Source organism: Corvus cornix, chromosome 1 (genome assembly GCF_000738735.6).
Source record: "Corvus cornix cornix isolate S_Up_H32 chromosome 1, ASM73873v5, whole genome shotgun sequence".
NCBI classification, from domain to species: Eukaryota; Metazoa; Chordata; class Aves; order Passeriformes; family Corvidae; genus Corvus; species Corvus cornix.
This window is the reverse complement of record NC_046332.1, coordinates 3,565,224-4,718,656: the sequence shown is the minus strand read 5'-3', so window position 1 is coordinate 4,718,656 and position 1,153,433 is coordinate 3,565,224. Positions and strand designations below refer to the sequence as shown.

The following is a 1,153,433-nucleotide window of genomic DNA, read 5'->3' as shown; positions in this document are numbered from 1 at the left end:
ATGCCCCACGGCCGGGGAATGGCCTCCCATGCAGAGCTGTGTAATGGCTCTCCCTCCTGCCCTGCTCCCCTTGTAGCGGATCCCCTGGCAGCCGCCATGGCCAGCGGCAGAGATTCGGACAGCGAGCCGGCAGTGCCCGAGGAGGAGGAGGAGGAGGAGGCGGGCCCGGACGTGAAGGCCGTGCAGGCCCATTACCTGCGCAGCCCTTCGCCCAGCCGGTGAGTCCACAGGCACTGCCACAGCCTCCTGGCAGCACGTGCTGCCCTTCCCTGCTTTCCCTTCCTTCCTCTGCATGCTGGCACTTGGGCCAAGCTGAGCCCGGGGATTCCCTGCCCTCCTAAGGTGGGGTCAGTGTGCCAGCACCGAGAGAGCCTGCAGAGACAGGACTCCTGCACTAATTAATCCACCCCACTGGGAAAGTGCATAGTGGGGATAAACTGCAGGAAGGATTACTGTGGGCTGGTGTTGTCCCTCTTCCCTGTCTCACCCTCTCATACACCTATGCTGGAACTTCTGATCTAATTTCAACTCTCCCCAAATTCATCTTCATCTTTATGTCCATTATAAGGACTTGTGGATTTTTTAATGTTGATATTAGGCTTTTCCAGCCCCAGAAAGGCCAAGGGTCTTGGGATTTGGGTTTGATTCAGAACCAACTTTAGCTACAGGCTTCAGGCACTGAACAGGAGACTGCGACAGCACAAGCAGAAATTGAGTTACCTCAAGCAAAACAGCATGATTAGATGTGTTTTCTCCTAATACAAGGAAAAATACACCCCTTTGTTCCCTTTTCCTAAAGCAAATGCTCTGCAGGGCTTTCTGTATCCTTTGAGATGCTTTAGCTGAAAGCAAGGAGTAGGGATTGAGTTTGAAAAGAACCTGCCCCAGTGGCCCTCAACAAGTAGGAGGTTATGAAATGTTTCCTGCTAACTGTGGGACACTGCAGAAAAATTAAGATGGAGCACTTACTTCATTTAACCACATGTATTTCAAAATTGTTTAGGAAGATCACTGAGCACACATAAAGTAAAATCATGTGTTGTAAAATGATGTATTCAGCTCTCTCTTACTGCTCATCAGTCACTCAAAATGAACAGAAGCATCTCTCCAGTTTATTTGCCTTGCCTTGTCTCGCCTTGCCTTGCTTTGCCTTGCCTTCCTTTTCCTTCCCTTCCCTGTTCCTTTTTTTCCTCCCTTTCCCCTTGTCAATGACTAAATACAGTGATGAAAATGGCAAGATCCTTCCCAGCCAGAAGGGGGTTGTTGAAGGACCCAGGCCTGGGCAGTTCTGTGTTTCACGGATGCTCAGGGCAGCTACAGGTAAAATGTGTTGAGGCTGTGGTGGCAGATTATTACCTACTGTTACCTTTTTATTGAGCTTGGAGGCAACCTTTACAGCAAAAGGAATTGAAGGCAGGGTGTAACTGCAAATTTGTGTCAGCTCCTGTAAATGAGACGGAAACTCCCCTTGCTCATCTCGTAAACTCCTTTGAAGAACTAGAAAAGGATTACTTTCCGTCACGGTTGACAAGTGCTGGAACTCAACTAAATGACCTGGATGAGCCCGTTAAGTGGTTTCCGATGACTGTGCCCCCTGCTTTGATTCTGGAGCCTGAAAGCGGTTCAGCTCTCCAGACATTGCTGTACCCTGACTGCATATTAATCACCCTCCCCCTCCTGCTTTAATTGAACAAAAACAGTGTATTGCAAGTCTGCAAGCCTGCACTGCCAGAGAGCCTCTGTGATGGCAGCAAACTTGTCCTAGTGATTTGTACCATCTCTTTGGAAGGAGGTTTAGAGGATGTAGGTCAGGGAAAAAGCTCTGTAAAATACTTTGTTAAGATGGTCTAACTGAGAGACTGAATTTTCTTGGACTGTATAGGCGAATCCAGATGCAAATACATTTGTTTTTGAGATTGTGGCCACTTTTTTCTTAACAAAAATTTACTACACTATGTCAAATAACTCCCTTCAAAGCTGTTTGTGGGTGTCACAGTGGTTTCTGACCCACAGTTACACAACACTGAGCAAGTGGAGAGACTGACTACAGGTTCATGTTCTGAAGTGCCCAATGTACAAAGTACTGAGGGAGAGATTCACGGGCTTCAATCTCAGTGCTTGCACTGCAGCTTGTGGTAACTTAAAGGATGCTTGTGGGCAATTAACTGGCAGAAAGACAACCCAACAGTTTTCTAGTGTAATCTGTTTTGAATTACTCAATAAATTCTAGTTAGGACCGTATTTTATGTCTAAGTGAGAGTTACTTGTGAGACTGTTTCTTGTGATCCATCCCTCTCCCAGTTTCAAACCAGACACTGATCTTCTCTACCCATAAACTCCTCCACCAGGCAATTGATTTGCACTCAGAGCCCCCTGCAGCTTCTCCCCGTGAGACCTGTCTGCATCCTGCAAACACTGGATGCAAAGGCATCTTTGAAGCCTGTAGTGCCATGCTGGCGAGCAGGGTGGGAATGAGGGGTGGGAGAAGAGCTGGGACTTCCCTTCTACAATCAAAGGATGCTCACTGCTCCAGTTCCCTGCTGTTCCCCTCTGGAATGGGTGAAGAGGGCTAAAGTCCTGGGGATGGGATCCCAGTGGAGGGCATTTGCCTAACACGCAGTGTGGTTGGTTGGCAGGTATTCGGTGGTATCAGACACTGATACAGAGAGCATCTTCATGGAGCCAATCCATCTGTCATCTGCTGTGGCTGCCAAACAAATCATCAAGGAAGGTAAGAGAACTATGTAAGTTATAGAGACCTGACTTACACTTGTTTTGCCTTTCTCATCTACAGATCCTAAATGATAAAAAAGCCCTTAAGAGAAAATTCCACCTGAAGTAGAGAAATAACAACTTACAGAAAGGTTTGGTGACTTCCTTTGAAGTTGTGCAATGAATCTGTGGCAGAATTGTGTACTGCAGGGGTAAATACAATTTGAGTGCTGATTGCTCGCTGCAACAAACTAAATTAGAGTAGAATGGAATAGAACAGAATGGAGTGTTTCAGTTTAAAGGATATACATGATCATCTAAGTCCAACTATCAGGGCTGACCAAAAGTTAAAGCATATTATTAAGGCGCTGTCCACCACCTCTTAAACACTGTCAGGGATGGGGAATCAACCACCTCTCTAGGAAGCCTGTTCCCATGTTTGACCACCCTCTCAGAGAAGAAATGCTTCCCAGTGTCCAGTCTGAATCTCCCCAGGTCAGCTTTGAACCATTCCCACATGTCTGATCACTGGATACCAGGAAGAAGAGCTCAGCAGCTCCCTCTCCACTTTTCCTCTTCAGGAAGGTGTAGGCAGCAGCTGCATTCTTCTGGGCCTGGAAAAAGGGTGCCCTTAACTCCCAGGCCTTTGGCCAGAGTGGGACTGAGAGGACAGCGTGCCCTTCTCATTGCTAATTGCTACCCTGAGGCAGTTGCTAGGTGAGCATGTACATGCCCACATTGCAGACAGAACGGGGTGATGTTTCTGAGGAAAAAAGCCACAAGGCTTGTCCCAGGCACAAGTAATGACAGCTCATATATTTGCATTGTTTTTATGTGCTTTTACTTACAATGTCAGTTTATTCCAGAGCTGAAGACAAAGGACATCAGGGTAGACTCAGTGTGTCCCAGGATGTTGGAGTCTGCGCAGCAGCTGATGGTGGAAGACCTGTACAACCGAGTTAAGGAAAAGATTGATGACACCAGCTTGTTTAACACGCCGTGTGTGATGGACTTGCAGAGGGCACTTGTGAAGGACAGGCTGGAGACCCCCAGGGATGCTGTGGATGAAGTCTGGCCTAATGTCTTCATAGCAGAAAAGTGAGTGTCGGCTTTTGTCATCAAGTTGAGTGAGATTCCCACTAAAGGGTCAAATGGAACCACTGAAGGCATAACATGTATTACATGCATCTAATACCTTTCATCCCTAGAGAGCCCTAAAGTGTTTTTCAGACTGTGCTCACAGAAATCTCTATGCACTGGAAAGTAAATACTTCTGGAATAGAATCAGCAGCTCTCCTATGCTATTTAGATGCTTCAATAGTTTAGGAGAGGAAAAGACAAATAAGCCCAAATTCCACTGTTCTGGTTGGAATCTGGGCCTAAAATTGGAACTAAAGTTATTGTTACGTAAAAGGGAGTTAAAAAGGTAATGCCATAGCAAATGTCAAGTAAACATGATTAGGTCTTTTGTACCATGGTACAACTGTCTGAGACACCTGGGTAAGTGACCAGACAGAATTACAAGAGGATACAGAGTAAAGCATCAATTATGGAGTGATAAAAATTGATAAATAAGTACACAGCCTGAACCTAGGATGGCAGTACGAGTTTCAAATCAAGCTGGAACGGAAACAGAACATACAGCTCTACAGGTGAATACAGGCTTCTTGTTTTCCTTTTTCGGTGAGTATTGGAAAGAAATACCTGCGGAACTCTCTCAAAGGACATTAAGGTCTGAGTGGTACCTCATGCTGAATGAGTAACACGGGCTGGGAGTTGTGTAGACCTTGTAGCATGCAGCTTCTTTCCCACCCAGAATAGGAGCACTGATATCTAACGTGTTTTTTTCCCTTTCTGCAGAAGCGTTGCAGTGAACAAAAGCCGTTTGAAGAGACTGGGGATCACCCATGTCCTGAATGCAGCTCATGGTACAGGTGTCTACACAGGACCAAGTTTCTACAATGGTCTCAATATCCAGTACCTGGGCATTGAAGTGGATGATTTTCCAGATATGGATATCTCCAAACACTTCCGCCCAGCTGCAGAGTTCCTTGACGAAGCCCTGCTGACTTACAGAGGTAAGAGGAGAAGATTGCAGTGGTTCCAGCTTGGGAATTAACAGGGGGAAGCCTTACTCTGATAAACAGCTGCTGCCACATTTGTAATGGGGTAGAAGGCAGAGCCGTTGCTCTCTGCATGTGGTTACAGTGAACACTTCTTGCCTATTTCTGCCAGGCCTCATTCAAAACAGGAGGGAGCAAACTGGTAAGAGGAGGCAGCCCCAGCAGCCCCACGGCTTCAGGTTCAAAGTGGCTGCGAGTCAGCTCCTGCAGCTGCTTTGAAAGACCACGACTATGGCAAAGAGTAGAAGCCCTGCTGCTGTCAGATTTGCTGGACTTAATTCCATGGCAACTGTTATTCTGTGGACCTCCAGTGCACACTGGTCATTTTGTTGCAAATTCAGTGGACAGTTAAAAATATCTTTTTGCAGTTCAGTATTGAAAGAAGCACCAGGATCTGTGATATCACTGATATTCTTCATATAAATTGTCAATTAACCTAATTTCTGTAGAGAGACAACAGATTACCTTCTAGTAGAAGTGACAGTAAGAAGAGTGTAAAGTTTTGTTCGTATACAAGGAGCGTTGAGCCAGTTTTAATAGCTCAACAATGCAAGGAGGATGCACCAAGGCAGAGGAGCCTTAGAAGAAGTGAGATGAAGGAGAGCTTCCCCTCTTGGTGAGCTGTTAGATTGGTTTTGCTGGCTGGTAAAACACTTGGAAGGCAACCAAGACTTTTGATGCTAAGAAAGGTATAAAAGAGATTTCAGGATTGTAGGAAGAGGTTCATTAGGTAAACTCTTGTGGTAACGTATCAGCAGTCAGAACGGTGGTGCTTAAATTGGCTTCATTAAGTTTCAGTGCAAACAGATTGATTAAACTGGAGTTTATCACACATTTAGAAACAGTAATTTCAGTTGTTTGCAAGCTAGCAAAGCCTCATTTACATTCTCTTTGTATTTTCAAGCTTTTCTTTAGCTGTAATTTGCTATACAAGTAGCTTAAACCCCAAATAATTTTTCTGTGCCAAAGCTTGGTTTTCTGCAAGAGGTAGTCAATGCCATAAAATAAAGCAGATCCTGAGTTTTGATTCTTGCTCATACAGTCACTGGTGCAGGACAGTGGGTCCCAGTAGTTTGAAGCAGCTGGATCAGTTTGTCAGAGTCAAAATCAGCTCTTTTGTGATAGTTGCTTGGTTCTACTCTTCTAAGATGTAATAGGACTTTGACCTCCAGCCAGGCTACAATGTAATTGTTTGAAGGTACCTTGCAAAATTGATCTTGATTCTGGCAAAAATACAATTAAACTAATATAAAATTGTTATTTAAGTCCTATAATGTGCCTTACAGAAAAAATAAGTTACTTGCTTATCCTCCCAGTACCTTCCTGGAGGCTAATGCTAATACCTCTCTTTTTACATATTGAGAAACAAGCATGGGAAGCTTAAATGTCTGCCCCATGTCAGCCAGCAAGTCAAGAATGTCTCACTTGCCTTTCTAATACCTATTGTAAGCTTTTTGACTATTTGGGTAAGTGAAGTGTATAGGTGAAAATACAAATACTATTTAGATTGTTTGGAAATGTGCCCACCCCTGGTTTTTGAAACGAATGTGCTTTTTATTCATATGTATCTCGATTTTTATTAAGGTAAAGCTATCAAATATTTAGTATTGGTTTCAGTCACTGAAACATATAATCTGTGTAGTTTTTAACACTACTCAAAGAATGCTTTTGTGCTACATACCAGAGCATCCTGTCTGTTATTGGAAATAGCTGATTCCTTTCATACTCGCTATCTGTAGGGAGAATCCTTGTCAGCAGTGAGATGGGGATCAGCCGCTCAGCTGTGCTGGTGGCTGCCTACCTGATGATCTACCACCACATGACCATCCTGGAGGCTCTGATGACCCTGAGGAAGAAACGTGCCATCTACCCCAACGACGGCTTCCTGAAGCAGCTGCGGGAGCTCAATGAGCAGCTGTTGGAGGAGCGAGAGCTGGAGCGTTCTGGAGATGAGGAAGTGACTCCAAGCCAAAGTCCTCTTGCCTATGAAGGGACTTCTTCGCAGCTGGCTGGAGCTGGGGACTCAGGGAGCATCAAGGGAGCCAAAGCCCACTCCATCACAGTAGAAGAAGAGGACACCAGCAGCATGCTGGGTAGTTTTATGAGCTCTTCATCAGTGGAAAAAACTAGCTGGGTTTCCAAACACTCCACCCTGATCACTGAGGAGGAAGAGGAACAGTTGTATGAGGAATGGAGGAGGAAACAAGGCCTGTCTACAAAGGAAACAGGAGTTCGCCATGAAAGAAGATCTCCAAAGCATCTGGATCAGGAAGAGGAACAATCTGATGAGGATGTGGAACGGAGGATCCATGACTGGCAGTGTAGAAATGAAAAATACCAAATGGAGGGTACAGCCGGGGAGGAGGATGGTGAATACGGCATGGGAGGAAGACCTTACTCATCAGGTGAATTCAGTGATGCTGAGAGCGTGAGCAGTTTTGAGATCCGAACCCTAAAAAAACAGCTGGAAACCAGTGGCTTTAGCAGGATGAGGAGGAGCCGCACAGGCTCTATGTCTTCTGAGAGCACTTGGGACATGTGGAATCAGAGGCTTCTGGAGATTGAGAAAGAAGCTGCTCAGAGGTATCATTCTAGGAATAAAACTTGTGGGGAGAGACAATCCCCAGAAACGGGAAGAAAGGAGAGGGATGTGGATGAGGAGAGTGTGTTTTCAGACTCCTCCTGTAGCTCCTTCTACAATTTCTGCCAAAAGAACAAGGACAAGTTGACTCCTCTAGAAAGGTGGAAGGTCAAGAGGATCCAGTTTGGCTTTCACAAGAAGGATTTAGAACCATCGTCTGCACCATCTCCAGCAGAAGATGGCAGCCAGGCAGGTCAGGAAGAAACAGAAGGGAAGAGTTTGTCAGATATTGATCTGACTGCTTACCAGGCTTGGAAAATGAAGCGGCAGAAGAAGGTGGGCAGTGAAAGCAGCAAGGAGGAATTTGTGGAATTTGCCAAAACTGAGGATTCTGCTTCAGCTAAAAAGAAGCAGAGGCGTATAGAGCTCCTTGAACGTTCAAAGAAAATTTTAGAAGAAAGCCAGTCCATGTGCAGCTGGGAGACAGAGAGTACAATGAGTGGGAGTATTCCCCTGTCAGCTTTTTGGCCTTCAGCACCTTCTGCAAGTGGTGCCGACGATGCAGCTTCTGCCCTGAGCATGCAAACAAATCATTCATCTTTATCACAGGCCAGGAGTTGTACAGGAGCAATGCAGCCACAGATGCCAAATATACCCCTTCCCAATCTCCCAGTTGGCCCAGGTGACACAATATCCATGGCAAGCATTCAGAACTGGATCGCTAACGTGGTCAGTGAAACCATTGCTCAAAAGCAAAATGAGATCCTGATGCTGTCCCGTCCATCGTCTGCCATGGCCTCCCTGTCAGGAGACCTTGGCAGGCGTGCAGATGATGACAAGGTTTCTCTTCTCAGTGCTCAGAGTGGCTCATCCCTTGCTGCCTCTCAGCTCCACCAGCAGGATCTGCGCAGGGCTGAGTCTCAGTCTGTGCTGTCTTGCAACACGTCCGTGAGTGCAAGGACAGAAGGGGCTACTTCAAACATGAAGACAACCCAGACAAGCAAGCCACTCTACAGCCTCTTTGCTGATGATGTTGACCTAAAGAAACTCAGGAGGAAGGAGAAGGAGATGCAAATGGAAATGAGAGAAAAAATGGCAGACTATCAAATTGAAAAGGTAATCAGAGACAATAAACGCAGCACTTTATTTAAAAAAAAGGTGACCAAAGCAGAGGAAAATGAAATAGAAGATGACATAGAGAATACAACAAACAGTCACAGGCGCCCCTTGCAAGCAGATTTTGACAGAACTGATGCAGTTTTTGATCTGTCCAGTCAACCTGCACCCTCAGGTGCACCAAAGTCAGAGACAGATACTGATATTACCAAGTGGCTCAATGGCCTGAAAGCAGAAAGAGAACCACCACCATATTATGATCAGACTGAAAAAGCTAGAGAGAAGTATAGCAGATCATCCAAAGTTAGACAGATGGATTCTGAGACATCCAGTTACAGATTCTGCAGATCCCAAAGAAAAGAGCTAGATAGCTGTTCTTCCTACGAGTCAACAGGAGATTCACTGAGAACCATGTCAAGATTTTCCTCTGCTTCTGCAAAAGAGGACAAAAAGATGTACAAGTTCACAAGGTCCAGGGTCAGTGAGACAAGTTCCAGAGGAAACAGCCCAGAGCTGCATGTTTTCAGCCGGTCACCTGAACCACCCTTTGACTCTGAATCCCCTGAACCATCTACACAGAGCCGAGTTAGAGCTCATCATGTGGAGGCATGTGAAGAGGAGGCCAGGTCAGACGTGTCAGAATATGGAGCAAAGAGAAAGTTCACCCAGAGCTTTTCAAAGTCTGAAGAGGATGGAAAGAAGGAGGCAAAAGTGGAGCAAAGTGAAGAAAGGTTTGCATCCAGGCAGGTCTCTCAGTACAGGCGAAGCATGCGTAAAGAAGAGGAGGAAGAGATGGATGATGATGCCATTATTGCTGCTTGGAGAAGCCGACTAGAAGAAACTACAGCAAAGCTCCAGCGGAGAAGGGAAGAGTGACCAAGATCAGACTACAGGAACACAAGCAGAGCCACAGAGTCCCTGAATCACTCACTCATCATTATATTTTTGATAATCCTTTGTGGTTTGTAGGGCATTTCCTGCAGGTAGTTCTCTTCTTAATCAAAAGCGATGAAGGGAAGAGGTCAAGTTCTGCAAGTGTTTGTGGTTTGTCAGAAAGAAGATGCTGGTATTAAATGATCAATGTAGGTAGGAGCACAATGTTAGAAGCCATTAGGAGCCAGACGATGTTTCAGCAGCAAAAGCAGGTAACGGTGGCACCTCAAGTCAAAAGACCAATCACATCCCATTTTGGTTATTTCAATTTCCTAGTGTCGTTAAAGACTGGACATATTTTTTCTAGGATCTTTTTGATCATAAATGGAAGAAGCCAACAGCCTTTTCTAGGAACTTAAAGAATGTTTTTCTCTTAATCAGTTTTACTTTATACAACTGAGAAGATATTACCAGGTAGGCTCCATTTTCTGAACCTTACAAATGTCTACAGAAATAAGACAGTTCAGGGGAATACATGTTCTGTTTTACTTCACTAAGTAACAGAAGAAAAGTGGAATACTAGGAAAAAGAAGACGTCTCCTTTTTAGAAGTTCAGTGCAGTAATGAATGTACTCCTGTGGTACCATTGTTTTCTATTAGATGGAGTTATCTCTGCTCCAGTATGGTTGGTTCCTGCTAATAACTTCTGGTCAACAAAGGAAAAATGCAGTAATATTAACAGCCATCTAAAAACCATTTTTTGATGTAGTTAAAGAGATAGAGTTAGGATTAGTGTTAGTTTAGGCTGGGTTTCTGAGTATTGACTTCACTTTGGTTCATGTATGCAGCTCAGCTAAATCTGGGCTTTTGTGTTTATAGTCAGATTAATTTTCAACATGATTGCCTTGAAAGAAAAGAGCATTATACACAAACTTGACCTCATAATAAAATTGTTTAATTAGACCATGGGTGTAAGGCACCATGCACCTAAGAAGAAATTGTGTGTCTGTGAAGGTGGCACCCGGAAGGTTACTTTTGGAGGTGGTGGTGGGTTCAAATGGCACCTTACAGTTAAAGTGTTGTTTGTATCCTGAGCTACAGAGGAAGAAGCCCAGCGTCCATGTTAACTGAGTACTCCAGGTTAAGAGCCTCTGGTCTTTCCATGCCCTGCAGAGCCTTGTGAGCTCGTGTGACATAACCCACCAGCTTGCCACAGCGTCACTTGTGTGTCTTCACACACCACAGCACCCAGCTCTCACCAGTCAACATCCTCCACCTGTCTCTTATAAGCACATAGGGCAGTTTCTACTGACTTTGACTCTGGAATTATCAGTTCCCTCTTCTGTACAGACTGTATTTTGAACCAACAAAGCCCTCTGGCAGAGCTGAATATAAAATGACAATGGAGGGATGATGTAGTAGCGCTCTCTCGCAGGAAGTTTGTCTTTTTCTTGTAATCTCTTCTCCCTCCCACTGTGATGCTTAGAGCTCACCATTACCATTATGCTAGTACCTCTCCCTATTTTAATTGTGTAATATAGACAGCAAGCTCCACAGGGCAAGGGCCTGCTCTTTGTCCCTGTCTGTATGGCGCTACACACATCAGCAGTGCTATCTAAATAATGGTTACTGATAACAAAATGCAGCTGGCAATTTTCCTAAACTTAGAATCATTTCTCTCAACTATAACTCACTGATTAGACATTATCCCTGCTTCTCTGAAGATAAAGATGATTCTTTCTGACAGCCAGGACTGGGGTAAATGATAGCTACTTATTGTCAGGTGAATGGAGGCTCAAAATCAGGTGATTGAACAGTAACAGAGGTAGAAAAAATAAGAGAAATAACTTACTTGTGTGAGTTGTTTTGAGGTTTGGGGTGTTTTTAAGTAAACGCAGATTACATTTCTGAAATACATAAGGAACATGGTCATGTTAATGTTTCAGGCATGCAGAGGATGCTCTAAGGTTTATAATGCTCTTCTACTATAAAATAATATATAATACAATGCATCCCTTGTTTCTGCATATTTCTGTGAGTTGTTATTTTTTAAAGTAGTGAAATTCCAGGCCTTGAGCCACATTCTGAGAATTTATATTGCATTTCTGCAGTGTGTGTTAGGATAGGCATTTTCCTCTTTCTTCCTCCCTGGTGAAGTTGCTCTGTGGAAAACAGCTCTGCATAGACATATTAGGAGCTTGCTTTAATTTCACCCTAGAAAAGGTCTTAAGTTTTGATGGATCAAAGTGGAAGTGTGCAATACCTTCTGGCACTGAATTTACTTTTTTATCAAAGGCTGATTCCCTCAGAAAAATCCCTCTGCTGCTTCCTGTGCCTGGATGTTCCCAGCAGACAAGCCTGTCCTCTGCAGTACTGTAGGGGGCATCTCGCGCTGTAAAAGACGAGCAGTAGATGATGTAGTAATTGGTTTCATTTTGCACTGTACAGCACAGCCTTTGTTTGGGCAGCATTTTGATTTAAACACTAATCTAGGTCTGCTGCACAAATAAATTATTCAAGACCGAGGGGCAGAATATGGTTCTGTACAAGTCTGAGCCAGACCATCCTGATAGCGAGTTTTGACCCTTGTGAGAAAGGGTTAAGTGGGTTCTGCTGACTCATTGAGGTAGGTGGCTTATTAGTTCACTTGTGTAAAAGGGAGATAAAAATGGTTTGCTGGGGAGAGGCCATCTAAGATGCTGGCTGAGCAGCCATGAGGGAGAAGCCTTAGAAATAGCTGAGCTTTATTTTCTTATTGCTTATATCCTTGTTAATAAAGCCAAACCCCCAAAGCAATAAGGGGGTGGGGATCATTTTGGACTCCATGCAGTATATGGCCAGTGCTTGAAAGCAAGATGGGAAGGGCTCCAGCTCACAGGTATAAATTACATGAAACAGTGACATAAAGACCTTGCATGGTGAAAATATTAAAGCATTCAGTCATAAGACCAATAACCAGGAGAGACAGAAATGGAGGGGTTGAAGGCAGGCTAGAAAGTCAGGTTTTAAGATGAGAATTTAGAAGGAGATAAGGAATTGCTGAAAGGGGAGAGGTCTGCACAGATTGTTTCAGGTGACCAGAGCTGCAGAGTGAATGGTTTTTCAGCAATGACACCAGTCTGACACTAGATTAAAAGAGTAAGTAAGTACCCAAATTTATCTAGGAAGGATTTTTCAGCAAAGATGCGCTGGGACTGATATTTTTTCTCCCTCTCAGTTTGCTGCTGTAGGCAAGAGGGGTTTTTTGGCATTGTATAGTGGAAGGTGAAAGTGCAAGGAGCATCCATACGGTCAGTTAAGAATATAAACACAAGAACATCAGAAAGGCTGTATGGGGTCAGAGCAAAGGTCCATCTGGCTCAATATCCTGTCTCTGATAGAGAACAACAGCGAATACCTAGGGAAGAATATATACAGTGATAAAAGTGTTATTTCCCCAGCACGATCTTGCAGCTTCTAATCATTTGCAACTCAAGGACTTCCTAAGCCAGGTGTGATATTTTTGTATTTAATAGCCCTTAATAGATTTTCCTTCTATGGAACTGCCTAGTAATTTTTGAGTTATAACCACTATAGCCTTGTACCCACTAGCCTCTGTGATCTCTTGTAGCAAGAAGTCCCACAAGTTACTGTACACAAAATGCTAAGCCATCTTCTTTCTGCCTGTTCTGAGCCCTTTGCCCACTAGCCTTTAATTGCCAACATAGTATCTGTTTAGTATCTACATGTCCCATGAGATTTTACCCCCTCTTCTGTCATTCTGTCTCATCCTTAGCTCTCTGGTTTTCAGCCTGAGTTACTAACTCCTCATATAGGGGCTGCTCCATGTCTCTTCATTATCCTGGCCATTCTTCTCTGAACCCTTTCTAGTTCTGCTTTGTCATGTTTGAGATGAGGGACCAAATCCTCACACAGTATCCAGGGTGCAGGTGTGGCAGGGATTTATCCTACGGAATATTGACCTTTTTTTTCTCTTTTCTGTTCCTTCCCTATTGACCCCTAACAGTCTGCATGTTTCTTTGGCTGTTGCTGAGCACTAGAGTGATGTTGTCATAGAACTACTTATAATATACACCAAATCTTGTTGTTGGGTGGCAATGGTCAGCTCTGAGTTCATTGTTTTGTTAAGTTTTCTTATTTGTAATGTTTTACATTTATTAGCCTTGAATTTCACCTGCCATCTTAGTTCTAAGTCTCTCAGTCAGAGTAGGTCCTTCTGTGTTTTTCCACAGCTGTCCTCTCATTTCTGCTACTCTGTTTCCTTAATGTCCTTTGAAGAAGGTAGAAACTCAAAGGATGTGGGAAGCAAAGAAGTTAAGGAGGGATAGATGAGAGAGAAACCCATTTGATGTTGGTCTCCTTGAAGTAAGAAATAAGAAAGTCATGAAAGCCAGAGAGCTAGGAGATAAATGTTCAAAAGGAGATCTGAAGACAATAGGCAAATTAAGAAGGGGACCTGCAGTGGTCAGAGACAGGAAGATATGTATGTAAGCCAAAGAGGCTGGTGCAAAACATTAATTTGTTTAGATGTATAAAAATCTGGGGAAAGGTTATGAGGCAACCTCTGTGGGAAGAAAGGAGAGTTACAGAAGTTACACATCTGTGAGAAATGTGAAGGGGACTGCGAGAAATGGAAAGAGTGAGAGACATTAGTGGGACACCAAAGATAAAATGACATTGGTGCTGGACTGGGAATTCAGTGTGGTACAAGCAAGTTTGAAGGAAGCAGAAATGTGCCAGAAATACGTTATTCCTACTGTAAGAGCTGCATTTTGCATCGTAATACTGATAGGTGCGGGGCCATGGCCCATTTCCCCCAGCTAGGAATTTCAGGACAATGTGATTTATTGCGTGCGGCACTAGCTTAGACTGGATAATTTTAAAAGGAGTTTAGCACCATTTCCTTCCTTTACAGCTCCTTGAAAAATGCTTACACGTTAGCTGTGGTGGAGAGCTAGGTGAATTATGAGACAAAAAGTTTTATTTGGGGAGGTTATGTTGCATTGCCTGCCTTTCCTTAAAAGGTGTAGCTGGAATACATTCAATATAGACATTATAATGTGAAAACATGATATCCATGACCTTCCTAAATTTATAGACAATCCAACAAAGATACTGAAAGCATGTGATTAATATAGTCTAGGGCTTGGAAACAGACACTGCATACTCATGTAATCCAGCAAAATCTCTTTGAGAGCTACCTGCCTATTCTCTGGAATTTCACTTGTCATTTAGAAAAATGAAAGTGGGTCAAATCTCTGGCTGTTCTAATTGTGAAGAAAACTTCCAGAATGGGAAGTATGTGTAACAAATAAACTGTTCTCTAGAGAGGTGAGAGCACAGGTCTAAATGGTGTGTGAATTGCCCCAGTCATTTCATCAAGGTTCTAACTTATTTGCCCAGAAGTAATAATTTAAATGTCAATAATATTTGTCACCCTGTGCTTCATGTAATAAATTGAGAAAGGTTCACAGTGCATGTATTTAGGTTGTGTATTGCCAATACCAGCATAATCTGCCCGAATGAATACCCTGTCAGTTTGGTTGGTTTTGTTGTTTTCTGGTTTTGTTTTTTTTTTGCTAGGGCTGCCTTTTGTTCTTTGGTACATTTCAACATATTCAGGAGCTGATTTCACGTTGTTTCTATCTATCCTTCTGTCACGACCACTCAGTAGCTTCTGAGCTTGGTGTTTTCCTGTGACTGTTGTTCCTCTGCCACAGGGTACACATGCACACAAACACACACAGAGAAAACATTATTTGTGACTTATAAAAGCAGGCAACAATATGAATTCAGTTCTTCCCAGGACTATCCAAGTGTGGCAATGTGAAAACTGTCTTAGAGAGAAGGAGAAGGGACATCCTGTCTGTGCTTTGAACCTTCCCCTCTGGATTGCATTTCATTTTTATTTGCATGTATCTTTAAAATAGACAATTTTAATCCTTACACAAGAGCGCAACTGCTTCCACATCTGATTCATACCTGCAGGTAAACTGGTTTACTTTTAGTTAAGAGATGTGTGCCCTGGAAGACACAAATGTGTGTAATAGAAAACTAGCTTCATTGTTAACAATGAAGAGAACAGTGTCTCTACATAATCAATCAATCAATCAATCAATCAATCACTTTTTTTCTTCCAGTGCACCCTTCATGCCAACATGCCTGAATGCTTTATGGTCATTAAATTAAATCAAAGAATACACCACAGAATGGACAAGGCCAGATCAATAAATCTTAAAACCTGATTCAAACTTACCAAGGACTCTGCACAAGTAGCCATGACAGGAAGGATGACTCCAGTCAGAAGGGCATGTGTGTGGGCATAAAACTGAAACAAGACTTAGGTGATACTAATTAGAAGACAGAAACGTTTAAAGGAACTGGTAATTTTTATAGCATCACCCAGCTGCCAACAGCATCGACCTGCAGCTTAATATCTTAATCTTTGGATTTCTGAGCAATATAAGAAAACAACCATGGTGGCAAGGACTTTTTACAACTGGTCAGAAAGCTGTACAGTTCAGGGCACCTCTTGCCACGAACATGGCTAATTTTAAAGATTTGCCTATTTGTGATCTTCCATTTGATTATTGCAGGGCACCATATTAAAGAAAGATGCAATAAACACCAGCTGGCAATAACCATAGGATGACTGCTCTGTCTTCCTGGACCATCCCAGCAATTTGATCTTTGCAATGACTCCTTGCAGAACTCAGATTCAGTCAGAAGTCGTCCACTAGTTGGGCAGAACATTTCTCCCTCCTTGCTTGAGAGGAGAGCTTTATGAAACTTTTTATGAACCTGCCAATTAATGGGGCGCTTTGTACCTTTTGCTCATAGAAATATCCCAGTAGCTGTCATAACCTATGAAGATTCATTCCCAAAGCGCATAAAATGACCACAGGCCTAACTACATTCAAAACTAAAAGCAAACCCCAGTTCTTCAACTTAAACTTCCCTCCCTCAATAATTTCAAGGCATGTGCTCCTCAGTCTGCGAATTGGATCAAAAGTATTGCCTAGAGGCAAAGGGTCAGAGGAGATTCCACTTATGAAAAACAGGAGGCCCTCAAAGGGTGCAACCTCAGTTGCTGAACAGACACCACAAATAGGATGGATAAAAGCCCACATGAGACTGGTATGTGAGCAAGCAGAAGCTGACAGTTGCCCCTCAGGAATATAGTATAAAGCTTTCAGTTCTGCAGGAGATGTGATCTGAAAGTCTGCTTCCTGGAAGCAATCGCACCTGAACTGTTGCATGGTGCTGCAGTTGCATAATTTAATAGTTGTCATGTTTCATCCCAAGGCGAGTGTTCTTGGTGGTAGTGTACCTAAAAAATTTGGATGTCATTAGGGATAAAAGGGTCTATGCAAGAAGAGGTCAGATATTATCCTCATGACTGGCAGAAGAGGTCCATATTAAAACAAAGAAGGTGTTTGATTTTCTTTTGAACGTGGGCAGATGATTCAGACCCACGTGCCCTTCATATGCTCTGTCTCTCCCCTTCCTATCTCCTTTCTTTTGAAACAGATTTAAGTCCATCTACTTTTATATTTTCAAACAAAACCCATAAAAGGGCCATAAATATCATGACTCGCTAAAATGAAAGCTGTTTTCTTCTTCTCCCAGGAGACTCCTGCCTGAGAGACAGAAAGAGTTCACCTCTTTGAAAATTTCCTCCTCTGTTGAAGTAAAGCTGGTATCTAAAAGCAGCCTTCAAGGCTTTGTTCTTATCATCTTGACCTGGCTTTGTACTGGCTTCTCTGTATTGCATGTGGAAGTGTGAAGGACGGGGCTAGAGGAAGGAGTTTTGGCTATCACTGGCAGAGCAAGGGTCATGCTTGGAAAGGGATTTCATTGTGGTTTCAGAAAATGTTATAAACTCAGCGCACTGGCAGAAAGAATGAAGAAACTCATTCTCCTCCTGGATCAGACCAGTGATCCACCCCTTGTGTCTCTGATGTTGGCCAGAACCAGATTCACCTCAGAAGGTATAAAGAAAGTTTAAGTGGGCAATTATGGAATAACCTGCCCTGAGTAAAATTTTCTCCCCTTCTGGCCCAAAGCCCTCCTTCATCTCTCCTCCTTGGTTAGAGTTCAACTCTATGCCCTGAAGCATGACGGCTTCTCTCCCTTCCAAACCGCTTTTCATCCTGGCCTGTCTCATGTAACTGCATATGACAGTGATGGGATGTATAGGTCTTGTCCATTGAGAGTCTGTGACAGATCATAGCCTTATTGGAAAGAGAGGCAGAGAGGCTGAAGAGAAGGCGAGGGAGGAGAGCATAAACTCAGAAGAAATATCCATCAGGAAGATGGAAAGAAGAGTGAGTGCCTGGGAAACTAATTGCTGCCTGCTGATCTGGGCTGTGGAGATAGCTTGCAAGTGAGCATTTTTGCTTTTCAGAGATTTCAGCCTGGAGCACACTAGGAAAGTCAACTCTTGGTTGAAACTACTGTTCATCAATATTTCCCCTTATATATATATATTTTTTTTTTTAAGCAGTGGAAGTACGGCAGCAGTCCTGAGAAAACGATTCCATTATAGTCTAAGGGAGCTTTTTCTTGCACTGAAGTTCACTACTCATTTCTGAGAAGATATTGGCATAATTTGGGGCTCCTAGACATTGAACACCAATGAAAATCAGGCTATTTTTCTGCTACCTAAAAATGATGTAGGAATCCAAAGTCAGATATTCCTGCCTAGGTCCTTATCCCTATCTTACAGAGATGCCTGCTCATACTCCCAAGTCGAGCACAGCCCAGCTTCTGTGGATTTGTTTGGCCATCGCATAGGGCATCAACATTTATGTGACACAGTGCCAGATGCCCCAAGGTGAGGATTAGAATTGTCCAGCACATGAAGGCTCTTGGCTTTTTAGACATTGTCAACATTATCGTGGGTGATAGCACTCTACCACAGAAAGCATTAACAATGTTCCAGGGAATGCTTAAACGTACTTTCTAGAGGGACACTTTCCAACTGTATGCGGGTTGAATGACAGCTTTTGTTTATTTGTCCAGGAGTTCAACAATTCCTAGGCAGAGGGAAAGAAGAGCTAGGTGTTGGATCATATCCAAGTCTCAGTAATGATTAATTTCACTCCCACAATATCCACAGTTTCCCATATTCCTTTCCCTCAAAAGCGTGGCAAAGGGATCTGAAGTTTTCCAAGTGATAGGCTTTAAAACCCACCTGATCTCCTGGATACCACGCTGAGGTATCATTCATACTGGGAACAGCTGCAGTGAGCAGCTCAGTGGCAGTGTTCAAGGCTCTGTAATCTCCTGTTAGTTGCCACTTGCCATTAGATTTTTTTACTGGCCGTAAAGGAGAATTGTAGGGGAAATGAGACGTGACAATAATTCCCTGTTCTTCCAGCTCCTTTATCAATTCAGTAACAGGACAAATAGCACCAGAAGGTAATGTGTATTGTGGAATATTAACTGCCTTACTATGGGGTAAAGGAGCAGCTGTTTGCAGCAGATTAGCAGTCAGAGATTCATCTGTGGGAGATAAACTCTGGGGCAGAAAGGGTGATGTCCCTATTTCTCATTTCCCCCAAGACTGACCCTTCATTACATTCATGCCCAGTATATTAAGGGCACCCAAAAGTAAGGTCAGGTGTATTGTCTGTCCTTTAGACAGAATCAGCTTTGCCCTGACCAGAGGGTGGTTGGTGGGTTTCCCATTATGGCCTGCAATAGAAACTTGACTGCTTGTGAAGCAGAGACTGCCCTTTGTAAGTGTCCTTACCTACTGTGGATATCCGGGTTGCTGTGTCAGTGAGGAATGCTGTAAGGCAGGGATGGATCATTAACTGCAACCATCATCTTGGGACTGGGATCCTCAGCAATGGCAGTAGCACCCACTGTAGCTTCCAGAATTTTCACAGTCTAGGTTTAGTGCTGGTAGGTTTGGGCATATCCCTGAGCTCACAGCACTTGCATGCTCTGGCTCTCTGGTTACTAGCCTTTTGAACCATATGGTGTCACCCAGTCTCCAAACACCGATCCCAGAGGGTCATGAGAAGTAAATTAGGAAAACTTGTCCATTGCCACAAAAGGAGAGTTGGCATTTCAGAGACAGCTCCTTCTCTAAACGCATTTTCCATCATCTTTTATGCTCAGTAGTAACTGACCAAGTTTCTCAATGTCCCCTTTTGTCCGTCACACGGAGCCAGGTTGGCTCTTTTACATTTACTCTAGCTGAGGATCTGCCTTGGTTTTTATCCTCTGGGATGTATAGCGGTAAATCTGCCAGTAAATCTACACTGAAGGACCTCTTGGAGAGTAATACCATTTAAGCTTGTCTTAATGGCCAACACTAAAGATTTCCACACCCCCTCCGCTTCCGTTAGACACGTATCAGAAGTGGGCAGGCTCCCAAGTCACCTCCCAAGGATGCAGTTCTGCTGGAAGGAGATGTCCAGCCCCTGGGGCAAGGGTTGCTGGTCCTTCTAATTCAGCTAAAATCACTATTTGCACCATAGCTAGATGAAGGCCTTTTAGTTCTTCCTGGCCAGCTGTCCTGCCTACCTGGCTCTGCTTCAATCCAGTGCTGCTGCTCCCAGCACACATCAGGCCTTAGCATGAGCTGGGTTGGCCAAACCAGGAGCTGGAATCATAGAAAGGCCAGGGTCTTAAGCAAACAAACAAACAAAAACAAAAGGGGTTATTGTTGTTCTTTTTTATCAGGAAATGTAGTGACAGGAAGTGGAGTAGCCATTTTAAACTGAAAAAGGGTATATTTATATTAACTATTGGAAAAAAATTCCTTACTGTGAGGGTGGTGAGGCTCTGGCACAGGTTGCCCTGAGAAGTTGTGAATGCCCCATTCCTGGAAGTGTTCAAGGTCAGGGGGATGGGACTGGATGCAGCTCTGAGCAACCTGGTCTAGTGGAATGTGCCCCTGCCCATGGCAGGGGGGCTGGAACAAGAGGATCTTTATGGTCCCTTCCAACCCCAAACATTCTATGCTTCTATGACAACTCTTTTCTCCTAATCCAGTTACACAGTGCCAGTGCCTGGTATGTATAGGGTGATAAGAACATTATTTCACTGAACTAACCTTATACATGTGTCCACAGCTTGGTCTGATGATGCCTACACTCGGTAAAATAATCCCTTATTTCTGTGGCAAATCTCTCTTCTGTCCACAATTAAGTACCCTTTATAATTCCATTTTTTGGCCATGTTTACAACAACATAGCTATTGCAAGTGTACAGAAAATGTAAATAACTTGCCTAATATTTTTCCTAGCCACCTTTCTCCTTGTCTCTCCTTCAGTTATGAATGCCTTGGAGAAGAGATCATTCTTGCTTAATGCCTGAAAATGCCTTAGCTTCTAGGGGGAGCTACAGTAAATAAAAAAAAATTATGCTGGATTCTATTTTCACTAAAAGAAAAAAGCCATGTTATAACCCTGATTTGGTGTGATTATACTGTAAATAGGCCATAAACAGTCAAAGGGAAAATAACCCACAATATTCACACCTTTGAAAGACTGTGAGGTGGTAATCGCTATTCTTCCCTGCTGCTCAAAATATTTTCCAAGTGTCCTCGAAACTGCATTGGCAGCAGAATGTGGCCCAGTTCAAGGGCTTTAATGCTACTGCTAAGTAGAAATGATTTTTGTCCTCGAAATTTTCAGTGAAATAGTCTGTATTTTGCAAAAAAAAAAAAGAAAAAAATCATAGCTATTCACTGCAAAAGCACTAAGAAAAAAGGCAGAGACCATCAGAAATCTTTCTGACAAGACAGTTCCATGTTTTAAAAAAAATTGTCCAATTAAGGAGAAAGTACAAATGTTGAATTTCAAAAATAGGCATGTTCTATCTGAAGAAGCCAGAGAATTTCAGTGTTGCTTGCTGAAGTTAATAGGGAACATAACGTCCACTTTATACATGGGAAGCAGGAACAGAGATTTGCCTTCAGCTCATTTTTTCACTTTTCCCCAAGAACTGTTGCCAGTTCCATGCCACAACTGGCAGAGAACTGGCTTGATGGTGGTATAGCTTACCTTTAAGACCACAACCCTTCTTTACAAGCAGCATGGCTACCTCTGCCTGTCACAACGCTACAGAAGAGCTCTGCCAGAGAATCGTTCCAAAACCTTGCAGGGAGATGCTGTGCTTTTCCTGCCCTTTCTGGTGAGAATCTTTTAAATCTTATATCCATGCCCATACTCAACACCTTCAAATATTTCCCCTTTATGACTTATTATTTCTCAGCATCCTTTTGGTCTGATAGCTAGCTAAGGATGTAGTTATTTACTGCCACTACATTAATATCCTGAGGTCTTAACTAGCACCAGGACCTCACAGCAGTGTGTACAGCATGCAGCACAATTCTAGATGTCCTCACCCTAAAAGACTTGCAAGTTAAATGGACGAAACAGATCCAGGCTGGGAGAAAGAGATTGCATCTGTCAGTGTATTTGAGACCCAGAAACTGAGCCCAGTGTTGTACATGGATACTGCAGCAGCAGTCTGCAGGAAATTTCAAAAGATAGGGCTAAATTCATCTTGCTAGCAAAGTCGTTCTCCATGAGCAATCACTCACGTCTCTGTGGCACAATTAAATCACTAATTAAATCACAGTTAATCACTCACCTCTCTGTGGCACTCACCTCTCTGTGGCACACTCACTGGCCTCCAGAGAGCACCAGCACAACTTTTCTAAAGTGGTGATTAAGGCCTTTCTTGTGAGGGGCAGACATATGTTTCAGGCCTTTTTCCAGAGTGTGTGATATGAAAGAGTTAAGCATTCATCAGTGCAGGCTTTTCCCCTCCCAAGTCATGGCTCCTGGCTGCTACTTTGCAAAGCAGCACTGCTGTGCCTTTTTGGCCCAAAGAATACTTAAATAACCATTTCAAAAGGAAATAGTTGATTTGGGACTCTTTAACAGAATAATCAACAGCCCAGGGAAAGAGCCTGACATTTCCTTGGACCCAGATTCAGGTTCTCTCAGTGAGTTAAAATGCTGTCTTCTGAGATGGCCTGAACACTGAGCTACTGAGTTGAAAAAGGCCACTCTCTGCCTTTTGTCACCTTTTGCTTATGGGCTATGTCTTGTCTGTGGATAAGGTTGGTGTAAGAACCGAAGGTAACTTCAGGCCTGTGAATTTCAGGGAGAAATTCCTCACTGCATTTTCATGTTTATCCATCATAACCCAGTGTAATTGCAGACTGTCCCTAAAATATGCTGCACTGAATTTTACAGTGCTTCAATCATCTTTTGGATCTGGGTCACACCAATGGTACAGGTGGTTTCAAATATAAATAAAAGCCATCACATGGATGGGACATACATTCCTGGCAAAACTGGCAGCTTTACCTCTGTTTTTCTGTTTTGAGAAATAATTCAGAAACAATCAGATTGGTTCTGGCTCTGTGTGGCAGATTGCACTTGAGCATGCAGCAGCCTCCTAGCCAGCAGAAAGCTCGGCTAAATCACCTACTGGAAGTACAAGCCTATGTTAGCATTTAACACTTCCTTAGCATTTAACAGTGAAACTCAGCAAAACGACAGCTTTTATTTTTGCTTTGTCCTAGGCTCAAAGGCTCCCAAGGCTCAAAAGATTGCAAATGCCTCTGGAGTATCAAAGCTTCAAATCCAATGTAGCCTGGCTATTATTCCCTTCAGCCGTGAGCATGGGCAGGTACAGAGATGGGATGAATGCTCCCCATCTAGATAATTTAAAACCTGTGTTTAGCATTAATTCTGTCACTTTTTAACCTGACTGTCAGTTTGGAAAGCAGGCAGCTGACAACACAGGGCAACGCAATGCCCTGTGCTTCTGCTGGACTTGCACATGGTAAGAGACCATCGTGTGTGCTTGCTGGAATGGGAGGGGTTTAGGTGAGGTTAGCTAATGGGCAGAAGAACCTGCTCTGAGGGAGAGGTCTTGCCAAGATTTATGTAGACAGTGACACGATCAGAAAGATACTGCATGTGGCACATTACAGTGGACACACTAAGTCTTCCTAGTCCCTTATTCTACCATATGGAGTGAGTTACACACTGTGAAAATCATGTTCCTTGCATGAAAGAGCAGAATAAAATACTGTTTGGCTTAAATCTATTCCTGCTTGTGAATGTAAATTAAATCTGCTCTCCTTCAAATTTCTTTTGTTCTGCTGCTTTTATCTTTGTGAAAATTTTCTTTAGTGACTCCTCTGTTGTTGTCAGCCTGGCCCTTACAGGTGAAAATCATGAACTTTCTGAAGTTACAAGCTCTAGAAATATGTCCTTGGCTAGAGGCAACATGGAGTTACAGAACCCCAACCAGAGTGCACTGGTACACTGGATTTTCCTGCCCTCCTCTGAGCAATTATTTTAGGGGAAGTTCTCTAGGCCAGAAAAACTATATTCATAGCATCCACTATTTAAGCCTTTCACTTGGATTCTTTCCTTGCAGCAAGAACTGACATACTGTCAAAAGTTGACAGCACTATGCCAGTTTATTGCACCAGAAGACCTGGCCTTTCCTTTCCTCCCATCTCCTGAGCTTGGCTGCTCCCACTATACGAACCTTTTCTCACTCCTGCCCCTAATAAAATCTCCATGCTTCACATGCTCCCTCAGCCTTCCTTTGATTCGTGCTCCCAGAATCTTCCTCGCTGCTGACGTCGGGAGCATGCACAGCTCTGTAATTTCCCGACAGCCCTTTTCAAACACTGCCTTTTAATCAGGTGCTGTGTTTTACCCGCACTTCCTTCTCTCACTGAATGCCTTTGAAGCGAGGCTGCCAACACCGGTGGGGTTCCTTCTCCGCTGCCCTTTTTTGTTGTTTCCATACAGAATTCTAGGACAGAATTTCATAGCTTTTTAGATGCTCTGACTATTTTTTAAAATTTCTTTTTTTTCTGTGTTGTGATCCTAATTTCCTTCAGGATTTCTTCTTCCTCTCCTGGGAAATTTGTCTCTATTTCTGGCATCTGTCCTTCCTAACCCTTCCCACGTTTCTTCCCTTCTAAAGACAGGGGAAAAGAATCCATTTAATATTTTTCTGTAGTAACGTCTATCTCATCTGTCAATAAATTACCCTTTGCCATCTCTGGGAGACCCCTTTGTCTCCCTTCACTGACCTTATTCTGTACCTTGCCTGGTTTTTTTTTAAGGGAGGATGCAATATCCCTGGGCTGTCATTCCATGAAGAACAGCTGTCATTCCTCCCATAGTGTATGCGTATGTGTTTGAGGAGGGAGGGGAAAAGGAGGGGGGAATTAGGGGAGGACGGGGTTCTGCTGTTGGGAAATATGATGGTCCTATTCAGAGTGGTAAATGTTTTTTCATTCACGATATTCAGCTGCAATTGTCTTTCTTTTTAGTGGTTTTAGACATTCATTTTCTTATTAATCTAACACTCATCTATCTGACATCTAACTGCAAGAATATTTATTAAACATATTTTTTAACTCATTATGTATGCATTTTATAAATGTCTAATTTCTGCACAGTCTCTGCAACTGTGAATGCTATCTCACTGTCAGAGCTGCAGTCTAATACTACAGAGGTGGATTCAGAAAAAACATGACTTTTCCATATATTTTCAGTGTTACAAACTGAAATGCTCACTGAGAGGGTTAAAGAGCATGCTATCGTCCTGCATGTAACTAGCTAGCTGTGCAGACCTGCACAAGGAAGAGAGAGATCCGTGAATCCAGCAATTCCTGCCCTGTTCTTACTCCTCCTTGTGCTTTTCGAAGCACTGCAGACTCCCAGATAAGTCATCACGGAGCATTCCCTGTGCTTCTCATGGTCCAAGGGCTTTGTGTGTAGCACAGGTACAAGTTCCTTTCTTCCTGCCCCTGCTCCCACACACAATCTAACCATAAATTAGTACAGTTTAAAAAAGCAAATATTAGTTTTGATCAAATTCTACCAATGTATTTTAAGAGACAAAGGAACTAAAAGAAATCCACTGAAGATGCTCTCACCTTCTGGCAACTACACTTCTGAATGCATTTATTCTCACAATATGGGCGTGAAATAAGGAAATGCAGTTATGATTGTGATAAACAGAATTTCCCAATCAAAATTTATAAAGAAATAACATTTATTATGCGACTGAAATATTGGTCTCAAAGGCCACGATCGAGAAAAGCAGCTCCAACCAGACCTCCCCAAGTTCACGACTGCTGCTTCGGCTGGTCCCTTCTTATACAGTTTTTGGGCAGAGTCCGAATTAACTCTATTCTTCTCATAATTTTAGCATATTCATGAAGTTTTCTTGTCCTGGAGTTGGGCTGCACAAAGCCTTTCCTGGGTCTGATGAATTGTCCATCCTGGGTGGTGAGTGGGCCATTCCCAGAACAGTTACTTTTAGTTCCTGGAATGTCCGATTCCTTACCAGATACGATGTAGATATCAGAAGGTGGTGATCAAGTCGTCATGGTGCAAATGTCCCGGTGATAAGATCCAACCCCACCTAGGTGTAATCCTCACTTATTGATTAGATCTGTGAGAGAACTTCTTTTAGTGTTGTGAAATTTTTCTCTCAGCCAGGCTGGTGAAGGGATTTTGAAACTCTGTCTCTACATGGTCTGATTATATTCCAGTTTTATACATAATAGCACGAATTACATACTTTATTTATAACATGATCTATGGTATGCATAGAAACACACCAAAGTGACCTCAAGGTACAAGACACAGCACATGCTGGGGCCCTTATTCTCCAAGTACCCGAGTCAAAAACCTGGTGGAACACACAGTGAGTCTTGTTCGATCCAGCCTTGGGGTTTCCTTTGTTTGGAAACCGGCAATAGGCGCCGTGTTTGTGTCACAGGCCAGGTCCAGACATGGCCTCTGGACCTGTGAGCTCAGAGGCGTCCCAGAGGCCTGGATATTAGCAACACTAGAGAGAGACTGAAGAACTTAAGACAAAGTAAAAAAACGATGTCTAGATACAACATACATACCAAGCTCCTCACTTCCTTGTCCAGTGCTAGCAGGACATCAGCAGAACATCTTTTCTCTTGAAAGCACTATAGTACTTGTTTTACAACTGCTTTGTGATTGATGTCCACTCTGGCCCTTTTTCTCTCATCTGATGGCTGTGGCAGTCCCTGCTTGATTTAGCCATTCCAGCTGAAAAGGTAACCCATCTCCACAGCTAGAAGTAATAAATTCTTTAGCCACCACAGCAAAATACATTGATATGATCTTGAATTAAATCACTCATGTCTGCAGTTCTCAGTCCAGGATATCACAATAAACTGGTATCAGCTGAAATCAGATTTACATTAGTTAATGTATCAGGCTACGAGCTGAAACAGTTTGCACTGGCCTCACCACTCATTCAGCCACCTCTTCTTTGGGATAACTACCTCCAGCACCTTAGTAATGCAGCCAGCTGAACAGTGGTATCTTAAACTTCTCCAGGGGGAACCACTGGGACTTGGGAACCAGAGCCTTTATTTCCCTAGAAACAATCTGTGCCTTCAGGGACTTAGGCTCTATCTGCATATGGAAATCGGGTTTTTAAATGTATCCTACTGGTAATACCAACCCTGCTCCAGCACCAGGAAGAAGGCGTGGAGTCTACTGAAGAATGGCTCTTGGCAACAGCCATCTTCAGGACTATCCCATGTTAATTATTCAGGTCTTTTGTAAAAAGACACCTGTGGCAATTGGCAGAGTATCTGCACAAACATTAGCAGCCTTGAGGCTGAGAAACTGTTAAATAGCCTTAGTAATAGAATATTAAAACCCTGATGATGAGGGAGTGTGGGTGGAATAATTGTCTGCTCAGAAAGAGGCGCCTTTTTCTCATTCTATGCCTGTCGTTGAATCCTTATCTCCTGGATAAATAAAAACAAACCTCCCCAGTTATTGTTCTCGTTCACCTTTTGACTCTTGATTAGATTTACTGCAGATATATCCCTTTGGCAATGAAAATGGAATCAACACATTTCTGATGCACTGCAGTGGAATTCTCAGCCCCTGCTCCACCTTCAGACCGCCAAGGTTCTCGTTTTCTGAATGGCTGTTAATTACCTGTCCTTCTAGCGCATGGATGAGATACAACTTTCGGAGAGATCACTTGCCCTGATCAACAGACTGTTCTGTTTCACTTGGAATCTTTATCTTATTTTTAATCCTCAGCACTTGGAGCCAAACCTGATACCTTTCTGAAGAGAGAAACTCACGGTGATAGAAGCTGCCTTGCTCGAGCTGCTTCTCCTTTCTATATTTTTCAGTGTTTTCCCAGATGAGGCCCCAGGATTATTGCAAACGAGTCCCAGGAAGAAATGCTGCTCAATTAGGCGAAAAGAAACTCGAAGGAAAAAAGGAGTAGAGCCAGCAAATTGCTTGAGATAACAATCTCCCCCCACCCGTGTGTCTCTGTAACTAAGAGGATTAGCTGAACTTTCTGTGTCACACCAAAACTGACAATAAGCAACAGTGACTTCCCCCCGCTGGCACTTGTACCTTCACATGTTTCATTTTCTTGCCCACACTACTGCCTTGCCCCTTGCTGATTGTATGACAAACTTGGGGATGAACATGATGGCTCTTTCCTTTCCTTTAAGATTTATGACTCAAAGCCAAATAAAACCCAACTCAAGTTATTACATGCTCTGTTTCCTCCTAACAACAACTCACTTTTAACAGTGTAAGCTAAGCAAGGAAACATGGAAATATGGTCTCCCTGATCTCACCTGATCTATCTGCTGTTAGAGATGCAAACAGCAGCCTCGGGTCTGCCAACACGGGAGCAGGCATAAAGATATCCCTTGGGAGCAGGACCAAACGTCTGGAATATATAAAGCAGAAGTCCCATCAAAATTCAAAGTAACTGAGGTTCCGTGTAGATACAGCACTGCCAGCAAGAGCTGGATGTTTATTTCAAGTTAAGATTTATTATTCTGTGGTAGGAGGGCTACCCAGGGTACTCTTGCAGTGAAAGGAAATGAACTTTGTTAAAGGACTCTGTTGCCAGTTTACGAAATCAGCCCCATGTTCCTCTGACAATAGTGTACACATGATGAAAAGAATATGGCTTGTGGCTGAAGATGATCAAACATCAAATAATTCCAGCTCCTAGAGTAAACTAAATCCTTTTGCTGACCTGTGTAGAACATCACTCTAAACCTGGTGAACAACTCCCTTCCATGAGCTTGCCAGAGAATTTGTACAGAGAGAGGAAGTTTGTTCTTGTTTGAGACAAGGCAAAGGAGGAGCATTCTCCAACCCACACATGCTCCCTCCCTTCTCTTCCCTGAGTTTCCACAGACGACCACAGCAGAAACTGGTGGAAGCATAAAAGGTAAATGTCTCTGATACCTGAAGGGCTGCACACAGGCACACTGACCAAGTAAGTACCTGTGTCACAGTGAAGAAGGAACCTGAAAGCAAGAAGGAAGCAGGAGAAGTAGAAATGTTTTCACATTGATGTGAAGCAGATGCCAACACACAAAAAGGGAATGTTGTGATAAAACAAACTGGGATGTGGGACTCAGCTGATCACCATCAGAGTAAGGATTGAGGGGGAATGCTGACACAGCAAAATCTGCAGGAAGTATTAGGGTTGGGTGATAAAATGCATGGGACTTGCCAGTTCTTGTAAAGCATTTTACTGAACTAGGCATCTGTGCTGTGTGCCCTCTCATTGCTACACAACTGCCTGGACCTAAATTAAATCACTATGGCACTTCTGCCATGTTAAACGGTGCGAGCAGGTACTCTCAGGCCACATAAATTCAGTGAAGTAGTGTTTTGGGTGTCCCTGCACAGCTTTATTTGTGATCAAAGGGTATGGTGTTGTGGGGGAGAAATACTTCCAGACAGATTTAGACTTTTACTCCAAAAATCTGTTCAGACTGAGGTATTGTAAAAACTGCCCAGTGTATTGCCATGGGGCAAGACTGCCTTGTCACTCTGTAGCAACCCCTGTCTCGCCTATATGGAGCAGCAGTTTTAGTTCAAAGGGATCCAGGTCCATTCTCTTTCCCCATTTACATGAAATGGGACTAGAGTGGAGCGTGGCAGCCTATTAACAGTGCCCCACAGCACTGCAAGAGTTCTGCCTAGAGAGTGAAGGACACCGTGTCCAATTGAAATTACAGAGGAATTTGGGGTAGGCAGAATGTAATTACACAATTGGAATTTAAACTGTGAAATTAAAAGGAAATATTCAAGGATGAAGGGACAGAGAGAATCCCTAATCTCCAGCCAGGCTAGGCTGTGTGACAGAAAAGTCCCTTTCTGAAGAGGGAATAAGCAAAGAGCTGTCCTGGAAGAAAGGGAGGTAGAGAATAAAGACAATGTTTTCAAAAGCACCCTAACTCCAGCTGTGTGTTTGTTTCAGAGGCTATGTCTATTCTACAGAAAACCTTGCGGTTGCTAAAAGGCATCAGATGTGTCCCTCTTGGCCCCCTCTTCAGTGAGGTCAAAAAGAATTTGGTTCCTCATGTAAGCAGCACCAAAGCATTCCCAAGGTCTACAGCAGGAAGCGTGCTGTACAACTGGTCAAAAAAAGGAGTTCAGCCCCGGTTTTCATATAGGTACAAACCAGAATGTGCCCTTCTACCCGAGTTTGCCACACAGCTAGCACTCTTGCTTTAGTATCTGAGCTTTTCCCAAGTTTTAGTTAATAAACATCCTAACAAAAAATAGCTATTTTTAAGGGTTTTCCTGTAGTAAGAGGAGGAAGAGAAAACCACTGAAAGCAGATCTGTGACAGTTTTGAGTGGCAACTTGAATCAGGCAATTTCAAATCCCACTCCTTAGAGATCTGAATCAAGTTGTAGGACCTCATTGTTGTCCCTCTCAGAGCAGAGAGGCAGGTAAAGATGGAGCCAGCCTTGTGGATCTCTGGGAGAGGAACAATAACTGCTGAACAGGGTCCTTCAATCAAGGCACAACAGAGAGAACTGGGGGCTCATCTTTCTGGGCTGCCCAGCTACACATGCAACCAAAGACAAGTTCCTTAATTTCTCTGCTTTAGTTTAATATTGCTAAAAAAGCACAGCAATAATTCCCTAAATCTTCAAAGCTGGTGACTTGTAAGATGTGACTGGTTAAAATTGGAGGGTTCAGAAGCTGCATTGATGACAACTATTGAAATGCATACAAAAAACTGAGCTAGAGCTAAAGTATGTGCAGCCAAAGCAGCAGAGAGTGAGAAACAGATTGAACAACCCACCTGAAAAGATAAGTGTCCTTTTAGTAATTACGTCTCCCTTTTCTGAGGATGTGTGAAGGTTCTGAATTACAGGAGGTTTTTTTAAATATGAAAATGAAAAATATGCTTCTTTTTGTCCGTGCTCCATTTCATATCTCCAAAAAAGCAGTTAGCTGTACGTGGGAGGGGCAGAGTATTATGAGATGGTACAACTTTCCTGCTATAATTTTATTATCTTTAGGATTCAGAGGAGTGGCGACAACTCTCAGAAATAAGAGATTCAGGGTCATCCTTTCTCCAATCCAGAGACAACAGAATAAGGTCAGAACCAAAGGCAGAAAGCAATCTGGTCAAAGGCAGCCAGAGGAGTGTGCAGGGGAAAAAAACAGCCAATATATGCAGTGGACAGTCTCCATTTCTCTTCTGCCGTTCGTGCTCAGCACTCACAAGGTGCGTAGGAAGGAGATCTGAAGAGAGGGAAAAGCATAACCCTGGAAAGAGACAGTACTAGTGGGTCCCAAGCCTTGGGGACAAGGGTGGGCTCTTTTCCATGCTTGGAAACAGGAGGAGGGTGGGGAGCAATGCAGGAGAGAAAGGAAAAACAGCTTTGTGGTTAAAGTACTGAACTGCACAGCCTCAGAGCACCTAGGTGCAAGTCTGTGTCCCACTAATGTCGGCTGTGACACTGGAGGGACTATGCACAGTCTTTCCATTGCTTTTCTTCACTTCTCAATCAAGAAGGTACTAATCCTATTTTTCCCTCGTTCTTTCCCTCCCAGCTCTCTAAACTGCAAGCTTTTTGAGACACAGTGTCTTTTGATATCGATAGCATGTTCAAAAAATAATGCTGTACCAGGGAGGCTGCCTGTTGCTCTATCAGGCTGAGTATGATGATGAGAAATAGGAAACAAACAGAAACACACACGATCCCTTTTCCTGGTCTTAAAATCAAGAGTCAAACACGGTTAGAAGGGGAAAAGGGATTTTACCTTGGTATTTATTTTACGGATCCTTAGGTGCACACGTCCAGGTCGAATGCACTGAAATGCACACCGCAATGCACACCCCCAAAAGATCTGGTATAACATTATAGGTGTTACTAATTAGCATAGCTATCAAAAATTCCCCAATGAGAGGCTCGAATGAGTCCCCCTCCCCAAGGAAGCTTCCCCTGGATGGTTCTATCTCAGTTTACAGAATGTGTTCTGGAGAGGACCTTGGGGTCTGGGGCACACTGATCCCTAACTACGAAGCTTCTAAAATGTTTAGTCTCCTAGCTGAACAAACAAGTCCAAGAATGTAGGCAAAAAGCACTAAGAATACAGAAGTTATAAAAAGGTATAACAGGGGTATAAAAGAAAAGGCAAAAAATCTTCATGGCATCACACAGATAAGTTTAATTAAATGTGAGACAATCTGCGCAGTCTCCAAGTGAAAGGAATACAGAGGTTTGGGGGAGGTATGTGTGAAACATCAGGGGCAAAGAATGACTGTTTTGAGGAAGAAGCCTCTAAGTATCTGGAAGACCAAAGGGAAAGCAGAAACAAACGCGACTCTAGTAACAGGCCCTCCTGGAGGAGAGAAATCTGATGTGAAGAAAACAGGATAGAGAGAAGGGGGACATCGCGTGAGAAAAGCAGCATCTGGGATTCACATCTGAGTGGCACAGTGGAATTGGAGCAGAGCAGATAAGTTTGCTCTTAATTTCCCTATACACTAGAGCTGTTTTGTGAAAAGGATAATTTTCTTCCCAGTGTGCTTTTTGCTTAAATACTGTGATTTATGTTTCTTTTGCTCCCTGCCTTCTCACCTCATGTTTCTTTTGTCCTCTGTCTGCCTACCTTAAAAAAAAATTGTCTGTGAAACACCACTGAATTAATTCTAGCAGGAGATAGAAAATTCAGAAGGTCACATAGCAATCATAGAAAATTTGGGGTTATGGGCACCAGTCAAGCAGGCCAAGGAGGGCTAGGAATTAAAGAGCAATTAAGAGGTACCTGATTCAACATCAAAACAATGGACACAGATACGGTGCAGAACTTTTAAAGATCCTCAAATACTAATTTTTCCCTTTACATGTGGTGTTGATTTTGAACACTCTATTGTTTTTCACTGCCAGAAAATCTTTTTAAAGCAAAATCCCTGTGAGAAGCGATTCTCTGTGGCTGACGAGTCCAGCCAGAGAATGCAATCACAAGGTCCTGCTTGCTGCTCGCTGTTCGCTGTTTTGGGCTCTGTTTCAGCACACTCTTCGCCATCAGTTTGAGCCTGGTCTCACTGACTGCAGCTGAACAACCAACTTTCTTACTTATGTCTTTTTGTAAAATGAATCCAGAGTGCTCAGCTCCTCGTAGGACTAAGCTTTGTATCATCTTTGTGTCCAATTATCTCAAATTTCAAGTATTTTCAGCAAGTTGTTCATGAGTAAGATACCAATCAGGCACTATGCAGCACTCACAATTGAAAGAGAGGTAAAATTTATCTGATAAATTATTCATCACTAATGATTTGGCCAGCTTTCCTGGATATATAGCCACAGGGATGTATGACACCTTGGGGAAGGCATCAGATAGAGATGCATTCAAAGAAAACTAGAGGAGAGGATGCAGACATAGATCTAGACTAATCTTTACAGGGAGAGGGAGAGCACCTATGCGGCCTGACTGAATTAAGTCCTCTTTATAGGTGGTCAATTAGAAAACACAGAGCAGATTAATAACTACCAGAAAACAACGACAAAAAGAAAAAAAAAAAAACAAAGCAAAAAACCAAACCACTAGCAACTACTTGTTTTCAGACATGTTTTCTGTGGCAGCTGTGGTTTCCAGCTAAGTGTGCAGAAGCTGAGCAAGAGCAAAGGCTAAATCAGGTGTGGTAATGGGAGCAAATTCTCCCCGGCAAGAAGCTGCTGGTATCAGGGAAGAGGTTACTGGGAAGTGGCATGCTGGACTGAGAAGAGTCTTTGGGTGAGATAGGGAGATACTGGAGAGAATATTCAGCGTAGGCAGGATTAGAGCTGTGCAGAGTCTTAATCTAGGCAGCCCTTTCTCTACACCTTTATCTGTCCTGGTGCAGCCCCTGTGTGCTGCAGTGCTGGTATAACCTGGCCATAAAACTGGATTAACTGGCCCGCGAGGATCATGGCTGAACTGAAGAGGAGCACGACAATATGCCTTTGTTTACATGTTCGCCCCTGCGAGAGCAACACAGATCTTCAGGAGACAAAGTGCTTAATTGCTGGTTTAGAGTGTCAGCAGATGAATGTGCATGAGTAGAACTGGTGTTAGGGGAAGGTTTTTGCTCTTTCACACTGCAGTCCATTTCTGCTAGTGTTTTCTGCAGTAACAAGAGGTTATTTTATAGGATGGCAAGAAAAAAAATCCCATTACCAGAGGAACTTATTTTTAAATAAAAATGACAAAATTACCTTTCTGATTCACCCCTTGGAGATACACCCTGCTGTCTCCCTTCTTCAGCCTTTCCTTTTTGGCTCTTTCCTACCAATGAAAAAAATCAAGTGGCTGTCTCTGATACGACTCCTAATTTCTTCAGCAACAGCATGCAAGAACAGATCCATGACAGTTCCTCTTACTCCACAATGTTTTGCACCCCAGAAGAAAATCCGGCTTGGACTCTGACCCATCTGAGTTAATGACTCTCGGAAAACGTTACGACTGTGTCCTTAATGAATGCCATTCTATACCAGCCTCCTTTCTTTTTCTGGAAGTACATTACAAAGCTCAGGGATAACGTGTATGTATGCATTATTAAGAATGTGAGTAAGTTTTATTTCTACTCTGCCAAATCTGTCAAGAATTAACAAAGTTTTGCCACTCTGGCTGATTGCTCGTCCTGATTTGGAAGCTTTGAATCTAAAGCTGATTTTATTTGTTGGTCCCTCTGGTTTCATATTTACTCCCCTTTAACGAGGGAGGCATGAAACCCGACTCCCCTTCCAGAACAATTTGATGTGAGAAGTGTAAGAGGATAAAACATTTGAGAAAAGCACCCCAGGAGCATTGGGTTGCCCAGGAAGAGGGAATGTTGGGGTGGGGTTTTTAGAACAGAGGAGGATTGCTTCCGTGCAATCGCTCTTTTCTGGAGGAAAACCAGACCCTCGCTCAGGCACCCTCCTCCACGAGAACCACAGTTTCTGCGATTCCATTTCCCTGGACGCAATTCCTCTTTATTCATAGGGGCTTAGTTCTGCCTGGGGCTCGGGCAGTACCTGGGTGCAGGTGCAGTCCAGATGGGTATTTCCACACCACCACTCAGACACAGCACTTTTGGAGCGCTTGTCCACCGAGAGGCTCCTGTCGGGCACCTGTCCCCCACAGATGTTTCAAGCTTTACCCCCCAATAATGTCCCTACCTGTCCACTATCGATTACCTCACTTTACCTCAAAATCTTCCTTCTCTCCCCTACAGATGACCTCAGATTTTACCCCCAAATACGAATTTTATCCGTGATAATTACCTAGATGTTACCAGCATAAAAATCCAATGGCTACATTTACCTTAACCCCAAATTGTTCACTCTGGCCCTAAAGATTCCATCAGATTTTTCCTGCAAAATACTTCTTCTTCCTTACAAATTTTTACCCCCAAAATTTTCCCTGTCACTACTGATTACCTCATTTTTACCTCAATATGTCCATGCTCTTCCCTAGAGATTATTGCCAAGTTTTAGCCCCAAGATTTTCCCTTCCCATCCACCACTGACAGACAACTTTGGTTTTACCTCAGTATGTTAATTCTCTTCCTTACAGATTAACTCAGATTTTACCCCGAATTTTTTCTCTTCCTGTCCACTCCCGGTTACCTTGATTTTACCTCAAAATTTTCATTCTCTCCCCTCAAGTTTTACCCCCAAAATGTTTCCTTTCTGCCCACTACTGATAACCTTGTTTTTACCCCAACACGTCCATTCTCTCCCTTACAGATTACCTCAGCTTTTACCCCCAAAACATTCAGTTTGTCCCCTGTAGATTACCTAGATTTTACAACCACAAAAACCCCACGCCTAAGGCGAGGACCTTTGGGGGACGGGGAGAGGGGGGGGGTCGGACCGCCCCGTGCCCTGAGGGGGCGCGCGGGGGGCGCCTCAGTGCGCACGCGCTTCCCCTCATCGCCCGCCGGCGGGGGGGAGCGAGCCGGTCCGGCCACACCGCGCATGCGCAGCGCCGCTCCGCGCCCTCGCCGGGAAAGCGGCTGAGGGGAAGAGAAGGAGGGGGGAGCGCAGAGCCCGGAGCGCCATGCGCCGGAGCCGGCGGCGGCGGCGCGGGGAGGGAGGGAGGAGAGAGGGAGGGGAAGGGGAGGGGGGAGGTTTATCGCGCGGCCGATTTTGGTTAAAATATTCAAAATGGCGGACGGAGGAGCAGCGAGTCAAGATGAGAGTTCGGCGGCGGCGGTGGCGGCGGCGGCAGGTAATCATTACTGCGTTTTACATATTCATATTCATACTCGCGCGCGCGGGGCGCACCCCCCCCCCCCGCCCGCCCGCCCGGCCCCGCTTAGCATAATTTATTAGTACTCAGGATTATTATATTAACGGCACAGGAGGGAGCGGGGGGGGAAAGAGAAGGCGAAGCAGAGCAGCCTCCCCCGCGCTGGGGAGACACACACACACACCGTCCCTCCCGCACACGAGCCGCACGCCGGGGCACCGGCCATGGGGGCGATGGGCGGCGGCGGCGCGGCGAGCGGAGGGGTCGGGGCGGGAAGGAGGAGGGGGGACACACACGCCGGGAGGGAGAGGGGAGGCAGCCCCGCACCCAAAAGCATTCGGGGTGGTTTGGCCCGCCCACCCGGCCCGCACGCCCACAATAAACCCGCTTTACATATTCATGGAGTGGGGGGGGGGGAAGGGAGAGATGCTGGAGGAGCGGTCCCGGCGGGTCGCCCGAGTCGGGCAGGGTCCCCCCGGCGGCGGGGCGGAGGGGGGCCGCGGGTGCCGGCCCCTGACTGGGGCTCGGGGAGGCAGAAAGACTCGGTTTTCTCATCGCTCCTCTCGTTGCCCCCCTTCCCCGCAGCACCCCCCCCTTACCCGGGTTTATTTCCCCAGAGCCTGGGCCTTGCAGCGTGGGGTGGGTGGGTGCGGGGAGGGGGGCAGGAGGAGAGCGTGGTTTGGCTTTTTCATTTAAATCTCCCCCCTCCCCTCGCCAGGGGCGGGTTCGGTGGGGGGTGACTGCGGGGTGCACGGGCAGAGCCCCCCGTGCTCTTCTCCGGCGGGAGAGGGGCCCCCGAGGGCCGGGTTTGCCCCCCACCCCGAGGGCTGGGTCCGCACCCCCCGAGGGCCGGATCTGCCCCGGCGGTGTTTGCCCCGCTCCCCCTTTGCCCCAGGGCTCCGGCGGAGCCCCCAGGGCACGGCGGTGCCGGTCCCGTCCCTCTCCCCCGCGCTCTCCCTCTCTTCCCTCTCTCTCCTTCTCATTTGAATAATGTCTAATTCGGGGAGGTTTATATTATTGAAATGGCCGCCCGGCTTTCCCCGCCTCTCATGTTTAGTAATTCAGACCTTTAATAACAGCCACTCAGAGCCCAACGCCGTGTTTATATTTTACATTCGCCCCATGTGCTTTTGTGGTTCAATATGATTCTTCTTTCTCGCTCTCTCGCTTTTTTTTTAAAATCTTCTTGGCAAACCCACAGGGCCCCGAGATCAAACCCAGGCTGTGTGAGGAGAGGAGGGGGAGAGCCAGGCCCCGGCTCCTCTGGCAAGCGCCTAGGCCTCACTCTGCTGCTTGATTTATTTACTAATAACCAAAATGACCCCCCCATCTCCACTCCACCCCTGCCAGCAAAAACAAAACCCTCCTGGGGCTTGAGCAGCATCAGATCTGCTCATAGATTCTCAAACACTCATGTCTTTTAAATAAGGAGCTTATTTTTAATTTATAGCAACTCAAGACTGTAAAGCTGTTCCTTTCATATCTGCTTTTCAGAGGCTTGGGCATTTTTGGTCCCTTTGTCCTTGATTCTTTTCCTTAAAGGAGAGTTGCTTCTAATTTACGTTTCCTGGCACTGAGAGAGCTATAGAAGACACACTCAAAATCTGAACAGCTTTCCTCCTCCCTCTGAACACAAACAGAATTGAATACATTGAAGATAATCTTATTCACCTTCTTTTTGCTTAATGTGGATGAGGTTTAAGAGTGCAGTGTGTCAGATGCTTTTGTCACTGCTTGTATCTTTGACTGTTCTGGGTTGAGGTTTTTTTTTTTTTTTCCCTTTCATTTAGATTTGGCTTTCAAGACAGAAGATACCACTAGGCAGTACAGGGTCTAGAAAAGAAGATAAGTTTTCTATGATTGTGTCATAAGAACGCCAAGTGAAAATTGAAATTAATCCTCTTAAATTGTCTGGAGCAATTCAGTTTTAAGCCAGATATTAGTCTACTTAGAAATAAAACAAATGGGCTACTTGATTAGGGGGAGGCAGTAATTTAAAATAGAAAATATTTATGCAGGGATTGGTTTCAAATAAAACTGTGTAGGTTTTCATTAGTGACCATTGTTTTCACCCTGTGGAGAAAAAGGACCAAGCAGCAGGGTACTTCAGAGTATCAGTGCCAGATTAGCATGTAAACATCTTTGAAACACTACTAGGAAGAGAGTTCACGTGCAAGTGCAGATGGCATATTTCGTCGTTTGGTTCTAAATTTAATTTGTCACAAAATACTGCACTGCAGCTAATGAAAAGCATTTTGATTTAAAAAATAACGACTCAGATTATTTATCCTTTTTTCTTCACCCTCGGCAAAGACAGGCCTTGAATACTAGAAGGAAAAAAAAGAAAAAAAGCTGTAGAAGCTGTAATGAGACTGTTCAGGTGACTGACTGTTTCGCAGACCAACAGCACAAGGCTGGCTGGACAAAAAGCAGTAATATGATTTCATGCCTTAAATAGCATATGTTTTTGCACTCGCTTCACAAGATGTGGTCAAGCTGATGATGTCATTGGCCAGAGGACAAGGTGCAGTTAATTTGATTTATTGACCTGGGGTGAGGTGTAGCACTGAAACCTTCTCATAGGGAAACCATTTATCTGAGGACAATTTCCTTTATAGCAGCAATTTAACCACTGCTGAGACTGTAGATATTTTATCCAGCATGATAAAAATGTACATTGCATCTTGCAAGCAAAATTTCTTTGTCGCTGGCGTTTTAGTAATTTTTATAGAATGGAATACTGGACAGTGGCCTTGTGCAGTTTTACAGCTGAGCTGGGTTTTATAATGCTGAATTCAGGTATTTACATGCCAAAATACAGATGTATTTCTCTCAAACATGTATCTGTGTGCCTGGGTTGCAGCTTAAAATTTTACTGGAGTCTGCTGGTGGTAGAAATGTGTCTTCACCAGTGAAGGCCATAGGCAACATCTTAGCGTAATGCACCTTTTCCCAAACCTTCGCATCACCTTCACTTGTCAGAAGGTGCCCAGACTATTGTGTGGGTATTACTGCTCAGTCTTTAGTGTTTTTCTGAGTCTTAGACTTTTGTGTTAGTTTGTCATAGGTAGGTTTCAGATTTTAAGCTGCTCCTTGGACCATCTTTGTGTGTGTTGGGTCAGAGAGTAAAAGAAACTTTCTTCTTCTCTATGGTCTACCTGGCTATAATGAGAGTGGAGGGTTGTGCTACTATTACAGTGCTTCCTAATTTTTATCAGGAGATTATACTCTGTTTTGGCTGTCTTTTCAGCTTTTAATTTATTAGAGACAGAAGGAAGTGTCCTCCTGTGAAGTAGTTCCACTACCTGATTACATCTCTTCAATTATTAAGGTGATGCTGCATTTTTATCTTTTCTTTTTTTCAAAACTGGCCAAAACTAAGAAGTCTGACAGCTGGTTGGAAAACAGGCCAAGTTATGCCAGTAGCCATGCTGCTGCATGTGGAGCAGAATTGGGAAGGTGTGTGTCAGGATGGTTTTTAAAACTAGAGGAGCTAGAGCTTCCCGGAAGGAAGGGGGGAAAACCTAAGCTTCCCACTCTGTCATTTAAAGAGGAAAAAAAAATCTCAGGTTTGCTGTCACTATCAATTTCTCCAAGATTAGCCTGCAGCCGTAACTCAAGCAGTAAATGTTAATACTGGCTCCCTGATGCTGGATGTGGATACCTTGTGACTGCTTGTCTTGGCGTGCGAGGGTGGTGATGTCTGGAGGTGCCTCGCTTGACGGGATCGGTGAGGTTGCCTTCACCTTGGCCTGTCTGTTAAGGCCAAGGAAGCACCAGCATACCTCTGTGTTGGGAGTCCCTTGTGTGTGAAGAAGTGCTGTTCCTACTTTGGCTTGATCATAATAATTTGTTGCCCAGAAAAATGAGGTTCGGAATACCATTGTCACTGAAATAATAGTTGTCAGATTTCAAGTGCTAAATTCCACATTTAGATTAGAGTAGCACACTTTTGCTGTTTTCTTTATATCCAGATGTGTGAGGATGCAAAGAGTTCTGGGGTAAATGCTTTGCTCATGCTGTCCAGGGTGTTTTGGTTGGGTTATTTTGTCATCCCGTTTCTTTCTTTCTAATAGGGTGCAAGTTCCTCCTAGACAGCTCTCCTGGTTCTCTGGCAAATTTGCAGTAGTTTTTTGTAGCATGCACTGAGTTTTCATTTGTTTTCCTTAAATTTTTACTCCCATGGAGTTCAAGATTTCAAAACAGGTTGCAGCGTCATTTTCTATTCCTCTTAAACTCTTGCTGCCCTCAGGACAATAACCTTGATACTTCTGTTTTATACAGCTGACAATTAGGCAGCCTCTGCTCCTTGCACTTACAGCTTTAGTATTTTTATCTTGAGAGAATCAGTGACAGTCCTGGCAAGTGACTGTCTTTCTTGACATACATATTTTGAGTCTTGATGAGAAAGCTGTTGTCAAAAGGTGGTGTTGAACAAAATTAAGTATGACTTGAGCGTCCCAAATGTGATGTGCTTAAGCTGGAATGTGAATGAAAGAGTATCTCGAGTTGCTGGATAGACTTACAGTGCTGGCTGTTCACTACTGCAGAGATTTGCTTCTGTGTTAACAAAGCCCCCCCTTTTCCAAATGTGCTTCATTGTTACACAGAGCAAGTTAAGTGTGGGAATTGTTGGGCTAAGTGTAGGAGATGAATTTAAGGGAAGATACTGGTCTTGGTTAGGGTGTATTAAATAATTGCTGGCATTTCACGTGAAACGATTTGACAATGCTAATCTGAGCAAAAAAGAATCCATAGATGTATTTTCTTTTCTGTAGCTCTTTGCATTAAATTTCTTGAATTGTGTGAATAGGCCCTCATGCTGCTTCGTGTGCTCTTATTTTTCTCTATAGAAAAGGAAATAATTACTTAAGATCTCAGTATTATTCCTTTCCCTAGTTTCGTATTTCACAACTATCTAGGAAATACCCATATTTGTTAACTGTATTATATATGTGAGCTTTATAGTGCATTAGAAAGTCTTTGCAAAAGGAGTTTTTTATAGACTGCTGCTGACTAATTGAATTAGTTTAGGGTTAATAACACAGTTGAGTGATGAAGTGTTGGTTTCGTGTAGAGGATTTGCTGGGTTCCAGTGCTGAGTTTGTCACCAATTTTGCTTGCTTTGTTGTTATGGGCTAAATCTGTGTAATGGGAATTGTAGAGCACATTTTCACAAGGGTGTTGCTGGGGGAAAAGTTAGCTAATGTTTTCTAGTGTCTCTGAAGGTAAGAGAGCTGTGATTCTTCTGGTTTTACATGTAATCATCCAGGCTTGTGCCCAGGTTGAACTTTGCCGAGGATGTTTCAGTGCTGGCACTGTTGGCACACTCCCGTCAGCGATGAAGGCCTCCCGTTGTACAGGCACAGATTACTGTCAGTTCTAACTATGGTGTGATGCAGATCTGCTCCAGGGTATGCGGTTCGGTGACAGCTTAAATCAGCCCCAGCCTGTCCTCATCTCCCTGTGTGTTCCTGCCGCCTTCCCTGCACTGGTGCAGATGCTTGCTGGATTCCTTTGCTGAGCTAGTTCAGGGAACTAAATTGGCAGAAAACAAGCCGTGCCAAAAATAATGAATAGTTTTTTTGTTGGTTTAGCTCTTTGAACTGGTTTACAATGAGATTAGACAAATAGCACTACCAATTGACTAAGGGAACAAGAAGCACACGTGTTGACCCAAGTCGTCTCATAATTTCATTCTCTCTGATGGCTTTTCTGTTGGCATAAATGGGGAGTCATGCTCTCAGCCATGTGATCCTACCTCTTACTTGGCACCCGTCGTAGCACTTAACTGGGTTCCAGGCTGCTCCAGGTTAACTTGCTAACCTGGTGGAAAACTAGTCCCAGATCATTTTAGGTCTTTGCTTTATGAAGCTGGCTCCACAAAGACCATCAAGTGCAAGAAAGGATGTAGAAAGAACCATGTGAGTGGAAGTGGAGGAAGGGAAAGGAAGCTTCCTCTTTTCAAAAGCAGCATCAAGTATTCTGGTTAGCTTAGTTATATAGCTTTGCTTTTAGATTGATGTAAACCCCTGTGTAACTACAGTTGATTGAGTTGATGAGCCCAACTTGACTTAAAATGGTAGTGGCCAAAAGCAAGCGATGGGAATGTACAGCTGTGGGCACTATGCTGGACCTTCTGTTTTAGCAGTAGGCTGTACACAGATCATGGGAGCCAGAGATGAAACTGCATCTAAGTAGAGTAGTAGCTTGGAAACCGATAGATGCTGAAAATTTGGTGTGGTTTGTGCTGTCATAGGTATGATTGCATTAATGGTAGCAAGGGCAGAAACTCCAATAAAAATAGTGGATGAGACCGTTAAGTGGTTCCCATTATTTTAGTGCTGCTTACAGTGAGACACGTCTCTAAAAAGGACTGTGGCTTTAAAGGACATATTGACAAAAGTACTTGGGAAATTACAGACACCATTACTTCTGCTAAATTTTGGGCTGACATCCTTGTAAAGCAACTTTAAAAAAAACCCCACCAAACCCAAGCATAAGTGCTTCAGCCATTTAATATGATCACTCTGAGGCAGATTTATCTTTTCTATAAATTGTAATATTGTGACAAGAAACCTTTTGCTCATCATTCCTTTTATTTTTTTCTTCCCAGAAATCTGATTTGGCTGTATAGAGATGAAGTAACATATGTAGCATGTTTGACACTGTATGACAGGGCATGAAGCTTTGGAAAAGGAAGATATGAACATCTGAGTACTGTAATAGTAAAGACAGTTGAAGATTTAAAAATAAGTGTAGAAAAACCTGTTGAATCAAGCTGGAGGTGTAGCTTGCTTCTTTTTCCCCCTCCTTTTCTTTGAGGGCTGGTAGGAAGTCACCATCTTTTTTGCAGTGAGCTCCTTCGCTGTTTGTTCTCTTTGTCCTTTCGATGATTCAGTTTTATTTGAAAAATACCATGTGACTTAGTAATTTGTGCCTGACCATACCAGTGTGAAGTTGTGGCTTTATACTACTTGGATGCAGCAGAGGGAAAGGAGTGTACAGTGAATACAGGTAGAAATGATTCAGATGTTTGAATCACTCATTTCTACATTATTAGTTAATACCATCTGCTGAATGGGAAATGAGTTTCAAGTTTCTTTCAGGAATTCTGTTGGCAAAGATTCATTTCTAAGCATTCATAGTTTTGTTTCTTACCTGCTGATCTTTAGTAGGTTATTGCTTTTATTTGAATTTTCAAATGTAAGTTTAAATAGATACCTGAATTTTTCTAAGGCTGCAGAGAGAGGGTATGCCAGTAAATGCTGCCACCCCTCCCTACCAGCTCCTCTGGGAGCATTTCCCACCCCATCCTCTGATGCAGGTACACACACCTGCATGCACATATGCTTTGGAAAAAGTAACAGAGAGCTTGGACTGGGGACAGCTTCTTCTAGCTCTGATTGTAGTAGTAGAAGACCTTACTGTTTCTGATTGTTGGTGTTTCCTGTTCCTCTGCATTTGTTAGTAGCTCTTTCCATTTGGGTACTCTCTATTCCTTAAAATCAGCGAGTTACTAGAGGCTGTGGTCTGAATTGCCTAAAGTAGCCCAGATTATTCAGATTGGAACCTGTGAGGGATCTTTGGAGTTGCTTTGTCATCACACCTGAGGGTACAGTTCATGTTACACTTAATCCAGTTTAAGGGTGAGCTGCTGCCCAAAAGAAGAGGGAACATAAGCATGGTGAGTATTTGGCCATGACTCTGGACTGTTGTCCCTTTTGGCAGAGACTGTGTAAAACTCTGTCCTGGCTTCTTGCAGAAATGTGTTGGGACTGTATGAGGAGACTGGAGGCAGGGGAGCGAAGGGAACGGTAGCTTTCTGTTTGGAACATTTGTTTCTGAATGAGGATATCTGTTAGCTGTGTTGGAAAGGTGTGGCCCTTTTTGGGTATTATTGACTTTGCAGTGATATTTTCCTGTTTTTAATGAATTTATGTTGATCTGAACTACACAATTTAAATTGTTGTGTTTCCAGTATCTGAAGTGAAGCATGCAGCTTAAAAGTAATTTCCCTTAAATGGACTGTGTAATAAGAACACCTTTACCTGCTGTTCCTTTTGAGATATTTTGGACCGCTTATGGCAGCAAAGTTAGCTAAACTTGGGAGTTTAGGAGTATCTTTTGGAACACTGGAGAACTTCTGCATATTTAGTCTGAGGTTTAGTAGCTTCTGACTTCAAGTCAGTCACAGTGTGTCACACATCACAGCTTGAATCTCTTCATCACTAACCTTAATTCACCTCCTGGTTTCCTGCCAGGATGTCTTCTCTTTGGTTGGGATGGGTGTGCCAAGGTAAGGAAGAGGAGACATCAGCTGCCAGGCTGCACTGCTGCCCATGAACCCTGGCCAACCGCTGCCCTATACAAACGTGGCCAAGTAGCAGTGGTTGTAAAACAGGCTTCTGGTAAAAGTTCTCATGTGAGAACACATCAGGTGGAAGAGCGTGAGCTAGACACCTGATTGTTTTCCAGTTTGGTTTTTCTGATTGGTTTTACTCAGTTTTACAAAAAAGCGAGCCTTCTAAAGTTGTAGAGATTTTTCATGTATGTGTTTACCCTTTTTTCAGTTTGTGCAAGGGCTAAGCATGTTGTTCTTTACCTCTGTCTCAGTCATCTGCTGGGCTGTAATTTCTCAGTGTTTGGGAATGTAATCAAAGGACCGAGCCCCATGCTTGTCCTGTTTTTATACTCTTTCATAGTTGCCTGTTGTTGGGGGAGAGTCAGGTAGATCTCTGGTCAGAGCCAGGATGGTGATTTTAGTTCTCTTTCAAAAAAAAAGAAAATACTTTCCCATTTATTTCCCAGTGCATCCTAGGTTTTGTACCTGGCTCCTTTCCTAAAGTGTTCAGGAGCACCATAAAAGAGTTTAAGCAAGATGATGTTCCTTGTCTGCTCTGCACATTTTCAGCTCTGGGGAACAAGTGTGAGGTTGCTCCAAGGGCTTTCCTAATAATTTTTGATTCCCTACCAGGGAGCTGGAGAACTGGCAGCTCCTTTTGCTCTCCAAGTTTGTGCATGTAAGGGTGGGTGTTAAAAATTCAGTGCCTCTGTTACCACTTGATGTAAAAGATCCACAGCTGAGCAGATTCTCAACTCCTTAAGACCAGTTGAGGGTCTTGAGGGTGAGAATTACCCTACAGACAGGACCTGCAGAAATCTGTAGATTTTAAGTTATTTTTATTTCCGGACTATTCCTTTACTCATTACAGTGGGAGACAGTGACACTGTAAAGAATATCTCCTCTCAGTTCTGAGAAACTAAAATGCTGTGTTTTATAATTTTCTGATTCAATTTGGTTTGGAACCCAGTTGCAACGTGGGTGCATCTTATATGGTTCAGCTCAGTGGTGTATAAGGGACTGTTTCCAAATACACAAAGGTGTGAATAAAGGCCAGTGCCTCAAAACTTGCTGAGATCATGCTTTAGCTATGCCTGGTTAAAAAAACCCTATTTCATTAATATCATTCTCAGCACAGTTAAAATTGAAAATGGATCCAGGCACATGTTGTAACACATTTTAATGGTATCTAGAGTAAACATAACTATTTCTAAACTAACAGCTAAATTTAGTGGATATAGTATTGTATTTAAGTGCTTTTACACTCAAGTTTTCTGTAATTGTGGATGATGGACTCCCAACAGTGGAAAGAATTTGCTATATGGAAGTTTGAATAAAGGCATAAGGAGTTAGAATAGTTGTTTGGCATCTTAAATTCCCTAGCCTTTCTCAACTTGATTTGCTGGGGGAGAGAGGAGGGACAGGTGGTGTTCCTTGTCAGGTTTGCAAGTGGTTTGGGCATCTCTACGGATCCCAGCAGAACATTTTCAGTTGTTGCTTCTGTTATAATAGTGATAAACGAGTAATGCAAGAAAAAATACTGTATACAGAGGTGGGCCAGCACCTACATCTTTGCATTCCCCTGTCTAGTATTAACATAAGCAAAAGTTAGACTTAACAGAAGGACTGTTGGGGAAGACCTAATTTAACAAGTTCATTTTAAAGTCATATAAAAAGCTTTGTAAAGTCTTGAGATACTCCATAATTTTCTGTGTGCACTCAGACAAGACACGTTAGTTGCTTAAGGGATCAATTAATCTGTCAATCTTTCAAACAGCAAAATCAGCTGCAGACACGGTGGGTTTTTTTATTACTTATTAAGCAATGATTTCATATTGTGTAAGAGCTAGAAATGCTGTGTGTACTAATGAGGAAGGAAATGTCATTGCCATTTGTCCTGTGTTTATATCACATATAGGTTTGTGAATTGTATGATACGGACACTTAAATTTGTATTCAGTTGCAGAGAAGATGAGAATTCTGCATTTGTGATCTAACTTGCTTGAGGTTTTATCAACTTCCTTAATTTTCTGCGTTTATGGCAGTTGTTTTAACTGTATTTGGTGTATTAGGATATATGGTTGGAATCACAGTTATATTCAGCAAAGGCAGCATCTGTTCCTAAGACTTTTAAAAACCTGTGAAAGACTGTTCATTTCCTTACATTTCTGTGGCAGGGAGTACAATGACACACTCCATGATTTCCTTAGAATGTGTTGTCAACTCTGATAATTTCCCAAGTACACTTCATATTGTGGAACATGAGTTAAACTTGGGATTTTTGTGTTGTCATCATTCAAGCAGTAGTCATCATTCTTGGCTGTGTGAAGTAGTATTAAGAGAACACTGAGGACAGAGGTATATGGGATACAGCTGTCTATTAATCATCAGTATCTGAAACTCCAGGTCTAATTGTTTGTATTCTCTGCTTTGTCCAGTGCTCATTTGTTGAGACAGTCTTTATAAAGAGGCTGGAGAAGGAGGGTTACTGCAGTACTTCTGGCCTTTCGTTTTAGTGTCATCAGTGTGCTTGATCCCAGTAGAGAAAGTGTTCTACAAAGGCATGAAGCCAATGTGGAAATGTGCTGTTAATTGGTAACTAGGGCAGTTTTGTTTTCTTAGAAGCTGAAAAAACCCCATCAGTGTGTACTGAAACTGTTTAGACACTGTAATTACATACAGTTATGTGTAAGTGTTCTTTGGTCCAGCAATAATTTATAGATTGCTCTTTAAGAACCATTGAGGTAGCAAATAAGTATACTTTATTGTACAGCGTGGTCTGTTTGTTAAAATTTGTTTTGAAACAGTTTCTCTGGGACTAATCAACCATAAGGTTGAACTGTGAAACACTATCTGCTATTACAGACCTGCAGCTCTTGACTTTGCATTCAGCAAGTTAATTTGAAGAAGTTAATTTTCAGATGTGCTTTCCTTCATGTGCCTTTTTAATACTGATTTATTCCAACAGATATTTCAGCTTGCAGCATCAAATGGGGCACTTGTGCATTTTATATGTAAGTGCTACTCACAAACGTCATTGTGACCTGATAAATTGGGAACTGCTTCTTTTTCATTTTTGAAGCTTTTATATCTGTGAATGGGGAGGAGCTGGGAATAGCAGATCTGCCTCGTGTGAAATAGGACTGTTCCTATTTCCTAAGGAAGAGGGTTGAGGTTTTTATTTACAAGGAAGCTGCTCTGGGAGCCCTGCAGATTTGAAGCTCTGTGTTTAGTCAGCGCGTGAAAAACCACGACTGGGGTTCGAAAGCGCTTTTGGTGCACTCCTTAAACAAAAGGAACTGTGGGCTCCAAATGTGGAATATGTTCTTTATCCGTTAGTTCTGCTGCTGTGTGACGGTTCCAGTTTGGCTGTCTCTGGCTTGTTGAAATAAGAAATGGAAAATGTTTTTTACTGGAGCATTTTTGATTCCCCCCCCCCGTTCCGTGTCTAAACTGAGTTTTGTTGTATATGACTGCAGTCATATGCATAGGAGAGGAAAACACGAGGAGAAGAACTACTGTGCTGAAAAAATTGAGGAACACTGGAAGAAAACCATAGTTTTTTCAATTAGACTCTTTTTATCATGTTTATCAGACCTCTTTATATGTGCTACCATGTTTAAAAAGTCTCACAACAGGTGAACAAAACAAGAGGTATTGAAAAAGCAGTCCACTTGCAGTAATATCTTATTTCCTGTCTTGTTGACTGATTTTTTGTTCAAATAGGAACATTTATTTTGTGGCAGCACGGGTGCTCCTTGATTCTGCAGTGAAGGCAGTATTCTGTGCTTGATACTAGCTAGTTGCCATGGCAACAATTATGATGTCATGAATTCAGTACAGTGACTTCACTGCAGTGTATTTTATCTCTATTCTCAGTTTTCTTCAGATCTTTCTAGCAAACCGAAAAGCACCCACATGTCATAGTGTGACTTGTCTATAATGTGATTCAGCCCAAAAAGTTTGCTGATAGGCAGGAAGAGTAGAATACATTTTTTATTCACTCAAATGTGGTGGTTTTCGTCTGAGAGAGATGTATTTTTAAAACTGAAAACGTGAGAGTAGCAGTGTCCTGTTATGTCTCTTCTACCAGAATTACTTTTTCAATTCTGGCTTGCCTTTCTTATTCTTGTATTCTATAGAAACAGGTGAAATGTTTTCTTAGTCTCTTCTCATGGGTTTGTTGACCTGCAACTTGTAGCTGGAAAATTCCTGCCCATCAACCTTCAGAAATGGTCAGCTGCTTTCAGTCTTCTGAGCACTTCCATTTATCACCAGTTGTGTACCTCCATTTCACAGGTAGCAGAGCTGACTGCATGCTCTGTCCTCTGTTGCTTTCTGATAGTCAAAGAGAAGTGTTAAGCATTTTTTCCTATTTCTGAAAATGATACGATTTCCAAATTTAGCCCCAGTAAAAATGCCAGTAAAAACACTGAGTCTGACTAGCCTGCATTTCTTTTGTTGACATAACTGCGTGTCCATTTAGAGCTGGCTTATTGGCTTAACTCAAAGGTTGCCTGAGACTTCTGGGCCATCTGACTTCAAGTTATCAGTGAATAGTGCAGAGTGTGTTAAAGTGGTATGCCAGGTATTTTTTGTAAGGTTCTTTTTTTCCCCTTGGTACGTAAAAAGTTCTTCACTTTTGGCTTAGTTTGACAAGGATAGTTTCTTCATATAGATGAGGCCTAACTATGTTGTAAGTGTCCTGGAAAGCCTTTCTAGTAACAGGAGAAAATGTAGGATGTGCTGATTTCTTCCCATGGCTTCTTGCTGTAGCGCTAATTTGCATTAAATTATATTGAGCATAAAGCTGTTTGGGCGAGGTTAGAATTAAATGGCCTCTTCACATTTTTCTTCCTCTGAAGAAAGATGGAGATTTGAAAAGCACCCAATAGGAAGGGTGCTTCCACTGGGAGGGTGTCATGGACAGCACATAAGAAAGATGAAAAACAAAGTTGCAGTTGTTTTTCTGCAGAAGAGAAATAGTACCCTGTGTAGCCTGTCATTTGTGATAAACATATGACGGGAGTTGAGTTGTGACATGCTGCAACTGCAGTTAAGAATATGTGATTGAGATGTTTTTGTTAGCGAGCCGCTGACAGAACTAACTACAAAGCACTGTCGCAGGTACTGTTGTTCCCTTTACCTAAGTGCAGGGATCTGTACTTGAAGATTTCCTGGTTTTTGTTGGTAACAGCTGTGCTTAAGTAGCTTTTCTTTAATCAGCATAAATGTGCTAGTGGAGGGGTAGCTCGTGTTAAACTCTCTAAAAGCTTTGTCAAAATTGTTGTCTTGTTAAAATGTCTGTGCACATGGAGAGGTTTATTTACTTCAAGAATACTGGCATGATTTTATTTGTTAAAGGTTTTGGTCTCTGTACTCCTTAGTCTAACCCTTTGTCATTTAGGTATTGGGGTTTTTTTTTGTTTGTTTCTTTCTGTTAATTTCTGTTCTAAACATGGACATTTTCAAGATGTGATTGAACATGAAACTAGAGAATTTTATCTAGGCTTGCTTTCCCACAAAAGGTTGGACCAGGTGATTTCTTGAGGCTCCTTCTAAGCTGGGCTAGTCTAGGATTCTAGGATTGAACTGTTGGAAGGAAGAGCAGCTTTCATAACGGCAAACTGGCATAACCATGTGTGAAAAATTGCTAACTCAAAACTAACTTTTTGGTCGTGGAGATGAGATCATTCAGTTCTCAGCAGCATTTGCATGAATGAATGTTGCATTTAGACATGGCATTATGGCAGTTAATAGCAGACTGAGTATATATGGAATTTAAAGCTCTGGACTGTTGGCAATGGCAGTTTATCTGAAGGGAAGTGTAAGGGCAAGGGAAATGTGAAAGTTTTTTAGAATGCCTGGGAAAAGTGATCCACCATACTTCAGTATGTGAAAATGAAAGGAAACTTGAAATGGAGAAAGCAAAACCAAGGTTTGCTGTGTGAATCCCTTGTTGTGTTTTTTGAATGGATGGGCACATGGCCTGTCTGCAGCCGATAGAGCTGCATTTTCTCAAACTCAACGTTTAAGAGACTGGGATGATGATGTGGTGGGCAATGACAACAAGAAAACACCAGCCCCACCATTTTCTTTCAGAATTATTATACTTAACAACCTAAACTTTCAGTGCTCTCTTTTATTCCGCTCCAAATGCCTCTATGCGAACCAGTTACATTCTTGCCCACTGGGACTTGGAAAATAAATAAGCAAATTGGAATTGCCTCAGTCAGTGCTCTGCTTCTACTTCAAAATACAGCATAAACCAAATGTAGAGCATTAGCTCCAATTTCACATTACAGGCTTTTACATGTTCTGTTTATACAGGGATGCTAAAACTGACCTTTTAAGTTATCACCAGTACTGGTAGTGCATGGAAAAATGGCAATACTGGTGAAAGTAGGGGAAAGTATTTGTCTTGCATTTCAGAATACAGTGAAAGATAGTGGCTTGAGTTTGTGTTTAATCAGTCTCTAATGTTTTCGGTTTGGCACTTTTTTGGTTGCACCTTTGAAGACTTTTCCTCCAGGTCTGCAATTTCAACAGGATTTCAGTGAAAAGAGTTCAAATGCTTGGGTAGATCTTCTTGCAGTGCCTGCTTCACACTTCAGAACCAAATTTGGTTCAGAATTGGAGTGTGAAAGAGGAGTCAACAGAAGAAGGTGGAGGCTTGAAGAGCTGCTTGCTACTGTAGATAAGTTAGGGGCCTGGAAGTGCCAGAGAGGTGTTTCAGGGGCAGTACTTGGTGAAAAGCTGAGCTTCTAAACTTTGTCCTGCTCAGGGGTCCCTTGTGACCTATTAACCTGTCTGTGGGTTCATCTGTCAACTTTCTGGATATCAGGTAACCTAACCCACCAGTCCTTCGCTGCTTCCAGTCTGCTGGGGAAGGCTATGAACAGCATCAGAGGTAGATGTGTCCTGTCTTCTAACAAAAACTCTGTTTTTAGAGGACAGGGTTTTATTGAGTTCTTAAATTGCTACATCTCTTGCAAGGACTTGTATAGAAAATTTTGCACATCACCTTTCAAAGCAGGTTTGAAATTTATTGTTTTGAAGGTAATTGGGAGAATCTTCATCAGTACAGAGAGGCTGGTCTTAGCAAGCATTCATTAAAATTGTTACTGGTGAGCTTTGAATTAAAAATTTGCATTAATTGGGAGCCATGTAAAAACCTTAATGACAAATTCATAAATGGAGATGGGTGCTTTCCCACACAGCCAGGTCGGTGACTGGGAGTGCTGTGGGATGGGGGTAACATGGTTATCTTGGCCTCAGCAGGCTGCCTGGTTCCCTTTTGCTGCAGCTCTGATTCAGATTACCCAGCAGTCCCCGTGCTTTGCTATGATCAAACGATACAGCCCTCACGGAAAAATGTGCTACTCAAAGCTCTGTGTGGCTCCTGTAGCCAACTTGATCTGTACAATGGGTAATAGGAAAGCCTTCTTTATCTGATTAAACAGCCGACTTTGGCATGAAATCTCCTTTTTAAAATCAACTTGCTGGAAGTGCTATGACAATAAAAATGCCTTTTTTTTTTTCCTTCTTGTTGTGAAAGCAAAAAATTGACTGACGCTTCCTCGTTTCATGTATTACTGCCAGAGTGTTCTCTGACATTCTTTGAGTTTAATCATCAGATGTGATACCCTGGTTGTACTTAAGCACAAAACTTTTCAGTGCTCTATTAACTGCCAGTATCTGTGGTACATGAGGGTTTCTTCATGGTGACCTCAACTGTTGTTTCTTCTTGCTTGCTATATTGGTGTTAGATGAATCGATAATAAAATGAATTATGTCTCGGTGCTAATCATTAAATTACAGACATCAAATCAAATATAAATGGTGTCAGGATAAACACATTTGAGTCCTGAATTTCTCTTTAAAACAAATGTAAATTTTAGGAAATAACTTTTAATACACGAATTATATTTTAAATGTAAAATATATGCATGGTTAACAAGAAAAAGTTTGATAAAGTTGACTGTATACAAAAAAAAGGCAAGTTAATTTTGTATCTTTTTTTTTTTAGAGAGCTCTACTGCTAGGTCTTGCCTACTGAAGCTCCCTCTGCAGTCAGTGTAGCTGATGATTCAGATGGTGAAGTTGGTCTTTACTTCCAAATAGCCATGAAACAGGGCTCCTTGTGTATCCAGATCACCATACATAATAAGTATTAATGAACTTCCAAAGATTAGCCTAGTTTCTGGTTCTGGTCTGGTTTCTAGTTTTGGTTCCTTTAGATAATTTTGTACTGAGGACTCAGGAAAGGTGATATTGTTTAGACACTTTTCTTCTTCTTGTCTCGCTTAAGGTTCTCTCCTTGCTTACCAAATACATGTGTTTGCTTCTGCTGCAGTGCAGTGGTGGAGGAAAGATTTGGGGAAAAGGGAGAGGAAACACAAAGGTAGAGGAATAAGCCTTTGGAAATGGTTTGGGGAGAGATGTAAGAGGAAGAGAACAGCTCTGTAGGAAAAGAATACTCTGCATATTCTTTATAAATAATGCATCATGTGGGTGCGCTTCATGTCTACATCTGTGGTGTAGCAAATAGAGATTCTTGCCTGGTTGCAAATGCCAAGTGTTGTTGGAGTAAAATGAGAGAAAAGTCACAAACTGTAAAGAGAAATCTTAGGATCAATGGACTTTTTCTTTTGTCGTTAAGTTATCTATTAATACTGATAATTAATTATCAGTAATTAAAAATTAATTAAAATTAATTTTAAAAGAGCTATTGGAGTAAGAGCAGTGTCCAAGTCACGCAACCTCAAGATTTTAGGCAGAGATTGGCATTTCCTCTGCCCCCCCCAGATCTGTGGTGTTTGCATTGGCTTCTGCTTCTCAGATAACATTGATTCAGTAGAAAAAAAATGATGTTTACAATAAACACTATCTTTCATATAGTGTTTGTGAGCGCTGTCATTAATTGTAGGCACAGTTCATTATAGGATAAGGATAATAAACAAAGTTGATGATAAATAAGGCTGGTATCTAGTCAGACTGAAGAAGAGTTTCATTGAGATGTTATCATAATGAAAGCAGTTGTCCACAGCCCTTACAGCAGAGAGGGCAGCATTCTTTGGGCTCTAAGGGGATCACAAGGTTCCACATAGGATTTCTAGGGATGATTTCAGTTTTGAGAGCATGTAGAGCATTATATGTGGGATATATCTCTTCCAAGTTAAAGGAATTTACCAGCATGTTTTACTAAACACACATACATTAGAATAGTTTTGTTCTTTGACCCAGAATTAAATTAAAATCTAGAGACTATACAATTCAACTGGTTGTGCTCTGTTGGTGGGTCTGTATTTTAATTTTGGGCAGTGTCCACAATGGGGAGAAGACATACAGACTTCTTAGGAAGAACGTGGATGTTTGATATTTCCTGTTCCAGAACCTTTGCTTGAGAAGCTGCATTGGATTTATTTCCCTTTTAGATTTATAAAAGCTATCCTGAACACTCAGCTGTTTAAGTACTGGTGTGATGTGCCACTGCAGAGGCGTTTTACTTTCATATTGCTTTCATTCAATAAGATGCGCATTTTTTCTGTATAAATGAACTCATATTCAGTAGTGCAATTGATGAATTCTCCTCCTCTTTTTTTCCTGCTGTAACACTGGCAAACAGTTCAGTTCATCCAGGTGTCAGTGCTTTTAGTTGTGTGATCAGAATTTTCTAATGAGGGGAGGAAACAGTAAGAACTGGTTTGAAATCATTTTTCAAGGTCCAAAAAGAAAAAAGAAAGCAAAGCCATCTTAAAATTAGCAGCTGGAGTATTATTCTTTATGGCCTTTCAGAAGGGAAAGAATAGAGGTGGATTTTTTTTTTGGCTTGTGTAAGTGCAACCTTACACAGTTTTCCTCTCATTTTTCTCTCATGTTCACCCCTCATCTTTATCCTAGAAATGTAGTTCCTCTTCTGATGTCTTTCCTCTGAGGTTTGTCCTCTGTGACGCAGACTTAGTTCAGTTGACACAATCTCTGATTCTGTTCAGTTCTGCTCTTTTTTTTTTTTTCATCGTGTCTCATCTTATTTTTGGTCAATTAATTTTAATGATCTTTTTAGAGAAATTCTTTCTTTCTTTCTTTCGGGTTTGGTTTTGGTTTTTTGTTTTTTTTTTTTTTTTCCTGGAGACCAAGTAAATTGAAAGCAAAAATAAAGCCATGCCAGGTGGTTTCAGGGTGCTTAGGACAGAGTGGTGTCTGCACAGGGGCACTCCACCCCATCTTGTGAATAAAAAACTTGGGTGAGACATGTATTTCTAGGCTCTAATTCCTGTTTTCTCTTGGCAATGGGAGTGGGATTAATTACATTTAAATAATATTTTGAATGTTTTGGGGTGGACTCCTTTTTTTCTTCTGTGAAAATGTTTTTACAAGGAGACTCAATATTTTTTTTTTTCCTTTCCCCATCCCCAAACCCACAAGACAGAAATGAGGAAATCCTTCACTATCCAGGCTTGCCCGATCATAGATGAAATACTGTGCTACCTGAAGTGACTGGCTTCTGACCTTGCTCAGTAGTCACGAGAGCTTTTTTTTCCTTGATACAGGATACTTGTATCCTGTTTGGAATGACTTCTTAGGCTTTATTGGGGTCCAGTTGGACAACACTGGGATATAGCACTTTGCTAGGCAGCTCTTGATTTTTATGCAGTTGAGTCTTTGAGTGGTTGAGGCAGATGATGGCTTTCAGTTGAATAGTTTCTTTTTCCTAAAGCCAGTGGGGCTTTCAGCAGCACTGATGAATATTTTACCTATTACTGAGTAAAAAGTATTTTGGAGTGGGAATTGGGACAGGAAGCTGCATAATAATCTGGTGTGATTTCTAGACACACACACAAGTTCTGCTGACACAGGTTGGTCAGATGAGGATACTTAGTACTATTAGAGACTCAAGTGTGGGAGGAAAAAGTGTTATTCAGGCTTGTTTGCAACATTGATGCTTCCAGTGAGCAGAAACAAATGTTTGGCATACAAGCTCCTATGACTGTTTGATTTCGAAAGATAGTCCAAGTTTACGGTAATAAAAGCCTATTTTATATTTATAGTGTTCTGGCAAGGAAGTTTTTTTGCCCGTAGAAAGTCCCTGCAGGAATAGAGAGTCTGTAAAGGCATTACGAGTTGTGTCTGTAAACTGGCAGCACAGTGCAAAGCTGCAGTTGAGTGCCAGAACTTGCGTTTGTAGTAGAAACAGATTTTCATAGGCCTTTGCTGCAAAATGATGTGTTCTGATATTTAAAACTGTTGCTTCAAAATGCCTTCCCTGGATTTTCAGATGATGGCAGTTGGATCACTTTTCAATTGAGTAGCAATTTGAGGGCACCCTCTTCCTTCCTGAAGTCTTGAATGTGAAGTTAATGCTGTAAGAATGTGCTCTGCTTGTTAGAGGAGTCTTATCAGTGGGCTGTGCTTTAATTCAAGGCAAAAGTGAATAGACAAATACTCAGGAATTATATGGCACTTCCAGGATTTCTTCCTGTGAAGCCAGCCCTTGGTGCCTGCTATTCTGTCTCAAGGCTACCATAATCCGTGATCCTCACATGCAGAGAAGAAATGAGGACTCTCTCGGAACTCCTCTCTCATTTGATGGAGTTTTAGCTGTTTCACAGAAAGACTTCTTGCTCTTACACAACAAATACCTCACTAATTGTGCTGTTTAACAACAACTGAGGGGAAACTGTATGACAGGGTAAAGACTGGTCTGCACGAAGTAGCAGTAGTTTCAATCACTTTGTTTCTTTTCAGAACAAGGATCTTGTCATTTTAAAATTTAAGATTAACTTTGCCTTCCTTCAGCACCATGCTATGAATATGTCTAATCCTGCAAAAATCTGGAGTATACACTTGCTCTTCATGTAAGAGGAGAAAGTATTTCTATCTGTAGTAGCTCTGATTAATTTAGTGACAGTAACAGAGGGTCTAGGAATGCTATTATAATTCAATCATATAATTCATGCTATTATAGTTCAGTCATAGTTAAGAACTCACTTTTGCATGTAGATCTTGGTATGTCCATTCATCAGGATTCTCGTAAAACTTGAAGTCTGTAAGGATGAAAGAATAAGAGCTGGTGGAGGGATGAATAGGGATATTTAGAAATTCCTTTGTTGCACTGTACAGCAGTTCTAACCAGGAAAATAGGCTGGATGTTATCTTCTTCAAACAAGAAATTTGGTGTGCTTGTGGAAATTCGTTGAAAAGTTCAGCCTTTCAAAGGGATATTATAAACCAAAGGTCTTAGCATTGTCTTTCTGCTTTTCAAGTCAGAAACTTCCAGGTCTCTGAGCTTTGATCTTGGAGCCAGCAGTGAGAGGTGCTGCCTTTTGTAGGATCACTGCAACTCTTGGCACCATCACCAAATTTTAATTTTATTGTTGGTTAGGGATTCTTTTGTCTCAACTGCAGTTTCTTGAGGGGTATTGTTTCATAAGTATTAGCAGATACTCTGTGTTTCCCTTGAACATAATTCTGCCCTGAGGTGTTGCTGTTTCTTCCCTCCATTAAGGTAGTGTGCATTTACTTTGAGCATATTCAGCTCAAGATATTTCATATCCATAATGTACTTGCTACTTAAGGTTTTGGATGTTGTGAGATAGGAAATAGGAAAACCAGTTCAACTACCATGTTGTTAACTGAGGAGCAAAGAAAGATACAGGTTATGTAGTAAAAGAAATGGTTTGCAATATTGTTTTGGCAATGAACTTGTATCTTGACAGGGAAACTTTGAGGTACTAGGTTCCATAGCAAAGCAAAACATAAAATGAAATAAAATCCTTAAAATAAGGGTTGATTGCCAAGTCAAATATTAGGATGCTGTTTTTCAATATGCTTCTTTGAGTAAATTCAGACAACTGAGGTTGGGACTTCAGAGATTTTCACTGGTTTATACTGCCTCCAAATGGTATTTTAAGCAAGTTTACTTGCTTACATGTTCCTCAGTTTCTCAAGTTACAGTGTTTTTGATTTGCTTTGGTTCTTTCAAGTTAAAAAAACCCAAACAAACAAGATGTCAAACAAGTAGAAACCAAGCAAAAGAACACCCCTAAACCAAAACCCTAAATAACCTGCCTTGTTGGGTGCTTGAGGTTTTAACATTTGAGATGTGTTTTGTGACCATTGGGTAAAATATACATTCCCTTCTTCCCCCTTTCATTCAAGTATTGCTGGAGTAAATAATCCCTAATGTTGTCCCACTGACAAAAGATACCTCAGACCAGATATGGCTCCACACACAAAGGTATGTTCTTTTACTTTTCCTGCCCAAGAAATAGCAAGTGTCTTGATTGCAGTTTTCAGATTCAGGTTTTTTTTCCTTGAAATCCTGTCTGCTTCATGTTATTCAATATTCAATTTGTAGTTTTCACTGAGTGTTATTCAAGCTACAACCCTTTGCAGCAGTTGGCTTGTTTTGCACTGTCTGTTGAGGCTTTAGTCTTCTGATTGCTGTCAAATATCTGCATTGTGTTATTTGGTTAGCTTTGGGATAGCTCTGTTGGATATTTTAGAGCTCACTAACACTTAAAAAATCATAAATGTAGTAATCTAGCACTGATGCAAAAAAATTTGTTTGAATCCTCAAAAATAAGAATTTGTAAGAGTAGAAAAGTACGGCTTCCAAGGAAGCTTTGGCTCTGTTACGTCAGATTCCTGAAAAGGAAAAGCCATACAGATAGAAAAGCTATTGTAGCAGCATGCTTTTCTGATCGAATTAGTAGTGAATGCTCTTCTAAAAGCAGCCTTCATTATTAACCCAAATCAGTTACTAGTACATGGGGACAGCTGAGTGAGGAGTCACCAACAGTGCACTGAAGAAGGTGAGTAATTTTAAGAAGGACTTAAAGAATGCTCTTCTGAAGTGGCATGGTATGAGCTGCTGCTGGGGTGAAGCAGCAACCATGTATCTGTGATGTTTTAATCAGTTGCTGTTGAAATCAACGTGATGTCTCATGTTTGCTGTTGGCATTTCAGTATAGTAAAAGAAGGCTGAATAAATTGAGAGGAAATGAGCCAGTCCTTGTTTAAAACCTGTGAGTGTATGGTGCACCAAGCATTGTCATGAGGGAAGTTTTTTCCTCTGCTCTGGTTTCCTTTTGAGTCTCCCAGCTTCTCTGAAAGAAGTATGATGGGTGTTTTCAGTTGTCATGGAAGTTGTGTTGTGCCGAGGCAAGAGGTAGACTCTTCTGGTGGAGTAATTTTAGTCAAGGTATGAGGGAGATAGCTTTCTCCTGGTGCAAAACATAAACTGTGGTGTTATCAAGACGTAGTGAACCCATACATGGTTGTTAGAGCACCATTGAACTGAAGCCTTTGGATTACGCTGAAACCGCAGGTCTCAGAGCTACTGTTTTCATAAGCTTCATTTGAGTGTTTGTTATAAGGATGTGGTTACTTGTTTTTCCACCTTACCAGATTTGGGAAGCTTGTGATACCGAAATCGGCCAGGAAATAAATTTCCTAACACAATTTGAAGTATTAGCAAGCAGGCATTCTTTATTATGGACACACCCAGAGGGTATCTCCTCTAATCAGATGTGTGTGGTGAGACTTTACAACAGGGTGTTTATTCCATCCTGATCAAACACACTCGTCACAACGTACTTCCTAGCTAATACATAAACATCGCTTTTCCTAGAACTAATTTCTATGCATCTACCTCCTATGGGAAGTCCTGATATGGTCCTGGAAGGTTGTCTAAAGGGGTCTCTGGTGGTTGTACTCACTGAGTGCTTCAATATTGAAGTTGACCTTTCCTTAAACTTCTTCTTTGGGCATGTGCTGTTGCTTCTTGTTACAAAACTTGCCAAAAACCCCACTATATTCCTCATTATCTGTTTATCCACTGTTCCAGCTATGTTTGTCATCCCGTGTGCATATTTTTACATTCTTTTATTTGGATTTTTTTTTTGCTAGTTAGTCTTTAAGATCTATCTAGCAACCTCAGGGGAACAGAAAATGTCTATTCTCTGTGTTATTTGTCCCTTGCACAAACTCCTCATCAGAGCATGAGACTACTTCACAAGTTGTACTCTGTATGGACCAAACCTTACTTATCTGGGGGACAAGCCCCATCCATTTCTTTGTATGTGTAAGCAGTAGTGTGTCCATCTCCATCATTCAAACAATAGCTTCTCTTTTCCCAGCAGCCACAGCTGCTGTTGAGAGAAGGATGGAGAGGCCAAATAAAAGGGCGGGCTTACAGCTCACAAATCTGGGGATGTGTGGCAGTGTTGGCTTAGGGAAAAATCACACAGCAATTGCACAGTGTTTTTCTACTTCCTTGGTGTCAGGAGCAGGTCTGTCTCAGGGTAAGAGTACTCATACGAGAAAAGCTGAGCTGCCTGGACAGCGTTTCCTTCTTTAAGAGACATTCTTGCAAGAGTGGGAATAGCTTTTGAGCACTTGCTCTACTATACTGGTTTTATGTTGACTTTTGAACTGACAAATCTTGGAAGACAAAATACCTTAACTGGTTTAATATTGCTACAGAACCTCATGATCATTCAGGACTTGCTAATTCACAGTGTCAGGGACAGAATTTGTTATGTTAAAGGATCTTGGGCCAACCAAGTTGCGGGATTTGTATTTTGAAATTTGATGATGATGTTGCCTTTTTTTCCTCTTGATACTCTTTTTTGCCTATACTATGGCTCCTATAATCACATCGGCTTTTAAATCCTGGGTAGAAGTTACCTTTAGTGCAGTTTCATGTTATTTTATCTGATGTCTGGCCCCTGATGAAGTAGATCCCCTTGCCTCTTTGACTTTTAGTTTTCATACCTTTCCTCCACGAATGTTTTATTTTGTAATTGAACAATTAAGATATAGCTGTTTAATTTGTTAATTGAATGAAAATTTGTCTCTCCTTTCAGGGTTGATTTTTCACTGTATCGGGTGGGGGAACCAGTTCTTGTGATGTCACATAGTAACTGTCTGCCAGAGGGAAGCGGTGGGAGCATTTGCTCTTTGGGATAATCTTGTCCCTTCCTTTTGGTGCAGCCGACTCACATCCTGGCTCACCTATTTTGAGGCACCAGTGTGATGGCCAGCTCTGTGTGGTGTGTTTTGCTTTTTGTTTTTAATAATGACACGAGAGTGGGTTGCTGCTGAACAGAAGGGATCTCATGTTTCCATGCCCTTCCAGTATTCCTGTTATTTGTATTGCCACACACCCACCTCCAGGCTTCTGCTAGGCAAATTCCTGCTGCCCCTTGGAGGCAAGTGCAGTGCTGAGGTCAAGTGTGCAGAGACCAAGGGAGGATGGAAAGTCAGGAACTCTGTGTAATAACCCATTTGTGCTTCAGTTTAGAGTGGTGCTGTTTCTGGCCTGCGTGAGGTTCTCTTTAAAGAAGCAATCTGATATAAGTAAAGTCTCTTTGCAACAAAGAAATGCTTTTGCCTGATTGCTTTCATGTCTGGTTTGATTTTGTAGTTTTGCTTTTTCTACAGACACCTGTAGGAAGTGGGGCTGTGGTTTGATTAGGGAAGAATGCCAGAAAAGTAAAAAGAGGATGAGAATGTGGAGGGCTGATGATGATTATTGTTATGATTATTAATAACTTTATTTTTGCTTCTTGCTGTAGGTCTAGTATAGCCCTGAAATCTGACGTGTCTTAGAGTAAAATAAAAAAGTGAGAGCAATTACCTGTTTTTGGTAGCGTGGCAACATTTCTGGAGAGATTCTGTGAAGTATTCCCAGTGGACATGCACAATCAAGGGAAGTAAGTAGTCTGGGATAGAATATATAATCTACATAGTGACTTCTATAATAGAAAGCCTCTAAGTAGGCAGGTGATTACTGTGTGCATCACAGGAGGAGGAGGACTATATGAAAGCTATTTATGCAATATACATATTCCCTGTCTGAAAGCTAAGTGAGCCTATGCCTGGGAGCTGCACTATCAAAATACACAGATGAGATTTCTTTTTAACTTTAAAATAATAGAACTGCTGCCTCCAGTCAGCGTGAGGGTGAATGACTTCTCTTTTGTGATCCGTATGCTGGATTAATGCACTATGTTTTATTTGGGTTGCTTTCTGAACTATTTCTTGATGACTGGTTCAAGTGTAGTATATGACTATACTCTGCTTGTTACATCAGATACTAAGGGATAGCTGCACTCTAGAAGTCTTTTCTTAAGAAGCTGTGCTTAACACCTTGTTCTCGGCGTGCATGTGATAAAATGATTCAGGACCTGCCCACAGAAGGAGTGGTGACTTTTATGTTAGTCAGGACCATCATGATAAGTGTTGCTTGCCAAGTATTTGGCATTTTCTTTCCAATCTTGAAATCTTCTGCTGCCTGAAACTGGTTTTTCCATCTTTCTTTTGGCTGAGAATTGTCAGGAGTCCATTGGTGGAACTATTAGGCTTAAGCCAGAGGAAAGGTTTTGTACAAACTGAATCTCATTTTACAGGACACAATTAATTTTCTAGTTCAGAAAATTAGTAGTGGTGTGTGTTTCCAGTTCCCTGATTAACTTTCTAATTTTGGTTGATTTTGAGCAATTTGTCAAAAAGGCAGATGTACTTTTTCTGTAAGTTCCATGAAACTGAGCTAGGGCAGGAAAGGGATCTTAGGAATGCTCAGAGAAGACAGTGAAATGGACTCGTGCTGCAGGCATGGAAGAGTTAACATCAATAAATCTGTCCTTAAAAATGTCCCAAAGATAAGCTGTGGTCAAACATAATATATGAAAATCTAGCATTCAAGCCAGCGTTTGCAGAATGAGATGTTAAGGTGGTCAAAGCTCTGGGTTTTAGCAAAATAAAAGTAATTTTAACAGGTTTCTGTGGTTTTTAAAAAATGTATGAGAATTCTCCTTAGCAGCCATAAGCCTCTGTAGTCATTCATGTATTTGCTTTGCCAGTTGTAGGAGCTTAGGTGCTGTCCAGTATCATCAGGGACTTGTGTCTGCATTTCTGTTCAGGTAGGTGTTCCAAGAGAAGGCAGCACAATCTTTGAATTCAACTATTTTATGCAAAGTTATGTTAGTATTGGCCTGAAGTATTTTACATTTCTACAATCAGTACCTCAGAAATATTCCAGTGCTGTCTGTTTCATATGGCTGTAACACTGTCAGTATTCAAAGTGTTTTATAAATTTAATTAATACTCAGAGGCACTTCCAGTGCACAAAACAGATGAATTTTTTTTTCAATTACTTAAATTGCTCTATAAGTTCTCTACTTCCATCTTTTTTTGCTTCTGCTCAGTATCTATAATGTGAAATACGTTCAGTCTAGTTTGTAAAACTGACATTATAGTTGTAGGTTCTGTAATTCTTTCTAGTGGAATTCCCCCAATTTATTATTATTAAAAAACCCAAACAAAACCCACGTAATTACTTCAGAAACACACTTCTTAATCATGGTAAACAAGCCCATGAAAAAGAAAGATTTTTACCAATTTTATTTCACTGTGTTTCCCATGTTACCTTACAGGTGGTGTAATAGCATATAAATATAATGCCAATGTGAGACAGAAACCTCCCTAAAAAACACAACGACAACTGAACTCTGCTGTGTCAGTGGCAGTCTGCTGGAGATGTATTTGTCTGTCAGTTTATGACCTTGCATTTTTTGGTAGAATTTTCATAGTCTAACTGTGCATTAGACTTTTAAAGAAAATCAACCTCGTGCAGGTTAATTAAGATCCAAAGCCTTAAAACTGGGTGTACTTTATATGCCTGTTTGGAAAGGGAAGAGAAGTGGTTTTAGTTACAGAATTAATTTAAAACTTTTTGATTTTGGGTACTGTTTTTGTTCAGATGAAGAAAAGATCTGTGTCCTCAGAATAGTCAAGAGAGCATTATCAAGTAGCAAAGTTAGATTATTGATTTAATGTTCCTTTCTGCACTCTGGAAATATTGTGCTCTAGGTAGATGCTTATGGTTGTCAGAAGATGTAAATCAGGATGGAGATGGGTTAATTGTTGATAAGGGACAACTTAAGATCATTATACATTAATAATCTATTATTGAATTAAGTTAAAACTATTAACTATTAATAATTTATCGTCATATTGACACAAATCTGTACATTTTCCAATCTCATGCTTTATTACAAATACTACTGGCAAACATTTTCAGCATATACATCATAGCTAAAAACCCACAAAGGAATATATAAATTATGTGTAAGTAGTTGATGTGCTGTATTAAGGGGAGGAAGTGGTCTAGAGGACAAAAAAAAATGCTTGAGAGAAGCACAGTCTGCAGTTATGAATTATTTCATATAAATATTGCCTATGGCATGGGTATTTAAAGGGGGCGAAAAGCCGAATATATTACAGGAGCTCATATTAGCTGCTGTGGGCGATTCCGAGAGGAGGAACCCACCTTGGGAGCCTCAGATACACGCGAATGTTTTGTCTTCAGCTAACCAAACCCGAGCGGCTCCGTCTTTTGAGGAATTCGCAGGTGTGGGTCCCTCCGCGGTGCGGATTGCTCAGGGCCGGGGCTGCGCGCACGGCTCGGTCGCAGCCCCGCAGATGGCGCTGGCCCCGCCGCCGCTCTCCCGGCGCTGTCCGGGCAGGAATCGCTGTGCCGGGAATTCTGATGGGCTCCGTGCAGAATGTGTGCCTTTCAGGTGACTGCTGGAAACCAGATGTTTTTGATAAGATTTTGATAAATGTATTGGGATCCACTGAGAATAAGATTTAACATAAAAATAAATAAAAAGCACCCAGGGGAGTAATTCTGTTTTATTTATATTCCTTGGTTCAGATAGATTTATTTTTTTTTAAATTTTTGTTCCATTCCTTTCTTCTGGCCTTCTTAATAAGAGCATTGGACAATTTATCCCCATGATGAAATTATATGAAATGTTTTTTGCCCTTTTTTTTGAATCTAAAACCTTCAGCAATGCATACAGCACAACTGAATTTTCAAAGGAAAACTCTTTGAAGTCCTTTTTTCTTTTTTCTTTCTTTGTGTCTCTGTCTCCCCCTTTCTCCATCTCTCCCCCCTCCTTCTCTCTGTCTGTCAAGTTCAAGAGCAGCTCAGATGCCATGAATTAAGTGAAGCACAAAAGGGGAAAAGGAGACCCTTTTGAAGAACAAAGGCCTCCCATTAGGCTGCCGTGTTCTTTCTCTGACCAAAATTGCTCCCTACATGGTTTTTATTGCTGTCCACATGCTTGGCACATAAGGTAAATACAGTAGGACCCTCGTTACCTCACACTCTCTCTTCCTCTTCCCCCTTCAATAAATGTTTTGTCTCTTTGATGTCCCTAGTAATTCTTATACTGATTGTTCCCACCCTCATAAAAGCCCCAGGGGTAGTCATGGTGGTGGATAGCATTAGATACTGTGTAAATGCTTCCAGAAAAGAAGACCAACTGCAGCCAAATAATTTATTTCAGGTGGAAGAGAATGGGAAGGAAATACAGATGTTTTCTTTTCAACATGTTGCCTCTGTGCCCCAGCTACGCTTCTATTTCCCAGGGAAGTTCGTAATTTCTTCCTGTTTGTTTCAAAAACAAACAAGGAAATAGGGCTAAATCAGAAATACGAGAAAATGCATGCCACAAGCCTTTAAAGTGATAGAAATCTTCTCTTAAGCCTTCTTGATTATTTATTTTTCTTTGGTTTGGACAGCTCTCTGTTTCAGAGCTCTGTACTAGCTATGGTTCAGGCTCAGGTAGATTTCAAAATGTGAACTTTGCAGTGCACGCCTTTTAAAAATAAATCAGTCAGGCCCTTTCTACTGAAGAGAGGTTTAAAAATAGCACTGAAATGTATGTATGCATACAAAAAACTGGAACCAGTGTAAAATGCTATCTTAAACCTAGAATTGCAATGAAACTTTTTAGTACTTGAATGACAAAATTTGCTAATAGTTTCAAAGACATCTTTTGGTGAGTTAATTTTTATGGCAGAGTTCCGAAAGGTGAAAATAATTGATGTGGGATGGCATAATTCATGCTTAAGTTGTCTGGAAATTGTGAAGCATGCAAGTATTTCTTGGAATTTGAAATTGTGTTCTTCCCAAATAAATTATTTTCAGAGATATCAATTTTGTTTTGATATTTGCACTTGCTTTCATCTTCTAGTTCTGCATATTTGGTGACATGAAGTAGATTCATTAGGTTGTGTAACACAATTTAATATGTAGTGATTAACAGAACTTGTAACTGTTTTTATTTTTGGCACTGCTTAGTGCTGCCACCTCACCTCCTGGAGTATATGCTTTTATGAGCATCTACTGTTATGAACATAGTAATTCCAGAGAAAATGTCAGCAAGGCTACTTAAAGAAATAACAATGACTTATCAGTCTATTTTGTAGATTACAAGGCAAGGAAAATCCACCTTGAAATCTGACTTTTCACGGCAAGTTTTATTTTTTTTTAAGCTTCTTTTTTCCCCCATGTTGATCATATTGCATAATAAATTTTAAAATAAATTACTGATTGTAATCAGTTGAATTTTTCCTCACTCTGTGTGAGCAAGGTTTTACATACATGTGTCTGCAAAGGAATTAAATTTGCTTCCCCATCCTCTTATAATTGGCCTACTTAGCTTCCTGCTGTGTCTGGGGGGGGGGAGGAGATGATGCTGGCACTTACTGAACTTTCAGTATGTAATTGGCATATTTTGATCCATATTTGATGCAAGAATGGGTCATCTAAAGTGGCATCTGCAACTTCAGGTGTTCTGGTAGAACGCCCCATAGGTAGCAGTGCTGCATCTGCTTGTGGTGGATGTAGATGCTGTGATTAATGGCAAAGGCTACAGCTGCCTGAGTATGGAAGATGAACCTTTGTTCTACCTTCCCCCTCCCTCTTGCCATGCCCCATTTGTCATGTAGCCTCTACTGTTGTCGTTTAACCTATGTCCCCTTGCTCCATGGAGCTGTACCTGCACTCATCTTCCCTAGCCTCACAAATCTGTGCCAGACCCTCCTTTCCCCTCTGCCTGTGAGCATGGTTCTGTTCACAGGTCAGAGCACATCCTCCCCCTGGTCCTGAGCAGCAAATGCAGGACAAGGCTGTGCCAGGATGGTGGCGGCTGCTGCTGGAAGTTGAACTGAGGGAGAGGAGGTGTAGCTGCCACATCCACAGTTTAGCCACAGCATCGGTTGGTTCGCGTTATCTACCGACCAAGAGCACAGGAATGCTTTTGTGGGGAACTGGGACAAGTCAGGCAACTACTAGACTCAAAGGCTCCATGATGGGCAGAGTAAGAGGAAGACTTTCTGTGGGAGGTGGGGCTGTGTCACACAGAACCACAGAATTAATGAGGTTGGAAAAGACTTTTGAGGTCCTTGAGTCCTATCTATGGCCTAACACCACCGTGGCACTGAGTGCCACATCCAGTCTTTTCTTAAATACCTCCAGGGATGGTGACTCCAACACCTCCCTGGGCAGCCCATTCCAATGCCCAGTCCCTCTTTCTGTGAAGAACTTCTTCCTTATGTCCAGCCTAAACTGGTGCAGCTCAAGGCTGTGTCCCCTAGTCCTGTCACTGGTTTTCTGGATGAAGAGACCGATGTCATGCAATCAAGTAACATGATTTTGATACTACTTGGAATTTCTATGAGGATGAATAGGAACTAAAATATAAATCAACTTTACCAACACAATAAACAGTGAGTGTCAGCTTCTGAGTATTCCTTTCAGCAATAGTAGAATGATTTTCCCAGGAATGTCTTGTAGGTAACTTTTTTTGAATTCCATCAGATTATTCTTTCTTATACTTTTTCTTTAAGAATATGTAATATACACCCGAAAGAGAACACTGGGAATTTTCAATTGTATGCCTGCACAAAGCAGACTCACAGCCTGAATTTTATTTGACAATTTCTGTGTAAAGACCAGTGATGTATTAAGACATAAAGATTCGTTGGCTTCCATTGAAGACTTGTTGAAATAAGTAATGAAAGAATGTGTTAGCAAGAGGCTTAGTTATAATTGTTCAAAACTCTGTTCCTTCCTTACATAGGAACTGCAAGTTTGTAAGAATAGTACCTAGTGCCCTGGAAACACTGCACAATGAAAAACACTTAGATTGCTACTCTTGAAATAAGCTGAAATGATGATGTCTTCAGAATGATTTTATTTCTTTGGCACTGATGCTACTGGAATTTTCTCAGGTTTGTCTTAATTTTGAACTCTTAGACATCGAGGAAAGGCTTCCTTAGCAGAGCTCTGAAATGTGAGGTTTGTTATTGTAGTCACTGAATAGTCATATTCACAGTGTCGATCCAGGGTAAGGGGTTCAGTACATCATCTGTTTCTTCCCAAAGGGCTAATATTTCTTATTAGATTCTTACTAGAGCCTTGAAGCTGTGTAACTACTCTCATCTTCGTTACACAAAATGTAAAATCTCTTGAGGTAAATAAAATTTTCTGCTCTTTTATTCTTTCATTTGCAGACAACAATAAGCAAGACTCCTTGTACTTCAGGCTGTAGCTTGTATTCTGAGTTCTCTGCTGCTGGAACGTGCTCTTTTTCACCAGCTTGCTTTAGGTTATAATATGGAGATTATTCTTTTTATGTTTACCTTGCTTGTTTCTTGTATTTAGCATTTTTTTTAGGCAGCAACATAAAATGGAAACTTGTGCAAAAAAGATGGTGTTGCATGTTGAATTTTGAATACTGAGTAAAACTTTCAAAGTTTATTACTATTCTTCTGCAAGAGGAGGTTTTGCGTACTGACACTTGATGTTTTCTTTTCTAGGGGATAAACAAAGTGTAAAATAAATTAGAAATTGGTGTAGCAAAACCCATTCAACCACATTCTGCAAAGAATCTTCTCTGGTGGGTGAATTTTTCAGGCTATAGTGGTTTAGGAAATGATGGCCTGTCTGTTTTGCCATGATGGTGTGGCCTACCTTGACTGGCCATTAGAAAAGAGGAGACAGGAATTTACATACAGCAAGTGACTTTATGGTAACCCCTTGCTGTGAAGGACATACAGGATCTGTCCATGTATAGAACAGGCAATACCTTTTTGACTGTAATCTGCTTTTGTTAAGGGCAAAGCTAATCTAAATTGTTGTACATTATTTTGTACAGCTGCAAGCACACAACAGAGATTATTGATACTGTAACTTGTGGTGCTGGAGACTTGGCTTTTTTTTTTTTTTTTTTTTTTTTTTTTTTTTTTAATATCATTTTTGGATAAGGAGTCCATTGCACTGATTTTTGGGTATGTGTGTAGCATTTGAGTTCAGGAAGATCCATTCTCAGGTGAAGATTTCAGATATGGAGGACTTTGTAAAATGTAGCCCTAAGATTTACCAAGAGAGAGAGAGAGAGAGAGAGATGTGAAGTGTCTACACGTACCCTTTCTCCATGGTTTATATTTAGTCATCATGCCCCTGATTTTTTTCTGAGCTACCTACAGATTTATATGAGCATATATTGTAATATTGTGTCTAAGCAATTGTCAGTATTCTTGGTGAGGTCTAGAGAGTTGTAAATGGCTTTTTCACTTCGGAGCTGCTGTATGAAATTCACTATCTAGGATTAAGCACTCTGATCCCAGATTCTGTTTCTGGGCAGAATACCCACATTGGAGGAGAGCAGCCCTGCAGTATGCATTTTTACATTAAAGTCTCGCTGATGTCTTCCATATCCATACTTGGAGAGGTTAATTAACAGAACTAATTACTGTTCCAGATAGATCTACATGTCCCGATGTGAATTAACATGGAGTTTAAGAAAGTAGAAAGGAAATGAAGCTGTCATATGTGTTCTGCTTATCAGCTGATGAGTCGGAACGCTCAGCCCTCCGTGGGAGTTATGGGCATGGCTTGAACAGTTCATTTTCTCAGAAGGCATGATTTTCTCAGCTGAAAGAACACAGGTTTCCTAAATAGGGAATCGTTGCTGATAATCCACTTAAAAAATTAGTGAGCAAAATCCTCTGTTTTAGGAGTGCACGTGGAACACTCGTGTGATACTCGGCAGCTGAAAGGTGGTGTCCATGGTTGTGCTTGGCATTTGGAGAAGCACAGAAGCCCTTTCTGAGAGGCCAGTCTGCTTTTCCTTTTGCTTGCCTCTTAGCCAGAGCGCAGCTTTGCTTTGTCTTCCTCAGGAAAATTGCTGCTGCTGTTGGCTGTGCGCGTTTGTTCTGCGGACACAGGCTGGGAGTCTCAGGAGGAGAGAGACTCGCAGTTCTAATCTCTCCTTGCCTTGCCTCTGGTCAGGCAGACGATTGTTTTTCTGGTTTGGTTCCTCCGGGTGGCATCTGTCTTCAGGAAAAATTTCCTTACAGCCAAGTGTGGGCTGCTGAACTGTGGCTGTCTCAGCGCCACTGTTTCTGACTGCTGCGCTGAATTAATTATGTGAGCAGTTATGGTGTAGGTGCTGGAAATGTTTGTGGCTGTTCAGAATGGAAGAGCTGCTCTTAAATGAATTTCTTTGTCGTCCTCTGAAGCCTTTTTTGTTTCGTTTTTACTTCACTGTTTTAAAAAAAAAAATTTCCTAAAATATAGTATTCGTATTTCATATGCATAAAAGTTGGGATTGTGCCACTTAGAATGCCTTTCCTATCTTGTGATCTTATTCTCAATATTAGAAGTGGTTCATATGCCTACACTCCCATCTCCTAAGTGGTTCATATACATTTCACTCCCATCTCCTAAGCTTTATCTTACTGTAACTTTCTAGTTGTATATGCTTGTTTAATACTAATCAATTGTTTCTTCATTGTTCAACATACTATATTTTAACTGTGTGTTTTTGACACAGTATTACTTGAAGGTTTCTCTCAAGTGCCTGTTTTAAAGGTCTGGAAAACAGTGTTCTTTGAAAGATTGGGTTAAAATTACTTGATGTACAGAATTAAAAATATGTGAACAGTGTGGCTGTACACAGCCAGATGTTGCAAGATCAGCATGAACCTGACGAAGCCTAGAAGGGATTCTGCTCTCGCTAGGTAAAGACTTGAACAAATACATGGGACCTGCAGTGTTCCCCCAAAGGCCAAAAGAAATGAATTCTCTCGAATCAGAATGTGATTTCTCTGGAAAAGTTTGCTCCACTGAGAACACCTTCTCAGCATCTCCTGGGACTTGAGCCATAAAGGTCTTGGGTTCAATGCAAGCTGGAGTTTGCACAGGGCAAGTATAGAGAAATAATTAATTTAGTGGAGGCTGGGATATTCAGCTCTCTTTTGTTTCACGGAGGAAATGTAACTGTGTTGTTGCTGTATGACATATCATATTGGTTTTTGTTGCAATATTTTCATTAAAAAGGGGAGAGCTTTAAAGGTTCAAATTTCTTTTTCATGTTTAGTTTTTAAGAAATCAAGGGCTTTGGGGCTGGCATAGTGATTTATGCCATTCATAGCTCTAAAACTGAAGTTCTTCGTGATGTAAAAATCAAACTCATGTAATGGCAAACAATTTTCCAAATACAAAACAAAACAAAGCAATACAGTGTATTGCTTTGGCTACAGTCATCTGAGAGGTGCTTCTACTGCTCAACAGCTTTACTGGTCAGTGGCTGAGTAAAGTTAAGAGGACTTGTGGGTAGCACAACCTCTTTAGGTGTTAAACAAGAAAATAGCATCACCTTCATGTTCCTGTTTTTCTTCCTAGAGAAGCCACAACTAAAGATGCAAGTTAGAAGTATGAAAATGGCAAAATGTTATTAAAATAGCAGAAACGTTTTTTAACACTTATTGGTGCGTAAAATATGCGGTGTAATGTGTTGTAGTCTGCTCTCAGAGGTAACAATTGTATTTTTTCTGGTGAAAAAGGAACACAACTGAACTGATGTTCAGCAGATACTTAAAGCATTACTGGGACAGATTTGCCTACTCTACGCCTGCTATAAATTTATGTAAACTGTACCAAAATCTGGATTTTAAGAAAATATGTGTGCTGAAGTTTCCAGTGTTGTTTTTTCAGGTGTTTTGAACTTGTCTTATGTGCATAGAAGTTCCAAGTGCCATTGCTGCTTTAAAGTTAAAATTAATCTTTTGCATTTCAGCATGTGCTATTTAAAAAGCATGTTGTTCCAAATAAAGGAAAGGAGCTCTCTTATTCTATTTCAGAGAGTTCCTTGAAGAGGAACCTGTAAAAATGCTGCTTGTGTGAATTTTCTCCTCTTCATGGGCAAGGTGGGGAAGTAGAGACGAGCAGCAGTTGGAACTTGAAAATGGATATTTCCGTATAACTAATAAAATTACTCTTCAGGTCACCAGGGCTGCAGAGTCAGCTGTTGTGTCCAGTGGATTTTGATTAAATTGGAGCGCAACATTTTCCTTTCCACTCTGTGTGAATCTGGCTCTTGGAGGCATGCCCTCCTAGAGCATGTACTGTTTCAGTCCTTATTTTAAGCATTTCCACTCTTTGTACCTGCTTTGAGCCCTAGGATTTTTTGCCTTATACCTTGACCTTGGTGTGTCGTGCATTTGTGAAGCTAATAAGGTGGATTTAAGAGAATAGCCTGTCCCTCAAGTTAAGGGTGAGAGGCTGTGAAATAAACACACAGTGTGCTACAGAATGGAAGAGAACAGAAAGAGATACTTAGGAGGAGAATAAATACACCTTTACATACTGTCTAGGTGGCAGGGAAAAAGATTATATACTGACAAAAGGTCATATTTTCTTTCTTTGGTAATATATTTTTGTTGTTTGTTAACCTGTTTACAAGCTCTAAATTAGATTTTTATACAAAAGTCTCTGAGCTTTATTAAACCTCAAAGGCTGGCAGGATTTTTTTGGACAGAGCGATGTTTAATCCTGTTTTTCAAAGAACGTTGCGATTTTTAGGTTATGCTGACTGTTAATTCCATCTCTTGTCATTTTTTTGCCATCCGCTGTCCAGTTGGTTACAGTCTTCAGAGGCATGGAAGTCTCAAGGAGACCAGTTTCTTAGGGATTCCCCCGGAATGGTCAAACTGCTGCCGTTCACATGAAAGGAAAAAATTCAGCAAGAACAGGAGATGCATCAATTGTTGGAAAATTAATGCAGAGAAGAGACCTTTATAAACATCCTTATTGCAGAAGTTCAGTAAATCAGAGAAACCCATCTTTAATCTATGCTGTATATATATATATATATAATGCCCTCAAGGTAAACAAGTCTTTTTTATGGTGAACTGTACAGTTACTTTGAATCTCTGTCAATTCTTTCACTCTGTCTGTGGGACTCTGTACAAATGATTGTACTGGTGAAACTGAGAGTGTAGAGTAGGGCTGGAACAGTGCAGAGGCAGAGAATTGGGTTCAGAAGACATGGTGGCCAAAAGAAGCGCTTGTGAAAAAGGTGGATTCTCTGCCACGTGAATTCTTGTTCTGAGGTGATGCAGATTTTTAGCTTTTCTGGAAATGATTGTGCAGAATAGCTTTTTGTAGGTGGAGTCTCTGATGTACCTACCAAAAGGGGCAAACTCTTGCTTTAATCATAATCTGGTTAAAAAAATCTCCAAAATATAACAACTGCAAGATACAAACAATTCAGGAAAGACCCTTTAGTAGTTTGGATGCCCAGTGAATTACATTGCCACTATCTGTGTTCTAATAACTTTATATCTTGTGTTGCTTCAAGGGGCAAAATGTTTTGGCTAACACTTAACTGAAATATGAAAACTGTATCAATTCACCATGTTTTCTTGGAAGTTTCTGTTCTGAGAAAGGAAGTAGTGTGTAAATAGCTTGAGATCTTAAGGAAAACTGAAATTGAGCAGTGCTATTCCAAATTTTTTTTTTATGTGAACTTCCTCTATCAGAATATTATACTTATCAGGTACTAGTTCAACCCAAAATAAATGTGTTTATGGTGTGGTGAGTTCTGTCTTGTTCTGCATTACCACGGCAAGTCTTAGAAGCACCTGGAAAAAATGAAGGGTTTATGGGTATCTTTTCATTTTCTGTTGCTGGTGAGAGAGTGGATAGAACTCAGCCTTGTTGTTTTTCAGTCAGAGCAGTGTATCAACTAATTTTTAACATGCTTAACTATGAACTGTTGATCAAAACCTAAGTAGTAATTCTAAGAGATGAGAATTGCATCGGATGCCTGATGCATTTCATTTTGCACGTTGCCTTTTAGTTGAAGGAAGCTGCAAACATAAGGGTGCATAAGTGTATTCAGCACTGTAAGACTTTTGGGTGGTCACAGTTGAATGCTTTATTTAAGGGGAAGCTAATATGTTACGAGCACTAAAGTACTGGAGAAGAGCAACAATGATGGTGACTTGAGTGACTCCTCTATATGTGTATCTGATTACAACTCTCTTCTTAAGTACTTTACAGTATAACAATGCATCTTTTTTTGAAACAAAGTAAAAAGCTTCCTGAAAAGAAGTAAATATATTTAAGTTGTGGTTCCAAGCACGGCTAAGCGGATTTAACGGCTCTCTGAAGCTGGAATGGGACTCCCCTTGCTCCTTACCTTCAGCTTCATTATCTTCCCTTTTGCTCTTCTTCCCTTGGAAAGTCTTTTACTGTTCTGACAAGTTATACCCTTCTGGAAGGGTGTAGTGACAAAGCCAGCACAGTGTAGCCAAAAATGGTGGGAAATCCAAGTGTGGAGTGTGGCCTCCTTTTAACAGTGCTAAGCCGGCACATTGCTGTACCCTGGCTCTTCACCCTCATGCTGAAGCTGTGACAAACCTCTTTAAGTTTCCTGCCACTGGAAGGACAGGGCAGTTCTCCTTTCTTTCCCACTCCTTCATGATTCAGCCTCTGCCCTTATATCTGTTTTCAATCTTTGGTTTCCACACATAGCTTATTTAACTTGAAAGGAAAATAATTTTCTGCTGGTTTTGTATGAAGTTAGTTTTCTTCTGGACTGCCAGCTAAAATTGTCTCCCACTGTGGTTAAGTGAGCACCAGGGAGGGCAGTGTGAGGGAAGGAGTAGAGCCATCTTGTTGTGACTGGGGGAAGGAAAGAAACTGAAGCTTTTCTTTTTCAGTGCTGGACAGTCTTATAAATGTATTGTGAGGCTGTGGTTTAATTAAACAGCTCAAACCAAACTAGATTGATTCTGCTCAGTCCCACCCTCGATGGCATTCACTCTGCTCAGCTTGTCTGATTTCACAGGCATCCAGGTTGGGAGCTGAGCTGCCAGAATTGTTTTTCAGAAGGGTTAATTTTCTGATGCCCAGTTCTGTGGGCTAATCATGCCAGCCATGGTGTGAGTTGAATGCTGGTGTGACCCCATGGGAGGGATTGCCAGGGGAAAAGGGGGTTGCCCTACAACTTTGTCAACTTTGGTTGTTTTCACTATCACATTAATAAAATGTTTCAAGTACTTCTACATCTGTATGTGTTTTGTAGATGAGATAATTGACATACATAATGCAAACAAGGGGGAGATGTTATGTGAGTAGGACAATGTTTCTGCAGCCCCGAGGAAGACAGAGTTACAGTGAGAATAATCTGGGGTTTATGAAAAATATGAATCAACAAAGGAGATAAAGGAGGCTCTGATGGATGGAAGGTACTTGACTGGGGCTTCTGGGAGTCAATATGAGACGTTCTTGGTATGTTCCTGGCAATCATGTTCCCATGGTGATAGGAAAGCACTCAGTTATCTGTGTCTTGTTCTGGACTTATATTGGACAGATGGAAATCAAAATACAGATCTTATACTTCTTGCATAATTAACATTTGCATCTCACTGCTGTGAGATGTAACTGAGGCCAAAAGATTAACAGGATCAGGAAAGAAAAGGGATTATTCATTTACAGTACATTATGCTAGGTTAAATGAAAGCTTTGTAAAGCCTTTGTAAAGAATTGAAAAACCATTATACAACAGGGAACAAATAAAGTGCTAACCAAAGGGGATTAGGAAGAAACTTCTCTGGTAAGTGGGCTATTCCATGGGTGTCCACTGTGAGGTTTCTTGTACCTCCTATTAATCATAGTCAGGCAAGTTTTAGGTTAAGCAATTCATCTCTTTGCAACAATTCTTATGACCATTTAAACAGATGGTATCTGTTGATTTGAATAAAAATGTGTAGCTGGAAAGACTGCTTAAGGAAGCAACATTTAAATTTAGTTATGCACGAGATCTCTTTCCAGGAAAGAGAGCCTCTGGAGAAAGGCCAGGGTCTGCCACCAGAAACCTGACAAAGAAATAGCAAGGATGATTATTTGCAGTAGGGGTGTGTGGTGAAATTTGTAAGTGAGGAGCATGTGCAACATCAAATCTGTGCCAGGGAGGTCAGGAGTATTAACGTAACCAGTTAGAGAATTCTAAAATTCAGCTAAAATAGGGGGCATGTGATTGAGAACTGAATGTATATCTGACTTCAAGTGTGATAATAAAAAAAAAACCTTATTAGTAAAAATTGGTGTTAAAACCAAATAAGGTGATCTCAGCAGCAATAAAAAGGGCCCTTATAATATGAGACACATGTTTCTTAATTAACAGGACAAAACCCCTAATATATTAATCATTAATTTGATTTTTCATTTAATAGTCAAACTGATGGTTAATTGCCCACATAGGGTAGATTAGCTGTCAACTGAAATAATAACTTTAGGACTTCAAACTTGCATAGTTAAGTAAAATGTGAAAGGAGAATTGTGAGGAATGCCATTTGAAGGGACTTCCTGATGTTAGTCTACCTGTTGACTCTTGCAGCCAAATAATCTCTGAGAGAACAGCTCACGGTGAATACACAAGTATTGAAGGCTAGTATTTTAGTACAGAAATGAGGGAAATGAAAGAATAAACTCAGATGACTTACTTACATTATACCTCTGCTACTGGGTAACTACTATCCATCAGCAAAAGCTGCTTGACCGACAAGTAAGTAGCTGTCCATACTCTGCTAGTTAGAGGGATGCTATAGGTTTTTAGATTTAAAAATAAAAGTTTATTGAAGAATAAACATAGTAAATACCTTATATGGCTTCCCCCTTCCTGATGAGGCAAAGAGGAGTCCAGATGGAGGTCTAGTCTTCAGTGTCTTTCTGCTGGCTTAGGAGGATTCCAGCTCCAGCTTTGCCAGTTTGCTTTCTGTACTCTCCTTCTGAAACAGCAGCCTGTGTTTTCTTTCCACAGTGGTCATGTCCTGGTTAGCAAATAATGAGGAGAGGCGGTGACATGGCTTGGGAAGCACTGTCTGATGTACTCACATGGAATTACCTTTCTCAAGCTAATGAAATACAAGTACGCAAGGAATTGTTGTAATGCTGTGATCTATTCTTCCTGATCGTGTTTAGCAAGCTGATAAAGCTCAAGTAATACCAATAAAATGCCTTTATTTCAAAATTTGCATACAAAACTTGTTATGATTGCATGAGGGATGAATGTCTCTGCAGATAGGACTTCATGGACCACAGCAGCACCTCTCCCTCTGCTCCCCATTTATCAACTTCTGCACTAGTTAAACACCTCCCTGGCCTGATAAAATAGTGCCAAAAAGCCACACCAAGCCCCCCAAAAAGAGGAAATGATGGAATTGTTAGGTTGACTGACCAGCCTGTGGAGTTGTAGTTCCTGGGCACTTTCTGAAATGTGCAGAAAGGTGAGGACCTCTGTTCTTACACAGATCACCACCTGCTTGCCTGCTTTTGAGTGGCCCTAGGTGTTTCCTAAAAATGGGGAGAAAATGCCATTCTCAAATTAAATGGGAATGGGAGGAAGAGGAATGCTTGAGAGACTGTATGAGTTGGATTTCTAAAATCTGTGAGACAAGGCAGCCTGCATTTAGTGATTTAGACTGACTGGAAAGAAACCTCTCTAATTTGTTGATGTTATGTATTTGTTGATGTCAGTAAATCTTAAGTGACCAAGGAAGCTGGAGAAAGGGGGTGGAAAAATGAGTGAGTCAGTAATGTCAAAAAATGGGGCAGTTTTATTTTAAAAGCTGGAGGTCAGTTGCATGCGCTTGAGTAACTAGATAATTTTATTTGCTGATAGACAATTTTTGGTCAGTAAAAATAATCTAATGTCAATTCATACAATTTTCTGGGGTAGGAGAGAAAGTCGTTCCAGATGAATTTGCTGTAAGCCTTTTCAGTTCTTGTTAAGATTAAAGCTCTGTTTTGTAATTGTATTGATAAAATGCACTCTTTTATAATGTATCTGATTTAGAATGGCTTACTTCATTGATTACCAAATTAAAGTGATACAAAATCAATAGTAACACATACTAAAAGGATTAAGGACAGGATAACTGAAAAATCTCAATGCAGTTGTTAATGGAAAGTCAAAATCTACTAGCTGTGTCTTTTTCTTCAGCAAGTGCTTTCTGTATGTGCCAGTGATCAGGAAGAAGTATGGAAACTTCAGTGGCAAAGTTTTCATTGGATGCAAATCTTGATGGAGTTGCTACTATCGGGTCTGTTACTGCAAAAGGGTCTAAGTCACCAATTTTTTCTGGGAACTTACCGGTGTATTTTAATTCAGCTAAATAGAGTGTCTGCTAAACATCTAGCAAAAAAAAAAAAAGTAGATTTCACTTTTTGTAGAGGAGCTTGTGCACTGAAACACGTACGCTCTAGAAATGAATTGAATTGTGATGAATTACGGTGAGGAAATGGCTTTTGGAGTGAGGCAGTACCAATGATAACGCAATACTTGAATTACAAATATGGTTGAGTCTAACTTTATGGTGCTGCTAGGAAATTTGTAGCATCAGGAGAGTTGCTAACAAAGCCAGAGATGTTTCTGAGAAGAGATGTGATGGATTCAGAATGTGAAAAGCCTGTCAAACTGAATTTCAGCTTCAGAATCTTTGGTTACACGAAGTTTGACCTCGTGAACAGTGACTTACTCAGAGAGCATAAGGGGACTTAGAGTTAAGGATGCCTCTTTAACCAGCCCAAGGTGCACAGTAAGATCCAGTTGCTGGAAACTGATCCTGGTGATTTCAGTCTTAGAGCATGCCTTGTAAAAAATGGACTGCCTGTTAACAGCAGAAGCTAAGGAGATGGTTTATAGCTCTGTCTCTTGGAGTGTGCTAATGAGACTGTTCTTAATCTAATCCATCACCTGGAAGTTGAGGCTGAAGTTACACAGGAGAGCTCAATGGCCTCCTTTTACTACAGAAATGTTGTGTTCAACTCCAGGTCTCATCGTAAGGCAAAACCTTCACCCTGTTACCTTCTCCCTTCACCTCCATCCCCTATTTAAGTTGTTCATAAGCAAATACCATGTATAGGGTTCGAGCTGGTCAAATGACATTCGAATTACATATGGGCAATTTCAGTGCAAGTTTGTCCTCAGCATGCATCAAATGTCGTGAAAGGAACCACAGCAGAGGTAAGAGCTGTGGAGGACAGAGTCAATATGCACTTATATCTTCTCTGTTTTTGAGATGTACAAAACTTGCCTCTTTGTTGGTATAAGGGATATGTATGAGTGAGAGCAAAGGGCATGTGTGTGTGTGCCTGAGTAAATTTGCATTTAGAGTGTCTCCTCCTTAACATCTGACATTAAATATTTATTTGTTATACCAGTATTAGCTGGTATTACTACTAATTCTTTCAAAATTGCATGTTCACTTCCAGTGTAAAATCTCTTCATTTTTCAACCTTTCAGGTTCCAGACTCTGCCACTTGTATGTCCCTCTTGTTTCTTCCTGTAAAATATGTAAACTTACTGGGTTGCAATACAGACTGAGCGCCTTCAGTTTTTAATTCTTTGGCTTTTATTAATATGCAGTGGACTGTCAATGTTAATATGGTGTGGTTCTTAAAGTGCAAATTATGCCAGGTGTATAGGGGAATACTAGTTTTTTCTTCCTTCTAATGAATTGTGATTTTTCCTTTTTTCCCCCCAGTTGAGTGGGCTTACAGTCATCATTTTTAACACTAAATGGCATGTTTCTCTTGCTCAGTGGTTGTGCCCTGCTAAAGCTTTGTGTGTTTCCCTGGTCATTTTAATGCCACCAGCTCAGCTGTTTCTTTGAAGTGCTGCTGATTAGTCTGAAAAGAAATCTGGAAGGCAGAAAGGGTAGAAAAAAACCCTAAAACTACTTAAGCAAACAAGCAGCTTTCAAGGTAGTGATGGATTAAGGCTAGTTCCCACAGGTGGGATAATGGGTAAAGCTCGCAGCTGTACAGTGTCTTATGTATGTTATGGAGGAATAAAGTGGATAGCTGATGTCCAATACCCACATTGAAGTGCTCCTGTTTGTTTGTATTTCCCCTTTCCTATGTAAATGTACATTCTCATATGAGACAACTGGCATAATGGTGGCCTCTTGTGCACTTACAGGTTGAATGTTCCTGGGTAAGCTTGCTATGCCCTCCTTGAAAATAGGGATCACTGGGAGATGGTTAGGCCAGGTACAGGGACAGACATTTTGTGAAGTCAGCACAAACAGGAGTGACTGATACTGAGTCTGTTTCTTATCAACTGCCTGCTCTTTTGGAGACTGATAAGCATCATGTTGTTATTTTTACTTAACCAGGTTTCCAAAGGAAAGAGAGGTTTGTGTTATTTCTTTCTGACTTTTCCTTTCTGCTCTCCCTTATAAACAGTTGTCCAGTTTTAACCAAATTGAACAGATTATGATGTTCAATGATGTTAAGTTCCTGGTGAAAAAGAGATAAGACCCTGAGTTTATGTGCAGTTAATACAGGGATTCCTAATGCTTCAGGTATGAGATTTTCCATGTTACAATTTTTCATGGAAATAGCTGCTGTATTTTCATGTTCGACAGAGAGTCAAAAAGCCAATCAAAAATATAAGGAAAAATAGCATTGTGCCACAATCCATTAGTGTTTCTTTCTCTTGGGTACTAGACTGTGCAGCTCTTCTCCTCAGACATTAAAAAATACATTAAAAAGCAGCATTAGGAATTATTTAGCGGAATCCATTCACACTTTTTATGAACAATTGTGTAGACCTGAGATGATCATCCTAGAAGAGACAGCTAAGGGGGGGGATATGGCAGAAGTCAGTGAAGTGTCGTGGAGGGGCAAGAAAATCTTATAGTTCATGGATTCTTTTTTTCCAAGAAGTAGGGAAAATTGAAGTAGTGCTATGGAAGAAGGTAGATTCAAAGCAAAATAGAAAAGAATGTTCTTTAATGTATGCTTAAACTGTAGGACTCCTTGCTACAGGCTGGTTCCTCAAAGTTTGCAGGGCTTAAATGAGATGTTAGTGCAGATTCGTAGCAGAGAAAAATCTGCTGAGGGTTACTTCATGTTTAGCAGCATCCTCTACCCCAAAAAGTCTTTGATTTGTAATTGGGAGTGGGAGAACACAGGCGGCGTCTTGGGTAGCTTCTGTGTTCCTGCTTCCCGAGAGGAGTAGGATATTAGCAGGGATACTTGGGCCCATCCTTTCCCCTAAGCCTGTAGGGGCTCTTCTCACCTGAAACTGCAATCTGAGGAGAGGAGAGATTTCTTGCTTGTGGCTGTGCTAAAGGAAAAGCAGAGAAAGCCTAGTCCTTATCTGTATGGCTTATCTGGTGGGTTGACCATCCAGTACATATCTGTGGCCAGTCCATCCACCCCAGGTTCCAAATCAGCCCCAGTGCCTTCTCCCTGCTGTTTAGCCAGCAGATACGGAATGAGACACAGGGAGAAGAGAAGGCTGGGGTGAAGAGTTGCAGGCAAAAGTACTGAGCTGTGCATGCAGGATGCAGAAAGGACTGGAATGAATAGAAGGGGGCATCTGTGTTTGTAGGTGGGGAACAAAGGATAGGTTTTGTATGGAATGAACAGCTGTTTGTCAGTCACAGTCCGGCTTTAGACTTTTACAATGAGATTTAGAAAGCTGAAACAGAAACTGTACAATGAAAATTTGAAATATTACAAAGCACTTGTCAGAGAGGTACTGTCTTGTGAAAGTCTTATAACTTGTCCAGAAGGATTTGAGCTTCTGACTTTCTCTTCCAGCTGTGTTTCTTCTTGATGGCAAGGTACAGAATGACAGGCATTTTCCAAATGCTGTAATGTTTCTTAAACTTCAGGTCCTTGCAGCAGAAAAGAGAAGCCATTTCCTTCGCAGGCATTGCCATTCTAAGTAACAGATACTCACTTTACATGCTGAGCAATTGCTGGACTAGGAGCATATCCAGAGGTTTATTTTCCTGTGTTAATCAAGGAAAAATGGATGTGCTTTTTAGTAGATGTTTCCTTTACAAGATGGGGTAATTGGTGTTTCACTTGCTGAGTGTTTAAACTCTGTAGCCAATATGAAGCAGATACAACCTCCTTCTCGTGGCCAGCTGTGCAAGTTGCTATGGGAACTCGGTGGGGACTATCTGCAGATTACTGCTCTGGGGACCACACCTGGCTTATTTGCATCCAATTTAAGTTGGGGAAAATTCAAGAGAAGAAAAGAGGAGTGTAGACTTGCTGGTAGGCAGGCAAAAAAGGGCTTGTCATTTTGAGACTGTCACATTGGATGGAAAAGATGCTCGATTCACGCTTCTCGCAGGCTCATGCAGGGTTCTGAATTTTGTAGCCTTTTTTCATGCATTTCGCCAGTTTTGTGAGGCTTGTTGGGAATGTCACAGAGGATTTCTTTAAATTTTATTATTGCCTCTAAGTTAAATCCCAGAGAATTTGCTAACTTTCTCTGCATTTTTAATGAGTAATAATCTCTCTGTGATGGTGAGGGATTGTGAAAGCAATGTGGAATACAGGTCCTTCTCTTAAAATGGCATGTTAGATCAACTCAGTGCAGTATTAAAACGTCAATGCAATATTGGGTGTTGCTGGAGAGCTTAGCTTGAGGGTTTTTTCTGAATACTGAATTGCTCTTCTTTCAGTGGTGACTGACTTCCTAAGAAGGCTGGGGAATGATTTTCATTCAAGTCAGCACCAGTGGTCAGTTGGCAGCTCTTGGGCTGTTTGTGGCTGGATTTTTGGGGATGATTGTATCCTGGCACTTAAGGGCTTTACTTTTTTCTTGCTTGTTCAGTCTCACTACAGCAACTTGCTTTTTGATCAAGACTGGACAAAAGTGATGAAAACAGCACTGTATGCTGACTTGTTCTTTATGCTGTTTCTTCCACTGGGTTGGCTCTGTCTTGGTACCTTTCTGCAGGAAAACAGAACGTATAAACCATTTTCAGAACAGTAGGCTTAGAAGCTTTGAGAAATCTGAGAGCACTACCTTATTTTTAAAAAATATAAACGTATTACATGTACCATATATAATATAGTGTGTATGTTTTATATAAAACACAAAATATGTATAAATATACAAAAGTATATATGTTGCTATATCAACCATATATTTTATATGAAAAATTCTGAGGGTTAATGGGTGGTTGCTTGTAAACAGTTTCAGTTCTGATCTGTTGTTAATGTCACCAGAGCTGTGGTGTCCCTTGAGAATTCCAGTTTTCAGCCTGGAGTGATGCTCTAGACCAACTTACAGGGTTTTTATATAGAGATCTCAGACATTTATGAGGTGTACTTGTTTAATTTCTTTAGATTGGTCAACTATGACATCTTAGGGTTGTCAGTCATGATTTTTAAATTCTTCTGTGAATTTGGGGTTTAGTGCTCTAAGCTGGGTCTGTGCTAAGCTACTTAGTGGTGTAATTGTTACTCTGCCGCTGGTTCTGTCAGTCAACAACTCCCCATTTTCTTTACTTTCAAAACCTTGCAATTCTAATGCCTTCTTCAACATATCTGATGAAAGTAAGTGATTATACAGTTAAGTTTTACGGTGTAAGAATCACATTTGCATTTTTGAGCATGGAAATGGCATGTGTGAGACCAGAAATCAGAGTATTCTCCAGACTGGCATTGGAGGGGTGTGTGCATATTTAAGTGTACTGATTGATACAACTTGTCAGCATTACGGCTGAGACTCAGTGTCCCAAAAAGGAAATAAATAGTTGTGAGATTTTAATTTCTTCTGTTTGTCACACAGTTTGCATGACAGAATTCATAACATGGATGTGTAACATAGGAGCAGACTGAAGCTGTAGACAGTAAGAGTTTTAAGGCAATATTCCTGCTGAAACCATCTTTCCCATTTGTTTGTTTCTGCGTCCTTGCTGCCTTTGTGCTTCAACAGGGTAAACATTTCTCCTCTTGGGTTAAAAAACAGATTTGGGTTAGTATTTGTCCTTCCAGTTGGAGTAGTTTTATGACAGACCAACTCTTGTGCAGTTGTGTAAGAGGCAGCAGGGCAGCAATGCAGCTTTTGCTGCTTGGCATTCATGGTCTATGGCCATGGTACTGTCAGGGCCCTAAATTAAGTGTCCTGGTTTTAACTTTTGATTTCTCTGTGAAAACAGTGAAATATGCATATATGAGACTTGTGTTTTATTGAGGAATGGGCAACTAAGAATTTGAGTGTTCTGGGCATCACTTTTAAAAATTCTTAGTTAGGCCTTTTGACCTAATTTTTTACTCTGTAATTTTTGAATAGAACATGATTTTTTTTTTTTTTTTTAGAGGATTCTGTACCTTTCAGCCTAACAGTTTCAATCAAGTTACAAAAAGTGAGGCAGTGTGGAAAAGTTTACCTCTTCTCTGATTTGCTGGAGAAATAAACAAGACATTCCTGTCTTCAGTGGTGTGTCCATGGGCCTACAAATAAAATGTGCATGTCTTCCCAGCAGATCCTCTGCAAACACAGCCACAGGTGTCAGTCATGCTGCCTGCCCTTCAGCATTGCTTCTAGTAAACCCCTTCTTGTGGTTATTTCCTGGAAAAGCTGATCAATGCCTTTTCTGCTTTAGCACAGCATAGGTACTAAAATGGGTAAAATCGGGCTTGTGAACATTTCCTGGAAAAGCTCACATAGCTCATACTTCATATGTGTAGTTACACTGTGGTTTTCACTTTCTGCTGTTCCTAAATTATTGTAAATTAAAGACCCAGGTGCCCAAGCACTGAGTATTTTTTTTTCCCCTGGCTGATAGCAAATACAGTCTTACGTTAGCTCTGAGCAGCCAAAATGATAGATACTTGGATGTGTGTGCTGATGGATGGAATCAGTGTCTGCAGTGTGAATAACTCTGTTTCTTTCTTCAGATCTTGCATCTGGCAATTTTTTGTTCAATTTGTAACATACAAAGCAGCTTGTCTGGAATTTGGCCTTTTCCTCTTTGGAGATCAAATAATTTAAGCTTCAGAAAGAAGCATTCTCATGACATGTCTTGTGGTTCCTACAGGTGTTAATAGTGTCTGGATCAGTGTGCTGAGGGCATTAAAGCAATATCCTTCCTCGGATTTGAGATAGTTATTAAGGGAGAGAGAGCAAAAGCAGTTCCTGCTAAGCGTGAGCATGACAGCCATGCAACTTCAATTCATATGATGAACTGCAGAGATTTTGCATGTGCTTTTTGCCACTAATTTGTTTGTCAAACACTCTAATTAGCTAACTAGAGCTAAATACTGTATGGGCTGTTGATCTTGATGAATCAAGTTGGCTCCAGCAGGACTCATTGTAAGCTTAAACCCGTGACTTTGATTTATGTATTTTGAGAGTGACCTGTAGTGTAGTTAATGACAAGTGGTGTGGAGGCTCTGGGATTTGAGCAGTGCTGTGTGGTTAAGTCATACACTGAATTAGTCTCTTCTTTGTAGAGCCCCTGTTCATCAGGCTAGACTAGTAATTGCTACTTTGGCAAAGTGGAGAACAGGGAAACTGCATGTTTGCATAAGGCATTATGTTTTGATTTACAGGTTTGTAATGAGTTTGAAAATAATGTTTTTAAGCTTTGAGGGCCTGTCCTGTTATGTGAGTGGACACAGGGAGGTAAAATTAATGCTTTTGGAGTGCACGTACAGTGATGCTTCTGGAGTGTAATAGTTCATACAGCTGCTAAAACAAACATTTCTGTTCAATATTTGAGCTTGGCATAAGTACCCTTCATATGTTGGCAAGTCAATTGTGTTGTGATTTGCATATTAGATAATATTTGTTTTTCTGAAATATTTGGTGGTTTTAAGTGTATTGCAACAATTTGAAACTAGAAGTATTTATGCCACCTTCATTGCTTGGTGTTCTGGTAGCATGAACTGCATTTACCTTTCCCATTCAAATGTGTGCACAATTTCAGTAGCCCCTTGCATGTGTGGAAGACATGTTCCCATAAATGTCATTTGTGGGAACAGATTACCCCACTTTAGGTTCAGGAGGATTGGCTGGTGTTCCCTGCCAGGGGAGGTTGGGGGTCCCCCCATTCCTTATGGGGGCTGGTGCCTGATGGTGCTCCAGGTTCTCCAGCTGCCCCAAGCTGCAGCATCCATAAACATTTGCACGCTTTTCATGAGGTTGTTTTTGGGTTTTGTTTGTTTTTTTTAGAGGAAAGGGGAGTTGGGAAGGAGGGGGAGGTAATATGGTCTTTTTTTATTTTCCTCAGTGCCACTATAACATAGACCCTGCATCCTTAAATTGTCCCATTTTTCCTAATTCTGATAGATGTTGAAGTTTACTGATCTTGTTCTCCAGCCCTCCCATGTGTTTTGTTCATGTAATTTCACATGGGTCTTCTTTTCAGAATTATTTTGTCCTGCAGTCCTTTTTTGAAAAGCAATGTGAGACATGCAAATCCTGTAAAAGCAGTAAAATACCAGAGGTGTTTACTAATAGACAATATACATCTACCCAAGGTGTTCAGTACTTGTCAGTGTGAAGTATTTTAGATCTGACAAATTTTAAAGGAGAGTGAGACCCACATAGTGGACAAAAATTCAAAACAGGTGTTTCCCATACAATATTCACATTTTAAGAAACTTTTGTGTGTGTTTTTAAAAAAAAATCCTGCTTAAGTTTGCATAGTACTTTTCATGTACAAGTTTACTAGAACAATGAATATGTAACGGTGTTGAATCATACCTCACGTGTGGTGGAATCAGCATGATTTGTTCATTTTCTATGCTAACTTCAAGTTAAATTGGAAGGACGTGAATGCCCCGCAGACAATAAAATGTGCTAATGTGCAACAGCTCTGTGGCAGGTGGAACATGCTAGTTAAACAACACAAATTGGTTTTCAAAGGTGTGACACTTTGGGTTGGTTTTTGAATTAAGTTCTTGGAGTCAGCGCTTATGATGCATGTAAATAAACAAAAAACACCCAAAACAACACAAAAGAGAAAAGATCTCAAGCCATTATGAAATAGTCATGAAAACTGTGAAAACATAATAAGAGTGGAACACGAGAGCTTAATTCAGATGTAAAGACCTAATGTTTGCTGCTCTTCAAAATATTCCATCATTTCTAAGTAAATGTTATGACAATAACATTTGTTATTGTCAACAAGGGTTGACTGCACTGGATCTGTATCCTTTGCTATTGAAAAGAAAACATTCAACAGGATGAAAGAAAAACTTTTATGTAGATGTAATATGGATGCTTTCTAATGTGCCATGGCTTTTAGGCAGTAAGGGTAGGACAAAAGTGTTTGGATGATGCACCCGAATGACAGAACTAGCTGTGAGTTTCAAATAATGCTCAGCTTGCTTGTGAAAGTTATAATCCCGTAGTTTTTGAATAATAGTGTTTATTTTCTCTTGTTGTATCCCTTGCTCCCCTTTTTTCTTCCCTCCTTGTGTGGTGGTATTGTAAATATGTCACAAACACAGTTTTCTTTCTATGAAAAAAAAGACTTAATCCATGGTAGTTTCTACCTTCTGTGGACAAAAATAAGTTGAGGCATAAAATAACAAACCCACAAAGAAACCCTTTTATATTAATATATCAGGTGCTTATGAGTATCCACTGTCCTGTACTGCTAAGATAAATTAGCATTCCTGCTTAGCTGTCCACATGCTTAATTTCCTTCCAAAATGTGCACAAAGGAATGTTGAAAGGCATTTTGTGTGGTTGAAAGTTTTAAAGGATAGTTATGATTTGAGTTTGTGAGAAGTAAAATTAGATGTAGACTAAAATTCCAATTCATAGCAATTGCCTAATGACTGGTAATTCTAAAGCAGGCCAATTTTATTTGACTTTTCCAGACAACTACTCTTTCGCTTTCAGAGCAAACTTACCAATTTTCAGATAAAATCAATTCTGTTAGCCAAAGTCAAAGGTGGTGACTAAAATTAGAGCTTAGTTTGCAGCCCAAGCTATGAACAGGCTGCTGTCTGTCTGTAATTACTGTAAGAGGATTGTGCCAAATTTAGTAACAGTTTATTTTGTTGAAGTATGTGATTTTTACAATTTTTTAAAAATAGCACATTGGAGTTCGGTTTGTTGAAATATTTGTTAGGTTTCATTTGGCCTGTGGGATGGAGACTTGAAAGTGTCTTGAGTTAAAATGTAGTGCCTTCAAGATAAAATGTCCTAGGCAGTGATACGCAAATGAAGGCAGCATGCTAATGTTGCAGTTAACACTGTATTTCCTTTCCCTGTATTTTGTATTCTATTTGTATGTATTCCTTTGCACTCCACTCCAAGTACACTGTTTAAAAGGGAAATAGTGAATTGGCTTATTGGCTAATCTCATCAGAAAGTGTGGCCCTGAAGTTTCCAAAGGTGATGCTTGTCACTGAGCTGGATAGGGGCAGAAATTTCTTACCTGTCACGGAGGGCATGTAGTAAATGACATTTTACTAATAGATGGAAACACATCCAAATAAAAAACCCAAGAGTTGCATAGTCTGCGGGTAAAAATGTTGTTTCCTTTCCGAAAACTCAGTTATTAAGGAATCAGGTATAAGGAAAGTGACACATTCATGGGACAAACTGCAAAAGGAAATCATCCATTTGAAATGGGAAGGTATGGAAGATACATAGAAAGTGACAAAAAGAAGGAAATGGGGTAGAAGGAGTCTCCTGAAGTGTTAATCTGCAGGTTCCAATGTGTTTGGCTGAAGAAAATCCGCCTTTGTCATACCTGGCTCTGTGTTAGTTCCTTTGGTTTTAAGGAAGAGTTTGAATAGGATTATGGGGGGAAAAATCATTAATGTAAAAACTGTAGAATTGGGTGAAGAGGAGAGACACATTTTTTGAGATATCTGTAGTTGCATGGGATGTGGAGAGCTTTTTCCTTATCACAAGGCACACCACTTTCTCTTCTTAGTGGTGTCTTTGGAGGAAAAATGTAACTTTGGGCACAAAGCCCAAACATGAGTCCCGGAAGTATGTCTTTGGTTCAGGGTGTTAAGTAACGTTTAATATAAGATGCCATAAAGAAAAGAATGGGCAGTGTTGTGACAGAACCTAAAGAGAACATTAATATATTCCACCACTGGTTTTGGAGCAGGTTGATAATGCACCATTCCTCCCCAAATATTTTCCTTCTTGTGCCTTCAGGCCTCCTTGAGAAGCCTTCCAGGTAAGAAAATAGTTGCAGTAGTGGGGCATAAATGAAACAGCAGGACGTTTTCTGGCCAAAAATAAAGAAGTTGGATGCCTTCTACTATGCACACTACAGGGAGCAGCAGGGGTGCGGAGCAGCCCTGGGACACATCAGGACCCTCTCTCACCTCTTGGTTGGGCTCTACTTCTTCCTGGGTTTCTCCATCCTCTGCGGCCTCAAGTGACAGGAAGGCCGTGGCAGGGCCAGGCAGCCTTTGGAGCACCCCCACAGTTGTGGCAGAATGGAGTGTCACCAGTGGCATGGGAGTGTCCCCTGCACCCACACAGCTGGCAGACACCATGTGGAAGGTCTGCCTCTCAGGCTGTGACACTTCCCCTCAGCTGGAGTGACCTTCAGAGATGGGATGTGACCAGCAGGCTCCATGCAGGCCCTGCTCCATGTGACCTTCAGACACAGAGCCGGCACAGTCCGCGGCTGTGCTGTGACCTCTGCACGTGTCACCTGCAGACAGTGTGTGACCACTGGATACTGTATGGGGCTCTGCTCTGCAGGCTGTGATGTCCCACCAGTGTGATCTTGCAGTCGCGGGGTAGGGGCTCCACAGACTCTTGACATTCCCTCTGGGAATATGATCTGCAGGCACAGTGCCTGACAGGTAAATGCAGTTCATGGGCTCTGGCCTGGGACATGTCCCCTCCACTGGTGTTGCTGTTTGACCTGGGTGGGAACCACAGCAGAGATTAAAAGGCTGTCAATGGCAAATTTAAACAAACAAACACAAAAAACCCGAAGCAAAACAAAAAGTGGATGCCCCATCCCTGGAAGTGTTCATGGCCAGGCTGGGTGGGGCTTTGAGCAACCTGCTCTAGTGAAAGGTATCCCTGCCCAGGGCAGGCAGGTTGGAGCTACATGATCATTAAGGTTCCTTCCAATCCATTCTATGATTCCATAAACTTAGATAAAAGGTAAGATAATAAAATCGTCAAAGAATGAAGTGGTCACTGAAAGAACAGTTTGGTTTGGATTTTTTTGTGGTGTTTGGTTTTGGTTGGCTGGTTGGTTTGGGGTGGTTTTTTGTTTATTTGTCTTCTTTTTTTGGCCAATTATTGGTTTGACAGGTCAACATAGACGTTTTTATTTTGGTTAGGCTGCTAGTGGATGTTACAGCTCCAGTGAAGATTTGTGTGGGGGTTGATGTTTGTGAGGCAGATCATCCATGGCCACACATGTGCCTGATTCTAACAGTCACTTCCTGCGCTCTTGGTGCTGCACCTGTGTTCCACCAGCCCAACACACTCTGGTTTGAGGAGAACACTGCTGTCCTGCTCTGCTGCTGCCTCAGCTCAGCCACGTGCTTTGTGAAGTACTTGGTTTGTTAACCATTTGTGTCCAGGATCTTCCAACAAAGCAAATGGATTATCTCCCAGTGCACTCCAAAAGCGCACGTGCAGGAGTGAAGTTTACTGCAGGTCTGTGAACTATGAAGATGTGCCTCAGAGGTCTCAGTGGGACATGTGAATGAGTAGAAAACCAAGTTGGAAACAAGGTATTAGGGAAACCTATTCAGCACATGCAGTTGTTTCCCTGTAGTAAGGAGCACCTTCTCCTTCTCTTCTTGCAATCTTTTTCAAGTGTAGATCACTCATGTTAAATATATAGCTGGGAACATCTTGTGTTAAGTAGAGATATGAACCTGAACAGAAGAAGAGGTCAAGCGTGGAAATAAATTCCAGTCAGTACTGGATGATTGAGAAGTCCCTTTTCTCTCACTCCCTCTTGTTTGGAGAGGCGGTGCTTGAATTCACTTCAGAAATGAGGAGAAGAAAAGTACAGCTAGGGTATTTTTAAAGGAAAAAAAGGAGAAAAACAACTTACTCTTTAAATTCACATTAGCACCTGGAAGTGGGTGGCTCTACCCTGTAATCATCTGCATCATCATATTACCTTATCCCGATCAGAATATGGAATAATAAATTTTGTGATGTCCACATCACACTTGAATTTTTATATAAATGTTCTTGCTGTTTAGGACACGAGTGTTTGAGTGGCAAACAAACTATTTGAAGTGGTTTAATAGAGCCTCATAGTTAGTCCACCTACTTCTGTGGACCACTTTTGGAAAAGAAGTTTGATTTCTCCAGAGACCAAAGCCTCTTCGGAGTTCTGCAGCTCCAGCGTACTTTGTGGTCACAGCAGCAAGCGCGTTCTGGTTACCACTGAGTGGTTCAAAGATGCAACGTGGGTGTGACGTGCCCCTTTCAAAAACCATCGCTCTGCAATAAGCTTTCTTTAGCCATATTGTGTACATGTTTGAAGGGATTAGTAATAGATTTTTGTTTTTTCTTGGAAGTCATTGGAAAGCAAAAGACTAAATCTATTTTGATTTCACCCGGGATAGATTAATGGGTGTCAAATGTTACACAATACTTGACATATCCACTGCTGTTAAGTTGGCCGTGGCAAAGGGATTACCCGATAATGAATCACCAAGCTCTTTAGCCGTTTAAAGGGAGTCGTGCCGCTTCCTTGCCCTGGTAGGACTCTCTTCCCTGCCCGGGACCTTCCTCTGACAGTGCGTGTTCAGATGTGGAAAACTCCAAGCAGATGTGCAAGCACCGGTTTGACAGTTTTGTGTTCAGCTTCTACCTTGCTAATTGTTTTTGTGGGATTATTTGGATTGTGTAGAAAGCTTTTTCCAAATCCCCTTTATTACTGAAGTTATTGTTGCCAGCAGGAATAAGATTAAAGGTGCTTAAGTCTGTAGAGTTGTTTCTAATTTGTACGTGTCATTTCAGTGGCATTTGAACAGAACTCTGTCTCTTCCCCTCCCTGCTCCCCTGTGGTACTGTGCTTGAGTTAGGGCTGAGAAGCCAAGCTATTGGAAGAAAATTCATTTTGTTCCCTAATTATTATGCTGGCACTCGGGAGATAATTTTTCCCTTCATGCACTGCCAATTAATATGCAAATGAGCTGATAAATATTTATACCATGATTTAAATTATGCAGGGAGCGCTTTCAGTGTACTCTGCAAATGAATTGTTCATGGACTTCAAAGTGCTGGCTGCTGTGCTAACGAGAGGAGATTTGCATAAGGCCCTAATCAGGCGCATACTGATTAAGCTTCATTATGGAAACTGCCAGCTGCAATCTTTGTTTCTATTTTATTACAAAAAGGGGAACTTTTCACGCTTCAGTCGCCTTGACAATGTCAGACACAGCTAGTAGGAGAGACTAAAACTCCACACAGCAACTGAAGTTTCCCTGTTCAGTTGAAGATTGCTATGGTGTAACTGAAGTTGTATTTCTCCCCCCACCTCCCCACTCCCTTTCGTGTTCGGTCAGAGCAGTAGTGTAGATTTGATAGAAATTGCCATTCTCCCGTTCCTTGGACTATCTGAACCTGTAGAGGATACCACAGCAATGCTGGACTGCAGCGACTACGTTCTAGGTGGGTACCAGCTCAGCTCTTTCTTACCGACACCGAGGCTGTGAGATTGACTATGCATAGTGGCTTAATCACATATGCAGAAGGTATTTGTGGGACTGAAGCTCACCAGTGAATCGGCAGCAAGTAGCTGCCTGATAGATGGATAGCTAGATCTGTACCAGGGAAATACATGCTTTGGTCTGTTTGTTTTCCTCTTTTCCCTCGCTTCAGGAGAATTCGTTTCCTCTGCACAGACTTGGGTGATGCTAATACAGACCTTTTGCTTTTAGGATTTCAGTCTGAGAAGCATTTGGCTTCTAACAAACACTGGACTTGACTTGCATATCTGTGTGTTATGAATTTTAAAGCATTAAAATGAATGAGAGGGAGCCTAAGTGTTGAAAGAATTTAGTAACTGTACTGAGCCATTCCACAACAGAATGTATGTTATGTCTGTGTATTTTTAATATAGCAAGGTTCTTCATGTGTAATAGAAAATAAGGGGGAGTGCACAGCGGTTGCCATTGATACCGTTGCAAGCTGTGCTTAAGGTTACTGGGATAATATATTTCCTGCGCTGAGATTCCATCAGGACTGCAGAACAGACATGCCATAATTTCTTCTTCGTGTCTTTTAAAGTTATTTATAGTAATGGATCATATCAATTTTACAATAGTTTTTATTTATTTTCAAGGCTTTTCCCCTGAAGCTCAATGTGTGTGTGTGTGTATATATATATATATATATATATATTTGTATTTATTATACTTTTCATTCCATCATATAAGTTCATGTAAGAACTTAAATCTCTAAGTAAAAGAATGTATTTTTGGATGGTAAATTTTAAAGCAGATGTTTGAGTATATCTGTTTCTGAATATGATGTTGTTTTTGAAAATTAATTTCTAAATAATTCTTGGCATGTTTTCCCTCACATTAAACGTTGTTTTTTCCATGCACATAAATGAATTATTTTTGCTGTTGCAAATGGAGTATTAGGCAGTTCCACTTTAAAGGGTGAAAGGAAACAGTTAATGGTATATACCATGTTAAGATTTTCTTTGCTTTACCAGCTGTGTACAGTTCTTATAATGCTTCAGGTTGGTCAGGTGTCCACTGCTTCTTTCTCCTGAACGCCTTTGGCAATGTTCCTGAGGGTGTGGGAAAGGCTGGCACAGCACTGCCTGGCGACACCTCAGCCCTGCTAGCAGAGTAGCAGTGTGGAATGTATTCACTCCTAAGAGTTTGATTTCAGTCATGCACCTGCTGCTTTCGATCCTTCCTTCTGGGGAGTTTGGTTTTAGATAATGTTGGCAGAAGCTGTAGCCCAGGGCCTTTATTTAAAACCCAAGTAAGATCTAAAGGAAGAAGAAAAGGTGAAGGCATTAAGGTTTGGGTTTTTCTAGCCCACTTCATTTGTTTATTCTTTTAAGTTTAAAGCAGAAATTGTATGAGCATGTATAAACCAAGTAGCCTTTTTATTCGACATAGAATGAATGAATCGGTAGGTTGAGTATCCCGCGGATATGAGCCTGTTTTGCTGGTAGCAGTTTTGTGCTTCAGATGTATGTCATACCATTTGCAATGGAAATAGCGGCATTGTTCTTGATGCTTTACATGCAGAAGGCCCAGAGATTGAACAAGAAATAGTCAGCTGGTGAAATAATGGATGCTATCCTTCGCTTGAACCTGAGCGCTACCAGAAAGATGTTTCTTCTTCCAACTTGCTGCTTTTTTGTAAAAGCAATGTTTGAGGTCTTTGTTAAGGATGGATCTTTACAATAAAATGTTCTTCATTTAGACAAGCTTTTGGTAGTTAAGTAAATTTTGTGTATGTCGAGTACTAGAAAACCTTTTCTGGAAGGATTTATTTTGCAGCATAGCCTGACAGAAAAACGTGTCCTGGCTTGCTTTATGGAGAGAGGTCTGTACAATTACAACTTTGTGCGACTGAGCAAACTTGCTCATCATGCAGGAAGGCTTCTTGTGTGAGCCTCCTCATAGGATGGAACAGTCACTATCTTGCTTGAGTTCTGTGCACAGGACAGCTGTGTCCCTCCCCCTCTGTAGGTTTGGTTTGCTTTGCTTATTCTGTCATTACTATCCTGAACCTTGCCTCTAAGACTTCAATCTCTGCAACAAACTAGCAACCCTCTGTTGTTTTTCTAGCAAGAATTTTTCTGAAGTAGTTCAGCGACTGGATTCCATGTTTCTGAGAGCAGCCTTCTCATGTGTCTTGAGTTCAAGCTATTCTTCTGCTCTGAGCTTAAAAATTACATCCTGTGTCCAATAGCCTCATGAGTTAGCCTGGTTTCCACAACCAAATGTATTTGACTTGTAAGCACTCTTGGCTCATTTTCCTGTTGGATGAGGACTCTTTATGTTTGTGTCCAAAGCAAAGACTCCCATTCGGTGTTCTCTAAAGTTAGATTTCAGTAGCTATCTGTGTGTAAAGGAGTGAACTAATGCTGTTGATCAAATGCATGTTGCCTATAATCACTCAAAATAAATGTGCTGTTGCCACAACAATAAACTCAATTTAAGGTCTGTGCAGTGTCCAGATAGAAACACAGATTTCTCAGCAGAGGACCAAGTCAAGAGCAGACATTTCTGTATAGTCAGTGGAACCCATGTTCTGTTTCCAGAGTGTGAATCATGCTATCCAAATGTGTGAAATGATAAAACAAGGAGCCTGGATGCAATAGGTTCTATACCTGCAACCTTAGCAGAGCCCTGTTTTTCAAGATTTGTAGCTTGAATGTGCTAAGCAGAGGTTGTGAAAAACAGGGCAAAACTTGCAGCCTTTTGCTGAAGTGTGGGCCAGCAGTGCTCAGCTGCAAAGTTTCTCCTCATTCACTCTCCCTTTTAAAAAGCAGTTTAACACGTCTGCCTTTATACCAAGGGTAACATTGATAGTCCAGATCTCTTTTACACGTGGCTGAACATTTGAAAGATTTAAGAATAGGCATAGGAACTTTCTGAGAAGAGTTGAGGCTCTGGAGAGGTTGTGTTAACTTGTCAGGGGAAGTTTTGTGGTTGTTACAGTCCTCTGGATTTTCAAGGCTCTATTAGGTTCAACTGTCACAGTTGTTTATGTGGAAAATTATATTAGTTTTAAAAATATTGATCACAGAATCACAGAATGGTTTGGTTTGGAAGGGATCATAAAGATGATCCAGTTTCAACCCTCCAACCCCCCTGCCATGGGCAGGGACACCTTGCACTAGATCAGGTTGCTCAGAACCCCATCCAAACTGGCCTTGAAAACTTCCAGGATGGGGCATCCACCACATCTCTGGGTAACCTGTGCCAGTGTCTCACCGCCCTCACAGTAAAGAATTTCTTTCTAATATCCAGTCCAAACTTGCCCTCTTTCAGTTTAAAGCCATGCTCCCCTGTCCTATCACTACATGCCCTTCTAAAAATTCCCTCTTCGACTCTCTTGTAGGCTTCTTTAGGTACTGGGGGGCTGCTGCAAAGTCTTCATGGAGCCTTCTCCAGGCTCTACAACCCCAACTCTCTCAGCCTTTCCCCATGGCAGGGGTGCTCCAGCCCTCTGATCATCTTGATGGCCTCTTGATTCACTCCAACAGGTCTCTGTCCTTCCTGGGAACTGGTAGTAGCAGGTGATGGTACATGGCAATAGTCCATCTTCTCATTTCCAGCTTTCATGGACTGCCAAGCACTGAGGTGTCTGGGCATTCTTGGAACTGTCTGTGCTAAAGATGCAGCACAGTTAATGCTGCTTTCCTGTATTCTTCTTCAGCCTGTTGGTATTTTGGAAACCGCTGCTTTGATGAAAGTGCATGGCAGAGGTAACCTTTCAAGCACCTAGCAAGAGAATATCCTGGAGTAAAGGGTTCATTTTAAGCTCATTGAACTTGCTTTCAGCTCATTATGGGAATGGAAGAGTGTGCTTAAGGATTTGCTTACACTTCAGTTTATGAGCTGTTCTGTCTTGAGATTCTTTTTGTAATTTTGGTTTGTGATAATGTGGCACACTGGGGTCAGTGGCAAGGCATGAGGAGGTAATAAGCTGGAAAGCTGATGCTGTACACAGAACATCTGTATAGATTCCTATATAAGGAAACTATATTCTGTCTGCCATCTGGAGAGGCCCTCTGCATTGCACTGTATTCAGCTGACAGGCTTTGAAACCAGGAACAGACTTTTCAATATATTCATCCAGAGGAAGAAAGAAGAGGAATTATTTTATATTTGTATGGTTTTGCATGAATATATAGGAAATATAAAATGACCTAATGTCAGTGACATTCCAGTAAAATAGAAATGCAGTATTGGAAAAATGGCATCCATTTAATTATAATGGCTGAATTTCCTTTCTTTTGTTGGGGTGGGGCAGGGGGAACAAACACAAGAATAATGTAGGCCATGATGGTCAGAGTTAATGTTTTTGAATCTTGATGTAGTCATTGTTCCTTCCTTCCCCCTCCTTTTTTTTTTTTTTTCTGTGACTTTCATTGTATTGAAAATTAAGTTCCTACCTATCACTGCCCTCCAGCATGCTGTCTTTTATTCCCTTAATACCACGTTTTCACATATGGGAATAATGTCATAGAAAATTTTGAAATAATATTTATCTGGAAGATTCAGTATTGTGTTCTGGTTTTGGTTGTTCTTTTTTTTTTTGTGTTATGATCTGATTTAGGGTAAAGTACGTAGCAAATTTCTGATGTTCTGTACTTCCCTTGAACAAAAAGCTGTGAATAGATATGGGGATTTTTTGCTGTATTGTTTTATCTTTCTTTCTGTTTTCTTGCAGACTCAAGAATGAACAATCCGTCAGAAACCAGTAAACCATCGATGGAGAGTGGGGACGGGAACACAGGTAAGAAATGATCAATTGGTGCACAGATATTTTCTGGTGCAGTTGAATGGATATTAAAAGCAAAATATCTTTACTCATTTAGTGGGATTTAAAAAACCCACAAAACCAACCAAACAAAAACCTACACCCACTGTTTTTAGAGATTTGGAAATACTTTTGTCATTAACCCTGCTGTATGCAGGGCATTATTCACACCTACTTTACTGAAGCACCACCCACACTTTTTATATAAAATTTCCCTTTCCCACTTTTTCTATCTGTAATTTAGTTTCTGATACTACTGAAGCTCTGGTGGCACTAGCTCTCCATAAATAGTCTCATTTTTTCCTGGCAGAGCATACCTTCGGCACTTCTAACTTCATCGTTTATTTTTGGGTTGAAATTTTCCCTGGCAGATGTGGGCCACTGCCTGATCTTGTTTCCATTTTAGATTTCATTCAAGCTGTCACAACAGTTCTCAAGAACAAGTTAAATGGAGAAAGCATAATATCCCAAAATTTCAAAAAATGTTAGCCAGCTTTTCTGTAATTTCTTTGTGCCTTAGAACAGAACCTTGAAATCTGGTGGGGAAGAACAGATTTTGTGTCAGGGGCAGTGTGCCTTTTGGCATGTCCTTAAGATGTGACTAAATCCTAAGCCATTGAAGAAGCTTGGTGTGCCACTATAAGTTAATCATGCTATCTCATGCTTTAATTCCTTTCTAGAGGTGGTATAATGTTCATTCTGAAAGCAAGAGAAATGGCAGTTCTGAATGGGAAGTAAGTAGTTTAACCTACCTCAGGATCTTCTCTCAGCTCAGAATAGTGTTTGGGAAGAGAAAATTCTGATGAGGAGGAACTTGTTGCTTTGAGAGAAGTGTAGTTACCTTGTATGAGGAAAACTAGTTTTCTTCTTCATGGTTCAATAATAAGAGTTTTATTTTAAACTCTGGAGTTGTGATCAAATTAACACAATTTAATTTTCTTTAATCCAAGGGGCTGGATTTTTTTCTGCCAATGCATGGGGTCAGTGAAAAAGAATTCTGCCTGCTTATTAATGTGTGTTTTGTTCCTGGCATCTTAGGTTTTATAATTGTCATTGTATTTTTAATAGGAAAGGTATCAATTCTTTTTTTTGCACGAAAGTGTTTTATTATGTATTTAATGGTTTAAGATTATATAAAATATTATTTCAAAGACATACAGGTTGTAAATATTTCATGATCATAAACATCATCAAGGGAACAACAGTTTTAAATAGCCCCTGTGGACTCCTTGTAGCTAGAGGATGTGTGTAAACTTCTGAGAAAATTCGGATTTCCTCCCCAGTTCCGTGCATGTGCTTTCTCCAGAGTGCATTCCCAACACAGTTCTCTCAGTGCAACTTTGGCAGTTCCACCTTAACTGAGCTGGTAAGGAGGAGGATTTGCTTTATTCAAAGGTAGCCAGTCAGTTATCACAGGAGCATTGCATCTGCCTCAGCAGAACTTGGCTCTCTTAAATATTTCATCATTGTGAAGGTGGGGGTCATGGCATAAAATGGATGGATTGTAAAGCTGCATGTAGGTCCTTTCACGTTAAAAGGGGCTACAATGACTGTATTTTTATACTCTAATATTAAAGTTAGTTATTACAAAAGTTTGATTCTGACTGGTGTTTGGAACTTCTGGAATATTGCTTCTTTAGTTTAAATGTTTCCAGTCTTTCCTTCTAGTTTTGTATCCTGATTTTTAAATTATATGAACTAAAGTAATCTAGAATTTTTGAGGACTCTCTGTTCAAAGTCATTGCTTTGTTTTTAAATGTAGTGCTCCTAAACCACTGGAGGTAGTGATTGATGGCATTTGTGATGTTCTTTGGGAGCTCAAGCATCAGTTGTATTAGTCAACCTGGCAGATGTTAGTCTCTGAAAGGAATACTCACAGAATGTAGTTTTAGGCTTCTGATTGGGGTACTTAGATTAAGGTTCTGGGCTCAGTGCATACTTGAGTGAAAAGAAGTCAGCGTTCAGCTCAGATGCTGAGGAACTGGAAGTGCCATTGATTTTCTGTCAGTGCCTGTGCTCCCCCGATAATGCGTGATGATCATTTTTATAAACACTCAAGAGTTCTTATTTTTGTAACTTTCTCTAACTGTCTACTTTCCAGTGACATTTGTAAATCACTTGAGTCTGCTGTGTATACACTAATAGTCTATCTTTTAAACCTCAGTGGATGTTTGTTTGGGTCATTCCTGGTTTAAACTGTAGTGAGGTAATGCGACTTGAAAATGTTAAGAGAAATTACTGTGCATCTTGAATTTACATTTGGCTGACCTGCTGTCCTCAGAAGAAAACAATAGTTACCACTGGTTAAAGATGACAACATCAGTAATTCTCTGAGCTCTCAGCTAAGTTTCATGGAAGTTAACAAACTAGGGTTTTGTATTTTGAGCTCTGACTATTTAGGGAACATCATAAAGTATAAATATATTGGTCACAATATATATAAAGTATAAGTAATATATACAATATATAAATAATATAAACAATATATATAAAGTATAAATATATTGGTCACAATACAATGCCTGAAATATGTTACGACTTTAAATTTTTTGTGGTAACTGGACTTGCCTTTTAAGCATCTGAAAAACCAACCCATATTTCAGACCAGTTAAAAACAACAACCAAAACATACAAGTACAGGAACTGTTGGATGGCTGTTTTCATAAGAACATGGATTGACCAACTGGTCGTCAGTATTGCAGAGTTAGAGAAATCTTTTCCAGCCTTCAGTTGTGGGTAGACAGTCAACGTAGTATCTGCTGGAGAAAGGAGAAGTAAGAAGAATGTCTTACAGGAAATGGATAGCCCTTTTGATCTCCTTTTTATAGGCAGCATAAAATTTTCTAAAACATCTCAACCTTTTTGTTTGTTTAATGCATCTTCTCTTGTGAGAGCTGTGTGAATGCAGAACTCTGAAAGCCAAGGTTATAAAGACTATGGAAACTGTGCTACTATGACATGCGTTGACATAGCACCAAAATAATAGTTTTTGTAAATGTAGTATTTGGAAGGATTCTAAAGATTCTTGTTTGCATTGCTTCATTTCCAAAGATTGATTTTCTGGTTTCTGTAAGAAAGAAGTCTATAGGAGAGACCATGAAATATTCTTCAACTGCTAAAACTGGGCAAATATCAGTGCTAAACTTGTTATTAGGAAATGTGGACAGGGAAACAACAATTTCTGAGTATTGGGGATATGTCTCTCTCTCTCTTTCAACAGAGAGGGAAAGAGGGAGCGACCTGGGAAAATACATTGGTGATGCTGAGAGATGTCTCCGAGATCACAGTGCAGGTACCCAATCCAGCTAGTTTTGAAATTTTCCTTCTCCTTGGCTGCCTTCCCTTTCTGAGTTCTTTCTTGCACCTTACTGCACATCTCCCCAGACCTCACTCCTCTTCCTTTCTAATGCTTTTTGCAAACTCAGGCAGAAGTCTGATGATTATGATTGAATTTTGGGAGTAAGTTGTTCTCCTGACTGCAGGTGCAATTTTACCTTGCCTGTTCCGCTTTGTCATGTGTTTACCCTCTGCAGGTACAATTCCAAGATGGCGTAAAATAATCCATGTTCAGTACGTAGTGTTCTGTTCCTTTCCTTGGAGTAGGACTGTATTGGTCTTCATCCAGACTAACTCCCATGAAGTAGCTCAGCACATGGCTGAATTGGTGCCAGAATTTAAACATGCTTGGGTTACACTGGACCTCGACTGTAAGGATGAAGTTTCATCCGACAGCTTGCTGGGGGCAGAGCACCAAAACAAAACAAACTACTTGTGAACTACCAGAAGGGGCAGGACAGGATCAATGGAGTTGGAAACCAAGAAGACAGGGAGAGATGGGAGATGGAGAGTTCCCACTCTTTTTGGGCTGTTTCTGGTGTTGGTGAGCTCTGGCAGTTGTGGAAGTTGGGATGTAGATGGAAAATACATGAATACTTGGGACTGTTAAATTGACAGTACTTGTGATTGCATCTGCCATGGCTGTTAATCATCACAGGGTTTTGTATTTAAGTCTTACCTTGAGCAAAAGTGGCATTCTAGTCCTTTCATGTCCTCACAACGTGCTGACATTCTGCTTCTGACAGCTCCATTTTCCAGCTCCATATCAGATTTCTTTGATTCAGTGGGAGTGGTATCACATCCTTCTGAAAACCCGAAAAGCAAGGCCTCTCATATGCTGGACTCAATTTTCCTTGCTGTTCTTCAGAAGACATAGGCATCCTGTGATAAATGCAAGCAACCAGGGTAGCATTCCTTCCAAAATGAAGGCTGCATCCAGAGGGGAAGGGGCATTGTCCTTCCAAACACCAAAGAAAGTTTAAGATGCAAGTAGTAGAACAGAGAGTGAACAAGTGTGATGTGGATTTTTTCGCCCTGAATTTGGTTTTGGGAGGCCTGGGGAGAGGGAGCTGGTGTCTTTCGAGAATTTAAAGAAAATGTTGGTTTTTTTCAGTGCCTATCTCAGTTGTTTGTTGGGGAGGTTTTAAGTTCAGTCTTGGAACTTGCTTTGTTCAAAACTAGGAGGCTTGTTTCAGATTTCCGTATTAAGGGTCAGCAGAACTGCCAGCTGGAGCATTTCTTCTGCGCACATGCACAGTAGTGCTCTTTTAATATGGTATCATTTTTTGAGGTTCTTTTTGGAAGATAGTTAACTAGAACAGCTTCACCTGTTTACCTAAGGTGAGACCTCCAGCTGGTCCTCTCAGAAACAGGTAATTTGTTTTAACCCCCACAAGTTTCCTGTTGGAATGAGGAGTATTGCCTTACAGTAGGTTTTCTTATCTGTATTTTTTTCACTCCCTGACCATTGAAAACTAATCCAAAACCTTTGCTTAGATGAGGAGGTGGTAGATTGTTTCCTTTGAATTATGGTAGCTATTTGTCAGGAATTACTTTTATATATTTACCCAACCACTTTTCCATTCCCTTTGGATTTCTACATGGAGAGAATTCTGAAGTTTACTGGAAAGAATGAAGATAGATGAGATTCTTCTGCTTCTTTCCAGCAGACCTTATTATATACCATTCTTTGGAGAAAGGCAACCAAGTTGGATTCCTTCAAGATCAATTCAGACCAGTCAGAGTCCTTACATTCACTTTAATATGGAATTTTAGACTCATTAAGCAAAATAATTTGATGTAGTTTAAAACTGGAATATTTTTAACACGTCTGTGGATCTTTGGCTGCATGTATGTCTTTCAAGTTTGTAAAACTTGACTCAAAGCATAGAATTGAAAACTTTGGAGTTGACCAAGTCTTCCCCCACAGAACCTCCATCAAAGATGCATCAAAGGGCCACCTTGCACGGTTGGTAGGAAACTTGATATTGTATCTGTATTTAATTGAACAGTGGCTCAATCCTAGGAAATGTTACCTGTGTAAGCTGTCTGTAGGTCAAAAAGAGCAGTGTAAGATATTGGACAGTCTGTTTTAATAATCACACTTCATGCCTGCTTGCTTTTGCAGATGTTTCCAAGGAATAGCAGCCACCTGTTGTTGTTTAACAACTGTGACTCTTTTGCTCAGTAGATAACCTAGGTTTTTATGGCAAAGAATGTAGATAATTGAAGGAATTTTGAAGTAGGAGTTACTATGCACGCCTGCCCATAGGCCCTGAACAAAATCTGATTGTCATGACGAGTAAACACGCAAGTCTAAAGCTGGTTTTGCTTCATTTCAGTCACGCAATTTGAAAGATTGCATCATCTGTTCCCGAAATTTCCCTGCAGCCCAACACACTCAGAGTCTCCCTTCCTGTCGTTAACCACTGTGGGTAGTAACAAAACAAAAAAACACTTATTTTTTTCTTTTCCTTTTTCTTCTCACACCCAGATTATTTTGGGATAGTTTAGGGGCTTAGAGTTTAGGAGTTTAGGAAAAGACTGCAAAAATGTAGGGAAAAAAAAGTAGTTTTTAGTTATATGAGAGGTAGTGAAAGCAGAAGCAAGCCCAGGCAGTTATCTAATGAGACCTCTGAACAAATTTTAATGGAAATGTGGAGGTGTCATTCTGGAAAGAGTAAACCTGTGGTCCATAACTGCTGTCTATACGTGGGGCTTCTATTTTCATCAAGTATTATTTTACCTGTCTTTAAGGAAAGGTGACTTATATGAACCTTGCTGTTGGCACTTTCTGAACTTGAAGATAGTCTTCAGCTGCTGGATAGAGGGTGCATGGAGAATGGAAACACAGTTTCATCATAGCGGCAAGCTCCCGTTTGGTTCTCAAACCATGTAGAGAGTGATGCCATAGTAGTGTACGTAGAAACACAGGTCATAGAATCATTTAGGTTGGAAAAGACCTTTAAGATTGTCAAGTCCAACTGTTAATGCTGCCAAGTGCACCATTAAACCATGTCCCTATGTGCCACATCTACAGATCTTTTCAATATCTTCAGGTATTTAAAAGAGTAGATGATGGAAGCTAAAGAAAATGTGACATTGGTTTTGTTCAGCTGACAAATGCTCTATTATGAGGCCTGGACACTGCATCCCCACTTTCACTAAAAATATTCAATTCTTGTAACTCTCAGGTGCTTTTTTACTATATAATGTTGAGAGAATAGCAGGAAACTTGGAGTATTAATTCTTATTCCACTTATTAAAAGTAATAATTAATAGTTTTCAATATCTCTCTTTCTCCAGGCACGCAAACAAATGGCCTGGACTTTCAAAAGCAGCCTGTGCCTGTCGGAGGAGCAATCTCTACAGCCCAGGCCCAGGCCTTCCTTGGGCACCTTCATCAGGTAAGAGAAGACCCATTTCAAACAGGGGAGACTCAGGCAGCTGGGAATACAGCTACCCTGGTGTGTTCCTTGTTCTCTCTTTCTGTGATTGATGGAGAGTCATTTATTAGAACATAAATATGGGTACACCACCTGGTTAAAGAGCGTGGATGGGAAAAAATCCTGATTGTGGCACTCACTTGATTGCATTAGGCTGCAGAATGTGTCAAGATAGGGTAAGACCTCCTTGGGAGAGCTATAAATCACCTTTTTGGGGACTTGAGAATGCCTAATTTTTGTGGTGTGTTTTGGAGTAGGTTTTTATGTTGTTTGTTTATTTTGTTGTTGTTGTTTTAACCTTAATAGAGATACCACGTTGAAAGGCAAGACAAAATTTAAATTTTTTAGGAAAGGATTTTACTGGTCCAACAGCTGCCAAGGTTCCAAAACTGTCACTATCTAGTTAAAAACACTTCACTCTTACACATTAGCTGGAAAGAAAGTTGATTGTACTTACTAAGCATATATGTTTTGTGAGGTTTTCTTTTTTTACGAAAAAGTTATTTCAGTGACCTGTTTGTCAGATGATATTCAGACTTCTAATACTACCCCTCTGTTCTGCTGCTGCTGTGTTTAGGGAATCAAAGCTGAACTTCAGATGCAGGCTGAAGCAAAATGGGGCATCCCTAGGTGAAGAGAAGTATAAGGGGCATTTTTTTGTAGTTTTTTATCTGTTCGCACTTGATGTATGAAAACAAATGTCCTAATTTCTTTCCCTTCCTCTGCACCAAGTTTAAACTTTAAAATACTGTACCTAATTGGATGACCTTGAATGTTTGAGGTCTGAGGTTGCGCAGTTATTGTGGTATAATTGAAGTACTGAAGCTTTTATGCCCTCTTTTAAGAGCTCTGAACTGCCGTTTTATTGTATGGAACATTCCACATGTCTTGTCACATAATTGCAATTTTCCTAGCAGATTGGTTTATATAGGACCTAGGGAGTGCCACTGTTTGAATGTGCTGAACCAATAGGCTGTTGTAGGCTGCCTTTATGTGGAGAGAAGCTGACTAGTTTTCATGGGTTGCCAGTGTGTGTTTAACATGGAGACAGATACAGCTGTTCTGCAGAATTCTCTGTGTTTGTTTTAGTCTTCGTTTTGTTATATAGATTGACCCAGGACAGTAATTGGGTTTAGCACAGTGCTTTATCCTGCTTTGGAAATGTACTTATTTAAACAGTTGTCAGGATCTTTATAACTTCATGTTTGATAAAGTGTGATTCATTTCTTGAATCTGGTTCAAAAGAAAATCTCAGGTATTCTTTATTTGCCTGCAGGTGTGTGGGAATCTATTGTCAAACTGTCCTCTGCTAGTGAGGCTCCTGTTAGTGGGGTGTTATTCAACCTTAACACACAGTGCTTTGCTCTAGACTAATGCAAAATACTAGGCTGTAGACAGCATTCAGGTACAGCTTGATTTCTAATTTGGAAATGTTGGTTGTGTGGTGAAAGGGATGTCCAAATTGCAATTCACAGAGATTTTCAGGAATATGCTGGCTGTACCTAAGCAATTTACATTTGTAGTCTTTTATGTGGTGTTTGTGTAATTTTAAAGTATTATTTTGGGTGTATCATTTGGATGGCAGGGTGGTGTTATTTAGTTTATTCTCTGCTCTTAATCCATGTTAAAAGCACAGATTACGTCAACTGTGTCAAACTGTATTTTGCTTCTGATGAGGAGGGGCTTTTCTGGGAGTGTTTGCTTAGATGTAGATCATGCTTAGTATGTCTAGTACCTTCACCTAAAGCAGTAGGAAATATTTCCAAGGTGACTCTTCTTTTCTTTGCCTGTTGAAAATATTCCGTTATTAATTTCATGTGCTGCAATTTTTTCTGTGCTTGAAAATATGTGGACTCTTTATGTGGGAACATCTTTTTCTAGAGTCAAGAGTGCTTCATTTTGCTTTGCTTTATTGTATCATTACCTGTCATCTGGTTTTCAAAGGCGCAGTGGTTTTCAAACATGGCCAGAGATGGAATTCTCTACAGGCTGTTACTCTGACCTTTGAAAGTGTTGGTAATTAATTACAGAGCATTCCTTCTTTATAACCAGGGGTGCTTGTAGAAACAAGGCGAGACTGATTAAAATGGGTTTCAGTAAATGAAAATATAGCATTTTTTGTACAGAGGAAATACTTCTTAGACATAAAAAAGCACTCCAAAAATCTCACTTTATGAAGCATCCGTTTTTCCTTGCTGCTCACCCACAAGACCTTCTTTGGGCCTGTTAATCACAAACATTGCATTCCAGTTTTAAGTATACCTGAATCGATACAGCCTTTGTAAAGTGTCTCCGGTCCTCTGTGTTGAGATCTCCTTTTCAGTGGCTGAGGGCTGCAAATACTTGAATGGGTTAATTTGAGGGAGAGTGGTTAAGCTCTGGGTTCCGTGCTGTGCACGTGCTTGCTCAAATAAGAAAGCTGGTGAGTGCAGTGTTGGGAAGACCCATTCTGAAATGTGAGTAGGAGGATGATGATGAGTAGAGCTTAATGCCCTGTGAAGTCTGGATTTTTCCAACAGGAATAGGACTAGTTGGCCTGTCCACCCCAATATGGTTTGTTTCAACTCCATCCATGATACTATCTAGATCCTTAGGCAGGGATACCCTTCAGTAAGAGGTAGATAAACAACATCATGGAAGAGTCTTACCAGGTCTGTTTCAGCCTGGAGTACAACCCCTATTCCACTGATTCAGGTGTTAGAGGGGCATGCATTGTGCTTGGGAGTTTTTGTTGGGATGTGGGTGGGGAAGATTGGGGTTTTTTTACATTGTTAGTTTTCTGTGGATTCTACATTATTTCATTTCCATTTTTGCACTGTTGTAGGTCCAGCTCGCTGGAACAAGTTTACAGGCTGCTGCTCAGTCCTTAAATGTACAGGTAAAGAGAGTTACCTTCTGCTGCTCATCCTTCTCTCATCCCAAACAGCATCAGTAGAGATAGTTCTTAACCTATGATATATTACTCTGTTTTTTCAGTCTGACTGGTTTTGCAAGTGATAGATATGAAGGAATAACAGTGTTACAGCTGTAAATCAGGTTCAGGATTTGTAAGCATTCAGACTCTGGAGTTGTTTAAAACATGGAGTGATCATAACTTAATGTTGAATTTTAGTCTGGTGTAGTATCATGAAAACCTTAAAACTCCAGGAATATTTCATGTTCTTCTGTTTATTAACTTGCTTTAGACACACAGCAAGGATTACGTTGCAAATTGTCCTTACTTCTAGTAATTGAAAATAGGAATATAATGTACCAGTAACTGCATAATGTGGCTAGTTTTGACTGCTTGTTGAAATAACACACAGTGATTTCAAAGTAAGTCAGAGAAATTGTTGTTTAGCAATGTACATGAGACAACAGAGCTTTCAAACTTTTCTATGATGCTGAGCACTTCAGTTTATCTGTTAACATTCTACTTCCTCTCTGTACTGTATTAAGGGGCAAGGGATGCAGTTTTAATGAAAACCGGTTTCAGTATTGCTTGTTATTAAAGAACGTAGGTAGTGCATTACATGAAATGCAATAGAATGTGGACCCACTTATACATAATAACAATTTGGAAAGAAGAGGAGGTATAGTGACCTTCCTTTCTAAGAGGAAGGAGGCAGAAAATTGCCTTGGTTGCCATGGTAAACTTCCATCCCTGAGAGAGATGTTGGCAAACAGGCTGTATCTCCAGTGCAGAATGTTTACAGTCCTGCGCTGTAATTATCGCTCAATGACTGGCAGAATTAATCAGAGCCTTTATGTTAATTAGCCCCCTCTGCAGTCCCCAAAACAGGTGGTGGAAAATATGCAAATCTATGCAGAATTGTAATGTTCTGCATAACCAGTTTTAATTATCATAAAACTCTCTCCCCCTCTTCATGCACTTGCATTTCCTCCTTCATGTCTTCACAATTTCTTCTGTTTAAAAAGCAAACAACCAAACCACAAAAATAAATCAAAATAAACTTGAATCTTTTAAAATAAAGTGTTATTCAATTAAATAAATGCTTTGAGTATATAAAAGCACTGTATATATTATATGTTTTGCTGTAAGTAGAGAAACTTGTGAGGATTTTTCAGAAAGGTTCTGTATAAGCCAACAGTATGATGACTTAGAGGTACAGGATGGAGATAGAGAAAATGGAAACACAATCTCCTTTCCCTCGTTCCATTGTTCAGGATTTTAGGCAATGAATAATTTTAACAACCTTCTCTTTCTTTATGGTGAAAGGTAGCGTCAGCTTCAGTTGCATGGCGTAAAATGAAATGAGACCTGAAAATCATGTCAGAGACTTAGAGGAGACCAGAGAGTCTCTTTGTTTTGTTTAAGCTGCATTACCTACAGACGTGTTTGAGCAGTCGTAGCTGAGATGGTGGGCACACAGAGCCGTTGCTTAAACACACTCTTAAAATAAACCCAAGGGCTTTTTGTATGCAGATGAAAGATTTTTATTGTGCAGTGTTGAGATAGCAGTGTTATACATTAACATCTGTTTTACACTATAAAGAGTTGTATTTTTTTTTGACTAGTCTAAATCTAATGAAGAATCTGGGGACTCTCAGCAGCCAAGCCAGCCTTCCCAGCAGCCTTCAGTGCAGGCGGCCATACCCCAGACCCAGCTCATGCTGGCCGGAGGACAGATCACCGGGGTAAGAGTTACCCAGGGATGCTGCAGTCCCACACAGCTGTCACTGAGGGGCACTGCAATTTCCTTTAACGTAGGGAGAAACTTCAGTGGAGGTGGTGACAGAAAATATTTTCCTATAATATTAAGCAGACTATAATATTTGGGGTTTGTCAAAAAGTATTTGCATCCAAACAATAACGACAATGAAGAATTCTTTTTCTCTGTTCTCAGTATCCCTTTTTGATCTGCAAAGAAGTTAAAACCTGTTGTGTGTGCAAATGAGACAGTCATTGATGTCATGAAGAAGAATTAAAATTTTTTTTCAAGATTAAAATAAGGCATGGGAGAACAAGACTGAATCTTACAGCTGGGTGAAGAACAAAAATTATGGGAATTGTTAATTTTTCCTCTTCTCAAACATATTTCTTTTTAAGTAACTCTATTAGTACTTTTCTTAAGCCTGTTCAGCCCTTTTGTTTTAACCTACCAGTTTTGAGGGGTTTTGCAAAGCTTTGGGAGTAAATATGGCATAATTGTTGTTTTAGACTTTCTAGTGTTTCTGAATTGTTGTAAGGCTTTCAGTCATTGCAAAAAAAGAGCAAGTTTTGTGATTCGGCTAGGTTGAAGAATTTGCTTCCATATAATCAGCTTTGTAATATAAGAGTTTGTGTGCTAATAAGCTTAGGGCAGTTGCTCCAACAATGTGTTTATGATTTGAAGTGCTAGGTTAGATCAGCCCTACACTTGCATGAAATGACTTCTTAATCTCGGGCTCAATTGTTAAATCTTCTCTTATGTTAGTATGTAAATAAATACCCTATTTAGTTTTCAGTTAAGCATTGAAAGTTTTAAAAGTGAGACTGTTTCGATGTGTTGTTAAAACCTGGCATGTTTCATTATTTTTTGCATTCTCAAAAAATACTGGTTTTAATTCATGATTGTCTGCTGTAGTGAAACATTCAAAATTTCAGGCCCGTGCAGATATGGGTTGTAGTAAATATGGGCATCGAGATTCATTTACATGTAAAGGAGAGACTGCTGCCACCTGTTCCACAGAGATAATGTGTGTTTGGGAAAGGGAAGGGATGTAAAGTTGCCAACTCTATTCTATTAAAAAAAAAAAAAAAAAAAGCAGATGGGGAGACTTGGAGAGAAACAAATGGAGCTCATGTTCTTTACTTATATCTTAGGGCATAATGGAAATGATGGAATATGGCAGGGATTCATGCTAATGTGAAGCAGCTGGGGTGTTATCAGTTTGTTCAGTAGCCACAGCCAGCATTCCTGCTTCACATTCATCTGGCTAATCACTTGCTGTTCTGCTGGGTGTAAATTTCCTTTCAAATCCTGGCAATACTGATTCTTTTCTTTTGCTTGCTACTTAATTGCTTTTTGCCTGAAACTCCTGGTAGAGTTGCGAAGAAGACTTAGGACCAGAGAGAGTTAGGTTCTGTAGGTTCCAGTAAGTGCAGATGTCGGCGGTTGTGCAGTTTGGTTTGTGTCAGGCCTGTGGTAGGCTGGTTCCTTCCCACACTGGGCTGAGTAGCCAGCTGTCCTTCCTTAAGGCCAGAGCCCTTGGCAGAATAGCAGAATAGTCCTAGGATTGCCTGGTTAATATCATAGTACTGAGCTATCTAATGACTTTGTAGCTGAAGTGGCTCTTCCCATTATTAATGGCTGTGTTTTCTAATTGTTTATAGCTCACGTTGACGCCAGCCCAGCAACAGTTATTGCTCCAACAGGCGCAGGCCCAGTTGCTGGCGGCTGCAGTGCAGCACTCAGCCAGTCAGCAGCACAGCGCTGCTGGTGCCACCATCTCGGCCTCTGCTGCGACGCCGATGACGCAGATCCCTCTATCTCAGCCAATACAGATTGCACAGGTGAGCCTTGAGGCTTGAGAGGGTGGAAAACAAAAGAGGTTTGACTGATTGCACCATTCGAATAAAATTTGTTGTTCCTCACTCAGTGAGTTTCTAGAGTCCTCGAGTATTGTTAGTCTTTCCTCGTGCATCTTTGGATGATGAGGTTGAAGTTTGATAGTCTTAGCAAGGAGTGTGTGCCAGCTGTTCCTCAGTTCCACTGAGCTTCAGAGTTTGTACCAGAATGAGTAGATGCTGTGTATTCTGAATTTTCCTCCTTGTAGTTAGCGTGAGAAAGGAGAAAAAGGGGTATGGAAAGATGCCCATAGAAATTGCACTTGTTGAGACCTGTGTGGATGGGAAGTGATGCCTGTGTATCACAAAGGATGTTTGTGAGGCCCAAGTGGTACTTGTTAGAAGTAAAATGATAGAGCTGAAGAACAGCAGTTTGGCTTGACCCATTTGTGTGCTGTTTTGGCTAGGTGTTTAATGCTCAGAGTTCAATGACAAAGAATGGGCACTCCTGTGCATCTGGAGAAAAACTTGGAGAATGAGTCTGGTGTTGGAATCTGTCCAGTCTCATGGTCTGGTACTAAAGTCTTGTTAATTCTGAAGAACTGTTTGCTGTGGATGTTCTGCTTACTAGAAGCAGTAAGGAACTTCCTGGGTGCTCCAGGATTGGCTTAATTCAGTTTGGAGATTGCAGTGCCACTGTGTGCCTAGTGTATGTAGTGTGGAAAATCCTGAGACTTGTGGACAACACTAATCAAATGTGCAGCTTAGATATATTGAGTCCTACAAGTAGCGATTGTCGTGCTCATGCTGAGGTCCATCTTTCCATAGATTAAGGTTCTTGGTACATAATAACCAGTTTGATCAGTCCAGCTGTGCAAAGTGTGTGGGGTATATAATCCTCAAAGTTACTGCTTCTTAGAGTGAGCAGGTTCTTTAAGACTGTCTGGTGCTTTCTGTTCAGGCTGTTTTCTCTTGCATGTAAGCGGGATGAAGTGTCTAAAAAGTGAACATGAAGTCTGATTACGGGCAAGAATGGAAATGTCGCGATTGTCTGTGAAGTCCAGTGGTGAAATGTGCAATCCTTTACTGTGCTGGTCCACATAATAATAGCCTGGCTGTACTATCAGGTTTTCAAGCTGAAGTGATGAATTTCTGTACTATCAGGTTTTCATTAGCTGAAGTGATGAATTTCTGTGGTGTTTGTCTAGAAGTTCTGACCTCTCTGGCTGTCCTTAGAGAGGCCAGAGTGGTGCCATCCTGTTTTTAAAAGGCCAGTGCCAATGTTGCTATGTTGATGAGATTCCTCCCAGTGAACCTCTTGTTGCATTGTGAGAAGTTATATCGCCAAATAACACCTCTTTTAGCAGAGGATTCCACTTCACTGACATGACATGGAGATGACTGAAGGATGTAGCATTCAAGGAAGCTTGTAATTCTCAAGATCCTACCTTAACTTTGTTGAGACTGTCTGTAGGCACTAATACAGACAGATTTCAAGAAGAGAATGGAGATTGTCCTTGTCAAGGAAGTTGTTGGTCGTAGCTTCTAACATCTTCCCATGCATCTGTCACAGAGCTCCCATTTGATGGGATGTGAGTCTTTCAACCTAAATACAAGTAATCCATAGGCTTCTTGTCTTCCAGGTGTGCAGCTTAAGATAGCAAGGTCTGCTTCACTGAAGTGTGGTGGACTAGAATTTAATATTAACAAAATCTGTACTGTGAACTTTATGGCCTTATGTTTGTCAAATAGGCCACCGAAGCAGTGGATACCAATGGGATCTGTGTGTGAAATGTTTCTAATCCTGCTCTCCCACTCCAGTGGGAAGCTCTGAAAATGTGTGAAGCATTTACAATTACTAGTTTTGTACTGGCTTTTTCTCCAGAACTTAGAAAATCTTCAGAGAGTGTTTGAGAGGAGTTGAAAAGATCAGGCATGTGCTGTCAAATAAGAGTTTCTGAAGGCAGCATTGTCTGATTTGTGCACGAGTGATCTAAAGGCTCTCTGAAAAATAGGATGTAGTTGCCACATGCAGAACAAATTAAAGTTGTACTTGTTTTCTGATGTTTCTAATTACTTAAATGTTTGAATTTACAATTAATGTCTTTTAGGATGGGTTATTTTGATACATAAATGAGCTTGGTTGAATCTTGTTATCTGCTCCTTACGATGAAAGTGCAGGGCATAAATTGTGCAGGTGTTGGATATAATTTGAGGTACTTACAGAAAACATACACCGTCTAGGTTCGTAGGTAGATAGCACCATGCTTTTTGATCCATCTTGGCAAGGATTTGTAAGCAGTGCTCAGCTTTGTTTGTGTTGCTATTGTAAACATATAGCTGATTATACAAATAGCTGAATGTTTGTTTTAATTGATGATTTTTGAATAATTGATTAGCTGGCAGGGCTCTGCAGCAGGAGGATTACCATATTTATTTTAATTAACTAATTGCAGAAGCATGAGATCTTTAATGTGCACTGCAGTTCATGTAAGGTTTCTGCTGCAGCAGCCTGGTGAGGAGCTTGTGTTGCTCCTGGGCTGCTGTGGGGTTGACACTAAACATTTGTGTATCAACTTAAGGGGTTCTTTATAAACTTCCTTGTTTTCAGGATCTATGCTCTGTATTTATACGATGTAAATCTCAAAATGACACAGATGCTTAAGTTTGTGCTGAAGCTGTAATTGGAAATAATGGCATTGAATTTAGAAATTTAGGTGATTTTTTTTTTTACGACAAAAAATCTTCCTCACACCAAGACATAGCACTTGACAGATTATTCTGCCAAGGTAGGATTTGGATTGTTTTGATCTTTCTAAATTGCTAGGCAGCACCAGAAGACATGCATGTCTCCCTGAAAGTCTTTGCATCTCTTTCTATGTGCTTGTGCTAGCATACAGATTTTAACACTGAGGAAGAAAGATCAGTGTAGGAAAACAGTGTCAGGTTTGTTCATGTGGTTGCTATTGGGAGATTTATTGTAATGGTATAATTAACTAAATAATAAAACTTTCCCAAGGTGGAAATAAAGTTGGATTTCAAATGCATTTGAGGGGCTGGAAGGGCTATTTAGCAGTGATTAGCCTTGGAGGTATCATTTTCATTTTGCGTTGCAGAATTATATTTCTGTATTTAAACAAGACTTAGCCAACATACCATTTACCAAGGCAGATGCACAGAATAAGATTGCTTATATCAGTTATCCCTGAGGCCTCAATTTAAAAACAGTTTTCTCATATTAAAGTGTAAGAGCCTGATGATAAGAGCTGTCATGTCTTAGCTGGGTAGCCGGTGTTATGAATACTATAGTCTTAAACAAAAAGCTCTCCTCCTTTGATCTTACAGATACACTGCCACTGTTTCTTTGTATTCTTTCTTGCGTGTAACTCCATCTCCTGTGGGGGGTGCTTTAAATCATCTGAGATCTCTTTGGTCATCTGGGGTGATTTCATTTGTTTGCTTTTGGTGGGAGAGGTCCTTAACCCGTCTGTTCTTCCATTGATATTTTTTCGTCTTCAGTGTCTTCCCAACTCTTCCATTTGTGTTTCTGTTTTCTCTCTTATCTACCTTTATTTTCATCCTGCAGCCTCTCTTTATTTCCTTTTCTTCCACCCAGTGTTAGCAACCTTAGTCTGCTTGCCCGGATCTTTCCATTTCTGTTTTTAACTCACATCCATTCCAGTATGAGCCCCCTCTGAGCCGGAGGGTTAGCATGATGTGCAGAGGTAACCAGCTGAGCATTGAAAATCAGTGAATAAATGAGTGGAGATCCATGTTGTGTTGAGATCAAGAAGTAAGAGGTTTTGGTAGCAGTTCTGACCAATGTGATATTAGGATATGAAATCATAAGAAACATGGAGTTCCAGGATAAAATTGGAACAGATATTTCTCTCTTTCAAGAAGGAAATTGGCCTTGATTTCATAGGAATGGTTGCATTATTTCAGAAATTTTCTGAAAGCAAACAATACTATCGACTTTAGAACCACTTTTTTGCTTATGGGCACCTTTTAAATTTTCCCATTCTCTTATGAGATGGAAGTTTCCGTTTCTTAAAGAGCATCGCTTGATCAATCCATCTGGTGTCTGTCTACCATATTATTACACTGCATGCTTTTGACTTTACAGGGCCAAGTAGCCCAAGTGATTGATGGCCAGTGTCTGTGTAAGGCAGGTTAAGTAGACGTTTTCTTATAATGCGTGTCTATGGTCTCATAAATCAGTGGACTCCCTATTTTTTTTTCCCCTAGTCTTCATTTCTGACATTCCCCACCCCTCATCTCCAGAAGGAGATTGTTGCAACTTTCTGGTTAGTTTTAACAGATTTAAAATAATGTAAGGTCACAGATAACAGCATTATGTAAGAAAGAAGTTCTCCTTGTCAGTCTGTCTTGACTTCTCATCTCTGTCTCCGCTGCTGGCAGTGAATGGTTTTTCCCATCCTCTGGCTGAGGAGGTTGTGGGAGTGCTCAGTAACCTGCATCAGTCCAGGGAGCAGCTTAAGGAGCAGCTCTTTGTTACTCTGGTTCGCTTGAACTCGAGTGTGTTTGGGGCTGTGTGAACATGAGCAGCTCCAAGCAGCCATACCGGGCACTGTTTCTGGCACCGCTGCACCTGCACAGGGTTTCTCTGCAAATGGGAATAATAACTTCCCTGAAAAAGAGCTTTGGGAGAGTCTTCTTGGCTGCTTGGTTTCGCTTGTTTATTGGGAGGTTGCAAGTGTGGGAACTATTTCATTCAGGCTTTTATCCACCTCTTGGTGAGTATGTTGAAACAGGTTCTTCCTGGGAAGATGGAAAAATCCGACACGCGTGTTTAGATCGTTTTCATGGATTACCACTGTTACGTTGGCTGACTTTGCAGTGTGTTTTTTAAATTTCAGTTGCTCTTGTTATTGTCCTGTTTGGAGATGAAAAGGAAAAAGGCTAGTTAGGGAGAACAATATTTTTAAGCAGTTCTTTATGTTTTCATTCTCCAGCTAAATGTCAAGTTGAAGCATTTTTCTTGAAAACTCAGTTTCTCAGAGATTAACATTTTACATTGAGACCAGTCATTTAATTATAGAAAATTAATAGTCCTGAATGGTTTAAATACATAAAAGTAGGGTTCTCCAATAATGCAGTGTTTTGGATTATTCCTTTTAACCTTTAATTATAGTCATATCTATTAAGCTTATTGTAATTTGTTTCAGAACAAATCAAATATATTTACTTATTGAGTTAGCTACGTTCTGAAATTTGAACTGAACAGAGTGCAAACAAGGAATCCATAGCATTTTGCTTTCCTGTTGTTGATTCAAATGGTAATTGCAAGCTGTTGTTACAAAAAAAAAAACCTCCCAGCTAATATGCTTGATTTGTAGCAGAGTTCCATCCTCAAAAAATAAGTTTGCAAAATCTGTGTGCTGATAAGTTTAATGTATTTGAAAACTCCTGAATTTTGGGAAAGGGAGATTGATTTGTTTGTTTGTTTTCTTTTGTTTTGATTTTAAAGCAGAACAGTGCTGGATATACTTTGCTGGTTTATTTAGTAAATAACTTTGGTTTTATGAACGAGAGTGATATTCAAATTGCCATTCTAAAGGATGTTCAGTAGCAGGACTGCTGTGTTTGACATCCACTTTTACCTCTAAATGTTAGAGCATAACTGGCTGATAGGAAATCTTATATTGGGAATCATTGCTGACTGAAATGTCTAACACACAGCTCTTTCTTTTCTTTTTTCTTTTTTTTTCTTTTTTTTTTCTTTTTTCAATTTTTTTTTTGTCTTCTCTCTCTTTTTTTTTTTTTTCCCCTTCCCGTTTCCTTAAGGATTTGCAGCACTTGCAGCAGCTTCAGCAGCAGAATCTCAACCTGCAACAGTTTGTGTTGGTGCATCCAACAACCAACTTGCAGCCAGCACAGTTCATCATCTCACAAACGCCGCAGGGGCAGCAGGGTAAGTGCTCCTTGCCAGAAAAGCAAATCATACATGGCTTTTTTAGGGGACAAAGTGAAACTCAGGTGGTTCATACCAATGCCCAGCCATCTCCCAAGCAGTGGCTTCCAGCCAGCTTTTCCCCCCTGGTTTTATATCCTAAGGATGAGACCACATGGTGTGGAATATCCCTTTGGCCAGTTTGGGTCAGCTGTCCTGGCTCTGTCCCCCACCAGCTTCTTGTGCCTCCCAGCCTGCTTGCTGGTGCATTGTGTGAGAAGCTGAAAAGTCCTTGACTCTGTAAATATTGCTTGGCATTAAGTGAAACATAAGTGTGTTATCAACATTGTTTTCATCCAAAATCCAACCACAGCACTGTACCAGCTATTAAGAAGAAAATTACCTCTTCTCTTGGTCAAAACCAGGACAGACTGGAAAAAGATTACAAAATCAAAAGTCCATGTGGGAGTCTGGAGAAGTACTTAAGCCTAAAGAGGGTACAATGAATGTTGTCATAAACTGAAATAATAATTAACACCTTGGGAAAAGAGCTAGAATGCTGGATTTGTGTAACAGCACTTAAAATAATATTTTGGCAATGCATGGGGTATGACTTGCATGCCAAAGACAAACAAGGCAGTGGTAGGTGGTGGTGTGTCAGAGCAGTTAAGATGTTGTACAGCAGCTTTGTTCTGAGGACTGATGTGTTCAGGCTGCCATGCATCACGGTGCTGATTGCACCCCATTTGTTGATGCCCACGGAAAACTGCATTTAGCCATGGCTTCTTATGCTGATATACTCCAATGGTCTTTTTTCCCCCCCTTTCTCTTCTACATGAACTCTACTCAGTTGTTCAGGTCTGGTAATCCAAAGATTCTTGCTCAGAAGGCAAATCCTGTTATGCTTGAAGAGTCCTGCAGAGCTTGGCTGTCCTATAAAGCAGCTCTTTGCACCTCATTTTCTTCTGTTCCTTTCAATTCTTTCATGCATCATTCCTTCTTACATACTATGACTTGGATAGAACTGGCTTTCCATTACACTGAAGGGCTCTTACTGTCTGAATGCTCTCACATTTGAATAAAGGGTTAGTCAAAATTAACTTCCTTTTAATAGGACTTGATTTAGGAGTGATTTTATACCAGCACTGGTAGAAAATGGCTTAAAGGCTAGTCATGGAAGCATTTAGTGATGTGTACTTAACTGTTTTCTTAAAATGAAGCAGAACTTGTAAACTTAACATATTGCACTAGAAGAAATCAAACCACTAAAATTTAGTTCAAGAATTCTTTAAAATAGGTGCTTGGTGGTTTTTTGGTGGTTTTTTTTTTTTGTTTTTAAAATAAAATCTTTTAAGAAAACAGCAAGCACAAAAGCACTGTTTTGAAAAACTCATTGGTATTGATGTCTGCCTACATTTTTCAACTAAATTCTGCTGGTTTTCTAAAATATCTCTGAAGATGCTTTACAAAAAGGAAAACTAAGAGTAGCAAATAGTATTCATCTCCCAAAAAGAGTTGTTTGCATTACAGAAAAGAAGCAAGGCTTTCTTGTTTGTTTAAAATCTCTGAAGTAGAATAAGTACTAGATGAGATTTTCATAGTACCTTTTCCAGAGGCCATCACTGCAAAATTATTTCTTCAGTACAATTTAAGACCTGCATATTGCTGTCATCAGTGACGCAGTGTAGCTAGAGACATCGTGTTTTACTGATAATGGGCAGCCTGGACAACTGAATAGCTCAAAAACGTAGGAAGATTTATATGCTGAATTGTGACCATAGGCCATTAGTGTGTGACAACCTTCCAAACTGAAATGCTTGAATAGATCTCATTTTCTTCATGAGCACTCAATGATAAAGCAACATGTGTGTCATAATACCCCTTATATCACTTTCTGATACGGTTTTTTTGCAGTATTTCATGGTTATTGTTAGAGGATCTCAAACAGTACATTATTATTTATGAGAAAGATTGAGAAAGTGTGTATTTTTATTTTGTTATTTGCTGTTGCAGCTGACTTTTCCATGTTGTTCTTGTCCTATTGCTCCATTAGTCAACTTCATAAAATAATAAATATTCTGAAGAAACTAGCATAGAGTTTTCTTCAAAACCAGTGGCATTCTAATTTTTTTTTTGACGCTTCATTGGTACTGCATGGAGATTTATATATGTACACATTTGATAACTAACATGAAAATTCAGATTTGTGTATAGATTATGTATTCTGGAAGAAATTTCTTGCTTTACAGACTACGCTACATTTTGTGTATGCCATGTAGTCATGTAAATGAGAAACACTGTTTTTAAAATGAGAAGAGTTTTGAGGGAAACAAGTGAAGAATAGTGACACTAAACAAGATTGTAGAAGATGTAAACACTTGGTGAAGAAAAGTGTTTTACTTGAAGAGGCAGAGGGGTACAGAGCACTGCAGTTATCAGCAATTGTATTTAGATTCTTAAAGGGGTTGAACTTCATGACCTGAGATCTGACTTCTGAAAAAATTTAGGAAATTCAATACCTAAAATATTAATCAACAGTCAGGATGTTATTTTACTGTCTTTCTTCAACACACACATTATAGCTCCCAGCAGCAGATAGGAAATTTTCCCTATAAATCCACTATCATATGTCTAATATAGTCACCTTTTTCCACATGATTTCTGGCTATTTAGGGGTTTATATGAAACAAATTTTAAAGTTCCCATTTTTCATGCCTGGTAATTGTTAACATCATAACTGAAGGCATTGTTTCAAGCCTCAGCAGATATGCAGAAGATTGGATGGAAATAGAAATTTAGAACGTTTTCTTATTCAGAGCAACTGTTGTTGATATTATTGTTAAAGTCACCAGCAGGAATGTAGCACCTTGTAATGTCTTTATACCTCTTGTATCTGTTCTTGTATCTAATAGAGCCGTCTCTAGAATAATCAATTTAACATCCCTTACTACAATTAGAACTTCTTCTTAAAAATATGAGGGTAATATATATATAATATAATCGCTCATCAGGCGACTGTTCATCTTTTTACTCGTGAGATATTGCTAGTAAAAATCTTATCAGTAAAAATCTGAATGGAGGGGGAAATGGTGCTGCATTTAGTATAAATTAATATTGTAAACAGGAGTTGTCGAGATCTAAGAGTGTGTCACAATGAGTTTTAGAAATAGTACTTAAAAAGAAAATATCCAGAAAAGCAAAGGTGGAAGACAAGCTTCTAAGTAGCTTTAAACATTGAAACTGGGTCTACCTATTCTCAAGTTAATGCTATTTATTATTAAAGACTGTCTTAGTGATTTCATTTTTTTTATTGTTAAGTTGCCTGGGATGATGATAGCAGGCCAGATGCAGTCCTGTTTTCTTCTTTCATATGTGTTATACAGACTTTGAGACCTCACTCATGTGAAAGCTGTTGTAAATGGCTTTGTCTTGCAAGGTAACTTTTAGTGAGAGGACGAACAGCTTTGGCAGAGATAAAGCAGTCAAGTTCTTACATGAAAAAACTCACTCTTTTGGGAGATCAGTTTGGGATGAATTATGTATTATGCTTCTGGGCCAACTTTTTAAAAATTATGCTGAAAAAGCCTGTGCTTGAATGTTTGTTTTATCTTTTGTTTAATTTTAGATAAAACTGAACCCCAGATCAGTCCTTGGGGACTGTTGGCTGGCAGGAAGAGTTTTTTGACTTGGACCATTATTCATGCTACTCTTAGACATTACAGGAAAAATCCTGAATGATGATAGATATATTTACTTTAAGTATTAAAAAAGAAATTAAGTGCTTCCAAACTATCATACTTTTGCATAGGTCCGTATCTGCCTCTATGCAATTATTCTTTTAGAGTGTCACGTAGGTGATTTGTGTGCCATATTTAATGCAATAATACCACTGTGCTCTCAAAACCCAGGGCAGAGGGTTAGGAATACAACCTCTGTAAAGTACACAAGTACAATATCAGCTTCTGTAGGTACAAAAAAATCAGGTGGGTTGGAAGGGACCTGTAGAGACCAGGTAGAATTGTTCTGAGCAGGTCCAATTACAGGAGGCATTCAGCGCCTCAGCCAGTTGAATCGAATGTGTCCAAGGATGGAGTTTCTGCAACATTTTCAAGTACCTGCCCCAATAGTTGACTGCTATCATGTTTAAAAAAAAAAATTCTTTTCCTATATCTAGTTGGAGTTTTCCATGTTCCGATATCCACTGCATCTCATTGCAGTGTATCCTTGAGAAGAGTCCATTTCTGTCTTTGAAGAAAGCAGTAGGATCTCACCTTAGTCTTATCAGGCTGAACAAATCAGCTCACTTACCTGCTCCAGCTTGTTAGCCACCCTGGTGGACCTTGGATCTACAAAATCCAGGATGTCTTTGTGCCTTGTACTGGGAAACCCAAAGCTGACAGCAGGACTTCAGCTGTGGTGTCACAGGTGCCAAATGAAGGGGGAGAAGCACAACCCTTGAGCTGCTGGCTGCACTCCTGTGAGTACAGCCCAGGATGTGGTTGGCTGTCTATTGCAAAGGCACACTGCTCATGGTCATCATATTGTCCTCTAGGACCCCCAGGACTTTTTCCTGTGGGACTGCTTTCCAGCCAGCCAGTGCCGACCCTCTATTGCTGCACAGGGTAATTCCAGCCCCCATGAAGAACTTGCATTTTCCTGCATTGATTTTCATGAGGTTCCATTTGTCCAGACCCTGACTTCTGGCCTGTTGACCACTTCCCCATATTTGGTATTGTCCACAAACTTGCTGAGAATATATTTTGTCCCATCAGCCTTCTTGGTAATAAAGATGTTAAGCAGTATTGGTGCCAGTATGAGTCTATGGAAACAGCTTTGTTTGAAATGCCAGTATCTCAGCAGGGGCCTGAGAGGTGTGGGTTTGCTTCGAAAAGGCAGTGCTCTGGGCTCTATAAGTTAATTCACTGAAGTTATTTTGGACCTCAGTGGTTTCTTCTCAGAAGAGAGATGAAGGAGAAGTTTAGACTGGTGCAAGTCATATCTGAAAAGAACACAACTGCAGCTGCCCCTCCCATGAGAGCCAGGGACTGCCCAAGGTGTGTGCATGGCAACTGCCTGAAAGAGCTGTAATCAGGGAGAGAGACACGTTGCCAAAACAGCCCAGCTGCTTTCCCCATCCCCTCACCATTGCTTCAGTCAGCTGCAGGTTGAACTGACTTGTTCTGTCTCCAGTTTCTGCCTGAGACACCTTGTGTCAGCACCTCTTACTTAGGATAAAATTATCTAAAAATACAGTAGATTAAATGTGTTCAGATTATTTTATACTGATAATTCCGTGATAATTATTTCAGACCATGTGAGTGAGAATAAAATTAGGAAGAGTGTAGTCATCTTGTGTTTGTGTTCTTTAGCAAAATTGTTAGTGCCAGAAAAACGTCCTCTGGGATTTTTCTGGGGGCAAAAATTCACAAGAGGCCTGTCCTAATTACTCTGATTGCAGTCGTAAGACAAGTCAGTAACTTGTAATCAATGGTGTTAACAGTGGACTAGAACTCAAATGTCATCACTGTCAGCTGCCTGTTTTTTGTTTCATTGTTGGTCAGCCACTCCATGGTGACAGTGTGATGGGTTTGCCCCTTTCTCTTTCAAGCTGTCAGTTTAAATTCACTGTCACTGAGTGCAGGTCAAAAACTCTTCACTTAGAGGTGAACTGTTCACTAATTAATATTTAGATCTGAGCAGCTAAAATCATCTTTCAAGTGAACAAATATTTGCATTGTAAGAAGCAATATGTAGCTGTAGTAGGTGGCTGTCTTGGAAGTTCCTTGAGCAGCACTGTTCCCTCGCTGTGGCTTTTCAAAAACACAGCTGGAACACATTGATTTTGTGGTGCAAAGCAAATTTCCATCGTTGTCTCTGCTGTGCCATTATGTTACATAAGCAGCTGGCTGCATTCTGTAGGTCCTGAGCATTTTCGTAGCAACACATTCTGTTTAAAATACATATTCAGCTCTTTGTTAAACAAAACTCAAGTGTCACTGTCAGATGATAGTTCTTCTGTACTTGTGTATCCCTTACTGAGGGTACGTTTTTTCCTTCTTAACCATTGTAATCCCTCTTTTCATGTCTCTTAGGGTCTCAACCTCGCATAAACCATCCAGTTCCTCACTCAGTATTTATCAAGTCCTAAATTCTGTTTCCCCTGCCTTTATTCTGCTAAGAGGTAGATCAGTCAGCTGATGATGTTGAATTTAAGTGGTACATAGTTGGTGGTGGCATAGCAGTCCATCCATCTGTTGTTCCCCCCTGGTTTTAGGGACTAGGTATGTTGAAGTGTAAGTTTAATTAGTCAGGTTCTTAAATTATTGTAGTGGAAATTCATAGTTGTAGCCAGGAGGTACCTAAAAAATAACAGTTAATATTTTTCACAGTAAGTTTGAGCGATTTGACTAACTGTAGGTATATTTTTGTCAAGATTCCATCCCTTAAAAATAGGTAATTTTTGTATTAGAAATAAATACAAAAAAAAAATTAGATAGCTTCTAGTTAAAATATTTAGATGCAGGCATCTCAATTTCCTCAGAGATTTAATAAACTACGCAAAAGTGGACTGTAAGAGAATTTATTCATAGATTGACAGCATAGTATACATATTGGTTCTATCAGTTGCAACTGTTCTTTGATCTTGTTACCTTTTCATAGTAGCAGGGTTTTCCTGTGTTCAGTGTAGTGTTTATTCTATTAGTTAAAATTGAGCTGTGTTCAGTATCTTACCTAAACTTTAATTCCAATTACTTTTCCAGAAGATTCCTACTTTATTTGACCCAGGAGGGAATTATCTAGACTTTTTGTGTCTTCTGGTGTGTTCTGCTTAAGTTTGCCAGAAAGTTTCCTCCTTGTTAGGCAGTTGGCATAGGGTGTTTCAGAGAGGAAGGAGGGTGATCAATAAGCCAAATTTGTGGGTTTGATTAGTATTCAGTTGTTGAATTTGATCTCATTGGTGCTCAGTATTTTTGTGTGGCTCCGCAATTCTTGGTCAGCTGTTGGTTACCAGAAGAGGTGTATCCAAAACCTGAGTGCTGAAAGGGGCAGTGAATGATTCCTGCACCCAGAACTGGGATGGCCTAGATCTTTAGCAACTCTTTCTGCAGAGGGGACTTACACACACTTCTCCCTTCTGTCACCACTTATACTTCAGGAAAATGCAAGGGGATTTTGAGCCAAAAACTCCAAAGTCTGAAGATATCTATGCAGGGATGAAATGAAAGCTCACATCTCAGGGGTTTTTTGTAGCTTTCCATCATTTGGCAAGAGCCTCATTTTACCTCATTTCATGTTTGAGTGTTTTTAAACGACAAACCAAATGCACACTTTTCTCTCTCCAGGTCTCCTGCAAGCGCAGAATCTCTTAACGCAACTACCTCAGCAAAGCCAAGCCAACCTCCTGCAGTCTCAGCCAAGCATCACCCTTGCCTCGCAGGTCAGGCTTATTCCTACACTTCATGAGTTGCTTTGAGGGGATTTAAACTATGGCAAGTGAATGGACCCTTTGTATTAGTTACCTGAATAGATGTTGTAGCTATAATAGTGAATTTGTCTTTCTAGATAGTTCAGGTTTGTAGCTCCCACCCCAGTGTGTCTCTTTTCAGGCTTTAATGTTCTAAAGTGGATTTTTAGCTGGAAATTTTCATGATTGATACCTTGAGTTAATGGCACTAGAGCATTGTTTGATTTCCTTTAAGGTTTTCTTGGAAATTCAGAGGAGCAAGGTATGAGCTACCTAAAAAGCTCCAAAGGAGATTACTGACAAGTACCTTTCTGAAGATTGCAGTGGCAATCTATCTTTATTTTAGTGTAGTTGTTCTGCTATCACTGCCAAGTCATTGCCAGTCTTACCAGTTACTGTCTGTGAAAGTAAAAAAAAGATTGTTACAAATTAAATATTCAAATATTCTGATAGATGTATATTAAAATATTAGAGCTCTGTGATTAAGCTTTCAGACTATAAGAAAAGCAATTTTAAGGTTGCATGTGCCTGTAAATTTAGTTGTGCTTGGCTCTGGGTTTTACTGTGCAGCTTAGTTTCATGGCTTCATGCTGTTTCTCAAATATCATGTAATATCACACAGTATCTTCCTGCCACCTTGGTTACGTATAAGAATTTTCTAGTCTGCAGTAAGGTGCCTGAGTCTATCAGAGTCTTTGAAAACTACATTTTCTATTATACACCTCTAGTATTTTTCATGCATCATGTGGAAAATGGAAGTTGTCTCACCTCTAGTTCATACCTCAGCTAGCAGCATGATTCCCCACTAAAGATTATTCTTGGTTAAAAAAAAAAAAAATTAAAACTACTAAGAAAGAATAAATTATGCAAAGTGGGTGAAATTAGTGAAGACATATTGCAGTAATTACCTACTATGATTAATGTAAATTTAAAAATATTAAAAACCTGTAAGTGCGACACATGTATCTGCAATCCTAGAAAGGTCATATATGATTACATTATTTCTCAAGTAATGGAATTACAGATCTTGACCTCCCTCTACCATCTGCTGTGCACTGCAAAACACTGCACTAACCCAGGACAAAACATAAGGAGTTATGCAAAGACTGAGCTATATGTAGGCCGTTCCTTTTAGAAGAGCCTTTTCTGAACCTTTGCATAGACTTTGCATAATACTGTAGTGCTGCCTGGACTTGAGGCTGTTCTTATTTGCCCTGAAGGAGTCCAGAGTTTCAGAACTGGGCACAGGACATAGAGGCATGAAATCACCTTTACTCTGGAGAGCCGCAGCTAAACTGGCTAGAATTTAACTGGAGTAAATTATTTGTCTCTTCATCTTCAGCTCATCATGGCATGTAAGGAGGTAGAGCTATGCACTCAAAATGTGTTTCTGGTGTTCATGTTGCACTTAAAGCCTGAACTGTGCAATACCAGGTCTAAATATATTTTATTCACCTGTGAACATTTTCCAAGATGCTAATTTTTTTCCACATATTTATTGTAGTTGCAAAATGCTCTAGCATGCCAATGTTCAGGAACAGTCAACCTTCCATGGACTTCCTGAAAAATTACCCTTTATATAGAAGAAAAGTGTGACCTAAAATGAATTATTTTCTGCAGATTGCCTTTGCTTAATTTCTTGTATCACCAGTATGTTCATTCTTATTGTTGCAACTATCAACAGAAGGCTTAGAGGTAAATCTAGTTTTTTCTTGCTGAAGAGTTGAGTCAGTCACAAGAGATGGTATTGGAGGGAACTTGCTATCTTTGCTGCATCTGTACATGCACAGTCTTCTTGAATCTTCTGTACTGGTGAAAATCTGCCACCTGACCAGTAGATGCAATTTTAAATTTTTTTAAAGGGATGAATGCCAAGGTGTCTATAAGTGATAGAAGTATATCATGTAGAGTATGTTCAGCATTGTTTGAGCAGCGTCTGCAGCAAGCGAAAGTTGTTGGCTACCATTGAACATCTCTTACTTTGCTTTAATTGGTTATGACAGAACCTTTAAAAGCCTGTCATGCTATTATAGTTTTCTGGATGGTCATTGCATGTTCTGGAGAGGAACATAAATAAATTGGAGAAACTTCCAGATTGCAGGAAATAGCCAATTCACTGACCCTTCTCACAAGAACATCACATACCTTTTTGGAATTTAATTTCTGTTGATTATCCTCTTAAGTCTGATTTTCATCTTTCCCTTGCTGTCTCAATAGCCAGCAACCCCAACACGCACAATAGCAGCGACCCCCGTTCAGGCACTTCCACAGAGCCAGTCAACACCAAAGCGAATCGACACTCCCAGCTTGGAGGAGCCCAGTGACCTTGAGGAGCTTGAGCAGTTTGCCAAGACTTTCAAACAAAGACGGATCAAACTTGGATTCACTCAGGTGAGACTGCGTACCTTAGTGCCTGCCAGTGTGGAACCTGAGGTCTCATCTTTCAAGTCTGGAGGGAGACTACAATTCCATCATTTCCTAGGAGAACCTGCTTAAATAGGGTTATGCTCTGGCCTTTATGTAGGGGATTTCTAAGAAATAACAGAAAAAGCCATACATCCATCTTACTTCCCTGTTGGTTTTAAAGCATAGCCATTTTCCCAGCAGGGGAAAACGTGCATTTACCAGCTCCAGATGTCATTGCATGTGCACTATTCATTCTGTAGGATGTGACATGAATGGGACAAAGCACTTTAAAGCTGCCTTCAGAAGTACAAAGTTCCAAAAATCATACGGTACAATTAACTGCTCTGTGTGTTTAAAAAGTATATCACATTTGTGCAGTTGCTTTGGATGTCAAAGGGTTTTTATCTCTCAAGCGTATTTTCCTATTAAACATCAATGATTTCTGTATTTAATGCTTTTGCTAAGGTTCCTAAACAAAACCTGAAAGGACTGTCACCTTTGAAGTTTTCTCCCTACAAGGGTGAACTGGAGTTGTGGTTTGTTTTGGTTTGTTTAAAAGCTCAGAAATACCCGTAGAGCAGAAGAAAAGTAATCTTGAACATAGTAAAAGTGGTTGAATGAAGTCTACAATTAAAAGTACAAAGTGCATTTATATGTTCCATTATTCTGTTGAAAGGAACTTGGTTCCAGGAGTCCTTTCTTATTAATATCAGAATTATTTTTTTCCCCTGCAAAATTAAAATATCTCTCCAGGTAAACAATTAATTTTGGCAGGAGTCTGCGGTTAAGCATAAGCATGTCTTTACTAGAAGAAAGAGCATGCAAAAATCAAAGTATTTAAAAGTCTGAGCTCAGAGCAGTCAATTCAACATATGTCCCCCCAGAATAAGTAAATCTACTCTAGCTGAAAGTATGTGCTGAAGTCAGATTTATTTTTCTGGCAAAGTCCTAAATTGAAAAATCAAAGTTCATAATGAAAGTTCCTGGCAGCATCTTAATTATAAGCCAAGAACAGAATGTTCTTAGTCAAATGAAGTGCATTTTGCTGGCATGTATGCCTCCTTCCCTCCCTTCTTTCCACTAGAGGGAGGCACAGAAATACAAGTGATGGACACACACAAAAGCTCGAATAGAGCAGCACAGAATAGGGTAAAATACAATAGCTTCCCTATAGCCTGACTGAGGAGGTTCGTGTAGATCTCTCATTATTATGTTTAATCTGCCCTGCTGTGAGATGATTATAAAGGCTCAGCTAGACTTTTAAAGTTATGCGTTAACCTTTCTTTATTGACCCTGTTATGAATTTTCATGGTGAGGAAAAATGAACACAACTGCTCAGATTTACATTTCAGTATTTGCTTTTCAGATTAAAAAAGGGGAATCTTGAGAATGTGATAAAATTACATTTGGTCGTTCCTATCCTACTCTGAGTTTGTATGTGTGTAATTAGGCTGTTCTAATAACTTCAACCTAATTGCATAATTGGATGATAATTAGAGACCCTGATTACGTTGGTTTCCTATAGTTGGATAAATAGACTGCCTTTCAGAGGATGAAAGAAATTTATTTCCAGCAGTACTGTAAGCTTTTTCAGACTCACGCCACCCCTGCCTTTCAAAAATAATTGTAAGATTTAGTTTGCATTGCAAACTAATCACTTACTACATTCTGTTGTGTGAACCATAAAACAGGTTTTGAATTTCAGCAGTTCTGTCTCTTCTCCCACACTGAAATGTGGGTGATGCATTTAAATCCTTTTGTTTGTTTTCCTTAAAAATACCTCCATGTTTGACATACAGGGACACAATGAGCAAACTGCACCTTAGCATCATTTCAGGCCTGGGACTAATTGTTCAGTACAGATTCCAGCTACGTGAGTGAACATTTTAGACAATATTATTTTTATTCTGTGAAAGGTATTGTCTCTGCTAGACCATCTGAGCTTCTTAACAGACCGATACACACAACAATGATGTACCTTTTAATCAGTTTCAGTTCATTACCAGAGCTTCAGTCAACCTGCAGAGTAGATCAGATGTGTATACAGTGCCTTTATACTCTATTCCATCCTATCTGTGGGCCATCCCAATATATAAAATTCTCATCCCAGTATGTAAATTCCCTTGCCTACAGCTGAAATGCTGCCACCTTTTGGCATTGACAAAGAAATGGTTAACTATTCATTTTAAATCAGATGGCAAATGTTAGTAAGAACAACATAAATCCAGAATTAAATTTAGTTGGGGGACTGGAGCAAATTTCATAACTCTTTCCTGCCAGACATAAATCAACTTATCTCTAAAATGGTTTACATAGCCAGGTTTTCTTCTTCATAAACCCAGAAGAGCATCCACGTTACTCCTCTTGGAATGATTTATGAGTTTTAAAATGCACAGGATCCTGGCATATGAGTAGAGGCATAAATGTGAGTTCCCACGTGTTTCCTCTGATTGAAGGGCACACAAACCAATTGTTCTGGTCCTCTACTAGGAAGGAAATTGTTTTCTTTGCTCAACCTACACAATTTACTAAGCTTCCCAAAGATTGTTTTCTTCCTGGCTTGTGTGTGGCCACTCTGCATGCTGTCAGTGTACTCATACCCAGCTGTGGTTGTGGAGCTGACCTCAAAGAAAAGCAAGCTTTACGCCCAATCCAACTAACCCATTCACAATTAAACTCCACTAACTGTGCTCCAGCTTTTCAGCCTCTTCTTCCAGACTTCTCATACTTTGTTTTGTGCTAAAATAAAAAGCTTAATAAAGCTGCTTTAGACTGAATAGTATACTTGAAATATAAGTGCATTTTTTTTTTTCAAAGGGCAGGACCTTCCAGCTTCAAAACAAAGCATGAAAATATTATGGTGTTTTTAATGGCCACAATCAAGAATGGATTGATTATTTTTTTAAACACCACTTTCCAAGCGTTTACTACATAGCTATATAATATATAAATATACATTAGGATAAGCAGAATGTCTGATAGCTAGCTAAAACTGAGTTTAAAAAGCAATAATAGATGTAAAAAGATGATCATCTGCCTGTAAATCTCCTGGATAGCTTTCTGGCAGATGGGTAATGATAATCAAGACTGCTGTTAATCATTATTTGAAATGGTTCAACTTCTTGTCTGCTTTGAAATTTGTATCTGTTGGGGAGAAATTTGGTTTGAACCTCAGAAGACACTAACAGTTCAGATAAGAATATCTATTAATTTTATCTATTATACATCGATTTAAATGTGATGTATGTTTGCAGACATCTTTTCTAGAGTATTTTCTACAAATTTGAGAACGTGAATTCATTGCGTTTCTGCTTATTTGAATGTTTCTTCTTTGGTGTGAAATATGCAGAAAAACTTAAATCTGCTCCTAAAGAGAGCTTGGCCTTTATTTATTTTAAAGAACTAAGAAAATGTTACGAGTTATTCAGTAGAATGTGCTGCTCAGTGATAATGCTAAGAAGACAAAGCATCAGGGATTTCCTGGAAAGAGTTGCACGGTTGAACTGACTGAGGTTTGACATTTCTTTATGATTATTGCTTTAGCATGAGTCTTGGTAGCGCTGAGAAAGCCTCTGTGAAACTGAAATCCCACACAGCAGTGGAGTCACCAAGGGAACACCAGAATGTGACAGGATTCCTTGCTTTGGAAGTGCCTATGTCAGTGAATCCCTTTTTTCTCTTTCTTTGTCCAGGGTGATGTTGGGCTCGCTATGGGCAAACTCTATGGAAATGACTTCAGCCAAACTACCATCTCTCGCTTTGAAGCCTTGAACCTCAGCTTTAAGAACATGTGCAAGTTAAAGCCACTTCTGGAAAAGTGGCTCAATGATGCAGGTGAATGAGTCTGTGTATTTCTTCACCAGCCTACCAAAATCAGTAGGATTCTGAAAAGCTGCTTCGTTTGTGCCCTTATGGTTTTATGAAGCTACCAGCCTTTGTAGCTGCCCCTGGGACAAATGAGGGTGTAGAAATAAGGGCCCGTAGTTCCCTTTTCATGTACCTATACGCTTCCAAAATAGTTCCAGTATGAACTTTCAGAAATGTGTTCTGTAGACAGCTGAACAATTGCATGGGATGAGGTACAATATGTGTCATGGTTTTCCTCCTTCATGTATGTTAATGCATATAACTTCTAATCCTCTTCTAGCTTTCTTTTTCAGATGTGTGGTAGAGAGAGGGTTGCATGATTTGTTGTTTCAGTAGGCAGAGCTTATTGCATCCATCTCCTTCCATACCCCTGTGTGCATTCCTTTTATCTCTCTCCAAGGGTCCAAATAAATAATCTTTCTCCCTGTAGGAAGAGTTTTTTTGTGGGTTAGGTTTTGCTTTTTCCTTCCCATATTATTTTTTTTCCTGGGATACAAGTTATTCACTATGCCAGTGTTGGTAGTGTTCTTTTTTTTTTTTAATCTCCTACCAGCAAAAGGAGCTTGTATGGTGGTGCTAGGTGTTAGGATAGAAAGAGGATAGAAAGTGTTTGAGAGTCCTGTCAGCCAGTTTTTTCATCCAAGTATGCAGTCGTACATGGTATAAAACTGATGGATATGTTAAACAGATGGCAGGGATGGTGTGTGCCTTCCTGACTTTTACCAAAATGGAGAGAGCTTTATGCTGGTGCCTACAGCATTCTCTGAAAGTTTGAAAATAATCTCATGCGGTGTTGAAAATTTGTCCTGCATTGACAAAAGGAAGTGTCACTCTGTTTTGCTGACAGGGGTTATCATTAGGTGTTCTAGGTCTGTGATAGAAAACATAAATACCTCCACACTTAGTGCTCAAGTCCACAGGACAGTGGTCCCCAAACCTTCCAGCAACGTTGGATGAGTCCAGTGCTGCAAAGAGTGTCATAGGGGTTTTTTTCCTGCTAGCCTGAAGAAATACTTGTCTCTCTAAAGTTAAGGTGAGTTAAAGTTAAGGTGTGAACAGTGTCAAGGTTCTTCACAGCCTGCAAGTGGGGAACCATTGTCTTTGGCTCTGACTCAGTTTCACGAAAATCTCTGGAAGAAAGATTCAGGTGACTTCAGAAGCTACTACTTTTTCTTTCAGGTAAAAGTAGGCAGGAGAAGCGTACTAATGATTCCAGAATTTATTGCCACAGAACTCAGCTTGTTCTGTGGAGTTTTCAGGCTGAGGACGAGTTTCAGCACACTTATGGGTGCTATTACTATTAAAAAAATGAAACCTAGACAATACTTTCCAATTTGAGTCTATCAGAATCATGGTGGGCACTGTGAACTTTGATACCTACTTATCACCCACAAACCCCCGTGCAGTGAGGGAACTCCACCCATAATTAATCATTTTGTTTAAATTCCCTGCTGAAACTTGCCTTTTGGTTAGATTGCTCTTCCTGCTACCAGGTGGGGTTAAATGTTCTCTCTTTGCTCCTTTGTGGTGTCAGAAAGACAGGATTAGGGGTTAAGAGCCCTGGCGAAGCTAAGCAGGGGGAGCTGTGCTCTGTGTAGAGTGGTTGGTAGCACTGAATATCTGCTAAGATGTCCAGAGAGAAGAGGCTGAACACTGTGAAGCTGGTTATGAACTTCACTTCCTCTAGTGTATTGCAGAGTGGGTAAAGGAAATTTCAGGCTGCTCAGATTTTTTCATAACTGCCTGTGACTTTCAGCTATGGCTCATGGATATCAGTTGCTCCTTCTTCCTTTAAACTGCAGCCTGCAGTGAGTGAGTGTGGAGTAGAATGAGATATGGGAGACAAACCTCATACAGGTATTATAAAAGGGGTACTGTGGTAGCATGCAGGAGCAGAGGGCACCCTGTGGGCTTGCTTGTAGCTTTTTAGTTTCAGGTATCTGTTGTAATTTGGAAATACAATGATTAATGCATGTGGTCTTCACAAATCTCTGTGTGTTTGGAATAGATACAGAGCGGGTCTTAACATACCTTGCACAGGTGAAGAACACTTGCATTAGACTGCACTGCATTCAGATTAAATCTCCTGATTTGTATTACTTTCTTCTTTTTCAGAAAACCTCTCATCTGATTCAACTCTCTCCAGCCCAAGTGCCCTGAATTCTCCAGGGCAAGGGATCGAAGGCTTGAACCGTAGGAGGAAGAAACGCACCAGCATAGAGACCAACATACGTGTGGCCTTAGAGAAGAGTTTCCTGGAGGTCAGTGGTCCTGGTGCTGTGCTCAGCCTATGAAGAAATGAAGAAACTTTGCTTAATAGTTATATGTGTTAGAGTGAACCCATTACTGTGCTATTTAGGAAAGTGCTAGTACTAAACAAGGGGAATACAAAACCCATGCCGAGAAACTTGCATCAACATCTGCTTCACTTTAAAAACAAACACAAACCCCCTCAGAAGAACTCACTGGTTCTTGAAGTTCCCTGACTTTGTGATTTTGCATTCCAGTGTATTCAGACATAGGTCTAAACATGAGGATGGATAAATGGGGCTGTAGTCTAAATATGAATAATCTGAGGGTTTTAGCTGGAGGGCAGAAGCGTCTGCTGTGGTTTGTCTGTGCTGTACCACTGACCAGATTCTGGATCTGAGTCACCCATCCAGATTTCTGCCTGCTGAAGAAAAAGCTATGATGTAAAACTTCAGGAGGTAATTTCAGAGCTTTTGAAATGCCATTTTCTTTTGTCAGAACCAAAAGCCTACCTCGGATGAGATCGCCATGATAGCTGACCAGCTAAACATGGAGAAGGAGGTGATCCGCGTTTGGTTCTGTAACCGGCGCCAGAAGGAGAAAAGGATCAACCCACCCAGCAGTGGTGGAACCAGCAGCTCGCCCATCAAAGCAATTTTCCCTTGTCCAACCTCACTGGTAAGAGTCAAGAACTGTGTTGTCAAAGATCACTGGAGAGGTGGTTCTGCTGTGCTCACTGTGGAAGCTACACATGCTGCACCTTCTTTGTACAGCAGACCTGTTCTCACATATTTATATTTTACTGGCATTTGGAATATTCCACCTGGATACTGTCTAAGAGAGATAATGCTTACAAATCGGGCACTATTCAGGCATTCAGTGAGGGTGTTTTATTTAGTCAGCTCATGAACAAATACTCTGACTACCAAATTTGCACTTGGGGTTATTGCTTTGAACATATTTCAGATAATACCTCCAGTTTATATTTGGACTTTCCTTTTTCCATTTTTAAAAATATATATAAAATAATAGTAATTTTTAAAAAGCGCTTAATAGCTCTACCCCTCCTCTCTTATTTTAGCTGCTCTGGTAAGTAAATGAGCAGCAGTAAAATGTGTCATGCACTGGAACAGGTTACCCAGAGAGGCTGTGGAGTCTCCCTCACTGCAGATACTCAAGAACCATCTGGACTCAATTCTGTGCCATGTGCTCTGTAGGATTGACCCTGCAGGGAGGTTGGACCAAAGGACCCACTGTGGTCCCTTCCAATCTTACCCATCCTGTGATTCTGTATCATTTGGAGATTTGGGTCACACAGATACCATTGTTGTTACTTCTAGTCAGAAATTATTTATATTAAAAAAAAGACATGGAACAAAAGAACAGTTTAGCTAATACTCATGTAATTAATTTCCCACACTTGTATTTGCCTCAGGTAAACACAAACTTCATGAAAATATGAGTAACAAAACACATGCATCAAGGTTCCTTCAGCACCTTTGCTACCAATGTCCATGGAGGTCTGTTTTCATAAATAGAAACAGTAGCTATTAGATTTCATAGTAGCTATGCTAATAGGAATGTGGTGGAATTTATGTAGCCTGTAGCTGTCCTTTTGTAGTATTTATTCCACCCTCATCACCGTAGTAGCTAATATCTTCCAGTACTTCATTAAACCATTAATTTTGGTGACGTGTTATTCTCTCCCCTCATCCTTGTCTCAGGGTGTGTGCATGCAACCTTTTGTTTCAGGGGAAGGGCTGTGTTAAATGTACTTAGTCTTTTTTATTATTGTTCTTTTTTTCCCCCTCCAATTGCAAAGCAAGGTTGCATGCCTTGCTACCAAGGCAGAACATAGTGAGATTTATGACAGTGTGTTTTAGTAACTGCAAGTTCATTCAGACTCCAACTTAAAGGAGCTTTCCTACAGAAATTTTCCTGTTGCTGTAATCTGCCATTGTATGTAAGAAATGGAGGTGTTAACCACAGTCTTCCTTTCATCAGTGAAGTTTCACTAGTGTTTTCACTCATTCTAAGCTTCTCTTAAGACTGTGCTGCTACTCAAATGGATGTTCCAGCCCTGCTGCCCCCAGCCTTCACTGACTGTGTGCTTTGTTGATTCCTTGTGTCAGCTCTGGAGATTGTGTCCATAGGATGCTTGGGCTTAGTTTAGTAGTTTGGCTGCAAATTAGCCATGTGAAGAACAATGATGAATTTTCAGTATGGTTAGATAACCAGGGTGACTTGCAGCCTGGCTGCACGAGGGCTCGGGCTCTGCAGCAGGATTGGAGGGGAAGGCTCCTTTTGGGGGCAGCCTCCTTTTGCATTGGCTGGAGTCACTCACTGTAACCACAGGGTGAGCTGTATTAATTCCAGGTCATTCTCTGCCCTGAAATAGGGATTGTGACCTTGGCCTTAACTGCTCGCTGGACAGATGACAGATGCGGTTGCTGGGCTGCATTAGTGGGAGGTGTAGTGTGTATCCAGCTCTGCTTAATTTCCTACACTATTTGAGATGGGCAGAAAGCTTTCAGATCTGTCCCACTTGCCCCAGTCTTGTTTAAAATGCGTGAAGCATTTGACTCCCTCTAAGGGGATGTGTAGCATGAGAGGTATTTCTCTGATCATAGACTTAAGGTAAAAGAGTGGAAAGGAGGAATGTTTTAGCCTATATCCTTGGCTATGTTCTCTTGGGCAATTCTAAAGGATTCATTTCTCTCATTGATGTATAACAGCCTTCAGATATTACTGTTGGACACCATTTCTCGTCCATAAGAAGTCCTTTCCTTATATTTCATTTTTCCTCATAAGCTAGTTTCTCCAGCCTTAAATCTTTGGTGTTTATCTGTAATGCCTTCAGTTTATTGAAGCTTTCTTGTAATAAGCCATCCACAAGTGAAAATTCCATTTGTATGTTTTAAAATTCAGAGGGACAAGGAAACTTACCAAAGTAGAGCTTATAGTTTGGTTGAGTAAAAGTGAAATGTTACTCTGCTTCTCCATATAAACACATTACTCTAAATACCTTTGTTAATGCTGGGGCATTTACCTAATTTTACCAGAGAAAGAGATTTCGAGCTGAAAAGATGTTTACAAGTAAAAAAACCCAACATGTAGAAATAATATATTTTGTAACTCTTTCTGTCAGAGTGTCTCTATTAAAACAAGGTGCTCTCTTTGTGGGGCGGCAGAGAGAGAGAGAGGGCTAACCTGCAGTCTTGAGACAATATGGATATGGGTATATCTCCCTTTCAAATACTGAATTATTAAGAATAAAGATATTGCTGGCAATTAGAGAAGGTGCTATGGTTGTTTCACTGAATGATAAAGTAACGGAATTACAAAAAAAATTAGTTTATATGCAGTGTTTTCCCTGATAACTTCCTCAGCTGAGGATGGGAAAAAAGAAATCCAGGTCTAGTGTGTAACTAGCTTTGAGCAGCTGAGCAGTTTTATTCATTTTTGACCTCCAGGTGGCAACCACACCAAGCCTTGTGACTAGCAGTGCAGCTACAACCCTGACTGTCAACCCTGTGCTCCCTCTGGCCAGTCCTGCTGTCACCAGTCTGTCAGTCACAGGTAAGGGCTGATCTCTCCTTCCACCCCTACCGTTTGTCCCTTTTGAATTCTTAAAAGAGTCATTCACTATTGGTCACTGATATCCCAGGACATTCTTGTCATTGTTCCTTGTTGCTGCACTAGGAAGCTTCAGTTTTTGTGACCACTGAGTTGACTTTTCCAGAAATAAAATCACAGGTAGTGCTGAAACAAAATATGCTGTATTTCATTGCTGGCTTCTAGAGCTCCTCAGCCTCCCATTGAGAAGTGTCATTTCATTTTTTCATTTGAACTCTTGGTGCTTCTTGGTACTACATAAACGTCTGTTTGTGTCCCTTTCAGCTGGACATGCAGTTCAGATCGGGTGGGCAGGGGTTTCTGTTGTCTGGTATCTGTTTTGTGCTGACCTGACCAGAACCAATCTTCCAGGCACAACAGAAACCACCTCCAACAACACGGCAACAGTGATTTCAACAGCACCTCCAGCTTCTTCAGCAGTGACATCACCCTCCCTGAGTCCTTCCCCTTCTGCCTCAGCCTCCACTTCAGAGGCATCCAGTGCCAGTGAGACCAGCACAACACAGACAACCTCCACTCCCTTGTCCTCCCCTCTTGGGACCAGCCAGGTGATGGTAACGGCATCAGGGTTGCAAACAGCGGCAGCGGCCGCGTTACAAGGAGCTGCACAGTTGCCTGCAAATGCAAGTCTTGCTGCCATGGCTGCTGCAGCAGGACTAAACCCAGGCTTGATGGCATCCTCGCAGTTTGCAGCTGGGTAAGGATCAATTTTGCACACCCTTCCAGGTGAGGTGACAGAGGAGTGAAGGAGGATTCTTGGGATAAATCACTTTTATGTATCACTGTCATTTATCTCAGGTTCTGAAGGTTTACTCACAGGTGGCAATTGATCATTCCCATCACAGTGCACAAATACTGTGTTCATTTTAAAGGTGAAAAAGCTGTGTTGCAGCGGTGTTGTTGCTTGATAAATCATTCATTCCACTGCAGAGCTTGACTCAAAAACTGCAATTTACCACTGAATCATAGAATCTGTCCTTCTAATTGTAAAATGGAGAGATAGCCTAGACCCACTTCACACCTCTGTATTCATTTCTCCATCGTGAGCAAGAAGTTCTCAAAGATGCATGATGTTGTATTGTTGAAGTTGTAGTTTTAGAAATGTTGCTCAGACAGATGTCTCCTTGTTTCTTTAATTCCTCTTGATTTACGTATTTCTTATCTGCATTTGGGAGAGGATGATAGTTCTGTATCAATTAAGATTTCCCAAAATACTTCACAGGAATATTTTACACCAACAATGAATGCAAGCCATGTATTTACAGTGCTTGTACTTCAAGCATGTCATTAACCACTCATGGAGGAAAAACTAACTGAAAGTAGCCCTTAATCTCTGGTCTTTCCTTCCTCCATGTCCCCTCACCCCTTTTGGTATTTTTAATTTTAAATACGGTGGTGTACTTTTGAACAGTGACAACCTTTTCTTAAAAGTAACACTCTTTCTCTTTTCCACTTCTTCCATGATCTTCCTTCCTGCAGAGGTGCCTTACTCAGCCTCAATCCAGGGACATTAGGTGGTGCTCTCAGCCCAGCCCTGATGAGCAACAGTACACTGGCAACTATTCAAGGTCAGTAGTGTTCCTTTTAATGCATCTCTGTCACACAGCTTCGGTTTATGTGCTCTGTTTTTGTCTACCAAAGAACACTGACTCCTCAGCACTGGGCATAAATTGTGTACGAGTAAAGGTTTTACAAAATTAAGTGTGCAAATACATCTTGTGTGTCACAGAGATAAGAGCAGGTACAACTTCAGATAGGGAATCACTGTATGGTCTTATATTGATTTAAAGGAGGCATTTAAGATACTGAATATAATCTGGAATTTATTTTGTTGTCCTCGCCTCATTGGCCTGTATCTCTAGCACGTTAGAGATTTGCTTTTTATAGCTCTTCTATAGTCTGCTTGAGCAGACTTGCACCATTCTGAGGTCTCTTAGGAGGGCAGTTCTGAGCAAGTCTTGATCCTGAATTCTTGTCCTCATATGTGTTTGAAAAGAACCTGCAACAAACATCCTGCCTCCTAAAATCCTTACATAGAACTTGAAATACATAAATCCACATTCAGAAGAGTAAATATTTATTTGTTCTGGAAGTACCACACAGCCAGAAGTTACCACTGACATCAGCAAGAGTTGTTTTGAGTTCATAGTTTGCCACCTGGAGAAACCAGGTGTTACATTTGTCTAAAGAGCTAGGTCACCTCTGTGTTCAAATATCCTCTAAACTAGCTGAAAAATCTTGTTTCTAGGTTGCAAGAAAGAACCATTTCATAAAGTGTCACAGATAAATTTAGGAGATCATAATCTAAGGCAGACTGAACGCTGTAGACCCGTGAGAATAAGCTGTAACAGTGGTTGGTTATATGTCAACATTTAAAATGTTACGCTCAAGGTTACATGACCTTCTCCATCTTGTGATAGCTGTCATTTCACATGAACCCTCATCTCAACCCTTCCCAGTGCAACTTGCCTGGATGTGCAGACTCTCTGTGGCAGGAAACAGAAGCCAGTATTGTGCTAAAAGAGCTGAAGAGAGGCACAGTGGAATGAGTTTAGCAGCAAATGAAAGAGGCATTTTAGTATCTGCAAGATCTTGTCTGATGGTTATTTTGAAAAAAAAAACAGCCTATGATGAGACAGCTGCCCTCAGTGATTTAGAGAGCAAAATATCAGAGGAGGGCAAATGCAGAGACCCCTTGCTTTTAGGCACACTTTGCATTGTTGCTTACTGCTAATGTGATATCCTCCCTGCTCAATTTTCCCTTTTTTTAGCTCTTGCATCTGGTGGCTCTCTTCCAATAACATCACTGGATGCAACTGGAAACTTGGTGTTTGCCAATGCTGGAGGTACCCCTAACATCGTCACTGCCCCTCTGTTCCTGAACCCTCAGAACCTTTCTCTGCTCACCAGCAACCCAGTTAGCTTGGTCTCTGCAGCTGCAGCCTCCGCAGGGGCCTCTGGACCAGTCGCCAGCCTTCACGCCACCTCCACCTCAGCCGAGTCCATCCAGAACTCTCTCCTCACGGTGGCCTCTGCCAGCGGGGCCACGTCCACCACCACTACTGCCTCCAAGGCACAGTGAGCCGGGCTGGGCTGTGCTCCAGCAGCCTGGGTCACTGTGCGGTGGGATCGGCTGCCAGCCGGGTGTATGAACTGAAAAATGCCATGGGCATCCTCTCACCGTGTTGCTGGGGGACGAGAGAGAGAGAGAGAAAAGAGAGAGAGAGAGAGAGAGAGAGAGAGAAGGAAAAATATTTAAAAAAACAAAACAGAAAAAAAAACCAAAAAAAAAAAGGAAAAAAAAACAAAAGCAAAACAGGAAGGATTTAAAGCTGGGACAGACATTTGCCTAATTTTATAATAAACACTGTCTTTTCAGGATCGCTTCATGGATCGGAGAACTTTCTAACCAAAAATGTAAAAAAAAAAAAAAAAACACAAAAAAACTAAAAACCACAAAAACACAAAAAAAAGTGAAAGGACTACTTATCATTTCCAGCAGTCACAATGACAAGTTAAGGTGGGTTATCAATTCAAACATAGGAAGGGGATTCCTTGGTTTTTTTGGTCTAAATATCTTTCTTTTTTAATTATCATTTTATAGGTCTGTTGTACAGGCCATTATGTCATACAAGGTGTTTATAATCGTATCAATCATGTTGGGGGTTCCTTTCTTAACTGGTACAATTTAGGCAGGCCTGTATTACTGGTGTATCTCTATTATTATTATGATGATGATTATTATTATTATTATTTTTATATATATAGTTTGGACGCGTTTGTCTTTTGCTCCTGGATTATTTTCAGCGAGCTCCCACACCATGGGGGGAGGGCACGGGGGTGGAGAGGAAGAATGGAGCACAAATAGACTTTCAGTCCTAATCTTCTGGAAATGTTCTGAACAGTTTCCTCATCCTCGAATTTGTCTAATGCCCACTTGTAGGGATCAGAAGAATTTATGTTCATAATTTGTGCAGGAAGCTCAGTGCAGCAGCAGAGATCATTGTGTGCAAACTTCCAGGCTGGTCTCTGCTTTTCAAGCAGGCATAGGAATTAGCTGTAAACTGCCATTCCCCTTCTCTCAAATATTTAGACAAAATGGCCAAATTCTGCTCTTAGCTTCATGTGCTTGGTTCCTTTTACTTCAGAGAGTGGGATGTGACCTCTCAAGTGTGGAATGTGTGACAATACTGATGGCTCTTCTGTTCCAGTGATTTCGTTTTGCTGTGCAAGAGCACACACAAATATTTAAAAAACATCATTACCCAGGCTAATTGGCAGCATGTAGAGCAGCATTTACAGTCCTAGACACCTTCTAGGTGAGTTGGTACTGGATTTCAGAAGGTCACATTCTTCCTGTTCATAGCAATGATGCTTCCAACACTGTATTTAGAAGAACTCCCTAGTAAAAAAAGTGCTTCTGGGTTCAAAACACAGAAGCCAGGAATATGGGAACAGAAGGTGCCATCGTTAATGCCAACACAACAGAGCCACTCTGGGGCTTTGCACACACCCTGGGCTGATCTCGTGTGGTCTCTGAGCTGCGGGGCTGCTCGTGGGGTGAGGGTGGCAATCGGCACGTCCCGGGGCTGGCCTGGCACTGGAACTGTCTTTTCAAGGTTGATTCTGATCTGTGGAGCAAAGGATATTTTTGTGGATGAGGAAGGAGTAATGAACTGTACAGAAGTTAGATCCGTATATTCTTAAATATACAATCTAGTATCTGAACCAAAAAAAAAAAAAAGATTTTTAAAGAGAGAAGACTGGATCACTGCAATGCAGTTCACGTTGAATTTTCCATTCCTGATGGATTTAAAGGTTTCTGCCATGTATAAAACTAAATTACTTTTCTCTAGTGAGGGTATTAGAAGAGTCCCTTTCCCACCCGCCCACTTTTCTTTTGTCACCAGAGTGTCCTAAAACAATGAGCTGATGCAGATACGTTCATTTTGTTGATGATTCAGGGGGATCCTGGAGCTTCTCATCCAAGATCCGGAAGGCAGCAACTTTAAACTCTACACATGCTTTGGTTTGTGGCCTGAGCGTGTGGGATTTGTGTTTGCACTCAAGTGGCAGAACCCCTTATCTCTCCCCCCACCACCATGATTTTGCTCTGTTCATCTCTAACCCTCCACCTTCCTGTTTTACTGATATTTAAACCAATTACCCCTAAATCTTCAAAACTAGTGAACTGCAAGCAGGGAAACTAACAAATGTCCGTCCACCGTTTCTTATGTGTTTTTGATTTTTTTATGTTTTATTTTTTTAAAACTAAGCTTGAACCAAAGTCAATTTCTAGCAAGCTGCTGTACTAATGGACTAGTTTGTATAAGTGCAGTTCAGATGCAGAGAGGCGATAGATGCTACTGACAATTTCTTTTTCATTTGTCTTTTGTTTTTATTAATTTTATATAAAAGTTGCTGCTTGTTTTTAATCTTTTTTTTTTTTTTTGGTTGGTAATTTGTGTTATCCTTGGGGCAGACTCTTAACTTGATTTTGTTTTCTTTTATTTGATGTGTAAATAGAATGGCAATGTCAGAGGATTGTTAATCCAAGAGGTCCCACCTTTATCCCCCCAGTATGGATGAATCTCAGTATTTTTGATGTGTCTCTACGTCTTCAGGCTGTGCAGGAGACTTTTAGGGCTATGAATAATACTGCAAAAATGGCAATGGCCCTCAGTAAAAGCTTCAGAGCAGCAACAGATACAGCTGGGTGAGCTTCAGGGAGGTAGGGAAAAGTAGAAGAGAAGATGCTGGTACCCACTGTGCTGGTCTGGAGGCCACAGCACGGTCTATAGTTTCTACCAAAGGAATGCAAGTCCCTGGGACTTGTTTTGAGTGAAGTAAGAGGGTGGGGAAAGCTGCAGCTGTAGCGTTTGTTCCTGACTCCGAAAGTCCCTGCTTACTTTCACACCTGTGCAAAAGTACAGTTTATCAGGAAGCTTTTTTTGTTAGAGGGGGGAGACCACCAGGCTTGTCTCCGATGGATCCCCTCCTCCCCAAGGGTTTTGGGGTGGGGTGGGGGGCATGGTCCTGGCAGATATCTAGGAAACACAAAGAAAGGTGGGCCTTAAATCAGTGGAAAATCCTCTCTCCGCAGTTCCAAGAGACTGTGCCATTAGCTGTCTGAATGAGTTTTCATGTCCCATTCTTGCTGGTTTGTGGTTGGGAGAGGGTCTTGTTGAGTACATATCTGGAACACTAATGCAGCTTGGATGGTTTATTTATTATAAAAATCTGCTTTTTTTCCTGACTACCTTTGCATTGGTCACATGGCTTTGGTGTGAGCACCTTATACCCCTTTACCCTCCTCTTCTCTACCCCATCACTCTGTCTGGGGCCCAGATTCCAGGGAATTCTTAGCAAGTTTTTTTCTGACAGAAACTGGAAACTCAGAGTAGCCACATACCCAAAAAAAGCTTGGTTTTGTTTGCAGAAGCTGACATAATACCCAAAGAGCACATATCCCATGGCATCCATTGCCTGTGTGCTCTGATTCATTGTCCCCTAAAACATCCCTATGGCTGACTGACTTGTTCCTGGAGCCTACTTTTCATCCCTATCAGTGTTTTTCCTCATGGATGCTGGCTACCTCCAGTGTTTAGGTGAAAGAAGGAAATCAGACTGGCAGTGAGTGTACTTCTGCCAAGTTCAGAGAATGAAAAGAAAGTGAGATCATGTACCAGAATTTAGCAGAAGTCTCTTTTTTAAATTATCCTTGTGCTGGCAGCAGGAATTGATGCATCTGAAAAGAAACTATAACAATTGTGTACAGACCCAGTAAATACGATCACAAGGAGTTTGGTGGTGTGTTGGAAAAGGATAATAGCATCTCTTTTTCAGAGTTCCATGTCTCTGTATTTAAAGGTGAGAGGGTTGCTTTTCATAGTTTGCAAGCATGTCACAGGACCCAGGCAAGAAGAGAGAAGGTGAAAAACTCATTGCAGGCAGGGTTAGTTCAAAAAGCAAGAGATTTACGGAGACACAAACACAGATATGCCCAGAAGGTGAAAAATAATTTAGAGAATGGCTTCAGGAGTTGGTCTTGTAGCTTGGTGATGACATTTTTTTCTGTTCTTAAGAAAAATATGTGTAGCTTTAGCACGTTTTTGCTTTAGTACACTTGGTCTCCTCCGAACCCACTCTCCACAGTCACTGTGGAAGGATTCACGAATAGTCCAAAGAAAGTACACACAGGTGTGGCTGCTCACAATAGCTACATCTGCTTAAATTTCCTACAGAGGATTAATTTTGTTTCTGAGATACTGTATGTGTTAGTCTAAGTACATTTTTATCGTGTCACTGTGAGGTGGTGTGGATGTGCACGTAGACATTTCTTGGAACTGTGACCTAATGTTCAAATGCCACCTCTGTAAACCTCACACCATGTGCTTTCACGTGTTTCTGCAGTTGAGTTAGTGAAGGACACAGGAGGATTAATTCCTTAACTCTCTGCACATTCCTGTGAAGCAACGTTCCTTAAAACAGGAATTCCCTCCTTTTTCTTGTTTTTTGTTGCAAATGGAGCAGTACAGCCATTACAGCTGGAGCCATACCACAGATACTAAACCAAAGCAACATCTAATTTACCTTAGATATCAATTCATATTTTCTTAGATAAAGAAATATATAAAAGTACAAAATGATCTTAAAGAGACAAGTAGCTTCTCATGATCATTCGAGTGTTTTAGGAGACAAAATAATGCATCTGGTCCAAACTTTCAATGACACTTGGTTTTAAACTGGAAGTTTAAAATGTCGATGTTTTTATTGCCACGTTAACTTTATGAAGAGTCACTATTCCCTATTGCTGTTTTGCCTAAAATGGTTAAATGCTGTTTCTCCATGCCATATACCCCAGCAGGCCCTGTGTATCCCTGGTGGATGTTGCCTAGGGTGGAGTATGACCAAAGGAATAAGCTGGCCTGCTTCCCCCATTGCATTTATGGTTGTCAGTTCTCACGTGGCCAACTCAAATCGCTTTCTATTTTTGCACCCAGTACATCTGCCCTCTCCCTCCCAAAGTACTATAGCAATAGAGAATTCAAGATACCTACCTTGCACAAGTTCTACCCTTCCCACTCATGAAATCTCTTGCTGCTGCCTGTGAGTTTCTCTCTTCTTTCTGGAGGGGAGTCCCCTAAAATACTTTAAAGATACTTGATAGAGGTTTCGTCAAAAAGTTGTTGCTTCCAATTTGCAATTTCTTCAGATGTTCATATCTTTGTTTTCATGATCTGAACAGTACCTGGTTCCCTCTGTCACTGCAAGTAGTTTCAGTGCTTTTGGAACGATGAAAAGCAATTCCTCTATTTCCGTATCTTCACACATGGACACAGAGTAACTCATGGAAAAAAGCTTGAATTTTTTTCAGCTTATCTGTCTTCGTTTGAGCTGTCTGCCACTTCTCCCAAGTGGGGACATGCTCTGAATTTTTACTCCTATGGGATGCTTTTAGGAGGGCGTTAGGGAGACTGCACTGAAATTACAAACAGTTTAACTGTGGGAGAAGAGACATCTTTTACTCAAGTAGACAAATAAGGTCAGCATGTAGAACTTCTTTTCTGACCTAATTCCTAAACATGAAGCAGCTACTGAGCTTTGTCTCGGGGCTGCTTGTAGGTCCATCAGTGATGCCCTGCTAAGAACCGTCCATAACTGGAATAATCTGGGTCCCCTTTCTCCCTCCCTCCCTCCCTCCCTCTCTCTGCCTCTCCCCCTCCTTGCTCCTTCCCCGTCTTCCCTCAGCGAAAGGTAGCACCATACAGCTCTGAGAACAATACTTGTGGGTAGCAGCTGGCTTCTGGCACCTTCATAAAATACCTCAGCATAGCTTAGCATTGTCGCAGAACTGGTTTTAAACTGAAAAAATCAGAAGAGAAAAGCAAACTTTATAAATAGTGGAGATAATTCTAGCTGTAGAGTTTAGTTGAACTGATGGTTTATTATGATTGATAAACATGATTATGCTGTATGTATTTGAGATCCTGTTTATAGGTTACAACTTTATAGGGTCGGGTGGGGGTGGGTGGATGTTGGGGGCAGAGAAGGGGGTTTGACTGTGTTAGAAGGAAAATGTTTGCTCATAAATTTTTTTCCTTGTATCTGTCTTGCCAAAGGAAACATTTTGTCGCTCCTGGGTTTGGGATTGTTGTTTGGTTGGTTTATCTGTGGTCTAATCTGCAGCACAGCACGTGGTGGCATGCAGGTTACTGGTGGGGTTGCTGTTCAGGGTCCTTTTGAGTGTGCGCACACTTCCCTCCCTCTTGGCCTTTCCTTGCCCCTCGCTGGGATCTGAAGATGAGGCAACACGTATCCGGGAGGCTCGGGGGAGAGATGGCTGTACTGGGCTGGAATCGACCTCGGGGCTGTAAATCCGTTTCAGTTGAGTTGAGTTGAGTTGCTCCAGAGCTGAACTGGGTCCGCTGTGTTTAACTCCAGGGAGGGACAAGAATGGTTGTCGCATCTTAATCTATCTGGGAGAGCAAAAGTGAAACAGGTTCCTTTTATCCCCCTTGTCTTGTTACTGAATGTAGGGCTTGTAGTGCTTGATAATAGGTGGAAAACTTTTTAAACACTTCCTTTTCTAATAGCAATGCTAATCCTGTCTAGACCAAAAACTATGAAAGAAAAAACCAAACTGAGAGAGGTGAAAGCTAACCTACTCCTAACACCTGGCTGGTCTGCCTGAAAGGGTTGAAATACTGTGAGACGGTTGTGGGAGAGGAGCTTTGAGGTGTTGTTGGCGAGGGACCGGGTCGTTCTCCTGGCCGATGTCTCGGTGTTGTGGTGGGAGTAGCAGAAGAGCGAGTGGTTCTTGCCTTGGGAGGGTGTTGCAGCCAGCTCCGTGTGGGCTCCAAGGCTCCTTTCCCGTTTTCCCCTGAGGCTGCTGGAGCGGGGGAAGAGGGCAGGGGTGTGCGTGGGTGTGTGTGCGAGTGCGTGTGAGCACCAGCCGGCGCTGGCTGCGTGCGGGGAGTGAGAGCTGGGTTTCTAAAGGAGCTCGACTCCGCTGGGGACGGAGAATTCCCAGTGGCCTCGTAGGGAACCAAAGGCACTGATAAGTTGTCAGCTCTGCTGTTCTCAGAGCGGGTAAGAGGAAAAGCTGGGTGGGGGTTTTTTGAGCTTTGGGTCAGTGTCCCTTCCTCTAAGGACCTCATCTCTTGCGGGTACTCCCACCTTTTCTGCATGGAGTTGCTTTGGCTCTGTGAAGACAAACGGTGTCTGGGGTTTGCCCAGTGCTGCAGGTCTTAGGCTGATGGTGGGATACAGTCAGGGAAAACTGTTTCTTTCCTTCAAATGTGGAAGCAGTGTAGTCCAAGGTCAGAGTCTGTTCAACAGCTTTTGCATATGGTCTTTCTCTTAAGGGAGGGACCTTGAAGACTCCTTTCTTTGCTCCCCAGAGTAGCCTTGTACATGTTCATGTATCGTGCTATTGGGCTGAGCTGTTTTATCAGTGAACTTGGTGAGCTCTTGTGAAGAAAGGGAGGGAGGAAGGGGGAGAGCGGGTTGTCCAGCTACTCTTCCTCCGGACGCCAATTGGGTTGCAGAACTTCACTGAAAGCTTTACTAATAGAATTGTTGTTCTGACATTATGTAAAAGTGGTATTAATATTGTGTGACTTTTCAAAGAGCTAGTTAGATTTATAGATAGGTAATAGGGATATTGAAGAAATGACTTCTCAAAGAAAAGAGCACTTGGAACAAAAGAAGTGGAAAACAAGGTGTGCTTTATGGAAAACAAATCTGAGGAAGGAAATGAAACAGCTTGTGGGAGGCGAGGGAAGATGATACCCTTTGGCGTTCCTTAGTGCTGCTGAGGCTCTGCCCCAGAACTGGAACATTACCCCCTCTGCCTTATTTCATCTCTCTACCAAACAGGACATTGTCAAGTAGCTCAGACCAAAATGCTGATCTGTCTTAAAACTGTGTCGGTCTGCTGGGGAGTATTCTTCGGCAGAGCTTTACATAATACCGTAAGATACTTAATTTATCACGTTAGCTTCCCCTTCCCTCCCAAAATTGTCTTCTCTGTTGTAGGCCCCACTTCAGGATTCACACTGCCTTTGCTGAATTCTGTGGCAGCAGCTACGGAAGCCCTGTTTCCTGAATGTCGTAGCTTTGTGTGCGTTCCAAGCCGGCCTGTTGCGGTGCTATGAAAACCTGAAATTATTTAACAGTAGGAATCCCAAGACCTTAGGAAATGGCGTGCCAAGGGGCAACTCGTGGAGACCGCACAACCCCCTTGAGAAACCATACAGGAACAAGAGCACCCGTGACAGTGTCCTGAGAACAAGGCAGTTGAGACAAAACCTTTAGTTCTTCCCCCATTGACTCTCCATGTGTCGGCCTCTGTGACCCTGGTGCTCCCTGCGCCTGAGCGAGTCCGAGGGGAAAACGCAATGAGAAAGACTTGGAGCTCAGGGCCGCTCCCCGCGAGTTCCCGGGGAGCCGGGCTGCGCCTCCCTGCAGAGCGGGGAAGGGAAGGCACCGCTGCGGGTGGCTCAGAGAGGGCTGGAGCAGCAGCGGCCCCGTGGGCACCTCGCGTGCCAGCGCTCCGTGCGAGGGCCCGGGCAGGAGCTCCTTCGTCCCCGCCAGTGCCGTTGTTCCATTTCCTTCCTCTGTGGTAGTATCTAAGGCTAGGTGTGAGTAGGTGTGGGGTGTTTATCCGCCACAGGTACAGGAGCTGTCGTATACCTCATTTCTAACTCGTAACTGAGTAACTTGCTTTAACTTTCTCCAAACCCCACAGAGTTGCCAAGTCTGCCCTCCCTCCTTTGATTAACACTGAACTCTGGCCTATAGCACCCCGTGACCTGCAACCTGGGGAGTGACCCCCTAACGCCTCTGAATGTCGCTGCTTAAAAGCTACTGCAAAGTGAGGGCAAATTGCAATCTTATCTTATTTCCTTTGGTTACAAGGGGTCCTCTTGATTAGTCTGTGAATATCCACCCCCTCCCCTCCACTCTCCAAGGAAAAGGGCCGCCCACGCTGCCTTTTCCCACCCTGGAGCAGCGCTGAACTCCAGGGCCTGGAGGCACTCTCAGCCCACTGCTGTGTACATGCTACTCACTTTTTAACACGACCAAAAAAGCAAAAAAAGGAAAAAAAAAAAGGAATCTCCAAATATTTAATTTTCTTCTTTATTATTTGACAATCCTGTATCCCTTCCCCACTCCCCCAACCTGGCCAGAAGCTGCATCCTTAACCCGGTCCATCTTTATTTGAATGTAGTTCCCCTACCCCCATGGGAAAGAGAAGCTTTGTCAGGTCACGGTGGCTGCTATAAGTCGGGAGGGGGCGGTTTCTTTGTTTTGTTTTGTTCTTTTAAAATTTCCAGCCAAAACCAAAGATTTCCTAATGATTGTATAAACTCAAAACAAACAAACAAACCAAAGACAAAGGGCGTCTTCAGCACCAAGCCCACCTGTGAGGCCGGCCTGGCCTGGCCGGGCAAGGGTCACTGCCAGCCTGGGGGCCAGCCTGGGGCTCCAGAAGGCTCTGGGTGGAAACTCCCGGCTCCAGAGTGAAATCTGGGGCACAGGTGCTGGGAGGGGAGGCCGGGGCTTCGCAGGTGGGTTGAGGAGCTGAAGACTTGGGTGCAGGATTGGCTGCTCTGCTGGGTGCTTTAACCCTCTGGGGGCTGGGTGATGTTGATTAATACACGCTGAGGTGCACTTCTGAGCTTCCCCCCCTTCACTGCTTGGAAGAGGCTGTCCTGTCGTGAGAAATCCCTGAAAGAAGAAGAAGCAGCTTTTCATTTCTCCTCTAGTTCCTTTTTTCTAGATTTCTTTTATTTTTGCAGCACCACTGTGCAACTATGCATTGTATTTCTCAACCTTTTATGCTAGGTAGATGCCTGTGACTTTTTAACTTTTGGGGGGGGATTGCAAATGGAGGAACTTTTTACATGGATCTTTTTAATCTCAGTTGATTGGGGGGTGTTTGGTTCTAGGGTCATACAAGCTCTATCCCAAAGCAAAATCCAAATGTTAATATTATTAGCCTGATGCAGATACCAAAGATAATTTCTTTCCTGCAGAACCTTAGACTTGTGTATTAAGTACGATTACCCAGCACTTGCATTAGTCTAACCTCAGTAATTCCAAAGCTTAGATGTATATTTTGGTATATTTCTGGGATATTAAAAAATTGTCGTTTAAATTCTTGTTTGTTTCAGTGTAATGCTCTTAAAGTCATAGCATGGAGATAACTGAACTTGTCCTATTCTTAGTAGTTTGAAATAATAGTATTTTTGTATGTTTTGGGTGTGTCAATGTATGTATTAACATAACGGTTTTCACTGCCTAGGTGTTCATAAATAATAATAAAAGAAAAACCAACTACAAAGGGTTTTTAAACTGTACATAATATTCCGTGAGGAATTTCCACCAGACCAATTTGGATCGCATTTTCACTGATGGCCGCTCCCAACTGGGATTCTTTCTTTCTTTTTAAAGAGACAGCATGTTCTTTTTTTTCCCCCGCTGACCTGAGGTTCTTTCTCAGTGTAAAGGGGGTTTCACTGTTTTTAAGGGGTGGGCCAGAGAGGAAGTAGCCTAAATTTTGTTTTTAAAAAAGTATTTAGCATGTTAGTTTGAAAACTACCCCTTTGTATGAAGAATTGGGAGTGGAAAACCAAGCCCTTTCTTCTAAATCAGATAGTAATTTTCAAAGAAATGAGGATTTGTGAATGTCTGTAGTGTCTGGGCAGTCCCTTTTTGCTTTTGTTCTAAATAAGACAAGTTTTTGGTCCTAACAGTTTCACTGCTCTGTGCAACTGCCTGCTTACACTGGCTGGGAGGTTTTTTTTTCTCTTGCCCTTCCTCATACACTGCATTTATACACTTGAGGTCAGCAGAACACTTGAAATCAAGGGCCATATGGGAGTACCCTACCCAAACACAACCCAAGCTTTTCTTGAGAATGAAATGTGAGAGTCCCACACATTTCAAAACCTTGCTGATCACACTAAGGGTGAGGAGGAAGGCGAAATGCTGTCTCTTTAAAGATGTCCTTTATTATTATATTATTATTATTATTATTATTTTCCCAGTGGTTGCCTACAGATAGCTGTAGGCATTGAGAGATTGTGTAGATTACAGTAAATCAGAATGAAAAGGTAGATTTTGTGTAGATGCATTTGTCTGCTGTAATTTTTTATATATATTAAACTTACTGTAATTGTACAGTTCATTTCTGTTGTAAACATCATTAAACCATTTTCCAAGTGTTTTAACATGTATGCACTTGTTTGTAGTTTTTAGATGTGTCAGGGGAAGGCCGATTCCCCTTCCCCCATGCCTCAGACTGGGCCAGAAGATTGAGCTGTGGTGCCCTTTGTCTTGTCAAACTGAAGGAGAGCCCAGGTTTTATGCACTCTGCTTGAAGCTTTTGTTCTAATTCTGTGTTTATCAGCTCCCCTCCTAAAAGCAGAAACAGCTTCAGTTCCTTCCTGAAGGCAAAGAGGAGACTCTGCTCAACCCCATGGTGAGTGGCCCCAAAACCAGCATTGTATGATTTTTGAACTTAAGGTATCTGTTGTTATAAAAAGAGCATAAAGGTGATTTTTTTTCCCCCACAAAGAATCTCATTGCTATTGTTTAGTGGTTGGTATTTCATGCTGCCGAAACCTGTGACTTCTACACCTTGTAGATATGGTTATGGTGATTTAAAAAGAGAAAGCTGTTTCCAGTACTCTTTGTTCTTGCATCGAGTGCTTTGCAGCATAACTTTACTGTAATTTTCAGCTCAGCTGTCTCAGTTATCACCCAGTTCTCTCAATTTTTCTTGTCACTGCAGAACAGTAAGGGATCGAGGAAGTCAGGGGTTTTTTTGCAAGAAACATTCATCACCATGTCCCAGTTTTGAGGGGTTTTTTTGCTTTAATTTATTGTAAATACTCTTTAAAAGCTATAAGCACCTACTACAGGTACAGTTTTACTGCTAAAGAAGTAAAACTGCCTTGGAACTTGCATAGCACCCATTTCAACAAGTTTTTCTGCTGCTAACCCACCCAGTCCCTGGAAAGAAGACATAACCTCATCTGGGCAGTGACCAGGGCAGCAGCTCTTGTTCGACAGCCTTGCTTTAGCTCTGCTTCCTCTGTGAGGACTGGTGAGATGGCCTGGTCAGCTCCTGAGTCGAGGTGAGACACCCCTGATTTTGCTGGGCTGGATTTGTCCTTGCTGAATTCTGTGCAGCCTTGTGAGGCTGCAGCAACAGGAGACGAGTGTCCCTTTGAGACTTGGGTATGGGGCTCCTGGGATGTGTGTAGGAGCTCCTGTTGGAATCCTGTCTTCCTCAGCTTCCCTGGAGATGGTGCTGCTGGGTGCAGGCTGGTTCAGATGGCCTGAATGCCTCAGGTAAGGAGCTCGTGCCATTCCCACTGCTGTTCCCTACACATACACAGGACTCAGGCACTGTTTTATTAATTCATTCATCAAAAACACATGACTTTACTGAACTGGTGTCTCTTTGGAATGATACCTGCACCTTTTAGAGGCAGCTTCATGAGAGACTGGTTTGGAAACTGCTTTTATGTTGGCTTTTGTACAGTTTGTTGTCTGGAAGTGATAATAGGGGAGCCCATCTCCTTGTTTTCATTGTTTTTCTGCCTTCAGAGAAGTCTCTCACCTGGGTTACCTGGCTCATATTTATGGATGAGTGGCAGTGCCATGGCTTGATCTTTTCTGGGATATTGGTGCTCATTCTCTTCCTACTGGAAAGTTGGCATTCAGCCTCTCTGCTTCACTACTGTAACATCTAACATCATGTCTCTCTTTATAATTAAAGAAAAAGGCAAATTTAAAGCAAAAAAGGGTCAAATAGTCTTAAGATAAATATTACAGGAAATAACTACAGTCCTATCTTTACAAGTTAAATGCAATAAAACCATAATTCCATAATGTCTTAATACTCTGGAAGACAGGGAAGAGCTATGGAAATAGCTGTGTTTGTTAGAAGGCTGTGGTCTGGTCCCACAACACAAACCTTCCCCCAAAAAAATCAGCATAATAACCACTATGGCTGGAAACAACTTTACAGATCTGTACATTCTAATAGCAAAAGCAGTTACATGATTCAGGAGAAGAGGGAGGAGGGAAGGTCCAGTCTCTGTGCACCAACCCAAGGAGGTTCTTGCACATAGAAAACACACAGTGCTTGTGTTGGATGAAGAGGCTTTCCCCCCTCTCCTCCCCAAAGCAGGTGGGCATCTCTCACTCTTGCCCATCCCCTCTGAGGCTCCTACTTAGCGGGGGGGCAAAGGCTGCATTTGGAGAGCATCATAAGTGTCCTTGGTTGCTGCACTGAGCCCCTGAAAAACAAAACCAGAAAAACAGGTGAGGCATGAGTGTGAGTGCTTCCTTTTTCCCTGGCTGACCAGTCAGCAGCAGGATGGCAAGGGCTCAGTCAGGAGCATAAGTCTGATTTTTTTTCCCTACGAAAGTTTTTACTCCTGAGTGATTCTTTAGTCTTTGTATGGTGCTATCACTTACCTGAAGGCAAGGTGCATCCTGAATAATTGTTACGAACATATGACTACAGCAACTCATCCTAACTGCTTCTGCAGATCTTTGGAGTACATTTTATTTGCGTATTATTAAGAGCTAACTGATGCTAGAATGAGCTCTGATAATTAAATGAACAGACATCAAATCATGGACTTTGGACTTCTTTTCTTTGATTTGGAAGGGAAATCAAGTGCAGTTCTGGGTAAGTAAGTTGGCAGTGGGACCTCAGGTGGCTGTGAATCCCGGGAAGCATCCCCTGACAGCCCAGCCCTTTTCCTGGCAGCCTGCTCGGGTACAGCAGCTGTGCCCTGTGTTACAGATCCCAGAGCCAGGGGTAGCTGGGGCTTCCAAGAATGAGGAGTTAGTGAGACACCTGGTGCCTGCTTGGGGAACCTCCAGCTGCCCTTCACTTCTCCGTGCCTTCCTGACAGTGCCATTGGATGTCCAACCACAGGCTACACCTCACTGAGGAGGACGGGTGAGGGGAGCAGCTGTGGGAGGTGGTGCCTACCTGGTAGAGACCTTCATTCCCTTTGCCTCGCCGCCTCTGCTGCTTTGGGAAAACAAAACAAGCACAGATTGATTAGTGGGTGCTTTCCTGATTATGCAAAAAGAAAGAAACCCCCTGAGTTCCCCCATCCTCTGCTGAGGGTGTACAGGATGTACCAGCTGTGCTTGGCCTGGACTGTGCTCTGCACAGGAAAGCACCTGGTAAGTCTGGACCAGCCCAGACATGCTGCAAGGGGTGTTAATGAGAAGATAGAGATAATAGGAAACAAAAAGAAATTGTTTTGGTTTGCTGACGTATTTTCCTGTCATGCTGTTAGAATGTTGCTATTTCTTTGATTCACTGTATGTATAGAGATTTGGCAGCATTCCTGTAGACACTGATTATTTAGTAATAGATTGTATCACAAACGTGTCAAGGAGTAGTGCTTGTTACAGTTAAAATTGCAGCAACCTGTTAAATGATCATCTATTTGGAATGGGACAAGGGCTTTGGTGTTCTGTTCCCTCCAGAAACAGAAACATTCAAAAAACATGGTGCAACTTTATAGCCCATAGCTCATAGACAGAGCTTGACTCTGGCAGCGGGGCATTAGAATAAAAAAAGGGAACAGATTAAATGTTGGTGTTGCTTCAGCATTCCTCAACACTAAACTTTGTTTTGAAATGCCCCTTTTTTCATGTGTCAGAAGGAAATGAAAGGTTAGATATAGATAGATAGATAGATAGACAGACAGACAGATAGATAGATATGACACTTTGACGTAAAATAGAACCTGTGTAGGTCAGAGCAATTTTTCATTTTGCCATAAACAAGTGTCCCCAGATGGTTTGTTTTTTTTTTTTACACAAGCCCCCCTTCCCCAGCAGCTTGTGCACAGAGCTAGAACTCTCCCTTTGCTGTAGTTGGAGACATGACTGATGTGTGCCTTCTTAAACATTTGAGAGCAGAGCTGTGGGAAGGAGAATATTTCCCCTATTCCTTGTCTGCAGTCAGGCACAAGGAGGGGCTGGCACTTGCTCTCCTGATCCTGTAACACCAGCCAGGCTTGGCGGCCTGTGGAGGGAAACCATAACCTTGCAGCTCTGAATTGCTCTGGAGAAATGCGTTCCAAAATCTTCCTGTGCTGCTGGACCACTGCAGCACTTGACACCAGACCTTCCTTCAGCTGTTCCTCACCCATCTCATGCCCTCTGCCCCCTCAGCCAGGGCAGCCATCAGGGGTTTTCTGCCCAAAAGCTGAAATGTTTTCTGTTGCCAAGTTTTCACCGGGAAGGAAAGTAAGACTCACCTCTCCCTTCATTCCAATCTCGCTGTATGCCTCGCCCATCTTGTCCTTCTGCAGTGACTGCAGGTAGAGAGGGGGAAGGAGTCAGTGTGTCAGTAGAAAAGCCAAGGCAGCCCCTGGGTGGCCACACTTCAGCCAGCTGCTCTGAGTGTCTGATTCAACAATAGTGAAGCTCTTGGAAACGAGCTCATTTCTCAAGCACTGCAGACCCAGACAGACCCGAGTTAAGACATGAGAATTAACATTCCTGTATCTGCTTTGGAGCACAGACCACCACATTTAGCCAGAATCAAATAACTCAATCAAGGGTTTCCTAAGCAGCCCCCCTTTGATGCACTGGCATTTGGCCTTTGCCAGAGAGCAGTCACAGGGGCTGGAGACCATGCACAGAAAACACTGCAGCAGGGATCACATGGGATGAGGGTTGGTTAGTCACTAGCATTAGGCATTAGCAGGTATCTTGATCCAAGTTCTTTTCCCCACCTCCCAAGGCAGTGTTTTTCTCCTATCACACACAAGTGAGCTGAAATTTTCTAGCAGAAACAAAGGGCTTGGAGGGAGGTGTTGGGTGGAAAGGAAGAGAAGCCTTTAAAAGCAGCTGTTGAGTTTTGAACCAAAGCTGAAATTGGGCGGGGGGGGGAGTCTCCTGTGAAACAGCATCTCCTGTTCCCAGCCATCCCTCCCTCTCTGCTCCCTCCAGAGTGCTCTACTCACAGTGTAGACAGTGTCCTGAGGGTTCTTTCTTCTTTGCTGTAAAACAAAAGAAAAAAGTTGCCCATACATTGCACTGCCAGCATCCCTCACCACCTTGTACATGCTTGTGCATTTGCTCCATGGCACAGCTGTGGCTCATGGGACTTTCCCTGCCCATTCCAGTCCATCCTGCCTCCACTCATAAGGCTCTGTTCAGACAACTTGTTCTCAGGAAAATTAATTTTAACAATTGGTAAAACTTAGTTCTTCTCCGCTCACTGCCTACAGCTGTCACCTGCTGATGCAGGAGGTTTTCCCTCCCTTTTCCTTTGAAAGTGATGGGCTCTGCAGCAGAAGGAGTTGTTTTGGCTGCTGCTCTGCTTTGTGGGCGCTTGTTTGTTGGCATCAGACGCAGCAAGCTCTGTGAAACACCCACCGCTGCCGGGCCTCCTCCGCATCCGCCCCGGGCCCGGGTGTCACTTCCCACCCCGGCTGGCTGCGAGCTCCCAGCCGAGCGAGGGGGGCCGAGATCAAAGGGGAGGGAGAGGTTCTCTGCTGTCCCCCCGCGCCGCCCGAGTTACGACACAGATGGCGTCGTTCCCTGCCCGGGAAGGCGCTCGGGTGGCTGCGCGTGTGAGCAGCGCTCTGACACGGCGTGGGAGGCACCAGATCAAAGGACAGAGGTGCACATGGGGGAGGAGGTTACCTGGTGTCTCCCGCCCAGCTCGGGGTCTGCTCCTCGCTTTCCTCCCAGAACATCGTAATCGTCTCTGTGCACACGGGAGAGTTTCTGAAACAGGAGAGCAAAAGCAGTGGATGGACACCGAGATAATGAGATAATAGAGCCTGACTTAACACAGAAGAGAAAGGGAACCCAGCTCGGTTCACAAGGACTGTAACTGAACTAGAAATTATTTTTTACTTCCTAATGCAACTGTCAACAAAAAGGTCTACATCTAAGCCATGGATGACACAAAACTGCAAGCTGTTGCATCAAAAACATTTCCTAAGTGGAAAGGAGTTGAAAACTAGAGAGCATGAAGGGGAAGGACTCTGACTTTCATGCTTTCTCTCCCACCGGCGAGTGAAGATCCATGAGCTTCATTTTTCTTGCAGAGCAGCTCATGTAAATTTGCATCAGGCAGCTACAGAAATTTTATGCCCAACAGAGTTCTTAGCTGGGAAGGGTTACCTTGGACAAGGGCAAAGGTGAGATTTCAGGTCAGAATAGCACAGCTGACAGAGTGCTACTTGAAAGGTGACAGGCTACACTTAAACTGAAAAGAAATTACATTAGTGTTCATACATTACAGAGTTAAACAGAACCCATCACAGGATGTGGCTATGGTCAAAAGCGTGCGAAAAAAAAAATTAAAAGACAACTAGACATAGCCAAAATAGCTAAGAGTTTAATGCTGCCATGAGTGAGCAATTTAATGAGGAGGCACAGGCAGGATCTTGTCTGTCCTCTTTCACTGGCTAAAGGTGCTGTCCATGGTCAGAGCACAGGACAAGGTACATCTCTGGAATCATCTGGTACAACAGGGCTTGCTGAGGGGCAACAGGAAAGCTTGGGAATGGAGACACAGGGGCTGTGGTGGCTCAGGCTCCACACACTTGGCAATGTAAGAGCTGCGGGTGCCCAAAGTCAGCTCCACACCATTCCTTGGCATTTGGCCTTTGCCCAGCCCACATCAAACAGAAGCAGCAGCAGCACCAGGGGCAGTGGCTGCACACACACACCCAGAGGTCTCACAGGCCTGTTCCATAGGGCAGCACAACAAACAGCCTGGGCTCCTGCCAACCTTCAGCTCAAATCAGGAACCTACAGCCCAAAGACCTCTCTAGTGTCTGACCAGAGTGGTGACACCAGAAGCTGCCCCTGCGAGGTTTTACCTTTCCTCCTTACAGCTGCCATGCTGCACACAGGTACAGCCTACTCATTAGCTGGCTCATCCAAAGCTTTTCTGACCAGCAGGCAATTCACCGTCTCTAAGTGCCCCAAAAGGTCTGTCTGGGTGGTAGATTAAAAAACAAAGACCAGCAGTTACTCACATTGTACACGTCATCCTGGCCTGGTCGCAGCTGTGGTTCAGAGGCCTGGCTGAGCTGAAAGAGACCATTCCATGAGCAGAGAGACAGTGGCTCCCTTCAGTCCTTTCATTCCCTCTCTCCTACTCTCATCAGAAACAGGGTAACCCACAAACAGCTCCCTGTGAGGCTACAGGCAATGTAAACCACTGCTGCAGTGGCACTTTTATCCACACACCAGCCTGCTCTCAGCAGCCAAGTCATTTTACTTCACATCACACCAGCTCACAAACATCTGAGTTTGTTCCCTACATACCTGCCCTCCTCAGATTTGCCTCTCCATTCTTTTCCTGTCTTAATCTTGTGCCTCCCTGGGCCCCTGGTTCTCCAGCTGCCTGCGAAGTTTCTGGGCTTCCTGCAGGGAATCCATGCACCCCTCAGGAGCAGCACCTGGCTTGCAGGAATATGGTACCACCACAGTAATTTGGTGTGAGTGGCAGCTAACAAAGACATAAAGGATTATCCCTTCTGTAGCTGCTCTTTGGCTTGGCTGCTGACAATATTTATGAGTAATCAATTGCTAAGACAAAATTTCAGGTAAAAGGGGGCAGTTTTGGGTCAGTGAGAGCAGCTACTTTGTGTTGTAGTCTTTAAAAACAACCTCTGAAACTACATTCTGTATTGATTTACTCTTCTTGAGTTATTATCACATTCAATTCTTTGTTAAAAGTAACCTTCTAGCTAGGTCTATATTTAGGCATAGAATCATGTTTGTAGCAATTACGCAATTCCTCTCCCATGGCTGTTTGGGTTATGTTGTTTGTGTCATCACACTCATAGTATCAAAGATGTCTGAATTATTGAGACATTTTAATACATCCTTCACGAGCTTGCCATTTACCCTGAATTTTCTGTATATCCCCTCCTCTCCTTCCAATGCAGGAGAAAAAAAATCCACATCACTCTTGATCAATCATTTCCCATCTACAAAATCCAGAATCTCTGATGTATCCATAAGTGTAGCATCAAAACACTCTCATATACTCTTCCCCCCTCCGTTCATGAACCTTTGGAAAGAACTTCCCCAGGTTGCTCAACTGGACCCCAGAAACGGAGAGGGGAGGGGGGAAAAAAAAAAAAAAAAGGAGAGAGAGAGAAAGAAAATAAAAGAATAAAAAAGTTCCATTCAAAGAGATGGTTCCTCTCCACTGCCACTTTCCAGCCCAGCCCAACTATTTTACACCACCAAATCCAAACGCATCTGTGTTTGGTTAGACTGACCTTTGCTTTCACAAAAAGGGCTGTCATCACCACTGCATAAATGAAGAGGAATCCATCCAGCACGTAGCAGAGTCTGGGATCCGTGAGGCCAAGAACTGATGCAGCATCTGTACAAAAATATCAGATACATCAGCAAAGAAGGTCATTTGTGTCACTGGGTGCTTGGCAGCATAAATGTGGCAGTGCTGCATAGCACTTCATGGAAAATTAATAGCCAGTATGAGGGCAACACTGCCCCTGTGTAAAGGAGATGGAATTCTGAATATAAGAATTGTAGGATTAATCTAGTCAAAAAGGACCACGGCAAGTCCAGCCTTCTCTGAAACAGGTTCAGATAAACCAGACCGTCCAGGACCTCAGCCAGCTGAGAATATCTCCATGGACAGAAATGTTTGCAAACTCCCCCAACCAACACAGGACATCTATTTTCTGGGAAAACCCAGCAGCATTTCCTTCAGAGATTCATGACTGGGCCTGGTTAAGGCTTCCTTCATCAAGTGTGTGTGAGAAAATACATCTGTTTGGACACGATTTTAAGGGAGGGCTTCTCAGGAAACAATTCTGCATTCAATGTAAAGAAAGATTGAGACCATCAAGTTCAGTGGGAGACCCAGGCTGAAATCACTGCTCTCTTTTGAAGACTCTGAAGCTGCTTCTCCCATATCCCAGGTTACATATTCTCTATGGAGGTTGTTTTGGGCTCCCAGTTTGTGAATGCTGGACACTGTTAAAGGTGAGAAGGGAGCTATGGGTAGGAGAGACAGACTTTTAACCCCAGATGTCAGAACACATCCATAAAGACAGCTGTGAGACACCGTGATGTGCCTTCTGGTTGGGAGGAAGGCTTTAAACCTGAATCTTTGCACAGGAGAGATTGGCTTGGGTGGCCCTCCCACAGAAGGTTTTTAATTTTTATTTCATAGAATCATGGAATACCATTGAAAGGGGATCTCAAGGATCATCCTGTCCAGCTGTTCCTGGCAAAAGCACGGTCTAGAAAAGATGGCTCAGCACACTGTCCAAATGGATCCTAAAAGGTGTCCAGTGTTGGAGAATGCACCACTTGCCTGGTGAGATTATTGCAATAGTTAATTATTCTCATTGTGAAAAATTGTCCTCTTGTGTCCAACAGGAATTGCTCCAGCAGTAACTTGAACCCACTGCCACTCACGTGTTCCATATGACTCCTTCTAAAAAGAGAGTCCCCATCTTTTTTCAGCCACCATATAAATATTTATGCACTGACCACATCCAGGAGGACACCTTAAAATTGTTGGGTTCCAGCAGATAAACCTGATAAAATTGCCCCTGTATCAGTTCATAAAGATGTAGAAAGTTCACAAACTATAGCTAAAAAAATCAAGGGCTAAGTAACTACAGATCCAATGTGCAGCTCCGGCTCCATCCCCCAAGGAAAAGCTGTATTGCAGTTATATAAAAAACAAAACAAAACAAACACCTTAAAATAAATCTGAGTAGTGCTTTGTGCAGATTTGGAGTGAGTTCAAAAGAGAAAGAAAAAATTATCAATAACCTGCAAAGCCCTTCGATGAAGATAAACAATCACTGTTCCCACTGACAGCCTCACACAGCCAGAAAAAAATTCCAAAGAGTAGATTTTGTTTGTTTGAACTAGGAGTTTGTATTTTTTTTTTTTTTTAAATCATGCATTTAGAAACAAATCCATGGAAATAAATTGAGATCCTAGAGGGTTTTCCTTCTTCCCCCCCTTTTTCTGCCATTTAAAAAATTTGGTTCAAAGCACTTTATGAACAACATCCTTCACCACATTTCCTCAGGACTATAAAATTTCCTGTACATGGGGTAAATAGAGACAGAGAGATTATGTTATTTGCCCAACATTGAATATTAAACCAACAAACAAGCTGAGATTACCTTCCCAGAGCTTTTCCTCTTAACAGTTCACAGGACAATATTTTACACAGCCCGGAGGCATCTGAGATGCTGCTGAAGGCAGCATTTTTGGGTACTCTTTGGGTATCCTGGCCCTGAATCCCCTCTTCTTGTACCAAAGCCAGGCACATTCACACAATCATCTCAAGTCCAGTATTTCTCCAGCATTAACAAAATCCCCAGAGCAGGAGGAGCTGAGGCAGGAGACGCGGAGGACTGTGGAGGAGATGTCAAGAGTGCAGGGGATTTAGCTGGGGCTCTGTGCCAACCATGGTCGACCTTGGCTGACTCTGCCCACGTGGTGCTTTTGTGGGGCAGCCTGGCCTCCAGCATCCCAGGTAATGGATTAAAGCTGTTCAGTGGGGAAAAGCCTGCTAGTCTGGCTGTGATTGTTCCTGGAAAAACATGTTTTGAGACAATGAGAAAGTCCAATATTTAGGAAAAAAAACCAACCAAACAATAAAATGAATAGAATTATTAGAGTGGGAAAAGACCTCCGATATCATCAAGTTCAACCTTTGGCTAAATACCACCATGCCCACTAAATCATATTGTGAAGTGTCACATCTACTCATTTTTTGAGCACTTCCAGGGATGGTGACTCCACCATTTCCCTGGGGAGCCTGTTTCGGTGCTTAACCACTCTTTCAGTGAAGAATATTCTCATATCCAACCTGAACCTTCCCTGGTACAGCTTGAAGCTACTTCCCCTTGTCCTATCTCTTAGTTCATGTCATTTCCTTAATATGTTTGACTTCTGTATTCTTAACAAAGCAAAACAAAATGTACAAAGCGCTTTCTAAATAATAACCTTTGCAATGGGTTTCTGGATTAGAAAGAGAGAGAGAGAGAAAGACAGAAGGTACAAAGCCTATTGAAGCAAAGGTCAAAGAGATAGGAGGCACAATGAACATGTGGCAGTTAAAGCAGTTACCATCCATTCAGGTGAACAGGACCAGTTTAGGTTTTTAAATTGCTAGAGGAGGAGTTACTGCCTCTTCAAAACAGAAGGCCAGTCCCTTAGACACCACCAAATTGTACTTTCTGTCCCTCACAAGCCATGGTCTGGGGGCTGAGGCCAAAGTCACAGGGGACACGCTGATGATGGCAGCTGGGCAGAGCCAAATGTGCCAGGCCCCAGGGAGCAGTCACACTCAGCTGCCTCACACAGAGCAAAGCACAAACAGTAATTATTTCACGGATGATTCCCACTCTGTTAACCTCACAGGTTACCCAGTGCGTACTGGGAGTTGCACAGCATCTTTCCAGGATTCACATATCAGTGTTATACCAGTCCAGATTTCAGCAGTCCAGTGAAATACAGCAGAGTTTTAAAGCAAAATGACCCAGTACAGGCGGGGGCACGGCCAGTGTCAGGTCTCAGGCCAGTGGGGAAGGCAGGTACATGGCACTGTAAATGATGTCAAGCTCACTGCTTAAATGTGCCTCAGACAAAGAGCACCTCTCTCTCCAGGAATCCAAAAGGAGCTGAGGCATGAATCGAGGCCTAGGTGCACAAATACGCAAAGGGCTCAAAGACGAGGTCAGAGTGGTGATCTTGCTTGAGAGGGAAGCAAGCTCTGAAGGAATAACAACTGGAAAGTTGGCACTTACTCGTGCTCACCTTGTGCTCCTGTGCAAGGAGCTTCAAGTAACATCACCTGCTGCAGGGCAGGGGGGACGTTTACTGAGAGACCACCAGGATGTGAGGGCAAACGGGAACAAACTGTGCCTTTGCTAATCACCTTTCAGTTGTAGGAGCTTGTACAGGAGAAGCTCTGGAAAGCTTTGTACAGAGAGCTAGGTAGGGACTGACAGACCTGAGAGGAGACAGAGTCACTACATAGAGCACTGCCCAGGCTGCCAGCCCTTCTCAATCCCAATTGCCTACACCTGAAACTCCTTCACCAGTTGTGCTTCTGCTGCTGAATTTCCTCCCAGCACCTCCTCCTTCCAAAGCCTGGACTTTTGTTCCCCTCCTCTTTTCTGCTCCCACCCAGGAATGCAGTCCTGCCCTCCTCTGTGCCCAGGCACTCTCTCCTGCTGCTGCAGGTCCCTCCACTCACACATCTGGACCCGAGGCTGGCATGTCCCTCATCCTGCTCCACACTCACACCCCCAAAGCAGCTCTGCCAGCACCTCTGCAACAACCCCCTGCAGCCTTTTACTTCCTGAAGTATAGGGCAAAGAAAAAAAATAGAAAGAAAAGGCAATTCAGAACTGCTGCGGACAAGCAAGCGAGAAAAAAGCCTTTAGCGAGAGCCCAAGAGCAGCCCCAGGAGCTGAGGGAGAGGAAGCCTGGGGGCCGGCGAGGGAGGCTGTGCTGCGGGCGGGCACCCGCCTCGAGAGCCCTGCGTGGTTTCACAGAGGGTTTCGAGGCCCTGGCTCAGGCCCAGCACCAGCTCTCCTGCACAGGGCAGCAAGTGGAGCTTCAGCCACCTGCCCACGCTGCCAGCTGTCCCCCTAATCCAGACCTGGAGAGAGCCAGGGAGTCCCAGAACCCACATCCAGGCACAGTCGCCCTGCTCCAAAACCTGACATGAGGGAGGGCTGCTGCCCCCCAAAGCTGGCTGGGGTCCAATCCACAGGGCTGGCCCAATTGAGCCAGTACCAATGGGGATCAGCTGAAGTGAATCACTGGAACGTGGTCGGGACCTCTGAAACGTGCCAGCACATTTCTTTGTAATAGGATTTTCCTCCTCCTATGTTTTCAGTGTGCATCTGGATTGGGTTAGACCATGATTCCCGATAATAGTTTGAGAAATACAGACTGTAAAAGCTGAATTACTTGTAAATCCAGATCAAATCTGTCCACCATAGAATTTTTTCTCTCCTATGGCTCTTATTAAGTGATTCATTTAAGAGTTTTACTTGTAGGGGTTACCAAAATTCAGTAACAGCTGTAAATGAAGCATTTTATCTTCCTGGAAACCGAGTTTCTCAGTGAAGCCCATGAAAACCAATCCCAGCACAAGAGATTTATTGCTGCAACTGTGGTTACATACAAAGGTGTTTAAAGGCAGATCCGGTAGTGCCTTCTCCCAACAGCCCAGAGCTGCTACAGCTGCTTGCTGGGGAAAGCAGGCAGCTTTTCTCAGACACCACCGTCTCCCACCAGCAGTGGTCCATGTAACTCTGGGTTGCTGTATACATTCATTCCAGTTCTACCCCATATTATCCAAGAGCCTCTTGCTGCAGGTTTGTGTTTCCAGACCCCCATGGGGACAGGATTCCACAGCTGCAGGTGCCACCACACCACACCACACATCAGGCACCCACCAGACTTTCCCTGTGGAGACTGACAGCAGGGAGATGCTGGGTGTGATGGATCTTGCCTCACTGCTGCTGTTTGAAAGCAAAATTCTGAACCTGAGAGAGCTCCCTGGGCTTGGGACAGGATGAGGAGAGAGATGAGCACCCTGCATGATGCTTCACTCCAAGTGTACACAGGCCTGCAGCTGAAAAGACAGCCCAGACCAAATGCCTAAAAGTTAGCCAGCTAAAATTATTAAAGATAATACTGGGGTTTATTTATAGTTATATATTTCTATGGAGTTTACTCATAGATATAAACAACAAACAAACTTGTGGCACTCCAAGACTGAAGACGCAGGGGCCAAATCCTCCTTCACTTGCAGAAGGCAAAGGCTCAATTAATTTATCATCAATATTCCATCACATATCTGTGAAACACAACATGGCCCAAAGCAAAGCTCGTGCTCATGAAGTTCAGCATTAGAATTTGTTGTTGTCGGAGGAAACTGCTGATATGATCAGGATTCAGGTTACAAGACCAGATGTTAGGCAGCCCAAATAATTACATTTAAAAAGGAAAGTATTTTAGGTCATTACCTTCCACTTTTTTACACTAATGAATGTTAGCCCTATGGAAAGTCAAGTTAAGGTGCTTTAGGATTCTTGGGAGCCCTTCATACTCCTTTTAGGATCCCTTTCAGACAGGCACTATCATAAAGTTCAAATAATTCAAGTTTCCCTCTGATTTATTTAGAAGAAATAGATTCAAAAGAAGGAAAATATTATAAATCCAGAAAGGGCTAAACGTTGGGGTTCCTGCCCACAGCAGGGGGATTTGAGCTAGATGATCTTTAAGGTCCCTTCCAACCCAAACTTTTCTAATGATTCTATGATTTTCTAGAACATTATGGAATAAAGACTCTAATAAAAAAGTCCAGGCTACTGTAACAGGAGCAAGACAAGTAGATCTCCAACAGCTGTTTGATATGTGGGAAGAGGAAACATGTAGCAAACAATAAAAGATCTACCTTTTAAGTCTGAAGGTGAAGAAGATTAACTTTGAATATATAATTAAATAAGGCAGTCTTTCACCCTCCAAAATCCTTCCAGAGCCTCGTTAGAAACAGAAAGGAGGGGAGTGCCTTGCTCATCTGTGGAAGGGGACTCCTTGCTTCATCAAAACAGTCAGTCATTCTCAGAAAAAGCAACTGCTTTCACTTCTCAGTTTAGCAAGGACTTGGTGCAAAGGGCTTTCCTGAAGCAAGCCTGATGTTGCCTCCTAGAGACAGCAAACCATGCACAGGACAACTGCAGATGTGGCTATCCAACAAGCTGGGCTGACAGATGCAAGCTGTGCAGCTCCTTCAGCTTTTGTAGGGGGTTTAGATCAGGCACAAGTGCTTTTACTAGACCCATCTTCATCAGGGATAGCAAAAGTTTAATCTAGTTAATGCAAAAGGTGTTCCCCGCTGTAAATTTTCTATTGTCTAATTCAATCTGGTGTTAAGTGTACAAAGAGGCAAGAATTATTATTCAAATGCTTCGAGGTCACTTAGCCTTTCCCTTGCCCTACCAACTCTGTCCCGCAGCAGTAACTCACCCCAGACTGATTTACTATCAGGTGGCCTTTTCATGTTCAGCTCCTACAACCCCGTGCACATGATGGAGGACGCCATAAAAGAATTCAGCCTCCATGTCTCCCCAGGAATCCCAAAGAGACTTCATGCTGCGAGGCTGAAGGAAGAGACACTAAGTCAGACACAGGGTGCAGCTGATCACAATCAGATGTGTTTCTCTGTTCAGTGAGCACTTCACAGATGTGGCAGACGTTTCCCTAAGCACTTTAAATTAGCATTTTTAAGTTAGACATTACAACTAGCTCACAGCTCATGGCTCCAGTAATCAAATGTACTATAACATAAATAACAATTCCCAACCAGGAGATTTATAAGGCAACCCCACTCCCTTTTATCCTAGTTTCAGACTTCCAAAAGTCATTAAGCTTATGGGGGCTATCACTACTGGTGGGAAGTGGTTGGAACCAAATGCAGAGGTGCACAGGCCCAGCAAGAGCCTCACCAGGGCTGCTCTGTCTCAGACTGAGCTTAATTGCAACTCCCTTGATTTGCTACAAGTAGAGAAATAAAAAATCCCTCACAAGAACACAAGCTAAGGGTGGAGGTGCTGGAGGGAGAATTGCAGCTACAAGGCCATTTACAGGGAAGAGTCAGCCCATGAGGAATTCCTTCCCTTGCAGCCAACATGGACCAAAGCTGGGACAATTACAGGAGCCATCCGTGATGTATGGTCAAAGCCGTGTCTGGACACTCATCACAGCTAATCCTACTGCAACCAAACCACGAATTTTTTCCTTTTTCTGGGATCACTTTCCACCTAAACTCACCGACAGCACCAGACCTAACCAGTGCCAACAGAGCCAGAGACGGGAAGGACACCAAACCCCCAATAATGAAAGCCATCCATTTTTTTAGGTTAAGTCCAGAGCAACATTTTCCAAAACCCAGGTAGCTGTCATTCAAGACTTTCAACGTATTTCCCATACAATGTTTTTCAGCAGATAAATGACTGAATCGGAAGGAAGGTAGACACACGAAGAGCAGTGGAAAGGCTGCAAGATTTACTTTAGCAGAACAATGAGGAGCAGACTATTTCAAGGCTAGCAAAGCCTCAAGATGTTTTCATTGCAACATCCACATGCAACAAAGCTTCTGAGGGCAAAGAAATTCCTAGTGAAGCTTGGTGTCAAGGAGGGAAATAGTTAAATCATCTGCAGAGGCAGTGGCTCGGGTTCTCAGGCAGGAAGGAGGTTACACCAGCCCCAACGGCTGAGGCTCTAAAGCCTGCAGTAGCTGCACACACAGTCAGGGAGAGGTTTCAGAGCAGTCCCCTGCCACTGACCCACTTAGTGGAGAGACGTGTGTGTCATGTCCTGCCTCTGTCAGAAGATGCACAGGCAAAAAAACGCTCCTGTGCAAGAGCAAGTTATGGACAGAGTAAAGAGAAAGGCTGATTAAGGATTTGGGTTAATATTTTTCTATTTGGGTGTATATTTTTCTTGCAGCATTACTCACCAAAGCTTAGCAATAATGATATTAAGACCACTGGGGAATATTACACTCTGAAAACAGCACATGAAGCATTTCACAGGCCTCATAAAAAAGGAGCCAATGGATGAGCTATCACAGAATGGAAATACCACAACAAACCTTGCCTGGGTCCTCGATGGATTCCTTCAGCAAAGGGGCTCAGAACAAACCCTTAACTCCAGGGACCCTTACACATTCCATTTGAAAAAGAAAGAATTTCTTCTTCCACCTCAGGAATGTCCTTCCTCTGATTTGGGAGCATTCACACTTTCATAGCATGTAGCAACTATGCAGCTAAAATTTTATGTCAAAGCAAAGCACTGCTGAAGAGAAAGGGCTTTGACCATGGATCTGCAAATGGGCACGGCTTTATCCCTGTTAACACCTCACTGCTGAGGCCCGTGCTCCTCTCTCAGGTGACAAAACTGTGGCTGGTACATCTCCACTGCTGCATTTTGTTACGAGCCAACTGATGGACTACACCCAACTATAGAAAACCTTATCTCAGATGGCAGTACAGGATAAGGGGGAGAAAAAGGTGCTATATTTTGAAACACACCTTCTCAAACATAGGAAATGGCAAGAACGAAGAGCATATATATAAATTTTGACTGAATTAAAGACTGTTGAAAAGCAATACATTCCTGCATGGGGTGGGAGAAATAGGAGGAAAGAATGTCCTTATCATTAATGACTTTACTTAACACCTTTATTTCACCAACTATAAGTTAAAAGTAATACATTAACCGTCAGAAATACTGAAGTGCTCTCAAAAGCTCGGGCACTGGAAGCTGGTACCTTCTTAATTGCTTCTCTGTGGAAACAGACTTGTAGGGAAAAAACCTCAAAAACCCAAGGAAAAGGACCCCCATCTCTCATCACAAAGAAAATTTCCTGATTATTTACACTATTAGTTCAAACCATTCTATGGCAGTATTTGCAACTGAGATGAAGTAATTATGATTTACTCACTGCATGCAACTAATACTACAATTTATCAAGTTAATTCCATTAACCAATTGGGAATACATTGAAAATCTGGAAAGGTGAGCTATCATGAGTAATTTAAATTAATTTCATCCACAGCACTAAATTTACTTTATTGTTTTTTCTTCAAGATTTTTCAATAAGATATTTTCCACAAATTTAGCAAAGAGAAATCCTATTCTATTGCTTATGACTAGATTTAGTTTAGTTTTGTTTTCCTGGAGGAATGGCACAGCTATTTCAGAGGATTTAGATCCCTTGTATTTATTCTTTCCATCTTAACGCAAGCAAGCAGCTCTCAGCCACTTACCAGATATATTTTACAGAACAATTCTGTTCATACCTTCAACTTTCAGAGCACCTCTCTGAAGCAGCCACTTGAGATGGGATATTATGTTGTCTCTGATTTTTCTCACTCCAACTAATTTTATAAAGTGTAGAATTATGCACTTGCACTACCACTGCACTCATCTAATTGCTCGTCAGCCTCATAAAACATGTTTCCTTTAAGATCTTTAATGCTGCTTCTAAAATGGATGAAAATTTTGAAATTATGTTTACTTTAAACACCCTCTCTCTCCCGCAGAAAGGCATATTGGGAAGCCTTTGGGATGTGCAGAGAGATAAAAAGGCTGCATGGAAACTGTACTTGTTTGCTTTCTGTGTGCAGCTGAGATGGATTTAGAATGCAAAGGAAATTTATATAAGCTCCATTTTTCATAGCATTGGGAGCTTAGGTAAGCTTTATTGAAAGCACAGTTTGGGAAACTGCAGCCACAGAACTGCTGGATGGGGTGAAAAATCGCCAAGTGATCAAATGCCCACAGAAAATAATTTTTCACCTAAATGTGAAAAGGATCCTTAGCATTTAATTTACTTCTTGTACTCTCTAAGAAAAATCTTTCTTCTACTTCTATCCATTACAATTTCTTCTTGCCACAGAACCCTTTATTGTGTATTGCACTACCTCAAATACAATGCTGGGCTGCCCAGATAATGCATGGGCTTGTACACGACAAAACACTCTCCTCCCTTAATACAAATGCTTTTCTGGGATTAGGTTTGATTAACCCATAATTCATTCACATCTGGACTTGGTGTGTATTCCTAATAGGACAGAGGGGAAGAGAGGAGGTACTAGGGACCTACTTCGAGGTGCTTTGCAGTGGCCTGATCTGTGCCTCTGGGAGTTTCCAGCATGTGCAAGCCTGGAATTAATCCCATTAAGCAAAGTGTTATCCCACGGAATTAGCCCTTAGATGTGCATTAATTATTTCAATCTATCCCTTGAAATCCATTTGGAGAAGCTGCCCTGTTTTAACAGTCAAAAAAGTGAAGCTATCGGAGCCGACAGCTCTCACGAGGGTTGTGTTGGGGTTTATCGCATCCAAACGGAGGAAGAAACACAAGTGAATGTAAACAAATGTCCCAGTTCTCCTCCCAGTAAAGACCAGATTCCAAAATGGGTGAATTCATTCCCCACACCATTGATTTCAAGTTAGCACAGGCCATTTAATTCAATGAGAACAGGTTTGGCCCCAAGGCTGACACACACGCACACCGTCAAAGATGCACAAGAAACAGGGTGTGAGCCTCAATAATTAAAAGATAAATGCAAATGTTTCTTCTAACACAATATTCATTATACAATAAATCTTTACTCAGTGTAACAAATTCAAGTTTGGAGAGTATGACCAGACACAATTTTTTTCTGGAAAATAAATCTCTTCATTACTCCTTAAATTTGCTGTATTCTACCCTGCTTTCAGAGTAACCTGACAGTGTGTTCTTCTGCAATTCATTTTCACATGCGTACACATTAGAAGTCAGCAAAAAAAATAATTGCCTCTGAACCCTTCAATTTAAGCAGTATTATTTTTCTAGAAATATATTCCAAAGCTGTATTTCTACTTTATCCACAAAAATTAGCAGTGGTTTACTCCGAGTCCATTGCAAGAGCTACATTAGAATAATTTACTACAAGGCAAAAGAGCAGGAAGGACCAGATGGTTCAGCTCATTGCACCGCACCAAATACATATATTTAACTCTCCAAACATTTCAGCATTTCCACTGAAGAAGAGCACAGCACATGCACAAAATACAAAGGTCTAAGGAGAAAGTCTATGCACATGAAGCAAAATAAGTCTGGCTTTGTAACCTGCTCTGCCTGATACTGTTTAGAATATAAAACTGGTTCACAAAAACAATAATGGGGGAAAAAAAAAATCACTATGTATTTCTCCTGTCAGTTGATTTTCTGCTTGGACATGACAAAACCAGTAATTTCCTAACAGATTCCATGCAGTCACCTGAAATTTATCTAACATGATGGCATCCACCATCACATGGTGGGATTTTATCTAAATTAAATTACATAGAGATGTAGATACAGCTACAGAGCAAACATTATTTTAATTAATTCATTTCATAAGGGTGCTTTTAATTTCATATGCTGGAAAAAACAATGAATGAAATTTAAACAGAGAAATCATAAGCAGATCTTCATAGACCTTAGGTAATTTGATTTTTCCAAACTAGTGCCACAAGCCCCCTGAAGCCAAATTTCCCTGCTAGCAAGACCCATCCTCCTCCAGTGTCCCACTGTTAAATATCTCGGTCTTGTGTGTTTATGATCAGAAAAAAGTCCCTAAAAGAGAAAAAGTCTGACCAGCTGGGACAGAGAAAATCTGTTATTTTATTACCATGCTAACAATTGGTGATCCAAACACTACAGTCTTAAGACATAGTTTACAACAATAAAAGTAATATTTCTTCTCTTTTCCCTGTCAGATTTCTAACACTGTCATAATGGTGGCAGCATAAAAAGCAAAAAAATACTTACCAAATTCTATGCAGAATTATGTACTCTTTAGAAGCAGCAGTTGAATGACAGTTTTATGCTGCTACTTATAATCTAGGTAAAGCTAAATAAAGTATCACACTGAACATACTGCTTCACTTAAAATTCTCAGCTGACTACGACACAGAAATACCCTCTTGGTGGGCTGTTCAGAGATTAGTATTTCTGCAGCTTTTAAGAGATTAAATTCTGCAGCTGGCTATACTATCTGCAGAATAACCTAATATCAGATATTGGGCATAGTTAGAATTCATGCACAACCAATTTGTAATTCAAGACCCAACTGTGTAATTAAGATTTTTTAAAAATCGTATTTCAAAGTTAGTTGTACTTTCAGTTTTTTAGGAAATGTCAGTAAATCACGTTTTAAAAACAAAATATACTCTGCTATTAGAATTTCTCTTAGCAGATTACTGCAATTGGAGTGAAGGGAGTACATTTGTCTGTTGGCATACAGAATTGCTTCTAATCAGAAACATATTCTTCTGCAAACTCAGAACGATCAAGCTCTACTGCCTTAAATTTTACCATCCAGAAAGTTACCCAGCAGTGCTGAAATCAATAATAAAAACTCTAGATAAAGTTGTTAACACATATGGATCAACTTGTGAACTCTTGACTCCTGGAACCCTGACTGACTACTGATTTCCACAGAAATGTTTTGTGCTTTACTGGTGTGGTGGTGTCTGATGGCACCAGCATTTTCATGGAAATAATGCATAGTCATTTTGCTCAATAACAACTCACTTGACAACTGAAAAGGCAAAATTGATATCCTTATTTTCAGTCAAGAATTGTATTTTATTTTTATTACTGAGCAGAAGTGTAAATGTGAAAGAAGCCAGTTCCACATGCTGCTTGCAATAGTACAGAGAATTTGGCATTACTCTCCCAGTTGTTTTTGTCCAAGTTCCTCAAATCACAAATGCACCACTAGGTCAAAAGAGAACCCCAGCAGTTTCTGCAAAACCATGCCTGACTTTATATAAAAATATCCTTTTAAACCTTATTTGGTCATGTAGGAATCAAAATCTATAGCACAAGCATGATGATGATTATAAGGTATTGAATTTGAAGGATCCTACTCACACAACTGCTGCACAACTTCCTGAGTACTTGTCAAAAGGCCAAGAAAGTGCACGTTATACAGAAAATCTTAATGGTGGGAAATGACAGAAAACAAAGCTATGTCATCAAATGATTTTCTATAGTTACCAGAGTGTTCAGTGTTGTCCTATTTTTAAAATCACTCTGTGCTGTAAGAAGTTAGACAAAATAGGACATTAAGCACAAAAAAATTACTTGCAGGGTAATGGTGTTCTCAGTGCTGGTCAGGAAGGTTCAGGGAGGAACAGAAAACCCAGAGCCATGACATCAGCCAAGGACACTTTTTTATGCTTGCTGCCCCCCTGGGCATTGCACGCCAGACACTCTCCAGGCTGGTTTTCATAATAGCTTTATAGCCTCAGTTAAGGAGAGAATGACTGCTTTATTATCCTTTGCAGACAGATAAATCACATTTCTTTTACCTACCCAACTGGCTCACCCCTGTGTTACAGCTTTCCATCCTGACCACTAATTGTCCTTTTATCAGGTTTTGTTAATGACACACTTCTCTTTGTACAGACCACAGTACAGATACCGTATGACTTACCTCTGCCTTTCCTTTACATTCTAGACATGCAGTACTTTGATCAGAAAGGATCAGCTCTGTGTTTCAGCGTGGACCACACAAATCAGGGCTTGACGCCACGCTCTCAGAGAAACAAATGCATTTTCTCACTCCAACACCTTGCTGCTGCATCCCAGTGCAGCCCCAGAAAATCCCCCATCATTTACCACAGAGCAGCTGCATGAAACCAGCCAGGCCATTTCGGGAACTGCTCAGGAGCTGTTTGCCCGGCAGATCACCTGTGATTTTAGTTTGCTCTGGCCTGCCAAGGGGCAGGACATGGGCTCAGTGGAGGAGGGAGCCTGCTGCCCTACAGCACTGCACAAGCTGCTGCTCTGGGCCCCGTTGCCACAACACAGGCTGGCTTCTTCTATCAGAAATCTCCACCCTTTTTGTCTCTTGGGTCAGGTTAATATCACTAATCATGTTTCTTTTTTTTTCTATTCCTTTCCTTCAACCTTTCTTCCTTGTTCAAAACAACTGATGTCTGGGAGCCCTTTGAGTATTTTGAAGATCTGGCTACAAAGCTGATTATGAAATGGCTTGAACATTTCACACAGATTTGTTTCCCTGCTGAGAGATTCTCGGAGGCCCTGCGTGCCTGTCTGACAGCAACCACAAGATCCATGCCCACCAAGTCCCTTTCACTTATAAACCGTGGCGACAAAACAAAGCTCCTGGTCCCTCACTCACACACACCCCAGCCCGCTCAAAGCCTCAAAGCGAGACGTGACGCTTCTCTTCAGCAGATACGGATCTACCCCCCACACACCGCCCCAGCAAACACACATCTGAGACTCTCCTGAGCTCAGACAGCCAACGCCAGGTGTGCTGGGGAAAGCACTTGCTCAGAGCTCCTCTGAGACAGAAATTGTTACCTCAAAATAAAGTAAGTGTAGGAGCAGGCTTTATCATTTCAGGGCTCATCAGCCTCTCTTTTTTTACAGCAGGAATAAAAAAACACCAAACAAAAAAGAGCTTGACTTAAACAGGGCAGCGCCTTAAGTCTGGATCACAGGCATCGTTTTCCCAAACTTGGGGCCTTAAGAGGACTGAGGAAGCAAGCAATCCTATGAGAAACACATGAGCAGCCAGACAGGTGACCCCACGGATGTGAGAAGCAGCAGCAGCATCTGGAATCAGTGTCCCACCTCTGCTTCACGTCAGACCCTGCAGAAAGACTGCACAGGCTTTCAACCCACCAAAGAGGCACCGTGCCAACCCCACTACACAGCATGAGCAGGGACTGCTTTTCCTTTGAAGTACCTGGCTCCAAAGAAAGCCCTTTTGACACCCTCCAGGCAATACGTGTATGACACAGTCTTACACACCAACACCTTTTTTTTCTTAAGTAAAAGGGTGGTGGAAAAGGTTGTTTGTTTGCTTTCAAAACGTGACTGTCTGCGGGAATTACTGCATTCATCCATGAAATGGGACATGCTTGCAGAGCTCAGAAGAGAGAATCCAATGCCTTGAAACAGAACGTCCTGCACCTTTGCTGCCTGAGCTGGACAATTTGGCTCTCAGCACATCCTGGGAGCTTGGAGAAAAAAGTAAAAATCAACACTAAATAATCTTGTTTTGAAGTGCCATACTAAGGGTGCAACAGGGCAATGTGAGTCCAAAGGCTGCCAGGCAGGCTAAGGCAGAAAGGGAAGGTGACAAGCTGTTTTTTCTTCTTCTTCCTTTTTTTTTTTTTTTTTTAAGGCAAAATACCTTTTTTTTTTTTTTCTCCAGAAGGCAGCTTTGACGCTGGATTCGAAATTGCCAGAGGCAAAAACAAATTCACATCCGTACAGAATAACCACACAAATTCTCTCTCCTTCGCTTTCATGAGCGGGACCATGAATTGCAGCATGAATTTTCTGAATATTTCTTGCCAACTCCCACTCCTTCATAATGAGCAACTGGAAAGTTTCAATCTGAATAATTGACTTTATAGATTTAGGGAAAAATAAGTCAATTTACTATGTCAAAGAGCAAAAAAAAGCCCTGTTTGTGCTCTCTGGAATATACTGTATTGGCTCCTGTGAGCAAGCAACAAAACACAGTTTGTCATTCAGAAGTTTAAACTCAAGTCTTATGAGGTTAGGCTATATCTTTCTCATAAGAAATACAAATTCTAGGTAACCACAAAATACAGTCCTGCTCACGGAGCTGTAGTATTTTAGAACTTCTGGTATTAGCTGCAGCCAGAGATGCAAAAGCATCGAAATATCTGTATTTGAAGGTTTTCTGCTTATTCAAGAACATTTCAGCACTTCATTCCAAACACATGATGGACTTGGAATAATCAAAATAAAAATCTATACTGAACTTTCGATAAACATCTTCAATTCAACAATGCTGGTATTGCCTTTGCCCCATTATTTTGCATTTATGTAGCCTCAGAGCATTCTCCTCCTGAAGTGACTATTGATAAACCAGTGACAGATACACTGAAGGAAATACAGAGATATAATAGGATTCCCTTCCCATGGCACCTTCCAGAGCTGCAGGACTTGGCTAAATCAGTGATGCTCTTCAGTTTAAATGAGCACCTCGAACTTTTGGGTTCGCCCATTGCCATTTTCTCTCACTTAAGTGCAACATGCTGCCTTTTGCTTCCACATAAACATGTGTGCAATACCATAGACCAAGGGTGCATGTACATATATTTATATATATCTACATTCATGGATACACCACATAACCCTCATACATATTTTTATGTATCTACCTATATTGACATACACTCACGTAAGCCATTTCTTCTCACTGCCTTGGTGGGTTGCACACCAGAGCAGGGAGGATGCTCAGCCAAACAAATCACCCATGAAACACCAGTGACTTTCAGGCAGACACATCCATGAAAGGGAAAAAGGTTCAGCAATGAAGGCAGCCACCTGCCCTGTTTTGCCTGGTTGCAGGAGAGCCTCCCTGCCTCCCCTCTCAAAGACAGCAGTGCAGGGGAAGCTGCACCACCTTTGAAATGGGTCTCATCACGCCGGGGGTTTCCTTCTGCAGGGTCCCTTCCCTCTTGGCTGTGCTGGGACTGCATGTCTATCACTAGCATGAAGCCACTTTCAGCCTCCAAACAACCTGGCTTTGCTGCTGTGTCACTCTTGCCTCCTTTCACATCAGTGCCTGATGGGAGAGGAGTGGAAGGAGCTTGGGGAAGGGCAATAAAAAGCTGGATAACAGCAGCAAAAAGAGTCAGAAGGCAGCCATGGAAAAGAAGAGTAAGCAGCTTTGAATGGATTCATAAAAACAGACAATAACATATTTTCCACTTGAGCAGAGAGGAACTACAGATTCATTTATAATTTTACTCCTCTATTTAAAGGAAGAGACCGAAGCAATACAGACAAAACAGTGGAAAATTAAAGCATTTCATCTGTTCAGCATTTTCTGTCCTGTTCTTGCTAGTGGTAAACAGCCCTACGAGCGGGCAAGCCCCGCTTGCCGCTCAGGAAGCACCCCTGAACATGCTGGTATAGCCAGGGATGCCCCAGGCACACAGCAAGGATACAGCTTACAAAGAGAGACAGAGCTGTTCACCCTGACCAAAATCTGTTTTTCTGGGTGAGAGTGTGGTGTTTTCTTGCATATAGTCTGGGCTTTGCCAGCACTCATGAAGTGCCAACTCAACTACATCAGGGACAGTGCTGAAGCTTAAAACAAGTGCACTTGTTAGTACTCGCATCCACGTGCTAGCTCTGCCTAATTCACAATCAGCTATTTCAACAATCTACTGTCTGGAACATCTCTTATCACAGGCAATCAAAAATGCTGCAGACTACATTCATTCACACCTCACATCCCAAGATCACGACAAAAGAGCAGCACACTGTTTTCTTTCTAATCAGATTCTTTGCCATATACACTTCCACATTTTTCTGTCATTGAGAAGTCAAAAAAGGGGTACATTTATTTCTTGAACAAAAATCCCTAAAGACCTGGTCAACTGCATGAACCCCAGCAGTCAAGGTTTGAAGAAAAATTATCTTTCTTTTGAGACAGGTGAGAAATTAACGACAGGTCAGAGATGTGTTCAGAGGATAAAAAAAATCAGCTTAATAAATGAATCCAGCATATGGTGTCTTAGGTTATTAGGGAGTTTGTGCTGCTTTGTAGAGAATTGTGTCCCTAACTGCATGGACAAAAGAGCTATGAAATCAGATGTTTACTTCCTTCTCTGTTTATTTATAATGTTCCTAACTGGTGGGTACTTGTCAAAGCCCAGCCACCAGTCACAGAAGCTAAATAGTTAATCAGTAAGCTGAAAGCAAAGTCTGTGGGAGAGCATGTTGCATCTCTCCTTCCAAATATTGTACTAGGTGAGCCTAAAAGATAGCAAGGACTCAAATATCAAAAGTTACAGGGCACCAGAAAGCAAGATGATAAAGTACATAAACTACATCAAGTACAGCCTGTTAATGTTTGCAATGAAAAGGACTAACTTGTTAAAGGACGTAGAGAAAAAGACTTTCAAATAATTTTATTTTTTAAAAATTAACCATTATTTCTCGTTTTCTTTTGACCATAAAGTCTTCAATTGTGATTATGGTGCATTTGGTATTTAGACCACGTTACAAGCACATTTTTCTTTGCAAAAGTAAGAACACATTAAATTTCATGCTTGACGTGTTCATTTGTGCTAAAGGAGAAGTAACTGCCCAGGGCCCAGATTACATCCTCCTCAAAGCAGCAAACCAAAGCTTTAACTTAAACTGGTAAGTTAATTGCCTGCTTGAACATCCTTTTCGACCTTGAGATGAACCTGATAACTCACCCAAAAAAGCTGAAAAGCTCAATTATTTTTGTCCCAGTGCAGCTTGCAGAAATTGGTATGTGTGCTCTAAGACACTCCAGTGATGGAAATTCATATCTTCTGGTGCCCCAGACTGTTAGCTGAGTTTGCATGCTAAAAAGTTCAGGTTACGTGTATCAATTTGCTATAAATAAAAATGATGTCTTCATTGCAAACACTCCAGTTGGTTGTATTTTAAAGAAACAAGATCTTGTGGCACTAAAGAGTGGCAAAAATGCAGTTTTAATACTTCATGCTGCTGACTTGCATCCATCGTATTATTAGAAAAAAAGGAACGCTCTGTCTTTGCTGAAATGCCCATAATGGAGCACAACAGCTCAGAGTACCTCTTTGGAGGAGATTACAATTTGCAAGCATTTTCTTTCTGAAAAATTAAAACTTCAATTTTTTGGGGGTTGTTTTTCCGAAATATCAAAGGAAAGATAAAGATAAAGCCATGTACACTTTCATGCAATATTTCATTTTTAATTCTCATGAAGTCTCGTTTTTAAATATCAGACAATACGTCTTTTCTAAATCAAAGAATCTTCTGGGTGTTATAAGAAAACTCTTTAAAAACCCCAAAACTAAACAGATAAAAGGTTTCCACTTGACTCCAGAAAAGAGTTTTTAAGTCTCTCTATTTTGGGATCTAAGTTCTGGTATGATTTAGTAACATCTCCTTGCCATGCTGGTATTGAAAGGTCATAATTTACCTATTTAGTTTACTACAATTATACAAGAAACTTTGTAGCATCCTGATTTTTAAATTTAGTCTATTTCGTTTCAGATGGAGAAAATTCAACAACTGAATGGCAAAAAACCCATTTATTTAAAACCTCTGGTTTAGTGCCCCAGGATCTTCTCTGGGATATTTCCCACCTTCATTTCTATTGCACAGATCCATATCTACAGCCTGCAATCCAAAGGGCGAGTGGCACAGGCCCCCCAGAGTGCAGATTTGACCCAGCTCGTTCATCACAAAGTCAGCACTGAGTTTTGTGTGGCTCAGCCCTGCCTGGCAAGCCCCAGCCCAGCTGCTTGCCCCTGTTTACGATAAAAGGCAACCCCACGGGAGCCAGCCTCACCCACGGAAACACCCGCATTCACAGAAGTCACCGTCTTTCTGACTCTGCCTGGGGTTTTCTGCCACTTGTTTTCAGTCCCCACAGTGCCAGGACAATTGTTCCACTGCCCAGCTGTGCCCCAGAGTCACAGCCGGGGGATGCTCTGATTCTTGGCAGAGTTTACAGAACCTTCCTCCACCCAAGTCCACCTCCTTGCCACTACACCCCTTCCCACTGCAGAAACCTTTCCGGCTCATCTCCACTTCTGCAAATTTCAGACCGATAGCCACAAGATGCAGTGAGGTCAAAAAGAGACAGACCACCGAGAAGCATTCAGCAACTCCCAAAGCTACAGATGCAGCAAGGGCTCCTGTGCCAGCTACAGAAGGACAGAGCCAAATGTGTAGAGGCAGGCAAGCACACAACTACTGAAAAGGTAAAGACAAATTTAGATAGGATGTGGTGGAAACAGCAGAGGCAGGGTGCTGCCAACCCTACATGCTTTAAAAAAACAACAACAACAAACAAACCAGGGTTATATAAATAATTAGATTGCATTCAAAAGTAAATAAAACCAAAAGCACTGGATACTTGAGAAAAATATGACACATTGGCAGTTCTGTAACAGACAGAACTGGGCAAATGTTTCACAGGACTGTGTTTAGTTATGCAGTGAGGCAGGGATTAATGCCCATCTTGGACACACTCACAAAAAGCCAAGCCACCATCTTTCATCTGCCACCTTCCTTCCAAGAGCCACATTTCCCTGCAAAGTTGTTATGCTTTCAGCACTGACTAAAAATACAGAGAAAAAAAAAAAAAGTTGGATTAGACTAAGATTCTAGTCCCACTCCCTCCAAATTTCACAATATACTCAAGGAGCGGTATCCAATGTTGATATATTAATGACAATTAAGTATTTAATATTTGATACTATTAATGGGTTTCTTTTGAAGGCATTAAAACACATTGAAGGTAAATGAATACATGATACGCCCAATAAAAATCACTAGGGGTAACACTGAGCAGGGCATGGAAATCCGGGTTAAAATGGCAATGGGCTTGAAGTGGGGGAAAACACAAGAACACACTTCCCTGGTTTTGTTTTAAAAAGCAAACACTGATGATCTCTTGTTTACTGAGGCAGAAGGTGGCACAGCAGCAAACATGAGATCTCTGACATATCTGAATTACACTGACCTGAATGCCTTATTATTGACTAAAACATAGCTAAGGATACAAAGCACCACAATACTTGTATTCGATTTTAAAAAGTTTAAGAATTGTGTAATTCACCCAGCAGTCAGTGAATTCAAACATCATTAGAGCTGGTGCAAACTTTGGCTGAACTTCAGATACCAACTTACATCTAATTTTTTCTTGTACTTCTGACAGGAGGGAAGGGAACCCATGAGCTAAGCAGTTTACCACTGTTTGGTTAACTCTAAAGACATAATCTACAGGGAAATAAGGTGGTTGTATTCTGGAATTTTAAAACAAAGATAAATGGGACACATTGGATGAGTTATCATATGTCTATTTTATGTCCATGAAATTCTGATATTGAAGACTGCTTCTGTGTTGAAGATATGTTCCTAGCCAGTGTCATCTACAGGTTTTATTCACATACTCCTACATTTTTCTGCCATTGTTATTAAATATGATATTAAATAGCAATATCCATATCAGTTCTTACAGATCCTTACTAATCCTCTCTTCAGACCCAAATTTTCACCTGCACCTCCTACTGACACCTTTTTGTGAGCTTCACTGTACCGTTTACAGGACCTATACAATACCTCCTTCCCTCCTCTCTGTTCTGTGTAGCACCAGCAAAAATGATTCAGATAAATCCACCATCCATTCCTTTGTGGAGATAATTGATAATAATTTACCAAGTAATCAGTTCAGTTATCCTCATAATCTTTGGTAAAGCTACTTCGCATTTTCTCTTTCTTTCCACATTCCTCTCTTGTGTTTTTCCCATAGAATTTATCCTGAAATATTTCAGCCCAATGAGGTGTAACATGAACAGATTTGTAATTGATCCCTGCTCTTCCTGTTCCTGGGGAATTAGCAGCACATTTGCTATTCTTGTGCCATGCACAGAACTGACCCTGTAATGGTTCAATCCAAATTTTAGCAGTCAGTGAAGGAATAGTAAGGATTACTTAGGTGCAAGCAATGGATAACTGAAATACCTGAGGACACAAAGTGTTAAAAGGTAGGAAAACAAACCCTGGTGTGGACAGCTCTGATGGACAAACAAGGTAGATGTTTATCCAAAGCTATGTACTCACCTGCAGGGGAGGTACTGCTATCACAGCTTCATGCTGTGTGAGATTCAACCACCACAACCCTCATGAGATGAATCCAGAGCTCTCTCTAGGATTCTGTGCTCGTCCTCATCTGTGTAAGCAAAACTTTAGGAAGGTCATTTCTACCTTTGCCTTACGGGTCACAATCAAAGCAGTGTTTGAATTGCATCTTGCCTCTGAACCACAGCTTGGCTTCCCAGGATCATTTCTAACATGAAAAGGGTGATACAAAGGAAAGTTACTGGGCCATCATACCTATAATTCTCCCCTTAACCCTATGCTTTGCTGCTTACCCTCTGATGCTTTCCCTTTTGTTCTCACCTCGGCTGTCTCTGCAAGTAGCCTAACCTTGACAGAACATTTGCCTCGTTCTCTCCTCCCCTTCTTTTAATCTTACCCTTTCTCCCCACTCCACATACATCCCACAGGAAAGCTCTCCCATTTTAAATCACCCAGTAATAAATTCCAACCAAACTCAAACCATCTGCCACCACAAAATCCCAGGTAAAAACTGAGGGCTTGACTCTGTGCAAGCATTGAGGTCTCACTGCTCTTATCCATCCCAAATGGAAGGTCTAGGTCCATGTCCCTCACTGTGTCAGGCAAAAGATTCACCTGCTCTGCCTAATAAAAAAGGGATCTGAACAAACCAGGTACTTGACTGAAAAATTTTAGGAAGTTCCTAAAAACTATCCCAGTCAACTTGTGCTGCATTCCCGCAAGCAGAGAGAAACTTTGCTGATAAAAGCTTTTGTTCAGAGTGCTGAGGGAAAGATGCAGGTCAGACGATTGATGTTGCTTTTCTGTATGAAAAGAACTCCTTATTTTAATGGCCATAATAATAAAAACTTGCCCCAGAGCCCAAGTTTGAGATGCATGCTATATATTCTCTTGGAAAGCCTCAACATTGTTAGAATACACTTATTTTTAGCATGCAGCATATTGAGGTATTTTATATATCGATGTTATATTAAAAATAAAATAAAATTGATATATAATAAAGATACTATAACACATAATTATATATATTTACCTTAAATGCTTCTTCATCTATATAGGGTTGATTAAACCAGGAGGAAATAAGAAAACATGCTTTAATAAGTTATATTGGTTTAAAGCTTGGGTTATTGAAATTGCTTAGGATATTTGGGTCATTTAAAGTTATCCATTAGCAATGAATAGTTGGCAGTATTGCCAGAATTTAGGTAGTTTAAGTTATAAAAAAATACACATGCAGTATACCTAGTACTTGAACATACTATGAAAATTAAATCAAAGTTTTAATGCACCTGTAAATGTTATCATATTAAAAAAAAAACCATCATAGAGTATTTACTTAAAATAACTCAAATGCAGACATTTTCTTTCCAGTGGTTGGGATAAAAATAAATATAAAAATAATTACTCTTTTCTCCTTTAGCTATCCAGGGAGTAGCTGTCTCTCAGGAGCACAGGTGGGCTTTTTACAAATAATAGCACAGTACATAATGAAAAATTTCAAAATACTCTTTATTTCCACTTAGCTGTAGTAAGTGGTAGGCAAAGCCTGTCAGTGTCAGACTCAAAACAAGATTCCCACTTCCAAGAGATAAGGCACTGAACAGTATTGCCCTAACCCTATCAGGCCAAGATGAAGAAAAGTAAGTTTGTAATCCAGAGACATAACATGACAAAAATAAGAATAAAAATAAAATGTATTTGGAGTGGTGCTGTTACAATATGAAATAGGTTACACTATCTGAGTCCACATCATCTCTTCTTATATATTTGCCTTTTTTTAACCAAAAGCCTGGAATAAGAATTCGTAGCAAATTTTGTTGAATATATTAAAATTAAAACATCAAGGACTCTTAACAAAAAAAAAGGAAAAGAAAACCCCAACAACACTAAAAAGCAGTTTAATGTGAGAGAAGGATACAAGAGACCTATAGAAAACCAGAGTTTCCACAGAAGTCCAAATTTAGGGTATACAGGAAGTAGGAGATGAGAACTGCTGTATAACTTCGTTTAAACAAACTCTTAATTTGACAAAACACATTATCCCTGTGAACTGCAGGCCCACTAATACGTGTCCCCATTTGTTTTCTCTTTCAGCTGAGTCTGCAGCTCCCAGAATAAAGCTGTCACTTGAGCCAGCAGGTGCCTCCATCCCCGCCTCCGACCTACAACAGTTATGACACGAGATTAAGAAAAACAGCCACCCCTGGCAGCCAGGCTGGCGCGTAATGAACAGTTTAACCCTGGATAAACCTAATGACAAGTGTGGGTGGCTTTGATTGAAATGACAAGGCAGTTTGTCACCCGTTGCTCTGTCACAGAGATCAGCAGTGCTAGCATTTTCTGCTGAGTTGAGGGGAAAGCAGCCCGACACTTGCGCATTTCAGAAGGAGCGCACAGAAACATTGAAAACAAAAGGAGTCACGGTCTCGGTGTTGAAGCACCTCTGTGACCCTAAACAAGTCAGCAGTGGAAGAGACACAGTCTCTAAGATGCTCTTGTGAGAAAACACCACTGTCTCTGGAGATGGACAGAAAATTTTAAACAAAAAACCCAAACCAAACCCACAAAGCTCTCTTACTTTAAATCACCCAGAGGCTTTTGACAGAGGTACTCAGCTATCCAGTTGACCTCCACGTGAAACTCCCAATAGCAACCTGCTTTGCTATAAGGGTTGTGTTTCTCACTGATGAATGTTCAGTGCCCATAAAATGATAACAGCAGAACTTGATTGCCATTGTAAATCATTAAATAGTCTTGAGACCCAGCTATCAATCACTGCAGTTTTAGATGATACTGTTTATGGCGTTACCCGTGCACCTGCTTCAATATAGCAGCTGTCCTCAAAAGGCTGCATGTACCTCAGACCTGCAAAGACTTGTGTTTCTGGTTAATCCTAGCTTCAATTAGTGCATTAATTAATACACTGTACGAGGTGCAACACAATCAGAACCCAAGTAAACAAGCAACAAAGGGGTACAGGCACAGAAACGGGCAATGGCCATTTGACATTCACGTGGCAGATGAGCGACAGCCCTGGATCCAAAAGCACCACAAATGGGAAAGCCATGTGACAGTATCATGCGATGACCAGCAATGTGAGAGGCACCATGGTTTTCCTGTACAAGAGTAAAATTAACATCACAACCTCAGACCCCACGACATTATTGAACTTACTCCCTGCATGAGTTTGAAGACTGTGGCCTTACCATGCTTTCATTTTCTACACCCACACACGGCTTTCCTGAAAGCCCCTCTGATTCTGGTCCTCAGCTTAAGGCAGGTCTAAAGGGGAAGAATTCAAAACATCTTCAGCCTCTGTATCTGGAGAAAATTTATGGTAGCTCCTCTGCCACCCACTCTCCCCATTCCTTTTCAACACCTTGGAAAACCCCTGCTATTTTAAATTTACATACCTTTCCAGTTACAGATACCAACATTTTGAGGCAGTCAAATGTTCATCATCCTACTGCTTTGCTAAGATCAGTAGCAGCCCACCTGAGGGTTGCCTAGCCAGCAGTAGTCCTAGGACAGACATCTGGGTTGATGCAGACACACTGTCCAGTCTCACAGCAATCCCCTGGGAACTCAAGACCTTATTCCTGATTTTCATATGTATTTTGCTTGGAAACAACAACAACAAAAAAGTATTTCTTTATAAAAATGTTGCTAGAAATAAGAAACAAATCATGAAGGTCGATGGATGCACTTTCTCCACTGAAACTTCCTATTTAATGCAGCAGTTGTAGTATTGCCTTTTCAAGGGAAAAACAGACTCAAAGCAAGATTTCCCTTCTGGCCATAACACCCTTCTGTCAGTTTACTACAGAACAACACATCCATGGTGGGTTCTTTTGGAGGTTATTTTCATCTTGTTCCCCTTCAAATGTCAGCTATTGTTACAGCGGGGATACTGTAACACGCCTATACCAAACCAGGAGTCCGGTGGGAAGGCAATCTCTAGGGAGGGACTGTTGGTAGGTGTTGGAGAGCTGCTCATTTCCCCAGCCGCGGCCGGGGCTCTGCCCAGGAACTCTCCCAGTCCCGGCCCGAGGGTCCTTCCCGCGCAGGGAGCACAGAGCAGCCAATGGGAGCGAGGCTGAGCAGGGGCTGGGGAAACCCCGTGCCGCCCTCACGGCCCCTCGCCCGGGGCTGCGGCATGGCGGGGGGACGAGAGCCCGACAGGCTGCTCACGTCCAGCTCCTTCAAGGTAAAGCCAACTTTGCTGTTTTCATCCAATAGATGGTTGCTTAAGCAAAATGCTGCTGCCTTGTGGTTTCCAGCACATCTACAGCATTCCCAGTAACAAGGATAGTATCATTGAGAGTATCATTTTAACAACCAGAATCAAACCTTGTATCTAATATCAGTTAAGACTTCCCTTTCCAAGCCCTTTCTGTCTTAACCTAAATCCTCACTGATGTATCTCATTTACTCCTTATCTTCATTGCACGTGTCATTTTGGACTCTACTATTTAGTAAAATTTCAGCTTTGCCAGCATCCTATTATGAGTCACCAAATGGATTTTTAACCAAATTCTGTGTCATACTGCTGTGTCTGGGCTTTTCCCTGCTCAACATGATACTCATTTGCTGTCAATCAGGTTGGCTTTGGTTGATGATTTTTAAATCTCTTTCGATTTGGTGGTTGTAAAGGTACGTAGAGTATCTTACAACTCATCTACTACATGCTTCAGCACTGCATTTATCTTCCATTCCTTTTCATTCTTGTTGCAATGGCTTGTGTGGAGCTACTTTTCTTATCATAATATGAGTTTCTACTTATATAGCAGTTTTTGTGCAAAACCAGCAACATGAAACAACTTCCCCTTGCTTTAGCTGAAAGCTCATGAACAAAACTCCTGAAACATACTTTTACATAGTTTCTTGCCTGCTCTGGTCTAGTTTGCCATTCTATTAGATCATCATGAATTCAAACTTGGAAAGATACCATATTTAATGGTTACAGCAATTGGGAGTTCTGTTGCTGGCTTTGACAGAGACTTTCTGAAAGACAATTAGCCATTCTGCACATTGATTTACCCCATTAGAATAGAAATTACAAGAACATACTACTTCAGGAGAGGAGTGTGAGGACCTATTACAGGTTATGAAGTATTTCCAATTTCTAGGAAATCATTAGATTAATGAAAGCAATGAGATGAGTAGCAAGTGCTGATTCATTAAAAGATTAAAAATAGCCTTCACTGGGGGAAGGAAAGGTATTCATCAGATTAATTGTTCAAACATGCTGGGAACATCATTTATTCTGCAATGTAGATGGTCAAGCCACATTCCCAAATCACGTTACAGCCCAGTCAAAACCAAAGGCTATCACATAATTCAGGGATAAGGTAAAGACACAAATCACAGTCCTGTCTGCATTGCAAGACCGAAACGTGTTAGACTCCCTGTAATGTCAACTATCAAGAAGCTAATTTTAGTATAGCGTAACTAATTTGCACCATGGCTTCTCTTTGTCTCTTTCACAAGAGTTCATTTATGGTGATGCTTTCAGGAGATGTTCCATTCATACTGCAACACTGATACCTGTTGAGGTGCTGATAAGGGTCAAAAGCCTGGTGTAGCCAACCTAGACTAATTTCAGCAGTCACACAGCTACTTTTTGATACGCAATGCTAGGTGTGGAGGTGACGTCTCACACACTGAACAGCGTTATGAGGCCTCTGTCCTCCCATGAGTTCACACAATCCACCCACCAGCAGTACTTCACTTGGAGAAGAAGGAACGTGACTGAGACAATGACCTACACCTTGGGATAAGCAACACAAACAGGCCTCTCTGACCAAAAAAGACACATCAAAGGTCTATTTCCTTATAGCAGAGCATCACCCCTACTCTTCCTTTATGAGAGGGCACAAAGAGTTGGAGTTGTCTGCTCCTTGCACTCCAGTATGTCTCACTCTCATACACACAGCCTCCTAGATGTATGGTGCTGGTTTAATGGTTTGCTGTCCTGACTTCTTTCTCCCCTAAGAGAACAAGCCATCACAACACCTTTCTGGAGCTGACAGAACTGCCATGGCTGTCATCAGCTGTCTAGATATCTCCTGTCATGAACTCAGACATTTTATTGAAGTAGTATCTAAATATAACATTATGTTCTTTCTTAAATTTCGAGTTCAACAGGCAAGCTGTCTGTATTCAGTGGTAACTGCACAGGCAGTTTTACTGCCATGCCAGAAACTTCAGACCATTTATTCAGAAAACTGGGGCTTGATGTAAATTTTAGAACCTGCGTGTCACAGAACTGCATTATGTTCATACCTGTAAGCTGGCTAAGAAGGTAATCAGCAAGAAAAATGCAGGAATTAAACGTATTCATGTCTATCGTTGTTTGATGAACCTGAGCAAGACGGCTGCTGAAAAGCCCTTTCTTTAAATTCAGTTGCAACTACCATTGCTCTTCCCACACTACTGACAGTTCAGAGACCCTCTACATGAAAGGATTACACAGGGAGGGGGAACCAACTTGCATCTCACAATTCCATTAAAAGGATCTGTACTATTCCTTTCTCCACTCACAGTTTTAAATGCTCTTGAAGCAGTAGCAGTTTTAACCAAATCTTTCTTATAGCAGGAAGGCTGTATATCTCTCAAATAATATCAAAGGTGTTACTCCTGTCATTCAACAAATTCAATATTTTAAAGACAGGAAATTTGCCAGCTCTTAAGTTCCAATAGTGCAATTCTAAAAGGTGACAGGCACACACACAAAGCCTTTTTTTCTTATATAGGAAGCGTGTGTGTAGGAGAACATCCAGGGATATACAAGTAGCATGGCCAGAGAAAGTCAAATAGAATGAAATTAAGAAGATATTTATGAATTCGCATTTCTGGATTTCCCAACTTCTGTTTGCATTTTTCAAACCATTTACTATTACAGATATCACAATAAATCTCAGATGGTGGGGAGGTAAATAACTAGGAAGACATACCCACACCATTTGATTAGAAAACACAAAATCCAGGTAGTAAAAAGGGAAGAAGTAGGACAGAGGAGGTCCCAGCAGCAATAGCCCTCACTGCCTTTGAAACGGTAATGCCAAGCTTAAAGAAGTATTCCATTATTCCTGGCACCTGCTGAGAAAACATTATTCCCTCCACCTTGGACTGTATGTATCTAATAGTAGAACTTCACTTACAGAAAACTGCTGTTTATCTGATAAAAGATGAAAGATTATCAATAGATTTTATAATTTTAATACATCTGCAGGGTGCAGTAAACAAATGCTGAAGATCATCTTTGATCTTCGTGAAATGTACATTTAAAAATGGTTTCAAGAATAGACGTGGAGCACATTTTCATGCTGATATACCAAAGAGCACATGTGAACTTAGCCATTAAATTAACATAAACACTTCTGTAATGGGATTATCAAACCTCTCAAATGCATAAATTAGAACAGATTAGGGCTGAGGAAGGTCTCCCTGGCAGACTTGGCCTCCTACAGCCAACCATCTGAAAAAGTCCATTCCATAAACTCGGCAAACTGTTCCCAAGTAAGGACTCGGGTTTTACCCACTTTGCCCTGTGCCAAAGCTATTTGGATAGTGTAAATTCTTCTTGTTGTCCTTCTGAAGTAATTCAGCAATCAGTTTATAACTTTTTTTTTTAATAACATGTATTCTCCTTTTCATTTCATCTTCTCTCCCCCAGTGTATTTTAGGCAGCAATCATCCCCTCCATGAATACTCAAGTGGGTGTCCTTTTACATGCTACAAACAGATGTTGAAGAGGCAATGTTTTGACTAATTATATGTAAACTCCATTCAAAGTGCCACTTGACTTAAGGGCTCTATCACCAAATACTTCACACTTTTTCTTCTCAGCTCAAGACCCCAAGACTGAAAGGCTTGGGGAAAAAAAAGAAAATCTGGAGTAGCTTTCAGTCAAGCTCACGCCTGTCTGGTTCACACACATGACACAGAAAATAGCTAAGTGCCAGGTATGGAGCATTTTCCAAGCCCCATTACAGGTATTACCCTGGATAAGCCAAAGCAGGCAGAACAAGAGCTCTGCTGAAATACAGCTCCCCTCAGGCGACTTCCCTTCTCAGCAGCCCGAGAGGAAGGAGTTCAAGACCAAGGTGCTCTGTTGGGTGCCTGACTCAACAGAGTCTGCATACACTGAGCACATAAACTGCACTCAATCCTCAAAGGAGGGCCTTGCCTTGATGCCTGGTTAATAGTTAATGCACAGGGCAACCCTCAGCAGCCAGGAGCTACCTGGGAGAAAAGCAGCATGCAGGGGGAGGCAGACAGACAGCTGACAGCGGAGCTTCAACACCTGCTGAAATAGCAAGAACTACTCCCATTCAAAATATCACAGATTTTAATTAGCCTAAATGAGATATATGGACATCACAATCATCAGGTCTTAGCACAGGTGTTCCTGTAGGAGTAAGAGGTAGCTAGAATCATTGGTTTTGTATTTTTGCTATCCCAGTAAGGCTGTCTCTAAACAACAACATTCAGTTGCCAACCAGGCTAAACACCATCACGTTAAGAGCTGTGACAGATGTGTGTGTTGTGTGGAGGGCAATAAATGTTCTTTGGCTCTAGAGCACATTTCCTAAAGAGCTACAGATGCTTTGTATGCGTGAAATAACACAGAGGCATTATTTTTTCCTCTCTATCCCCACTTGAGGAAGGCTAACAGCACACCCATAACTGATCTTTACTTTTTTGTTACTCTCATCCATTCGAGTCTTGAATTACAAAGGCTTTTTAAACAGTGGGAAGGGAAAGTGTTGTCCATCTTCCTAAGGCAAGTAAAGGTTGTCCCGTAAGCAGGAAGTATCACTGTGTGTGTGGATGTAGCAGCAAATTAAATGCAGGCACTATTTTAGTTTTCTATATATGATTTTCTTACTTACTATATATATAAAACATTGCATTGGAGGATCTAAAGGATACTTGATAGATCTCAGCTTTCAAAACACCATCATGAAATAGGCAAATAAACCTCTGTATTGATTAATCAAATTCTAAAATACCATATAGGGTCTTCAGGACCTCATGTTTTAACACTTTCTAAGTGTTATTTGTGTATTGGCAACCAGATAAGTAATGCACAGTTAACAAAAAAAGGCAACAGTGTGGCCCATTTCGATTAAACTGGAATTGATTGATCCAGTTCCAGTTTATTGGAAAGCCTACACACAGTGGATTTCTAAAGGTTGCAGAGTAAATCATCAACCACAAGTGAAAATACAAAACCCACAACCCCATTTTCCCATTTTCTCGCTTTATCTAAAAACCAGCACTGTTTCACTAAGGGGAGAAAGACCATTGAGGATGATTGGAATTGTCAGAATTATCTACAAATCCTTCAAAAAAGATCCCAAAGTTCAAACTGCCCGATTTAAAAATGTTACATTTCATTCATACTGATTTTTCTTAGTATCTTAATAGCCATCTTCCTAATCAGATGGATTAAAAAGCACCAGAAGATACTTAAAAGTAATCAGAACTACAACAAAATAAGATAATGAGGAGTTAAAGAAAGATGAAAACCTCAAAACAAAACTGCTTTAGCAATTATACCTTTTTTAACTGGAGCTCTCATTAAAACTGCTTTGTAAAATCATTTATATATGCAAATTCACAAATAAATGCCAGATAATGTAACTACTTATAGGCACTAATTTCCTTGTGTATAAGATACCTTCTAAGTATGGTGAGGCTGAACACTACCATGTTTTTATTACACTACGACCCTAAATCATCAAAAGAGGTGAAGACCCCACTGAATCCAAAGGCACAGAATGAGAAACTTTCTCCATTCCAAATCGTTGGCATATACTGCAGTCTTTATGGAGGAGGCAGCAGCTCACAAAAACATCAGTAAATTGGTTTCCAATTATCTGATAACAGCACCTTCCCTTCAGCACAGATCTTTGTGTGAGCTGCAAAAGTCTGGCTGAGCAGCTGGGTAAATGCCCAAGCAGTTTGTCTGAAGCAAAACTCCTGCTGACACCACTGGGCAGCTGCCTAAGCAAGATAGCCAAATTAGTTTTAAATTAGCTATGCTTAAATAAGTGGCATTTATTAAAACACTGCCGTGAACTAATTAGAAGGGGAAAGTTCAACAGAAATTAATTACCATCTCCACATTACAGTTACAGCACATCTAGAGGTGATGCTGCTTGCCAGATCTTTTTGAATACCTGAAGCCCTCCTTTCAGGCTCCAGATAATCCTTCTGTTCAGGAAAGGTCAGCACATGTGCTGGGCTTTCTCAGATTGCCTCTGCTGATTGCATTTCGTGTTGCTGAATCCCTCACATCCCCGTGTATCTTTAAGATTTGGTAGCCTTCTTCCAAATCTTCCAGGCCTGTATAATTAGATGTGGTTTCAGCAGTGGCAGAACCATCCATATATAAGCATATATTGCCAGACCTCATGTTAATTCTATTTTTATATACCCAGGCATGAGGGAACAGCCCCACCTCTGTGCAGCGTTTTGCAGAGACTCTCACACGCAGGAGCCTGCTCAGTGATTCTGGTCGTGCTGGAACACAGTTGCTACTAAAGAGAGCACAATAATTTTTGCCAGGGTGGATGGAGAAGCTCTTAGATACACATACCCTATTAACTGATTGCAAAGGATTAAATTGATTCTGTAAAATAGTACAACTGAGGCTGAAATTTAAATTTTATTTTTTTTTCATAGGTTTATCAAGCTCATCAGGAATATTTCCCGGGAGAAATTCTAATGGCTCATTAACTGAGGAATCTTTCTAGACTCCATTAGAATTTCTCACCAAAATCAGCAAGTCTCTCAAATGACTTAGCATGTGGGAGTCCCATTCAAGCTCCTGCTCCAAATCATTCAGAATTAGGAGCTGAATCTGGATTTCCCTCTTCCCAAATGCAGAACACAAACTGCTCACTGACTTTTTGCTGTCTCACAAAAATACTTCGGACTGGGTTTGGATTACCCCAATGGAAAATAAGGGTGAGGATAGCAGGGGGGAGAATATTAAAATATTTCAAAATTTTGCAGAAAGTTGCTTCCCTTTAAGCTCTGTTTTAAACCTGATATTTGTTCTACTACAACCATTATGTCTAACAAATAGACATTTGGCTCAGGATGTAAAAAGAAGAGCAAGAGAGAAAGGGGGCAAACCTGTTAGCTACTTCTCTGCAGCTGAGAAAGATAAAATCAGAGAAGAACACTTTGGAAAAGATGTTACAACAAGATAGGGCTGAAGGTTCATATCTGTAACTTCTTTAAGAGAGTTATAAAAAGAAAAAAAAAGTCTCAAGCCTGAAAATAAGCAGTGCTGCTTTTCCATCAGGAGAGACGTAGCTAACAGCAGCGACAAATGCATTATAGTGCTGCTGAGTTTTGAGTCAAGTAGCGAAATAGCATCTGAATTATTAGGAAAAAAAGAGATTAATTTAGCTGCATGAATAGACAGGAGAAGACAAAAACCAGTTCTACCTAGTTCACCTTAATAGTAGAGACATCTGAAATTTAAGAGAGAATTCAAAACAAGGTAAATTAAAGTTGCTTCTCTTAGAGAGAAGTAATTTTGTGAGAGAATTTTGGGTTTTTTAACATTTGAGTCAAGGAGAAACACTCGGAGATGTGATCTGAATGGATCACACTTCGGAAATTAAAAAGAAAGTCAATTAATGACCCCAGTTGGCACAACATTGAATATTTCATTATATTTTTAGGCAAACCATTTTTGAAAACGAACAGCAAAGCTGTTGAAGATCTGTAGTTCTTTTCAGACTTTTGTGGGCAGACCATCATTTTGAAGTTACAAAGAGTCTTCATCAGAATCTTAGATCAAATCGAGACAGCCTCAAAAAAATTACTGTAAGTTCTCTTGCAAACTTGCTGTATTAAAAAAAAAAAAACCAAAATGGACAATGTTGTGCTATTTTCAATAAAATTAGGAATAATTTTCTGGAGAAAAAGAAATAACAGATTGTCAGCAAACTGCACTGAGCCTGATGCAGAAAATAGGGGCCATCTGCCAAAATTTGGGATGGTTTGGGCTTTCAAACAAGGGCATTTTAGAGCTCATCAGCAGTGAACGGCCACCCATCTGTGCCATGACCCAAATGGAGCAGGATGCAGGACTGTGCCACCGGGAATCAGCATTCCCTGCACCACTCTGCTCATCTAGAGCATGGGGTGTGGGTAGGCGAAGCTCCCATCACCTCCCTGCTCCAATAAAAATGAGAATGGGTCCTACTGAACGAATAATTAAAACTAATTCTATCCAAAGAGATCTAGAGATTTCTTTTCTTTCCTTTTTAGATGCGTATTCTGAGAGGGTTAATTCTAGAAAGCCTTTCTGGCATATATTAGAGGCTCATTTTTTAACGTAACTGGAACAGTGTTTGACCTTCTGCTTGAAATCCAGGCAGCTTAACCTTGTTTATCTTCTCTGGCTTGCTGGCTACAGTTATGCTCATAACACATGAATGCTCAGTTTTACATTTAAAAGATCAATAGTTTCAAGAAGTTAAAAATTAGGCAACTAGTGATGGGGTATAGTGATTCGCCTTTCCTTCTCTGAAAGGTTTCCTCATTTGCTTTCACTAATTCTGAGATTACCACCTGCAAATACTTCGTTCTCCTACTCCACTCATCAGCGAAACCCCTCAAAAATATTTAGGCAGAGAATTTCCATGTCCTGAAAGAGACTGAAAGAACCAGAAGCCCTTTAGTAATGAAGATGTGACAGATAAATGAGGGGGAAAAAATGCAGGAAAGAAAAAAGCATGAAGTCAAATCTATCCCTAGTGTAAGCCTCTGGTTAATTATCACATGGGTTACTTTGGTTGTGTTGCATTTGTATCTCCTCAAATTCCAACAGACTATTAAGTGCTGAACCAGTATTAATAGCAAGGATTTTTCCATTTCCTGAGAAATATGAAAATTAAAAGTCATAATAAAAAAGTCAAACAGAAAAATGTATACTTACATTGCCTCGTACAGCACTGCTTCCATACACTTCTCTTGAAAATCTTTTTATTACAAATTGCCTTAAGAGTTTCTAGTCTATAATGACTGAGACTGTCAGAATGACTTCCCCTGTGGACACTAACTCAGCTATTTTGCCTCTAGGCAACGAATCATAAAATAACATAAAACAACAAATGAATCCTGAAAATTAGCAGCAAGTTGTTATAAAATGTGTAGAATTTAAACAGCATTCTTTCCAAAATTATCCAAAGATACTAATTTGCTACATGGATGACATTTTATGAACAGAGCAACTATTCTTGTAGTAATTCACAGAATTATTTGTTTGCTTCTTAGAAACTGTCTATAGTATAGACTTTTTTTAGAAGATATCAACAATAAGAGTATTTCTCTCTCTCTGTATCCCATCTTTCTTCCCTTAGAAAATGATTATTAATCCAACTTGTAAGATGTTATTTTATTTTTGCCACCTCCAGAAATGCACCTGCATGCTTGAACAAAGTGCTGCTGAAATTACCTTACTTACATAAAAGCCCAAAGTGATGACATTGTTCAACTTTGCATCATGGAGAGAAAAACAAAGAGGAAAAGAGAGTGAGAGGACTCCAAATAATTCCGGTAAGACTTTCTTTCCTGGAGTTGGCTTCACATGGCTGGATGGGAAACAACATAAATGGCAACAACACACAGTGGATAAACACAGAAATTATTTCTGCTCCCAAAGACTTGATATGGGGTTTCCTGACTGAAGCTTGCTGATATGCAACTAAAGAAACAACCAAATGTTGTAGTACTTTTATGGCTACGCTATACAATACGATATGCATCACAATTTTTCCTTGCAAAGGTTTAAAATTCTGCTGTATTAATAGTGAGCTGCAAGATCCCAGCTCAGGAATCCAGTTTATATATATTTTTTAAAGGAGCCATTCAAAACTTCAGTTATTTCTGAGTGACAAAATGAACATTTGATAATTAGGAATGCATGGTATCGACCATCAGGAAGCTTATCTCCCTGACTGAAATGATGTTTGCCGAGAGTATTTAAAAAGTGACATTGTCAGACTATACCAAACTCTTGCTTTAGATTGATCTGAAGTAAAATACTGGATGTTCAGTCTTAGTTTGAGCTGAATTTCTATATGAACTAATTCAAAATAAGTGTTTTGAAAACTAAGTACCCAATTAGTTTGGGCCCTGCTCCAAAACCCACATGCCCACGCAAAGAGCCTCGATTTGCTCCCACCCATCCAGTGGTCACCAACTGGAGATTTTTCTGTTCTGTTTCCCCTAAGCCTCAGTTTGCTTTGTGAGGAGATGTACACCATGGGGAATTGGAATGAATTTACAACACACACTGGTGCTTTTATTATTTGGGAAGCACTTTATAAATACTTGGCTCCGTTTATTTCAAGTTTGGCTATCATGCAGATGACAGCAACACTCTAAGTGAAATGAATGCAAAACACCCATGCTCTTGGCTGGAACAAACTCAGTATGAAATTTGGATGAACAACCAGAAAAAGGGGTTTTTAGTTACAAAGGTCTTTATTCAGTGGCCAGCGTACACTTACTTGAAATAAAACACCACCCAAATTAGTATTCTCTGATTAATTTCCTGCGTGTTGCATCTTATCCCATTAGAAAAGTGCTTCAAACCATTACTCTGATTTAAATAATAAAATCTATTAATTTATTTTTGTTATATAAACTTGGGGGGTCTTAGGCAACCTTCTTTAAGTGTTCCGTGGTTCAAAATGTTTCATGTGCTTTTCTTTTTGATGAGGAAACTATTTTTAGTGTTTGCAACCATTGAGCATTGCAGCATGCTATCGCTCTGCCAAAATAGCAATTGTCCAAAAAAAAAAAAAAAAAAAAAAAATTAGAAGTGACAAATTATATAGCTAGTTTGCTCTTTTATTGTTCCTGAAGCCATGCAGGCTTGCATTTTCAAGGTTAACTTTACGAGATAGAAAACTTTACTAGGAAACTAGAAAAGTTTATTTGCAGTGTAAGTTAAGATTTTCACCTGAGACGACAGCTTGATTTGTTCATAAATCATATACCGTGAGATTTCCTAAAAAAACCCAGACAAAACAGCCCACAAGTATTGACAACTGGCCACTCTCTAGGCTTACTCAGTATGTCCTGCTGCTATTTATTCTATCCTTTGTTGAAAATTTTCCAACCGTTCTCCCTTGTCAGCTTCCATCAAATTCTAATTCGGAATATATTTCACCTCCGCGTTGTCTGAGTTTTCAGACTTGTGTTATCATTATGGTTTCTCCTTCACTTAAAAATATAAAAAACTGAAAAGAATGGCCTGCTACTCAGAAAGAGTCAGGATAGAGGTGAAGTTTCCACTACAGATGCATCTTACAAAAGAAATAGACCAGACAGTGCGAGGAGCATCAGGCTCTACAAGTACATGTTTAACATACTCTCATATACCAAAAGCACAGAAAGGTGGAAAATTCCAAACTCGCTGTCATTGTAAGACTCAACAGACGTACAACGACGGATTGAGAACAAAATACACAAAGGGCTTGCTGTTTTATTCCTAGGGAACTTGTAGGACTTCAAGTATTTCCAATCTACATGGTTCAAAAATTGAGGTGGCTTCTATCCCTTAAGCAGAACTAGCACAGACACCAGTGCTTGTGACCTCTGAGGCTTAGCAGCTAGCTGGTTTTACTTCTATTTTTCATAGTTATATTGCCAAAGGACTGAAAGAAGTCTAACTTCCACAAAGATGGATGTGTCCACTGTTTGGGGCTGAGCAGAAGCATTCCACTGTCTTCTGAGACCTGTACCTTTGGCTGAGAAGATTGAAGAACTGCAAACCAAGATTTTCATTTGCCTGCACATTTTACCTGTTATATATGAAGTTATAAATCAAAAGGCAAAGTGGAGATAAATGTCTTCATTACTTTCCTGAAAAAAATCTGACTTGGACTGTCACACTTTAAAAGCTAAATATGCTATGTATTATTTATAGGACCAGAGCGTAATTTAATTAAGAAAACAGTATTCAGTCCCAGTCTCAAAATATTACCTTATACAACAGCACAAATCAGAAAAATCTGCAAAATTTCAGCTTCTCACAGGCTCTGGAATAGCATAAATTGTTTTCTTAACACTAAAAAAATCAGCAGCAAAACTTGAATTTATCTGTTGACCGAAGTCCGCAGAAGAGTGAAAAATCAACAATACACTTACGAGTTTAGCATGCACACAGACAAAGTAGATACCTTTAGCAGAATACACATTTTAAGTATTTTTAAGAAGTTGTATCTTCTATTCATGCCAGCCTAAAAAGTTCTCTGTTACCTTGCCAGAATAGCTGATGCATCTTACATTTCTACGTATAATATAAACACTCAAATACATGATGAATTGGAAAAGGGGAGGAGGATTTGATGGTTGTCTGCAATTATGCAAAAAGAACTTTTCTTTCTTTTTTAAAGGGAGTTTGGTTAGAATTTGGAAATAGTTATGAAGTAATTTTTAATGCATTTTTTCCCCTTGCATGTGGGTTTACTCATCATGCTAGTCACAATTCAAGTTTGTGTGAAAAACAAAAAATGGCTGTCAAAAACATTCCTCACATGAACATTCATTTGTACATCAAATTCTTGTCCCTTTTAAGCTGCTAGTGAACCTCCTTTATAACTTCACTTTGGCTTTTTATCCCCGTAGTCTTACTTAAGAAGGACACACAGAGGAAAAAAATAAATATATTTTGCAGATAGCTTTCTGTACTTTGTATATCCTTCCCATCTAGCGCACATAAAAAACCAGAAGGAATGTGATCATTAACTTGTTACTTCACTGATTAGGAATTTTGCTTGGAAGGGTTAAGATAGAAAGCACTTACTCTACAACAAGCATTACAGAATTGAACACAGCACTGCAAGAGCTCAACAAATGTCCCTTTACAAAGAAAGGCTACATTGCCTACATTTTGTTCCATTCTGCCATTTCATAGGGTTTTTGCCATGAATTATTAATGAATCATTGTGAACAGGCAGGAGAAAAAAAGAAATAAAACACGTAAAATTAAGTCTTTAAATTTTTTTCTCCCTAGGTGTAACAAGAATTTGGCTTGAGAACTTAAGACAGTGCATAGGACACGGGGATGGTATTGAAAGAAGTCTGAATTTACTTGTTTGGATTCCTCAGACAAGCTTGTAAACAACTCCTGGTTTACAAATCTTGTCATTTGTAGAGCAGCTAAATCATCTGATGAAAGGCAAGAAAAGAATTAATGCTAGGACCCATTACCTGTCCCTGAACAGACTAAAAAAAGGCTCCTGGCATCATGGCACCCAAGGGGCAGAAGATAGAGATATGCAGAGCAGAAAAACAGTGTGGAAATGAGTTGTGCAAGTAGCATCTGGTAAGGACTGACATGCTGTAGTTTCCACAGAGTTAGCTAAAAACAGGGCACTGTCCAGTTCCGTTTGGCAGACAATTCTGAGAAAAATGACTCTGTAAAGTGTAGAACAGGGGAGGGCTGTTCTTAAACTCTTGCACATACATTTATATCCACACGTGTGGTGTGTGTTTGTACAAATCAAAGCATCATCTCATCAGCCTTAAAAAAAATAGGGGGGCAAATCTACAGTGTTGCTCACAGGACTGTTTTATTGCTATTGAAGCCTGGCATACTTCAGAACAAAAGCCCTGTAAGCTGTATGAAGATTTTTGCCATCTCAGTTGTGATATTTGGGTACAAGTCTTCTAATATTCTTCTGATGCCTCAACAAACAACATGATTAACAAAGTCATCTGCCCATAAATTCAAATTATTACTTTTAATGGACTTTTTAATAGAGGGGTTATAGGAAGACCTCAGCTAAATTTCCAGATGTACACTTTTGTGCCTTTGAAGAGGGAAAATAAAGACAATTAAACATGTACGTATAAATGTGTATGTAAAAATGTGAGATGCCTTCCCTCCGTAACTGCTCAAAGGCCAAATTTGAACATCCTGAAATTTGTGGTCTGGTGTCAATAAATTCAAAGTCTGCATCAGAATTCATGGCCCATCTCTAGAATTACATTTAAACACTTTTTTTCATGCCTGACATATTTACTTCAGAACTCAAAGATCAAAAAGAAGGGCTTTGCGAGTTCCTCGGTGCTAATCTCGGTGGCATCTTTCAACTGCCCTTTTAAAGAATAAGCACAAACACTTTATAGTGAAGTGGAATGAACTCACTGAAAGAAGGTATGCAGCTGACTGAATCTGTCCACTCTGAGCTTGTTTCATGAAAAAAATAAAAGTTCATTTCCCTAGAAGTCAACTCTAAGAAAGCTTGAAAACCCTCCAGGCAACAGAAAATCTTTCTTTCTGCTCACAGCTCTGAGCTGAAAAACCCAACTGTTTGGTCTCATTGTTGAACAAAATGAATGAGAGATCTTACATTTTTGTTTCTGTCTATTTTGTATCCGTAATGTGGCAACAACTCCACAAGTTTTGATTTATATTTCTTCTATTTTACCTACACTCTTTGGCTAAATACCGCTATAATTCAAATTATTACAGGTATCCAACCAAAATAAAATACTTCCCCTCAAATCCACAGGCAGCCATCTCCAAAACAATGACAACAGTATCCAGTTCAAAACTTGACCCCATCTATTCTTTGTGAGCATGAATACCCCAAGAGCTTTGCACCAGAGACCTCTGCAAATTGCATTACATATTTTTCAAAGTTTTCTGCTGAAAATGCATGAATAGGAGCCTGAACTACAGGTATGGTGTGACAGGTTAAAAAGGAGGAAATGCAAAAAGGTGGTTTTGCAGATGGATTTTGACCTAAAGTACCTTCCGTACCTTTGTAGCCTTACATGCATCTGTGGATACAGAGCAAGGTACAAAACCTAAGTATCAGAAGTATACTTAAGGACAGGATCATATTTGGGTATCAGGAAGGGACAGAGGCCCCAGGGATCGAATGGAGGACGAACAGAAATCATGGCCTGCCACAGAGCATAAAATTCTACTCAAAATTCTCCCAAAAGAAAAGCCTCACAAATCACTAGGACTGGTTCCACAGCACTAGCATGTGCAAAACCCTCCTCTCATCCCCAGAAAACTTTCCAGTAAAATGTCTGTGGCAGTCACCAAAGCTCTTGAGGATGCAGGGTTTGTTAAGTACAGCCAGGGTATACATTGTGGGGGGAAATCTTCCGGAGGGTTTGGCTTTAATGCATGCTCAAATGTGGCCTATGGCACACTCAGACCTCACCAGAGGCCTTCTCCAGATGTAAATTTTCTTGCTCTTTTGATCTACTATGCTCCTACAAAAGTAAATTCCTCCTTCTCGAACTTAATGTCGCTTAGAAAGATGTGTGCACACTGAAGCTGCTCCACTTGGTGCCCCAGTGGGGCCGGCCTATGCACCACAGGAGTAAATACACAAAGGAAGAAATGGCTTCATTTGGTGCTGTGTTTAGTGGAGATGAGCATGAAGGCAGGGACATGAGGGGAAGGGCCCTGCCCTTTTGCTCACCACCTGTGCCCCATTTCCCGCCTGCTGGCTCTGCTGCGGGCCACAAACCTGCCACCCCACTCCATTAAAAGCCTCTCTCCCACAGATCACTTCAAGTGACTACTTTTCCATCACTGCCTCAAATTTCCCCTTTTAAATCGCAAGGAAAGCTGCCCAGGTGAAGGCTGAGAGCTTTATTTAGTTACTGTTCAGCTGTGGCACCGCTCCAGCAGGAGAAGAGCCCCCTACCCCAGCCTTCCAGAGGGGCTCTTTACCCCAGGCCAGGTCAACACAGCAGGTCCCGCTCCTCCTTCACAGGAGGACAGACGTGGCTGAGGTGCTCACACAGACACCCTCCTGCTACCAAAATGGTGGTGAATCCGCCACAGAAACATCGCACCCTTTCCTCAAAAAAGCCTTACGATAACTCCTCGCAAACCCAAAGCCCGCCTTACCTGTGGCTGGGAGCTGCAGGGTGGCAAGGATCCCGATCCTCCTCCACTTCATCTCGCCCGGCCGGACAGTGCTGGGTGTGGAGGCCACGGGAGAGAAGGAGAAGAGGCTCCTCCACGGGCTGTGCTCATGTGCAGCCGCCACAGGAAGCGGCTCACCTCCTATGAGGGCTTTTGGAGTCCACCTGCCGGCTTCCTCTGCCTTCACAGCCTCTGAGGGCTGGGGTTTGCCTTCTTGGTATTGATGTTTGGGGTTTCCTTTGGTGCTGTTATTCATCCTTTTCCTCTCTGCAAGATGGTTTTCAGTGAGTTGGGGTTTTTTCCACTTTGTCTGATGGTTCCTAGATCATCCCCACTCAGCAGCTGCTGGTTGCTTTTTCTGGTGTCAAATTTGACCTGACTTCAAAAGGGATCTATGCAACTATTCCCAGAGCAGCACAGGGCATAAATAGAAATTTAAAACTGTAAGTTATAGTCACTCTTGAACAATATAGCTGGCTAAACTGGTAAGGATATAGTATTCCTTTTTAACTCCCCCTTTGTAAGAAATCTCACATTATTGTGCTATTTTTAAATATGGGCAAATAAAAATTTTCACATTTTTATTAATAAAATAAAAAAGAAAAGTTCGTTTTAGACAACTGTGAATTAGAAAAGCTTGAAAATATAGCTTAGATGAACCCTAAGGCCTAAAACTCGGCCTCACTCCCATCAAAATACATCTGGCTCAACAGATCACTGAGTATTTAATGTTTGCAACAGTAATACTACTAAAGCACTTGAGGATCAGAGCTTAGGCTAGGAGGAAGTAAAAGCATCTCAATGCATCATTTTTTTTCCTCCTGTTTCTAATTCTTAGAAAAGAAAGAGGAATGCGCATCCCCAGGAGGTACAGAAACTGGTGATAACAATTTCCCAAAAGTATGGCGGAATGAGAGTTATGCTGCACACAAAAAGTAAGGATTTATAGTCTTTTGAAGGCAAAGTAAATTGAAGTTCTTGGAAGAAATTAATCACCTTGCTGTCTGGAGTAATGAAGGCTAACATATGGATAAAGCAGTCTCTTCCTTTAATTTAATAATTATTACATATTGTGCCAGTCAATACCAAAATTACTAGACACTAACAGTAGTCTAGCACCAGGTGTAATAGTGCAGCATATCCTTCTGTGATACCTGGACAGTGCTGCTGAACCTCTGCTCTCTCCCAGCCCTGGGGAGGGCTTTCTTTGTGGCTCTTCTACCCCCAAAAGCTCCAACAAAAGGCTGGAGGGGGGCTCTGACTCACCACAGGCAGAAAGCAGCCCAGGAGAGCTGCCATGCACTGAACCTGAAAGAGGTGTCATTAGTCCCAGAAAAGGCTGTGCTCAGGTACATGTTCTATATTCCAATGCAAGCTGGATAAAGTCCTTTCTGTCCACTTCTCTGTGTGACAGAAGATTGGCTGAAACAAGGAATTAGTGAGCAGAAAAAGATCCCTGCTCTCACTGCTGGCTGCCTAAATCTCACTGATGCCTTATCCAAAAGCTAAAATATCATCATCCTAGTTATTGATATTTTTGGGTAACGGTGTTTCCAGAGAAGCAGATGGCACTGCTCATCACTATTCCACTGACCCCTGTCTCCTCCTGTTATTGATCATAGCTTCTCCCTCTGGCAGAAAGCCAGCAAATTATCACTTTGAATAAAGAGTTAAGGCCAAAGGTAAGGAAAAGAAATGAAGAGCTGTGTAAGAAAGGGAGATTAATGGCAACAGTAGGCACACTGGGAGAACAGCAGTTGGGCCAGTGTGTTTTGATGTCTAGATAGGGAAAGGTCAGAGAAACAGAGTATATGGACTTCAGTTGGAAGTGTGGGTAGAGTTAGAAAAAGGCTTTGCATGACAGTGCCCCTAGAAATTCTCACCTCCCTATCCCTCAGCTTTTGAACTAAGGCGAGCTTATCATTATCCAAGTATAATCAAAGTATACAGAAGAGCTCTCATGCTTGTATTAGGAGTTATTGTCACAACAAGCATGGCACAGGAGATGCAAATCACATGCAGACAAGTAGTACAGGAAAAGATAAAGGGGAAGTGGTCTCTTCTCTAGGAAAAAGCTTTCCTCTGTTCATAAGGCTTGCAGTTCTACCACGAGGAATGATTTGCTTAGAGTATCACCTTCTTTTCAGCCTTCTAGTCTTTGCATCTTTAGGAGCTACACAGCACTGAAAAAACCTCAGCACCTCCTGCCCACATTGTGCATTGGCCAATCTTGCAAATGCATTTCTACAACAGTTAAAACCATACTGATGTTTCAGTTTACTCACTTCAGTCAGGTTGTAAGGACTTTGTTAACCCTGGACTAGAAATGAATGCCAACCCTTGTTCAGCTGAACCAGCAGCAATTTTTCTCAATACAGACAAGGCCACAGTGGAAATATAAAACCCTTCCTGCTGTGTTAAGAAAAGCTCTCGACTAAATTCGACTCTTCATCTAAACATATGGGTGGAGGAAAGTACATTTTCAAGAATTACCTGCACTGGGAAGACTGCGGTATTTGATCTGTGGTTCCTGAAACAGAATGGGTCAGGGAACTGAAGTGGTCCCCAAGTACAACTCAGTGTGTTTAATGCTGGTTAAGGTGCAGCTCATTATCTGTAAGGATAAGATCTTTCATAAAATAGGCAAGGCATACATTCAGCTGGTTCTGTGCATCCATATGCCATCCTTTCTCTGGACACAAAAAATCCTGGAACAGCTCTAATGCAAGGGGCTGATTCATCCCCAGAAGCATTCCCTTTTCACGCTTACTGGTTATGCTTTGACTGTACTATAAAAAAAAAAAGCAGCAGGGTTTGCAGTTTTAACAGGAAATAAATGAAAACTAAAAAAACAAACCCACACCACAGTCAAGCTGAGGATTAAAAAAAAAATATAACTACACACTGCCCTCTGGCTCCTGTATTGCTACCACAGAGATATGCCTGTAATCATCACTGCAGACTGCTGGGATTGAGAACAGGTCGGTTATCAGGAGCTCTCCTAAGCCTATTTGATACAGTTAGCACTCGCAGGCAAAATTAATTCCTCCATCACCTGGTGGAGGAGCTGGCCAACTTTAGAGATGTGAGAATCCAGGCAGACTGCAGAGCCTTGCCCCTGATCCAGCAGGGAGTGACGCTTGCAGTGCCGTAACTAACTCAACAAGTATTAAAAACATTTTTGGAGATGTTCACACAAAGATAATGGGTGTTAAAAAAAGCAACAATTTTCACTGGTGAGCAAGCTGTAGCCTCCAGCCAGGCATGTCATTCAGACAGGAGACTAATACACTGAAAAGAAATGGTCTGCTGTTTATAGCATGTAAGCCCACAATTTTTATTGATAAAATGTTGCAGACTGACAGTCCTACACTGCTTCACTGCATTTCAATGCACTGTAGTGCCTTACAGTGTAGCTTCGATTTGCTATAATTGGGCTCAACTGTGCTAATCCCCTTGGAATGCAGCAATTAATACTTATTTAGTGGTAATGGCTGCATTCCAAGAGGATTAGTGCCTGCCCTGCACTTTTGCCAGCAAATGGAGAGCTGGAAAGAAGACAGCGTCTAACTACAGGTCTTGCTTTGCAGCTCCCAACAGGGAGACAGAGAAGTTGATCTTGCTACAACTGCTCCCCTTTGTGTATGAGAATACTACTTTTCCAAGGAAAACCCACTTGACTGTCACTACTCCTCGCAGCTGCATTGAGCAAATAGAAACCCTGACACATGCAACAAATAAAAAAAAAAAACCCCAAACACAAAAAGGGACACCTGTGCAGTACCACAAAGACAAACATGGCCATGAGTGCATGTTTCCTACAGGAGATTATAAACAGGCCCTGAAGCAGCGCAAAAACAAATTTCTATTCATTATTTCAGGGATTTTTGCGACTGGGAGTTGCCTCTTCCTGCTGTGGTCTTAAAATTTTCAGTGCAACAGGGGTTGTGGAAACCTATAAAGGAGTTGTTAGTAGAAAGTTAAAATACACCCTCTGAATGCTCAATTTTGAGACTACTGAATCTGTAATGTCCAATTTTTCCCTCCCTGGTGAAGCCTTTATGATCTGCTCTGGATTTTTTTGTTGTTGTTAATGCACTCAAGAGACCACTGCTTTATGTCATATTTTAAGGAGGAAGAGCAATGTTTCTTTTCTTTTAGGCTACTCAAGCTACTCTCTCTGGCATCATCAACACTTTCACCTGTTAATTACAGGTGAATTTCCCCAATTACATTGCAGCATATGTAGGAAAATTCTGTGACTTTATCACTACACACATTCTGGAAACGTTCTTTTTAATTATAGAGCACCTTCAGTATTTTCTTGCGTGGCTGTACAGAATATAACTTATCAAGTTATGCCCTTTATGAGTATAAAAATACTGTGAAGCCACATTTTAAGGTCTGTGACAAGTACCTTCATTTCCTTTATTCTCCTCCCTCTTCACACCAACACACAACTCTTTTGCATGTTTCTAATGCTCACCTGAGGAAAAAATTAACTGAAATTAAGGTAAGCATTTAAAACAAATCAAAAATCCAATTCATGCTTGATTAGGCAACTGGTTTTGGCTAAATGACAACAGGGAATAAGTGTGCAGTCTTATAATCATACAATGCAGGGTTTGTGCAACTATTTCTCTTTCTTATCCCTAAACAATTGCTACCTTTCAATCTAGAAACAGTTATTTGTCAATAGTGGAAGATGTTTAACAGGCTCCATTGGCATAAAAACATTACAGAAATACAAATTATCTTCACTGTTTTCACATAAATATACACACTTACATACTCTCCTCTTTCAACAAGACCCACAGCAGCTGTTGGGCCCCCCACCATAAATGTGGCCTCTCTTTTGTTTAAACTTGAGAAATTCTACTCAAAACTAAGCTTAGCAGCTGCAGGAATCAGAAGCAAATAGTACTGGGGAATTTTTAAGCCTTTTTTATGCAGGATATTAAGAGCTAGAGAAAAAAATAATTTAGAAAACTCATTACAGCTATCAGTTTCTTTGATAAAACCTACCATCCCCTAAACAATACAGAATTTCACCCTGTTGATACTAACTGCAGACCTGGTCACACTCAACCAAGAAGACTCTGGCTCCACAAGCAGCACAACTAATGAAACTCTAATTTTCAAAACAGAGGACTTTTGTACCTTTAATATACACGAACTGGGTTTTGTTTCCTGTGCCAAGCTCACAGCTGTCGTGATATTTATAGGAGCTTGGTGGCTTCAAGGTCAGACTTCCCATTTCAAATCTGAATCCAACAGAGTAAAAACAAATTTGACAAAGGCAACTACCCAGACATGTTACCTAAGCTGTGTTTCCACAGAAAACCAGGCTGTGAAGAACATTGACCACTACACCCAGAATTAATGAGTCTTGCAGCCTAATCTTCTTACATAACAATTCAACTCAGAAATTCTAAGGAAACCTCTAGACACCTAAATTTTTAAGTCGAAAATCCATGGGAGCAACTCCAAGGGACTTGCATGAGAAACTTAAAGACTGAACTCCCCAGCATGGAAAATACAATTATTGGGGAGGACCAATGAGTGCTCCACCCAAGCAGAGGAGCTGGCAGGGATGGCAGGGTAGTAGCCTCAACCCCAAAATAAGTAGTCCCACAGTACCCAGACAAGAACAGAGGCTGGGTGACGGCAACCAGGAGCAGCCACGCTCAAGTCAGGTTTGAGACCGAGACAGTAGAACTGAGCAAGCAAGAAGAGCCTAAGCTCTAACACAGCCCTCATGGGAGAACGGGAAGCTTTAGGCTTTTCCGAGCTCTGCCTCATCACCCAAACACCTGCACATCATCAGGGCAGCCCAAACCACTGGAGAGCAGCCTGGGGGCACTTGAAGAGCCCAAGATTAATTAGCTGTTGGAAATTACAAATCAGAGTCAAGTGGTTTAATTCAGCTCACAGTAAGCCTAGGCCAAAGCATGGTCACGCTAATGAACCCCCTCTCCCTGGATTTGACAGAAATAAACACTGTTGAGGCTGGAGCTAGCTGCTCCCAGCCAATGTTCCGAGGCATTCTATACCTGTCTCCATTTCCTTTACTAGACTTACTTAATTTAAAAACCTTTAAATCATTTTCATGGATATTACTTCTGAGCTCTCCATAGCACAAAATGATTACAAAACACAAAAAAATGATGAATGCTCCTTTTTTTTTTGCAGCCAGCAGGCTGCTGTGTTTATGGAGGGAAGCATTCATAATGTAAAGCACTGTAGAAAAAGAATTTGTTCGTATTATGCCCCCGTCGTTTGCTTTTCCAGCATCTTTGAGTTATGATGAATTCAATAACCACTTTTAAGTATTAAACATTTAACACTCCAGCCCGAGTGTAAGTCTATGGCACCCTCTTGTGGTCAACAACAATATATCAGTTTATGGGATTTTTTTATCTCGATTCAATGTTTTTGCTCAGGAAAAACCTTTTGAAAACAAATTAATCCATTAAGTTATGATTAATACTTTTTGTGTTAGTCTGATACTCTGATTGAGCTACCTCTATTTTATTGTGAAGGTCACAGGCACAACATTAAACAGCAAAGGAGAGAACTGAATAAAGGATTAAATGAATACCCAATATATTTGAGATCTATTGTGTAATGATGCAGCATGCTGCAAGAGCCTACTGGGCACAAGTCTGACATTTAAAACACAAGAAAGAAATTGAAAATCAAGAAGTAGAAACACAAATACATCCATGAGCAAGATCAGTAGAAGGAAGAACATGACAGGTTGTGATTACCCTTATTAGATTCCCAGCTAACAAACATCCTGTGTCAAATTCCCGTGGATGCAGGTACCTCCCAGGTATGGAGGCTGACTTCATTGCTGTTGAGAATATGCTCAGGTGCTTCAAGCATGCCGTGGTAGAGGATACACACAGCAATCAAAACAATGATTCATTGCTTACAGCTGTATCAATTGACTATACTCAGCCTCTTCTAAGCCACAGCATTACTCCTGGATATCAGGAAAAAAAGGAAATAAGCTCACAAACAAATTCCCAAATGAGCTGAACAGAATGAAGCACAGGGAAAAACGGTGAGGGAAAATAGGACCAGCTGATGACTCTTGGGTTGATGATATAAACATTTCCACACCTATTACTAAGGGAAAAGGCAAATAACCTGAACTGCCTTACGTTCCACTACTACATACAAAAACACAACAAATGTTCAGTGAGATGCACAGACAGAACTCCAGAGTTCTTCTCTGACCAACCCTCAAATCCAGGTCTGTAGATGTAGCTTAACCATTCTGCTGTTCACCACTCTCCCAAAATCATCTGGCTAAGGTCCTCCCAAATTTCAAACGTGAAGAGATTTGGATGATCTAAAATTATAGCAGTAGTATTACTAAACTGGTTTATGATCTTATTGTTACCAAAAAACACCCTTTTACTTCCAAACAGAAAATACTTGGAAATTGGTACTAAAAGGACAAGAAAACCAAAACCAAAGCCATCCTTATTCTGTACCAAACCCTCAAACAAAAGCAATACTTTTGAAGGTGGTGTACTGGTTTTGGCTGGGATGGACGTTTGGGTTTTGTGGTTGGGGCTTTCCTTTCTTAGCTTGCTTGGGGCTATGTTTTGAATTTGTACTTAAAACAGCCTTGATAACACATGAATGTTTTATTGTTCATGCAATGTCAAGACCTTCCCTGCTTCCCAGCCTGCCCCACTAGGGAGGAATCTGGGGGTGCAGAAGCATCTGGTGGAAAAAGGAAGTTGGGGATGCGTGGAACGATGGCATTTGTCTTCCCAATTCTCCATTTCACACACAGCATTAGATGCAGGAAAGAATGTGAAGTACAAAGACACTGATTTAATCCAAGGAGGGGAAGGTAGGTGTAAGTAGGGATGCTTCCCCATTTATTCCAGCAAGAATGAAAGACATCGCAGCAACAGTAAAACAAGAATACTGAGAAGACAGTGCTTGTATGAAAGAGAGGAAGGAGAGAATAATTCTTGGACATGTAATAAATAATGCTTGACACCACTTGTCAAAAAAATATTTTAATTTTAACAAAAGCCCAGCATCATTGGTCTCACACATCAGAAGTCACAGGGTGACATGTGCATTCTGGTGTCCTCCCAGAAAGGATTGAGTCCGTGACAGAGATTCATTTGAGTGTTCACAACTGTCATACCTTTTATAAAAATACTTTTCAATTTCGTATTAAATACCACTGTTTCCTATTCAGCATAAATTGTTTCTATATTGTAAGGTTTTTTCGATCCTAAATTAGTTTTAAAACAGTAGAACAGAGCAGCAGAATAGTACCAAGTACCTTCCTTCCCCTTATAGAGAAAGAAATCTGAGTAAGTTACATAAAAAATACTTTCACAAATCATCCCAGTATTCAAGAAAAGGAGCGATGTAACAACAACATTAAGATATAGGGATTTTACATGAGAAATCCCACTGTTCTATATATCAACCTCCTCTAAGGAGTCTAAATTCTTTACGTCAACTAGGTAATGTTTGCTTACTGTAAAATCAACTTATTTGTTCATAAACACTTTTTAGTGTTTGTGAAGTCAGCACACAGCAGTTGGAGAGGATGTAAAAAGATGTTTTTTGTGGTTGTGTGCAACTTACTTTAACACAGAATTAATTAAGCACACCTTTCATTAATTTTCATTCCCTACAAATCACGAATCATTTGTGTCATAGTGTATTGCTTCTTTTTCACTTTTGGGTTACTAATCCCAAATTGCTACGTAAGGCTTCCAAACCCCAAAATCTGCTCAGTTCTGCTGTTGAGGGTAATTAAAGCTGATACACTGCCACTTGATCAGACTAACAAAGCTGAGGATTTCAGAATCCTAATCAGAAAACACCCTTCACAACATCCTCACTGAATTTACAAGCCACTACTTTTCTGAAGTTGGATATTTTAGGTACTCCTGACCCGCTTCTATTACAGAGTCAGGGCACATAATCAGCTAAGGAATTACCACGAATTTATCTTGAGGTATAGGTACAGTTGGCACAAACACAACTGTATTCTACAGCAAATTCAATATAGGCAGCAAAACAGAAAAATGGCTCAAACAAGTGACTTTATCAGCATGCAAAGAAAATTCTTAACAGGATTTGGGAACTCAGCACACCATTTGCCATTGTAATACAGGCAATGCTTTCCATTCCACTGAGCTGAGTCAGCTGAGCCATCCTGCAGGACTTCACCAAAAAGTTCTAAACTAAACTGGTATTAAAAATAAAATAAAATAATATTGGAAAGTGCTCAGAAAAATATTATTTAACTAAGGCACTCAAAGCTTTAGAACTGGACTAATAATTTAGATCCCAGTAACCACAATATTTCTGAATGCACACTTGTCAGACACCTTTCCAAATTCCAATGAATAAAATTTAGTTATTGCTTCTGCACAAAGGTTTTTCAGTGTGACAGGATTCAAGTTACTGAGAAGTTAAATCTACTTCATCAGGGTAATACATGCTCATTAACAATGCAAGGTGTTTGATTCATCATATTATTAATTCAGCTCTACAGTACATAGAAAAAATAAATCTTTCATGAAAAAGCCGAAGTAATTCATTTCCATGCCAGCATCACCAAGGATCATCTTCCACCTACAAGGAGTAAGAATAAAAGTGAAATGAACGCATAATTCATGATGACTGTGCTGAAATAGATTTGAAAGTTCTGAACACTTAGTTTTATGTAGACAAGAGAACACAATTTCTCTATACTTCAATATTGTAATGACAGATTCAACAGCAATTTTCTTTTGAAAATACTAGCAATATTGCTGCAATCCCATTAATACAGCTTCAGAAATGCTGAATAGTCTCATTACTTTCAATTATTAGACCAAAACGTCATCTGTCTTGCAGTTAATTCAGAGGACAGTGACTATGCCCACTCTACAGGAGTCACTCCTCCCTGTTAACAACTAGAAGTTTTACAGGTTTGAAATATAATGAGAATTAGGCATGAAAAACTTCAGTACTTACTAAGGCTTGACACTGTAATACTCTTCTGGTGTCACAATTTTCAACCCACCAAAGTAGTCCAGGACCCAAATATTGGTGATGTTGAATTTGGCAAAGAACCAATTATGGTCCTTGGGCCAACTTTCCATTTCAGGGTGGCGACTGAATAATGCTTTTTTTGCTACGCCTGCTTCTGAATCATTCACCTAAACAAAAAACCAGGAAAATATTACAGGAAGATAGTCATGCAAAGATAAATTTTAGCTAAAAAAAAACACTGCTGACTACAGTGTGCTTTTTTCACTTCAGCCATGTCTTGTCCCAAGGGGCTCATTAATGTGGGTGAGTCCACTCATCTTCAGTGTGGTGTACAACTCTGTGAGACAGACAGTAATTCCAAAGTAGTGGATTTTAACATTAAATCAAAAGGCTACTTTTAAAGTTAGCATGAGCAAGAAAGTATTTCATCAACATAAGAATAAATCTTTCAACAAATCACAAAACAGAAAAGTATGGATTCTAGGTGAATTATTAAAATGGGATGTCTTAGCTGGAATTTTACCTCCTCTGCACCTGCTCATTCAAACTGACAGAAACAAAACAAGATGTGCTCAGACATTTGAAAACACACACCCACACCCCCAAACAGGATGGTGTGACAGAATCTATAGAGAAGGGAAGCTGAAAAGTGTGACAGCACTTGTGTACAAAGTGCACATGTTTAAAAGGTTAAATCAACAATTTAGAGCTCTGGGTACAGTAGGAGAACCACCTAAATAAAATCAACTCCTTTATTAATGAGAAATTCAGAAATGCAACTGAAAGATTGCTGAGTGCAATGTATAAATACCAGAGCTGTGAAAACACCAAATAAGAATTGAGACTATCATGTAAGAGAGAGTAGTGATGACTAGTTCTCATCCTCAATCATTTTCCCCAATAATGGGATTAGGATCTTCAATGAATAACACACGCCGTTCTCAATTCCTCCTACGAGACACCAAAGTACTGGTGCACAAAAGAACACTGCCCAGGCAGCAACGCCACGAGATCATAAAATGGACACTTTTTGTCTCTAATAACTGCAGCTTTGTAGCTCAGGTTAGTATTTACTTCAGCAGAGTTTCAGAAGCAGGCATGTCACACTGCATGAACCAAAGAATTTAACTGAGCAAGAGAGATGTGAATGAAGTATGAAGGTTTTTCCAAAATAACGGCCTTAGACTTCTTAGTTTCAGAACACATCTACAGGAATGAGGGAGATTTCCTGCCTTTCTGTCCCCCCAGATTCCTTGCTACAGGCATGTCAGCAAAGCCCCTGCAAAAATCAAGTGGCAACTTCATTTTCCTCACACAAACTACGAGCTGGCCTTTGGGTGTCACAGCACAGAACACCTCAGCATGTGCTTTTGCACAGAATTTCTCACCTTTCTCTTCTCCCTCCACTGAACAATTCTATTTGATGCACACAACCTTGCCCAGTGTCAGCTTTCAGCTGCTTACCTTTACAATGCTCCCAACGAAGATTATGTGGGCACAGAGGGGGTTCTGGGGATCATATCTGTGCTTCCTGCAGTAAGGAGTCTGTGCCAAAGACACGGTCAAGGAGGCATTTGAATTGACCTGAAATGCAAGAAATAAGATGTTTACACTTACTTTTCTTATGTGAAAGAAATGTCATACCCACCACATTTTCAGCTCTTGGTATTTCATTCAGCTCTTGGTACTTCATTCAGCTCAGTAATACTGGCAAAAAGAACAGAGCTGTCATCACCTTTTCCTAGCTACATCTGAAAGGCTCCTTGGATGAGCTGTGAATCTGGAATTAAGCCCAGTTCAGAAGTGTGCTGAAGCTTGTTAGCATAAAATGCAAACATCACAGAACAACACTCCTTGAAACTCTGAATTCAGCCTACCTATTTCACATGCAAATGATGATATATTACAATTTACAGACACAAAGGACAGTAGAGAAGACAAGGTCATACAACGAACTTCTTCAAGTTAATTCTGGTGGAAGGACAAAGTGCTACTGAGAAGGCAACCAACTGAGCTTCACGACTGTTGATAAAATTACTTACAACAAAAGCAAACAACTCATCTCTTCAAAACAGCCTCCTGGCTCCCCCAAACAGCTCTTTTGACATTCAAAGTGAATTTTAGAAGTTAGGTTTTTTAAAAATCCTGTGCATTTAAGTGAAACACCTAACTTGAAGAATTAACGAACCTGTATCTGATTGTTTTTCTAAAAAGTAATTTGATGGCCATAGCTTGAAAACCACTGGTGCCAAACAGGACTGCAGAATGTCACACACTAAGGGCCATTATCTCCCAGTAAGGGAAGTTCCTCTGCTTTGAGAAGTTTCATTATAAGTGCTCATGTCCAAGAGAAACCCCTCAAAGTCACTTGAACACTACCGGTGACCTCGCGAAACAGGAGCAACCGCTTGAGAGATAGGAAGTTGCTTAACTCCGAAAAAGCTGACTCATGATTATTCGGCACCTTCTCCCTTGCACGTCACTATCATATGTCAAGAGTTTCTGCCCTGAAGCAGCAAAATAAGGACCTGTTGAGGAACCTTACAGGAAATATTCATTAGCAGTTTGTACCGTGCGTTTTCTGTTACTCTGAAATAACATACCGGGGGTGGACAGGGAGGTATTAGGCAGGATAAAATAGGCTCTCTACAGTGCTTAGGTACATAATTAAACTATTTTAAGGCAACAAACTAAAACCTGACAGGGAACAAACAAAAAATGATAAAACGAAGTCTGAAAATTAGCATTATTTTGAGTTTTACTAATATTGTAACAGTTACTAAAGCAAACAAAAAAAACTAATAAAGGAGGCATACATATACTAGTTCCTTAAGTTTTTAGCAAACTCTTGCCTACAAAAGATCTGGGACAAGGCCAATTACACGCTCAGTCTCAGTATGCCAATGCTGCCTTTTGCTGTGTGCTTCTCTTTATGGTAAGCTCCAGAGATTTAATTACTATTCCTTCAGCAGTCTGTAAGAAGGAATTATCTTTACTTAAGTCCCACACTGACAATTTCCAGCCCTTTTGACATCTTTTGTGTGAAGTTTTCTCTGTTTTAGTATTCCATGGCGCCTCATTTCTTTGCTCAGTGCTTCTGGAAGCTGCAGACACTTCCTCTGTCTGGCACACTGCCCTTTCTCAACACCACGATCAGCAGGAATTCCTCAGGAGGCCTACTGAGTGTCACCACAGACAGCACTGCCCGTGATTAGCTGCTCAAGGGCTAATAATTGTCCCCAGGGCTGACATCCAAGGAACAGCCATAAACTAAAACACAGAAAGTTTCAGCTGAACATGAGGAAGAATTTTACGGTGAGGGTGGCAGAGCACTGGAACAGCTACCCAGGGAGGGCATGGATTCTCCCTCTCTGAAGAGATTTAAACATCACCTGGACATGTTGCTGTGCCGCCTGCCCGAGGTGACCCTACCTTGGCAGGGGGCTGGGCTGGATGATCTCCAGAGGTTCCTTCCAGCCCACACAATTCCGTGGCTCTGTAAACCAGCGCTGTCACACTGCCCTGCAATCACCACTTGCCGGTGAGATGAAAAAGCGCAGGTAACCCAGCCGAACAGACGCTGCGGGAGTAACCTGGGTGCTTCTCCAAGTGTCCTTCGTGGGCTCACTGTTCACACCCGCGGTGCCCGCGCAGTGACACCGCCCTCCCCCGCCCGGCCGCTCCCGCTCACCTCCAGGTCCTGCACGGAGATCTCCATGTCGGTCAGGTACAGGTAGGGGACGCCGCTGCCGCCGCAGGGCCCGGGCGGGCCGTCGCTGAGGGAGAAGATGTTGGCGAAGGGGCGGCCGCGCAGTCCCTCCTGCGCCGACAGCGTGGCCAGCGCGCCCCAGTCGCAGCTGTGCAGGACGTAGCGCGCCATGCGCGCCGCCTCCTCGGGCGGCGGGATGGCCGCGACGGCCGCCAGCAGCAGCCCCGACGCGGCGCACAGAAGCAGCAGCCGCGCCATCGCTCCCCGGCCAGCTGAGGACACGGACGTCGCTCCCCGCACAGCCGCGGACAGAGCCATCGCAGCCGGCACCGTGCCCACCACCGACTGCCGGGCCCACCCGCTCAGCCCCCGCACCACGCCGGGAGGGGCGGGGCCCCGCCGTGCCTCGCCAATGGGAGCAGCGCTGCCCGCTGTCCCGAGCCAATGAGGGGCAGCCTCGAGAGTGACGAGCCAGCCCGCCCGCTGCCAGCCAATAGGCTTGAGAGGCCCGCGCTCCTCAGCCAGTGAGACGCGCCGAGGGTGGGTCGAGGCGCGCAGCCGTTGTAAACAAGCCCGAGAGCGCGGCCTCGGGAGGGGGCGCAGTCACCGGCAGCCAATGGGAGCCCTGCTCTGCGCCACCGAATCGCTGGAAAAGACCCCAAAATCAGCGAGTGCAAGCTGTGACCCCGCACTACCGAGGGACCCAAACCACGGCACCGGGTGACACAGCCAGCCTTTCCTTGACCACCTCCAGGGACGGTGACTCCAACGCCTCCGATGAGCAGCCCGCTCCAATGTCTAATCACTCCTTCTGTGAAGAAATTCCTCCTGATGTCCAACCTGAACCTCCCGTGGCACAGCCTGAGGTCATTTCCCCTCACCCCTGGGAGATGAGGCCAAACCTCACCTGGCTCCTTTCAGGGAGTTGTAAAGGGCGACGAGGTCCCCCCTGAGCCTCCTGTTCTCCAGGCTGAACACCCCCAGCTCCCTCACTGGCTTCTCATCGGACCTGTGCTCCAGACCCTTCCCTTCTCTGGACTCGCTCCAGCCCCTCAGTGCCTTTCTTGAACTCAGGGGCCCAAAACTGAGCACAGGACTCGAGGGGCCTCGCCAGTGCCGAGCACAGAGTGATAATCCCTGCCCTGCTCCTGCTGGCCACGCTATTCCTGCTCCAGGCCAGGATGCCATTGTTGGCCTTGTCGAACCTCACCGCGCTAACGCCGGCCCACAGAATTCCCTGACAATCCGGTTTCCGTGGAGCACCAGGAGCGGCTCCCCGCGCCCACCGGGGAAGGAAGAAGGGAAGGTGGTGGCAGCGCTCCCGCCGGCCTGTGGGCGGTGCTGGCGGGACGCGGCTCCCGGCGATGTCCCGGCGATGTCCCCGGCGATGTTCCCGCCGTGTCCCGGCGGCTCCCGCCTGTGCGGGCGGTCCGGGGCAGCTGGACCCGAACCCGTCCCCCCTCCGGCACCCCCGGCTCGGAGCCGGCCCGTTCTGCGGGGTCTGAGTGACCCGGGATGGGCCATGGCGCGGTGCCCGGCAGCAGCCGTCCGCTGGCATCATCCCTGCTTTGTCTGCCTGGGGAAGTCTGTCACATCCTGGAAGTGTCCAAAAAACGCGTGGATATGTCACTTGAGGACATGCTTTAATGGTAAGCACGGCGTGCTGGGTTAGCAGGTGGACTTGGTGATCCTAAAGGTCTTTCCCAACCATAATGGTTCTGTCATTCTACAATCCAAGGGGTGGCACCATCGGCCCCACTATCCCTGCCCGCTGCTAAATCAGTCTCAAAGTCTGGTTTGGTGTCACCACAAGTGTTTGGGGCCCAGACTGCCCTTGGGAAAAGCTTGTCCTTCAATCACAGCAGCAGGGTCTATCTGTTTTGGTCTGTAAAGCCTACAGGATGATTTGCCATTAGGCAGAGCTCAGGTGTTACCTCTTGCACCGTGCTGCAGGGTGTATGTCAAAGCCCTTGCTGCTACAAGGCTTGGTTTTGTTAGTTGAACACCATTCCACCATCCACTGAAGGCTCTTCCAAGCATTATTTACCCAAATAAACACTGAGCTACCTTATTTTATCCATCACTTTGTGCTCAGTAACCTTATAAAGATTTGTACAAAGAGATGTTTTTAACTGGGGTAATACTGAGACTTGATTCAACTTGCCCTAAAAGATGGTGGAGTTTCATATTTCCATCTGGATCCAAGTATGTCCACACTGTGTAAACCACAATGTAGCACTGAGAAACCCAAATTAACTTGCCCTGTGACCACCATCTGCCCCAGGTGCCCCACAGAACCCCCAGATTATAGCAGGCCAGATGGATCATCCTGTTGGGCTGAACTCAGCAAGGAAAACAACCACCCATCCATCCCCTACTATTTATCTGCTGTCCTGTACAGGCAGAACAAAATAATTTTCCCACCAGTATTCCCCTTGTCTGCAGAGCATGGGCAGAGATCCCTGCCTCTTCTCCAGGACACGTGGAACCTTCTGCTCCTGCCTTCTCCTGGAGATGCTCAGGAGAAACCGAAATTTTCATAGGAAAAAGAAAAAAGAAAAAAAGGATGCTCTAAACCCCTGATGTGCAGCCACTCAGCTCAGGTAGGTGGCTGAACTTGTGTGTGGCACAGGACAAGTGATATTTCAGGGCAGAGTGCTGAGGAGACAACCAGAGGGAGGGAAGAAGTGAGTTATGAGAGAAGAGCCTGCCTATCTGGGGGTAACAACTTGTGCCACAGGGTAAAAAAAGAAAGGGTAGAAAGGAAAGAAGATGCACTGAATGAAGGGGGCTAGTTTTGGCCCCTTATTTCTTGGATGGGTAGTGTGGAGTGAACCTCCTTGGTCAGGGTAAGGTCTGTAAATCTTTCAGCTTGCTCTGAAATGATGAGTTATCTGAAGTAAATCTCCAGGCTCTCTCACTTCCTCAGCTGGATCTCAGAGAAAGGAGAAGGATTCTCTGTTCTGCTGCAATACATCTAGGGGCTCTCAGCATCCTTGCATAACAGGGTCAAGAAAGTGTTGCTAGGCACTAGTTCTCCTTTTCAACTCATGTGCTTCACTGCATTTAAGAAACAGTAAATAGACAGTAATATCTCACCATAAATTGAGCCATGTTTACTTACTCCAAGGTTGAGTTCATGGAACAATCTTAATTTCAGTGTGTTTTGTATGTGATGGGCTTCAGGCTGTGTCCCTGGAGAAGGTGTATTTTAGTCAGAAAGTGTGGGCAAGGTCTCCATCTTGGCTTGTGTCATGTTTTGTCTGCCCTCTTCAGAGCTGGTTTTGCCGGAGCCAGCTCTCTCTGTAGACAGCCTGGTTGCTGGATGGGCTGGGCACGGTTTCTCTTCAGACACAGCCTGGCTGTGTGCTGGTCCAGGCTTCCTGTCTAGGTCATGCAGTCTGTCCGTGAACAGAAACCTTTCTGTGTCCAGATAACACTCGGGGGCTGGGCAGTCTCGCTGTGTGCAGCGCTTGATTCCAGAGCCAGGCCCGCTCTCCCCATCCAAATGACAGCCAGGGTGATTAAAGTCACTTGCAGGGGTGATTAAAGCCACTTGCCGCTGCCTTTGACAGAAGAGACTGACCTGTGAGTCAGCTCTGGCAAACGCTGAAGTACTCAGTGCTCTGAAGTGCCAGTGCTTGGTGCCACATGAGACCCACCATGCAAATTGTTTCTAAAAATGTTGGTTAGATACTCTCCTGAGGAGATACCAGCCCTGCTGAGCAACGCAGCTCTGCTGCTGCTACGAAGTGGCACACAACACAGACCTTTGCTGAGCACAGAGAGGTATTGCATGCTTGTGCATAAGACATTTATTTGTTCTCACCCTCAAACTTCTTGAATTACCTTGGTTGGAAATTTAGCTTGTGACTCTTTCCTCAGTGTATTTTTTAGAAAATATGTAAAGTTATTATAGCACTGGCCTGGTGTTCAGCCATAAGTCCTCTTACTTTTTTAACAGCCACCACACAGGCAGTGGCAAGGCAAGCTTCCTCTGTGCATAACCTGTTAGGGACCAGAAGTGTTGTTCCATTTTCAGTCAGAAAATCTTGTTCAGTCAGAGCTTGGGCTGCACGCTGAGGAAGCTGCTGGCCAGGGCCACTGCTTGTGATGCTGCTTTCTAGGACACTGAGAGATGGGCAGTAGGACTGGCCTGAGAAGAGTGTAATCAAAACCAGCACATATACCCAGAATTGTGTCAGCACCCATGTTCAGACTGGTTTTGTTGGTTTATATTAAGCCCCATGTACTGAAACTAGTAACTACAGAGGAATTGTTCAGTCTGCAAGCAAGCTGTCAGTGGCTCATGCTGATAATATTTGTCCCACCACTACATGAGTACAAGGGGATGCACCCATGCCTCTTAATACCCCGGCTCAGTTTGCTCTCTGAAGTGAAGCAGATCAGCAGTGAAAGAAGAGCTCTCCAAAGACATTCAGGTGCTGCAAGAGATGACAGCAGTTATCTGAACACCACCCACCAGCCCCTGGTGGGGCCAGGGTGATCCACCTCAGTGTGATCTCACTATTATGAGGTGAAATGCTCCCTGTGCCAGGTGAAATGCCACAGCATTCTCCTAACTTTACTCTGCTTAGGGACAGGCTTTTGCCCAGAGCCTGGCAATTACAAAGCCTTAATTAAGAAGCCTGATTAGTCTGAACCATGATGTTAGAGGTCAGGTGCCATCTGACAGTCAGGAACACGTGAAATGATTCAATCTTTCAGTTAGTCTCGAAAACGAAAAACACAATTCCAACTCAGCTTAGTGAGAGCCACTTTACAGCCATGTCCTTCCCTTGAATTCCCTTTGGTAACGGGACTTTCCCACTGACATCAGTTCCCAGGGGTGCAGAGAGCCTGGCACGCCGGTCCCTGTGCCCGTGTGGGTGCTGGCACGTGTGCGTGTGAGTGAGTTTGTGTTTTTTGCTCTCAGACGTGCTTCGCTGCAGCTGCAGGACCCGAGCACTAAAATGTCAATGGTACAAAGCGTTCCAGCTGAGTTCATTTCCTGCTGATAAGTCCCTGAAGAGGAGGCTGAGGCTCAGCATCCACAGCGTTGGTTTAGTGCTGAGGGGCACGGGCAGACGCCTCGGAGAACGCTCAGCAGAATGGTGGGTTCAAAAAGCGAGTTTCCCGTAGAAAAACGCTGCTCACGTTCACTTCCTGTTGGGCTGCCAGTGTCAGACCTGATGTATAAAGCCAACCCAAAACAGGATGCTGGCTTTTAGGGTTGATTGATCTTTGAAATGCAAATGTTTTCTCAGTGGTTACTTTGTCCCCCCTTTTTTTTCAGTTGAGAATCGAGTTGCTTGAGTGTGAATAGGAAGGGTTGACACCCCGTTTTCAGTAGGGCAAAAGCCCAATATAGTAACAGCTGCTGGTTAGAGGTGTGAATTCTGGGAAATGACATGGGTAACAGCAGCCAAGGCCAGGCAGAGAGGTGGACAGAACAACCTCAGATACTGGCACTGACAGGTGAGCTCTCCTAAAACTCTCAACAAATGTCTTAACAAAGCACAGAATTGCAATCTGTCTAGCAGGAACCCACAGCTCCCTCCACCCTTTGCTCACCCACCACCCTGACAAACATACCTTCCCAGATTTGGCAGCTAGGCAGACACACCCGAATGAGATAACTGCACGGACACAAATGCCACAGACAAAGTTTCAGATGCCCTCCAAAGCTCTTTTAACTAACTGGTTTTTGAATAAAGCACAGCTCTGTCATCTGCATCTGATGTGTCTACATCTCCTTTCTGTGACTCACTCTGAGCACCCTGTGGACATTCCATCCTCTGCAGCCAAAATCCAAGAGGCCAGCAAGTGCTGCCCACAGTGTTTCTGAGCACGGCAGAACCCCTTACGCCACCTGTTTTGCAGGAATGCCAGGATGAAGGAGTTCCTTGCACCTCTCCCCCACATGCTGCCTGTAGCAGGAGTGCCAGTCATTTCTTCTGAAGCGAACTTGCTGTGTTGGCCTCACGTGTCTTGAAAAGAATCAGACAGGAAGCTGCAAAATCCAGGGGGCCACAATTGCAGCATTTTCTCAGTCAAATGAAATTTCCCCCTGGAGCCTGTTTTAATGGCATTAGTGATGACTATACTTTTTTTCCTCCGGAGCAGAACAGATGTGGAACTTTTTTTTGGATGTAAGAACAAGTTAGTCTCATAGACACTGCTACATCCCAGGTCTGTAAGCAGAGATATACAGAGGGATGCAAAGAGTCATACTCGAAGATACCTCAAATACTTGCATGTACACATCATGTAAAACACCCATTTTCTCAGTATAACTTCCCTTATTAAGGTTTGTTATGATGTTCTTGCAGTTAAAGCATGTGGGGTTTTTTTTCAGATTTTCTAGTGGTTTTCAGTCCAGAAACAAGAAAGAGGAGAACAAATCCATACCTCATGTCTTCCTGTCTGGAGAAAAACATACACCATATTTCTGTGCATTCACCCCTTGCTCCTTCAGGAAGGAAGATTTAGCATTAAAAAGTGTCAAAATTACTGACAAAATGGCAAAAGTACCCTGAGTACTGTGTACCATGCCCAGAGCAATGGCATTTGGGAATCTAGCTGATAGAAAAGGTTTGTTTTGTGGCAAGATACTTGGAGGCAGAAATAGATGGAGTGAAGAATTGTGGTGGGGCAGCTGCAACTGCTTTTGGTTTATTAGTATGGGCGAAGTGATACTGCCTCTGCCTAGCAGTTTCTTTTTCTGTACACCTAAGCAAACAGTTTCCTCTGCACAGTAGAACCCCTGAAAGCAGAAAAAAAAAATACTGAAACAGACCCTGAGCAGCAGGAAACAATCATGGGAGATGTGACTTTGACGGTGTGTTACACGGCAGATACCTTGAAAACACCACTTGTGATCCATGTCCAGTGAAATCCTTGAGCTTGAAATCCTCCTTCTGTCCCCACAGCAGGCAAAGCATGGGCAGTGGAGAGTCCTGCTCTCCCTGACTCACCCTACTTCTCAGTTCAGTTTCTATTCCCTCTCCTAATGTGCCATTGTCAGGACTTGAAGAAATCAATAGCATTTCCAAACAAGTAGTAGTTTCATTTTCATATTTCTATTTTATTTTATCTACAGTAGCAGCATCTTCTGGTTGCTTACAGCAGAGGGGTTTCATCTAATCTAGTATTTCAACAACAGAAGATTAATTAGTTCTCTTGCCCAATCTCCAGATTGCAGCAACTCAGCCTATCATTCTTTTGGCTACGGACAGAGTGACTATTGTATATTGTATATTGAATCTGGGAGATAATGAGATCATGATTTAAATCTGCAAATTCCAGAGGAGTCCCACAGCATGCAGGACAGCAACAGTTAACTACGCTGGAAGAACAACCATCAGTAACAGTGAGCTGGGATATCATGATGCTCACATTTAAATCCTTGCTGGAGTGTTCTCAGCCACAGCCAGCAGGGACTTGTGAAACACTGCAAAGGAGAAGTATGCATCCCTTCCAGAAAATATGTTTTAACTCTCTTCTGCCCCCAAGGTATCGTGCCAAAATGACGATACGACATTGTGTCACTTTGCAGCTGCACTCAAGGCAGGGAAGCCAGCAGAAGACAAAGGGAGCGTTTCCAAATTCCTCTGCACCACCCCGCTCTCAAGAGGTGGGGACTGAAATTCTTTGAGAAGGAGCATATGCAAACAGTTGCTAAAAGAGATGTCCGGTTTACAACACCGTGATCAGAATGGAAAGGGAAACTGCAGCAAAACATTCCGGAGGCTTGTTTTTCCCCATCTCAGTTTTTCTACCACCACGGAAACTTCTCGCTTCCAGTGCACAAATCTGTCCATCCCTGCGAAGGGAGAGGTGAACAACCTGCACTTTCTGATCTGGTGGTGTGACACAAATTCAGGGTGGAAAGAGCTGGTCCTGTTTTACAGCTGGACAGTGACAACCTTACATGGAGACCCTCTGCTGGAGCCCACAATTACGCCCTGTTTTCTCTCTGGGGGTTCACCCAGGAGATCCTGACCTTCCTGAGAGTCCCAGCCGCGCACCAGGACAACGCCTTAAATTCTGTTCAAGCCCACTAATCACCCTCGCTCTCCTCCTATTCTGCCTCTCTGAAGACAGAGTGAAATTACTGAAAACAAGGAAGAGAAAGGAAAGCTGCAGTTAGAAGAAAAGGGAATCTCTCCTCACAAATAAACAAGCAAGAGACCCTGCAGATTTGGACAGGGAAGTGGGGACAGCAAAGAGATCGGAGCAGAGATACCAGAGCAGGAGCTGCAAGCAGTGGAGAGAAACTGAGACAAAACGGGGGGGTGGGAGGGGAAGATAAGGTGATAGAAAATAGGAAGGGGGAGAGAGGAAAGAGGAGAGGAAATGCACATGCGGTGTCCCGAAGTTTGGGCGCGGAGGCAGAGCTTGTTGCTTGTTGTCTCACGAGCCCAACACTCCGGGAAGGACAGTATCTGTTTAGATTTGTGTCTAAATTTAAACCCTGATTGCCTTGCCTCCCCCTCCTCTCCCCTCCCTCCCTCCCTTCCTCTCACCCACCCGCCCTTCTTCCTTGTTCGTAGTGCAGGGCCACTCGCCGGGCTCTGTCAGCTCAGGCTGAGCAGGAGCTGGGATCTTCCACCCCTCCACGGCGGCACCGTTCTGCTCTGGCTCGGCTGAAGTTTTCCCACAGATAACAGGGAAAGAAAGGGGTGGGGAAGAAAGATTGCCCCGAGGACACCTCTCTCTTGCAGGATATGGAGGTAAAGAAAACTTTATTTCCACTAGCTTGTGACTGGCTCCGCGATCTGCTTTAGCTCCACCTTGCAAAGCAGTTTCTCCCTGAAGGCAGCTTCAAATATCCCTTTGCTGGGGTTCAGATAAAGGTCTCCTTCCCCCCACCCCAACCCCTGTCCTGCACCTCAGACTCTTTCGCAGGTTTTAGTCCAGATTTGAAAAGCAGGGGGATGGTTTGGGAAGAAATTACCTCTGTGAAAGGGGAATGAGGAACAGCTGCCTTTTACTTACTAGTCTCCGAGGTGTGATTAGAGCGCTAGATTTTTAGAAGTATCATTCTGAAAGGAGGTTTTAAGGAGTCATTAAAAATGGGGGCATAACAGAACAAACCTTCCAGGACTGACAGGCTCCTTGGGGTCGGTTCCTTCCCAACCCGTGCAGCAGCAGTTGTCATTCGCACCCTCAGCTGTGTGTAGCCCCTGTCCCACGTGGATTGGCAGGTCTCACTTTGGTTATCAATAGAGCACTTTGGGTCAGGGAAGGGGACCCGAGAACCTGTGCTTGAGCGAGGTAGATGAGTAGCACACCCCCAGAGGGTTTTCTGTCCCTTTTTCTCTGTGCCCTGTGCTTCATGGGAGTTGGATCTCACATCTCAGGGTGGGCACAGAGCTAGTGGACAGGAGTCTGGCTTGCATGGTGTCTATGTTCAAGCATTCTCCTGTGTAACACCCTCTTGGGCAAGGCAGTTCATCTCCTTCTGCCTCCTGTCCCGTTCATTCAAAATGGGAATGGTGGTGCTTGCTTTGGTCATGTCAGGCTGGATTTGCAAGCTTTTCAAACAGTTTTTTAAAGTGGCAAGGGAAAAAAAATATTTTTAGGAGGGGCACAGGAAATAGAAAGGTGATTACAACATTGGCAAAACCTCAAATTATGAAAGAGGACATTTGGTATTTCTCTCTGCTAAACAGAGACCTTACTAAACACTTTATATTATCTTCCCAGATAAGCCTTTTTACTGCGTGGATGCAGCCCCAGCACCAGGGGACACGCAACAGAGCCAGGGAGCAGTGTGCTTGAAGCACCACTTCAATTGTTCTTTGAAGATTTCCAGTGCATAACTCAGCTGGGCAGTTGTGACTACACGCAGGTGCTAACATCACCATCCTTGTTATTATCTGTGCTGACCTGCCCCACAGGCAAGGGTTAAAGATTTGGCCTGTTCAGGCATGTTCGTTACAAAAAATGTCTGAAGTATCTAAATAGATTTTGGGGTGGAGAAGGATCAAGCAGTGGTGAAACCGACTCAGCACAGACTACTTAGGTGACATGAGAAATGTTTGGCTTCGCAAGGGTTTTCAGGTTTGACAGAGTCTGGTTCAGTCACTGCTAACACTTGTTTTATTCTTTTTCACTGTAGTGTCCTGTGATGCTTCAGAAGGGAGGGGGAGTTGAGCTCCTAATTTGTTATAACTTAGGGTTGAAGGAGGTATTTTTGCATGTTGAGGACACTCTCCCTCACCTCCTCTCCTCTCCACACACACAGGACTGCACCCCTCGAGTATTTTCTGTTGTCTGTGTTGGAGTAGAAAGGAACACACCTGCCATTTCCTTTTTGGAGACACATGTGACACATACGGAAGGTCTGGTGGCCAGGAAGCTTCTCTGAAATATCTGACCTAAGATTTCCCTGCTCTTGATTCTGTCCCTTTTCCTCTATTTCCAGCCTTTTCCCTGTGTTTCCTGGGTTTTTTTGGTCATTTGTAGATTGCTGAATCCATTCTTAATTTTAAAACATCTCAATTTCCAAGATATTTTATTAGTAGTGCGCTTGGTCCTGCCCCAAGCCTCCAAAGAGGTGTTTAATATCCCAAAGGTAAGAAGATATTAGACCAAAACAGAGCCAAGAGCAAGAACTTGAGTTCCCACCAGCTGATTCTCTGCTCTGTTTGTTCCTGAGGGCTTTTCACAGGCTATGGACACAGAGGCTCACCACAGCCTTTTGCTTTAAAACCAGATTTAATGATCCTGTGCAGCAGGAACGAGAGGAGTCCTGTCATTTCCCTGTTTGCTTCATCAGTGGCAGGCAGAGCTGCTCCGTGCTTTCCTGCTGGCGTGGCTGGCAGGCTCTTTGCTCTAATGGGACACATGAGGATTACCAGCATCAGGAGGAAAAGGGCAGAGGGCTGACCTAGCCAGCTGATTTCCGTCATGTCTCTGGCAGGAAGACCCTAGTTCTGAAAAACCCACAGAAGCAAGATAGTTGGGATCTCTTTCTTAAGAGTGGTTTTAGTGTGGGTTTGCTGCTCCTTAAGGACTAGTACCTGTGGTCTTAGCCTTTCTGCTGTCAGGAATGTGCCACATTCAAAGCAGCAACTGGAACTATTTAAGATCTTAAAAGAGGGAGAAAAAGGCAGCAAAACCCCATCCTTGCGGTTCATGTAATTTTGTGAGTGTCTTGATCTTCAGTGTTTTGTTTTGTTGTTTGGGGTTTTTTTTTTGCAAAGGCCCATCTTCTTGATGCAAAATAGATTTGAGACTCAGTTTTCTTTCCAGTGTATGGCAAATGAAAAGAACTTGAAACCATGAAGTTTATACCGCAGATTGTTAACATGAGTTCGTATCAAAAGTGGGTAAAACTGCACTGATGGAAGCTAAGCCACTTGTAAAAAAAACAGCCACTAAACATTCTTTGCACTCATGGTACAAAAAGGATCAGAAATTTTTGTGTTGGTCTCTTAGTTTACATCCTTAGATTTGGTCCAAGCTGTCTTAATTCCCATGGCTTGCGGGTTCCCAAACCTTCCTGCAGATGTTGTGAGTTAAGGCATCCGCTGAAAGTGCTTGTGGCTTTCTGCAGCCCGTGTTCCACAGCAGTCATGGCATTCTTCTTCCCAGTCTCTCTGTAGGGGCTTGGGAGCATAGAGACACTTGAACTTTACTTGCACAGCAAAGGGAAGCAATCCAAATCTGAATTTCACTTGAGTGGCTCCCCATGGTGTGATGGGTTCCCTAAACTGCAGAGGTCCAGAAACCAGGTGTATTTTGGGAAGGCTCTCCTCTCCTTTGTGCCTACCAACAGATGTCATTTAATTCTGTGACACCTCCGTTGCCATGTCTCTTTTCTGCAACTACACCTGCTAGATCATCTTTTTTCCTGTTGGTGCACTGACTCAGCAGAGGGAGGGAAAGCTTTTCCAGGGCTGAGGGCAGTTCTTTGCTCTTCACCCTTCTGGGCAACTCCTGAGCATGGCTCCAGCCGCAGGGCTGTGCTGTCACTACACCACAGTGTCCTCACCTCGGACATCTGGGGAGCGATGGAGTCATTGCTTTTTTCAGCAAAACGGCCCTTCCTGTGTCAGGTGGGGACACCACAAAGTGGCCGACGTACAGGGCAGCCTGCTTTCAAAACAGGCACTCACCCTGTCCTTAGGAAAATTGCACTGAGGAAACCTGACCTGTCCCCCAAGGGGACCGAATTGGATGCAGGAATGGGTACTGTGCAGATGAGGTGGCTGAGATCTGTGACCATCCTGGTACTCAGAGCATCAGGACAGGAGGTGAGCTGAGCTGAGAGAGGTCTCTGCCCATCCTTGCAGCTGTGGAGCTGAGATTAAGAACAGGCATTATGCCACGGTTAGCTCTGCCAGGAAGCAATATCCCTTTCTCAGGAAGCTCTGATGATTGGCTTTCGTTCTAAAAGTTTAAATGTCCCTTTTCCACTCTTCTTTTTTTCTTTTTGCTTAACAGAACAGTTTAACCTCAAATAGACTTGTTTTCAGTGTTTCCTCCCAAACCCATTGAAATGACACGTTCACACAGTGTGTCTATGTAGTTAAAGGGGAGAGTATTTAAATGTACTGGGAGAGGTACTGTATGACACCATTTTACTCCTCAGGTCTGGGCAGATTTGGGACCTGCTTGACTGTAAATAGCATGTCTGCAGCAAGGAGTCCTGGAAAGGATCAGGTTTGCCAGACTTCCACATGCTAGTGACTGGAGGCCTCCCTCTTGAAGGACAGAAAACATCAAAACCAAACCCCATGGGCTGTGCTGCAGCCCTTTGTTCCACCTAGCAGAGACCCTGGATTAAATGGAATTAAGGCTTTTTTTGTGTCACCAGAGAGGGAGAATTCTTCTGAACCTCTCCTCACTCCCCAGTTTGGTTGTCTGAGTGTCCCAAGCCATGTGATAGCATTTTGGAAACGCCTTCTGTGCTGTGCTCCGCAGTCTAATTGGCGGCATGCTTTGCAGTTGAGCAGCATATCATGCATACCTTTTCATGCATTCCCAGGAGCTGCTTATCTGAAGAACAGGGGGAAAACATCAGCACTGCTTTATCAATAGATGCTGCTTGGAAACTTGCTGGCTTTTATCATGGAAATGAACCAGCCCACACAAACTGCGGTTGGTTTTCCATTCTGTTTCCACTTTGGTCCGTTTACAGAGGTGTTTTAGAGAGGTGGATGCTCTTTTTCCTAAAACACCACCTCCACAGCTTGAATTTGGGATCTGAGGTGGCAGCTGAAGCCAGCAGCAAGGAAACCTGTTTGGAGGACCTTGTCTTGGTGCCATGCAGACAGGGATATATATGCCTTTAGCAGTTTGCAGGACAAGCAGGCATAAGATTAATCTGGTCTAGGGACAGCAGAGCTGCTGTGTAAGGAGAAGTTGTTACTACACATTCACTGCAGAGTTGCTTCACACCTGGTTGTTTGCAGAGACCCAGGGCACTTCATTCCTACAGAGTCTCACCTAGGCATTGATTTAAGTCACATTTCAACCAGGTCACAATGTATCCAGCTATGCAGTCTCATGCCAGAAATGCTTTTACATCAAATCTGAGTCATATCTTTGTATCTTATCACCAGTATCTGGGTCTGGGTAATGTACTGGTAAGGATGAGCCTTATCTGCCCCATTAGTGCCAAATGAAGTTTTCAGTCTTTGGAAAGACAAAAAAGTCGCTGGACCAAATTCTTGTCAGATAAAGCACATCACTTGCTAAAGGTGTTTCTGGAAGTCTTCTCCATGAGAAGACCCAGACCTCACTTGCCAGATTGACAGCAGATTTAGATGCATGGCTTTTTCTTCATTATTCATCACCAGATTTTAAAAGAGCTCAAAGCCCATAGAACAGGCAGGAACGTTGTAAACTGGTGTTGTTGCATATGCAAATACACCTGTTTACCCTTTCAAACGAGATGCACACAGGGTTTTGGTCAGTGTGGATGACTGGTGGCTAATCTGCAAAAGATACTGATTTACTGCCAGCTTCAACAAAGCCACTGTTCATCTCAGGCTTCTCAAACACGCCTAGAATTAACGTGTGTGGTTTGGAAAGCCTGGATATCTGAAGGGTGCAGACCAGTGACTTCTTATGCACAGAAAGGCACAAAAATGCAAAGGAGAGGGAATTCTGGCTCAGAAGATTGGACTTTAACGAGTCAGTGTGGCTTTGCAGTGAGACTGAGGACAGTAGTCTAAAACTGCTAGTGCGGAGGAAACAGAATTAGTGCACTGGAAAAGCTGTATGCCTGGGAATACCGGGATGCAATTAAAGGAAAGATTTATATCTCACCAAGTAGCAGGAGAGATTTCTAACAGTGAGGTCTGGCAAGGTTTGGAGTAGCGTAGTGGAAACCAAATGTAGTAGAAATCTTTTTCCCATGAATGATTCAAAAATAGGCTGGACTGTGCATTAGAAGGATAAGAAGCGAGCTTCAGTAGTATTCAGGTTAGTGGTATTGAGAGAGCCACCAGAGGGGCAGCACCATGCTGTTCTGCAGTTCTTCCACGTGTGGGCTGCTAGAAGCAGCTCGTGGCTATTCAGCGGCAGGCCCCAGAAGTGTTTATGATTCCCCCCTGCTGCAGTACCTTGTTCAAGCCTGGCAAACTTCTGCCTGTGGGAAGCTCAGGTCAGAATAAGTTGGCATCATATCTGTAAGAGTCTGGGAATGGTTATTTTACTACCTGGGTAAAACACAAAACCGATTCTGTTTTTATTATTTCTTCCTGGTTTTAGAATGGGTTTCTTTATCCTTTAAAACTGTGTACTGCAACAGCAATCATGGCTTCCTCAAGTCAGTCATCTTGAAATACCTTTCTGCTGAGTGCCATGTTCCCCTGATGTAAGTTCAGATGACACATGCCCTGTTTTCATAGACACACACTTGAGTTGGTGTGCCAGGCTTCCCAGGAATTTCACCCCTTGGGCTTTGCAGTGAGGGCATGTTTAACTTGTGAAACGTGCACAGTCTAATTTGGCTTCCCATTTAGTCTTTATGAAGTGCATGGAGTTGTCAACACTGTCCCTCCATGAGAACCCAGGGTTTCCATGCTCAGTTTGAAGGTGTTCATTCCCAGTTTAGAGGCAGAGGGGCTCTCCATGGTCCTCTAGACAGCAGGTGCCTGTGAAGAGGACAGAGTGGAAAAAAGAGACTGATTGCTGAGTACACTGGTTACTCCTACAAAAAGGAAACAACCATAGCACTTTGTCTTTCATCTCCCAGCTCAATGCAAAGTTGTCTTTTCCAATCCCATCGGGACTTCAATCTCATATAATACATCATCCTGTCTCAGTCAACTAACAGACTCAAAAATCACTGGATCATTCTAGTGATTCCAGAGATCAAAAGTTTAGTTTAATTTTTTCTTCTCAACACCTGTGAGTTCAGGGACATGCTGGCCACAGCTTCCTAGTGCTGATTCACTCACTGAGCAAGTGTTGTGCAGGCACGGAGCCCACACTTCCTGGAAACCTGGTTCCGGTGGCCCAGCTTTAACCTGGGCAAACTGTGCCTGAGGTTGAAGGAACTTTAGTCCCTCTTCTTGCAGAGAAAGAACAGGTAAACGAGTTCCAATCAGCCAGCAGGTAAAAGAGCACTGAAGTAGGGGTGGAGTGTTTCAAAGCTCTTACAAGCACTGGGTTTCTCCGTTGCAGCGTTTTGGGTGAATTTTATGCATCGTTTTACTCCAAAACAGATCATTTTCTTCTTCTGGTCACTGAAAAATAATTTATGTCAAAGGCCAAGCTGCAGCTCAGGAGTTGCTTGTGTGCATTTTCCTTAGGGTATGTAGAGGAGTTGTTTACCTATGGAAAAGACTACATTTCTAATGCATCGTTATGGCTGATCCAGACTGGGCTGAAAATTCAGGCATTTTCAAATGTAACAGCAAATTACAGCTGCCTGGGTACATTTTCCCAGTGTTTGGCCCAATTTTCAGGAGTCTCACAGACTGGAGACTCTGGATGAAGCCAAAGGGTGGGCATCTGCTGGGAAAGCAGCTTTGCAGACCCAGATCCTCAGTGCTACTGGGGCCAGTGAGCCCTCCAGGGTCCAACCAGCAAGACCTCTCTGTGTGTATAGCTCAGCATTCACACCTCAAGCTGGCTGCTAGCAGAGTGCTTGCTATCACTTTCCTCCACTCCATATCTGTGTACCTTTTTAGACTAAATTCCTGTCTTAGATAAATATGAACCTCCTTCTCTGACCTGCCTGCATCCAGTGTAGACCTAATTTAATAGCAATGTGTTACAAAGATAGCACAGTTCTAACTGATGAGTCCTGGAAGCCGCTGCAGTTGGAAGCTCTGTGTAGGCTCATTTACCCTTCTGATTTTCTGTTCCCAGCATGATAAATTAAGAGGAGTAGAATCCATTTGCTGCTACAACCAGCCTGTCTCAAATTGAGTTTAAATGGGGAGGTACCACGGTCTATTTACAGTATTTATCAGAAGTATTTTGAACTGTCCCTGCTTCTTGCATTCTCTGTGCACCTTCTCTGACAGTTCAGTGACTTCAGTTTCTAATTTCATGTTCTGAATAGCTTCAGATTAGATAATTTATGCGTTCTGTATATGCACTTGCTTAAAGTTCATCCTCTTTAACCACTCCATTAGGCCAAGAGTGATCCCTTCCTTGTCCCACCTGAAGCATCTTGAGTCTGAGCCTCCTTGTGTTGAAATTCATCTTTTTTTTCAGACTCTGCTAAAAGCAGGGCTTTTTCCTGACCCCGTGTGAGGCAAGCAAGGGAGAAGATCCATTAGGTTGAGACCTTTCCTGCTACAGGGGCTGTTCCATTTGCTCAGCCCGTTTCTTTCAGAGCAGCTGCCCAAGGGTCTCCCTGTCTGCAGGTGAGAGCAGGGTGTAGCCTCCCATCGTGTGTGCAGCTACAAGTTGCTTAAAGGAACACTGTGGTTGAGATGGGATAAAATAATGATTTATTTCAAGGCACAACAGAAAACTTCTCATCTCAGAGGTCTGTATCATATTATAACCATGGTTTATGCATTTCATTCCCCACTGAAGTAGTAGTACGCATGCAAGTCCAGCCTTCCTGGCCATCTCTCTACTCTATGTCTTAGTCTAGAATTCCTTGCTCACGTGAGATTGGAGCACTTGCCCCACAGACTGCACTATTTCCTGTCTTCTGTGGGCAGCCTGGGAGGTTTTGCTGGCTGTTCCTCCATTAGGTCACCCCTTACCCTTCTAGAGCAGCAAGATCTCCCCAGAACAAGGCCTGGAAGTGCACACAGAGAGGCACCGATTAATTTGGGGGAACTTGACAAGCTGTGTACAGTTCCCAGACCATTAAGAAAAACAGATGTCTGGGAGGGAAACGCAGGGAAGCTGAGAATGATCCTGAGGGAAGCCCTGGCCAGGAGCAGAGCTCTGTACAAGCAGCTGGTGGAGGCAGCTCACCAGAAAAGCAGCTATGTCTTGTGGTGGCCACCACTGCTCTTCATCAGAGCTGCCACCCCACTCCTCCAGCCATGGAGCCTTTGGAAGCAGCCTTTGGAAGTCTCGAGGACACATCCCAGAGCCTGCCTGGACAAGCTGCTGAAGACACATGGGAAGCAATGCTCTCCAGACCAGCCAGACCAACATCTTGCTAACAGCTGTTGTCAGCTGTGGATCAGGACATCAGCATCACCCTGCCAGGGTACAGATCAGCCCTTGGCTCCGACGGAGCAATTCCGCATTGGGAGTGTCTGTGGATTCTTAAAACAACACAACCTCATCAGCTTATTTATTCAATGGATAATTTCTGAGAAATAATCCATCCCCCCCTGCCTGTCATGCATATTATCTGCATTTTCGATATCTGCTATAGCTCATGTCTGGTTGTATCACCAAGCTTTCAGGCAGTATTTATTGCTAGGGGGCTCCCATCAGATGGAGAGAAGGAGTTCATGACAGGACTGTATATCCATATCCTCCTGCCTGACATACCAGAAAATCCAGATGTCTTCCTGAACTAAGCTGAAAGTAGATGTTCATCTAATTTAATTTTGGAGAAATGAAAAGTAGTGCTGCTTGAAGGAGAGTGGGGATCTTCAATGATTTAAGAAAATGGTGCGTTAGCTCTCAGCTGGCACTGAAGTCCTGCTGCCAGGTTAATCACAGAATCTTCTAGGTTGGAAAAGACCTCTAAGATCATCAAGTCCAACCATTAACCCAGCCCTGCCAAGCCCACCACTAAAACATATCCCTAAGTGCTGCATATATGTGTCCTTTGGGATGGTGGCTCCATCACTTCCCTGTGAACCTGTTCAGTGCTTGAACAACCCTTTCAGTGAAGAAATTTTTCCTAATATCCTATCTGAGCCTCTCCTGGGGCAACTTGAGGACATTTCCTCTTGTTACATTCCCACTGGCCTTCTTCAGTGTGGCTTTTTTTAAGAGAGGGGCCAAGGGCTGTATTTGACAGGGCATTTCAGAGCAAGGGACTTTATTTTCAGCATCACAATCTGAATTTTCATAACCTCAGATCATAGGAATGCTCAGTGTATCTGCTGCAGGGTTCTGGCTTACTGATAGCACTCACATTTAAGCAGCACAACCTATTTCCCCCAAAAGACATAGTGATATGGTAAACTTGATGGAAAAATACCTCAGGTGTGTCCCTGGTGTTCACTTGGAGCAAGGGAACAGCTCTGCAAAATCAACACTGTTCTTTTAAGGCCAAATGAGAAAAAAAACCCACCTCTTTTTTTTGAAACTGTTTGTTCCAGATAAATACAGCCAGTCTTTTAAAAACAAATACATTAACTTGAAGGAAATAGCAAGACACTGAGTTTCCAGGACTTCATAAAGGAAAAAGGCATATTAGCCCAGTCTTCTAGTGTAGTCAAACTTAGTAATTGTAGAGATCTGTGTTAAACTACTGGGTTTTTGTGTCTCAGTCTTAAGGGTACTGATGGCTGAGCTCAGGTTTGCAGTGGACAGGGTACTGCTGAGTTGAAGTTAGATGGTTTGAAATCCATTTTCACCTAGAGTAGCCACATGGTAAACTACCAGCTTTTCAATCTTTCTGTATTTCTTTTTGATTTCTTAAAGCTGTATCATCTTAAATACCTCAGACTCTGAAAAGAGACAACAATGCACCCCAAAGACTTGAAGGGACTACCCTGTGTGGTATGTCTGGGCTTAAAACCCAGTATGGGTGAGTTTTTGAAGCTGTGTTGCCTCAGGTGGCCATAGAACTCCCGTTGCATGGAGCCTGTCAGGGGAAAGAGGCTGCCATGCTGCCTGTGTGGGCACAACCTCTCTGCTTTTCCCTCTTTTTCCACTTGTGTGACTGGGTGTGACTGCATCCAGCCACATACCAGCTTTATCCACAGTCCTCTTCCTGCTGCCTGAGATGATTTCCATGTTGGCTGCTCGGCCTGTCTGCGAGCAGCTGTGCTGGGCTTGTGTGAGGCAGTTGCAGACGCAGGGCGCTTCTACAGGAAAGGCGGAGGCCGTTTCTCCTTGAATTGGTTGGACTCCTTAATGAAGCTTGGATGTTTTCCCTGCTCTCCTGGACACCCTGGTCACCTTGTGTGTAGGCAGCTGGCCTAGCTGGCGTTGTAGATTTTTGCCTCTCCACTTAGCCCTCCTGTGTTTTTCCTCGTCTCTGTCTGCATGCAGATGTTGTTATGTATCTTATAAACCAAATAATCCTGATGATCATGATCTCTTTTAACTGTATGTCACACAGCCTCTCCTCCTCAGGTCTCACTGGTACTTGACAGCCTTTTCTTTCACCTTCCTACCTCTCATCCCAACCTCCTGTCTTCTCCCTGCAGTAGGTGTCACCTTGTACTTGAGAAAGGTCTTTGAGTACCTTTTGACTCTTTCCTCTTGAGCATTCTGGCTTCTGGCACCAAATCTCATTTTAGTTGTTGGACTAAAATTCTTTCCTGGATTTTTGATTAGTTGAGGGCAATTGTAGTGTCCTAGATCAACTACAGGACTAATGCAGAATGGAAGGACTGCTATCCATGTCTTGCAGCCACTGCCTGACTCTGTAGGTTCCTCCAGATCACTGGGCACCTGCCTGCTCCGCATCAAAATTTAACCAGTGCCTGGGATGCTGCTTCTGCACAGGCCTGGATTTGCCCTGCTTGACCTGTCCTTGGGCCGCTATTACATTCCCCCCAGTCCCACATCCTCATCTCTTCCCACTACTCCTTTCCCCATTAGAATACTCTGAGCATGGTGAACACAAGCAAACAGGATCAGGCATCTCACAAAAGCACTTATTGCAGAAAGGAAACGGTGACACCCATGTTTTGCTGGAGGTTTCTGTGGTCACCTCAGTCAGGGATTCCCAAACCAATGTGCACACACAGAGCAATTTATTTAAATGATTGATTTTAAATGGTTTGCTATCCCTGCGCAGAGAGTCATGGCCGAACAGCCAGGTGCCTTATCCTGCTCAGGGCACAGCAGAGCCAAGAGCTGCCTGTGTCTGTGTAGGGTACAGGCTGAGGTTTCACACATGCTGCCCCTGCACAGGCACCCTGCCCGGCAGGGACCAGGTGCTGCAGTTCGCTGCCTCTTTTGGTAATGGTGGTGCTTGATCAAACCACTCTTGGCAGCCTTTGCCAGATGCAATAAGACACTTGCTCAGGAAGCAGGCAGCCTGGGCTCCATTCTGTTCTCACAGAGTGTGGGCTTCAAACTCTTTGGTCTGCCCAGGAAGGGATGGGTTTTAATCCAGGGTTTAGGGCAAGCACGTGCCAGCCTGCCTGTTAAAGCCATGCCAACACGCAGCAAAGAATTCAAGGTTTGCTGGGGCAGAGGAGATCTCAGACACCTGCCTGGTCACCTGAGTGCCCTCCTGACAGATAAACCCCTGGCTTCCCCTCAGGACCAGTTCTGTGGGGCATGCAGCAGTAGCTATACAGGCATTAAAGTGCGCAAGCCCATACGTTGCCCTCTCAGCAGATGCTCTTAACAGTGAAGGTTTGAGGTAATGCTGCTGAGATTAATCAGCCCATGCAGTGCTGGGAACATGTAGGCACCACGCAGTTGCCAGATACTCTCATTACAGAAATGGAGACTCAAGGTCTCACTTGTGCCTTTCAGGGAGACTCAAGGTCTCACTTGTGCCTTTCACAGTGACACTTGCTGCTTTTGCTAATCTTGCCCGACAGAGCTGGGCAAGCACAGGCCAGGCACTCCTGAGAGCTACGTACCATGGCACAAGGGAAAGAACAACTTGCTTAGAATAAAGATTATCTCATTTTATTTTCATTGTAGCCACTCTCTGACACAGAAGGTAGATAGTTCATTCACCACATCAAATTTCCCGATGTCTACAGATGTTTCCTATAATTCTGTTGTGAAGGACACAGCTCCTCTCCTGCGTGTCTGGCACTGGCTACTCTACTCTGCCTGTCTCCTGCCTGGCATTGCCACAGCATCTCACTCCAGCCACCACCCTGTGGTCTCTACAGTCCGGCACAATTGGGCCCTAAATAAAATTAAGCTTGGGTACCTCAAACCAGTAAAGGATGGAAAGCCATCAGGAGTTTCCCTTCTACTGTTAGTAGGCAAGTCATGTAGTACATGACCCATTTATTTACAGTGGACGTGCTCAACACAGTGCTTCTTCCTTTGAGAAACATTTGTCCCTTTACTAGTTTTGGGCTACTTATCTCCCACCTCTACCCGATTCCCAAATCTTGCTTTGGTGAGCCTTTAAATTCGGCAGATCCGACCCTCTGTAGTTTTGAAGTTACTGTGAGGGAGAGATTTTCTTGCAGTGTTCTGGATGAAAGCTGCTGAGCTGGAATATCCTCACATTACCCTTTGGGCAGTGCTTGACCCCGAGTGCCAAGATGGCAGCAGTTCACAAGGGAACTCTCAGAATGAGAAAATCAAGACCAGATCACTGCAAGTCTTGAGAAAAATGTTGCCCTAAAGCAAACCCTTTCCAAACACAGGGAAATGTTACATATTTTTACATATTTTATGTAAAGTGGGATTTTTCTGCCCTTTCTCTTAAAAACAAACAATTCCTTGTAGTCCACATTCCTCGTACTATTCTGCTCTGGGTTATAGTCAGAGCTCCTTCCTCATTATCACCCTCATTATAGCTGTGCAATAGCGTTGCAGCTGAGGTCAGGCACACACTCATCCTATATTCATTTATCTGTGGTGGGATAAGCGTTGACCTGGGTGCCACTCTGAGAAGGAATGTCATACTTCTGAGTTGTTCTTATGGCTAACTTATTCAATAGACTCCAAGAGACAGGCCAGCAGTGATTTACCCTCAGGCAAGAATCTTGCTCTCCACTGAAAATGTTTCAGAAAGGAAGAGTTTAAGAGGAGACCTGATGTGTTTTCCTGCCACTTCCATTTCAGGAGTTTAAGTTGAATCTGTGTTAGGGCTGCTGTGAGAGGTCCTGTTTTCAGAGGGAACAGAGGAGAGCTGCTAGGGATGTCTGGGTTCTAACAACACTGACTGCCTTGAAGGCAGCACGCATAAGCAGGACTGCTTACGTCCTCCTGACTGTCTCCAAAACTTCCATGTCCAATATTTCTTTACTTTTTTGACATTTCTCAATTAAGGAACATTCCCTTGTCTTAAGGAAACCACAGTCTGCAGCTATGTAGGGACACGTACAGAAGAGATGTGTGGCTGGGTCAAAGGGGTCTAGAACCCGTCTTTGGGGCCAGGAGCTCAGGCTGGTCCCAAACCTAATCGGAGATCCTGTTGTCTTTGCAGAGTATTCAGAAATCCGGAGCCCATACTCCAGGATTCACAATATAATTCACAGATTGCTTTCCCTGAAGGTGCAAGATTGAATCTGTTGCGTGTGACATCAACCAGATGAGGAGGCTTCCTCTGCACTGGCTCAGGCTTCACCACCTAGAAGCAGCTTTATCTTGGATGTGCAGTGGTTCTGCACAGTTGTGTACACTCTGATATGAGACATTGACTCCTTTTGTTGCAAGTCAAACTAGAAACCTGTTTGCACAACCTTCAAAATGCCAGTCCTGGCAAACAACAGCCGAGAATTCTGCAGAGTGTGCTGGGGTCATCATTACACCTCAACAAACCCTTACACTCTTTCATAACCAGATTGTATGGCCAGATATCAGCCCCAGAATTCTCCTTGTATCTTTCAAGTGGAAATCTTACTTTCTTTGCTCAGCTTCCTATGATGTTTCACTCCTGCATCCTGGCAGTGAGGGGCCCATGGCACTTTGAGACTGGTTACTCCTTTTTGCTCAGCCATCTGATGGCAGCTTGGAGGAAAAGGATGAGGACTCTGTGCATACTGCCATTTATAAACCTCACAAAATTATCATAGGGATTGTGAAATGGAGGTGTTTGGTGTCCAGCAAAGGCTGATCAAAGGAAATATTGCAGAAGTAGTATTGTAGAAGTAGAAAAATGTTACTTGTTTTGTAGTGTTAAGGATACACCTGAAAGACCTGCAAGGTATTCTGGTCTTGTCCTCTCCTGGAAAGTAACTGTCCTAATGCTCTGAATGCTCACAAAGTTCTCAGAGTTAGCCAAGCCCCACCAGAGCAAGGGGCAGAGGTGGCTCACAGGGTAGCTTTTGCTCTGGTGGAGCAGAGCACAGTAATCATCACCTCTGTTGTGCAGTAAATGGTAGGAAAAGCAGGTAGGAGCCTTGGCCTCACTTCCCAAGGTGCTACAGGCTACACTGATGCAGTGATGGACAGGACTGGCTATAAGGTATCACAGAGCCACAGCTGCAGCCACTTCCAGCTGGGGCTTCTGCCAATAATTAAAGTTTACTACAATGAGACAAGGGGCAGCTTCCTTGCCAGATAAGACGCCAAGTGAGTAAATAAATCACATAAATCCCTCCTGAAACAGAGAGCTGGAAGGTCTCCAGTGAGAATGATTTGTAAAGAAGAGTAAAGAGAGAGAATGGGATGAAAAGGGGTCAGTGTAGCAAGATGAGTTTTGTTTATTCGGGACTTACATCTTGGGATGTGTTGCTTCTTGAGCCAGGGGCCCAGCGTGATGCTGAGCTCCAGTCGGAACAAGCATTGTGAGATTTCCTTCTAGGGCTGTAAGACATGGGCCAAGGCCAGTGTGAGCCCACTCACTTCCTGGGCAGTCTGTGTTCAGCCTGTGTTGGTGCTTCCGTGGGTCACAGGGAGAACAGGCAGGCTCAGCTTGTGGGTAGCAGTGTCTCCTGATTTGTGCTGCCTGATTCCTCACTCTATGATTCAGGTATTTTCCCAGCCTCTCCTCTTTCCATTTGCTCTTTTGGGGGAGTTTGTGTTTTAAACATACCCTGCTTATTTGCCTCTCCCTTTGCAGTCCAAACAATGTTCCTCTTTCAGTATGATCCCGATGCCACTGATGTACTCCCATGGGTACAGATAAACAAATCAGTTCAGGTTATGTTGGCAGGAGGGTGCAAGCTGGGATTCATCTAAAAGTCAGATACAGAGCGATGGCTTTGAATGAAACTACAAACTACATATTAGAGAGGTTTTTCCATCAGTAACATGGGTCCAGTCCTAACTAAAAACTATTCTTGAGCTTTTTTAGTTGATTTAAAGAGGAGTTCCTTACGAGCTGCCCATCTAATCTTATCTGCACTTAAAAAATGTGAGCGCCAAAGTAACTGAGATGCATTTGTGGTGCATTTTCCAGAGCATAAGTTCATGTCCTCTGCAGATAAACAGGAAGCGTACCTTAGATCATGCCCTGTGTGACTATTCAGTGACCTTTTGCCTCCAGCTGTCCTCTGTGGTTGAATAAAAGATGGAACAGGGAGAAGGGATTGGCTCTCGCTGATGGAAATCGTCACCATCAAAATCGGAGCTGTACTGTCAGCACTTGTCCATTGCCTGGTCTGAGATGTGCAGGACATCTCCAGTTCATCAAACCCCAGCTCTGCACGGGACTCTTTTCAGGGAAGAGGCAGCACCTCACTGCAGGAGTAGGAGACATTTCACCCCCTCCTGCCCCCAGGGAGCCCTGGAAGGAGCTGTATTCCCTGATGCAGCTTACAGTGTCGTTCCCAAAATGCTGCTTTCTGTGTCAGAACTGAGTATTTGAGAGCTTGAGAACAGCTCCTTTCAGCCAAGCTGATTGCAAATGAGTTCAGTTAGGCAGAAAAGCAGCACCTCGATCAGATTAAGGCTGTATTTTGCCCTGCAAGCTGAGAGAGTTAGCTCAGTTTGGTATAAGCTTTCCCATGCAGACAAGGTCTGTGGCTGTCTGGCTCCCCAAATCCTGCAGCTACCTCACTGAAAAACGAGAAGGGTCGGTCCTGGGAAGGCTTTGTGCAGAATGCTTTGCCTTTGGAGAGCTGAGCCAAGCAGAGAAGAGAGGTTCTGCAAGAGGCTCTGTTCCCTCCTGAAATCCAGTGCCTTTGTTGGGATTGATGCTTTAATTCCAGCAAAACCACAGCACTGCTTCCCAGTTGCTGGCCTCCAGGCAGAGTGTGATGATGGTTTATTCTGACTTAAGGAGTTTCCTCCCCACAGACGCATCCCCATCCCTTCCTTAGCTGAGCAGGTCCTACCGGTGCAGAGCTCTGCCTGTGCCATGCAGCAGAGAGAACCTGCTTGCACGTGTGGCTGCTGTTATTTGCAGCAGGGCTGCTGGGGATGGCTGACGTGGTATTTATGGGTGTTTCGTGGCTGCTTAATGGCAACTTCCTACTGGCAATGTGCTCCCTGGGTTCACAGCCTGCACTCGGCTGCACCTCAGGTGGGTGGGTGCAGGGTCAAATACCAGAGCCACAGACCAGACCAGCCTCTACCAGCAGGCATGCAAAAATATGATTTTGCTGTCTTCTCAGCCCTCCGAACAGGAGGACACAGAGGGACGTAATTTCCTCAGGCCCTGGCTGGAGCAGCTAAAGGGAAGCCCTCCCCCCTGTGCTTTAGGCTGCCCCTGCCACCCCTCCATCCCTTTCCACTGCAGCAGGGCAAGCGCGTGTTGGGCTGTGCTGTGAACTCCATTGCTGAAATGACCTGGGTTAAAAATAACCGTGTAAAGAGTTAAGGGATGTATTTTTAGCCCAGATCATTTCAGTGATCCAGTTTACAGCACAGCCCCACAAACTCACATGGGTGCAGGGGAGGGGGGAAGGGGGAGAGGAAAGGTCAGGGCAGAATGAGTGGTTGGAAACACAAGCTGTCGTTCTGCTGAAACCAAGGCCTTGCGAAACTGTGCCCCAAAAGCACTGACACTCCCTTGTTTTTCTCTAGCATACTGACAACTACCTTCTCATGGTGCTGAATATCACCCTTTCTGGATCTGTAATCAAGACACTATCCCCGAGCCTTGGATGCCTTATTGTAACTGCCTCTGAGACATTATTTTTGTCATTATTTTTGCATCTTTGCTGTTGCTGAGGTAGATTGTGTGTGCAGCAATGAAAAGACCCCTATGAGAGTCACAGGGGAGCTTAGCAGCACTTGTGTGAGCACAGGATCTGGCATGATGGGCTGGTGTTGGAACAGGCTGCAGGGAATCATTCCTGTGAAGGTCTTTTGAAACAAAGGAGGGATGTGGAGGTTGGGGACTGGCTTCAAAACCGTGTCTAGATGCAGCTGCACGAGAATAGGGGTGACAGTTGCACGGGACGAGTACCAAAATTGTGTAACCATCACTGATTTTGTAGCTGCTGAGTACTCCAGCCTTGCAAGGTGCTGTGGAGGTGTTGCTTCTCAGATAAAAGGTGATCCATCTGGCCAAAATGTCCTGCCTGCAAAGAGCAAGCGTGTTAGAAGATTCGTAGAGGAGGGAAGGAACAGATCTCTGCTGTTGTTCAGCTGGTATTTAGCCAAAACACTCCACTGTATGACAGCCAGTAGAACTTTCCTCTCTTCAGCAGTCAGACCACGTACACAATGGGACATTTCTGTGGGGACCTATTGGAGCAGGTCACTTCTGTCGGGATCCAGTGGATCCAGGCAGCCTGTGAGAGGAGCAAGATCTGTGCCAAAAGCAGTGGCCTCCCTTCACACAATCTGCAGGGTCAGGGGTTGGTGGGCAGTTTTGCTCTCACAACAGAGGCAAGGACTCCGAGGCATGAGGAAGGAGAGGTTTGGGGGGCTCAAATTGGCACATTTGTACCTCAAACACAACTGAAGGCAGAACTTTCTTCCCCAGTGCTGCTAACAGGGACTAGGCTCAGTTTTAAAAGCAGACGAAGAAACATGGTGTTGAAAACATGGTGTTTTCAAATTTACTCAATTTTATAAACTTATTTGGAAGAGAAAAGTGAAACATACACCTTACAGAGAACTTGGTAGTTGCACTTCCTTTTTTTGCACAGAATGCCATGCTTACATTGATGATATAATTCAGTTCCTGTTTAAAGCTCTGACATTTTTCAGAATATACAATGCTTAGACACTTATTTTTATGGAACAGTAAAAGACCTCAGAGTAGCAGTCACTAAATTACTGATGGATTAAGCCTTTAACCTTAGCTCAGTGGTTTTAGCCCATGCAGACTGCCCATGCTTCTCTTCTGAAAAGGAAAAGAATCAGCAGTTGGCTGCAAGAAGTGCAGAAATCATGTCTGAGTAATTTCAGTGTTATTGCAAAAGAAAAAACCACACAAAAAACCAAAACCCACAAAAACAAAAAAACAAACAAAACCCAAAACAAGGTAACAACAAAACAAAACAGAAAACAAATAGAAAATGAGCAGAGCTACTTCTCATCACCATTTAGAAAAGTGGTGGTAGGTTGTGTCACCCGGGTGGGAAACGTGACCAGGAATGGGAGAGGTTGCATTAGTCTTGTGGGGCAGGAGAGAGCCAGCACTGAGCTCTGGGGTGAGAGAAGCAGATGTCTTAGTCTTTGGTGTGGAAGAGACTGAGGGCTGGTGCACTCTCTGGGTTGAAAGTGATAAAATGAGGCTTCCCACCTTCCTCACAGTGGTGGGAAGGAGGAGAGGGGGACTGCCAGCCCAGCTCCTGGAAGTCACAGGAATGGTGTTCTCCTCGAAGTGCAAGGAAGGGAACTTTTTGCACCCAAATACAGCGCTTTCCCTTGACCAGAAGACACAGAGCCTGGCACATCACCTGGGGAGAAAAAAAAGCTGTAAAAAAAGCTGGATACAGCCCAGCAGTGTAACTTCCAGAAGGGATCTGAGAAAGGATCCTTTCCTGTTCTTTATTTTCCGTAATCGGAGAGTCTGCAGCTGGCAGCTTCTGGAGGACACAGCCCCGTGGGCTACTGGTGCTAATCTTAGAATGGCATGTTCAGTGCTTCCTGAGCCCCGGCCCCGCGCCCCGCACCCGCAGGAGCCGCCAGCACAGGACACCCATGGAACCGTGCTGGCCTCCCAGCTCGGATCAAAGAAAGGGAGCTGTGTTTTCAGACTGAAATTAAAAGAAAAAGAAAGAAAGGAAAAATTCACCCCGAAAAACAAGAGGTCAGGGAGGCCAAGAGGAAGTTCAGTGTCTTTTCTGGGTAAAGGCAAGGGGCTGTGAAAGAAGCTCTTGGAAAAAAATGGGCTACGAGGGAGGCAGCCCTTCTGCCACAGACACTGAGCACTTGCAGCTCCTTAGTTTCAACTGAATCCTTACTTCAGGTGTCCATTCTGCCATGCCCAGGTATCCTGGGAGCTGGTATGATGAGCCTCCCAGTCCATCCTTCCTTCTCGAGGTTCATTCTTTGCTCCTTCCTCTTTCCAGCCTGCCCTCCCTTCACAGCAGGGAGACACAGCCTGCATCGCAGAACTGGCCTCCCTCCCCACTTAGTCCAGCCATCATTTTTCATGTGCAGCGGGTTGCCCTGCTGATCTGCTTACTCACTCCTTCTTCCATTCCATTATCTGCCACTTTCCCTGCCTTTCACTCCAATGAAAGGTGAAAAGCTGAGGGGAAGGTGCGTGAAGGTCATTGGGATGAGACAGCTTGATATGACTTCCTTGGGTACAGGAAAGCTATTCCAAAGTGTATGGTTAGTTTAACAGGGAATGGCAGACACCTACAGGAGCTTGTGGGTCTGGAAAAAGACGATTACGTTTACTGGGAGCATTTATTTACAGGTCTCTGAGAAAGGGAAAGGCCCTTTCCCACTATGCAAACTGGCCTTATCCGCACTGCTCTCTACCAGGCATTTCATACTAGAGACTGCTGCAAGCTGTGGGTGATGAGATGATCCTTAATGCAGCGTCCTTGATTTGCTTCTAGACTAGAAACTGTGAGTCTAAAGAAATCCCTTCCTTAATATGATTTCAAGTTTCCACAGCTCTTTCTTCAGCCCCTGTAGCATGGTTGCCCAAAGGAAGTGGTCCATGCATGGGCCAGACTGGTGTTTTGAGGGCCTTTCACCTCCAGTGATGCTGAAGGAGTGGTTGTGTTCACAAGACAGCAGGTCCCTCCCCAGGCAGAACAGTGTCAAGGGAGAGGGAAAGGCTCTGCTGGAGGCTTTGCAGAAACAGAAATGTATTCCTCTAGCAACAGCCTTTGGGGAAACTTCCTGACAGAGAAGCAGAAGGGCATTGAGGCAGTGGGGTGAGAAGTTTGGTGCTGGTCATGGGCTCGTGGTGGTGGTACAGGGAGCAGAGGTGTGAGCTTCCTTACTGATGGTTCGTAACCTGGTTTCCTGTTCTGAGGTTTCCACCTCTAACAAAACCAGGATTGTTATTTCTGGTTGGAAGAACAATTGTTGGTTAGTTATTCTCAGTTCCCCTGGTTTGGTTTCCCTGGCATCAGATACCAGAGATGAAGAACAAAGGTTTCCTTTCATCAGCTGTGATTTCAAGGCTTTCTACTCAAATTGCTCAATAGACACATAGCAAAGAAAACAAGGTAAATGTGGGATGACACCAGGGCAGTGTGATGTGGGAAGAGCTGCCTCATCCAGACTCCAGCACAAGCCTTCTGCTTCTCAGCCTGCTGTCGACCCAGGGGAGGGGAAGCTTCTCTCAGCCATGGTATTTCCTCCTTCCCCCCCACCCGCCTGAGTATTTCACTGCCAAAAAAGCAGAACAGCAAGGGACACATCTCCAAGCAGATGTTGGCTTGCTGTGAGGACTGGGAATGGCTTCTCACAGCAGAACCAGCAGAAAAGCAAGGCTGATGGTGACCAGGGCAGTAAAAAGGGTATGAGAGGGCTGAGGAGGTGTATGGGAATGTACCTTACTGCCCTGCTCCATCTGCTCACTGCAAGGGTAAGAGGGACAGACACTTGGCTTGAAACACCTGGTTTGCTTCCATTGAAAAGTACTGAGTGTAGGCTCTTCGGCTGGAGCTGAAAGGCTCTGCGTGAATTACTGATTTTCTGGGATATTTGAAAATGCTGCTAAATCCTGTCTTCCAAAACCTCTTGCTCTCAGGCTGGGTGATTGATGCCAGATGTTAGGAACTCTGGTTCAAGTCCCTTCTTACTTTTAAACTTTGTAACACATGCACAGGCTTGCTTTTCCCAGCCTTCACTCATAACTTCTTGTTCCTGGTTTGTCAGAACAGGCCAGCAGAGACCAACTCAGAGGTGGACAAGTCGGCATCACCCTCAGTGGCTCAGCTAGCAGGGAAGTTCAAAGAGCAAGCAGCCAATATCCCTGGAAAAGAGGTAAGGTGCTCTGCAGCCACCAGCAGGAAACTGAGTGGGAAGTTAATCACTTGTCTCTTCCTGCTGGAGCATCAATGATCTGAGCATGAATCCACCTTGATTTTGAATCTGTGCAGAGGACTCATCTCTCTGTGCCATGCAAGCTGTGGCAGTATCTTCCATGCATTGCCGACTGGTGGTTGAGTATTTTGGTAGAGCCATGTCTTGGGACGGACACTAACTGAGATACTGCAAAGCTTGGTAGGGTGCACAGATTTACCCAGCAGCAGCAGACAGCAGTGCATGCATGTGGGCTGGCTTTTGTGGGCAGACAGCAGCAATGAGTAATGAAATAGCCAATGTTGATGGAAAAAGAAAGCAAACAGCAAGATTATGCAGTGTAGCAGCCAGTGGCAGGTCGTCGGCACCTCGTTCACAAAAGAGGGTTTCCTCCTCCTTACACCTCCAGGTAATTACTTCTGTGTGAGTCTGAGACAAAGCTGCCTCTTTACTCACCTTCACTGCCTCTTCCCAATGATGTTTCAGACTCTGTGCCTATCTCTATCATGCTGAAGCTTTATTTTCATGAAATCCCACTACACCAGGCAATCCCTCACACGCTGACTTTCACCAGCTAAGCCAAACACTAGAATACCTCTCTTAGGAAGAAAGGAAAGCCAGGGTTATTTATGAAAGGAGGTTGACATTTTCAGAGAGCCTCCTGTATCATTATGCCTTTTTCTTTTAGAAGCATAAATGTTTGCTGGTGGCCCTTCTCAGGCAATGTGTGCCCTTTAGAAACTGAGCTGCTCCCTTCTGCCACTCAGATCCCAGGCTGGCCTAAGGGTATCCTCCCTGTCACCCCTCCTGTCTTTGGCTGGATGCAGTGGTGACCTCTGTCCTGCAGGGCTGGCATTCCATCATCTATCAGAGTTTTGCACTCCCAGGATGGGAATAGCCAATCTTTTCCCAAGCACTGTTTTTTTCTCTCTGGTAGCCAGCACACCACTCCATCCGTCCCATTACAATGATTTCCTCTTTTGAAGGTATGGGATTCAATTGCACTAAGTCCCTCATCCTTCAGAAGGCAGAAAGTTCCCAGACCTCTCTTGTGTTATCTGCAGACCTCTGCTGCTCCCAAGCCAGGGCAGCGTGGAGGGGCCTCACAGTTCGGGGAAACTCATTTTCTCCAGAGACAGAGGAGGACAAAGTTTCCTGTCTTTTCTCTCCAAGCCATCTGTCACTTCCCCACCGGCTTTCTCAAGCTGGTTTCAGATTAATGGCCCAGTGGATGGTCTTTAACCCTTGCTTGGCCCATGCCAGCAGAGAGCATCCTGTCAACCAGGGAACCTCTGACACATCTGCTGTGGCACAGCGCAGCATTTCATGGTTGCAGAACCGTCAGGTTTCCATAAGACACATTTTTACTTCCTAGCATGGCACGAGGATAAGGGCAGGGCTGCCCTTAGCTGCTTAGAAATGCAGCAGTGCCGTGGCTGGGTGCAGCACCTCCAGAATTTAAGTGACATCTAGTGCACAGGTCCTCCAAGACAACCAACTCTACAGAGGGTAAAGATGCCATAATCCAACTTTTCACATGCCAGCCTGTGAGAAGGCAGCAAAATTATCCAGATACTTTATTCTAGATACTATCCAAGATCCACAGTATTAGCCAGTTATTTTGGTTTGGTTTTTTTTTTTACACATGAAAAGTATGTTAACAGCTTGGCAAGAGACTGCAAACCTGGCATGAAAATGGAGACAGTTGAGCTTCAAGACCAGAGCAATAGTTACGTGCTATGCATCTCTTCCTAGGGAGCTCTCTTGTCGTTCTGAGAGTCCAAGGACATTCAGAAGGAATCAATGTCCCTGGCATTAAGTTGCCTTGTCCCTTCTCCCCTGGAGAATCTGTTTCTTAGTCAAATTTGAGGTTACAGCTGAGGCCTTGTCCCTGTGAGCTGCTTTTCTTCATTCAAGAGAAACGAATGGGGCTGAAATTCTGAAAAAGTCGGAATTTCCCTTTTTTTCCCTAAAATGTATCAGATGCAGAATAGGAAATCATGAACCAGGTAGGCAGCTGGGACTCACTGAAAGGAAATCCTGGTAAAAACAGGAAAGAGAACAGTCACAACCTGTTCCAGTGTGAAGGGGTTTCTAGCAGGATGCTTTGCAGATGAAGTTTCTGGGAAGGCTTCACAGCTTAGAAGAGTGTCTGTTGCATCAAGAAAAAGATACAGGCTACTCTTCCAATACTAAGACTGGGCTCCAGATGCTACAAGCACCCCCATGTGCTAATACCACCTTGTGCTGCCTTTGGATGACTCATTTGGGCAGGCTGAGCCCTGCCTCCTGGGCAGGTCACTCACACAGCATGGCCTTTGGTGCTTGAATTTCACTTCCTTTTTAAGAAACCTGATTTCCCTGCTGCTGAGTTGGTTGTTTTCTTCTCTTAGGTGCCACCACACAAGCCAACTCGGAGGAAACCACCCTGCTCCCTTCCCTTGTATTCCCACAAAACTGAGACAAGTGACAATGATGAGCAAGTGAGTATCAGTTTAATAGGGGGACAAGGTCTTTCCTCTCTGCAGCCTGTTCTCTCCTGAGACATGAGTTTGGAGGTGGCAGAGAGGTCAGGCTGTGCAGCCAAAGACATAAATCTTGCAGCATCAAACCTGCCCCTGCCCTCCCACATGTACTGACTCAGAGTCAGCTCCATGCTGTTCCCTGCTCCTGCAGCATGGATGCACAGCCCATTTCTGCTGCTTTTGTTTTCACCCTTGGCTCACTGATGGATCCATCCAGTTACCACTGTTCAGGAACCACTGGTATTTATTAGATTTGAGCAGGGAGCACCCATGCTGTTTGTTGCTCATAATGGGGTAATAGTTCTGCTCATGAGATTTTTCCATCCTCAGAAAAGGGGAATGATTAATCCAAAGTGAAGAAGAGGGTTTGTTGGCAATACCCACTGAATACTTCTTTAGGACCCTTGAATGCGCGGGTCCCAGTAAGCTGGCTGCTACTTAGGAAATTTTACACTCAGGCCAGGACTTCTTTGGTCACTTCCATCCTTCTGTGTTTCAGGGTATGAGGTCTACCCACCAAATTTCACATTGTCACCTGCCCTTAACAAGCAGGTAGTTCTTTGTCCTTCTTATCTGTGAGCTACAGGCTCTTGCTGCCTCCATGCCAAAGGAGTATTAAGTTTTAAAATGCTAGATTCCTTCCTTTTCTGAAAAAAGCAATATGCCCCTTCTGAAAGCAATGCTGTCTCTTTCTGAGACTGCTTCCAGCCTTGTCACAGCTCTACCTTTCCTGCCATTTAGCCCCTTCCTGCTTATACTAATTGGATATCCTTTACCTTGGTTACTCAAGTGGTGGCAGAAAGTCTTTCCTGTCACAGAAAGTTCACAATGTTTGCTGACATTATGGCTTTAAGAGATAGAATTTTAATCTGCCTGATCCTGAAATGATACCAGGGGAAACTGTGCCACAGGCTAGATACCTTAGTGAAGGCAGTGTAGGAGCAGAGCCATCACACATCACCTAACTCAGACACTTCAGACAGCAGCCCTTCTCCCCCAGAGGAATGTATCTGGCTGTAGGATGAAAGGAGAACGGGGTCAGGAATGAAGAAAAAGAAACTTTTGTGTGAAAACACTACATGAGGCTTCATTTGCTTCCCTACCAGCAGTTTCTGCTTATCTCTTCCAAGTTTTCTGCCTTTATTATATTTCCTGTTTCTCACCTACTTTACTGTGACGTTTTCGTGCATGTTGTTTTGCAGAAGCGGTCGCCAAATGCTTGCCCCATTCCCAAGGTCAAGGTGAAAAGCTCACCCATGATTGAAAAGCTGCAGGTAGGTCCTGGCAGAACCCACATGGCTTCCCCATCAAATTAAAACTGATTGGCATGGGTCACAGCTACTTCCCGTGCAGAGCAGCCACAGGGGAACGGGATGCAGGAGCCAGGGGTGACAGCCAGGTAAATGGGGCAGTGGCCTCACTGGTGAGGACCCAGTCCCACCATGCACAAAGATGAAGGCAGAGCAGGTCTGGTAATGGTAACAAGCATCAGAAGCAGTCCAGTGATCCCCCGGCGTGTCCCTGAGCATGTCAGTGCATGGATCAGGATCGTTTTACATGGCTGGGCATGGGCATGGCAGCAGCACTGCTCGAGCAGGGAGCAGGGGCAGGAGCCTCAGTTGAAGTGCAGCTCTTGAGAGAAAGTGAGGGAAACCGTGGCTGAGACTTCCCCCAACTCTTTCCTGGCAGCAGTGTCACTTGCACTGAGTCCCCTGCACTCCATCGGGGAGCTGGCATTGAGCAGAGGCGGTGACAGTCCTGGCAGTGGGGCGTGTGTTCCGGGCTCTGGCTGTCCCACATGTGTGCCTGGAAGCTCTGCACTGCACTTCCCTCCTCTGGATTCCCACAGTTACACACAAACACACCCAGCGCTTCCTGCCCTTTTTATGTTTCTGCGGTGCCTGATCTGCGCTGCTGAGGGTGGTTCAGCGCTCCACAGCCTGAAGACAGAGTGCCCTGCCGCTGCCCGCTGCCTGTCCCGGCAGCACGTGTCACTCCAGAGCCTCCTGGCCACCCTGACACAACCTGAGCCTATTCATAGCACTGTCCCTCCTGATGCACCCAAGGACATTTGCCTACAGGAGGGTTTAAATCTTGAAGTGATTGCTGGCTGCTTGTTCAGATTTTCTGCCAGCTCAGCCACTGCAGAGTGTGGTGGCTTGGCTGGGTCACTGGAAAATCCCAAAAGGCCTCAGGATGACAAAAGAATATGTTCTTAGTTCCAGCTGCCAGGGAAGGACAAATGTCCAGTCATAACTGCTGTGCCCAGACTTGTTTGTTGACCATGTCACCAGGAGAAACCCGCAACCAGAAGGTCTGTGACAGCTGAGAGATGTGGCAGGGCAGGGGTTCCCCTGTGTGGTTATCATGTGTAGCACACGCTGCTGTCATGCACGCCCCTAATGGGGGTTTTTCTTTGCAGGCCAATCTGGCTTTTGCTCCGGCTGCTCTGCTGCCGGGAGTGTCTCCCAAAAGCCCTGGGTTGAAAGTCCTGGTTTCTCCGTTCAGCACGCCTCCCTCAACGCCCACCAGCCCAGGGACTCAGTCCCAGCCCAGTGAGACGCCAGTCAGCTTTGATCAGCCCCCAGAAGGCACTCAGCTGCAGTTCTACAACAAGGTAGGAGATGTGTGCTAGGATTTCTCCATTCTATAAGGCTTGTTTATTGCTTGGGGATGAAGAGGAAGAGGAGGCTGAGCCCTCAGTCCTGCTGTAAGAGTATGCATTTGTGGTCAAGAGAGATCTATGCACCGGGATCCAAAAAGCCTTTTGGTGCAGCTCTGTGGAGTCTCCTCTCTGCCTGCCTCCTCCAGCAGCCTTCCTGGTGGGTGAAGGAGGGGTTGAAGGGGCAGGACCCAGTCACCTCAGCTCAGCAGTACCAGGGTGGCTGGTGCCAGGGAGTGCTGTGAGCAGGTGGTGCCACATGCCAGTGAATGTCTGAGGTGACTGAGGCTCAGTTTAGGGAGCCACACAGAACATGGCAGCTTGTCAGGTGTCACCAGCGTGTTTGGCACTTAAGTGGGGAGCTGTAACCTGCATTCACCATTACCAGCTGGAGTACAGCCTCCTTCCTCAACCACCAAATTGCCCAGAGTAGAAGAAGCTGGGACATCCAATGCTATTTTCCTCTGTTGTGCTTTCCTGCTTTCCAGTACCGCTCTCTTGACTGCTTCAATGTCTGCCTTTCCTGCCTCCCAGGTGCGGACACGAGGATCGATAAAGCGCAGGCCTCCCTCCCGGAGGTTCCGAAGATCTCTGTCCGAGTATGGGGACGGGGAAGATTTAGTGGTCAACTTGTCTTCTCCTGAAAATGGTGCCAGGGAAGATGAGGTCTTTGGGCCCAATGGCAAGACAGAGGAGGCGGAAACAGGGAGCAAAGACCAGAAGAAACAGGCAGGGTCTGATGAGAAGCCAGCATCAAGGAGAGGATCCAGCAGATCAGAGGATGAAGAAAAAGGGAGCAAAGAGCAGAAGAATCAGGCAGAGTCTGATGAGAAGCCCCCATCCAGGAGAGGATCCAGTAGATCAGAAGATGCGGAAAAAAGGGAAAAGCAGGCAGAGGAAATTACTCCTTGCAAGAATAACACAGGGAATACAGAGAAGGAAGAAGTGTGTCATGATGCCCCAGGAGAGGAGAACTCTCCTCAGCCTCCCTCTGGAAACAGTGAGTTGTGTGAGGGTTCCCAGGGAGAAGAGCAGCAAAGCACTGCCTGTGAACAAGGAAAGGGGGACAAGGAGAAGGAGGAAGCTGAAGGTGAAACAAAGGAGAGCAGTGAGAGCACAGACACACAGAGAACATCAGACACTGAAGAAACAGCACTGGCACCCGAACCGCTGCAGGACGCAGTGGGGTTAGAGACTGCCAGTGAGCCTTCAGTGTCAGCCACGCAGGACCAGGGCACAGCGTAGCTGTGACACACAGGTAAGATGGGCCAGCACGATGGTGGCTCCTAAGACACCTGAGGGTTTTGCTGTTAACAGAAATGGCAACTGTGACAGAACACAACAACAATTTTGCTGCTCCCCCCATGTCAAAAGCCTCAGATCTCAGGCCTGCAGAGGCTGTGAGGCAGGGTACTCAAAACGACCAGCCCTCCTGGGTGGTGTTACAGAGAGGATGGAAAAGAAGCAAAGCTGGTTCTGGATTCAGTGTAATGGAGAGGCTCTGCTTACCAGGCACCCTCCTGCATTGCTGTTTTGAAAGCAGTTTGAAAGTACTTGCAGTAAAAAGCACATTTCCCCAGCAGTAACCATGTATACACTGTATCAGTATGATTTCTTACATATACATATTTATATGTGTGCACACGTTGTATGTATACATGTGTACATATATATTCCCTATGTGTTCAGCTTGTTAGCTTTGCCAGCAAACCTGGGGCACACCAGTTTCATGACCAGCTCTGGAAGTGTGCAAGCAGGGGCCTTTGCTACTTGAAATAAAAGGATTTCTGCTGGCTAAAGCAGGACTTGTTCCATGCACCTTCTTGTGTGTTCTCTAACCACTGATAACAGAGCCACAGATGCCTGAGGATGTGTCTCATCCCACCTCAATCACCTCCTCTTCAAATGCTTCCTTGGTTTGGCAAGGAGCAGCTGAAGGAAGGATTCTGGTGCTCAGGCTGCAGCTCACCTTTGCCTCCTAGCACAGAAACCACCGAAGTACCCCCAGGACTTCCCAGCACTGCCTTTGCTTAGACCCATGATTATTTTTCATTATTTCCTTACGTATTTTCCCTTCTCAGAAGGACATATCCAATCAGGGCAGAGGAGACTTAACATGTGGATAGGAGCCATCTAACCCAATCAATGTGGAAGCTACTGGAAAACCTTCAGTGGCAGGAGAAGAGCAGAATGCAGAAATCCCCTGAGGTCCAGACTCATCACAGAGCTGAGTGGCCACTCGCTGCCTCTCTGCTTTGCACCATCATATTTTGGGACGGCTGGAACAAGACACTGTTTGCAATCTCTTCGGAGTTCAAAACTCAGGTGTTGGCTGGCGTTCCTTGGTGATATTTGGGGACTGAGAGACCTGACACCCGCTGTCCTGGAGCCAGCAGCCACCACCACTCATGGTCCTTCTGCTTCTTCATCCTGCTCCAAAATGTCTTTTTCTTCTCCCCTGCATTGGTCTTAGATGAAGTTCATCAGTTACGTACATACATACACGTATGGTGCCTTTTTGGTTGCTTCTTTTAAAGTACTTTGGGCTTTAAAACTTCAGTAAATAATGTTTTAACGATGGGAAACAGTATGTTTTCTCCATATGTGCTGTATGGCAGACAATGTGAACCCTGAACACGGGAAAACTCCTAGAACATGGATCATAAAAATACAAAATCCCTTTGGAGTGGGGCTGATCTGTGAAACAGCCACCTGTGGTAGGCTGGTAGGTCTTGTGTGCTTCAGCTTTGGGGTGCTTTAAGTGCAGTGGAAAGTGACAGCCAGCAGACTGTAGGCAAAGAAAAGATGTGCTGAGTAGGTCAACAGGGCAAGTTCTCTTATCTGGTTCTTGGCTCCTGTCCAGATTTAGAAGGTCTGCTTGTCCAGTCTTTCTCACTTCCAGACCTTATCCAATCTTTTTTGAAACTTCTACTGTCATGAGTGGCCACCAAGAGCCACTCATGACAGAAAGCATCCCAGCTTCCCGGAAACAGCCAATGAATTTTGTGCAGGTCAAAGAAGTAGTCTTAGCTGGCTGAGTTTCCAGTGGCATTGCCTGGCTGAACTGGCAAAGCTCAGGCAGCCAGTCCTTCCTAAGTACTTATGCACTGTACTAGATTGGCATTTACTCTTGGGCTACTAAAAGTCACAGGTTAGCAGTCACTATGATTTCAGTCTGGAGAGTACTTGGGGGAAGGTGGATGTCAGACCCTCACTTGACCAGTTTCCTGACAGCAGTACCTGAAGCTGTGCTGGCTACACTGAACAAAATGTCCACAGTGTGACGTGGACATGTGGACAAGTCTGGGCTCACTGGGCTCCAGTGAGCCAGACTTGTCAAAAGCTGAGGCATCAGCCGGATGTTAGGCATTGTGAATGGTCAGGGTTCAGTGCTTAAACCTGCTGCCAGCCACCTGGTACCCAGCAGCATAGACACGGCTGCAGGGACCAGGGCAGAACATTCTGCTCGTCTTCATCCCTCCCAAAGCTCCTTCTAGCAAACGTGAAGCTGAGCAGGGTCAGAGGCTTGGCTTGTCCCTGCCTCTCTGTAGAGGCACAAGCATTTCACACCACACAGCTCACATCTGTCCTCTGGCAGGCTCTGCAACAAAGCAGTGTTCCAAACCTTTGTGTCTGATATCCGCTTTCTGTTCACTAGCTCTAAAATCTCACGGGAAGAGTTTTTCCCACGTGAAAGCACTGAGGCCACACTTGCTGAGAGCCAGCAGCGCTTGCCCTCCTGCATATCATGGGCTTGTTGGTAAACACGACCTCCACACCCTTTTGAGCCATGCTGTGGAGCACTGTTGTTTTTGAATCCATTTTAATCTGCTTGCTATAGCTTGTATTCCAGGGCAGGCTGCAATCACTGGCTGTCCCCTGTTTCTTCTCTCAGCAGACTGTCCCATCTGGATGTGAGTGGTTGTGCCTTACTGTACGTACAGATATATGTGTGCCTGTTTAGAGAATGTGTATGTGTGTCCCGAGCACGGGAATGGAAATCCGAGGGAGAAACAGAATAAATAAATGGTGGAATAAAAACAAAGCAAAACAAAAATGTATGTGTTTTGTTTCCTCCTAGAAAGATGAAGAAGCTGAGGAAGCATGGGCAGCTGGTAGCAGCAGACAGAACAGGGGTGAGATTTCCACTGGCATTAGGACTTCAACATTTTAATTTGAGAGAGCAACTACTGAGGAATAGGGAGGAATAGGACTTTTTGAAAGTCTGGGATGCAGAGGCATGGAAACATGAGGATGACAGGAAGCATTAGCAGGACAGAGCACATCAGGGACAAGCGGGATTTGAACCAGGAGGGTGCTGTGGGCTCAGAACCCCAAAGGCGATGCCTGTGGCTCCCGTGGGTGCTTGTCCTGCCCGTGGATCAGCCCCGGGAGCGCCCGCGCACACCCGGGATGCGCGGGGACCGAGGGCAGTGGTGCGACACCCGCCCGGCGCCGCCAGGGGGCGCAGCGCACGGCGCGGCCCGGGACGAACCAAAGCCGCGGGGGGGTGGGGGGGGGGTCCTATTCCCCCGCCTCCCGATCCCCTGGGAGCTCGCTCGCCCGGCTTCCAGCGCCACCGCGGGCGCGGAGTGGGAGTGGGAATGGGAGTTGGAATGGGAAGGCTGGGTTGTTCCTGCGCCCCTCGGATGAGCGCGGGAGCGCGGGGGAAAGGAGCGGAGCGCCGCGGGGGCCGCTGCTCCCCCCGCGGGGACGCGGAATGACCGCTAACGTGCAGAGCCGTAGGGTCGGGGGAAGGACGAGGCCAGGGATTACCCGGGGAAGGGAGGGAGGGGGCGAGCCGGGAGAAATGGCCGCAAGCCCCGCAGTTCGGGAGAGCAGCGATGTGCTCCGCAGCGCTGGGCAAAGCCGCTGGCAGTGCGGTGCTGGCTGGGAAGGACAGACCCACACAGGTAGCAGACCCGCACAGGCCGTGGTGCGGCGGCCAGGCCGGGAGGAGGCGGGACGGCAGTGAAGTGCCGAGCTGGGAGAGCACCCAGAGAGCGGCTCGTTGGTCTAGGGGTATGATTCTCGCTTCGGGTGCGAGAGGTCCCGGGTTCAAATCCCGGACGAGCCCGCTGAGGAGGGGGCGCGGCAGCGCTCCCTATTTTGCCGCCGCGGGGCCCTGCTGCGGTTTTGCGCCTCAGGCTCCCCCGCAGCGGGGGCGGGGATGGGGCTGGGGCTGGGGCTGGGGCGGCACGGCCCGGGTAGAGCCGCTCGGAACGCAGAGGAGCGGCCCTGCAGCGCCGTCCCGGTGAGGGGGAAGGCGGGGGTCTGCCTGGGAAAAATGGGAGTCGCGACGCCCGCTGCGAGACGAGGAGGAGCGGCCGCTCCCTGGTGAGTTATTAACGCTTTTTCTTGCGCTAAAAAGGAACGAGTGGGTCTCGTTGCTGGTCCCGCGCGTGTCCCTTCGCTTCGCTGCTGCGGAGAAGGAAGAAAATTAAAGAAAAAAAAACACTGGGCTCGTCCGGGATTTGAACCCGGGACCTCTCGCACCCTAAGCGAGAATCATACCCCTAGACCAACGAGCCGCCGCGAGAGGCTTTTCCTCTCCCCTGCACAGGAACGCTTCGGTGGCGCCGCGCAGCCGCTGCGCGGGACAGCTCCGGCCCGACCCCATTCCCGCGGCGTTCCCTGTTCCTGAGGGGGCACGCGCGCTGTTCCTGTGGCTGCCGGCGCTCCCCGGGTTCCTGCCCGGCACCGCGGCAGCCCTGTCGCCCCGTGGGTGCAAAAGCTGCTCGTACGTGGCGAGCTATCGACCGCGACAGCCAGACCACAAACCCCAGCGCGATGAGGGGAAATTCGTGGTTCATTTCCATAATTTCAAGCTGTACCGCAGCCAAGTAGTGGCAACGTTACTTTCCTAACTTGCAGATGATGATTTTATGCAGACCTGCTTAAATAGAGAGTCTTTGAACGCTGATGCTGGTCAGGGTAGAGGTCAGTGCTACCTTGGCTTTTGCCTCCGTACAGCAACAGCCGCTACACTAATTTTGCCTATATTCCAGTATATTCCAAGAAGTTGGAGAGATGGAGAGAGAGACGGGAAGGCAAATTGCTTCCATTTTATGTGCTTTCTTATGTATCAAGGTTATCAGGAAGACTCGTGACTGAAACTGTTCCTTAGCATCCATTCAGCACTGGAATAGCTCATCATTCCCATCCTTTTCCATCCTAAGTTTTCCTCAGAACACTTATCCTTGCATAGTGCGTGACCCAAGACATTCTTCTTAATCAAATTATGGAAAAGCTGAGTTATGGAAGACAAGACTGAGAGGGGATCTCATCAATATATATAAATATCTCAAAGGAGGATGGTGCCAGGCTGTTTTCAGCCCAGTGACAGGACAAGGAGCAATGGCCAGAAACTAAATCATAAGAAGTTCCACTCAACATGAGGAAGAACTTCTTTGTGCTAAGGGGCCAGACCACTGGAACAGCAGCCCAGGGAGGGCATGGATTCTCCTGTCCTGGAGACATTTAAACCCCACCTGGACCTTTCTCTGTGTAATCTGCATAGGTGACCCTGCCTTGGCAGAGGGGTTGGGCTGGATGATCTCCAGAGGTCCCTTCCAGCCCAAACAACTCTGTGACTCTGTGACAAATAGTTCCCAAACTCTTCAAGGTCAATATGCAATTACTGTGCTGCTGCCAGCTCTTGAGTTTTGAAAAAAAAATCACATTTCTAGTTAACCAAGTAAACATGAATTGGGATTATCCACTAGTCACAGTTTCTCCCAACTTGCAGAAGAAAAATAACGTTGTAATAGACACCCAATGCTTTCTTGTACAAATAGAGCCTTTTTTTTTTTCTTTCTTTCTTTCTCTCTCATGTTCTTCTATTACTAATTCAAAATTAGTGTTTTGGGTGGGATTTTTTTTCAGGAGTGCATATCTTACTGTACAATTCCTCTAGGATGTACAGAGATGCAGGCTAAAGAGAAAACAGTCAAAACCATTAAAAATGTAAAATCAGTCTGAATATATTTGCTTCTCTACCTAGAAGTTATTACCCCTTTTTTATAACATCAAAATCCTGCTTGCTCTCTGTGGCAAACTACTAGAGGCCTCTCCAAAACAGTAGGAAAACAAAGGTCTGAATTTCTAACATAAACAACAGCCATGAAAAACTGTGTTTAACATCTTCCCCAATGATACACACAGGTTTAGATATTCCTTTTGTGATAAGCAGAAGCAAAAGAAAAAAAAAAGAAGAAAAGTGTTTTTCCTTCTGTTGTGAGACTGAATGCTGATGTTACTGTGTGTGAGAAAGCTCAGAAACGAGTTGAGCAACTCGACAGCAGCCTGCCAGGAGGCTGCTGTGGCCTGAGCAGTCCTGCCCTGTCACTGCTGCTTGCCTCAGGGGGAATGGATTCAGCAGGAAGAGAAGTAACAAATCCCAGCTCTTCATATGCAGACTGAAAAAAATCAGTTTGCCACCAGCTCAGTGAGTTGAATTTCTAAGAAATTTGGTAAATACCAGTGTTGTCACTAGACAGGGTAGAGTTACACAGCTAGAAGGAAGAAGATGCAATATATGTTCCTCAGGACAAATCAAGTTGTCCCAGCACCCTACTTCCTTTCTGGAAGTAGCAGAAGAGAATAATTTGATAATATCTATCTGGATAAAGAATGTTCTGCTGTAAGTAGACCAGAGACTCCACCAGATGTTCTCTGTAGTGAACATCTGTATTAGTACACAACAAACAGGGCAGTAAGGGCTGTTCCTGTGGCAATGTGATCTCAGCTCTGTCAGGGGAGGGAGAGTGTGAGTAAGGGGCACCTGTGGCCCGATCAGGTTTATTAGTACACAAAAAGGGAACATGTGAGTTCTGTGAAGGACAGTCAATTTGAGAACAAGAAAAATGCAATATTAAAAAAAACCCCTTTAGGACTACTGTCTTGGAAAAATTAGAAGGGTGAAGCTTAGAAGGGTGAAGCTCGGCCTGTTCAGAGGAGTGAACGTTTTTGAACTGTGCAATACTGCAGGACCTGGAGATAAACAGTGAACTCTGGGTGCTGAGGTGCTTCCATGCTGGTAAGAGCACTTCCAGCCACCTGGGAGAGCTGTGAGGTTGGGCAGAGTTTCCATGGGAAAGAAGAGCTCTGAGGAAGTATTGAGGCAAAAAGGGCTTGGAATGAAAAGCTTATCCCTGCCTATCAGTTTCTGCTCCATTTGGAAAGCAGGGATATTGATGAATTGGCTAAAGACCCACCGCCAAGGGAAGTCAAATGAGGTGCCAACCAAACAAGGTGATATTTCCCTGCAATACAAAGAGTTGCCTGTGTTGTTGGTATTTATTCCCAAGCGGTGCCCTGGATTTCTGGTAGTCTGGGTTTCTAGAAAACACATACAACAGTTAGATGAGGAACGTGCTCCAGAGCTTCCCCCTAGGGTATAAATAATGGATGCATAAACTGTTACATTTTAAATCCCATGCGAGCTGTAAGGTGGTGTCTGGAAAAAAAAATAATCTGCCTATGTTTTTGCAGGAGGTTGCTTTGTCATGACCCTCCTCAGCGTGGCACATGGGAGTGGGCCTTTCCTGTGGCCTCTTTCACCTGCAGATGTGATGAGGTGGCCAGAGAGTGGCAGAGAAACTGGTGGCACAGGCATCTGGGAGAGGACCAGCATCCATGGAGCACTGGGCAGGAGCAGAGCACCCCGCAGGCCTCTGGAGGCTCAGGGATGCAGTGAGCAATAGCCTTGAGGTATGACTCAGCTTGTGCAGCTTCTTTAAAATGCATGGTTGGGAAAACACGGCACAACAAAGAGGTTCTCAGAAGCAAGGAGGAAGAGGGAAGGATGAAAGCTTGGTCTCAGGTGGTGTGTAACAGCTGGGAGTCCAGTCAGCAAGCCGAGGGAAATTCCAAGCAGGTATTTTCAGGCGAAAGGCAAAGATGGTTGCGTGACTGGTGCAGCAGGAGAGCTTCAGCAGGAGCCTGTGCTTACAGGCAATGCAGGCCGAAACAGGCTCTCTGAGTTAACAGGGAACCACGGGCAGGACTTCTGTGGAGGCAGGAGGAACCACCACTGTCTGTGCTCAGAGCTCACAGCAGCGCTCTCCCGCTTCCCTTGGGACAAACCGGCACCATAACAATCACCTGGGGGAACTCAAGGCTGGCAGAGGGGTTGGGGCACTAAGTGAGCACTGTGATCTGCTCCTGCTGTCACTGCCCTGTTGGAAACTGGGCCGAGTGATGCACGGCAGGGGACTTCCATAGCTGAGAGTGCTTGGGACAGCACACCACACCAGAGTCATCAAACCTCTGTGGTCCTTGAACAGCTCCTGTGGTGTTCTTGACTACGGGAAGCACAACTCCCCTGGAGTGACTGCCGGTTTATTTGCAGATGGGCTCAGTGCCAGCTGGGCCCATCGGTACCATGCCTCCAAAGGCATTTGGATAAGCTTCCCGCACTGCAGGGTAGCTGCCGGACAGCGCCAGAGCCCGAGGCAGCCCTGCGAGGAGCGGCTGAGGGAGCTGAGGGGGCTCAGCCTGGAGAACAGGAGGCTCAGGGAGGACCTTTTCACTCTCTACAACTCCCTGAAAGGAGCCAGGTGGGGTTCAGCCTCTTCTCCCAGGGAACCACTGACAGGACAAGGGGACGTGGCCTCAAGCTGCACCAGGGGAGGTTCAGGCTGGACATCAGAAGGAATTTTTTTCACAGAAAGGTTGATGAAACATTGGGATGGGCTACCCAGGGGAGGTGCTGGAGAGGTGTTTAAGGAAAGACTGGACGTGCCAGTCAGTGCCGTGCTCTAGCTGATATGGCGGTGTTGGGTCACAGGTTGGGCTCGATGATCTCAGAGGTCTTTTCCAGGCTCACTGAGTGGGTGATTCCGTGATTCAGCGTTTATGTGACGCCCGGGATGCACCGGCCGGGAGCGGCCCCGCAGCGCCCGCGCCCCCCGCTGCACCGCCCGCCGGCCGCGGGGGGGCGCCAGCAACGCGCCCGGCTGGGGGCCGGAACAGCGCGTTCCCTGCTCCCATAGGTTCTCTGGCCTTGACTGATGGCTCCTCTACCCAATCCCCGTGGAGCAGCGGGGCAGGGCGCGGGCGGGGCGAGCGGCGCGCGGGGGGTGTGTGTGATTGACGGCGGCGGCAGCCAATGGGCGGGCGGGGCAGGGGGCGGGGGCGGGCCCGCGGGGGCCGGGGGCGGACAATGAGGGCGCCGCGGGGAGGTGGCGGCGGCTGGAAGATGGCGGCGGGCGGAGGCAGCGCGGGGCGGCCCTGCGCGGCGTGGCTGCTGATCATCGCCGCCGCCCTCACCGCCGGTGAGTGAGGGACCGAGGGACCGAGGGAGGGCCGGCCGCCGGTTCAGCTCTTTAATCCCGCTCCCGGGGCGGAGGGCGGATCCGCGAGCAGGGCACGGCTGTGCCGTTCGCTGCCCACCCGGTTCGGAGCCGGGTTGGCGGCGGCCGAGGAGCCCCGTCCTCGGCGGGGGAAGGGTCGGTGTGCCGGGGACAAAGCCTCCGGAGCCGGCATGGGCAGGGAAGGGGTGCCGCGGTGCCAGGGCAGTGATGCGCGGCGGCCCCGTATCTGCGCTGGTTCCACAGAATCCATTAGCTTGGAAAAGATCCCTGAGATCATCGAGCCCAGCCTGGGACCCAGCACCACCATGGGTTCTTCACTCCGGGGACGCCGGTGGCCTTTGTTGAGAGAGCCACGGGGTGACCGAGGAATGGGGACGCTGGTGTTGTGGTAAATGACTTGATTCGGTCAGTGGCGAAGTATTTGGGTGGAGGGGGAATTATGTCAGTCAGATGATGCGCTTATGACTCGTATAGGTGGAGAGTAAGTGCGGAATCACAGAACAGGTCGGGTTGGAAGGGACCACAGTGGGGTCATCTGGTCCAACCTCCCTGCTCGGGCAGGGTCATCCCAGAGCACATGGCACACGATTGCGTCCAGATGGTTCTGGAATATTTCGAGTGAGGAATACAAGGCTGTGGAGTGGTAGGAATGGCAGGAGTGATGCTTAAATCTGCTGAGGCTCATGTTCTCAGAGGGCAGAGGGTTCCACACATCAGTTGGACACGAAAAGTTGTGCACATTTCCCATGCCAGCTCAGTGTGTGTAGATGCTGGGCGTGGACAGTGAGGGACTATCCAGTACACATATACCCAGAATATCCAGTGATGGATATTTTGGGTTGGCAGCACTTGCTTAGTGGGTAAAACTTCGTGAAGTACTTCAGTAGGAGACATTAAAGAAGCCTCCTCAGTTCATATGTCTGGAAAACTGTAAAATTGTAAGTCTGTCTGGGAAGAAGTTTATTAAGACACTGTGCTGAGTGGTAAGGAACTTAAAATGTATTTCATAGAATTTTAGAATGGTTTGGGTTGGAACAAACATTAAAGATGATCTTGTTCCAATCCCGCTGCCATGGACAGGGACGTCTTCCGTTAGACCAGATTGTTCAGAGCCCCATCCAACCTGACCTTGAACACGTCCAGGAATGGAGCATCCAGAGGTTCCCTGGTCAACCTGTTCCAGTGCTTCCCTACTCTCACAGTGAAGAACTTCCTCCTAATATCTAATTCCTATTAGTATTCCTTTTCCTAAATCTATTTCCAAAGGGCATTGTTTGCATTTAAGATGACTGCATTTTGCAATAAAGAGGTAGAGATTGCTAAGGCTTGCTGTGTATCTTCAGAGACAGTAGAATTAAGTAGGTAGATGTGAAATATGCATAGATTACAGTAAAACTGAGCTCTTTGGAAATACATATGGAGACAAGAGAAGAAGGAATCATATTTCCCCTGACTGCAACAAAAGGTCATAGCTACAGTAATGCTATGGGTAGGTGGGAGTAGTAGATTATTGTAGAAGGCCTGAATTTCTTCCTGTGTTGGCTTCTTCTCTCCTTGCATATCCTTAATCCTCCTGTCTGCTGTGAAAAGCAAGGTCTACATCTCTGCATGGGAATAAGTGATGAGAGTGCAGGCTCTTTACCTCTTGAACTCAAAGGAGTTTGGTGATGGGGAGGAAAAGATGACCTTCCCCAGAGTTTGGGGTGCTAAGGAGTCCTGGGTAATCAGGGCTGTGCATTTCTTCTTCCCTGTGTCGTTCTGGCTCCTGATGTTTTTTCCAGGACCCTTTTCCCATTCCCTTTCCTTATGCAGGATTTTCACCTCATGAGAGGTTCAGAAATCAAAACCTGCCTTTTTTGGCAAGGGCAGACGTGGTGTTTGCAGAGGGCTGTAGCTGCTCCCTCGCTCAGATGTAACGTGTAGCTGGGTGATGTGCTGCACACGTGGCTGCCATGCCTCATGCCTGCTCTTCTGCCTCTTCATATGCTGCTTGGCAGGTCTGTTCCTGTGGCCAATAACCTGCAGTGAGACAGGAATATTGCTTAGGGTGCTGTGCTGTGCAGGCCCCATTAAACACCACAACCTGCTCTGCCAAGCCCGGTTGCTTCACAGCTAAGCACAGATAACACAATTCTAGGCTTATTTTCTTGTGTGCTCCTGCGTGTGTGGGTTAGGAGTTCATCTTGCTTCTTTATGCTCAGTCATCTGAAAACCCAGTTGCTTCATTTACTTGTAAGAATGAAGGATCATTGTCAAATGTGCTGTCTGTGATTTTGTGGACATTTTGTAGCATACGTAGTTAATCTAGGTGTAATCTCTTCTGTGCATGAGTGAGCCTGGAACAACCAGCCAAGAGTATAAAGAAAATGGATTATTTTGCAGTTGTGCATTTGTAAGCCATGTAAGTATGACTTAAAGTGGTATCCTGCCTGTGTTTGACATTAGGGTGGTGCCTGATTACTCCTGAAAATCTCAAAAAATGTCTAGATATTTTCTTATTATTCTTTTTGATACCAACAAAGCCTGATCTTTTTTAAAATTTATTTTCTCCTACTACCCCTTTGATACACACTCATACAAGTGCACTGTGGGCACAATACACATGGGTCAGTAACAAGCAGAGTATTGAGATGTTAAATAGCTCAAGTGCCTATTACTGCTTGGAACTCACCAGCCCATTTCAGTTGCTGCTTGAAATGTTTCCTGAAAATAACAGTGTAAGTCAGGGTTGCAATGCTCACTTCGTGCTTGTGCCAGGTTTAGTCAGAATTCCTGTATTCACCCCGTCAGAAGCTGTTAGTCCTTTTAAGCTCAGCCCACTGATGCTGCAGGTAGGAAGACTTCCTTGCCTGCAATGCTCAGTGGGTTCTGCAAAGGGAAAAGCTGCATAAACTCCTCTCAGCTCACCTCACTTGCAGCAGCAGCAAGTAGTTTTTGAATATGTTGAAAAGTCTGTACCTTAATGTTTTGGTGATAAAATGAGGTAAAGTGTTCAGATACTTCTTGGCCCCAGCCATCCAACAGTCTCAGCCTCTGTGTAAGTAATAGCATGCGTGGCTGTGTTACTTGTTATCTGAATTAAAACTGATTGTATTAAACAGCAATTCCACTGCCTGTCTGTGGACCCACCTTGTCCAGACTGGTGGTGGATGTCCTGTGTCCCATACAGAGTTGAGATGGAAGACCAAAAAAATGAAACCTAGTATTATAAGGCAGATGTCTTGTACTGTTTGTTTTGAAAGATTTTGGTCTGAGTGGTTTCTAAAGACTTATTTTTCTGGAGAAGTGCCATATAGATAGATCATCATCAGGTCATCTATCCAAAGCTTATTATTAGCAGCCATAGTGGGAGTTCTCCAAGTGTGATATGATGTGATGTGGTTTGATCGTGTGTGGCATACATTGCTCTTTCCACCACCTGCATGTAATCAACAAAATAAACAGCCTTGTATGCAAGAAAATACATTTTTTGAGCTACTGAATGCAAACTCAGGATGTCCTAGGAATACATCAGAAAGCTGGAAGCTCTGGGTGTGACAACATTTACATCCTTATGGCATATATCCTTTTTTTTGTTGTTGTGTGTGGTTTGTTTGTCTTTATTACTTTGCTGGTCTGGGTTAGTGGAACCCCACAAGAAGTGATTAGCACAATGGAGAGGATGTGAACGTCTTGTATAAGAGAGCGCTGTGCCGGGAGAGGACAAGAAGTTCTGAACTGGCTTTGCTGCTAGCAAAGAGACTTGGGGAACTTTTAACTGCAGTGATTCAGTGTTATCTCCAAGAGCAGTCATGTGGAAAAGCAAGTGTTTACTCAGATTAGGGTTTAGCAATAAGCAGTACCCATAGCACAGAAGATGTGGCAATCCACCTTAAGCCAGGGTTAACATCAGTATTTTTTGCTGAGCAGGTTGAAATACAGTTTTTCCTCCCAATCTGTTTTATCTTTAAAGGGCCATTCTGTTACTTGTCCTGAATAAGCCTTTTTTTTTTTTTTTTTTTTTTACTTGAAAATGTTTATATGAGATTTGTATTTGTATTGGTACTCATTTTTGGCTGAGACAGAGTTAATTTTCCTTGTAGCTTGGAACTTGTGCTAAGTTTTGGACTTGTGGTGAAAAGAGCCTTGACCACGGTGTTTTGCATTGGTTACACCTCCCAAGGCTTTTTTTGTTTGTCACCCCTCCCTGATAGCATTTGGGCTGGGAGTGCACGAGGGGTTGGGAGGGCACCACAGAAGTCGTGGTCAGCAATAAAAGCTGGGAAAAGAAGGAGGAAGGGGGCTGTTTGGAATTCCAAGGCATTTGTCTTCCAAGGCACTGTTACACCTGACAGAGCCCTGCTTTCCTGGAGATGGTGAACACCTGCCTGCTGATGGAAGCAGTGGGTGATGGCTTGTGCTCTCCCTATTAAACTGTCTTTATCTCAGCCCTCGAGTTTTCTCACTTTTACACTCCCAGCTCTGTCCCTGATTGCAGCAGGGGGAGCGAGCGAGGGGCTGTGCAGGGCTGAGCTGCCTGCTGGGGTTAGCCCACAGTCCTTGTATATTGTTCCCTTTGGCTGCTGTGCCTTTCAGCTTCTGCATTTTTATGTATCTGTTGAGCTGGCACTTTCCACTCGGTGCTGCTGCTAGGTTTTGGCTTAAAGTGCATTAGGAAAACAGGAAGGCTGTGGTTGTTCTTGTGAACTCTCTTTCCTCCAACCCTGCAGAAAAAGATGCTTTGTGGTGCATTTACTGATGTTTTACACACATGGTGTTAAGGGGCACGAAGGGAACTTGCCCTGAAACACTGGTTATACCCTACCCTTCAGTGTTTCCAGTCAGACTGAGATGCTGATCCCTAAAGGAAGGTTAAGCTCTGGGCAGTGTAGCAGTTGTCAGTGGTGGCTGTTGGCACATTTCACTTCATGAGATGGAGGTAAATCAGGGCAGGTCATCTCCAGGTGGGTGAAATGGCCAGTGCTGGAGGCGTTTAGAGTTGGCTGCAAGCCACCTGTTATTCAGTAACTTGTTTTTGTAACATGTGCAAGTGAAAGGTGGTGAACAGGGCTCCCTCTTGGTAATAAATTCCATAAAGCTGTATGTACAGGAGGAGTTCTGAAATCTGGTTACTATGTCTTGATGTTTTCAGATCAAGGTCTTGCAGGATCTTGATGCTTTCACTGTGGAAGGTGTTGAGATGATGGCTGCACGGAGATGCTTCTTACCCTGCTGCTTGACAAAGTCAGGTGTGGATGAAGGCGCTGCTCCAGTCCAAGGATGGCTCTGCAAATGACCACATGTGTAAACTGGGAAAGTGATGTAGAGTGTGCTGCCAGGGAGGCCATAAATACTTCGCCAAAGAGAAGCATTCCTGGGAAGAACCAGCTGAATCAGGTCCTGCTTGGTCCTTTCTAACCCTCCTCAGTTGTACAAAACAGTATACAGGGGACTGGGCTAGGGTGTTGGTCTGGTTTAAAAGAAAACAATGGTGAAAGGGCTGTTTTGAACACAGATTAGTTCCTGATCAGATTCATCTCATTCTGAGTGTGCATGTGAGCTATTTAAATTGGCACCACCACTGACAAATTCCTGTGAAACAACGCTTTGAAATATTTAGCATGGGCTTTTCCTTTTGGTTTTGTGGTTGTGCTGCTGCAGGTTATAGCCGGTTGTGAGTTTGCTCAGCAATTCAGTTAGCAAGTAAGTGTGAGATTGCTGCAAGCTTGGTGCCAGAGCTGGCTGCAGGCATTCAGCAGTCCATGGATCACTAAGGAATATGGTCCTCCAAGGGCTTTGGATTTGCTTGAACTGCTGAAGTAAGTCTCTAGTCACACCAGAACAGATTGGCTGCATGAATACCCTGTTAGCTGAGGAGGGTAATCACTTGGATGACTTAATTTCATCTATCTCTTATCTTCTTGCTCAGTTAGGTAGCGGGATTTTATTGAATAGGTTGTAATCAAGTCTCTCTGTACACAGGAAAAAATCCTGTGCTCACCTTTCAGGCTGGTGGAAATAGCAATACTTTGCAAGAGATGGACACAATTCTGGTTCAGGAATGATGACAGGTGGGAGTGACTGTTCATGGAATGCTACTAATACCTTGGATGGTTCAAAGTGCAGCTTTTGCAGATGTTTCTTGGTGTGTGTAGCTATGTTGTCACTGAGTTGGTTGCAGCTTTGTGGATTGATTATTGTAAAAGGGTCGCAAAAAGGGCAGCTTCTTATGTCTGATATGTAGGCTCTGCACTGTAGCTCCTCATGAAATCAATGTATGCACATACTAAATTCTACTGCCTAGTTTGTTTTGGAAATTGGTAGTTCCCATGCTGCTAATGATAGATTCTGTCAAAAAGATGCTGCATGCCATCAACAGTTGGCAACATGACTGGTATTTTTAACATAGTTTCACATGAGATAGTATTAATAACCAAAAAAAAAGAAAAAAAGCATGGAGGGGAGCTTTTGTTCCAGCCAGCAATATGTCAGTCTCTACTGTCCACTTCAGGGGGATTGGGCTTTGCTGCTGTTTGGTTGTGTTTTTTGTCTACAACTTCTGATCCTTAATACTCTCATCTCCTTAGTAGTTGTGACAGTTTTAGTAGATTGCTATAGCAATTTTAGGAAATGCTTGTGATGGTGGGATGCTTTTTAATTCTCTCTGCCATGTGTTGAGCATATCTACCCAGCTTCTCTCAGTTCTTTAGTTAAGCCACTATTTGTGGGAAAAACCTGGTGTATTTCAAGGAGACTTTTCTGTCTTTCCTGCCTTTTTGTAATCTTAGTTCCCATTTTCTGGAATCTTTCCTTGTGCCCAGAAAATAATGTGCTGTGTTTGTTAGTGACTCTGTTAGTACTGCAAGATTAGATGTAGAATAGCTGCCATCAGCTGTTCCAGTTACCCTTTGCACTTTGAACAACATAACTTGCCTGCTGAGTTCTCCACTCTTTTGGTTTGGCTTTGTCAACAAGAACTGTTTACTTGGATTTGAGCACTTGTAAACTTACTTGGGCATGGAAGGAAAACCACTTCAGGGCTGTTGAACAGAAAAATGTGATGTGTGGTTTGGAAAGTACCTGAGCTCCTGATTTGTGTCCCAGCCTGCAGCATAGGCAGGGAAGTATTGCTTTGTGATCCCCAGGGAAAAGTACTAGAAGCAACTAGAAGTTACTTGCCTCAAGACTAAGTATCTGCCCAAACCTGACGTATGACTGATCCTGTAATAGAGGTATGAGGCCATGCAGCTACACCGCTTACTTGTTCATGGTTCTCAGCACCTTTACAAGCATCTCTGTTTTATGAGATGAGTGATACAGCAGGGAAATTATCTCCTCAGGACTGAACAAGAAATCTGTGGCCTGTCTGGCAAGGGAGCTCAGGCATCCTTGGGTGTTTCTCATGCTTGTTCTTCATTTCTGGTTTCTTTCTGTGCTTTGAAAGTAAATCTCAGCATAGGTTCTTTTGCCTGCTCCTTGGCAGAACAATGAGCAGCTCTGCGTCATATGGAGGAGAACACGCCAAAAACTGACTGCAGTGTGGGAGGAGAAGGAGGCACCAAAGTTTGGCGACTCTAAAGTCTTAGTCTTTTAAGTCCTGTCAAAGTAGGTGCACAGAGGTATGCAGGGCTGACATACATGGATGTTATTGTCTGCTTTGACAGCTTAGCCACAGCCTGCTTAAGACTTCTCAATGAAACTGCTTTCTTTTCACTTGGGGTGACAAGATGCTATTTTTTCCCTCGTTGTTGAGTCGGGCAGAGCTTAGCTGAATGTGCAAAGAGGCCAGGAGAAAGCAAATGTTGCGTTAGCAGATGCTTGTCTCTGCTTGGGGGATGAAGGTTTCCAGCAGCATGGTGACAGGAGGTGGTAGGTGTTCATGGGCTGGGTGTCACAGCTGTGCTTTCTGATTCCTGGAGATGTAGGGTGCTGCAGGACCGGCTGTGTTACTGGAGACAGGAAGCTCTCTTTCCTCCAGCAGCCTGAGTTACTTGACAAGATTGGCAACCTGGGGAGGTGCTGTGGCAGCAGCTGAGAGCTGTTCCGGTGGATTGGTATTTGAGAATGAAATTAAACTCTTCTGTCTTCCTTTGAGGCAATGGAATTTAGTTTTTGTTGCTTTGAAACTTAGACGTCAGGATTGGTTGGTGTGACTCTGTATAGTCATCACTTCTGTAGCTGGTGTTGCTTTGTGTCCTGTGTAAATGTATGGAGTGCAGACATCAAGGTCGTGGTGACAGGGGGGCTGCAGGGAGAGTCTCCGTGAGGGGCTGGACACAGGTGGCTTCTTAATACTTGTGTGTTGTCCTTATGAAGTGCACCATGGTCTGCTCCTAGGTGGAACTGCTGGCATGGGTGCTACTTCTCTGTTAAGGCTAAATGATGTGAAGGAATTCTTTGTGTGGAAATTCTGTCCATGGTCTGAATGCTTTAACAGATCTCGTGGAGTTTCAGAGGAACAATTTTGGCATGTCTACTGTCTATTCAGGCAGGAAAGCTAAGGTTTCTCCACCAGGTGTTTTATGCACAGTGAAGAAATGGTCTGTGGGGACATAAATGCCTGTAGTTGCTGTTGGGGACCATAACTTAGTTCTGGTTTTCTGGGATGTTTTGTAGGGGTCTGGTTGCTGTTGTTTCATGCTGACTGTACAGAGAATCTGCTTTGTGGGAGAAAGAACTAAATGCCATGCAGCTGTAGTTGAGAATGCTGTCAACAGTAGGTGTTTCACAAGCCACTTGATATTGAGTAAGAGTATTATCTCAGTGAAAGGACTGATTCTCAAGTATATATTGTTTTTGTGACTTATGACCCTTAGTCATTAGAAAAAACCACATCCTCCTTTCTGATGAAACTTCTGGGCTGCTAGGGAGACCAGAGTGAACATATTGATACACTGAATTTTCTGTCATTTTGTCAAGACCTTTCATCCATAAGAGACTTCATTTATAAACTGCATACATGGCTGTGTTACCAGGTGTGTTTAAGATAAGCAAAGCAAATTGCTTGTATTAATTAATAAACTGATGATTAACCATTTCAAGAGGAGGGGCGTGTAACACTCTTCCTGGTGTAGGATGGGAACTGTAGCAGCCATAAGCATCCAGTATTTAGCAATCTGATGAAAGTTTCCACGTGGGCTGTGTTTGTGCTGGTGGAAATAAGATGCCTGTGATTACAGTGTTAGCTGTTTGCATTCTTGGCTTGTTAGGTCTCCTAGTGATCAAGCTGAGTTGAATCCAGGGGAATTGAGTTTATTTGGTGTCTTCATAGCCTTAATTAACAGAACATTTTCATTGGATCCATGATCTCAGTAGAAACGGTGGTCTACAAAGAAATTTTAATTAGCTATGTGTTAATTAGTGTAAAACTTAGGTGCACAGAAGGATTTCTTTGTGATATGCTACCAAACCAAATGGTCAACCATATTTCTATGTAAAAAATATAGAATAAAAACAATTCTTGCCCAAAATATTTTTTTTTAATCACTATGAGGCAAGTATAAGCAACCAGGGGATACAAGTACAAGTAGGAAAAGATGACTTCAGTTTCAAAAGGCACTGATCTCCAAACACTGGCAGCTTAGGCACTGCTGGATTTATACAGATGCAGTTACCAAATGCTTTGGAGGGCTCAAAGGAAGTGAAAGGATTTTGCAGGATTTGAGCAGATCCTGCCAAGCCTGAGGGACAGCATTTAGGAGGAGGTGCTACAGTTTGGATTTGAAAAGTTTTGGATGGGACCAATACTATAATGTGGTTGGGGACAAGAGTCTCTTCATACTGAAACAGGGATGGGTGCTTGGTGTCAGTTAAAGTACTGTGCCATGCCTGGGTGAATGTCTGTAAGCCTCTGTAACCCTCTGTGTCAACTCCTGACCTTGTACATTGTTTCGGGAGGGGACTGGACCATGATGTGGATGTCTTTGTGTTTAATCGAGCTCTGAATGGAAGCACTCATAGCAGTGGACAAGGGGAAGGAAGGACCCACGGTTTGAGCTGTAAGGTCACGGAGGCTGTGTCTCCTGTGCAGGTCAAGGTGCCAGCATGTGTGACTTAGCCAGTCTCAGCTGAGCTGGACAGAGATGTCCTGGAGAGGACACCTGTGAGGAGAATTCCCATCAGTGTGCTGGAGACAGCAACTGGGCATCTTCTCTAAGAATTTTTTGATCAAGCTGTACTGCATTTCGAAGAAATCAGTTCAATCCACTTAACAGTGCAGTGCAGCAGTCCTTCATGTTACTGTGGTGAAAACATTAAGCTTGGCCGCCCTTAGCCTCACTGAAAGCTAATGACACACTTTGGTTAACTAACTAGATGCAAACTCTTGTGGTTATGAATGCTTGTTTGCTATCATTCTGAATGATCTTATCTTTCCATACTTTGCTGCTTGGTAACTGTAAAGGCTTCTTCCACAGGGGTGATTCAGAGCAGTATTTGGTTGCCATTCTGAAGAGTCACAGTGATGGCACAGTGCCTGGGGGTTGTGAGCTGGGACAAGGCTGCATTATCTGAAAGCTCTGTCACTGGTTTTGTGTACCCTGGCAGACATGGTGGTGGTTTACAGGAAAGGCAAGCAGCTCTGCATCTTCTGATCTGTGTGAGCTCCTGGAGAGAGCTGCACCTTCACAGTTAGGAAGGTCCTGTTCATTCACAGCAAGGAAGTTGAAACAGTATCAAGTCAATAAATTTGATTATTCGGTAGCAATGCTGTATAATGAATAATGCTTGCTCTGGGCAAGTATGTGTTGAGTACTCCATTGTCAACAGTCACTTAATGGAAGGAAGCAGTGATCTGGCATATGTGATGTCTCCCTCTTCTTGGGGTCACCCTTGGAGCAGCTTGGTTACCAGGAAGTGCAGTACTTACTCGTCTGTTACTGTCCATCTGTCCAGAGCAAAAAGGACATGACAATAATAAAGGCCAAGGTACAAACTGGAGGTTTTAGTCTGGTGTCGGCTGAACAGGTGACTGGAAGCTCTGAAAGACTCTGCCTTGACCTGGGAAGAGTTCAGAGTCAGAGGTGCTGCATAGGTGTTGAGTTGGAGAGACATGTGGCAGGTGTGTGGTGGTAAAAGCAGTTGTGGAGGGCTCTGGGGGAAGAAATGAACTGTGCTTTTGTCCTGTTTAGTGTGAGCTGACAACGTAGCATTGACAAAGATGTCAGACTGAGGCTGTTCTTTGAACATAAGGAGACAGATCCTGAGCAGAGATGCAGATCTGAGTAGTCCATGCTGTGATGGGAGCTTGAACTTGTTTTGCAGATGATATCTCTGAGGCAAGATACTGAGGAAAGAGAGACCTGAGAATAGAGAGAGTGTTGATGAAGAATGAAGATCCATGGTGGGAAAAATAAGAAAAGATTAGTAAGGAAGATTAGTAAGTTAGTAAGAATATGAGTGCCTTGTCCTGTTTCAAGAGTAGGAGGATTGTCTGAAAAGGAAGCTGTGGATGGAGAGTTTTCAGTGAAGTGTGGTGGTTGAAAATGGAGCTAGAGAGAGTTCTTGTTGTTGGAGTAAAACTGCTCAAACAACCCTAGGGATTTAAAAGAAATGGCTGAAGAGGCACAGGTGGGGGTTTTTCCTAAATTATTTTGATGATAGGTGAGAAAAATAGAAGCATTTTTTCTGCTGAAAAGAAGAAAAGCAGCTGAAGGCCAGATGAGATGTTCAGAAGGAAATACTGGGGCTACGGGCAGTAGGACAGGGTGATGGGATCAAGGAGGATGCATGGGAGAAGAGCAAATATTTACTTTTGCCCTATGTACCTTGCAGACCTTCCCTTCCTAAAGCACTCTTCTCTCTCAGACAGTCTCCTGTGATAATTTTTTCCTCTTGAGAGAAACTAAGGCTGGGTAAGCTTGAGGAATAGAGCAGTGGGTAAGTGTGACTGAAATATGACTCAGAACTCAACTTTCTCCAACTGAAATATTTAAATAGATGGAGGAGCTGGAAGGTGGATGTAATCCTGATAAATGTGGAAAGAGGAGGAAAAGAGCTAGAGCTGGCGATGATCCATGTGGATTTTATTAGGACAGAGGAGGCCAAAGAGTTCAAGGTAGTGGGAACAGCCACCAACCATATCAGTAAAAGTATGGGATTAGAGGGCTGAGGGTGAAAACTGACAAAAGTTGTGTCAGTGTCTCTCTACCAAACAGTCAGGTTATGATTTAAGGAGCCTGTGTCTCATGCTGTAAGGCAACAGAAGCAGGAAGAATATTTTTGAAGCAGTGAAAGAGGCAGAGGGGAGAAAATCAGCAAAGAAGAACATGAAATTGAGCCAACAATAGGACAGATGAAAATTAAACTTGATCGAAATATCTGTACAGGATTACATAGTTCCTTCCTTCCCATACTAGGGAAGAAGTAGGGAGAAGTCTTCTTTCTTCTTTTTTTGCTTCACTACAGTTCTAGTGAGTTAGAACAGTGACTTCTTTAGATTAGGCAGATCTGTACTGCCCACTGCCTGTGTGTGGCAAGGAGTTCTCTGTACCATGTACAAGCAGACAATGTCTGTGCAGGCTCTTTTCTTCCTACACAAATACTGAGGGCATCTTGCTTGTTTTGTGCTTGAAAGGGAGGTTTGTTCTGTGGTTTGGACTTAATACAATGGATTTTATTTTATTTTATTTCTCTTTTCTACACCATTAGCTGGAAAAAATACATAAAGCACAGCAGCTCTCAGTTAATTTAATTTGATTGCTAGGAGTCTTTGTATGTTCCAAATAAATATTTGGTAGTTGTTTTAGAAAAGAATATTTTTTGGCCCATAGTCAGAGTATGTTCAAGAGAAAGGAAGCTCTGATAGAACATCATTATGAAAATTCACCACCCCTACTCCCCACCCCTTTAGGGTTCTTTTTCTCTTGGAAATGAGAGCAGTGATGACAAGAGAGTCTGAGGTGTCAGAGATAACCTGATGGGACTGAGGAGTTACTGAATTTTGGAAGTGAACAGTGTGGACTCTGAACAGCAGAATTAATGATTGGTGGTTTCTTCTGGTTTTGGTTATTGCAATTACTGTGGTGTGCTCAATTCTCCCATCCATGCTTGCGTACTCATTCTGTCAGATCTTTGCTGTCCATCTTCTGAAGGCTGCTGAGCTGGTTGCTCTCACTGGCTAAAAGCACAAACCTCATGATTTAAGGACTAATGTAGGAGGGTTTTTATTTTCTTTCTTTTTATTTAAGCAGTCTTTGACTTGCATCTTTCTGTTTGGTTTGTCTACTTTGAGCTTCTTTATTCAAAGCTGAGAAACAAACCAGCTGAGGTACTGATGGAGCAGAAAGGTTTGTTCTCCTCTTTTAACAAGGGGATTTAAGGTACTGGAGCCCAGAAACATAGAATCCTGTGAATGGAAGTAGATTGCTGTTACCACCTCTATGCTGAAAATCATGGTTTAATAAAAATCAAAACTTACGTTTGAAGTATCAGGGACACACATCACACGTGCACCCACCCACACTGACTTGACAAGATTTTTGCTTTCATGTGGATATGACATGAGCCCTGACAGACATTCTCTTGTGATGTCACAAGATCCTGCTTTGTTTTTCACCATAAACTTGAATGAGATGTATCTGCTTAATTCTGGATAAGAATAGCACACTGGCAGTTTGGAAGGTGCCAGATAAACAGTATCTTCAACACGTCTTTGGAATCATGATGAATTTTACCTTATTGTTAGGAAAACTACCAGTACAAGCACAATATTAACCTTGATTACTTTAAATTTGGGGGGTGGTTGTGGCCTGCTTGCTGTTTTGACTGTGCTTAAGTTAAGATAGAAAAAAATTAAACTACTCTCATGCTTCTGAACTATAACCAAGTGATTATTTATGAGGCCGTGCAGATAGAGACCTTGGAGCATGGCAGAGAGCAGGAGTAGATGGCATAGCTGGAAGCAAGAGAAGTTTGATCCTCAGCTTTTTGGAGGTGAGCTTTTGTTTTACTTACAGCTAGGAAAAACTGGAGATAGGAAACAAGATGTGTGCCAGAGAGGAAACTGAGTAATAGCTGGGCCAGGTTGTTAGTTCCTCTGATGAGGCTTAACTATTACAATGTCTGCTGTCAGCTAGTACGAAAAAGTTTTAAACTCATCATTTGCGCCATAGAATTTACTTCCACAAAGTGTTGTAGAGGAAACATCTGTGAGTGGAAAACATCCTGTCACAGATAATAGAAGGAAGGAGAAGTGAATATATACTTGGCCTGCTCTGTACTTGTTCGATTGCAGGTATAATGCAATGTCTGTGCAAACACTTGGTCCAGGAGTTTTTGATGCCTCTTCTCTTCTCCCCTTCTAGGCAGTCTGATGTGAACTTCCTGATTCTCAAAGCAGCACTGATGCCTTTTGTTATCCTTCTTTCTTCTCTTCACCTTTCCCATGCAGTCCTAGTATCAGCAGTAGAGGTCAACACCCCGGAGGAGATGTTTGTGGAGAACGGGACGGACGCAAAGCTCCCATGCACATTCACATCCGTAGAAGTGATCAGCAGCGCAGCATCTGTCTCCTGGAGCTTTCAACCAGAGGGAGCAGCCACTCGTATCTCAGTAAGGAATGGCTGGAGGGGAGCAGACCTGGGAGGGGGGGATGGGATAGGTGAGCAGTGGTCTTCTAGTTGGTTCTAAGGAGCAAGCAAATACGGATTGGGGCCTCCTTCCGTGTGCCTTGTCTCCATCACTGTGATTTTAGGGGGCTTTTTTGGAGTTGTATAAAAATACTGCAGTCTGCTAGATCTCTGCCAAGACTGGAGTGTGCAGTGACCACAAAATAGACAAAATAGTCTTAGGAGAGGAGTGTTGGTATGGAAGCTGTATGTATGTGTTGCCTTTCCCTGGTCTTAAAATTAAGAACCAAACACGGTTTAAGGGAAAAGGGGTTTTTACCTTGATATTTATGTATGTTATTTAGGGTGCACCACTTCCAGGTGGAATGCGCTGAAATGCACACACACGATAGATCATGTATACAATTCATAGGCCTTGCAAATTAGCATATCTATCAAAGATTCCCCACTGAGAAGCTTAAATGAATAGTGTGATATCCCACCATCCTGAGGAATTCCCCCCTGGATGGGCCTATCTTGGTTTACAGGATGTGTTCTAGAGAAGACCTTGGTTTCTCAGGGTAGCATAGGACTTTCTGGCCCCAACCGCGAGGCCTCCAGGATGTTTGGTCTCCTGGCTTAATGGAATATTAGGACTGTGCTAAGTTATCAGGCTTAAGGAATTACAAGTACGCATGCTAAAAGCACTGAGGATACATAAAAGGATATATAAAAGGTATATAAAAGAAAAGGCAAAAAAATCATCATGGCATCATATGAAGTAGATTAGCATCTAGGAATCTTGTAAATCCTCTATCCTTTGGCATTTGACTGAATATTGCAGTCACAGAATTTGAATTACCACTGTAATTGTAGTGTTACACTGCGTATTGTGCTTGTTGTTTATTTTGCTTGTGTGCTGTATAGCCTCTGTTTGAAAGGGTTTAGAGTAAGACCAGTCTCCCTGGTTTCAGAACAGAATTAAATAGCTCAAATCAGTAAGCAGTTACATCCTCATATTATAGTTACTTGACAAGTAAAAAATCAGGCTAGCAAGGAACTTGGGCAAATATTTGTCATTGCTCATTTCCTGTATGTTGGGCCCAAGTAGGCTCAGATCCTTTGGATGTGAATGTTCAAAGAAATGGCTTTGGTAGGTTGATAGCTGTCTTCTTCCTCTTCCTCCTCAGACACTTCTGCTTCTTTCTTGTTCCTTGTCCTGAGTGAGAATTTAGAGGAAGCAGAAGAAGGAACTGTGGGGCAGCTTTGAAGATGTGGGGACAGCAGATTGCTCAGCCTGTTTGTGTTTGTCTCCTTCCCTCTGCTACAGGCATGAGCTCATTTAAACTCTGGGAGCCCTTCAATGCTCAGAGCAGAGACGGTCAAAACCATCTTCCTAAGTATATAGAGCTCTGAAGAACGAGCTTCTGAATCTCAGTGAAATAAATACTTAGTTTTGAAGAGGGAGCTCTTCCCATTGGGAATCCAAAGCAGTAGTTGGGCATTAGTTTACGGAAGTAGGGCACGTTTCCTGCCGGTGTGGAACAGGATGGGTGAAGAGAAGCCATCTGTTTGTGTGTTTTCCGCTCCCCATATATCCTGTTTTGCCATTCCCTTTCTGCATCGCTGTCCAGTTGTAGGAATACAGCTTCAGCACATAACATTTTTTTTGGACTTGAAGTCAGTTCAGGTGTTCTACTTGGCTGTAGCTATCAGCACAACTGAGAGAAAAGCAAATTATCTTTGAGCAGAAGTGACCCAGCACAATTTGATGTTGATTCCCTGCTTCTTTTGAGGGTCTGGGGAAGGTATAGAGGGGATGTTTATTTATGAGCTCAAGTCATGGTATTGCATAGCTTGGTGGGTGTGAGTTTGAAAGATCAATCTCATGGTCAGCTTATGTCTGAGCTAAGCCCACGCTTCTCTTGACAAGGATGGTCCTGTGCCCCTTTAGAATCACACTGGCAATCTTGTGGCCATGTGGTGAGGCTGACTGGACTGGGAGCTTCCCCTGCTTGTCTCCTTCCCTCACCACATGTTCAAAGAAGTCTCATGTTAAGCCACTCCACCATAGGCAAGGGATGGCTTGAATCACTTAGCTTGTGTTTCAGGACATATTTTACTTTGTGATTTCTCCTTCCCCAGGGGAGAACATCTAGAGAGCTGAGGAATCTGCCTCTGGGCTTCCAGACTTCCAGTGGGATGAGTTCCCCTGTGCTAATGCAGTGCTGCTGTGTTAAAGGTTACAATCCAGCTGGAAAAGCTGCAGACTGATGCAGAGTCCCTCCAAAATGTTGACAGCATTGTGCTTGCCAACTTCCTACCACATGAAATAGTTTGTTGGATTTATGTTAATCTGTAGACAACAAACAAGATTGACTGCAGCATGACAGATGGCCATGATGTGCACATACCTGATCAGGACAAGGTTTGTGCTGCCAAGTGATAAGGCCTGATACTCAGAGCGCAGGTCTGATAGAGACGGTGTTGGAATAGCAAGCCTGAGATCAAGGGCAGGAAAGGGAAAAGGGACAGGAGATGACTTGAAGGGAAATATGACTGTCTTGTAGGCAGTCTGCTCTGTTGCAGAGACACTGGTTTGTAAATAAGGCAGGAGAAAGAGGAAGCTGGAATATTGTCTTAAATTTCTTTCGTCATTCTCTGGAGACTGAACTGAAGGGAATTCAGGTTGATTCTTGATTAGGTTTGTCTTGCTGTCTTGCAGGATGTCCAATTAAGAAAGAATGTGCTCTTGTAATTCTCCTGCAGCCCTGATGCCTCTCTTAGGGTATCCCATGTGTTGGAAAGCAGAGTTGTCCTGTAGAAGTCAATGCACTTCTACTGCTGTAAATTGCAATTTTGGGAAGGTATTGTTAGGAAATACTCGGTTTCTCCTTAGTCTGTACTAAAGAGGTTTATTCTTCAAAGATTTTTGGTCATGTATAGAGAGTGCAGAGCCAATGTGCAGCTTAGTCACTTAAAAACTGGGAAACGGTTATATTTAGTTACCTGAAGGTTTCTAGAAAACAGCTAGATATCCTCTAAATTGGTCATGGGATTTTCTGAGGGGGTGGAAGGAAGGGAGAGTGTTGCATGTTAATTTAGCTGTGCTTTAGTTGCAAGTAACAAACAGCAAAACACAAGATAGGAAACTCGATATCCTTTTTCTGCTAGGATGCAGGCAGCTTCTTGTGCCTGAAAGACTGATGGCTGTGTTCCAGGGCTGTTTTATCCTTCAATTATTACCAGGTTACTAGGTTTTTTTTTCTTTCCCCCACCTCCTTGTCTGCAAAAAAGAAAAAAAACCCCTACCAATCCATCCACAAAACAAATCAAAACCAACAGAAAACTGAAACTTGCAGTCTCTTGTGCTGGTATGGTTGAGGTACAAGCATGGTTACGTGACCAAGAGGCAACAAGGCAGACTGAAGTGGTGAGGCAGGAGGAGAAAAACTTCAGCTGCTGGCTGTGTATAACACAGTTGGCACTGGGAGAATGCTGTAACAGTGAGAGAAGCACGGTAGCTCCGTAATCGCTAATTGGATTGTTCTTATATCCTCTTTTCCTTGACTGCAGTTTTTCTATTACTCTAATGGAAAGTCATACCCTGGAAAGGACATACCATTTAAAGACAGGATCACTTGGGCTGGAGATCTTAACAAGAAAGATGCTTCTATCACTATATCAAACATGCAGTTCCGGGACAACGGCACGTACATTTGCGATGTCAAGAACCCACCTGACATTGTTGTCAAACCAGGAGAAATCCGAGTTAGAGTTGTGGAGAAAGGTATTCACCCTATATGATTTTTTTCCTTCTCACTTGTTTTGTTTTTTTTTTTTTTTTTTTGCCCCTCCATTCCTTGTCTATATCACCTTTATTGGGGGTGGGGGAGTAGCCTGGAGGGAGCAACTGGTTTTTTAATTCTCTTCTTCCAGGTCCTAATAATGGAACCAGTATCTGTCAGCTGTTTAAAAACTCTATGTCATACCCTTTTCCTCTATGCCCATTAATTCCTGTGGTTAAAACAATTATTAGCAAAAGCTGATGGAAGGCTTGATGAAAATGTCTTCTCATTTTGAAGTTCTATGAATATATTTCCTGCATTATGCTGCATCAAGGGTTAGGGTGAAATCTGGTGAGCAAGGAGAAAAAGTAGCAGACTTTCCTTTTTGAAACCCTTCTGGTATATATAATAGAATGCAAAACTATAAATCTGGCCCAAACATACAGAAAGTGAAATGCTGCTGTGTTCCATGCAAAGGTGTTTGTATTGGATGTGCATTCAGCCTCTTTTACTCAGGTGTTCTTAAGGAAACCATGGTGGCTCTTACAAATTTTAGGGCCTGGCTACTTGCATGGCAGTGGCATGAGGCTTCTCGTTAGCGTTTGGTAACGTCTGTCCCAGTTGAAGAGCACTTAGATTCTGTTTGTCAATTTGGCTCTTTATTTCCTTTGATCATCCAAAACATTTGATTGTTCTACCAAAGTTGGAGGTCAGCCAAAATGTGATGTTCTGTACAATGAAATGATTGTTACAGTAATTGCATTTCCAAATTTATAATTTAGGAAGGACAAGAATAAATGTTGAATTCATAAATGGCAGTGCTGATACTGCTATTCCATTAGATTTCAATATGTTAGGGAAGATACCTATCTGTGTGTCCTAACTGGACATTGCTCATGAGGTCATTCCAAGTTCTTACGTAGGCAAGGTCTATATCTAACTTTTCTCTTCATGGAACAGTTTGGGTTGAGTGGGACCCTTGGAGGTCCAGCCATCACTTAGAACTTTCTGTTTCTTGGAAGTCTGAAGCCTATGTAAAATAGGGTCTGTTTATTTTCCCCCAATGATTGTCACTATGAAGAAGCAGTAAAGCAGCTGCTGGTTTGGCAAAGTCAGGCTGTCTTGGCAAAGCCTTTTCAGATTTTAACCCAGGTTAAGCAAGTGAGGACTGACTTCAGTGCACTACTTCAGCTGATACTTTTTGACAGTCTTGCATGCTGGCTTCCCCGTAGGTGAGACATCTGGACAAGAGAATCTCACTGATTCTGAATGGAGCACTGTATTTGAAATACTTCTCACCATCAGAAAAATGCTGCAACAATTGTCTTCAGCTGTCTGTGAAAACTTATCCTGAACTGAGCTGGAGCAAATTTTTTTCAATTAAATTAATTAAATTTTTTCAATTAAATTAAATTTTCAAATAAATACATGATGGCACTTTTGCATATTGTTTTTTTACTATGTATACATCTAATATTTCTGAATTGTTGTTCTGAACTGTTGTAAATTGTTCAAAGGCACATTCATTCTTTGCACATTTAAATGATCTAATAGATGATAGGTTAGTTCTAGGTTTTGCATTAAACATTTAACAAGTTCCACGGTGGCCTAATTTTTAAAAATTGCGAAACTAACCCAGGTGATTTCCACTGCAGTACCTGCATGGTGTTTGCACAAACAGCTCTATCAAGTACGTTGGAACAATCCTACTGGCAGGGATGAAAAGCAAGACTGCTTTTTCAGTAGAGTATCTGAATCTGGAAAGGACTACCATTCAAAAGCCTAAACAACAGAAATTTGTAGGGCATTCCAAGTTCTTACACTAGGCTGACCCTACTTGTAATAGGAAGCTGCTTAACACTGTGTTCAAGACAGCTTGTGTTACCTGGAGGTGATCCATCTTTAGTCTGAGCACACATGGGGAAAAAAATTGGAATGGTAAGAAAATCTTTACACTTAGGAGCAATGGAAACTTCACTTTCCTGTCTGTTTCATAAAACTGATACTGACATGGTCTCAATGAAATGGAAATTGCTCTGAATTTCAGTGCCAGTTAGTGAAAAGTGTTCTCTGAATGGCTGGATTTTTGGTTTGTGTTGAGCTGTTAACTTAAATATTGGCTTTCAGAGCTGGTGTTTGGTTATGTAGCTGGAACTGTCTTTTACAATGAAGTCATTGGCTGCTCTGGAAGTGCTTATGAGGAATTCATGTAGCTGTAGCATGTGGAATACTGGAGAATATTGGAAAAAATAGGGACCATTTTCTGAAAAGCAGTAAAGCCACGCTCTTAGTTTCACATGCAAACGCTAGCATTTTTTAATACAGTCTTATAAAGCTTTGTTAACAGAATTTAACTGCTGTCCGTCACTCAGATTCAAGCAACCAAAAAAACCCTCATGAGTCGAAGAAGTGACAAAACTATCAGAGTTCTAATGCCATTCTTTCAGCAGATATTCTTCACTATAGTTGTGAAATGTCACTTGCTTTCTTGCTCTGATGAAGTGTGTGTGTTTTCTGGTGTACAAGGCAGCAGCTGGTCTGCTATCAGAAATGCATGTCTGTTTTGATGCTTTTGCAAACAGTTATCCCTGCACTTTAGGAGAGGTGAAAAAGCACAGAAACTAGGGAACTCCTTACATGCCTCAAAATAAATCAGTTCATTTTTGCATGGGCCTCAAATACAATCACATCTTACATATCTGAAAAATGTTACCACTTGTAGGACTCCCTTAATAGCAGATGGATCCCTGGGCTGCTGAAGGGTTCTGGAAAGAATGTCTTCCTCCAGGTTGTGGCACTCATATCTTCATACTTAATTTCTTACTAAGACTCTGAATTCCCATATTGCTGTGAACTGGCATCTCACATGGGAGAGCCAGGAAAGCTGCTGCTGTGCTGTTTGGCTGAATCGTGTTACGATCAGTGGAAAAAGCCAGAAGTCAGGTAGCCCTTCTGCTGAAAATCACTGAATTCAAAAGGAAGAGGACTAAATGTAAGCCCTGTTTTCTCAGTATGATGCTTCTGCTTTGGGGTACTGCTGGTCTGTGGTCCCTGCTGGAATGAGTCCAGCAAAGGGCAACAACCACGGTTGAGGGACTGTTCCACCTTTCATGTGAGGAGAAATGGAGGCAGCTGGGTTTGTCTGGCCTGGAGAAGAGAAGGAGGGGTGACCTAGCCTGCAAAAGAGAAGAAAGATTCAGGAGAATCCTCTCACCAGGTATTTACGTACATTGATAGCACCTAAAGAAGACTGAGCCAGGCTCTTCAGTGGTGCCTGGTGACAGGACAAAAGACAATTGGCATAAGTTGAAACACAGGAAATTCCGTCTGCAATTAAAACCCCACATTTTTACTGTGGTTGAACGCTAGGACTAGGTTCCCTGAAGAGTCTCCCATCCTTGGAGACAGTCAAATCCAAAGTGGACAGAGTACTGAGCAAACTGTGCTACTTGGCCCTGCTTAAGCAGGGGTTTGGACTAGACAATCTCAAGACATCCCTTCCAACCTCAACAATTCTGTGATGATCAGATGCAAGTGTCTGAGAGGAATTTTTCTATATAGGTGTAGGTTTTACCTGTTGGATCTTTTGCTGATTCACTTATATTTGGTACAAGTAGCTAGTGTAGCATGGAGTCTTGTAAAAAACTCTCTGGCCTAAGATGTTCCTTGTGTTAAACACAATGTGGGGGGAAGGAGGGGACTTTGTTTCTTGCTGGGAAAAGCTGTAATGGTAGTCTGTGTATTCTTTGACTTGTAAGTATTTTGTACTCATTCTCTGATTGGCTTTTATTTCTGGCTGCTCTTTTTTGGCTTACTCTCCCCCAAAATAATATTAGGGAAGACGTGAGTAAAGCAATACTGTGTTCTTCTATGTGTTTTCCTGGTATTGTGCAATGATCCTGACTTAAGAAGGGAAAAAAAATGAGTCTATAAAAATGTGCAGGGTTGTATTTTGAGACACCAGAGTCATGTATAAACCCTGCTAAGAGTGGTCCTGGTAGGAACTGTGCTGTGTGCTGCATGCTCCCTGGAGAACACCCAGCCTTCAGCACTCCTAGTGGATTAGCGATGTGCTGTGTCCAAATCTGCTTTCAGGCGTGCCTGCCTTTTCCTGTTGATCTCGCTGGGAATTGCCAGATGGCTGTAACCTGGTTTTTCATCCCCTTCAGATACAAAATGAGACAGGGTTGTCCTCATTGTCACTTGTGTTCCCTGACATGTAAAAACCTTTGGTTCAACATGAGCTCTCTCCTGAAGGACGGTGACATTAAGAACACTCCTGGTGTGTGCTCTGTTCGTACGTTACTCTGCTGGCTGCCTGCTGCCACTGCCACTTAGGTTGCATGCTGTAATTTCTGGGTATTACATTAGTGCCTTCTGCTCTAAAGGAATCCAGGCTCAAGGGCATTTGTGGTTTGCAGTTCTGTTGAGCAGGGAATGCAGAAGAGTTGAATGTTTTCTCCCTTCTCTCCGCAGACAGCCTGCCTGCGTTCCCCATTGCCACCGTGGCAGGGATAGCCATCGGTACGGTTACAGGTCTCTCATCGCTCATCTCTATTGTCGTGTGTCTTGTCATCAGAAAGAACAACTCTAAAAAACGATACTCTGGGTAAGAGATCTCCCTCCTCACCCGTGGCTGATGTGAGGAACAGCAGCAGGATCAGAGGGAGGGATTTAAGGGGGGTAGGAGTTGTTTCAGCCAAGCCTTGGCAACCATGGCTAGAGGTAGATATGGTCATGTGGAACTCTGACCATCTGCCTTTAGTGATTACCTCTGTACTGTGCTTGAACAGATCTACTGACCGTGAGTTGCACCTGAAAATCACTAGGTGTTGAAGTTGATCCCCAAACACAAGGATATATGCCCTCAGAGCATTTAATCCAAGATCCCCTAGCTCTGGTCTGTTCCCCTTCCCTCCAGCTCTACTTTCCTTTCCACTTCTAAAGGAAAAGCACCACACATGCACTTTTAAGGAATGCTGTGTGTTGATATTAGGACTTGATTTTTCTGTTGCCAGTGCCTTCCTCCTAAGCCCGGAGTATACTTGCCAAAACCCCCTTCATCACCCTACTTGAAAGTAAGGAAGGAGTAGCCACTCTGCATCCATTCTCATTCACTGTCTGTTTTGCCTTAACTGTTACCATCCCTGCAGGGTTTGTAGCGTTAGGAGGAAAACTCCAAAGTGAAGCACAGTTCTTTGAGTGGGCATATAAAAAAGTCACAAGAACTGACAAAGGCAGATTAGAGTCCTGTGGTGATGAAACTTGCTGCTGGTGGAGGAGGTGCTTCCTTTTTTCTCCTCTCTAATTAGCTGGTAACTTGCTTTTCTAAGAAAGAATGAAAATTATGTATGTAGTCGTAGAAACAACCCCAAAACATACAAGTTTCTTCTGTTCTTTGCCCAACAAATATTCCTGCTTATTGCAGGTTCTTTGGGTTGCCTGTGGGATAAAAGAAAATAACTCCAAAAGTAAGATTGTGGGGATTTCCAAATTAAACTTTGCCCTGTCCTTTTCCCAGTCGGAGAGCTTAGACAAAGTGAGTTGGCTATTGCCCAATGGTAAGGCTAAATACAGCGAGGGTGGCTGTGTGTGCTCAAAATTGTGTGGAAAGCCTGGTTTTCCCTTTCTGCATGTGTCCTTCCCCTAAGAATTGAAAAGAACCCTGCAGTGTCATGCACCAGCAGTGTGCCTGAGGTGGCCTGCTTGCCCTGCTTCCCACTGACCTGCTCTCCAGTGTCTTCCTGCTGAAGGACACATGTTGGTGCTGAGCCCGGAGCAGTAGTTCATGCACTGTGATTTCTTGTAGTAGATTTCACTACTCTCTTGGGAGATTAATCTCTGAGGTTTAAATCCTGCTTTCACTGACCATGCCAGCTCTGCATGATGTGTAGAAAGAAACCAAGTGTGCTGTGACTCCCTCCAAACTTACGGACTGTCTTCTACATGATGCTAACCTGGTGTGTGGTGGTGGAGAGAAGCACTTCCTCCTAGATAACCATTCTGCCTTGAACTGAGGTGGGCTGGGGCCCTGCGTGGCATCTGGAACCCCTGCATGGCCACGGTTTCCATTCATGCTCTGACTTTGGTGTTTTTTTGTTTTGTTTTTTTTCTTTCTGCCTTGGTGTGCTGGGATTGGATCCTGCTTACCTTCCTCTCCTTACAGAGATCCTGATATAGACGCCAGATTGGGAATGTAACAGGGCTGGGTCTTCTCTTCCAGTCCCACTAGACACCATGGTAACTAATCAAGTTGGTGGTTGCTGTTAATACCTGTGTGTGTGTACACATTTCCTCTTCCTTTGCTGACTAACCAGCTAGCTCTCTACTAACATCACTGTAATTTGTGCTGGAATCTGTTGGCAAAGGGATGATGCATTTCACTGGGTGCTTGGGTTTCATTGTCTCGTGTCTGACTGGGGTGGAGTTGTTGTTTATCCCAGATGGTGTCCCTCCATCTCTTCCAACAGTGAACTTGGCAGTGCATTGACTAAAGCACAGGAAATTCAGAGCTCTTTCTGTGTCAGAATAAAAGTAAATTCCCTGTAAGCTCAGACAGTTTGGGTGTTTGAAAACTTGCAGGGATCTAAGTACATTAGTTGCTTAAACCTGAATGATAACACTTAGATAGTGTAGATCTGAGGAATTTTGTGTATAAAACAATTAATGATTACATAATTTTGGTAACAGAAAGGATGCATTGTCTCTGAGACAGTAGAGACCCCTTGCCATGATGGCTGGGGCAGTATTTTTTAATTCTTATGCTGCATGTATGAGGAGCTAAGCTGCTATGGTAAGACCTATCAAAGGATAAAAAAAGCTTGCCCTGTGAGGAGGTGGTCTTCTTAATGTCACTGTCCTGGTTTGTTTCTGTACTCACTTTATACACTGCCTGTCTACAAAGACTGGGGGAAAAGGAAGCCCAGTGGCCAGGGGGTTGTGGTAGCAGAGGGCACTCCTGTGACTCCTGCCAAGGAGGTGGCTACTTAACTTCCTTGGGTGCTTGGGTACAAGGAGGTAGACCTAGCACTGAGAGACCCATTACTGCATTGTCCAGAAGCCACCATCTTGAAGGACATTTGTTCCTGTAATTAGCTTTGTGACATTAATTTCAAGTCACATGCTTGTTTTCTTTTCAGTCCTGCTTTAAGCAGATGGAAAGAAGCAATCAGAGGGTGAAAACCAGCTGCCTTCTTTTAGGGTGTTGGTTGTCACCACGAGACAGTTCTTTTGTTTGAAAACCAAGATTTGCCTGATTAGATATTCAAGTAGCTGTATGAGGGCACGTACCTTAAATGTCCTGTGTGACTCCTGAGGTAATTGCTCCAGAGAACTGGTGTCTGCTGGGAGAATTACTTTGGGCTCACAGCTGAACTAAAAGCAAGGGAACTAATGCAGAGTTGGGTAGGATGTACCTTGCTGGCTGGCAAATGTTGCCTCTAACTGTAGCACTGGTACAACACTTGCCTCAGTGACAGGGACTGTTTATCTCCTAGTTAGAAGATAATTGCTACTTACCCCTGTTAACTGAGAAGAAAACACATGATTTTAGAGAGGTTGAGTTGAATGGGGAGTATCTAAGGACCAGGGGTTGTGGAGGAGCTGCTGTCCTATGTTAATAGCTGCTCCTTCCTGTTGCTTACCAATGAAACTCAGAGGAAGGACAGAGAAATGTCTCGGGAGAGATGGAGAATCGTGTGTGTTTATTTCAGAATCCATTATGTTCATTTTTTTACTTTGGTGTAATGTACCGCATTTCATTTTGCCATCATTCGTCTTCTGTTTTGTTTTTTTTTTGTTTGTTTGTTTGTTTTGTTTTTGTTTGTTTGTTTTGGTTTGGTTTTTTGTTTGGTTTGTTTTTTATTTTTTGTGTGTGCCTCTTGAACACTGTCGTGCAAACTCTGCTCTGCCACCTCGTCAGCTGCAGTACCTCTGAGAGCTTGATGTCTCCGGTTAAGCAGGCTCCGCAGAAGGCGCCCTCCGACACAGAGGGCCTGGTAAACAGCGTGCCCGCCAGATCACACCAGGTAAACTGCTCCTGCTGCTCCCAGGCAGGACTCCCCCCGAGCCTGGGGCAGCTGCTTTGGAAAACATCCAGGCAGGGTGGGATTCGTGCATTGGGGGCTGTCTGCTGGTGAAAGTGCGTGCTCTGGTCAAGGGGTGCACAGTAAGCTGGGACTGGTGAACTCTGCTGTAGAAGGCTTGGTGCAGTCGAAAGAGCAGCATCTTGGTTTAGCTGAGATGGAGTTTTATGCCCTTTTCATACTAAATTATAAAAAACTGTGCTTGTGATCTTGTGCATTAACATGTACAGGTGGTAGTGAAGTGCAAGGATGAGGAGTGGTCAGTGAGTTATCTCTGTAGCACAGACACAACACAATGTCTGCCAGATATGGATCACCCCATAAAGCTGCCTAATCTGTTCTGGGATGGTAATGGGGAGGAATTTGCCTTACACTCTCGTGCTCCGTGGCATGTCCTTCCTTCACAAGGAGAGGAGCCAGATGCTGACCAGTTTGCAGATAACTTGTGCTGCTGACAGCTCTGGTCTGCTGAGCTTCCCAACTTTTGTGGCCTTGAAAGTGCCGCTCTTTGTGCTTGCTGCAGTTGGCAAAGTTCTGCTGACTTTGAAGGGAAAAAGGGGCTTTTATCCAGACTTAGCATCCCATGGGAGGGGACAGAGCATGAGTCAGACAGGGATTCTACGCAATGGATCCTTACCTGCTACTAGTACAGGATTTCCTTATGTGGAAGCTGTTTCTTCCCTCTTGATTTGTGTATTCCCAGCAATTTTCCTGTGGAGATACAGGTCCTGAGAGAGTTTAAGTTCAAAGTAGACTTCTTCTTAATTAGCCACCTTTTAGCAAGTGGCCGCAGTGTCGTGTGTGCAAGTTAATACCTGGTTCCTTATTTTCTCCTCAAAAAATAATGGACATGTGTGTTAGTGTGCTAATGCTACAGGAAAAGAACAAATGTGCTAACAGTCAGCTCAGTAAAGTCAAAACTCCTACTCTGCTGGGCTTCTGGTTTGGTTTTGAAATGCATTTTGTTCTGGGCCATGCAGTATTTCCAAAGTTTTAGCACACAGGCCCACAAAGCTGCCTTCTGACTTCAGAGATCAGTTATTCTCTGAACACAGAGGCTGTATACTCAGGATTTTAAAGTAGTCACATTTTGACTGGAGTGGGTCTAGTAGCAGCAGGCTGCCTGTAAGGCCTAGATAAAGCTTATCTTTTCTAGATCATGGGAGATGCTTCTGGAATGGGTGAACGAGACAGGTGATTCCCACCATCTCCGCTTCCAGGGGAAAAAAAAAAAAGATTTTGTGGGATTTATGATGCAGTAGCTGTTGGAGTCAATGTCCATAGGTCAAAAAACCAAGATGTTTTATCTAATTACTGTTGTGTGAAGGAGCACATGCAAGTGCCTTGAGAGCTACACGCAGATGCTGTTCTGTGCTTGCATCTTGAAAGCAAAAATACTCCAATGTTTTGGTGTGAAAACTTGTGGTGTCCCCACCTTTCCATGTCCCCAGTGTTCTGAGTCTCAGTGTGCTGGAAGGAGCAGCAGAGTAAATCTAAACTTTGTAATGTTAACTCAGAATCAGGGTGCTTTTTCCCTTCTGTAGTCACTCTGGTCTGTTTATTCATTGACAGAGTTCTCCCTGCAGGTAAGTTCCGAAAGGAAAACACAAAGTGTGAACACTGCTGACCTCAACAGAAAAATACTGCAAATGGCTTTTGTTTTGTTCAGTTTTAGTTTAGTTTTTTTTATTTTTAATCTCTTTTGTCAGGCAAAGAGAGCTTCTTTTCTTGGCAGACATTTGTAGCAGCAAGTGGTTCCTGTACCTCCTGTTAAACATTTGCCCCATCTTTACAGAACATATTTACTTTTCTTTAAAAAGATCCACAGTGAAATGAGGGTAGGTCAGATTTTGAACAGAATATTTAAACAAGTGAGGAAGCTAAATTTCAGTTGATTACATGTACATTGTTAGCTTCTAACCATTGTTTAGTTGTTTCTTTAAGGGTCATATCAGCATGCAAATCAACGTATTTGAACTCTTGCATCACATACAAGTAAAACCTGCTGTTTCTTGGTAATCAAGAAACAAGTTGCAGTATTCAAGCTTTTGAGGTGTTGTCTAGGTGAAAGGCAGATACTCATTCCTAGCAGTTCCCAAAGCTGTTGCAGGCTTCTTTCTGATTCAGGCAGACTCTTAATCTCTTGGAATGCCTGGCAGTTCTAGACCAGTGGTTCCCACAGTCAGTGCTGTGGTCAAACAGCAGAGGCCTGTGGTCTTCTTGTAGCTTTTTTACAAGGTGGGATGTGTAGGAAGTGAATGAATGCTTTGTACTTCTCTGGTGGAAAAGAACTGTGAGTACAAACAAAACTTCTGCCTCTGCAAGTTAAGAACAGTAACAGAGGTGTTCACAGAGTGGCATTTAAATTAATTAAATGAAGTTCATTCATTTTTTTATTTATGTATCAGTTCAAGAATCAGTGATGGAGTATTTGTCTGCATCACATCTCAGCTGAAAGTGCACTGAGCCTGCACTTCCTTGGAGTTTTGAGTGCAAGTTACTCAGGTGTGGACCTTGCTTTCTGGAGTTTGCATATCTGATTCTGTGAGTGTTCAGCTGCTTGAATCAGCTCCACTTGTTTTCACTGTGCCCTCCTTCTCAGCAGGTATGTTCTGTCCTGTCAGATTTGTCTGTGGTGGTTCTTGTCAGTGCCATCATTCTCTAGTGACTGCTGTTCTGCCAGGACTGTTACTTGCGTGGGTAAGAAACGACTTCCAGTGAAGGCAAGAACTACATGGATTTCCCACATGGATGTCCTTGTTTGGATCCCAGGACCCTGAGAAGGAGCAGTTCATGATGCCAGGAATCTTGATTTAAATTTCAGATACCTTTCCCAGAGCCAGAATCTATGGTAGTTGCAGCATCATTCAGAATTCGAGAAATTTGAAAATTCTGTAGACTCCTGTTGGATCATGGTGGTCTAACTTTGTAATTCCTTTTTCTTTGCTGTAACTTGCAGTTCATGACTCTGCTGACAAACCCTTAGCAGGTACGTCTGCTACTCTTTTCCCTTCAGTTCTGAATAGAAAAATTGCAAGGCTTCAGGAAATGCTGGTTTTATATAGCAGTGCTGGTCTGTCTTCTGGTTCTGAAGAGTCAGGATGAGCTTGCTTGGGATTAGATGAAAGTTCTGAATTGTTTAGACTGTTTTTAAAATGCCCCAGGTGACGCTTATAGTCAGCTAGAGAATCAGTTGGCAGCAAATCAAAAAGATGAGCACTGCAATAAATCCTTGGCCCCTCCTTTTCTCTGTGTTGGCCATCTACCACTTTTTTTAGGTGACTGACAATAAACACATTGAGACAATGATAGCTTGGTCTGGATCAGCTGATCAGACCAGTCAGTCTCTCCACACCACTACCATGCTGGTTGCAGCTGAGTAACTATATTTAAACTGGCAAAAACCTAGAATAGTGGTAACTGATAGTGAGTGAACTCCTGTGGTAGAAAATTGACCCATCAGAATTACTTGAACAAAATTTGGAATGTCATAGTGACTACCTTATGCAGTTAGATTTATTCTTTTTATATTGTTTTAAACTGATAGTGCTTTCAAGCTGAATTTATCATGCCCTTGACCTCTGGCCTCAGGCAGATGAGACTTCCAAAATTGCTTGCAATTAAACTTCAGGGTTACTTCGCCTTGAAGTTTATATAGACACTGTGCTCTGATTGGAATTAGTAATGTAATTTCAATACAGTGTTGGAGACCAGAACGACATGAAAGCAAATAGCAGAGAAATAAAAAAAAAGTTGCTATAATGAGATTTGAAATCTAGAGTTTTCTAGGACATCAGTGTCTTTTTTTCCCCCCATTTTCTCAGCGTGTTGTTTATATTCAGTGTTTTATACCTACTTGCAAGTTTTCACTCTTCAGTCCATCTTCTTCCTGTGTTCTTTATTACTTTGGAAATGCTTTACCCAGAAAGAAGAAAATGTGGATTTAAATGACTTCTGAAAGAGAACAAGGTGTTTCTCACATGTGTGCTCTGCCACTGTGCTGGGGGAAAAGCAGCTGTGCAAGAAGGTACCTGCCGTCCTTCAAGGGTTTAATTTTCTGTACAGAAGGTCTGTTTTCATCTCTGGCTCATAACTGCTTTGGAAAATAGATGGAAAAATTTCTGTGTCAGGTCTATACAAATATTTTCTAATTTGTCAGGATTCCAGAAGTACTGGCAAGAAGGGGGTAGGAGTGCCAGTGAAGGCTACTTCTTCCTGGGACATACGGGAAACCAGAATAGTTAAATGGATGAGAGGTTTTGAAGGAAAAACTGCTGAAAAAGCCACAACCAAACTAAAAGCTCTCTCTTTTTAATTCCCCCCCACTCACTGCCAGATAGGACAGTCCCTTTCCCTCCTGCATGGGGTGTGTGGTCCCTCTGTTGAGGTCGCATGGTAGGTGGTGGCAGCCCTGTGCCCTGTGCTTGTCTCAGCTGGGGGCTTCAGTGTGGGAGCTGCAGCTCTCTTGCCATCGAGCTCCCACCTGCCTTGCTGCACCTCTGCTCTGTGGAGGCTGCAGTCCTGTCCTCAGCCTGTCTCCAGTAGCTGCAGCTGGCTTTCCCTGGGCTGTGTTTTAGAGGATGTGGGGTTTTAGGAAGTGTTTACACGGTCAGCTGAAAGACAGGGCTGTAATGTCCTCCCCTGCACCCCAGCAAATGTCACAAAGATGTGTGAGGCCGTGCCTGCCCAGGGTGTCTGTGAGCTGCTGCTGCCTGGGCTGGCTCGTAAGTCAGGTAAGAATTCTGTATTGCTGCACCATTTTAGCACTTCCTGGCTCACTGCTGTGTAAGTCTTGGCCCCATCACTGGTTTGGGCAGTGACTCGAGTCACAGGGTGGCTGCAGCTTTATCCTCTCCCTCATCACCTAAGTGGTACAGCCGTGCTGGGATTTACAGGACCTGAGTAGCAGTTTGGGAAGTACACTCTGCTGTTGACTGGTAAACCTCTAGTACAGTTCCTCTTGAACAATATTAAATCTGGCATGCATCTGACTAAGCCATGTGTCTTTGCACGTAAGAATTGCTGCTTTTCAGAGCAAAGGATCCCAGATTTTGCTTTCTGTGAGGAGCGGGCAGTCCTGGAGAGAGGCAAGGGTGCTGTTTGGCATGCTCCTGAGAGGAGAAAGGTGGCAGACTAGAGCTCATGTGCAGCTGAGGGTTCATTCCACCTGCTTCCAAGTGCCATTCGCAGTCATAAAAGCTCTGTGGTCTTGCTTTAGCTCTCATCTTGCTGCAGCCCCCGTGGAAGTGAGGGGCAGTGGGGCCTGTTCTGAAAAAGCCTGACTGTGCCTGTTCATTGTGTCCCCAGGGCCCAGTCATTTACGCGCAGTTAGATCACTCCGGGGGACAGCACAGCGACAAGATCAACAAGTCAGAGTCTGTGGTCTACGCCGACATTCGGAAGAACTGAGATCCTCAGCTATCCAAAGGACATCACACATTCAGACTGGAATTGCTTGAGCAAGATTTGACCCAGAGAACTCACATGTGGCCTTTGATGCCTAGGCTAGGACCAATGCATGTGCATACAGAGGGAGAGATATATATGTATTGTGTGTAAATAGTCTATTTAATCGTACAGAAGTGAGACCAATGTTGCATGTTGAAATGCGGTAAGAATTTTGCTTATAAATTGCCAATATTCTTTTTTTTTTAAATCTTGTGTGACGAGAGAGAAAGTGAAAACTCGCATCACAATTTTAAAATATTTTTATCTTGATTAATAATGGAGAAACTGGAAGATGCCTGAAGAGTCTAGATTGATCTGGAGATGCTTTTTTCTTTGCTTATATTTCTTTTGTTGAAGTGACTATAAAGAAGACATCTTCTTTATATTCAGAGTTCTTTATGTATACAGGGTATTTATCTTTCCTTGGTCAGATTCTCAGTACAGGCTGCCTTCTCATGTAAACTAGACCCTCTCACTTGGTCTTGTAAGCCAAATTGTGACTCCTAGCTATCAGAAATGTATGTCTTAGCAGTGTGAGTGAAGGAAATCTTTAGGCCTACCTGACCTGTGTAATGTGGGTCACAGAACTGTTTACTTCTCGGTGAGCCCAGCTATTCAAGCTTAGTCCTTTAAGGTGCAGGGATAGTGTTGATCTAATGAATTTTGTGAAATGGTAGTTTACCTGTGAAAACAAAGGAGATAGTGAGTTAAAGGCATAGGAGGCTGTAGCTGTAGGTGGTTACCTCAGACTCTGTTGAACCTTTCAATGAAATGTTTCTTCCTCAAAGCTCTGTCATTTCATGTAAGCGTTAAAAAGGGCTCCAAGGGATCTGGAAGCGGTAATACTCCCATACCTCTCTCCCATGGCTCCATTATACCACTGTCACCTCCTTGGAGGTGCTTTATCTGTTCTTGAAAGCCTGTAGTGGAGGCTGAATGACTTCTGGAGGAAATCTAGGGCTCTTTGGTTTTTTTGATGTGTGGTTATTTTGTGTAACCTATATTTGCACAGAAGATGTGGATGGGCAGTTTATTTCCTTCATCTCTGCAAGTCTACTGCTTGAATACGATTTCCCAGCCTCTTGTTTCTAGGTTAAACTCCTCCTAGATTGTTAAGGTTCTCTGCTGATGAGGATTTCTTTCACTGACCCACTGTATCCTGAAATCTGGTGCTCAAAACTAGAAGTGGCCTTCCAGCAGAGATCTTCTCAGAGTGGCATATAGAAGAAGGATTTCTGTTTTGTACATCCTAATGTGGGGGTTTTGTTTTGGGTTGCGTTTTTTGGGCAGCAAATAATTTTCAGCTTGGTCTGTTGGAACCCCTTTTCTCTGACTCTTACCCATTTCCTAGTTCAGTCTGTTTCACAGAATCAGTCACAGAATGGTTGAGGTTGGAAAGCACCTCTGGAGATCATCTCACCTTCCTCGAGCAGCATCAGCCAGAGCACGCTGCCCAGCACTGTGCCCAGTTTTGAGGATCTCCACAGGTGGGAACTCTGCAGCATCTCTGGGCAACCTGTTCCAAACAAACTCAAGCCCACATGTCACTGTAACACCAAGCACATGAAAAATAGTTACAGGCCCATGGCAGACCCTTTCACAACCACATTAGATAATCCTTCAGTTATGACAGTGCAATTTTAATAGCTATTTTGTGTCCAGGGTTTTTTTTTTTCCCAACAAAGTTAGGTATGGCAACACTATATTCTTTGATCAGGATTACATTGATTGGTTTCCTGACAACACCTACATCCCTTTATTAGAAATAAACAGCTTTGTTTTGTATACATGCACTGGGTAGATTTTAGGACATTGTCCTCAGAGCCAGATCCAGCTTCTTAAAACTGAGGCTCAGAAGGAAACCATGGATTAATTTATTCTGCCATATGTCAGTTGCTAATCCTGCAATATCTGAATTTGTGTAATTCTTCTTCCAGGACTTGGCTGGTATCAAAAAGGAGGACACATTTCAGTTTTAAAGGAAGTTTTAAAGGCATCACTTTTCAGGTATTTGCCAAGTCTCACAGGGAACTGAGACGTTGAGCTGTGGCTAGCTAACAGCTCTGTAAATATTTTAGCATTTAATTTTTTGGCAATAACACATACAAGATGAAAAATGGACAAATTTCTTCTTCACAGGAGACCTCTTCTGCTTCATGAATTAAGCAGGGTTTTTAGCAAGACTCCACGTGAAGGGCTATGGTACTTGTACCCAGTGCTGGAAGCTGATGGAGTGGGATCTACTCACCCCAGACACACTCAGGGGTAGTTTGTCCACTCAAGCTTCCATCTGTTGATAAAATCCACTGTCTTGGTTGCTGCAGTGCTCATGTTGGTGACTGTAGCCAGGAAATTCTTTGCTCAGAGGATGATGAGGCCCTGGCACAGGTTGCCCAGAGAAGCTGTGGGTACCCCATCCCTGGAAATGTGCAGGGTCAGGTTGGATGGGGCTCTGAGTAACCTGGTCTGGTGGAAGGTGTCCCTACCCATGGCAGGGGGGTTGGAACTGGATGATCTTTAAGGTCCCTCCCAGCCCAATCCAGTCTGTGATTCTGTGATTCTATAGGATCTTCTCAAGTGCTGAATTCTGCTGCTGGCATAGGGCTACCCTGGGTGTACAGACAGACTGGGGAATGCGAGGCTGCACAGCAGTGCCATGGAAAGGGCCCTGGGGGTCCTGGTTGATGGCGAATTGGATATGAGTCAGCAGTGCCCTGGCAGCCAGGAAGGACATCCCTGTCCTGGGGGCACCAGGCCCAGCATTGCCAGCTGGGCAAGGGAGGGATTGTCCCACTCTGCTCTGGGCTGGGGCAGCCTCATCTCCAGTCCTGGGGGCAGTTTTGGGTGTCACAATGTAAAAAAGACGTGAAGCTATTAGAGAGTGTCCAAAGGAGGCCACGAGGATGGTGAAGGGTCTGGAGGGGAAGCCTTATGGCAAATGGCTGAGGTCACTTGGTCTGTTCAGAGGTCTGGAGAAGAGGAGGCTGAGAGGAGACCCCACTCTTGTCTTCAACATCCTCATGAGGGGAAGCAGAGGGGCAGGTACCGATCTCTTCACTCAGTTACCAGTGACAGGACCCAAGGGAATGACGTGAAGATGAGTCAGGGGAGGTTTAGGTTGGATATCAGGAAAATGTTTTTCACCTGGAGGGTGACTGGGCACTGAACAGGCTCCCCAGGGAAGGGGTCACAGCAGCAACCTGACAGAGTTCAAGAAGTGTTTGGACAATGCTCTCAGGCACATGGTGTGACTCTTGGGGTGTCCTGCCTAGGGCCAGGAGTTGGATTTGATGAGCCTGAGGGGTGCCTTTCAACCCAGTGTATATTATGATTAAGATTATGAGGAATCCTGCTGCTGCTGCTTTCCTTATCTATCAGGCTATTACTTCCCAACATTTACACTTAATAAAACACTAATGCTTTGGATGTGGTTGATAGAGAAACTTGATTTTGATCTGCCTGTGTTCATCCCTGCACGTCCCCATCTTTCCCCCCAACATTTTTGAGTAAGAGGGAGAATTGGGATGAATATAGTGATCAGAAACTTGCTGCTATGAGAAGACGGGACTGGCCTTGCCTCTGAAGTCTGCTATTAATGTTTGCTTCTTTTCCTGCTGGAATGTACTGGAAAATCTGAGCACAATTCTGATGTGGTGCTAACTTTAGGAAGCACACGAATCTGGTGCTAACTTTAGGACTGATGTGGTGCTAACTTTAGGAGACACACTGATCTGGCTGGTATTAACTGACTTGAGGAAACATCTCCTTGCATGGCTTTTGTCTAGCTACAGGTGTGTTCATATGGCCTAGACTCCAGGAGGAGGCTCCCTGCAAGGCTTCTTGGGTCCTCTTTATGAAAGCAGAATGAACTTGGAAGTATTTTTAAAAAACACTAAACATCTTTTTAGAAAGAAACAAAAGTCTTCCCCCAGAAATGGCAAAAATCTGTCTGAATCCCTCTCCAGTGCCAAGGCTGTTTAATTTTTTTTTTTTTTGTCATGGGAAAGTGAGCAATGTAATTATTAAGTAACATATTCATGCTGAAGTCAGAAGAACTTCAGGCATTGTGAGACAACACTTGTGAACTTTCTGTTCCTCAGGTTATCTGAAATTGTTTAATGATATGAAAATCTGTGCTGATGAAAGGGACTGATGCTGAGTTGGCTTACTTAGTAAAGTCTCAGGAGACAGAGGACTTCTCTTCCTTGATAGGTAGTGCAAGCAGAGATTAGACAAGTCATCATATCCTGATGTTCTGGTGACCAGAAGTTTATCTCTGTTTGCTCTGCTGCTGTTCTCTTAATTCTCTGATGCTGTTCCTTGCAGGCGGAAAAGAACAGCTTGGACTTTGAGGAATGCGAAGGGTGTTGTCCTTGTCCTGTTGTAGCACTGCTGCCAGCTCTTTTTAGGATTGTCTATTTTCAAACCAAGTGCTGCGTGCCAGGCTTGCAGCAGCCCAGAGGAGGAAGGAGTAGGCAGCTCTCTTGAGGCAGTAGCCAGTGCCTAAAACAGTCAGGGGGATCATTCCTCCTGGATAGTGGACCTGGGAAGGCCTGTGTTACGGAAAAAACTTTTAATAAATTCTTTTATTCATCATGCAAGCAAAACTGGGACCAGTCTGAAATCTTCCTTATTTTTGATTACCATAAATGAATTTCAAGAAGATTACAAGTAAGGTATTAATCTAAGTAAATTGGTAGCTGTACTCAGTCCATCAAGTTTCCACGGCCCTTTTGACTTCAGCAGTTGTTCTGTGAGGAAGATGCTCACCATGTTCACAAAGTAGCATTAAGAGCCATTACAGGGGGGGCAGGTATGTCCCTGTAACTCATTGCCTAGTGTGTCATTAATAACTGGAGACCTGTAGGGTTTTGTTTGCTCTCAAAGCTTTAGTGTATTTCATTTTGTGACTAGAAGAGCTGTAATTGGGTTTTTAAACTTTTTAAACCTGTGAGAACTGTCTGGGTAACCATCTGTCTTGTAACTGCAGTAAAGGTGTATATGCAACTTAAAAGCTGCATCGGCTTAGAGTGGATTCACTGAGGTCAGGTATGGACTATTTGATTTGTGACCAGAACACCTTCACTCTGTATTGGAATCCTGTCTTGGAATTCTACATTATTACTGTATCTGCCAAGGACCTCAAATACAAAATGCTCTTATTATATCATAGGTGATGGAAATACTTCCTCTATAAAACCACCAAAAGAGAAGAGAAGGTGGGTAAGACATCTGGGCTGTGGCCACACCTCTGCAGTGTAACATTTTTATATGGGAGACTACAAAATCATATTAACAATCCTCAGCAGTTATTCTCCTCTTTAGGCTTCTCTTTCCCTTCTCTTCACTGCCCTAAAGCTAATAAGCCCTTTCATTTACAGGTATTTTTGCACTCTAAAATGTAAGTTCAAATGCCTTTGGAGATCAGTGTGCTGTGCAATGTTTTCTGTCTCCCTGCAATGCCAACTGTTCTTACGTGGTAAATGTAATTGAAAACATCGACTGGGTACTTTTCTTTTATAAACCTCTGTCCTGGAGGTGTGCAAGACAACAAACACCTGTAAGACAGGTGTATAATCTGTGTGAGGGAGCTAGATATGCATTGCATGGCCTGATTACATGAAGAGCCAATGTACCTACTGTTAGTGTTTTTGCTTTTACAGACTCATCTGGAAACAATTATCTTGGATATTTTTTCTTGAATGGACTTTAATGTTTTCTATTGTAATCTTGTGAATATTTTAATACACTTTTTTTTTTCCCATTACTGGTTTGCTGGATGAGTCTTACCTGGTTGGGGGCTGGGAAGGGAGGGGGACTGGAATATACCACCTCTCTCCCTGGCAGTATTCTTCAGTCACTGTGTCCACTCAGTGACCAACACAGCTGGAGAAGTCGCCATTTGAGACCCTGTGTTACTGCTTCAGCCAGAAGGACCAAGGAATGCAGGGGGAAGTGTGGCAGGACACAGAACGGACTTCATGGTGGGACAGCCTTTGAAAACAGGTAGCTGACAGACTCATCAGAATCTGCCTTGTCTGTTAACTTTTTCTGAATCTGGTGCCTCAACATCCCCATCTTCTGCCTGGAGTCGTGGAGGGTGACAGAAGCTACACCGCCAGTGGCACATTTGTTTGCTGTCCTTTTGTTCAGGACAGTGGTGGCTGGGAAACAAATGAAGACACACGTAGCTGAAGCTGGAATGGATATCCTTACGCTGCCAGGGAAGGAAGAGCATCAGGAAATGAAATGCAAATGCTACTGCTGGTTACTGAAATATGGCAACCCCCCACCAAGGTGGTTTATCCTGACTGTGACAGGAAAGATCACTTCAGTCTGAGGGTCTGGCTGTCACCAGTACTGTGTCACTCCCAGCACTGTTCAGCGGAGTCAGGTAAGGTGAGGCTCAGCAAATTTTAAAGGCAAAATCCAGCCAGTTTCTTTAAGGAGACAATACAAGACAAACAATTCCACCTTCATTTTAAAAGGTTAACCTTTATTTAAATGTGTGGAGATACTTTGTTATTTGTACTTAGAAAACATTTGCTCTCTAAACATTTAAATTTCCTCTTTTATTTTCTCAGAGGAAAAAAAAACATTAAAATTAGTGAAGCTAGGTCCCATGGGGATGGGTTTGTGCGTTGCTAGATTTGACCTGTGTTAAGCATCTCTTTACTGCAGCTGCTATTGCTGTTGTGCTTTTAGCTCCTGTTTATACCTATAGAAATAAAAAAGAAAGAGCACAGGCTAAGAATAGAATAGGACACAAGTTACAATAACAGTGTTTTCATAGCAGTTTGCTCAGCAAAACAGGTTTAAAATTACAATGGACATGAGGGTGGAAACTCAGGATAGGATAGCTTAATTCGTGTAGGAAGTTCCAAAGTAGCCAAGTTTGCCACATTCCTGGCCAGTACTGAACCCAGAAAACTCCCAAAGTTTCCTTCAAGAAACAATTTTTAAGAAATGCTGCTCTGCTTAAGAATCCTTTGATCCAGCTGGAGCTGACACAATTCAATGCTGCTCTAGCTGGACTGAAAATATTTACAGCTTCACTCCAACTTAGCTGTAAAACTAACAATGTAGCAAAAATGTTCTGTAATGTTTAATGAATCATTCAGTTCCTCTTGCCTGTTGCACTGACAGAGGCTGGCAGCATTTATAAATTCCAGGTTAATGCTTAGTTGTAGTGTGTACCCTTTGTAACACATACCTCCATATTCGGTAGAGCTGGGAGCCACCAGCACAGCCAACAAAGAAGTTCACAGCAAACAGACTCCAGTTTTTAGGAATAATAACTAGAGAGTACCGGGACCAAATAAGGCCTGTTGAATAAAATGTCAAGTTTAAAGATATTTCAAATTAAATATTCAGATGCTTCTCTAAGTTTGGAGGCAGATTCAGTTGAAGATTCACAGTTGAAGTGAATAAATTTTACAACTTCATGTTAGACAACTGCTTTGCTTGTAACTACCTTTTTCTCAGTGAAAAGTGCCAGTGGGACACCTACAGGTATGTACTGCGTTTTTCTAAAATAGCTACAGTAAGGTCAATAATAGTCTGAATATTAAACAAAGATCCTTTGTAGTCTACAGCAGCCTAGACCTTAATTCTCCAGCTCAGTTCCAGGGTAGTGGTATTTTGCTGTATATCCAGCTTGCTGCACTACATTGGAGGTTGTGCAAAACCTGTGCAAAATGCACAGGACTGTGTCAGATATCAAAATCAAGTTTGGAGAACCCTTTCAGACAGGGAAAGCATTGGAAAAAGCTGCTCAGGAAAGTGGTGCTGCACCATGCCTGGAGATGTTCATAAGAAGTGTAGTTGTATCACTTAGAGACATGTTTTAGTGGTGGACTTGGAAGTGCTGGGTTAATGGTTGGACTCAATGATCTTAAAAGTCCTTTCCAATCTAAATGGTTCTAGGATTACAGGATATTGTTTCTGCCACTGTGAGAATTCTTGGCAGGCAACAGTGTAGTAGTCCATGTGCCACTGCTTCCAATTTCTTGTAACACTTTAAAATTCTTTCCAGTTACATTAGTGTCATTACCCTGCCGTTGTTAAACCCCTTAAAGTCTGTTCTAAAAAAGTCACCATATCCTGGACTGATTTCAAAATTACTTGATCTGAAGCAAAAGAGGTCACTTACTGCAATGAGTGGTATCGTGGTAACTTAAGGGATGACACTCATGTTCTAACTCGTAGCAACTTGCACTGAACAATTCCAAACTAAGATACACATGTGGAAAACTGTTATATGATTATAGAACTTTTACTGATTTAATAACAAGTAGACGTCTGTCCTAGAATTATCATCCAACAGCAATAGTGACAGCTAGCATGTTAAAATTAAGGCTTTCTGTAGAAGTGGATTAGTACTGATGGAGGATTCTGAGATGGTGCTGTGTAAAACCATGGAGTAAGTGTGGCTTTACCTGTGGCCATCAGTACTGCAGACTGTGCTGTGCTGAGCTTTTCTGCTGGTCTGGCCATGTCAGCCAGTCCAGCACACACCAAACCCTGTAAAGAGAAATTCAGTGAGCACTGGGACTCCTTTACAAGGGGAAGCTGCTTCACAGCTCAGTGCTTATCCTACTGCATTATGCAGGAGATGGGATGCATTATATGAGCAATTAGGCTCTGGGAGACACCATCTGCTTCCAGTCCCTTGTGGCAGGAAAAATAATGCAGTTATGGCAGCTACAACTGGGTGGCAATAAAATCCCAGGCATTAGCAGTTTTGTATTAATTCCAGAACACGTTTAATTTAAACAAAGCTGCTTAAGAAAGCAGCTGAAAAAAACCCCACTCTGGTTTTCATGTGTAGCAAGTAGAGGCTTATCTAAATAAGGGCCTTCTTCCCACATGTCAGGCTAAGATACTGCTGGTAAGGATGACCCCATATAATCTTCACTCAGCTTCATCTGAGGGGGTAAAAGTGGGGTTTTTAAATATAATTTCAGTAATAGCAGAAAACTTGCAGGTGAATTGAGGAATAGCTTGGCTGATCTACTTGGCAATAGTAGCAAACACTCTTCTTGGTTTGTTTGTTGTGTTATTGCCCTCTGCTGGAAATACAGTTTCATGTTCCTGTTACACCAGTTCACAAAAAAAGCCTCAAACTCCCTGACTGCCACCCAGGATTCCTCTGGCACAGAAGAGCTGCCTTGTCCTCAGGCTCGGGAGGGTGTTTCCAGGGAGAACCTCTGAGGAAGGAGAAGGTTAACCATAGTTCCTGCAGCTCCAGCCCAGACAACTGACAGAAGAAACCAAGCTGCAGTTTAGAGCACAGTGTGTTGCCTGTGGCCTATGAAACGCTGGGGTTCACAGTGGCAAAGTTACAAAGCAGCTGGCAATGGCAAGAGCAGGTTACATCCTTGCTCGTTATCAAACAGGGAGATCCAACCCTCGTGGGTTTAGAGATCACTTGTGTTATCTGTACCAATGCAACACTTCGGAGGAGCACAGTGAATTAGGAGGAGGCATTTGCATCACCTGGGCACAAACAGAGCCCAGGGCTGTAGCCAAGTGGGAAGCAGAACCTCACAGGAGGCAGAGCACCACTGACAGCCACAATGGCAGCTGCCTTTGTCTTTCATATCAAGATTAGCTTGCACTCTGACATGCTTTAGCCTGCCTTCAAGCTATGAGGGTTAGGAATTGGCTTCTTTAAGATATTTCTCAAATTCCTCAATCTCAGAAGAAATATGTGCTTTAAGAGTTTTGCATCATGCCAGCTCATACCTTGAGCAACAGCTGGTGTTTCACAAGAGAAAGCCTTGGTGAAACTCAGTGAAAAGCACAATTTTTCCACAAAGCATTTTCTCCATGTTGTATCCCCTGCATGTTGTGCTATCTGTTATTAAGGCTAATTTTGTTCCTCCCCTTATATTAAAAATTAGAGTCTTGGTATTAATCTTTCTTCAGGCTCAGGTATCTGCTGGGAAACTCTTGCTTGCTCAATGCATTGCTCAGATTGCCTTGGGCTTGATACCCAGACACCAGATGGCATCTTGTACTTACCCATTTCATAATTGGTGCCCAGAAAAACACTGTTTTGGGACCTGAGGGAGGAGGGGAGAAAATAAGTTAGATTATTCAGGAAGATGTGGCTGTTTTAATACCCACAGTAAGCTTAAGTTGGTTTATTTTGCGGTTTTTTTCAATAATGAATTGTGTCTATTAGCAGTTTCTACTGCTGTACAAGCTCTAGCACCTAATATTCATAATTCATCAACCTTCAGTTGTGTAATCACTCCACACATTTCTGCAACAGCTGGGTAGGATTTTGTATGTTCATGTTTAAGCAACTGGGGACACCAGAGCAGGCAAAATGCATTTATCATTAAAAGAGTTAGGAAAAGGCCTAGGAATAGGAGGGAAGACACCCCAAAAATCCACCAGTAGGAAAAGGAGGATAATGGGGGAAGAGGATGAAATCTCCAGAAGGAAGGGAGAAAAATCCAGTGGAATGGGACCTGGGGAAAAACAACTCTCTTACAAATACATGTAACTTTCAGTGGTGCTAAAATAGCAACTGGTTGGTTAAAACAAAGCCAGGTAAAACCACACCTACAACCATGCCAAAAATCATTAATCTGGGACTTCTGCTCCAAGTCTTAAACGGAAGACCACGATCCAAAGTACCAAACTCCCTGGGAGACAGTCAGGACACTTCCAATTTTATCAAAAAACATTAATGTTTAGGTCACTGCTCAGCATTCTGATAACATGCAAGATGAAGCCAAGTTTTCACTGTTACATAGGAGTAACCACCAGGACTTTGGTTGCTGGCTTTTTATGAGAGCTATTTCTTCACTAACAATTCAGTCTTAAAAAGACCTGGCACTAAATACTTGTACTTCCAGTTTTAACTACCCTCAAGTTTAAAACTACGACTTGGGAAACAAAAACTGGCTTGGCAGCCTTGCATAAAGCGCTATTTAACCCATCCTGCTTGTAATCAAGTTTCAAACTGCATTTAATAACTACAAGCACATTACTTTTTGTCTAATATTGTTGAATATTAGATAACAGCAGCTTAATATTCATCCTTTAAAGATGCAGACTTCAGCTGCTGTTCTCTTAGGCACTTTCTTGGTATGTCAGTATCAGGCTGCAAATACAGCTAGTTACAAATAAATCAGTCTTACAGAGTAGATTTAATTACTAACATTTATCTTATTCTAAAACACAAATTCAGATTTGGAGTACTAGAGGATGTGGGGTGAGTATAAATTATTAAACTGACATTCCCTAAACAGCTAGTAGAGTTTTCAAGAAGACTGACATTAGTTTTTATTAATAATAGAAAACTCAACCGTTTCAAACTGCTGACTGCAGAACTAAGAAACAATTGGAGACAGGGAAGGTACCAAGCCAAGTCTGTAATTAGGTAAGACTGTCAAACACCTCTCCTGGAGGCACTCCAGCAAGCACCCAGCCAGGGCGAGCTCTTCCCAGCTCCTGATATCCAGAATTTTTCAAGGATGAATTTGACAGCAGCACATGAGAGCAGGGGGACACCAGAGGCTAATCTGGATATCACAAGTGTGATCAATTTATAGAATTTATGACTTCTATTAAATATAAGTAGTCTTTGTGCTGAAAACTTGAGTTTAGGCAGGCAAAGTGAACCAGAGAGGCCAAAGGGGAGGGAGCACAAGCTCAGCCCACACTTTCCCATGGCAGCCTGGAGAGTTGGTGTGCCAGGCCCTCCACTGTCCTCCAGCAATGCCAGCCAAAGAAACAGTTCTTAGCAGGCATCAATTATTTTGCTGGAAGCTTTCTTTATGCCAGAAAAGAAAGCACGCTCCTCATGCCTCACAAGTGATTTCTAATTTCATGGCAATGACACATTCCTGAATTAGACTAGAGATTTAGATGTCACTGGAGATAAAAGAGAGCCTTTCATTTGTAACCCACTTTTTTTTTCTGCAGTCAGAGTGATGTCTGTTGCATAACTTTCTCACAGACACACCTTCAAGACTTTCAAGCTAAAATAGAAGTTGCAGGGGTTCGGTTTCTATACTTGCTTGTGCTGTGGCTTTTCTCCCACCATCAGTATGGATTATGACAGATAGATATGTGTGTGTATATATATATATAATATATATATACACAGAATTCCTAAAAATGGATTTATTAATTACAACATTATGGCGATGACCAAAAGTGGCCCACGGGCAGTTTTGTGAAGTGAAAAGCACTGCAAAAGAACCTCCAAAACCTCATCCAATTACTACTACAGCTCTGGTGAAGAAGGAACAGAGATGTTCCCAGTACTTGCTGTGCCTTGTATCCAATAAAAGCATCTGGAAGCTGCCACATTTCACACCAGTGGAATGTGTCTCTCAGTGTTGGACATATTGTCTCTTTATATATAAAAACAATACATTAATGTTAAATATATTGGTCTAGTGAATTCAGTACAAATCAAACATTTTGAGAACTGCAGTTTTCACTCTGTGATTTCTTTAGAGCAACAATTTTCCTTCCAAGACAGGGCCATTGTAAGAGGACAGTGCAACTGACTGCAAACCAAAGTCCATTTTCACAGTGCATATTCTGGGTAGGTGAAGAGTCAAGGATGCCTGTGACACTGACACAAAACAGTGGGGACAGAGCCTATGGAATGCCAGGATTTTATCGGGCACTCGTTTTAACAACCGACGCCATTTGTTTACATGACAAACACCACGTAAATGGCACCGAAGGAGATCATTTTACAAGAGGTTTCTCCCTAATAACACAGACCCCCACGTTTGCTCACGGAAAGGTAAACTGTAGGTCCGGTGAGGGGAGCTCATTCCAGGGAAATTCTCTACCCACAGGATCCCTCCAGCGAATTCACCAAGGGCACGAGCTGCCTTTGGTAGAATCGTGGGATTCAGTACAAGAGAAATAAAGCCAAAGGCTGCCTGACTTGGCCAGCGCACATTTCAAGATCAGAAACCCTGGCAGCGCCCTCCGCCATCCCTGGAAGTGTCCAAGGCCAGGCTGGATGGGGATCTGAGTAACCTGGTCTGGTGGAAGGCGCCCCTGCCCGTGGGAGGGGTCGGAACAGGATAATCTTTAATATCCCTTCCAACCCGAACCATTCCATCATTCTATGATTTTTCCACCACATGCTCTTGAAAGAAGCGGCTGCCGAGGCCTCCAGGCCCCTTTAGACCCGTCACATCTCCTGGGCCGGGCTCTGGCAGACCACCCTATCCCTGGATCCCCCCCGCGGTACCGTGACAGCGACACCAGCGCATCCATCCCGGCTGGAACCACCCGCGCCGTGCCTGATCATCTTATTCTCCCTTCACAAAAACAGTAAGTTCCCCGTTAAGGAGCAGGATTCCGCTCCGGGGCCGCTTTCCCGTGACAGAACCACCCTAACCGCGTTACTGCGGCCCCGATCCCCCCGCGGGCCCAACCGGGGGCCAAGGTGACCCCCGCCCGTTACCCGCTGGGTGGTTGTAGAAAGGCCGGAACCGCGGCGGCAGCATGAGCTCGATGCGGTCGAGCATGCGGTGGTAGGAGGCGCGGAGCCCCGCGATGGAGGCCGCCATGGCGAGGGATGGGGCGAGCGGGGGTCGAGCGGGACCGAGGGGGGCCGCGCTCCGTCCGTCCGTCCGTCCGTCCTCCGCCCAGGCCCCGCCCCCCGGCCGGGCCGCGCGCTGATTGGTGACTGCCGCAGGGGGCGGGGCGAAGGGAGCCCTGCGCGCGGCGCTATTGGCTGCGCGCGCTGGCCCCGCCCCCTGAGGAGAGCTGGCGAGCCCGCCGCCCTCGGGAAGGGCACGGGCGCCCGGCTCAGAGATGGCCGCCGCCGCTTCGCTCTCCCCCCAAGATGGCCGCCGCGGGGGCACCGTGTGCTGCGACGAACGCGCCCAGACCCAAGATGGCCACCTTGCGGCTTCACACCGCTTCACTGGAGGGGGCCGGTTTGTGCCCGGCGGAGCCCAGCGCGCTGACGTCACCCGCCACGCCCACGGCGCGCCTTCGCCTCAGTCGGGGCGGGGCGACGTCACCGGCTCGCGCGAGACGCCCGTTAGTCTCGGGCCCCCGCGGCCCCCTCCCTCCCGGTGGGCGTGGCCCCCGCGGCCGGGGCGGGCGTGGCCCCGCGCGCGGTGGGCGTGGCCCGGACCCGCCGCGCCTCTGGCTCGCGGTCGGTGCCTCGGCGCGAGGCGGGCGCGGGGCGCGCGCGCGGGGCCCGCTCGGCGGTTCCCATGGTGATCGCGCGCGCCCGGCCGGTCCCGGCGCATCCCCCCCGCTCCGCGCGCGCCCTTCCCGCCCGCGCGGGCCATGTCCCGCGGGCGCTGCCCACACCTGCTCTGGGACGTGCGGAAGCGGAGCCTGGGGCTGGAGGAGCCCGGATTGCTGCGCAGGCACTACCTCGGTAAGGACGGGGGATGCGGGAGGGTGCTGCGGACGCGGTCCGGCCGTCTTTGGCTCCCCACCAAGTGAGGAGGGGGGCCGGAGCCCCTTCCAGGCGCCGCCGCTCCCCCGCTCGGCCGCGCTGTCCCACAGCTCCCAAGTTTCCTGTGCCCCGCGTGGGGCGGTGACACCTTCCCCAAATCCGCCCCCCGGCCCTCCGCGCCCTCGGGGGTGGTCCAGGAGACCCCCACCCCATCCCTCCGCGCTCCCGGGGTGCTCCAGGGCTCCCCCCGCTCCTGCCTCATCCCTCCGCGCTCCCGGGGTGGTCCGGGGGCCCGCCAGGACCCCCCGGTCCCTGGGTGCCAGGCTCCGCTCGCCCGCCCCCCTTGTTTCCCGAAGGAACTGTTGCACGCCGAGATCCAGCCGGGAAGTTGGGCGGCGGCTCGAAATAGCGCCGGTGTCGGCGTTCCGTGCCCGGGGCCGGGCAGGGTCCGGATCTGCCGGCGCTGAGCTGCCGGAGGCTGGGAACAAAGCACGTAAACGCCCCCGGGATCATGGCGCGGCCGCTGTCCGGGCGCCCTCGAGGTGTTCCCGGGGCTCTGGGAGAAGCCGAGCCGCTGGAACGCGCTCGGTGCGGGCCGATCCGGCCGCCCTTTGTGTCTCCAAGTGCTCCGCGGCCACCGCTGGGTCCCCGCTGGCGCCCCAACCCTGGGCTGCCCTCGCCTCCACACGCAAGGCAGGTATTTTCACTTTCCAAGTTAAAGCCAGCGCCACTTTTAGTTTCCGAGGCCGCGGGGAGGTTTCTGTGGCGTGAAGGAACTATTGATATTCTTTGTCGTGGCGCGGGTTCTGCAAAAAGTGTTATCAGAAAAATGTTTAAAAAAACAGTATTTATTCACGTGTTTTTGGAGGTGTGGCGATCCATCGTAGCGGCACTGTGGATTTGGGGGGGTGGCTCTCCAGGGTAAATGGCTCCGTGGGTCGGGAACGCGTTCTTTTGTGTTCGTGTGGCAGAACAATTCCTGCCTTGGAGCGGAAACCTCGAGTACTCGAGATGGAGCTTGATTTACAGCACTGTAAAACGAGTGTCGTTCTATGCCTCCCAGGCTTTCCCGGCTGTGCTCGGTGGGAATGGTTTGTCGTTTGGTTTTTTCCTGGTGGAATTTAAGGTGGGATATCGCATTACCGAGCCTAACTCAGGAGTTTTCTGTCTGTAGTCCCTGAGCACTCAGTAATCTACAAAAGGTTAATCAAGGAAATCAGGTTATTGCTGTTGGTTTGTACCGATTACAGAGAGGGGCGTGTGCGTGTGCAGCACACAAGTCCCCTGGAAAGAAATGTTGAGTCCTAAAATTAAGAAAAAGGTTAAGAACTAACTATGTATCTGCTTTTGATTTTAGTTATGTCTCCAGCTGTGCTTGGCCAAGCCTTAGCTGAGGATTGTTCTAACTTTTAGTGATCAATCCTTCTGACTGTTTTGTTTTGTTTTTTTTTTTCTTTTTGTCTGCTCCGGTTGGAGCAGAAAAGCTCAATGTTAAAATTAGGACTGTAGTGTGAAGGTTCCGTTTTTTGAAGAAGAAGATCTTTTTTGTTTTCTTTCTTCTGCTGCTTTTACATGGTTGTGTCTCTGACAGTTAAAGTACTAAGATTTGAACAGTGGAAATCGTCTTCCCAGACTTACCAAGATGTCTTTTCTGGATGATGCTCCAAATAAAATGCACATAACTTTAGTTAAAAACAAACCCCCTCTGGTGCCTTGGTTAAGGTCTCATATTTACTGTTTTACCTTTAACCTAAACAAGTTCAGTTGCTTTGGAGCCTTGAAAAAACAGGAACTGGGGAGAGCCTTCGCACTGAATTGATGTTGAGATCTGCATTGGTGATGGCAAGAGATGCTCAGTCCTTACTGACTCCTGCTTTTCATCAAGGGCTTGGTCCAGGGTGTGCTTGTCTTGTGAAACCACTGCACTTTTACCCCAAATGGCGTTTATGGCCTTAATAAACCCACTAATTTGACTGCTAGTCAGGTGTGGTTGTTCGTGTGCAGATTTCCCAGACAAGAGGCCTGTTGTTGTGCCTTTTTGTGTGCAGTGTAGGTGTGGGTCTTTTTCAGACTTCAGCAGCTCTGTGTAGGAGCTTTGTTCTCTGGCCCACTGGTCAAGACTGCAGTGGTCAGGTGGGTGCCACTGGTTGTTGGTCACTGCTGATCTGGTCTGCATGGGAAGTAAGGCTTCTTCCTATTTATATATATTTTTAGTAGTGTTTCAGCAGTCTGGCAGACAGAACAAATGCAGATCAGGCATTTCATTGTAACTTAGGAATAGCATTGGGAGACTCAAGGCATTGTCCATGTGCGTTTTTTTGCTTTTTGTTTGTCTGGTGTTTTTGTTTGGGTGGATTTTTGTAAATTTGTCAAAACAATTCTGGATACTGGTACAAAATGAAGTAGTTTATGTATCTCTTCATTGCCTGCTGCTCTTCTGCAGCCACAAATCAAAGGAAAAGCGTTATAGCAAGTCCATGACCAACAATGCAGTTGGGAGGAAGATGTGTCTGTGTGGATGGTACTTGCATACTCAGCCCTTCATTGGGATGGTTGTGTTGTGCTACAGTGTAAAATGTCAGAAATATTGACAGTGACCCTGTTTTGAAGGAAGACAGCTGAGAACTAATTGCTGTTTCCTATTTACTCGGTGTTTTAGTTTCATGTGAACTGGCAATCAAGTGGCACTCTATAAATAGACTCTCTCAGCTTCTGAAAACAGCTGCTCCAGGAAGGATCTGTGTAATGTACCTTTCCATGCAGATAGCTCACCCCTGGAATTCATGGCCTTGCAAAAACTCTGTCTGATTTTGATTTTGCAAGATCCCTAAATAATTGCTCTGAAGCCCCGTCAGTTGTGGACAGAGTTCCAGAGAAACAGCTCGTGGAGATGGGGCCGTATGTGCGTCCCTGGGATGTGTCCTTCAGATGTTATCCTTTGGTGAGAGCTCCTGCTGTGATGAGGGAGGGAAGATGTGGGTCTCAGCAATGTATCTGTTAGCTACGTTTCCTTCGCCATTTGTAGGCTAATTAGTCTCAATTTCAGGCAGTGCTTGTATTTGAAGTCTCCAGAGGAAGCCAGGCCTGGGGGAGGCTGTCAGTAACTCTCTTCTCTTTGATTCAGTTTAGGGATCCTCTTAGCCCGGTGCTGGTGGGAGGAGCCCTGCTGCTGGATCACAGGTGGAAATTGAGTTTCAGACTGCTTTCAGTAGCACATCGCGGTGCTTTTACCCTGAAAAACATTGGTGCAAACTGTGGTATCCAAGTTAAATTCTGCTTTGAAGCTGGCGAGTCTAATTACTCGGGATACTTTCACAAGAATCTGCAAATCTTGCAATTTTGTATCATTGTGGCAGTGTTTCAGGGGCTAGTGAAGAAACCTGTTCTGACGGCAGGTAGAGTGTTCTGTGCCAGCACAATAAAGGCCTCTGTGTGGATTAAATATAGTGTATAATGATTTGACTAGAGAAATGGCAGCATGGGTTTCTTGCAAGAAAAAGGGGATCCATAATTCCTCTGAAGTATTTAATGTGATGGGTTTATTTGCTTTTCTGTGAAGGGTCCTGCTGCTGAGAATGGCTCTGTTTAGACGGGACAAAGAATGAAGGCTTTTCCTTTTTTTTCTATTTTTATTTGTTTGTTTTGGGGTTTTTGTTTGTTTGGTGTATTTTTGCTGTCTGACATAGCAGGTTATCCTGAGAAAGTCTCTCAGTCTAAAAGGAGAGGAACTGATACTGTATTTTAGTTCAGAGTGGTTGTTGGAAGCTGTGGTGCTTGATGCAATGGAAGCAAATATAAAAATAATCAGTTGTCCCCAATCTCTGATATCCTCATGCAGATTACTATTTTCTGAAGTCTTCTTTCCTTGTCATATGAAATTTTTAAACTTACCAGATATGTTAGAGATAGCACTGTGATGCTTTTCTGTGAGCTTTCACTCCCCCTTCTTTAAAGATTGTTTCATATCTTACTAAGTTTTTATCATCCTGGGTTTTGAGATTTGGGGAAAGTCTGAAATCTCTAAAAAATTCTCTGTAAGGAAACCACTGATTAGGCTCATTGTGACCAAATTTTGTAAAGCTTCAACAGTTCTTACTACAAAGAGATCTGTGAATATTTGTGTGTATGGAGAACCTACTAAACTACTTAGGTTTCAATGGTTCCCCTTCTTTATTTATAGGGATGAACCACAGTAACCCCAGAACTAACTAGTTTTGAAGTTAGTTGATTGCCCTGCTCATGAGTAGGGTTGAAAAACAGGCAAGAGTAGCTATTATAACTGACTTGTTTTGATATTGACTGCCTTCCATTCATATCAGTTTATAAAACTAGTAGTGGCTGGTTGAATGAAGATAGAATTGGGTGGTGCTGCTGAACATTTGGTACTTCCTAAAATACATTGCCCAGAGTGCAAGAGTGAAATTAAAATGCTTCCTTAAAATACTGTAAACTTTCATTCTCTCTTTTGCTTTTCTTGGGCAAACAATCCAACCTAACCCAGCAGAATAAAAACTAGAATGCTGGGGAGAACAACCAAAAAGAGAGGCATTATTTTGCCCAGTTCTGCTTCAGCTGTATTTTAACACATGGTATCTTGGTCCTTGAAAATAATGTGGAGTAAGAAAGGTCTGACAGCTTTAAGATGATCAGCTTTGTAGCTGGTGCTCCTGCAAACTTGGAGATGGTCAGAATATTTAATCAACCTTTCTTCTTAAATTCTTTGCATAATATTTTTGATGTTTAGTTTTTTTTCAGGTACACTGTTAAATTTCATGTCCTAAACCTCTGGAATTAATTATCTTCTCCATCATGAGATAAAAACACTCATCCGTTGCAGCTAAACTCCAGAATTGGTAGAGGTGTTTTGTGTTATTTTTTCTTCAAGTCTAGCAGATTAACTGCTGTTGGATAAAAAAGCATTATAAATGTACCTGATGGTCTGATTCTGAGAACGCAGTTCTGTAGTGATATATTCTATCACACACCAAATACTTCGTGAAACTGGACTAACTGAAGGTTTTAGAAAGATGTACGTGAACTCCCCGGATTTTTTTCATTAGAGATGTTTTCTGAATAATAGGAATAGGCAGAGGCAGAATTTAAGTTCACGGTGTAATGAATGAGTTGGAGGAAAGTACATCTGTGGAATAGTTTTTATGTGCTCAATCTAATATTGGAAGGAGGCAGGAAGCATGAGGAAGGCAGGAAATTTGGCATAGTCATTGGATTTTCACTCGTGCTGTAGAAAAGTTTCAGATGCTTAAGAACATTGCAGAAAAGGGATGTAACTTCTTAATTGAAAAAAACACGAGAGAGGACAGTGATCAGGTATTGCCTTAAACTGGATATCTTTGGAGTTTTTTCCCCTTTTTAATAAAAGCAAGGCTTAGTGACTCCAGTCCTTAAAAAAAATTACAGATGGGCAATGGAAAGAAGAATGTGGCATCAAGACCTGTTGATAACAAACTGAATTTGGAGTTTAATAAAGAGACTGTGTCTGAAATGAATTCCCTGATACTATCTCATTTAAACTGGTACCAAGGAACAGAAAGACACTATATGTATATCTAAAACAGCTTGTAGGAAAAAATGTTAGGGGTGATCCTAGCATACAAGATTAATGATTTTTTTTTTCTTCCTACTTCAAAGTAAATCAGCTCAGATTATAAAGACACCCACTTTAAAGCCTTTAATGTTGATAAAGGATAATAAAAGCACAGTGTAACAGAATCATCTGGACAAAACAACAAATAAAAAATGCTGGCTGGTTATAATTTGGTACATAGCAGAAAACCAGAAAGAGATGTGAGCTGGGAGGCAGGATTAAGGTTAGATGAGTATTTCTGTGGCCTGAGAGCTCAATGCTTAGTTTTAATTTCAGTCTAATCAGCCTTCTATTATCTTTGGGCTTCTTTCAGTCGTAGACTAACTGAGCTATGGGAGTGGAGGACAGCAGCCACTTGGACCTGCACGTGGTACAGCCATGTAGCTGCACCACTAATTTAGGTAAATTTGATAGCTTGTTTAGTTATTATCTTAGAAATCTTTGCTTGTAGTTAATATCGCTGACCTTTTTTCAGTTACATCTTCCTGTGTGTTTTGTGGTTTAATTGTTACGGTTTATGTTACTGCTTCTTTCTCCTCAGTGTTGTCCCATCTGGCTTCCATTCAGTGATAAGGTGGTGATGATTATTTTTGTATATTTTCTTTAAAAAAAAACCAATTACATACAGGGTCTGGGATTACTTGCTGCCTTCTGTCACTCTGTCCTGAAATAAGAGAATGATTTCCAATGTTTGTTTTTAGGATGCTGGGGATTGATAGTAGCACAGCTTCTGTTTTTTTATGTACTAAAACCAGTTTGTGTAAAACTGTGGACCCTTACGGATCACAGTATTATGTTCTTTGGTGGGATTACTCTGCAGAAACCTGCTTTTTGGGTTTTGGTTTTTCTTCTTTTTTTTTTTTTTTATACTACTGCCTGGATCAGAACTTATCAATGAACCTACTTACTGAGTTTTGGTGTTTTAATTTTCTAAACCACCAACTTTTTTGCTGCCATTGTATTTTGACCTATGAATTAAAATGGAAGGTGGATTTCTGGCATTATATTTGGCCAGCAAGAAATGATGAAAAGTTGGTATAACTGTTTTAGATTGTTGATTTTCTGTCCTTCAGAAATTCAAGAGGCCTTTTAACTTACCTGCAGTTTTGTCAGCATTTCTTGAAATGGGCTGAACTATGCACATGTACTTTCGGATTTTAAGGGATTAACCTTATGTGTAATGTCTGTGATTAACAGAATATTAATTGTGTGTTAATGGCTCCCAGGAAATATGAGTGCATGTAAGTGGGTTGCAGTCCCAAGGCTTTGCATGTATTATAATACTTGAATTATACTCAGTCTTAGGATGCAAATGTATTTGCTTTGTATCCTTTGGAGCCTCAGTGTTCTCCTGCAGACAGCTGGAAACTGCAGACATTTGTGTGCACTTCTAATGTATTTTCATATTTGATTGCAATATTTCATTGAATTTACATTGTGTGCTTTTAAAGACTTTACAGGGAATGTGTTTGCTTTGTAAAAAACTGCCTGTGCCTTGATACTGAGTGTTTCAGACAGCTTCGTAGTTAAGTTGTACCTTGATCTTCTAATAATGAGCTTTGGATACATGAAAGCTGTCTCTTGCTGCAAAAACAAGTCGTGTACAGCATGTACTGGATTTGTATTTCAGGATGAGGCGGTGATGTGAGAGATCCTTTAGATCTCTTTATTTATTTATTTTAATTTTTTTTCTCCCTGTAGCCTTCTTCCACTTGGATTGCTTCCATTAACTGCATTAGGGCAGATCATTAAACCTGTCTGTGTTCAGTCACTTCCAAGATGTTGCACTGCAACTCTGTGAGTTCTTGTGACTTTGCATGTGATTCCTGATCTTCTATCCTTGAGTGTCCCCAAAATAGTCCAGTGGGATACAACTGATCATGTATCAAGAACCTGTTGACACTTGAGACCGGTCCTGTGCTGGCAGTAAGGAAAAGGATCAGTTCAGATACAAACTATGCCAGCCGTTGAACAAAGCTGGATTTTTCACTGTTTGAGTGCAAGTCTCGGCGTTTTCATGTCTTTGGGGCTTAGTGAGCTGCTGGTTCAGATGTGTCCCAAATGCTTTAGCGTGTGTTGAATCATTAAATACTGAATGCGAATATCATGAGATGGAATCTGAGTCACATCACTGAATTTTAATATCCCCGTATTTTCCTCATCTTGTTCTTCAAGGATTTGCAGGCTTTCCTCTGGGAAAATTGAATGTGTCCTTAATGCTGACTGCTCTCTGCTTAGCAGATATCATGTGTTTGTTCAGCCCTTTTTGAACTACTGAAATTTCACCAATATAAAAAAACTATTAAAATTAAACTATTAAACCAAATCCACCTCTTTACTGAAACTTCACCAGTATAAAAAACTATTAAAATTAAACTGTTAAACCAAACCCACCTCTTTATTTAGGTTGCATGGCTTTGTTGTTACAGTTATTGTAGTGTGTTCCTGTTATTTACCTTTCTAGGAAATGAGGAAAAAATCTGGTTCCTTTTTAATTCAGTTTTATTTTAGAAACACTGATATGTCCTCTGGACTCTCTTCAGTTTAAAAAAAAAAAAGAGTCTTTGGAGTTAAACAGGGGTTTTTTGTTATCTAGGATGAATACATATAGTTTAATGCAACAGGCAATGCAATTTTTAAAAGTTTTTTTTCCCCATTTGTTTTTAAATACCCAGTGATAATTTAACCTCTGTGAGTACAGTGTTGACTTAATAGTCATCTACTGTCAAGACTCAGCTTTTTATTTGAGCTCAACTTCGACGTAATCTGTCTTTAATTCTGGACAGTTTCCTGGTGTTTACATTTGTAATCTTACGGGTTATGACCTATATCTGTTATGGTATCTATATATCTGTTTCCCATTTTCCCCCAAACAACCAGCACTGTACAATTCCTATACTACCCAGGATTAAATGGTATGTCAAATTAGGCGGGTGTGCAGAATGTTAAACGTCCACCCTGTCCAAGGGCTCAGTTTCATTTGTGGAAAAGGCAGGCCCTGGGTTTTTTTTGCTAGAAGACATGTCTGTAGATATGCTGGTAAGCTTCTGTATAAACACTTCTTAATCTGTTTAAAAATGAGTATCACGTTAGCTTAAACAACTTTAAATAGTAGGCTTTGATTTTGCCCAGAGCCTCTGTCTGGAATTCCTGGGATTAGTCCTGCTGGCAGAGTGGGAGAAGCAGCATCACTGGAAGGTGATGGCAGGACTGGCAGCAGTGGGGGCACACACCTCCTCAGCAGGAAAGAGGACATTCCTGCTAGGAATGTGCTCCTCTGAGAAGCAGATTCCACTTTTTCTTCCCTTCTCCTAGTGACTCTGCATGCTCTAGCATTAATTTTGCCTGAGTGCTTGGAGGTGAGAGACCCCTGGTTCTGCTACGAGCAATTTTAACTTCTGCACTGGGGCGGAGCAACACCGCATTTCAGTTTCTTAGATACCATCTCTTCTTGCTGGAAAGTGGAGCTCCTGATTAACCTTGGGTGTTACACAGATCAGCAGTACCTGAGAACATAAAGCAGAGCGCCTGATGTGTACTTCCCCAAGTGGTGTTAAGGATCATCTGGGTTATTATGTTGATGTCATTTCTATAAGAAAATATTCAACATTGCTGTCCACATAGCAGTTTCAGATGAAGACTTTTCAAAGTCAAAGGAAAGTATTTCCAAAGACATGTTGAAACCTACAGTAATGCTGTTTACTCCAACTTGCAACAATCTGTGTAATATTTCTTTTTGCCTTCAGTTAATAGAAGCCTCCTTTGATTTTTCTTCAGGGAAGAAAGCAGGGCACAAGTGTATTTTTCTTGATCTGATAACTAATTGTTTTTGTGTTGGTACCTGTTTTAGAATTTTGAGGTGTTTCTTTGGGAGTCTTATTTTAGTGCTGGTGGAGAAAACAGCAAAAGCTTTTGCATGTAGTTAATCCTGCATCCAGTTAATCACTTAAGCTATTTCCGATAGTGTTCTGTTGAGAGGAGTAAGGTGGTAAGTCTTATCTTTTACACAGATAGAGCTTCTCTTAGTTCTATCATGTGAATTTTGCCTTCTACTCTGTAGAAATTAGAAATATTTGTGGCATAAATTTTTTGTCTCAGTGAGTCGTTTGTGTTTGATCATTGGACTACTTTAAAGGATTGAATAAATATTAAAACTGCTGAAAACTGGCATTTTTTCCTCCTGTCACAAAACCTCACTTGCAATCTGTGGCAAGAACAATACAGAAGACTTCAGTATGGGCAGTGTAAGGATATCTGTCAGAATGTGGTGTACTTGTGAATGAAATCCACTTAGCACCAGTGGGTACAGCACAGATAAAGTGCTTTCTCTGAGAAAGGTACTTGTACTTTATCCCACATTTTTGTCACTGAGAATACCTTAAACACTTGATATTAATGCAGCTGAATTTTATGTAAGAAGTATCTTTCAGGCATAAACCATGGTAAATATCAAACAGAAATTAAAGACATTGGTTTAAAGCTTAAATGCTTGTAACCTTACCATTTATGGAGCCCAGTGGAGGCTTATATTTGGGAGTGGATACTTTCAGTATCCAAAAGATGTTTCAAAGTTAATTACAGCCGTTGCTACTAATCCAAACATATTTATGCTCTTAGCTATAGTAACCTATTCTTGCAGACTGTAGAAGCAAACTTAAACAGGAGTATTTTCCAAAATGCTTACTTATTACCCTAAAATGTATAACATTGATGAACTACTTTTTTTTTGAAACTTTAGCAGATCTCTTTTTGTGGGTTTTTTTTTTCTGAGATCAGATTTTGTGTTAATATACTCACCATAAGATTTGCTGATTTATAACTGAGGGCATAGTGTCCTATCTTCTCTAGTTTCTGTCTTGGTGTTAGAAAATCTGTAAGTTTTGTGTTTCTTAATACCTAAAGCTCATTACTAAAGCCTATCTTAGGATTTGAGTATGAGCTTAGTTAGCACCAAGTTGTTTGATGCTGGGTGTTTAGTAGCAAAGCTCTTACATATTAAAATGGCAAAGAAGTCTCTTTGTAGACAAAAAAAATATTTTGAATTTTCTTTATAGTGTTCACGCTTTCAGGCTTGCTGATGTATCATTAAGAACAGAGAATAATTTGAGTTATCTGTTTTGAACTTAAGCCATAATGAAGTAGTGGTTCATAGTCACTTGAAAGGTAGTCTTTTAAACATTGACAGAACCAAGAGTTATAATTTTTTGGCATTTTTACAGTAGTGCAGAAGAGTGAAGAAATATAACATAGGGCCTTGTTCAAAGGACTGGAGATCACACCAATGGATTTGGTTTCTGGCAGTACTGCTGGTTCACTCTTTCCTTTGATAAATTGCTTGAGTTTCCTGTGTCACAATTTTGATGACTATAAAATGGGGCCAGTGTCGGCCTACATAGCTAACAAATGATTTTCAAGGTCTTAATTAATCTTCAAGAATTTTAACTTACCTTGACGAAAGTTAATTCAGTTCATATTGTGTATTGAGTCCTGTTTACTGTGTGGTATATGGAAAATTCTGGTTGCTGGAAAAAGTGTGTTGAGATGTGGATCAGAAGTTACATCATCATGCAGAGTTTGATGTAGTTGATCAAATAAGCTATATACAAATGGAGTTACTTCAGAAATGCATAAACTCTACCCTGGAAAACCAAGAGAAGTTTTGAACCACACTCAGAATGCAGGATAACATGTGCTCTGCGTTGGGAACAGATGCTGGCTCCATTTCAGCTTTAAACTAGGGCATTCCAAATGTCACAGCGAGCCAGCGCTGAGGGACTTGGCCTTGCAAAGAGGCAGCTTGATATAAATGAGTGTTCCTTTGATAAATGGGGTCTATTACTGAATAAGGGTTGTCTTTTAACGTCTCATACTGTGTTGGTGCTGCTTTGGATCAAAGTTTAGTTACATTTCTGTGGAGCACAAGTGTGCTTTAAAGCTAAACCTCCATCATGAAATGATCTGTACTACCTCAATGGGAAATTCTGGAGCACAGTTTTAAATACATGAAGGTTTTACATGCTAAAAGCATTTAACTTGTCTGCTGTCATCAGTTCTGAAGCAGCTTTGACTAAGTTGCTTACAAAAGAAAGGTATGTGTCTCTGCCAAAACAGGCATGTAGAAAGCACCTGATCAGCAATTCCTAAACCGAGGATTGTGACCTAAATGGTGTCATAACTGCTGTGAGTGGGGAGTACAAGGGATGCTGTTGTATTTTGGTATTGCTCCCTGAAGTGAGATTAGAGCTCTGTAAATGTGCCCAGACACCCAGGTTGGGTAATTCTCCAGGTGGGAGTTGCAAGGCAGCATTTGGTTTGACCTTGTGCACAGTGGCTGTTTTGAAGAAGTAATGTTACAAAGAAGCAGCTGCAGCTTCTCTTTCACCTGCTTTCCCATATTTAAATTCATATTATGAGCGACTCAAGGTGGGGCTTCTTTCATACACAGAATGGTCCCTTACTCTCCAGCTTAATATAAACTAAAAAAATTACTGATCACTGTACTGAGAGTTTCACTGTACCTTGAGGCTTCAGTTGTGCATAATGTTTGGTGAAAATGGGTGGATGGCTAAAAACTGAAGATATTATTGATCATTTTACTGAGAGTGGTACTGAACCTTGAGGCTTCACTTGCTGCATATCTAGTGAAAATGGGTGGGTGGAGCATTAGCTTTCCAAATTTCAGCTATGTAAACACTTCACAGGGAGGTCATCACAGCCGTTTGAAATTTAACAGGGCATTTTTTGTTTTGCTTTATCGTATTCTTGTTGATAAACTCACCTTAGCAGTTTTGAAACAAACCCCATGTGTGTTCCACTGTCTATTGAGATAATCTTGGTGGTGATAGCTTGATCACTTGATCCATGTCCTAGGGCTTATTTGAATACAGGATATGATATATTGAAGCACCCTCACAGAATTAAATTACTGCATTTCTAGGGATACTACATAGTTAAGGGGAAAAATTAAGTAGTTTCTGGCTTGAGAGCCTGTGCACAGTATTGGAGGGTGAAAAATCTGAACATGACAGAGGTGTTGTTGCTGATGTAAGAAAAAAGTACTTCTGGGGTTTTGTTAAAAGTTTGGGTTTCATCCTTCATCATAGCTGAAAGGAGAGCCAGGAGGGCTGCCTTTGTAGGAAGGTGGAGAGAAGGATTGAGAGCATTTTTGGCACCTGTGAGAGCAGAGTCCTTGACATGGAGAATCTGTTAGGAAGTCTATCAATAAGAACTGAGATGCACCTGAAAAGTAAAAAACAAAACAAGAAGAGTTGTTTTTAATTTTTTTTAATGTAATAAAAGTGGATCAGTGACAAAAATATTCAAGTGACAAATATCAGAAGCCTCTACTACTGCTGCTGAGCATTTTTATCAAACCAAGTGAACCTGTGGGAGTCATTGCTGAAGTACAAGGAACACAGATTCACTGACTTTGCTCAGCTTTTAACAGCAAAAGCAGAGGCAGCATCTTCTTCAAATCATTTTATTCAAGGAGTTCAGTTTTTTATTTTAGAGTAAAAACACCACTTAGGATCTGGTGGTTCTAGTTTTGAATGATCAGATAAACTACAAACAATCCATTCAGTTGTCTTACTGTTTTTAGTACTTAATCAAATAAGAGAGTGTTTGGAGGCAAAACATTTTAACTGTTTTCTCCCTTGCCCCCTTTTTCCTTTAGGAATATAGAAACTATTAAAGGGTTGTAATTTTGTTTGTATTTAATCCCTTCCTCAAATATTTAGATAAATAGTGATTGAAGGATAAATAACTAAACACATATATAAGAAATCACATATGCAATCCTAACAATTTAAAAAAATGTTTTAAATGGCCAAATGTTGAGTATTTGAGACACCTTATGTCTGCATCTCAAGTTTACTGAAACTTGTATGGATACCGTGTTCTTATTAAGACCAAAATCCTAATCTAACAGCAGCAACCAGTTGTTCATTGCAACTGAAGATGTGATTAGAACACACTAATTGTTTTTTATGTGCTGGTATAAGTGATTTGGATTAAAACTAGAGCATATAGGAAGGGCAAAAATCTGTTCCTCTGTTTTTAAAAATTAGTTTAAGTCATCTTTGGTGTGTGTGTGTACAGAGGATTCTCAGCAAGAACCTGCCTGTTGCTCTGCAGACATCACCTCATTCCAGATACGTTTTATGCACCTGGTGCAATGTCCAACAATCATCCACTGCTATCAGATTTTTCTGTTCTTCAGTGGAGGTGTGATGGGTCTGGGAAACACTGTATTCTTGTGTTGGCCTGTGGAGTATACGGTTCTTAATGAAGTTACCCCATTGGAGGTCGTGTATTACTGCTCTGTATTTTGCATTACAGTAGCACCCTTGGAGCAGATTAAGTTTGTGTTATGCAAAGTGATACACAAGTATGCAGCAGGTGATATTTCCCACCTGAGCATTCACGTTTACTTACAAGTGATTGAAGAAATCAAATTAACCTGTCAGTAGGAATCTTGATTGAAAACACAGAAGTCATTTGATTTGAAAAAATAATAGTATTTCACTAAAAGGTACAATAAACCAACCTTTAAGAACCTATGGCCAAAGTCTGTTCCTGGAGGGGGGAAAAGTGGGTAAGGAAGAGTGGTAAAGAAAGGCCAGTGAGCTAGGTAGATGTGTGTTCCCAGCTGAAGAGTACATACATTCTTACTAGTAGAGCATGGTGCGTAAGATTTCATTATTTTAGTCTTTCTCTAATCATGGTTGTTCCTGGTTAACAGAAATTGTAGCACCTGAGAGTCACAACTTCAATGTTTATAAAATGGGGCAGGAGAGAAGTCTGGCTTTTATCTTTTTAAAGCTGCCTCAGGCGTGCTTTAAGTGCAAGCACTTTATAACCATTTCACCCACTAAGTACCTCCTCTTGAAAAAGAAAAAATATTTTGCCAAAGTATGATCATCTTCTAATGTGGTTCTTAAGCTGTGTTTTAAGCAATTTTGAATTTTGATCCAGCAAAACGGAGGTATCAAACCCAGACCTTTGGATGGAGGGAAAGCTCTATGAACATTGGATGGGGGTGCAGGTGTAGCTGCGGGAGTTGGTGCTGCTGGAAGGGTGTCCTGGCCTTTGAGGATGGAGTGTGGCAGGGATGCTCAGTGCCTGCTTCCAGCCAGGTGGTTGTGAGGGACCAGGTGTGTGGATATCAGATGTTCTTTTTCAGGGCTGGAGACTATATGGGAGAAATAAAAAGCATTCAGAGGAAGCAAGTGGAGAGAGGAGAAACTACTTTTCCAAATTTGTGCTACACTGCCAGAGGCATCACCGGGCTCTGACATGGTTCTGCCTTGAGCTGAACCAAAGCAAGTTCAGAAATGTAGGATTTTTCAGATGTGGGTTCTTTTCCTGATTCTAGGTTTTTTAGGTTAATTTTGAGTGAATTTCATAGTTACGTGTTTGGAAACAGTGTAACCTAGCATAGGTCTACAGTCTGATGCTCTTACGTGGAATTTTGTTCTGAGACATGTATAAACACAGAATTAAAAAAGGTGTAATGATCCTTGAATGTAAGAGTTTTTGGGATTGAAGTAAAAAATATTAGGTTTATCAGGTTGGTTTTTTTTTTTTCTGAAAGTGCATTCTGGGGAATATTAAATTCAGTATAAACTGTTTCCATAAAAACAGGACACTTGAAATGAAAGTTGGAGCCATGTGTTTAAACATTTAGTTCAGGAAAAGACCAGATTTTTGTCAATATACTGTAATTTTCCCTCTTCATGTCTTTAGTACTGTAATGTTTTTGAGTGCAGTGGTAAATCAGTTGGTATATAGCGTATAGTACATAAAAGTTCCTGGGGCCTTGTCTTAATATGCATTTGCAGATTTCATCTTTATCCTTCATGTCTTCCTTTCACACCATTTTTGTGAAATGGAATGTTACTGGTCTTAAATGTTGCTTTTCCAAATGCAAGGGTTGTACTTTTTGAACCGTGTTATACTTGCTCCCTCTCAGCTAAGTGAACCAAATAACCACAGGGTTAATTTCTGTTTTCTAGCTATTCGTTTTAGAGGAAACATCAGCTTGCAAACCTTTGAGATGTTCATTTTGCCATTTCTGCATTATGAAAGGCGGTAGAAGAACCAGAAAATGTCATGCTTGTCTTAGGATTTGTAAAAGGAGAACCGTATGAATTGTTTTAAGATTCAAATTTATATTCTGGTTCTTTACTCTTTAGGTTTTTACCTGTGAATGGTCACTAGCAGGCTCTTAACTACTTCAGTTTTTAAAAATTATGTAATTGGTATTTTTCTTCACAGGGAGAAGAGAATTTATCCAAAGATTAAAACTTGAAGCAACCTTGAATGTGCATGATGGATGTGTAAGTCACTTGTTGCTTTTTTGTTTGTTAAAAACTGTTAAATTGTGATTTCGTTGCCGTGGTAATAGTCCCTTAACTTAAAAAGGCAAATATATTTGTCTATTAAAGCTGAGCAGGACCATTCTGTTTGTAGAGACCTACATCTGAATTCTCTAGCTATTTGTTTCTTCTCGAATATCTGACACTTTACCTTTGAAGCAAAACAAAATCCCGTTCCTGTACATTAATGCTGTGTCTACTGCTGAATGAATTAATCTCTCCTGCCAGTTAAACACATTCTTACCTTTTCAGTTAGGACTAATCTTAAACCTTGAAATGAAGTTTGTTTGTTTGTTTGTGTTATACTGTGTTGACTTAAATCACTCAAAACACGAATAAAGTTTTCCAGTTCTGAAAAGCAAATCATCAAGTGCTACATGCTGACTTAAAGAGACAATGAAAACAAAAATAAGCCTTCCTCAAAGGCAATAGCAGAACTTGAAATATTGCTTATTTAAATATTAATTTTTGAAAGTGGTCCAAATATTTTAAGATATATCCTTTTAAATAAAAAGTTTTAGCTGAACTGGGTTCAGGACAAAGAGGATGCCATGTTACCTTTGAGGAATAGAGCAGAAATTCATGGTTGTTAAAGTCTTCGTTGTACAAGATACCTGAAAACTGAAAGTATTCTATAAGAAAATGAAACTGTAAGTGCAGCTTTCATACTTTACCATGAATATTTCTAAAGCTGTTCAAATGGAAGGTTTATTTTAGCTTGACTTATAATTAAGGAGTGTTATAGTTGTTAACGAACACAGTAGTAGTTTTAAGGAACGAGTGTTGTTAACATTCAGCCTTCTTGAGATCAGAAGTTTGATTTTGATGTGCCTATGTTTTTGTGAGCCTGGAAAGTCTAGGAAAGGCAAGGATTAGAATTACTGTACATAAAATGTGAGCTACTTTTCCTGTACTGACTACCATTATGAGTTTATGTTCTGGTACAGATGGTGTTGGTGTAATGGAACAAATACATGGATTTCTCTTTTTTTTTTCAAGAAATGTTACAACAATGATGATGTAAGGTCTCTTCCAACCCAAACAGTTCTATGATACTATGTGTATTTATTAATTTTATATTCAAGATTGTAACAGTGGTGTTTTACTTTAGAATTTCTTCTCTAGTAATTTTTCATCTCCTCAAATACTTAAGATGAAATTTTTCAAGTTTCTTTTCCTGAAGTTGACTGGGGTTTTTTCTTTATTTTTTCTTTATTTCTTTGTAAGAATAGTACTTTTTTTCTTATTAAAACAGAAGACAGGAAAACAGTATTTGTTCACTACTTGTTAAAAATTAAGTGACTGATCTCTATTTCAATTATCTGCCTCTGTCTCATGTAATAGGAATTGCAGATTTGGTGTTGGCTGTTGGTATTGCTTGGCACTACCAGAGGGATATGTATTTGAAAACTAATCCCAATTTGATTGTGTTAGCTTTTAAAGTATGCTTTAACATATGGCCTGATTGTTTTTGTGGGTGGAAAATGCTTTAACTGTAAACTTAGAGCATTATTTGCAGGTGTTTAAAATACTACAGTATTGAAATACTACAGTTTGAAAAAATGTCTTAAGAAGTTAAATTTGCTCAGAACTGTACACCTTTAAGGAATGGGCTGTTGGGAGGTCTTACCTCATTTATTGTGTGGTCTTTTGCAAGGAATAATCTTTTATGGCTAACAATCACTCAGTATAATTTCTTACTATTTGCTTTAAAAAAAAGTGAAATAGAAGTCAATGAAATTAAAATGCTTATACTGATTGAACTGCTTATTACCATCAATAGTAATTAGGCTCTTTTTCTTCTCTTTTCTTCTTCCCACAACTCCTGACTCAGCATGCATTTCAAATATGGGGGATGAATGCCTTATTGTCCTATTAAAGGGTGTTTCTGGGTTTGGATTTTGGGTGGTTGGGGTTTTTTTTATGAGAGTTGGATGGCAGGGGTTTGGGGTTTTCTTAGGTTGCTGTTTGGTTGATTAGTGTTTTTAAGAAGTTTTGCATTGTTCTGTTGAATAAGTTGTGACTTATATTTTCTGTATAAAGCATGCTGTGTAATTGGACACGGTGGACAACTTACTTAAGGCAAGAAATTTTTTTACTAATTGAGGGTAAAAGTAAAGTCCAAGTTCCTATCTGTTACACAAAAGAGAGATCCTGTGGGAGATACAGCTGTGTGTATAATCGTACCCAGGCAGGATATCTGTGAAGAAGGGAATATTCTATGAATTATTTCACATATCCATGCTCTAGTAACAGTAATATTGCCATAGCACCTTTTTTTGTTTAAAAATGAGTATTTTCACCTTTTGTTTCTTTGAAACAGTCCCGTTTTCCCCTTGGTTTGAAGACGCAGTTTCTAGCAGTAGTGTGTGAAGTAATTGAATTGGTTCTACAGAGTTGTTGATGTCTGCTTGTAGCCTTATCATCCTTGCAGGGCAGGATCTGCCCCTTTCAACAAGGTTCACATGGTCAAATTCAGTAAGATCATTTGTATGCCAGAACTTGCCATTTTCTGTGTTAGCTCTAAAGGGAGCTTAAGAAGATGAGGAAATGTACAGAGTTAGGTGAGCTGTTCTGTATGAAGAGATTAAATCCAAAGGAGAAATGTTGAAAGAGAAGCAATCTGGACCAGCAGCGATGAAGTGTGAGAAAAGTAGAGGATAAAACAGCTCTAAACCATATTGAATTGCAGTAAAAATACAGTTTATTTTCTTCTCATTTTGATCCTGGGAAAGCTGAGGAAGGTTGAAATGCAGGATGTAGATGGAGCACTTGACAGGAGTAAACACTATATTTTAAAATAATGAGGATTACCTGAAGGAGTAATTCTCATTTCTATGTATAGGCATTCAGATCAATAACAAACCAGTCCTTCATAGCATTCATCTCCTTCAGGATGGAACTTGGGAACAAGTCATTTTTAGGTGTAGTCCTCAAAGCCAGGCTTAAATTGGCATAGGGCTTTTGTGTTTTGTTAGAAACACAGTTTTTACCTTGTCCTCCACACATGATGAGCGCTGCCTTTTTCATGCCCTTCCTTGCTTGGGGGGTATTCCTGTTATTCTGGACATCTACAGCCATTTTTATTCCTTTTCTTCTATTGCTTGTATTCTGTTAATCTCTTCTGTTTGCAAAAGAGTTGATTCTGCTGTCACTTTGCATAGAAGCAAGGAGTTTGCTTTTTCAGGTATTAAGGACTGGCTGAACTGCCTCCTGCATTGTCTTTGAGGAAAACAGAGATATAAATTTACTATCTGACTAATTGACTAATGAATCAAAAGTGCCCGCTGCCTCCTTGCAAGGCTAGATGAGTGACAAATGAAATTAGATACAATTAATAGTGTGGAGTACTTAATAGAAAAAAGCTAATTACACACCCTTTGACTTTTCTTACCTTGTTAGTAATTGTCTGTCATTTGTGTTTGATGTATCCTTTGTTTTGGCTCCAACACCTTTCGCAAGATTTCCAAACCCTCAGTGTAGGAACTGTTACATTAGGCTTTTACTTGGGTGTTGAGTGGCAGTGCTGGTAGTACAAATCTGTAGCTTTTTCAAAATAAAAACCAGTTTTCTTGCCAGTCCTCATTTTACATTATATTTTAATAGCGAGTTTGCTTCCTTGGAATGAGACAAGAACTATTTTTTTTTTGCTTTTGTTGAGCATCTGCTTTTAGTGATCCATATGCAAATTTGTTGGGGTTATTCAGTGTTGGTCTAGGTTGTACCAAATACTGTGTGTGTTGACTGGAAAGTCTCTGAAAAAAACCCAAAACAAGCTTATTTGACTGAAAGACTTCGTTACTTTTTTATTTATTTATTGTCAGTAATGTTGAGAAGGTGATCGGGTACAGACTAAAAAGCCTATTTAGTTACAGACCTCTAGTACACACTTGCTAATGTCATCTTACTTCAGGTTTTTTGAACCAACTTTGGTCTGGGTAGGGTGTATTGAAATTGCTCAACTGAGGCAATTGTTGCAATGAAATTGGAATTTGGGAGGAGAATGATTGATGTCTTGTGTAGGCTTGTGGTGCAGCAATTTCGATAATCTTGTTTCCCCTTTGCATCTTCAATGTTTTCTCTGTTTTGCTGTCCATCAGATTTTCGGTTTGTACATAAATATACACATCCACCCCCTCAGTTTGTTTAATATTTGTGCTAAGTCTTATTTCTCACATCATGACTTTAAATTTTTCTGTTGCTTCCTTGTTTTTTCAGTGTTTTGTTTTTGTTTCTATTCCTGTATTTCTACATTAGCATTTTGGTTTCTTTAGGGCATCTATAATAATATTTTTCTGCCTGAGAGGAAATGTAGATGAAAATAAACATTGTTGGGTTGTGTGTTTGCCCTTGCTGTAGTACTGTGCAATGTTTGACAACATTTTAGAGTACAGCCATTGTCAGGACAGGTTATTTCAATGATAGATGATTCTGGGGGCTAACTGAAATTGTGGTTCTCAGTGATTGACAGCCAGAGTTATAAAATCATAAGAGTAGCCATGCAAGGTCATACCAAAGCTCAGTGGAGCCCGATAACTTGGCCCTGAGAGTGGCCGGCACATATTTTTGAAGGAAGTTGAGGCAGGGCAAGCAGGCTGTATTTGATAGCTGTTCTGGAGAACACATTGCACTTTAATGGGCAGATGGAGGTGGAAGCTGCACCTTTCTTTCTGACCATTTTTCTTTGATGAATATGTATATTCTTCCACTTCTGGTATTTAGGGTGCTCCACAACAATGATTTCCAGTTTCATTAAAAAGCTGTGTGTCATCTGATGGTTTCATTTAAGGCCTTCCATTTCCTGTACTGTGAAGATCCACGGAAAATTATTTCTTACTTTTTCCATGTCACTCGTGTTTTCTTAAGCTTCTATCATATCCCTTCCCTAGAGCGGTACAAATTATTTGCTTCTTGCAATAAAAAGTTTTAGGTATCTATATGTAATAGATAGCCCAGTAATTCCTTGTCATAGTTTCTCTTTCCAAATGGGCAGTAATAGAAATGGAGAATACAGGAGTGGGATATGAGCCCAAACTGCATAGCGTGGAAGACGTGGGATTGCCATGCATGGATGTATACCCTGCTCTTCTGTGCATTTCCTGATAAATCCTAGCAGTATCTGCTGCTGAGCACTGAGCTAATCCTGGCATAGGCATGTTTGTTTAACACCAAGATCTCTCCTCAAGTTCCTCCACCTGAGAATATCAAGGTGGTAATGTCCCTGTGATGCACCTGAAACTGCCAACTGATTTTGCAACTAACCCCAACTAAACTTGCCATTTAAACAGTAACTAGAATGGGTACATTTATTTTAAACAAAAATTATTCATGTTTGGGGGGGCTCGGAGTGAAACATTTGAATTAAAAAAAAAAAAAGGCATAAGAAAATAATTTAGAACAAAGTGGGTTTTTTACCAATTCTGTAGTCCACTCTGATACATCACACTAAGGCAGCTGTTCTGCCAACAGAATCTAGCCAGCAGAAAATGGTGATGGCTGCAGTTTGACACTTGAAGGTATTTTAGAGGCTTACTTGAAATGATGATGGTCTTGCATGCAGTCTTTGGTGCTTGTGCATGAGCTGGTGCTTGGAGGATACTTTTTGAGCTTCCTGGACTTTGAGTGCTTTCACAGCTTTGTTTCACTGACACATTGTTAAGCACAGTCTTGTGAAAAGGAGAATTGATAAGGAAATGTATTGTAAAGCTCTCCCAATACAATTCTGTACCTCACTGTAGGATTCTTCTTTCCCAGTGTACTCACACTTTTCAAAAGGGATCTGGGATGGATTCTGCAGTGCTTTGCCCTGAGAAGGTGTGGTCACTGAAAAGTGTGCAAAGCAGTGGATGGTCAGAATTTGGATATGGTGAAGATACAATAATGGGAGCACTGTGATGCCCTCCCATTCAAATTCAGAGAACTCTCTGTGGAGTAGATTTGGTACATTAAAGCACCTCAATGTGTAAAATTGTGGCTACTGTGGGAAGCTTAATTTACCTGATGAACTCTTGAAGAGCAGAGGGAGTAATTGAGATGCCATAGGTGAAGCAGGTGATTCCCTTATCAATTTGTTTTAAAAACACAATTTTTTTTTTTTATGCTAGCTGCTTAGAAATTACATCATTTCAGTTGAATTTGTTAACTCCTATTTCTGTAGTGTTGGATGAGTATTGATGTTATAATATGGTGAAAATTGAATTAATGTAAGTCTAAACAAATTTCTTTTTTTTTTATTAATGCAGGTGAATACAATTTGCTGGAATGATACAGGAGAATATATCTTATCTGGTTCAGATGACACCAACCTGGTAATTAGTAATCCCTACAGCAGAAAGGTAGGTTTGTTTCTGGCTGCTAATTTTCAAATAAGATGCAAGTTATTATTTTTCAACTTATTAAAGATATTTTTCAATATATCAGTTTTCAGTTATTAATTATTATGTGGCAAAGATAATATGCACTTCCTAGTGTTTATAAATGGGAATAAAGCTTCACAGTGCTTTAAAACCTTAGTGTTCTAATCCTTTGTGACATTGGTATTATCCCATTTTACGGTACATGGCTAGGCACAAAGGGAACATGCTCTCACCACAGATTAGTGTCAGAACCAGCAATAGGATTCAGTAATTCTTGTGAAATCTTGTAGTCAGATAAACTATCTTCCTCTCACTTCAGTTTTAAAATATTGTATTAGCTTTTGCTCTGTGTAATGTACTGAGTTGTCTTTCTGTGTAACGTTGTTAGGGTGCCAATCTTGATTAAAATAGTTCACTCCAGTGTAAAATTACATTGCCTTGTGTGTGCCTGCAGGTGGATGGAGAATAATTTGTATTGAAATAAGGGTTACAACACAGCTGAAAGGCTCCAGTAGTGCCAGCTGGCATCCGTCAGGTAGTGGCACTGTCCCACACTTCTCTCTTGAAGGAACTGCTGTTAGTTTGGTAGAACAGATGCTCTCAGCTGTGCCCTCTCAGAGGCTGACAATTAAACCCTGTGGACATGCTCAAAAATTAAATGTGTAGGAGAAACAAAATGTATGGTTGGTATGGTGGAAGAGAGTTTGAGTAGAAAGCAATACTTGGCTTTCCTGAAGGGTTGTGGTGGGAAAATGGTAGTGATTTGGAGTGTTGCCTGTACCTATAGGTAAGGCCCTTTCGGTCACCTCCCCAAATAAGCCATAGCTTCCAAATTTCGTCTCTTCGTTTCAATTACTGACAAAGTTCAGATCAGTGTCACTAGATAGGGCTTCTCTGGCACTGGGAGTTCTGCTGGAAAAGAGGTATCCAAGACAGCTGTGAAGTAGATGATGGATATATTCCAAAGTGAGTGTTGGTGGAGAGACATGCAGAGTAAGAATTTTTCACACAAATAAAGGATGTTCAGTGTTATTTATTGGGCAGAGTTCATTTGAATATGCCACTGTGGGATAGTTACTTATTATCAGTTTTACATTAAAATATTGCAGTATTTTAAAAGGTGCTGCAATTTTAGCTTTATGCTTTCATGGGACAATTTTCCCCCCCTGTTGTGTACTACTCCTTTACTTAAGCCTAATGAGGAATAGGGCAGGTGTCTTGTTTTCTTTTTTTTTTTCTTTTTTTTTTTTTTTCAGTTAGCTGAGTTATTTATTTTTTGTAACAGCAGAGCAGAAGATTATTTTTAAATTATTTTTCCTCCAGTACATGCAAATGCAATTATAAAATAGCAGGTACCAGCAAGAAGACTCAATAATCAGTGTTATTCCTGAAAGGTACTAGAAATGTGATTTTTTATGAGTGTTACAATTGTGTTAGCTTATTTTCTCTGGCTTGAGTAAGAAAATCAATACAGGAAAAGGGAGAAAATTTGTATCAGAACTGTGCTGTAATTCTGTCATCTTACCCAATACCCTTATCACCATATTTTCTGTTATGAGCTAGGTAGAGTAGCAAAAATAGACTTCAGCTATCAATATTTTGTACCTTTCAGAATATGCAGATAAACTGTTAAACTTTTTTAGTGGGAATTATTTAAAAGGTGTGAAATAGCGCTTTAAACAACTTGGTATTTTTTGTCTAATGGAAGTGGTGAAAATTCAGGTTTAAGTGCTGCAGATGGGGGAAATAAGAATATAATTTTCACTTGTTCACAGGAAAGCATGTGGAGGTTTTTTCAGTTTTGGTAGACTAATAAGTATGTGAAGAAGGATAAAGGGTCACCACAAAGTCTTTAAAATCAGCTGTGATGGTGAAGTAAATCATATGTTTCTCTGCTTTACTGGAGATGAATGAGAGACTAAGTCAAGCCTTGGTTTATTGCCCTGTAATCAAGTTCTTAAGTGTTTATTTATTTTTGGCTAGTTCCAAAACATCCTTCCTTATAAACTTCAGTCCTCCTTTCCAGAGTGAATTTAAGAGTAACATCAATTTTTAAAGTCTATAAAGTTGGCTTGGATTACAGTGCCTTGTTCTTCTTGCCTTAAAATATTCCAGATCTTCTAAGTCTCTCCTCACTGACATGGTGGGTGGCTGCACCATCACCCTGACTAATGTTTCACTTGGAGAAACCTGATGTGATGTGTAACCAGCGTTGCAAAAACAAAAGGTGGCAGCTGCATTCCAGCCCTTGTATTTTGCAGACTACTTCGTGCAAGTGCCTGAGCAATTCTCTCTTGTAGAACCACTTTCTTCTTAAAAGAAATTTGGTGTAAAGGCAGCCTCTCTGTTCTGTTGTATTGAACTGTGGGTCCCTGGCAGCCTGTGCATAGGCTCTATTTCACAGTCTGAGTTATTTCCCCATTCTTTATCTGCTTGGAAAACATTGACCTGATGCAGCCTCCCTTTTTCTTTGTTCTTTAGGTTCTCACAACAATTCGCTCAGGACACAGGGCCAATATTTTCAGTGCAAAGTTCTTACCATGCACCAATGACAAACAGATTGTTTCTTGTTCTGGAGACGGAGTCATTTTCTACACGAATGTTGAACAGGATGCAGAGACCAACAGGCAATGCCAGTACACCTGCCACTATGGGACTACCTACGAGGTACCTCACAAAATACATCTTATTTTTGAGATGGGTAAAATACATATTTTGTTGTATTGTTGCCCAAGATTTTAACCAGACTGCTGAAAACTTTGTTTCAGTGAGAATTACAGAACTTTTCTTCTGTCATTTTTGAGTATGTTTTTTTCCCTCCTGAAGTAGGCTTGAAGAGAGAAATGTGCTAAATTAAATTGAGAACTTTCCAAAAAGTGGTGCTGTTAAGACCATTTTGGAAATATTAATTCACCTTCAGAATGAATGTTCTGCAGAGCAAAACAGATTTAAATTGTGCTGTGAATTTCTTCCTGACGTAGGTTGGGGGTGGGGGCAGTGGCTGTTTTGCATTTTTATTTTTATTCTTCTCCCCCTGCCTCTCCCCCCTTCTCTGAACTTTTCAGCAGTTTCATGCCTTTTTCACAATTCAAATCCTTCTAAGAAATGCTTATTTCAGCATGTGTGAACAACTTAATCTGAAAAATGTGTTTACAGTTGTAGATAATTTTTCTATTGTGTATTCTAGTTAACTCTTTAGGTGTAAATTTAGCAACAGTGTTTTCAGTCCTCCCTTGGAAGTTTTGTTCATACAAATTAGGCAAGTGAGGAAGCAAAGTGTTACTAAAGTCAGGAAGATAATAAGATTTATTGTTCTAGCTGCTTCTTTTAAATGGCAGCAAAAGCTGCTGCTTGCAAAACTTACTGTGCTTAAAATAGAAAAAATACTGCAATTTTTTTCTTAGGTTGTAAATATTCCTGTTTCTTTCACTGTTTTGTTGGGGTTTTTTAACACCAACACAGTACGCACACAGGAAAAAACCCCCAAATCCATTGCTTTTTTAACTATTCAGCTCAGAATTCATAGCAAGCTTTTAGATATCTTTCTTTGCATTTTAGTGAACAAAATCTTTAAAAACTTCTCATAAAAAGAACTGGAATGTGTGAAAAACGGAAGTGACTGAGGTACTGCCAGAGCTAATTTTTGTTCACATAGTAAAAGTGTTATGGCCGTAATTACACCAATTACATTTGCCTGCTACATTGCACAGTCAAAATGGTCTTATTTGGGATGATTTTTATTCAGCAATAATGTTGAGAGGGCATTATTGTTGTTTTGAATGACAGGAGTGTGGTACAGTTTTGGTTGTTTATGCTGCTTTAAAACACAATTAATGGAAGGAATATCAAGACCTCTATATGACATTGACTGTTGTAACAACTCTGTCTCTTTGAAGTTATTTTTCTTATCCTGTTTTTCACTGAGGTTTAACATACCTAAATTTGAGCTCTCTACAAAAAGATGTGTTTATAGTACATTTTGGGAGATACTTTTTACGAAGGAAAGAAATGCTGTTGCTGTGTCTTAAACCCGATATTTGAACATAAAATTCATGAGTTTTGTGGCATAACACCCTTTTTTGAAAATATAATAGAGCAAATAGCAGGGGGTTTAAGCAAATGGCTGAGACACAGCTTCAGCTTCTGACATAACCCAGCTTTGTCGTTGAGAGGTTCCTGGAGTGGGGAGAGAATTTCCAAATATTGTGATGTTACTGCCCAGCTGTATGTAACCACATCGTCATGTTAAATATAGAACTTTGACTCACTGGGTTTTCTAAATAACAAAAGCTAAAAGCTGCCCCTGAGGTACCAATTCTAAATTTGAATGTGGTTTGAATTTATACAGTTCTTGGAGTTTGTGCCAGTTCAAGATGTTGCAAAAACATGAAGCAGAAGAATGTGGAAATTGGTGTCGATTGTTGTAAACTGTGAGATAATTGTACAATTGTTTTTAGTTCTGAGTGAGAATAGAATAAGCAGAGGGAGAAGTTCTTGAGACATGTTTCTGAAGAGTTTATTGTTTGTACAAGGCCATGACAAGTTTATTTTTACTCAGCCAAATGCTTTTCTTTATTGCCGTTCATGTGAATTGCATTTCAGACATTGTACTTTTATGGACACCTCTTACTTTCCTGTTTTAAGTATAGTAAAATGATCATATAGCTATACACTTTTAAAGTTAAGTAGCAAACAAGTTTTTAGTTAGTAAAAAACCAATTTTATATCTATAATGTGTACTTGTTGAACTTAAATGTAGTAATATTGACTCAATTATCGGAGCTTCCACTTCTCCATTTCTCTGGTTTAGTGCTTATAAAGTACTTAGGATGTTTGTAAGCACCAAGCATAAAAGTTGCCATGTGCAGCTTGTATTACATGTATAGGGTGAAATAGCATCAGTGTGAACAGAAATGAAGTACAGCTACTAGAAATAAGAGCTTGCCACATTCAGCAACATTGTTGGAGCAAAATGTTTTCACTGAAAGCTCTGCTAAATGCTGGAAGAATTTAGTGGATTGAAGGACAATTGCTGGTTTTTATAACTACGCAAATAAAGTTAATTTTAATGAAATGTGTAGTGAAAATAAGCCTTTTCAGTATGTTACACTGATATATTGAGGACTAGTGGTCATAGCTCAGAAGTTTATTGTTCTACTGGTATTCAAACCTTGGCTTTGTTCTGCAAATTAAACTTCTTATTTGGCACAGCAAGCATTGTTTCAGTTACTGTGCTGAGCATTACAGGAGAGGCTGAATCCTTCAGCTATTACCTTACTAACCCCACTTCAGGTAGAGAGATTTGCAGATATCCATAGGTTACTTTTATTAAGAGTTTTGGGAAGTGGGGGGGGATAAATCATTACATTTAAAAATGTTAAAGAATCACTGATGCTCTGTGTGCAATGAATGTATAACACTATTAACCATTTTCGTTGCTTTATAAATTTCTACTGAAATAGTAGCAGGAGTGTAGGAAGAGAAAAATACTGCCGCAATATTCTCTGTTTTCTGTTTTAAGAGACAGAGTGTAAAAAACCTGGCATTTCCTGTGTATTCATTGACCTGTGGAATTCAGGTCATATTTAACATTATGGTCACTTGCCTTTTTATTTTGTCTTGAGGAGGCTTTGAGTGAAGCCATTCATGTGAGACTCCATCAGTCATCCCTAGGTGGAGAAGGGCTGAGCTTAGGAAAATGGTTCAATATGGTGCTCTCTTAAAAAAAAATTGCAGTGAGGAGGTAGGTTGGTAACAGCCTTTAATGCAGACTTGCTGCAGGGAACTACCTAGAAAGTAAAGGGGTGGCCCAATCGGATTAAAAGCCATTTAGTATTTTCAAGGCATTCAGACTTCTGAGGATTTTGTTTGTAATTGTCTCCTATTACTTGATAGAGAGTAAACTGAGCTTTTGTTGAATTACTGCAGCAAACTGATAAGTTATCTGAAAAGTGATTGCAGTAAATGAATGTTGTGTATTAAAAGATAACAGAAACAACTGTAAGCCTTGACCTATGGATATTTAATCTTTGACATTTAAAAGTTTCCTTTGACTTCAAACCTTTTCTTGAAAATGAAGAAGCATCATCAGTTTTTCAATTTTTCTTATTACTTCACTGAAAAGCTTGACTTGAGTCCTAATTGTCTTAGTGCTGCTCAAAATATTGATGCTTTTACTTTTAAATTAGTGCTATTTCTGGAGGTATTAATAATCTTATTTTTTCTTTCTTTGGAGCAGATTATGACAGTACCAAATGATCCCTACACTTTCCTCTCTTGTGGTGAGGATGGCACCGTGAGATGGTTTGATACTCGCATCAAAACAAGTTGCACAAAGGAAGATTGTAAAGATGTAAGAACAAAACCTTTTCATAAAGATGACTTTAAAAACAATCTTTTGATAAAGATATCCTGAATGTAGAGCTGTGCATGACACAAACACAGGATATGAGTTCTGGTAAAACTTTTAGAAATAATAGATTTTAGGGTTGTTGATCGAGATGACATTTTTCCCAAGAAACAGTAAAAGTTTGGGGAGTCTTTTTAAATTTTTCTTCTTTAATTTTAATATCTCTCTTATTTTACAAGCTTTTGTGTGAGACTTCAGATATGGTAAAAAAGATATGTCTGTTGAAATTGAATCTCTTAGTCTGGTTTACACGAATAATGTAGAGTGCAAAACTGGAGGCAAAAAATGAGCCTTGAGAATCATCTGCAGCCTTGTGTTCTTGAGCATCCTTTGTCCCTCTGTAAGAAAAGATTTGGTAATAAATTATATCACTGGTATGACCCTAGAAGGTAAGGTGGTGGTGCTGTCCACTGTGTTTGAATTTTAGAAACAATTTTAATACTGAATTGGAACAAAACTCTAGAAGTATGTATTGCTAGTCTTGATTAATTTTGTTCAGCCTTGTACACATTTACCAGTTCTAGGGGTTTCTTTCATTTTTTCCCTTCTATCCAGTTACCTGCGTGTAGATGGAACCTACTCCGATCCTTTAATTAATTTGTCAATTAATAAATTAAAATTAATATGTTTCTGCATATTTAGTACTTTTCTCCCTCCACAGTTACTGTATTTCCATAAGAAAATCCAAGGTGCAAGGTAGTTTATAAATCTGTAATTTTTAGCTTACATATTTTTAAATGTTGTTCCTGTGTTTTTGTTTTGTTTTGGTTTCTTTTTTAGCTGTTCTGGTGCCAGTTTTGTTTCTCTGATAGTTTTCCTTCTGTGCAGTGGCTTTTCTGATAACACATTTATGATCAATCTTCACAGGGCCAGACCTGTTTTCTCAAAATCTCCTTGACTAAGGGAGGGGCCTGTGTCCTGAAACAAACCAAAAACCAAGACAAAACAAAAAAAAAGAATTATACTTCAAATGTTCAGAGCTGTTATTTCAATGCTGCATTTTTGTGTGTTGCAGGATATTTTAATAAACTGTCGTCGTGCTGCCACCTCTGTCGCTATCTGTCCACCCATCCCCTACTATCTGGCTGTGGGCTGTTCTGACAGCTCAGTGAGGATCTATGACAGGAGAATGCTCGGCACAAGGGCAACAGGTAGGAGCCACACTCTGCAGCGAGCATTTCTACCCATTGGCAGTGCCAAATTCAGGTTATTTTCAAAACAGATGGTGAATGACTCAAGTTAACACTGCAGAAGTGTAGCTTTCTTCTCTGGGAACTATGGTTTGTGATAATAGAGTCATTTCACTCTAATATTTGCTAATGCAGAAGTCTTCAAGGAAGTAAACCTAATCTCTTCATGCATCTTAGAATGCATTGTGTACTGAATGCAGAAAAAGACCTTTTGTAGTGTCTCTTATTTTGTCTTGAAACGTGTGATTCCAGGATTCCAAAAAGCTGGAGATTGCAGCCTCCAGTGGTCCACCTGTATTTTAATTAAGTTCTTGTCTGGCACTCTGTTATGCTGGAACTTGATGCTTCTTATGTGAGGAGATCTTATGAACTCTGTAATATCCTGCAGTGTGCTTGCCTTTGCAGCAGTTATTGGCTGTATCTAACACAATTTCACTGAAAAGCTGCAAATTCCTCAGGTGAAAGCTGGCGTGCTTCAGATGCTTACCTAAGGATTTTATTTTAAAAATTCAGGTGCACAAAAATGTGTTATATCATTGTAACTTAGCTCTTGGTTCTAATGTATGCTCAGTGTTTGTTTGGACACATAGGAATTAATAATACAGATGTGACATTCGTGTCAATAACCAGTGGCAGAAAATCTGTCATTTTGTGCAGCATTTTCTTGTTAATGATTGTGGTGGAGGAGAAAGGGAACAGGAAAGATCACTAAACATAAAAATATCCCTCTCATCAGGCTAACATTCTGTAGGAGCTCTCCCTTTCATCACACTGGTCAGCAAAATTCTCTGAGAAGTGCCTGGGAACAGATTCTGGGGGCTGACAGAAATGTCCTCTGTGTGTGCTCTTGTACAGTACAAGAATAAGGTGAATTTGGCCTGGAGAGCAAACGAGAGAAAAATCAAGATTCTGGAGACTGATTTTTAAAAAAATATTGATGTAGTGTTCTGTTGCATGTTTGGGTTTGTGTGGAGTTTTTGTTTTTTGGTTTTTTTAAGAGGTCAAGTATTCTGTGTCCAGTGAGCAAACTTGATTTTCATTTAATCATTTCTGCCATGTAGGAAACAGTTATGTGTCAAATTAGGAGGTTTTGGAAGAGTCTGGTTTTTTCAGTGTTAGAGCTTCTTATAGGTACCTTTTATCTGCCCACAAACTTGTAATTCTAGAATTTAAGATTGTTTTAGTGTTTGGATTGGAGGTGAGTGATCGGGAAGGCATGGTAAGTCCAATGTAGTGTATAGGTCTTCAGTTTCAATGTGACAGTATTATTATGTCTTGGAAGAAAAATTAGGTTTTTAAAAAAAATTAGGTAGAAAAGAGGCCTATTCCCTAAATTTTTGAAGTTTCATGTACTGAGTTCCTTGCTAATTTGTGTGTAGATACAGATTTGCATTATTGTTTTGTGGTTTTTGGTTCTAAAATTTCCATTTGTACTACATTTGACAGCATCCATACAACACCATGTGGTGGGTACGTGAGACATTTATATATTTGTGTGTGCGTTTTCATCTTCTATTTTTTGTAGTGTGCATAATAAAGACTGTAAAATCTGATATGTCATTCCCCAGATCAAAATTATTGCAGAAACTACAGGATATGTAGCTTTTCCCTGGTTATCTTTTGTTGGATGCTAAATAAGGGGTTTATTGAAGCTGTTGAAAATTTGCAATAGTAAATGTGTAATTTTTTTCTTTCTCCTCTCTCCCCTCACACTTTTATTTATTTATTTTTTTAAATAAAGGGAATTATGCTGGCAGGGGCACTGTTGGAATGGTGGCACGTTTTGTCCCTCCTCATCTCAGCAACAAATCCTGCAGGGTAACATCCCTGTGTTACAGTGAAGATGGCCAAGAGATCCTTGTGAGCTACTCCTCAGATTACATTTACTTGTTTGATCCCAAGGATGACACAGCACGAGAACTTAAAGTCCCTTCTGCTGAAGAGAGAAGGGAAGAGGCAAGTGATTAAAATGCCCTCCTTTCATGTTTTATGTTTTTTAACTTGCAGAGCACAAGAAATACCATCAGTTGTGTTTCCCTTTAATCTCAAAAGAATGTGGCTGGTCATAGACTGAGGTGTGATAAGTAGATTGTCACAAAAATGGTGTATTTTTAATACATACTTATTTAGGTATGTATTTATTTACAGTGTTTTGTCACTCTAGTTTTCTTTCTTGTCTGGTTTCCCTCTCTTAGAGATGAGAAGGCATCTGCCTGAATTTTGGGTTATAACACCAGCAAGGGTGGCAGGTCACTCCTGTAATTGAGGTGTACGTTCTGTTATTTTTCATGCCATCAGAAGCATATTCCTTGAAATCAAATATTAACACTCCTTGGTAAAAGTTGTCATTTCATGGCAGATATGAGGGAGTACGAGGTGTTTAGATCAAGGAGGTGAGCCACTGTTACTGAGCAGTATTAAAATTTTCAAAACTCAAGCAGCTGTTTATTATCAGCTCACTTACAATGGTGCTTACCCTTCCAGTCTTAATTTTCTGATCAATATTAAAAAGTGCTTTTAACTACAGTCAAGTTGTTTCTGTCTCTCCCTGCACTCCTCCAACCATCCACTGCTTTTTTTTCTGGTGTTTTGCTCACCCTTTCACAAACTCTGTATCTCGAGTTCCTTATCTTTTGTCTGAGGCCACAAGGGAAGTCACGACGAGTTGTCAGCATCCTGCTGTCCTCACCTGCAGGATCAATGTGATGATGATGATTTATCTTTCCTCTTTGCTGTGAGAAGTGTGATGTTGACGTTTCCTTCCTTCTTTTTCTTAGAATCTGTTTGGAGCCATTTTTATACATTTTCCGACACATTCTACATGATGCGTTTTCTTAGTCAGCAATACAGCATGATTCTGCTTTTAAATGCTTACTCTTTGTCCTTGTTGTTATCCCTAAAAACATTGTTGCTTTGTTATTTTTATTTCAGCCTGGCTTAAAGTTTTATAGAGCAGAAGAAATGTAAAGACTTCTTCCTAAATCTGCTGGTAGAGTCATGAAAGTGAAAACTTTGATATGCTTGTACCACAGGGCCTTTGCATTTAGTTTAAAATTGTCAGCACAAGTTTTTGGTTGGTTTTTTTTGTTTGGCTTTTTTTTTGTTGTTTTTAAGGCCAGAAATATCCAGCCAATACACTTGATTTCAAACTCTGACCTGCCTTTCTAAATGAGCAGAGCACTCCCTGTTTCTCTTGGAGTTGCTGAAAGTAACACCACCTATTTAGTGATTGCTTTATACTTCCTGCTGCAGAAGAAGGAAAAAAAATTACAAAAAAGAAAAAGAAAATAGGTTAAAAAATAAACTATAGTTTATTTGCACAAAATTTCCTCTTTTTTTGTTAATGTCTGATTGTTTTTAACTTTTGCTTAATTGCAAGTCCACATTTCATTAAACTGAAGCTCCCATATAGTTTTTAATGTGAATAGGTGAATATTTCTTCAGAATTCAGGATGAAGTCAAGAAAACCTTAATAATTATTGGTCACTCCAGAAAGAGTCAATTAACATAATGAAGTTAGTTTAAAATCAAAGCTGCATTAGTTCTGGGAGTCATTTAGTTTAGGCTGTTGAAGCTTAAACTCGTGCATTTTGTTGATAAGTGTTGTGCTTATTCATGGTTGATCTGAACATAAGGCTGACATTCTGTTTTTTGGTGACAGATATGAATTTGGGTGACTTAAGAAAATTGAGATTTATATTTAGACTTAGAATCCTCTACTGTAGAACATAAATAGCTGTGTGATGCTTTTTTCTCTTTTTCTCTCCCCCAGTTACGTCAGCCTCCCGTTAAACGTCTGCGGCTCAGAGGGGATTGGTCAGATACTGGGCCAAGAGCAAGGCCTGAGAGTGAGAGAGAGAGAGATGGTAAAAGCATTTGCACTTGGAGGGGGGTTGTTGTCCTTGCTGCTGCATTTTGTTGGGTTTTTCTGTATTGGTTTGATTTGGGTTTTATTTTCCAGTTTTTCTGAAGTATTCCCAAAATTTTTCCTTTAGATTGTTCTTGTTTTAACAATCAGCCAAGCCTTAAGATGGTTTTCTTAGAGTTTAACACAGAACTGCTGTTGTACAATGACTTTTAAAATTGAAAATATTCTTACCAGAACAATTATATTGCTTCAGTTAGGCTGATGTAAGTAAAGGAGAGCTTTTTTCGTTGTCATTGCTTAGGGACTAACACAAGCACTTATTTCTTTTTTTTTGTAGTCACACCTCACATGCAATCACAATTACAAATGAAATGCTTTTTAATAGTTACATTAGGGGACTGGAATTCAGAGCAATAGGATTCTAATATTATACTTTTCATTTTTATAATGTCATTTAGTCACATAAGTTGACTAATTTTTATGCTTATATTTTCATGTTTATAATATATTACTCAGTTGCTTGAGATTTTAGTAAATAAAGCATTTCCAAAGCTATGCTTAGGTATCAAAAAATGGGATACCAAAGCAGAGCAGAGCATTTTTTGTCACTCATCTTAATTTTCATCTAATAATGTGTTTCTGTTTAAATCTGACAAGCTGTGGGGTTCCAAGTATTTGATTCTAGTTCCCTTAAATCTTCCTCACTTTTCTGCCTACAGTTTCCCTTTCCAGATTTTCTGTGCTGGTGTTCTCATTTTCCTGCTTCCCCAAACTAGAATAGAACTGTCTAGGATTCTGTACTTGACACAGGCAGTAGGAGATGCTGTTTAGGGAGAGAACATGAGCCTGTCCTCTTACCTTAGTCTCTCTTTGTTGCTCCTCCAGTATTTGGAATTACTGGATTAGAAACACTGGAGGTTATTATCCCATCTGTTGCTTTACAATCTGCATGTGGTTCTATTGCCTGTGAACTTCTGTAATCCTTTTTTTGAACCTATTGATAATACTTCCTATGGCATCATTAACCACCTTTTGGCTGTTTTCTTTGGCTGTTGCAATTCCATTTTTTGTGTTTCAAGGTCAGAGCTCCTCTGCTTGAGATATGGGAGGGGAATGAGGGATGCCAGCAGAGGGTCAGAGACCTGTAGTGTGGAATTGAGGATAGACAGGAGCATTGGGATCAGGTGGAAGGGAGCTGTTTCCTGTGGGAGAAGGGGGTGAGGGGTGGTCTCCATTCCTGGAAGAAATGAGGGGTGAAAGGTACTCTGGTAAACTTGTAGATAAAACTTCAGCATTACTTATTCTACAGGGGAGCAGAGTCCCAATGTCTCTCTGATGCAGAGGATGTCAGACATGCTGTCAAGGTGGTTTGAAGAAGCCAGTGAAGTTGCACAGAGCAATCGAGGACGAGGAAGATCACGGTCCAGAGGTGCCTCCCTTCTTTTCAACAATACAGATTGAAACAGAAATTGTGTGTTTATAGTGGATGTGCAGGCTTTGAATATCAGCCTTTCCTAGGTATAGACAAAATTTTAGTGCACTGGAGAACTGAGCACATGTGTTTGCCGTAGGAATGGTAGTGGAAAGGGATCTTTAGAGGCAGAGTAAGTTTATTTTTGAGCTCTTTTTCTCGCTTTTTTGTTTTATTTTTAATCAAAGGTGGGACTAATCGGACAGATGCTCCTGCTACTAGTAACATGGCACCTAGTAGAGAATCAGAAACTGCGATGGAAGTAGATGGTTCTGAACAGCTTCCATCATCTTCCTCTTCTACCATGTCAGCTCAAGCTCCTTCAACATCATCTTCAACAGAAAGTCCCCCTTCAACTTCATTACTGTCCTCTCCTGATAACGAACAAAGGCCTTCTTTAGGGGCCTCAACTCAGCCTGTGCTGCATCACTCTGGTGAGAAGAAATCCATCTTGTCATTGTTTATGAAAAATAAGAAACAATTTCAATAAGAAACAATTCTCTTTTAGGATATTTTGGGTAATTGATCTCCATCTGCTTTCTTCCCTGCACATCCTTAATGAGACTTAAGTTTTATAGTTACCGAGTGGTTGCAGGTGTGATTTAAAGAAAGAGTGAAACCATCAACTCTATACCTTTGTCTGAAAATTTCCAAGGGGATCACCAGTATTGTCTTTTGAAGTAGAAATAAACATTTTTTGCTTATTTTTTTCTAAACTTACTGTTGTCTTCATGGAGTGTAGTAACATCTTGCCTTCTTCCACTGAGATTTGGCTGTAGCAGCATCAGGGCAATGAACAGCAGAACATGTGCCTGTTACAATCAGGGGAGGTAGGGGATGTCTCCTTCAGGAGGAACCTCCATCCTCAGTATTTCAGTCAGCAGTGTTGGGTTTTAGCTTCTCAAAAGTATTTGGATAGACAAGGCTCACCTGGCATGACATTCCATTATTGGTTAATAAATTATCCCACATATTGATACTTAAATCTGTATATCTTGAAGAAACTCATCTGTATTTAATACAGACTCACATCCTTCTTGGGGGAAAAGAAGGAAGTATATTCTGCTGGCAGAATGTCAGAAACTAATTTGGGTAGTTACAGAGCACCTTATGCTTTGACTTGACCTTTTCCATCTCAATGCCACAGCCTTTAGAGTGGAATATTTGCACAAGAGTTTAATTTTTTTAAAGTGAGTTTCTAGGCCTCACAGTTATAGCGGAAAGACCGATGTGACCTGAAAGACATCAGGTTTAGACCTTTTGTCTTATATAGATTCTGTTGTGAAAAAATCAAGCTCTCTCTTTGGAAAGGTGAGTGATAGCATCTTCAGGCCTTAAATTTGATATTCTGGAGTACAGGAGGGATGGGGATTCCCAGGAGAGAGTGTGCTGTGGCTGCTGCAGCCAGAATCTCTGGGATGGGTGGGAAATTATGAGGCACCTGGTATCTGAAAGACAGGGAAGATGAAGACATAAGTTGAAATTCATGAAACATATAATTTTTGCTTTTTAAACCTTTCAATTAGTTTGATACTTATTTAGAGATAATAATCAGTGAGCAGAAAAATGGCAATATGCACAGGAAATTTAGAAAATGCTAAGTTTATTTAGTATCAGAGGCTTTTAGTCACCTATGTTTTTTATTAGTATTGGTGTCAGCTTGCTGCAATCTCAAGTTTTTTCACAATACACACACAAGAAGATGATTAAAGGGTCTACTCTAATTCAGTGCAACCTGATTTAGCTGCCACTAACTTTGATCCAGAGGGATAGCCATCAAAGAACACATGTACCATTACCAAAGGTTCCCTTTGATCTATTTATTTCTTTTTAAAAGTATATGGTTTACTCTGGAACTTAGAGTGGCCAGGAGAGTATTGAAAATAATTGCTTTGAGCTATGTCATTGAAACATGGTGGGTTTCATAAAGATAATGCACCAGCGAGCATTTCCAGAATTGTGGTGCATTTTCTAGCCTACATTTTAAGGAATCTGTGCTGACCAGAAAAATCTTTTCTCTGAATCTGCTTGAATTTCTAAGCAAATATTTATTCTGCTAGCATGAAGCTGAAGTTGTTATTTCTTAATCCAGCTCTCTAAGAGCATTTCTTTTTTCCCAGTTTTACTTTGGACTTGAGAATATATTTAGTTTTGAAAGGGGTAGTGATGGTTGGTTGACAGACAGGAGATACTTTCTAATTTGCTGTATAATATTTGATAGATTCTTTGACTAAACCTAAGCAGGGTGTCAGATTTGCAGCTTAAAATCGTCTACAGGACTCCTGCAGGCATAAATTTATTAGTACAAGGTGTTTGCACACCTAATAATCCTGTTTCAGAAGCAGTGCAAATGAGACCCTGGAGTAACAGTAAAACAAGTTTTGGGTGACATGGGTAGGTTCAGGGAGAGAGGACGCTCCTGGGCAGAGAGAGCAGGTCATGGCAGAGGGGTAGCACTGGGTCTGTGAATGAGCAGGCTGGGCTGGGAATGTCACTTTTGCAGTGTTTATGTGGCCTGGTAACCCATGGCTGTGCTCGGTTGTGAGATTTTATTTACTCACAGTCTGTAGTCTATAAATCTGTCTGCAAACACTGCATCAAGGACTGGATTTCCTGAGCTTGTTCACCTGCATTTTAAGGTGAGTAAAACCTGCTGCTTTTTTGGGGTGACAAGAGCAGGAAAGTGCTAATAGGAATAGTTTAAATACAGTGGCGCTGAGTAGGAAGCCCAGACAGAGGTGTGTTGTAAGAGGTGGATGACTGTGGAGGCATTTTGGAAGGTGGAAAAAGGAAAAAAGAGGTTTTCAGCCACCATTTTGCATAAAGTCATGGCAGATACAAGTTTGAATATTGTAGCAAAGAGTCAGCAAATGAAGAATGTGTTTTCAGGAAATGACTTCTTTAGAATCAGAGTGTGAATTCCTAACTCAGGCTTGTAAACAGCTTTCCATAAATCATTTCTACAGATTTCTGCGCTCAGCACAGGCACTTGTGGTAACCCTGTGTTTGAAATAGCAATACCTTTGTGTAAATGTTACAGTTCAAATACTGTTGGTTTGGTGTTCCAGAAAATGTCACATGGTGGGCATTTGAGCTTCTCCATCTGAACTACTTTTTAAAATATTAAGAGATGACGTATCTGTGCAAAATAGAGTCAGTACAGAAATGGTTTAGTGCTGGAGCTTGTCGGGATAGGTCTCTTTAGCAGAATGTGTATTCTAGAAGTTTGAACATTTAAGTTACAATTAAACAACAAAATCAGTGCAAAATCTCAGTAGCCTGTTACTGCCAGTACATTTGAATAGTTTTTTTATATATGTATATAATGAGAACAATTGCTGGAGATTGTCATGCTTGTCACAAAGGAAAAATACAACTAATTTATTTTCTTGCCCTGCTTGGGCCATTCAGTGGAAACCTTTAAATTTTGTATATTAGTTCTAAGATGCTGATGTTTTAAACCACCATAAACATCAGGTACAACAAACAGTAAAATATAATACAATTTTTCTCTTAAATAAAATTCCAGATACACATTGGTACCATTGGGAGGGGATGCAAGGGGCAACTGGCTAATTAGTACAAAGCTTAACCCTAGTATGTGTTCTGATATAAAGTAACTGCTTTAAAATTTTGAATGGGAATATAACAATAACTGGGTTTTTAAATTTGTTTCTATTTCCTCACTCCATTTGCTAGCAAAATAAACATTTGCTTATATATTCTGAAATATATTAAGTGTTGTCACTGAACATATCCAAGATAGCAGCTATCTTTCATGTTTGGTATTGTAGTTCTTGTTACATCTTAAAATGCGGCTGTCTCTGAACTGTGTGGAACTGAATCAGCAGCAAGTACTGAAAACTGCAATTTTAGGCATCACTGAAATTCCCTTTAAAGTATTCTCTAGGCTGTTTGGAGTTTTTATTTCCATAAATGTTTTTGGGACATGAAAACTATTCATAGCAAATCTCTTTGATGCCATATTCCTTTTAGGAACTATATCTTTTTATTTTTGTTACACCTTATCAACCATAAACGGAGAGGATGTTTTTCTCAAAACTGATATGAGACGAAGTACATTAAACCTCATGACCATTCAGTATTAACTGGTGCTTGTCACTAACTTTGCAATTATTGGATTCTGGTTTTGGGTTTGTTTCTTTTCATAAAAGAAAATTAAAAATTTGTTTGTTTCACTGCTTGGATAAGGGTTACAGAATATTTGTTGAGCTTTTACCTGGATGAAAGGCTCCATGCCAATGTAATGCTCTCTAGTATTTTAACATTTCAGTGTGATTCAGACACTGTTACTAAAGATGCAATCTGTGTTATTTAAGGAGAAGCACTTGCCACACAGGACTTGTGTGAGTGGAGGAAATCTGCAAAGGGCATGGAAAGAATAAAAAATTGCTTGGACACCTGGTTTTATAGCAGTTTGCAAAAGTACTGGTAATCAGGCAATGAACTTGACATGCCAAAAAAATGGGGTAACTGAGAAATGAATAAAGCCAGTTGTAATAAATAAAAGAATATTTTTATAGAAAGGATTTTTTATATAAAGAATAAAAACGATGAAAACAGTGAAGCCTCTAAAGGTGGAACTAAAAGAATAATCTATTAAGAGGATGATCCTAAGAATTGCTTACAATCCTATAAATTACTTTGTCTGTCAGACCACTTAACAGTGATTTCAGACTGTGAATCCTCAACCACTGGGGATGTCTGAAATTAAAAATTAGTTCATAGTGAAGTGTAGTTTTTGGTTTAGCTGTTGTTCTGCCACCTCCTTCCACAGTTCAGTTTACTTTTTGCACTGGTTTGTTTTGATCAAAATTTAGCTTTTTTTGGAAACATCAGGAAGCTATTACATTCATTTTGAGAACTTACCCGTAGACCCCAGTTGCATAGTTTTACACCACAAATATTCTCATTTGTTCTGTGTGTTAGGAACACAGAAATGAATACATCTGTAGTCTGCTTTGTTCTGATTTATTCAGGCTGTATTTATTTTCCTTAAATAATTCTTTGTTAAATGGTTTCATTGCTGGAGATGGGGAGGGGGTTGTAATGTATGGCACGAATCCTGGACATTTAAGTCCTGTGATTCATCCCTTTAGGAAGAGAAAACCAATTTCAATATTTCTATTTTATGATTTGTGGATGTTAGTAAATTTTATTTTTCACTGTAATGACACTTAGTATCTGTTGCTTGTCTCTTTGGTCAGTTCCCCCACCCTTCTCTGTTCTGTATATTATTGATCAATGCTTCTCTCTTTACACCCTTTCTCTGTCTCCCCTCCCTGTTTATCAGAGTTAATGGGACCTGAGTTAGCAATAATCCGTAGGGGCCTGCAGCGACTGAGGCTTAAGAAGGCAGAACAGCAGAGACAGCGAGAGCTGGCTGAGGGTTCTGCACCACAGCCCTCCTCTTCTGAGCAGACCTCCCCTAAGGGCTCCTCACAGGACCCTCAGGCAGCAGGTTGTCACTTGCCAAGGTTTCTCCAGCAGATGATGTAGCTGTAGTTTGTGCTGCTGTTGTTTGCTGAGATGCTTCTCCTCCAGAACAAGGCATTTCCTGCATTCGCTGCTTGTCTTGCCTTGCATGTGGTGGTGTTTATCATCACATGGGTAGGGAAACAGTTGTTTTGGCAGGTTCATTGATCTAACATATTTGGATTGAATGATACTATGTGGAAATGGTTTTCTAGGTGCATGGTACCAGGTATGTGCTATGTTCATTAGAGCAGCTGAGCAAGAAATCGCTGTGTCTTGTGTAGAACAAGAATTACACGCTTGAAATTGCATTTTGGTGCTACTTGTATCCAACAGCAACATTTATGACTTGGCTTTGGGTTAGCATATGTTCTAAATCAGAGTAACAGTTCAATGAAACAGCGTTTTGGCACTCTTCAGTGCTATGGTTTTACAATAAGTGTAGTGAAAATACTTGTACCTAGCCAAAGTCCGCAGATATGCTCTACTTTTTTTGAACAGAACAACTTTTCATTTCACCATCCTCTTTCTCTCTTATCTTACTGAAATTAAAAATGATTACAAGAAAGCCTCAAATATGTTTGCAATAACATATTTGAGAAAGTTAGCGCAGCAGCACGCATATGAATAAAGAGACAAACCCTAAAGCATAAACTTGAAACAAATTTTGTCGTGGCATCATGTGAAAATGAGTGAGCTGCATGCTGTGTGAGAATTCAGTGTATTTTGTGTTGCAGTGTCTCTTCTGTGGATAAATCCTGTGACAGTTGAGATGTGGCTAAATTGCTTTTAGAGATTGTGTCACGCATTCACAGCTGTCTTGCCATGGTGCAGTCTATTCCTTAATCTGGAGCCCTACAGAACAATCTGATGTAACAGTGGCTGATGCTCTTGTCACAATGTGCAGTTACTGAACTTTGAATAACTTCCTATGCTAGAAAATACTGCAGTGAGTTTTTAGAGTGTTTTGGAAACCAGTACATCCTGGGAGGGATGTGTTTTTATTCTAGGGATGGCAACTGTGGGTGCCTGTTACCGGTAGGAGGAGAACAGGAACGGCAGTGGTAGCAATAGCTTTGTAGGGGCCCGCAGCTTCCTGCCAGGACAAAAAAAAACACCCCAAAAATCTACCAATTTTGGTTTTGGGTTTTTTTTTCAGCAAACTGAACATCAGAATTTATTAACTCAAAGATAAGTATTGATAGAGGAAAAATGGTAACTAACACAGTCAGTAGATCGTGATCTTCAATTTCCTTTTCAGAAGGGCTTAATTTTTAATTTTTTTACTAAATTGCTTCTCATTGAATTGAGATTGGGAAAGAATAAAGTTTGTTTACAGCCGTGTCTGGAGGTTTATCTGTGGGGGTTTTACTGCCTCTGAAGTGTGTGTTGGTCTGGGTTTCGCTTGATACATCTCTCCCATCTCTTCCCTAGTGCTCCTTCAAGAAGGCAGTGTAATTTTTTTACTCCCTGTTGTTTGTGGGGTCCCTACAGCGCAGTGTAGGGTCCATACTGCCACAAATGTGAGAGTTTAAGCTGAGTTTAAGCTCCCTTTGACTGGGAGTCAGAGGTGGGTTGAACATACTTTGGATCCCCCCAACACTGCCTCTTGGTTTTGAGTTCCCACATGCTTAGAACTTTAAGGGAACTATTGGAAACATCCAATCATTTTGTTTGGGATCACCAGGAACCACAGAACACATACACAGCCTTGGAGGAAACTAATATTCAAATATTTATCTCTTTCTGCATGTAATGACAATGAATTTGCAAATTTAACCATTTTACTTCTTATATAATTGTTTTGAAAGACAGATTTACTCAGTGCTGTGGAAACATTTATTTCTGGGGAGGAGAAGGGGGAACCATTTTTTTATCTGACCTCCAGCTTGTTAGGATGTATCTTCTTGAGGTTTGGTCTGATGGGTGGAAATGTTGCCTTCAGCAGTACAGAGAGTGGAAGATATAAAAAGAGAAATTTAAATTTTAAAATATTGAATGTGTTTGGTCAATTAGTTCTCAAGAAATTTGATAGAAGATTACATTGTCTTTTCCTTTCTATTTGTATATGTAAATACAAGATATTCCTGTTGTGCTTCATCAACTTCTTTCATTGCATTCGTCCTTCCCCTGATATGGGAGGGAACAAATGAAGCTAATTTCTTTTGATTGGGGATCACCTTTCCATTGTTTATTTACTTCATAAGATTTCTGCACTCTGGACATGGAGTGGACATGAGTACTTGCTCATTTCTTTTTACTAAAGTTCTTTGTTTTGTTTTCCTTTTCTGACCTCTCAAGATTTATTTTTGGAAGTTGGTTATTCACAATCTATTCCTTTGGAAAACCAGAGCTGCACATTTTTGGTCTCTTGCTTCTCCATAGACACAGTTGTTTTCTAACCCTTGTGCTTAGTTGACTTTTCAGAACTATGGTAGGAGAAAAATAAGTGATCAGTTTTGGGTTGTTGGGGGTCTTTTAAATGTAATAAATTCTTATACAGAGACAATCTCTATTTAATTTTTATTTTTCCTGAAAGGTTGTCTTTGATGCTCTATCATGAGGCAGGTGTTCACTCTTCAGGCACATACTAGTTGTAAATTTTCAAACAAAAAATTACACCCCAAAATGTGTCTGCAAATTCTCAATCCCTGCTCTGGTAAAACTTGTATAATTTGCACTTGCGATTTTGTAGGGAATTCAGTGTGAGACTAAGGCCTTCATTATTAATCCTTATCTTTGCAACCACAGAAGCTCGAGTAGGAGGAGAAAAAAATATCCCAGCCATGTAAGAAATTGCAAGTATAAAATGTCAAGAGCTGAAAGCTTTTACAGGTTTAATAGAAAATTAGACTGTGTGGTAGTTATTCTGTCTCCCAGTCACAACAGGATTTGTAAGATCAATCTGTAGTAGTTAACCTTCACTATTTAGAAAAATGTGGTCAAAAGTTTATATTTTTGAGTGTGAAAGCGAGATGAGTAATGATTCACTATTTGACTCTGCAACGAAAGGTCTCAGATGACAGAGACTTTGTTTTAGTGGACACTCTCATAAGTATTGTATAAACTTGGCTGAATTTTAGAAGCAGTATGTGCTGCATGTTATCAAGTCTATTTTGTCTTCATAATAGCCTTTGCTTAGGTATTGAATAGATTCAGATATTTTTTTGGTAGCCACTTTATTTAATTAGGGAACTATGGTAAATCTTTCAGTTTAGTTTGGATTTTTATTTATTGTATGGTTCCTCCCACAAAGCCTAGTTTTGACTTGCATTTTTGTGGCATTTCTTAACATTTAGATCCTGTGCAGTATTTAAACAACTGCATTCATGTGCTACATGCAAACAACAAGGAAAGTAAACCTTTTTAACCTGTTGTTATTGCCTGCTGTGGCACATAAGCATCACCATTAGTACATCACTTCTCATTCTGAGAACTTTTAAGGAGATTGAATTCAGTTTGAAAAGTAACAGAAATGTGAATCAGCTGATCAGGAAGTGAAAAAGAAAAAACAGATTCTAGATCAAGGGTTCCTTTAGTGGTTGTTGTATCTAATCTTACCCACAAAAACATGAATTAAGATGAACCTTTTTTTTTTTTTTCCTGAGGAATAAAATTTGATTTAGACTGCATTTGTTGTGGAATGCAGATATATACATGTGCATGCTGGCACATTGCAGAAACTGTGCTGCAAATTGACTTTTTTTTTAACTTTTCATTGATCTATACAGTCAGTCTTTAAAGCAGAGCAAACTGGACTTTCATTTCTGTGTTAAAGCTTTTGGAGAAGAACAAGGGAATGACTGCAGTTTTTATTACTAGATTCTTTGCAAACACCCAGATGCAGAAATGTCTATTTGAAGTCCACAATATGTAACTGAGAGTTTATTCACTGTGCAAAGCAATTATTCATAGTTATTAAATCAAGTATTTAATTTCTTAGATTCCTCTACAGGTACTGTGTTTAAGACTTTTAAAACAAGTCTCACTGCGTTAGACCTCACCCTGAAGCTGGTGTTGGAGTGATGTAAGGAGGAATTTTTTTCAACCAAAACTGAGGTGGCATGCTAATATTTTGGTGAAGTCAGGTGCTGATCGCCCAAACTATAGGAAGATCCTTCAGCATGTAACTGACCTTAAAATTATCTTCTATTTTCTGTTTGAGGTTGCCCAAATTTATGAATCTCCAGTTCCCTCTTTAAGTGGTGCTCCAGTTTAGAATGTACTGGTGACATTACAACCAGTGGTGAACTGCATTGGGATGTAGACCCAGCCTGTGAAGGCTCAGGTAAGAGTTTGGATTTTTGTTTGTTTTTTTAACTATATGGCACAGTTTTGGTAATACTTTTTTTTCAAAAGCTTTATAAGAAATTATGAAAGTATTTTTTCAGACTTTTTTACAAAACAAAGCCATATATTAAAAAAAGAGGCATTTACCTGAACTTCTCTAGGCTGGTTTCGTGCTTGTGCTGATTTCCCTGCCTGAGGTGGGGAGTTCCAGACTGCAGAGCCACTTCAGGGGGTGCTGGTGATCTGTGGCTTCAGGGCACTTGAAAAAGGAAACAAGGGAGTTTCAAATTGCTACAAACAACTTTTCTCTTAACCATACTAATTCGCGTATCTAGGGTACTTCCTTTATGTTGATTAAATATTAATTTTTTTAAGTGAAATACGTTCAAAAAGTTGTATGGAGACTTGGATGTAATAGTGAGATGTGGGAGGTTTAAGCCTGCATTGGCATGGACTTCTATCTAAAAACCTTTGCATTTTCACTTACTGTGATTGAATGATGCACATGGTAAAATATACCTACTTTTTTACTTACTGCTGTATGGTGTGAGGTCTTAACAAAATTAGAAGTGCTGGTAAGGGTAGTAGATGTAGTTTCTTATGTTTCTAATTAAAATATGTTAGTTCAGTCTTCTGATCATACAGGTCTGAATTACAGAGTTGATAAGATGAGCTTTTCCAGCCAAGTGAAATATTATTTAAACAAGGGCATATGAGCTTTTGGGAAAGATTGGAGTGCAGGAGCAGAGCATGGCTGGGATCCCTGTCATGCATTAGGTTTCTCAGCCTACAGTCCAGGACCTCCCCTGCCTTGAGCACTTCTGATACAAGTTAATCCCAGCCATGGACTTGGTGAGTCAGAGATCAAAGCGAGCCCTTGAAAGAGGCACAGATCCCTGTGCTGAGTCAGCTGGAACACGAGGAGATCATCTCATGCCGTGGAGCATCTGTACACCACGTTTTTGCTCTGATTTACCTTCTAAAAAGTGGCTTACTACTCCATTGAAAATACTGCACAGTAAATACTTCTCTTCTAACTTAGATATTATATATAAAGCACATTTCACTTTTGGAAAGTGAAATATATTAATGCTACAAATCTTCTGCTTTATAGCTACATACCATAAATCTAGATGATAAATTCTGTGGTCTGGCTTAGGTGTGCTTAGTGCAAGGCATGGACATGATTGAACCAGGAAGACAGAACCAGTTTAATGCTCCTCAGTTACAGAAATAAGCTGTGTAAGCCCAGTTCCCAAAACAAGGCAGCCTCCAGAAGACACTGCCTCAGACTTCCCTGGTCTCTCTCCTTTGCTCCTACACTGGATATCAGTGTAGCAAAGGAACACGCTGCCATTCTTGCACCAATGGCTGCGAGTGAAGTACTGCTTGAGAATATATATATTTAAAGCAGCTTGGTCAATTTAGCAGGTTTTATGGCTGTACTACAAAATAATTCACACTGGTGATTCTGGCCCAAAGCTGGAAGGGAGCTTCCTGTAGGAGAGAGTATTATTTCATTGCTTTCCTTGTACAGGATCTACATTTATGTTAAAATTCATTTAGCGTGCTGTGATGTTGGCAGACTGTGACTCAGTTTGTAATACGGGGTATTAAATCCTTTTCGTTTAGGATGAATTTGTTTATAACAGAAGATTAACAAGTGGAACCAAGATATGATACTCTAGCTAATATCTTTGAAATACTGCATTTATTTATGTACATCAGCTCATTTTCAGAAAATACAGAAGTGAGATCTGGTCTTCAGAGGTGACAGGGGAAATAGACTCACAGAAAATAGTGAATATTGCATCTGTTGTGTCTGTGCAATGAATGAGTGCTGGTGATAGTTATTAACTGCTAGTGTCGAGGGGGAAAAAAGGCACTTATCTGCTGGGGGGATTGATTATTCTGTTGGTTTGTTTATGTGATTGATGGGGATTCTTTTAAGACTGACGGGTGTGGTACTGTGATAAACTCACCAAGACTTGTTCTCAGTCATCAGAGGTGCAGCATCTGAGAATGCAGAACTACCAACTGTGATACAAGTGAGATGTATTTTGGTGCTTTGATGTTTTAAAACATTATTATTAAAACAGTATTTAAATATTGGAGGTACTGGCACTCCATGGAGTATTTTACGCTGAAGTATAAATATTCTGAAATTTACGTTTGGCACATGGTGTGAAATACTGGTGTCATTTGGTAGCTGGAGCAAAGGCTTTAGGAGTCATGACTCTTCAGTGTTTTTCCTGACGTGTCAGAAGTGTGAAGAACACAGTACAATATTTGGTAATGGACAGGCATTTTTATTATCAACATGTCAGCAAGCTTCAGGCTGTTCAGTGAATAAATAATGGTTTGAAACAAGTGGCTTTGCTTCTGTCATGCCTAGAAAATGCAATATGGCTGGCTGCTCATTAAACATACCCAAAGCTTCCTTATGTTGCTGCTTTTTTTATTTTAAACTAACATATGATCGTGACATTGCTGTGCAGTTCTCTGCTGCTTATGTTTTAAGTTGAAATCTCGTTTTTGTTTCAGATTCTCCTTCTTCAGTGGTTAACAAACAGCTTGGATCCATGTCACTTGATGAGCCACAGGGTGCGTGTGACAGGAAATGCGCTATACCCAGCCATAGCTGATTGCAATGCTTCCTTTTAAAGTTGCTTTTCATGATGAGAAACAGTCTAAAAATGCTGTTCATCCACATAAAGTAGAATTCTGTAAGCAGATCTGCTGGGAACTCATTATTTAATGATCAATATGATTAACAGAGTGAGGTTAATTGTTTTCGAAAGCCATCCTAAGCTCAATTCTTCATGCAATTACTGCAGTTCAGTGTAGGTACCATAAATGTCTCATGTATTCTACAGACAGTTGGAACATTTTTGTAAAATGCAAAGTAAAATTAATTATTTAAACAGGTTGGGGTTTTTTCTGAATGGTTCTTCTTGGATCAAAGGGCAAACATCAAGACTGAAATAACCTTTAATCTCATAATGCCGCATTAATTTCTCTTACGCATGAGTGATGTGCAGCTTCGTTATTCCTGCACAGTTTGAGTAACTCCAGAGCACCTCTTGCACTGAGGTACATCTTCCCTCTGTATCCCCTTGTCCTTCACCCTTCCTGCTGAACAGGTACTGGTGTTTCTTGTAGGATCCCTATGGACTGGAGGTGGACAGAATGCTTGTGAGCTTTCTCTGTGCCTACTGTGCATTAGTCTCCAAACTGTGAGCACTGAAGTGGGCCATAGGTGACCCTATTCCAGCTGCATCAATGTCATCTGTAGGGAATATTTATGGCTGAATAATTAAGGAGTGATAGATGCTAATCTAAAAATAGATTGCCATACACTCTGCATTATGCTTCCGTATCAAAGCCTCTGTAGAGATTTAATAGCTTAAATCCCACAAAAGAGCTTTGTTTTCTTTCACATTCTAAATTAGAATTCTAAATTAGAAAGCCATTTTGAAATCCCACTTCTGGAAAATAGTCTGTTTGGCAGCTGTTGAGATTATGGTTTATTTTAGGATTCCAGAATGTTGGAAAAAAAAATCAAGGGGCACCTTGACTAAATAAATTCTTTTTGTGGAAATACATTTTGTGATGAAATAGCCTTAAACCTCAATGTGTAAATTTGGTAATTATTCATGGTTTAGTAGTCTACGTCATTCCAATCAGGTTTAGCTGGAAAACTTGCTTATAACAAGTGGCCAAGTTATGTTCTCTGGTCTGAAGTCAGAGTAAAACATTTGATCAGAGTAGAAAAACCTAGAACTAACGTAGAAAGTCTGTAGGTTTACTGAGATTCTTATAACTGTAAAAATTTGGGAAAAATGTTTTTTTTCTGTTTTAAGAAGTTACTTCAACTAAGAGATTCCCTCTTATAAGTGCTTAGAAGCACTTCAGATTTTTTAATATGCAAAAATAAAACCCCAAAATATATTTGTTTTTTGGTACACCAGTTCTCCAGTTGTTTTAAGGCAATGTTTTTCTGCTTTGTTGGCAGACAGTATTACTTCTAATTTGGAAAACTAGGAATTTGAAAAATGAGCAAATTTATTAGGAAATCTTCTGTTCAAATGATAACCAGAAAGAATAATTTGCTGAGATCCAGTTGGATTTCTGAAGTTAAACTGCATTAGTTTCACTTCCATTTGAAGTCTCAAAATAGTGGAAATAGTTAATGAAGGAAGTCCTAACAGCTCTTTTCACACATAATTACCTTTCCTTTCTTATTCCTGTCTTCTCTTAATTTAGTACTGAATCTGCTGTCTTCTGTTGGACCAGTCTCTCTTGTTGGCATTTGTGTTTTAAGACTGGTTTTGGGTTTAAAGATCTTTTGATTCCTATTGCAATCCTATACATTTATCATGCCATCATTCTGACAGTCCAGCAGAACCCAAGTGTCATTTCTGTGTGTACAAAATGGTCTCAAATGGATCACAGTTATCTATACTTGACTTTTAAAAAAAGTTTTGGATTGTGACTGTAATAGTGGAGGGTTGGCCTTTAGATCTATTGCAGTGTTAGGATTTTAAGGTACTGCCTGAGTTGGAATGAATAAAAAGGGAACCCGAGGCCTGATTAAATTTCATGTGTTAAGCCTTCTCACAGTATTCCTGGTTTTCTGAAATACACCACTTATTTTCTCCTCATTGGATCAAGTTTTCTCTCCAGAAGTATCTCTCTTAGGTCTTCACACAGAATATAGTGCTGGATAGGAAATATTTTGGGTTTTATTCAGGAGAAATCATTGATGCTCTTCTCATAAGGTTGCCAATAGATGAGTGAACAGGGCAGCATTTGAGATGTGGAAAACTGGCTTCAAGTTCCTTACAGTGTTAATTGAACTAGAAAATGCAGTCTGTAAACTTGTCCTTATGCACTTACCCCTTTACAGTTGAGAGCCCCAGTCTTGCAGAGGTTCATTTGCTAAGATAAGAAGTGGGTCTGAGGTGTCAGATTGCTGTCAGTTGTGCAGTTTGAGTTTGTGGATTTGTTTTTCATGCAAGGTTATGAATGACATTTTGCCTTCAGTTTTAAGAGTGGTAGTTTAAAAGTGCCTTCTTCCTGTGGGCACCTGGAGAATGTTCATGCGAGTGTGCTTTAGGACAGGGCTGTTTATGAAATAACTGTAAGTTGTTGATAGTATCTTCAAAATATCTCGTGTTTGGCTGTAAAATTAAGTAAAGTTTCAAGGCATTTTTGAGGAGTTTGGAATAGAGTTTAGGAAGGTGTTGACAAGCTACAGCTTTCTCATTACCCTGCTAGACTTGGCAACCAGATTAATGAACTGAAGCACCTAAGTCACAGAACTGGGACCATTTTCCTCTCCTTCCCTTCATTATCAATGTGAAATAGATCTGCCCTGATGGGATGAACTTAGTAGTGGAAGAGAACAGAGCTTCATTCTGATCTGGGCAGTCTTTGGCAATCACATTTCTCCCTGAAAACAGAGTTCAAGACTTGTGGGGCTTATGTGGCTTCTCTGAAAGAATGTTCAGTTATGTAGGAGGCAAAGCTTATTCATTTTCTTCACAGAGGCTTCTATTCAGCTTTCATTAGCAGTGTAAACTCAATATCAAATATTGAACTACACAACTAATTCTCTGCAGTTTATTATCAGATTCTCCTCTCCTCCGTCTTTTAAGAAGTTTCCTGTTCTTCTTAGTGTCTGTTATGCCCTAAAGCTACTTTAGAGAAGAAACTGACCCCATCCAAATTGTAGTTCATGCTATCATAGATTTAAGAAAATCCTATTATCCAGTATGGTTTAATAGCTGTTTCCAGAAACTTGTAAAAATAACTTCTCAGTCAGTGCCCTCTTTAGTTAAGTCTACAGCAATTCTTGCAACTTTTTGGGTGTGAACAAATATAAACATTGCTTCCAGAGTAAGTGTAGCCAGTCCTCATGCATCTTGGTTAGATTTTCAGATACTGAGATTTTAAGACATGAAATACAAGCCTGGTATTCAATTAGGTTCATTGTAGATAGCAATGTTTGGTTACTTTGATTGGCAGCATTAAGTGGTTTTGTGCTGAAGCCAACCTTGCACAGCAGTAGGAAGTCTGTGAGTACAGTCATTGTTTGGGGGTTGTCTTGGATTATTCACAGCAGGAAATTGTCTTTAGGTGGGTTCCCAACTCAAAGATCTGTCTTGTCTGTAGCTGTTACAAGGAAGCTGAAGAATTCTCCAACTCTGTCACTTTTGACTTTCAGTGTCAGTTCCTGGTGGCTTGTGCAGTATGTGGGATCGATCAGTATTTCTACTTGCTGAGGAAGGGATGCTTAAAGTTGGAACAGACTTTTATAAAAAGAGATTTTATAAATCATAGGTTGTCAAAAAATAGAGAAACCACCTGTTCAGTTAAGAAAGAATGTTACTTTTGTTCAAACTGTCTATATAGCACTATAAAATATTTCCTTACATTTCTTTCTTAGGTTTCCAGTTCCTTAAATAAACTTTCTTTAATCAGTTTTATCCTTGCTCCACTCTAACAGGAGTGTAACTGGAGCTTTTATTTTAAAGTGGTTATAAGCTTTTCTTTGCATAGAATGAGGCCCATACCATGTGCATTATTAGGATCATGGTTGTAACTGCTTAATTCTCTTTCACATAAAAATATTCTAATTTGTTCTTTCAGGGGTTTTGTGGTATGTTTTGGGGTTTTAAATTTCTCTTCAGAACACGTAGAAGTGCATATTTAAAGTTCTTTGGCACAGCTGATCACTGCTCTGATCCTGTGAGTGGGCTTCTGCCTGTCAGCAGTTTAAAAATATGAGCATTGATTGTTAGGTTAAATTCTTATGTGCTATCTCATAGTTACTATAATTTAATTGTATCTTTAAAATTAAGTATCCTGTGGCAGTATTGTAGCCATTACTGTTATGATAACAGCCTTTTTAGTGGGGAAATTTGTAGGTTTGTGTTTGAATGGAACATTAGGTTTTAACTGACTTCCACAAAGATGATCTGGAGCTTTTCCTTTATTACACTCATCAGTGTGCTGCCAATACTGCAAGGATATTTATAGTCCAATTTCTGTATTCTATAAACTAAAGAAAGGACAGAAGGTTTTATCTGGATAATCCTGAGATAAAAGGCTCAGTATTCATGAAAAGCAAGACTGCAGAGGCTTTTAGTGGCCATTTGAATGTTCCTAATTCTAAATAAACCTTCTGTCTGAGTTCTGAGAGAATGGCACCTCTGTAGCGAGGCTCAATCTGATGGTGCTTTCCATGAACGTTTTAGTATTGCCCAACTTGGCAAATTTGCCATTTGTGGATAGGTGGCGACCATGAACTCTACTCAAAGGGGATGGGTGGATGGACGGGTGGATGGATGGGTGGATGGTGGATGGATGTCACTGAGCAGTTCTGTTCTGAAGGAGCCCGGTAGCATCCTTAGAACCATCTCTGCAGCAGATGAGTGACCATCGTGCCGTGGTTTTCAGTTCCATTCACTTCTGCTGCTTTTGGACATCGTGAATGAGCTCATTTTGCAAGTGTTCCCCTTCTGCTTGCAGTTATTATAATATAAAACAGGGTTTTAAGCATAAAACTCTTGAAACATGAACTTAGAGTATTTTTAGTGACAACTGACTGACAATTTACAGCAGGCCTAAGGGTACTGGTAGTTGTCTGGGTTCTAAGTAGGCAACAAAGTAGAGGATGGTGATTTTTCTAGGCTGATTATGTCTGGATCTCATAATCTTTTTTTCATGTGTATTTACTGAGGCAAAAAGACTGAATACTGCTTCCAAAAAATTATAATCCTATTAATACATCTGGTATAAAATGGATCTGCTTATTAATGATTATATTGTGTGAACACATATCTATCTGCAGTTTTATTTACTTGCATGTTGAAGGACAGCATCTCCTTTGTTTGCTCTTATAATTAGAAATAATTTTAGACCATTTTTCAAGCATTGCAAATTTGATGTGTTTACTCTGGAACTTTTTAACTTTTTGCTTGGGCTGTAAGAGATCTTAAACAGACATTATATATGTTACTACCCCATTTGATAATTAAATTAATCTTCAAAATTACAGCAACTTTACATATATTACTAATGCCTGTTCCAACTTTATCAACCCCATATTTACAGAGAGTGATAAGCCAAGAACAGGAACAGGTGAACCAGTTTTAAGTTTGCACTACAGTACAGAAGGAACGACTACAAGCACAATAAAACTGGACTTCACTGATGAGTGGTAAGAACAAGTTAATTTTGGTTTTGACTAGTTCATGATCAGCACATATCAATAACACTTGTCTAGCATAGCTATAAATTATTTTCTCTATGGTTTATGTCTATTTTTAGTTGTATTTAGAGGATTTGAAATGGCTGTAGTTCTTAATGCATTCAGAACATAAGACAGCCATACTTGAATGTGACATTTATACAAGAGGCTTCTTTTTTGTGTATCTACTGGGAATCTCTATAATGCAAACATAATTCAAAACATGCTATTTTCATCAAAACCTGGCATAATATCAGGGTGTTAGAAAGCAAGGTAGTACATGATGGAATGGTAGTCCAGGGGTTACCAAACTTCTCATATGGTATTCTGCAACTGAGTCTTTCTGTCACTCAGTTCCTGAGTTGTAAACACTGAAATTAATATTTCTGTGGCTGAGGAGTGTTGATGAATGCACAAGGCTGAGATAGCAACTTTGTGGACTGCTTAGGTGTTACAGTAATGACATCCTTTTCAAAAATGAACACACACTGCCTAATGGCCTTATGTACTTGGCTTTGTGTCCGAGCCTATCTGTAGAGCATCTTGGGATCTCCCAAAACAGCCATAGTCCTTACTTTATCTCATCTTATTTCTATTCCTCTGCTTATGTTTTCAAAATTATTGTAGAAGACAGTAAGTAGAAATGCTTGCTCATTGTTACTGAGGGGAAAAACACACAAAACCCAACCACATTTAGCTACTCTTAGGTGCTGTGTCTTTAGATATAAAACATACACCTTGCTCACAGTTTGGAAACTTAAACCACTGATTTTGCCTCCAAGATCCAGCAAACTTTGAAAGGATTAGTTTAGCTCTAATGCTTTTACCTAATTCTGCAGTTAGCAAACTCCGTGGAGTTTGGTGGTGGGTAGTGTGGTGTGGGCAGTGAGAGGAAGAAGCATTTTCTGGTAGGACAAAGTTGCAAGTCATTGTCAGTTCAGAGGCTGACTAAAAACACTGTGCCGAAGAATGGAGCAACGGAGCAGGATGCAATTCCATCTAACAAAATGATGGAGCTGAGAACAAATAACAACCCCCTAATCTGAGAATTGGAAGTTGTGCAAAAGAAATGAAGGAAAACAAGTAAATTGAGCATTGAGATATAAAGTAGATTCCTAAGAGTCAAAAAAAGTCTTAGTGTTTAGGCTGTGATTAAGTTTATAAAATGAGGCATGAAATAGCAAAAAATCCTCCTTGGTGTCTAGCAGTACCCTTCTTGTCTGGCCATTCAGAAACAATGCTGAAAATTCTGGATTTAGAAGAAATACTGAAAGGACTAACAAAAATTTCCCTAAAGCCTCCAAATCCAGTACAGCAATGAATACACAGAATATTGCTCATCAAGATGAGTAAAAGCTCTGATTTAACATGACATAAAATTCCTGAAGTCTAGACTGGATTCTCAAGAATATTAACTAAGCATGATTTGCTGGAAGCATTTCTGTTTCTAGCAATGTAGCATATAAAATATACACAGGTCAGAAGATATTTTTAAAGACACAGTCTAAATTCTTGAGAATCATGCTTATAATTGCCTTTTTTTCTGCTTTTGTCCAATGATTTGCCTGAGTTAGAGGCCACATCACATAAGACAGCTCAGAACAAGACTTGCATTTCCTGAAAGTCTTTGTCAGAGTCTAAAAACATGCATTTCAATGGCATTCAGGACAGCATTTTACATATTTCCTGAGGATTCATTTTCCATATTGTAAACAGAAATTGGTGTCCCACAATAATTATCTAAACATGAATGGGGAGTAAATGTCAAGTACCGACTTACAGTAAATCTTGAGAAATAACAAAACTTTGAGAACTGAAAGTCCATGCCTTAAAAGGTATGGGAATGATAATCTGTGGTGAAGGACCTGGAGAATTTAATCTGAATCAAAGTGTTTAATTGAATGGGATAACATTATTTATTAGTGCTCAGCTGCTAGCTTGTCATACGTCTAATAAGATCTCTGATTATTTATACATCTAAAAGTGTGCAAACAGTGAAATAAAGCAAATCCTTTGGAGTTCTTAGAAGATTTGGAAAAGCAATGAAGACATTCTTGAAAGGTTAAAAAAACAAGGTAGGAAGGACAGAATGGGGTTCTGCGATGCAGAGGAGTTGTGTAGGATGAGTGGCAATGGACACAATAGAAGAGAATTTTGAAATCGCTGTGAATTGGTTGTAGCTGCTGCCAGGAGCTCTTGAATAGTGAGACTGCAATGAGAAAGATGATGGTGGTCAGGCTGTGCAATTGCAATGATGTGATGTATTTACAGGATCCTAAATTATTTTCTTCTTCTATGTTACGTTGCCAGGAGCAGCACAAATTCAAGCTCTAGAGGGAGTGGAAGTCATTGCAAAACTGAAGGCCAAGAAGACTCTGTAAAAATAAAAGCTTCGGATGAGTCAGGGCCTGAAGGGGAAGAAACAAGTAAGATACAGTAGAATTTCTAATGCTAAGGCAAAATTTCTGCCCTCCTATGTCCCTGACTCCCATTGCACACAGTGGGAGTCTCATACATGCACATGAAGGCAGAACACAGCCATAATAAAGCATGAATTTTTTTAGGAAAGAAGAAGACAGCAACCGGAGATAGCTGCAAATAAATATAAACAGCATTAACAAATCTTGTCTTTAGTTCTAAAGCCATTATTCTTCTTAGGGATATATTGTGCCCAATTTGTATAGAAAAATAGAACAATTGCACTTTGCACTCATAAATGAGTGCTTGGAATTCTGTTGGATTTCTTTCAAGCTTTCACTGTGTTTTATTAAATGTGTTTGTCTTGCTCAGTTCATTGCCGAAAGGGCAGTCAAGTCAAATGACTGGTTCCAGGCACATTAAAAAAAAAAATCCCTTTTAATAGACTGATAACTTCATTTGTCTTCAGAAATAGTAGTAAGTGTCTGTATTAAGAGTACAAATGCTATTTTTGCTGCTAAAGTTCTCATAGCCTAGGATCTTAAATACTTTAAGAAACAAGAAATTACTCCATTTTTCTTTGTTAGTGTGTTGACCTAGTCAACTTGATAGGTTTATATATACTGACTTTTATGTGACTGGTATCTGAGATTTCAGTAAAGAGACGTTGACTTTGGAGTGGATTGCTTGGATTGGTTTCTTCTAGGAGTGCTGGTGTCATTTAGACTTGCTTACGTTATAGAAGTGCATCTAAATGAAATCGTGTGGTTTACTATTAAATTGCTTAATTTAGGGGTTCCTGATGAATCTCACAAGGAAGATGCAAGTGCTGAAGAGCTGAAAAATACAGATGAAGCTGTACAGACAACAGAAGCAAGTATGTATCTGTACTCTTTCAAAGAGTTATAGAAAGAAGTAGAGGATGAAATATGAACTCAGTTTGCGCAATTTAATTTCTGTGACCATTTCTAATGTCTTCTAAAACAGACTATAATCATTAATGGTGTGATTTGTTTTCCCCAATATTTTCTTTTTAGCAGTATCAGATAAACCTGGTCCCGAGCACTCTGGAATTCAACCAGAACAAAATGGCCCCAATGCTGATACTCCCTCTGGGAATGCAGAGGAAGAAGTGTCCTGTGAAAAGGGTGCAAACCAAGACGTTTGCAGTCAGAGCACCGACCCCACTGCCAACCCGCTCGCGGCCAGCGAGGACCCTCAGTCGCAGCCGGAGTCCTCAGGGCTCGCAGCTCCGGACGAGGCCTCCACCAGGAGCTCGGCTCTGCAGGAAACCGATGACAGCGATGATGACCCTGTCCTGATCCCGGGGGCCAGGTATCGAGGAGGCCCCGGACACAGGTGAGGGGAGTACTTGTCTCTGCTTGGCAAAATGCTTCTTGCTGTTGTTTCTTTCTTGTTTTGTTTGTTTGAATGAAAGATCTAGAAACTCAGGCCTCATATCCTTAATTAAAATAAGTTGTTCTTTGACAACTGGCCAAGAGCTTGATGGCTGAGTCTAATTTGCCTATATGTAAGACATGTACAGCTGCATTTTCCCTGCCAGCCAGGAAGGCTCTTACAGGTCTAATACCAGTTTATGCTGATTTCTTGCCTGCTGAATACCTTGGTGCTAAATATTTGCAGTTTATTTTTTATTATCCTCCCTCTAGTGATAAGTATAGAAAGTTCATACATTTGGGTACAGGGACCTACATTTTCATTCAGCTGTACTTCAGGTGTTCTTATTTGGGCGAAGCAAGAGCTTTTAACCGCTGTTGTGCAGCAGTGGTGTGTTTGTAGTACAAACATTAAGACTGATGTGTTCAATTTTTCATTCCTGTTTTTCTCTGAAAGAGAAACTGTAATCCTTTTCCTTTTGTTGGTTGTTGAGTATCAGTATGTATGTCAGTAAAAAGAAAAGGTAGACTGCTAGCAGTTAGCATTAATAAAAGATTCATTTAGTAAGCTTTTTGCTTTTTAAAATACAAACATTTGTACATCGTTGTTTGATCATTCAGTAAACTGAGCCCTCAATTTGCTATTGTTGGTATAATACCTTTTTTCACTAATTTCAAAACTGTAAAATTATTCAAGCAACATTTCTGTTGTTAGACTTCAGACAATACGTTTTTTAGTAGTTTTAGGTGTAATTTAACCTCGTGTCAGACGCCTTTGCTTTACTCCTGTTTAAAGGCAGTGCTGTTAATTCCTTATGCTAGCAATGCAAATTCTTTACAGGATTTTACAATATGTATTCATTAGGAAATCAGGAAGAATTTAATAGTTGTTTCTAGAGAAGGCTTGGAATAATTTGCAGTTAAAATAGAAGTCATAAGCCACCACATTGTCAGTAGTGACAGAAAGAACAGTCAGTGGTTGTTTATTACAAAGCACAAGTAATTCTGCTCAGTAAACGACAGCTTTTATGAAGAAGCCAATATACACAGATTCTGTCTTAATCCATTAACTTTCCATGCAGTACTAAGTATTTGTAGGCAGATATGGAATGGCAGAAATATTTTCCCTTGCAGAGCCAATGTTCATTATGATCCAGTGATTGAAGAGCAAGCTGTGAAAAGCCCTGCAATTTTAATCCCATCTGCATTTTCAAGCAGGATTCATAGCTTCTCTTCATGCACCATGTTGTCTCTATGATGTAATAGTTTCTGTAGTAATGTGATAAGAATGACACTTCCAGGTATCACACAGCTGTTACCATTTCCCACTAGTGGAGACATCCTAGATGAAGTTACAATTCATCTGACACGCTTTCTTTCCTCTGTGTGCAGTGAGATTTCTTCCTGTAACAGTTTATCACCTAGGAAAGATCATTCAACTAAATGAATGATATAATTAAAATCCTTTATGCAGTCCCCTGCTCCCTTATTCTTCCCCCAAATAAAATCTGAAAAGAAGTTGCTTTGTAGTCAGTGTTGGTTTAGGATTGCCTGCAAGTTTTCATTGCTCAGGTTTACTGCTTGACCAGATCATTTTGTTCTGCTTTTTTGTGTGTGCAAGCAGTGAAGTTTTCTAGTTTAACTTTGGAGCATTACATTCCCTTCTGTTGTTCAGGTTTCAGGAGTTTGTAAATGCACTCTGAGATACTAAGGAAGACATCCTGTGTGTGCTCAAAGGAATTTGGATTTCCAGAAAGGAAGCAGACACTGATGGTCTTAAAGGCTATACCTATAAGCTCTCAATCTCATATTAAAGTGAAAGGAACTGGAAGTCCTCTCTACTACTACTGTGGCAGTTGTTACAGCCTAAAATCTCTTTCACAAGCCAATCAAATTTATACAAAATCCCTCATGTCCCTTAACGAGTAGGAAGCTAACTCAAAGCATTGCTGCTACCATGGGTATACATGAACTAAAATCGGTAATTTTGTTCTGTGCTAACATTCTGTTTTGATTGAAATAATTTTTCACACTCAGTGCTTATCATTGAATGATGTTCATCCTGTCCATTTTCAGGTTTTGTCTTGTTAGACTGAGTGCCAAGTTTTTCTCACTCTTAGCAGTAAAAAATTGTGGGTTTCCTGCCATCATGCTGGTTTCTGTCTGCTCTTCATGTTTCACTTCCTGCCTGAATGTGGTAGCCCAGCCCCCTGCACTGTTTGGGTTTTGCTGGAGTAATTCTGTGATTGTTACTCTTGGTCTAGAGAGGATTCTCTGAGCACAGTGAGCTGGAGCTGTGTCCTCCTCCTCTCTTGCTTGTGGCTGTTCCCATGGGGCCTCATGGTCAGACACAAGCCCAGCACCCTGCACTCTTTCCTACTTTGTCAATCCTAATGAATGAGTGTTCCCTTTCACCAGAAGGAAGCTCAGAGGTGTGTAACTCAATTTTGTTCTGCTGATTATCTACCCACCTCTTTTTTTCAAGGCCCTACAGTCCCCTCTCTGTTAATAAGTTCTCCACCCTCAATGTGTGCTGCATGATTGCATTCCTACACCCTTGCTCAAGGACTATTAGCAATACATGGCACAAAATTGCCTGCAAGTCTGGGGCTTCACTCCACCAGGATGCTTCCTGTAGGCTTCTTTTCTCTTTCCTCGCTCAGTAAATTGTGTTACCTAACAGTTCCTTTACTAAATCTCATTTTTACAAGTTTATCTAATACTTTACTTTTCAATGGATCATCTTATAAGATAATTAATGGCATTAATATCTGAGTAATAATGTAGATTTTTCTTTCTCTCTAGAATACTTCGGGGAGCTGCTTTGGTCTTTTTTTTCATGAGTTTGGTTTTGTTGTTCTTTTTCTTTCTGAGGAAGAAAGACTAGCCTGCAGTAACCTACCTTTTGTGAACATATTTTATGTAATGAAGAAAAAGAAGTTTCCTTTTTCTGTAGGACAAAAAATTTTTAAAAGGCTGTTGTAGCCTTCTGAAACAGAATGCTAAAAACTGACTAATAAGGCTTTCCCAATATGTAGCATTACCAGCTTTGTCTACAATTAATTTCTTTTTCTCTAGGCTGTGTTTTCTTATAAACCAAATAGCTCTTGTTTAAATTGAGCAGAAACTCCACAGGTGGAGAAATTAAGATCAAGGAAACTGTCTCTGAGTCATCTTCCCACTGTGAAGTACAACTTTCTCCACTGAAAAAGAAGGGTAGATTTCTGATTCTGTACTCTGAAATCATGATCTTTTGCTTCCTCTTAAGGAAAAGAAGTGGCAGAAATACCCTTTTGATAGCTCTGTTAAACAGCTAAATAAATTGAGAGCTTCATGCTACATCTCATCTTATTTTTAGTAAGATGGAATAAATATTGCTCATTTTGCAGATCTAATTGTACAAGGCTTCCATTATTTGAATATTATTTGGGTACAAATCCAAGTTGTAATGTTTTCAAGCTGAGGGTTTGATCTTTTTCTCAAATCTAAGCATAGATACAAGGGATATAATCTCATACTGTGGGTGCTTATAAATCTCAAAAACATAATGCGGATAGGTGGTTTCTCACTAAGGAACCTGAAAGTGAGCCATCAGGAAAGACTGGGCAAAGTCTGCACCCACTTTAGTATTTTGAAAAGGACTTTAAATAGTACCAGCAAAATGTGGAGAAATACCATAATCCTTTGGTTGATTGGCTGAGTCAGCTGTATGTTGACTAGGAGTCAGCTAGGAATAGTTTTGACACTGAAGGACATTGCTTTAAAAGAAATAATTGACAATGTGGCATCTGACTTTTTTCAGCAGCATTTCTGTAGCCACTGAGCATCACTATAGGAATGGTCTTCACAAGTGACTAGAAGAAGCTAAGCAGTTATTTCATTTTTTCATGTCGTTTGGCCAGTCAGTACATGTTCTTTTTAACAAAATGGATAAGGAAGTGCACAGAATATTTCAAAATAAAAAAAAATGAAACCTCTTTTGTACAGCAGAGCAGTTTAGCTAGATACTCAGCAGAGAAAATAACCTCCTGTGCATTTTAGGGAATCCCCAGGAAAAGGTGCCTTCTCTGACAAATAAGATGAGATGTGCAGGTCTTTCAGTCTGGACATATATGCAAGGGCATTTCTTCTTTAAAACTTTCTGGGTCCAGCAAGTTTAGTTGAAACAGAGGGTTGTACATTGTAATGTGTGGGAGGGGAAGAAAAAAATCTATGCAAAATGTTCTTCATACACAGAGTGCAGTTTTTAACGGATTGATCTTAATTTTCACAGATTAGTCAAAACAGCTCTCTGAGGGCTGATTTCCTACTTAAATGACTGAGTTAATTTTGTTTGGACTTTGAAGTTGATCTGGGGGTGGAGGCTAAGCCTGGAAAAAGCTACAACTAGTAGGTTACAATCTAAAGAAATATGAATGTAAAATGGAAATGATGATACAGCTGCTGTGATCTGTGAAGAAGTACTGCATTTTATAATTTAACTTTGTGTACTGTTATATAATCTGAATACTATTTTTGCTGAAATCCAAGTAGTCTCATATACTGACTCATACACTGGGAAGGAGCCTTCTCAGTTGGAATTCATAGAGCACATTTTGTAAGAGATGCTAACCTTTGAAAAACATGGTACCCAGCATTTGTGAATGACTTCAGTTGTTATTCCCTTTACTAGATATAATATCAGAGGAACAGCGATAGGTGATAGAATAATGAGGTAATTAATTGTTTTATTCCTCCCCTCCTCCTTTTTATTGCCATATATTGGATTTATCAGGTTCTTGTTTTTCACATCTAACTGGCATTTTAAGAATTGCTGTATTTCAACTGTTATGAATTACAGAGCATATTGCTTGAGTTATATTTAGCTGCATGTGTTGCATGGAAATTGAAAAGACATGGCAGTGTATACATTTTACAACCTATTAACATTTTTATTGTGTGCCATAGAAATTAATGGAATTTGAAAAGTGTGTAGTTTGTGAAAAGAAATACCTTTTCTTTTTAATAATTGAGCTGCTGAGGAATGAGTTATATTTGCATGGGCTACTGCTGACTTGCTTTGTCTGGTAGTAGAGAACATCCAGTTCTGGACAAAAATATAAGACTACATGGATCAAAGACCATTTATATTTTTTGCCTGAACAAGGTTATGGAACTGAGCATAATTATTAGAGCTATATTGGGTAATACACATTTAGCAAGATAGATGCTAAATGTTATACAATATTGCTTTTAATGAAGTTAAATGAAAAAAGTCACTTGATCTCATATTCTTCATTGAAATACTTGAGGGAAGCAGTTGTAAGAACACATAAGGCAGTTTGGGTAATTGTGTTTGGCCACATGCCCTAAGAGGGAGAAACTCTGCTGTGGTTTTCAGCCAAAGGCCATCTAGAGGGAAAATGGCCCAAAGTTACTCTAATGATGAAAATGAACATCTTGGCTTTGTGTGGCTAGAAAGGCAAAGGTGCAGGATGATGTTCCATTCAAGAGGTAACCTGAGTCCTGTATTTTAAATGCCTCAGGAAAATAGTGCAGATCTGTATTTCTTTGTCTTACATTTTCGTCTTAGCTGCAGTTGGACTACCTGGATTTAACTCATCAGCTTTCTTAAAGGTTCAGGAATCTGTGCCTTTTGTACTTTAAATTTTACAATAGGCATTCTTTCTATATTCAGCATGCTTACCAAGGAATTCTTTAGCTCTTCAGCACAGCCCAGGGGAATATTAGTTTCATGTTGCTATAAATTTAATATAAAATAAATGATGCATTCAGCATAGAATTTTTATAAGCCTCTTTTTCTCTGCTTTTCATCATAATTCAGCAGCATATCAGGTGAAAATTTAAAAATGTTTTGTAGCTGAGAATAGTTGAAACATTGATTGTGTTTGAAAGCTGGGAAATGACCTAGGAGTGCATTACAGTAAACATTTCTTTTTGTATGATCAGCAGTGAAATAACTTGGGCTTTAGGGTAGTGTCAGTGTGCTGTTAACAGGATGGTTTTGCCTTTGGTGTTGAGCTATCTTAATGCTTGAAATTTGACAGCAGCAGTAAATCTCTTCCATAGCTTCAGAGGCTTCTAAAGGAAGTAATTAATATCAGAAATATAATCAAATGTTGGTATTTAGACAAGGAATCTATTTTAATGTGGTGGTTAAGACAAGCCTTTGGAATTCTTGGGCAGGACAGTTGTAGCTGGCAGGTGGATTCCTTTACCAGATCAATGAAGAAATGACAGACCTGGATCAAGGGTTTGCTGCAATGGTCTAGATACACACACAAATAATACCAGAATCATGGAATGCCCTGAGTTGGAAGGGACCCACAACTGAGTCCAACTCCATTGGACACCCCCAGGAATCACTCCATGTGCCTGAGAGCATTGTCCAAATGACCATAAGGCACTGGAGAAATAAGATCTAAGTCAATGGTTATAAGCCTTAGGTTCTCTGCAATTGTTTTGGATAGGGAAAATAATTCAAAGGAGAAGATGGCAACAAGAGGGAATAAAACATAAGATCTTGACTTGACTTGAAAGAGCTTAAGAGAAGGAATCAGGGTTTGTGGTACTCAGCCCTGGTCCAGTGGAAGATATCTCTGCCCCTGGCAGGGGTTTGGAATGAGATGATCTTTAAGGTCCCTTCCAGCCCAAAGCTGTCTGCTATTAAAATGAGACCATGTTTGTCTGTGTGTGAGTACATTTGGAAACTTAAGAAGTGACAAAAATCCTTAGTAGTGAAGGAATCAATACTGAGCTCAATACTCAAGGCAGAGCTGAGACAAGAGGGATGGAGCAAGGAAGCAGGGAGACATGAGCTCTGCATCCAGCTGCTGCAGCTGAGCTCAGGAGACTGACCATTATTAGCCTGGGATAATGGTGTTTGGAAGAAGCAGGCTTATCTCGGTTTTTAGATGAGTTTTATGGCAGCCACTACATTATTATCCTTTAACAAACAAACCGGTTATTTAATTGTGCAAATTGTACAGATTTTTGTTTTTAAAAAATCCTCATTGCACTTCAGAACTTCTAAATATACAGAAAATGCCCTATGTGACAACTTAGATATTTTAAGACTTATGTGTATACATATTTTCCATTTCTCTCCATTTATAATATATAGCTGTGGATCAGTTTGCATCACGGGATTTTTGTGGGTTTGGTTTTTTTGTTTACTTGGCTTGAACCCATGTTTAACTAAAAAAATATGGCTTCACTTCTGAATCCCTACTCCATTCATCTTGGGCTTAATTTAAATGGACTTTTGATAATAAATTGCAACAATTAACTTTGAAGACTTCAAACCTGGCTGATCGTAAGGGGGAAAGCAGTGCTCTGTGAATCCTTCCTAGAACTGTACCCATTGATGGGGCTGCCTGAGGAGTGCCAACACAACATGCAAAAATTCCATTGTCTGACATCTTGTGCTTGGAAGAGCAGTTTGGAAGGGAAGCAGCCGCTCTCAGCCAGGCTCAGCTCAAGCTGAACCTCAGAACAGTTCAAATTGCACAGTACACTTCTGTACCCACTGATACTCCAAGTGATGAGGCTGCTATCCGTGTTTGTGTCGGCAAAAACAGGAATTGCTCATCACAAATACAAATGAAAACAGTAATGTCAGATTTTAAAATTCTTGTGTGTGTATGACTTAAAGGGATAGAAAATCTGTAGTTATCAATAAGTAATACCTCTCACAGAGAAGCCTTTTTCCTGTACTGTTCTTTGTTCTGAAATGTCATTAAATTGGGTTCATATTTATGTTTACTGGAGCAGACTTGCCTCTGGCATGTTCCTGCTTTCTGCAGGGTGTTGCTAAGGGCTTGATCACAGTATCACAGTTAGAGCTGCGTGCTTGGCTGCCTTCTCCCTGGTGAAGGTAATCATTGACTTCACAAGATAACTAAATAGAAATCCATTTTCCTTTTAAAATAAGGCCCAAAATCAGGAGGTTAAATACAGAGCTCCATTTAGTTTAAAGACAGTTTTACCCAAAAAGTTGCTTCTCTGCTTCTGCTTTCATCTTAGAATGCATGATCCTGACTGCTGAGTAGTATTGATGGTTTTTTTGTAATGTCTACATATTTCAGCCTAGGGGAATGGAGAGGAGATTAATTTTTCTAGAGATGTTTGGATGAAAAATTATGCAAGAAACTACTTTGCTTTACCAGTCAGCTACTTTAATACCATCTTCTAATCCCAAGACTTGTTACTGCTATCCAGCAAGTAATCCTTCTGAAACAGCTGGACAAGTCTACTGCTCTGTCAGTCCCTAATGATGTTTAACTTCTCAGCCTCTTCACTGCACATCTTTGATTAATGAATGTGAAGAAACACACCAAAATTACAAATAGCAATCACAGTAAATGACAGGTGCTTTAACTTTCTCACACAAACCCCACTTCTTTTTTAAAAGCAAGTAAAACCCCAATATGCACATGTGATGGTTTAAAGTTTCTGTAAGTGTTTTGATGCAGCCTATCATGTGCATGCCACCCTTTTTCCTTTATGTAGAAGTAAACTGGTGAGGAGCATAATTCAGTGATCTTTAAAGCACAGTAGATAAAGAACTTGGGCTTCTTTTTTTCCCCCCCTCTGTTGTATGAAGATGTTGTGCAGAGCCCTCTTAAATCTGTTGATTAAAGTTGAAACTCAGTATATTGTAAGGACTAACTAAAAAATACACTGTATTTATTTACTGTAGTGTAAAAAGGATGAACCAGGAACTTGTCTAGGGGTTGAAAGGATAGAAAACTCTCACCAAGGAAGTAGTAGCAGTCTACTTTTTCTGGTGCTGTTTGCTAGGCAAACATCTAAGAAATGTATTATAATAAATAGCACACTGTTAAGTGGATCTATTGGCTGGTGGTTTCAAATCTCTTCTGGTTTCTCTAAAAAATATTAAAATTTATTTTAAAAGCTTAGCTGTATTAGGTGATCTGTCTTAGTAAAACAGTGTGTGGTTTGTTGGTTTATTTGTTTTTATAGTAAATAAATTTGTATTAATGACTTACATTCCTTTTCCTTCTTTGCTTAGCTGTAGCACACCATTTATTTCACCTTAACTTTCTGGTGCAACTTTCTCCTATGGCAAAAAATAGACAAAAATCTAGGCAGATCACTGGCTGAGAGAATTAGTTATGAGATAGATCTGGTAGGGTTTTTTTCTGGAGTAGAGGACTTGTTGCTGGAGTCTCCAGGATCAGTGACTAAAACACTGGACAACATGACTTGAAAGTAAATTCAGGTTACTTTCTGGCAGCAGTGTAGTGAGGTTCTGGATCAGTTTACTTTTTAGGATCATATAAATTGCCATAATAGTTTCACTCTTTGCATTCTGCTAAAATCTGTACCTGCTTCTTCTTGAGAGTGATATTCCCCTTGGACTGTGTTCAGAACCTCAGAGCTAATGATGAGAAGGAATAACAGAAGAACCGGGATGTGGCTGTCTGGTTATAGCTGGAATTACAGGGATCTGCAAACTGAAGAGCTAAACAGGAAAAATTTTGACACCAAGGTCTTGTCACAGATTAATAAAAAATAAGTTCCTGGAATTAAACATTCACAAAACAAATTACATAATTTAGCGCTTTTTCCCTCTGTTGTTTTAGGAAATCTCCAGCTGTAAACCTTACTGCTACCATATGGGATAGCTGCTCCAATAATTGATCTCAAATCATCTTTTGCCTTAGTAGGAACTTTTTAAAAGCTGTCTAAATCTTGAGTCTTGTCATAGAGAAATAATGAAGAGAAATAAATTGGACAAAACTTACGAAAAACCAAATCACACTGAGAGACACATTAGATCCTTAATGGCTTTTTAAAATTTAAAAAGTTCTGTTCTGGCATAGATTTTTTTTTTTACTTCAGAATTTTGCTACCTCAATATGGATGGAGGATGAAAATAAAATAGCATGTGAATTTTGCCAACAGCTGAAGTTTGTTCTACAGAGGGGGAATAAAACCTGGCATCACTTGACATTCCACTGTCTTGCATGCTATTCTTGTTGTAAGCCGGGATGGAAAAAACCCAAGTCTGTAATTTTACAGTTGGGATTACGCTGATGTCTGTTTCAAACTCATGGAGAATGTACTGGAGTGCCTAATGATGATCTTTGAGAGCCCCGTGCAGTGTTTGGGAAGGGGCTCTCAGTGCTGTTCTCTCTGGAATTCACAGACGATCCGCTGTCGCCCGCATCCAGGAGCTCTTCAGGAGGAGGAAGGAGAGGAAGGAGATGGAAGAGCTGGAAACGCTGAATATCAGGCGCCCATTGATAAAGATGGTTTATAAAGGTCACCGCAACTCGCGGACCATGGTACAGACTCTGTGTGCTTTGGGGGCTGTGGGGCTTTATGGACTCAGCACAGCTGCCCCTTGCTGTGCTTGCCAAAAAGGGTACTGGGATGCACTGTAAGCTCTGGCTTCTGTGATCGCTTGGAAGGCACAGAATTGGCTCTAAATGAAAACTAAAATTAGTGTGGCTTGTGTCACTGTGAAAGGTATTTAAGTACTCCCCTCAATATCCTTTAAAATTTGGGGTATTTTTCTTCTTTTTCATTTTCTCTCTCAGCTTAAATGGTATAAAATGTGCCTACCTTCCAAATTAGGATTTAATCCTCACTTTCCCTTCCAAGCTGTTCAAAATTATTATTTAATCTTTAACTTTGAAGAGCTCAGAAGGGAAAGTGAGGATTAAATCATAGTTTTGAAGAGCTTTGACATCTCTGAATTTAAAAAAGGAACCAGTGCTGGTTATTAAATTATAATTTAGCTACTAGATGCCTTGTCCTTTTCACACAAAATGCTGTATTTCAAGAAAAATGCAGTCACTGTGTTTGTAAAGCAATGGTGCATGAAAAACAGAGGTTGCTCTCCTTGCTATTTCTTCTTTTGCTTTTTTGCAATATTTTGAAGATATGAAGTTCTGAGTTCTAGGTGTATTTTGCAGAAGTAGCTGCTGGTGTGTTATTCTGCAGCTGATGTGAGGAGTAGTCCCTTTACCCCCAAAGCCATTTTCTAGGGTTTGTGTGAATAGCTTTGATTACACTGGGAAAAATGCTTCACTAAATACATATTTCAGTCTACATAAACAACAGGGCTTAGAAAAAACCTTGATTTATGACAAGGAGTTTTGCACTGTATTTCAGAAATCAATTTTAATTGCTCAAACCCTTGTTAGTTTAAAAGTCCTGGCATCAAGCACTTTGTGGTTAAGAGATACTAAAAGTGAGCTCATCTAAGTCTTAATTCAGTCTCTGTCTGCATATCTGTTATTACATAGATTATTTAACAAACTTTGTTGTTTGGTTTCTTGGGGATGTGGGTTGGTCTCTTTGCTTTTGTTTCACACAAGCATCTATGGCAAGGAATGCACAGAATGAAAGAAAATGTAATTTTATTTTCCCTGTTGGTCTCTATGGTTGCAAACTTCATTTCAACCTGAGTGCTACCCTCATTCCTGGAAAGCAAGGGCTGATAATATTTCCCTTTCAAATTTGTGAAGGAGACAGCTTAAAAAAATCTTTGTTTCCTACACACCTGAGCAGCCCAGGGATGAAGTTGTGTTGTCAATTACATGAACCATTTTTATGGATGGATGGATATAATTTTTCTGGGTATATATATATATATATATATAAAATTAAGATTATGCAGGCAAATGGTGTAATTCTGGTTCTTCCTTACTTTTGAGGACTTAATTTGGCAATCTTAGATTTTTCATAGTTTCGCTTTTAAAACAATGACTTTTAGAAACTTCTTCAGTGGAATGTCTGAGTGTAAATGATAAATGGCATAAGTTGTGTTTACATACAGAAGTGAGTGTGTATATGAGTTTGAAAACTGAAATTTTTAAATGTGAATTTCTGTGGTGCTAAAATTAGATTTTACGAGTATTGAGAAGTATGAGTAAGAGAATACAAAGGAAACAGGAAGAGGTAATCATTGAAAATTAAGATATAAAATTAAAATATTTTTATTATTGGGGATAATCTAGATGTAACAGGATAATGAAAATATATATTAAGAGGAGCTATAAGACAAAAGCTGCTGAAAGATTAATATATTGGAATTCATTAGAGAACTCAGGAATGCAGCTTATTTTTAGATACATCAGGATGATTTTATTGCCTTGACAGCAGTCATTGGGACATACTCTATAGACAAAGATCTACAGAGCCTGAAATTTAAAACTGGGCATACTTAGGCTGGAAATAAAGCACATATTTCTAACAGCACTAAGGGTTCGACTTTCCAATAGGAGTCTGTATCAAGGTAGCTGAGGCAAAGCACAGAGCAAGGCAGCGTCTCTGCCCTTCTCTTCAGGCATTTTCTGAGGGAAGTGTGCAGAAAGAAAGAGAAGGATATAGCCATGGCCCTCTTTAGAGCCTTACTTGGAAAATAATTCACAGTAGGATTCTGCATAAATAGTCTCAAACTCAAAATTCTGTCCCTAATGCTGGAGTTCCTCTTAAATGCCAAACTGAACTTCCAGCAGTGGAAATGCTCTGTGTGAACTCTGCAAGCTGCTGCACAGCAAACTCCTGCTTGTACAGGTACCTCTCTTGCCCAGTGTTTGTTAGTTAAGAGAGTTTGTAAGAGGTACTGCTGACTCTCAAAAAAATAATTCTACATCTACACTTCAACCTTCCAGGCTTTTTCCTGCAGCACAAACACCAGACTATTGTGGAGCTCTCAGCTCACATCTCGTGACTGAGTTTTCTGACTGTTGTTGAAGCAGTGTCCCTTCTCCCTCTGCCACCCCATCAGACCTGTAGAGGACACAGGACAGCAAATTTATATCATGGTTATTTTGAGGTCCTACTCTGAGTAAAATCAGAAGTGATTTCTGAAGAAGGTTCTTACCTTTAGTGAAGGAAGTGACCTGCTCTTGTTTGTTCAGACTAATTGTTTGACATCATTTGTGTTACAACTTTATAGGAAGGGAAGGCAAGAGGGGCCTTGGCATGGAAAGAATATTCTACATTTAGGAAACCTAGTGGTTACTTCTTGGAAAAAAAGTATTTTAGGATGGCTTTTTTTGGCTCAGAAATTGAATAAGGCACATTCTTTCAGGCTGTAATCATTAGGGTATCTTGAAAGTAGCACGTGTAGCATAGTATCAACATTGTATTTCAAGGAAATGGATATCTGATCCTACTACCATTTCTCCTGGCCTGCAGTATTGATCATTTCTCTGCTGCTCTGTTTCATGGGACAGAATGCTTCAGCTGCAGTCAGTTCCAAAACTGCTTCTGTTTTCCCACTGAATTAGTAAATGCACAATGAACAGATAATACATTCACCACACATAGAATGGTTTATAAATAATATACAAGAAATACTAACAGTATATTTAATGTAAGAAATAAATTATGAATCCATACCAAAATACAGATAATGTGCCTAAATTATTATCAGATAATAACATAGTTCTGATAATACTTATAATACTTACTGTTCTAATAATACAATACCACATTTTGTGACCGGGAGGCACTTTCATCTACTCTTGCTGTAATAGGTGAAGCTGACGGGTCATTTCTACCTGGATGCCTGCATTTGTTCAGTGATTTGTAACTTAATTTTGGCATTGGGCTAAGAGGTCTTAATTTTTATCTCATTTATTATAGCGAGGGGGGAGAAAAAAATTCCTAAGTTTTTGATTTCGTTAATTTCCACCCCCAAGTTTTCATAAGCTTCTGTCTTGTCTCCTCTTTCTCTGTAAATGGAAAATCCTCCCCAGGCATTAGCCTGTCACACACTCTAATTTAGCCAAACTCTTCCTAGAAACTCCTTTGCATACCCCTGTCTGCAGTATCGTACCTGTCACTTTAGAAAGTGACAGATCTGCTGACATTTGTTTTCAAACTGCTCAGTCTGCCCCAACTCCTCTCTTTTTTTTTCCTGTTAGCAGCTACTTTGCTCTGAAATCTAAAACTTTAAGTTTTTTTAATCATTCTTCTTTAAATGTTTCCTTTAAAATGTCTTAAATGTTGTTTCTCCATGGGCAGAGCTCTTCCTTCAGCAGCAGTGTTATTGCAGACGCAGGAGTGTAATCTTTGATGGGGTTTTCACTGGCTGGGTCTTAAAAAGTTTTGTTTTTCTTGCAGATAAAGGAAGCCAACTTCTGGGGATCCAACTTTGTCATGAGTGGTTCAGACTGCGGCCACATTTTCATCTGGGACCGCCACACTGCTGAGCACCTCATGCTGCTGGAGGCTGACAACCACGTGGTGAACTGTCTGCAGCCTCACCCCTTTGACCCCAGTAAGAGCAGCATTCTGACACTCTGCATGTCCAGCTTATCTGCACTAGAGCATTTTAAAGCTCAGTCTTAAACTCTGTCTCAACAGAGCATTGCAATGATTAATGATCTATTGTTCATGTTTCTCCATGTAACTCAGATAATACTATTAATTTTGCCTCTTACTAATTACCTTTGGCCCTTAAATCCCTCCTTACTCAAAAATTTATTGAAATCAAATTACTCCTGACATAGAATTTATAGAAGTATTGTCAGATGTAATAAGAAGAATCTCAAATTTTTTCTGCCCTCAACACAGAAAATGTTTTCCATTACACTAATGAGGGACACATGGGGTTGCTGAAATGCCAGCAATACTTGGGAAATTATATTGGAATCTGGTCTCTGCTTGGCCCTGTTCAAAAAAATGGAGTGAAGTGGGTGTCTCCCTCTCACTGGCATTGTGAGATTAGAAGAATTAATGAAATTCATAGAAATTCTATTTGTATTTAGAGGAAAACCTTCAGAGAAAAGATGGACCAAAGTAGTAGAAGGAATTGCATGTAGCTGGAAAATCTGACCCATCCTGCAGCTTCTGACACAGTCAGAGAAAGTATTTGTGTTACTTCTTTTTTCACAGCTTATATGGCTGTATAGTAATAGTCAGCTCTTAATAAATTAGCAACTAAAGCTGTTCTAGAATATCAGAAGAGGCTGGGGGTTTTTCTAACAGTTTGGAGAAACATGGAATACTGTCCTACATAGGGTAAGCCTTGAACTTTTAAATTTTTTACTGAAATTGAGTTCTTGTAAATGTCCTGAGTTATATACTCCCTTTGGAAGCACATTTCAAAGTGCCCTGTAGCTTTGCTGGTTTCTTGTTGGAGTGTGACTGTCTCCCTGTCACACTCTGGAAGTGTCATTAAGAGAGCTCATCCTCCTTGTAGGACAGTTGATCTTGTTCAGTTTCCCAGTTACTGAGACCTTTCTGTGGAATTTTAATTCCTGCAGTGTTTTTTGTGCAATGATCTAGAGAATGTTCTGCGACTTTTCACATTTTTCATACCTTACTTATAACAGCATCCATTGCATCTTTATACTTAAATATCAAATAAATTTACATGAAATTCACTGAAATTATCAAATGTACATTTGAAATTATCTTGGTTCTGCCTTTTTACCTGGCTCTACAAATCCTAAAGCTTTGTTATTAATGCATATATTTACCAGCAGAAATGTATTAGTAGTGGCTGGGTTTGCTCTTACTTTCTGCTTCTATCTTTTGTATATTCTGGTGATTTTTTTTCATATTTTAAACAGGGGGCTGTTGATGCTTGCATTTGTTTTCTTCATATATATATATTGATAGATTCAAAACCATATAATCTATCATGTGGAGGCTTGGTAATTACAAGCTCTGTTCAGCATGAGATTCGACATTTGCAAATAAATGCTTCAAGTGAAGTATTTTTCTTCCATTTAAGGGCAGAAAATACCAATAAACACATAACACATTTAATTTAGAATTACTCTTACTTACTTCTAGTTCTGGCCTCTTCGGGTATTGATTATGATATAAAAATTTGGTCGCCATTGGAAGAATCCAAGATTTTTAACAGAAAACTGGCAGATGAGGTAAGAACCTTTCCTCCTTTTTCATGGTAATGTTGTATCTTTAATTCTGTGAAAGCCTTTGGTACAAATTTCTGATACTGAATTAGCAGAGTTATTTAATGTTCGACAAATGAGCTACAAATATACAGCTGCCCTTCAGAACAGCTGACTTTCATATCCTTGGCACTTTGCATTTCATCAGCTCTCCTAGAAATTATATAACATGATCTGGTATTATGTACATGAAAGGAGTTGGAAGAAGTGTGAACATTCAGATATTGAAGGAAAACTGGCAGGAATTAATAAATGAATGTAGTGCTTGTCTCTAAACAAATAAATGACAGGAAGAGTGAAGGAAATAAACTGAAGGAAATAATACAGAACAACAGGGAGTGCAAAAATCAATCCTATTAAATATTCAGTGGCATAAAAGGGAGTTAAGATTGCAAATGGGAACTTCATGGAATAAAGCAAACATTGGAAGCCCAATCAGTTTATAAAAGTCCAACGTAAAGTTATGTAACTATTATTTCCATGTTGCCCTCAGAGTAATAACTGGATACAGCAACTGGCCTGGGGTGACCATATAGCTGACTGCTGAATAATCATATTTGAGTGAATCACATAAAATAATGTATCAAAATGTTATATGGTGTTCTGTAAGCAATGTTGTAGGAGAGATTGGGTTGTGGGGTGGTCACTTTGGGGGATTTTTTTGGTGAAAACTCTTGGGCAGCACAGATATAGTAGACTGGGTGGTTTTTAATCATTCTTTCTCTTTAGTAGTGCTAAATATATTTTAAACAAACAGAAACCCACAACCCTTAGCCACCACCCCACATCCCTTGAAAAAACCCCAAACCATCCACTTGTGAGTTTTGAACCTTTCCCATTTTTTTAGCACTGAGCGAAGTGACGCTTCTTTGCATATTGTGTGACAGCTTTAGTCGTGACATGTTTTGGAGCCTTTGGGGTTTAGAAGTATTTCTAACCATAAATGTGTGGTAAAAGTAATTATCGTACTTTAGTTCTCTCACTTTATTTCTAATGATTAGAAATGATTTAGATATTGAGTTATGTTTTCTTTAATAAAAAATGTAGAACTTTCAGAAGAATTGACTGCAGTGCGGTTTGTAATTTTACATGTTTTTTCTTTCTTAATTTAATCCCTTTATTGGAATACCTGTGTAGAGGACAGGAGATGTTCATAGCAATAAAATAGTTTTCACCATGTTAAGTTTGGCTGGAGTAAGTGTCCAGCATACCTAAACTGAATTTTCCATAGAAGGGGGAAGGTCTGGGGAGAAAACAGTGTTTGAGGCAAGTTCCATATAGATATAGAACTGCATTTAAAATTGAGAGAGGCCATGACCTTAGTGAGTAGGAAAAGACAGTGAGGATGAGAACAAACCTCTGAATAGAGAGAAATCCTCAGCAGCAGGTTGTCAGGGGATGTTACTGATGATGCACTGGAGAAATAGGGGGTGAAAGAGAAATAAACAGCAGCCTGCTGCCTTCTCAGTTTGCTTCTGTTAGGGAGTGATCAGCCTGGCAAACAGGTGAGAACGACAGAAAAGAGGTGCTTTGATTGGGAAGGGAGAAGGGCGCTGCAAACATTTGCAACAACATGTTCCTCACAAGAGGAACAGGCTTGAAGAGTCTCAGGAAGAGCAAGAATTACATTATTTTCCTGTCTTAACAGCAGCTGATCTGGGAGCAAAGATTGAAAAATGGTCGGAACTTGTCTCCACCTAAAAAAATTTTTGTCCTTAATGGTAACAAAAGAATACAGGCTAAAAGCTGAGACAAGCTTAGACAAGCTGAGACAAGTGTGGGATTAGAATTTATGGGAAGAAGAATGGCAAGGAAGTACCATGAGGAAGGAATGAGGGAAGAGAGCTAAAAGTATTCATTAGCAGGTTTTTTTTTCCTTGAAACTGAGACAGTAGGATCTGGCTCTTTCAAGTCATTTAGAAGCAAGCTGTAGATCTGTTTACAAAGAATTATGGAGCTAAAGAGTTTTCCTGAAGTGGGATAGAAAATGGCTTGTGTTCCTTGGATTTTCTCCAAAAGTTTCAAGCAGCATGAAGGTAGGAGTTGAGGGTAACCTCATCTCTTTTCCTTCCCACATTCTTGGCCAGCACTGGTGCTAGAACTCTGTTCTCTACAACAGTTGCCATCTGGAAACAGCACTTTCTCTCATCAATCTGCTTTACTTCATGCAAGGTTTCCAAAGTTTTTCTTAGTCACTCGTCTTAATATCTGCCATGCATGTGGACAATGGAACCATGATCTTACTAGAATATTCTTTAGACAGACAACAGGATACCTGCAGGCAGAGTCCACTGTCTGACTTTTCTTACCACAGACAACAGTATTCAATACCAATTATTAAAATATTGCTCCCTTATGGTAATTTTGGTCTCTATAAAATGACTTTTGCATAGAAACTTTGTATCTACAAGCCCATATTGATGCAGTATAATTTTGTGTTCATTTCTGATGCTGGCTTTTTCCTTTCCCTGCCTCCAGGTTATAACTCGTAATGAACTAATGCTGGAAGAGACCAGAAACACCATCACTGTTCCAGCTTCCTTCATGCTCCGAATGTTGGCTTCGTTGAATCATATAAGAGCAGGTGAGAGACTTCTGAAGAGCTTCTCCACAACACTGGTCTGTGAAATAGCAGGTGGATTGGGAAATCATCAAGACCTTCAGCTGCCCATGGCTGTACTTGGGGTTGGTGAGAAGATTCAAGGGTTGTTCAAGGTTCTCTTAATAGAAGTACTTAGGAATTGCTTCTTTGGCGTGAGACTTGCAACATCTTTGCAGCTGTTATTTTTTGTCTCAAAACAAAGAGCAACATGTATTTTTAGATGTTGAAAAATACTCTCTTCAGGAATGATCTTTGAGTGCTGTGTGATGGGAAAACTATTGGGGAGGACTGGAATGAGTTGTAAGATAAACTGACTGTGATTGTGGGCTTGGAGTTGTGTGGGGTTAAGGAGGGTGTGAAGATACAGGACTGTAGGAGGTTATTGCTGAGGCTGCTGGCAGCTGTTCCTAGGGCAGCAGGATGCCCCTCCAGTTCCCATGAGGCTGAAACTGGTGAAAAGAGGGTTGCATGGAGGAATCATCATTGGGAACTGGATGTTGGTGCTGGAGAGGTTGAATGCAGTGGGTTGACCCTGAGGATGGAGGTCAGTGGAGAGACATCACACACTGTGTAGGAAGCAAGGAGATGGTGTTTTGGGAGACTGGCATGGCACATGGGGCAAAAACCTAACAGACCCTGTGGAGGAAGGTGAAAGTGACTGGAGATACTGAATATGGGGACTCTGGCTGAGCAGAGCAGTGGCTTGCAGTGGTGAGGTGGGAAGGAAGCTGTGCCTGGTGGCAGCTGCTGCTCCTCTCTCACCTCTGGCTGCTCTGTGAGTGCTGGGAGCCAGGAGGGTGCTGTGTGTCCAGCTCAGTGCTACACCTCCATGTGTTTCCTTCAGTTGTCATTATCTCTTTTGAATGAAATACTAGAAGAACTGCCCAACACTTGAGTTAACAACAATTTCAGCAAAAATCTGTTACAGCTGGGTGGAGAGTTTCTTAACCTGACTGCATGTTGCTTGAGTGATTGATCTTGAGCCAGTCATGTTCCCTCACACATTTCTGTGTTTGCCTTTCTCTAAATATTTACATCAAAAGGCACTTTTCCTGATGTATTGAAGTGACAGGCAGTGATCCCCCAGTTTCTGGACTATTCAAATTTCTAACTGTAGCTATTGTAGCTTCAGCTCCCCAGCACAGCACTTCTGTCCCTTGTAGTTACCATCTCAGTTTAACGTTAGGCTTGCATTCATCTTTTCTGTGCTGACAGCCAGTCAGCAGCTACAAGGTTTTTCCTTTTGTACACAGAGTTTGCTTTTATGCCTGGAAATCCTTTAGGGCATTTCTCCTTTTCTCCTTTCTTGTGGTAAGATTTCTACCCACTCTCTGCTGTCAGTCCACACAGACTTTCTTCTACCGTAAAACCCACAGCCATTTCCCATTGTGTAATAGCCCAGGGAGACAGCATGTTATAAATATTTACCAGAAAAAGAAAACTTTGCAAGTTCTCTTTACTAAATCTGTGTTTTGCAGACCGATTGGAAGGTGACAGATCAGAAGGATCTGGCCAGGAGAACGAAAACGAAGATGAAGAGTAACCACCAGTTGTGTGTGAGCACCTGGAGGTCAATGAAATTTGTATAAGACATTAATTATATTTTTCCTTACAGAGCTTTAGTGCAATTCTGAGGTATTGCTTTTGGATAACCTAACCTTTTGGTTTTTTGAATGACTGTGTGCATGACTTGGGGAGAGTGTGCAAGTTAAAATAAGCAAAAATGTTTTTAAAATGTTTTGCCATGTATGAGGGGTGCTAGAAGATGCCAAGTGCAATATTTTCCCTAAACAGCAAATGTGAGAGCTTGGATCAATGTTTTAAAGTAACTTTCATTATAGTAAAAACGTTGGTTCAAATAAATTTCTATACCTGCTGTTTGCATGTTTGTTGCTTTCTAATTAAAAGATTTGGTTGTTTTAAGTAGTTCTGTGGTTTTTCCTTGTGCAGCCATTATCACCTTGTAACTACAACCATTTGCTGCCTTTGCAGTATTTGCATAATTTCTTACAATGTTTGTGAAGTGACAAATACAATTATTTCTTGCAGTGAGCGCTGGGGATTTTGAGACCCCTCCATCTCTTAGTTCTTGCTTTTCCACAGGAAACCCAAATGTAGGCAAAAATTCTCTCTCCCTCAGCTGTAGGGTGCCACTTCCCATTCTCTGCGCTTGGGTCTGTAATGCTGGTGAAACAGTTGTCTTTCCTGGATGCATCTGTGAGTTTGCCTTCTTTGCAACAGCAGCAGATACATCTTAATTTCCACTGGATTTGGGGAACATGAATTTGAAAATTCCTGTACATTGTTTCCTAGCTGTAATTATTTGGGAAGGCTCTTCAGTCTGTTTTATGGGCTTTACCCTTCCTCCATAAATTTTCGGATGGCAATGGGTAAGAGAAAGTGAAGGAAGGAAGGTGGAGCAGTGGGAAGAGCTGTTTGCTCAGTGGCAGTTCTTGCCAAGGATGGCAGATGCTGAGAGGCTCCACTGGGAATACAGAATGCTGGGAAGAATTCTAAATCAGGGGGATGAGGGTACTGAAGCCTTCATTACCCTGTTGACATTAAAATACACATGCATCACACAAGCTTCACAAACTTTGCTTACATCAACAAAAGGAATTCCCCACACCAAATAAAAAAAGAACATTAGCACAACATTCTGATGTCCTGATTCACAGTGCAGGCAGGCTGAAGGGGCACAGGGAAGGGATATAAAGCACAGAAACAGAGAGAGAAGGGAAAATAAAACAACTGAAAGAGATAAAGAGAAATTTGTGAGGGAGGAGAAGTGGCAATTACATGGAACTCAGCTGGCAGTAATAGTGAAGATATTTGGGCAAGGGAAGAATAACATGAGGGGAGAGGAAAAGTGTGAGGAGATGGATAAGGGTGGCTGGGTGGGTCTCCTTGTTTGTTTTAAAGGAGAAGTTAAAATCACTGAGGAAGAGCAAATTATTAGAAGCATTGAAAGTGATCCAGTGAAGAGAATTTGGCAAAGGAGAAAATAACTGTTGGCAAAGAAGTTTTTGGAGGCAGAGGGTGCTGAGAAGAATGGACACCTCAAACACTGGAGTGCAGTGAAACCCAAGAGACTTCATATCCTGAGGAGGTCGGTGCAACAGAGGATGGAGATCTGCTAAGTGTTTGAGAAGGTATCTAACACCAACAAGGGAGAGTAGAAAATGTCAAGGTAAGATGCTTGTTTGTTAAGGAAATGGAGTGAAAGTGACAGATAATATGGATCTCTGTCTTTTCTGGTGGAGTAAGTGGCCCTTCTGTGGGAGAAGGGAGCATAACTAGTTTTTTCTCATGAGATAACATTTTGGTCAAGCCTGTTTAGATCAGCAAGAAATGAAAGAATATTTTATGACTTTGTGGTGGATCTGTTTGGGAAGGGAGAAACACAGGGGTTTAGCGCTGTTCATAGCGCTGCACTGAGCAGTGTTTTTCTACCACATGCAAATTAACCTTGAATTTTTATAACAGGGGTTCTGCTCTCATTAGATTATAAGAACTATACAGGAAATACATATAAGGTATTTAGTACATAGATAAAGTAGGGTTGTCTGCTCCACTGCTGGGGCTCCTGAGCAATTTTGTGAATGAAATACAGTAACACAACATTTGATGCAGTTGGATTCTCTGTAGATGATATTTGAGGTATTTTCTTCCAAAAATAGCTCTGGTGTTTCTACAGAAGCCTGACTCTTCTTACTTAGAAATTATTAATTTTTTGCCTTGAAAATGAATTCTTCCTCAGGTAAATATATGGAGAGGATAGCTTTTGTCTTCTCCAGAGAGGTTTACTAAATCACTGTGGATGTCTCTCTAAAAATAAAAAAGCTTCTTTTGCCACTTTTGCTTTAGTTACAGGAATTGCCAGCAAAGATCCTGCCAAATGCAATAATCTTGTCTTTTTTTTCCAGAGTTCCCCAACAGGCACATTATTCCCAAAATGTCTCTTATTTATTCAAAGGCTAAATATTAGCTTTAATTCCTGATGCGTAGCTGCGGGTTTACTCATTAAAAGGAGGATTGAATCTCACTAAGAGAAATAGTTTAATATCTAGAAGATTTTTCAAACTTTGCTGAAGCTTTTTGAGCAGTTTTTCTACAACTAGGATAATCCACAGTGTTTGGGTTGGTTTTTTTAATTAACATTTATGTGATGGGTTAAATCTCAGTTCCTAGAACCATACACTAATAGGAGCTGTCGGCAGAAGGGCGGATGCTGGTAATTCTAGAGTTTGTAGCAGCCAAAGGATATCTGAAAATGTTATTCAAATGTGCACAGAAGTTAATCGAAGTAATGAGCCACCCCAAGGCCTCCCAAGTTCAGCTGCCAATCTTGTGTTCAGGGTCCGGTTCCAGCCTGGGGCTCGGAGGTGGGCAGTGCTGCCGGAGCTCCCTCTAGTGCCCCGTTCCTACTGCGCTGGTACAAGCGTGTCCCGTGTGCACCCGCAGGATGCAAAAATCCGGGATGGGGACGGCGCCCTGGCTCAGTTCCTGCCATGGTGACACCGTACTGGAGACCACCATCCTTCCTTCGCAGCGAGCCGGTGGGAGGGAAAGACCAACAAGCTACAGACCTCAATGCTCCTGTTGAGCATCAAATGACCAGATGATTTAGCTGGATGTTTAAAGAGATATCCAAAATGTTTATTTTCTAATAAGATCCCAAATTTGATGGACAGGATGGTGATAAGGATACAGGGAACACCTTCTCCTGCTGTGTGGACTGAGGATTGCGCGTGCGCTTGAGCACTGTCAGTGCTTGTGTGCTAGGAAGAGCGAGGTTCAGGTGTCACTTTTGTGAAGGATATTTTTGAGGAAGAAATTGCAGAAGTAAATGTTCAATAGGGGTTTCACTGGCCTTGCACCAACAAGATAACCACTGAGTATGTGTGCTTGTGTGCAAGGGATGGAAATGTTCAGAGGGGCTGCCTGGGAGAGCTGAGTGCTCATTCTACAAAGCCACTTCTTTTTGGAAAGATCCCACTGAGCCAGGCTCAGTCTCTGAGGCTCAGGCTGTCACAAAGAATCCTTGGGAATAGTCCTGTTCCGTGGGCAGAGCTGGCAGCACTGTTGAAAAATGAGGTACAGTTAGCAGCAGTTGGGTCCCAGCCCATATTCCTCCTGATGCAGTCACACACAGACAAGAGGCCAACTCCAAAAGCCTCAGCTGAAGGACAGGGAATGAGAGGCACAAGACACAAGAGGCACGTGTGAGGTCACTGCTCTGCCCAAACAGAGACTGAACGAGTCTTTGAAGTGTGGGGTGAAATAAATTTTAAGCTATTTCCATGACTTATAACACGCACAAATGCCTTTATCTGTGTAAGCATCCAGTTTGTCTTAGTGACATTCTCTACTGGTGAGCCTGAGTTATTGAAGGTAATAGAGATTTATTTTCCTTAGGTTTAAATGTTTCTTTTGTTATTTGCATTTGCTTTGTTCTTTTGATGAAAAGGCACCATCCACCTTCTCAGTGCCTTTTAAGAACTTTCTGTCAATGCTCCCCTCTAGATTAATTTCCCTTTACTGACAGAGCAAACTGAAGTTCAAAAAACAACTCCTACTAAAACACACAGCACGGTGTTTTGATAGGAAAAATAGGGATATGCTACTCTTTAAAGCAAGCTCCTTTCTTTCTGATTATGACTCCGCCATATTACCATGCTGCCTTTTTTTTTTGCAGGAGGTTGGCTGTACACTAGTATAATCCATGGAATTTGGCAGATTCACTATCCAAATAAGAACTGATGGCTACTAATTTAGGAAAATCTCACTTAAATGGAAAACCCTCTAAATAGAATTTGTTAATGGGCTTTGTAACTAATTGGAAAACAAATCCCAGGGGATCTGCAGCTGTTCTCAAATAGCACTGCAGTTCTTCTCCTTCCCCTCTGCAGGATGACTCCATGCTCAGACCCTGTTCCCAATATTTTCTCCTTCCTCACCTCACTTCTAAAGAAATTTGGTTAAAAACTACATACTTTTAAAACAAACCTGTTTTAGTTAAGTCATCTAAAGGAACAGTAATTAACACAAGGTGCTTTTAATGGTGGGTTGAATGTGACATTTGCCAAGTTGCAAGATGGGGTTGTTATTCCTCAGAGAGTGATGACCATTCAGTATTATGTGCAAGGTGAGTTGGGGCTCTCACTTCAATTCTTGCTGATTTAATGTTGTCATAGTTGTCAGTAGAGAGCTCTGAGGATGCCCATTCAGGACTTTGTTCATGGTGGAAAGTGTTTGGGGCTGTTTCCTGTCTAATTCCATGAGCATTCAAAGGGGAGATTCTGTGCTTTTAAATAATTTGTGGTTATTTTACCCAGGATTACAAAGAGCAAGGAAGGGTTCTGTAAGTCTTTAAATGAACATGGCTTTAAAAATAGTGTTAGGCACTGTGGCAAAACCATTTGGCTTGGATGTTGGTTGCACTACAGAAGCTTTCCAGGCACAAGGATGTAACATGTAAGACCCACTTCAAAATTCTGATTTTTTCTCAAGTGAATTTTTTTCCTTTTCAAATATAATTATATTGTGCACCTGCTACCATTTCATGTAACGGCTGTGCAATGAGTACATTGAAGAGGAGGATTCTCTCTGTGGCAGGAGCTCTTGCTCAGCCCAAGTGCAGGGAGACTGGCACACCCCCAGAATTACAGTCAGCACCTCCATCAGCACCCTCTCCCCGTGGCAGGAACAATTCCCAGCCCCTCACTCCCTCACAATCACGCTGTGTGTGCCTGCTCTGGCAGCTCCCTGGGGCCATGGGTGCCACCAAGGGTGACAGTCACACACTTTCCCCCACCGCGCTGAAAATCCATGTGATGGCTCAGAAACTCTGCTTCATTCACACCACTTGGATTTCACATCACCATGCTGAATGGATTTGATTGCAGTCTGGAGGCTCTAAATTTGGACTGTTACATACTCTTATAGAGGAGAGCTGGGCAAGAGATACAGAAATGAGAAACTGAATGAGCTTCATAATTTCATTTCTCTCACCCTGCTTCTCATGCTGTCTTTCCCCTCTGTTTGCTGGCATTCTGTCAAGCAGTTTGGAGTAGTGACTCAAAGGTGTAAGAGAGTGAACCCAAGATGCAGTTTTGGACTGTCAGTGGACAGACAGAGAGTATACACGAGGAGCAGGAGAAAGGTCTGCACTTCCCTCTGCATATTCATTCCCTGGGAAGCAGAAAGCAGCTGAAAGTAAAGAAGGTAAGGATAAATGAAAAGACAAGACTGAGGGAAGGGGGAAATTTTCAATGCAGCAGTGATATTTTGGTTCACTGAAAGAGAGTCTAAAAGCAGAGGCATGTTACAGAGAAGACTGAAGTGCAGCTGGGTTGCAGGGAAATGCTCCAATGCCAGGTGCCTGCATTACCCCCAATGCAGGGGGTATCCTGCATTAAAAGTTGTCAGAGTGATGTGACCTCCTGAGTTGCTGGGTAATGGCCACGTGACATGGCTATAACAAAGTATTTCCAAGTTGCAGAGCTAGGCAGGATAACAAACTGCTGTGCTGTACATCTAGAAGAGAAACAGGCTCTTCTCCTTTCCATGAGAAGGTAGCTGGTGTCTCAGTGAAACTGCAGGCTGAAAAATGTGGGACATCCACCAGGATATATTACTGAAGAAAGAGTAGACGGGAAACTGAGGCTGGGAATCTCTTCTGCCTAGCAGCAGAGCCCCAGATTTGTGCCCACCAGGGGTTTGAGCTGTATCACCAAGTTTTCTGGCAGCCAGAGAGCAAATGGGATGCTCAACCATTGAGACATGAGGCTCTGAGTCAAATGTTGCCATGCTCCTCTGACAGTGCTCAGCTATCGCCTCAGGGATGACGTAAGTGGTGATCATATTTAGCTTTTACACAGTTCAGCTTTAAAATGGTGTTAGAGCCAGTTTACAGAGAGAGACACCAACATCAAAACTCCTCTTCCAAAGATTGAGAAATTGGGCATGAATGAGAAAACAATTTGCCTATCATCCCTTATCAGCCTAATAATAAAAGCAGGGTTTGGAGCCTTTAACATTTCTGAGGTGAGCCCTCTTCCACCAACCTTTTAAAAATAGGAGGTGACTTAGTCTGTAACAAATTCCTCCACACTGGCAGCTTCACATTAACCTCTTGAGGAGAGGAGGGAGCACATGTGTTTCCTGGTAAACCATTAGTGGCATTGCTGCTGCACTGCTTGGTGAGCTGTGCGAGAGCAAAACTGAGTGCTTCTGGGGCTTTCTCAAAATAGTAAACAGGCTGGTACAACAAATGGAATTGTCACTGATATGGGAGTAACAGCTCTGAACAGGGTGGGTTTGTGCAGGTGTGACCTGTGCTCTTTAATCACCTTAGGTCTTACAATAAAGACCATAAAATAGACCTTTAGTGATTTAGCTGTATCCTGACAGAAGCGGAGTTGTAGCAGGATCGGCATCTTCCAGTCAGTCCCTCAGTTGCCATGGTAACTCCCTAGGATGGGGTGCACTTCAGAAAAATGCAACTTCTGGGCTAAACTGTGGGCTGGAGGGTGGCAGATGGATGGGATTCAGCTGCCTCAGAGGGGGGTACTCCACAGCCAGACATTCAGATTTAGGAATCTACCCAAGTGGTCCATTTGGCACATCAGAAGCAAAATTTATTTTAAACCATCAATTTGTTCCCAGATTTGCTTACTGAGCCACAAAACATGCAGAGCTAGATGAATTCCCGTGTAATCCAAGCCTGCCTGAAAGCCTCGTGGATTGCCCTGAGCAAGGGACTTGATGAAGCCATGGCCCCTTCTCATGAGCAGCCAGCAGAGCCAAGGAGGGCTTCCCATTTTGCTGGGGGAAGTTAAGCTGTCTGGCAGCCTGACACACACCCAGAGCCAAGGACTTGGGATCCAAACGCAGCTGCGAGCTGGAATTGATGTTGTTGGAGTCACTGCACCCCTCTCAAAACACAGGCAGCATATTTCCTTACAGAAATGTTTTGAAAACTAAATGTCCTTATAATTTTCTGTTCACAAAACAATTTGAAATGAAAAAAGGAGAGAAGAAACATCCTGTTCCAACATGGCACAGGACCACGTTTGAACAAGAACATTTCTTGTAAGGGTTTGTCAGCCAGCTGGAGTGCACATGGCCTGAGGATCTGGGAACCTCCTGGATCTAAGAGCAGAAATCAGAAGAAAAACAAACAAACCAGCCAACCAACAAAAATAACCAGCACCACAGGTGTAGGAGAAGTCAACTCGGTTTTAAACAACTACTGCTGTGGGTTGGGGGGTTTTGTGAAACACATTTATTGTGACTCCTTTATACCATGTGCAGTGGTAAGTCCGCCATAATAGTTGTGTTGTTATATTAAATTAATTTTCCACTATTGTTTTCAGAAACATGATATGCCTTGGTATCCATGAACAACTTGTGTATGCCACTTTTCCTGCACTGCTCAGCTATCCTGTTGCTTTCTACACGCAGCGTTGTGTAAAGTCTCCCTGGTTTGCTGGTGTCTCAGGTGAAGTTCATTGGATAACAGATTCGTCATCATTCCAAGGTAAAGAATTCATATCTGAATATACTTTTGATGAACTAACTAGATTATGAACAATGCACTCCACACTTTCAAAAATGTAAATAAATTTTAGGCTGAGCAAACAAACATTCATTTATTGCAGACAGATATTTCAGTTCTTACTCATATTTTCATCTTCTAAGGAGGAGGAGGAAGCAAAAACTTTTCCCATGCCTTTTTTTTTTCCTTCTGCAGAGAAATTTGACATTTCTAATTAGGACAGAGCAAAGGGAAATGAAAATCTATTTCAAGAGATGATTCTTCCTGTAAACAGTGCCTGGGCACTTCTGCCTCATCTCATTGCATTTGGGCTGTCAGATGAGCACAATAAATAACGCGTCCTCTAACCTCCGTTTTGTTCTTTTTTTCTGTTGAAATAATTGTCAGTTCTAGTCTTTGCCCGCATGTCACTGAAAGAGTTCCTAAATGACAAGTATGTGAGAGCCTTGGTTTAGCTTGAGATAATTTTAGCTTCTCTTTTCTGACAAAAATTGCATGGGCTAAATTTGGACACTATTTTCTTGCAGAAATACTATTTTGTTTATCTTTTGTTTAAGTTGTTCAACATTTATTTACTTATAGTATTAAGTAAATAAGTTAAGCTCCATTTATTTACTTAAAAGTATTTATTAAAGAGAGACAATCAGTGTAGGGTTTTTTTTTTAACCACAGTATCTAACTATTCTGCCAAGGAACATAATAAATGTTAGCAATTTCTAATACATTTTCCTGGCTTTACAAGAACATTAAAACCCCATCAGATTCACTTGCTGAAAAATGTAGACTATGAAGAAGTTAATTCACTCGTCAGGGAAAAAAAAATCGTTTTTGTTTACTTGGAGAAAACTGTAATTAATTTCAGAAATCTTTGAGTTGGCTCCTCTTCCTTATATTCCACATGCAGTAGATGGATGAACACTGGAATCCTATCAGCAGCTTCCACCAGCGTCCTCTGGATTTACCAAGTTGTACCTGAAATTTCTCATCTCTGAACTGGCTTTTCAAGAGTGCTAGCTCCAAAATGGCACAACCAGGGAGGTCCCTTTGCTAATGGACAAAGCAGAGAGAACACAGGAAAGGGCAGGGAAGGGAAGAATTAAAAGCAGCCCTTCCTCCAGGTGAGTGAACAAAAATGACCCCATAATGGCAGCAGCATAGGGAGGCTTCTCATTTGTCTACATAATTCACTGTGCATCACTTTGAGCTCTGCCATTGTGAACAACACCTGGTCTTGTTATGGCAAAAAGAAAATGCAGTTACCAGCTGAGAGATGCACTGACTTTAAAGGTTGTGGGTTTTGAGCTGGAAGGGACGGTGGGTTTGGGATGGTCCATTTGTTCTGGGCTCCATTTCATCTGTTTGTGCAGTACAACCTGAAACATCCAGGATAAATGTGCCAGGCTTTTTTCATTTATCAACATCCTTGCTTGAGGGATGAGCACAGGGATCTTGTGCAGCTGAATCTGCAGATTCATTAATCTGCATTGAGTGTGTAGTAATCAAATTCTAGGCCTTTTTTACAGATTAATGTTCACTCCTATAACCAATATACGCATTAAAGGGAGTTCTTAAAAACCAGCAGTTGAAACGAGGAATCAGTATTTCCAAGAAAAGTGAAGAACACACCTGATTTCTTATTATGTAACACAGAGGGGAAAAAACCCCAAAAATACACCACTCACTGTTTGCATGAGATAAGCTTTTTTGCTCAGTTCCACTTGAGAGATCATCAGCAGTATTTTTCTAGCCAGTGGGAAATTATGCAGCTTGATGTTTTTGCTAAACTGCCAGCTTTTAAAGGCACAGGATCGAAATCCCACACCAAATCAAAACAAGTTTGGATCACCAATAATAATTTTGGTTATTTTTGTGAGTATGACTTGTTCATATCTTGGGGCTAGTAGGAGACGTGCTACTCTCTCGCATAAAAGCATCACTTGCCCTTATGCTCAGGGTACAGCATTTCACTAAATCACTGAGAAACTGCATGTTTCTTTTTTATTTTTAATAATCTGTAACTTCTATTTGCTACACAATGATTTGCATATATATAATGATCTACCTTCAAGTAAGATAAACTCCTAGATACCATTCTCTCACATATTTCTACATTGATTGAAACTTCTCCCTCAGCACCAAACAGACTTGAATTGTAATCTAAAAGGGGGATTATACTTATCAGTCCATATTTTTATCTGTAAAGATGAATAATGGTGGCATTTTTCTACTAGGATGTTTGTAATAGCTGAATTCAGGGTTGTTTTTCCTCTTATTCATGGGATGAGCCTTGTTGGTTCTTTCTGCTGTAAAATGTTTACGGTACAGCATGCCTGTGCATTGTTTCTGGCCTATTAAACACTGTCTACACAGAAAAGTCACTATTAAATATCTGTACTGATCTTCACCAAGACATTCATGTGATGCAAGAAATTCAGCAGAGATACGTTGATGTCAGCTGAACTCCTAATCCATTTTGGCTGTTGGCCTCTTGCTGTTGTACCATCAGCTTGGGGCCATGGTAGTAGCAGAGGAAGCAGTAAGTGGCAGACTGGTATCCAAATTTAGTCTCCTAATGATTGCTTCTTGAAGAAAAAAACCAACAAGACCCCCAACAAAACCTGTGGAAACAACAATGGCTAATTTGAGTTATTGTTTCATGTTCCTTTCTTAGGACTTTCTTTATCCACTCCCAAGCAGAGTTGATGCATTTTCTTTCACAGGGTTAAACTTCAGTCAGAAGGCATTTCAGCCCTTATCTTTGGTATCCTCATTCCCCTTGGAATGTTTCTTCTCACTTTGTTTTGCTGTTTTTGCAGTAGCTGCAAAGCCAAGACTTGCTGAGTGAAGACAATTTCCAGGTCTGGTCTTTGATCAGACCCTCTGGAGCAACCCCGCTACTGCCATTTGAGGTAACTCCTGTGGCATGAAACATGGTCAGTGGAGCACCAAAAAATTACTTGGGTGGAACCACTTGTGATTTGTTTCCCTTTCTCCTTCTAGTTTCCTGTGTCTTGAAAGGAATGCTTGAAGAGATGTTAGTGTTTTCCTAGCTAGGGTATCAGTTTAAAGGATTTTAAAGCTTGAAGGTGCCAGGATAATCCTCCTGCTCCAGGCCACAGAATTTCTCTTCAGTTTTTAGCCACTGGATCTTGCATTCATTTTTCTCTCAGATATAGACCCATGATGAATGAGAAGTCATCTCTGTGCTGGAATGGTCTCTCTGCAATATTTGAATGGGTTTTTGTTCTTCCAACACCTTATGAAGGGGAGAAGTTGGTACTCTGAAGTTGGATGTGAGACCCAGTGACGATGGCCATGAATTGGCACACCAATGCAATCACCTTCCTATTTCCAAGGAGTAAAGGATCAACGCTAGATTTTTATAGACAATTAGCTTTTAGAATTGCTCTGTCATTACTTGGATTGGATAATGCATGTTTTCTTGGGACAGCTGTAATAAGGTTTCAGAAGAAAATGGAATGAGACAATGCAATTATCACCCATGATTACTCCTTTTGTTCCTGTCTTAGTCAGCTCTTGGTGGGGGAGGGTTTCTTGTTTAGTGTTTCATAAATTATTTCCTGTTGTAATGGTTTTGATTCATTATATGAATCAAAGTGGTGGAGATGTCAGCAAAAAATAATTGTATTCCTAAAATGATATATCAAACACAGAGGACAGCTAATATGAAATGTATTGTGAGAGCCAAAGCTGGTACACCCTGATAGGTAAGGAAATGCACACTCAAAAATAATAATTATGTACTGAAGGATAAAGAGGAAGACCACGTTCACAGCAGGAGAAAAGCAAGATGAAGCACACGTTGGGTTTACAGATATGTACACATAATGCCTTTGCATTTTATGCATGGTGCTCTTGGGAGACTCTTCAGTGCCTGCAGCATTTGATTCCAGCTTTCAGCAACTGTACTCTCAGATATCAAGAGTTTTACAAATTCTGCCAAAAAGTTGGAAAATGGAAAATCTGTGGTCATGGCTGGCCAGTGAGAAAAGGTACCAGATCACACCATGACTTCTCAAGCTACTGCCAAAATCAGCTACATCAAGAACAGGATTTTCTAAGCCTGTTCAATGTCTCTGGGCCAGCTGGTCACCTCCCCATCTTTGCTTTCAGTAAAATGGGTCCCCAGAGGCAACACACAGCTCTTTCAGTATCACTAATGTTTTCTCCAGGAAAAATATTTTCATTCTCAAAAAATCCCAATGGACTTTATTTATAATTTACAGAAATATTTTAACCTAAAATTTTTATAATTATTGGTTTCAAAATGATATCCCTAGTGTGGCTTGTTGTAGCTCCTAATAAATACTGTTTTCTGGAGACTTATAAGCCTCATTTCTCTCCAGATGACTGAAGCTAGCAAGAGCTCATAAACCATAGGAAAGTAGACCTGAAGAACATTTAATAATTCAAATCACCTTCTTCAAGAACAATTAGTGAAGAAAATATATTTTCTTGTTAGAAGCTTGCAAAGATACTGAACAGCTTTGAATGAACTGGCAGCCAACTATGAGTTGGCTGTGCAATAGGAAAAAGTAAACAGAGGAGAAAGAAAAACATATCCAGTTAAAACTACTTGGATCTGCTAACTACTGACAGGGCAAGAGCACTTAAAAAAACCCCCCAAAACCAACAAAACAATACATTAAAGCAGCTTTTTCAAATTATGTTAGTCCTTCCAAACCAAACACTGGGAAAAGTCAGGTGGTTGTTTAGCTTATTCTGATTTTTAATTTAAAGGGAGAAACTGATCCCCAGCATCTCTGTCTAGAAGATGTGAAACATGAAGGAATGTCAAGATCATGATTATCTAGCCTTTTACTCCTGTTTGTTTGTTAAGTAGACAGCAAATTCTGTGTTATACTGAGCTTCTGAGACAGTGAAACTGAAAATATGCTGTCCAGATTAAATCTGGGTAAAAGTAACACTTTGTGATTAACTTGGTAATAAACAAGGTTTATTCCATTGCATTTAGTGTGATTCAATATAATGTACTTTAGTATTTAATGTAATTAACGACTTTTAAAAAAGAAACCTGTCTTGGTTAAAAAAGAACTGCAAAAAAATTGAAAACTTTAGTGCAAATGGAATAAAACTGTCTTTCTGTGACCTTATTTTAATATAGCATCTTACCTACCAATGCACTTCATATAATACAACCCTCAAATTTGGAAATCTTCTCTGTCTTTGCCTAAACAAGGAGAAATCAATTAAGTTTTGGATGATTTTGGGGACTTAAATCTGGAAGAAAGATGGGGCTTGAGAGAGTGGGAGCTGGGAAAGAGGCATACAGGGTTGTGTAAAGAAAGTCTGGGCGAGGGAGAAAGGAGTGCACAAGGGCTGTGCCTCTTTGAGAGGGAAGCTGTGGGGTTAAGAATAAGGCAGAAGGAATGCAAATGTATTTTTAGTCGAAATTAGAGCCACCTTTCTAAGTCTATGGCCAAATTATCCAGGCTCCTCTTACGTGAGGCACCAACTATCCTGGGGACTTAACCCCATGGTGACAAATGAGCCCATGAACCAGTTAAAAAGCACTGTCATAAATTGTTGAATTTCAGGGTTGTACATGCAGGAGTTTTCTCCTGGTTTTACTATCTCCAGAAAAGTCACCAAAACTTGCAAAGATAATAGTAAAACAGCATGTTATTTCTAGATTTCCCGAACCAAGGAGCTGCACAGGAATATTGAGATTTCTGTGGGCTGGGAATGTCAGCTGGGAGCAGGGGAGCCACTCAGATGTGACGCTGGGGAGCTATTTTGAGCTCCAAGAAGCTGATAGCTGCACAGCGAGTGGCAAGGAATTTGCAGGGTGGCTGTGGGTGAGAATTCCCGTGTGTGTGGAGCAGGCAGAATATTGCTGAGCTGATTGCAAACAGAATTTTGAACAAGTTACAGTCCCTTCAGTAGAAAGGACAGACTAAAATCACTGGTAGAGTTGGGGGCTTTGGGGTTTTTTTACCTCTGTGGGATTAGAGGATTTATGGCTCCGTAGGGGGTGAGGAGACAGAACCTTGCTGGGCATGGCTCCTCTTCTAACTCTAAATCAAAGGACTTTTTCAACCTTAGTTTGCAGGAGCTCAGCCCATTACCTCTGAGAAAATCTGATTGTTCTCTGGTCTACATTCAGACAGTGCAAACTTTGTTCTTTCTCCTTGTGCTCCACACAAGTACCCCTCATTTTAGTCCAAGCTACTGACTTGACTTTAACACTGGATTCCTGCTATCTGCAGAAATAGCAGCTATATCCCTTGTGGTTCAAAAAGTGACAAGGCAGTTAATGAAACAGTTGAGCAAGTTTTACAGGCCTCCCAAAGCCAAATGATTTCAGACTATATTCCACTCATACTGCAGGCAGCTTGGGCTAATTAGTAGGTATTTTGGTAGTCTGCTCACCTTCATAGTTTCTAGATCCTACTAGGTAAGAGTATCCAGGCTATGTTAATAATACCTTTTAAAACCCTCTTAAGATACAGGTTTGGCTGAAGAGCTGAACATCAGGAATGGCTGCTCTTCTTCCCTTACTGCAGGTTTGCAGCTAGACACTCATTCTGTCATGGAACAGTTAATGGCTATAAATGATCTCAGAAAATGTGAGAAGCAAGTAGGAACACCGACACTGAAAAAACAATCAGGAAGTTGCAAAACTTGAAAATTTAAAGTTTTAAAGTAAATAGGATAAAAAGAGCATAATCATTGACAGCCAGGGAAGCAAATACTCATGAAAGTGGCAGAACAATCAGGTAAAACAGCACCAGAAATGTCTCCTTTCACTTAGCAGTCACTGTTAAAGGATGCTGCAGGAAAACCAGGACACGAACTGTCAGAGAAGACAACGTCCCATGAACTTGCCTGAGACCCACAGAGACAGCCTGAGGAGACATGATCGATTTTGTTGTCATGGAGTCACCAGCTAATTTATTGAAAATCACAAAGGTAGAGTGTGTGGAAGGGCAATTTTTCGAAGATTAGAAAAATAGAGCACTTGCAAGCAAAGAAAATGAAGCCATTTAAAACCATGGAGAGAACACCAGGAAATGGAAAGGTAGGGGGACAGTTTAAGTGCAAAATGGATTACCTTCCCCTAAGGTGCTGCAAAGACCAAGCTCTTAGCACAACTGACATCTTTGTAGAAAACTGAATCTTCTGAAAGCTGGGAACAACATCTACCAGATCACAAATTACTAGAAAATAACTGCTTTACTGGGTTTCAAGAACAACTAACAAACCTCTCATGTATAGACAGTGGGATGGCCAGACTGTGAGATACTGGAACCTCCATCTGCTCTTCACAATAAAGAAAAATAAACACCTGTGGTTTTCCTTAGAGGGAGTAGAAATTCTGCCTCCTTTTCATGGTGATGCTGCAGCATAAGACCAGCCATTGATCAAGTAAGAGCTACCATGACTCATTTCAGGAATTAAGTACAGCTTAAAAAACAAACACTATCACCAAGAGAGCTTGTACCAAGGATACACTCCAAAGTGAACCTCTCATTATGTGATATTCTCCAGATTTTTATGTTACAGTTGTCCCTTTCATCTGCTTTTCTCTGAGAAGCACTTCTTTACCTCTTTTGCTTGTGACACAGAATTTTTTTGTGTTAAGGTCTTGTGGACATCCAAACTCGCCAGTAAGTAACCTGGACATTAAAAGCACATTTATATAGGGCCTTTACTCTTTTAAACAAGAAAGACAGAGATAAAACTGAAGCATTACCCTTAAGCTTAATTTGCCCCACTGCAACTAAGAATAATGGTACTAAGAGGATACAAGGTCTTAATTGCAGAGGTTTAACAGGCCTTTCATAGTTTAACAGAGGCGCAGTAGCAGAGATGCCAGACTTTGGCTGTTCCTCTCACCAACTTTTCCTTCACTGAAAGGCACATCTTCCTGTCTAGAGTGAGTGGTGCTTCTGTGGCTGCTGAGGGGTTATGTTACTTCAAGGGAATGATCCTTCACAGCCTAAGGATGCTGCTCCGTGTCCCACACCTGCCTGGCCTGAGTCTTGTCCCTCCTCCCTGCCTGCCTGGGATCTGCCTGCTCCTTGACTGCAGAAATGAAGTAGGAGTGAAGGGCAGCGATGCCTCCCGTGGCTTTTCAAACACTCAGAACCATTGGTAGCCTGTGCAAATAAAACACCTGACAGAAGCATACGGCCAGCAAGGAGCAACTGCCAGGAAGGATGGACAGACAGGAAGGAAGGAAGGAAGGAAGGAAGGAAGGAAGGAAGAAAGGATAGATAAACTTCTATCATCAAAGCAGGGAATTCAAATGTTCTCAAAAGTGATCTCTGCAAAATAGCTGCCAATTCCAATTGTAGTGTTTCTCTCCCTTTCAAATTCTGCCTCTCCTAGCCCCATTCAGTCTAACTGTTGCAGGTACACGCAGACACGGATGCAGTTTCTCCATCCTCTTGTACCCTGCATTTGAGCTGGTGATCTCTGTTCCACCATTCTGTGATGTTGGCTCATCACTTCCGACTGCCTGCTGTCCAGATGCAGAGTATGCCTGTCATCCCCCTCCTGGGAGTTTTGTCCAAGCATCCTGGCTTTTCTGAGCCTTGGTGGGTTGACTATAGCATTTATTTTATGAATAGTAATGGTCTTGGGTGGGACTAGGAGAGAGAACTGCTAAGATTCAAGCAAGAGCTGAATGGCAACTTTGTATCAGCAAGTCTGGTCACAGGATTGTCCCAGAGACTCCTGCAAGGTTCTGAGGAGGAGGAGATGATGCTGGAGCAAGTGGTCTTGGGTACCCCCAGCCTACAGGGAAAGACATGTAGATCCAAGCAATATCCAGCATCAAAATTCCACTCCAAATCAAAAACAGAATGGGTCTTTTAACTGATTTGTAATCAGTGCAATTCCTACAGAGACAACAAAAACACCCCTGGCTTTTCACCCACACTTCAACCTCCTGAAACCCGCTGGAACTGAAAGCTTGCAGTGGAAGTTTAAGAGCTGTTTTGGCATGTTTGCAAGACCATGGAGTCTGAAGAATTCCAGGGAACCGTGCCCCAGACTTCTCAATTCTCATTAGATGTGCTGTGCTATTAACTGGCAGGCAATCTCATGAAGTTGGTAGAGTAATTGTGTCTTGGTTGCAGGCCAGACTAAATTTAGGAAAAAATTCTGAATGAAAGACTCCTCCATTTATCAGGAGAACCATCAGAAGTTCAGCTTCTGAGAGACATTTTTCCTGATCAGCCTTCACAGCTGAACTATCTGTGGTAGAACACCACTTTCTCTTCTTTTCTTTTCTCTTTTTTTTTTTATTAATCCCTACAGCCAAGTAACTTTAGAAAAGGTGTTGTTATTTTGATGGGTGTTTATTTAACAACTCATTTCATGGTAGAAACCCTTTAATATCAGAAACTTGTGAGAACAGCCTCTTCCATCAGCCCAGTTCAGTCTCCAGAAAGGCTTTTCCTTTTGATGAAAATTGTATTTTCTGTTTTTGATCTTGATCTGCTGCTGGTCCTTGACTGAAGTCTTTTGAAACTTACCTGGGTTAAAAAGACTAATTTTTATCATGACTTTTAAGACAAAGGGGCTTTGAGGACATGAAGAAAATCGCTTTCCTTCTTGTACTCCAATAAAAACTGTGAGCCATTGTGTTTTATCTCTAAAATTCAGTACTAAAGAAAATAGGAAGTGAGTTTGGCCTGGAATACTTGACTCTACTGGGCATACGTATGTCCCTATTTAGTCCAAGTGTGTTTGCATTTGTTCTCTTCCCTTTCTCTTTACAGTCTGTTACTCAATCCACTGGGCTAAAGTAGAATTTTACATCAGCTGTGAAAAGTGGCCAAAACGCTGTTTTTGCTCTTTTAGAATGTTTTAAAGTCTCCCACCATCACCAGAAAGGGTAAAATGGACTTTTGACAATCCCTTGTTTCTCCTCTGCGTTTTTTTACATGAATAACAACTACTCTCTCTTCATATTAAAAAAAAAAAAAGAAAAAAAGAAAATGTGTTTTGTTTTGACACTAAGTGTGTAAAACAACTGGAGATGATTCATGAACTTTTACTTCGGCATGACTATTGTTGCATCCTGACCTATACTGCCTATTTTAATTTGAATTCTCTTACCTGTGTGGTACAAATCATCCCTTTGTCTTGTGTAAGATCTTAGAAAAACTAGGATATTCCAGTGTAATGAAAATGCATTATTTTCAGTGATGACAAGGCCAGTAATAACACCCCCCCACCTAATCCTTTTCATCCTTTTCTATACTTGGTAGGGCTTGCTGAGAGTTACAGCCTTTACTTGAGTAGCTCTGTTCTGGGCAGGAGAAGATGAAAGTGAGAAATTGTCTTGTAAAAACACATGTCCCTGAGAGAAAATTTAAGGCAAAGAGGATGTTCAAAGTGTAAACAAAAGTGTGAATCATTGTGAGTGGATGTAAAGCTTCATGACTGCTTTTTACTTCAATTTGCATAGCTGCACTTTCAGGCTGACTTTAGGTGATGAAGTACAATCTTTCTAAACCCTGTATTTTCCTCCTATAGATAAGGCTTCATATCAGAGCATTAGTGATCTAAAGTTTAGGAAGGAAAATAATTTAGCAGCACTATATAGCTGCCTACCTCATTCCTGCTGTAGTAGTAATGTTTGTGTTAATATATGGGTTTTTTACACTGGCTTTATACAGACTGGAGTTAAGATCCTGCAGGATCAGGGAACTGACAACAGAAGGGCTGGAAATTCTATGGACACCAAGCATGATGTTTGCCCAGCTCTCAACTACAAATACCCTAAAACCCACAAATTATGTATGTTCACTTAATGCTGCAGGAGAGAAAGTAGCTTTTCAAACAGCTTTCCTTACCCAATGCTGAAAGCCCTGCAGGCTGCCCAGGGTTTAATAATTGACTCCGTCTCTCTGTTGCATTGAATCGTGATATGCTGGACTCTCTACACTTTTCTCTGTTGCTGAACACCTTGATCTGCAGCCTGAAAAACAAAGAGGGAGCAGCAGCATTGTGAAAAGCAGAAAAGAGATAAATGATTTTTTTTTTTTTTCAGTGAGACAATCATTCCCTGACATTTCACAAATTGCAAAATGGAGCCCTGAGCTTCTTGCCTCTTGCTCAGAGCTCCCAGGGTGCAGCGGGATGAGACTCACATGATGCAAATGGGGATGGCTCTCACCACACATATTTTCAGTGTGATCTTTTTTACAAACACCTATGAATAAAATCCCTCGTTGTCACCACTGGTGAGAGGCACCCACACCCCCAGTAATCCATCAGCACATGTCAGTGGGGTGTGTTTGTGAGATGCCGGTGAAGCTGGGAGTCGAGGGGTGTGGATTGAGGCTGCTGACCTTAACTCTGGGTGTGTTGGAGACTCTGCCTGCTCTGGGGCTGGGAGATATCTCCTGCTGATCAAGTGAGTTATGCAGTGGTATGTGCATTGATAACAGCTGCACGTTGTTCTCCGTGTGCTGAGTGAAGCTCCTTCGTTACAGGAAAAAAAAAATCCACTTCAGAAATACTGGAGAGGTTTCTTAGAATCCCTGAGCCTATAAAACCCAGGGCTTTGCTACAGGTTTTAATCAACTCAGTGTTTATTCAAAAAGAGGCATAAAGCCAGTGCCCCTAAAAATTAGCCTCATTTTTGACTAGGACCCAAGGTCAAGTCTCCGTTAGCTCATACTTCTGGAAATGTCTCAGCCAGAGTTTGCACGTACATTCCTCCATCAAAACAGTATTAATCACACTCCTGCCATCTCGGGGTGCTGGAGTAGCTCTGCATTTCCCAAGCTTTTTTTTTTTTTTTTTCTTCTTCATATTCTCCAAGTCCGCACACTATGGTGACTGCCACAGGAATACCTAGCAAATTTACCATCTTCCTTCTGAACACTGTAGGTCTAGAACAGGCTGTGATTTAATAGCTGGCAGACCCACACTGCCTGTAAAACAAAACTTTGTTTACTCTTGGTTTTTTTACTCTTGTTTTTTTTACTCTTACTTTTCCACTCTGTTGGAAAATCTTAGACGTGACATCTCAGGACTAACAAAGTAGGAGGCAAGCAAAATAGCATTTCTTATCTGAAGAATTTTCACACCTGACAACTTTTGAAGTTTGGGGGCAAAATGCCTGCTGTGTTGGCCCTCGCCAACATAGTCGCTAGGAATGCCTTGTGCTAAGGCGATCAGATTAAAAGTGAAAAAAAGGACGTGGGCTGTAAGGAGCCTCCTCCCCTTCTTAACATGTGCTGCAGAGTGATGCCACCTGCATCAGGTCACAGATGTCAGTGCAGATGGTGTGTCACCTTATGTAACCTGGCAGGGGCCACACGCTACTAGGACATCGTGCCTGGGTCAGGTTATACAATTGTGGAGGATGTGTTTGAGCCTGACGGCACGACCCAGCATCTGGGCTGGGGCCTGTGTCACCCTATGCCCAACGTGAATTACAAGGACTTGGAGAAACTGGGACCTATTGCAGTCAATAGATTAAAGTATGTAAGGTCTCCAACACAAGAAATCTTCAAGTAAATAAGGATCAAAACGAAGCACAAAGAATGGCACTAAGAGGTGGTGGCAGCAGCATGTTCAGGATGGGTACAAGGAGGGAGGTGTTTATCCTTGCGCTGGGTAAGGAGGCTGTGGAGCTCCCTACTGCAGGCTGCTGTGGATGCTGCTGCTTCAGGCTGTGGCCAGGAACACCATTCCTGAGCAGACCCCTCCTGTGTACTATCAAGAACTAAAACATTCTTAATGTACATAAACTAAATAGGCTATTCCCAATACTAAATTATTTGTATGGGGTTGTGCTCATTTCTTACTAATGAAGGCCTTCACCTTTTTCTCCTGGTCTCATTTCCCAGAAGTCCATTTAAACTCCCTCTGTTCCCCTTCCTACCTTCTTGTCATACTTTGTGAAGCTGCTACCTTTATTTCAACTTTAAATGACTTCCAATGGTCTCTTGCACTATAAAATATACCGAGGATTACTGAAGGATTACGATTACAGTCACCATAACCTGTTTTATTTTTGTGCTAAGGGGCTGTAAGGAACATCAGGGAAGGTACTTAGAGGAACACCAGGCTGCTGGACATGGACTCGTGATGTGGGATCCTCTTGAACATTCGGCCAGCTTCACAATCACATTTCCCCACCCCCGCTGCTGCCCCCTTCGCTTTTTATCATCTTATACTTCCTGCCCACTGGCCTTTCGCCCCACACCGCCCTCCGCACGCGGCCGCGCTCCCTCAGGTGCGCTGAGAGGCCGCCCTCCCTGCGCTGCCGCCAGCAGCGGCCATTTCCTCTCCTTCCCCCCCACCTTCCCCAGCCCTTCTCGCCCCTCACCGCCTTCCCCACCGGAGCCGCGGGCGGGACAGGGCATCTCCGCCCTCATCCTTCCCTTCCCTGCCAGAGGGAGCCCCGAGGCGCGGCTGCCGGCGAGGCTGCGGGTGGGGCGGTGGGCGCTGCCATCTCGCGGCCGCTCGGCGGGAACGGCCGCCATGTCGGTGCGCAAGGGCTCGCGCTGCCGGAGGGCGCTGCTGCGGGGGTCTCCGCGGTTTAGCCGCGTATGCTGGAAAAGGGTTGCAAAATGTGGAACATGTAACATTTTTATTAAGAAGAGATGTTCTCTGATGTTTGGTCTTTGTAATCTTTCAAGAGTACTCAAGAAGAAAGGAGATTTAATCCGTGAAACAGAGAGCAAGCGCCAAGTGATTGCCAAGGTGTTAGAAAGACAAATGAATTGTCCTGTTTAGGTTTAGGGCTCGACGTGTTTTAATGCTCTGAGATGTAGGGGCAGGTTAACAAAGCTCGAGAAGAAGGATGCGCCACTGATAGCAGACACAGAGAATGCAGAATTTACTGACAACAAGGACACTTGTCAGAACCCACAAGATAAGGAAGAAACCAATAAAGCCGACTCATCAATTCTGCTGAAATCGGCTCCAGCTGATTAAAAGGTAATCCTGGGAGGGGCAGATGGTGACCACTGACTCAGGGACCACCGACCCAAAAGAAGGGAAGGCCCGAGCATATGGATCAGTTAGCATTGGAAGTGAGAGAATCATTAACCAAGAGAAGACAGAATGCTAATTAATAAGAGAACTATGTAACTTGTAGCCAGTGAACACTAATCCATTTGTTTGCTAATATGTATAAATACTGAAGAGTTTTGATAGTTGGGGTGCTTGATTTGTGGAATACCAGGGAGCAGCCAGGCTTGTACAGCTCTGAAGTAAACATCAGTGTCTCTCTCAGTGTGTAATTATTAGTGTGTTGCACACTGGGTAATGAATCTGATTTTTGTGGACAACAAAGGGGTTTGTGAAATAGTGAGCAACCCTGGGTTTTTTTCCCCATGACAGTAAAAAGGGGACAAAAGGAGAGGTGGTTGGTCACTGAAGGGTGAGGAGGCAGAATTGGAAGACCAGTTGCTTTGGATTTCTCCAAGACTTTTTTTGTCTCACAGAAACCCATACTGACACATTCTAGAATCCCTGACAGCTTTTCCTGCACCTGAAGGCAATTACCAGATCAGGATTTCTGCACTGAAGGCATCGCAGCAGGGTGATCTTGCTGTGAAGTTGCTCCATTTTGTTGGGGATCTCAGCTGTACTTTACATATCTTTTAGGGATGGAACATGCCATAGCCAGCACACCTGTATTGTATCTCCCAACCCAGACATTTGTAGGGCATTATCTTTATTGTTAACAGGGAAATGATTAACAGAAGCACTAGAGCTTGGACAAGTACTAGAGCTTTATGAAGAAACTCCTCCCTGTGAGGGTGGTGAGGCGCTGGCACAGGTTTCCCAGAGAAGCTGGGCTGATACCCCATCCCCGGCACTGTTCAAGGACAGGTTGAGGTTTTGAAAACCTGGTCTAGTGGGAGGTGTCCCTGCCCGTGGCAGGGGGGTTGGAATGAGATGGTCTTTAAGGTCACTTTCAACACACACCATTCTGTGATTCTATAAGCAAACTTCTGACCAACCTTCTCTGCTGCTGTTCCGTCACTTAGCTTCTCTCTCCTTCAAGATTTAAATGTGAATTGTTCAGATGTTTATTGCTTTAGAACGACATTATTTTGTCAGCCACTAGGAAAACAGAAGTCATAAAGCCTTAGAAAACACAAATACGGTTACCACCTCTTAAGTCTCAAATATATATAAACTTGAATATATATTTCCTTAGAGTACAACTCATGTAGTAAAAATTGGCTTCCCAGTTTGGAATGAGCACCTGGTCTGTGATGTTAACATATGTTTCTCTGGAAGATATCAATGGGAAAGAAAAGTCTGGAAAACAGCCACTGAGAGTTGTGACTGATGGCTTTTGAAGCTGTTTTGTGACCTGTGGAGATCAGACTTTAATCAATAAATCTGTCTCTATTTTCACTGTAAGATGAAAAAGTTTGCCGTGCCAAAGCTGAAAGGCCTATTTTTTTTCCACTATTCAACATTTTTTTTCCTCCTCATGTTCATTCGTGACAGAAAGGAGCTTTGTAGAGATGCAATACATTTCATAAATTAGTTCCCATCAGAGATATATTGTTGACTCCTGGACAGCAAACAGGGAGTGTTGGAGAAAACACTTAATAAACATCAGCTTGGCAGCAAGAAGAGAGTAAACACGGTTGCTGAATTGTTTTGTTTCAGTCTGTGGGGGGAAATGAGCCAAAAGAACTTCAGGTAGCAGTTAGGATCTGACTGGTAAGCACTGATGAGAGACTGCTGAGGAAATAAGGGAAAAAAATAATCTCATGCAGCGTATATTGCTTTTGGGATTGAAGCACAATGTTCAGGCCATACATATGGCAAAGTAGCCTTCTTCTTGGGGATACACTGTGCTGCTGCAAACACTCCCTTTCTGAGAATTGCTGGGGCTTAAGGGTCATCCCCTTGATCCTCCCTCTCTCAGGAAAGAGGCGAAAAGATTAAAAAAAACCCCCAAACCTATAGAAATAAAGAAACAAACTCCAGAAACTGCTCCTGGAGAAAAATGGACACACATGCAGGAGTAGGGTAGCTGTATCCCATGCCTGTGGTCAGCATGAGGTGGCAGAAAGGCAAACTTTTCTGCCACTGAGGCTCTGAGAAGTGAAAATATGGGAAGAATGTGGCTGCTTGTTTTGCCAGAGATCACCCTCAAGATGCAGATGTTCCTTAACGAGAGGCAGTAAAACTGATTGTTCTACTTTCAGAATTGTTGATGTAGTAAGGGGATTTAGGGATGAAATTAATTCCGTGATTGTCCTGTCCAGGGCAAAATGATGAAAGGAAAGAATCCCTGATTTAGAGGCTTTGGAAATGGGGAATGCACAGAGTCAGGCAAGTGTGTGGTTTTTCTTTGTTGTTCTTGTCACTCTTTCAAACCAAATGTCTGATTGTACAAAGAAAGTGTGTAGCCAACACAGCTGTAGAGCAAAGAGAAGCCTGAGTTTTGTAAACTGAAGGAAGAGCAGGAAAGACCCTTGTACCAAACAGAGTAGTCTGTTCAAGCCTGGTATTAAGAGGCTGTTTTATATGGGAAAATACACCTGCCTTTGGTGGAGTATGGTCTTGTCAGGTTCCCACACTATTTTAAAATACTCCTTCCGATGAATAGGCAGTGGACAGAGACAATAAGAAACTGGACAAGTCTCAGGAGTGGAATTTGGTCTTCAGTCTTTTGCCATTTTAGTGGAAACTGTCCAGCTCTGCTCTCAAAAGCTGCAAACTTTGTACAGGTCCCATGCCCTATTTGTGAATGGATTCTTGGACACCCAAGGAGACCTCATATCACATGACAGCTGTGTTCATGCAGTTGTTTAGATGACCTGTACTTTTAATGAACTGCACTTTACCTTAATGAAAAATAACAAGTGCTTGTTCTGTAATGAGAAGAAGAGGCACTTGCTCTATTCTGAGATCTGCAAACTGGAATCATAATTCTCAGTCTCTGCTTTCCTCCCCCTTCATCCTGTTGGGAAATGTAAATGGATATCTTATTCTGGAAACTTGGTTTGTCATTTGTGTTAATATAAGCAGGACAAAAAACTGTCCTTAATTCTAACATTAATTTTGTAAGTCACCATGATACAAATGGTAAGTGCTCTGCACTGAGTCTGTTACCATAGAAAAGCTAAATGCTCCCTATTCCTGTGCTGCTGTACTGCATTCACACTCTCACAGTCATGGATGTGGTTAATTGCTTTTTGTGATTTGCCGGTTGTTTATAAGAAGTGAATGCCTCTTAGGAGACTTACTAATGTTTTCTTCTTTGTATTTCATTCTCTGATTAGGAGAATAAAAAAATACATGCCATGTAAACCTACACTTCCCATCCCACATTGCATCTCTTCTCGCTGCAGCTGATTTACAGATTGAAAAGTGCTAGTGTGTGCTGTGGTCTTTCATCTCCGTGTTTAAAATGGCCTTTAGGTGTGATCAGATTTTCTGCAAAATTCCATACTCTGAAGCATTTCTTCATCCCTGGTATTCTCCTGTTCTTGTTTTTAAATAGTGGTTGTCAGTCTGCTTCGCTCTGTGATCTGTGGTGGAGAGGGGTCTGCAGTTCCAGATTGTAGTTACCAGAAGGGATGTTTTATTTTGCTGACTAAAAGAAGGCATCTCATTTTCTGATACCAGGTGGTGTACTCACCTTTGCTTCTTTTCCTTGCTTGCTTGTTTGCAAACTGTCCTAGTGAGCTGATGCACTGTTACCATGTGCTGGGTTTTGTCCAGGAAAGATAAGCATGGCAGACTTTTAATAGGCTACAGATAATTTTAAAGAAATAATTTTACTGATAGCAGAGAGACAATGCTCCATGTTTAAAACACAGGAACTGGTCAGCAACTTGCCCAATTCAAGCAAAGTGTATTATCTTGTTTTTATTCTTCTCCAAAGAGGGATCCTTTTAGAATTTATTACTGGCAAATGCTTAGGAGATTAACCTGTTTTCTTAATGGTAATTTATAGTGATATTATAATCTGCTCTGTGTAATGCTCCATTCCCCAGAGGAAATAAAAACAGGTCCAGCATGAGGAAACCCTGTTGCTGTGGATTTGCCCCCACTGATATTCACACCCATCAATGGCAGTGTTTTTGATTCTCCTCTGCAGGAGTTCCTCCTGGAGTCTCCACCTGTGTGGGCTAGACTATTTCTGGAAATATGCCCTAGGAGAGAGGGGTAGTGCTTAGATTTTCAGTGTGCTTGGGCAAGGCCTTCCATGGTATATTTATGACATCAGATGGGTGAAGGTGGTGGAATATGTCAATGTATCCAGCTCTTTTTTTTTTTTTTTTTTTTTGACTAAAGCTGGTTTTAGCAAGGATAGTCAAAGGAACATTCAGCATGTTTTGGAAATCCTCCATGAAGCAGTCTTTTCAGCAGCACAGCCTAGTGGTAAAGTTGTTGCTACAGACAGGAGTAATAAAGCAGTGGGGTGCTGACAGCTCAAGGAAAACACCATCTAATTTCTTGTGTCTCTGTTAGAAACTCCCTGGTCCTGGAGGGAGGGACATCCATCTGCAGCTTGGCCAGAGGCATGCCAGTCATTCTGCAAAGCCAGATCTCTGGAGTAGGGCTTCTCAGCGCTCCCTTTTCCAACTGGAAAAGAAATCCACAAAGCAATTTTTACTTGTTTATTTTTAATGGACTCCTTTGACTTCCTTGAGGTCAGCACACAAAATCAACACGTTTCTACATTAGCATGACATGGTGTAACCACAGGTCCCCTACAGAGCTCTTGGTGGATAAACTCAGCAACCATCCTCTCTCTCCCCATTCCATGTCTCCTGCTTAGTGGGGATAACAGCCAGTGGTTTCAGCTAAGGGTTGTATTAACATCTAAAACACGTCTTTCTCTGCAGTATCTGGAAACAACGGGAACTAGAATTAGCAGGGAAGACAGTATATAAATGTTATTCTTTTATAGCTGAGGAAAATGGTTGGAAATGAGTTATCTCTGATGGATGTGCAGGTAGCCAGACATGCAGAAATGTGGTAACATATTTATCACACAGCCTGCAGTATAGTTTGCTTTTTATTTCATTTGCCGCTACTGTTGGGCCTGTGCTTGGGTGGGGAAAGAAGAGGATCTGGAGGCTCTTGGTTTTTTTCTCATATATAATTTAATCAGTGGGCTGGGTGAGACTAGGGAACTTAACCAGACTGGCTCAGGAACTCGAATTTATCTCCACGTGGAATAAATTCTCATTAGAGTTATTGTTTTGTTTTCCTTTTCCCACCCAAAGGATAGTGAAAATTAATGGAACCCGTTACAGATCTTATTAACTGCAGCTCATGTTTACTGTGTCTAGAAATGCCACCCTGGGAATACACCAGAAGCACTGTCAGACTGTCCCTGGGCCAGGCTGCAAATGATCTTCCATAAGTTTGCTGAACAGGAGAGGATTAAACTATTAAACAGCTGAATGAGGTGGATGGTAGGGTTGAAAGCCTTTGATCTTAGGCCACCAAATTCAGTCTAGCAGTGGGAGTTAGCTGTCCAGCAGTAACCTCCACCTGGAAATCATTTGCATCTGAGAATTATTTCTTGGCCCAGGTGAAGTTAGTTGGGAATCTCAGGGAGCTTCTGAGAAGGTAGATGCCCACATCACAGAATTATTGTCCCAGGGTGCTAATAGTCTCAGCAGACACCGTGTTGGGCTTGGTTTTATCCCTGCGTTTGTCTTACTTAGGAAGAAGCCTCCTCCTAGGAGACACAAATTACTCCTGCATCTGTTAGATGGGGTGTTTCCATTTCCTAAACTTTCAAGTTCAAATCTCTGATTTTCTAGATAAAGAAAAATAAATGTATGCTATCAGTTTTAATAATGACTGAACTTGCTGATGGCTTGAAAAGGATAAACTTGGCTGTGCCTAAATCAATCTAAGATGTGTCCCCAATATTGCCCGGTTTTAAGCCCCTAAGAAATCTTACCATCATTTCTAGCTGCCATGTGCAAGTTATTGCTTAAGCAACACTTTGTTAATAAAATGTTTTGCAATTCAACCTTCTATTGAACAGGTAGGGCAGGCTAAATGAGATAAAGATAAAATTAGAGTTGGTGGAATGATGCTGGATCTTAGACATGCACATACCTTGTAAATTTAGGATGAATTAAATAGCTGCAGAGCTTAGTAAATAGAAGAAAAAAAAAAGGAGAGGGGGAAAATTGTTTTTTCTGGTACTGGGAAATATCAAAACAGGAGTTCAGTTTTAGTTTGGGCTTGTACTGTCATATTGTCCTGTTCAGAAGGAAGTGTGTGTGTGGACAAAATGCTGGCAGCTCGCAGAGCCAGAATTGATGTTAATGGTTGGGAAGACAGGGCAATGTAGCCAGTTAACAAAAGAGCTTGGATCTATGCAGAAGATGATTTTGAGCAGATACACACATATAGAGAGCAAGATTAATTTAGAGACCTTTGTCATTAAAGCAGATTTTTGTATGGTTTTGTGTGGGATTTAAGGGGGATTAAATGTTTGACATCACTTTGCCTGCACAGGCTATGTTGAAGAGGTTACTGAGCGGGTGATGGAGAATTTAAAAACGCGCCTTTGCTGAAAGAGTGGCAGCAATGGATCAGAGGAAAGCAGCCTGGCCAAGCAAACTGCCCTGCCTACCACAGTGCTGAAAACAAGGTGCTTCTGGTTGGACAGCAGATGCTGCAGGGATGTAGAGCTGAGGGAATATTTATGATTTGCCAAAATATGAGGGGAACTCGGCGAGGACATCAGAACTGGGATGCCCCTGTCTTCTCTCTTCAGTGATGCCTTGCTTCTCGTGCATCTTTTGTGTGCTATGCTGTTTCTAAACGGTAAAAACACTAAAAATAAGAAGTCAGCAAGGTGGATTGGGTGATCAGGTGCATTTCTCTTTTGGAAGAGATGGTCCTGGTCATGAAACTTCTGTTCCTCACCTGCCTATGGCCAACAGCAGTGCTACACAGTTCTCACAGTCAGCATCACCGTCTTCACCGTCGGCAACAAATGTCATTCTCAAGAAAACATAACAGGTAAGAAATAGACTTTATCTGTCTGTGTTCATCTGGTAAACTTCATGCTGTCAGCTACTTTTCAACACACCACTTTGGTTCACTGTCCTGTTCTTCCAGTTTCTGGCTGTATAGAATGCATAGTTTTGATAGGGTGTTCCCAACAAAGAAATGGTGAACTGTTAATTAATTTTTTCGTAACCAGACATTTCATATTGTGATTTCATGAATGTTTCATATATATGCAGTTATGTACCCACTCACACCCACACGCAGCTCTTTTACCTGGTGTGATACAAGGCTACCAGACTATTGCTGTGATGTTTCAAGTATTCTTGCTCTGTAACTCCCATCATAAGAAGCAGAAATGCCTTCCAAAGTCCCGTGCCAGTGTCACAAAGTGACTTCCATTACCTAAACTGCAGGGTGTCTCCACTATAAAGATACAGAAGACTTTTTAATGGCACTAAATGAGGTGAATGACACCTTATTTGTAGTGATGACACAGAGTGTTCCCTTTCTGGAATATACTTAATGCTTTTAGACATTGAAGATTGTCTCTGTTCTTAGTCTTTCCAGTTGAGTAGCTGGTTGAAAATGAATACAGAGGTTTTTACCTGTACATTTCTGGGCAAAGTGTCAGTGCTTTTCCCCTAAGAAGGCAGCTCACATCTGCCATGTCAGGTCTCTCAACCTGTTTCCAGATTAATCTAATACTGTGTAAACAGACCAATGGCTGCCAGTGATAATTCAAGAAAAATTCTCTTTCTTGGAAATAACTAGCTCCATTTAAGGAAGGAGAAGAGATATAACCTAGATTTTTCAATGTGCTTGCCCCCCCCCCCCCCCCCCCAAAATGAGCAGTGTACAAATAGTTTATTTGCACAATATCACATATTGAAGAAAAGTTAACATATCTGGGCTCCTCTGATGTGTTTAAGCTGTGTTTTTTTTTCCTCGAGTTGCATGCTTTGCAGCAGGTGTACAGCTGTTAACCTCGTGTATCACTTCTCATGCAGTGCTCCAGCAGTGAAATGTCTCTGGAACCCTGCATGTCTTGATAAAATCCTGTTTAGCAATGCAAGGTAACGGATGACACAACAGAGGTGCCCAGAGGTGCTGTGGCACTCAGTACTTCTGAGTTTCTATTCGAAGTTATGGGTCCAAGTTTGGTGCAAGCCAAAAGCTCATGAAAAGAATGGCTCTTCAGCAGGCTGTTTCAAACGGAGTGCTGGTGCACAGTTATTTGTAACAACAAAGGAAAATAAACAGAACTAGCCCCAGGATCAACATAAAGTTTAATCTGGTGCTTTGCTAGTCTCAGGAAGCAGTTAAGAATCTAATGGAAACAGAATAAAATACCTTGTTAGTGGTAGTGGCAAGGAAGGTCTCTTTTAAGCTCAGCTGGTACACTTTTGTCTGTGCTAAGAGAGGAGCATATGCTGCTGTTGTTTGCATTTATCCTGTTCTGCCATAGCTGAGAGCAGTTGCTCCATCATTGGCATAAAAAAATCACAAAGCAAGAGGAAAACCTGGTGGTAGGAGACAGGAAATTTTGTGGTATCCTGCTGACCATCCTCGTGCAATATCAGTGTTAGCACAGTGTCCTCTCCATCGTCACAAATCTCTGCTGGTACATGCAATGGATCCATGTGACAGTCCTGTGAGACAGGCACAAGTGTGTTATCAGAAAGAGAGAATAGGAACAAGGAGGAATGCCAGCACTGCATTCTCATCTGGTGCTGCCTGGTGTGGCAGTTTTCTTTACGTAAGGCATCCTTTGGCATCCCACATCCTCATTTCCCAGGTCCTGGTGATTTTGAACCAGGAAGAAAACTGCAGAATCTGAGCCACAGGGGATCCTAAAGCTTAACAGCTGCAAATCAGCTTTTCTCTGGAGAGGATCCAAATGTGTTTAATTTCTCTTCGTTTCATTCTCTGCTTTTGTTCTAAAGGCTGCATTATCCTCCGATACATTGCAACAGGGTCTGACTTTCCACCTTTTTCTCTCTGGGGAAAAATCTTTCAGCCAGCACTAGGGTTATCAAGGACACAGCTGACAGATGGCCTTGGTTAAATGGGTGGCCTTTTAAAAAGAATCCCATGTGAAAATGTTACTTAACCTACAAGTTCCACTGTTTTAATAGAGTAACCCAGTTCTCCCTCCAAAGCTATTTGTCTGCATTCTCCTGTAAAGAAGATTTTAAAGCATTAACCAAAAGTACATGAGAAAGCGATTATTGTCATGGTCCATTTCCTATAGCAAAGAACAAAACATTTGATTGTCAAAATATTAGGTTTTTTGACAGTACATACTGCTGATGTTACTGAACAATTAGAAATGCATTTTCACATGTGTGAGAGAGAACTGTACAATTTTGATTATTTTATTTATCTGGGCTTCAAGACTTGATAAATGTATGAAAACATCTAAGAGGTCACACTGCTGGATAACCCCACAGACTCCCCTTGGAATAATATTTCTGTAACTTCTACCTTTTGGATACCTTTGATTTAGTAGTAGCCAGAGTATCTTGGGGACACAGCACTGGGAAGAAACTTATGGCCATGACATCCAGGGTATTCTTTTCATAAAAGGAACCTTAATAGTGTTCTTTTTATAAACTTACCTAGTTTCATTCTGCATATGAAAGGGTGCTAGGGAAAAAAACCTATCTCTAGTTTCCTACAAGGACTTTTACCATATCATTAGCAGAGCTCTGAAACAGAAGAACAGGCAAGAAGGATCTTTCCAGGGATCCCCGTACTATACTGAGTTTATAACAAGGGCTTGCAAGCACAAGCTTGGATGAATAAGGACAGGGCAAACAAGATATTGTCCCCTAATATTCACAGCTGTATCAAGTCACCAAATTCCCCCAGCAACATCCTGTGTTGGATGTAATTTTTGCAGATTTAGTGATCTTCAGTGGATTTCTTTTCCATGAACTTGTCCGATTCCTCCTTGAACCAGCATAAACTTTGGATAGCCTGGTAAGTTAAAGACAACCAGATGGGACACGAACCACATCAATCCCACGAATGCCATTGGTTTATGGAGCTACACTGATGGCATTAAGTGATTAAATGCTTTAACCAAAAATGGTCTAAGTACCCTTGAGCAGACCTTTTACCTTTCATTTGCTAATGGTTTTCAAGGCTAGGTAAGAGCAGCTAAATTTGTCTTTAAAATCCCGACACATCTTTGTCCATTGTTAATTAATACAGAATTAGCTGCTTTGGTTTTGTAGGCAGTGACTAACTGCTCTTTGAGAGCTCTGGCAAATGCCAAGGTCCATGCAACAGCATTGGGTGGGGAAGTGTCAAAACAGTATTCCTCACTCTTTTTCAGCCAAAAAGTTAGTGCTCCCATTAATTTAATACATAAGTACCAACAAGAGTGAATTCCCTATGTGAGCTGAAACACTTCAAGTGCTTTTTATGACCTCTTTTGGAATGTAATCATAGATTGCCATTTAATTTGCATAATGTAAAACCTTGCCTGGAATACAGTCATGGAAAGCACAGCTATAACTGAAAGCAGTATTTTCTTGAGCATGTGCCTCACAGAGATCAATAAATAATTATCATTGCCCAGATCTGTACCAATACCAAGGCATCTGTCAGAGTTCCCTTTGTTACTACTACCCGAGAGATGTAAATAGAGATTTCCTTTCCTTAGGTGCATCTGTCTTCTAGTGGTTTCACCAAACCATCTGCTAATGGTTTCACCAAAATTTCTTCACCAAAAGGGCTGTCAAGCCCTGGACCAGGCTGCCCATAAAGGGGATTGATTCACCCACCAACTCTGGAGGTGTTTAAAAGATGTGTAGGTGTGGCACCTAGGGACATGGTTTAGCGGTGAACGTGGCAGGCCTGGGTGAATGGTTGGACTCGATGATCTCAAAGGTCTTTTCCAGCCTAAATGGTTCTGGAATTCTGTGTGGGCTTTTCCTCTCAAACACCACTGCCTGACATCTGCCATACCATGAATGTGTAGAATCAGTGGCTGTATTCAGACCCCTAGACCGTGGTGTGCTGCTCAGATCTGCACAATCAGGAGACCAGAGTGCCAGGCCGCTGAAATATGATCTGTGTTTTTGCTGTGCTTCTGTAAGAATGAAAAGTCTATCTTAACTGATCTCAGGAAGCTTTTCTGAGACTCAGGCTAGTCCGATCTGTTTCTCCCGCTTTTTAATGGAATTGGTACCATGGGAAGGAGCACTCAAGAAAACACCTGCTGGTGATTCCACAATACTGTAGTGCTGATGAATAGTTAGATTTATTTGGAGTAAACAAATACATGCATGAAACTCCCTTTGAATCAACAGTTAAATAACTTCAGTGCTGCAGTGAGGAGAATTTAATTCGGTAACTCTTAGCCAGGGAGCAACATCTGGAGCCCAGATGCTGATGTTAAAGGAGTATCTGCTGGAGAACACTTCTTAGCTTTGGGCTGGGGGAGCAGCAAAAGGAGAAAAAATGTGAAGGAGAAGTGTATTATTTTTTTAATTATCTTAGAAAATTTTATTAAGGAATTTTATTAAGTTTTGGTGCCTTTACAGATGGAGTGTTACCAGTGTCCATGAAATTCCTTCCAAGTACCATAAAAATATATCTCTGCATATAAACCTATTTTCCTTTTCAGTAAAGGTTTATATTCTGCCAAAGGAAGGATTGAAGGTATTGAAGAAAAGACACAACATGTTTGTAATAAAAATGCTATTCTGATTCCTACAAGATCTTGCCTATGTTGAACAACCACTTTTGATAGCAGCTAGAAATAATTATACAATTCCACTACTTGTATATAAAACATCAGCTTGAATAGGCTGTTCAAGTAAGTGGGCACAAAAGATGTTTTTCATACAGGTGCTGTGTCTGTTTATTTTGTCCTCATCTGGGAAAATAGAAAGAATATAAAAATCCCATAAGGTCTCTTCCCAGTGGCTTATTAAGTCGAAAATTCCTGCCCTGGTAGCTCATGTTTTCCCTCTCTTGTCCAAGGAATGTCTTCCTCAGTCACAGACTTGCTTCTTGTGAGAAGTTGTAATAGATGAATCAGAGTTCCAGCCTGCTTCTTCAAGTGAAGTTGTCGGAGCATCCAACAGGCATTTTCCTTGGCACATCAGATGACAAATAACCTCATGCTTCCCAGCTGTATTAGCTGTGCCATGGCATTATGAACATAATTCATCATTCTCTCCTCTCCCCGATCCCAAGCAGCAGAATTTCCTCATGTAGAGCATTGCAGCTGTTCAGTTCTGCTACCCATTCTGCCCTGATACAGGCTTGCTCTGTGGTGATTTTAATTCTCTGAAGCATGGGCTTTCATTTCAGCATCACATGATTTTCATGCTTAGAAAACTAAAGTCTGTATTTGAAGTGCCTCATGGACCTTCTGATTGCCCTGGTAATTTGATTCAGACAACAGTGCCAGACACATTCAAGAATACTAAGGTAAATTAATTTGTTCAAGCCCAACAGTTCTGAGTAGCCCAGCAGCCACCTCATCATTCCTGCAATGTAAAAGTAATTTCTTGGGCTTCTTTATTAAGAAAAAAAGGGAGGGAAGGAGAAAAATAAGCAAATAGAGGCATACACCTTATCCTAAGGTATTCCATACCTTCCCTTAAGCAGTGTTTGACTACAAGGCCAATCTTCAGAACAGATTTCTATCATTCAGTCGAAAGTAATAATTAGAGTTGCTGCCAGCAAAGTCCCAGAGCATCACAGAAGCCATGAAAGAAATTGTGTCTAGGGAGAGTCCCTTGCCTGTGGCAAAGCAGCTGTATTCAAGTCATTCCTGCAAATAAATGTCTGATCTATTCTTAAACAGCCTGAGTGCAAGGAGTCTCAAAACCTGCTCAAGCAATATGTGCCCACGTTTCATTGTTCTCACCATGAGAACACTTCTGTGAGAAAGGTGTTCCTGATGTGTACAGTAGAACATAGAATCCTGAGATCATCTCATTCCAACCCCTCCTGCCATGGGCAGGGACACTTTCCACTAAACCAGCTGTCTCAAAACCCCATCCTGCCTGGCCTTGGACACTTCCCGGCATGGGGCATCCACAGCTTCTCTGGGCAACCTGTGCCATGGCCTCACCACCCTCACAGGGAAGAATTTCTTCCTGATATCTAACCTAAACCTACTCTCTTTCCACTTAAAGCCAGTCCACCTGCAAGTCCCTAGATCCAGGATCATCATTTCTCAGTCCTTCTAAAAAATTATGGACTCATTTGAGCTCCTATGAAAAATCCCACATTTATAATAAAAGGAATAACTGTCTCTATAATATGGTTAATGTATGAAGTGGTTAAACCATGGATATGTGGTGTTATTTCCAAGTTTGATTTGCAAGTGTTTATGTGAATACTAACTTCAAACAGCTCTCTTCTCTTGTATAATGATAGCTACAATCTCTGAGGAGAGCAGAAGAGGATCTAGTCGTTCTTCCTGGGACTTCTTTTAAATAATTGGTGTTCTTCATGGACCTGGGCACCCTCCTACCTCATTTCCTAACATTTCCCAATATATCTTTGTCCAGCTTTATTAGCACAGTTGTTACCCTTAACATTCCAGATTCAGCTGTCCGGCATTCTCAGGTCCCTATTTCCTATGACTAGCACTGTGAATGTCAGGGCAGAAGAAATAAATTAAGTTTCTCACTTTTTCTTTTTTTTTTTTAAACACAGCAAACGAGAAATTAAAATGAGGAAACTTGACAGCACGAAAGTCCGGCCACTTAAATCTGAGCAACTTCTTCACATAGAGGACCATGACTTTGCACTGAGACCTGGATTTGGAGGTAAGCAGCACGTGTCTGCACTGTGCTGGTTAAGAGTGTATCCTCTCTCTGGAAGTTTACTTGAACTTTGTCACTTAAAATGGAATGACAGACTTAATGGAAGCACACCTCATTTGTTGTACTTGAGGAAGTAAAGAAAGAAGAAACACAGAAATGCTTGAAGGCAAAGGGCTTCATTGTGTTTAGTGTATCAATAGGAGAAACTGTTCAAATTGTCTGTTTTGCAGAACTAAGTGAAAACATTTTATTAGAATAAGGCTCTTTGAGAACAGTGATTAAGGTATCCCTCTAAACTGCACAGTCTAGTAGCAATTAGCAAATTACAAAGTCATCAGATTTATTTTGAGGGATTGAAACGATCCATCAGTTCCTAAATCTGTTTGCTGTGTACAAAATTTAAAAAAAAACCAACGACCCACAGACCTTCAATTTACTATCATGTTGTTTCTGTGCTCTTGGGCACTATGGTGATTATTTCTTCATTTAACTAAATTGCATCTGGATCAAGGGAGTAGTCAATGGGATGTTCACAGTTTAGATTCAATTTTGACTCTCCTTCATGGAAGGGAAAATGAGAAAGCTGCCCCACTAATAAGCTTTGTCTGAGCCTTTGCGTCACCAGTTCTGTTTTCATGATTCATGAAAATAGACTGAACCACTCTGGATTATGAGAGCAAAATAAAATATATGAGGACCAATAAATCAGTTGTGTAGACCAACACAGATTTGGGAGGCAAGCTGAGGTCTGGGGAGCTGCTCTTGTTGACACCAGCTGCTGGGATCTGGGGCCTGGTGATCATGCCAAGAGGGAAAATGGGTAAGGAGAACCTCTTTGGATGCACTGGGAAAATGTGAAAGGGTTTCTTGTTACTATAGAAATGTCATGTCAGATAGCAAAAACCTTGCCTGATTTTGAACAATAGTTGAGATACAATCTGTTTCTTCGCAACAGAAGTTCAGATTACTTCTTGCCTAATACCTGTCTCATCTAATATCTGTTAGTCCGGACATCTTCTTGTTACCTCACAAGGAATTTAAATTTTTGAGAGTGTCACCTCAGAAAGGAAGTAGGATTTCCATGAGAGCAGACAGCGGTTTGGGATGTGCTTTATCTCTGGATCATCCCAGAAAACGGCACTGATGATGTGCATAAAAGCAGCTTTGAGAACATAGCCTGTGATCTGGCAATTGCAATTTTCCATGGGCAGTGAGGAACTTTTACACCCAGAAAATCTGTACCAGGCTTTTTTGCCTTGTCCTTTTATTTGCAGATGACTCGTCACAGAGCCCATTCAGTTCCTCTTGAAGCCAGCTGTAGTTTTTCCACTGACTTCAGTGCACAGGCCTCTCACTCATCATGTTGCCCTGGGTATGATTTCAGCTGTACTCCTGTCTTTCAGAAATAGCTTTCAGCAGGAGAGTGCCTCAGCTCTGCTTCTCCTCTGTCACCCACATGCCACAGTGGCACGGGAGGCACCTTTTCAGTCTAATACTTCATATACTTCCAAATTTTCAGAACTCTCTTAATGTGTGGAATGTGAATCTCTCTTAGACTAAAACAGATCCATTGGCATTTTTACAGCACAGAGTGAAAAAAATCAAAGTGAAATGAGAGTCAATCCCAAAGTTATACTCCATAGTTCCTGTTTTAGCATTGATTTCAGTGGTGTTGAGTATAAGGAGCGGTTTGGTGTTCATAAGGCAGCAGCAGAGATTTAACACACAATTGTGACCATCAGTGGACAAATTTCTCTACTGAAACATGAATCTGAATAACATCCATGGGATTTTTTTATGACAGCACACATGGTGTGTGGGTTGCTCTGAAGAACACTGATGATTGTGTACAGCAGAAGGAAACTTACCTAGAGAAGGAGAAATTAGGCATACCATTGCTACAGTCATTGCCACAGCAGTTACAGCATAACCCTTAATTGCATCAAGACTTAGAGCACTGTGGCTTTGTGCTGTTAACACAGGTGAAATTTTGGGTTTGTTTTCATCAGATTTAATGAAGCAGCTCAGCACTGTGACTTATGAAGGGCTTGTATCTGTCATGTGCCACATCACATGATTTATTCAGCTCAGTACAATGCATCAGTTTGCAACAACAAAAGAAAACAGATTAGAAAAGCTGTATGAAAAACAAGTATTTATTCTTTACCTATAGAAGAGGGGTGGGTTTTTTTCTCTCTCCTATACCCCCATTGTGATTTTCTGGGTATGTCAGGGAGTTGGAATGACCGATTCTGTTAATCTGGCTCCACTGTGCCCCTTTGCCTGAAAAGGTTACTCATCCTTTGCACCAGTTTAAGAGAAAAAGTAGCTGGAAAATTCATGCTGTTTTGAACTGCTGGAGATTCCTCAGTTCAGGGAACTCCTAAATCTAAGTCTGCCTTGTTTGTTTTTCATTTAGCCCCACACATGCAGTGTAAATGAGCAGACCACGGGACCCAGAGATTTTGGTACTTACAGTTAAGTTACAAAGGAAAAACATGCTGAGTTTGATTTACAAACTGAGCAAACATGCACAGGTAAAAACCTGGAGGAAATGAATGTAGAACTGTTGGATACTGATGCTACTGGCTGCAGTGTTAGTGGAAATAATTGTGGAGGTGAGAGATCCAGGTTTTGATCAAATGAACACAACTCTGCTGCTATTGATGCTATTTTGGCATTCTTCTGTTGATTCTTCTGTTGGCAGTGCCATTCCAGCTGCACGATCAGAATTTGACTCTGACTGTAGATTTTAAAATTTAGTCCTGACATTGTCCATTTATTAGCAGATTAGGGATCAAAGCCAGAGAAACATAGAGCATTGAGATGAAGCAAACCCAGCAAACTGCTGGCAAGCTGATCCTGCTCTTTGGCTATAGAAATGTTACTTTGTCTGCAGTTCCTTATACAATGAGGTTGAGTGAGGCAAACCAACAATTCAGTACACCCAAACTTGAAAAACCTAAACTTGACCTTTTTACATTGTACTTCCACCCTAAGCTAGGCTCTTGAGTTGTTGGTGGAAGTTGGTTGATGGTGGTGGTGGTTTTTTTCCTTTTCTGAATTTTTTGTTGTGGTTGTTGTTTGATTGTTGCCTTCTGTGTAATGTCATGGTCCTGTTTGGTTTGGAAGCAAGAAGGCAGCTTAAACTGGAGAGTGGAGAAAAAGTAAGAAATGAAATTATGCTGCCAGCACTTCTTGGAATGATTATCCTCAAGTTTTAAACTCAGGAAGAAAGGGTGAGCACAGACAATGAACAGAGACTTCTCAGCACACTCTGACTTGTAAACAGCACAGATCTGAGGGCCACGATGCAGGCTGCCATAGCAGCCAAAACTGCATGTTGAGAGAGGTCTTAGAAATGCTTTAAGTCTACTTTCTATTCTATTATGCATCTATTTATCTATATCCTTTTATTTTCTGAACTATCTTATTTCACAGTACTGTAGAAGTAACACATGCTGTTGTATGTATGTATATATGTGTATATATATTGTTTTTTTCTTTTACATTGTGTCTTAAGGGCCAGTAGTTTCATATGCTAACAGTGTGTTAGTTTAAGTTTTAAAATTGATTATCTCTTCTTTTTCAACCAGTATAGAAGATAATAACATAAGCAAGCATGAGAGATGATGGAAAATAATTTAACAGCATTTAGCTTGTCAAGAGGTAGCAGTCCTTCCTGAAAATTTGCATCCCAATCTGCAATTTAAAGTAATCTTAATTCTGAATTTTCAGAGGATCAGGAATGCCATTAGATCACTCCCCTTTATGCTTCCTCCCTCTTCAAAATAAGTTAATAACATTTACATTCGTGGGAAGGTGAAATGGGGGATGGGAAAGGAAAGAAAATACAGCCCAGTGTACGTTCAAGAAGTGCTGCAGTTTTAATAGCTCTTTGCCACCAAGTTTTCTTTTTTGTACCACATCTCTCCCTGAAAGATGAGAAATGTCTTCTCGTTGTGGTGAAGGCTCATTTTGATGAAAGTGGAATGGCTTTTTATCATCTGGTACTGGAAGGAGTAGCTGGGGGCCCAGGACAGAGGGGAAATATTTTGATTATGTGCAAGACCTCTAATAGCCGTCCTCAGATTTTTTTCTTTCACATTGCTAATTCTTCCATTCCAAGAGCTGGTTACTGCTAATAGCAGACCACCTCCATTTCTCACATAAATAAGAAAGAAACAAAATAGTAACAAGAAGAAAATACTTTTGACAGTAATTCTGTTCCTGTCATTGCCAGAAGAAAGTAAATAGAGCCACAAAGCTTCACCTCCCTTGAGCTTGTTTACATTTCTATCCACTTTTCTTCCTCTACAGGCCCACAGGCCTTTTTTAGAATAAAGTCCTAGTACAGTTCTTAATTCTCCCCTGGTCTCTGTCTCCTACTGGCAGTTTTCTCTAGACCTTCTTTTTTTTTTTCAGCATACACTCTTACAAAGCCTACTGGGATACAGTTGTTTCTAAATTCTACATTTATTTTATGGATCTTCAGGTGCAATCTGTTGCATGCATGTAGAATTCACTAAACCAGTCATTATTTCTACAGAAATTGATCCTAAAAATGCCGAAAAGATACCCTTTTTACATAATATCCCTTCTAAAAAGGGTATTACAGAATTTGCTTGATGTACTATCTATTAATAAAATTCCATGCTTATCAAGGCATTCTTTTGCTATGCTTAAACGTTTGAAATAAAAGACTGGAAATGGCTTGCATGAAGATAAACCTGTCTGAAAACAATGCTGTTTTTTTCTGCTGAGGATTAATTATCCTGAAAATCTGCAGAGCCTCCATTGTGAAAATCACTAATCCCTCTAAAATAATGATTTGTAGTGACCCTCCAGAAGCAACTGAAGCTGCTCAATTTAATAATAAAATCGTCTCTGCCATCCACAGTTTTGTCAAACTGGGAAATAAAAACTACAGCTTTGCTCTGGTTACTCTTTTTTTAAAGTGAATTTGATGCTGTTGTCTGATGGTCAGCCAGAGATTGAAAATCTCAGTGTAGCAGGGAGAAAGCTGTGGTGCAGACACAGAGGTGGATGAATTGCTTTCCTATTCTGGCTGGTTTAGGAACCTTTTCAAATCTTACTGAAATTATGTTTTTTTTAAAACATCCTCTTGTGGCAAAACAAATTGAAGGGATGAAGAAATTACAGTTCCTAGCAGCCTGTTCCCAATAGCTAATTATTCCTGTTTCTAGTGGAGATGATTTTTAATCACACACACAGATGTTCCCAGAAACCAGGAAGGATTAGACCAGACTGAGGCCAGTAGGTATCTCGTGGGGTGTGTTAGTTACAACAATATAAAAATGCTCCAGATTAGAGAATTGAACAGCACACTGATCAGGGCTGCATACATGGGCAGTATTTAGTGTCTTTACTGTGTACTTACATTTGTTGCCAAAATAGAGTCAGAATAGGAAGGAAATACTTGCAGCTGCTCTGATCTGTTAGTAATGGGTCAGGGCTGGGGTAGGGGATGTGCTTTAGTAATTCTCTGTGGTGAATGCTAGACTGGACAGGGTTTTCTCATTGAGCATCATGAGTAAGGTCTTTAGTCTCTAACAGGAATCTCTTCTCAAGGAGTCCATTTCACAGTTCTAGAATTTCTACCTAATCAGGAGCAAATTTAATTGTAACAGTTCCCTTTTTATTTAATTCACTTTAGAATCATTCACTCTATTTCTCCTGGCCATGGCTTTTGATCTCTTTTATGCCATTCATGGTTTTATAAATATTACTTGGTGCAGTACAAGCTGCCCTTTCAAAGAATCAAGTGTCTCTGTGTATTTACGGATAAGTGGCACTTTGGTTTGTGTGCATGCAACCAACATAACCCTAAGCTGCCACTGATTTCTAGTTCTTTGTATCAGGTCCTTTGTATCTGCCCAGAGGAGTTGGACTATTGAAGGAAATTTTGCTCACACTGGAATAGTGTTTGTTTGGGTAAGAAATTGTCTGTAATTTTTGAAATGTCAAGAAATACTAGAACTGCTATCCTCACATTTGGAGCAGCTGTCACTAAGAAAAGCCTTTTCCTGACTAAACGTGCCACATGGCTTAGAAAGTCAGATGTCTGATTCTGGGATATGATTTGTGGGTAGCGCCTTGTTTGCTTTGAAGAATGTTGATGGGAGACATTTAACTTTATTTTCTTTAGGTTTGTCCTTGACTCAGGAACTGGTAAAACCTTTCTTGATATTGAGAGCTGCTCCGCTCTCCTCCTGTTCCACCCACATAATTCAACATAAATTGTTGTTTGCATTTAAATGAAGTGTGAATGCCTTTTGTGAGTGATGCTCACATCAGGTATAAATACCACAGTGATTTCTATTTTGGCTAAAGCCATGTTTAGTTTACAAGATTTCAGTGGAATACAGGAAAGATGACTCCACTCAGATTACAACCAGACACTTTTGTCCCAGTGTTTGGTACAAGTTGGTATGTAGTGTAAGTAAACTCTTTGTGTGGTGTGATCAAGACAAAGCAAGAAGTGGGCAAAACTAGTTTAGGAGAGGCATAGAAGCTTTTATTGTGTTGTGTGAAGGAGTCTGGCTGAATATATTCATTGATAGTCTTGTGCATCAGCCTCTAGGGCAGCTGTCTGTGCTGTCTGTATTCTCCAAAAGAAGCAGCATTTTCCAAAGTGCTGCCTGGTGTTTTACTAACAAACTTTGCTGTCTGGCATCCTGAATCTGATTTTGGGCTTTGGCCAAGAGGCTGAGGGAGGCATTCCTCTCAGAGAACGATTTCTGAGCTGAAGAGCCTGTCTTCTTGTCAGTGCCTAAATATTTTCTGGTGTGCCCTGCTAACTCTGAGCACATGTCACCTTGCTTTTCCATGCATGATCCATCTTCATCTGTTCTGTGCAGGGACAGCCTCTCCATTAAAAAAAGACAAGTAAAATCAAGAGATTACAGAGCCAGATTTAAAAATACCACTAAAATAGTTCAAGATCTTTACTGGTAAGAAGTGGAGGCAGCTGTGTAATCCTCGAAGGCTGCTATTTTAAGGATAATTCCAAAAAGGGACACAGTACCGTGGCTGGTTATCACAAGAGTGATGCTCCTGAACTATTTTGGCTTGACAGGGCTAAAAGGAAAAGACAAGAAAAAGACAGGTTAGAAAAGCTATTGCTGTTCAGACTTCCTTGTATTTGTGTTTTTAACGGGTTATTTTAAATGCGTACTGCAAAAATATTTTAACTGGCTATTTTTAACAAAAGTGATTGGAATCCCCAGTAATTACTACTGATTTTCATGCCAAATGCAGAATATTCTTGGGGTGGTGGTGTGTATATGCATAGATGCATACTCCTGTCTTCTTCCCCTGTAAGGAAGTGATTAATCAATTAGTGGAATGATGTGCTTGCTGAAAATCTCCCAGGTACATAACCCATGTAGAACTAGATCCTTCATTCTAAATATTTCACACTGAAAAGAGTAGAAATAATTTCATATTTTGCTGTAATTTTTAATTGATTTGGAGTAACTTCCTCCTTGAAATGCACTCAGTAAATACACAACATGGTGACAGAACATGGTTAGTGTGTGTACAGCTCTTCCCTTGTGAGGTAGTGACCAAGCAATCCTTTTTCGTAAGCAGCTATACCAAACCTTAAATAGTTCAGTAACTAAAGATAGTAAGAGTCATAATATATATGTTGTTTGTGAATAGCACTGAAAGTGGTAAGAAAGCTTTGCAATCTTTGATGTATTTCATGTATTTACTCAGCTTTTTCCTGTCGTGGATCTGAATAGCACTCCAAGGGGGTCATTAGCTTTGGCAGCACAAGGACACTGGCACTGCTGGCCAGACTGCAGTGCCAATAGCAACTGGTCTGGCTGCAAAAAGAAGATTTTGTGCTTATTTTCACAACTGTTTAGCATCAGGTTTTACTTTGTTGCCTTTCATCATTCAGTGTTCTGAGGTGGAGAGACTGCAGTAAATGCTGGGATGGAGTACTCTCTGTTAGGTTGCTGGTGCTGCACAGTCTTCCCTTTAAAAATAGGGATTTAAGCTCCTCATCCCTTTTTCTGTTCCCATGCAGGGTCACCAATACCTGTAGGCATTGATGTGCAGGTGGAGAGCATTGACAGCATATCCGAAGTTGACATGGTGAGTAGAACTGGAATAAGGGATTTCAGTAAAAATACAAGGGGTTCAGAAACATCCAGATGGATGATAGAGAGTAATGTAGTTAAAGAAAGCAAACCCTAAAGAGCACATCCTTGCCTTGAAGCATGCGTTTAAACTAGTAAGTGTTGAATTTGTTCCTGGGCCAGATGAACAGTTCAGAGTGGGCAGTGGTCTGGTTTGAAAACTCCAACTATTCAGTAAACACCCTGGGTTTCCACAGGAGTTTTAGTACTCTGCACCTTACACGATGAGGCTTCATGTCCTTTGCTTCTTTTTGCTTATGCAAATCTGAATATTCCATAATTGTGGCGTGGGTGCAGCTGTGATTGTAACAAATAGAAAGAGAAACATCAGTTCCAGAAGTGGTCCTGGGAAGGAGACACACCCCACTGCAATTAGGGCCTGTAGCACTGGAAGGCAGGCGGTTCATTCCTCAGCCCAAATTGTCACTAATAATGTCAGTATGAACTCCTGCATTCCTTTACAAACCTACCCAAATCATAAAATCATATTACAGGGCCATAAAATCATATCACAGGGGAAGATCTAAGTCTCTTCACAGTATTCTTATCAGAAGCAATTGTTCTACTGAGATAAATGATGTCTGCCTAATAACACAAAATTTATATAGGTGAACACACAGCAGTCAGGGTGTGCAGAAGCTCACATTGGGTTTGCAGCATCCTCTCTGTCTCTTCCCACATGTGTATTTGCAGTCGTGATGTTTCTCTAAATAGGATCATAAAATATTTGTAATAGTCTTTCATATTTAAAAAAAAAATTGTAGTTGTTGTAGTTAGTGTAAAATCTAATTGGTTACTCTTATGAAATTTGTCATATTGTTTCTTTATGATGCATTTAATTCACAAATGTGCAGATTTAACCTCTGTACAATATTTGTACAAAATGTACAAATTTATGAATTTTAAAAATTGACCAAGTGCTCATGAAGAACTCAAATTAATCCCTTTGTAAAGGAATCATAAAGGAACCACAGTCCATTCTTGGAAAAGGTTGTGAAGATTTCCAGAGGAGACTTTTTTTTCCATTTATCTTTGGTTGGTTTTAAAGCTTCTTTATCACTGCACAGCTGGCACAGTCCAGAAGACTACTGAAATATGTAGAATTTTTATCTGAGGATAAATGAAGTCTGAACCTCAGACTGAGACACCAGGGACAAGGCAAACAACCACTGTCTCAGCAATATTCACATTCAAACTCAATGAGTGGTGCTTGGTTCCTCTCATTAACGATCTTTCAGATAATGTCCAGACAAGAAATTGATCCTTTGCATGAATTGATCAATTTGTAGTATTTTCTGTTGCACTTGACTAAAACAAGCATTGTCTCCTTTTATTTTTAATGAAACAAAGGACTTCACAATGACTTTGTATCTCAGACACTACTGGAAGGATGAGAGACTCTCATTCCGTAGCAACAAAAACAAAAGCATGACCTTTGATGGGCGGCTGATAAAAAAGATCTGGGTACCTGATGTGTTTTTTGTGCACTCCAAAAGATCTTTCATCCATGATACAACTGTGGAAAACATCATGCTGCGAGTGTACCCTGATGGCAATGTCCTCTTCAGTCTGAGGTGAGGAAATACCCTTCCCTAAGAAAATCCATGACTGCAATTGTCATGTCTTGGCTGTAATTGAAATTACTGGCAATACTTGCAGTTAAGATTCTCATACTGTACTGGCATTAATCCCCTGGCAGCACATAATGGGAAATTGGTGACCAGTGTGCCAGTGGAAAAAGAAATTTTGGATTGACAACATATTTTTTCTGTCATTCAGATATTGTTTCCTGTCGAGGGAGTTTATCAAGTGTTAATTCCTTGCCAGTGGCTCTAGCAGTATTGCTACTGAGTACAGTAAAGCAAAAATTATTAGCAAAGGAAAAACCATGGGTTTGGTTGTTTTTTGTTTTTTGTTTTTTTTTTTAACCTGAATCTTTAAAAACTGTTCTAGGTATTTTCAGCCTGGCTTAACAGTAAACATGCCAGTGATACAAACCAGGGCTCTAGATAGGCAGAGAGCAGATTCTTGGTGCTGATACCAGCAGTGTTGTGAGACTGAAAGGAACTGAAGAGTGAAACAGCAATTCCAGGACTGGAATAGCAAGGTCATTAATGTGTCTTCCTTCCATCTGCATGTTACTGCTTTGCTTCATGAAGGAGATTTGGATGATGTGGCAGAAATAGTTTTAATGGAGGAATTTTCCCCCTAGGGTAAGCAATCTGAGGTCTGTGCATTGCAGAAATCCAGTTTGTTACTAAGTAGCCCTGTGCACAGAGGTGATATTTCATCCAATCTGGACAGTCTGAAGATTTATGGAAGCATTTGAGATTGTGGCTGTCTAATAATTGTTCCAACAATTAATGAATTTATCTCCTGTCTCCTGAGGACATGCAGAAATCCTCACAACAGCAGCTGTACACCACTTTAAAGTAGTGTATGTTCAAGAATCACACTAACAGTAAGGAACAATGAGGTCAAGTGTGCATTTTATTGCTTTATTCATTTCCATGATTCTTGAGAGGAAGGGATCAGAGGAACTATCCCCTTACACTAAGGCTTATATCAGTGATTCTCCAAGTGAGAAGTAGGGAATGTTCCTTAGATGTTCCTTAAAACACCCTTTTTTGTATTGCCAGTTTTACATCCAGTAAGTAGCTTATATTCCAAATATTTACATGCTATAAATCTGCATATTTCACCGTTTTTCTTCAGTGCCTGGCATCCAGGATTTTTTAGAAGCAAAGTGAAACAAAAAATCTTGATCTGTTGCTAAAATAGTCTTTCTTTTCTTCTTGTTCCCCTGGTCCTCTAGTCATTGTGCATGTCCCACTCTTAGGATCTCATTTCAAGCCAGTAAAGTCTTACACTTGTAAAAATTCAGCTACAGTCTGGTTACTGATCACAAGTTTTCAAAGGGCACTTGTATAACCCTCACTGAAATTCCTGTAGGATTCCATTTGGGGAAAACTGAAAAAAATGAACTAAACCATCAAATGCCATGGAAGCTGTGACGAGAGAGGGAAGTCTGGCAATATTTACCATATTTAAGTTGCTGCCCCTGGGAAGTTTGATTTTTTCTTTTTGTTTTTTATTGAATACAAAGGGGTATTTGTCCTCTAAACATTTGTGAAAAAGCAGGTGGAATGCAAAATAGTCTTTGCCTGGATTTCCTTAAGCTTTTTGCAATATAAAGCATTTCATTTAAGAGGAGAGTAAGCTTGCAGAAATTGCAGCTAATCTCTTCTTGCAATTAAATACTATAACTATTCTAGCTGGGAAAACAGCACTTGGAATAATATTTGCTCTAATCTATAATATTGTCTACTTCAGTCTATGAGAAATCCAGTCAAGAAATGCGAACTCCCTTTGTTAATCTTCGTAAGTGTAAACCTTCAAAGCAAAATGCATGAAAGGCTAATGAAGGATCAGGCCAAATTTAGGCTTTAAAAATCAAAGGTAATGTACTTAATAATAAAGACTATTTATGTTTTTTTTAAAAAAGTTGATCTCTTAGTGATTTAACTTTATCTCACCATCTTGAAGCTATTTTAGAAGCATCTAAAAGGGCAGAAAACCTCAATCAATAGGATTCTAAACAGCAGATTGGTTGGGGATCTCACTAAAGTGTGTGCACAGCTAAGAAAGTCTGAAATTTTTCATTCTGTTTCTGTTTTTCTGTTCCCTTCTGCAGAATAACAGTTTCTGCTATGTGCTTCATGGATTTCAGTAGGTTTCCTCTGGACACACAGAACTGTTCTTTAGAACTGGAAAGCTGTAAGTTTAATTTTGAATTGTTCTTCACATGTGCATTCTTACCAGCATTCCTTCTTGTGAATAATACCTCCTTCACTTATTTTGATGTGTGACCTGAACCCTTCAGCATGTACATATTGAACTGTAGGCAATTTGGGATCTTTCTGGAACTCAGTGAGCTTTGGGAAGGTAGAAAAACCATGATGCACCCTGCTTTATTTCCAGTCGCTTGTAATTCCAAGGCCTAAATCTAAAAATCTGTCAAAAAGCATGAGGGTTTTTTCCTGAGAAAAAACCTGCAAATTACAAGTAAAATAAAATGTCAATATTTGACTTGTTGGAAAAATGAAAATGGGTGCTTGTGTTACTGTGAAACATCTACTTTTTCATCCCTGCCTCTGTTGTAAGCTGCTGGCAGGGCACAGGATGGGGCTGAACTTGGAACAAGATGGAACATAGTCTTTGCAAACTTCTTTCATGTCAACAAACTGACAAACTAGGGTGAAAAAAAAGTCTCCTTAGGGTTTTCCCAGATTGGTTGAGTGGTCTCCTATCCCTAAGAAAGGAAAGAGGAAGTGATTTACCTGAGTAACTTCATAACTTCAGTTTCTGCTTTCTCACAGATGCATACAATGAAGATGATCTGATGTTGTACTGGAAACATGGCAACAAGTCCCTGAGCACAGATGAGCAGATCTCCCTCTCCCAGTTCTTCATCGAGGAATTCAGTGCTTCCAGTGGACTTGCTTTTTACAGCAGTACTGGTATAGTAAGCCCCTCTCCTTAGAAGAGAGAAGCACAGGATAAAATCATGCAGAATGTCTTTCACATTCAAATTCTTGGCTAGTAAATGACTGTGGCTGCTGAGAGATCAGTTAACATGAGGTCTTGTGAGTCTGGGGCCTTGGTTCTCTTTGCATTACCAATGTGAAACTTTATTTTAGGAAAGAAAGGCCATAATAGTACTTGTGACTTCATATCTGACATTAAGAACCTGTAAAAAAAATGCACAAAAACCAAATACATGCTGTTATGAGCTCTTGCAAAATTGTGGCGCTTCTCTGAAAGCCATTGGAGTATTGAATTTACAGGAATCTTTATGCCCTGGCTATATAGAAAAGCTTGAAAATGGAAATCCTAAAGGGTCAGATATTAGAAAGCAAAAATATGAATTCCAGTGTGTTTTACTGGCTAAAATATCCTCATTTTTGGAGCTGTGTAATGTCACTAAAAGTCTGCTAACTGGATGATTTTCTTATGAGACCATTTATTACCTATTCAGGTCTAATTCATGATTTGCTTAATTTTCCTTGTTTATACATAGAGTTGCAGGGAAAGCATCCCTTTATGTCAGTGCTACATAGTTTAAATTCAGGTTAATCTGCCCCAGACAGGCTTTTATTTCTCCCTGTAGATCTTGCTCTATTCTTTCTGGCAAGCGGCACAAGGCTTTAGGAGTTTATTGTAGTCTCGATTTCATGCAAGGTGGGTTTTGTTTTTCTTGTAGCTTTACATGCAGTTATAGATTCTGGGATACTTCTCTATGTAAGTAGTCTAACCATATGTTTTTAACCAGAGAAAACAGCACTCTTGCTGTTGTACTTTACAGTCTGAGTCAATTCATTTCAGTTTGGATATTGCCCTTTATATCAGAACAGATGAATAAAAGAGAAATTACTCCATTTAATATGATGAAGTGCACAACACTTTGGAAAAGGTGGCCTTTAAGGAAAGCAGCAGATCGATTTATTTGGTGTATTTTATTTAAATGTTATTTTCTTTTTGCATTCAAAAAAGCGCCATTCAAATTTGCAGTGGCTGATACTGAATGCAGAAGTTCTAATTTAAATTATGATGCAGCCTAAGAATTGAGGAATTCACAGCTTGATAAGGTTCTTCACCCTTATCTCCTGCTCCTGTGTGAGCTAAGAACAGAGCTCCATCTTTCAAGAGCCACTGTCAGGTGAAAGGAGGGCAAGTGATACCCTGCTATCATAACTGTGCCTTGTTGAGAGCTACATCAAATTTGTCCTTGTTGTAAGAAGGAGACTGGGATATTTTCTATCAAACTGGGTTCCAGGAGCTCAGCTGGCTTCTTTCTGCCTTGCTATTTTCATCAAAAAACACTCGTGCAAGCAAATAGAGCCTTGTGTGCAGCAGTGCACCCTCACAGTGCCCCTGCACCCAGGGCTTTGCAACACCCTCACAGCATCTTTGACTCTGCAAAGTGTAACTGCTTAACTCTTAACATGCAGAGGTTCTGAGGGTGAGCTTATTCAGCAGCGTAAAGGCGAAAGGGAAGACTTTCTTTGAGTCACAGGGACCACTGGGAGGTACCTGAATAATGCTTGTAGCACATCTTAATCAGAATGCTGTGCTTTGTAGACTTACACTTGTCTTTGGCTTTGAGATTTTGTTTTGCTCAGGAGGTTCCACTTCCTCTTGCTCTTTTATTTTGCTTTTTGTTGGAAGAAAAATTACCCTCCAAGTAAATAATAGTGGAGAACGATCAGCACCACTCTAGTGGGAGTCATCATTCCCACAAAGCAGCTTTCTGCATTTCAGGTTCTGCATATCCTTTCCTGTGAATCTCAGTGAACAACACCTGTAGCGTTTAGGCTTTTGGAGTTCCTGGACCTCCGGAAGAGCAACAATTTAAATCCATTTTAGAGACAATAATCTTTAAAACAAAAGACCTTCTCCACAACTGAAAACACAATGGAGTGTTTAATATTATTTGGGGTTCATTTTGATATGTTCTTTTCTATAGAGTCACTCGTTGTGATGGCAGGACTGCTCCAACACAGGCTCATGGATGCTTCTGTCTGTCCTGGACAGGCAGATGCTGTGCAGCCACCCAGTTTTGCCTTTTTACCTCACTGTAACCTGGTTTCCCTGCCATGACAGGAGGTACAGCACAGATGCAGTGCTGCACAGGCAGAGCACGCCCCACAATTCACTAGATGGCACCCTGTCCTCTGAAGTGAGCTCTGGGCCGGCAGGCAGGCAGGTGGCTCCGACCGGAAAAAAAGAAGGAAGGGCTGTTTCTTCTCAGGTATTTGCAGCAGGCTGCTTTTTAGGCAAGGCAGGGTGTTGGCATCACTGGACAATTGTCTCCTGTCTGTATTCTTCTGGCAGTTTCACTTGAAGTCTGTTTAATTTCTTCAATTTCCCAAGCTCAGTTATAACAGAGTATTTTATACATGCAGCCATGACCCTTCACTCCCATAAATGAGGGAGGATGGACAGTTCGTAAAGCACTGTGTAAAACTAAGGTGGTGGCAAGATTTCTGAGGCATTTACTACTCCTGCTGTGGATACACCACTCCTGCCAGAAGGAGGGGCCAGCGAGCAGCTCACAAATAACACAGCTCTCTTCTCGCCTAACCTGTTCCTCTCCCTTTTTTTCCAATAGGTTGGTACAATCGACTTTTTATCAACTTTGCACTTCGCAGACATATTTTCTTTTTTGTGCTACAATCCTATTTCCCAGCCATGCTGATGGTGATGCTGTCTTGGGTTTCCTTTTGGATTGATAGAAGAGCTGTTCCTGCCAGGGTGTCACTAGGTAAATCCTTACTGTATAGTCTTTGGGGAGTATAGAATGGAGAGGGGAGGGTTTGGAGGTACTTTAGCTTCTTATTTACACAGGACACGAGCAAGAATATCAGGTAATTGCCTGAACAGCACTGTTATTAGAACTGTTACCTGCAGTCAATCTCTACATTTGGAAAGGGGATGTTTTTTCAGACTGGCTTTGCTATAGTTGAAAACAGCTCACACACCACAGAAGCAAAAAAAGGGATGATTCTGCAGCTTTCCTGATGTAGAATTTTACTTAATTTCAAAACCTGGTTTTGCCTTCCCTCTTCCCAGCAAAGTAACAAGTTGTAGCAGGCAGTCAGATCCCTCCCCAAATCCATGGATTGTGAGGTGTAGCACAATCTATGCAGAAGCTCTGCAGCTCTTCTTTTTCTCAAGAAACATTTGTTATCTTCCTACCAAGTTGGAGACAGTGTGGCAAAGCCTTTCTTGTCGGGCACCTTGGAGGTGTTTGCTTTGGTGTCCCATCTGTGCAGGGCACACAATCTTTGGTGGAAGCCAAAGATTAGGTTGGGCAACTTTCTGCTCTTGCAGTTTTAGTTCTGAACACCTCATCTTAGGAGAAAAGGACCCACTACAGTGGTTTTTACAGAAGTTTATTTTTTTTCTCAGTGGTGAATCAGTGGATGCCTCTTCAAGACTCTCTTTGTTGTGAATATAATGCTGATGGCCTTGGAATGAGTACATTTTTCCAAAAATTAGGATCGCTGAAGATCTGATGGGAATTTGTTAAGATATCTGATGCAACCATAATGCACCTGAGTCCTGTAACTCTCATTTTAAAATAAGGAAGCTCCCGTTCCTTCTTCTCACTGATGCTGGTCCCAGAAGCCAACTGTATGTTGACATAGTTCTTAGACAAAAGCCGTCAGTTTTCTCTAACTATATCAATCTAGAAAAAACAGGACTAAGGTCCCTTTCTATTGGCACAGTCTAAAGCTATTAATTCATGAGATATAAATCTATTTGTTAATCTGAAAACAAATTATGGTACCTCCTAGCTACTTTTATTAATGCATCTACCAATTTCTTTTATTTAGAAGAAATTTAAGTTAATCTTTAAAAATAACTTTTTAATTCTCAGTAGGCCATTTTTAATGCTGTCAAGATAGTTTTGCTGATCATGTTCTTTATGTATGGATTTCTGCAGAAGGTTATGCATCAGGAGTTCTATGAATAAAGCACATTTCATTAGCATAATCATACATAATTTATAGCAAACCTTAACAACAACGTTTAATAAGCCTAGCTCTTGGCCTAGAGTATATGTATATTAAATAAATTGATTTCCTCTTATATGGTGTATTTCAAACTCCATCCTTCAACCTAAGGAGCCTGCAGAGAGGGAGGGGGAAAACTCTTGTGTTTTCCAGTGGGCTTGAATTAGTGTAGAACTGGAGAAGGGCTACAGAGACCCAGCTGACAGTGCTGTCTCACAGATGTCAAGACGTTTTTACTTCCAGAGTTACACTGATTTCTTTAAAAGCAGGGCCTGAGTTGGGTGTTGGTTTTTTTTCCTGAGCCAGAGCAAACCAAAATGAGATGAATAGCCGATGTAAGAGCAGAGATTGAAAAGATGAGGGTGAAATTCTGGTCACACTGAGGCAAACAGTAATTTTTTCTTCATTTCAGTGGCTGTAACATTTTTATGCTAGATTGTTTTTAGAGAGCCATGGAGTAATGACAGAGGCATACAGGCTGATATATGTTCTCGAGAAGTACAATTTGAGAAAAGGTTGGGAGGGGAAATGGTGATCGTTTAGTGATTCTCCTGGACAAGAAAATGTGCAGTGGTGACCCTGGCTCTGGGAGGTGAGGGACGACCACAAACCTGCTTTCACTTCTGTGGCTGTGCCCAAAGCTGCCACAGGAAAGTGTTCCTTACGCTGCTCAGTGGCCATTCTGAGCAGAGAGATGATTTACAGCCCTCAGTGTTGTGTGTGATGGGTCCTTCATGGTTCACTTTTCAGAGCCTGTGTGAGGAAGTTAAAGGGGGTGTCAATCACATGCCCTCACAAAGCTGTGCTGTCCAAGCAGTGGTGATGAGCTAAACAGAACCAGCTGGCCAGTCCTGTGATAACCTCTCTTTTCACTCTGGCAGGTATAACTACAGTGCTGACAATGTCGACCATCATGACAGGAGTAAGTGCCTCAATGCCTCAAGTGTCTTACATAAAGGCTGTGGATGTGTATTTATGGATCAGCTTCCTTTTTGTCTTCCTGTCAGTCATCGAGTATGCAGCAGTGAACTATCTCACCACGATTGAAGAGAGAAAACAACTCAAAAAAAGGGGCAAGGTACAACCCTCAGTGTTTTGTTGCCTTCTGAAAGCATCTTGGAAGCTACAGAGTAATCGTGATACACCTCTGTGATAACAGTGATAACAGAACAGTAACAATCTCTGTCTCCACTCTGTATCTCACTTGTTTTTTTTTTCCACTTGGATGAAGGGACACAAAGTGTCATCTTCTCTGAGATCCTGAGAAGGTCCGTGCTTTCTCTCCCTTTTCTTGTGGCACAGGTTAGGGATATGTTTTTGCCCCCTTTTTTCCCCCTCAGGGGAATATAACCTTCCTTCTATTTTCAAATACTTACCAATCAAGGTATTTTTCCTGTCTCTAAAATAGACCTCAGCATGCCCTCATATGATATTCCTCCTTGTTTCCTGTTTCTTTTTTGTCCCAAGACCAGGGTAATGGCAAGGTCATTTTTAGAAAAGTGTGCCTGAAGCAGAAATAGACACAAGTTAAACATCTGCTTTCTGTGAAGCTCTCACTTAAAACCTTTGCTTGAAGAGTATCCCCTGTGTAAACTCATTTGCTGGAATATCATGAGGGGAAGAACACAGAAAGGATGCATATGTTGCTCACATGATCTGATAATCCCATCAAAAACCTACTCCCAGAAATGTTTGAAGTCATTTCCCACAACTCCAGCAACACAGACCTACAGGAGAGAGTTTGATTCTTCTGTTTCAGAAGCTGAGGCACGTACTGCCAGCCAGCAGCTGGCAATAATCAGGCAGACAAGTGTGTTTTATGACATTTGATGACATTTCCTTGCTCGTGTCCTGCTCAAGGGGGCAGGCCCTACAGAGAGCCATACTGTGAGACAGCCCTGTTCTCCACATGCTCTCCACAGAGAGAACAACACTGAAAGGAAAGCTTTCTTTATTTTCTGTTTTATTCATTTGTGATTTGCCAAAATGGCTCCTGCTAGACACAGAGTAACTCTCCTTTGTTGCCAGGCTTCAGGAATGTACAGCATGGACGCAGTGCAAGCAATGGCTTTCGACGGCTGCTTCCACGACACGGATGTGGACATGGACCTGACTCCCTTCCCAGACCCCTGTGAGGAGAATGAGACCAGGACAAGTCAAACCAACATCTCCAATGCAGACACACCTCGCTTGAGGAGGAAGAGATCTCTGAAGGGAAACGTGGGCAGGATTATTTTACAGAACAATCATGTTATTGACACCTATTCCAGGATTATATTTCCCAGTGTATATATTGTGTTCAACTTTTTTTACTGGGGTTTGTACATGTGAACAAAAATGCTTATAAGCTAGACATTATTTTGTGAATGAGTGTTGCATCATACTTTGAAAATAATGCAACAGCAGTAGAGGAAAAGGTTAAAATTTTCCGAAAGAGATTTCTGCATCAAACCTGGGCTGGTTTGGTTAGCAGCAAAACTCTTAATGAAAGACTCTCCCATGTGTGGGTTCTTTCCCAGCTGGATTGTGCAGTGCTTCACTGGGGTGATCCCATGCACGGGCTCCACTGCAGTAGCACAAGAGCTGTTTGCTCACTAAGGGAGCCCTTCATCACCCCCTGGACAGACAACAGCTCCCACCTGAGGTATTGCCCTGTCTCTGTCTGCACTCAGACCCCTCCTCTTGAATCAGCCTCTCTGTTCTTCACCTGTGCTCCGTTTTGGTCAGCAATGGGCGCCAACCGCCTTGGGATAGCCTTGGGATAGCTCCTGTCCTTGTTTCACTTCCTGCATTTCAATTTTCCTGGGCAAACTGTGTGCACCTCAGCAGCCTCTGCCCTCGGATGGTAGCCAGGGGGAAAATTATGGCTTAGCAGTGCAGTAGGGACCAGCGGGAAGCAAGGCTGATGGGGCTTTGTAGATGGTGCATCAACAGCACCTCAGGAAAATCCCTCACCCTTGTCAGCTGTCCATGACTCTCCATGGAGTCTTTTTTTGGAGAAATCTGGCTCACCAGTCCCTGAGGCAGCACAGGAACCACATCCCAGACCCTGTGCACTTGCAGCCACCTCCCAGGTAGATGAGCAGCATCACCAGCACGAGCCATGCCCTTCACATGTCACCCACACACCTCTGTCTCACCTAGACCTGCTGTAATCACCTTCTTTCTGCAGAACCCTTTGGTTTAGAAACACAGAAACACAGACTTTGAGACAGCTTTTAGATGATTTTGTCAAGAGAACAAACCAACCACGCCTTTGGTTCTTCTGCTTTATGTTGCACGTGAACTTGGGGTTTTGCCTCCCTCCCTCCCCCTTTGGCTTTTGAGATTGAATGTTCCAGTGAGGAGAAGCTGCATCTGCCCCTTGCAGCAGTGATCCCCAGGACAGTTCCAGGATATAAAAGGAAACAGCTGTGCCAAAACAGAGACACATACAGGAAACCTGTCAGTCTCAGATGAATCCTGCATGGAAATATCCTTAGGTTCAGGATAAGGAGGCTGAATTAAGGATGTTCAGGGATACACACAAAAAGTGTTCACAGCTCTAGAAAAGAACCAAAATTACTTTTTCAGCTTTCCCAAATCAGGAGCATTTTCCACTAAATTCCTTGGTTTCATCTGTCATTTAATGAGCTGAGTTTAAACAAGATCAGTTCAAAATGATCATTTGTGGTGGCAAAAAATGTCACAAGGTAAATGCTTGGTCACTGCTTGGTCAAGTTTATTGGTCAAGGAAGTGAGAATAAATCTGGAAGCCTAAATCACTCTTTGGTTTCTTTATTTATTTTATTTACTTACCTAATTTTTTTACTTATTTAATTTACTTATTTTTCTTGCTCCCATCTTGTTTGTTCAGAGCATGGTGGCGTCTGTTACTTTTTCAAAGAGCTGAATTTGTCAAGTTCCCAGTTCCAGAGCTGGAGAAGTGGTGACACGGTGCCTGCTGAGTGACTGAAATCTCACAGGGCGTGTGGGACAGATTGCTGCCAAACAAATGTATCAGAGCTGAGACAGCTTTGATACTTTTCCAGGAAATCCTGTCATGGAAAGCAGAACCCTACCAGGAATGACAATGCTGGGAATGCAAAGCCACAGGACACACAGGCTTTGGCAACAGTAACAGCACAGCAGACCTCAAGCTGAGCGAATGTATAGTGTAGCTGTATATAAAAATAGACCGTCACAGCCTTGTTCCTGCACTGCCATAATGGGGCATCCTGCACAGATGTTCCAGACTGCCTGAGAAGATCCCATCTAGTTGCTCAAGATGTGTGATGTGTCTTCTAAACTTCTCACATGAACTAATATAACATCATTGTTTTCCCAAAAAAATTTTTAATCTGCCTTACAAGAAGTATTTGTTGTGTAGCCAACAGTGAAGCCTCAGCCACCAACAGAAAAAAATACTCCAAGTAAGTTTCCTTTCCTAAATTCCTTGCAGGATTTGCAGCAGCAGAAGCCCTGCAGCACAGCATGCCCAAGCCCTGTGTAGGCTGCCCAGCAAACTGGTCCTCACATGGAGGTGTGGAAGAAAAGAGATTCCTGCCTGCATTTACCTTCCAGGCACATCCTGTACGGGTGCCAGAAAGCTGCAGAGCTTGATTTTGATGTTACTTTCGGCTGTGAATGTAACTATTGGCCAAGGGTTCTCCCCACCCAGGGTACTACAGATCATCCAGTTCAACCCTCCTGCCCTGGGCAGGGATACCTTTAATTTTCCCAGGGTGCTCAGAGCCTCATCCAGCCTGACCCTGAACACTTCCAGAGGTAGGGTCTCCACAAGTTCTCTGGCCAACCTGTTCCAGTGTCTTGCCACTCCCACGGTGACGAATTTTTTTTCTAATATCCAATCTAACCCTACTCTCTTTCCCTTTGAAGCCATTTCCCCTTGTCCTGTCACTACCTGTTCTTGTAAATGATGATGAAATTCAACTGCATGCTTTTAGAGCAAAGCTTATAATTTTTATCTTCTTAATGCGGTTATAGGGATGATATCAGGATAAATTATGCTTAAAAGAAACGTATCGTTTCTATAACTAGTAAAAGAAAACAACCAGTATTTAATTATTTCTTGTCTAGGGGGTGCTAGAGGGCTGGCTACAGCTCCCATGACCCTCCTCTGAAGCGTGTGTTAGCTTCTTAAGAGGTATGGTAATAAATACTTTCAGTCAATTTGTCTCTGCACACTGGCACGGAAATCTTTAAAAAAGTATTCACGAGTATTCCCATTCCTGGTGGTTTAGCAGCCGGTCCCACGCGTGGGTTTTATATCCCACAACATTTACTGCAAGTTAAAGCACCACAGGCATTATGTAAACACGTATTTGTGTGAGTGTTCATCCCGATGGCATCCAGGCAGTTATGCTGAGGGTACTTTTTGGAGCACAAATAACAGCTTGTCATGATTTCTGTGACCAGCTGAGGTGCAGGACGTGGCCCCACTATTTTTAACATCTGCTGCTACACCCATTTGCATTAAGAAAACATCCTGTGGGTGTTAGTGTAGGTGATGCAAACTTTTAAGTCTGGACAACTTCATTCTTGAAAATTTTATAATTCTTCAAATTACCAGTACACAAGAAGGCTTTGCTTTAGCAAAACCTACCTAACATTTTTTTCTGATGTCATCAGCCAGTGTAAACTAAACCATTAGCAGGCCTCTTTAGTAATGGTAATTAAAAATATTTCTGGAAGTGTTCATGTGCTCCGTGAGGATTCTAAAGATTTCTCTGAGGGAGCCTCGGGGGGACTCTGGAACGGGATTTTGGTCCAGGAAAAGATCGCGCAGCTCAAGCCCAGACACTGTCGTGTGTACGAAGTAAATTTAATCCTCTGAATAACTTCGGTGGAGATACTGTTGCGTTCCTGTCGGAACACACACAGCAACAACACTGGAATAGCGCTGTATTTCCTGCTGGCCGCCCGGAAGCGTCTCCTCCCGTGACACCCAGCGCGGCAGCGACCGCCTCCCGCTTCCACCGGGCACATCCCGCGGCGGGGGGCCCGATCCGATCCGATCCGATCCGGTCCGGTCCGACCCGATCCGATCCGATCCGATCCGATCCGATCCGATCCGATCCGATCCGATCCGATCCGATCCGGTCCGGTCCGACCCGATCCGATCCGATCCGACCCGATCCGATCCGATCCGATCCGATCCGATCCGGTCCGGTCCGGTCCGATCCGATCCGATCCGATCCGATCCGATCCGGTCCGGTCCGGTCCGATCCGATCCGATCCGATACATCCCGCCCCGCCCTTCCCCTCCCCTCCCGGCCCTGCCGCCGCCATTCCCTGCTTCCCGCCCGCCGGGTGAGTGCGGGGCTGTGGGAAGGGGAGGGGAAGGAAGGGGAGGGGAAGGAAGGGGAGGGATGGCGGTGACGAGGGCAGTGGGGTTGCGCTGCGGAGCCGCTGCGTGTCCTCAGAGCTGCCGTGTCCGCCTTTATTCCCGCTGCCTCCCAGGGAACGAGTCCCGGCAGCTGCCGGGCCGTGCGGGAACACGCGGTGTGCGAGTGACACTGGCGACACTGTGACAACAGCTGTCCCCGAGTGAGGCGGGAGCGGGGCCCTTCTGCTGCTCGGTTCTTCCTCCAGCCCTGCCGAGAAGGACCTGGGGGTGTGGGGAGGTGAGAAATGGGACCTGAGCCGGCCATGTGCGCTCGCAGCCCAGGCAGCCGATGGTGTGTCCTGGGCTGCACCCAAAGCAGCGTGTCCTGAGCGAGGGAGGGGATTCTGCCCCTCTGCTCCGCTTTCCTGAGACCCCACCTGGAGAGCTGCATCCAGCCCTGGGGTCCCAGCACGGGAAGGACAGGGACCTGTCGGAGCGAGTCCAGAGGATGCCACCAAGATGATCAGGGAGCTGGGGCACCTCTGCTATGAAGACGGGCTGAGGTGGGTCAGCCTGGAGGAGAGAAGGCTCTCCAGGGATCTTTTTGCAGCTTTTCAGTACTTAAATGCTGTTAGAAAGACAGATAAAAGACTTTTCACCAGGGCCTGTAGCAACGGGACAAGGGGGAATGGTTTTACGTTGCAAGAGAGTAGGTTTAGATTAGGTGTAAGGGAGGTTTTTTTTGGGTGAGGGTAGTGAGGCCCTGGTACAGCTTGCCCAGGGAAGTTATGGCTGCTGCATCCCTGGAAGTGTTCAAGGCCAGGTTGAATAAGGCTTTGACCAAACAGATCGAGTGGAGATGTCCCTGCCCATGGCAGGGGAATTGTGCCAGGTGATCTCTTCCAACCCAAACCATTCTGTGGGTTTGCAGTTGTAATAACTAACAAAGCACTACAGAAAAGCACATGGTGTAAATGAAGCAGAGTTCTGTGAACAGTACATACCTGAATTTAACTTCATTAGATCAATGTGAGCAAGCTGAGAGGTTGAATGATGGCTTTAGGTCTGGAATTCAAAACCAGCAATTCAGGGTTGGTTGCATTTGTGTCCCTGACATTTGGGGAATGTCAGTTTTTGATCCTAGTGCCAGCAGCATCTTCAGATCTTGCTGTCAACCAGGGACTAATTTTCAGTCTTTAATTTTTTTAAGCATTCCCTTGCCTCATGTAGAACAGTGGCTTCCTGCTGCTGGGAATGTCCATCCTGCCAGGCAGGTGGTGATGTGAATTCCCTCCTGCAGGACTGAGGTGACCACAGGTTACTACTGAGGGAAGGCTGCTCCAGGAACTGCTGATGAAGCATTGCCCAGGAGCTGGGGGATCAGCAGGGTGTCCCGCTGCAAGGGAGAACTTAATGCTGCTTGGAATTACCAGAACTGGAGTTTTAAGTTTCAGGATAAGGGATCTGTGCAAGTAAAAGCATCTCAGTACATTGATAGCATTTGCTTTTGGGAGTAAAGCTGCCATTTTTACTCAGTAGTGAAAGCATCAGCATGTTCTGACTCCTCATGGGTTGGCTTCTCAAACTCGCTCAGACGTGCCCAGAGTCAGGTTGAGGTGGCCAGCCCAGACCTGGCTGCTGGGCTGTGCTGCTCCAGGGCTTGGTGCTGGCTCATCCTCAGGGTGCTTAGCTCAGCTCCTCACGCAGGCTTCTACTGCTGCTCTGGGCTGCTCTGGGGGAGGAAATGCTGGAGCAGACTCGAGGCAAGTCTGTCTGCACGTGGTTTAGACCTACTGTTAACTCGATTGGTGCCTTAATTTTCCTGAGAACTAGGCAGCTAAACCAATTGTGAATTAACTTCTTTATTCTTGCATAATTGTACGCAACATACTGTGTACTTGGAAAAACAAAGTAAATGACTTTCAGCTTTAAAATTAAGTGTCTGTACTTGTGTGAAAGAATTATTTTTATTCTGCATAAATCACAAATTTTGACAGCTTGGCAGAAATCAAAGCAGAATCTTGGCATTTTAGTTTTTAAACTGGTAGATTTTACAAGTTTTAAGCTTGTAGATCAGTAATTACATAGCATCAGCAGAAAGGCCTAACAATGTTCCCTCTTTTGTAAACTGGTACTGTTGAAGGAAGTGTAATAAGAATACAAATTTCTGATTCTGTCTCCACCTCTCTCTGCATGTTGCCACTAAATCTCTTAGAGCTGAATTGATTTTTTTAAAAAATACTTTGCAGCTCTGCTACAGATGACCACTTGACCACAGGTTCTTTGTGTGGGTGGGTTCCTGCGTTGGTAATGATCTGTTGGCTTCATCGCTGTTCTTTAGTATAAACTCAGCTGTGGGGTTTGAGCTCCTGGGAGCAAGCGTGTCAGGATTTCCAGGATTGTCCTGAGATTAAAGTATGCACGAGATGTCACTGAGATGATTTATTGCTGAATCAGTCTCATGTTTATTGAAGGGTGAGACAGAAGAGTCATTACGAGCAGCATCTCTAATCTCAAAGGCAGTAGTCACAGTAACCATAGCAGAAGCGGTAGGCCTGGCAGCTGCAGCAGGTACAGATGCCAGGTAGCAGCAATTCAGTGAGGCAGCAACAGCTTGCTGGAGAAGCAGCAGCCCGCCTCACTATGTGTCTACAAGGCTTTTTATAACTTTTTTAGCCAATAAGCAAATGCCACAAAGCTTGCTACACATTTGTACCAATCAACGCTGTATAATTTTGCCGCAATGAGGACTTTCTTATCCAATAAACGTATTGCTATTATAGCCTATTGCACAAGCTTATACTAATACAGCTTAACTTTCTAGGAAACTTTACTATAAAACTTATTAAACTCAAAACTCTTTACCCTTTTATTTATCACTATTATTTCTTGTATAAAGTATATTTTTACTACATTTCTACTCTTATAAGGCATATTTATTTCAAAACTACAAAACTGCATTTGCTTTAATTTTGCAAAAGCTTATTGCTCTAAGTCAGGCAGTCTTTGCCAAGGCTGCAAATCGTAACATGTATCCATTTCAGTGTCATTTGTGTATTCTGTCAGCGCCTGCAGGCTCTCTGCGAGAGAGCTCCCTGCAGCTCCATTTCCCACACAAGGGTTCCCAGCAGAGCCCTTTGCAGTTTGCTAGGTTTGAGAGAGGATTGGAGGCCTGCTTGGAGCAAGTAGTGAGCCCTTGAACCCACTGCTGTTCCCAGTATACTCTGATATCCCACTGGATAAGGCAAGAGCTGCTGCTCTGAGCCTGTGGGCTCTTGAGGTTGTGTTGCTGGCTGACTGTTCTGGGTCTCTCTCCTCTTGGACAGGAAGATGCCCAGGAAAGGAGGGAAGCGTGCTGACATGGTGAAGGGAACACAGGCACAGTGTAAACGGCCCAAGTTGGACACAGCTGGTTCTCCATCAGTCCTGCGTTTTGAGAGCCCAGACAGCCTCTTCAGGAGCCTGATCTCTCCCATGGAAGAAGAGGTGTTTTTCAGGGAGTACTGGGAGCAAAAGCCACTGCTCATTCAGAGGAATGATGCCCTGGTGGCTGCTTACTACCAGTGCCTGTTCCAGCTGTCAGACCTGATGGAGCTGTGCAGCCAGGGCCTGTACTACGGGCGAGATGTAAATGTCTGCAGGTGTGTGAATGGAAAAAAGAAGGTTTTAAATAAAGAAGGTAGAGTGAATTACATGCAGCTGAAGAAGGATTTTGACCAGAAAAAGGCAACAATACAGTTTCATCAGCCTCAGAGATTTAAGGTGGGATTGTTTCGTTGTAATTAATGCTTGCTTTATAATGTGGTGTGGCTTTTGCTGAGTGGCACTAGACATGGCTTCATATCTGCCCCCAGGGGAGGTAGTTGGCATTGATGACCTGCTGAAATCTGTACATGAACTGTATGAAAATACAGTTTAGACTTCAGCACTGCCCATCATGTTTCAGTGCTCTACAGTAAGAACAAAATCTAATTTATGCTATAATATTTTTCTGTAATATTAAGTATTCTTTTTAAATGTGTATAATTGATGATCAGGCATCTGGGCTTAAATTATCTCTTCTGCCCCACATTTCCTTGTGCAAACAGGGGCTTTTGTACCTCTTCCCTTTAATCAGGGGTGAGGTGTGAAACCAAGTGAAGTATTTCCAGGACACTCCACCATTCTTGCCAGTGGATTAGCATTGAATTGCACCATGGAAATGACAGCCCCGTTTTAGCTGAGTGTCCTCAGTCTTTGTCTATGGGAAGGAGATAGTGGTGCTGCTCAGTTGTAAAGGATTTGGATGCTTGTAGGTACTTGGATTTAGGCAGTCCTTTTTTGTCCCAAGGTGTCAACACAGTGTAATTGAGAGGTGGATCCAAATAAGGACCCAAATACACAGCTGGGTCCCACGTGGAATGAGACTGACGGATCTCAGTTGTTGGCATCTCCTGGTGTTTCCCTGTCACATGTTGGGTGTGGATAAGTAAAGTCTGTGCTTTGTGGTGATGCGATGTTTTTATTGTATTTTTCTATGTTCTTTGTACTTCAATGGTTCATCCCTACCTTCCCCACTCCTACTCCCAGTTGGTCTGCCCCAGATCCAAGCCGCTGCCCCAGTGCTCCCAATATGGTTATCCCCTCCCTTTGTTCTGGCACCTTCCCTATCAATCACCCAAACCCCTCCTGGAGTTCTGGATTGTTCTGTGTCTGTCACCCGAGCCCTCCCTAATTACCCTTCTATGGTCCCCGTCAGTCCCTCGAGACCCTGCCCCCTCGGGTACCTCCCCCCTTGGAAATCCCCTGAACCTCGATGCCCCATTGGGGCATGTGGCCCCTCTCCCTCCACCCACCAAGGCCATTGGACCAGATGGGAGTGCTTCCCTCCAGCCTCCCTCCCTCCGGATCTGCCTGTTGGTCCCAGTTGGGTTACTCCCCCTGTTCCACCCCCCCTTTATAAGGTGTAGCAGCACTGCAGCTGTTGCTTGTTTGCTGTGGATCCCCTCCAAAGAACTTGGATTACCTCCCGTGGCAAGGCTCCCTGCTACTTTTTATCTGTCCCTTCACCAAGGGCTGCTGGCTGCCCAGTGCCTGGAGCCTGTGCTCCCCTGGGTAGAGCAGAGGCTTCAGAGGAGCAGCTCTAAAGCTCCGTGCCTCGGGCTGCTCCCCGCTCCTGCCGCACACCGCTGGAGCCAGCCTGGGCAGTGGACAGCAGCGGTCACTGTGACACTCAAGTAACCCCAGTGACCTCAAGTAACCCCAATCAGGCCTCAAATGACCTCAGGTAACCCCTGTGACCTCGAGTAACCCCAAAAAGGCCTCAAATGACCTCAAGTAACCCCTGGAGCAATTCAAAATTTCTCCAATGACCTCAAGTAACCCCTGTGACCTCGAGTAACCCCAAAAAGGGCCTCAAATGACCTCAAGTAACCCCTGGAGCAATGAAAAATTTCTCCAATGACCTCAAGTAACCCCTGTGACCTCGAGTAACCCCAAAAAGGCCTCAAATGACCTCAAGTAACCCCAAAAAGGGCCTCAAATGACCTCAAGTAACCCCTGGAGCAATGAAAAATTTCTCCAATGACCTCAAGTAACCCCTGTGACCTCAAGTAACCCCAAAAAAGGCCTCAAATGACCTCAAGTAACCCCTGTGACCTCAAGTAACCCCAAAAAGGGCCTCAAATGACCTCAAGTAACCCCTGGAGCAATGAAAAATTTCTCCAATGACCTCAAGTAACCCCTGTGACCTCAAGTAACCCCAAAAAGGGCCTCAAATGACCTCAAGTAACCCCTGGAGCAATGAAAAATTTCTCCAATGACCTCAAGTAACCCCTGTGACCTCAAGTAACCCCAAAAAAGGCCTCAAATGACCTCAAGTAACCCCTGGAGCAATGAAAAATTTCTCCAATGACCTCAAGTAACCCCTGTGACCTCGAGTAACCCCAAAAAGGCCTCAAATGACCTCAAGTAACCCCAAAAAGGGCCTCAAATGACCTCAAGTAACCCCTGGAGCAATGAAAAATTTCTCCAATGACCTCAAGTAACCCCTGTGACCTCAAGTAACCCCAAAAAGGGCCTCAAATGACCTCAAGTAACCCCTGGAGCAATGAAAAATTTCTCCAATGACCTCAAGTAACCCCTGTGACCTCAAGTAACCCCAAAAAAGGCCTCAAATGACCTCAAGTAACCCCTGGAGCAATGAAAAATTTCTCCAATGACCTCAAGTAACCCCTGTGACCTCGAGTAACCCCAAAAAGGCCTCAAATGACCTCAAGTAACCCCAAAAAGGGCCTCAAATGACCTCAAGTAACCCCTGGAGCAATGAAAAATTTCTCCAATGACCTCAAGTAACCCCTGTGACCTCAAGTAACCCCAAAAAAAGGCCTCAAATGACCTCAAGTAACCCCTGTGACCTCAAGTAACCCCAAAAAGGGCCTCAAATGACCTCAAGTAACCCCTGGAGCAATGAAAAATTTCTCCAATGACCTCAAGTAACCCCTGTGACCTCAAGTAACCCCAAAAAGGGCCTCAAATGACCTCAAGTAACCCCTGGAGCAGTTAAAAATTTCTCCAATGACCTCAAGTAACCCCTGTGACCTCGAGTAACCCCAAAAAGGCCTCAAATGACCTCAAGTAACCCCAAAAAGGGCCTCAAATGACCTCAAGTAACCCCTGGAGCAATGAAAAATTTCTCCAATGACCTCAAGTAACCCCTGTGACCTCAAGTAACCCAAATCAGGCCTTAAATGACCTAAAGTAACCCCAAAACCAGACTCAAATGACCTCAAGTAACCCCAGATCAATTAAAAAAGACACCGACCTCAAGTGTGGTGATGCAAGGTTTTTATTGTATTTTCATATGTTTTCTGTACCCCAATGGTTCATCCCTACCTTCCCCACTCCTACTCCCAGTTGGTCTGCCCCAGATCCAAGCCGCTCCCCCAGTGCTCCCAATATGGTTATCCCCTCCCTTTGTTCTGGCACCTTCCCTATCAATCACCCAAACCCCTCCTGGAGTTCTGGATTGTTCTGTGTCTGTCACCCGAGCCCTCCCTAATTACCCTTCCATGGTCCCCGTCAGTCCCTCGAGACCCTGCCCCCTCGGGTACCTCCCCTCTTGGAAATCCCCTGAACCTCGATGCCCCATTGGGGCATGTGGCCCCTCTCCCTCCACCCACCAAGGCCATTGGACCAGATGTGAGTGCTTCCCTCCAGCCTCCCTCCCTCCCTCCGGATCTGCCTGTTGGTCCCAGTTGGGTTACTCCCCCTGTTCCACCCCCCTTTATAAGGTGTAGCAGCACTGCAGCTGTTGCTTGTTTGCTGTGGATCCCCTCCAAAGAACTTGGATTACCTCCCGTGGCAAGGCTCCCTGCTACTTTTTATCTGTCCCTTCACCAAGGGCTGCTGGCTGCCCCAGTGCCTGGAGCCTGTGCTCCCCTGGGTAGAGCAGAGGCTTCAGAGGAGCAGCTCTAAAGCTCCGTGCCTCGGGCTGCTCCCCGCTCCTGCCGCACACCGCTGGAGCCAGCCTGGGCAGTGGACAGCAGCGGTCACTGTGACAGTGCTTGAATATTCCCAAACACTTGGAGTCACTTGTAAGAGGTGTCTAGCCTTTGTGTTAGTCTCTCTTTGATGTGAGTCCTGCATGTGTTTATTTTCTTAGGGTGTTTTGCTGTTTGTGGGATGATGGGTAGTTTATTCTCCTCTGTTTAGCCTCATTTTTGCCTGGTTTTGCAGCCTGGAGGTGGTACAGGGAAGAGAGCAAACATCAGTGCTCTGTTGAGGCACGAGACTTTTTGCTTTACCCATTACTTGTATGGCAGATCTCCTTTGCTTCTGCAGTGCTTGCCTTCAGGAGAAACTGCTTCCCAGGCTTGGTGTTCCCATGGGGATGTCACCATTCTTCCCCAGCAATGGGCTGGTGGCAGCCAGGCTTGGCTGAGCTCTTCAGCAGTAACAGCATCTTTTTTTTTTTTTTTTTGGTATAGGATGAACTGTGGAAGATTCAGGAGAAGCTGGAGTGCTACTTTGGGTCTCTGGTGGGCTCCAATGTTTACATCACTCCCCAGGGGTCTCAGGGCCTTCCCCCTCACTACGATGATGTTGAGGTAGGACACTACCACCTTGTCTGTGGAACCCTTTGTGGGCTCCTGACACTGGATGCCTCTATGTGTGCTTCCGCCTCTTCCCCAAACAAACATTCTAGAAAGACTTCTGTTTTTCCACTGAAAACTTAGGGTAAATATTTGCAAGTGTTTACTTATATAGTTTTGCTGAAAGTGTACTGATAGTAATGGCTAAGTGTAAGTGACTGGAGAGAAACAGGGATTTCCAAATTCGGGATAAAACGGATCACACTTCACGGCTCTTCTTTCTGTTGTCTCTAAATGCAATGCAAAAATTTAGTTCAAAAAGGTAAATTTCTGTATTTAGGTATCTAAAAAGTAATGTGAATGGAATCGTATTTGCCATGCTGGGAATAGCTGAGAGCAGGGATGGGGAAAACCTGTGTTTATCAGAAACACAACCTGTACCACTATTTCTGTCCCTGGTTTCTGGCTTGCTTCCACAGACTTGGCAAGTTAGAAGATAATTTAAAACACCTGGTGAGTTGGATATGTGAGGGGCAGCAGGGCTTCCTTAGGCCCCTCCCCCAAAAATTTGGATTTCTGGTCTTTTGCAGGTGTTCATCCTTCAGCTGGAAGGAGAGAAGCACTGGCGACTCTACAAACCAACGGTGCCTTTGGCTCGGGAATATAACGTTGAGTCAGAAGATAGGATTGGGAATCCCACACATGAGTTCATATTAAAGGTACCATAATTTAATTGCTTCAGGTGGTCTGGGCTGTGGTAGCCAGAAAGGTAGTCATGTTTGGTAGGCTCTTGGAAGTAGCTGTGAGACCAAATTTAAGGACAATAAGATTAAAATGGAATCAGATTTCATCACTATTGCTTTATGAACTTTCTCTTTGTGCTGCTGTTTATAGGATAAGCCATAAGTGAACTGATTTTTTCCTTTGTGGAGGGAATTTCATGTGTTTTGCAATTTTTTCTTGTCTTGACTTTCCTGATCTAAAATTTGTTTTCAGTGTGGATATTAAATTTACATAGGTGAGAAGATAGGGGAGGAGGAAGGTTCTACTTGGTTTTTAAAGTGTTTTAACTAAAAATTTCAGACAGCATTTTTGTAACAGGTTAGGATTTTTATAGCCTCTTTGACTTCTCCTGTGGAACACTGGCCTTTTTCTTTTGATGTGATCTGACCAAAATCCCATGGCACTGCTCCTCTCCCAGCCCACAGAAATGGCAGCAGGTTCATCTCAGCTGCTTCTTTGTCCCCTTCCTGCATCTCAGCTCATGTTCTAGCACGTTAAAAACCTGTGTTTGCAGACAGGTGCAGAGCAAATATTGACAGGAGGTTGGAAAGTTGGAGGTGTTGGACTTCTGGCTTAGAGCGCTTTATGTTACTGAAGTGTACACTGGAGAATTGCTTGATTTTGTGATTTTAAAGAACATGTGTTGTCACTCTGTCTGCTCAGAGAGTACTTTCTCTGTTTGGATTGCAGTAAGGTTTGACCAAGTGGCCTAAATGTATCAATTCTCTTTCATTTTCCTGCAGCCGGGTGACTTACTGTACTTCCCAAGAGGGACAATTCACCAGGCTGACACTCCTCATGGGATCTCCCATTCAACACATGTGACCATCAGCACCTACCAAAACAAGTAATTCCTCTTTATTTCTTGTTTTGCATTGCTTTCCTCCGCCAGATGATGTGTGTGAATAGTAGAGACTTGAAGCTGGTGTTTCAAGGAAATGATGTCCTGTTTCTTAAAAAAAATAACCTTGTAATGAGCTCTACTTGAGTCTTTTGTGTGTTCATCCTATTTAGCCCTTGTGGGGTCTGTTTTGCTGTGGGTATTGCAGGGGTAGGGCATGTCACCTTCCCTCCAGAAACGTGGTGACATGGAATATATGTAGATACCCCACTGTTATACAGGTGCCTTGCTGTTAGGGACAGAATCTACGTGTTGAGGTAGCAGTAATTGAAGTTTTGGGGTTTGAGGGAAGGAGGGGAGCGAGACCATTGTTTGAAGCAGCCTCTTTGCCAGGTCTTCATGCAGCAAGCTTGATTGCTTTTTAATTGCCTTTTTTATTATTTACCAGCTGGAGGCTTTAATGTGGAAGATAATGTTACAACTGCAAACTCACTGTTGTGTTTGAAAAAAACCCTCACCAGTGGCTGAAGTTGCTGTTCATTTCATAATCCAGATAAAGAGCCATGGGTTATTCCTTTCCTCGGGTTTTCTCCTGTATTTGATGGTCATCCACACCTCTTCTGACAGATTCTTCTGCGCAAATATTTTCTGCTAGTCTGTGTTTTTCATCTCCTACCCCATGCAGAGTCAGATTTCTTTTGACACAGGTCAGGTCCTTGTCCCCCCCATTGAAACATTGTTATCACACAGGGAAATCCTGCTGCTGCCACCTAATCAGCTTCTCAGGCTTGGAGTTACTAGCTTGAGTTTGGGATTGGGAAGGATTTCTGTTATCTGCCAAACAGGGCCAAACAAGTTTGGGCATATTTTAGATCATTGTGAGATGAATCTCTAACCACCAGCTGTGCCACTGTGGAAGCCCAGGGTGTCAGGTCGGTGCTGCTGGTAACTCTTCCTGTGGCCAGTGTGCACAGCAGGGTTTGTCCAGCTGGATCTGCATGGATTCATTGGTCAAGCCCTGCTGGCAAGCCAAGGATTCAGCTTCTTACAATGGGATTGCTGGAGATCTACAGCCTTATGTGGAGTCAGTGCAGTTTCTCCATGGCTGCATCAGCCCAAGGCCAGTCCAGTGCGTGACTTGTCAGGAGCACATTCCCTGGGGATGTCTGTCATGGGTGAGGACAGGAGCAGGACAAGCTTCAAGACTGCTCTTCTTCCAAGGTTAAAAAGTGGAATCATCATCCATTAAGGTTATTGGCAATGAAGTGTAAGAGCCTTCCTCTGCCCCTGCTGTCAGCAAGTGTAGGTAAAATAAGCAGCAGTCCTGGTGTTTTGATTTGGCCTGTAGATAGAAGTAATATGTGGAAACATTTCCTTGGAAAATTGAAGAGAATTTGAAAATAGCTGTGAAGGAAGTGCTGGTGGAGGTGGCACTGCCAGGTATTTCTAGGCACCAAGACAGAAGGGACATCTCTGTAGGCTGGGGCAGATCCCAGCAGGCAGAGCAGTGTGCACATGTGGGATGTGGAGGGCAGTTTGGAAAAGCAGTGAGTAGCTGAAGACACTTGCTGGCAGATGGGAGCTGGGGGCAAGAGAAGCAGTAAGAAGTAGATGTCCAATTCCTTTTCTTGGCCAGTGTTCTTCCTTCCCACTGGGTAGCAGACAGTGAAACATTTGAGTAGAGATGATAAAAAAGAGCCTATAATAAATACTAATTGTTTTACATCTTAACACTACTTTAGTTAGGGAAAAAACTTTGTGTGTTTTATTTCAGTAACTTTTTTTTTTTTCTTCCTTCCTATCCTCCAGCTCTTGGGGAGATTTCTTACTGGATGCAATTCCTGGCCTTGTGTTTGATACAGCAAAAGAGGATGTGGCGCTGCGGATGAGCATTCCAAGGCAACTGCTCATGGTTAGTAGGTGGGACTCAGGGAATAATGGTGCATCCACGTGCTCTGTCAGACAGACAAAGTTCCTGTTGGGCCAAGCTTTTGAATCTTTAAAAGTTAGCAAAGCTGTGAATTGTTGTGGGACCTCCTTATGCTGGTGCTGTCATGCTGCTGCTCAGCTTGTCAGTGTGCAGGAGGAACAAGGGTCTCTTAACTGCACTTGCAAGTCCTTTAGCCCCCAGAGCAAGGGAGAGTGAGCTCCAGCTTTGATTTGTGAACAGCTCGTGGGGAATGTGTAAAAGAAAGCTTGGTTTGGGACTAAGCAAAGATAAAAGAGGAGGGTCCAGATTTTCACTGCTTTGCTGCACTGCGTTAGGCCTGGTCTGTTCAACTTGACTTCTGTCTGGGTGTTCAGCAGGTGAACACAGCTGACTCCACCAAAAAGCTGAGCAGCCTTTTGAGAAGGCTTGCAGACCGTCTGGAGAGCTCCGGGGAACTGAGATCATCTGACATGAAGAAGGATTTCATTATGCACCGGTTGCCTCCGTGCTTGGGATGCGACTCTGATCCTTTGACTCCAGGTAGAGTTTGAGCTTCCTAACACTGGCTGATGTGATTGCAGTGGCCAAGTCTGCCTCTTAAAACTTGTAGCATTTCATGGCAGGCCAAGATCACAGTCTAGGCCCAGCTTTGTGTGGCCTGGCTCTCCCTGTGTGTGTTTGCACACCTCTGTTGTTTAATTCCCAGTATCTGGTGGGAGAGATAATAAAGTGAAATAAAGATTATCCTAGAATTAAAAAAATCTTTCTCCTTTCTCCCTCCACCACAAGTTTGAGAATGTGTGGGTGTGGAAACACAAGTTAACAAAAAATTCTGGCTACAAGAGAATGGGTAGTGCACAGAGGGGGCTCAATTTGTACCATGTCTGGTTTTCTTCCTTTCTAAGGGAGGATTTATTTTTCTTAGGTGGGAAATTGCCAAAAATAGATAGCAAAATCAAACTGCAGTTTAGAGACCATGCTATCATCACTGTGGAACCAGATCAGGAGAATGCTGTAAGTATAAGAAGCCCCCCTTGTATGCCTGGGGTGGGGAGTGGGAGGCATGTCAATTGTTGCTCTGTTGTACTAAAAGGGTTGTGCAGTTCTGCTTGGTTGGATCCTGCATCCCATTATTGCTGTAAGGAGAGTCTGGGGCTGTTTGCTGAGCAGTGAAACTGCACATTCCAGCCTTCTGGAGGGAGGTACAGAATTACGTTCAGTCTGTGATTCTGCATGGCTTTTATCTGAGCTTACATGGGCTAGATCATTACAGCAGTTAAAATGGCCTCTGGCTAATAGAATTTTTAAAAATTGTGTTTAAGAACAGGAAGAAGTTATAAAATTAGGGCTCCTGAAGAGAGGGAATTCTCTTGGTTGCATTTAGTCTTCACTGCTGAGTTCTCTCTGTATCTAACTGGGTGACAGTGTCACTGCTAAGTTGTTCCACAGCATAGATGCTCTAAGTTGTTCCACAGCATAGATGCTGGCATCTTGTATCATTCTGTGTTTATGCTGCTGCTTATCTGTGAAGGTTTATTAGTATCAAAGTGTAGAAGTGCTTTTTGTTATCTTAATTAAAAAAAAAAAAAAGAGGGGGGGACATACACCCAGGATGGATTACCTTGTACAGTTTTGGGTTTGTTTTTTTTTTTCTTTTTTCATGAGTGGAATGTTTCCCTCCAAGAAAAACACACCAGAACTTTCTGATTTTTCTCCATGTTATTTGTGTCCATATTGCTGTGAGACTGTGCAGGGTTTGGAAACTTCTTTTCCAGTTATTTTTGCAACCAATTTGCACAGCTTTGACCTAAGTTTAATAATGGGCATGTGATTTTTAAGAGACTGATCTGTCTCAGACTGGAGATTTATTGATGCACACCTGTTCATTAAGACTTTTTAGGAGAACTGCCCTCAATGGCCTATATTCTACACAGCATCAGTCCTATGACTCGAGCAGGGGCAGTTTTAAGGCAGAAGGTTGTAAATAAATTTTCAGCAGTGTTTTGGAGAGTCCCTTTTTGCTGGGAGGTGGCTGTGGGGTCATTCAGTTGAGAAGGTGACTTGCTTTCCTTGCTCTAACAGTGGGCTCTGGAATTAAGGAGCTGGCACTAGACTGAGATGAGTGTGTGAGGGTGTGGATCACCTGTAACCATTTTCTTCCTACTGTCTTTCAGGATGAAATTCGCAGGGAGATGGTTTATGTGTATCATTCCTTAAAGAACAGGAGAGAAACTCACATGATGGGGACCGAGGATGACACTGCCAGTGAGGACGGCCTGGCACAGGTTTGTTCCTGCAAACACACCCCAAAAGGGTTTCCCACTGTGGTTTTCAGCACCCAGAGCTTTTCATTCCGAAAGTACCTGGATGAACCGAGGCAGCAATACAGGCACTGAACAGTAGAACTAAGTAATGTGATCTCATACTTAATTAACAATTTGAGATGTTAACGGGATGTCTTGTGCATGCCCCATGTCCCAGTTAGCAAAGCTCCTGGAGCAACTAAACTCATCTCTTACCTGTGTGTCCTTCAGCAGGTCCTGTCTGAGGCTGCTGGAGATGTAGCACATGTTCCATGGTGATAACTGCATCTCATTTCTGCCACGTTCAGCCTGTGTTAGATTCTGTATCCACTGGAACAGTGTGTGCAGGGCTGCTCACTTCAGGCTGGGGTGGGTCAGCACTGGGTGTAAAGACCTCACTCTTCTACTGAAATGTAATTCAGATCTGCACAACTCCACCAAAGAGGCAGAACAGAGCAGAGCCTGGCCCTGGCTTGGCCATTGCTGCAAGGCTTTTATTTTCTGTTTAAAGTAAATCTCACTGCTCCTCTGGAGCTGAGGTTTTACACTGGCACCTCAGCAGCACAAACACATCCCAGGATCGTCCTTCCTGCCCTTCCTGGGAATGAAGGTCCTCTGTGCTTCTGTGCCAGCTAGAAATAAACTTCTGCGACCTTGTTAAAATAATGGGTAGGATTAGGCAAGAATGTAAATTTAAAATTATTTTTTTCTTCCATATGGAAGCCACAGGAGGAAGCAGCATGCCATAAACATCCCTACCTCATACAGTGTGCTAGAGCATGGAAGAGTAACTTCTCAGTAAAATAGGGCTGGATAAAACTCTGTCTTTTGGAGGCTGCTCTCTGGAACACCAGAGTGCTGTGGGAAGGGAGCACATTCCTGCTGCTCCCTCCCCACAGCCTCACACACTGTTGTGTAATAAAGTCACTGCACTTTGCTGAAGGGTTGGTTCCTGTCACTTTTTCCCCAGCAGACGCATGGGCTGCGGTTCCCTTTGTCACACTTGGATGCACTGAAGCAGATCTGGAGCAGCAGCACTGTTAATGTTAAAGAGCTTAACCTTACCTCAGATGAAGAGAAAGAAAACCTTGCCTTGTCACTATGGACTGAATGTCTGATTGAAGTTCTTTGATGCTTCTGTGAGTTTCTGGCTATTAAGAGAGCAAGGCTTATTAAATTAGTTTTTTTTAGTCCATCCAGCCTCTGGTTTGTAGTGCTGACAAAGCATTGCAATATCTGTACTTCACTGCTTTCTGGTGCCAAATGGTACCTGTCTTTCCACACTTTTGGGAAACTGGGCATGGGGAAAAACAGGTAAGTGAGCCACAGCTCCAGGTCTGTGGCTGGATGAAGTCAAGCCTAAGTAACACCAGTGCTGTGGTGTCCCTTTCCCTCTGGAGAGCTGCTGGGGTGTGTAGGACATCTAAAGTTATGCATGGAACAGGCTCCAGAACCTTGGGCATAAAACATTAACTTGTTTTTTCATTTGTAAAGTTCATCAGCAGGAAAATCTGTTTGTTCTGTTTGATTGCCCTGACAGAACAAAAGCTTCTTGGTAAAAGCTGCATGGGCTGTTCCCACAGGGAGAAGACTTTGCTCAAGAAAACCCCTTTTCCCTCAGAACAGCCATCCTTGGAATAAACAAACAATAATATTTAACCTCTACCTCCCCTAGCATCAATTTCAAGTGAAAATAACCCAAAAGCCTGAAGCTGGAATCTGTATCTTCTATGTTCACTTGGATGGGTTTTTATGAGACTGGTGCAGTTACTTTAATACTTCATTGATTTTTAATATGCAATGTCATGTAACAGCACAGCCACATACTCAATTTCCTTATCCCCCTTTTTTGGCCATTGGAAAAGCAATATTTTACAGGAATGTGCTCAGCATCTGCTAAAAACTATTGCTTAGCTTGTTTAAAAAGAAACCAACCAGCAAAATGTTTCTCCTAAAAAGTTTTATACAGTTAAAATATACATGCTTTAGCATTGTACATTCAAGGTCCCTTAAGTAAAAAAGCCTGCTTTACTTTGTTATGCAACACTGAGACACCAATGATTTAGTCATTCTTCATTTAAAAAACTACAACTTTTTACACAGGCTTTTAAAATTTCATATGGAAAGTCACATGCAGAACACTTGCTGTACTGACTTACATGGAAAAAAGCTTAAGTGCTTTAGTTGAAAAAAAATATACATACATTTGAGGTTCTGTTACTCAAACAGCAGATTTATGATAATTTTAGAATGTAAAATAGTAAGTGCAAGAAGATTTTTTTTTTTAAATAGTACTATATAGAACTCCATTTCATACAAAAATAGACATCCATATATTTTATTTCTATGGCAAACTTAGAGTTACGTCTTTCTTTGGGGATGATCCTGTTTGAGTGCACAGCTGGCATAGTTACAGCTTTTGGAATCTAAAATATCTGAATTCAGCTAACCTGAACTCTTTAAATAGTCCTAGAAATACATACCCTGAATATACAAATGCTGGGGGGAAAAAAAAATATTTTCCATTAAGATTAATTTAGTGATGAAGCCAGGGAACTACTTCTCTTCCCTGTCAGGTGTTCACAGCCCTACAAGGGGCTGTGGTTGGTCAGTGTTCAGCCAGGAAAATACTTTTTAAGCACCACATGCAGTCAGTGAGGTCTGTGGCTCTGAAGGGAGCAATAGCTGTGGTTGCATAGTGTGGGAATTGAGGAGAGCCCTGGCACACCAAGCTCTGGCCCATCAATTGTCCTTTGTGCCACAGTGATGCTGATGCGCAGCCACACTGGGAATGTGAAGCCAGCCCTGGACTGCAGGCTACTGGCACCTTTGGATCATGCCAAGGTGAGTTGGTTTCTGCAGGAAGATGTGGTTTCCAGGCCAAATGACATGGTATTAAATTAAGCTATTTACACTGAAACAAAATACAGCTACAGTTAAAATCAGAGCTGCAAGTGCAGCTTAGCCCTTGTGGAAGTGCCCCTGATCCAGGACCAGCGACCCCTGCTTTGATACACACACATATGGTTCTGTTTTAAAGGTGATCTTAAGGGGCAACTCCCGATTTCCAGGGTAAGAAACAGGCCACAGGTCAGGAAAAACAGTTCCCAAGACTGGAAATTTGGTGCTGTTAATAGCAGAGAAGACAAAAGGCTTACCAGTATCATTTAGGGGGCAAAAGGCCCTGCTATTGCCTCATTTCACATGCTGAGCTGGAATTCCAGTTCAAAGGTGTCCATATGAGCAAAATATATTGCATTTTAGTGAGAGACATGATTCAGGATGGCTTGGAGCCTAAGCAGTTCCACTTGGGACATAAAAGCCCAACTCAAGTTCCTTGAAGCTCATCAGTGCATTCACTCCTCAGCAAGCTTCCAGCAGTGTGAGAGGAAGGTAAAGAGCATTCCTGAAGAGCCTCTCCCCTGTTCTCTTGCACTTCCCCTCCTGCAGAACCTCTGCCTACTCTTTTGCATTTACCTTTCATACTTCAGATGAAGAGTAATGGTGACTTTCACAGGAGCAGCCTCTGAAGAATCACCTTCCCTGCAGAGAGACATTGGATCAACCTCCCATCTTCCAGCTTTGTGCAAAATTCAGTTCTTTAAGGAGCTGGTGTTTGGCACGAAGGAAAACAGAGAGGAGCTGCTGCTTTTGGTTCCAGTGGTGTGTGACTTCAGTAGTTGGGTTCTTTTTTCCCCTCCTCTCGATGTTGGTAGCCCACAAAAAGTCCATCTCTGGGGTGGGCTTTACTCACAATATTTCAATATCCCATTTCTGTGAAGGTTTGTTTTCTATTGGCTGATTCATAATTATGTGATTCTTGTCGTAGTAATTTCCTCCTTAAAAACAAAAGGAAATCATGAAGGAAAAGTTTTTGAAAGAAATGCTCATAAAAATTAGACATAATCTTCAAGAAGTGTGACTAAGTAAGAAAATCAGCTGAAAAATAGGAATTCCATGAGGTAAGGGGCTGGTGTCTGCAACTGAGCAATGAGAATTTTAACCAGCCTTTTTTCAACTCCTTTTCTCTTTCTGAGTTATTCTGTGGTTGCTTTTCCTTCACCATTTTGTCTTCTGTAACTTGCACTTCTTGCCATCTGCCCTCCTTACCTCCCTAAAGCACAACAGTTGATCTGATCAAAATAAACCTCTGGAATCAAAAGGGAAGGGTTCCTCCCTGCCCTGTTGTTTCTTATCCCACTGTCAAGCAACAGTGATCTTAAGTACAAAAAAAAAAAAAAAGCTGGAATATGGCAATTAACCTTAATCAAAAAACACACTTGAAACCTGTGAGGTTCAGGGTTTTCTGTTTTTAAATACCTTTAATATCAAGCACCAGGTGCTCACTGAGGTATGAACTGATGGTTCCATCCTCGTTGAGTCTCCACTTTTGCCTGTCCCTCCCATGTTCTGTCCAGAGGGCGACTTTGGCCCCAGGCACATCTCTGCCCCCAATGACATCCAGACAGGCATTGTTGGCCTAAGAAACAAGGGAAGAAGTGAGAGGCAGGCCACAGAGCCTCAGTTTTGTGCCTGGCTTGTTTCAGGCACCGAGCATGTGGCAGTAAATCATGCTGTGGTTGGTAAGAAGCCTGGCAAGCAAGCGAGGAACAGATTATTCAGCACCTGAGCAGCTGCTTGATCAAAGGTGGTGGTCTTTGTTACTTCATTTTGTTAATGTTAAACCATCAGCTTTTTTATATTAATAACAGACTATCAAGGGCAGCAGGAATAGAAAATCACTGAAACTCACCCTGGACTTGAAGAGCCCTCGGCAGTAGTGCCAGAGCTGGGAGGCGTTGCCGCTGTGCGGGGCCGCGCACACCGACGTGGCCCTGATGTCTGCCAGGCTGCCAGCCACGGTCAGGTATTTGCCCTGGGCCCTGTTCCTCACTCTCAGGTACACTGCTGGCTGCAGTGGAGTGAGGGAAGAGATTTACAACACAGAGATCAAGCAAATAGATGTGAGAGGCTCCCCCCGCCCCCCTGATCATCCACCAGTCTTCTAAACTCTATGTTCAATTTTTGTTTTCAGCTAAGGATGTTCAGGAATTTTTTTGTTGGAAACAAATGTGCATGTGAAGCACAGTTAGGTGGTCTTTCACATGCAGATGGGCAGCTATCAACAGCAATGGCAGACAGGTTTTTTTAAAAATAATGTAACTGTGGCTATAGAACTAATTCCTGTGATCTGCAAATATGCCTAGTTCAGCACATTTCATTTGTTCCAAGGGCAGTAAATGGGCTGTACATAAAATGTAAAGTATTTTATTCTTGGGACACAAGACTTACTGAGTTACATATCCAGCAACTTCAGCCCTCATTAACTGGAATATATGGCAGAGAGATACACCATTACTTTTGAATGCACATGGAAAACAGGGTTCTGACCTGGTATCCATGTTTACTTGGTTTACACAAAAAATAATGAGGATTTTGCAGGGCTACTGCAGGATTTGAGCTTTTGCTCTGTTATTCACTGGTTTCAGTGGAAACAAAAAGCAGGGAGTTATAAAGGGCAGCTCTGCTGGAACCCCAGCTGCAGCACAGCTTCTCTTCTGGGAGCTTTGAATCTCCTTTTTTTCCGTATTAAAACAAACCCTGAGCTAGAGACTATAAGGCCTCTCTCCCACCAAGCATCCATAAACAAAACCTGTATCTGTGCAGTGTTTAGTTACTCTTTACTTTGTGGTTTAGAGACCTGAACCTTTGAATGAGACTGAAATTGGCATTACCTGGGGTGAGGCAGAGAGGGAAAACCTGATGGGAACTGCACGAGCTTTGCCTCTTTTGGAAATCCAGGCTGCAGCACAATAAAATCGCTCTTGCTTCCATTTATGTTAATTATGAAACAAGCCAGTGTGGAATTGGTTTCCTCATTATATTGTTATATGGCAAAAATGTAAAAATAGAGCATCCACAGAACATGCTAATGAGCAATTCAGAAAAACAAAACTTGGCACCAAGGAACTGGGAATTATTTCCCTTTAGGAACCTAACATAGATCTCAATAACTGCCATGAGAGGCGTTTTCTGCTTCAGCAATCTGCCAGTGGGTCCTTCTGGCTGTCACCATTTGGCCTGATTTAAGGAGTACAGCACACCCCACTGTACTTGATGGTCGAGCTGATACCTGTGCACAACCCCTGCCCATAAAAACCCCTTCTCCTCACTCAGTCTCACAGTACCTGCTTCACAGGACGAAGGGAGCCAATCACTTTCCAGCCACTGTGTTCACTCCAGTGTGAAATCTCCCTGGGCTCCAGCAGAATCTGCTTTCCTAAAAAATTGCATCCCTCGTAGGCAATCCACCTGGATACACAGAGCAGAACGTGAAAGGGCACTCGTTAGCCACAGCAAAACACAACTGCAGCTCAGGGCTGTGCTCTTGGAATCCCCCAAACCTCTTCACAGTGGGCTAACAGCAAACCTCTATTTCTGTGCTGCAAAATCCCATCCATTTCAGTGGGATGATTGCCTTCTGTTGACATTCAGACCTATTTTCTGTTTGCCTGCCTACAGCTTGTAAACTATACTTCCCATCTCCCTTCTCCCCCTCCATTCCCCTTCCCCCTCCGCCCCCCAAATAAGAGAACCTCTGCATGAGCCCAGCTGGGAATAATGCTGGTTTCAGCAGGCCTGTGTTAGGGAACCAGGGAGCCACACTTGCAGCTTTGCCTGGTTGTGCACATTAATTATGAGAGGATCTTGTCTGATGGTTTTGTTACAGTTAAAGCTTTTTATACAATTCCACTTGTCTGCAAACACATACAGGTATTCACTCCAAACCCCACATCCTGCTGCAGCAGATTTTCCTGTCATGAATACACCATGGACGTGGCTGAGTCCTGCAACACCCAGTGAAAGCACTGGCTCATACAGACCCCTTGTTATCTGGGCATCTGCTCAGTAAATGCTGCTCACAAAGGCAGCCTCAGGAGCACAGATCCCTTCTGTTTATATCAATAGGTCATTGTTGTGTGGACAGTGAATCCCAAATGCCTGACTCATTAACTCCTCTGAACACAAAGGCAATCCTGGTTTCCCAGGTTACCTGTTTTACAGGTCAGCTGCCAAGAACATGAGGGATGGCTGTGCTCTGAGTCATTGAGAAAACACCCACAACCTCGAAGCACCTGGAATTGCTGTTGCCCAGGGCCCCCAGTACAGAGAAACTGAGAGCCAGCCTTGCTCAGGGCTCCATGGAGGCTCAACTGTGCCAGCTGTGAGCTGCCTGGCACTGAAGCTGGGTCCCTGTTCCTTCAAACAAAACCCACAGCTCCTGACTAACAGGAATTCAGGGCAGCCTGACCACCCCTGTGTCTTCCTTACATTTTGAACATATTCCTGGCTTTTTTTTTCCCCTTGCAATGGTTTCTGTCAAGTCACTGAGAATTCACTGTTAACATTATTCTTGGAGCATGGAACAGTCTCACTTGGAATGCAGTTTCAAAGCAGAAATTTATAGGGAGCAGAGGGGGAAAGACTGACAGAGATCACCATCTGAAGCCAGGGTGGGCTCCTGGCATTCAGTGACAGACAAAACTCATCTCTGCTCTCACACAGGCTGTGCCACCTCTCCCACACCTCTGAGTACCCCAGCACCCTTTGCCAAGGCAGATTCCAGGCTTGTGCCTTACTGAGGTGGCCGGTTGGCTCAGGAAGGAGCCTTTTACCTAAGCCTGGCAGCAAGATGCCATCGGAATATTTATATAAACCTTTGCTATTTGCCTAAAGCTGACAGCAGGCTTTGGGACAAGGAGCCAACCTCCCCCTAAATCTGCCTTCCTGAACTCTGAATCCCAATAAGGCAAACAAACCCTCTAGGTCATCCCACAATCACCTGACACCCTCAGCCTTTAGGCTACCTGTCTGCTGTGTGAGATGGGGACAAGCTGTGCAGGTCTCTTTCCTAGGAAGCATCGAAAAGAGCTCAGAGGAAGGCCAGCCCTTCTGTCTTGAACCCATCCCAGAGACAGGGAGGCAGCTAACCCGGCTTGGATACCCAAAACTGAGCAGAAAGATGCAGGAGGGGCTGGCCCATTGCACTCACTCTCCGGTGCTTTCTTGCCACGTGATCCCAAAGCCATCACCCTTCCTTTGCAGTCAACTGCTTGGGCAAAGTGATTGAATTCCCAGACAACACAATCACTCTGTATTTTCTGCTAAGGTTCAGGATGGAAGTGGCACAAATGTTGGGAACTGTTGTGAATTGGCAAAGCTCTGTGGGGAAGCTTGTGTTCACTATTCTCTCAAGAAAATTACAGCCTTGCCCATGTGGAAAAGGTGGGGAAAGGTCAAACATAAACATAGGAAATGTGTGTCCTGTTAGGAGAACAGCAGTTTCCAGCTACTCTCAGTTGCAGGATGAGACTCTGCAAGTTATTTGTTGCTGCTGTGGGTGTGGAGGCTGAAAACCTGGCTGAGACAGAACACTTGGGAGCTTTTCCAAAAGGTGAAAGGGAGAGATGCAGAAGAGGTCACTTCTGCAGATGTAAAATGTTTTCACAGAAGAACCTGGGTGTACATTCACACTCCTGGAGGAGGGTTAAACTAATAACAGAAGCAAATTACTGTTCCAGCTGTCAGAGCCACCCTGAGCTCCTCTCAGAAGCTGCTGCTTCTCTGGCAGCCAGTCAGCACATCAAGCTTCGCTGAGCCACTGCAGTGGTTTAAATCACTGCAGTTTATAGCTGGCATTTTACAGCCATTTAATAAAGGCACTCCGAGTTTACACTACCTGCCTTTGAAAGTCAAGACAGAAGTTAAGAATGTAAACCAACCTATGAACGAGGCAACAATCATGAGACAATGCATGCTCAGTGTTAGCTCCTACAGGGCAAAACTGACAGGGATATTTCTTCCATACTTACAATCCACTTCTCACCCACACAGACTGGGTATAAAAATGGAGGTCCTCGTTTAAAACAGAATTGACTGGTTCACTGAAGTGCAGCTCTCTGCCCTTGCAGCATTCCAGGGTGAACAGACTGATGGAAGGCTCAGCAAAAACCTGGGGGAGAAGGAAGGAGAAAAAAAGCACAAAGTTTTAGTAGGAGTAGTCTAACTTCAGTTATTAGACATGATGAACACATTGGTCCACTTCGGTTGAATTTCCTGCAATGCTTTTGGGTTAGCTCATGCTCCTCAGCAAATATAACAAGTGAAAAGCCCACAGCACAGGGAGCTGAAACAAACTGCATTTATCAGTGGCTTTGTCATCAGTGTAGTGCCCCACTGACTCAGGCACACAGTCACCAGGCAATGCAGAGGCCTCTGTTTGCCTCTGGAAAAACTCATTTTGATCTGATTTGTAGCACCAGGGCCTTGATTACTTTTCAAAAATCCACTTTATTTACTTATTGATGGATATAGCGAGGCAAATCAAAGTCTATTCCACACACTTCAGTTAGGTGTAGGTCACTGCAAAAATCTTAAGGAGCTACAAATTGTAAAAGATGAGAAGGGTCAACTAAAAAGTTCTCAATGTTTTTAACAGACATTCCTATTTTTCTTCTGACATTCTTGGAGGAACAGCATAATTAGTAAATTCTACAATCTCATGTAGAATTGAAACATTTTTCACTTAATGTCCTTTTCTACAGTTGACAGATTGCCTATGAAAGCAAATTAAAAGATCAGTTTGTACGAAAATGCGGTGCAGCTAATAAGGCCAGCAGAAAAACAGAGGAAGCAGATTTAAATACACAAGTTCTGTGCCTTAGTACAAGGAACACTTGTACAATGCTTCAGCATTTTTAACCTAAAACCAGAAGCATAAGCACTTGCAGTTTACACCTTGATGCAACTGGTGAAGGAAGAGGGAACAGGTCTGACTAACTCAGTGAGCAGCCTCTCCAGGAAAGTCACCTTCTTGTAGGAGATGTTACCCTGAGAAAGCTGGCTCAGACAAAAGTTGGGATTTCTCTTGCAGCAGAGACATGGCCTGAGATGGAATAAGTGAAACAGAATCTTGAATTAAAGTTGACTCAGGCACTGAGTAATTAAGAGAAATTAATTTTCATGTTTGAAGACGTACATGTAGTGTAGTGAAGTATCTCTGAAAAGCTCAGGGGTGAGTCAAGACATATGAATTTGCTTGACACTGACTCAGTGCACTTGGTATGCAGCTGGTTGGTCAGATTCTGCCTCAGAGATTGCCTTCCTCTGCCAGCCAGTGCAGGGACTACCTAAGTCATGCAACACTGCATGAACACAGAGATTATTGAGACATTTTGAAGAAGAGGTTGGGATCATCCGCTCAGATTTTTAAAGCCCACTGAACTCCTAAAACCTAATGTTACAAACTAGAAAGAGATTAAAACCTCTAACATTTTTATTTTAAAGTGTCAGCTCTTCCCAAATGCCTTCTGCTGGATGGGATGGGTCAGATTTACAGTGTGTGGCTAAAGGCTCACTTTGAAACTCAGACCAGCAGGCCTAGTGCAGGCAGCCACCTCTGAGGCTGCTTTGCTCAGCCAGGCAGAATCATCACACTGCTGTTTGCAAGAGCCTTAGCACTGCCTTTCACCTGAGTGGACACCAGAAGCCATGTCCAGAACAGGTCTAACAATTTTCACAAGTGCATTGCTAACCACAAGAAACACCATTTGGCATTTGTGTTGCTGGAAATTGCTACCCAAACCTAAATATTCATGCTGCTGTTGCAACACTGAGGATGTTGAGACAGGGCTGCTGTACTAGATGGACAAGTCACCTGACACAGCATATCCATTTATACAGCAGGAACCACGACAGCAAACTGCTGGAGTCAATTAAAATGATTCCAGCTCTGTGTGGTTGTGACTGTTTGGATGGAATGGTCTGAGAATTCCCTGTCCAGCTGCTCTGAGTCCTGACACACACACCCCACTGATGACTCTGATATCTCTCTCCCAGGGAGACCTCACACGAGATGCAGTGACCTTGCAGACATGAAGCCCAGAAAGAAACCAGGCTGCTGTGCCAAGCCCTGAGCTCTCCTATTTCCACAGCCATATATAGAGCAATGCACTGATTCCTCATATTCTGTATTCACTTCCAGGCCAACAGCTGGCAGCAGTGACTTGGCCTGGCTTTTCTCTCTGACTTTGTTTTCACAGCTCCATGGAAACTGGGAACAGTGAAAAACAAGGTTTGGGGCTATGCTGTTAGGCTGGAAGCAAGATGCCTCTGTAGTAAGCCTTTCTTGCAGAATGCTGGGGAGCACTTTCACCTGAAAGGTGAGCTAAAGACATCTATATTTACCCATTCCCATGTCTAGGTCAGCCTTACTTTAGCTTCTTTTCACAGTTATTTCAAGGAAAATACCTGAAATGCCATGCTTTGGGAAAAGCTTGCCAGTTGAGAGAATGACACAAAGCACTAAAGAATTTCTTAACCTGATTTTTATGTGTGAAGGAACTGACTGCATTTGCTTAAAGGAACACCAATTTGCTTGTCCTGTTCTTTCATGCAAATGTCCAGGGAGAAACTTGAAGAGATTTATTATATTCAAGAGGCCAGTGATTAAAGAAAGCTATATTTACATAGCATTTCAAGATATGAGCAGCCTTGTAAACTGTTAAATACACTGATACACTTAACAGGTGTGGTGTTCCATGGCTAATACAGCACATGGTGCAATGAAAATGACACAGGGAAACCATGGAAAATCAACACTAAAAATCAACACACTAAAAATCTCTTGCACAGTTCAACTCAGCTCAGACTTTCCCCTCAATAATTTTTACTTTGCTTTTAGTAAAGCTCTGCAACACAATTTTTCACAACTCAAAACAGAGTTTTTACGCTTTACCAGTTCAGGAAAAATCCCACAATGCAAGCTTGATATTAAACAAAGATCAGTGCAAGATGAGCTTCCTCAGTGTACAGACACAAAGAAGCTGACCAGAGGGCACTAGAACTGCAAACCAAGTGCACAGGTGAATTTGCACACATGCTTAGAACAACAAGCATCATTTTAGCTATGGATAATTTTTCATTATGGAAGTTGTGAGAGTTTTTACTAATAAAGCCCTTTTGAAAAGGGCCCATCCCAAAACACATTTTCCCTCACACCTTTTTGTCTTGCCAACTTAGGCTTTGCAAACTTTGACGGGAAAGCCTAATAAAAGCAAAGGGAGAAATCCAAAGGGCCATGAGTGTAACCCAGCCATGGCAAGGGATGGTGCACTGCCCCATTTCCCATCGCTGCTGACCAGCTGCTTTGCAAACAGCATTTACCAAAGTCTGAACTGGAGGAGCCTCCACAGCTGTGTTACAGCATCCTTGGGAAAGTCTTTACTCTCCTGGCTTGGCCAACTCATCTTTTACAACTGTCCCTGCTGGAGCTGCTCTTGCCTGGCTGCTCCCTTCAGTGTGGGATGGATGCTGGCTGAGGGAGCGCAGTGCTGGACGATGCAACGCCCACGGTCCAGTCCCAGCAACACAGAATGACTCAGTGCCTGGCCCTGGGAAACTGCAGTTAGTTTTTGTATCTGATTTCTTTATTTGCCTCACAGGAATGCTGGGGAGATTAGTTAACACCTGTATTTAACTTAGAAAAGATAATATAGAAATACAAGGACTATCGTGATTGATCAGAGCAAGAATAAAGAATGCCTCAGAAGAAAAGGGAAAAAAAATCCCAACCAAATAAAAGAAAGCATTGCACAACCTACAACCTCATTTTGGTTTTAGAAACTATGAGACCGCTTTAACTTACAGGTTGAAGGTAACATTTTAGAAAGAAAGCTAATTGCTCATTGCAAGAATCCTGGGTATTTTTGTCCATGTAAATCACACCAAATATTACAGGGAGTTTGGCAAAACAACACACCTGAGAAAAGGCAGCACCAGAGCTGAACTCCCCTTGCAAGATTATCTATCCCAAAAGAATAACCTCCTCAAGCAGCAAACACTGGACAAATGCCCCAATAAACAGCCATAGCCCTATAAATGGCCCAGCTGCCTCCTCCTGCTCTCTTGCTGCTGGGCAAGGGCCCGCATTTCCTTGCCATGAATCCATGGCAATGCGAAAGGCAACTCCTTGCTGATGCAGGCACGGAAACCTGCACCTCTGCAGCAACTCTGAACCTGTGCTAGGCTTTCACCTGCCTGCAGGATGGCTGTTAACAACCATACAGCAGCACATTTCATCAACAAGCTTTTCTGAAAGAGTGCTCTGGGGTTTTTAGATCAAAGGAGATGATGAGAGGCAATGACATCAGTGTCAGTTGCTCCTTCTCCGTACCATCCTGTTAATCCACAGCTTTTCCTAAACACTCTGAGGATGATGAAACAGTCCAGCCTGAAATTGAGCAAAATAGAACAGCAGGAAAAAGCACAGCTAGGGCCTCCGAAGGGTCTAGCTTGAGTATTATACACCTTGGAGAACAAGGTGCGATGGGAGAGAGGAAACTTCATCAGGAACTACAGTGATAGAACAAGGGGTAATGGCTTCAAACTGAGAGTGGATTTCATTTAGATGCTGGAAAAAATTCTTTACTGTGATGGTGGTGAGGCCCTGGCACAGGTTGCCCAGAGAAGTTGGGGATACCTCATCCCTGGAAGTGTTCAAGGCCAGGTTGGACAGGGCTTTGAGCAACCTGGGATATTGGGAGGTGTCCCTGCCCATGGAACTGGATGATCTTTAAGGTCCCTTCTAACCCAAACCATTCTATGATACTAAGAGGCTCCTGGGAAAAGGGAACTCCTTCCCCACACTCCTTATGAACCTGCCCAACTTCTGCGTTGCTACTTCCTGAACAAGCAGTAGAGGAAACTGGTTGCAAAGATGTGCTGAATTCCTCCATGATGCCAGTGCACAATAAATGGGGAAACAGACGAAGTGGAACCATATTAATTTGAATTTCTTGTGAAATGGGAGAGTGTGTGTGTGTGCAGAGGGTGTGGGAGCAGCATAAATGCCATACTTAAATGCTGACAACTTCACTTTTCAGCAGACAACAGATAAAACATCCCTCCAAGAGCCAAGAGCTAGAATAAAAATTAGCCAGCCTAAAATACTGTCACTACAGTGAAATCATCAGACCATCACTAGTGTGAGCCTATTTTCTTATCCAAATCATTTTGCGCTGCTCTGAAAGTTTTGGGCTTTTTTTCCTCTTTTAGTTGGACCAACTCAGTGATTTAGAAGGAAAATTTTAATTTTGTTACGTAATTAAGCTCTTAGAAAAACAGATCATATTTCTGTCAAACTAAAACCTCAAAAGTTTACTTTCTTAAACAGAAAAAAATAGCTTTTTTTTTTTCATTTAGTGCAGTTGTTGTATTTGTTTGCAAACAGTTTGTTTTCATCAAAGCTGCATTTTTCATAGAACAAATGGAACGTTCCCAGCGTGGGATTCCTCCACAGTTATGTTTGCAGCAAATCCATCTCACTGAAAGGAGAGCAGGAGACAATGCACATCCAGGGCTTGGTGCCAGGGTTATAAGTTCTCCCTCTCACATGTGAGCTACCAGGGGACACACCTTACCTCTGAAATGAGGCTGGTATTGAAAGCTGAATAATGGAAGGGGTTCCCCATGCCACAAATGAATTCAATAAAGCTCCACAATTCCACTTGGGAACAGGCTCGCTTCTCTCTTGAATGAGCTCACAGAAATATGCTGTAATAAAAGGGGCTCTGTTCCAAGAACAGTGCACTGTGGACAGTGCTCACAATTAACCGTGGCTGCTCCTGACCACGACCTGCTGCGTGCTCTGGGTCACGTCTGTGCCACACCACAGTCCCCAGCACTGCCCTGGGCTCAGCCCTCACAGTGACCTAGGGCTGTGAGGACATTGCCATTTGGGAAACAGGTGGAGTTTAGTGCCATTGTATGTTGTTTAGTTTGTGAAATACAAAGGCTCCTATTGGCAAGAGAAGGACCAAACTAAGAGGTGCAAAAGCAGAGGAAGATGTGTGCGAGATCCCCACACACAGCCTGCCAAACACACTTCTTCCAGGGCCTGGCCCTTGGGAATCAAGGGCTGCCAGTAGTTTCCTACCATGCCAAACTTGTTATTTACTTCCCTGTGAGATTGCAGGCTGGGGGATTAGGATGAGGCCTACTATTTGATGTCAAAACTTCACTTGGATTTGGCACAGCAAAGTCCAAAAGCCTAACTTGAAAAGGGGAACTTTAATCTGAAACCCAGGCTCTCAACAGGTGGGAAGTCACTGTATCTGTATAGTCTAGTGAAAAGTCCAGCTCTCAGATTTGAGTTGTACATCCTTCCCACCATGCCCATGGGTTTGGTGTTTGCATTTGCTTGGGGTTTGGGGGTTTTTTTTGGCTTCTTTTTTTGGTTGGTTGGTTGGGTTTTTTTGCCTTTCTCCTAAAAATCTGTTCACAAATGGTAAAAAGGACTTAATTCAATTCAGCTTTTTCACATATGATCACAGAAGACTGGCTTCATCGGAGTTACACTGAAGGACACACGCCACATAGGCTGAGTTTGTGACCTGTGGTCAGGGAAGGAGGAAGAGTTTGGAGAAGCTGGTGGCCAGTGCTAGAGAGGAGGGGGCAGAGAAACCACTTGCTTCTCCTTTACCAACAGTGTTACAGCTCATCTTTGATGCTCCTGCACAAGAGCACAGCAAGATGTGGAAGAAAGGCACAGACATCACATCCAAACTGCAGATTTGTATGGCCTGCATGCAGGGCTACAACGGCATGTACAAAAGGTTGTATCTCTCTTTTTCTGGAGAGCACAGTGCATTCCTGTCCAACCTCCTGGCCATGGAGGGCCTCGTATCTCACTTGTAAAAAACAGAGCAACTTTAAACCCAGAACACGCAAGAGCAGCTACAAGTAACCACGTGCAAGCAGCCTGACCCATTCCCAACCCAAAAAATCCTGTGAGCCCAGAAAACAAACCTCACTCTTTTCCCTAACTGCGAGTTTGTTTAGGGCAAGTACTCGCTTTAGACATCTGACAAGGAAAAGAGTTCTGAAATGTTGTTTTGGGTTTTTTTCTCCCCAATAAAGTCTTACATATTGAATAGGCTTGAGGGATTTGATTGTAGCAGTCGGGCAGCCACAGGAACTGAGGTCAACGTAAAGGCCTTCTTCCAGCACACAGTGATTGTCAGTGGTTTCCCCTTTGTAACACAGGAGCCAACTGCAAGAATAATGGAACAAAAAAGCTGCTCTAGCTGCTTATTAACAGTACGTTTTTTTCAAGACCTAATACTTGCTAAGGACATAAGGAATAAAATATTTTCTTAGCTCTTGCCAAGGTTAAAGTAATGTGACTTGAAAGGCTATGCAACAAAGCAACCAAAGCTGCAAAATTGAATGGTGTGGTACAGAAACCTCAGCTCCAGAGTCAAACGACGCTGAGTGAAATGCAGACACTTCCACCGTACCAAAGTGCTCAAAATCTGGAATAAATTCTAACTGGAGTTAAAAAGACAATCACAGTAACTGTGCAAACCTTCCCCAGGGAGAGCAAAATGCATAATACCCAAACCAAGGACAGGATGAGAGTTACTGAGATGCCTTGCAGGACAAAGGGGCTAAGACACGATGGAAGATGATGGGCGTGTGGTATGTGCTTTCAGCTCTCTGAAACTTTGTACCATTTGAAAAAATAAATTCATATTACTGAAAATGATGGCATGTAAAACAACAGACACTTACCATCCCCGGAGAACCTTAAAAGAACATGGTATGAATGATGTAAAATCAGAAACTTCTGCTGTGAAATCTACACATGCTCCTTGGAAATATGTATTACTGAAAGCTTTGAGCTACAAGAACAAAACAGAACAAAAACAATGACTAGAAGGAAAAATGAAGGCATTATCATTAATGTAAACAGAGAAAGCTGTACTCTCAGAGAAGTATCCATTCAATTCATAAAGATACAATTAACAGAACGAATTCTCATTCAGAGGATCTTTTACATTTCTACATCCGCTTTATTTTTAGAAATATCAAGTATTTTGTCACCTCTGGGCTGGCACAGGAGGCTTCCCAGTGATGCTAAGGCAGGCAGCGTTACAGCAGGAGGGGACCCAGGCAAAAATGAGAAGAGTAGGACTCAAGGCTGTTATCATCCACCCAAAGTACCCCTGAAATGCAGCTTAACTCTCACTACAGCTGAGCAATCCAGCGCTCAAAGCAGAATGGGGAAATGTTGGTCAAAAGATACAGGGCTGCTGTTGACAAAGTGCCCTGAAATCTCCTATGATCACAGTGGTTGTAGGTGGTTTTTCATTTCAGAATTAGCAGGAGGATTTCTCAGGGAACTTAGAACTTCTAAAAGTTCAGCCAAGCTGCTTTTATATGTCATGGTAAATAAGTGCAAGTCACAGTGAACCACACCCCACCAGTAAGATGTGATCAGTTCCTCCCAAAAAAGCAAAAAGGCTGAAAGTGTTGCAGTAAAATAGAAACAAACAAACAAACCCCCAAAAAACCAACCCTCCCAAACAAATAAACAAAAAGCCCAAATGAACAAACCCATCCCCCCAAAAAAAACTCAAACCCAAACAAAAAAAAAACCCACAAAAAACCCCCCAAGCCCCCACCAAAACAAAAAGAAACTCTAGTATGATGTAGGCCATGATCTACAGCAAAGACACCCAGAATTCTGTACCCTTGGTCTGCCACTGTGTAACTGAGATGAATTTCATTTGAAAGCCTGAAAGAGAGGCTGGAAAAGAATGAAAAATTTAAGTGTATCAAGAGAACAGCTCATATTCTGTAATGGAAGAAAAACATGATGGCTGTTGCAGGAGCTACTTCCCCCTTCATGCCCCAAATTGGCCAAGCTTCCCGCCAAAGAAAAGAAATCAAGTGCTTTTGCCAGCACAGAGTGAGAAGGCCAAACACAAGTGTCAGCAAATGATTTTATGGAAAAGTTCAGTCTATGTTTTTAAAAGGAATGAATGTTTCCTGTTAGAAAGAACAAGAAAGGCTTAACCTGGCCTTGCAGGCTGTGAGTGCTAATTGGAGAACATGGATCAGCTACAATAAAATGAATAAAGGGTAACTGATTTTTCTGTAAATACAACTGCACTGCTATGTCACAAAGCACCTATTTAAGCTGTAAATACATAGTATTTTCTACCCACTCATCTCAAAGCTCTTTACAAAAGCGAATATATATACATACACACTGCCTTTCTTTCATAAGCCACGTGCTGTGCAAAGCTTTTAAAAAAGATTCACAACTCATTTTCCACAGAATGTATCTAGTAATGAATGAGGGTCTTAATTTGACAAAAGCTGGGGTGCAAACACTGCAATTAGTCTCCAACTGCAGCCATCTCCACTTTGTCAGGGTTTGACATTACTGTGTGACGTTTCACTTCCCAAAAATCCAACGGACAGAATATTAAAACACAAATACAGGACTGCACAGCAATTACCTCTGCTTCCTAAATCATCTATACAAGTCACCTGCTGTTGAAAGAGGCTTTGTTCTTGCTGGGCAAAGGTTTATTTTGATAAAGAAAATGAATGGCTTTGTAGAGTTGGTGATTTCTTACACTCTGTGTATTTGGTTTATTAGGGAGCTTGGCAGGCAGAAAAGGTCAGGGGAATTATTGAGACACTGAAGAAAATTTTGCTGCTTTTCCATTTCTGATAAGAACAGAAATGAAAAAAAGACACACTCTTGCAGGCAGTGCAAACAGTTCCCTTAGTTCAGACTTATGCTTATTAAAGGTGAGAGAATGTATAACCACTCAAAATAACCAATATATGACTTATTCAAGGGTCAAACATCAGGCTGCTGAAGGATTTGCCAGCTCCTATGCACCACACCTTGAAATTCCAAACTAAGAGACTGGTTTTCACGTAGAAACCTTTTCTTTTACTCTGAACGTGAAATTCTTGATATTTATAAAAAGGGCTGTCTTTTACTTAGGATAAGTGATTAAATGTTTTCCCATTAAAAAGTACTCAAAATATTTCCTGTCCTGTAAGAACTGTAGAGTTATGAATGATGTTCTTTCTTCCCTAGCCCCAAGGCAGAATCCTATGAAAACCAGGATTGTGATAAATCAGGATAGTAATTTTTTCACAAATGGTGTTAAGACTGTTATTAGGGACCACAAGAGGCAAAATACCCTCTAGTACATGTCAGTATTTAAAGGTGTCTGTGCATATACACACAGTTTTTTATGTTTCTGGAAATAAAAAGCCTGTAAAGTACAGTTTATTGAAACTTCAGACGTTTGAATTGATCTTAAAGGTCTGCAACACTGGAATAATGCGCTCAAAGAATAGATTTTGGGAGATCCTGAAAAAATGGAAGAATTGGAGATGGAAATAAAACTATCTTCAACTGTTTAGACCCCAGAAGTTTTATCTGAGTCAGTTATTTCATCTGGTACCATTCACCAAGGCCCTCCTGTGAACACACTTGCAAGTCTTTGGATTTGGCTGCAAACTGCCATGTGAATAGTCGGGCAGGAAGTCAGTGTTTAAGGCTAAAATAATACACCAATTATGTCTTCAGACAGGAAACATTTCCTGTAGTCCTGGGTTAATCATAAAATGGTAGAATTGGAGAAAAAGGAGGGTGTGGTCCACCTGCTAAGTAACACAATACACAACATTTCCCATCCAAGCAAGCAAAAGAGAAATTGTGTCCAGATGACAAAATACTCAAGTCTGCTGAAGCAGAACCACTGAGCTCTAAAATATCTTTTGTCAGAAAATAAGTCATGTTCCTCAAAATAAACTTTCCCCAATTTGCTTAATTAAAAACATGTCAGAGAGAGAGAGCAATAAAACCACTCAGATCATCACCCATGCCAGCAGGACAGAAAAAGATCAACCAAACAACTCATGCTGGACAGGGGGAGAGCCCTGCTGGGACAGAACATTGCAGGAGGCACAGAGCACACATGGTGATGAACACAGAGCAGGTTTTTGTTTCAGAAAGATAACTCAAAGGTCCATTAATGGAATATAACCTTGTTAAGATAAGGACCAAAAGTGTAAGACCCTAAAGTAACTCATTTTTGAGCCTCAGAGTGAATTACAGGGACTACTTTCTCTTGATAAATTATCACTTGGTGATAGACACAACTTTCAGGGAAACTGGCAGAATGTATCATAGGAGAGATTTATCACAGATTTATCATAACCAGGATGTGTTCAGTTAAGCTCTTATGTTACTGTGAGAAACCTTAAGGAGCAGCTCTACCTGCTTGGAAGACTTTGGAAAGCAGAACTACCAGTATCCAAGACTAAAAACCAGGTGTTGATGCATCTGCAGGTTTGAAACATGCAGCTGAGTTTTCTGCAGTTTATATTTTCATCCTCACCTGACAGTAAACACAGGAGTGACAAACTGGGTGCAATGCAAAGTAATGGAAAGAAAATCTGCCATAAAGAGAAGGATGAATGGATGTGATGGTGAGTTTCCAGAAACAACTGGGAAAGAAGAGGGAAATTCATAGCTACAGAGACCCAAAGTCACTCAAAACCTAGTGGACTGCTTGCATTCTTGGGGACAGAATACTAAAGGGTATGATCTGGAACAAAGCAAAGGGCAGAACACGTAGCAGACCTTACTTTGATACATCCACCAGTTTCCTCCATCACTGATCTGCTGTAGCAAGGTGACAATACTGAGGTATCACCTGAAATTACTGAGGTATCACCTGAAGCAAGGCATTCAACATTACCTGCATTTAATTATTAAGTGTAGTTTAGTACTAGAGACTGTAACGTAATGCCAACATACCAAATGTGGAGGCTCATTTGTCCCAAGGGGCTCCTGCAATAATAAACACATACACACACATTAGAAAACCCCAACATTAACTACAATTAATTTCCTAGGGGACATGCCAAGTTGCCTGAAATTTGTTAAGTATGAACTCAGGAGCAGAGGGGAAAAAAAAACTTCCCAGGCTCTTGGCACAATTCTCTTCCCCAATTTCTGCCATGAGCTGCCCGTAAGCTCACAACTACCTGTCTGATTGTTCAATGCCTTTCACACAGAGAACTTGCATCAGCATTAATTAGTTCCCATAATATGGATTAGAATCCATGTAAATGTCTCTGCATTTACTTTTGAGGCTGTTTCTTGAAAAAAAGAACTGAAACCAACAGAAGACACCTCTCTCAACATGTGCTCTTCAAAATACGGTTAAGTATTCCTTTCACATTCCTATAATTTATTACTTATTAACGATTTATAACTTATTATCATTTAATACTTATTGCTGAAGATTGTCTTTGTTTTGCACTAGGGTTTTGGCAGCTCTGGCACTAATCTGTTTGGGTGAGTTGGCACTACCTTGGATTGAATAATGGATTAAAAATACTTCCTGTCTTTATTCACGGTATCTAGTACAAATATTTCAGCATAAAAATAAGAAAAAACCCAACAGAATTCTGTTATGTAACAACACAAGCCAGATAAATTCTCAAGTATTTTTAAATACATTATCAATTAGGCATTATAAATTACTTTGTTTTAAGGCAAATTAATCTTTCCGGGCCAGGTTATTTTTTCCACGTATGCAGTCTGCCAAAGGGAAATTCTTCTTACAAAGTTTCCCTGGTAATTCTCTCAAAAGACAGAAAGATCCACACTACCCATTTAAGTCTCCATCCTGAACAGACTCATTATGCCTTTCATAAAGGGTCTTTAAATTGTTTCCAAGAAAATAGACAAGTTGTTATAACACAGACTCTCCTGTTTAATTGTTATGGTACACTCTGACCTCCAAAGGTCTCATTTCTTTTAAGATTTTCCCTTAAATTCTGGTAACTCACCAACTTAACAGGTCGAATTGACATGATGGTTTTACTAGATCCTCCCCAGTCAAAGAAGCATTTGTATTTTCCTTTCTCCAATACATATTGTTCTCCACAGAAATATTTCTGCTGATATGCCACCCACCTGAAGAATGACACAAAAATTAACCTGAAAACATCACATTTTTCTGAGTAGTTTGATGACAATAACAGCAAGTCAAGCACAACAAAAAACCCACCTGGCAGACAGTGCAACATTAAACCTGATGAGAGGCACAAAACTGTCTCATACTTCATTTTCTGCTTCTACCTACTTTGGCAAACAGAAGATTTTAGGTGTCTGCCTTCCCATCAAACTCATTGTGAGATGATGCCCTGCTCAGAAACTCAGAGGAGAGACATTTAATTGATAACTTTTTCATTCTCTCTTAATTGAATCTTTACCTGTTTGGCATCCCCCAGACAGGGCTTTCTTACAACTTTTCCAGTTGGATTTAGGAAAAATGGTGGAAGAAGAAAGAGAAGTAACTGAGGAATGCTTGATGAGAGAAAGCAAAAGCCTGCAATAGTTGGCAGTTCAAGCTTGTCCCACCATGCTTTCCCTGTTGCAGTTTAAGAAGAATGAAACCCCCACCTAGAGGGTCCCTCTAACCCTGCACAGTGGCAGAAGCAGATGGGAGATAGTTAGACACCACTAAATCACCCACTTTTGGTGGTGCATTCCTCTTTTACTCACCCAGCACTGGGACTATTATATTAGGGATATTACAGGGCATGTCCTCACCCATTTTACTTTTATCACCCACTGGTCAGTCTGTTTGCTATTAATTTATCTAATACTTTTTTTTAGCCTCCTGGTGCTCTCTGCTACCACAGCCCCTTCAGCACCAAGTTCCAGAAACTCACTGCCTCTGGTGTAGGAAAGGCTTTTTTTCATCCCACCTCAAAATCTGCTTTAAAGCAATCTCCACTTCTGCAAAGCATTTCCCTCAACTGTTGTCATGCAAGATTCTGTGAACTGCTTTAATCTTGTCTTACCACCTTCAGGATTTTGCAGCTCTCATTTGTATCCCTCCTCTCCAAACTGAGTCTCAGCCTTTCGTTCTTGTACCTAATCCTCATGAGACACTAATCACCAATCCCTACATAAGCAATTCAGGTCCCTCACTTCACAGTTCCTGATCCCCATCACCATCAGGGTAGGTATGACAATGTTAATAACTGCATTTTTAAAATAACTGCATATTTTAAAATTTTAAAATTATTAAATGTCTGGAATTTCCACCCCCATGATTCCACAGTGCTCTTTTCCCATAAAGTCTTTCATGTTTTAGCATTTAGTGGTATTATTTTTCATGCACAGTACCATGCCTTCCAAATAATGGCCTACTCTATCATTCCAGTAGATCCTTACAAAAAGGCCATTATATCTTATCTTCCTGTGAACTCCTGCAGTATCTGATGGATCAGAGCTGTTATTTCATGCCAGGCATTCTCACCCACCCCCCCCACTAATTTTTAGGCTTCTAGTGCTTTTGAGTTTGTCCTTAATTAATACTGCATAACTCTGTCAACAGACACTGCATGTGGTCTAATGTACCTTATTTATTGCAATTGTGTTGTTTATTTTCCTCCTGAACTTCACATATGCACACCAAAAGTTAGCCAAGTCCACCCTGGAAGCTGGATCAGTTTGAACCAGGTATCTTCAACACCTGTTGCTTTAACTCTCTCCTTTAAGTAGTTCTATAAAAAGTATATTAATTTCAGTGCCAGCAGTCTGACTTTATTACAAATACAGCACATCTCATCCTTTCTGGACAGGCTCTACCTGTCCCAAAAGTTATACCAGCTCTTAATATATCTAAAATATCTCTTCAGTATTACTGCCAAAGCTACTATCATGAAACTATAGTCTTTGACACCTTAGGAGAGACATTACAAACTCTCTCTACTAACAAGAATGCTCAGATCCAAATCAAGCAGGAGAGCTACAGAAAACTAAAATGATTTCCCTTCCATTCCCCAATGAAGCTTACAGAAACACTTTTCTCCTCCAAATATTTACCACGTGTACCATGTGGAAGACATTCAAAAGATGTACCCAAATGTGCACAGAAATGTTTAACAGCTCCATCCATCCATTTGAGCAGACTTACACTCCACTTTTCACAAGAATCGACCTCGTCTCTGGGCCAAATCCAGCCTGCTCCAAATCAGGGATTTCTTCATTGACGATGTCAAATCCTTTCCCGTCTTCATCATCAGACTGGAAAAGTGCCACTGAAGACTCTATGAAATCCTAAGAGGCAGCACAGGAGTTAGAAGACTGTCACAGCTCAATGACTCTTCACAACATAACACATTTTGGCAAGGAGTTGTAGCCAGAGACACAGCATGCTATGGAGCAGTGAAGGGACTTGGCTCCCTGGTGTGGATCTTTATGGGGTATTTTGGCACTGAAGTTCTGGAATAACTGGAAGCCTGGCAATCTGATATGGCCTTCAGGGGTTTGCACGGAACAGAGGAAGAGCCTGCTGCCCCTGAGCACCATCCTTTCCTCTTTGAGGATGGCTCAGAGTGCAAAGATGATGGTGTGGGAAGGAGAAGAGTTGAGAAGAGTTTAGCACTGATCTTCCAAAAGCCTCACTCCATGCAGACCATGACTATAGTTTTTCATTTAATTTCTCCTTCCTCATCCCTTCCCAGCAACATGGCAATAATTACAGAGAGGAAAAGATCACCTTTCCAGCACAAGGGGTTTGCACTTTTTGGATACACCCACTGTAGCTATAAATAAATCCTGCTTAACACTGTCACATTCTCTCTTACATAGCTGTGACACTGCTTTGTGCTTTCAGCCAGCTTAGTTTCTTGGCCAGATTACCTGCACAGCTTCAGATTATTTGCATTTGGGTTTCAAATCTTCAGCTTTTTAACCACTTAGCAATTTTAAGCACACAGTTCAGCAGCTGCTTGGGAAAATAGAAAACAACAATCTGTTCACTTTATTCCTTTAACTTTTAACAGAAAGCATGAACTCAATTTCAGTGTTTCTCAAACATTCAGCAGTGTTATAATGAGTTGAAAATAAGTCTTGCAAACAAGAAATAAAGGTTATCAAGTAAATAATGTGGATGACAGAGATCCATAAACATATGAGGACACCACCATGGGTATTATTACACTAAACACTGAGAAAACAAAGATTTATAACTATGAAAAATCACTTAGAAATTAAGGACAAACCAAGCATGCAGCCAGATTCATTTGGTCAGGTGAACCTGATCAAACAGGCTCATTGGAGGGCAACACATTTTGCTACAGGATGAAATCACAATGAATAATGAAAACCAATTTTAGAATGAACACCTGACGCAGCTCAACTTCTCTGCACTGTTTACAGGACAGTAAAATGGTGATGGAACAAATCCTGTAGTAAAACTGGTTTTCTTACTGTGTTGACCACTTCCTTCTTTCATTTACTTAAACTGTTGCAACTACTTCAGGTATAAACTAGAAATTAAAGTGCCAGGTCTGGAAAAATCATCATGAACAACTGCAGCTTCAGACTACTTTTTAGGGGAAATTTTAAAAAAAAAAAAAAAAAAAAAAAAAGAACAGCCAAACTCGTGCAGTATTAATGCACATGAAAACCAGCTACTCTTAACAATCCTAAAGCAAAAGACTTATTTGTAAGAGTACCCAAAAAGTCATTTAGGTCAAATCTACACATAATTCCCTTAACTAAGTTTAAATACTGAAATATATCCACAATTGTAATTAAATTTAAAACATCTCTCAAATTCAGCCATCATTCTTTCCACTACTGCTTTTCTTACAACAAGCAACAGGAAAAGTACTTTTTAAGAAAAGACTTTCAGACCAAGGCAAATCATTCTAGACTTGAAAACATAAATAGGAAAGCTCTAAAGGCAACAAATTCTGCTCGACAGAAAAAGACTCAGAAACTTTGCTCTTTCACTGAGCCATGGGCAAAGCCCAGCCTGGAAGGTATTTGACACTGCAGAAAAGAAGCAAATGCCACTGTCCCTCAAAGCAGCTCACAGTCCAGACTGCTGCCTGCCCTCAGGAACATTTGACTCCGGTGTGTTCAACACAGATGCTGACAAGGGAGCTGGCAGCAGCTGGAAAAAACAATCCTACAAGATCTTTTTACCTCTGCTTCACAAACACTTCCCAAACCCCCACATCAGCACCTGTGAGTGTTCACTGCAGGAATATTGAAGCCAGCCAAGAGCTGAGAGCCCTTGCAGCGTGCCCACGTGTGTGCACATCTTCACCAGTGGCCGGGGAGGGGGGACGTGCAACAATCCCCACTTTGTGTGTGGTGCCCGACTTTTCCGACTTGTCAGGAAATGAAATTCCTGCCTCAGCTCGACTGCAGCACTGCCCTGAGTACAGAAACAGGGGCTGCATTTCCCCAGCACTAGCAGGCTCTGGTGGAACCTGGCATGTGGGGTTGTGGTGGCTGGGGAGCATCTGAATAGCTCTGCACACTGCTAAGCCCCGGTGACAGAGGGGACTGACACGGGCTGACGAGGCTCTGCAGAGCCACTGATGTGCCTCTGCCCCAGCTCCAGCTCTGGGAGCACCACACAAAGACTTCTGATCCCACTGTGCCTGCAGCTGACTCAGGTACATGGGGCTCAGCAGCTTCAGCTCCCAGCCCTCTGAGCCAGGCTCAGTTCCCTGAAGGTCTGGGTTGGCCTTAAAGCCAACACAGCCAAGGTCTGCTGGCGTGATGCCCCAGCAGAAAAATCCAAGTCTGGCTGAGCTGGCCCCATTGAGCCCACACCGTGAGTCTGTCCAAAGAGCAGGGTCAGTGCCCAGCCCCACTGCCCATCTAAAGTGACCATGAATAATGTGGCTCAGTTACACTTCACAGAACCCCAAGTCTTCCACAGAGACTCTCGAATTCATTTGACTAAACGAGAAGAGCAATAAAGATCTGATATCCAGCGATATCCCTGCGGATTCTGAGACCACTGCAACCTTTACCTTGCTTCCCCGACAGAATTCCTGAGCTTAGGGAGAAGAGCCAGGACCTTTGCTGTGCAGTGAGGGGCCTTAAGCACAGAGATTTTGGATTTTTGCCCAGGTCCCCTTGAAACTGAACATTTGGTACTAAAATATTTTTAAAATCCTGACCTTAAGTATCGCATACAAAGTCACAAAGGGAGCATATGGCCAGCCTGAACACTGCCCTGTGTGATGCACATCACAGAGAGGGAGGCAATCTGCTGGTCAAGCCAAACAACACAATGCCAGGCCCATTACTCATTTTATTGGCAAGCAGCTGATTGCCTTCACTTATGCAACAAATTGAGGGGAATTATTCCTTTTCACTTCTATTATCAATAGGTAAATATTTATGCATATTTATAAGCCAACTGGAATGATATATGTTGATATATGACTGTGAATTATATGTGTTTTTAAAATGTTAATGACTTGAGCCTTCTGACTGTTCTAGGTGCAAGTAAAATTAAATACAGAACATGGAAGGTCATTCTTGCTACCCACACGCACAATTTTAACTTGTATTTATGTCCTTTGTCAAGAGGAAAATCTAAAAAGATCATTTTCAGTTGCTCACAAATCCTACATATAGCTGGAAAAGAGAGGAAAACTAACATTATTCAGTAATTGAACAGGATTCTGCACAATCAAAATAAGGAATCTGAAGAAATTCCCTACCTACTTTTTTCTCAGAAACCTGAAAATAAATTATTTAGAGAGGGATATTCTTCTTCAATTCATTCTTCTATATTTGTTTTGATAGATTCTGATTATAAACCCAGCTTTTGCTAGGTGCCTGTCATGAAAAACAAACCTGCAAATTGTGAATTTAAGTACAGCCTTCTTGGATTCATATTAACTTTTTATTTAAGAAAAAAAAAAAAAAAGACTGTTGAGACAGTGAGTTTGCTCTAAATGCCTATCTTCAATTTCTACAAAATTCCTGGCTCAGGAGTATCACATCTCTTCAGATGAGGAGATGAGTAATCTGAGTATACAAAACTGAGTAAATATCAGAGCGAACAATCTTACTCTCAGAAGAAGTTACTCTTTGCAGCTGTATTTAATGCTCACAGAGTTCCCATTATAATAAAAAAAAAAAATCCTTCAAACCCTTACACAAACAAACAAAAAAACCAAACCAAACGAAATGATGAAGAACTTCTAATCCCATGTTTCCCCATCCCTAAAAAGTCTAACTTTGCTTCCAGTACTGGACTCTTATAAATAGTTTTTTTTATTATTTCATCCTTGCCTCCACTAAACACATTTTAGTAGCAGGGATTTTTTTACCATGATTATTTTTGCTGCCAAAATTTTCTGGCAGAAAAATCACAGACAGAGGGTAATGCTGTTTTAAGGCTTGCAACAGCTGCTGCATTGAAAAGCTATTTTTATTTTAATCAAGAACTACTCTGTACACTCGGGCACGCTACGCTTTTAAGAAAATTCTGTTTGAGAGATTCAGATAGCTTGAGGTGCAGGAGTGAGGTACTTGGAAAACCTGGCAGGTAGACGAGGAATTCTGCACGATTCAATTCTTGTATCAACTTCACAAAGACTGTTTAGAACCTGCTTCTTCTTAATGCAGCCTAGATTTCAGCCAGTAGGAAAAGAATGAGGATGAACACGGGCAAAAGACAGAATGACCAAACCCAAGCCAGCTGTACCGTGGACAAAGAATAACCTTGCTCTTTACGGACAGAGCCGTGCATAATTTGTATGAAATCCATGTAAGTACTTACAGCCTGAAGGAAGCGGAAGGACAGGAGGGCACTGCCAGTTCCCCCCCAGGAGTGTCTGTCCTCATAATCTCCCTCCTCCAGCAAGAACTGATGGCCTTTGTAGCGCTCCTTATCATAGGCAACCCATCTGTGGCAGCCCCACAACAAAAGGAAGAGAAGTCAGTAAAGGCAAAACAACTGCACACATGATTTTCTGTAACAAATGAAAGGGGAAGAGAACATCCGAAAACCACTAAAACGAGTATCACAAACCCAGCCAGTGAACAAGGCAATGCTTGTTTGGAGTCACAACAGGCACCCATGAAGTGTTCTTTGTGGATCAAAATCCCACCATGTGATTCTTTAGCCAACAACAGTTGATTTATGTAACGTTTCTCCATGTACCTCCTCTCAGCCAGCCACATTCCCAATACCAAGATTTAGTACCACAGAGCCCAGGATGCATCAGATGCCAAAAGTTTCAGTGATAAAAAAACCAAGCAGCAGATCTCTTCAGTGTGCTAGTAAATGATGAGACTCTACCCTAGCTTGAGCTGGTGACAAAATTAACATATTTCTGCAGAACAAGATTTCGCCTGCTAATATTATTTTTTTGCATTAATCTAAAAGCATACACATATAAACAAATTGAATATATATTCCATATTGCATATGGAATATGTTTTAGCACTAAACAAACTGAACTTTTCGAAGTATTTTGAATATATAGATAAGGCTCAGTTAAAGGAAGGTGTTTCCATATCAACTTCAAGTCTCTACAGGATCTTAATTTGAAAATGTGCTTCCCCCTCCTTTTGTCTTGTAAACATTTCTTTCATTAAAGCTCCCCTGTAAATATTAGAACTGCTGTACAAATTCTGTTGGCAGTGAAATCTGGCAGGCTTTACTTTTAGTACTTTTAGTACCATTTGGTTTACATTAATTCAGCTGTTTAGGTTACCACAGCACTAAAAATAAAAGCTGCCACAACAGACAGAACAATGACTTTTAATAATCGGAGGCTCCCCAGATAGAAAACACACAATGCACTTATGAGTAGATTATTTGAGTATTAACAATTAGGTTTGTTTTGAATTTAGTGCCTGTAAAATTCTGACAGCAGCCTGAAAGGATCTATGTTATTCCATCTTTATACTGAAGTGGAAAACCCCTTTGGAAACAAAAGCAAGATTTTCTGCAAACTGTTTTATTACTGAGGTCTTTGGCAGAAGCAACCATCCTGCCTGCTCTCAGACAGTCCTGTCCTGTTGGGAGTTGGGAGAGGGTGAAAGAGCAACACGAGGGGTTGGCAGCTGGTGCTGGGTTTGCCTCAGAGCACCCACCTTGTTACACAGGTGTGACACAGCCCCCTGTGTGTGTGAGACACAGGGAGGGGCAGGGCAACACAGAATCCATCCAAAGCCTCAATTAATGAAGATAACAGCACATTCCCAATTCCAGATAACATGAAACAGGTGGCACAGGAAAACCATTGAGACAATGAAACAGTTTGTAGGTTTCAGAGGTATTAAAATGTCAAACTGAAGACTGACCACACCTACCCAAGGTCATTTCAGCAAATTAAGTAGAGACTATCAGGAGTATAAAGCAATACAAATTAAAGCTCTGTGTGGCCTAATTTACTGGCATCCAAATGGCAAACACTGGCTTCACACCTTTCACACATTTACCTTGGTAGGCTGATAATCGAAGAGCTGATAATACAAGAAATATACACTCCTTTCTTTTCAAAACATTTCACCTGTGGAAGATTCCAGTCACCCCCCTTAGTTAGCACTTCTAAGCACTTAATTATGCTTCTCTCCCTTAAAATAAATAAATATAAAAGTGAAATATACTCACACTCCACCAATTACACGTAGTGATCCAATTTCCTGAAACTCTTCTTCACTACCAAACAGTGCTGGGACAGAAGTGATGCTTTCTGAAAACTCTTTGAACCATCCTCCAAAGTGGGGTTTCTCATATATTATTATCTAGAAAACATGATGCTGAGCTTAATCCTTCAAAAGCAGACAAGAAGCCTCTCCCTGTACTTTGCTGAAGTTATTTCCATGACTGCAGTTAACAGCCCCTTCAGGTTCCTCATCTGCTGAATCACACAGATCAGCTGTTAACAATATTTATATCTGTTGCAGCATTTATTAGAAAAACACCCAAGCCATGCATGTATTTGTATAATTAAAAGTTACCTAAAGCACTAACATTTTTGTAGAAAAAGGAGCAATAACTCTGGATCAGCTTTCAGCTCCTCAGATCACAGAAGGATCATGGTCTCACTCACAACTCCTTGTACTAGAATAGGGGATAGGCTGGCAGGGTTCTATTCCTGTCCTCTTCCTCCCTTCCCTCTCCTTTTTTTTTTTAAACTTGGTATGTTAAATGGGAAAATCTCCCCCAATCCCTTTATCATTACAGTGACTAATGTGTCAAGTCAGAAAAACTCATTTCATAGCAAATTCACATTTTCCTAATATGTGAAAAACAAACCACTGCTTTTACACCCCATCAAACACTAAGTAACTTGACAGCACTAGTGAATTTTTCTTCAGCAGCAAGCACTGAATAGCTATCAAACATCACATACCAAACAAAAGGAAAGCAGCTTGCATAAAGGTTTTATATTCCCAGTGTGCTTCTATATTATTGTCAATGCCCTCTGTGCTTACCTTGACATTCATTGGCATTTGCACCTTTAGTCCACCCTAAAAACAGATGGGGGGGGGGGGGAAATAGGTATTTCTATTAAACTTGAAGTTCCACTTTGACATATGTTTTACAGTACTATCAGAGCATGAAATCTTTGCAATTATATTCACCACTTTCAGTGTTGGCCATAGATTTCAAAAGGCTATAAACACTATAAACCTGACCTACAAACAAATCAGTGCACTGACAAACCTCTAAGACTGCAAGCAATTTAAAAATATTCCTTTATGGTCTGGGAATCTAAAGTAAATATTTACTACATATTTTTAAACTAATGGATATTGACCAGTTTTTAAAATTAACTTTTAAAGCTTTATTGCACTCATTTCAAATTTCTAAAGCACAAATGCTGCAACACTAGAAGCGAGAGAAAACAGCAGGAGAGACAGAAAATAGAGTCTGACATATTCATGTTTCTGGTCAAAGAGCAAATACAACAAATGCATCTTCTCTGGAAATGTGAGTGAATGATGCTCTGTGAGGGAATAAGACACTGACCTCACTTGAATGACTGAAGAGACAGCTATAAGTCTTACTCCTTTATGGCTTTTGAACTGTTTTTCTGTAGGCTTACTATGTTCACAGTAAAATTTGTGTTATACCCCTTCCCATCTCTCTCACACGTAGATCCACGTGCTGTCTATCAACACAAAAAAGCAGCTGCACCTCCCCAGATTTCTGGGCAATCTGTGGTCAGAGAAATACTACTGGGTAATAAACTCCTTATCTGGTCTTCCATCCCCAATAGACTCTAACTGAAAATAAAGAAAATCTAACTGTACAACTGAAAAAAAGAAAATCAACAACTTTGGAAGGGCTTTTTGGTTAATGAATTGGTGTTGGATGCAATAAAATGAAGAGCCCTTCAATTCTGTTTTATTTGACCTCCTCCCAACAACAGCAGTTTCCCAGGAAGATGCTGAGGGGTGCAGAAGCCCAGCAAGTCACAGTGACCAAAGCAAACACACCATGGAGGAGCATTACATGTGTAAGGATTCACCCGAAAAGAACATTAGAATCCAAGTTGTATTTAGGTCCAAACCTCTGGGGAAGCAACAACAACAACAAAGGAAGGCACACACTTTATTAGGGAATTGTGAAGTCCTCACCATTCTTAAGGGACGCAGAGATTTTACATCTGCTGAAGGAATTTCAGGTGGTGAATCACATTCTTCCAAAACCGTCATCTCTCCCTTGTAATTCAAGTCTGAATAAGCAAGCCATCTACAACAGTAAGGATAAAGGACTCAATAAGTTCATATAATTAGATTTCAAATACAAACATCTCACTAAAATTATTTTCCTTTTTGTACTCATAAGAACTAGATAATGTTTTAGACAGCACATCAAAACAAAGCTGTATTTAAATATGCTGGCAACATCACTGCTAAGAAGATCTCAGACACTTTTCCTCAGTCCAACCTAAATATAAATGAAAGAGATGAAAATTACCAATTTGTTCACTCACTTAAAAAAGCCAGCTTGTTATTCCTGAGTATCCAAAAAAAAGTCAGTACTGAAGATATTTGTATTGAATTTTATCTAGGATTGTCACCTTATCAATTAAAAGGCTTCTAACATCAATCCCATGTAATTTTTTTCAGTGGAAGTTATTAAAGTATGATTATGTACAACACTCCTTTGGAAAGCTATTGTAATTTTGACACGAGGATTTAAAATGTTGGGAGTCCTTCACACTGTTTTAAATCAAAAAGAAAGCTAAGTGCAGAAGCTGGACACAGGTTTAGTCGACCACGCAAGGAATGGAGGAAGAGGCACAGAGCCATCTGGAAAGTGGTGTTCCTAAAACTACTAAATTTTGTCAAAACTAAGACAAGCTCTGTTTTTAACTCCTTCACCATCTCGAGCTTCACAGACATATTGTGAGATTGTGGGAAGGAAGACTTGGCTCACGTGGAAAGGCAACACTCCTGTAATAGAAGAGCTAATGTCATTCTGCAATGATTTATGAGAAGAGCCACACAACTCCCAAACTTCAGGAACTGTGAGGTGTTGGCCCACGGAAGAGCCCATTCTGCTCAATACAGGAAGCACTGGGCTACCCAGGGGCCTGTGTCCTATTGCATCACCTCCCTGCAGAACAGCAGGATATGGCTGGAGGTTGAGAAATGCTGGAATGATGTAACACTCATTTTCTGGTATTCAGCCACAGTGTTATGGTTGTAACAGGGTGGGTGACTTGGGACACAGTATTTATTCTCCAATGAACTCAAAGCTAATTATAGCTGAGTTGCTTCTTCTATTTATAAAGCTACTCAAATATGGAATTACTGAAGACTTCTGCCAGCAACTAGGAAAAAATGCCTTCAAAAATTTGGTTCTGCTACTAGGAGCCCACAGAGCACAGTGCTGAAATGTAGAGCTGGGAATATTCAGTGTATGTTTACTGATTTGTAGCAAAACCCCCCAAATATTGTTCATGTTGCTGACTGACTTTCATCCCATGACATTACTCTTCTACCTGCTGGCAAAATGCTGTTAAAAAGGTTCAGTACTCACACTCCTGATCTGACTCTTATGTAAGGGTTTTCCTCAACATCCAGTTCTTCTAAATTGGCAACTGCACCCTGTATGCAGATGGGAAGTCCCTCTGTACTGCCAGCTGCCAGGCAGAACTCCACCTCTGGAATGCCACAGTCCTGTGGAAACAAATCAAAGGGTAATGTTTATCCACACCTGCAGACTCTGCCCCCAAACATTCCCTTTTTTGCCCCATCTTCTCACCCTTCTCCAAGCTTCATAGAATGGAAGGGTTTTATTCTTCTTTAAATGGAGGCTGGAATTTTTAAAAAGCTAAGGGAGGTAAATTTCCAGCTCCCACTAATTTTCAAAGAAGAAATTTATGCCTGTCAAGTGACTTTCAAAAAGGCCAGTTTAAATATTCTCCAACTAAAGGACTGAACAGCATTATAAAACTGACTTTTTATCTTTTAAAAAACAGTGCTTCCATAACACACATGATGCATGCATTAACCAAAACTTTCCAGAAATGTCTATTACATTCCCACCTCCCTCCCACGACAATCAAGTTCTGTAATGCAGAATCCAACTACAGTACCAAGCCATATGAGTTCAATTCTTTTTGTTGTGCTAAATAAATTTACAGCATTTTAGATGAAGGAAGAAAAAAAGAGCAATATTAGAAAACATCTATTTTATTAAGTAGACACTTGGGCAATTTTCCTGCTACCACAAAGCAACAACCTCTATTTCCTCACTGGAAGTTTACTACTGAGAGATACCACGCTGGAGAACAAACTTGTTGACCACATGCTCTTCTCTAGAATTTGCAGGGATTTTTATTGAGCCCCCCTCCTTTTGCAATATTTATATAACATGCATTGCCAACACTTTCTTCCCCAGCACTCAAACACATCGTGAACCAACAAGGATCTTCTGCAAGTCCCTGTTTCAGCAGGATGTTCCAGAACAGTGAAACGTGGCTCACGTGTGTAGCTGGAAAACAACACTTCTCAGTGATAACATCCCCAGAACGCTTCCCCTTCCCGACCCACAGACCCATTTGCTTTAGGACAGAGGGCTTGGACAGCATAGAGAGATTCCCAAAATTCTAAAGGTGGCTGGAGGAAGATGCCCCCTGCATGTGCACTAGAGAAGAGGGATGAGGACTGGTCTCTGAGGGTGCCCTCACAGAAGCACCTGATTTCTGGATTTGGTGAGGACCCAGGAAGGTCACATCATGACAGAGATCCTGCATGGACCGTGGAAGGAAAAACACAAGAGCATGCAGAGAAACCCAGCAACAGGGCACAAAAGCTCAGGAAGCTCCAGCACCTCATCTCATGACACTGTCCTTTTGCATGTGGGCTTTGAGCGGGGTTTTTATGGGGTAACATCCCACAGCTTCTTGGTTAGCAAGATTTTTTCAGTAGCTATTGAAGTGTCAGCAGTGAGTGTGGCAATTAGAATGGATGCACTTCAGGATATTGTTTCACTTTGCTCCCGAGACCTGAGGTAACACAGTAATACTGTTTTGGCAACTCCCCCTCCTGCAGAGTCACATTTCCTCTGTATTGTACCTTGCAAACAATGCACAGTCTTTGTTTTTAGAACAAAAACTGCAATACAGGAATTTTTATTTTCAGATGAACAAACCCAGAAAAACGAGGAAAAGAGACTTTCTAGAAAAATGCTGCTTTATAGGAAAATGCTAAGGAACTCCACTCCTCAATTCTAAGTGCATTGCTAGACAAGGTTAAAAAAAATAAAAACAATCTCCCCATAGTTTTCACATGTATATGTATCTTATTAAGCCACAGTTAAGAAATATTTCAAGTCTGTGGGGTTTTTTCCTAAAAATATCTGATATGTAACAAGGCTGAAATTCAGAAATCCAACAATAAAGCTTGACACTGAAAATGGGAAGTTGCACCTCCAAGAATTCCACAAATAATGATGCCAGAATCCTAATGGTTTCAGATACATTCTGAAACAAAGTACCTACAAGACTAGACAAGTAGCAAAATAAAAGTATCTGCCTGCAGGCTCAGACAGAATATGAGATGGAATATGTTTAATTTTAATTCAGTAGGAGGCTCTTGTTTTTGTTTTTCATTTAAGATTGGAAAAAGCCAGTCTGTATTCTCTTTTCAAGTCTGCTCTCCTGACTCAGAAGCTCATGAAGCAGTCTCCAACTCCAGAGATGACAAATGTAGCAGGGTAGGTAAAGCACAAGCACTCATAATAAAATCTCTCCTAGTTATCCCCATCTCTCTCCAGCAAGATTTTGAGAGCAATAAAAAAACCTCTACTCACAGTGATTGTATTTTTGAGTGTGTTCTAGATTAAGTCCACAAACTTCTTCCACAAAGTGTCACACAGTAAACCGAGGTCTTCATCGAAATCAATTCAAATATTTGTTTTTAAAGGTGGTAACATGGTTGAGCAAGAAGTATATTGTATTTTCTGAGCACATTTTTTTAAAGTCACAAATACACATTTTGACTTAAATATGCAATTCAATTTACCTGTACTGATGCACAGACTGCAGAAAATGGTAACATTTATTATTACTGAATGAGATGAATGTTATGTATTTGCTGATGCACACTCAGTGCTATGCTATTAATTTATACAATTCAAGCATGCAAATTTAGCTTGGTAAATATTGGCCCCAGCATGTTCATATTTGCCTGAGCATATTTAACAGGCCTCATTACTTTCAGAGGCTCCCTTAACGTTCCCAATAAAGCCACCATCTTTAGAAACAAAATGAAAACCACACAAATATGATAGCAGTCAGGTGGAGAACTAGATTCTTCAGTCCAAAGCCCTGTCATCTGCAAGGCGTCAAGATTTGGAAATGAGATACCCACATGCAAAACTATTATCATACAAAACTGCTACCACAGTATTTCAGCCCAGATCCCAAACTGGAAGGTTTCCTCCCTAAACCCACCCCCCAAACTGTGCCACCCCCCATCACAAGCAGTCCAAACTCACATCATTCATTGTCCTACTGACCCATTAGGCAAAAACAGAATAAAAAGCACAGCAAACAGATCATGCAGCTGTGCTCATTTCCAATGATAATACACAACCAGCAAATGCTTAGGTAGGTCACAGCCTCCAGGCATCCCTCTCTGCCTTCCTTACTCTGTGGTATTCTCCTCCTACCTCCACAGAGTCATCCTGGAATGCCTGTGCTTCCCTCGTGGTCTTTAGGGAGCTGGGATGTTTACAAAGCACGTGGAACACTTACAGACACCTCCAAAAGAGTAACATGGCCCTCAGCAGAAAGGTGAAGGCTCCTCCTGAAGAGAAGCCTTTAGCATGAAATATTCCTCTTCAGTGGCATCTCTGACGTTTTTCTAGTCTGACCAAGAGCTCCAGAAGAAGTGACAGACCTAAAGCCTTCAACTCCCTCAAGGTGGTCTTGGTTGTTTATCCTTCTTCTGGATCTAGGATTACAGCCCTAGAAGCTCCAGCAGGGCTAAATAAATTCAGCACTGCTAGGCCTTCTCCTCGGACCTGCCAGCTGTGGTGACTGAAGTGATCAAATCAGCCTGTTTAACTGGGGTGATTTTGTGTCAACAACAGGACAAAGAATGACTGAAGTCTGGCTTCTTAAGGGAAATGCCAAAACAAGGATGAGAGAAGAGCCTATTAAAAACCAGGCCTAATTAGTTCTGGTATTCACATGATTGCTTTGTAATACAGTCTAGACACCACCTTACTTTAGATACACGTTTTGTCTTTAGGATGCTATCTGCTTCTGGAGCTTGTTTTTTTAATATTACTCTCTGTTGGTCCTCCAGGCTTTTTTATCCTTTCATAATTCTTACTCCCAGTGCTCCAGCACTGGACCACTCTTGCTACCCATCACCACCAACCAACTACAGAACTCAACAGAGTTGGTAGTAAAGTAAAATAATACAAAGGAAATTAATGATTACTGTCCTGGAAATACCAGCCAGCAAATGAAACCATCTGAAACTGCCAGGTGTCTTCCTATGGCATCTGACAAAGTAGTCCCTGCTTAAATTATGAACTTCCTTTCCCCTGGCAAACCATACAAACAAAACAAACACACCCTTCCATGTAATGCTGTGAACGAACCCATTACAAAGGGCATTGCTTAAGGAGACTCCACAAGGAATCCAGTTATTTCCTGCCCAACCATCCTGCAGACAGCATCCTGCTGTTTCAGATCCCTTGTCACCTTGCAAAATAGTGGTTTATAAGACTATTCCAGAATGGAGGTGTCAGGAACTCTTCCTGACTCTTGTTTTTGGGAACATAACATTTAGCACCCTCCCTGGGCTTCCAGAAACAGATAGAATAAAGCACAACACATGCAAAAAGGTCAGCAAATGTATATACAGTAGGCCAGAGAACTGAGCTGGCTACACAGACTGTGCTGCAGGAGCTGCACTGAACCTGTGTGTGCAGGCAGACTTTGACAGCCTTGGCTCACGCTGACTTGGCCTTAGTGGAATTCAGTCTCCACATCATTTCAGACAGGTCTTCATTTTACTGGTTGCACAATCTGTTTCCTTGGAATCTCCTCCCCACAACTTTCTTGAAATTAAATACACATGGGTACACCTAATGCATATCCACAGGTAGCCAGGGCACAAGCTAACCACAAATTAGCAGAATCTCTGCTTTTTTGGGAAGGCTTGAAGCCAAATCAAGAGCACAAAGCTACTGGCAGACTGTTCTTTGGTCAATATGACACAAAAAAAAAAATTAAATGTACCTCCTAGAGTTTCCTTAGTAAAGATCTGTTTTTCCTCTTCTTGGCAAGCTGTTTTCTTCTCAAATATTTAGCCAATGTTCAAATCTGCTAACTCAAAGCAACTGAACAGCCATTAAACAACCACCATAAAAAAAAAAAAAAAAAAAAAAAGCTTGAAAAATTAGGAGACAAGCCAGATAGCCTGGACACAGAGCCAGTATGGCCAAACTAGCCTGGAGAAAAGACACTGACAGCCTATGAAAAAGAGAATGGCAGTAAAACATGGGAATCACACACATGAGCTGCCTGAAAAAGAATCCACTATTTGTCAAATAAAAACAACGCCTATATTTTCCACAAAAATAAATAAGGTAACACTTCGGGAAACTACCTTCCAAAAGTAGTTCTACAGCAGCTAAAAAACAACCTAAAAAAAGGAGGTTTGAAGCCTTTTTTCATGAACCAGGGTTTAGAGGACAAAACCTGGCTTAGTGAGTGCACTAACCTCACCAACCATGCCTGCTAGAGGTTTAATTTACACAAGGAAAGTGTTGATTACTGAACTAGTGTACAGTAACAAAGCTTTCCATCTGTGTTCTATATAAATGAACCACAGACTGGGAGAGGAACCAAGGTCAAACCTATTTAGCTGTACTGCGAAGATTTTTATCAAGCATGATGAAGCTAAACTCGGTATCTTTCTATCCAAGAGTTTTCTTTCATACCCAAGACACATCCAGCTTCCCTTGGTTTCAGACCATAGTTCCACATGTTATTGTGGAATACCTTTATTTATTTAGTTGCCTTCCACATTATTGATCAATAGTCGTATTACATATTGGTCAAAAAATGTTAACTTCTTTATTCTTGCTTTCAGTCAGCCTCTTTTGGATTAATTAATTTCTAAGTTTTTTAAGAGAATGAAAAAGCATTTCTAATTGTCATGACATTACGCCCCTGTACCGATGACAAAAAGGTTATCAATTTTAAAATGACCTCTATACCAGCAGAGAACAGAGAAAGCACTTTACTGAAAATCTTTCCTGTTGTGATACAAATGATAATTCACTCACAGCAAGGGCCATTGCCCTGTGAGTAACTGGAATGCTACACTGAACTTCTAAGTCTTCTTAAATCACAAGATCTGGAAAATATATTCCTCATTCACTGAGTAACAACAGATGCATTATACTCAGTTTTAGACATTCGATTCTTATCAACAAAAAGCCTTCCAAACTGATGGCTGTAGGCAGAGCCACATGCTGTAGGTGTACCACTGGTCCACGTGGAAACCCTAGAGGTGGCACAGAGCTGTTAGAGGGAATGGCAGCAGTTTTTGGAGGCTACGCTGTACAAGTGGGATTGGAAACCCAACTGCTACTGAAGCAGAGACCATACAGACACAGCAGACAGCTTAAGATAAAAACTTCTTCAAAAATATGAACTGATTCTGTTTAATTTAAAATAACTGGACAGGTCACTGTGTCATGTGAGGGTGGTAGCAAAGAAACACAATCAACCTGCTCATTAACTCAGGAAGAAAGGGAAATTTAGCACAGCAAAAGATAAAGAATTTACCACCTAGAAGGTGAAAAAAGTGAGTTACAGCAAATGTAAGTACAGTCAGCAACCCTACACACACATTGTCCACTGCCAGTAATACGCCACGGTGACCAACAAATCAATCACGCGTGTGAGAATGTTGTGAAGAAAGCCCGTACCTTTGTCACGTGTTTGATCGAACCAACTGTGAGGTTTCTTCGATGATGTTTTGTGCCTGGGAGATCCCAAAGATGATCCAGCACAGCCTCCCCTTCCTCTAGTACATGTTTTCGACCCTGGAACTTCGGTTTCTCATAAAAAATCCAGCTGCAATAATGATAAAATGAACTGAGTCGTTGCTGGTAGAACACATCTGATGGAAAGCCCAGGAAAAAGCTCTTCTTATCAAGACCAATATCACATCTTTCTCATGCTGTCCCTCAGTAGTCACATTCACTTTAGCATTGAAAAGTAAAATACACAGTTCTTCTCCAGGACAAAAGATAAAATAAAAATACAGCTAAACCACAATGTGAATAAACACCCTTATTTTACCAGGACAAATGTATTTATTGTCACATCAAAACATGTCCTGTTCAGGCAGATACTACAAAAGGTATAAAACATATTAATAATGGCATTCAGCATTTCTTAGGATGTGAAGGAAATGTATGCAAAGCTGCACAAGGCTGCCTCAAAACTGCATAAATGTGACAGGCATGGCTGACACAAACATTCCCTGGAAGCTCCACCAACTAAATTCCAATGCAACAACTGACACAGACCCAGCTCCCCAAAGCAAATTGAGAAACACTTGCAAACTCACAGGTACTTGTATTTATCCTTCTGCATCCACATTCCTTTAAATGCCACATTAAAACCAGCAGCTGAGAATGTTCTTTTGATGGTCCTTTTGCAACAGCTACCATATAAGGAAACTGAACCATAAAAATCCACCTTTTTTTGTCATACACATCTCTAATCATGATTATGACTGCACTGGCTCAACACTTCAGGCAAGAACTCTAAACTTACTTGTGGCTCTATTAGAAACTTTCTGTTTGAACTTTCTCCCCCGGGGGAACAATACTTTTTTTTTTTTTAAAGCCTTGTTTCATGCTTTTTTAGATCGTATCCGTCTAATTGTAAAGAAAGAAAATGACACTCCTGCAGATCAGACATGTGTCAAAAATAAATAAAAATACAAGAGGAACGTACATGCAGTCTATTGGAAAGACTCTATTTAAATATGACCTGGATTTCTTACCATCCTCTGATTATCCTAAGTATTGTTCCAATGGGAAAGATCCACGATGAGGCATCTAGCACATCAGAATGAACTTCTTGTTTACTTTTGTTGCCACAAGTATCATAAATAATAATCTGAAACAATACACAATGCATGCAAATGAGGGCCCATTTCAACACAGAGCACAGATAGTTATTTTTTGCTTGCAGCTTGTGCCCACTCAACTGAGAGGCTACACAGTTTCTTCTTTTATGAAACACTCTACTGAATGAAAACAACAATTGCTGAGAAAGACAGCAAAATTGCTAGTGACAGGATTTTAAATAATATATTCTCACTATTAGAGTGGGCAAGCATATGCTAATAATACACAAAAATACGTAAGATTAGACTAACAACTTCAGATGCTTTCCATTCAAAAATGACAGTACAACAAATTATTCCATGTATCATGTTAATTTACGTGACACAAACTCTGCTTACCTTCCCTGGTCTTGGGTTGTATTTGAGACTTGCCCTGTCAATGAGGTTCTGAAAGTAAAAGTAAAATGGCAAACAACTATTAACACCTACAACAGTGGCACAAAGCACAGGCAAATTATTCTGGGTCCACTATTCCTGTACACGTACTCAAGTGTCATTAGCAGCAAAAACCAAGATTTGTTTCACCGCCATTCAGAGTGGGTGAAAATGGTTTAAGTCAATCAGCAGAAAGCAGCATGTGCTAGAAAGGAAGAGCTGCTATGGAAGCTATAGCCTTTACAAATGTATTCCCCTTTCCCAGCAAACAATAAACTGCATTTCTTAAGAGAGGAAAAAGAAAAAGATCCCTCTAACATGGACTGGAGTATTCCCAACATTGTGGAAAGACTTCTTCAGCTACACATTTGGTCTGTGTGGCACTTTCAAACTCTAAACAAAGGAAGAACTGTTTCCATACCTCATTTGTCATTGCTTTAAGCAAACTAAAAAAAGAAATATTAATCTATGGGAGCAGCTATGTTATTTAGTTGCTAACTGAGCTAGAGTTTGTAGAAGACACTATGATGAAACAATCAAAGAGCCCAGTAAGCCAGTATTTGTATCTTTTTTTTTGGACAAGACAGGTCTATTAAATAATCTCAGAAGTGAAAGAAATAAAAGAATAATTTTCATATAAAAGGCAATTCCATCATCTTCAGGTTGAAATGTCCTTAACATGGAGAAGTCTGTCCTGTGCTATTATAAAAACTTTCTATTATGCATATTTCTGTTTTACCTTCTGTTCACATATTCTGTTTCACAGTTAAATCCCTTTCACCTGCGTGCTGAACCAAGAGTTATCTTTTTAAAATGATTTAATCAGAAGACCTTTTCTTTTAAACTATGACATTAAAAAGCCTAATAACTTCTGATAAAAACTTTTGATTACTTTTATGATAAAATCTTAATTAAAAGGTAGCAAGGAGAACAGGGAGGCAGCAACTTTGAATCTGGGCTAATCACTTTGATTATAAATATCATGTGATATGACATCTTACCGCTGACAATTCTCCCAGTTTTGGCACGGTGCTGTCTTGAAACCAGTGAATCTTTGGCTGCAGCATATCCTGGAGAATGCTTCCAAACCTGGTCCCCTTTTCAGAAGGGCCTTTCCTGGCAGATTTCAAATACTGATAGTACACACTTGTAGGAGGCTGTGTTACAGCAGCATCAGCTTTCTCTGGAACTGGTTTACAAGGTGTTTGACTGCGAGAAGCCACATCTGGAAACTGTTCTGGTTGCTCCTGTGAGTCAGGCTGCTCTTTTGAAAGAAGAAATGATTGTTCAGTAAAAGAGCATCTACTTTGGTCATTTGATTGAGGGGTTGCTTTAAATTTCCCTCTGCACTGACTGGAAAGGCAGTTCTCTTCTCTCTCAACATCAAGAATATTTTCCTCATAAGATGGTTCTTCCTCTTCTGCCTCTTCTTCCTCCACTCCATCCTCCTCATCCTCCTCCTCTGTGCTGAAGCGAGCAGTGAACTGCAAGCGCTCGGACACCGACTGGAGGAGGGAAAGCACAGAAGCGTGGTCAGAGCTGTCTTTGGAGACTGCCCCAGGACGGCTTTCTGGAGACACATCCGTGGACAGCAGATCTTCCTGGGAGCTGTCGTCCTCGTAGATGGGAGACAGAGAGAAAGGATAAACTCTGTAGCGCTTGGCCTCCACGCTCAGGAATGACTCTGAGCCTCGGCTCTCTGCTGCTTCATTCACCTTGCTGTCCTGCCCATAAAGACAGCCTGACTCCTGCTTATTCCTTGCTCTGTCACACCTTAGGTGATCTGTACTACCTGAAGGCAAATCAGAAGGAGAAAGAGAACCAGTTTGCATCTCATCAGTTGAGACAGATTTATTCTCAGTTTGAAGTGCACCCTCATAAATGATAGTAAAAGAATTGTTTTCCCACTGTTCAATCAGTGGAGAAGAGGCCAAAAGTTCTGTTGGTTCCTTCACGTCATTGCTGCAGTCCAGGCCATTTTCTTCAAGCTGATCATTTCTCTCCATGTCTTGATCCTTCATTGGTGCCTGCTTCAGATTCTCATTATTTTGGGCAAAGACTGTGTTGAAGCAGTGTTTCCCTTCACTGCCCTCTCTGGGAACAGACAATTCAGGTACCACAGACTGTGCATCTAATCCAGTATTAACCTCTACTCTCTCCCTTGCCCCTTCTGCTAGTTGCTCTTCACTCTCCACTGCCTTTGAATTTTGTAAGGTTGCTTTTACTTGTACAGGTACTTCCTCTGCAGCCTCTTTCCCACAGTGTTTGTACAGACTGCCCTCTGCATTGCTTTCCAGAGACATCTGAGGGCTGCTTTTATCTTTGGATTCACTCTGCAGGCCAATACATTCTTCGCCAGGCATAAAAGATGAAAAATTAACATTTACAGCTGGCAGCAGTGCGCACTCTGGCATATTTGTATTACTGCATGAACCTTTTAACTGCAATGACAAAAGCATTTCTTCATTTGCAGTAGCATCTCTACCAATAAAATGTAAAGTTCCATCAGATTTTCTACTCATTGCTGATACTTTGCCACACATTTCTGCTGCAGCCAGATGGTCACACACCTTTCCATTGTGCCTCTCTTTTGCTGGAGTCAGAAAATCTGATTGTGGCCTTGCTAAACTGCCAGAGGGAAGAAATCCATTTGTTTGACAAGTAATTGCATTATTTGGTATCTTTTCATCACTTTGGGACCAATCTATGCCATTTTCCATACAACTTGGAAGTAAAGGAGGACCTGAGCAATCTGCCTTTTCACAGTTTACACTTACAGTCTGAGTTGCATCCATCTCTGTTGGTTCCTGTGTATTCGCAGGAAATCTCATACCAAGATTTAAAGTCTTTGGCATTTCAGCCTCAGGTTTAGACTGAACCTTTCCAGAAGGCCTTTTCCTCTCAGTGCCTTGCTGCTGATTGGATGCCAGCTTTTGTATGGCTGAGTTAATGACCTCATCAACTGTTTCTTTTGCTTTTAGTGCTAGTGCCCTATGTAGGTCAATTTTGTCAGAGATGAAAGAGAGTATCTTTTCGTCTTGATTATCTGTATCCACTCTTTCATTTCCTGTAAACGAAGATGAGCCTCCTCCACCGGTCTCATTAAAATCTTCTAATGATGTCACAGCTGACTGGATTTCTCCTGCTGCCAGCTGTACACTTTCAGCCTTCTGATAATTTGCAATACCCATATTTATTAAACTATCCTTGCTCCCACAAAGCTGGCAGACACCAAAGCCTTCTTTTGCTAGTATTTCTTCTGTAGCCAAGTGTAAAACTGAGTCCACTATTTCTTCAGCTTTCTTCAACAAATCAGCAGCATCTGGGAAAGAAGAACGTTCTTGTCCCTTCACATCAATATCTCCCCATCCTTCCCCAGAACAGAGCCTGTTTGCCTGGGCAGGTGCAGCAGCTTCTTGGCCAGAAGGGGCTTCCAAGACAGCAGAAGCACCAAGAATCACCAGTCCCACAGCATCCCTGCACACACTCTCAGAACTGGCTGACTCAGATGCAGTTTCCAAAGATTTCAAAGGACAGAGGGGTCGTGGCATTGCCTCTGCCAGGACACTGCTGTCAGCCTGTTGTGTGGAGAAGGCCTCATCTGCCCCATCACTAGCTCTGTGACTGTAAGAATTACTGTTCCCCTGAGCAGTGCCAGACATCTCCAAGGCAGAAACAGGAAGGTTGGAGGCTTCTCTGGATACCAGAGAAGAAGTGGGCCTGGGGATGCAAACAGCCCCTGCATCTACACCATCAGCAGAGCTATCAATCATAGAAGGAGTAATCTCAGGTTCCAGAGAACTTGCTGGGCACAAAGTTCTCAGGTCTCCTGAGCAAGGTGGCCCCTCGGTTGTCCTGTCCATAGGGATTATTCTCCTAAACTCTGCAGCTGCAAGATTAAACCTGTCCTGCTCAGAAGCAGCAATCTGGCCATTTTCAGAGTTAGTTTTTCCCTGTTTGTCAGATGAAGAATCAATTATTGTGGGTGATAGCCTAAGTTTATTGCTGTTTTCCTTCCTGGAAGAAAAATTAATACAGCTATTTTCAGAAACAGGCAGAGATTCGGAAATCAAGTCTACATTGTCTTTTTGACAGGTGAAAGCAGAATGGTTAGTCAAAGGCTTTCCTTCAGATCTCATGGCAGAATGGGAAACCATCACAGACATAGAGGTAGACTCGTGGGTTAGAGGTGCTGTCAGCTCATCAAAATGAGTTTTCCCACTTTGACACCCATGTGCACACAGTGACACATTGGCAAGGTTTCCCTTTTCCACTGCAACCTCAGGCAAATCCTCCATTTCCTCACCCTCCATTTCTAGACAAGGAAAACCAGTCTGCTGCATGGCAGTATCCTTAGAATTCTCCACATGGATTAGCTTGTGGCCATTTTGTACATGTGTTGCTTTCCCTAACTCACTCAGTTCTTCATTGGAAGCTCCCCTGCCCATGACTGTATCTTCATCATGTCCAATAGATGACACTGAAGTGGTTGAATTGCCTGTGGCTGTGCACTTTCCTCCTTTGGACTGCATGCTGAGTGAAGTAGGTATTTGTTCATTAAAAGGAAACAGAACAGTAGCAGGAAAGTTCTGTGGACTTTGCTCTCTTTCCACAGCTGTCTCAATTTTCTCTGTGTCACCATTTCTTGGATCACCATCTTTATTGGCGCTCCTGGTGTGCACATCTCCTTGCTGCTGAAATGTACTGGTACTGAAACGAAGCCTCTGGACACCCAATGTTTGCTCTGAGTGATTATCCACTTGATGATTACAGCAAAATTCTCCTTTTCCCACCTGCAGTTCTTCACTAACTGTCTTGCTTTTTGATTTGGATGAATCTAAACAATCATCCTGTATTTCTTTTGCAGACTCCTTATTAGCTGCTTTGCTACAATAATTTTCTTTATTGAAGTTAGAAGTTGCATTTCTGTCTGTCTGAAACGGAGTTCCTGCTTCTCCCAGCAGTCCACCTTCTTTTCCAACCAAATTGTTTGCAGAACTGACTTTAAGGGAATGAGTACTCTGGGAAGTGGAATTGGTTAGGATCCCACTGTTTCTACTACTAAATGGCAATAATGAATCTAGTGAATACGTCCTTTTAACTGTTGTTGCAGCTAAAGCAGGTGTATTTCTTAAGTCTAACTCATGACATGACTCAGTGGATAAAGTTGTGGCCTTTGCAGCTCTTTCATGTTTACTTCGGCCCAAGCAATGCTGAGCGTTACCAGACTGTTTGCTTCCCACTCTAACTGCAGAAGAATTCAATATGCCATCATCTTGGTGATTTTTACCCTCATCTCTTCCATTTTCTTCTATTAGGCATCCTGATTTCACAGACAGAGTTGTTTGCACTTCTCCATTTTCTTTGACTGCTGAAGCATTTCTGTTCTCAGGACTTTTCTCTCCTTTTCCAGTTTCTGATTGATTCTTCAGGAGCTGCCTGATCCTTGCAGAACCCCGATACGTTGCATACGTGACTGCGGGTGCTTCTGGCTTCCGACGTGTCTGCCTGGAACGAGGATCATCAATATCAGCAAGGACACACAATAAATTGATGGTATGATAACAAAGCTTAGCACTAGCTGTAGATGATGTAAAATACTGTTTCCCTCCACAGGTTAGCACAAACTGCAGATTGCACTCAACATTATTTTCCTCCTTCTTCTGGTAAATACAGGTTTGTGTGACAAATGATATGGATACCACCTTTTACAAAAAAACCCAACTTAAACTACAAGCAAAAAAGTAGATTTTGCCTTAACCAACTTCCATCATTTATTTTCTACCAGACAAGGGAATTACTATTGGCAAGTATCACTGCAAGGCAATATTTGCAGTGACAGAAATAATCAACCTGTTTTGAAGATGTTATATCCTACTAAAGCAGGCCTGTACATTAAAACTGGAGAAAATTTACTGTACTAATGCCCAGTAAAATATTGAATTGAAATTTAAACTTTTACCCAATATCTCATACTGTTAAGAAACAGGATGAGGAGAAACAAAACATGTGGCAAAAGAGAAAGTATATAACGGGACGCTTTTTTGAACCACAGGGTAGTAAGGAAAGAGACTGAATGGAGAATGGGTAAGAATGAAGACTGTTGGAATGCTGGAGGGAATACCAAAATGGGAAGACTAGAAATGTGACAAGGGATTGGTAGACCTAGCCGTTCATTACTCTTCAATTTCTGCAAATTTAGCGGCAAAAAACAGCAAATGCAAAAACTAAGAAAAGAAAGAATCACCACAGAGGAACTGTGATCCTGATCCTTCACTGCTCTTTCTGATAATACTAAGTTCAGAGCCTGTCACTTCCAATTTTCTGAAGAAGCAGTTTTTCTTCTCTCCTAAAACTAGGAGACATCACAAATACTCACCTTTCTTTCAAGTGCTTTTCTCTTTTCCCCCTATTAAAGAATTCTTACAAAAATCAGTCACTGTCAGCTTTTCCACTCTTCACTTTAAGACAAAGTAGATGCTCAGACTAGACTTAAACACCCTTCTGCCTCAGCCTCCATGTAAACTGAGAAGAAACCCCTTCAAAGCCCGCCCCATATCTGCTAACACAGTGAAAGGCTGGAATCAACCATTCAGCTGTGGAAAATTGTCATACTCATTCCAGAAGAGCCACTTGGGCAAAAGCAACAACAACAACAACAACAACAACAAAAAGGTGTTGGCTAAGATTTTGGTTTCTAACATAAAAGCATTGCAATATATAAAAATAGCTTAGTAGCTTCTAAAAGCTCTTTGAACCTTCTCCCATCAGTTCAATTTGTTGAGAAGTTGCTACAGCTCTAGAGCTGAGAACAAATAATTTAAGTGAGAAATAAAAAACAAATTTACTATGGGAAGTGAAACATTTGAGTACCATTGAGTAACTGTACCTTCAAATCTTATTTGCATGGATTCTGAGTATATATTCTCTCAAAAGATAGAGAAGAATATGAAAAAGGAGTGGATTCACCAATCTAAAAATAGAATCTCTCTTCTGTCAAGATTTTAGAGGTCAAGATTCTTACTTCAATATTAATTTTATTTTGAAGAGGGAACTTAATGCTATTTAAAATCACAAGTAAAGAATACCCACAGAGTACAAGTGAACTAAATATGAAATTATTCATATTCATAAACATTAAAAGAGAGATATAAACAGTCATTTATATGCATGTTTTACACTGCTAGGTACCTTTAGGCTAATGCCAAAATACATTAACACGGGAATTTAGACTTTGGGAGAACTTGAAAATTCAGTTTGTATTGGGATTAAATTCACTGTCATCTCTGATGGAGACTACAGCAGAATCTCAGTACAGGGTTTGTTGGCCACGTATATTAAGTCACAGAGGAAACAGAAAAGTCTTGTATAAATAGCACATCTCCCAGCTTGCCAAGTTAGATGCCTACATTTAGTCTTCTATAGCACCAGTTTGGCTTCTAGAGATACCAGCAGTGGTAGCTGCTAAACATCACACACTCCATTTGCTGAAATGGCTGACCTGAGGATTCACAACCCGCCAAAGAAACATAAATATTTCTGAGTGAAAAAAACCAAAACACAGTGGGAAAAGGGGTAGGGGGAAAAAAATTATCATTATTTTCCACAGAAAATTCTCTTCTACATTAGAAAATATTTTCTAAAACTCCAGAGATACTAAAATGTGAGGGGAAGGATCTGTTGGGTTCTGCAGAGCAGTATATTTACTCAGCATCAGCCATAGTCATACTAAAAATAAGTCTTAAGAATGTAAGACCTGATCATGCTCTTATTCAGAATTAACCTTACTGAGTAACCTTTCCTGCTTTAAATAATCACTATTAAGCTTTTACAAACTCCAGCAGCTCCTCTATACTTTGGACAACCTCAAAAATAAAAGTTGTCCCACAAGTGTCCTGAATCCAGATGAAATTTCTTTTAAAAACACAAGCAGAACACATAATGGTAACATTTCTCAAAAAGAAAAAGAGTTTTATGGCTTCTTGAACAGATCAAATGTAATGATACATGTTTGAAGTGAACATATAAATGGGTATTGCAAGATGCCAAACACTCACTTCCACCAAAACCAAGGCAGGACTTTGAATAAGCAGCTTGACAAGAATTAGCTTTGACTGAGTGTCTTTCATTTCATGGTTGATATTTTTGTGTCATATGCAGGGGGGAGAACCAATGCTCCAGAACAAACCTGGGCCATGTCTTTCCATTTGCCTCCCATACCCAACTTTGCCTTTGAATTTTTCATGTGAACCCAGCAGTTCTGAAACCCAAAGCATCCAGATATGGGATGAATAGGTACATTTTACAGAAGGTATGACAAGGAGAGCCCAGCATGATTGGGTTCTATATTTACACTGATTGAAGCCACAGATCCCCCCCAACCATTATTTATTACAAAAGGTCAGGCAAGAAAATGTATTCAGAAGCTACTTTTGTGCCTATGTGGCAACCTTTATAACTTCTCCCAATTCTTTTTGCTCTCTGTTTGTCTTCTGAGAGAATTTTACGCTCCAGTTGATCAATCTGAAGTCTGAGCAAGACTCCAAGCCATTTGCCCTTTGGAGAATTGTGCACAAACCTGATCCTGAGGAGCACTGGCTCCACCCCTGCTTCAGCTGCAGAGCCTCAGCCTGTGCCAGTATCTCCCAAGACGCAGCTCTGCTCTCCTGCAGGCTTCACTCTACCAAGACTTTCATCAGTGAACTCTATTTTCAACCAGAACTAACCTTTCCTCCACAGACAAGGCAGCTTCAGGATCTCTGTCTGACCTTTGGTAAAGAATTTGCTGCTCAGCATATTATAAAAAAATTTGCCAGCAGACCTTTTAGTCCTAATGCATTTCCTTTTAGAGCACATAGAATCATATTCATTCTGAATGCTCCCATGCAACAGCAAGACATTTAAAAAATGAAAACCCATGTTCCTGTGCAGCACCAGCAACTCAGCTGTAAGTCTTATGAAACAAATTTAGAAGCAGGCTGTGCCACAAAAAAATCTTCTGAAAGTGTCACTAGAGACTTGTTTCATTTCTGATCACCAAAAGAATATGTCAGTTCAGAACTTGCCTTAAAAACTCTTTGCAAAAAACTTTTTTCAGCTCATGTGAGGATGCAGATGAAAGCCTGATTATACAAAGAACCCAGTGTGCATTCTGTCACATATTTCAAATACTAGGAGATTCCTTCTTTCCTGTCCTCACAGGAAGCTATTCAATTCCCTATAAAGCCTTAAATCAGTTTCACAAAAGATTTTGACAGCAACAAGAGAGGATGTCAACATGAGTTACGTTAAATTTGTCAAAAGTAGGTGCTTGTAGATATTTCTTCTATTGTGAAAAAGATATAAAAAGTTAAAGGGGGACTAACTCAAGGAGCAGAGGGGAACATGTTCTGACATCTTACACGACAGACATCTTGTGTAACTTGCCCAAGTGGCAGTGGTTATAAAACTGTGTTGTTGATTTGGAAGGCCTGAAGCAGGAGGAAACTTCCTACCTTGAACGCCTCGTTCCAGTGCACCCATAAAGAACACACTGTTTGCATTTTTTCAAGCGTACGCCATCGAGATGGCCATCCCTCCAAGCCTATTTGTACCATACAATAATGCAGAAAGTAGAGAGCCCTATACATTTTCCAAAAGGTGGAAGAAGACCACGGAGCTTCTCAGGCCCCCAGGAGCACAGTTCATTTGCACAGCAGGGCACTGCTCCCCAGCCTGCTTCTGCAGCACGCAACACCTGCCTCTCCCAAAACATGGCATGCCAATTTTCCCCCTCGTGTCTCACTCTTCCAGATATTATGTCCCCAGCCCAGCGGTCTCCTGCTTTCACAAGCATATCCTTGCCTGATTTCCCCAGTTGCTTGTCAAAGACCCCGCAGAGAGAGCCACCAGAGAGATCTGCAGGCTACAGGCTGAAAACCGCTGACCTAGATCAGTGTGAGTCTTGTAGCTCCTGTCTACCCCTCTCTGACCATCTTAAAATTACCCTGTTGTTTATTTTAATTTTTTTCTACTGTATACTTAACTGACAACTTTAAAAAAAATATTTTAAGGTACTTCATCTGGAAACAACTGTCTTAAAGTCACTTTGAAAAACCTTCTGGTGGAATCCAACTTAGCCAGCCAGGTGGTTCCTGTGCTATTCATAAATGGGAAAAATGAAAGACTTGCTGGAAAAAAGACACTGAGGGCTAACTGAAGAGTTGCCATATACAACTTAGATGAAAGAAAACAATTTTTTAGCCAGAGGGGATAGCTCCATGATTTAAATCTGCAGTCTGAAATACTTAGTGTCCTGGGACGTCACAACGTATGTTTGAAAAGGTCAAAAGTTTGGTTGAACAAAGTGATTTACACACACTTGATTCTCCAGGAAATTTCAAAGCTAATGTTCCATAAGGGCAATTAAGAGTCAATGGCAATTTTAATAAAAGCAAACACAGTCTCTGTGACCTTGGAAAGAATGTTTTTCCTTCCCCTTGCCCTTTAGGGTAGTAATTCTTGATTATCTCTCACATCTGGGAAAACCTATTCTTTGAGTCTGAAGGAAGAGAGCACACATCAAGGCTCACCCGGAACACCAGAGGCTGCCAGACCAAGACCAGCAGAAAGGGCCTGGGATCACTCCCAGCTCTTCCTTGCCATATTTCCCCAGTACCTGGCACCAGCCAGCCTTCCTACTCCATACCTGTGGGAAGTGTCCTCACCTGCTGCCCCTCCGTTTTCCTCTGTAACATTCAGGGATTCAGGTGCCCAGGACTTGCCCCTCCCAGGGAGCAGGGACAAGCAGAGCCTGTGCTGCTTCTCACAGGTGTGCAAGAGCTGGGGACAGCAGTAAGGTCTCCCCTAAGCTTTTCATCTTAAGGCTGAAGAAAGCCACTCCTAGCCTCTTCTGAGATGTAATGAAGAATCAAAGCCAGGGCATCCCTCTACTCTCTTCAAGCAAGAAAGTAGCTTCAGGTGTGGCAGGGAAAGAAAAGGGTTTGGCTCAGCTGAATACATTTCACAGCTGAACAACCCTACTAAAAAAAAAAGTTCAGTGGAGAAAACAATCCAGTGAATTAATTTTTGACTTAATTTTTTTAGCTCAATTTTGCACCACACATCTGTTAAGAATTACTCTTAAAATACAAAGTTTCATTCTTCAGAAACACAAAAATCTTTTCTTTCGCCTTTGGACCACATCCCATCTCTGGGTAGGTACCCCTCTCTGGCAGGTAGAGAAATGCTTTGGGGTCTGCATTTCTCCTACAGCACAGCCCTGAGAGTGACCACCCTCCACAGCTCACCCAGGGAATTGGGGCAGGATGATTCTGCTCCTTCCCTGGGACAGCCTTCTAATTTTGGATGGTCTTTGGCTGACCCAGAAGGGTGGAGCTGCCCACATAGTTTATACCCCTCTCAAGTGGCAGCAGGTCACTCTCAGCAGTGACTCCCTGCCCACCTGAGCACCAGCAACTGAGCAACACTGCATGTCCATGGCCAGAAATACCAACAAATCAACACCAACAAATGCAGGAGCAGCAGCTTCCCCACTCCCCTTCACTATTTCTCAGGAATTACCTGATGAGACTACTGCTTGGAATTCAGTGATTGATTTTCGCTTGTTTACTCTTGATTTTCTGCCAAAGGCATCTATCTATAGGGAAAGATGAATGTTGCTGCTACTGACTGAATCAAAACCACAACACACAACAATCCATCAGACAAATTAAGGGCTGTGTTTTGTTATCACCACAAGCCTGCCTCTGACAAGCAACACTCAGGAGAATTACAAGCTCCGAAACAAACCTATTAACCAGAATTATGTAAACCTGAAGGGTTTTATCAGATGTATTTCTATCAGAGCAAAATAAAAGGATAGGATTTGCTGACAGTACCAAGGTGGTAAATAGTAATTGCTAATACTAATATACATCAATTAAATGTATAGCAACAGGTTTATTAGACTTAGAAATTTCAGTCCATTTACAGTTCTACTGTGTTACACATTATTGGGTTCTGTGAGGGAATGGTTTTTTTAATTATTATTTATTTTTTTCTCCTTAGGGCTACCTCCCTTCTGAATTAAATTGCTTGCAACGATCTCACTAAATTATTCCTAGTACCTGGCTCTTAGCAGGGTGTGAAATGTAAACATATTTTGAGCATCTGCTTTTGAAATCACCCCCTCCCCCTTTTCTACCTACACTTAGAAAGTCCTTGCAGTTGTGCGATTCAGAGTTCTTTCTCACATCCAAATCTACCAGGTTCATAACAGAAGGAAGAAGACAGGATCTTAAAATACTTTGTTGAACTGGGGTATTAGTGTCTTAACCAGGATTATTTCATCAAAACATTCAGAGTAAGTACAATTTTGATTTTTGCCTCTTCAGCCATGTTCAGCAAAGCACTAAGGCTCCTCCCTGCTGAACTCCAGAACAAGCTGTGCAGTTTCACAGGCACTATTGTTCTGCACAACACTATTTGCAACATCCACTTATTGTTACTGGATGTTACAAAAAAAAGAAAAATCTACTGGAAGATAGATGAATGGCAAGCAGTCAATAGAACGGATCTGGGTCATCAGTCTTTGGGGCAGGGGGAAAGGAAAACACCTGTCAAAGTTTTGTCCTCAGTCACCTGCACAAGGTTCTACCCATTACCACCACTGGTGATCTTGAGAAGATTGCAGGTATGCACTGCAGGAAGTCCATTCTCAATTTTGAAGCCAAATCGTTGCTTTTTAGTGACAGACAATATATGTGTGAGTGAATGAATTTCACATTATAGAAGAGAAAGATAATGGGGCAAATCTGTGTTTTGTATTCGTCACCTACTACACGAAATCATCATCTCTCTCATGCAGACTTTCAGCAATGAGAAATGAGGTGAAGTGCACCCCCACTGCTCCATGGTTTTATTTTTAGGGCTTATTTCATCAGTTAAAGGCTGGCTTTTAACATCATTAAGGAGTGCAAAGGCCAAGAGTAAACAGGAAGTTTTCACTTTCATGCCTACCAGTCTGCCACAGGGGACTATTCCACCCAAAAGTTTCCATCTTACCTAAGAGGTTTTTCTACACTAAGTAGCAAACACCCTACTTTGCAGTTGCTTGGTCCACTTTACTTTGCTTCTTCAAGGCAAAGAAACCTTCAACCATCCCAGAGAAACTGAAAACTGAGGGATGCAATAACTGGAGACTTAGACCAACTCTCCTCACCCATCTTCTGTGCTGCAATTACTGTCCACAGTAATTGTCTTCCAGAGACTTTGCCAAATTTATCATGGTTTTGTCTTCTGTGCTCCTCCTTTACCACTTGCTACCATTGGGATTAAAGGACCAAAAGCCTTTGAGGTAAAAATTACCTCTGAGCCAACCAGCTAGGGTGATGGAGGAATAACGTGACCTACACGTTTTGTCCCTCACAAACATGTACTCCACAGATTGATCTCATGAGTTCCACTTTCCTTGGCTCAAGGCCTGGAAACTTGAGTCTTTACCAAGTGCCAGACCTCCCACAGAGGGCAAAATTAACCTCAGTTTACAGGTCAGAGCACTCTGATATCCTTGTATTTCGCAAAATATTGCTTTAAGGATATGAGGAGAATGAGGTTTTCTGAGTAGAGGCATCTGAGACCATTTGGTAGGTTTTAAAAAATCTGAAAGGTTGTTTAGTTTAGGCTTTCTTTTTTAAACAACTCTAATGGGGATTATGCAATCTAACAACCATCCCTCTTCCACTTATCACTGCAACCTCCTCACTAACCACAGACTGCTCCTAACACAGTATTTCACTGTAGTTTAGAATTAACAAATTCATTTACATCTTCCTCACGACAAAGGAAACTGCTGTGAGATTAATAATGCAGTGGTCACAAGGCCTTGTAAAGCCCTCTGCTACATCCTGCCTCTACGTGAAATGCTAGAAGTGCAGTTTAATGCAACAATCAATGGAATCAACTCCTTTGACTTTATACGGCTCACCAGCACATCTCACACGACTTCTAGGATTCAATCACTTTTAGGTTCACATCATCTTTGCTCTTCATGGTTTCCACACCTTCCTGATGCTTTGTGCTACGTCTTTACCCCTTCTCCCCATCATTCCTTGTGTGCTTGTAGCCCCCACTTCCAACAAGACTCTTTAACCAACCGACAGCAACCAAGAGCGTTCTTACAGTTTAGCTACGCTAATTGAATCCCAGCTAGTTAATATTTAGTAAAAAACCCAGCTAGTACTGGAAAGAATAAACTACTCTCCATCCTTTAAACTTTTATAAACTAAAAGAGAACAAATCCAGCATAACCACTTCCATAAAAGAAAAAAAAAAGTTATCCTTGATTCAAACTTTTTAGAAAGGTAAACAATGCAAGCCTCTGCTTCCCCACAGTCATTCCAATTTTTCTTTACTAATTGCTTCAGAAGAGCAGTTCACATTGTGTGGTCAGGCAGAGAAAAACATAATTAAAGTTACACAGAGATTGTCTAACTTGTTAGTATCCCAAGCCAAAAAGAGCAGAAAATACACTGTACTTCAGAGAATCAGCTTAAAAGGCCATTAAAATTGGTTGAATGTTTGCCCTAATTTACAACAGCTACAATGAAAAAAACCCCTGATTCTTCTTCCATTTAAAAAAGTTCTTTTCTATGGAAAAACTTAATTCTGTATATAGACCAGCTTACCCTTACCTCCAAACTAGCAACACACATTCTTATGTGCTTGCCTGGCCATGAGACGTGAACTATACCGAAAAAGAATCTAAACTGATTTGCAAAGATTATCTAACAGAACAGGACAATGTCAAAGGATGGTCAACTGAAAAAGCCAACAGTAACTTTGACTTCAGGAAAACAAAAATAACTCAAAAATTTTTGCAAGAGCAAAGAGGTCACCTCAGTGAGTTAGCACCCAACCTTCCATACTCCACTAACTTTTATTAATGCTTTATTTTATTAATCTACATTTTAATGAAGAATTCACAAGAAGAAAAAGGGGAATGAGATCCATCTTACCCTGTAAATTGTGCATACAGAAGGGTATACTACAGAAACAGCGAAGAGCAGCAAGAGACTGATGCAGCAACCCAGCCTGTCCAACAGGTTTTAGGGAATACAGTTTGCTCAGGAACTAGACCGAATAACACCACGCTCCAGGGCCTCTCCAGAGCACAACTAAGGGGAGGGGAACTTTTCTCCTGCATTGATCAAAGCAGTGGTGATGCTGAGCTGCAGTTTGGAAAAAGCATAGTCAGATGCGTGATACCACGGTAAGAGTCTGAGATAAAAACCAGTCGACCACGTCACAGACCAAACCAGAGTGTTCACAAGAACTCAACCATTATTACTATTAATTACTGTATTTTGGAGGTGGAAATACAGTTTTAACTCCATCTAAATAGGTATCACATCACCTGTTCATATCTTGACCAGCCACTGCATTTACAACATAAAGCTTCAAATCATTATTCTGCCAAATAATAGGTAAGGGCAGAGTGCTGGAGAGAGCCCCAGTCTGGAAGTGGAATTCAATAAGCAGCTATTCTGGGTGTCTCTGACCTCCTACATGGAGATGAAACACTTCACATGCCACCAATAAACAGACTAAACACAACTCAAATTAGTTAAAAAAAATTAAAAGGAAAAAGGTGTCTCCTCTGAGTCCATCCTCCCATTCTGCAATTCAAGCAGGAGCACTGTGATAGAGACCAATTGGTTAACCCCAATCATTACTTTCTGCTTAAATTTGAAATAAATACTCTGGGCCATACTGAAAGCCTGAGTTATCAACACTTGCAGACCCACTGCCCACAAACAAGTCCATGTTCTACACACCTACTGAAAACTGGACAGGAACCACAGGCTAATTCACACCTAATCCAAACCTACTCTGTGCCGACCCATGTGTAGCCCAATTTTCAACATAACAGCTACAAATTCTTTTGGAAAACTAATACCTATGTTTATGACAATCAGAAAAGGTTTGGTAATATACAGTGTTGACCACAGCCAGTGCTTTAACTTTTCTACTCTCAAACACACAATGGTGCTCTTGCCATCATTTTTTCTTTTAATATTCTTCTAAAAATATTACAGGACTGCAAAAAATGCTCCATATTTGGACTATTTGAAATTGAGTGCTTTACATAACCTTCTTTAACATCACAGGAAAACCCCAAAGAACCAGGGGGGGGAAAAAAAAAAAAAAAAAAATCACACAAGCAAAAATCACCCAGTCAGTTATCCAAGAAAAATAATTTTAAAAAGAGAAAACCTTACTTGCATAAGTAAAATTATTGAACCGCTGAGATATAAAAAAGACAAACATTTAAGCCTTTATATAGGCCATAATATGGATGGAAATAAGCACTTTACACTTCTTTTTTTTCCTTAACATATTTATAAATGACACATCTAGTCAGGACACTTTTAAAGAACTTCTTTAAAGTTATATTTTGTTGCAGTTGACTTCTCCCCTCCTCATTTATGTAGAGTAGTTGCTACTGGAGTTTTGCACAAGTCAAGCCAGGGACACTCCAACCACCCTTGAAAATGACAGACATTTGTCATACACTCAGCAGAACTTGGTCAGCATAGTTCTATGCACACACACACACACACATTAACATATTTAATAATAAACTATAAAACTTACTTCTCTGTATCTGAGGATTGTTTCCAGCCTCTTAGAAGATCCTGTGTGATATCTTTCCCAGTATTAGTTAAGATGGCATCATCTTTATTTACAGAATCCTCTTTTCTTCTAGCCACAGGCTCTTCAACTTTCGGATTCTTTGGCTGCACGTCCTTTGGAAGGGTATTTGTGCTCTGTAAATCCTTTTCACATCTGTTGGGCTCATCTTGGAAGGTAGAGGGTTTAGATTCTACCAAAGATGATTTTGTTGCAATATTAAATAAGCTTCCAAGGAAATGAAAAAAGCCTTCTCGGGGTTGCTTGTCTTTATCTGCTGTTTTGATTCCAGGAGTCAAACTAGGGAGGCTATTAGCCTTTTTCAGTTCCTCCTGGATTTCAGACTTGCTAAGTTCTTCTGTTGAATGGTTCTTCTCTTCATTTTGACAAGCCTAAGATAAATACAAAAAGCACATAAAGATGCTGTTTCCTGTCATTTTCACACATTCCCAAATTCCTTGATTTTAATTTGCGCCTATGCATTGTATTCCTTTCAGGAGAGCTGTCATTTAGAAAGGTTAAAGCCCACTGCTTGCTGTCTTCTCTTTTTGTACTAAAGAGGTCCCAATTCTACAAAAATAAAAAGGACTAATACAGGCTAGAAAATTCCCAAAGTAGCTGCAGTGGAAAAAAAAATACAGGACAGATGGCAACAATTGCTTCAACTGGCATAAAAAACATGGGGAAGAAGCAAGGAACAGTTATTTCACACTTCAGACTAATCCCCTTGGAAAGCACAGCTTCACAAACAAACATCCATGTGCTTGTGAGAACAGTTTTCAGCTTGCAATCTAGGCAAGAACACCACAGCCAAACAGAAACACACCACAGCCTTCTGCACGTCTGAAAACCGAGCAGAATCAAGAACAGAATAGGGATAAAACCAACTCGGCTCGCATGCCAGAGGTGAATCCTGCCTGCCACCCTTAGCAAACCGATGTTGCAACCTTTGGCCAGCTCTCCTTCAACTGCACAGCTCTGTTTCCAAATGGATTTGTTGTGCCCCACAGCCTCCAGCACTCAAATTGCCTGGTTTTCCACACAGCCAAAGTCCTACAGAGCACCACCCTGCACCTCTGACCTTCTGACCTGACTATCAGCCCTATCAGTGAACTGAAATGAATGAGCACCAAGGCAGGGTTTCACCTCATTCAAACCACATGTTCATTTCTTCCCTCAACTCAGCTGAGCATCTACACCCAGAAGCAAGGCAAGCCCCATTCCTCACCAATTTGTGCCCTTGAATTTCCTCCGTGTCAGCTCCTCTCACAGATCCAAGGTCTGCTGTACAAGCTCATCTTACTTCTGTCAAGACCATCTGCCCAAAAGGATGGTGCAACTTCACCGGAAGGCTTCACAAACACCACATGTAACCACATTTTCAGCTTCACAATCTGCAAATATGTTTTTCCCTGGACTAAAGTTTTCGGGGAAGCACCTCCCCCCCCATCCCCACCCTTCGTAGTGGGTGCCATAGGATATTGCTGCCTATTTTATCTTTACAGTACAACCCTTGTAATTTCAATTCCTGATTCAACCCAGTTTATTAAAACAGATTGAAGTTACCCCAGCTTTTCTTAGATGAAATCTATCCTGCTCAACAGGAGTGGGAAAGAACATGAACAAAAAGTCCTATGCAAATTTTAGTTGCGTCAACAGTACACTTGGATGAGAGTAATTGTTTCAAATTGGGCAACACCTACTCATCCAATCTACAGAGAAAGCTACTATTTCCACTAGGTGACTAATCCTATTGCCACTTGAAGTAATCTTAAATAAACCAGCAGGCTTATCTGTTAATAGGCCATCTAGGATCATGTTAATGATGAAAAAAGGGTTTTAATGAACTCAGCTTCATCCTCGGGGAACAGCAATTTCTTAAGAACTTTCAAGATATATTTAGTGATACTGGAGAAGTGGTCTTTAAACTTCGAGCAATGCTTTTTCACCTTTTAAATACAGAGTAGATGCAATTGCTTAATATTAAAAGATGCATGTGCTGAAAGTGGAATTGTTTATGTGAGGATAGAAATTGAACAGCACTAATTTGTCCTTGAGAAAGCCACACAACCTCCATTTTCTTCGTACAGGCAAGATACTTGTACAACCACACTGAACTTCTAAGTAAACTTCTAGAAGTGGGCCAAGTCAAACTCTGGCCTTTTTTCATCCCACCTGTGACAAACCCCACCTGCTCCCCCACACACTGCACTGATCAACAGCTGATGCATCACAAAGGGGTGTAGTCACGCCTGGGTATCAGAGATTTACCACTTCACATGTCAACTCCACCAAACCCAGCCCTGTAAATGAAGATGCCAACAGTGCAGCTTGCAGATGTGCCACAGCTCTGGCTGCTGCTGGCTTCAGTACTAGACAAGTAACACATGAGCCTGCAATGAATCTCTTGAATAATTAACTTTATCTCACAGGAACTGAGTACTTTGCATAAGGAAATACAAAACAGAAACAAGAAATCGAAACAATTTCCAAAATTTGGTAAGTGAATGATTCACCATGTCAGCTTCAAAGTTCTATTGTCACAGTTTCTCCCTTCACTTTCACTAACACCTTAGAATTGTTCAATACCAGATTTTAATTCAACTTCAAGTGAAGGAGGGCATTTCTCCCTTGTTTTGTGATTCGTACCATTCACTCAGAAACACTCAGAAGAGTATTTCAATGCAGGAAATGCACACATCTTATTCTTTGCACATATAACCCTTTTAAGCTATAAACATTTATATTAACTATTAAGTTAACAACTAAATGCATTAACTATAAAAGAAATTGTTACATTAAAAACTTAAGAACAGTTTAGTCTTACAGCTGTTTTTGTTTGTTGCTTTGTTTGGTGGGGTTTTGCCCATTTTTAAAACCATTTGTATTCAGTAACTACTGGAGGGTTTTGGTTTTTTTTTTCCTGTTAGGAACTGAGACTTCAAATATAGTTAAATCTCTACATGTGAAAGTCTTCTCCAAGCAGCTCTGAGACATAACGCTTGTTAAGACTGTGCTGCTTATTTGTGAGCATAATTTATGCCCTGCTTGAAAAGCTGTTTTGTAGTCTCTGCTTCCAGAAACAGAAATCTATTTAGACTTTCCTTCCTCTTTAATCTTCCTTTCTTTACTTAACTTTTGGTAAATCAAAAGAACAGGAAGTTTTAATATGAAAGGGTCCTTCCATACCTTTAACCATAAATAGCATCTTGCATGAAAAAAAGCTACAGAGAACATTTACGCTGTGCTTATTTGAAGATGTATGTGGATATTAAGTCCTAACACAGAAACTGTACAAATCATTTTTTCTTCTCTTCAATATAATCAATCCTACTCTTCATATATTCTCCCTCCTGCTCCACTTCGCCATAACAGACAGCTTGAGCTATAGGTATTTTATCATTTGCACACAAAATCTCAATTTAAAGTCTGAAGCACTGTTTAGGCATTACACAAACAGCACTGCTCCTGCTGCAGATTTTGAAGTTTGTCTTTTAAGATGATGCCATATTCAAATTAGTGAGACGAAAGCACATGATTTTACTAAAGCCAGTAAGCCTCTAGCACAGCAGGAGCCTTCAGGCACAAGTGCCTGATGAACACGCAGTACAGTGGCACTTCCACGAATCAGTATCACAGAAACTTTCACTTATCGTTGCCCATGCCTCTCTCCCAGTCTGTCTCTGACAGAAGCCCCCAGCAAACACTCAGGAAAAAAAAAAAAAGGCAAGGGCATAGGGTATATATAAAGTAATCCTTTCCCTGGTACGTCCCACCAGTTTTCAACAGTCTTTAGCCTTTAGCTGACATTGACAGAGCATTTATTCTGTCACAATTAAGCTTGAGCAGTTTGATACTCACAACACTGAAGGAATACCAGTGACTCTTGTTTTACCTACACTTCATGTCATCCGTCAAAGAAAAACAAATTTAAGAAGTCCTCTTGCAGTGTCACAGCAGTCTGAATAGTTTCTCAGGCTTACCAAGCAAAGAGTAGTTTCTGGATGGAAACCCACCTGCCAGATCCCCTCTGATATCCTTGCTGATGCAAGGAAAAAAAGTTCCCTGCTATAGCGTTCTTTCTGCTCCTCTTGTAATGAACTGTCATCAGTCTTTCCCTTGCCTCCCCTTTCCCACTCTCTGTGAGCTTTCCTGCTTGTGACATGCTTCATGAAGCTTTAATTAGCTTTTAGTCCTTTGGCAACTCATTCCTCCAAGTTTCACTGGGCAAGCCCTGGGTAACCTGGCCTGACCTTACAGCTGAACTGAGGCTGGACTGGATGACATTCTGGAGTCCCTTCAATCTGAATTATCCTATGGGCCTGTGCCCTCACATGCAACGAGGCTGGTGCAGAGGGGAAGCCTGGCAGAGTGTGAAACAAGATCATGCTTTCGATCAGGTGACTGGGGAGACTGCAGTGATAAGTGACACTGTGTCTGGGCACCGTGCTCCCACTTTGCTGCACAAAGCAGCCTGGCAGCTGGGGCTCGGGAGACAAGCCCACGGTGCCATGTCTCAGGCAGGATTCTCATCTCAGCTAATCTATTCATGGCAGCCGAGGTGTGCTTTCGAGGCTGTAATCCACTCCTGGCTGCAGCACAGACATATGCCCTCAGCCTAATTGCACCTTGGCAGGCAGGCTCAGGGCTCGCCACCAGTGTGAACAATCCTCCAAGGTGGCACAACAGCACCCTGAGGAGGGATTGCTTTGCTTCAGTTTTCCTCACCTCCTGCACCAGCAGGGAACAGCCACCCTTGTAATCACCTTTTCTCAGCAGCTGGGTGGCTGAAGTTTGAATTGCCAGAGGTTCTCAGTCAGCAAGGGCTACATCCTCTGCCAAAAATACAACCTCTTTTTATTGCCCTAACGAGAGAAATTAAAACATTAACAGCATTAAAACACAGATCTCCGTGAACAAAGCATTAGCTTCCAGCTACGACTGCCAGACATTTCGGATTTCCCTCCCCATGAATGAATGCTCATTACGAAGCAGAAACCCCAGACAGCCGCGCAGGGACCTCTCAGGCCGCCTGTCCTGCTGCACTGGGAGCTGCTGCTGGAGAACATTCTGCCTCCTGCACAGATACACTTCTGCCACCTCATCTCTCCTGTAGTTGTGAGAGAAGATGGCCTGCCACCAGAAATTTAGGATCATCACTAATTCACCCTAGGGACTTTCAACAAGTCATTTAACCCCAACATCCCGATATAACTCATCTGAGAAGTGGCCATGGCACTACTCCTGAATTTCTGTGTGCTGGCATTTAGAAATCATTTAACAGCTTCAGGTTGAAGTGTTGGGTGCACAGAGTAGCACATTTAGGCATTGTCACCTATAGTACAGGAAAATTAATATTGTTCCTAGCCTTAGCTTTGACCTTTCAACACTACTAAAACAGCTGCATTTCATTCAGCAATTATGAGCATCTCATTCAATTTGAACACTGATAGAGAACATAAATTCTGTGTGCTAAGCAAAATCCACAGCGAAATAGCTCTGTTTGGTGGCAGGCTGGTTCATCCCCACAGTCAGTCAGTCACTAATGCAGGTTTTTCAGCAGATCTTCTTTCTCTGGGAGGTTAAAGCATCCTTGGTGTAATCTTCCACCTTTTTTCAGTGAGTGTGCCTTAAATCCACATGTGAAATAAGCTTTTGTTTTTTCAAGTACTGTGAGGAAAATCTTTTAGGCTTTTGCAACCAACAGGAGGCAATACAAATGGAAACCTAATGAAAAACTACTGGACATAGTGAGACAAAGATTAGGAACCACACTTGTCGGAGGAAACTAGAAACTAAAAAAATCCAGGCAAAAGTACTATCAGACAGTGAAATACACAATAAGAACCCCTAAAAGTCCACTGTTGCTAGTGTTCCTGAGACAACTGGATTTTAAAAATACATGGTTAAAGTGGGTTTTTCCTATTTAAGCCAGTAATTAGACTGGTGGTGTAGATGATGTACGAGAGGCCCACCATTGTGAAAAACTGGTTAGTCTTTACTAAAAAGCCCCTTTTAACTAATCAGAAAAAGCAAAAAAAACCCCAAAATAAACAAAGAATGACTTGGGGGCTTGGGGGAAATTAAGTTAAAGGTGAACTCAGTATCTCTACAAATACCCAATTAACCTGAATATTTTGGCTTTTTAATACTCCTTCCACATCCTCATTTCTCTGCTTGGTTTGACATGAAAAACATCAGGTCATGGCAACCCCAGAAGACAAGAGTAACTAGAAAACTAATGAAATCATGGCATCTTCATAATCAGGAGTAAAAGTTAAACAACAGGAAGAGACTTTTAGTTAAAGTGTATCAGTTTTGCATTTTTAAAAATAAACCTATTTAACGTCAATGACTATTTAACATTTAGAAAGACAACTGCATCTGTTCAAAGTTCAACACTGGGACTTTAAAAACTTGCTTATCCATTTGAATTCCTAAAACAGCAAGGAGTCATTAATGTATATTTAATTTGTCAGATGAGGAAAGAAAAGACGAAATAAACATTCTCTGAAACTCTATAGTATTCTCCTAAAATCTGAGGAAGTATCCAGAGATACACTCCCTGACAAGAGAACAGATAAAGTGGTACGGGTGAACACTTCAAATGAAAAGATGGAGAAAAAGGAGGTACAATTTGAAAAAAAGCTTCTGCTAGGTCACCTTTGCAGGAAATTTTAAACTCAGTGGAAGTCTCTAGAAGGACAAAATTAACTTTTTAATTTAAAACTTTCTCTTCACAGCATTTGCAGAGCTGCTCAAAAACTTTCCCATCTGAATTTTCTCATTAAATTATTGTAAAGCTCTGATCAAAGATTAAAAATTGGTACTCACTTCTGAGTATGCAACCATCACCTTATTGCTACAAGGTCTACTGTGGAGCCAGAGAGAACAGAATTAAATTGTCTTATTTCTGTTCTTTCCTCTAAAGTCTTCCAGTACCACACTTTCATTGCCTTTCAATAAATACATTTTAACAAACACGAAACAATTTCTGTTCTCTTTTATTTGACAACTTCTTGAAGTTTGGGGGGGGGGGGAAGGTGAAATTTACCTTTTCAATGGACGAGACAGTGCACTTGGAATGGGATGAGACAGTGCGATTTCCACCTGTACTTACATTCTATTGGCAGATTACAGCATCTGGCATCACACTTCTGCTTCTCATCTGTCTGCTGGTTTTCTGAGCTAAACAGACCAAGGTTTAAGCCTTTTTCTCCCCCACCTACCCAGAAACAAAGTTCCCCGCTCATGATCCCTTCTTTGAAGAACTAAAGTAGTAGAGAGGGAAGCACATTTCAGGATCATTCTCTCTAAAAATCTTCAGTATGACCAGGGAATTTACCAGAAGTTTCGATGGGATGAGCTTGAAATATCTTCCTGAACACATACAGCTATTAACACCACCAATTAAAGTGTCCTGGGAAACACCAGGAGGTGCCAGGTATTCAGCTTTAAATTCCATTTCAACAAAAGTCTACAATGTGACTGAAGAGAAAAAGATCTCTTTTCAGCTTTCACAAGAGAAATCTGGATTATACAAACTCCAAAACCATTTTTGTTTAATCTTTCATTGTTGCTGTGGGCAGCAACAGCAACAGTTTTTAAAAGTAACCCTCAGGTTTTTAAAAAATTCGTGGTTGGCAGTAGTAGTCCATCTCCCTTGACTCCCAAAAGGCAAAGAATCCCTCTCTCTGATTTCTAATTATTAGGTCAGGAATTCAGCAGGAATTCACAGTCAGGCTGAGCAGACATTACTTAGATAATTAGTGAAGAAATTTCAAGTGATGAGGTTTTTGAAATAAAGTCAATATAAAATAAAACCATGACAATTTAAAACCCCACCCCATGCTATATGCAAAAAAGTATGTAGTTAACTAAGACTCTAGGTTTAATTTTGATTTCTAACTTTTTGTAAAACTTAAAATTATAGTCAGAATGAGGGACATTCAGTAAGAACAGCTACCTATATTCAGCAATTTCATGGGACTTCTAAAAAAAATCTTTTGTAAATTGGCACACTGGATGCAAAATTTTGTGACAGAGAATTACTGCACAAATTAGGCTGAAAGGAATGTGGCTGGGGAGGTCATGCAGTCTGTGCTCCTGCACAAAGCAGCTCTGGTTCATCCAGCTTTGTTTTAAGTATTTTCAAGCACAAAGATTCTGCAACTCACTTGGGCAAACTGTTTAAATACCTGACCATTCTTATAATGAAGGGGGGGAAAAAAATTAATATAGGTGACTGGAATTTGCCATGTTCCAACTTGTAACCGTTGCAACTCCAAAAAGAACCTGGCTCCATCTTATCACATAATTGCAGTCTTTGCCATCAAAATTTAATACCATGTCTACTGCTTAAATACAGCCATCTTTATGTTACCTTGAAACGAAATTCATGTGAGAAAGCAGAGCTACAGAATAATCTCTTCTCCATGCTCATAGTGTACAGGAGTACTTGTCAGAGGCCAATTAGTTACAGGTTTAATTTGCAGCACAGAAGCTTTAGACGGCATGTTAAGAAAAAGACTTTTTAATTATAAGGTCTATGAAATTGGTAGAACAGTTGTCTGGTGAGGCTGCAGAGATCTTAAGAGATCTCCATCCCTGGAGCTCTTTGAGAACAAGTCAGACAAGCTTTTATCAGGTGTGACATAGATATAGAGATCTCACCTTGGGGCACAGGAGCAGACTTGATAATCTTTGCTGTACTTTCTGCCCCTGAGTTTTCTATGAAGGTTGAGACGGTCTCAAGTTAATTCAGGCTTGAGCCGATGGACCAAATGATAGAGTATGTGATGCTACTGAAATACTAAAATCTAAACTACACATTTGGTATACCAAATTTGCACTTTCTTTTTGGAACTTTTGGGTTTGCCTGACAGAGCCCACATAGTGGTTCCTGTGCTGAGATGCTTAAGAATTCCTTCCTAATGGGTTATGGAAGAATGTGCTATTTCCTCCATGCATGCTGCTACAGGAAGGATATCTGGGGACCATGAAACAAACTTTTGCAGGGAGCACTGTTGCAGTATTCCCTTTGAAAATGAAGTCCCTGTAGCCCTAAAAGGGGAGGTTAATAATATACTAACATGTACTGGACACTATGTAATGCAGATATTTAGTACAGTAAACATGAATTTCAGGAACTGTTTACATCCACACAACCATCTGTTCAACAATCACGTTGCTCAAATGGAGCGTTTACTCAGAAAGGACACCCCTTACAGCCCTAATTCAAAGAAACAGAAGCAAAACAAAATCTGTAAATAAATATTGGGAGGGGGTGGTGTTCTTTGTGCAATCAATTAACAGACACAGCAAATACATTCCAGTAGTATTTTCTTGAAAGTGATCAAGTGATGATTGATAAAGTCCCCCTGGCGCACAGAAAAATTAGGCTTAATATTTTCAAAAGGTGCATATTAAAATATCTTTTCCTCCCTTCATGAGCTAAATATTTCATTGTAGGGAAAAAATAATGGGGGTAAAGTACAGAAGTGGTGTCTAGAGTGCTCAGGAGAGTCAAAGAGCTACCATAGCTCGGCACAGCTCCCAGCTCCACTCACCCAGTTATAATTTAGACACTCGACCTTTGCTGCTAAATCAGAGACTTACAGATCCTCTGCTATTTCGCCCCTGGCCTCCTGCTGAGATGGCCAATGAATATACAAAATCACAGCATGGAAGTCCATCAGAAATAGGATGGCTCATTAACTTGGTGACACTAACACAGACACAACATGGTTTCACTACCTCACCTGAAATGCTGAGGTAGAAGCACAGCTCGGATTTCTTGGAAACCTGCCAAAAACTGGTCTAGATTCAGACATTCTTCACAAAGGACACTTATTGTAACAACATTTTTTTGGTCAGCCCATAGTAACCTTGATGATTGGATGAAAAAACCTGAAGCATCTTTTAATAACACTAGGCTGGAAAAGACTCTTAAGATTATCCCAAGACCACAATTAAGACAGTCTTAATTCTCTCCAACTGCTCAGCTGCCGCCTGGTGATCTTTGCAGAAGGCAGTTTATTTTGGCCAATGTGGTGTTACCAAATTTCCAGTGTGTATTGGAGAGAGCAGTGAGAGGAAAAACCAGAAAAATATTTTCCTCAGAAAATTGTGGCTGGGGGGAGCAACAGAAAACAAATACTTTCTCCACCTCTGAGTAAGTTTTTACTATCTAGCTGCAATTTCAGTGCACACAAGATAAAAAATTAGACTGCTAAAAGTACTCACTACCATGCATATGAAGCTGGTCAAGTGTATCAAGTTTTTGATCAGCTAAAGAAAGAGGAAAGTAAGTTAGACCAAAGCTCTCAGTACAGCTGAAGAGCCAGCACATTCTAGTTACATGAAAACCACACCTTCTTCCTAAATCCAGGTATTGTTTCAAAGAGCATGTCATGGTTTTAGTCTTTTAAACATAGGCGTAAAACAATATAATCAAATAAAAAGTTACAGCAAGACAAAGAGGAGATCAGATACAGTGGAACAAAACTTTACAGCACTAATTCTGGCACCATTTTTTAGCGCAGCATTATAAAAACACAAGTTCTGAGTAAAAGACTTTACTGAAACAAACATAGATTCAGCGGGGAAGATTCTGAATTGTGGCTTTGGTAAATTAAAAAAATTAATGAGATTTAGTTTTTGGCAAGTAAGAAATACTCTTAGGTAACTTAAACTTGCTGTGCTTGCTTTGCTCCACCTACACATCCTGCTTTTTCCTTGAGACCTAGCCCTATTCATACTTCCTTCTACGAAATTCCTAGTGCTGAAGTCTTGTGCACGTATGCTAAATGCTTCCCCTTCCTCAGTCCAAACCCCCCTCCAAAAGAAAATCTGGTTTGGAATTTTTCACTGATCTGACACAGAAAAATGAGATTTTTTTAAAACTGAGAAAATTTTCTTCTACTATAGTAGATATAATCTTCTCTGGTTTACCAGAAGCCTTTCTGCCTGCATTCCAAGGCATAAAATCAATGATTTATGGTAATAGGAAGGCGTGCAGTGGCATTTTCCAGGAGCTCTGAACTGACAGACCTGGCTTGAATCCACAGGGGTTCTGAACAAAAGTTGTTCTCCACCTTGCTGTAGACAAACCACAGTCAAAATGGAATTGTTATTGAGCAAATAACCCTGCTGGGGGTCTTTGTAGAGGCAACTGCAATGTCTTCAACTTTGGTGAAACCCAAAGAATTGGTCCCTAGATACTGAAGATGCAACTACACAGGGACTGTGGGCCCTACAGAAGCCAAGCACTTCCTTCTCCATACACCATCAGTGCCCAATAAATGCAACACGGGACAGAAATCTCAGATTCAGTGTGTTAAGAAGCCTACAGATAAATCTGGCAGACCAGCCAAGCCTCTTTTGGGGGAAGCAGCCACCATATTATCTGCACTGAACTAAAACAACTTAGAAAATGAACAAAAATTCAAGCAAAATTGCTTAGTGACTGGGTCACTAGAACAGCTCTGTGCAGGGCAAGATGTGACAGCAGCCAAGACAGCTGTTATCACCTGTCCTGTACATAATTACTTATGATGATGCCTGAAGAGGCCACCTAAAAACAGAGACTAGACAGGAGTAAGGGAGTAAAGGTAGGTATTTATTTGAAGTGCCTTCAAAGGTACCCCTGGGGAGCCAGAGGATACTGCCAAGATGGACCCCAAGGTGGACAACGGGTCACGAGTTCTTCACACTTTTATAGGTTTGGTTCATCTGCATATCAGGGTTAATTCTCCAATTAAAGCTTCAGTTAATGATGTAATTTCCCCAAGCTTGTCCCTGCTTTAGAGGCTTTTGGTTTACACATTTTGGGCCTAGGATGGTCTGAGTGTCCTTGGAGAGCAGGCCTGGAGAGGCTTTGTTATGTCTGCCTGGCATGAGAGAGCAGCAGTGAACAGGCAACAAGAAACTTCAGAGTGACACACTAAGCAGTACAGGATTTGAAAAATATAAAAGTTAAAACCGAAGGCATCAATGATAGCTGGCTAAATCTAAGTACAACTTTAGAGGTGTGCCAAGTGGCACAGGAGAAAGCCCTGATCACAGAGGAACGTGTCCTTTCCTTGCAGTACAAGGCTTACAGGACAAGACAAGCATGATTAACATGGGTAACTGGTGAGGAGCAGCTGATGTACAGACGAATTTCAGCAGAAAGATCTTACAGTGCTTTGGCTGGCAACCAGCAGACCTTCAGGCAAGCAAAGACTTGCTGTTTAGATATTTGTAAGCTATACAGAAATGGTGCTTTAGAGGAATGCCTCAAAACATAGATTGATAAAAATATTAGTTTTCTTCTTCACCGGCTAACTGCATGTGGAATCAGCACTGAAGTCCCACTTCTTTTGTGTAAGTAAACACATGAATTTTATTTTAAGAATGTGAAGCACAAACAGTTTTCCTGTCTTCAGCATGTATATTAGAACTCTGACATAGTAGACCCTAACCCAGAATATGGCAATCAGGTGCCACATCACAGTGCAGGAATCCATGCAACATCAGAACTCTAACAAACAGTCACAAGCAGAGGTGGCAGGTTTTACCTAAAATAAATAAATATTAGTCAATAAAAATCTTACCTTCAAAAGTGCAGGTAGAGTTGTGCTTTCCTTTTGGCTGCTCTTTAAATTTATGGCTTCGCTCTCTTTGTTTTCCGAACTGAAAAACAAAAATGTTTTGCAATGCTGAGTACTTGCATTATTCAAATCCAGTCAAGAGCCAACACATTCAACTTAAACACAAGAGAGCTCTAAGTTAGAAGGACAGGAAAACATATTTTCCAAACCGTAGCACATACTCTGCACATGTTGAAACTGAAAAAGCCAAGCCCCAAAAAGCTGAAGATAGAAACAAAATGACTGTTGCACCTCATACAGAGGTTTTCGAACTCAAGCATTCAGAAACAGCACACAGAATTTCAGCTCTTCCAGCTGAAAAATAACAAGATTTCCATGCCTGTGTATTATTTTTCAACTGTAGTTGAACAATGATCTACCACAGCAGCATTCTTTGCCACAGGACCACCTGGCACACCTGGCAGCTACAAGGTACACCCCATTCCGAGGGCTGTGAGCAAGTGGAATGCACTTCTGGCAGGTGGAATCCCAAATCACAGCCACCACATTGAACAGTTCTTCACTGAATATGCCTAATGGGCCATGCAAATGCACAAGGAGTTTTAGAAAGGGGACAACAGGTACATGTGTATTACCAAGGCAACGCCTGCTGTTCCATTTTCAAAGTCAGAAGTCCAAAATCACGTGTGTCCTTATCAGAAATTCACCAAATTCATTCAAATTTGTTTGAGGGCTCATCTTTGGAATGAAGGGAACCAACTCCCTGCCCCCAACCCCAATTCTTAAAACAATCCTTAATCACAATCCAGCAGAGAACATTTTAATAAAAACCTTTATCCTACAAGCAACTTAAAAGCAAAACCATTATCAAAGACAACATTAGGTAATGTTAATGACAGACATCAGTTCCTGCACTGTGTACCATAACATGAAGAAAAATAACTTTGTACCAATATATGAGTATTTAAATTAATTCATAATCACTTTGAATACCCTTCGTCATCAGTCTTAAACGTTTAACTTCGCTACTGACGAATGCACAAGCCCTTATTTCTGAACTCGTGTGAAGAGATGAACTGAAAGCTTTTTAAACAAAAAAACCAACTATTTGCAATTTGGTGAAATTCTGCAAGGATTTGGAGAAGGAATTTAGGGGCTGCTGTACTTCTACTGCTCCTGACTGCAAACCACAGGTAAGCACATCTCAGCAAAACTCCCAAAATGAAAAGTTTTCTTCCTATTGTGGATTAGGCATCTGCATTCAATATACACTGATATACACACAGAATACAAAAGCCACCCTGACTAAATATAAGTTTCCTTCTCAGCTGCTCAGAGACAGCATTCCCTGAATAAAAATGAGATCAGAAATCTCCTGCTATTAAGTTTTTCAAGATCTTTCGCATCTTTTCAGATGCATCAAAAGAAAAGCTTCTTCCTCCCGTTTATAGATCATCTCCAAGTCGAAAACCATGTACTTTCACATCACCTTAGGTAATCCTTCATAATGCATTCATAAACACAAGGATGCTTTTTCAGGGAGAGCATCAGACAGAAAGTCTTGGCTGTTCTTTGCCTCCCTGGAACACAGAGCAGATGAATTAATATTCTAACCTATTAATTTCTTCTGCTGCTAATGTGTTTCATGAAGGAGATGTCACAATCACTCTGGGCAGTCTGGCACACTAATTAAAGTGTTCCTCTGCACACAAACCTCTTTTCTTCCTCCTAGTTTTTGTTTTGTTGTTGGTTTAAAAAAAAAAAAAACCAAACCAAAAACCAAAACACTCTTCTCAGATCTGCATGGCTTTTCCTGATGTTGATACATTTCACATGAACAAGAATTCCCTGGACTTAAGAGTGAAATAATGAGGTTGATCTCTACCAAACATTTTTCCTGAGTTCAGTGTATCACTCCTTACGGAACTGGTCTGCAGACCACAAATGAGATCCTTGCTTTCATTAAGTATTGCCAGCACACATTACCAGTGCTGAATTATTCCATCACTTTGTTTTGCTCATATTCTTCCCTTTACATCATGTATTTTTTCCCACAAAACATTTTTCATTTTCCTACTTCTTGTTTATATTTGAAATACATGCCTGTATTACTTTCTTCTAGCTAGTCATAGAAATTCCATAGCATACATACCAAAACTGAAAGAATGTGATTCAGCAGATAAGCAGCTTAAAATCAACAAGTAACAAAAAAAAAAAAAAAGGATCAAAACTTTACTTTCCAACATAAAATAACCCTAACCATGGAAGCATTTCCCCACACCCTTTCATGGTTTATATTCTAGCGTTTCTACATTCCTTAACTTTTTGCTTTAGGGTGTAGTTCCTCAAACATGCTGACTTTGTCAGCAGAACCAGCTTTAGAAATCTCCACTCCTTCCTCCTCAACCTCAGCTATCTCTCTGCATCCTTAACTCAGCTAAGAAGGACTCTCAGTAAGGCCACATTTTTGGATAAAATCAAGGTGGGGGGCAGAAGTTTCCATGAGGAAAAATCCAGCCTGTGATCCAGTTTACAGTGCAGTGATTTCTAACAGCACAAACAAGGGGGCAACAAATGTCACTCAACAGCAGGAACAAGAAGGACAAACCACTGACCCTCACATCACCACGGACGCTGCTTGGTGTGAACCTCTTCTCCCCTTAGCCAGGGCCCAGTTCTAAAAGGATCTCTGACTGAAACCAAATGGTTTGAGTTTTACAGCACAAAAAGCTGTAAGTCTCCAGCACAAAAAGCTTCTCTGCTGCACACAGGGCTTGTGGGTTGTTTAGGATAAAATGGCTTTGTTTCTCTCAAAGAGCCAAGGTTACCTTCTGCAGCCTAAGCACCACAGCCACAGGGGCTGGGCCACACTCAGTGCCTGGGACTGGAGAACGGCTACTGCTCATCTGATTCACATGATGCAGCTTATCAATCCCCACTAACAACTCCCTACTAATTTTAGGGCTTTCCCTCTTCTTGTCATTGCATCCATGACATCACTGTGAACTAGGGCTACATCTGTATTTACGAAGTTTGGCTCCACAGAGTTTTAGGCTGTTCCAGAGCAGTGCCTTTCTGCAGCACTTTGCCACAGCAGGTACCACCAATGCTATCTCCAGCTCAGCACATCAAGTTAGGCTTGTGCTTAACCACCCACAGATAGGCCAGCCACCTCTCAGGAGAGCATTTTGCACTGGTCCAGTTAGGAAGATGAATTAATCTTCAACTCTGTGCTCCACAAACTTCTGGTGTTACATTATACACCCAGAAATAGGCCCCCACTAACCCAAGTTTTGAATCGACTTGCCTTTGCTTTGAAGAAGTAAAAGAGCAGAGCATGATCTTAGGAATACAGAAAACACCTCTGCCATGCCAGCTTGCTTCCATGGGCTTCTTACCTATCCAGGCAGTCATTTACAAATTGTCACAACCACTTGTCTACATATTTAGACAGGTATTACTCTCATTTTACAGATTTAAAGAGGAGAGAAAAAAGGTATGGAAATACTAAACAACACTCAAGAGTAATAAAGATGCTGTCACAATTCTAGAAACCCAAGCCTCTCAGATATGTGATCTACTGCCCTTCTGTTGCTATTTCTGCTAGACATTCCTTTTTCTCTTACGTATTAGTGCATCCAACAGAGATGGATTAATCTTTAGCAAAGGTTTAGAGGAAGGTTAGAGGGATTTCTTCTCCTCAGCTGTCTTGCTGCTCTTTCTACTGTCTTGCCAGCATGCCTAACCTGATTAGCATCACTCTTATTCTTTAAATAATCAAGATTAAACTTAAGCTACAGAATGGTATCTTCTGAATAAACCTTTCTTTGTGCCATTTTCTATTGCTTTTTGTTCCTCTGCTGCTGACTCTCTTTTGACCTTTCTGTAATACTTGGACAGGTGGTGTCTGAACCAGAAGATGGTTTGTGGTCCAAGTTTTTAATCATTACACTTTGGAAGGAGAGGTTAAAGATTCTTATGAGAGAGACATGCTCACATTCTGCACTGCCGCTCACACAAAAAGAGATTACATGAGGGATTACAGTCAAGAAAAAAAAAAGGCAATTGAATGGAGCATATTTAAGTACATGGCTTTCAAGGTCTTTTGCAACTGCCTCTAAAAACAGAACATGACAATTACAAACAATCACATCTTCAAAAGGCCCTCACAGCAGCTCTCTATGGTGTGAGAAGTCTGCTTCCTCCATCCTTGTCCTTCATAACAATCCCTCAGAACTTGCAAATTAAAAGCCCATCCCCTTCTTCCTTTATTAATCCACCCCACCCATGTTATGCACGCAGCAGATTGTGAATGTGTTGTGACAGATAAAAAAAAAATAAGCTACAGGAAACATACAAGTAATAAAGCACAAACACACAAGTTTGGATGAGACTGACCACACGCAGAGTTCTTAAAACTTAAAGTAATTGCTATGACATTTGAGGTTCCTTTTATGGGGAGAAGGCATGGACTGCCTGTTGCTGTTTGGGAAGGGGGAAATTAATGGGCACTCCCTTAAGGAAATGGGGACAGCTGACTAAAGCTGACCTTCAGTTCAGCATTGCCACAGCACTTGTGGATGATGACCCTCCCTACTTCTACCATGGTTTTGAATCAAATCTCTTCCAGTGCAGCAGCTCCAGCATTTACTTTTTGTGAAGTCCACACTTAACCAGACAGGTGAGTGCTCCAGCATTTTGCCATCTTCTCTCTTAGGGACAGATGACTCCCTGAGTAGCCAAACCCTCCCTGCTACCACATAAGACTGACATTGTTTGTTTCTAACTGGTCTTCTCCTCAGATTAACTCCAAAACCATTTAATGTGATGACTTGTAATGGTAGGAGAATAAGCAGTGTCCAACCTCAAAGATGCTCCAGGGTGCCAAGAGGCAAAAAGCATCTATGTCTGGCTTTAGTGGGATTATGGCAACAAACTCAGCCTGACCTATCCACACAGCCATCTATCCAGGTTCCATGACAGCACTTGTGACACCTCCTTCCCGTTATTTTCTAAATGGTTTTCCTGAAGATGTGTTTTTGGGATCACTGACATAATTCACGCTTAACCTCACGTAGGTTAATGTGTTTTTTAGGTTTTCTTTCTTTATTTCAGCATTCTAGGCTGTAATGCCAGCTCCTGAACCCTGCCTTTCCTTTCTCTCAGAACAAACCCAACACCCCTCTCTGGGAAATACACCTGATGTGGTTTTTATGTCAAGATTTCTTTCCAATTTTACTTTGTGCCAACAGTTACATGTTCAGTGCTGACCTTCCAGAACGATATTTCAATGGAGAAACAGAGAGATTGTTAACAAGGATTTCATCACCTAGTACTTTAAAATTCCTTTGTGCAAGAGCCTCCCTGAAGAATGTAAATGAGTGGAAATCCACAAGTCTAATAATACCATCAAATATAGATGTGCAATACCTCCATGAAGTTTCAGCACATTACAGGGACTATCACACCATATCCACAGACCAGCAGTAGTAATGAAATTTTTATTATAAAACTGCCAAGAGCCATAGGTTGCTTAGTATCGGTTTCTTCTTTGTCCCAGTTTCCAAGTGGTAATTTAAAAGATGACTGCTAAAAATTCAGAGTTTTAAATTAATATTTTATATATATGTAACAGTTACCCTGCTTGCCATACAGACCCTTATGATTACTGCAGCTGGCCTCTTGCATAATCTAGATTATGAAATTTCACCAAGGGAGACCTGTGTCAAGCCTTTAACACATGACAAGAAGTTATGAGCTTTGGTTGAAAAACAACAAACTATGGAAAATCGACCACATTTGTAAATAAGAGTTTTCCACGTAAACTACTACTAAATTCACTACTTATTAGGCTTACTATTCTGACTTGTCAAGCCTCATCTCTCACTCATTCTACATCTGTGTGGGACAGATTATAAAAGTCTTGGGTTCAAACAACCTCTTGAAGTCACAGCTCTACTATAACATAAAGCACTTAACTCTGATTTCTCTTCCAGTTATATTCCTTGAGGCAGAGTCATTCCTCAAACTTTAACACTGTCATTTCAAAACTTAATGCCACTGAGCTACTTCATTTTATTCTGAGGAAGGTTTTCCAGACATCAAATTGTTCTGGAGCTCTTTTCAGAGCCCTTTTTAGTTCGCCAGCATCTTTCTCATGATAAATCATGCACACCAAAACGGGACTCAGTACTCCAGTAACCAAAGAATCCACGGAATCCATGTGTTTTGTTGTGTATACACCCAACAATCATATTTTGTTCTCTGAGCCATCACTTTGGCAGCTCATGTTGGACTGTCAACCATGACAACTTAGTTTGTTTCCAAAGTCATCTACATGGTGATTTCTATACTTTTCAATCACATCATCTGCAAACTTCACATGCTACAGTTTTGTCCTCTTTTACATTATCTGTGAAGTTATTAAATTCAAAGAATTCAAAATACATTCAAAAACACAAACTTTTCATTTTCTTCAAACAGATCAAGTAGAAAATTATTTATTACATCTGTTTTTTTAATATTCCTCTGTATGTTGAGTTTTAGCCTGCTGCCATTACACTTGCAAATATTTTAAGTGGAGCATCAGTGCCAAGTCTTAAGCATCTAAGGATGGTATTTCAGCAGTTTGTCAAGTGAAGCTGTCATCTCATAAACAAAACTGAACTTGACAATTCCCATCTTTCAGTGATGTTACAATCAATACCATGTTTATTAACTGCTCAGGTTGCCTGGGAGACTTAGTAAAACAATTTTCCTATCCTTCTCCTTTAATCCAACTAAATAAAATAGACTTGAAAGGGAAACACCTTCCTCTAGGCATTAACATCACAGCTGTGAAGCCATTTGTGTGCTGTGCAGCCAGGAGAACTATCAGAACTTAATCTAAAAAGTCAATTTTTTAAGAGTCAAACTTCTGGCATGTACCTTGAGGAATATGAGCAAGGGTACAGTAACCATTTGTTAAATTAACTGAAAGGAAAATATTACTGTAAAGCTCAGTGGCAACAAGACATTAGAAAATCAACTGAATAAAAAGAATTGCCTTGTGCATCAAGTGATGGCTAAAATATGTAAGTATTTAACAGAAAATAAGAATGGTTTCATTTTAGCAGAAAAAAAACCCCCAATGAATTAAATTCATTAAAACCTCTTTCCTGTTCCCCTCCCCCCAAAACCACAATGTTGCCCTTTTTTGAAAAGCTCCAAAATGAAAAATTTCAGTGAACCTCTCAGCAAGATTCCCAAGGCTAACACACTTCTTGGGAAACCAAACAGCAGCAGCAGGGACAAAATCTGCCTCTAGTCTCTGACAAGGCTCTTGGGGCTTGTGTTAAAGAGAGATGGAGAATTTTGCACAGAAATTTGAATGCGAAGTTTCTGGCTGCTGCTTCTGTGCTTAAGCTTAGGCCACACACAGAGGGGAGGAGAACTGAAGACATTAAGACAAATGGAAATTATAAAAACAAGTTATTGAGTTTGAAATTAGAGGGTCAAAGGAAAGGAAAACTGCTTTTTCATTTAAAATGAATAAACAAGCAAAGTGAAGGAAAAGAAAGCGAAAGGTAAGGAAGGAGAAACCGGAGCAAGGAGGAGGAAAAGGCAGGAACTTAGGCAGAAGAAGTGTTACAATTGCTGATTAAGTGTTGAAATAGCACAAAATGTATTATATTCAATTAAACTAGCCTCATTTCGAAACTGGTTTGATTACAGACAGCCATAAGCAATTTGGATTGTTTTAACTGAAACAATTTTTCCTCTCAGACCTGTTTCTGCTGCTGATTTACATACTGCTCTTTGCTTGTGCAGCAAAGCTGGGTCAGCTTCACCTTCTGCAATAGCAGTGCTGTGTTACATGGTTTATGTTAGCTACACAAAGTGTGTTAGTATAAAATGTAGACTAAAATGTGCAACTGAAAATATTATGGAAAATAAACACATCAGAAAAATCGCAGATAGGCCACATTTTACAATAAGAGTTTACATGAAAAAAGTTCAAGAACCAAACCATGTCATTACACTGAACATGTACCTTTAAGTTTAAAGGCTAGAACTAGGTGAAATAAATATCACGACCCTTGCTAAATAACTTAATCTGTTTTACGTGTGAGCGAACTGAACAGCCCTACAAAGGCTGGAGAAAGAAACATAAATGTTTCTGAGCAGAGCTTACTCCAGTATTGGGCAGCGTGATTATACCAGATTACATCAAGGTTTTTCTTCTGGCATCTGTCAGGCATAGTAACAGTAACACTGCTGTGGAATCTGCTCCCTATTTGCCAGTCTGATAGGTTAGATAGTTTCCAGCATTCTTATGAAACAGATATGTTACTGGTCACTAACACAAAAACTTGGTATAACATCAGAAACAGATCTACAAACTATTGTAGATAGTTTTATTGTAGATAGTTTTATTCATCTATCAAATTCATAAAGAATAGATCTGTTTTCAAATGGCATATTTGCAGGGTTGGGGACCAACAGTGGTACTTACAAAAAGGCATGGAAATAGGAGATATTAAAAGAAAAATAATCCAGGGCGGCTTTAAAGCAGCAGCAACTGTTGTCCTGATATACAGAGCATACCAGAATTTCAAAAAGATGTCATTAAGAAAAAGAACCTGGGAAAAAACAAGCAAGAGAGACTGGTGTCACCAGTAAAATGCAGCGAGCTCTTCTAGTCAGGCTGGAGGAGAAAACTCTTGGTAAAGGTACAGAGGGCTACTAATTCAACCCAAGAAAATATTCTCCACAACTCCCACCTTTTACTCACAAAATATACACCAGGAAGCATCCTACAGATACCAAAGTTGCTTCTTTTGTTTTGAAGGCATGCATTTTCCAGTCCAACCAAAATAAATTTTATGGCTAAATTTGCAACCTGCAATTGATGATTAAAATAAAAAAGCATGTTGTCACTGCAATTCTTTCTGCCTTTTCTGTTCATGTGCTCACAAGAAATAACTTCTTCCTACATTTTTTCCCAACACAACACTGTCCATAGGTGAAGTGCAGATCCACAAAGGGTTCACACACGTAGGCCTCAAGACCTCCAAAATGCTTAAGCAGATATACTGCCCTCTGTAAAATATTTTAGCAACTTAGAAGCAGTGGAACATTCAGAAAAACAACATTCTATTTCAAAATAAGGCACATCATGAAATCACAATAACACACCACCAATAGGGACTAGATTTCATGGCTGAAAACTGACATGAGAAAGTGAAATGAGTAAGGAAACCAATATTTCCGACCTTCAGTCTTCAAAAGCGATACTGCAAAGCCAGTTAAAATAGATAAAAATTATATTAGAAATTAAAACTAATATACCAGAAGAATTGAGTTAAAGCCTAAGCAACCCAGTGCTGTGCTACTGTTTGCAAGTATAATAGTAGATACTAACTGAACCGTACGAAATCCAAAAGCCCCTCAGAAATTAAAAGCAGTAGCTGGGTTTCCACCCTTTTAAGAAGTTACAACAATTAGAAATACAATCCCTAGAGCAACATCTTTTGGAATCTTTCTTTTTTTCCCACCTGGGAGCCTTTTGTTCACTAGAGGAGAAGACCGAGGAGTTTTCACCTTGGCAAAATTGTTCCTTAAAACCACAGACTTGCAGCTGTTTTGGAAATATTTTTGCATTAACTCTAGCACTTATGCCAATAACTGGAAAAGGAGACAACGCTGTTAACATTTAAAATAGTGGAAAAAATGTTGCTTTGTTTCTTCCAAAGAGCACTTCTATTATAATTAAGACTCTAGTAACATTTCCTTCAGGAAATGTCTCTCACACACATGGCCAGCTGCTGGCCCTGCTCCTCCTGGTCTCAGTCCCACGAGACATCCAAGTATGTGCCTCATTCTAATCAAGCAAGTAGACCCACTAAAGTGCACAGAACTATTTACCTGCTTAATTATAGGCAACCACATTGGTACATTGCTGAATCAGGGCCTTTCATACTATTTTGAATTATGCTGCAATGGAAGTCATAATAAATAAATCTAGGAAGCAAAAAAAAAAGAAAGAACCCCCAAATTAACAAATGTACAGGAAATTTTCATAATGCACCTTACTTAGGCAAGCCTAATTTGAATTCTTCTATATGGCTGGAATATTGCCCTTGCTGGTTCCACAAACCATCATCCCTCATGTACACACATAAATAAGCCAAATTTTAACAACACCACAAAGAAGCCTTCTGTGACTTTTGAAAGGAAAAGGTTCTTTATTAGAAAGCAGAGACTGATTTTTCCATCAGACAATGGATTTCTTCAAAGATGCCAATGGTATCTGAATCCAACCCAGCCAGGAGGCAGTAATTTCAGAAGAACCAGGTTTGCAATTTATTGCTCCCTTTTCCATCAATTTCCAGCAGTCCCTCAAATGCACAGTTTTTACCACTACAAAAATACATGTTCTTTGTAAACAGGAACAATGACTGACAAGTCCCAAAGGAAGAAAAAGACTCTAATCTCTCCTCAAGCAGAATAAACAAAGTTCTTCATCTCTGAAAGCTCTCAGTTAGAAACTAATGGATGAATGGAACAACAATCTCAGCCTGAAGAAAAACCCAACAAACAAATCAGCTCCCCAAAACCCTTCTAAAACCAGATAAAAGGTTGCTCTTCCCTATTTGATATCTCTGGTATACTTCAGCAATGCAGATGAAACATCCTGACAAACCAAACTTGCACTGGTAGTTCTGTGACCAGCCAACAGCACTTGGAGGGAAAAAGAGAAATCTGAAATGAACCTGCTAAACACTGCATGGAATAACTCATAAAATGCACCCATAGTTTAAAGGACATTTTGATGGTACCTCAGTAAAAAGCATCACACCTCCCTGAAAGGTCACATTAATTCACAAAAGAACAATTGCTCAGCCACAGAAGCCACACATTTCTGAAAGAATCTGCAGTAGATTGACTTACAGTATAAAAGCTGTGTCTTCTTCTAGATGGACTAAAGATACATGTATTAGCTATTAAAAAAAAAAAAAAATTAAGACTTCTATTAGAATAGTGAAAATGCCACTGGGTTTTGTCATCCTGGAGATGTAGGTTGCTCCAGGACAAACACTGTGGTAACCAATAACCAATTGTGTATTACTGAAAATAGCAAATAGTCCAGTAGAGCATAATGACTGTAACTATAATAACTTCCTTGGATGGAGGTCAATGATAAACACCTGGAATGAAGAGCACTAGAGCCACTCAAAGCAGCCCCAACTCTGCAGAACACTTAAGCAGCAGGCAAGCACTGGGTGGGAGATGCTTTCCATTTGGCTACATTTTATGTAAAAGACAAGTGAACTCTTAAGACATGTACTGTGCTTTTTGCTGCCACAAAACTTGCAACTAATCTGCACAGCTTATTTTTTCCACAAGCAAGCAAGCAAGCCTCTAGCGAGTCTCATGTTCATCAGAGCTACAAATTGCTGTAAGGGCAAGTTATTAACATAAGCTCTTCGTCAAATGAGGTTTTCAGAAGAGTCTAAGACATTGATTAACACACTATGTAATTCCCCCGACCCCCTTCCTCCTATTCTAAACCAGGGTCACGGTAGGCTTGGGTTTTGGCTTTTGTGTTTTTACAGGTAAATCTGAACACGGTCTGGAGCATGAGTGGGCAAGAGCTCCATCCCCTACCAAGCTGAGGGGCAGCTCTGCAGCTGGGGTAAGGAAAGCTGGCAGCTTCCAGCCACCCACCACTGCCTAATTTGCGGGAGCAGATGGAGAATGACTTTTGGACAGACACGGGCTCATTTCTGCATGCTTTTAAAACTTGGGAAACCATCATGTTCTGCAGAGACATCAAGTGTGATGCATGTCTCCAGAGGTCAGTAAAGGCACACAGAGGGTATGCAATATACTGCTCCCTCTCCTGCCCCCTTTACTTAGGTCTTCTACTGTTTTGAAATCCATCAGTAGGCAAAATACCTCACTAGAAAAGTTTCTTTCTATACATATCTCTCATACTTAGTCTGGTCCCACCGTACTGATAACCTGAAGGGGAAGCCATGCCGGTGCATACATTTCTCCGAGCCCTTCACAAAAGCTGCATTCCCACCTCGCCCACGCACTCCACACCTTCACAACAAACACCCAGAGCAGCCTTGGTCCCCCCTCCCCGCACTCGTGCTTTGTTCAGCGATCCATGCTGCTACACGGCCGAGCTCGCTAAATAAACACGAGGAGCAAACCTGCGGCACTCATCCCAGCCCGGCGCTGGGTAATGCATGCAATTACGCTAATCTGTGAAGAAGGCTGCCAGTGGAAACCAAATACGAGAACGTCAGCATTCCTGACTAACGTGCCACGCTGCAGCCCAGCACAACAAGGAAAAGCTCCTTAACATACCAAATGGGACTCGGGATGGCGAGGGTTCTCGCTCTCCTCCTCCAGGAGGGAGGCACCGCCACCACCCTGCAGCGAACCTCGGGAGGAGCTCAAGAACGCGGCCAAGAGGCCAGAGCCTTTTCATATCTGCGTGGACTATCCCAGCTTCCGAATAAAGAAAAGGCTCTTGGCTGCAGGAAATGAAACTGTGATTGAGATAAAGATTAGACTGCAGCCCCAAGTTAAGTGGAGTAGGTCTGCCATGAGTGCTACCTACAGATAGGCCATTTAGTGCACAAACCACTGAAGTGGCATCACTCTCCTCCTTAGCAAGGTGACCGCTAGGCTTTCTTGTTTACCCCAAACTACAGCTGTAGGGAGCTGGCAAGGAGTCATGCGATGAAACCTCTCCTGTTGCCTCTCCAGGTCCTCAGCCAGATCCAAACCTTCTCCTTCTCCCATATCTTAACCACCCCCGCCAGACAAAATAGGCACGATATTCCAGCAATTGTAAAGATGTCCTTGATTCAGCAGCCTTGCTCCTGAGTTCTTTTTTTCAGGAAATAAAAAAGCAACGTTTTCTGCTTATAAACGACCAGTGGGTCCTTGGTGGTGTACTGGCATGTCAAATGCTTTCAGTAAAACAAAACCCCCAAAGTTAAAAATCCTCATGGTGCATTTACAAGACCATTTAAGATGGTCAGTGTAAGCCACCAACAGGCTCTTTATTTCCCATGATTGCTGAGAATATGCAATGCAAGATCCTAAAGCTTTTTACTGAAAGAACTACTGCGATAGCCACTGTCCATCTGATTAAACAGTATTTACTGTCTGTCAGTTTAAACACAAACCTATGCACTATCAGGAATGACTCAGATTAAAACCAACATGTTAAAAGCAAAAAATAAATATTACACCCGAGGAAGTAAGGCCTAGGCAGTTAACACCTTTTCACCAAAAAAATATGCTCATTAACTTGGGCCAACAATGAGGCTGCCTGAGCAACTGAAGGAAACTTATCTGTGCTTCTTTCCTACTTACAGACAGAAATCAGTCACCAGTAGAAAAAATAAAAAGGGAAAAAAAAACCGAAAAAAAGGAAGAGGAACAAATACACAAGAAGTTTCCAAACCTTTTCATCTAGTAAAGTCTCCCTGCACTAAAAAAAAAAATTAATAACCAAGTTTCCATAAACCACAAATTTTGCATTGAGACTTAAACACATCAGTAATATTTATGTTTCATTAACGCCTGATTTACACCAGTCCAAAAGAAAACTTTCAGTGTGAAAACTGAAAAGGAAAAACAAACAAATCCCTCAAACCCCTCAGAGACCTCAGCGCCCTGCCCTGCTTTCAGTCCCCAAGGAAGGGGCACAGCACGCTGACTGCGGCGGCGGAGAAGCCCCGGGCTGGGCTATTCCCAGCAAGCGCAGGTTCCACAGGGACTCCGCTGAGCCTGGCGGGGCCGGGGGTGCTCGATGCACCGCCCAGGGAGCCCCCATGTCCCATCGCCCCAGCAGGAGCCGTGCCCGCACCGCAGCGCTGCCCCAGCACAGCCCGCCCGCTCCGGCCATGGCGGCAGCTACCAGCCGCGCACCCCGGTCCTAAGCTCCCCCGGAGAAGCCGCCGGCCCGCCGCTGTCCCACGAGCCGCCCCTGGCCCCCGGGACGCCCGGGCTCCCCATGGTGAACACCCGCTTCCTCCCGCTGCCCCGCCACCCACCAGTGTCGCAACGCGGGCAGGGGCCCCGCTCAGCCCCGCGCCCCCGGCGTCCCCCGGCCGCGCAGGTGGCACCGCGCCGCTCCCGTGCCCCGCGTACCTGTTCGCCGCCCCCTCGCCGGGTGAGCTCCTGGAGAAGAAGCGAGAGAAAGTGCTGTGCCAGGAGGGGCCGGCCCGCCGCCGGCTGCCCCCGCCGGACATCCCCGGGACCGGACCGGACGAGACGGGACAGGAGACGCCGCCAGCAGCCGCCCGGCACCGAGTCCCCACGGCGGCGGGAGGCGGGAGGCGGCGGCGAACGCGTCCCTCCGCCCCGGGGAGGAGCCGCCGCTCCACCGCCCCCGCCCCTGCCCCTGCCCTGCTGCCGGCGGGGCGGGCAGGGAGAGCCGCGCTGGGAGGCGGGGGGTGTGCGGGGCGGTGGGGAGCCGAGGGAGGCTGGGGTAGTGGCAGGAGCGGGGGGAGCCCCGTCCGCGCCCCGGCAGGCAGAGAGGGTCCGGCCCCTGCCCTGCCGAGCGCCCGGGGCCGCGGGAGGGAAGCGATGGCCGCGGAGGGGGAGGGACTGCCGCACGCTGTCCGCCGCCCCCGCGCCGGGAGGGTGGCGCGTTGTGTTTGGTTTGGGTTTGTTGTTTTTCTTTAAGTTAATGGGTCATAATTAGTGTGAACAAAGAGAAAAGATCAGAGGTGAAAAAAAAAAAAAAACAAACCTCTGAAGAAAAAGGATAGGCAGCCTTGAGAATTTACACTCCTGACTGACTGCAAACGCCAGCGCCAGCCTACTGCTTTGTAAGTCGGGCCAGCTTTGAGATCTGCACTCGTTTGTCCATGCAAAGTCAGGAGCTGGCTTCTCGCTGTCCCGGGCACAGTCTAGCTGCCACAACATCTGTGCCTGCTGCCCAGCGCTGTAAACACTGGCATCGAACAAAGGTACACGGCAGCAGCGGCTGGGGCTTCACCTCTCATCTCTGTCACTTAAAGATAAGTTCAAGACCACTCTTGCTGACGAAAAGTGGCTTGGAGGAAAGGGGTTCTCCTGCCTTTTAAAAAGTTTACTTCCTATAAAGGAGTTTGGTTTGGTTTTTTGTTTGTGTTTGGGCTTTTTAATACCAAACCCTTCATTTTTATCCCTCCGAGAGTTATGCCCACCCTTGACTTAACATCAGACTATACCAACAGATGACCTTCCCATTGCAACAGCACAGTGACAAATACTATCCTCATTTTATAGATCGAGGTGATGCACAAAACCTTCATGATTTACTGAGTGTGAGTTACTGGTAAAATAGTCTAACCCTGACACTAGGATTTTAAATTCAGAACCACACTTTCTTTTCTTTGTGAGCATCTCTGATGCTCTTTGTGACTGCCTCCACCTTACACCTTTTTATCAGCTCCTTTTTGCTTTGTGCCATCTCACAGAACTGTGGAATGGTTGAGGTTCGAAGGGACCTTAGGAAGTCACCTGGTCCAACCCCCTGCTCAACCAGGACCACCTGGAGCAGATTGCTCAACCAGGACCACCTCAAATTGCTCAACCAGGACCACCTGGAGCAGATTGTGTCCTGATGGCTTTTGAATATCTCCAACTCCAAGGTCTCTTTGGGTAATCTGCCACAAGAGATCACCTCTCTTCTGTAAGGTTTTTTCCATTTGTTCACCTTGATCCATATCCAAATCTCTTTCTTAGCCACTGTGCCATAGTGACAAGCAGATATGAAGCTGGTACTGTGTGTCCATCTGCAGAGCAGCAGCAATAAAACAGTCTGAAAAAAAAAAAAAAAGCCTACTGTCTGCTTTTCTGTCCACTTTTTCTTACCTCAGCTATGAGCAAATCTTTAAGAAATGTGCAAACAGCTCTGCTTTGTATAGTTCAAGTCTCATATAGCTTTGATGTGGATTTTAAAAACACAGACATAGCTGGATATTGGATGGGCACTTAAATTTTTAACCAGTCAGAATTGGGACTACCTGGTTCTATCACACTTCCAGGAAGTAGCTTTCTCATGGAATAGTTACCAGTCACAAACCTTAGTCAGGGGACCAGCACTTGGTACACAAAGTTCTGTCCAGTTTTTAGTGGCCAGTCAAGGAGCAGATGATTCTCTCCGTGATACAGATGCCCCAAGCTTTGCACAAAACCATGAAATGTTTAATTCCAGAACAGTATAGAGGAAAACAAGAAACCACATTTTTTAGCGTATCTACACATAGTTGCCAGTTCTCACAGAAACGGCAATTGAGGTTAAAACTGCAAAATGTTAACAGCAGAGCCCCCAATGGAACATTATAGAGGAGACACTCCTTCTGACATTTAAAATTGAAGTACTTAGGCTCCAAAACCAAATTAGAAAAGCGACAATTTATTAGGACTGTACAAACAGGCTGCAGGGAGGCTTAGGCTCTCTGTGACTGTTTATTACTTTTAATTCTTCTTTGCCACATACGTCTCATAGCTTCCCTACCTATTGCTTAAGTAAGATCTAATCCCTAAGCTGTAGCAAACCTGAATATAATAATTAGCATTTATAAAGCATCCAGTATCTTCAAAGGATATAAGCATTAATTAATCCTCATAATCACCTCAGGATGTAGTTAAGTATAATATGGTGAGTGGTTTGCACACAGAGACAGTCAGAACACCTTGCTGCATCCAAAGGCTGTCCACACGTGCCCAGAGGGGCACCACAGGGCAGCATGAAGCATTACCAGGACTCTGCCTGTCCAAGAACAAAGAGCCAACCTAATCAGAAATGCTAATCCCAAACAGTAACATTTTGTGCTCAAATCTGTTCCTCCTTTCCTCACTGCATCTAAAAGCAGAAAACACAGGAACACACCAAATGACAGTTCTACTGCAGGCAAATAATAAAAATATTAAAACTAATCAAAATACTATAACTGTATCAATATAAAGATGAACATGGCACAGGTTAGATAATCCCTTTCTGGGATTTTTGTACCCTGGAGTAATTGAGTATCACATGATGTAAGAGTAAATAATTATGACACATTTAAAATAATAAAAGGGGAACTGCCAGCAGGAACTCAGATTTAGCCACCTACACCTCCAGCAAAGGGGGGAAAGCTCAGCTTTTACCCCAAGATGCAGTATCTGCCATGTGGCAGGTGGCCTCACACATTAGCACAGCTGCCAGCATTAACAGCAGCACCAACACGTGCAAGCCAAAACAGATGGGGCAAACAGGTTCCTCACCCCCTCAGATTAAAGTGCTCACATGTGGCCCACATGAGGTAATGTGGCAACATCAAAGGCAGCGAGAAACCATTAAAACACAGTTGCAGAGGGATAGAATTGCACAGAAGAGGAAAATGTCAAGCAGAGGCTCTCAATACATTTTTTTCATAATTCATCCTGCTCAGAGTGTCACTTGAATGTCGAATAAGAGAGGGGAGAGTGCTGTGCCTATTCCACATCCACTTAATTTTTCTACTGCAATTCTGATTATAATGGTTATGCAGAAGGGAAACCTCCCCCTTCTCCTTGCTGATTTAGAGTGAGCAGATGGTGAAATTTTAATTGTGCTTTTTGAATTTCCTTATTTTTATGGGTCCTTAAAATCTTGAGTCAAATCTTTTGTTTTGTTTGGATACCAAAAAGGAAAGCAAGTTTCCCTCATGCTGATTTAGGAGGAGTCCTCCTTTCACACCCTTCTTTTAGAACTTTCCTGATACATTAAAGTCATAACTAAGGGAGAAGTTAGTCTTAAAACCTCCAAACTAAACATTTTGCCTGCAAGCATATTTCACACAACTTTAGATGAAAATAACATCCTCAAACTGTTTCCCTTGTTGGATTGCTACAGTAAGAAGTGGTCTTATGTTTTGAGGTGCAACTCTGCTATGCAGAAGCAAAGTTCAGTTCTCCATTTCATACATGTTAATGCGCTTATCTATCGAAAGATTTTATATGGCTCTGCTACTTTTTCTTGTTAATAAGCACTCCCATTTTCCAGGTTCTTACAGCACATGTCTGTAGGTAGATGTGGCATAAATAGCAACAGTATTTTAATAATGAACAGGGCCTTACCTGTCTTCTTCCTTTCCAGTCTATAATCTGTAACGGCAGGTTTTTAATAGGTGGCCTGAGACCATGAATTAATAAATACACATAAAGGAGTCATCATGTGTAATATTTCCTAGCCATTTTTCAGTGTTGTTGTCCAGATGTTGAAACAAATACTGATGATTTTCAAATCTCTAATTTATACTTTAAAATGAAGGCGACCAGCAGAATGGAAGAGTTGGGTCTTGGCTATGTTTTTACACAGATGAAGGATGTTAGCAAGGATTTGTAGGATTATTTTCTATCTAGCCATGACCTCCTGCTGTAAAGTATGTGCTGCACAGCTTCCAGCAATCCTCATCCTTTAACTGTAAACACAAAGTTCCTCCATTTGATTTACTGAAAATGGTTTAAAAGACAGCCACATGGTCAGCTGCTATTGTTCAAATGCCTTCATGTCTGGAGAAGACAGCTGGAAATGACTCATGGGGTTAAACAGCAGCTTCTGAGACTGTAACTGTGTTCTTTATTATTTTGAATAAGTTTTATACACCGTGCTACCTATGGCCAAAGTTCAGTCTAGGAATTAAAATCTTTAAATCAACTTTTTGGAAAGCCTCTTCTATTTGTTTTCCACTCTATTTGTTTTTCACTTGTAAATTTGTGACATTTACGCCTACCCAGTTGCAAAAGTGCTAAAAGGGGAAACTAACTGTAAAGTACAAAATAAGAAACCACCAACCCACCTACAGAATCTTTTTTAATGCAGACTGTTGCTGCACCTGGGCATGGAACAAAAAGCACTCAGAAGCCTCATACTGTGGTGGGATGTATGGACCTAATTTCAGAAGATTTGACAACTTTCAGCAGATTAGCACAGCTTGTCTGGAAGGCTCCCAAGACATTTTTGACAGCACCTCATATCAATTAAACTTGTGTGAATCCAAAATAAAGATTAAGCTCACTTGTCCTTTTACCAATGTTAATGATTGCAAACCACCCTCCCTAACTGGAGCTCAGGAAAGTCTGCACTTCATGTAATGAGCTCCCTGTAAAACCATCCTGCTCTGAGTCTGCTCACCTGCTAAGGCAATCTGTCTATTCACCACCAGCCTTCCTCAAAAAATTGTGGTTAAACAAAGTGCTTCAGTAAGCTGATTTCACCCAAATTCTAACATATATTGTATATAGTGTAAAAAGCAGCAAAAATAATTTAGTGTTCATAAGAATGCAAGAGCTTTCAAAAAGAGGTGTCTTACATGCACACAAAAGAAATCCATGAAATAATACATTGCCAGGTACTTATACATTGTAATTAATTTAACACTTTTCCACCTAGAATGTCTTTTGAATATTAGATGTGTGGTTACAAATAAATATACACCTTTCTCTACAAATCTACTCACTTTCAAATATAAAATCAAATTACTATACTAATGGGCTTACTGTATTTCCATGCCTGTACATAAAAGTACTTTTTAACATTTGCAGGTTACTAAGCACATTTAAATTGTGGTACAAGCCTATATACAGTAAATTTAAGCCTCTGGACAGCAGACCTGCCTTTCTTAATTACCTTCCAAAGATTTCCTTAGACTAGTCCCTGGACCCCAAGGCTTCCTAGAACCACTGACTGCAGGCACACCAATGCCACCCCTTATCTTTCCTGCTGGATTTCACAACACAGGATATTTTTTAACCCAATGTTCTGGACCCTGTATAAAATATTATTAAAAATGTTTGAAAATTAGAATATCTATGTATGTAAAGTAACCCCTTACCACATTCATACTGAGCATGCGTATAAGCATATTCCAAAAGGAATAAGCATCTTTAGTGTCTGGAGAAATACACTGTAAAATATTCTGTATATAAAAATGACTCTAAGTACACCAGTCTCTAACAAGCAGAATTCTTATGGATTGAGCCAAACAGGATCATAAAAGCTTTTGGCTGCTAATGTTGCAGAATCCCATCTGGTTTCATGGAACAACTTATTTTCCTGTCCATTTAAGCTTCCAGTGAGAACATTAAAAAAAAAAAAAAGAGAGAGAGAACACAAAGAAGAGACCTTTTCTTATGTATGCAAATTATATCCATAAGTTATTCCAAACAGGGAGAAAATACTTCAATCTTATTACAGAACAAACAGAAAAACAGAGTCTAATTCTTGGCATGCAAGTTCCACATAACAGTACACAGTCTGTGTAACGCACAGAAAAAGGGTAAGAAAGAAATCTTAAGAGGCCGAGTTTGTAAGAATTCAAGTGACCATTGATCAGATTTTGCCTGGTTAGCTGGGTAAGTACAGCATAACTGACCCCACACACACACTCATTTGTTTTGTGGGGTTTATTTTATTTTCTTTTTAAGCCCAACACAACAAAACCTTTAGTAGGGGAAAGACTATTTCTTTTAATGCCCGAGAACAAAAATTCCGAGTAATCCATGTTTCCTCACTCAAGCATTTGTTGTTAGTAAAGTCAGGGCAGAAAAGCTTTTTCAGCAAAGTAAACACCATCACAAGGAGACGTCTGGCTAATGGGGATATGAGCCTGAAACAGTCTTTTTATCTGATGTTGTTCTTTAGAAATATTTTCTGTATGTAATGCACAGCTCTGCTCCAATAAATATGACTATGAAGACTAAAGGGGTTTCTCTACAATGGAAGATGGTATTTTATAGAATGCACTTACTGTAGCTCATAAATAGTAGATGTACTCTGTTTTTTTCCAATTTTCAGGGTGTGCTGAACTGCTGCTGAAAATAAAGGCTCACATTATCTCTGTGGTAAATCAATTCTCTGGATAAAGCTGTCAGCTTTTCTTTGTATTAGGAACTGATTGAAGTATTCCTATTTAGTATGATGCCAATATCAGATCACCTGTCATTCACGCCACAATTTAGGCATTGCTACAGCCTTTAAGAAATCACACAGATATTTTGTATCCTGCATAAATTAAGGGCTTACTAAAATGCATTACCTGTCATGATGACAGAACACACACCTCAAGGAAAGCGTAAGACTTATTACTCACAAAAAAGAGGGGTTTTTAATGCTTTTTTAAATCAGTGCATGACATATCAGAGTAGACAGAGAACTAGGTAGTACTTTAAAAGTTATGGAATAGGTAAAAAGGAAATTTGGTACTTAAAAATATTCCTACAACCTAAATGACTTGACTTTGAATGTATGTCTTTTAATTTCCAGGAACTGTAAAGCTACAACGTAGCTTTATTATATTATTATTATATGTATATATAATAATATTGGTAAGTCAGCACTGAAGTGGCTGTTCTGCAATTGTTTTCTAACATAATAGCGATTGATCTTATTTTATATTGGCACCAATGAAAGAAAGACTCAAAACTTATTTGCAAAATACAGCAATGCTTTCTAGATTGGATTAGTTTATAGATCAATTTAGCCTGCTTTGAAACTGCTGCCAAAAAATTTTTAGAGCACTAACTTGCTCTTGATTTAAAGCTCAGCAGAGGACTTAGAAAACAATTATGCATAGGTTTTAAGCACCTCAAAACAGAGTAACACTTTCCTGTTGAAAACTACCTAAGAATGTAAAAGAGCACCTTAAAAAAGGGGGGTGAAGGGGGAATAAAAACAAGTGTTACAAGAGAAAAGCACCACCTTTCCCAGCAGAAACGTCTTCTGCCCTTGAAGAAAAACCCTTCATCAGTCCTTACACCTCTAAAGCAAGAATTAATGACTGGTGAACATCAGCTCACAGATAAAAATGTGAAACTGGAACCAAGATGCTTTAATGTAATCCATTGATGATGTAATAAATGATGAACAAAATCGTTGGAATATTGCTATCACTGAAAACAACATCCACTTTCTGGTTCATTGGTTCCATTTGTTACTCTTTGCACCAGTTTTTAGACACTTTTTTCCCATTCAGTTTATGCTAATAAATATTGGTGGATAAAATTTAAACAAAGAGAGATTTACTTGCAGAGTGATAGTTTAAGTTTAAAAAAAAAACAAACTGCAAAGTTCTTTTCCTAGTAACACCTTTAAAGCTGTGTGATCATAAATACAGATGATGCCAGGAACAGCAAGGATGCCAGACAGATGACTCTTTTATTATTGAAATAAAGATTTTAATATTTATTATTATTTACTCATGACTGCCTATTTTTCACAAGTGACATTATGCCATTTCCTTCAAGTTGGAAGAGTTACCCCTTAATCCCTGTCCAATGGTTATATCCTGTATTTGTGGAATAAACTTTCCCAAGTTCCAAGTGAAGCATACTGTAAACTTTTATTTTTCCCAAATACTTCACTGGCATTTTTCCTGGGGAACCTTGGTTTGTGGAGACCTCTTGCCAAATTCTGCTGTTCTTTCACATGGTTTCAACTCCATGGTTTTAAAACTTTGGGATTGTTTCCCTCTTAAGTTTGTACAGGCATGCCTCCACTTGTGCATTAATTCAGGTCACAAGGGTATTTTAAAGATAATCCTCACTAACAGTGCTTTTGTTTACAGCGCAGAATTGGCTGGGAGGACACGAACTGAATTCTTTTTGGATGAAACTACACCTCAAAGCCAAGGGTGTACAGCATGCTCCAAGGACTGAGAAGCCCTTGGAAAGGCTCAGGCTGAAGGAAACTCAGGCCACACAGATAAGGATACCAGGCTCTCAGCACCAGCTCTCTTGCTCTATAAAAGCAGTTTGATGGGGCTGCTCTCATCAGTAGGGAGCCTTATAGCCAAGCACCCACTATTATCATTTATCATGGTTACCTCACTGAGCCTCATGAGGCTTAGGTTTCTTTAATATTCACTAGCATGAGTCCAGCCCAAAGAAACTTCTTCCACACATCCTAATTTCCTTGATTTTTTAAATCCTTCCTTACTGTCTTTTCTTCCCTCTATTGAGAACTGTTAGGCAACTCTTCAGCAACTAAATTTGGTTCAGTAACTCTTTTGCTAGGCCTTCAATCTACTTAGTGATCTTCAAAGACAAAGTTGTTTGCAAAAAAGACTGCCTAGCATGAAGTTGCTAAATTTACACTTCTTTTACTACACAAGTTACCCTGTTCTTCAAAGGTGCTCCCTGAATCCCAGAGGAATTACAAACACCCCCTTTTGAGCTGGTGCATGAGTAATGCAATTGTAATACAATTAAGTTAATCTTCTGGTAAACAGTTTGGAGAACACAAGATCATTTAATGGTAGACAAGAGACATTAAGAGCCTAGCTTTCATTTCAAGGATTGATTTTGAAAAAGAGTAGTGGGAGGGGGTTTCATGCTGTCATTAGAAGAGTGGAAAACGCGAACATGCATGGTGAGATCCTGACATCCACTGAAGGAGAACAGAACATTATCACATACATGGTGTACTTGTGAGAGCAAGAATGTCATATGGCCAGAAAAATTCAACCAATTAAGTAGTAATCCATCTGACTGAACAGTGGCAAATTAATTACAAAATGCTGGTTGACACAAACACAGATGCTTTCATGATGTAACTTACTGTGACAGGAGCTACAGAGCCTTGAACTAGAGCATGGTTACAAAATATTACTAAAAACACTTGGCATCTGTTACAAGAGATCATTTAAAGTTCTGAACTCTGATTAGCTATTACACACAATATTAGTTTTGCATAGTAACAGCGCATTTTTAAACTTAAGTAGTCAAGCATGGGCTGTGAAAAATAATAAAAAAGGATCAGGGCATATCAAGTTAACCTTTGAAAGCAAACTTTCCTGACCTTTCTGAAAGAGGAGAGTTGGAGCCCTTCTTGGTAGTACCCTCTTTTGCTTTTTTAGTCCTGTCTTCTGTGACCTTCTCTCATTATCTATTTTGTTTCTCAAAAAAACCCACCCAAAACCAAAACAACAGGGAAGGGAGCTGCAAAGTTTCACTAGCAGAGTACTCAGCAAAAGTTAAAAGAAGCAGAACAAAAAGTTGAGAAGCAAGATTTGTAAGGATTTCTGTAAAATGGAAATAAGGCAGGCCAGAAAGAACTAAATAAATGGATGACAGGAATTAATCATAAAAAAGTGATTTTCCAACCAAGTAAAACTTTAAAAACAAGTAAAACTTAAAGCGAACAAACCAAAAACCAAACCAAACCAAACCTCCCCCCCAGCCCCACCCCTTTTGAGATTAAACACCATTTCTTGGCTTAATAAATGTTTGCTTTTGAAGACAAGCATTTTGAATCAGCATTACTTTCACTTCTTATTACCAACAAAATGATATTTCCTAATTAAAGCTTCTAAGAGATAAACTGCTTTCCAAAACAGCTGCACAGCTGTTTTACAGAAGCTCTGAAGTACAACGTTACCATTCCACATATTACCACATCAGAATGCCTGTCTGCAGACAACTAAGCTGAGCTGTTAGGTCTGCTCTTTTACAGCAGCTTATCTTTCATATTAGTAAATAAAACACCCCAAGCAAATTACAGTTAGAGGGCTGAGATTACAAGAAGGCTCCATTACATTTACATCCTCTCACTTAGAACTGCACTTGCTTCATGTGAAATTGCCCAGGAGTGCTGAGGCCATGCAGGCTCTCAGCACAGCTGCAAGTAGTAGTTAAACACAAGGTTCCCATGGACTGGTGCTCTCAGTACTAGAGAGGCACAGCTAGGAAAATCAGGATTTACACATTTACCTGATAGCCCCCCTCCTCAGTCAAGAGACCTAAAAGGCAACACTTTGTATGTGAAAACAATTGCACCATATTTCAGCTGAAAATGCTACAGTCTTAAGCCTGACCAGGCATATTTAAAGGAAATTAATAATTAAGTACAAGGGCAGCCTGCACAGAAGCAACAGCACAAAACACTGAGTGGGGGTGTAAAGACCAAATTCCCCAAGTCCTTCTGGTCACTCTACTGCCCTTCAAGTGACCACTTAATGCAGACACCTACAGTGACATGGATCAAGAAAGTGAACATTCCCTTGTCTGCTTTGTTCCTCAGGCACCATGAACTTGTCAATGCAAACTGTCTTGGAGCACCCAGATAGAACTCATTCATTGCTTTAACATCCTAAATGTAATGGGAGAATGGCACGGAAGTCTGACAGCCACAAAAACCAACTCCAGAGCAGCCTTTTTGCACACATACACGAGGATTTTGTGCAATACATGATCCTTGTACCAAATTCAACGTTTTTAGAGCAACTCAGGGATGCAGCACCTGTGGATGTTGGTGAGCTATGCCTGTACACCAAGGTGGCAAGGAGAGGTAAACATGCAGAGATTCCCTCAGGAGGTTTTATGTTCACAGAATGATCACAAATGTTCTAAAAGAAAGGGACAGATAACAGTTGGAGCAGTAATAAGGGGGGGGAAATTAAAAATCCAGCGTTTTGCTAATAGGACTGTTCCCATTTCCACTCCTTCCAACAGGTCTTCATTCAGACAAGTGGCCCCATAGGGGAGGAACAGAAAGAGATGTTGCAGAACAAAGTCAAACACCAAAAAAACAAGACAGGGAACAATAATCAAAATAAAAAATTAACTGCTGTTTTCAAAAAGCACTTACTAACCACATTAGCGAGCAAAAAATAAAAGATATTAGAGTACTTCCCTCAGATCTGTGGATGGAAGAACAAAGCAGTAGGTTCAAACAGCTTCCCATGACAGTAAAGGCAACCCACAAGATAAACATAGCACTTTATGTAGTTCAAAATAAAGAAAAATAATCAGAAAACCATCAAGATCCATACTATTCAAGGAAGTCAGAAATGCAGACAGATTTTATGTAAGAACTTAAATTTTCTTTGGTAGAAAAGAAACTGTTAACTTAAAATTAAATGTTTCATTTAGACAAGACATACAAGCGAACCACAATAATTCCAAAATACTTATACATAGCAAAACAGTTTTTACAAGTATTATTTTCAAGAGAATACTTTTAGATTAGCTATTAGAAAGAAATTCCTTACTGAGAGGGTGGTGAAGCACTGGCAGAGATTGCCCAGAGAATTTGTGATCTTCCCACCCCTGGAAGTGTTCAAGGCCAGGCTGGATGGAGCTCCGAGCAGCCTGGTCTGGTGGAAAGGGTCCCTTGTCCAAGAAAGGGGAGTTGGAACTCAATGATCTTTAAGGGCCCTTCCAACCCATTCTGTCATTATTTTAATTACTGTATTATCCAATGCAAAGTAAACCACAAAATGATCTGCCCACAATTCAGAGGAAAACTTCTCAGAAATATATATTACTGTTCCTCCTTTGTATTTGATTTTTGTATAGATACTTAGATTCAGAGTTGACAAAAGGCCAAAGGTGTCACAGAAAGAGACATGAAAATACTTCCATGACAAATTCAACTCTAAGAACCATAGCAGCCTGTAAGAAAGATTTCTTACAGTGAGATTTTCTTCTGGCAAAGCAGGGAAGTTAATTTTAACTATTTAACTAAGACTACACGACACTGCTCTCCCATTTCAGACAGCTCCCTTTGCTCCAAATATTCCTCTATTAGGTGAGGCCTAGAAGGCATGCTGACAGAACATTTGTGTGTTTTATATGCTAATGGATGTGGGGGGAAGATTTTTCAAGAGCTGCATATTACATGTCCCACGGGGATCAGGTAATCACTGAGTTAAATGGAGGATTCAGCACTGCCAGGGTCAGTCTGCTTGCTTCCTGAATGAGGGAGGAGGGATTGAAAGGGAAGAGGTGGCAGAACAAAAATGAAGTTTTTAATTTGTTAGCTACGGTACATCTTTGAAGCCAGAAGGCTTATTAAATTTATTCTTGAAAGTAAAACTGTCTTTATACACAACAGAAGTATATAACACATTTCATAATAATGATCTAGTAAACCAGTGAGCTGTCCCTTAACTGTGTTTTCAAAATACAACTTTCAAGAAACTGATGCACACGAAGTTCCACCTGGACATGAGGAGGAACTTTACTGTGCAGTGACCACACACTGGAACAGATTGTCCAGAGAGGCTGTGGAGTCCCCCTCCTGGGGGATATTCTAGAACCAGCTGGATGCAATCCTGTGCCATGTGCTCTGGGATGACCCTACTTGAGCAGGGAGGTTGGACCAGATGACCCCACTGTGGTCCCTTCCAGCTTGACCTGTTCTGTGATTCATATGCTCCTTGAATATCTGCAAGAGCAGTCTAGTTGATTAGGTAGTGTAAAAAATACATGCAACTAATAAAAAAACCTTGGCAACAGAGATACTGTTTTATTACAGTACACAGTGCTATATCCTCTGGAAAATGGATAAACAGATTCCAAGTGAAACGAACAGAAAGCCAAAAATCTCTAGGATGCAAAGACCATCAATGAGCATATTAAAGTTAAAAAAACCCAATCAGGGCATGTCATATATTAGAAGTTTTATTGATGGGAATGCAAATATAACCATGGCACAATCACAAAAACAATGTGTAACATTTCATTAAAAGCAATTCCTTAAAAACATCTGCAATCATCTATAGCAAATACACTGAACATTTAAATCCTTGCATCTTTAATCAAAATATTCTTAGAGAAGTCTATTATAGATGGATAATGAAAACCAATGTCAAACTTTAATATAAAAAAATGGCAGAAATGCCTAAACTGGGCATCTAAAATCAGTAGGTATCCCATGTAGCTGTATTTCAGGAAGTGCTTATTATTCTTTCTCTGGAAAATAAATATTCCCATTTGCTCAAAAGGTGTCCCCCCAAAAAACAGAGGGGTATTTCCTGATGGCTAGTTATCACCTAAAACTCAAATGAATGCAGATGTTTATTTTTAACACAATTTTTTTGAAAATACCCTCTCCAGTCACAAGATTCAATTTAATTCATCAATGTTCATACCTGAGGTGCTAGGTTGTCTACATTCAGTTTTCCTGGAAGAGATACTAAACTGAAACAAGTCAATATAGGATATTTTAGCTGAACTGTTCATCTTCTTCAAATCATTCTTCCTTTCCAAGGTGCTTGTTCACCTACTGACAAAGGGTGTAAAAGAACGCCATAGATCCTTTATTTATCTCTCATGTCTTCATTGCTTGCATCTGATCTGTTAATAAAAAGAAACATCTGGTCTTAGCACAAGATGAATTCTTGCTGTATTTTGCTTTTTGAAAACATAAAATAGATATTTTGGTGTAGCTACAAGAATGGGGGACAACGCAGAGTTGTTTTCAACTTGCTCTCTTCTCCACTTCTTAAATTCCCGTACAGCAAAGTTGTTTTCCCCAAACCTTGCCAATTAAACAGGAATACTCTTCCACCTAATTAATTTTTTATATTCTTCAGGCTTATAAGATCACTTTGATGAGAATAAGACCTGGGAGTTTATTTGGTGAAGTATGCATGTCAATTCCTTGTACACATTTTGGCTTCCCCATAACTGAACATGACCTAACTGCCCAACTGCAAAAGATTTAAAGTTTGGTTTTGAATAACTCACATCAAAACTTTCCTCTCAGTAGCCACACTTCTCCATATTGCTGCCTGATTGCCACTTCTCAACTCACTTCAAATGTTTTCTTGGTTACCAAAAGCATCCAGCATCCCATTACGAAATGTGGGAATCAGCACTATTTCCTCCACTAAGAGGGAATGCTGTGAGACAGGTTAGTTTTACCCCACTGAGGATGTGCTGTTGCAATGGTGGCCCCATTCCAAAATAGGGAAATAGCAAACTCAGCCTTCATTAGGGAAAAAAAAAGACAAAACTTTCTGCCCCTGCCACCCCAGCTGTAAAATGGGTGTGCAAAAGGTAACTAAGGAAAGCTTGGCTGCTGACAAGGAGGACTGTGCACTCATTCATCAGTTGTCATTTCCTCCCCTGAATTTTATGGCGTCCCCAGGCTGTGACTTAGGGACTACCATAACTACAGAGTTGTTCCAAATATTTCCATCTAGTGCTCTAGAAATGAGGAGAATCAAGAGTAAAAATTTGTTCTAGAAATATCCAAGTATTCAGCCATTAAACAGTTAATTGCCAAACTACACGTGGTTAGGGAACAGTACAGTTTAAACTCAACCCCTCTTAAGCTTTTGGGTTCACTGAACCAGGGAGTTAAAGGAAATTTTCAACTAGAGCCCATCCATGAGGAATTTAAGCTCAGAAAATTAAGAATCCATAAGAGGTGAATAGCTATGAAGAGCTATGTGAGTGACAGCAGAAGCATCTACTTTTGCTGTGCTTAAAAAAAGTCTACAGATATAACTTAAATATTTTGTCAGAAAATATTTACACACGCATTTGAGATCCTTTCAAGTAGCATGAAGCTATGTTCAAAACCAAAATTTGGATTGAAACTTAAAAGGTTCCTCCAAGAGAAGCAGAGGCCCTGAACAGTGCAAGAAAACATTACTAAGCCAGAACTATGCCTGAAATTAGGAAAAATTATGATTTGGAATCTGCCTCTATGATGATAGGATACAGCAGAGGCGGAAACTCAATGCTTGGTTCCCCACCTCAGAACTATTTTAGCTGGTGGAGGATACATCACTGCCCCTCTGTAGGGCAGTAAATCTCTTTGTAAAGACTATTTTTGGCAAGCAGCTCTCCCTCTGAAAACAAGACCGAGTATTTTTGTACTCTACAATAACTCCGTAAAACAAACCATCTTTTTCTAGTCGGCAGGACGAGTCTAAGTAGAAAGGACAGTCTGGTGTCCCTAGATCAGTGGGGATGAGTTAAGCCGGGGCCAGGGCCGGCTGTTATCCTTTTGGAGGGAGGCTCAGTTCCCGGCCCAGCGCTGACACCCGGCGGCCAGCGGGGCACAGCACAGGCGGGTGATGCGGTTCAGCTGAGCCCGCACCACCCAAAACACTCACAGCACAGGCAACGCCAGTCAGGGAGCTAAAATTGGGATGAGTCTACCAAAACTATGCCACGCTTCACTAATCTACACATTGAGCAAGAGGAAAAGAGAGACCAGAGCCTTACGAACACACAACAGAAGGAGACACAACATCTGTACCAAGTTTGTAATTACACAACATCTGTACCAAGTTTGAAATGAAAGATGCTGGATGTCAGACATTGTCCAAGATGGATCTGATATTTTCCATGCAGTTATGAGCGTCTGCATGTCCTATAATCGTTATAGTGTAAGAAGTTCTTCTTTTGGCTCTAGATTAAAGAGCTGAAGGTGTATAATTAAAACCACTTCATTTGTCTGCATATCTGGCTTATTTTCTTTCACCATTTCTTGATACATTAACATTAGGTTATGTGAAACTGGGACAGGACATTAAGAATGAACTGAAGAAGAAAATGAACTACCACAACAAGAAATTGAAGTGTGGGAGCTGGTATTGTTTAAATGAAAGTGCTACACTGTTTGCAGGAGTGTGTATTAGTATTTCATAATACACACTTTGGTCAGGGAAGCCCACACAATGTTTTGTGTATATTAAGGAGGTAAATGAAAGGCAAATATGAGACAGAGCTTTAGTACTCACTGTGTAATTTGATCTGACAGCAGAAATGGACAGAAAGAAAACAAAGGAAATAATAAAGAAAAAAACCTTACAAAATGAAAAAGCTTAACAGAGTGAAAATAGAGCAAGAGAATTACATGTGATATACCTTGGAGCCAATCCACACCTTCTTGTAATCCATCTCCTTTAAGAGCATCACTGGCACTGAAAGAAACAAATCAAATTACAAAAACATTGTAAAAATACCTGTTTTAGTTGAGTCATCACTATACTTTTAATTTACATAATTGCAAAGTAGCATCAGGTACAGTTTCCTTAAGTTTTCTTCCCATGGAGAAGACTGTTCCTCAAATGATACAGAGTACCTTCCCCACAGGGAAATGCCATTTCTTGATGTGATCTGTTTTAATTCCAGTTTCAAGGAAGAAGGAACCATTCCTAGAACACAAGGCAGACACCTTGTTCTGCAGCACCTCCTTCCTCGGACAATGCTGTAAAAGATGTTTACTCCCTCCAAGAGCAGCCATGAATCATGGAATCATTGAGGCTGGAAAAGACCTTTAAGACGATCAAGCCCAACTGTCCTCCCACGCAGTTCCTACACATGGTGAGAATGCTGGAGGAAGGAATTACGCGTGTGTGTGTACACACTTCATTGGAGCAGCAAGCCCAGCAGTGTCTGTCAATATATAAAACTATTCTGCTACACTGAGAGCAGTGTAAATCTGCCTTTTGAATCACTGGGGGATAACTGTTTACATGCCCTTCATTCTTCAGTTTACGAAAACCAGCACAGCTGTCAAACTGGACTGTAACTGCAGTTCCCTGTAAAATGATCTACCAAGAAGCTTGGGAATTCATTAGTGTGATTTCTGGACAAAAAGCAGCAATCCCAAAACAACGTCCAGGTAATCAAGTTTAATACTAAAGGGCCTAAAATGAAAATGGTAGTTTTCAGCGTCATTTAGCTGATATCACTTTTATTTTTAACAGCTGAGGACTTTAACAGGACAAAAAAATAACTTCTATAAAACGCTTCTGATAAAAGGAGAGTTTTTTTCCTTGTGAACACTAGCACTAAGTCCTTCTAAAGCTTACATCCTTCAGGAAGAAAAGACTCTAGCTCCTACAACTAAAAATCCCCTCCAATGTGACTGGGTACAAAGAATACGGTGTCCGTCTGAATGCAGGAGAGAACAGTTTACTAAATGGCCTTTCAACAGCAGTTTACTGAAGCATCTGCAGAGTGGAAAAAATCTCCAAAGGTTTTATTGTTGATATTCTCAAACCTGCAAGGTAATCTATAGAGCAGGAGCACTCTGCTAACAATTCTACTCAATTTTCCAGCAAAATATAATGGCACCTGTTCTTCTGATGTGAACCCTGCTTTCTGATTTCACTGGAAACGCTCCATTCCATTTCTTGGCTAACAGTTCTGCTGTGAAAACTTTTAAGACACAGTCTAAACGAATGCATTGTACATTTAAAACGAGTTTCACCATAAGTGTTTTAATATTACCACTGCTTTCACATGTGGAATCTGTCTTTCAGCTACTTGATTTATTTTATACAGTAGCGAGTGGCATGGCAGGGCTAAAACAGGAATGCACAAAGTAATGCCAATAAAGGGATAGAAAAAGAGAACTTTACCAGATATGCCAGGGCTTGTCTTTGATGTTTTCTAAGGACAGTAACTGAGACACTTTCACAGATGACACTGCATCCCTGAGGTCCATCTTGTTAGCAAAGAAGAGAATAGGCAGTCGACGGTGCTTAATATCTAGGCATGAGCAGAGACAGAGCCCTCAGGACAAGAGGCAACACTTACCAATCTCTGCATTTAACAAGGTACAAACAACACAGGAAAGTATTTTGCTCACCTGTAGCTGCAATTCGCTGAAGGTTGTATCCTACCAAGATGCACACACTGTTGGGTCACCCGGCCTCTGCTGCACGCTTCCAGAAAGCTCACAAACTTCCTTGCAGGCCTTGGAATCCTCCACCCCTCTCCCCCTACCTTACACCCACACTTCAAGCTGTAGATTGGAATTGCTGGTCAAGCTGAGGAACAAGAGCTCAAACCACTGCCTACAAACACTGCACATCTCTGCTTAGTGAGGACTGGATGTATAAAATGGATGGAAAAAATATTCTGTGTTCATTCGTAACATCACAACAACAGTTGAGGAGGGTAGTCTGAATTATCCTTTAGCATCCTGGAAAGCATCTATTACTTCATTGAATTTACAGAATTGGAAAAAAATGCACATGTCTGGACTTCTTTATTCCCCCTTCCCTTGAAGGACTTCCAGAAGCTCTTTCAGCTAGCAGTGAGAACTACAGACCAAACAAAGTACTCTGGCAATTTCTGGGATACTTACACATAGACAAGCTTAAACCTCACAGATTACCCCAAAAAGATTATATGGTCAATGAAAGGAAACAAAACCTACTCTCTTCAAAATTACAGATGTAACACTGCCAAAAAATTACCAGCACTAAGACTAACTCTCAGAGTTTTTCATGTTATTTATACAAAGCATGATATACAGGATTAGAGAAAATCTAGGTTTTAGTCTATCAATCAATGCTTGATAGGAAAAGAACTTACACACTACCACCCCAATGAAAATTGCTACAGAGGCTCTTTTTAAAATCGTAAAAAGAAAAGGTTATTTCACATAGGAAACAAGCTAAGGATTTATTTTAAAATGTCAAACGTAAGCCATCCACCCCTGCTGATGGGCAGGAGGATGATAAAAACCCCCAAAAATCCTAACAAATTGTCAGTGCTGAAATGGTTTGAACTTTCCTAATTATGTTCTTTTCCACCTGCCTACTAAACCCTTCCATAGAATCAGTGGAGATAACACTACCTCCCCATATTCATTCAGAGATGGTAAGTGCTGATCAAAAGACTGACAATTTTCACAAACTATTTACCCTACCTGGAGCTCTTTTCTCCTCTGATACCCATAAACACAAGTCAAAGGTCTCAAAATACAAGCACAGTATAATTACATCTCTGTTTTGATTCCACAGCTGAACAGCTATTGAGTCTCCTGACTGAAACTTTTACATTAATTTACAGTATAATTAAATGAACCCTGGTACCCACAGGTTGCAGGTTATGGGTAAATTAAAACCAATTACAAATTAGCAGGCATCACATATGCAACAGCCAAGTTAATCAAGAAGTTTCCAGTGTTTTTCTGAACAATCAGAGAGGGGCACAGCCTAACCACCCAGACTCATAATGTACACCCAAAGATATCTGCTAAATAAAGTGGTGGTCACAGAAATTTGTATTATTTCCTAATGTGCAGTATTTCCCCCCCACACTTTTCAGTTACTAATGGAAAACTAACATTTGCTCGCTGCAAGTAGTTATGAATTAACACATTTAAAAAATATTCCAGACTCTAGATGTGTGATGTGCAATTTTATACCAAGAATTTCAAGTTGACAAGAATTTCAGTTTAGTTTAGAAGCATGTGCTAGAGGTCAAGTGACCCAAGAGTCGTCATCTAATCCAGGTAATCTACGGACTATCATCTTTCGAAGTGCTGAAGAATGAAGTTTGAGTAAAAAAACCCCAAAATATGATACAGTTATCATTAAACAAGCTGTTATTTGAAGAGTTCATTGTCCATTTATGAAAGCAAAAATAACTTAAAGCTCTGATTCACAAAAAAGTCCCAGCTAGCACAACTTCTAACCCCATTAATGCTTCACAGGACACATACCCTTCCACCTGACAACCTCAGCCAAAGCCTGGCAAAAAGACAGGCAACTGTTTTACTGAGGGATTGCTGAGATTTTCAGAGACAGGAATTGATTCAATTCCATTTAAAACTTAGGTAAACATGTACGTTTAAACCACTCCAGGAGGATGACAGAGACAGAAGCATAGATCAGGAGAAAGCAGGGTATGCAGCTAGAAAGGCAGAACAGAAATACAAATAAAGATATTGATATAACAAACCACTTAAATATTGATTCACCTAACAGCTACTTTTATTGTACATTACTAGAACTTTTTAAGCTCTTTGCTTCTCTTAGATGTGATATATCAAAACCTGATAAACCAGTGACACTGTTGCTGTATTGGAGCTAGGCTGCTCCAAGGCAGAAATACATCACTGCTCTCTCCTGGTTCTCAGGACTGCACTCAGTGGCCAGAGCCCTGTCTTTGGTAACTTGAAGACACAAATTCATGAACAGCTGAACAGCAGTGACCTGCTAGGTCAGCATCAGTGACCTATTAATGCCTAAATGAAAAGCCCCACCTAAGACTGCTTCTCCTCCATCTAAACATTTTCACACTTTTGCCCTCTATTAAACCAGTAACTTCTTCCAGCAGCCTTTACCTCTCACCCTGGGCCCTGTGTGGTTCCATTTTACCAACAGAATTGGTTTTACTGCTGCAGTTAATTCCTGATTTGGTACGAAGTGCCCTGGCTTCTGGGTAATCCACCTGCAGCCTTTGGCTCACCTCATCCTCCTTTTGACTTTTGCAACACTGCCTTTTCAGTGTCTGCATTTGAGGTAACCCATATCCTTAAACAAGAAATTAGAGAATGAGAATAAGAAGGCCCAGTCAGCTCCAGCATCTTTGTTGATGAATTAAAGTGTTATATACAGTCTTCATGGAAAACAAAGTCATGGGAACATCTTTGTCCCTATCACACACTACTTTTCTTAGAAATGCAAGCCAGCTTCTCCCTTCTCATTCTCAGCATGGGAATCCCACAAGTTAAGGGCTCTATCAGTTTAATAAGTAATTAAGGAATTAAAGGATTATTTCACTTTTAAACTTCCTAGATGTAGTTTTTTATTCTGGTTAGGCAGAGCAACTACCTAAAGTGCTGAAAGCGAAAATTGAATATTGCTTACAGACACATCCCAGTAAGGCTGGCTATATGGAAAGGCAACGAATTGATTGATTTCAAAACTTAATTAAGTTTTGAAGGTGCAGCCTCATGAAAAAAAACCCAAAGCAAACCCCTAAAACCAAGACCCCGATCATGAATTCTCTCATATCCTCTTCCATCTCATGTGTCCTTCTACAGGGAATTGAAACTGACTGGTGAAATTATCCCTCCTTACTTCTGGCTAAAGCATAAAAAAAAAAAAAAGAAGATGACAAAAAAGTTAAATGTGACATTAAAGGAATTAGCTGTCTTCATGGAAAAAACAGACAGGGAGACACATTTTTGTCTGTGTTGGTCATCACAAAAAGCCTCTCCAGCTTTCAACTCAATCTGTTCTTTCTGAAAACAATGCAACTTTTGATTTATACTGATTAACAAGAGACCAATCCAACTCAGTGTAGACAGCTGAAGCACGATCAATTTGTAAATGTGAATAGGAAAAAAAAAACCCCACAAGCTGTTGAAGATTCTTATTGTGCTGATATTCATGAATGGTTAATATATCTGCAAAGTACTCAGAATGTGTCAGACGGGCTTTTCTAAAGACAACATAACAAATATGGACACAGAAGGGGAAAAAAGCCTCCTCACCTGGATGATTCAGAAGGGTGTCAAGTTCTTCTTTGGCCACAACCATTCTTAATTTGTCACTGCTATCAATGACAAAAATAATGGCTTGGCCTTCTCTGCATAACATAAAAAGAGCAAAGAGGCAAATTATAGGTTCTCAAAGAAATGAGTATTCTGTGAATAAGAAAAGGCTTCAGAAGAAACACTGAGAAAAAAGTCCAAGCAAACCTGATTTGTCCTCTAATTTTTGTCACTGTCATTTACCATTAACATTTGAATCCAGTCTTATTTCTGAAATTCAATCTTTTGGTAACATGCATCATTTTTTTAGACATGAGGTTGTTACCTGCTCATACAAGATTCAGTCTCCACACACCTTTTAGAAAAGCTTGATTTTACCACCCAGACTGAAAAATGAACTCAAAAGGTAATCAACTGCTATTTTGACAGTGTGGTCAGGCAGACAAAAAACCCATACAGACAGGTCTTTATGGAAATTCTGTATTTCCTACACTGAAGTTTATTCAGAGAAAGGTCAATTACCTTTTTAGAGAAAGACTGTGTCCACAGCTAGGCATATGAAGGTTAACTTTTATATATCCTGCATAAACAGGATTTTTCTTTTTTTTCGAATAACAGGTAAAAACTTTCAACTATTTCAAATCATTAGGACATTTTTCTGGCAGTATGAACACAGCCACAAAAAAAATGCAATTATTCAACTCATTATTTCAGGATGTTACTGATATTTTATGACTTGATGTTCCATTTATTGAAACTTGTTTTGAAAATCAAATAGAGTCTCACCAATCCATAATTCACCAGTTCAGTTATAAACACTCACAAAAGGTATATTTGCTTAATATTTTAATGTAATATTCACTTCTCCTTCATTTTACATTTCTCTGCGAGACCATTATAAATACATTCTTTACCCTCCAGCACCATCTATCTTTGTATTTTGATAAGAAACAGTTCTACACCTGCTGGAAACCAGAAATAACCTGAGCAGCCCAAGACTGTATGAGAAGGCCCATTCTTTTCTGGTGTACAGAACCTTTAGTAAATAAAGCTTTTGCATGTTAGCTGAAAATGCCTAAGCAATTTTCACGAGCATAAAGTATTTTACCAGAGGAATCAAGAGTACTGGCATGTATTTGCCATCCAAAAAACAACTTTGCAAAGAAGTAACAGGAGTAGGGACACAACATGACTTTAGGATTATTTAAGATAAATGGATTTAGGGATGTCCTAGAAGATACTTTCAAGCCAAACAGAAGAAAAGTCCAAACCTGAAGGACTCCAAGGCCACTGCTTTGACACTTGACCAGATTTGACTTCCATTTTGCAGTTCTTGAAAAATCAAATCTTGCTTAACTTTATAAACTGAACAGCACGTAATTATTTTATTAATATTTTTATTAAATTACTGCAAATTAATGTTTTTATATTATTCTTAGTAGTTAAGTATGTGCCTACTGCACTGGATCAGGAACAGAGGTGGATACAAGTGCATATTTCACTGTCAGCATAACCTAAAAAACTCCCTTACTGTTAGGGAGTTACTGTTAAGATGAAAAAACCATTTATGACCCACAAGGGGTAAGTTACTGCATTAAATACAGCAATCACAAAAATTATTTGCTTATGAAGCACTGTGCTAACATTTTGAGAGCAGCCTGAGGGCATCAGTGACTGAAATGCAAATCTAACACTCTTGAACAATGCAGATCTCCTGGCCACACGTTTTCAATGCTAACACAATTTGTGCAAGAAGGAGAGGAAGCATTAATCCTCGATTAAAAAACAATTTAAGCTCTATCACAACTGATATTAATATTTAATCAATATTATAAACTTCAGAATTTCTCCCTTCTATTTCTCCAAGCTACTTCTGCATGGTTTAGTACTGTTCATGCTATCTAGATCAGGATCAGGCACTACAGAATAGCAATGAGACGATGTAAATAAAGATTAAGTTTCACTAAAAGCTACAAAACCAGAGAATGGTGTCCATCTATTACCAAAAGGCAACACCAGAATCTTAAAAAGTACAGAGAATACCCTGTTCAATAAATAACATGTAAGAATGTTCACTCAGGTTCTTAGTTACACATGCCTTATTCTCTGAGGTTCATTTCCCTCACCTCTAAAAATCTCAGCCATCAGCCAATATCTTTGAGGTTTTAAGTTGCTGACGTACAGAAGAACTGAAAAATTGGAAGCCTAACTCATCTTGAGCTTTCTTACAGGATTGGTTTTCAGGTTTCAACATTTAAATCCCATCTCTAGTATGTTCCCCCAAGTTGTCCCTGAAAGCACAGAAAGCAGATAAAAATTTTCATTTTTTAGAACAGAAAGTTGCGTTTATCCAGAATGACTTCCTCTCAAACACCAGGCCTAAGCCTTCTCTGAATCATTTCTAATCACTAGATATTATCATACTTCTGTTTAAATAACCTACAAAACAGCTAATATGAAGAGCAATGCTTTAAAATAAATGATAGGCTTACTTGTAGTAGTGTTCCCAGAGGTCTCTGTATTTCCCTTGACCTGACATATCAAACACTGTGAAAGACAAACTGCAAAGAAAAGAAGTGCATGAGGCACAGAAACAAAGAACAAAACCCAAACCCAACCCAAAAAAAAAGGCCAGATCAACTTGAATCCAAATCAACTGAGAAAAATTCCCTAAGGAACTCTGGTTGCACTATCTGCCTTCAAATGATCCTATTCAGTTTTGCAGTCTTATTATAGAAATATTTCACAATGGACAACATGTTTATTATCTGAATAAAAGAACCAAACCAATTATTTAAAGTGACATCAAACACAAAATAAGCTCCCATTCAGTCTCTCTCTCTATCGTGCTGGTATCAAATATTGTTTATGAGTAAATGAAATTCAGAGGAACTATGACTTAAAATCCACAGCCTGTCTTAAATTCTGTCCCTAGACTGGCATAAATGTATGCAAAATAAAAGGCTTTAAAAAAAATAATCAAAATTCCACTTTTAGAAATAAAAGGAATTACATTCTGGTAAAAACAGGTGAGTTCAGATGACCAAGCGACAAAGAGCAGTCTTTGCAACTGTGAGATTTCAGCCAAACACTGCAAACAGCAAGGCAACTTAAATAACACTACAAAAAATTCCCATCCACTCCTGAAATGTCTACAAAGGCAGCTTCAGTATTAGGCTTTCCTGTTTTGGGTAGCCCCAAGTAGCTCCCATAGAGGAGGCCACACCAAAATGAGGAGGTTAAGAAAAGGAAGCTCTCCAGACATCCTTTCCACTCTATGTCCCCCAGTTTGTGGGGGTTTGAGGTTTTGGGTGGGTGGGAAAATCACCCTACATGGTGTATTTACAGGTCATCATCTCTCCTACTACAGGATCAGAATAAAAAAAAACAATATAAATTAATTTACATTCTCACACAGGAAGTCCCAAACCTGTCTGATGTGCTTTATTGAGACAGAGCTCAGTTGTGGAGGCTCATACAGAAATATGAAACCTCTCAATCTCACACATCAGGTCAAGGAATAAACTATTTTCTTGAAGACCTCCCACCCAGTGAGGCCACACTGCTTGGCTTGAAGACATTGAAAACATCCAGTGAAGGCTACAGAATAAGAAAATGATGCCGCCTCCTTGAAATATCTTCGTGTCACGACATTCTTAATCCAAATCTTAGTCTTAATTCAACTAATGACTCATTACTTCGTTTCCTGGCCTTTGCTCCTGCCACCTTTACATTGCTAATGCAGCAGCCATCCTTTTGCATTTAATGAGATTACACTGCAATCTGTTCAGAGTACCTCCAGTGAGAGTGCTTAATTCAGGTTACCACACTGAGAGAGGAATACAGGCTGCCACCTCGGCAGCTGTCTCTTCTCCAGTCTGTAACAGTGCCCTATTCCGAAATTCTCAACAGACAGGGATCAGATGTTTATACACACTACTGCAAAAAACTACAAAACTTTTAATTTTTTTTTTGGTAATAGTTTTATAGCAGCACAAAACACACATTATATTCTAATACACTCAGTACTGGATCAGGATTAGGTGTCGTGGGTACTACATTTCAACAAGCTGCAATGTTATGTCAGTACACCACCACACATGATACTCAGTTACAAACCCACTGAAAGGGATAATTAAGACCAACTATTGTACAATAATCACTACTGCTAATGAAGAAAGAAAGTACTACCTTGAAGTCTTGAATTTCTCTATACTGAATCCTATTGTTGGAACAATGTCCTGAGTTTGAGCCTTTGAAGGAAAGAAAGTACAAATTTTAAAATCAAATTAGAAAAGGCAAATACTGAAATGTATTTGAAACATGAATACATTACAGATCTATTTTTCCCCAAAGTGTGCAATATTAAAGCTCCCAGAAAAGGAAAGTAACTCAGAATCAAGGATTTGTATTTTCTGGGGAATAGAGTGAACACTATTGGAATTGCCAAAACACAAAGCATTATCAAGAGATCTGTCTGATAACTGATTTACTACTGAGCCGGCCAAGGAACCTATCAGCTAAGTCGGTAGAAAAGAATAGCTCCTCTAAGAAGCATCGATATTAGAGCAGGAAGAAAGGTCACATCCCATAGATTACAGAGCTGCCTGAGAAAGTGACATGCAATCCTTGCACAGACTCCTAGAGCCCCTTATTCCAAACACCATCCATAGGCAGGTCCAGAAGAAACAACTGCAGACAGATGGGAAAACATCTGTATTTGCCAGGCCCTTATATATTGCTCCTGGGGCAAAGCAGCAGTTCTTAAGAAGACTGGGTTGACCCAGAGCTCAAAATCACCTGTCCATTGAATTTACCAAAAATAAACTATTTTATTTACTTTGATCTAGTGACACTTGTTGCATGCTAGAATATTTGGCATGTCTCGTAATGGTAGGACTTAACACAAGTTGGACACAAAGTTACCTTCCTATAAATTCTCATTACAAACAAATTCTATTTATTCTACTCATGTAAGTCCCCTGAGATCTTCTCTAGTGCCCATTATTGTGATAAATCTTCAAGTCTGTGTTCAGCTCTAGTTAGGAATCCTTTACTGCTTAAGGCATGATATAAAAACCCTCTAAAAAAAGGTCTCAAAAATTACATAAAGATACAATTTGCCAGGTACAAATTGTAGCCTTTCCCCCAAACAGCTGGCAGCAGATAGCAAGCAGTTTATAGTCTTTGTTTATAACTCTACTCAACTTTCAGTGGACGAGCAATTGCCAGGAGTGGAAGAGTGACAGACTCTTCACCATGTCACACTTTTTAAACAATGTCCAGTGGACTCATCAGGTAAAATTAAATGAAAATTAATATTAATAAAAAAAATCTGTGCCATGATATAAACAGCAGAAATCAGTTTCCCACATGCATATAACCATTGAACATGCCTACCAAAATTCATCTATTTCTAGTCCATAAACATACCTAGAAACAAAGTAATCCTACTTTCATTTTTGCTCAGATTATTATACACTCCTCGTGGCCTCAAACACTTTTCACTGGATGGATGAACTGCAAGTGTTAATGGTACTTATTTTGAAAATTATTCTGCTTTAAAAATAGTGATGTCACCCTTAAAGGTGCGTTTTCACATTATTTCTTATTTTACTACTTCTTATGCACTTATTATTTTTCAGGAAGAGATTAAAATAAACATGGTAAATTGTTGTACAATTGTATTAATCCTTAATGTTCAACACCACTTGTAAGTGCAATCCTGTGGCAACTATTTAAGTGATTAAAGTGACTGTTTCAGATCCTGATCTCAGCCATCATAAACCCTTCCTTATTGTGTGATCTTATCAAAAGTGTGCCACATTAACAGCGGGTTTTTTTTGAAAATAACATGCGTGTGAATGCTTACCCTTAGTTTTAGTTAGTTGGAAAATTTTAAAATCTATTTTGTTCCCCACAAGCTCTTCACATTTTTTTTTCCACAGGCACATCCAGTATAACAGCATGCAAACCCAGACTTAACAAACACCCAGCAGTGAGCCAAGCAGGCTACTTACATTTGAAGGTTTGAGTTTATTGATGATCGTTGTTTTGCCGCTGTTGTCCAAGCCAAGGCACAAGACATGAACCTCCTTTTTCTTCAGCCCAAGCCATCCTGCCAGCTTGTCAAACAATCCCATGGCTGCGGATCAAAAACACAGGGATCACCTGCTGTTCAGGGAATCAGAGCAGGGAATGGCTGTTGGAAAAGTGCTACATGCAGGGCAGCGCTGGCACCGAGGGTGGGCATGGGGCTGAGCAGCCTCACACCTGGGAAGGGATGGTGTGAGCAGGACCTGCCACAAACACTGTCCCAGAGGCTGGCTCTGCACATAAGCACATGGAGGCTAAGCTGATTACAGCCAGGAGGCCTCGATACAAAAGTAGACTGGCTGTTTATAGCTCTGTCTATATCACACAATGCCCTTGATTCACTGGGCAGAAACATTGCCATCGTTCTGAGCCGCCCAAAGGGGGGCACAACTGCAGTGCCACCAGGGCTCCCACCAAACTGAGCAAAAAATAAAGGAGGGCCATTATATTCACCTCAAATTGTTAGCAGTCCATCATTCACACAACCAAACACTATTTCCCCTCTTCAGCACGTGCTACGTAATTTACTGAACCCAGAATTAAATAAAGCACCCTCTGTTGATTCAATTCAAACTAATCCTAACAGGTTTTGCCAATATTGACACGTATAAATTAGGAACTCTTCACTCACTACAAATAGAAACTGATAAAAATCAGACACCAAAACATTCACCCACATGTCAGGGAGGTGCCAAGCCTCTACTGCTGCCCAGACTCTGGCTGAAGTTACCTGGCAGGGGCACGTTCAAAGGAGCTTACATCACGTGCTCCCCTGCAATACCTGGCTAAACACACTCTGCAAAGAGAATAACCCTTGTCTGTCCTGAATGAATTCCACTAGAAATAATTTCAGCAATCAGACAACTGAAATATTTGAGATGTCTTCAGTGATAAAGCATCTAATTCATGTCAGAGGGGTTTTCTGGAGTGGTGAATGCTGGTTTTTTTCCTTATTAAAATAAAAACACACAGCACTAGACAACTCAGGTTGCAAGCTTAATTACCCAGGAAATCATAGCAGGATGGGGAAAAGGTAAAAAAATGCCATCAATAACAAATTTTTGATCACACTTTTTGACTAACTGATTACAAGATGATGATTAACTGCTTTTTAATGATTTTTAAGCTTTGCATTTAATAAAGTCACATAAGTAATCATTCTGGCTAAGGGATGATTTTTCCTTTTTAAATACAGATCTTTTTTAGAGCTTTATCAAGTGCATTTTGATTCAGGACTGGTAGTGATCTACAGAGTGCTTTGTGCACTACAGCTACACAGAGTTATTACCAGGTTAAACAAACCCAACATTAGTTATAGCAAGTCTCTCATTCTAACTCCCTTTGTTTTATGCCCCACTCATTTTCGAATCCATATATACAACTCTGAAAGCAGATTAAAGCTGTTTATTATCAAATTAACCTGACAAAATCCTGCTCCAAGACACATTACTTCCTTATCCAATCAGGAGCTTCATCCACATATTCTAGATGATGGAGTCAAAAAAATACATTGTAGGCACTCCTAAAATGAAACAGGAGGAAGTACAAGCCCTTAAAAATACTTCTAGGGCTTCATTTTTAAATCCAAACCCCTAAATACACAACAGCCTTTTTTCATGTTTTTTTTTTCCTCATCTGTGAAGGCTTACAGCAGTTACATCTGTCACAGCTGCCTTTCCCCCCTCCCCCCCTTTTTGCCAGCTGATTATTTTGCCTAAAATGCTATACAGCGTACATCAGACATCTCCTAAAATTATTTAAGCCACAGTCTGGTCCAGGAGCTTATAAGCCTTTTTCTTAAGAAAGGATGTTCTTTCATGTCTGATCTTTGTCTATTTTCAAGCCTAATCAACAACAAAGGAGATTTAATCCATGAAATAGAGAGCAGCCAACAAACAAGCTCTAAGTGATGTCCAGGTGTCAGGAAGACAAACTAATTTTTTCGGTAGAATTGCCCTGTTTAGGTTTAAGGCTGAGTATATTTCACTCCGATCCAAAAGAAGGGAAAGACCGAGCATACGGACTAATTAGCATGGGGAACGAGAGAATCATTAACCAACAGAAAACAGGATACTAATAATAAGAGAACTAGGTGACTTGCAGTCAGTGAACATTAATACCTCTGGTTGCTAAAACGTATAAACAATGAAAAGCTTTGGTAGTCGCTGTGCTGTCTCGGTGGATTTGCCGCCCAGAACCCCTTCCTGCGCAGAACCATAAATAAATCAAATACCTCGGCTCTATGCGCGGACCTAATTCGGGACAACACCTGGGTGCTCGGGTTCGCAGCTCCCAGGACCGGCCTTCCCTCCCTCCCCTCAGCAGCACAAGGCCTCGAGCCGCCCCGGCAGCGGCCGCGGGTCCTTTCTCCCAGGCCGGCACAGGGTCCCCCGGGGACGGCCGGCACAGGGTTCCCGGTTCCCGGTCCCCCGTTCCCGGCTCCCGCGTCCCCGCGGCCTCAGCACCGACCTGGGCCCGGGAGGCGCCGGCCGGGCCTGCGCGCCGCCGCCGCCGTTGCCGCGGTAACCAAAGCCCCGCCCCCTCCCGGTCCCACCAATCCCGTTCCGCCGCCCCGCCCCTTCCGGCCAATCGCGGGGCAGGCGCTGGGGCGGGGCCCGCCCCCGTCCGCGGCGGGGCTGAGGTGGGGGGAGGTTGACCGATGTCCTCTTCGTTTTCCGTGTCCAGCGCTTATGGAAGTGGTTTTTTTTCCCCCAACCACTGCCCCTCTTCCTTGCATAACAGCAACAAGAGTGCTGAGATAAATTCTCTTGAGGATTGCGGTTAACACAGAAGAAAACCTCTAAATAAGAAGGGCCACGCGAGGTGTTCACAGCACCGCCCGTTCCGAAGCGGGCGCCTTGGCGGAGTAGGGAAAATCCCAAATCCACGCGTCACTGGGGCAATGGCAGCAGCAGGGCCTTGGGAAGAAAGCAGCCTGGTCAGGCCAGGCACAAAGGCTGCAAATACGCTTTGGAAATTGTTTTTTTGCTGCGTAGCACAGTCGCGTCAAACTGGTTCTAGGTCTGCTGCACAAACGTAAAATTCGCTTAAACCACTTAAAACGAGCTCTGAAGAGGAGCACGTGCGAACTAAAACCCAGTCTCTTTTCTACCACATACTTCATACTAATTCAGCTGCCAAAACTGCCCTCGGTTCTGTAGCAGTGAGCCCTGTGGCTCCCCATGCTGCTGCATTTACCAAATGCTGACCAAAGGACTCCTCCACGTTTTAGCTGGAACAGCAGCAGGAGTTTCCCTCGCCCTCCCACTCTGCTGAGGGATTCCCAGGATGTAAACGCTGTTCTGTACTCATCCTGCATGGCCTGGAAGTCCAGGCCAGCGGGAATAACCCATTCCCCCTATGCTCTACTTCGCTACAGTCTGGTATTTCTGTAATTCCACATTTTAAGTGCCTTTTTGGGTTTGTCCAGCACTTTTGAACAAAGATAAACAATGACTGAGGGGTGGAGTGCGCGGTTCTGCTCCCACTTCCCAAAAGATGGTCTGCGCTGCTCCTTGCCTGGAAGAAGCAAATTTTCTTCATGGAGCTCCATCCCTTCATTCTGAAAAACTCCAATCTAGTTTCATGTAGGTTGAATGCAGCTTTTAAACTACAGCCTCAACTTCTGCCCCGGGAAGAGGAAGGAGAGCAGAGGAAACAACTGTGTGATAGTGGACAGTTCTTTTTGTTAAAAATATCGTCAGGAGCTCTCAGTTACAATGCACTTTGCATTGATCTTCAAAGCTCAACAATACTACAAATATTTTTTTCTACTGTTTGGCTTTCTAATTCTTATTGCTGCTTTCATTATTATTAAAGGTTTGAAGTAAATTGCAGTTGTGATTTCGTATTTCCTGTATCAGGAAGGTTCCGACTGAAGGATGAGATTCCCTTGTAGTGGCATTATGAGCCACTAAAGGAAAAGGCAGGGAGCATAAATCCCACCGTGAAACTCTGTGATGAAGCACTTTCTAAAAGCTAATCAGGTAGTGAGGTATATATATGGTAGAGGAGGGTGTATCTAAGGAGCAGTTCTGAATTCAGTGGAGAGCACAGAAAGGCAAAGACATTTCTGCAACCAGTCTAAAATGAAATACTCATTCTTCATTATATACACTGTGTTAAACCTGACGGTCCTTGGTGAGAAAGCTCTACCCATGTAAAATAAGCAGAATGTAATGGACTCTGGGCATCTGACATTCATTTCCTGTTAATCTACAGCTACCTCTGTTCAGCTTTGCATTGCATGCGTGTGATTTTATGCAATGAAAGGCTCATTGTAACTTTAAGCTTTTTGAGGCAGGGTCTGGTTATTGTATACGGCATTCACTTCTTTGTGAATTGTGGTGCATTGCCTTGGCATTATTTACATAATATGATCAGTTTTAAAACTGCTTTTGTCAGTGAAAGCTTTGACAAACACTTGAGGAGGAGTTGCATGGCTCAGTGAATCACCATGAGGAAGATGAACAGTACTGCAGAATCTTAATAGCGCATTAAAAGCCATTTAAAATTCAGATTCACAGTGTTTCCCAAGAAGGAGAGAGCACTGCTGTTTGCAACTTTTAATGTGCACAGTTTTTTCCCTGATGCTGTGAACTGTGTGTGCTTTTTGAGCATAAATGCTCGGTGGTAAGCACAGAAGAGCATGTTTTAGCTGAAAAAAACACCACCACCCTGAAGCATCTCAAGTGTTGGAGCATATTGCTGGTCCATCTTTATTAGTACACCGCCCTGTGTTAAGCAGCTGGGTTTTTTTTTTTTTTGCATGATCATGTATGACAGGCTTCACTGTGGATCATCATATTAGTAACTTAAGGCCAAACAAACACCATTAACTCAAAAATAACCACCAGTACTGTAACTTTTATTTGCTAATAAATATCTTAATAAACAGGCTTACCCCATCTGTAAGACCTGATAATGCCTCTTAGGAAATCATAGAAAAATAAAATACAATAATAATCAATAACTTGTACTTTGTACAAAAATCTCATTATGTTGCTCAGCAGGTAGTTTTGCCAAACCCCATATTCTTTCCGCAAAGAGATGGCATATGTGATGCAATTCACCTTAAAAACACTCTAATGTTGAGAGCTGAGCATTCTATTACACTATTAACTTGTAGGCATGCCAGCACATGAAAATTTACATGAAACATCATAGCATCGTAGGAATAGAATCATAATAATAACGAAAAGAAGATAACACCACTTTTCAGTAAATAATAACAACTTCACGTCTAATGTAAATTCCCCTTGGGACTGCAAATCAGTAGGGTAAGCTTTTTATTCCGTGGGTATTCCTACAGTACTGTTATAAACAGGCAAGAAGAAAATGCAGTGGGACGTGTATGGGAGATAGATTAGGTGAAGAAAGGTAATTTTGAAGAGTGAGGCAGTCCCAGGGGGAAGCATCGACACTGGCTGTGCAATGTTCAGTCTCCCAGAACGAGCAGTTCAGTGCCACACGAGTTCAGATTGATGGAGGAGTTACCCAGAGCCTCTGGTACTGCAGCACCAGGGCTGCTTTGCTGGGAGATGAGTGCTGAAGACTGAGCCACAGGTAGTTGTCATTATTCAAATGTGTCTTGGTTAAAGAAGCAATGGCAAAACAAACCTTAGCAAGGGTCTTGAAAGAAAAGGTGGGTTTCAGACTACTGGTAAGGATATGAGATCTGTGCTGAGGCCATGGTTTGATTTTGTAAAATAACTTGCAAGTATTATGAGTACACCATTGCTTTGAAGCCATCTACCTTTGAAGTTTTGACATGGCTGCTTAAATATATAATCTAAAGTGTCCGTCATCAAATATTTATTTGTATATACACATACATTGATACATTTTATGGCTATGCTAGAACAGCAAACTATGAAGAGCAGTCATATTTAGTTTTGTACAATCTAATTTCACAGAAGAGACAGAGAGTAAAACCCCTTTTAATTCAGATACATTTAAAACCAACACACAGAAATAGATAGAGGCTATCCTGAGAAAACATATCAACCATGTTATCTTCCAAAAGTAAATCAAAGCTAATGTTTGGAAGGTAGTAAAATATTCTTTTTGTATTTTTTTTTCTGAAAGTCAAAATGGTTTGTTGTTTTTTTTTTTAAAGTGATGACAAACTTAAAACTGTTAATTCCAACTAGATCAATGAATGTTGCTTTGCTAGAAAATAAACTATTGCCTTTCAGTAAACAGGGTTTCACATGATCTTTTGAAGATTTTTTTTTTCCTTGCTAAACTGAAGGTGCAATCCTGAGAAGTGCAGAGAAGTTCCCAAAGTCAATAGGATTTATACCACACCAGAGAAGAATGAGCCCTTTTTATGTCTCTGGGTTTTCAGTCACGGCACTGCTGTGGGTGATGTAACTGATATCACCAGAGAACGTTGATATTGGCCTCAACAGAAGCAGATGGAAGGCTCTAGGTAAGAGCAACAAACACTGAATCCCACCACCAGAGTTAACAAAGAAACAACTTTTCCCACTTTTAGTGTGAAATAGACCTCTCAACCCTACTTAGAAAAGTTGGGAGAGGAAATTGCTGCAGAAGAAATGGTAGTAAAAGTGCTACACTGCCAATCCAAAGCTAACTGTTTCTTGGGGAGATAGGGAATCATGGCCATTAAGCTGCAAAATGCTTACAGGTTTCCTTATTAGGAATCTTGGAGTAGGATGGTTTTCTTCAGATAGGGAATTAATGAAAGAATCCAATAAATGGAACCACTAAGAGGGCATTTGTTATTTTATTTGCTATTGTGCCATTCATTAACTGGCAGATCTCAAGACTGGGACTGCAGTGCACCAGGAGTATGAAACAGCTTGTTCAAAGAGGCAAATGATCAGCCAGAACTTGTATTATTAAAGGGAGATCATATTGCATCACGGTTTATGTTTAGGAAATAAAAAAGATAGAAAAGTCCTATTTGTTTTGTAGGTTCTGTTTGTTTGATGGGGATGGTGGTTTCATTCTGAATTTAAATCTAGAAGTTTGGGTAATTATCTGGGGAAAAAACCCCCACAAACCCAGATCATTTCTGCTAGATACCCTATTAGATGTGTAGGTCATTTAGGTTACTAATTCCAAAGTCAGAGTTGACCGCCCATTCCAGAGAAAACAACAAACATAGCAGCACCCAACTTTTGTACCTTGCAGTTTATCTTTTCCATGGTGAAGGTGACCACAGCCGATCTGATCACATCCCTGAGGTAGCAGCCTTGTCTTTTAGGCTCAGTGCACTCTCTTCTCCCCATTAAATGAGGCCATCTGTTCCACACAAATCTGTAGAAACCTTTGATTCAAAACCTTTTTCAGTCAATTGACCTCTTTTTATGGATACAACTGACTTTGGATCATGCCCTGAGGGACCAACCTACCTCTCAACCTGAAATGCTTCAACAGAAACATTAAAACCAGCAAAAGTTTTAGCAATCCATTTGAATGCAAGACAGCTGTGTCCTAGTAAGTGCTGGTTCTCTAGCAACAAATTAACCATGACAGTAGTGGGGTGCAGGAAAGGAGAGTCTGTTTGCAGAGCTGGCGCCTACCTACAGAATATATGGACACTGGGCTTCGTCCCACTGCCATGGAAGTCAGTAACAAACTCTCACGAATTTAGATCCCAGCAAGACTATTGCCTATTGACACAGAAACCTTTAATTCCTCACAGTCACATCACTGTCCCAGGAATTAATCAAGATATTTGTTAAAATCGTTCAGCAGGCTTTGGAAATACCGGGTGTTTTAGAGCAGAACTTTCCCAAGAGAAAAATGGAACTTCCCAAGCTGACATTTAGTGACTAAAATTATCTACAGATTTGGAACACTGGCTGCATTTTGTCTTTTTCAGCTAATCCTATTGTACACAAAGAGACTGTGATGGTAAGTTACACAGCTCAGAGCACCCAGCTTCTTAAAGAAAAAAAATAATCCTATTATGCATTTCCATTTTGCCTCTTAATATTCAGTTAAAGCTCAGTCTGAATGAGAGAAAACTGAAAACTTGGTTTCTAAGCCAATATTAACTGGAGAGTTCTACTTTTTACTGTTTATTTAGGTTCCTCTCAAGAAAGTCAGTATGTAGCTGTAAGAACAATCAGTCATTCAAAATTCTGTCTGCTGGACATTCTAATATAAATTATGACAACTGTATCTGTATTTCTGTCCTAGGCTGGATCCTGAAAGATCAGAAAATAGATTTTTTTTTTTCTTCCTATCACTCAGAGCATTATGTGGTGATGATACTATGAAAATAGTCCCTAGACTGTTTCAGTGGGCACTTTTTCATCATCCACAACCAGAAATGAGTATTTGGGTTCCAAAGCAGATTTCTCCCAAACCTGATTTTCCAGATTCCAGACTCAAGATTACTTTCTCCAGAGTCCATTGACGTCCCATAGTTCAGAATGCAGAGATCTGGATTTCTCTTTGATTTGTGGGTTTTCAGTCTCAGGGTTTTGGATTACCTACCACACAATATACATGCTGCTGCTGAACAGCTCTTCACTGAATTGTCAGAAATGAAGAGGTGTTAGTATAATAAGGCAAAATACATTATCTCATGCTGTCTTACAAATATTTTATAGGGATTTTGATTTTTGATTGTGCCTAACTCTACTCTTGTATAAATTCAAATCAGCCTTTTTATATGAATTAAGTTGCACAAACACATAACTATTTACAGATTCAGGAGTTTCTGATATAGCACTGTGTGCAGACCTAGTTAAAAGTCCTCAGTTAGAGACAGGTAAAAATTTTGGACAGGAAAAAGTAAAACAGATGTGAAAACTTTAAATTGCTTTGAGACAGATCGTTTTAATTCTGTTTTTTCCCCCCCCCATATCTTCACTGTCAGAACTTGCATTTTTTATTCCAGTTTAATTATTCAGGTATGAAAATATCAGATAATATGCTAAACCTTTCTGGAAGAGATAGGTACTTGGGAAATCTCTTGCAGGAAAGGAAAGTAAGATATACTCATGTAGGATATTTAAAGAAACATACACACAAATAGATTTCACTGAACTGGTGTTACATTATTTCACATATAAAATATGGAAATATAACTTGAACCCATTTTTTAACCTTGGGTTTTTCATCAACCATTTTTGTTGTTTTTCCCTTCTAAAATTCAGCGTATCTTTTTATACTATAGGTTGGCATATCCTTACTCATACTCCCTTGAAAATTTCCCTCATTTTCACCACCTAAGTGGTGGGAATAAATGGCTATTTAAAAGAAAATAATTTTTATACTCTGTAAACATCTTTGGTGATTTCAGCAGAGGAACTCAAGCTCTATATCTTCCTAGTTCTGAACTATATCTTCCTAGTTCTGCTGGCTCATGGACACCTTGCTTCCCCTTTGGGATCACTAATTTCTACAGTAATTAGCTGAATGGAAGAGAATCGGGTTGGGTGAGGTGGCAGCAGAAGGGTGAGCAGGCAGCTTTCTCTGAGCCAGTTTGAAAATGTTTTTTCTACCAGTGGAGGAGAAGAGAGGCTGTCCCTTTCCAACTAACAAGCCAAGGAAGCTTGGGAAGAACTATACACACACAGAGTGCATGCCACTAAAAATTTTAAAAGCCAATGGAACAAATAAACCCCATTAGTGTTGTTGGTAACAGGTAATTGATTCTGTAGGTTTGAAAAATCTGATATTAGGATATACATTCTATTTACAATTCTTTATGTACATATTGACAAATATTTTATAACCACAACATGTTCAACATACCCTGGTCCATAATCTGAGGAATTATATACAACACTCAGGGATGAGCAGTGTGCACTACTAAATACAGGATATGATGGTAGAAGAGTTGTGTGAGCTGGAAGTACTTGGCACTGTCTTATGCAACTCTTTTGGGTTTTTGTTAGAGTTCCTTGGCACAGTATGGACAGTTCTTCCCTTTTTACCTCATTGTAGGCTTTAGGGATTTTTTTTTTTCCCTTTTCAGTGCTGATTCATTTGTCTCCCCAGGAGATTTCAAGATCATTGTCCTAGTAAGAGTTAGCCAAGCCCAACACATCTTTCCCTCACTCTCAAAAAATAATTATAGTACTATTATAAAAAAGAAACTATCTTTGCCATTTATTCAGGAAAGATCCATCACAGTTGGTGAACAAGGGTATTCTGGAAGAAAACTGTTTAACGAAATACAGAGTTCTTCAACCATGTGCAAATGCCACAAGTGTCTCTATTTTCAGTACTTTTCCTGGAAGATGCAATGGAAGACAGACTTTCTGTTATGATTTTAGCTAAAGAAAGTTGGACTGGAGTAGAGGCAAGTCCTGCCTTCCGCTCTCCGAAGGAATATTCCAAGACAGAGTGAGCCCATGACAGGGTAGTTACAGATACCCTGTGTTCATAAGAGAAATTCTGAGCTGCCAGAATGTGTCCCATAGAACCATTCCATCAGCTGAGGTAAAACAGTTCAATAAATGCTGCAGTTTGCAACAGGGCCAGATGAAAATGAGGAACTGCTCTTCAGTACAAGGTCAAGTATGTTCTGTGCTGCTTTACCTTGGTGGCTGATGTGGTCCCATGGGGTCATTCTGACATGGAAATTGCTATGGGTGATGCAGTCTCACTAGGCACCTCCACAGTCCCAGCTATTCCTCATGGTAAATCTCAGCTGACTCTGGATAAAGGGGGTCTCTTTGTTACTTACAACCCATCTTTGGATCCCGTAGGAATCTGCATCGAAAAAGAAATTCATGAAGCCCTGTGTTAGGCTCATCATATAAAAAATGGCAAAGGGATAGTCAGTCTTAAATGATGTAAAAATCAAAGTACTGCAGTCTATGAGTTCTGTGTCAGAATAATCCAGGTAATACCTAATTCAATACTGGACACAGCAGGTTTGGCCAGAATAACTAATTTATTTGAATTTATTGTTGAGTGCACTATTTCCTGTTAAAGGATTGCTTTATGCTGGCTGGTGTCCTGAAGCATGGCATGTGTCTAAGCTTTTATTGGACACACTGGATTTAAGTTCATGGGAAACAAAAAGGGTAAATTTTGTTTGAGAAAAATTTAAATGACATAGCTCAATGCTCTTCCTTTCACCTCACGGCATCCCATTGTTTCTCAGTAAATTCCAATGTGCAAACACCTCATGAGTAAATTCTACTAAACCTTCTGCTGTGACTTGTTCAGTTTTAACACCATGAATGTTATGAACAAGACCCTCTCTTTTCACAGGTTCAGAATAAGGACTGGATACAAGCAAGGCATGAGATTCATCTGACCAAGCACAGATGCCTGAATGGATGAGCTATCGCTGAATGCAGAGAAACAGGTAATAATTATTTCTTTATGACATCCACATTTTAACACCTTCTTTTTTGTTGCTTGCATATCGCACACACTTTATTTTGTGAACTTTCAATGAGTACTTTTAGTCATAAAGCACTCTGTAATGTGGGCCACGTTCTCAATAACAGCCTGCTAAATTTGCTTATCAAATTTAAACTCCAGCTGCAGACTACAATGTGCAGGATATTTAGAGTTCATTTTCTCCAAAGAAAGAACTTTGTGTTACAAAGAAAGTTACTCTAATTTCACATATACATTTGTGGCCTGTACAGAATAAAGATCACATTTGAAAAATAACACTTGTTCAGTTTGTTTTTTTTTTTTTTAAATGAAGAAACTATGAAAAAACTCCAAACTAAAACAAGAATAGACTTGGAATCATCACAAGAGCAAATAAAATATTCCCAAAATGGGGAAAATGTAAATTTGATCAAGATAACTATTAGAAAAGTGACATACTGCACCACAACAACAACTGAAAAAAACCCCCACAAAATCCTGGATTTACAATGTTATTAACAAATGCCCTCACTCAAAGAATCCCTTGTTCTTTTCTTTCTGGTTACCCAAAGTCTTATTTATATAAAAAATATATCTGATTAGTAAATGTTTTAATTTTGTTATATTTTTTTCTATTGAAAAAATATTTTCAGTAGTGTGATAAATTTGGAAATTAATTTTCATGAAATATATCCAGGTTGTGTACATGGAACAATGTCAATTCTGCACCCTCACTACCAGGAACGAAAAAACTGACAAAAGACAATCTAAAAGTGCACATACAGGGTCAGTTATGGATGATTTTGAAATCCCACTAACAAATAACAGACTCATACCTCCTCAGTAATGTATTTAATTGTGAGAAAGGCTCCTTCCACAGATATCCTGTTGTTGGCCATGGAAGCAACAATAGGCAAAATGGATAATAAAATAATGAAGCAAAATCAACTTTTAAATTATTCTGTGGTGTGTTAGTATCTTTAGAAAGGCTTTAGGTAAGTATGGTTTTCTTTCTGTAAGAGCACCTCTACTAAAAAACTATTCAGATGTGGAATTTGGGCCGAATTTTTCAAGTGACAGTCACAGAAAAGAACAAACACTTTTTTTCCCCACTGAAGGGCTGTGATCCTGCAAAACTCCTGTGCTGATGAGTTCAGTGGGACTCCTCATGCTGGCAAAATTACCTTTGGAGCTACAATAGGACTGGAGCTGCCCTTCTTTAAACAAGCTCATCAAATTGGCATTGTAGAACACCACTGACTCCTGATCTTTAGAAAACCTGCTCCTCAGTTAAAACTGCCCTTTTTTATTTTTAATTTAATGAAAGAAAGAAAAATTTACTTCGTGCACTGCTGTTATCTCACCTAAATTAATGCAACTATTCCAACATAAAATGACAACAGTGAATCAGGCCTCGTGTGTCTTACTCTGTGATCTGGTCGGAAGAATCATATTTTCTGAGTTGCTTTCTGATTTTCATTCTTTGTCACTGATCAACAATGGCAGCCTTTTCCAGGACTTAGGAAATACACTGTGATTTACCAGCTGTAAATTAAGCAGTAAATACCATTATGATTACACAAAGTAGTTAGTCCATTTTGATATACACACAGATTATACTAATTACCCAAATGCACGTTTTAACAGAAGAGTTGTAATGCTTGAGTATATTGGAATGCCACGGAACTCAGAACTACCCTCCGTACGACACAGAAATGAACAGAAGCATCTGCACAGGGTTACGTGTGACATGCATTGTAGATGTGCCTTGGGTTCCCACAGCACGCAGCCATGCGCTCCTGCCCCTGCTCCCAGGAGCGCATATCCCATGCAAACGTTTGGAAATGTAGCCCAGCACGTCTGTGTCAGTTGTCTGAATAAAACATGGAAGCTGGAAGTCTTTGAGAGGTACAAATACTATGTTAGGCCTTTGCTGACGTTTTCTTGCATGTAAATATGGCTGTTGAAGGGTTCTAAAGGTAATATCTCGGATGTCCTTTAGAGATCTGTACTAAATGAAGATCTGGCCTGGAATGACCAGAGCTCCATTACAGCAGAGTCTGCTCTTTACTTCTAAAAGCAGTTAGAAGTAGACTCAAGGCAACATGTTACCACACTGCTGTCCTGCTTCTCCTTTTCTGCCTTTGTGCAAGGTCACTGAATCCTGCAGCCTGTAATTTCCAGCAGCAGTGGGGCTGTACCGCTGCCCTTGGCTGGAGGACGATATGGCCGGCCTGCTCCCACGGGAATAATCCCACCACCCCACTCATGGCTGGCCCTCTGAGGTCTGCTGCTGCTGCTGCTGGAGGTGATCCCCTATCCAACAGCACAGACCTGCATTCTTGAAACAGAAAGCTTTTCTGAAATCTTTGTGTCCACAGCAGAGCTGACAACCGTGTTTTACATGTGGTCGTGGAAATGCTACAACCAGTTTTCCAGTAGTAGAAGCGAATGCTGAGTATTACATAAAAAAAAAAAAAAAAATTCTAGGATGGTGAGGAATCCCAAGGATAAACAAGTTTTCCAACCTAATCTAAACTTTAAAGCATAAAAAGTGTCGAGTGCTAAAGTAATTGAAAATCAAGAACCTTCCTTAAGATTTCAAACAGATGATTCTCACTATGCTTCCAATTATTCACACAATGAAAACTCGCTACATAAAATCATCAGTCGTTTCTGCAAACAATACTAATGTTTTGAGGCACCAGCTTACCAGCATTCAAACTATTATAAAGTAATATAATAATAGGACCCATACGTTCGGATTTAATTAAGAGATAAAATAAATATTTATGTTAAACTTCTTTTTGATTGCACATTTGGTGTTGGAAGTTACATGGTCACAGAACATGAAAGAAGTCAAATACTTTTTGATCTACCAGCAAATTCTAAATACATCGATAAAGAAGCCACACCAGGCCAAATAGATTACTACTTTCAAGTAAGTCCATGAAAGTTTCCCAAATACTGTTATACAAAGTTACACATCCATGCTGAGTTATTCATCATGTGTAGCAAGAGTCTTGCAGTAGGCCGGGATTTTATTGGCAGAGAACTGGTGGAGGAGCTGTTGTGCAGTGTGATTAAAAATTCCGGTTTGGAAGCATTAACATGGAAGTACTTCTATAGTCTGAACTGGAGACTGCAGTTCTTGAAGTTGGGAAGAGCAGGAGGGAAGAATGAGAATATTTTTCCATTTTAGAAATGCTGAGGCACAAAACACAGTTGCTTCTATTACTTTCATACATGAAATCCTTTCTCCTGTATGTGCATCATGTGTAACCGCAAAGTCTGTAAACTGCTGACTATTCGTCTCTGGTGTCCAATGAGTGCAACTCCAATTCTTCTAATGTCACTGCAAGATAAAAAGTTTCATCTTGGATGCAAATATAATAAAACCTCTTGTGCACAAAAGAATAGAAATATATGATGACTTCTTCTCCAGGACAGTTTACCTTCCTGACCCGGGCGTATAAGAAAGCTGCAAATGTTCAAGTTTTCTGCATCTGTCAATTTCAGTTTTTTAAAGACAGCCATTTAAGAAAAAGAATATAATAAAAAAAATGCAGTTAGAGCACTCGGGCTTTTGTGATACTACTGGTCAATTAATTTTTCCAAATCTCAAGGACTAATCAAAGAGGTGAGTTTTAATAGCCCATGTTTAGTAATGTTATAGTAGCAGCTGTTTCCCACTCACACTTGTAAAGAACTGGGGCTTATACACTCAGTATTGCAGTTCTGAGCAGAAAGAACAGAGGTTGGGATGCCTTAGGTTTTAACTTTCATATTTTCAAAGCCTGTATTGCTTAGTGTAACTCTGAAGTGTCTTGTAGCCTGTTAACTGATGTTCTCTCATGCTAGGCAGACATAACAAAGCCTCTCCAAGGACACCCAGATTGTCCGAGGCCCAAAATGTGTAAACGAACATCTTTAGAAGGGGAGTAAGATTGGAGAAATTACATCATTAACTGAAGCTTTAATTGGAGAATTAACCCTGATATGCAAATGAACCAAACTTATAAAAGTGTGAAGAACTTGTGACTCTGGGTCCATCTTGGGTGTAGCTTTTGGCCTGCCCAGGGTGTGCCTTTGAAAGCCCTTCAAATAAATACCTACCTTTACTCCCTTTTTTTTGTCTAGTCTCTCTTTTTAGGTGGCCGCTTGAGGCATCAGTAGTGCTTCTGATGATTTGGGGAATGGTAGCGAGAGATTGTCTAAAGATCAAATTAGCAGTGAATCTTCCAGCCTGACCCACATTTCCCTCCCAGTTTCCCTTCATCTCATCTAGACCCGCACCCCAGGGTGGGTAGCTCTTGTCACCCACAGAGCTTGACTCTTTGGCAGGAACAAAGTCAACAGCCCCCAGAGTTCAGCACAATCCACCAATTTAGTTGTTCTAGAAACATCCCCAGCTGCAAGATCTGAGAAAGATCACAGAGGTGACATGGGCAGGGAAACTTCAGATAGGCCCTGTCAATCCCACACTGGGACATGCAGAGATATTGCCTGTTTATCCTCAAAAACTGTATGATGATACAACCAGTAAAGGAGCTCATGGGATGAGGCATGGCCTTTATGAGTTCCAGATCTGCAGTTCCATATATCTGCCTCTGTATCCTCCAGCTGAGGAACCACTGGAGAGCTTGCAGCTATGTACTTACGCTTAACATTCACGTGGGGGATGATACACAACACTTGAGGGCAGCCAAAATATTTAGCATCCGAGAAGCTAAAAGGAGTCAGCTAAAAGAATAAAGCTTTACAGTGGAGAGTGGTCTTAGCAAGACCAATGCTTAGCACTTAAGGAAAGTAAGCATTATCAAGGAAAGCCTGATAAAGCACAGAAAGAAGCCAGCAGGTCTTGGGTAACACAGGTTATTTGAAGAGAGAGGGAAACTTTCAAAAATTTGAAATGGTATCTAAGGAAAGTAGAAAGGATGATAACCTTAGATAAGCTGTAAAAGCAGAGTAAGGCAGGCTAAAAATGAACTTGATGAACAAAGAACTTGAGAAAAAAAACCCCCAACAAATAAAATAATACAAAAAATAAAACTCATGATAAATCCTTTTGAAAACTCGCTAGGTACAAGAAACCTGCCAGAAAAATTGTAGTCTAATGATGATTTGGGTATAAAAGAGCACTGAAAGAGTGGCCATTGCTGGAAGACTTAACCATTTCTTTGAGCTGACATTCACTGTGGAAGAAATTGGAATTACTCCCATGCCAGATCCTTTCTGGGGGACTTGTCTGAAGTGACTGCAGGAGAGGTGATAGGACAAACTGAAAAATAAGCAACAACCCACATCCAGAACAAGACTATATTTAGGCAAGAGTTCCAAAAGTACATAAAGATAAAATAATGGAAGTACTATCAGGGTTGTGAGAGAAGGAGTTATCAGCTGTGCTCCACATGCTTAAAAATTTCTTGGTGCCTGAAGTATGGTGCCAGACAAAATGTTTCCAGGGGAGATCTGGGGAACCACAGACCTGTGAGTCTGTGATCATTACAGGGCATAAGAGAAACTACAGGAAGTACAAAATTACGGGATGCTTGGATAAATGAGCTACTTGAGTCACCATGGCTTTTGCAAATAAAACTTCTATTTTATGAAACTACTTGTTTCCAACGAAGATGATCCATTTGATACACCTCACTTGGATTTCCAAAAGCTTTAGGGAAGATTCCTCACAAAAGCTTTATAATGAAAATGAGGAGTAACTTCTGTGTAATATAGGGTGGAACATAATATGTAGCATAATGTGGTCTTTGCATCACTAAATAACTGGTTTAAAGACAGGAGGTTAGCAGTAACTTGTCAGGTTTTACAATTAGTTATTGGTATAAATCTGCAGGGACCTCTGCTGGGATCATGTTGAACATTATTGTTCAGCAAATCAGTAAATGGTCTGGGGAAACAGCTGAGCAAGAGGTGAAGAACTCAGCTGGTGAGGCTGAATTGTTCAGGGTAGGAAGGGCCAGCTGTGCAGAGCTTTGGAATGATCTTACAAAACTAAGTGACTCTCCCATAATGCAGTAGGTGGAATTCAATGTAGGTGAATGTGAAGGGATACGTGTGGGAGAAAATCAGTCCTAATTTCACATGTACAATTCCTGATCTTAACTGACAGCTACCAGTATTAATACAGGCAGTCCCAGCATCAAATAAAATATTGGGAATTCATGGAAAGGGAACAGAGAGCAAAAGAGATCCCATCATCATGCTACAATATGAATCCATAGTTTGCCCAAACACTTCTATATTGAGTGCAGGGTTTGCATTAAAAAAACCCAGTAGGGTGGTGTCAGAGATGGTTGGAACAACTTCCTTTTCAGGGCTGATAAGGACTTGATGATATTCACAGCAAAGTAAAAAAATATTTTTGCCACTGATTTCAGTGGTCTAGATCAAAACTGATTCCCCAGGAAACACGCTCATCCCTGGCCTGTGGTTGTGTTTGGTGTGATCACAGAGTGGAACTATCAGTTCTGAGTAAATCTATTATACATTTCACTTGTGTTGTTTTGGTAAATAACTGTATATGTCTTTTGTTAGCTGAGCTAGGAAAGGAAATGAAAGCACGGTTCCATACTCCACAGTATTTGTGTGTCTGCAGCATCCAAACAAATTCAGGTTAATTAGTCACTGTTGGGATAATAGATGATGTACTTACTCAATATTCATTCTTGAAACCATATCCAAAGTTGTGAAACCTGCAGCCATGAAGTTATTTTTATACTGACCCATTTTTATGGAATCCAGCCAGTCACTGACTGAAACAAACAAAGGATATTCTGGAACTTCACCAGGTGAATCTGGCATTCTGTAAACAAAAAAAAAATGCAAAGGTTACCAAGCAATACAAAATATGACACCCAATTTACTCTGGTAGACACTGTTTTTACTAAAAGGCAGAAGGAATGAGAGAGGAGTCTGAGCTGTAAAGGTCAGATCTTAACTGAGGATCTCTTTAACCCATTGTCTAAAGCTTATAAATCACATCAATCTGCCAAGTTGCACGACTTAAAACAATACATTTTATTACAGAACTGCAGCTCAGTAACACACTGAGGAAAAGGCCTCTCCCACTGCTCTTATTTTTGTTCCACAGAATGTTTCCTTGCAGATCGACACATTCAGGATTATAGTAATTGGTTAATGCAGCAGTCAATGTAGAGGACAAAGAAAATTTAGCATAAGCTGCCATTAAAAAAATTAAACCACCATGAGATGATTTTTACATTTATCTACAACTGCCCCCCACCGCCGATGGCGCCTTATTGTGATACCATTATGCTACAGGAACACTTTGATTACAGTACTCAAAAGCTAAAACTCACCCTAAAAGAAGCAAAAAGAATAAAATATTATATCTTTGCTTTTACATAGAATTACAGAGTAGCAAATAAAATTGGAGCTAATTTAGTCTCATTTCTTTTTAAGTTCTTTGCCCTAATATTATCACAACTGAGACAAAGATGGGAAAAAAAAGATTCCAATTTTGGTGCATTGATTTCCAGTTTTCTGTTGTGTGCCACACTTGGGAGGGCTCACAACTGCCACTGGCTTTATGCATTTTGTGTAGAGAGACTGTATGAACAAAATGCAGAAAATGCACACTGCTGTTTGTAAAAGCTTTATGATAGTCTTTAGGAGAAAGACACAGTTTATTGAAAATGAAAATTTAGACACCAAAAGCCAGCCAACATTATGGAACATGACTTAATGTGTAATGTAGGAAGCAACACAGCCCAGTGTCTTAACGTACCAAGTTTTACCCACACATATTCAAATACATGAAGTACAGTGATTTTCATTCATATTATCAAAATGATAGAGGGAGACACTAAAGGACAGGAGAACACTGTTAAGTACAAACTGTAACTAAAGACCTACCATGGTCCCTTCCCATCTGAATTACTCTATAATTCTATAGAATAACTGCTGACCTTCTAAGTTACCCAACAACTGCATCAAGCACTCTCAAATGAATGGAAAACACTTTCCCAAGCAGGTGAAGTCAACAATAGTTCAATAAAGCAGAAATCTTTTAGATCTTTAACTATGATTTAAAATAAAAAGAGATAAAAATACATTACTCTGATGCTAAATAAAGTGATCCAGGTACAAATAGCAAGTCATATATATATTTATATGCATATACACATAGAGGCTGCTAACTCTAGGGGATGGATATTTAATCCCACAAGTCCCCCTAGTCTGTGTTGATGAAATGGCTGTAAGCCTAACTCCAGGTTTTCCTACCAACTTCTCCATTCAGGCTTTCCCACAACAAGGTACCAGCCCGAATTTTGCCTTGTTGCTCAGCCCTTCTTAAAAGCATTTAAAGGTTCTCAGCAAGCCCCACTCAGGGCTTGAGAACCCCTTATAAACCAAGGGAGTCTCCATGAAAACACTTTTATCTTAAGGTGACTCTTAGTGGTGAATGAAGAGAGTGAGGCCACCTGGACCTTCACGGATTTAGGCTGATATGCAGGGACAGCTTGGATCAATAAGCCTACAAATACTGACAAATTCTTCCACCACAGCCTTGCTTATCCTGTGGCTGCATTCATTTCTGTAATATTAATGAAAAAAACCCCTGGGCAACAGTATCAAGAATTTGTTGTGGAATGGTAACAGCATAATCTCTTATTTGTCACTGCTGCCCTTCTGCTGCAGATAAATAAAGATTTAGCAAGCTAAGACACAGTTCACAAATTGCTTGAGCACTGTCAGATAGAGAGACAGGCTGTTGAATGGAGAAAAAAAATTACAAAGAGAAAACAGGCACATAGGAAAAACATACTCACCAAAAAAAAGAACAAAGAGATTCACAAAAATTAAGGATAGACCGTGCACAAACAGAACTTAGCCAAAATTATAATAAAAAAGCCTAATATTTATAGAAATGAAAAAAACCTCCTTCTACAACAGTGTATTAACAATAAAGCGAACCTTAAAAAGGACTTAAAATGATTTGCACCTGCATGACTTTAGGAACTCAGAACTTTGTGGTCCTCCCACTCCTATGTAATGCCCTAAACCACATAATGATAGCCACTATGTGTTATGAAAAAACAAAATGTACCAAATAGAGTCTTACACAAGTACGTCCTCCACTAGGGTATGAAGGGTGCTGGGATTGCGGATCAGCTTGTCCAGGAAGCTGACAATGTCACTGAATTTGGGACGGTGGTTCCTCTCCTTCTGCCAGCAGTGAAGCATTAGTTGGTGAAGAGAAGCTGGGCAGCCCATGGGAGCTGGAAGCCTGTAGCCCTCTTCAATGGACAGTATAACCTACAGAAATACAATGTGTATGATTACCAGGCATTAAACTGAAAGGACAGGCCGACACTGACAATTAGAAACCAGGGAGGATAAATTATTAATGGCACAGCCACCCTCACTTGATGCATTGCTGGGGCTTCACTCAGGGAATCAGGACTGGCAGGGGTCTGACCAGAGGAGACATGAAATATTTTGTAGGCATATGAAACACAGTAGGAACTTTTTTAGGCTCTCTGATCATCCTCTTCAAACAGCTGAGAATGGAGAAGGGGAATAAAGAACTCACCAAAATCACCATCATTTTCATCTACTTCAGGAGCCACAAACTCACCTGGTGTGGCCACTGCATCTCAGCATGCTGTAATATTTGCATTCTGACACAGCGTTTGTATGTGGCAATGCCCCTATACACTTAAGCACTAAAAATACACATTGTGGCCCCTGACAAATTTACTTGGTGTTCACATGTTTCTGCTGATCCTTAGAGTATGATTAAATCAGGCAATGTCCCTCACACCAAGTTACAGCACAGTTATTTTGGAGATTCCCTCAGAAACCTGGATGTCCGAGATGTTTATGACTAAACGAAAGTTAATAAAATTATGGTATTACCCTAAAGTGAGTGAGACCTTCAGATCTAGAAAACGTGTTTGGTAAGGATTTGGAAAGAAAAGAGGTCTGATGCCAAAGGTAAATCGCAAGTATGAAAAATTACAGTTGATCAGAGTTGAAGGAAAGCTGACTTTTAGTAATACAAGTAGTAAAAAATACTGTTTGAAAATGGGATGGCATATCAGCATGGCTGGATAGGAGTTAGCAGAAGTAGGTAAGGTCCATGGAAAGCTTACATGGATCCATCCCATGAAAGATTTAAAAAACATGAGGAGAGGTCAGTAGGTTCTGCAATGAGTGGTGGTAGCAGTGGGGATGATGTTACAAATTACAGAGTCAGGATTTTTTTGGTTTAAAAAAGAATGCAAAGCTAGACAGTGGCTAATCAAAAACAAAGCTAGGAAAAACACCAACCCTACCACACATGCATCACCCTCCCACATAAAAATCCAGCTAGTGCTAAATGTTGTCTAATGTACAAATGATTGTACACAGTATTTATAACCACACAGCGCACTTAGGAGGAACATACCGACTGCATTGATCCCCACTGTGCTGCAAGGAGACATCCATCATTTTCACACTGATGTATGTACATGCTGCAGACATATTAATGCAGCTGGAAGGGGTTACATTAAACTGTTTACAGCAAATCAATGTTTTACAGCACCAGCTCTGGCTTCAATTTATTCAATCTTATTATCCTGGAATATATCCCCATTCTCTATTTGAATTCTGAATTAATGTTGGCTCTGCTCAGCAATGCCTAACACTTACGCTGCAAGCAATATGTAAATAAAATAAGAGTAATGAAGCTATGCTAGGACCTGAGCTCCCCTTGATGGCATGGCAGGAAATGGAACCAGGTTTCTGTACCTGCTCACAGGTGATTGTCTGTGTTTTATAAACACAGGTGACTTGGTCCTGTAATGTACATGCTGCTCTTAGAGGAAAAGATGCCATCCCTTTGCCAGAGAAGTATTTCCTTCAGAACCTTGCCTCCCACTGATGAAAACATCCCCGTGGACTCAAGATGGGCGAAACTCAACCCCACATGCACGGAATTTTATTCACATTTGTTTTTACATTTATTATTAATGTATCTCAAGCAGTTTGTCCAAAGTGGCTTCATAAAACACTCCTGACAGTGAGGGGCAGAGCTTAGCTGGTAGTGGCCACTGAAGAGGCCATCCTTAGCAGCCCAGAAATGCAGATACCATCATGTTTACATTTAACTGTGCCTGTTGCAAATGATGAATTTATGAAATGTATTTTGCTTTTAAGGCAACAGGAAAACTGCTCTACTTTTATGAGACATACAGCATTTGCTCAACACAACAATAGAGGGCTGATGAGATTTTGCTGAAGTAATTTATTCAGGAAAAACCCAAAAGCGACCATAATTTTCCAGACATATTTTCTCTGCCACACTTTATTTTAACATATCTTTGAAAATGAAGTCACAGTGCATTTTGTTTCCTCTCTTGTTCAAAAGGAACATTTCAGTATGAAGAGAAATGCCAGCTGGTACTGGGATAATTATAATTTCTCATTAATACCAGCACATTTTAAAAATAAATTGGAAATATTGCCTCATTAGTATCCCTTGTGAGGCAAGTATTATTTTTAGAGTCTAAGAAGCAAGAGTAAAGATGTGATAAGTGTCGAATACTGCAATGGGAATCAAGTCTCAAAGGAAGAATCAGAGCTTTTTAGTTCCTTATTTATTTATATATTTATTTTAGCTCTTGCTCTGCCACATGCATAGCACCCATCTCTCTCTGTTCAGAGAAATCAGATATCCATGTACCTAAAAGGGAGAAGTATTACGTTTTTCTTAGCAATATAAAATTATATATTATAAAACATGTAAAGATTTTACATGTTAACTCCTTTCAAATGCCTTTTTCCTGTGTCAGTTTAAGGTTGACAAAGCACCACGTTAATCATGAAATCTGCATCTACAAGAAGGATACAGCAACAGCTTGTTTGATGTTAGACACAGCTGTGAAGTTTGACCACAGAGTCAGTATTATATATTGGTTATGATACCAAAATTGTCTGAATTGTATTTTATGGACTTCTACAGGAAATTTATACAAGTTTAATTTCAAATTAATTGGCAACTGGCAAAAATTCCATCTGAAAATGAAGCTGTAATCTTCCTGATAGTTTCATTATTAATAGTAACATAGATTCTTGCTTTCAAAAGTTAACTGACAGCTTTTTTAATGAGACTGAGACAGAAGAGAGTCCAGAGGGACATTGTCCCTGTGTCCTCCTGACATCTGAAAAATCTACCAGGAGGGAGAGGCAGCTGCTCCTGCCTCATGGTACAGAGCCAATCCCAGGTGCCTGCCAAGTGTTTTGATATCTGTGGGTTGAGAGAACTGTATTAGGATAAGTTTATTTTTTCAGTATTACAAGAAACTTTCAGGAGTGCAAGGAGTTTTATTCTGTTTGCTACAGTAGTTTTCTTGCATACCAATCACAAATCCATTAAATATTCTTTTCATTTTTTTTTTCTTCTTTTTGAACACTGTAGCTCTGCACCATGCACTAATTTATACGGTGGCCTCTAACAGGTGTCCCAGTAGACTTCACTCACAGCTGTTCTACAAACCAAATGCATGGAATATAAATCTTCCTTCCCTCACATGAGCATTAGCAAGCCAGGCTCTTAGCACAATCTGTTCATCAGTACACTAGTTTCCTTGGAAAGTTCAATATCTTGGCTAATGTTTATTAATTAAGCAATAAGACACGACAGACTGTGCAGCAGCCCTAATTAATGGACACCTCTGGTGCCTGCCACACATCTAAGAAGTGCATTAATCAGCATCAACACAGTTTGGAAGTGACTTACCACGGTAATAAAATGGTTATTTACTTAAACAAGAGCATTTCTCAAACTTAGAAACATTTTTAAGCCTCTGCATTATGCCATGTACAGTATTAATTTTATGAGAAGCATTTTTCAACTGAGTTTCCTTAAGTTCAGCTTCCAAATCCTTGCTGAGGAATATAAATAGAGGATACTGGATTTGCAGAGGTGTTGAGTCATTCTGGATACCTGTGATCAGCTGTAGTCTCTGAACACCAGACTGGGTTTATTTAGGTGGCAGGTACCAGTTTAGAACTTCTCACATCAGCTGTGTTCATCACTTACTTAGCCATGGTCTAAAAAAGTGAGTTCACTTCCCTACGTTATATAATTAGAAAAGTAGTTGGTAAGATGGAATGGGAAAAAAACACTCCAAAACCAGACCTGGCTCTGCAGAGTTTATACTTGGAAAACTTTTGGTGATCTACCAAAATCCACCCAATTCAAGAAATATTTAAATTTCTATCTAGAGAAGAGCTTTATTATGATCAAAACTCAGTAAGTGTTTTAATGGTAATGTCAGCAGACATTTTGATGTAGCAGAACATCTGACTATACCCATGCAAGACCTTATCAACTGTTGTTTGCATCCTGTGTCTTTTATGAATCTGTTTAGTGCACATCCCTCTCTGTTATTTTTCCTTCCATCTGTGCAGTACCACTGACGTTTGAAAGTCCTATTATTTCTGCAAAATAAGCTCCTGTGAATTCAGGGTAATTTATTGTACTAAAAAACCCGTCCCAATATCCAGTAAAATAAGCTTTACTTTATGTCTAATAACTTGGAATTTTCCAATGACACTCGAAGTGACTAAATGTATGTAGAAGGTCACAGGTGCTCACTGCTCTCATTCTGGCACTGAAGGCCTGTGGGTAGGAGAAAAGGAGTCCTTTGTGCTGGGAACTGCTGAACTGCTGGGAAAGCCCCCAGCAACTGGCATCATTAGGGCCTGCAGCATTATTTTGTATTAACAGATACTTTTATTTTGGATGTAGGAGTAATTAAATGTTGCTATCTTCATGCTGTAGCTGATTATTTAATATATTCTAAATTGAGAGGTTTGTGATAGTCTGCTTTTTTGTTTCTGATGGGTTTGGTTGTTTTTTTCCTTTTCTTCCTGAAACAGTAAAATTATTTTTTCAAATTAAAATCTCTCTCAGATCCTTATCCCCAAATGACCGATCAGCCTTAACAAGCAACCAGACTTGAAGAGCTGAATAACTTAGCAACAATGTAAAAGCAGCCATCTGGGAAAGTCTTGTCAATTCTTCAGAACCAATGCAGAAATATTCTAAGCACATATATAAGAGAGGTTAAGGTGGCTTGGCTGATATTCCACATTTTGACATAGAGATTGATGGCTCGTGTGAAGACCAAGTGTACCAGTTTGAGCTGTCACAGGGACCCATCAAACAAGAGAATTTGTGAAATTTAAATTGCAGTAGAGAAAAAAACCCCATGATTTCCCCTTTTCCATGCTTCTTTTTCTAGAATAAACCTTCAATTATACTGGAAGCAAATGTGGGATTTTTTTTAATTGTGAAGGCTTATTTGGCCACCGCTTTTGGATTTAAAAAAAAGTCAGAAGAAAGCATAACTTTTTTATGAGGAAGAGCTATTGTCCTGCACTGTGGTTAAGCCTATACATAGTTTGCAAGGTAAGAAGAATGCACTGAATTCTTAGAAAGGAGAATTGACAAATACATTTCTCATGGCAGCTTCATTCTTTCAGGGTTTAACCATGGGTGCCCACTGAAGGGCAGTGTCAGACTGTACTGGAGATAAGGGGCCAACTCCATCAGAATAGTTCCAGTATTCCCTCGAGTTTTGGTTTACAACTTCACTGAGAACGTCATGCACTTGCCTATGATTCTTTGGAATAGTCTTTACTCCATGGGAGGAAGCAGGTCAAGGTTTGAGCTAGAGAGGGCCAAGTCTTCAGGTTGCATAAATAGCCTGCCCCACTGAATTTGAAGAATAATGATGATTTAAATGAGCTGAGATTCCAGCCTAGAAAGGGAATTGGAGAGCAAAGCAGGGCAGGGAGTGGCAATAACTTTCCAAGGACACTTCAACGAGTTGCAGATTAGTCCTGGGCAGTACTCACATCCTGGTTGGACATCTCCCAGTATGGCCTCTCTCCATAGGACATCACCTCCCACATGACAATTCCGTAGCTCCAAGCGTCGCTGGCTGAGGAGAACTTCCGGTAAGCGATGGCTTCAGGAGCAGTCCACCTGATGGGGATCTTCCCACCCTGGAAAATTGGTTGAAAATTGGTCAATATGATTAGGATACAGAGTAATGCATGTTTAAAAGAAAAACAAATCCTGGATTCTGAGATTCTACATTCTGACTTCCATCAATTTGCCTTGTCAATTTGCTGCAAGTGGAAAGGAAGAAATATGCCTTTTTATGGAATTCGAAAAAAATTTGATTTCATATGTAGTCTAATTCACCAATACCTGCACTCTGTGAAAACAGCGCAGTTCAAAGAGCAGAAAGCATTTGAGATGATTAATGTTTGTTCAGTCATATAAATAATCAGAACACGCCTTTTGATTGAAAACATCCCAAGCCTTAAATTCCTAGTTTGTTGACATTTAAGCTTTTTCCCTAAATGAAACAGAAACATCTATTGCAAAACGGAACACTGAAAGCTCTTAATAAAATTATGTAATCAGAAAAGAAGCTATGGGTGTTCTGCACACTTTCAAAGCATTACATTTGATGGTATATTTTAATTTTTGTTGTGCCCTTTAAATATCCCGGCAGAAAACAAGCCCAGTGTGTTCCTAAATGGGCATTTCCTTAGGATATTCAACAGTGTCATTCTGCAGCCTACAACTTAAAAGCCAAGCTGTCCCACCAAAAAAAGAGTAAGGAATCAATCAACACACCTAACTTACTGTTTACAAGACAACAGGATGTAGGACTTTTCTCTGACATTAGTACTTTACACCACTGTATCTCTTCTATTCTCTCATAAATAGTTTCTGTATGAAAACTACTTTTCCATGTCAGAAAAAAAGAGGTATTTCCTCTCCAGGTACATTGCTCATTTCAAAGGTATATTTTTTTCTTTTCAAGACTGTACATTTATCATCATTCTCATGGAACTCTTTAGAGAGAGGAAAGCAGTATGGTGAAGGTGCCACTAGATGGTAGAAGGAAGCAGTCAGCAGAGCTGAGCTCACTCAGCAGTAGTTGCTTTCAACAAGCAGTAATAGATTCTGCTCAGTGTTATAATTGTATTTCTGACTGAAACAAAAGGGGAAATGAACTAGAACATCCGTTTGGCAATCGAGAGAAGCCAAAGTTAAAAACAAGTATGTAAATCTCTGTTAATTTGCTTTGAACATATAAAAAGTTGTCTGTGAGTTGTTGAGGCCTCACTTCAGCTGGCTGAGAAGCTGTTTGTTCTACCAATAAATGGTTCAAAATCCAAGCTCTGTGTCTGTGAGGATGTGCCACTCAGCCAACGCCTCCTTTGTGATGGGAAATGCACGGTTAACATTTATGTTGCATGACAGTGGCCAAGATGTCCTTTGTACCATGTTACATTTTTTACAGCTGCTTTTTCAAAGCCTTTGCTTCCTCACATGTGGTAAACCACTTACTGATTTTAGCACTAATAAGGTATTTTTGTATTTTTGCCCACATACCTCCACTACCTGCCTTTCATTTATCCATTATCCTGGTGGTCACAGCACTCCTCTGGCACATCAGAGATGCAAAAGACTTTATGCCTCAGCTGCTGCCACCTGCCCTCACCAGCACTGCAGTGAGTGATACTCTTCGTCCCTTCCTGGTACAGCTGTTTCACTTGGGAAGCAACTAAAAGTGGTTTTTGGGTATGAGACTGAAGAAATAGGGGGACAAAGGAGAGTTGTGATAAGATGTTCTCCAAGGAAAGGCCAGGCTGATTTCTTGTCTCTTCTCCAGGAAGTATTTATTTAATACCTTCTAAGGAAATTGGGTAAGAGCACTTGGTGTTTGATCTCAGAGTCTGGTTTCAGTAGCCTTTTCATGGAATATGCAAGGCCAGGCTTCCTGAGGTAGAGGAAAAATCAGCTATTTGATGCCACAAATGTGCACCTTACACTGGGATGTCCAACCAAAAGGATGCATCCTCTGAGAAAAAGAGAGTTTTAGGGTCTAACTGCAAAAGATACTTGAAAAATATCTCTTCACACCACAGAGTTATGGGTCTTTTGCTTTCTACTGGATCGGGTTTAGTTCTCTATTTCCAAACATTTTATCGCCAAACTTATGTAATTCCATCCTCAGTTAGATTCCTGTTTTGAAGAGTTTTATTAATAATTTATTGTTTTTTGAATTTTAGCGAAATTCTTATGTTAATAATTAAATATCTACTTGTAGGTAAAACAACAAATCTATACATGCGAATAAAAGGCATTTGGATATTTATACATTTTACATTTAATGTCCATAACATATTATGGATAACATAACAGGAAAACTGTCTTTACACTATATTCTTTCCATAAAGCTGATTTTGTATTCCCAAATTATACTCAAAAGAGAGGGCACGTCTTGAGCAGTGTTTGCAGCTAGATTTGTGACTCCTGGCTAAATAAAAATGAGTTTTAAAGAATCTGATCAAACTCTATAACTACTTTCATGACACAGCTTTACCGACTGATCCCTTTTGGACTGAAACAGTAGTGGCTCATTGCGTGTGAAAATGAGACTGAAGAACAGAATCTTAACAAAATTCAAGGCAGTTCATGTTCAAGGGCATAAGATGTGTTCAGAGTTGTAATGTAAAATAAAATCCTTTTGTGCTGGCTCTAAAAACCTCTAAAATTTTTACAGTGGATTCATCTTGTGTATGAAGTTGTTATATTCATAAAAATGTAAATTTCAGTACTTAATTATGTTTGCAGAATATCTTTTTATGCAAAAAAAAGTTGTTTTATTTATTTGAAAGCCATTCAAAAGGTGGAGATTGCAATATGAGAACCTTAAGAAACATATATGACTGAAGAGTAGTCATAGTTGCTCATGCATAATAAAAGAACACATAAGGTTTAGAGTGGCTGAAAATGCATTTCCCATTTCTGATTAGAGTAATAAACAGTGCTACTGATACTGGATATGCCTTTTTATATTTTAATCTAACGGGGGAAATAATAAAAGCAATACTTACTGTTTACACAACGCCTCACCTTCAAATCAAGATAATTTATAAATCATCACTTCACTGCTATAGCAATGAAATCTCTCAGAGTTGCCTGCATTAGAAAGCCTTAGTTTCTTTTAGGTAATTCTCTCTTTTTTTTTTTTTGGGGGGAGTTGCGGGGGTTTGGGAGGAGGGGCAGAATGGGTGTTAGGAAACAAATTGTTTTCCTGCTTCATCTCATACATTAATAATGATATCAGTGATAACCTAATTTTATTTTCACACAGTGAAATAACACTAACTCCACTGTTCAAATAATTAGAATTCAGCCTTTTTTCCTGTATGCTGCCAGCTGAACAGTGCCTATCTCCTCATTTTTTTTGTGATTGTAATTTAATAAGCAATTTTACCACGCAGCATCAAGGGTCCCCTTGGAATTATAATATTAGGCTCACATTGCTGAGCTTGTAGAAGTGTTCAGAGATGAGCCCTTGAAATGAAATTTACCCCTCAGCCACACCTACACACACGCTCGCTTTCCCTGCAGAACTGGCAACAGCACAGTTTGCCACACATTTGAAGGCAGGACTGGAACTCCATGGTGCAGAACACCTCATTCTTTACCTCAGGCCATGCATGAAAGACAGTCTTCACAAAATGCCATCTCTCCTCTGAGCTCACAGCACCAAAAAGTGCCTATGATGTCTTGTGTGGCCACAACTGTGTTTTTGCTTTCTCTGGTCTGATTCTTTTTCTATTCTGCATGTTAGACATCTCTTTAAAACCAGGAGGCATTAACAGTTCCTTTAATTAAAAATCAAACCATATTTCTAAACTCCAGTTGAACAATGTAGCTGGCAGCTACAGCCCATTATTCTACCAAAAAAAGGTTGGGATGTATCAGCAAGCTCAAAATGTGTGATGTGAAGAAACAAAGGAGGAAGCCTTTTAGATGCCCAGAACTTCTGGCATGCCCTGATAACTCATTAAAGTGAGGAGTGGTAGCACTGAGAGCCTGAGATACAGAACTGAAGGCAAGGTGTGTGTGAATTCCTACTGCATGTGCACAGGCAGCAGCACACAGCAGCAGCCAGAAGCAAACCCAGCAGGTGCACCAGGCTCACCGTGCCCCAGAGATGTGAGAAATGCCTGTTCCTGTTGAAAAGCCTGTTCTGGATTTTCCTGGAATGACAGACAACTTCAGAGGGACTGTCACAGCACTGGCTGCAGTTCTCCTAAATGCTGAGGAGCTAACCCATCAGACCCAGGTGCACAGGTATCTAGAACTGTCTAGTTCTGGGAGAAAAGGTGCTGAACTGTGTACACCATTAGTCTGATCTGGCACGGGAACTCCTGTGCATCTGTCGGTTACTGCTCCTTCATGTGCGATGTCACTGGATCGTGCAATCATTTTCCAAGACACAAGTATAGTACCTGTCTGTAGCTCAGTGACAGAAACAGGGGGAAAAAAAGAACTTCAGAGTGAAGAGAGACAAAATTAATGAAAGATAGTTAGTTTTAAATATTGGACATAATTCATCATTCTGTACAAAAACCTTCTGCCACTTTACTGGAGTGATGCTTTTATTTGATGCTCAAATTTTTCATGAGCAAACCTACAAGCAGTCAGAATTTAACATCCTCAAATTCATAATTTAGAACTATTCAGTACTATCAACAGTCTTCTGTTGTGTCTATTGAAATATCAGAGGAACTACATGGCAAGATAACAAAACTGCTCTGAAAAAGCATTTTGGAATTTGCGCTCATTATGCCAAATTCCAGTCAGTTCTACCAGTCTCATTTCCCTCAGAATTGAAATGAATAAATCCCCCTGATTTTCAAAAAGACTGAATTTGCTTTTAATCTCTGGGAAAATATTAATTTTCTTTCAAATATCCTGATTAACAATGCCGAAGTTAAATATGTGGAACTTGATTTTTCCCCTTAAGTTAGCTATTCAAATTTTCAGAACAAGTTATTTGTGGCTTTGAGAACATGTTAATTTTAGTGTCTGTTAACCCCTACACTGCATATCTGTTTGTGTCTTCCAAAAGAGGGAAAGCTCTTGATGGATGGAAAGAATCAGCACTGAAAATATTGGCAGAATTAAAGCAGACAAGATAAAATGTCTGACCACAGATCATCAGAAACACTTCACATTAACCAGCACTGATCAGAAGTGTATCAGGGTGATTCTCCAAAATGCTCCACACCAACCTGCATTTTGTCTTCCTAAAGGCCATGAGATGGATGCATTGGGTAGTGCTACGCAGACATGCAAACCTCCAGCAACGCAGCTATATCCTACCCTGTGACCTTTTAGCTCAAAAAATTAAAGAATTAAAATATTAAATTACTTTGCTAAAATTCAAAGAATTACAAAATCAGGAACACTCTCTAGTACAGTGGAGATTCTCATTAGGAGTGGCAGCAGCATTTATTTCCTTTGAAACAAAGCCCTTCAGCATGCAGGCCCTTGCCTGCTCTGAGGCACTGATCTTACCTGGGGCTGAGAGATCATAAGAAGGCTGCTAAAAATGCATAGTTCTGACCCTCAAAATCCACAAAAGTGAAATGGTAGTGCTTATTTTTGACCATTTACATCTATCCTGCCTTCGTATTTTCTTGACAGGGCAATTTAAGGAACTTGATACAAAGACACAGCAAACTCCCAAATACAAGTGGTTGATACCATTGCCTCTTGTTTGTGTAATGAACTGGACTATACATCTTTTCTTGTTAGACAGGATGCCTTTATCTACAAGGTGCTCATTGAAAATCATGGATTTTTTGCCAGAAATATTAGTTAAGTTTTAAAATATTTGTTTAGTTTTTAAATTACGAAGTCTTTGTTCATTCCAGGCCAGGCAGGTCAGTAAGGACTGGTGGTGTCCTCAGAGCCCTGATGAGAACCAGTCAAGTGTACACGGACAGATAAACCCAAGTATTTTGGAAAATCTCTTTGAGACTGGTCTCTTGAAAAGTAATGATGAGACTGATAGGGCCAAGGAGCCTCATACCGTTTTAGAGAGTGGGATTTTACATTTCTTTAGGATTAAGAATCCATTTTACAGTATTGTGTGCTTGGCTCTCAATCACAGAGAAACCCTTTCTCCTTCTGAAATTAAATATCAGGAGCATGCATCTCTACCAAAGCCAGTTTAGAAACTATAGAACTATTTGACAGTAATGATAGGAAAAAATGTCATTTTTCCTTGAAACTAATATTTCTGGCAAAGATCTATCTCTTTTCAAGAGCATCAATTTCAAGCTATCTGCCAGCTGTGTCAGCACAGCTCCCATTACAGCTGTAACCAATTTCTTGAGAGTTACTCCTCCAGAGTCCTTCAATCTGCACATCCAGCCCATCCACTTTGCTTACACAAGGGGTCCTACCAAAGTCAATGGAAAAGGTGAAAAGGATTTTTTTTGTTCTGAGATGCTTATTTGAAGGATACCTTACGTTGCACAACTCTGCAACAAAGGAATTTGCTACATGGTCCATTCTTCAGCAGAACTGAGTTACCAAACACAAATATTTCTCTAAACTCAAGTAATTTAAGTTGAAAAAAAAGAACTTAACCAGGCACTGTCTTTCCTTAAAAGTATCAAGGAAGGCTCATCTCTGAAATTATGCCCCTGGCTTGCCCAGGGCTTCACGAAGTATTTATTATTGGATCAAAAATAAACTGTTGCCGTGCACTGCTTGAACACTGGATGTTATTATCTATCATTAAAGACTTCACAGCTAGTGATTTCCACACTCATATCTAGCTGACATGGACAGCAAACACTTCCCAAGTTTCAGGAATCAAGTGGCCTCTCTCTGTGCTGCCATAATCCCCAGATCATTCATTCTGCCTTGCTGCTGAACCCCTGCCATAATTCCTTCCACACCATACAATATGAAGTGGCCAGTAAAAACTCAGAAGCATCTGGGAACTTGGAAAGGGAGAGCACACTGCAATGGATTTAAATGTAAAATTAACACTATATAGGCTATAATACTGTCTCCAGTAAACATTTTCATATTCTATTCTTTGGGATGCTGTTCTAGACAGAATAATGAATTCATATACAGCTTTCTCTAGGGTACATGAGATTTTATTTACCTAGGGCTTCTTCAAAATTCATTCCAGAAACAAGGTGGAAACACCACAAAAATTAGGCTTTTCTTCTGAGAGTTGCAGTACCACACGTGGATGATCATCAGAATTATTATGAGGCTGAGCTACTCTGCAAGTATCACTGCTTTAGTTTTCATCCCAGCTGCATCAAGAAGTGCAGAGGAGAATTAATATCTTAGTAACTGGTGAATTAAATTTTCTGCTCACATTTTTGTGAGGTGACTTCTCATTTTATCCTGAAGGAGTTTGCTAGTTATTTAAGTTTCAGTCAATTCATGGATAAGTAGCTGGTCAAAAGATGGGAAACAAACAGTCAGAAAGAAAAGGTCAGTTTTTAGAGTGGCATCCCCCAGAGATCAATGCTCATGTCCTGCTGGCAGTGTATGTAGAATCTATAATCCAAACCGAACTGGGAGCTTGTAAAATGGTACTAGAAATCCTAAGGTATTCATGGTAGTAAAGATGATGAGGATTTACCATAAAAATATACCAAAGAACCTTATGATACTGAATTGCAAATTGATAAAACGTCACAAAATTCAGTGTCATAGTGATGCACACAGAATAAAATGCTCCTAACTTTACATAACAAATAACACAACTCTGTACTAAGCTGTCATGGTTCAAGACAGATCTTGTGGTTATAGCAGAGAGTTGGCTCTATAACACTATCAACCTCCTGCTCAAAAGCAGAGTAATGGAAAAAATGGAATGAAATTGTAAAAACAATCAGGAAAAGGAGAAAGCACAGCACTGTTGGAACCTATTATATTCCTGCATATTGCTTACTGATCACAGGCTTGATCCCACTTTCCAAAAGCACACACTGAAACTAACAGACAGAATAGGTGATCAAAGGCACAGAATAAAAGAAAGTAAGAATGGTCTATAAAACCCTGACTATAATGGATCAGACAATAGATGGGGATGATAGATCCAAGGTACATCAAACGTAAGTGGAAAGCAGCAGACTAAAAACATTAACAAAACTTTTTTTTTTTTTAAAGACACGTTGCTACGGGATGTCACGGACTCTAAAAATTCAAACCTTTTCAAAAGTAACTAGGTAAACTTAAGAGAAGAAATATTTGTGAAGGGTGTTACATACAAAGACCTGCCTCTGATTTAAAGGAGTCTTTGAGCCACACACCTGAACGCTCAATAACCTGAACTGAGAATGCATCATGTGCACAGCATGTGCACTCTTTTATTACTGAGAGCCTGGAATTCCTGCTTGGAATCTACTGCTTGTTCACCTTTTGGATTCATGCTTCCAAGCTCACAAGCACTGCAGCTGTCTCAGGCCATTACTCTCTTCCCATCATCTCAGTCTGTTTGCAGGTAAAGTAGAAGCACATGGTTAACAGTGTCACTGGAAAAAAGTCAGTGATGTGCATGTCAACAGCATTTCAGGGGAAAATAATTTAAATTTAAAAATTAAATTTAAAAAAAATTAAAAAGTTAAACTTAAAGGAAGCCATCAGAAGTGAGGTGTTCTTTGATGTGAAAGAGTATAACTGTACATGGGTATCTGAAGGATCACAAGACATTTGGTTGTTGTTGTTGATTCTGTGATTACATTCTTATGTCTTTATCCATGTTTATGGATATCCTTTTTGACCAAACCTTTTGACAAAAGGAAAGAAACAGTTCTCCTGTTAGTAAGTTTTAGCAAAGGAGAAAGCATTGGGTACTTAAGGAGAAGAATCTGTAAAAGTACTGCCGTGAGAGAGTGGAGGCTGACTACTGGATGAACATGTGGAGGTCTTATGTTTGCTCCATAGAGACATAACACTATCTTGTAATGATTTTAGTATCCTAACTTTCATCAGCAATAAATAATTTCACTAAGGGGAAAAAAAAAAGGAATAAAAGTATTCCCAGACTGTTGGGAATCATGCAACATGTTAGTTTCATGTCTAGATCAGCCCATACTGCATAAAAATATGGTTTACATATTTAAAGGGAGATGGAAGAACAGCTGCTGATGACGGCAAAGCAGCTGAGTCCAGGGCCATGGATCAAGAAGCATGACAGGGACCACGGATGTGTCAAACACTGAGCACCATGGCCTGCCTTCCCTTCTGGGGACAGAGGGACAAAGACAAGGAAGGGATTGCCAAGGGCAGGGTGGGCAGTGAGGCTCAGCAGAGGGGAAGATGGTGACAGCCATTTCTCCCACAATAGGCCAAAATGCTCCCAGTGCCACCCTGCTGGTTTTCCAAAGAAAGGAAGTGTAGGAGCCACAGCTGCACCCCCAGCACATCTTTCTGCCAGCCAACCCCAGGCTGGGGGCTCAAAACCACTGGCATTTTCAAAGGCATGGATGGTGGGAAGGCAGAGATGGGAAAGGCATCCCAGGCTAGAACCAATCACAAACATGGTGTTCTACTGTCCCTTTTGGCATTGTCACCTGCTCACTAGCTGTCACTTCAGGAAAATGCAGATCTCCCACTGTCTTGTGTCTGCCAGTTCTCTGCAGAGATCTCAGGGACCATTGGACATCTACAAATATATAGCCGATCCATTGCCTATTTCCCATGTATTTAATGAAAACCAGTACCAAGCAAAGCAGAGAGATCCCAGTATTTCTCCTGACAGACGAGCTCAGGATGCTGCTGTACTTCTGAGCCAGGCAGCAGCTCAGTGGTCCATCAGGATGCACAACTTCAGGCACAATACAAGTTTCCCAGCTGGCAAATATTTGGGCTTCTGGGGAGACAAGTATAGGGATGTGGAAGGCTTATGGGTAACGTGATACTAAATGAGGCCACAGGGGCATGGGAGGGATCCAAGCTTTACCAGAGAAGTAGAAGAGCACAGCAAGGAGCTGGAGGCATTGTGAAGGCGCTTGGGGAGATTCTCAGAAGATCAGAAGCTGTGCTATTGAGGTTGCGGAACGCAGCCTGAGAACCAGGATAACTGTGGCATGAAAAGGCAGCTGATGTCTGTAATGGAGCCCCAGGACACAGGGCTTCATTAAATAAAATAAATGAAATAAATAAATGAAATAAATTCTTCCCACCTCCAGGAAGGTGTCCCACAGATTCACAGAATTTTCTGAGTAGGAAGCGACACACAAGGAACATGGAGTCCAGCTCTTACCCACTGCAGCAGAACACAGTGTTATCAGACTGTAATTTCAGAAACACAGATGAAGTGTATCACCAAAAAACTGTCAAAGAAATGAACACATAAGAGAGTAGTTTTCAGTCCAAGTTAGGGCTGCTTCACAACAAAGCTTCTCTGATATTTCTATTTGGTGTAGTGACACAGTGGCACTGCCCATAGATCACTGCAGTGTGGCAGTATGCAAATTGTAGAATAATAGGATAACCATCTGTTGGATGATGAATAGTTTGGCACAGGAATGTGGTCAAGCCTTCCTGCAGATACCCACACTCACCCAGATCTCTGCCAGCTGCCTGAGTAAAGGGCACTGAACATCAAACTGGCTTCTACCTCACTCTCATCAGCAACTCACCAGAGCAAAGCCCTGACTGATGAGTCTGATGGCAGCTCCAGTCACACCAGTGGCAAGGCCAGTTTCATATATTGGTGTTTATACCAGTGTAATCTGGCTTACAGACACTGAGGATCTGCTTCTGACATTTCTTAGTATTGCCCTTCCTAGACTTTTGTACTTCTTTCTTTATCTTGATATACTTTAATTGAGGCTTGTGAATGGTGGCACTGGAATACCTTTTGTTCTGTAAGTCAGCTGGATTTAGACCTTGTAATCCCCAGATAGCATAACACTGAGTTTTTCTGATGGTGCATCATACTAAATCATCATCTGACTGATGATAATATAATGGGAATAACATATTAACAAAATTTATCATTCCTGTACCTTGCTCAGGGGATGTTTTACTTTATCATATGATATATTAGTTGTCACTTCCATGACATATTACAGTAAGACATCATCAGAACCATTTTGACAAAGTAGTAACTTTGATATTGGACATCAAGGCCAGGTTGGATGGGGCTTGGAGCAACCTGGGATAGTGGAAGGTGCTCCTGCCCCCCCACAAGGGAGGTTGAAACTACAAGATTTTTAAGGTCCCTTCCAACCCAAACCATTCTATGATTCTCTCACTATTCTCTGACATCAGACTTGCCACTGGTGCTAAAACAGTTGTGGTTTATCTTAAAATGACACCCTCTAAGCAGTCAGAGCTTTTGCATTACCTTTGTAAGTTCACCACAAAGCTTCATCAAAGTAGCAGCCGAAAATTGTTTTGACCTTTTGGAGTGTCTCTACAAAAAAAATCCAGCATGTTTATTTCACTAAAAATAATGTACCTAGGTCAGAATCTTGGAAAACAAGGAGGGTTTTTTAAAATTATTATTTTAAATTTAGAAATGTTAATTTAGCAGAGGTAGATCATCAAATGACAGAGCTTCTTAAACCCCCAATTCGTTGAGAGACAGCCATTTTAATAATTTTCAGCATTCACTGATGGCCAAGCTGGCTAAACAGCCTTCAGGCACAGGTGCATGGCAGTCATGCTTACGTGGAAACTTGCATAATATATGGGTGCAACTTCTGCAGGAAGTGTCTTTTTGTGCTAACCACTCATATACACTGACAGTTTCTTCTTGTTCAATCATCTGAGCTACGTTTGTATACTGAAAAATGAACATATGCATATATGAATATACAGATAGGAAATGGATTTCCAGATCTCTGGTGGACAAACAAAAAACTGCATTGCAACAGGCAGCTCTAGCACAGCTGTGCCTGCAGCATCTGAAGGCAAACTCTTTCAGGTAATAGCATTGGAGAAGACAGGATAAATCAAATCATTCAGCAGAAATTAATGACATTTTAGGAAAATGCATTTTTCTCCTCTGTCTATAGATAGTTAGCAACTTACTCTTTTGCTCCCGCTTGATTTCTGGATTATGACCTTGTATACTTAAGGAAATTAAAGCCAACTGGTTCTGATATCAACAAAGCATGAAGTTATGGAATACCAATGCATGGTTTTGATTTCATATTTTCAAGGTCTTTTGTGTAAAGTGCTGAAGTTCAACCTTATCTTCAAAATCTGTATCACTTGAAAAGTGATGCTAATCACCAGAATGCTGATCAAGACAGTACTTATTTTCACACTCACAGCAAAGTAGGGTGTATTTTATAACAAATGCATTCCTCAGTTGCTTGTTTTTGGTGTAGACTGGGGAATTTCTGGAGCAGTCTGGTGATCATTCTCAAGAATTCCCAACAACCAGTGAAAATCCAGTGAAAGAACTGAAGGAAGAACTTGAATCTTTCAGAGGATGGGGATCATACTTGTACTAGCTGTTAAAACAGCTGTATCAAGATGAAAAAACTTCAGGTAAACTCTGTGGCCAGTGATTTAACACCACCAAAAAACAACACTGAAAAGAAGCCACCATCCCTTACCAGCAATTTGCAGAACACTACTTGATTTATTCCAGGTACCAGAGAGCTGACTCATTACAGCCTTAAGAATCTGCTCTGGGAAATTGATACAGATGAGTCATGTGTCCTCCTTAACAAACTTCCACACCTTCCGCAGTACTCTTTGAGATTGTCCCCATGACTACAGCATCAATGACTCTGGGGCAAATATTCTTTTCACTAATGAAAGGTAGATTAGGCTGAACTTTTGGCATAACTCAGCCTAATTTAAAAAAAAACCAAAGTCATGCCCTCCATCCCCAATCACAAAAAAGTAAATGAAAGCAATGGACTAATTTTTTTTCATGTGCATTGCTTCTTGCAATATATACACAGTGTTTCCATGGACTAATGCCATGGCATTTTATTGCACATTTGATCTTTTTTAAGTGCTTCAAAATCTTTCAGTTGTATAAGATTTTCAGCAGTGGAATATGGGCAATTGCTGCTTCATTAAAAATGTATAGCAAAAATAAGCATGAGTATACTTAAATAATTTTATTTATTTTGGCAGTTGAGGGTTGAAAAGCTCAGTGTTGAAACTGCCTTCTTTATATTCATGATAATCACAGCAAATGCACCATACAAAAACCTCGAGCCAGATAAACAATCTTGTTTTTGCATTGTTGCTCAATTGTCTTCACAATTCCCTAAAAGCCAATAAAGCATTTGTTGGAGGCACGCTGACCAATAATGATTTTTTCCAAGCACTGTAATCAAATGAGCAAACTTGTTTTTCACGCTTCCTATTTTATCAATATTTCCAAAAACAAGAGGTGATTTTGCTGAATGATTAAACCTGAAAATGGTGCAGTAACACTGCTCAGCCATTTTGCTCCTCAGCATCTTTTACAGCTCCCAACTAACTACTCCCATGGCATCCCTCTGAAGAAGCTGCTGTCTCCATTTCACAGTGGGAAAAACAAAGACAGAGGTCGAGGACCATCAAATATTCTGAATACCTGCAACTCCCAGTGGTAATAACTGAATTTCTGGATGCCCACTGTTACTGAAACCAGGCTGTAAATGATTTACATGAGTTAAACTGCAAGGCAGAAGAGCAAAAATCTCTGAAATAAAGTTCCAGCTTCAGCAGTCGTTGGCTTTCTGGGCTGTGCCTTCATCTCACATATGAGTTATGATAAATTTTGTAGTTATAAAAGCAGAAGAACAAAAGAATGGTCAACTGCTCTGAATGCTTATCCTTCACAGTGTGTTCACTAAAGTAAAAAAATCTACATACAGATTTTAAAGAATGAAATAGTCATAGGCAAAGCAGAACCAGTTCTGATTTGGAAAAATCACAATTATTCTCAGTGTGCCTCTAACCAGGAAAGGATAAAGTATGTGATTGAAAGAAAGGTATTACCTCTACCAATTCCACCTTGGAGCAATCTTTATAATGAGCACCAGAGTCCTGCATTATATTCCATATGCAATTGAGAAATGTTGCTAAAGTTATTAAGCCACAGAAACAGATATAAATCTCTAGTTTGTTAAACAATGAATCATATTCACTACAATAAATAAACCTTTTCCTCAGTGCAACACCCTGTTGCATGTCCCAAAGTACAATGGTGTTGATCTCCCATCTCTGATTTTGTAAACACTAAATACCATTCTGCTGGTTTTGTAAATTCTAAGATCATACAATCTGTTCTATTTTCTTTACTCAGTTTAGCTCTAAAGATCAGAAAGCAAGCTGATAATTTCTCTTTTTCTGTTATTCAGCTTGCATGCTACCTCTCATAATGGAAATTCAGTTTCATATTTTAGGCTTAGATTTGTTTAGGGCTTTTTTTTTTTTTGTATTACCTATTAAGTCTTATTCCTCTTACCATTAATTTGATTAAACACACATCAGAACTACTAAGCTGCAGGAGCAAAACATTGGGTTTCTTGTGTTGCTCTGGGACTTGTCATCAAGCCAAACTCACAGATGTTCCAATGAACACGCAGCATTTGGTCCATTTCTAGGATAAACATCATAGCTTGCTTTATCCATACTGTCATGACCCTGGATAAGTAAGCAGCAAGATCAGCTGAGTCCCCTCACCTACACTGCACTTTTGATAAGCTGACACAAAGCAGGAAGCAAAAGTTAAAGAGGCAAAATTAGGGAAAAGGTAAAAAATCCTCGTGATTTTCATGCCTCATCCCAGAAGATTTTCTTCTTGGAAGATTGGTTTGTTGTTTTGCCTGTTGTGACAAGATGCATTTTTCTTACAAACAACAAGGCAGGTAGAAGTACTCAGAAGCACAAAAACCTGTGAAATTATATTTAGTAGCTGGGTAGAAATGAGATGACTGTGATGGCTCCCAAGTGTGTGAATAACCCTCCCAGAATCCTCACAGGGTCTCACCAACTTCTGTTGTGTTCCTGAAAGATACTGGCCTATAGAAACTTAATAAGACAGAAAATTGGGTTTTGGTATTTTGAAGGACTCTGACATAAAGAAAACAACACATGTGCCTACATGAAGGAATTGTTCATGAGCAATGAACAGCTTGGTCCACGGAGATGTCAGCAACACAGCAACTGCAAATGAGTGTGTGATGCTAAAGAAACCTGCAGGAATGCTGAACAGCTTGGAGGTGCTGCTCATATGGAGTATAAAACCAGTGTTGCACAGCCAGCAGCAAGAGTTGTGTGCATATTAACTATGAAAAATAGCCTTTTCCCACGAAAAAATCTATCAAAGTACACATCTCTGTAATGCTAGGGTAAGATCTTGGGTGTAGAGAGGTAGGTTCCTCATAAATGCTTGTCCCAGCCTCATCTCCCATGAAAAAATTATGACCCAACTGGCAAAAGTTGACTATATTCTTAACAACCACTTTGAGGGGGAATTTTTAAGAGACAAGGTTTTAAGCTTTTTTGTGTTGTAAGAAGAAGGGGAAAAGGAAAAAAAAGAAAATAACAGAAAAGCACCAGTATTTCAGTCCCATGATCATTCCAGCAGTTAATGCTTCCCAAGCAAAGATAACTCAAGAGTAAAATCACCTGTTCTGACAAGTGAGATGCCAGCAGCGTGTGGGGCCCAGCCTGTGCATCTGCTGTAATTAAATTTGCACACAAATTGAAGCGTGCAATGTTGCTATTTCTCTTAATGGAACAGGCCCTCTGGACAGAACTTTCAGAGCCTGAGGAAGTCATCTCTATTTTGATGAGTCTGTGGCATGTCACATCAATCTTTATAATTTTGTATATGCTTTAGATATTTCTATTTTACTGCATAGAATAGCAAAGAACATCCCTTCATGTACAGCCGACTAATACAAATACTTTTTGCTATTTGTTATGGCAGCCATCCAGTCAGGAGATGAAGCAATAATTGGTCTTTTTAGTTCAGGAAAAAGGCAGAAATCCTGTAAGAGGAATATTTTCATTTTTCCATGGGGGCTTTTTTTTGGTTTACAATTGTTTCTTGTGCCAAAGGTGAAAGCCCTGGGGGAGGCTCCATGTTTCCTCCAGCTTTACTTCTGAGGCCCCTTTGCTTGGGGTGCCACTGACTCTTCCCAGGGAGACACAGGAGAAGGGAAGATGTGGCAGGCAAGACACAGCCTTGAGAAGTTTGTGATGTCTGGGAAGATGTGTCCTGAGAAGCAGGCAGCCAAAACTCAGAGAGGAGAGGAAGAACTTCCTAGAGATGAGAAGGGGCTGGTGCAATTCATAAAGTCCCTGACTAAGCCTGACCTTCAAGAAAGAGCTGCGTTTTTTTTGCCCAAAGTTCTGGCTGACTCAGGGTCCTGTCCTGTAACAAGCCTTTTCCCCTCAATTTCCAATAGGGACTTAAAGCCCTGCTGACATTAAAATATTTAACCATGAATCTTCAGATTCATGATTACAGTCATCAAAATGACTCTGTAGATGATTCTGTCACCTGCACATACCAATGTGATGTTACTATTCAGTGGAGTTAGTTGTTGCCAAAAATATACACAAGCCCCTCACTGCTCTCTCCTCATTAAGAAGCAGATGTTACTTATAGTTCTATTTCTGAGGGAGGCCAAATGTTCTGTATGCATTTGGAAAGAAAAAAAAAAACATATTAAAACCATATCAAATTACTAAAGCTACAGATCCCAGCATATTTCTTTCAAGAAGAGTGTATCAGATCTGCTAAACAATTTATGAGCACAACAGTTTCATGAAACTTTTGGCAGCTCCCATTTAGAAAAGGCTGAAAAGAAAGTCTGCACACACAGTGTGCATTCATTTAATTGAATAATTTACAGTGTACCGTGGTGTGGGCTTTTCTCCCCTTTATTCTATAAAGTGAGCGAATTTCAAAAGAAATACTATGCAATGAAATATATTCCTTTTGTTAGTCACAGCTGTTAGGTGTATCTTTCTATTTGCTCTCTTTTTTTCTATACCTGCTTTTAGTGTGACATTGCTGTACCGTGAAAAAAACCAGACAACTTGATCAAGGCACTAAAGGAATCTCAGAAAGTTTTTCAATCTTTCTGATTCAAAAAAAAAAAAAAAGGCCTAGTCCAGGAAAGTTATTGCCCACAAGAAATAATCCATTTATATGGTATGAAGCATGCCTTCCTGTTTTAGTGGAAATACCCAGCCAGCATCAGCACGTCTCCAACACTAAGGAACAAGGTGCAGAGATGAGCTTTTGAGAAGCAGACTAGCAAATCCACAGGCCAGACTCACTACAGAAACATGAGCAGAAATGCTGTTGACTTACTCTAGTGCAAGCTACAAGACAGAGGCAAGAGTTATTCAGATTAGCACATGGAATAAAGTCCCAGTTTAACCAGGCAATTCAGTGCTTATCTTTGAATTTAAAGCCAAGGGAAACTGGTGCTTCTGCTTCCTTTCCTATCCAGAAGACCTTGCTATAGGAATATTTTTTACATGACATATTAAACTGGAAACTCTGTAAAACAAAATTTTAAGGCTACATGGTTGAGCATACAAAAAATAATAAAAGGCAGAATTAAATGTGTGTAGATAGACAGTGTTAATTAGAGATCCTGGAATAGGGATCCTTGACTTGCCTGGATGGTGGTCTATTGACTTCCTCCCCTTTTTCCAACTCCAAATGTTTACTGAGTAAATCTAGACCAGTATATGACATATTCTTTTAATTTAGAACAATACAACTGAATCATTGTTACTCAAGACAGATACACACAAGCTCTCTCAACTTCTGGGAATACGTTTTCATCCCTAATCAGCATCTGCATATTTGAAAAGTATCCTGAATAAACCACAGCCCCAGCACAGGAGCTGTTTACTTTTAAAACACATTTGAATTACTCCACTCCTGTAATGAACTATACTGAACTTACTAGGAAAAGATTAGTCAGAGAGTTATTTCTGAGAAAATTATATCAAAAATTAGACCAAGGGAATAAAGACCAAATTAAACTTTATATCAAGAACATTTACTTACAGATGTTGTTGAATACATTATTTGGCAACTTGAATTAATTATTCTAGCTTGAGAAAAGGCTGAAGAGAGTCTCTTCACATTAGGTACTTTTATGAAGCCAAAGATTTCATTAATAATTTGCTGAAAAAGTCAATGATCAATTCAGAGAAATGTGTTTTAAATAAGTGCATTAAGTGTAATACAAAAGTGACACAACAGTGATTGTGCAAGGCTTATTCATTGATACAGAATGAATCAGGGCCAGACTGATGGACATTCCATGCTTCTCCAGGAAAAAAATTACTATGAACACAGTGTCTGCCTATATATTTAAACAGTACTACTGCTCCTGAAATTTTGGGAGTGTATCAGCACTGAAAAGCCTCTCTGTGTTTAAAAATAAAATAAATTAATCTACAACCATGACATTGCTGAAGAGGCTGAAATAAGAGGAATGGCTGAGTGTGGTGGCTGACTTGCAGGATTTGGGCATGAATTTCTTGGAGTTCACTGCATGTTATAATGATGAATTAAAGGGAGGCTGTGTAAAGAGATGAAAATATTTTATAATTGTTCACAGCTTCCTCATTTTGGAGAAATGGTTCTAGCATGTTTTTCTTAGGCTACAACTGGTTGTTTACCAAGTGTTCTTTAGTATTGGCTGTGACAGCTACAATGGGAGAAAGAGCTGACACTCTCAAGGTTCATGCTGGATAACACCTTATCCACGTCTAGGAGTATTTATTTCAGGAGAAGCTCTGAAGATTTGGGAGTTATTCAGCCTAAGTAAGGATAAGTAAGCTTCTAAGGAGATGTGTAACACATTCATGATGAGATTTAGCCTAGAGCTTTTTTTTTAAAATAAAGAGTAGGGTGACTGCATTTTTATTCAAAAGGGTTTGTAGTAAACCGTCAGATGTGGATCTTCAAGAGCGAATTTAAATGAAAAGCAGAGTGCCTGATGGAAAAGAAAAGGGATAATTGAAGTTCCAGATAGTCTGATATAAAACAAGATACAATGAAAAGAGGAAACAGAGGAAGCACTAATAGGTAGTGCACCAAGAATGAAGACAGAGGCAGATAGAAATTAGAGTAGAAATGAAAGCACAGTCAGTGATTTGGTGTTATGGGGGAGGATGAGAAGTCTCATCTCAAAATGCACTTCAGTTAATTTTAGAAAAATGATGCAAAATCATAACATTAAGCATGGTCACATTGCTAAGAAGAAAAGGAGAGCTTCCACGTGGGTTCAAGTCTTTATAAATCCTTCTTTATATCCAAATACCACACAATTCTTTGTGAGGGCAGTTAAGCACATTCATCTAATGCCTCACTTGCAAATAAAACTATTCCGAGATAGTAGTGAATTTGAATTTATTAATGACTCGGTTTGCCTCATCTATTACTCGACAAAACTGACCCTGGTTCTCACTGAATGAATTTCTGACATTTGAAGCATGAACCAAAAGTCCTGTGTGGGACGGGCAGTGATATGAACATACGAAATATTTTACAGGAGACTACAAAAAGATTTCTTAAAAGATTCTTTTTCCCCCAAACCTCCACAACTGAAAACAAAATTTTGCAGCTCTAGAGTAGAATAAAGTGGAACAAGGAATCCAGAATACAAAATAACATTTCCTTTTTATGCAGTAATGCACACAGTTACTGCACATAGATTTTGGAATTACTTTAAACATAATAAATATGAAGCTGTGCAAATTTATTTTTTAAATATTCTGTTGATGACGAGATGGTTAATGTTGGAAGGCACAAGAATCTTCAACCTTTGAAGCTGATGAGGATACAGCCACAGTGGGGCAGTCAAAGACAAGATACAAGATTTGCCTCTAGAACACTTACAAAAGCGCAAGGAACAGATCAAATATTTTAGATACTAAGGGCAAATTCCCACAGTGCTTACTCAGGCAAAACTCCCATTGGCCTCAACAGGAGTTTTGCCTGAGTAAGTTCTGAGCAAAGACTGTGATGCCTGACCTAGATTTATCAGAGTCACACCAATCCAACAGGTTTTTCAGACAGATGAGCACCGTGCCGCAATATTCCTGCGACATTCTGCTTAAAGGAATAAACAGACACCGAAAACTCTGAATCATCCTCCCCTCACAACCCCCCCTTATAATGAAGGGAAGAACTCACAGCTGGGCAAGAAGATGCTATCATGAAAGTCTGCCAAAGAGCAAGACTAAAAAAGAATCCAAGGAACTAAAAGTTTACCATTGCAAAGTTTTGAAATCTGATAGAAAAGGAAAGTGCACAAGCGAGATTCCCAAGGGCTTGTGTATGACGGAAGATAATCTGGCTTTCATTCTTGTAAGCAAACAGGCAACAAGGAAAAACTTCTTACTGTAGTTATCCTTTTGATTTAGGGCAAATCACAATTCCTACATGGTCAGGGGAAATTCCTCTGGTTGATTTCACCGGGGATTAATTTAGGTGAATAACTAGGTCAGTCTTGTTCCCAAGTTAACATTTCTATTACAGAAATATGAAAGTAGATTAGGTTTAACACGTGTCTACCTTGCTTCAGAAACTTATTTCTGTAATTACAGAATCCCATTTACAATAACTTTGATATCACGTACAGGAGAAATATTAGAATTAGTATCAAAGTGAGCAGAAAAATTCATCAGCATGTGAAATGCACATTTTTTGGACTTCTTTCCTCTAGCTGAAGTGAATGCCAAAACCTTGACACAACAGCAATCAGACCACAGGTTTCCCCAGGAGAGCAAAGGAGAGATTATGAAACATCAGTACTGCACAGGTAAACACAAAAGCAAAAATCATACCAAGCTAGAAATCCCCCCTTTCATATTTCACTGAATCTACCCTTTGCCAGATTCTTTATATAAAGAGTGGTTAAGCAATATAAAAATATATACTCCTTTTTTGTCTTTGAACTCTTCCATCATGAATGTATCCTAAACCTTCCTAGATGTGCAATATTACCCAGAGAACCAGGCAGAATCATAGAATCATTTAGTTCGGAAAACATCTCTAAGATCATCGAGTCTACTTGTTATCCCATCATCATCATGTTCATCCCTAAAACACATCCCTAAGTACCACATCCACACAGCTTTTAAACACCTCCAGGGATGGTGACTTAGCATCTCCATAATGCTGGTATTTGCCCTCTAAAAGACTCTCCCCACTTGCTCTCTTCAGATAAGTAAAAGAAGAAAAGGAATTTTGGTTTTCCCCAGATTTGGGTTTTGAAGACTGGATATCAGAATTCCAGGCTAAAATCAATTAGGGTCAAGTCTTTTGCTAAATTAAGAGAATTTCTTTTCTGTGTTACCATTTATTTTCATGGAACATGAACATAAATAGTGTCTCTGACATTTTAATGCCTCTTTCTCATTTGATAAATTTCAAATTGATGACAGTCATTAAGAAACACAGGCCTAGCCAGTCACATGCAAATACAATGTAGGGTAAATTCCTCACAAACCAGTCAGAAAACTGTCCACCCCATGAAAAACAGTGCAACCATATGTCAGATCTTTAGCACACAAGAATTCCCAATTCTGAAAAATAAACAGGATTTCCTCACAATCTAGCAGCGCTGCCAAGAATTTTCCATCTATTCCAGGGTTGTAACTCTTTGCTCTCCAGTTGGCACAGTTAGCTCAGTGCCACACACAACACAGCAGGGGAAAATGAGACAGAAACATAAATGATCTACAGCAGCTGAAGACACTGAACGAGTCTCCTCCTCTCCAGGCTCCTTTCACATGAGCTTTGAAATATGCACCTGACTGTGCCTGAACAAATGATTGCTTTTAAATAACCAAGTCCAACAGGTGTTTGGTTTTTTTTTTGACTAGAGTCAAGAATTCATTTCATTATACTCATGGACATAACACATCCTGCTGTGGAATATGTCAAGATTTAATTATGAAGCTTTACAAAAGCCTGGTGAAGCCGAGTGCTTCAGATTTTCAACCCAGAAGTTTTATGTGGCTATATGCAGAGTAGTTACTTTTTACCGTGGTATTTAATGTGGATCATAAATTCCCATGGAGAGTGGTACAACAAATGAAAACAAAAAATCATCCAGATCTTATTTCCTTTCACCTACCAATAGCTAAATAAAAGAGTTAGAGCTGAGCTCTTTGGCTCACTGGAGCTGAATGGTTTTCTTTTCCCAGTGTAAGCACACAGTAAACAAATTTTATAATAGTTTCTTAACTCATCTTTGAAAGGTGCAAGTAGTTTTTAATGAGAAAAAAAAAAAAACACATACATGAAAAAGCTACATTCTTTTTCAAGGCTTTCAAGAGATTGTTCTCCTTGTTCTATATATCAAAGTAGCATAACCTATGGCAATTACTGCCAGCTGACATGCTACTGAAAGCAACTGCTTTGACCTTAATGGACTGCCTTAAAGCTCATTAAGTAGTATATCAGGAGCTGTGCATAATGCAGGTGTGTTCCAGCACAGGAAAGATACTTTATGATTCACTGCACCTTGGTCAATATAAAATCCTAATACTAATACTAAAATCCTAAGTGAACTGTGATCCTTTATTTGCAATAAACAAAGCAGGCATTCAAGATGACATCCATTCACAGAATTAGCAACAGAGCAGTAACTACGGGTTTATGTCGTACACCTACTTTTTTAATCTCAAGTGTGGATAGTATTGTTTGGAGTGAATAAAGACCTCACTAAAATGTATAAGCATGTTCTGCATGTTTACAATAGCATCTTAAATTGTAGTTTGAAAATGGTAATTCTCATTAAAAATTATAAATGCACGCAATCAAATCCACGTGGGGCTAAAACCCCAGCTGTGTCTGAAATTAGATTAATATTCTGGTAATTGTTAGCTTTAAAAAAAAATCTATTAACAGTATGAGGAACTAACAATAAAATGATTGCTCCTAGTCTGCAGTGCATGTGTATACATACGTATTAGTGTACTGCTTACATTTACTGGGCTGGTTTCCAAGGAGAAGAGTGTGCACAGACAGAATTTTCCAAGGTTCTCACATCCAGAAGAGAGGTCAATAACTTTGGTGCCTTGGTCAGCCCCTAGTCTTTCCAAAAACACTGCCTGTAGCTTTCTGAGATTCATAGTCCTGATTTAACTCTTACTTCAGAAATTATTTGCAAGTGCATTGACTTTTTCCACTTCCTCTGTCCTTGCACAGCTACTTAAGACTTGCTCAGAGATGTAACATTGCCTCTTTATGTGGATTCAATACCGGCAAGTTTTGAATCTAACACCAAAGACAGACTTGACACTTGTGACTCTCTGTGAGGGGAAAAAATGCAATCGCTTTGAGGGTTAAATGTCACAAACAGATTCTTCAGTTATCTCCTAAGATGCAAAGATCTCCAAGAGCACCAGCACTGTAGATCTATACGTAGCTCATTCTCAATCCTATCCTATAAAACATTTGTAAATAAAACCACTTGGAGACGTACACAGAGCCAACCTGAGAAACAGCAAAAGCACATATGTGTAGAGTTCAAAACTCAAATATGTCAATATGAAAATGGGAGGAGCCAGAGAGACTAAAAGCTGAAATCCAAGTTAAAAGAAAGGCAGAGCTTGCAAATCTTTAAAGGCAGCATCCTTTAGATTGATTACACTACAATATGTTCTTCTAATTTGAAATTATGTTGGATTACAATGAATGATGGGATGATGCTTTGAAAGCCACATTAGGAATGAAGTGCAAAATACCACCTTTTTTACAGCCAAAATATTAGGGCAAACTTGTGTTGAATTCATCAACATAATCATTTTGTGAATGAAAAAGTGAAATGCAAATTTCCAACTGTGTTTCTCTGCCAAATCCATATTTGGAGTTCCTACTTGGAGGGTTGTGGAAGAAAAAAGCAGGGATGAGTTTAGTTTATAACTAAATTCAACCATTAAGCTCCTTTTTAATTTCTGCACATATAAATGCAAATTTGCATGCCTTTTCCCATGCATTCTCAGAACTCAAATGACTGTGGAAGTCAGTACTCACAGAAGTACAAAGTTTGACAAAACATAGAGAAAATTTAGTTTTATATTTGTGCTTCATTCCTGTCCTTGGACCTTCCTTCTAAGGGTCTGCCTTTTGTTGTGGTCTTTTATAGCCTGTATACATTTCTGTTACTAAATTTAAGGAGGGTTAAATAAACCAGGAAACCTCTTAGATGAATTTGGCATCACAGCTGGATAAAAACCAAAGAGAGAATTTAAAAATGAATGTTTTCAACTGTTTAAATTTTGTCACAGACATATTTTCATCTTCAGGGCCGCTACAAACAACCCCAGTAAACAGGAAGCACCACAGCTTGCACTGAATGACTCAGTTTGGGGTTTCTGTTCCTTTTAAACACACAGCTACTAATTAAAATTCATCACACCTCACACTGGTAGAGCCCAAAAGGCAAGAAGTCTTTTTCCAAGACACTCCTTCCTTTGGCTACTTGCCCTTGGGCACAACCTGAGCATGCTCTTTGTCCAGGTCACCATGACAGATGACAGAGGCTTGAAGAAGGGACATGCAGGGTCTCCAACCCCAGGCATCCTCTGAGAGCAGGGAATGAATCCAGCTGAAGCTGGAACTCATGGGAAGGTGGCTCATCTCACCACCACTGGAAAGGAATCCCATCACCCACTTTAAAACCAGTTACTGCAATTCTCACACCTGGTGTGGGCTGAGCATATCAGCACAGCTCTTATTAACTTGCTTCTCGCCCACATTCTGAGCTATTAACTCACTACTTCAAAATATTTATGTTAGTGCCAGAGTCCCACTAGAGTAATTCCTACCGTTCTACTGCAGTGAAAAGCAAACCTTTCCCCTCAGCAGGGGGGTGCCCAGCTAAGAGCAGGGACATGCAGTATCTGGGGACTGGCAGCAGCTGCCAGCAGCTGGATCTCTGCACAAGAGCACAATAATCCTGATGAGGCAGGATGGTACTGAGTGACTTATCCAAAGACAACCCTTTGGGATCCCATTGAGGTCTGTAGCTCTAGCCAGGAAAATAATATTATAATCTCACACTGGGGCCTTGAAAGGATTTTTTTTTTCTAATATCCAATCTAAACCTCTCCTGGAGCAACTTGAAGATGTGTCCTCTCAATGTGTCATTCATTACCAGGAGAAGAGGCTGAACCCCACCTGGCTCCTTTCAAGGAGTTGTAGAGAGCGATAAGGTCCCCCCTGAGCCTCCTGTTCTCCAGGCTGAGCCCCCCCAGCTCCCTCAGCTGCTCCTCATCAGACTTGTGCTCCAGACCCTTCATGGTGTGTCACACACAGAGTTAAAGAGTTGACAACATTTGTGCTCAACTTTATGTCACCAATGAATTTCCAAGAAAACAGGTTAATGCAGACCTTTGCAGGACACAGCTTTTTCTCAATGGCTGCCAATAACCATTTTACTCTATGGTCCATGATTAATTTGATCCTTAAATACGTAGGCAATGTGCTTGCAATAGCACAGAGCTTGTTCAGAAACTATTGCTTAACATCCCAAATTAATTGGAAAATCATTTGCATCTTGTTTTACTTTTTAGCAAATTGAACCTTCTCTCCCCAAACCTGTTACTTATGTACCAGCGAGGGAAAACTGAGAGTATCTTCCAACGTGGAAATTATATAACAAAGCAAAAAACTATGAAGGTATCATCCTGATCCCCCCCACATTCTGCTACTTGCTAGTATTCATAAAGATTACTGGCATCAATCTTTGCTCCTCTAATAAATCTAATGAGTCTGAAATCTTCCTGGATGGGGTATTTCAGCCACCTGGCTGGAGAAGAATCAGATCCATAAAGTTTACAAAGTGATTCAGGAAATGCAATGCAGTAAATCAATTTTCTAACTACCATTATGGAAATAATAAAATATTTCATATATTAAGGCTGAATTCAGAAATAAAGCTGATTAAAAAAATCTAGAATACATTTCTTTATCTATCATATAATTCTGTTTGCAGCAGCTTTTTGTGTGACTAAAAATCAGATTTAATGCAGACTATTAAGGTGTCACCGCTAAGAGAAATACTGGTTTGGTCCTTTTTAGAGTAGTGCCACAGATTCTTCTCTGATTATAAATATTTTGCTACATGTAATGAGTTTTTGTGGGGCCATGTGGTTCATTTTGAAATACGAGTGAACCCTGACTATGTTTTAAACTAAATGAATCTACAACATCTAACACAGTCTATCTAAAAGCAGGGATGCAAGAGCCTGGATGTCCTCTGTATTGACAGAAGTGCTTGTTTATATACTATAAATGCCTTTTTATGACTAATTGTTGCCTTGGAAACCACTACTAAAAATGAAAGTTTTGTCTCCAATAGCAAAACTCTCATAGTACTGAGTTATCCCAAAGTTTGCCTCATCTTTTCCTGATCAATCTGGAACACAAAGATTTGCAGTCAAATGTTCCTGGCTTTTAATTCCTCCTTTCTATTCTAAAGTTGTATCTTGCTGTAAAATTTGTGATTCCAGGTAACAAACAGGAATCAATATCTTATTTCCGAAAAACCCTTTGAAAGACATATTTACATCCTTGTCTCAACAGGCTGGAAGACAAAAAAAATACATTCACACAGTATTGACCACTGCATCATAGATATAAAAGTCTATTTTTGGCTTACATTGCATTGTAGATCATTCCCAAAGAAAACATCCAATTGTACCATTCAATTTCTGACACCGGGACTAAGACAAAAAGGGGAAGATAAAATAATCAGTTTCCTCTGAGTACTGACAGTGCTGTACTGAGAGATGCGAGGCTAAAAATACCACTATTCAATATGCAGACCCACTCTGTGGATTTCCTGCAGTTACAGGTACTGGGCTGTTATCAATAAAAATCTCTGTGGAGAGGAAACATGAATCCTAAAAACACCAGAATCTTTGAGAGAACACTGAGGGTTTAACCTTCACATGGCAAAAGCACCATATGGAACTAAAGAGAGGCTATAAAATCCTCTAGTAATACACATGGCCTGATGATGGGAAGATGTTCATGAGCGAGAAAAAAAGGTCAATGCCAAAATGATGGGCAGTGAGAGCTGCAAGAGGATTTGGCACCCAGTGTAGGGTTCTAGTCCCTTCTGTTAGCATGAAAGACTCCTAAAGGGGTGAAAGTCTTCCCTGAGTCTTCCACAGCCATTGTGACAAATCTCTCCCTCTTTCAGTCCTCACCCCACTTTGGTCAGAGCTGTGCTGAGTCCTTTTAAAAACTGACAGGGCTTTTTGACTTCCTGCTGAGCAGTCCTACAGAGAAATCTGCTGGCCTTGCTCGAGGGGAGCAGGACCCCGAGGATGGAGTCTATGGAAGGCAAGAGCATCCCACAGAAACGTGGCTATCCCCAGTTCATAGAGAGTGAGTGTAACGTGGAACATGGACTGCAGCTGTCAGTCTGCCCTCAGGAATGAGGGAAGGACATTTCCCAAGGACCAGAAGTGACAGAAGGAACTGGGCAGGCTCTGCCACAATGACTAACAGAGTCAGTGTGTGAGGACCCACTTGCAAGGACAGGAAAGCTGGAGTTGAAGGAATGAGTGATTTGAAATGTTTTTCATTTCCCTTACACCTGACTCTGTTGCTTTGAATCCTTCCTGTTTACAAAGTTTCTAGTTCATAATAATGGCACATAGCATTTTCCTCACCTTAGTTTCAAAGCTTTTTGATCTTCTTTGGTGGGTTCATGGTCAAAACAGATTCACCTTGGGTTTCTGGCTGACACAGGGACCTGCCACTGGCCATCAGCCTCTGTGATATCCCCTCCTGCTGGACATGCTCTAGGTACCTGCTCGACAGGATTTGGTAGTTCAGCACCAGGCTGCAGCCTTGGCAGGTTGCAGCAGTGGCTCTGAGGCACTTCTGAGGTTCTACACCTACAAACAGGCTCTCATGTTAAGCAGCTGGGTGAACCAACAGGAAAACAGGGAGCATTTCATCAGAGCCTGTCCTACGTTTCAAGGAAGTCCTTCAGCACAGATAAAGGAAAAAAGGAATATGTCATGGCACTGATTTTCTTTTTTTACAGCACAGCATTTCCTGATTAAAAGCAGCTCTAGCCATGATGAACAGGACAGGCACTAACTACTCTATAAAACTAATTGTTCCTTGTCGGGATCCAGCAGAAAATTACAGGATAAATACTGGCTGAAAGCCTCTGTTTACCATTTGGGATCTTTCCTGCATGTCACTGGGAGAGAGGCTGCCTTGCCACTCCCAGTGCCTCACGCCAGCTGGGCCCATTAGCCCAGGCTCAGAGCTGAGACTGTCACTTGACTCCTGTCACTGGGCACTCGGTGCCAGTGGAGCTCGCTCACACGGGCAATTAGCAAGGCTCAGCCCTCATGTGAGAACGTGTTAAGCTGCAGCGATGTTTATTTTCCCTTTCAAGCCCCGTACTAAGAAGCAGTGTGAAGCAAGAGAGGTTTTGAGAACTAAATGAAGGACATCTCTGCTATAAAGTAAAATCTGGGCTCTTTTTTTCCCCAGCTTGCATATTAAAACCAAGAGAAAACCTTGCAAAGTCACTTGTTTTCCTCTAAGTCAGCTTGCAGTTCTGTATAGAACTTCTAAGAAATGGGAGTTGCAGGAAAATTATCAGAACACCTCTATTTTAGGCCTAAATGAAAAGTAAACATATATTCTGCATATATAAATATACAGGCTCTATAATCCCATTACAACATCTACATTAAATTCAGTAGATGCACCACAGTACTTACTGCAGTACAGAGAAATTAGATGAGTTCCTTATTTTGGCCATACATCACTTTTTAAAGTGTAATAGAAAAAAAGGTGAAATAAGTTATTTAATGCTCATCTATCTTCTCTATTAGAATTCTGTCACTGTGCCCTATCACGGGAATATACAAATTCTGCACATTTTGTGACAGTAGTAATGAGCATGCACTCTGGCTCTGAAATAGTTTCAATGATAGATATGAAAGTTACTAAAAAAATCAGCTTATAATTAGCTAATTCTTAATGTTGTGATAAAAATTGGAACTGAAATGTAGTTGAACATTTTGGTATCAGGAGAAAATGCTATATTGGGACTTATTTGAACAATGGTCACATTTGAACAAGCCTTTTCATGTTCAAGAAGTTTTCACTTCACTGGAATCCCCCTACAGCACCATAAACCAAAAAAACCCATCCCCAAACCTCTCACCCAAACCCCATTTGTCATTATAACAATTTACTTGCATCACATAAGGGATTAAGCATTAATGAACTGAGACTTAAACCATGCAAGGAAGGTCCTACATGTCCAGCTAGAAGGTAAATTTCAGTGAAATAAAAATTAAATTTTAATGTATGAATGGAAGGCTTAACAGCATGCTTCCAACAGTGAAGCTGGTAAGGTTCTTTCCTCTCCCATCTCTCTCTTTTACAAACATATCCTTGTAAACGAACACAAATTACCAGAAGAGGAAACAACATGGGAAAAGACCCTCCACAGCCAACAAAACCAAACACAAAACGCAAAGAAGAATGAAAAAGGCCTCCCACTTACACTTAAAATAAACTTTTCCAAAGTTTATTACACATCCCTTAGCCAAAAATCAAAACAACTTCCCTTAGCATAGCCAGTATGTTTACTGAATCACATGACTGAAGCAGAAGGGAACAAAGCCAATAATTCCGACTGTTCTTCCTATAGCACAGACAAATCTGCAGCTGGAATACAAGAGGCACCAGCAATCAGCTGTTCAAATGAGATAAGACAAACTCACACTTGTGGTGTAGGCGGCTTCGGGGTCGTCCTCCAGCACCCGTGACAAGCCAAAATCCGAGACTTTGCACATGAGGTTGCTGTTGACCAGGATGTTCCGCGCTGCCAGGTCCCGGTGGACGTAGCCCATGTCTGACAGGTACTTCATGCCAGAGGCAATCCCCCGCAGCATCCCAACCAGCTGGATCACTGTGAAGTGCCCATCGTGCTTCTGCAAGGGAAGAAACAGCACAGCTACTTTCTATTTGTTTCATTCTAGTGATCTTAACCACAGCTCTTATTTAAAATACTTTTGTCACCCATCCAGCCAAGCTGCCCACTGCAAGCTTGTTTTTTCAACTACTTAAATTGGCTGGCAGTGCATCCCATCTCTCATTGTGCAGCTTATCCCCCTTTCCTACACATTTTCACAATCTTCCCACTGACAACATTTAATTTCTTTCATACTTGGTTACCATGAATGCCTTCTCCCAACACTATTTTTAGTACAAGAAAGAGAAAGGACACAAAAATCTTCACCTATTACTCCATGGCCTCAGGAAACAAAAACCCCTCTTTTTATTGTCTCAGCCTTGATTGTCTGCATTAGGGTACTGTTGCTACCTCACTTTTTTTTTTTTTTTTTTTTTTTGGGAGGGTTTGTTTGTTTAAAAAAAAAATCCCAAAATAACCTGAAAAAAGTCTGAGGCTTTAGCTCATGCTTGTTGTGCACCTAAAACCTAATCTCTGAACACTAGATTAAAAAGGAGATTTGGGGTGAGATTCAAGGGTTATGTAGCTTTCCCAAAATCTTCCTAGCTGATTAGGGTTAAGCTCAGACCCATGAATGCATTAAACTGGTTAGCACCTTCTGAAATGTCCTGGAGTTGAACACGTACATCAGAGTTATGTCATTAACTGTGCTTGCCCAGCTGGGCAACATTGCTGGGCCTCAGTTTCTCCATCTGCAGTATTAAAGTGAACACTTCTTTTTTGTCCTGCATCAGACAGCTCCTGAATGGCAGTGGGGACCAAGGGAGTGCACGCACAGAAATGTGATTACAGGCTCTTTGCCTTGTTTAGGCCTGCCCTACCTACCATTCACAGCAGACTGCTTGCAGGAGTATTTTTGTGACCTCAACTGGCAGACATTTAGCTTCTTGTGGATTATTCAGTGAGCCAGGATTTTTATGTTAGCAGGAACAGCCAAACAAAAGCCAACAACTCCTGCAAACAAGTTAACTTTCCATTTTCTCTTTCAACACTTTCAGCATTGGGCTACAGACAAATAGCAAATTCGGATCAGCATTCAGGACATTTCTACTGCTTAGCTCATGCATTTAAACAAGATGATTTTTATAGGGAAGAAGCTTACAGGAAGTTCAGCCAATTCTTTAGATTCACCAAAGCAACAGGCTGAACTGTATGGATATGCTTAGCTTTATCCCTGGTCAGCAAAGTATTTCAGCATTTCCATAATGATTCAATGATTTGGGGCCTATATCCAGCTAATCAGGATATGACCATTTAAAGACTAAGACAAAAACCAGAAAGAAAATGGTAAAAGGAAGATACCAACACACCCTGTCAGCTAGAAAACCTCACAGCCTTATTATACTTCCCAGCAAGATTTATATTTAAGGAGTCATGCTTCCATCAGTGGCTGAACACCACAGCCACGTGCCAATAAAGCACATTTAAGGACAATTCTTTGAAACCAGCTATATACAACTGATTCAGAGCAATTTTTCCCCTTTGAATGTGTCAGTGCCTTGTATCAGGGAAGTAAAGCCTTTCTGTCTCTAAAACCTCCACACAAAAGTGGAAGCAGATCTCCCCAAGCCATCAGGCCACACTCTCCCTTGTCGTCTCCATCAAGGCCACCTGTGAGCAGCTGGTTCTGCACAGGACATTGAGCAGAGGGTCCAGACACAATTGTAATGAGTCCCAAATTACCAGTGACAGGTGCTTTAAATAAACTCATTCCATTCAGCAAATAAGCAAAGAAAGACAAAAGATTATATTCTTAACTACTTTAAGCTGCTTCCTGTAAAGGAAGGACATTAACTCAATATTTTTGTAATGAAGCCACATGGGATTTGAATTTTGCCTTTTATTTAGTAATTCTAATTGTTCAGTTGATTCAAAAATGACAAAGCTGGTTGCCAACAGTTAATACTCTTCACATTTACCATGTATGGATTACTCTTTTCAGGTAACTGTAGAATTAGGATTTGGAAAAAAGTGTCAGTACCTGACTTTTGCAAAATGACCATTCAAGCCCCTCTCTACCCCAACAACAAAGCAACCTCTCAAAATTGTAGATTTCTACCTCCTCCTTATCTTCCTTAACAGCGCCATTCTTTCAACAAACCTCAGAGTCATCTGCAGCACCTCCCTTAACCTTTTGTCCTCTTGGATTGCAAGCATTCATTCCTTCCTTTTTTAATTTCTGCTCTTTCAAATCTAGACCATGCTTGGCTGATTTTTCATAAAACATACCCTTTTTTCTGCTCTTTCCAAGTCTCAGTACTTGCCTTACCAGTAGAGCAGTAATGCCTGAGTTTAAAACAATCTCATGCTTTTGCCATTCTCTCTTTTTCCTTCTTTCAAATTTCTCTGGGTTCTGCCTTGACACAAAAAGTTAAAGCTTCTTATCTTCACCTTTAAAGAAATGACAGACCTGCTAATGTACCAGCTGCAATTTTATTCTGTCCTCCTTCTCCCTCTTTGTATTTCTCAGAATCCTCTACTGCGTCTGCTCTCCTCTCTCTTTTCTCATGCTTGGTTTTATATTTTTTCACTGCCAGCCTTGCAGTTGGAACGACTACATTTTTACTGTCAGCAGAAAAGTCTTTTCTCAATCAAGTCTCTTTGTAATCACTTCTGCATCGGTTTCCATGCCAGCTGTATCCCCTTACAATCTATAAACTGTTATCTTTCAATGCATCAAAATTTTTGTTTTTGATGTAAGCTGATCTGGATACAGACTGTGGGCTATATTTAACCTTTGGAAAATTCAACTAGGTTGATGAAATTATAGCAGTTAGAATCTGACCTCCTATCTTCAGCATTTTTTAAGTCCCCAGGTACAATCCTTTGGCAACTTTCCACTATCTTGTTTCATTCACTTGTCATATGGGGAAATAAAACACTCATCTGACCGATAGGATGGTTGTTACCCAGGGCTTTATTCTGATTCCCATAGCTTAGATTTGAAATATGTTTTTGATAGGATTCCCACTGGGCTGTTAAGGGTGTTAATCAATACTGGCAGCAATTCAGACCTCAGTGGGCTCACCACATTTATCCTATCATCCCATTAAATTTTAATCAAGCTTTGATGGCTTTGCTAAACTAACTTTTCTCAACAGCTGGGTATAGATGCAATATCTGAGCAGTTACTCTTGCATTTTTGAAGCCCTGAAAATGTGATTTTTATTCAGCTACAGTTTGCTTTTGAAAAGCTTATGTAAGTAAAATATTCTCCTACCGTTACAGAACTTTCAAGAGCACTGACATACAATGGGCTGGTGAAGAGGGTCAGTTACTGGAGGGGAGGAAAGAAGATACCCAGAGTTTCATTGTATTTTGCTCTCCGGTTTTCAGCTCCAGTGCCCAGTTTAGTGCTTTTCTACAAGCCCCTGGAATTTTTCTTCTTCAGAAGGTTTCTATTTATTTCACTGCCCAGTAACCTTTTGGAGGTGTAGCCACTGGATTTTTCTGTATTGTTTCTGGAGTTCCACCTATTCCAAAATCCACTTCTTTATTTGCCAAATGAGTCAGAACATTTTTAGGCCTTTATCCTCTGTGCAGGATTTGATTGCTACAGGTCTAAATATTTTATTGCAGATTATTTAGATCTCATTTTAGGTGGAGAGCAGCATTGAAAATGGTGTTTCTTTGTCTAACCTAGATCATATTCACCACTGACAGTTCCTACTGGTCACTGTGTGAAAGACGCAGTTTTTGCTGTGCGTTTATTGTTACAGTTTTACTGTGCAAAGTAAATGGTAGAACTTTGTCCTGATAAATCTTCCAAAATTCAAGTTGCAGCTTGGTGTTTCTTCGAAGTGTAACTCATGCTTCAAACTATCATGTGTATCACACTAAAGTTTATATTTTTGGTACTAAATGAGGTCAACTGATAATTTCTTCTTCATTCAACTGTTGACAGAATTCCATGCAGACTTAATTATTATTAATAGGTTCCTTTAATTCAATTAAATATAATTACTTTAGTTCATTTTAAATGCTAATGAGTGATCCTACATGAGAATCTAAGTGACTCTTCAACCATTAAAAATATGGGTAATCTTTTTATTATTAAAAAGTATTTGCAAGATGAAGCCCTTCCAAAGGTTATTATGAGGTGCAATAACCACCCTCTGATCTGGAGGCACAGCAAGAGCAGCCCTGTGACCTGTGGCCCTGCTTTCCTCACGCAGCTACAGCAGGAAAGGGATGCCCTGGAATAACCAGGGGTCCCTGCCCGCTTTGGTGCACTGGAACACAGCTGTCACAGAATCACAGACCTGGAAGGGTTTGAGCAGGGAACAAATCATCTCTCACCCTGTGTCATTCCTGACATGCTTTTATAACCTGCACTTGAAGACCACTAGGGCCATTATTTCTTATTCTGTCCACTTTATACCATACTTTATATAACGTGCCTCCCTTGAGCCTGGCACTTGGACTGGCACAGATTTCAATTCCTCTTTGCAACTGTTTTTTATGCCCACCAAGACCAAATATCTCTCCTGCCCTTTTCTTTGGGCTTCACACTGGTTCAGTCCACAGATCTCATTTCCTTGGCTACTTTTCATTTTGATTTTATTGTGGACTCTGCCCAACCACTCCATGCAGTTCCTGAAAAACTGAGGTGCAAACAAGGCAGTACTCCGAGGCCTTGCCAGTGTGAAGCAGAGAGGAAAAAAACACTTCACAGACCTTGCAGGGGAGACTCCTATTTGTCGATTCCATGGTGGTATTTGCTGTTTGCATTTGTCACAGCAATGCAAATGGCCCTGACCTACCCCAATTTCTACAGTAATTTCTTTCATCAGACTTCTGTCTGAACAGGCGTTTTCTGTCCTCTACTCTATAGCTGATTATTCCAGCCACAGTGGAGTATCGTGCCCTTGTATTTACATATTTCTAATTAATTTTAAGCTAATTAGTTACTAAATTATTTCTTAAATTTGTTGTGATGATTTTAAATCCTAGCTCTACCCTGCTGACAGCCTGTGTTCCTTCTCAGCTTTGTATTGCCTGAAAATTTCATAGTTTAGTTGCAGTGTCAGAATCCAGAAGTTAAAAAAAATCTGGGGAAACACAGTGCAGAACAGCCCTACTTCATACATCTTTCCATCCAAATTCCATTCCCTCCACACAGGATGTAGCCGATACAGCAGAAATTTCATGAAGACCACATTTCTCTACCTGCTCACAAGGATCTCATGTGAGAGAGTTTTAAAGCCTTACTAAAGCCAAAGTTTACAAGATCAACTGCTTCTCCCTCAGCCACAAAGCCTGCGCCCTGCTACAAAAGGAAACCAGATCTGTTTGACAGAATTAGTTCTTGACAAATCCAGGTTAGCTCACACTTATCTCACTGTTATCTTTAAGATGCTTAGACGTTGTTTGATAATTTGTTCCAGAAATCTTACAGAAGTTGACATTAAGCTGACTGGCTTGTAATTTCTTGGCTTCTTTTTTCCTCTCTTTTAAAAGACATTCAAAATCCCTTCATCTAAAAGACACTGGCTCTGTTCTGATCTTCTGATTTCCCATTCTTGACAAATTCACAAAGGTAAAGAGCACACTGAAAGAGTCCACATAACCTATCAAATTCTTTTTGCCTTCTAATGTAAGACAGTTTGTAATAAATTTCCTGTTGCTCAGTACTAAGAATATTATGGTATTTAATGTGTAAGTAAGAAAATCTACATATTAGAAATCCCCAGCATTTCTAAATGAACTTCTCACAGCAGCATCAGAAATGCTGCTTATGTGTCCTTTTAGCAGGGTAAAACATTGCTTGAGAACAAATGCTGGCTCTGTAGCATCAGTGACAGCTTCTCAGTGCAATCTTAGATCACTTCAATACATGTTGCTTACAATTTCACTGGTAAGGTAATGCAATCTTTCAAATTCACTTTCTAATTGCTCAGTCTGATTTTGGTTAAAAAAAAAAAAAAAAAAAAAATTGTATCAGCAGTTTCCAGGTTTCCAGTGCAGGTTTTCTATTTTACAGACTGATTTTTGAAAGCAAAATGCCACCTTTATCCTGCCAGGAAAGGAAAGTGCCTCCAATAAATTAAAGTGCACATGAATGCTGCGTGGGGAAGCAAAAGAGGGAATATTAGTTATGAGCACCAAGGTTGTTGCCTCTCTGAATGCAGATAAATAATAACAGGAGCCATTAAACTTAGAAAAGACCATCTGGCTTCTCTTCCTCACAGCTTACTCTGTCTGAGGAGGCCATGTTAGATGGATATACAACACACACTTTACTACATTGTTTCATAGACTTTGCTACAAGTGTTCATTTTTGTCTTTTCTCCCTTTCCCCTGAACTTGCTAAATGTGTCTGCCAGAGCATCTAAGCTGAAAAAAGGGTGAGTGTGATGGCAAAGCTGCTCTGAGAATAACTTCATAACGATTACTGCAAGAAAGAGCACTATATCATAATATTGTCTCCATCTAGTAACACTTATTTTAGCCTCTGCTAGGCCAGCCTCGAGGGATTAGAACTTGAAGCTGAATTCCAGGGTTTCATTTGCTGTACAGTATGCTGCAGTTGGTGCTCTAAGGCAATTAAGCAAATTTCTTACAGACTCTCTGAAATAAAAATATATGTGTGGCAGCATTTCCACTTACTATGCTTGCCTGTATATAAATCTAACTTTTTTCAACAAGTATTTTAATTTTCTGAAGCAAATGGAAATATATCAGCACCAGCTTTTGGGTAGGAGGAGGAGAATTACAATGGCAAGCACAAAGGTGCTGCTGTGATTATCCCAGGTAAATGCATCGCTTCCTTTTACAGCTCTGAGATTCACAAAACTGGGGAAGACTGGAGCATCTTTCAAACCTAAATACCTCTGTCTATTCAGCACACCTTGGACGCTGAGCAGGAACAAAGCTCTGGTAGTCTGTAGCTGCAGGAAAGTATGAAAGAATTCAGTATTCTGGTGATATTTTTTGGTCCATTTTACATGATTCTGTGTAGCCAACACAAACCTCCTCCAAAAGGCAGCTTCCAGACATGTTCCTTTTCTGTGTTTAAATCCATGCCCACACTGCCTGATGCACGAGGAGGTGAGCAGAGACCACAGCCAGCATAGAGCTCTGCAAGTATCATTCTTCTCAAGAAGCCACCTCATCTCCTAATCACCCTGCTCCTGTCCATGTGATGCTAAATCCAATTATTTCATCCAAGAATGACCCCTTAAATGGAACTGTGAAAACAAAAGGGAGCAGATGAGATTTGAATCTGAATAACCCCATGAATCTGTGAGGCACAGGCTTAGAGAGTGGGCTCAGTGGGGATCGGTGTGGTGGGGTGAAAAGACCAACGTAGGGGAAAGGACTTTTGTAGGAATTATTGCAATCATCTCCAACCCACAGCAATGGCAAACTGCCAGACTGCTTGCTAACAAGGTTTTGTGGGTTTTCAGCTTTTTTTCTGGTTGTTGTTTGTGGTTATTATGCATCTCTCCTGGTTGTCTTTCTTGTCGTATCTTCTGCAGCCTGTAACAACAAGCCCGAGCAAACACATCTGACTGCACCTAGTCTGTCTTATCACTAACATCTTTCTATCAATACAGAGAGCTGCCCTTTCAACCCTTCTTGCCTTTATAATTTGCCTCATGTGCCTGCAGAGTAAGTGATTGCTGACATCTCCGTGACACAGGCAGGTGCTAAAACATAACGACAATGAGCCCCATCCGAAGTCTGTGTGTGAAGCTTGTAACAGGAAATTTTACCTGGGTCTCCTCAATTCCCAAAGGTCAGCCACTTTCTTTCCAAGCACGGATTTCCTCTGTCTGGAAGTTGTTGGTGTAATGCTGAAAGAGGCTTCTAGCCCCTGAGGAAATACTTAGCTGGAAACCCACATCCTTTTTCAGAGAAATCTCTCCAAGTGTTACCAGAAATGAAGCCACATGAACCTCATTTCTGGGCAGACAACTGCTTTATTGATAGAAAATTTCAGGTATACTTTTGTATATGATTAACCTACATGTCTCAATCTCATATGATAAAAAAATCCCAAACAACACTACAAAAAACTAAGTTCCATCTTTTGTAAATGAGTTTTATATAATTGTGAAAATAATGCAGTATTTCTGAGGAAAACTCAGTGTCAAGTGTATCCAGCAATTTAGGATGTCTGATGATGCACAATCACTGAAATTAATTACCATCATCTTACAAAATTGGTTCTAATTAGCTGATGCCTTCCCACTAGAATATCTCTGAAGCAGCTTCATATTGCAAATCCATGCCAACGTTTTTTACCCAAAAGCTCAGAGTTAGCAGCTGGCATACAGGATATTTTGTGGGGTGGGGAAGACATAATTCAGCCCAGCTTGCTGTTAAATCCATGCAAATAGCAGAAAGTGGACACTGCTCTCAGAAAAGCAAGGAAGTAAAGGCTGTTAAGATTTTAGGGGTAAAAGATTAAAGGCTGGGGGGAGGCTTCTGATTCATGGCACAATCTGTACTGGCATGAAAGCAAATATCCCACCATGGCTGTGAGGAGGGTGATGGCAAATGGAATTCTTCCTCTGGAATACCCTCATATGGTTCACCACAGAATCTCACTTTGAATTTGTAAGACTGACCCATTTTTGCTGGCTTTTGGAGAAACACAGATGGAGTGATGTACTAGGGAATTTTTGCCGGCTGTGATATGTTGGGAAGTATTTCTTATGGTGAGAAATGGACTTCTTTCTCCTCTGAGTAAAAACACTTTGCACTGGAACAATTGATTCCTTTAAATAATAAGAAAGACAGACTGTCTTATAAGCCCTTCCAAATCCCACAACATTTGTTATAGTCACTGAATGCCTTTCACTAGGATTGCTAAAGATAAAGCCTCTCTGCTTCTTTGTATCTTCACAAAAGCTTTTAAAAATGTGGACTTATATCTGCAGGAAACAACTATTATTAATGAAGCAGCTGGATTTCTTTTTAAATAGGTTACTTTGCAGCCATTTGCTCTGCTAATTATTAAACAGAAATGCTGACATATATCTACAGTGCTTTGGGATGTTGAATATTATCTAAAGTACATTTAAAAAGCATTTTAGAAGAATAACCCATATCTGAAGCGTGAATTGAAGCTGTAAAATAACATACATGAAAAACAGCTGCAGAAATTATTAGCTCACATTTCCCCCCCCCAGAGGTTCTGCTTCCAGATATATCCAATGCAATATGAGACGCATTGCTCCACAGTAACATTGTAATTCTGCTGATGCCACTTTCTATTAAAGTATCATAATAAGTAGTAACTGTTCTGATAAATGAATGCATGTGAAATAAACGTGGGATATAGATATCACACAGAGCCATTCAGAGGAAGGTAATTCTCTCTCATGAATTATTTCAGGACTTGGTTCCATTCTCTTCCATGAAATTCTGCACACACACACACACACACAACACACAGAACAATGTTTCAGATCACCAGACACATCTTCCTGGGGCACTGCTGAAAAATTACAGAGCAGGGAAGCTGCTACTCAAATCAGTGGCAGTCCCTCTGCTGCAGATGGACAGAGAGATGAGCCAGAAAGGAAAAGGGAGTAATTTTTAAAAACTACCCAGCGTCTAAGACATGGATGATATTAAACGTTCCGTAAAAATAGCTTGATTTTGAGAAATCAGCATATTCTCACAGGAAACTGTGGTGCTGGTGTGTTTCTGACAACACAATAAGTATCTTTTAGGTGTCTTGACAATGGAAAATGAAAAATTATTTGGGAGAGTCGGTGAAGAGGACAACAAGAAATGTTAGAGAAAAATTACTATGGAATAATCAAAACCAAAAGAAAGGAGAATCAGTGTCTACAGGTATCTGTGGCAATGGCTCTGCTGTACTCTCAGGGCTGTATCCTTTGTTCCAAATGCTCGTCTCTTTCTGCTCCCCCTCTTCCCAAAAGTACTGCCTGCATGACTTTCTCCCCTCTCATGCACATCTTCTTTCTAAAGTGCTGGGTGCTTTTCACTCCTGCTTATTCACTTTTTCCTCTTACCAGGTCCTTCTTCCTGCTACCAAAGCATCCTTCAATCACCATCACCAAGATTTTCATGCCAGTATTTCCACAGCTCCCTGCTGAACGTCTCTCCTTTGGGGTACCCTTTCAAACAAGTTCCCAAGCCCGTGGGACTTCCCACAACCCCAGATTTACCATTCTGCAGGATGGAAATGGCAAGGCAGTGAGCTACTGAGAGCTGGTGTTTACTTTTTAAGACAAATCTGAAATACTTGACATTAAAATTATTCACACAAGGTCTTAGGTCAGTGGGCCTCTGGAGCATTTCCAAGGGTTCTGTTAAAAAAGAGACTATTTTAGGGTAAGTTTAGCTCACAGAGGGAGTCATCCTTTCCTTTTACTTTTCTAAGAAGAATTAAATACAATTTGCCATCATATTACTCACATTTTCTTTAGCCCTTCTTTAATGTTTACTAAGGACCTTTGGGGGTTAATTAATGCCAGGACATTTCACCCATGAACTGTTTTCTAATTCAATTTGTTAAATGCAAGTAGCCATAAATATTATAAATCAATTACTGAGTATATTCTATGCTTCACCAACCAAAAAAATTGTAACAGAGTATTTTTGAAGGTGATTGAGAAAAATGAACCACTTCCATAAGGCCAGGCATTTATGCTTCAATTTATCTTTTCTTTCACAACAACACAATTTGAAATACATTTTGCTAAATACAGGAACTACTTTTGTAGAAGAAATCAATTATATTCTCAAGTTTAAATCTTCTTTTTTTCCAGCCATGCTCTAATGTATTACTGTACCTCAGAAATGTACCCTGGGGAAAAGGCTTCTATTCTTCACTAAAAATCCATGAATAACATTATGTAGAAATTAATTTGTGATAAATGATTTAAAATCTTAACCTAGAATGGTGTCTTATTCAAATGTCATCAGAAAATGGCACCTCACCCGCAGGAAGGAGTCAAGGGATCCATTCTCCATGTATTCAACTACAATCATTACTGGTCTGCCTGCAAAACAGCAAAGAAACACATTAGGATTATAAATATATTATGGGGCTTTTATAATTCTAGATGTTCCGCAGAGGTTATTCACAGTAGCTAAATATGTAAAATATTTCCAAAATTCTCATTTATATCATAAACACAATTCCCTGTGTTACTCTTTAAGAATTATATACTATCCTTATCTTTTTTTTATTTTTATTTTTATTGGATTAGCTGAATGCACATCATTCACTTTGGTGTATTCTCCCTTAAAAATGATTGAAGAAGAGCCTGTTATATCCAAATAGCAAAACTTGCTGTGCCATATTTTGGACTATATCTGAATTAAGCTAAACCCAAATATTCATAAGCCATGTCCAAGTAATTACAAACTGAGGGTCATAATTTTCCTCTCAAAGAAAAACATCTCAGTGACTTAGAAACAGAGGAGACAGATAGAATGGGGTGTCACCAAAAAAGCTCTTCTAGATTTCCTAGATGGGGTGTGTATAATCCAGCAAAACTCTGAGTTCATATGTTTGTAAATACATAAAATATACACAGTGTTACTCAAAGCAAGGTTTTGTTCAACTTGCACAGTCCCAGGGTGGCACCATATCCAGATTGAAGCAGAACAAGACATTACATTTATTTCTTATAAGGATATCCAAATCTGAAGGCACGCTTTTAAACTGTGTACTTAAATAGCAGCTCACTGCTGGTACCCTTTGAAAAACCACCCCTCTACAAGTGCTTGGCAGGAGAAGGGCAACCAGGCTGCACAGCAATGTTTAGAATTATTAATATCCCAAAGAAGCCATTCTATACAAAAAACTAATGAAGAAGAATGTTAGTAAGATTAGGAAGGAGGTGAAAGGTCTTAAAATGGCAGACCTTTCTTTCCATGGGAATGGCCACCTCTTTTGGGGTTCGTGGGAAACCACAGCTATGCCAAGTGGTGACATTGAGAGTCTACCATCTCACCTCCTCAATACAACATCAGCCAGGCCAATATTCTGCAAATCCAAAAGAAGACTCTTTCATCCCTTTTTTTCCCTCTTCTGCTCAAATTATGGTTGTAATTTGTTTGGTTGAGGGGATGAGAAACAAACACAATACTCGGGCTGATAAAGCGTAGAAGTGCATTTGGATTGTTCCAGCACAACTGTTCATTTCTGTTCAGTTTGGTTAACAGTGAAAGTGTTTATTAAACTGTCCACAGTGTACAACAGGCCACAGCCAGGTATTTCTCCTGTGCTGGTACAGTTAACCTTCAATTTAAAAAAGTGAATGATCCATTTCTGTGTTTGTCCCAGCACGCTGACCCAGAGTTTTGGGTTCCTGGTGATGCCCCTCCACACAGCTTAGTCTGGTCTTTCCGTAGTTCCTATCAATATTGCCTCATTTCCTCTAATGAAATTTGTGATTATTTCTGTATCAACTCTCATGTTTACATCTTCAATGAATAAAACACTTCATAGTGTTGTCAAAATACTACGACATTTTTTTGTGTGAAAATTCTGGGATGCCTTAATGGATAGGCTTTAGGAAGTGTGAAGAGTTACCAGCTTCTTTTTAACTGAATGTTTAGTCCCAGCTGCTGATGTGCATCTGCCACCAAAGCAATTATATTCATCTGCACCCATTGGTTATACCCTGGCTTTGCGTTATAAACTTAAAAGATACATCACTCTTAAGCTCCTAGAGATCAGAGTGTTGCAAAAATTTATGTTTCCTTTAGTTCAGTTTGCTAATGATGACTGGTTGTACAGCCCAGCCTCTTTAGTTTCAAGCACATGAATGCTCTAGATTCCCTTACCTTTATCATTTCCTTACTGTCGGGGGCTGACACCTCCGCATGAAAGGAAAACCCTGTAATCCAGGGAAGTAAATAAACTGCAGCCTGATGCTAGAGAATCTTACACTGTGCAGAACCCTCTCAAGCAAGTAGTAATTTCTGAATTGTTGCAGACAATAGCATTTTTCAATAAATAGGGGTGTAAAGTTGGCTTTCAGATGGCATATTTTGTCAGGTGGAAGTTACCCAGAAACTTCTCTTTCTGGGTAAATCAACAACTAAAATGCCTGTATGGAAAATCTGCATTTGAAAGGAAGGACAAATGGAGCTTTAAAACAGTGCCCCTGGTTTCCTGCGGGTAATCCTTGGGCACTCTACACTTTCCAGAAGCTGTAAGGTTCTCTAGAGGTTCACAGGCTGTCATTACAGCTTTTATGTTCCTTAGATTCATATCCTTCAACACAAATTGTTTTCACACTTTGTAAATGGAACTATTAATTCTTCTACATTCTCCCACAAAACATTCTCTCCAAAAAACCCCCACCTGTACTTGCTTTTACTCAGACCCTGTGCTGCTAGGTTAAAGTAATATGAAATGTGTTTATATGCATTTATCTGTGGATTTATTTTTTCACTGGACAATGAGGTTTTAAACTACTCAACTTGAATGACTTGAAATGACATGCCTTAACACAAAACCAGCTCTTCCAATTGACAGCACAGGAATGGCACTAAATACACCAAAAAAGCGCAGCATTTTCCTTCAATCAGGTTGCTGTATATCAGAAAATCAGCATATCATCAATAAATTTAGCCACTTAGGCTGATAGCTTCCCACTGACTCAGTCTGTATCACTTGCCATCCTACCTAAATTTCAAATGAAATTCAGATTGTGTCAAGACACCACAATGTGTCATGACACCATGAAAATAAACCTGGCTCCATCACTTGATTATCTCACACAAAAATCTTTAATCTGGACACAAACCTAAATTCTGAATTAATCAGGTTTTTAGTGTGACAGCACTTGATAAAAGCCACCTGATTTTGGCTACAAGTTTAATGTACCCCTGGAGCTATTTATGTATTCCAAGCTGGACTGTGACAGTGGAATTTTTAGCCAGCACAGTGTTTGTCTTTGGAGCACCCGTGGATCAAAAATGTGTCAGCTATTGTTAGGGTGACTTGAAGAGTAAAAAACTCCATAGAATCTAATGGGAACTTTTATCATCAAAGTGGTAGCACTGGCTCTATTGCCAGCATGTTATCCTTTACCAAGTACTGCAATTTGAGTCCAGAAAAGGTTGTATCTGCTGGACCCCTGCAAAAGCACAAAATACTGCTTTTGTTTTAAAGAGAACTACAAAACTGACTTTAAAAACAATACTGGAAGATTTCTAAACTAGTAGAGTGTTTGCATCTAAATAAATAAATAAAAAAGGACTATTACTTATCATGAAAATGCATGTTGTTCTCATGATACTAAGAATTCTTCATCCTCAAAACAAGAATGAATAAATGGGAGGGGGCAGAGAAGTCTCTGACACAGAGAAGCAATCTTTGGTTATTTTATCAAGGGGTAGGCTAATGCAATGCTGGAATGCACTGAATTATTTTCCGAGGATTGCTTATAGCACAAAGATGGAGAAGTTAAACAGGTTTAAGGACAAAGAGCAGTGGGATACAGATGGCAGCAAAGGCTCTCCTGGCAGTGACAATGACCTCTGTCTTGGCTGCACCTCCTGGGGTAGGAACACACCCAATCTCCAGTCCAAAGAATTGCGCAGTTCAGGGAAGTGTTTCCACACAGATACAGGAACAGGCACAGGAACTCTGAAGAACTGAGTTAATTTTACAGTCAAGAGCCACACAAGAGAAGGAATGGGAAAAGGACACTGAAAAAGGTATGAGCTGAGTGCTTGGAACCAAGGAGCTAAAAACTGCAGGCATTGCTGGAGGAGAGCACACAGCTTCTTGTTTGAATTGGGGGACGATGAAATAAAAATGTTTAAAGATGGATTCAAGGATCAAATCAGTCAAACAAATCAGACTTGCAGCAGTTTTAGATGCTTAGCACTGCTGGAGTGGGGAGTACTGTGACAAAACAGACTTTTAGAGTAGAGGAATTATATAGCATCCTGAGGCAATAGGTTTGAGCCCCAAATATGGATTTTACACACGATATATGTCACAGGTATAATTTGCAGCACATTATAACAGATGCATCATTTTACTACATAGTTAAGATAACAACATGAGATAATAACTGTACTTATACGACACACACTGATACCATACCCACATTCGCAGTTCTCATAATTTTTGTGAAAGTATAAATATTCCCACCCCAGACACATGTGGGATATTGTCTAAAGCAGCTTCCCCTCCTTGCACATGGAGTAACTGTGGCTCTGGGAGATCCATTTCAGAGTTCCAGCATGTCAGAAAGCCACACTGAACACACAAGAGCAGTACTCGGGCTTGGCACGATGCAGGAAAAGGACAGCAATTTATCAGAACTGAGATGAATTTATAGAAGGTGCAGGGGCTCTTCACTATTTTGAGGCAACTCCCACCATGTGACAAGAAGCTGACTGGTTTTGACAACTTTCCCCTAGAAAGTTCTTTGCTGAAGTTCTCCCACCCAGCTGTACTGCAATGCCACTCAAACAAAACCAGTGAAAATGACAAACAACCTGTATTGATGTCATGCCACCTCCGAATATGCTGCAATTTTGTATTTTCCTTTGATCAATCTGCTTGACATTTTTTTAATAAGCAGGAATGCAAAAAAAAAGAAAAGGAAAGAAAGCCATACATTGCCAAATAATGTAAAATACCGATTAAATCTAAAATACACATTGTATATATTTTTAGTTCTCTATTTCTTTTCCACAACATAAGATTTTGATAGCATGCAATTTAATTGAATGCCAGAGTGATGAATAAGGAGGAGAATCTGAAGTGTCATATCAATGACAAAATATTCAGCTTGTTGTCTCCTGTTGTCATTTTAAATAATGCAGCAAAGCCTCCTTTAATGAACGTTTTTTGTAAGATTAATCCTCCAAAAAGAATAGCAAGCACATGTTCCTCTTCTACACACTTATCATGAAATCTCTAATACCAATTATGAGGATAGATTTGTTAACATAAACACATGATACTCATTCTTGCACTTAAAACAGCACAGGTTGGCACCTGTTCCCTGGCTCGTATTAGAAAATACTGCTCCATCACTTCTGCAGATCAGAATCCACGTGGCTCAGGAAATCACCTCCTTATCAGGCATCTTTTCATTCCAAAACCATGTTCTGCTGTTGGTTGCCCACTGATTTATCTCCTGCTAAAGCCAGAGAGATAAGACAGCCCCAAACACAGGCACGCCCTCACAGGACTGTGCCTTCCACGCTCCCACAGCACTCAGAGCACCCCCAGGGCAAGCCACAGGAATGCGCAGGCCTTGGGAGGCACTCCTGGAGCCCACACCTGCTCCATTCATTACACATCCCTTCAAATCAGAGAGCCACGGGCCGTGGCACTGCGGCTTCCTCTCTCCTGTCACGATTAAAAATGCATTTGTATGCACCAGAAAGGAATTCATTTCAGTGGATAAAAAAAAAAAAAATCCCGTAATTCAAAATGGGTGGAGGAAAAGAGAAAGAAATAAAATGAAAGATTATGAAAAAAACCAATTAAAAAGAATTCTGCCACTTTGCATTTTTGTCTTTGCATTGTTAGACCACATCAATTCACATGAAGCCAATGTGAATTTTACTGCAAGCCACCCCACTTGAATTATTGACTCACATTACAGAAGGCCCCTGACTAAGACCTGTGTTCAAGAAATAGAAGCTGCAGTTCCAAACTCCTGCTTGAGAGTTCAGAAGCCAGAGTTTGCAAAAAGGATAGGATAACATATATACATCCTAATCACATAACTTCCTAATCACTTATCTTGCTGCTAGTGCATTTTGGATTTTCTCATGTCTATATACCATTTCCCATTAGTTAAGTTAGTTTAGTCAGGGGAAGATACTTCTGCAAAATCAATTAATAACAATACAAAATTCATGAATAACTGCAAAGTGCTGGTTAGTTGTTAGTAAGGTATGGCCACACAGCTATCACTGCCAGCTGAAGAAGATTTATTGTATCAACACAATCTGGAAACACTGCTCTCTGAGCTGTTTTCCTGTAATTATACATTAAATGCTTTTCCACTTGCTACTCTGTGACCCACTGGCAAGAATTTATGCCTGTTGGTGTGTTTTGGAAGCCAGGAAAAGTCTGTATATATAAAATACCTTCTCAAATCTCCTGGCCCTCCCCTCTCACTGCAGCCAGCACTGCAAGTGGTTCTCCTGGTTCCTCACAAAGGGAGAATGTGCTTTGGACAACAGAAATTTGAGCATTCCTGCTGCTCCTGCAAGCCCTAATCCACATCAATCCCCCAGTGTGCCTACAAGATATTCTGGAAGATACTGAGGAAAGGAAAGTGGAACTGTAAAGAGAAAGGAGCTGTGTCGTTTCCATTATTTATTTTCTGATCCTTATCTTTCCATGAGAGAAGGAAGTGGAATGCAGGAGAGTGTAAAACCAAAAGAAATAGGTTTTTTGTCACTACTTGGAGATTGGGTAGATGAGAGAGAAATAATGGCTAAAATTGCATTATAGAAATACAAAAACTGGCATAAATTTTACTTTTTCCCTTGCATTTATACTTTCAGATCTGTATATTTGAAAAAAAAGAATTTAATTTCTCCAGGTTCCCATTTGTTGGGTTGTTTATCTGTGCCATCTCTCTCTACATATATTTATTAGCATTACAAAGACAATATGGATGAACAAAGTTCAGTTTCACTCCTGCTGCTTATATTTACACGGATATTATAAGCAGAAATTAAAAAAACCCAATGCCTTTATTAGGGTGAGAGGGATTATTTGAATTCAGCAGTACAGATGGGGGAGAACAAGAGCTGGTGCACTGCAGACCAGTTCTGAAAGCTGCCATTTAGGGTTTAAGGAATGACAAAATCATGAGTCAGAAGAACAAACAGTGCTCAAGGATTGCATTTTTGACCATCTTATCTCCAATCCTATGTTATATCATCCCATTTTAAATGAGGAAACCACAGCATTGAAGGCCTTTACCAGTGTATAAGTTGGCGGGAGAAGGTAGAATAGTTTCTTTACAAGAATAGGCAATTTGCAAAAGACAAGTCACAAAATATTTTGGCCACTGTTTTAAATTAATTATATTCTGGGGGAAAAACCCAACCTGTTAAGAGAACTGATTCTGGAAAAGATTTATATGGCTTGAAATGTGACTTAAAATCCTAAAAATTCTGGCACTTTGGCTTTAGCATGGAAGCAGAGAATAAGAGAAAAAATCATAACAGATAACACATTCTGCTCAGATTCAGTTCAAGTGAGATGCTTTTGCCCAGTTGGATTAACCAAAACAATTCACCTCAGTTATTTTGTAACTGAAATTCAGCGTATTTCACTTAATCTAATGACACCTCACCCTTAAAGTTCCTCAGAGTTCAATGCAATCCACATCCTCTTGTGGAAAGAGCATGGGATGTTCTTTGGTTCAAAATGAGACCACAGAGTCCGACTGCATCAATGATCACTTGCCCTGCTGACCCCGGAGCACGTAAAGGAATTTAAACAATGTGAAATCTGTGCACTGGGGGCTTCTGCACTTCCATATTCAGCCTGCCACAATTCATAACAAGTTCTTAGGGGACACGAGAAGCAAATTCTACTTAATCTCAGTTGTGAATTTACCTATTATCACAGGGACTTTATATTTAGAAGCTATAAGCTACAACGTGAATTTGAACAGGAGCAAAATTTTTTTAAAAAAACATATATAAGGTTACAATGAAACAGGGTTTTGTGCTTTCATAAGCATAATGACATGGTTATGGTATTATTTCAATCCTATTCTAAAATGTCATTTGTTGTTTATTCCATATTATACCTGATTGTGAAGTTTATAAGATTCTGACATGACTTCAGGATATCCTTTGTGTATTTTTCCATTTACTATTTGAGCACATTTTGCCCATTTCCCTTTAGTCTACATAAAGACTAACCTTCTGAGATACCACTGAGTTATAAAAAACTCGTGATCCTCCACTCTTCCTTTATGAGAAAAGCATCATTTCTCATGTGCAGAAGTAGTGGAGGCCATGCATCAGCACTCCTGAATGTTCCAAAACCCACAAAGGAAGCTCTGGTTGTAACGTGTGCGTTGCTAAATCCAAAATTAAGAAAACAAAACATCACGAGTCAGGACTCCAGCAAATACATGATGCCCTGGACCTAACATTGTGATAATTTTGTGATCTCCTGAGGTTTTTTCCACTTCTCTTTGAGAGTTTGTACCTTCAGGACATGAAGGCACACACTGTCAAGCTTCTTCCTTCAGTTCTGATTCTGACCATGAACAAAAGTCAAGAGCTACAATGAAGATGGGCCAAGCAGCCAACTTTGGATGCAGAGGTTTTTAGACAAGCATGTACAACTTGAAGAAAGAAGAAAAATATATAAACTCACTGACACATGAAGAATGAACACAAAAGCGTTAATCTCCCATAACTTAACTCCCATAACTGGAGACATCTCCACGGCTGGCAATAGCTTGATTTTCTTTCTCTGAGAAAGAAAAAGGCATTTCAAGGGAAAGAGCCTAATTTTCCTAACTGTGTGTCACAGAGAGGTCACATGAGTCTCTACAGGATTGTCTAGTCTTCACCAACTGTATAAGATACCTAAACAAAATCCAGAAAATCCAGATTTAGGCAGATTAATTCCCATACTCAGTATTTGGGCCTGGGAATGCTATTTCAGGGAGTTGAATTTGGAAAAGGCACACTGGCTTCCTACCTAAAACAGACCAAAAGTATTTTAATATCATTCAAGTTAACTATTTCTCCTGCTTCCCACCTCACAAAAATGAACCAATTCCGATTCTGCTTTTATATCCAGTGTTTTACCACTGGCTGAAAAGAGAGTTTGGATTTTTTTCCCTCAATCTTGAAACAAAGAGAAGCTGTGTGCAACTTATTTACAAATACATTCTGTGTGTATCTGTCAGGCTCCTCCTGTTCTCCTCTTCATATGTTTCTGCTCCTGGTAGTAAGGAACAGCAACTTGCTTCAACTCACATGCTTGTAACAATAAATTTCCACATTTTCTGTAGTCAGATTTTAAAAATATGCAATAGTAGTGAATATTGTGTAAAAATGACCACATATGCAAATACTTTTTTGTGAACTTCTAGGATTTAAATGTTTGGAATTGTTTACCATGCCCCTCTGAGCATGAAATGAGATATTTAGCAAGGGTGGAGAGTGAGAACCTCATTTAATCATGTCCTACACTCAGAGCTTAATCCCAGTTTTACAGTTCAAGCTTAACCCTACTTGACCAGCACAAAATATGTTTCTTTCAGTATTAATGCTACTTGCTGCTCATCCTTATTTTGGTTCTGAGGTACTCCCTGCCTGCCTAATGGAAAAGTCCATCTACATTTGAACTCCTGTTCTCAGAAAATACGTGCCATTATGTATTAGTTGTAGGGTTTGTAGGCTAAACATTCCAGTGAAACAGTACTGAGGCTGGAAAGAATAAACTGGAACAGCCATTTGGCTCAGGTATCCCAGGAAATGCATATGCAATAGAAGAATCAATTTGTTAGTCACTGAGAAAGGATCAGCTGTTTTCATTTAACAACAAATATAGCAGGGTAGGTGCTGGAATTTAGAGTAGAGAAAAATGCATTAACTTGGGGAAAAAAAAAAGTTACTTTTCTCATTATTGGAGTACTATAATCATAGTCGAATTCACAATGTACAATTGCTCCTTGATGGTTCTGGTTGAGTAATTTTGTTCAATGAGGGTCTGTCAATACAATTTGCTTTCAAATGTCACTTTATACAATATCAAGAATAATGGGCTCACTCAGGTGCACTTGGAAATTGTAATAAAATATTAATTTTGGGCAAAAGAAAACTGATAATCATCTAGTTTAGTACTCTACAATTATGGCTGAGCTTTTTGAGGAGCTCTGTGTAATAATTGTGAACATTGCAATGCGTGTTAGACAAAGAGCCGTAAATAACCAGGCAGTAAAATACTGAAGAGGGAACATCCTATGTAGAATGTACTTTTTGTTGAAGACAGCAGTGAGCAAACCACCCTACATCACTTCCAAGTTTCTGGAAAGTAAGTGCACCCTCAATTTCTGGCATGTAATAAATTTTTTGAGGTTCACAAAGGTGGGTTGTTTCATCAAGCCAGATTTCTTTGCTTCTATTTTTCCTACAGTGTCAAGGAGTAGATAGTTAACCACTGCAAATTAAGTTGTAGGAAATAACTGATGCTCACACTTCATTACAAAAGTCCCATCGGGATACTTTCACAGAAGCTTCAGAGAGGGGCTCTGTGAGTGGAACTGGGGGAAATGGCCCAGCTGCTGACCTCGTGGGGAGATGATGTTCACAGAGAGGTGTTTATGGCAAGAATAATGTTGATGGTTCTCCCACCTCTCCTGCTAATGCAGTTGGAATGCTGAACAGTCTGAAGGAGAGGTTTGGCTAACAGGAACTTTTCCATAGTTTCTCAGAGCCCAACACCCATCTCTAGTTCTTGTTGAGAGAAAAACTTAGGAGTTTAGCTTGAAAGGAACAGTAGGAGAGGTATTTGCTTTCCCTCCTTTCCTCTGCAGCTCAGCAAGCTGAGCAATCTGTCTGGTTCTTCAAAGACAGCAGCGCACTGTGAAGCTTCCTGCCTGTAACTTCTGCCAGGCAACACGGGTGGGCATTTACACAACAAACCCTTCACACGTCACTTCAATCAGGGGCTGTGAGCTAAGAGTTTCCCCAAAGTGGAGCAAAGAACAGGGTGTTTAGTTTGGAAGAGCTGGAATATGAAGGGAGAGATGCAGCTCTGGCAATTTATAATTTGGGTTTTCACAACATGTGTGTGTTTGTGTGAGTGTGTCATGAAGGAAGCTTCCACAGCTTGTGCCAGTGTCAGTATGATGAGGGAGTGGTTTAAGAATTCTATTTAATATATGCAAGGCTATCGTTTGAGAAAAAGTACTTATAGCTCATGTGAATCCATCTGTCAGTGCAGACCTATATCAGCTAAGTCATGTCAATTTGTACTGCTAACAGGTGGAATAACAAGAAATGAAGTAATTGGTGACATATATGATAGCTAAATCAAAAGGAAGCTATTGTCTGCAAATGGGCTTGTTTTTGCAAGAATCTAGGCTAGAATCTGGAGGCCTGCTTAAAGCTTTGCTTCTGGTGAAACTGCTGTACAGCAGTAAGAGACTTCTGATGTAACTATCAAATATAAGCACTACTACATTAGAAGTTATGTCTAGGCTTTAAAAATACCTACATTCAAGACAATCTATGCAAAAAGATATAATGCCTCATCCCAACAGCATAAATTGATCTTTAAGTTGGCTAAATGAGGATATCTTTCACACAAGAGAATCTCTGCACAGTGTAAAAGCAGACACCAATTTACACAAAACTGAACATCAGCTGTCAGTGCAATGGTAAAAGAAATATACTCCTCTCAACTACTGAGATTAAAGTAGAAAGGGAAAAAAGGAAACCAACAGCTGCATTGCCCTGCCAAGCTGTTTTCCAGATACTTATTTATAGCAGGCTTTCTAGTTTAGTTCTGTGTTTCATTAAAACATCTGTGGTGAATTTTGTAGGAAAAAAAGATATAAAGATATAGAAAGCATTTTGTCTTTAGTAAGGAATAAATTTTCTGAGTATTTGGAAGGGAATCTGCCACTTAGCTTGAATTAAAGGTTTTGGTAAATAAAAAGTATCTCATTATCTTTGTTCCCAATGACCCTAACAGCAGAATAATGCTGGCATTTTAAGTCTCCCATGTAGTTAAATTAACTGAAATCTTACACATAAGCAATATGTGAAACGATTAGGGTATAATTCTGCAGTTATTAAATGCTAAGTACCTCTGTTAGGCTTATGAGAGCTACTGTCCAACATAAGCCCAAACACCTCCACTGAATCATGCACAGCAAGAGAGTCAGTTCTGAGTCTCTTACATCCCAGATCAGCGCTACCTTGTTAAGATTTGTTTTCGTGTCTTCTTTTTTTTTCTCTTTCAAAAATGTGTGGGATTGGTTTTTTTTGCTCACATGTAAAGCAAAGATGCTTTTAGCAATTTAGAAATGGAAATAGTATCCCATGGTCATCTCGGATACAAAAAGAGGCAATTCAGAATTAGGACTGTGCTTAATATAAATGCAAATACGATAAATTAAAAAAGGAAGAGTTAAATAGCAGCACTATGGGTAAAATCACTGGGATGCATCTGTTAACAGCAATTTCTGACCTGCACTGCAGTTTCATACCACATGACCCCCCACATGCATTCTTTCTCAAAGGAACACATCTCAACTATTGGATTTATCACAGTTCTTCACTGGCTTTCAACTACCTGACAATCTTCCTCTTCTGTAGGGTTAATGCTTGGCTAATTTTTTTTTCAGTTGCTTTTGACATAATCAAACAATAACATTTATCTCCATTAACTTGCTAGGATATATGCTATACATCACGTAGTTGCATTTCCATTTTTTCAGTGTTTCATCAGATTGAATCAGAATTATTAGTAAAAGACATTTAATAGCAAGGCATTATGAATGAGTTTCATTAAACAAACTACTTTTAAGAGTTTTAAGTCCATAAGATCAAAATCTTTACAAGCACTCAGAAAACAATAGTCCTGAGGATCTTACAAAATTAACTTGTAGGTAGGAAGGTAGTTGAGAAGCCAGTTCACGAGTTTGAGGTCATTTGTAATTTAATAGAATCAGTGGGATGCTCTACATAACACTGTGTTCAAAACAGAGAATTTTATGGGGCCGGGAGTATTTCCTCTTTGACAGAGTTATTTGGTTGCAATACCTAAGGGCTATTAAATACTCTGAGATATCCCATGGAGAAAAAAATACGGAAAGTATTTCACAAACTGTTGACAAAAGAAACCCAAACAGTCATAAGAAAAGACATGAAAGCTGCTGAGAAGCTTCTGTTCAAAGAAAGCAAACAATGAAATAATAGCACTTGAAATAAAAAGAAAGTAAGAATCATCTTGTAATTAGAATTATTGCAGTAGATAAAATGGGGCACAGAGAAGTACAATAGCTTCTTTTGTATAGCAAGTCAATAACATTACGTAATTTTCCAATTTTCTCCCTCTTTTTACCAAAAGAGATTTTTGTTTTTATTTCAAGCAAAACTTTTAAATAACACTACAGATAATGCAGGCTGTTCAGAAAAGATACCAGCCTGACATCAGCCCATGCACAGATCCAGTTCTGCACAGAAATATGTAGTTTGGAAAGAAACTTTGATTCAGTTTTAACTGTAGTTATATGTATTTATTCTTCATTTATTACTTTGGATAGAAGATGGTGTTTAATGGCTCCAGAAGAGAATAGATAACACACATAAGCCTGTCTTGGAAAGGATGCCTCTAACCTGTCCTCACTCATTCAGAGAATTATAGGAGTTCAAATCATGATAAAAGTTATTTTAAAAAAAAGGCGGTTTTCATGAGATACAAGTTGCAACTACCAAAGCATACAGAAGATTCAAACACCAATTTAATAGATAATTAAGTTTTCCCTTTCCAAATTCGTTTTGCTTCCATGTTTTAGCAAGGAAGCATAGATTTTTAGAGGAGAGTCACAGAGTCACACAAATTCCGAGATTTACAGTGGCATATTTAAAGTTTTCTTTCTTTGGTGCACATGGACATGCTTCATGAAATGGATGATTACAGGATACCAGGCCTTCTCTTCCAGTATTTAGGTTGGCCACTTAATTACAGACCAGTCTACCTCACAATCTCTCCTATACATTGATCCAGGAAAATGGCTCATTCCCAAAGTTACTGTCTTTTCCTTTCGGGTTGGCTTTCTAATAGAAGGGACATCTGATCTCGCTGTCTGATCAACACCAAATTCTGTTTCCCTGAGATGTGTGGAGAGATGGGGCAGAGAATGAAGGAAAAAAACTGATGTGTGGGAATAGGCTGGAATACCTACCAGAGGAAATGCTGGGGGGTAAAGATCCACCCCCTGCCACTGGATGTGGGGCCAGGATGCTATTTAAAAATCCCGCCCTCAGGAATCTCGAAAGGGACTTCACCCCAATGGTCGGAAAGGATCCTTGCAAAGAAATAAAAATGATCATTAATCAAATGGCTTGTTCTCTGGCTAACAAAAGAAGTTGACTGTTTAAAGAAAGAACAACCAAATCTCTGCAGAGTTAATGGTGGTTTCATGGGAACAGATTTCATAAAAAGCAGTTAAAAGCCTTTGTTTGCTTTTTAACCAAGTCATACAATACACAGCTTTAACCAGAAAAAGATTTTCTGTATAGTTTGCAAATGGAGAATTCCAGCACTTCTAGAAGGAATAGAAAAATTTGGTGTTTCAACAGCAAATTGCACCCGTGGGATACTCATAATGCATTCCAAATGACTCCACCATAGAGGCACGTTACAATTTTGTGTTCAAATCAAAGACAGACCAGTAGAGGTGAAGCTATACCAGCAAAGCTGTTTAACACCAGTGTTTTAAAGCCACCTGACAAAACTCATGTCAAGCAGGGGGCAAAGGGGAACCAGAATTTGCAGCTAAAATACTGAATTCTGCGTCAAGGCAGCCATGTCAGTCAGAGCTTCTGCCACATCTCCCAACCCCTTTCAATATATTGATACAGGCAAAAACCAGGAGTATGGATAATGCCTAAAGATTTTTATATATTTTTCATATATTTGTAACTTTTTGATTTTAGGCAACATGGACATGGCCCCTTTCTGCTTTGCTCTCACCAGAAGCTCAACACATTTTATGCTTTCAACCTAATAAATGGTATATTCTTCTCATCACCTAGATGTACAGTTTTATTCCTGGAAACAACGATTAGCTCATCCACCTCTTTTAAAACAAATACTTGTGACATATCTACTGTAGTGGTGAGAAATGAAGATGCTTTAGCATTTGATCCACTGTTTCAGCTTTCAGCCTTTGTACAGAGATCTGCAGACATCATTTCAACTTCCTCATGTTAGTGCTCAGTGAGTGCCAGCATCAAAGATGGATCTGAAATGACAGCTCTGCACATCTCACTTAAAAACACAGAGTCAAGATTCTCCCACCTGGCAATAAATCTAAACTGACAATCAGAATAATCTGTGTATTTTTGCAAGTGCATCAAGTAAGCATCCATCCAAAAATGTAGGCAATGGCAAGTTTGTTTTCCTCATCTTGCAGGTATTTCATATTTGTTCTTTGAAGAGACAAAATCATCTTGATCTTTGTACACAATGAGAAAAATAAATGGCCCTCAACAGTTGGGATTTTTTTTCTCACTAATAAAAATACAGAGGGGACAATTTACCCTCAAAACACATGCACTTGCTGAATTTAAAGCAGCCTAAGAGAGCTTTGAGTTTTTTACTTTTATTTTCAAGCAAGAGTTCTATTGTTTCTCCTCAATCCATCTGTCCTTTAAATTTATTAATTAGACATGGTGCAGTCTGTGGAAAAAGAATTAATTTAATTGGCGATCTAGATGCAGTGCTTTTATATTTGATGGCTAAAGATAAGTTTTCCCTCTGGACACTCCAGAGAAGTCTTTGGCATTCCTGTAAAAGTGTTTCCAAATTCCATGGCTTTCACTTTAAAATATTTGCAGAAGTGATCATGGACAGACAGTACAGAATGCAATACACAGAAATTCAATTTTAAAATGGAAATTTTTCCATTAACTCCAAGATGTTTGGTACTAAACAGCATCTTAAAACATAAAGGCTAAATAATCAACATATGAAGACTTCCCAAATAGAACATTGCTTCTCTGTTTCAAAAGATGAATTATACCAACCATAAAGTCCAGCCACTGAGTCACACACCATATGTACAGACCTTCAGAAAAGCCAAACAGCTTGAGCTTCACCACTGACATTCTCCTCTATTTAAATGCTGTTAAATGGCAAATAGCTCTAGTTTCCTAGCAGTCTTACAATAAGTTGTTTTGTTATGCTAAGTAATGAAGACAACCCAAATTTATTTCACTCATCGTACATATTCAGAAATAAGAAACAAGGAGCAGCGAATTTTAGAGCAAGTAAATCTGTGAATACTAAGAAGAGAGCTAGAGGGCTAAAATTATTGAGGTTTTATAAGCCGCAAGTAACTAAAAGAATATGTATAAATAACACTTTTCTCTCACACTCAGAAGTTAGGATTCAGTTGCTTAAGTGTAAATGCTTTGTGTCATTTGAGATGCTCTAAAAAATCGGAGACATTCCCAGCTGAGTGGCAGACATGACACGATCTGCAGGAGATTTCCACTCTGAACGCGGCAGTAAGAAGCAAAGCAGCAGTTGGATATTTAAGAACAGGCACTGAGTGTCATTTTAGGCAACTCAATCCCATCCAAACAGTCTCCTGTCACCTCAGAAGTGTCTCTGACTAAGCAAAACACAGAGTTACAAGAACAAGACCTCATTTAATCTCTTCTAGAAATCCACAAACAGCTTCTGAAAAGGACAAAATTAGTAGCATTCAGCCCTGACCAATATCCATCAACAAAAAAATGCACACAAGTGAGAGGTGAAAAGTTCGTTCATCTTAAAGCATGCATGGTCTTAAATGAAAATACAGCCCCAGAATGAATGGACAGGTGCTTTTTTTATCATCTGCACAATGTGAACCGGGCTTGAGACTTGATTACATGACTTTATACTGGGGAGGTGATCATTACTGCAGGTAAAGCAAATTAATTCTTGTTAAGCCACATCAATCACCACCAGATGGACAGAACTTTGATAAGAGCTTTGGGCATTTACAGTAGTTTAGAAATTTAGTCAAATATTCACTTGTTTGCATAAACATTCATGAAATACTTGAATGAATCACACAGAATCACAGAATGTCTTAGGTTGGAAGGGACCCCTGGAGGTCATCTAGTTAACCAGATTTCTTGAGAAATACCATTCTGTCAGTGCCCATCATACGGAGACTCGTGCTTCCCACCAGCTCTGTTTTCTGCAAAAATTAACACTCATTTTTGCAGTGGGTGCCCTCACACTACTGGGGAGATCTTTTAGTACAAGATTCTAAACTGGCAAAAGGAGACAAGAATATTTAGCCACGATTCTTCAGTGCCCTCAAATACAGTTGTTATTTTGCAGTTTACAGTCATGGATTTATTGAGGAGAATACCCCAACCTCTCCCCACTCCATACACATGATGAACATTGTGCCAGCTTTACATGGAAAACACATTAGTTTACAATATTAGTTGGAAAAATGCATTGGAACTGTAGAAATATATGGCAATACTCAGAATAGCTGACAGTTCATGAAGTATCCACCACTTTCTGAGTCCTGTGATACCAGTTTGTAACTCAGTGTAAATTCTTCTGTTTCACAATAATTACAGCTAAGTGCCTGAGCTCAGAGGCAGTGGGGGAGTGCTGAATCAATTAGCCTGCCTTCCACCTTTAGCTGTTGTTCCAGGGGGACTATCATCCCACAAACTGTAGAATTTGATAGGGAAATCACTGGTATAGCATCCTAAATTGGCATAGGTTTAGCAGGATATTATCCCACTGAGCAGAAGGGCAGGAGTAGGTGGCTGGGCAAGGGAAATCCATATGCTTAGTTCAGCTCCAGAGCACAGACATTAATTAACACCCATTTATTGGCACTGCATGGTCACAGCCCGGCCAGCCAGGAGGAACAGCCACTTCTCCCAGACCACATCTCATGGCCTTGCACCAGGGACAGAACTGTGCCCTGTTCTTTGTCATTGCTGGTTTTCCTTTTTTATTGCACTTCAAAACTTTCTGCAGGTGGAATTGACCACTTCAGTTGTGTACTTCTGACCATCTAACAGCTACAAATTCCAAAGCAGCTCTTTGGCTGCTTAATTTAATAAATTGGGATGAGAAGTTCTAGAGAGGTCACAATTAACTTCTGCTATTTGTTTTTACAAGTACCATCTCTTTATTGGTAACATCCAAAGAAGACTTTAATCTATTGTTCTTTTCCCATGGATTTTGTTTGGAAAAAAAAGGAAAAATGCACAGTTGGTGTATTTAATGTAAAAGCCCCACTGATATTGGTTTCTATATAGTCAGTTCTGTTTATGCTTTCCATGCAGGGATTGTAAAACCCAGCAAAGAGAAAGTTCTCAGACACTCTGCAGATGAAGGCTTTGGGAAAGTGAGGGCTATAAAGAGCTTTTGCATTCAGATTGGCAGGAAGCAACTGGCTGCTTTCACTCCAAACTGCATTTTCATGCAGGTTGGGGTGAACATTTAGTAACAAAATAATGGAGGACAGAATGCAGAAAGAGTTTTCTTGCTTCTGCATAGGGGAATTATCCAATTTTATCACTTAATGTCTGAGAGAAGACTGACTTCTGTTATGAGCACTTTCCATTCTAAAATAAAACCTGGTTTTTATTGTTACTCGTGTTTCCTTGGGGAAGTTAGAAGAAGGGTTAGAACATTTCTTCCAAAATTTTTTGAAATATATCCATTATGGAAATTACTGAAAACCAGTCAACTTTTCTCTCACATGATTTTACTGATTTATCCTTCCTAGACCATCAGGAATGGCACATTGCTTCATAATCTTTTATGAGGGAACATATGGAAGGTTTTTATAAGGAATGGCTTTATAAAACTTTGAAATTATGATGTCAGATTACAATTTTTAGAGCACTCAAAAGGTTTGACTTGCAATGGAAAGAAAAAAAAATCAGAAGCAGGGAAGAATTTTATCCCTGATGAATTTGTTTGATCATGTTTTCAGTACATTTAGGAAACATAAACTTTTTTCAATGCTATAATCTGGAGATTTAGAATATGTTCTTAATTTATTTTAGAGCTTTTTGACACATGAAAGCAAAGCAAAGGGTGATAGAGAGGTATGCCTAAATTTTTACCCTAATAATTCATATGTCTTGGAAAAATCTAATTTTCAAGATCACTAAATAATATTTTGCAACAGACATCATAAATATTAGAGCATAAAAAGAATTGACTGAAATTACTGTGCTTAACCCCTACTGAAATCAGAGAACACTGAATGGTTGAGGTTGGAAAGGACCTCTGGAGGACACCAAGTCCAAGTGAACAACGTGAAGATTTCCATTACATTGCAAATAACACAGTGAAACTCCTGAAGGCTGAATTCTGCTCTAGGGTACCTAAACCAGTAAAATCAAACCTGCATTGTACTGTGAAGAGGAAAATTTATACTCTCATGTTCAGTTGCAGATTTTCAAAGGGATGGTCCCATTTTGTTTCCCCAGATTCCACCAGAGTAGTTGACATCATACCCATAAATAACTGTGTCACTCCTCCATGAACGTTCAAGAACTCACAGAGTCCTTTGCCTGCCTTTTCCTGGTGTCTGGATTATGTCTTTCCATGCTTTTTGGGTTTACTCTTCAGTTTGATTTTAACTCTGAATTTCCTTCAGTCTACTGGTTTGGAAATAATAAAGCATTCCTGTGATTTGGCCTCATTTCTGAGGAATAGACCATCCTAGCCCAGCTCTTGGGGAATATATTTTCCAAAGTCCTGCTTTTCTGTATCAATGCCCAATTTCTGCTCCAGATGTAAATTTACAGGGTCTGCCTGGAAACATGGAGAAGACAAACACTGGGCAGGGCAAAGCTGCTGTTCAGGTCTCCAACCCAGCTGAGTTTAACCTTGAGATCCTTGTGAAAGACAATGCTTCCCTACAAACCTGAACTCTCATTTCTTTACTGGCAGATGGGAATAAATCCAGAGGTAGGAATATTTACACAGAACAAGACAATTTTAGAAAACCTCAATTATAACAACTTTTGGCTTTACTTACGACTTCTCTGGGACAAAAAGCAAATGCTGAAAGAAGCTTACAGTTCCTAAGGAGGAACTGGTGTAAGTTACAGAATATTTGGGGAGAATATCAACATCTAATTTAATTTCCCTTGCTGCTTCTAGACAAACAGGTGATTTGGGGGGGAAAAATGAGGGAATTGCTTGAAAAGAGCTCTACAAACACTACAGGCATTTATTTTGTGATGTGTTAAATGTCAGCGCACACTGAAATTCTGGTTGCTGGGAAGATTGGTGTGACAACATTAATATGATTAAGGCTTTTAACAGCAATAACAACTTCTGTGTTGAATCATCTTTGTAGTCTTAATAGAATAGTAATTGAGAAATACTGAGCTTCTATGGGATAAAACAATGTATGCTTAAGCTGTCTATTAAATATTTTTCAGTCCTGCTAAACTGAAAATAGCTTTAGCACAATGCTAAATAAGAACCTGAAATCTTTATGTATTTGTAGGGATGTACGATATCCAGAACACTGCTACAAGCACTGTATGCTGTACATTTGGATTTCATTATCGTGCATTCATTACCGGATGGAAAAAAAATACTTTAAAATTACAGTTTTTATGACAGAAAAAACCAAAGCCTGCAATATCAGCCAAAACCTTTGTGATTAATTTTGTATACATCATTATTTCAGGGAATTATGAAGCCATTAATAATTAGCTACACAAATTCCTTTTCAGTCATCTTTTCATCACCCATTTTTTGTTATTTTGGAAGAAAAAATCCTGGGTAAAATCTAAGCATTCCTATCCATGAAATTCTTCATCCTTTAAGGTAGGAAACTCCCATGTGAAATGTTGATGGGATAAATGGGATGGTTAAGAAGTTCCAGGGGCTTTTAAATTTTCAGCTGCCCATTTTCATGGTATTTCCATAAAAAGAGAAAGATTAGGATTTTATTCTGTACTTCATGTTTAGACATTATAGTCAGTTTTAATTGAATGAGTGGAAGAGCTTTTCATGGGTGACATCTGAAGATGAATGTGTTCATGGAGCCTGCTGTACATTCTGCAGTTCTGCAGCTAAAGCTCTGATTTTCTCCTCTTTTAGCGTTGCTACGCTGTTACGGTGTGAACCAGGGGTAGGAGACAAACCTCACTTTTAGACAATAATCAGTACCACTGAAAAAGCCTCACTGTGTTCAGTTAAAAAAAACCAAAAACATTTGGGGCTGAGTGATTTGCTGTTAAAAAAAGGTAGGGTATAAATTGAGGATTCCTTTCACTATTTCCATTCATACCATTCACAATTCACACTTCAGTAATATCAATAAAATTAAGTCCACAGGTTTGATTTCCTTCCTTGTTACAAACACCAAATGACTTCCTCAAATAAAAGATGTCAGGATCAGAAGTTGAAAGATTGCTATCATTACCATAACTGTGACTTGGAATGAACTTTTTGATTAGAAGTGCATTAAGTGCTGGTTTAGATTTACCAATCCGCATGTGAGAGAAAATCCTCTTTGCCTCTGCTCAGTGAAGGTGCCCCAGCCCACATCTGATAAACCAAGACAGGTTGTGGGCAGCTCCTGTATCTCGCTGATGGGCCAAGGCACATGGACAGGAATTCTGTTTTCTTTTTTGAAAAATGCTGCCGACCAAAGGGAATTATCTGTGCTTGTTAATTATCTCCTTGGTGATACCGGTATATTCAGAGGATTTTCTCTCCAGCTCAAAGACCACTTGGTGTTCAGGAAATGCCATGTGGTAAAATATCTCTCATCTCATCTTCCTTGTGCTGGTTTTGGCAACAGTGACTCTGGCAGGATGGATGTTGGGCAGTCATTGTTTACTTAGGCCACAAAGTCACATTTTTCAATGCTTATAAAGGCATTCACTGAAAACTGGAAGTAAATTGCCAGTCTTACCTAAAACACTTGTATGCTGAAGAATGTGCTCTATTACAGCTGAGAGGAAAAAAGCAGAGAAAGGAAAGAGGGGAAACTCATTTCCAAAGCAGGTAAATTAATTATTGTCAGTCTAGAGAGATATTAACAAGTTTCTGTTGTTTCAGGAAGAAAGGAAATCAATTATGTGAATTCTAGCAACAGTACAGTGATTTGTTTCAGATTTTTACTACTATAAAAATTCTGTACTATGCTTCTCTGGATAAAATATTGAAATTAAGTCATTACTTATTTGCTTTCAAATTTTATTCAGCAGAAATTACCTTGTTAAAGTTTAGTTGAAAAATGACAATATTTATAGATGGATGTTGTCATGAATCTATTTGGGAATGTCTGACTGAATACATTTGCTTCTTAAAATTCGTTTACAGGATTGTCATTAACGTTTTGTGCTTATATTTAGAACATACTTAAACTGAATACTCTGTAACTTCACACCATCTATTACGATGTTTGAAAATCATATTCTTTTCTTTCCTGTATTGCTTCTCTCTGTGTCTCCCTTAACAGCTTTATCATCCACTCCTGATTTATAAGCACTGTTTATCTGTGAAGAAATGTAACATTTAAGAAGCACTATTTTTTGCAAACTGATTTTCCAACCAGGAGTTTGGAAAGGATCCCAAACAGTTTGCATCTAAGTGATTTATTCTTCTGGAACCTGAACTATGTATGTATTAAGAATCAGAAAGGTAATTATAGTCAGCAAAATGGTTTCTTTTCCTCACATCTAAGTCTCATGTTTCCATAAAATACAGTATCAGATATTTATATGAGAAAACTACCAATCCATATTTCAATCCTTCTTCTTGATATTAATCTGCTATTAAAGGTATCTTAAGCTTGTTACCTTGCATTAGAAATTTGGGTGTGAGCCTTTAAGCTGTAGGAAATATCACAATGCAAACTTTCGTGGCAGAAGTTTGTATGGAGAGACTAGGCAGCCAGCTGGAAGGTCTATGGGTAATAATAAATAAAAATATTAATATTTAATACCAAAACACAGTAATGGTTGCTATTGAAAAACCCCACGTATTTAAAGATGAGTAAGGCAGTTTACATTTGAAACAGTTATTTCCTGCTTGCCAGAGGAAGGTGTAGCAGGATGCTCTGCTGGGATGGGGTAAAACAACCTGAACAATGCCCTGTATATGCAGAGTTACCCCATGTCTTTTCCAATGCCCAACCACACATATATCTACTAGTGTGTTTTTGCCTCCATACAGAAGAACAAATGAATGTACACTTATCAAAATAAATCAACCAAATACAACTTGTGAATTGGGATTATTGACTGCTTTCAATACGCTCTTTAACCCCCTCACTCCTTCGGCTGTCAGCTCCAATTGCCATTGTCATTTATAATTGCTCTCATCATTGCTTTTATGGTTTTCCTGGACAGGCCACAGATCAGCCATGTTGTGCAGCAAATCTGCCAGCACAGTGCAATCTTGTCTCCCCCTGATATTCATTGATCTTCTGGTTGCAGTTGTTAAAAAGAGCCCCAACCCTTCATATATCTCCTACACACTCTAAATATCTGGCCCTTTAACTTATTGTACCATATTCTTCTCCAGTTTCATGGCAGAGGAAAAAATTGCATATTGTATTCGGGTATTTCAGATGGAAATGCAATCATCTGTGGTTAATAATGATGCTAATTATGAAACATGATGACCATGCATTCCCTTCAAAAGAAAAGGAAAAACAAATAGTCTGGCCATATCTTATCAACAGGACGTTATCTTTTTGTGGCTGTTAGTAGGAATGATTTTTGTCACCTCTTTTTCTCACGTCATCTCATGTCTAAGCATCTAAATATCTTTGAAAGTCAGGTCCTACATGTCTGAATACAGACATCTGAAGGCAAAGGATCCAGAGGAAAGTAAAATCCTGCTTCTCTGGTGTAACCTACAAAAGCAGAATTATGGAATTTAGTTATGTTAGATAGTGTACCCTGGTCAGATTAAGCTGCTGTTAACGGGGTGTTACTGCTGACTGTTTGACAATGTGCTTTTTCTTCACTGCTTATCGCCCTATGAAAGATGTAGCAGCAGAATTGACAGTCATAATGCATGGCTTGCTAACTGCAAAAAGTGAGAAGCAGGACACAGAAATGTGCCTGATTTGAACTGCAGGAAACCAAAATGGTCCCTTGATTTTTAGAACAAAATTCTCAGAATGTAATGCATGAAAGACAAATGTAAATTTTTCCAGAGGTTTAAAAGCTAATTTCTTCTAAGTATATGTCATTCAGGAGAACTGAGTATCGTGGATTCTTAACTTTTGCCAGCAACCTTCAACACATGGATGCATGGTGGTTTGCATTTGTAATCTGAAATGTCCACATGGATTCATGCATGTGTAAACACAGCTCAGGACCATTGATATTAATTACACTTCTTCCAGTACCAGTCAGGAAGGGTAACCTATTTTGCAAGAAGGCTACAGATACTTAGTGTTGTCTGTGTTATGTGCACAGCTCTAAATTTCAGCTCTGTACTTTGGATGATACTTGAATAAATTGAGCTCATAAATTTGGCTAACAATGCAGGTGGTGGCTGTGGGTTTTGTGTTAATTTGATGGCCACACCAACCCTGGATTCAGTAATGTGTTGCAATATTTATCTATGAATTAGGGTACAAAGCAAAATAAGGGGAGTGAGCCAAATTTCAATTTACAGCTCCACTTACTGAACAATTTATAACACAGCTGAGATCCTGCTGTTTTGTCTGTCATTATGTGCAGAACTACAATAATCTTTTATCAGAAAAATTCAGCTTTATGCTCAATGCTGTGTAAAGTCCACTAGCTAATATGACACACATACGATCTCACCACCACAGTGGACTGTCCATAAGCAACATTTAAACTTTGCAGAATCACATTTCCTGGGAGTAAAATTTCAAAACAAGGAAAGAATATTGTCAATATTGCCACAGAATTTCCTCAATCCTTTTCCATAGCAACCAAATATACAACATTATGTGTACAATAAACACATCTACTACAAAATATGTCATCTTCTGAAATGGATTCTGAACTTCAATTAACAAGTGGGAGAAAAAGGCAACATTAGATCATTACGATAAAGGCTCAAAGGCCTAGAGCACAATGTCTTGGCTGAAAAAAGAAAAATACATTATGTCCTGAATTTTTGAAAAATAAAAAATGGGTCAGATATTAAGAGCTTCATACTATAAATTACAGTGAAAGAGGATCATGCTGCTGCTATGCCTTTCTCATGGACAAGGTAAGGTGCACTGATTTTAGGGCTTTTGTTGCACTGAATGGGTTATATGTAGTAATTTGAAAAGAAGTTCAATGATTAAAGCTTTAAATTTCATTTGCAAGATGAGTGCCTGAAGATTTCAGAACTGAAATAGTCTTCACGATTTGAAAGCCACTAAATCAGAACAGTGAGGAGACAATAAGGGAGTTGAAAGTGTCATTCCAAACCCAGGCTCAACGTCTGAGGATGTGAGTTTACATAGAGCCAGAGGTCTAAGCACTGTCTTCATTTATCCTCCTTCTGTGAAGGGACTATTTTGAAAATAATCCTTCTGCAGAATACAAATGTACATAATGCTGTCAAAGAAAATGAATGCCTTAAAAAGATTCCTCTTGCACATGTGACAGGTACGAATCCTTCAGCAGTCAAAATCTGAAAATGAAACCAATTCCTTAGAACTGTTAGAATTTCTAACAATTGAAAGTTATTTATGGTAAAGCTTGTGGGGCAGGGGAACAAACAGATTATGAATGTAATAAAGCCCTTGCATGCATTGGTATTTTGTATTGACACAGTATTACATAGGACTGATGAGATTGTGCTGTAAACTATTGTGTAAGACACCATCAAGCTAAACTAACTAAAGATTCCAATCTGGATTTGTTCAAGCACAGTTACAATAGTCAGGGACCATTTTTCATGCCTTTTGTAGATACAGTTATGCTGTCTGATGTTTGCTGTAGGCATAGCTTTAATGTAATTTATAGACTTTTCATGGAAAGTCTTCAACATGATATAGAAATGAAGACACATCGTTCTTTTCTAGAGTCCAGCTTTCAGTGTTGCTCACATATGTTTGCACTGGAGAAAGAAGTCATTGTTCTTACACCGGCTTATGAAATAGCAGCAGCTTGGCCACAGACATAAAACTCACCTGAGCATGCCCTGACACACCCAAAAGAGCTCCCAAAATTTTCACTGTGCTAACATGGCTTGAAAGGAAACATGGATGTTTTTATAAAGTGCCCAGCATCTATGATAAATTTGCAAGGCAATCAAGCAGTCTTTCATGGCAAACCATGCAAGGAATGATGTTGTTATAACAAAACCAAACAGGAATAATGTTTCCCTTGTAAGTTCTGATTAGCAATACCAGTGGATCCAGATTCTGTGCCACGGTGTATTTGCCTTGGCCCAGCAAATTGCCCTTGAAATGAACTCCCTGCTAACAGAAAGCTTCTGCTACAGCAACTGTTCTGCCTACTGCTCTCTGTGATTAGGGATTGCAGCTAGGACAAATGAGAAATGAAGCAATAAGAAAAGGGAATTAAAACTCTGTTTCAGACCTGCTTTTGAGCAGGCTTAGTTTAGCATTTTTTTCCTCCTGTACAGTACATATTCCACAGCAATTTTGAAAACAGTATAATTTAAAAGTTAACATTTGCTTAGCTGGTAGCACCTGATAAAAGCTCTAATTTGTAGTGAACAGGCGAATTTGTTATTGCCCCAGTCAATAGCTATTGACCTGGGACAGCACTTCTGCTCATTACAACCGAATCCTTTTTCTTTTTTGTTCAATAGTCAATGACACTGTAATGAAAGGCACTGCTTACAAACTGATGCAATATGTATCAGCAACAGCTAGAAGTTAATGACTAGTGGTTGCACAGAGGAAAGCATGTGCTAAGAACAGCAGTACACATCTATTAACAAAATTTACTGCATCTGATGTGCCTTTATAGGTTAGTGGGACTGTAATGCACATCAGATAAATAGTTTCTGTTGTTATTAATCTATGTTTTAGCACAAAACACCTTTTAATCATGCTATCAACACACAAATAATTTGGCTAGGACAAAGTTTTGGCTGACTTTTACAGCATACCTTTCAGTTACATGAAATTTGGATTCTGCAATCTAGACTTAGTACTTAGGCAAGGCAACTGCTCTCCTCCAACCTGAAGTCATGTTATTCTCTAAATACCACAGATGGGGCAGTATAAATGCACGGCAACACCCTAAAGATAAACTGGGAAGAGCAGAGTGCATGTGTCCATGGCTCAGCCTGCCTTCAGGCTCCCTCACTGTAGCAGAGCAGTGCTGCACAACCCTGTCCTTCACAATTGATATAACTTGCACTTTCTATGCCTTGGGGTGAACTTTGTTCATAATTCATGTAGCCTATTTTCGTTCTATAATTATGGCTGTATAATTGTTTATTTTTTTTAATCTTGCCTGGCACCAAAATGTTTTCTTTCAAACTTCCACTACTTATTTTATATCTGAGAGATGCCTATTTTTATATGATAGCGTGACTATAACAGTAATACCCACTATTTTTATATTACCTTCAAACAAACATTACATAACATTATTAAAGTTTGTTGACTCCTTGGTGAAAAGCAGAACTGCTAATGACTTTTTGGCTTACAGTTCTCTATCATTCTTTCCTGTAGAACCCAAACAAATACCCTAATATTAGAGCATTGATTTATCTGTATGTTTCTCTTTTTTGAATGCAACAGTGATTTCTCTCTAGACTGATGATGAGACGTTACAGAGAGAAAATTTACAAACGTGGTGAAGATTAAACAATCCTGCCTTTGCCAAGGAAACCATACTGTACTCCCTATGCACCATTTAATTGAATTTAAACAATGCTTGTAAACCACAGCGCTTTGCCTTTTTCAGACATGAGACACACCCTGCAAGGTGCACCACATGGATCCGAATCAGACCTGTGATACTGATTCATAAACTCCCCTGCTGGTGAGGAATGGTGGAATTTAATTGCTGATAAATTCACTTAAGTTCCTACATATTTACATCTCCTGACAAGATCTCCAGTGCTGCTCAGCCAGTACTAACTTGTGTTCCTGTTTGTTGTCACAGAGATGTTACTGACAGGAGAACAGTGGAGAGACTAAGCTGTGTCTTTCCTGCAGTGCAAAGAGTTTTGTTACTCTAGTAACTAAAAATACCTAAATAACAATAAATTTATCCTTGCAATACTGTGTGAAGAAAGAAAAAGATCATCGTAATTTAGAACCACAGAGAGACAGATTTGAACATGGTCAGGTTGTTCCATAAGTCTACCAAAACTCCATTCCAACAACAGGAGTTCAGGAACTGACCTTTCCTCTTCGTTCTTAGTTTTTGTGTTTTCCAAACATAGCTTTTGGTGTTGTAACGAGGTGAAACCAGGAAATATTCATAACGTATTTACTGTGTTTACTGTGATGGTAAGAGGACATTGCTTTATACACACAACACTTCCCTTTAAAAGAAAAATATAAATTCTGCAAATTAGTGAACAGCACAGCTTGGTTAAGACAACGATTAATTTTGAAAAGAATACACCATGAGTTTTTAAATTCATTACTGAAAAAAACTGGCATTGAGGAAATTACATGCATGTTAGTTAGACTTCTTAGTATTTAAGTGATAACTAGATATTTCAGCCTTTCAGAAAAGTCCATAACACCACTAAACCTGACAGATTTCAGAGGCAAGGGATATCTCTTGTCAGCTGCAACAGTTATAAAGTAAAACATTTCATAGACTATTCTGGAATTTTAGTCAATCACTTGCAAGTGTACAACAGCTTACAAAGAGTTTACTTTTTATTTCTTCAAAATAGGAAATTCATCTCTTCTGGTACCAAAATCAGTAAACCTCAACCAAATAAATAACAAGATTTGTGCAAAAAGAAGAGTGTAGCTGGTAGTTTACAAGAGGATTTGACTTCATTGTCAGCTCGGTAACATTTATGATTTTCTCCAGTTGCCTATAAACAACCTCTTCATTCTATTTAATAAAAACCTGTAAAGAATTCTCCTGAATGAAGATAATTGTTATTAAATATAAAAACATTTTGAACTGAAAAAAGACAGGCTATGCATTTCCTGTTATGGCCCCAAACATTGACAGTATCAACTGTCAATGATTTGGAAGATTTCTGAGAACTGTAAGCCACACTGAATGTGGAAATAATGCTTAGTTTTGATACTAAATGATATAGAATGGGAAAGCCAGCATAAAACTATTAAGGAAAGGTACTAGTGACTTACTTTTTGTAACAACTCCTTCAAGGCGAATGATATTTGGGTGATCAAACTGTCCCATGATACTCGCCTCCCTCAGGAAATCTCTTCTTTGCCTGTCCATATAGCCACCCTTTAGAGTTTTAATTGCAACAGGGATCTCTCTTTTTCCTGGTGTCTTCAGACGTCCACTGCATACTTCTCCAAACTCCCCTTAAATAGATAAAATATCTGTTAAATAAGGCACAGTGCCAGTACACAAAAATAGTCAAGGAACCCACACATCCCGTAGAAGTGGACAGAGAAATAACGGATTGAATATTCAAATTTATGAGTGTGATCATATCCCAGAAAATCAAAATATTCAGCAGTACTTCGCAAGAAATTATCACCTTTCCTTTGTGCCACAGCAGAGATCATGGGACCTTGTACTGTGCCTGCAAAAGCCAAACCTTCAGCCCTCCCCAGTGCAGCTCATCTTGCTTTCCTTTGAGACTGAACATTGGTTTCAATATGTTTGTGATATATAACTGAGGAAGGAATGTAGTGACATGTGGATTTTTATTCCACTGATGACAAAATATCTATGTAAAGTATCTATTTAGAGCAATATTTATCCCTAGGGGTGAAATGCACGAAGACCTGTATGATAAGAAAAGCCCTGAGACTATCAGAACACCTGACTATCCTCCAGGTGCAGAAAGCATTTAAAAAGTACTTTATGCTGTTATGACCTAGAAGAGCACTTGCATGTGATTTATTTAAATGGACTTCCACACCTACTTGAAATTAATTATGTATTCCCCTGTTCAGCCAGCCAAAGGCCAACAGTCTCAGCAAACCTGGAGCTGTGTAATGAGAGGAATCTCAAAACTTGTTTCCTCTGATGTTTCCTTGTGTATGTAGGGCCTGTGAAGGATGTGTGTCTCCCTGCATTCCTCTTACACATTTACTAATTCAGTTTATATGGAAATCACAACTTTCCATTGATCTTGAAGTCATGCAGAAGTTATTTAGAGGCCCTACCAAATACATTCTTGGATGCCTGCAGGTCAGTTTTCAATGGGTCCTAATTCAGTAAATGAAAAACAATGTTCACAGAAATATTTCAAAGCATTTCTCAGTGCAGGATGCTCTCACAGCAAATCTAAATTTTCTACCCCAGTCATTTTGGAGTCAGGACTGCTAAAAACCAAAAAGCAAGTAATGAACAGATATATATTTAACTGGGGACTTAACACTTCATTGAGTGCTGTTTGAATTAGTTTTCCCTAAACTTTAAGGACAGAAGTAAACAAAAGAAAGGAACTCTATTCTGTAACAGCTCATCTTCAGATATGAAACAAATCTAGAAGAGAGGGACCTTAAAGGCACAACCTTAACTTCAGAAAATTATGACTCCCTGATATTACAGGATTAGAATGGATATTGTCATAAAACTTTTATTTTATTAGGTTCTGTTGCTTCCACTAAAACAAAGCAAAGTTTTATTAGTCAATGAGATCCAGGAAGAGTGGAGGGATGAAAAGAACAATTTCATAGCTTGTCTTTCACTTCAATGACAGAGGCATCATCAGGTAACAGGAGTAAAATTAAGAGATGCTGAACATAACCTCTGAATAAATTAGCAGCTTCCTGAACAGATAAAAAAAGTCAAGTTGTCCCAGGTCTTCTTCCTACAGTTCCCCTCACCAATTCATTTCTACCTAATTTCAAAAAATAAATTAAAGATGTGTGCAAATACAAAATATGTGAAAATACGTCATTAGAGAAATGCTCTGGGAATCTTCTGACAAAAGGGTAAATTGTGTGAGGATTTTCCCATATGATTTTGCCCCTTTCAGCTTTAGAAGGCTCTCCTTTAAAGGTTGCTTGCCTGTCTACTGCCACTGAAAAAGCAGTAGCTTATTTGGACTTGTAAAGTCCTCCCATAAAGGAAAGCCATGAAACCTGAATGTTGTGCAGGAGATATGGTCTATCAATCTTTTATTCTGTGACATATTCAGCAGGACCACAACACATCTCTAAAGCCATGACCTTATTTCATCTTGCTGGTTTTTCAAGCTTAAATGCCTAAAATGAGAAAAATTTCCAATTTATTTCTCTTGGTGAAACAGCAAGTGAAACAGCAAAAATACTAGAGCATTAATATCCAGATTTTAAAAGAAATTTCATGGTCAATAAATCTGCAGAACTGCAAAATCTTATTTGAAGACTAATTTAGAAAGCATAGGTTAAAGAATATACCATTTTGCTACTACAAGATTATACAAGTGTACTACAGCTTTAGAATTTCATAAATAATGGCATTCATCCCTCAGGGACCGTAAAAGGCTGTTACCAAGTGCTTTAAAATGAATTAAACTGAAGGAGGCACCTGAATGACTTGCAATTCCAAGATTTATTATCTGTACAACATCCAAAGCAGGGGAAGGAACACCTGTTTCTTCCACCTTTTTTGGACGCATGATTTGGAAAGTGAGAAAGAAAACTCACTCCCCTTGGATACTGGGATTGATAAACTGGTGAACATAAAGACTACCAGCAGGTTTTTTGTGACATGATGTCAAACTTTAGATCATCAGCTCCCAGAAAAGACAATTCCTACATTTAGAAACCTAAGGTATGTAATAACTTCTAATTCTGTTTTAGACTAGATGGAGACCAATGATATAATTCAAGCATTGAATTATTTACACTGAGAGTTTGACAAGATTTCATTCCAGAGTAGTTTTTCTACACTTCTGTTCAGATAAAGAATTTTCAGTGTTTTTAAAGTCAAAGAGGAATGTGTTCAACAAAAGGGGTTTTTAAAATCTGAGAATCTCATTCTCACTGCTCAAGTTTGAAGATAAACAGGATAAATGTTGACCCTGCAGCAGCTGAGGTTCATGACTGCATGTGTAATAAGTAGAAGCTAAGAGCCAGATGTCAATGAAGTCAACATTTTTCCTTGCTCCAGGGAAAAGGCTGATCACAGCTAGAGAAAAAGATTGAGTTCATTGCCTGTTCAGTTTTAATAAAATGTAAACAATCCCTGTTTTAATGACATAAACCTCATCCATCTTACTGTATATTATACAAAAAGGAGCTAATTGAGCATCTAGAAATTTAGTTTGTGCAAACCACACGTCCCTTTTCTCATTCAGCAGAGCATATGTGATACTGAAAGTGAAACAGGAGGAGTCAGTCACTTAAAAGTCTGATGTGCAGCCTGGTATTACTGCATGGGATCAGAACAAATGTCTTACAGCACAGACAGCGGCTGCTGATAGAACTGGAAGGTCACAGCACCAAATACAGCTCAACTCACTTCCCCATTTCAGTCATTACACTTGTGGGAGAACTTGCAGGAGATTTAGATCATGCAAAAAATATTGTTCTACTCTGGGAAAAACTGAAGAGTTGGTCTCCTTGAGTTTCAACATTTTAACAAAGAAAATAAGAGGATAGTTGTACATTTTAAGACAGACTTGACAAAGTACCTCTGGGAATTCATTCCTTGAAGAGGTGCTGAAGCCTTAATAGCAAGAAGAGATGGGGCAGAAAAAAGTGTCATGGGCAAGATATAATTACCAAATACTTTAAAATATAACTTGGGTACAGAGTTAGGTTTGAGTTAAGCTGAAAACAGAAACTTGCCTTGAGTGTCACAGCCATCTGAACTGCAAGTAGTGAATTATCAAGAACTTTTAGACATGACTTTTTCCATTGGAAAAATACCTGGAAACTGCTTTCAGGAGAAGATCAGTTTTAAAAATGTCATGACCAGAAATGCTAGAAATTTTTTTTTTCAAATATTTGCGATTTTCTTCTGGTTCTTGAATGGAAATTATTTTTGTTTGAAAAATTAAAGTTATAGGAATTAAAAATGAGAATTATTGGCCAAAATAAAATGTTAAAACGGGACAAATTTAGAAGTGCATATATTAATTGACTCTTAAAAGATATTAATGTTTCATTTTGGAGAAGATGTTGATTTTTGGTTTCACTGAGGTGAAAATTGTAAACATCTTTTAAAAGTAATTCTCCTGTGATAAGAAATCCATTTTATATCCAGCTGAATGTATAATACAGAATTAGAGAGAATGTGCAGAAATCTTTAGGACTGCTGTGAATTTTAGTGATATGTTATGTCCCTGAACAGCTACTGAAGAACTGTCTGGGAATTTGTACTCTCCCTGCTTCAGCCATGGTATTTAACCTGTATCTTGTACGCATGGAAGTAGGTTTAAATTTCATTGCAACCTGTTTGCAAGTCCTGTTAGGTGAATATTTTTTAAGTTGACAAATTACCCATGTAATTTTGGAAAATAAAACCCATAAAAATAAAATAGGTTAAAGCATACACTTCCATGCATACAAGGAAAAGAGAGGGAAGCTGAGAGAAGAGTTTTCATAAATGAAATAAGCTGAAAATAAGGACACAACTTTAATCTGAACTAAAACAAATAATCCTTGTCTGTTGTATTCAACTGAAATCAGCAGTTACACAGGTGTGGAATGCAGCTCAATCTGCTTTATAATCTAAGACATCAATATCTATAGCGTGTCTGAAGAGAAGGAAGAAATAGAAGAAAGCAAACTGAATGTTTTCTGCAGAGGTCAGCCCTCTGGGGGCTCTCTCAAGCTCATAATTCCAGCGGTGCCCAGCTCCAGATCCAGATGATGTGGTTTAAGCAATGGTTTAAGGTGAACTGGAGTACCAGCACTATGGACTGCAGTGTGAAACAGAATTTTCTCTTTTACTTTCAGGTTGATACTTTCTCTCTCCTTTCTGCTACCAGATGTGGTTTTATTTCTGTAAGATTATTTGCATGACATTTTCTAGTGACTAAAACACTTTTTAGCAACACTGGGGGTATTTCCATGGTTATCAGTGTAGTAACATATCATTAAATGAGGGGTCTAAACTGAAAAATTCCCTTCCTTTCTAGAGTGATTAAGATATATGAAACAAATATAAAAAAGAAGGATTACAGGGCATCACCTTTCTTACTGTCTACATTTTACCAACAGATCTTCCTCTTTTCCCTCTCTGCCAGTGACCCTTCTCCACACAGAAAAGCCTGTCCCAAACCAGCCTTCTCCTTCTTTCCCCTCACACTCCTCCAGTTGTCTATTTGAGAATAATTTTTTCTCAGTCTTCTATATTCTGAATTTATATCCCCATACAAAGAGATTCCAGCCTAATTTCACCCCCAGTGACTGAGAATACATGACAAGAACTATGGCAAATGCTGAGTGACACAGTGTTTTGAATACATCTGGGAAAAAACCCAAAACAAAATAAAAAAAACCCAAAAAACAATAAACCAGGCAAAAAAATCAATCCTACACAAAAAAAATGCTACTGAATTAATTTCCTAATGCTTATGAAAAGAAGTCTTGCCATGCCTAGAGATTTTTTTACAGTAGGTATAGTTTTACCTGCACCAATGACTCTTTCAATACGAATTCTTGAAGGATCAATCTCCTTGGCAAACTCATGGACAGCAAGAGATGGGTCTTCATACGTGTCTGGATCTATGTATGTTTTGAGTCCTGGGAAACGTACTGAAAGAAAGAGAGAAAAATAGGAATCAAGAACTCGTTGACATTCATGCACTGCAACAATAAGTGGGTTGTTTTTTTTTTTTGACTAGACAGTTGAAAGAACTGAAAATAGCATATTAAATCTTCCAGGTTTAAAATTTCAGGACCCGACAGAAGAGCTGGTCACTTGAAAAAGGGTCTGCAGAGACACCAAGTGAGGGCTCAATGATATGGGGAAAAGCAGGGCGTGAAAACTAACAGTGATTATTGCCAAAGCACTTTATATTCCCCTTGGCTGCTCCTTGGGCAATTGAGGCAATCTGTCCCTTACTTTGAAAACAGTTGTTTCTAGTTCATTCCTTTCATTTAGGAGTGGATGGCTGAACATCCTGTTTTGCCAAACAGGTCAAATCTTTGAGTTCCGTTTCTCTAAGGATGAATCCTGGAGGACTGTGCTGGTTTGTTCTCTTCTGATCAGCTGGAACAGCCAGAGAGCCAGGTGCAAGATGACAACAAAAATATCCAAATCCATTTTCAAGATAATTTCTGTCTGTTTCCTTGGAGATGGCCATGGCAGTAGTGGGTTGGTGCCAGATTGCTTTGGCAGGCTCCAGCAAGCCATCATTTCCTGGCATGGCTAATATCCCTTGTGTTCCTGAGTACAGCATGTTCAAGAACTTGTGTTGTTTCTTCTGGACTATCTGCCTGGGAATTCTTCTAGGCTGCTGCCATATCATGATTAAGTTCTGGAAAACTTTCAGTCCATTATCAGAAGCTGATGTTAATAATGCATCAATTTATCAGAATAAAAAGAGGCTTCTGCAGCTGGGTCCAGAGAATTCCTTTAAAAAGAATGAAGCATTTCTCGGCCTTCTTTCTCTTGTCACTTAATAGCTGAGTCTAAAACAGTAATTCCTCTTTATTCTTGGTTCTATGGACCACATCTATGAGTAGAGACTTGCCTCCTCCAGTGTGATGCTGAGATCACTACAAATGAATGGGAAGGCTCTGAGATGAAGCTTTGTGTCATGAAATACAGTCATCATTCACCCAGACCTGAAAGACACCAAGTGAGGCTTTTTTCAAATTTACTCACGGTCTGAGAGGCATATATCAAACTCCCCAGCAGGAGGGTTTTTTGTTGTCTTTCATTTCTGGCCATGTTTGGAAACAAATGGCAAAAACATCTTTATGGGCAAATATGCCCTTTTCCTTGACAGAAAGTGACATTGGCTTGATACAGTGGTGTCACCTGAAAAAGATTTTACTTCTGGTGACTTCGGTGTTGATCATAGTAATTCCAGAGATGGTATCAAAATGATGAAAGAATAAAATTTGATACCCTTTGTATAATACCCTTTGACTAAAAAAAAAAATTCAATTGGTGACTCTTAACAGAAAACACTAAGGCAACTAATTTAAAGTAGGTAGCTAAACTAAACTATATAAACTAATTACTGCCCATGAGAGATCACCAGGATTTTCTCTCACTGTACTCATCAGTGAGCAGGAACACGAGGGAAGACAACTCATTCCACTTCTTTTTTCTTGGGTGGCTAGAAGTGTAGATCCCTAAATTCAAAGAGAACTAGGTACAAATAAGTCATACAGTCACCAAGAGAGGAGTTTTGAGGCAGAAATTCAGTACCCAGAATAACTGAGATTTCAAAGAAATATACCTGAAAACCTGCTAAATATTATTAGCTGAATACCAAAAAACCCTTAATAACTAGAATGTATTTAGTGAAATTGTTCAAGAGAACAAGCAAACAAAAAAAAAGACCTCTGATGATGCAGACAGTAAGGAACTACTCAAATAATCACATTGAAACATCAAGGGCAAAGCTGTTCAGGAAACAGTGGACATTCTTCATTTAAAACATGATATGCATATTAGGTAGCACAGTGCTGAACTACTTACAGTGTCCATTTTGCAAATGAGCCCTTCTTTTCTCCTCAGATTTCATCTTGGCCTTTATGTACCACTGGCATCTTTCAGGAAAAACAAGTGATGTTTTAAATAAAATACTTGCCATGAATAAAACAGGTGTACATTAAATTTTATTTGCACTTTCATGAAAGCCAAAATCTTTGCATTTGGAATATATATATATATATTTACTTATGAATCTAAAGAGGGAAATATGCACGATGAACTACAAACAGATTATATACAAAGAAAAACAGATCATGGTTGAATGACTAGCATGACAAGGACTACCTGAGTTTGTTTGATGCAATACTTTATTTTCAAGTTTGACTCCTCCAAAGAATTCTGATACTTCAAAAAATTATTACTTTCCTGCATTCCTGTTTGCATACACAGGCCTGTAGTAATTAAACCTTATCCCCTTAACTTTTGTATACCGTGGGTAAAAAAACCCTCTCATTTTCTTCATAATAGAATAATAATGACTTCACCATGTTTCATGAAAAAAGAAAATATTTTTTCACATCAGGACCCCTTTTTTGTCTTTTGTTGAGTGGCTCTGTGCAGTCTGAGCTTCTGAACACTGCCTACCTGCAGGACTGATAATGCTCATTTAGAGGGTCACATGGCAGGAACAACTGTTTCAGTTAAGAAAAAACCAAAATATTTGCTCTTGGTCTTAAAGCTCTTTCTCACTCAATGAACAGCCTAAAAATTACTATTTAGAGGGAAATCTTTTGGTTTAAGAGATGGCAAAGGGCTGTAGAGGCACTGATGGCAGTGGAGAACAGCAGTGCCTGTGGACATGTGCTGTAGAGTACAGACATGCAGCTCCTAGACCAGCTTGAAAAAAAATTCCTGTCCTCTGTGTGAACATTAACAGAATTATAAAATTAAATAAAAATAACTACAGTCAGTATATCCATTCTAACAGTGGAGAGATATGAGGAAAAGGTGAACACCCACTTCACTTCAGTGGTTTGTTCAAACTGCTGAAACACAGTAGGAAAGTCACAAAACAAATTCATTCACTGCTACACAGGTAATGATGAGCAAATGAAGGGCAAAAACTCCTGAAGCTGATGTACCCTTGTGGAGAGAATACAAACCAGTGGATTCTCAGATTCTGTGGAAACCTTGAGATTGAACACCAGTTGCTGGGACTCACTAAGGATGCCAGTGCCATTTTTAGGACAACTGAACAACTGGTCTCTAGGGTGCCACCTGCCAAGATCCCTAAACAAAAGTTCTTACACTCCCAAGTGTTTACCCAAGGGAACAGTCAAAGAAACAAGACTTTAACCTCACCCAACCCTCCTAAACAGCCGTGGGCCCCCAAAGTTTGACTACAGAAACCAGTGATTAATCACCAGCAGAGGAGTCTCCACATTCTCTGCTCAGGTTGGCTACAGAACAATTGGACCTAAGACTAAATCAGACTGAACTTTACCATTCAATTTCCTGGAACTGAGCCGAGACCCCAGTCCTGTCTCTTGAAGTCTCTGTTGCTTTCATATTCCTATCTGCAATTGACAGCCATGCTTCCTGCTTGCTCCTGGTGGATAATCACTCAGCAAAGCGCCGAGGCAGGTGCTCATTTAACCCGGCCTCTCCACTCTGAATAGGCTCATCAGCAGCCCTGAGACTCGACAGCTCATCGAATTGTTAATTCTGAACAGTGAAGCAGAGCACATCTGTAGGGTACCAGTCCCATTTTTCATGCTGAAATTTGCCTCCAGTCCTAGAGCAAATTGAGTATTTATTCAAAATTTTCTTGCTCTGTCTTCTGTGGAATATGCTCTTATCACTGCATTTAAGCAGCACTTCAAAATGGATTCATATCTTACATAATTGAAACGGTCCCATTGAGGAAGGCAGTAGAAAGCTAAGAGAATCTCTGATATCCTTAACGTTAGAAAACAGGAGGAAGAAACACAGAAAAAAAAAATTTCCATTTTTTTTTTTTTTTATTCCTGAGTTTAGTGATTTTTTTCTACAGGAAGTGTTTGAGTTATGTTTCAGGATTTCACGTAAGGATTCCACACAGTAATTTTCTCTGGAAATTTGTCTAAAAAATTCCTCTCTCTTCTAAAATACCCTACTGTTTGTCACCTTCTGTAGTAATTGTAGGAATATTTACTTAGCCTCTACGATTATCTAAGGCCACAATATGTTCCAAGGTTAACTGCTGTCATAACCTTTACCAGAATGTTAGATTTAACTGGTTTTATTATTTAGCAGAGAGAGCATTAACTCATATAATGGCAGCTACTGCAGTGCCATATTTAGTTGCTGGGGTACTGCAAATAAAACCTCAGGCCTACACTGATACAACTTCACTTTCCTTTCAAATCAGAGGTAATGCTGTATCAACAAAACAAATGTGTAATTACAAATCTAAAAGTGCAGCACCCTTTATTGATAACAGTGAGGACCATTTTCACATTCAGAAGAGTGAGTGTCACATCTTTTCTCTGGGCGTAAACAGGATCCAAACCACAGCAGGAGCAGTGCAGAATCCCACCCCAGCTCTGGATTTTTTCTGTCCTTGAACCAGGTAAGAAGGAAACTCATGGACAATCCTATCCACATGGAAGCTCTTCCAGCATCTGTTTTTTGTGTCTGAGGAGGGAGAGGGGGAAAGGGTAGAGAGGGCCCAGAGCCCACACAACCCCTGCTACAGATCCTGCTGCAGGAGCTCTGAACTAATTCCTCTGCTTGAAGGCCCTTATCCATACAGAGCAACAGCCTGGGTTCAGGTTTCCTTGGTCCATGGCACTGTGGTGCCACTGATGTCTCACAGAGCACATGGGGACACAATGGGTCCTTTTAAATGTTGCTTTGCTTCCTGGTGGTGAAAGGAGGTGAAGTCTGGAAATCATCCAGGAAACACCTGAGGCTCAGGGAGAAAGGAAACAAGGCACCCTGGAAGGAGCTGGGCCTGTGGGAATCTGAGCTTCAGCCAGGACTGAGGGTCCAACCTACACGTCTTTTTTAGCATGTCCAGTTAGAATTTGTGAGTTCCCTTAAAACCTTCAGTATGCAACGCAGCACCTGCCAAAGCAAACTCAGCACCATCACTCAAAGCAAAATACTTTCTCATCTAATTTGCACAATGTCATTACTTGATCCTGATCAACACAGAAGAAAGGTGGACAAACAGCACTGCACTAAAAGAATTTCAAGAACAAGAATGACACTGGTTATTAAAAAACCCTACATTGTCCAGACTGGTAACATTCCCCTGCCAATGCAACAGCAGTGCTGCAACATAGATTTAATTGGGATACCTTCAATTTAAAAAAAAAAAAAAAAAAAGTCAAAAAGCTATAAAATAGAACCTTTAGTAAGGTATTTTCTGTTCACCAGTGATATCACAGGCAGTAGAACCGTTTTGGTGTTTCAGAGTATAGTTCTCCTTAGTTTACTTTTGTTACATAATTCCTGCATTCCATCTTAAGAGATGCAGAAATGTGCATAGAAAAAAAAATATATAAGATAAAAAAAATAGAAAAAAAAAAAATTGTCTGTGGCTTTTCCTACAAGTTGAATACAGTGGAAGTAATAAAAAGGGTCCATTCAAGTGCCTTTAGCAAGGTACAATGCCAACCCCAAGACATCAAAAATCCCATAGTTCCACCCTCTAAAGCTTTGCAATTGACAGTTATGAGATCTTGTAAAATACACTGTGGGGATCTTTTTTCTTCTTTTTTTCCTTGTAATGTCAGAGCCTTGAGGGTACAGCAGGTATATTGTATTTTTAAATTATCATTCTGTAGGCAAGAGCTCCATAAACTTATTTTTTAAATATCCGAACTATTTCCTGATTTCACATAATTTCTTATCTCCCCAAACTGTGTCTTTATGAAAAACAACACTCACAAGAGAACTGTAGAAACAGTGCTGAACAAAGAGGATATTCCACTGTGTCTAACCCTAATTTTAGCACTGAAAATGTGGTTTAATGACTTAAATATTATTCTTAAATTCTTAACTTTAGGTGAGACTATATCAGAACAGTGTTTTAATTACCTGCCAGTGATGAGGAAGAACAAAGTGAGGATGACCAGGAGAGTGAATCCACCAACAGCAGCAGTGGCAATTACAAGAATCTGTCCCTGCTCTGCAGCCATATCAGAAGCTGAAAGAGAAGCACAGAGAAAAGAGGTTGATGCTCCATCCATCACCCAGGGATTGTGCAGAATGGCTGAAATCATTTCAATGGTCAAATGTTGCCATTTGTTTGTAATGGTTTCCTTGGTGCTTAGCAAGGACATCGGACACAAACGTGTCTGCGAAGTGACAATAAGCCATGTCCCAACTAGGATGGAGGGGAGATGTTTGCAGGTTTATACAGTCAGGATTTGTCACTATCAAACACTTGCAATTTACTAAAGTTTGAATATGACAGGATTTTGGACACAAACCTGTATTTTCTTCCTTAGCTTTATTTATCTTAAACCTGCATCTAATTCAGAAGTTCTCTCCATCCCCCTGTCCCAGTGAAGTCAGCAGCAGTGCTGGGTATGTGAGAAATAATAAACTGGATTCAGGAAGAGGCAAAGCAAAAACCCACACCTAATGTGCAGCTTCACACACTCTTCAGCATGTCTGGTGTTCAGTTCTATTGTCACAAAATACACACAGTTCACCATAATATGTCTTAGGCCTCTTGTTTTTCTCTCTGCTTTTTGTAGGATGTTTGGGAGTTAAAAAAGATCACTTGAAATTATACAGTTGCTGGACACTTCCTCTTTTTGTTACTTTATTGTGCATTAATATGAAATCTTTACATTGACAGTTTACCTACTTATGGTCCAGGTGGTCCTCACTGTCCAAAGACTACACGAGCAGAAAAAGAATTAGGCTCATTTTTTTCTCTGTCTCCTGTCTTGGGACTCTGAAGTTTTATTTGTTAAACTCTGCTACACTTGAACATTTACACCACATGACATTTACCCAATTCTTACTTTCTATTTCCATGGGAAATAAAACATTGTTTTGAAAGGAGAATAAATAATTCTATCCAATTACTTCTGAAAACAGGAGTAAATGCAGAAAAGAATATAATTTTTACATCAGGGAAGCAACTTTGATTTGGTGAACTTGCAAATTGTTCAATAAGCAAAATCTTCAGCTTTTTTCAGGCACCAGGCGATTAAAGCTTAGGGAAATCACCTAGGCTGCTGTCTAGAAAGCTCAGCAAGCTATGTTCCCTCACTTTGCAGCTGATGAAGCTCAATGCAATGCACACATTGCTATCCAAAGCCTCATAAAATGCTGTTTCCAAGAAAAGCATTTGGCTTCTGAAAAATATTTGTGTGTGGCTCAAAAACTCGTGGTGTAAACTGGCTTTGTAGGAGCAGCAAAGCAAATAAAAACAATAGTAGCTTATGTCAGATTTTCAGCAAAAACACCTTGTTAAATTTCTGCCATTAGGTTTCTGTCCATATAATTTTATGGAAGCATGCAGAGGCAGTAAATTACAAGGCATTCAGTACCTGTGGTCAGACAAGTTAAATATACACATCTTCCAATAAATGATGGAGCAAATATTGACTGAACAGTTAAATGACATGTAGTGATGTTACAGGAGTGGATTCCAGCTCTGTGTTGTCTTCCACAGGCTCTGGTTTATTTGGAAAAATACAACATAACAAATATCATGCCACACAAGTAACAATGCAAATAATAATAAGCTCTCCAAAGCAAATGTTGAATACCATTTTTCAGACTATTGAGAACTGTGTTAAATGTGGCAAAGATTGTTGCAGTCAGGCATGGCTTGAATTGTACACAGAGAAGGGTTCAGAGGAGTCTTGCCCATCTCTGCAGTGGAAATGAGAGGACAAACTGCACCTCTCCTTTTAATAGGAAAAAGATTATGCAAAATTAGTGAATTCAGCAGGAGGAAAGAAAAACACAAGCTCAAAATTAACAGAAAAATTAATTTGTCAAAAGAAAAATTAACTGTGATTTTTTTCAACAGTCATTCACTGCCAAGAGAACAACCCAGCAACTTTCATGGTGCAAATGTAGGGACTGGCTCCATGGTCCAAAGAAGCACCTGCAGCTATGGAGATGAAGATGTGTCCTGATCATTTCTGCCGGATGGAGCTGCTATTTTTTGGTGTTCTAGCTAAAACAGAAACCAATCTAGTAATTTAATAACATATATTTTCTATCAGGAACCAAAGTCACATAAATGAAAGGGAGAAATTCCAGACAGATTTAAGTTCTTTCTGCCTGCAAACAGTATGATTTTTAGCTGAAAAAGTGATAATACTGTTCCTCTTTTTTGTATTTTACTGTGTTGGCAGAGGTGCCAGATTCAAATACATTAGGGTTTTGTTTTTCATGTAGTTAAATCACTACAAGGAGCTTTCAAGCCTGAAACTTCCAGATAACCTTAATTTACTTGCCAGATAAAAATGTCACATGACAGACAAGTATAATTGGAAAATGTGGATTTGTTAAAAACTGACAGAGAGGCAGGTAAGGCAAAATGATGGAAATACTTATTTTTGCTTGAATTGATCCCTCAATAAAATCATTAAAGGCACAGTGCAATGAACAACACATATATAAGCACACAAGTATGCACATACACAGATTTATCACATGCAGGTAAAAAGTTCCACAAAAAACTATTTAGCCAGTGAGAAGACAGTAATCAGGGACCCTCCATACCTAGAATTTTTACAGCATTTTGCCATTCTATATTAAATTCTATGTGTCTGTCAACCTCTCTGCTCTTTTCTCATTTCTCCAGCTTTCTCTTAAAGTAAAGTTCAAGTTGTAAATACTAAGAGCTTTAACTGTTTCTGTTGTGCATGTTCTTGAATATTTTTGTTACTTCCTGGTTTTCCTTCCTTATGTTTCCTGTGCATATTGATATGTAACCCTGTGTTTCTCCTCAGAACTTCTTGATTATGTAAGACAGAAAAACTCAGTTTAAAAAACAACTATGACAGTTTGCAAAGTCAAGCAAGTTCCTGCAACCTCATTTCATCTCTTTGTGTGTACATATGAGAGTGCTGCATTTAATCACAGAAGTACACAGCATTTTTTTCCAGAATCTCATTTGTTGGACAACATGGCCAGCATTCCTATAGCTAAAATCAATATTTTGTTGTCTCTACACTGTCTAGGGCACCTCAACTTTATGATAAACCATGAGCAGAGCTAAGGGAGCTTAGCACTTCTCTAACTGGGCTGACTGTTTAGCCTGGTACTATGTCTCATTCTCTCTACCTGTCTGCTCTGTAAGTTCATTGGGGCAGCAAACAAAAAATGAGAAGCTAAAACAAGGAAAAGGGAGAATTTATGACTTATCCCAGATGTTTCAGCAGTGTAATGTTTGGGTGGCAAAGCTCTTCAACTGCATTTTAACTGCAACTGATGCGGTTAGTCAAAGCTATGACTTGATTTTAGAACTGCAGCATGGATCATACACGCATCCAGGAGCTTATTACCCAGATAAACTCCTTGCTGCCATTGCTCTTCATGCTTAACTCATGTTATAGGCCTGAAATGATATTTAAAGTTTCTGGTTGCATTGTTCCAGTTTCCTTGCTTAACACCATGCCCAGAAATCCCTTCTGCATCCAGCCTGGTGTCAGTTCTGCCCCTACAATCCACTCTTTACACCCATGTCCAGACTCAGCTTCTCTCTGGGTTCTTCACCCAAATGCATGGAGGAGGAGCTGCACTTTCCCTCCTCTCTGGGCTGAAGGGAAATATCCTCAGGCTTCATTTCCTCACTGGGCAGACTGGAAGAAATGGTGCAGATGTTTTAGTCACAGTGCAAAAGGCTGAAAGACAGAGAGAATCTTTCAGCTCTGCTATTTCTTTTTCTTTGAACAAATCTCTCCAAAACATTTTACAAGTTTCTGTATTTGGTGTAAAAGAGCTGGAAGCCCTAATGACAGCTCACTTCTGTCTCTCAGCTCCATCCTTTCATTACTTCAATTTGACATCTATCAGGCAGCAGACCCTCCAGCAGACTGAAAGATCAAAAAGTGCCAGAAAGACAGCTAGACTGATAACAGTGAGTAGCTGTAAGACAGGTAAGTGTGGACAGTGAGCACTGGAGCTCTAATAGACAGAACAGGCTGTCAGGTGGATTTACAAGGCATTGTAAACAACAGTGCTTAAAAACAATAGGTAAGAAAAACACAAAGTCTCATTAGGACAACCTTTACGTTTTCACAAATGAAAATGTAGTTCCTTTGCAGTTCTGTGATGCAGTGAGCTGATGGGCTCCAATCCAAGGGGAAATGAGAAGGCAAAGGAAAGGTGATCTTAAAAAGGACTTTTAGAATGAAAAAACAGTGCTTTCACTAGCATACAAATCTAAAACTTTTTGGTGTCTATTCACTTGAAAAGCTTTCTTCCAAATGTTTCCCTTAACATTCACTTCCGGGCCAGTGGACAAATGGAAAGCTTGTGCAAGCAGTTCGAGATCTGAACAAGGACATTGCTCTTGTTTAGGAAATGCAGAGGAAAAGTGAAGTCTCTGGGTTTTCTGGACACATACAGTAGTGCAATCAGATAGATCAAAATCAAATGTGAAGACCAAATGGCTGCAAATATTAAACACAGTAAGGAAAGAGACTGAAGACTAAAATGAGACATTCTTTGGTGTCCATTGCTGACTAATATTGAATGAACAGTAGGACGAGGCAGAGGTGGGGAGAGATCCAACAATGCAGTTTCTAAATATATGTGTCATCTGATTTGTTTGTTTCAACAAATAATTCAATTAACTATTTTCAAAACAAAAAACATTGTAAAAAAACCCCAAAACCAACTCAATTTTGAATTGGTAATTCAGTTTATTTCTAAAAATCCTAGGGATGGCTTCTCTGTCATGGCAGCCTTGCTGCATGATTTGAGGATGAAAAGTTAAAGGTAGATTTTTTGGATGTGGGAAGAGGGAGAAGAAAGTGAAAATTCAGCAGAATTTTCTGGCAATAGACAAAAATCACCATCTGAGACTATGGTAAAGAAATTAAACTTATTGATTCATCAAGATCAGGGCTTCAGCAAATTATTTTTTCACAGTCTTCAACTTTATGAAACACCTAATCAGGCATTCCATTAGTACTTCTGAAATACTTAAGTTTTTAGTGTTAATAATTTAAAGTATACAAAGTCTGCATTGCTTTTGGATTAAATATCATCATGTGGTCACATTTATGGCTCTGTTCAGCCCAAGCACAAGTCCACACTGCATAAATGCTACTTTGTCCCTTAGGCCCCTTCCAGAACACTTCACTTTCGGATTATTTTTTTCTAATGATGGGAAGGCTGACAAGGAAAATATCCTTGGTTTTAGAACAAGCCCTGCTTTGGCATGAAAACTGCCTAAAGCTGTAAATTGTTCAATATTTTACAAATTCCTCTGGACAGAAGGGCCTCTAAGGTAACGTTGTAAAAAACCCACGACTCTAGGAAAAAAAAAAAAGCTTTGAATCATTAATTAAAAAACAAAACAAAACAGCCCCCAACAAAACCAACCAAACAGAAAAAGTCTTCCAAAACCAGCTAGTTAGAAGAGAGGGGAAAAAAACCAGAGAGGGTAACAGTCAGAGATTAAAGAGTATCTGCCCTAGGACAAACGTTTTTTTTATTGTCAGAACACATTTTATTCTCTGTTTAGAAGGACCAGAGTGTTTTTGTGGTGACTCAGATAGCTGGTAATTCTGACAGATAAAAGCAGGAACTACAAGTGAGGTTTAAGCTCCAATTTATAGCCCCAGCAGTGGCACCTGTGCGTGTGCTGGAGTGTATGAAAACCTGCCAGCTCTGCTACAAGTGTTTTGCCTGAAAAGTGCTGAAACAGAGACTGAATAAAATGGCAACAAGAAACACAGTGACAAGTGGTGGTTGCTGTGCTTTGGAAAGGTTTCACATTTCCCAGCTGCAGCCTCTGAGCTTTAACAGGGGGAGAAATGCCTGTCAGCATCCATTCATCCCTCCCCACTTCCTTGAAGCGAATTTTTCTAACTATCCTAGGTAACTCCATTTCCTATCACAATGAAAATACAAATTTTACTCTTTTGGATGCTACACCTGATTGTCTTTGCAGCAGGGAGAAGAGTTCAACAACAGAGCTCCCCAAGCCATGGCTGCCTCAGTCTGTGGGTAAGTGAGGGTGCTTCCCAAAAAACACATCAGCACTGCTAACTAAGTTTTTCCATTGCTGCTGCAGATTTGGTCTTCTCTGTCCCTCATGCACCCCTTTAGCAATCACACCAAAATGTTTTAGTGTTCCAGGTAATGGTGAATCTATTTTATCCTTTATAACTGAAGTGACACAGGTAGTGTTTCACCAGCACAGCAGAGAAGGCAGGACACTGTCCTGCCAAGGGCACTGTATTTCAGGACATTGATATACACATCTCACAGCTGATGAACCACTAATTTTCTATAATTAGTCTATTGAAGAAAAACTCTCATTTTGGATTGCTCGCTTTACTGCTATCTATTAACAAATTCTCAGTATTCAAGCAGGGTAAATGGAATAACCTTGGATGTTTACCTGAAACTGGTCTGGGAATTCTTTTCTTCTGTAACATGTACAATTGGCAGAGAGCTGAAGGACGTTACAAGCTAATGCCAACTGAGGAGGATTTTTATCAAACACATGACTTAAAATATTTTTGGTTATTTTCATGAAAGTGTTGGTTGATAAATTTTCTGACAACAGAGACTTTAAAAACATTCTATTCTTCCCAGGCTTCTCATAAAAATGTTAATTTTGAGTCAATTAAAATCTAACTGGAAGTCCACAAAAAGTAATTGCAAAAGTGGAATTTTCACCAAGTAACTTGTTTCTAGTGAGCAGGGATGGAGGGAGCTGCAATAGTCTGCCTTGGCGTAATATTATTTGCTATCTTTCAGAATAATTGAGAAGAATGTATGTTAAAAAAATCAAATTTTCAGCTGAGCTGCACACTGCCAGAATAGTAAGTGATGAAGAGAGATTCCTACAGAGCTGGACTAGGACTGCTTTGTAAGACCGATGCAGACCAGCAAGGGCCAATTAACATTTATGGGTACTAATAAAATTAAGCAGCCCAAATCTCAACACAACTCTCCCAAATCTCTCTGTGTAAATGTAAACCAGTATCTGGAAATACTGACATAACCATTGCCATACTCTATTTATTCAGCTGTGTGAAACAACGCGCTAGTTTAGACAGCAAGTGCTTAGACTTAGAAGTAAAAGAAATCAGAATTATTGGGAGGTAAATGGTGTTAAGGTCTGTTTATGGTATCGTAAATGGATTTATTTTTCCAGTTTATTTCAGTATCAGGTTCAGCTCTGATGTTATACTTAGAAAACGATGTCAAAATTAAGCTCACCGTGCAGCCCAAGGGCCACTTGCATCAGTGGACTGAAAAAGAGAAATGGGGCTAGTAGGATGCAGATTCCCTCAGTACCAATGAGGGAAATGTCACTGGAACCACAGTCTTCCTCATTTAGATGGACAAGTGACATTTTCACAGTGTGAAACCTCACAGAGGTTTAAATACTATTTTCTTTTTATATGAATTAAGCCTCGTATTTTTTGCACCAAAAGAGACAGACAAGATCTACTGAAATTCTTGAAAGCACCCAAGTGCTCAACTCCTATTCAAACCAACTGGCTTAAGAACCCAGAAAATTTTAAAAAGTCCAATTAGGCATTAAGCACTTGGAAATCTATCCCTGATTGATTTTTGAAACAGAAGTTAAGAAGCAATGAAAATGGAACACAAATCCCTGGGTACTCTTGGAAGCACTTAGATAGTTTTGAGTCTGTGCATTAGCTTAAACAACTTGAATTCTAAAACACTAATGAAAAACATGGTAAACATAATTGGCTAATTAAAGTAATTTAATTAATGAGTGTTTTAATGTTGTATCTACTGCACTAATTTTCTCTCAAACACATGTAAATACTTTTTTTATGTTTCTTTGAACACGGAGGGCAACACATGACTTAAATATAAAATCGTTGAGAGCATGAACATCACACATGAAGCCTTTTTGCATATTTTGTAGGAATAGAAGGGCTTCCTGCTTCTTACTGCCAAATTTTGTAGGTTTATTGGTTGATGGAAATGCATATAAAAGTTTTCAGTTTTTTATCTGTGGAATCTGGGAGCACTGACAACTACAGAGCGAAAAGTCCATCACTGGGAGCGTGCAGAAAGCTGCTGGATTTAGGTGAAGCTTAAGCTCAATTAGAGGCATTTCTAGATGTCAAGAGGCAGAACTTCTATAAGGAAAGAAAGGATCACAGAATCCTAGAGTATCTCAGGTTGGAAGGGACCCATAAGGAAATTTTATGGGAGAGAACACTCCTTCAGCTGCAGCATCGGGCTAACATTTCTACGTGTTGTTGCAAATCCAGAACTGTGAGTCTGAGGCTTGTTTTTTATCACATGGCAGTGGTCATTTTGTGATAAGCAAATGGTATGGGTTCAGCCATTCAAACTCCCAATGTCTCACTGGTTTAGAATTAGATGCTACTTCTATTGTATTTAATTTTTTTTTTCCTTCAGTAAAACTTACTTTCATCTCCAGTTTCAAATTCAAACTTCTGGCTATAGCCGCTGTATCCTGCTGCCGTCCTGACTCTGATATGAAATATATACTTGGTGGCTGGCTTGAGACCTGTGATGATAACACTTGGAGCCTTGGACCTTGTGGAGGAATAGCTGAGCTGCTCATGCTCCTGAGGGACAAAAGAGGGAAGAAATGATATCAAGTTGAGTTGAACAAACTTTGCAAAAATGATATAACAGACCTGAAGCTCCATATTCTTCTCATGAATGTAAAATGTGTTTATAAAAGGAGGTGCAGGTATGGGTTTCTGTACTTTGGCTCTGTGCTACAGTCAGAATGTATGATATGGCCTTGACTTTTAGATTTCAGGTTTTTTGTCTTTACCGTTGCATACAGACATGTTTTTGTGACTTGGGTTAGTAACCAATCCAACCGCAGTCAAACCAACATGGAATTAGTACAAGACTACATTCACAGAAGAATGGCAACTAGAATGGCAGCTCATTATTTTGGCACAATGGACAAACTAGGAGGTCAGTAAACACTACCAAGCTGTAAAATAAAGATGTGGGAGTATTCAAATACCCGCTACTCACTTCTACCCGCAGGTAGTGCCAAAATGCCGGCGCTATCCGTGGGTAGACCTGTGGGTAGAAGAAAATAGGAATTAACTTTTTCTTTAAGGCCTGTCAACTTCGAGCATGGTTCAACAGCTTTGCTGCTGCTGCTGAGCTCAATGTCTGTTTCCAGGTAGCTGTAAGGTAGTCATACATGAAATTCACTTTGAAAGTCCAGAAGGAGAAACAGTCTGTGCAGAAGTCCCCTGTTAATCTCCTGGCAGCTGCTGACAGTTCCTGAGTCTCACAGAGATCCCTGAGAATTATGGTCCCTGGGAATTACCATTGCAGACCAGCTGCTCTATTGTGGAGACCAGACACATCAATTTCTGTGCATAAACTGAGTGCTGCTTTTCTAGACAGGTCTTGGATGATGCCTTTAACGTGAGAGGATGACTTGGAATGATGCCTGAGGTGGCCACCTAAACACAGAGACTAGACAAGAATAAGAGAATCAAAGGAGGTATTTATTTGAAGGGCCTTCAAAGGTACACCCTGGGCAGTCAAAAGGCTACACCCAAGATGGACCCTGGGTCACAGGTTCTTCAAACTTTTATAAGTTTGCATATCATTTGCGTATCATTTGTGTATCAGGGTTAACTCTCCAATTATAACCTCAGTTTATGATGTAATGACCCCAAGTTTGCCCCCTCTTCAGAGGCTTTTAGTTTACACGTTTGGGGCCCAGTGTCCTTGAAGAGCTAACCTAGAGAGGGTTTGTAATGTCTAACCAGCATGAGAGAACAGCAGCTAACAGGCTACACAAAACTTCAGAGTTACACACTAGGCAGTACAGGATTTGAAAAATACAGAAGTTAAAATCTAAGGCATCAGGAAGAGGAACATTTATTCCCTGTCATTAGTTACTTGACAAGCCAGTAGTCTGTAATATTTTATGTGGTGCCTTAAGGCTAGCTTTACTCCCCTAGAGCAGGATTTGTCTCCAAACTGAGCAGGAATGTCCTTGGCATGTGCTTAACAGTCCAACTGTGACACCCACAGGGCACCATGTATGTTTAGGATACCATCCAGTGATATTAGAGCAGGTACACATTATTCAAAGGGTGCTTCCAGCCTGTTCAGAAGGAAATCTAGTTCACAGAAGAGACATAATTGGAGAGGAATAGGTTTCAGATAGGTTCTGTTGGACTTTTAACCTCTTCTGAGCAATATGTACGTACTTTTTGTATATAACAAAGAGTTTTATATAAAACACGCTGAGTTAACTTCAGCCATGTGTAACAAATCACATTAGCACGGGGCAGCAGGTGGATCACTATTCCCCCAGCAGGAATACAAGGAGATGGCTGAGAAAACCAGATTAAAAAACAAACATACAGAAGCAACCTAATGACTCTGTTAAGGGAAGGAACAGGAAGAAGGCAACAATGATCAACATAAAAAATAACTGCATTTAGCTTGCCCTTCAAACAGTGGAAATAATTTGAGAAACTTCAGTAAGAGGAAGTATTTATTTGTTCTACAGTCTGTTACCAAAATTTGAGGCCGTGAGGAGCATGTATTTAAACTGAAATAGTAGGATAAAATGTACATGTAATCTTATGGATAGAGACTATAATTAATATACCATCTAATTACTTTAAATATAAGACTCCTCCCAATTACTTGAAATGTTGTAACTTCACTTTGAACAGGTTAGCGGACTTTAGACATACTTTTTAAGGCATTTCAGAAAATACCTATTTTCTTCTGACAGAAAGCCTATTTGCTTGAGTGATTTTTTTTTTTTTTTTTGTGGTTAAGCTTAATTCAACTTGAAAAATATCAGGTATGTGAGCAAAAAAAAGTGTAACAAGTTAATAATCAGATTTGTAAGGGAATAGAGAACTTCTACTCATCCAAGGGAATTTTCATACTTCTTTATGGACGGTTCACAACCATTCAGTGTGTCATGAAGAGCTAATTTCTATTTTATGTTAGATGTGCAACTTCCAGGGACTTTAATGTGTAAAGGGGATGTATAACTTACCATGTAACTTGGCAAGGGTTCACACACTCAGAGAACCCAAAACTTTTAATTTAGTAATGAAGTGGCTAATCAGGGTAAATACCTGCCCAAAAGAGACCCAGTCTTTAAACACAAGTTATCAACCAGCTCAAAATCAATCTAAGAATTAGAGAAAAAACCCCAAACCAACAAACACCTGATTCTGCAACAAACACTTATCCTTAGACCACACTGAATCATTGGCATGATGTTTGTGATTTTACCTGTTAAATACAACATCAATACAAGACTCTGTTTATCCACTTCAGTCCAGGTAAAGACATGACTTCCAGTGAAGGAAAGATCTTGGAAATCTTCACTGAAGATTATGTAAACAGCAAATGCTTGTTTCATACAGGTATTAGCATGATTCAAAGTTGTAGTGAGTTCTGTGTGCTCTGTCTGTCTTGGCACATATATCTTTACACTCTGGAACGCTCTGGAAATTTTTATCTCGATTCTGTAAGCTAAGGAAGAGACCAGCACCCAAGGGATTTCACTGTACAGTGTCGTAGTTGCAAGCCATTTCTCTTCCCCACACTACTGCTTGAAATCAAGTCCTAGCACTTAACTGCTTGTTCTGACCTGCTGGAGAGATTGCAGAAAAAAGTGATGGAACTGTAAAAAGAAATAGGGTCCTTCAGAGGAGGACTGAAATGGAAATTTTGTCAAAAAATCAGTGGAGATTCCCCAAGATCCAATGACAAGATTTACTCCCTGAAGCCTGCAGAACAAGGCCACTGGCAGCAAAAATTGGGAATGACTTTTGGAAAAGAAAAAATCTGAGCTATGTCTGTTATATGTTCTTACAGTCTAACTACTGCTTGTGTAAAACAGACATTTGGGATACACTGGCCCCATAGCCAGGGGTGTGGACAAGCAGTTAGCAAGTATAATTCACTAACTGTAGTTGGTCAAAGACAATGAGCGTGCCAAGGGCTGTGATGGCAACATTTAATCAACAAAATGGGTCCCTCTGGGGCTAACAGCAACTTCTTGATGGGCAGCCATCTCTGCCCGTCCCTTCTGGAAGGTATTCTGGGCACTTCCAGGGGTTGTCTGGCTTGTTGCTTCCTCATCACCTGGCTGGTTGCTTCCTCATCACCTCATCACCCTTCTTCCTGCCCTCCCATCTCCTTTCTTCTTTCTGCAGCCTCTTTTTGAGCCTTCTGCAGGCTCAAGGCTGGCCACTCCTTGTGCCATGATCTTTTCCAGGAAGGCTAAAGGTGGACTCAGAACAAATGAAATTCTAGTCTGTAGACAAGTTGGGGATGCTTCGTCTTATTTTTGCTACAGATAATATGCACTTACTTTTCTAGGGATTCTGGGCTTAAAAAGTGAATTTTAAACTGAAGGACTTAGATGTACTTCCTGGATCTAACTGCATGCTTTTCCCAGATCCTCCTTTCATGTTGTGGCAAACTATAGATAAATATCAACCCACTTACCACGCACCCTATTTTCCATCAAAAGGAAGCATGATTTTGTGTGCTACAAGGATCTGTCTTTTGTGACAGGTCTCTGACCTAGGGCCAGGATCAATGGGAAATGCCAAGGACTACCTTTATTCTGTACTTCTTGATGACTACAGAGGGCTACTACAAAATCTGCAAAGTAAAACAGAAGTTTCACTCATGTGGCTGTACTTCCCATGGCACATAAGAAGTAGAATAATATATAGCCGGCCACTATGTATGGTTCAGTGTTCACAAAAAGAAAAGGGAAAAATGAAATGCTCTGATCCTCTAAATCAGTATCAGAGCAGCATTTGTGATCTTAGGAGGGCCACAGGATTCACAAGAAGCAGTTCTGAGAACACAGGGGCTGAGGGGTTAAACATGAGTTAAAGGAGTCTATCTAATATAATACACTCATATAACTACGAGACACAATCTGATATGAGGAAATTCATAAGTCCTCTTCCATAGCCTACTGCAAATTTATCTTGGTGAAAATCTGTAATTAAAACATAAATATAATCCAAATGCAATGTCATTACACAATGTGATACCAAGTCTATGACTACCTATCCACGTTAAACAGAACTATAATATGAACTTTGAAAATGCTATCTCTGTTTCTAAGGAAATTGTATTTTTCTCATTGTTTGTGTGATTCTTCTTGCAAATGGACTCAGTTCTGATTATGAGGGACAGTGTTCACAAATCCATGACAGTTTGCTCTGTGCATGAACAGGAAAATCTTTCAGAATCAAATTCTTTCCTGCAGCCACCTCTGCCTGACTATCTGAACCTGTATCTACCCTAATTTTATACTTGGCTTTATAGAGAAGGCATTTTTTCATATCTAAAGAAACAGACTGGCTGAGTGGAAGGCACAATGGTGCTAATGGTCTAAGACTAGACAACCTAATTTAATGGAGTAGCAGCATCAGAGGATAAATATTAATGAAATTTCTGTGTTTGCAGTGCAGCAGAATAGCATTCAATATCCAGATGTTCTATTATTGTGATGATTATTACCAGTTTTCTCATATACTTAAAAGAAAGGAAATTCCCCCAATAACATTAACAACTGTAAATAAATAAACTTTAACATGCCACGGCTGTGTGAACAAGTTGCTCTCTAATTTTATCCCCCCCTAAGTACAGAAGAAAACAGCACTGAAATTAAGACTTTGTAGACACATATAAGAAAAAATATTGATAAAGACTAACCAAAATGTGATGGATGACCTTTAATCAGTTTAGACTCCTATGGCAATCAAAGAGTTTACATTCTGATGTTATATGTGAGAAAAAGATTATATATCTCAAAATCTTTAGTGGAAAAGAAAAATCAATAGAAATTAAGGCTGAAATGCAGAATTTTGCTTATAGTGATGAAATAACCTTTAAAAGATTAACTTTACCAGGAGAGCACTGATAAAATCCCGGCACTTTCAGGCATACAAGATTGGTCACCATTAATATCTGAGTGGCAAAAAGAGACATGGCTCTAATCAAAATAGTATCAGTCCTCAGTTTAGCAATTTTAAAAGATAACCAAATATAATTTTCTATAATTTAGAATATATACTGGGAGCTATATATTCTTAGTCTAGCTTATTTCATGAATGACAATGGAGGTATTCAGCTCATTCAGTCTCACGAGTAGCAAAAGTCTTCTTAAACTGACCCTAGGGAAAGGGATTTCCAAACCTTCTTCCAGCTAAAACAGACTTATTGTGTACCCACAGCTAAGTCTGTGTGTGTGTGTAGAAAGAATCCAGAGAGTAACTGAATTTACTATCAGCTGCTTGCAAACACATTTTCTAGTTTATATCTATTGTCCTGCAACATGAAAATTCTGTATTAAGCCACATAATCCTGCCTGTGCTTTTCAGAGCACTTTTATTTAAGTGAAAGAAGTACTAATAGAGATTAAATCTATATACCACAGGGACCAGGTCTTTATCTGGTACACTGAAGCACAGTGTCAAAGCTGAATAAGTACCACATTAAAGTAAAGAAGATTTGGAGTTTCATGATTCAGACACTAAAAATGTTTAAATAAAAGCACCAATAATAAAAAAGAAATTTTTATGAGACTGTTTGGTCCCATCTTTCCTCTTTCCTAGGTACATCAGTTTGAGGAACACACACAATGTGACCTACAGAGGAAGCATCATTATTTTAAAGGAATGACCATGATTCTCGAAGACAGCAATTTTTACTGATCATAGCTCTAGTCCACTGTGCAATGAAATCTCCAAATTCTCCCTTTCTTTTCTCATGGGATCAGCTGCACTGGCACAGTCACCTGAACTTTAATGCTGTGATGCACATTAGGATAACACAGTACTTAATTATTAGGTATAGTCATTAATTGATTAATCAGTTCAAATAGAATCTATTAAAGACAAATAACATCAAACTGTGAAGTTTGTGCTTACTCTCTGTGGTCAATAAAAAGACTCCCCACAGCTCTAATTTATGGAAATTGCCTCTGATTTATACAGCCCATATTCCTCTCACAAATAATTTCCCCCCAATAATTCTCAAAAAGTATTTTCTTTCTTTGCAATAGAATATTTTCATAACACACCTTCTGAATGCCTGTTGCCTCTAGTTGTAGATACTTTCTCACCTTACGCAGATTGTTGTAGAGAAGGAGTAATTACACTGAAATCAATAAAATTAACTACACCAGTGAAACTCAAGTGTCTGTCTTTGAAAGCTTCTTTATATTCACTAATTTGGTGATGCTGATTTTCTCCTAGAAAACTGTTTTGACCTACAGTACATCAATTAACAGGAATGCTGGCTGTAATACTTGGAAGATTTTAGAGAAAAGATTCATAGGTTCAAAAACATGCTTCTAGCATTATTTACTATCTGATTACAATCTGATCAACAGGATTAATTAAATTTTTATTGTAATGTAGAATTGTAAGAAAAATTACAATAACAGCACTAAAAGTAAAAGATACCATTCAGATTCTTAAAAAAAAAAGCTCTTCCTAAAACCCTTGTATCTCTGGTTTTCAGCTGAACAAGAAAGAGTAAATTTAGAAGTGATTGCAAAGATCTGAGGATCAATCTGAACAAAGTAGAAAACTGTGGCAGCAAAAAGCAGGGGCCACAGAGAAAATTACCAATGGCTCTAGTGTTTGCTTCAGAGCAGAAACCTGCAGCACTTAAAGGCATCACCCCTTCAGGCTGTAACCCTCTGCCTTCCCTCCTTGGCCTCCCTCAGGATTAATCTGAGATGTAACAGTTTGGGGAGCTGAAACACTCAAGTGTCCTTTACCTGTTTGGCCATTCAATATTTTATATTCTGATTGCCTGTCAGTCAGCTCATCACTTTCTCCATATATAAAGTGAGGCTGTCAACATGAAAAGGGGAAGAGAAGATAACCAATCATAAAAAAAAAAATACAGAAAGGTCAAACCCCAGACAAACTTCATTTTAATTGGATTATATACTTGGAAAGGCAGAAATGAGTTGATGTGAGGTGAACCATGAAAAGCAGAAAATTAAATGAGGAGAGAGATGAGGACAGGGAGACTCTAAAGCAGTGTTAAAATTCTTGCCAGCACAGGGAGGTGAAGGGTGGGCAGAGCAAAACCTGTGTGGTTCATATGCTGGGTCAAGTGGGACTGCCAGGTGTGAAGGCAGCAGACAGGACACAGCTTATTGTCCTGACAAGGAGATTAAACTGGAATAAAAAAAGGCTGTGCCTTAAGTTGGGGATGGAACAGGGTGCAATCCAGCATATAATAAAGGCAGCTGGAGAATATGGCCTGAGTTGTCAGATGAGCACAGATATTAAATCCCATCTTTCTGGCAGTAATGAGCTACTCTGATAACAGTTGTTCGCTAATTAAAAATATTTACCAGTGAAAACCTCTGCACCAGGATCTCCAGAAGTCTCTCTAACCTCAGCATATGAAAGTGCCAGCCTCTCCAACTGCCTTGATGATTTTTCTTATTTTTTCACTAATTTTAATTGTTTTTTTCTAGTTGGAAAGAAGCAGGAAGCTACTGCAAGCATGAACTAGATTACTAAAGGTAAAATTCAGCTCAAGTAGTATTCAAAATTCACCTTTGGACAGTAATGCACTGTTTCTCCTGGGATACCTAAGGCTAAGGTTTACTTCATAATCATATAATAAAGCTGCTGACAAATACAGTGCAACAGGAAACAGAAGCAATTTGAAACTAAAAATTTGAAGATTGGAAGGCTTCTGTGACTTTCTTTGCTGTGAAACAAGCCAAGAGAACTATGGACATGCAGCCAGTGGGCTGATTCCCAAGTTATTCCTTTGGTGTGTGAAGTTCATATTTCACAATTCTGAAAGAGGTCCTGATGCCACTGCAGACATGACACTCCACATTGGCAGTGCAGGTTCCTTCTTCCCATGCTCACCTTTAACACTCTTCCACAGTCCAGCAATCTGCAAATTAGTGGCGTTCTGAATTAATCAAATTTGCTTCATTATGTTTTGCAGCTCATGGACTTTTTCCTCCATGAATTTTCTTAATTATTCCTTGAACCTATTTTGCTTGTGGCTTCCAAAACACCCCTAGGCAACAAGCTTAATTACAAACTGTGTTTAAAAAATACTGTGGGGATTTAAAAAAAAAAATCTGCTTCCTGATTATTTTATTGAATATACTTCAGTTTCTTGTCTATAGGAAATAGTGAACAATCATGAATATCAGTGATTTGTTCAGTCAATTTGACAATATCTATGTATATCATAGAAACAGTGCTTCTAGTTACAGATGGGAAGTAGGTCACTGGATAATATTTAAATTGCAAATGCAAGACCCTGGAAGAAAGATAGCAAAAAGGGACAACTCATGTGATGTGAAAAATCTGCAATGCAAAAAGTCACAGCCCAAACACCTGAAGGTCTCTAAGTTGCTGAGACATGGGGCAGGCTATCTTCTGACACCCAGCATTACCACCATGGGTAATACCACAGCTGTACATGACAAAACTCCAAACTGTGGTGATCCTATTTCCTACTGAAGTGTGAAGGCAATTTAAATGTAAAGAAGCATCTTGCAAGTGAAGTGGAATTTCAATAGAAGAGCAATCATCCAATTCTTCAGAAGACTTCCACAGTGATGGTGACAGTACAGAGTAGCCAGTGCTCCATTTTGACAGAAAAAAAACCACCAAAAACCCCCCAAAACCAAATAAAACCCAAAAAAACCCCAACCCCCCCCCCAAAAAAAAAAACCAGCAAAGCACAACATATGTTCAAAGCTGTGAAAATAAAGTGATTCTACCAATCTGAAAATGTAGTACAGCACTTCGTTAGCTACACAGAACTTAGCTCTAATGGGGCTAATAACATATTTGCTTAATTCACCTAATTTCAGAATTCCTACAATATTTCACAGGCAGATAGGGCCAGGATTTGGATTAGGGCTCCCTTTCAGTGCTGGATATGTTTGTAACACCTTGCTGGGAAATTTTAACTGCTGTGTGATGTTTGCAGCTCTACAAACACCCTCATAAAAAACACATTCTGTACTAAACCCACATTTTGTACTAAAAACCTCCTGTGGAAACATGCCTTTCCAACTCCTTTCTAAAATTTGTTTCAGCCTTTTAGGATGTTAGGACAGGTAGAGTGACTGGGCTTATTTTAAGATCAGTTTAAGCTTAGTTTGAATCTTCTACATAAATACCTTTTAATATTAGAAGAGGAGACTAATGTAGAATTTTCTCTTTTCATTTGCTACTGGATGTTTCCTGCCTGGCAAATCCAGAAAAGATCCTTATTGATATACAACAGCTTGAAAACAAATTCAGTGGTATAAATAAAGCTAGCACTTTTATTTAAGTAAGCAAAAGATCTACTTTTATAGATTGAATTGATGCAGATTGCTATTCAGATTGCTATTCTGGAAAAAAATGACTGAAGGCATTAAGATTCATTTCACACCACATGAATGTTATATGGTAACAAGTCTTTCATATGCTAACTGTGAATACAAATCTTTGGGACAAATTCTTTTCTTTTGAAAGAAAATTAGGATTTATAAGTATAGAATAATGTTGACAATATTTAGATAGATTTCAACCATCCAACAAAAATCAATTTTGGAGGAAGAATTTTGGCTCTAAAACACGAAGTCTGACACTAACTAGTGTTTGACTCTAATCACTGCAATACGATTAATAAATCAGAGGCAAGAGGGAACCTGCTGATCTCTATATAGACTATGCATTGTTTTTCATTATGCAAGCCTCTTCAGATATAAACACATAACAGCTATTGAAAAGTCACTGAAATATCACATTTTTTGGCCTATTTTTGAGCACATGCATACACCTTTTCGTGTCTCAGTGCAGGCAAACAGCAAATATATATCTCGTAATGTTAACTCAGAAGGGCTGAATTCACCTCTGGTGTCATGAGTGTACTGCAGAACCTGGCAATACATCAACAATAAATATAGCATATTCCTTAAGTTTATGTTTTCTTCAAACACCTCAGTGAGTTAATGGGGTGTAAAGCAAAAACAGCAATCTTTTTTCCCATTAGTTGAACATGAATTTCAAGGGCAAAGTAAACAATCTAGGAAGTAAATCAAAATGCTGATTTTGCACTTCCAAAACTGACAAAGCAAGTTTTTGCTCAATTTTTTTGGGAAGTGTCCATTTCTGATGTAGCTAACTTCAGCAGAAATATTATTTTTGGAGGTGGTAAAAACAACAACAAAAAGTCTGAAAAAATGTTAAGAAATTTACAGATAGGTGTCAACACCTTTTTAAAAAAAGCTGTTCAGTCACTAAAGAACTGCTGTTTCGTTAATATAATATGAATACTTGCAGAATATGCATGAAAACCAGGCAGTTTGTGCAAGGTCATTGCAAATACAAGATACATCAACCTGGTGAAGTTCCAACAGCAACATAAATGTGTTTATGAGCAGCAGGTGAATTCCTACAAAAGACTCTAAAGCTATTAACAGCTCGGTAAGGAGTACACAATAATAGGTTGTTAACTCAGCCATCCCAACAAGCACATCAAGAAAGGGCACTTTGAAACTATTAATGCAAATACATCAAAAAACTCAAAAGAAAAAGAGAGAATTGTAATACTGTGCTTCTTTCAATCAAGAGAATAAAAATTTGTGGGTTAATTCGGGTACAAACCTAACAAAACTACATGGGAGTTATTGAATAAGGTACAATTTCTGTGAATTCAAGTTGGCTAATGAAATTATTAACCTAAATGAAAGGCTCCTCCAATGTTCATTTTGATTCCAATAACCATGTCCCCACACCAAACCCACAGCTTTTGTTTAATAGGTGGTAAAGTGATTATATTAATATTAAATGTGAAAGTCGTGGTTTTAGTGCATTAAAATGGAGTGGCTCTCCCTGAAGGAGCTTCCTCTTTCCCTTTGGGTTTTTCTCCCTTCTCCCAGAATGACTGCTTTGGGGACACTGCTACTTAATAAAAAAGAGGTTGCTATTATTATGCAGTCGTAATTTATATGGCTTCATCTTCATTTAATGTGGAAAAAAACCATTCAAAGTGGAAAACTAATATCCTGTCCTTTTCTGTGGTTAAAGTACAATTGCAATGCAGTGTTAGAAAAAGAGAGAGAAAAGAAAAGGAACTTTCTCTGGTTTTACTCTCCAAAATGATGCATGCCTTTGTACCTCCTCAAGTACCTCTTGAATGCATTGAATATTGCAGGAAGAAACTGTAAGTGAAATGATATCTGAACACTCCTTCATTTAGACAAAGATATAAACCCATGTCTCGAGGTACATTTCTTCTTCATTTAATCTCTGAATCCACCTTTATGGCTGCAAATCAACAATTTATGAACAGTAACTCATTTGTGTATTATAAAAAATGCTGTGCTACCTTCAGTTTTTGATATAGTTTGGGCTCACAGATGATTTTTGGGAACTTTAAAGCTAGTTGGTATTTTAAGAGGGTCTAAAGGAAATGTTCTGACTGGTTTTAGGAAAATGGAGAGCTAGAGGTTGTATTTAATTTATAACTAAGGAAATCACTTTCATTTAGATGACCATCTTTTGGAAGGTATGCTCGTTATATGTAGGTCATTGCTCACAAAATTCGCCACTGTTTTTTGTAAAAATCTGTCAAACTTTCAAACCCAAAGTTTGACTCCTGAATTAATCTTAAGGCATCTGAGGGAACTCCAACTCTATTATCACATGCAACTAAAACTTACTGCACCTAAACTCAAAGGTGAACAGGCAGTTAATAATAACTTTGGGACGACATTTTCTATTTTGTTAATTCAGGATTAAACATGTTAAACTCCATACCACATCCTTTTGTGCAACTGATACATTATCTCTGAAGAGAAAACATTTCTTTTCTACAGTATATTCATCAAAATCATCTAAATGTCATCCTTAGCTGAAACTTTCTGCTCTATAAATAGCTGTTTCTGATTTTCGGTCCTACCTAAACACATATTTAAGATTAACACTGATTCCAGAGGTTAACAGTATTGCTATTAGTCTTGCTGTGTCAGTATACAATTTTGAAAACTATTTTTCCTAATGTTCTAATGCTGTAATGGCCGGGAAAAAAAAAAAAAAATTCCTTTTAATAGCAACCAATCTCTGACATCAGTGGATTTACCTTTCTTAGCTTAATTTGAGGTGTGGAACTGGCTGTGTTTGTCGTCTTGTAATAGTTTGCATACCTCCTATGCCTATTCCTATGCCCTTGAAAGCATTTGAAAACCCACTTATTCAAAACCATTAATGCACTTTTTCTGCATTTGTGCAGCTCTTCTAGCAGTTACTGGAATGAGCACTGTACATGTAATTTTCCTTGAAGAAAATGGTACTGGCTGCAGGCAAGAACATAAGATCAGCAGAGACTTAAGTACGGGGTTTTTTTTTTAATATCAAATCCACCAGGCTTGCTTAAACAGAATTATACTTCTCACTGAGAATTTTTGGTTCAGCAGGAACAACAGTAATGCCTCTATAGGCTACTTTTTATTAAATACAAAAGTTCAGAAGCTATTTCTAAATAATTGACAACAATGATTAGTAGACAAGCCAAACCAGGCATCTAATAGAGGCCTAACTCAGAACTTCTTTGATAAACCCTTTGCTGCATGTAATTGATACTTAGACACCGGATTTCTTTTCCTCTTAATAGTAATTACATGGGTGTCATTAATAATGGCTGCTGCAAGGTCCTTAGGTTTTTTCCTGCAGGCAGAAATTGTATCAGGTCAGAGAGCCTGGTAATTATTCACTCTCATTTTCAACAGTTCTGAGACTATTTTTTTCTCTTTTTAGAATCCGAAGTTTTTACATTTTTTCCCTCGGGAAACTGAGTTAATAACAACGGAACAGAAAAACTGAGAAGCTTGTTTAACACCACTTACTATGCTAAAATAAGCTAGGAGATTTCATTTTAATGATTATATCCCAAAGCACATTTGTAGTGATAATTTTTTAAAGACATTCAGCAGACATGGTTCATTTCCCAGGAGCTACAAAGGGCCGAGAATGCCTGAGGCGGAGCCCTGGTGCCTCCCCGTGACATGCTGCTCTGTTCCTGCAGCTATGAACAAACACTAAGGGCTGCCCAAAACTACTGTCCAAAAGCTCTTGTACATCCCACATACTCAGCACTTTTTGGATGAGAATGTGTTGAAAATATAATGAAAATGTATTATTGCACGAGTCCTACGTTTCTTGATTCCAGTCATATCAGAAATATTTTGTAGGCAGCAGATTGCTACTTACGCCTCAAATGATTTGAATAATTTGAAAAATATTACAGAAGAAAACTGTCCATTAAAAAAAAAAAAATTAGCATGAAGTAAAAAATTGCCCAGTTGATCATTTAAAGCAAACAGCTTTTTATACTGAATATACTCACTGACTGGCCAGGTACCTGAAGTCCTCACATGCTTATCCCTAATGTTGTCAATCTGTTCCTGTTCCCCAATCCTGTCACTGATGTTGACTTTAAAATTTAGCAAGGTTGTCAAGAATGCTACAGTAGGGATACCAACAATAAAGGAACATGCCCAGAAAAAAAACCATTGTGCATGCCAAGAACCCAGCCACACCAGCACCAAACAAACCAATTCTGCCCATGGATTAAAGTCACACAGCCCCCAGGCTCCCTTCAGTCTCATGCCACTGGGAGCTGCTGCATATATTATTCTTCATGACATAAAAATCTAACATAAGAGCAAAATCTGAACCAGAAAAGTAACAGCTGTTGCTTAAAGGAAATGGGGGAGCTGTAACAGTTGCGTCTGAAAAAATGTGTTCCTTCTAACATAGTTAAACATTGTGCAAAGTTGTGATTAAAGAGGTGGAGAGACTGGAGAGGTTTGGCTGTTTAAGTGGTTGGGAGGTTGAGGGCCAATGAACTTCACACATGCCATGCAGACCTCACAGAAAGGCAGAGGGCTTTACAAGAGAAATGACTGATTTTACTCCATGTTTCCAAAATGTCACCCAGAAATTCAGGGCACCGAATCTCGTCTGTGTAAGGTGGCTTCTTATGAGAAATGTCCTTATTTTATCTAATGAGAACACGCATGGCTCCTGTTCACTGAGGCTGATTCCAGCCCATACTCAAGCAGGGTCAGGTTAATTAATGTGAGAAGGTCTTAATGCAGTATCTCCTTAGCTGGAGAAGACACAGAGGAACATCTGGTGTCCTCTAAACTGGGATGAGTCTCACATGTTTATAATTTTCCATATTAATTCTTGCAGAAATAATTCTGTCATTCAAAACATTATGCACTGAGAGTCTTAAAACTTCTCATTATTCCTATCACATAATTTACCTTAAGGTCTGTCACTCAAATTCAGGGTGGCTCATTTTAATTCATATTAATGATTACTCAAAGAAATAGCAGTCTTTGTTTTAATATTAGATTTTAAGAAAGAGCATCATTTCTTGTATAAGTTAAGACAGCTGTAGACTGATAGAAAAATTAACAAGGTCATACTGATTTCTAATTCTTTAAATCTGGTACTTGCCTCTATCTCTCTGCCTCATCAGCTCTTCATCTCTTTTTCAAATCTCACTGGAAAACTAATTTCCCCCCTTCTCTCTACTGCTCAGTTATTTTCTCACTTCTATGTATTAATTCAACTCTAAATAATGCTGGGATGAAGGAAAAGTAATACCTGACATCCCACATATCCTGTCCACTCACTCTCCTATGGAGGTAGGTTAATTTTTTTAAGTGAAAACTGCCTGTGAGCTGCAAATCGAGTCTCCCAACAAAATGAAGTATTTTGTCAAAGGGATTTGGCTTTAAAATTCATCAAAAGACAAGAAAGCAAAGAAATACCAGCCCTCTCCTCCAAATGCTGATTCAAAAGATATTCTCTAGTTTCTCTATTTAGAGATTTCATTGCAATGCCTTGGGTTACTGCTTGGGTACATTCCATTAAAATCTCTTCTCTACAGACAGGCTTCCTTAGCTAATTATATGTTATCTTGTGTATAACAGGAAATGTAATCCAGCTGGTGTGCTTGGGCCATGTGGGAGAACAAACTTAATACAGTTGCTGATACGTGCACAGCTTGGTATGCCTAATACAGGTCTCAGGGAGCATTAATTTTTGATGATTAACTTTATGGGTTTGGATGGCAAGGGGAGGAATAAGCATTTTCCAGTTCAGCTGCACAACCTGGAGTGCAGCTGGTGAGGTTTATATCCACTGTGTGCTGTGTTCCCTCTCCCATGAGGGAATTCCTACAGAAGGACTTCATGTCATTACAAGGCTCTAACAAGGCCCCACTCCTTCACCTACCTCAAACATTAAACTCTTTTTAATGAGAGGTAAAGAGATTATGATGCCCTGGAATCTTACAAATAGTACAAGCTTTGGTCAGTGTCTGAGTTATAGTTTAAAGTATAAAAGAAAAATTAATTGCAATTATCAATGACACTGAGATTACACTGATGTCTGGAATTTGATTTTTAAAGGGAAAGACAGTACTGCCCATGAGAGAGTTTTCTTTTTAGAAACAGTGTTTGTGGATGATACCAAGGGATCATAAAATATAATGGACAGACAAAGAGGGTGCAGAACAGGGCAGACACCCTCTATCAAGAGAGATAATTTGCAGTGTTTAGTATCTAAAGACCCCAAAGAATGTCTAAGAAGAAATGCTTTTATGAGCACACCTTAGATCTCAAAGGGCAAACATTTAACTGATCCTGTGTGTGTTCCTGTAAAGACTCACTTATTGTCCAAGGTATAGTTCTGAGAATGATTAACAATCTACCTGAAATCAGGTATTTCAACTACCAGGCCTCAACACAGACTATTACTTCAGGATCATGATATTCTCTCTCTGGTTATAATACACACCTCTTCCAGCAATGGAAAACCCTTTCTCTTTGCTGTGACAGAGCGCAGAGCATCTTGGACTGAATGTTGAGGAATTTTTGTTCTCTCAGGCCAAATCAGCTCTCTAATTATGTTCTACGTCAGATTTTGCTCACTGCATTTTTGGCTGAAAGGCTGCAGAACAAAGGGACCTCTTATCAGACAACCACATAAAAATGTACCAGTGCACTCCTAAATAAGAAACTACAAATCTGTATAATTGGCTCATGATGAAATTTTGTTGTTGCCACCAAGATTTTCATTTTTGGAAACAGTATTTCATGAAATTCTGAGTGTTTTACAGAAATTCCCTAGAGAAATGAAGATCATATGGGAAAAAGTACTTTAAAGCAGAAAAATTACTGAGCTGTTGTATTGTATTTTGAAATTAATATATGTTTCCATACTTGTAACTTACTGAGACCCTTTTATCACTCTCCTTCTCTACCTTATTTCTTTAAAATTTGGTAGTCTTTCTCAGAAGAATATTTTTCACAGGGAGGGCTTGATCTTTTGATAGTTCTCTCTGTGCAATTTGTATTTCACAAGAGTATAAATCTAAGTCTCTTGCATAATTAGCACAGTCTAGCCTCTATCCCTTCTTCTGCTTGCTCTGGAAATGCATGGAAAGTTGCATCTCTTTGTTCCATGCTCATCATTAATTTTCTTCCTTATGAAATTGTTGGAAACTGCCCCATTTTGTGGAGTGTTTACATTTTATTTATTGGTCAGCTATTTGATTTCTGAAGTTTACATATGTTCCAGGAAACTTTGGGAGCCCATGACTAGATGTAACTTCCATTTGTGAGCTGCAGAATTCCTACTGGTGATAATTAAAAGCAGGCATACTCTCCTAATGTGCTCCCCAATGATGTATTGGCAATTTTTCAAATGTCAATAAGGAACCTTGAAAGAAATACTAGTAAATACTCATAAAACTTTAGAATATTGCATAATTCTTCAGAGCTTCACGAAGTTAAGAAACTCATATAAACAGCTGAATTTTAGGGATTGAGTGGTTGTATTTGATGGAGGCATTCAATTTCTTATATTGTTTAACAAAACCAAACCTCCTTTGTTTATTAAATGCAAATGACAGGCAGAAAGGGATAAAGACAGGACTGCAAAAGTTGGTCCATTTTTCTACCTAGTGTTTTTACTACTGTTTTGTGCATTTTTCTTGACTCCCTTAGACATTAATACAATTTCTGACCTTTTCATATTTAACATGTTCTTCAACCTTAGCTGCAGTTTTACTCTCTGTTAGAGGGATGTCTTTGTGATAAACTCATACTAAATCCAGCAGACAATTACTTCACTCTTACCGTATTTCCTGTGGGCATGCAACAACATCCCTATTTTGGCACTTCTGCTGAGAACAGGAATGCTGATATTCCCCTCTTTCAGAGTTTCTCAGAAGGCTGAGACATTACAGTGTCACTTGCTACATCTAGCCCTGACACAAACTATGCTACTTAATATACAGAGCTCCACAGTGAAGAAGAAAAAAATGAAATCAGAATTGTTAATAATCAAATTAATTGTGCATATTAATATTTTCTGGTTTTGAGGTAGGAACCCCCCCCCTTTTTTTTCTCAATATAAAATTTCATTTTCATTTGGCAACTACACTTAACCAGTGTTATAATGTACTCTTCTTGATTTAAATATTATTAAAGTGGTGTAAAGTAACATTCTCTAATTTAATGCTGTAAATAAGCAGACTGATTTGCAGTACTGGATTATTCATCTCTCTGATCTAGAACCTGGTCTCCAAGAGAGTTCTTGCAAATTACACCAGTGCCAAAGCACTGGAAGATGCCAGCAGTGCCTCAGACCTCAGAGGAAAGAGTTTATAGATAGAAGATATCCCTTATATATTTTAAAAGGTGAAAAAAGAAAATGTGGTGGTTTTTTATTTTTTTGTAAAAACAGCTAAGAGTGGTTTAAACTGTATCTAGCAAAGGGCCATAAAGCCTGTGCATGTAGTCTTGCTGAACAATGGTCAAGGCTAAGTAATAAGCAGACCTTGAAGGAAAATTATTTGCCTTGTCACTCAGCACTGACTGGTATTGGCACATAATCTATTGATGGAGGATTTTTATATATCTGTATATAAGATTTGTAGTATAACATCCATATGAATGGCTGCAGATCTTTGGAACTGCTCCTACTCAACTGAATAAAATCTCACAATTTGTCGTGTTTAATTCACCTCTGTAATATCAACAAAGAAAACGAAGTTCAAGTCATAATGTGGCTTGTTATGATAATGGATCAGAGCCTGAAGGACTGCCGTTAGTGCAGGAAAATGGGGCTCCTTGCTTTGGCTTACCAAATGTCTTCCCCTTCTAGCTGTCCTAGTTAAATTGTTTGGATTTTTTTCCCAGTTCACCCTTTCTTCTGCATCATTAAAGCTGCATAATCTCAATAGAGAAGTGCAGTCAAGGAATAAAATCCTCAGATATTTACACAGACTAACATCCCTAAAACTTTCTTTCATTACTTAGTTTGTGTTTCTGTTCTTTGCGGTCTTCATACACACACATCAGTTCCACTGTGACTTCAGATGGGGACAGAGAAACAGCAAGAACTGACTTGGCAGGGAACTGTTTAAGGCATGGAGACCAACAGTTTCCTGTCTCTGTCTTCAGGATTGAAGGCATTGGGTAGCAGAAAATTTTTTTACTGGTACAAGGCCCTGTAGCAACTGTAAATGACCAAATATGTTTTGTGCTTATGGACAAGGACGCTTCAAACTATGCTTTCCCGAGACCTGCTGTGTCTATGCACCTTGTACCTTTACATGCATGTTGTAGGTCTCTTCTGTGTGAAATTGCCTGATTTTGACAGAGCGCCAGAAATCCGACAGTTTCCCTCTCGTAACCCTCTAAACAAGGCTGGTACCCTCTATCCTTTAAGCACAGATTTTTGCTTTACTCAGCAATAATAAATGACTATTTTTTTTTTTTTTGCCTCAAAATAAAGTCACGTTCCCATTCACTGTAATTCTGCTGCTTCGGTGTCCCTCTAATGTGAAGTTTTTACAGTCCATATATCAAAATATGTTCAAGCATGTGATCCATTTATCCATGTTTGTAAATGTAGTTACTATGAGACAAGTAAATTACAATCTGCTAGCTGCTCTACTCGATTCTGATGTGAAACAAGACAGTCATTAACAAGTTAGAAGCAGAACAACAAAAAATCAGCACAAAATAAAGCGTCTACTTTAGCATACACAGCATTGTATGTGGGGTCAAGTGAAAAGATTTAAAGAATACTATTAAAAATATGAAACACACTGCTCTTTAGGATCTGAGTGTGGGTGATGCTATAAGTGAGACCTACTTTCTCATAGTACTTGATCTCGTAGTCCAGAATTGCTCCATGGGGAAAGTCCGGCTCTTGCCAGGAGAGGGCAATGCTGTTTTGGGAAGCCCAGTCCTTCCTTACCATACCTATCAAGGTGGGTGCTGAAAGGGAAAAGGATAACTAAGGGTTAAACACGAAGCACACGGTTTATCCTTCCAACCTCCTGTCTGAGGATACCAACCCGAGGCAACCTGGAGTGACCTCCAGACAGAAAAGCATGACAGATGGCAATTCTCAGGGAAACCATATAACCTGGAATTAATGTCTCAAGTACACGCTAGTAACTCCTCTGCTGAAGTGCAGAGCAGCTTCTGAAAAATGGCTCTATGCAAAAATACAGAAAGAAACGCCTGTGCTGGGCCCTGCCCCAGCCAGGCCGCACTGCTGGCTCCGAGCACACCGTGCCCAGAGCAGAACCACATTTCAGAGGCAGCAAATTCTGCATTCAGGTTAATCTTCATTCATTGTTAGAACTCAGCTCTTCAGGATGTACATTCAGTTTACTCTTTGGGGTAAAATAAAGCGACACAGCTTAAAACAGACGCAACGAATCCCTTTTTGGGCAAGGGCACTTCGGCCCCTTGTGAGGAGTCTGTTGTGCACAAACAGCCAGCTCCTTCAGGAGGCCACTGGCAGGGATGGGGCTATGGGCAAACTGGGGGGCAAAGGTGCCCCCAAACCTGCGTGCCACCACTGACACCACAGGTCTGCAGCAGCACAGCAAGTAGGAACTGCTTCCAGCGGCTTCTGGAAGGGGCCCAACATGCATGGATGCACCCAGGAGCCAAATTATCTCACTGTGGGGTTAACCAATTTTAAGACACAGTTTTTCTGCCTTTTTGGAAAAGAAGGTGTTCGGTTATCTATGCAATAATTTCAAATGGTGCAAAAATTGCATTCTAGAACATGATCTTTGCTTATTTTATTAATCTGGTCACGCATGTAAAAATATTCCCCAGACACTAATGTTTTAATAGTATTGATGTGCAGCTTTCCCAAACGTTACAGCAAACCCAGTCATATTGCTCAACAGTCTTGAACACAACTGAGTAAGATCAACAATCCAGCTACCATAAGTGGTTCACAGATTTCACTATTTGTCTTTCCACTAAAAAATATCGGTTTATTACACACCTTCCCCATTTCTCTCTACTCTGAGCCTTACTTAACTTCTTCCAAGTTTCCATGGAGTTGTCTCCTAAAAATAACATATTTTTCTGACTTCTGTTTTTGTCTTTTGAATGCAAGAGCCTCCCTAAGAAAATGAAAAAATGAAAAGAGAATCTGCTTCTAGTCACAAAATTTCACGCCTTTGTTTTCTTTCCTGTAAATATTTCAGGAAGTTTAAGAAATGAAAACAACAAATAAATTCTAAAATGCAAACAAACACTGAAGAAAACAAAACCGTGTGTTTGCCTTTGAAAAAAGGGAAACTCTACACAGAGATGTGCATATCTTTCTCTGTAAGAACGCACTTATCTCAGAGAGAAAATTAACTTCCAACCCCTGTCAATCTTGCCTTTGGGTTACTGTTCTGTGGGATAGTAATTTGGTCCTCTCTGATGTGAAAATAACCCCACTCAACACATAACACCAGAAGAAAAACCCCTACCAAAGTGTAAGAGCTTACACAGGAAACTTCTACACTTCTGCCATTTTAACCACAGGTCAGACGCAAGGGTATCAGAGAAAAAAAAAGAATTCTACGCAGAATAAAGGATTAACCCGGTTTTCAGGAAGTCCTTAAACAGCATAATAGAAATAACTGAACAGAGTAAAACACAAACTAATAAATAAAAAGCATTCACAGGATTTGAACCAAAATGTTATCCCGGGGTATGTATAACTACTCCCTCAGCTAAAATGAAATTTTTACTCTTGAAACTGAGGGTGAAGTTGAGCTCTCGTAATATTTCTCTGGGGTACAATCAGCTTCTCCAAGCAAGATTCAGTCAGGCTTGTTTAAAGGAAAACAGGAGCTAGCAAACATGGATTTGTAATTGCTACACACTGATCAAGGGCCTAGGAGGGCACTGCTCACATAAATTGTTTTACTATTTGTAATTTGGAGTCATACACTGGCATTGAGCTGTGATTTACAGGTGGGTCTGAGGGAGCTACAGCAACCTCTCAGATACATCGGGTACCCCCTGTGTGCCTGCTTAGAGGTGATAGACATCAGCTGGGCCACCTTCCCAGCACACTGCGGCTTCATTCCACTGCATTTGGGAGTTTGCTGGTCAGACAACCCAATCCTTGCAAAATTATTACGATTGATGACAGAAAACATCAGATTAAGCTGTAGATAAAATTATATTCTTGGCTCTTTTAGGTTTATAAAATATAGACTGCTGATAAAACATGTCTTCAAACTATGGCCTAACCTTTATAAGCTTTCCATATGTACTGCAGGATGGGGATTTTGTGTTCTGACTTCCAAATTTATACAGCAATTCATGCATGTTTTCAGCCTGAGCTCAACGCAGTAATTCTTCCATTTGAGGAAGTGCATGTCAAAGCACAGTCATGGTGCACTGCAAGATTCTCTCAAAACTTCAGTACATGAAATAATCCCAGTTGTCTTCCTGGGAAACAACTCAGTAGAAAATTAATGGAACAAAATTATTTTAGATCTCTCCTAAACCAGCTGTGCCTGACCTGCACTTGAAACCAACAAGCCCATACAGCAAGGCTCACATCACATCTGTAGCACTGGGCCAGCACTGAATCCTCTAAATCAAAATGCAGAGATGTGCACATAAAACTGTGAATATGAGACGTGTATTTGTGTTAGGTAAAAAAAAAAAAAAGTGTACCTTTTAATAAAAAGACCCAGAGGAGTCACCATTGACCATTTCCTGTATGTGTAGAAGGATGATCCTGTTTTTGCCAGATAGGATTCCAGTCAGAAATTTATTGTAGGAAGAAACAGACAAATAAAACCATGTAATTAAAAGCACAGGTAGCTGAGTTTCTATTTCTTTTGTTGTGAAGTGCTACTAAAGAGAACTAATTTCTGTGGAGAAATTTCAGCTCCTTATAACTGTTGCTCACTAGAGAAGAAGTCAATTAGATCTTAAAGATCCTATCCACTTATTGTTAAAGCTCTTTTTAACCAGAAGATTGTAAGATAGGTAAATCCTATTTTCCCATTCCTAAAGACTGCTCTAATGTCCCTATGATGAATCAATGGGAAGTTCTTTTAATTAGTTGTTTCAAACCCAGTAGCTGCAGGCGAGCTCTCATTTGGTTGCCCAACGAAACCATTTGAAAAAAGAAATGCTTAGAAAAGCAGCATGGGTTTTAATCACTTTAATGGCAGCATTTTCTTGCCACTGGTCCTAGGCTGAAGGGTGGTTTCTGGCTCTTGAGCTCAGCGCTGGATCTGTGTTTTGTGCTGAGGATTCTTTGCACCATCTGTTTTCTTCTACACTGTTAGAAATTTCTTGAATTACAATGAGTCATCTACAATGTGCTGATCTCATTTAATTTAGTCTGATAAGCTTCTTAGTCTTTACAAATTTTTATTGAATAATGGAAGTTCATTCTTTAATTCAGAGTGAGCTGATTTTATTCTGAATTCCTTTGGCTTCTCTTTTTCAGAATCCGTTTTTTCTCATGTGCTACATACAGGGGAGAAAATGCGTATTTTGAACAATGACTGGATCACAGTGTCTTTTCCCTAGAAACTTTCTCTTTTTCTGCAGCTGACTTCCATTATCTGTAACTGTCTGATTTCAGAATAGTTGATCTGTAGGGTTTCTGAAGCTATTTTCCTTTAGTGCATTTTCTAATTGTGCTGTTTGTGGTTTCACAGCTCTGAAAGTAGGCAAAGAAATGTCTCTTGTTTCCAGGACTGAACAGCTTTTATAGGATGCCCATTCATGGTGAGGAAGCCTCTGACCCAATGGCAGCTGATGACCAAAGCTCACCCGATTGCTGTCTGTACACGGAGTTATTTCACCCCTTGGTATCTCATTTCAAATCTTATTTCTTTAGTGAAGAGAAAACATGACAGCTCAATTGCCTCTCCCTGGCTGACAGTAAGGGCAGTAGCAGGTATGAACAGTCACTTTCTTGTCAAAAGAAGTTACCATCCAAAAAACCAAGAACAGCTGCACCAGTTTTGTCCTTTCTTCCCCTCGAGTTGTATCTGTTTTGCCCAAAACAAATGAAGTGCCAGCAGATACAAATTCGGAGAGAGTGAAAGTGGGATCTGAATTGTACAGATGCTGGGGGGAAGTGTGCAACCTCACTCCTTTGGACACCATCCTCATGAAAAGGCTGTGGGTCTCCATATGTAAGATACTGGGGGTCTCAATATGTAAATAAGGTAATAAATTTGGGATAACATGTTTAATTCAGTTTGTTGTTTCTATACCTCTGCCATTACCGACAATAACGTGAATCACACCATTAAATGTTATTCTTTTCTTGAGATCTCTGCCTGCTCCAAGGTACAGGAGAGACCACACTTACCAAAATACAGGGCTTTATCATGTGTTTTCTGAGTGCAGGTTTCCCTTTAGAGGAGGAATCCACCCTTCTCCCTGCCTCTTCCTTCTCTCCTATCTCAGTCACTTCTCAACTACAGTTATGGGGAAATACTGACTAAACCCTACTCAAAAACCTTGCTTCTCTTTGGAAACTCACTAATCCCTCCTAGTTTCACCCCACAGAGGAGGAAACCTGCATTAACATCCTGCAGGGAGCCTGCATTCCTCCTACTGGGGAACAAGTTCTTTCAGTGAGAGAAGGACAGTTGAGGTTGGAAGAGATATTAATGCTATAATGACCAATTTACATTGACTGTGTTGGGTCAGAAAACAAAAGAAAACTGTTTTCCTGTTCATTAAAAGGGCTTCTTCAAGCTTCAATCACAGGTTAATGGCACAAATTAAACCAACAGTAAACGATGCTTAACACTATAGAAGTTATAGTTATCTAATAATTCCAAGTCCATTATACAAAAATGCTAGGAAATTAATGAAACAGAATAGAGATGTATCAAGGTCCAAATCTGAAGTGTTTTTCCAGATGGTAAAAACACTATCTGCACTTTTTCTATACCAGAAAATGCTATTGTAATTTTACAGTGCTTCACCAGCCTAGGTTCTCTAACTATATTAGAATTCCTATACTATTGGACACTGAGTATGATTTTATATTATAAATATCAATAAAAAGAGCACTGAGATCACTGGTTTTATTCACAGTGCCACATTTGGAAAAAAAAAAAAGTTATTTCAGGGCACAGTAAGGAAAGTATTGATTTTACTTCTGATTCTAGAAAGACTATTAGAAAGGTAATAAGCAGTAAAAAGATGTTCTCAGAGAAGACATTTTACTCCAGTAACAGAACTGAAGTAATGAAACAACATTTCCTGATCAATGATAGTGCCTCCAGTATTCTACCCATTTGAGCTATTTACCAAGGATTTTCCAGGGAAGTTAAGAGGCCTGAAGCCTTCATCCTGCATTACTAATGCCGTGGGTGACACACATGGTCAGTCATCTAAAGGATGTAGTTGTGCTGTCTATCATCCAGAGCAGTCTTTACTCCTGCAATACGGGTGTTAATCCTCCAGCAGAGATGCAGTTCATCCTTCCTTTCTTTTGTGTTTGTTCGTTCATCTTCCTGTTGCTATCTTTGTAGGCTAAGGGAAGAAAGACTCTCTTATGAAGAAGGGATGTGATAGGGATCCAGGAGACCTCTGTTTATATTCTCTTCTGGTTGTACTCCAGAGATTTTCTTTAATCTTTTGACTGAGCTATCTTAACGTAAAATGTGAATGTCAATAAGTTCCATTATTTGCAATACATGAGCACTTTCTTGTTAGAAGTGTAAGTGTGTGAATATAAAAGACTAAAACCTAAGCACAAGTTGATATGGGAAACAAGATCACAGAAATATGAACAGATAATAAACTTTTATTAAAAAAAAAATAGTTCATAACCCATCTCTGTGTATTAAAGATGTTCACATAGATGAAACATCTTCAGGTTTATACTGAATTCAGTAAGAATTTGTTTCCTTACCACACAAGCTTGCTTTCAATTACTACAGTGACTAGATAAGATATTTGATTCTTCCCATAATAGAGTCTCTTATCTTCCTAATCATTTCAGTAGTAATTCACAGTTACAATGTTTGGAGGGGATACTATTAGTGGCACTAACCTTGGAGTTCAAAGTTGAGCATGGTGATTCCCTGACAAAGCATTACAGCTAGCAAATTAACAAGTTTGGAATAAATAAAAGTGTTTTTTACTTCATTTTATTACACTAGCTCCCTAAAGGTTTGCACTCAAAAGACAGCAGAGCACTGTGCTTCTTTTGAAGCACTTCATTTACTGAAAATAGGCCTCCAGCAAGTTATAATTGCCATCTCTCCCTCCATCTTAGTCTTTCCCCTCACAGATTTCCTCTGCTTGCTCAGAAATGGCGGATGGAAGCCAACTGAACCAAATACCCTTGTCAAAAACTGGATTCTGCTACAGAGCTGTGGGCTAAAGGTCATGATAGACACAATCCCCAAATTTCCTCCAGGGTAAATGTAGATTCAACATAGCTTTTTTTTTTTTTTTTCTGTTCCATAATGCAATTCCTTCTTCCTTGCTGCTTAATTTCTCTTTCATCTGTTGTTGATCTTATGTAAGGAGACAGTAATTATTCATCCACACGATTTTGCAACACTACAGATTTTCTTTCATTTACAGAATGTGCTGCCATTCTCCATTTTTCGAGCTTCAGACAGAAGCACTACTAAATCTTTACTTCTTACAGGACCTACTCAGCTTCTGATTCTTCAAAGTGGATTTTAGGAGAAGATACTTAAAACAACAATATCAAATAAAGCCTTATCAGCTGTCAGTCAGACTGTGTGGCTGTTCTGCACTCTCTGCAGAAGGATATGTGCAAAACCCTCAAAGGTATAAAGCATTGTGAGATATCAGACATAATTTATAACACAATGAACAATTCAGAATATTTTAGTTAGAAGTTTGTTGTTTTTTGTGTTTTTTTTTTTAATAGTATCACTTAAAAAAATCACACAAATGCTTTACCTAAATGTGTGGTTTAAGGAGTTACTTTATATGCTCTGTATGTCTGAAGCAAGTGCAATAAATTCAGTTCAAAAAAGCATAGTGGGAGGGTGTGATTCCAGGAATCAGATGCGAACAAAAAAAAAAAAAAAGCAAAACTGAACCAGGTTGCCTGTCACATAAATGGAAATAATATCAAATCAACAGGCCTCTGGCAACCAAAGGGATTTGCATCAGAATACGCATGTTCTTGGCTCCTTTCCACTGCCTTTTATGGCTGGAGCAGCAGGAGGCAATGAGTGACTTAAAGACCTAAAGACTGGGATTCCTGAGGGAACAGTTCTCTCCAAACCAGAGCTGCCCTCTCCTTGTTTGGCAGAAGACAAAAGTGAGGTTGTGTGGGACTGGTACATCAGCTCACAACAGGTGGCAACAACTTATGTGGCTGAATGGCACAGTAGAAATGTGGCAAGTGGGGGGAAAAAAAGCCCTTCTCTTCATTGGCTTCTTCTGGCTATGCTGTTCTGGAGCAAAAACCAGGGAAGGGTGCAAGAGGCCATCCCGGGCAAGTCAATTCCCTTCCTACCACTCCTTATGCCAAGTATAAACCCTGTTGTGGTACCCACAGGAGAAGTAAAAGAACACTATGTCTTTAACATAGATTTTCTGCTTTCACAACCTCAAATGTTCTGTGTTGTGCTGTTCACTGCTCCTCCTGCCTCAGACACTGTTGTGAGCTACTGACTGTCGGCTGGTGGCATGTTTGAAAATGGTGTGTATGCTTTCCTGGGGTACCATTCCTGATATGCAGGAATTCCTCTAAAAGAGAAGGCAGAGTGGCTTATGGGGTTTCCTTTTTAAGGAAACCTGTGTTAAAAGAGAAGGAGGCAGGAGAAATTGGTTTATCAGCAGACTCAGATTGCTACTATAATGATGTTAATCAGCGTGAAGAAAGATGTGTTCCAGCCTGTGTGTTATGTAAGTTAAAAATATCATGCCAGCACTGCTAGGTGCCTTGTGATGTGGGGACAACCTGTGGTGACACATTTCTTCAGAGAACTTTGTTTTCAGCCTCCTGGTGTAACTTGGGTATTGCTATAAATTTATTGGAAATACAGCTTGAGGTTAAGGCGGCATCATTTATTGTGGCAAGGTGTCATTATGGAAACAGAGCTGTAACTAAGTCTCATTCAGCAACAACCCCTCCAGGGTCAACTGCAACCAAATTGCTCTGCAGAACTTCCTGCTGCTAAATTGATCTCAGAAGTTTGAAAATGAAATAAGCAGGTTAAAAAGAACTAGGAAATCTGCAATCTTTTCACTCCATTAATTGCTACTCATCCTACGATGTAACAAAGGCAAACATAAAATGTACACTCATTTCAGCAAATCTTTCCTGCTCTTGTTTATATCAAAATATGAAGCTAGATCAGATTGTAGAAGTAATTTTCTGTCAAACAGTACTTTACAGGTCTGAAAGAGGTTTTTCTTTTAGCAAGAATATCATGAATATTTTATGTGAACATCTTCTGTGAACCTTCTGTAAAAGCTGTGTTTGTTGGCATGTGCAGAGAATGTCAGAGCTACTGTACTTCAACATTTTGAGTGAATGTGTGTAAGTGCACGAAGACATATCTGATACTGACTTCAAATGTACATCTTCAAACAATTTCCCCAAAAATGTTGATTTTGACAAAGCATTCTATAAATCACACTGATGCTAAATAAATATGCCCTCATAAATTAATTCCCAGAGTGATATTACAAACAAAATTATGTAACTTATTATATACTTCATAAATCCTAAAAAGATTCCAAAGGTGTAGCCTAGCTCTGTTTTATTGAGGGTCAAGTATCTTTTAAAACTTTAATGTGGAAACCTATGCACAGAAAAGCAGTCCCTTTTAAACTCTGGCATACAGACAAGAAACACTTCTAGGAGGCCAGGAAGTCAATGGTTTGTACTTGACGCACAGGAATCACTGCAGAGCACTACTGCTGCCAAATGCAGGCTAGGTGTTCAATTTCTAGTCAAGTAGGGTAGAATCTGAATTGACTCAAATAAGTTAAAAACCTGGGGATTAGTTTTGGCAAGTTGTCTTAAATGCCTCTGTAGTTAGAAGATGCGATGCTGAACTTGCTTTGGGTGCTGGTCGATCAAATGTATGCCCTGGTTTTAGCCACAGCATTCAATACATGCCTCACTACCATCAGCACAGAAGCTCATTGCAAAATCAGCCATGGATCTTCTTTAAAGGTGACCTCCAGAGCAATGCAAGAGTAATTTTAGATATGTCAACATCCTAAATAAATATTTTTTTTCTTTTTTTCTTTTTTTAGTTGGGTGTATCTATACAATACTTCCACATGAAGTAGCATGGTTAAGTTATCAAAAAAACATGGACAAAATATCAATGCTATGTAGGGAAAAATCATTCATGTGTTCTTTTAGTTAGCTCATTGGGGATGGTGACACACCTCTGAGTCTGAGGGCAGGCTCTCAAGGTGATGGATAGAAGCAATGACACCTGAAGGCATCAGGGCAAATCAACTCTAAAAGCAAAGAGGCGCCAGCCTTTAACTTCTGTTATGTCTAAAACCTGAGGTTCAGAAGAGGCCAGTGGCTCTGTCTGGACTACTGTGCTCATATCCTGAAAGCATGTCACACTAATATTAAATGAATTTGAAAAATTAATGGGTTTTTGGTGTGTTTCCCTCTTTCAAGAAGACTGAGTTGCTTTTATTCACACAGACAAAACTCAGCAGAGTTGAAAAACCATTGAGATCTAAAGAGTTTTCATCTTTCTGACTTGTATAAAAATTAAAACACCAAGAAAGAAGAGTAGCCTAAAAATTAGATCATATGATAGGCAGTAAAATATGTTTCAAAGCAAGGTTTGTGGAAGCCTGGGCAATTATGGAATAACCTTTCAAAAGGGAAGCCTCTTCAACTATTTGCTGCATGTTAGCTCATGCCCTGCAGCTTGTGGTTTAATACTTACTATACATATCCATGCTAATGGAGAGGCAATCTCCTGACAGAGATTCATGTGAGGAAGAAACCTGAACATCCACAGTTCCAGGCCAGTACATCACTTAGCTTAAGGAGCCTGTCTTTTCTTTCAAAAAAATTAACTATCCAATGAATGCCCTCCTAGCAAGAGATACTGAATTCTCAGAACTCTTCCCTTACGCCCCTTTGGTATTTCTATTCTTTTTCTTGACACTCTATGAGGTTTTGTGTTCTTCAACATTCTGTGTGCTGAGCTCTGCCCTTGGAGTTCTTTTTCTAGGTCTATTTTTCATCTCCTATCTCCAGCACCACAACAAATATGCTTCCTACAGAAAAAAGGAAGGCAGGAAGGTTTGAGGAGGAAAGTTGAGCACTGCTGTCCTACACAACCTCTTCTTGTCCAAGGGATGAAGTCTAGGGGACCTACTGACACATGCAGAGTTTGCACTGGTTGTTTTCTAAAAAAGACCATAAAAATTTTGTGGCCTCTAAAAAGTTAGGGAGTTGACAGGCACTGAGGCAAGAAACAGAAAACATGCCTTATTAACTAAGATGCTACTGAATGCTGCTGGGAACTGCAAGACCACATACGAAGAGGCATTATTTGATATCTTCCTGATCTTCTTCCATCAGTGTCCCCCATAGCTTATTGCCAGAGAAAAAAAATGGACTAGATGAGCCTTCTGAAATTCAGAAATACTATCTGGTTACAGAGCTTTCTGTTTAGCTCAGTGCAAAGGCAAGTTGGCTACATACAGCTTCCTTCTGGAAGGAGCTTTCATCTGTCCCTGAAGAGTCTTCTGGACTACAGAAATTTTACAGAGAGAAAACACCCATCTCTGTAGCTCTGGTAGTTGCTTGTAAGAACTAATGGCTCATATCCACACAGTACGTTAGTGATGTGCAGCTGAGTGCTTCGGGGTCTAACTTTTAAGTGCCCGATCCTCAAAACGATACTTTAGAGTTATGTTCCTTGTCCAAGATCGTCAACATTGTCAAAAACAGAGGAAACCAGAGCATGCACAAAATTAGAACTTGAGAATTTAGACAACTTTCAGTTTGATAGCTCATGTTAAGCACCAGGGTTAGACATTGGTATTGCACTACTGCTTACAAGCAATATTGCTACATTGGAATAGCTCAGAAAATAATGATCTCAGGAGCAAAATTTTGCTCAGCCTCTTTTATTTTTATCATGAAGAAAATCTTCCTTCTTTGAATCCTCCTTAGATGTTTTAAGTAATTCTCCTTGCCCAATAGCACACTTTGTTTTGTGATTCGATTTTGAGTCTGTAGTTTGGAAAGTCTGAGAAATCAGTGTGTCCACACAGGGTATTTAAACTTCTTTGGCTCACAAACAAAACCAAACAGTAAGGCCTGCTAATTCAGACACATGTCTCAGAACTCGGCAGTGATCTCTGTTTCTGTGACCTTCATCTAAAAATTTCTATAGCAGACAATCATCTCAAATCCCTCTGTACTCAAACATATGGTGAAACCTGGCGAAAAAGACCCCAAAACACCAAAAACCAGCAGCTATTAAAGAAATCTTGGATACAGGAAAAAAAATGGTCCGCACATGCAGCAATTCCTTGAATGCCATCTAGAGGACACTAACCTCCCACGGCTATGAAAGGGTCCTGACACACTCAAATGTGTCAATTCCAGATGTTCTAGCTCTTTATATGTACTGTTCAGAAAATAAAGGTCAGTAAAATGTGGTCAAAAAGAAAGTTTAAAAATACCAACAAAATAAGTAATACAGGATAACTTTGTAATAGCTTTCTAAAAAATACTATTTTGCTTGCACAGATTAATTCTGTGCCAATAAATTTGTGGAAAATAATTACTGGAAAGAAAAGGACCATTTGCATGTTGCAACTTTTCTTCCTAAAATATACTGGTTATTATTTTGACAATCCTGCATCAATATAATGAATTTGCTGTGCCATCATGCTAACTCTGCAATAAATCAGAATTTTCTGTATTTCATTAACAATCATGATCACAAAGTATTTGTAGTGTTGACTTAACTACTCATGACATGGTTGGTCAGGTATATTGTGACTGGGTTTGCAACGGCTTATGTTATACAAGGTGATCTTCCCCTGGAATGTCCTTCCAAAAAATTCCACGTTAACTGAATGCATAAAGTCTTGAGGAAGAAAGGCCATCTTGATAATTAATTCATTGGCTCTGGCTGACAAGAACTCTTTAAACTCTTTGAACTCTTTGAGTTTGTCAGTGTTTATTATCAGTCTCCATTTGCTGGTCAGGTCCCATTAAATTTTCACCATCTACTCTCAGTTACTTTAGGGATCTAATTCCATGGGAACACCTAAAGTTAGGACGATCAGGACCCTGCAAAAATAGTGTGGACAGATTTCATGTCCAGATGGAGATGCACAGAATGCAGCTGAGATGTCTGAAGTTACTGAACACCCCACCCCTTTTTGGTGCCCCACAAGTAACTCAGGCTCAGAGAGGTACCCTCAGGAGCTGTATGGGATTTTGTTTTTTAATGCTGCTTGCCTGGAGACAGACTAGTCAGACTTTCCTGTCCTCCAAAAATCCCCTGCACCATTACCTTTTCAAACAGTGAAACAAGACCTTAGAGAACACAATAAAAGCCCACTTAACAGAAGAAATGTAGAAATTCTATTTCTTCTGAAGTTTGTAAGATGGCACATCTTAAAAAATGTTATGACCTCAGCCTGCCTAGTCCATGCTCTGCATCTCTTCTCAGTGCCTACTCTGGAAAGACACTGAGTTCTCTTTCCTCAACCAGTGAAATGTCTCATCTTTAATCTACGCTCACAAAATCACCCTAATGGTTTTGTTTTTAAAATAACAATCACTCTAACCCTACTCCATTCTATAAACTTTGATATCACCATGTAAAATATTTAAAATGAGGCATTAAACACTTCCTAATGCAATCTTTTGCATCTGAACCTCCCATCAGGTATTCAGGTATAGTCCTGCTATATTTCCAAGTTCAGTGTTATTTGCTTTCTTTTAAAATAGGTAGAAACGTGAGCATGGAGCCTCAGGTTCCAAGATAACAATAGTCACTATTACCTGACATTTTAAGTCAGCACACAATCCTGAATACGAAAGTAAGACAGGATAGCTGATAGGAAGACATTTATTAGCACTCTCGAGTAATTTGAATTAGCAAGGAAGACAACAGCTGACATATTTCGATGCTTATACGCATTGAGGAAATAATGAAGAAAAGTTCATCTCTTTAAGAATGATTTCTAGCAGGTTTATGATTCAGAATAATAATTTGTAAGACACAATTGTTATTATAAATACATAATTGAAATATTCAGCTCTCATAATTCTGTTTCCAGGGTCATATGTAGACTGTTCTCAGTGTCTGAAAAATATGTCCATATTCTACATATGCTTTTTGTTTACAGTGGAACAAGGTTACCAGGAGCCTCCTGCTGTACATTTTGCTTATCCTGTGTTGTTTGAGATGCTCATGAATGATCTGGTGAGATGACAAAGTCTGCTAAACTTAATCAGGGTAGTAAAAAGGGAGGACTAACTGTGGAGAACTGTGGAGGGGCTTCATGAGATCAGCTGACTGGATAATTAAACGGCAGATGAAATTCAGAGGAGACTAATGCACACAGCAAAAGAACCCCTAATTTCATAAGCAAAATGAGCTCTGAGCTGACCATTTCCACCCAGGAATAAGATTTCTGAGTTCTAATAAATAGCTAATAAATAGATCTATGAAAATGCCAGCTCTGTGACCCAATGTAATAAAATAAAAAAGGTTAAATGAAATGTTAGGGATTACAAAGGAAAAGAAAACCCACCAGACCTTCATGCTGCCACAGCATATGTGCACATTTGAAACAGATTTTGAACTCTGTGTAATTTTGGTTCTGTCACCTCAAAAATGGCATATTAGAACAGGGAATAGCTACAGTAATTATTAAATTAAAGATGTGGAATGGCTTACATATAGGTAACTCAAGAAAAGATGTGGGCTTTCCAGTCTGAAAAGGAGGATGCAATGAAAGGTTGAAGCAGGAATGATATGAAGAACAAAAGGTGTGATCCTTTCTTCTTGCAGCACAAAAGCTAGGCATGGCAAGTGAAGTCAAAAGGATGGGATTCTTAATAAAATGTGAAATTAAGCTGCTGAATTCCTTTCAAAGGGATGCCACAGATTCTTTTTTTAACGCGTATTTATTATTAAATTGTTAAACTGCTACTGGGCAAGGATGTCCCCAAAGTACAACTATTCAGAAGCCAGTGAATACTCAGGAAATGCATCTTGTAAACTTCTTCTGTTCTCTCACTCAGCTGTAATGTTCAGTTTTTGGCTACTGCTAGAGAGGATGTGAAGCCAGATGAACCAACGGTGTGATCCAATACAGCTGCTCTTTTGTATAATCAACAGGAACAGAAAATTAATGTAAGAGGAGAGCAGGGTTGCTGCCTGGTTTTGTACTTAGTAGCCTGATGAAGAGTCTTAGTCCTTTCTTTCTGGTGTGTTTTCATCTCTCTGTGTGTATGCATGGTGGTGAGAAGCCTGGAGTCTTCTCAGTGAATCTGCTGCACGTGCATGGAGAAACTGCTTGCACCTTGCATATTGTAGTGGATCTGTACCCTCGGTGGCACCTCTGCTGTATCTCAGTCTCACTGCAGTCATTCATCACTGAGTCCACCTGCACGTATTCAACAACTGCTTTGTGAGGAGGGGACAGTTTATCACAAACTGGAAAGTGCTGACCATGTCTGAAGTCACAGGACTGAAATGCACAAGTAAACCTAAAATGCAGCGTGCTCCCACATGATCCTATGGACCATGCACCAAGGAATTCTTCAGCTCATGTGCAGGCTGAGGCACTGGGTGCTACCCCCATAGCCAGGCAGTCACCCCAACACTGCACATTTGCTCTTTGGACAGCCAGCCAGCCAGTCTGCCAGAAGGGAATCTGCCAGGCAGATAAGCCAGAGAAATGTGGGAATTTCTTAACAACAGGTACATGCATTTGGCTGACTCTCTGGGGGAGATAGATTTCGTGTCTTTGGCCTGGGGCAGACTCATCAGAGGGCAAACTGCTCTGGGATGGTCAGGAATGGGAAGAGTCCTCTCTGGACCACTTGTTATCCATGTACCATCTTGAAGATGAGCAAAGGCTGCAGGATATGCATTGAGTGAAGGGAAATGCAGGAGCAAAGACACTTCAAGAGACTGGGCCTACTTGCAGCAGCAAAGGAGGAAAAGATCCTGCACAGAGAAGCACTGCAATGAAACTTACTGGAATATCTACAAGGAGTTAGTGGTACCAAAAATGGGGTAAGCTGAAATATTAGACCATCTGTGAGTGGATTATCCAAGAGACATCTGCACTGCCTGTGGATTTTTATAATCACACAAAGTAGACGCTGAAATTCACACACCGCTGGATTGATCTTTTTTCATAAGCCTCCGAGTGACTGAGACATTAATTTCTTTAAAGTATGAGTTATATTCCTTAACATGAATTTCTTGGTTTAAGAACTCAGCACTGTCTTAAGTACCATCACTAGCAAAACAGGAACCATTTAATTCAGTAAAGATGGGAATGGATGGAAAACCTCAAGTGGAGAGATTTATTACTTAATAAAGTTTGCATATCACAATTAGTCTGAATGTAATTCATAAAACCTTGGATGTTCACTGCCTCTATCCTGCAGTACATAAAATAAGGAATATCTACTTCCCTTCCACAGGTCAAAAAATAATAAGCACACTTTGGCTACTGATCAAACTGAACATATGCAGAGATTGAAGCTGCCCCATCTGTGTGCTGGCAGCAGAAGGGCTGAGGCAAGTTGTGTCTGAATCAGAGACATGAGCTGAGTCCTGCCCTGCCTGTGCACCGCAAGCCCCCACAGCCCCTTCAGTTGCAGGTGGAGGAGCATCTGCAGGCTCAGGGGCCAGGGTGGCACTTCAGGCTGTCAGTCACATCCTGATGGACATGTCATTGCCTACAGACATTTGCATGCTGTGCCCACAAAAATCCAAGGGATCACCAGCACAGGAACTGGCTTTTTACCTGAACTGTCCAGGAAGCAAGGCTCTACAGGGATTCTTTTTAAGTCTGCCTGGCATGTGAACTTAAATATGCATAAAACCAGGCAGCTTCTGGGTGGCTGTACAATGTATTACATTTTCTGTCATCGTGTCGACACATATATTTATTGCAAACTGGTGTTAGAAAGGAGAGATGCCTCAACATGTGGAAAACCAACCCAAAACATCCCTTCTGCTCCCACATTTTCTATTCATGATTACGCTGCTGTCATGCAATGAAAAATAGAGACAGACACAAACTTCTTTGGAAGTTTAAACTGAGTTTTGTTATCCAGTGGCAAGAAACAACAGTATGAATACAGAGATATGCCAGATGGCTTCAGTCAGGTTTTACTAATTTACTGAAAAGTTTTTAGGCAGAGAACATGTATATTCTGAACTTGAAGCACACTGCATACTTGTGAAAGTCTGTATGCATTACTTAGGAGGTGTGAAGCAACCACAGTGATACAAGATAAAAACAGACTTCCCACAAAAAATAGCAAACCCATACATGCTTTTAGAGAGAGAATTTTTGTTGTCCGTGTTAAGAATGTATTTTCACTTCAGTTTGCAGCACCACAGTACTTCTTTTTTCAGCTTTTTCTTTCATTTTCCTAAGTCATTTTGTATCAGAAGCATATCTATCCTTAACACTTGTGGAAACTCAGTTACCCCTTCAGACATATTTTTTTATGAATAAAAAATTTTTAAAAAACCTCCCAGAACAGGTAGAGATCAGAATCTGTTATTGTTGTCTAGTAACTGCACTAGACATTTTTTTACTTGATAAATAAGTGCATATCAAACTCAGTAATTATTTATCTCAGTGTTTCCATCCACAAGACACAACTGTATGGCTTAGCCTTATGAGCAAACATATGCTACTTGGGATCAACTGGGTGAGCAACCAAAGGAAATACAACTGATCTAGACATAAAAATCTAGTTATTTTTCTTTCCACATGGCTTATTTTTGCTCTTCTTAGTGCATGCTGTTTAAAGAAGGCATGCTGTCGAAGTGGTCAGTAAAATACACAGAAAACACTTCTGTCCTTAGGTTTCCTACTTAGAAGCCATACTGGTTGCTTTCTGTCTTATCACTGAAGACAAGGGTGTTTTCCCAGCCAGAGAAAATCCCAGCAGAAAATGAAGATTGTTTGTATTGCAATTATCCATTTCAGTATTAGTGTAAATAGAATGAAAAGGTCACATAATTCAGCCCATAACTCTAAACATTTTAATTTGGGAATGGCTGGGGTGTTTCATTATGAGTTTTTATTCAGGTACATCATGACTTTGCTCCTTTACCACATTCCCTACATGCACCATTCCTTCTCTAGTTGTAAAGGAGGCAACTGATCCTTGAGACATCAGGCCATTGGGATGCATGTGAGAAACTGCCTCAAGCAGACAGAAGATAGTGACATGAGCAAATGACATCTGTGATCACAGGCAAACCTTAGTTTTGAAACGTTTGTTTCTGAAAGCAAAACCTTCCCAATAAAAATATACTTTGCACAATTAAAATGATAATTTTAAAGGAAGAACTTTAACCAGTTGGTCTATATTTACATCTGTAAGTTTTCTGCTTTCTCCCTATATGATTTATTTACATATTTAAATGTCAAAATGCCAGAAGATTTGGATGCTAGTGAGCACATAGGTTCATCCTGGAGCATACAAGCCTCTTGCGGATATATATCTGAGACACAGCAGAGCATGCTTTTTAAGGAATTAAAAACCCCTCTGATCAAAATGATGCGCTAAAATCCTACAGAATTTATACACTACAATGTTCAGGTAAATGCAAAGCAATCCCAGAACTCCATGGGCTGGCTTCACCACAAGCATTGCAAATGAAACATTGGAGGAGTGAGGGGAATTTTCAAGATCAGACTGGGTTAGGAATCATATTCCTGAGACAGAGCGAATCTAGTCTTGCACAACTTACAAGGTGGTAGATGCTCTTAAGATATGATAGATGGAAAAAGTGTACATCTGAATTCTTAGTCAATGAAATCATAAAGAGATAAGACTGATACCAGGCTGAAGTCTCAGATTTACTGCATTTGGAAACACTGAAGTGTAGACAAGATAAATACTGGAGATGACACTGGCAGCCAATAAAAGTATGTCAAAGTGCTTGATTATGATCCATTATTTATGATCTAACATGAAAATTGTGGATAGGAGGAAAAAGTCTCTCTCTCAAAGGCTTGCATATGAGAGATGAAGGATTAAAAACAGAAGGGAAAGTAAGAGATGATTTCCAAAGGGAAGACATAAATTGCGTTTTCCTGTCAGTTCTAGCAGGCTGTCCCTATGTCTGGAATATGTAACAATTGTAATAAAATGACTTGAAATTATCTGAGACCATTTGTATCCTAAATAATGCATAAGCAGTGCTGGTTACTGTTGGAATCATTTTAGCCTGACTCAGCTTCAGAAAATAAAGTGCCTCCACAGAGTCAGTTTTCTTTAAAGCTACCTAAAGAAAGAAGCGCGTATGATCTTTAAATTAATCATTCCAGAGCAGCTCACACAATTACATTAAGATTCTAAGACTTCTGTAACAAAAGTGGACAATTTATCCTAACAGACATTTTTTTGAAAGATGACTTGGAATAGATCCTTTTTTAGTACTTTAAATCTCCATGTTCTCCTACCACAATGAAGAAAATTACACAGACACAAAAATTTTAGTTTTATGCTTTGACCAAATATCAAAACCAAAAAATGCCCCATCCTGTAATAACTTCAAATCATCAAACTACATTAAAACACATTAAAGGGAAAGATAATTTAAATGAAATTTTAATACAGTTATTCACTATACATTGTGTTCAGCACAAATATTTCACTCAATTGTATCTGTTTACTCACTGATCCAGAAAAGGATGTCTCAATGTGTAAACGCAAATGAGATAAAACAACTCCATTGTTCCACAGCAGTATCTGGCCTTCCCAAAACTACAACTACCTACTTCACACTTAAAAAATTCTGAACACAAATTCTAAGCAACATTTGTCTCAACAAAATGCTAAGGCTAACCCTAAATTAAATCTTAAAAAATATTAAGAATGATTTGGGAATCATCAGCATCCATTCCTTTCATGTGTCTTCAGTAGTAATTAACAAAAAACCCCCAGTGTATTGTCAAAATACTGTGGTGTGAAAAACTGGAATGAGTGTTTCTCCCCTATAACTAAAAGTAGAACCAAAACCTATCAATAACATTCTTACTTTGCTATCATTATCCTGACAAAACAAGAATTCTCTGTTGTCAAAATGGCAACATTCATGAACATTTTTGTTCATGTTTTGTATTGCCTAGGATGGGGTGCTGGGGGTGGGGAGAGAAAGGGTAGTTTGTTCTTTATGCCACCATCCAGGTGGTCTCCTAGCAGCACATTGGCTCAAGCAGGCATTCCAACCTCAAATCATTTTGTGAGTGCTTCTGTGCATGCTAAACAAAGCCTGCCATCCTCTTCCAGCTCCATCACCCAGCATCTTTCAATCAACAAATTGCACTTCAGCATGAACAAAAGGTTTAAGATGGACTTCTGCCACCCTCCCAGTCCCAAGCTAAATGGCTGCGAACATATGCAGCGATTGTGCTGCTCATTTTTAGGGCTTTATGATGGCACATTTAATTGTAATAAAAGTGCAATTGATGGGAAGTGAGTTACAGATTGAACAGGCAGTACAGCAGATGTACAAGGTCATTCAACAAGGACTACTCATTACTTCAAATTACCACCCATGAGGAGAATCTACAGAATATGCCAGGATGGAGCTCTTTCTCTGACACCTCATCTTTCAGTTTCATCCCAAAGGCCATCTTTGTTTCCTTTACGGATAGCATTTCCCAATTAGAACCTGCTGCCTTAAGTTACAACGACTCAATTGCCATCTCTAATGCAATTCACATGTGTGAGGCTGCTCCTGCTGCTCCCTTTCATTTCAAGAAAGGTGATTGCTACAAATTGCACACAACAGTTTGCCTGTTCACAGACCTGTGTTTCTGCCCCATTTGACAGAGTGATGAAAGACAGATGCCTTATTTAGTTTTAAATCACATTTGCATTCGATTTTCATTTATCTTTTACTTTCATAGCTCCTCGTTGAACTCCAGTCTGACAATATTTGTCAAGAAAAAATATCCCATAACTTGCTTAACAGTTTATAGGATTTGGCAGCATTGGAGCTTTTTCCTGATTATCTATCCTGGCATTCACAAACAGAGACAACTATTAGATGAAGACTGTTAACTGGAACACAACTTTGTTCATTCTTCTGGGAATCAGCAATATTTTACTGGAGATAGTTCATGATCTTTTTTATTGGCTGCTGCCTCCCAGAGAGCCAACATCAGAACCTTCATACTTTTCAAGTGATTTCCCAGTGAGCTGGAAGGGAAGCATTGCCCTTCCTACAGAGAAGAGATGGGTGAGATGGAGTTAACAAGGTATTCATTAAGGAATGCTCGTTCCAAGACCTCTTCAAATTCCATTTAATAGGAAATCAGATTTCCTATCCAAAGAGTTCCTGCCTAAAGCAGAAGAAAATGCCAGCAATTAGTTCAGCCCTCTGCAAGGCTGCCTCGCACTGTGGCCCTGTCTCATTGAATTCTTACAGGGAGGAAGGGGGCACATGTCCTGTCCACCCCTACAGAGGATGTTTTTCTGACAGCTTCATGCCCCCCTTCCAAATCCGAGGCCTCTTTGCACTAAAAATTACTGTCAACAGTTTAAAATAATTAATATTTAATTAACTATAAATACATATCTATAAAAACTAAAAGTATTTATTACATTTTACTGTATTGGTCAGGAAATATCTCAGAAAACAGATACATTAGGGTCCTTCAGCTTGTATTTTTGTGCTGGGATTTGGTGTAGAGTTGCTGATAAAGGAATAGAATAAATGCAATATTTACATACAGGAAAATGATGACTCCTATTCATATCACTTTCAATCTACTAAACCGCTAATCAAAACTGCTAATCTGAAAAATGCCATGCCATGAAAAAGATAAAGCTGAACTGGAGATCAGCAGCAATGTTGTTATTTGCAAACACTATCAGCAGAGAATATCAACCTTTTTGTCAGGAATACATCAAGAAAATCGATTCAAGTCCCTCTACTTTGAAATATTGTCCAGTAGCTTTCAAACGTGCTCATTAATTGTCCTGGAAAATACAAAAAAATGCAGGGTTTTTAACTTCAAAATGCAAAAGAGAATGTGTAAGAAAATGATTTACTGGGCACATTTAATAATGTAACTGATAACACTTATTCTGAATGGCTGCAGAACACCCAGAGCAGAGTAAATGTCTCTTGTTCATTTTCTTGTCTTCCTGTTTCTCCAAGATCTGGCATAAATATATATTTATTTATGAGTGGTCACCTATAAATCTAATGATAAGAACTGCTTCTTACAACCTAAAGTGCTGAGATAACATGCTTGTTTAACAAACTATTTTTATTGGTGTGCTGTGCACACCTGTACTAAATTCAAGTGCTACAGGGCCTTCAGGAGCATCAATCAGTCAGCAGTTGCACTCACTGGAGGTTTTATTGTTTTTTAAAATGGAACACAATGCACGGACTGCATGGCTGTCACAACTGATAAGAGCCCCTCAGTGCTGGACAAATCCAGCCTTATTTTGTTTTTTCACCCTCACTCTTTGTCATTGTTTATCTCTTTCTTGCAACACCTAGTTTTTGTAGTTGACAAATACAACTTATAATATTCATGTTTTTCTGAAAAATGTTAATTTCACAGTGCAAAAGTATTTCTTTTTCCCCTCCCAATAAATCCAACCTGCAATCATTTCAAAAGCCATCCACTCCTGTGGCTCTCACAGCAGTACCATGGCTTTTGGGTTGTAAGAAGCACTGCTCAAGAAATGGCTAGAAACAGTGGTAGTAAAATACTGCAAGAAGACACCATTTGAATGGGAATACTTGGAATCTATGAGCATTGATAAAAGTTCCTGTACAAGACTTAGAATCATTTAAGGAGACAAAAAACCCTTTGTTTTTCTTTGTTTTTCAGAGAGTACACCCCATGCACTCCACAAAAAGGCATTAAACATTTCTAAGATTAAAGGAAAGTTATGAAATTATTGCAAATATAAAATTAACAATGAAATTATAGATGTCACTACTGTAATTTAATTTAATTTTAATAGACAGACACCCTGACTAAATGTTGCCAGTAAAGCAGCAGGTCTGACATAAATCACAGAATCACAGAATGATACAGGTTGAGGGACCTTTAAAGATCATGTAGCTCCTACCCAGAGGCATCTTCCACTAGATTAGGTGGGATGCCATGGATGAAGACAAAACACTTCTAGAAATGGTCCACTGGCATTGAAGTTGAACTATGCTGATGGATCAGTCAGAACTCAAAGTGCTGACCTTTGCTCTGCCCTTGTTTTCCACCTTAATATGAGTTCAGCCTCAAGTTCTGATACGTCTAATCTTAAAAAAGCAATACAGTCACTAGATTTTTATAAAGGGAAAACATTCCTACATTAGTAACTGAGTAAATGAAATATTATTTCTACTGGTAGTTTTCTTAATGCTCTCGAGTTCCCACTCTCCTGTGTCAATTCCAGCTTAGGAATCAATAATTAATAATTAATCAATAGTTAATGGAAAAATATAAAAAAGTTCTAAGTCTGACTCTGAATTGGAGTAAGAAAGGCTTTTCTGGGATTTTATAAAGAAACCTTTACTAATGCAGTGGTACTACTACTACTGAATTGTCTTCAATAAATGTGTTATTTTGCTTAAAAAAATTTATATGTGTTATTCAGCTATTTATAACTTTGTTTCCACTTTTACCCACAGAATACACAGAATTTGGAGGACACTACCAATATTAATGGAAAATTGACATGGGTAGCTCGCTTTGTGTATGGATAATCATTAAATAAATATCTATACAGCTTGACAAAATGGATGCAACTCTGAGCACAATGAAAGGATTTTTTACAAAGAGTAGAGAAAAACATCACTCTATATCTGTGAAACTTCAAGGTAAGAAACTCAATAATCTTAGCAAAGGGCTGGATGTTAGGTGTACTGGAGCCCACACTTCAAAAAACCTTGTATTTCAAATTTAGATTAACTTCTTTTACAGAATATCGAATTCTTATTTGCTTAGGGCCATCTCTTTAATATCATAAAGAATGTTAGTAGGAGTTAATAGAAGAAATTCTGAATCACCAACACTGAAGAAAATTGGATCCTGGCAGGTGTATTGAATAGTAAGATGATGTGGACAGAGGAATTGGACAAAGCTTTATGCAGCTACTACTGTGCCCAGGTAATGCTAAATTCATAAGAGACAAAGATCAGAGAAGTCTTTCAAAAATTAATTAATCAACCTTCACACCACTGAAATAATACCTCCTTTCAAAATTTTTATCATGGTTTTTTTGACAGCTTCTGCTTGCACAAATCACCTTAATTTCAGCTACCCCACAGCATAAGTGAACCATATGTACTTCACTGTTTCAGAAAACATTTTCCAAACTCTGTTTTCATGTTGCCTATATACATTCCACCAGGACATTTAAAACTCAGGACTGCTCTGCATGAGACATATCTCTCCTCTTTCACCAAGCCTGAAGGGAAAGTCCAAGCAGTGTCAAAACAATGGCACCCATCAGGGAGGAACACACTGGGAAGGAGAGTGAGAAACAAGTATATGTGGTGTATACTACTGGGATCCGTGATGTGAAGAGAGAGCAGACTAAACAATTTAACTCTGTCAGATGGAGAAAGTCAGCAAAAAGAAATGAGAAAGGGAGTGGTAAGATTGAGAAATGAAAAGCACTTTCTGGATCAGATCTGTACAGATAGAAAATTTCCATGGGCCAGAGATCAACCACAGCCTGCTACAGCTGGAGCAGCACCAGGGCACATGTGGGTTTCCAGAGGAGTGACCAACCCCTTAAAATACTTTTAGGCCTGCTCAGAAAGCCAGAAATCAGCTCCCCCATGGTTCATGGGCCACTAAATCTCCTGCCTGGCAGAGGAGCAGGGCTACCACAAGGGCTGCTGGATGAAATGGACCCACAGCAATGCAGAGAAAGCGAGACACCTACAGGCAATTTCTGTGGGTTCTCCTGGCAAGCAGATGTCTTCTGATTCCAGTCCTGTGTCAAAATGAAATCCAAAACCTGGAGGGGAGCCTCTGTAATTTGCTGGTGGCCAGCTCCTCTCTGCTCTCTGACATGTGGCACACAACTCACATCTCCTGATTGGTCATACAGTTTGGTCTGTGGCTCTCAGGGTCTCGTGGGACACTGATGCAGTGAGCAAACACCCTAAGTTTTATTTTCAGCAGCCATTCAACACTTTAAATGTGTGTTCCAGCACCCATTAGAAGGACATTGAAGGCTGCACTGCGTTTTGGAGACTCCGTGACTTTCAGTCAAGTGTTGTAGCTGGAGAGCAAACAGGAGTGAAGTGGAACCAGGCAGATACACCGTCTCCACATCAAGTTCATGGTGCTGCTTAGAATTTTCTGTTCAGCTCAGACAGCTTCCATTCAAGTTCCCACTGCTCTTGTGCCCCATGCAAGTGTTGAGTATAACTCTAGTTATTAGGTGCTGAATAAATGTCAAGAACTGCTATCTGATATTTCTGTAATACACACTGCATTAGTATGTGCCACGATGGCTTTCTATTGCTTTCCCATCACACAGCGTGGTGGTGCATAAAGGCTTTTATCCCCAGAGAGCTTTTTTCTCATGAAAAATGCTGAGACACTGTAAACCTATCTAAAACAGTGCTGCTATCTTTGATATAAACAGCTACTCAGTAAAAAGGCATACTGGAATACACTAGGAAAGAAAAAAAAAAAATAATACACTCAATTCTGAGTTGATTCAGTGTTGATGTGTCTAAAAAAAGTTAGGTAGCAAACCACTTCAAAGATCACTCTTTCAATAAAAAAAAACTACCTTAAAACTTGACATTTCCAAAATGATGAATCTTGGATTCAATCATGTAAAATGTCAAAATGAAGAGAAAAAGAAAAATCAATAGCTGTGCAGATGAAACAATGTGAGGTCAATCTCACTGAACTGCTAGTGCCAGCCACCCATGTCTTTTTAATAGCAGTATTTTCAAAGTCCACAATACCTGAAAGACACTAGAGATTAATTTTCAAGACTGAATTCCCTTTTAACAATAAAATTATTACACATCTTGTTTTTAGAGACAGGAGCAGGGGCATAATAAAATTGCACATTTCCACAAAGTTTTTACTGGATTCTTGGGATTAGTTCATCAACATTATCCTCAGAATTTCATGTTATATAAATTTTCCTTTGAATTTGATGTATTTTTCCTGTCGGGTAACTGAAAGTTTTAATCAGAGGAGGGAAAAAAAAGGCTTAGAAATCATCATTGGTTTTGAAATGTGTCTTGAGCCAGCTGCTGACCCTTTTGTGACAAACCCCAGTATTTTCCTGTGAAATTCATAGTTGTGGCATAAATACACTGGGCAGTCCTAACTTGGGCATGTCCTGATGGAGTTGGCCTCTCACTCCCAGGCTGTGTGGGAAGCTGATGGTGGCTGTCAGTACAGAGGTGCCCAAAAGCAGAAAATATGAGTATCCCCTACATTACATTTCAGTGTGCATCATTTAAGAAGTAAACCTAGGGCATTTCATTTTCTCTCATGTACTTAATTTTTTCCTGAATTTATTTCTGCAATGGAACACCTTGGACTAGCCAGAGGGACTTGCTGGATACTGACAGGCACCTGTAAGTAAAACAGGATAATCACCAAGTGGGAAACCCCTTGTTGTTCTAGGGAATGTAATGATTTTCCTATTACCTATAATCACTGGTTTTATTTATGTTTAAAAGGCTTCTCAATTAAAATATAGCTTAGACATGGACTGTTAGCACAACTGTTTTTATTCCAACACTACTCACATAAAAAGGTAAAAGAGAAGTGTGGTGGAAGTGGATTACTCTTGGATAATACTTTAAGAGGGAACTGAGAAGAAAGACGCTTTTGTTTCTTTTTTTTTTTTAAATCTCATCAGTGGAAAAGAAGGTTTATTTGAGGAGAAAGAAAAAAGAAGGGCATTTCAGAGCAAAGAGGATGTCTGAACTGGTATTAGAAAGTAGACTTATAATGACTGATGTTAGAGATTAGTGCTGAAAGATTAATGGCATTAATTCATAAAACCATCCCTAAACCTCTCTAGTCCTTCTAGGACCATATAAAATCATATATTTTTACAGCCTGAGCTGTTTTAGAGCTTTCAGATGGAGACAAAAATGGAGACTCAATCTATAAAAAACAGTTAGTGCTAGTAAAAGAAAACTGTCTGTGAAGCTTTTCTTTTTAAGTTTTCCTACAATATTTCCTACAATATTTATTATCTCCTACTGCTGGTTAAAGAGGAAGTTGGGGGAAAATCTTACTTCAAAGGATATGAGTACATTGTTTTCATTTTAAGACTTTTTTACAGCTAGGAAAAAAAATCAGGTAGCCTTTGAAATGAGATTTTTTCACTCCACCACCCAGTGCAGAGCTAAGGTAAATGTGGTGTTGAACTGCACCAGTCTGTGTCAGTTCTCTCTGTAATTACAAAGCAGACAAGGGCATTTCAGAGCATGACTGATGGTTTGTTGTTTCTCCAAATCTGGCAGCAATCTTATTCAACTGAATGTGGTCAACAGAGGCAAATAATATAGTATTCACTGGTTTTGATGAGCTGATGGTTAAAGAGCTTCTTCAAAAGTCTTGGCTTTTGCCAAGGCAACACCTTCAAAAACCTTCATACCTTTGAAGGAGATAGAGAAATGCCCCAGTTTCTCTTTCTGGCATTAGCAAGTATACAGAAAAGCAAATATGAACTGCTTTATTCCAAACAGCTTAAATTTAGTAATGGGACTCTGATCCATGACATCCACCCAATAAAAAATCTACAAAGACAGTGCAATGCAGAAGAAAATACATAATTTAGCTCTGCCTTCACGTGAATAGTGATACCTAGAAATCACAAAGTGACCAAGGAGGGGGAATGATGCTTTCTGTCTGAGAGCTCAGAAGAATGCCTTAAAATCATGTTATGATTAAATGATTTTTTTTTTTTCCTGTCAAAGACAGGAATCCTCTTTATCTACCAAATCTAGAAAAGTGATGTTTTCAATAACCTCAGCTACAAATTACTCTCCTAGATGGGCTCTTCCTTTCTACATTAAGGACACAGAGCTCTTGTATTTACTGCAATGAATATTTTTCAGGTATGGGGCTCACAGTAACTTTTAAGATTGTTCAGGTTCACATTTGATTTGGAAATCTTAACTTCCCTATTTAGACCGAAGTCTGAAAGCAAAAACCTTTAGAAATGCTGTTACTAAGAACTACTAGTTCCTTTTCTGCTTATAGACTAGAATGTTTTGGGACTCTCCAACTCCTATAGTGTAAATATGCACCAGATGTTTGTGAAAAAAAATCTGCTAATCAGTCTAATTAAGCCCATAGATTTTATTGCATATTTTAGCCTTTCATCACTGGTCTGTAAAATCAAATTGCAAATGCTATTTACATGAGCCACAAGCCAAATACAAGCAAAACAGCTCATTCAAATAGGGTGACTTTTTGTTTTATTATAAAAATGTATCTTGCAGATGCTTGCTACTTCTACCTAAATTTAGAGTACTTGGATAACCCTCTTCAGGATTATCGTTAGTATCATATTTTAGAAAAAAAAGACCTCCATGCTCTGCAATATATATCTTGTCAGCCTCTCTTCAGAAACTTCTGATGGTTGATCCCAATCAAACTGGACAGAAACTGCGAATAATTTGGGAAAGGACTTTGGAGGGCACCTGGTCCAACCTTTTGCTCAAAGCAGGGCCCGGTTAGATCTGGGCTTCGTCCATCAAGTTTTGAATATTTCCCAAGATAGGATAGAAGTCTGCAGTGAGTCAAGTTTCCATAAGCACTAAGTATTTCTGCAGATTAGAAAGATTTTCTTACCATCCTTCACTGAATAAAATGCTGCTCGCAGCCCTTATGAAACACCAGGCAATCCTCACAGCAGTGTCTGAGACCTGAAACCACAGCACATGGGGCTTCTCTGGGTTTATTGTTTTCAGAACCAGGTGTTCTGCTGGACAGAACCTCACAAAAACCCGACAAAACTTTCTAACATCTACATCATAGCCAATCATAACAATACATTAGCACTAAAGCATCCCCTTAAATATGCTAAATTATGCTAATCTAATAAGTACAGAGGTAAATGATTATTGATTGTGAATGAAATTGTACCACAGACTTAGCCTGGAAAATATGTGTAATGACACAAGAAGTTTTACAACAGCTAAGTAGTTCACACTATGAGGCTTGGTTTTTACACGTGATCTGGAGCTGGGCTCTTTGTCCATGTTTTGTTTATTCTGTTTCTCAGTGTAAAGAAAACAAATTGGATTAACAGAAATCTTAGTCTCAGTAAGAACATCAAGTGATCTAAAGATCCATTTCTCTCCAAAACTGCCACTCAACAACTTTTAATTTGGTCCTGAAGTTTGCTGAGTGCTCGACAGCCCAGTTGAATAAGTGAGTTAAGCACTGCTAAACCTATCAGTCAAGAAACCACAAATCAACTCTCTGGAAAAAGAGATTGATTAAGAATCACGTAGTTTTGTAAAAAACAACCCCAAATCTTCTAAGCAGCACTGCCAGGATTTGATTAAATCTGTGCTCACTGATTAAGGTAAGTTTTTTGTACTCACTTGCATCTCGTAAGTCTGTTGGCTGTTTTAGCCTTCCTCCATAGTGCTCCTCATGCCAGGAACTTTGCCATTCCTTGATCTGAGAGTGAGGCAGTGCAAACACAGAGGCACAGCCTGGAGAGCTTCAATATCTGCTCATGTGTCATCCTGGATGTCATGGAGCTGCCTCAAATATTTTCCCTATGGTGTATATGGCCCATTTCCCACGAGATACAGGTTGCCTAGAATAAAGATTTAATCTGTATGTGGGAGGAGACCTCTGGCTGATTAGCTAGGTATGATTGCAAACCTCCACTGATCAGAATACCTGTCAGGAGCACTTTGGAGAACAGATAAATAGCCTGAATAACCAAATTTAGGTTCAAGCAGTTAGCAGTTCAGTAAATATGATGCTGCCATTGCTTGTGACAGACTAGACTTTGGTTTAAGCTAAAACCACAGAGGTTGCTGGACTGATCTCAACCCTTGGTGAGCTGTAACTAATGCAGCTGATCACAGCAAGTATCTCAGGTGCAGGTGATTGGTCCTCTAATTTCTTTTAGCTTTTACTTTGCTCTGTGTGATGATGGGTGTAGTGCACCGTGTTATATACACACAGTCTGTTACTAGCTGTTATTTTATGTTGAATGAACCATTCAGGACCACAGAGTTAACTGCAGCACAAAGGAATGCAGGCACAGGATGACACCAGAAACCCTAGGGCTATAAGCAACTCAGTAACCATCAATTACCACCATAAAAGAAAGACAAATTTTGGAGCTGGGTAAAACCATTTGAGAGGAGAGGAGAGGAGAGAGGAGAGGAGATAGCTAACACAACTAAAATGCCCACCTGATTGGACCCAATTTGACTTAATGTCTTCATTAACAATTCAGACAATAGGATCAAATAAACTGTCACCAATTTTGTGGTCATTACCAAATCTGCAGGAGTGACTGATACACAAAGGGAAAGAGCTGCTGAAGCCTGGGATGGCTCAGGGAGGTGTTACTGTTGTCCATAAGTACCACATAGGATGGTTCAGAGATGAAGCTGGACTATTGTCAGAGCTGAACAGCAAAAGAATGAGAAGTAAAGGCTGAAGCAAATCCATTTTGATCAGATTTAAAAAGCATTTTTTTTCACCATTTAAATAGTCACATAGTGCAACAGCTTGTCCAGAGAGACTGTGGAGAATTCTTGCAGACATTCAAAACTCAAATGTAAAAGGCCTTGAGCAACCTGATCTTATTTGACATGTTTTGATTTGAATCTATTCATAGATATCTAATCTGACCTAAATTACTCTGTGATTATATTATTTGAACAATTATGATAAAACCACATAAGTTGCTAATGTTATACATGTATTGCTATCACAGATAACCATATATTAAATTATGTTTAGAAGGTAATATTGCAGAGTAAAACATTCAAAATTTAGAAGAGTTTAGAATTATGGCTGGACATTAACCAATTAAACACTATGCATTTAAACCATGATACAATCCTTAATTACAAGCATGAATCCATTATTCCACCACTTCAGTTACTGAATGGGATGAATCATATTCAGTGAATAGGAAGTAATTCAGTATTTCTTATCTTCAACCAACATGGTCCCAGATCATATTTGCTGTTGGCTGTAAGAAGCCAAGTTCCCATTTTAGGAATCTGTAAATGTAATACCAAGATGGAGCATCAAAATTATCTTTGTGAGGTGAATTACTTTTTACATTTAACAGAAAAAAAAAAAGGCAAGGATTTAAAAGTTATTTTTCTTTAAATGTGTTTGCTGCCTTTGGCATAGTGAAATCATAATCCATGGGTTTCCAGCATGCTAAACCAGTAGCACATATCACCCATTCTTCCTAGGTTTTGACAATAGCAGTTCAAACACCAGAGCCTTATTTCATGCCTCAATTTATTCCTGATGAAAGGGGTGGAATTGGAACAGTTGATATTGGGAATTACAACAGAATATCCTCCTTTTTCATACTCATATACCATAATAACCTCCTTCCTTTGTTAAAAGAGAAACAGATCCAGTGTTCAGAAGCACTGATCTAATAAAAGACACCCAAACAGCAATTCAGCCATGGCACACGTATTCTCTGGTGCGAGGGAAGGTTTTGGGCTAAAAAGCATAAAATGCTGACACACCACCTGCTGAGATGAAAAGGGAAGAGCAGGGAAGCTCTAGACAAAGAGAAAATTAGCAGAAGACAAGCAGAGAAAGCACACAGCAGCAGATCCAGCTGAGGGGGAGGATGGGGAGTAGATGCACTGGCTGATCGGGAAAAAGAAGCTGAGAGGCATCTGAAGATGGGAGTTTTTTATCACGTTTTATCAACTAGAGGATGAAAAGCATAAAAAGTACTATTTTGATGACATGTCTGAATAGGACCTAGCTTAAAAATGCACTTAAACATTTCTTTTGCTTTAAGTATGAAACAAAGATTAGGACTGTATAATTCAAGATAGCAAAACATATTCTTCAGATAGTACAAGTCCCAAAGATAAAAAAAAAAACTGTTTGCAAGTCAAGGAGGATATGGCCCTACATGCATCTCACCTTTGCATGGCATTTGGTATGCATTTAATTGAGGGCACATTTTGAATAAAAAGATTGCATCAAGAAAATAAGTTTATAGAAATCAAGAGATATCTCAAGTCACACATTATGGAAGCAAACCCACAGGTATTTTCCTTCTTTTTTTTTTTTTTTAATTTAAAATTTGCTTCAGTTAGTGACATTCACACTGTAACAGCTCAATGAAGATCTTATATAAAATGTTAGCAAATGCCACTGCACTGCCTGTAGAGAATAACAGGCTTATTGACATAGCAGCTTCCAGCATAAAATGTCATGATTGTGGTATTGACTAACAGCATATCAAAATAAACATCTGAAAGTCGAGGTAATGCTTGAAGACAATCATCCTGAACCACCAGCTCTGCACTTAAACAACAAAAAACCCCCATGCCTTGCTCCTGGAGCACTTTAAGATATAAACTAGAAATTCTGTTCAAGTGGTTGAGGCATAACATAAAGACTCTATCAATTTAGCCTTCTGTCTTAGGCAATTTATCTCTTGACATTTGTCTCATTATTTTTGCTCTGTATCTTCAGTATGTATCATTCTATGGGCATGGCAGCAAAGAGTATTTCATTTTACTTTATCAGAAATACTTGAGAAATTGTCTTGGGAATGGCTTTAGCAGTGAAGCAATGTACAAAACAATAACTTGCCTCTGCTACTGATTACTAAAACAGCACTGAAGTGTTTATAAAAATAAAGGTCATTCAGCAGCAGCAAAATCCACCCTGTTTACATTATTTGTATTGTAGGTGACATAGGAAAAAAATAAACAAGCCACATTAGAATGACTGTCTGATGTTCTTCTCTCACGAGGGTTTCAAAGTACACTGATGCTCTTGCCTTGTCAGGCTTCCCACTGACAGCAGTACTGGAGTTTGTCAGGAATTAATTTGTCCAGCAGAATAAAAATCCCAAACAGGAATAGAGAGGGTTTGGCCAGAGTCTTTCACAAAAATATCTGGACACATCTTTAGCACATGATGGGTGTCTGAAATGCCTTCCTGAAGTTAATCTGGTCTCTCCATCCATTCTATTATTGAAGTAAAAGGAAATATGGATGGTAATGCAGCATTATTAGGTTTTATTTCTTTAAGGCAATACCAAATAGTTCAATTATGTTGCACACATATATACAACTATTTTCTATTCTGTTTCTAGGCTAATGCATAGTGGGGTTTCTTTTTAATACCAAAATCCTTAAAAAGTATATTAAAAAACCTCTTTAGACACATCAGTGGTTAACTGTTTCTACTAGTTCTTAAGGTGTACTTTACTGCACTTAGAAAGAAACAGGAGTAAAAATGTTAACTGCTACACTAAAAGCTTTCAGTTCAGCTCGGAAGTTCAGCCTTAGCTGCCAGAGAGAGGGAAGGGAGCATAATGCAGGGTCGGAATTTAAACGGGGTTCTGGAGGTTTGTGGTGTCACTGCAAGGGAATCTCCCTCGCCTCATGCCTCAGCTTTTCCACTCATCTTCAAACCTGAGACAAGCACAGCTTGCAACACAAAAATTCAGAAGTGAATGAAGACTGATCAATGGACAACATGGGGATGTAGCAACCATATGGCATCTGCTGCAGGTGCATTCTCTAGGGAGCTAGGCAGGAAAAAAAACCCCAGGACAAAATTGTCTTGGTTGGAAACGGGATCCACACTTTCGGAAACTGACTCTGAAAATATAAAAGCTAAATAATTGAAGTCTGTGTCTCCAAGTGTGGTGTACAGGCTTTTTTTTTTTTTTTCTTTTTCCCCTTAAAAGTTCATGCTGTCCCCTAAATAATCAGCTTTTTATAACTTCTGGGACACTCACAGGTACCTGGATATTTGTGCCAGTTAAATATGGGTAGATTTTCACACAGTCTGCAAGAACAGGAGCTCATGTCAGCCCCGGTTCTGTCTCCTGCCAATAAAAACACATTATTCGAGGTCAAGTAACATAAAATTGCTCAGCTGCTTGTGACAGACTGAAGCTGCAGTCCAGTACTCTTTATCCTGCTCAAAGCAGAGAATTTTTCTCTTTGCACAGACTCATCCATAACCCACAGCACATTTTAAAAGGACATGAATAACTTCCCACAAAGCAATAACTTTAAATGGTATCAGACATGCTCTAGAATTGGTGCCCCACAAACCTTTCCTTGTGGCCTGGCCTTTGCTTGTTGTGCCACCCTCCATTCCTGCTGCAGCTGACAGTAAATAAACTTCTCAGTTTAGCTGCTGAAGCGCTGTGAACATGCCCTAATTTCCAGAAATCATCTGCTTTCTTTTATGGCAGATGTAATTTGTGGCAGATATAGGCACATTGAGTTGGGTCAAACAGTCAAGTATGAATTAAATGACTTCTTTTTTTCTTTCCCTGACATCAATAGCTAACCCAGTTTTAATCTGAATAGAGATATCAGCAGTTTTTCAGTTACTACATGGAAGAAACATGAAACACTGATTCTTTTTATTTTCTTTTAAATTAGAGAGGTATCACTTTTTAATTGCCTAAAAGAAGATTCTCCATCAAAGTTACCATCTCTTACTGTGAAAGGACACGGATTTTTTAGTTAGAATTAAATCTCAACTCAACTTGGACACTTCCTTGTAAAGGATTACAGGAAACAAACATAATTAGACAGGAAGTAATAATGAAATAGGAAAGGTAGAATCTCAAACCAGTGTAAACCCCATTAAAATTTATGCTCCTTTACGCCCTTGAAGAAGACAGATATTATAAATTTGTATGGTAAGGAGGAAAATTAAAAAAAAAAAAATAATAATTTTTTTTACTATTGTAAATATGTTTTTGTATCTACAAGGTACAGTTTCCCCTGTTCAAAAACCTGAACTTATAAAAACAAAATATGCATTCTGGAGAAGATTCCAGGTACTTTCAAACTGTGGACCTAACATTTTTTCCCTCAGCTCCTGGGAAAGAGCCTCTGTTGAACGATTTCCTGACTTTGCCTGGGTCTGATGACAGGACTGACTTCTAATGCTCAAAGGGAAACTGCAACAGCTCCTTCTACAGGGGGTGAAAATTAACCAGCAACAGTGAGAAAAGCAAATTCTGGCTACATGGCAATCTGCTGCCTTATGAAAACTAATAAATAAACCTCACACCTGCCATATAATTGTTCCTGCAAGCTAAAGATCTTGTCAGCAGGGAACTTAGGTGTCCAAAGAAACCCTCTGCATCCTCAGATGTCTGCTGCATCTCCAAGGATGGAGACTCCACTTCTCTGGGCAACCTGTGCCTGTGCTTGGTCAAACTCACAGTAAAAAAGAAGTGTTTTCTAATGTTCAGACAGCATCTCCTGTGTTCCAGTGTGCTTCCATCAATTCTTGTCCTGTCAGTGGGCAACACTAAAAAGAGCCTGGCTCTGTCTTCTTTGCACCCTCCCTTCAGGTATTTTCAATCTGCATTTATTTTTCATCCTACAGAACAGCCTATCCTAACTTAGCAAATGCAAATAACAATTTGAGCATCATTATACTGCATCCTGAGGAAAACAGACTAGTAAATGAGGGCCAGAATGAGTTCTGATTACTCATTTGGCCCCCACTACATTTCCCCAATGTATTTTTAAAGCCTCACATTTTAACTCACAAAAAAGAAATAAGGTCAAATGCCAATACTATTAAACTTGAAAGAATTTTGCTTGCAAGGAATCTGTTTAATTAATATGAACAGAAAAAAAGCAGAGACATGGATTTTGAACTAAATTACTAAAAAATGAGAAGTACAGGTTAACTGGAAAGTAAACACTGGGAGAACAAAATTCTATCTCCATTACAAGTTGCAGCTCAATTAACTCCATCATTTTTGCCCATGTATAACAGAACTAAACTGACTGCCGTGCAATTTCGAAGCAAGATACCACTTCCTTTCTTTCCTCCCACCCAGAAACATGTGCTAGAAGGGAAAAGACAAAATTAATTGCATAATTGAATAGAATGCCTATGATCTATTCATTGAGCACGCAACGTTAAATACGCGTGGGCTTCATTTATATTTAATTCTGAGTAACTCAGCGGCGCTGATCACAAAACATATTTATTTCCTTGAATTGTCAACAGAATTTAAATCTCATGCAGTGCTGGACCACTAAATGAATGTGAAACTGGATCAGTATAACTTAGTGTGCCCTTTGCCCAAATAGTGGTAAAAGCAAAACATTTTTCTTCACTCATAGCATTGCTAAGAAGCTGTCTGCCTAGGTCACCTCCCAAGAATGATTACTAAAGAATTAGCTCTTTAACTCCCTGTGGGGTTATTCCCTCTCAGAAAAATTGTTTTTTCTTTGAAAAATTAGTCAGAAAATGCAATAAATATTTCACAATAATGTGTGTATAAAGTCAGCTACTGTGGAATAATTTATTGTGCAACAGCAATTCAGATAATTTCCAAATGTAGACAAGTTATTGCATGCTCTTCCCTTTAGGAGGATGAGGACACATCTGGTTTATCTCCCAAACCTTCCTGAGTCATTCACAAGAGCAAAGCTGAAGAACCTTGTACCTAAGTAACCCTTGCAGCAAGCGATGGAGTAATTGCCACAGGTCTCCCTGGAATGTTTGCTTTCAGGGGCTTTGTAATCTTCTATTTTCTCAGAGATCAAAGGGGAAAAGAATACACCAAGAAGACAAATCTTTACTCAGTTTTAAGGAAAAGGTGCCAGCTGTGTTGTGTTGGCCCTTTACTCCCTTACCAGTTCTGTTCTGGTTTTTATTTTTAATTTATCGCCAGGGTTGAGTACAACCTCCACAGCAGATGTTTATTTTGAGTATTTATGTAACTTGCATCTTGTGAGGGAGGAGAGGAAGGAAGTTGCCTCATAACCCCTTGCAGGAAGCTGCTTTTTCTCCTGTCACTTTCTTTCCTTCCTGTGAACTGCTCATTTGTTGCTTTACCTGAGAAGGATTTGTCAGCCCAAAGAGTTTCCTGTAATGCCAACTCTCCGAGCTCTCTGAAGTACGTCATTATCGGCGGCAGTGCTTCACCAGGAAGGAGCTTGTTTACTGCACATTCACTGGCAGGTTCTTTCACTTACTCTGCACCACTCACTACTCTGCCAGCTCAAAGACAGCATGCATTCCCCTCAACTCTGATCATGCCCTGACACTTCACCAGATTCAGGAACAACAAGGAGCTGTTGCCCAGCACTGATTATTGAGTTGGCCAGATGGGACATCAAAAGGATTTCAGCATAGGAGAGACACCACCTGCGGTCTTGGCAAACAAAGGTAGATTTGCCCAGCCTTAGCTCCTCTGCAAAGATTATGAACACTCAGATCTGAAATGTAGGAGAATTTGAGCCTAAATGGCAGGAGAGAACACACTGCTTTCAGTCCTTACAAAGCTACAGGTTACTGCTGTTATTTTTCTCTTATAGAAGCAGAGCCTCTTCTCTTACTTGGTAAAGTGGAGCGTGGAAATTTGTAACACACAGACACAGAAATACAGTAAGCATCTAAACAAGAAACATTTGGTTTGAATCACAAATTACCTTGAGCTGAGTCTAAATGAATATGTGTATGAAATTTAATGGAAATATTTAATATTTAAAGAGTTATGATTTCTGGAATAATGATTAAATAATATTTTTAGCATCCCATTGTGTGAGGCTTTCAATTCACATAATTAGAAGATTACTCTATCAAGAAATTAAAGTAGAAATGCATTCATATAAAAGGAACTAAAATAAAATGATAAATCCAGGTAAGTCTATACATCTTATCTCAGCAGTTTTGTAAAGTTTACATGCTTCAGACACACCTTCATAATACTGGAAAATCAAACTCAAGAAGTTTTCCCAGAAGTGTCTACAGTGACACAAAACCTCTCACCAGCAAAATGCATCCCACTTTTTTCTCCTTGTTCTTATTCTAGGGAAGTCCTTTACCATCTCCCCTTATCTTCCTCCCACTTTCCCCCCATTTAATACCTTCACATAATTTTGACTTTTTTTCCCCAAAACCTGTCATGCTCCATTAATGACACATGTACATTCATTCCTGCATAATTATAACATTACAAAAATCTGAGGCAGAGGAGAAAACTGACTAGCTGAAGATTGCTCTGAGAGAGACAATGTCAGCTTACATTGTGTTCAGGGTTTCTTCAGGACTGCTAGAGCAGATCTACCAGCACACAGCCTGGGAACTGTCGCAGCATTCTCTGTGCTCACAGACCCCCCATGGCAATGTTCTGTGATAGACTGAACAGCAAGGCAAGGGCTTCAGAGCTCTCATTCCACATCCTGCGCCAATGCTCAAAATTTCTGTGGATCCCCGAGTCTTTTAAAATCCCTATTTCCTATATTTTTGAGAGGATACAACGATCATCAGTGAGAGAGGAAAAGGGGAACAAGATGAGATCTATCCAAACACTCTGAGACTACAGTCTTCCTAGTTTTGCTCTACAGTGAAATGTCAGTGTGGTACTGATTCCCCACAGCTCTTCAGCTGCTGAGGCAGAGGAGCTCTGAAGAGTCACTTGGTCCCAGAATAAAGTCAGGCCTTTGGTAATATCCTCCATTTTTAGTCACTAGACCATACTCTGTTAATGCTATTTTCCTGCTGTTGTATTTTCAGTGCTTTAATGCAAGACCTGTTCCATGTGATGGTCACAAAGACATTTAACAAACTGGCGTCTCTGGAATTCAGGGTTTCCTCTTGGTGGTGAATATCAACACCTCCTATTCTGTTAGTAAGGTTTTTATCCACTGAATGAACTCAGAGTGTTTCACTTCACTTTATACCTCCTTTCACCCCTTTGGACATACAGCTGAAGTGCTGACTTACCCACGAGGCTGGATTAACATCCTCTTATCCTCAGAGAAAATGTACTATTGACCAAGAACAGCAGAGGAACGAGTGAGGGAAGCTCATCTTCACTTCACTAAAGTATTCAGAATTTTTTTTTCAGGTAGAGGTAATTTCCATGCAAATTAAGTGGAATATGCAAAACTATTAATAATAAATCTGAATAAGGCAGCAGGAACTTAAGAACAGATCTGTAGTTCTGTGAAAGCCTTTATCTTGTCAAAGTCTAAGTGGTCCAGTGCATTGGAAGCCTTCAGAAAAATGCCCTGTTGATGCAGTTCTTCATCCTCCCTCTAAACAGCCACCTGGAAATGATTTGGAGGTTTCTCCTTCGTTTTTATGCCTCTTCTAGATGTCTCTTCTATGCCAGACTACCCTGAGGTTCTCACTACTAGAAAGGCAGTTTCTCAGTAGCTGTATATTCATTTGCCACTTTCTAGCCTCAGACAAGTTTGAATAATTTTTCCCAGCAGACCTCTCTGTTGTGATGACACACAATATGTTTTTTTCTGTTCAAATGGAGAAAATTACTCTTCCCCACACTGTGATGGAAATTTCACTGCTTTAGGAGTCCATGCAGCTTAAAGGACAGGACTTGCTTAGAAAGCCTTCTAACTGCATTTTTAAACATTAAAATATATTGTTCTTATAAACCAATTTCAAATCATTCTGCTTCTAGCCAGTGCTCACAGATATAAAGATCAGGTATATTTGCTTCAAAACTCCCTGAATTTTTCCAGACTTTATATGGCCTATGTATTGCTTAAAGGTGACTATCATAGCACATTTTATAATGAACAGTGAGACAGAACTTAGTTCTTTTCAGAATCTGAAATACAAAGTTTTTGATCTGACAGGAACATGATTTTTCTGAACTAGGTTTTTCTCCACTGATCTTAGTTAGAGTTCACCAGAGGGAACAGTACAGTGCTACTGCTTTAAAATCAATTTAGTTTAATTTTAAATCTGCTAGGAATGATGAGATGTTTTCATAAAAATAACTCAGCAGTGATCTTTTAATCTTTTGTTCTGCTTTCAGTACTTATGACTATGTTAAAATGAACAGCCATTTGCAAGACAGGTGCCACTTTAATAATGCCTTAAAATTATGGAATAGAATTGCATAAGAATTCTAAAGAACATGAAAATATATGCATCGACTTTTGAGCTATTTTAAAAATTGCTTGGTCTTAGTGAATTTATTCTCCTGCCTAAGTCAGCACAGGCAGTGGAAGAAAAAGATGGGCTTAATGTCACTGAGGTGGTCTGGGGCAGGATGTTTAGCCCCCAGAGCAGCTGAGAGCAATCACAGAAGCTGTTAGGGCTTGGCGCAGGCTCAAATACCCTGTGCCTGCTCAGTGTGGCTGCCTGGCCAAGGAACAGTGTGGTCACAGGGCTGCCAGGACAAAGCACCTTAATAAAAAGGAGATTCCCAACGCAGTTGTTTTGTTTATACCATACTGTAACAAAAGGAAGAACAAGAATGAAAGAAATCAACCATTCTATATTTATATTTGACAGAGATATGCCACTTGTGGTCACTTAAGTTATAAAGCCTACAATAAAGTCACCCAAAATGTCACTTTGAGGTCAGCAATAAGAGTTTGTTACTAACACAAATTCTGCTTTGGTAATACAAGCAGAGGATGCTCTGAACTACAACACTGTGATCCACTTAGTATCCTGCTCCATGCTATCACTCCTAAAAAAAAGTCTATTTATTTAGCAATTCTCAGCATCAGTTTGTTTGAACAAAAGCTGCACACATGAGCAGCTTGGAGAAATGTGTAGGACTTTGCAGAGCCCTTATCAGGTATCTGTAACATTTTTTTAAAGAATGGCATATTAGTGAGGCTGTTCCTTGAGGAGATACTGAGTCTTATTGTCATGCCTCTTCCGTAAGTACTTACATACATACAGTACAAGGGCTAAAAGATATCAGCTCAGAGTAACAGTATTTCCCCTCTCTTTGCAAAACTGAACACGTCTACACAAGAGGAGAAGTAGCAAAGGATCACACACAAATTTCCATGTGTTTTATTGCTCCTTTTCTTTCTGGCTGAAACCAAGTGCAGCCATAAGTACAGAACCTGAATCATTCTCTCTCTACTGAGAATATCCAGCAGTAACATTAGAGATAGATTAAACTATCCAAAATGACATTTTGAGCAGTATGACTCCATCTTATACCCAGAAATAAGTGGTAGCAGTGAAGCTGTTTCAAGAATAAATATTCTAGGCTTAACATTGTATTCTTCCTTTAGCATTAAGCAACTTAAAAACTTCTTAATTCTGCCTATCACTTAGAGGGCTGATAGGTCATGAAAACTCTTTTGCTGTCTCATCCAAGATTAAAAAAATCAAATGTGGTAATTCTGATAATTGTGGTATACTGCATGAATCAGAGATGTGATGTTTTTCTGACAATCCTTCTGATGAAATGCCAAATTAAGGTTTTCACCTTTTCTCTTCTCTTCCCTCTTTCCCTTCATGCCTACAGCAATACCCCTCTGCCTATCCTCTTGTCACAGCAGGCCAGTAAGGATCTGGATAAGATACCTCTGTAACAAATTCAGATACTGAAGGAATGTGTTTCTGATTGCTCAGTAGTTACTGCTCTCTAATCAGTACTGAATCAATGCTAAAGTTACTGTGTGCTGTTTATCACAGAATATTCTGAGCTGAGAGGGACCCACAAAGAACGTCAAGTCCAACTCTTAAATGAATGGCCCATACAAGGATTAAATCCATGACCTTGGCATTATTAGCATCATATCCTCACCAACTGAGTTATAGAAATATATGTATTTGGATATATAAAAAGAGATATAGAAATAGCTGAGATATATAAACAAGCTTCTGATGGCCCAGAGCTGCTCAGTTCACATAAATATCTGCCATTAGTACTACTCAAAATGAATTTGAGAATGTGTGTTATTCCCACTTATGCCACTTTCATTCTCCTGTATTTTCTAAAAGCAGTGGTGTGATAGTTCCTACCTGGACTCTGCTGCATTAACTTTGACTTACTTTAGGATCTTTTCCATGAGATCCCCATTGTTCAGTGCCACAGTGCTACTCCTCAGGATTGAGAGCAAACCTGTATCATCTGCTTGTCTCATTTGTGTGTGGACCATACAAGGCAGTGCAGACTGATTGAGCACACAGAAGGGATCACATCCTTTTCTATCCAGGCTTATTATTCTTAAAATCTTAATTCCTCTGGCAATCTGCTCAATGTCCTTCTCCACCATACTGTTTTCTTAGCTTCTGGTTTTGTAATTCTACTTTGTAGCTGTGCATGTGCCATGGATACACTCTCAGGAGCCGGGTTATGAAAAATTAAACTCTGAAGTTCAGAAATATTCATATGGAAAATGATGCCTTCTTGCTCATGAAAGGCAGTAAACAAATTAGCCCGTAATACCTCATTATTTTGTAATATTCCCATGTCTGTAAAGACCAATAGTTGCACTAACACTTGCAATCTTTGCATTACTAGGTTTCCTTTATTAGCTTCCATTTTAATTGAGGACAAGGTTCCATAAACCCCTCTATTACTTCTCAAAGAGCATGGAGGCAGAAATAGCCACCTGTGGAACATTCCCCCTTCTCCTCCATGGAGGGCAGGATGTACTATTGTTCATTTCAGTTTTCTGTTAGTTTGACTTTCTACAAGAAAAACATCCTCAAAGGCCTGAAACTCAAAATGCTACCCCAACCTGATAGCATCTTAATGTGCTCTTGTAATGGGTTCTGGAACAGGTGGCTAATAAATTAACCAGAGGTATGCAATCTATTATTGACTGGCATCATTCCAACCACATAGCTCTCAAATGACAGCTTGTTTCATGTAAATTTTATTGTACTGAAGGTTCCATTTGTTACCAAGAGGCTTCCTTACAGATGGAAAGAAAATGCAAATAATATTTTCTACTTTACATAGGATAATGCTTGAAAAAAAGCAAGCAAGCAAGCAGCATTTTCCTCTAGGCCTTTTATACTCTCGGATGTTAACTAGCAAAGTAAAGATTTTAGAAACATAGCAGCTTGGTAACAGAACAGATAAAAATAATATATAAAAAGTTGTTTGGTGCTTTTTCACACCACTAAACACAGCAACTCTGAAGCAGATTATGAAGCTCTGCACCAGCAGAGCTCTCAATACTGCAAACTTACCTTAATTTTGCCATGTAAGACTGTATAGATTATTCAGTACATTTTAATTTCCCTCTTATACTGAGCGAAATGGCCTCCTTCTTTGAGATTTCTGATCTCTCATCACCCACTGATACCCATCCCTAAACAAGTAAAGCAAAGGCATCTCTGCTAAGTCTGTGCTGCCCTTCCTTCCAGCTGGCTACTTATTTCCTCCTGGGTGTGGAGCCATTAGAAGAATACTCGCAGGGCAGTTTTTCTGGAAGGAGAGATTCTCATTCATGAAAGACTGCCAAAATCTCTCTCCCTCCAATTCCTACATTAGCTTGCAGGACATTTTCTTGCAGAAATTCCTTCAGGACTGTAGGTAGGGTATGGAACAGGCCATATGAGCTGTGTGTGTCCAAATCATGCACAAGGACTGAACCACAGAGTTTGAGCCTGATACATAAAGTTTAAAAGGACTGTAGGGCTTGGAAAACAGGCAGTAAGAAAAGCTGTGTACTTTCATAAGTAACAGAGATTTGAATCTTCCCTTGAAAGTGATTGTATTTGGTCTGGAGAGAAAATGAATTAGAAAATCAGTATTTCAAGCATGCATTGCATTACTTATAGATTGTTGGAACGGGTGGCTTTACATGCCATGATTGACATATGCATATGTCAATTTTCTAACTTTAATGTCAAAGGAAACAAAGGGATTGACATCTTTTCCTGTAATACAGCTGAATAAATACATTCTTCTGAATTGATGATTCCCTTTGTTAATCCTTTCTACCTAACAATCCTGTCCCAATAAATTTGAAGGACAGCGCACTAAAACCAATTCAAATATTTCCACAGATAGAACTATCTCGTCTTTTACCCACTATTTTGCTGTTTACCATTCCATGCTCTAATTCTGGGAAAAAAATTACTTTTGCTATGAATTGTAGTTGTTGATTCTGTATTTTTCTGTCTTTACTCACTGATGTTTATAAGCTGATCCACTAAGTCTTTTAAGAGTTATTTTATTTTTCACCTTAACCACAGCAGTTGAAGCAGAATATTTAGTCATTTATAGAAAAGGGGGTTGTTCATACAGAAAACAAAACAGTTTTCTTCTTTCTTTCTTGGAATCACTTACATGGAGAAGAAATATATTGGTATTTATGATATTTAAAAACCTGAGCTTTGAATTACTATTTTAAAATTAAATAAAGAATAAAAACCAAGTACTGCATTTGTGAGGTGACAACTTCAAGAGCAGTTCGGTCACTTATAAGAAGGAAAGCACCCAGTGACATTTTCACTGAAGTGTTGTGCTGAAGGCAACACCACAGACAAACCTTAACCTGTCAAATACACATTTAGGGGTTTCCCTAAGTGAGTATCTTCACAGCATACATAAAAAAATGATAATAATTAAAAAAATATAATGTCAGTAATGAAATTTGCCAGTATAAAGCCATTAAAAAAACAAGGAAGGATGTAATGTAGCACAAATAAAATGAGGAATGCTGAAATATGGCACATTTATTCTTACACATGTTTTTGTATTTAATGAGTCCTGTTCTGTGGGAACAGGAAATGTTGTTTTCTGTTTCGAGTTCTTTTTATCTGCCTGCCTACTGCCAGTTCTTTTTTTACTTCTGTTCAATGTGCATACAAATTGAATAATCACTATGGTTATTATTTCATACAGAAAAATAAAGGCCATCAAAATGAGCTGCCTTGATAATCCAACAAAGATTAATAATAAGAGACAGATAATGGTTTGTATCTCTAGAAGGAAGCTGTAAGGAAATACCAATAAAGCATGGCAGGTTCCAGTGGCCTAAGGGAAGCCAGCTACCCTGAGAGAGAACTTCCATGTTAAAACAGGAATACAGGGAGTGGAACACTTCCTAATTAGCATTCAAAAGTTTTGAATCATGCCTCAGTACATCCTTCTCTGCCCACAGCTGGGATAATATCCCTGCAGACGTGGTGATAGTTAGAATACACCACAGAATAGAGCACTTAAAACAAGAGCAACAAAACTGTCAGAAACTCATCTGTTCTCCCTTACCACATTAATTACATTTGGGATCTACTACCATGGGCCTCACACCTTCTCCCCACAGCACAGAGCCTAAGACAGAGGAACACAGAAGTCCTGGGAAATCATACTTGGCCCAAGACATCACATATCCCTGAACATCCTCAGTCTTGCTCTTTGTCTAACAAAGTTTATCCTTTCTCAGATTGGTATCAATCACATGATGCTGCCTGAGCAGGATCAGGGACCTGTCCTGCAACAGAGTTTTGCACAGGCAGACAGGGCTCCTTTTAACCCTCACAAATCATGTAGAGAAAACATCAGCCAATCTTTTTCATTTTCCTGACCTCCCTTGTATCTTTTTTTATTCTTCTAAATTCAGTTATGTTCTAATTACAGCTTATTTTTGCATTAAGTTGAGATGCAGGGCAGTCCCTATCATTTGTTTACTGGGTTGCAATAAGAAGCAAGGTCCTAGTAATTATCAACTAACGAGATATTAATGCTGGCAGTTTTCACCGATGTTTAGAAATTATTTTGATGCGTGAGTTTAGGTTTATTCTGCAGAATTCCTGATACTGTTACCTCACTTATCAACACATTTTGTTTTACATAGATGAAATTAATCTTAAAGCTTAAATCTTAAATTTCATTAAGGCATTAATTTGAAATTTGTGGATTTAATTTCAGGTTAAAAACTGCATCTTGTTTTGTGACTTCTAGCTCTTTCCATATTTAGGAAGTTTACTATGACAGGTACTTTTGTCAGGAAGGTACAATACCAAATGTTTTCCAAAAATATGTTGATGTAATGATGCCATTACTGTAGAGTTACGTAAATACAGTATGATTTACTAACCAATATGTAATTATGTAACTTTTTTATCCCAAGAAAGATGCCTTTATTTCATCCTTGTTCTTCAGAAGACACAAGGAAAGCTAAAAGAGTTAGATGGTCAGCTTGATTTAATTATTCTGCTGTTCTGTTCCATGCTTGTCCTGTGTCTTCTGTGTAGGAACTTTTATTCTTATTCTGAGCCACCGGGTTCTAGCATGGTAAGAAATAGATATTCACAGCCATTGTATGGAACACTTGATAAATCTATCAGATACCATTATTGCTACATTCATCAGGCTGACATTTAAATTGTCTTAGTCTGTTTCAGTACAGTATCATCAGAAAATTTCAAACTGCAAACAGTACAGGTGAAAGTGCAGAAAACAGTACAGAATACATTTAGGAGACAGTTGAAATAATACGATGAAGTAAAAACGTTCGCGTTATTTTAACCCAAGGGAAGAATTCCTTCTGAAAACTATTCTGAAAAATCCAATAGTGACTGACTACTTGTCTTGCAACTTGATAAATCACTTATAAAATAAAGTAATTTTGTGATTTGCCACTGTTTTTCTTGTCACTGCAAAGTATGATCCCACCCTGGGTATTTGTACTCCACTGTGACAAATTGGCATCTCAGGCAGCTGTTCCTTTTAGTGTATAATATCAGCAGTCAAACAAATAGAAGAGCCATTAAAAAACAAAAGAGCCAGCTTTTTCAGCAGATGATGTAGATATGCTCCAATTTCATACAATTAAAAAGTGTAAATTTTAAAAAAAGTAAATGAAAAAATAAATAGGACATGATAAGTAAAGAGGTGGCGAAGGAGGTAGCAAGGTAAAAGAAAAAAAGTGCTTAAATAAGCAAGAAACCAAAAACGGTCTCACAACCTTAGGGACAATTTTGTGTTTCACTGTTATCATCCCACAGTGGCTCTATTCCATGTGCTGACACTCCTGGAACTGTCTGGCTTTCAGCTTTCCAGGACAAAAAGCAAAGCAAGACCTTCTCAGAGCCTCCAGCCCTGGAAGTCACACACACCTTCAGTCCCCAAAGGCCTCAGTTTTATGCTGAATTTTTATAACACTGAGCAGATTCCTGGCTAACCCTCTGCAAATCATAAATGTTGTAGCTTTTTTTTCTTAAGTCTACTGCATATAGTAGAGGGCAATGTGAAGATCTTTGTAGAAAAAAGGAATATTTATCTTTCTAGAATGAAAGTCTAAAGTTTTGTTTCTGTGGCAGAGAGGATTTTGTGTTTTCTAAATCAAAAGTATCTAAAACTGACTGGATGGTGAGAAATAAACAACAAGAAGTTATTTTAAAGCAAACAAATATTTTGAAAGGGAAAAATCTAACAAATACTGTGAAATACATGACATTTCACTTCAGATGATGACCTTGTAACTGGTAAATGGCTCTTGAATTTTACTCTGAATTCTATGGTATTGACAACTGTCAGAAAAATTAATTAATGGCTTAGAGGGATAAGTGATCTGATCTGCTATAGGACATTTTCAATGCTAAATTGAAAAAAAGGTAAAAATTATAATTATTGTTACAATAATTATTTTAATTCCCTCCATTGCCAATCAGAAAGGTCCTTGAAATAATGAAGTTCAGAACTTTCAGTAGAGGAATGATTACTTTATAAATAAAATTATCTCTGTCCAGCATATTTACTGACGTGAGACATTTACTTCAGTTAATCATACAGACACAGTACATTTATCAGGAGAAATGTCCTGACAGAAATACAGGTTTCTTCATTTCTCTGTATAGGCAGGACCTAATGCCACAGAAATCTCTAAAAAAAGAAATTCTAGGAGCCAACTTCAAGGGAAGCAAAAGGCAAAAATCTCCCTGATTTCAGCAGTGACTGGAACCATATAGTTTCATTGCATGCTGCCAGTTATTTTTTTCTGTATTTCTAAAACCATTTCCAACGTTACTCTTTGGGACTCAATCCATAATACTAAAAAGAAAAAAACCCTCCAAACTAGCATAAATCAATCATCTTGTATCTTGTGCTTAGTTAATAACTGACACTAAAAGACTTCATAATTGCTAAAAATGAGAACCTTTTATCAGGGAATGATGCAAAATCTCTGTAAACAAAGAACAGAACCATGACATGGTATAGCTGTGGCTAACATTGCATTTAAACAGCAAACACATCTAGCAATTTATTTATCAGTCAGAATTCTGAGTCCCTGTTATTGACATTTGACAGAACATGGCTATGGTACAGATAGCTTCTCAGACCTGTCATTTAAAAACCCTGCAATTTTAAATGGACCCTCCATCATGTCTAACACCTAATTATCTTGTCTAAGTGGTTTTGCCAGGCAAGGAAGATAAACAATTATCAAGGAGGGTGGTGAATTTGGAATGTTCAAAAACTGATTGCATTTCAAGAAAGAATACAGTTTTGACCCCTACATGCATGCTTAACTTAAACCTATGTTTTAGATTTTTTTTTAAACCCTCAATTAGTATTATTTTATTCAATATTCATTATGGCCAGGGAGATGAAAGATCAATTAGTCACACAGCTTTGCTCAGGAGACTTAAGTGGTGATGAGCTAGGAAATAATGAAAACCATGAAAATGCTGTAGTTTACCCTTGCAGAAACTTTGAAGGCTTTCCATGTTTACCTGGGCTGTGAGACACATTCTGAACTTGCACATCCTCTCAAAAGGATGGGTTTTTTATTTAAAACTTAACTACTTTCCTTTTTCTGTATTCTATTTTCTATAAGTGTGCACTTCTAGAATCTGATGTGGTTTCAAATGTTTTAAGTTTGCTGCCTTTCTCAGCCCACAACTCCTCCCTAGCTTTTGTCCCTGCCCAAGGCAGGGTTGTTGGAATGGGATGATCTTTAAGGTCCCTTCTAAACCAAGCCATTCTATGCTAATTTTCCAAAGTGTCCATTTTGGCACATGGATTTGTTATAGCCCTTTAGAAAACAATATGTAAGCAATCAGTTGTACACCTCATTTCTTTATGGAAAACAGAAGCAGCAAATAGGAGTTAGACCACTTTAAATTTACAATAAAGATATATTATCTTCATATTATTTTATATGTTCCCCAATTACAAGAAACGCTCAACAGGATATTGTGTAACTGCACTCCAGGCTTTAGTACTATATTTTACTGAAACCAGGAAAGTAATTTGTTAGGACAGGAAATGTTTAAAATGTCTGACGTTAGAAGAGCTCTAGAATTATTTAAGTTTGGACGTAAATAAATCTTTGAGATATCTCACTGCAGATATGAACACAAAGCACTGTGGCTAAATGACCATCCCCAATACCCCAGCACCACTCAAACCGTCTGCTGAGGTCCCAGTGGAGAGCAGTTTATGGCAGCCTGTGCCTGGGGATGTCATGCTGCACTAGAATGCAATAGTTTAGCTAAGAGGAGAAATTATGCACTCTGAGGGTGGTGAGGCAACTCAGGAGGTTGCCCTGAAAAGTTGTGGATGCCCCTGGAAGTGCCCAAGGCCAGGCTGGATGGAGCTCTGAGCAACCTGGGATAGTGGAAGGTATCTCTGCCCACAGGAGGGGTGTTGGAACTGGATGATCTTTAAGGTCCCTTCCAACCCAAAGTGCTCCATTCTGTGATTTTTTTTGAGCATGCTCAGGTCACAAACGAAGCACTTAAGGCAATACTACTGCACTTACAGCAGCCTGAACAGCTCATTTGATGGTCTAGAAAGTGTTCACGTAAAAAAATGACACCCAAATATTGTTTGCCCCATTTCCAAACACAATGGCAAAGGTACAGGGGTGCTGTCTACAGCAGACCTTCAGAAGGTCCAGAAGAAAGCGCTTCTCACCACTTTTCAAACAAGAAAGCACCAAGACATGGGTGAGGAGGTGACTGCTGAGGACGATCTCGACAATTTAGTGGTGGGAGAGATAAAACCTCCATAACCTTGCATGGACATAATCACCAGCAGCACCAGAACATCACATTTGCTTGTTCAACACCTGGTTTCATCCCACAGCTTTGAAAGTATACCTGAGAAAGTACAAAGAACTGCCACAGTTAAGGAATGAAGTTCACGTTATTTATGGAAGTCATAACCAGGACTGCAGAAGACAACTACTGCAAGCAAACTGACTTGTAAAAAAATGCAGCAGATTTTCAGGAAATAATACATTTTCAGTTTGCACAGCAGAAACCAGTACACTGCAGTGTAAATTTATATACCATAGCTGGAACTGTAAAACCACTAGGAAAAGCTGCTTCTCACAAGATACTTGCCAGCCATATTTGGCATGTTGAGTAAAACCAAATAAAGTATTTCTGAAGAATTAAAAAGGTAGCAATTTGTACAGGATTATTTTTCTTATCGCCAATTGCTTTTTTTTGCCCTTTCATTGGTGAGGCAATTAAAATTTTAAATGAAAATTGAATGAATGCTAGTGAGCATTAACACAGAACATATGAAGATGGCAACTGGTGACAATCTGTTCCAGCAACCAAAATTATGTCTTCCAGGCAAGCAAAGGTTTCTGAAGTGACCTAGCCTGTAATCCCTCAAAAGTATATAGGTTGATACAAGTAATTAGCTCAGCCAAATAACTAAATAAATGTCTGTGCAACAAATTCTCCAACTAGGATTTAGCAACTGCAATAAAAATGTTTTTTTAAAACCTTGCTTTGAAATAGAAATTGGGTTCCTTACCTGAACTGAAGAATTCCATAAAAAATAAGGTTAATATCTTGCAGTCTGATGGGAAAAAGATACAACCTAACTAAGAATTCCTCCCTTTTCCTTTTACACTCAAGCATTTGACTCTAGATAAGGACCACAGGAGGGATGGCAATATTTAAAATAACACTAGCACTAACAGTAGGAGTAGAGATACTAAAATTAACAAAATAGGAATTGATGTGCTGCATTCTGATTACTGAGGCTTTTGCTATTGAGCTATAATTTGGAGAGCTTCCTCACAACTGATCTGAACATTATGGGTCTAGAAATCAACATGAAAATGCCAGAACTGTCACCATCTCCACTCTGTAGCATATGTGAAAACCAAAATGTCTTTAAGCTCTTTGGGGTATTTCTCTTTCTGCTCTGTGTTTCTGAGAACAAAGATGTTTATCAGTGTCTTCCCCACCTGCATCCATTCTCACAGCATTGTTTCCAGAGCTCCAAGTTGCCCAGCAAGTGATTCCTTTGTAACTCAAGAGTACAGAAAATGGGCTCTGATAATTTTCCAAGCAGATAGGTTTGGCTCTAATAATTTAATTTGCACAGTCACACATAAATTGAATATGCAGAAAGATTCAGAACTTAACAAAGGCATGGATTTGGTGATGGAGAAAAAGACTTCCTTACCATCTCTGTTTCATGAAGTTTTCTGTTTATGTGAAGTATAGCAAAAATATATGATTTCCCTATTTGCACTGGGGTGTTCTCAAGCCTTAGCTCAGTGCTGGGGACTTACTGCTTTCAGGACTTTTGCAGTTGTGGGATTTCATCTTGTTTTTCAACTGCTGACAAGCAGAAGAAAGTATCTGTGAATCAAAACAGAAACTGAGACCTTTGCTGAAAGAAAAACATACCCCAAATTCTGTACCTTAAGCAAAAATCAAATTTATAAAGAGTTTTCTGAAATTACAGCAAATATAATCACAGAATCACAGAATATGCTGAGTTGAAAGGGACCCACAAGGATCATCCAACTCCTGGCCCTGCACAGGACACCCCAAGAATCACACCCTCTGCCTGAGAGCATTGTCCAAATGCTTACTGAATTTTGTCAGGCTTGGTGCTGTGATCAGTTCCCTGGGGAGTCTGTTCAGTGCCCAATCACCCTCTGGGTGAAAAACATTATTCTAGTATCTAGCAGAAGTTCTGGTGGTTGGGTTTTTTTTTTTCCCCCAGATTATAAATTACTTATTTCAACTGAATTTAAACCAATTCCTAATTAGCTGATTTCTAACTTAAGTTAGTGCAAACCAAGATCATTACCCAGTAAGTCACGAATAGTAGAAACTTAATTTTGGCAAAACAAAGGTTTTACTGAAGATGCCAGATCTTCCAGAAATGATCTTGTCCAATTTTTCAGGGGATTTCTGAGTAAAATAACAGTTGCTGCCCAGAGTACATCAGTGCAAGGCTTTGACTGATAAAGGTCAGAGGGCATGCAGAAATCTTGGCTTCCCAATCAATGCACAACCCCTTTCCAACACAGTGACTGTGTGAGGAAGGGTCTCTCCCTCCCTATTTCCCCTGAGGTCTGACATGACATGACAGATCTGTCACCTCCAGGCCTGTGAGAGTGACATCCAGCAGGTTTGCTGTGATGCTGCTTTAACAGTGATTGAAGAGCAAAACTCGATTTGTAAAAGCTTTCACAATTCCTCCATACCCATCAAACACGAGAAAAAAAAATCTGTCAGAAGCTGTTCTGTCCCAGAAAGGAGGGAGGGCTGGCACCAGGGCATCCAGATGAGGAGAAAAGGCACTGCCATCAGCTGGCAGTGGGCACCAGCAGCCACCCTGGGCGGGCTGCCCAGCCACCTCAACTCAGAGCTGCAACAGGAGCTGGAGCTTGGCCCCTTCATTCAGTTCTAGGCTCAAACTCCTGCTCTTATTGTCTTGCTGTGGCTCTGTGCGACAGTGTGGGGACAACAGGGCTCACTGCTTATTCTCTGACACTGCTGTGCTGGGCTTGGCGTGGAGAGACTCAATGTGCTAAAGCAAAAAGCTCACTCTCCCAATGGCAGAAATGTCTGTTTCCTAAGCTGGACTTCTAAAACAGCCAAGGTGAAGAGAGATGTGGAATGGCACCAGGCCACAGTTCAGAGAACAAAGCTGGAGCTGACCAAGTGTTGCCTGTAACAGAATGCAGAATGGGTTGAAAGGTGTCAAACTTTTAAAATTCTTTCTTTCTCTTTCTCTCTCTGCATAAATATGCATACAAGCATGCATATATATTTTTATATATGTCCATATGTGTGTTTGTGCATATTAAAATGAGGCCTGAACAAGCCTACAGTGAAAAACTGTAATGAATTTATTCTGGCTTTGTCATTGTCTCTCTTAAGCAAAGCACCAAGTTAGGTAAAAGGAAATACTCCCTCTTAAAATGAAAACTTCCCTCCTGCAAAAGCACTTTATGGGACCATGCTGTTTGTTTGCCCATCTTTTTGCTAGTTCTTCACAAACAACTCTGGAGCAAACTGGCAATTTTCAGACAAATTTTAAGTCCAAAAGATCTATTTCTGTAACTTTCATGAGAATCAATATCTGCATGAAGACAGACCCAATAAAAAATGTGTAACTGTAAACAAGTTGTGGCAATTTTCCCCCACATTCCAGCCAAATTACTAGGAAATAGAGGAAACAGCCCCAAGCACAAATGTGAAGGAAATGAAGTTATACCAGTCCTGCTACTGATACTACAAATCATTTAGTCTTAAAAAATAATAATAAATAACTTAAGAATATTTTTACAAAATCATAGACATAATATGTATTAAAAAGAAGCAAAAGGCTGAAATTTGCTAGGCATGACTTTGGATAAAGACTTTAAACATGCCTTGATCTATTTATTTCCTACATTCAAACAGTGATATCACTGGATATGAGAAAATGTAGTTTCTAAAACTTTCTACAAAAGGAAACCAGAACTTATTAAATTAACAAAGTTCAAATTAAAGACTTGTATTTATGAAGGCATGGTACAAGGATAATTAAAATTTCCAGAGAGAAATTAAGTGGAACCAATTTTATTAAGAAGCATCATGTTTTTTAGAATTGAGATGAGAATTCTGTTGCCAGCAAAAAGAAAAAAAAAAGAAAAGAAAAAAAAAGAGAAAATATTGTGATTTTGACATCAGTCTTTTAAGACATGACTCCAAGCTGATGCCTCACTTCTAAATGACTCCAGAGTAGTTAAATCTCTTTGTTAAAAGCATTCTGGTAAATGGTTACACACAGACCCTCACTGAAAAGGCCACAGCAGAATCTGTGATAGCTTCAGAGTATGTAAAAATCATCTGTTCCTAAACATGTTCTTCCAAAAAATAGTGGTTTATAAAGAACTGCTCAGGCAGATCAGGAGAAACAATATAAGCAGCAAATGCCTGAAACCAACTCTTTTAGACAACAGTTAAACACTTTTAAACTGCAAGATACACTGACTATAAACTGCCCTTTTCTCGTATTCTAATATGATACTAGCAGATTTAATCTAAGTGTAGTTATAAAACCTTAATAATTCTATTAAAAATATATTTCAAAAAGGTGATTTTGAATGCAGCAAAAGGTGGACTATTGAATTTCAGACAATGCTAATAAGCCAGGCTTTTTCTAAACACAAAGTTTTGTGTTTCTCTAGTGAGCTCATGCCCAGCTCTGTGAGCTTCAGTGAGCTGCACAAGGATTGCAAACTCTGGATTTCAAGGTCTGAAGCTCCCCTGTTCCAGTCCTAACACTGGTGTTCAAGTAGTAGGCAGGTATTACAGAACACCAGAGAAAACAGAGAAGAAAGCTGCCCCTTCAAAGCCCCATCAGAAGCTGTAGCTTTCTATGCAATCCATATAAAGGGCTTTGTTTTTAATTTGTTTTTAATTTTTCAGTTCTTCTGTATCAGTTGGTCTGTCTTTATCTAGTATCTTGCAACATTTGTTCTGCTGCAAGGGAAGTTTTAGTTGTGCAAGAAAAGGTTTCCACATTAACAGGACCTTTTCTCTCTTGTCATGATACCAGCCTAACACAATTATTTTAACAGTTTACTAAATTTTAACTCTTGCTCTGATGCTCTACAACAAAACTGTAAATTCTTGAAAAAAAATGCTTATGGTGGAATCTTCAAGTTTTGAAAGCATGTATGGTAGGAATATTGGAGAACCCTTAACTGTATAAGCAGAACCACACAGCACAGTGACAAAAATTGATTAAAACTCTCCGAAATAAAGAGGCTTGCACAGTGACAGATTGAGAGCATACAGCAATTATCTCACTTCATGATAAGCAAATTGGTAGAAGACTCAAAACTGCAAAGGCTACTGAACGTCTGCTGTGCATTCTCTCATGAGTTAAAGCAATTTTTGACTTTCAGGCTGCGGCCTCTAAGAGTAAGCAACAAGTGGCAAACTTCCCAGGACAACTGGTACTGGATGGATGGATGGATATATGCATTACAAGTCACTTCAAGGCAGGACAACACCCACACAACACCACCATCAACTTCACAGTGGCAAAACAAATCAAGCAGGAGATCAGAAAAGAAGTAGAAGGGTGGAAAAGTGAGTGCCAAGCAAGCTGCTCAGTAACAAGGAAAACAAAGAGCTCAGTTTAGTATTCTTATTTATGCTTTCACATGTGCACTATGGGAGCTCTATCTTAACTCAAAATAAATGTTTAACTTCAAATACTTATGTCCTTGGTTTGGGAGGCAGACTCCCTTGCATTGATGCAGCACTTGTAGTTGGTTTGGGGTTTTTTATGCTTTTTCACCTGAGGCAAACAGATAAATATTTCATCACTTTATGTACTATCAAGGGCCTTTTCATGCTACTAATAAGGAAGCAACGTGTTGCTAGCAAGAACAAACAACTGATTAGTTGTGAAATAGTCCCACTGATACTGAAACTATCTGGAAATTTAGAAAAAAGGAAACTGTTGTCTGGTGAATCCCTGAATGTTGTTGTGTCTACTTTTATATCTGTGCATTCTGGACAGAGAGTAAAATAAATGAGAGACTACTTAAGATTTACAGCTTTACTTGCTTTTTAAGGTCACACTCCCTTAGTGAGTAATTGTTCATCCCGGCACTTGCTGCCACTGGAAGAGTTGATAGCAACTATAATGCTAAGTCAGTAGTGATAGAGATGTATGTCCCCAACCCCCAACAACTTACAGCTGAGGGAGAACAATGTCTCGTGCATCTTTCAATTTTCTCTTACGTTTTTAAGCTGGCAAATGCGTTCTGAAGGAAAGTCACCTTCACACACACACAGGTATTGCCACAGTTATACCCCTAACTAATGCCCATTTTCACAATCAAACTAATTTTTATCAGTATTTTTTATTTTTGATATGTCAGATGGCATTGATGCAAAGAAAAAAAATTGTTTTGTGATGGCTTTTCCAATCTGCATCATCACTTTTATTCCAAGCTATCAATTAACATCATGCCTAATTTGTCACAATTTAAAATGAAGCATGTAGCAATGTTTAGAGGCAGAGTCATGACATTTGTGTTTGGCTGAGGCAGTGGTCACTAGCTGTCTCAATTTATCACTTTTAATTTAAACTCCCATGCCAGTGATTTTAATTCTTAAAGCTATGACTGGCATTTATGGATTTCAAAATCAAAGGGAAAATAAGCTCCAGTTAGGAATTCAACCACTCAGATCAATGAAAACTTGTTTTATAACTGCGAGTGCTCCACTGAAATCCCATCTGCCTGACAGAAAGAATTTAATGTTTCAAACAGTTCCTTTCCCACTTTAAACTGAGAGTAACTTTTTATTGCAGCACTAAGCCACTACTTGCTGGACAGATGCAGACTATTGATGTGCTCTCAGGAAATCTTGTGAAGCAAGTAAAGGTGAGTGCATCAACCTAAAGAACCATGCACTAATAACCAAATGTCGATCTCTGAACTGTCTGATTGTTGTTGCTGTTCTCTTTTTAGACAACTATTTCACTGCTGGAAGGTAGCAGCAAAAACTTAAGAGAAATTCCTAAATGGAAGAACACGCATCACATGAATTTATTGTGAAAATCAAGGTCAGTTAAATTTCTGAACCACTTACAAGTTGAATAGTCTGGATTATTTGGTCCAATATCTCACAATTAGCAGGTAATTTGAATTAAAAAAGTTAAATCGATAGGTACATATTTTTAAATTTTATTACTTGCTAAAATATGTACAAAATAAAGACTGAATAGAGACATCCACATGTCTGTGTATAGTGGTGTCATAAAAATACTCACCCACTCATGTCAGAAAAATAGAGAGTGAAGGAGAGAAACAGAAGTCCACATATTCCACACTACTCTATATTACACAATAAGAAACAATCTCATTCTATGGAAACCGGGAAGTAATTGAAAAATGTTAAAATAGACTTCATTTGGATATTTGGACAGAATGCTTTGTTTCTTCTTCTGTTTTTTAAGTTTGTTTCCTTGACCACAGTTTTCCATCCAGAAAGAGATGCTACAATTTTTTTAGTAATTCATAATCTTTTGGTGAATCATTTTTTTGTTTTAAGATCATGAGCGTCCCCAAACACAGAAGATTCTTCCATATTTTAGCTGTGAAATAGCCAAAAATGATTTGAGGGCAATTCTCTCTCTCATAAGTCTCTCTGTAAATCCTTGAATTTACAGGATTATCTACCCCCACTCTACAGCTCTGAGCTGGTTCCCTTCCTAATTTATCATCCAGTAAAGCAGCCAAAATGAGCCTGCTGCACTCTGTAATAAAATGTCCCATACAGGAAAAAAGCTTCAAGAGAAAAAACCTGCATGGAAAAGCAGTCACCAGAAGTAAAATAATCTCTTGTATTAAAATCTGGAGAATTCATATGACTGCAGAGAAATTCATTATATTCTTGTTTCCTGTTACAAATGCTGTAGTTTTTACAAGGACTATCATATATTGCTATAACTCAGAATAATGGAATCTTTTCATACTTTAAAGTCCGAAGAGTATGCTGTAATAACATTTACCCTTGTTAAGTCTTTTTATCTTTAATTATTGCAAAGGTATCTAAAAGCCCCCAATAGATAAGCAGGACTTTCTAAGTAGAAAGAACAAAAAACCCCCAAAAATTTCCACGGAAAATATGAAAATATTTCCACAAAATTATATATTTTTAATAGCAAACAGAAAGATGTTAACATATTAGCCTGTATTTAGTTTTAGTTAGACTAGTGAATCAGTGAAAAACTATTTTTTCACACTATTTATACATATATTGAAAGACTTTTTTTATAATATAGGGATGCACATAGAAACAAAACTACATATAGTATTATGCTTTTTTACCCTTCAAATATATTTAATTATAGAAAAAAATTACAGACTGATATTTTAATTAATCTTCCATCAACTGAGACTAATAGAGACTTGCTCGTAAAAAATGACATATATTCCACTCACTCCAATTTTTTGGAAGATGCTAGCATTATTCTCTCTGAAACTGCCTTAGAAAGCTACATTTTTCATGCCTGACAATACAACCATCATCTTAAAAGGAAAACAGATTTTATTCACAGTGCTGCTTAAAAGAGCACAGCTTTATTATGTTTATGAGAATGTAAGGATCATCTAGGAAGTTTATCCAGAATGCTACTATAGATATGGAAGACCAGTATCTGCATGGATTTCTCATGCAGCAGCCTTTTAGAATTGTTCATCACCCAGAATTGTGGCTGTAACATCCCTGATGTTTAGCTAGGCATGTCAGGCCCTCTTTACAAACCAGCTGTGCTACAGATCAGTGGTTAACAGAAAATGAAGAATTATAAAAGGAGATCATGAAGTAAATGTGATATTAGATAAGGTGCTCAACAGCTAAATCCATAAAACCCCCCGCAGCTTGGCCCCAGCCCTGCAGAGAAGTGCACTGAGACACTTTGGAATGGGATGGAAAAACCTTACAGCTCATGGTAATGCCTTAGTGGTGTGTTCGGGGCAGGGCTAGAGGTGTTGGGACCCAACTTCCTTTCACACCAGGTCCTATGGGTTGCACCATGAGAAACTGTTCACAGGGCAATTGAGCTTCAAAAATCTCACAAATATTCTTTTGTTTAGCTGAGATGAATCAATCCTTCAGTATTAGTGCGCTCTTGCATGCAGCAAAGGTTTCCATTGCCACTGGCACCACTGAACCTGACTGTTCCAGGAAAAGGTCAGGGAGACGAATGCAGATAAAACCCTGCTCTTCTGTGAGACAAAATTTCCCAGCACAAAAATAATACACATCAGGGAACTATGCTAATACAACTCTGCAGTCACATACATTCTACAAAAAGGTACAGATTTTCATCTTTCATGCTCTCAACTTGCTTCTTTGACCAAAAAAAAAATTCACTTCCAATTACAAGCAAGGGCATTTAAAGCTAAATACTGTCAAACACCACATAAGAAAAATGTGATTTTCTCTATTTCCTTTCCCTGAAGATTTCCTATTCTAGTCAGAGTTACATTATTTATAAACTGAAATAAATACTTTCCGTAAATTTGCATAGAGGGATGCTGAAATATCAGTTAAAATATTTTTCCCTTTTAGAATAAATCATATCTATGAATGAGATATCAAAAATTCATCTCATGTCTAGTTAGTAAATGATATTTCTAGCTTGACAGAAAAACGTATGAATTGAGGGAAAAGACAAACTCATATTTTCTCTATTGTTCATAGACTGCAGCTCATCATCCTTGAACTGAATTTCCTCAATCCCAATACTCCCTTACCCTACCCTGTAAATTTGGTTTTTTCAGTCCTCATTGATCTTGAATTACAGGCTAAAAGAAAGAAGTGTTAGAAAATTTTAGGAGAACAATCTAATTTTAAATAATGGAGCTTGGAGTTTAACATTATGTATATAAGAACCAGTTACTGGAATTAGACAATTTGTTTCCCAGATAAATTTGAGCTAATATAATATAATGATAATTCATTTCTAAACTGTAAAATTCGGTATTGGAAACTGGCTGAACAACTTGTCAGTAGTTTACAGGAACATAAAACAGCTGTTTGCCATGTATAAGAAGTTAGAATTTATAAATCATCTAGAACATGCTCATTAATCTCTGAACACTTCAATACAATTACAGATCAAGCTCATGATTTAGAAGCTGTTGCATGCATTATTTAAAATAATATGGAAAATAAAAGTTTAAAAATACAACTTCATATTCAGACAGGATTAGCACAAAGACAAATCTTGCAAATGTAAATTAATTCAAAGAATGGGACTTAATTAACATTGCAGCAATTTATAAGGTTTGCCATTAACTTCAGCAGAAAAGTTGTGACTAATTATCCAGGTACTGTGGATGAAGGCAAAAGAACTAAGCAAGAGTAGAGGAGACAAGAGGAGTGTTCAGGAAACATGAGTAGAGCTGGGACTACCATGCATTTTTATCCAGCGGGACATCTGTAACTGACTGGTAGTGAAACAGCTTTGGGACATTAAATCTGATTTTGCAATTAGAGATTCCTTGTAAATATTTGCTTTAAAACCTCAGTTTTAAAATGCTGGGTGGTTTAATGTAAAAGATGACATTGTTATTTCAAGGAAGAAATACAGTGATGAAATTAGTCCAATTTCCTGAATACATGTGTTTTTAAAAATTATTAAATTTTTTAGGGTTTTTTTTTTCACATCACAAATGATTTTATTACCATGGCTCGCTCTTTCACTCAGATTTGCCATGGGAATGGTACTGTGTGTCATGTTTGTTCTCCTTTTGGCTATCCTGACTCTACATGTAGACAGCAAAATAAAACACTTGTATGTGATGCAATGTATGCCACTTTAGCAAGTGAAAACAACAAAAACAGAATAGTCTGAACAGCCAGTCCTTCACAGAATTAGTTGCACTTTGCACCAGGTCAAGAAGCATGAAAAAGATTTTCAATGGTTTTATTGAAAAAGTCCACTTTAGAACCTCTAGCCATGTCTTGAATATCTGATAATATCCCTGCTTAAGTGAAGGTTTTAAGAGAAGCCTTAAAAGAAGAGAAACAAAAAAAAATATGCGTATTAAATATGCAAAAATCAGTTCTCACTGGAAACCAAAGATTGCATGCTAGATGGAAATAAGATTTAGCAGATTATGAGTGTGGCTTTTTTCTCCCTTCTCTTGCTCCTGGCTAACCAATGCACCCCTAATCTTGACACTTCTTGCATCTCTCTGCCAGATGAGGATTCAGACTCAAATATGATTTAAGTCTCTCTTCAGCCAGATGTTTTTAAATACAACACGTATTTCTAAATAAAATATTAAGTATGCATACCCTGGCTAACTATAAACTTTTCAGAGGAGCAATCTTTATTATTCATTCACAGGAGCACAGCAGAAATTTTACCACAGTAGGAAAACATTTAAATATGTAACACAGATATGCAGATAGCAAACAGATGTCTCGCATTGTTAGCCTGGGCAGAAAAAGGTAAAAGCATGTTATTAGAAATATCTGGAAGCTAACAGAGCTGTAAAATAAACTTCTCAAGCTTAGGCAACTGTGTAAATTTGAGTCTGCTCTCATTCCAAAGTGCACAATTTAATGCCATTATTGTATATAAATTAAAACTATTTCCAAAATGTGAGCCTAAGGCAAATGCATATGAAAGAGTCAAGAGTTGTTGAGTAAATGCAATGAAGAAACTACTTTTAAGAAGAAAATGAATCGGGCAAACTGCTAACAACATTATTGCTTTAAAGACCCAAAGCATTATCAGAATTGGTTTGTGATTTCCCTTGTCCTTTGTTTTGAACACACTGCCCAAAGATTTATGTGAAAGTCATGACACGTACAAACGCAATTTGTGTCAGATTGACCATTAATGTCTTCCTTTACTACACTTGAGCAAAATCACTCCTTTTACCAAGAATGCAACAGAAATCTTCATTTCACATATTGGAAACACCAGTTTCCTTTGGTTTCTTGTTGCTGTTGTTTTTTCTAGTTTGCTTGGTTGGTTTTGTCTTTTTTAATGAAATATCTTTCAGAAATTTTTAGGTAACCTTTGAAAACAGAAGGTTCTTGATGTAGCTCTGAAGATTTCCCCGAGTTGGTCAATTAACACGTGTTGCAGAAGTTTCTTATTCACCAGTTTATATCTGAAATATCTTGTTCCCTACCCTGACTGGAATACTCAATAGCGATTCTTCCCACTATATATCATTCACTGTGAGAGGTTCCAGATAACTGAAATGTGCTTAATTATCCTAACATGGTTCTTAGATAAGTTTGGAGATAGCACCAATGAGCTTATTTGACATTCTAGTTAAAATCACCACAGTCAATAAATACACATCTCATTCTTAGGGATTTTAATCACGTGCTGAATGCCCTTCACAGATACTGACTACAATAGGAACAAACAAAATCGAGGCATATTTCTTATCTCAGTGCTATGTGCCTGCCAATTTCTTTGTAATGACTATTTTACATATTTCTCCACAGATGCCCCTTTCACAAATTGAAATAAACTATTATTATTAAATATAAAATTGTTGCAGCACTTGGGCATTGCAATTTAGTGCCTTCAACTTAAATCAGAAATTTACTGAAAATGCATGTCATGGACAAACTGTTAATGGTTATAAATAATGGTTTACTCTACAAAGAAAGAAACTATTATAGAAGCTGAAAGACCACACTGGTAAGTAAATTGTGGGGAAAAAAAATACAGTATTGATTAACCTTTCCCGTTCTCATTCAAACTCTAATTTAATTTTGTTCTCCTCATATTGTACAAGTTAGAGGAACATATCTTAAAAGATATGCATTGGCTGACTCATAGCTAATTCTGGTGTATGGGAAATGAAAGTAAATGCAACCAGGTTGATTTTTGCTGCCTTAAAAAATGACTGGCCATCCATATTTTCCAGCAGAAAAAGAACATATCTGTTAAAAAATTTATAAGCATAAAAAAAATTTCAAGAAATAAATCAAGATTGTTTCAAAAGCCACTTTTCTCCCATGAATACTGTAATCAGGCATATGTGCAAAGAAACATCAGCTACAAGCATTGTAACTGTACAGAGGTGACCAGCAGATGAAAATCTGTGATTACTAACTATCTTGCACAAAGACCTTGGCTCCAAACTCTTAATTCTGGCAGACCTGAGCAAGTCTGAGAACTGAGATGCAGAATTTCTGCCTTGTGGTTTTCTTTCCAATTGAAAATTCTTAATTTATATACACGCTGATATAAATATGTATACTCACATCATTAAACACACTGAATATTCATTGCATAATGCTGAATTCCTTTCAAAAATGTATTGTGTAAATGTATTGTTCAGAAGTGACTTAAAATAGAGAGCATGCATCTCGAGCTTTCTTAAAACTGTGATTTTTACTATCTACACATCACATTCAGTATAGATATTTACAGACCGTCCCTAGGCAGTTACCAACAAGTTGATATTGCTCTTCAAATTTTTCATGAAAATAGCATCAGCAGTGCTGATAACAGTGCAGTGTTTGGTGGAACTATCAATGCAGCTGCAGATACCCAGTAAACAAATGCCATAGATTTCTTATTTATTGTCATCTATGAAAATTTCTTTCTTCCATGTGGTCTTGAGCTCTGGAAATGTCTGATGGAAAGTTTGGTTACTGCTTCATAACTGTCTTTTATGTGACCTGCTAGTCCAATAATCAGCCATTAGAAAGTGCTGCTCCTTTAGATAGATTAGCTATTAACATAAACAATTTGGAAGGTGGTTCAAAGGGCTTCATCATGTCATTATCAAAAGAGAAGCCTTCTTGACTTTAAAGGTACAGAGGACAATCTTGTCTAGAGATTTGAGACTCGGGGGAAAAAAAGGAAACTTGACTTTTGATTAGGGTGAAAGTTGGATGCTATTGTGGGAATCAATTTAGGATGAGTGAACAGGGAACTCCTCTGCCACCCCAGTGAGGATCCTGAAACTCTACTGTCACCAGCCAAAAGGATTAATCCTAATAAACTGTCCTGGTAGTGTTACTGAGACACAGAACGACAGTCAGATGAGGCTCTTAACCACTTACACCATCTCCACAGTGATTATACTACTACATGCCATTAATTCATGGTGATACAGCCATGTTTATTCCTGGAAGAGACACTGAAATCCTTCCATGTGTTCCTCAATTCCCACAGCAGTGAGTAATAAGAGGTTGCTCTTTCTACAGACTATCTCCACGGAACTACAAATATGTCTGAGAAGCCACATGTACTAGAAATTGGCCTTATTTAGAAAAAAGAATCAGATAAAGGCAAGCACTTTCAAACACTGGCAAGATTTTACCATCAGATTAGGAAACATCACTTAGGATTTTACCATCAGATTAGAAAACATGACCTAGGATGTATCTGCCACTGGCTCACATAAAATAAGATGCATTAGACAACAGAATCCTGACAGATTTTCACTTTCAGACTGAAACTCTCAGCTGTCAACACTAGACAGACACTGAAAAATGAGCCAGGTGTTTAATACGGGCAGGTTAGGGTGTGTGCCCTCAGAGTGAAACCTCTTGCACCTCAGATTCTGCCAGCTGGTAGCAGGTCTTTGATGTCACAGAGACCAGAGTCACCCACAGACTGCAGGACTGAGAAAGGACAAGCCTTTCCAGGATGAAGTGGCAGAAGGAGAACTCCTCCATTGTAAACTTTCCACCGCTTGGGATATGTGTCATACTCCCACTCCTTGTGTAATGTTAAAACCCTCTCTGTTCTAAAGGAATAGAACATATGAATGCACACTGAGTGAATGCATACATGGACTGTTATTTGAAAACAGGAACTACTGTTTTAAGTTCTGTTTTGCTTAATTATTCATGATTTACTACTTTAATTATGCATGAAAAACCTCAAGTACTTCTGAATTTTCTTTAGGCAATGCAGACACTGTGGCATGCTAGGAAAGTTATATAGTGAGATGTCTCTTCCTTCCATTAGTCATAAGAGAAGCATAAATTACAATTCAGCATATAATTCTCTGCTTCTTCACACAAAGATTTAAAGTCGACTGAGCACAATTACTTTGTACTCAGCATATTTACTGCTGTATAAAACTTTCTCTATCCCATAAAGAAAAGGCATCCAGGCACTTTTCTGAACAACAGCATTGTAGAACATTTTTTGATGAGGCTTTTTGTGAAAACATGTTTTATCTTTCAGTTGTTTACAAATCACTTTAGCTGTGATTTGAGAAAGTACTTAATATGTGCTATGTTCCTCCTTGAGCAGGAACTTTGCTTAAGTGCTTTTCTGAGCAGAATCGTGTTTATCTATCCATTTATCTGAGTTTAAAGTAGGGATTATTCTGGTATCTCAAAACATTTTGAAACAAAGCTACTCAAGAGTAGCATACAGATCACTTCCCTCAGCTCTCCATCTGCAACACTTGTGGTTTTTAACACACCCTGCCCCATCCTGCTTTGCTACACTGGCTGGACAAGACACAGCACATGCTGTGATTGTACAGGACTATAAATAAATAGATTTTCTTTGCTAACCGGTCAACAGGCAGGCTGACTGGTCAGTCAGCTGGTGTTTTTAATACAGAAAGCAAACCTCACATAGTTCCACTCTGCTTTTCAACTTGCAGAGCTAACCAAGGGCTTGGTGATTCTAAGGAGTCATTCTTCAGAACTCTGTTGAATCCTTTTCACTGTTATCAAACTTGTGTTGGCTGAGGGGTTTCTTTATGGTGCCTGACAAAGTGACCACAGAAATTTTGTTTCCTTATGAAGCTGAGGGGAAAAAACCAAGCCTACGGATGTCAAATTGTATCAAATTAAAGGAAAAGGTAACAATATTACCAAGTGAATTTTACAAGACTTACTGATATAAAATAGTAATTATTTGTAGTATTTGGTCAGGTCTGGTAATGCTTTAGACATCAAATTACAGAGAATTTTGAGGGATGCAGTTTGCAAAGCCTTTTTAAACTGTTACTTTCCTTTAGACTGCTCCTTGTCGCTGTTAAAGCTGAGTACTGCACTTAGTCATGTTGGTACCTGTGACTGCACGAGGAGGCAGTTAAGATTTTAATATTAGTTGTGGTAGGGCTCTGTGCATAAAGATGAGTTTTAATCACTTTTGAATTAGTTCACTTCTCCTGTCAGTAAACATTCCCCCTCTTTGGTGCTCTCAGACTACCCACTTCACTAATGTGGCAGAATACAATTCTTCAGTTGCCGTGGATGCCCACAGAACTCTTCACCGGATTACTTTATTCAGCAAAATGCCGACAGCAACATTCTTCTCCAAAAAGAGAGAAAACCCCCTGAAGAACAAGCTAATAATTTTTCATGTTTAATGATGAATCTCTTGATTTCACACAAACCATCCAAAAGGAAAGACCACTAGAGGGAAGTAAATCCAATATGCTCAAAGAAAATAAAATGCCAGCTGCTTTAAATTATTGTAGCTAAGAGAATGGTCTGGATTTGCAACAGCTGAAGGTTTTGGTCTATATTCCTAACAAAGATAAGACAACTGAATATAACAATCTATATCTTTATAAAGAAGCCTTGCACTTCATGCAATATACATACCAAAACCATTAAAACAGTGTGTAGGAAAAGACTGCATATAAAAAGGTAGTATGAACATGGGATAAATATGTTGTGTAAGTATAATTTATTATACACCTATATCTTTCACATTACACACACATCAAATGCAAAAAATTTCATTTAAACCAGTATGTTTGGACTTCTGGTAAAGCAGTCATTGAAAAAAATTATATACTTTTGATTTGTTGGCATGTCATATGTTTAATCTTGGATCTTTGTTTTCTATGAATATGCGCACAAACCTGCAGCATCATGCAATAACTACTGTCCATTTCATCAGAATTAAGATTATAAGGAAAGACTGCAACAGTGAGTTTATAATAAAATCTCTGCACTGTTCCAAAGTTTTAATTCTACAGCTTACTTTTCTGAGGTTGGATACCCTAGCTTTTTCCATATCCGTTCTTATTTATGACTAAAAGTAACTCACAAAAAATGTTTATTGCTCTCTCAATACTTTCTATCAACAAAAAACTCCATGAATTTTCTTCCACGCTTCATACAACAGTGTATTTTTTTTTTCTTGTCCTTTTAAATATATAGTCACCATGCTTACCATTTTATACAATTACACAGTCTGTAAGCCTACAGAAATGGTTTTATCTTTATAACTACATTTTATAGATGACTTCATTTCATTTATTACAGTGCTTTCTCCTGCAAAGCTGTCTCTTTATATCCAGATAAACTGACAGATATTCTGAAAATCTGGTCTTAAATTCTCTGAAGCCCTTCCACTAGCATTTTTAGTAATGTAAGAATTATTAAAGGGAATGCAAACAGTCTAGAGTTTACTGTCAGTGTGTCAAAAATTATCAAAACATTGGTCTTTTCCCTGTTTTGAGTAAACTGCAGTGAAAATCTATATCCTTAAACCAGGGACAGACAACAACAAAAGACATTATTTTTTATAAGCCTACCACTTAAATACACATCACAAGCTGTGTTCACACAGCTGTTATCCACTTCAAAAATGAACTGTATTTCAGGTGACCTCCACCTGGGCGAGCTTGCATTTAATACCATGGAGCAACACATCTAAAAGGAAGTTTACATAAGGCAACTTTCTGGCACCTCACTTTTCCCCTTTAGTGAGAAAGGAAAAGGGAGATGCAGGTTTCCAACATGATACATTGCCTCAGTGCTTCAGGCAGTTCTCAGTGCAAGGCCTATATATCATTAGGCATCTTATATAATTAGCTCTTCTGTTACCATCATGGACAGTGAGTGAGTGGGTTTTGTGCTTCTCCCAATCCATTTTCATGAATATTATTAGTATTACCATCTCTGTCATTATCATCATCATCACCATCACAGCAAGCTGTTAATTTTTGTATGCCCAAAGGCAAACAAGTCATTACTTACTCATCAACAAAACTACTTGTCCCAGATACACAGGTAAGCAGATTTTTGCTAGGCTGTTCAGTGAAAGAACCCAGGGCCTCCCTACAAGTGGAACATAACAGGATCCTCCTGAACATTAGCACTTTTACTAAGCAGAAACAGATTATCAAATGTGTTCTACTCAAAACAGTAGTTCTTCCAGCTCAGTTCCTGTTCTGCATTAAACACTTCAGCTGCAGTTGCAATGTCACTGCACAGCAGGTGAAAAACATTTCTAGAACAAATGTCAGCAAGGGATGATTTTGAAATAACCTTCTTTTCTACAGTTACACAAGCCAGAAGAGAGCAGTGCTATATGGATTGCATCGCTGGTAACCTATGATGCTGTTTCCTGGCACAGTAAGTATTTCTAAAGAAGAAAAAGTTGCAGAAATAAACAAAAAATAGAGAGCTCTTTTAGTTTCCCACATTTCTCACAAAGATTCACCTTGGACATGAATTCAAACTGAAATGGGGGCAAGAAAAAACTCAAAACAATAGTGCAAAGTTTACAATTACAGGAATAAAAAAGAATCTATTAGGATAGCTCACCTGAGGAAAGGGCTCATACAGATGCTGAAGTATCTTACAGTGAGGCAGTACTGTATTAATGCTATGAAACACAGATAGTAAAGAAAGTGAGTTCACTTTCACTCTGCCTTTGAATTGTGTAATGGATAACCTGTGGTGTTCTACTCTTGCAAAACTGAAATTGCAAAAGCACCAGGCAGACTCCAGTCCTGATGAACCACTGACACAGCTGGTCTCAGATGGCAAAAGCTTGCACTTAATTTTAAACAGAAAGGTATGGGTGTGTGCCCTGTGTAATGGGGTCAAGGGCCAACTGCCAAAAGCATTTAATGCCCTCATCAGCAGAAGATGAAAGTCCTCTGGAAAGCCCTTAAAAACATTTAGCAATCTGCAAAACACCCTAACTGGCTGACCCAGACTTCCAGGAAACAAAGGATCCCCAGAGTGAGTGCACAGATGACAGGGAGACACAGAGACAGACACGCAGTGCTGGCACTTACCGTCCTGGTCTGTGGTGACTGTGATAGCTGTGAACTGCTTGGGGGAGAAGCTCAGCTCTGACACCCCGTTGGTGGCCTCTATCTCAAAGGTGTAGTTGACGTGCGACACGAAGTCGAGCACCGTCACGGAGGAGTTGATGAGCCCCGTGTGCCTGGGGATGAAGCGGATGCCTCCCCCACAGATCTCGCACTGGCTGGCGTCCGACCCGCACTTCTTACAGATGACGCTGTAGGTGAGGTCCTTTCTTCCTCCAGTGTCACTCGGGGGGCTCCACTCCAGCATCAGAGCTGTTTCATTGATGTTAAAAACCACATTCCTCGGGGCAGAAGGTGGCCCTGCAGAGAAGGAGGGGAAAGCCTGTTAAGCCACTGGTGTGTACTCTGGAGAAAAAAATTGCCTTAAGGCAATTATTTGCAACTAGAAGACGCAAGAGTTATGTTTCAATAACAGACTCAATGTAAAAATTAAAAGTTATCTAAATACAATCCTTGAAAAAATGCAGGAACATTGGTGACATCATAAGAAGCTGAATAATCTAAATAACTTAGAATTAATTTGGAAAGAATTTAAGGCAACACAAAAATGACCTGATAACACAAATTTTCAATAAATGGCTCTTGATGCTGTGGGACACTGGGGCAGAGCTCAAACCACAAAGTTTATATCCTTATTTTATGTCTAGTAATGTAGGCTTTTCTGAGACTTAAAATCTTTGACGTTCTATAAGAGACAAATTGATTAATAAATAAATAACAGCTTTGGAATAACAACAAGAGCTAACATTTTTTGTATTAGTTCTGCAGTGCCAGATATTTCTTTCTCTCCTTCACTGCTTATCACCAGGGATTTCTTTGCTGCTGTTCATTAACAGGGTTAGGTGGCAACAGGCCAAGACTATTAGGCACAAGAGACAGTTTACAAGTTTTCCTTCTTTCCCCCCTGGCATCTCATCAGCATCAGGATAACAGCGAAGACATCACCTTTGCAACTTAAAGGTCTAAAAGGATGACAACGAAGCAGGAGAAAAAGTCCTTCTTTAAGGCTGTGAGGAGGAATGCAAAGACAGTTGCAGCAGGCAGAGTGTGGGGAAGCTCTCACCCAACAAGCAGGTGGTAGAGCTGTCTGTGCACTGCCAGATGAACCACAAGTGACCCCTTTCCAATTTCCCACTCATCGCACAACAGTCAAGGAACGCCCAACAAGTTTTAAGCTGTTTGCTGACTTACTGTGTAGGATCACATGAAGATCACCTGAGGCTTGACATATACATATAAATATATAGAGTGATCTAGTGATCGTCTCCCTGTACTGAGCACTGGTGAGGCACCTTGAGTCTTATGCCCAGTTCTGGGCCCCTCACTTAAAGAAAGGCATTGAGGGGCTGGAGTGTGCCCAGAGAAGGGCAACAAAGCTGAGGAAGAGTCTGGAGCACAAGTCTGATGAGGAGTGGCTGAGGGAGCTGCGGGTGCTTAGCCTGGAGAGAAGGAGGCTCGGGGGGACCTTATCACTCTTCACAACTCCCTGAAAGGAGGGTGCAGCCAGGTGGGGGTCAGGCTCTTCTCCCAGGGAACAAGGGACGGACCAAGGGGAAACGGCCTCAAGCTGTGGCAGAGGAGGTTCAAGTTGGATATCAAGAATTTCTTCACAGAAAGGGTGGCCAGGCATTGGAATTTACTGTCCTCAGGGGTGGTGAAGTAAAATTCCCTGGAGGTGTTCAAGAAACAATGGGATGTGGCACTTAGTGCTGTGGTCTGGTTTACAAGGTGGTGATTGGTCAAAGGTTGGAGTGTGTGATCTTGGAGGTGTTTCCAGCATTGATGGTTCTACAATTCTATGATTCCATATCACATTCCACCCTTTAATGGAAGAACTTTACCACCTAATTATTTTTTAGATAGGAATTAATGAAGGGGTGAAGGAAAGGTAGAAATTGTTACAGGATATCTGAATAATCTTATCTCAATTTCTTGTTACATTATTCTTCTTCCACTTAACATGTTTCAACCAAATGCTTACAGATGTATGGTTCTCAAAACCAATTTGGACATAATCCCAAAATAAAAATTATGGTAAGAAACACAGACTTGGAAAAATGAGAGGCCTCATATGCCAGATGTTGATATATGTGAGATGACTGTGGTAAACTCAACTGCTGACCTCTGGGTTTTTTGGGCTGAGTGAGTTGAATAAGCATTATATTCTCAGCTCTCAATAAAATCACAGGGCTTCACCAATGGTTAGCAGAACTTGGAAAACTTTCAACTTGCTTTGCAGTTTTTGATGATTTATACAACCTGCCAATAGGACTTAAGAACAAACTTTTGATTGAGACACTTGTCGAACTTTGAGTGAGCCTTTCCTTACTTCAGAGTTTCTTAAGCAGACTGAAAGGCTACAAGGAACATTTACAAATGACACCAACTAACTTTTACACAGAGTGTAACATTCATAATTTTTAAGTGACGCCCTTTATTTACCTATGTGGCCTAAGTGTGGGTATAAAAGCTGGAATGCTTGTAAATAAAAAAGTTGGTATGGTGTGGGAGTGATAATGTGAACTAATAAACATTAAGCTTTTCTGTGAGCTGTAGTTCAGTTGCTTTTTCATTTCTGGTCTTTAGTTGTAACTTTTAATAACTGAGATTATGTTTTCATTATAATTAATTTTGCCCTTAAGTAAATGATGAGTTATCTGCTGAATTTCAAGCACTTGATAATTAAAATATATGGAAGCGTTACACTGCTTTGCAATTTTAGTGGATAAGTGTAAAATCTTTTGAATGGATGAGCATTTATTAATATATGTATCTATCCAGAGTTCACAGTTAATAGATCACCTAACTTCCCACAAAATCACTGTGAGGATGATGGTTCTAGCTACTCTGGAAAACAGTCCTGAGGTCAGAATAAGCTAAAACCAGCACACACTACTTCAGCTTCAGTTCTTATTATTTACGTTCAGAGAACAGGAATAATTATGTTTCCTCTAAAGCCATGCTGTGAAAATGAAATAATGACTGGGTCTTAACAAATTCCCACTGTTAAAACCATGGAGGAGTTTTAGGAATATGGAGGATGAGCCGTAATCGCACATCCATATGTGCATAACTTTAAGTGGATCAATAATCCTCTTGAAATAATTGGTAATAGTCATGCACTTAAAACTAAGCATCTGTGTAATTGCTTGAAACATTGGAGTCAATGTTTTAAAACTGTCTTAAATTTAATCTTACATAAACTATAGATATTATGACAATGTGTCACCACAGCTCACGCTTTTTTTGTACTGTTTCATCAATTTTGGCAGGCCAAAACAGGATTTTAATGAATCTGGGCAGTAGGAGAGTTTTGTCTGGCTTTGTGGATTTTAATTTTCGATCAGATTTTCCTTGTGCTATATTAAATGGCATCTACAGAAGAACCAATACAGTAAATAAAATACTCTTTTAAAAATACATATTTTTCACTTGTTCTAGAGAGTGAAGGTTCTTATAGTCATGATTTGGGACTTAATCCTCAATTGTAAGAGAAAACATGTATTACTGTGCATTCACATTTCAATGAAAAGGAAAACATTATCAATTATGTTAGAGGTGTCTTAAAGTATACGACTGTCCTCTTGAAAATGCAGGAAAAGCCCTCAAACACACTTCATGCTCAAGGCCCCTCATGCCAATTTGCATGAGGATTAAATAGCTTTTTAATTGCTGTTAAATTATGCCAGTTAAACTGTGATTTCATGCAAATATTAAGCTGTAATGACATGCAGTGAATCATTTACTCAGATTTAGAACTTGGAACAAAGAGAGACAATTAATTGTAATCCTCAGATTCAGCTAAATTATGTGTCACTGGGCTTTTATGAACGTGGCCTGATTGCTTTCTTATCATTTATATATTATACAAAGATTATTGGAAAAACCTGGCAGCAATAACCCTTCTGCAGACATTTGTATGCTCTTGGGGTTTTCCTTATATTGATATTTAAGGAAAACAAGTATAATGGTGAAAATAAGGGATCCTTTCCTCATGGCAAAATTCATGACGTCAAATTTTATGCAAAAGAATAAAATACAGTTCAGATGGATGAGCAGTACAAAAACATGCAGCTCTTCTGCTGAGATGGAACTCAGCCAGAGCGTGAGTAATGTCTTTTGCTTCATTTAAAAATTACAATGAGGAAGTATTGTGACTCTTTCCGCAGAGGAAACTGGCATGGATGTCTCATGGTGAAGCAGGTTTGCTCTGAAAGCAACAGAGCAGTCTGTGCCTCATGTAGTGCTTTGCACCTCATCTTGTTTTATGTATTCTCTTCCTCTGTGAAGGCAAAGTGCATTTTCCTGTGTATGGAAGGAAGAGGAACAAACCCAGCAGTGCAGAAGTCTGGTGAGGACGATGCAGTATTTCACACACTAGAAAGTGAAGACTGTCTGGAAAAAAACCTGTTGCTTTTCAAGTGTCCATTATACACTACTGGACTCTTGGAATTTTGTGTCATTTGACTACTGAAGTTGCAACAGAAGGGCAAAGATTAACCACCACCTTAGGATAGTCAGAATCAGCATCTGGCTGTGCCCCTTGAGTTCGTAATTGCTTTTTGATAACATATATGTGGCATAGATAAATAGTGTCACTTCATGTCACTACATTTTCCCCTTTTCACTTACTCTTTTTCTTTGAGGCAGGCAGGAAGATTAGAAGTCAGTGACTGCAAACCAATACCCCAAGTCTGAGCATAGGGATAAACTGCAAACAAGTGTATAAAAAAAAAAATATATATATATATATATACATGTCTGTTTATATATAAATAACAATAGAGGCAGTAAAGACTTCAAGTGTGTTGCCTGATTTTGCTGCTGAAATACGCTGTTGCCTCTTAAAAATAGAGGATACACTTTGTGGCACAGGTTACTAAACAGAGCACAAGTTTGTCAGGTTCAAATTGTTTAAGCATAACATTAAAAGAGAGATATTCAGACTCAGACAGCTCAGACAACCAATATAAGCCTGCCTGACCTTGAAAGATGGATCAATCCATCCAATTACTTTATAGTGGGAAATGTTAGACTTTATGTACAGAGTAATCAGACAGGGGATTAGATATGATGCTATTTGTTGCTCACTTTCTATGCAGGGAGATCAGTGACAGAGTACTTGCACATGGCACAGAAATACAATAAGGAGGAAGAGTAGCAGTAAGATTGATAAGCAGTGTACGTCAAATGAAAAGAGCCGAGGAGAAGGAGATTAACAATATATTCTAATGTAATTTTCATTCCTCTTATTGAAATTAGATTTCTATTATGGTGTTCCACAAAGTGAACACTCTCCTTTAATGAAATGCAGCTACATAAAGTAAAGATGGGAGCTGTACAATTTTGCAAAAACACACAGCACTTTCACAAAATTAACTGAAGTGGATTTGAAGCTCATCTTGAAAGAAGTGGATGCCTATCTTTTATCAAGGTGGGGTTTTTTTCCATAATGTTGCATCTGCAAGTTTCCCAGTACTGAGGAAGAGTTCTGGAGTGAGGAATACTGTCTAACCCCATAATGCCTAACCCTATACAGGCATAAAAAGAGAGAACACAATATCTAGCTATCTTAGGCAAATTAACTTGCAGGATGTGGGGAAGCAAATAAAATGGGCATCAATAAAGTCAGTCAAAATGTTTGAACATGACATTTGTAAGGGGAACCCAGTATTCATTCTGTGTTTCATTTAAGAATAATTCTCATTTCAAAAATCCCAAGAAAAATTTCTATTTCTTATGTCACGTCTCATATGTCAAGATACAAATTTGAAAATAAACATCGAAAATGCAGATCTGCCCCAAAGGTGGTTATGTAAAAATGGCATTTCATTTCTGCACAGCATTTTCTGTCTATTTTTCTGTCTATTTCCTCATTTTCTTAAAACTTTTCGACTCCTTTTATTATAGTAAAGCATGACAGTCTGGAAGGAACAGTCTAAATTCCACTCATATCTGTATCTTTGTTTATTAAATTTAAATTAGCCACATCTGCGCAGATTCACCAAAAGCAGTGAGGTTGTATTTATGACAGAAACATAATTTTAATAACTCAGAGACTAATTTGAAGGCAGTGGGGCTAAAGATATCACTTAGGGAATAATTTGGCCTGAAGACTCTTCATTACTGCTGATGTGCAAGATAAGAACACAGGCTGCCTGTCAAGAGCTTCAGTGTCATTTGCAGAGCTGACGATTAGTGAAATAATCATCATTGTAGGTGTAAGATGAACACATCTGCTGTGACAATCAATGAAGTCCTGATACCTTGCAGCCTAGGCTGAATGGGAGACAATGCATGGTGGCACTAAACCAAGAAACAAGAATGTGCTTCACTGTCTCCTTTATTTCTTCTTTCTCCCAAGTTGAGGTGAGATGAAGCACTGATACCCTGTTGTGGTTGGTTTTTTTCCTGCCTCGACTCACTCAGTTACTTTGGCTGACATCCTCAGCAGGAATGTGGAGGTCTGGCACCACGTTTTTCCTGACAGTTTTCAGCCAAAGCAGCTCTCTGCACTCAGATTTGTTGAGAAAGCAGCAGAGTGTTAAAGTAACTGCACTCTGATGCCATAGGGCTCTCATGCTCCTCCCTACCTTATCAACATACCAGGGTATCAGGGCTTAAAATTGTGCCCTGAAAGATAATTATGGACTCCATATAAAATTCCATGTATGGGTAATTTTTTCAAAGAACTCTCTCAGCAACAAAAAAATCAATGACTTGTAAGTAATACGGAGCTGCATCTGCATAATGTATGAGTGAAACCTTCTTCCTAAGCAAGAAAGTGTCAAGAATGCTTGGGATGTGCTGGTTCTTGGAGTAAGTTCTTGGAGCCTTTGCTTGAGGCATTGATTTGAGTGGAATTATTTGTAATCACCATTTTCCTGTGGGAAGCCTGAAAGGACGCTGTTTATTCCCTCATATACTTTGTGCACAATGCCAGGCCTGTGTGCCTTGCTCCAGAGTGAGCTGGGACAGGGGGGATATTCTCTGAACCCTGAGCTGCTGAGGTATCCAGAGGTTGGGACTCACCTTCCCCTCTGAAAACCCTCTGGTTAGATTAGACAATTTTCTGCCTTTGGGTCTGAGGGGTCCCACTTTTAGTGACCATCACACTCATGTAGCGGATGGACAATGTCTTCTTCTATGTAATGACCTCAGTGCCTATGACTTGTAAATCAACTTCAAATTATCAGGTATATTCCAAATTTTCCCAATCTAGTGTCATTGGAAAAACCAGCATGAGCAGAGGAAGTAGCTCAATACAGTCAGCTCACTTATTTTTATGTGATGCTGCATAAAACATCCCAAAACATGGATATGCACTGATAGTTATTGCAACAGCACCTTGGTTTTAAGGTTTTATCTCCTAAAGTCTTTAAGGAACTTTACTTAATACTTAATCTGTTAAAATACTGCATGAATTTAACATATTAGTGTTTTTAGAATTCTCTTAACTGTGGCACAAAAAGTACTAAGATTAAATTTTCTACCAAAAGAATTAACAAAGTGTTATACTGAAAAACTGGGTGTCTTAGATGATTTTGCAAAGTCTTTAATCACCTTTCATAAATAAGTGATTTTAATAGCCTACTAAGATATAATATTTCACCCACAGATTTTTAAATACTGCTGTTTGTTCCTAGTTTTGAGATTAAACAGATATAGTTGTTTTACAATCAATAAATTAATTCCAGTGAGTAATAAACCATGAATGAAAATCTATAAGAAATATTTCATTAAGTGGTAAGAAAACATATGCTATATATTCCTAGACATAAGACCACTGATCAAAGTAATAAAAATCTCTTCTCAGAATTTCTACCCCCATATTGCTGGACATCAGGTTTGCCTTAAGGATAAATTTAAGTTAGTCAAAAATCACAAAATTATGTATTCTAAAATTCATCCAAAATACCTAAGGAATTTTCATTATCACAGTCACATAAGAGGGAATAACTCTGTTAAAAGAAGGTGATGATGCAAGAGGTTTTAGTTATATCTCCTTCTGATTGGATGCATATTTTCTCCTTTATGATTTTCCTGTCTTTTTTGAACATTTAGTTTTTATTTGGTTGCGTGTGGATTATATTTGTTTTCTACTTTTCATTTAAATCTGAGGAGAGAGCAGAGCATATGATATCAGTTTTTTTCTTTACATAACTCCAGCTTTTTGAAATTTTTTGCACTAGCATATTTTCAAGGATATAAGATATATATTATTGGTAGTGAAAACACATTGTTACCCATATGACAGTGATTACTCTCCTCCTACTATATCTCAGAATTACAAGATAAAAAGTCACCAAACTAAGAAACATAGGTATGTTTAGGGTTACCTAGACTAGACAGAAATACGCTGTTTGAATTTTGATTTTGAAAATCTCTTTCGGTTAAGTTAAATGGAATTATTCACAAAATGTACAAAATCATAGGTTTTTTTTTTAAACACAAAACCAAATAAATTAGGCAACAGAATTGCAGACACTGGTAATGATCAGACTTACGGGTACATGCCATAGTTGGTGGGTCCTTCTCAGCTCTGAAATAACCCTTCTCACACTGACAGACAGAAGTTGCTTCTATGTGAGTCAAACTGTGTGGAGGGCACTCGGAGCACTTCACATTTCCAGCAAATGCTTTATAGAATCCAGGCCTGCAAGCTGCAAAATAAGAAGGTAAGTCTCATTAACAGAAGAAAATTTTGGTCATAAGCAACATCTGTTCCAAGCAGTTACAAGGGTGCCTATTTCATTTCCAATCTAGGTGTTTTGATGATAAAATTCTTGACAGTTTTTATTTTGGTATATGAACTTAAAAAAATCTGAAAAGCTGTTCTTGGTATATAATGGGGAATTGTTATGAGAGAGAACTTCCCAATTTATAGTCAGTCCTCAGTGCTGTTTGAAATTGTCTATAAAGAACTTCACTACTACCACTAAACGTTATCTTTTATGTACATGTGTTAACCAACAAGAACGAGATAATTTCTTATCTGCCAGAGCTGTTTATATGGCTTCCTTATTGAAGTAATGGATAAGTTGCATTACTTAATATATTTACCCCCACAATGTCTTGATGAGACAGGGATGACATCCCTAAATATTTATGGCTGGGTCTGACTTGCCTGCAGTGCCCCAAGAAACCTCTGACATCAGGGCCACAGCTGGTCCCTGTTGGCACGAGAGGTTGGGGATGAGGAAGGGATGAACTAAGAGATGAAGGAAGGAGATGCTGACACCCTCCATCACAACCTGCACAACCCTGAGGCTACTCCTGATTGTGTTAGGAAACAACCTGGATAGCAGCCAGCCTTGGGACAGGGAATGTTGGGATGCTCAGAGCTCATCACTTCCCCAGTTACTAGGAGCTGGGGTCCCTGCTGTTCTTAACCACAGCACAAGCTCACAAGCCTTTTTTTGCTGGCCTTTAAAGCAGAAACAAGTCATTAAAATAAATCTTATCCCAGATCTGCCAGGCATGCATTCTGAGATATTATTTTAAAATCATCCTCAGACCTCATCACACACATTTAAACAGAGATTTCTTTCTTTTCCTGCCAGCTACCACGTTTGCACATGCCAGCATGTGTCGCAGTTACCGTCTTCTGGCTTCCCCATATGAAAACATTAAAAATGAAAGAGCAACTCAGACATGCACAGATTTTACAGACTCCTCTTCCTCCTGACTCCTCCAGTGGTGCAATGGAAACCAGTGCTATAAATGTAATTTTGAGGTTCCACCTGGGTTTTTCTCAGTTTGACATATTCAAGACCATTTCCTTTACATTGCTCGAGGAACTATGTAGTATTTCCCTTTCTTGTAATAAGATACAAAAAAATGTAAAATGAGGTGTTTTTAAAAAGTACCTCAAAGTATGCATTTAATGGATTCAGTGTCAGTTCATACTGAGTTATTAAAGAGTATTAACTCATAGATAACATATACCCAGATCAGTTTTTCTTCTGATTACAAACGCTTTTCTTGATGTAAAAGCACTTTCAGTAGTAGCTGAATGAAAAGGAGTGGGATGACACTGAAAAAGATAACACTTGATTGCCTCTCAGAACCCAAGAGCCAATTCTTCAAATGCAATTTCAAGAGTTTAATTTTGAGCCAGCAATTTCAGCAGTTCTCCTCCTAGTGTGTTGATCTGACTTTGCTGAATAGACATTAGGGAGGTATCCTGCCCTGCTGTCACTGACTGGGAAAAAAAAAAAGGATTTCTGGTGTTAGAGACAAAAGAGGTGGGAACAGCAGGGATTTTCCCCTTGAAAGTAGGCTACTGGTCTGATGCAATTGTGATAATAGTGAGTGGCAATTTTCCACTGATTGGAAAGACAGCAGGTTTGGTGCAGGGAAGAACGCAGCACTGTAGAGACAGGCTGTAGGCACTGCCTCCTCTTAGCTTTGCTGGAAGGAAGGAAGGAAGGAAGGAAGGAGGGTAAGGCAAAACTGGGGGAAGCGTGTTATGCTTGGCTGCTCCTTTCTTATCTCATGCCCAAATTGTGCCCCGGTAAATATTAGATCCTTGCTTTATTTCATACATGACGTTCATGACTACAGAGCTGACAATTCCAGGTTACAGCTTCATTCAAAGCAAAATGTGAGCTCTTTAAAATCCTTATTACTTCTGAAATTCATGTCTGTCAGTTCTGAAATCATTCCTTCTTCTCTTCTGTCCCCCAAACAACAAACCACTTTGGATCAAAAGAAACACAGCATTCTCTTTCAAGAGCAATATTTTTTCTAAACTTCAAGCAGTTCACTATTTCAAAATAAAACTCAAGGAGAAGATGAATTTCCAATTAAAAGAAAAAAGCAAATGTTTTATTCTGAAATGGTATTCTCTATTGTATTTAAAGCAATTATGTTCTTGACAAGGTAACTCTCTTAAAGCACATTTATACTCATGGAAAAGGTGGGGGGAAAAATAATGGATTAAGGTAGATAATTTTACTTCTTTTGAAGTCAACTCAAGTACATCTATCCTATAAGTCAAGTATGTATCAAATTCTGTGGCAGAGAAGCTACAGGGATATCAGGGAAGTTTCTCCATGGAGAGGTTTACAAAGCCATTGACAACCCATTCCCCATCCAAATGCAGAATTCCACAGTCATGATTATTGATACTTGCAAATAAAAAACAGCCCTTCATCAACAAGATAAAGTGACATAAGCTGAAAGCCCTAAAATGATCACAAGCTTGAAACTCATCTCTCTGGGTAACAGAGCTGACTGCCAGCATTCCTGGTGAAAGGAAATAAACTGCTACTCTGTCAAAGTCAAGGAATATGCACCATGAATCTGAAATACAGCACTTCAGCTGCTGCGCATATCTAAGCTTAGACTCTGATAACAATTATTGTGCTTCAGTGGCAAAATTACCAAAATAATTGCTAAATTTACCATTTTCCACAGAATAACTGCAAATGATTTCTAACGATGACTACTCAGGAAAATATAAGGTCTGTTTTTATCTGTGTTACCACAGAGTATTTTTCTAACTTCCAAATCACTGGGTGACATCTTGTTTTCTCTAGTATTATCTACAGAAGTAACTTTGTGAGTTACTGATTATAAGAACTGTATGAAATCTGACTTTTGTGAAGTCTGGGGAAAGATAATACATTGTCTTAATGGTTCCGTAATTAGCTGGGTATCTGAATGAGCAATTCAAAGTTTTCTCCAACGAAATACGAGAGAGCATACAGAGAAGCACTGATAATTTAATTGGCTTCATAAAAGATAACACATCTATAAACGTGCTCCGTTACAGCTTCACCAGGATTTGACTGTGAGGTTTGGAAACTACAGAAGTTCTGTAATTAATATGATTTTCCTTATTTAATGTTGAACAGATGGCATTTCGTTTTCTTTGTTTGATCCATGGCCACCTGTGGGCCACCACCCTGGCCCAGCCCACCCCGCAGGGCCCAAGGTGGGGGGACAGGCTCTGCTGGTCCCCACAGAGGTGCCAGGCCCCGTGGTGTCCCCACAACCACAAACAATGTCTGGGTGTCTCTTATGGCAAGCGCAGAGAAAGCCAGACCTCGCTGAGATCCATCTGGGAAGCGGGACACATTCCCAGCCCTGGGGATGTGGCCAAAGGCTGCCCTTGGCTCAGGCTGGCGGGACATGGGGCCTGCTCTCCTGGCATTTTTTGGGCAGTGAGCTGGGAGAGTGTCACCTCGTGCTGGAAGGGACAGCATTTTCAAGGATCTTTTGAATTGCCCAGTCCAGTAAATAAGGCCAAGGCTCCGTCACTCCAAAACACAGCTGTGGGCTCTCTTGTGGAAGAGTCTTTACTGCTTGAGGTTTTTACAGCCATTAAGTTCTTCCCCAGCCTCAGGGTTGTGCAATGTATGGACACAAAACCCAGAAAATGCAAACACAGTGGTCATCTGACTGGTCATAAACCTTGTTCCTTTAAAAAAAAACAAAAGCAGCATTTTCACTGCTCTGTGGGAGCACATCATTGTCAAAGATCCCTGTTTCACAACATCTGAATTAACCTCTACAGTGTTAGTTGATGAGTCCAAACTTATGAACAACTTTTAGGCATGTCTGACACTGTTGGTCTGTGGGTGGGAAGGCATTTGTCATGAAAGTGGGTTTTTTATAGCTTGCTGGGAACTCATCAATCAAATTAAATCAAAGAAGACTGTTGTCATTTAGAATGAAGGGCAAATATCAGTAGCTGTGGAAGAGGTGTTTTAATCTTTCTGAATCATACAATTTGTTATGCGTTTCCACCTCATATATTTTTTTAACCTTGCTTACTGGATCCCACTAATGCCCTGTGAGACTCTTATCTTTCATATTTGTTATATTCTGAATGATTTCTATTTTAAAGTCCTCTTACACTTCTGCTATCTGATCACTTCATAAAAAAGGCAATCCAATAAGGCCTGTTCTATTCTACCACTGTGCACAAAGAAAGAACTATGATATTACTTTAACCAATTTATATTTTAGCAGAAGGGTCTAGAAAAGAAAAAAAAATGTATATAGAAAAGAACATGAAAAAAGAATGCAACTAAAGTTGGATGCTGTATATTGAAAAAGGCAGAATACAATCACAAAATCAAGATTAGGATACTACAGAATTAGGACAATAAAGCTATGAGGACAACTTTTGATTTTGAGTACTATCTGGTTAAATAATCTCAAATCGCTCTCACATGATTCTTGTTTTATTCAGGTCACGAATGGACTGTGAGTGGGGATTCACTTTGGGTCATGTTCAAACTGATAGCGAGACTGTGCAGGATGAGTTGCTAGAAACCTGAGGCCTTGTGAAGAATCCACTAGAGGAAGACCAGCCATCACAGACTATAAATTATCAAACATGCTGGTTAGTTCAAACCACAAAAATAAAAGGCATCATGTATCAAGAAAGCAAAGCTCTAGTTGGATTTAATTCCTACAGATAGAAAGGAGGGGACAGGTGACACCCCTAGGAAACTTAGTGACAGAATGACCCAACTTTGGGGGGACAATAGACTATTTTTCCTTTTTTCTTTGCAATAAATTTGATGGGCTATATTTCTGGGAGCTTTGGTATGCACTTAAATGCATCTGTGTTCATATGCTGCAGTCAATCTCTTCTCTTGCCAATATCTCTGCTAATATTTCTATTCTTAGACTTGGAGAACTGATAGGAGCATTACTCAAACCCTTGACTTTAGAGAAGAGCAAGGCAGACGAGACAACAAGAGGCAGGCATAAGGCTGCCTCTTCAAATATAACTACATAATGAAGATAGGTAAATGAAATTAAAAGTTCTTCCTCTTTGTGCTAATTCTGTTTCCCCCCCAGTGACTTATCTTCTGTCATTCCCACACTTCAATAGTCTGTTGAGGTTGTTTATGAAAATTATTAGAAGAAATGACAAAGGAGATAATTGCCACATATCAAACAGTATTTTCAGTTCACATCAGTGCATTTTTTCTCTGTATAAAACACTAGTTTCAATACAATAACTTGAACAATTATTCAGGTCACATACCAGGTTTTAAAAGAATCTGAGGTTTATTACAAAAATACATACAAACAAGATACTAATGATACTACTCTTATCACTGCCTGTCATACTAGATACAATCCAACAGCTCATCATAGAGCTGGGGGCTGTGCTACACAGCTCAGGTGAATCTTCTGCACAGACTCCTTTTTGTATGACCAAAAAAAACCCCCCAAAACCCTAACCTAAACAAAACAAAACCAAGCATCCTAAATACTGAACTAGAATCTAAGAATATGATTCTAAATGCATAGGTACTACTTAAAGAGATGGAAAATATTTTCAATCCTCATAAAACTGTTTTTCACTTAATTCTTAGAACTAGGTGAATTTTTTTTCTAGACTAATGTAGTAAATAAAATTTACTAATACAACAGGTAGATGGCATGCAAGGGTGTTCCAATGAATACAAAATTAGCAAATTAGTGTTCCAATAAATACAAGCAATGAATGCAAAATTAGCAAAACAATAAGCAGCTGAACTGAGGTTCATTTCATTGAAAATACCAAGCACTGAAACTACAGATAAAGACAACATCCATAAAAAACTCCCCTGTTCATATCACAGGCTACACAGCTGTAAAGAGGGGCTGCACCCTTTTCAAATTACCCCTTTAAAGTGTTTTATAAACTGTACTCATGAGTCAAAAGAGGTTTTATTAAAGAAAAAGTTGCTATATTGCAACTTACTGCAGTTTTGTGTGGTTTTAGTTCAGATACTCCTTCCTAAAGTCTCAAAGAAGTGCCAAGTGACAAAGCTGGCTGGAAGACTGAGGTACTTTATCAGTGATGGAAGAAGAGAGAAAAAAGCAACAGGATGCACCTTCACTGATTTGTGCTGCTGGTGGGGATCCCTGAGGTCCAATAAATTGGTTGACATGGGAACTACAAATACTCAATGCACTGCTCCACACCCAAATTAGTCTTTATTTCTGTTGCTATTTTATTGATAGACCCCATAAAAAAACCCCATAATAAGACAGATTTCATAAACCCTTGAAGGAGACAGTATAAATACTATTTTCTATGCTGCATAATGTTTAAAGGAGCATCACCGTGTTTTAGGAAGATGGTGAATGAAAGGAATCAGTCAGGCTAATTAGGGCACACAATAGAAATGGTAATTGAGGAACGTGGCAGCAGTGAAAAAGAAGGGAAGTAATTTCCTGCAATGTATCAGTGCATACTCCTGGGATCAGGAAAGTCTGCAGGAAAAGAATGGAAGGAAAAGATCATTACATCTCCAAGCAGCCATCTCCAGCACCTCCAGTAATCACCTTTAAACAGGAGAAATGTAACCCTGAGAACACTGCAGGGCAATGCAGGAGTTACTCACTGAGTCCTCAAATCTGCCCACAGTAGCTATGAAAACTCTTTATTTTGAAGTATAATAGTAATGCTTTACTTTATTGCTCTTTTTTTACTTTTTAGTCATTGTTCCATGGTTGAAATCAGCTGGAAGCACTTTTGGGGGGAAGGGATAAGGCAGCAGTGTGATAAGTTTCTCAACACTGTAGTGAATGCAGCAACAAGAAATATCATTTATTTTACAGAATATCATTTTACAGAAGGAATTTCTCTCTATCATTTCAGGAGGAATTAGTGTCCAGCTTGAAAGGCCATGAAACCTCTCTTTTCACAGACTCATTCGTGCTCCTATGTACAGCTAAAGACTGTCAGGAGACACTGCAAACAGGCATTAGACCATACCAAATACTTCTTTCTGCAAGAGAAAAAAAAATTGTCTGAATAGATCAGATCCATCTTGTGGCTAATTCCTTTTGCACGTTATCTATCTCCCTGTGTCTGTTGGTGAGAACAGTTACAGAATCATCATCTCCTGGTCTGAACATAACCAAATGCTAGAAAAATACCTCCCACTATTAGAAAGATTCAAAGACACATGTATCATTCAAAGATATATGTATCAAAGATTCCAGATATATGTATAACACATACAGTGCCTTCTTACCAGATACATCTAGAAAAATTACTGCTCTATGGAGACCAGTTTGTCAATCATATTATATCCTTATTATATATATCAAATGCTATCATATATGTGTTATTCTCCCTCTCTGTTCCTTCTATTGAGATCACAAACTATAGTTTCTGTCGTCCCTCTCCCCATTTTTACTTCTTCCTCCCCTTAGTATGGGAACCCTTTCTGTTTTCAGCTCTGTATATATGGTAAGTAGTTAGTCACGGATTTCTCTTTTTCCTGCGCAAGAACAGCCCCATGGAATCTGCAGATGCACTTTTCTCTATCCATAACAAATTAATCTGCTAGCCTGGGTTAATTAATTCCTATGATAGCCATTATTCAATTTGCTATGCATATGGGGTTATTTTGGAAGCAATTTTTTTCTGAGGCTGTTTCCACTTTTGACAAAGACCAAAACCTCCAGCCTGATAGCTGTTGCAATGATGTTTTGCTGACTGGTGTTATGTCAGACTGATTTTCTGCGTAAAAAAAGTAATTTACCAGAGCAGTTCTCAAATAATTAATGTCACTTGGCTTCATGCCTCTGACAACACTCAAGGTGAGCACTGAAATCCTACAAAAGCTCCCCCTGCCATGACTTACTACTTTATTACAAAACTGTGGAACAGCTTTCTAGAGAAGGCACGTCTTGAAGGAATGGAATATCATTACAGGTGGTTATTAACAATAAAAATCTGAAGAAAGCTGCAGTCTCTATGTACAAGGTTATAGTTTCCTGTTATGGCCTTATTATACCATTGCAGTTTTTAATGAGTTAAGATCTAAAACTAAATTTTTTTGGGTTCGCTGCTTTCACTACAGCAATTATTTTTATAATAGATCAGCTAAAGCTATGCAATTTTTTCTTCTCTGTGTAGCTGTCTCTTTTACATTAATATAATTAGCGAGAAGCAATAGCAATGAGAATACAATCTAACCCACTTTAAAAATCCTTTAAATAACCCAATATTTAAAAGGAGAGGCTTAAAATTATGCTTGCATTTTTAATTATGGTTACCAAGATTGCACATTCAGGTATATGTGAATGTGTGATTTATTTAAGGCCCTGCTTTATTTGCATGTACAAGTCAGGAGTTTGGGCACACAGTTATTACAGAAATTACAGAAATTACTGTAATCATGGGGAAAATTTAAATGCCCCAATTCAGACAGGTAATTGTAAAGTTGGGTAATTCATATACAAAAAATGCTGAAATGTTCCTATAAAATCAGGCATTTGGCCTTTGAAATAGAATCCTTTTGGATGTGTTTGCAGAAAAGCTCACAAGCCTGATTTTTAAACACACCAAACATGATTAGTGACTCCCAGACTATTTCAGTTGTGACTTGCCATTGAAAATAAAGTACTTATGCCTCTGTGAGACCCAAAAAACCATTTTCTTTTGTATCATCTCTGAATACCCACAAGCTCACAGGCAAATAATCTTGAGTATTAAAAATTATTTTCAACCCATCTTTGTGTCTTCTACATTACTGTACTAAATTTTATGTCATCTCATTCTACTCTATCATTGTTTTAAGGCATAGAGTAACACAATGTTGTACTTGTGAATAAAAATTCTGTGATCTATGTCAGCAACTAACACAGTATTCAAATACCAATTTTGCCATGGAACCAACACATAAAATTCTGTAATTAGTTCATTCAAGTTTTCCTTTTCCTTTCCCTCACATCCATGTAGAATCACTTGCAGTACTTAGCCCCAAATTATAGTAACTACAGAATTGTATTTACACTACAGGTGACACCAACATTCTTGTTTTGGTGGGTTTTTTTAATTTCATAAGCAAACATTGCCAACTTTTCCCAACCCATCACCACAATAACATTTAGATTTATGTGACTTTCAATGTATAGGCAATGTCTTGGTAACCCAAGGGAAAGCTCTGACTACTGTCTCAAATGTTCATCTACTGGCCTTCTAAGACAGGAATAAATCCTTTGATGATGCAAACCCAACCCCATTTTAATAAAGAAAAAATCATGAAGGTGTCCTTTAGCTGAACAGGTTTCTAATTTGTGTTTCACCAAAGTAGTTATGTGGGATAAATCTTCAATCCTTGTGTCTAGGATATTTCACATGATTGATGACAAGAATCAGAGTCAAGTATTTCTACTGAACACACTGATACTTCACAGGAATCTCACAGATATGAACCATGACTTTAATATCAGTTCTCAAATAAACAGGTTGATATGAAAAATGCTCCCTCCAATAAGACTTCCAGTATAGATAGAGAAATTTGAGCCTAACAACACAGGTAAATATTACTATAAAAACATAATAAATCTGCATAAAATCTGAATCTTTCCTAAAAGTGCTGAAGAAGTACCAGAGAGGCTTATTTCTAGTTTTCAACTACACTGGATGCACACTACAGTGTTAAGTACTTTCCAAATGAAGAAGATATCATTATCCCCATCCTAAAAAACCTTAAGCTTAGAGAGGTCAATGGGACTTATTCAAGATTTTCTAGCAGTTAATTATCCTGGCTACAGGTGCCAGGCCCTCACATGCCACAGGCCAGCTCTTCAAATGAGGAGCCAAACACCCCAAAACAGCACCTTTAGCTCATCCTACAACTGAATTTACTTTATTCTTTTTTTCCCAGTTTTCTTCACAGCCAGAAACAGACAACCAGACAGATATTTGACACGAAATAGACCCCTTAACTACAGATTGTTTAGCTCAAAAATGATTTTTTAAAGTTATTAGCATCACCCTAATAGGACTGTGTGAATATGGTATCCTGCTATTCTTAGTACGTAAATTCACATGACAGATTTCATTCTGAAAGAAAAATGTTTGAAGTTTTAAATATGCATATGTGTTTTTGGTAACATTTCAGGGCAGTCATACACTTTTAAAAATACTGGCAAGAAATTTTATATATAATTTCATATATTTAACGGATAATCAGACATATCTGGGATAATCCCTCCACCAAAATACAAATAAAACCCAAAATTGGGATTACACAGTCCAGAAAAATGACAACTACTGATGCTGCACTGCCATTCCTCAATCAGATTGTGAACTGAATTCTGGTAAAGTTTAGCTCCGTTTCAGCTTTTAAATACTCATTAAGAAGTGTGCAGGACAGTTTGCTTTGGAGTGGGTAAGTATCTGCTGTTCTAGCTGAGGTGTGGACACATGACAGGAAGCAAGAGAGCTCTGATCTATGGACTCTGGTTGTGTCCAAGTCTTACAGCAGTTAACATTACATCTATTTCACACCTGGGGGTGGCAGATTGCTTGTATGTGGTCAATTGTCACCTTTTTCCTTCACTTACATTCACGTTTCTCATACTGTGAGCAAAATGACTGCGAGACAAAGGTCAGGGGCTACAATTCTGACAGTAAATGAGACACTGCTGCCTTCGTTCAGTATTTGGAACTGTAGGATTCTGGGAGCTGTATTCATCTAAAGAGTAACAATGGACTCTACCATTTGGCATCTTTTTAATTTTACAAACTAATTTTTAACAGAAAACTCAAGAGAGGCAAAGAGCCACTCTGTTAAACTAAACCATGATAATGTAACTACACTTGACATGTACATTTTCAATTACTATAAAAAGCTGTATATCCACAGATGTTTAGTTTTAGAAAAAAAAGATAAATGGTATATAGATATAAAATTATATTTGTCACCCTTTTGGCATAGCATTTAGAGAGTATTTTAACTATAACTTAGATATTTTAATCGGACTGTATGGTCATTGGTAGCTATCACTGTGATTATCTATTCTCTTTTCCTGCATAAGAGATTTTTTTTTTTTGCTTAGAATCTTCCAGATCTATTTCAAATACAGTGACATCATGGATCACTTGATTTATTTGCTTCCTTACTGGTTGCAGTCTAAAAATTTGAAATTTTTCTTGTCTACCACCATGATCTTACTCTCCTCCCAAGCTGCTTTTCCTGGCCTTTCCTTCTGTATTATTATTCCAGAATCTGCCTTTTTCGATTTATTAATTCTGTTTTTATGAGTATTGGGACATAATATCGCACATATATTCTGTATTGATTTTTTTTAATGAATTCACAAAATTACATTAATTTTATTTGGAAATGAAAAATATTTCTAGAGACTCAGCCATATGAGGAGCAGCTGAGGGAGCTGGGGGTGTTCAGCCCAGAGAAAAGGAGGCTCAGGGGAGACCTTTTCACTCTATACAACCACCTGAGAGAAGATTGTAGCAAGATAGGGATCAGTCTCCCAGGTAAAAAGTGACAGGAAGATGAATTTGATAACTCGGAGATACCAAAAAACCAAAATGGAGACCTTTCCATTAGATGATGCTTAATGCCATTTATGTGGTGCAAGAACTTTTGTTATGAAATGTAACATTGCTTAAAACAGAAAGATTATCTTATATTACTAAGGATAGGAAATAGCAATCTTTTTGATCTGTAATTCTTACAATGATAAATGTTTTAGGGTTCAACAGAAGCAGAAGCTTCAGTTGAAAATGGAAATCAATATTAAATTAATACATCTCATCTCAGTTACAAATTTGCATGTATACATTTCAAATCTATCACAGCTGATAAAGAGGAGCCTGGCTGGCAGTCCAATTAAGAAAGGCACAGGACTGGAGGTACAGGTAATTTCATTTAGAGATAGCATTGGTCTGGGAAAACATATACATCATCTCTGGTACTATGCTTGATATCGGCTCAGGCTACAAACCTATAATATTTCTAATAAGTAAGAATTAATTACACCTTCTCTCCATCCTCATCCCCCTTTCCTCCATCATGTATTATAAATACTGTACTTGCACAATGGATCCTAATCAGTCTCTTTCATATAGAATGGCTACACATTCAAGGCATACAAACATCACACAAAGAGGCCCATCAGGTACATTCCCTGCCACTTTTGATAGTATTTGGAAGAAAACAATGACCTAAGAACCTTTTGTTTTTTTACAGAAGGACTCAAGACAGCAATCAAAAACATAAGAACAAAAAAAAAATTAATAGAAAGAGAATGTCTGTGAGTTACTGTGTTATAATATTGCTGAAATATAAATTTGGAAGCAACCTCTGTTCAGTGATGCATGAAGTGTTAGCCTTTATAATGCTTCTAGTATCTCCTTCATTATCCCAATTAAGCCTTTAAAATTTCATCCCTAATATTACAACTGTTCTTTGTAGACTGCTTTCTACTGCAAAACTGAAGAACACACAATCTTAACAAAGTTTATGGAATAACGAGATTTTAATCAACTATGAGACTCCTAATCTTAATTGGCAAGAGGTGTGGGAAGATGGAAAATCTCCTTTCCCTATAATCTAATCAAACCCAGAAATATCAGCTTCCAGATTGCAACGTCAGCCTTTCCCCTGAAGGGCTGAGCAGGAGGTTAGCAAAAAATTAATCGTAAACATTAATGTAAATACCAAAAGTTCACACTGGTCATGCTAAGTAAGCCACCTCAGCAACATTTGTGCTTTCTCTTGTACTCTCTCACTTATATTGCTGTTACTGCTTTCAGCACCCTACCCCAGCAGGCTGAAGCAGGAGCTGTATTTTCTCAAGGGGTTAGTTGAAAATGGAAATGTTTCCATGGGAAGCCCCCAAGAACTGAAAAAACCAGAACCACTATAAACTCACCTGGTCAAAGTCAAAGCCAGGAGGAACTTTAATTATTATAGTTCCTTTAATTAGAATAATTCCATTCTTAATTCAGAAAGAAAATATTTCTGCAAGAGCTTTTAGAAGATATTCTCTAATAGAAGGCAGAGCAAAGAACTGCTGTGGTGGTTGTGATGAACTGGAGTTTAGGACTGTGCTGACACTGTATTACAGCTGCAACAACCCTCCTACCCTTGATGCTAATGCTCATCAGGTGCATTGACACTCAGGACATTGGGGGAAGACACAGATTTTCCCTGAATCCTAATGAGCAGCAGTCACAGCTCACCTCCAACAAGATGGACGAGAGCTCATCTGAATTTCTAAGTGCTCACTTTGATGCAGAATTGTGCGAGAGCCACGAAGATGAGAGCACACTTCAGTACAACGTGACTTATCAGCTGATACACCTGAGAGAGCTGAAAGACACAAACCAGTGCCTTCCCGTCCTCTCTAGGAACGTGGGCCAGGGAGCCCACGGGGCTGGGGAGACACCACACCACACCAAAACTGAGACAAATGCGAGGAATGCTCAAGATTCTTGGGTTATCCCCTCTTGTAGCCAGTGACAAAGTGCTAGAATTAAAGAAGTAACTTGACTTTTCAAAAACAGATAAAAAGAAGGAACCCTCTTCACACCACAAACAGCAGTAATCCCTTTATGGCTCCTTGAGTCTGCATATGCAAGTTTGCCTAGATCTCTAAAAACAGCCAGAAACCTTAAAAAAAATGAAGAGATACTTTTTTGTGTTAATCTCCACACAGATAAGGTAAGATTCTAAAATCCCCAAGACAATCCCCCAGGCAGGGTTTTCTGTTTGCCTACAAAAATATTTCAGTGACTACTAACAGCATCTATGATGTGTCTCATCTTTTCTCTAAAACATACAGAAGCAAAGGTGAGGTGTTTCATACACAGAGGAGTTAAGAAAGCAGCTGGAATTACTGCAATTTATGCATAACCAGCCAGACAAGCTGTTGCAACTGATGGTTATGTATTTTAGCACAGCCTGCTGTTGGCACATTGTTTACATAAAAAATATGATGCCCACACCATCAAAGCAATGATGAAGAGCTAATGATCAGTTTCAAAGCAGTGGGCTGCTGCTTCCTAATTATTATTTGGACTCATTTTTGATAAGTTAGGGCTGGGTTTTGTTTTGTTAAGTATTATATTTTATGCAATATATCCTTTATGACATAATATCAAGCTGAAGGGAGGGATTTCAGCTAAAGTGCCAAACTGCCATTCTACTGGGCAAGCCTGGTATGCACTAACTGGAAACAAGGAATGAGATTGATATTTCTAGAATACCACAGTCTTCCTAGTGGCAGGGCAAAGCTGGCAAGGATACCCTCAGGGTCAACGTTAGTAGTGCCGTGGCCAGGATTTAAAATGCTATAACAAATTGAACATTATTGCATCAGATGCAATGTGCCATGGCTTCTGTCTTACTTTCACTCATCTCAGTGCACTGAAGTAATTCAAGGGACACGGAGTTACTTTTTTCTCTACTTCTTTGCCACATTAAGTGCAAGCAAAGCACACAGATAGAACTGACCTGAACAAATGACTGGCGATTTCTCTTGGGCTTCAAAGGCAAAAAGGTGTTACAGGAAAAATGGAGCCTTTTACTGACTGTAGGCTTTACTCAGAATAGAAAGAAATAGAATTTGTTAGTACTTCTAACTGAAGAATAACACCTGGCAACTGCCAGCATTTCCTTTGTATGAGACAATTTATAGGAACACTTATATGTACATTAAAATGCCCAGCCGTCAAATCGAAGAGGAGGTCTATTCAGAGGGTGATGCACTATCTATCAAATGAGAAGTATAAAAATAATAAATATATAATAACATATTGACCCTAACCCTTAGCAAACCCTAGCCCTTAATTCTGCAACCAGTTTGAAACCTGCTAACATTGACTAGAAATTTTTTTCACTGATCTAGTAAATTATTGCTAATTTACTGTGAACTTTGAAAAGGTGCATCCTGTGGCTTCAGCATTCATGGTCAGGAAGGAGGGTCCAGTTGATGGAGCTCTGCACCAAAGGACAGTGGACACAGCAGAAAGAGAGATGATTTGGTGTTGTCAGTACAGTCAGGGGCCTGGACACTTCATGTAAGCATTGCACAGAATATTAACTGGGCACTACTAAGAAAACAGCCAACTAAAATTTAATCTGGTAAATTGGCAACAAGCCTGATTTAGATTTCTTCACTGTATACCAGTATTTTAATTTTATTTTTATTACATAACCTCGTGGGTTTTGGGGGTTTATAACTCATATTTTTAAGCACTACAGTCCTGTTCTGTGATAATTAGATACCCAGTGATATCACAGAATTCCCTGTGACTGAAATCAGTGCAGGAGCATTGGTGGCTCGCTGAGTGCTCTGTGTTGTTGAGAAAAGGATCTTCTGAGACCTGCTCACAAATGAAGCAGAACTAATCAATCTCTCTTGGACAAGCTGATTACCTGGAAATCAATCAGTCAGAGAGCTTGTTCTGTTGGCCTTCAGGATATGAGCAAATACTAAATGTAACTTCCAGCAAAAGCAGCACAGAAAGGACATCTATGAGGCATTACATCTGTAATGCAGCTACAGAGAGCACTGAAGCACAGAAGTTCTTGTTACTGTCCCAATATACTCTGCTGTGACATGGAAAGCACAGATATTCCTATTCCATCAGTCAATGTCTTACAGCAACTAATTTTCCACCAGTGATCAGGAAGCTCAGAGCACTCTTTCATCAACACCCAGGGAACTGAACTAGGTCCTGGTGCAGAACACTTTACCCTCCTGCTAATGCAGTTTGTGTTTCAGATTCTGTTTGTGACAAGCTTTGAATTCTGGTTGGGTTTAACATGGCATTACAGCTGCTGGGTGTTTCACTCTGTTAATGCCAGGTCCAGAGATAGCACAACCTGGGAAAGGAAAACAAGTGCCTGCAGCAACTGATTGACAGGCCTGAAACACCTGGGAGAAGACCATCACACAAGAAATAATGGCTTAGAGAAAAACAAATTAGGAGCCGATTTATATTCCAGGAGACATTTTATTGCCTGCCACTCTCCATCCCACTGAAATATTGTGATGGATTAGGGTGACAGAAGAGAATTGCTAGGTGCTGGTAATGACAATTTGAACAACGAGGTGAAGGAAACACACCATGCTCTGCCTCTCTCCAGAACACGGTGAGCTTATTGTGGAGGGAATACAACCCATTAGTCACTGGAGGCACCTCAAGGTACCTTGTTCCTCTGTATAATCTGTGGGCACACTGTGGGCATCCCTCAACCCCAGTTCTGGTGAAGTTTAAGGGCTGTATTCCACGGTCAAAAACTAAGAGGGAATTGAAGACTGAAGGCATTCCAAACAGCATTAGGAAATAACCGTACTAAGATCTTTCATTTGATACCAACCCCCCAAAACTAATGAAAATATCTAGAGCCATGTGAGCAGAGCTTTTCTGCCAAAGGAAAGTAGTACCTGAAAAGGGATGGGAAGACTGGGCTAGGCAGGCAGTGCAGGTATAAATTCGGCCATGGCTTTCCTATAGTACCAGTGGCCATGATCCAACATGGCCTCAGGTAGTGTGTTACCATGACAACTTGTCCAAAAAATCCAAAGGTGGAGAGGGGAAAGAGAAAAGAAAAGAGAACCTTTTTTTTTTACAGCCCACTGTCACGAAGGGAGATGATTAGAAGTGAGTCAGAATTCCCAAAGCAATGGAGCTGTTAATGGTAGTCCTGAGACCCCTCAGATCTATCACAAGAGGTCCTAGGACTGTCAGAAAAAAGGAAATCTTTCATCAGACTGGGAGATTTCCAGGGGTTTCAGGGTGCTTCCATAAAAAGTCTGCATCCCCTCCATCAGCCTGGCTTGCTCCACACTGAGTCTCTGACACCTGCTGGCTTGTCACTAGAGGGGACAGAGGTTTTCTGTGTCCATGCTGCTCAGCGTGCACTATGAGATGTAGCTTCAAGCACAGGTGTTCTGAAGTGAGGTTCAAAATGTCACCCTTGAAAGAAATCCTCAAAAGCAGAGAACTTGAAAAGGAAGATGTGCTTTTCAGGTAATACTGTGGCAGTTACTGATACACAGCAGCTGGAAAAATAAAGGGCATGATGTCTTACCCTCATCTCAGGGGCCCAACCCTGGCACAGTCCAAGCACTGAGCTTGTTTCAGTTCATCCTGCCAAAATTAGAGTGTGAAGAAGAACAGGAAAAGAAATTCAGGGAGAAATCCAACAGCCTTTGGGCAACTCTTCAGGAACCAGCTTTGTGCTGGGAAGTCCCTGTTATGTTTCCAGGGTTAGCCCAAAAATTGTGTTTTATTCTCTATAGTCACCTGAATTGGGTCAAGCTACCAGTTTGCCTTATAAAGCTCAGCAAAATCAGAAGCCTTTTGGAGGGGATTCCAATATTGGATTTGAAATCAAGAAAATGCCCCAAATACCTGGACAGTGGGGAAACATGTCTCTCACCCATTTAAATCACAGTTCTACATATAGTACTTTACATGTTCACCAGTCACCATTAATAAATTTTCATTAGGAGATATCATTTATGTAAAAGATCCAAAAACATATTAACTGAGTTGCAGGTGTGCTGTGAGGTGAGAGAGCAATTATCAAGATCATTACTATAGTACATTAGCGTCTAATGGTGTGTGATAAGGATTGTAAAGTGCCCACTGTGTACTTAGCTATCTTTCAGGTGACATTCAGAGACAAAAAAAATTATCTGTGTTGTATGTACATGCTGAATGACTGAGAAAATAGAGAGCAGTATCAAGTGCCTACAGATGTAGAGCAGAAAACCAACACATAAACAGAAAAAAATTAAATGCTCTTTCATTTTTCTGAACAGCAGTGTCAACTTTAGACAAAATGACCCATAAGAAGGTGCTGAGACGGTGTCTTCAGTAAAGCAATATCTGTTTCCTAGGGTCTCTTAAGAAAAAAAGGAGTATGTGTGTCCATATGAGCACACGTAGAAAGGACTAGCAATTTCATATGCAATTTTTAAACAAAATACGTTTCTCCCACCACAATTGACTTTTTGAGCAAAAGATGTTTGACTGAATCAATTTAAACAGCAACATGGAATTTGGCAGCAATCCATTTCTGTTGAGATTAAGCCAGCTGCTACCGAATCCATTGATTCTTTTAGCTATTGATTTGTTAATTTAATAAAAACCGAAGTTTTAGAATGTGAACAAATTCACAGTGCTGAGGAGACAGGATTTTGACAAGCTCTGCTGCCAGACTAAGCTGGTAACACTCTCAAATGAGAAAATCACACATGACATAAAATATTAAAGATTTCCAATGTGGCAGATTGCTTAAAATACACCTCTAAATAGAAACATACCCTGTTAGAAAAAAGGTCTCATACTTAAAAACATATAACCTTAAAACAGAAGATCTGCTCCCTTTGTCATCTATCTATTAATACTAATGATAAAAGCCATTTTACTGCACTTAATTTACTATTTACTTTGAAGAGTCAAATTATCTTCAGGAGAAAAGAACAGATTCTATTCTTATTACAAGGAAAATTGCAACAGCTTCTAACCAAGGATCAGGTTCTCCCTGAGACAGCTCCACGCATGCCAGTCCTTCGCTGTGCAGCTCACAGCTTTTATTCTCAGTCAAGAGCATTTCCAAACAGGCTGAGAACCCACAGCCTAAATATGCCATGCTCTGAGTAGATACACAATCTGTATCCCTGGCACCAGGATCTGCTGTCTTGTTCCCTCCTTGAGGCATTACTGCCATAAGGATGCCCTCGTTTCCTCATTAATTCAATTCCCATAAATGAACGCTGGCAATTCAGAGGGCCGCAGCTATGGCCGTGTAATAGGACTGCCAAAGTGACAGAGTGACCTCTCCTGCCCATGGAGTTTAGAGCAGATCAGCAATTTACCACCAAAATAGATTTTTCCCTGGAAAAATGCTAGTTGCAGAAAATGGATGGTTTGGGGGAAAACAAAAAAAAAAAAAAAAAAAAAAACAAAAAAAAAAAAAAACAAACAAACAAACAAAAAAACCAAAAAAAAAAAAAAAAAAGAAGAAGTTGTAACAAATTTGTAACAACGTTTTCCTGCCAGCTGTCCTGAAGAACTTGCTGGGGATCAACAACTTCAGCTCCAAATGCTGCCAGGACAGAGATACCTTACAACAGCTTTAAGCAGCTCAGAATTGAAATTCTCTGTAGACTGGAACAGATTGAGGTCCCCTAATACCAGCATAAAACTGAAATAAGCAAAGTATATGAGAAATTGTAAATATAACTCTTGAGGAAAATAAGTCTCCCACTTGCAGTTTTTATTTCCTTAACAAAATTTAGCTACATCATCAGTGACTGCTCAGTTTAGCCTTCTGTGACACTCATAGATGGCCACTGTCAGCTACAGCTACAGTTAAGAACAAGAGTACAGCAGCATTAGTAAACCTTGGCAAAACGGAATAAGAAATGGAAGAACATCTAGCAGTCCATGATGGACTCAAGCTTTATCATGGCTTTCTGAGGAAAAGGTGAAGAGAAGCCTTGACAAGGCCAGGCTTTGGCTGCTCAAACTCTTCTACAAAAATCTGTAGTTGCCACAGCTGAAAAGCACATTCCAAACACACCATTCTACCCATACAAGCAGTTTCTATGGTTTTTAATTACTGATGAAGGTTCCTAAGCACTAAATAGGAAACTCAAGTTTCTGTTTAAATGGTTGCAGTCTTTTCTGAACTTTCTTCCACTGCAACAAAGAGGAGATGCACAAAGATTTGTAGGAGGAAATTAGCAAGGATGTACATTTTCTCCTCCAAAAATTAAACTAGAAAGTGTGAAAATAGGGGGAACAGCCCCTAGACAACTTCCACCCACAAAAGTTGTTTGCTTTCCTCATGGCCTAACTATTGCTTTAGGACTTGGATCATTCTTATTCTATCTAATGTTTATACTCCTCATATAATATATCTCTGTAGTATTGTTATAAGATGTATAAGATATAGAGGAAAGATGAACATCTTCCCATTCTACAACATGCTAATTGTGCCAGAATTCAAAGAGCACTCTCCTGGGTGCCCAAGTGAACAGTTTGAAATAAAACATTCATGTGCCATGCCAGCAGCTGAGAACACTATTTAATGAAAAGAAAGAGCAACAAAGAATTAATACATCACTGTTGAGACAGGAGCACCTTGATAATGGAACTTTGCACATTTTCCATTCCATACAGGTTTGCTCTATTACTGCAAACATGAACATGGGTAAAGAGCACAATGGACAGGTCAAATTCAAGGAAAACTTCATGTTTGTAGAGGGACATGATGTGAAATTATGGAAAATGCCAAAGCCCACAAAATCTGAGTAAGTATTAATGTGAGTCTTGAGAAGTTTGTATACGTACAAATATTCACTGGCCATGAAGTTTCAGTCTCAACAGAAGTAACCCAAGGTCAAAGCTATGGATGGTGTGCAGCCTGTGCAATAAAAATGTAAATATCCTTCATTCTATGGAGCCACAAATGTGTTTAGCTACGCTGTGCAACTGGTCATCAGCACAGCAAGGAAGAGAGGGATGAGTCTGTTCTTCACAGACAGGCAGTGCAGACACTGATTACCAAAACTATAGAAAATCAGCTCTTGCTTGCTGTTATAGTTTTTCCTGTAGATGTGCACACACCACATCCACAGACAGATAATTCTGCATGGATCAAAGAAAACAAGGACAAATAAAACTAAAAGTAGACAGCTTATTCGTAGGCATCAGTAGTGAATAGATGATTGACAAAACACTTGAAATTATTTTGAACTAATTAAAAAAAATTTTAAAAAGCTATCTACTACTTTTCTATCTTATTTGTTATTTTGTACTGGGACAGCAACAGGTTGGTAATGTGACATAATCAAAGCAGCTTTCCACAGGACTTAAAGTCAATTTCCCTTCCTAGGCCTGATTGAAGTCCTGTCCTTTTCAGTGAAAATCTACCTTAACATGAAGATGGCTAAAACTGATAGTCATGCCAAATCCTAAATAATCCCAAACAAAAAGGTTTATATTTCAAGCTCTGCACTGCAGGAGCTGTTCTTTCAGGGTATCTTTAAAGGAACTTGAATGACATCACCTTGCTGCAGGACTGAGCCTTTTGCACATCTGCCTCGGCAGCTCCAACCATGAACAACCCTGAAACATTCAGTAAATTTAACTGATGTGATTAAATCAGACAGAGGTAGGGTTTTATCTAGCTGCCTTCAAACCTGATGAATCCCAGAGCCATCAACAAGAAAATAAACAGTGTGATTGTGAAATGAAGTAGTAGATGCTGTACACTTTACATGTACTTCTATGGCTCTTAGAACACTAAACCTACTTAGGATAGGTTATTAATATGAGAATATTCCAGTATTCCCCCCACTCTTTCAAAAAATCCACTGGTCACAGCTACCTTTTGTGTCTGAAGGAGATATAACACTATCTTACCTTCTAAAGAATGGTGACTAAAATCGTGTTACATCTTTTGGTATTTCATCCCAATAATAAAACTGAGTTCTGGTGTCATCCTAGGTGATTAGGACAGGATGATTCCTGTACCTGATTCTTCAGCACACAACAAAAAAAGTCTAGGAACTAAACCTGAAGCATAACAAAGAATTAAAACTTCAGATATTTGAATTTAATATGCAGTTTGCAGTAGAAGTGGTCAACAGATTTTCTTCCAATAGAAATCGGTAATTTCAATATTCAATATATTTTCAGAATCAATCTGGCTAGTTCTGTAGTAATAGTTAATGCAATTACAATAATAGGTTTTAAATGGGTTTATATTTCAAGTATGATTGTGCTGAATTGAATTATTCCCTACTTATCACACAAATATTGGATGAACATTCCTCATTTTCAATCCACACTTTTAAATTGATTTTCCTCCACTTCAGCGTGATTAAGTTTCTAAAATAAAGCTGGCAGATACTTCACACTCTCAAGTGCTGTCACAAGTAGTAAATCTTCTCTAGAATGTAAAAATAACTGCAGTAAGTCCAACCTCTCTATACTAATATGCCAATGCCACACAGCTGAGAAAGTCTACAGAAAATTATCTGTTCTCAAGACCAGAATTTCACTTACACAGAACAATGCACTGTATTTTTTAGGCTTTACACTTAGAGGTATTTAATTGTTGATGAAATGTTGTTAAGCATGTTTAAGGTGCTATGGAAAAGAAGAGTAAAAGAGGGTACAAACCAAAACAAGACGGGTCGGATAATGCGATTTTCTCCTCAAACAATATGCAATGATCAGTTTTAGTTTTTGATTCAAGCACAATTGGATGACTGGGGCTCAGAAATTAAGTAACAGTCTGGTGGACCCTTAGCAGTACCAACTGGCAAGCAGCAGCAAGAAAAAAAGAATTAACTTTTGATAAAGATGACCAAAGCCTTTGGATCTGTACCCAGAGGTTTGCCTTACAGCTTTCTTCATGGTTTGAAGGAGGGACAGCATCAGAAAAAGGAGAAGGCCACAGCCAACAAGAAACAAAACTTCACTACCTTACAGAACCTGTACAGGACAATTGTCTGCATTCTTTGACAACCAAATATTGTTGGAGAATCAGACCTTGCAGGAAAATAGACAGAATCATGTCTGGATCCATTTTTAAATGCTCTGCATAAGCAATTGTAGTAATAATTCTTAGTAACAAATCTGAAATAAACAATGCATGTTTCCTATAATAAAATATACCTGTATTAGATACTTAGAAAGGTCTGTAAATTATATCTTGTTTTACCATGCCCTGCCATCTTCCCAATGAGAATTAAAAATCCCCAAATCGTAAGTCAATGTACCTTATTATTATATGCCAGAAACCAAAGCAGGAATCATTCCTAATTCTGTTTCTGTGTAGTTCATTATCTTCACCTTTTCACAGTCAGCTGCTAGATGTATGTTCATTCTGCTCTTACAGAAGAGAGTGGCTGCTCTGCTGGACTTTGAAAAGGAGCAAATGTGCTCCAGACCTCAAAGATTATTGGTTACCAGGACAGAGAAGAGGGAGAACTAAAGCTAAGACACCACAATCCCAGGGCTGAATACTGTTAAAACTTTTATTAGTTCCAAATCCTCCAGAAGCTCATTATCTGAAATAACATTTGATATTTCAAGAGTCACAGGGAGCATAAGAGCCTCTCTTACTTTCTGTCCTTTTACATTTTCATGAAGAGTCTAAGCATACTCAGTTTTAATAATACATTTAAAATTTTGTTGTTTGTTTGCTGAAGATATTTTAATTCAGTATTGCCTGTCAATAAATAAAAAAAAAATTCTTGATTCATAGAATCCCCAAATTATTCAAGTTGAAAGGAATCTGTCAATCATCAACCAAGCTGGTCAGATACAATTTGCCCTTGATAATTTCACGATGGTTGTACCAAGTAACTTCTTGTTCTCACGTGCCTGGGTGTGGTTTTCAGGGGACTTCTCCACAGTATTCATACTGATTGGCCTGGATACTGTTGTCTCTCTTGAAGAGGGGTGTGACATTTCCTCTCTTCCAGTCACCTGTAACCTCCACGGAGCACTGTGACCTTTAAAGTGCCAGCAGCTTCACCAGGACCTTGCCCAGCTCCTCTGAGTGTGTCCAGTCTGGTCTCATGGGCCAGTCTCTAGTGAGTTTAAGTGTTCCCTAGCCCCATTTTTCAATACTTTGGATGATGTTTTCATTCCCACTGAGGCTCAGGGACTTGGGAGGCTAAAGAGTAGATGGTGACAGTTAAGACCAGTAGAAAAAAACCCCTGGCATTGCTCTCGTCCATCTTTATGCACTAATGGTATTTTCAACTTCCTATCCCATTTGACTTCCAGAAGTCCCTCTGACTTACACGGACACTCCCCAGGCAGCTTAAATGCTTTACCACTGTTACATTTCCCCACCCCAAATGTCTCATTCACTCTGAATGGCAAAAAGCAATTCCCTTCTATCCTATAAAGTGACACATGCATACATTTGTTACCTAACCAAACACTGCAAGACACAGACTAACGTTAGGAATCAGCTTGTTTGTTTCCTTGAAAACTTGTGTTTTTCAAGCCAGTCTGGACTATAAATATTTTGGTCACATCCTACCATCTGCACTGGCACCACCAGCAGCTCACAACCTCTCCTCAGCTGTTTGCATGCTCAGAACCCTCTTGACACATGGCTTTCCTAAGTACTTTGAAGTATGTCACACATGCAAAGTTTGAGATTCTCTGAGCTAAGTTTTAATAATTTGCTTCACTACAAGCAAAAGAGAGGCCAGAGAAACCCCCGTAATCCAATCTGTTAATTTTCTACTCTGTGCTTTCAGTGGAGAATGTATGATTTTCTATGGCTGAGTTTCTTTCTAAGCCTAATCTTACAGAAAATCATCAACATCCATCTGTTTATGCCCCACATTTAAGTGACTTCTCTGTTCACTGAACGTGAGCCATCTTCTGTGGGATGCAAAGCAGAACATTTTTTATTACCCAATTTTTTAAATGCCCACGGAGTTTCATGCTCATTCAAGAGACTGCAACAACTTCATTCTTCACTTGAATTATTTGTGGCCATATTTTGTGAGAGCAATAGTTGTCACTTCAATTCTGCTCCTCTAAATGATATATATATATATACACACACATATATATAGTCTTCTGTTATCAACTTCCTGAAGTAACTGAAGCACTCAATACGCTTCAGATTCATGTAGATGGATTTGTGATTTTAATTTTTTTAAAATGACTTATTTAGATTTAATTTCAGTGGTTTCACTTTTTCTAGCAAATCGTGCACTTAATTCCTATAAATTTCCAGTCATATTATTACCACTGGTAAAGCAGAGATAACAGCTGATTCACTGTCCTGAAAATACACAGAGATTATGCCCTGCATTTTATTTAAATTGCAAACCAAACTCACGACTAAAATTTATGTAATTACCTCTTAGAATCAGAAAAAAGGAAACATGGGAAGCAATAATGTTAGCAATGAAAACTTCAGAAAACCTATAAATACTTTAACCCACATTTTTCAAAACAAATTGCAATTTTCTGTCTAAATTGTTAACCTCTGTATCAAACATTCTGTTTTATATTCTGATATATGCAAAATGTTCTAATAAAATATCAAAGTTAACAACACATAAAAAACTTTGACTCAGAGAATAAAATATGTATAAAATACAACTATATACAAGATATACTCATTTAAAATCATTTAAAGTATTAAAAAAAATTATAAGTCATTTTTTCTGCTAGTATCCTGTAATGAGATTTCACAGATTTAACAAGGATCCATTAAAAAAAAAAAAAACCAAATCAGTATTTTTATTGTTCTGTTAAATGAATGTTTTGCAGCTGTCCTAGGATAACTGGACAATAATTTGTTCTGATTTGTAAAGGAAAGCAATTCCAATCTCTTCTCTGCAACAGGAAACCAACATTTGATCAGGTTGGTGGTCACTGTGCACCCTCAGCTCTCTGGTTTGATGCTAAAAGGAAGCTCACACTGGGAGCTTGGAGTGCAAGGAAATGGTTCTAATCCTGATCAGATCCCTTCTGGTCCCACACATTCCCAAAATTGCCAAGTGCCTCGAGCTGGTCTTGGTAAAAACAGACAGCCAGAGTCATTTTGCTTTGGAAAAGAATGATCAACTTCCTCCATGGGAATCTATTTTAATCAACTACCATAAGACCTGAAGCTAAGATCATTCTTTTCCTTTGCAGGAACCACTGAAGCCTTTGCCCACGTGACAAGTGCAAGAAGAGTATTTCACCTACAGGGATAGTGAATAAACTCCTTCCTTTCCCACTGATTCCTAGTGAGTCTGAATTTCATTGTAAACCAGTTTCAAAGCATGACAGCAGTGGAAAACACAGTAACAAACAACATTTAAACATGAAACGATGTTCTGAGGAGCAATGAAAGCATTACTTTTGTTTTTGCTTCCCAATAAAGGGTGGGGAGTTGATCCTTGCTGCACTGAGAGTTTCAACAAAAACAAAACAAAAAAGCCTGTTCTTTTCTCCTGGAGAGGATGCCACTCTAAACCACAGCCAAATTGGAAATCTCAGGAGCTGTCTGTAGCTTTCCTGCCACATTTCTCCTTTATTTATGCCACCTGCTGCTGTCCTGTTATAGCACGGGCACAGCAGGAAACACGAATGAAAGGAAGAGGCACAAACACATGCCCAGCTGGATTATGCTTTCCCAGAGGAGCAGCAGGAAGTAAAAATGATAGGGATTACATTGCCACTTGCCCTGAGGCAAAATGTTAATAATGGAGGAAACAGCCTTATGCTTTCCTCTCCCAAGGGGCAGGAAAAGGGATCTTTGATGTGGGGAAATTGAGCTTTTTCTGCCCCTAAAGGTGGCTCAGTAGCTTATAAACACATATTACTGCATGGGGTAGTTACAATAGCAACATGTAATATAAGGACTAGATATTTGTCTCAGAAATGAGGTGCTCCTGCCTTCCAAGGTGGCACCAAAGCTAATCCATAAGTGAGGGTTTTATTCCAGGACAGCTTTTTTACTATAGCAAGTTCTTTTTTTGCCTTGATATTGCAAGATTTTCACATCAGATAAGTGCTTAGAAAATAAATACTATGGTCTGTTGTCTGTAATTTTTAATCCAGAAATATATTTCAATGGATCATAAGAATTAAATTAACTTTGAGATGACTAAAGTTGACAAGCTTAAGTCTAGACACTGAGAAAACAGAGTTTAGGCAGTCTTGATAACTTTCACTATAGCATTTTTTCAGTTGTCATTCAACTTCCCACAAATGGCACCGAGCTAGTGACTGTGAATTTTGAAGGAGGTACAAATAAGTACTGTGTGCTCTTCTTTTGGTGATAAAACCAGAAAACATGCAGCAGCAAAGGCATGTTCCTGAATACCATCCCAAATCAAACAAAAATCATCTCCCTATTTCACGACAGTAAATCTTTGTCAAATACTCATCTTGAAATCCTAGAACATAAGAAAATGAATCGGATATGACAAAGGAATTTCCTCACCATGAGGGATTTAGAATGACTGTAGAACACATTATGCTTCAGTGTCCCAAATATATCTTTGCTGTCTCCAGCAAATCTGTTGACAGGAAATATTTTAGCACCTTTGCTACCACTTTCTGTACTCAACAAGAACTTCTGAAATTACAGACGTTAGAGAAGCCCTTAGGATCAATGCAGTTGATAGGATTTTTCATTTCCTCTGCACGCCTTTGGGTTGTGGAATCTTCTTTCCTTGGATTTAAATTATACTCCCAGTTTAAGAACATGTGTATGTACCTCCCTATCAGTATTAAATGGAATTATGAATATTTATTGCTGAGAGAAAAGTTCCTTGACTATATTAAAACCGGTGAGAAAAGCTACTGACTTGTGTCCAGCTGTTAAAGATGATTAAAGTACAAAAGGTTCATTTCCCCGACCAAGGAATCACAAGGAATCTAAAATAACTCCACCTCCAAAACTACAGCAAGATTCAAACTTACCGGGAAAAAAGAAAGAACCCCCCAACCCCAAAATACCTTTCTTTCATTTGTATTTATATTTGTTTTTCAATCTGTTCATTTGTTTTCCAAAGAAAGCAATAAGAACTGTTCATTAAATAGAATCCAGGCTTGCCGAGACTAAGTCTTTGACACCTGAGGGTGCTACAGGAGTTTGAATTCTGTTCTCAGAGAATGAGGAAGCACAGGCTGGAGAGATGGCAGCAGCCCACATACAGAAGTGAGACAATGTTGGTAATTTTTCACATGTCTTCCAGTAATGCTAATGACTTTAGTCCTTAAAAAGGATTAGAGAAACAAAGCAAGTTATGGGCAAAATATCTGCTCTGCTTAGCCTATAGCAATTAACCTAAGCTAGCCAAGTAACATAAAAAAGTAGAAAAGAAATAATATATGTATGTATAAAACCATGAAGAAAATCTCCAAAATACAACATACTGACCTTGCACCAAAATCACCCATATTTTCCTACTAACTAGAAAGGCTCAGCTGCTGGTTCAGATACAGACATCTAAAGTCAGGTATGATGAATCTCACCCTGCTAGATTAGAAAGAAGGACTGGTCATTCAGTTCACCCCACTGATAAATGACTATTCCAGGATCAGAGATATATAGCACTCAGGAGCCAAATAATTACTGGCTATAGGCTCATATCTATTGTTTAAGGGCCAGAATAATTCACTGCAGTGTCTCTGCACGTGCCTCTGATCCTAACAGTGAAAAACCCAATAAATCTGTTTTCCTTGATAGTAGCATTTTATTTTCAAATTCTATTCTAATACAGGTAGAGCCCACAGTGCTCTGTGTCCTACACTCTGCACAGCTGGCTCTGCCCTGGGCTGCCACCCTGTCCCCTAACAGCTGCAGCCACATCACAGAGCCCTCATCCAAAAACTGCCACTCCTGGGCATCTCTGGAGGTGTTCAAGGCCAGGCTGGGTGGAACTCTGAGCAACCTGGTCTGGTAAAAGGTGTCCTGCCCATGGGAACAGGATGATCTTCATGGTCCCGTCTAACCCAAACCATCCAATGATGCTGTGATCTCAGTAATCACACCAGTACAGATGGTTGAAAATTTGCAGCTGCCAAAATAATTAAAGACCTCACTTTATTCTTTTGCCTTTTCCTGCATTACACGTGCTAGCAGAAAATCTTTCAGCAGCCAAACTTGTTTCTTTGATCATCCTTAAAAACCCACTTAAGTAAATATATGTTCTTTGATGTTTAGTGCTATCCATTACAGAGCTGCAACACCATAAAGCTGAGAGAACCCTACTACATTCATCAGGAAATTTCAATTCTGAAGTGTATTTTTTTTCTTATTCCCATGGGGGAAAAAACCCTGGCAGAACTACTACTTTCACTTATCCTCCTGTACAAGTCAAAAGAGGAACTGATGATAAAGTGTATTTCAGAACATTAGAAAATGTAGTTTGAAAAGCATTTTTCAGATCTATAGTTCATAATGAAGTGTGCAGAATGATGATAAGGATGAGCTACCCTGAATAAGTACTAATTTCATTCCTCCTTATCTGTCTCTTTTCCATGTCATGGCATCAATTTCAGGTTATGATTACCTAGATAAAATCCTGCCCTTAACATCCTTCAGCATTTTCTCTGTGTTTTTGTGTGTGCAAAGCAATTACAGAGAAGATCATTTGTTTTCTTTTGAGTACGATCTCCATGCCCAAGGCACTGAAATAATGAATGAGACAAAAAGTTCACAGAATGAAAAATTGCAGAACTTATGTTGCTGACTTAATTTGTTATGAAAAAAATAAAAAAAAGGGAAAAAGAAATTGGGAAAGTGGAGAAGAAACAGGAAGAGTTAAGCATGTGTTGTAAGACATCTTGAACAAAGGATCTTGGTTCTTCCCAGACAGAAATGGACAGAGGAAGGATTGCTCAGTTTGATGAGAAACCAAATAATTTCTAAAACACTGGAAAGCAGAGAAGGAAAAAAAAAATTAGCTTGAAAACACAAGCTGTTGTTTGGTTGCTTTTTTTCTTGACAAGTGATTCTAATGGCACAAGCAAAGTGCTAGAAAATTCTGGATTTTCTGGAAAAAAAGTTGTTGCACTTGGATGTAGAACAATCCTATGCAGGTCTGATGGGATCTGCCGCCACCCCAAGTGCTTGCAGGTCAGAGATGCAAGGTAGATGCTGCCACAAAGGCAAAGTCCTTCTGTTTCTTTCCTTTCCTCTCTCAACTTGGCCACTTGGAGCAACCTCCCTTGTGTAAGACTGAATTATGAGTACACAGCGAGTTGGATCAGCCCGAAGAGTTAAGAGAAAAATTCCAAGGTTTTTGCTGACATTTTGTGTCAGCAAATGGCACAGCTGATCATGTTCGCTGTGTGGTTGCCAAATTACTGCTCCAGGTGGCTGGGAAGCTGGGACAGGAGCATGTGGCTGATGAGACAGGCCATGGCTTTAGGCAGACACACAGCTGGACTGGAATAAGGGCACTGTGAAGTGCAATTTGAATTTTTCTGACCTACACAGTTCCCGTGCACAAGTCACCACAGGTATCATCCCCAGGGAATGATCAACATGAGCCAGGCCAGGGGTACAACCCTGAAGCTGGATCCTCCTTGTACCAGCTGCACCCGGCTACAGTTGTGACAAATATTTGAAATAAGGGGTCAGAAAATCCCCCCAAGGATATTTGTGGAGCTGGGTGGACTCAGATCCAAAGCGCAGCTGAAGTAGAGAGGGCACAGTGAGGGCTCAAAGGGCAAAGACAAAAAACAAATCAGGAAAGTGGAGGAGAATGTGGCTGAATAACAATTCTGGAAAACGTGCCTGTGGCTGGGAGCCACATTAGAGGAATGCAGAAGCAGGGCACAGAGGACTTATGTAAGGAAGGGAACTCTGATGGGGACAGAGGAGAACTGCTGGAGTGTGTGAAGAGGGATCTGAACCCAAACAACACAACCTGAGATGGAAGATGGGCACTGGGACCTCCTGCACGGAGACAGGGTTTGGGAATAAAGAGAGCCAAGGACTGCAGCAAGGTCTCAGTTGGAAGAGCAGGATGGTGGCAGATGCTGAAGAGATCAAGTCAGCAGAGCAGGTGGAAAGGGACTAAGGAATGCACAGCTACATGTACACCTCCTTATCCACAAACACTAGGATGCCACTCAGAAATCCAAACCCTCCTTTAGTTCCAGTGAACTGATGGAAACCACTGAGCTGCTTATTTTCATTTCAGCAGAATATCCAACAGAGAGGGGCAACCCCCACTGCTCTCCATTACTCCCAGGGGAGGTGGAAGGAGGATGGAGAGGAGCTGAGACAGAGAGGACAGCAGGTATTGGTGACATCAATGATGTGAACAGCCAGATGAGCATTTTGCTCTCCTGAATTTGCTTTCCTCCTAGAATCAGCTTCCTCCAGGGTATACATGGAAATCCGTGAGGAATAAACTTAAAATAGCAACAGCACTATGGTCTGGTGAAACATGACTTAATAGGATAAATAAATAAAAAAATTATTTATCCTGCTTTTATTTTTGATTACAACAAGAACAACTGACTATTAATGGCAATATAATCTGTCAGAGACAAAGTTTCCCTTCTCTATATCTGTGAGTGTACATAATGAGCCTCACAGGGTCCTTCTAATTGATATAAATTAAACTCCAATTAACTAGACATCTTTATTGTTAAATATAAAAGTTTTCTCCCATATATTGATATAAGTTTAAATTCAACAATAAATATGCTTAATGCATTAATAGGATCCTGCATTGCATTAAAAATGCATATACCTAAAGATTACAGATTCAGTAAGCAGAAAAAATCTCAAGTTTTTAGAATAAAATATAGCCAAACTTTCTGTTCTTTTCAGATGAAATAAAATGCCACTGCTACCCAGAAAAAAATACTTTTAACAAGTTACCCTCATCAAGAGGAAAGCCAACATAAATGGAAGGTTTCTCAATGATTTTAGATATCCTCTGAAATATCATTACGCAAACTGTGACTGCCAAAGTAATAAACCTAAGTGTCCAGAACACTTTGTACACATAACATTTCTAGTTACACAAACCTAACAGCACATCCAAGGGGTTTATTGGTCTCCTTTGTACATATTAAGGGGGAAAATTTGCTGTACCCCCTACACTCACTCCCCATGAAACTGTAAATAAGAGTTGCAATTATCCAGTAATGCAATATGCAAAACCAGACTCATAAATGCATTAGACACAAATTCACACCAACACATTCCCAAACATGCTCAGAAAGGAATGGGAAAAGATGTGCAGGCTGTTTGAACCGCTTAAAAATCTAGCAACATCTCCAGACACCCAAAGAAGCCAGTGAGCCATGGGGATATCTGCTCTACAGGGAAGCTCTGTCCCCTTGAGCCATGTCTGGCACAGCCCATGGAGCAGCAGGAATTTCCACAATCAGATGTATGCAGTGAATGTAAGACCTTCCTCCAGCCAGCTATAAAACTTTTCCAAAATTAGTGCACTAGGGCTGTAAGCACCAGGTTTGTAACACAGTACTGATCTCAAGCCTACTGAAGTCAAAGGGAGCCCTTCCACTGATTTTGTATTAGCTTTGGCTTAGTCCCCTAAGACAACTCATTGGCTAGACAAGCCAGACAAAAGCAGCAGGGAACATGAAAAGGTGTTAGATGTAGACTTCAAATAGAAGGTTTTGGGTTTAGTATAGGTTTTGGACGCAACAGAATACTTAAGACGGATATCTTAATTTTTTAGAAAACAACTTTCTCACTTTTACTCATTTAAAAGATCAGTTGTGATGATACTGCAGCTGTAATAAGCCCTGTACCTGCTTTGCTGTTTTCAGGAGTTAATGTAGTAAATGCTGAAGAAAACCAAGCAATAGGAAAATATATTAACAATTGGCCTTTGGTATTTTTTTTTTTCCCCCCCAAATCCATAGGGCTGAAACTTACTTTACAGTTCATGCTAGTATAGGCTCTGTGTTGATACAATTTTTACCATCACAATATCTGTGGATTACAAAAATGCAGAGAAGCCTGGTGATAATAAAAATGTGTTCAGAAGAGATTTTCTGAAGACTTCTTTTCCTCTGATTCAAGCCTTGATTAAAAATGATCAGGTTCATGCGATGTTTATTCCCGCTCATTTATTAAACAGACAAATCCTAATTTGTGTGTGTGTATTCTAAAAGGATGTTATGAGGAAAAACACTTTTCAGTAACCTGCCTCTTGCTACAAAACGTTCTGGCCATTATGTCCAGCCCTGAGCTCCAGGGCAACTAGCTTCAGTCTCCTTTCTGCAGGTGGCTTCAGCCAAATGACCTTGTCCTCTCAACTGCAACATCTCCAAAGTGTTTCGTAAACATCTTGTAATTATCTCAATAATGGGATTTGCTCCTTGTAACAGATACATGGTTTTTTGTAAATAATCAGCCCAGGAGTGTGCGGGCACAGTCCTGATCTTTCAGCTGCTCAGAGGTAAACACACAGATGGGAAGAAAGAACAGGCTGCTGTAATAATTAGCCCTGAAGATTCTGAGCAGGGAAAATGCACCAGCAGCATGTACTGAAAATAAAAACCTACGGGTTTCAGAGAAAGTTCAGCTCCTCCTGGTGCTCCTGAAAACTGTGGCAAGCATCAGTCTGTACCTCTAAAAATCTTGCTACCCAATAACTGCTTCCTGAAGATTTTTGGAAAAGTAAATATGCACATCAAAGCAAGTTCTAAAAATTAGTCTGGTGTGCTTTTGGCAATTTTACTCTCATCCCAATTTTTACACGCCCCAGAAATTGCCTAAAATCCATATCCCAACACCTGCTTTTTATAGATTTGCTATTTTTCTTTCTGCATACTACAGAAAATAACATCTCATGATGATGTGTGCTGTGAAATTGCAAAACCAGCAATAACATTTGCAGAAATTATTTTCATTTAAAAATTGAAATTCTCAATACTATGGGATCTTTAATTCAAAGTAACTGGTTACCTTCCAAAATGCAACCACCTGCTAACCCGTGTTTGGCTTTTTACAGTTAACCACTGCTGTAGAAGTTTTTACACCCATAGTGCACTGAAAGGGAAGAATATACATTTGTGTATATATAAAATAACAATAGGATTTACTGCTGTTCTTTATCAAAACATACAGTGAGATGTGCCAAAAGTGCAAAAACCAAATGCTTTATCTCTTGGATGAATTACAAATGGATGTGAAGTTCTGTACTGAATTTGGACTTAAACTGGAATCAATAATGAGGAATTCCTCATTAATGTCCCAGTGTAAGCTCATCAGAGTCACTCTTTGTTCCCTGAGAGCCTCTGTAAACATTTATGTAGAGCCTCCAGCCCTTTCCAGAGGATACCTGACCCCATACTGGCTGTTGCTCAAACATCTCCTATTTACTGCAGCCCAACGTTTATGACAAGTCACTGAGCTGCTTGGAAACTCTACTTTGCATCCTTTTCCTGACGAGAACTGTTCTTCATAAGACTTCAGCTTTGATTCCCCAAATACAACTGCTTCTTGCACAGGTTAGACAACCTTTAATCTATTTGATATATGCCACAGTGATCTGCACTGCTCTACTTCCTCCATCAAAATTTTGTGCAGTGTTCAAGGCAACGCAGAAGACCACAGTAAAGATATGATAAAAATTAACGAGGTAAGGAACACTAAGGGGTGAGAGATCTTAGAGATTTAATTTCTTTCTATTTTATAACCCAGTCACAGTCAGTGGATACTAGACATGAAGTGAATATAAAAGGTGAGATGCATTTTTTCCAAACATCATGTAGCACGTAGATGATGCTTGCTGCTGTAAGAGTCAAAGTAAGTATATTAGTCACAATTTAAAAATAATAACATCTTTATATAAAGAATTTTCAGAATAATTGGTAAGAGAAATGTTGAGATATATAATTTCATGTTCACAAAGCTCACAACAATTTACTTATTAGATATCCAGACAGCAGCTGCTCTCTGGCTGATGATACCACATCTGTGGAGAGCTTCAACTTCCCTCTGAAGTGTTGGTATTGGCTTTATCAAAAAAAGGAGGCTGGAACGGCTGGCAGTTGTCTGAGTCAGGAGGGCAGCTCCTATTTTCCTATTAAGTGAAATGTTGTGACCAGCTACTAACAAAAGACATGCACCGTAATATAAAAATCAAGTAAGTAGTGTTATTATGGATAAAGACAGTTTTTCACTACAATGGTTTTAAAATAAATGAATGTGTAATAAAGATTTAGTTTCTCACAAAAAAAAAAGTGCTAGCAACTATCACAAGTACATTTCCATAATAGCCAAAACAGTGATCCACTAGAAAAAATGGAACAAATTTAAGGATTAAGTTTGTTCCTGCAAACATTGTTTTTTCCTTAACAGACCCTCTCAAGCATTAGGTTTTTATTTAATGACATCTTTTCATTAGTCACTTGTAGTCTGAAAAAACCTAATTGTAGCATTTACTGGATAAATAATTCTTCCCCCCTCTCTCTTAAAATTCTCAGTATTGATTTTCACAGTTTCAGCTTCAGTTTGAAGAAGGCCTCATTGATTAAAGTTATTCTTTGTTCCATCTGACTATTTTTTAAAGGTGGACTATTTTTTAAAGGTTTGTAAAAATCTTTTTATCTACCTGGTGGGCAGGCACTGAACTTACTGCAAGCAGATGCACAACTCTAGATTTTCAGAAAACGACTGTGAATTTTAGGAGACTCTTTAGAAGATGTGGTTTAGGCATGTGGGGAGCATCCCTAAAGCTGTTGGTTGAACATCACAGGAAGGGAGCACCTGTTAAGAGTCTGGGGAAAGACAAGAAATTTTCACCTCTTCTGAGAATCCCTGAGGTCTAAATGGATCCTTCACATGTGGTGAAATGTGCCACTGACCTCTGCACTCAGAAGCAATAACCTCTTCATAAAACACAGTGACAACACAGGGATTTATCAACTGTAATTACTTCTTGATAGCACAGGAAAAGAGTCTCTTAAATCAAGTTAAGAAGGTTGTAAATCATCAAGACACATTTTGGCTTCTAAAGAGGAACCCTTTTGCCATCAGTCCTCACAGTAATAAATACACAGCTTTCTTCACATTCCATATGCTATGCAAAACAGCCTCAAAGAGTATGCCAGAAATCAGGATTGCTCCTGATTTTTCTTTCATAATAATTTCATTTACTAACAGCCTTTAAAATGCAGATGGACATGTTTATTACATTTTAGCTGAATTCCAATTTGCAAACCCATCACAACAGAAAATAAATGACATGCAGGTATCACACATTTATTTCAGTAGGAGCAAAGAGGAACTCTGAACACTCAGAAGTCACTTAATTTATTACCTGCACGTAAAAAGTGAAGTTGAATCCTTGCTATGCAACTAGAAAAGGAGTGATGAATGTAATGGATATAATCTGCTTAACATGAACAACATTAAAGCACTAAAAAAACTCTCAGGAATCTTCAGCACAAAACAAGTATGCTGCTAAAAATATGGAATGCTTCAGTCACATAAATTACAGAAAGCAGTAAAATGTTTTACAACCTGACTACAAGATGATCTAACTTTAATCAAAAAGTTATTCTGCAGGTTATAAATGAGGTTTGTGATTTTTACTTATTTCATTTTTGACTGCGAGGCTTTTTATTTTAAAATATGGTCAAATTCAAACGACACTGCACATTTTAGGCTGATGGAAATTGACACACCTGAAAGAAAATCTCTGAGAAAAAGAATGTAAGCAAGAGTATAGAATTGCTGATGCTATTCTAATAATACTATATTGCAGATGTTACAGACTAAACTTTAATATATTAATATCTCTGAATGTCAGTCTCAGAACACTGATCAAAGCCATAAAGAGTCCTGACTAAAATGTCTGAATTTAGCAGCTTGGAACAACCTGATTAGAAACAACTCAAACAGGTGGGTTTTCTATACAACAGGTGAATGGATTTCAAAAAGTCTGCTATATATATATTTTAAGAATATATAATTCCCAGCCCATTGCTCAAATTTAGAACATATTTCCTCTTTTATTATGTAAAACTCTCTTATTTATTATGTAAATGTTCTCTTTGGCTGTTGCATTATACTGCAGCTCAGCTCATACCTGGGATAGTTGATTTCACACTTAACATCGTAATTAAGGAAATACCCCATAATTAAGGAAATTTCTAAAGGAAATTTTCCTTTAGAAAACTTCCACATTCCATTTGGAATATTTTTAAAAGCTGGAACATTTACTGCAGTGTTACGATGTGGTGCATCTGTTCAATATTCAGATGTAACAGCCCAGAAGGTGCCTGTTTACCCATAAATATAATTCCACATTGTTTCCTGTTGCCTTTCACTATAACAAAATTATCTTAGAGTTTCTTTCAACTCATGGTCAACAGTCATTGCTTAAAAGTACTCCAGAAGAATATGGGAACTTTCTTGTTTGTTCTTAGTTTATTTTGGTTGAGGGTTGTGCAACCAGAGCAGGGAAAAAGCTCACAAGCAGTTGACATTTTCTCATTTCCAATGATTTTAGGGCTCCCTTTCTGTTTCAGTACAATGAAGTTCCTGAGGAATGGTCTTCAAATAAACCAGTGTTAATTCAAAACAAAGCTGCCTTGAGCACCAGTATAATTTCAAACTATATAAACTGTTCTGCCCTTCCTTTTGTTCAAGCATCACGGTGTGGGAGGCTGGTAAATAGACAGGAATCCAAAGAAGATGCATCAAATCTTCAAATAAGTAAGAAAAAAAAAGCAAGGGAAACCAGCCATTACACAACAAGCTGATGAATCCATTGTTATCAAATCTTCACCCACTAAGACATATTCCTTCATCTGAAATGACTTAAACCTTTGTCTCCTAGATGGCACAATCCAAAAATAAACGAGAAATTTTCAAGAGATGTGCTCAGGCATGGTGAAACAGTCGTGCTTTTATACTAAGCAGAAGTCTAAACAACCTTGACAAGACTGAACTCAACCAGTCTTCCAAAGAGAGCTGAAGCTGGATGCACAGCTGAGCATAGCAAAGTGCAGAGATTTGAACACCAGGGCAGAGAAAGGCAGAAATGACAGAAAGTGCTGTGGGAAACCCCAAAGCAGTGGGTGCTGCACTTGCTGAGCCACATTCACTGTGCAAGAAAAGCTCCCATTCTTGTATCAGCCATCTACAGATGCCTGACTGTAGTGAGTTTCCTTTGTGGGAAATGACAAAAGAAAATGCAGGCTGAATGTCATTTGCTAAACTTCATCTCATGTTGCAGAATAGTCTGAGAAAAAAACCCCCAAGTCTATTTTAGTGAGGTAGCAATCAACCTCCAAGTGAATCGAAGTGTTGAGCAGCGAACATCACCATGTTTTTGTTCATTAATCCAATCTTGGATTCAAACACCAGTGCAATCATTGGCAAGAAATGTTCAAACTTCATTCTACTAAACTGTCAGTCGTAACGTTGTAATTTATTATGAAATTCTTACCAAGATGAGTGAATGTGTTGCTAGCAAAGTTAAATTATCAGGGACAAAGTGGAGAAGTAAAGAACTGGATGAGTCCCGTGTACTTAGGAGGAAGTCTGATTTATGCTAAGTAAAGACCTGGATCTAAATGATCATCAGAATCAACTTCATGATCTAGTTGTATGCTTTTATCTTTGTCATCCTAGAAGAAAATCTACATCACCTATCTTTACAAGTTTTTTTACATTCGTATTTAGGTTTTATGCTTCATAAAACATAATTGGAATTAAGCTTGTACAAAAACTAATAAAAATAAAGAGGGACAGTTGGGAGTCACGTCATCAACTACTCAGGCAAAACTTCAGAAAAAGTCAGAATGTATTCTACTAGATAGACTCAAAAAAAGTTACTTCCTTTTCATAATTACTTTTAAACATAATTAATTGCCAGAGAAATTCAAGGATGAACTGATTCTGCAGAAGATGATGATTATTCAGTTAATGACACTGTCTAGAATCAGGACTAAATCATTATCTGGAATTAGTATTTATTAGTCAACACTGTTTTATGAAAAGCATGCTGAGGGGCAGGAACACTGTTTTACAGCTAAGTGTTAATGTAGCAGAAAATGCAGTAAAATTGAGAAAATAAAGGCAATGAAATAAAGTGCATTAAAGTAGGTTTAGGTTGTACTGACCCAGTGGATCCAGCTTCTTGTCCTAATCAAAGAAGTGTAAGTAGATCTCATGAAGGCTGTTTATTTTATTCTTAAGCTTAAAGTAATTTTATTTCTGTATCCTGATAAACTGAGTAATATAAAATGTCCATTCAAATATGGACCTTTCAGCTTAATTCATTTTCACTTCTAGGTTTGCACTTGATTCAATGCAGTTTACAGAGCTCAGCATCCAAAAATGACAAATGCTTCAGTCAGTTGGCTTCAGGTACTACAATTGATAACAATGAAAATTTTTTTTTCTTATCATTGAAGTATAAACAGAACAACTTTTTTCTTTTTTTTTAAAGCAAGGCTGCAAAAAGTTCTGCCCAAGTATCAAAATTGAGTCTTGCTTTCTGGTCACAAATGTATAAATACAAATGGCAAGTTACAATTGCCTATCAGTGTAGGCTGTCACTATTTTTGTGATTCAAGTTATTTAGTCAATGGCAACTTGAGGGGTTTATTTTCTGCATCTTGAAAAATAACATCTTGATGCTTTGAAGTATTGCTTTGTAGGCTGTAAAAAATACATATGTTGCTATTTTGACAATGTAATGAAGCAGGGATGAAAAACACCCATGAGTCCTTTGAATATTTATTGCAAATAAAAATGTAGGATTTTGTTATTATTCATTATTGTTTTAGAAAGCCATATTGTAGTGGCTTGTAAAGATAAAGATATAAAATCTCCATTCTTAGTGAGCTTTTGGACCAGTACAGGGCACATTAAATGACCGCAGTATGTCAGGTTTAGGATTCTGCTTCAGGGACTAGAAAGATGTCACCCCCTTAGAACCAATAAACATCTTCATGTTTTGACAAACTGTAAAGCATAAAGGAGAACAAATTCCATTTTCATTATTTAAATTCAGAAAGTTTGAGTTTTATCCTTTTGTGGCCAGAAATTTAGCTGCTTATTAATCTTATAAAGGTTATTGCAAAATCAGTAATAAAATAGGAGTAGATACAGAAAATTTATTTTGGGAACAGGGAAAGCACAGGGAAACAGAATTTTTAGTGCTGTATGGCAACAGAAAAACGGATAACTGAATAAGAGAGCAAATCAAGTTGAAAGGCACTGACTGGTTATGTGAAACAGGAAAGAGTGAAGAACATCTTCAAAAGGAGAGAGAAAAGGCGCCTGTGTAGAGAAAGGAAGAGATGAACCTGGTGTGAAGAAAACTATAGTAAGGATGTCAAAAAAAAAAAAAAAGAAAACTACTTGACAAGACCTATATAGCCAAATTTTGCCAACTGTGTGGGTGAAGCTTCCATTAGTGAAGCCTGGAACAGCCCATGGAAGACTCATCTTTGTGAGGAATTTTACTACACAAAAGGAACTGAAGAGAGTAAAGATTTATATAAGAACCTAAAAAGGAAGCAGAAGGGAAACAAGAACTGATTTTGTGGTTAGAACCTGACAAGCATCAACGAGGAAATCCAAATTGCCTGCCCTCCTCTCCTCCACATGTGCTGCCACAAAGGCAACTTAGCTGAATGAGACAAGTTTCAGCTTTATCTGCAGCAGCACCACCTCCTGTTCTTGCACCTCCACATAGCTGGAATTGCCCTAAAAGCAAAACAACCCCACAGCAGCCTTGTGTCAAAATAAGGACACATTTGGCAAGGCTATAGTATTTATGTTGCCTTTTTTTGGGTTGTTTTTGAAGGGGCGCCAGGGTCTGTTATTGACGGTATTGTCTGACTTCTTGCCTCAAAACCAAGTCAGACATGCCAGGCTTGTGCCGTCCCCACCAACCCTCACCTCACAGCTGAAATCCTACAGCATTTTCTGCCACTGAGTTCCCTGGAATTTCTCCAGTACCCCCAAGTGTGCATTTCGTAAAGGTTTTCTTCCCCAAAGTTCTCCATTCGCCCTTATCCTCGAACTTCCTTCTCCTTGCAGACCTGAGTGCTTAGAGGCTTCATGCTCCCAAAGCAAAACTTCCTACTTATCTTCTTCCCTCAGATCACTTCTTATTAGCTTCAACGTGCTTTCTGTCCATTTTTTAACATCATCCTTCTGTAATGCCAGCCAAACCCACTCCTACTGGCCCCATTGGTGCTGATCACTGCCCTCCCCTTGGCTGCTGTGTCTGGACAAACCCAAAATGCAGTTGGTGCTCTCCACCAGAGCCAGACCCCAGGATATGTTTCTGATATGAATTTTAAAGGTTTTGAAAATAACCATCCTGGACAGGACAGAAAAGGGGAAGGCAGCAGAAAGTGACTCCTTGGAAAACCCTCATCCAGGCCTACTGGCATAAAACACCAACTACTGGTTTCTATTCACCATAAGCGAGCTCATACATTACTTACTTATTTCTTATATAAATACATATTCACTAGATATAAACAAAGTGGTTAAAGGGATATTTCAAACTGCTGATGTACTGCAGTAATTGGCCTGAGACTGAAGGAAAGCTGGAATTCTGTGCAATAGATTGCAATATTTTAGCTAATTCCTAACACCAGTGACAGCAACTGCTATAAAGCCTACCAGAAGTGTGAAAGCACTTTTGATGGTTCACTAGCCATAAGCATACAAGTGCAGCAATGAAATTAATTAATTTTAAAAAGCTTATTATCTCAAAAAGCTTTGCATTCTTCCCTTGGCAATTATTTCGCTGTCCTTCAGTGTTCACCTTTTAAATGTTGAGCATGGAAAGAGGAAACATTCTCTTCATCAGACAGCAAAGGGCCACCTGAAAATACCACAGGCTGCTACTGCAGAGTTTTTTTTTTATCTGATGCAGTTGTTTAGCAACTACAGAAGAAAAACAACCTGACACTATGCTCACTTGCACACTTCACTTAGAATATATTGCTGCTATTATTCAGGAGTGATTCTGAAGTCCACTAATTGCACCTACTTTGTATAAAAAAACCAAAACAAATTAAAAAACAAACAAACAAACAAACAAAAAAAAAAACCAACCCAAAACCACTCACTGGCCTGACTGAATCAGGACAATCAGCAAGACAGGAGGTGCCCTGCTTTCCAAAGATCCCTGTTCCAATTATGTCTATACACACACAGGATCTATACACACTGCAGGATCAAAAACTACCTAAAATGAATTTGTCCTGACACCAAAACCAGGATTGAGTATCCTGGCATAACACAAAATACATATTCATACATGAAGACACAATGTATTACTATTTTTGTGTGAAGTAAGTCCTCTTACTATGTAAGATAAGAACCTGCATACCCTGACATGTTCCTTTTGCCAATAATATCCTAAATGAAAACAGAAATTGCCACTAATAGAAAAAAAACCAAACTTTTAAAAAGTACATTGATGTTCTCATCCTCTACAAAAATATTTTTATTATTATTCACTTTATATTTAGTCCTTATAGAATTTGTTCATTGTCATCCATCTGTATATTCAGAAAGTGTCACAGGAGCTTGGTGTGGTGTACATATACTGTAAGAAAGTACCTGCATTTAGTATAAAAAAAAGCTAAGAACCTAAACTTAGTTAAGATGAGTGCTTCATGCACAGCAGGAAAAGAAATCAATTCAGATTTGCTATATATAGAAGTACTTTTAGATTTCTATTTATAAAATATTTTATTTATATAGCCTGCCATAAATTAAATGGACAAATTCAGATTTAAAATAAAATTTGGCACACTTTTAGAAAGCAGCTCTTGGATGTCAGGCTTCTGCATTGTTAGGTTGATTTTTCAAGAGTCTTAACATCTGACAGACCCCAGCAACAGTGATGTGAAGAGACTGGTCCTCGACATTGCAGACAAAGAGGCTCTGTAAACTGCCTTTGTAGGAGAAGTAAAAGGATCTCTCCTTCTTTGGGAGAAACACTGAACTAGAAGGGCCTTTGTATTAATCTACATTCTCTTTAGGAGATGGAAGCCAAATCGTCTGCAATCAGAGCTACCCCTAAAACAAACAGGAAAAGCCAAATCCAGAAAAATTAGTTGGTAAATACCATGAGATAATGTTCTGCTTGGGAACATAAAAATATGTTAATGATTCAAGATCATCCAGTTCCTTCAGGAGCTACATGTCAAATTATGCCTCGCATTTATTTTATAACACACCAATAATTCATAATTTCAACAGTAAAATCCTCTCAGGGCTGAAATTCAACATCAGAGAAAAAACCCACAATTTATTTTTTCCTTTATTGTTCTGAATATTATTGCTTTTAGCTATATGTGCATATTTAGAATTTCACATACATACTTAAACAAATCACTGACATAATATTTAAAATATGAACTTTTACAGGCAGTTAACTTGTGGTGTTATTTCCCCCTCAGTGTTCAGTTACAATTTTTCTCTAGAGCTCCTTTCTCCCATTTTCCACTTTTCCGTGCAGCCACGTGACTGTGGAACAGCTGGGATCCCACACTGTTATACAGCTGCTGGAAATGAACCAGCCCTCTTAGCCAAGAAGCTAAGAGAGAGAGAAAGACCAGGAAAATATTTGTCCTTATGACCATGCTGAAAAACTCCCAAAACAACACCGCTCACAGCGAGCTTTTGGGATATGGCTCTCCTGGGTACCCTACTTGGGATTCAAAAAACACTGGAAAAGCACATCTCCATCACTCTTCATTTCTTGTGACCTGCCAGGGATCGAAGCTTACTTAAAGAAATTCTACCTGAGGTTCCATTTCAAGCACTTCAAAGCTAAACCTTTTGTCAATGAACAAATTATTTATATGGGGAATGCTACCCCATTTGCTGAATAGTACTGAATTAGATTTTAATGACAAAGGTTTTCTGAATTTTAAAAGTAGAGATGCAGAGCAAAAGAAACCCGAAACCAGTGGTCTGTTTTGTAGCTGATATATTATATATATATATATATACACACACACCCCCACCCCATTATCTGTCTGTCTCTTCAGGCCTTCTCTCTGAAATAATGCTGCCAGGGACGGCTCTGCCAACTGCACTTGCAATTTTCTTCCTGTTTTAAATAGCCGGCGATTTCTGATCCTGCTTACATTACTCATATGATTTTCTCCAACTGAAAATCCTTCTGTTACTCTTTTCCACTGTCAGAGAAAATGCTGTTTGATTTGCAATCTGTTCCCTGCCTTCCAGATTTCGAATTTAGGGTCTCCTCATCAATCAGTTTGCTATTTTCTTTCAAGAGACAAACCCTCACCTCAGCCATAGAAGAACCGAGTGAGGAAAGTTATAAATTTACTGCCATCCCAACGCATGTGTTCATATTGAATATCAGACAAACTGTACCCAGGAGAATCTGCAGAAGCATATAATTAAACAATTTTTAAGCAGATCATCTAAACATTAAAAATAATAGCTAAGGAAAAACAGAGGGCGTTAAAATCCTCAGGAACAAACTAAAGCAGATGCAGAGCTAAACTTTGACTGCATCACTCTTACCATTTCCTTGTAGAAGCAGCAATAGCTAAATTTTTATCTTAATTGCCACATTATTAATCTTTTTCTTTCTTTCCAATACTCTGTGAACCACTGAGTAAATATGTTATGATCTATGGGTTGAGAAATTTTTGGAAGACTTTTCTGACTTAGAGAAGCAAAAAGGTAGGAAAGATTGATTTTTCATCTACACATGAAGGGATGGCTGCTGATTTCTGCCCAAGGGTCTGTTTCTTACTTTAAATTAAAAATATTTAGTTATGTGAATAAAACAAGGTTATTTTGAAATTTTTAATGACTCTTAAACTACTTTCTCCCCCTAACAGCTAGAACATGAAGCAGGGATACTCAGGGGGAAAGTTTTAATACTTTAAGAATTTCATCTGATAAATAACAAATAAAATGTTAGTATAGTGTAATTGCCACTGAGAGATGAATCTCTTGCAAAGCTCATTAATAAAAATGGATATATCCCTGAAAACACCTTTCTGTTGAATGAAAAAAACGTCCTACCCTTTAAAATAAAATGCTAGGCTTCAAAAGAAAAAAAAATTTTTGTACAACTTACCCAAGTTCTATGTGGCTTTTGTATTCATAACTAAGATAACATTAGTTACCCAGATGGACTATAACTTGGAACTTTTTCACTAATGAAAATGCATTCTTCAGGGACAAAAAGCCCACAGAATTTTAAAGCCACTTTATTACTCCAGGGAGACAATAAGAAACAGCTCAGGTTCTTGATTTAAGAGTGCAGGAGCTTAAAGTTCACCAATTCCAGCTGCTGCCACCGTGCTCAGAAGCCACCAAGTGACACGAATTGAGCACCGGGTGCAGTCCAGTGTCACCCTGAGCTCTCCATTTCAAAGAGTTTCACTGGGGAAGGATTTCTTTACTTTTTAAAACAGAAAAATAGTGGAAATACTGGCAAAGATACCTCCAAAGTCCTTAACCCTCTCCAGCAATTGACTGAGGGACCTGCACCTCCGTCAGCCTCTTCCACCATGGACACCCCGTGAGGGGCAACTGGAAAGCAGGGCTACAAAACCAGGCTGGAAATGAGCTGTGGGGCTCCTGTGGCTGGCAGGGACTTTGTTCATGTCAGTAATTTAGTAATTGTGGGGGTTTTGTTTCTCTGTTTATTAAATCAAGGTGCAGCTCAGGTTGCAGCCAAAGAAGCCCGTGTTATTACCAAGGTGTGAGAAATGCTGGAAATGGGGGCACTCCCTCATTCTACCCATCTGGGGCGCTGCTTATGTCAAAGCAGATTAAAAAAACTCCAAACACACCAAAAAAAATCTAATAATTATGACAGTCTGAGATATGCTAAATTCAGAGTTTAGATAAAATTCACTATCCTCTGCCTAAAAACACTGCACATTTAAAAAAAATTCGTAACAGAAGGCTGGCCATCAGAATTGATCTAATCTAGAGGAATAACACCCAGCTCTCTCTCTCTAAATTTAAGCAAGTCAAAACCACCTTTTAGATATTCACTTAATTTTAGAGATAATTTTAATAATTGAGCTTTTAAACTGCCTGGGATCATTAAATGCATTAATTAGTAAATGCTATTTTATTAATAAGTGTAAATGACAATTCAGACAACTCACACCTTTAACATTAATAGCTTAATTCTAAGGAGAAAATAAATTTTGTTTCTCATAGGCACAACCCTAGTTTTGGATTCCTTAATGACAACTCTGGAACAATGAAGCTGAACAAAGCCTGATCATAAACCAACATAAAGGACACTGATGTGGGAAGACTGTAATTTTCAAGTATCATAACCTATTCCCATTATATTGACTGCAATATAAGCACAGCCTTTTGCAGAAACAAGTTTAATGCTCCTAATCTCAATCTCAGTGTTAAACCCCTATTACTTTAGAAATGTGCCTTCAGCTGAGAGTCCTAAAGTTAGTGTTAACAGAATAATGTTTATTTTAAGAAATATTCTCAGAAACGAACCTGTTATTTTGACAAACAAGAAGGCTGTATTGGTGGTGTTCTAAAAATAGGCATCTCAATATTAACAATGATTATTCTGAATTAAAGATTATACCTGTTGACTTTTGCCTTCAATTCACTGGAATAATTCCTCTCCATTAACACAAGAAGTCAGCAACCAAAGTCCCTCTGAAAAGCCCCATACTGAAACAACTAAAAATGAGGTGCATCTTAAAAAGTAGCACACAGCTCATTATATTTTTACCTGATTATTCGTTTTCTAATATTATTACTACATAAAAATCCTGGCCTGGTTTACCATGCAGTCATCTGTTCTTCCAACACCGCCTTTAAAATAAACAGACAGAAATATCCCCAAGAAGGCAATTTTGTTAAAATGTGTTTAGCTGCGATGCTAATGACAGAACAAACACCTACACACATTTAAAAACACAAAGTATTTGGCCAGCACTAGGTGTTATTAGCTACTAATTTGCCTTTTGTTTATCTCTTCCTCTCAGTTTGAGATGCTTATTCTCTACCAGATCATCATTATATGCCTTTCCTGAAACCACTTTCAATTGCTCTCACTGGAGATAAGCTTAACATCCCAGTGTTTATACTCAGAAGTATCCTTTTTTCTGAAATGCAAAAAGCAAAATGTAGGAATTCTCCGGGAATTTTCTTTTAATTTTGTCTTTTTTTTTTTTTTTTAAAGGGGGTTTTAGCTAAAAAAAGATAATTATTTTGAAATTAATTTTCACACCATTCCCACCCTGTTTCAAAAGTATAACTTGAAAAAGATGAAGCCCTAGTACACTTAAAAGCTTAAAATTTAAACAGGAGAAGAAATAGCCCCAGGTGGTTACTGCCAAAGATATACTTGAAACTTCTATTTTTCAAAAAACTGCTATTAGAATATCTGTTAACTCGAAGAATAATGCTTATCACAAGATAAGTTTTAGGGAAAAAAACTATTAGTATGGAAGTAAAACCTTTGGGTTTTGCCTTGCAGAGATTCATTCTCCTCAGGAAGCATGACCACAGTGGGATAATTAGTCTGACATTTAAACATCAGTTTAAATCCTTTTGAATTGCTTATGCCCTTTAAGGGAAAACAGCTGATTATGAACTTCAATATTTTTTACCAGTCTGGGCAGAATCCCAGGTTTCCAATATGTAGGTAAGTCACCAAAACAGACCCAGCCACACTTAAATTTTAATAAAACCTAATAAAATTTAAGTACTAGTAGATCTTTCTCCTTTGACAAAGCAAGTCTTTATTGCTTCCAATTTATCTTGTAACAGTAGGGAACACTCTGTCAGTAAACACTGAAGGAAAGGTAGTTTAATAAAACAACTTTAATTTAAATAAGCCTCCTCAATGTAAGTTGCGTGATACGCAGGTTTTCGGCACAAGTGATGAAATGACAAGTGTGAAGGGAAAAAAATGCCAAAAATTGAGAAATATTTGTTTCAGGAAAAGATTGGAAAGAAATAAGTTATATTTGCTACTTGACTGGAGGGATTTTTTGGTCTGGTCTTTAACATGAGGATACACAAAACACAGATCTGCTTTTTTCAGCTCCCCCTCATCCAGAGGGCTCCCACCTTGTTCTTACCTCAGCAAGCAGCACTCCCCCCTCCAGCCAGCCCTGCCAAGGGAAGCTGCATCTCCTCATTTTCCTGCTGGAAAGCCTCGGAGAGACTTGGAAAAAGAGGAGACAGGAAACACCCCAGACCAGGACACCCCACACCTCAACCTTGTCGATTCCCGGGTACGTCCATCACTTGTTGGCCACCCCATAAAGCACAAAACAGGAAGGAGGCTGCTTAATTAATGCTGTTCCTTCATTAGCCCTGTCCAGCTGCTCTGTGAAAGCTGCAGGTACCTGCAGGTGTTTCTGGATGCAGCTCATCCAACCCTCCAGGACCTGTTGAGCACCTGGCAGGGAGGCAGCTGCTCTACCCTGACCTGCAGCAGCTGGGCAGCGACTCATTTAGAGCCAGCACAGCTGGCATCACACTGGAGCCAAATTCCTACATCTTGAGAGGTGACATTTAATGCTGGTTTTTTATGCTGGCATCCCAGAAGTCAGCCATGTGCCATTTAAGCTCTTTTAAATCCAGGTTTTGCAGACACAGAAAGCAGCAAGTCTTTCCACTGCTGATATGCAAGGTGATGTAATTAAAAGGGCTTTTTTTCAGCTCTGACCTCCATTATTTCCATGTAGCCTGAGGCTTAGATTGCCACTAAGAGGTTCTGCATACTTTTACAGTTAAAACTTTTCTTAAAATGATGTTATGTGAACTCTTAAAAAAAAAAAAAGGGAAAAAAAGGGAAAAATGCTGCTATATTCTAATATTAGTTTCTTTTAATTCAGAATTGTTGTGCAATGGGGAAGACACGCATATACATTACTAGCTTTTATTCAATAGCACAGAATAGCTGTCACCTTTCAGATAATGTGTCACAGGTGTATTCCAAGATCAGACTAAAAAAATAACACAATCAGTGTTGAGCCTTGGCACTGAAAAAAAAAAAAGTCAGTGCTCATTTTTGAGAACTCTTCCTTCCCCCATTCTCCTTTTCTTCTGCCTATTCTTCCCTTGCAAATATCCCACCATGTGTCCTTTGGCAGAAGAGTGCGACACACATCAAGAGGAGCAGAACGCTCTTGCACGTCTGAAGCCAATTCTTCAGCCCACACAAATTAAGGGCTACATTGCAGAAAATCATCCTAATTCACTAAGATGCTTAAAAGTTATAAATAGGGCAATTCCAGAAAAATAACGCACAAAATGTCAGATTTTTTCTTTTTAATTAATATTACAGAACAGACACAGTAAGCCTCTCCCTTATTACACTGATTTATCACTAATTGGGCATTTTTAAAAAAGAGATGCAAAGTTCCTGAATCATGTCTGATAAACAGGATAACTGAGAAATACAAGTTTGAAAAACACTTTGTTTCTTCAAGGAATGGTTGGGTTCATAGCATCCCCCCTACAGCTACACTGGTGAAAACACTAAAGCCACAAACACTTTGCCTTGTAGGAGCACATTTGAGCCTGTCCTACACCCTTTGGTAATACAGAGGTTTCAACACCACCTTGGGAAGCCCTCCTCAAATGGGTAAAATACAGTGGAATTGTGGCTTGTCCTAAACACTGACACAATGAACATCTGGGAGTTGCTAGGGTTAATGACCACGTGACACAGCAAGGTGGATTCACTCACACATCCCTTAATTAACACTTTTATAAATATTCATAGGTCAACTAGATTTTTAATTATTCCCCGAGACTTAGAGTAGCCTAATTTATATAAAAAAATTAGCTTTTTATCTTTTTATCTATGAGGGGGCTTTTTTGGACCAAATGTTACATCTGTCACTTGGGGAAAAAAAAGTGTCAGTCGGGGAGTGCTCATTAGGATTAGGAAAACTCATTTTAGTGAGAAGTTAATTTAATTAAAACAAGTGAAATATGACAGCATGGTACAACAAGGTAAAAAAGGAATAGTAAAAACATTTACTAAGTTGTCTTATTTCAGATGTAACACCAGGATTCAGATGCAGCTGCAGCATTTGTGGCTAGTTGGCCCAGGCACCAGCACTGCCCTGGGGCGTTGTAACACTGCCCTCTCCCAGCTCATCTGCTGCTCCCTCACTCTTGATCTGTACTTGCGCAGGAGAACATGCACGGAGATTAACTCTAATTACAAAAAAGAAAAATCTATCCAATTTCAGCCCAAGAATCACAGCTTCAAAGCAATGAAGATTGCTGACACAGACTCATATCTGTTTCCAATAACTACTGAATGTCCAGAAAGTAAAACCTGTTACCAACCTCCTCAAGTTCCTATTATTTCGTCTCTTTCCTGTTACAAATTTTCCTTTGGCAGAAACACCTCTGCAGGGAAACAGCTGAAATATCACCTGCAAAGAACCAGGTTTCATGAGATGGAAGATCTGTAACTGCTGAAGTGCAAGTCCCAGCGACTTCTCTCCTTGGGAGGACTACAAGCCCTAGGTGTCATTACAGATTTTATTCTAAGAACCCAATGATGGAGGTAAGATGGGCTGGAAGAGCCACTGGATACATATGGAAAGATCTCCCATGCACTGTGCAGAAGACAGTAACAGACATATCTACTGTGTAGGCAATTCTTGGGTGTGAATGTGCAGATAACTTCTGCTCCAAGGTTAGAACACAGACAAGAAAAGTAGAACTACAAAAATCCATAGCTGTTTCAAAAGTGTTAAAAAGACTTTGGATGTCTCTTGTATAATCAGGGACTCTCAGGTCTCTTGTAGAATCAGGGAAAAAAAAGTAACTGAATTGCAAGTAATTTGAACTGGAAGAGACACTGTTAAGCAGAAAAGGTACTTCAAAAATCATACAAGAACTGCACTTGCAGTTCTATGAAAGTTCTCAGAACTGTGACTTCTCAGAGTTTATTTTGGTGGCAGCTTGAACACAATCCAAGACTCAATTGTCTCTTCACCTGGACAAAGACTCTATACTGGAAAATGAAGGCAAAATAATATAAGATTGCATTATTTCAGGAAAAAAAAGTTGGCAAAATATAATTTGATGTCTGTGTTTATACAGCTTGCCAAGGAGAGAGTTCACTGTAATGCTACAATCAGAAACCGATAGTTTGTGCTCCTTCCAGTTTGTCATTAAGAAAACACTGAGAAGAAATCAGTCATCAATTTTTATGAGATTCGTACAAAACCTAAAGAAACAGACACTAAAAGCCCTCCTCAGACTATCTGCAGTTACTGTCCTTCCTTTTGGGAGTCCTGCCTCTCAAAATTCCCATCCTGGAAAAGACAGTGTATCCTACAACCCTCCTTGTTTTCTTCAAAGCCATGTCACCCATTTTTCCAGTATATCCTTCTCCCAGTCTCACTCACGATGGTTTTATCTGCCCTTTTAATGATCTCAGGGCTATACAAGAAATACATATCAGCCTATATGCATTTTACCACCAAAAAAAAAAAAAGCATCCTATTAAAATAAAATCAGCTTCCTAAAAACACCCTGGTTTGAAGACTTCAGGAATTACACTACATAACAATTGCAGATAAATACAAAGCCACAGAGAGCAATTATAGCTCTGGGTATCCAATATGTAGCAAATATGCCTTTACAAAGAAGCACAATCTCACAGTGCCTATATTGAAGAATGTAAGTTAAAATTGAGTGTTACACCCAATTTTATGCATGCAAACATAAATTAGATTTTTGGTAGTGCACATAAACTCAGTTTGAACAGTTTTGAACTTGACTAAAATATTCCAAAAGCAATTATAAATCCAGAAACAATGCCTAAACTCACACTGCTAAGCACATCCTCTCCATGCCAACAAACATAAAATGACACTTTCTGGATCTGTTGTGGCTGGTCCCCTCATGCAAACTGGCCATGTTCCCATCACACAGCGTTTGGTTTTAAAACACAACTGTTCTTTTCTGATGGTCCTTCAGTTCATAACAGTTAATTAGTACAAGGCTTGAGCATATGAATTCAGTCTCCCCCATTCTAGTTACTGATGAAGTACTAACAGCAATCCATCACCAGATTTGCAGTGATGCTCTGTTTCATGGGGATTTAGCTGACTTGATAAAGGAGTTGAAAAAAAAAAATAATACACTTAGGTACTTTCTTAAATCTCAGATCCACTGGAAGCACAATAAAGCACAAGCACCACTTCTGCCCAGCACAAAAAGGCAGCTGTGTACGTGCTGCCTTGCTCTAGCAGAGCTTACTTCCACCTGTCGTTCAGCTATGCACATTCTTTTTGCCACTAGATTTTAAAGCTTTTTCAAGTTTTAATGCTATATGTCGATACCCACTTGATTTTATAGTTTTCAGTCTTTCCACAAAAGACCTTGATCCCCCCAAAGAATCCTGTACCTGCTATTTAGCTAACATGAACATCAAAGTGCAAAAGACTCTGAGTAATGATCCAGTGCTGAATTTCAGTCATATCAAGCACCATGACCTTCTATGAGTTTTAAGTTTATGGGAGAAAATAATTCAGATATGCCTACAGGCAAGAAAAAATCCAATGACTACTTCTGAGTATTTAGTTAGTGCTTCTTAAAAAGAAACAAATTTCCTTATAGAGTGTGTGGAATATGAACATCATTGATATACATCCCACTTCCGCAGGTTTTATGATAAAACACGGAACATCTGCTCTAACACCAGAAATAGTGAACATTACATCTTAACTGCATGTTCTGGATACTGATTTAGCAAAAATCTTGGTGAATATTACAAGTCAATCAGCACAGATCATGTTCAATCACTGCTGTAATTGCAATCATGAGTGTAACTGCTGATTCTTTTTTGAAGTGGAGGTGGGTGGGGGGGATACTTTTTTGGGTAAAATTTAAGACCAGAAAGAGGAGCATCCGGTGTCTGTTCCCAGTTTCTGGACTTCCATTTGCACAGGCCAAGAGGAAAAGCCACAGGCAGAGTTCTGAAAAGCTCATCTCAGTTTCACACTGCAATGGGCACCTAATGCAAATTGTAGTCCCAAACGAAGCAATCACCAGGACTGTTTGTCTCACAATCCACAGTACGTTCCCTATTCATTTCTCCCCTGCATGATGGGAACATAACAGTTCTGTGAATAAGGCCCTTAACATCTCTCTATTAGGACAGGAGATATGAGTGGCAATTATGATAATTAAATGTAATTACATTAAAAATAATTAGCACTTTAGCTATCAATTCCTGTGCCCTGCACGGCAATTAAAAGCAGGCCAAATTTCAGCATAATTTTTATTACTCTCATCTTCATTCAAAACAGTAAATGGTAGGGAATATTTTCTTTTCATGTGTGCTGTGCTCTCATTTTAATGGGTATTATCGTCATCTAAGTAGAATAAGTACTACCGGAGGTGACATAATTGCCAAAACATTACAATTTGGACTTTTTCCCAAAAGACTCAAGTAACTTCCTTTAATACATATACTTATGAGACCATGAATGAAAGGCATCAGCCATCTCACTTTAATAGATCTCTCCTCATTAGAGATATTTGAGCACAATTAAAATGGGTGATAGAATCAAACTGAGTAAACAAACTTTTGAATAGGCTTTATCACTGATGGGCTGCAGCATTAGAAATACTTCAGCGTTAAAAGTACTTCAGGGTGCCAGCATCTTGTGAGAATTCACTTGGGCTGTTTGCACATACCTAACAGGAAAACACACTTTAGCACTTACAAAATGTAGCCTTTTGGTACAAACCCAAACAAACCCAACATTATTGTTACTGTGAAATTTCACTGACAGATGATACAGAACGTGAAGGATTCCTGAGAGTCTCTGAGCAAGTGAGTGTGGCTTGAAGGGCTCAGAGCTGAGAGTGATGAGAGACCTCTTACACACTTGGCTAGAAGTAGTTTTCAAAGACACCTCAGTGACAGATGGTTTCTCCAGATTTGCTCATGGAAAGACACCTCTCCCTCCTATTTTTGGGGTAAATCCCTCTTTTCCTGCATAAAATCCTAAGACTAGTGAAAGCAATTTGACTTTGAAAACAGACTAACCTTTGGTTTTCCTTAACAGACTAAACTTTGGTTTTCCTTGTCTATCAACTGCCCAGATCAAAATGTGGATAATAGGCAAAACAAATTATTTACTTGTCAGCTACCAGTTCTCCAAATGCAGCTAATAATCTGCTCAAAATTCAAGTAGAATTTCTCAAATACTTTCATAAGAAATTACGAACAAACAAACCTGCCAGATCCACATACAGACAACTGGACTGATTTGACTAGGTGAATACAAGGAAAATAATATATTTATGCAGCATTTCTGATTCAGACATGACTGGATTGAAAAGAATAAATTAAGAACAATGTGGAAAAGAAAAGTTTCAACCATCGTTGCTGAGATGGTGACATTGACAGAAATGCAGAAATTTAGAAGGGAAGTAGTTTTCCTGGCCTCCTGGATTCTACAAGCAATTTGAAATCTACCCAGTAATGATTAATATCTGCTGGTCTAGTGAGGCAAGTAGGAATCTAATGTGTTAAGAAAATCCACTCTAGATAATGGCTAAACACCTGTGTTATTCGCAAGCTTGTGCCATACAAACAACCATCCCCACATTAGGCACTCTTGTTCTCTCCACTTCAGAAAGAGCTTCTGAGGCCAAAGCATCACCTGGTCACACTCTGCAACTTCATTAAAAACTCAAGCAGCATTAACCACAGGACTGTTTCGAGATGATTTACAGTTCATACTCCATTTCTAATGGAGTACTTACAGACCTGTGCTTTTAAGGGTTGCAGCACTTAAAGACATTTTAAGGAATATTAAACTTTTATCTGTCATTTCTTCCATGTATCACATTCAACTTCTGCCCTCTACAACCACAGTCTTTAGAGGCATCCAATGGCTGATTGGCATAATAGGGCACAGATGGAATTTAAATAATTTTATACAGACATGCACACACACCTGTGCTAATAAACACAGATATGACTAAAATAAACAAAATCAATCAGGTATCATTTGCTTGCCCAGACATGTTTTTACATGGTCCCTGTCCACAGGTAGTTATGAATCTTGTACTTTCAGGCCATGCCATTAATCAAAACCTTTATATCGCTCTCCAAAATAAATCAAGCCATCTTTAATATCTTATGTACATGGTTATCTTTCAAATCCAAGTTCATTTAAAATAAAAAGAGAGAGAACATGTCTCTAGAATATTATTGTTGGGTAATGCTGTTTGACAACAACATTTATTGCACATTTTTAACTCAACTTCTTCATTTGCCTGTGCAGTAACTGGAATAAAACATAAGGCGAATGAAATAAATTAAAAACAATTCAGAACATGTAAATGTACACTTCTTAAAGTATTAAAAAAACCCCCCCACAAACAAACAAAAAACCCCAATCAAACAAACAAACAAAACCCCACAAAAACCCAGCCTGAAAGGAAGTAAGAAGAAAGAGGTGAAATTCAAAATATATAATGTGAAACTAAAGGAATGGGGTTAGTATGATAGAAAAAAAAGAGGGACAGAAGAGGAATAAAGCCCTCCATCGTGCTGTGTGATAAAGAGGATGCTATACAATAGGTGATGATAAGTACAAAACAAAAAGCTGCAACAAAGGGAATCAAGGTAAGTAACAGGCAAAGCTCTTCCAGTCTAGCAATGATGAAAGGCAGCAATAGGAAGCTCGTTGTCTCCCTCAGAGAAATTTTTAGAAACTTTACACATCTTCCAGGGTGTGTATGAAGTACAGTATATCCTGCAATACTGCCAGCAGCTGAATTAAATAACCTCTGGAGGTCCCTGCAAGGCTCACATTTCCACGAGAGCTCTGATCACTGCAGGTAACACATTAGAATATGTTATTAATCCCACTTCATGTTCCACTTACAACACTGCCTGCAGGGCAGGGAAAAAATGAATCTTGGATTTAGGTGACAGCCAACAACTATAATATTCTTGAAGAGAGTGGGAAATGGAAAAAAAAAATAGCCACAGAAGTGTTAACCCTGTAACCTACACCTGCAGCAAAGTAACACAGACTTAATGCTGATATCATCAGTGGCACTGACACTGAGTGTGCAGAATAATATACGGATATTTTGTGGGGCTGGGCTTCAAATGGGAAGAAATATAAATAAGCTGCAGCCTGAAACGGCTGAAGGCCATGCACAACCAACCAGGAATTTATCAGACTGTGCTGCTGGATGGGCAGGGGGTTTTCATGCACAGTTGCATACATTTACCAATCCTTCTTCCTGCAGGAGCAGTAATAGCTGCTCTTTGAGAAATCGATAGTTCTGTCGCACATTTGTTACAAGGAGTGATTATAACGTCCCTTTTTTCAATCAGGAAAAAATAACTGATGCAAAAGGCCCATTTACTGCAGATAAAGGAGATTGAAGAGTTTACGGTAATAGTCTGGGCCAGAAAGAACCTTTAAAGAACAGCTCTGCAAGAAGAAGGGAAGACCTGTGAAGTTGCATCTTGTAGGGCTGCAGTGTTTGTGCAGGTGAATAGAACTGAACTTGCTTACTTCTGAAACTTGATTTTTAAACAGGAACAGAATAAATAAGAGCATGTACAAAACTCTCAACCTGCTGTAGGCAGCCCACGACACGATTTATTCAGCTTAACTGTGCTCACTGAAATAAAGATGAAATCACACCACTTACACTGAAATCAAAGCTGCAAGTTTCATAGCCCAGGCCTTTGCACTTTTTTTATTAAAACTTGCATAGTAGTAAGCCTCACTAATACCGTATTTATTAAAAAATGAACTAGAAACAATGTTAACCAAGACATGGTTTCCAAATATTGTCTTGTTCATAGAAGATACCCTTCAGAGAGCCACTTAATTCTAAAGAAATGCATGTTATTGCCATTCTTGCAACCTGAAAGTGCAAGTGAGCATATTTAGCTATGGCATTTGAATTTAGATGACTATAAATCCATGAAAAAAGCCACCAGGTTGTCTGCTACCAATGCCAGCCAGCAGATAAGGTCAGTGCTAACACCAGCTCAAGAATCCCTCTCCATCAAAAAAACTGTGACGAGGATAAACTCTACTTATTAAATTTCCAAAAAGGGGAATGACTTCATGAATTTGTGAGGACAAGATTAAATTCCAAAGGATTTTTTAAAAATTCAAAAAGAAAAGATAAAAAAATACTCATTTCAGTCTGAGAAATACATTTTTCTCTCATGGCAAAGATTTACTATTTTGTAATTGAACTCAATTGAAAAATATGGTTTAAAGTGTTTTGTATTCTTTTAATATGTTTTTATTCTTTATTGTCAAAGACATTTTAGCCCAGCAAATTAAGATTCATGACATTCCATTCTAGTATCTGCAAGTGCTAGCCAAACTTTTTGGAACTGATTAAATGTAAGAAGCCAAAAAAAAAAAAAAAAACCCAAAACAACCAAAAAACAAAACAAAAAAACCCTACCAAAAACAACACAAACCAAAAAATCATTTGGAACTCATATTTCTTAACCTTTTTCTAGTTAAAAGCTTAAGAATCTACTACACTTGAGGAACTATGTGACCATTTATTGATTCTAGGATAATTTATCACTGTCCTATATATTAACTGAACATCTACTCCTTAGGCCCAATGCCATATTTGTAATTACAGTATCATCTTACTCCTTACAACAGAGCAAAATCTTCAGCAAAACTCTCAAGTGAGCAAGACAACAAAAACATGGGGTAGCATTTAATCATCATTTGACCAAAAAAAAAAAAAAAAAAAAATCCACTTTAAACTTGGCTGAGAATGTGATTTCAAAACTTAAAAGTTCTTTTGGTAATACATTTAAAGTAACTCAGTATTATGAAGCACAAACTGTGGAACTTGGCACGTGCAGTTTCCATTCACTGCAGAACTGCGCCTGCTCTAAACATGGAGGAAGTGACCTAAATAAGTGTTAAAGTTTGACCTTTGTTTTGTCTGGTAAATGAATCCATATACTTACTTCCTTTTGAATATATAAGAGCTATTTTAATAGACAGATTAGAAAATAATGGTGAAGATAAAACACAGACAAGTGTATCACCACCTGTTTTATGTTCAAAACCATCATGAAGAGAGCAGTATCTTCTCAGCTATCCAACACTTTGCCCTCTTCAAACTGTGCTTTTGTGAGTGGATGGGAAAACAAGTGAAACTGACATTTTTCTGCATCTAAACATTGCGTGTATATGGCAACGGGCACATATGGCCATACAGCAAATATTCAAATGATCTTTTGGGTTTTATTCACACTTCGAAGTCTCACACAAGCAAATGTGTGCTACTAGAAATGCAAGTGTATGCCAGAGAAAATAAGCATAACACACACAGAGGAATGAACTCCTATTACCCTATTGAGTTAGTGCTATTACCATCTATTTGTATTATAAACTATTACAAAAATAGCATGTCTGTGTTGATGTACACTAAATATTTTTATATTATAAAGTATTACATATAAAATAGCTCCTGCTATTTTCCTTCTGGAAGCATCTAGAATTCCTTTCTCCATTTTTTAACTATCATCTTCCAAGGCAAAACCTCTGGATTTTTTGCAAGTCAAGCTGCGGACAAGCTGATGTCACGTTCCTCTAAGGCCAGCCATGTATCATGAGCAGCAGACAGTATTTTTCAGCTCTCACTCAGGAAGCAGCTTGCCTCAAGGAAGGTCACACTCCATCACTGCATCAGAGAATCTTTGTGCATGAGTGTTGGCTGTGTGGTGTGTCACTTCACATTTATAGCAGCATTACTCCGGCTCTGATGTAAATTTTATGACCCAGAAGGTTCTAATGGCTTAGGCACTCTGTCAGATATCTTCAGCCCTATCAGTCAGGCCACTTTTTGACAGAATAAAGCAAAGCCTACGTGCAGCAAGACGACTTAAGTGTCTCTGCTGTTGTTTTTGGTGTGGTTTGTCTCCAAAGGATGGAGTCCTCCAGCTGGTTTAGTCAAGGATTCGCTGGAGCAGCATGCACAGAGCACTCTGTGACCTTCTTTGGGAAGTCACTTCTCAAAGTTAAGACACGTCTGAAAGCAGTGCATCGCAGCAGCTACAGTTTGAGATAATGCTAAATGACAAGTGTGCATCCTTTCTGCCACATCACTTCACGAGTCAGCTGTTGGAGGAACAGGAATCACTTCTGGTGCTAGCCCAGCACTACAGAAGCACTGCCTTCCCAGCTCCCCCTGCCAGAGGGAGGGAGAAAATAAATCCACATGTACCTACAGACTCAGGCAGCCTTTCCCAGTGCCATAATTGGTACACAGACCGATGTCAAGACAGGTTCCATACAGAATTGGAAAGAAAGCTCACCCTACAGTTCATAGCAAGCACCTGATCAAAAGAATATTAAGAATACTAGACTGTTACAAAAGCTGATCATGTGTCTTTCACCTCATTTATGTTTCTGTATTTTTATCACTGGATATCAATTCCTCACCACACAAATTCATAGGTTTTTATGTCTCTGAGAGCCAAGGGACATTTAGGCCTAACATAGGATACCACATTTCTGTGTGCACACCAGCACCACACAGGGAAGTGAGCTCTTTGTCTGTAACACAGCAATGGAAAACACAGAATTTATCATTTGGGGGAAATCTATCTACTGTGGAACACTCCAGACACCTGCAAGATGAAGAAGAGTTGGAAGCGCTTAAAGCACAGAATAGGCACAAAGCTTTCCTTTCTGGGTGAACTTTTGATGGATTTTCAAGTCTGTGTGTCCAACTACCCTGAAGAGCCTGCTAGGGGATGTTAAATAAAATTAATAGTATGTGGTGGAGCTATTGTCACAGGCTGAAAAACCTCAAATGGTACTGATGATCTACTAAACATTAGAGAACCGAGAACAAAGACCATATTTCTGGGTAAAAGATTTTATTTTACAGATACTGAGTGCATGAGCACTTGCCCTTAGATCTGATTTTAAATAGAATTTATGGCTAGAAAAAACAGACACCAAGCAAAAAGCTGTGAATGCTGTACTGATGCAACAAAGAATTCCATAAAGTAAGATATGCTTCATGTGGAGCAGGTTCTCCTTGCTCTGTGCAAACGATCAGGCATTTTAAACAGAGACCAAATAAAAAATGAGCTGGCTGGACACAAACAGCTTTTGAAACAAGAAAAGAACATGTGCTTCTTTACAGGAGAAGCAGTGACTATAAGTTATAAAAATGCTGGGAGCTCTATCTCAGTAGCTAACAAAGACATATTTGATTCACACGTAGCAATTAGAATTCTGTAAACACTCACAAATCCACTAAATCCATTTAAATATAGTTATATCGAAACAATAAAAGTTCCCCCCCAAAAACCTTAAACCTCTTTCATCTTTGACTGGATGACCAAAACCTTCAGGTAGTTCAAGTTAATTTCTCCTGTTAGAGAAACATCACTACTACAGAATCACGTCTAATAAACTGTGTTTATGACAGAGATGCTTTTCTCTCTATTAGGAACACACATCTCGTACAAACTTTTAAATAGAAATGTAGTTATATATAAGCACTTTTGATAAATGCAGTTCTACTACTCTGATCACTCTTCTCCCCTTTCCTTCAAATATGCCTGTCCTTCTTCAGCTATTTTATTTCCACTTCATGAACAAGTAGCAGCAGACTCAAAATATCTTTTGCCTGATACTGCTCAGCTGATTCATTTCCGTTCATATTCATATTTAATCAAGATTCTGTCATTTGCAGTATCAGTATTAAACACTGCCCTTTTCCCTTCTGAGCACAATTATGGATGATTAATAAGACTTGCAGTTCATTCCAGACTTGTATTACAAGCTACTTTTCCAGTGGTCCGTTTTGTACATTCAGCGTTATGCAAGGCTGGTGTGGTACAAAACATTCTTGGTATTCCAACTCCGCTACTCCTTAAATGTCATCGATTATTGGAAAATATGGCATTGATGAAAAATATGTTGAAATGAGAGAAAGGATGTAAATTGGAATCCAAAGAGCTGGTGCTAAGGACTTCTTTTTAAAAATCATAAATTTAACCATACAGCCTGCTATATCTGGAAGGACAAGCATCTGGAGAGTGCACAGTTGGCATAATCAGTGCTAGTTTCTGATGGCACTTAAAAAAAGCCAAACAAACCCAAAACTTGACAAATCCACATGAGCTCAGCCTCACCTTCCCACTTCTCCATCAAAGACAGCAGCTGTGTGTGAGAAATATTACAGCTCAGAGCACTGTATGCTTCTTTTGTAAAATTTTAGTTGTGGCAGAGTTCCTTGCAATATTTGAAGCTATTCTGTGTCTTCAAAGCATTTATACATTTAATACCTTGTGTGTGAGGTAAGAAGGTAGCAAAGTAATACCTCTGCAATAATTGAGGCCCCTTCCTTTATAGAAGTCAGGTTTGCTCAACTTATCTGAGCTATGAAGTGTGGTGCATCTTCAGCAGCCTCCGAGCAGGACTGGCAATATGAATATGCACCATTAGAGCATTTGAAAAGACATCAGAAATAGGCCTGGCTTCAATCATTCCTTGCAAATTCAGTAATAAGCAGAGAGTAAGGAAAAACTTTTATCTCCCAAAGTGCATGCAGACCAGGACACAGAAGGATCCTTACCAGGAGGTGACTAGAAAATAGAAATAGAAATTTCTCTATGAAGCAGGCGTGGAAGGTATGTGCCCCAAGAAGAGGAAACACTGGCAAGATGTCCCACCCAAGATAGCTCAAGCCTCTGACAGTCATGTCCAATGAAGTACCTCCCTAAGAAGATTAGGTCTTTTACCACATGTAGCACCTAAAATGCTAATGGAATTAATGGCACAAGATAAAGTTATTTCCCTCAAAAGAGTGTGAACTGGGAGGATGAGGCACTATATGTTGCAGGGATGAAGAAATGGGAAAGGAATAAAAATTGCTGCTCTTCTGTAAAGGCTTCCAGGCACTCAAAACTTCTCTCAAGAAACCTGTCAAGCATTCAGGACAAAGCTGTGCTTATCAAATATCACCTCTCATTTCTTTTACAAGCTCAGTAACTAGTTACACTCTTCAGAAGTGTCAGAGCACTGTTCTCTGACTGTTACATTTAAGGAGAAAAGATGAGGTAGGGATTATGCAAGCACAGCATGATTCACTCAGATACTGTCATATTCTACTTACAGTTACCACTGTGTAAATAATCTCTAACACTTGGGAAGAAAAACACACACAAACTCATCCAATTTTTTTTTCCCCCTATTAAAAGACTTTCGAAATTTGGTAACCAAAGTAATTATTAAAAACCAAGAAAAGTAGTTCAGATCCTTACAGAACTATTTGATGGAACACTTCTGAAAATGAAGAAATGAAAATAACAATCATTTGTGTAAAATTAATACTTCCTTTCTGGCTGATAGGATTACCTCCCTAAGGCATCTGAATCACTCCTGAGCGACATTTAGCTCCATTTTCTAACAATCAAAGAGCCCTTCTGCAGGAATTTGCTAAACTGTTCAACATCTGCTAACATCTCCTGAATATCATCTAAATGGCTGCTAAAGTTTACGACTCCTCCACTCCCACGGTTGTTTCTACGCCCGGTCACAGCTCTGCCAATCTGCTCCAACAGATTGCTCTGCTATAAAATGAAACATTGTGTAAAATAATGAAAGGGCCTCAGACACCAGTTCCAGGGACTGGGAGTAGGGTGGTGTGGGTGTGCATCCTCATTATACATAAAAAACACAGGAAGGAGCAAGCTGGCATTTACTGAACAGTTTCTGGCTCTGCTGGGCTGTCCTGACTTTGGGTAATTTGCTGGGTATGGCATTGAAGGCGCAGTTTTTAAGCTCTCCTGTTGGTGTTTGGTACTTAGGAATGAAAGAGAGGTGAGAAAAGAGCACCAGAGAAACAAAATCTGTGCAGCTGTCAGCAAATCTTGAGTGTAAGATACCAGGATGCAATTCAAAACAAGACTTTCATCATACTTTTTTCTCTTATGCAGCATTAACCACGTGTATTTATTTGTAGGACTTCTTTACAATGTCTCCATTTATTTTGTAATGTAGATATGAAAAAAATAGTTTGAATTATGTTTTGGGTTTTTTAAAGAATCCCTTTTAAATAATTGTTTTTGTATAAGAACTACATCCAATGCTTCAGGTCAAATCTACTTCCTCCAAATCACAAGAATATTCAGTCTAAGTCCATTACCACTGACAAAAGAAAAGATTGGCATATTATGAGCAAAGACAGGTCCAGTCACCATATATCTCATGAAATCTTCAAGCTGTTTGGAAAATCTGGTGTGCATTAACCTGGCAAGCACTTGGTGTGCAATAGAATAAACTGTGGGACAATTTAAGTTTAGTATGGAGTACTAGTACAATACCAAAAATGTATTTCAATGGGATTAATTCACAGATTCTAGCAGATTCTCTAGACTAGCTCTGAGCTAAGTAGAAACTTAACAAGAGTATAAAGAGGGTAAGGCACTGCAAAAGTGTAAAATTTCTACTGTTATGTTTCATTCCTTAACAAGAGCACAAGGAATTCTCTAAGTGATAACAACACTTTGGCTGAAGTGTCGATATCTTAAAGGTGTTACTCTGAAACTGGTCTAACTTTAGGCTCCTTTGCAGTCTAATTTAGGGCTCCAAAAAACACCAGTTTTTATTTATTCTTTTGTTCTCTCTGCACAAACCTCGGGAGGAGGAGGGATGTGAAGGGAGGAAGCTGCTACCTGGGATTCTGACACACAACAACCAAAGTACAAACAGGTGAGAGATCAGAATCAGCAACCACCACTGTTTACACATGGAGGTTTCAGTTCTTGAGAGCAGAACCCCCAAGTAATATCTGCCTCAAAGCCAAAAATACAGTCAGCTTATCTTCACTTCCTGCCATCATAATTCAAGTGTATTCAACTAAAAGTGAGGAGTTCCCCAGTGATTTGACAGTGGAATCAAATTCCTGGAAGATTACAAATCTTTCTAAAACCTAATGACCCAGTCAAAAAGTCTTTCTATAAACAAGACACTTGAGCTTGTGGATATTAATTGATGTAAACTATCAAATTCAAATGCATTAGCTATTTCTCAAAGCATCCTCCGTGCATCTACTGCAAAATCAGTAATTGTTGATGTGTCTGTAAGGTCTGCAGCATTAGCTGTACCAGGGAATTTCTAGCAAAATTAGAAAGAAAGAGTTTCTTAGCCTCGCTAGATTTTATTGCAGAGTTATAAAAGCCGATCTTTACTCTCTGGAAGTTGCAAAGAACTAAAAAAATAAAAGTTTTGCATTCAAACTAAGTATATTCAACCACGTAAATAACAGTATTGATCCTTCTTTCACTGCTGTTTCTGGGAAAATCACAGAAGTAAATTCCTACATTAAGTTGAGAGACATTAATTTTACAAGAACGTAAGAGAAGTCAAGCCTGCTGTCTTGCTCAGTTTCAGAGACTTTCAGTAGGACCCTTCAAGCATTTGCACAGAACAAATGGCAGCTTCATGAACTACTAACCCTGCTTACTGATTTTGGCCTTTTTAAATTCTGAACTGCTTACAGAGTGCTGGTTATATAAAAAGAACAAACAAAAAGATTATCTTTGACTTTTAGATAGGACTCCATGACCTAATCAGAGAGAGAGACTACTTCTGACGCTAAATTCATTGACCTCACAATACATTTCATCTCAAAGAATTTAATTTTTTTCCTTTTCAATTCTTCTCTTACAGATGCTTAGTTTTGAGGCAGCCTGCTTATTTAGAGCACATCTTCTCCTTTATTATAAACTGTACTTTCACAGTGCCCAGGTGTGCCAGTCTCAGGCCAAAATTTGCCCTTCTGCAAAAGGGCACACCTGGCCCTGAGCTCTCCCCTTCAAAAAATAATAGATAAAAAAAAAAGGTGTGTGCAAGCTGGGCTGGATGCAGAGTTGAAAGAGGGAGGTGAAGGAGGACAATAAAGACAACTTTAGGTACTTCAGAAGAGTTGCTTCCAGCTGTGGGGGACAACAAAATGAAAATTCTTCAGGGATTGGGTTGAAAATGTAACCGGGCAAGGGAGAGCTGTCACTGTGGAACAGCAAAGCCACCCTTCCTACAAGGCACAGGTGAGCACAGGTGGAGTGCAGACAGGCTCTGAAAGGTCTTTCACAGGGGTTTTTTGGGGTTTAAGATACACAAGACAAAACAACACAGAAGTGACAACACAGCTAAAGCTGTGCTACAGGCCTTGGCTTTGCAGCACCATGGTGTCTCTGAGCAGAGAAAACACCCTTGTTGTCCCCAAAATTGAGCAGTAAATGAGTTGCAGAGACTTTGGAAGAGAGGGTCACCTGTCTCTAGGACAGGAGTGACTGAATCACAGACATTTCATGCCAAGAGACTGAGACTTGGACAGGGTGAGGATGAGAAAAGCCCAAGGTAAAGATTTTGACCAGAATGAAGAAAAGAATAATGATAAACACATGAAGGGATGAAGAAATGAAATAGTGGTTACCTACTGGTAGAGGAGAACTAGTAATGCCAGGTTTAATATATTGAGAAACATCATAAAGTAGATTTTTTAAATTTGATGCAGAAAGGCAGAAGGGAGATTTAGCAAACACCGTTCCTGTCCTTCCCTGATGAGAGGAGCACTGCATTTGTACAGGTACCTTACAAAAAACAGACTAAGTTTGGCAAAGGAATGAAAAGATCATCTTTCAGATAGGGACTGGCAAGATTTGCTTGCTTTTTAAAATTATTATATAGCTACAAGAGGAGAATTTAGCATAAATATCTCCTGTGAAATAATTAGGTATTAAAAAAAGAATTTAACTGAAAAAATTACACACAACTCTCAGCATCACAAGAGACTTGTATACGTTTCTCACTGCTGTAATGTAATAAAATTTTAAAACTTGTTCCCCAGAAGGATTATAATACTGTTATTCTTAGGCAATACAAAAATTAAACAGGAGGTAGAATAAAAAACTATGCTCTCTCCTGCTATAGTCTAACTCTGAAATAGAACTTTGAAACAAAGTGCTAAAAAATCAATGCAATCCTAATGGCAATTTTTCTGTATCTAAGGCAGCAGGTTTGTGCTAAACTGTTCACTGAAGCATCCTTCTAACAAGATTTTGATAAAAAACACGCTCTGTTTTTTGTACCCTACCTCAAAGAACACACACGAGAATTAATTAATGGTTTTCAGAGCATTAAGGTTTCAGACACACATTTTGGATTTTTTGAAAGGAAACTCAATTTTGAGGCACAGGGTTTGATGCTCCAAAGTCTTTTCTCCATCATTTTCCATCATCTGGAAATTCAGAAGCTGGGAAAGTACAGAAAATCCAGAATCTGCATTATTTTATATAAAATTTCTGATTCTCCTCATTAGGAAGACACCCTAACAAACATCATTTCTATATTTTGTGAAAGTAACATTAATGTGTGTAATTAATGAAGATTCTCTAATTTTTGTTCCCACATGCCCATTCATGGTATAATTCTACCCTGCTTTAAATGAGATGTTGTATCTCCTGGAATCATCTTGTAGTTCATTCCTACAGGGAATGTATGTGGAACTGGACACTTCAAAAAACCTCTAAATTACTGTATAAGCTACTTCTCTGCTGCTATTTTTTTTTTTTTTTTGACCCACTATGAATTAAAGTAATTTAGAGGTTTTAAAGCAAAGTAATTTTGAGGTGAAAACACCTACAAGGAGCCAAGAAGAGGAATATGGCAATCTGATTGTGTTTGGATGTTGCACAGCAAAGGGGACACAATTTGGAGCCTTACCCATGAAAACCCTGTCCTCTCTTCCATAATACAGTGGGAAATCAAGTGACATGATCAGCTCATTCACATGTTGTGAAACAGCAAAGTGAAATCAGGATGTCTTGTTATCGTTGTTTTTTTTTTTTTTCGCTCTTCAAGCTAAAAAATTCCTTTCCTTCAGAAATCAAACCCTTTTCTATTGAGCAAGCAAAAGCAGCATTTTAACTTGCTCCTATTTTTACACTGGTAGATTGCAACTATTCAATGAACTATGGATTTGAAACATGCAGCAGTAGGTTATGTTCAGGATACATCAGAAAGAAAAAGAAATCCTCTTTTTTTAAAAGATTTTGTCACAGTTCTGAAAATTCATTTCCATCTATCCTACAAGAAAGCTGAAGAGTGATTTTTTTTTACAAGGAGATGTCCCTGCCCATGGAACGGGGTGGGACTGGATGATCTTTGAAGTCCCTTCCAAGCCAAACCATTCCATGATTCTGTGAAGTACAGTAATTTTATCCTAATGCTACAGAAATAAATGTTCCCTTGTGGGCATTATAATGAAATAAAGTATTTTAGTGTAATAAGTTTGCAAAAATTAAGTAATAAGCAACATTGTCAAAAGCGTTCTTCCCTTGCTTTAAAGAGAGCAGTATTAACAGCCAGTGAAAACCAAATCAGTAAAATTAATGATAAAAAATAAATCACTGTACATGTCATAAAATTTGAGATTAATAAAACCTCTGGAACACACCTGATAAAATCCCACTGATGTAAAATTTTTGATTCCAGTACAATAAAAGTACTTCAAGCCTGGGACAGAGATAATGACTACCCCATAAAGTATAAATCTTTTAAATTGCTCTCTGGTTGTATTAAATATTTCTTCCTGAGAAGAACGGAGCAATGCCTGTGTGAGGTGTGCACACAAAAGTGCCTGTTCATATAGGTGTATAAATATATACAATTAGACATACATGGACACATATTTAAATACATACTGGTGTTCTTAATTAGATTATTTTCACCCACACTTAGAAAGTCCATATTGAAAATAAGGAATGAAGTCATCATAAGCAAATGAGGACTAATGAAAAAGCTCTGGCACATCATTATCTACTACACTTTGCATGTTCTTAGTACAATAACGATCACACTGTTGTCTCAGCAGTTCCTGCAAGCTAATGAATCAAGATCATTCTGGAGCCATAAATATACAATGCCCTGGGTGTCAGAAATTCTTTCCTGTAGGAGACACACGGACGAGGAAATCCTAAGTACAAAATCACTACCTCCCTGCTGCCAGAAAATGTTATCTCCCTCTTGGGGATGAGGACAAGACACTACAAATACCGAGTTTTTCTAATGTCCTTTGCATTTTTTTAGGCATTATCATGACTCTAAATAGTCTCTAAGCAGTTTTGATCATTTCAATACTATTCGTTTTGAATTTCTCCATTAAATTACTAGTCTGTACTTTTAAACTTCATTTTAATACAGTTTTTAGGGTATATTTCCTAATTGTTTTTTAACAACTAATTGATTTACATAGGAATGCTAAAAACTCAAAGAGAGGAATAAAAAAACCTGGGAAATAATTTAGAGGCATCATCAGTACTCACAAGCAGTAACCACAGTACAATAACTCAGTAAGGGGGGTTCATAGCTGCTCTCTGTCATCAGTGGGATGCTAAGCCACTTCAGTACATTAATAAATACAGCACTTCATTTATAATCATTTAATTGGTCTGTATCATTTAGGTATTTTGGAGTAGAATAAGGGCAGAAACCAGGCCAACAGATCTTCATTCCTGAGCTTCACTATCCCTTTTTGCTGGGATAGTGAAGATGAGTCAAAGACAGTCAACGCCAGCCAAACCTTGCATTTTATGTTTTTTCATATAATACTGGCAGTTTAGGAACAAAAGCCATGTCAGCTGATAAAATTTTTACAAGTAAAGCTGTTTCAAGATTGAAACCCAGTACAATGTACATGACTGGTTTAGCAGTTAAAGAGTTAGGAAGGCAGGTGGATAAGGGAAGGTCAACAGCAAAATTATATAAATGTATCTTCTCAGCTCTGTATAAAAGAGTTAAAACAGAATCAAAAGAGCACAGCATATCTGAAATCTGAGTGTGTCTGGTTAGCACAAGTTTTATTTATAGTTTCTCCTATTTTAATCCTCAACATCTCTCATTTAGCCTAGTGGAATACAGATGGCAATGCTGGAAAGTGTAACAGCAATGAAAAACAAAACACTTTCAAGATGCTCATCAGCAGTTAATTCAATTGCACTTTCCTTTCTTCATGGTAAAGAATTGCCTCCTTCTACAATAAGGTGAAAAAATTACGATATTATCATTGCAGGATCCAACAAATACAATTAAGATTAAATTATTCTCACTCCAGTGACAGCCCAGCAGAAAGAACTGTGTGTATCTGGGTTACTACAAATTGGTTAAAATAAATTAGAATTGATAAGTGATAATATAATTTCCAAAGTTAGCAAAGAAGAAAACTGCAGGAAGTACAAGATTCCAATATCAAGAATATCCCGTCAAGCCCCTCTGATCCTAGGAATTCAAATCACTAAGTACCTCATTAGAGTTTACTCTTTGACTTCACTATATTGACTTTTATATGTCAAATTATGCACTGGTCAGGATGTTCCACATGATGCTTTAACTAATGCATCTATAGATGACTATTTTTCAAAAGTGCTACTCAAATTAAGGTTCAAATTAGTTATAGATTTTGTGCTCAGCTTGAAATATTAGTACCATTCCAGCTGGTACTTTGCAGCAAGCTCCGTTCATCAGATGGTTGATAGTTTTACAAGAAACCCCTAAATGCACTTCTAACATCTTATTCTGCACTGGGGTGAGTTCTGAGTCAGGTTATCACACAGAAAACATGGAAATATTGTGCATCCAACCGTGCAGAAGTTGGAAGAGCATGAGTCACAGCACACTGACAATGAGGTCTATAACCCCAGAGTCCCTTTCCTTTCCTCTGTATTCCCTTTTCCTGGTGATCTCCCCCCCATAAACTAGTTCAAAACGGCAACACTCAGACATTCTTAGGCTTGGGGCTGGCTATATCTATGTAGCTCCCCTTCTTCACGTCACACTAGGTGCAAAAAGATAACCTTTGGTCAAGGTAATCTCAATGTTTCTGCGGGGCTTTAAGTACAAGGTATGTGGGATGCAGTTCTGCAGGAAGTGTCAGTTAAAAGCTTTGCAGTACTAAAGGATTTGATGATGTCAGACATTTTGAGAGCAAACACCTTCAGTCAGGATCTGAGTGTACAGGTTTTCTGGGGACACTGAGGGTCCTTTAAATAATTTAGTTCATGACACTTAAGGACATTTCTGCTTTGATTTTCCGTTTTGCTTTGGATCTCAAGTGCTTGTTTAGAAGACAACAATGTGAAAAAACAAGGCAAGCAAGTAAGTTTACAGGTTTATACAAACACCAAACAAACTCTTTCTATATTGTGCAGATTCATGGTTAGTAAGGCTTTGCAATCAAACCACTTGAGACAGTTCAATCATAAAGGCAAGATAAACCCTACTCTTATTTTTCATGCATAGAAGGAAGTACCCAGGACACTGCTTTAGAGACTTACATACTTACAGTCAGGTTACAGACTGTATTAATGGACCTGAGAAGAAGACAAGACTTCTGGCAGACTCAGCTGAAACTTTTCCAGGCTGCACTGAAGGAACACAAAGTGGAGCAGCAACTGTGCCTTCCTTTGGGGATACTGAAAATGCTTCCTTTGGATGATGCACTGGATTAACTTCGGTAGTGGAAAAAATGGAAGAGGTTCCAGCAGCTTGGTGCCAGTATTTATATGCTCCAAATCCTTTGAATTGGTATCAATAACACCAGTAGCTTGAGTAACCCTCGAGAGGAGCAATGATTGCAAATATAGTCCTAAACCCAAGGGAAGGCTGTGTGTGACCTGCTCTCTCCTTCACACTTGACTGGCAACAAGTAATTCTGGTGAAGATTGCACTGAAAATCAAAGCTTTCCAAAACAAGCAGCCTTATTCCATTTCCATGAAAATCATCAGGAATGTCTCTGTGTAATGATTTTAAATGGGGGGGTGCTGAGGTACCTGATGATTGGTAACAGTACAAAATACTAAGATACCTCTGTGGCTTAGGGTTATTTATGTATGGCATTGGTCGTCACGCTCCTCACACACTCTTCTTTTAAAAACCCCAACAAAACTTATGATTTCTCGTTATAAAAGAAATGCTGGGAACTAAAATAGTCTACAGTCAATAGCCTCACTTTTAGCTAGAGGTAAATAATGCCCTGGAAACTCTCATGTGGTTCGCCAATGTTCCCTCAAGGGATTAAGTTCCTGTAGTTACAGCCTGTCCTGAGAAAAACAAAGGACAGCACACAGAAATCTTCTGTTAAAAGAATGTGTGCCTTGTTAGGTGCCAGAATCATCACTGGTGATGTGAGAGCAAATGCTTCACTCATTTCATTTCAGCAGGACACAGACTGCACACCCATAAAACATCACAGCAGGGTTACCCAGCCTCAGAATACAGGGGATGAATGTCACTGCAGCACAGTCACTGCTGCACACAGGCAAGATCAAAAATTAATGCCCTAGGTCAAAAAAGGAAACTCTACCACAGAATGGAGCATTCCAGGAACAGCTCTCATACTGAGATTTAAATTCATCAAATAACAAGACATTTTTGGAGATGCAGACAGAAGCAGACGACATATCAAATTAAGATCCCTGAAAGTGTGCAGTTTATTCCTGGAAAAACACAATCTCAAGTAAAAGGCCAAGTGTTATACAGCAAAACTAAAACAGGAAATAATATTTTCTTGCTGTTACGTCTTTATTCTGAAGTAATATTCAATTGTTCTCTCTATCCAAATCACATTTGTGTGGAACAACAGCTCTACCTCAGTCTGCAGAAGAGATAAAAAAATAATGTTTTGGAAGGAAATTAATCCTCCTAGGTAAAGATATTCAAAATCCTAACAAAAAATAATAAACACATATGTTAAATGCAGTATTCTATACTGCAATAACTTCTAGTAAAATAATTGAAAATACTTCCTTTTTATGTTTCTTCAAAGCAGTATGAATGCAAAAGGAAGTTTTATCTGCACAAGAAGTGACAAGTTCAGTTGAAAAATAACTGGCACTACAACAATGCTTAATAGCCTCTAAATTTACCAGACATTTGTCAAAATGAACAGTCTGGGCTTAAGACAAACTGACAATGCTGGAGTTATTTGGAAAGCACTGGAGACTACAAGCATATGTTCTGAGAGCATTAAACAGTAAGAATGCTTTGGCATTGGTTTCACAAATACTTGAAAATATAATTATGTAAAAAAGGCCCCCAAAACACAAGCCTCAGACTCAAAATCATGTCAGTTCTTACGCGATCAATCTAAATCACCCAGTATCCCATGTGAAATGGAACCCAATCTCTTTATCTAATTGCTATGATAATTATCCTCAGATACTGGAAGAACAAGAACAGCCCATCTGTGAAGGAATTCAGTGCTGCATCACACAAAATAATCTCAGAAAAAAAAAAAAATAATAGCCTCAGTATGTTGGAGAGAGTGAATGTGTGTTTATCTAGCTGTGTATGGGAAATGAATTTTAAATATACCTTAAGAGGGTCAAAATATCCTCAAAATATCCTTAAATATGTGTCTAAATAAGGGAAAATATTAAATACTGATATATTATCATGAGTTTCTATCATATGTTATAAAATAAATAGTAAGGTAAAGGAGTACAAACCAGCAAAGCACAAAAATTCATCTTTCTTTGGAGTCATATTCAAAAAAATTTAAATCTACTATTTCAATTATACACAATGTGTCTAAGGTTGGAAGTCCCTATTTCTAGAAACTCCTGCTCTTACATTAAATATTTAATATATTCATAGTGCTCTATTGCTACTTAATTCTACTAATTTTCTACTAATGATTAAGAATAAACAGTCATCATTTTTTGGATGATCCAAGGAAGCATCTATTGATAAACACACTGGGCCATTAAGTGTTGTTTTCCAGATGGACTTTGATCAACTTAATTTAAGTGAAGCTTTGTAAATATTGTTCTTAGCCACTTGTGCAGTAGATTAAATGACCAGACTCCGATCAGAATGCTGCTTTCTCCTCCATGGAGACAGATGTTATCTGTGGTTCTTTATTACATTCCCAAGACATTCAAGTTCGTTCATTAAGACTGAATTACTGTAACTCCCTCTTCTCTTGCCTTCCCAACACATCTTTCTCTGCTCATCCCTGTTCAGAATATTATTGCAAAGATCACCTCTGCATGTTCTTGCATCTCATTTTTTATCCTTCTTCCCCCTTTATACTGTTAAATAAAAGCATCTGAGAGCTGCTTGTGGTCTACCTAAGCTCACTTCTCAGCATTCTACCAGTTCCACTCTTTCTAGCTGGCTTCAAACACCAACCCTCATTACCACCCTTTCCAGCTGGGCATTTTTGTGCTTGCCTGCTTCATAAATATCTGCAGAATAATTTCATTATTCCTACTGAGAAGCTCCCTCACCTTCCATCAAGCCTGCACAAATGATTTTAAAAAGCCAATTCTCAGCTAAGTCTGTAGACGCTGCACTGTCCAATGACAACTCATTGACTCTGCAATCACTTGTGGGAGCCAAAATGGGCTATAAGTGCATCTTTGGGGAAGTTCTTGTGGCAGCTTTTAAACAGCACACAGGTTTCTGTTCTACCATTTAGAGCATTTGGCTAATTTAAATAACACAGTGACAAAACATGGCGAGGGTATTACTTTATAACCTATTTTCCTAGTATTGATGATGCAGAGGCTTGCAGATACACTCTAAAGAATATCCCTGCTTGGTTTTTTTTCCTAACGAACACAAAGCATCTGGCTTCTCACTTTTGTTACAATTACTCAACCCTGCTAACACAAGCCATCATTCCTCCAGCAGTGATCAGTTTGTATGATCTGAGCACCTTCTCAAAGAAACCTCCTGCTAAATATGAAATTTTCAATCCTTTTTTCCCCTTCAGCTGCTGGCTGAATCAATACTGTAATAGATGTACTTTCAGTAAAAAAAAACTTTTCACTCTTGACACTGCAATTGGCCAAACAAATGCAGGCAGCTTAAGGCAGCTTAGGTTCCTTCTTGTCTAACTCAGTTCCACAACACTGCTGACCTTGTAAAGCCCAAGATTCCTGGAGCTATTTTATGATCTTCCCTCATTAACCTCCAGGCTATCAATTTATGTTAAGATAAGTTCAGCCACAATGGATAAGATCAGTTTGAACTGTTTCACTGTTTGAATAATCCAGGCTAATCTTATTGCTACAATATCATTTCTATGTCTTTGGAGGGGCTAAGACTGCTAAAGACTTTTTAATGTAAAACATGGAACTCCTTTAATTAAGATTCCAGTCTTGCCAGAGACTCTGTGGACTATCCCTGCTGATATATGGAGGGATGTACAGAAAGATTTGTGGAAAATCTTACCTTACAACTTAAAAGTAGCAACACTGACTGCATTTTAATCTAATCCATGCGTAATTGAGAAGAAAAAATTGATTTTGATTTTTCTATTACCAATAAGGTATTTGATAAAAGTTTAGCAAATGTACAAACAACCTGCCTCATTCCTCTGGCTCAGCATAGCATTTTAAATTTACTAATCATGTTGGAAGCTATTTATGTGCCATTAAATTTTACCAGAATTTGTTATGCTTTTCACAGCTCTGAAGTTGTTCAGACAATGCGTCTCTGTTTGCATAATGTTTCTTGGCTCTGCTGCCACCTGCAGCAAAACACAGAACGAAGGCCCAGTAAAGGTATTTCTGTCCTGATTTGCATTATTTATTTACAGCCCCTCTTCATTACCTGAATGTACTCAAAGTTTATGAGAAAGTAATAGCAAAGGGTGATTTCTAAACTAATCCAGACCCTCCAAAATGTTAAAATGCTTTAATAAGAAGAAAAAAATAAAAGGAAAAAGAATGTTTTGGGAGACTGATATGCTCATTTATTTCATTAGACCAAAAAAAGACTAGAAACATCTGTACCTATATATTTAGGCTTTTCAAAGCATCATTTCCCCTTCCAAATTTGTAAATACTAATAAACAAAATGGGAAGGAGTTTTATTATGTGCTTAAGTTTCTTTTAAGGTAGAAAACCAAAAATACTCAAGAGTTTCTTTCTTTCTTGCGGTTTTTGTGTGTGGTGGTTTTTGTTGGTTTTTTTACATTAACAGGCATAAACCTGCCATCACTCTTGTCAAATACCCAGTTCAAAACTAAAAATAGATGCTTAGCTGGATGACCGACTCTAATATTGCTAATTAGAACTGATGGGAACTACAATAATCATCTAATCCAACTGCCAGATATGTACTCCTGAGAAATGCCAATGACATGTGTGTGGCTTTTTAACCATGAACTCACAGGCAAGATCTTCATAACAACAGAGGGTTTTATATCTTAAATCTGTTTGGAACAAAAATTAAGACCACTACAAATTAAAAACATGGTGCAAGCATTAGGGTGGTTTTCAGTGGCATTAATTAGAAAGTAATATTTGTTTCTGTTTTCTCAAAGATCATTTGTGGCTTTCAAAGTGGAAAGCAACCAGCTTAAGTGAAAGAAAAGCAACATAGCAAGTTATCTGTGAAAGGGACAACAGCCTTGAAGAGCTTGCCAAGATTCCTGTCTCTTCTATGAAAAGTCTACTGGACTTGTTAGTCATGATAAAAAATTTCAGGGTCTTGTCAAATTCTCTTGTTTTTTTAGCTCAACTTGAATAATAACTCAGTTTTTTCAAGTGGCGTTGTAATAACTGGATGCCACTTTACATCACTGTCCTAATTTACAAAGCAATTTATATGAAGCTATCGTCATACGGGGTCACTTGTGTGCCCTTCCAGCAATGCAGAGGACCAATTTCGAGTTATGGTATCCAAGACCGAAAAGTCCAGTTATGAAACAAGTTTCTTTCTTTAGGAAACACAGGCATTTCCTTTTTTAACAACAATCCCCTTATAAAGCCCTCTATTTTAAACTCCTACCACAAACAGGTCCAGCAGAAGAAAGCTCTACAAACCAAAGTTTGGGAAAAGAAACACCAAATATTGCAATACTCTTCTAATAATTTCTGTACTGCTGTTGATGGGGAATGAGAAGTGTAAGTAAAATGTTGAAGGAAACCAGTAAAATGTTCAAAGATATTCTCCTTGTGTGCATTCTGTCATATTAGAGGCTTATTTTTGGCATATTTGTCCTAGCACTTAAAATAAAGTTTGCTGTATTTGCATCCCCACATGACAGAAGATAATTTAGTTCAGTAGCTACACCTGTTCACCGACTGAGCCCACGCATTTGCACAGTGGTTCTTGCCAGATTAATTTATCCTGTGAAATTTTTACTGAGGGGAAAAGGAAAACCTCCAGCTTCATTTAGAGGTCTTTCACAGCAGCTTTTTTTTAAATTTTTTTTTGGTAGACTGGATACAAGAGTTGATTGATGACATTTAGCTGAGTATTTTTCTTCTACACTAACCTCAGTCAAAAAGACGACTTCTAAGGACAACGAAGAGTGAGGCCTTTGGCTGCATCCAGCATTCTGAACTGCCAAGCAAATGCCTTAGAAGTTTATAGCTTTAAAATACTGCTCAAAGAACCCAGCTGAGGTTGTGACCCTACTGGGCTCGGTAACGTACAAGTTTAAGTGAAAATATGAGATCCATACTCCAAAGAGTTTGTGAACTCATCCTCTCCATCAAAGATAATATAACTCTTTGGCAGCAAATCCAGGTTTGGTTTCAAGCTACTATAAAAAGAAACTTCAGATGATCTTCTCTTTGGTCTCACACAATGAACTCCTGTCAAGTGATGAACAGCAGAGCTGCAGAAATAATGAAAGGGGAAAAGAGACCAGAAAACTCAGCACTGAATTTGGATTTTTCGACCTGAAAATTCCATGATGCAAGCTGAAGGGGGAGATCTGTTGCTCTGATGGAAACACACACTGGCATGGGGGAGAGAGTCCTAGTAGTGTTTTCCCTGCTGAGGCTGTGGAGATCATTCCAGAAGGGGTTAATAAGTAGAGGAACTATTGTCCCCTTGGGATCATCGTGAAGCTGCTGCTCACACCAGCAACACCCTGCTAGCACCAGACTTGCTTGGGCTGAGCAGAGATGTGAGCTGGATGCTCACCTAAACCCGCCCTAAATGAACGAGTTCAGGTTTCAAAATTAACTTGAATGCACACACTCAGAATAATGGCACTTTGATTACTGCTGGTAACCTCTAACACAGCCCTAATCCTGGTTTAAGATAAGTTAATTCCTTGAAATTACAAAGAAAAATTTCTCTTGGGAACCAGTGCAGGAGAAGGGAGAAATGAAAACAAAATCTGATCTCATCTCCCATATATGCCAAGGAATTATGCCTGCTTTAGAAAAAAATATTAAGAATATTTAATTTGTAAGAAGATAAAGATGTGCAGAGTTCAAGTTCTATTACGAGGCAAAGACCAAAGATGTTCTGAAATTTTTTCTTTTGTTCCTTTTTAAATGTTAGAAAACACAGAGTTAAGAAATTAAGAACAAAGACTTCCTTTTTTTTGTCATAGAAGTGTCACTTCTTCAAAGAGTACTGATTTTATTTTTAGGGTAGCTTCAGTCAAGAGACCCTAATAAGAAAGAAACACAGCTACTGAAAACTGTATCTAGGCATCCCTCATATTTCAAAGCAAAATGGTATAAAATTAAAAACCAAAAAAAGAAACCTCTTGCTTGCCACACTGTTCTTATTTTGTGTCTCAATGGGAAGAGAATGACAGATGGAAGTATAAAGTGTGTTTACTCCTGTCGGGCCTTTGATATGCAAATGGTTTTTCTGAAAGAATGAGAAATTCACTGACCAGAAGACATCCCCTCAGAAGAGAAGCATCACAACCTGAGGGAGAAGAGAGAGATAAACACTCCTTGGCAAATGCATTATGAACACTGATGACAGCAAGTCCTGCCACAACACTCTCCCAAGGGAATTATGTTTTGAAATGTAATGTCCTGACAATATTTAAATGTAAAGACGCAAGTATCTCAGGGATACTGATAATAAATAAAATACATTCACTCATTTGTTTCTATTTTTAAGTCTCACAAATAGCAAAGTGCTTGCTGTAATTCTGCAGTGAAGCCAAAACAGTTTTCAAATGCACTCACAACCTGTTTTCCACATGTAAAAAACCAGTTTTGCCCCCTTTCCATCCTGCTACAGCACAATTTGGATGCAGAATGAATGCTCCAAGAAGGTCAGAGTACAGCAGTGTAGTAACGTTTCAGACCAAATAAAAACTACTTTAAGAAATGTAGCAAGGATTAAACAGTAATATTTTAAAGCTGATTATTTTAACAGGGTATTAAGCAAGATTGCTAAGATGGTAAAGCCCAAAACAGTACCACTGACCTTCTGTATACTCAACATATTCAAACTGCAAAGTCTATTGATTTAAAAAATATTTTAAAGGATTCACTGCATTTTCCCACTGTCACTAGCACCAAAGTCTAATGAAGAAAAATACTTGAAGGTTTCTTTCAACTTAGCCCTTTTTCAAGATACCTGCCACAGCTAATTGCTCACAGTAGAATTGAGATAATGCATTTCTCTCAGGCACAAAGTCCTTTTTGAGAAAAAGAGCTACGTATTACTATTTCAATAGCTTTATCATGGACTTTTCTCAGGAATGACAGCCATCGTAACCATCTGACTGTTCCTCAGAACGCCCATGTTTTAAGTCTCTGCTGTAGTCCTCTTGAAAAACAAAACTATAAACCCTTAAACAAAAAAATAAACCCCACAAAAGCTAACAAGAAAGCACAGTCTCACTCCCTTCAGGAAGGGAGAACAAAGCAGCTCCAGAGAAACCCAGGAGAATTTATGTGGAAAAGTAAAAGTGCTGATGTTCTGAAAGTTAAAGCAAAAAAATAAACCCTACTCGAGTATCTTTACTATTACTACCACTCTCTTCTAAATTAACAGAAGAGTTTCATTGTGCCCTTGTCCTTGATTTTCAGGTTAAATTGCTCTGCTGATACTATTAACACTTAGGTAAAGAAGGACAAGGTGTAGGTATGAAGAGCCAATCAAATACCACTTACTTTTAAATTGCTTCTGTAGTAGCTACACTGTGGGCTTTTTTGGGAGCAGGCAACTGTAAAAATTACTGAAGACAGAGATTTAGTCAAAAATCAATTGGTTGTTTTATAGCCACTGAGCCTTCAGTTCTTTCAGGTTCACCTAATTTATTCCTAAAGCGTAGCAGAGTCCATAAATCAGAAACAAAGATAAGTTTTACAGGTTTCTCTTGAAGGAAAATCTTTTATTATACACTTCTTTTTCCACCTAACTGTAAATATTACTGCCCAGTAGATTCCAGCATTGCTTGTTATTCCTTATAAATTATATTACCTTTGTTGCTAAGAAGACTGGATACTACTCCAGGGGGAAAAAAAATAAACCAAAACAAACCAACCACCACCCACAAACAACAACAACCAAAAACCCCTTTGAAAATTAGAGAATTTTGAAATTAAAGCTTTTCCACTGTGGATAAAATACTTCCCTCGTATCATAAAATTGCAGAATCACAAAAAAACCCCAAAAGACGTTTACAAAGCAATCGTTCCTACATACATGCAAAAGAGTCAGTACCACAATTAGCAATCTCTGCTATGTGGATTTCAGGACCAGAGATGCCACCTGCTCTTGTCTGATAGAATGCACCAGCAAAACCTTCAGGGACTGAAGTGCTTGCAGACCTTGCTTGCACACTGCAGCACTGGCAAAAAGACTGGTAAATGATTAAAAGGTATGTTGATTAAAGAACTTAGGCACTGGTACAAGAGTGGCGAGATATCAAAGTGTATTTCATCAGTGGATCTTTTTCCCTTACAATCCTGTCTCACAAATTTATTCCAATTTCGCACTCACGGGAATAAGAGCAATCTCAAGGCTGCCTTTTAAAATGATGTGGTTAGTTTGGGATCATTAGACTAGGCAATGTATTTTATGAAATCATATCATTTTATTCATAGGCAGCTTGCATGCATTTTTACATTTACATTTTTTAAAAAAAGATTACTTCTCTCCATAGGCTACGGTGAGTAGCATGACCTGTATTTTTAAAGCAACAAAACAGAGAGCAATCTCAAAATTACTCGCAGATTTTTACATTTATATGGTCATCACTTCTTTTGCAACAGCTACCTGGAGCACGAGTGGGTTGTTGTAAAATTTATTCTCATTTAGTGCCACCTCCTCCCTGAGAGGAAGAGTTCAGTTTAAGCAAGGTTTCTCTATTCACAGGAGTTTATGTTATGGCATTTTTAGATCTAAACACATCATGAAGTTATTTCTAAGTTTAAAAACCGTAATCCATCTGCATGCATCAGGTCCCCAGCATAAAACAGCCTGAACTCTTACAGTATATTTTTCTGGCAACTTTGCTTCATACATTGCACATTTTTACTTAAAAAACAAACCAAAACCCTAAACCAAAGCACCCAACAAACTCTATGGAGAAGTGTTGAACAAGTATTAAATCACAGTAGTGGAGGATTACAGAGCTCTAAAGTTGATGACTAGATTTTTTTTTCCTGATTATGTTTGCACACATGTATTAATAATTAACTTAGTCAACCACTTGATTCTGATTTGCATGACCTTAATGGAAATTAGCCACTATTTTCCTTTGGAAACTACAAACTTTTCACTCACTATCCCCAAACTGCACCATCACCCCATCTCCAAATTAATTTTAGAAGTCTCATCAGGATCAGAACCCAGAGCTGCTAATGATTAAATGGCCTAACAGTGCGTAGTATTTCCATGAGAACAAATCAGCATTTGGCACTGAAAGTTCTAAATAACCCCTTAAAAGTCCACAGACCAGAAGAATAGTTCAGTAATTATCTGTCAGTCTACTTCACGTCTAACTTGAGAGAAATGCCTGGTTTGTTCCATATGGCCCTGTACCACCTCATCCTGCTATCAGATTAATCCCAATTAATAATTATTTCTTGCCTCTTCTTGCATTTTTAATTCTAAAACTGGTGATGCCAGCTGACCAGACATGATTGCAAAGGTTGGTGGTGGCTATGAACAGGTTGGGACACAGCAGTGAATAAAACAGTTAAACACATCAGTTGCATAGAAAAGAAGGGTGAAAATTACTTCTATTTCAGCTAATCTGAGCCATTGACCAAAGGGAAAACCTAAGGAAGCTCAGCAGGGGAAGCACAGCCAGCCTCCCACAGACCGACCAGTGTCTTTACCATCTGGAGCCATCCAGAGACATGTACCAGTGCAAAGCACTGAAAAACCTCTTTAATGGGATCTTGTCAATGTAGTGGCCATTTCCTCTGGGATATTAACAATATATACAGACTTCACCTTCTTCTGCTATAATTGTTTAGCTGTTTTTCAGTTCAACCTTGTAGTTTATTTGGGGACTTTGCACTAAATATTTGGATTTTCATCAATTACTAGAAAGTTTCAAACATGAAATTTGATTTCAAAATTTTAGTCACCTGATCAAATTAAAAAAAAAAACAATGTAGCCCACACAACCCAAAAACATATATGTGAAATACTTAAAAAAAAAAAAAACCAAAATAAACAAACATGAATGCCTCAAACCCCAAATACTAATCCCCGGTGATTAGAATCTGATTTTCTGACAAAAGTTAAACATTTTGCATGTTTGCAGGGAAGACAAAAAAAAAAAAAAAATCCAACCTATCCAAAGACCTTTTAAAAGGGAGTTCTTAATTTTCTATACTGCTCTAAGAATCTATAATTTTATTTTTTTTATACTTTGCACCATCAGTTTACTTAATGTTTCATAAGGAAAGAATATAGAAGGCAAAAAAAAATTCTAATCAATCTAAATTTTCCTCCAGAATTCTCTTTTCAAGAGAATTCAGGTCTTTATTAAAGATTGAAAATGAATTTTTTCAAAATGAAGTCCATTAACAGCATTTCGCTTGCTAACATGGTTTAACATCACCTGCTAAATGCAGTAACTGGGGATGTAATACTCAATAACTGAGATAAATAGGCAAAATGGCTATAATTCCTAGTTTACAAAGAGGAATACACACAGAAGTCATCAAATATATTATTAATTTACTGCATGTCAAAGAATGCCTATTCAGATCCTGAAAAGAAAAATGTACATTTCCCCTCATAATCTGGGATTTGCCTTTCCCGGTATCCTAAATGCTACAAACCAACCCTGTCTCCAGGCATTCCCCTTGGACTCTCCCCAGCGTCTTTACCATCTCCTGACTCTTTAGCTTCTTTTATTTTTTCTGCTAACCATGGTGGAAAATTTAGTCTGCCTTAAAATAAAAAATACTTCTATATCTTTTATTTCACTCTCTCACCTCCCAATGATTCCACATTCAAGTTCTAGCTATCCTTATGAAGGCATCTTGAACACACACGTGTGTAAGTATAAAATTACATTAAAAAACCCGTGGTTTCTCAAATATTGATTAAAATTAGTTGCAGGAAAAAATTGTAACAGGCAAATATGATGAGGAATATTACCACGAGCATGACCTATAAATAGTCACCAAGTGAAATATGTACTTCAGTGGAATACTTGCTAAATTTGGGAAGGGTTGTTACCGGCCTTTACTCCCCCCCCCCCTCCCCCCCCCCAATTTCTTTCTAAGCTGCCAATACACACAGATACTGGTATGTAAAATTCTGCACATACTGAAATAACTCTTTAATATGATTTTTCAATTCTTCTATCTTGACTGCTCAGTTTCTCCTTGAAGACTGGCTTACAGTAAAGTTGAAATCTACATTTTGACTCTGCATAAAAGATAGACTGCTATTAAATTCACTGTTCCACAGGGACTTTATTAAGGCTGCTAAAGATCTGTGCATCATTTTAATTAGAATTAACACTTTCATCTTGTTTATGAATATATGTAAGATAAGCTTTGAAATATTTAACATCTGGGAATACAGTCAAGCTGTCACAGCAAAATTAAGACATTTCACATACATAACTATTATTATATAATAGCCAGATACCAAATAACTAAACATTCATTGTTAGCATTTGGAGTATAATCTCTCTATGCATACATTTCCATGTCCTTTGGGAATTCATTCATGCTTTGATCAGTATCCCTTTGAAGCAACTTTTCTTTAAAGAGAGACATTTCAAGTGCAGTCCTTGACTGTGTTAGATGTTTCCCTGGTAGGTACGAGACCTGTTTTACATAATTTATTCTGCTGTTAGCAGACACATTCCCAGAACAGCACAAGCTCGGTGCAGCAGGTTGCTTCCCAAGGATCACCTTCCCTTGCTGATGTATTTACTTGGCAGCATAGAAAGATTCACAGAAATGACTGTTCAACAGGTCACCATCTCCAGGTCAGACACCTCTTGTGAACTCAAGGTTCTTCCCAGCAGAATATTCTCCTGGGATTTGATGGGAATCCTAGAAGTAAAAGTAAGGGGGGTGGAAGATAATCCAAACAAAAAAATCCCACAAAACTCTTCAAGGGAGAACTTTCAGCACATCAACTAGAACACTATAGGACTGTGTTTTGATACATGTCAGACAGTAATCTTTGTAAATTTAGCCCTTTCGATCTAGAGCTTCTTTTTCAGCATTTGGCATCCAAAACTAAGGTAGCAGCTGACATTTTGGAGCTCCAGTTACTGATCCTCTCTTCTTGCCAAGAGACCTGCAAAAGTAAACAGCAGTGCAGCTCAAAAGCCATCCATCTCCATGGCTTCTCTTGGAACTACTGAGGATGAAAAGAATTTCTAAGTGGTTCCTCTCCTTTCATGGGAGTTTCGCTTCCTCTCCCTTTTCTCTTATACAAAGGTATCAGTCAAATTTCGCCATTAACAATATTGCCTTTGCCTTTCATTTCTTCCCCCATTTAGCAAGAGCTTAAGCTTGTGAGTAGCCTCCAAACTGCTTTGCCTAAATAAAGCCTCACACATGACAAAGCTTGGTTGGTGTGGTTTCTGAGAACCTTTCAAATACCACTGCCCTTTAAATCTAAGTTTGCCCATGACAGAGAATGACCTTACAGTCCACATACATTTCTGTCTAAGACAACTAATACTAATTTTTTTATGCTATTTCCCACCTTAAGTTTTAGGAAGAAAAAGCAAAGTGTGTTGACTAAAGAAAATTTTGTTTCATTTACATTATTACTGAGACTTGCAAAAAGCAAATACACTTCAAGTTTTTAAACACCAGCACACACATTCTTTTGTATTCAAGACAAATCTCAGAAATCACTATGCATTCGCTTCTGCTTGTGATTCCTAGGCCACACCATGCCAGAGAAAACCTCTTATTGATCACTTTTGAAATTATATTTCTCAGCATAAATGCTTGAATAATTGACTGAATAAAATGATGCTAAACCTCTATGGGAACAGTTTCATTACAGAAGATGCTTTATAGTTTATTTGTGAATGTGTTACTGATTAATAGCCTGCCTCGGAAGAAGTACTGGTGATTATCTTCAGATTTTGTATCTCCACTTTATGAGTTCTCAAAGGGGACATAATCTATATTGAAATAATAATATTCTAACATGTTTCAATTATTTCAAAGTATAAATTTAAGTGCTTGTGCTCAGAAGCCTACAAAAAAGAATCTTCTAAAAAATCTAATTCCTAGATTTTGAGAATTTCTGAGCTATTATATATTATAATCTGTAATATATATTATTATATAATTAGAATGACATATATTACAATTTGAGTAATATTTCTAATAATTATTGAAAAAATCCACAATCTACTGTAGTGTTAAGAACTTGTAAACTTCCATGGAGCATTAGGACTAAAATTTTTTCTCTTAGCTTATGCTTATTTTTCAGGGCTCCAACAGGAATAACAACAGTTGGAGAAACTGAATTTTCAAAGACAAATATATCAAGCCCTTATTATGCCAGAACTGCTATTCTACTGCAAGAAATGGCTATGGAAATCCTTAAAACACAATTGTGCTGTGCACACAGTCGTGTTCCTTTGTAAATTGGTGGCCAAGGTTTGTCACAGCTTCCTCACAAAGGGTTTCTCTTTCACAACTTTCAACAAATTCCATGAGTAGCACAAGGCATTTCGCATTCCACAGGTGTTATTAGGTCTTTATAAGTGAAACATCATGGTTTTACTCTCCTCCATTTGTTGGTCACACAAGACCTCTTCCAAATTCAGATGTACATTTTCAGCACACTGAGGAAACCCACATGCTGAGGATATATTCAGCCATTAAAAAACCCCCACCACACTTCTCTTCCAGCTGCAGGAAAACCTCAGCTGTAGGAAGACACAAGCAAGCAATGCTGAAATTTTGCATTCATTAAATACAGCAGGCCCAGGGTTTCACTCAAACAAAACTCACCCCCACTCAATATATTTGAACATTGAAACAGTTAAGGTTGATCATGAGCAAAGTGCAATGAACATCTCACAAGGCAAATTAATGTGAAATATTTGAGCTGAAGCTTTAGCTACGGATCCCAGAAGAGGGGGAAAAAAAATTATGTGGCAAGCAAGGAAAAGCTGCATTACCCAAGAACAGAGGGGCACAGGTTCTGTTAGTGTCTCTAGGATGTGACACATTTTGAGGACAAATCCTATGACAGTGAGGGACACAAGTACCACAGAGTCAGTGCATTCCTTCCCCTCCTGCCACACTACACCATCCAACCTGTCAAGTGGTCCTGGGTTTTGGCAACACAGGAAAACTTCAAGATAAAAAAATAATGAACAACAGTTTTACAATGCACTTCAGTCACCATACAGTTGAACAGATGTACAGATGCACTTGTATTTATATTTTCTGTAAAAGTTAAACAGCTTGTTCCCATTAGTACCACAATTTTTCCATCACTGCAGTGTACTTCTTTCAGCAGAGCAAGAGCAAATAACTCATTTACTGTGGGCTGCTGCTAATGTCAAATCATGCAGCTCTGTTACCAAGTCACACACAGCAACAAAATCAATCCTTGCAGTCCCTTGGACAATTTTTGTCTACTGTTTATCAAGGATAGCTGGTAGGATCAATATCCAGCAATATTCACTAACGCAGAACCTGAAGCAAGACACACTTGGGTTATCAGCATGCTTTTGTTGCTGAAGTTTCATGTCTGTGTGTACAAACAGAAAATATTGAAGTTTTTCAGTTTGAAACTCTCTATTTAACCTCAGCTGGCTTCCTTCTTCCACTATCAAAGCAGGTTTCCATTCAATGCACACCTCAGTATCAGAGCAAAGAACAGCAATTGCCAACATTAATTCAGTTTGCAAACAATAAGCTTTATATTTATGCATAATTTATTTAGGTGCAGTTAGAAAATCAAGGCTCTGATTTGAATTTTTACAGTGAAATATTCTGGAAACCAAGTTACAGTGACTATTGCAAGGGTCTTTATTTGCTCCAAATGATGCAAGTATGACATGACAAGAATATGCAAGCAACTTTTATTCATTTATTATCACTGGAATTTCCTTACTATGTAGAGCCAAATGTAAAGGGGTTTTTTTTTGTTCTTTAAATCCTTACTTTTGTACCCCCCTTCCAGCTTTTTAATCAGACTTTTTGTGTTACAATTTATCCAGCTGAACAATCTGCAGATGGCTGTATATTAAGTGAAAGGGTTGGCCGGGAGCTACAATGTGACTTTTTACAGCATTGAGATTTTTCTGGCTGTTAACTCAGGCAGTTATTGAAGACAGGTGCCCTCGGATGCTTATTTAATTCCTAACACTTTGTTGCAGAAAAACCCAAAAAACTGAAGTCAGTAACTAACTTAAATATCCACATTTTTAAGGCACTGAAAAGAAAATGCAAAAATGCTACAATGAAAAAATCCAAACAAATGAAAACAAAACAAATAAACCCCAAACCAGAAAGGGCCATCAAAACAACTTAAAAGTATTGAAAAAAAGGTGAAATTACTGAACACAGCCAAGTCACACCTCTCCGGATTGGTGCAACTCACTAAAAATTCATCCTTCTGACAGTAAGTAATACCCCATCCATACCACAGTTCACCATCCCTCATTTACCTCCTATTTCAGCCAAGCAACAATGCTATTTTTAATTTACACTCATTGCAAGCCATAAGGACAAAATATTTTCCTGCGTGCAAGTGGAAAAGGTACAAATGAAAGAGAGACACAGCCTGAAATAGCTTGGCACATGACCTGCCATTTAGAAATTAAAACCAGGATATAGGAACATAAAAGTGCTGCCAGTAGCATCTGCAATGTCACTTCAGAACAGAGAGTAATTTAAGTTTTCATCTACTGTAAACATTTTTTTTCTAATGTATACAGGCTCAGACTTTTTCCATCTGCTAGCAGCTATATGTGGTTAAACATTCAGAAGCTTTGAACAGGTCATTATCAATTACTTTTCTATACTCTTACCTACAGATTTGCTGTCATGCACAACTTCTATTTTTTTTCCTCATCCTTATTCTTGGATTGCACTAAAAACATCTATTTAGCAGTTCCACCTAAGAGCTGAATCTGGAATTGACAAATCACAATTCGACTTTATCCGTATTGAGAATTGAAAGTTAAAATACATGTTGAGTGTTCACAGATGATGTGCAGCCTGATATAGGCTGAAGAGGAGGTCTTTCAGTGGATAGAAAACCATATCACCAATAATCACAAAGGTTTCGAGTACTATCATTGAAATGGTGAAATCTAAAGCTCTGCAGACTCACAAATTATGTAAAATAAGCTGTCATTGCTCAAGCACAAGAAAAAAGTGTAAAGACCTTTCAGAGCAGTCACAGAGTTGAGAATCTGTTATAAATTTCATTAAACATATGGCTGCTTACTTGGAAAAAAATTAGTATTATTTAATTTTTTTAACTGACCAGTAAGTCACAGATGCTATTAAAAAAACCAATGAATTAAAAGACAGCTATTTAAATTATCTCCATAAGAGACCAAAGCAGAGATGATTGTGATTGCCCTATTCTGCAACAGAGACAAAACAGTCAGTGGATCCTCTTAGTCCTTCACTCACTCAGCCTCTGACAAATTCCTGTCTCTGGCTCTCCAAAAGGAGTTGGCAGGAAACAGAAATTTGGAATTTTACACCCTATATCTTAAGGATCTACTGCAACACAAGTGAACAGCCCCAACTCTGCTGCAGGAAGGTTTTCCCTTAAAAAGAAAAGTTTTAGCCACAGAAAATTTTGTATTTAATCTCATTTTGTCCTTTTTTTTGTAGTCAAAACCTTTCTATGCTTTTCCTTTAAAGATGCTGCCTTCAGTGCCTGGTAAAGATTAGATCTCCTGAGCAAATAAACATGTGGAAGAAAAACCAAAAGGAACCTTACACACTACTGTATCTCTACAACTCTGAAACTTGCAGTTCCAAAGTACTTTATTCCCCCCTTTTCCCGTTTTGATGCCAGCATACAGGTAACAGAAGCATGACTGTAACATGAACTGCTTGGTTTCCCAATAACAAAGCCACACTACAGGTACATAAATGAGGAGGGGATTAGTTAGTATCTGAAAAATGAGAATAGTTTCTAATTGGATCAGATGGAAGGGCTGAAGAACATAAAGATAGGATTTCTACTTCAGCAGCCTAACACGGAAACATTACCACAAATTCAGGTGATAAATAATGGAAAGAATTAATTTGTTCAATTAAAAACTCCATGTGTTCAGGCATTAGTATCCCTGGGAAGTGTTGTTCAGTCAACTCAAGGTCAGAGGATTTGAATTTTACATTTTCACTTCTTAGTCTATTTGTCTCAATTAAAATAAACCAGGTGAGTCTGTCAGTGCCTGTTGTTTTACATTTTTAACACTTAATATTGCTTCAACTATACCATATTTACCCCGCTTTGGAAGTGGTGGCTTCCTGAGAGTACTCCTTATGAAGAATCAACTTTTTATGGCTAGCGAAATACACTTTCACACTCTGATTGGTTAAGACTAAAGTAAAATCTGAAATTACTATAATAATTAGTATTTGCTATATATAATTGAATTTTTCTTTGCAATTAATTCCTAACCTTGAGTAATTCAGATAATTTTTGGTAAATCATTAAAAAGTCAAACTTCAGTTAACAATCATCCAATTATTTCTGTATCATGCCCAAACAGAAGTGAACCATTATGATTAAGTTTGCGGAGTGCTCCTTGTCATGATTGTTTGTTCCTATGTAAAAAAACCCACCATGAAGTCCTGATATGGCCTGTATATATTATATACTTGTTAAATTTAGCACAACTCTTGTCTTGGGCTGACATTCAGAGAACACAGAGTACTGAACATGCCACTTTTAATTGTTGTTTACCGGAATCATGTGCAGCATCTCCTCCTTCTAAGCTGCAACTTGGTAATGGGGCTGGTGTCAATGCATTAGCAAAAGCCAGCAGTTCATGTCAGAGCAATTTCTGATTAGCATTGCCAAATTATTGGTTCTAATTTATTCATTAATGCCTAAAGAAACAGAATAACATGGGAATGATGCTGCTATTTCAGGATTTTGAGTGGAAAAAACTTGAAAAGTAGATTCAAATCAAAGACTCACAGATTGTTTACATAATAAATTTAGAGAAGATTGGTATATTCGAGGTTATCCCATTCAAAAACGTACAGAACACAAATACCTGAGAATCTCTTGCAGTCAATGCCACTTTCCCCCACTGACTCCAGAAAAGGAAGACAGTCCCAAATTAGCAAAAAATTCCCTGTTAATATTCCTCTGAGCTAACTAGACACATTGGGGTATACATTTAACAAGTAAGGATATTTTAATCCAGTTGGGAATTCTTCTCAGACACTTTGGCTCTGAAATGATGCTTTTAAAAGAAAATAGAATGCATAGAGAATACTGAGAGATCCAGAGAGACAGAGAGATGCATAAACCCAATTGAAATAACTGAAGTGTTGCCAGTTAGGGAAGCAGGTAAAGCAGATTTAGGCAGCTGAAAATAACTTATGATTTTTAACAGCAGTAGTAAAACTGACCAAAGGTGGTTTTTTAGCCCCATTCTTGCTGCTTTGCAAAACAATGAGCAGTGACAAAGGCAGAATATCCTTCCTTATGCCATTCTGTATTTTGTGAAGAGAGACTCTATTTCCACAAATACCAAAATAGAATATTATTCTTGAAATTCTGTGAGAGATAAGCCATATTTGCCATGAAGGGCTTATTCCTCACTGAGCCACAGGCTGGGGTATAAAAAGTTTGACACCATTTCTAAGTAGAAAAAATATATTCAACTATTACCAAGTATTGCCCACCACCCAATTATTTGTCAGAATAGACTTCAAAATAAAAAATTATTATTTGGACTGTTATTTTCATGCACAAGAAAGGTTCTCTCCCAAGTATGTCAGATTATGCCTGCACAAAGCACTGACAGAATGGTGCAAAATACTTTCAAGACTTAGATTTGCAATTCCAGCAGAGGAATGGGAGGGACAGAAGGGATTTGGGGGAAGGACCCAAAAGACATGAAAATTTTATAAATATATATCAGGTCTTATCAGGCTAATATAGAGAGGCTTCTACTTCTTCCCCCATCTAGTCCCCAGCTTGCTGCTTCTCTGAAAACAAGCTCAATGTAAATTTTAAAAACTTACCCTCAGACAGTTAGTAAAGTTCAGGTATTTTTTGATTTAATGGGTATTAAAAAGTTAGCTCAGGATTTACTGACAAGCAATGACTCTTTTAAACTCTGAATGTTATTCATGTCTCAGCCAAGAAGTAAAGTCTCAAAAAGAACATTACGGCTGTCTGAAAGATGCCCATCAACACACATCTGTATCATGGTTCAGTTCACAACACTCAGCAGTCACACTGAAAAAATCCCATTGTACAAATGCATTGCCAGCTCTCCATGTGTCCACCTCCACTACCAGCTTTAGCACAAATGTAGCCACCCTGACATAACCCTTCCACTCATGGTTTATACACTGCAGAGCAGGAACTACTGAAATTAAATTGTGCCCTTTGGTTATGAAAGCATCTCAAGCAGTTGGGCTTACCTTGGGCATGACATTCAAAAAGCAATGCAAAACAAATGTACTCTGAAAAACTGTCAGAAAAAAATAACACAAATATTTAGATTCACTGTAGAAGATTAAATGGACAACACCAACCTATGAAAGTTACTTCAAAACACGTGGAAGCTCTATTAGATTGGAATTTTCTAAAATAGTAATTTGTAATTCTTAGGGCAAATAGTTAAAAATACGCAAAAACTTGTGGCTTTGGGTACTCCATTTCATTTAGAAGGTACCTGGTTCAGCAGATCAAGCTGCCAATTGAACAAACCAGTGGAGTCAATGTACTGCACAAAACATTTCTGGCAGACTTTGGCTGCTAGCTATATTGCTCATGTACAGATCTAGGGTATGACTCACTTGCATAATGGACAGGAATTCATTCAGCATTAAAGTTTCAGAGAAAATCCTTATCCCATTAAGAGAGAAACCTTTTGACCTTATGTACAAAATTATGCTGGCTTCCAATAATGGCATTGTCAACATGGTATCTTTGCAATGAATGTATTTTGATAATTAATGCCAGCAAGATCAGACAACAAAGTGAATTTCATTTTCTGATTACAGTGCATAGCGCTTTTAATGCTCTCTATTATCCAAGGTTGCTATGCAGCTTGTGTTAACACCATCCAATCTGAGAAACTCTTGAGGAAAATAGCAGTCATTTGTGGAAGGGATGCATGTGGACTCTCCCTCTCCCTTTTTGCTACGAAGCAAATGTTGGATCCCAGCAGACAGCCTCAGCAGCCACTGAGATTTCATTCTTTACAACCACCACTACAGAAAAAAGCACCTTATTCTCAAGTCATTTTGAAACTATTATGGACAGTGCAAGAGAATACACAAAGTACATATGACAGTATAGGACTTCTCCTAAAAATTAAAAAAAAATGAAAAATTGAACAATGTTTTCTTACCATGGCAGGAACCATCCAGTTCTTCATATCCCACACTGCAGATGCATCGTCCCAGAGGCACCAGCCAATCCCCATCTGCCCCGCAGTACAACTTTGGGGTGTCCCGTTCCTCAGCACTCTTCACACAGGAGCCCCGCACTTCCACCAGTGAGGAAGAATCCACCCTTGGAATGGTGTCAGGGAACATGGCCAAATTACGGACCGTGAAAGGGCACTTCTTGTAATAGACACGGACTGACACCAAAGCAATGCATGCTCCAATGTCCTGAAAAGCAAGATAAAATCCCTTCTTGTTTATGGGCCCAACTTCACGAACTTCGGTGTTGAGTTTGAGGATGCGGTCGCCCAAGTCCATCTGGGTAAAGCTCTCATCAGCAGCTATAGTATCAATTTTAGTGTACTGGTTTGGCTTGAATTTTACTCCATGAGGCTCATCTGACTCCATGTAGTAGAGATTGAAGGTTTCCTTGCAGGTCCCCAGCACCCACGGAATGCTGTTGCAGTCCCTCAGGGTGAACTTCATCTCCACGTAGATTTTCTGCGCAGCGTCGCGAGAGACCCAGTTGGTTTGCAGCCAGTTGTTCTGGTTGGGTTCCATCACATTGCACACCTGGTAAGTATGAATGGGACGGTTGTGTTCATCCATTTCAGTTATGGCATCCCACTGGAAAGGAAACAAAAGTGTTTGAAAACCAGGAAAAATATGTATCGGGCATATGCATACACACATGCCCCATGTATATGCATCTATGGCTTAATTATGAAATTAATTACTTCAAGTTTAGTGGAATGACAGTAGTTAAGAGAAGATAACTACAGAACACTACACAAGTTTTATTTCAGAAACTCCACAGTGATTCTATATAATAATGATGTTTCTATTAATAGAAAGATTAAAAAATGACTGGGGCCTAGCAGAAATAGAGGCTGTGTTTATATTTTTATATATATATATATTCATATATTTTATATCAAAGGCTCACCAAATGCTTATTACATAATCAGATACTCCAAGATATTACTAACATCCCAAAAATAGCTTCAGTATATCTGAATCAACTTTCTACTAAGCAGTCATAATATCAATGTAGCACTAGAGAGAGGTTTTCTTATCAAAACACAGAACTATTTATAGTTCTGTATCCAAAAATATTGCACCAGAAGTTTTAGCTTGGCTTTTAGATGTACTGTTCCATCAGGGTACAAGCAGCAGAAAACAAACAAAACAAGAACCAAAACCAACCAACCAACATTAAAGTCACATTAAAAGAACACATCATGTGCTGTATTCTCCAGAGGTCTCAAAAAGAAAAAACGAACCAAAAAACCCACCAAACATCTCCCCACCACACCAAACAGAATTAAAGAGTAGGTAGGTGGTTTAAAAACCATAGTTTTTAAAATACAGAACAACCTTCCAAACTGGCATAGGCCATCTTAAAGCAAGCCTCATCATGCTACTGTCTCAAAATTATTAAGGAAGAAAAAAAAAAATATCCAAAATATCCTCCTCTTACCAGGAGATTCTCTTCAGAAATATTTATATATTCACTCTGAATCAGTATCTCAATTTGAACTTAGAAATTAAAGCCCTAAAGTTAGCTGTTAACCACACAATTAATACCATAAACCTATTTTTCTGTAGGAAAGTAAAGGCTCAGCACTTAAATAAGTGGTTTCAAAGAATAAAACAAAATGGATTGATCAAACATGGTCAGTGCTTTAGTTCATTCAAAGCAGATCTCTCATGCTGTGTGCCTGGGCCTTTCCACTGTGCTCCCACATAGCCTGCTGACATCTCCTATTTCAGATGAATTCCTCTTTGGGCAAGAAAAATGTTTAAAATGTGCAAAATTGTATAATAGAACCAGTAGTCTAACCATCCCACATCTAAAATACTTGGAAAAAGGTTAACACTGAGCATCTCAACCAAGCCCCTGCACTGGGCCATGCTGGGTAAGGTACGGTTCTAAATACAGCACACGCCCCTAGGTACAGTCCTAGATACTGAGTGCTATCAAGGTGACTTCCACCTCCCCCAAAATGTCACTTTCCGTGACTGAGAAGTCTGACAGAACTCACTCTGTGATAGTCTCTGACATGGACACAGTCTCCCTGCATGAAATACAATCTGCTTTTACTTTTACCTGAGTTTTGCATTTCTCTTCTGATAAAAACAGTCAGAAAAGGCAACAGTTGAATTCAGTGCAGCCAACAAAAAGCTAAACAATTTATCAAACCCACACTGGTTTTATTTTGGGTGTATGTCATATTATAGCTCTTATTTAATCCAGTTACAAGTTCTTATAAACAGTTGTGAAAAGCTTCAAAACCAAATGAGCAGAAGCATCTCACTGGTGATGTTTGCATAGGGATGTGATGCTCCCCCAAAAATCCCTGACCTGATAGGCACAAAAGCTGGCAGGAGTTGTCTGGCTTAGTCAAGCTGACAGTTCAGACCTCCTTCAAACTTCAGCCGTCCCAATGTGCTGCTTTACTTTCAAAAACTTTTGATTACAGTCCTTTCAGATAAGGAAAACCTCTGCTAATGTTGACAGAAGCAGCAGCATAAAGCTAATTCTTACACCTGGAGTTCTAGGATTTTTGGGAAAGACATGATAGAAACATGGTTTGGAGGAAGGACTTCAAAATTCTATTAAAAAGCAACAGCATGGCTAAGAGGCTACATTTTACATAAAGCAGGAGTAAGTCACTAAAATAGAAGAACATACAACTTGAAGATTGGTAGAGAGAAGATTCCAAGATACTAAACACATCCAGGTACAAAATATCAGATTAGGCTACAAACAAACCACACTGGGATTTTAGTTAAAGTCTCAGCTGTTTCCGTATCTCTACAAGCTACTTCACAAGCCCCGTTTTGTTTTCAAACTTCACTAACATCCAACAGCTGTACAACGAACACGATTAAGAGCAAATTATGTAACTTTAATCTGTGTTAGCTATGTAATACTGAAATCTATTTTCATTGATTCCAATTTTTTTAAATTCTATTTTAAACCAAAACACTGGAGACTTAAAATTAGCAAGAGCCATTTAGTACACATCAGTACTGAAAGCTGTTCCAATTAACAGGGGTAGCTATATCAAGGAATTCAAACTGTCTATTTCCTAATGAGCTGATATCGAGGCAAACTTCACATGTAGAGAAAGACACCTCTCCCACAAGCTGTCACTCCGATTGATGGATTAACACTGGGTTCTTCATCTCAGGTAACAGTTACTGAGGCACCAAGCCCAGCAGCAGTTTGGTAACCTGGGATGGCAGTTTTAGAATCTTGCACACCTCATTTTAAGAGAAAAGGGGGGTGTGGGGACACTGGTTACTTAAGCCCATACCTTCACTCACCAATTTATGGGAGGAACCACCTGCTCTTACAAATTTTACTCCATTTATATGCTAAGCAAGAAAGTTCCCTCCCCTTTCTCCTTATCATTTTACTCAAAGGATAACTCTCTAAAAATGAAGGGTTCTGCATCTACATATACCTAACCAGTGTCCCTTAGCTCACCTCTAAATAAGAAAAGGTTGTGGCAAACTTAACATCAACATATTTGGATATCTGGCACACAATGGCACCCCTGGGTAAAATATTCTACACAAATCATTTGTTGTTGAGCAAAGCATGGGGATAAGCACTGGCTTTCCATGCAGAGAACTGATGGAAGAAGTTGTGCCTGAAAATACCATGGGATGGGAAACTAGGGGACAAAACCTGCTGTCTTCAGCCATTCCACATTTTACTACCTGCTAAGAAGACACAACTGTTTAGGCAAATCCTCAGTGGTAATAAGTCTTATTTCTTATCTGGCAACAAAAGGAAGGTTTCCACTCTAAACTGAGGAACAAAATATACAAGGTTCATGGTAGACTTGGCTTCAGCAAGAGAGGTAATTTCAGAAATGGAGTTGTCAGCTACTTCTTACACATAAACATAGGCTGACATTTGAAAATTCAGTGAACCTGAACTGTAGAAGTGCAATATTCTGACATATATATCCCCTCATTTCCCACACTCACTTGAGACAGTTCAGGTCACTGTTGAAGTCAATCCTGTTAAAAGGGATGGACTGTGTTTGTCATACAGAAACGCTACTGTCCTGAAAAACAGTCTGAAGAAAGTTGCAAGTGTGTCCACACAGCTCATGTACCCAAAAACAATTAAATAAACATTTCCTTACTTCTCACATCCAGTGAGGATAAAAAGAATGCACACAGTGTTTTCTCCAAACTGATCCTTTTTTTTTTTTTTGTTACCCCACTAAATGGTTTACTACTTATTTAGGTCATCCCAGATCTCAGCTGGGAGTCACCTAATGAAATCTACACATGTAGAACACACTCAGCTGTTCACTCCTGACAATCTTATAGGTCCCATTTCCATGGAAACAAGCTGAACAGTAAAAATAAAGGGAGTTTTAGAAGTTTTTAAAAATTCCCTAATACTAATCTCCAGTGAGATGATCTTCATAAAAATGAGATCAGAAAGGTCTAAACGAGGAAACACCAGAAGAGGACCTGCACTTGGTATGCACAGCTGCCATCTGACATGCACATTTACACATCTTGCTGCTGTAGTGACATTCAGGCAAAACCACCTACACACTACGTAACTACAGAACTGCAGAAAAAACAACTTATCTCAAATGAACATACCTAGGAAATGAAATTTTTAAGGCACAGGTGGCATTTAAGATGACATTGAAAACAGCAAGACTAAAGAATATTTAAAAGAACTACAGAATTGCTGTAAGTTGAAGGTATCAAGCTGTATTTCCCCCCATTCCCACTAGCTCATTTTTCTTTGCCTTCGCTTTTCCCAAAATCTACAATTCTGTATGTGAAAACAGGTGCTCAGACCCCCACAGACAAGTGATAACACTGAACTCACAAAATGGGCCTCTTTAAACGGAAAAAAAAACCAGACAAAATTCCCCAGCTATTTGTATGTGTCTTAGCAAGTACCAGTTGATGTAGCTAACAAAATAAAACAGCAATTGAACTACTTATGTTCTTATATTTAAAATTGAGGTGACAAAGTTGCTTAGGGAATGAATAGCAACACATAGCACACTTTTATTAGCTCTGTAGAACTAAAATGACAATTCACAATGCAGGTTTAGAGGAAAATGTGACATCTGTTTGCTACATAGACACAGAATATGAGAGTAGAGGGCAAACCCCTCAATCTGTGGAAGTAAACATGATTAAAAGGAAACAACAAAATCAGAATTGAACAAATAAGGAATACTTAGAGCAATATAAACAAGAGAATACAGAAGAGAAAGTTGTTCATGCACTCAAAATAGAAATCCAAAAGTGACTCATGTTCTGTTATTTACATGAAGCACTGAACAACTGAGATGAGCTGCTCCAGGTGATCCAGCTCTGCTCTGAAAACTCTTCTGGTTCATATAAATGTTTTCTACAGGCAAGCAAGACCAAGATTTGGTGAGATTTGGGGGATGAACCATGGAATTCAAGCGAAACCAACTTCAGATACATGAAACAATCGACTCTCACTTGGGGATTAGCCAGCATAGGACTTTGGGATCAGTAGGGAAAATAAGACAGCCCTGCTCCAGCTTTTGGAGAGTGAATTGTCTCTGTTCCAGAAGGAAAGGGCATCAGAGGTCTTGAACAAAACTTTGTGCACCTACTAGAAAAGATCAGTATGACAAGTAACATATTTACATCTCAAAATACATACTTGGATGTAGGGCTCAGGCTAGTGAGGCAATCAATTTATTTGACTGACCAAAATTTAGGCAGGAATATGATAATGCACCAGTGAAAACGTTACCCACAGAATGATGTTCCTACTGTTGGGGTATGGCAGAGAAATTATAAAACAGAACACAGAGAGAATAATACATCATTCCTTCCATAACAGATTATTAAAAAGTACATTCAAAAAAGAGATGTACAGAAAAATGTGAAGAAAACCCAAAAGAATTCATACATATATGCATACATATGAAGGCTGTTTATTATAAACTGAAATATAATTGAAACCAGCCATTACTATATAAAATACCTTTGTTGCCAGCACTCTTGGAACAAGACCATTGTTTCCCTGAACGAATTATTGACTACAAAAGACTCAATGACTTGCACCAAGGATCTGCAAGGACAGTGTGCCATGCTGTAATTTGCTTTTTAAATGAGAGACACTAGTAAAACCTCACAATTCAGTGGTGAAAAGTGCTGCTGATCACCTTTCCAGGGGCATCTTATCCCTTTTGTAATGCAACACTTCCAATGGATTCAGAACTGAGTGGAAAGTGAGAGCAGAAAGTCTACACCCTTTCAAGATACTACAGCTCACTACACTTAACCCTGCTGTGTGCCCTTCAAAGATCTGCCAGTGCACTGTCCCTGGTACCTGTGACAGAGGCCTGCTCTGCTGGCCTCTGTCTTACAAAAGAAATAATAATAAAAAATACATAACCCAGTGGTTTTACGGGTATCTGCTACCAGAATAAAGCTGTGTCTAGCTAATAACAATAGTTGTGTGGTACATTTGGCTGCCAGCAGCTGCAGAACCTGATGTGATAAAACACAGAATAATGCTGATGCTGGGAGGGCAAGGGGAACAAGAGCCCAGCAATCCTCACTTGGCTGAGTGAGATTTACGGGATTAACCAAGAATACCTGAAGAAGGAATGTGACAGCTCTAAACATCAACACACATGTGCTGAAACACAGGGGTCTGCTGTGGAATAACAGACATGTTAGAAGCAAGTTTAGTCACTCAACAGAACCATAGACTAGCTTGGGTTGAACAGGACTTAAAGATGATCCATGGGCAGGGACACCTCCCACTAAACCAGATTGCTCAGAGTTCCATCCAACCTGGCCTTGAGCACTTCCAGGGTTGGGGCACCCACAACTTCTCTTCCTAATCACCCTCACAGGAAATCCAGTCTAAACCTGCCCTGTTCCAGTTTAAAGTCATTCCCCCTGTCCTATCGCTACATTATTAAATGTAGTAGTAAATTAGTAAATATGATCAGTAAATGAAGTATGTCATGACTTAAAATACATAAGTGTAAATGCTTATACTTCCTTATAATTGGAATAAGACAAACAAGGACTAAGAAATAAATTACAACTACAAAATAACTAAATCAAATTGTAGGTATAATCCAATCAAGCTCCAACAAGCATTAGCTGTTTATCAGCAGAAGACAAATTTGCTGCTGTGTTGCTTTGTTTCCTAAATATGGGGAGCTGCAGCAATCCTGGATCTGTCCTTCCCAGCACCTCGTACACTCAGTAACTGGAGCAGAATGTTACAACACCGCTCAGTGAAGCCACTGGGTACTTTGGTAATGCTGCACAGTAGCTGGCTGCATCAGCTATGTGGCCTGGGGGACCTTGCTGGATCTCCAAAATAGCACAGATAATGTTGTGGTGAATGTTCCTGTGTCCTCAGGTATTTAGAAGCACAGAAAAACAGTCTGAAGGAAGCTTTAAGAAAAAAAAAAAAAAAAAAACCAACAAAAACCACCCCAAACAACAAACCCTGAGCAATCTGTACATTTCTAGTTTAGGAATTTCTACCAATTCAGAGTTTGCCTGTTAATCTTATTCAGGTGTTTGTGACCAGCCCTGTGGTGTCACATCACCACTGCATTGGCTCTGACTCACCAAGCCCCTGGGTACCCAAGCAAGTCCACAAACTCCCCTCCTGCCAGACCTGCACTTCCCATGAACTCCAACCCTGCCAATTGGTCTGGCCTGCTGGGAAGCCGCAACATCATCAGGGCAGGCAGAGATACTTGGTAGATTTTCTCAGCCCTCAGTTTAAGAGCTGACCTTGTCTGCCCCAGGATTTAATGCACATACTGAGTCAAATGCCTGCTTTTACCACTTAAACCCTTCAAAAATTGTGCATTGCATCACATCACAAATCTGACTTGAATGCACAAGTTTCCAAATATTAGTTCTGTTTTACTTGCTTTCCCACCTTTGGATCTACAATTCTGACATCTGAAACTCCCCTTCAGCAGCAGGAAGATTTTTTTGCCTTTACCATTCCAAGCAGTAGAGTTTTAAGTGAATAGCACAGAATTCCAGCACACCAGTGGTCCTGGCTATGTGCACCCACAAAGAAGGCTGTGACTCAGAGCTTCCCATTTTCATTTCCTCAAGTCACTCTGGGGAAAAAAGCATTTCAATACCACCGATGGCAGAAATTGTATAAACACCTTATGAAGTTCCAGGTTTTCCCACTAAAAAGCAAAGGATCTCAGGGTTTTTTTTTATGTGAGCACTGGCATATTTAAATTCCTGCAATTAGCAAGCAGTCAATGAGGTTAATATGGATGAAGTGAAACCCAGAATATCTGTCCACTTCTTCCATCTTTCCCCATTTTTTCTTAAGCCTACTTTCTTTAAAAAGAACAAAAAATCCTGCCTTTTCTACTTCTTGAGTTCATGCTACTCCATCAGTGGTTCTAATTGAAACTATACAAATGGAAACAATTAAAAATAATAATTACACAAAGCAGCTATGTAAGGCTTTTCATCTGTGGAGTGCTTTATAAACACTAACACGTTAATTCAGGCTAAGACATAAAACTAAAGAAGCAAAACTAAAGATATGAAGAGGAAGGTGAAGTGACAGATCAGTGATTTTTGCCAGCATGCTGTGTATCAGTAATGAGGAGCTGTATCAGTGTGGATGCCTTAATCTGACACTACCCACAGGAGCTGAACTGATGGCACTGCAAAGCTCCCCTGCAGCACAACTCTTCCTTTAAGTATTTACTAATGGGCTCCTTCAGAACCACTCCCCAGTCCTCTCCGGCTGTTGTGCTGCCAGGTGAAGTGGAGCCCATACCTGTGGCACATATCTGGCTGAATTACCTGTTACCAAACTGCTGATGGAGAATTGAACACTTGAATCTTTCATAAATCACCTCCAGCCTCCCACCAGCATCCTAACAAGTGTTATCACTATCTACAAATAAATTCATGACTTCATTTTTTCTCAAGCTACTTATCCCTTCCAGGCAGAGGATCAAAAGGGGGTAAAACCAAGATTAGAGCTATGTGACTAATTAAAGGCAAAAACTTATATTTATTGGCTCGCAAGGGATCATGTTGATATACTCCAGTGAAAGCCAAAAGCAATGCTATCATATCCTGCCATTTAACTGAGCCTAAAACCTCTGGAAATAAAATCTGAGAGGTGAACAGAAGAACCAATTATTACAAGTGGAGCAAGCTGAATAACATCAGTAGCAGCTCAGTTTATTTGCATGTAAATTCATAAGCTTATGTATTCCAGCTACATGCATTACAACCTTACTAATTTTCTAGGTTAAACAGAGCCATGCCTAAAGTCTCTGCAGAATAACTTCTATTACAGGTTGCAAACATCCTTAACAAAGTGTCCAAGTGCGCTGAGAAATGAATACATAAAAATGAGAAGCCTACAGTATTTTTAAAAGGGAAAAAAAAAGCTATCCATATGAACCTTATATACAATCTGTGAACTCAAGGCAGGAACAGAAGGGGAAAAAAAAGGGGACAGAAAAGAGAACAATTACCAGTGTTTTCCTGTAAGTCAGTTTGTTCATCCTTCCTATTTAATTACTTATTTACTGAGGACTTGTAAAGTAGCATTGTCTCCTCAGGGAGCTGAGGCTCAGTCATACTTGTTAAAATTTCCTGGAATAACTTGCTGCCCCTTCCCCAGTGCTCCTTCCTTTCCTCCCATTTCTGAGTGCACAAATGGAGGGAGCATCAAGCTCTTAATTATCTTACACTATAAATAAGCTGGCATTAAACCCACTCCATTCACTACAGTCAAGGAGTGCATCATCAAAACAAACTCTCAGACATCTCCTCATTTCTACACTGTCCTGCATGTGAAAAGCAAAGATGTCAACTATGATAACTCCCATGCTCTTTCAGCCTCCCTCATATCATTACTCAACTTTTCAGTTACATTAAAAACAAAGTAATTTTGTAAATCAACTTCTAGCAGAGCTAATGAGAGAAAGGAGAAAATTTTATTTGACTATATTTCAGTTTATTTGGTAGGTAGGCCAGGATATCTTATGCAGATTTGCAATCCCTTTAGGTTCACCCAAATTAGGAAAGAGCTAAAAGGTATTACTTTAATGAAGAACTTCTTATGACCAGACTTTGAGAGCTTCAGGAAGTACATTTTTCCATAGGCCTGCTGTTCAAGTTTCTGAAGGAAAATAACCTATGGAGTTGTGGAGAGAGTTATACATTTGCTTGCTCTATTTTCAGTTCACAGTTTTCTTAGAACACCACAATCTCCCCAAGATATGTAGAACAAGTTCTGACTTTCCAAAATGATCTTGTTTTTAACACAAAGCAACACAAACATGTGGGCACTCTGAGCTCAGAGCACGTCCTGATCAAGGAGATACCCAAACATATGTTGATCATTTTTAGCTTAATTTAGTGCTTAATTATTTTCTTTTACCTTTTGGAATCAAGCATAATTATCCTTTTATTTTTGAGATACTGCAGCTGCAAGAGCAGCACCAGACTTCGGTGTTTAAGCATAGTAAGACTTTTTGCACCCAACTGAAACCTAGAACTTTATTTGGAACCTACTGTAGATAAAAATCACTGCAGCTGGTGAGGGGCAGTCATGGAACATCAACAAGAGGTCAAATTAGATGTCAGGTTCTTTTGTAGTTTACCAAAAGATTACACCTTGCACATTTATCTTCCAGAACTTTCTCTGTTGTCACAACCAACTTGACCCTAGGAGAGCAATGCTTTATTAAGTTACAGCTGAACACAATTGTTGAGATGTTGGTCCAATGCCTCTAGTTAATATATCACCTGCCAGCAGGATGTCCTTTTAAAGGAAAAGCCATTTATGTTTGTCATTTCAGAGCAGTAAAAAGAAAAAGATTTCTTGGCATATGTCCTCACAGGGCATTTTTTTCATGAAGGACACTACAAGTTTGGTTTTTTTTTTTTTTAACCAAACAGTGCTACATCTCTGAAGGTCTTCACATATTTATTTAAAATAGTCCCATGACTTTCTGGTCTACGTATGAAACACTGAAAAAAGCTTTCATAAATTTGGATTTATATAATTGAAAAAACGCACACCAAAAGGAATCCATAGTTAAAGAATGTTACTAAATCTTTAACCTCTTTTCTGTAGAATGAACTAAATTTTTGCTAAGAAACTGCTATTCTTTAGGGTTTTTGTGTTATTAAAATGATGCCTTTAACAGACCTCCCAGTTTTCTACAATGCAAATGTTGGAGTATTCACAGGGCCAGGGAAGAAGGCAGCACAATTCAGATTTGAGAGTTATGAATTGAATATCAATCCTGTAAAATTAGGAGGTTAGACAAGAACCAAAAGTCCAGGAAAAGGGAAGAAGCCAACCTGATGCTCAGTTTTTATCTTCCTATTCCTCTCTTAGTCCAAGAGCTGTCCTGGGGACCACAACTATGACTACATCCAACCATCATTTTCTGAGGCAAAATATTTATCACACAGTTATAAATAGTTGTCATCAAATTATTCAATATATGATAATCATTTAGTAGTTTTCTGACATTGATACATTATTGTTTACTTTTTCTTACTGCTCAATATTAACGATAGAGAAATGCAATACTCCCAGTTCCCTGAAAATTTCCTTACCAGCTTATGATCAAATTGGAAATCTGAGTTTTGCAACTCTTAGCAACAGAATGGAAAAGTCATCAAGGAGCAACATTTCTCCCTTTTTATGACATGACCTTGCAACCTTCAAAGCTTTGACTCTTTCACATTTCCATATTTGGGGCAAGCTCTTGGAACACACCATCCCTACAAACCCTGATTATACCAGAGAGAAAAATGGGAGCCTTTAAGAAATGAAAAAGCTGTAGGATCCATGGTTCCATACAAAGAAGCAAGGGACTGAGGCTGCTCAAGAAGGAAGACAACCCAGAGACAGAAGAGAACCCTATGACGACAGACAACACACATCAATTGGTCATTCCTTAACCACATTTTTGTCCTCTTCATCAGTCCCAACCATAGAGATTGGAATAGACAGTCAATGAGGATGCACCACTGACTGAAACAAACTGTTTCTATCAATTTAATGTACAAATAGCTGTATTATTTCTGCTGCGTAGCATTTGTTATGTACAGCCACATTAAGTACACATTTTTCCTACATACCACTTTTTCAATACAAAGCTTTGACTCTCATAAGAACACCTCTCAAGACTTCTGCCCTTATTTATCACATTTGAGAGGCTTACATATGAAAATCCATTAAATTCTATTATCTGCTAATCACAGTCTCATAATCACTTTCACTGAAATCACATGCCTGCAAAAATAAGAATTTTCTTAGAGCACAGTGTGCTGAATTCAAGTCCTCTCCCACCCACCACTGCCCTAACACAGTACAACTCTGCCCTAATTATTCTTATTCTGCTCTCCTGCTGAAACATGAGATGAAGGAAAGTTAGAAACAAAAATGTCTTGTAAATTGACATACGTAGAATATTGACCTACAAGCCCTTCTCCAATTTGCAGAGTTCTTTCTTGAAGCAGATGTGTTAAAATAAGCAAGCAGAGTCTTGTGTGTGCACCTATTTCCTAATGAGATCTGACACAATAATTAGCATTCAGCAACTGGGGGTAGTTTAATATACTTCCCTTCTCGTTTCTATCCAACTTTACAAAAGTTTCATTAATCTTCGCCACTAACAACAGGAAAGAAATAAAATGGGTGTAACAGCACAAGTCACAGCACTTCACAATCTGCACTTTTATTTCAGTTCCACTACTCAATCCTGGTTTCTGAAAACAACCAGGCGACTTTTTAGAAAGGCCAATTAGACAGTTCAGGTAATCTAGGTATGCTCAAATTCACCTTTCAGAGTTGCTGGAGATTAGAAACATCAGACTGAATTTTTGGGACAGCCTGTGATTTTGATGTGGGAGGGAAGAGCACCACAGTTGACAGCAATCGCTTTTTACATGCTCTGATGAGTTGCTACATTGCTCATTGTTCTGGCCACAGCAAGAAATACTTAATCTTAGCATTGTAAATACAAAACCAGGAGATGAGTAACCAAAACAAAAGACAGGCACAGAATGAACTGTCAGCTTTGATGTAACACTGGTGGAATTTAAACAGAACAAGGAAAATTATACTAAAGCCTCAAGCTGACAAAGCCACAATAAATACACATGAAGGAATTAAAAAACTTCAAGAATAGGGTCTAATCTTTTTGTTCCCTTCACAGATGAAATAAAGTTTTGTCTATGAATTGAGATTTCTAAATCCAAATTTGTATAGAAAACACTTAAATTAGGCATAAATCATCACTATAACTTCACATATTTCATAATTCTTTGCCCTGTGTGTGTATTCCTGCATCAGCTTCATATATGCAAGAGAGGCACTTAGACCCAGGATTAGAAAGGAATAAAAAAATTACTGAAAATTTCAAATGAAAGTCACTTAAAGCAGCTTTTACCTGATAGGGGAGAAGTATTTGCTATACTCAAACGCTTTTCCACCAAGAAAACCATCTGTGCTACAAATGAATGTAACAGTACAAAAACCAAAACATGAGTCCCTTACACATAAAACAACAGCTTTTGAGCCAGCTCAGGTGATTCAGAGGCTCTGGTTGGAAGCTTAAGTAAATGCAGGGCTAAAAATGTGAGGAGAAAACCACCCTAATTAAACTAGGGACTACACTTCCGGCATGTTTGAAATCAAGGACTTAAGTTTTTATATTGTCTTTGCCCATGCTTTTTTCCTCCCACCAGCTTCACAAAACATTATTTAGATTTCAGCAGGTCATCTAGAAGGTAATCTTACAAGCTCAGCTGTACAGAAACTTTTTGTTGGCTTTTTCTGTTGACCGGACTTACCTTGCTGAAATTAGCAGATACTTAGAACCAGGTGATGTACCTATGTAAAGTTATGCTATTTTAAATGGTGCTGTCAAATGTTAGAAACTGTACAGATTCTTGCTTTTTCCAGCAATTTATTTTCCCAAAAAATACTTGGCCTTTAAAATTCCTGTTCTGCTGAAAAGCTGCACCACAACACCAACAATTATGCTATACTGTCACGAATCAATAGCACTGCATGCAATATTTAATACAAACAGACCCATGAGCCTGCTCTTTTAGCTTTTAAAAGTCAAGTTTTTGCTCACTTGCAACATTTTATTTTAAAATGGCAATTACACTTAAAAGAAACAAAGTGCTCCAGTAATCTTTGGTAATACTGATAAGGCAGGCTTCAGCCCAAATAAAGTCTTAGGAAAAATCACAGGAGCACTAGAAAGACAAATCTAGGCAGCTCACCCATTTTTAACCTTTTTCATAAGTGTGCTTGTGCCATTTAAAGTTTCTTTACACCAAATGCAAAGCGTATTACAAAACAGTATTTTAATCTTAGAGAGGATTTTTTAATCTAAGTATTTTCTTTTTCATGTAATTATAGAAGAAACAGTAAAAAAACTGGGGGGTTTGGAGGGTGGAGAAAAGGCAGGAACAGTGAAAAGCCCCAGGTGCTTCAACATCCTATCCTGAGCAGTGACCACTGGTAGAGTCATTGAGAAATTTAAGAACTGGGTAGGGCCAGTAATCCGGAATACTCCCCAAGCTGTTATCTTCATAATTTTTTTCCAGGCTCCCCTGCCAAACCAAAATTACATCCTGAAACCACAGTAAAGTTTGAGAGGAAAAGGGGAGAGACAGGGGAGGGGAGGGGAACAAAAGAAAAATAGGGAAAACAGAACACAAGAGCCTTGATTTGGCTAGATGGGAGAAATAGATAAATGCATAGCTCAATCTCATCTTTTTCCAATTCTGCCCTCATCTACCTGGTTAAGCAATGATGAATAGTAGTGAACAACTGTCCCAGGAACATCTTTTCCACATGGTATTGTCACTGTATTCCCATGTATTCGTCTAGAAAAAACCTCTTTATGAAACAGCAAATACAACCAAAAATGGATATTCTAAATCAGAGTTGTTTCCCAGGTATACTGGGAAGTAAAAGAAAGTCTGATCCATTCTGTCTTTATTTTTCTGTGCAAAAGACAACACACTATCATTTTTGTGCTGTAGTATCTTCATATGCAAGTTCCTGGCCCAAGGTGGCTTAGAAAACATGTAATGTATCTAGAACTAATAAATATTTTCAGATTTGCACTGCTTTTGACTTCCCTCTCTGTAACATGTTTTCCACCACACAGCCTTGGCCTTAACATTTTGGGTAGGGGTGTCACAACTCTTCACAGCAAGAAGATGAGGTTTCTAGGCCTCTCCATACACATAAAATTAAGATCAGCTACATTAAATGAAAATTAGCGTTTCCTGTGGCATTTCACTGTTGATGAGGGTGGAAACAGTTGGCATGCATTTGTCCCCATACAAGCACAGTTTGTGTGACCAAAGATTTGAACAAGAATTTCTGAATTCCAAGGATGAAACACAGTGTTTGTTTCAGCAATAAGTTCTGGCCCATTTTCTGCCCTCAGTTGTCAAAAAGCTCAGGAATTTATGTCTACCAGAGCCTCCCAGTGGTGTCTGACATGACCCCCATCAAAAGAACCCCAAAAAACCAAAACACAGAGAGTGAAGGACAAAGGACCCTCGCTCTGGCTGCACAGACATGCACAGGTAGCACCAGCAGATGCTGAACACCAGCACTGCCCTGTGCTGAGCTGAGAGAGGCTACCTGGTGTTTTTAATTAAAATGCACTCAGCTGAAAGTCATTAATATTGCCAGGGAAAGAAAAACAAGCTTTACTCTGCTGGACACGGGTGATAAAGTTCGGGGGAGGGGTTTAACTTGCTGAGCTCCATCTGTGAAGGTGAGGAGGAAGGTAAGTGAAGAGAGCATTGCAGCTCTGTTTTGTGGGCCCTGTGGCTGCACATCATTCCACCCCGAGCTCCACAAGCTCAATCACAGATTTTATTACAAGATCACATATTTTATTTTTTTTCTCCTTAGAAATTAACATTACTTACTTTCCATAATAGAAGGATGGCTATAAAAATGTAAATTTAAGGCAGGCCATCTAAATAGAGCACACTTAACTTCAGCACACCAGGCAGGACTAATCTTGCAGACCTCTGGTAATTTAAATTCTGACAGTGTAAGAAAACTGCAATTGATATTCTGCATAATGAAACTAAGCAGAGGCATCAGTATTCTGATGCAGACTGGGAAAAAGGTAAAGACACTTTTAAATAAAAGTTATATTTTTCAGTTCAGTCTTTTAGTAAAAATGCTTTATTCATATGTAAAACATACTGAGAGAAAAAAAATCATCTCACTGTTAAAAATAATTATTTACCACTCTTATTTGTAATGGATTTGCCTGGGGCAAGGGGCTGTCAGCACACACCTGCAGCTGTTCCTTATGACTACAAGGAATATGTCTCTCAAAAGTGAATCCACAGAAATTTTCTTTAACGTTCAACAGCCACAGAATCTACCTGGATTTACACCTGCATTTCCGCCCTCATTCAAAATTATGGTGTCCTCCACACTGCAACCTGTAAAGATTATAATTACCAGTTTTGAAATGTTTAAAACCCAAGAAACATACAAATAAATGTTAGTTCTTATACCGTTCTTGCAGTTTAAAATTTTTCATTACTAATAAAAAATTATTTGCTCAAGTTTTGTAAAAACTGGGAAAGAAAGATGGAGTCTTCAAATGTGAGGGTTTCAAGTAATAGAAATCTGAAAACACTGGACTAAAAGACAGATGTGTGTCATATTCTCTCATTCTTTATTGAGGTGATGTGGCAACAGGACAGCAGCAATGTTTTGAAAGCTAGAAGAGTAATTTGGGATTGAAGAGCCCAAGTACCGGTTAGGAAATACAGATAGTCCTGCTCATGCTGCCAAACTCCTCTGGAGAAACTGGGCAATACATTTAACCTCTTTGTGCTCCAGTTCTCCCCTTAGCTGAAACCAGAATGCTTCAGGTCAGTCTGCAAGTACAGAGAGGTGCCTTGAAGACCATAAATCCACACCATCAGACAGAAAACAAGTACAAGAGCAACAGGAAAGCCAGAAAAATCCAAGCAATGGTATAGTTAGGGGAGTTTTTCAAAGAAATCTTAGAATATTTAAGCATATCAGACTTACAGATCTCTACTAGAGCTCAATTTTTCTTAAGCATAGATATCACAAAAAACAAACAACAAATCTGAGAATCCAAAGACATGAATTGTGCTGAATTCAGTACTTAAACTTAATCACTACAGATATACACATCCTTCTGCAGCTACAGGTCTCTGTCTTCCTGTAATAGTGTGCATATGTCTCCTCCAAATAAAAACACCCTCCAGTCTCAAAGCCAACACCATCTGAATTTGCCTTTAATTTCTGAAAGTCTGTTCTCCCTTTAGTTTTTGAAGAAAGGGAGACTTCCTTCAAAATTAATCAGACTTTTCTCATGTTAATTTGTTTCTGATTAATAATGTGGATCATATTTTATTAGCCTTGGTGAAGAATATTCTGCATTTCTCACAACCACAAAGATAAGGCTGCTTAGTAGAGCTGGCTAATATAGTATGATCTAACAATCCAATTAATTTGGAATGTATCTTGCTGATTAATAAAGCCTTTTACAGAATTGGCTGTTTCATCTGCATTCACAACCTGGCATTAATAACTTCCTCCATGCAGCAAGTTATGCAACACAGATGATCAAATATTTATGTTAAGATATTTTAAATTTAATTTTATTATTAAAATTTGATAGTACTATCAAAGCTTTTTTCTCACATTCCAGTTTAGTTTTATAATTAAATTCTACACATCCATAAGCTAAATAAACTAGACAAGAGAAGCAGATGAAGTTTAGTACATTCTGAAGTTGGGGTATTTTGTTAGAAAATGAGAGCAGAATTGATGGGATGCTGAGAGAGCTGCTATGACAGCAGTCAGCATGAAAATGTACAGCATGTGATTTTAAAAAGCCATTACTCTTGAGGGCATATCAAGATATACATTTGTGCATAAAATTACAGAAATGCACACAAGAACATCAGTGTTCTAGATTCTCATATTAGCCTGGGATAATATTCATACTTGCAGAGAAGTTTTCAGAAGATCCAAGTGAAGATCTCAAAAGGATGGTGAAGCTCAACACAAAACTTGGGCAGAACTTGCTCAAGCAAAGAGGTTTCAAGTCCCTCTGCAAACCAAACTCTTGCTGCCTTTGACAATACAAGACCAAACTATTTTTCAGTATGTGTAGGTTTTGATCTAAATTAAAAAGAAAACCCATATTCAAAGTAGCTCTGGGACTGCTGTAATAAACCAAGCAGATAAGATACAGACAGGCCCATTGATTTTTCTACCACTCAAGTGGAAAACCAGAAAACAAACCAGATTTTTTTTTCATGGAACAGTAGTTTCCCAGTGTTCATCAAATGGTGCTTGTCCCACAATTCTGTCTTCAGTCACAAAGCCTTCACTAAAAACTACTCTTCTAATTCTTTTACTGCTTTTACAAAAGCAGTGTGGTCAGCTCATGCCCAGCTTCTAGATTCATGACAAAGATTACAACCCTTAATAACAATTGTCCATTTAAAAAAAAAAAAAGCTTATTTTTCATCTTTTGTAGAGATGCAGTACACAACCATGCCTTACTCCTCAGAAGTCTATTTAATAAATATAAAAATTTTCTTTCAATTGCTGGTCAGAGCCTGTCTCCTCCCTCCCATATCACTGCCACAAGTAAAATAGTCTCCAGTATTAGGAGTAAGTATATTTGTTCCATATCATTCATTTTAAACAGAAATACTTTCAGATGTCAGCTACTTATTTATTTTTAGTCCATTCAAAAGGTACTTTCTAGTGGCAAAACACAACTAGGGCTTCCAAGGTACATTTAGTGTAGGATTTATATTACAAAGCAAGGCATCAGCCACAGCTCCACAGAATGACAAAATGTTTGTACTGCTCCTTTATTTAAAATAAATATTCCTGAACAGACTATAGAAGAAAAGATGAGCCACAAGGAGAACTTCTCAATGGCTGTTTGAATTTCTCTGCTCCATTTCACGTGTCTTTACTCCCCAGCAATCATCTTCAGCTGCTGCTGCTAACAGAGAGCTACTGATTCTGGAATTACTTCCTCCTATTACAGAACTTTTGTAAGTAATGAAAACCAAAATATGTCTTTAGCAATGACAGTCAAATTGTAAAATGGTTAAAGAAATCATAATTTGCATTTCTTATTCCTCAGTACAGGCAAATCCACAAGGATTTTCCCTTAGGAAATAAATCTAGAATAATTTCCTTTTACTTCTTGAAATCCTACTTGAAGAGTTACCATTACAAGTCAATAGTGATTTATTGGCATAGAAAGAATAACATCAAACAAAAATACTGCAAACCGTAATAGGAGTGAATATTCAAGTAATCTGGGATACGGATGAATGCGTGAAATACACCTTTAATCCAAATGTTTATTATGTCACATGCCTGCTGAATATCCCCCACAAAAACCCAGTGCTTTTTAGAAATTTATATTATTTGCTAAGGAGTTATGGAATAGAGTTACTGTTTAGAACTAAATGGTGGTTTATTCTAGTAACATCTTAAAAGTAAACATGTTTGTGATCAAACAGGAGACTGAAGCTTATGATTTAAAAGCAAACCCGCTCAGAACAAGTTTAAAATACCCCAAACAAATCCCTTCTGTTCGTCTCACGCTAAAGAACTGAATGGTCAAACACTTGAGTACACACACTCTCCCAAAGAAACACACACGGTACACTTTACCGTTACAGTGCGGATTCTGCGACACGCGTATCAGACAACGAGGCCCGTGGAAAGAAATCTACGGGGACTGATTCTTGGTAGATGTTTCAGAGATGTTTATTTCTCCAGCCACATGGCCGGGCTCTGCCGAGGAACTGAGGCCGTCACAGGCCCGAGGGTCCTTCCCACGCAGGGAACACAAAACAACCCATGGGGAACGAGCGCCGTGCCTCCCCACAGGGCCCCAACACTTTACGCCTGATAGGGGTTCAGAGAAATCTCATTTTAGCCTTACTAATTTCATTTCAGTACTAACTACAGAAGGTATTTCAAGCTTCACTTGATGAATGTAATGAAATTTTAAGAAGGTCCAATTAGCACTGCCTTGTGATTGTTTTCTTTGCACTAAAATAACTACAACCACAAGCAAACAGCTGATAAAACACTGTCAAAGCTACATAAACACCTTTCCCTTGTTCCAAGATTGAGCTGCTGTCACCTTGTTAGTCAAAATCCAGAGTTAGTACTCCAAACCAAAAAGGTTGTAAAACATGTTGCTCCTTCATTTTCAGTTTAATACACTGGGATCCAACTTTGCACACACAGCAGTCTACAGCCCAGCATGCAGTATGTATAGCAGTATCTAGTTTTACAGATTAAAAAAATGCCTTTTTTGCTTGCCTAAGAAGCTTTACTCAACATGAGTTCAGCAAGTCTCAGGCAGGTTATTTATCACAGTAAACAGTACTTTTTAATGTAATACAGTTATCCCCTCTCTACAGCCTACCACAGTACATTGAATATTTTTTCCCCCGCTTTTTTAGGAACTTCACCCTGATGCAGAAAAACAGTGGCTACATGGAGAGAGAGAGGGAGAGAAGGGGAGGAAAAAAAAGGAAGAAAAGGGACATCTGGAAGGCATCTATTACCACCTTATCCACCCAGCAGAAATCAAAGCAAATATACAGCAAATACAGAAGAAGGTGCCTGGGGCCTCTCTCAGCTCATCCCTGGGGATGGGCATCCAACTCCCTCCCCTTGACACCTTTAGAGATTGACAGTTGTAGTGGTTTGGTCCAAAATACTCATTACTGTTTATCTTCTGTGAGGTAAGAATTAGGAGAAATGGAAAGCAGGCACCAAACTCGAAAGAATATAAAGAAGTTTATTAACAGACCTAAAAGGGGGGGGGGGGGGGGGTGGGGTGGAAATCGTACCACACCTTCAGAACTCTCCTCCTCCCCCCACCTTCCTCCCTTCTCCCACTGGCAATGTAAAAAGACAACCCTTAAGATGTTCAGTCTGTTACCACTTCCATAATAACCTTGTTCAGTCCATTTAGAAAAGATGAGTCTCTCTTGCCCATGCCACGAAAACATTATCACAACGAGACAGCTGCCCACTTCCAAATCTTGTTCAGTCCATTTAGGAAGAGGAGTCTCTCTGCTCACATGTGAGTCCCTTCCCCCGACTTGCAGCTTTTCCCACAACTGCTTTCGAGGGTCCACTCTTGAAGTTTTTGGGGTACAATTTTAAGGTTGAGCCATTCAGAAACAAAAGTTCTGTTCACCCATCTCTGGGAGCATTTCATCTCTAAGAACAGAGGCCCTTCTCCTTCCCTGGGAGCAAAGGGTCTTCTTGAGTTTCATCTTTAGGACTATCTCTGGGAGTATCTCTAAGAACTGATGTTTTCTCCTTTCCCATTTGGAGCAAAAGTCCTCATCGCTTCCATCTCTCTGTGTCCAAACTTCTCATGAAATTACAGCTGCATCAGCATCTGCCTATCTCAGCGCAGGTGCTTTTGCTCACGAGTTGAACACTCCACCCCCCATATCTTCATGAAATTACAACAGGACACTCTGATATATCATAGCTTCACAACAGATTTACAGCTTTAAGCATCTCTTCTTTCTCTTCCCTCAGGTTTTCAGCTCTTCACAGCAATAAAAGTGTTAATCTCACCTCAGCCTTGCAGCTGTGTGGCTTATCGCTGTTGGTCACCTGACCTCTGCCGGACAGCGGTGCCCCTTTGCTGAAATGGGTTCCAAGCCGCTCTGGCTGCCCACAGCCCTGCTGGAGGGGGTCATCCTGGAGCCGTGGCCCAGCCCAGAGCCGGAAACGAGAGAGAGAGAGCTGGGGGAGTTTGTCTATTCTTAAGTGTGGATCACAGAAGCGGTCACAATTTTAAGTGGCTTAAAGAATTGTCCATATTCAAACTGGCCACTGATAGGTTCTGTCAGGTCATGGGGAGAAGCTGTAAGCACCCCTTGCCAAGGACATCACTTCCGAGACTCAGCTTGCTAACCTATGACAACAGTGAAAAACTGCTGTCCAATTAAAATTCCACTGTCAATGCCTGTGGTCATTTTCCTTCTGCAACTGAGTCCCCTGAGCCTTTTCCTCTCCAGGCAGAGAGGAGCTGAACAAGCTTTACTCCATGCCCCAGCTGGTCCTTACACATCCTATGCTTCAGCCCCTTTCCTTGGTGCCTTTCAGCTAGGAAATTGTCTAACCTGCTTCATGGATTTCCCAGGACAGCAAACATTCCCCTTATTCAGAAATACAATCAGATCCTTCAAATCAGCTTAAAAGGCAGTTCATCATCTCTATATCCCAGAAAGCCACTAAATGGCTCAATGAAGTGTCCAGGAAAACAGCCAAGCACTGGCATATGATGGAGCCATTATTTTCTATTAACAGTCTATTAAACAATGTTCTATTTTACTATTAGATAGTGCAGGAATGATCCCTTGCACATTTTGCACCAGCCTGACAGAGTTCAAGCAGTGTTTGGACAATGCCCTCAGGCTTTGGTGTGTCCTGTGCAGGGCCAGGAGTTGGACTCAATGATCCTTGTGACTCCCTTCCAACTCAGGCTATTCTGTGATCTGAACAATTCTCCAGATAACTACCAGACAGTTTTCAGAGTTAAAAATCAAACCTTTCCACAGGCTCTTTTTAATATGCAGTTTGCACACAATGACCCTCTTCCAGAGGCCAAGACACTCCAAAATATCTGCAAGTTATTCCAATAAACATCCCCAGGCATGTTTAATTTACTGATACTGATGTCTCCTAAGCTGCCATTATCTCTTAGGGACTTAAAGAGCCTGCTTGTCTCTTTTTAGTAAATATTAAATACACATTCACAGCTAATGTTTTGTGATAACCAAGAATCAAAATACTCCTTTTCTCTCATCAACTGTGTAACATCCCTAACTACCTGCATCAATATCCAGTTAAATTGGACCAGGGAGGAGTGGAAAAAATCACACTAGAAGTCAAGCTGTGCAACTTTTGCCCTGTGCCATATCCAGCAGGGAATGGACTTCTACTGCCTGACTGTTGATCCTCAATCCATCACACAGGAATAGCAAAAGCCTATCTTTACTGCAATCTCCCTTTCTGTAACAGTTCTGCAGGGGAAATACAACTATTTTCCCTGTACAGGGGGAATAAGAATATATTGAGAGCTGCGGTAAATAGATGGCATGCACAATAAAGAGACAGACAATGTAATAAGCAACAGTAGATGCTGGTTAAAAAGATTCTATTCTCAAGTTATGTGCTAGAAGATCACGTCTCCTTTTGAACTGTCATCATGAGAAACTTAAAAATGTAAATACCATGAAAAAAATGAAGTGTAATTAAAAGTTTATCCAAGAGAAGTTTTAGGTGGCACTTTTCCCTCTTTAATACCTACCTATGGCTTTTATTAGCAATAAATAAATTTTCCAGTTCCTTGGGAAAAATAAACTCTAGTTGGGACTTTATTATTATATTATTTTTCACAAGAATGTTAATAACAAAATAACTTTAAAATATTATTTTACCAAAGAGCTACAGTTCAAATGCTCACATTCAGTATCCAACATCTAAAAGCCTTCCTTACAGGCCACAAATTTAAGAGGAAGAAAATCACAAGTTAAATGAACTAGGTTTTTTTTTTTTATTTCTGTAAAGTTATTACACCATTGAATATTGACTAAGCTGCACTTTTATTTCAAAAATTTAGTTTTCCTGAAACACATGTAATAGTAATTAAATTGTAATAAGTGCTGAAGCAACACACTCATGCAGCATTTTGTGTCTTTACATTCCAACTTTCTACAGAGTTTTTTAATTTTACTGAGATACTTGCACATTTAGAATCGACACATCTAAGACATAATTAACAATAATTACTGTCTTAGAGATCTATTTTAATTTTAATTATTTTAAGAAAAATATTAAAATCAAAGTTTATGTTCAAGACACAAGAAAGGCCAGCGTTTTAAAAAAGTGCTTCAAGATCATTCTCCTTTTACAGTATGGTCCACTCTTTTCCTACTACTGGATCTTTTTAAACTCTTTTGAACATCAATTGATGCAATTAATAAAATACTTCTCTGTCACAAAAAACCCAAAGAAATTTAGAAGTATATGTAAGCTCATTTGGAGAAACAAAGTTGTAACAGAACACAACAACACAGAAAGCCAATTTCATATTTTAAAGACAACCAGAAAGCTAAACCCTGCATATTATCCTAATAGACCAAACAAAAAGATATGTTTATAGAAATAAAACGGGGTGGAAAAACATTTCCTACAAGAAGAAGGCATATTCGTGGTAACAGAGCAACGCTAGAGTTTCACCTCAAAGGTTCCTTTCATCTCCATGAAATCCATGTTTAAAGCAATACACAAATGCAACTGTCCTGAATAGACACCTAATCTTTCAACTTTTTTATGCTAAATCATCTTCTATCTCAACATTTCTCTTTAAGAACTTGTTGCTCTCTTTACAAATAGCTCCACTGAAGACAACTCCAATGACAAAGTCCTAAAGCAGCCATCCCTTTGCAGCAACATCTCAGACCCTCTCAGTGTTTCACAAATGTCTCTAGCACATAAAGGATGCTTTGATATTGTTTTGGGACCCTCTTCCCTAATTTATTACTTGTTTTCCACAGCAATCTCCCAGTGGAGCATAATAGTTCTTCAGGTATCTTTAGAAGTCATTATGCATACTTAACTGCTAATTATAGGCATTAAATAGATGTACCAAATCAAATGGTTAATGAACAATATGACAAGAAAACTACACAAAAAGGTTTGAATCCCTTAAGGAAATGCCTATCTTCTAAGCCCCACAGCTGCCCTGATATTCTCAATATTGATCATTTGCAGACAAAACAACAGAAAAGCAAATTAAAGTTTATTGGGTGGTAAGAAACTGACATTGTGAATCGATGAATCACTCTGTTACATTTAATCCCAATTGATTTGAGTAGTTCAGTACATCTGCCAAGTTTGTCTTTATGTCATACTGTAAAGTATAAGGCAAATGGAAATTTATTAAGCTATGAATCCTTTATTACTTAAACTCAATAAGCCCTAAATGGCTCATCCATAAACAGCAGCTCAAGTTCTCCATGTTTAAGTTTTTTAATACAATAGAAAGGTTTAGCAGGATAGACACAGTGGTTTTGGGGCAGTGGGATGTTCTGCAGTGAATAGATCTGAACATTAAAATGCCACTTGGAGCCCAAGGGAGGGTGGGCACAACCCAACAGAGACTCAGTGTTGGAGTTTCAGGATGTCACAGCCACCAGAGCAGGCAAGCCTCACTGAAATGCCACGGAATTGGTGCCTCATGCCCACCAGCTGCCACAGAAATCCTCATCACAATCATTAACAAATGGAAAGGTGAAATCCTTATTACTAGAGTAGCTGATGAGGTTTTGCAGATATAAGCCATCTGAGAAACTGGCAACACAAACTTTTCAAGAGGTAGTAAGAGAACATCAAAATCCACACCAGGAACATTTACATGGATGCAGCTGACAAGCAAGGGCCTTTGTTATTTAGCTGCTGGACAGAGAATATTTAGATCTTGCAACTCACTCAAATGCAAACACAGAAACGCAACAAGCCAATTTTAACACTAATTGCCTCTAAGAGTCCAGTTCTAAATGAGTTTTTGTATTTAGAATGTCCAAACAACACTGAAGTCCAACATGGAATAAGTTAATACTTCGAAACACTTAGCATTGTAATTCTACAGCAAAATAGTATAAAACCTTCTGTGGAGAAGCAGCTTAGACAGCACATTTAGGTAGAAAATAAAATACTGAACACTTTCAACTTTACAGGGATAGAGTCACAGTACCAATACCGAGTGCATGTTTGTCAGTAAAAAAAAAAGTGAACTACTGACTACAAAGTTTTAAACTCAATGCTGAGCCAATTTTCACTGCCAGAAATATCTAGCAAGTGATTTATTTTCTTATTAGTCTGATATTAAATCCATCTGTTGATGTTTATTTGAAATACAAGTTATGTTTCTGTAATAGGATGCACCTCTCTAAAATTCTAGATGAAATAACACATCCTCACACCAAGAGAGTAAATGCAAATTTTGTCCTAACTTCAATAGCACAAAAATCTGCCCCAAAATGTGCTTTTTATGTGAAGACTCAACAAGCACAATCTAGACATGCCTAAAATGGACCAAATGTGAAATTCCAGACCAGCAAGTAGATGAAGGGTGATTTCCTCAAGAAATCCTTCAGGAGATTTATAAGTTGTTGCCTATTTTACCAACAAAACCAGTCTTTTCTGATTATTCTGGCAGTGCATCCCAGAGCCATGTCATTTGGAATATCTATTAAAAGTATTATTGAGAATCCAATGGCATTGAAGAGTAAATAATTCACAGTACTGAATACAGAGCCCCCCTGAACACTACAAGTGTTCAAAACTTAAGAGTTTTGAAGATTTTGTGCCTCACCCAACTTCTTCAGGCTTTTGCTTTAATCTTAAGAAAGTTTCCCAAACTCTTATGCATGCAGACTAAATAGAGTAATAAATGGCTACTCACATTTCAAATAAAGTGTTGATAGAAAAAAAAAAATCTCAGTATTATTCATTATGCTAAATGTCATTATAACACATAGAAGTCATCCATAGGGACATAAAAACTAAATTAGATTTCTAAGAACACAAGATCCCTACTTGAACTGTAAGAGATGTGCAGACACAGGCAAAGATAGGTAACTGATGTCATTCTACCCTCCAATTGTGTAAGGAGAAGTGTTTTATTTCAGGCTTTTTATTTTTTTGGTATCTTCCAGTTTCATATAGGAACATGTCCCATAATTATCAGGACACTACCAGAAGGAGCTATAGGGACTGTATGTGTTAAAATAAGGACAGAAAGATGACAAAAATTCTTAACCAAAAAAAAATCACTTTCCAAAAATATTATTCAATTCAAACCTGCTTATGTAGGTTGATTCTGACAACAGTTAATTAGAAGAATAATTTTCAATTGAAAATGCTGTTTCCACTATGGAAATAACATTAATATGCAGAACCACTTAAATATTTAAAACACATAAATGCAAAGAGTCTTTCGCTACATATTTCTGGAAACTTCTCATTGTGTGAAAATATTCATTGCTTGGTCTTTTCAACCTTTATAGGATTTTAATATGCTTTGTAGCTGAAGTATTCAAATTTCCCATAGGTTTGAAATTCTAGTTTTACACATATCTACTGACACACTTCAGGACTAGAGTATGATTTAGATTACCTGCATTATTTTCTGTCCATTATCCACATATTACTCATTTACTTGAGCTATCCAGGTGTTATAATGATTCATAAAAATTTTTACATTAATTTCAACGCATTATTTTTCAGCTGCCACCATGACAAATAACTGCATCTCCACCCCCGTCAGAGCTTTTTAGTCAGTAAACCACAATGAGGGAAAATACTCAGCAGTTACTATTGCTTTAGAAACTCATTATTTTTGCAAAGAATCAGCTTGTTGAAACATTGTTCACAAAACAGGACTGATTGTCCCAATTTCCCCAACTGGGCTGCTTTGGGATGGTGGGAAGAGAGGTTGTGATGGGATTTTAAAAACCAAAATGCTACAGTGGCACATCAAAATTTGTAAGTATTCTAAAGTTCAGACAGTTTTCCAGAAAACAAAAGAACCTACGTGAAAGGCTCTGATGAAGCCAATTTTGTGAGTGCTTTGCTTCATAAATAAACAAAAGCATGAGATTGAAATTTTCATTCTGGTACCCAATCCCACACCTGTGGGTGCTCTTCAGTGTGCTCGTCTCAGGTCTTCCACACCCAAAACTCAGCATTTCTACCCTTTTCTTCCCTCTAAACAGGCAAACACCTTTCCCTCAATCAACCCTGTACAGAGGAGACTTTAATAATGCACTGCTGGAATGCACTCATTCACAATAGAGAAGAATGCATCTGGAGGAAATTTTTTGAGGGGCAAGAGAGATGTGCAGAGGTGCTTTTACAAAGCTTTTTTGTAGATTAAAATCTGCAACTTGGTTTGGCAGGAGGGAGTTGCTAAGCTGCACAAGAACACTTCAAACTGCAGGAAGAACTAGGTAGAACAGTATGGTTTAACTGAATTCACTGCTGAATGTTTTACTCCAGCTAAAAGCCTTTTGACAATAGCTAAGACAAAGAGTCTAGCTAGGAAAAACAAGTTACACAGGCAAAATTATCAGAAGGCTCTAATTAAGTAGGGATAGTCACATCATTTCAGGAGCTTCAGCAGCAGAGGTACTGCCTGCTTGGATTTATACACAATAGATCAACTACTCCTACCTAAACTTTACACAGTCTTCCAGCCAAAGCACTTGATTCAGGAATTCAGCCTCTCACATCAAAAAAGGGGTTCTTTTAGCTCCCAGTCAACTAAGTGACTGAGGAAAAAAGTCTTTTCTGAGAAGGCAGGATAGGAGTATTTTGCCAAAACTAGATTGTAAACTCTATGAAGCAAGGACTGAACCTCACTAGGAATTTATTCAGGATGGATCCAGACTCTTCTCTACTAATCTGCAGTATACAGCCACTACTACAATCTTAATAAAAACAGAAGTAGGACAGGGAGGATTTATAACAGATGCTAATATATATATAGCATGTAAGAACACATAAATTCTGAAGGCAGCTGACCTTCAGCCAGGCTTAACAGCAAAATGCTCAAGTGACTCACAAGTAGGTCATGTAACTAAACAGGTTAAAATTCATAGGAGCATCTTGAAAAACAGAGTGGAAAGCCACTTACTCAAAGAAGTTAAAGCACAGAGCCCAACCCATGAGAAAAATACCTGCAAACACAACATTCTCTTTATAACAATCATTGGACTTACCCCAACTGAAGAAATGCTTCAAGAACCAAAGTTCAGCTTTGCTTCTTACAAAATTATTTCCTAAATCCACCTCTCACTACATAAAAAAACTTCTCCCCAAACTCAACACACAACTTAAGGCTCCTCTCTTCCCTCATTTATGTTTTTCCAGTGTGGCCAGCTGTAAGCAATGATCCTGATAGGGTCTCCCAGCTGCAGCCAGGCAGCAAATCAGACCTGAAAACTGGGGAGGTTCTACTGCAGCTGTGCCCCTGCTGCTAAAAACCTGCACTGCTCCTCTGTAATCCTCAGTTTTCAGGAAATACATAGGACCTGCAGATCTATAAGGCTTTTGTAATTTTGACAGGGGAAAAGATCTCTTTCTATATGGTTCTGTTTTGTCTTCTCACTACAGTACAATTGCCATGGTGCTAAAACACACACAAGAGTGTTTGAAATCCTGAAAAACTCAGTACAGTTTCTTTCAGCAACCAAGCTTTGGAGGCTTACAGGTCTCACATGAGCTACAGGACTGGCCAAATAATGCAAACTACAAATGGAAAACAGCCATTATTCTGTAAGTTCATAAACCCACAGGTTGGAAAAGCTTGCCTCCACTAGTAACCTCTTAATATTCCCTGTACTGCCTGTTGATACCTGAAGTATCAACATTTACAAATCATTACAGATCCAATTAGAAAGTACAAAATAAGGCCTTGTGGTAACAAGCCACTCTCCAAACAGTGAGACTCAAACGCAAGACAAGGAGAGAAATGAGATTTGGAAAATACATGAGCAATGGTATGGAGTCCAAGCTGGTCAGAGAGAAGTGCAGATTCGATTTGTGACAGAAAGCAAAGCTCGTCTACGTGCTTACAAAGTGAGCTAGTGCTGTATTTCCAATATTTTATTAGAAAATAAGGAATATTCAGGGCTCACTGGCAGTAGTATTCAGACTACACCCACCCAAATTAAGTTTCAAAAACTTAAGACAGTAAGTAAGAATCACTGGAGAGCAGGTTAAAGCGGCCACATTGAACCTTCTTGTGAAGGATTTTCCTGAAGTGAGCAGGCAACTCCTGCTTCCTTACTGGGAAAGCAAAAACAAACACAGCAGTGAGAGGGCAGTAGAACAAAACATATATGCTTCATTAGCAAAGGCACTGGAAAAGCAAAGCTTTGGATGCAACAAAGAGCAATTGTGGAGCTGACCTCAATGTGCCTGACAGCTTAAGGCTTTGCAAGCAGAGCTTGTTCTGGGAACACAGATAACAAATATTTGTGGCAGCAATTTGCCTTTAAAGCAGTGATTCCCAGAAGCTGTCTGTAGGGCCACCTGTGGCTCACAAGGCCACGGCATCTGTTAAAGGGGAGCACTTGGACACCCTCTCCCATGAGGATAATGCAATACCCTGATGGCTGTGGCTCCAGGCGGAGGCCCTTTCCCTTGGTTCCCTTACCAAGATGTCCCAGAAGGCAAATCAACCTTTACATTTACCTTTAAAGCTTGCAGGAGCTATGATATTTCACCCAAAGGATAACATTTAGCTACTGGAATAGCATAAGATTCACCCATGTTAAACAGTTTTGATCATTATTTGGAATAAAAAATCTGTAGGAATAACAGTGAAACAATGGAGCCACACCGATCAGCAATGATGTATTATTTAATATTTTACTAATAAGATGAATAGATGGAATAAGTAAGCAGAGAAATAAAATAGCAAGTTCTGCCTAAACAGGATATAAATTTGCAGAAAAAAAATATTGTGTTATACAATTTTCTCTTTCTTTTTTGTTTTAATAGAGAGAGGAAAGAGAAGAAAGAAAAGCTAGGATACCAATAACACGACTGCCATCTTAAGAGTTATTGTATCATTAAAATTCACTTCCTAGCATGAAGTTTTGGAATTAGTGACAGGATGAGCACCAGGGAAATGTGTATCATCACAGTATGAATTAAAAAAGTCCACTCATTATTTCACCCACACTGTATGCTAACTGGTCTAAATGACAGATGAGTAAGTTCCATGGCATGTCTGTTAAGTCTGGGAAAAAAGCACTGAGTAATTAGGTTTGTAGTGGGTGTATGGGAGGTTACTGTGCTTGCAGGTTCTAGGTACGGGGTCAGTGTAGGTTATCAAACATTTCAAATATTTATAGTTTTCACATTTCAGTTCTAAAGAAGAAAACTTGAGAGAGATTCCTAAGAGAATTTTGAGAAGACTTGGAGTGAACACTGTTGGAAGATCACAGGCTCTTCTTTCTACACCAGCTCCTCAAGCCTTTAATACACTTTGCATAGCTGCCTTCATTAGAAATCCTGGCCAGTAAGTTTAACAAATGACATCTGAGTCCTGAGAAAATACCAGAAGTTCTAAGTATGTAATAACTCCATGACTAACAATAAGCTTTGCATATCTGAATAGTAAAGAAGGATTGTCAGTAATGATTCTCTCAGTCTAAGGCAAAATATCATTTCCCTGTATGAAAGTAATGCCCAACATGTGCATCCCTCCCTTTACCAACCAAAATTGTATTTATAAACACAGACAGTGGTGGTGATTTTAATACTCCTTCCCTACACTGATGAATAACAAAATTAATGCAGGTCCACGTCATGAATTCAGAATGACTTCATGGCTTTATTATGTTTATTAGTAAATAACTCCAGCCAAGTGATGTATGATTTTCATCTCTGAATTGGCAACAGAATAAGTAAGGAAATATTTAATGTGGATATCTCCATTCAGGCACTGCTGTTCAACAGTGCCCGCTGCCTACAGTCATACAACACCTTGTTTTCACTCTTCAGAATCATCCTTTTCTGGAGTAAACAAGACAAATCAATTTGCCTGCAGCTCAAATCAAAGACGGTCAACCATAAGCCAAGTGGGAAGGATGCCACAGTGTTTTTATCTTGAGATAATTGTGCACATTATAAAACCATGCATGAAATAGTGGTAAAAGCCCCTTTCTAGCCAGTGAAAACCAGAACTCTGTTACAGGGGCTCTTAATGCAGCAGTTCTTAATTGAATTCATACCCCGGATGAATAGAACACCCTCCCTTCCCCACTGGAGAATGAAATGCCCCCAACCATTTCTGTTTGGTTGGTTGTTTTTTGTTTTCTTCATAATTTGCATTCAAATCAGGCAGAAATTTTAACTCACAACATCAGTGGGAAACATTCACCTCTTCCACTGAGTATCTGAGCCCTAGCTTCAGCACCAATGATTAAATTAGCAAGTCAAACAAGGTAAATGTGGGAGGAGGAAACAGAGACATTTTTGCTGCACCTTCTCTTCCAAACTGCTTATGCTGATGGCCATATTTTGTTTCTAAATCAATGATGTATCTGCCTAAACAATCTATTTGACATCATTTTCACCCTTGGAAATTTTTCATAGAGCCTAATCTGCTAACGTAATTAAAGAGGACAACTGGGGGGGACACACAAACTAACATCAGTAACTTCCAGACACTGGCAATTTGCCTGTACTTCACACCCCTAATGCGTCCTTTGTTTATTAAGATGGACAAAGCGTTCCCTACTTGTTCAGCCAAAGTTGTTGGCAAAACAGGGACATTTATTTTAACAACCTTAAACCGAAGGGCAATCCAAAGAGAAAGGAGCAGGACAACAGAGCATTAAAAAATCCATCATACTGACAGAGCTCTCTTCTCCGAGGAACACAGGATAGTGGAGACAACCCTACTTCTAGATATCTGCATCACTCAGAACTGGACAATGAAACAGATTTTTGGGTTTACTTGAATACTCATTTCATTCACTCATTTGTTCATTTAGACGGTTCTTAGCCAGATTTTAAAAATCATCTGGTTTCCTTTGAGAAAAGGCACTGGCCAGACTATGCATTCTTATCTTAACACTCTTGTCATAGTTTGTGCTAAGCCACTTTATGTATTCAGTTTTGCTTTTCATTGAGAAACTTCCTTATTTTCTAAGTCAGTCAGAGGAGAAGTATAATCAGTTAACACAAAGTATATGGTTACAAGCAACTTTAGCTTATTAGAGCTGAATGAAGACATTTATTTATTTATTTATTTGTGGCCAGAAAATAAAACCTTTTCCAGAAGAGAAGCAGTTATTTCCTTAGACATTAGATCTAGCTATTTCCCTGGGTGGGTGCATGTGTCATGATGAATGTGTGGTGATGGGGGAGTGGTGATCTTTTCCTGGTCTTTTTCCCAGTTATTTGCTTTATATTTAAGCAAATGCAGCAGTGCTGGCTCCTTCAGATCTGATAAAAGCTCCTTTTAGGTGAACATGCCCAAGCTACTCTCACATCTGAATTTAGGCAACCCGTGTGCTTGCGCACTTTCTCCCTAGTGCAGCCTTTTGATACTGAAAGAGGGCTTATAAGAAAGATAGAGACAGACTTTCTAGCAGGGCATGTTTTGAAAGGACAAGAAGTAATGGTTTCGAACTAAAAGATGGTAGATACAGATTTGTTCTGAGGAAGGAAGTTTTTTCAGTGACGGTGTTGAAAACATAGAGGAAGATGTCCAGAGAGGTTGTAGATGCCCCATCCCTGGAAACTTTCAAGGTCAGCCTTGGACAGGGCTCTGAGCCAACTAACAGAGTTGAAGATGCCCCTGCACACTGCAGAGGGGTTGAATTAGATGACCTTTGAAAGTCCCTTCTGACCCAAATGATTCTGGGATTCTGGGATTCTTTACTCTTTAAATCCTCCTCCTACTTCTATCCTACGAGAGTCCATCTGTTGAAAATGTCGTGAAAGGCAAGGCAAACAATAGATTCACAGTTACCTGAACTTGAACAGTACTTTTTGACAAGGGAGGAAGGCAATTATTAAATTGTTCTTTATCTCTCAGATGCTCCCACCAAGAACTCTCCCAGGCAGACACCAAATGAACAGTGTCTGTCCTGGAAAGCTGCTCTTTTGATCACATACTCATTCCTAATAGTTCATTAGCAGGAACAAAACTGTGGCCATATCAATCTGCGGCAATTCCATTGTTGGCAGGGTTGTTATGCCATTAATTTCCATCCAGCTTTGTACGTCTGGGCTGTGTACTTTGCCAGAGGATGAGCATCTCCTGCTAGAACACAACCTCCACTTCTGAGTCAAGCTTGCCGTTCATAGCAAATCTACTTTGTTTAATACACTACCCCCACATTTCCACATTGTCTTCTCTGGAACAAATCTGCATCCTTAGTCTGTATTTCACAGTTCTACACCAACCAAATCAAGCATCAACAGGCCTGTTAATAAGTGTGGTGACTAGTTTAGAGAGAGATCCACACATTTATATACATTTACCTTTAATGTTTAGTTTCAGTGGAAGGACTCAAACTTGAGTTGCAAAATTCCTCATTGCAGGAAGCAGCAAAATTTTGGTGCTCAGAAGTTCATCACATTTTCAATAGAGCAAGTTTTCACTGCAGAATGCCAGAGCCCAACCCATTGGGTATTTGTGCTGAAACATTTCTTATTAAATAAATTACTTTTTCATTTAATAATGGCAGTACAACATTGCCCATTGGCAGCAGCAACTGCTCAAGCTAAGTTCAAGGTTACTGAAGCAAAGCTACTAATTTAAAGATAAGATTGTACAGTGAAACTTATTTTTATTTAGGGCAGTAACATTTTACATATTTAATAAGCATAAAAAAGTTAAGCCACACTGTACATTTTATCCTGGTTACTAAACCAAAAGGAAAATTTGTCCAGATGGTATGAAAAAAATTGAAAGCTAAATTTACTTTGTGGAAAAAGGGAAAAAATCACGGAAAATACAGCAGGCCCAATTTGAAATCTAGATCATGCAGGCAGATATGTTCATCAAAAGTTTTTACTCTCTACTACTGAAGGGGTAGCCACCAAAATGTGTAACATCTGCATACAGAACACAGTTCTTATCATTTGTAGGAAAGTTTTAATTAAAAGTCCTAGGTGATGAATTACTTAGGCTAAAAGCAGTAAGCTATCAAGTTGGAATAGAAATATTGAAAATAATAGGTTAAAGGACAGAAAAGAATATAAGAAAAAAAAATCTATATCCAGCCAAGGGAAGACACTTAGAGGAGCCCTACTGTACATGACTGCATTTGGGCAAGAGCAGAATTTTTGAAGATAAAAGAGAGTTATACTGACACATCCAAGGATTAAAAAGAGCAGGAAGGTGGGCAGGTAAAGAAAAAAAAATTCTTCATCAATGTAGCAGAAAAGACAGCTGTAGGGAAGGGGCTGGAAGCATGTAAAAGTACAGAATAGGTACTCTGCCTCACTTTGACTTACATTTTAAATAGAAAAATTAGACAAAATAATATAAAAAGGGATTAAAGAGAAACACAGACAGGACTTCAAAAAGGTACTTTCTGAATTAAAAATACATCCAGTAGCTTTCATCTAAGATACAGAATTTAAAAAAGAAGAGAAAAAAGCCTGCATCCATTTTGCATCAAGCAGGATGACAGTTTACAGAGGGAGAAGTACAAGTCTCTATAAATCAACACTGCAAAGCACTTTAATGCACATCTTCCTTTTATTTGTATCTCATGTAATGTTGGCAGGGTAAGAACAGAGGTTAGGGAGTGGAAAACATCTATTTTATCACTATGTTTCTGCTTGTCTAGGAGAACATTGGAATTTCTGTAATGAGGATTCTGCCCATGTTCACCATGAAAGAACACGAGGAAAGGTTTTACCTTTTTACATGAAACAGCATGTTTGCCCAAAGCCACAAATCCCTCAAAACTGCCATCTCTGAAAACTGCTTTATTGCCAACAGTGCAAAAGATGGATTTCAGGGATTTTTCACTCCAGCGACGTTGTTGTTGGCTGTCACTACATCTGATCTCACCGAAAGGACCTATCCTAGTAAGATGTTTTCATCAAGTATGTTTGATAACACATCTATTGATACAGAATGGAGAGGTCAGTCATGAGGGCAGTTCATCAGAAAAGAGGGAAGAGCACAGGGTCGGGGAGCAGGTGGGACGATGGATCAGCCATGGCTGTGGGAAGGATTCCTCCACACGCCTTTGAGTACCCCCAATGTCTCACAAATGGACAAGTGCTGCTTCAAAGGCTGAAATGCTGCTTAGAGTAGGTGGAGGAGTGCTGGGATTATCCCCTGAATAAATCCCAATCCAGTGTGTTTCAAAAGGAATGACTGTTCCTCACTACATTTATTAGAGGGTAGAGAAGACAGTTAGCTAAAAGGCTTGCATGTTAGAGAGAGACGTGGCGCTTCCTGGGAAATAGAGCTGATGCAGGAAGATACAAGTCCTTGTAAAGATATATTCCAGAGCAGCATCAACAGCAAGTCAGCAGGGTTTTCATCTGGGACATTTTTCAGGCTTAATTCAGCAAGTGTTCTTCCAGTTTTTTGTTTATGTCCACCATTAAAAAAAAAGATTGTAGTTGTGCTGTTCAGCTTGGATATGAAGATGAATACTTTTCAAGGTCTTTTGTCTAAATCTAAACATGAATCTATGGAGAAAAAGTGTTTAACTGCCTAAAAAGAAGGTACTACTTGCCTCAAGATAACAACAGTAAAAAGGAATGTACAGCTGTGTAAATCTAAAATAGCAGAAACTGTTGGTTTTGTTATTATTTATCTAAGCATGGCACATAAAACTTATGTCCATGACTTCATATGATCCACCACCATGGCATCTCCTACCACCATACACACATAAATATCAATATTTATTTACTGTGAGGAGAAACTTCCTGAATCAACCTCTTCCCCACTCAGGTTTTCCAATAGGAATTATCTGATTACTTTCCAATACAATCCTGGTGCATCCTTGGAATGCTTGGTGGAGGCCCAGTGATTTATTTAGAATGCTGTGCAGAGTACCACCTACACTGCTTACCTTGTAGGAGGTTTTTTTATTGTGATTCTAAGGATAACTTGTCAGTAACCCTTTTTGTAAGGCTAAATTAAATATAGTGCTCCTATGATTCATTTGACAGAAAATATGTCTTTGTGCATATTAAATACAACTTACAAAACAATCTGTTCTCTAAGTCTAATTAATTGATCTAATCAGTCGAAAAAATCAACTGATTTTTTACTTACAAAAAGTGGTTTATGAAAGATTTTATGATGATCCCTCTCTGAGGCACCACAGAGTGAAAACAGTCTCTTAAATAGTCTCTTCCATCTAGCTGTATTTTGGATTTCATTAGACTTGTCACAGATGTTAAGGTCACAGAAGAAAGGGATCTTCAAGATGTCACAGGAGAAATTCTTGGTAATTTACATATGGCAAACTACTGAAACAACTGCTGTTTAAGAAAGATGTTGTGATTGTTATTTCCAATTACAGCATTTGCAAATAGATAACTGTTTTTCTCACCTTCTGTAAAGTATATATTTGAAGATGAATTCTCAGTATATGACAAATCTATTTGATTTGTGGAAGAAGATTTAAAAGAAACCAATACTGGTTTTGCTGAACTGTTACATTCTGTGCAACTATTGGTAGAGAAATGTAACAGTCAGAGGATAAACTGTCGTGAGATGTTGAACAGTCTAAAACAATTTGTCTAAGGATACTAAGGATCATCAATATAAAATTCCACTAAAGAATAAATTAAATGATTGTATCCTGAGGGGTGGACAGACATTCTGGATTGGATATCGATTTCTACAGATGAAGCCAAAAATTCATGTACCTGGAAAGAGGGAGATGCAGGCCCACTATGTTTTAAAATGCTAAAATATGCATTTATTGCTTTACTTCATTTACTTTCATGCCTTCTTTACAAGCCACAGAACACAGATGAAAAGAAATTCCATACTTTACCTAAACACCTGGAAGGGTCAGCGTTCACCCCACTGCCACTTGTGCTGCTCTGTCACTTGGCCTTTTTTTCTTTTTATCCTGGCATTTCCATCATTTTTTTATTCCTTACTGTCCAAGGCTGCCTTTGCTCCATTAAACTGTGTGCAGCCAACTTTATTGATAGCTCTGCCACCTCATATCAGCATTTCAGAAGCACTGAAATGACTTTGATTCAGCTCCTGCAATGGTATTTAAATGGTAGTGCTCCATTTGCCTTCATTGGAAAAAAAAAAAAATAATGTGAGACTTTAAAGTAAGAAGGAAAAAGCAGCTGAAGCTTGAGTTGCCCATCCTGTAAACTGTGCTTTATATCTTCTTATACACCTTTTTTTCCCCCTATTTGCAGGAAAGCAAGATGTAGGTATCATCTTGTGTACTTGAAAGAATGGGCATTCTGACAAGCTTATGCTGGAGACTATTATTCTTAAAGTTTAGCCCAAAATCTCATCATCTAAGATAAAAAAAAATCAAAGAGCTTGTTGCTGTACACAGAATAAACATGTTTTTCCTCATTTTGGAAATGAAAGCATAGTCATCATTAGCCAGGTCAATATTTCTCTAGAATCTAGTTTTGTAAAAAATAAAATACCTGCATTAGGTATTTTTGCTGTGATTTACAAATGGGCCATCTTTGCCTACGAATAATGAAACTCAAAGAACTGGGTACCAAGACACAGCCTCACACTTTATATTTCATGCTTAATGTTAAAAACCCATAAAAACACATGAAAGGGAAGCCAGCAAATTGCTGAGAAAAATTCCTTTTAACTTTCTAACTCATTAGCTTTTCTGAAGAACTTATCTGTGACTGCGTAGTTGTGCTCTCTTACTGAGATGATCTTATGCACAACTGTTTTCTCCCCGTCAACACCAGACAGGCAAAATTTTTTCTATTTTTTCAGGAGTCAAATCGGAATAGATGTTCCAAGTTGCCAGACAAATAAATAGTGTGTCTAGTTATTGGCTGGGTATTGGATTGAACACAAACCCCAGGGGGGTTTCCTACTTCAGTCTATTCTTCAGGGACAGGCAGCATTGCAATAGACAAAAATCAATTTTCTGTCCTTGCATCTTCAGTATTATCTATTATTAGGTATTAAAAGTCTTAAGACAGTAAAATCATTGGCTTAATATAGTAATGGAAGCAAATGATCTGCATTTTTTTCCCTAATATTTGCTGGTCCTTGCCCTGTGATTGATTATAAGTAGAATGTCTGTTTATTTACAGAGATTACAGTTCTCTGCATATATTGGCCTCAAAGCTATTCTATTTTTCCTACTGACTTCAATAGAAGCAGGATTAGATCTCTGATGAAAGCTTTACTGCATAGGAAACATCGATTTGAGAGATTAGCATTACACTGCGGTGACAAAAGATATTCGTCATCACAGCTGAGTAGAGCAGGTTACAAGACAGTCTGTTGAGAAGCCCTGTGTGTTTTCATCAGCCTTTGTCATTTTTTTCCCCAAAGTATAGTTGATTACAGAGCCTCATTTTATCAGTAAGCTGGAATGGCATTAAGTAAGTGATTTGTTTGTGCCATGGAGCATTCCAAGGACAGGTAAGAAAGACGTTTTCCTTATTTGGAAAAGAAAACACTATCATTAAAGGCTCATTCTCCTGATTTAGTGGAACACTGGCATGAAGAAACTCAAATCCAGCTCTGGGGTTGCACTGTCAGGCACGTACCTGGAGTGCTGTTCCAGCCAGATTTAGGCATTGGATAGAAGGCTGCTGTCAGGAATTCCACTCTTCCTTTTGAGAGCATCTTCTGAAGAAATGCTATGGCTGCATATGGATTAACTTTTCCCAGACTAATGGGCAGGCACACTTTGCTCTAACCTGTCTATATACTGTAGCATTTTTTTTTTTCATAAACTATCACTAATTTTAGGAACACAGAAACTAAACACTAACTCTCTACTTGGTATGTACATCTTTTAATCTGTGTTGTTCTGAACACACATTTCCTTCATAATAACTAAGGCCTGGTACTGAGGTCATTCTAGAGAGCACTCTCAGAATGACACAGAATGAGCAATTTTTTTTCCCTCCTGCTGACTTTCATCAGAAACAAGAACAGGACTGGTGCAGTCTTTGCCATGATGGTCAGAGACATTTACATTTACAGAACTGAACCACAGAAGCTTCACTTTTAAGTAAGCAGGTCCTAAACTACTATCTAAAAGAACATCTAGAGAGGAACAATGTTACTGGAAATGTGGAATTTTCCTGAATGTTCATAAAATTACTGTGTTACAAGTCTACAGAATGGCTCAACATATTTTACTGTAAAGTTACTTTACTCAGCCTATATGTCAGATACATAAAATCCACTTATTATCTCTGAGAGGTGTAAGAACCATGCCCTGCATTGAGATACAAGCAGTATCAGTAAAACATAACAAAAGAAACATATAAACCTGAATGAAATTTTAGGCTAATTTATTTTTAAGGGCTGTCCACACAAAAATAGCTTCAACTCCTTCCTTGATTCTTTTTAATCTATGTCTCAGTTTTTCTAGAAACATAAAATCTTTTTTAAGCCTTTATACTGCACACAATTAAGCATTTACGACAATTTATTGACAGGAATCTCTTAAGTGTAGTTATTTCTATAAATCCTCCATATATTTAAATGAACTCAGGCTAAAGATTTAATTATCTACAACTAGCCCTAGTTAATCCCCACAGGGATCTAGATTTTTATTATAAATGTGTGTTTTATGCATTTAATTGCACATTGTTGAAACTTGCATTTTTATTTACTCCCACCAAAGTAGGCTAATTTGGAAGATTCTATTAGATTCTGAATACTCTTGGAAACAACATTCCTAATGTACTCTTAATTATCCAGTGCTCAACTAATTCGTCTAGACAAGTATTTTAGTAGCTATTGTATTTTAAGGATTTGCAATAACTGAGATTTTAAAGATGCAAAATTTACATACTGTTCAGATTATTGTTTAGATGACTGCAAGTTTCCATGTTGAAACAAACTATTTCATTCCATGGATAACTAAAGATTTGTGGAGTGGAGGCTATAGCCTTTACTAGATGAATTAAAACAATGGGAAAAGCAGATAAATTTTCTAGTCTCTCCCAAGCAGACCAGAAGAAAAGCTTTTGTGCATGGAAGATTGTGTGCCGAAGTAATCTAATGAATTAAATTAATTCTATTTATAAAATTTGTCTAATTTATGTCTACATAGCACCATCACCTTAATTACAGTTGAAAAAAAAGTTCATTATTTTACCTGCATTTGAGGACAGGGCATTCAGATTTTGGTACAACTCCTACTGCACATTAATGCTAATGTTTTCATCAATATGAAAAACACTCCTCATGTAAAAAACCAAATCCAGTGTTAATCCTCCCTTCAATGGGACAGGAAATGGCAACATCAAAGGCAGCAGGGAAGCTCTGCTTAAACACACTTTAGGTTTTCAGAGATCTTTAGTAATGTGCAGCCTCTTAGGAAGCTTTGTCCTTTACTGAACTCCCTTTCCCACAACTCACTACAAAGCCCAACTTGAGAAGATTTGGGTCATCATCTATAAAAAACAAAAAGCTTTAAGCACACTCTTCTTTGTGAAGGTAGACTTCTGATAAAGGCTTTTTTTCTATTTACTTGTTATCCCGTTTGTCATTCTTTAACAATATCTGGAAATAGAAAATGGAAATAAAATGAAAAAATGAAAATATAGCAACACACATTATGTTTCTAATCTATCTATTCCATCCAAAAGCATTAAACCAGCTAAAAGAAATTGTTACATAGCCATGCTGGAGCACTATGTCTCATAAATTTTCATGTGTATATTATAATTTTAAGAACTAAGTTGAAGTATATTTTCCTGCATGGGTCAAATGACTTCCACGTTTTCTTTCTGTCAGAAATATTCATGTGAAACATTTGTTTTGAAAAGACCCCCTGGGAAACAATCACATTTTACTCATGTTCTTCTATTAAACATGTTTGGACTTGCAAGTAATCAGAGAAAGAGGGGAAAACTTTATCGAAAGGAATTCAAATTAATTCAGCAACTTTCCCTGCCAATGAGTTTCTTTTCTTTCTGAGTAGAGATATTGACCTGGCTAATGATGACTGTGCTTTCATTTCCAAAATGAGGAAAAACATGTTAATTCTGTGTACAGCAATAAGCTCTTTGACTGCTGTTTGCTGTGGCCAAAGGAGATCTGAAAGCAGCTGCTGTAATTTAAAGCTGCTGTGATCTGCACATTTCCCTCTTGACCGCATATTCCTAAAAGTCTCCATCCCAATGCTCCAGTTCTGAGCTACACGGGATGTGCTCTTTCCTGTGGTCGCTCTTGGCACCTATTTGATGATTTTCCTTCAGTCTTCCTTGGCCTCTGATGAAAACGATTTCTGAGAGCTGTCTGAAACAGTGTGCAGAGCTCTCTACTTGAATGTAAGTTTCAGCTCAAGTATGGGGAAAAAAAACTTTTGGGATCCTGTGAAACAGAGAACTTTTCACATGCCACTGATCTAAGGGATTAAGCTACAGAGAAAAGGCTCTATTAGGATAGATCAGATGTTTTGATTAAATTTTCCAACCTCCTGCAGTGAAACCAGGTTTCCTGTAAAACTGTCCACAGTTTTCCTTGAAGAAAAGGTCCCCATGTAAATTCTCACTATAATAAATCTTGGCTTTGAAACATCAGATTAGAAACCTGAGTGTGGTATCAGTGATTGCAGCTCATGTGGAAAGGCAGATCATTATATACAATGTCATGGTGTGAGAATGGAAGAAAAAGCTTTACCAAGATTTAAGAGCTTCTTAATTCCAAATGTGGGTCCACTACTGGCTGACCCCGAGGTAGCTGGAGTAAGACAAGCCACTTCTTTTTTACTGCATTTCCCAACTAAGATTTGATCTTTTTCATGAGAAGAATTTGCCATTATATCATCAGTACTATCTTCACCTCAGTAAGCCTAAAAGGTTAAAACCCATTTGCTTTACAGAAATACCAGGTGAGCTGAACCCTTCTTGAGTCACGGAGGAGAAATCCATGGAAGGCAGGAGGGGAACACATCTCCCAGGACAACGAGCCCTGCAGCTACAGCTGCACCAAGGTTCTCCTCTTCCTGCTCTGGAGAACTGCGTGAGGAACTCAGGAAGTTAATAAAGGTAATAATAATCCCACAGAAAATCTTCCTAACTGATGCTCTGAATACAGAGCCAAAGCCCACAGGGTAAGAATCACAGCCTCAAACCTGAGATTATGTTGCAGGAAAAAAAAAAAAAAAAGTCTTATGAGGTTATAGAGCATGGAGAGAAATTCACTCCATCTAGGATTCATTCTTCTCAGGAATTCCCTTCTGTTATGCTACTTACAATCAAAATGGCAAAAGCATCTTAACTTGACTAAGACAGACACTACAGCTTTACTGCTCAGATTCAGTCCTGTAGTGCAGGAAAAACCTTTAAGTGTCAGGTTGGGTTTTTTTTCAATGCTTGAACTTTGCATCTTTTGCCATCCTTTTTATGACAGATAATAAATACAAGCTTTACATCAAGTCATTTTGGTAAGAAAAAAGCCCAGACAGGTCAATGATGTTAGCTAGAAAATGTCTTACAAAGAAGGGAAAAATAAGCAACTTGTCATTTGTTAAAATGAGCTGTTTGTTCCCAAATGCTGTTGAGTCACTGGGTCAAAATATGTTTCAATCATTGTGTGTATTCATTCAGGTATCTGTGAAACTTTAAGCACTACATGACACGGCATCACATAAATTTAATAACATTTACAGCAGTAACACAAAGGCCGATAAAAAATGCTGTGCTTTCACCTGTTTCTTTTAGGTCTGGAGGCAAAAGAATAGAGAACAACTGACAAGAAATGTCCTTAAACAAATTAAAATGAGTTAATGTAGGTAGAAATATTTTTCTTTTTGATGTAGTAATTATAGAATCATTCAAGCTGGGAGGGACTTTGCAAAGTCACACCTCTAGGTCAAACCAGGGTCAACAGTGAATTCAAACTACACTGCTCTGGGTTTTGTCCAGTCAAGTCTCAAAACCCTCCACAGATGAAGAATCTTCAGATTAACTGAAATTGAGCATTTTAGAATCTTGTATGTTAATAATGGCAATATAAATGTCATATTTTACATGTAACTTATTTCTTTTAATTGAAAAAAATTGGCATTTTGGTAAAATGAAGTTCCAGTATCCATGACCCCAAAAGAGTAATTTTAGTTAGATTATTTTTATTCCCTGACTATAAAACTTTGAGTGGTTAATATTTACCTGCATGAACATTTCTTGATGTCAGCTTTCTTTCCCAACAAAGCAAACTGATTAAAATTCAGTTTTCTGGTAGAAGGCATAATAGGTAATTCAGACAATTAATTACTTCTTTGATGAAGTCACTTTTTAAAAGACAGTTTCTTTGGATGAGGATATAATCAAGAAACAGAAGATAGTGTCTTTCTTCTAAAGCACCCAGCTCATCAGCATTCATCCAAAAAGAACTTTCTGTTTTTTTCTCAAGACCCTATTTCTAGTGCATATTCTGAAAATACTTTGGTATGCTTTCTTAATCTCTGTTTTTTATGGTTGTGATTTTTTTTTCATATTGAGGCTCTCAGGTGACGTCTCATTTGTTGGTTCCTTTTTATGCTGACCAGCAGAATAATTTGGAAAAGGCTCCTTACCCTCCTTTTCCTTACTGGTGTTGCCAGTGGAGTGTGACTGGTTTGATAAATGCTCCCAATCATTTCATGGCTTCTAATGACCTTCTCAGGAGAACAGCAGTGGTGAGGAGTGAATTGTATGAGTAAACATGAATCATAATAGAGAGCACAGTGTTTCATAGATTAAAATAATCCTTCTATTTTGGTTTCTTGAGAAGATTCAGCTACTAACTGGTGTGGAATGCACTGATCTTTTCATCTTTTGGAATTCTCATGCAGGCAATAGTATGCAAGACTCTTGTTAAATATGGAGAACAGAAGGATGTGAAATGAAAGTATTGCAAAGTAGCTTTTGACTTGTGGCATAATCATGGGTATAAAGAGAAAAGACACCCATCACATGATTTTTTTGTGCTTGCCCTACAAGATGATCACAAAATCCATTATGCTTAAGCAATTTCTCAATCAGTGTATTTTGCAATAGTAATACAAACCACAATATTTCTATCAGTTAACACAACTAAAATCACAAACATCTAAAATCAGATTAAAATATTTAAAATATCTCAAAAAATTAAATCCCAATATAATAATATTATCATAATCTTGGAAAGATCCCACACCTGCCAAGAATCTCTAGTTTGAAAGTATGTTGGTGAACTTCTTTTGTCTTTATATCTGACCAGAGTTTTCCTTGTTCACATATGCAAACTCTCCACCTGAACAATATATTCTACATAAAAGCAGACTATTTCTTTCCATACTTTTTGACCTACCTACTCTACATAGTTTAACTGACCACCATCCCACATCTCCATATAATTGGAAATTTTTATAAATTAGATATTAAGGTAGTTTTGCATCCAACAGATGCAAATTGCTTTCAAAACCGTCGTCATTCTCTTCTCCTTCCTGTCTATGCTGTCAATGAACAGATTAAATGTAAAGTTTCATCATTCTCAATTCCATTCACCAATTCAACTTTTTATGTCTCAGCAGTCTAAAATAAGGAATGCTTTGTGACAGTAAAAGGCAGTTTGTCAAGATCCTGCCTTGCAAGGTACCTGCAGTCCTCTCAGCCTATCTAATTGCAAAATTAGTAGTCTTTTTTAATCTTATCGCTCATCATGGGAATATTGGCCTTTTTTTTTGTGTGTGTTATAAGAACATACATTTGCATTTTAAACATTTGTTCTAATAATTTCATAATCTCTTAAATTTATCAGTGGGCCAAACTTCCAAAATTGTAGCTCACTACACTGTGCCAAAATCAATTGGAGTTACCTGTCATGTGATCCATTTCTGAAAGATTTCTGTTGTGTATTTTATCACCTCATCTATCTGAAACAATGCTGCACTAAACCTTTACCATCATTCTTTATTGATTTTTTGATACACACTGTATCCCAAAAAGCAACTGGTCTGTCAAATTTCTATTGAAAATATACTCAGCTATTAAGCTTTGCTGAAATTAATATTGTAGCGAAACATCATTGTGTACTTTTCAGACCAATGTATTCCACTGTAAGCTAAAATATTCTGACTGTGACTGTCTAATCTTTATTGCATCAGTTTTACCAATTGTCCTATGTCACTTTCATGCATTTTTATATTACTTACACTGAATGTCTTTAGTTGTTTTTTCTGGAAATTTATATGTATTATACATGCAATTCTTCTGAAGCACTTGGGACACCTGGTAAACATCTGGCCTGATGTGTTTTATCTGCTTTGCCCATTGGCCTGAATAAAAACCAGAATCCTGATGCACAACTCTGTTTGGTAATGAAGTCATACAAAAAAGTAACAACAATACACGCCAAGACAAGATGACTTTGCCATTCACATAATTTAAAGAAATGGTTTTATTATCTGTTGACAAGAACCTTTTACATTATGCCTGGGGTATTTTTAGTTGTTTTTTTTTTCTCTGCAAATGATGACACCTTCAAAATCCCTGTATTGTTACTTCAGATTTCATCATTTAAATAGGGTAGGGCAGCCTAGTTGTCAACATCTCTAGTCCTTTGTTCTCAATTCTTGAACATCTGTCCAAAGCCGGTTGTTCCCAATGATTCCTACCTGAGACAGATGCAATATTACCTGGTCAACATGGCCTAAAAAGGGATGCACTGTCTCACTAAGTCCTGTTTCTTGAAGTGGTTACCATAATGAACATTTCCAGCATAGCTTCCATGCAAAAAGTCTTGCTACCTCACAATCTAAACACATATTTTACTCCAAAAATTTCCTAGGGAACACTTTAGCATCCATTTGCTGACATCCTCTTAACACAAATGCATAGTAGTAATAAAAAAGCACTTCAGATTGCAAAAGTAGATGCTATCATACAGTGTCACTGCTAAAAAGACAAACATCCCTCTTTCCAAATTGTTGCTGTTTGGAAAAGAGCACATTTGTTTTCAATATGTACTTGCATAGAGGAAGGGCCAAAAGTTATGTTTCGGGGGGCCTGGCCAGCTGGGTATTGTTTTGAAAGCAGAATTAGGGGGTTTTTTAAGGGTGTGCACAATACTTTAAAGATACTTTATGTATTGTAAAAGTTTAATGTTTTAATGTTATGAACATGAACATAATAACCCTAAGTCCCAAACCACCTTCAAGTAATATAGCAATATTACACATATATATATAGAGTTATATTCATATGTACATATACATGGGCAATAAAAACCCCTCCCAGTTAGCATAATTTTGAGGATTTGGGGGACTGGAGCAAATCCTCACTCAGTGTTTGATAACTGGGATCATTTCACTTCCAAGGCTGGCTGTAGTTGAGGGTATTTTACAGATGCTGGTGAAAGGTTAAAGATGGAAGCTACACATTTCAATTAAAAGGCATCAATATTTTCTAAAAAGGCAAAATTTCACTGTAGACTCAGAAAATTCAATCCTAATATTTGTGTAATAAATGAAGCACTTTGTTATTAAATTATGCTAGATATGGTTTGTCTTTTTTGTTGTTGTTTTTCAAGTCCATTAAACTGATGTCACCACAATTTCTTGGTTGTCCCATTTTCCAGCTGACCAACTGTCAGTTCCTATTTCTGGACATGATTACAAATGCAGCCCAGAACATGGCAAAGTGAATGCAGAACAGATTGAACACTGAGGGGAATCTGAGCAATGCAGGTAGCAGAGATGAAAATGCTGCAAGCCTGCTGACAGACTGGAAGGGAGGAGAAGGAATGCAAAGGAACTGAAAAATGCAGCCAGAAAACTTGTGAGACAGCAGGTACAAAAAAGCCAGACTTACAACAATTTGGAAAGAACAGTAACTTCTAAAAGGCAGCATAGCCCAAGAATGTGTGATCACAGAAAATGATCTACAGATATTTATATTAGATACCATTGCTGCTATTAACAACTCCCCAGTCAATTAAACAAATGCTCTCTGCATTTAATTAAGCTGTAAATAGCCATGGTTACCTAAAACATTGTGCGTTTTTTTCTGGAAAATGTATTTCATTATCTGTCTACAAAGAAAACAGAGTAAAAAATGTGGCATGTGTCCATCACTCCTTTATTCTTGCCTAATTCCAGGATTCACACAGCAAAATTTTTTGCGTAGTGTTGTTTTTCTCTTAGCTAGCTGAAATCTAACAACTCTTTAACAAGGTATGATACCAGATATATGAAATACACTGTCACATAGACTGAAGACTAATTTCCAAGTGTTTGGAGTAGAGAAAAATGCAGAACATTTCTACAAGGGACAGCAAGACACACTTCATAACTCTCAAATTAGGATCAAATTCCACGGAAAGAAAATCTTATGTCAGTTGTCTATAGGGTGCTTAAAATTAGACTGAGCTTCCTTTTTAAAAGGTATGTTAATCTGTCAATTCACTTAAGAAGGAAATCCTCAGTATTTAATTTTATTTGAAAATTGTATGGATATGAAAATAAATTTTCAGCTACAACTTTTTATTGAATTCCCTTGTCCTTAGAATGTTTGCTCTTCCAGCTGCACTGTAAGCAACATCTGAGTTCTGGCGGTACAATGCCACAGATTTCTGACCAAATGTTTTTCGTGCAGCCCCCATCCAGGGCGAATGGAGAGCTGGATCCATGGATGCAGACTGTAAAAATTAAGTTCACTAGAAGAGACAAGTCTGAAGCTAAAGATACAGATTTTTTTTTTTTTTTTTTTTTTAACACACCTGTTATGGTATGTTTCGCTCTCTGACAAAGTCCAGTAAGTCAAAAAAAAAAAGAAGTGGTAAAATTTAATCCCCTGTTTTCTTTAATAAGTGAAAAAAGAGCTGGGGAATCCATGAATGGTAGGAACTTTACATTTGCCTTTAATTTAAGTTCTTGAAATGTACCTTACTCTTTAAAAGGATTTTTAAAAATCCTGGGATTAAGAGAGTTGCTGTCTCAAATATAGTGTCAGTCAGCATTGGTTGTGGCATTACTTTAGACAAACTAAGACTTGGAATAAAAGTATACTTCTAATGCCACATTCCCAAGGGTAATGAAAGCAATCACAAATTGTATCATGCAAAGCTGTGAGCTTTACAGGGCTGTGTTCCCCTTTCAATATGAACCACACAGTACCTACAAACTGTTGAATTCCAAGGAATCCAGGTGTGCTGCAATTGATGCAGAACTTTTATGGCACTGCTTAACACTCTTCACATGTCCTATGCCAAGTATCATTCCTAAAATTTAAACAGCTTTGATGTATCAGTGCAAATGTAAACAGATCAAAAATGAGAAATAAACATTCAACTTTTGTAATGAAGAATTTGAAGAAATCAAAGCACAGGGAAAAGTAAAAAAAAAATCCACCCAAACTAACTGGAAACGGTATAAAATACCTACAGAACTGCACAGAAACAATTTTTCACTAATCTCCAGAAATATTTTTCGTATCTTTGATAACCTTGACTTTATTCTTAAACCAGAAGTTACCAGCTAATCCATTTCCTCTTCAGTAAAATCAAAGAAAGAGTGACTTCCAACAATGTACTTTGCTTCTTAACAAGTGGTTTAACACTTCCTGCACTTTTCTTTGAAAGTATTTCAGTACTACACAGCACCTACAACAGTTGTATTTAAAATCACAACTCCAAAAAAGGAACTAGCAGTATCATCTCAAATGCAACCATTTGTTTTAGCTAAAATTTAGAAGCTTTCCAAAAAGCATCCCCTACTTGAATTTTAACATAAAATCTTAATAATATATTTTTTCATAATTTTACAAGAACAGAAATTTTAAAATCCTGTTTAGTCAGTATATTTAGTTAAGTATTTTGCATCTCTATGTAACCTGTGTATCAGCAGGATGTAGGCTAAAGGATGCACACAGTTATAAAATTTCATTGAAATGTTCACTGAACATTAAGGTGCTAGGAAATTTTGGACTGCAGTTCATATAAAAATTAAATCATTCTTGTACTGCTCTCAAAAAACTGTCCATTCTCAGTTTAAATTTCTGTTGTGAAACTTTCTGTTAGTTGGTGGCAAGGGAATTAAGGCAACCAAAGTAAAGTGGGCTTTTTTTGGTTACTCCCAACACAACACTAATATTTGATTCACTCGTTGAGTGAAAATACAAATAGGGATATTGACAAGAAAAAACCCCTTTTTTTCAGTGGGACAGTTGAAGAGAACAGTTTTCTGAGGCTGCAAGCCAAATAAGCTTTCTAGGCCTCTATTTTCTCTATAACGTAATACAGTTGACTACAACCATGTATTTAAGTTACTGCTGTTATTCTATTTTTGTCATTTTGTTAACAAAAACTACAATTCATTACTCTTAGTAAGTGTTCCCATGCCTAAACTTGTCTTCACTGAAGAAGCTCTGTCGTTCTTCTGACTACCCTTAACTCTGTGGACATAAAACATGTGATGAGAATTTTAAAAAGCCCTGCTATATACAACAGTACTACCCAAAAAGGTGTGATAGCAGTGAAAAACCTGTCTCAACACTCTATGAAGATTCAAGCTTCACTCGTACACAAAATTTATCTCATTGCTTGTGATTCATTTGATATCCCTTTATTTTATTGTATATTCATAACTTTAAAATACATGCAGGAAGTGGCAGTACTCCCAGGGACTCTAGAAATATTAATTTTAAAAATCACACATTATAAATGATATCTAGCTCAGGCAACCAGGTTGTAGATTCAGGATGACTCCCATGAGGAGGGAATATTCAGATCAAAGCCACTGCAGTAACTCTTACCCTGTTATCCTGGCTCTTCTGCAGCAGAGAAAATCCTTCAACCTTATAAACAGTCTTCCATATATAAAACAAAATAATTATGAAGAACAAAACATTTTCCCTCAGGAGATTTCCTGCACTGACCCAAGTGGGAAAAATTGATTGTTTTCATCTGTATCGAGCACTGATTGCATACTGTGGGTAAATCAGCAAGACTTGATAGAAAGTCAAATTTCTCACGGCACTGTTACCTGAAATACATTACAGAGAATTAGATTTTTTACTGAGGTGGTTTGCTGCATGCTTTGATACTCCTATCTATTCCACATAACTAAAGATGTACAGTGTTCTGCAGGTAAGTGCTGCTGGAAGAACTTCTCTCCATTGCATTTTTCTTTTTTTTCTCTTCAATAAATGTGTAAAATTTCATAGAAGCTCAGCTTTCTTTTCCAATTGTTTTTGATGTGTTTTATTTTTAGAAGCAAAGGGAAAAATGCCACAGCAAAAGAGCCTTGGAAATTTAAAGCTGAGGTAGGGCACTGAAGGGATGAATTCAAACACTGAGTTTTACTGAGCAGTACAAAGCGTGAAGTAAATTCCAGAGTGTGCTGTAAGCTCAAAAAAGGTAATTGTACAACTCAAGAGGGCCAGATCTAAGTACATAAATCCTAGAGGAGTGTAGATCTATATGCACATCTCATGTTCATATACAGTCATGACTGTATATATAAAACTCAAGTGGCTGCACATTGTAGAAATACTGACAGCTCATAACAGCAGCTGCTGAAATAGTCCTGCTATATTCCACTATGGAGAACTGAAATGCTGGAAAACAGCGGGTGTTTTTGGAAGGATTCTCTTCAGAATCCTGCTCCTAAGACTACAGCTGTGCCAGTGCAGTGCCAGGGCTGGGCAGTGGCTAACATCTGCTTTTTTCCCTAATTGCTTACATCTATGATTATTCTGACATGAGATGGATACACAAGGCCAGTTCTTTACAAAATTTAAACACATTTTTTAATTTTAAGCTTCACTTCGAATGAAATTCCTAATCCCTTAAAGATCAATACGTTAAAGTGTTTTTGTAAGGTGAGGTTTCAAGCACTTCCACTACACTAGTAAATAAAAATTTAAAAATACATAAAAATAGATTGCCAAAGGAAGAATCTCATTAGTTTCTGGATTTATAGACTAAAACCTGCTCATTCCCTAGGCAGAGACTCATGTAAGAGCAAGTATTTAACACAGCTTTGTGGAGACACCCATCTTCAAAGCCAGAGCACAGATCCCGGTTTATTTAATAGCTCAGACATAAATTTCATCAGCTGTGCATGAAGCACCTGTTTTGAATTTACATGTAGACATCTCATTTGCTTTTAAGTGGTTTGAAAATATTAATTTGTGCTGGCTGCACAATGCAATTTGGTACAAAGACCTCAGAGAGCTTTTTCCCCTGGGACTGGCGTATTCACAGAAGCAAGGCTTGGAGAAACACAAGCAGAGTTTCTGACAGCATTCAAGTCTAGGGGTTTCTCTCCTTAGATAACAAATTCTGCCCTTACAGAGTGCCTGTTGGTGTGGATTTGGTGCTGCACTGAATTGGCTACACCACTTGTGGCTCAGCTGGTGGATTTGCTGGATTTTATCAGGAATCTCCACAGTTTTGCTCCTATGAGCAGTGTGAAGAGTCCCTGAGACCTTCACCTACAGCTGAAGCTCATGGTCCTGTTCACTGCCAGAAACCAAATACTGCATTTCATGGACTAGCACTGTTATCAGTTATGGCAATTCCTACACTTGATTTTATCCAAAGGAATTCTAACATTTGAGCTTCCATGAGGAAGAGAACAAAACATGTGGGATTTCATTACTTCTCATTCATTTTCCTTAACAGATTCAAAGCTCAGTATGGGCAGTGGACCTTCTACCTGGAGGGCAGGAAGCCTGATGTCACATGACTTTGGGCAGTAAGAGCAGAGGAAAAGAAACTGAAACAAGAACAGAAAAAGACAAATCTTGATGCAACCACATGGGCAGTGAAAGCAATTGCCCTTAGTTATTTCGTCATGGAATGAAAAGCTAAAGCTAATCCCCTTAGCTTTCCCATGTGGAAGTGGAATCCAAAACTAATCCTTTTACAGTAGCTATACCACATGAAATGGGGTGTTTAAACAAATCCCCTTAATCATCATGGCAAGAATCAGGGAGCTAAAGTCAATCCCCTTAGCATCCTACACCAAAAAGGGAACCAAAGCAATCTCCTTAGTTATGCTGGTGTTAATAGTGAACTCCATCAAGCCTTTACGTATTTTGATATAAAATTATTAGTAGCATTCTTCTAACATGCCAAGAACCAACATGAGGATGCAGTAGCATCTATAGTACAACATTTCTACCCAATTTTTATGGCATAAAAATTCTAATGCTCACCACTTCATGACCTATTGGTCACAGGCATAATGCAAGAGTATCCATGTATCCATCAGCTGAGAAGAAAAACAAAATGTTTGAGCTCTTCCTTAAGAAAATTAAGAAATGGGGAATATTCCTTATAGCATGGAAAGCTGATGAAAAGCACTAACAGACACGGAGAGAAATCACTGAACAAGACCATATTGTGCATATCATCACTGTTCAGCTGCTATGTCTAACTTAAACTTTGTTTTACTGTTTTACTTACTCTACAATATGCCCACTACTAGTAAACCTAAAAGAAACATCATTAGACTTCTTAGAAGACAAAACAAAAGGTCAGGTAGAATACCTGTGTTCTTCAAATGCTGTTCTACATCTCAACAGCACTTGTAATCTTTCACTTTATTTCTGCAAGTTGTGGTTTTTTTTTTAAACTCCTAGAATAGGATTCTTTTGATTAAATACAATAGCAGAGGATTATCCTCTTAAATCTGAAATACAGTCCTAAATTATTATTTATAAATACATGGATTTTATACTGAGTTCCTTTCTATTTTGTTCTCCACAGAATTATGTTTATTAAAAAGAATTATGTTTCCTTATTAGCAGTCAATAGACATATATACAAACTATCTGTTTTCCACTTTTTGAAGTAGATTGTTAGGATTATGTGAAGAGTATCCAGTTCTGCTAGGATTGCTGACATAAATACATAATCCATGCGGTAGAGGCCTCTGTACTCACCTGGATCCCTTTGCAGGATATTAAATTGTGTGAAAATTACCGTGTGAAGTGTCTCTTCTGAAACCTAAAGTCTACAATTCTCTACATTTTGGACTAGTAATTGCTGCACACTTTGCTTAGAACTGTTCTTCAGAGAAGAGTTTTCAAGCTCAAATGTTGTACCAGAGGTCTGGACATCCACTGGCAGAGAGGGCAAAGCAGAGGAGAATTTCTTCAACACCACATTTTCAGTCCAGTTGGAGTATTTTTTTCTCACTTGGTGAGAACTCCAGTGGAGCAAAAAAACTATTTGGATACTGTATTTTCATCCTGGCAATGGTTGAAACTCCTGGTCCCCACAAACATCCTATAATCCTATCATTTAAAGCACCATCAGAACATGAATGATTTACTGCCATTTGCAAGGGGGACTATGTGTTCCTAAGTATGTAAAAGAGGCTTAGAGAATGCTTCAAGCTTGATAATCTGGTTGCTTTCCCGTAAATTTAAAAATTCATACAATGTATTTAAACATCTGTAAACAGTTCAAAAGTAAAGCTGGTATAGTTTTTGGGGGAAGTTTTTTAGCGTTCTTTTAAGTCTAAGTAAAGGCTTCCAATATAAGGTCAGGCTACTGCAAATCCTTAAGGATAAATTAATTCTTTCATTTTTCATTATACAAAAGAAATTATTCCTGGCACTAAAATTGATAAAAAGAAAGCAGCAGTTTGCTCAGAGTTTCCCTAAATTACTGAGCACAGCATCTAAGTAAAAAGCAGCGACTGGTTGTGAGACAGTGAAGCATCTGCTGCTACTGCCAATTTTACCTTTTCTCTTGGAAAAAAAAAAGTATTTTTGTGGCTTTGGAACAATTCAGAGAGATTTCATTTCAGAGTATCTAGATATTTATCACCTACTTTAGCATTTATGAGACCATTTCCTAAGCACACAGGAATTTCAAGGGGTATTTCCCAAGAGTTCAGTACAGCAATTCTGAAGTCTCTGAAAATACGATGGTTCAGATAAAGAGGTGTTCAGTATGCATCTATTATTTCCATAAATATTGCTTTTCTTCCACTTTACTTTTGTTCTGGCTTTTCCTTGATTTTTTTACTGGGCAACACGCGGTTTGGCATTCTTTCTTGCTCCTTGTGTGTGCACAGTGAAGGCTGAATTATATCAGAAAATATTGTATTTAATTTGGAATGTACATATGAGCGAATTTTTTATGAATTTCAGAATATTTTCATGACAGAAACCATAAAATTCTGTAATCTAACACTGCTGAAAATACACCCCACAGAACTTCAATCAATTAATCAATCAATCAACCATTCTTCCTCCTTCAACCCACTATGTTTTCCTTCTCAAAACACAGTTCTTTCTCTATAAAACAAAAAGACAATGTTGTGTTAATTTTCACTAAATTATACTTTCTTTTTTTTTCTCTTACTGCCCTTTTTGGTAAGCCAAAATATTGTAAACTTCTGAATGCAAGAGATGAATGTGAAGCATACAAAGACTTAAAAAGCATTTTTTGTGCACTGAGGGCATTGATGTTTATTTCCAACCAATGTATTTTTGAAAAAATAATACAGAATTAGCATTCATTTTGTGGGGCTGCACAACTGAAAGAGTTAAATGTTTACTGTGCTCTACTGCTTATAATGGTTCTCACACTTAAAATGCAAAACTTAACAGGAAATATAAATAGTGCCACAGCCACTCTTTGCCCTCTTTTGCTATATAATATAAGATATACATTGAAAAATAATCAATATGTACAGTAAATTTTGCCTTTACCAGGAATATATATGTACACAAGACTATTTAAACTAAACAGGAATGGAAAATTAATGCAAAAACTATAGGCAACACTACTATCATAAAGTTCAGATTTACCACACAATGCACTAAGAATACAATAAATTGCATTTGGTTGAGCATTTCAGAAATGTCTTCTAATGCTGTACTATTACAGATTATATATGAGCTGTAAGTACATGGCTGTTCTGTACTTGGAGCACACAAATTTATTTATAATCCTCCTCCATTTTATCTGCTTCCCTGTAAGTAGTTTGGAGGGTTTATTTTGGTTTTGTTGTTGGAGTTTTTTGTTTGTTTGGGTTTTTTTTGGTGTTTGTGTTTTTTTTTTTTGGGGGGGGGGTGATGTTGGGGGTTTTGTTTTTAATTTACAACAAATTATATGTTATTATTTAGGCTATGAATGGTTCAGATCTTTGACTGCACAGTGGCAAGCACCAGTGGGCCCAAATTTGCAATATCCAAGTAAGAACATGACTATGTATTTTGGTCAAGCCTCCACAGAATCTGCAATGAGATGTTCCACACAAAAATAATCAGGATACTGCCAAAGTGTATGTACAGAAAAACTGAAGATGACAAATACTGTCTCATTACAGTGCCTTGCACATTTTGTGAATGTACCTGTTTTTGATAGACCATGCTCCCATAACCCTGCAGCCAGCCAGTAGATTATCAAATTCCCAACACAGCCACAGCTAATTCTGCGGCCCCTGGGCTTTCCAAGTAAATGAAGATTTTTGCTGTTTTACCAGGAAATAATACAGGCAAAACCAAAAATTTAGACTTGTACCAATCTACCTAGACTTGACAGTTCCTGGGACGTGCAGTTTTCAAGAAAAGCTTTCATGTTCTAAGAGATGTTCCTAAAAGAAACATGGAAACTGGACTCCCACGACCAAGTCATCTCATATTAGCAACTACAACTCCTTTAAAAAAGCTTTCCTAGACATTTAACTACCTAATTGTTTCATCTCTGCAGATGGAAATTAATCTCAAAAAGCTTACCCCTTGACTTAACCTTTTCCCTCAAATAATGACTTGACTGTCAAAAAGGATTCTAAATATGGCATTGCAGAGGATGGTATCTGATTATGCCCAAATTACAGCTCAAATATGTGACTTCCAATATTTTTTCTTAATGTCATGTCTGTAAATTCCCCATATTGTGTGAAAATCTGATTAGCTTCCTTCCTTTGCTTTCATTCCTGTTAAATGTTCTGACAGCTAAATCCCTACCCTCTACTAAGTTCTTATTAAAACCACAGCCTCTCTAACACCTCTGAAATCCTGTTGCTTTCACAGCTGTAACTACATCATTACCACAGCTGAACTGCTGTAATAGAAGGAAGAACTTAGACTTTTGGGTGCATCTTTTCTCTCAAAAATGTCCTCAGTTCTGTTTTAAAACTTTGCTTCTTGCTACTTCTGCAACATCTCCCCACACAGCTGCAGTTCTCTGTTCCACAGCCTGTTCAGAGTGTGCCCAGGTGGCCAAGGAGGCCAATGGCATCCTGGCCTGGAGCAGCAATAATGTGGCCAGCAGAAGCAGGGCAGTGATTGTCCCTCTGCACTCAGCACTGGTGAGGCCACACCCCGAATTCCGTGTCCAGTTTTGGGCCCCTCAGGACAAGAGGAGCTGGAGCGAGTCCAGAGAAGGGAATGGAGCTGGGCAAGGGTCTGGAGTGTTACAAGAAGCCACTGAGGGAGCTGGGGAAAGGGAGCCTGGAGAAAAGGAGGCTCAGGGGAGACCTTATCGGTCTCTACAACTCTCTGATCGAAGGGTGTAGCCAGGTGGGGATCGGTCTCTTCTCCCAGGGAACGAGTGGCAGGATGAGAGAAAATTGCTTAAAGTTGCACCAGGGGAGGTTGAGATTGGATATTAGGATTTTTTTTTCATGGGAAAGGTTACCAAGCATTGAAACAGGCTGTCCAGGGACGTAGTTGAGTCCCCAACCCTGGAGATGTGCGAAGACAAGTCGATGTGGCACTTTATGGACATGGCCTAGTGGTGGACTTGGCAGCATTAATTTGCAGTCGGACTCAGTGATCTGAATCATTTCCAACCCAAATGATTCTATGATTTGTTTGGAAGAGAAGTGAAATACCTTTAGATAGAAGTCTTTTTATGGTATTGCTGTTTTTTCCTGGTAATTTTCACACAACTTGAATTTTAATTATGTTTACTGTGTCTGTCTGGGACAGAGTTAATTTCTTTCCAGCTGCCATATGGTGCTGTGTTTATACTGGTGACCAAAACAATGCTGAGAACACACCATTGCTTTATTTAAAAAATAAGTGTTAAGTATATAAACTTCCTTATGTTCATAAATATGCTTCAGAGACAGTCTAGTTAAGAAAATGAATAGTTTAAAATGTTAAGTATTGTATAAGAATGCTCCAAGATATATTCCCCCAATCACCTTCTGAGATACAAGTTAAAAGATGAAGGTGAAGATGGATGCACCTGCATTGAAAGGAATGCAGGTTGGCCCAGGAAAACCTCAGTGCCATCTGTGACAAACAGGACCAAGCCAGTCAAAACTCTGTTACCATAAACTACAGTAATGTCTCCTAATTAGCTAAGAAGCAGCTAAAAAATAAATTGCTGACTGGTGCATTTACTGCAAAACAATTATTTTAACAGAGAGGGTAAAATAATCAGTCTGGTAGGGAATAAAAATCAGTACTTTGATAAGATTAGTCTCAAAAAATTCATAACACAAAAAGAACAGTAATACTGTATGCCCTTATGGCAACACTCCCCAAACCACAGCTTCTGAGCAAACTCTGCTCATAAAATTGTGTTACATTGATTAATGCAATAGGAAATAAATAATATGTTTTAAAAAGTTACATTGAAGACAGAAGGAAAAAAATCCCACTAACTGGACTTGAATAAGATATGTAATTTTATTACTATTACTGTAAATGAAGGTCGTGGACCAGTGCACTTCAGTTGGACTTTCGGGTTTTTTCCTTTCTTTCCTAGTCCCTAATTGTGTCCCCAAGGTCAGCAAACTGACTTTGGTTGGAATGCTGGATTTTGCTTCACATGCACTTGAGCACTTCAGACTGCCCACCAGCTCCCATTCACATCCTCTTCTGAAACATACGAACTTGTGCCGTCCCATTTTTTGTACTAAACAAAAAAACCCCAACAAACTAACCCTGTTCTGTGTTTTCAAGGTTATGGAGTGACAGGTTGGTGAGTAAAGATCTCCTTTCATTCCATAGTGCATGCTTTTTCATAAATCAATCGGTCATTTTGAACTATAGCCCAAAGAACAGAGGAAGTATCAGATGTGTCCATTATTAAGGTAGAAATTTTAGACAGCCCAGCACTAAGAAGCTAAATTGGAACTCAGTCAACAAAAGTTGATGCTATTGACCTCAGAAATATTAATGTTTTATGCTGCATTTTTGTAGCTCTAAGCACTAAATTTATTACCTGTTCCAAATACAAGGAAAAAAATCTGACAAGCAAATAAAGAAAACACATTTGTAAGAAAAACCTATTGAATTCTCATGCTTCAGGAAGGATGCACAAATAACCGGGATGAAAATTAAAAACCAAACCCACATATTATACTCCCAAGACATGGATAACACAGTTATCATTGCAGCTCAATGATGACCAGTGCTGAAAAGCTTACAAATGTTATGTCATGAATCTCCTATAAATTAAAAGTCTGGGAGGCGAAGGTTAAGGTTCTGCAAGTTCCAAAGGGACCTCTTGATTTGTTATCCCACTTCACCCTGGCCTGTTAGTTTAAAATCTCTGAGGCATACCCAATGTTACCCAAATCCCAAGCATTATTACTTCAGTTGCTCTTTAATTTAATGAAAACATTCCTTGTGACTGAGTATGCCAGTAAATTAATGACTTCTGCTAATGTCACAGTCTCAAGAAAACCCATCATCCCATCCTTGTAACTATCAAAAATGTTCAGCAGAGCAGTAACCATATATCAATGACATTTTCCTTACACACATAAACACTACATTTGATTAAAGCAACACATTAAATTTGGATAGTATCTGAACAAAAATTTCTTTCAAAAACCACCAACAATTCAAAATCTGTCACTCCCCTCCAGGAAACAAGAAAATCCTAATGTGCTCATCATGGGACAGAACTGATTCTTATTTCTGCAGTGATAATCTCAATCACACCAATGCTTGTGCCATATTCGGAATTATATTAGGACAGATGAGTAACACAGATTAGATAGCACTGTGGACATAAACCACCAGCCCCGGAAGTGTTCAAAAAGTGTTTGAATGTGACATTTGGGGACATGGTGTCGTGGTGAACATGGTGGTGTTGGGTTAACAGTTGTTCTCAGTGACCTGAAAGGTCTTTTCCAACATAAATGATTCTGTGATTTTACGTTACAAACCACTTTTCCCCCCCATATTTACTCTAGCATTTTTTTTTTTTTTCAAACCACTTTGTATATTTTTGGGAAATATTTTAATAATTGAATTCCAGGTTCTTACTGAAATGTAAACTCCTTGTACTGTAGTAAGTGCTGCCAGTTCTTAATACACAGCAGAGGTCCTAAGACACCCAAAAACCTCAAGAGGCTGCAAAACTATTGTTTAAGGTATGTATGATGAGCCAAAAAATATATGTTATAACACCTATGTTTTAAATCAACCTGGAGGGCACATGTTTTTGTGCTTGTATACTATCGCTGTTGCTTTTGGAGTACCTAAAGCTTTTAAGAATTTCCAGAATAACTGCAATTATATCTTGTGTGCTTTCCAAATGTACTGTGCACGTCAAAGGAGCTCATCCTGGTGCTCAAGCAAAACATTCCTCACTGAATTTTCTCATCATGGTCGATGACAGTCCTTACTTTTTGCTAGAGCAAAAATTCCTTGATGGATTTTCTCATTGTGGTTTATGACAGTATTTGCTTTGTCTGGGATTTTTAAAGGAAATAAAACTTTCAGAATTGTAACTCAGATTGCATGAGACTGCATACAAAATGTAAAACACAGAAGTATCTGTGAGAGATGGAATTTATGTCTAGGAATACAAAGAAAAAGAGTAATCCATAAGGTTGAAAACAGGCTGAGATTAAGAAATGTCACATTGCTTGAAATCCCTGAGGGCAAAGACATAGAAGGCATTTTATAAAAATGGATTATTAGGGTGCTGAGGGTAGACAATTTCTACTTCCTTCTGGAATAGATCATGGAAAATAAAATGACTGAAAATGGAACAAGATGTTTCTCTCAGAAAAACAGTATTTTCTGAGCTCATTTCAGAGACACAAGTAATTATATGCCTTGTACACAAGAATCAAGAGATAATGCAACCTGGTATAAAAATAATAATACTGTACAGTGACATCAGAACTAGAAGTTGATACAAAATGTGTTAAATGCTCCAGAATAGTGCATCTTCCTTTAAAAGTGAAACTCCAAGTGCCCCTGATATTCTGTGACATGCATTAGCTGGGTGGAAAGAAAAAAACAGGTTCTGAAAGTGTAGCCACTGGCAAAGCACTGATGGTTGAACTTTAGAGAGTAAAAATGCTGCTCTTCACTGTCCCCAAGGATAACAGACACTATTAATGTTTTCGTTTTTCTGACTTAGGTTATCTGATACCCTATTATCAGATGGTAAAGTCCATACTGGTTCTCACTTAAGCCATAAAATTTTTGTTCCAATTTGCAAAACTGAAAATTATTTTTCCTTTTATTTCACACACACAAAAAAAGAGTCATCATAACACATTCCTCCTGCGTAGGAGTTTTTAATATGAAACTTTATGATGTGTAACAGTTAGAATTGGATTTAAAGTAAGATAGATACTTAGCACTCAGAAAAGCAGGAGAAGGGCATAATAATGTGTACTCATGTCACTCTTGCATCTGTTATTCCTACTCACAACACAGGCAGCTCCAGTCCCAAGAACAACTAAAGCCTTCTGACGAGTCTATATTGCAACAATATCCACCCATGCATGAGCCATTCACTTCCAGAGTGTCCGAATGCCAAAATCCAGACCAAAAAAACCCCAAATGGTGGGAGACTTACCCCATTTAAGGGAAATGTTTTCCATCCTAGTTCTCCAAGGGCCGTTGTAGTATCAAGTAGCACAACTGAAAACAGAAAAAGAAATGGTGTTTGTGGTATTGCTTGGATTAGACATAATAAAGTATTAAAACAGTAAGGACTGAACTTGCCATGTTAGCCAGGTTCGTTTAGGCTTTCATGGCTTTCATTATCTAACAAACATCTCAAAACTCACAAAAAATCCTTAATCTTTTGCAGAAATCACTGGCAAAACACAATATACTACTGAAATTTAACCATTAAAAGGTGCCTGAGTAAACACGCACATTCCTGCAATCCCTTGTCTGGAAATCTGGAGAGTCCGCAGCATTAAAGCTAATAAAATAAACAGTTTCACAAGTAAGATTTTTTGATGAAACCCATAAACTTCCCAGAAAGAAAGTCATACAATTTACAAATTGAGAACACAGAAAAACAAATAACTTCAGTTTCTGTCTTAGCTGTAGTATCAGTGTTAAAAGCTGCTGCATGTATTTTGCATCAGTTCTGTCATATTCATGTTGGTTTTTTGTTATATGATAGGATGTGCATTATTGTACTTGTATACTACAAAATGTTTCTGCATTATTTTAATGTTAAATTACATCAGCTTCATTTTTCACTTCCATTCACTGATGCTAAGCAAAATATTTAGCACGAGACATTTTACCCACAGGTACTACTGCCCTCTAATGGAATTGTTTCATCCGACCCGCTAACTTCAGAAATCTAAACTAGGATTTAAGCACAAAATTAAGTATTATATAGGGCAGTTTATTTTAATTATTGAGTTGGTGTGTTTTGACTGCTGAGTTCCTTCTTACAGCCCACTAATTCCAGTTCTTCTTTGAATGGTTAAATGATGGAGAAAAATAATTAAGCACTTAGTTTGGAACGTGACCCCACAATCCATACATTTGTGGGGTTTATATTGCTGTGCACTGTCTTCCACCTCTTGTCTGTCCAAATAGTTAATGTACAGCTATCTAGAGTGTGTTTCTATAAATCAGTACAGCAGCAGCAGAAGCCAGGTCATGTTTTTCTGCCTTATGGAAAAGGCACCTTGGGATGGACACTGAACTTGGCAGCTTATTAGAAGGAAGCTGACCCAGCATCTTTCCTTCTCTTTTGTATTAGTGACAGTCAGAGCTCCTCTACATTTGAATGGATGCTGACTTTTACCCTGAAAATGAAGTTTGCTGTCTTGTCAATAGACTTACAGGCAAGTAGAAAGCTCAACATAAACCACATAAAAACTTAATGGTGTACGTGAAGAAATGATGACATTCTGAAAAGGTACTCAACAAAGGCGAGTATTCTGCTCTCCACTTCTTCACCACTTCACTGTGTGAAGTTTTGTGAACAATTTGAGTATAAATTACCATCTTTTACAATGCTTATTTTACTTCCAAACATTGGATCACTTATCCCCATTGAGACTATTGCTGTCTTCTGCTTACTTAAAAAGCTGTGATTTACAGGTGCCAGTATTTTCTGATTGTGTCAGGCTACCATGCTCTTGCTGGAGTCAAGAAAAGCATCTTCCCACTTCACATTTGATGCAGCAGTTTCCTGTGTAAAACTTTTAAGTTAAAATCTACAGGGGATCTGTTACCTCCAAAAAAATTAAGAAAGTGGCTTTAGATACTTCTTTTTTCATAGAGCAGACCAACAACTCAGCAGGTTTCTGAGAACATTTCAGGTCATCTTAGATATTTGTTTTCTTCTCTCCATCTCTCCCCCTCCTCTCTCCACCCAGAATACATTTGTTATGTATTTTGTTTTCCGCTGAGTTTCAAGTTATACCTTGCCCTTTGTCAAGTGCTATTCCTATGGATCTGCAGGCAGAAATAAATTCCTTCTACAAACGGCATCAGGGTTTCAAGTGTCATTTCAGTTTTACAATTTTTCTGGTAGCAAGACTGCAATTTAATAAATATCATCCAGGTATTCAAAATTAATACTTCTGTGAAACAAGACCCAAAATACAGAAAGGAAAACTAATTCATTTCTTCAGTGGAGCCTGAATTAATTAATTCCTTGCCTGAATTAATCAAGTACTACTTGAAGGCTCAAAGCTATACATTAAAAAAATTAAAAACCAGAGTAAATTCATCACTGAAAGTACATTAAGTTTAGATTTAGTTGAGCCATGATCTAATAATATTCCTCATATACATTTACCAAATGATCCCCAATGAGTAATTGAGTTCTGTTAAAATTCAATTTTTGATACATTTGACATACCAAGGCTCTTGAATGCACACTATTCTTGCCTAGAGCTACCAAATCTGTAAGAACTGGAAAATTCAAACCAACTGGAGAATTCAAACCACTAAACAACTACTAACCAGAACTAGAATGGTATCACCTTCAGAGTCAGAAAAGAAAATCCTAACAATGAAAAGACTGTCTCTCCAACAGCACTTGTATTACAAGACATAAAATAATTATCGAACAAAAATGTGCAAATACTGAGTAAACCTTATGCTTATGCCAAAGAAACACAAACTCCAGTGAAGCTGTGGATTCAACAGGGCCTGCTACACAAATGAGGACACGGATAAAGCAATAAAATCCTCGCACACTTCAGTGGTTTGGAGATAGCTACGTGCTAGACTTCAGCGTGGGGCAAAGACACCCAAGCTATCTTTAAACGAGGTAATTAAGAAGCAGCCTATCCCCAGCAGCACAGACCTGATGGCAGACAAATCTGCACTGCCAAGAAGCTTCTAACCCACAGCTCTTACGGCAGAAAATTTCCTCTGCCAAAGAGCTCCAGGCTAAGAGGAATGCCAGCATGTAAACATCTGAATTACACATGGGAGTGGAGGCTTCCCCCCTGCCTGCAGGATAGGGAAAGTTCCAAAAGAACTGGAAATTCACAGGCAAAGAGACTGAATAGAGATGGCAGGCACTACACCTATGATGAATAAAAGGAGAAAATTCTCTAAAAAGTTAATGGGATCAGCAAGCCATATTTATTGACCCTTGCCCTTACATTTACTTATTTATGCTCCTTTATATGCCATAAAAAGCTCCATTCTTCTTTTAAAAAATGAAAAGTGGCCATTATAGAGAAGCCATTAGCTGCCAGCATAAACAAAAGTGTGTCTGGAACTACTGCGGTGAATATTTTATGGAAAAGGCTCTGAGTACATTGGTTGAGACTAAGCAATGTTATTGACATTTGTGACATCCAATCTCCACTTTTAGCAGGCACTTTTCTGAGGTGATGGCTTGCACAGTGAACAAGAGTTTAGGTCTGCCATTACAAAGTCATGTCACGATTCAAAATGAACTCAAGGATCCTTTAAAAAATCTCTTTGGATGAAAAGAGCTCAAGATTTAGCACTTGAATGTCCTTCCTTAAATAACTGAACTGGGGATACTAACACTTGCCTAACAATAATATACAGATTTAAACATACACCTGTAAGCCTATTGTTTAATTACCTGCACAGTTCATACTTAGAAGTGTTTAGCTTTGTTTTCCAGCACATACTTTAATATATATTATATTATTATTACTCATTATGTCATATTGAGCTTCAGTTTCCTTTTTTCTGGACAGATCTTACACTGCTATTATTAGACTTTACAACTGAAATTAATCTTTTCAGAGATTTTACCTGGTCCCAAGGAAACTGTTTTACTTAAAATTATGACGAGCAAAGCTCCGAGGACTGAGAATGGGGAATTTTAATTCTAATTCCAAAATACTCTTCCAAAGATGAACTCTGCAATTGTGTCTGTACAACCAAGGAAAAAGCCTTATAAACATTCACGTCACCGGTTTCTTTTCTTCTTTTTTTACCTATCTCCAGACAGGATATGTGTAAATTAACACAAATAATAATGGATTTTGGCCAACTTCATGGAATCACACCCTAGTATCAGATCACCCAGTTTGATCTGCCCATTGTAGACATTTCATACCTCATAGTGGGTAGGCCTAATATTTGCAAGGAAAACAGAAGGAGACACAGACATTAATTTCTGAAGACAGCACTTACAACTCAGGAATATCTCATCTGTACTGAGTAAAAGATACCCCAAAAAACGCTGGAAAGTTTCAGTATCTTCCAGCAGGGTAGGGAGGCCTTACAGATGACCCCCAAAAATGGGGAAAACTGGCATCTTTGTTTTTGCCCCTGAGAACTTTATTATTGATTGCAAAGTTTATATTTATAAGACAAACTCACAAAGCTTTTGAAGTCTCTCGCTTCCAGCCCTCAGGAGAATTGTTCTCTTCTGAAGTGTCTGTACTTTCTTTCAGGTTTTATCCTTTCTTTCATTTTTAAAAAGAGGATCACATGCAGTATTCTGAAATAATTCCTTTCAACAATATGTATTAAGAGCCCTGGCTATTTTTACATCCTGTTTATATGTCCAAGGTCACATTAGCCTATTTTTTGCTGCAGCATTACAGTCATAGGCTGTTATTACTCTACAAGAACACTGTCCTATACAGACTCACTCCTTTTCATCATTCATTTCTTCAGTTTGGGTTATATTTTTGTGCTTGAATGTACAAAGATCCATTTGTTTATATTAAAACAAGTTTCACTTGCAAAGGCTGACCTTTACTAAGTGATAAAGGCTCCTCCCTGTCTGCACATCTTCCTTCTTTCTTTATTTACTACTCTTTTGTCAGGTATTGAGTTTATATTTATTTTCATGTTACTAATGAAAAATGTTAGAATATTGAATGGTGTATAACAAATATCTCGAATTCTGTGATTCAACAGTCACTAAAACGACTTTAAGGTTTCTTAGACCTTGTTTTTTTAAAAACCCATTTAGTGAAAAAAAATTTCAGCTTTTTATTGTCAGAAGACTCTGTCATATTTTGTTACAATATAAAAAATCTCAACATATTACTGCTGTGGCTTGCCTGCCTGAGGAAGACAGAAAGAAGAAGGGGATATGCAATATCCAAGTTACCTTGGCAATTAATGTGCAATCAACTGGGAAAAATTATTTAAATGCTTGGTTTTATGACCAGGCCTGTTTTCCATAAACCAAATAAACTGGCATTCATTATGCACGTATCAATTGAATCCTTTTCCATAATTTTCATTATTTTGCATGCAACAGCTCTCTGGTTTAGGCAAGATTAATGAGATGCAGTAATAGAGTATGAGGAGCACCTGTCTAGATAGCAATTCTGCCAGGGAAGTGTACAGGAGTCACAGCAAATCAGAGAGAAAACAAAGTATTGACAATGCTGTTTGCCCGAGATAAGCAGGATTAGAGCCAGCAGAACAGAGAGAGTAATCCTTCCACCCTCCTCAACATTTCCAAGAGTTTTATGTTAGACTCCAGGAAAATCCTTGCTACCCTACAGTTGCAAAGAAGAGGGAGAGCTGTGACTAATTGGGAAGTTGGGGAATCTCCACTCCAGGAGGCTTTTAAGACACCTTGAACACTGTCAGGCCTGGTTTCTGCATAATCTCCTGTTGCCTTGGGGCAGAGCGGGGGAGATAAATGACTTCTTGAATCCTCTCCAAATGTGAGTTTTATAAAAATCTAGTTACCTGGTTAATGGTGCTTCCCTTTTCTTTTCAAACCACAACTCTAACACCTATGCTTTTCCAATATTCCTGAATTCCCTGAGTCCCTGAACTCATTAAATTTGCCATCAATAGCCCAGAGATGTCCTCAGCCAATTCTTTCAGGACTATTGGAAGAGAACTATTTATGCCAGATGGGGAGCACTTCATATTCTTCACGTTATACGAATAAATCACTATTTCTGATTTTCCCAATCTCAAACACATTATTTTCTGCCTCTTTCTAAAAATAGTTCAATACCATTCACACAAACATTTTTATTCATAATTCAATAGAGAAATTTCCATTATCCTGAGTGTTGTGAGGCTTGGGCTTTTATTACATTTTATTTTCAGTTTTCTACACTTCATATTTTCTAACATGCATTAATTTCCACATGTATCCTCTCTTTTCCATTCATTATGAGAAATGTTTATATTTCTAGTTTCGGCTTTCGTGTTACCTCTGATGTAGGTTGTTATCCAAAACTGGCCTTTATTTACTGATCAATGATTTCCTAATTGGGAACTTTTAAAAGTCCCTTTCACCTTTTTTATTCTCATATTTGCACACTCACACAAACATTTTTAAAGTTCTCTTTTAATGAATGAGAATTGGCCAGAATAATATTTCATGTACTAAGCCCAACATCCCATTCATGATACATTCATCTTGTCAGTGCTAAGAAGTTTGCAACGTTATTAGATGGATATATTGGATAAATGCTTGTCTTCATCTTGGTACTGTTCTCCTCCATCACACAAGGTCTCCAATGAGAACCTTCAAAAACTAATTCCCCCCCAGCACCATTTTTCTTTCCTTACATTACACACAGGTGCTTAAGGAATAATTTCCCCTATTTTCTCATTTGATTCAGTTATGTGTTTCAGTCTTACTGTTTGCTATGACTTCCTGGATAGATATAATTTGAAATCCTGTGGCTCTGAGAAAACAAGATTAAAACAAGTGGTTCTTACAAAGGAGAAAAAAAAAAAAAAAAAAGAAAAAAAGCCACCACCCACCTTTTACATGAACTTTTTTCCCAGAACACCTTCTTACCTGTTTCTTAGCAAGATCATTTTTTAAATGAAATTAAAATTTATCATATTGTAGAGCCCATATAATTATCCTTTCCATACCTTACATACAAAGATGCATGTTCTCCTTAGAAAAGAAGGCTGCTATAACCCTACTGCTCCATCTCTCTCTGGAATGCAAACCAACATTGTCATAACCAATGTTTCAGTTTTACAACATCCTTTTTTCACACTGCCTTTCTTCCATTCTCACTTTAAAAATCAACACGAACCACTTTATTCTCATGTTATATCATTATTAGCATTGCCAACCATTGCAGACCCCTCAGTTACACCTTTCTGAAAGCAGGACAGTAGAGTTAAAAAAAAATAAATTAGCAAGCTCTAAGTTAACTTCAGGGTTTAAAGTTTCCAACCACAAACACATTTTAACAAGAGCATTTTTCCTCCCTTACCAATGCCATTTCACTGTAAAATAAGCAACTGTAATACTTTAAACACCTATCAAAATCTCTGATAATCAATTGTTGTAATTTAAAATTTATAGATACCAGAGGGGGACAGAGTTATTTTCAATAAACATAAATCCTTGCACCCAAAAGAAATAACAGCAAAATTCTGTGTTCTGTTTCTTTCCATTATTTTAATCCCTGTCTATAACACATACAAATACATCAAAGGAAGGGGAAACATTAAACAATTTATCAGTGAAAAGCATGCAATATGAGTCAATTAAAGACACAGTCTTTCCCAGTAAGTTGGATTCCATGTTTTATTTCATGGATACCAAGTGGAACCTTGGAAACCCACTTGATACATTCAGTGGCACCAAATGCATAGAGAAAATTTATCTGTCAGTGCAGAAACACGTTACAGTTTCTACACTGAAATCTTTCTAGGATAACAATTACAATTCCAAATTGTACATGGTTAGATCTTAACTACTTATTCTGCCACCCAGCAGGTTATTTTGCTCTAAGACAGCTGTAAACGTTTTGTATTTTAAGGCACTTGCTTCTCCCATGTGAGTCTTACTCATCAGCACAAGAAAAAATAAAACTACTGAGGTAAAAAGAAAGCATACTCACATTTAAAATAAATGGGCTTACCTCAGGAAAAGATGAGGCCCCAAGTTTTCCTCAGATAATTGTGGAATGGAAAATGAGTAGATAATATCCTACCACTCCTAGCCTGTAACACAGCTGTATCCCCAAGAGCAGTGTCAAAGTGATTTCAAAGTGATTTTGTTGATCAATGCACTTTCAGATGGGAAAGTAAGGCAGGAGAAGCTTGTGAAATCCATAGCTCAGCCAGAAGGGATGAACTCCTGTGTTTGTAGTACACCAGAGTGGTCTGAGCACTGCAGTGGCAGCCCTGCAGGACAGGCAGTGAACACAGAACACAGGAAGTCCCAGTAGAAAGAGGCATCTCGCTCTACTCTAATGTGCTCCTCCCAAAGAATGAAATGGGGGGAAAAGGTGGTTTAGGTACCAGGGAAACGACGTGTTCTTACCATTGACTCAGCTTCAAGATACTCCTTTCCAGCAGAGATTGCTGTTAAAATGAAGTGAGATAAATTAATGCTGCTCACAGCTCCAGAAAACAACACCAGAGCTGTATTATTTTTCTAAGCTTTTGGTTCCACATGTGAGATACAAGGAGATCAAGAACTAACCCTGATAAAAACAGGAGTCACAAAATGATGATAGGAGTCCAGCTGCCCTATGTAATAATCTTCATTCTGCCTTGAAAATACTAATTGATATTCAATTCACCATCATGTTCATGTCAACAGTAGATTACTGGGCAGCATTTCCTAAATGAACACGAATACCTGAGAGTTTTGTCAGCCCTGTTTATTAAACTGAGTATATCTTCATTAGGGAAATTAGAAACAACTGAAATTCAGATAAATGGATTTATCTTTCCTTGCAGTGGTAAATGACTTGTGTGTTGAAGCCAATTCTCTTAGGTTGGGACTAATGCTGAATTTAGTATTCTTCACTTTGCTGTTAACCTTTTCTACTCTGCATTCTTACACACAGTTTCTTTTATGTCTTTTACTGTAATACTTGTATTGAGTGGTGATAAAATGAACAAAAAGTTTATGTCACAACATCCAGAAGTGAAAAAAACCCCACAAACCAACATACAAAAGCTTTTGGAAAATTTTAACAACAGCTATACATAACTGTCAGCCAAACTAATTAGGAAGTTAATAACTCCATGGCTATTGCTCCTATACTCCATACTTCTTGGCATTTCCTCTTCAAGGGGGGTAGAAACTTCACACTGGAGTTCATGGGCATAATCAAACCCGCCCTAGGCACCCATTCTTCTTTGCCCTGCTCTGATCCAAAGACGCAGCCTCTCTAATAGGAAAGAACGAAACGGTATGGCAAAGGTTTGTTGCCTTTTCCCAATGCACACCTGGGGAGGTTGATACAGAAGTACCCTTCAACCTCAACATCTGTCTTTTTTTAAGTGGACTGAGAAGTGTGGAATGTGGAGTTTTCCACAGCAGTCCCTTTAAAGAAAGAAGTTTTGAAGAGAACAGCTGATAACGTCACAAATAGGAATGGGGAGGACAGATGGCCTCTCTCTTGACTACTCAAGTAGTCACTCAATAATCATAATGAAAAATTTGCAGTTTGATGACTCTGAGGAACAGAAGAGACCAATGTCAGGAGAGGGACAAAGGCTGAAGCAACTGAAGTTTGTGCTTGACTGGCAGCACAGCCCCTGAAGAGCTGTTTGAGAATCTCTGGCTCAAGAACTAAGACAAAGGACCAGTCCAGAATTTTTGGCAGAGCCCTTGAGGGTGGTGTGTTCAGAGCCGCAGAGCTGCTTCAGACAAGCTGAGAGCAAGAAGTGGGAGTCTGAAACTCTGACACAGAGGCAAACCTGAGATGGGAACAACAGTCAGGGAAGTTCCAGACAAAGGTAGGCTCTTCTGCAGCGCCCAGGCCCACTACTTCTGTAGTTCAGCATAACTTTTTAACTCCAGGCAGCTAAATCAGAGTGTACCTACATCCAGTCCATATTTTTACATCATAAAAAATGAAATGGGGTCATTCCTATTTTGCAGGCAGAAAAGTTACAATGCAGAAAGCAAAGCAAATCTGCATCCAGGCAGGAAATAGCAGGTCCTGACTCACCTGCTTTTGCCAGCCAACAGGAATGCTAAGCTTGTCTGTATGAAGTGGTGCAGGGGCTGGAAAAGCCCATCAGTTGCAGAGCTCTAGTCTGAACTACCACTCAGAATTCATCCACAAGCCATACAAATGGGCCTCCAGAAGTGACAGGACATTTATTATTATCCACTCCAGACCTATGGCAATGCCACACAAACAGGATGAAGATACTATTTCATACTGAAATAGAAAGACATGCTCCCTGATCTCCCTATTGACCCAATGTCCTGGTTCTGGCTGGGATAGAGATCATTTTCTACTTAGTAGCTGGTGCAGTGCTGTTTTGGATTTAGTATGGGAATAATGAGGGTAACACAGCAATGTTTTGTTGTTGCTGGCTAATGCTCACCCCAAGCCCAGGACTCTTCGAGTCTCATGCTCTGCCAGTGGGCAGGTGCACAAAAGGCTGGGAGGGAGCATGGCCAGGATACCTAAACCAAATTGGCCAGAGGGATATTCCACACCCCAGAACACCATGATCAGTGTATAACCTGCAGGGTGTCGGCTGGAAGGGGCTGATCATTGCTCAGGAATGGGCTGAGTGATGTGTGAGAGATGAGTAACTGTGTTGTGCATCACTTGCTTTTCTTAGGTTTTGTTTGTCTCTCTTTTTAATCCCAACTGTTGTTCTTTTTCATCACCATTATTATTATGATTATTATATTACATTTTACTTTGTTTCAGTTATTAAACTGTTCTTATCTCAACCAACAAGGTTTTACTATTTTTGATGCTCCTCCCCATGCCACCAGGGAGGGTCGAGGGATTGAGCAAGTGGCTGCCTTGTACTTGCAATGTACCAACAATGACACCTAAGAAAGCAAGTGACATGCAGAGGATAGAGGAGGACTACTAAGTCTACATTTGGGGTTTTTCTGCTGGTTAGAGGCAATGTGGTTAGTAATGACTTTAGCTGTCAGTAGATAAGGCAAGTCATCAGTAGAGCCACGAGTTCTGGGCATATCAAAGCAGAAGCAGTCATGACTTTCAAATGCGTAAATGCTCTCAAGCAAATTGATCGGTTTTTCTCCTTTGCTTCTTGAAGTGGTATCTCATTTTTTTGATACGTTATCTGCCTGAGAAGTGAACTATTTAAATACAGCTGGCCTTACTGCTATAGCCTGAAAGTGACCATGATGCACAGAGAAGGAGTTTAGCAGAAGTCATATGAAAAAAACCTTCCAGGTTGTAACATAAAGGCAACTCAGAAAATGAGGTTACCATTTGGCTACATTACATGTTTTCTTCTTTTTTTTTAAACACAGAACCTCAAAAATACACCAAAAGAAATGCAAATTCTTAGAAAGCAGAGTTGTTACACTCGTGACAAATATTCCCCGAGATATCTCCTAGGTTTATATTCATGATGTTAAAATGTTTTTTAACTCCTTTGATTAAATATCCACACAGCTAGTCAGTTTAATGTTTTTGAGCTTTGTAATTCTCTGTTTCACTTCATCAATCTGTCACTTTTTCCACTAGCTTTTCATTTATAATTTATGGTGTCAAGCACCAAGTTTTCACAGCATGAACATTTTACAGGTGCTAGGTCAGGCTGTCAAGCTAAAGTACATGCTAATAACCAGTAGCTTTGAAAAATCTTGGTCTCTATGTACAGTGGAACATGAGCATGAAGGTTCAACTGTTTTTATCAATTAATCAAGTTTGCAATACCTTTAACATTATCAACAAATAAATATACAGCATCTTGTCACTTACTTGACAGGACATAAGTTTGACTATCTAACCAAAGATCAAATTACTTAAAATATTGGACAGCATGGAGTACTCACCTCTACTATGCACAGACTTTGAGCTTTGAATGATATACTTTTAACACACATTTATGGAGATTTAAATTTCAAAGATAACTGAAGAGCATTAAATAGATCTGAGAATGCCATCATTCATGTAATAAACTGTTGAGTAACTGGTCTTGTATTCCACAGTATACAGCTACTCTCTTTTTCCTTTTGTGACTATAAAATAATCTAACTGGAGAAAATAAACTAATTTTTCTGATTTCACATCAGGAAGTGAAAGTAAAAAGACTGCTTTTGCATTTTTTTAAAATTTATTTTTCAAATTTTCTGTAGTGCAGGAGGTGATATAGACAGGTACAGCACTACATCAGTAAAGGCAAGTGCTGGAAAGGCAGCAGCTCTCTGGGACTCGGCTCAAAGCATCGCTTCAAAGGGCTACTTGAGACTTAAGTGCCTGTTACACAACCCAGTGATGCAAGAGCAATGTCACTGAGGATGGCTGGAGCACTGCCCAGGGACTCTGCAGGCAATGCCAAATATAGTCTATATAATAATACACACACACTGCTAGTGAAGAAGACAGGAACCTTTATGTTTGAATGATTACCACAAAGGAAATGTTTGAATTAAAAAGTGCTTTATGACATTTTTCTTCAAAACTTTTTTTCCCTGCTCTTTTGCCATTCTTCCTGAAATGTCTGAGCACAAAAAACATGACAAGCGGACAAACAGCACCACAACTGTGGTTTGTAGAGATGAGTTACTCTATTAAGGGAAATACAGGCAATAATTTAAAAAAATATTCTTTCCTCCTATCTGAGGACTACAATATAATGCTCAATGAAAATGCTCAATTTGTCTGGGAAGGCTATCCAGTATACCACATAATTATAGAATAGTTCAGGTTAGAGGGGTCCTCTACAGATTATCTAGTCCAGCTGCATTGACAGGGACATCTTCCACTATCCCAGACTGCTCCAAACCCCATCCAACCTGCCCTTGAACACTTCTAGGGATGGGGCATCCACAGTTTCTCTGGGCAACCTGTGGCAGTCTTTCACCACCCTCCCAGTAAGGAATCTCTTCTTTATATCCAGTCTAAATCTACCTTCCTTCAATTTAAACCAGAGAGGAAGAGAGATGTTATGTTCAAAAGCCAAAAAAAAACAAAAACAAAAACAAAAACAAAAACAAAAACAAAAAACAAAAAACATAACAGAAGGCAGAACTGGAACTGAAGGAAAAGAGGGATTGGAGAATGCAGGAGAGGTACTGAAAAGTGGTAACATTTAAAGGCTGTACAGGAAGACAATGAACACTGTTAAGAAGAAACATTATTATTCTTTGCACATCAGGAATGAGGCAGGAGCTGGAATGTGGATACAGCTAACAGGTTTTGCACACATTTGCCTCCATTAAAACAACTTGTCACCACAACTGTAGCTAGAATCCAAAATATGTCATCAGTAACTGATTAGTGTAAAATTCTAAATCGCTGGCTTTCAAAATACAGCAATTTACCAGACATACTAAAACTAAGACAACTAAAGCTGTCTTCGCTTCTCATTTCAGACTGCATGGCAGAAGGCAAGAAGCAAGGTTTCATTTTCATTAATGACAGAGTTATTCTGGAATAAACAATATCCTTGATAGAGTTAGCATACATTAAATTGACACGGTTGGATCTATGAATAGTTTCAGGCCAAGCATTTTTTTACCTCGTGTATGGGGATTTATTTTGGCCTGTAAAAAGAACTATCAAGGATTATAAGGAGTCAGGCGGAGAAAATCAGTGTTAAGGAAATAGTTTATGGTTAAAATTAAGTATATGATTACATCCGTAGTTAAAAGTGCTACTATAAAGGGGATAACATGTAAAATTTGTGGTGATCCGATGTTTTTATTGTATTTTTGTATGTTCTTTGTACCCCAATGGTTCATCCCTACCTTCCCCACTCCTACTCCCAGTTGGTCTGCCCCAGATCCAAGCCGCTCCCCCAGTGCTCCCAATATGGTTATCCTCTCCCTTTGTTCTGGCACCTTCCCTATCAATCACCCAAACCCCTCCTGGAGTTCTGGATTGTTCTGTGTCTGTCACCCGAGCCCTCCCTAATTACCCTTCCATGGTCCCCGTCAGTCCCTCGAGACCCTGCCCCCTCGGGTACCTCCCCCCTTGGAAATCCCCTGAACCTCGATGCCCCATTGGGGCATGTGGCCCCTCTCCCTCCACCCCTCGAGACTATTGATCCACCTGAATGTCTATCCCTGTCCATATCCCTCCCCCAAAGACCCCTATTGGTCCCCTGTCGGGCCATCCCCCGCTGTAACACCTTCCTTTATAAGGTGTTGCACAGAGTTGCTCTGGGCTTGGCTCCCTGGACTCCTTTTGGGCGGTAAACCTGAAGCTGTATCCAAAGGCAACCCTCCCCACAACTTGTCTTCTCCCTCACTGGGGCTGCTGACAGCCACAGCACCTGGAGCTTCAGCTTTCCTGCTCCAGAGGAGCAGCTTTAAAGCCGGGAGCCTTCGGCTGCTCCCCACTGCTGCCGCACACCGCAGGTGCTGGCCCGGCTGAGGAGAGCGGTCACTGCGACAAAAACTGAATACTGATTTGTCACACAAAGTTCATAAACCCACACCGATTGATCTAAAGCCTCCTTTATTACTAGAGCTTGCAACCACCTTACCTGAGCAACTGGAAACACTTTCCCACCTGTTCAAAATCATTCTCAGCCTATGAATGGAATATTTGCTCATGGCAGGTTGCTCTACATTCTCCACAAATGCAATCAATTATTGTTTAGTGCTGTTTCCCATCACTAGTAATGAATGCCTTGATCGGAATCTCAGTGTGCTTTTTTGACTGCCCACGGTCCCTTCATTTCCAGTGCTTGCTCTCAATCAGATCGAGTGATTTAAATCTCATACTTAATTTAAAACACATGAAGGGGGAATTTTAAGATATTTCATTCGTGTAAATACCAGATTTATAACAATGAATAGTATCTTTTATATTGCTACACAGCTCAATTTACTTCATCTAAAAGCAATATAACAGAGTAAGCACTGAGCAATCCTAATAGCCAAGCAGAATGAAATTAAGGAAGAAAAAGCTGACATCTGAATCGTAATGCATTAAGGTAAAATTACAGCTGAATTTGAGGATAATTTTATTCAATTTGACTTCACGAAAGCAGTACTTCTTCAGCATTAATTCAGAATTATACAAACCAAGAAGTGGTTTGAATCTATAAAAATTATTTATGTTTTCTTTTAAGATATCATTAAATTGCTGTTTGTGTGACAACACCATATTGGTAGTGAGCATTTTAGGTTATAATGTACATTTCATTGTATAAATGCCAGAAATAAGACTGGGTTAGGCAACTGAAGTTGTGTAAAAGAGTTTTTAGCTGCTTTAAATACAGCTAAACGTGAGCAAGTTCATAAAAGGCATGGTTTTGAGACATTTAACTGTGGAATTCATGGTGCAATTCCTCAAAAATAAGTCACGAGGCTGATCTTACTTCTTTTTTAAGTAATGTTCTTGACCAGGATAGGCTTGGTCTAATGGGTTTTTTTTCATGGAAAAGTTGGGAGGCATTGCCAACTCAACTACAGGCTGAAACTCTATTGGGGGGGGGTGGACTATTGGAAGAGAAGGAATAATTCTTCCTATCTGGGATAATAAAGAAGAAAGGACATTAAATATGAATTATCAGACAATCCAAAGGGAGCCGAGTAGAATTTATTTTATGAAATAGGAGTGTAGCAGCAGCCACCTTCATATTAACTGCTGACAAGCCAACCAAGCACCAATCCAACAACATGGGAATGAAGGAGACAAAAATCCCAGAAAATGCCCAATATTCATCAAAGTTAAAATGCTACTGTTGCACAAAGTACCAGTCAAATCTTAGCAGCAAAGGTGTATGTGGTCCTGGCCACTTTTTTTTCAAGAAAGAGTGAATTAAACAGGATGAAGAATTAAGCAAAGGCAACTGTAACTGTCGCAGAGATCAGAAATCTCAAATGAAAGACAAAAGCCACACACCAAACCCCAAAAGAAGAGATGTGACTCCTCCTACAACAGTGAGCTGGATAAAAAGTGAGAATGGAAAGATGGTCTTAAGCTTTGGAACAATGCCAGCACAAGCATAAATGAGGAAGCACCATTCACTAATAAATGCAGCCCATAAACGTATTTGAATTTCACAGCACTGAAGTTCAGAACAACTTTCCACCAGGAGCAATGAGGGAACATGGCTTAACTAGATTTAAGGTGAAAGTTAGTAATTGTATACAGCATCACAGGAGGCATTTGATGGTGGTAACAAAGCTTTTTCCCAAACCTTTGCTACAGAGCCCCTCAATGCAGCGTAAATAATTTTGGCACATACTACTATAATGCAAATACAGCTCTTTCTCTCAAGAATAATTAAAAATGCTTTCAATGCCAGTAATGTTACAGTGACATATTTTCCTCACTGCCATGGAAATGAAGCCACTTGCTGAATGATAAACTGCTCCTTCCACTGCTAATTTCATTTCCTGTCTTGGAAGCCAAGGGTCACCTCTCCCTCCAACCCATCTGCTTTTGGTTCACAGTAAAAAGAACTTAAATAATAATTGAACCCTCCTCACAGAATTTCAATACAGATCTCTGCAAACTACTGCATTTATCTTAAACGTAAGTGTCCAAAGGGCATAATCCACATTATGGACTAATAGCCTGTAAAACTGCATTTTATGAACTGTAGCAGTTTTCAGCAATAAAAAATAGAATCAATGGACTCAAGTTGGTAACATTTCTTTCCTACTTCACATTGGAATTAATTCAATTTTTGTATTTTTTAAATTATGTACATTTTAAAAAGCACTAGAACCTGTTTGGAGTCTACAAATCTCTATGCTTACAGCTATGTATGACATACTGTTATAGAAACCTTCTTTTTTAACCACCAGACTAGACTCAAAATTCTGTAAATTACAATATTCACATAAGAAAGTCAGGAAAGTTAGATTGTTTTTTTATCTTCTCTTCCGTCTTCCTATTTTCTTCCCCTCCTCTCCCTTATCAGAAATGTACAGTTCCATCTCACTATCTGAATAAACGATAGCTCACTGCTATTTTAGCTTTAGTCATAAAAATTCATTACTTCAGTGTAATGAAAATCGTACTGATGTGCCTCACAACTGCATAAATGTTTCTCTGCTCAAAGAACACTACCTCCATGAAGCTCAGCAAAAAGAGTTTTCCTTTATTCATAAAGCATTTCATAGCAAGACTATTTCTTCATTTCTTTCTATAGTTTTCTTAGTTTAAACCAGATCAAAAAGCTTTTAACACATGTCCCATGAAATAAAGGCCCTGAAACCCAGACATTCAAAGTAATTTTTTTTTTTGTGCATGTTGAATAACTGTGAAGTCAACCTGAGCTGCTACCTGGCAGCTCAAATAATCAGGTAATTTGGATGATGCATTCACTGAATTCAGTGCAATCACATCTCATCTGGAGATAAGAACACCAGATATCAGAAGAGAATAGCTTAGGTCAGAGAAAGACTCAAGCAGACAAAATCACAGTTAAAGATAAAATATTTCAGTGCAAAAGACTGAACAGTTCTTCAGTCCCTCTTTCCACAGACTGAACATCAACTCATTAACTTTTTGTTTTCCTACAGACACTAAGAAAAAGAAGACCCTTAACTAAACAGTGCTTAACTGAAGGGTATTATTTTATATAAACCAAATACTGCACCACTGAATTACAGTGTATCCTTGATTTTATTTACACAACTCAGTGCAGTTCCAGATGATTCACTTCAGCCATCCATGCTTGCAAAGGGACATACAGTAAATTACCTTTGTGCAGGAAAAATATTTGGCTATTTGGGGATTTTTTCATTCATTTATTCCCACTTCTGGAATTTCAGGTGAATTACTAGAACCTTCCAATTTAACAGGGTGAGTCCCTTACAAAAATGAAGTCATTTGATTCCACCAACACTGACACATGTAGTTACTAACTACACTGGGGGGTGGTAAGGAAAGCTGTAGGGAACACTAATGTAAATTATCTGCTAACAGAGCACATGGAAAACTCCTGTTTTGAGGAATGTGTACAAGTGAAGAAGATACTTAGGCCAAACATCTCCACAGGGTTTTTACAAGGACCTTTTTATCAAAGGGCCACATTTCACATTTACTCAAATAACATGGAAATAATACTGACAGCTCAGGAGAGAAAAGAAAGACCAGACCAGGATCTCTATCGCCGCAGCCACACCATGATTCAGTGGTTTTATCAAAACTCAGAAATTGTAGGGGTATTTTGGACTCATCTAAACCTTCAAGCAATTCAGAATTTCATAGAAAAAGAATTAATTTCTGTTCTACATAAAACAAACTAGATTATAAACCATCCAGCCCTCCAGGCTGAAGCCTGAACAATCAGATGAGCTACATGGTAATTTATCCATTAACCTTTACAATGTGTGTCCCATGATCCACCTGAACCACAAATGGAGGAACAAATGCAAATCAAGAAGAACACTGTTGTCACTAGATTTAGTGTAATCTATATACAGTTCTAAATGTCAACATCTAATCAAGCCTAATCTATTATTGATCTCCTTTTTTGTTTTCAAAATATTCATCTACGGCACAAATTTCCATCAGCTTTTATTTCTTCAGGCACACCTCTCAAGTATAAAATGCATCTGTCAGACTAGAGCTATTAAAAATAATTTCCTAATTTGCTTTAAAGCAATTGAAACCTACTAATGCTAAGGCCTCGGGACATTACTTAAAATCCAAACTACTCATTACACAATTTGTAAGGCAAATTATTAGTGGTAAAGTGAATAGGATAAGCACTACTGGAACTTTCCATGTACTCAGTGATGCTGCAGGGATGCCATGAGAAAGGAACAGCCTCAGAAACTCCCTACAAGGGTGACCTCCACCAACCTCCTCTATGGTTATGGCTCTTGTTACTCAACTCTTTGAACTTCCAACACCGTTTTTTGCCTTCTAAACATGGAGTTTAAACACGGAAAATGCAAGTTTCAAAATTCCTTTGCTGCTTCATGTAATCTACTGGCAAGGTGCATGTTTTCATTATCATCTAATGCTTACACCCTGGAAGATGGCAGCTCTCTTGCCTTAAGTAATTCAGATCATTTAGTAGAGGATTACACTGTCAATCTAAATAAAAACACCCTATGTGAATGATAGTTGAAGAGGGGGAGAGAAAAAAAATGAAGCTTCAGAATATAAAATTTGCAGTAGAAAAGGAAAGTTTGTATTACCTAAATTTTTACACTAATGGGATTAGCAAGTCCCACACTTAGAAGTCAGGAAAAGCCAGAGCTGAAGTAGTCCCTGTGGCTCAGAGTCTCCATCAAAGAGAGCTGGTTCCCGTGACAGTGGGAGTCAAACAGCTCCCTGGGCCAGCTGGCCAAGGTTCCTGCTGTGAGGTTCAGGCCTTGCCCTCAGGAAGGGTCTTAAGACACCAGGTACTCAAAATGGCAAGAAGGTTTCAGGTCTTTAATTTGTGTGGTACAAATCTACTTCATCTTCAGTGACCATTTTGAGAGACTGGGTTTTGATACATCATGGATTTTAAAACAGGAAGACAGTGCTCCTAGCAGAGAACAACTTTGTTATGGACAGGAAGAAAAATGAGTTTCACTGAAGACTACACTGAAAGCCAAGGTACTGTATCTACCTCTGCCACCTACGTGTGAGCACATCAAAAACTAATTCCTTGGAATTTGCACTGGGTGTCACAGACTGCTGGTCACCTGAACTAAAAGCTTTGGTCTTTAACTCTTCTCCTCAGATCAGTGCTATAAAGACATGAAGGCTTATTCAAAAGAATATTGTGAAAATAGTAGTTTTGAAGAGATCCAACACTGAAAAAAGAACTCTCTGTGCAGCCTAAAGTTTGCACAGAGCCTTGGATTAAACAACAGTGACGAAAAATGCTGGTGGATTCCTTCCAGCCACCAGCATTCACCCTTCTACGCTAGATGGGATGCCCTTTAGCTAGTCTGTAGGAAAACTGGAGTGTATGTTAATATCATTATATTCACCTCTGTCAAGAGGAACCGTTAAACGTGGAATATTATGTGATTTTCTGGTTGCCTTTTGCAATCCCAGACTTCTTCAGATGCAGCTTTTACGATACCTGTCTCTAGTGGGACCATTTTTCCATCTGTAGTGTCACTCCTTCCTTTTAATACAACACCATCTTACAAAAGCAAATTCTTACCCTTAGCATGAGATGTGTATCTATGTTTCTTAAGAGAGTTAGGTTAACTCTTTCTGAAATTCAGTGTAAATCTGTAATTTAATGACATTTTTACCAAAATCACAGGGTAAGCATTCCTAGTTTTGTCTCTTCACAATAGATTTTGGGTTCCCATTGCATCCGATGGAAGCTGAGTGAGAGTTTGGCTGAGAAGCTGTGTGCCACAGCTCTCATCATGTTTCTCCATACCTAAATGCTAATGGTATTCATATTTACCTAAATTAAATGTTCCTCTAAAAAATAAAGTCCACTCAACTAAATTATTAAATCTAAAATAACCCTCTGAGTGCGTGTTTCTAGTGTATCATTCTGGCATGGACGTGTTTAGCAACTTCTGTAGTACAAACAAAATCAATCTACCAGAGACAAAGGTTTTACATTTCCCTTGCTTTCCTTTTCAAAGGTCTTCAGCAGCCACACAAAACTGGACTGTGCACACAAGGACTGTGGAATTTTATATGGTCCCACTTGGTTTAGCAGAAAGTGCTGGATTCAAACCACATTTTGAAATATGAATCCTTCATCCAAATGCTTTCCGTGCAATCAATTTCCAGCCACAAATACTGGAAGCACTACAGAAGAAAATGGCTAGGTCTCCTTTGATATTTTTTATTATGTCCAAAATATGTTTGAACAATTCTAAATTTTAGCGGAAGTTTTTTCTATAAAATTTGATTTTAAATCAGCAGGTGAAACCCACTGAGAAAATTAGCCTGGGAACATTCAGAAAGATAACTTTACCCCTATTAAAATGCTAGTGCATTATCTTATGGAATGCTTTCTATTTAGCTCTTTTATTCCTTTATTTTAAGCAAGAAGCAACCAGCAGTCAGAGAATACAAATTACAGCAGCAAGTGCACTCTAACCAAGGGTCCCTAGCCAAAACAAATCACTCATTACATGCATCAATGATACTGTTTGCTGTATGTGACTTTTCCCCTTTTGTTCTAGGTGCAGAAGCCATTAAATGGATTGAGGCAGTGGAGCTCCCAGCAAATTCATCTTTTAACTATGTTCTCATTCTGTAGGTGCACCTCCACAGGAGGTTGTCGCACATGGTGCCTGCTGCCCACCTTCCTTCTGCACTGAAGCGCCACAGCACTGACTATTTTAATCTAAAACTTGTGTAATGGCAAAAACATGCTGGCATGAAGGAAAGCTGTGTTATCAATGCAGTTAACATACCCGGATATTGAAATGTTCCCTCTGGATTGCTGTGTTTATGTCACTGCTTCTCACCTAAGTATCGCTTGTGCTGTCCCACTTCCCCTCATCAACGGGATACCGCTCCTCTTGGAGAATCTGCCAGCGAACACCAGACACCTTCAAAGAGTGTCTGGGACTCAGATACCTTACAGCAAATGAAACCACCTCTCAGGAGGAAAAAACATCTGTCAGCTTCTTAGAAATCTACCTAAACACAAACCAGGAATTTCTATTTAGAGACAGAATACATTTTAAATCCTCAGATGATTCTACAGAAAGGACATTTTATTTTTAATCTAATCTCCTCATGAAAGTGCTTTTGAATCTTAAAGACCTGGCCCTACTTGACTGTCAAAAGAAATGGTCAGTCAATAATTTTACAACATTTTTTTACTCTAGTCTTAATTTAAAGATCAAAATACCCCTAACATCCTTTAAAAACACAGGAAGCTTTATATATTTAGAACGGGAATAGATCCATAAAAGAAAGTAATAGTAGCTGCTGGCTTGAAGGCGGAGGAGTACTATGACCTACTGTAAAGCAATTGTTTAAAGAGCAGAAAACTGTTTGTACAGTATCATAAACTGGGGGGGTGGGCAACACCCATGCATTGTTTGGGCAGGGTTTATTATCCATAAAACTATCTACAGCCTCATTAAAATACCTTCATTTATTAAAATTAACAAATCTCTAACTATTAATTATCAAGGTATTCAGCAGCTTTTTTTTTTTTTTTTTTTTTTTCCACAGGATGGTAGAATTTAGTCCGAACACAGATAGCCAAGACAGTAAGTGAGAGAAATGCTAACTTCAAGAAGTATTATGTTGTGTGAGTGAGAAAAATCAGCAGAACTTTCCTACTGACTTGGAAAATCTTTAGGGGGTTTGGGTTTTGCTGAGATGATTTTGGGTTTTGTTTTGGCTTTTAGGGTTTTTTAATACAATGGATTAGCCAGCTTCAGCTATAAAACATGCAGTTTATTTAAAGCCACGATTGGTCTCCAAGCTTTGCTCTGTAACACATTAAAATTAGCACTGAGGTCACAAATGGCTGCTGGATTAACTGAAGTGATTTCTCTTCAATGATTATTTTGAGCAGACTGGTTCTTAGATGTGGGAATGATCAATAGCCAACCTACACAAAAGGTGTTGCAATATTGATAACGAAAGCATCCTTGGAACTAAAATAAGGATAGCTGGAATAAGTGTTAGAATAAGGGGATTATGAGAAACGAACAAGCTAAAGATAATTTCACTGTTGAACTTTAATCACTTTTGTATGGTCCAGAAAGACATACTGAAAAAAATTGTGGTTTTATCATGTGAGAGACATCTTTTCAGCAGTAATTCTCAGTTCTAACACCTTACCATAAAGATTGACATATCATTTACAAGTTGAAAACCAGCTTCTGAAGGCGTATTGTTCACAACAGATAGTTTTTTGTTCACCTCTCCTGCACTGTAACATGGCTTCTGGAGGTCAGGATAGATTTTGGATAAATAATTTATCCAAACTTGTCTATTTCTATCTATTTTATCATTATCCCTGTCACAGAGTTCAGCATGTTAATGGGCATATCAAACACAAGGCCAGCCTCATCTTTGTGTCAATGTCAAGTTGGGGAAATCCAAAGATCCTAATGAAACATTCCAGCTAACACACACAGCTGGAATAGGAATATATCCTAAAGCAGCTATACTGTATTGGGATATAAGAACAGTAAAATGCTTCCCATATTGTACACATGAGTAATTTTCCCCAAATCCCTAATCAGTTAAATGAGATTTTTAAACATTAGACTTTTCATCAAAAAAGAAAAAAAAAAGCCAACAAGATGGGTATTGACTTACTCTGTATATTACTGACAAAGAACTTATTGAACTTCTAGGCTTTCCTAAAATTCTCAAGTGAAAATTCTAACATCAGATACCCTAAACAAGCCCTCATGCCAAGTAATGAACTAAAAGTATCTATCGGGAAACACAGAAGAGATTTTAATAAGAAAAACTCAATTTCCTACATGCTTTTTCATTCTTTTTCTTTGGTAAACTTTTTGACCTCCCAGAGGGAGTGATGTCTGACCAGATAGTTACATTTGTAAACTTCAGGAAACACTTCAATTCCTCTGTGGTGTTTTCACTCCTGTAAATTACATGAAAACTACTGCACTGATTTAGTTTTTAAACTGTATCTGCTTAAGCTATGCATTTATTAATATTTAATATTTCCATGCCAATCATGCTCATTTGTCCAAAAAAACCTTCATATCCAGACAGCACTCAGTACTGCCAAATACAACACCGGGAATGTGTCCTGAACCATTAATTGCAAATCTGTTCATTTCATGGCAGAAAAATACAGGCTTTTGGATAACAAGTCATTTCATGTATATCTACAACTGCAGAGGTTCCCAAGTCTTCATTAGCACACAAGTCCATATGGATGTGGGATTTTACACACTGGTAAAAATGTTCTTAAAAGTTTCTTAAGAACTTGAAACTGAAGTATGATTTTATCTACATGCTGAAAAGGGAATGACACACATTAACTGGCTTTGTTTATTTAATTTTCTCATGTTTTTGTAATGACGTAAAAGCTCATTGAAGTATGAGCTGGACAACTGAACAGCAGAGTTCACCGGGACTAGCACAACACAGGCAGCAGCACAGCCTTTTTACAGTACTTTAAGTCCTCAAAGAGATATCCTCTAGCAGTAAAACATCAGCTTCATTCAGAGAAAAGTTCAGTCTCTCTACACTTAGTCCTTGGTCTCCTTATTGCTACTCAGAAGAAAATCTGAGTTCTGTATTCAGAAAGAGTGCCTGTATGTGGTAGATGGCACTTCTGTAAAAATAAATATGCAAATAAAAATGAGCCAACCTCTTTGATGAATACCTCAAGGTCATTAGTAATCTACCCGATATTTTACTACCAGAATCAAAAAGCTTTATTACCTACTTGGAGCTACCCAATTTACATCAAGTCTAATCATTGTGAAAATAAAGGCTGTATGAATTTCAGAACTGACATTTGACATTATTTCTTATTTCAACTTTTTTTACTGTAAGAAGAAAAAAATGAATGCAGGTGCCTTCTAGAGGTATGAATAGAAAGACCAACCTTGCATAACCTGACAAGAAGTAATGACACCCAGAAACTGAAAAAGCAACAGCTTTTTTACACTTCACTGATAGGCAGGATGCGTTAGAAACTCTGCAAGTTCTGTAGTTGGCTTCAGGAATTAATTGTCTGGTGATGAGATAATGGCAGATACAACCTGAAAGGAGCCAGGGTACAGAAAGTCTTTCTGGTTTACATATATGAAGAAACAAATATGTTTTCTCATTTTTATGTATGTAGAAACATTCATGTGTGCATGCTTAGCACAGGAAACTGTTGAGCCATTACCTGGGATGACCTTTATCTTAAAACGTCCCACATGTTTTGCATAAGGAACTGCACAGGTCAGATGCCATTTTCTGTAATTTTAGGTCTGACAGCAATTGCCCAATTCATTGTGTTCTAGCAAGCAAAGAGCAAAGCTACACCACGGCACGCTGAGATCTTGCACAGTAACCTGTTCATACTGGATGTCACCGACAACCACTGAAAATCTGTATGAACATTCACTCAACCTCCACCATTAACTGAGCCCTCTGTTCCAAGCAGTTCTGCCACATACTGCAGTGCTCACTGCTCCTATGCAATTCCATGGCCTTGCCCACTTACAGGGTTTTTCTGAGCAGTAAAAAATAGCCCTTGGCATGGTCATAATATGTTTTTGAACTGATCACTCCATGAAGATGAGTAAGTTCACTTCCCTGTCAATTGTATTGTTTGTGCCTGCCTTGCTACAGATTCTCTAAGACACCACGCATTGATTTACTGGCTGAAGAATGACAACCTAAGAGCCTTAGAGCTGTATAAAAACATATGTAGTTCTTTCTGTTTGACAAGAACAAAAAAGATTAATCCCAACATGGTTATAATAACAATTTATAAGACCAGAGTATATTATTTTTCTGAAAATCCCTCTTTAACAACAGGAAACAATCCAGTAAGAACGAAGTGGGAGACCTGTCTGTTTACCAAATCAGATTAATAAACCTATTTCCATCCTTTTCACCCAAACAATCAAGAGACCCAAACAAAACATTGCTTTGCAATTTAGTATTAATGTTGGTATGTTTCTGAACACAAAATAGAAGACAAAATGTAACAGATAGCAAAGTTAATAGTTGTAATAATTATTAGTGAAAACCCAACAGCAATTATTGCAAAGGTGTTTTCAACACATGCATGCTGAAAATATCACTTCAGGAAAATTTAAAGAAATTATGTTTCCTCACAAGATTTAAAACAGTACTTTGCAGCTGGGATTCCAAGTGTTAGTAACTAGCATTTTAACCTTCCACATTTAAGTGTTTCCACAAAGGGCAACATTTTTATTGTAGTAACTTCCTTTCCTTAAATTCCTGGATTTAGAACAAGTTATCATTAAAAGCAGACTCTTTTTGCTAGCATTTTATTAACCAGGTGGGGGTGTGTGTATTACAGCACCTGTATTAATTCAGTCTATTTTCAGTTCACTTGGGTTTTGTTAAGTTATATTTAGTGAGCTGTATTTATTACTTGTTTTCTATGGTGATATGGCAGTGCCAAAGGTAAGAGGCTGCTTGTTCTGCTGAAGTTTGGAAGCAACGTGCAAAAAAAGAGGTTACTCAGAAGTTAGGAAATTCACCAGTACTCTCTTGCAGCCAACACCACAACACCTGACCTTGTTAGGAAAAGTTACATCAACATCAAGAAACCACTTCATCCCTGACGTACTTTGATAACTTTTCCCCATCCTTTGCTCACCTTTTAAAACACTATTTAAACACTACTGATTTAATCCCAGAATATCAAATACTAGTTTAGAAACCTAATCTTAGCTGCATTATTTGATAAAAACTCTTTGCCTTTGATGCTATTATGCTGCCTTAGCTATTCTACAACACCAGGAATATATATATTTTTTTTTAAAATCACATCCATGTGTCATGTTAGGCCTTGTGGTAACGCAGCAGACATTAGCATGCACTAATGGCTGTGACATCAAAGGAAAACTGGGTTGTGCCACCATGAGAGTCTGATGTCTTCCAAGACGTAAGAAAGGGCAAAAATCAGCCTTGATACGATTGTAGGCTCTACAATTACAAACTGGAATTATTCATCACATCACATATCATGGGAGAGATAAAGGAATCATACTAACTCGGAATGTCCTTGCCATAACTCACCCTGATGGCACAGGGGCTTTGTGGCCATACCATGGTTCTTCCCCATTCTCTAGAGATCTTATTCTCTGATTTTACTGTTACTGAGGTGGTTACAAAGAACACTGAAAACAAACTGCAGAACAAAAATGTGAAAACACATGAACCGTATATTTGATAGTACTCCACGACTAAACCCAGTTTGTTTTCTTTCCCCATTACTTTCCATCATTGCCAATTTCAACACTCCTTGAAATTCCTGTCAGCAGCAACGTTTAGAGCTACCCTTCAGTTCCTGTATTTTCAGTCACATCACACTAAAACCCAAAAAAAGCCAGATTGCACAAAAATAATGTTAAAGGTACAGAAGAATCATACTTTAGAAGCAGATGCACCCTCTGCAACTTAAATAGAGAAATGTACATAAAACAAGCAGTTCAGGAAATTCTATCCAGATATTTGATAACATATAGTGTGATGTTTCATAATCAGGTCTGGGCTCCTTTCTTCAGCTCTTCCTAACAAAATATTTTATCTTCTGCGTGTGCTACACATTTTTATTTCTATAAACAGAATGATTCCCTTCTTAATCCGGAGGTACTTTTCTTAAGCGCACACCTTACAACCCAAAGAATTAAAATACCGTCTTCAGTGAGACCTGATGAGAATGCACCTGTTACAAAGATCCTAAATGGGTTTTTTTTTCCGACAATCAGCCCGTAGCGTGCAGAGATTAGGTGTTAAGGACAGCCAGGCACCTTTTAACAGTTCGCTCACCAGCAGCAATTCCCCCTAAGGCGCGATGAGCTCTCTCAAACCCATTCTGAAGGGCTTTGCGTTCGGCAGGACCGAAGCAAACCTTAAACCCACAGATCAAGTAAAATGATGCTACCGCTCCACCTCGCCGGGAGGTAACTTTCGGTTCCCTGCTCTCAGTCCCACACCCCGGCGGCTGAGGGTGCCCGGGGCGACCGTGGAGAGCTGCGGGCAGCCGCGGCGTTATCCCCGGCGGGGGACGGCAGCTCGCCCTGCCGGGGCGGGGTGGGCAGCGGAGCCCCGCTACTCCTCTGGCCGCAAGCGCCCAACTTTTGGGGGCGGCAGGAAGGGGTGGCCGCCGGGAGGCGCCCGGTCCCGCATCCCTGTGGCCCCGCATCCCTGTGGCCCCATCCGCGGCCGGGAGAGGCCGAGCTGGCGGCCGCAGGTGCGGACCCTCCCTCACAGCCGTCGCCCGGCGGAAAGTTGCGGGGAGCCCGCAACGCAGCGCACCCGCGGCCGCCCTCACTTACCGTGGTTGCTGGCGACGTGCCCGGCGGCGGCGGGGCGCGCTGTCAGCAGGGGGAGGAAGAGGCCGACTCTCCAGAGCAATGCCCTCACCTCACTACACCCCATGGCTGGTGGCCGCCGAGCGCCCCGCGACCTCGGCCCGCGGAAGCTGCCCGTGCTCCCCCAGGCCGGCGGGGACCGTCGCCGCCCCGCCGGGCTGCGCTGCCTGCACTGCCGCCGGGGGCTGCGCGGGCCGGGGCGGGCGCATCCACCGCCGGGGTCCCGGGGCACGGCGGCAGCCCGGAGGGCGAGGGCGGGCGGGGGCGCCGGGACCCCCGCTGCCGCCCTGCCGCGAGGGGCGGCGGCGCTGGCAACAGGGAGAGCTCCGGCAACTTCCAGGCGCTGGCGGCGGGGGGGGGGTCGCGCCCCTCTCCCTCCGCCGGCTCCGGCCGGTGGCACCTTCAGCCCCGCAGGAGCGCCCCTCGCAGCCTCAGCAGCCTCCTGCACGGGAGCAGCCTCCTCCCCCGGCCGCGCCGCACGGTGTCCCGCATCCCCGGCCGGAGGCAGCGCCGAGGGGCTTCAGGCTCCCACGGTGGAGCGCGACGAGGGCGAGAAGGGCCGGCGACTTCTCACGCTCCCGAATGCATCAAGGAAACTTGCAGGGCGGCATCCCCGACCCTCCGCCGCCGTGCCCGGCTCTGCCGCTCGCCCCTCTCAGTCAGTCTCTGTCTCTCCCCCTCTGCCGCGGAGCAATCAGAAACCAGGCGGCTCTGGTGTGATGTTCGCTGCTCCCTCCTGATTTGCGTGCCGCGCTGCCGGCTGCAGTTTTTTGGTGCCGCCGCTCCCCTGCCGCCCGCGGAGCGCTCTCCCCCTCCTCCGGCGCGGCCGCGGGGCCGCCCCGCTGCGCGCAGCCCGGCGGGTGCCGGGTCCGCCGGGAGCCAGCGCGGCCCCGCGCCGGGGGCGCTCCGGCACTCGCGCCCCGCCAGCCAGCGGGCGGCCCGGCGCGCCCGGGGGCAGCGGGGGAGGGAGGGACGGGCGGACGGAGGGAGGGAGGGGAGGGATGGAAGGAGAGCGTAGGAGCGGCGGCCCCTCCTCAGCCGCCCGCCCGAGGGGAGCGCGGGGTGCGGTGCGGTGCGTGAGGCGGGCGCGGGAAAGCGCCCCCTCGCCTCGGCGCTGCCGGCAGCCGCGGGCCGAGTGCGGCGGGCTCGGCGCTAGAGGGGGTTAGTGGACAAGGCACGGGCAGAGCGCATCCCGGCCGGGGAGCGCCGCTCGGGAGGGGCCGCGGCCGCCGCCGCTTAAAGGGGTGCGGGCCTCCACCCACGGGTGGCGGCGGCTCGCGGGACAGGGGGACCCGCCCGGGGCGGCACTGGGCTGCCGCTGCTCGTTAAAGTTACGCCCAATGGATGCAAGGGACAAGCAAAGCGTGAGGAGACCGCGTCCGAGCATCCCCGGAACATCTACTCTCTCCCTCTATTTTTTTTTTTTTTTTCCAAATTAATTTCTCCGCCAGGTACCAGAGGCGTGTGCAGGGCTGGGGGAGCCGCCTCCGGGGTGTGTGTGTGTGTGTGTGTGTGTATGTGTGCTGATCTGATCCGATCTGATCTGCCGGCTGCTGTCATCCACCCCGGCCAGGTGCGCTGGCACCTGGGATGGGCGCCCTGTGGAAGTGCCGCACTCTCACCACACTCCACATGCCGGCCTATGTCGTTTTTTTTTTTTTTATTATTATTCTGTCGAACATTTCGGTTTCTGGATTTCTACAAAGGCAGGGGAAAAAAAACCCGAAGCCCACAGGAAGATACTCATATACGTATTTCTGCATATGAATCAAACCAGGTGTCTAAATCCACAAGAAAGAGGGGGAAAAAAGAAAAAAAGCTAATTCCCAATGCTTCCCTATGTTCAGAAATCCCATTGAAGTGAATGGGTAATGCAGCTACAAGATTCTGCACCAGAGAATACCAAAGTTCCTGCTGAGGTGCCTAGATAGATGTTCAGAGAAGCTTTGTATGAAAACACTTAACTTTGTAATGCAAGAATAAAGAATGTTTGTAAAATTATTATTCTAAGGATTATTTTCAAAAGAGCTGTTCAATGAGCAAAGCCAACACAGAAATATATATTTATGGGTATTTGGAAGGATCTTTAAAGATTACAGCAAGCCTACAACATTGCAGTATTTCCTATATTTAGCTGTGTTAACAACATCCTATAAGCAAAACTTTTATTCAAAAAGAAGGTCAAACAGGAAAAGCTTAATATTTTGTCTTAGGCTCAAGGGGAGGTAAAAGGAGAAAGTTAAATTTTTAATATTTGGATGTTGGACACCCAAATGGGTGTTAGAGTGTTTAGGTGACCTTTAAAGAGCCCTTCCAACACAAATTATTCTGAGTCCATGAGTCTCAGTACTGTTCTGGTTTAGAATTAACACAGCCAAAAGGAAAGTAGCGCTAACTACCTACTAAGGTTTGCTTTTTTGGGGTAAGGGGTGAGAATTCAGGCTTTAATTCTTCTCAGGTTCCTGGTTGAGTAGTAAGATGCTTCCCCACCAGACTGCCATAAAACAGTAGTGCAGGACATCCTGTATAAAGAGCCCAAGATGAAGATGAGTTGTTTGGAGCAGTGAAGAACACTGCTTGCAACCTCTGAGAAAAATTTTTCACACATTAATGGGAAAGGGCAATTAATTACCACAGCGAAAGTGAACTGAGATTCCTTCCCTCTCTTCTGCTGTTGCATGGTACAGATTTGGGGGTTTTATACCAGGCTTTTTTCTGACAAGTCCAGTAGCATATGTATTTATATGCTTACATCTGTGCAGGCACTCTGCAGACACTTGTGCATCTCCACATCACGCAGGCATTTCCTTCCTGAAGAACCTTGGAAGGTCTGGCTTCCCACTTCTGTTGCTTTTACAAGTCCTGTGAGACTACAGCTGAATACATAAAGGAGGCGGGGAGAGATGTGACAACAGCATAGACAAAATATGTGTGTTTTGTTTCGCAGCTTTGCCTCCTGTGAGCCTTGAACTCCACAAGTCACATGAAACTGTTGGGTAACCAAACAGCTAAAAAGGATGGGTGGCATTCTCTCCACAGTGTCCCTGCACCAGTTTTTAATTTGAATTTTAACAGAATTTCCAGGGGAACAACTTTGGAAGAACAGTGCTCATTCATCTACATACAGATTAAATTTTTATAACTTTGTGTATTATTGTGAATTCCGAATAAAATCTTAGCCATTGTGCTTTTTCAAATGTATGCAAACATACTAAATGCAATAGAGGATGGCAGAGTATTAAATGTAAAGAAGTAGAGTCCTATTTTAATAACATTTTCCCCCTGAAATTTAAAGCCACTTTGTATAATAAACTTTGAAGTAATAAACAGGATAGTTGCACCAGGTAGATAAAGAAGAGGAGCCACAGTCTTCATCCTCAGATTTCTAGAGTGTATTTTTGTAGGAGCAAGGAATTCCATATATTGCCATTCTTATAACAAGCCAGAATGTGACTTGCCCTGTGAACTCCTATTTTTATTATTCTCTTAAAAAAAGGGATAACTTTTCTGCTAATAATAAACAAAAAGCCAAACAGGAAATATAGGATATAAATTACACATAATAGGTTGTCTTTTGTTCTTTGTGTAGTTAACTATACATGATTTGTCTTTAGTGGTGTTAATTATAGTAAAACTATGACTTCCTCTAAAAAAAACCCCAAAAGCCATTCATTTTTCATTAACATTTCTGATAATATAATGTTGGTTTGTGTTTTAGGCCTTTGAACCATCACTCCCTACTGTCTGTGGTTTAATGTGATCAAAGCAAACATTTTAATTAGGACACTGACCAAGAACGTATTTACAATAAATTTAAAACACTTTCCCCATGCAGCACTTAATAGGATTTGCTGATGTTCAAAGTGCTGTTATGTTTGCACCAACATACCTGCATTAGGATTTTTTAAAGAGTAACACTCACACTCGCTGACTTTAACTACAACCTGTATACTAAGGAAAACACAATGTATTATTGATCTCTTGAAGTCTGAGGCAAGAGCTTTTCTATTGAACAGAACACAGTGCTGATTTGGCAGTGTAACCAGAAATGAAACTTCCAATAGTATCTCTCCTATTCAGACTTATAAAGTCTGAATTACACTTTCCCATAACATTGAAAGTGGATTCCATTTTGTTATGCATTATATTGTTGTGTCTATAGAACTTTACACTTATTTTTTTGTTTGAATGAGCAGGCCTTTTACTTTATGAACATCTTTATTATTTAGTGTGTTTAATGACAGGCTGAGACCAGATCATTATCAGTATTTCTTCTTCCTACCATAGTCCCCAAATATGCTCATGGTATGTGCAGCAATTCACATGAAGTGCTTTTAAGTATTTGCAGATTTTGACAATTTTCTCTCACACATCAAGGGAAGTAAAGTAGAAGTTTAGTAAGGCTTATCTCCTCTCCTGTTGTGGATACAGGAAAAGATAAAGAAGGAAAAAGGGATGAGAGCCATAAAGAAAACTTCCAACAAATCTTCTAGAAAGACAAGGATACTAAAAGTAGGCTAAATAGGTAACTGAATTCTGACATTAAAATATTATTTGAATTACAGGACTAACATCAACAGTTCGGCCATGAATTTACTGTGCTGCAGAGCAATTTGTTATAGGCAGTGTTTCCTACACACATAGGAAAGTCATTGGCCAAGTCTTGCCTGGTAATTATTTAAGTTCTGTTCCTAGATTACATTTTCTTTTCAGTTGGCTTGTGTATGGTCTGGACCTGTTCTGACCTGTTAGCGTACATGCTAATTCTGACACTCTGCACTGCGCAATTTAATACAGCGAATTACACTGAGCTGTGTTTTAGGGAAATTACTGATAAGAAGTGCAGGATGGTTTCATCCCCATCTTGTTACATGCACAGGCTTAGAACTGCCTCAAATTATTTTTACACTAAAGCATGATTAGAAGATTATATGATGTACGAGACTGTAAAATGTTACCCATTTTTCGAAGTTTACATGTAGATGTTACAGAAGAGCCCATATGATAACACTTCCTTCATTTCCAGTATTTCATTTAACCCGTCCATATTAATTTATAAAATAAACAAAATATCCAAGTTTTAAAGTGGTGTTACAGACAAGTTAGTTTCCATGCTTTTCACTTGCAGTTTCTTCAAATAAATCTAATTATTTGGATTAAGAAGCAAATCAGTAGATACAGTCTACAAAGTTTATGTTTTGCAGGAAGATTTAATAGTAATAGAATTGTCCTGGAAATCTTTCAAGAATAACAAATTGCTTGGCAGTGAATATTTTCAATATTTAAATTCAGTGAGTGTAATCTTGCTGTGGCGGAGCAAAGGGATTCCAGATAAAAACAGAAGAATTAATTAAATCACAGATCATGAAGGAGAGGATTGGAACATCTAGACCGCAAAAAATAAATATTGTGGCCCTCATCAAGAGGGAAGGAGCCAAACTTTTCCTCATGGTGTTGGCAGGGGTATTTTCAGAGACGTAGATGTGCATGTGGAGCATTTGAATTAAAATGCAAGAGGCACCAGAATTACAGACTAATCAAAGTTGAGAGTCCAAGACAGGTAGACTTTTATAGGAAGGTTTTTATCCATCTCACTAAATTAAATAATTCCAGCTGAATGAATTGCAAATTGAGTTTGGTCTCAAAATGATAAAATAAACAAAATGGTTTGAAAAAAAAGAGACAAAAACCTTGTAGTTACTAGCAAGTGTGAACCAGATTCTACTCATTCTATCCAAAAGGTCCTCTTGGCATAAGTGAGAGTGATGAAGTCAGGGCACGCAACAAGGCTGTGTCCAAGCTCTTTGTCTTCTGGAAGTTAGAAGGCTTAAATTCCACTCTTAACAGCATATAAATCCTCTAAGGTTCTTTTCTGAGAACGTGTAGTACCAATTAATGATTGTCGTAGGATATTTCTATAGCCATTAGAAGTAACAGTAAATACAACCGTGACTGAAAGTGAAATGGTAATGCTATAAACGTTTTGGGTGACACTGAAAAGATTCTAAGCCCAGTTTTAATGACATACATTTCAGATTTCCATTGAAATATTATTGCTAAAATTTAACACACCCCCCCATATTTACAACTTTAAAAGAGACTTAAATTTGGACCATTTTATGAGGAGTCAAGAACTTAAAACTTATACCATACCGATATAAATGGTGAAACCAAAAGTGAGTTCAGAAATATTAATTCCTCTGGTAGGTTTTCATAAAACTGGAGTTTTGCTTTTGTATGGTGTCAGCTATGGACAAATTGGAGCTGTCCATATCTAAATACCTACTTGAGATTTTAAATACTGTAGATAAATGGAAACATTTTCACATTTAGTAGATATTGCTTCTGAAATCAAACCCTGTGGCTATATACTGTTTTACTTGAATTAGTACTGTATCTACTTAAAGATTCAAATCTCCCTGATTGTTTTTCCCTTTTGGTATTTCTGCCTTGTAGATGAAAATGAGAAAACATTGAGGCTGGCTCAGTACAAATAACAATGAAGGCAAACAACCAGGTTTATAAAGATGTATCATCTTGCCCTTATCCAGCTGCAGCTTAATGCAGGAATTGCTTCAGGCACCTGAGCAGACGTGTTTGTCATTACCACAGATTAATGTTGTGGTGGAACAGTGACTCCTGTACATATTTGCATTATTTTACCAACTGGTGTGATGTGATACATCCGTTTCTGGACAAGCTGGGCTGACCTCCTCCACAAAAAGCAATTCTCATACAGAACTGGTAAAGGATGCAGTAACTACATCATGTGTGAGACATGGGGGGCAAATTGTATCAACATAGGTGGTATAATCTGAACAACTCCTGGAAATGATAAATCAAATTATTTTCAGTTATATGCAAAGCTCCTTCATCATACCACCAAACTAATCTGCTGCAACCATTTAGTCTTAAATTGTACACTAAATATTGTAACTAACTTGGCAAAAGTATCAGCATCAAACAGACTATCCCACATCTGAAAACATCTGTCCTTGGCACCTGCTTACACTGACATATAGGAAGTATCCAGTCACTGTAACTTCAGTAAATTTGGATCTCTCAGGCAGCCTTTACTTTGCCCTTAAAACATGAAAAAGACGTCTTGGAATGGAGATACAAACTTTGCAAAATAGCAATATGTTATCAAGTTTGTTTACTTAAAATATCCACAAAATATCTAACACTTTAATCACAGTTAACATTCATTGGTGTCAGAAGGTCTAAAAATTACAGTTTTGCTTGGACATCACGTTGCTTTCCGCCAGCAATGACAACTCATTTATTGGATATTTGAGGAATGCATTTAGATGTCCAAGAGAATTTTGCGCATAACTGTAAGGAGACATAGGTTTATTCCTTCAGATGGACCATTAAATCCTTATTTATGTGTGTTTAAAGATTTTTAAATTTTAGAGATGATAAAGTTGATAACAAATTGGATACTGATATGTATTGCTGAAGGAACATCCTCAAAGTTTAGCTACTTCCATAATTTTCTTATGTGAATTTCCTGGCTTTTTACATTCTTATTTTTTTAATAAATGAGGTATTTCCATTATTAGGTGCTGGGTTGGGACATTGTGATCAACAGACTTACCTACAAGGATAAGGTTCCAAGTGCTGGTTATGGTAAAGAATTAAGGGAATTATTAAAGAATGTTGCTATGTGCCAGCAAGCCAGTTTTATAAAACCTTGAAAATGCCATTTTTACTTTAATAAAATAATTTCAGTCAAAACAAGGACTAAATTGTAAAAAATACAGATTTGAGCTTTTGTCTTGTAAATAAGCATTATAAATTTATTATTTTGCTTGTATAAAAAGTGGCTTTGTGCCTGATCCCTGCCTCATTCAATGGACAGGATTGGAGTGTTCAGGGCTCTAAAATCAAGCGAGACAGCAAGGTATTACCAACATCACTTGTGTGAGTTTCGGGAAGACAACCTCGATTCTGTCCTGACCTTTTGCTGTGACACTGTCACTGAAGTCAATGTTAATCACAGGTAGCTGAACAGATCATGTAGGCTGGAATTGTCAGGAATGGATAAAACAGAGAGTGACCAAAGGTCATAAAGCTTAAAAAAAGTCTGATCCCTTTCCTGGACTGTGAGTGTCTCTCTTCCCATCCGTCTTGCCATAACCTTTCCTCTAAGTACTTTTTCTTCCCATGAGAATGAAGTTTTGGAATATATTTCTTGGTTGATAAATCACACACAACATTAAGGAAAAATCAGGCATGTTACTGATTGGAAGGAAGAAACAAAAGACCTTCCAGGTCTTTCTTTCAATGCCAAAGCCATTATGATTTTAACCAGAACTTTGGTAAATGAGAAAGAAATTGCTACACATTTTCTAAATTGACCCACACTTAGCAACTGTCTGTGGTACAGTGTCAGATTGCAGCTTTGCTTCATTCCATTTCCACCAAATTAAAAGGACAGATCTATAAGGAGTCTTTGGAACAGGAGGATTGCTCTGAATAAAAAAGATGCCACTTTCCTTTGTAATGTATTATTGGTTAGGTCTCTTCAGGTGTGTGTGACAGTCAGAGGTAAACTGGAGAAGAAATAAAAGGAACAATTGCATTGCTGTTAAATCTGGTACAAATGAAGTGAGATTTATCGCAGAATATATCATTATAGAGGGCAAACACCCTAGAATTACTAACTCACATTTTTGTAAAGTCACAGATCTAAGAGGAAGTCAATCAAGAAAATGCATCTTCTGTTAAAAATCTATGTGAAAGGGCTTAGGTATCTGTCAGCAAAAAAGTCAAGAATAATAATCAAAAATTAAAATCCAAGGTGTGAATGACAATTTTGTGCTACCAACCCCTTGGAGGGCTTACTTTGAAACTTCTCTGCTTCCAGTGATTGTCTCTGCACAGGTGTCTGTGACTTCGTCTTTGCTGTGGTTCGTTATTTCTTAAGAACTTAAGAACTTGTGCCTGACTTTGGTGAGATCCTTCCCTGCCACGACTTCATCTGGCTGCCTTTTCCTAATCCTTGCAGTGTTTTCTAATAATGTACAACAGGATTTTTAACACCTCCTTCCTAGATGCATGGTTGCTTCTATTCATCAGGGTTCATTCACAGTATAATTTACTGTGGTGCTGTGGAAGGTGTATAAAACTCATCAACGTGCGTGGGCTGTTTGAAAATATCCTGTCAGGGCTCAGAGGGACTGAGGGTAAACAATGTTTTCACAGGCTTTGAGAAACAAGTGTTTGCCAACATTTTATTCTATACATTTTTTCTCCAATCCACAGTACTCAACAAAGCATCAGTTGTGACCATCCTGTCCACTGAATTTAGTGAAAACTGACAGTCTTCCAGTAGGATGATACTTTTGATTTTTAAAAGATGATTGAAACCACCCCCCAAACCTCATAGGAACCAGAAAATGTTCCACTTTGGTTCCTGAAATCAATTAATTTGGGTCACCTGAAACACTTTGTCAGCTTTGTTTAATAACTACTAGATCATGTAAGAGTGAACATAAATTACTATGACCTCCAAAAAAAGCCTTTAAAAGAGTCTGCCTGGATGCCACCATCATTTCTGTGAAGAATAAGATATTTCTGTAAATAAAAATGACTAAATATCTCTATTATAGTCATCAACTGCTGATGTAATAGGAGAAAACAATAATAAAGGGTAGGTGGTGTATCTGGGAACCTGGCAACTGGAGAAGTAGCTAAAATCTTCCATTATTATTGAGCATTATGCAGTAAGAATAATCTCATCTTTTCATGTGTCATATTTATTTAACTCCAGAATTTGAAAGACATCTCTAATCACTGGACATAAAAGGCAATAAGCAGCAATTAAATAAATATAAACTAGACATTTCAATTTAGAAATGTAGCTGCTTCTAAGAGGAAAAGAGTCTTTGAAAGAGAGCAAATCTGTTTGAACTGCTGATCATGGGATAATCAGTCAGTCATAATAACTCAAGAAAGAATTTTAAATATCTTGATACAGATGCTGTTAATATCTAAGCCTGAATTTTTAAAACATTTTTTCAAGATGGATTGCTGGTAATTCTGAAATGTTTACTTAATGCTATATTGGAAGTTAACAGTAGGCAGAAGTTCATGGTTTCTGCCCTAAGAAGTATTAGGACAAATGTTGTTCTCGTGGAGGTGAGAAAGATGAAATAAAATATTGCCACAGACACTGCTTAAAAAAAACATCTGACTGCTTTAAACAAGGAGGAGTATTTTCAAAATGCAGAATATGAAACCATTTTAAATTATTTTATAGCCAGAAGCCAAAAAATGGGTGAGAACATAAGAGTCCTTGCTTTCTTAATATTTCAGAACTAACAATGACCTGACACACCTTGCTCCAAATACTAAGAGACATCAACAAAGCTAATTTTTCAGGGAAAAAAAATTAAATCTTAAGGATGCATAGTGTGAATAACATGAACACAATCTGAACTGTTACTAGGACTATCAAATGAGCTTAAAGCTCTGTACTGTTATGATTGTTTAATTGGTAGATTTTAACTATTATATGGATCAGGAATGAGAAAAAGAACTAAGCTTTTATGGCTCTCTGTTACATACATGATGCCACTAGAGGGACATGTACAGCCAAGAGTCGCTTACATGGGTTTCAGAAAGAATTGGAGATAATTTATTAGCAGATATGAATAAGAAGTAGTTACACCTCTGTTTTTTCAATCACACCTGAAAATCACTCAGCCTTTCCATCTCTGTCTTTTCTTGAGAGTATCTTAATTTATTTTGTTTGTAATATTGACATCCTAACAAACATCAGAAGCATAGCTTTAAGATTATATCACGTGGCTAAAAATAGACTATTTTGATTTCTGAATCTGACTTAAGTGCCTTTAAATTTATCCTCACTCCCCTTGATTAAAATTCAATTTGTGCAGTTCCAAGAGTTCATTTGTTTCTGTGTGAGCGAGGTGATGTCAAACAGGATGCAAAGTAAACAGAGAAACTCATATATGGAGAGACCATGAATATTCCATGAGGCAAAAGGATTTAAGGATTCTCAAATGAATTTTCAGAGGAGGTCTTTCCAGTGATCTGGCTGCACCACATAAGTGAGTTGCTAAAATGGGACAAGGAATTTTCTGTCCTGCATTTATAAAATGAACCCTTGAACTGCATTAGAAGGGTGTTTCTGTCCTTTTAAACATTTCAACACAACTGTTTCAGGTAGTAAAATATGCTATATTAGTCCAAGAAGAGAAACAGTGTGTTACTGTAAGCAAGAAATACATCAACAGTGACGTATGCAGCCAAACTATCAGAAAAAAGATATTTCTGTAATTGCTGCTGTAAAACTTGAAGTGTGGTTAAAATATACTGAAAGCTGGCTTCATATTTATTCCAGGCAATTTATATTAATGAATAGAAAGTGAAGTGGGACTGTTTCCTTTTATCATTGAAAGGCTATAGACAATTGAATTTGAGCTATAATTTTAGACCTTATAAAATTTAAAACTTTAAAATCACTGCTCTGAAATTCCAGACACAAATTAGTTGAGTCATTTAAGGTAATGATGATTTCGCCCTACTGAAATAGTTGGATCTAATTCAAAGCAGAAAGTGTCATTATCTGTTCTATTGCCTCTCTAGTTCATGCAAGCTGTGTTTACTTTATCTAGGAAAATATCATTGGCAGAAAAAGAAACACCTTTAAATCTTTCCCACTTGACTTTGAAAGCATTGCACGAAAAATTTCTGCCTTCTAGTACCTGTAAAGAACATGTTCTTATTTCTAGACTGAATCAAATGGAAAAAACTTGATAAATCTTCATGCACTAGTGGGAGATTAAATTGTAGTAGGTACAATATTAGAATTGATCTCCAAAATAGTATTCATTTATGAAGGATGCAGAAAACCTTAACATGTGCTTCTTCAAATGGATCAAGAGTACTTAGAAAATATATTCCTAGTTTGACTATCAGTTTGATTTCGTGTTAATATCTCCTCTTCATATTTTTACAACCATTTTATGTAAGTTATTTTTGCCCATGAAATACATAAGAACAGATGCAATATTTCATGTGAGTATGTGGCTTTTCTGTTGTTTATTTTAAAGAGAACTGCAAATTTGACAGTAGACCATTAAATTCAGAAGGTTACTCACCTTACCTCCATGAAAACAAAAACAGTGAAAAAGAAAATCCTGTCAAGATTAATGTAGAACATTTTGATTAAATCAACAGCATAGGTAAAGCTTTCCAGCAAGGAGTTTTTTCCAGCCACCTCTGCTAATATGCAAGAGGAATAAAACATGGCAAGTTCTAGACTGTGGTGATTTATTGGCTACTGAGCACTCTAGTGGTTTCTTCTCTCTCTTTGTCCATGAAAAGTTGTCACTCACCCTTAATTCACATCTCATATATTTCCTGAGTGTGAAACAGAGACTTAGCCTGGATAGATAAGTTGACTTTTCTGCCTCAAATAGCTGCTCAAAAATACTGAATTATTACTCTGCCTATGATGTTTATCAAATATTCTTCCATTATCTTATTGTAGCTACTAATAGATGGATTTACTAAAAGAGGAGTAATGGATGGGGTCTGCACTCTGACAAAATCAGATTTTTTTTTCAAAGTTGTGAGGTGTGGTGGTTACATGTATCTACTGAAAGGTTACTTAAACCAACCATGTCTTGGAATATTTCCACTTCTATGACAGTTTTTGGGCTTGGACCTAATTATAAGGACCAAAATAAAAGAGTATAAAACCAATCATTTGAGGGTGACCAGGAAAGGAAGAATCAAATGTTTGTCTCATTATTTTTTTATCTATTTATTTTGAGGCATTGCTGACACCTTTATGAAAGGCAATATTGGAAATGTTATTTTTTGCAGAGCTAAGATCTCCAGACAGGAGCAGCGACTGGGCACTGTGCAGGGAAAATCTGTTCTGGATTCACATAATGCTGAGAGGCTGCAACATTCAGCAGCTGTGCACTGTAAATTCAAAATCCAGACTGGCAGAGCTTGCAGCCAAGCTCTACAAGCATTAGAAATATGCAATGCTGCACTACATCTTTTTCAAGCCACTTAAAAGGCTTTTTTGCTATTCAGTACAATTGCACTTGACACAAGAAGTAATTCCTGGAATGACACCAAAAAAAAAAAGCCCAAAGAAAGTAATTTGGACATCCAAAGTAAAATTTACTCCATTAGACAGCAAGGGAGAGCAAAAGATGGTACTGGACAACGTTAACTTTAAGGAGTTGCTGAAGATTTTGTTTCAGATAGATTAGTCTGAATGTAATTTTGTTGTGTTGCAAATACCTGAAATGAGGAAGAGAGGACTTGCATAACTAGAGGTTTAGATGGAAATCTATAATTAATACAATTTTTACATTAAGTGGATTAAATTGAATAGTGTTTTTTATTTTTACATCGTCTGACACTATCTAAAAAGACACTGTTCCTAGAGGAGTGTGTAGAGGGAAGAGTGAAAAATGTTAAGAGAGGCAGTTCAATTTCTCCCCCATTCATCCCTTTAAAATCTGTGGAGAGGTTAAATTTCAAACATATCACAACACACCCACAGAAAACAAAAGTAAGCATTAATACTTAACAGTAATTGTAACATCTTTTGCCATTAGGAATTTAGGAGCACATATTAAGGCAAGCCACTTCATCCCAGCCTGAGAATTTAAATTCTCTCACATTGTCCCTCTCCTTGGTCCTGTCCCCATTTCCTTCTCCCTCCATGGAGAAATATGTTGGATATGAAATTTCAGTACCAGTACCAGACATTTGGTCTTCTAAATAAATAAATTTTTTAAAAATTAGTTTTCCACTGCTCTCATCAAGTTATTCATCATTTTACTACTGATATTTCTGAAACCAGAACTTGTGTTCCAAATTACTGTTGCCTCCATAAGGTTTTGGCATTAGATTTTAACTTTAATCTTGCCAGAGACAGTGTATAGATGGGACAGGCTTCTGAAGGTGATTTCAGCTGAGAAAATGTAAAAAATTCTTTAATTTTAAGGGGACTTTAACATAATCTACTATCAGAATCAAAATCACCTCTTCTGAAGTTTTTTGTATTATGGCTATTCCATTGCCAGTAAACTTTTATTTAATTTGCTAATTCTTCACATGAAAAATGTCCTTCTCTTTCTAAATATATTCTTTATTAGCTCTAGTTTTGCTTGAGGTTTTTGAGCACTTCTCTGACCCTAACTTGTTAATATGAATGCTTGAAAGCACTTAAGTATCCTTTGGGGCAATATTTTTTTTCAATTAAAACAGATATTTGTAAGCATTCTTGGAGATGAATCCTTCTTATAAAGTCCCATGGAATCTGGAAGAGGTATTTGTTGGAAAGGATCTCTCCTTTAACAATATATTGCATATCAAAAGGTTATATGGAATTGTATTTTTACTAACTTCAGCACCTTTCAGGTCTTGACAAGATTCTTCCAATATTCTCTTGTTCAGTGTTTTCCAGTGTCTTCTGATCTTTTGACCCAAGTAACAAGTCTTAGAGACAATGGGAAATTTATTGATCTGCATGAAAAATGTCATTTTGACAGAAAACTTTCTCCTTTATATTTATGAAACTCCCACAGTCAGGAACGCCATCTGCCTTGAGGCATCTCTTATCAAGCAACCCTTATCAAGACATTCTCCATCAAATCAGAGTCTGGCAGAGCCACAGTGCAATCATGAATCCTCCCTGGGGTACACAGTGACATAAACCCCTCTTTACAAGCCACCAGGGGCCACTTGCCTGGCTTGTGCTCAGCTGTTGCTGTTTGAGCAAACAGAGTAATCACAATTCCTGGGCATCACAGCATTCCAGCTTTGACCTCCAGAGAGTCTCCTGGACATACCTCGCTTGCTTGCCCTGTGAGATCAGAGATGATTTGTTGTTAATACCAGGTCCAACAGCCAGTTTTTATTCTGGATACAGAGCATAAAATGCATTTAAAAGCTTAAGCACTGAGTTATGAGTTCGGTGTTTGAGCGTAAAACTTTTAGAGGCTGGACCCTGTAGTAGAGTTTAGTCTCAATTTACACATTTAAATTTTCTCCAATGCATATGGGAATAATGACAGTCTCTAGAATGGAATTCACACAAGTAACAAGCCAGGAGATGTCTGAACTAGCAATCGGAGATGATCAGAATTTTTTTTCTTTTGGACTTCTAAAATGCAATTTTTTCCAGCTAGACTTTCAGATTCTTAATGCCACAGGTTTGTGGAGTGGGGTGGCAGACAGGGCAAGGTTTGTGTTTTGCACTGCAGACTGGAGAACTGCTTCCTACGTCTGTAGTTCGGGTTGCTTGTACCTTGAATGATTTGTATTGTTTACTATGTAATAATAAATGTACAGATTTTTCATGATTTTCTTTTTGTTGAGTTTGTTTTGGGGTGGGTTATTTTTGCTTTGGTTTGATTTTTTGATTGGTTGTTGTTGTTTGGGATTTTTTGCAGATGATCTAAATAAGGGATTTCGATCCCTGTATACTTGTGTGGTGGACTGATTCCTATGGAAGGAGTCTAAGAGTGGGTGGGGTATTTGGGAGAATAATTTTTCTTCTCTTTTAGCTGTTCCCATCATCCACATTGGGTTTTATCTCTTTAGAAGTTTGCATATAAAATTCTGAGAGGAAAAAATAAGTGTTTATCACAGCTGGTACACTGGAAAATACCTTTTGAGCTGCAGACAGGTATCTGGAAGAACTATGTCAAATGCTGAGATTTGTCTAAATTTTCCCAAGTTTGCAGATGCAAAACACAGCATCTCCTGTGTGGCACTGGTTAAAGCCTGTGTTATTGAAGGGAACAGAATTATCAGCAGTAGGAAACTCCTTGAACTTCTGTTGTAGTTAAGGAGCCTTGAAGGAGCCTTTGGGGAAAAAAAATCCACATTTCCATAGCTTAAAAATGGACCATGTTAAGCTTCATTTCTTTGATCACAGGTTGCTTAACTCCTGCAATGAGGATGTACAACTTTAATTACGTCTTCTCACAGCGGAAGCCAACGCACTTTTCCACAGGCACACGAACTCAAATTTTGATATTGGTCAAAATTATTCCTTCTTAAAACTCCATTCGATTCATTTCCTGGCAATATCTATCGTCTGCCATGCATATAGACAATTTTTTTTTCCTAATACATCTGTTTTAAACACTTTTGCTTTGAATTTGCACAGTGTATATTCTACTGTTGGACAATTATATTTATGCATTGTCTTCTTACCAATACTATCTTATATTAATTTATATAAACTCTTCAGAGTTTCATAAAAACTGCTGTGAAGTTCAAAGGTCATGAAAATATCCAGCCATATATTCTCAGTGTTATATTTCTCACAGACTTTTTGTGATTTAAATGATAACTTAGAAATTTGCAACTTCTTTCTGTAACAGGTAATATATTTCCTAATTTCTAAAAACCAGAATTCTCTCAAGATACACAGTAGTCATTTGTTTTATTAGATTTACTCTCTTTTGAAAAACAAAATAAATTGCTGTGAGAATAATATTTATGGGCATAGTTTGATAACAGACTTTGATTTCTTAAGTACACCATGATTAAGTATTCAAGATATACTGCAGTATTTTATTTTTTCCATTAGAGATTGCCTATTACACCATTTTCAGACTGTAAATTATTTAAGTCAGTTGAACATTCTGCCTTGAATAATTTATTTACTATGGAATTGTAAATTGCAATATTCTGTCAAATTTCATTCAATCCAGTGAAAATAATCCAATTTATTGAGCGTTGATATTATTGGTTACATGGGATTCCCCAGTGACTTGCAGACAGCACTAAAGGAACTTTACTATAGAGTAAGAAAGGAAAATACTAAAATGGGCAAAAAGTCAGAAAATTAACAGGTCTGAGAGATTTCTAATTGAGACAATGAAATCATTGCTGTTCCAAAATCAAAAAACTTTGCATATTCACCATTTCATTTGTTATAACATGTCAGAGATTTTGATCATGGTATAAACCAATTGCCATTTAATTGACTGTTTTATTTACATAGCAGCAACTGACATCAGTGGTTATTTCTCTTCTGAAAATCAGTGTACAATTTTCATGATCTAAGAAAATAATTGTATTCCAAAATGAGAATGTGCGATTGCTTTTTCAAGTAAAGTAAGAGATATGTTGGAAAAATAACTGTAATCTGTCTTTCTTGTTTGAGTCTTTGTGAAACCAGGAAAAATAAAGCTTGGATGCTTTCCAATCCAACACGGAAAGTATTGCTTTATTAAGGTTAGTTCCACGAAAATTTATGAAACAAAACTTTCTGAGTAAGGCAAATAAGATTTGGCCAATGAAAGAACAATTATGCATTCTTTGGAAAAATAAACTAACAGACCGTAGCCCATAACAGCCCAAAGCTGGATTCCTGCTGACCCATATGGGTGTTCAGTAACAGCCAGGGATACTGTTCTGGCATAACCATAGTGAATAAAAAAGTGAAAACCTTGCTCCCACAAGACATAAATCCCCTATTTGACACACAATTGAACAGCTGTGAAGTCAGTATAGTAATGGATATTTATTTGAATAAGTAGACACATTACAGGCAAGATTTTTCATTGTATGCTTTTTGTAATGTCATTAGCCATGATCCCTCACAATCTTGTGCTTGGTTCTAATTCTTCTGTTTGAGAGGTGTCTGCCATGCCCGAATTCTCCTTTCAAACTGGGCCAATGCAGAGTAACCATCTCAAAAGCAGTGGATTGCAGCAGTGCAATGAGCAGAAATGAGCAGTTCTAGATTGCATACCCAGAAGATGAGTTATTTCTATAAACGCTGGACTAGCATTCTTTAAATGGCTCTCTATTAATGCTGCTTTATTTTATTTATTAAGCAATTTAGTTTTAAATGGAAGACAATAGATTTACATCTGACAGAGTCAGATATTCCTTACTAATTGCAAAGTACATTATGCTGTCTATGAAATTAAGTCTACCTTCTGCCTTTCCGAAAAAAAAAGATTGGAAAAGTAAAACTGCTGCACATTACAGCAAGATATTCCTATTATTCTAATGGCTACACGTGCAACCAGCTTCAGCTTGTTCCAAAACCTAATTTCCATTTAATTTCAAGTAGTCTATCCACACTTTTTCTTTTCCATCCAAGGAAAAATGAGTTCAAATTCTAAGTGACCTCGTGGTTGTCTTTCTTCTTGCACATCTGAAACCAAGGAACACTTCAGTTATTCAAACCAGTGAAATGATTCAAGCTACAAGCAAATGATGGATACCAATTAGTGAAAATGGGATTTATGCCTGCTTCCCAGTTTTCCAGCCACTAGAGGGCAAGGTTTTTCTGTGGTTTTTTCCATGTGAGAAAGTATTTGACTCCAAACACGGAGATGTTATTTCCTTTTAATCGTGTATGGCCTTGAGCACACCAATCTACAAGGCACGCTTGGGCTGGAAGCCTTTCACCACTGTTGAGCAACATTAAAGGAACAAATAAAATTTTGAGATGCCTGCAAGAGGATTACAGGAGGATTTTTTTAAGTTGGTGGTCATAATAAACATCAGTGGGCATTAATTCAATTTCTCACTAACTTAGAGTATGCAACCTGCACCTTTTTGTCAGTTGTGTTATTAAGGTCTTAAATGTCAAGGTCAGTTGGAATAAGGTGGCAAGTCTTTCAAACATCTGGAATTTGAAAGGTGATGTTTATTCTTGGATGAAAAAAGGTCAACTACCATTGTTTATAAAGAAGTGTGTCTAACCTTCTGTTTGTTTTTCTTTTGCTTGTGGTTTTTCCTTTATTTTTCTCTGGACATGCATTTCCTCTTCCAAAGATACAGAACCTCTCAGGTTTCCCAACAGAAATTTAATCCCATTTTTCTTTTGTATTCTACTGCTGCGGTTTTTAACACATTCTGATTTTTTGTGTGTTATTTTTCGTAGAAAAAAAAAAAAAGAAAAAAGAAAAAACTGTATCTACTTCTAACCTCCAGAGATTTTAATTGATCTTGCTCCCTGGTGCTTTTAGACAGGGTGGATATTACAAAGTTCAGCTCTGAATCAATGCAGACAAATTATTTGAAGGGAGCATTTTCATTTGCACAGATCCTCAGAATCCCTGTGTGGTCCTCAAGGAAGTCCATCAAACTTCGTATATAAGAAACAAAAATACAGCGTGAATTTAAGTAAGAACGAATCCAGAAGCAGATTGAGTTGCGCTGTAGGAAAAGCTCTGTCTGTAAGGACTGGAAAATAAAGGCCACAAGAATGTCTTAGTTTTTTTTATCTAAGTATATTATCTTTCCTGACATATCTTCTTTAACAGATAAGATAGGAAAGAGAACTGAAACCCTTCTACACAACTGAAATTCTGCCCTGGAGAGGTGTTCAAGCTGTGAGTGCAGTAATATATCTGCAGTCAGAGATTCTGACTCTTAGTAGCCCCGTCAAGTCAGTAGAGCTTTACAGTGCCAGAGAGGAAACCACTCAGAGTGGAAAAAGAGATAAAACATTTACAGCTGCCTCTTCATTTAGAATATATTGCCTACTGCTATCCTCGGTAGTCACTAGTGTCAGAAGTGTAGTTTCCCAATTGAGGAGAAATTTTAAATGCCATTTTCAAATAAATATTATTATACATATTTCCAAATCAAAATGTAATAATGCTTGCTGAGTAAAATCTCATTTTTCTGTATAAACATATGAACAGTGGGGGACCAAATTACAGGATAAGTCTATCATTCTTTTATTTTGTATTCCATTCTAACACTGTAAGTTGTATAAAGACTTGGAAGAGAAACTGTAAACTCTCCATTGAATCATTACTAATACCAGTCTAAGAATGCAGCATTCTCTACCAGTCAATATAATAAAATGTAGTATAATATGGTCTTTAAAACACCATAAAGGAATATATATAAGCCACCAATAAAACAAACATAAGGATTGATTGTTACTTGGTTAAAAGGCCAAGAAGGAGAAGTGAACATGTTGTTTCAGCACTGTCCACCTCCTGAAAAAAGTCATATTTAGGAGATCTAAGAAGAATATCCCCTGACTTTCTTTAGTTGATCAAACATATCTATAGGCATTCAAGGAAAGGATATTGTTGCTGATAAAGGTTTACCTGCAGAAGGAAAACAAACTGTCTTTGTCAAATGATTTTCAGCAAGGATCTAAACATGCTTCCACAGCCTATACAAAATATTCATATTCCATTGAATATTAGGAGACATAGAGAACAAAAGAAAGACATGCTGAACTTAATGCTGAGGTGGCTGAAGCCACTGGTGCCTTGCAATGAAGGCACCCCGTCCCCTGCCCCAGCAGCTCACCGGATATCTCAGGAATGATCGTGACAATATCAAATGGCACAGAGTTTTTTTGGGATGTCTCTTGAAGATGGATGAATGAGGTGAGAAGTTTTCACTACAGTCACTCAAGCTCTGTGCATTACAAAATACAGAAAATCCTTGGCAAGGAAGAACTCACATGCATGGCATGATCTTTATACAAATATAAGGATTTCATTGTTGCACTTGTTAGGAAGCAATGTGAAATGGAGGAGGGAAAATCTGCACAGCAGTGCTCTGACATTTTTAAGTAGAACTTCTGTTCACCAGTCTCAGCTGCTTTCAGGGCATCTTTAAGTTTATTCCTTCCCATGTTAGCATCAGACATGAACTGTTTGTAAGGAAAACTACTTTTCCCCCCATCCATTAGTCTGGTCATTTCATTACAGCAGAAAAAAAATGATCATTTTTGCTCATATAAAATATGGGCTTTAGGTATTAATCGTTTTAAATCTGCAGAAACTTTGGTGGCACTGCAGATACTTTTGTATAATAAATAATGTATAGGGAATAATATTTGTTACAACTATTTACTTTCTAGTGTATAAAGGAGTCTCAGAATTCACCATCTTTCAGTGTGCAGTTAATATATTCTACATGACCAAGCAGATTAATTGTGTGTCTAGTAAAAGTAACAAGTGTAATTGCATGGGTTTTCTCATAGCATTTTGATTTACAGTTTGAGTCACTTAAGGACAAAATTATGACTGTTTTCTTTTTAAAGAAAAAAGAACTAACAAGATGGGTTGTTTAAACTAATTCATATCTTCTAATTATTGCATTTTTTTCATCTGTGTTTATCAGAACCTAATGTTATTGGGGCTTTTTCTTCCAAAAAGACTTAAAGTATTTTTAAAGAGGCTTCTGCTTCTCCCTGTAACAAAGTCAAAAATTTAAAGATTCAAGATGCGGACTCGTGAAAAAAGAGGGCCTTACCTCAAACCTTTAATTTCTTTCTGAGGATTTGGTCTTTGATTTTTTAAGATATAGGGTAATAGCCTTCAACCAATTTCTCCCTATTTGTGAACGTGCTCTCAGTGTTTTGTGTGTGTTTTTTGTGTGCATTTTGGTGAGCTTTTCACATATTCGCACACAAGCTTGTGGTGATGTGAACTGCAAAACACAATTCACAGAATAAATTAACTTTCTCTAAGGACACCTTTCTAAGAATTACTGTAAATCCCTAGCCATAAGTCATTTGTGTGCTTTATCTCACCAGAAATTCCAAAATTCTGCCCATTTCTTGGGCCAACTGTGTGAAACCAAATTCTCATGGGTGGTTTGAAAGGCATGACTTATGAACAGGGTAAAAGAAAAGCAAGAAGGAATTCCAGATACTTTCAGCAAATCTATAACTCATTGTGATCATTTTTAAAGAATGCTTCAAATCTAAAATTTTAAAAATGTACTGTTCTAAGCAATGTCCAAGAAAAATTTTCAATAAAATATGTGTAGCAAATGGCAACAAAATTCCAGCAGGGAAACCTTTGGTGTTGTTATAACATACAACATCATGGACACATTTTGAAAGCTTTGTATTATCTGGCTTCTATCTCATTTGCAATTTCTAATTTCAGTTCAGTTAATGCTGACATGCCCCTCCAAGAGGCATGGTAGCTGTGTCACTGGTACAGCTGCATGATTACTCTTAAGTCTCAGTGGTAGCTGCTCTCCTAATGAGCCAGGATAAAATCATTAAAAAGTAATTGTGTGCAGGTTTTACAGATAAGTCTCTGCTCTGGAACAAGGCAACCCTGACAGACAGTAATATTTCTAAGGCAAGATACTCCTCCCTTCTTGTTTAATGAGCTATAGATTTTTAATCTGGGGGTTTTGGTGATGGGCAGGATGAATGCACGAGAGGTTGATCTGGAGACATCTGTGTGTTATACATGGCTGTATTAGTGCAGGCAATGGGAAGATGGGAGACAAACCCAGCTCTCAGTCACCCCAGAAGTTCTGTGTTACTGTTTCCCATGGTAATTTTCAATCCCAAATCCAAGTGCATATTTGCTTTCCAATGATGGGCTGTACTTTCTACTAACCTTTCATGTAAGTGAAAAGATATAAACCCAGGACTTGAGTCTAAATCTACTTCCAGTTTGTAAAATCATTCAGAAAATTTTGCAGCAGCAAATTTTCCATCTCTTAAAGATAGAATGCATCTACATTGTGGATATTCAAAATCAAGCTCCTGTCTCAAAAAGAAAAAGGAAATGAAAGATAGCAATTCCTTAAAATAATTAAAATATTGTTAGTGTACTACACACCATTAAACACAGCCTATCTAGCACTCATTTTGTAATAGTATCTATGAAAATAGGAAAACCCCCATATAAACCAGGTAAGATATGTCCCATAACATATTGAGAATATCCATGAAATCTAAAAGAAAATAATGACACCATTTAGAAGTACCTGTCCTGCTTTTTGCTGGCTTTCATGGTTTATGAGAGCAGTCTGCTGGACTCTGCTTTCACCATGCTTCTACCAAAATTTCAAGCTTTTAGCATTCACTACACTGCATCTCCTCCATCCCACAGCGCCTCAGCTTCGCCTGCTTAAGATCATGACACTGTCATGAACAGACATCCAGCAAAATAGAAATTGGTGAGTTGGAAAAGAACAAGGCTGAAAAATCTTTGAATTATCAGCTGTACAACACTATTTTCCCAATTGTCCCTATCAGGTTTCACCATCTCTTGATGAGAACAATAACAAGAGCAAATAGCAGATGATACTGCAAACGTCTGAGTAAAGATATTTTCATGCAAGTTGAGTCAACTCACTGTGGTTTATTCTCCAGATACTGATGCATCCCCCCAAAATGAAGACACAAAATAAACTTATCCTGACTGACTAATTTATGGGGGGTATGTTTTTGCACTGCTGATATGTAAGTTCAAAAGACCAGTATTTAATTCCAGCATTTGATCAGATGAACTCCCTTTTCTGATGCACCAAAAGGACAGTTTTGGCTTAACAGGGAAGATAGGAAAGTTGTACTTTGTCTGATGCTCCGTTTCCACCAGTTTTTCATCTATAATTTTGGTCTAGAGGGAGAAAGAGACAACCAGCCATACACTAAGCCCTAGTGAGGATTGAGGGGTTTGGGTTCGCGTTATTTCCATTTGGAGTCTTCAAAGGCAAAGCATGGGAAGCAATGTAATATCAAGGGAACCTCTTAAAGCAGCAGTATGAAAGGTATAAAAATGTTCTTGTTATTAGTTGACAATATTTCATGTTGTAGATATCCGCACACACATTCTGGTACATCCTTAACTCCCCAGATGAAAGAGCTCAAGTTACCCTGAGCCATTTTCATGATTTTCAGAGATTTTCAGCTCCTGTTTTTATGAGACAGGACAAATCCCTTCTCTCACATCATAAGGCCCATTTTAACTTCCCCAGTCATTATAAAACAAGTGCTGCCTGTTTGCTCTCCGTACTGTCTCTCTCCTTCTCTCACCCCACCTACGTTGATGTCTTTTTTCTAGACATTTATGATGATAATGGCATCTGTGCTGTTCAGTGAATTTCTCCTTCTGTGTTTCCACCCCCCCCACCACCAGCTGATTTTGTACTACAAAGCACTGCCCCACAAAAGGGAAAAGCTTTGGTCAGGCTGTGATGCTGCTTATTCATAGGGGTTCTGTGAAATCTTCTTCTTAGTACTTTAATATCAAATCAAAGGGAAGAGATTCTCTCATTTTTCCCCCTGCCTTTAGAAAATAAGATAATTTGATATTTTTTATAATAAAAAGACCAGGGAAGAAGAAATGACTAAAAAAACTGGTCTGGAAGGAGCATTGACTTTTGCACCTGGTTTCAATATATAGTTTTTTATGTGTCCTTCAACAATTCCCTCCACTATGGCCCATTTTCCCTTCTGTATAAAATATGGATTACACTTTCTTACATCTTTGCACTGCAAGAATTGAGGCTTTGTCTCAGAATGAGCTCTGCACATTTTGAGCTTTGTTCAGGACTGACACCTGCCCCACACAATGCTCAGTAGACACAGGGTAGTTTAGGGAGCACCTCATTTGTGAGTCCAGAACATGAAACCCCCACAAAAAATGTCAGTCCCATATTGTGAACCTTTAGATTAGACTGAAAGAGCAAATGTCATAAAAGCATTTATGCCTTGTCTGGATCATTCTATTATTATCTATCTTTCAAAACTCAGCTGAAGGGATATATTTCAATATTCCTCTATATTCTCTTCTAGTTCGTGGAGGTACCTAATTTTTAAGACCACTCATGTATCACTGATGTTATAGGAAAATATGATCAGGATCCATGAAGACAATGCACAGTTATAAACTTATTTGTTTTCTGATTTTGTTCCTGGAGGATTTAGCCTTTATATAGGTAATTGGTGACATTTTCAACAGTCTCCAATCTCCTCTAATGTTAGACATTATAAATTGTATGCTGAGAGTTATTGATTACTGAATTTCTTAGTGCAACTGAAAATGTTCAATGTCTTCCAGGAACTAACCCTAACTCCTCAGTCTTCTGTTTATATATCACATCGAGGCTATCCACCCCATAAATGATATCACCCATCCTGTCAAAAGTCCTCTAAAATGTCAAAGGTTTCTGCAGAATTTTGTAAATGCACTTTTTAATAAATCTGTTCACCTTAAGGATAGAAGGATATGAAACTTAGGTGAAAGTTGGAAAGGTAGTTTCTAACTTTCCATCAAAGGTGGAAACAAGCATAAGGAAGTTAAAGCAAGTGAAGTTTCTCTGATTTGAGGATGATTTCAGCCAAATATAGGAAAGAATTTTTAAAAAGAATCAGATAAAAAATAGAACAGAACATTAAGTTTGGTAACACCTTCATCTATTTGCATAACAAAAAGAGAATTTCCTAGAAAACATTTGATTTCATTTCTCTAGGTTGCCTTCCAAGGTGAGTTCGTGGTTGTGGCAGACTTACACTGCAATATAGAGTTTCATTCTCTTCCTTCCTCTGCCCTAAGAAAAGTAGAACTTTTCTTCTTAAGGAAACATCAAAGTTTTCAACATCAACATTCCTAAAAAAGAGATCTAATGAAGTTCTTATGCCCCAAACAAAATATAAAACATCTCTATCTGCACTCTGTCAGGGAGCTAAAAAGTCTCTCAAAATTCATTACAGGTTCAGATTCAAGCCTTATTCTTGTTCTGAAGTGGGCATATTTTACTTTACAATGGTTGCATATTTAGTAACTGCAAATTTGTTCCTCTTCCTAAATTTCATGCGAATGAACCTCAGTGAATGATCAGTGTTCACCCTGGTTAAGATGGAGGTGGACACACATGTGCTTGGATTAAAAGTTTCAGAAGAAATGTGTCTAGTTATTGAAATATAGATCAAGAACTTTTTAATTTTTATTCAGACAGTGCATGAAGCAAGACACACATGCCTGCAACCATCAAATTGATAGAAGTTTTATTTATACAGAATTTTAAAACATTTATTGCAGTAGTTTATTGCCTTTTTGTCTTCATCAACTTTGAGTTGTGCCACTCCCCAGAATAATATATCCCTCTAAAAGGATTGACCAGAAAAGTCATAACACAAAACCTTTAGAGAATCCTAATTCCATCTGAGTGGTTGTTTTCAGCTTCCAAACTGCCACATCAATCTTAAAGAAGCAGCTTCCTACAGATGTAGATGTATCCTCGTGGAATTTAAGTTATAGTTGGACTTCTGCTGTTCAAATAACTTTTTCCCAGAAAGGAATTGATGCCTTATCCTGGTCTTAAAATCAAGTCAAACACTGCTAGAAGGGAAAAGGGATTTTACCTTGGTATTTATTTTACGGATCCTTAGGTGCACACGTCCTGGTCGAATGCACTGAAATGCACACCGCAATGCACACCCCCAAAAGATCTGGTATAACATTATAGGTGTTACTAATTAGCATAGCTATCAAAAATTCCCCAATGAGAGGCTCGAATGAGTCCCCCTCCCCAAGGAAGCTTCCCCTGGATGGTTCTATCTCAGTTTACAGAATGTGTTCTGGAGAGGACCTTGGGGTCTGGGGCACACTGATCCCTAACTACGAAGCTTCTAAAATGTTTAGTCTCCTAGCTGAACAAACAAGTCCAAGAATGTAGGCAAAAAGCACTAGGAATACAGAAGTTGTAAAAAGGTATAACAGGGGTATAAAAGAAAAGGCAAAAAATCTTCATGGCATCAGTATAAACAGGCATTAGGCCAACAGAAAATGGGAGAAAAATAGAATTAGCATTAAATAGAATAAAGAAAAACAAAACAAGTAACATTTATTACACAAAATGTCTTCTAAAGAGCTGTGACCCTTCATTTGGGGCATGTGGGAAGGGCAATTATTGGCAAAAGTGTTGTGTGGGAAAAAAACCTCTGAAATGGTCTGGTTTAATATAAAGTCTGTTGTATAATGAAATTTGTTTCCTCTTTTGTTTCTGTGAGCAAGGATCTTTTTGGTTATAAAAGTAATGATGCTCCTTGCTTTTGCAATCTAGCAGAATCTTGAATAACAGAGATATAATTATTATTTAAGAGTTTTAACTGGTGCTAAGTAATTACTTTTTCTTTCTCATTTAAAACCCATTTAATATAAATCTCTTTGTTCCACAGCCTATTTTCCATATTTTTAAAAAAGAAATTATGTTGAAAGTGACTATATTAAAATTGTCTGGTGTAGGTTCAGTTTTGTCTCCATTGTAAAGCACAAACACTTGACTGAAGTGAAATTGGGGCAAGTTTGGAAGTCCGGAAAACTGTAGGAATTGCTCCAAGGACTTCAGGATCCACAGACTAGATATTAACTCAGAATCTCAAAATCTGATAAGTTTTCCCCGAAAATTTCTGAAGGGTTGAGGTGGAACATCATCATCGACCAATGAGGAGAATTTGGTAAACCACCACTGATTCTTTGGTGTTTCAGTTAGGAGAATCCATAGTTTACTTTTTTTTATCCAGGTCACAAAACTAGTTCATTTCAGAATTTGGTGATACCAATATTCTGTTTTAACAGCTTCATTTGAAAATATATTTTTCTGCTCAACTGGAGTGGGAGCTGGAACGTGAAACCTTTTGCCATTTTGTTACTTTCACAAACTGATATTTTTTGCAGCTCTTTGCTGCCAGTTTATCTTTTTTGCCAGGCAAAGTATTCTAGCTTTGCATGACAGCCAAGACAGCCAGATCTGGTGAGTCAACAAAAAGGTTAAAGCAAAAGGCAATGCCTGATAACCCCTGCCTTCGCTGAATAAGTCGTACAAAATGTTCTCAAACTGAGCCCCTGGCTGGGAGCTGAGAAACCAGAGAAGGTTCCACACATGCCTGCAGATATTAAACCCACACACCTTTCCCCAGCCTTTGATTCTCCTTGGCTTCTACTTCAGCAATGGTGAAAGAGTAGATGATGTTATAATTCTATGTAACTGATGTCAGTTAAGCCAGACATTTATATTTTAAGGGCTTTATGGTTATCACAGTAATAAAAAAGGTGGAATTCTTCTATTTCACAGATGTTTTTACTGCAGCAAAGCTTTAGCATAGGTTTCTTTTTGTCTTTCTGCAACCAGAATTGGTTTTTCAAGTCCCAGCAGCACTCAAGGTGTGCCACCAAGAACTCAGGCCAGTGGCTGCAATATCCAGGATGTGGCACCTCCACCAACATCAGTGACCCTCCAAATCAGGGACTGAAGTTTAGATGATGTGCTGTCTTATTGCAGACAAGTGACTCGAGCTGAGCAAAAAGATAAGCAAGAGCCATGATCTAAAGAACTGAAATATAATTATCCTCTCGGCAAGAATATTATTTTTCCACATATGGGAAAAATAAGTTTCTCTAAGTAGATCACAATAAATCTCTTGGGAAATTAAAAAAAGAATTAAAATAAATCAGGGTGGAGGGTGCAGCACCAAGCCTTTCTGAGTTCAAGAAGTGCTTGGACAGTGCTCCCAGGAACAGGGTGTGATTCTTGGGGTGTCCTGTGCAGGGCTGGGTGTAGGTCCTGGTAAGAGTAGGTTCTGATCTTGATGGGTTCCTTCCAATTCTGTGATGCTGTGATAGATTGGTTTTCTGTTGGATTCCAAGTGGAAATGAATGTCTTCCTCCAGTGAGCATAAAATGTATGGTTTCCAACAACCTTCTTATTGAACTAAAAGCAGATCTTATCACTGGGGTGATGCTGTAGTGTGAAGATGAAGGAATAATGACTGTAATTTGTCCAGGTCCTAACACACTGTGTCTGGAAGTTGCTTGCTGCAGAGTGCAGGGCAATAAGTCACTTGCAGTCTATGGATGTTGAAATATCCACGCCGTTGGTACATTTGCAGGAACTTTTAAAAATACTCTACAATGACTTAATGCACAATTTGCCGACAATTTAGAAATAAAAATGTTGAACCTTATTACAGAGCCACAGGAAATTCCTGCTCCTTGAGATGTAAGAAACTTGCCCTTTCTCGGGATCTTTTGTTAAGTACAGCTAAGAAAGCTTAAATGTAATTAGGAACTAGCTACAGAAAAGCTTTATTTTTTCACTCCTGTTAATTCTTATGGTTGTTTCAATGCTAGTTGATCCCAACTTGCACATTTTGAATTGACTGGAGTTGTTATTTGTGACACTGATGTATTTGCATTCAGTATATGCCCATGGGTAACCAATGTGGAGGGCTGAATGTTAAATAATCAGATTATAAACTAACATCAATTTGAAGGCTTTTATCTAGACTTTCTCTATCCTGAACTTCAAACGAACCAAAGCAGCATCTTAGTATGGCTCTCGGTAATGGCCAACTGTGAATGCCCCAGAAAATTGTGTGAAGTCCTTCTCTTTGGTAACACTGCCCTTACAGACTTAATTAGGGCCTTTATTATCCCATTATCCTTTGTGTCCTCCTTCTTGAAGACTATTATGTAGAGAATCTGTTTTCCATAGTTCAGTTTCTTAAAAGAGAATCCAAGTGTTGAAATGATATCTGAGGAAACTCTTGTTGTGAGGTCAATAAGGAAGATTTGTTCACATTGACTACTTGCTCCCCTGAAAGAACACAGGAAAAATTTGTTGTGGTGCACAGTATTCTTTTAAAGCCTCAAAAAATTGCTCATTTTGGTGATCAGGCCCTAATGACAGCTTAACATAACGAAGAATGAAATGTCTCCCAATACACAAAGCAGGAATTTGAATGCCCTGCCAGGTGTATTCTTTCACAACACAATGCTGAATGGGAAGCACAAAAGTCCCCAAAATTCTTGTAATGCTTGTTAGATAGTGTTGTATATATTTCCTAAGGACGGAGTGATCTGTACCCCCCAAAAAAAGGGTAAATAGAAAGTGTTGGCGTGTCTTAATTTATCATAGATCTGGATGCTGCTCATCTTATTGGATTGAGTGGAAAAGGAACCAGTATAACCACATTAAGTAAAATATTTTAAAATATTAGATTCATTAGATGTCATGTACCAGAAGGCATGAACTAGTTACAGAAGAAAAGATAAAACGTCTGGATGTTTTCTCCCAATCTGTGCTGTGGGAGTCTGGGCATCTCTCCCTTTTTACAAGGCAGTAAAACAGGAAAAACTTTATCCTCCCTGTTTATACAATGTGCAACATATTTCTGTCTTGCATGTCTATTTCACCAGAGAAAATGTATTCTATTTAACATGACACCCAGAAGCCAGGGAAGTGCTTAAATGTCAAAACCCCATCTATGACTGGTGTGTCAGAAGTTATCTCACATTATAAAGTTGTTCCACAGCTATATGGCTCCCCTGAGAAAAAAAGTCATTTACCCTCTCCACTGAAGCACAATTGCTTGAATACATTTACAGCAACTAATCAGTGGTGAAGCAAATGCTAAGCTGTAGTTTCACCCTCCTTACTGTGCCTGCGACACAATGATTTAAGGTGTGATTTTTTTTCATCTTGACACTTAGTCTATGAGCACAAATTATTCGGGTGGGGCAATCAGGGTTGTGTTTCTTCATCCAGGAGCTGCCCACAAAGCCAGAAAAGCCCTGCTGTGCCTCGGGGTTCATGTAGTGCCCGTGTGCTGGCTAGGGCTGGCACAGGGATCTCAGGGATCCTGTGAGAAGTGCCTGCCTTGCCCCTCCGTGTGCTGATTGTGGAGGGAAACATGAAAGCAGAGTGAACCCTCTTAAAATGGATACAAGCAACAATTATCCTGAAATCCCCTAGGCATTAAGTCTGTTTATTGGTAACTCTGAGGAGAGGAAAACCAGGTTTTGGCAGGCGGGAGTGTGTGTTTTGAGGACCACCGTGCACCAGAGGCAACTCCTAAATTCTCACTAAAACCTCAAGCACTGGGTAGGGAGAATTGTTTTAGCACAAAGCCCAGAGACAAAATAGCATCAGTCCCACAGCCCTGGCTTGGATCTCCTGCTCTGCTTCCAGGCATTTCAAGGTTACTTTGATGGAGGAGCTGCTGCCTGCCATGGCTGGGGTTGGTCCATGCAGAGGAGGGACTCCTGCCTCAGACCCTTGCCAAGCTGGGGACACTCCCTGTGGACACCAGCCCTGCTGTGGCGTCTGGGAACAGGGGCTGACAGTGCCAGGGGACTGACGGGGGGTTCTGGACCCTGGGCAGGGTGGGCAACCCTAGGAAGCCATTCCTGGGTGCCTCAGTAGGGCCCACAGGCCCCAGGGTACCTCTGGCTACCACGGGGAAGCGGCAAGAAAGAGGAAGAATGGTAAATAAATACTTAAATGTGTTGTTAATTTAAATTTTGTTGTTAATGGCAGAATGATAATTTAAAAATTACTTATTAAATTGTTACTCTGGTTGTTTTTATCCCAATAAATTATAAATTATAGCCGAATGCTGAAGAATTAATAACCCTTTTTTCTCTCAGAGTTCATAGGTGAAGGCCACAGACAAGGCCAAGATCCTTTGGCAAACAGTCTCCTCCCTGCATCACAATGGAGTCTCCTTTGGTAAGTATTGGAAATAAGCAGCCTTGTGCAGGTACAGACAACACAATCTACTGGTTATTTTTATTCTAAACTAACTGACTTGCAGTTCTTCTACTTGTAATGATTTGTCCAGAGCTACACATGCTCTGTAGATTTCAAAATCAGAGGTTTAGCACATTTTTTCTGTGTTCTTATGTTTGTTCCTGCCTCTCAACTCCAGTCTCATGCAAAGCATCAGAAAGAAACCGGTTTTTTTTTCAATGTCACCAGAATCCCAAAATGTGCTTATTTAAGAGGAACCATATTGCAAGTTATTTACCCCCATTGTGCTATGAGTGAACATACTGTTTGTCTCTCTCACTAGGCATTGGAATATTCAGTGATAAAGCAATTTCCTGAACTCAGTCCAGAAAGTCTACACAAAATAATACTTCAAGATCATCTCTCCCCTATCACCCCTCCCAGAAATTTCTCTGCAATTCTTCCATTTTCTGTGGCTCTCATGAGTGATAGCCTTATTCACTGGATCTTGAGCCAACAAGTGTGATTTATTCACTGGCAGCCATGTGACTTATGCACAGATCTAGGCCCGAACCCCATCCAAAATGAGTTTAACAGCAGAGAACAAGATTAGTGCGAGTAAGAGACAAGAGTGAGACTACATTTTAAGTTGTTACCGCTAATAATTCCATCATATCCCATTACTGTTTTGTTTGTTGCCTTCACTGTTTACAGCAGTTCTCAGGTTTGTCTATGACATGAATAAACACAATTTCCATGCAGCAAGACTTCTCAGGCGTAGGAAGAGAATATTCTCAGGAATTCAGAGTACTGGGTAACCTTCTACGGGGGCCCCAGTTAAGATGTCCCACTGGCCTTTATTTTAAATCCTCCATTTTATTTCCAGGCTCTTTCATCCCTCTCCTTTTGTTTAGTGTCCTTGTCAGCCTTGCTGTCATCTCCTAGATTAAATCCCTACAACTATTCATTACTGTAGTGTGGGAATATAAACAACTTCTTGGACTACTTCCTACCCATGGAAAACAAATGGTGCAATATCACCCCTCAGTGAAATGGAAAATACATCTTAAACCGCTGACACTTACTCTGTTTAGTTTAAAAGCTTCTTTATTCAAAACATATTTTTCCACTGTCTTTAAGGAAACAACTGCTTGGCTACTTAGTATCTCACAATAAGTGTCACATCCTTTGCCAAGGAAACGATTACTCCGTTGCAAAGACAAATGACAGAGGCCTGAAGCAAACCCAGGGCAAAATGCCAAACAGAGTCGAAATTAGAGAAGCTGTGAATCAGCAATACACTGACATACATAAATAATTAGAGGAATTTATTTTGTTTAGCGCAGGCAAACAACTCTGCAGTGATGTATGATGTATTACATTCTTTCCAAAAGCTGCTGCTTCACAAGTAGCAAATTACAAAAATTACTCCAAACATCACCACCTTTGGCTTTGGCATCTTTAAAAAGGGTCAGAGGTTTACATCTGACATGTCCCATGGCTTGGCAGCAGGACTTGTGATTGTTATTGCAAAATTCTCCGGTGTTTTTTTTAAAGATAAGCCAAGCTGATTCTTTTTTGTAACCTTAGGGTATCAATCAAAATAACAGTGTGTTAGTAAAAATTATTGTTCATTGTTTCACCAGTGAGATAAAGCTTTGCTATCAGTATCTGGCTATATGTAAATTTGTTACATTTATCCTGTATTTTGCATGTAATTTTTCATTATCTGACTGGATGAGGTTAGACTTCATACCTGCATATTTGTGTATTTCAAAGACTTTTATTGAACTCTGCATTAATTCTTTACCATCTTAATAAACTGTTTGAAATCTCTATGCTTTATTTTTTAGATGAGTCTTGGTTTGCAGTTGATTAGGAATTGCTAAATACAGCATTTAACATGACTTTAAAGTCACATTCCATCTCATTTTCATCACATCTCAAGGTATGCGAAATTGTCCTTCAACTAGGAGTGTTAACACAGCAGTATCTAAACACATGATTATCTGTTCTTCCTAGCTGGGAATTGAAACAAATAGCTTATAACTTGTATAAAATCTGTTTTCCTTTAATATTTGATTGTTTTCTCACTGCAGAATAAACAGTGTTTGTCAGCAGCCAATGGCATCTCTAGGACTATGTTAAGGGAACAATTTTGAGGCTGAGATATTTGACTGCAAGACAGGAAAAGATTCAAAGATCACAGGAAATGTAGAAGAACTTTTAGCTGAAGCTGTATTTCCAAGGCTGTTGCGGAGCTAATGAAGTGTGCGTGGTGAAAACTGCAGATGTTTGCAATACAGTTTAACGAACACATATAATTCTAATTAGATCACACTTTGACAAACCCACCTGCAACACAAGCAGCACTATAAAGGAAACCTCTCAAAGCTGGGAGGAGGATGGGTCTAAATGGCTAATGATTTGTTATTCAGTGACTCATGTGATTATTAATTGTAGTAGTTTTGTTTATTTTACCATCTGAATTGCCTCAAATGCTGTGGGAGGTAGCATGATTCTTCTCTCTTTTGTGTTTGAGCATTTGTGGCTTGGGAGATGAAAGGTAAGAGAAAACAGCCTGGATAGTCATAATATATCAAGGTAAGTATATTGCAGCCTGAAAGTTATTTAATTGAGCAATAAAAAATAGTTAATGTAGCAACTGTCTGATATATTCTGTGAACTCTGTCAGAAACTTGTAGGTAAACCAGAAGGGAGGCTGTCTATGTGCAAGTTTGCAACTTGAAAATGTTAATTAAAACTTCCATATAAAATCTTCAGGATTAATAATATGAAGTGTCAAATTGTTGCACAGTACTTTCAAGAGTATGAATCACAGTAGCAAAAAACAATGGGAGCAACAACTTTTTGTACTCTTAAAAGTAATTCTAGAGGTGACATTTTGTCTGTCATTTGTTTTGCTGGTCATATAAGACCTGTTGTTAGAAACATATGATGGTTTTCTTCCATGTCCTGTTTTTAAGGGTTTTTTTATCTTTAGGTAAGCTAAAACAAAAGCATGGTTGATTCTTCTTCCACATGTGAGTATTAAGAGTTTAAAACATGTAGTAGCAATGTGTTTTGCCTCTACAGCATTTTCAAATATTAAGTCTCCCAGAGGTAACTGGGTGTAATTCAGGGATACACTGGACTTTGATAGAGTCAATGTGCAGGCTGAGTTTGAAGGCCTAATAGGTAAAAAATATTTGACTTGAAATATATGATAAAGGTTAATTCTATATGGTCTTTTGACAAATATTACTGGGTATTAGCTGGTATTCCAGGACTAGTCTTGGAACTCCTCATCGAATTTAGGCCATGTTTTTGATCTGTGCAGATGTGATGTGCAGCTGGAGGGGGGTTTGTTTGGTAATGTTACCTGGTCTGTGTGGAAACCAAAGAAATGATCCTTGTCTGATGCAGAAACTGGACAATTGCATGAGTTTTCTTAGAGGGCATAATACTGAAGCAAAAGTTTGCAATGTATTTTCCATCCTCAAGTAAGGAGTATCTCATGCTGAAGTATCCCATTAATTTTAAAGACACAACCTCACACCTACACAGATGTACCTTTAAAGAGCTGAGCTCAAGTTCTTGCCTTAGCATGAAATCAGGTACTACAGGTTTGCATCCAAGCCTGGCATCTTGGGTTTCATCAAGCAAGCATAGATGCCAGGGTATTTTCTAGCTAACAATCACCTTCTTCTATCCCGTCTATCTCCTTCTTTCTAAATTGCTGATAAGTCTTTTTACTGGTCTTTTCAAATTCTTTCAAAATAGAAGAGGCCATATATGTAAAAGTTATTTCAAAATAACACTCCTTCGAAAAAAGATATTATTGTGAAGCACTGCTCAAAACAGCTCCTCAGTTGGTGTGAAGTGATACTCTGTGAAAGTGCCACCACTCAGGTACAGACTGGGCAAGGTGAAAATTAAAATGACTGTTTTGAAGAACCAGAAGGTCACTGCATTAGCTAGAGGATAGATTTTTCATGGGGCAGAGCATGGTCTAAAGGCTCCCTAACTCAGGATTTGAGACCTGGGTATTTTCACAGCTGCATGGTATGATAGCCCAGAGGATGTTGACTTCTAAGCACTGAAATTAAGTTTTGTGTGAACTAAGGGCCTTCATTCATGGGCACAAGCCATTCTGAAACATCTATTTGGGATTTGGAGTGAATAAAGTTGTTTGTACTGGTACAGCTGTCATGTCACTTATTATTAGCAGCAATTAATGTGACAGAACTTGACGTGAAAGTCCTGAAGCAAGCAGTTCTAGGATATTAACCCAGTTTGTTTAGCTCCCAGTGTAGCTTAATAAAGTTATCATGTTCATGGAAAATGGAATATTTGAACATAAGTTTTGATTACGTAGATGCAGCACTTCCTGAAAATTTTTTGGAAGGTAGGGAACGTTTCTGCTTTCTACACTAATGCCTCAAACCTCTCATATTTGCAGAGCTCTGAGGTTTGGCAGCAGGCCTGCAATATGATAAGGCTTGCTGATAGGGTTTTTTTGTATCTTTCTTGGTTTTTTTTTCCCTCTATCAGCATAATTCTGTACTGTTCTCTGCAATTTACCTGTTAGAGTGCAAATTTCCTGATAGAAGTCCTACTCGCTATTAGGCAGGAGTCAAAGGGCACCTCCCAGCCAGCACAAATGGGAATTTTGTTAGAACTGCTCTATGCAAGAGAAATTGGAATTTAATTTTTTTTTATATTCTGCTTACCTGAGAATTAAAGATCTGGTTTTGGTTGGTTGGTTTTTTTTTTCTTCCTTTTCAACAGCTTCTAGCCAGGACATAGAACTACATTTCATAATCTGCTATCTATATTAATTAGGAAGCTGCATTTCTTTAGGCCTAGGATTAGATTTTCTCTTTGTTGCTAGGGTTGCTGGTTCAGAGAGGACAGGCTGCAAGTGATGTTTTCTTGGGCTTCTCTATGACAACTCAGGTGAATAAGCAAGTTTTTAATACGTGATTGTTGAAGTGCATCAGATGATGTTGTTTATTCCAGATTCATTCACAAAAGGGGTCAGTTTAGTTAAAAACTGACTTAGTTGGCTTCTCTATAAATTGACAAAATTTTTACTATTTAAAAATTGGAGAAAATCCAAGTTATTTAGGATGTAGAACACTGATAGCAAACTTTCAAACCAAAACCAATTAAAAGAAACAGAAGGTGAAGTGGTCTGTATTTAACAGCTTAGTTCAGGTTAATACCATGTAAACTAGCAAAGATGCCATCTTCTCAATCCCATGATTCTTGTCCCAGAAATGAAGGAATATTGAAAAAAGGTTTAATGGAGGCATTCTTGACTTGCATGGGAGAACTGGTACCAATAAATATTACTTTAAGTATCTCATAATAAATAAATTGGAGAATTTGCAAAGAAAACTGTGGATATGGTCTTGTGAAACAAAATTCAGTCCTCTTCCTGCCTCAGTTCCCTCTGATGGTTTTAATATACATGGCGAGTCTGATACTTGAAGGTTTTTATTTTACAGGTTGATTGAGTTTACCATCTCATCAAGTTGCCTATGAATTCATGCTAGAAATTAGTGAAATGGTCAAGCAGCATTTGCTGAACAACTGGTTAAGGGGAAAGGTGGCTTGTTTCTAAATCAAAATCTTCCAACTTTGTTATCACTTTCTCAGTTATCCATCCCCCACAAAGGTTATAATGGCACCATATGCTTCTGCAGGTCTGAAAAGGAAGAATTCATAGACATTGCTCTCTATTTCTCTCTGTTGCACCTTCTGTCTGGTGAATTCTGTCAGGGTTTAGGAATGGGAACCAGGGCAATAGAAAATTGTGGCAGAGCATCACCAAAATCTTCAGCCTGAAAATCTAGGGGTGAGATTAAACAAAAAAACCCTCAACCTGTAGTAAATACCTGCAGAATGTTAATCAGGTTTTTAGAGCAGGGTAAAAAATCCGTCTTGGTTCAGAAATATTCATTTGCCTGAATTGCACAGCATCAAAAGGTGTAAGAAGTTTGAGGTTGCTCTTATTTCTCGTCATGGTGATTGCCTTGGTTGTGTGTCAGACCACAATTTTGTTGTGACTTTCTTTTTCATCTTGTGCTGAACTGCTGGGGCTCTCAAAGAGAAGTGTTGGCAGCCTAGGAGTTGGAACAGAGTTTTCTGTTTTCGTCTCTGATCTTTACTGCCTGTGCCTCAGCATCCTGGTTTTTCACCTCCCAGTGGCTGTTGCAGGTGTTCTCCCTCTTAGCTCCTTTGATATTGGCTCCTGTCTGGATGACTCCAGAAAGGGAGAAGAAAAAGGCAAAAGAACATGAGACAAACCAAAGCTTTTAATAGTTGAAGGTATGGAAATTATAGGGACAGGGAAAAGGACTATTTGTTGACACCACTGAGCTATGACAAGTGAGTGAAGAGTGAAATACATTCTCATCACATGAATGAAAAGTGAAATATATTCTTTCTACAGAAGCTGGATATAAATCTTGTTAATATTTTCCCTACAGTCATGTCCTGATCCTCACAGTCCCTGTGCGAGACATGAAGTGAAGCCTTGAGGTGATCTAGTGTCCCACTGCAGTTCAGCAAGGATGACTCCTGAAGACAGTATCTACCCCATTATTTTCTCCCTTTAGTCCATGGAATAAAAAATAGAATTGTCAAAGCTCACAGAAAAAGAGGAAAGCATTTCTCTGCATTGGGGAAGCAGCATGACAAACTGCAAAAATAGCAGTTTTGGTTTACTAATGTGTGATTCTGTAATTAGAGAAGTTGTCTCAATTTCTAAAGATTTTTTTCTCTTTTTTTTTTAACCTTCATCTCCTACTGCTCTAACTCTCCCTGGGTCTGATAACTAATATTTACAGAAAAAGATTATCAGATTGCCTTTTTTTTAAATTGTGGAAATAATACAGTATTCCTATGAATGTTGCAAGCTTAAAGAGGAAAATAAACCCAACAGTTTTTATTGCACACGGTTTTTTGGGGTTTTTTTATTAGTATATGGTCAAAAAAGATTCTTATTTGCAAGTTGTTAAAGATTAAATACAAACATATTTAATCAAGTTTAATTGCTTTCATTGAATCTGAACCAGTGCTGAGGAATGAATAGTCTTATCTGAACCACAAATCTTCTGCTAAACAAAATCAATGAGAAGTGCAAAAGTCACTTGAATTATGAGCTGACCCTGCTAAACAGGACTCAGGTGACCAGCAGCAGATTTCAATTATTGGATCACCTCTAGGACTGGATGCATACTTTACAATTAGTTATTGATTTAGCCAACTTCCACACATCATTCTTTTGTCTCGAAACATAATGGTTTTGTCATTCTTTTTAACTCTCCAGTTGTTGTACAGCTTATTCCCAAACCTAAATGTGGGGTTTTTTTTTTTCCTACATGATGTATCTTCTGAGTGACTTGTCTTGTAATCACTCAGTAAAGAAAAACTAGATAAAAAAGGATCTAATCAGGTCTGTTGGAACAGAGTTTATAAAGGTAGATAACAGAGCATGTCGAAGAAATTAAGTTCTCTTCAATTAGAACCAAACGTCTCACTTTTTCAAAGGTATCCTTTCAATGGACAGAAGTGCTTAATCTTGTGAGTACCGTTCTATGGTGAAGTCCAGGAGCAGTACTTTCAAATGTAAATGGAAAAGAAGAATGGAGACACTGTGAACAAGATTATTGTAGTGAATTGCATTTTTGAGGTCTTTTTGAAGGGTGCAGACAATGATGTTTCACACAATAAAGAAAGTTGCTGCAGAACAGTCTTAGTATTGTTAAGAATGCATTGTGCTTGTCCTGAGAGGTGTTTTGCAAAAGAAAGGCAAAGCCCTCACTGTCCCCAGCTGAGGGTCCTGAAAGGAATTTTTCACCCACAGTTCCTGAAAGCTTCGACAAGTCTCAGCTTTGGAATAATAATAGTAAGCAGCAAGCTAAAAATACTACAGTGAAATGGATGAATACTGAAAACAACTAGCAGAGGGGTTTCCTGTTCCTTTTTCCCCATTTGTTATCCTAACAACTGTGGTCTGTGCTTAGAAGGTAATAAGTGCACTCTTGATTATACTGATTAGAGGACCTGATAGAGCAGTTTTTTGAGCAAGAAGAAATCAAGCTGGAGTAAGCATGTACTGTATCTTAAATGTTCAGTGGATGTGGGTAAGCGAAGAGGGGAAGATGAGGGGGGGAAAAAGAAAGACTTTGATGTTATCTTCCTGTGGGTGTGCAGTGAGGGTCTGCAGCTCCATGTGGGCCAGGGTACCAGTCATGCCGAAAGATTTTTTTTCAGCTTTTTATATATTTTTCGTGTATTTGTAGCCTTTTAGATTTTAAATATTTGGGCAGCTTCTAGTACTTCTCCTGCCCTCTCTCACAGTTTAGCAAATCCTTACTAATACAGTCTTGAAATTCTATTTAGCCTTATCCTTAAGAAGAGAATTTCAGACAAAGACAGGTTATTTTTCTGCCAGAACTTGAGACACAACAAGAAATGAGGCAAAGAAGCCCCTGAACCAATTCCAAGGGCCTGACCCAAGGGCGTATTACTGGGGCACCTGATCTCCTCTTGGATGTACCTGTTAGATACAACAATCAATTAACCTAATAAAAATTGCAGTAACTCTTTATCACATGTGCATAAAGCCATGTTTGTGCACCTGAAAGCTTTCATTAAAGAGTTGCTTTTATCCTACCACTTCTACACTGTTGCAAGGTTTTATCCTTTTGCTTGCAAATCCAGGAGCAGTGTTGGGGGCCCACATGGGGAGAACCAGGGCCTGTCCCACTGCCCCCAGACAGGGAGCAAGGCAGGAGCAGCTGTGGTGGGCAGCTGGGGATAGCCCCAGCCCTGGGCACCTCTGAGGCTGTGGTTTGGTCAGGATCTTGGTAAGCAAAGGTGGGCAGCACCAGTAAGGCCAGTGGTGCCACCTTTGTGACAGAGAGCTCTGACTTCACCTGGAAGATTTTTATGCAAAGTTCAGCTTAATCGTAAAGTGTTATTGAACATAATTATTCCCTGGCCTATCCTTTCTCAAGACTGGGAGCTTGCTTTTGTAAATCATTAGTAGCTCTCAGAACCTGAGGAGGGTTTTACCAATGTTTATAGCCAACTATGGTTCTGAGATCCCATGGCAGAATTCCACATACCTGTGCTCAAAGCAGTGAAACGGTCACTGAACTGAATTCACTGTGCCAGCATTATTGCAGAATGCCTTTTTTTTGACCCATGGGTCTTTAGAGAGTATCACTTGTAGGTAGGCCACTAGCACATTCTTCTGGTTTTCTTGAGCTGGCTTCCTTTCAGATGCATTTAAAACCAGAGTGTGCATCCCCTCTCACGCTGGATGGGACATCTGTGTGGCACTAAAGTGCTGCAAAACCATTTGCTATAATGAGAAAGCTCTGGTGAAGCAGCTGTAGTCACTTGTTAATGTTTTTGAAAAAGCTGTTCCTTTGCATAGATACCTTAATGAAACTCTGTACTAAATACTGCAAATGTCTTTGCACATATTCAACTGCTCCAAATGAAATGGTGGAGCAAAAGGTTGGTGGGAGTTTTAGTTTATTTAACTGTGAATTTTGAAAAATTGTCTTCTCCAAGGAGATTTAACAAACTTTTTGAAGGCATTGTTTTCTGAGCTTGGCTTGTCATCCGCCATCAAAATTTGAGTCATGTACTTTTTTCTAGGTAAGGTGTGATGCCTTGCAGGGAGTTTGAGTACAGCCAGTGACTGAACAGGGATTTGGACTGGATTTTTTCTCCTTTGTGAAGAGAAGTCCCTTCAGAGCTCCAGCAGAAAGCCTGCAGAATATTTCAGTTAATGTAGGAATAGCTTATAAAACATGGTGGTGGAAGAAATGCATCCTGTTAAAAATTGGGTATGTCAAGTTGTTCTAAGTACCTCTTGGGTTTTCCTATCATTTTCCACTGTATTGTTGTAACTGCACCACCTTGTCCTAGGGAGATTAAACATATTCCCAAGTGTCTGATCTCATTTTGCTCAGGAAGAAATCTGTATTCCACGTTTCCATTAATTCTGCTGGAGCAGCTGGTGACTGGTTAATTTTATGTGTTGCTACCTGATTGCATGAACTCTAGCTTTGACATTTCTTCATCTGAAGTGAAAGGTCTAAGTGATTCACGAGCTAAATGAACCCCAGTAGTTTATCATAACAAAGTTTAATGCCGTGGTGTGATTTTAAATGATGGTGCTGTTTTTGCTACCAATCACTGTTAAATTTCTCTACCATGCTTACTTTATATTTTCATTTTTAGGAGGGTAAACAGAAAATGAAAATTCCACAATGAGGCAGACTGACATGGGAAATAAATGAGTAATATTTCTTTGGTGCTTGACACATGTTGTCATAATGGAAAAATGTTTTAAGCAGTCCAAAGTTTTCATAGATACTCAACCAAAATGTTTATCAAGATTCTTGAGAGAGAGTTCTGCCAACAAGATACGTGTTTATTAATTTAATCCAACAATATGCCCAATTTGGCAGTGCAACACAGAACAAAGAGTTTGAGAGACAAAGATAAGATTTCTCAATAAATATTTATATTCATTAGATCTTGAAATATATGGCATTGATTTAATAACAAAGTCAACTTGATCAAGGCCAACAGATACTACAGAAATAAACCCAAATATTTCTAACCTGAAGCTGGTGAGCATAAACCTCGTTTAAGGTGCAGTTGGCTGCTCAAACAAAAGGCAATGGCTGCTCCAAAGATGTTCCTATCTGAGGTGTGAATGAGACAATGATTGTAAGCTCAAGGCTCTTCAGAAGAGAGTGAGAATAACATCTTCCAATTGTTCCCTGTAACTGAGTGAGTGTTGTTTTCCCAAGTGCAATGCTTTCATGTGGATTTTCTCACATCTTCTGTAACATTAGTGAGACTTTTGAACACCTTTCAAAAAGTACTGCAGACACCACTCACACTTGATGTGGTTTCTGCCAGAAATTTGAATCTAACACTCACAGCTTGCATGCAAGCAAACTTCATCTCTTAATTAATTTCAGGAATTGCAAGGACAAGTCATCACCTTAAATATTTTAGAAAGGACGTGAAAACAAAAAATCTAACTTTGGAATCCAAAATTTTATCTAAATTAGAAAAGATACCAGAAGAGAAAGTAGTAATTTAGATAATCTTTTTTTATTATTACCTTTTCCCTTGGGTTGTACAGGCTTTTAGAGCTTGAGATGTCCTTTTCTGAAATGTTTAATTGTGCTGGAAATATTTGGGGTTAATGTCCAACCAGATACATGTTACAATCTGTAATTCAGGACATAAGTATTTGGAAATGTCATTTATCTAAAATCAGATTTTCACATATTTTGAATCTCTGGTGGAGATTTCACTCCCCAAAATTGGTACTGATGAATCTAAGCTAACTCATATTTACCAGATGTCAAAATGTTTGCTGATAATAACTTCTTTTTTTCCTCTCAAAACCACTCTCTGCTTTTCCCTATTCACTTGTCTAAGAGATGGCTTCTTTATTCCTCTTCTTTGGGGTGCAAGTTTCACAACCATTATGTGTTGCACTCTCCTGTGCCTTTCACAACATTTTGCTCTGCATTGTGATGCCTGTTTTCTGTCTAGTAGTTAATTTTCTTTTTACCGTGACCTTTATTTCTTTCTCATTTCAAACTACTGCACACATCTATATTTCCCATTCATACCTTCTCTTTTCCTCTTGCCTGTTTATTTTTCACTGCTTTCTCTAATTTTTTGTCTCTCTCATCACCAGACTTTTCTCTTTCCCCTGCTGCATGTGGAATACACATTATATCTCTAAAATGATGATTATTATTGACACTTTATTCACATCTGCCACCAACAACTTCCTCTCTACTGGGAACTGAGATTAAAGCACCTAAGCACAGGAGATCTTTATATTGTCTCCCACTAACTTATCAGTGATGTTCTGTTCTTGCTGCTTCACATACTTGTCCTCTGTCATTTTTTTCCCACAGATGGACTTTTGACAACATGTCCACAGTGTCATTGAATCTCAACCTCTGTCTTAATATGATTATTTGATTTTATGTCATCAAAAATATATATTGGGCTTTAAAAACCATGACTACTGCTTTTTGTCTTATTAACCAGACTGGATATTGTCCATCAGCCTCTTCAAGTCTCCAATCTCATGGCCTCTCTTTAGACTAACAGTGAAACTTGCCATACGTGCCACTCACAATGAAACTAAACCATGAATATGATAAAAATGACTGAGTATTAGAATTAAATAAGTAACATTTTAAGCTGTATATAAAGTTTATCTGTCACCTGAAAGTGGTCTAAGCATTTGTAATGCTGGTCTGCCATGTCTTCTGAATCTCTCATCTGTTGTGGTGGGAAACTAAATCTAAAAGCCAAAGAACAAAACCTGAAGTCGGGGATCTTAAGGAGATGGGTGTGAAGAGATGTTTCCCTGTTTGATATGACTTACTTGCACTTTTCCATATCTGACTCCTATGCAGATAAGCAGAGTGAGAACTCCACTCCAGATTAAAGCTGTGTGTGCTTGTGTGAGTAGCAAAGTTGAAACCCATCAGTAATCCTGCTTACAAATTCCATAAAGTGCTCTGCTGCTGCAGCTGCACTTTGACAGTTACTGCTGTATTTTGCATCTGATGTGAAAAATATGGATCACAGAGGTAGTTTTATCTCCCTCCCCACAGTTCCTTTAAGCCCCCTTTTCAAGGCAACCCACTGGTTTATGTAAATTATATAGGTATTGGTTAGACTTTATTGGCATAGGAATTGCTTATCAATATTAAGAAAGTTCTTTCAGAACAGGTCCTAAATAAGCATAGTTGAGTTCCATCTCTTTCTTTATTTGTTGCTTAAATGGGGAAAACTGGCACATCTATGTATCAGTCGCTGTAAGGGGAACAATTATGTTGTAATTAACCTTTAGAGTTTAAAAGAGTTTAATGATGGCCGGTGATGAACAGAGGGAGATGGGGTGATAACAAGGTTGAAGTAAATGAATCCTGTACAAAGGGGTGTTTTAAAGTGCTCTGGGCAAAGCAGGCAAACTTCAGAGCTTTTTTTCATCTGCTAGAAAAAGAAAGGCTTTGTTTTCTGATAGATTGTTTTCTTCGAGACCATTAAGTTTGGGAGCTCATCATTCTTAAGAAAAGAACACTTTTTTGTCCGGTGACATAATTCTTTCTCTTTTGTATAGATTATTGAGATGAATACAAAGATGTATCATGTCACAGCATCTGCTACTGTGTGTGTGTGTGGTAGGTGTGCTGAAAGATACTTTTCCTTATGCTATGAGCCAATCTTTGGGGCTATTTATAACCACTGTGGCAATGTAATCTGCAGTCAGACCAGGCTCCCTTTGGGACAGAATCTGTAGATCCATGACCCTTTAAAGTTGTGTATGATCTACTACAGTCTCTGGCAGATGCGTTTCAGATCCCTTGTTGAGTTGCTGCTGTGGATACGAAGGAGAATTAGGGTGTTCAGCACAGCGGTGCTTGCTGCAGAGTTACCAAGAACCCAGACCCCTGACCACGGGGCTTTATGCAAGTTTGGAGAAGTTGGCTTTTTGCTGAAGAGAACATCTGTCTGTAAGACCAAGCTGAAGTTTTGGGATTAATGTAGCAGGGCAAAGCACAGTAAACTTCCAACAAAACTCATCCTATTTTCTGTTTTCCCTAGCCAGCTTGAGGGGATGGTGGTGTGAAAATGGAGTGAGGTGTTGTAGGGTAAAAGGGAGAATGTGAGAGCTGAGGAAAACTATAAGAAGAGGTCCCAGGAAGGAGTAACACCACTGTGAATAATGAACAGGAAGGGAGGGCTGGACTGAAAGGGCAGTCAGCACAAGGTGGGGAAAATATAATCAAGTCATCCTTTCAACCTACAGAAACCTATACTTTTACAAGCTGCTGTTACAACAGTGTCCCTGAGCTGAAATTCCTTTTTATATCTTCTCAGTATTTTTCCTGTGAAGCTGCATTGTCTTGGTTTCATCAGGGGTAGAGTTAATTTTCTTCTTAGTAACTGGTGCAGTGCTGTGTTTTGGATGTAGTATGGGAATAATGAGGGTAACACAGCAATGTTTTGGTTGTTGCTGGGTAATGCTCACCCCAAGTCCAGGGCTTTGCAGTGTCTCATACTCTACCAGTGGGCAGGTGCACAAAAAGCAGGGAGGCAGCATGGCCAACTGATCCAAACTGGCCAAAGGAATATTCCATACCCAGAAAATCAGTGTATAAACTTGGAGGATTTGGCGGTGAGGAGCTGATTGCTGGGCTGAGCATTGCTCAGTGCATGGTGAGCAATTGTGTTGTGCTTCACCTGCTTCCCTCAGGTTTTGTTTCTCCCTCTCTCCTCTTCATTACAATCATTAGTAGTAGTAGTATACCTTACTTTGTTTCAATTGTTAGACTGTTTTACCTCAACTCAGGAATTTTACTTATTTTTCCTTAATTCTCCACCCCATCCCACCAAGGAAGGGCAGGGGGAAGGGAGAAAGGGTCCATATGGTCCTCATTTGCTGGCTGGGGTTAAACCACAAGATGCATATTAAAGAAGGAAAAAAGAAGTGTCATCTCCAGCATCAGAGTGAAAGATGAAAACCTTTTCCCTTCACTTCTCCCACCGCTGCCAGTGCACAATCAGGATGAGGTTTTTATCTGCTATTTTTTAATGCAATATTGGAAAACAATTGCCTTACCAATTGTGGCATATCAGTGTGAATATGGAACACTGAGAGTTAGCTAGACATCTTTGATACAGCGATTACTGTTTGTCATAGGACTTCTGCACTAGACTATAGAAAATGAAGCAGATCTGTTTTATGGGTTTTTTTTCCAAAATTACTGTAATGAAACATTGTAGCAGTGGCAGCAAATCACAAATGGTAATTTGCACTCACTAGGCAGCCAATTAAAATTCTGCATAAAAGCATTGGCAAGATAATATTTTCTGTCTAATATCATGGATTTTGCCTTAACTTCTCTTGTTCTGGGCACTTTAAAGTGCTAATGTACTTATCTTTCTAACATTTATTTGCCTGGTTGCCAATAGATTAATTTGGAGAATGGCAATGCTTTACATTCTCTTACCAAGTTTCTGCAGTATGTTGAAAAAAACTGATTTATATACTCTCTAATACATAGATAAAATACTCGTTAGTCTAACAAATATGCCTCAGAAATGATTGCGTAATACTTTAAAAATTATTAATTCTTCATCACAAACTTTTCAGTTTTAAATTTGATTTAAAAAAATGCATGAGTAGAGCTAGCATGGTTTTGCAGACCACCAAGGATAAATAGACAAATATACAAAAAGGAAGCCTTACTATTTACCTTTCTACCATACATTTAGGATCAGCCTGTCTTTCACTTTTATTAACACTGCTTCAAAATTCATCAATGGGGAGATACCTTTGTTGTTCTTTACTTCTTCAAAGTGCTGCTCTCCTCAAGTCCATTTAGTTTGAACCCTTTGATAGAGAAAAATAGGCTTATTCCTTTTGCATGACACCTCCTGAGAAAATAATTGCATTTTCTTATAAATGGAGAATTCTGTCCTGCTTTCAATTATGCCAAAAAAAAATCTTATGTCAAGTTTTGTTACACATGTCTTTTGAGACAAACCACTGATGAGAGAACTGTCACTGACACTCCAAGAGATGCTCACTAGAGAACAGATGTTGTTGGACTGGGCTTAAACAAGCAGCAGCTCCATGTGTGGAATTCTCCAAGGAGCAAAAGTCATTCATACTTGAGCAACTTCTAAACACAAAGTATGGTGTGACCATGCTGGCACCAAAGTGCTTTCCGAAAAGTCTTTGCAAAAAATTTTCTCCATGTGGTGCTGCTCAGGAATAAGATTGTGTGGGGTAGCTGCTGGTTGAAATAATGAAATCAGACACATTCTGTGCAGAAGCACAGAAAATAAACAACTGTCAAGTTCTGGGAGGGCAACTGTGTGGTGTGATCTCCCTGCAGGTATGTGACAAGCCAAAGTGACTCTGGAAACCCTTGCCAAAGATGCCTCCTCTCTCTAATTGCACTTCATGTAACTGGCTCTTCAAGCTTAGAGAACAAGAGACTGACAGAATTATGGGAGCATTATTTTGGAGTTCTTGACTCAGAGAGGGGAAGCTGATGTTTGCTGCCAGGCTTAATGGGCCTGTGAGAAGCCACAGGTTTTCCAGGAACCCTGACGAGCTTTGAGACAACTGAGGAAAAAAAATCCCACTTAATTGCAAAGCTTAGCCAACAGTTAGCCTATTTGGACACAGGCCCAGAAAAATTTGTCTCTTTGCACTGTGTCCACACTGTTTTTTCACAGCAGTTTTTGTGTTTTCTTCAGCTACAGACTCTTAAGTCCAGCCAGAACTCCCCAGAACAGGAGTCCAAAGTTTCAGAAAAGCACCTCAGAAATATAATGAGGCTTTGACTTTCCCATGTATGTCTGACAGAGGTTTCAATCCATCCCTATGTTTTTTTGTTCAGTAGGTTTCTCAGTTTGGAACCCTAGGTCTTGAAAAATAAATCAGTCAGGAGCAGCAAGTGATGCTTCATGCAATTCCTGCTCTGTGTATGTCTTCTCTGATACTGTGTCAAGCCCATTTTGTCAAATAACTATAACAGAAAACTTGTGGCTTGGTATTTCTCCTAACCGTTAAAAAAAAGTAGGAATTAAAAGCTTTGGGGTTTTTTTTTTGTCTTAAAAGAAGACATAAACTTTAAATTTAAAGAATCTTTAAATGTTTAAGCAGAAGATGTAGCAACTTGAGAAACTGAAAACTGTGTGTGACTAATGCTTAGTATTTCAAGAGACAGTAGTACTGGCAAAGAAGTATGAGATTAGTGACTGAAATAAGCAGTCCACAACCTGGCTTACTGGACCTGGCAGGGAAGGCAAGCTTTAGGATTCCCTGACAACTGCTGCAAGGGAATAATCTCGTGGAAGTGCAAGGGCCAATGACTGTGGATCTCACCCACTGCAGAAACTGATTGAATACAAAATTTTAGCCTGTAGTTTGAGGGTTGTTTGTGTGGCAGTTTCAAGAACCCTCTTTTTTCCTTTAACTTCCTCTTTGTGTCCTCGATCCCTCTTCTGAGCATCATCTTGACATTTTTTGAAAGACAATTGATTCCACTGGGCAAAAATACCATATCTTTCTTCACCTCTGCTGACCCTTTCTTCCATTGCTTAATTCTCTGAATGTCACTTCTGTCTTTGCCTCTGTTTGGTCTCTCCACCTTCATCATTCCTGACCTCCTTTGCTTAATCTTCTCAGAGTGCTGCAATCCCCTGGAAATCCTTCTCCTGGTCACAGGAGGTGCTCAGGAAGGCTGTCAAAGCAGAACAGAGCTGTTTCATCCAAGGGCTTTTCTTAGGCTTCCTTCAAAACAAGCTTTAAAGGTGAGGTAAACGTCTGCAGGTCATCAGGATCTCATTGCTTCCCCAAGCCCTGTGGGCTGGCAGAGGAGTGACACTCAGCTTTTGCACTTCCCTGTGAGTTATGTGATATTTCTTGTTTTGCTTTTCCTTTCCCCATGTGCAAGTGATTGCATGATTAATAATAATCGCTTCTTGGTCATGTCAAGAAAGCCACTGCTACCCCTTCCATATATAATTAGATGAATGGAAATACAATCCTTAAGTTTTTAATACCAAAACCCAAATTAAACCAAACTGTTATTTTATGTACTGTGACTTTTTGTCTGCTTGTGATGTAGGCTAAAGTAAACTCCTTTTAAAAATAATTGAGAAAAAAAGATAGGTAGTATGGAGGGAAAAGAGATATCTGCTTTGCTTTTATGAGAAGCTGCTGTTAAACCCCTGAAGTAATAGCTGTGGTAACACTTTGCTAACCCTGATTGCTGCTCCACCCTATCGATCTGGAAACACCATGTTAAACCAGAGTATCTGTGACTGTAGTCCTTGAGTTCTTTAAAACAGGAATCTGTCAGGCCTGTAGGGAACCTGGGTCCAGGTGTATTTCCTTACTAATTTTCCACTTTATCTGGCAGTCTGTGTTTAGGGTAGTAGTTTTGGAAGTTCTGCAGGCACAATACCTGCGGACAGAATCTATTTCCTCTGTATGATCTCAGGAGGTGCTGTACTGTCTGAAGAAAAGGTGTGTTGCAGAAGCTTCAAGGTGTTTAAGCCTCTGGCTTATACAGTCTGATTTAGAGGATAGCAGAGGGGACACTTCACTGATCAAGGAGAAACACCAGCAGGTCCCTGTTAGTGCTGTTCAAGTAAGGGGAAGGAAAGAAAAGGTCATACAAAAAAGTTAAGAAATGGGGGGGAAAAAAATGCATCAGATAGGAGCTGCAATGGACAGAAGGTCCAAGCAGTCAGTAACAAGGCATCATTAAAGCAGTTTAATAAACACACTGTAAATACACCAGCTAACTAAACTGAGATCAATAGTGTATTCAAAATGTTTATTAAACTGTAGTTTTCCTTCTGCTAATTTTAGAAGTTAAATGATTGCTCAAAACCATCAATGATAATTGGGGGGAAAAAAGTGAAAGTTGGGATAACTTCCACAGTTAATGATACCTGGTGACAAATGCAGACAAAATATCAGAGAGAAAAAATGGGTGAAAGGAAGCTTGTAAATGTTTATAGAAGCTACATTTCCAGTCTGCCACTGTCAGGTGTAATAAAAACAGCTGCATGAATCTTTCAATACCTGACAGACTCAGGGAATAGCTACTAAATCTGTGATGGGGGTTGTTCCACCTTAAAGCTGGGTAAATTTTGACTCCTATTCTATGATTACTCTATTACAATACTGTAATGGATGTATTGTGTAAAGATCTATAACAGACATTGAAGGAGCTTCTTTAGCTGATAGTTCAGAAATGCTTTCTGCTTGTAGTGAGAAATGCAGCTCCTACAGATAAAGCATTTTCTGGGTAAAATATGGGAGTGTTTAGGCAGGGCCTGAAGTGATTGTGATGCTCGTCAAGTCCTTTGCAGGTTCCCACACATGGCACATTCAGCATCTCTGTCCTGCTTCCAGGTGAGACAAATCCTGGATATTCATCCTCCTTTCCCACTCCTGATTGCCTTTTGGAGAGAAGATATCCATGACTTAATCTGGCCAGGCTCACAGTTTTGACAGCTGGGAGATCAGAAAAAGGGACAATGCCAGGCACTATCCCTGCCTGACCCTTTCAGTGTGACCTTTATGGGTAATAAAGGTGAATTCCATCTGAGGTCAAAGTTTGAAAACTCTGGCTGTCTAAAAGACTTTTGTTTTCTCCCCTCTTTTTCTCCAAGTCATGTCAACCTTTGTTTCCATGGCAATAGAAATGAAAATCTATTGGCAGCTTGTAGGCAGGCAGCAGATGACAGCTCTCAGTACCAGATTTCAGCAGCTGACTTTCAAATAACAGTCCTAAGAAATTCATGCAATAACAAGTGCAAAGATTTTACTACAATATTGGCTCTTTGTGTATGTATTACTTTAAAACAGAGAGAAAATGGATAAAATTATTACTTAGAGAAGTGTTTATGCCTCGCTATTGTCAGCTGCTTACTCGTGCTTTTAGTCTTCAGCCCTGCAGTGTGGGTAGATGTAATTATACACTTTGTATGCAATACATATATGATAGTGCAATTTTGATAATCAAAGAAGCTATTTGGCACCTCTAAAAGAGGGGTAGTTTAGGTAAAGAAACCTGTGCAAATGCTAAAACATTCCAGGATGTAGAAGAGAAGAACCTCACAAAACTTTGGTGAGGAATTTAGGATGTCCTATCAAATGTAAAGGAAGATTCCAAGAAATAAACCTATGAAGAGAGATGATTTGGGGATTCTCTGAAGAGCTTTCCAGGAAGGAACAGAGCAGCAAAATGCTGTAAAATAACAGATTTTCACTCTGTTTGTGACAGTGTTCCAGGAAAACTGAGCCAACACCTGTTTATATATTTTATGAATTTTCCTTTACACGTATCTTGCATGTTTTGCGTATCATTTTGCTGGTGGCATTCACCTTTTGAAGAGTGAAAAGAAATTAAATTACAGTATTTAAGTCAATTTCAATGATGCCACTATTTCACAAGCCTTGTGGAAACCCTGTGCTCATAGAGAAATTTTTAAGCTGTTTTCTTCCTCATCACTCTGTCATGAATGTCTCCAAAAAGGTCAGTCCATTAAATTACTTCTCATAAGGGGCATTAAAAGCTCTGCATTGTTAATCCTAAACTCTTTTCCTCATCTCCTCGACTAAAAAAATTATAGGTGACGCAGTTCTTGATAAATACAGACCAAAAGTCAGTGGCTTGAGGTTGGATAGTTATGTTCACTGACTTCTCTCTCTGCTTGAATAACTATAAATGAATTCTGCTGTAAACAGTTATAAATGTTTTGGAGAAAACAACAAAGTGAAAGATTTCTCAATAAGGAGTAAAAAGAAAAAAAGGATGACTGTCACTGGTTAGGTGGTGCATTAAGATATTTCATTTTCTCTGGGTGACACTATTTTTTGTGGAATCCCAGTTTTCTTGACCAATATGAGGATTTCATATGTGATTACGTGATGTCATGCTGCTTGTCTTGGGAAAAAAAAAGAGGCTTCTGTGAGATTCTGCCTATTACTTTATCTGTTTCTGTATACTGCTTCTAACCTCTTTAGCTAGTCCCAAAACACCCAAGGTTTATGGAGGAAGTAAATTTTCGTGAGTGCTTCAGCAGAGGGAAGATAAAAATGCCATTTCTGGGTGGAAAAGTGTATGTCCCAAAAGCCAGAATAAAAGCAATTACAGAATAGTTTACTAATGAGACCCTTCCCTTCATTTCCAGCTCTCCTATTGTGCCAGTCTTCACTAGAACAATCTGTATCCTCAGCTAAATATTGGTCATTATGGGGTTAAAAGAGGGAACTGGCTCAATTCCTGAGAGTTTGGGCTTCAGACAACGACTTTTAATGTTAGACTACTGTTTTTAGCCTTGCACATGACTATAGGCTTTCTTCAAGACCCTTTTTATTCTAAGCTGTCAGAGCCTGTCGTGGGAACTGTTCCCCAAAAAGGCCTTAAAGATGTAAAGCTCTGGGAGATGCTGTGACTGCAGCTCAAACCAGGCGATAGCCAAGTTAATTATCTATAATTTTATGCTGAACTTTCATCTTCATCTATGTGCAGTGTCAGGGACATCGTGTTGAGGAGTATTTTATCCCGTAAAGTAGTTTGCCAGTGTTTTTAAAGGTAGATGATCTATTTTGTTGTCTGCATTTCTAGCAACTTAGCACAGTAACACCTATGGCTCATTATGAGTTCATGAATTCCTGACACTTTCAGATGAATGCACAAAAACCTCGTCTTTGAAGAACCTAACAATTAGAAACCCCTTGATTCACTGCAGTAATGACAACTGAAAATCTGAAATAGTTCTAATTGAATACTGAAAGGTAGCATTAAACAAACCAAATAGAGCCCTGCTGAGCCTGTAAGGATGGTGTTGGGAGGCTGTAGCTAAAGCTGGAATATGTAGTAAAAAAATATCACTTCTGAGGCCTGTGTTAAAGGGAAGTTGATAGATGTTATGATGTGTGAGGGGGAGTATAGATATGAAAGTGAATAATTTTGATATGCTAAACTTATGCTAATTTGTTAATGTCCAATATGCTTGATTAGAGCATCAGTAGGGTTTCTGTGAAAAGGAAATGAAGAGAAGGAAAAAAAGACTTTTGAATAATGAAGCTTGTTGAAACCACACAAATATTCACTCATCAGCCATCCGTCATTTGTGCTGCAGTTGTGGCTGCAACTAATAAATTCTAAAGCATAAAACTTTCTCTACCCTCCTAAACTCTATTTCTTCTTGTATCCAACCTTTTTCCCTGAATCATGATTCCTTATTTACATGTCATAGCTTTATTTTCTGCTTTTGTCTAGTGAGGCACTAAAGTTATCTATATCTATATATCTATATGAGAGACCCAATCTCCAAGTATTTGTCTAAAAGGGTATCTAAAACTCTGTCTTTGGCATGGAGATGCTCTGAGAAGCTCCTCCATGGAGTTTAAATTCCCTGTGTCCCTGTAATGTAAAAAGCAGGAGAGACAACACCTCATGGACTCAGAGGTGGACTTAAAAGAAAGTGTTTTCCTAAGAATCCAAATTTTTGTTCCTCTGTGCTGAAATACTGTCTCCAGCTAATCTGCCAAAGCAGAAAAGCTCTCAAAACAACTTTTCTCTCCTTTTATTGAGCATGTCTATAATACAAGATGGCTCTTTTTGAGGAAGTAGTTAAAAAATCTTTAATATGTAGTTAAATCTTTCATATGCTGAAGATCTTTACAGACAGGATGGCGGTGTATGTACCAAGGCCCTATATGAATAAAATATCTAAGTTTATATTAATATTAAACTCTGTTTAATTGATATATCACATTTAGGGCATTAAGGGTCTTTCATTCTATATTTTTGGCTGTTGGTTTGGCTTTGGTTGCTTTGGGGTTTTTTTTGAGTTTGCAACGAGGGTCAGTCCATTAATGTTTTGGAAAAAAAAATGGAACATATTGAGAGAACGCTGGAAGGCTGCAGTGTAAATAAGAATGTTTAAATTTTAACAGCAAAAATAGAAACTGGATGATAAAGTAGTGTGAGAAAATCAAAGTCTGGGTCTTTTGGCATTAATTTCCACAGGCCAGCCAGTCAGTTGACATGTGGGAGTTTATATTAGTGAAGAACAGCCCCAGAGTTCAGTTATTTTATTACTTCTGGAACTATCTGAATTGTAATTCTCTGCTGAGATTCAGTTAAATTCTCAGCATTTAATGGCCCTTTGAATTAAATCACAATATATGAAAATGTTTGCCCACTGAGGCATCTGTCCTTATGTATGTGAATCTTTATTCTCCTTTTCTTTCTCAGGATGTTCTAACATCTAAAGAAAGAAAAATTTGAAAGCCACATAAAATTATGTGAAATGATGTCAAATAATGTTGTTCATTGGGGCTTTTAGGAAACTAAAAATATATATATATATAAAATATATTTAAAGCATAAATACAACTTTTTTATGTCTCTGGTGCTGTTGGAGCAGAGAAAAAAAACCTGAAGCCTACCAAAACTCAGATGTGAAAACCCAATTCAGTAGCAGGCATTGTGGAACTAATTTTTATTTTTCTTTTTTTGTTACACAAAATTTCCAGAATTGGAACAAACTATGCCTTTGAGATGATGGCTATTCCTAGATTCTAGCAAGGTAGTGCAGGAATGCAGAATATATTAATTTCAGGGTGAATTAGGAATCCTGTTTATTACTCCAATCCCTAATTTCCCTAACTAAAACACCAATTCCTACAAAAATCCACTGAATCTTTTTTCTTTTCTGGTAACCTTCAGAGTGGTGGTATACAAGGTTATTTCTAACTATGAGGAAAATATTTTTGGCACAAAAATGCCAATTTCTGATAAAATAGCCACTTCAATAGTAGGTTTTCACGAAATAGTGCAAACAGATGTTAAAGCTGTAATTCAACTAAATGTACTCTAACTTCTGTATCTCATGGAAGACTTATAATGATTAAAAAGTACAATTATCTTCCAAATTCCTCACACTTAGAGAAGTTATGCATAATTACAGTGAGACCATTTTCATTACTCTGCTCCCAAGGTATTATTCTGAAACAAAGAAGTAGAGATATTTCAGGTTATTGGTATGAGCAAGGTCCTGAAAACTATAACAAGGGGAAAAGAGCTGATAATTTACTTCTGGAACATCCAGTATGACTCCAGTCAGCAGAGAAGCTAAGAAATGTCTACTTATTGCTCAATTTATTTTGATATTTCTTTTCTAATGAAGTTTTCTTCCAAAATGCTTCAAAATGAAGCAGATGTAAATTTGTATTGAACATATTCTTTGGTGCCTTTGTTTGTACTAGTTCTGGACTTTGATTCAGTAGGTCTTAAATGAAAATCTTAAAACCTGATGAATAAAAAGAGCTTTTTTTTCCCTTCTGAGATAATGAGCTTCACCCACTGCTGGCTCCAGAGGCTGTTAGGAACCACAGGCACACCCTGAGGAAATTTTTAATGAATTATTTAACAGAGACTATTAACTAGCTGTAAACACGTAAGAACACCAACAGATTTAGGACTTTGAGATTATTATGAAGCCCTTGCATGTGCAACTACATAAAGAAAATAAAATAGATAAACAAGACAAATTTGGGCAAAAATATATTGAAAGTTCCAAGAAATTTCCATGTAGAACCTATTGACTGTAAAGCTTCAGTCCTTGTGTAATTTCTCTTTTTTTTTTTTCTTACAGAAGAATGTGGAATTTTTAAGGACTGTGTATCTGCACTATGGGGAGAATGCCATTTATTGGTTTTCTAATAATTTTTTCTTTGTAATGATGCTTAGTAACACTTTGAAGTTTACAAACTGTCTTAGAATGAAGTTGGAAGCAGCACCTGAGTGTGATGTCACAGCTCAGAAGTGTAGTAAGACTTTGTTACCAATGCTTCTGTGACTGCATTCAAGGGAAGCTTTGGATTATGATGATTTATGTTATTTATTTTATAAATTATGATATGAAAGATTTTTATACTTTCCAGGAAGAACCCTTTTCTTGGTTTTTAATTAAGCTACAATAAAAGCTGTATAAATCTGTGCTGAACAGGGATCATATACATGCATTTAAATCATTTAATCTAACTTTTGAAGGTGTAATTCAGGATTGTGTTCTTTCTGTATTTGCAGTTAGAGGGTTGAAGAGATGTGGAAGGCTTAGTCTAACGTAAAATGTCAAATAATCTTTATTTTTAAGGTATTGCTCACCTATGGAAAAGAGTTTATCTGCTGATTCAGATATTTGTTCTGTTTAAATATATTAGATGTGTAAAGGATTGTAAAGGATATATTTTGGGGCATGTGAATGTTCTACTGAAAATTCCATTTGAACTTATTCTCATAATTTAATTTCTACTGGGTAATTCTGACATAATGATTGACAAACAATGGTAAAGGGTTTTCATAGTTCTTACAGTTAGATCACAGAGGTATCCAAGGCAAATCATGCCATATTCTTAAAGAAATGCTATTTTTTTCCCCCCAAGATATACCATAAAATGGCTTTTTCTATAATTGCACTGCTGCAACCAAAGTTCTATGCCTAAGACTGCTGAACATTCATGGTGAATCATACAAATACAATAGGGAAAAGAGAACAGAAGTGACATTTTCCCAGGGACTGCTTTTCAGACCTGTGAAGTAATTCTGAAAGCAGTTATTTCAGTTGTGAAGTGAGGAGAATGTATTGCTGAAGCTTAAAAGGAATTAGGTTGTGTCCAATGAGTAAGTATTTTTTATCAACCTGTTTGCTGATAGAATGTAAATGTAATTTGTCTTTTTCTTAGAGTCTTACCAAGGCCTGCCCACGCATTCACCATTGCCCTCCCACTATTGTTTTCCATTGGTTCTTGATTATTTTTCTTTCAAAAGATGCTATACTTAATCTTTTGCTCAAGTATTGTGTACAGATTGAATTGCAGGGAGGAATCATATATTCCACATATGTCGTGGAAATGTGACATTTTCTTTAAAATAGAGAAGTGTTGCACTTTGTAAGTGTTGCACTGTCCATAGACTAAATGCCAGAAGGAGAAAGCTGCAGACTTTGCATGCAATATAAATGTAAATTTTTTCCTAAAGTTTTATGAATATATGTTCACATACATTTAAACATTTTCTCTTCCAGGTCAACACCAAACAACTCTCATGTAACAAATAACAGAAGGTTGCTAATCTTAATCTAAACATTTGAGGATAACAAGCACAGTATTCATTATGGGAAGTATTGAGCTAGAAGCAACTCTTAGTGCTAATTGAGAAGTCTCTAGCTGGTGAGGAAAGGCTGCTGTGGTTCATAGAACCCCAGGCAGAGTTTTCTAATTGTGAAAGCATCTTGCCACTGACAAAAAACCCCCTACCTTTTGAAGATCCTCACAGCTATTTACAGATGTTCTCCTGAATGTGTCCTCAGTTGAGCAATAGTACACTTTGATTTTAATTGCTCTGACTTAAGGAGCGAGGAAGAAACTTCCCTGACTGAAAATTATTCTGAATTCTACCTATATAATCATGCCTGCCAGGACTCTTGAATATGTTCACCAAGCAGTCTCTCTTTGCTTGTTAAAATGCCTTGTGCTCAAATAATCTCTTCTCCTTGTTCATCAATATTCCCAGAACCCCTCACTACTTCAGTTTGGTGTGTGTGTGCTGTCCTAATAGAGACTGGATTCTGTTACCGTATTCATCCTGAGCAATCCTTCAAAACCAAACTGAGTTGAGGTAATGAACTCTTACCAGGTCTTATCTTGAAGCTAAGGAATGGAGGTTGACTGGCATAGTAGCTTGAAACATTTTTAGAAATCCCTTGAAGTCTGTGCAGCATTTTTAGGGGCATGTAAAATCCTTTTAAGCCAGGAGCAGCCATTTTCCTAGCATAGGGTTGGAACTTTGAGAGGGACACTAAAATGGCATCAGTGAAACTCCTGTGTCCATGGCAGAAGTCTGCATGAATAATACAATGAATAATTCAATAAATAATTGAACCAGGGTTCAATTTATAAATATAATCAAAAGTGCCATGAAGGTTTTTTGCCTTTTCTTTTATACCCCTGTTATACCTTTTTACAACTTCTGTATTCCTAGTGCTTTTTGCCTACATTCTTGGACTTGTTTGTCAAGCTAAGAGACTAAACATTTTAGAAGCTTCGTAGTTAGGGATCAGTGTGCCCCAGACCCCAAGGTCCTCTCCAGAACACATTCTGCAAACTGAGATAGAACCATCCAGGGGAAGCCCCCTTGGGGAGGGGGGCTGATTCGAGCCTCTCATTGGGGAATTTTTGATAGCTATGCTGATTAGTAACACCTATAATGTTATACCAGATCTTTTGGGGGTGTGCATTGCGGTGTGCATTTCAGTGCATTCGACCTGGACGTGTGCACCTAAGGATCCGTAAAATAAATACCAAGGTAAAATCCCTTTTTCCCTTCTAACAGTGTTTGGCTCTTGATTTTAAGACAAGGAAAAGGCATCACATAAAGCCAGGTAGAGGTCAAAATCCACTAGAGGAAAGGATGCAGGGGTCAGATTAAGAGACAAGGAAAAGAGGGGAAAAAATAGGCAAAAAAAATTAACTAAGAAACAATGATGTCCTTCCCAATGAGTGATATTTAGCAGCAGAAGAATGAATGAGAATTTTCTGCAGCATTAATTGTGCTTTTTCTTCTCAAGGGAGCTCCTTGTTCAAGGATTGACCCCTTGTCTGGCATTGTGTGAAGCGTGATTTTGTTAATTAAATACCAGCCTGTTCAATGTGCTGGGCTCTTCAAATTAGCCTATTAGCAGTAAAACACAATTAGATGAATTAAAAACAGAATTCCTGCTTAAATTAAGACAGTATTTGATCCTCCTTTATAAGCTTTTTTTTTTTTTTTTTTTTGGTGAATACCCATTTCCTAGCTGTTTTAAAATAATGTGTTGATACTGCAAAGGCTGCCCTGGCTTCTCTGGTCAAAATCTGCCATTCTCACTTATGGTAAGTAATCCTTCCCTGCCTGAACTAAATCCTTCCAACTAAAGTGAGCTGTTCATCTTGAGCCAAGTGTTGCTCTGTGGAGTTGAAGTGGCAGAATGGAATCCTTGCTGGAATTTTGCTGAACAAATACTCACAATGTGGAGTTCTGGTGGGTGAGATTGTTATTTCTTACATTTTTGTTTAACGAGACTTCTTGCAGAAACCATTACCTAAAGGGCCCCTAGCAGCCAGCACTCATTATTAGTGGGAGTGGCCTCTAAAAGAGAATATAGATATTAGGAAACCTAATGTTGAAAAAGGCAAGGGGTTTTTTGTTCTAATTTTGTCTTTAAAAAGCTCCCAATCAAAAGAAAACCCTAAATAACCCTTCAGATGTGCTTGGTTAATGTTGTTCTGTCACCCTGCTACCTGAATTGTTTCCTTGTGTGGGCAGGGAGTGGGGAGGTGTTGGGTGGTTGCATGTGCCTTGTAACTCAAGGAAATATTCTTTGAAGAGGCTTTGAATATGCAGTAAGTAACATTTAAAAACTGACAGATTTTGCACAGCCGTACTTGGCAGATTGAATGTGATAAATAAGCTGGCTATGATTTGAAATAAGGCTTTTTTTTTTTCCCCTGACTGAATTGATGTCAATACAGACACTGCCATTTTAGCCATACCCATTGAAAGTTCTCTTCTTTAAAAATGGGGAAGTTTATAAAATTAAAGTCTTTTAAAATCCTGCAGTTGCTTGCATGGGAATTGCTGAGAATGGCTTGCAGCTGGTAACTAAGCCTAGAAGTAAAAGAAGAGTAATGAAGGGGTGGTTATTAGATGAAGAACATCCTCATGCCTTTCAGCAGTACCCTTTGAGGCAGCACAAGCCCCGCAAACCATTCCAGGCTACATCTGGCTGTATTTGGATGAGTGCAGTTACACAAACAAGTCCAGTTTTTGGTGTGCAAGGAAAGACTGAGCTGTAGTGCTCCCCACCCTTCATTGTGCATTTGTCCCTCTGAGCATGAAATGCTAAAATTTCCAGTTACTCTGACACATGGCTGCATCTTTAAAGAACAGAGATATAAATCAGGTTGTGAGGTCAAAGTGGTGTATAAAAATGCAGTTCAAAGAGGTTTTTTTGCCCGTAGATACTCCCAAAATTTTTCTTTCAGTTTGTGATGAATGCTGAGACTCCCTGGTAGAGCTGGCAGAGCTACCAGAAAGATCTGAGGAGTTATGTAGTGCAGCTTGTCGCATTTTTTTGTTCATTCTTTGTTGTACCTGAGATATCGCTGTCCAAGGAAAGTCTTGCAGTGACCATTTTTGAGAAGTGATATTACAGAAAACTCTGGGTTTTTTGTGGATTGCAAAAATCATATGAAAATCTTACTACGTTTTATCTTCCATTTTATCTTTGTTCCAGAAGTTGTGACTGAACTAAGTTTAAATCCTGTCTCCAATAAGCCTGTTATCTTTTAGGAAGTTCTACCACAGAAAAATAGGTTCTCTAACCTTCTTTTTGTTTCATATTGTACATTCTGTGGGCTAACTCATTGCAAAAATGTGTTCCCTGAAGTTCAAAACATTGAAAACACAGGGTCTGTTTCCCTCCAACTCCCTCCCCTCCATATATAGATACATTTATATGAAAAAAATATAATTTTTTGTTGTTTTCATAATAGGAAATCATTATGCTTCAGGGCTTTGCTCAATTTTTAGATGCTCTATAAACAAAAAATAGGGAACTTGAGCAGTAATGATTTTATAATCCAACAAATAATTGGATTTGGATAACTCCAAAGAAAGGAGTAACTGCTTCTACCTGGAGTAAAGTTCTCTCAGCAAACGCTGTCTTAAGCATATTTGACACCATATTTACTACTTTTAGGATGGTTGAGAAGCAGCCCATTCTCAGATGATTTTGATTTTCTTCTTTTTTTTTTTCTTTTAATTCACAGGGCACAGCTACAAGTCCTTGTTCTTCAGCTTGTGTATCTCACTTTTCTTCCTTTTCTTCATATTCTTATGAGAACTAGAAAAAGCATTGTAATACCTCAAAAAGCGAGGCCAGAGCTAGTTCTCACCACAGAATGGGTGCCTTTGATCCTAAATATATTCTAGATGTGTTTCAGAAATTAAGATTCCAAATTTTGGCTGAAAACTGCTTCTCACATATTTTCAAACAGAAGAGCAGGAAGGTTTTGGTTGACAACAATGCCAATTCCATCAGCCCTCATAAAATGGTGTCTTTGTATTAAGTCTTGCATTCTTCTGATTAATTGTTACTTCATAATTAGTAAAGTTTTATTATGGTGTATAAATCGATGTAATATATAATAATAAGTCAGTGCTATTAAGCTGGGCTCTGTAGAGCTGGATTTGAACCACAGAATAGATTTGGCTGATGTCCTGTAGGTAAATGTTGAAGGGTTTTTCTTATTGCCAGGTTTATACATGGATTTAATTTTTTTTCCAGAGAAGATTTTCAGAACACTGTCTGAAGTTTTACTTCCCTTTTTACGCCACTTTTTTTTTACTCTCTTTCAAGCCATCTGCAATTTGATTTTCCAATAGCACCCTCTACACACAGTGTAACCTCTTTGAGGTGCAGCTGATCTCAGAGAACCTGATTCAGTCATGCTGGCAGCACTTTGTGAAATATTTTTGTCATCAGCTGTAGAAACATCTCAGTGGAAAGTGCCACACCAAACTGTGACAGTGACAGGTGAAAAATACATACAGACAAATCTATAACAACAAGAGCTTCCTGTACAGCAAGCACTAAAATCATTTATTCAATCATAAATGAAAGGGGAATATCCATCCCCTATTGATACATGGTGCTGTTATACAGTAAGAAAAAATGGTCAGTTTTGCTACCAGTGAGTAGGAAAGACATCCTGAAAATAACTGGACAAATATTCTGATGTGTGTTTCAATAAGTCCCACAACACTGGGCAATTTACTAATCTAAAAAATAATCAGAATAGCACAAGTCAAGGTAAAAAATAGGCACATTCATGTCATCTTTTTAGAAGTCAGCCCTGAAGAAATTAATGAGATAACAAATTAGAATATATAAAAATATTACGAATTTTATTATTTTGTGAATACTCCATGAACAGAAATCAATAAAAGTTGATACAATACATAGAACCAGTATAGTAAATAGAAAATATGAATTATGTGTTTGTCTCTAGGGTTTTCTGATGCCTTGATTTGAATTTTAAGTATGCAGTGAGACTAATAAGCATCAAAGGTTATACATATATAGAAATCTTTTTAGAAATGCTCCTGCTGTATTTTGAGGCAGGTATATTTTCTTCTGTGAATTATCTCTCATACACCACCAGGAAAGCATCACCAAAAGGTAAAATAATTTGCATGAGACAACAGACCAGAAGAGATCAAAGTATAGAAGGAAATCTGTATCTTTTTTTCTTTCCTTCTCCTGTTCTAAACACTCAATACATTTCTGCTTGTTCAAGACTGGCCACAAATTGGGAACACTTTTAATATTAAAATGAGCAGCTGTGATAAAATGCTAAGAAGTACTGGGAGCTGTCATTGAACCTTAATGTTTTATTAAGAGTTTCGAGTTCTGGTAAAATATGAAAACCAAACAATAATGCTGTAGTAGCTAAGAAAAGCATTTCCCATGAATAAAGCTTACAGAGTCAGCAAATTAGACACAGAGAATAAAGAGTATTATAGGAATATACTGCAGGATCATCTAAATTCATGGCTGTTACCTGTTGCATTTGGGTGTCAGCAATGGAACCTGCAACAGCTGAATGATGCTTTTCCTTTGCAATGCCTTGGGGAAAACATTAGTTTAATCATGCTCGTGGCAGCATAGATGAAGTAAACATGAATTATTGGCCTGTCTTGTTCTTGGTTTAGTGAAACTAAGATAGAAAACCAGAAAAAGACAAGTTTTACCTGCCAGCAGAGCAGTTCCAAACCCCTGCGTTCCTCACTGGCATGCCTGACCACCTGTATCCACACCATCCCTGAGGAACAGCAAAAGACAGGTCAGTGACAGGGAAGAAATTCAATTCAAACATGAATTTACACTTGAATCAGGTGTGTCCAGACAGCTCTTCTGGTCATATTTCTCATTGCTGACTGGTGGTTTAAATCTTTAGACACCTAATTCACCTGGGAGTTGCCTTGTCCTTGGGATGACAGATGAGAATATCAGGACTGTTGAGTGGAATATTTGGAAAGCTACAACTCCCTGTTTTACCTCATGAGCTCCAGGCAAGGATCAGTGAGACAGGAGTTTCTGTAATGTGCAACACCAAACTGCTTGTGAAGGGTCATCCTTTCTGTGTCAGTCACCCTTAAAAGGGTTTTGAGGGAAGACTCCTCAGGGGTTTGGACATGTACCAGCTCCATTTGCTTCCTTCCTCTTCTGCTTCCCAATTTTGTGTGGTTTTGCACCTTACTACCCATAGGGTTTTCATGGAAGTGCCACCCACTGACTTTGTATACAGAAGGAAAGCCTGACATTTGCTAGGTTTAAAAAGAAAAGTTAAAAATTAGGGATAACACTACAAAGAATGATAGCTAGATGCTTAAAGAGTAGGTATCTCAAAACAAAACCAAAAAAATCGGGTGTTATTTACGTTTTAAATGTATGAGTGTTTTAAAGGCAATTTCCTAATTCTAAAAAGCCCAATTTCTAATTGTGAAGTGTTCAGGACTGACAGTCCATCATACCAATTTTATTATTAAATCATCTTGCTGTGTCATCCTGCAGGTGGCAGCTACTTGTGTGTATCTCCAGGAAGGTTAAGGATTTTGTACTTAATTCCATTTTATTATATTCGTCTTTTTTCTTTTTTTTTTCTTTCTTTTTTTTTTTTTTTTAATTTTACTCACCTTTTTCATCCAGGGACACAGGAATCCTCATCTGTTTGTAGTGGAACAACCAGAAAACTCAGGAATTTTGCATGAAGTTTGTTGATTCTTTTTTTCCCTCCTAAATGTCTGTTCAAATATGGAAAATAACTTTAATATAATAGTCTTTATTTTGTTTATTTTAATGGCATGTATTTCAAAAGCTGAAAAACTAAGACTGAACTAATGGCTAAGCCCATACATTAGAGCAATCAGAACCCACTGTTATTCAGCCATTCTGTTCATCAAATATCCTGTTTTTAATACAGGAAAATACCTACAGGACCTCTGGCATTGCGTTCCCCTGCCTTTCTTTCTGAAAATTTCCTTTATTTTTATGGCCCCCACCTGTTTTTTTCCCTGCTCTCTTTCTCTTTTTTGGGAACATGATTATGTTCTTTTACTAGCTTTATGATTCTTTGTCTGATTCTCTCCACCTCTTTTTTTTTTTTTTTTTTTTTCTGTCCCTTTAGCAGATGTTTCTCTCCTATGCCCAAATTCTGGTTGCTTCTCCTTTCCATTTTTCATTTGTTTTCTCTCTCTCCTGCTGGCAGACAGATGGGGGACTTGCTGCTTGGCACTGAAAATGTTATGGAGAGGGTTAGTTCCCATCCCTCTATGAGAACAGGCTGTTCCTGTGATATTTCTTTGGAAATAGGAGGAGAATGCTCTGGAGTACCAAATGGCACCTTCCTGGGACTGCTCTATTTTCATGACATTCTGAAAAGTCCTCCAATAAGTTTATGGAAAGATTTGATATAGGCCTGACAGCCTGGATTTGAGCCCTTTTGTCTTCCACACAGTTGCTACTGTCACATACCAAGAATTTGATATATTCAACTTTTTTTTTATTTTTGGGTGCATTGAAAGACAAATGTGGAAGAAGAGCTGGCTTGCAGTCTTCCAGTATCAGCCTGGAGTTCTCAAAACACGGAATGTTCTTTCCCTCAAGAAATAATACATTCAGTATGTGTTGAGCTGGAACTCTATCTAAGCACACATGAGAGGCTCGTCTCGTGTGCTGTTTTTGTCTGAGCAGCCTGGCACTGCACCCATACCCTCAACGTGCATCATTCCACTCAGACACATTCTATGGAAAACTGCTGCCACTTTTTAAATGGCAGATAAAACAAATCATGGATTTTTTTTTTTTCTTTTTTGGTTATAGTTTATATGATCTTGGTTTGAAAACTAAAATGAAACTGTTCCCAAAGAGTTTTTACAATTGACATCTACAACTGAAGAGGTTCTGGTAGAGTGCCTTCAGCAAGGACTAATGCTTTACCTGTAACTGTTTGTTTCCTGAGTGCCTACCCAATGCTAACCTTCTTCAAATAAGGTCTTACCCCTTTCATTGAAATAGAGATTGGGAATTGTTGCAAAAAAAAAAAAAACCACTCAGAAGGAATCTACAAACAGTCTCACATTGGTTTTCATAAGCAGCTTTAACCTTCTGGCTGAGAATGAAGCATTGTCTTCATCTGACCTCCAAAAAGTTGAAGTTCAATTTGTTAAAAACCTTTATAGTTCCAACAGACTAAAATACTCCATAGCCAAGGATCACCTTTTTATTTGTATTTTCTTTAATCATTCAGTGGTACTTCTCTGTCTGGGATGTGAACCTCATGGTGTACTCACCACTCTTACTCAGTTGAGTAAGGGCAATAAAGCCTCCTTCATAGTCCAGGAAAATGAGCTTCCCCTCCCTGCTGCAAAAAAAGCACAGAGGTAGAATTTTGTGCTTCTAGCATGCAGAGCAGTTTACGTATTTTATCATAACTCCAGCCCAATTTGCTGACTTCATAGAATAATTTAGGTTGGTGAAGTATTTTAAGAGCACTGAGTCCAACCATTAACCCAGCACTGCCATGGCCACCACTTAGTCATGTCCCTAAGTGCCACATTCACTGCCGGCAGGCAATAAGATCCAGTCAGGTAATGATAACCAGAAGAGACCCCTTGCCATGAGATTAAGCTGCTCCCATCCTTTCTCCTCCAGAGCTGGACAACAAGGCAGAGCTCTGCTCTGCTTCATGGGCAGGTTCCTGTTTCCCCATTCAGCTTTCATGTCCCTATGAGTGACAGACAGAAGGCACACAATTTGCAGCTGGCCTGGAGTAGAGAGTGAGGACACAATCATCTGTGAAACAGCACAGCCCAACTTAATGATGCTTTTAGAAATCAATAGAAGTTGGGGAAGGCTTGTGGAGACCAAAACTGTCTTTGCTCTCCCCTTTGTTAAGCACGTGGCAGTTTTGAATATAGACTTAGAAAAGGCAATTTAAGGAGTTTGCATTCATCAACTAACAGCAAAAAATGGGTTATGCCACTGAGTATCTCTGTAAGAAACAGGAGATAATTTATACTAATTATTAAATGGTCCCTTTTTACATGCTGTTCAGTCTTCACTATGGTGTTTCAGTGACGCAAAAGTATTATTTTCACTTCAAATTGCTTTTCATTTCAGATTTCACTATTAGAAATTCTTCCTTTTCTTTTCTGAAGACACACCAGCAAAAGCAGCTGTACAACACAAGCCACAGTGCAAGTTTTTGGAGTCACTCAAACACCCTCAGAAGTGCATTTTCTTAAACAATTTAGCTTACATTTCTAAAGTATTGATAATTAACAGTTACTGAAGTATCAAAGGAAAAGAATCTCATGCCTATTCTGGTAGCACTTCTGTCTTACACTAAGAGCAGAATAAAAGCTTCTCTTTTTTCCCCAAATAACCATGCTCCAGGTTGACAAAACATTAAATGTAATAGATCAGCTTTCTCTATTTGCTGCAGTAGTCCTGAAAAGTGGAAACTATCCTATTCTTTTCCAGGAATGTTCAAGAATAAATTGATGCAAAAGTTTAAAGTGGCGATTAGGAATCAAAAAAATACAAAGCACATACACAAAAAGGGTTTCTGGAAGTTCTTTACTGTTTCTTGAGATAATGGTACATGAAATGATGCGATTCAAAGCAAATGATACCTTCAAAAGAAATAAGTGACAGATTTTCAGTTGATTTTTTTTATTAACCCACACTCATTTTCAAAAAATCACTTTAGTGCCCAAATGTCCAAGTCACAAAATCATTTGAGACCTGAGACACTCAGAAAACAGGATCAATTTGGCTAAACATTTCTTACATGTCCTCAATTTTTAAATATAAAATTAAAAGTTACTTATTACCCATGATCTAGTTGATTACTAGAAGAAGCATCTAAATTTTCTTATGGATAATAGGAGTATTTCTTTATTCCTACAAAAATGGGAGTAGTCTCTATGTCTTTCTACAATAGGATCAGACCAAATCCCAAATTTCCCTATAAATGTTTCTATTGATCAAGAATTGAAGAAAACATAGAAATGAGAACTATTCTTTTAAAATTATTCTTATCTGATACTTATGATGGAGGACTGATTCCCCCCCAACTTTATAGCAATATACCCCCTCACCAAGACAGGTAATAAACCTTTCCTAGGGAAAGTAACAAAACTGGACATCACTGGGCAGTAGCAAGCACTAGAGGGGGAAATTTGCTTGTGATAGGAATTCATTCCCTTCATCCAGAGAAAGTTTTTCTGCCACTGCAGATCACAATCAACTCTTCACTCCTCCTTCTCCACAGACATTTTAGCCTGAGGTAGATATGGGACAATCAGGATAACTGCTGGAACAAGATAATTAACTGAGATTGCTGACACATGGAGTCAAACTGCCAAAATAAATAAAAAAACTTTAAACAGGTGCCTGCTATCTGAAGTTATTTGACTTCTCAGCTGGATTTGGTCTCTGTGATGAATCTATGCTTTTCTTCAAGCAAGCTGCAGAGAGAACTCTGACTTTGGGCATGAAGGTGTCTATGAGCAGTTGGGCTGGGATTGGGTTGTTTTAAATGAAGAACTCTCAGAAAACATAAAAAAAGGAAGTTAGGAGTGAATGTGAGGGCATAGGAGGATGACTTTTTGTGTGGTCTGGTGAGTATTCAATAATTATGGATTGTTTTTATTCTGTGGTCAAGTGCAAGTTCAGTCTTTACATCATGGAATTGAAAATTATGTCCTTCTAAATGTGAGCTAAGGGAATGTATGGCTCTCTACAGGGTGCTGAGAGCATAAGCAATAGAGGAAGGTGTGACTTGGCCTTATTGTTTAAGAATAATAATAGTGATGCCAGAAAGAGATTCCAAGATACCTGCTTGTATGGGTGATATCTAGAAAACTAAACATGCTGATAGTTGGGAGTGTAAATGTGTGTACTACAAATAATTTAAGTGATACTTGAAAATGGTAATAAATTCTACTGGCTATGTAGGATTGGGCTAGACAAGGGCTGAATGTTGATAACCAACTTGGCAGCAAGAGTAGTACTCTAGTCTCTTAATTTTCAAATGTCTTGCCATCATAAAAGTAGTTTTGTTTAAACCTTGATAGAGAAAGGCTTAAATGTTTGAGCAAATCTTTTATTTTTTGGTGGTGGGAGGTTGTCTTCTTTCTTCAGACAGAAGGTGGCAAGTAAAGGAATACATAAAACGAAAAGCAGAGAGAGGAAATTGCAGTCTCTGATTCTCTCACTTTCCTTTTGGTTTTGAAAAAGATGACAAAAGCAGTAAATGGACCACTCAAGAATCCCTCTTCTCTTTCAGCTCTGGGCTGCTTGGAGAGCTTTTACTTTCTTCTAACCTGTCTGTGGCATCCAAGACTTGCAGCAGTGTTAGGCTGTACAAATTCCACTTCTTAGATGAGCAAATTGCACCCAACAAAATGTTAGGGTGCATCTGAGGAGAGAAACAGAAAAGCATAAAGTAATAGGAAAACTGAGTGCACCCTGACACCCTAAGAAAAATGACGGAAAATCGATCCAAACTTTGATGGTTTTTATACTTTTTGTGTTTTTTCCACTAATGTAAAAACAGAAATAGCGATGCTATTTCTTTTGCTTTTCTAGACTGTGGATTTGGAAGTGAAGTGATGAAATGTGGTGAGTAGGTTGAGGTGGAGCAGCACTGTAATATGCAAATGATTGCCTTGGTTATATCATCTTGCTTTCCTTCAGTCACTAGTGGCAAAATAAGATTTCTTCCAATGCTAACTTTATTTGCGTGGAGGAAGGAGTTAACTTTGTATGTGGTAAGGATTGAAGAGCAATTTACACCTCGCTGGGCAGTCTATGTCAGTTCACTTGATGTGATGTTGTTCTCCATGCAGCACCTTTCTAAAATTTGTGGGGCTTCTTAATATTATCTATTACTGCTCTAAAATCCTATGTTGATTCTTTTTTATGGGATTGAAAAAAAAAAAACCCAAATTTTGTGTTTCTTAACTTAAATCACTCTTGGTCTCTTTCAGTGGTTGGAGCATATGAAATGTTCTCATTCACATTTCACTGAGATTCTGTGGGGTGACAGGAAGGAAAATTTATTTATCACTGTGCTTAATTTCTATTATTTGATGGGGTGTCTTATATTGAATGTAAACCAGAATCTTACCCAATAATGATTTGAGTAAGTTCCAGCAGTTCTACTATTTTTTCAAATTTTCTCTTCCAATTATTTTTTCAAATTCTTGCCGGTAGCTATAGCCTGTCTTGTATGGTAGGCAGCTCTGAAATCAGTTGGTTTGTTTAAAAACCCCAAATGTTTTCTATTTGTCAATGCAGTCCTCATAGATAGTATTCCCAGGATTCCTGTCAGGGAAACTGGCAAACAATTGACAAGAAACTGTGGTGAGTTGAAGGGAGGCCCCTGTGGATATGTCTTGGATTCATTCTCACCCCTCTTGTTCGTGTACATTGTGAGCAGATGGGAGCTTTTGAAAAGCTTGGGTACCAAAGAGCAGCATGAAATAGCTGTGTTTGGTTCTTTCTGCAGACATGGAAAAAGGTACACTGGCAATGTGTGATAGTGACAGGATGGGTTGGGAGGCAATGCTTGTAGTAGTCTCTGTTTCTGATAGAGTTTTCAAGTCAGAAGGATGTTTTTGTTCCACTTTTCTTCCCTTTCTCCTGCTCCCTTTCTTTCTTTTTTCCATGGTGTTCAGATTATGTGTGAGACAGATGCTCAGCCTCCAGCCACCATCCTCCTGTGGCTCTCATGCCTCCAATTTGATTGAATATGAGCACAGCAATGCTTTTTCTCCTCGAGACAGCCTGACAAACACTCTTTGTGTGAATGGTGCACTTGGTTGCTCTGGTAAACAGAGTTGTCTTTTTATCCAGATGTCAGGAGAAGTGATGACTTCCTCACAGTGCACCTGAATTGTACCATATCTCATTCCTCCAGGGAAGGAGAGGCTACAGATGTCATCTGATATTTCTTTCAGCTGATTCAGAAATATTTGCCATCAGGCTAAGGCCAAATTCTTCCTTGTTGTGGAAAAGCTGCAGATAACTGCTCTTATTCAAACAACTTTTATAATATTCACGTGGTGGGGTTCTCAGGAAATGTTCCCACCTGAAGTGAGGCATTTTCAGCCACACAGCTATGTAGCAGGATAGAGGGGAATGCAAGAGCTCAAGCTCCCTTGCCACAGCCTTCCCAGACTGAACTTTGCTGGGTGGGAGGGAGATGATAGTTCTTTCAAGCTGGAGGAAGAATTGTTTTTCATTTTTGTCTTGGTGGTGAGTGTGTGGAGTTTTTGTTTGGGGATTTTTGGTTGTGATTTTTATATATTTTTTTTTCTAAACCAAAGGTGAAGACTCCTTTATTCAGGGTGCTGTTTTCAATGAAAGGGAAAGCGTTCAGCATGTTATTGTTAAGGCACGAGCATATTGCTAAGAAATACATTGCTGAGAACAGAAGTCTAGCAAGCTACACAATTGAGGTGACAAGCATAACAAAATCAGAGGCGTTGAAAGGCCTTTGACAGTTTTCATTAGCAGTGTTGACTGAGGGAAATGCCTCCTTTCCCTCCTTTTGGCAGCGAGTCAAGTCAGCAGTGTAAGGAATGTTACCTTGGGCACAGAGCCAGGTAATTTTGTTGCAGGATTTTAATGCAAAACACGTTAAAGTCTTGACATAAATTAGAGAATATCAGTGTACCTTCTATTTTAAATGTCATGTTCTTGGCTTAAAACTATTAAAACTAACTGGGAGGGTTACATGTGGAAACTTCTTAAACTAGGCAGTCTTCCCATGCAAAGTCTGCAAGATTATTTGTCTTTAAATTGGATCTCTGATTTCAAAGTGTGGCTTTTTCCTGTGAAATCATCTTAAGCACTTGCTTGCTGGTTCTGACTTTGTGCAACAATGCAGTTAAAAGCTATAATTACCAGAGAGTCTCACTGAACGGGAAGGAGCACTAAATCTACTGATAATTTCAGGACAGCCTTCAGAGGTTTCCTTTATTTCCCTCAGTCATTTTCCTGAACCCATAAGCAAATAAAGCAGCTTAATGAAATGACTGAAGACACCTTCTAGTGTATTCATGCTGAAATTACTATAAATAGAATAGTTTTATGCTATAATTTGACCACCTCTCAAATATAATTCTTGTCCAACAGAACCTCAAAACTGTGGAAATGTATGGTCAGTGGTTGTGTACATTCCGGAATACCACTGTGGTGATTCAGGGATGACCCTTTTCCAACCTAAGAGCATGGAGAAATGCATTTCACCTCAGCATAACTTTCATTTTCAGATAGCTGTTTTGGAAGGGAAGGCATGAACATCATGCAACTGATTTGGTTGCTAAACTCTGTTAAGATGTTGATGATTTTTCATGGAAATTGGGTGCTTTACTTTTTTTCCACCCCTAAAATTCTGATTGCACTCCCTGCTTATGTAATGTGCATATGTCTTGCTATGCATAAAATATTTTCCCACTGGCTGATATCTGACAGGCTTGATAAACTTGTACATAATTTAGAGCTCTCTCTGTGAGGCAATTTAGTTTGCACTACAAGTGCCTGACTTATTTTCAGTTGTTTGGATCTCAGGTTTAGATCTGGGTGTGGTATTAAAATATAAATCTGTTGGGTAGACACTTGCAAATTCTGTCTTCTACTGTGAATATGTGAATGTGAAGCACAAAATACTAAACTTGAGCTACTTCCCCTCTCTCTTTTCCCACCCTGTGCACCATACACATGTATGCTAGAGCTTTGTCTTCTTTTTTGCAGGAGAAATAAAATGTACATAATTGTGCCACCAACCTGAGTTTTCAGTGGGACTGTCAGCTCCTGCCTTTTAAAATCAAGGGTCAGAGCATGAAATCTGCATCTTTTCAGGAAAATGCAATACCAGTTAATCTAAAGAGAAAGAAAAAGATTATCCATGTCTGCTTGCTTTTTTGTTGACCGCAATTGCCTTTGACAGAGCAGGATTTGCTCAAGATGGGTTCGATATTGCAGTGAGCTTCCTGAAACTTTGAATTTTAAACTTGCTTTCCCTTTTTCTCAGTATTAGCAGGCAGGACGTCTTCTGTGAATTGTAACTGTGGCCTCGGGTAACCTTCCTACTTTGGGTGAAGTACAGACAAGGTTCTAAACTGCTGGCACCCTTATGTCAGTATTTTCTTCTGCTATGACAGCAAGAAAATGGCTGAAGATATCCCAATGAGTTGTGCTGCACTTTTCAGCCTGGTTTTGGTAATAGACACAAAGCTGGCAAAGTTTTTCATAGACTTCCTTAGGTTTTCAATGTCTGTGAGCAAAAACCACCTCAATATCTGGTGTCTGACTGATCTTCTTTGGCCAGCAGATCCTCGCTGGGATAAATAAACAAACGGGTGCCTCAGGCTGACGTTTTCTTCACAGTTCCTTGGAACCTGAGGATGCTGCTTGGGTCTAGATAACAGCACAGCAGTACCACAACAGAGAATTTGGTCAAATGTTGTGTGAAACACAGTTTGTGCTGTGGGGTTATGTTGTGGAATTGGTGCAGGCCTGATGGGACTGAGGGGAGAGTCTGTTTATGCCACATTTTCCAGCCATGCAATGGAATATGAAAGTGCAAGGACCCTGCTAATGGGAAGACTGTAGTGTCATTCTTGGACATCTTCCCAGGTTTCTCACCTTAAAAACTGTTTTTGATAGGTCAGTGTCTGTAGCAGAGAACATACGCATTTTTTTCATCCTGTTGGCGTGGAAGTGTCAAATGAATCTGCTTTTCAGATGAAAATCTAGAAATTATGTTAAATAGCAGTTCAGCTCCTCAGAGGAGCATTTGGTTACAAATGCTGGCATAAGCTTGTCCCTGCAGCCTTCTGTAATTACAGATGCCACTGCAAATTTACCTATTCAGTGAGAGCACCCATTGTAACAGGAATCTCTGCAAAGACAGGCTTGAACAAATGCAACAGAAACTTTGCATTTGTGTCTTTATGACTTAATGGCTTTTAAGCAGCTATTTTTTCAGTTAATTACTTGTTTCCTATTTTTTGTGCCCAAGTACTCTTATGCTGTTTTTCTGCTGGGCAATCTTTTATACTGGCAGTCTATATTTTTTTTTCCCCTTTTTCAGTGGAAATGTGTCCCAATATAACTTCTTAAGAGCTTATTTTAGTGGTTTTGTTTCATTCCTTGCTGTGAGGAAGTGTTGTAATAAAAGATAATTTTTCTGAAGATGATGGTGCTTTTTTCTTGCAACTGCAAGGCTAATAAAGGTGCTTGATATTAAATGTATCTGATAACTCCAGGAGATGAGGGAGGGTCTGTGCTTTTGTGGTACAGAACTAATGTTGGCTCATGAAACCACTTCAAGCCTCATGATCACGTTGTGAATGACAATCAAACAATAAAGAGAGGCCTGAATAAGTCGTGTGCTAAGCTTCTCCTGTGGAATAGTGTGAAATAATTACAAGAGAGGAGACCTAGAAGATAGTTTGGGACTGTGCTTAGTTTGTAGTGATCCTACAAGGAAGAAAACCTCTTGGGTATGCCCAGGGAGATCTGGGATCAGGCTAGAGGCTCTGCTGGGAACTTTCTTTTTGAAGAGTGTTCTTTCAGTTGTTCTATGGCCTCAGCTCTTTTACTTATTTATTGTCAGGTACAAAACGGTCTTTTTGGAACTCTCCTTTAAAAACAAAAGAAACCCCCTTGCAGTATACAGGAGCAAACCCAAATCCCCAAAGATGGAATGTCAGCAACCGATGTCCTACAGCGCCTTGTGCAAACTCTTTTTTTACTTCAAGGAAGGGGCTTGACTGATTATCCAATCTTGGATCCACATATCATTCTACCTGACTAAGCCATTTTTTTCCCAACCGCTGGTGATAATAGGTGTGTTTTTCTTTATTGGCTGCCTTCCCTCTGTGTTGGTAGTCTTGCTGCACGAAATAACCAGGCTTGTTCCAGAACTTGGCCCTTGAAAGAGCTTCTTGGGTTTTTGCCTGTGTGTGTTAATATTTTATCTTCCCCTCCCCTTCCTTTTTTGGGTGTCATAATCCACATTCTGTATTAAAGGAGTAAAACACAGAAACATGACAAAAGAATCTCATTATTCATTTTTCAGTGGGTGCATGACAGCTTGGGGACTATATTATCTTTTTTTTCCCTCACAATTTGCCTTTTTGTTATAAATATGAAATGACTGACCATAATGGCTCTTTCCCCCAATATTCTAAGCAGTATTAAGGCAAGAAAGGTGTTGAGTGATGCCTGCCTTGCTTGCTCTTACTGGCTTATAGGTATTTAGCAGACATTTGTGAGCATATACAGATATTTTACTAGTATTTCTCAGTTTAAAATATTATGAAAGGAAATAGCCTATGAAAAGTATAAAAACCTGATTTTTCTCTGAAATGTCAGTGTGCCAGGTAATTCTTCATGATCAAATACAGTAAGAATAGAGAGCCTGAAGTATTTTAATCTGAGTGGAATTCATTTGTTATGTAAATTAAGTGGGAAAATTGTGCAGATGTGAGAATAGGAAGTTTCACATTCTAAATCCAACTACTAATGTCATTGTACTAGTCCATCTTTTAATGAAAATTTTAGTAATTTTTTGTTAAGCTTAATAACAGGTATGTAGGAGAACTTCATAATGTAATGACTAAAGGTTTTTCCCTTTAAAACTACATATATAGATTGTGTATATATAGATAATTTTGTATTATTTGTCTGTTCCTGCGAGTTGTTAATTATTTGAAGTAATCAAGGCTCTGCAAGATTTTAGTGTCTCAATTCACTCATAACTTCCAACTAGATTTTTATATAGTAAGCCTAATCTCCTCCTATTTATTTAAAACTAACTGTTCAATTTCAGCTCCCAAATCAAGAAATCTTTGAAGGCTTTGTAAACTTGACTGTCAAAGCATAGCAATTTCCAGGAATTTGCTTAAATGTGTGTCTCCCAATGACCTCTCTCTTTCTGACTCTGCATGTGCAGTACTGTTTTGCATTTCTAACCTGTAGAATTTTTCAGGCTATGTAGAATATACTCAATTTAAAATATAGAATAGATAGGATTTATAAGAAAACGTCACCTCACCTCCTCCTGTAACTCTACAGGGCTGAAAAGTCTGAAGTAATAAATCAGTAAATGTTTGTTATTAAAGCAATGGCAATCTGTAAATTGAACTAAAGTAGAAGCTGTGCAAGGTATAGTCTTCTAGAAATTACTAATGGTTATTTCAACTGGTTTAGTTGCTCAATTAGCCCACAAATACATTAACCACAGAAGATTAATCAGTGTTTCAGGCTTGCTATCCTACCTCTCCTTTCCTTATGTTTTTCACTTTTCTCTCTTTCTATTCATTTATTTTTATTAAATTATGGGAAGTATTTCTCTGTGTTTGAATACAGATGATAAACCTCTAGAGGTGTTTTTGGGAGATGAAGCTTCAGGGGTTGGAAAGATAGACATTTACATTTAAAGTGCAAATTATTTGGGCTAGTGGGTTGTTATGTCTTCAGGGCCATTTCTGCCAGTGTTTCTCTAAATGTGACACATGGGACTGACTACTTCAGCCTTAATAAAGATGAAGGTTACCAGAGCATGAAACTTTACAAACAAGTTCTATTGATATATGTTGAAGATTTTACTCATTTCCATTTTAAGTGGAAACCAGTTTATAGCCTTGTAAAATGGAGGATCCTAATAATTGTTTTTAGCACTAAAAATAACTGATGCGTCTGCAGGGTTACACAGCACTTCACAAATGCAAAGCAGGAGTTAGCCTGAAACAGCTGTGAGGCTTAACTGCAAAACACAGACCTAGTCTTGGAATAGAAAACAATACAGGGAAGGAGAACAGGAGATGGTGAGGAAAAAAAAAAGTACAAAAAGGTTTTTTTTCTTTAAGTAAGAGAGCAGTTATGGAGAAGGAATAACCATGAAGAGCAGAATATGTAAAAATAAAGATGAAACAGTCAATGGATTCTCCAGACAACAGCCAAGGGTTTTTATCCATAGTTTAGGAAAACAGAATTTGAGGTGAAGAAAACTCTTGAGGATGATGAGACTAAACATCATATAATAAACTTGCATAAAAACATCAATGAAACATGAGAGAAAGGTAAGAAATGAGGATACGTTTTGCCCCAGTCTTAGGGGAAAGGAAGCAAAGACATTTGGTTAAGGCAGACATGTCTGCCAAAGTGAGAAGGAAAACTGAGTGGTATTGAAGCTATAACAACAAATCAGCTTGAACAGTTTGAGCAGTCAGTCTGCAGACTGCCATTTGCATATCTGATGCCTTTTGATTTTTTGTGCCGTATCAGTGGTATTTTTCTCTTTCTTGTCCAAGATAGACAGGGAGTTAGATTCAGGTTATTGATACCTGCTTTGACAGTTCACATTTGGCATGGTTGGCCCTTCAGTGGAGTAAGAGGAAATTTAGGAAAGACTGAAGGGATGCATTTATGTTTAAAGAGCTTGGAATAATTACTAAAATCCTATTAATGTGTATTCAAAACAACAGAGAGAGAGAGAGACTGAAAACCACATTTGACCCTATGCCTTTACGTATTAAGTGTATCTTGCTCTGTTGTGCATGAGAATTCTGGGATATAGGGAACAGTCAAGCTGTTTTCACATTCTTTCATCTGTGAAATCAAGTCCAGAAGGATCAAAGGAAAAATCTGGACCTAAGGTTTTCCAGTGCAGACTGGTAACCAGTCTCTAGCCATGGTGTCTGTGAAAGTTTATAGGTATTTGACAGGATTGTATATGAGTCTTACAAGCTCCTTTACATTATCCTGGCCTTCTGAAGGTCCTTTTGGTACAGATATGGCCTCAGCTCACACACATGGCCATTTGTAATTGTCACCTTGTGAGGCAGAAATGAAATGTGAAAGCCTTGAGGCAGGAAGCCTTGGATGTTTGATGCAGGCTGGGTCACAGAAGGGAAAAAAGGTGAGCAAAAACTCCTTCCTTTTGTCACAATACAAGGAGGAGATTTCCCTGCTAATATAAAACTCCAAAGAAAGACTGGTAAGAATGTCTCTGATATTGATATGAAACTTGAAAGAATGTAAGTTATTTTGCTGGCACTCTCAGCTGGGTCTGACTAGGTCTCAAAAGTCTAAATCAGTGTAACAATCACACAAATTCCTGTGATGAATATTCTAGATAGGGTGGTGGGCTGGCGTTTTTGGTGGTGGTTTGGGGTTTTTTTTGGTGTGGGGTGTTGGTGTTGTGTTTACTGGGTCTTATGGGTTTTTTTGTTTGTTTGTTTGTTTTTCTGGTGGGATTTGTCTACTTATGTCACTTGTCTCAGTGATTTCTGAGAAGCAGTAGGAAGTGTAGAGCTGCTACAGATGGTTGTACACATGCCTTCCTCTGCTGAGTAGGCTTTCTGCTCCTGGCCAAACTTTCTCCTGAGCTTTTTCAGGGAAAAAAGAAAAAAAGGAAAGCCCTCTCCTGATGAGATTTCTGTATTTCTCACATCAATAATTCATAATGTTCACTCCCTTGCTGCTCTGAAGAAAGGCAAGGAAAGAAGGAAGATTGCGGTAGAGGGAGATGGAGAAGCAGATTATTTCAGGAATAAAGGACTGAGAGGTAATGTAATCTAAAAGTGGATTGTAACTGCTTTCAAACTTGTCTTTATTGCCCTGAAGCCTCTAAATTACCTTTTTATAAAAGCCTGCTTCTGTAAGATATGTGTTCTATTCCCTTTCTGGTCAAAAGGTCTTAGATTTCTGTGCTGCAGAATTATTACCTTGACAATCGATAAGCTCACACTAATCCACCTGTGGTTTCCCATTTGAAATTATTTACTTACTGGAAGTGTCACGTAGATGACAAAATTGAGCTGAAACTGGAAGAGTTCTGTTAAGAATGCATTCATTTCCATTAGTTCTTTCTGAGTTTCTTAGACCTGATCTTTTAAGTGTTGTGTGGTGCGCTGCTCCAAGGAGCTGCTTCAAGAGGGAAGGCGTACTCGAAGCTGACGAGTGCGAGGGAAACTTTTCCCTCACTTCTCAGGGAGAACTGTGTGACTGCTGATGTACCAAGTGATCCCTGCTCCGTGGAGGCTTTGATCAGCTGATGCTTCCTTCACTCTCCCTCAGACACATTTTCCTAGGAGAGAAGTGTGTGTGATCCCATTTCCATGGCAGTGCCACTCATCACAGGCAAAATCCTGGCTCGCTTCCCTTTGGCTGCCCCTGCTGCAGGCAGCTCTCTCCACAAATGCTCTATGCCAGTGTTTCTTCCTGGAACTTAAAACTACAATGATGTAGAGTGGGCTTAGACTTGCTAACTATATCCAGCAATTGAATGCCAAGTGAGAGAAGTGTAGTCTGACCAATATTTGTTGTTTAAGAAAGCATTATTAGTTGTATTTTCCTCTACAATACTTTAGAGTGAAGCCCTGAATGGAAGAGAACTCTTAGCAAATCTTGTGTGCTAAATATTTGCAGAATGTGGTTTCTCAGACTCTGCTTTTATATTCCAACACTGTTATTTTTGTGAATTTCTATTTCTGTCCCAAATGCCATAAATGCCCTTGGTTAAATGGCTTGATTTCCACTGAAATGTTTGGAGTCAGGAATCTGACTGATACCAAGCATTTGTGTCAGTCAGGTAGCAATATTCTTATCTGGACTTTAAGAATTACCTTATGAATAAACTGAATGTTTCCATACAATGTAGCAAGCTTTTTTTGACAGGAAACCTAAGACTACAAGGCTTAGCTCAGTTGTTCAGAGCAGGGTGCTAACAATGCTGAGGTGATGGGTTCAATCCCTGTGTGGGCCATTCACTTAAGAGTTGGACTTGATGATCCTTGTTGGTCCCCTCCAACACAGAATCACAGAATATTCTTACTTTCTCTAGTTTCTGAGGGTTTCTGGCAAGTGTTCATGTTTCAAAGACAGGAAGAACTTTTCCCTCCCACCTTTTCAGCCTTCCGTGTTCTTATCTGAAGCTCTCCTGTTCCTATTTGTTAAAGATTATCTGCCTCTGTCCCCCTCTCCTTACAATATTTTCATGGGAGAACTACTATGACAAAAAAGAGGGTGCTTAAGAAACTTGGGTGAAGTGTCATTTTTCACTCTCACTGGTCAATGCTGCTTGCCTTGAGTGGTGGTAAAATTATTAATATTTAAGATTATTTAAGCTCACAAGTTTATATAAATAAAAGAGCATTCCTTTTAACTATGAACTAAGAACTTGTGACTGTTTGCAGCTTCCCACTGCTGCACTAAGGTGTGTGCCACTCCTGCAGGCTCAAACAAGAGCCATCTCAAGATGTCACACTAGTTACTGTTTGCCTTTTTAGAAGTGTTCTTTTTCTTTGTGTGTGTGTTGTTTTTTTCATTTGTTTAGTTGTTTATTTCCCTTCTGAAACACTATATAGGTTGGGTCTTTGAAATCACTTGGCAGAGAACAGAGGAACAGAAGGGGAATGCTGTTCAAATGTTCTCTCACTATGATCATAGCTAAGGAGGATTTTGTCTGACCTATCCTGAATTATATTTTCATTTGGAGTGCTCAGATCTCCAGCACTTGTAAGCTCAGTTTCTCCATTTTTGAAGAGTCATTAATAGTCAGATGTTCTAGGGAATATTTTGAGAAGTTGGTTGAAAAATATTATCAAAGTGGTAGTAAGTCACTCTTTATCTTTTTTTCAGAAAAATAGAGGAAAGAACAAGTATTTTCATTAGTATTCAGGTGTGAAGAATAAAGAATGGAAAATAACTGGTAGGGTTTTGTATATATAACTTTCTGAATCTGCTATTTTGGACTTGCATTGCTGTGACTTATTTGTAAATCAAGACTTAGAGACAAAATCTCCCTCTTTCTGTGTGTAAGACAAATCTTGGATCATAAGAATTTTGCTCAGTGCTGAAAAAAATCAGGGAAAAGTCCTTCTGTTGCCTGTGAGCAGTCCTGGGTCCATAAACAGGTTTCACCTGTCTATGGCTTGATGGACGATAATGTTGCTCTGAGCTGGGATCGATCCAGGATAAAGCAAGGCCTGCTCTGGGCATGTCAATTCAGTTTAAAATATGACTTGTTTCAGCCAGATAAATGCCAGGCAAGATACTGCTGACATCTCAAATGTAAATAGCTTTGTTTTTGTACAGAATGTGTCCACTCCACACTCCCTTCTATGCAATTTTTATGTCCCTGACACCTCCCTGGATGTTTGCTGGCAATGAGGTTCTTTAACATGACCACATGGATCACCCAGTATTCCACTCATCCTTGTTAGTTAGTTGCAGGAACATCTGGGTGCTTGGAGGACAGTTTTAACACTGTTTCTGCCAGTTCAGCTTGCATGTAACTTCCTGCCATTCCAGTCAAAACCAATATGAATAATTTTGCACATAAGTCTGTTTCAAATTTATTTAGCATCTGTTCCAGCACTTCTAGACCTAAATATTGAGCTTAAATGTAGTGAGACTTTAAAACTGGGATCTTTATAACTGACTGTATAAGTTTTGGGATTTTTATACATCATTTAATTTTTTTAAGGAAAACATGAAGGAAAATCCCATGCTGGTTTTGATTTTTTGGCTCTTAGTGGTGGAACTCAAACAGTCAACATCAACACATGATCTTAGTTAAGCTGCAAGATATGGCACCCTTGATAGGGAAGAAGTGGTGCAGCGTGTGTTTAGAGTCCGACACCTAACAAGTGTTTGGCTTGTATGTTTCATATTCTATAAGATCTTCCCTCTATATATTTATTCTCATGAAGGAATGAGAGGTTTTGGTCCCCTCTCCATGACCTTATCTTTGCTCTCCTGCCCAAACTGAGGTCGCTGCAGGTGCTTAAGGCAAAGTTCTAATGGTATAAAAATAGACAGAGATGGTCCTGAAATGCTTCCTGCAATAGCTGCCACCTTTTGAGCTCACTTTTAACAGCCAGGGCTGTTTCTCCTGACTGGGTGGGATTTTGAGTTGGAAGAAAACAAAGGGCTGACATTGTTTAAGTGCTGTGGTGAGGGGACTGTGAGGGGCAGTTCAGATGAGTCGTGTTGCTGTGGGAAGCCCTGTGGGCTCCAGGGGAACTTCTGGAGCTCAGTGGTAGTTGATCAGAGGAGAGCTAAGGAGATGTCTCTCAGGCAGGTTTTTATCAACTACCACTAAAATGGTGCAGGTTTGTACACCTTGTGGAGCACAAGGGGAGCCAGCCTCCCTGAACTCGCTCCCTTCTCTGTGGAGGATGGATTTCCAATCAGAAGGAGCACTGGATTGGGTATTTTTCATTTATCTGATTGGTAGTTTTGATCAAATTATTTTGTCTTGTTATCTCCATCTCCCTGTCTTTGATATGGTGATACCAGCTGTTTTCTTTGCGGTGTCATCTCATCACCACAAGTGAAATATAGCTCAGTAAAGACTTGTTTCTCTGCTGCTTGCTGATGATGTATAGGAGTTTTCAGATTTCCTCCTAATTAGTTGTACTCCAGTGCCACAAACCTGTACTGGTACATATTTTTTTGCCTTTGCAGAATTTCATTAACTTCAGGTCAGTTTGCAATCTGCCTGCCTGCATAACAATGGAGAGCCACTGTACCTTGAATTTGAGGGAAGTGCTTTTAAAAACAAACCCAAAATGAGAAAACAAGTTTTAAAATCAGTTTTACATTTGAATATTATTCAATTTAAGTCAACCAGTAGTCCAGAAAGAGAAAAACAGAATAGAAAATTAGTTTTTATTGAAAGTTTTTGTCTTTGGGCTTCTTGTTATGGGAGTTGCATACAACAATAAGGATGCCTCTCCTACATACTTCAAATGTATTATGAATGGATATTTTTCTCTATCACTATTAGGATGAAATAAATAACCTCAGTATTAGGGGGTGAGTGTCAGAGCTGTGCCTGTGGAATCACATGCTAAAAATGAAAAGGGGGCAAGCAAAAATAGGTTCCTTCAGGAAAAGTCCTTGAAGACAGAACAAAATCTGAGACTATTTCTCTCATTCTGTATTTTTATGGTTTGTGCTGAGAGGTGTTTTGGGGAAAGCCAGCAAGAAGAGTTAATATAAATATGCCAATACTCATTGAAAATCCCAATTTCATCATTTCACTAATAGTATGCTGGAAAGCACAAAAGCAGTCATATGACTATTTCTGGTTCTTAAAAAACTGCTGTGTATGCTGAAAAGAGCCCTAATTTGTAGACTGAAAGCAGAACATTCCAGTTCTGGGCATATTTTATAATCACTTACAATTTTGACAGGGTTAGCCTGGAGCAGAATGAAAATAAGTGTTGAATTCACTTCTTGTGTAATTTCTCTGAAATAAGCAGGTGTTTTCCATGTGGAGTCAATGGGAGAGAGAGGAAAAAAGGCCCCAACCTCTCCTTTGAATTTTTTTATATTTCCTGTATTTTTCTTTATCTTAATGTGGGCAAGTCATAACTAGAAAGACTTTCTTGTAATTGAGTCAATGGGCAGGGGGAAAATACTGGCCAGTGTAAAAAGGCAATCTAACATTGCACTTAAGGAGACATGTTGTTAGTTGAGCCTTTCATAATGACTCTTCAAAAATGTGTTCTATTCAACTTATTAAAGAACATCAGAACTTTAAAAGAAATGTAATTATGTTGTTAGATTTGGGTATTTCACACAGAATTGCAAGAAAGTTCAGTGGCCACTGGTTGAGTTTATATTAAAAAACCTTGAAATGAAAATGAAGAATCCTGCAGCTGAGCTTAATTAAGCTCAAAACTACTCATTGCATGTATAGGTTGTAAGAATAAGATCTCTGTTGGAATATTGAAAGCATCAACAACAACAACAAATCATCTTTAAGTAAAACCTATTTATTATACTTTAAATTAGATCATGGGGCAAAAGCCAAATCATCAGATTAGATGATCAGTGTTTCTTTATGACTATCAAATCAAGGCCCTGGGAGATTGATCACAGTGACCAGCAGACCTCTGGAAACTTTTCAGGGTAAACAAATACTGACTTGTTTTATTTTACACAACGGCATCCTTAAAGCAAGTCTTCCATATCTCTTGGAAATGTCATACTTTTTTAATGCCTTTTTTTTTTTTTTGCAGTGTTCCTTCATATCCATTCGTTTCTCTATAATTTCTTCAAGATTTTTTTTTTGTAAATATTTTAGTAAAAATTTCTTTCTCTGTTTGGTGCCATATCAGACAGCTTGCTGTGGAACTCAACCATGTATTCTAAATTTGCTACAGGCAATAAAATATTTAAAAACAGGGTGGAGGGGAAGTAAGTTACTTTAAATATAATTCTGAAAATAAACAGCTTTTATTTTTTTCAGCCTACCCATAACGCTGAAAGTATCAAGAGCATAAAGTTCTGCTGGAAATATGTAAATTGATGTGGTTATGTGCATTATGAGATGCATATGCTTGTCCTTCACCATTATCTTTTACTTTCCTCTCCACCTTTATGTGAACTCTTGACTATAATTCTGCAGGACTTGTGGATTAATAAACGTTTTTGGAAAAATACCTGAAAGTTAGGTTGTTTTTTGAGCTTCCAAACTGTGAAAAGCAGTGCTTATAAAAATTTCTGCTGTTCAGAATTGACTTTTTTCCCCTTTGGATTTTTATTGCCTCTGGACAGGTTAAAGCAGTAAGGCCTAAAAATGAACCTTCTTTTGAAGCAAGCAAGTATTATTGAGTGTTTCTAGGGCATAAGATGATTTTATTCTCTACATCATGTTAACTGAGACATCTTTATGCTAAAAAAGAAAAGTGTATGTGCTCCTTAGGTTGATCAAGCAAATATTTCTGTATATAATATAATGAGGCAGCAATATGCAAAGAAAAAATACCAGAGAAAGAAACATGAAAGCTTTTTTTTTTTTAATTTGATGTTGGTGACTAATTTAAAGTCAATAAAATGATAATATGTAACAAAATATTAATTTTAATCAATAATGGGTTTAATAAAAGTGGGTTAATTTGCAATGAGTAACACTTGGTGGAGAATGGGAACCTGTACACTGGATAATAATGAGGAGTGGCTGCCTAAGCTTTAAACTTGCTCTCTGCCTTCATCCACACTAACTTGATTTTCTTGGCATGAACTAGATGAAAAATATTTTCAAAGCTGTTTCCTCAACAGCAAAATGTTTTCATAATGAAGCACTTGTGAAATAGCGTAGCATGAACTGAAGATCGCAGTGCTATGAGAATATATATATACATGAGGGAAAAACCCCTGTAATTTCATTACTCTTTTTGGTGGCAGTATATAATACCTGGTTATTTGTTTGCTTCTGCTTCCACACCTGATCTATGTTATTTTCATTATTTTCATTATAAATAATTTCATTATTGATGTAAACTTGTGTATCTACTCAGATGTCATTTGATAAGTAAGATTTCGCTGTCGCGTATGTCTTGATAGGTTTAATTTTTGTTTCGCACTAAAGATGACTTTTTATTTCTTTTAGCACTACGGTTCCTCATTTATTACTGTTTTTATCTTCAGTCCAGTGGGTGGGATTGTTAACTCTGAAGTTAATTTAGCTGTGTAAGCATGTACCACACTGTTCTCCTGACGTATGGGTCAGGGGTAAGATTGTTAGCTACAAAACTAATAGGACTGCAAACCCTAACTGGCTTGCCTATGTCAGCAAACATTCTTAGATATATCAACTAAGAAGCTCTTGTTGAGTTAGTATTTCATAGAAGGGTTTGGGTTGGAAGGCACCTTAAAGATCAACTCGTTCCAACATAGCCATGGATTCGTTCCACTATCCCAGGTTGCTCAAAGCCCCATTCAGCCTGGCCTTTAACACTGTCAGGGATGGGGCTTCCACAGCTTCTCTTGGAAAACCCTTTCCAGAGCCTCATCACCCTCATAGTAAAGAATTTCTTACTAAAATCTAATCTAACCCTGCCTGCCTTCAGCTGAAGCCACTTCCCCCTTATCCTATTGCTGCATGCCTGTGTGAATGGACACGTGCAGGTAACCAGGTGACCATCAAACCACAGCTGAAATGCAAAGAGGAGATTTATTTCATTACCTCTCTAACAATGCTGGGCAGCAGAGACTCACAGGGACTGGGACTTGGGCTCCATTAGGCTCAGTTCATCCTTGGGCTGCTGCCTTCCCCAATACTCAAAGAGCTTTGTTGCACACGTGGTTCATCACAAGGCTGTGCCTTTATGATTTCTATCTCCCAGCAGGAGGCTCAAGCTTGTGTTTCAGAATGTGTTATCTGCACACAGGCATTCCTCAAAGCAGGTGGAGGACGAACAACAGTAGGTGTAATGAATGAAGGTTTCCCACAGCAACATTGTTAGCATTCTCAGCTGCAAGGTAACTTTGAGCAAAACTATTCCCTCTTCACCAAATCTTCTGCTTTTAACCCTTTCCTCCCAATGATGCCCTAATAAGAACTCCCATCTTTCTTGTAGCCCCCTTGAGGCACTGGAAGGCTGCTATAAGTTCTCCCCAGAGCCTTCTCTTCTCCAGGCTGAATGATCCCAACTCTCTCAGCCTGTTTTTGTAGGAGAGGTGTTCCTCTGATAAATGTTTCCAGGCAGTGGGAACTTCCCTGGACTGTCATGACTTCTCAGATGTGCTGGATGGTGACTTAGCCACTTCCTCAGGCAGTTCCCTCAGGACTCGTGGATGTATCTCATCAAGACACATGGATTTGTGCACTTTTTAGTTCCTTAGATGATCTTGAGCCTGGTTTTCTCCTGCTGTGGGCATGTCCAAGTGAGATGTTGCTGTCCTACAGTGAGATGTTCAAGTCCTATTCTCCCTCACTCTGGGGCCGTCTCAGGCATCCGAGAGAGGTGAAATGCCTCTGTCCTGATCAGCCTGGGGGGTCAGGAATCCTTCCCATACTTGGCAGGACAGCTGTGGGTGCTCCAAATATCTGAGACCCCTGATAACATCTGTGCATCCTATTTCTTATGGCTGCTGCCCTGGCTCTGTTGGGAGATGAGGATGGCAAGCTCTGCAATGCTCCTCAAGGAGGCATTCCCTTGGTCTTGTCACTGTCACCCAGCTGCAAATGAGTGATAGTCCTGGGCACCTTGGGTGATTGATGGTTCTGTTCATCTCCAGCAGCCTCACCCAGCCTCTGCTCTTCCTTCCTCAGCTCCTGCTAAATAACTCCAGCAGCTTCTCAAGGATTTCCTCTCAGATGCATTTTTCCTGCCTCCAGGCCATCCCTAGCAGTGAGGGCACAAGGATGCTCCCTTTTATCCTGCCCTGGAGCACTCTGAGTGCTGCATTGCAGGATGTGGAGTGGATGGGGCGCTCCTGTGCAGAGCCCTGACCCCAGCAGCTGAACTGTGCTGATCCTGATTCATCACCTCTCTTTTAGCCAGCTCCACTTACATCAGCTTTCTGTTCCTTGCATAAGATCAGTGAATATTCCTGCTGCAAAGAGAAGTGCCACTGAAATGTCTGTGAATTGACAAGAGTTCTGAATGCAGCAGTGAGAACTGTAGGGCAGGCTGAAGAGAGATGTTCTCACTCCTCATAGACAGGAACAAAGTGGCAAAGAATTCTTGGAAAAATTATTTTCTTCTCTATGGTGAGGGCCTGACCTTTAAATCACTGGCATTAAGTTAGTAAATAGGAATAGAAACGATCCTTTCCCAGGTCCATCTCTACTGCATATTCACCGCAGATTTGCTTATCGTGAACAGTCAAGCATTAAAGACAGTATTTCCTTTATTTAAGAGTATACCAGATATCATATGACTACAGAAAGTGACATGGGGGTACTCTTTAAATGCTTCTTTTTTCTCGGAACTGATCTCTTAATTTTTTCCCCCATCTTTATTAGACAGGCATTTCACAAAATTCTGGGTAAAAATGTAAGATTAGGAAAATAAATCCATGCTCAGCTTGATAGTTACATCTTGCTACAGCTTTAAAAGTGCTGTTGAGATGATTCGTGCCCCCCCCGATCCTCTGTTGGCATATTGAGTAATACTGGCCTGGGTAGCCAGGAGAATCCTGTTTTGTAGGATACCTTTCAATCTTTTTATGTGACATCATTTGTAGTAATTGGTGTTGCTTTCCAGCACCATCTACCCCTTATTGTGGCATGCTCTTCTTTTGCCAGGTTGCCTGAGATTTCTGTGTGGTGCTGGGATAAAGCTACTGCTAAAATCCAGATGAATTCACACCATCTTCCTTTATCTGCCCAATCTGCCCCTGAGCTGTAAAAACATTTCTGGTTATATTGTGCCAATATCTGTTTCTCAGGTTTTTTTATTCTTTTCTGTGTCTCACTAAGTTCTGTAGAGAATGTTTAGAAGTACAGTCATAGGGGTTTTTTTTCTTTATTTTTGTGCTTACCTAGAACAAAAATTACTTTGTGCCTGTGTTGCAAAGCAAGTTCAGAGACTGAAATGCATTTCTGAGTCATCAAAACATGAGCATAAAGAGAAAGACTTCTGGAGCTGCCTAGGGGATCCAAATGCAAGTGTCCCACTAAACTGAGAAGGAACAGGATATCTTGATTCCTTAGCATCATTGGTTTGTACAAGACTTAATAATTAGCCTAATAGCAACACCATCTTACTTCTCATTAAATTACATTTGTGTCAGCAGAAAAGGCTTAGCGGTTTTTGCACATAAAATGCCATATGCTGAAAAATACAAAGTTCATCTTAAAGGTCTTGTTTCTATTTTGCCTTCAGATCAACTGGAATTCTGTTTTGCAAATGTTAGCACATTAGAAGTCATTCCCCTGTTTATTTTTTTTTTCTCTTCTTTGTTCCTGAGATTCCTGTTCCTTCTTCCAAAGTAAGCATCACCTTAGAGCAGCAGCAGCTGCTGTGGTGGGGACAGCATCTGTGGGGAGAAGATTAGAAACACCAAGATGTGTGTTCAGCAACTTCCATAAATGTCAGATTTAAATTTGTTTCTGCATGTAAGTCAGAATCTTCAAACCTAAAAGACAGCTGTTGCTCCAGGGGGACTGGGACTCTGCCTTGGGATATGATGGAGAACTGAAGAAAATCTGGTTTTGGTCCAGAACTTTGCTCAAATTCTGCCTGGGGAAGGAGCTGTTCAAGGTGGCAAACCTACAAACCTACTTTCTTTCTTTCTTTCTGTCTGTCTGTCTATCTATCTATCTATCTATCTATCTATCTATCTATCTCAAACCTATAGAAAATACCACCTTGATTAACAGCTGTTTTTAAGATTATCTTTCAAGACAATACAAACCACTCTGGCAAGCTGGTGTTGAGAATCTTCTAAAATGTATTTTTCAAAGTGTTTGTGTGGGTTGATATTTCATTTTTGCTTCAGTTCTGGAGATGCAGTTCTAGAAGGACATGAAACTCACAAAGGAAGGACCGAATTCATCCTGTATTTCCACCAGAGGAATTTTTTTCTGAATGAAAGCAACAGAAAGCATTCTAAGCAAAATTATAACTTTAAACAATAGTGGGTCTAGAAAACTCAAATATGCACTAAATATGCAAATTTTTTTAAAATGGAATAAGGAAAAAATAGTTGTCTCATCTTACTGTGTGTCAGTTCTTCATCCATGCATGATTCTTTATAGAATTGTGCAAATAAAATATTCTTTCTAGTTTTAAAAACAGGTCCCTGGGTTTTTCTTGTCTGTGAACAGGCATTGGATTGTACATTATAATTTATTTATTTTACAAACAATAATAAATGTTATTGAGCATTTATGAATGTTTGTATTTACAGAAAACCTTCAATATGCAAACTATATTCCTGCAAATTCTCTGTAAACTAAGTGAGGCTTAATGGATCAAACCCAAGTCTTCTGAGTCCTGATGTGTCATCAAAAGTTGATAAACATTCTTAATCCTTATTAGTATTCTCCCACGCTTCCAAACATTTTTATGGGTTGAGATTTATCCATGTGGGTCTCATGCAGATCTTGGGACTCCATAAAAAGTCCAAAGCATCACTGGTAAAATACAGGGAGTTTTTAATGAGGAATAACAGCTTTCTGTGCCTCTTTGGTGTTTACCACTTACAACAAGAAGATAAGTAAAATACATTTATTGTGCCTCTTGTTACACAATAATTTTTAACAAGTGCTGTTTTAAAAATATGCATCTCTACTGCTAAAAAACCCTATTTTCTTTCATTCTCTTTTTCTAAAATAGTATGTTCAAAATACCTCAGTCTTGTTTGTTATAAAGCTATTGGCAAGCATCTGGATTAAAACATTGGTTTAGGTGATAAAAGCAAAAGACAAATATGGATGATTAATGGGTTTTTGCAGCTTCTCAAGTACCAGCAGTCTTCCAGGTGACTTTTATGAGGGAAATATGGATCTAATCCAGTATTCCTTTAAGCTGCAGTGCATGAAAACTTAGTCAACTCTCAAATGAAGGACATGTGATGGGGTGTACTTTTCACTTTTTGGGTTGTTTATTAAAGACACCAGTAAACAGAGAGTGGTCTATGATTGAAATCTATTTTTGATAAGCACTGATTGTTAGAAGCATCTCTTCAAACTTGAAACAGATTTAGATTCTGAGCATCATCTCTACCACAGAGCCAGAATTTATATCTAAAGAAGACAGAGCACAGAAAATAGAGCCCATAGCTGCTACAATAGATCATCTTATGTATTTTTCATTTGATTCTATTCACTATCCCAATTAGGGTACAGAAAAAAGGCATTTCAAATGGAACTTGTTTTACTATTCCAGCCTTGCTCTTGTAAAATTTGGAAACAGTGCAGCCTGTAAAGAGCAGTGGTTCATTTACAATTCTATTAAATCAGTCTTTGTATGTTTGTATGCACACAATAACACAGTAGCTGTGTGTTATTGATTAATATAGTGAAGCTGCTTTTTAATATGTACTTTATCTTCTTTTCTCCCCTCCTGCCTTTTATTTTTTAAAGTCTAGTTAAAATTCATTTCCATGGGGATAAGAAAAATTAAAAAACTCAAATTCCCCCTAATTTGTAGTTTTCCACATGTTTGCTGTAGTCCTTCCCCACTTACTGGGCAAATATTCTTGAGATAAAGTATTGTTCCATATCTAAATATAACCAGATTTTTTTGTTTGTTTAAGAGCATATGAAAATATTGACAGTACTTTTAACTTCAGAAATAACTTATTTGTTTCTTCCCACTTCAGAAAACAAATCTCGTGGAACTAAATATTGAACAAATATTTTAAAGGCACAAGGCATTTATTTCTGCCTGAAATTGTAACCTCCAAAGACTGGATCTGACAATAAGTTTCGCTTGTTATTCACTTGGTAAAAAAAGTGTGTGGGGTTTTAGTTTGTTTGGACTGGGTAGGAGGAGAGGTTTGAATGGTTTGGTTCTATCATTTCCTTGTTCTTGTTCTGTGAGAGTAAATTTCAGATAAAAAAATTAAAATAGGTAAAATTAAGGGGTAGATTTTAATTTTTCTCCATGTCATAGACCTTTTCATTTATTTAATTTCTACTTAAGGCTGCTTTTCCTGATGTGCAGAACATAGAAAACAGAGGCAAGTCTGTTTCAAGGAAGGTCTTTGCAGCTACCACAGGCAGCATCAAGCAGTTCCAAACCCATTCAAAGAGGTATTGTCTTGTTTGTACTTACTGCAAAATTAGACCTGCTTATTAAACAGATTCACGATTCAAGGCTCTCTGCGAGCTGTAAGAGCCAAGCTCTATTCTCTACTATTTTGATGCAGTAAAAAAACATTCTTTTCTTACAGCTTCTGATTTCATGGACTAGTAGGTTTTGCTATAAATGGTGTAACAGTGTGTCTGCTTTTGAATTTCTCTCCCAGAGGAAGGATAATGCTGACAGTAACTACCATATCCAGATTTCTTTTCTTCTTTTCAAAAGGCCATGCTCACTGTCAGTGTTTCTACAGCAATTTATTTCCAGCATTTCCCTGTATTTATTTTTACACTGCAACTGCACACAATTGTCTGAGAAACTTAGTTCAAACAAAAAAACTGTGCTTTCAGAAAGCTAACAAGAAATCTTAGGCCGTTCAAAACAGAATGGCACAACAATATGTGACTGGCAGCTAGGCCACTAATGACAGCATGGTGACTCAAAGGTCTAACAGTTTTAAATAGTCTGAAAATAGAAAGCTTGGATTTGGAGGCTTTGCTATGTGTTTGAAGAAAAAAGAAGGTAGAAAAACCTATGGTAATCTATTTCAATTAAAAGCTTAGGCTGGGGTGGTGGTTGTGATCTGGTCATGGAAGGTTTACTGCAGATAAATAACTTGCTAAAAGGATTGTATCTTCGTTTTTTTAAAGGAAAGGGTATGCGTGTGAGGGGGAAAGACAACTCAAGGCCAAGGGTATTAAACAGATAAATTCACCCTCAGAAACAGCGTTGTTTGTTATCATAGGAACGTCCAGTCTCTCCGATTTTGGGTTGTAAGTAGGACATTAGGATATAAAAGTCTAGATTAGTTGAAGTCTACTGAATCTGAGGCAAATATAACAGGTAAAATTCCTTTGCATGCTTTTGTAGTTTTTTTTTGTTTGTTTGTTTGTTTTTTCCATTTGTTATTTTTCTTATTGACTTTACCCAGGGATTTTCTTTTGTACAGGAGTGTTTGGTTAGATGGGTTGAGCTTTTTTAAAATTATTTGTAATGCTGTCAGGTTTTTAGGCATTCTCTACTCAAGGCACTAAAGGAAGAAATTTTTTCGGGGCAAGACAGCTTTGGAGGATGCTGTGGGGTTCTTAAGGATAGTCAAGGCCTTCATAGAGTCATTAAATATCCAGAGTAAGAGATTGTAAAGTAGAAAGTCTTTGATTCCTGTAGGTACCTGGCTTGAACCCATTGCAGGAAGCTCTTTAGCATTCATGATATTCAGTAGAAATAATAATTAAGAAGCATTAGGCATGCCACTTGGCAACCATTGCCTAATAAATCTGAAATTCAAAATTCAGTTTATTGCAAAGCAGCTGACTTGTTGGATACTGTTTTCTTCTTATGGAAAGCAGATAACAAACTTACTGTTCATTTCCCAGAAACTGGACTCTGGGCCTATAAAGCACGGTTTTGGTAGAAAGGACAACAATTCCATCACTGAGTTTTTTCAGAATGGCTAAAATTTGTATGACTTAAACTATGAAATTTTCACCTTTTTGTTTAAAATTACCATCTTTAAAAAGCCAATTGAATCTGGATATTGTGAAAGAAACATTAGACTATTAGTTCTCAACTGAATGATCTTAAGTCAAAACCAACTTTTAAGGTTTGGACATAGATTCGCTTTGATTGAACTCAGTAACTCAAATGTCTCTGTTTGTGGTCAGTGCTAATCCATAAGCATGTAGCTAATAATGTAATGGATGTTTATTATTTTTTCAATAACTCTTGAGGAGGAGGTATGTTGAGTCAGATGGAGTGGGAGGAGAAGAGTTGGATCCTGAGGTTTATAATATTTATGTGTAAGAGGAAATTGTCATATTGTGTAATATTTTTGGCTTTTGATATTTTTATCCTGTGTTTAGCTACGGTAGAGCATTGTATTTTTATGAACTTGGTAGGGGTAGCTTGTATTCCCCTGCTCTTTTTTGTTTTTCTGCTTTTTTCAACTTTTATCTTTAGGCACAAAGAGGGTAGAAATGAAATATGTCTGAGGGATAGCACTGACAGCAAGACCCCATTTACACCTGCCAGTGAACAGCATGGGTACAGCGTTATTGAATCTTCTTTTTAGAAAAATGAAACTGTCAACAAATGGAACGTGCTGCACTTCTTTTTATAGTGTCCCTCAAGATTCAGGTGTGATAAAAAAAGAAAGAAAAACACAGAAGTTATAGGTAACAATGCAATGTGTTGGGAAGGGGAAGCACTTGTCATGAAATCTGTGCTCAGATATGCACATGCAAGTCCCATAGAATTTTAGCAAATCCAAAGGCACAAATTAGCTTTAGGAAAAAAAAAAAAATTTGGTTGGAAGATAGTTGGGGTTTTGGTGATTCTAGCCTACAGAAAGGCCCTAAGGTCTCTCTGCTGTGCTCTATAGCATAGAATAACACTTTTTTCCTTGTAATGGCTTTCCACAATAGAGACAAATTTGCGTTGCCATGTCCCTTCCTACCTAGCAGATGGAAGGAGTGAAAAGTGAAATTGGAAGTCTGTTAAGGGTGACCAGAATCTCTGAGATTACCCCTGTCAATTCTCTGGGAGGATCAAACAAACAGAAAAGGTAAGGTCACAAATCCTTCAGGCTCACCTTTGTAAAAAACCCAGTCAAGTTTGCTGCGTAACTACTTCAGGAGCATTTTCATCTTTGGTGGGGGACATGGTACCTGCTCTAGGAATGTCTTGTGTCAGTAGGAGCACTCTGACAGTAGCATAAGTGCATCTAAGCAAGAGGCTGTATCAATATGGAGCATATATTCAGGTACAGAGAGTGTTTACCTAATAGGGATATGCATGGATTTCAGTGCTTGTGAATGACACATTCAGATTTTGGTGTGCATGTTACAGCAGTAAGGCCTTTAACTTCAGTGTAGGATTATGTGGGACTTGAAATTGAAGTACAAGGCTTTTACTGGCATGTGTTTGACATAATTGTACTACTTATTATTTGAAAGCTTAATTGCAACCAAAAAATTGCCCTCGGTCTTTCCTCTTTGCTGCACCACAGTGTGTTTGGGGAGAAAGCAAGAGGTAAAGATTAGAGGAGCCCCACTTTTGAGCTGCCTCAGAATGAGTTTTGTGTCATTCTACCATTTTAAATTGTATGGTTTTCAATTTCTAGAAATCTAGCTGTTTGGGTCACCACAATGACCCAAATATCCCCGTGGCTCTGGGCAAGGTAAATTGTCTCTTTCCTCTGTAAAAATGGAAATGATGATATTTAACTTAAGTGTTTTGAATTGTTCTGATGGGAAAAGGCATAGTGAGCTAAACATATTTACTATTTCTGATCCTTTAGACTGCTATCAGTTATTTCAAGTAGTTTAGATCTAAAATCTAAAGCAGTGTCTGATTTGAGACAGGCAGCATTGAGGAGTGAGGAAGAGAAAAGGAGAGAGCAAATAGTGCTGTTCTTATCCACCCCTCCCTGGATAAATGAACAATGACTGCTCTGAGTTCCTTAATCTGGGATTTATACCAGTCTTAAATGTGCTTAGTACAGCACTGGTGAAAAGATGGGCTGTGTATTGCAGGCACCTCATAAAGAAATGCTGTGAATGGCATGCAGAACTGGTGTGATATTCTTTAACTGCAGTAAATCATCTTAACCACGATGCCAGTATATTTATCCTAAGGATATGTGCTATACTTGCATGAAATATTTGGTTTGTTAAATTTTATAATCTTTTGAATCCAAAACGTACGATATAAGCAATGTACATTTTCTTCAGTGCTTTGTAGGCTTGAGCAACTGGTTTGGATTGAGTAGAGTATATTTACTGAAATCCAACAGTGAATTGGCAGAACTTTCATTTATGTGTCATCTGTCTCATATGTGGAAAGGAGAAGATGAAATAAATGACTGAATGATATCTGCTTGAGTTCTGCTTGAAAAGATAATACTCCTGAGGTAACTTGTTCTTCTGTTTTCAAGAGTTGCAGAACTACTGTAATAATTTTATTATTTATTTGGAGCTAGAGAGGTTACTTTGATTCAAGATAAGTATTTTAGTAGACAAGCCAGAGCAGTAAGTCAGAATAGATTGAAACATGTCGCAACACCCATATTCCTAAACTGCTCCCACAAAGTTTGTTGTTCTAAATCCCCCAGGTTGCACACCTATCTCAGTTTCCCCTTTCCCATATGGTGGTGTTGTACCAAATGCAGCAGATTTGCAGGTCTGTCAGCCCTTTCAGACTTTCACAGCTCTGCACCCCAGTGAAGTCCCTACATCTTAGGGTCCCAGCAGCAAGTTCCTGTGCTTGAACTTATGAGCATGTCATTCTGCCTGCTGACTGGCTTTGGTCCCAGCCTTTTTTAGCCTTCCACATTCCCCTTTTCTCAATATCTGTTCTTTTCATGGCTGATACCTGAGTTTTTAGTTTTTGATCTGGTTCAGCTGCTCCCACATTTCCTGCCTGGATTCTAACATGAGAGTATTTAGTTTTCACATCTTCTCACGGAAGAAGCTTTGTTTTTCCAGAGGTTTTTCCCTGACAGAAACCTCTCTTTCAATTACTGCTAGACTTCCACATCTGATTTTATAGCACCAAGGTCATGTGCTTCACCAATTCTTTCCTTATTGTTTCCAAAATTCTGGCTTGTTTTCAAATTAAAGATTTTCAGTAGGCTGCATCTATGTCACAGCACCTTGTCTTCATTCACCTTCTCGTGAGGAGATTGCTCCTTTGCTCCAGCAACTTCTCTAATCTACTGGTTCAGTTTATTTGCACATTGATGCAGCAATAAACAATCATGGTGGTGCCATACCTGTTTCAGATACCTGGAAAAAAGGACAAAATTAGACAAATGAGTCTATGCAAAGCAACTGGCTCAGCTGCATTTCATCTATTACTGTGCAAGAGAAAGCCATTACCATGACATAACTAAAGATTTCTGAAGGGATTTTAACTGGCCTCTGCAAGACACGATTTCAACTTGTTTTTCAATACAAGTAAAGACATTTTCTGTGGGATGGACTGTCAATACAGTTCTAACACCCTGAACCCAGTGAAAAAGTGAAGGCACGAAATCTACATGTAACTATATGGTGTTAATAATGATGGTTTTGCCTTTGTGCGGCTGAAGGCAAACTTTAAAGGTATTCAAATCTTGTGCAGAGATTATTTCATGCTCTGCTGAAAAGCTGTGAAACAAAGGGACTGCTCAGCTGCACAGAAACTCACTCTGATCTGCATGGGAAATTTAGGTTGACAAACTGTAGTTACCTGAGGTTGAATCTGACCAAGACACTGAGATTAACAATTTTGCACTTATCAGGAGAGCCATGGGAACTTTAACAGCATCTGCAAGCGGCTGGGATCTTGGTTTTACATCTTGTGTTTCTTCAGAGGGAGATATTGTTGTATCCCCACTGACACAACAGCAACTGGACAGCCATAACAGCCCCCAGGCCCCTCTGTCTCCTGTGCTTGGCTCACTGTCATAGGACACAGGAAGAGTGGCATTTGTGCACCCTGGGAATTAGACTGTGCAGGCTGAACATGAATCTTGACTCCCACAGCTGTACTGAAAGCAAAGCAAAGGGACAATTGTGCCAGTGAAACTGGGTTCTTGTCACTACAGGTTTTATCTGAAAGAGGGATGAGCTTGAGGCTCATATCATGATGCAGAATTCAGACTTCCTAGCAGGGCTGATGTGCCAGTGCAGAGGTCACCTCCTGCTTTCTCTGCAGGACCCTGTCATTCTCTCAACCTGCTGCTGCAAATGCTTCATTGGTCTCAGTCAGCACTAGCCCCATTTAGCAAAACCCAGCCTTTTTGAGGTGTTCAAGTACTCTGTTCCATGCCAGCTGGAACAAAATCAGAGTGGTCTCACAGACAACTCGGTCTGCAGGTCAGGTGGAGGGAGGGAGGGAAGGCAGTGATGAGCAGCAAGGAGCACTCCGTTCCAGGCAGTGCATTTCTGGTGTGAACAAAGTCACCTCTCAGGATACTTCCTATGTATTGTTCCAACATTTACCTGGGCTAATTTGCCTGGTTAATTGCCAGTTTGATTCAGTACGAGGTGTTTTGTGGCTGAATCCCAGCGGACTTCGGGAGCTGCCCAGGGAAGTGGTGGAGTCACCATCCCTGAAGGTATTTTAAAGACTTGTAGGCATGGCCCTTAGGGACATGGCTTAGAGGTGGGCTTGGCAGTGCTTGGACTTGATGATCTTACGCGTCTTTTGACAACCTGAACAATTCTATGATTCTAATGTTCAGACATTCTAATTCAGCAGCTAATCAGCTGGGTCAGTGATGGTTCAAAATAAACACAGTGTGAAAACAAAGTAGGTTTTGTGTATTGAACCTTAACTGCCTGTAGAGTTTTACATGCTTTGCTAAATTGAAATTTCATATGCAGAGAATACCTGCAATACCACAGTGGCTTCTCAATCCCATGCTTTTGTGATAACTTCCTTTCAAGAGGAGAAAATAAAATGTAAACTTAATTGCTTAAACTCTGAAAAATGCTTTTCTTTGAACTCAATGAAGCACAAAGATGAATAGTTTATTACTAAAGGGAATTTAGCTCTATTTACAACTGCTTGTACTGTGAAATTGGTTATTTGTGATCTCTAAAGACTTGCTTTCTTTTCAGGGATATTGCTCTGTAGCTCAGACTGCAGTGGAAAGCCAGACTGTAAGAAAATTACAGACTCTAGGACAGCCTGTTTTGGTTTTTATGGAAAATAGATATGAAGCTTTACCAACTTTAGGATTCAAAGCAGGGAACTTGTTAAAAATCACTGAAATGTAAAGTAACAAGCACTGATGGTTTTAAAAGCAATTATTCTGAAATAGTAGATAAATGCTGTGCTATTTGTGCCTGCTACCTCATTTACATCTCCAACACTGCTAGACCAGCTTTGAAAAACTGTCCTAAACACAAATATATATAACAGATATAACGAAGTCAGTTAAGTGTGATGGACAAATGCATCCCACACAAAGTTCTTCATGTATTGTGAAACTGGTGATCACTGTCTGGTGACCTCCTGCACAGCAGCAATGTAGGCCAGTGATTTAGCACATGCACAGGGACTTCTCAGCTGTTCTGGAAGCTCCCAGCCAAGCTGGCCAACTAAAATAGAAGCTCTTCCTTGTGCAGCAGGATAAACCAAGATTTTTAGATGTATCAGCATTTTCTGGGTCATCTTGTCACATAGAAGGATTGTGTCCAGCTCTGAGCAGCGTTGCTCCGGAGCAGCTTTCAGACTGAATGGAATTGAGGAAAGATCATTGGAACACTGAGATTCTCTTACCCAAAGAGAAAAAACCTGATCTGTTCAGCTCTGGCAAGAACTGAAAGGATCATCTTTGCAAGGTTTTTTCCAATAGAACTGTGTGGATGTGGGGATACTGGAGGAGGTAAGAAAGCTGACACTTCTCAAATAGTGTTTGATGGCTTGATAAGTGGGATTATATAAAGAGGGTAAACCCACTAAAATAGCAGAGCAGGGAGACTGCTGAGGCAGGAGGCACATTCCAGGTCTCTGTTCTTGTGAACAGGTTGTCTTTAGCAAATAGCTTAACTCTGCTAGGAAAAATACTGAAGGGCTACTTAAAAACATTTTTTTAAGATTATGCATTTCTGTTTTAAAATGCAGCTCTGAAGGCACAGAGTGGGTGATGAGGGTTTCTAGTTAGATTTTAAAACTCAGGTGGAACTAACTGTGGTCTGCATTGCAAAGAAAATTAATTGTTTTCATCAATTATCTATGAATAGTAGGTGAAACTAAATGCATGGTTTCTAGTGTACCTACCGTGTTAGTTACTAGTCTCAATAATGCACAATACTTGCTAAATTAACTGAAAACATCCACGTTCTAAATGTACAGATACTCCCTGCATGTCACACACACATTCAGAGGACCTGAAGGTCTTGGTTTTACTGTGAAACAAAAACCTGTGGTGTTTAGTCACATTTCCATGAAAGACTGGTACAGCAGGTTTCATGCAAGATGAGCAGCTACTAAGATCATGCCAATAACACCATTTAGGTACAAAACAATTTAAAAAATGCATTAAACCATCCATATCATGCATTTTAAGGGCCACCATTTGCCAATACCTTGCCGGTTTATTACATTTAAATTAGACAGATACACAAAAATGATGGCATCTGAAACCTGATTTTGAAGACCACTGTTGCTTGGTGTATTTATGTTTTTTTGGTGTATTTTCATCCTGCATCTTGGTTTTGGCAAGCAGCTCCCTTGTTTCAGTTTTGAGAGGGTGGATCATGTTGCCAGCACTATCCTGACTGGTTTGGTGTCAGCCCCGTGCTGTTGCGAGCACCTGCTTGGTGTTTTGGCTCAGAGATTGTGCAAATCTGTCGAAGAGATGTGTCACACTTGTCTGTGGTAGAGTACTCTGAGTATACTCATTACAAGTACATCTGTATTACTTTCTACTTCTGACCCTCCTGTTGTGAGCCATGGAGTTGGTATTTTAAGGCATTTAAATCCAGTATTTTAATCAAGTCATATACAACATTTACAGGGAAGGGTGAAGCAGTTGGAATTACCTTGGAATCTGAAGCACTTTTTGGTGTAGGGGTTAAATGCTGTTGACTGCCATATTCAGTTTGCTTAGAACTCTCATAAGGAATGTTTTTGCCAACTTATCTCTCTTGCAGTAGGAGTTATGCCTTGAAAAAGGGGTTCTCTTGTCTAATAGGAATCAAGGTGTTTAGATGGGTATACGAGGCCGTTTGCCAAATGAAAACGCTGAAGAGATTCTAAGTTTGCAACTGGTATTTCAACAGTCACATTTCTGCATGCTCAAAATTTAAGCTTTGGTGTTTCTTCTGGGGAATTGCCAAAAAAGAAGTACAAAAAAATCAAATCTAGTCACAGAAATTACATGAACCTCTCCATCATGACAACAGAGCTCCAGTTCTTGTGAAGGATACTTTATGACAAGATATCAGTTTAGTATGATATCAAATAGGACTGAAGAAAAAAAGAAAATGGAGTGCAAATGACTTCTCATTCATCCCCATGTGGAAATGAAAGAATGTATAGAATACAGCTGAAGGTTTATCTTGGACCTAGGAGAATCCAATGTGGTTTTGTTACTTTTAGGTGAAAATTTGCTGACTAAAATTTGCTTATACCTTCAGGTGGATGAGAGAGCTTAAGAAAGTTTGCAGATGGGACTTGGAGTTCAGGTGATCTGGACATATAGGAGATGTGGACTTTGACAGGGAGGTTTTGCTGAGGTATAAGAGCTGATGAACACAAATAGAGGTTGAGAAACAGACTTTGTACCAATTCTCTGTGCTATATAGTGAATTAATTTAAATCATCACCACTAATGTGGTAAGGAAAACAAACTGGCCAAACCAGAAAACCTATAAAGCAACGCCTGCAAGGAAAGCTTGAGTCAACTTCAATCCTGAAAAGAAACTCAATATTGAAATAAGCTCCTCCATGAAACCTGTTCTCCCTGTACATGGTGAAAAGGACAAGAGCAGATTTTAAGAAAAGTTTTCCTAAAATTTTTCAATGCTATAATCACCCTCAGCTTTCTTGTTCCCAAGGTCTTCTCATGTCACAAATTATTTCCAGTGATCTGTTGGATTTGTCTTGTCAAAGGTTTTCTTTCGTATTCTGAATAGTTTATAAAACAGTTGAAATGAAGGACAGAACTTGGTTTTTGGTAAATCTAATATTCTATGTAAAAAACAAAAAAAAATTCAAATCAATGAGTGGATTAAAAAAAACCCCCAAAATAACAAAACATCTTCTTAAGCAGAAAAATAGAGAAAATTGGGTAAATTATTTGTTGTGAATGATTCATTTTAGCTTGATTTCTATGTTTTGCTTATTATTAATGCTTAAATAGAACAATGGTGCAATATGCAAATTAAGTTGTTTTTATTGTTGCTCTGAACACAGGTATTCTTGCATTGCTTTAAAAAAGTGCATCTTTAGATGTACCTTTGAACAGTCAGTTTACATATTGATAGCTGATAGTTTCGTGCTAAAATCCATGTAGTCTCATTCTGTGAATATTGGAAAAGTAAGGGCAAGTAAACATGATTAACTGCAGGCTGTGATGCTAAACATATTCCATTATTCAAGCAAATATTTCTCTCTCAGCTAAAGAGAGATTTATGGATTAGCCTCTTCCCTTTTTCCCTGGTGGTTATTCCCTCCTATTGTTAAGAATCTAGGGGGCAATATAATGAGATGCTCACTTGGTTACTATCAATAAGACTTCAAATGGGTTTTTTTAGGAAGAAGCAGCCAAATTCATCCCAAGTGCAACATCAACAAAATCAATAATATAACAGTAATGAATGAAGAAAACTGCCTACACCACTGCAAAGTGTCTGTCTGATCATTTTGATTGGGAACATTTTTTAATTTTCAAACACTTTTCTTAATGACATGAAATCTTGGAATATTTATCCAAAAGCTCAGCCTGGAAAAAGGGCCAATCTACTGAAAATCTGTGTCAGCATATTCATGTCACACACACCTTGCTGACCTCAGGAAGGGGCAGGGCTCAGTTCATGGGTGTAGATTGTTAAGGGCTGAAGTGAGAAATTCCCAGAGGTATCCAAAAAGCAGCTGAACTTCTCAAAGCCAAGCACCTCCTTGGAAACCAAGCATCTCCATAGACAGCCTGATTTCATAAGAAAGGTTTTATTTTAAAGTCTTTCCCTCATTTTCTTTCTTGGAATTTCATTTTAACACATGGCTTATCTTTAAAAAAAATACTAGAACTGTGTGCTCTTTCTGTTGATATGAAACAAATCTATCATGATCTTATTGCTCATTTTTAATTAAAATTTTCTATTTTGTAATGCATGAGTCTTAGGCTGACTGGCAATCATTCAGGCTCTTGGAACAGAAGATCTTAGCACAGCTTCATAGAAAATTCAGTGAGAACCTCCTGCAGGAGTTCCTTTTCCCACAAAGAGATTTCAGTAAATTACTCCATCCCTTTCAAGAGTAATTGCAATAAATCTGCTATTACCAGCAAACATGAAATATGTCAGTGCATCACAGTTCATTACAATAGGATCTCCATTGTGCACTAATAATAAATAGTAATGCTCAGATAACAGACAAGAAAATGTAACATCTGAGCATTGAAGGAACATAAATAAGGATCCAAACTCATCAGATGGTGTTCAGAAGAGAATAAATGGATGCCCTGTGGACTTCTATCAAAGTGATGGATGAAGGGTTTTCTTTTTTGACTACTGAAAATGCAAAGAAATAAAAAAGTATCCAGTGCCTAGAATTCCAATGGTTTCCCTGCATTTTCAGCAGCTCTCCTCTTCGATGAATAATTGAGGGCCGTGAGCCCAGAGTGTGAAGGACAACTGCTCTGGCAGGAATATCTGAGATCATAATCCACATTGTAGCAGTACCTTGGGCATTTAAAAGGAAATGGTCAAAGAATTCTGCTGTGGGTTTTGTTTTGCTTTACTTCTCAGTGTTTGTAAAAAATCATGATTTCTGGAAAGCATGAGCATATTTCCTTTTGTTCTCAGTTCGTCCTCATTTGGAAAGTCTTGATTCCTTCTCTTCATTTCTTTTTGGAGCACGATCCTATTCCGTATGTTTTTTCTGCAGTGCTGATCCTGTCAGTTAACAGCTAACAGTTATATTCATTTTTAATACTATTTTTTGTTCTTTCAAGCAACTCTGTTGAAGCACACTGCACCACAATGCAGCTGCAGCACAACACACTTTATTTTAATCTTTCACTGATACAGCGGATGCACAGAAAATGCGACTTACTTGCAAATTATAACTGAATAATTTAAAGCATGGCCAGATTATTATTGTGAGCTCATGAAGGAGAAAATTAAAGGTTTAAGGGACAAACTCAATTCTGATCTAAAACTACCGTAACATGTGGAGATAGTAAAACGTACATCAGTAGTGAAAATTGGTCCAAATATAATTTCTGAATTGACAGTGTGTGTGGATAATCTTGTGATGACATTTTATTATTTTTCAGGCTGAAACAGAAGTAATCAAATCTCATTTGTCAAGGCCGGTTTCTTATTTTAAGCATCTGAGCATTTCTTTCTGCAGCTTAGCAGGTGTGTTGAAGGACTTTCATTTTGTGAGGTGTATGGTAGAGGACAGAGACAGGGCACCTTGACTGATGAACGTTCTGAACCTTTGTGGAAACTCCATTCTTTCTTTACTCTTTCTTTACTCTTTCTTTACTCTTTCTTTACTCTTTCTTTACTCTTTCTTTACTCTTTCTTTACTCTTTCTTTACTCTTTCTTTACTCATTTCCAGCAATTTATAGTTGCTTGCATCTTCAGAAGCCTTTAATTATTTGTGATGGTATTTTCTTTGTAGAAATATTACTCATGCAGTTCTTGAGTGCATGGTAAATATTATTTACAATGTTAAATTTAAATAGCTATGCATTATACCCCAAACAGGTCAAGCATATATATCTATTTCAAACTTCTGTTAAAGTGGCTTCACTTCCATGGCTCAGCAGAAGTTTGAGAGATGCAATGCCTTAATGTTAGAATAAAATTGTTCCACCTGAATCCAGGAGGGTTGCTTTGTTTCTGCAGGAGTTTTAAAACTTAATTATCTTGTCTTCTTCTCTCTTGTCTGAAATAATAACAGCTTTGTTACTTTTAGAAATCAGAAGTGATTGAGACATGGGGCAGAATGGAAAGCCCTCTTGTCTGGGATCCCAGTGCTGCAGCTGATTGTTAGACAGCAGGCCTGGTGATTTCAGAGCTGACGTGCATAATGTCTCAGCAAAGTCTTGCCCTATGCTTGCCCAGGTGTTATGATAATTTTCCTGTCCTGCATGTGTAAAGATTTTAAAATGCAAACTGGGTTACGGAGATTGCCTGGTCTGATCCCGTGGGCAGCATAAAGCGTAAAATAGAAGCTCCTGATTTCAATAACAACAACATAATTTTGTTTGGAACTTATACATGCTTTTTTTCAGTTTTGTTTCTGTTTGTTTTTCAGAATGAAAGTAATCCCTGGAAAATGTATCTTTTCTTTTCCAAGCCTGTTTCCCTTCTACCATTTTCATTCCAATGCTTACAGTCTTAGCACTGGGTAAAATTGCTTTCAATTTTCTGTCTAACTTTGCCTAAATCAGTCCCTGATCTTGTTGTTGCATCTGGTTGTGTCACTCATGAGAAGTTTCTGGTATTAAAAAATTACTTCCTGAATAAGCAGTTACAGGCAGTGAGGACATTTCCTGCTTGCTCATCTCTTGGATAAAATACAGAATGTGAAGCAGGGCTTCCAGGCTTGTCATTGCTCATACAGGGTGTATGGTATTTAGACCCTCCTCCCCACCTTTTGAGTACTTCATTTACAGAAGACTTTACACAACCCCAATGTATATTTTAGGGTTCTGACTTGATAATTTGTTCTTTAAACTTACCACTAAGACAGAATTGTGAGTAGCATGCTGTCATTTTGACTTTGAAAGTCCTTCTGCCCATGCCATCATTTAGCCAGGGTACTGTAGAAGTCTGAAGGTGCTGCTGTGCTTGTGCTGAGGGATGGATGCAAACCCAGGGCAGTTCTGCCACTTCATCCTTTTCCCATCTTTTATTCCTCAAGTATATCAATATCAAACCCAAATGCAGTCCTTCAGGTTCCAACATTCTTACCACACAGAGCCACTTTTCATATGTTTTTTTCTCCATTTTGCTCTCTGAAGGAAGGGCAGTCACATCTACTGCTTCAGATCTTTATAAAATTTAATGTTTAAACAGTGTCATAGTTCTCAGCAGAGAGATTGAATCAGACTTGCATCAAATTGCGTTCTGACCTCAAGGTATTATCCTCAAACTGAATCCATGGTGCTTCCCCTCATTAGTTTAATGAATGCTACAGCAGTTTGTCTCGGTTGACTTTTTTCATAAATAATTGGAAGTCCTCTTTTGCCATGGTTTAATATCATTTCATGCCCTCTCCCTTAATGATTCATGGCTGATTTGTTAATCCAGAACTCTATTTTCCCTGAAATGCTCCTGTCCACAGTGATTATTCCCATAACTGCACCAAGCTGATTGAGAACTCCAGCTCCTGCCTGTGAACCATTACTCCATCCCCATCACAACAGATGCTGAGGAAATTTACTACTTTACTCTGCTGACTCTTTTTCGACTAGGAAATTTTGATCAGGTGCTTATTATGTGAACAGAGGGTTTGATAGTAACTAATTGGCATTACTTGTGTATTATCTTCCTGATCTAGGAAGTTACAGATTCAGTGTGCTGCCTGCTGACTGAAGCTGAGCCAGCTGCCAGTGTGACTGTGGAAAGTATTCATGCTGAATTTTCTGATTCCACTGCAAGATAGAAGTTGTTGGGTGAGCAGCAGAAGAGGAAAAATAGGCCCTACTTCTCCTAGACAAATCTGCCTTTGCTTTCCAAAGAGGTCTTTCTTCACTGATGGACTTCCAGAAACTTCCAAACTTGTGTCATGATAGCTGTGGTGTGCTGGGGATAGGGATATTCAGAAGTTGAGATTTAGTTGGTTTATTTGGTGGTATTTGCAAACATACATTAACACTGTATTTCAGATCAGAAGTGGGACTCCCTTGGGAGGAAATCTTTCAGTGGTCACCACTCACCACACCGTCCCCTGGGAAGTGCCCAAATTGGATATTATTTGGACCAGAACAGAGTCAGGCACTTGGCTACACCCAGGGATTGTGAAAATCAGAGAAGTATGACCCCTTTATTTCTTCATTTAAAAATGTTTCTCCTGGGTGCTGAGATGATGTAGCTATTAGTACCAGTCCTGGAATAATTGGAACATTTTTAAGCTTTTTGTAAATATTCATTTTTATACCCTTCGGGTAGCAGTGTGGAGAAGGGCAGTGAAGATCTGCGTCCCCACGAACTTCAGTGCTTTTCTTTGTGTACTTAAAAGCCTTGGTGATGCATTTTACAGTATGTTGGGTTTGAAGTGGTCTGCAAGAAAGAAGTGTGGCTGGGAGAAAAAGCAACACCTAAAAATGTGTATTTACAGGTAAACAAATAACAATATATCCTAGAACAAGTAAATCACAAATAATACTCAGTTTTATCTCTGTACAAGTGTGCAGACTTCAGTGACCAGGGATGTAACTGAAGGCTGATTTAGTGCTAACAGCACAGCACAAACCAAAGGAAAATAGAGATGCACACTTGCACTTTTTGTTTGCAGAAATAAATTCCTGAACTGAAACACTTTTGTGGCCTTGTGTCCACAGTATTCCAATTTTTCTTGATGATAGTGGTGGAGGAGTGGGGAGGAAAATCATGAAGTGAAGCCTCTCACCTATTTATAGAATGTACTGATTTATAGGCAAGGCATGTAGGTGCCCTGTTCTTGCACAGAGCCAGAAAAACAGATCGGTTTGGTGCTGGGGAACACATGGGCTGTGTGCTGGCATCAGATTTAGTGTGAACTTGAGGGGTTGAATTTTTAGGAGGACATTTTGCCATATGTTTGCAGCTTTTAAATGGTGTGTTTTGTTAATGTAAATCATGTCGTTGATTTTTTCGTGACCTCAAATGGATTAAATTCCCAGTACTCTGGCCAGTGGTCTGGATTTGTGTTTTCATTAAAAAAAAAAAAACAAAATCAAACAAACCAAAAAGCAACAACAACAAAAAACACAAACCCACAACAAAAATGAACAAAGCAAAAATTTTTTTCTCACCTATTTTGGATACATCTTTTTCCAACATATCCTGATTTTTCTGTGTCCACTGGATTGTCACCAGCAGTGCAGCTGGCACAGTTGATCTTAGAATTGAGCTGAAGAAGTGCTTCTTTGTTAGATGATCTTAAATATACTGTTTTCTTTGCTGCAATGTTTTTTTTTCATTGGTGTTGGTTTGGGGGTTTTTTGCTGTTGTTTAATTGTTATTGATGGTAACTTGAAGAATTATATCCTCTGTGAAATGGCCAGCACTTAAAAAATTAAGCTATTACAGATCTAAGCATTAATAAAAACAAAGCAATTTAAAAGATTTGTACACCCACACATTCTACACTCAAGCAAAATAAAAAGCAACATTTTATGCAGAAAAGCCCACATATTTCACAGATCAGCACATTGCTATTCCTATGCAAAATATTTATAGACAAGTCAGTGGGTTTTAAATTCAGTTCAATATGGATTAGAGAAAAACTAAAGAAGTTTGAATGAATCAATAAGTTTCTCATTAATACTAGCCTTAGAGTGAGAATGTTTTTTATTAATACAGAACACCATGCTTTGTCTACAAATGAACCTGTCATATCATTTTGTCTTTTGTACTTCTTTCTGCTCAGTAATTATTGATCTATCAACATGAAAATTCTATGGATTTTCTATACAATGCCAGACATTTTTCTCATGTAGGAGTGGCTGGTTATTTTAAATCAAGCTACTGTTGTAAAAGAATAAAATATGTCTAAATTGTGCAAATGGGAATATATTTCACTTGTCTAGGGGTTTGACAGACCTCACCTTCTGTGATTGAAGGTGGGGTTTTGTGTAGGAAGTGTGATTTTATTGAAATTACACAAGTGAGTGTTACTTTGGGTTTCTAAGCTCAGAGCGGTAACTTCACAAACATTGCCAAATTCAGGGATAAAGAAAAAAGGTTGTTCAGCTGCAATCTGTCTGAGTTCCAAGGAAAAATGTCCCAAATTTGCAGCTCTGCTGTTCTGCTGGGCCCAAGCTTAGTGCAAAATCAGGAGAGAGAAATAGAAAATCACTGGTCTCGTCCTGCAAGGATCTTCATCTCATGGGCCCCCTTGAAATCACTTTTACATCCATTGGGCTGAGCAGTTTGGCGTGGAGTTCACATCTAAACCCTACATCTGATACTCTTCTCTTACAGCCCTTTTGCTTTAGTGCTTGTCCATGGTGGATTCCAGGGAAGCAGGAGATGTGTTTGCCATCGGAAATCCTGTGTGCTGGCCTGTGCTCTTCTGCTGTGACCACTTGTGGGATTCACTGATTCAAAGAGTCAGCAAAAATCTTTGACACGTCACAGAAATAAATCATGTGCATGTCATTCTGGAAGACGCTGTAAATAAATTATAAAAGGGATTAACAGGAACCAGATCACATGTGAATCTATTCAACTCCTGACACATAAAGTCAGAGGTGCTGAATCTCATGCTGTGTCCAAGTCAAGAATATAAATTCTCCTGTAAGGCCTAAAACCTAAGGAAGAGGCTTTTAGTGTTCATGCTTAGGGACTTGCTTGTATCTTCAAAAATGTCTTCTAGAGAGCCTCAAGAGTTATGCGCAGTCATCTTCCTTGCATGTGTAGGTGGGAAATAAGTCAGAAAAAACAGGCAGTGCTTGAATATTCCCAAGAGAGAAGTTTTCCAGGGAGCCTGGTGGGTTTATAACGAAAAATTACTCCTGAGGAAAACAATCAGTAGGGGAAAAAGGGGTAAATCTTGGGGTATCTCTGGTCATGTTGTTGGTATCTACAGTCTCTAGTGCAAGTTGCACATAGCCTCAGGAGCATGAAGATGCTATCACAAATGAGTCTGGGAAATTTTCACGCCTATTAATGAGATCTGGGTTTGTAACATGCTTTTCAAACCCAAATTGTTTTATAGCTGTGCTCTTGTCACACATCTGCAGCTTATTGCCAGCCAGTCAGAATGGGCTGTGGCCTGCATGAATGATGCTTTAACCCCAGGGGTAACCTCTGCCTGTTGTTGCTCCCCCTTTGAGGGCTGGGAGGGGGAAACTGAGGCAGGGCGAGGGCAGAGCTGTGAGCTCTGGGCTGTCGCTGTCTTGAACTAAGCTGAGTGTGTTTGCTTGGTCACACATCTGCCATATGCTAATCTATGCTGCACCAGAGGTTCCAGAAATATTTGTGGAAGGCAAGAACTTGAAAGAAAGTCCCTGCTTCTCTGTATAATTTAGGCACTGAATTTAGATATCCTGTAGAAAATGTAAAATTGCACATAATGACATAATGGGGGAAAATATATGTGCTGTGTACACAGCTGAACGTGTGTTGTCTAAATAATTCACATGAATATTAGAAAATTTGACAGATTTATAAGTGACTTACCTATTTTTTCCATATAGGTCTTTCCCCTGTTGAAGAAGACATAAATGGGAATATCTCTTTATACAGTTTTGAACACAACAATCATTATCTAGACAAGAAATCCCTTAATTAATGTGCCCATTTGTCATTATGTTATTAGCGATAATCACCTAATGAATGAATGTACTGATCCACAGTTCTATTAGGAGCTGCTTTTGATGCTCAGGCCACTCTAATTGCTACCTGTGCAATTGTGTAGCTCTGGTAAATTGCTAAAGACAGGTTGATGTAAACACAGTGTTCAAATTTAGAAGGAGTGACAGTCCTAATATAGGAAAATAATCAGAATAGATCTATTTGACAAAGCCAGTAATTATTAATTTGAATACCAATTAGTTCTGAGTAGGTAGGTTTATTCCAGCTCTTTCCTTGGACTTGAGAATGCTTGCATTCCATTTCCAAACTCTCCAGAAAAATAAAGGCAAAAATGTATTATGCAAAACCAACACGTGCCTGGCACTTGTCTTTTCAGTGTTTCTATTTACTGCCATGCTGCAAATCCATCTGCTCAAAATAGACAAATTGTCACCCCATTGTTGAATTTAAGTAATAAAATCTATCAGCAAGAGACCTCTGCAGGTGGCGGAAATCGATCCAAGCAGGACAGTGTAAAACACTGAGAGAAGAACTGCTCAGAAGGCTTTTGAAGATATATTGAGATGCGCCTGCTTTTCTCACAGCAGTTTATCTCACATTTGGAGCTATTGTCTTTAATGGCACTGTCATTATTTTGGAGGTCTCTGATCTTCTCTTGCAAGTGACACATCATCTATTTATCTGTCTATCTATCAATCAGCTATTTTTGATAGGAACAAAACACCCTGTTTCCCCTCATATTTCCTCCAGTATTACCATGGGGACTAAGCTAAATTGATTAAAATTGGAACTTCATGATTTTTTATTAGCTCTGAAATGCAAATAACTGTCTGCACTTCCTGTAACCAAGTATTAGCAGAGCAAATACAAATTTGCATAACTTGGAAGGTTGGAGCATGGGTTGATTGCAAAACCTGGTGTTGCGGAAGCAAAACTTTTTAAAATAAACTCTCAAGGTTATTTTTTATTTTAGCAACTGAAAAATGTGAAGTTAAGTCAATAAAAACTTGTATGTCATTAGCCTTATAGAAAATCTTTTCCTTCCTGCTTTTAAATATATATATCTGAAAAAAAAAATTAATTCAAGAGTTCAAGCAAGTTCAATATTTTCCTTTTTCTTCTGAAAAGTAATTTATGTGAGACAATTCCTTGGTCTGAAATCTATAATACCTATTAATTTTTAGGAGAAATAGACACTAAAAGAGGTAGAGTGGTGCAACTGTGTCTCTGCAAAATTTGGTGTCTTTTCTGCCTTCAGCATGTCTTTGGATTAGGTACAAGTATAGATTTCGCATTCTTTTTTCTGGGTGTAATAGCACATGCCCTACTGAAAGTGCCTCATTTATTTTACTGTTGGAGTAGTTAATACTGTGAAGAACAGGGATGTTGGAAATAAACACCCTTCAAGGATTTTTTTCTCCCAAACCCTTTTAAAGTGTAGGATAAGGTTTTTGAAACATGGCATGCTGTTGTTTTCAGGTGCTTTATTTTAGGTAAGAATATGAGGTGTAGTCTTACTAAAGTGAAGAGGTTATTTATGATTTACTGAAAAAAGCCAGTGCCTTCACTGGACGATTTTCTGACATTGTTATATATTTTGCCAAGCAATAATTTTTAAAAATAAATTTAAATTATGTTAAACAGGGATTAGCTGTATGAAAGATATGGATTCTCTCAAGTTATCATATCCCAGGTTAGTGAAAGGATTGTTGAAGAATTGGCAAAATAGTATCAGGTAGGGAGAATGAGTTGATGTTTGAGGTGATGGGGTTTAGCAGGCCATGAGAAATGTTAAAAGAAAAATAACTTCATGCAACAGGTCTTTTGAAAGCAGATTTGCAACCGTTGGGCAGATCTGAGAATTTGCAAGGAAATGATGATGAGCCCAAAAGGAATCTCTCTGCTGATTTGCATCTGCCTTTGATGTTTTACATCCTAGCAGAAGCTGTAACTTCAGTTTGATGAAACCTTTGTTATTTGTTGGTTTTTGTTTTTCTTTTTTGTGCACATTGCTGGTGTTTTCTTTTGCAAAGTGGGCAAAATTCAGGAGGCATTTATTGTAAATGAATCAAACGTCTTTTCTTCTTAACAAGAAGTGTATCTTGTGAATATCTAAAGTCTGGAAAAACCACACTGAGCTCAAACTCTTTGTACTCTCAAACACCTGATTCCACACAGCACCAATTATGCCCCTTAAAATCTGAGGCATTTTTTGCAATGCTCTGACAGAAAAAATCTGCTGTAAGTAGTGTAGTGAAAAAGGAACTGGTTAAGTCCAGTGAGTGAATGAGGATCATGTGCTCATGAAACTTTTTTTATTTTGTAGGGTCATGTTTTAAGCAGTTATGGGGAGCTCTGGGCTGTCAGGTGTACAAATACACCTGCTAACCATAAAATTTTTCTTAGTGAGAGAAGGAGCTAGGTCACTGGAGCTTTGGTACTGGTAAGAAGAATGCCTTTCTTATATTTTAAGGAAATGTCCTCAAAGGGATGGATCTTATTTGGACACAAATGCCAGGACTAAGTTGGAAACCTTCTAATTTTTTGGAAGGCTAGTTTAGAACATGGTCTGTGTGTTAGGCTAATTAGGTGAAACTTGTGTAACAAAGAATGTTTGGTCACTGTGACAAGAAAACCACTCGGAGCTTTGTTCAGCCAAGCTCAAGATGTGCTGCTTGTAGAAAGAGGATGCCTCAGAGCAGTAGCATTCGAATTTTTTCAGTTCAGGTTCCTTTTTTTTCCCTTTTGGCAGTTCCTGTAAGGAACACTACTTAAGGAATTTAAATCTGACAGCATGTCAAAGGCCATTTGGATCTCTCAAATTGGCAGGACAAAATATAATCTGACTTAAACTTCATTTCATGATCTCATTAAGAATTAAAATAAATAGACAAGACAGTAGACAGCAATTTGCAGGTGACCATGGCTGCATAAAGGCTCATTAGCTCTTCCTGACCTCCTGTCCTGCTTGCCAAGCCCAGCTTTGATCTAATGGTGCTGTTCCCAGCACACATCAGGCCTTAGCATGAGCTGGGGTAGCCAAAATATCAGTGGGAATTGAGTGAACAGTCCCACAGCACCCTTGTTTTCCTAATTCAGTCGTTCATGTCTGTCCAAAAGCCCCTGACCAAGGGACTGTGGCCTAATACCTTTGGCCAATGTTTTTGTGTAGAAAAGGGGACATTTTGAGGAAGAAAAAGATAAATAGATATGGGTGGTTGTCCTCATCACCCTGTGTGCAGGGATCTCAGTGCTCTCTTTAATTTTCTGTGCCAGAGAGCAGTTTTATTGTCAGTAACAGTCTTCAGCTCTATGTTCACTTTATGCTTGCTGTCTTTCTCTTCCTAGGAGTTAGCACTCCAGTCAGGAGAGCCTCCTCTAATTAATAAAATGCAACCCCAGGTGCTCTGCTGTGTACGAACACTCAGCACCTGATTCAGTCTCTACAATCGTTGCTGATTGTATTATTTGTATGTCAAAGCAAGGGACACTTGAGATGTGCTGGCCCTCAGGAGGGAACATAAATGAGAGACATTAACAAAACAAACATCAAATTTGAAATCTCTTGTTGATAAGAATTGTTTGGGTGCTCCTGAGACCGTTTTTCCTTGTGTTGTCTCCCAGCAGAGACCAGTCCTTCCTTCAGCTCTTAGCATTTACAGGTATCCCATGGGTTAAAAACAGCCACACCTTTACATTTCAAATTTGTTTTGCTTATCTATTTCCTTCCATCACAATTCCTTTGCTGTCTCTAACTTTTCTTACCTAAACTCAGGCCTGTATAGTCAAAGGTAGGAAATAAAAAACATTTGTTAATAAACAGACACTGTTTTAGTTAAAGAGTTCAAAAACATTGGGTTCCAGTGAGCCTCACCTCTGGCAGTTATGCATATTAACTACCCTAAATTGTCTTCTTTTAGATTTTCTGTGAAACTCCAAAGAACAGAATTAAAACAAGAACTTCTAAGAGGTTTTATCCTTGAAATATTAATTATTAATGACATATTAAAATTTCTATGCTTTCTATTAAAATTACTTTAATCATCAAGACAGAACAAAGAAGTGCCTTTGTAGTTGAAGATATTATTCAGGTGGTTGTTTCAAATAAAGCTGGAGAATTCTAAGGTATAAGTCTAGAAGATTTTGAAAATCTGTTTTGCAATATATTCATTAAGGAGTGGAAAGGAGTGGAAAATTGTTTACATGGCTGATGTTGTCCTTGCACACCACTGTTGTGTTGTACTGAACTGTACTTGTATTGTACTGTTGAGGTGGTGAAACTGAAAATTATCCATTAAACTGCAAGTACAGGCTTCATCTGCTGGGGTTAGGAAGAAAGTGGGGTTAATTAATGTCTGTATTCCCATGGCTTTCACTTTCAATTACTCCTTTAAATTCTATCTGGGTTGTTTTTTTCTGAGAACCAGTCTTTTAAAAAAAAATCATGTCTGCTATGTTCATTCCTGCAAGATGGTTAGTGCCTTCATTTCTCATCAGAGTCATTGCAAAATGAATGAATGCAACAGATTAAGAAATAGAATCTTAAATTATTCATTCATTATTCAGAGGGCTGGGAATCTCTGATGTAGCCAGGAGGATTCATAGGGGAAAAAAATGCAGGATCCTGTGGGAATTACTCCTTTTGGACATGAACTTCAAGTGACAAGGTCAGATTACCAACAAACTGGGCAACCTTGAGAACTGTAAGAAAAGTGTGTCAGAATATATGGTTGAAATAAAGCTGTAGATAAATACAATTTTAATGCATATTTAGTTTTAACTGCAAAGTTTGGGGAATACCATTCAGTTGTTAAAACCAAACAAATTATTTGAAAGATAGTTGGGGATGGAATTAGTACAAGATTAATCTCTCTTGTTCAGTAGCTTTTGGGAGCTGTGAAATAGAGTCAACACAATATTTATTTATGGACAGCTTAGGGAATTGAATTTTTTAGTTGGAATATTCATATAAAGGCAGATGGGACTACAGAAGGTTAAATTAAAAAAAAAAAATGGTGGATGGAGAGATTGAGGACAAAAATAAACTGAATGCATCAGTCACTTCTAAAGGATGTTTTAATTATGGAGATCCATGGCTGGAGAAGATACATAAGGTTATATTAATCTGCTAAAATTTGGTATCTACTGAATGAAATTCTTTCTTCTTCTGTCTTGCAAGAGGGAAATCTCTTTGCAACCCAAACTGTAGGAGGAAGTTTTTATCATCATCTCAGTCAAAGGTCTCCAACCCTTAGATGCATTTCAGGTTACTTTTATTAAGGACTTCTGTGTACATGTGTCCAGTTGTAATTCCATAGGTCTCTACAACTCTGATCCAAACTTTAGGGTCAAGATTGATGTTTTAGAGCCAGTACATTTTTCAGTAGCCTGTGAATGCAAATTGCTCTCTTCTGCAAGGTTTTCTTCTGATACGGGGAAAAAAACTTTTGGGTCCTTAATACAGAAAATTACTTATCTTGTGAATTTTTAACAGAGAAAAGCTCATTAAAAAAACCCCACAAACTTTGAAAATCAGTGATTCACCATGCTTGCAAAAGTAAAACTAATATCATTAAGATGAAGTTTTTACAATTAATTTAGAGAATTTTATGCTATTTTATCATTACCCAAACCTATAATTTTCATTGGAAAATAAATATTTCTTCATAGAAAAATTTTTTAGGGCACTGAATGCAAGTATAGTACTGGCAATTTAACATAGCCACTTAAAACCTGTAATAATTATTTAAAAAATACAGACAGGTTGCAGTCATATAGGCAATTCTTCCACTAAAAAAAAGTGAAAGAAAAAAGAGAAAAAAGGCAGCTATTTTTCATAAGGGAGAAGAAGAATAAGTTAAAGCATAAAGGTTAACTTGATTGACCTATCTTTCCTGGAAATATGCTGAAATTCATGGTTCAACAAAATATTTGTTTGCATCCAGAAGACAAGAAGAAGATAAGAACCCATATTCATTTATCAAGAAAAAAGTCACTTGAGACTTACTTAATTTCATTCTAAGACAGAATCATAAGTCATTGGAAAAGGGAGAAGAAATAGATGTCAGAAGCCTGATAAAGTTTTTGGCATTTTCTCAGATGACATTCTTATCCACAAAATAGGGAAACATAAATAAAACAGGAAAAATGTAAGCTCTGTGTATTTGGAATTCCAGAATGAGATAATCATTGAGGTTTGCTGTCAGAATGGAGGGATGCCCAAAATGAAGTTCAAGAGATCTCAATATGCCTTAAAATTCTCATGAGTGACTTGAGTAGCAGAATATGGAATGTACTTATGGAATTTGTATGTGAGATGTAACTAGGGGTGCTTCAAACACAGTGGAGAACACTTTTCAGATTCAGGGTGACCTTGCTGAGGTAGAGGAAGGCACCAAAAGTGCACAGTACAATAAGAGCAAGGTAGAAATATTAGGAAACAGTTAGCTGCAACAATATATTGGAAAATGCCAATTTTGCAGAAAAAAGTGCACAGTTATCAGGTGAACATGAGTTAACAACATCACGTTCTTGCAAGAACGACAGACAATGTAATGATCTACATAAACGGGCCTAAAGGCATAAAAAATAATCCTTTTGCTTCACTTGTTTCTACATCCTTAGCCTCAGCTGGAGTTCAGTGTCCACCTTGCTGCAAAGATGTGGAGTTGGGACTGTTCCAGCTAAAAACATGACCAGTTTTCCTCTCCTTCCTCCTTTCTCAACCTTTTGTTCTCTAACTTTTGTTATTTTATTTCCCTGGTCTACTACTTAATTGTGGCCACGCTCGTTTCTTTGGCTACTCCAGCCCCCAAACCTCGTGGGTGACAGCACAGAGCAATTCCTAGAATGAAGCCTCATTGTTTCCAAAATGTGATTCCTGCCTGATCCTTGCTTGATGCTCTCTCTGATCAGCTTCAGAAGCTGGGGATGCTTGAGCACTTGCAGCTGGGGGATCTCTGCTCCATGCTGAGCAGTCAGAGCTTTTCCCTGGCTTTTAATGTATGTTAGAATATAGGCCTTAGTAATTGAGTAGCTGTTCAGAGGCAATATTTACAGAGAAAAGCCTGGGAACACAGCACAAGCAGACCTATCTCCCTTTAAATAGCTCCACAGATGGAAACCTACATGAAAAGTGTGTAACTGGGCAGAAAAATCTTCCTTTCCTAACTGGCACATTAATGTCACTTGTTAATCCTGGTTGCAACTTGTTTAATTGAGTCTTATTTCACTGATTAATGCTAAAAGAGATTTAAGTATTTCTGACAGCCCAGCAGCACCCTAAGTACTGTGCCACTGTCTCACTGCACTTGTTTCATCTCCTGTAGGCTGTTCACAGGCAGGTGAGAGCCTCTGAGTGCCCAGCTGTGAGAGCCCAGCTCCTGAGCTGCTGCTCAGCTCCGGCATCCCACATCCATCCAGGGCAGCTGCTGCCTCACACCAGCACCTCCAAACTTGGAAAACTTGCAAAAGTCCATATCTAACCAGATGGAGCTCTCACATATCACTAAGAACCATTTCCCTTCTGTTGCAGCTGCCCTTGTTCCTCATCCAACTAATGACCATCTTTGCTATTGTTATTATTTTCTTTTTTGTCATTTATATATTTTCTGGAAACGAGAGTTTTCACATTATTGACTAGGAATTTTGCCTGTGTATCTGTTCAGGTGTTTTTCCCGATAGTAGGAAGACTTTCCTCAGTTTGTTATTCAGCATACAGTAATTTCCCCCTTATATTCTGAGTTTCTTGAAATGGGTTGAAATCTAAAAATATTTCTGACAGAAGCAGTTACACCAGACATCTTAATTATTATGTTTCCAAGGGGATGACAGCCAGAGTAAGGAAAGCTGACATGTATCCCTGCAGCTATGTGCTTTTTATACTGGAACTTGAGGCTGTTATAAATTACCTGGGAGTGAGACAGCCATGAACACCTTACATCAGATTTATACCACCTTGTGTGGTATGAGAGCTCACCCTTGCCATTCTCGTTTTATTTCTGTGCTACTGAACTTATTGATGATCACAGATACCTCAGGTAGATATCCAAACATGACAAAAGCAGCTGCTCTGCAGCCTGATCCCCTACAGTGACTGCAGGAAAGGCAGGGCTCAGGAGCAGTTCAAAAAAAACTCCACCTGTTTTCCTTGATAACCACTGTTTGATTTCGAGGCACTGATGATTTTACTTGCTGTGAATTTTTTTTTATCCGTCAGGGCATGAGAATTCTGGACCTGCTGTCTCCTGGTTAAATGGAAGAGGAGGAGTTCCCCACACCCCACACTGTGCAGCTTACGGGACAAAGAACATAAAGAAGGAAGTAAATTTAAAAATAGACCCTGCTGATCAGGTGTTGAGTTGCCATGTCGCATTACACAGGTTTTAAATCTATTTTAAGATTGCTTTTGCAAAGATATGCTCTATTAAAGAGAAAATCTTATCTTATTACAAAGACATCTAATTGTTCAACCAGTTCAGAAGATATTGTTTGCGCAGGAAATTTTTGACAGGAAAAGCATACGGGAAAATATTTTACAGTATAATATTATGTGCTAGGGTTATTCTGCTAATCCTAAACTCCTCCTAAAAGAGGGAAAAATAGCTAAAAGGGACAAACAGGTCAATGCTAAAATGGGCTTCTTATGTTGCCAATGAAAATAGAGTGATCTTTATATAACTGAATAAATTTATTACTAGAGAAAGAAAGGATGATTTGAAAAAATTGCTATATCATATTTTATGTAAAGACTTCTCTGCAATTTTGAGCAACAAGCAGTTGTCAACAGCAACTGAAACATCACAATCATAAAACAAATACTGACAATCAGTGATTTGCAACTAAGATATATTGATGTCTGATGCTCTCCAGCAGTTAAAAGCTAACTTACCTACTTGTCACTCAATTCCCTGATGTTTTCATCAACTCTGCCTTCCATGAGCTTCATGAAGTCCGTTTGCCTGAATATTCAATAAGATATTAGGTTTGTGTACTGAGGTTTTGAATTTATGAGCTGTTAGGTTTCTTTTAGTCCTAAAAAGAAATGGCCTGATGGGAATATATTTAATTTTAGGTGTCCTTGTAGGGATCTGCAGACCAGCAGTAGGACAATTTCAAAAGTAAATGTAAGAAGTGATAACAGCATAGAGATACTTGTCACCATCCCTGAAGTCTCCCCTCTGCCAGGAAACCCCAACAAGTTTTCTCGTGGATGCAACTTCCACTTCCAGTGTCATGAACTTAAGAAAAATTAAATACCAAAAAGTTAAAAGCTGTTGAAGGTCACTCAGGGACAGGATCACATGAAGTTGAAAGTTCCCCAGAGATATCTGAGAGAGGGGTTAGCCCACAGATGAAATAGCTTTTCTGAACTAAAAGTGGATATTTAGACTCAAGGAATAACCCTATTTCCAGTAGTGTCTAAAGACACTGATATTTCCTCTGAGTTTTTATGAAATGTCAAGTTTAATATTTCCAGTGCAAGAACACTTTAAAACTATTTTGAGATTGGTTTTGCAAAGATATGTTTTATTAAAGAGAAAATCTTTTGTTACTGATGTTCCCAAGGCATTGGTAATTTCCATCATCACGTTGTCCATCATATTTTATCTTCTTTAGAGTCCCTGACAGTCTCTCTGCAGACCCTTCACCGAGTGGAAAACTAGAATTTAATAGTGAAAACCAGGAAATATGTTTCAAAAAGTATTAAGAGCTATAATTTCTATACAGCTGGATCCCATGAAATGCAACTGCAGTTTATAGACTGTGTGAAGTTTGAGGAAGACTTAAGCAGAAGAACCGTTGTGGTTTCTGAAAACCTGATTTTCTGGATCTCAGCTCATTGCTTTTGAGTGAGAACCATGTTAGGAGGGGATGGCTGAGTGATGTGGCTGTAAATAGGATGAAATGGGTGTCAGTCATGGGACAACCCCATAGTTTTGACAGGACAGCTGTGGTTGCCTGTGCTGAAAAAGCTGGGGAACAGGTCAGCAAGATTTTGGGAAGCTTCAGAAACATTCAACTACTCAGGGTTTTACTGCAGATTGCCTACAGAGAGTGCTCCACCTACCCTGACAGATGTTGTGTAAATATTTAACTCATGTTATATATTTGATATATTTTTACATATATTCATTTTTTTGTATCTGACCTTGCAGAGTTGCCTGTGAATGTATCATGCACAGAGAGAGGAGGCTGGGGGCAGGAAGGTGAAGCAGCATGAAAGAATAATTCATTGCACTTCTGTCTGGATAAAGGCATAATGAGACTTTATAAGAACTCACAAATGCATGAAAAAAATGTCTTTAGGGTGACAACATTAATCTTTATTGCTCATTTTCACCAACCATGAGAAAATCCTATGTGGGTAATTATAACTACACATACACCACAACATATTCTAGCCTCTCTGTTGAGTATAATTCCTTATATTTAGTTAAATTTTAGTGGATTCATTCATGAAGAGACACTTACTGTCCTTACTGCAGCAGATGAGAGTTCAGAGACTGAGAATCAACCTGTCTGCATTGAAGAACGGCTTGAGTAAGAGAAAAAAAGAAATTATATCTCTGATCTCACCTGACAGATTTTTTATCTGCCGATTCAATTTAAGGTTTCTGACCTGGTGATCTCATTAGCTCTGTGGATTATTTCTGTATATCCAGGATAGTGACTAAATTAAGAGGTTTTTCTCCCCCCCCATATTTTGACAGGATTTATTGTTTTGGGAGAGATTCTCTGCACTTATATTTACAAGCACCAGTGGAACACGGCAAAAAATGTCAAAATAGAAGGAAAGTGTCAAAGTTACCCATGCATTTGTCAGTCAGAAGATTAATTACTGAGCAGGGTACAGGTCAAGGAATTTCTAAGAGGTTTTTTTTGAACAAAACCACAATGGGTGATGCTCTGAGAAGCACTGATTTCATGGGGAATGGTGTAGCTGCACTCCACTCAAAAATCACTGGACAGATAGTGCCAATTTTGAAGCCAGAAAACTGTGTAATGTTAAATACTTTAAATTTTGACTTCTGTGGGGAAAGAGTGTGCCCCTCAGGTGTCTGCCTTGTGCTGGAGAGTTCACACTGAGACACTTTATGTGGGTGGGTGGGAGCATCTGTCTCGTGTTGAAAGAGAAGACAGTACTTTGAAGGTCCTCCCTAGTGTGGCTTCTTGCATGCAATTTGATGAGTTAACATTTATCACCATCAAGTGTGCCCTGTGTGGGTCCCCATATGGGTGGGAGGGTCAGGTTAGGGGCAAGAACAGATTTCCTGGCTGTGCTGGAGTAAACAGCAGCAGCGGAGGTTTGAGAAATGTGGAGGTTTGAAAGCAGTGATGTTGTCATGCTGATGGGCTCACTGGAGCACAGGGGACTGGACTGCTGCACATTCAAATGTTTCTGCTGGGATTCTGCCACAGGACAAATCCTTCAGTTTTTCTCCGCGTTGGTACCCAGCTACAAACCGGAGATAACAATCAATTTTTCGCATTTCGGTTGTAGGGCTGTTAAGAAAGAAAATCTATTTCTCCGTGTGTAAAGATGTCATCTGACACCTTTGGTGGAGATAGCATAAAAATAATCACATTACTTGAGGGAAAATGCTGCTTTTCCTTTATAGCTTTCTCTTTCCTGGTAAAATCAGAACCTGAGGATCCGTGTTGGCTGCTGACTCTGGAAGAGCTAGACTGAGGTCTTTTGGAAGGCTGCCTGTGTTTGACTTACCTTCTCAAATTCACAGATATAGAGAAGTTCAATTGAACTTGGAATCTGTTTGGGTATTCCATAACTATTTGCTTAAATAAGACAGAGAAAAGAAGAAAAAGAAAGTAAAAAGCCTCCCCAAAACAACCAGAGAATTCAAAGTGAAAGGTTTTGGTAAGGTAACTGCAACCTCTGCCTCACCCTTTTTTTGGTGCTGCATTTCTCCTTAAATATGTAAGGCTTTTCCAGTTGCAAAATAAATTATTGTGCAGCTTAAAGCATGTACAGGTTTAATTGGCTCAATGAACTACTATGAAACAATGCCTAGGACGTTGTTCCTGCTCTTTCCAATTTGGAGCAATGACCATTCTTTAAAAATCCTAAATTTTTAATCACGGATTTCAGGCAATTAATACAACCAGTAGTGGATTTTACCTACATGCCCATTCTTTTTACAAGGCCTTAATGTTTATCAGCATGCCGGAAAAGAAAAATAAAAATCAGCCTTAATGCTGACAGTAAGGCCATCTGTCAGGGAGCAGTTCCAGGAGGGCAATGTAAGAAAGGCATGGCTTTCATCTGTTATACTGTTTGACAAATTTGGTGGTTTGTATATGCTAATTAAGAAAAAAACCCCTCCAAACCCTGAACAAAGATCATAAGTGTCTATTAATTGCTTTATTTGTATGCTGAATTTCAACCCATATCTTCTCACTGTGGCTGGACATTTTACAAGGGGTAAGAAAGAAAAATCTGTAGTATCTACCTTATCCTTGGAGCTGGTTCAACAAGAGATTTTTTTGTTTGAACACCATGAAACTGCCATCAACTCTTCTGTTTGATTAACTGAAGAAAATAACGCTACACAAATTTTGCCAGCCTTGTCAATTATCAGCTCTTTGAAATGTATTGAATTTGCAAAGATAATACTGTCCACATTTTTCTCAATATCTTCAGGTCAAGATGTTATCAAACCCCTTAGGTAACTAAGATATGTGAAAAAACAGGATTGAACTGAACTCATCTATGTTTAGCAGTGGCTTTAACTAAAAGGAAGACAAAAATCACCTTTTTGTCTCCATTGGCAAAGAGCTCTGCAAGTAGTGGAGTCCTATTGTAGAATTCTGTCTATCTCCACAAATATGTATAAATTGAATTCACATTGAACAGGGTATAGAGATTGCAAAGTTAAACATTCACTCACATTTATATGACAATTTTTGTGTGAAGTAGACATAAAATAACAGAGGACAAAATGACACTTGGTACAAAAAAAAATTATCCAAGCAGAAAAAAAATTTACAGATGGTGTCTAGGCTGTTGTATATAGAGTCAGGTATGAAATGATCTGAGTTCATCTTAGTAAGTTCATACATTTCTAGGCCTGAATTCTTAAAAAAAATGTTTACAGGGGTCTTTTTGGCTGCTTCTTTTAAGTTACCTCTAGGAGTGTTGGAATAGAGGCACACAATTTGAAAACTGCGGTCACAGTCCTCTTAAAAAAATTAAAGAGCTTAGCTTTAAAATCAGCTATTCAATTGGAAGCATTTATACTGATCTTTTAACAAGGCAGGAAACAAAACAGGTAGATACCTACTGATAGATGCCAATATAAACCTATTGTCACTTGTAAATAGGATAGATAGAGATGAGGATTTTTCCCCTTGAGAATCTTGTGAAATCCCTCAAGGTTGTTACATCACCAATTTTTCCAATGTCTCTATCAAACTTGGGGAGATCAAAACTGAACAAGATATTCCTGGTATGACTTAAATGCTGCATATCACTTCATCTTCTTCTTTCCTCAACACTAGCATTTCTAAATTAAGAACTTCCACTGAATATCCCGATGGATTTTCTATTAGATTCTTCTCCCAAATCAAGGAATTTTTAGATTTATTCTCCTACTGATCAGTGCAAATTTTTAAGTTTCTATTTCGAGGAAGCTCAGAGGTCCTGGGGCCAGCAAATCTGCTGACACGGAAGTTAACAAGATCACAGGGTAGCCTAATGATGGAGTTCAGTGGAGATGTAGATTAGATAATTTAGCCTGTTGGGTTTTATTTTAAAAGGACAAGTTGTAATTCATAGTTTTAGTAGCATATTTGTACAGCACAGATGAAATCCTCTTACAACCACGTTCATCTTCTAGACTGTCCAATCAGTCAGAAATCTGGGTGCCTTTATATGTTTCTTGCCCATCAGGGATATAAAATTGGATTTTGTAGAGGACTCTACAAAACTGCTGAGCTTTAGCCACAGTTTAAAAAATCTACAGTAAATCTTGGACTTTGATTCCATGTCTTACAGGGACAGAAGCTTTTCAGAAAACCCTGATTTTGATTTATGTGCCTCATGACATTTGTAGACGAACACATCGGATATTTTATTAAGGATCCCCTTCTAAGATCTCAACATCTGTAAGTTGGGAACTTCAACAGGCAGATTTGGAGGTTATGACTTTTCTAGCATAAGGCTAAATTGGGGTATAAGTTAAGGAGAAAAACAGAACTGCCAGATTTCTTTACAGTCATTTCCATCAAATAGGTATTATATTTTTTCTTCTCTCAAATAATTTTTTTTTCATACTCAGCATATCCAGTATATCCAGTTAAGAGAATGTGTCTAAAAGAAAAATACTGCAGTGACTAGCATATTAGATGATTGATCCTATCTTTCATCATATTTTGAGAGAGAGAAATTATACCTGTAGTGGACTTGATCACAATTTATGATTATGATTAATAGAACCTTTTTTTTATTATCCCTACTATGTAGATCCCGTTCCACCTTTTCAAAAGCTTCAGCAAGCAAAAGTCTACCAGAAGAAATATAATTGAAAAGTAAAAAGAGTGTTTTTAGCTGAGATAAAAAGCAATGTGAAAGACAGATAATTATCCCTAGATAGAACATCAATTACTTTTTCTATTTTAGCACATTAAATCTTCTTACCTTACTGTGGGCTGATAAAATGGAACAAATATTTTCCAGAAAAATTGAAATCCTAATGTCTAGTCTGCTTTTTAGACAAGGGGAGGGGGGAGAGAGGGAAGCAAATAAACATCTCTGGGTTACCCAGCAGAAGCAGGAAGGGTGAGGAGATGCAGACTGTGCATTGCCCCAGCCAGCCAGGCTGCACAGAGCTCTCCTGCCTTTTCCTTTCTCTTGGGCTGCTTTTTGTGACACTGGTGATGACTTATCTGGCTCTTCCAATCAAGGGCAATAATATTTTCTGCAGAAGCCTTGAATAAATTTGTTTCTCTTACACAGAGAGCTGGTTGGGAATCAGAGGCTGGGGAGGATGAGGACAAGATGGCAGGAACTGTTCCGCTCACTCCCAGGGTGTGATGAGAAATTAATTCCTAACAGATTTTTTCCCAGCCAATTTTTTTTTTTACCTCATGGAGTGAAAAGCCCCTAACATTTCCTTCAGTCTATCCTGTCACTGTGGTACTCTTCCCTCTACCTAGCCCAAGTCTAGCTCAAATATAAACTGTTTTCCTCATGTCTTTATGGAGAACAGGCTGCCTCCTACCTTAGCAGCAGCTGTTTGTGCAGCCCAAGAGAAGACCCAGCCTACTTCTCTCTCTTCTTTTAACTGAACAAAGCCAATTGCTTCGATCTTGCCTCACAGATCTTGTTTTCTAGAGCTTGGATCATTACTTCTGTCTCTCTGTGAATATGAAGTGGTCATTGTGTTTGTTTAAATATCCCATATTACACAGAGACATTAATCCAGCCAAGGTCTCACAAGGGCTGAGCAGAACAGAGAACTGGTCTGTGTCTTATTTAGCCTGGTTATATTTTCCAGGATGGCTTTCTTTTCCTTTTCCCAGCAGCATGACACTGTTAGCTATAGTATTGTTTAAGAACCTTTTCTGTAGAACTGCAATTAAATCAATTACGTTTGTCTTGGTGGTTATTTCTCCTTGAATATAATAAGTTGATTCTCTGGCATAGGTCAATACAATTTTTCAGAACATACCTATAATATATTGAAACAGGGTTAGAATCCAACATTTCATCTGAAGCAGTTGCAGCTCCTTTTGCCCTTGTATTTCAAGCATACTTAGTAGTAGGTCTCTTTATGGAAAACCATCAGTTCTCCAACACCAAAACACTTGATTTGGAATGGCTCATGTTTGACAAGCGTTCCCCAAATTCAGGGCCAAGGTCTGAGCTTTTGCCCAAGTACCTGTCCTCACTGGGGACCCCTGGGAGCACCAGAGTGGCCTGGGCCAAAGGCAGTGGGGGTCTGGCACTTTGGGGGAAGTGGGTGCTCTATTCCTGACAACTACAGTAGAGTTTTAATGAAACACCCCAAGTATGGGAACTAAGAGCTCACTAGAAATCTTGAAGAAAAACAATTTATTCTGGTTTAGACTGATTAGGCATTGAGAACAGTGCTGTCCCACTGGAAAGGTTGCCAACAAGGCAAAGACTTTAAAAAATACACCTTACTGCTGTTGATAAAAAAGGGCGTCTCAGATGAAATGAGAAAAGATGTGTTCAGATCACTTGTAAATTCTGCTCTGATAGCAGCTGTCCTTTCCTCCCCTTCCTGCCCACGACACTCTCTGTCAATGACCTACAATGTCAGACCCCTGCCTACACCAATTCCTGGTGGACAGATAGCTGTGCCAGTAAAATACAGAAGTCCAGCTCTGCTGAAGAACACAGGTTGAATACACACTCATGCAGAAACGGCCTTCTTAACCTGAGGGGGTTATATTTCACCAAAGTGGTGTCAGGAGATGTGTACAGCATCATAAAGAAACCAATGCTCTCACTGAGAGGACCTGATCACAGAGGATAGTGCTCTAAAGCTGAAAGGCTCTCTGTTGACATACTGGATTTCAGTTCTTGCCATTCTCACCACAAGTACTTAATTTGACATTGAAGGACAAAAAAGGATGCATTTAAAAATGCCTAAGAATGGCTTTTTTTGTTACCATGCACTGACTAAGAATTTGACGTGACCTTGGTTTCTCATTTTTCCCTTTTGCAGTGTTTCACTACTAATTCCTCCTTTAAAAGCAGGCAATTTCTTTTCTTAAAAGGTAATTCTAATCTTAAGCCTCTTTTCCTAATGTTAGAATTGAAATCATGTTGATATATTCTCCCAACCTCTTGTAGCCTACCTCTAAATTATTTCTTGAACAAGTGTTATCTTTCAATCCCATGCTTTTACCCTTTTTCTTTTCATAATTCAAGGTTCAAATATGTTTATTTCCTTACATGAACCAAACTCCTCCAAGCCTATCCACTACCACCCACTCAGTCTACAATTTTCTCCCTTTTACATAGCAAAAATCTGGTTTTGAATCTTGTCTAACAAATAGAAGTATCAACATAAATTCTTTCTCATTCAGATGCAACATGGCAGCTATTTGATTTGCATTTGGCTTTTCAGCATAGTTCTCATGTCTTCACTGATTGTTTAATTGGTTTTTAGAAAGAATTTAAGGATAATGTGTTACAAGAAGTTTAAAACTCAGCCTTCACTGGCATCTGTTCCTCTGATTTATGGGACTCTGCCCCCACTTCTGACAGTGCAGAGATCTGTGAGATTTCTGTGTCACCCAAACGGAGGCTGCTCACTGCAGATCCTTCTGGGCAGACACTTCTTAGACATTCATGATAATCTTGGCAAAGATATTTGAGACTTCTTATTTACAAAAGTCTTCTTATTTATTTGCCTGCCTTTATGATGAAGAAATTTTCACCTGTTACCTTAAGATCTCTAGGGAAAAAAAAACCCAAAAAACCCCAAAAAACAACTAAAGCCTTGCCCCACTATTTCTGTTCTTGAAGAAACAAACATTGAATAAAAAAATGAAAAAAGTTCTAGAACTTTGGAGTAACAATTGGACTGTTTGCAGTTGAAAACCCATTAGTAAAGCTATAACCTATGTTTCCAGTTGCTAAACATCTTGGGAATTATCTGGATCTCTTATCCATAAAGCATTTAGACTTTATAATGAGATTTTTGAAAGACATGGATTGATTACCTCTTATCCTCATTTAGAAAATGATACCCTCTTCTGGATTTTAGTGTTTATTTCCACTAATGTCTACAGTTTAGAATCCTAAAATGTATTTAGCTACGATCTGGCCATACAATATCTGCAATGCAGGAAAACACCATAAAATTTTAAATGAGCAGGATTCCAATAAGTTTTCTCAGCTTTATGGCTGCTGCTAATGCTAAAAGGTTATAATATTTCATGCCTCTGTTTCACACAGAATATATTGAACCTCTGTAATCTTTTGCTTGTCTCTTTGCCAACTGCCAATAATCCAGCTGTGTCCCATTCCCAGCTTGGGCTGCATGGCTGCTTGCTTTCCCTGCATCCCTACAAAATATTTGTTTCCAGGAAGCAAATGGACAGACTTGGTTTGCAAGTGCAGGGTTCAGGCTGAGCTCTGAGTTTTGTGTTCTTAACAACATAAACAATTATTCTTATCAAAAGAACAGACATATTCTTAACAAAATAAAAAAATAATGCAGAGGCAAAAAAATAAAAGATTGGGTGAGGAAGATTAGGAAAAGGAGTGTGAGGATAGGGGCAGAAGAGCAGGGCAAACAATATTTTACTTCAGAGGATGCACAAAAAATTCTAGTAATAGGTATGGGCAAAGCAGAGCAAAGATAAACTTTTGAAATTCCAGACAGGAATAGGAGACGTAGATCGATCCTGTATTTCATTCATCAGAGGTGGGCAACTTTCTCTCCACTGGCATATAAAGAGTGAAAGTAGGTAAAAGATTAATAAAGTCACGGAGTACTGAGAGCCAAATACTTATAGGAACCTACTTTCCCACAGAAGAAAAACTCTTACTTACTGTTGGGTTTATAGGAGCAAAGAAGGACTCCAGTGGTGGCTGAGGTTTCTGCTTGTGGCTGTCAGAGAAAGGGATACAGGACAAATTCTGCTTTACTGAAGAGAGGCCAAATAGAAACCCAGTCCTGATACCTGCTGACCTGACCTTGAAAGCTTTGTCGTGGGAATGTGAGTACCCTTGTGTGAAACACAAGAAAAATTAAATTCATATTAGCTGATGGTCTTGGACCTTTATCGTCCAGGCAAGCTAATTAATTTATCACTTTATTAAGGGGCTTGTAGAATGTAAAATCTTGCTTGTTAGCATGTTAACAAGGCTGTAAACTGAGCACTCTCTTTAGATTGTAATATAACCAGCTTTATGAGAGCAGGGGGATTATAAAAGCTTCCTCCACACCACACATCTGATTTAAATTAATAAAAGCACTAATGAAAAATCATCTTGGGGATGAGATAATAGACCTGCTCTGAGACCTGCAGTACCCAGTCCCCATGGAATACAGACACTGAGAAGCACAGCCTAAATTGATTGCTATTTACTCAGGTCTTTAGCATCAGAACCTTAATGTTTAAACCAAGGTATCACCAATTCAAGGCCTTAATTTGCATCAGCAGTCCCTGTGTGTTTTGGAGATTACTCAAGGTTAGGAAATGTACAATATTAACGTTATTTCTACTCTAGAATAAAGTTTTGTGCTTTCTTTGATAAGCAGTTTTTTATTTCATATTTGCAATTTTTTACTGATGAAAGGTCATGTAATCACCTGGCTTGCTACGTGCCATCAAATCACATATTTTTTAAGTAGTTCTTATTTCCATCTCTCAGTTTTCTTCATTATTCTTTACCAGCTTCAAGGAATTGGCCTTGCTAAGCCATTCAGCTTTGGCAAACATTATTTTTAGTTCTTCAGTATGGATTTGACTGATAATCTTCTGCATTTCAGACAGGTACCTTTTCTAATTTTCAGAAACATCCTGGGGATTAGTGACAGTAAAAAAACATTATATGCTCTCAATTTCTTATGGTTTCTCTTTCTGGAAAAGGTGGTTAAAGGTATTTCTTCTTCAGTCTCTGAACTGGATAACACTAATATATCATGATTCTTAAAATAAAATGGAGATTTTGTCTAAGAGATTTAATCATGCCAGTAATAGGAGTTGTTTGTAATTTAGCCCAATATGACCTCATTAAACTTTATTTAAAGTGTATATCAACAGCAACATCCCCATCCCCTTTCTCAAAGCCAGAAATAAAACCTTACCACACAAATCTTCATCGCTAACTAGGCTGGTGAGAAAAAAAAACATAGACTAAGATATTACACCTGGTTGGGATTATTTTCCCGCATAGGAAAAAAAAATCAAAATTGTTAAAATAACTTACATAAATTTTAAAAGCCTGTTGAAATAAAGAAAATCTCTGAATTTCCAGTCCAGGAGTACAAAATTGTCCTTTTCATTCCTTGTTGGAAATAGTGAACTTTGCTGGGGATAAGTCCAGTATCATACTCTTCCCTTCTAATCACAGAATATAAATTAAGAACAGGTCAAGGAGCCACCAGACTCCCCTTCAGACCCTGAAACAAATGAAACAAAACACTCCCAATGGGTTGGGGGACATGAGCTGAAGCTTCCCTGGCTCTGGCAAATGGGAGACGTGTGGAGGAAGGGATCACAAAGTTAAAATTATGACAATTCAAAGAAGGACTGGGAAAAGTGTAGGAAAAAAAGGCAATTGGGGTAGGGTTTTAGCAGTGGAAAGCAGAAATTGCAATGCTGGGAGTGGGTTTTGTAGCCAAGCACCTAAAAGGTGATGAATAGAGCCAGGCAGTGTACTTTGGTGAAAAACACAGCCTTAAGGCAAGTTTGGGAGTCTCCCTTTTTATCTTTGAAGATCTAGATGCTATAACTGAAAATAAATTCAGAATCCTGCAGGGAAATACTGAATTTTTATGGGAACAGCTAGGAAAGGCTCAAACAGTATTTGTCATCTGCTCTGAGGAAAATAAATCTGTTTTGAGAATAAAGTCATGGTTCCTCTTTTAAAATTTTATTTTATTTTGGTCTTCCATCTTCTGGAGGCTTCTCATGTCTCTCAGGAGAATTGGAAAAACTGGAATTCAGACAACAGCCATCATTTGTCTAAGAATACCTCTCACTGTGCATTTTAAATAGCCCTCCATTAAACTCTTAACCCTTTTCATCTAATTTCATATTCTTTCCATGTATTTCACATCCTTTCACTAGACTGTGCTTTATCTAAAATCTGCACACGCTGTAAGTCAGATATTAGGGGATCTGTGGCAAAAAATGGAAAGAGAGGAGCAGTTTTGCCCCTGAATTGAAAGAGGAAACCAAGAGTAGACACGAAGGTAAAGCTAAACCCAGAGATCTCTGCAAACCTGCAGCAGCAGCAGCTGAGGGGTGCAAGGTTCTGCCTAAGTGCTCCAATCAGCAACCCTTGACAAGACACACATTTGTTTCCTTTCTCCTTGTTTGAGTTACCTGTTTTTATTCCTCGATCACTGGTTTTTAATTTCTTCAGACTTCTAAATAGCGTGGCAGCTTCTGCAAAGAAGTGTTTAAATGTTTTTGAGGCAGCAGGTTTCCTTTGTTGCCTTTAAATGGGAGGAAAATTGCTGTGATATCCTTCTGGTAGTTTGCCAGAAAAGAACCTTTTGCACACCAGGAATCATGAACCTGACCAGAGGCTGGTCCTCTGCTGGCCTGAGGCAAGCACACGGGTACAGGCAGAGGTGTTGCTGATTATACTGTTAGAAAGTTAGTAAATGATGTTTCTTTAGATTTAATTCTCTATATAATTTAATTAATAGAGTTTTATCACCTCTCCTGCCAACTTTTAGCTAGAATTGCCATGTATTTCAGAGAAAAGACAGCAGTCCTGAGATCTGCCTCCGGGCAGCTGTTGTAGTCAGTCTTGTTGTTCTGAAGCAGACGTGGCCCTCACAATGCTGCTGGCATCTCTGGAGAAGCAGGAGACAAAAGGAGGAAAAATGTTTAGGTTACAGACCCAGAGAAAAGCCTTCCACATGCTGTGCATGTTTTCTTGTTATTAAGAGAGGTTTATTAAAGGTGTTATGTTAATGAAAATGTTAGTACAATCGGCCATTGGAAGTATTTCTGAAAGAAATGATAAGGCATCCTTTACTGTGGCTCAAAAGGGATTCTCATTTTAAACTTCTTGTGCTAATAGAGCAACCCTGCTTTGAAGTCAGGGACCACTGAGAATATCAAACATATTTATAGAGAGAGAAAAAGATGCATTTCTGAACTCTCTATCAATTTGCTGTCTTTTAGCCTCTCCCAGGGTTTAGGGAGACTGCCTGGAATATCACCCTATTAACTAAAATACAGTGAGAGCTGGCCAGCTTGTGGAGATAAAGCACCAAGAGGATGGTGTTTCACTTCACAGCAGTAGCTGATGCAGTCTCTTAAGTTTATTTTTCTTTCTTTCACTTTGTTTTTGTTGTTTTTGTTGCTGTTGTTGTTGGCTGTTTTTTTTTTTTGTTTTGGTTTGGTTTGGTTTTTTTGTATTTCATTGTAGTCTCTTCAGCATGCCCTATTCCTCACAAATCATCCAACTTGTTTTATCATTCGGCAGCAGTGAGACAACAGAAAGGAGCTTCCCTCTAAAACATAATTTAACTCCCAAGGGAAAAAAAAAATGTCTTATTTGCATGCAGAAATTCATTGTAATAAGGAAAATATCATGGGATAAATTCCAGGAAAAGAAGTCTACACCTATTCATACCACTATTTTCTACACTTTTGTAATTTTTATTGTCTTCAGTATAATCTCTTTCTTTATCATTTCAAGTGATGCTATTCTAAAGTTCTGTCCTAATGGCCAGCTTCGATAGAAATTTCTTTCTGATCATCTCTCTTCCTGTCTGCCTGCCCCACAACTTGCTGAAACCAACAGTTTTTCTCTGGCTTCAATGGACTTCAGGAGACTGTTTGGATTTTATTGGCTTATCACTGCCCAGGAGAGAGTGAACTGGAACTGCCTCTTGCTGGGTCAAAAGGAAACTCTCTCACTGTTTTTTTCAAGACAATGATTACATCTTAGCTTTTACCAGTCCTTAGTGAAATATTCACATCTTATGGACTCATGCGTTACTGTTTGCAACAAGATTTGTAATACGTGACAAAAAAAATATGAGGGTTGAGATGAACATATCTGCATCTCAGAGAAAAATGAGAACAGTTTAGCTTGTAACCCCAAAGCCGTGAAGTTTCTTTCTCTCACCCATCTTTTTTTTAATCTTTGGGTAAATTATGAGTTATATTTAGTGGGTGCTTGTATTCTGCTTTCTAAGCCATCCAAGCTCTGCAGAAATCAGTGAAGCTCTAAAAGTTTGGGAGTGTGTAGAACAACACAGACACAAGGCCTGCACTCTGAGTCAATGCAGGGCACATCTATGCAATAAATCCACGCCTGCTGTGTATGATGGACCTCTCAAAATCAAGACAAACATCTTTTGAAATAGCTTGAAGAATTAAATGTTTTCCCCATGTCCTCTTTTCCCTCTACTCTCCAAGATTTTTAGTCAGTGCCTCATTCCCTTCATGCACCGCATCTCAAAACACATTCTTGGAATCAGAGCCTGCTTTATCATTCATCCTTTTCAGAACAGCCTGCTGATAAACGTGAAAACAGCACCTCAACCCACACCCAGAGTTTTGAAAAAGAAGTAAATTCTTGCAGAGCTGCAGAACCTGTCTCTGTTCTCACAGAAGTAGTAAAGTGGGTTGAATGTGCACAACGGGATTCTGAAAAATGAAACAAACTGGAAGAAATGAACGGTGACCTGCACTGATCAAAGCAGTTTTGTCTCTCTGCCATGACATGTTTACACTTCTAGATGCAGCACAAGTTGGCAGGATTTTTGCTCATCACAGCTATGTGGGATTTTTCTGCGTATTTCAGTCATCATGAATTTTCTGACAATAATTGAAAGTCAACTTCTGTTCCCCTTTCTGCTTCAAGTTAAACCAGAGCAACTCTGGAGTAACTCTGTGGAAATTCTTTGCAGTGTTGCAACAGTGGATTTCTTGTGTTTCCCATTATGTGGTACAAGAGAAAAAGCCTCTCTTTTTAATGTGAGTGCAGCCACAACACTTGATGTAGCTTGGACAGGTATTGCCTCCTGCCAGATGCTTTTTAAAGCAGATTATGAAAAGAATCCTGCTTGTTTTGTTAAATATTCATTGTTGCAGCCTTTGCAAAATGAAAATGCAGATGAGCATAATTTTCCCAAGTCATCATGTGGTTACTGAATTCAAAGTCCAGAGGCTGTGGATGTTTTCAGCTCAGGAAGGCTGAAGATGTCAACAGCCCCACTGCAGAATGAGGAGTTTTCTGTCTCCTTCCACCATTTCTGTGAGTGCAAGGAGGCGCTTCTGTGCACTTGGAACTTCAGCAGTGGGACAGGAGTCAGCATCTCCTTCAAATAATCCAGAAGAGGGGAAAAAGGCTCCCCCAGGGAATGCCAGAAGCTCAGAAAATGCACACAGAACAAAAGCCTTTGTCAAATGCAAACTGTTGGCTGCCCACCAAAACACACTAAGAAATACGGTTTGTGGCTTAGAGCAAATTGAATTTTACTGACTTTGAGGTCCAAGAAGGCTTAGAAATTGATTTTATGAAATTTTAGTGAAGTTATGTCATTAGTTTTTGGCCTGCCTCTGAGTAAAAATACTCTTCCGACAACAAGACATGCAAATCCAAGTTCACATCCGGGATCTAAACCCTGGCCTGTTCTGCCTTTAGGATCAAGAGTTTCTGATGGAAGGCTCCAGTTTTCATAATTCTTTTATTTAATTCTGAACAATTTGGCTCAGTTCTTTCAAAAAACCACAAACAAACAAAACTTCCCAAAGCAACAAAAACCTTCAAAAAATATATATTTTGATATTTTATTTGCTCTACCTTGCAATCCAGAAGTGCTGTAGCTAAGACGAGTGTTCTCCATAGCACACAGATCCACAGTGCAGTAAGATCTTTTCTTACAAACGCTCTTTATGAACACACAAGTTACAGAGGCTTTTTTTCATTTGAAACAGCTGCTAGAACTGTGTCTTTATGCGAGTGCATAAAAAAGAGTGATAAATATATATGTGTACACCCTCATACAGATTGCAGCCTTTCAACAGGGTGAACTACTCACTGCTGAAACAAACCTCCTCTGGCTTTCTATTCATCCTGTGAGTCAAATTCCCATTAGCACTCTTTCAGGTACATCCTTCTGCCAGCACAAATCCACACAAGTACATCTTGGTAAAGATGCCTGGTTGGTTTTTTTCAGTAACTTACATTTGAATCTTTGTTTCCTTCAGAAGAGCTAAGGAAGAGGTACTGCAATAACCTGAGATGAGCCTAAAACCCCTGGAAACAGAAATATTGATACAAATAACAGCTAAAGACTGGTAGGATTACAGGAGGGGGAGAGGCTGGGGAGGAAATGGATTGTTTTGATAAACCTATCTTTATATTGCATGCTAAAAGTCCCTGTCCCTAAGGACTGCCAGTGTAAATGCTCAAGGAAACAAAAGTCAGACAAGGAGGAACCACTTGCTCAAGGACATGCTGAGCACCTCTATGGCAGAGCTTGGAGCTCCAACATCTAAGTCCCCCAAAGTGCTTGCTGAAGCTCAGTTTTGTTGTCAGTTCTTGTAAAGCAGAAAATACTATTTGAGCAAAATATTTCTAAATAGATATCTCAGTATTGGAGACAGCGGTTCGTTTTAGGCTATATTATATTATATATGTTATATTATATTAATTATGTTAGCTTATGCTGATTCTTTCTGGCCTGTAGAAATGACACCCTCCCTACATCCATGGCACTTGCCCACATTACTCCAGAAAACAGGAACACGTGCAGCATCTGCCTTTTTTGCTTGACTGATTGCGATTATTTCGTTTCACTCCATGCCACTTCTGCTTCTAATTTTCTAGAGAACACACCTTCCCAGGAAGGTCAGATTGGCAGCAGATGCTAAAGATGACTTATATTTCCAGTAACTAGCAAACACTTTCCACTTCAGTTCGGTCGGAAGCCATGCATGGACCAAACAGACCATCCAGCTGCTTTTGAAGAAAACCCATATTGCTCTATCACCAAAAGAAAAGAAAATGGATATTTATGGATAAACAGTTATGTTTCTGGCACATGCTCTAGCAGTGGCTGTTGCAGCATCACAGTGAAATTACCCTGTTAATGAACTCCTGTTAAGTGCTAATGACAGGTGATGTACAGCGGGGCACATCAAGCTCTGGTGGCTTGCAGCAATTCACACACATCCAGATCTGCTGTGCTGTAAGGTTAAGGGGCACCTCTGACACAGAGACCTTTACCTAATTATGGCACAACAGAAACCCTTAGATTCTTACAAAATGAAAACCTACTCACAAAATGCCTGGTTCCTTGATCAGAAATTCAACATTGTGTTTCTCAGGAGTGTTATTGACCGCTGCCAATAGATTCCCATCAGCCGGGTATATCTGTGTCCTGCAGCTTTTCCTTATATTTATGCTTCACACCCTTAGCCAAGCACAGGTTTAATTGTGACACAATATCAGTAATAAAACCCATAAATTAATATATTTTATGCCAATTTTTGTGGGATAATGAAGCAGTGCCTTGCAGTACCACGGGGGAGTGCATTTTTGCATTGTCGAATAAACCTTGTGAGCAGCAGAAGGAATTGCAAGGGGATCACATTTGTGACAGCTTGAGATTGTGCTTCTGAGCTTGCAACAGGTCCTGCCAGATCAGTGCTTCAGCTGCAGAGATTTGTGTTCAAGCTGCTACTTGTTGATCAGGAGTTTTCCCAAGAACAAATCCCAAAGGAAGCCAGTAGCATCACGGCATTTTGTTGCTCCTGATAAACAACGGGCTCTGAAGTGGCAGCTGGGTACAAGAGGTTTCCCAGAGAAACAAAAACAGTTAAAGGACACTGTCAGGTGGGAGACTGTGCTCTGACAACCACAGAATCCTGCTTGGGCTGCAGTTTGAAATCTCTCCACACTGGTGCAACCTGTCAGGGGATTAAACACCAGGAGAGTCTGGAGAGCTGGACGGGACAGGAGCTGCTTGGGTGATGTGGGTGTCACGGCAGGGACACTGTGGCTCTGCTTGGAGCCTCCCTTTGCAGAGGATTATCAGCAGGGAGTGAGCAGCCAAGGACTAAGGATTAATTTTTTTCCTGACAATGTTCTCTGACAAGTTTCCTTCTGTACCATCATGTTGCTGGGGCAGTTTTTGCATCCTTTGATGATCAGCCCTGTCTGAGTTGCCACCAGGGCAGAGTTAGCAAGACTGGTGTTTTAACTGAACTGAATTCATGATAGAATGCACCCTCATGAGGATTCTTCTCATTTTAGCTTCTCTGTCTCATATTTGTTACTTCTTTCTTTCAGTGTGGCTTCTTTCCTCTTCTTCCTAAAGCTCAGCAGTGTGTTTAATTCTCTTTTTTTTCTTTACTAATTTGTTAAATACAAAAGAAGTCAAAATGCATCTCTAATAGTCCTCAGGCTAATTTCTCTTTCCAAGCTTTCCCAAGCCCCTCAAATTCACTAAAAGACAATTTTTCATTTTTGAAACTGTTGAACTGAGACAGGAAAGGCAAACAGAAATACCTGATAGCACACCTGACTCTTGACTTCATTTGCTGCCTAAAACGTCTGGCAAACAACTCAGCTGGTGTTTCCTCTTTAGCTTCTGGTATTATGCCTCCTATGAGTTTTTCCTGCTGAACACATTTTTAGAAAAGTGTATTTTTTTAGGATATATTCTCGCTGAAGTAATAGAAAACCAGTTTTTACTTTATAGTAAATAGTAATAGAAAAATAGTTTTTACTTTATATTTATAGTATACACATCTATTTATTTACACACACATTTCAAGAGAGTAAGATACATTTGTAGGTTCTTGTTTTGAAATAAAGAGTGGAGAAAAGTCTAGAAAAGACAATTGGGTTTATTGACCTGCTCCGGTAGATGCATGAAGCCATCTCCATGAGAATAGCGGGAACCATGATCAACACAACTACTGCAGAAAAATCATTGATTGCACTTTTCCCCACCAATGTAGTTTAAGTGATATTAGAGTACAAGAGTAAGTAGTGAAAGCTGGGGTCTTCCTCTTGGGTATTTTGAAGACCAAGTGTTCAGCTAGAGGTAAGTGAATTGCTTTTCCTTTCCTCGTTATTCTGTTCGCCGCAACACAGGGTTTTTCAAAGCCTTAATTTATCATTTGGAAAGTGCTTTAAGATCTTTTCACAGAGCTGGCTATAAAAATGTGAAGTATTAGGAAGCAAAATCCCATGAACAATTAAAAATTTATCACCTTCAAGACAGAGCTTTCAGAAAAATGTCCAGTGGAAATTAAAAGGCAACCTGGACTTGCTGGAGGGACACTCTATTAACAGGAAAACTGAAGAAAAACAACCACTTCCAACTGGGTGATGTTTTCTGTCCCTTCTTTTCTTCCTCTGTAGTCCCCTGCATGTTCACACCACCATGGGAAGCAGGAGCATGGAGGACAAAGAGTATGTCCTGAAGAATAGCAATGTGGAGATACCCAGTGGGGAGCCATGGGGGAGCATTTAAGAGGAGGTTTATGGAGCTGAGGAGAAAGAACAGTCAGAGGCTGCTGGAGACAGGGGCAGATGTGCCTGGGGGAAGGTGTGGATGGAAAGGGATTGATCTCTAGAGGCAGGGATGGGGAGGAGTTGGCATTTGGGGCTCAAACAATTACCTGGAGGCCAGTCATGGGGAGTGGAGGAGGAAGTTCTTGTTCCTTGGGGCAGGCGGAACAGTGGCAGTATGAGGATGTCACACTTGTGTCAGTCCTGAGGTAACTCCATACTCTACTGTGTCAGCGTAAACAGGGTAGTTTTCCTAGGAAATCACTGAGCAAGAAGAGCAGAACAAGCACCAGGAGATGCCAGAGGAGGTCCTCTCTCATCATAAAGCATTTTTGATCTGTCCCTGAACATCTCCAGCTGAGCCTTCTTGGAGAGTCTCTCCCAGGGCTTTGCTGGCCTTATCTTCATGTGGCTTTTCCTGAGCTGAACCTGCTACCTTTTAAGCCCAGTCTTATCCTACAGTGCTTGTAACAGCTACTCTGAGTAGTAAACTGACAGAAGTACAACATTGATCATTAAAGGGAGGAGTGAGATTATGTGTATGAAACAAGAAGGATTGTACATGACCCACTGGACTGCAGTGCTATAAACAAAGGAAAAAGAGGTACTGGAGAAGAGTTTATTGTTTGCTAATTGAATTTACAGACACAGGAAAAAGTCTGAAGTAAAGTAATCTGAAAGCAAAGACCCAGCATGGCAATTGAACTAATATTCAACACTATAGATTATTTTAGCATTTAAATCAGTAATAAAAGTCCCAAGGAAAACTGACTTGGAGCACAGAACTTCTGACTGCAGCTGCTCCAAACTGAAAGTGTTCGTGCATGTGGTCTGGTTATCTGCTGAACTGCAAGACACTTGCCCTAAACTCTCGAGAAGTTTTATGTTTAAAAAGTTTCTTTTGGCATTTGTTATGCAATGTTCTTCTTGGCCTTTTTCCATGGAAGTGAAAAACTAATAATTTTATCTGTTCACTTTTTTTTCCCCCAGCTTCAATTATTTTTAATGGGTGTTTCAAGTTTTCCTTTTACAATATGCTGAGAGCTACTCACACACAAGGGAAAAAAGAAACCATTCAGCAAGAGAGCTATAAATGCCACATTTTTCAATGGTGAAAAAGACTAACTTTCTGAATCTTGATAGCAGTACTTTGGAAACCACTTCACAGAGTGCCTTTTTTTTTTTTTTTAAACAAAAGTCAAGCAGTCCACATGCTGCCAGCCCGACAGTGTAAACAAATCTGTTTCTCCGGATTCCCTTTGTCAAATCAGCCTCCAGCTGAAATGCGTTATCTCAGATGAAATGTATCAGGCACATAAAGCAATAATTACAGCTGTCTGGCTGCATGTTGAGAATAAAGAGCCAGTCTTTATCAAGGTCAGCAAGAGAGGCTGCAGAAAATACACACAATTTTTGTGTAGAAGTTGGGAGTGGGGTTTCTCCACAGACACACAAAACAGCAGCAAGCCCAAGCCTAGGGAATACTGTGCTGACAGGATCTTAGGAAGAACACAGCAGTCAACAGGTTATAGAAATTCTCTTTACACATTTCTCTTTACACATCTGGAGAGTCATTTTTCTGGCTTCATGTTGTTTTTGGGCACTCTGAACCAGATATCACCTGAGAGCCACCCTTCTCAGCCTCTCTCTTGGTGTTCAAACAGGGATCTGCAGACGCAGGGAGAAGCTGCCTCAGTGGGATAGTGCCTGAACCAGCCTCCCAGAGGACATGGAAATGCTTGGATTAACTTTCATACCTTGCAGGAGGACTTTGCACTAGCTGCTCCCAAAGGACCTTAGTAGAGGGAAATCTAGCAGTGGTTTGTATGGAAAAAAAAATCTCTTTATCAAACCCTGAGCACCAGGTCCTCCAAGCTGTGATAGCTTGAGAGTGGCACTATGAACCTCAGAGAATTTGCTCTTTCTGAGTGGTTTTTAATGTGCCTTCAGGGCCAAGCACCTTTGCCATTCAGGCTTCCTGCAGCCTGCATTGAGCTGGTGTCATGGAAAATTTCTGAGTGAAGCAGGGGGTTAAAGTTGTTTTTGCCTTGGCCAAGAGTCATGTTTTGGAAAAACACAGTGAAGCTCCTTAATAGGAGTTGATTACTTCTTAAGAGCCACTCTAGCTGTCTCAAAGGGCACCACAACAGTGACTGCCAGGCATTTCAAATCTTCTGAAGACACCCAGGCAGAGAAACTCCCTGCAGATTTCCTGTCAGTCCAATGCTGCTGCCAGATCCGCGGTCCAGGAAACATACTGAAGACCCCAAATAGCCCAATGAGCATGGCCTGGTGCATAATTCCCCATTCTGGAACTGGGTATCTTGGCAGGAAATCTGAGCTAGGCCCCGATGCAGTTAAAGGCTGTAGAAGAAATCAAATTTCATAGTGCTCTCAAGAGATGAGGCCATGCTCACCAGGAGAAAAGGAAAGCAGAGAGTAAGGATGAGATCCTACACAATGACCATTCCTTAAGAGCTCATCCCAACCATTCACTTAGGAACAGCAGATACCAATAGTTTGTGCACTTTTCTTCAGAAAACAGTGTTATGAAAAAAAAAGCAACTGGTGAACCATGACAGTATCTTGTTTGAAGACCTCAATTCTAAGAGATGTTAAAATACTGCACTCAGCACTGCTCCCCAGAATAACTTAAGAGCGTTAAAAATTATACTCTTTTTTTGGATTATCTTTTTGTTCACTAAGGTTTAAACCTACCCTGAAAATCTGTGGAGAAATAGGGCAAAAGCAAACACCAAAGAGCAGAAATATCCCCATTTTATCTTCAGTCATTTTGTTTCATATAGTTTTTTACTGCAATGTTGAAGAAAGTTTTCAGTCTGAATATTTATTTAGGCATTACTTAGAACATTTCTTATTCAGACTATCATTGTTTGTTCTTTGAGAAAAAAAGCAACCAAACAAAACAGAGAACAAACAAAACCTCAAGCCCATATTATTTGGTTTGAAAGTGATAAGTTTTTATTTGGTAAATAGGATTTCTTTTGAATTAATCTGAAATGAACCCTGCAGTTTTTAAGTTGTCAACAGTCATCTTTTGATTGTCAACAGCTTCATTTCTCTATACCATTAATGTGCAATAGCATAGCTAATTCATATCAGTACAGAGACAAACTTATTTGTTGCTGTAGACTCAGAGAGGAAAAGTTATGGATTCCCTAGAAATAAGGGGGTTTAGATTAAATAATATAATTAAAACGATTTTTAAAGAGCATCAAACTTTGGATACATCCTTTTCTCATAACTGAGGCGTGAGTGGGTTTGTATTCGTTGGTTGATATTTGTGAAGTTATTATTCACTTACAGAAAAAATAGAATTTCTACTTAGATCATATGGATTCACAGATTTATTTGAAGAAACAAATTAAGTTGTCTCATCATCTAAAGCACTCTTAACTAAAGGGAGAAAACAGCTGATGTCCTATAGCAAAAGATTTTTGCTGTTCTGTGCAAAATAAAATCTCACAGCTGGCTGTGCAATGACGTCCCTCTCAGCTGGAAGATTGGCATCAAGGCACCTCTCTCATACATTATTCTCATCTACTGTGCAAAACTGGAATTTGTATCCAGGTACTCTGGCAGGGAAATAAATAGTTTTGCCTACTGAATGTAGGAATTTAATTGTCAAATTAACCATTCTGCACTATTTTTCTCCATGCTCCTGTTCACAGAATCACAGAATCAAGGAATATCCTGGGTTGGAAGGGACCCACAAAGGTCCTCGAGTTCAACTCCTGGCCCTGCACAGGACACCCCAAGAGTCACACCATGTGCCTGAGAGCGTTGTCCAGACACTTCTTGAGCTCTGTCAGATTTGGTGCTGTGACCACTTTGGAGAACCTGTTCCAGTGCCCAGTCACCTTCTGGAGGAAGAGCCTTTTCCTGATATCCAACTTAAACCTCCCCTGACACAACTTCAGGCCATTCCCTGGGCTCCTGTCACTGTCACCACAGAGCAGAGGTCAGTGTGTGCCCCTCCTCTATCCCTTGCGAGGAGGCTGCAGACTGCAGTGAGATCTCCCCTCAGTCTCCTGTTCAGAGCTCCTTGTCTTTTGTCTTGTGGGCATGAATTCTGTACTTAATATATTACTATTTTTATTTATTTGGGGGGGAACTGGTTTTTTGTGGTTAATTTACAGCATTGCCAAAAGAAATGTCTCCCTCCCTCTGGAAGTAGCAATGCTGTGTTTGAAATCTTATTTAAAAAGTTAAGGTCAAAGTATTTTAGCAGAATTTTCATTGTAGGAAAGAAGACAGAACTGAGCACTTGGCTAGTTTTGACTGTTCTCCTTTAAGTTTGCATTTGCATGTAATGAGATGCACTCTCTGTATATCCAGTGGCACCGTTATTCCACTGATGGGTTTTGTTATGTTTAATTGGGAAGACCTTTTCCCCTATTTTTCCAACACGCCACCAAAAAGTTACTTGTGCCATTTATTTTTTGTTTGAAACTGCATTTTGTCTGTCAAAACACTAAAGAATGATGCTCTCTTTTGACTTACAGTTTTTATGTAGCTAGACAAGTCTGCATTAAAGCATCTCAGATCCTCTTTTTTCCCCAAAATAAAAAACACCTCAAAAATAATTTGATGGGAATAAGAAACATTAAAAACCTCCTCAAAATATTTGAGCAGGTCTGAAAATTCTCTTCTTGGTCAGTAATTTAAGTCATAAAAGGCCATGAAGCTCTAATTTTGTTAATATTCATTAGAGCTTTTCCCTTTTTTTGTTAAAGATACTGCCCTTGGTTTTCAATCTATTACAAATTAATTACACTATAATATTTAGTGGGGTTTTTTTCCCAAATATTCCCATGGATGTTCTGCCTACAGGCAGGAATTTACACCGGCTGTGTTTGTGTGTACGATCTGCTTTTTATTTCTTTATTTAAGTCAGCTAACAAACATGGTTTATGTTATCAGTGATGAGAAAAGCATTCCAGATGGATTTGTTGTTTTGTTCTCTATTAGCAGAATTAAGGAGCTGGGAGGGTGCAAGTTCCTGGTGACATGTATTTTTATCTAATTAAAGAAGTGCACCAGCAGTTTGTACAAAATAATTTTCTGAGCACACTAATAAATGTGTAGAAGAATTTGAAGATAGATTGGAGGTTTTTTGTCTGGATCCAAGATTACTGAAGTTTTTTTTGTTTCTTTTTAACTGTCTCAATAGTCAGCAAGCATTTACTTGCAATTATTTTTTTCTCCAACTGATGGCATAAATAATTAATATGATAAAAGATTCTTACAAATCAAATCAGTAAACAACCTTCAAGAGGAATTGGTATGCATCCAATCCCCCAGACTCCCAGCAAGAATAACTTATGCCAATTAGACCTGTGAAATGGATTGATATTTTTGGCCTATGATAGTTAGCCAAGCTCTGCGGGTTCAGTTGCCCCCAAAATGTTCAGGAAGATAACTCAGATATCCTGGGTGTTGGAGATAATTGAACGCAGATCTAGGCATCGTTGGGCTCAGCTTTTTTCTGTAGATCTTAGGGGTGGGGGTGCTCCCCAAGGTGCAGGCAATCCTAATTCTGTCAATTCTTCAAATCTGCCTCTCTTCCCTCCTATGAAATGCCCCCATGGTGAGGTGGTTCTGAGTAGCAGCTCTCAGCTCTTTCTGTCAGTGCTGCCAGACTTTGGTGTCCACTGGAGAATGGCCCAGGTGAGTGTCCCAACCACTGCTCCTCCCCACTGTGGGGGGAAATTTTTATCCAAGTGTTGCTCACTCCGTGTTTACTCCTTGCTCTAATTATTCTCAGATAGCAAAATAGTGTCAGTAGAAGAGGTTCAGAGGTGTCCCTCCAAATACTTGCTTTGCTTCATGGTTAGTATATCCTGTCAGATATTTTACTTTGTGGGTTTTAATTTTTTTTTTTTTTTGCCAAGTGTTGCTCTATGCAATTTTGGTCAACTTGTTTTCTTTTCTTTTTGATAAAGAAAATATTTATTTTTTAACTGAGGTTAAGGAAGGTTTTCTAAACTTTGCAGTTTAGAAATATTACATAACTTAATATTCGTGAGAAAAGCCATTGCAGCTGAAACTTTATGAGGAAGAAATGCACAGTTGTCATTTTAATTTTTATTATACCAAAATTTTTATTTTCACAGTGCTTTCATTTAATACCTGTTAGAGAATGTCTGATTTTTTCTGTGGTTCTTAGCAAAAATTTACACTAGAAGAAAAATCCATGTAGAAAATACATTACAGCAGAAAGCTGAATTGAAAGTGGAAGTGGCAATTCACACACGGCTGATCCTTTGGGAACATCTGAAACAGGACCTTTTGGTATTTCTTTTGGAGGAGGGGACAAATTTTTCCAGTTGACTCCAGCATGAGTAATTTGGGACTTGTTGGATTTGATTGTGAGAAAGGACCAACTCCTTCCAGATCTGTTCTGTTAAAGCACTTTGCTCCAAGAGCACATGGAGCACGTTCACCCTCAAACATAAAGCTGGGTGTTTGAATTGGGAACTGGCAGAACCGGGCAGTGGACTTTGCCACAATGCAGAGCTCTGGGCTGTCAGAGAGTATTCCCTATTTCCCTCTACCTGGGAAATAAATGGGTTTTCCCCACTCTTCATCATGCAGATGATGGCTCCAAGGCAGTGTTATTCACCTTATCAGCTGTTAGTTCAAAGGCTCAGGACTCTGCTCAGTGTGGTGTGTTGCTTCCCACTAGGAAGTTCCCAAAGATGCTGAACTTTACAAGGACTTTTAGTCCCAGCAAGGGACTGCCAGATACTGCTGGGGCTGTTTTTCCTGGGGGTCCAGTCAGGTTCAGGTCAGAACAACAAAACAAATTAACATGGTCCTTAACCATGTAAGCTTAACACTTGAGTACATTGTTTCTCAAGCTTGGAAGCAAAAAAAACCAAACGTTTTTTGCTTTTTTTTTCCTTTTCTTTTCCAGCCCACTCTCGGTGGCAGCTGACCCAGTGGTGTCCACAGGTGTGTCGTGGAAGGCAGATGAGAAAAACTGATCTGATTCAGTTTGAGAGGCTGATGAGGGGCTCTGGCAGGACAACAGTAAGAGCAGTGTTGTGGGGTGGGCGAGCACTGCCCCACTGCATCCTGCATCCTCTCACCCCATGTCTCTGCCCTGGCAGTGCCACAATGCCACCCTCTTTTAGGGCTGCCTTCCAAACATTTTTACCACACATGAGCATTGAAGCAACAGAGGAGACCGTATTGGAATTAATTTTTCAGCTGGCTTCTTTTTTTTTTTTCTCCTTTTTTGCCTTTTTTTTTTCCTTGAAATACTTATAGGAAACTGCATTAGAATCCCAAAATATTGGAACATTAAAAAACCATCTGGAGATCTAAACCAACTGTAAAGAGTTAGAGAAGCCCTGATGCATGACCACAAAGACAGATACGATCCATTGTGGGTGGGGCAGACACCTTGCAGTTGTAGTGAGGACCATAAAGTTCTGATATTAAAAAAAATATCTTGGGATAGCTAACTAATCACAGAATGAAAATGATAGAAATTAATCTTTGGCTACATAAATATAGCAAGACTTTATTTAGCAAATACTTATTCTGGGAGGGTTTTACATACAGAAACACCTAAACTTGTGCTAAAGAGTTGGGATTGGCTAGATGGAAGTCTTGTGTACAAGTATATAAACCAAAAATACATTCTTTGTCACATATATCTATGTCTTTTTCCAAACCATAGGTTGTTCCAAGTTGCTATTTGAATTTTAGCAAGTAGTTTCAGGATTTATTTTTAGGTTTTGGTTCCTTAAAAATGCTTTGTAAAGATATACAGTGTGATATGAAGATACAAAACATTACTTCCCATGGAAACATGCTGGAGTCATAGAGACTTTTTCTTTTCAGTTTCTTCACAGAAGAGCAGCACTCTGTTTAAAGAGAGTTAGGAATCTTCAATCTTTTTCACACTCAATTATTTTCCAGACTATGTGTGTGTGTGTATATCTGTGGGGTTTATTTTAGAACAATTTGGTTGCAATGGAAAGGAGGTTTGTAGTCATTTGGGTTATTATATCTAGAAATACAGCACTATAAAAGCATAAAAATAACACTGAAGAAAATGCGTAAGAAAGGGAAAGGAAGGAAAAGAATAGAAGGATATCAGCACCTGGACCCAGGGATAGGCTGTGGTTATTGCAATTTTGATGTCTATTGGTTGATGGTCCTACCTTGATCCATCTGGGGTGGGGGAAGCCCATGTGGCACAAAGTTCAATGGGTTAATAAATGCTCAGGTCTATGTGGGAACACCCAGGTACCTCCCCTGGGCAGGGGGAGTTTTACACAGTCTGATGAAACACTGGGGGTCACATGCAGCCCTCTGGTGGAAGGTCTCAGAAATGAATCTGGGGGCACTTTGGGGGGCTTTGATGGTTTATGATCCCTTCTAAGACACAAGATCTGGCTCCTTGGGCTGGTTAGGCCCCATCAGAAGAGATGAATTCTTTCAGGCCTTCTTGTGAGTGTCCTGGTACCTGCCAAGGGTGGAGCTTTATGCCTGAGCCAGTTGTGAAAGGGAGGGTATTGGCATGATGAAAAGCACTGATGCCTAAAGATTTTTAGCTTTTTATATATTTTTCATATATTTGTAACTTTGTAGACTGTTAATACACAGTTATAATTGCTAGTACCTTTCCTGCCCTCTTGCATAGTTTAACAAACCCTTATTAATACACTCTTGAAATTCTGTTTAGTCTTGTCTTTAGTCTGGCAAGGACACTTTATTTTGCACTATACATCATGGATACAATAAAGTGTGAGGATAAATATCAGGAGGAGGGCTCCAATGGGGCAGAACCTGGGGGAAAATCACCTAACCAACTTCTCTTCTAGTTGTACCATATTTGATAGATATACTTATCAACTAACCTTATAGAAATTGTAGGAATAATGTATCGGGTGTGTATATCAGCATTTTGTGTACCTTGAAGGCTTGTAGTTAAAGATTTGATTGTATGTTATCATTTTAACAGTGTTTGGAAAAAGTTTTGTGTTTTATTCCAGGCAACAGCACTATCCCACCTCCTCTGGGTCATTTTCTTATCAGCCTTCTCCCTGATCTGGCTCAAACCCCAGCCTGTGGCCCCTGCTGGTGGGTTCTCTGCAAATCTCAGCAAAGCACTCCCTGCTTTTGAAAATTGCCAATTGTTTGGGTCATTTACCATAAACATTTCCCACCTGGATTGCACCCAGCTGCTGCAAACAGATGGCACCACAAATCCAACCAGCCCAGGCCATCATGTCTGCTGTGGTGCTGCTCTGCTGCCTTCATCCTGCAAGATTAATGTGATCCATGTCACAACAGCCAGACTTAAAATCAATAGGAAATAGTCTCCAGTGAAGCTCTTGAGACCCCATCTCCTGGGGTAATAAGGGAGGTCAGCATCCTTCAATATCCAGCTCTGTGTCAGGGAGATTCCTGCCAAAATCAATGTAGCTGAAGCAGGAACTGTTTCGGTAGGGCCGTCCCCACATGACACCCCTCCAACACATCCTTTCACTGCACTGGCAGCAGCTGACAGAACTGCCAGGAGGGAATCCCAGTTTCCCTGACTCACTGCAAATGAGCAGCCCTCAGCAACTCCAAAAAAAAAGTCTCCTCACGAGTATAGAATTTACTGCAATTTCAAACCCTGCATTTATATTTTCACTTGTATGATTTCACTTTTTATGGAAAAGTCATTTAGGCTGAAGATAAGTCACAAAGCAAACCTAAATTTTTTAGGTTTACAAAAAATGCATACATTAATTTAGGTTCAACAGCTTTTTCTTGAGGTCCCATGCTATCAGCATTGTGGCATGGCCCGAATAATTCACCAATAATTCAAAGATGCTTGGAAGTGTCAGAATTTTCTGCACACAAATAGCAGAAGTCTTGTTGGATGAAAAGGAAATGAAGGTAAGGTGGATTTATCCAACTATCTACCACACAGTGAGATAAAAAAGTATTATCATATTCAGTGCTACTTTAATTATTGATGGACAGCTCAAATATCTTTCATCTCTTCTGCAAAGAATATAAATCTATTTTTTCTTGTTCAAACTGATCCAATTTATAAGGTTGGAATGTTTGCTACTCCACGTTTGTATTTGCTGAAAAGGAACTTAAATTCTCTTAATATTTAATACTATTTAGTATAAAAGGAGGATCTTTTCCAAAAAAAATGACACAATATTGTTGTTCTAAACACTGTTTCACCAATCCTGTATATTTCTTAAATGCATAACTTTTCCAAAATGGAAATTCTCCTCTTAAAAAATATACTACAATTTGCTCCACAAAAAAGTTGTTTGCTTGCTTTATCCCAGGAGGAGCTCAAGTAGTATTTGTGTAGCTTTTCTTCATGTATGTCAAACTTTTTTGCTTCCTTCTCCAACAGGAGAAAAAAAGAGAAACTCAGGATCTCCAGAATCCTTTTGTTTGAAAGGTGTTTGGAAAATGAGAGGGAAAAGTGAAGAAACTTGAGTGTCCTTCAACAGAGACTTGAAAATTCCTGCAAGCTACTATTTCCACTTTGATGTGAGAGTTAAGAATGGACATCTCAGACTACCTAATGCAATGGGAAGCAAGTAATTCCAAGCATTCCCATGCTATCAGGCGGAGGGAAATTGAGTGCAGTGGTTTTAGAGCAACGTGACTTTGGGGCTGTGGTGTTTTTATGACTGTCAGGAGGTCTCCAGGAACATTGTTTCATGCTTCTTCCTAGGAGAACCTTTGAAAACATAGCATCATAGAATGGTTTGGGTTGGAAGATCATCCAGTTCCAACCTCCCTACCATGGACAGGGCACCTTCCACTAAACCAGGTTTTTCAGGGCCCTGTCCAACCTATCCATACTCAGGCCTTTAACCAAAGAGTGTCATTTGTTGTGTATCGTACTGCTGGCAAACATCCCAGCCTACAAAAAACACTCCTGTGGGAAATCTCTCAATAAAAACTTTCCAGCCCCTTTTGTTTTCAGCAGAAGGAGGAGCAGGAACTCATCAACGTGGAGAGGCAGCAAAGCTGCACCATCACTGCATTCAAGTTGGATTAAGTGCTCTGAATTGAGCTCTGGAGAAAGCAAAGGCAACAAGTCTGGTTCTAAACTCTCATCAAACGGCTCCGCAGAGATGGTAAGAACTGCACAATTTGGATGTCTGTGGCTTATTTTTCAGGTTAAAGCACTAAACTATGCAGAAATCAAGGCACAAAACTCGTTTAGGCTGCAGTCCTGTCCTTAGGACACTCTGAATTACTGTGCATGGAGCACAGTTTGTGAAATTCCTTGCTGTTTGGAGACCCTTTAGATCCTCACACTTTACAATGAGCTACAGAATAAATTTTTATCACAGCCTCTGAGTTTTTCATGCTACAGTTGCATAAATTTGCTAACAAAACATGGAGCAATTCCTTTGGTTGTTCCATTTCTTTTCCTAAACAAAAATAAGAGTGTAAAGGGAGGAGAAAGGAAATACAGGAAAGAGTGCAAAACTGTGCATAGCTTTGGGAGTTCTCTCCTAGTAAAGCAGTGTAAATCAGTGAGGTTGAGTAGAGTGACCCCTTTCCGAGGGAGGCAGGCTTGATTTCAGGCTTAGGTGGACGCAGACCAGAAGAAGCCTTGAGATGACCATGAGAAAAGACTTAGTTCTGCCACCAGGGATCACTGCAGAACTGTTGCCAGAGAGGCTAGCTGTGGAAATGTCCTAATTTATCATCTTTGGGTCTGAAGGGAAGGGCAGGCTGCAGAACGCCGCCCAGAGGGGATCTGGCTGGGAAGAAGCTGGGCTAAACCCATGCCCTTAGAAGCTCACAGATCATGGGAGTGTGGGAGAATGATAACAGAGGACATGACTGAGGTTTAAAATGTGTAAAAATTTAAATAAATAAGACCTAGTCGCTGAAGAATGGGCTCTGAACGAGAAAGGCTGGGAGGTACTGTTTGATGCCTCAGTTAGCAATTTGGTCTAGAGGCACACAAGGTTTGTCAAACAATTTAACAAAGTTTTAAACATTTTCAGGTTTCTAGAAAAACAAAAACTCCTAATAAAAATACCCCCGTAACCCCAAATTAAATAACCCGTATGTTGAGAACTGGCAAACCCCAAAGTTTTAAACACTTTGTGCTGTGCAATTTGCCAAAAGATTTTGTAGGCAGTCACTATCACACCAGTGATGTGCCCCTTTAAAGACCTCAGACATTCCAATAGTTTTAATTATGGTGGGGAATGAGATCCTCTGAGAAGAAGGAAAGAGCTGGGGAGAAAAATTTAGCAGGAAAGTATGAGATATCTGCTAAGGTTTCACAGGTGTTTTTTCAAGACAGAAAGAGAAATCTTCAAGGCTAATGCTGAGAAAGAAAGGGTAAAATTAGGGGCAGCAAGATTAAAATATTACTCAAGGTTACTCAAGATTAGCTGTATGATGAATGGTCTACAGAACGCTGCATAAATCAAGATAACTAAGATAAATGGAAGCCTAATTTAAGGAGTGTGCTGTCTCTGGATCAGAACTAGAAGGAACCAGATGCATGACTGCCAATTTAGGAGGTACAGGAGCAATACCAAAATCAGGGCAGATCTGTACAAGAGACTGTTTCCTCATGTCTTCACCAAAGATGGTAGAGAAAAATCATCCAGGAATTGGAGCTGGGCAGTAGCATCAATTTTTAATGTGCTTCCCTTCTCACAGGGGGAAATTTTTGGCTTTTTTTAGACTGGAACTCCTCTCCCCTGTGACAATGACTTGACTCTTTGCTACAGCCTTCCTTTCCTATGCCTAAATGTACATTAGTCATTGCACTTCCTTCTCATTGCACACTCAAACCTCTTTTCATCTTTTATTTCATTCCTTTCCTCATTCTCTTTTTGAGCAGTTAGGAGATATGATCAGAGAGACCAGGACTCCTCTGCCTATGTTATACAAGAATTGGGGTATTTTTAAAGAAAAAAAACAACAATAAAATTCTTTACACAAATGTAATTTTAAAGAGGAGATGTCTTTAACACTTGGATTTATGTCCAAAAATGCCTCTTCCAGAGAATTATTTTCATTGTGCATGCAGAAAGCAGCACCCTGAACACCACTGAGAGGGCACAGAGCTTTCTGACACCACAGAGGAGAGAAAAACCTGTTTCTTGCTGGTAGAGTCTCAGTGAAAATATTCATCAAAGGAAATTTATAATGCACTGACATTGAGCAAAAGACCAAAGATGATCCTGGATCTTCTGAAAGAGGTGAATGAAGAGTGGAAGTTCTGACAGCATTTGACGAATGATGGAGGACCATCAGCTGCACCAGCCTTGAGGAGGCATTTGAGTCGTGGTCCAGGTACAGCAGGGGTAATAAACTCTACACCCCTTGGGAAGGATAATTTGGAGATGCCTAAAATCTGGGGTTCCTGAGTGTGGGCTGCAAATTGTGATTAGGTGACAGCTGCTAGAAGAAGCAGATGCCAAATGTCAAATGGATGAAGGCTGATTTGGGATCACAGCCAAGGTACTCTGGCACAGGGAAAGAAAGTTCCCATTCCTAAGAGCCTTAAGGAACAGCCACTTCCCAAAGAGCTATTCCGGCCCCACCTGTCTCTTCCAAGATGCTTTCCCTTTCTCTCCCCCACTTCATACACAGTAATGTGTTTCTTTAACTGATGTTAATTAAAATCACCCTGACATCATCAGAGCCAGATGAATAATTTAGTTTGATGAAAATTTTAATGAGAAATTAAGATTGTTTGTAGGGGTTTTCAGTGTTTCTTCAGCTTAATAACTACCTTCTCTTTGTGTTCCTTCCACTTACTGTTCCCCCCTCCTACACTTTCTTCCAGCCAGCCACTCCTGTTCTTTTTCCCATCCATGAGCTTGAGGGATTTCAGGGTGAGTCAAACTGCAGAAATGATTGTGATTAAAAAAAGAAAAAAAGGTTGAACAGCAGTTTTAAATTTTTACTTTTAACTGGATTTTTGCAGGAGCCCAGTTTGCAGAGTACAACATCCCAGGATACTTCCAGGGTACATTAATCTGTCTGGAAACCACTGAGGAACAGATTCAATAATAATAATAATAATAAAACTATGTAAAGTGGTGTCATATTAGTGGTAGTCTTATCACAATTATTTTCTTCATTTTATTTATCCTCCTTAAAGAAACTAGGGATAGACACAAATCCAAGGGTGAACAGTGAGAATTATCACTGGCACAGAGGGACTTCTGCTCTTTATTTAGGGGAGTTATTTCTGACTAAAATTCTGCTCTTTCCCAATTCTCAGCACTATGTAACAGGACAATTTGTTCTTTATGAGAGTTAATACCTGTCTCCCAGCATCTGCACCCACCTACACACATTAAATAAGTAATTTAATTCTCTGACTCGGTGCAGCAATTGCTGTAGGCCTGCATGCCAGTAATTTAGGGGCTGGTTTGTATTTTTAGCTTGAAAAAGAGGAGACAAGGGGGTGTATCTACAATCTAATACACATATATGTACCTGCTTCTCCCCCTGGTAGATTATTCAGGGGTTAATGCATTATAATGGAACTGTTTATATTTGTTAGTCATAGATTACTGCACATTGCGTGAAGGAAATCTGTCACCGTTCATAAATCCTACTTTTATTCTGTGTTCTGCTTAGCCAAAAATATGCACATATGTACAGACACATTTTATTACACAGAGGCACTGCTGAATATAAATAGAGTATTTGTCAAACTTCAGATTAACATAAAAATAACATTGTGCAAATACCTGGTTCTGCCAACCCACTGGCACATCCTCCACATTTTTAAGTGTTCTGCCTAAAGCAGCATAGCTAAAAGATTGCATTAGTGGAAAGAAATAGGTGAAAATTCACCACAAATTACACAAATACAAGTAAGAGAGACAGCAGATGTCACTAATATGAGAAAACATTGCTGACACGCCAGGGGACCTTCCACTTAAATGATATCAGAGAATTAATGATGAAGGAATGACAAGCTGAGGGTAGAATCGAGACAATGTCTCACATACATCATGATGTCTGCTAGAATCAAGAAAATGACAACTTCCCTGTGTGAATTCACAGTTTAAAGTAGAGGATTAAGCAAAAATCACACAGAGTGTTTTAAAATTTACCTCTCCGTTTGATGTATTTTGTATAAGCAATCAATATCAGTTGCCTACACGTGGAAGCAATGTTCTAAATGCTTCCAAAATCCTCTGCAATCTGTGTCAACCTAAAGACAGAGAGGCTGTGGGTTATGCAAGAGATAAGGTGCCACCAGGTGCTCTTACCTGAGCATTCACAAAGGTCTGAATTCCACTGGTTACATAAATTTTTTGCAAAAAGTATGGTTTTAACCACAGGCTAACAACACCTGCACCTCGACACTAAGCCCTTCTTGGGAAAGGACTTAGGTGACACTTAAGTGACATTTTTAATGGAGACTATGAGTTCTGTCAAAGGGCACACATCTTCCCTATGGTGCTGCAGCAGAGCTTGATAGAAATAGAAGATAACCCTTTTTTCACACTTTTTCAAACAATACTGAAGGTTTTAATTCATAAGGCAGGCACTTAATGCAGAGGGGATATTTAGCTTTCCTCTGCTCCTTTCTCTATATTCTACTCCCATCATCTGCACTTGTGAAGGGTGAAGGAGAAGCAAGAGAAGAGTCAATTACGTGGATTCTAGATGGTTATGTTTTTAGGCATGATTCTAGAAAATAATGCTTGTAGGGGATGAAGTGGGGTGGGACAGTGAAAGCTCCACGGGCCAAAAATAGTTAATTTGACTGAGATTTATGTGCTAAAATGTTGTTAATTATCGCCCAAAACACTGTTGCACTCCAGGGCTTCTTGCCAGGTTCCATCAGATCCAGACCACTTGAAAGAGATTTCACACTATCGTGTCAGTAAGTATCTAAGGGAAAAAATGTGTAAAATTATATCTATTAAAGAGAACATTTAGTGTAGATAAGGGCAAAGTAAAAGTTATAAAATCCTACTTACTGTAGTAAAAATGTCAAATTTCCAGTTTCATTGTTTTATACATTGGTTGGCATCAGCACAGGAATCTCTGTGAATGAAAGGGAACAGATTTTGCCACCTTTCTCTGAGTTGTGTGGGCCCCCACCATGACTGCTTTGCTTTATAGGTCCTGGTGTAGTAAGACCACATCTCAGTCCATGAAACACATTCCTGTCAAAGCTGAGTAAGGAACTGGGAGTATTTCACACACATTGCAGCTGGAGTCAATTCTTCATTAGAGCACAGCTCATAATTTCAGCAAGTGCACCTACTGTCAGAAATCAGCCTGAAAATATAATGAAGATGTCAATGCTAATCAGAAAAATAAATCTAAAAGGAAAATCCTCTCTTGAGCCTGAGCCCATGATGATTTGAAAGGGAGTAGCAGGTGATAGAAATGGAAACTGTTATACTAACGGGGGTTTGCTCTGTTTTCTTTGAGGTCTGAAAGCATTTATGAAAAGCAAACTCCACAAGTTTTAGCCTGATCTCTCAGCTAAGAAAGTTCTTAGTAGCTGACAGTGAAAACAATTCAGTCTTTATCACCATCCCATGAAATAGATAAGTTTATGTATTATACAGAGGAATTCCAAATCAAAGCTAGGAGTTTTAAATTGCTTTACAATGTTAGGTAAAGGGAGTCTGGAGCAGAATTTACAAATGCAGAAGCCAGTGGCCTTGACAGCAGTTTATTTATATTCTGGCTTCTGTAGGTTTTGTGCTCTTTTTCAATAAAGAGCAACCAGGACATTTAACTTTGGTTTGCTGTGGCTGTGAGAGCTCAGCAGTTGTTAGAGCAGGAACTCAGAAAGCCTGGGTTCAGCTTCCCACTTGGGAACCAGTTTGGTGTGTGGCCTTGGAAGAGATACTCTAATTACTGGTGGCAATCTGGAGGTAGAATTTTATTTCCTGTCTTGCCAAAATAATGCAAGAATTAATTAAAGTTTCCAAAACACTATGAGATCCTGAGGCTAAATATTCTGTAAAAGCACTAATGATCTATCTTGTCTGGTTTTGACCATATGCACACAGTCAGTTTGATGTTTTTGCAGAAAAATCTCCTCTTGCCAGAATAACAAACTTGAGCTCTTCCTTATTGCTCCATGCCATGATGTTTAATATAGAACAAAACAAGATGTAAGTGATGGAGATTTTTCTGCAAATATTTTCTTGATATTTCTTCATGATTTAAATAATGGATATAAATTTATCCCTACATTTATGAAAAACTATTTGCTCAGTACTCAGTGTCTTCTAGTCTTCCAAAGAGTGTCTTCTAAAAAAATTGTAAACCAAATCATTTGTCTTACACCTTATTTTCAGTAACACTACCGCTCCCTCCTTCAAAATATAAAATTATCATTTGAGAAAACTTACATCTAAACATGCATCCCTGTGGATGGCCAATGTCTTTCTCTACATGGCCTACTGTGGGCACAGGAAAGAAGGTATCTCAGAATGTTGTCTGGAAAACTGGATCACAGCCCTTCCACAGAGCACTGATGCAGAGCAAGAACTCTTTCAAGGTAAAGGCTATTTTGTGTGCTACTCCAGCTCCTGGAAGACAATAAGGCTTTTAGTTATTTGTGACTTTCATTCAATAGTTTCATTGCTACTTGGGAATTTCAACTAAATCTTAAAAAACTAAGGGGGGGAAAAAGGGACACAACAGTTTCATTTATCAAAACTGGGACTTATGGCTAAAAAGTATGTTATTTTGGCAGTGACCTGTGTGAATAGTGAAGTCTGAAGAGCACGGGTCCCTGATTGTTGGATAAAAAATTCAAAACTTGGTCCAAAAGAGCATAGATGGATCAATTCCTATGCTGAAGGCAAGTCACAAGTGGCCAGGTCCTTTCTAGATGTAATTCTGAGTAAGCAGAAACCACTCACAAGCTCATGCACAACTTCTGTTCTCCAGCTGTCTGCTAAAGTGTTGTCCTCCTCAGCTTTCGGGTGTATTATACACTTACAATGTCTTTATATTTAACTGGAAAGATCAATTATCTTACTTTCCTTCATTATTCCAGTGTAGCAAGGAAAATTTTGGAGAAAGTCTCACTCACAGCTGCAAGAAGTTAATTGTGCATGTGATAACAGGACGTGGTCTTGACCGAAGGACGGAAAATCATGCTGCACTCCAGATGAGTAATTTTTGTGCTGAATAGTTATTAGTCAGATTTTGTTTTGGTCTCAGGAGCCAAAGCTTCTGCTTTTGTATCTTAGTGAGAGGCTTTGGCCAGTCTTTCCACTTTATCTTTAAGAAGATAACAGATTTTTATGGTCTTCTCCTCTATACGAAAATAATAACTTGAGACATGTGGATGAAGGTATATTGGAGTAGAGCTGACTGAATTGCTTTGATTGAAAACTTCTCAATTCTTCTTGACAAACAGTTTTTCTCCAAATGTGCTTCTATTGCCTGTTTCTTTATGGGTGAGAGAAAAACACCTTGTTCCCTTAAAATTTGTTATATAAGAGCAATTTAACAGTTTTTATTTCATGGATTATTTATGGTTTATTTTTAGAAATAAGAAGGTAAAAAAGAACAAGCTTGGTGGTGCTTTTGGTGAATTTTGGACTTGCTGCAATAATTTACAGTCTAAAGCGACACAGACTTTTTTTGTTTAATATTTTTTTACCTCCCCATATCTCCAAATAATGTCAACACATTGAAAAGCTGGATGCCATTAAGTACTTGAGGTGGCTCTGTTTAGTGAGTCAGTACTTACTTTAAAAGACAACACAAGTGTCAGAAAATACAGAGATCTGTACCAGCCCTGAAAGTCTTTCCTGCGTTCTGGGCATAATAACAGATTTTTTTTTTTTTTTTAATCTGCTTGCTGTAGCTGTTGAATATAAAATTAGGTAACATTATCCAGCCTGCTTAGCAACTTCAGGATGAAAAAGGTGATGTTTGCACAGCCATGTGGGAACTGCAAGGCTCAGTGCCTATCTGTTAACATCCTCCCAAGGAAGGAGTTCAGGCTTATATGCAATCAGTAGGCTACGATCAGACTTATTATTACACACAAGAAATTTGGTTGGGAATTATATCTTAGTGAACCATTGTCAGTGGCTGGGGTTATGGCTACAACTGTTTTATCATTATCCCCGCTGGGATTTCACTAGCAGCAGCACACATCAGTCTGTGGATGGCTGTGCTGTATTACTGCTATGCCAGCTTGTTTCCTTGGATCCGGATCCAAACCCATTAAAATATTACAGCAAGGCTCACTGGATTTCCCTGGCTCAAGGTTGTAGCATGCATGTTAATCATGCAAGAGGTGATTTTTTCACAACGGGGACAAGCCAAAAAATCGAGCCCAGCATCCAGCTCAATTTTCCCAGCATAAGTGACTCATTTTTTCGATGCCCAGCACCACCGTGGGCACCCCAGACTTGGTGCTGAGCTCCCCCTGCTCCCCTGCCATGCTCCGATGTGGGCACAGGCACCCTGGTCGGGTTCGGGTTGGACATCAGGAGGAATTTCCTCCCAGAAAGGGTTATCAGACATTGGAATGGGCTGCTCAGGGAGGTGTTGGAGTCACTGTCCCTGGAGGTGTTTGAGGTGGCACTAAGTGCCATGGTGGTGTTCGGTCACAGGTGGGACTCGATGCTGCCCTCAGAGGTCTTTTCTGACCTGATTGATTCTGCGGTTCCGTGAGGTGAGGTGCCCCCATGAAGACTCAGAACCCCCCCCGTGGCCGGGCTGTCCCTGCGGTCCCTCACAGCCCTGCGGGGCACACCAGCGTCACCAAAACTGCGGGGAAAACAAAAACCCTCCAACAACATTTTTAGTGTTAGAGAATCAAGGCATTACTTTACTCTGGCCAGGATGTGCAACAGAAATAATTTCATCCACACATAGCCCGGGTTGTGCAGAGAAAATCATTCCACACCACATGAATTTTACTAGATTTTTCGCAAACTTTATACAGTCAAAACCTATAGAAATTCATTGGTTCAATGTACATTGGTCCCAAATTATGCAGTTTGTAGTATTTGGTTTCCTGGATACAGATTTCTTTGCCTATGATGCTAATTAAGTCCTCATTCCTTGGTTCTCTTCTCTCTCTTTTCCCAAACCAGGGGTCTCTGACCATGCCAGGAGTGATGTTTGGAGTTGATGGCGTTATCTTTTGTGTATGTTCTGTGCTGCTCCCAGTCTGTTGAGATGTTAAGGTTGTCATGCCTCACCTGGTGAAACAGTGCCCAGGAAAGCAACTTCATTTCCCTTCCCCCAGGGCAAAGGTGAACATAGGTTGGATTTGATGATCTCGAAGGTCTTTTCCAACCTACTGCATTCAGCGATTCTGTGAAAACTGAATAAAGTTACATTAAAAAAATTTTAAATTTCGTATTAATCTCCAACACCTGGGGCAGCGCCGCTCCCTCCGCCCCGGGGCTGGGCGGGCCCGGCGGCCACAGGTGCGGCTCTTTGGCAGCGCCGCGGGTGCCCATCCCGCCCGTTCCCGGCTGTCCCTCCAGGTTTTCCCTCCAGGCTTTGCCAGGCAGAATTTCGGTGTCTGAGCATTCCCCTCGGATGACCGTGTGGAGGTGGGTGCAACGCCACCGGGTGCTGGGGGATGGCTGTGTCTTTTGAGCATCCCTTGATGCTTTAGGATGTGCAGCGGTGATGTGGTGTTGTGCTGGTACTTGTAATGCATTGGGGTGAATTTTTAGGAACTGAGCTCGTGTCTCAGGAACTTATTAGTGTATTCAGCACTAATGAGGGGCACCTCAGGTGCTGTGTCTAGTTCTGAGTCCCTCAGTTCAGGAAGGACAATGAGGGGCTGAAGTGTGACCAGACAAGGGCAACAAAGCTGGGGAAAGGTCAGGAGCACAAGTCCCGTGAGGGAGCTGGGGGTGTTCAGCCTGGAGAAGAGGAGGCTCAGGGAGGACCTTTTCACTCTCTACAACTCCCTGAAAGGAGCCAGGTGGGGTTCAGCCTCTTTTCCTATGGAACCACTGACAGGATACGAGGACTCAAGCTACACCAGGAGAGGTTCAGGTTGGATATTTGGAGGAATTTTTTCACAGAAAGAGTGATGAGATATTGGGATGGGCTACCCAGGCTGGTGGTGGAATCCCCATCCCTGCAGGTTTTTAAGGAAAGACTGGACATGGCAGTTAGGTCCATGGTCTAGTAGACATGATGGTGTTCAGTCACAGGTTGGTCTCAATGACCTCTTAGGCTTTTCCCAGTCTCATTGATTCCATGGCTCTAAGAATGAGCAGGGAGAGGAGGTGAGCTTGGCTGAGGGGCTGTGCCAGGTGACCCAGCCTCTGAAGTGAAACTGAGGAATGGTTTCTGAGGTTTCACCCCAGTGCTTGGTCTGGTCTTTTTCCACTTTCCTTGTCAACACTGGAATGCCAATGAAAAGTGTAACAGGTGCTACCAGAAAAAAAAAAAAAAAAAAAAAAGAGAAAAATAGATTTGAGTCTGGAGCTGATCAAGTACTGTGATTTACAGAACATGTCCCTCCAGCATTCCTGGAATTTGTACTTAACTCTCTTTAATGTGAGGTTCATGGCCATAGCATAAACTCACTTACATTTCACTTCTGTACAATATAGTTATTGAACAGACACTGGAGTAAATATTTGTAGAAATTCTGGAGGACAAGGAGTTACCACAACAGAAAGGCACTTTACTGCTAGTTTATTTAAGAGTATTTATCTAGTGCCAGTTTGGGTTTTTTTAGATGTTGTACTATTAAAAACTATTTTCCTTAAAGTTTGTGATGATTTGAATGTTACTGTGTAATCTGAAGAGTTAAGGAATTATCTGTGTTTATGCATACCTGGAATTGAAAAGTAATGTGGGATAAGAGGGAGGATCTGGTGCATCCAAAGACCCCAAACATCAATAGTGTTGTCACTTTCTTGCTGTATTCCATACACAGTCAAGGGAAAGGAGCAAATAATATTTTAACTATATTTCCCATTGTTGCAAAATGACAGCTTTTTAAAGAGACAGTTTCTGGATATAAAGCAGTATACAGATGAGCAGAAAATTATTATTACTGGGAGTGCAGAGATGTTACTGCAGCCTCCAGAGCTGCAGTATTGCCAGCCTTGTGGACTCAGGAATTCAATAAACCAGAGAAGTGGTCTCAGTGATGAAACTGTGAATGCAGAAAAGCCTGTTCCTCATATGACCCTTTTTTCCCCAGGCTTGATATTTCAAGTAACAGATTATCTTGGTGCCCTAGGAAAGAGGACATTCAACACTAAAAATGGCCTGGTTTTGCCAGCACAGTTTTTTTTTCTATATCACAAAAAAATTTTCTTGCTTGTACCAGCTAGTGTTATTCCAAAATACCTTTGAAGTTCACAATGGTTAAGGCAAGTCACCAAGCATGTTCTTACAGAAGAGAGGCTACAAAGGGATGGAAGTGTTTCTGATAAGGGTGAACTGAACAGGAGATGTAACCAGGCATCTAAAATGAAGCCCAGCATGCTTATTCCATTTGCCTTCCTCTTATTGATTTGCCTTTGGCTGATGCCTGTCAGCTTCTCCAAAACCCCTCTGCATTTTGCCTTACTGTTCTGGGTTTGGGGAGTGCAAAACTGATATCTGCAGTCAAATCATCATCCAATGTGATAGTATTCCAATGCCTAGAATTTTTGGTTTTGTTTTTTTTTTTTAATTATTGCTCAGATTTGGCTTTGAAAGGCTGCACATCACCCACAGGTCAAGAAATGCCAAAGATTGGGTCTTGGGCCATGTTTGCACTCAGCTAAATTCCAGGTGGCAGTGATTCTAGGTGCTCCTTTGCTGTGTTTTAGGCTCTTGGAGTAGGGCAACCATCTCAAAGGTCCACATTAGAGAGCAGGAAAAATAAATACCAACAGGGAACTAAAAAATAAATAATGCTTCTGCTAAGCTAATATGACAGGGTTTTACAAAAGAATCTGGCATCAAAAGGAGGGAACAAGCACTGCTGGGAATTTTCTGTTTTTAGAACTGGCAGATTACAGCCCAGAACAGCACACAAGGAACTGGTGAGTAATACCCGTTGTATTCTTACTGACACCTGGATGGCTGCCAACATCTTCATTTCAGTAATTGTGCTCTCATTGCTGTGCTGTGTGAGAAGCAGATCCTGGGGACAATGAGATAGAAGTTGGTTTTGGTTTTTTTTTTTAGGTATTTATAAATGACTGAGTGTTTTATCAAGAAAGATAACACAATTTAATAAGGCTAGTGGGATCTGGATTAATATTGTACAATGAAATGAATGTAAGCAGCCTTAACTCTTAACTTGAACTTTTCAACTTAATCGCTTAAAGTTTTATTAATTTTTGGATTTCATGCACAGCCAGAAAATGGGAACTTTGCTAGAAAAGCCTTTCTTCAGCGTATGGTAATGTGTGTTGGTTCTGGTGTAAATTTGTAGAGTAAACTTAACTATTGGTGTGCAAGGGAGTCCTACTCATATTTACTAAATCCCCTTTTTTTTCCTCACTGAATGTGTCACATAGCCAGTTACTCATGGAGATCAATTTTTAAATACTTGTGCATGTCTGTTTTCAGAAGTAGGTTACATTTGTTCATGCAGTCAGGAAAGGGAAAAATACCAGATCATCTTTTTTTGAACACAGCTCAGCAACCCTCTGAGTACTGGCAGCTGAGCTCTACATGGGGAAACGCTGCAGAGAAATTTGGCTACATCTGAATAATGCAATTCCATTCACAGTATTCTAGGAACACGATGAAAAGAGAGAGGCTAAGTTTGTCAAACGTATTGTTTGTGGCAAATTATTCATTCGGCTTTAACAAGCACTCAGCAGCTGCTGTGCTTTGGGTGCTGCTAAAGCTGTCCTCGAGAAGTGACAGGTATTGGGGAGTCTCCTCCCTGGCTTGGCGTGCACGCTGCACCATCAGGAGTGTTTTCCCATAGCTCCAGGCCATATCAGCTGTCCCTATCTCATCCTCGGTTCAATTAAGACATGATGTGCTTTTCTTCCTCGCTGCTTTCCTTTTATCTCCTCTCCTTCTATTTCTGTGACATTTTTCTTCTCCCCATTAGAGTTGCTCCTGAATACTGATAAGGTTGAATTTGCTGTAAATTACTGGAGAAATAGGCCAGCCCCGTGGTGCCTGGTATCTTGCAAAAATCAAATCTTTCTTGTTCAGAGGGCTCCAAGAATCATCTGAGTTTTCAGCCTTTATTTTTCATAAGGTTTAAACCCAAATGCTTTTTTTTTTTTTTTTAACTGCTTTCTTACTTGTTCTTGCGAGGCTTCCCTGTGAAGGCTCAATGCAAAATAAAGTAAAATTCTCTCTCAGGCCTGTTTTAATGATGAAGATTTAGAAAGTCTCAGAAGTTGGGCTGGCCCAACAGAGAGGTCCCTGCTATATAGTACTAGTAGAGCTTGAGTTGGTTACTTTGCGGGGGGTTTTTTTTTGGATGTTTTATTTTGTTTCTCTTAATTTTTAATCCTATTTTTTACTTTCACTTCTTTCGTCCCCCAAGCTGGCACTTCACTCCACTGCACTTCTTAACTTTATGCCAGTGGAAATACTTTTTTATGTATATGTATTATAGTGCTAGTGATGCTGTTTATAAAGAGTTAGTTTGAGATATTTCAAACGATTTTTTAAGATTAGTTTTGAATCTGTTCATTACATTTTCATAGCATACCAACATAATTAACTTTTAATATTTACATTAGAAATTTCACAGAAAAAACAGAAGAGATTGTCAGATTTTTAAACTTGGCAGAGAGACTGAGAGTAGAGATGAGCTTGTTTGTCTTTGCCATTTGATACCCCAAGTCCCAAAATCAAATTGTATCAGGGCATTAAGATTGTTTACATTGGGTTTTTCTTGTGTGTGTGGTTTGGTGGTTTTTTTTCTTTTTTTTAAATTCAAGAGCACGTTGTGGCTGGGGAGGGTTATAGGATGATTGCCTTGTCCTTTGAGGACAAGTGATGTATTCAGTGTGCCTGTTAATGTAATTATAATTTAATTATTATTGTTTAGTTTGGATTTTTGACTTGACATAAAACAGCAGCAACAAAAGCAAATTGCTTGAAATCAGGATGGCATTCAGTCTTTTCCATCTGTAGTTAATTTTGGTGCTGTATTTTGTTTCTTCAGCATCTGGATATTGCTTTCCAGGAAATGCACTTTTATCTGTTGTGGCTTTTATTGTTGTTGAGCTCATGTGTACCCCTGCATACGTGAAGAAGTAACTTGCTGGTTTTTTGAGTCTTAGATGTCTGTAATCTATAGGCTCACCCTCTTCAGTGTGTATAAAATATAACCCTGTGTTGAAGCTTGCATAATGTTGGAATGAAAATATTTAGTAGCATTTTATCATTGGAGTGTTGCATTTTTATTAAACAGCCCTTCAAGGTAAGGTTTGGGCCTCAACAGAAAGTGAAAATTCAGCCTATCAGTTATAAATGAATTTTCAAAGCACCATAAGAAATAAGAGGGATATGAGAAGTTTTGGCAGGTACTCCATTCTTTCTAACCAAGCTAAAAAAACGTACAAGTTTGGTAGAAATTGTTGACAAAATCTTATAAATATTGGTGCAGTTTCTATCACAAAGTCAATAATAGTCACACAATCTGTTAGAGTGATTGGAGTGTTTCAGTGAAATCTTTGGGAAGTTTTTCCTAAGTGATTCACCCAGTTTATTTGCATTTTCTGATTCATTCTGCCAGACAGCATTTTAGTGTTTCTACTCCAGTGGCCCAAGCTACTCCTAAGTGCTCTGCTTCATACTGCAGCAATTTTAAGTACTTTCTTTGCCTGTTGCTTTTTGGAGACAGTGCAAGGGGCCATACTTACCAGAAAGCAGAGATTCAGCAGTTTATGAAAAACTGGCATCTTGTAGAATTTCTAGTCCTGCCATTTGTCATCATTAGTGACTATTCCTGAAGCCTCTGGCATTTCTGTAGCTATTTCTACAGAGCAGACCGAGTGCTGTTTTGTGATTTGGGAAGCTGCTGGCGTGAATGATGCTATATCTAAGTGTTGGTTTGTATGGAGTAGCTGTGGATTTTATCTGTTCCAAGGTAAGCTACTGTCCCTGAGAATGGCTTAACCAATTGCTCTGCAAATACCACAGATTGCAGGTGCCAGTTTAGAGAAAAGTGGGGTCTATAAATAGGGGTTTCATCTTGGCAGAAACATTTGATTCACAGTTTTAATTTTGACTCTTCTCACCTGAATGTGTAAAAGAGAAAATTTGCTATAATAGACCTTCAAATAATGTCTCAGGTAATTAAGGGTCAAGATCCTGTTCTGACACAGAAGGTTTCATATTTCCATGAACTCTGCCACTGTGGCAAGCAAACCTCACCCGGTGTGCTCAGAAAAAAGTACGCTTATCCCAATTTCCACTGTTCTGAAGATTGAGGAAAGGGTGAACAGTGGCTCCTAGTGCTTTATCTAACCTGAAAGAATTGGCTGGAAATACAGAGAGAACTAAATTACACTTTATATACTGAGTGTAGTGAAATCTGCGTGTGACTGAGGGCGAGTGCATGTAGCTTTATTCTTTCTTTTGGGGGCATAACAGGATTCCCATCAGTTTTCTGTATGTAGGCAACTATAATCCATATACTAGAACTATAATGCATAATACTGGAAGTTAGGAAAGTACAAGGGATACTATGGTTTCTTCATCTTGGAGCTTCCTGTGCACCAGTGACAGTGTTTTAAAATGCTTTTAAGCAAAGCACTGGGTGTCTGCTGTCGTTTTCTTAATTTAGCCCTGTGTAGTTCAATTTTCCCCATCGTCCTTGCTGGTCTAATTAGGAAAATAAAATTGCAAGCTGGACTCCTAGGAAGCTACAGTATCTCGTGTGTGACTTGCAGCATCCTGTCACCTCAGTTTAAATGGGAGCTAAATGGAAAGCTGGAATTGTGTCTGGGGCCTGCGGCGCAGTGAAAAGAAGTTCCATGAGTGGCTCCCCTCTGCCCTACCCCTTTGCTGTCCTTTTTTAGAACCATGCTGATGAACTTGCTCATGGGGATTGAAGCCTTCCAAACCCAACACCAGCCTTTGACTGTTTTAAAACTTTTCTAATGGTTTGAAGCAGATGGTGAGACATCCTGTTTCTAAACCTGTTCTATGTGGATCTTCGGAAACCGATATGCTTCTCTGTTTGTTTTTTTAACACAAGCCCACACAGAGAACAGAAGCTTAATGGCTACTCTGAGTTATTCAGTGACAGTTGCAGAATCCTCTTGTGCTAAATAGCTGCTGCTGAGGTACTGTGAAAATTGTCTGATAGACCTTGGAACTTCTCTTTGTTGTGCCTGTGAATTTGCGTAGAGACTTTTCATTTGTCCCCAGTGCAGCCAGTACTGACATACATACCAAGATTTAACTAGGGAGGTTGGTACTCTGCTTTTTAAGTGGGTGCATAGTCAGCCTTTCATATTAAGGCAGAATGCTTGCTGCAGATTTTGAAATATTTTCAAAATCCAATTTGTCTGAGTCAGAGCTGTGTCCAGACTGCAGTTGGTAAAGGCAGCTGATCAGATTGGCAAACAAAAGTAGCTTTTGTGAGTACCAGCCCTTTTTTGTCTCTGTTCCAGCTGCATTACTCAGTCCAATAAACTGCTTTTTCCTGCAGAATTTGCTTGCTTCCATTAGATTCACTTCACTGCTGCGGTATAGAAATAAATGGGACTCTTACCTTAAGGGAATAGTTTAAAATAGATAGATATTAAAAGTGTGCAACCATCATCATTATTGAAAATTGCCGATTGCTTGGGTAGTGAGCAGCTGTATTTAGGTGAAAAATTTTTAGGAGTGATGCAACTGCATTTTAAATTAGTATAAATAATAAGTTCTACAGTGTTCATTAGGAGATGATCAATATGCTTAATATGGAAGCATGTCTTCCAGTGAATTGCTTCCAGCTTGTCATGGCTAAAGAGTTGGTGTCTTATTTGTTAAGACATTCCTTCAGTTAAACCTGTGTTGTTTTTGGTAATTTCCTAGTAAAATCCTACTAATTTTGACACTTGAGTTTCGCATTTGTGTTTAAATTTAGAGTTCTACTTAGCAATGTTTTTTATGAAATTAGGATTTAGGCTCCAGCATTTTCTTTTAAACAAGGAATCTCAGAACCGATAGAGACTCTGCACAGTAACCCTTGTAATGTGTCAGACTCCTCTTTTTCCATCTCCTTTTTTCCGTGACTGCTGCTTGGAATCTGGGCTGATGCTAATCTAGAAGGACAGTCACACCTCATGAAAGAACCATCACTGCTAATCAAATCAGAGTGAAAACCCACCACTCTGCATCAGTGGAGACATTTAATGTGCTGAATATTTCATGCACTGGGGGCTGTGGCTGTAGACAAAACCCTCTCAACAGCTCCTCATTGCGTGCAAATATTTACTCAGACGCTCTGGAGTGGTTGAACTGGTGTGCAGCAACACCGGGAAGCCTTGAGTGATCCTTCTAAGTAATGGTAATTACAAGTGACTCCACACATGCTGGGTCACGGTGGCTTGCAGACAGCCCCTTGCTTTGTCAAAGCTCCCCTTGCCTGCATGATTAAGTGGGCAGAGTGCCACAGGAAATTTGATGCATACAGGATGACAAATGTCTGTTTTGGCTGCTGAGAATTGAACTCAATCGTAGATCTGCAGAAACATCAAAACACAATCAAGGGCTGACATCAAACCTGCGAGCCAAGAGAATTCCTCAGGCAAAAAGGGCTGAACTTGAAAGTGTGTGTGGTGGTACAGCAGTTTGTTTTGCTGATTCCTTGCAAGGAGGGGTAGAGGAAGTAACAACCCAGACAAGTGTCTCTCTGCCTTTCCAGCTATTCTTTATGTTTAAATTGTAGAGGTGGAGGGGCAAAAGAACAGAGCAATGAAACCCAGTAAGTTTCCTTTCAGTTTTTATATTTTTTCTCTACAGTATAAAATAGTTGCTCTTGGCTGTCCATAGTGGAAACCTTCCATCTTCTCCTTGTGACACCAGGAAAAGTTCACTATTTAAAATACTGGTGCAAATGCTTCATTCACCTGCTGCTTTTGCAATTGCTTGGTCTTATAAGACTGTTTTAAAGACTGTTTTAAAAGCTGTCCTGTCTTGTTGCCTGCATGTTACTCACACTGTGATAAGTGATGACACAAAGGGTCAAGCTGTAGAATTAGATTCATCTTGTACCTCCCACCAGAGGTAAGGATTGACTGAATGCTATTTTCAGGCCCTAGGTCTGTATAATCTGAGTAGTCCTGTAGGTTGATGTGTGTGGTGAAATCCACTTCCAGGTTGGGAGAAAGCTGTAAGTTTGCAACACAAGCACATAATCTTTGAGTGCAGAATCAGTGACTGTGCTCTTTTGCTCTGTGTGAGTGATGGCAGAGGGTTAGTGGATGCTACATCAATCTTCATTTTAACTAGAAGTCTTCTGCATCAGGAGTGCTGGTGTTTGCCTTACAAGGTTTATAGCCCTTCCTGAATCTCCTCTAGAGATGCCACCACGTGTCCTCTTTCCTCTGCTTTTGTAGTGCCACTACATGGAAGGTGGAGACAAAATATACCTTGACAGGTGTGCTTGTCAAATAATAAAAATAATTATTCCTAAGCAGGTGTTCAGGAGCTGTGACAAAACTGTTGAAAGAGTTATTTGCTGGATTGGGACAGTCTGTGGAGCTTGACAAATAATGAACTGCTGAAAGGAATTTTGAGCAAATGTCAATATTTGTCCAATAAGTTGCTTTCAAGAAATAATTTTTTTCTAGGCTGTATTCATCTGTCAGGAGACTTGGTGGTGATGGCTCTAAAGCAAAGACCTTCACAAGGAGTATGGAAGCACTTTGTGTTGGGATGCTTCTGGAGGCAGTCTCTGTAGAGGGGCAGAATTCCTCACCAGGGTAAAAGAGTGCAGCTTCTGCCCTGTCCCACTTGAACATTCTGCTGTGCAGCTCTGTTCTAAGGAAGGAGGGAAAAGTAGTTACTTCTATCCCAGTCCATTTGATTATTGACAGACTTCTCTGTGTGTTGAGGCTGTTAAATACAGAGGAGTAAAACCAAACCAATTTTATACTTGGTGTGCCCTGTTTCACCAGCTGTGGCCAGATAAAACCCACAAAACCCAAGGAATATCCCCACAAATGTACAAAGCAAACTATGAAAGCAACTTAGCTTTCTTCCAAGAGCAGCAGTTTTAATTTCTGAATGTACCTGGTTAAACTTGTCACACTCCTACATGCTGCCTGCTTCCAGTGTGCCAGGTGCTTGGGCAGGTAGCACCACAAATGCTACTTGCCCCAGGCTTATGTTCTTGAGTATTTCCTCTCAGTGCCTGGATCCACAGTGGTGGAATGAAACTGTTGATATTGGATAGGTCCTTTCTCAGGTGGGATCAGTCTGGAGGTTCATAATGAGTTTACCTATAGAAATTGGTATTACTCATGACAAGCTGGAGATGCAGAGGGCAATTTTTCCTAGGAACAATTGATTTGTGAATGATAGAACTTACATTTGTCTTTTCCACAGAACCTTTCTATGAAAAGCATGATTGTGTCTTATTGTAAGGGAAAGGGCATCCATAAAACACTTTTTTCTCAATGTGTACTGTGTACAATTATGTACAATATTTTATAAGGAGACCACAGTGTTAGTTCATGTGGCTTTACTATGTCTCCTTCTGGATGGATTTGCATGATGTCAGCCTCTTCAGAATAGACTCAATCTGAGAGAACTAGTGATTTATTGGGTTTACTTATTTTCAGTGTAGGCCTCTGTTCTTGCTGTTCAGAAACATCAGTTAAAAAGGAGCATTTTGAGAGTGGTGTATTTTATCCTTTCAAAGAAGCCTGTGAACTGCTGGGTAATTGGCCTTACATGCTGTTAGGCCTTTTGGAGAATTTCTTATGCTGTAACCTTTTTCAGGAAATGTTCCTCCCTTTTCAGATGGGACACAAAAGTCATGTTGCTCCTATCCAGAAATGTTGCAATGGTTGTGATATGTGTTGTAATGAATCTCTGTGGAAAAGAACTTTACTATTTTGGATTTAGTGAAAGCAAATTCAGGTACTTCCTACAAGCATTCATAGCATCTCCTTGCATGGAAGAAGTGAACATGTTGCTGCTCTGAATGCTGAGTGGCTCCATGGTGTCACCAAATACAACTTTAGAATTTGGCTCCTTGCGCTTTGTTCAGTACCTGGGAAGCAGCGAGCGGTGGTTGAAGTAAGAGTAAGGTTCTACACATAATACACACAGCTGGTCTTTTTATTTTCAAGCCTTTTCTTCCATGTTTTCCTACTTCATTATGGGCCTTAAAAAGGTTTTAGCCTGAAGGGTTTCAGCTGAGCTTTTCTGGCTTTTTCTTGAGTAAGATAGCAGGGATATGAGTAAGAATTACAGCATGCTATCAGGTACAGGGAGAGAACCCAAAATATACATGAAAGGTTTTTAAAATGCGGAAAGGTGTGTTCTGTAGTCCCTTGAAAACGAAAACCTATGAGATACAAGGAACTGAACCCCATGGTTTTCCTGACATTTCCAGGCTGTCTAGATCAATATTGTATGCCTGCCCCAAGTTTGCTGAAACAGTTCTTGGAAACTGCTTATTGATGAAATCTTACTTATGCCAAAAAGTCATTTAGTCAGGAAAAAAACCCCACCATAACCTGTTTGCATTATAAGTGTTTGCACTCATGTCAGTGCAAGGTCACTGACAGTCACACCAGTTGTTCTATGAGGAACTTACTACATCTTTGATAATGGCTTGTGTACCATGTCCAGGCTGCTTCTGTTCTAAACATCAGCTGACTTTGAGAATTGGGAATTACAGTTGTCAAATTATTTCAAAAAGACATGGTGATCCTTATGTTTTTTTCTTCTCACTTAACTTGCCTAAAAGCACCTTCAGCTGTTCTGATCTTAAAGTGCAGGGTGTACAGCAGTGTTTGCTTGCTGAAAATCCAGGAAACACTGAGTTGTCAGTTCTGTTGACATCTGCCTGCCCTTATGTGCTTTAAAAAATTGGATAAGGAAATGGGAATCTATTGTGCCGCTCTTGTTTCTTAATGGGAATATCTCAGAAAATAAATCACTTCCTCCACCCTTTTTCTATGAGGATAAATCAGGCAGAATCTGAGTAGAGGCTTCAAGTTACTGAAGTTCTGCTTTATCTGCTTTTGATTCCCTAATGGACCTTCATCTCCAGAAGGGTGAGATGAGATGGTTATGTTCTGATTAATGTGGACTATTTACCATTTCTGCTGATAAGCTGGAAGGATGCATTAAATCTGCCTCAGCAAGTGGCAGTGAAGTTTCAAACGGTAACGAGGACAGCTGCATTTTTCTTTGACTCCTGAAGGTCAAGAATTTCTAAATCCTTTCCCAGTTTATAAATAAGACTGCTGATGTGATTCAGTTAGTTATGGAAACTGTAACCTCAAGGATATTTTCAGCCTTTTGTGTTGGTGGAAATACTTCTGGCTGTATTTATAATGATATTCCAGATAGTGCTTTTCAGTGTTTTTTTTGGGCAGTGGCTCATGTCAAGCCACAGATGTATTTTGAATGAGTAGTGAGACTGCCTAAATCTTAAACTGGAAGTTGGAGTTAGAGCCAGACTTGAAGGTGACAATTACATGAGGAATATGTGTGCCCAAAGCCCTCAGCTTCCTTAGGCTTGTGCATTTCAGAGTATGTGGTTCAGTGCTGCTTGTGCTTGGTGTCTGAGATGGAAGCAGAAATGATTACTTGCAAGACTGCAAGCCCTTGCTTGTCAAGGTCAAGATTTTTAGTTTGATTTTTCTCCCCCCAGTGGTATAGAAGAGCTGCGTAAAACTGAGATCTGAAATGCAGCTGGGTATAATCCTCATTTGAGAAAAGAGGGGAGGGAAATAGCTACTGGTTAAAAAAGGGAAGAGTAAGAGCAGGGTCAGAGTTGCACATAAACCCTGCATATTCCTCTGGCATGACCTTTGCCAGTGTCACGGTCTGGGATGCCAGCCTGGTGCTTAAGACTGCTGCTGCTGGGGACATCAGTGTGTGGAGCAGTGGTCACTCTACCCCTGGGGCCTGTATGTCTTTTATTTTGCAGGTCTTATCTGAGCTTTTGCTGCCTTTTCTTACTCATATCCCTTTTTGCTGTCTTTTACCCTGTATGCCCTGGCTTCAGCTACTTTCAGTTCCTTGGTGGCCCCCTGAATGTTGCCAGCCCATTCTGACTTTGCCCCTTTTCCTGCTGCCTGTGCCAAAGTTGAATTGTAGCTCCTCAAGGATGAAGAGTTTTCTCAGAAGGACACAGCTGCCTTTACAGGCTCTAAAAGCCTTGAGTTGATCCTGAGTAATGGCTTGTTTATTGAGCCCACAGATGATGGCTGTGCTTACCTTAGAGAAGAGTGGACTGTATATTACTGTTGCAAGTTCAGTGGTACCTTGCTCATAAAATACTGCCATGCTTGCTCTCTTGTGAAGTATTTTGATACTAACCCTTCAGAGAATTTAATCTGATCAGTAAAATTTCTTACCTTGCTGCAGATCCCTTCTGTTGGAATTTGCTCCGGTGCCATTTTCCTCTTGTGAAGGCACTGTAGCATTTGAGGGTTTAATACCTAAGGTCAAATATGTGACTGTGCGAGAGGGGTCAGTGCTGACAGGGCTGTCAACCTCTTTCTGGACAACTTCCCCACTTTTTGGGGGAGCTACCTTCTGATCTGATTTGCATATTGCAAATACTTTGAGGATGTTACAGAACTTCAGACCATAATGATTTGCATTCGACAAACAGTCGAACTTAGTTTAGTCCAGTGGTTGTTTTTGGTAGTGGCTGGGATTACATTTGTGAAGAAAGTTTTTAAAAGAAATCAGGAATACATGGAATAGAGCAAACTCTGTGCTCACTTGGATCTTTAATGAGTAGACATGAATTTCTCATGTGATGTGGGAGGCATTTGCTGATGCATCCACAAAATATATTTAACAGGAGCTGTAGCTCTGGATAGTTGAGCTATTTCTTTTGTGTGTTGTTACCTTGTTAATAATGGTATGTTCTTATTTCTGTTTCAAACTATGTGTTGAGTTTTACCATTTACAAAACTGTCAGTTTATCAAATGCAAGGTCTTTTTTGTATGAGAAACTAAATATTTTTATGTGCTGCCTTTACAGAGGCACCGAATTTGTTAGACTAAGGTGTGGACAGACAATTGTGTAAGTGAAATAATTTGGAGTTGAAGTGTGAATCTGGTTTGCGTCTGGGATTTTGGTATTGCTCTGGGACTGAGAATAACATGGCTCCTTTTACTGGAAGTGTTGTCATTATAAAGGTGCAGAGATTAAATATGTCATTATTTTTTTAATGCCAATTCCAAATAATTTCTCTTTATGCACAATAATTTCAGTCTGGTATTCCAAACTCTAATGAGGATGGTGGTGTGTATATTGCTGGTATTTATAAAATCAAGTTGTGTTAAAAGTTACTTTTTTTTGTAATGCCCAGCTACGAACAACAGATTTGTGCAGTTGAATTTCCTGGCAGTTCACTGAAGAACTGTGTTTTCTGTGTTTGTGCGTGTTAAATGCTACTGAAATGTCTTATATAGACTTGAATAGAAAGTCTATGCCATGGGGATCTAGAAAATCTTCAGCAAACTTCAGGGATGAGGTGAAATGCCATGAGTCCTCTCCACAGCGAGGTATTTACCCTGAGCCTTTCACAAATCTGACAAAGTGTATGTTAGAAGAATGTGAGAGAAGTATGTCAATAGTTTGCTCCTCTGAATGTACAACAGATTCAAGTCTCTGGTTTTCAGATGCCTCGTGACAATTTACAGCAAGAGCTGGCTGCTGTGGCAGTATTCCTCTGATCCTTCACTTGTAAAACTGGGAGGAAAAGCCACAAATCAAACTGGATTTCATTTGCTGCATCAAAGCGAACTCAAATGAGTACATTCCTCCTTTGATTTTGTTAATTTTTGAGAGGTCTCCTGAGGAGATACCTGAATTTGAGGCATATGGGGAGCTGCTACTTCTGAGAGCTTAAAATGCTTGCATCTTGCATTAGAAAATCCTGACACACTGATGTATGACCAAACTGATGTGCATCCAGCTCCTGTGAATCACAGGGCTTCATGGAAAGCTGTTCAAAGCACACTGAAAAGACACCTGCTGGTCACAGCTCAGATTGAATCAATTGACCAAGTCACCGCTGAAGAGTTCCTGCTGTGTGCACTGTCCCAGCCAAAACTGGGATTGTCTTCACTCAGCAGGTGTTTTGCCAGCAGAGCTGAATGGTAAATATCCCCTCAAGCAGGTCATAGATGTCCTAGTAAGTGTCAATAGTACATAATGTATGGATATGGTTAATTAATAATTTGGTGCTAATAATACAATAGACTTCAACTGAGTTACTGAAAATGTGGTTTTGTAAAAAGACTCCATTCTCCAGATTTATTCTCTTACCTCCAGAGTCCAGAATTGCTGAGGGCCACCCTCAGCAGTAAAGACTGGGGCAAAGAAGGTGTGCAGAAATTCCACATTCTTTGTGTCTTCTGTTACCAGGGCCAGTCCTCTTGGACTCCCTTCTCTTCTGGAGCCCTAAAGCACAGCATGTCTCTAAGCAGGTCTTTGAAGAGGTCAAAGTTATCTCTCCAGGGCCAGAGACAGGGGTACCCTGTCATGCTGTGGCAGAAGGTTTGGCAGGTGGTAAAGGACTGCTGATGGTAGGTGGAGGGCTGAGGAAACTAAAGCCCTTACAAGCCACTGGCTCTGAATTCCACGTAGAGAGCAGTGCACCATGTTCACATGTTTATAAGGAAGGCAAGTTTAAGGTGAAGATATTTTGTTCTAAGAAACTTGGTGTTTCACAACAAAATCTGCAAGATGCCTGTGGTCCACTAGGAAAATACAAAATCAATCTCACACAAGTTAGTCCAGGACGCCTTTTTTTAGTGACCTGCTGCATTTAACTTTTGAGTAGATGGGATGCTGGGGAGCAGAACTGCTCAGGTGCAAGGTACAAACTGGATGATAAGACCTTGAGCTGGATTTCTTCCTCATCTTGGTGACTTTGTTACTTGAAGTAAGAGAGGCGGGTGAGGGGATGGTTGGGGTTTCTCCCTGGATGCTTTGTATATCACCTCTTCTGCTAATCTTGCCAGGGAGGCAGGAATGTGCACAAAACATTCTTAAGTTCTGACTATAAAATTGACTACTTGTGGTCAGAGGCTGGCAAGCAATGAGGACAACATTATGAGGACAGGGTAAAGAAAAGGGCTTTTTTTTTTTTTTTTTTTTTTTTTTTTTTTTTTTTTTTGTTTCCTGCAAGGCTGGTTTTAAGAGTTCTGTGCAGGAGTCTTATAGCTCAGTGATGAACTGCATCCACATTGCTCCAGTCATTACTGTGAATACATGTAAACTGTCCTTGGGTGTCCACATGGATGTAATCTTCCCATTATTCCCCCAGAATTAAGCCTATGACACTTCACTGTAGCAGATGATTATCAAGGTTGCAGCAGGTCTTCTCTTCCCCCAGTAGGTAAGGGGGAACACATCCATGGCCTGGGGCTGCAATGGGTCAGAAGAATTGGAGGCCAAGATCCAGAAAGATGGACTCATGGACTGTGTGCATGCCATGTCTTTAAAATGCAGGACAGCTATTCTCTATGGGGAATGAAGGTCACTTCAAGCTCCTGGCCCAGGTGTTGATGCTCTCCCACACCCTTGCACAGAAGAATAAATTTACAGATGAGTGAATGTCACAGGGTTTGTGGCTGAGGGCTTTGTTTTCAGTGTGTGTAGTGTCTGTTGTTAGAATGTGTTTCTTTAGCTGTCAAGTGACTTCCTCATTTTGTAACTGAGTTAGCTCCTGTAAGAACTGTCACACAGCTGTATTTTATGTCTGGTACAAAGATAGATGGGTAAAAATTGAGCCATGCAATTATTTTGTGCCTTTTTAACTTTCCCTTTTTCATCTTCCAGTGATCTAAGATCTGTAAATGTTGGCTGTTAAGTACAATATTACTGTGTACTGGGTGGTACAAGACATCAAGTGCTGTATTTTTATACAGCAATTTTGGTATTGCAAACTTGAAATGTTTCTTCAAATTCATTCTTTCCTGCAAGTTATAGACTGCACAATACAAAGCTAATTTGCTGTACTTAAGAGCCAAGTGAAGGCCTTGGGAACTTCTTCCAGCCAGCTCCAAAAGTTTGTGTTGTTGTTTCTTTTTCCCAGATTGGATTTGTAATCACAGGTATATGCAGACTTATGACTGAAGTTAATTTATCCTGATCTGTGAAACTTACCTCAGAAGTAATTTGAATTAATGTCTTTTAGCTTTTTAAATTGTATGGTAGAGATGGTGTCAGCATTGCACAAGAGGAATCTTCCTAATGACAGAGGAGTAGTATCTGTTCCTCCAGCTGTGAATTTCCTGATGGCATTAATGCAAGCTGAACAACAATATTAACTCTTTCATCTTTGTTTAGGTGTGTAACTTTTTTGGATTTGATACTCTATTTATAGCTTTGGCACAAGGTTGAACATGCTTATCACGCCTCATTGGTTACACTTTTTACCCTCAGAAAGATTAAGAGTCTCTTTCTTATTGATTCCTACGCTGAGCAATTTCATCTTTGGTTTTTGTACCTTGACCTCTAACCCTGGGATCCATTAGGACCCCATGCCAGCAAGGTGTAGACACATCAGCTACAGAGGGAAAGAAGCAAAAAGACACTGTCAACAGAAAGGGATGCATTAATTGATTGAAGTCAAACATAGAAAAGGCAATTTTTTTCCTGCTGGGTAGCAGAATCCACAGGAGAGTCATCTCAGTCTAAAGAACATGATATGAAAATCAATAAAGGCCCTATTGTGCTGGTGATGTGTCCGGGAAGTGTCATTTTATATCTTGTTAGTGGATATGTAAAGGAAGTTAAAGCTACTTTGCCCATAATAACTGGATAAATCCTTTCATCAGTGGACTATTTTGCTATCCAAAGTAAAAGTGAAAAATGGTGGAGAGGCTGGTTTGGATACGATGACACTGAGAGAAGACAATGTCTGTTGAGGGTGTTTGGCTGTTTTATTAGGCTGGTACTGTTTCCAGAACTGAGTTCCAGGGCTGTTTTTAAATCATAGATATAAAAGAGTAATTAAAAATGGAAGGCTTTTTTTCTGCCTGTTTGATTGGAAGAAAACTCTGTGCTTGACATTTTTACTGTATTAATGCTCCAGACAAACTGTAAACACCATTTGCTTTAGTGCAGTGGAGGAAGGAATTATGGCTCTTGGTTAAGTTTATCTCTATTATTAATGCTGTAGGCTGGATAAACTCAAATGATGGCAGTGATAACTGCACACAGCCCTTGATGTAGTTGTGGCCTTGCAAAATTAGCGTGGAATGTGGTAATATTATTATAGAAGATTCAATTAAGTTATTGATTAAAAACCCCATATAGCTGGCAGAAGGAGGCACACGAGAAGAAAAAGGAAGAGTTATTGTGTGTACTGCAACTTGTTTACTTGTTTTTTCAGTTTATTTCTGGGAGGATTTCTAGTTTTTGTGGGGGTTTTTTTGTAAAACTCTCTCCTACTGAATGGGTTTTGTGATCTTTTTGTTTTTCTTGGTCCTTTCCTTTTACCTGTTAGCTTACTCAGTTTCTCAGTGAAACCAGAGGGTTCATAATTGGTTCGGGTTCTTGGACAATTTTCCTGTAAAATTTAGCATCTCCATCTCTCCAATGTATGCTCATCACTAGCTGTGGGATAATCTGTCCCAGCACTCCCACATGTTATTTATATTCTTTCTATTAAAGTATCCTTAATAATTTGAATGACAATCCTACTGAAAAAAAAGGACATAGCACAAGTGCAAGGCTTGGTGGCTACAGAAGGTTTTGCTTTACTGCAGTTTGACCTCATGTAGTTGATTGGGGTGAAATATAAAGACAATTATGACCACCTTTGTTTTTGGGGGTTTTTTAGAGGCACCAGAAGGCTTGATAATAAAACCAAGGCCTGACTAATAGTGATTGATGTAGTATAAACACACAAAAGTTCAAAAGGTAAACCTCCTCCCAACAGGTTTGAACGTATTTTTTCAGCCTGTAGGAGTGGTATCATCAGTGCAGCATGGGTGGCTTTTGCTACCTACCTGTGGTCTTGCAGGAGCTGTTTCCATGACTGCCCCCAGCAGTGTGAAACCTCTGTAACCTTTAGATGTGACCTCCCAAAAATTGTGGTTACCCTGTTCTGTAACTCCTGCTATTTTGCTATCTCCATAAATATCAGTTTGAGGAACTTGTGGGGAAGACAGGAAGACATTTCCTCGCATGCTCCTCTTCATTACAGCTGCAGGCCTGTATATGTGTATTTTTCACCTGTGTCCACACATGGGCAAAATTTCTGGTTTCTTACTGAATAAATCAGAGGTTACCTCTGTGATACAGAATACTTTTCCCACTTTTGCTCTTTATCTCACCTCTTTCACACAAACTCATTTCAACAATAGACTTCATTGAACCTCTGCTATTAAATTTCTGCGCTTGAATTTAAATGACTGTCTTAAATCTCATTAATTTGAGTAATGCATTTTATTAAAAGTGGACTCTAAATTCAGAGCTATCTGCACTATGTCAGCTTCCTTATTTCCTCCTTAACCTTACTCATTGAAGGAAAATAGCTGGAATGGTACTTTGGATACTTCTTTAGAGAATATTTTCTGTTACAGTTGATTGTGCTTGGTTGACCCCAGTCGTCAGCTAAGCCATCATCACCCAGTTGCTTGCTCACTTCCCCCTCTCAGCAGTATGTGGGAGAGAATAAGACAAAATTTAGGAAATTGTCAGGCTAAAGATAGTTAATAAGTGAGGGAAAGAGAGAAACAAACAAGAAAAGCCCAGAAGTGATGCAAGGCCATCAGCACCTCCCATCAGCAGCCTGATGTCCAGCCAGTCTCTGAGCAGTAGCTACCTCCCGAAGCTGCCTTCTACTTAGGTTTTTTTTTGTTGACTATGACGCTATATCCATGCAATATCCCTTTGGCCAGTTGAGGTCAACGGTCCCGGCTGTGTCCCATCCCAACTTCTTGCCCACCCCATGGGCTGCTCGCTGGGAGAGAGAGAGCATGGAGGAAAAAGAAAAATCCTTCATGCTGTGGAGGTACTTCTCAGCAGCAGCTGAAACACGGGTGTGTTCTCAGCACTACCTCAATCAGAAATTCAAAACACAGCACCAGAGGCACTGCTATGAAGAAAATTAACCCCATCTCAGGTAGACCCAGTAAATTGCTGCAATTGCAAGATGACATTTGGACTTTCTGAACTTCGTTTCTTTTTTCCATCAGCACATCTACCCCCCAGGACCGTGGTGTTCAAAGGCTTTAGCTACAGAAGCCAAGTTCATGTAAGTTTATTTTAGGAAGGGGATGTGTCCCCTTCTCACTCCCTTCCCTCATCATCTAGGCCAGCGAAGGAAAAAATGTTCTAGCCCAAACTGCTGAGCTAAAGTTTAGATGCGTTTCCAAGGTTTTAGGGTGGGTAGATGGAATGAAGCACAGGACTTTTTTTCTTTTAACCTTACGATAATTGGAGGATGATATCTGCCTGTGGAGCTTCACAATGCAGATTTTAATGTAGCATAGGTCTACAAGTTTCAGATTCAAAAATGTAGCTCATTACACTTCAGCTGGACAAATTACTATAATAATACCTCTTCTAATGTGAGCTGAAGTATTTTATATTGGTTCCCAGTAATTTTAAAAAGTGGCTTGAACATCCTTGTCAGAATAAAAAAAGCGTACAAAAGGCTTGCTGTGAAGAAAACCTGACCAGGAAAGATGCTAAATACGTACCAGGCAATTTTGTAGTGTCTCACACATTTCTGGTGGTGTGGTGTTTGAGAGGGTTACGAAATACAGCATTGCTGAAGTTATTTGTGAGAAGTTAGATTCTTTTCTTGAATTCAAAAAGAATCTCTTGACTGTAGTGCTTAATAAGGAACTTGGCATGTTTTTAATGGACAGGTTTTAGAATGCTTTTTTTTCACATTTATGGTACTTGTACTCCAGACATAAGAGGGATTGTAGTGGTATTTGTTCCCTTAAAATTTGGGTAGAACTCTCAACTGTAAGATAAATATTCTTTTAAGCATGCCTCTGTGCTATTTGCATGTTAGTAGTAGGAGACATTTGGAAATATTTGTCTTGTTTACTAAAACATAATGGACCTCTCACGGCCTTGGGTAGGAAGCATTAGTCTGGCAGATTTTCCTGATACTGAAACAGTGCAAAGTGCATCATGCACACTATACCTTAGAGCATTAAAAATCCTCAGTGACCTGCAGAAGGCTGTCTTTGTGACCTACACAAACAAGAGATCTTACTTTAGCTCTGAGATTGCAACATGTTCACAGTGGTTCTTTTAATTGTCGTATGTTATGTAGTCCTAAGTGTGTTTGAAAAGAAAAGTAATATGACAACAGGTATCTTTCATGTCCTGGCGTGCTTAAGAGCTGTACAACTTTCCTTCCTCATTATAAAATTTTAGTGCAGGTCAGGGTATGTCAAGGGACCAGTGGGACAGGCAGCCTTTCCCATTTTACCTCTAGGATTCAAAGCCAGCCAAATCATTAGCAGTTGCCAGTTGTTACCACCTGGTGGCTGAGCTCTCTATGTAAAATTAATTTGGTAGTCTCAGCTCAGTTCTGAGTAAAACACATTTCCACCTTACAAATATGATGAAACCTGGCACTAATTGGCACCCTTGCTAGCAGCCTCATCCGAGATGCCAAAATAACTGAAACGTTTCTTTGCTTCTGCTGGTGCTCCCTCCAGGTCTGCAGTGAAATAGAATTGATGGGGCAGCATGGAGAAGATGGCACAGCTGTTGCCCTCGCTGTTTTGTGGACTATGTCTGCAAAGTTGTCAGGCTGGTGCACTTCTCGTGCCAATCTACCTCGAGTTATTAGGATTTTCCCACCACTGTCGGTGCACTTTCAGAGGTGTTTTGGCTGGAACTCCAAAATCCCTTTTGCCATCTGTGTGGTTGATGCGGTGATAGCAGAACAGCTAAGTGGTTCAGATGTGGGTTTCTATGGAATATTTAGGAACTCAGAGGTGCAGCCGGTGTAGGCAGAGCCACACTGCTGACAAGTTGCTATTAATCACTTTTAGCCACTCTTTTCACTGCCGCTGCTTTGTAAATGAGGATTGGCACGTGGTAGAAGAGTACCTCCACATTGTGCAAAATGACAGGAGTTTGTACCTTGTTTTCTGTGCTAGTAACCCTGTAAATGTCAGCAAACCCCAACGGAGATCATAGATTTCAAAGTGAGGCAGTCTTTTAATGTAGGTTGTGCCAGGAAGTCTACAGGTTTGGGGAAAATAATTATAGGGAGTTATAAAAGAGTTATAAAGGAAAATTCTTTCATGTTATCTATTTTTGTGAGTGACTACATGGTGAGTAGTTGGTTTCTCATTCTTGGCAATAAAGATTGAAGCAGGAGACAGTAGCTTTCAAGACTAAAATAAATTAATAAAACTAGGTCACTTTTTGCTTCTGATTTTCTAAAAGTCCTCATATTCATCATACCAGGTCTTTCCTCTTCCTGCTGATCCTCTGACCATCCCAGTGTCCACTGAGATAAAACTTAAATAAATGTGGCAATTTATAAAGGTGAAAAACAATACAGTAGGATAGGACTCATTATGATGGAGAAAATAATTTAACAACTTCTTGATTGACTTTGTCTAATGTAACAGGCAGTAATGAAAAGCCAGGTAGTGTTGCCAAAAAAATGTTACATTGGTTGCCACAGTAATAATCCTTTCTAATAATAAACATGGAGGTCAAATTTAAAACACAAAGCATTCTCAGCTCTCTCAAGGAAAAGTGTGACTTTTTTTCTTACTATTGGCATAAGATCAGTTAATACCAATTAAATGTTAAGTATTTATCTCAGAGAGCAAATGGTGCATCATGTTTCCATTCTTGTCAAAGCCTAGGGCTAGGTCCTCAGAGGAACAATATATCTATTCATTAAAGATCAAGTAGAACAATAAGAAGAATTCTCCTGACCTTTTCTTGTATTCAAGAAAAAATAATCTAGCACTGCAATGCTAATTCACTTAGCTGTATTTATTACAAATATTAAAAGATTGTGTTTGCATTTTATGCTAAGAACATGAGGGCACAACACTGGCACCATTCATCTGCCATTATCAAAAGAGTTTGGGGTCTTTTTTTAGGCAAACATCAAGAATTGTTTGTCTTTTGTTTTAAATCCTCCAAGTCTACAGAATTCAGCAAACATACCTAGACCTGTGAGAACAGTGGCCCTTAAGTGTCATTATCTTTAAAATTAATAAACCAAAGTAAGTGGAAAAAGTTTAGATTGCTGATGTGTGAAGTAATAAGAAATGCCTCTTCTCATCCAAAGCATCATTTGTCTTTGTTAAATATTGCACTGATATCTCAGACTGAAGCCTCAGTTCTGTGCTTTGCTAAATCAAAGGCATGACAACTCCATAAAGGTTATTGTTTTTGGCAATAACTTTTTAATAGCAGAATTACTCTTTTTTGCTCCTTGCAGCTCTCTTGTTGTAAAATATTTCCATCCTGATTTAGCTCACCTCAAATCACAACTTATTTCATCCTTGGAATATGCCTTCTGCCAAGATAATGAATTGTAGCAGTTTTTCATATCAAAAGAATGAGCAAAATGCAAAAGAAAACTCAGGATGATACAGTTCTATTTACACCTGGCATTATTTTAACTTCTCAGATCTGGATGAATCTGAAAATGTTCTACTTCATTTAATGTGCACCCATCAACCTCACATTACACAGCTCAATCAAGTCTTGTTTTTCTGATTGAGAGTTATTAAACAAGTACCCAGAATTTGCTAATTTAATGTTGATTAGAGTAAAAAGCAGTTCAGGGGGATTGTTATGATGGACAAAGTGAGTGGTGGTGACCTCCTGGTGATGTGCACAGGACAGGCCTGTGGTGGCCATGTCACTTGTAGGGCATGTGGTTGGCTCGTGAATGCCGTGTTACAGCCCCATGCTGGGCGTGCAGTGTGTGTATGTTTGGCCTGGGGTTTGTCCATTTTGTTGGGTTTTTTCCTTGCACTGCATAGGTTTTGTGCTTGGCTTTGTCCCTTGCATGGATTTGCTGGTCTTAACCAGGCTTTCCCTTTTCACTCAGGTAAGTCTTTGTGGTCTTACTGACTCAGAATACTTACATGTGGAGTGCAAAGTAGGTCAGAGACAGACAGAGGCTTTTAAGCCCTGGGCTACTGCTAAAGCCCACAGTATTACTTGGTGCACCTGCAGTGCTTGGATCTTCTTCACTATAAAAGGAGCTTCTTTTGAGAGAATGAAAATGCAGCTCACATTGATCATAAGAGAGGGGGACCTGACATGGTAAAAACATGAGCATTTTCAAGAATGCTCCAAGAGAAGCATTACATGTGGCTTGCAGTCTAGGCTTAGGGAACTTCAAAGAGAAAAGATGAGTTGAAAGGTTGTACATAGTTAACATTGAAAGTGTTGATAAAGTGGTGTTTTAGAAGAGCGGAAGCTTGAACAGCTGATAAGTGGAACACCAGAGTTCCCATTATTTTCCCTTCTAAATGAGCAACTTCAGGCTACTGGAAATTTTCCTTTCTCCCCAAATATTTTAACAGTTATAAATTAATGATCTTGAAAATGAGTCAAATATTAGGGTACAGTCAGTGATAGAAAGTTTAATATAGAAGCAAAATGAAGAGTGTTAATCTTTGCATGCTTACATTTCCTTCTTTGTGAGAGGCTGAGCAGATATATCCCCAGGCTTGGATTCCCAGTACATAAAGCTGCTAAGAGGACAAGTTATTGTACATTGCAATGTAAATTGCCATTTCACGTTTTGGGGTTTTCTTATTTAGAATCCTGTAGTATATTTTATACAGCAGGACTCAAAAAAGCCAGCTGAGAAATCTGCAGTAGCCTTGCCCCAGTTTGCCAGGGCTGCTTCATGTGACTAAGAAGAAGAAAAAGGAAAGCTTTACAAGATTCTGAGAACAGAAGCTCTAGTTCTCTGACTGTAGATTGGCATGGAGCCGTCAATCTTTGCTACACACGTTCAACAAGAATCTCAGAAGATATATCTTTTATAGGTCAGTCCTTTAATTCTTTTGCCTTCAAGGGATGAAAAGAATATTTGGGTTGTAGTGGTATGGCAGTACTGAGGTAGAAGTTACATGGAGGTGAAAATTTGGGGGATAAAGTAACGGATAGATTAATCCTTAAAGCACCTTCTTCACTTCAGCGGCAGATGCTGCTCCTGGTTAACATCATAGCCTGAGTTAACACTGATACTGAGTTCCAGATATGTCAGGTTGTGGAGTGGTGCACTTTTGCTGAAAATTCACAGAGAATGGGAGACTTGCTGGCCTACATTTTTTTAGGAAACCCTTTCTTTTATCAGATACTCACTTGAATAGATTCTGTTGCATTTCTATTATGTACAGAGCTGTGAAGAATGTTCAAATTAAATTTGGATAATGGGCACAGCTTCTATTTGTTGAAAACTTTAGCTGTAATGGAGAGAACTGTATAATGAGTCGAGAGGGATGTGGTTCACTAAAGACTTTTATCTGATGTCATGGTGCAGGTCTTCCAAACAAAAATGTATTGTCCACTGATACTTTACAAAGCTTATTAAAAGAGGAGTGAAATACCTCAGAAAAAGTGGATTTGAACTGCACCCATATCTACACATAGGCTCTTCCCTCCATGAAGTAATAGCTTTGTTGTCTGAAAAATATTCCGCATTCAGTTAACTCATTTGAATACGATGTGTGAAGCACAGGTATGCTGGTGGGGACTTTTGGAAACCTCCCATCTCTTCTGAAATTTGTTCCTTCTGGGAGTGCTATAAACCACCTGTAGGAATGTCTGGGTGCCATAAAATACCTGAAAAGCAATGTGTGGCAAAGTTCAGAACACGGGATGCAGGTGGATATACCCTGATGTTTCCATAAGCTCTTCATACAGGTGCCAGTAACCAGTGCAAACAAGAAAAACAGAAGAGCTGCTAACAGAGACTGTGTTACATAAGTAGCTTGTAGAGGAATAAAGTACAGCCCCCTGCATGAACAGCTTGGTTGTCCTCATCCTGTTTCCTCAGCAAATTTGTGTGTGGAAGAGGGAGCTCTTTCTGAGTGTCTTCCCTCCTTTGTCCTTGTAGAGTCAACCATGGTGACTCTGTATATCTGAGTACTTCATTTCAGAGTCTTATGAAATGGTGCAGTAGTTTGTTGAGGGTTTTGTGACAGTGGTGTGCTTATAAATTTTTTACCTAACTAGGATGACACTTGGTGCAAGAGAGAGCTCTGTCTTCTTCAGCACCTTGATTTGGAGTGGAGCTGGGCTTCTGAGCAAAGATACTGGTTCCATCTGGGAAAATATTTTTTCCTTCGCACTGTCAGATCAGGCTGTAAATCTGTTTTTATTGTTGCTTTTGTTTGGTTTATTTTCCACCTTTCTCTTAACAATTGGAAATTTGGTGGAGGCGATTGTTAAAATGCATAGAATCTGAGAAAGCACAGTAATATTCCCTGTAAAACAGAGTCCTCTGTCCCAGCACTGACAGCAATCCTAGATATGAGCACAGACCAGGAGAAGAACTTACTGGGAGCAGCCCTGTGGAGAAGGGCTTGGTGGTTCTAGTGGATAAATACTTGGGGTTTATAAAAAAGAGGGAAAGTGACTCTTTACATGGACAGATAATGATAGGACAAGGGGGGATGGTTTTAAGCTAAAAGAGGAAAGATTTAGATTAGAGGTTAGGAATAAATTCTTTACTCAGGGGGTGGTGAGGTCTGGAACAGGTTGCCCAGAGAAGTTGTGATGTCCCATCACCCATCCCTGGATGTGTTCAAGGCCAGGTAAGATGAGGCCCTGAGCAACCTGATCTAATGGGTGGCATCCTTGAGGGGAGGAATGGTGGTGGTGTGGTGTTGGAACTGAATGATCTCTAATGTCCCTTGCAACCCAAACCATTCTGTGACTATGACTTTTGGAGTTAGGCTGGGAGACTTGATGGAAATAGGATGGAGGAGGGACAGCAGATGAACCAAACTGGTGGAGGTTATATCCTGCATGGGTCACAGCAATGGAATTTCAGGATGATGTCCTGTAAGGTATATGTGAAGCCTGGGCCAGCTGTACCTGTAGTGAGTGACTCCTCAGTGGTGATAGTTTGCATTGCTTGCATTGTATTTCCTATCGGGAAACTCTGTCACAGCAAGTAGGCCAAAGTGAGCCCTGTGAGGATGGAAAGATGACAATAAGCCAAAGATTAATTCCTATATAAATTGGGAGAGATGAGTATGAAATATTAAAATTCCTCAGGCAAGTGTGTTTCCTACTAATTCAGTCCCTCACTACGAAAATGTAGGATTTTTTTTCTCTGAAGCAAATGAAAAGTGTATCAAAGCTGTCACTGTCTCTCAGTTTGAGATATAACTTACTTTTCTTTTTTCAGACTCAACCATTTTCTTGTTTCATTGTCAGCTACCTGATAACTTCTATTCTTGCCAATCTCTAGTCCCCTGGCATATCAAGCTATCTTTGTTTTTGATGAACAAGCCTGGTGACTGGGGTGTGATCATGCCACCTTCAGTTCATGGAGTTTCCAGGTAACAGTCCTGTGAGTGATAGAGCAAAGTGATGAGCTTTAAAGGACAGTTCTGAGAGTACCCAAAGGTCACTTCTTTCTCCATGTAGAGCACTCTGGGAAGTGATATGTGGTTAGAATTAATGCCAGGGTATTAAAAAAAGTGGGTATGGAAAGACAAAACCCAAAGACTATGTATCTTATAAAACACAGCAATTTGGATCACAGCAGGGTTTATATTATGATTAGAGTGTTTCAGAAGGCTGATAGGACTGCAAAGACTAATTGATATTTTAATTAGACAAAATTAAATGAACTACAGGTGTCATCCTAGATATAAGAAGTTTACAGAAGATTTCTTTTATTCTTTACCGTTTAGAGATTTCAGAGATGTTCAGAGATGTATGAATTCTGGCAGTTATCCCCAGGGAAACTTTCTTATTTCCAAGCTTTTTTTTTCCTTAATACTCTCTAGTCACCCTGCTTATTTGTCTTGAATATTAAACAAGTGCCTCTTAGGGATTATCACTCAGAAGCCTTAGCTGGATCAAAACTGTCTGGACTGTGACAATGCACTGTATCTATCTTTGGAGATTTAGTCTTTGGTTTTTTCTGCCTTTTTTTTTTTTGTTTTCTCGGTTGCAGTTTCAATGCAATGCCTTTTTATTCAGGTACATTGCTCAGGAACAATGAAAAGCAATACAGAGCTGCCACAGAATTCCCAACTTGTTCATTCTTTTCCTCTTTTATGATGTTGTCTAAGCCAGAGAGGTGGCTTTAGTCACAACCTTTGACACAAGTGTCCTCAAGCGTAAAACAACACCAGCAAATAGTGTTTACAAAGGGATCCATTCACTTCTTACTGCTCTTTCTGATGCCTTCTGACTCCAGCAGTATATCACATAAAGCTGGGAGTTGCTGCCCTCCAGACTAATCAGGCTAAAGACTTACCAGGATTGCTGCAAAGTTCAGTACAGGGCTTCTCTAGGCATCCATCCCTTACTGACTACCATGTTTTGTTTGGGTAGGTTTTTAATCATGGTGAATACTCAGCATCTGCTTTAGAAGAGGGAGAATCAGCAGAAAGATGGTCTTATACTCAGAAAAGCTGCTCAGTCATATTAGGCTCTGAATGCAATAGCTTATATTTTTCAATTAAGTTGGACCAGTGTGTTTAAGCAAAATGTGGACTTTTCCCCCAAAGGTGTAGCCTTATGCCAAGTATCTGGAGAGGTATGAAGACATTTTGGTATCATGTGCATAAACATCTTTAAAACCTGAATGTGGTGCATGAATTGTATTCTTGGGCTTGTCTGTTCCATCTTCAACTTTTTTCTTCAGGATTGCTCTGTGTATCATAGAAGGATAGAAAGGCTTGGAAGGTACTTTTAAAGACCATTTAGTTCCAACCTCCTGCCTGCCAATAGTCCAGGCTGCTTGAAAACTTCTCTACCTCTCTTGTAGGCCTCCTTTAGGTTCTAGAAGGCTGCTATAAGGTCTCCTCAGAGCCTTTTCTTCAGGCTGAAGAAATCCAATTCTCTTAAGCTGGAGAAATGCTCTTACAAGAGAGGGGCTCCAGCTCCCAAAGCGTCTTCTGGCCCTCCTCTGGCTTAGACACTTTCAGTTGTGGGATCTGAATTATTTCTGGATGAATGAATGACTTTGGTATTTCTTTCAGTTTCTGTGAAACTTGTGAGCTGTTTATTCACTGTGCTTTCTTCTCTCCCTTATTGTATATCATCTGTTGTTACAGCTTAATGCATTTGTTGATTGTTCAAAATAGCATGAGAAACACTTGGCATCCTCACAAATTTTTGTCTTCAGCTATTCTGTTTATGTTCCTGTGTGATTGGTCTTGGTCATATAATATTGTATCCTCTTGCCAACTTCACAATTAAAATGGTGTAAACTGGAAAAAAAAGTAAAATTCCAAATAGCTTTGGCAGATTTTCTTAATGAATGTTTTTTTTCTATGAATGGTCCTACAACATGCAAGTAAGTTTTTTCTATCTACCCTAAAAATTTAGTCACTGTTAAAAAATCCCAAACAACAAATCAAAAGGCCAAGAAGAAGGTTTGGATCAAGAATCTACTACTAGAGTTTTTGTTTGTTCATTTCTCATCTACAGTTTCTCAAATCTGTCAGAACTTCTTCATACTGGTAGAAGCATCTAATTAAGAACTAAGTACAGAAGTGACCAGAGTGTGTCTCTGTTTCATGTGTTTCTTTGTTTTTGGACAATTGGGTTTTGGGAGGGGAAAAAAAGAGGTATCTTTTCAAAATCATGTGTGTTCTGTGTCTCAGGGTCCAGAGTGCCCACCCCAAGGGAATAAAAGTATAGTTTCCAGAATAACCCTACAAAGAGTTTCCTTGTCCTTTTGCCTTTGATAGAAAAAACAAAAAAGCAACCCACAAAAAACTTCATTACAGACCTTCAGTTCTACTTGGGTTGCCCCCCTTGTCCAGTCCTGTTAGTAATCAAGTGCCCTTCTTGTTTGCAGCTCCTCTCAGAAAAATTCATGGTAATGTTTAGTCTTGAGGGCAGAAAAAGCTGTTGATTGTGGTTTTTTTTATTTTTTTTTAGTGTATTATCACTACATGTTCTGAATGAAATGCCTTGAAATGACTTCATTTTTGGAAAGGGCTAGGCACCCAGTGTTTAGTATGCAGGGTGCCTTTTAAGATCTAACAATGGACAAGCAAAAGAAATTTATTTGTAGAGATCTCAAATGGAAAACAATGTGTACTGAGAAAGGATTAACACAGTAATAACCAGGTCTTGACTGTGATGTAACAGTGTGAGATTTGATGTTGCTGCCTGGTGATACAATTCATCTCTGGTCTTCAGCAGGGAATTTCTAATCAAAAGTTACCCCTGTGAATTCTTAACAGGAAAGAAATACTATTTTCAGTGGGCTGAAAATGTTGCTTAGTAGTGGAAAGTGGCTCTAATTCCAAGGACACTGATTAAACTCTTTTGGAAGAGGAACAAATTTAGACAGAATCACCTTGAAATCTGTGATACTGATATTAACACATACCTGTGCAAGCAGACTCATACGAAATGTACATGTAAGCAATGTTGTGGACACAGAAAATGACTAATTGTTGTTATATTGACTTCATTCAACTTGATTATAAGGGAGGTAGCATGTGAAGTAGTGTAGTCAGTGCTTATTCATTACCACTGAACTGAAAATGTTCATGCACAGGACTTGAGACATCAAGAGGACCCTCGAATTTTGCTTAATACTTTGTTGCAACCATATGTTACATAAAAATGCCTTCTATGTATATGAAAATAGTATATAGTGAATAGTGTGTAATGACAATAGTTTATGTAGTAACAGGAAAGCTTACGTATAACTACAAAGAAGAGTGTAACTTAACCTTCTCTTATTGCCAGGATTTGGTCAGCATAAGCAAAACCACAAGAAATAATCCATGAAATACAGAAATTTAAATTTGTGTTTTCTCAGAACACTCAGTTATCTAAACATATAATTCAAATACACCCTTACATAATGTAATAACTGAAAAAGGGGTAGACTTAGATTGCAAATAAGGAAAAAAAAAGCCTACAAAGGTAGTGCAGGGAAATTGAAGGGATTCCCCTGAAAATTTGTGGATTCTTCACGACTGAAGCGTTCAAGCTCAGTTTGTATGGGAGTTTGAGCCACCTGATCTACTGCAAGATGTCCCAGCCCATGGCAGGGAGATGGGATAGATGATCCTAAAGGTCTCTTCCAACCCAAACCATAAAATAGCTTTATAATTTGAAGGGAAAAAAAGACCCTTTGAAATATAATCTTTAAAAGTTTTTACTCTTTGATGCTAAAGTATAAGTTATAAATAACTGGTTATGATAAATTTAATATTCTGCAGGGTAGATGCTTATTACAAAAAAGATTTCTTTCAAAGCTACTCTTAAATTTGATGTTGCAAATACCGAATTTAATGCTGTACTATTGTGTTACTCACATGATTGCCAGTACTTAAACAGAGCTCTTGCACCCTGCCATTTGTACTGCTGTGTTGTAGCAGTGCACCTGGATGTTTATCCATTTGTTTCTGAAACCTTAATACATCTTCATGATTATTGTTGGTGGCATTACAATCATTGAGCGCAGACAAAGTTATTCAGCACCTGCTTTAGTAAAAGTCTGTTTTCAGTTCTTTGGATCTTTGCCAGGCTACAGCCATTTATACCTCAGTCTTGCCTGGCAGGCATAAGTCTCAGGTAGTTTCCAAGCCAGGGAGAAAAAGCAGGAGGAAAAAAGGCAGTTAAAAAATGCAATAAACACTTGAGCAGCTTTCTTTAGATCTAGGAAGTGAATGCTGTCCTAAATTAAATATATATATCCATCTATCCATATGTGTTTGGGTGGATATGTATAGATGTATGTGTATATATTTCTGTATTTTTCTGTTGAGTTGAAACCTAGAATTGATGGGCAAATCTGAATGGCTGTCCCAACCTGCTGTGTGAACAGCAGCTATTCTTAGAGCTTGGTAATTAAGAACTAATAATTTTGTCATTATCCAGGTACATTACCTATGGGTGTTGGGGATTTCTTCTTGGTGTGTTCCCCTATTTTGTTGTTTCCTGCAGGGGTAAATTAGGAATAAAGGAGCAGAGGTCTACTCTCAGGCCTTTACTGGGAGATCTAATTCCTGTATATTAAGCAATCCATGAGTTACACTTTAATATAGGGGTAAGAGTTTTCTGGATAACATTATGCTCTCTGGGAACAGATCCATATTTTCTGTTAGCTCTCACCATTTTCATTGTAGTAGCCTGCACCCTTTTCAAGTTCTACTTCAGTTCGGACAGTAAGAGGAAAAATAAACACACAGACTGTAGAAGTCTTGCAGCTGTGAGCCCACGAGAAATCTTTTGGGAACAAAAAGGTGATGTGGATGTAAATCAGGTGATGAGATGTTCTTGGTGCACCCAAAGATGTCCTGGACTTCCAGATGCCTCCAACCAGAGCAAATCTGTCCTCATTTGGAAAATATCGATACCAAAAGATCAAGTAATGTTAAAAGACAGGACCAGAGAAGTATTGGAGATGGGGCATCATCTCAGACCTCAGAGTTTGAGTTAATGCTGTTCCTGCTTTGCCACTGGACATCTGGGTAGTAAATACTGTTGTGAAGGAGGTGTCATCTCTTAGGTAATGCTGACCTAGAAAAGAGAGCAGCCCACTTGTGAGGTAATAGAACAAGCACTGCCTGTGCCCATGATTTCGAAGTTTTACATGTGTTGAATATAATGCTGAAATAAACAATGAGAACAACAGCCTGGAGGCAAAGAAAAAAAAAAAAAAGCTGAGAAAGGTTTTAAGGAGGAATCAACAGTGAGGTTTCAGAAAGCAAATACAGAGGAAGAAATTACATGCAGGTCAATTCTAATACATCACTGAGATGTAATTCCTGTTGCTGTTGTTAGAGTAGAATTTTATATTGTACTTTTAAGGTGGCTATTTTACCATGTTCCTCTCTCTCCTGCAATGAATAGATTATTTTTTATTGTTTTAAAGCAGAGTGTTTGCCAAAGGACAGTCCTTCTGTGAATTTTTTCAGGGACTCTAATAAGAGATCACTATCTAATTAATTTCCCACTCTATGACTGGATGTTTTTGTGTTAAGTTATTAGTATTCTGCTGTCTAAACAAGCATTACTCACAATTGCAATATTCCTCAAAGATATTGCTTCCAGTCACTATTTGTGTGCCAAATATCCAGTGTTATTTTGGAGCCTGAGGTGCAGTAAGATGCAGTTGTCTTATTTTCTTGTAGTTAGTGCAGATGCTGTCCTGCCTTGCTCTAATTAGGGATGCACAGAGTGAGACAGTGAATGTTCACAAGTCTTACTGAGTTTTAGAGCTCTTAAGTATTTGACAATTTTGTGGTGGATTTGGTTTGCTTTTCCTTGAGGAAGAAAAATTTCTCAACCACTCTCACTGATGGTTGCTGCTTGGAATAGGCATTGTGCTTGGCACCATCATCTGGGACTGGAGCTTTATTGCCTCTGTGTTTCTTGAAGCATTGATCATTCTTATCTTGGACTCTCAGGTCAAAATTAGACAAAAGGCACTCCTCTGTCCTTATTCTGTTGTATTATTGCATCAAAAAGCTTTGAGATCTCTATACTGC

At 40.0% G+C, this 1,153,433-nt stretch overlaps 13 protein-coding genes, 2 long non-coding RNA genes and 2 other non-coding genes across 52 annotated transcripts in view; 9 read left to right on the top strand and 8 right to left on the bottom strand.

The window, feature by feature from the left end:
• The window catches only part of STYXL2 (serine/threonine/tyrosine interacting like 2), a 16,442-nt gene extending 716 nt beyond the window's left edge, over window positions 1-15,726 (top strand). Inside the window, exons 2-6 of the mRNA XM_010399475.4 lie at window positions 77-218; window positions 2,637-2,731; window positions 3,579-3,810; window positions 4,573-4,790; window positions 6,575-15,726. Coding sequence (XP_010397777.4) covers window positions 97-218; window positions 2,637-2,731; window positions 3,579-3,810; window positions 4,573-4,790; window positions 6,575-9,408 — 3,501 coding nt within the window. The 5' untranslated portion in view covers window positions 77-96 and the 3' untranslated portion in view covers window positions 9,409-15,726. The remainder of the gene's footprint in view (window positions 1-76; window positions 219-2,636; window positions 2,732-3,578; window positions 3,811-4,572; window positions 4,791-6,574) is intronic.
• Window positions 15,727-35,897: 20,171 nt separating this feature from the next.
• On the top strand, window positions 35,898-149,901 carry POU2F1 (POU class 2 homeobox 1). Of its 10 annotated transcripts, XR_005602369.1 has the most exons (18): window positions 35,898-35,969; window positions 96,660-96,725; window positions 99,970-100,041; window positions 103,392-103,492; window positions 106,356-106,409; window positions 108,050-108,169; window positions 109,848-110,027; window positions 115,830-115,956; window positions 123,279-123,373; window positions 125,618-125,791; window positions 129,499-129,640; window positions 131,789-131,934; window positions 132,422-132,601; window positions 135,397-135,502; window positions 135,911-136,256; window positions 137,039-137,127; window positions 138,939-139,079; window positions 149,821-149,901. XR_005602369.1 is itself a non-coding variant. In XM_039555283.1 (17 exons), exons 1-17 carry the CDS (start codon window positions 35,906-35,908, stop codon window positions 138,639-138,641), a joined length of 2,364 nt encoding a protein of 787 aa, XP_039411217.1. In that variant the 5' UTR covers window positions 35,898-35,905; the 3' UTR covers window positions 138,642-149,805. The 10 variants fall into 10 exon arrangements, 9 of the variants coding, with proteins under 9 accessions (XP_039411217.1, XP_039411248.1, XP_039411213.1 ...); XM_039555283.1 differs by lacking the exon at window positions 149,821-149,901 and having other exon boundaries at window positions 115,839-115,956; window positions 138,331-149,805; XM_039555314.1 differs by lacking the exon at window positions 149,821-149,901 and having other exon boundaries at window positions 138,939-149,805.
• Window positions 149,902-150,128: 227 nt separating this feature from the next.
• Window positions 150,129-200,244, bottom strand: CD247 (CD247 molecule). Of its 2 annotated transcripts, none has more exons than XM_010399468.4 (8): window positions 199,777-200,244; window positions 157,876-157,982; window positions 156,619-156,672; window positions 155,270-155,353; window positions 154,585-154,620; window positions 153,874-153,930; window positions 152,586-152,627; window positions 150,129-151,878 (listed from the first exon to the last, which is right to left on the bottom strand). In XM_010399468.4, exons 1-8 carry the CDS (start codon window positions 200,048-200,050, stop codon window positions 151,813-151,815), a joined length of 720 nt encoding a protein of 239 aa, XP_010397770.2. In that variant the 5' UTR covers window positions 200,051-200,244; the 3' UTR covers window positions 150,129-151,812. The 2 variants fall into 2 exon arrangements, with proteins under 2 accessions (XP_010397770.2, XP_019141462.1); XM_019285917.3 differs by having other exon boundaries at window positions 152,586-152,624; window positions 199,777-200,154.
• Window positions 200,245-209,807: 9,563 nt separating this feature from the next.
• Window positions 209,808-213,929, bottom strand: CREG1 (cellular repressor of E1A stimulated genes 1). The gene is made up of 3 exons (XM_039558387.1): window positions 213,518-213,929; window positions 211,291-211,410; window positions 209,808-209,993 (listed from the first exon to the last, which is right to left on the bottom strand). Exons 1-3 carry the CDS (start codon window positions 213,851-213,853, stop codon window positions 209,808-209,810), a joined length of 642 nt encoding a protein of 213 aa, XP_039414321.1. The 5' UTR covers window positions 213,854-213,929.
• Window positions 213,930-214,567: 638 nt separating this feature from the next.
• RCSD1 (RCSD domain containing 1) lies at window positions 214,568-253,334 on the top strand. Of its 5 annotated transcripts, none has more exons than XM_010399463.4 (8): window positions 214,568-215,184; window positions 215,981-216,138; window positions 243,950-244,057; window positions 246,490-246,579; window positions 247,824-247,895; window positions 249,044-249,238; window positions 249,818-250,541; window positions 251,365-253,334. In XM_010399463.4, exons 2-7 carry the CDS (start codon window positions 216,118-216,120, stop codon window positions 250,526-250,528), a joined length of 1,197 nt encoding a protein of 398 aa, XP_010397765.3. In that variant the 5' UTR covers window positions 214,568-215,184; window positions 215,981-216,117; the 3' UTR covers window positions 250,529-250,541; window positions 251,365-253,334. The 5 variants fall into 5 exon arrangements, with proteins under 5 accessions (XP_010397765.3, XP_019141500.3, XP_010397767.3 ...); XM_019285955.3 differs by having other exon boundaries at window positions 215,963-216,138; XM_010399465.4 differs by lacking the exon at window positions 215,981-216,138 and having other exon boundaries at window positions 214,569-215,184.
• Window positions 253,335-254,288: 954 nt separating this feature from the next.
• TRNAP-CGG lies at window positions 254,289-254,360 on the top strand. The gene has a single exon. It is a non-coding gene; the product is annotated as a tRNA-Pro (tRNA).
• Window positions 254,361-254,742: 382 nt separating this feature from the next.
• Window positions 254,743-254,814, bottom strand: TRNAP-AGG. The gene has a single exon. It is a non-coding gene; the product is annotated as a tRNA-Pro (tRNA).
• A 4,644-nt stretch (window positions 254,815-259,458) lies between these two features.
• On the top strand, window positions 259,459-292,943 carry MPZL1 (myelin protein zero like 1). Of its 7 annotated transcripts, none has more exons than XM_039555933.1 (6): window positions 259,459-259,560; window positions 273,968-274,128; window positions 277,701-277,914; window positions 282,389-282,521; window positions 285,834-285,939; window positions 291,304-292,943. In XM_039555933.1, the coding sequence occupies exons 1-6, from the start codon at window positions 259,485-259,487 to the stop codon at window positions 291,403-291,405; spliced, it is 792 nt and encodes a 263-aa protein (XP_039411867.1). In that variant the 5' UTR covers window positions 259,459-259,484; the 3' UTR covers window positions 291,406-292,943. The 7 variants fall into 7 exon arrangements, with proteins under 7 accessions (XP_039411867.1, XP_039411887.1, XP_039411893.1 ...); XM_039555953.1 differs by lacking the exon at window positions 285,834-285,939 and adding an exon at window positions 284,079-284,152; XM_039555959.1 differs by lacking the exon at window positions 291,304-292,943 and adding an exon at window positions 284,079-284,152 and having other exon boundaries at window positions 285,834-285,852.
• Window positions 292,944-297,919: 4,976 nt separating this feature from the next.
• MPC2 (mitochondrial pyruvate carrier 2) lies at window positions 297,920-305,093 on the bottom strand. The gene is made up of 5 exons (XM_020584665.2): window positions 304,901-305,093; window positions 301,471-301,511; window positions 299,883-299,967; window positions 298,658-298,769; window positions 297,920-298,162 (listed from the first exon to the last, which is right to left on the bottom strand). Exons 1-5 carry the CDS (start codon window positions 305,004-305,006, stop codon window positions 298,129-298,131), a joined length of 378 nt encoding a protein of 125 aa, XP_020440254.2. The 5' UTR covers window positions 305,007-305,093; the 3' UTR covers window positions 297,920-298,128.
• A 577-nt stretch (window positions 305,094-305,670) lies between these two features.
• DCAF6 (DDB1 and CUL4 associated factor 6) lies at window positions 305,671-383,429 on the top strand. 4 transcript variants are annotated; one of them, XM_039555253.1, is made up of 21 exons: window positions 305,671-305,833; window positions 321,738-321,799; window positions 328,081-328,173; window positions 330,676-330,861; window positions 334,433-334,546; window positions 335,619-335,754; window positions 337,535-337,749; window positions 339,566-339,659; window positions 340,971-341,090; window positions 341,321-341,566; window positions 346,447-346,614; window positions 353,463-353,522; window positions 359,040-359,145; window positions 361,486-361,601; window positions 362,387-362,470; window positions 362,634-362,952; window positions 373,165-373,303; window positions 377,100-377,256; window positions 378,780-378,868; window positions 381,380-381,485; window positions 382,982-383,429. In XM_039555253.1, exons 1-21 carry the CDS (start codon window positions 305,740-305,742, stop codon window positions 383,044-383,046), a joined length of 2,769 nt encoding a protein of 922 aa, XP_039411187.1. In that variant the 5' UTR covers window positions 305,671-305,739; the 3' UTR covers window positions 383,047-383,429. The 4 variants fall into 4 exon arrangements, with proteins under 4 accessions (XP_039411187.1, XP_039411184.1, XP_039411195.1 ...); XM_039555250.1 differs by having other exon boundaries at window positions 362,631-362,952; XM_039555261.1 differs by lacking the exon at window positions 346,447-346,614 and having other exon boundaries at window positions 305,672-305,833; window positions 362,631-362,952.
• Window positions 383,430-388,748: 5,319 nt separating this feature from the next.
• On the top strand, window positions 388,749-394,564 carry LOC104689383. The gene is made up of 2 exons (XR_002045423.3): window positions 388,749-391,047; window positions 391,970-394,564. It is a non-coding gene; the product is annotated as an uncharacterized LOC104689383 (long non-coding RNA).
• Window positions 394,565-404,585: 10,021 nt separating this feature from the next.
• Window positions 404,586-439,361, top strand: GABRR3 (gamma-aminobutyric acid type A receptor subunit rho3). The gene is made up of 10 exons (XM_010399457.4): window positions 404,586-405,021; window positions 411,553-412,062; window positions 418,741-418,853; window positions 426,910-426,977; window positions 428,372-428,595; window positions 430,716-430,798; window positions 431,401-431,541; window positions 434,193-434,345; window positions 436,482-436,678; window positions 437,629-439,361. Exons 2-10 carry the CDS (start codon window positions 411,935-411,937, stop codon window positions 437,929-437,931), a joined length of 1,410 nt encoding a protein of 469 aa, XP_010397759.1. The 5' UTR covers window positions 404,586-405,021; window positions 411,553-411,934; the 3' UTR covers window positions 437,932-439,361.
• A 67-nt stretch (window positions 439,362-439,428) lies between these two features.
• On the top strand, window positions 439,429-457,901 carry RIOX2 (ribosomal oxygenase 2). Of its 7 annotated transcripts, XM_039555223.1 has the most exons (11): window positions 441,835-441,912; window positions 445,255-445,690; window positions 449,896-450,015; window positions 450,591-450,719; window positions 451,527-451,630; window positions 453,434-453,536; window positions 453,929-454,094; window positions 454,480-454,568; window positions 455,729-455,839; window positions 456,828-457,003; window positions 457,049-457,901. In XM_039555223.1, exons 2-10 carry the CDS (start codon window positions 445,259-445,261, stop codon window positions 456,987-456,989), a joined length of 1,416 nt encoding a protein of 471 aa, XP_039411157.1. In that variant the 5' UTR covers window positions 441,835-441,912; window positions 445,255-445,258; the 3' UTR covers window positions 456,990-457,003; window positions 457,049-457,901. The 7 variants fall into 7 exon arrangements, with proteins under 7 accessions (XP_019141445.1, XP_039411157.1, XP_039411165.1 ...); XM_019285900.3 differs by lacking the exon at window positions 441,835-441,912 and adding an exon at window positions 439,429-440,012 and having other exon boundaries at window positions 456,828-457,056; XM_039555231.1 differs by having other exon boundaries at window positions 456,831-457,511.
• LOC120410293 lies at window positions 449,857-456,312 on the bottom strand. The gene is made up of 2 exons (XR_005602362.1): window positions 456,074-456,312; window positions 449,857-455,917 (listed from the first exon to the last, which is right to left on the bottom strand). It is a non-coding gene; the product is annotated as an uncharacterized LOC120410293 (long non-coding RNA).
• CRYBG3 (crystallin beta-gamma domain containing 3) lies at window positions 457,803-541,210 on the bottom strand. Its single transcript, XM_039555185.1, has 22 exons — window positions 541,031-541,210; window positions 526,874-526,952; window positions 514,242-514,669; window positions 498,608-503,114; window positions 497,571-497,618; window positions 497,106-497,221; window positions 496,018-496,165; window positions 489,595-489,734; window positions 488,184-488,298; window positions 487,035-487,070; window positions 486,208-486,341; window positions 484,366-484,492; window positions 479,737-479,879; window positions 477,596-477,722; window positions 476,556-476,588; window positions 472,490-472,599; window positions 471,842-471,968; window positions 464,731-464,870; window positions 462,046-462,169; window positions 460,611-460,769; window positions 460,178-460,337; window positions 457,803-459,696 (listed from the first exon to the last, which is right to left on the bottom strand). Exons 1-22 carry the CDS (start codon window positions 541,129-541,131, stop codon window positions 459,608-459,610), a joined length of 7,191 nt encoding a protein of 2,396 aa, XP_039411119.1. The 5' UTR covers window positions 541,132-541,210; the 3' UTR covers window positions 457,803-459,607.
• A 12,910-nt stretch (window positions 541,211-554,120) lies between these two features.
• Window positions 554,121-571,510, bottom strand: ARL6 (ADP ribosylation factor like GTPase 6). Of its 3 annotated transcripts, none has more exons than XM_039557766.1 (9): window positions 571,446-571,510; window positions 568,901-569,025; window positions 567,072-567,133; window positions 565,373-565,441; window positions 562,881-562,975; window positions 559,006-559,135; window positions 557,504-557,559; window positions 557,377-557,389; window positions 554,121-554,974 (listed from the first exon to the last, which is right to left on the bottom strand). In XM_039557766.1, the coding sequence occupies exons 2-9, from the start codon at window positions 569,021-569,023 to the stop codon at window positions 554,938-554,940; spliced, it is 585 nt and encodes a 194-aa protein (XP_039413700.1). In that variant the 5' UTR covers window positions 569,024-569,025; window positions 571,446-571,510; the 3' UTR covers window positions 554,121-554,937. The 3 variants fall into 3 exon arrangements, with proteins under 3 accessions (XP_039413700.1, XP_010397753.1, XP_019141515.1); XM_010399451.4 differs by lacking the exon at window positions 571,446-571,510 and adding an exon at window positions 571,210-571,433; XM_019285970.3 differs by lacking the exons at window positions 557,377-557,389; window positions 571,446-571,510 and having other exon boundaries at window positions 568,901-569,203.
• A 2,312-nt stretch (window positions 571,511-573,822) lies between these two features.
• Window positions 573,823-962,742, bottom strand: LOC104689435 (ephrin type-A receptor 6). 5 transcript variants are annotated; one of them, XM_039556175.1, is made up of 19 exons: window positions 962,523-962,739; window positions 934,884-934,948; window positions 873,201-873,864; window positions 781,619-781,774; window positions 773,076-773,411; window positions 704,987-705,111; window positions 685,758-685,805; window positions 685,168-685,330; window positions 676,632-676,740; window positions 672,591-672,661; window positions 670,565-670,690; window positions 665,162-665,347; window positions 650,078-650,200; window positions 636,117-636,178; window positions 624,943-625,152; window positions 595,197-595,346; window positions 589,408-589,601; window positions 586,975-587,124; window positions 573,823-583,656 (listed from the first exon to the last, which is right to left on the bottom strand). In XM_039556175.1, exons 1-19 carry the CDS (start codon window positions 962,623-962,625, stop codon window positions 583,542-583,544), a joined length of 3,156 nt encoding a protein of 1,051 aa, XP_039412109.1. In that variant the 5' UTR covers window positions 962,626-962,739; the 3' UTR covers window positions 573,823-583,541. The 5 variants fall into 5 exon arrangements, with proteins under 5 accessions (XP_039412109.1, XP_039412119.1, XP_039412113.1 ...); XM_039556185.1 differs by lacking the exon at window positions 650,078-650,200; XM_039556179.1 differs by lacking the exon at window positions 685,758-685,805 and having other exon boundaries at window positions 962,523-962,738.
• Window positions 962,743-1,153,433: the final 190,691 nt, after the last annotated feature.

Bases quoted from the DNA above. Each gene is read 5' to 3' on its own strand.
- CRYBG3 (XM_039555185.1), bottom strand. From the start codon at position 541,131: ATGTCCGGCGGGGGCAGCCGGCGGCGGGCCGGCCCCTCCTGGCACAGC. The intron at 497,222-497,570 runs GTAAGCAGAGTT...GTATTGTTTCAG, and splicing joins ACAACCCAAGACCAGGGAAG to ATTATTATTTATGATACTTG. The intron at 489,735-496,017 runs GTACGGGCTTTC...TTGTTTCCACAG, and splicing joins CGATCAAACACGTGACAAAG to GACTGTGGCATTCCAGAGGT.
- LOC104689435 (XM_039556175.1), bottom strand. From the start codon at position 962,625: ATGGGGTGTAGTGAGGTGAGGGCATTGCTCTGGAGAGTCGGCCTCTTC. The intron at 595,347-624,942 runs GTGAGTTTGTCT...CCAATTTTCCAG, and splicing joins AAGCCGCCTACACCACAAGT to GGTGGGAAGATCCCCATCAG. The intron at 587,125-589,407 runs GTAAGACTCTAT...TTTTGTTTACAG, and splicing joins CTAGTGGAGGACGTACTTGT to AATGCCAGATTCACCTGGTG.
- ARL6 (XM_039557766.1), bottom strand. From the start codon at position 569,023: ATGGGATTGTTTGACAAGCTGGCAGGATGGCTTGGGCTGAAGAAAAAG. The intron at 567,134-568,900 runs GTAAGTAGCCTG...TTTCCTTCAAAG, and splicing joins ATAAACTCAAACCTTCAAAT to GCTCAAACTCAGGACATTGT. The intron at 565,442-567,071 runs GTAGTACTTTCT...TTTTCTTTGCAG, and splicing joins GAGAAATTCAAGACTTCAAG to TTTGTCTTTCACAGTGTTTG.
- CD247 (XM_010399468.4), bottom strand. From the start codon at position 200,050: ATGAATAACAGCACCAAAGGAAACCCCAAACATCAATACCAAGAAGGC. The intron at 157,983-199,776 runs GTAAGGCGGGCT...ATTTTTGTACAG, and splicing joins CCTGCAGCTCCCAGCCACAG to ATGCTGCATCAGTTCTTGGC. The intron at 151,879-152,585 runs GTAGGCACCACC...TTTGTTTTTCAG, and splicing joins GGAATGAAGGTCTCTACCAG to GGGCTCAGTGCAGCAACCAA.
- MPC2 (XM_020584665.2), bottom strand. From the start codon at position 305,006: ATGGCGGCCTCCATCGCGGGGCTCCGCGCCTCCTACCACCGCATGCTC. The intron at 301,512-304,900 runs GTAACGGGCGGG...CTCCTCCCTCAG, and splicing joins TTTCTACAACCACCCAGCGG to GTCCCAAAACAGTGTTTTTC. The intron at 298,770-299,882 runs GTAAAGCCACAC...TTTATTCAACAG, and splicing joins TGCAGTACTGATGGCCACAG to GCCTTATTTGGTCCCGGTAC.
- RCSD1 (XM_010399463.4), top strand. From the start codon at position 216,118: ATGTGCAGCCACTCAGCTCAG. The intron at 247,896-249,043 runs GTAGGTCCTGGC...TTTTCTTTGCAG, and splicing joins CCATGATTGAAAAGCTGCAG to GCCAATCTGGCTTTTGCTCC. The intron at 249,239-249,817 runs GTAGGAGATGTG...CCTGCCTCCCAG, and splicing joins AGCTGCAGTTCTACAACAAG to GTGCGGACACGAGGATCGAT.
- POU2F1 (XM_039555279.1), top strand. From the start codon at position 35,906: ATGGCGGACGGAGGAGCAGCGAGTCAAGATGAGAGTTCGGCGGCGGCG. The intron at 35,970-96,659 runs GTAATCATTACT...GTTTTCTTGCAG, and splicing joins GGCGGTGGCGGCGGCGGCAG to ACTCAAGAATGAACAATCCG. The intron at 137,128-138,330 runs GTCAGTAGTGTT...CCCTTTTTTTAG, and splicing joins TACACTGGCAACTATTCAAG to CTCTTGCATCTGGTGGCTCT.
- DCAF6 (XM_039555250.1), top strand. From the start codon at position 305,740: ATGTCCCGCGGGCGCTGCCCACACCTGCTCTGGGACGTGCGGAAGCGG. The intron at 305,834-321,737 runs GTAAGGACGGGG...TTTTCTTCACAG, and splicing joins GCTGCGCAGGCACTACCTCG to GGAGAAGAGAATTTATCCAA. The intron at 362,471-362,630 runs GTATGTATCTGT...TTTTCTTTTTAG, and splicing joins TGTACAGACAACAGAAGCAA to CAGTATCAGATAAACCTGGT.
- CREG1 (XM_039558387.1), bottom strand. From the start codon at position 213,853: ATGGCTCTGTCCGCGGCTGTGCGGGGAGCGACGTCCGTGTCCTCAGCT. The intron at 211,411-213,517 runs GTGAGCGGGAGC...CTTGCATTTCAG, and splicing joins TCTCCGTGCAGGACCTGGAG to GTCAATTCAAATGCCTCCTT. The intron at 209,994-211,290 runs GTAAGCAGCTGA...TTTTTTGTTTAG, and splicing joins TCGTTGGGAGCATTGTAAAG to GTGAATGATTCAGAAGCAGG.
- MPZL1 (XM_039555933.1), top strand. From the start codon at position 259,485: ATGGCGGCGGGCGGAGGCAGCGCGGGGCGGCCCTGCGCGGCGTGGCTG. The intron at 259,561-273,967 runs GTGAGTGAGGGA...TTTCCCATGCAG, and splicing joins CGCCGCCGCCCTCACCGCCG to TCCTAGTATCAGCAGTAGAG. The intron at 274,129-277,700 runs GTAAGGAATGGC...CCTTGACTGCAG, and splicing joins GAGCAGCCACTCGTATCTCA to TTTTTCTATTACTCTAATGG.
- GABRR3 (XM_010399457.4), top strand. From the start codon at position 411,935: ATGGTCCTGGTCATGAAACTTCTGTTCCTCACCTGCCTATGGCCAACA. The intron at 426,978-428,371 runs GTGAGTAGAACT...AATGAAACAAAG, and splicing joins GCATATCCGAAGTTGACATG to GACTTCACAATGACTTTGTA. The intron at 434,346-436,481 runs GTAAATCCTTAC...TCACTCTGGCAG, and splicing joins TCCTGCCAGGGTGTCACTAG to GTATAACTACAGTGCTGACA.
- RIOX2 (XM_039555223.1), top strand. From the start codon at position 445,259: ATGCCCAGGAAAGGAGGGAAGCGTGCTGACATGGTGAAGGGAACACAG. The intron at 450,720-451,526 runs GTACCATAATTT...ATTTTCCTGCAG, and splicing joins CACATGAGTTCATATTAAAG to CCGGGTGACTTACTGTACTT. The intron at 453,537-453,928 runs GTTAGTAGGTGG...CTGGGTGTTCAG, and splicing joins TTCCAAGGCAACTGCTCATG to CAGGTGAACACAGCTGACTC.